Source organism: Urocampus carinirostris, chromosome 7 (assembly GCF_059441175.1).
Source record: "Urocampus carinirostris isolate Australia breed hairy pipefish chromosome 7, RoL_Ucar_1.0, whole genome shotgun sequence".
In the NCBI taxonomy this organism is placed as follows: Eukaryota; Metazoa; Chordata; class Actinopteri; order Syngnathiformes; family Syngnathidae; genus Urocampus; species Urocampus carinirostris.
In genome coordinates, this window is record NC_142355.1 from 31,320,528 (window position 1) to 32,349,268 (window position 1,028,741).

A 1,028,741-nucleotide genomic window follows, 5' to 3' on the forward strand; every position below is an offset into this window, starting at 1 on the left:
AAATAGTCAGCTGTAAAGAACACACTCTCTTAGGTAAGGATCCTTACCGCGGCCAGAACAGAACATGCAAAGTGTCAAGTGGATGGAATCCAGAAACCGACACCATATCCTTTCTGTGACACAGTTATTATGTCGTTTTCTCTCGTTCAGAAGGAGTTCTGTTGCATGACGAAGATAAATCAGAGAATACTAAACCCTAAAAAGGCTGCACATCTCGCAACTAGCATAATGAATATACATTTGTGAAAATATTAGTGTGGGTTCACAGTAGAGCCCCGGGATACTAGATTAATCCATTCCAGAGAAAAAAATAAATGTAATTTACCTTTGGTCTGACGTGACATAAGACGGTACAGAGGAGTAAGTGAGTGGATGCAAAAGGGGGAGGATACGGCAGATTAAACTCAGATTTAACTGAATATAGAGGGGGTTGCTATGCATTCAGAAGATTTCCCTGCTTCGATTGCGTCCTTTTTTTTTCTAATAGTCCTGATTGTCAATTGGTGATGTTCATGCAACATAGCAAGGCATTTATGTGCCCTCTTCAGATTTTGTGATAATCACAAGCTTTGTTTCCATTATTATCATGTTTTTGTTCCTCCCTTTAGAATTACTGCAAGCCGTGAGGCTCATAACAAATAATTACAGTACAAGCATGTGACATTCAGAACCGAATAAAGAGAAAGGCATTGTGAGATGTAGTTGGGCCAACTGCATATTGTGATATTCATGATGCCGTAATGCAGAACAATAGCAGAACAGCATTCTATACGGCATCGACCAATAGCAGACAGGCATATTAGAGATGTATAAGGCAAGTAACTAAGTTTTAATTTGTAGGTTTTTGTGCACGAACAATTTGTTTCAGATGCAAGAGGGGGGAAAATATTCAACACAGTAAGGTGAAAACGCCGTATCCCGGCGGTCTACTGTAGTTGCTTTATTACACCATAGCCATTCCATAAATGCAGTGATTTACATACTAGTTTATAATACTCATGACATGCTTTCACAGGGAATACTCAATAGTCATTCAGCTTGTGAGCAGTAGAGTGTTAAGAACCCGGTGTTAGTTTTATAATACTTGTGTGTGTGTGTGTGATTTATTACTTTTGTTAATTCTCATGCTGTATTTTCACTAGTTGACTGATTAGCTATGGTGCAAGGTAGTGTTAGTTTGTGTCTTTTTAAATATATTAGTTGTTGTCCGTAAGTAGGAGTGTAAATAGACTACTAAAACTTGAGTTTCGAGTCCTGTTTACGCACGAAAAATGTCAGCGCTGGATTCCTCTCCATATACTTACGTTTGGTAAAAACTCTGGTTAATTAAGCATTGCACTTAGACAACTGCAGCCAATTGATTGTTAATGATTGTTTTTGTCTAAACAAGTATGTCGGAATTTTGTTTAAAAAAAAAGTTCAAGTGCCTTGACATTGAGTAACACTTTACTGCATTACTCGTACTGTAGCTTCTAGCCCTCGGAAATCATCCATCTAGTTACAGCAAATCTAGCATTGGAAATCCATTTACAGGATTTCTAAAATCAAAGCCGTAGATACCAATCATAAAAGTTGAAGCATAAAAGAAAATTGAAAGCTTAACACTGTGGTCAAGTTCAATGTCGTACAACATCAATGGTGATATCACCAAAATCGGTTGTAGATGAAAATTCATGACTGTGCATAAACCAATAGGAAGATTAAATCTATTTTTCAGGTCCTGTTCTTCAGATACCACCCTTAAAAGAACGTAAGTGAAGCAATACTTCAACTGTGACCTGTGATAAGATATCCCAATTTGGCAGTTAAGAACTCCAGTCAAGACAAATATCCGACGAACTTAACAGGGATACCGCCAAAATTGGTCCTGGTTGAAATGTATCGACCAATTGGAAGATTTAATCTAGCTTTAAGGTCTTGCTCTTGAGAAATGGTCCTTGAATGAAAGTAATTGAAACAATCTTCAAACTGTGACCTGAGATAAGATACCCCAATTTGGCGGTCAAGGTCAGATGCGAAATCCCTGCAAGGAAGGGTACGGTAAAAATTACTCATTGTGAGAGAAATCAATTCATAACCTGATCAAAGACAACATCCTTGACTTTACATTCACTCTTGATCAGAGATGGGATCAGAATGGTTGCCGTGTCCTTCCATCTTGACAGTGAATGATCTTTCGGACGGCCCGAGCTGAATCACTCTCTCCGTGACAAGGGATGACGACTCCCCTTCCCCCGCAAAGTCAAAATCATCATCGACCACAACGTGCTGTTCTTTGGAGATCCTGAAGCTGTATCCTTCTGCGGATCCTCCCTGCAAGGCGCCCCCCAAGTCAGAAGACCTCAGAGCTGCAATGATCTGCTCCTCGGATAAATCGTCATCGTCCAGCAGTCCGGAATCCTCCAGCGTCTGCGAGACGTTCATCTCCGCCACGATGGTGGTTGTTCCGCACTCACCTGACTGCTGCACTCTCTTGATATCAACGGCCACGTTTTGTGGACTTCCGCTGCTGACTTTAGTGAGGTAAGCCAACTCCTCCCTGAGTGGACCTGTAACAGAGCCTTGCAGCTTCTCCAGAGCTCCCCTCAATTGATCTTTGGGCTCTAATGAATCCTCTCGTAGGAATTCCAACATGGACTCTTGGACTACAGGAGAAACACGGATCTCTTCTTCGATGATGCACTCAGGAATGGTTTCTTTGAGAAAAGGGCGGTCCGAACGTAACCTGTACTCATTCTTTTCTTCAAAAATAGTGCCAGTTTGTGGCAGTTCGCCATCTTGATAATATCTCTCATCAGACAAGTCGTCCACCATACCATAATGACCGTATGAAGTAATGCTACAATTCTCTTCGGGGTCTGAGTCAGGAGTGGAGACAAAATACTCATCGGCTTCTTGGTCATGAGTGAAATAAGAAGACTCTCTCTTTTCTTGATTCTGAAACTTTCCTAAGGACCTTTTTACAGCTCCATCATCGCTCTTCTCGAATTGCTTATCTTGGTCTTCTACCATCTCCTCAATTTGGAAATATGCAGATGGATCTTCAAAACAAGATCTAGATTCATTTTGGATGTCTTCTTCGAAACACTCTACCGGTTGCTCAATAATTTCCACATTGAAAGACTTATTTTGGAGGCTCCCTTCTGCCTGCAAACCACTAAGCAGATTCTTTATCATACTTCCTGTTGCCGTGTCCTCAATATCTTCTAAAGCTACCTTCTTCACACCTTGACTCAGCAGGACATCCAGAGCGGATTCCTCTGATACGTCCACTTCCTCCTCCACCTTTGACTGCAACACAATCTGAGTCTTCATGGAACCGTCCTCTTGTTCAGTTTTTTCTACGTGGTATGTGATCTTCGAATCACCAGAGGAGCAAACCTTGGCTTCCGAACCTGCTGGTTTGATCACTGATTCAATTATCTCATCAACAGACAAATCGTCCAAATCTTTTTTCTCAGTTGACTCGGTTGTGGAGTTCGTTTTAGTTTCATCCTTGGACTTACTTTCACGCAGATTACCTTCATCTGTTTCATATCCTCCTCCCTTGCTTCTTTCTATCTCTTGTTCAGTTTTGAGGCCCCCTCTTGGTGGTGATAATGCTCTACCAGATGTGGTCATTGCAAAAGACTTAATGTAACTTGTTTGGCTTCCTATAGGCGATATCACTCTGCCGGATGTTGTCTCAGTTAAAGACGTTATGGAAGTGGTTTGGTCCTCTAGAGGTGTTACCACTCTACCTGATGTTTTCTCAGCCAAAGACCTAATGGAAGTTGTTTGGTTCTCTATAGGTGATGTCACTCTACCTGATGTGGTCTTGGCGGAGGACTTTATGGAACTGCTTGGTTTCTCAACCTTAAAAACATCTTCAGATTTCTCCTTTTTCTCTGTCAACATCGGGCTTTGTTGCCTATCTTTGGCAACGGCAGAAGATGTTGCTGCCCGGGCTTTGGTAAACGAGACCATATCCCTCCTGGATGCGGGACTCTCATGCAGAGCTCTGCTTGTACGTGATATAGGAATTATCCTGGAGGGACTTCTGGACCCTGAAGAAGCTACAGGAGTTCTTCTAATAATACTTGTTGGTGGTGTGAACCCAATGTGTGTACGCTGTGTGGTTGTGGTGGAAGATCTTGGGGTGTATGGTTTACTGGACATCTTGATATCTGAGGGAATCAGTGAGTGACATTTGTGGTATAGAATTTGTCAAAATGTCATCAAAATCAAGTGTCTTACCAATGATTCTTTCCCTCTGGTGTTGGTTCATTATTCTTTGAGCATCTTGAGGCCTGGTTCTTTCACCTTCCAGGAGCGCTCTAGAAAGAAAGAGGTCAGTTACTAAAAGATATTGGTAAATTTTTAACACTTCTTTTAAAATGGATTTGAAAATCTCCTGTACCCCTGTAGTTTTTTCCCACATAACCAAATTTGAGAAGCGCTGATTAGCATTTCAACTGTCAGGATCTGACAGGATCAAACCATTTCCTCCCGAATGGATACCCACCTGGAGGGAGTAGCTGGAGAGCACCCAGCTGCGTAAAACCAGTTTCCACACTTGTACTTCAATATTTCCAGCTTTTTATACCGCCTCAACCCGACAGAAGAGGTTGTTGGGTCATTACCATTGCCTAGAGAGGTTTGTGTCCTGTTTTTTTGTTTAGACATTTCGTTAGTTCCTATGAGACCATTTGTTTGTTACTTATTTCCTGGGTTTTGTTATTAAACAACCATACCTCTTTGATCAAGATTACTACTTTCCCACGTAATGGATCTATTCTAAAATGTGACAAAAACTCTCCCCCAAAATAGGAAGGTACAATGTCATTGTCATTACAGTTCTACAAATGATATATTTGAGACCACAGCTAATTACCGTGCGAAGGCTTGTGCGTCCCCCAGCTCTTCCATCTTATTCTCCAGAAGCCTAACAGGCTTAGAAACAAAATCTTGGCTGTTAGCTGTACTGCGTACTTTAAAAAAATGGCAAAAAAGCTACACGATAGCTACAATCTAATTAATACCACTTTGTAATCTTCCTAATCTTCATTCCTGAGCCACTTTTCGAGTAACTGGCATAAGCAAATGATAGAAAGAAGCTCTGTGGTAGAGTGCTTCCCAACAGACTGAGACCAAAATAACAGCTACAATGTGGGGCTGTCCACACTTCCCTGTAAATTCCAATGCAAATTCTGACTGACGACTGCGCCATGTCAAAACATTTGACCTATTCCACTTTGTGAATGACAGGAACTGGATTTACTACACGTGCTTTTCGTCATTGCATGTGTGTCTTTGCAGATTGTTGTTTGCTTGATTTAAAAGTAGAACCACACGAAAAGCACGGAGAATGAATCATAATTTAACCATAAGGCGCCAAGTATGAGGTTGAAACATAACAGGCAGTTCCACTTTGGGCCTGAGGTGGTAGTATTGAGAAATACGTTTTTCTCCAAGTGTAAAAATGGCTGAGACGGATTTAGATGAATAGGACTAATAATTTAGGAAAGTGTATATGTTTCATTATAACCAAGGATACACTTTATGCCTTATTTTATGGACCATTAAGGTGCTAAATACACACTTGAGTATAAGTCGCATTTCGCGCAGCTTACGGAATGTTTTAGCTTGACTACTGAAAAAGACAAAAAACACTTAAGTTATGGAGACGTTAAAATATTTGGCATATAAAAAGAGAATGCTAATTATTAATAGAGGATCATGCAAAATTCTGCGTAAACAAAAGCATTGCTAACTTTGGGCATAGAAGAAGATGATGCTAATTTCTGGTGTAGAATAGGACGGTACTAATATTAAACATAGGTGAAGGTGATGCTAATTTTCTGCCTTTTAAAAGACATGCCATTTATTTGCATATAGAATCATGACTATTTTTGGCATTGAAGAAGATGGGACATATTTTGGGTTGGAAAAATACGCCAATATTCGTCAAAGAAAAAGACAACATACAATTTGGGCTTATAAGATATTAATACATATTTTTGGAATAGATTAAACCAAAACTCATTTTTGGTGTTGACAAGGATGCCATTTTTAGGGTTCTGAGAAAGACTAAGTGAATTTCATTGTAGAAGTAGACACTAATGTTCTGCGTAGACTGTGATAATGCTAATATTTGACATAAAAACTACATTTATTGTCAGCTTATTAGAGAGCAATGCAAATTTTTGCTATACAGAATAACAACAATATTTTTTGCGTTCAAGACGACACAATATTTTGGCTTTGGAAAAAGATGATGGTAATTTTCATTGTAAAAGAAGACAACACTAATTATCAGTCTAGACTAAGACTAAGCTCGTATTAGGCATAGAAGAAGACTATGCTAAATTTTAGCTTATGAGAAGACATTTCTAATTTTGGCAATAGAAAATAACAACATCATTTTTGGCATTGAAAAAGACACCAGTTTTTTCGTTTGACTGACCATGATGCTAATTTTTATCGTAAAAGAAGACAACACTAATTTTCAGTCAAGACTAGGACTATGCTAGTATTAGGCATAGAAGAAGACTATGCCAAATTTCCGCCTATTAGCAGACAATTCTAATTTTGGCTGTAGAAAATCACAACATAATTTTTGGCATTGAAAAAGACAACAGTTTTGGGGTTTACATGACCATGATGCTAATTTTCATTGTATAAGATGACATTTTCACTGCAGAAGACGATACAATTTTTTGTCGTAGAAGAAGACAATTCTATAGTATCCAATGAACCACAAAATGACGTGAGTTTTTAGCATGTTCAAAACACAACGTTGGGTTTGTGTGTGTCTACGACTTTTCTTTTTAAAGTGGGATAGTACACACCTTATTTCCGGGACTATAAGTCTCTCTGGAGTTTAAGTCACACCAGCCAAAAAATGCATAATTAAGAAAGAAAAACATGTAGAAGTCACACCTGCAGTATAAGTCGTATTTCTATGTATTCGATAAAATACAACAAAAACATACATGTCATCTTGAAAGGCAAGTTAAAACAAAAGAGAACAACGGGCTGAATTGTCATGATTACTCATTACACCCACCTGTGCCCGCTTGTTTGGCGCCAGCTTCTGCTGGTTACCTGATTGTTTCCCCCTCCTGTTTAAGCTCAGTGCTCTCATTCGCCCTTGGTCAGTCCGTCAACGAACCTCTGCACCCGCAAGACGCGTGTTTTGACTCCGTCCGGTTTCCTGTCTGATTTCGATCTCCATTGTCTGGTATTGTTCCCGTCTATCTCATCCTGTTTGTTATCGGACTCCCGTCTCCAGTGTCTGGTATCGATCCCGCCTGTCTCGCCCTGTCTGTTATCCGGCTACAATCTCCAGTATCGGGTATTGACCCCGTTTATCTCGTCCTGTGTGATATCGTACTCCAGTCACCTGTGTCCGGTATCGATCCCGTCAGTTTCGTCCTGTCCGATATCTGTCTGCAGTCTCCTGAATTTGATATCAATCCTGTCTGTCCCATCCTGTCCAGTATCGACCCCATCTGTACGGTATCTGCTCATGTAACTGGTATCGATCTCGTCGGCCTCTGGCTTCCTGTTGTTCCACGGCAGACTTCTGCCTTACTTCTTCCGCCCAGCGATCGCCAAATCACTGGCGTTTGTGTTAACGTGCATGACTGCCCCATTGCCCGTAATATAAAGCTTGTGTGAGAAACGTTACGCATCTGGGTCCTCCTCCTGTTCTGGTTCTGACATGAACAAGTACTTACAATATACAAATGTTACATGATTGAACTGCCTGTTAATTTCAGTAACGACGGAACATATTCAGAGTGATTCGGATAACTGTAGCATAAAGAGCATGCTAACATAACTATCATTTGCACTCCAAATCACTAAATCTAATGAAATATTCATACTCTGTGTCACTTTAACCGATAAACATCTCCTCCCACTCGCCACGATAGGCCTCTTCCTTCTTCCGGTTCCAAAAATGTCCACCCATAACAGGGCAAGGCTGAAATCATCAACACATGCCTAGAGCGCCCTCTTGCAGTTCAATGTGAAAATAACATCTGAAGTGATATACAGTACCTATAATAGAAATTTAAAACAATGTTTTGATAATCCCACATAGTCCCACCGCATTATAAGCACACCCCCAGGCAAACTATGAAGAAAAGTGCGATCTATAGTCTGGAAAATACGGTAATTGGAAATGAATCCGAGTGACACGGCCGCTTTCTTGTGTCCCGTTTCATTTGGAGGGACGAAAGCATATCCAACTTAGGAGCCGAGGTGCCTAACTTGTTTGGGTATTTGGGTTGGCCATGGTCCAAAAATGTTTGTGTGTGTTTTTTTGCTATTTTATCCTTTATTTTCTTTGTTTTTGTATTTTTGTCTGGCTGTTGGTCACCCCTCTTGATGGATATGACCAAGGTAGTTAGGTAGAAAATGAATACAATTACCTGTAGGCGGCCACTTCCATGCCCAGGTCCATCTTGACCCTCAGGAGATGTTGATGTTCTTGCATCCTTTGCGCAATGGCCTCCGCCATAGCCTTCCTTTCCTTTTCCAGCTGTTCAATAATCATCTTCAAGAAACGAAATAAGATCAGATACTCAAGGACTTGATTCTATTCCCGGTTGCCAGAAAAGCAAAAAAACCTGAAAGTTTTAAGACATCATAGATGGTTGACTTATATACTCATTACATTAATTGTGGATGTTTATCTTTAGGAGACTTCCTAATAGGGATTTTCCCGTCTGAGAGCTTATTGGCTTATGTGGTTCGCAAGCTGAAATGCCTCGGAGTTGTTGGAGGGTTGGGGGAAATTTTTTCAGCTACATGCAAATGTCATAATATACAAATATTCAAGTTCAAGCTTATTTTGTAAATGGTAAGCTATGACAAATATGTTATGAAAACCAAAAATGTTGGGGACAGTTTTAAAATTTAAGGAAAAAAATGTGGCAAAATAGAGTTACAGTATTTATCTTTCCAAGCAAAATGATCTTGGTCATTCACAGCAGATCATTTTGTTAATTTTAAATAAATGTTTTCACTACTTAAAGATTTATTTATTTAAAAAGAATGTTCAAGAAGAAAATAAACTAAAATACTAAAATAAGTGTGTCAGGACCAGAACGGGTACAGGACCAACTCGCGTAACGTTTACCACAAGTTTTATTGAAGGAACAAGTAAGAGGTGCGCCCACACTCCGAAGTTCACTGGACGCGGCAAGCGAGTCGCTCTCGTACTTGGCTTGTGATCCGAACACGGAAGTGGATCTTCCGTGGCAAGCGATGGCGGTGTCGAGGACGGAAAAACGGGAGAGCATACGTGATCGTGGTCGAAAACGAGTCGTAAGCCAAGACGGGAGAGCAGATGTGATCGGAATCAAAACGGGTAGTAGCCCGAGACAAACGGCAGCAAAAAGGGACACGTGGGGGTCAGTGTCGAAAAAGGCTTGCCTTCAACACACGGAGATTTGCAGACGGACTGACAAAAGGGGATTGAGAGGACAGGGTTTAAATAGTGGGAAAGCCAATCTGTCAACAAACTGGAGCCGACGCCATAAGGGCAGGGCCAATTGAGCGCAAAGGCAACCGTGACAAATTGATAGTTACTTTTCTTTATACTGTATTTCTACATAATTCTTTTAAATGTAGTAATACTGTACAAGAATTCTAAATCAAAGAAAATAACCCAAAACACCAATACTATTTGCTATATTCAAAAATAATGTTGTGTTTTAAATGTATTTTTACAAGAAATAATGTTAAAAATAGATAAGATAAGAATAATAATGATGAGCAATTGTTATTATTATTAATTAATATCCTTTATCCTTTATTTAATGTGAAAAATAATGAAGAAATCACCCAAATACTTGTCATTTAAAATAATGTTCATTTTATCCATATATTTTTACAAGAAAAAAAAGTCCAAGATATGGTAATACAATAATGAGGTGTATTTATGTATTTATTGCAGTCAGGAATTAATGACATTTACAAGTCCTTAGACAGTAAAGTGAATATCTATTTTAATAAAATACATATTTTTAACCAGATTTTAAACTGCAAGATTAATTAGCCACGAAAATGAAGTCATTCACGTCTATTTCTTAGATTAATAAAAAAAAAAAAAATCAGCAGGGAAATGTCCAGCACAGAAAAGTAACACATTGTGCCGCGATGAAGACACTTGTTTGTGGACTGTGTAAGCAGCAGTGTTTAAAATATAGGGAAAAAAAGTAGTACCTGTAGAACAGCTGTCATTCAATAGGCCCAAATGAAAGATATTTTAGAAACAAATCTATGAAGTTTTGGGATTTGTGAAAAAGAATCACCTGGAAAAAATTTTGCTACGTCCGCCTCGTGTATTCATGACGGATTATCAAAAGCCGGCAAAAGCAGACCTCATTGGATCTGTTTTTCAAGAAACAGTATGCAAAAAGGTAAATTAATATTTATATTACTTCCATTATTATTTGTTTATTTACATTATGTCGGCAAAATAATAAAAAATAACAATGATTATTTTGAAAAATGCACATTTTTACCTAAATTTTTTGCGCACCGTGTTGTATAGGGGCTTTACTGTAGCGCCCCTCCTCTGCTTCGTGTGTGTCTGCGCAGCGCACACGTGCATTTTGTTTTTTCTTGCAGTTATCTCATTTAAACAACTATTTGTTTCATGTTATGATGCTTTTTATGATTTATTAGTGTTTTTTTGCAGGGCTTTTCACGGATTAGTCCATTTACATACAAAATGCATCTCAGCTTACGAATTTTTCGGGATACGAACCTTCTCTAAGAACAAATTCGAATTGTAAGTAGAGGTACCACTGTACAACCATTCCTAATCTAGGGACATACCTGATACTCTCCCTCATCCCGACTGAACTTTTCTCGCATTCGACAGAGTTGTTCCTCCAAACGCATCTGCATCTGCCCTTGCTTGGCCGCATCCGAGCGGAGTTTTTCCAACTCGGACGTGTGGAGCATCTTCTCTCTGTGGAGGTCGCTCAGCATGGCCTGGTCCTCCTGTATGGCTCGCTCCATCTCCTCCACTTTCTGCTGGTACACCTCCATGGTCTGCATCCAGCCCTCCGACATGCCACGGGCGTACTCCTGCACCTCCTCCAAGGAGGCTGTGGGGGGGCCCTGGTAACTTTGCATGACCACACTGCGTTTCATCTAAAAAGAAAGAAAAAAGACATCGGTAAAACAAAAAAGTACTGATTGAATATAATGCACTGGAGTCCAAAACTAAAATGGATTCCCTTGCCAAATGTTTGAACAATGGGTTAAACTTCTCGAGTCTAGACAAAAAAAAAAAACTAGCATATGCTGTTAGCTTTACCTTGATCCATGCTTTCACAACATTTTAAAACTTTACGTCCAAAATGCACCTTCATAGCCGCACCCCCAGAGTTCACTGGAATTTCCAAAATTCATCCATCCATCCATCCATCCATTATCTGCACCGCTTATCCTCAGTAGTGTCGCGGGGGTGCTGGAGCCCATCCTAGCTATCTTCGGGCAGTGGGCAGGGGACACCCTGAACTGGTTGCCAGCCAGTCGCAGGGCACACAGAGACAGTCAATTCACTCGCTAATTCACACAGAGGGACATTTTGGACCGGCCCATTAACCTAACATGCATGTTTTTGGAATGTGGAAGGAAACCGGAGTGCCCGGAGGAAACCCACGCAAGCACGGGGAGAACATGCAAACTCCCCACAGGAGGTTTTGATCTTATGATCTCAGAACTGTGCCGCACAAGTGCTAACCACTGCTCCGCCGCGCTGCGCTTCCAAAATTCAAAAACATCAAAGTTACTAAAACACAAGTTTGACAACCCATAACTACTACATAATCTTGTAACACTAACTGGATCTAGATGCACAAAACATGAATGGAGGAAGACACAGGATGTGTTTGAGCTGAACAAAACATAAAGGGAATAGGACACAAGAAACTTTAAAATAAAGGGGCCAGTGTTATGGTCTGGCATACCTCCTTCCACTATAGGGCCCCAACACGTGTTTGAAATGGGCAAAGGAGTGTCCAATTATCCTGGACCCTTTAAAAGGATATTTTTGACTGCAAACTATGTAGGGTCATTTGGGGTTATTTTTTTCAGTGTCATTTTATTCCACCACCACACCAAGTTTGTTTATTTCTTTGTCATTTTAATCCTTGCAATGTCCAGTCCCGTTGTTGTTTTTGTTTTCTTTCCTGTTTGGATTTTGTTTTGTTTCAGTTTGAACATGCCATTTGCTTTGCACTCCTCCTTGTTCAGTTGTTACTCTGGTTCTAGTTTTGGTTAATACATACCATCATGATTTTGAGCACTCCTTGTTTCCAGTTCCTGCCTCCCCCACATGGGTCCATCACCCCAAAACTTAACAGCCAGAGCAACAACAAGAGTGCATTGATGATGAAATCATGCTAGAACAGTAACGAGCTATAACTCATCAAAACATGAATGAAAGAGAACACAGAATATGTTGCAACACTAACTTAACAAAACATAAAAGAAAGAAGTAGGAAGTGTACTCGCACAGAGCAGGCCAAGACAATGAGACCGTGAAACACAATATTAAAAAGATAGCTGGCTCAAAGTGAAAAAAAAATGGAAACGAGTAAACTAAGAATACGCCGTAAGACTAACTAGCTGTAACTGATGAAACTAAGAAAGTGGGACAATGCAGGATGTGTCCTCACATCTAGATAGAACACGAGAGTGCCAAAACCAGAAAACATAATGTTGGACCCCTGTCTCTAACTAAACAAAACTTGAAAGAAAGATGATGCAGAGCGTATACCCAAACACTGATAGAACAGCAATGAGAGTCCAATGATGGAGAAACCATAAAATAATGATTTTACCAGTTGTTGAAGACATTTTCCCCACTATACGACATCAACAACAAATGATTTCGCTTGCTCATAAAAATTCAAACTTTGAGTAAAACGAGTTATGTTTCTGTGATACCTGTCGGCTATTTGTCAAAGACGTATAAAAAGCTGGTCGTCTTTTGATTCGCATCGTGAAAATGCCAATATGCTTTTTGGCTGAAATACATCCCACAATGCCTTTCTCTTAATAATGTATGCTTCATTACGACTTTTGCAAGTATGCGGTACAATCCTGTTTTTTGTACTGCATTTATTCACTATGGGTCCCTAGGCTTGCTGTGATTCTAAAGGAAGAAGCAAAAACATAATGACCATGTTGACGAAGCTTGTGATTAGCGAGAAAAATACAAAGAAGACACACACGCATTGTCCTGAGGGATTTATAATCCTCATTTTGGAATCAGTTTTGACTTTACTCCCCTGTCTGCATCCACCCACGACTCCACTGCACCAGCTTATGTCATGTCACACCAAAAGTAAAAAAAAAAATTTCCTATACATGTATATTCATTTTTAATTGTACTTAATCCTGTAAACTTGTATTACACACAAGAAGAACTTATTTTTTTATTTTAATATCTAATGGGGCGCGGGTTTAGAACACATAAACTACGCTTAACCATTGGTTTATATTCCAAGGGATTAATATCGTACCCTGGGGTCTACTGTACTATTAGGTAGTGTGTACTATACTCCCCATGAAGCTTTGAGTGCCATTGTGACATCTTATCTTTAAGACTTTAAAGAGCATAATTCCAAAGCGCCAACAGACAGAACATGTAAGTACACAACATGATAGCGAGTACCAGGTATCGGGACTTGCACATCAGACTAAAAACACACCAAAGTGTGCACTTGACTGACCTGGGAGTCGGCTTGCCGCCTGACCTCTTCCATCTCCTGCCGGTGCGCCTCCTCCAAGAAGGCGCACTCCCTTTCCAGCTCCACCAGGCGCTTCTGCAGGACCTCATTGTTCCACCGGGCCGCCTGGAGCTCCTTCTCGCGACCCTGCAACTCCCCGCCGATGTCCCGGCACGCATCGCTCTGCTGGCAGCACAGCGAGCGAAGCGTCTCCAATTCCAGACGGAGCCTCTCGCGCTCCGTCTCCGCCCGGGACTTGTCGGCGGCCGCGCGCTCCATCGTTCTCCTCAGCTCACGCGCTTCGGCCTGGAAGCGGAGCGGGTCTCGGTCGGTGTTCCTGGCCCGTCTGAGCTGTGTGATCTCGGCAAGGAGTCGCGCGTTATCCCGCTCCAGTTGCTGCGTCCTGGTGAGGTATTGGGCCAGGCGGCCGTTGAGCTGCTGCAGATGCCGCTTGTCGGCCTCCAAAGTTCTTCTTGAAGGCATCATGGTTTGGACGAGGGAACGCAAAATAGAGATATTTCTATTAAAAATGTGTGGAAATTGTCCGAGAGCTCTTTTCTCCGAGTCTCCCTGCACGCAAGTGTGACGTCACCTGAATTGGCTAACCCTTTGACAAGTGCACAAGGAGGGCGTGTCCGACTTTGAGGAGCGCCCGGCCTAACGGGCCGATGCTATGGTGCATTTGCGTAACATCGGACATCACTCCTACTTTAATCAAATGACTTAACAACCGATATATCACTGGTTAAATGTTAAAAAATACATATTTTATGAAAAAAAAATACTGTTGAAACAGAAGCAAAGACGTAAAGAACATGACTCTTACAGTTGAATAAGTAGGTTTGTGTTTGGAAGCAAATAACGAAGGCATAAAACGACTGAATCCACGCTGAATCGGTTAATCAAAATATCTTGCACTAAAATGTAATTTTCCTTAACTTCTACAATATTTTATCTTTTTTTTTCAACAAAAATTCCAACATGTGGACGTTGGCGTTGCTAAAGCTAGCTAGGAGTAAATACGGAGGTTATTGAATGCATCGTTGCTGACCACTCTGTACAGTGGAGGTTGGCGTCACCTCGTGGCCTAAACAAATATTACACCCATCTCGTGATTGAATAGGGTAAACCCCGGGACATCGTGGGGAATAGAAACCAATAGTAATCAACCTTTGCCTTCCAAACCCCCAGGGCCTCAGATAAATAAAAATAAAAATAGAATACAATAAATAAAAGCATATGATTAAATAATATTCTACATAAATGTCCGCGCCCCTACTGAGGATAGGCGGTGCGGATAATGGATGGATGGATTGACATAAATGTACAAGTATAGGATTTGTTTTACCTTTGATGTGACATGACTTGAGCTGGTCTAGTGAAGTAAAGGGTGGCTGCAGACGGCAAGGAGACAGTGACGGCCGTCTGAAAAGCAAACTAACTACAAAACCTTGCATGAACAAATGGTCGTGTCTTTCGAAAATTACCTGGCTTTAATCGACTCCTTCATGTGAATAATAGTCCTGATCGTTTATTGATTATAGCCATTTGTGTTACTTCTTCACATTTCTAGGCAACTTCCAGCTTCATTTTCATGGTTATTAGATTTCTTTGCTTCCCCTTTAGCATCACTGCCAGTCTTGGACCAATAGCAAATAAAAGCAGTACAGATACAGTATTGAATATCGCCTACAGGCAAACCTTTTTCAAAACGAGTTTCTGGACTGAATAAAGAGAAATGCATAGTGGGAAGTAGTTCATCCAATAGTAAATCGTAATTTGAATGATCCTATAGCATAAATTAATAGCAGAGCAACATTTTAAATGACGTGCACCAATAGCAAACAGCCATCATAGAGACGTAACTCGTCATACGCACGGACACTGCAAAGTTTGAATATTTTACGTTTTTGGGCAAAATGATCTACTGTTGCTGTCATACACTGTAGTGGGAAAATACCTTAAGGAGGGGCCAAAAACTTTGGATTCTAAACATCTTAAGGCGAGGATGCTGTATCTCGGGGGGTCTACTTTACAATGCTGTGAAATTTAGCAGTCAGGAAAACTGATTAAAACTGGAAATAAAAGATACTCAATACAATTATCTGCATTGCAATAAATATATCTACACTATCTTGTGTCATCGGGTATGTGCGGCTTGTTGACAGATTGGCTTTCTATCTATTTAAGCTAAGTGCTCTCACTTATCCTTTGTCAGTCCATCAACGAACCTCTGCCCTGCAAGACGTGGGTTTTGACTCTGTGCAGTTCCCTGCCTGTGTTTCCTGTCTGGTATTGTTCCCGTCTAGTTTGTCCTGTTTTATTTCAATATCCTGTTTTGATATCAATCCTGTCTGTCCCGTCCTGTCCGGTATAGACCCCATCTGTCCGATATCTGCTCGGGCAATCGGTATCGATCTCGTGGGCCTCTGGCTTCCGATCATTCCACGCCAGACTGCTGCCTAACGTGCATGACTCCCCATTTCCCGTAAAAAGGCTTGTGTGAGAAACGTCATGCATTTGGGTCCTGATCCTGTTCCGGGTTTTGACATATGTGAGTTACTATACTATTTTCTACCTATTTAGTAAAAAGTTAAACATAATCACCTAAGAATAACAAGCAAACAACGAATAAATACGGACAGAATCCTCTTTATACTGAATCATGGGGGCGTTTATACAGTGATTTCAACTGATACCATCGGGGAAAGATCAGCGAAAATAAATAAATAACACACTTAAAAGGGCAAAACAAAATAAAATAAAAATCCAAACTCAAAAACATAAAGCAGGAAAACACCATCCTTCAACATTACATACAACATCCATTTAAGACCTTTACATCGATACATATGTTCCGCTCTTGAAGCCGTTCTTTTTTTTGGTTTGAGAGAAAAAAAAAATAACGCTTGAACTGGGGTGGTGGGTGTGAAATAAAGGAGGAGGGGGGCATATTATTAAGGCAAATGGCAAGACCCAGTAAAAAAATAAAAATTAAAAATATTAAAAAAAAAGAGGCACTGACAGAAACAAAGCTGATGATAGAGGAGGATGAAAAATACCGAAATGGAGAAGAGAAGACAAAAAAAAGCATTTTTTTTGTTGAAACCTTGACCTGAGATTTGAGTCGCACCCTGAGGCGCAGTGCTAAACCACCAAAAGTACAAAAAAGGGTGCAGAAGAAAGCTCAAAAACAGAGCTAAGGTGTCCGTTCCAAATAATAATAACCACCGAAATCATCATAGACACAAATACATATAAATGTCGCCCAAAGAATAAACAACCCAAACACGCACTTTAGTGACTATTATCTTTCTCGTACGGTACATTTCTCGCAAATTTATAGATAAGAAAGTAGTGGAGAGGAAAGAAAACATGAAAAAAATCGGGAGAATAAATAGCAGCTTTGTCGTGAACACGCTCACAACTGTACCTTTGAAATGTAGAAACTTTACACATTTACGACGTAAGCGTAAACCGGGAGTCACCAACTTATTTATGAGGTCAGGAGCTCATTTTTGTTATTACTGATTAACACAAAGGGGCTACTAGATTGATATGCATTTCTTAAAGACTAAGTTGTGTTACTATGTTATTATCATGTTATTACAAGGTTGTAATTCTTAGAAGGTTCAAATATTCTCAGTCAAACAGCAAAAGAGGTCAGTTTAGCATAAAGGGGTGCCAGTATTAGATGCATTAATATATATATAATGTTATTACCATGTTATTACAAGGTTGATATTCTTAAAAGTAGGGTTAACCACCAAACATGTCAGTTAAAAAACATAAATTCCAAGAAAATCACAAAGATCCATCACTGCAATATTCAAAACCCATCCACGGGCTACCTAGGTGATTTTAGCGAGTAACCTGGTGCTTGCGAGCCCTCCGTTGGTGACCCCAGGCATAGATGGACCAAAATCAACACATTTTGTCTACTAGATTGTGATCACGTGGGTAAGTATGTGCTTCAGAATATCGGTTATTGGTATCGGTCTCGAGAAGCCAGATTTGAACGATTTTCGACAAGAAAAAGTAGTTACCGTAAATGTTTTTAACATTTTTGATGACATTTGAGAATATGTTTTACATAAATTGCTTTTTTATTCACAAAGTGTTTGAATGTAATATATATTTTGGGGGAAGCTACTAATTCAAATCTTAAATAATTAAGATCTGGTTTTATATTAGATCAACTAAAAAGGAATTAGAATAATAATAGCAAGAAATCAGATTTACAGTACCAAAAAAAAAAAAACGGTTTATAAATATTATGTATAAAATACTAAATCTTGAAAATCATTTGAGTATTTATCTGAAAATGTGATTTAATATTTAAAATAATTGAATAATTTGTGACACATTTATTAATTTTAATGGTGTATTTTTGTTTGTTTAATTTTGGCATTTAAATATTTGAAATATTTACCTTCAGACTTATTTGCTACTTCATTTTGTCCTCATTTTTAATTATAAAAGGAAAAACAATCAAAAATTGCCCGTTTTCTAACAATTTGCAGAACAAATTGGTTAGGTCATGTTAATTTAATCCATGCTGGTACAATTTAATATGTTTTTGAACGGAAAGTTTAGAAATCCAATCCTATTTTTTTAAGTCGGACTGAGCAATCAATTATCAAAAAAAATGATAGGGCAGATTACAAATACATTACAAATTACAAATAGATTACAAATTTGACGCGGCATCTACTTTTTTTCTCGCAATTCTCCCATTGAAATGAATAGGCACCTATTTGACGGCGTTGTTTTTCCTCACTTTTGAGGCCACTAGGCTGATTTTTGCGGTACTGCAGCTCCCATTGGAAATACATTGATATAAAAATTCCCAACACAATAATAAGAAAAAATCTCAGATATAAATGGACTTCATTTCTATATTTTCATTGGAAAACTAAAATTGTTTAAGTCATGTTTGTCCGACGGAACTGATCTCATTTCCCATGATCAAAAATTTTTCAAAAGCCACTGAGGAACACCAAAGACCCGCAACCGAGAATAAGTGCTAAAAAACACAAATAAGAATAAAAACTACAGATACTTTACCGTAAAGCACCATTTTTCTTTCTTTAACAAAGTTTTATTTTATGAGTTTGCAAGATGGCGGACAATTATGTCAGCTTCCTTTTGGTTATACCCAAGAGTATTTTTAAAAATTGATGTTTGAGAGATAACTTGTGTATGACTGCTTATTTTTTAAATCAATATTTTAAAGTTTTTTTTTTTTTGCAACTATGAGGTGCTAAGTAAAATGTACCATTTTCACTGAATTTTTACGTTTTTCCTTGACCTCATGTAGGTTTTAGATGAGGGGATGGTGTCATAATAGTCTGTGGTTTGCAATAATCTGTGGTCTGTGCAGCCATTTGAGACTCTTTGTGATTAAGTGTGTCACGAATAAACATGACTTGACCTGATTTGTTCTATTCTGAAGCACAGCATCCACTTTCGCAATATAGAAATTCTGTAAAAGACCCAACAAACGTTTTTCCAGTCGCGTTCATTTTCGTCTGAAATGTTTGACTTAATTCCAACTACACAAAGAGAAAAACAAACAAAAAAAATGAAACATTATAATAGAGAGAATTGGTATATAAATACACACTCCATGACGTCCTCTCGCCAGAAAAAAAGTGCTCTTCTGATGACTTTTACTGGCAGATATGCTTAAAAAAAAGTTCCTTTTTTTTGGGAGTCTTCCTTTTTCCTTTTCGGAGGAAAAAGACGCCGAAACTCGCTCTCTGTGGAGAAGAAGTCACTTCACAGAAAGAGAGGTTAAGGTTACCCTGTGTAGAAAATTGTTGAGGCGGGGTGGGGGGTTGGAGGGTTGGCGTTCGATACAGAAGTATTCAAAATGTCTGGGCACAGCGGATTATTTACAAAATGGTCCTTTTTAAATGAGTAGTAGGTGGATCCGAATTTTCAGTTCAATATATCGTATAACTGAAAAAAACAAACAGATTTTTGAGAAGTGAAATAGGATTTCTAGAACGTGCACAATAGTGAGCTGAACTAAAATTAGCATGTACATTAATTTGTCCACCCCCCATTAGAACATCGAATGACTCTGCAGCAAGATCCTATTGTGGCTCTTATCTGAGATTTGTCTTGTCCTGCCACTGTGCGCCTTAGCTAGAATTGTACCTGCGGGCCTTCCATTTCCTCACTAAGTTTCTCAAAGTAGAAAATGAAAGGTGAAATCTCTGAGATAGCTCTTTGTATCTTTACCCTTGACCAGTGTTTATTACCCCTTTTTTTAAGCCTAAGACCACTGTTTTATACCTAAATCTATGTCGAAAATGTTTACAATTTAATTCTAGGCACCAGCATAAAGGTATTGTTTTTAAGTTTAAATAATTGTGTGAAATAAATTGAAAGTAAAATGTTTCTTTTCATTTGTGGTTGCCAAGGCTCAGGAGGTAAATGATTTGCATTTATTCAGTGCTTTTCAAGTCACTGAAGACCTCCATAAGTGCTTTCTAATGTGGTTCACACTTTATCCATTAACACACACTCAAAGCCATGCAAGGCGCCTACCTGCTTATTGGGGGCATTTGGGGTGATACAAGTTATTTTTCATGAATATTTTTGCTTTGATGTTGGATTTTACTAAATTTTTAAACCGATTTCCAACGTTTTATTATTTGATTTTGTCTAGTTTTTACAAAAAAAAAAAAAGACCAAAAAGTACTTTAAATTAGCAAGAGGGATTTGCTAGTATAACATTTTTCTTATTTCTGTGCGTGAAATAAGTCCATTATTAAAATCAGTCGAATTATTTGCACAATTTTACGTTATTTGATGTATTATGTATTTTTTGCGGCACAATCTTAAACATCAAGCAAAATAAGTTATTAAATATATCACCCTGTACTTCCTCATGAGCAGTTCATAAAACAAAATAGTAATCCGCTGCCACCTACTGATGTGAATGTTGCAGTTACTCGGCTTATAAACTAAAGGAAGGCAAATATACTGAACGATGGCATGCTTTTTTTGCAAAGATAAAATTGGGCAATTTCTTGCGGCAACCCACACGAGCACAGAGTTTTCCTTGGCACGCTAGTTGAAAAACAAAGCCCTAAATCATGATGTTGAAAAATCGTTGTTTTAAGGTCTTTAAACAGATGTTTTGAGGCCCCCACGTTGCCACTTTTTAGAGGGGATGCAAAGAGGAAAAAGACTTGCGATCAACCACCGATTATAAAATGGAATACCTAATGTGTCTCAGGGGTCATAAAATCAAATCAAGTTGGGAATAGATATTTATGAATGCATATAATGTTTGTTGGGCTGTTGAATTTCCGATATTGAGCGATACTTCTTTCTTTTATATGGTCAGGACCAAGTTAGACCCCAGGTCAGGATCGACCCACTAACAACGGTTACTGGAGCCAACCCCTAAACTGAAATTGCTGATCTGAACAACCAATGATTTAAAAAGGAACCTTTTTAATAATAAGGGGTGCCCACACTTTTCTATACAACCGTACTAGCAGGCAGACGATTGCGGCAAGGGTAGCGCCCGCTCATTCTTTCTGCCGCCGTTCATGTGAGCGTAGGGCTGCAACTCATCAAAATGGGGTCCGAGCAGCACCAAAGGCCCGTTAGCTGGCACCGTTCCGGCTTTTTTGCCGTCCGAAGGCCCTGCGACAGGCGAGCCAGGCTTAGGCTGCTGCGTCGAAGAAGGAGGCGGCGGTGCAGTCCCGGTCGCGGCCACCGGGGGCTGTGCATTTGAGGCGGGGTCCAGAGGAATGTTCTGCATGTTCTCCGCCGGCATGTCCAGTTCTTCGGTGTCGGGAGGTTTGTTTTCTTCGCTGTAGAAGAAGCTGACCTCCCGGAAGGTTGGCTCTAGTTGTTCCTTGATGCTGTTGATGATCTCCAGGAAGGATGGACGCATCTTGGGGTTGTACTGCCAGCACATACGCATCAACTCAAAGCTGCAGAGGACAAAGAGCAGAATTGAGAAAAATTAGATCAGGGGTCTGAAACTACAGTGGAACCTCGGTTTTCGAACACCTCTCAGTTCGAACAAATCGGAGTACGACCAAATATTTAGAGAAATTCTTGCTTCGCTGTTAGGTCAAAAAATCGGAGTTCGAACGCCGGTAATGCGTGAATGCGTACGCTAAGGTGCGATGCTGAGCGGCGTACGAGTGTAGATCGCTCTTTTCGTGACCAACTGTTATCCCGTGCGGACGTGCTTTGTTTTGCTTTTAATATAGGTGTACGAAGTGTTTTAGCCCCTAATTATGCCTCCGAAAAAAGTCAGTGCAAGCAGCAAAGTTGCTACAGGTGAAAAAAGAAAAGTAGTGCGTACAACTATTGCATTTAAGAAAGAAATAATAGCACCCCCGTCCACCTGCGGCTTATTCTGAGCTCCACAAAGGTAAAAACTCCTATTCATAATTCTTTTCTTTATCCTTTTTTTATTTTTACACGTTCATGTTAGCGTAATCTTTCGTACGGAAGATTACGTTAACGCTAATGTACGATTAGCCTGGGTTAGCATTATGTTTACGTTGAACATTCAGGTAAACATTCAGGGTGTTCCAACGGAGCCCAACATTGAGGGTGTTGGAACGGAGCCCCCTTTCCAATGAACCGCTCACCACTTGTTGTGGAGACCGGGTGCTAAATGACTTATAAACGACCTGATGTTTTTATTTTTACACGTTCATGTTAGCGTAATCTTTCGTACGGATGATTACGATAACGCGGACGTACGGTTAGCCTGGGTTAGCTTTATGTTTACGTTAAACATTCAAGGTAAACATTCAGGGTGTTGGAACGGATTAAAACGATTTACATTATTTTTAATGGGAAAAATGATTTCGGTGAACGCATTATGGTCGAGAACTGAGGTTTCACTGTGTGTGTGTGTATATATATATATATATATATATATATATATATATATATATATATATATATATATATATATATATATATATAAAAAACAGAAATTGGAAAGTGCCCCGATATAAGGTCCCGGTACGCCTTATATAAAGGAACATACGGTGGATACAATCGGAAACCTACAGTTAATTATACTGCATACGATAACTGTTCTGCCTTTGAGGAACATACAGAGTGTTTATTGAGTGCCCTCTTCTGTATGTTGCTAAAATGAAACAAAAGAGAAGTGCAAAACTTGGACGGCAGCTGCGAGGCCAACGTTTGAACACTCATTAGAAATTAACTTTTGCTTTGGGCAATAATTGTAAATATTAAATGTATTGTGATTATTTAAATGAAGATTTTTGCTTATGGCAACGTTTTGTACAAAATGAAGTACGCTTGTTTAAATTGTTGTGAGCATTTCTTAGCTTAGAATGTAAATCTGTTGCGCAACGGGTCTGTTTTCTACATTGTTTTTAGTTTTGACTCCTGAGTTCAAATAGTCCCAATGCTTTTTCTCTCCATTGTGCCGTTATGCTTTTACCTACATTTGATCTATTCACTCATTTAGGTTAAATGCCTTTGAAATGAGATGTTTGAGTTGTATGTGTGGAGTGACACGACTGGATAGGTTAAGAAATGAGGAAGTAAAGAGAAAAACATGTGTGGTGAAAGATCTTGCTGAGAAGGTTAATGAAAATGTTCTGAGATGGACCAATGGAAAGAATGGATGAAGGTCGTTCGACTAAAAGAATATGTAGTGCACAAGTGGTGGGAAATAGAATGAGAAGAAGGCCCAAATATGGATGGATGAATGGGGTGAAACGTGCTCCGGGTGTGAGGTTGTTTAATTTAGTGGAAACAAGAGTGTGTGCAAGGGATAGATGTGAATGGCGAAGCATGGTTAAGAATGACTGATATCAACGCATATGATGCGGAGGAGGTAAACCGGGTTTCTCTCCTGATGAAGGGTTGCATGGCACAGCAACTCAACCCTTGTTTTGCTATGTCGGGAAAAACAAAGGGGAATGATTGTTTGTTGTATGTGAGGGTGTTATTGACTCTAGCCGCCTCCCACGAGGCGGATATGGCTTGGATATAGATAAATAGTTTTTAGTTTCACAGCAACCTTATATGGGTTGTCTGAATAAACAGCAACTAAATAAGGAAGTTTTGGTTATTTAAGATGTCGTCCACAAGCTGTCTATCTCGGCGATACTTCAGAGTGAGGATAGAAAGGTAACCACTTTTCAATGAACGCATTTTAGTGATGTTGTAATGTTAACTTATGTTCTATGAAATTAAATATTTTAATATCAATTAATCAATTTACCGCATTTATCCGGGTACAACGCATACTTCTTTTTTACCTAAAAAAGGACTCCGAAGTTTGGGTCTGCTTTACACATGAGGTTTTAGGGTATTATAGTACTGTTTTTGTGCAATGATTGATCAGTCAAAAAAAGAAACAGGATATTTTCTGTAATATCAATAGGAATAAACGGTTATAATGCATTCCCAAATGTGGGGCGTGGCATTTGAATACTTAAGACTGCAATCCCGACTTTAAGACAGGAGATGGCGGCAGAGCAACACATGATTTGCGTGCATGCCTTAAGCACGCTAGAATAAACTTTTTTTCATCTTTTTGGGGATTCTCCCGCCCAGAAAAGACCTGGTAGAAGTAATATTAAAGCACATCATGGAAAATATACCGTAAGGGCTCTTTGAACTGCGTTGGGCATTGTTTACACATACTTGACTTGACTTGCAATTGACCTGATTTGATAGACCTGATAGAAAAAAGGCCTCCAACAACGCACCCCACCTGTCAGAACCAGAACAAATGGTAGACCCAATTGCGTAACGTTAACTCAAACGTTTATTGAGATATAGAGGAAAAACACGCCAGCGATCCGGTGCTCGCTGGAAGAGAGAAGCAAACCGCTCACCGGATCGGAGCGTGTTCGGAATGTGGAAGTGGATCTTCCGGAGCGGGAGATCGTAGCGTGGTCAAACGGGAAAATACGGGTCGTTAGCCAGGACGGGAGATCAGAACGAGGGAGGGAGGGATATAGACAGACAGACAGACAGACAGACAGACAGACAGACAGACAGACAGACAGACAGACAGACAGACAGACAGACAGATAGATAGATAGATAGATAGATAGATAGATAGATAGATAGATAGATAGATAGATAGATAGATAGATAGATAGATAGATAGATAGATAGATAGATAGATAGATAGATATGTTACCGGGAATTAAAGGAAGGAGTGAAGAATTTTTGGTTTGAAAAGTGATGCATTTTCTTAACACAGTGAATCTTTGAAATGTGAAAACATGAGCGCATGAATTGTGGAAGAAAATAGAAGGAAAAATAACGATGAAGGGGAATAAAAGGAAATTTCTCCACGTTAACTATGATGAATATCTATTTAATTCTATTCTTAGAAATGTAATTGTTATTATCAAACAGGCACATTTACGTTCTTGTTTGATGGCTTTGGCTTAAAATGCCTTTGAAGGAAAATGGACTTCTCTTTTTCACCTGTAGATGGCAGGCGAGACAAGATTTTATAGACTGACAAAGTCCGTCATTCACATTTTGAAGCGCACTTGCTTGCTGGGGAGGATAAAAGAAAATACATTTTGGAAGAAAAATAAGCACAAATTAAAAATAATATAAAAATAAACAAATAAAAACCTGTACTGTTTTATTGGTTTCACTCGATTGTACCAATATGGCAAGTTCTAAACTATTAATCCTGGCAAGTTCAAACTACCATTTTCATTTCAGCATAAATTTGTACTTTGACTGAATACAGTGAAAAATTCGACTGAGCAGCCAAAATACACACATCGTACATCTCTTCACGACCAAGAGCAGCACGTCACCTCTTTGCGTTGCCATGGAAACCACCAGTTTACGTCTGCACAACATTGCCATGTACGTTCCCCCCCTTTTTTTTTTTTAAAAAAAAGTGAGGTCGGTCGTGGACAAGGGGGCGGGGGGAGGAAATAAATAAGAAATTCTTTCTTGTTGAGATCAACGGCATGGATCGATGCAATGTGTCACTAGAAAAGGTTCTCAAACTGGGGTCTGCGGTCAAGTTTGGGTCTGGAAGCCATAGCTGGGCGGCCCGCGAGGTTTAATATTAAAAAAAAGGTGTTTTACAATATGAAAAAAAAGACACATATAATTTGATTTTCATTTATTAATAACAATAATAATAATTTGATTTTCATTTATTAATAACAATAATAATAACTCTTTTGGAGGGGGGACAAAGCATTTGTTTCCGAAAATGGTAACAACTTGAGTTTCAATTTGTGGCATTTAAAGGTACATATAATAATTATGCCTGGGGTCACTAGGAGGTCCCCCACAAGAAAACCTGAGTAGCTTTCCAGTGAGGGGTCATTGTGATTTTCTAGAAAGTTTGATTTCTACCTGCCATGAGAAATAAATGACACGATCATTGGCTTTAAATAAAACTCTTCCAAAATTATAATTAAAAATAGCCAATAGATTCATATATATAAATCACTCAGTGCCCTTATGGAAGGCAGGTGTTTTTGGTTGATTGAGCCTATTCTACCCCTACTTCTAATAATTACAACCTAACATGATAACATATAAACGACATATAACTAATAAATGGTTATTTTAAGAATGCTTGTAAAATTGGGAGCACTATGCGCTAATTAGTAACAAAAAAGGGTTCTAAAACTCCTGACAATTAATTATTTAATGTCAATTAGAAAATAATAAAGCTGAAAACTTCCCCCTCGACCCAAGTGTGGATAAGCTGGGAAAATGGATGGATCGATAAATAAACAATAAAGTGGATAGACAAAGGCATTAAAAACGAGGGCCAATGATAAAAATATGCTTATATATTTACATGCTGTATCTCTCGTTGTTGTCGTCGTCTTGTTGTTATCAATCTCAATAGACTAGAATAGAACAGAAAATTCTATTTTACTCTTATTTTATCTCAGCCTCTTAATTAAGCCTTAATGCAGGGGTCTTCACTGTGGTACCTGCAAGCACCAACCAGCCCTCAAGAGTAGTTTGCTATTCTGAAAGAGCTCACTAGTGAAGGGTCAAAGTGATTTTCTAGGATATTTGATTTCTCACTGGCACTTAAACAATGTTACTTCTAATAATTACAATCTGGTAATCACAGAGTAATAACATTGCAATGACATAGTAATAACACAAGTTGCCATTTCAGAAATGCATTCCAAACTGATAGCTCTTTGCGCTAATCGGTAACAAAAAAGTAGCTGTCAGGTTCAAAAAGGTTGGCCACCTCTGCGTGAACACACGGATGCCCCCTGGTGATTGGATAACCACAAAGTTTTAAAACACTCTCTTGTGTGAATTTGAAATAAAAATCTAATTATGATGGCCGAGATTCAAGATTAATCGTAACGATCTTGACCCTAAATGTGTGGGAACTCCTTTTCCAATGCGCAAACCCATTGGCATAAAGACTGGAATGATTGGCACCGACACTGTAGGTGGGAGGATTCTATGTCCTGGCTAGTGGCGATTGCATCACGGACGAGACACTTTTGAAATGTGGCGCCTCGTTCTAGCACCACATGATAGCTTAACAACTTACTGAAAATAGGCAGAATATTAACAGCGGTGAGTGGAGTGTGGCTGAGGCAGTAGAACATCTAAAAATGTCAATCGTTACGTCGGGGTCAGGCCGGGCTTCTCTTTCGCTTAGTTTTTATTACCCACCTGTCATTATTCTGCTTTGTCTCTCTGCCTCTCTTGCTCTCTTAAAGTGCTGCGCTACATTCATAAGGACATAATGCTGTGGTATATGGCCCAACTTTCAACCCGTCTAAATGACAGAGGACCTCAAAATGTTGCCATCAACTCTTAAAAAATCGTTCAATGATGGAAAATTGTCGGTTAATGTAACCTCTGCGGACAAATATAAAATGTAGAAATGTTTATACAGCCGTGTTTTGTGTCATGTTTGCCATGGCGCCCAATTGGCCGTGCCCGTATGTGTCACGGTTGCCGTGGCGCCCAATTGGCCCCGCCCGCGTGGCACCAGCTGCAGTTTGTTGACAGATTGGCTCCCGGTCAGTATTTAAACTCTGTCTTGTCAGTCCCTTTTCGTCGGTCCGTCTGCAAATCTCTGTTTTTACACGGCAAGCCCTTTTTCGTCTGTCCTGTTTTTTTTTTGCTCCTGTTAGTTTCCCATTACGATCTGTTTTGAGCTAGACCACGTCTGTTCTTCCGCCCCGAATACGATTCAATTTTTGATTCCGATCACGATTTTTGCTCTTCCACCTCGGCTACTGACCCGTTTTTTCCGTTCCCGACACCGCCCTCGCTCGCCACAGAAGTCCCACTTCCGCGTCTGAGCAACCTACTTCCCGCAACCAGCGATCTCCAGATCGTGTGTGCGCTCCTTTCCCTTCTTTCCAATAAAACTGTGAGAAACGTTACGCGAGTGGGTCCTGTCTCTGTCCTGGTCCTGACATTTTATTTTGACTTTGTTACAAAAGACAGGCGTCAATTTGTTATACTAAATCATCTCTCCTCTTCCCGAGTACTCACAGATAAAATATAAAATTTCAGTTTGCTTTGGACACAAGTAAATTGGACGGCGTCGTGCTAGGTCGGGCATTAATACCTGTGGATCTGGATTGTTTTAGGCCTTATACCTTTTGAAAAATTAAAAAAACAAGTACTCACAGCATGTCGGGGCAGTTGTCCGGCTTGTCCAGGAGCCCCCCCTCCATTACAAAGCGCAAAACTTGCTCGTTGGACATTCCCTGGTAGGGCTGCTCAGCCAAGGTGGCAATTTCCCACAGCACCACACCAAACGACCTGTTTACCAAAGCAGAAATATTGCATCGACATTCAGCTTTTGACCGAGGCATGGATTTCTTAAAGTGACAGTGTGCACCGTATTTTCCGTACTATGACTTACAGTTTTTTCATAGTTTGGCCGGGGGTGCGACTCATGCTCGGGTGAAGCTTAGATGTAAAATCATAAAACCATTTTTATATTATTGGATTTTACATTTTTATTACCAATAGTGCATATCACTTCACATGTTATTTATGTGAGGCAATTGGCCATAGTCGTAAGATGCCAGCTTCTTCAAAGAACATCTCAAATTGTGTACTACAATGAAAAAAACTTTAAATCCACAAACAAAATCATGCTCACCAGACAGTACATGTACTATCTGCTTATTATTTGAATCAATTATATCAAAATGAATGTTTTCTCCTCTCAGTGCTTGTATTGTGGCGTTTGAGCATGTTCCATTGAACAGCAACACGACTGTGCAAACTCTTTTTGTTTCCCAACTCCGAGTGTCCCGTTTGTCAGTCCTTAAGAATGGCTTTAAATGCCTCCAGATGTTTCCCCAAATGCGGCACCAGCAAAGACTCCCCTACACATGGCCAAAATGCATCTTCCTCTTTTTAACGTGTCGCCCAGCACATAAAGTACAAAGGGACAGAGGAAAAAGGGTGGCTATCTATTTTGGTGCCAGTTTCTCAGTTACTTTGCCTCTTGGTGAAAACCCGAAGTGCGAAAGTGATCAAAAATTGCGGTCGCAGTAAGAATTTCTTCATCGGCGAGCCGACAGAGGTGACGTTTCTCAAAAGGATGAGCCAACATTTTTAGCCAGCTTTCACTCCGATTTTGTCGGAGAACATCTGCCGGTTTATAAATAGTCCGTAGCAGAATGCTGTGAAATGAAACCATGTTATATTTCAGTGTGAGTCGAGCTTTTTTCATTACGAAGTCTCGAGGTACGATGCCTGTAAGAAATGTTTAAAAAATAATAATAAACACCAGTTTCATACCACAGTCCGCGGGCCATATACGGCCCATTAGGCTTTTGAATCCGGCCTGCCAAACAAAATTAATGAAACCATAAATTTGCACCTAGTTTACTGGAATTACAGTGGATACAATCGGAAATGCATATTTACAATTGAATGATATGGCATACAGTAACTGTTCTGCCATTGAGAAACATTTAGAGTGGTCTTCGAGTGCACTCTTGTGGTTAACAAGTTAACTGTTTGTTGCTAAAATTTTAGTGGTTAAACCAGACATAATATTGTTAATTTATGTTATATGAAATTAATTCTTTTAATTTACATGTATTTGTTTATTTTCTACGCAACCCTAGCTCTTACTGTAGTTTTAATTCCATGCACCTTGCAGTCCATTGTGCCTTATACATGAAGTTGTATATGTTAAACACAATTTTTTGGGGCGAGACTTATAATCCAGTGCGTCATAAAAATACGGTAATAATATTTTTTTCCCTTATCGTCCAATCTTCACATTTCCCAAAAGATGGCGCCTTAAAACCGCATTGGTGTTGTTGGAAGTACATTATTTGTTACCAGCTACACGATTGGTAATCAGAACGACAGTGAGTTTTCTGCGCATAGAACGAATAGTGCCATCAAAGCATCTGCATTTTGTTTTTGTTTTATATCTGTTCATAAGTTGAAATTTAAGTTCATCATTAAAAATTAGAGAAGGACAAAAGAAAACGTGAGAACGATCGTGACCGGGAAGATTGGAAAGGTGACAGAACGATCATAATGGTAATTAGCAGCTGCTATGCATGTAGCATGTTTTAAACAAGTATCTCAGCCTCAATCTTGTGTCCACAATGTCCCACAACCATGCAGTGTCCTCATGCTCCTCTTTATTCATCGTGTTTAGTGAATCAACACCGTGTTGTGTTTGAAAGAGACCACATCATTTCATAATGATTCGGTGGGTTTTATTGCTTTTTTGGGGGGCCAATAATAATGGGTCCCAAAGAAGTTAGTGATGAGGGGGAAGGAAAAGTAGAAAACTGAAAAAAACAACGATTAAGTCAAAGAAGCAAAAGATAATAAAAGCCATCGAAGTGCTGCTTAAAGGTACAGTAAATGGTTTGTGTTTGAAAAGGACCACATCTCATTTTATGGTAATTTAGGGCCTTTTATTGCCTTTTTTGTCAATCATATTTGGTCAAGTCTAAAAAGGAAATGGGAAATATAAAAATAGTTAGCAATAATCTGTAATCTATGCAGCCCTTTGAGATGCTTCGTGATTATGGGCTATACAAATAAACATGACTTGACTTGAAGGGGTGTCTGCCATTACAGTGCTGCTTGAAGATACAGCAGTTGATTTGTGTTCGAAAGGGACCACAAATAATTTTATTGTGATTTTGTGTATTGTATTGCCTTTTATGCCGATAGTAGTGAGACCCAAGAAAGTCAGCGATAAGGGTAAGGAGAAGAAGGAAACAGTGAAAACGAGTCAAATTGCCAAATACGAAAATAGTGTAAGATTGCCTGCCATCGAAGCGCTGCTAGAGAACAGCTAACGGTTCAAAATATTTTATTTTCATCTTCATTACCAGTATATTATTCTTTATTTACTACTACGTTTCAATCATTATCACTGTTCAGGTTTCATTAATATTTTGTGTACGTATTTCTTTTATTTTGTGTCCGCAGTGCAGTGGATAGCGCATTGTGAAAGGTACTTGGTTCGAGACCAGGTGGATAGGGATGGGCGCCACCAGGCTGTACTTGCCCAAGACACACCACAGGAAATGGTGCCCCATACATCCCTAGTGGTTTAGGGAGCCCATTTCATTTAGTATAGGGCTATTTTAAAGTAATGTTGGCTTTACTACTGTTCAAAAGTTTGGGGTCGCTTAGAAATTTCCATTCTTTAAAGAAAGCAAAGAGTAAAGGATAAAATATTTTATTATTTCTAACCTTAGCAATGTCTTGACTACTTTCTATATATTTTGCAACTCATTGGATTAATATAAAATAAGTGTGACTTTTAATGGAAAACAAACTATTGTCTGGGTGACCACAGACCTTTGAACAGTAGTGTATATGCGAGTAAATAAGGTGGTTTTACAGAATTACGTGACAAATAAAATGAAGGCAATTTGAAGAAAATCCATCAAAAAGTGACTGTTTGGAAAATGGCCAACACCCCTTTAAACAATATTCTCTCTTACCAGACATCAGACATGGTCGTAAACACGCCGTCTTTCAGCGACTCGGGTGACATCCAGCGGACTGGAAGCAGGCCCTTCCCTCCTTTTCGGTAGTAATCCGTCTCATAAATATCTCGGGTCATGCCAAAATCTGCAAGGGAAGCCGGAATCAAGTTTACCTTTTCAGCAGCGCCCGAGGCACCCATCTAAAGTTCTCATATTATTTTGAAAGGGCATCTAAATCACCCTGAAACTCCTCTCACCTCCGATCTTGACCGTAATGTCGTCGGCCACCATGCAGTTCCTCGCCGCTAGGTCTCTGTGGACAAATTTGTTAGCGTTGAGGTACGCCATGCCGTCGGCGATTTCCCCCGCCATCTGGATCATTTTCTTGAGCGGCGGTAAGACTTGGACGTTTGAATTCTGCGAGAAATAAACACAAGTCAGGGAAACTGATCTACCAGACAAGTGATGGTGATTTAAAAAACATACTTCTTTGCGAAGAGAACGCAGGTGGCTCTTTAGATCTCCGCTGGTCATCAGTTCCATAATCACCAAAGTAGGTTGTCCCTGGGAGACCACGCCCAGGAGCCTCACCTAGATCAATCATGGCATGGACCATAATGTCAGCGTTGGCATAATTGACTGTCTCGTAAATTCTATATTACTGTTATTTCAAGACTACAAGTCCTATTGATCATCAGATACACCAAAGAGTTGTTTACCTTGTCGTGCTTTTTTGCATGTATTTATATCTTTCAGGACAACTCTCTATTTTCTCCAGTCTTTAACATTAGTTTCTGGCAACATGAGTAAAACTAGTGTCATGAAGAGATAAAATCTAAGTATTTCTTAATAAAACATAAAACACTATGTATTAACTATAAAAATCATTAAAAAAGAAAGAATAATTGTGTAAGTTGTACGCCCGACGTAAAAGATGCACGCCCCCGGGCAGACGTTATCTCAAACACTGCCTTCGCATACAATGTTTTGCGATTTTAATAATAATAATAATAAAAATAATAATTTCCTTTGTATTGTCATTCTTTGTAACAATGTACACAGAACGAAATGTCGATACACCGGACCCGTTGTAGCGAGCCGATGCAGCCGCAGCCAACAGAGGGCGCCGCCATTTTTACCAATGTTATAAGTCTTAGGTATGACTAAGCGACATAATGTTTGTTAAATTTTGTGTGCACTATAAGACAGTTATTGCTGGTTTATTATATATATATATATATATATATATATATATATATATATATATATATATATATATATATATATATATAAATATATATATCTCATCTCATCTCATTAGCTGCACCGCTTATCCTCAGTAGGGTCGCGGGGGTGCTGGAGCCCATCCCGGCAATCATCGGGCAGTGGGCAGGGGACATCCTGAAATGGTTGCCAGCCAATCGCAGGGCACACAGGGACAGACAACTCGCTCGCTCATTCACACCTAGGGACAATTTGGACCGGCCAATCCACCTGAAATGCATGTCTTTGGAATGTGGGAGGAAACCGGAGTGCCCGGAGGAAACCCACGCAAGCACGGGGAGAACATACAAACTCCGCACAGGAAGTCCGGTAGCTGGATTTGAACCCACACAGGAGGTTCCCAAGACCTTAGAACTGTGCCTGCACTTGGCTAACCACTGCGCCGCCGTGCTGCCCATACATATATATATATATATATATATATATATATATATATATATATATATATATATATATATATATATATATATATATATATATACACGCGGGGTGGGGGGCATAAGTATTTCTTAATAAAACATAAAACCATATCTGTTAATTTGAAAAAATCTTTAGAAAAGAAAGAATAATACTTCAAATTAGCAGAAAATTCTGCTAGCAGAACAAGAGCATTTGACCTAGTTTACTTTATACATATAACTGGATTTTTGCCATTGGCTTCTAGTTCTTGTTTTATTTTTGTAATTGAAGTTTGAGGGGTTTAAAGATGAAATGTATCACACAAAATAGCTACTGGTACATACAGAATAAAGTCAATATTTTTTCTTTTTTTTTTACCAGTGAAATGTATAGCATTAGTGCAACGATTAGTGATAAAAGTCAGAACTGGGTTGGGATTTATTAGCTCTTAATCCTCACTTTTGCTTCACAGTCAAACGTTCCTTGTTAAAATCTTGGCTAAGATTTTGCTTATAGAATGTGTGTGCTATATTTTTCCGAACTTGACCATAAATGTGAGTATCAATGGTTGTCTGTCTATCTGTATGCTGTGATTCAGTCCAGTGAAGGATTCATTTGTGTATAGAAGGGGATGAGGTAAATTTCCCATTCATAGACACATCATGAGTCTGACGAATCAGAATCAAATCTTAAACGTCCAGATTTGGATAATTATAATACGTCACATGATATTAAAATTAGGCTGAACGAAGAAACGTAACCCTTTTTCCGACAGGCACACGTCGCAAAGGCTATGAGCATGAACTACGTCGTTGGAAAAATGGTCATTGACAAGTTGAATCTGTTTTTAATATTGGACACCTGCAAAGGACATTGCAGATAATGCTAGTTCATTATTCTGACTATTATACCATACTGTTCTTCACTGTTTTGACTATTATGAACTGTTTACTGGTCAATCTGTAATTTGATTGCCACATCCTTTAGGAAAAACTTACTTTTGTAACCTAGGAGAGTTAATAAAATAAGGGCTCAGGGGAGGGCTTTCAGAATATGTTGGGATTTCTTATCTAAAGTCTTGGTCTTCTCCTGTTCTCTTTGCATGTTTAAAATCCATTGATGTCTTCTTTTCATATTTTAAGTGTCTACTAGACTATACATGTATCAGACGTCATATATGGCAGAGGACGCCAAATTAAAGACATCTTGGCAAAGTTCCATAAAGCCTCGGAATTCGTGGAACTTTATCACCCAGAAGTTTTGACTGGTCAGGCTCTTGCTCATAATGATGACGTCTGCCTCGAGCATTTCCAAGGGAGTGTCAAAAGCCGGCAAAAGCACGTCATTGGATTAGTTCTTAAAGAAACAGGACGGAAAAAACTCTGCTGAGGACCTGTAAACAAAGCGGACAGTTAAAAAGTAAGATAATATTTTTATTATTTTCTTTATTCTTTGATTTTTTTTACATTGTGTGCCTCTTGTTTTAAGTTTTTTTTGTGTGGTATTTTAACATGTATTTGTTTCATGTTCTGATGCTTTTTTAATGATTTTTTTTAAAATAAACAAATCATACTTTTGCATTTCTTGGAACAGATTAGCGAAATTACATTGAAAAACTGTGGAATGGCCTTATATTAGGTTTTATCATTTGAATAAACTGCACGAAACGTTAATAAAATTATTTTTGCTTTGCTACGATTGTGGAGTTCCTAAAATTGAAATCCGTTTAAATCTTAGCGAGGGAAAAAATACTTTTAAATAATGCTTCAAATATTGGCTCATAACGGTACCCCTGAATTGTCCTCAAATCGTGAGGTACCTATAGATTCTCACCCCGAGTGTAAAACAGACGGTGATAATTCAGTCTTGTCTGGAAGTAAGATGCAACCATGGCCGACTTCCTGTCTCAATCCAATCATGGCTGCTGCCAAATTAAGGATGAATGTTAATTACACGCCTCCTTCACGCTCTCTAAAACCGGTAATCCACTCACAAAAGCGTTCCGTTTCCCGGTGATTTACTTCTCACCGCACAAGCGTTTTAGGAGTGTTGCGAGAGAAACTTTCCGCGGGGAAACGTATTTAGTCAAGAAAGAGACGGGGATTTCGCTGATTAGGGGTTGCAACTCCGGGAGGCAAATCCTCGCTTCGGGCTGTCAAAAGTGGAATAGTCGTGACCTGCCCAACTCCGGCAACATCTTGACAGTCTCCGCTTGATGTCACATTTATTTATAGCGGCGCCAACGTGAATCATCCGCACCTACGTCAGGCGCATACAGTATTTGCTCCGTTCTATAACCACCCATACTAAGTATTAAATACACACACACACACATATATTGATCCATCCATTATCCATACCGCTTATCCTCAGTAGGGTCGCGGGGGTGCTGGAGCCCATCCCAGTTATCTTCGGGCAGTGGGCAGGGGACACCCTGACCTGGTTGCCAGCCAGTCGCAGGGCACACAGACACGGACAACTCACACGATCATTTACCAGTTAACCTGACATGCATTTTTATAGAATGTGGGAGGGAACCAGAGTGCCCCCAGGAAACCCATGCAAGCATGGGGAGAACATGTAAACCCCACACAGGAAGGTTGGTCGCTGGATTTTAACCTATTGACCTCAGGACTGCGCTGATGACATGCTAACCACTCACCCACCATGCCGGCCTTTTATATATCTTTTATAAAAGGCCGGCATGGCTTTTATAACCCGTTTATTTTCTGGGGCTGAGGTTTGGTCTTGATTCGTAACCACTTCTCCATTTTTCTTGTGTTCTCTGTGCGTCTACTTTGGAAAATGATATGCAAATGCACGACCTTATAACGCCCAGGAGAGTCCGGAAGCACCAAGTTATTTGATGCAGGCTTCTGATTGGCTGCCGAGTATGCAAATTACCAGAAGAACTGAAATTTCCAAACAGAACGAAGATTTCCAAATAGAAACAAAGCAAACGTTCGATTTGAGAAAATTTGCTTGAAAAAGTTGTCGGCCACTCGAGTTGTACGCCCGACGTAAAAGATGCACGCCCCGGGCGTCCGGGCAGACATTATTTCAGACACTGAAAATGCCAAGAAAATACAATAATTTCCTTTCCCCCTGCTTACCACATGATGGCAGTTGAACTCTTTCATGACAGAAGCCTCGTTCAAGAACTCGATGCGCTCCCTCATGCTGGCCGACTCGTTGACCGTCTTGATGGCGACTCTGGTCTCGGGTTCGTCCTTGACCACTCCCTTGGCGATGCCCTCGTACACCATCCCGAAAGAACCTTGGCCTAGTTCTCGGTGCATGGTGATCTTCTCCCTGGGGACCTCCCACTCGTCCGGGACATACACTGCCGTTACGAGGAGACGGGTTACTTACCGCATGGAATAAGACAAAAAAGTACACATTTTGGATGTTTCTTACTCTCTGCAGCACTGAAGTATTCGGGATTGACTGAAGCGTAAAGGACTCCATTCCCCAGCCGGTCGCTATTCCTATTGGCACAACAAGAGATTCAGTGCGGACTGACTCAGCTATCAATCACATACAGAAAAACTTCAGAAATGGTCAGATGTAGTTTTTAAGCGATAACCAGCGCTTATTTAAAGGGACAGTTTAATATGTGACCACAAGATGTAGATATTGTTTAGTGCAACCATTAAAGAGTACTGTACAATAAAGTAAAAGGAAAAGGAAAAATACTATGTAAACTCAAACCACACTGTTTTTTTCAATTCTTTTTTTGGCCAGCCTTTCACAAAGATTTTGGGGCTACCTCTGGCAGCAAATACTGGACTGTCTCAGAAAATTAGAATATTGTGATAAAGTTCTTTATTTTCTCTAATGCAATTAAAAAAACAAAAATGTCATACATTCTGGATTCATTACACATCAACTGAACTATTTCAAGCCTTTTATTATTTTAATATTGCTGAATTTGGCTTACAGCTTAAGAAAACTCAAAAATCCTATCTCAAAATATTAGAATATCATGAAAAAGTATACAAGTAGGCTATTCAACTATTCACCTGAATCATCTAATTAACTCGAAACACCTTGCGAGGGTTTCCTGAGCCTTTAAAACATTCAGCTTGGTTCAGTAAACTAAATCACTGCTGATCTGACTGCTGTCCAGAGGACCATCATTGATACCCTCCATCAGGAGGGTAAGACACAAAAATAAATTGATCAAAGAGCAGGCTGTTCACAGAGTGCAGTTTCAAAGCATATCCACAAAAAGTCTGTTGGAAGGGAAAAATGTGGCCGGAAACGCTGCACAACCAAGAGAGATGACCGCAGCCTTAACAAAATTGTGAAGAAGAGCCGCTTCCAGAATTTGAGGGAGCTTCAAAGACAGTGGGCTGAAGCTGGAGTCCAGGTATCAAAAGCCACAGTTCACAGACGTGTCCGGGAAATGGGCTACAATAGCCGTATTCCCATGGTCAAGCCACTTCTGAACTCAAGACAACAGAAGAAGCGTCTGACTTGGGCTATGGAGAAGAAGCACTGGACAGTTGCAGAGTGGTCCAAAGTCCTCTTTTCAGACGAAAGCAAGTTTTGCATTTCATTTGGAAGTCAAGGCGCCAGAGTCTGGAGAAAGGCTGGAGAAGAGCAAAATCCAAGTTGCTTGAAATCCAGTGTGAAGTTCCCACAGTCAGCAATGGTTTGGGGAGCCATGTCAGCTGCTGGTGTTGGTCCACTGTGTTTCATCAAGTCCAGAGTAAATGCAACTGTGTACCAAGAGATTTTAGAGCACTACATGCTTCCATCTGCTGAAAAGCTCTATGGAGATGAGTATTTCATTTTCCAGCATGATCTGGCACCTGCCCACAGTGCCAAAACCACCAGTAACTGGTGCACTGACCATGGCATCACTGTCCTTGATTGGCCTGCTAATTCCCCTGACCTGAACCCCATCGAGAATTTGTGGGGTATAGTTAAGAAGAAGATGAAAGACACCAGACCTACAAATGCAAATGAGCTGAAGGCCGCTATCGAAGCATCCTGGGCATCAATAACACCTCAGCAATGCCACAGGCTGATCGCCTCCATGCCACGCCGGATTGATGCAGTAATCCGTGCAAAAGGATTCCCAACCAAGTGCTGAGTGCATCAATGGACATTTTCAAATGTTTGATTTAGTTTTGCTGTTATAAAATTATTTTTTTCACTTGGTCTGAGGAAGTATTCTAATATTTTGAGATAGGATTTTTGAGTTTTCTTAAGCTGTAAGCCAAATTCAGCAATATTAAAATAATAAAAGGCTTGAAATAGTTCAGTTGATGTGTAATGAATCCAGAATGTATGACATTTTTGTTTTTTTAATTGCATTGCAGAAAATAAAGAACTTTATCACAATATTCTAATTTTCTGAGACAGTCCAGTATATTTATTGTATACATTTCTTTTCATAGAAAATAAAAATAACAAAAAGAAAAACACCTGGTCAAATTAGCATTTAATTTCGGTTATTTTAGGTTTTCACAATTTAATATTTTCAACCTAATTTCCTGGGAGTTTAAAAACAATATTTCAAACATCTTAGATGATCTGTTTCATTTTTCCTCCTAATTAAATGGGTTAAAAGATAAAAATACATTTTTATTTTTTTAACTTGTTGCTCTAGTAAAAAAAAATAATTAAATCATGAAAAAACAGGCAGATAATTTCTGGGATTTGCATCATCAAATAATAGTTTTAAAAATTGTTTTCTTACAGGAAAGGAATTAAAAAAAATATGAACAAATTATGAATTTCTTTTGTATTCATTTTCATATGTATTATCTAGAAAAAAATACAAAAAATATTAAATCAAAATAAATAAAAAGACAGCTATTTTATTTCACTAGAAAATCCCATACAGGAACAATTAAAAAAAATACTCCTTCAAAAAGGAAAATAATTTATAAAAAATAATTGTGTTTGAAATACAAAATAAAAAACAAAACGGGTACAACTGTCAGAGTTGCCATGGCGCCCAATTGGCCCCGCCAGTATGGCACCAGCTACGGCTCGTTGACAGATTGGCTTCCCTTCTATTTAAGATCAGTGCTCTCACTCACCCTTTGTCAGTCCGTCAACAAACCTCTGCGCCCACAAGATGTGGGTTTTGACTCTGTCCGGTTTCCTGTTGGTGTTTTCTGTCCGGTATTGTTACCGTCTAATTTGTCCTGTTTAATATCGGTCTCCAGTTTCGTTTCCCGTCTAGTTTGTCCTGTTGAAATTCGATATCCAGTTTTGATATCAATCCTGTCTGTCCCATCCTGTCCAGTATCGACCCTATCCGTCCGATATCTGCTCGTGTAATTGGTATCGATCTCGTCGGCCTCTGGCCTCCTGTCATTCCACGCCAGACTGCTGCCTTACGTCTTCCACCGAACGATCGGCGAATCACTGCCGTTTGGGTGAAAGTGCATGACTGCCCCATTTCCCGTAAAATGAAAGCTTGTGTGATAAACGTCACGCATTTGGGTTCTTCTCCTGTTCCAGTTCTTGACAACAACATAATTAAATAGTGCTATTTTAAAAAAATAGTTTTCCAATAATAATACTATTTTAAACTATTATTTCCCACTAAAATTGGTTCCTCTTTCCTCTGTTTGCCCACTATTGTTATAGACTATAATACTTACCTCTTTTTATTCACAAAGAAGAGGATGGTAGTAAGTCCAGCAATAAAGAGAGTGACAAAGATAGGGATGATGATGATCAGATAAAGCGCCACTCCGTTGTTTCCTGCGACAGGAAGAATTAGCATGAATAAACTGTCACATTATCAATTTTTGTTTGACTGATATTACGTTTAGGTGGGGGGACAAAGAAGGACACGCTTTCCGTCCAGGAGCCGTTGCCAGCCAGGGAAGTGGCTCGGACGCAGGCCGAGTAGTTCCCCGAGCCCAAGTTGCTGAGGCGAGCCCCTTGGTACTTGCGGTACTGCTCGCGGGATACACACTCGTGCTTCTCGGGCTGAAATTCGGAAAAAAGCATGGAGGGATTACAAAAATATACATTTTGCAGTTCATTTTTCCACCACTGGGGCAGTAAGCATTGTGGCGCACTTTGAGAAATATGAATTCCCTGACTCCCTTTTTTTACGTTTCTTTGCAAATCAAGTCAGAAATTATTATTTCAGAATATATTTAAGTTGCAAAACGTTTTTAAACGATGTTAACACACCAAACCTGCTGTCATGGAAAAAGTCCATCAGATGGCACTAATGCATCACAAATGACCAATAAACAATCAATATTGTGGATACAGAAATGAGCATTGCTTGTTTTTTGTTTTTGCGTTATAATAAGTGCGTTTTTCGTAATTTGCTATAAACTGGTGAGGTTGACTACATAAGATTTTTAGTATTTAGGGAGCACTGACAGTGCCAGAGTCCCTGACACATTTCCTCAATTTTTAAAGCTTATATTTGGCAGAAATTCAAGCAAGAAGTTAAAATAAGAAAACAACACAGCCCTTCCTGACTTTTTAGAGCGGGACCAGACAAAGATTATTTCTTTGATTTGTCACTGTGGAAGGGTGCTCATTGCTGATTATTTTAAGAAATGACAATACAGACGGTGCCCAACTTACGAACAAGATTCCGGAAGATCGTTTGTAAGTTAAATTTGTTTGTAAGTTGCTTCAGTGCTATATTTTGAGTCTTTAAGGTTGATATAAGTATGATTAAGGCTTGTATAAGTACCCCGTTATGTTTTGTACTAAAAAATAAACCTTTCATAAAATAATATGCTCAATAAAGATAAATATAGTTTAGTTAACTTACTTTTGGAAGATGAGCTCCAAGAGTGAAGCAACTTCCTCCTCCGTGGCCCAAAAAAAGCGATCCATCCATTTTCTCAACCGCATCAATCTCTCTTATTCGACTTTCATTTTAAAAGAAACGGCTCGCCTCTTCTTTACACTTTATACCAACCATATTGAATGGATGCCTGAGATATTACACAATAAAATGTCAAAGTTCTTAGCGCGCTGGAGATACAGTATAGAATGTTTACACACAAACTGGGAAGAGGAAGCGGACTTCTTCTTCGGGGTGGATCCTGGGTGAGCTCTCACAGCGCCACACGCCGGTAGCGGCGGAAAGAAGCACTACAGTAATGTCCTGTACTCGGAAAAAGGTGCAAAATACTAAATCTAACTTACACCAATGTCCGGATATTTTTCGACATCCCCCCCAAAAAAATTGTTCGTCCCTACCGTTAACTCGAATGTTCGTAAGTAGGGGAGCGTCTGTAATATTAACAATGGATTCACAATAATTATGGGGCCTGTATTTATAGGCCATATAACAATCAAATATGATGTCACAATAGAAAAAAAGTCCCAACGTTATAATATTCAATCAGCCGAACAGATCACAACACAACATTGCCTCTTTTTAGGAACAAGAGGCGGCTTGTTCGATTCCCGGCTCCTCCGTGTTATATTTCTAAGTGTCCTAGGGCAAGACACTGAATCCCTAATGCCCCCGATAAGCAGGTAGCTGCCTTGCATGGCTGACACTGTGTGTGAGTGGAGTGAAGCACATTGTAAAGTGCTTTGAGAGGTTTTCATTGACTTGAAAAGCGTTATATAAATGCAGACCATTTACATTTACATCCTAAGCATTCATGTTTCAGATATTTTGATTTTTTTTATAGAAGTAATAGCACAACTTGTTCATGTGTCCTATTTACCTCTTCATAATTTGTCTGATGTGGTTTCATCAGTAGATTATATTCATTCATATAGTCAATCGTGAGAACAGAAAAACAAAGTAAGTATTGAAGCTCTAGTCTTTATAACACTACTTTTTGGAGACATGTTTACTGAATTTGTGTAATGTTTTGGTCATTGTAGAAAAAAGACACAGATAAAACCATAGAATTTTGCATGTGTCTATTTTTTTCTAAATAAAACAAGACTTATCGGTCACCGTTTATTGTACGGAAAAAAAAAACAGTTAACGGGCATCCCTAATATGAAAAATATGCCAAAAGCCTCGGTTTAAAGCCAGAGCTACGCTCAGGTTTTAGAGGCACCAGGTGCTTTAGTCTTTAATGGGTCACAAGGCTTTAAAAGGCTGTGGGACTCACCTCAGTCCCCAAACGGAACTTGATCTCGTACATGAGGATGAGGCCGTTGGGCATGACGGGCTCGGGCCAGTGAAGGAGCACGCAACCCTCCATCTTCTCGTTGGTCTCGTGCAGCACTTTCCCGGGAATGTCGTCAGCTTTGTCTGTGAGAAAAAAAGGAATCCGTGGCAAAAAGAATGGACTTAGAACAGTAGAACCTTGGGTTACAGTGTAGCTAAATTAGGATGTTATTAAGTTATAGCGTCAAATAAGATTTGTTTTCGGCTCTTTGTTACAGCATTTTCAACACCATACGACATCAACGACTATCTCTTTGCGTGCACATGAAATTCTTGCGCAAGACATGCTCCTCCAAAGTCTCAGTCGATTCACGTCATATAAAATGCTGATCTAGAATTTGTTTGCGTTACTGCCTCATGAAAATGCTGATGTTATTGACTAAACTACCTCCCACAATGCTGTTCTCTCTCTTCATTTCGTTCGGAATATTGTGTGTTTCAGACACAGCGACATTGCGAGTTTGTGTGATACAACAAAGTATTTTCGCACTATATTTATTCGATAAAAGTTCCAAGATTGCAGTGATGCTAAGGGAGATGATAACTATGGAAACAAAGCTTGAGATGATGAAGCAGGCAAACCATGTGGCCCGGAAGGCTTTATCATCCTGCCCTCCTAACAAAGAGTCCTACAAATGACAATGTGTGGATTTGGTGCCACTCTTGGTTCTTGTTTCACCAACATTCAAATAGCTGGCTAATTTTTTCATCACAAGCTCTTCCTCTTATGTATTTATTTTATTTATCAATATATTTATTAATTGTAATGGGAAATAAATCATTGGAGCTAGCCACATTGCATTTGGAGTTTTTCCACTGCATATGATCATATTTAATGCTTAAAAAAATACAAATGTTTACTTTGCTTTCATTCTAAGCTGTTTAGTGCAAATTGGAATTATTTTTTCCTACGCAAAAAACACGACATGTACTTGTAAATGTCTGTGTGTTTGTATATTAATAAATGCATTTCGTTGTTGCAAGACTCATTTCCATATATTTTGTCGCATTTCTATTTTCGACAGAAGAAAATGTGCAAAAAAACGCCCCGAAAAAAAGGAAAATTTTAAACATGCAAAAAAAAAAGAGATCGTCTTTATGAAATGGTAGCTACAATATAAAAAATATATATTATATTTGAAACACTATATAAATGAATAAAATAAATACATTTTATTATTCTGGCTCTGTTGACACTTTTTTTAACCCAAAGTGGCCTTCACCTCAAAAGTTAGTCCAGAAATATGAAGAAGGTTGATAGTTACTGTTCGCTAAGAATCTGACTGAAACCAGTTGACAATCGGGTCAGTTGTTTAGAATAAGGTGGGGATAAGCAACTAAGGATTTTAACAGGATGACAATCCTAAAAAGTGGAAGTTTTAAAAATCAGTTTTAATTTGCATATCCCCCCTTGGATTCACCCAATAACTCCACCGTACCAGCTTAATTTATGTCACACCAAAGGTAGATCAAATTGGATTTTTTCGTTACAAGTATATTGATTATTTAGGTTATTGATTCATATACATGAGTATTAGATATAAGTAGCACCCATTGGAACCCATTACTTAATCATCATAGGAGTTTAGCCACCTCCATTCGAAAACTTTAACCTCATGATGACCACCTTAGAACGGAGTAATTTCGCATCCCGGGGGTCTACTGAATTTAGATTTCGAGCGATTCCCACCTGCAGGCTTGGTCCTGGCAAAAACAAAGGCGCCAACGCTGCAGTGGCCCACTTCTTCGTTGCAGGCGTGGATGTCGATGTGGTAGACGGTGAAGGGTCTCAAGTTGGGGATCTCCAAGCTCTCTGAGGTACTCTTGTCCTCAGAAAAGGGGTACTCCACGGTCGGGGGGATCCCGTCTGTGTCGTTGCCATTCGGCCCAAATGTGCTGTTGCCTCTGCTGCTGCCCTCGAGTAAGGAAGTGGCATTTGCCAGGCCAAAAAGGTCCCGGCGACGACGATCTTGAGGTCTGGGGAAAAGCAGGACAAGGTTAAAGTGGGGATAGGTTAGAAGAAGACAAAATGGCTATGTATAAAAACAAAACCAACCGGAATGATCTCAAATCTGAAATATATGTTTTTAATTAATATAATGTTTTTAATTTTTAAATACTGTATCACGTTTCACGAATCGCTTAACCGCCAGGGTGGTCAGAGAACTACTTCCTGTGGTGTGTCTTGGGCAAGTACAGCCTAGAGGCCCCCAAGCCTCTCCAGGCTGTTTTTTTGTGTAGGAGTTTGCCCCCCAAGGAGAAATCTCAGGGAATTATTTTTGGCAATATAAAAAAGTATATTTAGAAATACAAAGTAAGTAAGTGTTTTACACATATAAAACACCACTTACTTTAAAAATAATCAAGTCAAGTCATGTTTATTTGTGACGCTCTTAACCACAAAGAGTCTCAAAGGGCTGCACAGACCACTGATTTTTGCAAGCCACAGATTATCATTGCACCATCCCAGGATCTAAAACCAACATGAGGGCAAATAATAGACAGATATCGTCAACATAAAATATAGGTTACTCATATGCTATAGAATAGAAGTGTGTTTTAAGCTTAGATGTTAATATTAATATTTTAATTATAATTACCAAGAACAATCTTGCAAATGTTTTACATTATGTATTATGTTTTCCCCAAAATAACAAATTTAAATAACTTTCCCACCTAAATAATTTGTACAATATTCAAAAAAATATAAAAATATTATATTCAATACTTTTTTTGCTCCTTTCAGTTTGATTGTACAACACATGACTGCAAGAGACACCACCAGATAATTTAATAATAACAAATCCTAATTGACCGCTCGGAGTGTTTTCGCTACGCTTCCATATCCCGCTGGACACGCTAGCATGAATGTGCATGGTGCTAGCGTTTTCAGCTAGCATAATGTGTTAGCGTGTGTGCCATTTGTCCAGATGCCGCATAGTACTCCCCGTGGAGCCGAGCAGCCGGATGAGGTCAGACAGATCATAGCGAGGCAGACGGATTATTTGCTCGTACCAGAGGAGGGGGAGCAAAACAGGCCATTGAATCGTAATGACGAATAGGAAGTGGGGACGATAGCCGACTGAGGGCGCTGAGCTGCCAGGAAATTCATGGGAATGTAATCCTCATTATGACTTTTCAACATAATAAATACATTATAATAAACAAAAAAAATAAGGCAAAAAGTGGACTTCTTTTGTGTTTACAAGTACCTGATTTGTGTAACAAAGCAATATGCTAACAAAACGTTCCCCTTACTGGGCATTTTTTAAAGGGGCAGTGATTTACCACTAGAGCTTAGAAAATGTACATTCAATGAAAACACACTACAGACGACCAAGCAAGCTGGTTACACGCGGAGAGGCTGAAAAGAGCGAATAGCTGGAGTTGTTCAGAGAGGGTGAAAAGTAGCTAACTTTAGCTGTAAAAACTATTGATGTCAGTCATTACGCAATTTCTCCTAAAGAGACAATGCGTCTTATCACCACTAGAGGTTGTTGTTGGAGCTGAAGCATTTACACTAGAGGAAGACGCGCTAATGGATTCCGAAGAATAGGTCTTTGGAAATTTCAGAAGCCTAATTCTATATTTCTTGCAAGAGCAAAGATTAATTTCAGCCATTGCTGCGAGCAACAACAAGAAGCAAAAAAGAGTGAAGGGTTGATGTTGGAAAGAGCTTGTGTTAGAGTCTAACTTTAGCGGCTAGGAAGAGAATGGGGCACAGAAGTAAGAGGAGAAGTTGCAGGTTCGATTCCGGGCTCCTCTGAATTAAATGTTGAAGAGTCATTGGGCACGACACTGGACCCCAAATTCCCCAGATAAGCAGGAAAGAGGCTTAGCTCTGCTGTCGGTGTGTGAGTGTGTGTGTGAATGGGTAAGTGTGTAGCACAATGTAAAGTGCTTTGGGAGATATTCAATTACTCAGGAAGCGCTATATAAATCCAGACCATTTACCAAAGTGAAGCAAGAGTAGAGCAGGATTTTGGAATGGTTGAAACGCTGGAGTCAATCAGGTATAAACGGCTAACTTTTGCGGCTCGTGGGAGAGGCTACTTAAAAGTCTAATAAAAGATTACATTTTTCAAGCTTTATTTACACTGACCAGCTAACAGTAACAAGACCGGCGAGTTGTAAGCCAGAGCATGCAGCCAAATGACTACCATGAGTGGCTAGAGAAGAGAACAATGGAAAAAACAGTGGAAGATACCTAAATTACAGGATTCAGTGACCGCTACATGCTCCCTGCAGCTGTGGAAGGTAAGTGGCTGTTGAGCGCTAAAAGGTTAAGCTATCCATGCAAAATGGTCACTCAGGCTACCGTATTAGAAAGATGGCAGCCAAAGGGCGTTTCAAGTTGTCATAAAATGTCATTAAACTACATTTTATTTAAACCCTTGAGAATTAAAAAAAGTCCATGTTTTTGAGAAAGCCTATGTGGTTTTGCTTATTCTTTAAATCAATAGTGTTTTATTTAATAAAAACTGGATTTTAAGTTTTTTTATGAGTTAAAACACAAGCTCGGCTAACATTGTGAAAAGCAGACAGGTGCGGATGATAGCTAACGTTTACCTGTGAACACCGCAGCCCAGTTGGGTAAAAAAAAAAAAAAACGCGTTGGAAAAAAAGCTGCACAGATCCCGGCAATGACATAACTTAACTTATACATAATCATTACGGGAATCTTGGACAGAAAAAAAAATGCAATTATATTTAAAATGGTCTGTTTATTAATGAAAGTAGTGGATGATTACAAATTATTTGTTGTGTTTTATTTTAGATTCATATAGTTTGTATTACCTTATCATGATTTATTTTGAAACGTTTGATTATTTATCATGTTCTTATTTCTTCATTTTTATTCCATATGACATTGATTTATACGAACCAATTTTATATATATCTATAAATATTATATATAGATACATATAATATTTTTTTTTTTTTATAATGTTTTCATTAATTTTTGTCATGGTTGGCAGGGCGCCCAATTGGCCCCGGCCGTGTAGCACCAGCTGCGGCTTGTTGAAAGATTGGCTTTCCGTCTATTTAAGCTCAGTGCACTCACTCTTCCAATGTCAGTGCATCAACGAACCTCTGCCCCGCAAGACATGGATTTTGACTCGGTCCTGTTTCCTTTTGGTATTTGGTTCCCATTTATTTTTTCCTGTTTAATATCAGTTTCCAGTTTCGTTCCCGTCTAGTTTGTCTTGTTTAATTTCTATATCCTGTTTTGATATCAATCCCGTCTGTCCCGTTGTTTAATATCGGTTTCCAGTATTGTTCCTGTCTAGTTTGTCCTGTTTATTTTTGATATGCTGTTTTGATATGAATCCTGTCTGTCCCGTCCTGTCCGGTATCGACCCCATCTGTCCGATATCTGCTCGGGCAATTGGTATCAATCTTGTCGGCCTCTGGCTTCCTTTAATTCCACTCCAGACTGCTGCTTAACGTGCATGACTACCCATTTGCCGTAAAATAAAAGGCTTGTGTGAGACACGTCACGCATTTGGGTCCTGATCCTGTTCCGGTTGCTGACATATTTCTTTTGATTCTGTGTGCAAAAATCACCAAAACATAATTGCATTATATTTAATCAACAAAAATATATGCACAAAACCCATGCAAAATTAAAGGCAATATTCAAGCCAGAACCTTGAAAATGCAATACTGATGACTGTTCAAATTAGCATATTTAAGCAGCATAAAGCTTGGGCTAAAAAATGCACCTTTAAAATGATTTTTTAGACTGCATACATAATAAGGTATAAAATATCAATTTTAATTCATCCTTATGGACGTTTAGAATTGCAATGAGTTGTAAAAAGTTTTATTGATTAAAATTCAATGGATCGGTTGCCTAGCTATTCTGTAAAACATATTTAAATATACAACGATGTAAACAAAATATCTAGAATTTTGAATCTAGGTGGTTAGCGCGCAGTCCCACAGTACACAGATTCAGGGTTCAAGTCCAGCTACCGCAGTCTCCCCATGTGGAGTTTACACGTTCTCCCGTGCTTGGCTGGGTTTTTTTTCTCAGAAGCCTCAAGATTTTTTTGATTTTCTTTTGCTGATCTTCTCAAGCAGTCCAATATTGAAAGGAGGTACTTTTCTTTTAACTTCGGCTTTTTCTGCATTGGCTTATCAGACTTTATGAGCATTGGCATTTTAGTGTGATTTACCTGTTCTGATGCACCTTTCCTAATACACCTGTAGGGGGCAATGACGCTTCACATAGCAACGCCATTCAAATGCATCACGTCATTTTGAAGCTGTTTTTATTATTTAATTATTTCCTTAATGCGTTGTCTGTCGAGTCAGACTGCGGAGAAACATCATATGGTAATAATTTCAAGCATTTTCAAGCGCTTCTCACAAAATTAAAGCATTTTCTTGACCTTGAAAACTCCATTAAAATTCAAGCATTTTCATGGATTTCAAGCACCCATACGAACCATGTGTATTGGTGCGTTTGGTAAATCTTAGTATTTTTTTTAAATCTTTTCGGATTTTCTTTTTGTACATTGTCCAAAAACAAAAATAATGCAAAACTGTAACCACTCGACTTTTGTGCACCCTTCCAAGCCCTTTAGAAAATTTTAAACGGGGAGCAGCGATCCGACCGCCAGTCAAGCGAAGCATCACGGCACGTCTTTGAATAGACAAGAGGACGATTGATGCCCAGGAGAAAACAGTCTCGCACACATGCGTTAACATTCCTCCCTGGCAGTTATAACTAGTGTGCTACAATCCAGAGAAGGTCAATACAAATATAACACGTCCCTGTTGGACAGTTGAAGCCATATGCAAATGCAGAGGGTAATCAAGTCCTGTTCGAGCTTGTTGAATAGCGTCGGGTAATCACGAGCAAGTCATCAGATGACTTATGTTCAACCTCACAGTGTGTGACCAGGCCCGCTAAAAACGGACATAAAAGAATCCTCAGGAGGAAAAGCCGTGGAACACGCTACTAGCCGAAATCTTTCTCCTGTTTTTAGGGGTCATGAGACGTCACACTGGAGCTTGCTCCCTCTTAGTTCTTTTATAAACCAGATGTACATTTCTCGTCTCTTCTCGAAACAAAGAATATGTTTTTTTTCTGCCAATGGACATACACGAAAAGCTGACCTAAGGGAAGAACTGAATGCTTGTCTTGATGTCAGGACAATTACATTTAAGTAGGAATGCACAAAGGTCCATCCATCCATTATCTGCACCGCTTATTCTCAGTAAGTTTGTGGGGGTGCTGGAGCCCATCCCAGCTATTTTGGGCAGTGGGCAGGAGACACCCTGAACTGGTTGCCAGCCAGTCGCAGGGCACACAGGGACAGACAACTCACTCTCCCATTCACACCAAGGGACAATTTGGACCAGCCAGAATGCATGTTTTTGGAATGTGGGAGGAAACCGGAGTGCCCGGAGGAAACCCACGGATTGTGGCCACAACCGTGCATTTCATTTAGGCGGCTAGAACGGCACGCCTCCTGATGGTCCTAGTCCTGACTCACAACAATATGAGATATAGGATAATGGATCGCATCCGCCTAAGTGCAGTTGATTTCAAGTGCAAAAAAGACCAACAGGCCCGAAGAAATTGCACTGTGTCGGTCCTCGCTCACAGCAATATGTGATTGGGGATAATGGATTGTGGATATTTTTCAACCCACGGTGCAATGAGGCTGCAAAGTACGAAGCACTAAGTGGCAAGGGATTACAAAATTCAGAATGTCTTAAAGGAAAGTAGTGAGAAGGTTGTAGACGTACCTTTGCAAAAAAATGGCGTTGTGAAGGAAGTTCTCAAAGAGCTTGAGAAAGACGCGGTCATCCTTCTCCCGGTCCTTCTCCTCTGGGGTCTTGGGGCAAACGCAGCAAGGACCCTTCTTGGCCCCGGACAATTCCGACTTGGTGGGCTTGCTGATCTCCTCCATGTCGCTAAATCCCGTGGCAGGGATCCGGATCGGGATCTTCAGCTCTGGTTTGGATAAGAGTAAGTGACATTTCTTTTTTACTTTTTCCTAGATGAATTGGATCAGAAGGTCTAGACCGGTTTTAATTCCACAGACAGCGCTACTAAATCTTCAGGGAACATCAAGTACAAATGTCCCTTAGGCCATAGAAATTGGAATTCAGATGGAAGTTTCGGGGAAAATATGTCTCAAAAGTCTTACGAGTTTGTTTGGCTTAGAATTCAAAGAACTCATTTTAGCCAAGTTTTTATTCTGTGGCTTTTTTTGTTACACTTACTCTAGAAGAAGAGCCAAGCCATAAAAGTGATTTTAAAGAGGACTTACTCTAAATAAAAACAGCATTTTGATTTTAAAGAGGACTTACTCTAAGTAAAAACAGCATTTTTTTCATCAATATGCAAAGAGATGCGGACACAAGATAAGCATGAAATGAAAAAAATTCTAAAACATTATTCAAGTTAAATTTAAACATTAAATGAAAAAATATTTTAAGAAGAAAAATAAATTAATAAAATATAGAATTTGTTTAAAAAGTACATTGATTGAAATGTAAACACATTTTAAAGTAAAGTAAAATGATTTAAAAATAAAAAATACATCGAAATTCCCAATAATAAATGAATGACAATCATGTACAAAAATTTACTCATTTTTGTTTGAAAATAATTAGAAAATCAAACAGAATTAATCCAATCAAATTTTAATTATACTGTTAAAGAATACTAAAAAATAAAAATAATATGACAAATTAAATGATTTAAAACAGAATGGAAAAAAATATAGAAACTAAATTAATGTAAAAAATTAAATTAATAAATAATAAAATGATAAAATCAAAAGAAAATAACTAATAGAATTAAATATATATATATATATTTATTTCCCCCCCCAAAAAAAATGTAGTTGAAAAAAATAAAACTATTTGAATTCTTAAGTTAATAAAAATGTTTTTATTAATAAGCGTCTGCTTCATACTTCATACCTTTTCGAACATGTTATGTTAACATTATTTTGTTATTGAGTCATAGTTTTGTCTGTTTTTTATTTTACTTTATAATGTTCAAAATAAAGTTTTTATTCATTCATTGTTTTCTTTTAGAAGTATAATAAAAAATAAAACATTTTAAAAGTAAATTAAATATTAAACAAATAAAAAACTAGAAACTCTTTTTCACTCAATATGCAAAAGGCTAACGCAGTTATCGGTGTGTGAGTGGGTAAGTATAAAGCACATTGTAAAGCGCTTTGGTAGGTCTTCAGCGACTTGAAAAGCGCAATATAATTAAACAAAATTTACAAAATAGATAAATTAAATGTAAAATTGATAAATTGATGAAAAATACATATATATATATATGTATATATATATATATATATATATATATATACATATATATACATATATATATGTATATGTATAAATAAAAATAACAAATAAAAATAAATAAAAATATCTAAAATATTGAAATGTTAAAATGAATACAAATAAACACATTTAAAAAGTAATTTACAAAACAAAACATAGAAACAGCCAATATGAAAATAAATTGTGTTCCTTGATTTGGACAAAAATCAAATGTGAAATAAAAGAAATTTTACAAATGCATTCACATTAAATGTGAAAATACTTAATTAAATTTAAGAACAAAAGAAAATCAATAACTAATTCCTTAAAACAACAAATTATACATAATGATCAGAAATCTACTAGTGATCCCAAGATCCAAGAAGAAATCATCTGGTTCCAGAGCGTTATTCATTTGGGCCCCGGTGCTGTGGAATGCTCTCACCCCTGAGATTCGATCTGCAACCTCAGTGGAAATGTTTAAATCTAAACTTAAAACGCACTTCTATTTTATAACATATGAATAACCTATATTTTATGTTGACAATATCTGTGTATTATTTTCCCTATTATTTGGTTTTAGATCAGGTGATGGTGTCATAATAGTCTGTGGTTTGCAATAGTCTTTGATCTGTGGAGCCCTTTGAGACTCTTTGTGATTAAGGGCTACACAAATAAACATGATTTGACTTAAAATTAAAAATTATATTAAATTTATAAAGAAAATAAATACAATTAAAAAGGAAAAATAATTTAACAAATTAAATTAGTGTATCACTGACCTTTGGAGCAGTAATTGTGCAGGTATAGCTCTCGGTCTTCTGGCTGCCGCTGCCATCTGACGAGGTAGTAGGTTAGGTTGCCGTTGGGAAAAAGAGGCGGCGACCATTTGACCAGCAGCTTCGTGGATGAATTTGCGTAGGCACGGGGTTCTTTGGGCACGGTCGGCACTACGAGAGACAACGAGCATGCTCAGTCATAGTCATTCACTCAACATAAAAGAATAACACCGTATGCGAACATTGGCTTTTTTACATACATGACGGACGAGTTCGAATGTAAATAATGTCACTCTTTGCACCAGGAATGTGCTTGTCCTCCACCCGCAGGGTAATGGCCTTGACAAAAATGGCATACTGGGTCCAGGGTTTGAGGTGGTGAATGGCGACTTTGGGGTCCGTATTATTATCCTTCGGAAGATCCACGTCCACCATGTGCCAGCTGTTGGAACCGCAGCCGTCCTGGCCGTCGAATTCGGTGATGTTCTGAGAAGGGCTGGCGAGGAAACACACACAGAAAAATGCCCCCAAATGACATCTGCTCCTTCCTTGGTTCCAAAATAAAACTAATTCTAGGGTATGTCTGCAGACACCCTTTGACTTAAAAGGGCTTTTCTTAGCTCATTATTCACAAATGTATATTTGCTGTCACAGCGTAAAGAGAAAAAAAAAATCTGACTTTCGGGCAAAATCCTGAGCGGTAATCACAGCCGGGATGTAAGAAAATAAACTGATGGAGCGTTTATCATGGCAACCTTTAGGAATTTACAGTAAAGCCTAAGGATCCAACATGAATTTGATCTGGGGTGGGGATTGCCAAGAGAAATTTATGTATAACTGGCAATAAAAACCTCCAGTGCGTTAGAGAAAAAAAATAATATATAGTAAGTACAAATTATGTGTAAAATAATTATCTATGAATAAATAATGACAAATACTTAAAAGTGTAAAAGAAACAACATTTGTTTTGTTTTTGGTGTGATGTGACTTGAGCTGGTCAAGTAGAGTAGCAGGTGGATGCAGAAGGGGGAGGAGACAGCCGATTCAGATTAAAAATAATACTGATTTTAAAGCTTCCTCTCGCGAGGATTGCCATCCACTTAGAAGATTTCCTTTCTTTAATCTTCTCCTTATACTCAATTTTCCGGATTGTTGACTGGTTACGTCCTTAGAGTAACATAGTGATAATGGATTACGGCCAAAACAGTGCAGGTTATTCTGGACGGGCCACAATGCAACGCTTCAGACGTCAAACTAAAAAAAGGGCTTTTCTCTTCTTGCAGCAACAATCGCCACCAAAACAGTGCAGTTTATTTGAAGCGGGCCAGACTGACACGTCATCCGACTAAAGTGCTTTCTGACGGTCCCCGCACATGGCAATGTAGGGTTCAGGATAATGTATTGCTCCTGCACAAGTGCACTCCGTTTTAGGCGGAAATAAATGCAAGTAAGATCTGCCAGCCTTGAAAAATGCAACCTGCCAGTCCCTGTTCGCAGCAATATGCAATCGGAAAAATGGATCGTGGAATGTGTCAACCCACAGTGCACTGAGGCTGTGAAGAAAGCAGCATAAAGTAGCGAGGGTTTACAATATTGTGTTGTAAAATCACAAAAGTCTTTTCGAAACACAGGTTTCTGTGCTTAATAAAGATATAGACATTGTGGGAAGTAGTTCAGCTAATAGCAAATCTGCCTTTTCAGGATGACAAAAAACAATAGCAAACTAACCTTTTACACGATGTCAACCAATAGCATACGGCACTCTAACACTTGGGCCAATCCAAAACTCGTTTTGCTGAGGAGTTTTGTCTAAAACAACCCAATTGTTGAGGTTATTCTAAACAGGGCCTTACCTCCAGTGGTTACCTATAGCAATAACATAGTCACAAATGGTAGTAATAACATAATTTGTTATTTTATAAAAGCATATCAAACTGGGTGCCTTATGCGCTAATTGCTAACAAGTACCAGCTATCAACTTGTAAAAGGTTGGAGACCCGCGTTTTTATCATAATCAACCACACTGTTTAGTATTAAAACAACCATTTTAAACATTTTTAAACTATTTCAAACAAAAAGTACTTTGGTTGAAGTAAAAAAAAAAAAAATTAAACATGATTCCATTTTTGTGGGATTTGCATTGCAATACAACTCAGGATGTTTGGTCAAAACAAGGATTGGGTGGGTCCATTTTTGACCCAAACCTTACTGTTTCTAGAGGTATGTATCTTAGAGACAGTAATATGCACAAAGTTAGAATTTTTTTCTAATGTTGGATGTTAAGAGGGGACTGTATGAGAGTGTGATTGTGCCGACTGTGTTGTATGGTGCAGAGACGTGGAGCCTGAACGCAGATTTGAGAAGGAAATTAAATGTTTTGGAGATGAAGTGTTTGAAGGGTATGTTAGGAGTGACAAGATCGGATAGATTGAGAAATGAAATTGTGAGAGACAGAACTGGAGTAGTGTGGATAAGAGAGTATTTGGTTGGTTTGGACACATGGAGAGGATGGATGAGGATGGAATGTTGAAGAGGATCTACAGAGCAGAAGTCAATGGAAGGAGACCAAGAGGAAGGCCACGATTGACGTGGATGGATGGTGTTATGAGTGCACTGCAGGAAAGAGGTCTAAATGTAGTGGAAGTTAGAGCTCTTGTTGGTGGTGGTAATGAGTGGAGAGGTGTTGTAAAAGGATAGTGGGATGTTTAGACACGTTCTAAGGGATGGGCAGGGCACCCGTATGATGCGGCAAGGGTAAACCAGTAAAAGCTGTCGGGCCCTGCTATTGAACAGAAGACCCGGGTGACATGGCCGCTTTCTTGTGTCCCGTTTCATCTGGAGGGATGAAAGCCTGACTAACTTGGGTGCCGAGGTGCTTAACTTGTTTGGGTTGGTCATGGTCCCAAAATTTTTTTGTGTGTTTTTTGCTACTTTTTTCCTTTTTTTATTATCTTTGTTTTTGTATGTGTTTGTATTGCTGTATTGCCTCTCGAGGGAAATGACCAGAATAAATCAAGATAGATAGATAGATAGATAGCTAGATAGCTAGCTAGCTAGATAGCTAGCTAGCTAGATAGCTAGCTAGCTAGATAGCTAGCTAGCTAGATAGATAGATAGATAGATAGATAGATAGATAGATAGATAGATAGATAGATAGATAGATAGATAGATAGATAGATAGATAGATAGATAGATAGATAGATAGATAGATAGAAAATAGTTTGTTGTGGATGTCATGTATTAGGTGAAAATGCCATAATGATGGCCCCCAAAACATAAAATTTCGCAACGAAAATTGAAAGCATCATAAGGCGGGGTCGCGGTATCCCAGAGGTCTACAGAAGGAAAACCTTTCTTTTTTCTTAAATTGTGTTTTGGTTTTTTACTTCCTTCTGGCAATGAAATGTGAATAGTTATGCAAAACAAGCTCATCCCAACATAGAACGGTCTTTTGTATTCGAAAACCCTTCATCAAGCCTTAACGTGGCGCTATTTATACATAATGACAGTGTGTTACATAGGATAATGAGCCGTCTTTCCGAGTACTTACGCCTCCTTGTAGTAGACCATAAAGCTGATAAGGCCTTTGTAATCCCGTGGATGGTAGCGCTCCCACATCAGGCGGATGGCATAGCTGGACGTGCTGTTGGACAAAATCCTGAGGACGTGGCTCTCACCTGGAACCAAAAAGGACAGTCGGTGAGACGTTCGAGGACAACGAAGACAATCGAGAAACTCACAACTGGCTCTTTCGCCGTTATTGCGAAAGTCGCCTTCCTGGGGCTTTTCCGTGACGCTGGTTTTCTCCCACATGGTGTGGATCTCGGACATGCAGAGTTTGGGATTGAGGCGGAAGAAGAGGCGTCCCGCACGGATGGTTAGGTTGTGCTGAGTCCAGTCCCAGAGGTTGTGAAGGTGCTGGTTGTTGATGGCGGAGAAAGAGTATAACCTGAAAACAGACAAAAAGAAATAACAAATTCTTTCATATACTCCAAAAGGTACGTCGGCTATAGGTCGACATCCTATAAGATGCTGGTCTGCTATTGGTTTGTGTCACAGCATCATAAGGACACATACATCCCCCCCATCCACAATCCTCAATTTGTCTCTTTTTGATTAGTTCAGAATCCCATGTAACAAACTATAATTTGTTTAGCTATGGGTCCCAATACTTGCAGTGATGCTAAAGTGAGAAGCAAAATCATGATAACCATGAAAACAAAGCTTGCGATTATCTATAGAATAGAATATACCTTTATTATCATTGTTACAAAATGGGTTGAACATATTGTGACAACGAAATTGGACGTGGCACTCCAGTTCACATTTTACTATAAATACCCCAAACGCACCGTTAACTTCGCATAGGTAAGTCTTCTAAGCGCGAGACTGTATTTGCAAATGAAGGTTTTTAAATCAGGATCAATTTAAACCGCTGTCCCCTGCCTGTCTGCATCCACCAGCTACGCCACTGTACCAGCAAACGGCATGTCACACCAGTGGTAAATAAAATATGTTTTCTTTAAATGTATACCTATATATAGTGTAATCTAATCGTAAAAACAAATATTACACATAAGTAGTACTTACTGTATACCTTTGTGATTTCAATATTTTTACTTGGAAAACAGGATTGCGGTTCAGATTGCATGAGCTTATTTATACAGAGTTTTTATCCCCGCCATATGACGATTTCACATTAAGACCCCCCCCCCTTTAGAATGACAGATGTTGTATCCCGGGGGTCTATTGTATACAGTTGTCAATGCTACATTCCCTGTGTCTTAAATACTCCTTGGGGTATTGAAGGCATCACAAGAAAATATCAAAGTCAATTAATAATTAAGGACCCCACCCAAAACACGGACTGTTTACACTGCTACCCTCAGGACAGAGGTACAGGAGTGTGCAATGCTAAAGAACTAAAGAACTCTTTTTACCCCTCTGCTATCAGACTCTTAAACGGCTGCTGATTGAACAATACACTACAGACACTTTAAATTTGACCATACTTGGACTATTCTTACACTACAGTCACTTTCAACTCTGTTTTATCTTATTTTTATCTTATTACCTTAACTCACGATGAGTTAATCTTTTATTTTTATCTTTTTGATATTCCTAATATTCCTTTATGTATATAGTTTCCTACTTTCTATTTTTACGCTGGCAACTGTGTGGACAGCAAATAAAGAATTTCATTGATGCAGGGGATTGTGGTTCTTTACTGTGCATATCACAATAAACACTTTGAATACACATATTTTCTAATCCTACTATATTTTAACATCTTTTTTTCTAGAAAAAAACAAACTTGTAATGGGATATTCTATCCAACGGCTCGTGTAATTAGTACTTAGTATCATGACTATCCATATTTGAGTACTTAACCTGCTAATTTACTGAAAAAACTGGACTAAAACATCCCAAATTCTGCGTTTTCAGTAGTTGGATTTGCACAACATGATTACTGATGTGAAGCACCTGTGCACGCTCGTTTGGCGCCAACTACCTCAGACTCTGATTGGCTCCCTGTCACTATTTGAACCCACGTCTATCTGTCACCTGAGGACAGTCCATCTGCGAACCTTAGTGTACTCTAGGGAAGAATAGTGTACTATTTATGCAGCTTATATCTGTAATTGTTTTAAGTATGGTCTTTGATTTTTGCAATCCGGAGATGGAATAAGAGCTTGCTCTGTCCACTCCACGCATCGGCCCGGTATTGCAGTACCTCCGGGAACGGTGCATTCGCAATGATCGCAGCAAGGCTTTAGGGCTAGGACCTTAGCTTGGCCTTTTTGGCTGAGAGTAAGTGTCCCGGTTCCTAGGCTTTGTAGCGTATTATGAACTGACCGATAAGGGATAATGGATAATGAATAACGAAGACAGAACAATAACCCTTAAACCCTTAAATTTTTTTTCAAACCAGACCCTAAAAAGCAATAAGGGGGATTTAGAATTCTGAGATACATTATTTTCATATGACAGAGTATCTATCTAAAATGTCACGGTTGCCATGGCGCCCAATTGGCCCCACCCGTGTGGCGCCGGCTGCAGCTTGTTGACAGATTGGCTTCCCCACTATTTAAACCCTGTACTGTCAATCCCCTTTTGTCAGTCTGTCTGTTAATCTCCGTGTGTTCTAGGCAAGCCTTTTTCGACCCTGAATCCCACCTGTTTTTTGCTCCCGTCTGTTCCCCGGCTTCGAAGTTTTGATCCAGATCACGTCTGCTCTCCCGTCTTGGCTTACGACTCGTTTCCGACCGCGATCACGTCTGCTCTCTCGTTCGGGCTTACGACTCGCTTCCGACCCCAACCACGTTTTTGCTCTCTTGTCCCGGCTACCGACCCGTTTTTTTCCGTCCACGACACAGCCATTGATAGCCACGGAAGATCTACTTCCGTTTTCGAAACACAAGCCAAGTACGAGAGCAACACGCTTCCCGCGTCCAGTGAACTTCGGAGTGTGGGCGCACCCCTTCCTTGTTCCTTCAATAAAACTTGTGGTAAACGTTACACGAGTGGGTCCTGTTTCCATTCTGGTCCTGACATAAAATGAGAAAAGTATTGAAAGCTCGCCATTTTTGAAGGACTGGTATCAATTTGAATCAACATTCCATTGCCACGAACACAAAGAGCTGTCAGTATGACCTCTTTCTGCACTTTTCGCACCTACACTGACTTGAAAACAGCTTGACGTATCTTCTTTGATAACATTGTCAACATATCGGATTTCCTCGCGCGCAAACAGGTCTTACTTGTCCATGAGCTCCTCCCCGTTGATGTAACGAAGACTCTTGAGGAAGGAAAGCGATCCAAGAGTGTGGGAGTGACGAATCCTCACGTAGCCCGTCACCGTTTGGATCAAGCCCATGAAAGTCTCCAGCTCGGACGCTATGTTATCTGTGGAACGCACGGACGCATTAAATCCATTTTAGGGCAATGAGTGTAAGGGACTTCTGTTGCTGTGTATTCCCACTTAGGCTTTACTTTGCCTTGGTATGGTTTTCCTAAATATAGTAGGGTTATGGCACCCCTACCTTACGATATTTTCACATGATGATGTGGAGTGAGATGTTTTTTCAGCCCCTGGTTACAGCATTTTGCCCGCCATACGGCATCAACAACAAATAATTTTGCATGCCTCAAAACCCAGTGTTAGTATGTATGAGTTTCATACCTCATACAACTCTATAATGCTTGTCTACCATTGGCCAATGTTATATAAGATGCTGGTCTCCTTTTGGTTTTCGTCTTGGCGTATTAAAGATTCCGGTATGTTTTTGGCTGAACTACCTCCCATCGTGCCTTTTTCTGTCTTTAAGTTCAGAATCTGATACAACATACCGTAAATTCCGGACTATAAGCCGCTACCTTTTCCCCAAACTTTCAACCCTGGGGCTTATTCAGTGATGCGGCCAATTCATGTAATATTTCTAACGGCCGCCAGCGGCGCTTGAGTACAAAAGGTAAGATTTAGACCGGTGGAATGAATGCGCTGAGGAAGACTGCAACTTCACTAAAACTGGCCGCATGCGAAAGGCAACTTTTTCGCAAGTCTGCCAGTGGATCCTGACAGCGTGGGGCAGCATAAAAAAATCCACCATCACCAACGGGTTCCGAAAAGGCGGTGTTATGCCGAGAAATGCATCCCTGCCGAGAATTGCATCCCCTGTCGCTGGAGCGCGCAAATGTCACTCCCACTACTACAAGCACTTTTACCTCGTTTTATCTCACATTTCGGGAATGTAATGGCGAACATGTATCCAAGACCACTTCGTCTTGCATTTGTTGGGAATGTAATACAACTTAAACCATTCTGTCTTGTATTTGTTGTGAATGTAATCAAACGGTAATGCACACCGTATATAAACCACTTTTGAGCAGGTAACGTGTTTATTTTGCCTTTTTCGACTCAAATCGCTCATATTTAAACTGTTATGCACTCTACCATAAAACGAACTGTCAAATCATCAACAGATATAAAAGTGAGATAAAACGAGGTACGTAAAAGTGGTTGTAGTAGCGGGAGTGACGTGTGCGCGCTCCCACGACAGGGGATGCAATTCTCGGCAGGGATGCATTTCTCGGTATAACACTGGCTGCGGGAGCGTGGGACGACGTCTATACGACAAGGTTTCTTTCCGACACTGAGGAAGACGACTTTGATGGCTTCAGTTCTAAGGAGGAAGATGAGGACAGTTTATTGTGATTTTTACAAGTACGGTATGTTTTTTTTTTAACAGACCCGTTTACTGTGTTGCTAGCGTGTTGCTACCATTAACTGCCCGGATGAAAGTTATATTATTATTATTAAAGCTTTGAAACTCTGTCGGTGTACCGTCTTTCTTTGTAAATATGTGTAACCATGTATAATATGTATTTGCAACTGTATATTTATGTAATGTATTTATTTGTATTTATTTTGGACACTTATTCTGATATGTTTTGGACGGGCGAATTAAAAAGAAGGGGCGTAACAAACGCTGGCTGACGGGAAGTGGGGACCAGTAAAGGTGGGTGTTTGTGGACACGGCGGACAATAGTGGATATATATTTTTCCCACCCTTACCTTTGGAAATATGCACTTTTTTCTTTGGATTACTTTCAACGGGACCCGGACTCTGACGGTCTGCATCGAACCTTAAGTACCGGTATCATTTTCCGTTAATTTTGCCGGCTGTGATTCTTGGACTGTGTACTTTAATGAAGGACATTCAGTTTCAATCGCGGGAATTAAGGTCGGGTCTGGGTTAATTTTGTGTTTGTGTTACAAATGTTTAATGTGGGCGCATGCGGCTTATATACAGGTGCGGCTTGTGTTAGTACAAAATCGGTTTTCTTCTTAAAATGTGGTGGGTGCGGCTTATAATCAGGTGCGCTCTATAGTCCAGAATTTACGGTAACTTGATTTTTTTTTTTTTTTTTAATCAATGGTTCCGAAGACTTGCACTGATCCTAAAGGGAGAAGCAAGTGGATGACAAATATGGAAAAGAAGCTTGAGATAATTAAGAAAGCACACATACCGTTAATCTCGCAATGGCACAGGGTCGTAACCATTCAATAATCAGGAAAAATATTTAGAATTAGGAGGAGATTAAAGCAGAAAGGCTTTTAGGGGCATGAAAATCCTCGCAAATGGAAGTTCTAAAAATGTAAATCTTGAATTAAATCTGCCGTCATTTCCCCCTTCGGCTTCCACCCACTAACTTCACTATGCCAGCTCAAGTCACATCACATCAAAGGTTTAATAAAATGTTCATGGATCCCTTAAGTACCTGGGTCACAGGGGCACCACTTCCTACGGTGTGTCTTGGACAGCCTGGTGGAACCCATCACTCTCCAGGGTGTTTTTTTGGATAGATGTTTGCTCCCCCACATGACACAGATAGTACTGGTTTCCATGGATACATGTGTATTAATTAATTAAAGTATATTACTTATAGGTAGTTCTTACTATGTACTATTTTGTAACGAAAGTATAATATTTATATACAATTTAAAGTTTTTTACCTGGGGTAGCAGGGGTTTTGTACGCATTAGCTAATTACTATAAGTCTTTATCCCTGCTGAGTGGCAAATTTCCCTTACGATTCCCAGCTCAGAACGGAAAAATGATGTATCCCGGGGGGTCTTCTGTAATACAATTTTGATTATCTTTGCTATTAATTCTAGAAAGTTTAGTTGGCTGCTAGTGGTTTCTATTTCTTTAGCTAAGCAAGCGTCAGTCTTAAACTTAAAAGGCAAAAAGGATCACTGACTTCCGTGTCGAATGTTGATGTCCAGATTGCCGGCGATGACGGTGCAGTCCTTGAGGGACTGAGCGGCGTTCACCGAGTCGATGACGGAGGTGGAGCAGATTTTGTCGCATAGGCCGTTGCAGGCGCTGCACAGCATCCTGGGTACAAAAAAGGAAAAGGTGAAGGGATGCAGTAGAAGGACAATAAATGGCGTGATTAAAATATCTATCCAACATTTGTGTGTTGCCCTTTAAAATGTATACTCAAACGGGGATTTTTTGGAGCGTGCAGAGTGAAATAGCTTGGGAAATGGCACCTTTGTTAAAAAGCAGTTTTTATAATTCGACACAAATGCTATTGAAACAAACGTGACTTTACTTAAAGGTCAAGTAAAATATTTTATGTAAAGATTTTTAGCAATGATATAGTTTATAATAATATAATGCTTGTTATGGGCGACACGGGACGCAGTGGTTAGCAAGTGTGCGGCACAGTTCTGAGGTCATGAGATCGAACCTCGTGTGTGGAATTTGCATGTTCTCCCCGTGCTTGTGTGGGTTTCCTGCGGGCACTCCGGTTTCCTCCCATATTCCAAAAACATGCATGTCAGGTTTATTGCCTGGTCCAAATTGTCCCTAGGTGGGACTGAGCGAGCGAATTGTCTGTCCCTGTGTTCCTTGCGACTGGCTGGCAACCGGTTCAGGGTGTCCCCTGCCCACTGCTCGAAGACAGCTGAGATGGGCTCCAGCACCCCCGCGACCCTACTGAGGATGAGCGGTGCAGATAATGGATGTATGGATTTTATATTCATGTTATAATACATGTTTACTATTATAAAATACGGGAAAACGATTTTACTTTACCTTGTAGTATTTTTCTAGTTATTTTTAATGTTTTTAATGATGTTTCTTATATTCATTTTATAATGATAACGTGCTCCGACAACCCTGCCGGTTAAGGAATCCTTGAAGTGTGATGGTAACCTAATGTTATCATACAGATATACCAAATTTAGGGAGAATTTAAGATCATCATTATTTTGTGACAAAAAAATGTTAGCAGTAGCCATTTTGATTTAAATTGGAAAGGTTGGAACCAAAAACAGGTGTTTCATAGGAAGAATACCAGGATTATTAGGTAAAAATAGCATGAAGTCTCATTATGTAGAGCGCTCGTCTTGAAACCGGGAGGTTGCCGGTTCGAAACCAGGCTCCTCAGAGTTAATTGTTATGGTGTCCTTGGGCAAGACACTGAACCCTTAATGGCGCTGGTTAACAGGTAGATGCCTTGCATGGCTGACATCTCTATCTCTGTGTTAGTGTGTGTGTGTGTGTGTGTGTGTGTGTGTGTGTGTGTGTGTGTGTGTGTGTGTGTGTGTGTGTGTGTGTGTGTGTGTGTGTGTGTGTGTGAAAGGGTAAGTGCGAAGCACATTCAAAGTGCTTTACAAGGTCTTCAGTGACTTCAGAAGCACTATATAAAAACAAATCATTTACCATATTATACAAATATTAATAAAATATTTTACTATAACTTGGAAGTAATTTCTCGATTAAAATAAAAAATTAAAATGAGCAAAATCGTCTTATTAAACTGAAGGCATAATCTATTTCCTTCTATTTTGGTGCCAATGACGGCTATAGACGTCAAAGATCCAATTGTATATAGAGTTGGCTGTCGAGCAGTAAATAAAATAATTTTCAGTCATTTTCAGCCATTTCCTGAAAAGCTATTATATTGTTAAAAAAAATAGTATAGTATTGATATCATTAAAAATCATATTTAAAAAAAATATTTTACACTAATATTCTTATAATAATAACAATAAAAATAGCAATAGTAATAATGATAAAAAGTATAATAATCAAGTGATTCAACTAATTGACTGCCAGCCCACATAATTTCACGTTTATCTGTCATTGCCACCAAATGAGTAAATTAATTCAATGGCGTCTTTTGTTTTATCCAGCTACAGTAGAACCTCAGTTTTCGAACGCCTCTCAGTTCGAACAAATCGGAGTCCGACCAAAAATTTTGAGAAATTCTTGCTTCGCTGTTCGGTCAAAAAATCGGAGTTCGACCGCCGGTAATGCGTGAGTGCGTACGCTAGGGTGCGATGTTGAGCGGCGTACGGGTGTTTTAGCCCCTTATTATGCCTCCGAAGAAAGTCAGTGCAAGCAGCAAAGTTGCTACAGGTGAAAAAAGAAAAGTAGTGCGTGCAACTATTGCATTTAAGAAAGAGATAATAGCCAAATATGAAGGAGGTGTGCGAGCGCCTTCTGCTGACCACCACAAAGGTAAGAAATCCTATTCATAAGATTACGATAACGCGAACGTACGATTAGCCTGGGTTAGCTTTATGTTTACGTTAAACATTCATGGTAAACATTCAGGGTGTTGGAACGGATTAAAACGATATACATTATTTTTAACGGGAAAAATGATTTCCGTGATCGACCAAATCGGTTTTCGAACAGGGTTCTGGAACGGATTATGGTCGATAACCGAGGTTCCACTGTATTTGGTTCCAATTTTAATGGATTGTTTTTCAAATTTGAAAAAAATTCTAAATAATTTTAATAATTTTGGGGATTAAAAATATAAAATTTCACTACAACATAAACAAAATTGTACAGTACAATATATTATATTTGTAAACATTATTATGATAAAAATCAAAATTATTTCTAGAAAATATAATACAAAGTACAGTTCAATATATTCTATAGTGTTTTTATAACATAAATAAAATATTTTTGAAAAAATACTAAATAGTACAACACATATTTGCTGATATTTGTTCTAATAATAATATAATATCTTTATTATAGATATAAAAATATTGGGGAAAACACTCAAATGTATTCAAATATTTTATACTAATATAATATTCTCATATAATAATATAGACTCTATAATCAATATATATTATATATAATCAACTTGTTAGTATTGTAATATTATTTAGTGATTAAACTACCGGACAATTAGATCTTTGACATCTATAGCCGTCATTGGCATCGAAGCAGTTTTACAGCTCAGAGGGTAATTTGTAGAAAAGCCATTGAAGGAATTAGTATAGCAAGAATGATTTAACAGCAAACAATCGTTAATACTAAAACTTTAATGACGCCCTTGAGCACTTTTTCCCCGGGATGGCGTGACCAAAAAGACGCCAATTGAAGCGTAAACGAAAGAATTGGTCCTTTCTCACCGATTACTCTCGTTGCGTGCGAACCCGGAAGGGCAGTCGGGCATGCACTCGCCCTCGTGGATGACGAAGTGAACGTCGCTGGGCAGGTGAACTTGTGAGCAAAGGTCCATGGTGATGCAGCGCCAGCCCTCGAACTTGAAAGTGCCGGGCGGGCAGTCGGGCACGCAGCGGCCTTCGTGGTAATAATGCAGGCAGGCGGCGCATGCCGTGTCGCTGTTTGCGTGCGTGCAGCTGCCCAGACATTGGCGGTGGCAGCATTCGCCTTTTTCGGTGCAGGCGTGCTTGCAACGGCTTGGACACACTGGAGGAGACACAGAGGGGACATACAGTAAACACTCATGTTACGGCATCCCCACCTTATGAGGTTTTCACATTACAAAATGATGTTTCTTTCAGCCCCTCTTTCGGGAATTTTCACATCCATACAACATCAACAACAAGTTGTGCCCAAAATTCAAACTTTGCAGTGTTTGTGAGAGATATGTACTTCATGTCTTAAAGATGCCTGTACAATGAAGCATGGCAGAATAAACGTAATTTTCACCTTAAAGAAACTCAAAATGTAGCCATCAATAACTCAACCCCTGACAACAAAAGTGAGTATACCCCTAAGGCCCAAACAAAGCACCACTTGTCATTTTTCCTCCAAAATACCATGTGACTTGTTACTCGGTCTCGGGTAGGAATAGTTAGCAAGTGTGTTCAGTTTGAAGTACACTTGGTATTACTGGTCACTGAAACTCCCAATTTGGCACACCATGGCAAGGAACTCTCTGGGGACCTTAAAAAACTAAATCACGACAGTGCATGAGGTTGCACAAGGCTACAAGATGATTGCCAACACCCTGAAGTTGAGCTGCAGTACAGTGGCCAAGATCCTCTAGTGTTTTACAAAATAAGGATGCACTCCCAACAGGGCTTGAGTTGGATGTCCAAATAGGCTGAGTCAAAGCAAACATTGCACATCCGAATGCTATCTAAGTAAGATAAGGGGTAGGAATGCTGTCAGCATTGCTGCAGAGATTGAAGAGGTGGGGGGGGGACCATACAATTCAGGAACTTTCACTTTAGGGTGTACTCACTTTTGTTGCCAATGGGTTAAGTTATTGACTGTTCTATTTTGTGTTTTTTAACGGTTAAAAATACATTTACACTGTTATAGCGTTACACAAACTACCTTCCATTGTGTCAAAGATGTTTCTTCAGTGGTGTTCTACTAAACACGATAATGAAATCTCTGCAGAAATGGGAGTGCTATACTCACTTTTGTGACATACTGCATGATATTTATGACGTCATATAAGACGCTGGTCTTCCATAGGTACCATTAAGATACCAATATGCCTGAACTCCTCTCTCCTTTGCTTATGGGGCGGCAGTTGCTCAGAGGGTAAGGCGCTCGTCTTGGGATCAAGGGATCCCAGTTCGAATCCCGGCTCGTCCGTGTTATAAGTCTAAGTGTCCTTGGGTGAGACACTGAACCCCTAATACCCCCAATGAGCAGGTTAGCGCCTTACATGGCTGCAACGCCGCTATTGGGAAATGTGGAGCACATTGTAAAGCGCTCTGGGAAGTCATTGACTTGAAAAGCGCTATAAAAATGCAGATTTTTTGGGGGGCGGCAGTGGCTCAGGAGGTAGAGCGCTCGTCTAGGGATCAAGAGATCGCAGTTCGAATCCCGGCTCGTCCGTGTTATAAGTCTAAGTGTCCTTGGGTGAGACACTGAACCCCTAATACCCCCAATGAGCAGGTTAGCGCCTTACATGGCTGCAACACCGCTATTGGGAAATATGGAGCACATTGTAAAGCGCTTTGGGAAGTCTTGACTTGAAAAGCGCTATATAAATGCAGATCATTTCATTTCATTATTGCCCTCTTACTGTTTAGTTCAGAATCTCATGACATGAAACTTGAATTTGAAAAGCGATGGGACCTAAGCCTTGTGGCAGTAGTTCAGGAGGTAGAGCGATCGTTTTAGGATTAAGGGATCCCAGTTCGAATCCCGGCTTGTCCGTGTTACATGCCAAAGTGTCCTTGGGTAAGACACTGAAACCCCAATACCCCCAATAAGCAGGTTAGCGCCTTACATGGCTGCACAGATCACGGCCGCTATTGGGAAATGTGAAGCACAATATAAAGCGCTTTGGGAAGTCATTGACTTGAAAAGCGCTATATAAATGCAGATCATTTCATTTCATAAAGAGAAGAGCAGAAACAACACAGCTTGTGACTATCAAGAAATACAAAAAGGGTACATGTATCTTGACCCTTAATAAGGAAAATGGCGAGAACCAATCAACAATCAGGACGTTTATTATGACTAAGGAAGCATTTTAAGCAACACAGTCTACGAAGGACATGACAACCCTCGTAAGTGGAAGTCATATAATCAGTGAAGATGCAGATATGATGTTGTTTGAACTCCCTCTCACAATGCTTCCTTTCTATCATTTGGTTCAGTTCATAAACTCGTGTAACAAACTTGAAATTTGTTTGGCTGACGGACTCAAGACTAGCAATGATGCTAAAGGAAGACAAAAGATGGTGAAAATAAAAGAATAGATAGAATAGAATAGAATATACCTTTATTGTCATTGTTACAAATGGGCTAACATATTGTGACAACGAAATTGGGCATGACACTCCAGTTTTACACATTCATAGAAGCCTGAGATATTAAAGAAATACGAAGATTGTTACTGTTGCTAAGGAATATGGCCATAACCAATCGACAATCAGGACAATTATCAAAAATATGTAGGCAATTAAAGTAACGTTCTTGAAGAGCATAACATTCATTGCAAGTGGAAGTGTTCAAATTAGTTTTCAATTTAATCCACTGACTTCCCTCACCTGCATCCACCCAGTAATTCCACTCTACCAGCTCACGTCACATCACACCAAAAACCCTGGAGTGGAATGGGGCAGCCCGGGTGTACTTGCCCCTAAAGACCCATGTGGTAGAGGGAACCGTGAATATTAATGTTATCAATTAATTTAAACAAATATAAAACATAAGTAGAACTTACAATACACTATTTTTTGTTCCAAATGTTTTATACAAACACACAACCAGCTAATTACTTTAGTTTTCAATCTGATAAGTTTATCCTGCTTGTTTCTGTTTTTAATATTGGACACAAGCCAAGAAAATTGCATAGGATACTACTTCAATTATTAGGTTGGAATTAGGCATTGTGAGAGTTATTTGGACAGTCCTCTCCTGTTCTTCTTGCATGTTCAAAATTAATTGACGTCTCCTCTCCTTATTTTATTAAATTATAAACTTATCATTATCCCCCGCCATACGACTTTCACCTTGTGATCCCCACGTCAGAATGGATTAATGTCATATCCTGGGGGTTAACTGTAAAATAAATAAAAATAACTGCAGTAGTTGGTCCTGACGCCGACTGCTTATGATACGTTGGGATTTTAATTTTAATATCTCTTGAAAACGTCGTACCAATAATTAAAAAAAGATGATTCATATGCCGTGTTTACAAGTTTTCTCCTATCCTGAATGCACTACGTAGCTTTTAAGAAGCCTAGACCGAATCCAAGCGATTCAAACATCCTTTAACTTTCGTTGGACTTAACTAAAACTAAACACACAAAACTGTATTTATTCAAAATAAGACAAGCTCAAATTGTAAAACAAATTAAATAATCAAAGCTAATGCTAAACGTGAAAAGAGGAGCTAGTGCTAAAATGCTAACAGTAAATAACAGTGTAAAAAAAAATGTTCAAAGCGTGTGTAAAACATGGACTCCTGTAAGTAACACAACATTTTCCAGCAGGCTTAGGTGGGGGGGGAAATATCAATGGGCAAATGGACCTGTGTTTCAAATGAAGCCGCGAGGCGTCATGAATAATAGAACTTTCTCATTTGTTTGTTGTGAGCTGCTTGGATATTGATAGTGCACTTTATTGCCTTTGCTCAAGGCCTCCACACAGAATATCAAATTATAGTAATGCGTTAACCTAGGTTTCCCCCTCGTCACAAAGCATATAACCCACAAAAGAGAACGGAAAAAATGGTAATACCGTATCATACTTGTCAACTGTAACAATTTTGTATATCGGCTTGATTGTTGAGTTTTGGTCAAATATGTTTTCTCATTTTCTAAAATATTTACCTTTGTTCGTATGAATGTATTTTTGAATCCAACATTTTTCAGTCATCATCAGAATGGCAATATTAAATAATTGAATACATTAACAATGACTCTGAAATTCTGAGGTAAATGTTTAAAATTATGCTAAAATACTTGTTTACCTTTTTCTAGTATTTTTATTATTTTTTTGAATGCTGGATTTGAGGATATCGGAAGCATTATCATGTTGGTTATAATACATAAATAAATATATAAGTAATTTAAGATCAAAAGTATGTTGCAGGCTAAATGTTTAAAATCCGAGAAAAGTACTAAGGTTTATATTATATACTAAATTGTCATGATGACTGATTAATTTCACCTGTGCCCGCTCGTTTTGGCGCCAGCCGCTGCTGGCTTCCTGATTGGTTCCCCGTCCTACTTAAGCTCCGTCCTTTCCCTCGCCTCTTGTCAGTCTGTCAGCGAACCTCTGTTTTCACAAGGCAAGCATTTTTGACTCTTGACTCCCGTCAGTCCCGTTTTTTTCACCTGTTTTCCACCTGTCCGTTCCTAATTTCCCCGTTACGGCTAGGACCCGCTTTTGATCTCCGTCCCGGCTGACTCGTTTTGACCCCGACCACGTTTCGATCTCCCGTCCCGGCTAACGATTCCTTTTATCCGTCTACTACACTACGATCTCCCGCTCCGGAAGATACACTTCCGCATTCGGAACACGTTCCGATTCTGTGAGCGGCTTGCTTCCCGCGTCCAGCGAGTACCGGATCGCAGGCGCTGTCTTTCCTCTATATCTCAATAAACTTGTGATTAACGTTACGAATCTGGGTCCTACTTCCATTCTGGTCTTGACACTAAATAAATAAATGAATAAATAAAAAATTCTGACAAAAAAAATATGCTGTCGGCTAAAGGGTCAAAATTGTACTAAAATCGGAGAAAAAAATACTTGCAGTAAATGATTACCTTTTTCTACTTCTTATATTAAATTTTTAATGTTAAATGTGATTATATTTTAAGCATAATTATATAGGTAAAAATGAATAAATAAACATAAAAAATACATAAATATCAATAATTAGGAAATTAAAAACACGCTGAGGGCTTAAAGTTTTACTTAAATCTGAGAATACCGAAATATTATTATACCTTTACCTACCAGTTATATTATTTTTAATGTCCTAATCGTATATTATAAGCATCAGCACTTTGGTAAAACCATCTAAATAAACAAATAAATACATAATGTGGACATAAAAAATACAATGCGGGCTAAATGTTCAAAGTTTTTCTAAAATCGGAGAAAAAAATACTAACATGATTACCTTTTTCTACTTTTTATGTTGTTTTTTTAATGTTAAATCTGATTATATTCATAAACAAAACAAAAATAAATATCAATAATTGGGAAATCATGTCAGGACCAGAACGGAAACAGGACCCACTTGTGTGACGTTTACCACAATTTTTATTAAAGAGAGAGGAAGGGCTGCGCCCACGATCCGGTGTCAGCTGGGCGCTGGAAGCAGATCGCTCTCATACTCGGATTGTGATACGAACACAGAAGTGGATCTTCCGTAGCGAGCGATGGCGGTGTCAGGGGCGGAAAACTGGTCGGTAGCCGGGACTGGGAGATCAAGACGTGGTCGGGGTCAGAAACGAGTCGTAAGAGAGTAGACGTAGTCGGGAACCAAAAGGGGTTGTAAGCCGGGACGGGGGAGCAGACGTCATCGGGATCAAAACGGGTTGTAGCCGTAGAAGACAAACGAGAGCAAAAACGGGACAGGCAGGGGTCAGGGTCGAAAAAGGCTCGTATACACGGAGATTCGCAGAAGGACTGACACCGGGGGATTGACAGGACTGAATTCAGATAGTGACAGGGAGCCAATAAGAATCCGCGGCGGGTGGCGCCAAATGAGCGGGCATAGCTGCGTCACATCAGTAATCATGATAAAACAAAAATATACTAAGGGCTAAATGTATAAAGTTGTTCTTCAATCTTAAAAAAACCTGAAATATTTACCTTTAACTAACACTTAAATTATTTTTAATGTCATATTCATATATTTTAAGCATCAGCACTTTGGTAATACCATCTAAATAAACAAATACATAACTAATACGGACATAAAAAATATGCTTTGAGCTAAATGTTCAAAATGCTTTTGAAATTTGTGAACAAAATACATATCCATAAATCATTTGCATTGCCAAAAGGCCAGCTGAAAACAAGCAGGAGGGGAACGTAAGAGCTTTTTGGCCCAGATGTAAGCGTACCCTCATGTAACCCCGCCTTTGGGAGCAGTTTGTGTTGTTGTACGTATGTTTATGGTCTTGGTTTATTATTTCCAGACAAATTTCTCCACGGGGCCAATAAAGCTGAGAACAAGCGTCTCCTGGTGAAAGGGTAGTCGGGAAACACAGGCACACGAAAACACAAGGGTGTACACTGCTATCATAAGATCCTTTTAAAAGTGCTTGTAAAAGATTGAGTTTAAACTGGTGCAATGCAGATTTGCTCTTGTTTAAAATCTGCTTGGTGATGAGGCGCTGTCTCCGGTAGTGTGAATGCAATTTATACTGCCGTTTGTACTGTGTTACTGCAATGTTACCACAACGTTTGAGGAAAAATTATTTGAGATGTGTCACTAGAACTTTGACGCTTTTGTGCAAAAGTAATGGGTGCGGCTTATAATCAGGTGCCCTATAGTCCGTTTTTCAGGTACATCCAACCGGTGGGAAAACAATTTAAGTAGCTGGCCGCAAGGGCCACATCAGGAGGTAAAGACTGAATTTATTTTTCTTTTTTCTTATCCTAAATCCAAAATATATATATGTATGGCTTGCGGGCCATACATGGCTCTTTCCATGAATAAATATGTCTCGGAGATAAAATATTATTTCTGTAACGTTTGCAATTTATTACTTATTGCAGAGACACTTTGTCTCACGTGCGAAGCCGAGAGAATACAGAGGTTTCGGTCCAGTACATAAAGGACACAATTTTAACGACAGTTTACAGTCAAGGTGTCCCACCAACAGACCCCCCGTTTGGCTGTAAATAACTAAATAATCCTTTTGCATGGAAGCTCATTATATGATATATGTTCGTTGTTGAGACACTTTACGATGAAAAAGGACTCGGCATGCACACCAATTTGTTCTCTCGTTCTTTGCTACCAAGAGGGGTGAGACTCGGAATAATAGTTGCCTGGGGATAATGAATCACTAACGAAACAGCGCAGTTCACTTTAGGCGGGCCACGATGGCACACTTCAGCAGCCCAAACTAGAAAAAAAAAAACTCCGCCAACCAACGCTCGTAGCAATAGTCGACCGGGGATAATGGTTTGAGGCCTCAACTATGCATTTCATTATAGGTGGGCCAGGACGGTCGACTCCTGACAAAAATGCCTGCCGCCGATCGCTACTTGCAGCAAAATGGGATTGGGGTTATTTATTGTGTCGTTTGAGTGCTGTTTAATATAGTCTAAAAGAAAGGAGAACAAAAACATCATATATGACACAAATTTGCCCTCTCATGCCCCTGCAAGAGATTACTGGGGATAACGGATTGCAGCTAAAACAGTACCGAAAAGCGTGCCATAATGGCAAAGTTCAGCAACCCAAACAAGGGGGAAAAAAGTATTATAATGGCTCCTGCTCTCAGCAATAATCCACCAGAGATAACTGTGCACGTCCATAACTATTCATTTCATTTTATGCCGGCCAAACAGCACACTTCCTGACAACACTCCCATTTGCTGTTCCCTACTTGCAGCAACATAGGATAGGTTGCACGAGTGCAGTGCATTTTAAGTGAAAATAAAAGCTGCTGGGCCCGATCTGCCGCCCCCGCTGGCAGCGACATGTGATCAGGAATAATGGATCACAGAATATTGTTCAACCCGTCGATGCACAGAGGCCGTTAAGTGTGAAGTACGAAGTAGTGAGGAATTACAGTAGTACTTTTTTTGACTGTTTCCTTAGATTATTGCCGGCCCCTGCTCGGATCTATAGTCATCCGAGAATAATGGATCGCAACCTTATGGGTGCTGTTTATTTTATTTTTATACAAACAGTTCACGTATCATTTGACCTCTTGGGTCGTTGGGGTACCACTTCGTGTATATATATATATATATATATATATATATATATATATATATATATATAGATATATATATATATTTATATATAAATATGTATATATGTTTAGTGGGCTGGATTTAAAACCAATCAATGGGTTTCCTAAGTCATGATTTGGGGTTTGCAGCTGCCATTGCAAATGAATAGCCCAAATAATTTCTTAAGTCGGACACCCTTAAGTGGCCCGTGGGCCAAAGTTTGCCATCCTTGTTTATCCTCTTCGTCACTTACTTGGCATTCGACCCACAAGGTCAGGGTGGCAGCGGATTATTTTCACAGGACCAAAAAACCCCAAAAATGTAAAAACTCTTTAGGGTGAAAATGTGTGGCGTCTGGCTCAATAGAAAGGCGGAAACCGAGCACGCTCTTTGAAATGCGAACCGGCCGCCGAGCTAATCGCCAGATGAATTTTTCATGCAGCTTCGCAAAAAATCTGCGTGTCCTCGGCATGTGACAGCACCGCAGTGATGCCGATAACTCCCATATGTGTCAAATTCAGTTTGGCCTCACGGAGGGAGTATGGTGGATGGGGGGGTATTTCGTTGCTGACTATTTTCAACTCTGCTTCGGTTTTCTCAAATAGTTGTCATTCTTTCTCACCCTGAGTTCAATCAAACGGCGCAAAAAAAAGGGATTAGGAATCTCGTGATTACGTTGCATCGGATCTCTGACAGCGTGAAGTAAATTTCGCACAGCTATCAAAATGATTATGTTTAGTTTTATGCCAGAACAAACTTTGGAGGAATTGTATTGTCGACAAGCACAATTCAGATTCTGATCTACTTTATTGTCATTCTAGTACACGTGTATACAGAACGAAATGTCGATACATCTGACCCGCACAGTTTCCTTGAATGTACAGATATAAGTAAAAGTTGTATTGTATTATGGCTACGTATAGTATTTTACCATAGTGCCGATAGTGCAAGAGGAGTAGCTAACCAGATGTGCAAAATGGGCAGTCAGGTTAACAAGTCAGGTAAACAGTAACATTAACACTGTAACAATAACGCTGTAAGTACAATAGTGCAGAGAGCAAATGTGCAAGGAGTGGCAAGCTATAAAGAACTGCCAGTAGTGCAAAAAGTCAGATTAGCAGCCGTTTAGATTTAGGTTACTATATGTTAGATTGACCATTTAACAGTCTAATGGCCAGGGGGACTAGACTACTGCGGAACCTGGTGGTCCTGCACCGCACACTGCAGTACCTCTTCCCAGAGGCTAGCAGAGTGAACAGTCCATGATGGGGGTGAGAGGGGTCCCCGATAATGTTCTTAGCATGGGATAGGCAGCGCTTCTGGCCAATGTCCTGAATGGAGGGAAGTGTAGTCCCGATTATTTTCTCTGCTGTCCTCGTTACCTTCCTCACACTACCCCAGTCGGTAGCGCTGCAGCCTCCACACCACACAGAGATACAGCTGGTCAGGATACTCTCTATGGTGCCCCTGTAGAATGCGATGAGGGAAGGTCGGGGCAGGTGGGCTCTGTGTGATTATCATGTGAGTAGAGATAAAATCTTAAAACCTGGCCTGGATTTCGGGCATAAAATGTCAATCATTAGGTCGGTCCGGGCCGGGTTTCTCTCTTGCCGCCGCTGCACTTCGGCGCTGCACTTCTGCGCCGAGCGTACTTCGGCATCTAAGTGCTCACATGATTTGAAGGGGCGAGCCCATAGAAAACCCGAAGCTGCCCTTCAGCACTTCAGGCGAAACCCGTACTTCGGCCAACTTTGGTGCCGCAGTATGCACGCCGCCGAAGTCCAGCCTCAGGTTTACTTTGGGCTCTGTCCCTCAGATCAAGTTGATCCGTCAGGATTCAGGCTGGATTTTTGATGCCCAATCATACCTCTCCATGAGAGTCACTATTCTAAATACCCACATTTTGAATATTTAGACTAATACCAGTGTCTGAAACTCATGACAAAAAGTTACAGGACACATGGTAGACAACTCTGAAAAGTTGCCTGCCCAGCCATAAAGTTGCCAGCCCCATTTTTCGATTAATTGCAGAATTAAGGATTGATAATCAGAATATATAACAGAACAACACTTATATTAAGTTCATTATAAATCTACTTATAACATGCATTGCATGTATATGACATTGCTGTTTTCCATCTGCCATCAGTATGTACCTGTATTTACTCATCTTCAGTCATGCAATGTTTGCGTTGCGTCGTCTGCTACAAGCCATGTGAATTCCTTTTTCCACGATGCTTTTAATGTACGTTTACGTTTTGTAGCGTCATAAATTTTGATAGCTTATTTTGAATCTTTCTTCTGGGGCTGAGGTTTTGGCTTGATTTCTAATCACTCATCCATTTTTCTTGTGTTCTCTGTGCGTCTACTTTGGAAAATTGTATGCAAATGCACGAACTTAGAACGCTTGGGAAAGTCCGGAAGCACCAAGTTATTTGATGCAGGCTTCTGATTGGCTGCAGAGTATGCAAATTGCCAAACAAACCTAATTTTCCAAACCAAACGAAGATTTCGAAATCAAAATAAAACAAACGTTTGATTTTGGAATTTAAAAAAAAAAAAAAAAAAAAAAAAAACCTTGAAAAAGTTATCGGCCACCCGGCCGGAGACGTTTTGTAAGTTGTACGCCCGACGTAAAATATGCATGCCTCGGGCGTCCGGGCAGATGTTATTTCAGACACTAATATAGGTTGTGATTGTTTTGGGTGTGTGATTGTTATGCCACAATTGGATTTAGTAGAGTTTCATTTGAATGAACTAGGTGCATGTTTGTACCCCCGGTAGAACCCCCAAATTATGACATGCCTATGATGTTTTCCCGTTCCAATGAGGAATAATATATATATTTTTAATTGGCCCCTCATCACGGTTTCCTCACATTACGACATCACCAACAAATTCATTTGCATGTCCAAAAACTCAATTCAAACTTAATTTAAATCTATGTGGTGTTATTGCGTATGACTGTGTGAGTTGTGTGCCTCATACGTCTCGAAGAAGCTGGTCTGCTATTGGTCGACGTCATATAAGATGCTGCTCTGCTATTGGCTTGCGTCACTGCATCATGCAGATGCCTGTATGCTATGACCCAGACTATCACATTTTTTCTTTTTCTTCGTCCTGTTTAGAATAAAAACATTTTTTTAGCTATAGGTCCCAATACCTGCAGTGATACTAAAGGGAGTGATATTTTTTGCTTATGAGATGATGATAATGGAAACAAAGCTTGAGATAATAAAGACATACCAAGAAGGCACACGCATTATCAATTCTTGCTAAGGACAATTATTTTTTTTAAAAAGAAGGCGTTTGAAGAAACAAAAGTTCTCACAAGTGATCAGTTGAACATCAGTTACAATTTCAAATTATTTTTGGGATGTTGAAAAATAGCCGGACATTTCTGTAAGTTAGATTTTGTATTGTGTGCACCTTTTTAAGAGTAGAGGACAGTGCTGTAGTGCTTCTTTCTGCCGCTACCAGTGAGTGGCGCTGTGAGGGGTCACCCAGCATCCACCCGGAAGAAAAAAAATCCGCTTGCTCTTCCTAGTTCGCGTGTAAACATTCTATACTGTATCTCCAGCGCGCTAAGAACTTTGACAATTTTATTGTTTAATATCCCGTGCATCCATTCAATATGCTTGGTGTAAAGTTTAAAGAAAAGGGGAGCTGTTTCCTTTGAAATGGAAGTGGAATAAGAAAGATTGATGCGGTTGAAAAAATGGTTGGATTGCTTATTTTTCCGCCCACTCTCAACCACAGAGGAGGACCTCTTGAAGCACATCTTCCAAAAATAAGTTAAACTTTATTTATCTTTACAGAGCATATTATTTCATGAAATGTTTATTTTTTCAATAACAAAACAATACAGGTTACTTATACAAGTCTCAAACATACTTATATAAACCTTAACACACAAAATATAGCACTGAAGCAACTTACGAACAAATTCAACTTACCAACGATCGTCCTGCACCTCTTTTTCGTAAGTAGGGCAGCGTCTGGTATTTAATGTTATTTAATGTTATACGTATGTATATATTTTACAAGCAGTACGTATTGTAGTATTTTGTTAGTCATCTTTCATATGTGTATGCAATTTTATTGTTAGGAACACCTTCGCTAATTAGCATAGGTTTCTATCCCTAGCATGTAGATTGTTTTTGACACATTTTTTTGTTGAGAACACACTTTTTTTTACCAAATAATTCATGATTATTGATTCAACTACCCAAGAATGTGATTGTTATGCCAAGCAAAGCATTTGGTGGAGTGTTTCTCAATGGGTGTGCTGCGAGACCTAGTCTATTACAGGTAATTTTCTAATCTCAATTAAAGCCTCATTTTACAAGACACACACGTTCGGTGGGGAGTTTTGACTTTTTTTTCTTGGACTGCGACCAACAGAGGGCAGCCCAGGAAAGCAGGAACAAGAGTTCTTTACTCACTCTTACCCAAGTTTTTTTTTGTTGTTGCTGCAGCATCACCTCTGTAGATTCCTCAAGCGATCAAAATTCCAAACACGCCAAGCGAAAAAAAAAAAAAGCGGAACAGGGCGCGAGCCTTAAATCCATATAAGTCTACCCGGTTTGAGTGTGTCACCAAACAAGCCGCGGTGTCAAGGATACAATCCTCTATTTATGGACGCAGTAAATGCGTTTCCACAGTCGGGCCATTGTGGCTTTTCCACTACTTGAAAGAAGAGAAGAGGGATGTCCTGAGTCACAAGTTGGCAGACGTCCTTTTGCGAACATAAGTGGATGTTTGATTAGACAGTGATTGAATGGGAAGCATTTGCAGTTTGGAGGTTTGAATTAAATGATCATTTGTCCCACATTACATAGTCTATTAGTCAAAGTATTGAGAAAAATCGGCACAGAAAAATAACATAGGATTTCAAAATTAGGCTTTATTACAGTTAGAGCTGCAACTAATGATCATTTTCACATTTGATGAAACAGTCGATTATATTTTCGATAAATCGTATTTCTTTAAGACTTTTTAATCTCCTTCTCTTTATTCAAATATTGAAGTTTTAGACATATATATGAATAGTGCAGAAAACAACAGAATATTCTATAATACAAAACAATCCAGGAGTTAGTCAATTAACTTGACAATAGACAAAAATAAATACAAATGTATGCTATACACCTGCAAACATGGAAGTCACTATTTTCCTACCACCTTATTCAAAGATCATATCATATTTGGACTTATCATACAAAGCAAAAAAATAAAGAGCAATACATTTCATTTTATATGTATATATATATATATATATATATATATATATATATATATATATATATTATTATTTTTATTTTTTTTTACAAAAGAAATTATCCAAAATGTAAACTCACTTTTCAAAATGTTGCCTACAAATTAGTTTTTGGGGAGGGGTTAAATCTTTGAATACGATACTGTCACAACCACAACAGAAGTAGGACCCAGATGCGTAACGTTAGTCACAAGTTTTATTCAGATATAGAGGAAAGGCAGCGCCCGCAAGCTGGTGCTCGCTGGACGTGGGAAGCAAGCCGCTCACAGAATCGGAACGTGTTTCGAATGTGTAAGTGGATCTTCCAGAGCAGGAGATCGTAGTGTAGTAGACGGAAAAGAAGGTCGTTAGCCGGGACGGGAGAGCAGAACGTGGTCGGGGTCAAAAGACGAGTCGTTAGCCGCGACGGGAGATCAAAACGTGGTCGGGGTTAAAAAAAAAAGGTCGTAACCGGAGACAAACGGGGAAATCAGGAACGGACGGGTGGATATCAGGTTACAAACGGGACCGATGGGAGTCAGAGTCAAAAATGCTTGCCTTGTGTAAACAGAGGTTCGTTGACGGACAGACAACAGGCGAGTGAAAGGACGGAGCTTAAGTAGGACGGGGAACCAATCAGGAAGCCAGCAACGGCTGGCACCAAACGAGCAGGCACAGGTGAAATTAATCAGTCATCATGACAGTTAAGCATTCCCAATATGAAAATTATATATAATATGCTTAAGAATCTGCCCCTTGTGTAGAGTTGAACTTGTCCTTCTTATTTTTTATTTTAATGTATTTACTTATTTTCTGCTTTTTCTGTTTGTACCTCTGCCGCACCAACTGTTCCCTTAAATTTTTTTTAAATTTGTTTCATGATAAAACGGTCAAACACAACAAAGTTATAACGTTCATGCCATGTTTTATGACAAAAAAAAACGTAAGATTACTTTTTCATAAAAATGGTCTTGGCGCCGTCTGCCAGACCAAAGTGGTACTACAACTCTCGGGGTGTACTCTTATTTCCATTGATTTAACATACTCAATGGCTCAGAAATCACGCGATACAACCAATTGACGATCTAATTAGTCACCATGCTTTTACTAATCGATTTTAATCAATTTTATTGATTAGTGCTGCAGCCCTAATGACAATTGTTACAGGGGTTGATTTACGGTTTGAAGCAATGGTCATTTAAATGACGAGAGTGTCTTTAAAAGTGAGGTTTTAAAGAAGGGGCACAATTAAACCAGAATAAGTTAGGAATAAAACATTTTCCATCATCAAAACAGTGAGCTGTTTCTTAACGCTTTAGTTTGAGGCAGAAGTGGGCGTTTATTTTTTTTTTTACTTGCGTGTTGCTTCAGGTTCTACAGTTTGGCAAAATCAAAAGAATATTGATTTACAATTTTCATTTTAATTATCCGACAATACAGTGTAATACATGCTGTAGTGTCATCGATATGGCACAGAGCTAAACCACCAAAGAAGGACTGTGACCACATGGTACATGTGATTCTTTTTCTTGATGGCAAAAACTGCAAGAGTACAATAGAATGCATAGAGACTGGGTGCCAAAAAGTTCAGGAAAATAAAGAGAATATACTTGTCTGAACTATTACAACATATGGTTGTTTATACGTCATATAAACACGATTAGAAACTCTTCATTGCATTGTGAATCCATCAACATGGAAGGGGATGGATTGGACATGAACCCGTCCTGTTAGCCATTGTGTGAGATTAATGATAACAACCAAATCGTTGTACAAGACGTGATGCGGAAAACCCGAAAGTAGTAGTATTTTGCTATATTTTGAAACCGAAAGCTCAAATAAACACAAATTAGCTATGTGGAACACAGCCTTACTTTTGTACATTTCAAACACAGTAACATATTGAAGGGAATCAGCTGCCGTCAGAACAACACTCATGCCTTTTTTAACCAAATACAATAAAAAGCATTGAAAAACGTAAAATGCAATACAGACACTCCCCTACTTCCAAACATTCGAGTTACGAAAGACAGTAGATACGAACGTTTTTTTTTTCAGGATGTCGAAAAATATCCGGACATTGCTGTAAGATAGATTTTGTATTGTGTACCTTTTTCCGAGTACAGGACAGTACTGTCGTGCTTCTTTCCGCCGCTACCGGCGTGTGCCGCTGTGAGAGCTCACCCATTATCCACCCCGAAGAAGAAATGCACTTCCTCTTCCTGATTAATTTGTAAACACTATATACGGTATCTCCAGTGCGCTAAGAACTTTGACATTTTTATTGTTTAATATCTCGTGCATCCATTCAATATGGTTGGTGTAAAGAAGAGGCGAGCAGTTTCTTTTGAAAAGAAAGTGAAATAAGAAAGCATGATGCAGTTGAAAAAAATGGTTGGATCGCTTTTTTTCTGCCACTTTGACCACGGAGGAGAAGGTCGCCTAACTCTAGAATCTCATCTTCGAAAAGTTAAACTTCACTTTATTCATCTTTATAGTGCATATCATTTCATTTTATGTTTATTTTTTACTTCAATACAGGTTATTTATACAAGCCTTAAACAAACTTATATAAACCTTAAACATACAAAACATAGCACTGAAGCAACTTATGAACTTATTCAACTTACGAACGATCGTCCGGAACCTCTCTTTCATAAGTAAGGCAGTGTCTGTATTTAATGTTATTTAATGTTATACGTAGCCTTAAAAATACTTATATAAGCCTCTAGCACTGAAGCAACTTACGAACAAATTCAACTTAACAACGATCGTCCGGAACGTATCTCGTTCGTAAGTAGGGCAGCGTCTGTAGTTCAAGATTCACAATTATCATTATTACTGTTTAGCATTATATTTTTACTATGTTAGTGCGGCGGACTGGACTGAAGAGCATAACAGGCCGTAGTTTGCCCACAGTCAAGGGTTTTACCTTTGGAGTAGGGTTTCAAAACATGAGGATGAATTGCTGTATTGTGATGCAAAATGTCAGACGGGTGTACGTTTATTTTTATAGATGCGGCATCTATAATGCATAAGACGTACAAGTACAGTCGGGGTAGAACTGCCAAGTCCTATTGATCGTGGCGAGCTTCTCGCCAGCCGTTTTGCGTCTTCTGCTGTCAGACAACCGCGTTGCTCGCTCGCGGGCGTCTGCAGGGAGTTAATCTCAAGCGAGATTTGTCTCACGCGATGAAGACTCGAACGAGAGAGGGGATCATCTTCGAGTTCCGCGCGATCCGGTCCAGGACTTCTCTCCTCATCTCTTCTCGTCCTCGCTGAATTATTAACATTGGATACGGCCATAGCTGGAATACGTTTCTTGGGAGAGTCGGTCAGCTTACAAGGTCAGGGACAGTGCAGTTCTGACGTCGTCATGACGATCTGAGACCCCCCCTCTCCTTCTTGCAGGCTTTTACTGTAAAGCGTTACGAAGCAAGTGCTTTCAGTGAACGATTCAGTCGTGTAAGTAATGGGAGTCGCCACGCAGAAAACGCATGCACAGGCTGTCACCTGCCGCTGATGAGCAAGGACATTCTATAGGTTTGTTTACCTGAAGGGGAATTCAGTTACACTTAGTTGGACAGGTCCTGAGTGAAATAAAGTAAGCCAAGTATATTTATTACAGTAGAAGGATACGACATTAAGGTGGGGATTGCAATGTGAAATTTCCATATGACGGGGTATCGTAACCTATGTTAATCAGCTAATGTGTTCCAGGTAAAAACAATAAAATTGTACATCAATATTGAACATTAGTAACAAAATAGTACATCACATATAATATACATGTACATGATATATATTTTTATGGTCCAGGAGAGTTTGTGGGTGGATGCAGAGAGGGGGAGGTGAAATTAACCCTAGAGAACCCAATAACCAATTTCTTTGGAAAATCATGACCTTTGAGTTGAATTAATATTGATTTTAAAACCTTGGTTTGCGAGAATCGCTGTGCTCTCAGAAGACTTTGGTGCTAAAATCATCTCCTCATTCTTAATAATTTTCCTTATCAGCCTTATTTCTTTGCAATCATAGGGGTGTGTGCGATTTTGTTTATGTAAGTCTTTACCATCTTAAGGCCAACAACCAGAAAACTGGAGAACCCCACACCTGTTGATCATTACTGGCAACTGACTCTATTTAGGAAAGAGGCATTTCAGTACTGTGCCAACAGCAAAAGCTGTAGGATCATTGCTTGCCTTTTTGATGTCTCTGCCTGTTCATGTTTCCTGATACTGGTCTTTGATCAATCCTGGACTTCCTGCACTTTGCCAGTTGTGTTTTTTTCCCAGACTGTGTTTTGTGTTTAGCTTACTCTCTCTTTTGTAAATTACCTTTACCCTCAATAAACTCTTGTCACGCAACTTATGTGTCTGCTCTTGGATCATCGACGGTTCCCATTGTTATGATTTTTTTATTTAAGCCATGCTAAATAATTCATAGTTGGTTGGGAAAACGCCTAATAAGAGGAAGAAAATAATCTAATTCCACATTGTAAATGAAAAAAACATTGTTTGTTTATATATATATATATATATATATATATATATATATATAATATAGTAGTGGAACTGAGCAAGCGTGTGGATAAGAGAGCACCCGGTTGGCTTGGACAGATGGAGAGGATGGATGAGAAGCGAATGTTGAAGAGGATCTACAAAGATGGAGTAAATGGCAGCGATTGACGTGGATGGATGGTGTTATGAGTGCAGTGCAGGAAAGAGGTCTAAATATAATGGAAGCTAGAGCATCTTGTTGGTGATAGGAAGGAGTGGAGAGGTGTTGTGAAAAGATAGTGGGATTGTGGACTCATTTTAAAGGATAGGCTGGGCACCCTTATGATGCGGCAGGGGTAAACCAGTGAAAGCTGTCGGGCCCTGCTGTTGAACAGAAGAGTGTGCTGTGTCACCCTGACCCGAGTGACAGACCGCTTTCTTGTGCCCTGTTTCATCTGGAGGGACCAAAGCATGACCAACTTGGGTGCCGAGGTGCCTAACTTGTGTGGGTGTTTGGGCATTTGGGTTGGCCATGGTCCAAAAATCTTTGTGTGTTTTTTTTTGCTATTTTACCCTTTATTTTCTTTCTTTTTTGTATGTTTGTCTTGGTGTCGGTCATCCCTCATGAGGGATATGACCAAGGTAGATACGTATATATATATATATATATATATATATATATATATATATATATATATATATATATACTAGCAGCACGGCGGCGCAGTGGTTAGCGCGTGTGCGGCACAGTTCTAAGGTCTTGGGAACCTCCTGTGTGGGTTCAAATCCAGCTACCGGACTTCCTGTGCGGAGTTTGTATGTTCTCCCTGTGCTTGCGTGGGTTTCCTCCGGGCACTCCGGTCTCCTCCCACATTCCAAAAACATGCATTGCAAGTGAATGAGCGAGCGAGTTGTCTGTCCCTTTGTGCCCTGCGATTGGCTGGCAACCAGTTCAGGGTGTCCCCTGCCCACTGCCCGATGATTGCTGGGATGGGCTCCAGCACCCCCGCGACCCTACTGAGGATAAGCGGTGCAGCTAATGAGATGAGATATATATACTATCAATACATTCTTTTAGTAGCAGCATATGGGGGAGAAGGTACCTTTTTCAATACTGAATACAAATAAGGAGACTCAAAGTGACCAAATCACTGACATTTTGCAAAAGTGACCTTTTGCAAGGTTTTCTGTTTTTAAGGGTACACGTAACAGCAAGATGTCAGACTATCATGTCAACTCCCTCAAGGTGAGCCTCATGTCATTAAAATACAGTTTTCTCAACCTAGTTAAATGATACTTTGTGTATTTTGTTTATTATTCAAATCAATATTGTTTTCTATTAATTAACAATGTTTTTGTTACAACTAGGGGGCACAACGTAATACACATTGTCCCTTTAAAGAGGAATTTAAAGAGAAATCTTGTTATTTTTTTTCTTGTTTAAATACATCAATCTTAAACATTTTTCTTTTGGTTGGTTTGTTGGTTGCTTGGATCCATTAATCACTGGAGTTGTAGAGGCACCATTTCCTGTGGTATCTCTTGGGCAAGAACAGCCTGGTGGCACCCATCCCTCTCATATGTATCCATGTCTTAGGCGAATGTGCTAACCATGAAGGGAAAAAAAATTCTAAAAAAAAAATAGTTCTTTCCTATGAGAGCAACAAAATAATTGTCCCTGCACAACACAGCTTCACAACACTATATTGTCTGAACCTTGCTGTGAAATATTTCAAGTGAGTTAGTTAGCCATTGTTTGGATTCCCACCTACTGGATCACCAATTGTTCCATGGGAACACTTGATTGTGCACATTTTGTAGAAGGCCGCCAGGGAACAGATAGCTTGGCAGATAGCATGCTGCTCAATTGCTCAGCCATCAATCACTCAAAGACACACACAAAGAGACACAAACACATACAGCCAGACGCCGCCAAAACGGGAAACAGGCCACCGTATCCTTTAACTAGCAGACCAAAGAAAGGCCATCAAAGGGCCGCCGTAGACTCCGGGCTTTTTTCCGGCTCTGGGTTTCCGAGTGCTTTTTCCAGGAGGTTTTATTAGGACGCGATTGTTCCGCCCTGACCTCCCACACCGAGGAGTGTGTGTTTGTCTGCAGCCCACCGCTCTGGGGTTGAGTCGTACTCCGCGGTGGTCACGGTCTCTCCAGGGGTCCGATACTATCGTGTAACAGCCAAAGTTGCCTTAGTGATTGGCATCGGACTTGTGTGATGACTAGTGTTCTCTATATGACAAATTACGGTAATGTTCCAAGAAAATTGCTGCTCTTTGGCCAATGAGTTGATAAGAAATGTGTCTGACAATACTTGATTCAATTAAACTTTTGTATAATTTAGCACTACCAGTGGTTATAAAAAACATAATAGACCGATATTTGTTTAAAGGTGTGTTGCCTTGTTTGAGGTGTCCTTAAAAAAGTTGAATATTAAACATGTGTGGAGAAAATAGCTTCAAATGGTCAACGGTAAATGGTCTGCGTTTATATAATGCTTTTCAAGTCAATGACCTCCCAAAGCGCTTTACAATGTGCTTCACACATACCCATTCACATACACACTTACACACCAATAGTGGCTAGGCATATTTGAATCTAATTCAATGGTTTTCAATTCGGCCAGCAGGTGGTGCTCACGATTTCCACACAAATTAGTTCCCTAAATAGTCTCCTTTTGTTTCTAGTATCAATTATCATGAAGGAAGCAATACTCATAACATATTGTATTTTATCTTTAAATGATTGGTTTTGCAGTTCATTGATAATAATGATTGATCAGTTTCATTCTTACAAACTCGGACTTATTTACATGGCAAGGAAAATTCAATCAAATGAAAGAATATGGAACATTGATGACACAATGATACACGGCGTTAGCGAGGGGGAAAAAAATTGTAGTGTAAATAATAAATCCAGTTTTAAGATAATTCACTTATTTACATGATTAAAATTATTTCATACCGAAGACAATTTGATGCATGCCTGGGTCAGCCGGAGCATCACGAAGGGGGAAAAAGGTGTGGGTGGGGATGCGTGGTTAGTGCGGCTGCATGTCTTACTTCGAGCAGAGCTGTTCAGGGTGGAACACATGAGGTAGGACGAATGAGGGGGAGGGGGAGTGCTGAATACTATTGTCAAGCTTATCCTCACAGGTTTTTTCCCCTTTGTTTGTTAGTGTAGCATGCAAATGGTGAAAGCAAGAAGAATGCCTGCTTCAAGTCGACCCAAACACCAAATCAAACATCAAGAAAGATGAAAAAAGTTTAGAAACATTTATTTCAAGAATTATTATTATTCTAGTAAAGAACATAACAGCCACCCCCCCAAAAAAAACAACAAAAAACTAAAGATGTCACAGTTGCCATGGCGCCCAATTGGCGCCAGCTGCTGCTCAATGACAGATTGGCTTCCCTATTCAAGCTCACTGCTCTCACTCAACCTTTGACAAGACATGGGTTTTTACTCGGTCCCGTTTCCTGTTGGCATTTCCTGTCCAGTATTGTTCCCGTTTATTTTGTCCTGTTTGATATCGGTTTCTAGTTTAGTTGCCGTCCATTTTTGTCCTGTTTATTATGTTCTTCAGTTTTCGTTTTCGTCTAGTTTGTCCTGTTTTATTTCGATATCCTGTTTAAATATCAATCCTGTCTGTCCCATCCAGTCCAGTATCAACCCCTTCCTGTCTTTCCACGCCAGACCACTGACTAACGTGCATGAATCCCCATTTCCCGTAAAATAAAAGGCTTGTGTGAGAAACGTTACGCGATTGGGTCCTGATCCTGCTCCAGTTCATGACAAAAGAAACCTCTAGTAAAAAAACCAAAACAAAACATAAAAGCATAGTAAATTTTGAAGAATAATCCAAAAACTAAGCTTAAGTTCCGGGCATATTGAACAATATACCTTTTTTAAGTGTTTTTCTTATTAAACAAAAACATGTGAAAATACATATATATATATATATATATATATATATATATATATATATATATATATATATATATATATATATATATATATATATTGCTATAAATACTATCCCAAAGGCCATTATTGTAATGAGCAAAGTTATCTGCCAATAGAGCAAGAACTTTGTTATTTTTCCCACCTAACAGCAATAATTACTTTATTTAGTTAGGCGCTATTTGCATTTGGTTGATGGAAGCAAAGCTTTAAAGTGCTTTGCATACTTACATTTTTAGGGGCTGCAGTTGCACTAAAAGCCAGAAGGGCAATCATAAGAAAATAAGTTAAAAAAAACATGATTCATCTCTACATAAAACAATCTTTCAATGAAATAGGCGATTTTATTTTACAATCGCCACCTGAGAATGGTTCAATGTCCTATCTCAGGGGTCTGCTGCATTATGAAAACAGCGTTCTTGTTTTACTTTTCGTCACCGTTTTTACCGTCAACAAAGAAGTAAAAAATTCAATATGAAGTCATGTTAAAAATATTTTTTTTGTCCATGAAATGAAATGAAATGAAATGAAAAGATATGCATTTTTAGAGCGCTTTTCAAGTCAATGACTTCCCAAAGCGCTTTATATTGTGCTTCACATTTCCCAATAGCGGCCATGATCTGTGCAGCCATGTAAGGCGCTAACCTGCTTATTGGGGGTATTGGGGTTTCAGTGTCTTACCCAAGGACACTTCGGCATGTAACACAGACAAGTCGGGATTCGAACTGGGATCCCTTAATCCTAAAACGATCGCTCTACCTCCAGAGCTACTGCCTCCCCATGCAAACAGATGATTTCAATTACTTTTCATATATAATTCTAAGGATTTTTTTTTCAGGGCCAAATTCAAGCAAAATTCAAGGACTTTCAAAGTCATTTTTTGTCAGGACCGGAACGGAGACAAGACCCACTTGCATTGTGTTTCTCACAGGTTTTATTGGAAGAATGAAAAAGGGTTCCGCTCACGATCAAGTTTTCGCTAGGCATGGGAAGCAAGTCGCTCTGATACTCTGATTGTGCTCCGAACGCGGAAGTGGATCTTCTGTGGCGAGCGATGGTGGCGTCAGGGACGGAAAAAGCGGGTCTGTAGCCGGGACTGGGAGAGCAAGACGTGGTTGGGGTCGGAAACGAGTTGTAAGCCGGGACGGGAGAGCAGACGTGGTCGGGATCAAAAACGGGTCATAAGTCGGGACAGGAGAGCAGACGTGGTCGGAATCAAAACAGGTCGTAGCGGGAGACAAACAGGAGCAAAAAACGGGACAGGCGTGAGTCGGGGTCAAAAAAGGCTTGCCTAGTATACACGGAGATTCGCAGCTTGACTGACAACAGGGGATTGACAGGACTGGGTTCCAATACTGACAGGGAGCCAATCAGAACACGCGGCAGTTGGCGCCAAATGAGCGTGCACAGCTGAGTCACATCAGTAATCAGTATCAAAAGAATAAATCTGGTGTCAATCAGGTCATTTGCAGATCCACAAATACATCTGCGATTTACACATGTGATTTTTAATCTTGCATGTGCTTTTATCAAGACATGAATTTTAGATGTAAAGCAAATCTCTAATATTTTTGTGGATCGCAGTTTGTGTGTGTAAATATTTTTGAGACAAATCTCTCCCCATATAGGTGTTGGGTAAAACGACAGTAATATAAAGCTGACATTTTCAGGCAAAGGAAATTCTTCCCATTTCAATGTATTTTTGGGAAACAGTACCTTCATTTTTTGCACGGCCTATAAAAAAGTTTATGGTTTCTACTGGCTGAATAAATAAATACAATACAATACAATACAAATCCATTCACCTGTCCTCTTGGCTTCATTGGACAATGCCAACAAACTAATGTCAGCTGCCGTTAATCAGGAGGGACTAGATACAAAGGCAAAGCGAAACCACAAGTAAGCAGTGTCAGCGTCATTTTTAAGCAGATTTGAACTGAAATATGGCATTTACAAGCACTACACCTACGCACTTTTCAATCCTTGAGAAAGCAACATTAATATTGAAGTATTAGTAATATTGAAGAATTTCAAGCAACCATTAAAACACTAAATTCTATATAACCACAGCCCGGCGGCTGTGTCATCTTGGAAATAGATCAACTAAAAAAACGCAGAAAGGTCTTAAATCTGCCTTTGTACACTGGGTGCTGCAGTGTAAATCCACATTTTGTTGCGTTAAGTTGAGGACAGTGGAGTTGATGTTCACAGTTTTTGTCAGACGTGGTCTCCCTTTGTAATTTGTCAAACTGACGTTTTTCGGGTAGAGCTTCCGAGCCCTAAACGCGGCCTCCAGCCCGTTATTTGCAAAGTTTATTACGTGTAATTTGACGGCGGCGGAGACGGCTAGTCGTTAACGATACATTTGTGAAATAACTTTGACAAACGATCGTATCCGGGCTCAGCGGGGAAGAGAATTCGGGAAACGGCTGCCGTCGATGCTGCAGTTTCTCCTTTTTGTGAGCAGCAAGAGATAAAGATTGATGTCTCGGAGAGGATTGGAGGCGGGATAAGAGACCCTTGAGCTAAGAGGAGACCATCACAACTTTCAGACTTATGGCTTTTGTCATTTTGGGAAGTTTGGTTTGAGATGGCTTTAACTCAAGAAAGACTATGAAACAGTAGGTAAACTTTGTGGAGTGTTTGGGCTATTGGATATGAAATAAGTATATTTTTTATGGTGTAAAATATATATCTATACACTATATAATTATTATTATTTTTCTCAATTGATTAAGGATTCAAGGGTTATTAATTTTCTTTTTGTATTTATACTTTACTTATTTCATTGTTAATAAAATATTTGTTAATTTTAACGTACTATTTGTTTGTTTTTTTCATCTATTTGGCTGAGCAAGATGAAAAAAATGATAAGATTTTTTACTTTTACTCTATATTTTTTTGTAGAATCTAAAAAATCTGAATCCATTTTTAAAGGGAAAAAAAATATATTCAACTTCTTTAAACAGATTTTGTCTGATATTAGCATATATTTTATTAGAAGAGAAATACAGTAAATACAAACTAAAATTCCTCAAAAATATCTATACTTTTAATTTTATGTTAAAACTATTTGTTAAAATATTTTTGAGGGAGGAAAAATGTAAATCCTATTACTTTTTAAAGGACAATTTTATAAAAATATAAATCCAAAGTTATAAAATATTGCAAGTGATCCTAAAAATAGGGTATAATTAATAGTATTAAATAAAATAAAAACAATTTCAAAGAAGAAAATTAAAATATATTTTGGTACTCAAAACGAGCAATTTTTTTCCCCAGAAATATATATAGTTTTATATTTAAGTAGAATAAAATTTAATAAAACAGAAGAATAGAATTGTTATTATACTGGAGTATGAGATAGGAAGGGTTCTACTTTCAGACTAAGATTAAATTATAAAAATGTGGAAAAAGATGATAAATTTAAGGTTTAATAGACACTCAAAATAAGAAGAGAATATTTCAATGGATTCCGAACTTGCAAGGAGAACAGTGAGAAAGCCCAAACCTCAAATAACAAATGCCAACCTTTCCTAAAAGCCATCCATCACTAAGACTTTTCTTTAAATTTCCTAGGTTACAAAAGCAGTTCCGGCATAAAGAATAGAATAGAATAGAACATACCTTTATTGACATTATTACAAAATGGGTTAACATATTGAGACAACGAAATTGGGCATGACACTCCAGTTCACACATTCACAGTGAGGTAAAAAACCCAAGAAGATAAAGGAACAGAGAAGATAAGGTTATAAAACAAGGAGGATAAGGTTATAGTTATAATTTACACAAAATTTACCCAAGAAATGTCGGATATGGGATGTTACATACAGTTTGGTATCGTAGGGTTGTGCACTATGCATTTGGTGCAAAAATAGTCATCAAAGGGTTTGGTTTGGTTAACAAAGAACAGCAACATGATTGATACTGAATATGATAAAAACAGTTTAGAATAGTCAAAACAACGAGCAATCTTGCACGATGAGTCAAATTGGTATCCTCTGCGATCTCCTTTGCTGGTGTCCGATATTAAAAACAGAATTAAGTTATTGCAAGATACAAATGTGAAAAAACATATCCATCCATCCATTATCTGCACTACTTATCCTAGGTAGGGTTGCGGGGGTGCTGGAGTCCATCCCGGCTATTTTCAGGCAGTGGGCATGGGACACCCTGAACTGGTTGTACAAAATTGATGAATATTGATGATATATAATTATAAAAAAGCATGAGGAGTGAATGTACAAGAGGATCTACAGAGCAGTAGTAAATAAAAGGAGACCAATAGGAAGGCCGCGATTGACATGGATGGCTGGTGTTATGAGTGCACTGCAGGAAAGAGGTCTAAATATAGTGAAAGCTAGGGCTCTTGTTGGTGATAGGAATGAGTGGAGAGGTGTTGTAAAAGGATAGTGGGATGTTTGGACGCGTTCTATGATGCGGCAGGGGTAAACCAGCGAAAGCTGTCGGGCCCCTGCTGTTGAACAGAAGAATGTGTCGTGTCACCCTGACCCGAGTGACATGGCTGCTTTCTTGTGTCCAGTTTCATCTCAATAAACTGGCTAGGAAAGCGAGCTCTGTTGTGGGCAAAGAGCTGGACAGCCTAACAACAGTAGCTGAGAGACGAGCACTGAAAAAGCTGAGGTCAATCATGGACAATCCATCGCATCCACTACACAGCATTATATCCAGACAGAAGAGCAGTTTCAGCGACAGACTGCTGTCACTGTCTTGTACGACGGACAGACTGAAGAGATCTTTTCTTCCTCATGCCATGAGGCTCTTTAACTCCACCCGGCAGAGTAAAGGCCCAAATTAAACCACACCACCTACATTGGATATTACCGAATCTTACTGCAATATGTATTCTGTGTAGCACTATTTAGTTACTCTATATAACACGCTACAGTGGGCATTTGCACGTCACACTGGGTATTTGTATATTGTATTCTTTTGACTTTATTATTGTACTGTTCTCAGCTCAGGGATGCTGCTGGAAATGTGAATTTCCCTTCGGGGATGAATAAAGTATCTATCTATCTATCTATCTATCTATGTGGAGGGACGAAAGCATCACCAACTTGGGTGCCGAGGTGCTTCACTTGTTTGGGTGTTTGGGCATTTGGGTTGGCCATGGTCCAAACATTTTTGTGTGTTTTTTTTTTTTTTGCAACTTTTTTTTTTTTAATTGTCTTTGTTTTTGTATGTGTTTGTCTTGCTGACAGTCAACTCTCTCGAGGGATATGACCAGGGTAGATAGATAGATAAATATGTGTGATATATTTGGTTATCAAAAAGTTCCGGTTGAGTTTTTGGATTGTGATAGCCATACTTAATACAATAGACACTGAACGCTCTTGTGATGCTCCAAATTCTCTAGCTGAGATCTACGTAAGAGACAGGGGTAAAAAAAAAAAAATCCATCCCCTCAGGCTCATGTTTACGTTTTAGGAGTCTCTGCAGTGCAGTGTTTTGCCCTCCCTTGAGTTCTCTTTCGCCTCTTCGGTTTGCTAACGCTGCGGCACGGAGTCGCGCAAGGTAACAACGCCAAAACAAAGACGTACTTTCAAACTTGTCTGCAGGAAGAGGAAAAGCATGGCAGTCGGAATCGCCCACTGTTTTCAAACCGTGTCTTTCCTTATTATGAGTATCCCGCACCATCTCACAATAGTGGCCATTGTTTGTGGGCGGGAGGGTGAAATCCTCGGATGGGTTTTTATTCAGTCTGGAAGTCTTGTGTTTGACACGGCGGGGGCTTTAGCATTTCCTGTGTTGGTGATTTTTCCGCTGGCATCGGGTGCCATCTGCAAAGGAATTTTCTAACGAGTTCCGACATTTTTTTTAATATTGTCATCGGGTAAAGGGCAAGGTTAAAGTTATCAAATGAGTCCAATCTAGCTGTATGCATCCAACAACAATAAACTTCTACCAGGATTTTGCTTCCACCGGGTGCGGCTTTTACAGTCGATAGGGGTGGGCAATACTGGGAATTTTGGTATCAATCCGATCCAAGAAAATACATGGTAGTATCGATCAATACTTATATATATATATATATATATATATATATATATATATATATATATATATATATATATATATATTTTTTTTTTGATATTCAATAAATTACTTAATTAAATAATGTACTTTTTTATTTGTCTTCTGTATTTTGATATTTTTAAAGGCTAAAGATAGTTGCAAAGAAATTCTTTTTTGCAAAAAATAGTAATAATAATCGTTATAATACAATAGAAATATATCCCAAAATACAAAAAAGCTTAATACAAGGACAATTTATATTGAAATGCTTATTTCTTTAATTTGTATTTTCAATATTTTTTCAAAGAAAATGTTAAGTTAAAATTTAGTTAAAAATAAGAGGAGAGTGCAAAAATAATAAGAAAAAAAATCATTAAAATATTATGCAACCATGTAGTAAAACCCAAAACAGATTTTTGTGATTCTTTTGTATTAACCGTTTCAATTCTGATACAGCTACTGAGATGAGAATTCTGATACATGTTTAATAAACTATATATTTCTTCATTATTCATCTCATCTCATTAGCCATACCGCTTATCCTCAGTAGGGTCGCGGGGGGCTGGAGCCCATCCCAGCAATCATCGGGCAGTGGGCAGGGGACACCCTGAACTGGTTGCCAGCCAATCGCAGGGCACACAGGGACAGACAACTCATTCGCTCATTCACACCTAGGGACAATTTGGACCGGCCAATTCACCTGAAATGCATGTCTTTGGAATGTGGGAGGAAACCGGAGTGCCCGGAGGAAACCCACGCAAGCACGGGGAGAACATACAAACTCCGCACAGAAAGTCTGGAGCTGGATTTGAACCCACGACAGGTTCCCATGACATGAACTGTGCCGCACAAGCGCTAACCACTGCGCCGCCGTGCTGCCCTTCTTCATTATTAAATGGTATTTTAATGTAAAAAAAAAAAGAAAACTAAAACTATATGAAAAAAAAATCAAATACAAACTAAAATACATAAAAAAGATTTTATCATATTGATTATAATATAAATTTAAATTCTAACATTCAATTAATTAAAATACAAATTGTTTCTTTTCTAATTTGCATTCTGATTTTGTTTGAAAAGAAACTATTGAGATTAATAAAATAAAAGTAAAACTATAAAAATATAATGAAAATGAAGAGTAAAATATAGGAAACATTTTATGATATCAAATACATTATTTACTTAAATGATTGTACTTAATACTTAATCAACATCTTCTTTTCATTTTTAGTTTAGTTTTTGATATTTAGAGACAAAAATAGTGACAAATGACTATAAGAAATATAGGAAAAACTATAAATAAAATATTTATTGATAGTCAACCCAAAGAAAAAAAATATTTCTATAGCAATTATTTTTGAAAAAACATCGATTGGATAGCTGTTGTGCTGCAGTACAGTGCCTACAACATATCCACTCTCAGCTGTTTGAAGACGATAAAGAAGATATGACATTTTTGTTGAGTGTCAATCAGCTTTTTAGGAGGTTGTAGAAATCTGGAGGCCTGCCTTACAGAGATTCAAAGATGGATGTCACTTATTCTTTTGCGCCTAAAAACAGAAAAAACTGAAATGTTGATTGTTGGTCCAGCTCATTGTCGTGAGTTGTTTTCAAACACTGCCCTGAACCTAGACAAAAGTATGATCACCCATAGTGACTCGGTCAAAAATCTAGGTGTTATATTTGTTCTTAATCTGTCGTTTCAGTTAACGTGAAAAAAATTACTAGAATAGCTTTCTTCAACCTCCGTAACATTGCGAAGATTCATCCGATGCTGTCCCAAACAGATGCAGAGGTTCTAATTCATGCGTTTATTACTTCTCGGCTTGATTACCATAATGTATTGCTTTCTGGTCTCCCGAAGTAAAAAATCAAGAGTCTTCAGCTAGTACAAAATGCTGCAGCGAGGCTTTTAATTAAGACAAAAAGGTTTGAGCATAATACTCCTGTATTGGCAAACTTGCACTGGCTCCCTGTCCACTTAAGATGTGACTTTAAGGTTTTCTTACTAACATACAAATGTTAGCATGGACTTGCGCCCTCTTATCTCTCAGATTTGTTTTCCCTCTATGTTCATGCACGGAGCCTCCGCTCTGAAAATCCCGGTCTACTTGTGTTTCCAAGAGCCAAGAAGAAGTCTGCAGGCTCGAGAGCATTCTCCATCCGGGCCCTGGTGCTGTGGAAGGCTCTGCCTCCGGTGATAAGGTCTGCAACCTCAGTAGAAGGTTTTAAATCGAGACTTAAGACCCAATTCTATTCATTAACTTATGATTGATGCCCACCTCATATTTTGTATTGTCCTGTCTTTTTCCGACTGCCAGGCTTGTGGTGATACGAGGGAGAAGGAGGATTTGAGATGAGTCAGCGGACCAGTGTCTGGACCTGAAGCATGTCAACGACTGCATCAACCAGCCGGCAGAGATGGGAAGCTGCGTCGTTGCTGTTATGGACTTTTTTGGACTATGTTAAAGGTTTGAGGCGCCGTTGCTGTCATGGATTTTCCGGACAAATTTTAACATGTTACCTATTCTCTTTTATTGATGTTCACTATGTGTGTGTACCCAATGCTAAATCTGTTACACCCTGGTCATCCTGGAAGGGGGATTACAGCTTGTGAGGCCCCTTCTCAAGTTTTCCTTTTACTTCACACTGAGGTTTTGAGTTTTTCCTTGCCCGCATGTTGGTTTAAGATCAGGCGATGGTGTAATTGTAATCCTGTGCCGTCCTTTGAGATAATTTTGTGATTAAGGGCTATACAAATAAATGTGACTTGACTTGACATGTAGTTTGTAAAAGTACCTTGCTTTTTAATTAAAATCTTCCCCACAAGAGCAGAGTGACCTCCTGCAGTTTGTCGTGGTGCTTTTTGCTTTACTTAAAACAAACCCAACCAGCGGGAGGGTGGCCGGGAAAAACAGTTTACCAAGTGATTCAGAGCAGACAACCATAGGTGCGAAAGTAAATGTCAACTCTCACAGCAGAGTACAGCATCATTTAGGCTAAAGTGTTACGCAAACACACGCACTCAGCATGGAGTTTCCTTCTCACCGGAACCAAACAAGTCTCTTTTATAGTCGGGCCCTTGTTTTTCTTATGCTCCTTCCACTCGGGTGGCCATGTGAGCCCATGAGGTCCAGAAGAGGGGGCCCGCCAAATGAAAGAGTACTTGTGGAGCCGGAGAAAGAAAAAAAGACAAGAACCCCCAGATCAAGTGGGGAGAAAGACAAGGAAGGAGGAAGTGATCTCTGTGACAAAGGAGTTGAAAAATGGGGCCATGATGTCACCGGGACCCAATTGCGAGGGCCGACCACTAGGCGCTAAAAAAACGTCAGCTGTTCAGTTGCGTTGACGTCAAATCTCCTGTTTTGCTTTCTTTCACGTTTCCGACACCCGTTCCAAAGACATCAGCTTATAGCCACGTAGCTCATCTGGCTTCCATCGCTAAGCGTGATAGAGGTTTCAGCTATGCAAATACTGTGTGATATTATAGGCCAGGCGTGACAAAATGCCAGGCGTTAATAAAAGGAACAGTAAGTCTTTTTCCTTCTGTCTTGTAATTGTGTTCATACTAAAATTATATATATATATATATATATATATATATATATATATATATATATATATATATATATATATATATATATATATGCATATATATATAATCAGAATGAATCAGTATTGAACCCAATACTTTAAGTAATGTTTGAACCAGTATTCAAACAAAATTAGGAACATTTCTGAAGAACTGCCATGGAGCCACTTGGTAGCTGCATGTAGCTCCAGAGCAAGTTTAGCAGGTTGAGAGGTCGAACTTTGTTGGGGATAGAAAGATTTTCCTCTGGCTTTGGCCCCGACCGCAGGTGCTTTTGTCGTTTTCAGTTTTGCTGAATGGCTTTTAGAGAAACTTGAAATAAAAAAAAAATACAATAAGATAAGTGCTGAGCAGTGAGAATAAATAAAATAATGTGGGTGAAAGAGAATTGTATTTCATTTTAATTTCATGTTATGTCATTTTACGGTATAGTGTTACCTTTAGTGTATATTATTATTACTGTACAGTATGTTTTTTACTGTGCTATATATACACAAGTTTGTAAATGTAAATCTACGTGTTAAGACTTTTTTTTTCCAACTAATGCAAAAATACATGCAAATTAATATTTATTTGTTTGTTTTTAAAAACGGGGGGAAGGATGGGCCGGCAGAGCTACTTCGCATAGTTCACATATTGCATGGGAATCGTCCCTGTTAACCACAAAAAAGAGGGAATACAGTGACAGACGACATCCGTCTGAACACTGATGCAGGTAAAGTCTCAGTCTTAGTCCTGCTGGATCTGAGTGCTGCATTTGACACAGTCGATCATGTGATCTTGTTGCAGAGGTTAGAGGACTGGGTCAGCATCTCTGGTCCTGCCCTGAAATGGTTCCAGTCCTACCTGAGGACAGGAAGTATTTTGTTCAGATCGAAGACTATGTGTCAGACCAATTGGCAGTGACCTGTGGGATAAAGTCATTGTCTTTGGCCCACAAAAACCCAGAAAAAGTGTCATGTGGAATCACTTAGTTTAAAAGCTAAAAATCAGGTTACAAATCTCAGGGCCAATAATGGACTCAGACGTAAACTTTAACAGCCACAGTAAATCCATAACATCATCAGCCTTTTACCATCTCAAAAACATTGCCAGAAGTTTACTGTCCAAACCAGACTTAGAGAAACTTATTCATGCATTTATCTCTAGCAGGTGAGACTACTGTAACGGCCTTCTGACTGGACTTTCTAAACGAGCTGTAAGACAGCTCCAGAACATCCAGAACGCTGCTGCTCGGGTCCTGACAAGAACCAGGAAGTACGACCATATTAGTCCTGTGCTCAGGTCTCTGCACTGGCTTCCTGTCGCTCAGAGAACAGACTTTAAAACAGCTCTGCTGGTGTATAGGTCTCTTTATGGTCCAGCACCAAAGTACATCTGTGACATGTTAGTCCCATATGAACCATCTCGGACCCTGAGAACCTCAGGGATGGGCCTTCTGCTGGTGCCCAGAGCCAGGACAGGGTGAAGCTGCGTTTCAGTTCCATGCAGCTAAACTCTGGAATAGTCTTCCTGATGACGTCAGACAGGCGTCTACTCTGGCAGTGTTTAAGTCCAGGCTGAAAACAGCTCTGTTCAACTGTGCATACAACTGAAAGGGTTCTATCTGCACTCTTCACTTTTACTTTATTGATTTTATGATGTTTTATCTGTGGTTTTGATGCATTAAAAAACATTTTTTTCAATGTCTTTTCTTCTATGTTTTAACTGTAATTGTGTGTTTTTAACCTGTCTCTTTGCCATTTCTGTAAAGCACTTTGAATAGCCTTGTGTATGAATTGTGCTATACAAATACACATGCCTTGCCTTGCCTTGCCTAATAGTGCCTGCCATTGAACTGTTGCTTTTCAATGAAAACTGAAAAATCAAAGGTTGATATTTTTGACTGAAATTCTACTAAAAAGTGTGTTTATCTTGATTTTCCTTCTGTCAAAATGTTTAAGTCTAGCCAGCACATGGTTTTCTGGTAAGATTACATCATGGGTCTCCAACCTTTTTTAGGCTGAGAGATACTTTTTGTTACTAATTGTCGCAAAAGGCACCGACTTTGATAATAATTTTTAAAATGAGAACCCAGCTAGATGGTTTGCTAAATAGCTAAAAGGAATCTTGATTGTTAGCTAGAATGGTAAACAGGTAAAAACCTAAAGGCTACCTAAAAGAGTTGAAAGCTACCCGAACAGCCAGCTAGAAACTTAAAGAAAATCTACATATCCAGCTAAGGAAGACCAAAATTAAGTGTAATAACTGGGGGAAAAAAGGTCAAATGTTTTTTCAATAGCAAGCAATACAATGTAAAAACCTAGCTACTGTAGATAAGTTGCTAAGTAGCTCAAAAGGTAGGAAAATAACTTGCTACGAAGCTAAAAAGGTGGCCATATAGCTGGCTAAAAACTGCACTTTTTTGCACATACATTGGAATTCAGTTTGTTTTATTTCCTGTAAAATTAATCAATCAAAAGATGGATAAATACATTTATTTAATGCAAGAAAAAAAGTTCCATTCTACTCTCTTAACTATTCATCCATTCATCTATCCATTATCTGCACTGCCTATCCTCAGTAGGGTCGCAGGGGGTTCTGGAGCCCATCCCAGCTATCTTCGGGCAGTGGGCAGGGGACAGGGGACACCCTGAACTGGTTGCCAGTCGCAGGGCACACAGGGACAGACAACTCACTCGCTCATTCACACCGAGGGACAATTTGGACCGGCCAATTAATCTGACATGCATGATTTTGGAAATGTGGGAGGAAACCGAATTGCCCGGAGGAAACCCACACAGGCACGGGAAGAACATGCAAACCCCGCACAGTAAAGCTGGTTGTTGGATTTAAACCTATGACCTCAAAACTGTGCCGCGGACGCGCTAACCACTCAGCCGCTCCTCTCTTAAATAGTTGCCTAATAAAACACAACCATACTTGATTTTTTTTTGTCCTTGAAGCCCAACAACCGGAATTTATCATGTTATATGTTGTTACTATGTTATGGCCATGTCAAATAGGGACAAATAGACTCAACCAATCAATAGAAAAAAATATTTTACTAAAACATCTCTAAGACCTAGCACTCATGAGCTTTTTTCATAGCAGGTCCGCGGGCACCTCAACTGTCCTCAGGGGGGCACCCTAGTGCCGGCGGGCACCAGTTGGATAGCTCTGGGTTACGTGTTTGGTCACAAGCGTTCATACCAGGTGGCGACAGTAAAACGCTCGGTTGCCTTTACAGTACAAAAAAAAGTCTGTGCTGGGCAATGTTCCCTCTAATTTTCCACGGGTCTGAGCGTTCACACATAGTCGGTTAGCAACGCTTTAAACAACAGTGAGCAACAGCAATCCCAAGTGTGGCAACTAAGTCATTATCAAACATGTCCAAAACTTGACATCAAGTTACATTTTGCTGAGTTTCCAGCCATGCAAAAATTATTTTCACTTTTGAATGAATTGACTAATGTATTATTGCAAAGGTTGTGAGGCCTACGTCATTTGGTTTTACAACAATTCTTTCACAAGATTTCCATTTTTTTTTTTTCTGGTATCTTTTGTTGCATAATACTAACATTTTTGAGGGCTTATTTAGTCGGTTGCGCGATACACAACTGTATTTAATCACATTTTTAGTGGAAGTACAATGTTGGCAACAAGATTTACTTGGTATAATTGAAAATTATTTGAATGCAACACAAACTTTTTCTTCTTTTTCTCTGTTTTTTTCTCTGTTTTTTTTTAATTCCTTTAAAAAAATCTCATTGCGTTTATTTTTTCCTGGCTGTTACCTTTTTCTTTGTGTTCTCTACTTACTTTTTTTCCTTTGTTTTTTACTTGCTTTTTTTTCTGTCTTTTTTCTGAACTTTTCCTTCGTTTTCTCTTCCTTTTGATTCTTTTTTTCTCAGCTTTTCACTACTTTTTCATTTTGGTATTTTTTTCTTTTTTGTTCTATTCCCCCTTCCTTTAAGTCATTTTGTGCATAATTTTACATAATGTTAGGTCATATAGGGATTAAAGAAGCGAAAACAACCCGAAGAGCCGTTTAGGACCTGAAAGTGAGCCAAGCCGAAGAAGCCGGTTCTCAAAAAACTCTACTGACTTTACTCAACTTCGTTCTACTTTGACCTTGATTTCAAAATACCACGTTTAGAACACAACGTCAGGGGAACCCTTGTATTTTTTCATTCATGCACTGTAACTTTGACTTAATTCGCTTCTTGATTAGCAATTTCGAGGCCTGTTTTATGTGAGCTGGCTAGATTTTCTTGTGCGCGGAAAAGCTCTGGGTAGTGCGCAATGGCGCACACACGCAGCTTAGAGGGAACATTGTGCTGGGTAGATTTTCTTGTGCGCTGAGAATGTGCGGGCAGGGCGCGATTGCGCACGCGTGCAGCTTAGAGGGAACATTGTGCTGGGTCGAAAAACTCCACGGCTTCATTCAGAGGTGTGCAATTAGAGCGTCATTCGCCAAAGGCCTTGACACGCTCTAAGTGGTGCCGATAGCAAAGCAGCCGAGCGCCAGTTTCCCGCCCGGTCCACCTCCTGCACATGCCAGGACACACAACGTATTTAATGAAGCAAATCTGGGAACGTTGGTTATTTTTAGAAGCGAGGAAACACCTCCAAATTAATGGAAAAGGAAACAAATCTCGAAAAAAGTAGTGGAACACCACAGTTTTATAAATTGATTGGGGGTGATTATTTTTCAGTGTCAAATGTATTTGTCAGTTTCATTTTTTTCATGCTTGCGTAGTGAACTACTTTAAATGCATTAGGACATAGTCTATTTCATTAAAATAAATTTGAAGTCTTTTTTTTCTTTTTCAAATGGAGCAATAATCAACTAGGGAAAATGGATCATCGCCACAGTGGTGCACTTCTTAACGTATGGCGGGGCAAAGAAAGCTGCCTGCAACAAAAATGTGACTTTTGCTGAGAGCAGAGACTGAAAGAGCTCTTGCACAGAGCATGGGCCAAGAAAGCAAATTTTTGTCGTGCGTGCAAACTCTTTTTCGTTCTTTTTGCCTAAAATAAAACCACATCTCTGCTGCTGCAATCTATTATCTGACTATTACTGATAGCAGAGGTTAAGAGAACATATTTGCAACTCTTTTTCTGTCATTTTTGCCTAAAATGAACAGCACCTGTTGACTATGAGCCATTATACCTGGTCAACTATTATAGAGAGCGGAGTCTGAAAGAACACAATTGTGTCTTGCGCAGATACTTTCTTTTCTTTTCACCTAAAATGAACAGAACCCATGCAGCCACAATCTATTATCCCTATTTCTAAGATTCAGGCCGAGAGAGCAGATTTGTGTGGCATTTTTGTTCCCGTTGTTTCCGCCTAAAACAGTACTCATGCGGCCACGATCCATTATTCCCGGTCATCTATTGTCGCAAGCATGATCTGGTAGAGCGCAGGTTAAAATTCGGAAGGGGGGGTTCTGGTCCCCATTAACCGCAATAATCGAGGGATATCAGTATGCTTATATGTCACGGAAACCATCTTAAAAGGGCTGGTTATAAAACAGATTACCTGCCAAAAGCAAGGGGATACTGTACATGAAACAGGAGAATTTCCCGTGTTTATGTTTGAGAAACACAGCAACGCCAAAAGACGTCAATACCCGGATCGACTAACATCTCGACTTAAAATGATACCTGTAAAAATGAAAATAAATATCAGATAAGATGGAGTTGAAATCTCTATCCACCCATAAAAGTCACACCGTGTATTTAAAGATAAAGCGATTATCTTTCAACCAACCACAAAGGACAAATTCTTATGTATGAAGATTTCGATTTTTGTTCTTGCTTACTAATCATTGTCCTGTTATTGTACCAGAAAAAAGTCAAAATTTAATTTCTCTTAGATATTAGCTGCATCCGAGTGCAATCAAAGAAGGCAGCTGCCCCGCTTTTGGCTTTAAGCTAAAAGTTTTTCGAGAGAGTGCGTGTGTTGTTGTTGTGACGGAAGGGGGAAATGCCAAGCATGCCTATGCAAACAACACCGGCACATAGTCGGGTGAAAAACACATCGCTGCTATTTTTCAAGCAGGCGAGAGGAAAAAAATAACTGCATAACTACAACCGGCCGGGAACACCTCAGGAAACACATCATCGTGATAAGTTTTTACCCAACTCTTAGCGGATCCAAGAAACATGTCATGTGAAAAAAATCTTAAAGCAGTGTTTTTCAAGCATTGTGCCTTGAGACTTTGTCTAGTGTGCTGCAGGAAATTGCCAAAATGCATATTTCTAAAAGCATGCCGTTGTTTAATATCTTTATTTTATTCCAGTGATCAGCTGAGTAACTGTAAGATTCATTTATATCAGTGGGTGGCAGCAGATTGCTACCATTTTTTTCTTTTCGATAATTAATATTTACTCATGAGGTATTAAGATCGCATTAAAAAAAGTACATACCTCATTTTTTTACGATATGATGTTGTTTGTAGCACATTTTAGCCCTCTAGGCAAGTTTTTACAAATTATTTGTAGGTTTTTTTTAAGCTAATTCTTAAATTTGACAAGATACTGTTCTAAAAACAAGACATATTTTCATGTCTTCAAACTTAAATAGGACACTAGATGCCACTGTGTTGTGAAGTGCAATCGAAAACAAGTGCTGCATAAAACGAAGAATATAAACTACAGAAACTCAAGGTTACCAAAAAGCACAATTTTTCTTATTTTGTTGCGCAGCCTTTTGTGATTTTTTGTTTTTGGTGTACTGTTTTTCTTAAGGTGAGGCTAATGTTATGTAGAATAAATGTAAACGTCTTGACATATGGGTAATTAATAAAATTCCCATTTATTTCCTAGTTTGAGTAAATTTGCTTGTTTCTCAATCAAAATAGATTTTTATGTAAGAAAGAAAGTTGTTTTTAACACTGTAAGGCGCTGGGTAATACACATTGTCACTTTAAGGTTGTTTTGGGATGGGGGTTTCCGTATGATAGATTGGATCATCGACACGGGGGAAAAGAACCTTTAGACAATGTTGATAGGCTGATTTTATTTTAAATATTGGACACCTGCGAAGGAGATTGCATAGGATGCCAGTTAAATATTTTGATTTTTGTACCTCACTGTTGCTTGTTCTGTTGACCGTTTTCATTGTCACTATCAGCCCATCACGTTGCGGTTCTTTGAATCGCACACCCTTAGAGCTGAACAATTGTGGGGAAAAAACCCAATTGCGATTTTTCAGACCTATATTGCATGATTTTACAAGAAAAGGGTTTTTCTGTGCTTGTTTTGTTTTTGGGAGAACTTAAACATAGTGACATGCAAACCTCGAGATGAGACTGAGAACAAAAAACTATAGATCTAAATCAAAACAGAATTGCATTTGAATAAATAGTCTTTATTGTCAATAAAAAAGTGCAGATAAATTGGAGGGCTACTCCTTTCTGTATATGAAAAGGATTTAGAGAGAGGCTGCCTAGCTACACGCTAGCGTCGGGTAACAGCGACTTCTGTAAGGTTTTTGTGATGATTAAAATACAATAGTAACAAATGCAGCGTTTTTAATGACAAGTAGCTCCAAGTCGTCGGTTTCATGAGTAATAAAGCTGGCGGTCCGCAGTGGTGGCTTAAGAGTTGTTATCCTAGCTATTAGCGTTCCCTTTGGACGCCACCTCAGTCAATTCCCGGACGAGATAAAAATCCAGGGACCACCCACTGTTGATCAGCTTTTATTTGCGCTTTTCTGACTTTCCTCAAAGTCTGATTTAATCGATGAATTTCTTTTCCATGTAACGAGCCACTAAAGCTACGAGCTGTGGCATTTGTTTTGGTAGCCATTTGTGCAAGGGCTGTAATGACTGACTGACATCTTACACCAGCCTATCAAAGTCATGCACACACGTTTTTCAAACTTTGCCTCGTCTTTATTGGTTGGTGCCATTAAAACCTGCTTTTGATTGGCCGGCGCTGATAAACCACAAAATGGGACAATTCTTGTTGGCCAAACACTCCATCACTCAAATATCCAACAGGAACTACGTGACACCACAATATTGATTCGATTTTAGTTAACTGTGCAGCTTTTGTAATCCAGGGGATTTGATCAACGGCTCGGGGGGGGGAAGGCTTTTATAACAGGTTGAAATTCTATATCTGAGGTTTGGGTCCTCTCCTGTTCTTTCAAGTTCAAAATCCATTGATGTCTTCTTTCCTCCTCTGTGTGTCTAGTAAACTATAAACAGATCAACTGTGATAAGGTAGATAATAGCATATTAGACGCCATCAGTCCATTTTGAAACACGACCGGGAATGCGCTTCTCAAACATCAGATGTGGTTTCGCTTTAGCTCAGAGAGAGGGAAGCATCCTCTTTTGCTGGCTGTCTAGTCTGAGGTGGTTTTAAACAAGTCCAACGGGGCCATCCACCCAAGAAAGGGGCGAGAGGGCTCCTGGGGAGGATCGGGTTGCCGGAATAAGGATGAAGATTTCTCTTGCTGCTACCCCATCCCATTCGTGCTTTGTCGACCCTCACACTGAAAAAGCCGCATTTAACCTCTGTGGTTACGACAGCTATCCCCTCACTCCCTCCGTGCTACCCCTACCGCTGTTTACCGCTGCTGCAGACTCAATAATAGGCCAGTCATTTAGATAAGAACCTCCTTTGCTTACCCTCTATTGGTCCCTACAGGGAGGTCCCGCCCTCGTTCCGTTGCACGTGCCTACCCTACGACAGCCATTTGTAAATGATGAATCATTTCCAAACACATCATATTAAGCCTTTTTCCCATTTAGGAAGTGATTTACGTGCGGGATTATGCTAATTTTCTGAAATAGCATGTCTGTAAGGGATGGGTGAGTACCAATACTGGGGCACAGCACATCCCTGGGTTATTACATGTATCTGTTGATAGAGAAGTTGTTGTATGGCGGAAGAAATCTTAAATTGAAACCTATGAAAACTAGCTAATGCATTCCAAACCTCTCTGTGCCCCCGATAAAAGTATTGACATAACAAAAAAGTAGACTGTATATTAAGCACTGGTTGGTTGGTTGGATCCCTTAACCACTTGGGTCAGAAGGGCACCATTCCCTGTGGTGTGTCTTGGGCAAGTACAGCTGCGTGGTGCCCATACATGTGCAAGTTATTAAATAACATTATAGACCAGGGGTCGCAGAGTATAATCACAATGGGGCTGTCAGGGCTCGGGTCTGGATGAGATAGGTGCCAAATTGGATATTCTACAAGATAAAGGCTGACAAAAACATATATGTATATATACAGTGGAACCTCGGTTCTCGACCATAACCCGTTCCAGTACCCTGTTCGAAAACTGATTTGTTTGATCACTGAAATCATTTTTCCCTTTAAAAATAATGTAAATCGTTTTAATCCGTTCCAACAACCTGAATGTTTACCTTGAATGTTTAACGTAAACATAAAGCTAACCCAGGCCAATGGTACATTTGCGTTATCTTAACCTTCCGCACGAAAGATTACGCTAACATGAACGTGTAAAAATAAAAAAATCAGGTCGTTTACAAGTCAATTAGCACCCGGGTCTCCGCAACAAGTGGTGAGCAGTTCATTGGAAAGGGGGCTCCGTTCCAACACCCTGAATGTTGGGCTCCGTTACAACACCCTGAATGTTTACCTTGAATGTTTAACGTAAACATAAAGCTAACCCAGGCTAATCGTACGTTCGTGTTACCGTAATCTTCCGTACGAAAGATTACGCTAACATGAACGTGTAAAAATTAAAAAAAGGGCTAAAACACTTCGTACACCTATATTAAAAGCGAAAGCAAAACGAAGCACGTCCGCACGCGATAACAGTTGGTCACGAAAAGCGATCTACACCCGTACGCCGCTCAGCATCGCACCCTAGAGTACGCACTCGCGCATTACCGGCGTTCGAACTCTGATTTTTTGACCGAACAGCGAAGCAAGAATTTCTCGAAATTTTTGGTTGGACTCCGATTTGTTCGAACTGAGAGGCGTTCGAAAACCGAGGTTCTACTGTATATGTTATATTTTCAATTATACACAAAATAGTTAGGGACTCCAGCTATCATGTGGGAGGTCTGCAATTGGTCCCCAGGCCGCAAATTTGAGACCCCTGTCAAATATGCATATCAATGAAATTGTATTTACTTTTGACTTGAGGTGGTCGAGAGGAATAGCTGGTGGATGCAGGCGGAAGACGGATTTTAGAACTTTATTTTATGGTCGTGTTCTGATGACTTTAATTGAATTGTCCTAGATTGTTTATGACGGTATTCCTTAGTGAAAGTAACTATCCGTGTGCCTTCTTCAATTTTCTTCATAAACACAAGTCTCATTTCTATGGGTATCATCTTTTTGCTGCTACCATTAGCATATAGTACAAAAAATACAGTATTGTCACGCCAAAACGCAGTCGTAATGAAGCACACGAGATACTGAACTGAATGAACAGACAGAAAGGCACTGTGGGAGGTAGTTCAGCAAACAGCATATCTGCATTTTATATTTGCCGGCCAATAGCAGACAGTTATCTTCAAGACGTAATTCTACATAGACACAAACACAGTTTTTAAGTTTTTGGTCAAGAAAAAAAAACTCATGTACTGGGGGAAATGCCGTTAAAGGGGGAGCAATTTTTTTAAATTCATAACCGTATCGTGAAAATGATGTAAGGCGGGTAATCCGTATCCCGGATTAATGTTGTATCCTATGATTTGTTGTATTCCCTACCACACTTGTTTGAAAAATATGTGTAGTTGTCTCTGGAATTCAACAAACAAATATATGTTTAAAGTACTTCTAATGGATGAACAGTGTTTTATCCCAATTAATTGTTAATGTCCTCGATAATATAAACTGTATTATTATAATGTTATCGATAAACTCGTTGAGAAATAGTTGAAAGACATTGCCAGGAAAACGCCGTTAGTGTTACTTTATTGTTACAGTGTAACAGCGGATTAACATTCTTTGCAGTCCCGAACATTCTGCAGATTCTTCACATAGTTTTCCGGCTGGGTAATGGTTTTGAAGCCCCCCTAATTCTTGAACCATGGACCACCACTTGCGTCACTCTTCTTCTTTTGCTCCTTTTCAACGAAAGTAGAACTAGCATTAAAAAAGAAGACGCTTGACGCACATATTGAGTCCGAGACGAATTTTTTACCACAGTGATGACGGGGGGAAGTGATGGTCTACGTATATCCGCCTCACAAGTGGAATGACATAGTAAGGATTTGATGCCCAAGTTTCTTGTATCGTTTTACCACACACTAGGAATAAATATATAGCCTGTCATTAAATTGCACTGCATGTCCTGTTTCACCTAAACTCTCTTTTACTTTAAAGTGCCACTGCGTAGTATATAGCCACCCCTAGTTGGGTAAAAAAAATCTTGATTCATTTGAACAAAACTATAGGTTCATATTATGGCTGCATAGTAACACACAGTTATAAAATCAGTTTGTAGAATGTGCCCTCTGTTAGAAACCATACCCAGCTTAGAAATCCTACTTGAAACATAAAATAGGTTTGAAACCCTTACTTAAAACCTAAATTTTCAAACATGTAAAACATTTTTACTGTTGATCTATAACCTGTCTGTAAAATGTGCTCTTTCTGCAAAACCAGGACCTTGTTCTGAAATCCAATTTCAGACATGAAACAGGTTTTAAACACCTGATTTAAACCCCATTTTTTGAATGTTTTCTACTTTAATTTTAGTGACCTTTCTTCCAAACCATACTCTTGCTCTGCGATTTTACTTAAAACTTAAACGTTTGACAGCTTAATTTGTAACCGAATTTTTAAACTAAAATATGTCCTTTTTTTCAAAACCATACCTTGAAATTCAACTTGAAACATGAAATAACTGTCCCAGGTTCGAAAACCTACATTAAAACCATACTATTGCTCCGAAAGGTAACCCGGGTTTAAAACCCCAATTTAAAACCCTACTTTCAGTTGAATTATTTTCATTATTTTATAATCTGTTTGTAAAAGGTGCCCTTTCCTCAAAACCACACTCTTGCTTTGCTCTGAAATTTAACTTAAAGCACAGAAACGGGTAACCCTGGTTTGAAACCCCAATTTACAACTTTCTTTTTATGAAAATATTATTTCGATCGTAATTTCATTACTCTTTTGTAAATCTTGCCTTACTCCCAAACCATACTCTTGCTTTGAAATCCAGTTCATGACACAAAATAGGTTTGATACCTTAGTTTAAAACCCTATTTCAAAAAAAGAAGTAAATTATTTAGGCAGCAATTGTATAACATGTTGGTAAAATCCCTAGAAACACTCAAATAGCCTATTATACTTTTAAACCTTAACAATAAGTAAGTTTTTAATTTAAAATTTTATTGGCAATTGCTAAAAACTTAAAATGTTACTCTGAAATCTTTCTTTTGAAACCCTTCTCTAGAAACTGATCTTACACAATTTGATGACTCAAAAAGTGTCATGATTACGGATGTGAATCCCCTGTGCCCGCTCCTTTGGCGCCAACGGCCTCAGACTCGAATTGGCTCCCTGTCCCTATTTAAACCCACTCCTAGCTGTCCCCTTTTGTCAGTCCGTCTGCGAACCTCAGTTAACACTAAGCAAGCCTTTTTCGACCCTGACTCCCACCTGTTTTTAGCTCCTGTCTGTCCCCCGGCTTCGACCCGTTTTTGATCCTGACCACGTCTATGGCTTTAGACCTCTTTTGTCCCCGACCACGTCTACTCTCTTTCCTGGCTTACGACTCACTTTCGACCCCGACCACGTTTTTGCTCTACTGACCCGTTTTTCCGTTTTCGACACCGCCATCGCTCGCCATGGAAGATCCACTTCCACGTTCAGAGCGACCTGCTTCCCACGTCCAGCAAGTACCAGATCGTGGGCGCAACCTTTTCTATTTCTCCCAATAAAACTTGTGAGAAACACAACGCAAGCGGGTCTTGTCTACGTTCTGGTCTAGACAAAAAGTAAAGGTTAAAATAATTCAACTCTCAGACAGACATAAATTGATGAATAAAATTATCATGAGAGGTATCTCAAAGACAACTCAAATCCTGAAAAGTCCGAATCAGGGAAGGCGTTTGTCTCGTGTGCACGATGAGTGCACGGCGCCACCCCCGGCCCCTCCTTACCCGGCCCACCCTCATTCATAAAATGGCCGCTCCAGCTGCTGGCATGGAATTTATGGATAGGAGGGTCAGGAGTAGCAAGGGGCCAAGAGGGACTTGTTTGTTTTATCCCTTCCCTCCCTCCTTTTCCAGTCCGTTTGTGTCCCTCAAAATCCGTCCGCCACACATACGCCCGCCCGGTCCCTCTCAAACATTCGGGCCTGCAAACAAACTTGATAACCTCACAGCCCAAAGTTAGAAGAAGGCAGCGGCTCCTCCTCAAGAGGCCAGCGAAAGGGGGAGCTCATCAGAGAGGAGGGGAGTTTCTGGGGGACGAAGGGGACAACAAGCTCAAGTTGCGTCCCTTGGAAGGCGAGCTCTGTGTTTTTGGTCCCATTACATTATGGGGGCGCACGCTTTAAGCGACTTGAGGCTGCAACTTGTTTTTCAGCGTGCTGTTTGTAGTCGAAAATAGGAGATGAATTGTACAGAGGAACCCCAGAATAAGAAATCCTCGCTTTATGACGTTTTTTGTGGAAGACGATGTTTTTTTCTACCCCTCTTTACAGCTCACTGAATGAGATTAAGAACAAAAAAATGTTGTGCCCAAAAATTTTACAGCGTTCTTGGGTGTGAATGTGCCAGTTATGTCTTGAAATACTAGTCTGCTAATGGTTTGTGTCACAGCATCATTAAAAAGTAGATCTGCTTTTTAATTGTTGGAACTACTTTCTACAATTCAGTTTAGAATTCCGTCTGCTTCCTAAGGAATTTGCCTATTAGAAATGTCATACAGTATAATTTTGTACTCTATTTAGATGCTATGGGTCCCTAGGCTTGCAGTGATGCAAAAAGAAGAAGCTAAAACCTGATAACGACAGAAACAAAGCATGCGATTGGTTATGGTGCTGTGAGTTACGCCTTTAAAATGCCTCTCTGCTATTGGTTGATGCATTTAAAAAGCTGGTCTGCTATTGGTTTGCATTACATCATCATTAAATTCCTATATGCTACTGGCTGAACTACTTACAACAAAGACTATCTTTCAGTTTAGAATCCCATGTGATTTGTAAAGACTGCAGGTTGACAATACAAGACTGTATTTCTTTTACAGTATTTAGTCACCTTTAACACACAGGTTGCGGTGATGCTAAAGACACAAGCAAAAACGTGACAACCATGAAAACGAAGCTTGTGATTATCAAGAAATATGAAGAAGGCACAATAATAGCTACCCTCAGTTTTAAATTCACTTTCATTTTTAATCTGATCTCATCGTCTCTTCCCCGCCTCTGCATCCACTCGCTACTGCACTAAACAAGTTTTCGTGAGTAAGACCATAGGTAAATATACCTTCAATTCTTCCTCTACATGAATATATATTGTTATGTTATGTAATGTAATTATACACATAAAAACTGCAAATAAGTACTACTTTTGTCATTTTAATGTTTTAATTAATTTACCAGGGGTTCAGAACGTATTAGTTACACATTGCTACAGGTTTCTATCCCCCCTCCACCCATACAGCAATTTGACTTTGCAATCCCCATCTCAGAACTGATTATTTTAGTATCCCAAGGGTTTCCTGCACTCCGAAATCGCACAGCAGAAAGCATCCTAGTCACCAAGTCTTTTGGAACCTAATCTACTAAAACCAGGCACGGTATAATCAAGCTCGTCATCCAAACAGTGGCAGACGGCCACCCAGAGTCCAACCTGCCTGGATTCAAACCTGGCGCCAAAGCGCTCAAACTTTCCGACAGCCCACTTGTGACTTGCGCTGCTCAGTCCGAGCAAATGCGTCAGAGCCGCCACAATTTGGGCATAGCTAGCTTGAAAGCTGGAGACGGGAGGACGGCGCTACGTGTGCGAGTGGGTGACTGGTAACAAGGGCAGACGTATTCAAGCTGGCATTTGGAAAAAAAATAATAGGTCGGCGTCAAGAACAGATGAAGTAGCATCCGAGCGCAGTGCATAGTGTGGTTACGGCTGCCTGGCTATTTATACGAAGGAAAGGCAGGATTTACTATTGGATCCAGATGTTAAGGGGACAGACAACAGACTAAAACTTTGGACCAAAAGAGTGCTCGCTAAGAAGCCAGTATGTGACTTGTTTAGGTTCTCTCTTAAATATGGGAAAATGTGGTAGAGTAGGTCATACACTGATCAAAGGGCCAAATGTGTGACTTCGGATTTCGACTTTCCAATCTACTGTTCCTGATTTCCCTACCTGATAAAACACAGTGTAAATATTTATAAAATTCTAATCAAAGCCCAGGGAATTGCACGTAGTTCTCTCATCGGTCTGAGTGTAATAGGTTTATCCATTCCATAACCAACTGCATTAAACACGTTTCAATAAGTGTATATATATATATATATATATATATATATATATATATATATATACACATTTCAAAGCCCAGGAAACTACGCAGTTCTCTAATTGGTTTAAGTTTAATGGTTCTTGTACAGTAATGCCATGATACCATGAAGTACACATTTATCCGTGAAACCTATTAATAGAGATCGTTGATTGGTTACGGCCATGCATCTTAGTGCGGGCAGTAAATTATGGGCCTTCTTTGTATTTCTTGACAATCCTAAGCTTTGTTTCTATAGAAATCATGTTTTCCCTTCTCCTATTAGCGCCACAGCAAGCCTTGGAATACAGTACCAAAAACTACGGTATTTTTCATCGCTAGCTGGCAAAGTCTTTACGAAACACACTAGATTATGAACTGAATGAAGAGAAAATACATTGTTGGAAGTAATTCAGCCAACACCAGTTCGGTATTTACATCTGGCCAGCATTTTATATGACGTCGACCAATAGAAAGCAAGTCTCTTAAAGACATAAGCCTACATTCGCGAAACGAAATGTTTTTAGGCAAATTAAATAATTTGTTGTTTATGTCTTGTCGTGAGAAAAAAGACATAACGAGGGACAAAAATAAACGTATTCCACTTCTTAAAATGAAAACGTCGTAAGGTGTGGTCGCTTTATCCCGAAAGTCTACTGTACTTGTCGAATGATGGACTGACAAGGTACGATAAATGCATGAAAAATCCATAAAACTCCATCCAGAATTCGGAACATTCTCCTGTATCTGGAAAGGTCATCAATTCCAAACGTTCCATTGGCTATGCTTCATGCTGTTTGGGAAGGTCCGTAAAGGACAGGGGTGTCAAAATCCTTTTAACTCGGGGGCCACACGATAGAACAAACATTCTGTCGGGGGCCGGACTAGTAGATTGAAGAGAAAGAAAAAGAGAGATAAAGAAATAAGAGAAAGAGGGAGGGAAAATGAGAGAGGGCGGGACATAGAAAGAGAGAGAGGGAGAGAGCGTGAGAAACAAAAGAAATAAAAAGAGAAGTTGTGAGAGAGGGGGAAAAAAAGGGAGCGGAAGAAAGAAATCCAAAGAGAAATAGAAAGACAGAAGGAGAGAAAAGAGAAAAGAAAGCGCAAAGGGTAGGAAAAGAGAAAGAGATAAGAGAGAAAAGGAAAAAAGGAGGTTGGAGCAAAAGAAGTTAAAAAGACACAAAGAGAGAAAGAGACAAAGAGAAACAAAGGAAGAGAAAAAGAGAGACACAGAGAGTGAAAGAGACAGAGACAAAGAGTTGGAGAAAAGGGGTGGAAAAGAGGGAGAGCGAGAGAGAGGAAGAAAAAGAAATACAAGTAGTGTCTTTGTTCGAAGCACCTTTCTTTGGCAACATCAAGTTGACATATTTCAACCTGCAGCTAGTTTTTCTCTTGCGCTTCTCTGAGTGTTGTCTCGTGGGCCGGATTCAATCCCTAAGCGGGCCTGATTTGGCCCGCGGGCCGCCTGTTTGACACCCGTGGTATAGGATGTGCTAAAGGCAAATGGCATCATTTTCTCCCATTGACTCAGTCACGCTAACTTGACCAGTGCACTTGAAAGAGGGCCGGAATGTGACCCCCAGATGATGGATCGCCAGGGTCCCGCTACCCGCCCTCAAGTGGGCTAAGATCCCATTGATTCATTGGAGGTCCCTATGACACATCATCAATCTCTGGGCTCGGAGATTAATTTTAACTGGAGGGAAAGAATTTGAAATAATTTTAGTCTGAAGTGAATACCTGGGATGTGGCAACATTGCCTTGAAATGTTTTCACTTTAGGTTGTTAAACAAGATGTTTTTTTAAGCCGATCTTAAAAGTGTTTTGCCGTCCATACAACAACTTATTATTTCCCGGTAATCGTGCCTATGACAATCAGTTTAGTTTGTAATCCTCCCTCATTTGCATCTACGTGCTACTTCACTTAACCAGCTCCAGTCAAGTCAAGTCACATCAAAGGAAATACATTTTTATTTTTTCGGTAAACTATATCTTTATTTACGATGTTATTGACCATATGCCTGTGTACTACACAAAAGTAGCACTTACGGTATACTATTGTGTTTTTTAAATGTTTCTATCTGAGGTACCAGTAGGTATCTATCCCTTGCTATATGCCAATGTAACTGCGATCCCTACCTCAGAATGTATTAATGTCATACTTTGGAGCTGTACTGTAAAGACAAATCTTTGGAGTATTCCACTGACAACAAGGTGAACCTTTAACCATCTTCTGAAAAACATTTTCCTGGTTCGAGTCTTTCCAGGCCACCCAGAATAAGGGGCAAAGAAAGGCAAAGGGTGGTTGGGCATTCCACAAGCCTACGTGCTATGTGACACATCCACACTGGACCCTAACGCTCTCCAGAGCAAGCTAAGCCCCCACCGTCTCACGAAACAATCTCAGTAGGCTGTCACACTCAATGATGACAAACCCCACACCTCAACCTGCCATTGACTATCCCACTCATTTACCGTCAACAGACTCCTCCGAATTCCAGTGTCCCAACAAAATTCCCACCTAGAATTGTATAACCAACTAGGGATGCAACTAATGACTGTTTTAATAACTGACTAATCGCCGAATCTTCAAATGATTAGTCGAGTAATCGGACAATTATTACTTTTTCATAAATCTAGCAGAACCTTCATTTCATTATGTGAAAAATGATAATGAACACAAGAAAAATAGGTACAGTATAATATTCATAATTTATTGAAGATACTGCTGATTTGTACAAAAATAAACTAAAAATACACCAAAACTATTTAGGCAAGTGCCTAGTCAATAGTGATAAATCATAAATAAACCTCCATACATTTTTAGGAAAAGGCAAATAAATAATACATAAAACATCAAGCCAACCTTTTTGTTTCCCATACACCAGGGGTTTTAAACTTGCGTTTCGTGAGCCATTTGCAGCCCCAAAGAAGATGGTTTTAGGGTCCCTGCCTTAATATGAAAGTAATTAAGTTATTGTCGAGTATTATAATATTATATTATATATATTATCGAGGTATTGCACAGAGTGAATCAAGGAAGCAAGGTTTTGGGTGCTCTGAGGAGAGTGATGAACAACAAGAGTATGAGTATGGATGTTAAAACGGGACTGTATGAGAGTGTGATTGTGCCGACTGCTGTATGGTGCAGAGACTTGAAGCCTGAAAACAGATATAAGAATGAAATTGAATGTTTTTGAGATGAAGTGTTTGAGGACTATGTTAGGAGTGACAAGATTGGATAGGTTGAGAAATGAAATTGTGAGAGACAGAACTCGAGTAGTCGTGGAACTGAGCAAGCGTGTTGATAAGAGAGTACTCGGTTGGTTTGGACACATGGAGAGGATGGATGAGGAGCGAATGTTGAAGAGGATCTACAGAGCAGAAGTCAATGGAAGGAGACCAACAGGAAGGCCGCGATTGACGTGGCTGGATGGTGTTATGAGTGCACTGCAGGAAAGAGGTCTAAATATAATGGAAGCAAGAGCTCTTGTTGGTGATAGAAAGGAGTGGAGAGGTGTTGTGAAAGGATTGTGGACACGTTCTTAAGGATGGGCTGGGCACCCGTATGATGCGGCAGGGGTAAACCAGTGAAAGCTGTCGGGCCGTGCTGTTGAACAAAAGAGTGTGTTGTGTCACCCTGACCCGAGTGACATGGCCGCTTTCTGGTGTCCCATTTCATTTCATCCGGAGGGACGAAAGCATGACCAACTTAGGTGCCTAACTTGTTCGGGTGTTTGGGCAATTCGGTTGGCCATGGTCCCAAAAATTTTGTGTGTGTTTTTTTTGCTATTTTTTTTCCGTTTTATTTTCTTTGTTATTGTTGTGTTTGTCTTGCTGTCGGTCACCCCTCTTGAGGGATATGACCAAGGTAAATATAGATAGATAGAAGTAAGTTCAGCATATTTTTGATTCTTGATTTGATTATTTTTGTATTAATCCTTTTGTTGTGTTAAAAATGTACTTAATTACTTACTTATTTGCTGAATTATTGTTGCATTTATAATAATACCAAATTTATTTTCAGATTAATTCCAAGACTGTATATTTTATTTTTAAAAACGTGTTTTGTAAAGGGAAAAAAAATAACAGTGGGATGTTTTTATCAGAGAATGTCTTTGGGAAAGCGCAACTAAAACCCACTTCACCCAGACAGAAGCTCCAGCGACCCTCAAGAAAGTGGAATTTGAAACCCCTGCTGTAAACCAAAAACTGGCCTATTAGATGTAGAACAGTAAATCAAACAAATATGATGAGCATTTTGTGTCTGTAACAAAGGAACGTAACGATTATCAACAGTTAAAAATAAAACGGGTTTTAAGAAAGGACGTTTGTATTTCAGACTGCATGCATTAAATTTGAATATGATTGTCAGGCAAAATTTGGCATAACGTTTAAACTCTCATTCATAAGCAAACCATATTTGCTTAAACGTTACTTGAATGCTACCGATGCAAGTCAGACTCTGTTTCGTTCAACTGTCCGACCAGATCTTTAAATGTTCGTGTGTCACTGAGCTTCCAAGATGATATGCAAGGTCTACTTTGCAAACTGTACGAGTAGTCTTTTTATTGGCCATATCCTGGCTAAAATATTCCCAAACTTTGGAAGTCTAGGTACGAGTGCTTGATGTTAACCCTGTCATTTCTGTATTATTTCCTTTACCACTCAAGACAGAGATAATATGAAATGAGTGACTCTAAGCAGAGATTAGATTCATGTAGGGATGCCTCAGCCTGTTGGAAAAATGTGTGTGTTAACATTAACATTGGACAATGGAATTATTTTTCGACTATTTCTATGATTGATTTTTGTTGACAAAGTGGACTAATCATTGCGGCCCGAGTTTTGAAAAACAACAGCACAAAAACAATCCTCAAATTGGGGTTGTTGACCATAATAACGAGAGCCCTAATGGGCTTAAGTCAAAGCCCCAATGGCCCACTGCTTCCCTAAGCCGGTTAGACCAGCTGTCTGTCTCCCCGAGGACGGACTCAAAAGCCACTCGTGCAACCCAACCACTTGACGAAGGGACGACTCAAGTGCGCACCGACCCCTCGCCAAGGCTACGCCCCATCTGCCCTACCAACTGCCAAAATCAAATCACAACAACGCCAAAGAACACATGCTCTGGTAATACCTCAGATTCCGGATCAGACTATGTCCTGGGGGCATTTAAAAGGTATTTTGATTAGAAAGACAGTAGTATGATTCAACACTTGAGAATGGAAATGAAGCATATGCATTCATATGAGACACAAAATGTTAGCCTGAAATAGCATTTGGCAACATTTGCAAGCCTACTTTCATGAATTTCTGAATGAAGTATTTTTACAAAACTAGAGGTGACTTTATAATACATACTGTGCCTTTAACAATTCATTTTTATTTTGAAACCCAAAGCTAGGGGTTCACGGATCCCTTGAGCGCCTGGGTCGCAAATTCCTGGTGTGTGTCTTGGGCAAGTACAGCCTGGCGGCACCCATCCCTCTCCAGGCCGTTTTCTTGCTCCCCCACATGAAACAGATGGTACTGTTTTTATGGCTACCAGTAGCAGGAGAAACCCTCTGATCTGATCAAGATTTTGAGTAGGCCTGTTTCATTCACATAATACAAATGTTTAATATGCATCTACAATTTTCATTATTCTACCAGGGGTACTGGGTTTTGGAACACATAGGTTAATTACAATGGGTTTCTAACCCAAGCCATTTGACAATTTAACTTTGCAATCCCTATCTAAGAACAGATTAATGTTGTTTACCATGGTTCTACTGTACAAGCTTAATACTTATCCTGCTTTTTACATTTTTATTGTAAAATGTTTGTCATTGAAAATAAGCTCCCTGATTTTACAAGGATTAAAAATGTGGCCTTCATGCTATCCATTGCATACACTTTTTTGTTTGTTTTGGCCCCAATTTTTTAAAATGTTTTTTTGAAACATATGTATTCCAAGAATTAGTTTATTCTTTCTCCAAGATAATAATAAAGAAAAGTTTGTAAGGTAAATGGTATAAAATATATAATATATTGCTATTAGGATATAAACTAGAAATATGATTTTTATAATCACAGTGGAAAAAAAATCTGTAGATAAAAAGCACCAAAACTTTTGAAGTTGTGAGCTTACTTTTTTTTCCAAATTTATTTCTGTTATTAGTATATTATAATCTGGTTATAATTATTTGAAGTAGGGTTAATGGGCTCAGTTATTTATTTGACAAAAAATCACCTAGCCAACAATGCTAGCATCTGCTAAGCCAGCCAGTCGCGTGGGCAGTTATACTGTACAGTGGGATCTCGCTACTTCGCGGTTCCACGTTCGCGTATTCAGAGCTTCGCGGGTCTAAAAACTAATAATAATAAAATCAAATATTTTTTTATTTTTTTTTTAAACATTTTTGAAGGGGTGTCGCTACTTCGCTGTTCCACGTTCGCGGGTTCAGAGCTTCTCGGGTCTAAAAAAATACTAATAATTATATATATATATATATATTTATATATATATATGTATATATATATATATATATAGAACACAGCCATATCCCCCTAGTGGGAGGTGGCTAGAGTCATTTCTGACTCTTTTTGGGAAATTGATTTAGAGGAGGGGATTCCCAGCCCCCTCGCTCAACCCAACTGAGGTGTTGGGAGTCATTAGGTGACCAAACCCCCCAATTCCAACCCCTAATGCTGGACGCCAAGCAGGGAGGCAACGGTACCAATGTTTAAGTCTTAGGTATTGAACCACAACCTCCCAGTGTCGGGGCGGGCGTCATACCCCCAAGGCCACCGAGCTAATAAAAAAATTAAAAAATATTTATTTATTTATTTATTTATTTATTTTTTTAAGCATTTTTGAAGGGGCGTCGCTACTTCGCAGGTGGTTTTGGTCCCTATTAACCGTGATAACCGAGGGATTACTGTATATGCGAATGCATGTCGACTATGCTGCCTCAAAATTGAGCCTTATTACCAACACTTATCATGTTCATATTACACTAGCATGAATACATACAAGGGCTGGGTTGTCCTTACGGGAACACACAAGGGTAAGACAGAGGATTCATCTAGAGACAGGACATGCAATCTGCAAGAAATCCCTGCAAACGATGCTAAAAACCCAGACGAGCTGGATGCATCCAGAGCTACTGAAAACCTGAGTAACTTTAGTAGCTAGTAAAAGATCGCAAGCACAAACCAGAATTTGTGAAAGGCTGGGATCCCGAATGTATATATTTCTTCAAAGGGCTTTCAAACCATAAGACGACAAATTTCTCCAGATGTCAAACTCAGTGCGTGTGCGCATGCATCATCAGCGTAATTTCACACCAATGTCATTTTAGGCTTGGCAAGGAACAGGTTCACTCAATGGAATGGAGTTTTTAGATCTCCCTCATCATCTGTTCCTTCGCTCTCTCTCTCTGGTTCGCAAGCCGACGTTTCCACCAGATAGAGCTTCAGGATGAACGACACAGTTAATTGCCTGTGATAGCTCAGAGGATTGCAGGGGTCGTGTCAGTGCCTGCGTCCGTTAGTAGCGTTTGGACTAAGCTTGACAGGTTGGTCGTCCCAGTTCGCCCGCTGCCCCCTAACCTTAATTGAAGCCGGTAACGCAACAACGGGCTCTTAACCCCACTTAGTCTTGACACATGTACGCTGGCTGTCTTGCGCTCTTTTCTCTTGGGCCCCCGTTAGGAAACAGCAAGTCTCGTCCGGCCCTCTTGGATTGCTGCAGCTGTCGGAGAATGCCCAAGACTTTGGCTTGCTTCCTCAGTTTACTAAAGGGACTCTCCTCACTGGCCTCTTTGCTTTCAGGCTGCACACATCTTTATCTTGGGGTCCTCCTTCAAAGTGTGGGTAGTAGGGGTGATTCAAACTTTAAAGTGTTAAATTGTAAAAGGGACGCGGGACATGGCGTATAAGTAGATTTGAATTGTCTCTGTTGTCATTTTTATCAACATTGTGAAACATTGTATACAACTGGATTCGACATGGACCCATAGGTTTAACATGTAATAACGATTTCAAAGAGAAAAAAATAGATAAAAGACTTAGGATAAATGCAGTAAAAACGAATTACAACTTGGTGCTAAGAGACCTTAGTTATAATAGTACTGCAAGTCGAGTCATGTTTATTTCTATATTCCTTAATCACAAAAAGTCTCAAAGGGCGGCACAGACCATAATGTGCATCGTAACAATTTCGCAATGAAAGGAAGTGCAATAATATTTAGCAGAAACAAAAAGTAAAAAATAAGTCACTTTTTTATTGCATAGACAGGGCTGATCTGAAGAGAGGCATTAGGGTTGCCAAGGCAGCCTTTAAGGAGGATTGTACCACTACTGTACTTCTATTGCAACTTGTACCTCCATCTTTGGGCATTTTACACTAATCATAATAAACAGCTGATATTAGTGCAATACTGAAAAAGTGAGACGATCTGAGCAAACAATTCAATCCGTCTTATAATATTGTGTTGTGGGAAACCCCCAGGTTACAACATCCTTATGGGGACAATGTTTCCACTCTACAGTGTAGAAACAGATGTGTTTTTTTGACTATGTAAGACATCAAGAAATTGTTTTGAGTTCTGTAAAAGTGTGACGAGCTGAGCCAGCGACACAATTTTTGTTACCGAGTGAAATAAGATGCGTTTTAGGCTCTTTTCAAAGCATTTTCCCCACTATACAACATCAAAAAGAAATTATTTTGAGTGCCCAAAAGTGATTAAAATTCTGGTTTGCTACTGGTTTGTAGCACGGCATCATTGAAATTGTCATGTGCTATTGGATGAACCACTAGTCATGGCACTGAAGCAACTTACGAACAGATTCAACTTACGAACGATCGTCCGAAACCTTGTTCGTAAGCAGGACAGCTTAGGTAGCAGTACTTCTTTTAACCATTCCATACACATTACCATTATATTTTGAATATTTGACAGGGCGCATCAAAAAGCCTAAGGGGCCACTGTTCTTCAACAAGATTCTGCGAGTCAGCAGTAGAATACTGTATTTATCTGTAATGGGTCTCAAAGCTTGCAGTGATGCTAAAAGGTGAATCAAAAACTAGATAACCATGGAAACTAAGCTTGCGACTATCAAAAAATACTAAGAAAACCCACAAATTGCTACCTGCACCAAGTTGCATGGCCGTAACCCATTGATGACATTTATTTATAGGTTCCGTGGATAAGTACGCACTTTACAAACTCCTCAATTGAAGCAATCCGAATGAATCGTTTTAAAGACTCGTAAAAATCAAATAAGCCCTTATATATGCAGCCTGAGATCAAAAAGTTTGGATGGGCAAGCACAATCTACGACATCACAATAATAGACGTAGTTTCTGCATTCAGTTATTGACATTAAAGAAAGGATGATTTCATTATTATCACACCAAAATACTGTGCGTGTTTGCTACTGCTTCAAAAATGTAGTCTTTTGCTGCATCCCGTCTGATTACAAGGTGTGCTCATACATAGCTCACCATCAACATTGACTCATACTACATAGACTATAGTCAGATGGATTTGATGGTGGCATTTATGGCGACGGAGTGCAAAAATAAAATGGAAATGTCTCAAAGATATCAACCAATACACATTAGGCTTTTTTAACTCGTAACTCATTTGAACTCCAGGTCCACAGTAGGCAAACCCACCACGCATGCCATGGTGAAATTCAACTGGAACATCAAGCCGAGTCTGACCTGCAGCAAGATTCTCATCATTATGTTTAAGTTCCCTGACGGGACAGTGGAAGAAAAGATGGCACTTGAGCGAAAGACAGGAAAACAAATAGCCTTCTTTCAAGCCATCTTCCCAGCATGGGTCTGACGCGAAAGAGAATCTCTACCCCCATCGCCAACTTTACCCTCAATCCCTCCTTTCACCCAAACAAAGCACCCAACGCAAAAAACTCAGCATGTCGCATACTCGAACTCTTGCCAGACAGACATAACGGCGATGAGTGAATGACAGCAAAACCGTGACAGTATGTAAGACTGAGGCTCATTTAAGCATATAATCTCTCCATTGTCTAGTTTCTCATTACTGGTTGGTTTCCTTTCTCCTCATAGACACTGGAATCTTCAGTATGTAACATTGCCAGCAGGGAGACCGGCCGCAGCAATGAACTTGGCTCACAACTGTGGAAAAAAAAAGGAAATGAGTGGACCCTGTTGCTCCGCAGTCTCCGTTTTCTTGCCATCTTCAATCTCCCTTTGTGAAGTTTTGTGGTAGAGCCGCTTTGATGACTGCAATCTTTGTGAAACCCAGTCAACCCTTTTCCTTAAACAGCTGATTAGTTTATTCCGCTTGCATACAATAAAGAATGTAGTTCTATTTTTACTGTTGGACACCTGCAAATAGGATGGCATAGGATGCCAGGGTTGTTAATTGTTTTTACTATTATTGCCCACTGTTGTAACAATTGGCCAATCGTTTTGCTGTTCTTAATTTCAACATCCAACAGGGTGGATCTACTTTTGTAACCTAAAGAAGGACCTTTGGCACAAGTTTGAATTTTTGCATTGTAAAAGTTTTGTATGGACCTCCCCTGTTCTCTTTGCAAGTTCAATATTCATTGATGCCTCCTCATCTTATTTTGAATGTCTATTAAACTATAAACCTATTGGTAACTGAAACCTTTTGGATAAAATCACCTTTGAAGATGATGGCGGCGCGCACGGACGCAGCGGCTCACAGCTCTTTTCTATGTAATACCGTTCTCTTGTATTTTTTGCTTTCTTTTCTGGACACATGCGTGGCCAATAATACCTATAGTCGGGAGGAACTTATACATTTGGGTCTGCGTCTAAATTTAGACTTTTTGGGCACTTTGAATACCACCTTTGATATCCCGCAAGAAATACAAAGAGTTGCAGGATCTCCGTGGGTGGCCAACCCACTTACGAAGCGGCGGAGGCGGCGTAGGGATCGTAAACAAAAGCGGGGCTGTCGCTCGGGCAAGTGTGCTAAGCTAAGGGAGCTACATCGGCGAAACGGCAGAGAAAGACATGAAGATGATGGAATTGTGCCTAATTTTACCAATATTTCTTTATCGATCTTGCCTGTCGACCGACGCCTGAGACTCAACACGCCCGAACGGCGACATCTTGTAACAATTTCCACAAAGTCTTTAGCTAAGTTCAAAGATTCAGCAAAGCAAAATATTAGATCGCTTGCACCTAAAGCTCTACTTGTTGATAATATTATTCATGATTACAAACTTAACCTGATTGGTCTGTATGAAACTTGGTTGAGACCGGATACGTTTTTACTGTTAAATGAGGCTTCTCCTCAAGACTACGTGAGTTGTCATGTAGCACGCTCTTTGAAGAAGGGTGGCGGTGTTGCGATAATTTCTGAAAAAATGCTCAAACTTACTCCCCGTACCTCTAATAATTATAAGACGTTCGAGGCCCTTGTTATGCAGTCGTCTTTAATGTCAATTTATGTAGTAACTATTTATCGCGAACCAGGACCATACTCAGTTTTCTTAGATTAATTCTCTGAACTGACTTGACATGAAGTAATCTAGTCAAGTTATGCTTATTTATATGGCCTTTAATTACAAACAGTCTCAAAGGACTGCACAGACCGCGGACTATTATTACACCCTCACCTGATCTAAAACATACATGAGGGCAAGTAAACACTAATTTCAGAATCTTGTTTCCTGGAATATAAGGAAAATCAAGTGCACCTTTAAAAAGCAGCACCTATGCAAAAGCATATAAAAGACACACTGCTGTATAAGGCGCATGAAAATATAATTACTGTATGAGCCAGGATTTGAGCACATCAGAGTCATCCTCAAAGGATACATTTTTTATTTTTCTTAACATACGGGTTGTGCGACGGGACGGGTAAAACCAGCGCTGGAGTTAAGCAGTTCAGTTGAGGTCATATTGCAGTTTCACTTAACAGAATAAATTTCACGCATGTAAGTACAGAACAAAGCTGTATGCTCTTTCAAAATGGCTGACAATCATTTATGTACCAGAAGTGCAGATCACGGCGTTCTTTTGCAAAAACAAAACATAAATCAGTGGAAATTTCCGTAACTCCCAGTTTTCACAACAGTCCTTCATAAGAAATCTAAATGACAGGAAAAAAAATGTTTCAGCTAAAAATTCATACAATCATTGGCTATATATAGTATGCAGTGACATATTTCAATACTTCAACAGGTTGCATGAAAATACATGCGTCAAAATATTAAAAAATAGATTTTACACAACATAAACCATTTGAATGAATTAATTTATGAATGGTTACCGTTCAAAAGAGAATTTTGATCTGAAAAATAGTTGTTTTTGAACATTTTAGTTATGAAACTAGTGTACTGTGCTGCCAAAATTTACTTAGTTGCTGTCAGCAGTATTCTCTCGAATAAGTCTCTCTTATGGACAATCGAGGGCTAAATAAAAGGGACAACTGTAAGGGATCTGTCTAATACCATGTAGCTCCCAGTTTTCTCTTGATTTATTTCTAAAGTCTTCTGTTCTGGCCCAAGGCTATTTAAAAGAAAAACACATCCTTACATTCCTCCATTTTTGTTTTTTGTGAAAAATATCCTAGTTCAGACTGATGTGGTTTGACCTTTCCCGTTTTCTCCGACACTAATTTCAAGTCGCGTTTAGCAGCTTCTTTTCAGTGTAAACGTCAAAACAGAGCGTCCATTCACCTAAATGCCATCCTCATGTCCTGTTTACTTCCAGTAGGTTGTTTTCCCCCTGCCTGGATGCGGTGGAGCAAGACGTTCTTAGAAGTCAATTAGTAGATTTACAATCTTTTCTCAGGAAAAAATAAAAAGCCGCACAAAATGAATAGAGCAGCGTACACGCTCTGAAAAGCGCCACCAAGTGCAGTGAGATGAAATAAATCCAATGACCCGGGTGCCATCGATTCAGAGGTGACAGATAATAACTTCCGTGTATTAAACCAGACGCCGAAGTGTCAATATTGCACAGCAGACACGTAATGGTTTTACCGATGTAATTGTAGTTTTACGCTCAGTTAAGGTGGATAATGAGGCGCAATCTTGGCTTGGGTGTTTTTGAAGCGCTCGATATGGAATACAAAGCTTCCAATGTGAGTAAAGAGTCGATTATTTTGTCCAAAATAACACAAAAAAGACTAAAGCCAGCCCGGTTACAGTAGGGAGGAATATTAATGTGTCAGTGATTGAGTTAAAAATAGATATAATTGAAGTTTGTACTGAGGATCGCTCTGAAAATGCTGGTCTATTAGTGATCCCAAGATCCAAGAAGAAATCAGCCGGTCCAGAGCATTCTCCATTCGGGCCCCGGTGCTGTGGAATGCTCTTCCCCCTTAGATTCGATCTGCAACCTCAGTGGAAATGTTTAAATCTAAACTTAAAACACACTTCTATTCTATAGCATATGAATAACCTATATTTTATGTTGACAATATATAGTCTGTGGTTTGCAATAATCTGTGGTCTGTGCACCCCTTTGAGACTCTGTGATTAAGGGCTATACAGATAAACATGACTCGACTTGACTTAAATCTATACAGAGGAAAAATCCAGTAGATGAGCAAAGATGAACTGTAGTTTTGGCACTAGTTTGGGTCAATTTGCATCATAAAATCTGAAAATTGTCAATTACCAAAGCAAAAATAAATATGTGGTGTGTAAACGTTTTACCTCTATCATGGTCACTTTTAATGACTAATGAGCAAAATAAATTGGATGAAGTCAACATAAAGTTCCAATTTCCAAACTTAAATATATCGGGGGAAAAAAGAGAAGTAAGAGAAGGAGAAAAAGTAAATGAGGGAAAAGAAACAGAAGACTAAATAGGTGATTGAAAAACAAAGGAAAAATGTGAGAAGAAGAAGGACGTGGTCACAGGGGAAAAGATGAAGCAGTACAAGAAGGGGAATAAGAGGAAAAAGAGGCAGAAACTGATGATTAAGGAGAAGAAGGGGAGGAAAATTGAGGAGGAAGATAGCAAGGATAAGAATAAAAGTTAGAAGAAAAACAACAAAAGTAAGAAAAAGACAAATTGGTGAAGTAGGAGAAATTGGAGAAAGAAGAAAAAGGACAAAAGAGAGGGAGAAGAGGGAAGAGGAAGATGAAGGAAAAGGGCAAGAATGAAGAGAAAATAATGGAGAAAGGGGAGAAGAACAATATGGAAAAGGGAAGTATAAGACAGAAGAGAAAGAAAAGAAGAAAAAGACGGATGAAAAGGAAGAGAAAAAGAAGGAAGAGAAAGAAGAAGTAGGAGGAGGAAATGGAGAAAATGGTGAAGAAAAAGAAAATGAAACGAGAAGGTGAGTAGGAAATAATGGACACAAGAAGGAGAAGAAGTAAATCAAATTAAATAGTCCTTCGTGTCTTAACTGACCAATGTATTGTGCATTTGTAAATGATCAGGAAAACGTTTGTTTTGCATTCAAAACATATGTCATGATTCTTCTAGAAAGGAGTACGATATAAAACTGATAACTATCTATATTGAGGGGCTAAAACCTGAAGAAGCTCCGATACAAAAAAAAGCAATTATAAAAACAGTTGCTGATCAACTTGATAAATAGTCAATTAATGCCTACCCTTCTTCAAGAAACAGTAGCATGAATTCAGTTGCCGTAAGCAAAAACAGATAAAGCTAATCATTTTCAGTGAGCATCATCGAACGAAGGATGCCAAAAGCACGCTGGAGTCTGGAAGACTTTTAATAAGCTGGAAACTATTTCCAACAGCGGTGCCGACCAAGACAAAGGACTCCATTGTCAAGGCGCAGCTTGTTTTTCTTCACTCGGTCCACTTTGTTCGCCAAAGAGAAGATTTTTTTCTTTCTGACTCAACACCTCTCGTCTCTAAGGCTCCCCGTCGGCCATCGTGACATGGCTGCACAAACCCATACGGACCACAAAAGCGAGACCACCTCTGTTCAGTCAGAAAAGAAGCACGCCGCCGGGATTCCCGCAGGGCTGATAACCAGAGTCTTTCTATAAGTGCAATGCGGGCAGCACAAAAGCTAAAATTTTGCACCATTAGTTGAATATATATTGAGGGTCTATCTATCGGTCTATCTAGGAAGTAGAGGTAAGATCTTGGGCGCGGGCCCGAACCAGACCCAAAGTCCAGGCCGGGTCCGGGCTTAGAACATAAATCTTTAAGTCGGGCCGGCCGGGTTCCCTCTCGCCGCTTTCCCTCCCCTTTTTTCCCTCTTCGTAGGGGATCTCAACTGCATTCGCTTACTTTTACGCAAGTAATTATTCAGATAAAGAAAAAGATTACCACATTTATCAGTTTGACTCCAAATCACTAAATCTAAAGAAATGTACATCCTTTGTGTTGGGATAAATAAAAGATGCGCCGCTTGCTCATTCCACCTCCCTCACGTCAGACATCATTTCCGCTTCTTGCCAATAGCTTAAAAACTTTAGAAACTTTGTTTCTGCTTTTCGGCGCAACATTTCACTATTTGCAGTTGTAATCTGCGGAATATGATTTTCTTTACGGTGCCATTTTGTTAATTTTGGCGGAGCGCTTGCAGTGCACAATTGATTCGAAATCCCAAGCTGCTTAGTTCAACCGAAGCACAGTTTGGCAAGAAGTAAGCACGTCTGAAGCGCTGTGTTTACTTCGAGGCAAATATGGTATGAAAAGCTTCGGGTTTATTTCAGGCTCGGTTATCAAATCAAGTTAATCGGTCGGTTTTGTGCGGGTTCGGGTTAATATACACACGCAACGCGGGTTGGGTCGGGGCCATCTTACATCTACTAAGAAGGAATATCGATGTCATTTTCGAAGATATTTCCTAAAAGAGTAGACCTTAAGCTTACGGCGCCCCTACCTTACGATGTTTTCACATTACGATGTGGAGTGGGACGTTTTGCTGGTGCCCCGTTATGACATTTTCCTCGCAATAAGACTTTGACAACAACTTATTTTAATGCATTTAACAGATTAGGTTATCATTTGAAATACAGAAGAACCCTGAGTCCCTACCTTTTTTCACCTTATGATATGGAATACGAAGTTTTGACGGCCACTTGTCATAGCATTTTCCTGAACATACGACTTCAAAAACAATTTTTTTTGTACATACCACGGAAAAGTTAGTATTTGAAACACAGAAGAACTCCAAGTTACCATGTCTTTAGCTTCCAATGTTTTCACATTACGATGTAGAACACATTTTTTTTTTACTATGACACTTTCCTGACCATAAGACACTAACAATAAATAAGCTCACATGCAATTTACAGAAAGGTTATTATTATTATTATATTATTATAAATACACAAGAACCTCAGGTTAGTAAATCTTTTCAATGTTTTCATGTGGAATGTTTTTTCCTCCCCTAGTTACAGCTTTTTCCCCATCATATGACATCAGCAACAAATTATTATGCATACGTGCATATTACAGAAAAAATAGTATTTGACATACATAGGAACCCCTGGTTACGATGTGGAATACGATGTTGTTTTGGCCCTTCGTTACAGTGTCAACAACAATTTATTTCACTTGCTTAAAAACATACAAAATTCAAACGTTGCTGTATTTGTGCTGCATTTGTCTAACATACACAATTCTGAATTTCCATTGGTCTGCGTCAAAACTTCATGAAAATTCGACATGCTATTACTTAATAAAGATTTTGTGAATCAGTTTGATGCAATACTGTATTTTTGTCGTGTAATTATAAGCTATGGGCCCCAGGACCGGCGCAGTGGTTAGCACGTGTGCGGCACAGTTCTGAGGTCATGAGATCGAACCTCCTGTGTGGAGTTTGCATGTTCTCCCCGTGCTTGCATGGGTTTCCTCCAAACACTCCGGTTTCCTTCCACATTCCAAAAACATGCATGTTAGGTAAATTGGCCGGTCCAAATTGTCCCTACGAGTGAATGAGCGAGTGAGTTGCCTGTCTCTGTGTGTCCTGCGACTGGCTGGCAACCAGTTCAGGGTGTCCCCTGCCCACTGCCGAAGACAGCTGGGATGGGCTCCAGCACTCCCCAGCCCTACTGGGGATAAGCGGTGCAGATAATGAATGGATGGATGGATGGGCACCAGGACTTTTAGTGAAGATAAAGGGAGAAGCAAACAAAGCTTAAGATGATGAGGAAAAAAGACACAAGAATCATCGTTACACTTGCAAATAAATATTGCCAACGATCAGGACGATTATAAAGAAGAAAACAATGACAGTAACAAAGTCTTTTCAACATCAATCTGCTGCCGCCCCCTCTCTCTCTATCTGCTTCCACCTACTAACTTAACTGTACCAAGTCAAGTCAAGTCACACCTCAGGTTAAATAAGTCCAACTTTCACTTTACAAGTATACGGTAATTATTTGTGATGTTATTGAATCATATACACTCAGGGGTGGCCAACCCTGTCCTCGTGAGCCGCATGTCTTGCATGTATTTGGAGTTTTTATGCTCCAATACAGGTGATTCCAATCACCTGGATCATTATCAAGCTCTCACAAAGCTTGTTTAACAAGCTGAAAATTGGCATCACCAGTGTTGGAGCGGAGAAACCTCCAAAACATGCAGGACATGCGGCTCTCGCGAACCGGGTTGGCCACCCCTTATATACAGGTATACCACATATCAGAAGCACTGTAGTTTGAGTCAGAGCATATTGTTTTTTGTGCTATCATGAGCACCAACTCGAAAAAGCAAAGCTACAGAAACCTGTCAGGGAAAACACCAGAAGTGGGGGGGAGCATGCAAAAAATATGACAGTTTGATTATACCCCCTATATTAAAAAAAAAAAATTCACACATCGCCCAGGCCGAGTAATAAGTTTTAACTGCCTCAACTTCAAATAAAACACCGCTTCCGTCATTAAGCCAGTGGCCAGAGAAGGAAGTAGTATAAAAACTTTAAAAGCATTCCGGGTCTGCCACGGCGTATACTTCCTGTGCCCCTCACCAGGCCGGGGGGCAGCTGCCGTGCTCTTATGGCGTCCGCCAGGACTTCAGACGCACGTAATGCCAATTAAACTCAGCCTCCAGGGACCCGAATCCAGAACACCTAATAACCTCTTTTACTTGCCAGACCAAAGGTGTAAATCTTAAGTTCAAAGTAACACTCCTTAGTACGAGTCCTGTTCCTAAAGCATTTTTAATGGAGTCCAGGTAACTTAAATTGAAAGACAACGTTAAGAGACTAAGGATTATTGATCATAATATAACTCAAAACAGAGAGGCTGGAATCATGTATGAAACTTTGAAATACAAGGTGCAAAAACTTATTGATTAATTAAACACAAACTTTAAGGGATAGTGTCTATTAATGACAAATAGTTATTGCTGCATCGTGTAGTGCAGCTGAAAAAAATAAGGAAGGTCAAGGGTAGGGAAAATAAGCGTCTGCTTCTTACTACCCCTTTTCGAACATGTTAACATTTTTGTTGTTGTTGAGTCATTGTTTTTGTCCTGTTTTTATTTTCTAATGTTCGAAATAAAGTTTTCCTTCATTCATTCGGTATTTTTGGGTACTGTTACCCAATGCTAAATCTATTCCACTCTGGTCATCATGGAAGGGGGATTACCACTTGTGAGGCCCCTTCTCAAGGTTTATATTTTCCTCACGCTGAGGTTTTGAGTTTTTCCTTGCCCGCATGTTGGTTTAACATCAGGCGATGGTGTAATTGTAATCATGTGCAGTCCTTTGAGACATTTTTGTGATTTTGGGGTTTACAAATAAATGTAACTTGAGATGTGACTCGACCAATAACAGAAAAGCATCTTAGAGATGTTTGAGGTGGGTAACTCGCAGTCATATGCACAAACATCGCACATTTTGAATTTAAGAAGGTAGTACGTTTTTGAGCATCCCCAAAAAATTGTTGTTGATTCCATAGGAGGGAGGCCAAAAAAACATTGAATTACATATCATAATGTGAAAATCTCATAAGGTAGGGATATGCTGTAACACATCAGTCTGTAAATGGAAACAGGCTGAGGGTTGCAAATGAAATAAAACATCAATTTTTGTTCATGTTTACTTGGTTTCCTCTACTTTATAAAGTCCTTATTGAGTCGTTTATTCAGATAAACAAAAACATATGAGTCTCATCTGGATTGAAAAAAAAAAACTAAACAAAACAAAATTCTAGGGGCTTTCCGGCACAGAAGAATCAACGCCACGATCCCACACACAGGAGGAGGAAAGAAACCAGGACGATAATAGCATGTATTGCATAGAACAAGGTGGAATGTAAAAACAACACTCTCCACACAAGCGAGCACATGCCTTCTTGAGAAGAACCGAGTCACCTTTAACCGCGTAAACACAAGCCTGTCGTAAAACTGAATTCTCATTTTCCTATAAAAAATTACACATAGCATGTTACAGACAGAAAAGTTGTCCAACCCATTTGCTCGAATGCAAATGACTATGACTGCTGAGCGCAAAACGCAAAAACAGAACAAAGCTACTCTTCGGTCATGTGTAAACATTCCTGCCTTAATCCGTCTACCGACAGAGCATCTAATATGTTGTAAAAGAAGGGCCGACAATGGTGGTGTTTGCACGTGGGCGTGGGCGCATCAGGCAACAGAAACAGGAGCAAACACGCAGTAAAAATGACCTCAAGTGTATCCGTTCCAGGTGTGATCGAGTTTCCATCCAGGTGGAAACATTCCCACCAGCACAACCTTGGGTAAAGAGAAAATATGTGCTTCTTTTTTTGTAGTGGGAGAGACATTAGCGTTACCAGCTAGCTGCAGTAGCAGATAGCGGTTTCTATACAAATTTACATTTGTTTCTCTGTTTCATTTACTGGTAATTTTGGCTCATTCAGTGCCGCCCTTGTCTTTATGATTGGATTTTTATTGACTATTGATAAAGAGAATCGAGGGAGTCAGAAAGCCGACCAAAAACATCACTTCTTCAATCCAGTGGTCATACAGCATATCGGTATAGGGGGATAAAAACAACAACAAAAAGATTTTCAAGTTTCTGGCACCAAGGGTGGATGACACATGAGTATATTTTAATGTGGCACCGGATAATTTGAATGTGAACGAATCTAAGCTACTCCTACTTAGTAGTGGTCATTAATCATACAAAAATCGAGACGTAGTGAGAAGCTAAGGATTTTACTCTGTTTTTTGGTGGGTAAAATTAAAAAAAGGTCCTTTCACGTCTCTGGCACCAAGGACAGGAAACATGCAAATGTATTTTCAACACTATTTTTACTGTAGTGACAGACTTTAAGATAGACCAGTTGTGGAAAAATCAACCTATTTTTTTAGAGTGTTAGCAAGAGCTAACTTTTATTGTAAATTTCTGTACAAGACCTAAGGTCATAGCTTGAAGTAACGGAGGAGAAAACAAATGCGATATGTAAATAAATGAAAGTGTTTATACGAAAGAGTATTCCGGGTGTAAACAGAGTAAAGCCAGCATCATAATTCAACTATTAGTAACCATAATGAATGCATATTTGGATTACTGTGCCTTTTACTGTACTATGAGACCAACGTTCATTGCTTAACTAACGATAAAGTAAAAATATCGGGGGAAAAAACTATAGGCTAGATTGTTTTTTAACAAGTATTTCAGCTAAGAATAGAGTAACAAAACCGACTTAGTCGTCCTATTAGCAATCCAAATAAATTCATATTCATAGTAGTGTGAGTTTTGCTGTACTATGTGACCAAAGTTCATTGCTAAACCAACGGAGAAGAAAATTAAGCAGAAGAAAAAAAAAACGAATAAGCTTAATGGGTTTATATGAATGAGTATTACGGTTATGAACAGACTAACCCAACTATTTCGGCAAATCCGCATAAATGCATTTCCGGATTACCGTGCATTTTTACATAGTCTTACAAAACCCAGATAGCTGCAATATTCTCATCTTAATCTAATCATATAAACGTACTGCATCTTCGTCCTTCATTGCCCCCAGGGCTGGCTATTGCTAATCATCGACATCCTGTAAGTGAAAAGCCAATTTGGGAAAGGCTGAATGAGGATGGCAGCAGTTCCCAGGTGACGCAGCCTTTCTAGTTTCGGAAAGCGGAGCCCCTGTCGGAAGAGGATGGCCGGGCCTCTTGGGAACTCTATATTTATCTGACACCGTAACGAGCCGCTGTCAGGCTGCGGCATGGCGCCGTACAGCTGCGCCGATTTCCCACCGTGCTAACGTCACCGCAACTCTCATTCTCTATTTGGACCAGGGAAGCGGAATGCCGTCCCGCTACGTGACTCATGGCGCCGACGGGAAAGAACAATGTTTGCCTCATCGGTAGGGGTGAGCAGATCGATCCAAATATCGATATATTCGATACTACCCAACTACAGTACTTGGATCGGCTCAATACTATTGTCCTGTGATCGATACTTTGCTCTACCAATGTCTTTTACGAACCGCATCTCTATGTAGATAGCACAGTCCTCTCTGTCACCCAGTGCCCTCAGCCACTCTCTAAGTGTATGACTAAGTGTGTGACTGACAGAAACACTTAGTACCTCTCCCTACCTGGCCTTGAGTTGTATCCTGCCTGCTAGCCAGAAGAAAGGGCCAAATCCATGTGCCTACACCTACCAGAAGGGGTAAACAGGAAGCACAGTGCGGTGTGGACTTTTTTTCAACTACAGAAAAGGAAAATGTCTAGTTTAATTTGTGTGGTGATCTACTACTTTTGCAACACCACAAATGTAAATAAAATCATGAAAAAAGCTCACCTGGAAAGAGCAACGAGCTACAACAAAAAATGTTAACATAATACTGTTCCTGAACAAAAACCTGTAAATCCTTTGTCCCTATGGCAACAGAGGAAATTAGAGACAATTAATACATGTTTGCATTGCTGACTTTATTTTCAAAATATTCTGGAAGATGGACTTTGTTGTTTTGTTGACAGTATTATACCATAATTCTGTTTCTGCACATTGCCTTTTTTTGTTGGACTCATTTGGCTTTTGTTTCTAAACACTGTTAAAAATATTTCAAGTTGTTATACTTCTAACTAATGCAGTGCAGTAATGTATACATACATGTGTTTTAAGAAGTGTTGTTCCTGAGTAGCAAAACATTCAAAAATGTTTTTTGTTTTATCTTTAAAAACTATTATCAAGGGTTTGGCGCAGTTCATCAGTAAGTTACAAGCTTCTTTAGAAGCAGGACTGGCTTTGATCAGATCATTATACACACATCAAATGAGCCCCAACTTCCTATTATTGCTTGCTGTATCCAGCTATTAAAATTGTGTAGGCAGCTTATATTGTGAGTAAGCATAATGATACAGTGTGGTTAGGGAAGCAAAGATGTGGATAAGTACTTTGAGATAACACTTCAGGGCTGTTTTCTTTCTGAAAAACATGATGAAGACCCTTCGTCACCGACGGGTCAGTGGGGAATGACGTTTCGTGCACATACATAGGATCGCGATCTCCATTGTGACCTGAACTGTGTGATTAGTGATACGTTCAGTCAATGTTCTTGCAATAAAATGATATTTTCCTAGCAAAGTGCCTCTGTGTATATGGAAAGTATTGTGTAGATATTGGAGGTATTTCAAATGCAAACAAAAACCCTGAATTTCTGCTTCAAATTCATGTTTATAGTACTTTCAAGACACTTTGCAATGTTAAATGGTTGTTTACAAAACAATGGGTTTTTTTTTCTAATGAAAGGGTTGAAGGTGCCAATATAGCTTCAGAACTGAACTTTCTATGGGCCTTCAAAAGTAAGTCAACATGGCAAAAATTGGCTGGCAGTGGCTCTTCCCAATTTAGAGAAACCTCTGCTATTGGATGAGTTAAAGGTTTCAATGTCGTTTTTAATTAAAAAAAATAGATTTTTTTGTGTCTAAAGTTGTTATGCTGTCTTTATAGAAATGATCAACAACCTTATGGTTTAATTATTCAATGATCATGACAGTTCCAAGCAAAACATATCGGATCGGTATGGACTGATACTACTCTGTATTTACTTGGAACAGATCGATACCAAAATTCTCAGTATCGCCCACCCCTACTCATTGGCGCTACGTCACCCAACACACGTTTCGAATTTGGGAGCTGGCCCTGCTTCGAATCCCCCTTTAAATCCGACAAAGGAACAACTGGCGATCTCTGTTGTGTTTGCTTTGTGCTGGCCAAGAAGCCGATGCCCGTGCCAAAAAATCAGGGGGCCGCCACCTGTGCCCATTAGCCGACGTGCTGACAACTGCACCGGACCTCTGGGGGAAACCCTCCCGGGTAGACTAAAGAGAAACAGGAAGGCAAGGTGAATGTCATTTAGAACAGCATTAGACCAGCACAGGGGTTGGCAACCCAAAATGTCTTACCATATAAGACCCCAAAAGAAAATTTTATTTATTTATATACAGTATATATATATATATATATATATATATATATATATATATATATATATATATATATATATATATATATATATATATATATATATATATATAATTTTTCAAGAGGTAAAAAATAAATGCTTTATATGAGCCTGATAAGGATAGAAACACGTTCTGTATATAAAATATGTGTTTTTTTTCTACTTGGATGAAATGGTTAGTAACACCACTTTAGCATTTTTGCTTTGTTTCTGCTATGAAAAACTAGATTGCTAGATTATTTTTTAATTATCTAGCCAAAGAAATGCAATTTATACTCCATTGTCTTTTACTGGTACGTATGAAGACTATGATTACCATGTATGCATGTGTTTTTTTTTCTATTTTGGTAAGGAGGAAGATGGCAGCACTTTCAAAGCCACGGCACTACCTTTTCAACATATTCTCCAGGTTGAATTACATACATATTTTCTAACCATGAAATTTTGACCTAGGATTATTTATTTTCCAAAGTTACATCTGTCATGATTACTGATGTGACTCAGCTTTGCCCGCTCATTTGGCGCCACCCGCCGCGGGTTCTGATTGTCTCCCTGTCACTATTTTAACTGAATCCTGTCAATCCCCTGTTGTCAGTCTGTCTGCAAATCCCAGTGTATACTGGGCAAGCCTTTTTCGACCCTGACCCCCGCCTGTCCCGTTTTTGCTCCCATTTGTCTTCGGCTACAACCCGTTTTGATCCCGATCACGTCTGCTCTGCCGTCCCGGCTTACGACCCCTTTTTGTTCCCGACTGCGTCTACTCTCCCATTCTGGCTTACGACTAGTTTCCGACCCCGACCATGTCTTGCTCTCCCAGACCCGGCTACCGACCATTTTTCGGCCCCTGACACCGTTATCACTCGCTACGGAATATCCACTTCCGTGTTTGGATCACAATCAGAGTACGAGAGCGATTTGCTTCCCGCGCCCAGCGAAATTCGGATAGTGGGCACAGCCCTTCCTCTCTCTTTCAATAAAACTTGTGGTAAACGTCACGCAAGTGGGTCCTGTTTCCATTCTGGTCCCGACAACATCCCAATCTGAAAAACAACGTCTTCAAACTCAAATTTTTAGACTTCATATTTCATATCATTATCAGAATTTGTTTATAAATCGATGACTTTCCTTAGCATGGTATGCCCTTTCTAAGTCATGCCTGGGATAAGCGCCAAAATAGATTAGCTTCAGTTTAGTGACTGATATTTATTAAATATTGACCTAATTTTGACAGCTATATATACGTCAAAGTTACATTCCGCATAAACTAGACTGTGAATGTGGTAATTAATATCTAACCAATTTCATCACAGTCATGCCTTATAACATTTTCCTTTAACCAAATGTTAGCTGAAAGCCAATATTGACTTCTTAGAGCTTGATTGCGATTGTTTACTTTTCCTGTGGATGTTAAGAAATCGCTTGGGAAAAGCAGACGGGAGACAATATAGAAAATTGTGACTTGTCCTGCGGTCAAAGTGAGCTTCTTTTTTGTTTCTGATTGGTGCGAAGGTTTCCCAGTTTGATATGCATTTGTAAAATACCAAATTTGTGGGTTTTTCCTTTGTTACAAAGTTATAATAAGGTTATTACCAGGTTAAAAGTAAGACGGTTTTATTTTTATGTACTCAATGACAGAAGATAGTTTTTTTCTACTTAGTTAGCGACATTGTGTTGGCATTTCTGCTTTGAAAGGCATGATATTGTTCAATAATTTGGTCGCGTACTTGAGATTTGTACTCCGATGCGACTTACGGGTATGTAGGGGCTATTTGTACACAACATATTTTTCTGACAAAGATTAGCAATTATGTATGATTTTGGTCGAATGGTTAGCCACACTGCTTTAGCATTTTGATCCTGTTTTTCGTCTTCGAAAGGCAACGTTTTGTCAGGGTTGGGTAGGGTTACTTTAACTTGATTACTTTCAATTACTTTTGGATTACTCCAATACCAAATATGCTAATAAAAGACAAAATAAACTAAATATGAATACAATTATGACTCACAACACGTGGTAAGCTGTTTCTCCTGGCTTTGATCTCTTTGATCTCCGGCAAAACGAACATAAAATGCGACAGAAACAAAATGAAAATAAATCCAAACAGCTTGCCAACATCATTTTTGCCGTTCCATGTATTCCGTTACTCCCCAAGCCTGCACAAAATTTATTAATTGTATTCATATTTAGTTTATTTTGTCTTTTATTAGCATATTTGGTATTGGAGTAATCCAAAAGTAATTGAAAGTAATCAAGTTAAAGTAACCCTACCCAACCCTGCGTATTATTCACTAATTTAGCCACAGAAATGTGACTTCATTTTCCTCATGTTGAGGTTTTTGAGTTTTTCCATGCCCTCATGTAGGTTTTAGATCAGGGGATGGTGTAATAATAGTCTGTGGTCTGCATTAATCTGTGGTCTGTGCAGCCCTTTGAGACTCTTCCAGATTAAGGGCTATACAAATAAACATGACTTGACCTGTGCTCCAGTGCGACTATGTATGGTATGCACGCTGGTTTGTATTTTTCGTCGTTCAATCTAGGTTTTATGAGCTCCTTTTTACTCTTTGAAAAGGTCAACCTCTGCGGCTAATTTTGGTAAACACGACGCTAGTTTTATCGTGGACTTTTTCAAAGTGTAAAAAGGAAAAGACTTGCAAACTTAATAAAAATAAAAAAACTAGAACCAATCAATGGAAAAAAAAATACATACCCGAAGGCCGCACTGGAGTATAAGTCGCACTTCCACGGCTAGATGATTAAAAATTAAGTCGCCTTTCAAAGCAGAAAAATATGACCCTAGTTAAACAGTGGATGTTTTCATATTTTAAAACAGAATTTAATCGTAAATCTAATTTTAGAATCTGACAAAAAAGGACTCTGGATAATGCAGTTTATATATCCATAGAAATGGTACCTATAGATCTATGCTAGATTCTTCTTAAAGAAAATCCATGAATTTCAACTATCAGTGAACCCTGCAAAGCTTCTTACCACACCCTTTTCTGTTTTTATTATTACGGTTCATACAAATCATGCATGGGCGCGTTATGTCATGTGTAAACGACCGTGTTATACGACGTTATATCCCGCTTCCAGCATTTTAAAGACTGCCGCCGCCACACAACTCGGAGGGAGGAAGTTATGCGATTCAAGCAGATTTATGAATGAGCGATGAAAGCAAAAGGATGAGTCACGGCCACAGCTCTACGCAAACCAGACGGCACCGCCACAACGATTTTTGGGTTCTCACACAAACAGTATGTGAGATCAAGCTTTATTAAAGAGATTTAAACCGCCTGAAAACCAAACCCGTTAAATCAAGCGGGAATTTTTTTTTAAGATTTAAAAGTTTAAAAGATTTTGTGCTGTTTATTATGATACACACTTTACTATGTGTCCTTGAAGATGACTTCCGCAAATGATATAAAATGTAATCCTAAAACAAGCAAAACCATACGTCTAAATTGGGCTTTATCTGATCTGGTCGGCTTTACAGTTGATTTAGATTAAAAATGCACATCTAAAATTGGCGTTTGAGCCATATTTAGTCCAACCGGTGTCACTCTTGTTTTTAATTTTGGTTTGAATATAAATGCTGTTGTTTAATCTATTAGTAATATCCGGCTTATATTCATTTACTGAAGTTTTTGTCAATATTTAATACTTCAGACACAATAAGCATAGATGGAACATACAAGTACAAGACTAAAACGACAGTGATCATTTTTTCCACCAGGCAAGACAGATTGAAAACACGTTGAAAATATCTTAAAAATGATGTACATGACATGATAGATAGTCTCTATTATCATTATAGTATAGTACAATAAAATAGGACGGTTTCTCCTCTCAGTGCAGGTTAAGCAAATTTAAAAGGTAAAAATGTGCTAAAGGATAAAAAGGTTGTACAGTTGTACAGAACATTAGGCTCATGAATGATCTAGATTGGAGTTTAGGGTGGGAATGGCTTTTGGAAAGAAGCTGACATTTAAAATACGTTGAAAAGACGTTGAAAAGGTGCCAAGTTTTCGTCCAGTAGATGTCTTTATTTGGTTGAAAATTAGAAGTAAAGAAAATTGTTTTTCTCAAGACGACTTTTGGGGGCTAAATTTGGACCACGTAGGACGGGCTAAACACAACCTATTTCTAGAAGTCTATTTTTGGACTAAACCATGTCTAAACCTGACTAGATATAGCCAAAAATTTAACATCCAGAAGACCGCCGGTGCTAGGTGGGGTTTGTCTCAAAGCAAGCTAACCTTGTTCCGGTCAGAAAGTAACCGACACTCTGTTTTCTTGTTTTGTAGGAACGCCAGTAAAGCAACTAGCAAACAAGAACCCGGACAGGTCAAAATTAGCCGTGGACGTGTTGATGACGTTACATAAGCGACTTTCATGACTCGGCAAGTAATCTATCGTCTGGAAAGGTAGCCTGGCTGAGAGTAGATGATGGATTAGTCGGACGCTTGTCAGGTGGCAAGCGCGGATGACGGGCCAAGAAGATTTTTTGGCATTAACGGCGGCAGGGTGCCCACACTCTCGAGCGCAATTGTCGGACGTGTGGGCAATCATGCATAAGGCTCAAACGCAACTTCCCAAGTCCCAAATGTTCCCATTCTCTTCTACAAAATAGGCATTGTACTGTTATCATCTTTTCTAGCTAATCGAGGTAGAATTTATCATTTTAAACATTCAGATGTCAATGCTGTTTCACACTGACTTTAGAATTCACTCTGAAAATACGTAGTGACGACTAAAATCACTAGTCATAGAAATTAGCGCAACTGGCTGCTAGTGCTGCCGGCCACATCACCAAACCTTGCTTTTCCTTAGCATCGGTGAATCGCAAAAATGTTTTCAAATATTTTGTTTCAGGAATAAGATTACTATCAAATCAAAATGATTTAATGAGGTTAAAAAGAATTATCTTTTAAAACCATGACACAAATACAACATTTAAACATAAAGAAAAAAAAGTACTCAGTGAGTTTGGAATAATTTCTGAAAATCTGTAGGGACTACTCAATCACTAGTTTTGGCCAATATTGCTTCAGCCGGCAAATCAGCAAAGCTAGCTTAGTTGGCATCAGTGGATCTTAAATGTGATGCTATTATATTTTCTTTTTTCATTTCACAGAAAACATTCCAGTCAAATCAAAACAAATTGATTAGCTAATTAGAATGAAACTAGAAAAAAGATTGTTAGGAATAACCGAAGCTTAACTTTGGACATCTTAGACACACCTGTGAGAAATAAAACTTAAGATATTTTTCAAAACTAGTCTAATATAAACACTTTCACCATTTACGGCCCTAGCACATAGTACGCATGACTAATCGCTAATGCTTGAAGCCACTTTAGCAGCATCCGCTTCCTTCTGTTAGTAAAAAGTATTAAACCCGAGGCAAAAACATTGTTGTATTTTAAATTTGGCTACCGTAATACTGTACATTGCTAATCGCAAATACGAGCAGCTAAATTGGTAGCATGCGCGACCTCCTATTGGTAAATAGTATTAATCCCGTGGGGGAAAAATATTGATACAAAAAATTGTAACATTGATACAGGACACTGCGGATTGCAAATGATAGCAGCTATAATAGAAGCATGCACTTCTAACTTTTGGTAAATTATATCTGTCCCATGAAAAACTCAGAATGAAAAAATGGTTTCATTGATGCCATAAATATCATGTTAAACTAAAATAATCGTAACATGGGAAGCATATACAATCTTAATACCAAATATCTGACCTGAATTATAGTTAAGGATGGTTCTGTAGTGCTTCCTCCTTTTGGTTAATAGTATTTTACAGCTCTAGCAACTACTGAGCATCACCAATACTAACAGCCGCATTAGCAGCATGAGCTTCCACCTTTTAGTAAACAGTCGACCAAGTAACTCCACCTTAACAGTTCAAGTCACGTCACACCAAAGGTAAATAATACTTCATTGTTCTTTTACATGTATATTTAATTATAATGTTATTTAATCAAATCCACTTATCCCTTTAGTGTTACCTGTGGTGTTCCGCAGGGTTCAGTACTTGGCCCCCCTTCTTTTCAGCATTTACGTTCTTCCCTCAGGTGATATTATTCTTAAGTATAATATCAGATTCCATTGCTACGCAGATGACACTCAACTATATCTTCCAATAGAGGAATCTGCCACACTAAACTGTGGAAATTTGGAGGACTGCCTCACTGAGATGAAAGAATGGATTTCACTCAACTTCTTGCGCCTTAACTCTGAAAAGATCGAAATGCTAGTTATTGGTCCATCTAAATGCCGCGACTTGTTTTTAAAATCGTCTCTGAATATTGACAAATGTAGTATCACCCAGAGTGACTCAGTCAAAAATTTAGGTGTCATATTTGACCCCGATCTGTCCTTTCAAACACACGTTATATAATATTATATATTACTAGAACAGCTTTTTTCCATCTTCGCAATATTGCTAAAATTCGCCCTATGCTGTCTCAGTCAGATGCGGTGATTATAATTCATACGTTTGTTACCTCCCGTCTCTATTACTGTAATGCACTGCTCTCCGGTCTCCCGAAGTTCAAAATCAAGAGCCTTCAGCTAGTACAAAATGCTGCAGCGAGGCTTTTAACTAAGACAAGAAAGTTTGATCACGTTACCCCGATTTTAGCTAAACTGCTTTGGCTCCCTGTTAGCTTAAGATGTGATTTCAAGGTTCTGTTGGTAGTATACAAAATCATGCACAGACCTGCTCCCTCATATCTTTCAGATTTAATTTCCCCCTATGTTCCTGTTCGGAGCCTTCGCTCTGAAAACGCTGGTCTACTAGTGATCCCAAGAGCCAAGAAGAGATCCGCAGGTTCGAGAGCGTTCTCCATTCGGGCCCTGGTGCTGCGGAATGCTCTTCCCCCTAAGATTCGATCTGCAACCTCAGTGGAAATGTTTAAATCTAAGCTTAAAACACACTTCTATTCTATAGCATATAAATAAGCTATATTTTATGTTGAGTAATATATGTATTATTTGCCCCCATGTAGGTTTTAGATGAGGGGATGGTGTCATAATAGTCTGTAGTTTGCAATAGTCTTTGATATGCGCAGCCTTTTTAGACTCTTTGTGATTAAGGGCTATACAAATAAAAATTACTTGACTTATAGTATATGTAAGTGGTGCTTACTATACAGAATAAAATATTGTTACTTTAATGTTTCTATCTGGGGGTACCCTATTCGGAATGCATTACCTACGTCACTTTCACTTGCCGATTCCCACCTCAGAATGGATTGATGTAGTATCCGGGGAGTCTACTGTACGTTAAAAATATCTGACCAGAATTGAAGTCCAAGAAGGTTCTGTATTCCCTCACGACTCGGCTAGCGGGAATCATACTTGTAAAGATGAAAAAGGTTTCATTCCATCAAAGCAGAACACATAAAATTCCCAACACCTCGAATATTCGCTAAATCGTATAACAGGCATGAAGGGAACTCGGGCTTACTACGGGTAAAATAAATCACGTGGAGGCCCCATAAATCCATCGACAACAAGTATTCACTTGGGCTATGCTTACTATGTTTGCCGGTACTTTATTTAAAATTCAATTCAACAATAAAAAGCATAGTACAAACTAACGGATTCTTGGAAACAGATTAAAAAAGATACATGCAAATCTTATTGGATAAAATACTGTGTGGATAGTTTTACTCAAATCTGGGTTTTTATATCAACACAAATCAAGACACCGCCTGTGAAAAAAAATGTCCCTCCCTTGCAATAAAATAATGTCAGGTCAAAGCACTCAGCCGAAAGATATCCAATGGCTCTCTGGCAAGGAAGACGTAAACATGATAAAAAAAAAAGGGAAAAATGTCTCTTGGGTCAGCGCCGAAGCTCTTTTAACAGGCAGGGCTGCAAAATGCTTTACCACCAGAGACACTTTCTCTCGGGTTCAAGACAAGTACACAGACACAAAAATGGAAAGCCGAGCACCGAATGTGTCCCTGTGTAAAAATATCACTTTAAAATTTTACTGGATGGTCAAAGATATTTCTTTAAAAATGTCCCAGTAACAAGAGGATTCCTTATCACACAAATAACTATTTGTCAGGACCAGAATGGACACAGGACCCACAAGTTTTACTGCCAACAGTATGTACCTGTATTTACTCATCTTTATTCATGAAATGTTTGAGTTGCCTCGTCTGCTACAAGCCACATGAACTCCTCTTTCCCCGATGCTTTTAATGTACTTTTTCGTTTTGTAGCGTCATCAATTTTATTATCTTCTTTTGAATCTTTCTTCTGGGGCAGAGGTTTTGGCTCAATCCCCAACCAATTATCCATTTTTCTTGTGTTCTCTGTGTGTCTACGTTGGAAAATTATATGCAAATGCACAACCTTAGGACGCTCGGGAAAGTCCGGAAGCACGAAGTTATTTGATGCAGGCTTCTGAATGGCTGCCGAGTATGCAAATTGCCAAACGAACCGAAATTCTGAAATTTTCAAACCAAACAAACATATCGGAATAAAGCAGAGACGTTTTGTAAGTTGTGCGCCCGACGTAAAAGATGCACGCCCCGAGCGTCCAGGCAGACATTATTTCAGACACTAACATTATACAAGAGGTTTAACGGTAGTATACTACCGTATTTGTGCAACGACTGATCAGTCAAAAAATATCGCTAACCAAGAATGCAAAACATTGCCGGAATCAAACCTGGCAGTACGAGCGCTGAATCCTAACCACTAGACCGCAAGTGCTATAAATTACATATGAAAAGGCATTCGTTCTTATCGCATAACGTTATTTTTACGTACAGTACCAAAGATGAATGTTAGAAAATGGAGAAACCAAAAAGTCAGTTAACGGAAGAGAGTATAACGAGGGGAAGCAACTGTTTGGTGTGTGTGATGATGAATCGGACTTTGAAGGACATTAAATGAATATATTGTTAATTTTATGTTGGTATTTTGTTTAAAGCTGTCAATACATGATTTTAATCGTCGTCACACGTACTCAACGTTTGTCACCTACAATGCTTAGTTTGAGCTGAGAAAAAGTGAAACAAAAATTGAGACCAATATTAAATTAAAAAACTAGGGTTACACGTCATGATTACTGATGTGAAGCACCTGTGCCCGATCATTTTGGCGCCAACCGCCGCGGGTTCTGATTGGCTCCCTGTCACTATTTGAACTCTGCCCTGTCAATATCCTGTTGTCAGTCCGTCTGCAAACCTCAGTTAACTCTAGGCAAGCCTTTTTAGACCCTGACTCCCACCTGTTTTTTCCTCCCGTCTGTGCCCCGGCTTTGACCCGTTTCTGATCCTGACCACGTCTACTCTCCCGTCCCGGCTTTCGACATCTTTGTCCCCGACCACGTCTACTCTCCTTTCCTGGCTTACGACTCGCTTCCGACCCCTACCACGTTTTTGCTCTCTTGTCCCGGCTACTGACCCATTTTTCCGTTCCCGACACCGCCATCGCTCACCACGGAAGATTCACTTCCGCGTTCAGAGCGACCTGCTTCCCGCGTCCAGCAATCACCGTGGGCGCAACCCTTTCTCTTTCTTCCAATAAAACTTGTGAGAAACGCAACGCAAGTGGGTCCTGTCTCCGTTCTGGTCCTGACACACGTTTAACATGAGTGCACGTTACACACAAATACTGTGGCTTTTAATTAAAGAAAACAAGGCATTTAAATCTTTATCAGTGTCCAGAAGCATGACTGTATTGTTATCAGTATCAGTAGAAAAAAAAAACTGTTATCCTTCATCCACAGTACTGTAGTTTTCCAACCTTGAGCCCCTTCATCCTCTTCTAACGGTGGGAAAATCTTTCCTCCCAGCAACAAATAGCAGAACCCAAGCTAATAGTGACCTTTCCCTAGTGACTCCTCCCAGAGCTTCCAGACGGACTTTATTGCAGTTTCAGTTGATTTGTGAACCCGCTTGGCTGACCCTTGAGCCGCTATTGATTGTTATGATCCATAAAACGTCAACGACGGAATTAAAAGATTTACGCCGCTTGATAATAAACAACGTTTGAGAATTTTTCTTTTCAATCTACAAGCTGCTGCCGTCTTGTCAATGGCGCTGTTGAGTTCGAGTGACCTTGGAGGCTGTTTTTTCCCACCTTCATTCTTTTACAGTGAAATTTTCTGTTGTAATGTCACAGAGGAGGATGTTTTCAAGTCTTTCTTAGAGAGGCCCTGGCCGAGGTCAGACTTAACGCATTCATCCAGACGGGGGCCTTGAAGTCTCAAGGCCGAAGATAAAGACTTTTAAGGAGGCACTGTGTGGAAAAAAAGACAAGAGACAGGCGGCAGCTTGATCCTAATAACAAGAAAGGGACATTGTTGCAATCCCACCCGTTTTGGGGGAGGCTACACCCTGAATAGGAGATAATTTTATGTTTATTCATTTCTCGAGAGGCACGTTTTTTTCCCATCGATCCTGATAACTGATTTTTTTACTGTGTGTTATATTCAGAAATAGAATACAAACACTGGCAAAATATGATTCTTTCTATCACCCGCGGTGGTGGTGATAATGTTTCTTCTTTGTATGTTTGTTCTTGTGTGTGTTCACTAAAAAAAAGGGGGGAGAGTTTAGGTATGACCACCAATTTTGGAGGAGTCAGGTATGTTACGCTAGTTATGAAAAATGCCCAAAAAAGGTTGACTCAGCAATTTTGGTTTTGTTCACGCAGCATTTTTTTTCAGAAAGACATTCCACACTCCCGGGCCAAATACATTGACTATCAACACCATATTCTACATGTAGTCGGGTGAGTTACCATAGATGTGCAAATTACCCCCCGCCAAAAAAAAAGACTCAACACTTTTGGTTTTGCTGAATCAGCAGTATTTTCAAAAAGACATTCCCCTCTTCCAGGTCTAAATAACATTTAATTTTAACACTTGCAGACAGTTAAAAGGGAGTAACTTATGTGGGAAAAGGGGCCCCAAAAAAAATCTGACTCAGCACATTTGGTTTGGCTGACTCAATTTTTTTTAGAAAGACATCCACTTACCCAAGCAGGTACAACACTAAATATAAAAATTATCTTTTACAGGCAGTCAGGCAATAGCCCAGATGTGAAAACTGCCCCAAAAAAGCTGATTCGGCATTTATGATTTTGTTGACTCAACGACTTTCCCAGAAAGACATTCTATTCTCTCAGACCAGGACACGTTTGGCCAGGATTACAATCTTTTACAATCAATAATGTAGGTCACTAGAGATGAATGACCCCTGTCAAAATGCTCTTATGACGCACAGCCATTCTAGGTATGTGCATCTTCATTTTTGTCTACAATTACAATACCATCATACAATTGCAGTAAACATCATTCAACCAATCAATACTTGTCAATAATAACTATAAAAAGAAAAACATTTAAGAGCACCATAACCTTGACATATAGATATTTAATGAATTGCATATCGTATTTTTCGCACTATAAGGCGCACCGGGTTATAGGGCGCACCCCGAAAAAATAGTTTTTGGTCCTATTTTTGACATACATAAGACGCACCCACCGTATTATAAGGCACTACAGTGGGAACGTCGACAAAACAGTCAGATAGTTCAGTCAAACTTATTACCCCCTTAACATTCCGAAAGCTTGCAAAGACGCAAATACGTGTCGAGAACACGTGCGGATGCGGTGTCCGTACGATGTCACTCAAATGCATCGTTCCATCATTCGGAAGGTTAAAGTCTTGGGATTCAAGAAATGCCAACCATTCCTTAGTATCTATTTTCTTTTTCGCTTGCAACTTTACTGTGCATATGACAATAAACACTTGGAATTGAGTTTAATTTAAAAATAGACACTCCATTCCATCCATTATCTGCACCGCTTATCACAGAAACATCGAGTTCAGTCTGAAACAAGATACAGGGACAATATAAAACCCGGAGTAGCTCAGCGAAGTCGTTGTGTTCATAATAATGTGCAGCCAATGTCCTCTTATATCCGTGAGGGTAGTAAATCCAGGAGAATAAAATATTTTCAAATACAGAATAGAAAAAAATGCTTTCTCTATGCCGTCAGCTACGTGCTATACACATTCATCTTTTTCGGCCAATTGCAGGCTTTGTTTCGCCGTTTAAGCCAATGCCAGCCTGTAAATGATAAAAAGGATCCGCCCCTTGACCTCCGAATAACTTTAGCCAATAGTGATCGATTCAAATGATGATAGACACATTGGTTAGCCAATGAAACGCCGGTAAAGAAATCCCAGCATACACCGCGTACTACTTGGCGTTCGGGGGAAAATCTAGTCGGCGGCTGCAAGTTAGTTGGAAATCTTTGCAATTTTAAAATTGATCCATAAATAAGGCGCACTGTATTATAAGGCGCATGGTCAGCTTTTGAAAAAAAATAAAGGCTTTTAGGTGCGCCTTATAGTGCGGAAAATACGGTAATTAGACGTCACTTTTAAAGATTATACAAGTGCTCCAATACTTAAGGTCACACGTGCCTTGGATAAAAAATATAGATCACTCATTCTTACGTAGCCTTATCTCGGTTGATAAGTTTAGTTTTGAATATTGGAAACCCTCAATGGAGTATTCATAGTATTCCAGTTCCTTATTTTGACTATTGTGCCTCTTAGTTGTTCGTTGTTTAGACTATGTTGCACTGTTTACATCATTGTCACTTTCGGGTAATCATGTTGCTGTTCTTTAATTCTCACACCCTTGAGGGGGGATATGCTTTTGCAACCAAGGAGGTTTATGAAAAAGAATGGGCTCAGGGGAGGGCTTTGGGAACAGGTTAGAATTTCTTGTTTAAGTTTTGGGCTCCCCTTCTCTTCTCTTTGCATGTTCAAAACCCATTCAAGTCTCCTGTTCTTATTTTGAGTGTCTACTAAATTATTAACTTCTCCGCTGATTTGAGGGACCACTCCAGCTGTAATTGGCCAGAAATGACATTTGCATTATCTAGTTTCCCCTCTCTGCATCAACCTTTGTAGATATATTTTTTATTTATTATAGCTTTAATGTTTAGAGCTTAGATGATGCCACCTGATAAAGACTTGATCTATCTATCTATCTATCTACCTTGTCATATCCCTCAAGAGAGGTGACCGAGAGCAAGATAAACACATACAATAACAAAAAGGGAAAGAAATAACAAAAAAAAACACACAAACAGTTTTGGACCATGGCCAACCCAAATGCCCAAACACCAAAACACGTTAAGCACCTCGGCACCAAAGTCGGTCATGCTTTTGTCCCTCCAGATGAAATGGGACACAAGAAAGCGGCCATGTCACTTGGGTCAGGGTGACACAACACACTCTTCTGTTCAACAGCAGGGCCCAACAACCTTCACTGGTTTGCCCCTGCCGCAGCATACAGGTGCCCTGCCCATTCCTTAGAACGTGTCTAAACATCCCACTATCCTTTCACAACACCTCTCCACTCATTCCTATCACCAACAAAATTTGTTGTTGTTGTTGCTGATAAGAATAAGTGATATGTTTTTCTTAGCCAAGGCATGTGTAAAAAATAGGTATTGGAGCACTTGTATAGTCTTCAGAAGTGAGCATTTTCACATAAGGAACTCACCCATAATCCTTTGTACTGTCTGCAATATTCGTATGTTGGTGTTATGATGCTCATTACATCTTGCAAATATCGTTTTTTACTGATTGAAAAAGTGAATATCGATCGATTCATTGTTAAAGTCAAGCTTAAGTCTCTCTTTTGGAGACACGTTTTCACCGAAGCTGTATAATGTTCTTGTAAAAACACAAATTGGTTTCCAGAAGCAAGATTTTAACAGGGAAAAAATTATTATCGTGCATGATCTAAACGAGTTCTGCATTTGCCGTACAATTTGACATAATTCATTCACAGGCAAAGATGAACGCGCTTGTTAATTTTTTACACCTAATTAGAAGAACAAACCATTTAGAGACTCAACAAAGCAGTTGAAAATTCCTTGGCGCAGCTGCGTTAAAGCCTTATTTCCTTCCTACACACACGTGAACATAATTGGCTTATTTTTCCCCAGAGCAGATGTTCCTCCAAGGGCATTTGGCGGTTTTTCTCGTCAAAACTACCCGACTTCCCCTCTAATTACCCTCCTGGAGGCGAGGGGAGCCCGTTGTCCATTGAAAACACGGTCGGAGCCTCGGGCTTCCGTCGGTGATTGTCTGCTCGCCACATGTTTTTTCAGCACGACACAATAAGTCAGCCGACCCGAGTGGGAGCGGGGCCGAGACTGAAGGAGATGAGTCAATAAGAGGCTTGTGGGAAAGATGGCGGAAAAATGTCAAGAGTGACACCATAATAAGAGCTAGACTAAGTGAAGTCGTCGTAGGAAGAGGATCGAGCCTCTTTTCCGGTGTTTTACTGATGAGGAATATTGTCAGGAACTTCTTAAACACACTGCATTGTTCTAAATACATAAAAGATACATATACCGTATTTTCACACTAAAGGACGCACGGGTTCTTAAAGCTCATCCCTAAAGAAATAGTCTTTTGTGAAACATTTTTTCATATATTGTCAGGACCAGAATGGAGACAGGACCCACAAGTTTTATTGGAAGAAAGAGAAAGAGTTGCGCCCACGATTGCTGGACGCGGTGATTGCTGGACGCGGGAAGCATGTCGCTCTGAACGCAGAAGTAGATCTTCCATGGCAAGCGGTGGCGGTGTCGGGAACGAAAAAACTGGTCAGTAGCCAGGACGGGAGAGCAAAACGTGGTCGGGGTCGTAAGCGAGTCGTAAGCCAGGAAAGGAGAGTAGACGTGGTCGGGGAAAAAAAATAGGTCGAAAGCCAAGACGGGAGAGTAGACGTGGTCAGGATCAAAAACGGGTCGAAGCCGGGGGACAGTTGGGAGCAAAAACAGGTGGGAGTCAGGGTCGAAACAAGCTTGTCTAGTGTTAACTGAGTTTCGCAGACAGACTGACAAAAGGCGACAGACAGGAGTGGGTTTAAATAGGGACAGGGAGCCAATCAGAGTCTGAGGCAGTTGGCGTCAAAGGAGCGGGCACAGGTGATTCACATCGGTAATCATGACATATATAAGGCGTACTGGACTATAAGGTGCATGGAATGAAAACTAAGAGCTAGTTTTGCATGAAAAAAAAATAATATTCCATCTAAATCAAAAAAATGTATTTCCGTCCATCTTCTGCTTCGCTTATCTTTACTAGGCTCATAGAACATAAAAATACCATGATGTGATTTGGTTGAATTACTAAAATCCACCAATTAATTCATAAATAATTAATGTGCTGTCCTCACTCCAAACTATCCTCTTTTTCACCAGCTAGACAGCTAGTGAATGTACAACTAACATGTTATCAACAAGAAGGCACTCGAAGAAAACTGAATGTTTCTCAATGCAGAAAAGTTACCAAAGGCGGGATCTTTTCATTGTGATTTGTAACAATGCATTTCGAAATGTATCCACTTTATTTTCCGGTGTATAAGTCGCAACACATTATAAGGCGTACTTTCAAATTTCTGGCCAATTAGATATTTGCCAGAGATGTCCAGAATCACCCTTCCTCCTCACAAATAACAATTCAGGTTTACTTCAGGCCCAGACCCTTAAATCAAGTAAATAGGTAGAGCCCAGGTTGGTTCTGACTTTTTATACCCGTGGGCCCGGTCAGTTTGGGCTGGCTTTTTTAGGCCCGATCTTACCTCTAATCAGGACCAGGGGGCCTGACCTACCAGACGGCAACGTAAGTGACATCCAAGGGAACTACAAGTACCTGGGCATCCCACAGACAAATGGGAATCATGAAGAGGCCACAAGGAAGTTAGCCACAGCCAAATATCTTGTATTTTGCAATTAATTTCCCACTTCAACTACATTTTGTTCTCCCTTTTTTCTTTGTTTCCTTTCCTACATCACCATTTTAAGACCCACTATTATTGGCAAAAAAGGCAACAGAATACAATACATAACGGACTGAAAATCAGTTATGGGAATTATGCTAACCGATTGGGCTCTGGTAGCCAAAATGGCCGCCCATCACACTCGTCCAAGCATTTGGCTGTGTTCGACTTTCTGAGTTCCGAGATTTAATTTGAACACTGCAACAAAAAGTATTTGAACTTCTTTGGTCCAACACTGATTTCTTTCAATATAGTATTCAAATGTGGGCCAGTTCTGCTTCCTCCTCCATGCTGCTTATCGGGGGCTGTTAACATCTCCGCCTGTTAGCTTGCGTTTGTACGAACCTCCCTCTCATCGCGACGGTGCCGGCCAACTGACTTGTTTGCTCAGGCTTTGGATCCTCTGACACGACACGCTGTTTACTTTGAATTTGGAGAAGGGGGTGGCCAGGGAATTGTGAAGGGGGATCCCATGACTAAAACGTATCTGGCTTGCTTCAAATAGATCCCTTAGGTTCTGTGTTTGCCTCAGACAGACCAAAGCCGCGTTGTCGGGAGGTCAGTTACAATTAGACTAGCACGCTTCTAAGGGATGGTCTGGCCAAAAGAATTGGAACACACTTTAGGAAAATGTCGGTAAAGTCCAGTCCAGAATGGGCTGCACGATTAGCCGAAGTCTCGAGTGCACCTGATTATAAGCCGCACCCAGTACAATTTTAAAACCAAAAACATTGTGTACATACATAAGCCACACCTGACTATAAGCCGCATGTGCCCACATAAAAACAAGATATAATTACAAAGAAAGACAGTACACAGAAAGAGTTTTAATATTATACGGTACCTTAACCCCTTAACGTTCTGATGACCCACCGGTGGACCGTCTGATTTTTGATAACAAATACGTGTCTGTACGATGTTACCGGTCACTGATATACATCATGCCACATATTATACGTGGAAAGCCTAGACTCTTGGAATTCAAGATATGATTTCAAAATATACTTATCAGAGAAACATCACGATCAGTCTGAAACAAGATCCCGAAAGCTATCAAGCAGTTCTAATTACGTCCCTTGGCTGTCCACGAAAATGGCTTTGTTACATCAATGACAATCTGTAGAATGCAACCGTGTAAAATATTTACTCCAAAACACACGATAATGCCGATAGATAAATAGAAATCCACCTGAAACGTTTCTGCTTAGATTGACCTTGCTTCTTGTAATCTATTCTTTTCGCCACATTATTTCCGTTTACAAATATACAGACTCGTAAAATTATTCCCAATACGGTAATTAGCCCTCCCCTTTCGATTGACACCTTTTCCATGATGAGGGTCTGTTCATTCTAGTTTTATACATGCACAAATCGCAAAGTTACAATTAACTTGCTTCTTCCTCGACACATACATCCCACGTCTTACTCTTACCTCTACCGCTATGGCGCCCCTGGCGGCCGTTAGAAACAATGCATAAATTAGTCGCATTATTGCATAAGACGCAGGGTTGAAAGCTTGTGACAAAACTCGCGGCTAGTAGTCCGGAAATTACGGTCTTTTGCAATGTGACGTAGTGCGATTGTGTAAATTGCAAGACACTGCGTTTTTTTTCCAAGGATTTATACTTCCACGTTTGTGAATAATAGAGTCTTTGGCCACTGTTCAGGTTTTAACAATCAGAGGCAAATTTTAACAGCGCGAGCCAATAAAAGCGAGGCAACGTTGGCATGCAGCACGACATGCAAAAATACTTCATGTCACACATGCATTGGTTATGAAAGACACTCGTTCGTATCGAGGGGCATCATTTTAGCTCACTTCCATTATTAAAAGGTAGAGGAGACACAACCAGGTAGTGGGACTAGTTCTATAAAAAACAAAAGTAACAAGGAACATAGACGCTTGGAATTTATTTATCAAGTTGTGTCAGCTGATTGAAAATTAGAGCATGGCATCAAATGACTAAGTATCTGTCATGACCCAGAACAGGATCAGGACCCAAACGCGTAACGTTCTCACGCAAGCTTTTTATTTTAAGGGAAATGTGGAGTCATGCAAGTTAGGCAGCGGTCTGGCGTGGAAAGACAGGAAGTCAGAGACCGACGAGATCGATTCCAGTCGCCCGAGTTGATATGGGACAGATGGGGTCAATACCAGACAGGACAGGACAGACAGGACAGATAATGAATGAGGATATCGAAAATAAACAGGACAAAAATAGATGGAAACCAAACTGAAAACCGATATCAAACAGGACAAAATATACAGGAAATACCAACAGGGACGGGACCGATTTAAAACCCACGTCTTGTGGGGCAGAAGTTTATAGACGGACTGACCAAGTAAGAGAGAGCGCACTGAGCTTAAAAAGACGGAGAGCCAATCTGTTAATGAGCCGCAGCTGGAGCTACACGGGCAGGGCCAATTGGGCGCCATGGCAACAGTATCAGGTTTTTATTTTCCCTATTGGGCCGATAACTGTGATGTCCTACTTGGCTGTTATCGATTCGATAACTATCAGCCCGATAATGATCACCACTTCCTATAATACATTTGATAAAATTCAAATTCTAATGGAATTAGGATAAATTTCAATTGTTTATTCAACTTAACGTATTTATGGTTGGAGATAATCCGAATAAATCCAAATGGATATAAAGTCTTTTGGAACTCTAAAGAGGGACCTTAGACTAAACACCACGTTGGCCCATTATAAGGCGACAAAACAGGTCGTGACCTTCCCCGTACGCTTGAATTATCTTTCCCTGACCCCGACCTTCGGAAGAGAATGTCGCAAAGATCATGGGTGGCCAAAAGAAGCGAGTGAACTCGGAGAAACACAATACGCAGAGGAGAAAAGGTTCTTATGCAGTATCAACCAATCAAATCAGTTAAATGATTGCTTACGTTTAACACAAGGTTCCTCCCATGCGTTTACGCTTTTTTACAGTGATAATTATAAAAAACTTTCGCAGAAGCTGTGAATATGTGTTTTTTGCACAAGCTACAAATTTACGCTAAGAATGGTATTTTTATCGGAGCTTTTGCTCAAATTATCTTAAAAAAATGTTTGTTGGGTTAACATTATAGTTTTGTCTTAAATTGATTGAAAATTTCCCCTACAAGATGCCTGTATGCTATTGGTCGCCTTCAAAATAATGGTGGTCTGCTATTAGGTTGCGTCACAGCCTCATGGGGATGCTGAAATACTGTCTGTTGAACTCTTTCTCACAATGCTTTTGTCTCTTTCTGTTCAGTTCAGAATGTAGTGCGTTTCATAAAGACTTTGGCAGTTAGTGCGATACTATACTGTAGTTTTTGTCATGGTAACAATGGGTTCCAAGAGTTGCAGTGACGCTAAAGGGAGAAGCAAATCATGATAGCCATAGAAAAAAAAGCCTGTGATTACAAACACAAAGGAGGCCCACACATTGTTAGTCTAGCTGTAATCAATCAACTACGGGACAATTATTAGGAATAAAGAGTCGATTAAAGCAACAAAGTCTTCTAAGGAATGACAATCCTTGCAAGTAAAAGTTTTTAAAAAATTGTAAGTTTAAAATGCCAGGTTTGGCAGAAGAAGATTGGATTCCTTTTTCGACTCTTTTTTTCATTCTGATTCTTCTTGTCACAAAAATGGAGAGAGAGCCTGAGATGAAGAAAGGGGAAAGAAAATGTGGAAACAAAAATAAAACCCCATATACTTGCATCCAAATTGTTTTTGTCTTTGTGTATAATTATGTTAAATCAAATGGTGTGACGAGAGCATATTCTGTACATATGAGATTTTATACAACCTTATATTAGACTGTACGTTGATTTTGCGTTTCTTCCGAAATAAATTAACAATGTCATCTGACTGTGTTAAGGTGAATCTGATATGAGTATATATGTAACAATGAGGGCAGAACGCTAGCGCAGTGGTTAGCGCGTGGGCGGCACGGTTCTGAGGTCATGAGATCGAACCTTCCTGCGTGGAGTTTGCATGTTCTCCCAGTGCTTGCGTGAGTTTCCCCCGGGCACTCGGTTTCCTCCCACATTCCAAAAATCAATCTGCGTTTCAGGTTAATTGGCTGGTCCAAATTGTCCCTAGGTGTGAATGAGCGAGTGTGATGTCTGTCTCTGTGTCCCTCGCGACTGTCTGGCAACCAGTTTAGGGTGTCCCCTGCCCACTGCCCGAAGATAGCTGGGAATGGCTCCAGCACCCCCGCGACCCTACTGAGGATAAGCGGGTGCAGATAATGAACGGATGGATGTAACAATGATGATAAGATTTTGTTCATTTAATACTTAAATTATAATCATTTGGTTTCCTCAATGCATTGTTGTGAAAAGTGTTGAGACCAAGAGTTGCCAACCTTTTTCAAGCTGAGAGCTACTTTTTGCTACTAATGAGCGCAGTTTGACATGCATTTCTAAAATAACATCATGTTACGACTATGTTGTTACTATGTAATTACCTGGTTAATTATCGGAAGAATAATTAAAAAGACTCAGTCAACTTCACAGCAAAATCACAATGACCCAGCACTGGTGAGCTATTTTCAGAACAGGTCCACGGGCACCACAGCTGCCCTAATGGGGCACCACGTTGGAGAGTCCTGGTTTAGACCTTTTACAGGACAGGAGCAATATAAGCTCCGGCTTCTTCCAGTCACACCTTTTCTTCTCGTTTTTCTCAATTATTTCATAAAGTTGCTGTACTTGGAGGAACAGAGGGGAAAAAATACAAATGGGAATCAATGAATCCCCTCCCGCCTCTGCATCACTCCACTGTACCAGGTCAAGTCTCAAAATTAAATAAAGATGCTAACAAATCAAACTAAGCTTAACTCATTAACTAACAAAAATCTCCAAATAGCAAAACTCCTTCATACCAACTATCATATTTTCCAGACTATGAATCGCTTCAGAGTACAAGTTGCTTCGGTCATTAAATACATGATGAATAAAGAAAAATATATATAAATTTCAGGGAGTATAAGTCACACTCCTGGCCAAACCACGAAAAAAATCAGAGTATAATCTAGAAAATACAGTACTTTCCTACTAACGAAAGCAGTGATGTCATCTGGAAGTGCCCCAGGGCACAGAAAACTCCTTCAAGTCGTATGACCCTTCCACTAGATTGGACTCAAAACCAGATACTTCAATACAGCCTCTTTCATAAACGGCGCAAAAAGTAGGGGGAAAAAGTCCCAAAGGCAAATATTTAACTGACAAGGTCCAGACAGGTAAACTAGCTGGTTTCTTGGCAGCGAGGCAGAGGCCTCTCTAATACCTGCGGCTCGATACCGCCGCACTCCATAAATAGCAAGATCCGAAGGAACCAGGAGCGCTATAATGAACAGAGCGCAGATGTTTGCGCTGGCCGGGACGGAAACAAGAAGCAAAACACGGAGGGATTTTATGGAGGGCCGATCCTCTTGTATGAAATAAATGTATGGATTTATAAATGCATACATATATATGCCATATGAAAAATGAACACATGAATAGATCACATAATACAGAAGTTTGTATTACATTGTTGTGTATTTTATCGAGTATTTTGTCATGTATTTCATCATTTATTTGTGGTGAAGTTTGTCAGCGTATGCATTGATGTAGCTAATGATAACCTGTTCCCTTTGTAGTATATTCCTTTATTTACATTGTCGTGTATTTTGCCGTAAAATTTGTCGTGTATTATGTCAGCAGAGGTGTTTGCTTCTCCAATGTTAGCCGATTCAGTGTATTTTGTCGTATATTTTTTATTCATTTACTTTGTCGTGAATTTTTTAGTATACTTTGTCATTCAGGGTTAGGGTTAGGGTTTCTCACTATTATTATCATAACTATTTCAATCTATTTACTTTGTCATGTACTTTGTCAGCTGATGCGTTAATGTCTTTGATGATAACCGATTAAGTGTATTTTGCTGTGTATTTTGTCAGGTACATGTCGGAGCCGGAGATAAACGGGGAGATCAGGAACAGACGGGTGGAAAAACGGGTGCAAAAACAGGACAGGCGGGAGTCAGGGTCAAAATGCTTGCCTTGTAACAACAGAGGTTTGCTGAGGGACTGACAACCGGAGAGTGACCGGACTGGGCTTAAAAAAGGACAGGGAACCACTCAGATAGCCCGCAGCGGCTGGCGCCAAATGAGCGGGCACGGATAATCCAAATCAGTAGTCATAACAGTCGTGTATTTTGTTAAGCATTTTTGTGAATTTTGCCATGTAATTTGTCATTGGTTTTGTCATGTATTTCAGTGTATTTCTGGCATGTTTTGGCATATATTTCATCGTTTACTTCGTTGTGTATTTTGTTGAGTATTTTGTCGAATATTTTGTTGAGTATTTTGTTGCATACTTAGCATTTATCTTGGCGTGTATTTTGACATGTTTGTCGATGCGACTTTTCGTCTTGGACCTCGTCGTTTGTTTTGTTGCGTATTTAATCGTGTACTTTGTCGTGTATTTCGTAGCGGATTTGGATATTTATTTTGTCCTGTGTATATTGTAGTGTATTTTGGCTTGTATTTCATCTCGTATTTTGGCTAACATTTCCGGCTCGCATTTCAGCACATATTTCTGCCATATATCCACGCGTATTTCGGTGCTTATGTCATTGTTTATTTCGTAGTTTATTTGGTCTAACAGTTTGTTTTGTGTTTTGTTGTTCTTTTTGTAATTTATTTTGTCACAACCGAATATTGTTCAAATGAGGGGGCGTGTAAAACTTGCTGAGCTTTTCCCCTATAGCTGATTTGTTCATCACCGATCCAATAAAATCTTCTGCCAATAAATACATTGTGTTCATGTCACATATACTATTGTATGACGTGATTTACTTATGTGTTAATTTATTTAACATATATTTGTGTGTATTTATTTATGTTTACTTCTACATACAGTGGAACCTCGGTTTTCGAACGACTCTCAGTTTGAACAAATCGGAGTCCGAACAAAAAATTCGAGAAATTCTTGCTTCGTTGTTCGAACAAAAATCGGAGTTTGAACGCCGGGGTGGATGTTTCACATCACATTTTTTTACTCCTTTTAATTTTCTCAGGTGCGATTGCACCTCCAATACATTAGGGGACGTCCAGGATTTAACAAATGTGTAGCAAATGGGCCGAGTTACAGAATTTCACCACACCGATGAAGCTGCAGCCAACCAGAGTCATTATGACTTTAATGACACTGTCATGAACCACTTCCGAAAATTGCTAAAAAGAAGGCAGAAGCAAGTGTCATTGGATAGATATTTTAAGAGAAAAGAACATCCTGTAGCCAGTCATCCGTAGCAAAGAGATTTGAACGTGTGAGCACCCCTCAGACAGAAGAGCTCCCCGAAGTTTTTATGGAAGGGGACTCTCCTTCCAAACAATAATTTTCCTTCCTCCTCCATCCCTCTCACCGTCCATCTGCGCCTTCTGCTGACCACCACAAAAGTAAAAAGTCCTATTCATAATTCTTTTCTTTATCCTTTTTTTAATTTTTACACGTTCATGTTAGCGTAATCTTTCGTACGGAATATTACGCTAACGCGAACGTATGATTAGCCTGGGTTACATTTATGTTATTTGTGTCTTAAAGGTAAACAAAGGTAAACATTCAGGGTGTTGGAACGGATTAAAACGATTTACATTATTTGTAATGGGAAAAATGATTTTTGTGTTCGAACAAATCGCTTTTTGAACAGGGTTCTGGAACGGATTATGGTCGAGAACCGAGGTTCCACTGTACAGAAAAATCGTTCCTCAGTAGGATTTGCCCGTTGCCATTGGAGAACAAAAACCTGCTTACCTTTCTGGCATTTGTTGGAAGTCCAGCATCGGTACTCCTGTTTATTATTGAATGTGGTCTGCTGACAAAGTGGGTTGTCCTCCATGATGCCCGGGCAAACGTTATCGCACTCCTTAGCCTTCTTGTTGCCGCTCACGATGTTGTTGAACTCGGCGTCCATGATGAGGGACCAATCCACCGAGTCCAGGTAGCACAACTCCGGGTTCTTCTCAATCCGCAGGGCGCCCCGAGTCACGTTCCTCAGGTTGTACAGGCCGATGTCTTTCAGGCTGGTCATCTCGTAGATCACCAAAGCGTAGTTGTAGAAGAGGTTGCGTCCTCGAATGACGCTGAGGTTTGGGAAGAGTGTACTCAGGCTGTCAAGGCCAGGCACTCGGAACAGGAGGAGGTAGTCGGTGATGACTGTGAGCTTGGGGAAGCTAAGAGAACGGAACACCTCCTGGTTTTTGGACTTGCTGTTGTTGGTCTTGATTAGCAGGATCTGCAGGTAGCCCTCTACCACAGTGCAATTTTCCAGACGCTTGAACTCGCTGATGTCGTTGCGAATGTCGATGCTGGGGCCGCAGACTGAAAATAAGTTATAAGTTGTGATTATTATGAACCATCAAAGGGGGATATTGTGGAGAAAGGTCAACAAGTATTACATTTTGCAGGAAAACATCTGTTAAACAGTGATACTTTGGAACTTGAACAACTCTATATTTGAAAATATCAGTGTTCGACCCAAAAATTCTAGTCTTTTTTGCTGTTGTTTTCAACAAAATATCAGAACTCACCCGAAACACATCTGAATGCATGGACAAATGAGATGTGCAGCCATCTTGGCTACACGTAATATAATGATAAAATAATAATAATATAATAATATACTGAAACAAAATGTTATATACTGTACGTTACTTTAATTCAATATAAAAAATTCAACGGTTTACCTTACAAAAATACATAATTATGATACCAAAAAATAGTCTTGATCTGTATGCATATTGTAATCTTGCTCATTTTAAGAGCTAGATTTAAAATAATGAAAGCATGTTTATAATATAATTAAAAAGAGAATAATTCACAAATTAATAAAAAAAATAATTGACAAAAATACACAAAAAAGTAATATACTTCTAATATTTCAAAAAGCTTGAAAAAAAGAAATTAAAAATAAAATAATAAAAAATAAATGAAAATGAAATGAAATGATCTGCATTTATATAGCGCTTTTCAAGTCAATGACTTCCCAAAGCGCTTTACAACGTGCTCCACATTTCCCAATAGCGGCCGTGCAGCCATGTAAGGCGCTAACCTGCTTATTGGGGGTATCAGGGGTTCAGTGTCTTAAAAATAAAACATACTCATATAAAATAAAAGTAATTAATAAAAATGAAAAAATACATATTGAAAATAATGTGTTTTCATACAGAATTACTCAAGAATGGATCCAAGGATCCAAGCATTTAGCTCATCAGGTTGTTTTGCCTCACGTGGAAGGTCAGCGTTCAACAACTGGCGGCACATTCTTAAACCTGTTATGTTCTTACAGGGGCTTAAGCGCCAGCCAATGTCACGCTGTGCGCGCGTGTGTGTGTGCTTCCCTCAAGTCTGAGTGGATTCCAGCGCAACATCAAGTCAAAACACAAACGTCAAAATCCCTCCAAACAAGTTCAGTTTCCGGATCCAATTTCTTCCACATTAGTCACATCCAGTACAAAGCAAATGGGGTCTAATGTACTAGCGATCAAAACTGGGGCCCGGAAGCTCCCCTACTTTTGTTTCTTTTAGGCCTTTCCGGGTGGGAGGAAGGGAGAGGATGAAGACGGGGTCCTGCACACAAAGGCTAATTTGTTTGTTGGTAAAGAGAAACTCTCTCCCCTTACTTCCTGATGGGGGCCGTTATTACTACTATTGGTTGGGGAGTCCAGGGAAAACGAGACCAGTGTTTTTCAAGCAGTGTGCCGAGCCACAATAGTATAATAATTTTATCTTTGCAAAAAAGCATGCTATTGTTAATGATGGGATGCATAGTTTGAGATGTCCTTAAAAAAGTTGAAAGTTAAATATTTTCAATATTAAATATGTGTTAACAATGCCTGACTGAGTTCAAAGAGCCTTTATGCTTTATTTTTCATTGCACAATCTGGTTTCATCTTACTTTCATCAAGCCTGTTCCGGGCAGAACAAACCTCCAAAAAACGAAAATAGAAGTTTATTCGAGCGGGTTTAAGAAACGCACGCGAATCATTTGTTACTCTGCCACCATCTCTGGCTTAAGGTCACAATCGCAAGTTTATGCTTTACAAATGCCGCACACCAACTTTAGGTATTTTTTCTGTCTATCAGTCATCAGCCGAGAAATTAATATTCACCCATATCACTAATTATGAGGTTTATGTAAATATAAATGGTCTGCAATAATATAGCACTTTTCAAGTTACTGAAGACCGCCCAGTAGCATACACACTCACACACCGATAGCCAGAGGAAGCTGGCTGCATATCAGAGGCATTAGGGGCATTCAGTGTCAAGGAAACTTCAACATTTAACATTAAGAACCGGGAATCAAACCTACTTCCTCTGGGTCCCAAAATGAGAGCTTTACCTTCTACTGCCGCCGAAGCACAGTATGTTTAACAACTTTTTCCGTCCAAAGTTAAACTGCAAAAAGTCATAACATAAAATTGTTATTTTTGTCTTATTTAAACAAAATATACAACTGTAGAAACATAGTAAAAATATTTTTTGCTTCACTGGCAGACACAATTTTGCTGACATTAAGTCTTATATTTGTTATTTGAGTGACAAAAGGATAAAACATATACAGTGAAAATTTTTAACATAATTTTGCTATGATTATTTTCTATTTCACTTTAAAAAAATAAAAAAGTTTGAATGTAGTAAAAATCTATTTTTTGCTCAACTGGCAGATATTTTTTGCTCAAATTAAGCATTATTTTTGTTAATTTTTTAAGCCGAAATAGAAATTTTTTTTTTTTTTTTTAAATAAAGATTGCTTTGGTGATATTTAATTTATTTTACTTAAATAAAAAACTGAAAGTTCAAACTTGGTGTAAACATTTTCTGTTTTGCTGCCAGGTTCATTTTGCCCATAATAAGTAGTATTCTTGTTTCAAGGCAAAATAGATAACAAAAGTGTAAAAACTTTGCAGATTATTTTGGGGATTTTAATTGTTATTTTCTTAATTTAGTTAAATTAAAAAAAATCAAAACAGTTGAAATGTAGTTAAAATATTTCGGCTTATATTAAGTAGATTTTTATTTTTACTAAATTAAAAAAATATATAAGGTAAAGCTTTTGCACATTATGTTACCTTATTCTATTTTTTAAAAAAGGCCAAAACATCTGTGTAAATATTTTTTTCTGTAGACAAAAAAAAATATGAAAAGTATAGTAAAAATGTGCATGTTATTTTTCTGATTTAAATATATTTTCCTTGTTTTACAAAAAAATATATATATATATTAAGAACGGACATGTAAAGACAACAACTGAGACAGGACCCACTTTACGTAACTTTTCTCTCAAGGAAAGGGATGCACCCGCGATCCGGTGATCACTGGGCGCGGGAAGTAAGTCGCTCTGAACGTGGAAGTGGGACTTCCGTGGCGAGCGATGGCGGTGTCAGGAACGGAAATACGGGTCAGTAGCCGGGACAGGAGAGCAAAACGTTGTAGCGGTCGGAAACGAGTCGTAAGCCAGGAGAGAAGAGTAGACGTGGTCAGTATCAAAAATGGGTCGAAGCCGGGGAACAAACGGGAGCAAAAAACAGGTGGGAGTCAGGATCGAAAAAGGCTTACCTAGTGTAAAATGAGTTTCGCAGACGGACTGACAACCGGTGACAGAAAAGGGTGGGTTTGAATAGGGACAGGGAGCCAATTAGAGTCCGAGGCAGTTGGCGCCAAAGGAGCGGGCACAGGTGCATCACATCGGTAATCATGACAGGAGTAAAAGGATTTTTAGTTCCACAAGCAAAAATGTTTGCTAAAACTAAGTATTATTTTTGTTATTTTTTTTAGACAAATAAGGGTAAAAAAAATAATAAAACTTGAAAAACAGGCTGAAAATATATTAAATTCCAAAACTGCAGCAAAATTATTAAACAAAATGAATAACTTGCAATACCTCCTGAGCTACAGTGACCACAAATGATTAAAAACTTAAGCTGTGATAATAAATCATTCCTATTGTCAAGGCTTATCAACTTAACAACTCACTTTTCACAAATCCGTTATCACCACCTCCACCGAAAATGAACAAAGTAAATAAAAAAATATACCAATAAACCAATAACTTTGCCCTTCATTGTGCAAAAATAAACCATCCAAATAAACCATCTTTGACCTGGCACATTTGGGCCCCCCCGACCCAAATCCGACCCCCATTTTCAACGCAGCACGCTAATCAAAAGCAAGCTTAAATGGCCTCCTAATCTTATTTGAATCGTTGAAACAAGGAGGGTTATTTTTAAACCAAACGAGTTTCCCTTAAAGTGGACCACGTTGCCAGAGCCAAATATAGACTTGAAGACATTAAGTATTTTCTTTTTACGCGGTTTATCTTAACAAAGCATTTTGTGTACACACATAATTGCATCCTCCGTTGGCAGCGTAACATGTTTGGTTGAGTTCAAGGATGGTGTTCGTTTTTGAGCAGGACTTTAAACAGTTTTATTGTTATTTTTTTCCATCTTCGTAATATTGCTAAAATTCGCCCTATGCTGTCTCAGTCGGATGCAGAGATTATAATTCATGCGTTTGTTACCTCCCGTCTTGATTACTGTAATGCACTACTCTCCGGTCTGTGATTTTAAGGTTCTGTTGGCAGCATACAAAATCATGCATGGACTTGCTCCCTGAAATTTGGGCCGAGTTTGGGCATAAAATGTCAATCATTAGGTTGGGTCGGGTCGGGCTTCGCTTTAGCAGTTTTTTTTTCTGTGGAGAATCTGCACAGCATGCACTTACTTTTACTCAACTAATTATTTGGATGATCAAGTTTTAATTATACTTGAGTGATATTATTGCGAAGTGACTGCATTTTTACTTGAAAAACTTTGGTGTCGAAGTGCGGGCTTTGGGGCCGAATTGTGCACTACGCCGCGCCTTACGTACTTTAACTGAAGTAGGCACTTCTTTGCCGATGCGCACAATTCGTCGCTGAAAATGGACCTTCGAATTTTGCTAGCAAATAAAATTAATCGGCGAGGTTCAGGCATTTATACGCATGGGCCGGGTCAAGTCAAGATGGAATTTTTAAGCCCGGTCTTACCTCTAAAATACTGTACACAGTTATCATACATTATCCGTGTACAACAATATTACGTGTGTGAAAGCTTTCCGTTCCAAAAACGGAATCAACGCCATGACGTCAACCTGTTAGAAAATCGCAAAAGAATGCAGCAAGTGTTTAAAAAAAAAAAGAGCGTAAAAGCTGATCACGGGGATTAGCACGCGGAACTCGTCACCGTTTGATTCTATGAGTGAGAACGTCACGGGGGTCCCGGTCCGGTGGCCCCCCCGACACCTGCTGCATCAGCTGGCCGTAATCTTTAGCGTACTGGAAGTCATCTGACCGCCGCTTCCCCTCAGCGGACCTCACTTCAAACCACGGATGGGGAGGCCCCCCCTAAACGCGACCCCAAACAGTAACACGACACCACAAAGGCACGGCAAGGATCTTCCATCTGTCGGGAAAGGCCGTGCAATATTTCCACGTCATACTCCATCACGACTTCACGCGTGATCAGGTTACGGTGAGAGGATCTGTACTATGGGAGTTTGCAAATTCGGTAGTCTGGACGTAAAGTACACTGGAGACTGGGATACGGCTTTCTTATCTTACAACGTGTAATATGGTGTTATTTCAGCCCCTCGTTACAGCATTTTACCCACATTAATCACGGCCCTTAATCACAAAAAGTCTCAAAGAGCTCCACAGACTATTACGGACTACTATTACACCATTCCCTGATCTAAAACCTGCATGAAGGCAAGGGAAAACTCAAAACCTCAGCATCAACAATATTTCTTCCGCCCCTCATTACAGTATTTTCGCTGCCATATGACATCAACAACAAATTTTTTACATGCAACATTCAATATTATTGTTTTGCCCCTTGTTACAGTATTTTCACTGCTATAACACATCAACTATTTACTTCTACTCCTCATTGCGGCCTTATCCCTCCTGCACTACAACATCAACAAATATTTTTTGTTGCACCATATGACCTCAATTCCATTACCCCCAGCTTACGACTTCAACAATGAATTCGCTCCCCGTCACTAGATTTTCCCTACTAAACAATATCAGTTGCATTCTCGCTGCCATAAGACATAATTGGCAGTTTGCCCGCCATGCTTTGCAATGTGTACTCTAATGTCTCAGTACATCGCGGGTTGAAAAATATTCCGCGATCCATCATCCCCGTTCGCATATTGTTGTGATTAGAAGCTGTCTGAGAGCATTTTTGCCATGCCTGGACGCTCATTTTATCCATTGAGCTGTGCTTGTGCCGTCACGATCCATTATTCCTAATCCCATATTGCTGCGAGTGGGGTCCAGCAGAACGCAACTGTCAGGAAGCATGCGATTATGGACCACCTAAAATTACATTTATCATAGTTGTAGCCATGGCACGACGACTCAGTGGTTAGCACGCAGCCTACCCGTGCGGAGTTTGCATGTTTTCCCTGTGCCTACGTGGGTTTCCTCGAGACAAAAAATGCGGGTCAGGTTAATTGGCTGGTCCAAATTTTACGTGGGTATAAATGAGCGGATGAGTTGTCTGTCAGTGAAAACTAGTTGATGGTGTCTCCTGTCCTCTGCCCAAAGTCAGCTGGAATGGGCTCTAGCACCGCCAAGACCCTGTTGAGGATACGCTGCACAAAAAAAGGATGGACAGCATCCATTATCCCAAATCCACTATTGTTGGGAGCAAGAGCCGACAGAGCGCTTTTTTATTTTTTCGGTTCGGACCACTGAAGCGTGCCATTGTGGCCCACTTAAACGTACCTGCACTGTTTTGGGTGCAATACATTAACCCAGGTTGACTATTTGCACAAGCGGGTGGCCTGCAAAGTGAGTGTCAAAAATTCAGGGGGTTCTGATTCCCATTAACCGTGATGATCGAGGGATTACGGTATACTGTATTGTACTAAAACGACACTATTAGATGTTTGTTTTCTACCTACCTGTTGCCCTTTTATTTGCCTTACAATACTTTTCACTGAAATGACACAATGATTTGGAGCAAGTCATCTTTCACAATACGCTGCGACGAGGACGCACCGAACCCAAGCGAGAAGGACGCTCCACTTGAAATGGAGTGCTTAATTAAGCAGTGAAAAGCTCAGCTGGCAACTCGGGAGGACACCGTTTGCCGTTAACCAACAAACAGACACGAGCCTCATTTGCTTGTATCACACTTCGGAGTAATAGCAGGAAGGACAATACGAAAAAAACGCGATATTGAACACATCAAACGGACAGTAAGGGTTTTAATAACCTAGAACAGACAGTCAGCACAAATGTTCTTTATTTTCTTCTTCGAGGAATCTTAGGTGGGCAAAAATATGATTAGGTGCTAGCAAAATATGCTTAAATTTCACTGATTTGTTATTTTTCTCCTCCTCGGCACACAATAAATAAGGCAGGGAAAGAGACGAGGTACCACAAAGCCATACATGAGTGATATATTTTTTTATCAGGCAAGGCATGTCTGACATCAACTGACACTGAGGGACTAACCAGAAGCACCAAACAATAACAATAGCAGCTAACGGAACAGCCATAGCCTGCAGCCGAGTGGCTGACATGAGTGGCTAGGAGAGGAAACAGTTGAAGATTCCTGAATAAATAAACTCAGTGACATTCTCTTGTGTGACCAGGCGTGGAAGGTGAATCACATTGAAGGATGAACTCAGCTTTAATTATACAGAACAGCTAACACTAGCGACAAGCTATAGCCTGCAATTAGAAGACTAACTTGAGTGGCTAGAGAAAGAAACAGGTGAATAAACGGTTAGCTGTGAAAGGCGGGTGACATTGAAGAGAGAAGCAAGTTGTTGAATGTTGAGGATTATTAAGGCGACTACAACATCAAAGGAACTGTACAGAATTTGGAACTTTGTTACTCTCTGTTGTCTATAGAGCCCTTTAGATAGATAGATACTTTATTCATCTCCGAAGGGAAATTCACATTTCCAGCGGCATCCCTGAGCTGAGAACAATACAATAATAAAGCAAAAAGAATACAATACACAAATACCCAGTGTGACGTGCAAATGCCCACTGTAGCGTGTTATATAGAATAACTAAATAGTGCTACACAGAATACATATTGCAATAAGATTCGGTAATATGCAATGTAGGTGGTGTGGTTTACTGTGGGCTTTTACTCTGCCGGGTAGAGTTAAAGAGCCTCATGGCATGAGGAAGAAAAGATCTCTTCAGTCTGTCCGTAGTACAAGACAGGGACAGCAGTCTGTCGCTGAAACTGCTCTTCTGTCTGGAGATAATGCTGTGTAGTGGATGCGATGGATTGTCCATGATTGACCGCAGCTTTTCCAGTGCCCGTCTCTCAGCTTTGAGACTTGTCGTGATTAAGGGCTATACAAATAAACACGAGTTGACTTTATTTACACACAGTAGCTAACTATAACAATAGTAGTAAGACTGCAGCCAAGTGGCTAACATGATTGGCAAAAGAAGGAAACAGTGGAAAAATGTCAAACATGACAAAAGTCTTGATGACTATCACGTGCAGGGTTCAGCTGTGGAAGATAAGTGTCCTTTAAGTGCAATAAGCAACACTGAAACAAGCAAGCTTCACAAAATGGTAATTCAGGCTTCCGTAGTGTTAAGATGATGGCAAAATATGTCTCAAGTTGAGTAATATAATAGTAAATTTCAAAACCTATGAAAATATTCTTTATGGGCTAATACATACGTGTTTGCTTATCAATTGAATCGGTAGTGTTTTATGTAAACAAATGAAATATTTACACTACTAGGGGTCGTAATATAAGACAAACTGGGGCTTCAAATGTCATGTTTTATGCATAATAAAAATAATGCTAACACTACAAAACATTCATGTCAAGTCAAGTCATGTTTATTTGTATAGCCCTTTATCACAAAGAGTCTCAAAGGGCTGCACAGATCAAAGACTATTGCAAACTACTGGCTATTATGACACCATCCGCTCCTCTAAAACCTACATGAGGGCAAATAATACACATATTATCAACATAAAATATAGGTTATTCATATGCTATAGAGTAGAAGTGTGTTTAAGCTTCGATTGAAACATTTCCACTGAGGTTGCAGATCGAAACTCAGGGGGAAGAGCAATCCACAGCGCCGGGGCCCGAATGGAGAACGCTCTCGAACCTGCGGATCTCTTCTTGGCTCTTGGGATCACTCGACAATAATAGTATAATACTGGACGATTAATTGATATTTTATCACTGTTATGAAACCATTAATTATTTTACATATTTCAAGTGCAAAATAACTAAAATAATAATGATATAGTGGGAAAAAAGGAAACCTACTTTCTCCAGACGTGGTTAAAAAAGGATAACGCTAACACTACTATCCCATCAACAATAATTGTAAAATACTTGACGTTTAATTGAGAATTCTACGCGAGGTTTCTTTTACAGCTTTTGAATGCAAAATAATTTTAATATAACAAAATAAGAAGACAAATAGAGGACAAAAACAGACCTACTTTCGCCAGACGTTGTGCTGTAACAGCAATGCTAAAATTACAAACAATTCTTGGCAATAATTGTAAAATACAAGCTTTTATAGAGATATTTTGATTGTTAGAAAAGGGCGATTCTTTTGACGCCTGTCATTTGCGAAAAAAACTCAAATTAAATCAGATAAAAAAGTAATAGTGACAAAAAGAGACTTACTTTCGCCAGACGTGGTCCATATGCAAACGGTCGCCAACACAGCCCAAAACAAGACAGTGCTGCCCATTAGTAGTTTCTCAATTGTCATGTTTTTATGTAAAAAAAAAAAAAAGAATAAATAAAAATATATATCCAGAGAGGAAAAAAGAACAGAGCTCCTAAAAATAGGTGGAAAAACAACTACAACTGTAGTCCAAATGGCTTGGTGGTTCTCCTCCACGTTTCAAAATAAAACACAAATAAACTCCATAAAAATGGAAATTATTTCCTGAAAATGATACCGTCTGCTATAAAAGCAGCAGCATAATAATGGTAATCTCCGTCTTCAGTCTCCATTTCTTCCAATAACAACAACAACAAGGCCTCTCTCGGTCTCAGGTTCGATACGCAATTTAGCAGCATTTGAGTCTCATCCCCATCATCATCATCATCACATCTCGCGTGGAAAAGCGAGAGAAGAAGAAAAAATCCCCCCCAAAAAAAGAAGGGTGGGTTAAAACGAAAAAAATGAATGAAAACGTTGCCTTGGTGGGCGCCGGTTTTTGATGGTGGTGCCGATGGAGGTCTTTGGGTGGGCTTCGTGGGGGAAACGTGCCGCGCAAACGCAGATCTGGGTGCGTGGGAACGCGCGTGCGAGCTTGTTTTCTTCTTTCGTGTTGTTTTTCTTCTTCTTTTGTTGACGAAAAGAGCGAACTGGGGTCCACGTTGCAGCTGGTGTAAATCCCACTTTGGAGCGTGCGTGCGTGTTAGAGGCTCTTCCGTGGAATCTGTGCTGTAAACAAGAGTCGGCTCCTCTCGCTTCTCTCTCTCTCTCTTACACACACGCATAGTGCCACTCGTGGGTGGGAAAAAAGGCACGGAGTGGAGTTTAGAGCAGGCTGGAATGGATTCACTCCCGGCGAAAAAAATATCTCATCATCTCATCTCATTAGCTGCACCGCTTATCCTCAGTAGGGTCGCGGGGGGGAAAATATTAAAGGCATAAATAAGAGTGTATTTTTCTACTGCTTTCGAAATGAAAATAAATAAAACGAGGAATAACAAATAAAAAAACACTATTTATTTTGTCTTATTTCTATGTATTGTTGTTTTTGCTGAGTGGTATTGCTAAATTCTAGTTCAAAAAATAAATAATACAAAGAAAATAATAAAACAAAACAGTAAATTTCTCTCTGAAAACAACAACAAACGTCCGTGCTGAATTTTATTGTCTTTTTTATTTTTACGGATATTTTTGCAAAGTACTACTGCTAAACTGTAGTTTAAAAATAAAAATAATAATAAAATAAATATGATAAATAAACCGTACACGATTTTTATGGTTATTTTTTTTAATGAGCACTACTGCAAACCTGTAGTTCAAAATATAATAAGACGAAACAAATACATAGAATAAACGTATTATTTCTGACGGTACATTATTCAAAAATAAAATAAATAAGATAAATAAACTCTAAATGCAGGATTTATTCTTGTGTTTTTTTTTTCCTTTTCTGTACTTTTTTTTTGTTTACGGATATTTTTGCAGAGTACTACTGCTTCACTCACGGACACGTCCATACAAACCTGGATGTAGTAGTGGTGGGCAGTCTGAAATAATGAAAAGAAAAAGAAAATTAAAAAAATAAGCAAGAAAAAAAAGTAAATAGCTGGGAGAAAAGAAACAAAATAATAAAAGGAACACCAGGAAAAAGAAGAAGAAAAAAGCAGGCAATAAAGAAAAAGCTTGAGAAAAAATACAAAAGAAGAAAACAATTAAAACAAAAAAGGAAAAAACGAGAGGAAAAGGATGAAAAATTAATATAGCAAAAAAGCAAAAAGCTAGGGAACACCAAACCAAAAGAAAATGAGAAATAGAGAGAAAAAAGAAGCAAGCAGGAAAGATAATAAAAAACGGAAAAACAAGAAAAATGAAAAAGCAAGGGAAAAGCAAAAATATATTAAAAAAACGTCAAATAAATGAAAAAGAAAAAAGCAGAACACAGACACAGGTTTTGGGGTTCCTTTTGTTATGTACATGTGTAGGAAAAATCGAATATTCTGCACCAAAAAAAATGAATACGTTTTTTTAAAAATCTACGATCCTACTAAACGGCAATACCATTTACTTTTTTTATTCTGTCGTCAAACTTTTCAACTCACTTAAACTTGATTTTAGACGAAGCAACTTCAAACTGGAATTCTAGCATGATGCAACAAAATATCAGTTAATATTCACTTTCCAAGGTAACAACAAATAAACTACAAAATACGAGAATGCACTATATTTGGGGGGTAATAAGAGTTGTGCACCGCCCACCCCCGTGGAATTGATATGCCCCCCTTGAGACGCATGTCTGTCAACCGTCATGGTCACACTGCAAAACGACTTAAGTAACACACGTTTTTTGAAAATGGTCTATTGTCGCCCTCTACTGTTTTTTCAACGTCATTACGTAAGACCGAAAGAACATCTACCAGGGGTCTCAAACTCAATTCACTCGGGGGGGGCGCCGGAACTAGGGTATCGTTGGACCAAATCGGGTTTTTTCCCACTGTTATCATATATGTATATATATATATATATATACAAAGAGAGACAGACAGAGATAGACAGAGACAGAGACACAGAGACACAGAGAGAGACACAGAGAGAGAGAGAGAGACAGAGACAGAGAGACACAGAGACACAGAGAGAGAGAGAGACACAGAGACAGAGACACAGAGACAAAGAGAGAGAGAGACACAGAGAGAGACCGAGACAGAGAGAGAGAGACACAGAGAGAGACAGAGAGACAGAGAGAGACAGAGACAGAGAGACAGAGAGAGACAGAGAGAAAATTGGATCAGAAAAATCTCCATCCATCCATTATCTGCACCGCTTATCCTCAATAGGGTCTCGGGGTTGCTAATATGAAAATCAATCAATAATAATTTACGTGGGCTGCACTTACATTAAAGGGACATTGTGTTTTATTTGACCACGAGATGTTATAGTATTGACCACCCTTTCACAAGGAAAAAAAAGAAAGGATGAAAAGAGAACAGAAGAAGAAAAAAAATCAGAAAAAGAAAGGAATAAGTAGAACAAAAAGAAAAAAAAGGGAAAAGTAGAACTGTTTTTGTTTTTCCCTTACCAGAACAATGGCGGACAGTTAGTTTGTGCTATGTCAAATAAATGCACATTTCTCTACCTATGAGTATATAAAAGCATACATGTTTACATCAAAGATAATATAATTTTGCTTGTATTTAAATCAATATATTTTTTTTTACACGACTGACTCTTTTGCCACCATGAGTCTCTTAATCATACACACTGTCCTTTTAAACTTCCATATTAGGGCGGGGGGCTCAAAATGTCCTCGCGCTGGCGGTAATTGGCCCCTGGGCCGCGAGTTTGAAATAGCTAACTTAAACCTATTAATGTTACAAAATAAAATACTAAACGTGTGTCGTGGTAAAAAAAAACATTTCGCTGGCAGTTTCATAAGCAAAAAAAAAAAAAGATCGAAGAATGGATGAATAAACGGCTAAATGAGAAATCTGGATTCAATCGGTACATCTTAAATGCAATTAATAGGGAAAATTGAAGAAGTAAAACCACATTAGTTGGGCTTCTGGTTTTCCTACCGAGCCCCTTCCCCATCAAAAGATGGCTGACGGTTGTCCAATTATTTACACAATGCACAATTTTTACGGTCATTCCACTAATGTTTATTAGCTATAGACACGATGAAGCAGATAATTCGCTTGATTTACTCCAGTGGAAAATCAGCCTACTTTCATTTTTTCTGGAATCTATTCGGGTTCTGTGATTTAAACAAAGGGGGATTTGAGGTTCAGAGTTTGGGGGGGTGCTTAGAGCCCGGAGTGTCTTATCTCTCCCAGTTTTTCACTGAAAAACACCTATACTTTTAAGTCACTTAAAATATTAATTCGGTGGTTAAAAAAAGTCACAAATAATAAATATACTAGGACAGTGTTTTTGGTGCCGTGAGACCTTTTCTAGTGTGCCGCTGGAATTCGCCCAATTTTATCTTTCCAAAAAATCAGGCCATTATTCAGTATTTTTGCTATCTTCAGACGATCAACTGTAATAGTCCATATCAGCAGGTGGCAGTAGATTTTTATGTACTTTTTTTAACATACTAAATATCTGCTCATGAGGTAGCACAGTACATTTAATAACTCTTTCAAGATGGCGGCGCGACTATACGCAGCGGCTTCAATTGGCTCTCCAGTAAATCTTTTTACTTTAAGTGTTCTTTTATCTCTCATCCTTTCTTTGATAAATACCTGTTCGGCAACTATCACCTTAAGTCGCCAGGAACTTATTAACCTGGGTCTAAGATTAGATTTCGACTCATTTCACGATTACAACACCAACAACAACATCCCAAAGGACATACGAAGACCACCGGGATCTCCCTGGGTTACCTGCCCGCCCAACAAGCGACGGAGGCGGCGGAGGGAACGTAAACAAAAACGAGGCTCTCGGGGAGGCCTAGCGAAGAAGCTAGCCCAATTTCGTTGTCACAATATGTTAGCCCATTTGTAGCAATGACAATAAAGGTATATTCTATTCTATTCTATTCTAACATAGTGGTTTAAAATTGCACTGTAAAAATAAAGACATAAAGCACATAATTCTTTTTATTTTAAGTATCATTTTCTTATTATATACTAATTACCTTCTTATGAGGTAGTACAGTGAAATATTTGACATAACTTCATTTTCAAACATTTTTGAAGGATGTTGTGCCTCTGAACTTTTTATAAATAAGTGTACTTTGGTTCAAAAAGGGTTAAAAAAAACACTGTCCTAGGACTCAAATACACTTCTATTCTGTCCTAGGAAAACCATGTTACATTTTTATACTTTTAAGAAGTGTTGAGTTGAATTTTGGGGTTCTGACCCCCCAAAACGGGTCGGTTAAGCCCAAAGCTGGCTAGTAACGAAATACATTTACTTGAGTACACTTTGAACTTCTGGGAGTATTTTAAATCACTATACTTTTACTTGAGTAAATCTACGAAGAAGAAACGGTACTCTTACTCCCCTTGGTCCAATATTTCTCTTTCAACATTTTAGGTTGCCGACCCATGGGCTAGTTTGTTGTTGTGCCTGTGTTAAAGGCCTCACACGTAATAGCCGCTATCCAGAAAATAGTTTTATAGTTTAAATAGTTTCATCTTATAATTGTCTGAAGAAATCATTACAGAATATTACATTTGGAGATGATTTCTTCCTCATGTCATGAGGCTCTTTAACTACACCTGGGGGAGTAAAAGCCCAGAATAAACCCCACCCCCACATTAGCATATTACCCTATTTTTATTACTGTGTGTATTTTCCTTAGCACTATTTAAATACTATAGCATATTGTTATATTGGGTATTTTTGTACTCTATATCATTATTTTATTCTATTTTTCTAACACAAGGATACTCCTGGAAGTGTGAATTTCCCTACGGGGGTGGATAAAGTAACTATTTACGCACAAAACAATTGACCCCCAAAAAAAAACGGTCAAGTTTTGTTGTTTAACCTTCAGGAAATGGCATGAACATAGACCAAAAACACATGAGCAGAACTTATATTACACTTTAAGCTAAATTCGCAAAATTAAAAAAAAAAAATCAAATAAATGCCCAGGAGTTATACAAAACGTCACAAAATGGCCACCTGTCCTCAATTTTGGTTTAAAAAAAAATAAAAAACGGAAATACCCTTGTTTTGCTCCTCAAACATTTCACCTCGCGATTTTCCAAACAAAACCCCAATTTATACATTTCAAAAATGCCCCACAGTCCTTGTGACTAAATGATGGTTGTGTTAAACATTTTACGAACCAGAGGCGTGTTCAGGAGAGTGATCAGACATGTAGTCTCTTGATAATCGCTTGCCGCGCACTGCTGAACGTTTTGTAATCGCTCACTGTGATTGCCTTACTGATCCAAAATGGCCGACGACAGTACAATGGATTTCGTTCTACAGCTTGCTTTGAGCCAGTTGGCTGATATGAGCGACAGTTCGCATATTGACACAGTTAAGGTTATCCTAAACGCAGTGGAAGGGTCATACCTGTCTTGCATTGTTCACAAACATTACCAGGCAATGTAAGACGATATATTACATCGCCAACAGCACTCGTCAGGGTGAGATCCTCCATCTTCTGCACTGTCGACGCCATGTTGGAAATCAAAGTAAGCGGACTTTCTCCCGTGATTACTCGGGCACGCGAGCGCTCAATAATCACTGGCCGTTCAGAAGCTAGCGATAGCTCGCGATAGCAATCACTCACTCTCCTGAACACGCCTCTGTTTTTATTTTAGAGTGAAGAAAAGACAAGAGTCGTGTCTTGCTTGAGTGATGGCGTCTGATAATTGTTAGAAGTCGTTACACAGAATACCATTCACAGGCGCCACGCTCCCTCTAGTGGTGAGGTTTGTAACCTGCACTCTTCAAAACAAATATGGATTATTTCCCGTATTAACAACAGAAGTTATAATACCTCCAAACTTGTGATCATAAACAAAAATATTGAATATTTGCAGAGCCTGTTTGAAATAATACTGGCGGTTTAAATGTGCTAATTAGTTTCTTTGTGCCACGCCTTGGAGTCGTGCACGGCGATTCCCCATCACCAGAGGGCGCCCCCCCCTCCCAACCCTCGCCCCCCTCGATTAGACTATATCGTCCAATCAGGGGTGGGCAAAATTTTTAATTGGCTGGCCTCAGAGAGTTTCAAAATGTGGCCAAAGGGCCAGGCTCGGAGACCTATCCAATTCTTATCATTTGTATAAATGTAAAGATATTAATGCAAACATTTATTTCTATTTCTTTTTAAATCGACGTTTCATCAAAATGTATATAATGGCTTTTTATAAGCAGTAGATTTAATATCTATTTTCTAGTCATTTTGAAGCATCACTGTAGTATTTTTGTGCTATGTCCTTAGTAGTATTTTGGAAGTATTTTTATAGTATTACTATAGTACTTTTGTAGTATTTCCATATGAGCATTTCTGTGGTATTACTACAGTTGCATTTTGTAGTCATTTTTTAGCATCACTGTAGGATTTTTGTAGTATTTCCATATTAGCATTTCTATGGTATTACTAAAGTTGTATTTTGTAGTATTTTTTGGTAGCATTACTGTAAAATATTTTGTTGTATTTAAGTAGAAGTATTTCTGTAATATTTCTCTATTATTCTTGTCGTGTCTTTGCAGCATTCCCCGAGTATTTTTGTGATATAACTCTAGTTGTATCTTGTAATTTTGCAGCATCACTGTAGGATTTTTGTAGGATTTCCGTAGTAGCATTTCTACGGTATTACTAAAGTTGTATTTTATAGTATTTTTGTAGCATTACTGTAGTAATATTTTGTTGTATTTAAGTAGAAGTATTTCTGTAATATTTCTCTATTATTCTTGTCTTTGCAGAATTTCCTTAGTAGTATTTTTGTGGTATAACTGTAGTTGTATTTTGGAAGTAAGATATAATTTTGAGTCTATGTGGTCTGTAATCTCCCTTATAGCACTCGTTATTGGTTGCATTACAGTGACATCTAGTAGTCAAATATTGGAGTGTCCTTTTAGAATAGGCAAATCCAATGAAAGATTATTTTTGCAGGAGAAAAAAAAATCCCTGACATTTGAAGGGATCATTTTTCGCATTTTTTTTAGTTAAATTGATACAAAATTCGACGTTAAAACAGAAAACCTTTGGATGAATTTTATCACACTTACAAAACACATCGTTTTTTTTCCCCCATTCCGTTTTCAACACTGCTCCAAAAACAACCACTATTGCAACAATATTATACTAAGAATTGCTTAACATAATTTAACAGTCCAGTTCTGGCAGAGTAGAGCATTGCAGGATGCGCAGATAATTTTTGATCTTGTCCGAGTCCCTGCGGAGGCAATAGAGGAGGTCGCTGCGGTCTGATGAGCTGGCCCCGCCTCTTTTGTAGGAGACAAAGGCGGGCGAGTGGACGGAAGCCGTCGACTTACTCTTTAGCACACCCTCGAGCTTCATCTAAATGAGGAAACAAACAATGAATTAGAATTATAAATATAAAATGCATACAATCTTTACTTACTTCATTTTTCACCCCTCAGGTAAGAGCATATGTAACTTAAGATATGATTACATTATGTGAGATAAGATGTTTCTTCGGCTCCTCATTATGGCATTTCCCCCACCACGCGACGTCAACAACAAATTATTTTGCGTGCCCAAAAACCTTTTTGGTGTTTGTACATAAGACTGTGCGAGTTAAGTGCCTTATATGTCTCTAAAATGCTTGTCTGCTATTGGTCGACGTCATAAGAGATGCTTGTCTGCTATTGGTTTGTGTCACGGCAATATGAAGATGCCGATTTCTATAGGTTGAATTCCCTCCCTCGATGTATTTTTTTTAATTCCGTTTAGACTTGGTTTAGCTATAGGTCCGAAATATTTACAAGGATGCTAAAGGGAGAAGCAAAACACCATAACCATGGAAACCAAGCTTCCGATTATCAAAATATACAAAGAAAGCACGTGCATCGTCGCCCTTTCTAGTGAATATGGCCGTAACCGTATGATCCGGCCAATTATTAATGATGAGACGATTAAAGCAACAAAGTTGTCTATGGACATGAGAATCCTCTGAAGTTTAAATTTTAAAACCATTTTAATCTTAATCCACAATTCCTCTCCCATCCACCCATTACACCACCGTACCAGCTCAACTCATGTCATACCAAAAGTAATCAGGCTTCATTTTTCCTTTGCCTGTAAGTTTATAATCATAATCATATACACATACGTTATATAAAAGTAGTGCTTACTATACACTATGTTACTAATGTTAATTATGTATATAGAGTTTTTGTTTTAACCTGGCGCTTCATCTAATTACTGCAGGTTTCCATTATGTTGCAGTGACCTATAAAATGCCTTTTTGGATGTTTTTACTATAGAAAGATTGTTGTCCACTTTAATTATCCATACATGACATCAAAAATACACTCATGGTCAAAGAATTCAGCTTCAATCTCACACATTTAAAACATAAGCATTAATAAGTAAATACAGGAATAAACAAACTCAATCGATAATGCTGACCTTCTCAGCCATTTTAAAAACCCCGTCTCTCAGTTCTTGCATGATATCACTCATTTCGAGAACCGTGTTGGTGCTGAAGCGGCCGGAGTCCTGCTCACGGTTCTCCTTCCTGTTTTGGTCCTGGCGCATGGTCTGGTGCAGCTGTGACAAGGGGTCCCCCCAGGCCCCCAGGAGCCTCAGAATCACTTTGGTCAACTGCTCTCTCTGTAAATAGATTGACTTTTTTTGGACTGCCACTAGTACATCAACTATGTTGCTCTATTTTTGGGGAGGTGTTATTCCTTAGAGACAACTTGATTTTTGGGGGATATTCTAGATATTCTATATGTATATATACAGGGACGTTATCATTTGACAACTTGGATTTTTGTGATCTTCTAAACAATGTACTCACATCAAGACTTTTTGCATTGTGTTTGTCGCCTGGTGTCAGGATGCCACGTGTGTGACATTTCAATTTCCTGATCATATTGCGGCTTGGGAGCAGGTAGTTATCCTGTTAGAAAAACAGACAAGTGGTGAAAGAAGGAGAAAGAGAAAGCGTGTGTGAGGAAAGAGAGAGAGAGAGAGAGAAAGAGAGAGAGAGAAAGAAAGAGAGAGAAAGAGTGTGTGAGGAAAGAGAGAGAGGGAGAGAGAGAGAGAGAGAGAGAGGGAGAGAGAGAGAGAGAGGGAGTGAGAGATAGGGTTCATGGGAGAGAGAAAGAGAAACAGAAAGAGGGAATGAGGGACAGAAAGAGAAACAAAGAGCAAGAGAAACAGAGAGCGCGAGCACGAGACAGGGAGAGAGAGAGAGACAGCAAAACAAACAGAGAGAGAAGATAAGAAAGATAGAGGAACAGATAGAGAGAAACAAAAAGAGAGAGAAACAGAAACAAAAAGAGAAAAAAACAGAGAGAGAGAGGGGGGGAGAGAGAGAGAGTGAAGGAGAGAGAAAGAGAGTCAGAAAGACAAACAGAAAAAGAAGGTAAGAAAGATGGCGGAACAGATAGAGAAAAAAGAGAGAGAGAGAGAGAAACAGAGAGAAAGAGGGTGCGAGAAGCAAAAAGAGAGAGAGAGCAAGAAAGAAAAACAGAAAGAGAGAAAGAAACAGAAAGAGAGGGAGAGAGAAGGAGACAGAAAGACAGGCAGCAAGACAAATGGAGAAAGAGGGTAAGAAAGAGAGGGAGAGGCAGAAAGAGAAAAAACTCGAAAGAGGCAGCAAAAAGGAGAAATTTTAAAAAGACAGAAAAGGAGAGACACAGAAAAACAGAACAAAAAGGAGGATGAGGAACAGAGAACGAGAAAATGTGAAAAACAAGGACAGTAGAAAGGGAAAAAGGTCAAGAAAGAGAGAAAAGAGTGACAAGAGAAAAACAAGGAGAATGAGAGACAAAAGGAGAGAGAAAAAAGGAGGACATTAAAAGGAAAGAGAACAGAGAGAAATGAGTAGAGCGAGAGAGAAAACAGAAAACGAAGAGAAAGAAAACGTGAACTTAGAAGGAGAAATAGGCAAAAGGAGAGAGAAAGAAAGAAAAATGAGAGAAAAGGAGAGGAGAAAAAGAAACAGAAGATGAAATGAGTGACAAAGAGAAGGAAAGTGAGAGAGAAAAAAGGAAAGGAGACATAAACAGAGAAGGTGAAGTGGAGAAGTAGAGAAAATGGGACAGATACAAACATAGGAGAGATGGAAATGGAGAGAGAAACATGGCGTGAGGGAGAGCAAGAAAATCCACTTTCTTTCGAAGCCAATACATGAATATACAGTATAGAAATAAGTACAAGATAAAACATAAATACCGGTACAGGATATCGAGTGATTAAAAACAATCTCTTGTGTTATAAAGTGAATAAAGAAGAAAGTTAGATATTTTATTAGGTAGACTCCAAAGATATGAGCGTAATTAGTTTTGAGTCTTATTTTTCGACGTGCACTATTGTTAGGATGCAGAATTCTTTTTCATTTCATGAATATTGCACTATTATGTCAACTTAGGCCAGTCTCTAAGCCCATTCACGGCTCGCGGATCCCTTAACTGCCAGGGTCGTAGGGGCACCACTTCCTGTGGTGTGTCTTGGACAAGTACAGCATCTCTCACCAGGCGTTTTTTTTTTTTTTTTTTTTTTTTTTAAATCAGGATTTTCTCTGCCATATGAAACAGATAGTACTAGTTTCTTTGGTTACCAATAGCAGGATAAGCCTCCTGATCTGACTACAGCACCTTCATCATCTGGTCGCTGTTGTTTTCCCAGTGTACAGTGTCATCCTGCTCTTCAGAGATGAGCCAGACTTTAGCATTGACAGGCAGCGGCATTTGATATTACTGATACGAGATACTAAATCACTGGGGAAAACAAATTTGTTCTGAAATTACGAGTATTGCATCATTTGAGGCTTTGGTATTTTTTGTTAGAAAATAAACTTTGTGGTGATATTACTTCCTTTGCTTTTGTCACATATTTAAGGCATTAAAGCTCTTATTGTAAAACAATTCATCATAATAAATCTTTTAATTCACTGCATACGAAAATAATGACAAGTACATTTAAAACGGACCAACTTAACACCTCATGAAAGAATTCATGCATGGTGCCTGCTTATAATTATCTGCACCGCTTATTTTCAGTAGGGTCGCAGGAGGCTTGAGCCCATCCCAGCTATCTTCGGGCAGTGGGCTGGGCACACCCTGAACCGGTTGCCAGCCAGTCAGTCGCATGGCACACAGAGACAGTCAATTCACTCGCTCATTCACAACTAAGGACAATTCGGACCGGCCAATCAACCTGACATGCATGTTTCTGGAATGTGGCATGAAATTGAAGTGCTCAGAGGAAACCCACGCAGGCACAGGGAGAACATCCAAACTCTGCACAGGAAGGCTGGCAGCAAGATTGGTACTCATGACCTCAGAACAGTGCCGCTGACAAATTACCCACTCATTGGCCGTGCCTCAGCTTTATAATTATATAGGTAAGATTATTGTCACTCTATGAATTATAAGTAATAATACGTTTTACAGTAGTAACTGCGTACCTACTGTTCAAATCAAAATAAAGAGCATAGTAGTCTCACCAAGACGGCATGTGTTTCCAAAAGCTTGAAAAAAAGTTGCTCTGTGCTTCTAGTATCCAAGGACTATGTTGTGAATATTTTTGTCAGACTTTCATCCTGATTGTATTTATATCGTTTTCTTCTCTTTTAAGTCTTTATTGCATGTTTACCCCCGAAGTGCCATGTCCAATCTTGTTGGCCAATGTTTCAGAACGTTGATATCAAGGACAATGAAGGCAATTAAAGTCAATTTTAAGGAAGATCTGTTTTTGCAAAAAAATAAGACAATATACGGTTGTCTTACGGATTGCAGGTCGCTAGTAATGCCGTTCATCCTGGACGATTGCTGCATGACGCGCTCAAAGAGGTCGGCCAAGGTCGGGAGGGGGCACCCGCTTTGTCCGTAACTGCAAATTGGGGCTCCCCACACGCACAGGTAAAAAGGACCCAGCATCAATGCCGCAAGGCAAACTAAAATCGGGGCATAACAACAACAGCTTTATACTTAAGATTCCAAAATAGTGCGTTCTTGTTATAAAACCTACCTTTAGTCATGGTTACGTAGTATTTATTGTCTTCTTGGTTGGACCAGCCAAGTGATCTAAAAGAATGATGAGCCGATTAGAGAAATTTATATGCTTGTTTAAACGTAATACATCACGTGACTTGGTTATTTTGCGCTTAATGGACAACTGGAGTGGAAAACTCACCATTACGGGTCAGCATAGGAATGATGCAACAGGGCAGGGGTGGGCAAACTTTTGGAGTTGCAGGTCAGATTGTGATAATTGTCAGAGCAGCCAGGTCAGGAGCAAAAAATGATAGATTAATTGGTATCCGTCGATCAAGTCTGTATGAAATACCTTGGTAGTGCATGAGGAAAAATGATATTCTAATTCCTTATGTGGATTTCTGAATACCTTTACATGCAGACATTTATATATTCCGTTATCCCCCTAATGGGGACACAACACCCTCAGATATGCAAAAATCCACTGAGTAGCTCCCAGGACCCCGCTTGCAGCAATAGTTGATCAGGGATAATGGATCACATCCATCTAGATGATTTTCCTAGGCAGAAAGAATGAGGGGAAAAGAGCCGCCACACATGACAAATGTACTTCCTTGGCCCCCCAATAAGAGCAAAAAAGAGCCACCAGGCCGACAAAATCGTGTTCTGTTGGTCCTCACTTGCAGCACTAGTTATTCAGGGTTAATAGATCACGGCCACATGGGTGCTGATAAAGAGTCTTACCTTGGAAATGCATGAAGATATTTTTCGAATGTGGATCCATGAATGCACAGGCATACATTTGTATCTGCTCTAATGCCTCGTTTATCAATGGCGACCAGAACCCCCTGCAATATGCTAGGTGTCACAATCCCCCTCCCCATTTTTAACATGCACTGTGGCGGCTCACACTGGCAGCAATTGTCAACCAAGGGTAATGGATTACTGTTGCATGGGAGATTTTCATTTTAGGTGGAAAGAGCATAAAAGAGAACCTGCATGCATGACAAAACTAATGAATTGCGGCCACAAGTATGCAATTATTTTAGACGGGCCAGAACAGGACGTTTTCTGACAAAGGTGCGTAGTAGCAGTGCAATCAAGGATAATGGATCCTGGCTGCACAGGTGCAATACACTTGATGGGCAGCACAGGAAAAGAAAACCCAGAGCCCAACAAAAATGCACTCTGGTGTACCCCACTCGCACCAATATGCCATCTGGGATAATGGATTGCAGAGTATTGTTCATCTAGATGCCACAAAGTAGTGGGGGTCTACAGTACATGGTATAATTCATTTTATATTTGTTAATTAGACCCTTTTTGTGGTGGCAAAAAATCCTAAAAGCACGTTGCGGGTCAGGGAGATAGGAGCTCTAGCACCACCTAGTGTCTGTGTAGACCACTGATGATTGGTACTTAAAATGTTGGCAAGTGATGAAATTAGTTCGTAAATAAAGGAAAAATATAATTGTTGTTAAACTGTGTGCACAATGGTAGAAGTGAAAAAGGTTCTAAAAAGTGATCTATTTTAGTCTTTCTCAACAAATATTAAAATGTGAAGGGGCAACTTATATCCATAACCTCCAGGGCTCACCAGCTTTTGTGATTAACATAAAGGGCAATTTGATAAGCTATTCTAAATTAACACCTTGTTATTACTATCTTATTATAGTTTTTTAATTATCAATCACAAAAAAAACATCTACCTTCTATAAAGGCAACGAGTGATTTAAATTACTATGACTAGAGTCATTCAAAGTTACTAAGTTCCTTTTTGGAAAAAGTAGTAACTGCTTTTATTGAAAGTAACTACTTAATAATGTCTTCTGTACCCAATACCTATTTGGGGAAAGGTTTGTCTCCAAAATATTTAAACACGACAGTTCCACAGACATATTTGCGATTTACTCAAGATCTAAAAACCATTCAGTATGTCTTGATAATGGGTACACGAGAGATTAAAAATCAACTATGAAAATGGAAGATATATTTGTGGCTCTGCAAAATACAAGATAGGGCGGCAGTGGCTCAGGAAGTAAAGCGTTCGTCTTGGGACCAAGCAGTCGCAGGTTGGATTCCCGGCTCCCTGGAGCCAAGAGCCGTAGTGCTGTAGTGTCTTTGGGCAAGACGCTTGCCATGCCTGCCTCTCGCTATCGGTTGTGTGTGTGTGAAGTATATTGTAAAGTGCTTTGGGAGGTCTTCATTGACTCTAAAGGTGCTATAGAAATGCAGACCATTTATCATTGACATATATAAATTACAGGCCAAATTTTATAAAGAATGTTGAAGTAACTGATCATGTATTTTGAGACATTGTTTATGTCAATGATTTCTTATGCCGGTTGATATCACATTCCCAAGAAAATCACAATGACCCATCACTTGTGATCTGTTTCCAGAACCTGTTGGCGGGCTTATGAGTTCTTCTGAGAGGGCTAATCAGTACCCAGAGGTACAACGTTAGTAACCCCTGACTTTGAAATAACAGATGAAAAAAAATAAATTAAAAAGGCCAAATCTGAAATTCAGACTCAGACTCAAGTTTGTGAGGCGTTTGTTGGCTTATTTATGGTGATGTTTAAAATAAAAGTCAAATTGCAAACAGTAGCTAATATTTTATTGTAATCCTTGTTAAATAGAAAATAAAATCTAGAATCAATATACATATATACAGGTTGGAGTGCATTACATTACAATGTGCTATTAGAAGCAATGAAGAGTCCCCTTAAAACGCCAAGAAACGCTCCACCTTAAGTTCAGCTCTTAACATCTGTGGTGCTTCCACTTGCGCGTGGCAGCGGCCATGTTGGCGTCCTTTTTGTGCCGGGGGAAGAGGCGTGCGATATCCAGGGTTCCGTCGGGCTGCACTGCGCCGGTTATAAGGTAGAGTTGCGAGCGGCCGGGCCGGATCAAGAGTGAGTTGGTGCAGCGCAGGTTGATGAGCAGCCATTTTTGCAGCAAGTGGTGGGTGTCGTAAGGCAGAAGGGGGCCCTGACGGATGAACTCCACACGGCCCTCTACTTCAAATTCGGGCTCGCTCGTCAGGAGTCGCCGCCGCCGCAATTTAGCGGTCACGGCTGTGAAGGGTTGGTGAAAAAAATATAACATCACTGTTTAGATTACACTGCATAATTAAACGGCAAACTCATCATACAGTAAAACTGGGATTGTGAATCGAGTGTCCATGCATTGATACAATAGCAATACACTAGAGACCCGTGTTACTGCGTCCCTAGGTTACAATATTTTCAAGCTACAATGTAGAATACGATGCTTTTTGGGCCCTCGTTACAGCATTTTTCCCACCATATGACTTCAAGAACAAATATAAGCTGCTGGTCTGCTATTGGGTATGCGTCATGGCACCACAAAAATGGAAATATGCTATTGGCTGAACTCCCTCCCACAATATTTGTCTCTTCACTCAGTTCAGAATATCATCTAAAAAACTCGAATTAGTTTAGCCAAAAGTCCTAAGACTTGAAATATCTCATCTCATCTAAAGGGAAAAGAATGGTCAATGGTCTGCATTTATATAGCGCTTTTCAAGTCAATGAAGACCTCCCAAAGCGCTTTACAATGTGCTTCACACTTACCCTCACACACACACATTCACACCAATAGGGAGTCAAAATCATGATAACCATAGGAACAAAGATTTCAATGATAAAAAAATGTGATGTAGTATAAAGAATAAGTAGGGGTTTAAAGCAACAAAATTTTGTAAGGGCATGCCAATCCTTGCAAGTGAAAAATTTCTCTCAATTTGAATCCGTCTCCCCCCACCTCGCATCCATACGCTACTCCTCTGTATCAGCTAATGTCATGTGACACCAAAGGAAAGACATTTTATTTTTCCTTTACATGTATATTTATTTATGTTATCTAATCAAATAACCATAGACTACATTTAAGTAATCCAATGTTTAATATGCATATACAGTTTCAATGCTGTTGCAAGGGGAACCAGATTTTGGAATGCATTCGTTATTGATTATATTTTTCTATCCTTCATGACAATTTAACAAGCAATCCCCCTAGCTCAGAACGATCAATTGCGTAACCCTGTAACCAAATGTATTCCAATACTTACCAAAGTCATGCTGACAGATAGCATCCAGGACTGTTTTCATAGCTAAGGCTTCTTCCACAATGGGACAGTTTTGACATGCTGCTTTTGGCAAGTCTGAAAATTGAAAGGTGAAATTAATTAAAAAAAAATAAAAAATTAAAAAAATTAAAAAATTGTAGAATGTAGAAGAGATCAATTTTTGGAACATTTCCAGTCACAAGTCCTTATGTTAAGTCAGTCTAAAGAATGCGAAATTGGAGAAAAATATTTAAAAAAATACGTACTTTTTACCCATTCGTCATGACCATTGTTGAAAAGAAACACACAGGCACTTAAAAATGGGCAAGATTTCTTGCCACTAAGGTAAAAACACCAAAAGATAAAATGGTACCCAGGTGTCACTCTTCAGTTTTAATTCAATACTGTTAAAATGCAACCGTATGATATTTATGCTTGTTTGAAGTCAAATTTATAGCAATTACTTTTGGTGAAATGGCTGAACGGGGCATGCGGGGTAAGGCACTGGTCCTCCTCGGTTGGGAAGCGGTTGCAGTCGAGCGCCTGGGGCCAAGGATGCCCCTGGCAGGCCAGCACGGGGGCACAGCTGTCCCTCACTGCCGTGCACAGACTCCGGCAGGGCTGGATGAACCTAAAAGCGATAGAGACTTTTAACAAGCAAAAAAAAAAAAGCACTGGCGGTGGAATCTGAACCGGGAACGTCAACTCACGTGTCGAGACAGACAGGAGCAATAAGGGAACAGAGGAAGGCCTGGGCTTGGGGATGGCAGCCCGTCTGCAGCAGAGGCCTCCAGTCCTCAGAACGCGGAACAACTTCGCCCTCCAGGTTGCTGTGACCCAAAAAGTTGGGCAAGCGCATTTCCGAGTAGCCCACATCTTTGCAAACCTTCATCTGGTTGGGGATGGCCACGCATCGAGTGGACTGGCCCATATCAAAGGCCTCCAGTGGGGCCAGGAGAGTCGCGGTGAGGAAGAGGAGTGCAGCCATAGTTAAGAGCAGATATCAAGAGTGCGTTGGAGGTGCTCGTGGGTTGCTTAAATACAGGTGTGGGAGCCAGCCCTGTCAGCCATACAGTCTCTTATCAAGTACCTATCAAAGACGCCGAAACGATTTGTTTGGAGACAACGGCTTTTTTGTCGTGGCTGCAGACAGAAAAGGGAGGGCTGGGGGGAGGCTTGTGTGTGAAACTTGAGACAATGGACAATCACAGCAAAGCTTTCCTAGAGTTGAAAGCCAGTTGAAGAGGAGAGAGTGAGGAAAAACAAACTTCTGCTTTGTTGGGGCACCGAGTTTTGTGTCTGCTCATTTCAAATGGAGAAAAACACGACCTACAAATTAACTAAAGAAAAAAAAATCAACTACTGGACACAATGTCTTCTGATGTCATTCCCGTGATTATAATGTTCACAGTTCCCTTAACTGCTAGGATCGGAGGGCACCACTTCCTGTGGTGTGTCTTGGGAAAGTACAGCCTGGCAGAGCCCATCCCTCTCAAGGCCGTTTTTTTGGGTAGGGCTTGCTAACCCACATGAAACAGTAGCAATTTCTATGGTTACCAGTGGCGGGAGAAGCCTCCTGATCTGACTCAGATACAGCCCATTCCAAATCTGGTCACTGTTGTTTTTCGGTGTAAATGGTCATCCCTCTCTTCAGAGATGAGCCAGACCTCAGCATTGATGGGCAGTGGCGTGTGACAACACTATTACAAGATCTACATCATTGGGGAAAAAAACTATTTTGTTCTGAAATGAGTATCACATCGTACAATACAATTTGCTGGGGCCTAAAACAACCATTGAGAATCCCACTTTTTTTTACTGGTTCCAGAGAAACTTCCATATGAACAAGCAAATATTTGTATGTTAAGTGTGTTTTCTTCTCCGCTTTGGATCGGATTACAGTTAAAATGGCTAACTCAGCCAACACATCCTAAATAATAAATTTTATTTAAAGTGACAGTGGGCAATAATTCACAATTAGATGTGATTGTAGCTTAGGATGGAGGTAGAATGTATAACATTCGCAGAAGACACATGATGGAAACCTGATGGATTTGACCTTTCAAAATAAAGGCTTCTTCCATATTTTCTTGTGTGAGCAAGCATTGATTCATGAATTCCAGCCAGAGACAAGAAATAAAAGCTTGTGTTAATCCTTATTAGCTAAAACAATACACCCAGAGTGGCTGTAAAAAGCCAATTGCTGGAGTTGGTCATCTGAAATGAATGGCTTACTAAAATTTAGTGACTCGCACAAGAAGCTACTAAAAAGGCCAAAATTGGAATTTTCAAGCGTCAGCAAACAGAATCAAAGAACTGAACAACATTTGCTTGCACGAACAGCTGTGGAAAGCGAGTGACATCCTATGACAAAATAAGCACAGCTAACAATAACCATAGCTACAGCCTGTTGCCAACATGAGTTGACTAGAAAAGGAAACACTGGGAAAAAATATTCAACAATCCTTATAATGCAAACTCAAAACAAGCTACTTTTTTCATTTAACGGACCATACAGGCAGACCAGAGCATCACATAAAACTAATTTGGGATTGAAACAAGAGAGCATTGAGCAGACAAACTGTCTCCCTCACATTGACAGCGGGCTTCCTTATTGGAGGTTTCATTAGCAAAGCAGCGTCTCCTTCAGGCTTTGATCTGCCCAATTTGGAGGCTTGCTGCTTTCCTTTGCTGGAGTCTGAGCAGCTCGTCAGGTTTACTAGTCTGATGCTAGCTTAAAGGCAGCCTGTGGGTGGACGTCCTATTGTAATGGATGAGCGGTGTTGATCTAGTCCTTGTAATCCATCAGTTGAATGACAATAAGTTATTCTTTGCTTTGGTTTGATGTCGTCTGTCTCCAGATGTAAATGTGTTCTCTCATCATGCCTCTGGGCATTTTTCTCAACTTTCTCTCGACACGGATGACTATGCCCAGGAAGACTGTCATTTTGGAAAGGGCTTACAACAGTGTGTTCTTATGAATTGTGGACCACCGGTGTCTGCTTTATAGCCCCTTCCGATGACCTGGTTCCAGCTCGGGTAGACGAAGGTGGCCCATCAGAGGGAACTAACTGGGCAATTAGTCACAGACCAATTTAGAAGGACAATGGCTCCACATTTTAAACATGCTCTCCCTGCCAGCAGCCCAGCAGGGGAGTGTTGTTAGGACTAATGGCTGCCCTGTAGACTCCATGTCTGTCTTGTTAATGCATAAAACTGGAAAGTAAAGTAGTTTTCTACTATCAGAGTAACAGGTCCCAAACATAAAACAAGTTCAAATTCAACCAAGAATTCAACCCGCGCTATCATCGAAGTGGTGACAAATGATTCCCTCACAATCTCAGATATAAACATTTGTCCAAATACACGCCACAATAATTGAACAAGATTCAGTAGCACCCCTACCTTACGACATCTTCACTTAACAGTATTGAATAAGATGCTTTTTGGGGCCTTTTTTAACTTCATTTTCTTCAGTATACAACAAAAAAATATATATATAGTTCACGCACAGAAAAACAAAAAATTTAAACGTTGCGATGTTTACCCAGAAGTACTTAAGGCCCCTGGGTGTGTCTTTAGCTAGATTTTGGGTCAAGGCACCCCCAATTAAAAAAAAAAAAAAAAAAAAAAAATCAATAAACATATGCTTTTGTGTACAAGCGGCTCTGGAACTTCATGCAGTCATAGAACTTTTTGACACCCCTAGTACCTTCCTGGCGCTTTTTCAACAAACCACAGCTCTAACAACCTCGCTCAAGTAGAATGCCCGGCAACACCAAGCCCAGCAACTCTAGGCCATTATGCTTGTTATACATAAGTAGTACTCACTAAATACTACTTTGTTATTTCAATGATTTTATCTGGGGTAACGGTGGTTCGGAGCCAATTACCATAAGTTTCACTCACAACATGGCAATTTCACTTTGCGATTCCCACCCAAGAACGGATTAATGTCTTCTGTATTTTGAATTAACATTAGTCTTATTTTTTTACCTAATTATATGCTAAAAGTATAAGTCATTTTCGTACTTTGTTTAGCATTAAAAAAATACATTATCACAATAACTAAGGAGACTAAAAGTGTCCTTTAATGTGAAAGTAACACATAATAATCCATGACTTTCATGTCCTGATTTAACTTCCTTACCATTTTATGTGCAGTCCAGCCGGGACCTTTCTATCCAACCACCCCCAACTCCCATCACATAAAAGCTGTCTCCTCCCAACATATAAGACTCATTTACTTAACATATTGACCCAACTCCCACAGCCCTCCACCCCCTCATTTCCATCCTGCTGGGCTCCAGCGGGACTGACAGAATTTGTGGAGACTGTCACTAGCACTCAATTGTCACATCCAGTCTCCGGGGCCTCACGGGCAGACGCCGCCACCCGAAACGCACAGACGACAAAAATGTACCTGTCCTTGGCAGACGCACTAAGGTAAGCAGACGTGTATTTATATACGGTTTAGTCTGACGTCTCAGTTGAGCTTTCAAGAGATGACGTCCACTCAACGCATGTGGGCTTAGTGACGTTGATATAAACAAAGTACAATTCTTCCACACCAAGTAGCGCATCAGCTTAATAAACACAGGGCGCATCGACACAGACGTCATATCTTTAATTGTAGCAACTGAGCGGACATGGCTTTTTCGTAGATGAGCAAAAAATGCTTGGACGTCACTAACTCACATGAGGAGGGACCTGGCATATACAGCAGGAACATCCATCACGCAGCACTGTGATTTGATGCAGCTCTGTTGACATGAACGAGGAGTTTTAATGATCATTAAGTGACAGACATCTACGAGGAACATTGAGTACCAACACAAATTCTCACAAACTATTTTCCCCCCTTGAAAAAAGAAATTTAAGACCATTTTTAATGACATTACAGTGTGAAGTTGAATTAATGTAGTAACAAAGGGGTGATACAAATGAAAAATTATTATGATTTAATTCTGAATTATTTAACGGAAAAAATATGTACTGTATACGTATATATGTGTGTGTGCGTGTCTCAGGTTTTCTATTTTCTACCTTCATTATTTCAACAAGGCATAGACAGATATTCGTCAGGGCCAATGATCCCCTTTATCTAAAAAAATCTTAGTTTGGATTTTTTTTTAACATTTAATCATAGATTTCCTTTAAAGTGACTTCAACTAATGAATTACATTATTGCTTTAGTGGGGATTCTCTGCATTTAATGTTTTTTAAGATCAAAAATCATAGTGAACATTTTAAATGTATACATTTAGAAACCCATTTACAGTTGAAAAGATTTAAATAGTTATTTGTGGTTTTAAGTAGAACAAAGAAACCTTGTCTATCACAAGGGTTAAACGAACATAACCTTTATTTTTTTACATTATACAATACTCCAAAACAGAGAAAAAAAACCTTTTTGGGGGCTACGTCATTTGTTTATAAATAAAATGAAGTATTGTTTTTTTTTTCCACAAATGACTACTGTCTAATAATAACTTTATGAACTGTTTAGCCAGAATAGAGAACACATTGCAAATCAGTGAATTAGCGACATCGTTAACTGTGAACCGCGTTATATTGAGGGTTCACTGATCATCAATAATTTCAACAGGAACTTACTGTAAATGTTTTGTTTTTAAGTTTTATTTGACCTTACTCTTCAAGATGTTCTTATTTCAGAATGGCTTTGTTCCTGCCATGATGTATGTGTGTGTGTGTTTACCTTCAAGGTTGAACCCTTTACCACAAATAATGACATATATCCCTGTATTATCACAATAGTAATGATGTGGAATTTAATAAGATGGAACGTGCTTACATCTGTGAGTCTCTAATGGAAGGAGGGGGGTCACAGCCCATATACGCCCCATTGGTGAAACAATAGTCAAGCAGTGCCCTGAAGCACGTATCCTGGAGGAGCCAGTAATAAACATGGATTCAAATGATCAAGTACATACATTTTTTGTTGTCGGAACACTCACCCTAATAAGGACGTGGGGGTTACCTATGATGACCAACAAGGCTTTGGCACGCGTGATGGCAACATTGAAGCGCTTGGGGTTAGTCAGAAAACCTAACGAAGTCTGCAAATCATCACTCGATGCCAATTCGTTTGAGCGCACCTATGGCACACATGAGTGGAAATTGGAATATAAAATACTGCAGGATACAGAATAATGACTTTTTGCCCCCTTTTGTTTAAGCTGACCGTTGAAAGGATGATGACCAGGAATTCTTGACCTTGAAACTCCTCTACTGAGCCCACTTTGATTTCGGACAAGCCAACTTTACCCAGAAGGACACGGATCTTCTCACACTGGACAATGAATATATTTATACATACATTCTTTTTTAAATCAATATCATTGATTTACTACATTTACATGCATTGTTTCAGTAATAATTTAGCTGCCTTTCACATGGGAATTGGTCATTAAAATGCATGATATTACTGCAAGTTGGAGTCTGAAAAGATTTGCAAATATTGTTTAAAGCTGCCCCAATAGATGACTTGTATATACAATTTTAAAAAATGCAGATCGACTAAATCAAATTTAAATGTGTCCATCCCCAGTCATTAATTAGGAGGCATTCTTGATGCACCTTAGAATGTTGTGTAAAAAAAGAATCTCTGAATGGCCTATATCATTTGTTTATTTTGTGTCAACAGTAAATTATGGCCTAAATTCAATAATCAAACAAACATTAAATTGGGAAACAGAATTTGGAAAGTCTAACTGTTACTACAAAATAGTCTTCAAGTTCTCCTTTAAGATTTAAAAGGAGAAAAAAACAGCAGATTTTGAAAGATTATATTACTTGTTTCTTGTACGGTGCAATGATTCCTATTTGAGAGGCCTCAACAGGGTTGTACAACTTTTTGGTCAACTGGCAGCAGTACAACATGACCTGCACTGCCTCTGCTGGATTGAACCACGATGGGTTGCTACCTTCCCTCATTTCTTTGCCCTAAAGAACAAATTCTGATTACCTCGGTACAAGAACAGTAACATAATGCACGGTCAAGATTCTCACCCTTATGCCATGAAATAAGAGCGGAAAGCCCTTTTTAGGGAGCGTTTTCCAATGACAAAGGGATTCCACAACATCCTTGGAAGCTCTGGCGCACAGTTCTCCATGGTAGAAAAACTTGGAGGGCAACTTAAGCAAAGCCTCATGAGATCGATAGTTGTAGATCAGTTTTGTCACCTCAAGATTTTATTGAAATAGCAATTTGTGTACAGTAAGTACATTTTTCACACTAATAATGCAAGTTAGGGGACAAATGTACTCACCAGCATTGGGTTGTATCCCCACTCATGTTTGGCATAAAGTGGATTGGACATGAGCCTTTCCAGCAAAGACAGCCCCAGGCCAAAGGAGGAAGCAAGCTTGGACTTGACTATCGGCCCCAGCTGGCATGGGTCTCCCGCCAACACTATCTGAGCCGAGAAACACAAAAAGGTAATTACCGTATGTTCCGCACTATAAGGTGCACCTAAAAGCCTTTATTTGTTTTCAAAAACTGACCATGCGCCTTATATGTGGATCAATATTAAGTCACAAGGACTCGCAACAAAGGCAAGCAGCCGCCGACTAGATTTTTCCTCGTAGGCGATGTGGTCCGCGGTGTATGCTGGGATACATATGCCGGCGTTTCATTTCCCAGCCAATGTGTCAATCATCATTTGAATCAATCACTATTGGCTAAAGTTATTCGGAGGTAAAAGGGGCGGATCCTTTTTATCATTTACAGGCTCGCATAGGCTAAAGGGGAAAAACAAAGCCTGCAATTGGCCGAAAAAGATGAATGTGAATAGCAAGTTTGGTTGTCTACGGCATAGAGGAAACATGTTTTACCATTCTGTATTTGTAAATATTTTACTCTCCTGGATTTACTACACTCACGGATATAAGAGGACCATGGTTGCACATTATTATTGAACGCAACGACTTCGGTGAGCTACTCCGGCTATATATTTTCCCAGTATCTTGTTTCAGAGTGATCTAGATGTTTCTGTGATGGGTCTTTTTTTAAATTAAACTCAATTCCAAGTGTTTATTGTCATATGTACAGTAAAGTTGCGAGCGAAAAAGAAAACAGAAACTAAGGAATGGTGGCATTTCTTGAATCCCAAGACTTTAACCTTCCGAATGATATTTGGAACGGTGCTTTTGAGTGACATCGTACGGACACCGCATCCGCACGTGTCTACTACACGTATTTGCTTCTTTGCAAGCTTTCAGAATGTTAAGGGGGTAATAAGTTTGACTGAACTATCTGACTGTTTTGTCGACGTTCCCATTGTAGCGCCTTATAATCCGGTGCGCCTTATGTATGGAAGATATAGGACCAAAAACTATTTTTTGGGGGTGCGCCCTATAGTGCGGAAAATACGGTACTTAAAAGTCGAAATGCAATTAAGGGAGCCAGAAGCACATCTTTCTAGCAAATTGTAATGGCAAAGTGGATTGTTAAGTTATAAAAAGAAAAATTTTAACTAAATTTTATTGCAATATGTATTCTGTGTAGCACTATTTAGATATTCTATATAACACGCTACAGTGGGCATTTGCACATCACATTGGGTATTTGTATATTGTATGCTGTATATTGTATTCTTTTTGCTTTATTATTGTATTGTTCTCAGCTCAGGGATGCTGCTGGAAATGTGAATTTCCCTGCGGGGATGAATAAAGTATCTATCTATCATAACTTTCATATCGACTAATTTGGAAAAAAAATTTGCCGCTAAATGTTTTCGCAATACTTTTCATTGCACTATTGTTATTTATGATGCATGACATTGAATTGAATTATCACAACTTAGGAAAGTCTTTGAGCACTACCTTGTAAAGTTTTTTTTTCTGGCAATCTTATCTTAATTTTCACTTACAAGTCTTTATATGCGTTTACCCTGGAGTGCCATGTCGAATCTGGTCACAAACACTGTTCACTACATTGTTTTCAATGACAATAACACAACTCGTTTCAAGAACACTAGAGTAGCGCGCCAGACTTGTTCTGAAAATAACTTTACTTTCCGATGTGAATTTCTAGAAAAATAAGATTTTAAACTGGCATACAACTACAAATTCGAACAAGTTTAACCTGGTAATAATAAAGTAACAACGTACAAATATTTTATTGAATTGTTATTTTAGAAATGAATGTCAAACTGGTAGCCCTTAGTGGCAATCAGTAACAAAAGAGTAGCTTTGAGCTTTAAAAAGATTGGTGAATCCTGATTAAGACATCTGCGAACGTTGCCATCAAAGCTTGCCTTCTATGCAGTGGTGCAAATATTGAATAATAAACATGCCTAACATCCAGATATCCTTTTCAGCTTTTACCAGTTTGCACCCGAAAATCCTCCTATGGATTATCATGATTACAAACTCTGGCAAAATATTTTGGTTAATACTCGTGTCCTTATTAAAAGAAACGGACAATCCGTCAAAAATAGAACCAAGAAATGCTCCTCACTCACCTGGCCATCTATTTCAGAGATAAAGCTGATGGGGATAAGGGCTTCCGGTTCTGTTGCCTGGCCTGACTCATCCAGGAACACATGAGTGAAATGTCCAACTCTGAAGATGGCATTACACCTTATTGTTGTTCATGTCAAACATTGAGTTGAAAAGGATGCTTTCTAAAACTTACTGAAGTCCTAGATTATAGAACATGCCTGCGCTTGAACAAGTGCTGACCACTATGCGATAGTGAGAGGCATGACTCAGATCCTCGCCGGCCTTAGAGTACTGCTTCAGAACATCAGGGATGCACTGTAGCAATAAACAATTTTTTTATATAGAAAAGCAATATTTATAGGATGGCGCTAGCCTACATTCAAACCTTTTCTTGCCGGCAAGAAGCATTGACACGGGCCATGCTTGTGGCGTGCAGGAGACCACTATCGTGCAGGCGGACACAAATGATGTCAGCTGCGCTATTGGAGGGCGTGCAAACGAGGATGCGGCTGCTAGGGAGAAAGTGGTACACCTGCAAGAAGAATAGTTTGAAAGTCATTGAGTTTCAGCAAACAAGATTCGATCTCGCGAAACTTCTTATTTGCAATTAAGAACTTGACAACCCTACCAAAAACGATTGTATTTATGTATATTTAGTGTTCAAAATATGCCACTTAGCATTTTTAAACACGTTTAGAGGTTTATTCAAACATGTCATGTTTTGGCAATTTTAGTAGGTACAGTTTATTGGAATGAGTCTTTTACTGATTGATCCCTTCAAAATTAAATACTTCCTCAAATCACCACTACAAAAGAAGTATAATGATTTAAAATTGGGACAGCCCGCCGGGATAAGGACTTTAATGCCTTACATCAAGGAGGGTACAACCCTGCTACAAATACATTTCCCCCAAGCAGTTTCCAAACCACAAACTCTGCCGAAACAAGGAAGAACCTCAAAAGACCCACAATTGGTTCACAAGACCTTTCCTTTTTCTTTAAGTGCACACAAAACGCGCACACACCAGAGCCGCTTCATCTAAATGAACCAAACAAACGGTAACTGTACAATTAAATCTGAACCCCATAAGTGTTCATTTGTAATCAAAAGATGAGTTAAGTGCCTTTGTATGTCATCATGATTCATGTCGGAGATTTATTTTGTTGCGTGTCTAAATGAAATGTAACCAATTAATCAGTCAATTGAAGGACTTTATTTTAAAAATCAATAGGAAACTTAAATCAGTCACATGACACGCCTCCGCTGACTGGTGACCTCATCAGCATTTAAAAGGGGTGCTCCCTCTTTTTCCTCGTGCCTGCTCCCACTACAACAGCCAATAGGGGGGCCCTGTCTCACCTTTGCCCCCTTCGAAAATGGGGACAAATAAGACAGAAGCCCAGGGCAGTGGCCTCTTCCTGAGGAAGCCAGGTGCAGGCCCACCACGAGGCCTGGATGTTACGCATTTCCTTCCCTGCCTCTTCATCGACAAAGCTTGAAATCTTGCTTTTATTCAGGGGCTTATGCAGCAACCATGCCCCAACATGATCCTTTGTCTGACCCAGAAGTAACACAAGTATAGATGACGCAACAAACCGTTCTTGGTGCTGGGTATAAAAATATTTCTGATGCGCTAGGAAGTAATTCCTGTTTATTTGAAATTAGTTGATTACCTTAAAACCAGGCTTATTGATCATTACTTATTTGTGTGTCTATTCAAGTTTCCTTTGGACTGATTAATCATTATCAATGAACTCTAAAATTAATAATTCATAGCTAAAATAAAATATGATGTGAGGCTTGCTTCCTTTATGATACTACAGAGACAAAGAGGCTATTTTGGACTAATTCTGGAAGTTAGATTATGGGTCCCACCTAATGGGTGATTCAGTCACCAGCAAATCCAATTTTAAACCCAAATAAATACAATTTAAAGCAATTCTCACAACATCAGTGTTTTCAAACCCTTTAAAACACGGGTATCCAAACTATTAAGAAAACTGGCCGGATTTTTTTAAGCAAAAAAATTGTGAAGGCCGACTATTTAGCCTGGCAGTCTTGAAATAAAATCACCCTGTCATCGCTTGTAGTACTTGGTGATCAGGGTCGAGACCTGGTAGCTTGCCTTTGTAGCATTTTGACTCGCAGGATTGTGTAAAAAAAGCTCTGCTGTTCTTTTAAAATAGCTTGTAGTTGCTTCACCTTTGCACATCATTCGTTTCCAGATAGTTTTTTTTGTATGTTCTGTCTGGCACTGCCTCTTGATATTCTATTCTTTGAAAACAGCCACATTCTTTTGGCATACAAGGCAGATGCAGTTGATTTGGATTTCGGTGAAAAAAAATTACTCCATATTTCACTTTTCCTGGAAGCGGTGACTCTCACAGTCAACTTTCCTTCTATCTACAGTCTCAAAGTCAGAAATGGGGTGGGCTAAAATTCTCACAGAAAGCCATGGCCAAGGTGGCAAAAGTGCTACTCCCATCATCTGGTGAAATGGTGATTTCTTTTTATTTTATTTTTTTTGTACAAATGTATTTCATACTGCGGTCTACATAACAGCTGGGACACCTTATTAATTCAAAGAGAGGCTGCAGGCCAGTAAAAATTCGATTACAGTAACCACCTTGCAAGTACATCACTAATTGTCATGGAAGAACGAGGCAATCATATATGCGAGGCCACAGGGACAAATATTACATTACTCTGCCAGTATGTACAGCACAGACACTGGAGAATTACATTTATTAATCCCATTTATAATGTATTTATGAATGCATTTATTTTTCAATAATTATTCATTTTTTAAAAAATATAGGAAAATTTCGCACAGCAGTTGAAAATCACTACCTTATATAATTGCACTTGTGTTTTGTTCTCACCTGCAGTATGACTTCTATGAGAGTGATGGTCTTGCCAGTGCCAGGAGGTCCAAATAGTACGTAAGGGGTGGGGCGGCACTGTCCGGCCAGGATTCTCTTCACTGCTTCCCTCTGAGCAGGGTTAAGGTCAGGGTTGAAAAAGTGGCCCAGCCTGGGTATGGGTTTGGCAGTCAAACTGCCATCTAAAAATGAATATAAATAGTTGGTCGCATGCTGTAGATAGTGCCTGCTGAACTGTGATCATGCTCCCAAGTACCTTTTGTTGGTGTGGATTTTATTTCCTTTGAAATGTATGCCAACTGCAAGTCTTCATTTAATAAGTCAGAGTCCTGATAATATAAATAATCATCTGACAAAGCATGAAGTATGAACTAACATACATACATACATACACATTTTACCTCATTTCCTTCCTGTGTTTTTTTCCGATCATCTTCATCCAACCACTTCACCGTCAACAGTGGTGACTGCACAGTAACTCTGGAGGGGAATAAAACTACACACAAACATTGGGGGCAGAAAACATAAATCTTCATCAAACTTCACAAAAGTGGAATTCATCACAAAAATTAAGAAAACTTAAATTTTTCAGAAGCAACCATTAGAAAATGTAAACACTTGCAGTAATACGAATGCACTTACTCTCTCCAAAGGATTTAATTTGTTCAATTGCATGGTGACAGCGCTTCATGGACACTCTGGTAAATGGGAAAGAGTAGAGAGTAGGAGCAGCCAGTAAGAAATGCAAAACTTTCTTACCTGTTATACGAGAACTCTACATCAAGAGGCTCTCCAAGGTAGCCATGATGAAACTCCAAGTTGACTTTTAGACTAACTTCCTCGACGTTGATCTAGGATCATACAGAATTAATTCTGCAGCCCTTACAAAGTTTGTGATACAAGATGTCTAAAAATCCAGACAATTTGAAAACATTTGAAAATCTAAAGGAAAGTGTTGTTCTACTTACAGCTTGTAATGACAGAAAATATCGACAAAGAAACTAATGTTTACCTCAGCAACACAGCTCCCATATTCCAGCACAATGCCATCACTCTGTGTTCTTTTCAGGACAATTCTGTCCCCTGTAAAGCAGGAAAATTGGACTAAAAATAGATTTACATGATAATATATTTTGCTGTAGTTGTATGGTCAAGACTGACCAATATTTAGATTAGGCTTTCCCTCAGCCAAACCAAGGACCTCCAAGTGAAGATATGAAGCTCCTTTCCTGAGAAGTGCTCCTTGAATGCTGAATTCTGCAAGCTCTCTTTCAGCATGAAGCTCCTCCAACCACAGCAGAGTCGAAAAGCGAACTTTTATGTTGGAGGCCGATAGAACCTGTTGAAAATACGAGGGGGAAAAAGGTAAAACCCGGTTCCTTTGTTTGGATTACAAATTGAATTTGAACCTCTCCCAAGCATGGCTGAACGACGAGGACATCTTTCTGCCCAGCTGCACACTCCTTTATAGACAGCGGAACGGGATAGGATGGTAGAAAGCATGGTAGACGGCGGTTAGGAAACCTGAGCGGGGAACGTTAATGTTGAAAAAACCTTTTGAACAATGAGCTTTTAATGATTGTGTCGGTTAATGGATGAAATGCCGTGAAACCTCTTTATACGAGCACCTGTCAATCCTGGAATTTAGATATACAGGTTTCATAAGGAAGACAAATATTGCTCCACACAGAAATTCCAGTCTCGAGCCGTCCCAGAGGCTACCACTAGAGACCGCTCAAGACGGCTCACCGCAAGCATCAGCATTCCAGTTAGCGCATGCAAACTACTACAGTTTATAGTGATCAGGAAGACATGTTTTATAGTTATTTAGGGTTCACTTGGATGCTTTCGGGAGGACTGGATCGGACGAATTTGTTTAGAATTATTTCATATTGGGAAAATTTGCTTGTTACACGAGCAATTCAAGCATGATCCTGGAAGGAATTAAGCTTGTATGAAGAGGTATTACTGTAGTTTACAATTTCTTTGGGTTGATTCAATGCAGTTTAGGTTGACACCTGAAAGTATCCTTAGGCGCAGCAAGGCTGATGACGTGAGAGGGTGCCTTTGCGGCTGCTTTAGCTTGGGCGGGAACGTAGGGTGTATTGGGCAAGAGCAGACTCTCATCCTGGCTGCACACAGTCACTTCCAGGCGCCTTCCAATGACAAATGATGAGAAATGCAGCAAAAGCAGCTCGGCGCAGGCTCCTAGGCTCCTGAGCACATGAGAAGTGCAATGTAGCTCCACCTACTTCCATCACAATAACAAAAGTTGAAGTTACTTTTAACACACTTTGCTTGGCACCCTACTACAACAGATAGTCGACCCCCAGGAGGAACATCAGTTTCCCTTTCTTCTCTCCTCACACCCATAGAGGGCGTTGATTCCTTCCCATTTGATTCTCCACTTCCTCTATCTTCCACACTGACAGGACCAGAGTGGGACTCAGGCTGTACTTTCCTTTCCGTCTTGACCGTCTGGAGAAAAAACTGTTCTTCAGAGTCCCAGCCGGCCAATTCACAACACCTGAGACGGTGCGTCTCAGAGCCCTTATTCCTATTAGGGAGGGAAGGAGGAGGTTTACCTTCAACTGAATGCATTTATTAGGACAGTATGTAACCTTTGGTGCCTACTAGTGGTACAAAAAACATCAGTAAAACAACAACAAAAAACGTGTATTTTTGAAAAATAGGTAAATATCCAGGAACTATCATACTAACGTTAATTTTCATAAATATCCAGTCAGCGGCTGCTTATTGTATTTGCGAGACCGGATGCAAATCAAAATGTATCCTTACATAAAGCGCAATGTCAGCTTTTGAAAAAATGAAGACTTCTGGGTGCGTCTTATGGTGCGAAAATAAAGTATGTATTCTTTTTTTGAAATGTTGTTTTGGTTGTTTATTTTGGTCGTTTTTTTAATGTGTCGTTTGGGTTTTGTTTAACGTTTTTCAGGTCTATTTTCAGTTTTTTTTGGGGGGTCATTTTTCAGACGTTGTGAAGTCTTTTTTGTAGCAGCGAGGAGTAGGAACTGTTCCATTTATGTTTAGAAAAATACAATTTTAATAACTTAATACAGGCATTCAAACAGATATTTTTCTTTCTAGTCACCAACTATTCGTGGTTTCAATCATTTGTACCTGCTGTATTAATATTTTAATTTTTTTGTTCGTGCTTGATTTCCTTATCATCTCTTATAAGTTTATTTTCCGACTTATTTTGTGTTAAAAATAAAGAACAATGTCCATATTTGAGCTTTTCGTGTGAGAAAATAGATGCGGCCCAGCCTTACTCATAAGTTTTACAGCGTTTTTTCAGGTACATTGAGGTTTGAGACACCTGACTAAAACTGATGTAAAAGTAAGGGGTAGAACTAAAGTACTTGGGGTTCAGTTGGTCTCGTTTTCACAATCCCATCTAATTCTTTTCAATAGATTGCCACACCTTGTATTAACCATATCGAGTAATTTTGCAGTTTTGTAGCTTGTGCAGAGCACAAAAAAATATCAACCAATAATAAACAAAAGGAAACAACGAAGTATTTGCATATACACAGCTGTATAATGCAATGGCTGAAGTGGAAGCTTTTGAAGTTTGATGTCCTGTGAGGTAGTTATGCCAATTGAGCACATAGGGGCGCCATCCGCTTGATAGTTCACACTAATATTTTCACACGCTTTATACTTTGTGGAGCTTTCAAGTTTTTAAAAAATAGAATGTATTTAAGATTTATTAGCCTTTTAAAATCATTTAATTTAGAAATGTGTGAAATTTAAATGTTTTTTTAATGTCAAATTATTGCTCATTTGCTTACTTACTGTATCCATAACACCAGTTTACGATGTTCTCCGACCATCAAATTTCCAAATTGTCCATAACAAGTTATGTCCAGCTCTCCATGGCCTTCGTTCAAGCTTTCCAGTGTAACTTGAGGCCCATGTGACAGGGTTGGCTTCAAACTGCAACAAAATCATCATTCACCTTTAATCAATTAAATCAAACAACTTAAATTAAAAATACATCAAGCCAAGAGTTGACCTTTTGCTAGGACAAAATTAGAATGAATACAGTAGAAAATAACCTAACAAACAACTTCAATTAAAACATGTAATCAAATTTTTTTTGGCAATTTAGTAATCATTTGCAATAAGCCAATTCAATTTTCAGTCTAGCGCTGCTTCACCGATTTTCATCATGCATTAAGATCTACATTCTGATAGACGAAACATTCCCTGAGGGAGTAAGTATTGGAAAATAAAGGTCTACAGATACAGATTTTGTATTGTGTGCACCTTTTTCCGAGTACAGGAGAGTACTATAGTGCTTCTTTTCACCGCTACCGGCATGTGGCACTGTGAGAGGTCACCCAGTATCCACCTCGAAGAAGAAATCTGGCTTCCTCTTGCTGTCACAGTTGCAGTTTGTGTGTAAACAATGAACTGTATCTCCAGCACGCCAATAACTTTTTTATTGTTTAATATCTCATGCATCCATTCAATATGGTTGGTGTTAAGTGTAAAGAGACGAGCCGTTTCATTTAAAATGAAAGTGAAATAAGAGAGCTTTATGCAGTTGAGAAAATGGTTGGATCGCTTTTTTTTGGGCCACTTTCTACCACTTAGGAGGAAGTCGCCTAACTCTTGAAGCTCATCTTCCAAAAGTAAGTTAAACTTCACTGTATTTATCTTTACAGAGCATATTTTATGAAATTTTTATGAAATGTTAAACGAATGCTTGGGCCTGTACAAACGTTTTGTTCTTTTATTTAAATGTTTTGTAGAGCAGTGGTCAGCAACGACCAGGCCACGACTTGGTACCGGCCCGAAAGAAAGATAAACAGTTGACTTATGTTATACTTATACCATATTTATTTGAGAATAGACTTATTTTTCACGAAAAATAACTAAAATTGTGGGTGCCTGTTATACATGAGGTTTTTCTGTAATATATCAACGTAATTGAACAATGATTGATCTGTTTAGAAATAACACTGATCTCATTTGCTCAGCATTGGATGAAACAGGTATCGTATGGCGATCGGGCAGTGAGAGCGCCGAATCCTCACCAGTGGGCTACTAGGCTTGTAGATAACACAGGGAAAGGCATTAAAATTTATCAGCATTATATTTGTTATTGTTATTATTACTAATATTATTATTGGGCTGTGCTGCGACAATATAGTCAGACATCACACCGGTCTGTGGTACAGAAAACGTTGCAGACTACTTTGGTCGACTTCTTCACTGTATAACAAAAATAAAACTAAAATAAAGGTTACTCCTTCACAGATATAATGTATTACAATAACAATTGAGATATCAAAAATGATTGTAGAAAGCTTTTAGAAAAAAAATAGGTAAAAGTCAAAATAACTAGGATGGTTGTAAAGACTAGGAAAAACTCCCAAAACATACAAGACAGCACCCTTTTAGGGGAGGTCAAATGATCAATTCACAGACCTGGTAGTGGAGGGGTCATTCCACTGTATGCACGGTGCCATACAAAGGGCCCTCCAATGGTATATGGACTGGTTGCTCTCCACCATCACCAAGTTGACTACATCGCCCGGCGAGGGCTTGTAGTGGGCAGGTAGCAGCAGAGAGTCAAGGAAAAAGAACACGGTCTCTTCAATCACACCCTTATTGCCAAACATGCTAGTCACACGGGCCTAAAAACATCAAAATGAACAATCTTAAATCAAGTACTTATAAATGCTAGGAAAGAAAGAACAACCTGATTAAGGCGAGAATAGCGCAAAGGGGTGACAGATTGAGCTTCAGTTGTCCACTGGTTGGGATTGATAAAATATGTTGCTTGAACCCAATCTCCTACCATGGGTTGGTAACCTGAAGACGAGCATTTTTAATTTTCACAGGACAGTAATGTCACAAAAAAAAAATTCAATCAAAACAATACACCTTGAGACCACATGCAAGTACCTTCGCATAGACTAGAGATAAGGAAGGCAGTGGTCTTGTTGATGTAGCCAAGCTCGCCGTCAAATGACGTGACCGTGCCGATGAGAGGGTGCAGCTGAGCGCAGTCGTCCTCCAAAGAATTGCGCCCTCCAGTCTCCCATGCGTTAGAACTCTTTGTAACCTAGTGCAGGAATAGATCAAGTAAGGTGGCACATCACATTTTTTGCTAAAAGTTAGTAATTTGAAAAAAGGTTTTAGAAACTTAAAGGCCTGGTGGATATGCATACAAAATAAAATCACTCAGCGCTTATTAAAAGTTATTTTTCTTAGTTTACTATAATTTCAATCAGTTTTTGTCATGTATTAGGAATATTACTACTTGTGATTTTAGTTCATTTAACTAAGATAGGCATTATGTCAACAAAATGTCATTTAAAAATCATTAGGTCCGAGGAAAAGGGCTGAGTGGAGTCTCATGCTCGCCCCCTTCTAGGTAAGTCCAAATGCAAGCCCAAAACCGCTAAAAATACGAAATAAGAGTTTAAACGCATGCACTTGCACGGCTGCAATCATGACTAAACCATTAACTATTTTTTTGATATGATTAGAAATTAATACAAAAATTCAGCCTTGTATTACACTCGAAAGAGTGAGTTAAGGACACAGCAAAAAAAAAAATCCTATTTAAGATGCCAACTCAACAGTTGTGCTCATTTTAAAGAGCTTTAACTAGAAAAATGTTATATATCTATTGCAAAATATGAAAAAAAAAAAATATCCTACCATTGGTTTAACATTTGAGTATTTAGATTACAAGGGAGAGCAACACCATTAAACTAAAGACGCAGTTTACACATTTAACTTTAGAATATGACTTTTTTCATGTAACTCACCAAAATCAATGAAGTACCATGCTTGTTTACTTATTGCTCCAGAAGTGTGCTCTTCTGCGATGTTCTGTTGGTTTGCAAGGTGTGCTTGTACATGGCTTGCAAACAGCAAAGACTTACACTATAGATGGATGGATACAACTACATTTCCCCCCATATGGACAGAAGGTGAAACTGAAATTCCTAAGATGAATTAACCAATGCAAATGAGTCTTTTTATTGCAAGTTAAACTGAGTTTGTGTGGACGAGTCCAGAGTACATTGTGTCCAAAAACATCCCGGCTGAAGGAATTGCGCGTGCGCACAAGAGAACCGATTACTTGAATGTGTATACATACAGAAGTGATTAGAGAATGAACAAACCCAAGCATTGCAATCGGAATACTCGCAGTCTAAAAAGGAACATTTTCGTCTTTCTGACAGTGTTTACAGTGGGACCTCGCTACTTCGCGGTTCGACGTTCGCAGCTTCAGAGCTTCGCAGTCTGTAATGGTTAAAAAAAAAAAAAAAAACTTTTTTTTGAAGGGGCAGATTTTCACTTTTTGCGGGTTTTTTCGGCGGAACATCAGCGGATGCGAAATAAGGCGGCCGGCTGGATGGGACGGGGGAGGGGGGTGGGTTGGCGAAGGTCACTCCCGGGCCGCACGACGGAGCGAGTTTGGCGGACGCGGCGTCACACGGCGCAACGCGGGAAAAGGCGGCGGGCGTGATCAGGCTACCCCCATAACTGGGGGGAGCCCGCTCGTCCGACGACCCCAGTAGCGCGGCGCAACGACAGGCGGCGGACTTGCGCGGGACCCCCGTAACTGTGTCGGTGTCGTGCGTATCGCGCCCGAAAGTACCAGCGCCGCAGGTTAGGGGCTTGCTCGCGGGAGCAACCGAACGGCACCCGTGGTGCGGCGCAAATAATGTCTATTTTTTTTCTTTTTGAAGGGTTGTCGCTACTTCGCAGATTTTCACTTTTTGCGGGTGGCTTTGTTCCCCATTAACCGGGTCTAAAAAATAATAATTAAAAAATAAATAGATAAAAAAAAAATATGTATATATTTTTTTGAAGGTGCGCCGCTACTTCGCGGATTTTCACTTATCGTGGGTGGTTTTAGTCCCCATTAACCGCGATAACCGAGGTCTTACTGTGCATGGTTCTAGATAAGCAGCAACAGTCCGTTCCCAATTGGATTATTGCCTGAACATAATTAACATTATTTCAAACCATGTGTTTGAGAATCGCTGTAATAATCTAACTTGGTACATAATTACCATGAGGGCTTTCCATCCGCCTTGGGTGCAATCTCTCACGGCCGTGCAGTTGACCACGTCGCCAACAATCAAGGGTACCCCACCCAGAACCACGCTACTCGTGAAGTAGATGGTACCATCGATCAAGCCGTGGTCCAATCCCATTTGGGTCACCACGCCGTCGGTGAGGTGGCGAATTATCTCAGATTCTAAAAAGTAAGCAAACAAATATAGCAGTGGTGGGGGGAGTGAAAGACATTGCTAACAAATCCAAACCAAGTTACCCAGTACGCCGTTTTCCCTCTCCACATGTGTAGTCCTCCACAACGGGGAAATTATTTTAGACAAAATACAGCTGAATGCTGAAAGCATCTTGTGGTTCTCTTGCTCGAAACCTGCTGAAGAGAAGTTAACAATAAATTTCGCCGAATATGACAGGCTAGCTTGCAAGATAGCTTCGACTTGTTAGCTCAGGTGTATGCTAATTACTTTCGAAGTTCCAATTTGTCATTAATACAACGAATTGTGGCCTAATTGCTGATATTAGTCCTACCAAACTTAATCACCTACCTAAAAAGCGATAATGGTGTGCTTTGGTACTTAAATTGCGTTGTTTACCGAATTATATTTGGCCAAATGCAAAACAAAATTGACATTCACTCGACAAGTACTGCGCCATCAATTTAGGGGCGGAGTTTAAGATTCGGACCATGACTCAGTGTCTCTTATTTTATTCTGCGCTTGACTTTTACTGTCGCATATCAAATATTTTGAAATGTTTTGAAATTATAATTGCGCTACTTATAATTTACCGGATTGCATAGACTTTTAGATTAAAAAATAAAAAAAAACGTGAAATTTGAACCGTCAACTCGGGCTTGGAGCTTTACACGGGTCCTTCTACAAAATATTTGAGGCAAACGTATAAAATCATGAATTTTGTAGAATTAATGAGAAACAACAAAGTATTATTTCTAATTAATTTGAAGAAAAACTAAAGTAACGGAATAACGAGCTACAAATCCCATGCATAAACCCGGTATCTAAAACTGCAGCACATGCGCAGAAATTATATCGTACACTGATTTTAATATCACCCAGACTTGTATGTGAAATAAGATACAGTATTTTGTATTTCCATTGTATTGTATTTTCCAATGTGATTGGTACATTTAACTCATTACTTGGGAGTTTGATAAGTAATAGTTTATATGTATATCTTTAATAACCACAAGAGGTCAGTGTTGACCTTCAAAAAGCCACCGCAGCCTATGGACCCAAGAGCTGTCAGCACTATCAGAATCAGATCAAATTGTATTTATATCGCACTTTTCAGACAACCAATTTCAACCCATTAAAACTGTGTAAGGTATTAAAATGTTCTCTATGTACAATGAGAAAAAAACCACCCCCCCTTTCCCCACACAGCAACCCGAAAAATCAAATACACAAAACACAAACACCATTGTTAAAATGAACAATAATCACTGTAATGACATTAGCAGCAACATTATAATATAATAAAATACAACTGTCTTTATTGCCATTGATGTTGTTATCAATGTCATGTCATGGCATGTTTATTTGTGAAACACTTAATCACAAACAGTCTCAAAGGTCAGCACAGACCACAGATTAATGCAAACCACAGACTTGTATTACACCACACCCTGATCTAAAACCTACATGAGGGCAAGGAAAAACTAAAAAAAACCTCAACATGAGGAAAATGAAGAAACCTTTAGAAGGGACCGCACATGAGGTGATCCCCCTTCCAGGATGACCAGGCTGCAATGGATGTTGCAATAACAAATAATAGACAGGCATTGTCAACATAACATATAGGTTATTTATATGCTATAAAATATAAATGGGTTTTGAGGTCATCAGATTGAACCTTCTTGTGTGTAGTTTGCATGTTCTCCCCGTGCTTGCGTGGGTTTCCTCGGGGCATTCTGTACTGAACATTGTTTGAACAAGATGACACATGGCACTCCTTGATAAACACTTAATAAAACCCTTTAAAAAAGAAAGAACGAGATAAAGAAAGGCAATATTAGGAAAAGAAATATTTACAAAGTAGCTCGGAGTTGTAGGTTGTGAGTGCAATGAAAAATTGTGCATCGTAACAATAAGGCGATGAAAAGGAGTACAACAACATTTAGAAGCAACAAAATTCCCATTCATCCATCCATTATTTTCACCGCTTATCCTCAGTAGGGTCGCGGGGGTACTGGGGACCATCCCAGCTTTCTTCGGGCAGTGGGCAGGGGACACCCAGCCAGTTGCAGGGCACCAGAGACAGACACTCACTCGCTCATTAGGGACAATTTGGACCGGCCAATTAACCTGACATGCATGTTTTTAGATTGTGGGAGGAAACCGGAGTGCCAGGAGGAAACCCACGCAAGCACAGGAAGAACATCTAAACTCCGCACAGGAGGTTCGATCTCATGACCTCAGAACTGTGGCGTGCACTCAAATAAGTCAAATAGGTCAATAAATAAGACTTAATATTTTTCTGTACAATACCTATTTTTAACACAACTGACAAGATATATATTTTTACAATCTGGAAGAAACCGTCTCTGATGTCACGGTTGCCCATTGCCCTCACTTGAGCCCGCCCGTTTGGCGCCAGCTGCTGCTCTTTGCCTGATTGCCTCCCCTCCTATTTAAAGTCAGTGCTCTTATTCACTCCTTGTCAGTCCGTCAACGAACCTCTGCACTGGCAAGACGTGAATTTTGACTCCGTCCGGTATGCTGCTTGTGTATCCAGTATCCGGTATCGATCCCGTCCGTCCCGTCGGGTGTCTTGCTCGTGTATCCAGTATCCGGTATCGAAACCGTCTGTCTCGTCCTGTCTGGTATCTTGCTCGTGTATCAAGTATCAGGTAATCGATCCCGTCCGTCTTGTCCTGTCTATCAAATATGTAGTGTTAGGAGTCATGCGTTCCTTTGTAAGGGATTCCTGGAAAGCGATTACTTTTGGCTGTAACGAGTACTGTTACCCGTTATCCATTACATTTTGTAACTCAACTGTTGTTACAACATGGTGCTGATCCCTAACTTCCTCTTTTGCTCACAATGTACAACCAAATACCGTTTTGGTGGCGCCGTCTCAAGCACACAGTATGAGAACACTGAATTCCTCCTCATGGAGATATTATCCCTACTGTATATACTTCCATCTTAGCCGTATTTAAAACTATAAAAGAAATACTGAAATCAGGGGTGTTAAATATCCGCATATTGGGTTTTGTGTCAACAGTAGCGAATGGTAGACAGCGAGGAGGAGGCGTGGCTTATAAAGGGACCACAAAATCAACTGTTCTAATGGGAGAACAGTACGGTACGGTAACAAGTGCATAATTTCGGTATTTTCATTTGGGAAATAATTTTTGTGATTCAGAAAGCTGAGATGGGCTCGAGCACCCCCGCGAGCCTACTGAGGATAAACGGTGCAGATAATGGATGGGTGGATGTTGCTTATACAGGGTCAAAATGTTTATTTTACTCTCTTTTGTGCTCGTTTGGGGATGTTCCTGTGCTGTAAACTTGGTGAACGAATAAAATCTTGAGAGCAGATGGAGGCAAGGGTTGAGAGTGTCTCAGGGGACTCGCCGGCCGCGCCCCCTTGGTAAGAGAGAGGGGGAGAGAGAGAGAGAGAGAGAGAGCAACAAAGAAGGAGGAAGACGCCAAAGAAAGGGGCTGACAAAGCAAACCCCTCCCACCGATCTCAGTTCCTTCCTTTAGGTTGGAGTCAAGAGGGAGAAATAGCAAAAGAAAGCAACCAGAAGCGCACCACACACGAGAAAACGAAGCAAGGAAGGAAGAAAAGGAGCTTCCCTAAGAAAAACGACCATGGCAGCAGTACCCACAGCCTTGCCGCCTCCGATAGCGTCCGAGCACCGCGCAACTTCAACCGGTTCGATTTCAGCACGGAGCCCGCACCCGCGCGGCCACACGGAGCTCTCTCCGGATGAATGAACCGCGGATAAAAATGAGGGTCATCTTTATCCAAAACGCCGGTTTCGTCGCAGCTTTCTCGCCTTGTCGATGTGAGTCAGTGATGTTGTCAGCGTTTGGAACACGGATGATGCGAGCGAACCCCGAATGACACACGGACAGACCTTACTAATCGATTTTGGAGTAGCCCATAGCGATATATTTATTATTAGAGCCGCGGCGTATCACATTTAAGTCGATTTTCTCGGCTATATTAATATTATAATACGTTATTATTACACTAATTATATAGTTTTTTTTTTTATTGAAACATCCTTTTTTGTAGACTTTTGTATGCTAAGTAGATAGATGACAGTTAACACTTTGATCGTTTTGATGACAATCTGGAAACGTTTGCTTCCACGTGGACAAATATGACAAGTAGCTTGGTTATTATTCCTTGTAATTTATTTATTTATTACTATTATTAGGCCAATAAGTATTTGACGTTCACGGATCCTTTAACCGACAGGGTCGTCGTGACCCCAATTCCTCTGGTGTGTCTTGGGCAAGTACAGCCCGGTGCCCCCATTCCTTTCCATTCCTTTTTGTTTTTGCGGTTGGGACGATTTACTTTCCCACAAAGCAGTTAGTACTGGTTTCCATGGTGATAAGTAGCAGGAGAAGCCTCCTGATTTGAATCAGACACAGCACCTTCTTTATCTGGTCGCTGTTGTTTTTCGGTGTAAAGTGTCATCCCACTCTTCAGAGATAAGCCTGACCTTGGCATTAACAGGCGTGGCCCCAGCTTGCCTCCAAACACCTCTGGTGCACATGTGACAACACTGATACCAGATCCTAAAGCAATTAGTGAATATCAATTTTTTAGAGTGATTTTGTGAGTGAATTATATTGTAGCACGCGTGTTATTAGACAGAGCGATATGGAGACCGCGTATTTGGTGCCCCGCAGAGGGGCAAGCCTCTCTGAAACCCCCATAAAATGTGCGGGTGATCACCCTCTCCCATTGCTGCTCGTCGGTCGCTCACCCGAAGACACTCCGGCGGGCGGCCATGGTGGCAAGAAAAACCCCGGAGTGAAAAAACATCACCACAAACACAACCTGAAGCATCGCTACGAGCTGCTGGAGACTTTGGGGAAAGGCACGTACGGCAAAGTCAAGAAAGCCATCGAACGTCACTCCGGCAGAGAGGTAATGCATTGCACGCGTTGTGTTTTTGGACAAAATTGCACATGCATGCAAAAAAACCCACCATCATATTGCACAAGAAGAGCTCGCTACATGCATGCAAACAAGCACACTTGTCACGTCCAGTAGTGGGGAAAATCTTGATCCAAGATATTCCCTACCAATCAGCCCTATTCAACTTTACTCAAGCAAAAAGGTAAGGCATTGCACACATTGAATTTTGTACACAATTGCACATCCATGCAAAAGAACAACGCTCATATTGCACAGAATGAGCTGCATGCATGCAAAAAAGCACACTTTTTTTGGCTATCCAGTAGTGGCGGGAATCTAGTTGCGAGATATTCCCCACCAGCAGCCCTATTTAAAATGCTTGTAATTTGATATTTTTGTCGGTCTGTTAGCCTGTGGTTTTTGAGATTTATCTTTTCAGTGCAACCACCATGAAAGTTAATAAAAAAGGAGAGGAACAATTGGTTAAACTAAAAGTATTAATCTTTGATGTTTATTTTGAAATATTTTTGTAAAAATTAGTGTAATATTCAATAAGATTGTGCGGATTAAAAGTTATACTCTTTTGAATGATCCAGTCTCCTCCTCCCCAAAAATAGCAATCTAAATTTTGCACACTTTACTGGTTTTTACATTATGTATAGAATGAATCCTCATTCATCACGGGGGTTACGTTATAGAAAGAACCCATGATAGGCAAAATCGTGAAATAAAAACATATTTATTTTGCAATTATTATACATTTCAATTGTCTTGTTGGTGCAGAAGGTTTTGTCGAAATTTTGGGTTTTAGAGAAACTTGAAATCGCCAGATTCGGCAAGTACATTACATAGATTTGGCAAGGTGTTTTACGTACCTGTACGGTTTAAACAACAATGTTATTGACGCATTGTTAGAGAATAGGCTTACTGTTTAACCAATCAGAATGCAGAACCCTTTGCACTAAACAAATCAGACTGTTAACCGTGTTAGAGCGACAGTTCACTGACAATGCTTTGTATAAAAAAGACAGAATGCAAAAGATGCACAAAAAAAGTCTGATGCTTCGAGAGTAAAATTGAAATTCAACCCAGCCAGTTGATCCCAATCATTTGTTTCCGCAACCTAATCTACAACCCTCTTTTAACAACACCACTCTGACGTTTGAGGTGTACCAAACCCCGACAGACACCTACGTCCAATTATTTCCATGTGTGGTAACATTTGACCCTGCATACTCAATCTGGCAGGACACCAGGAACTTTCCATGAGCTGAGAATACAGAGATGAGATAAATATAGGTCATCATTGACACCCCCCACACCCCCAAACAAACACAAACACTCACTCCCCGACAACATTGTCACCCCGCCATTATTACACCACCCCTGGCCTTCTCCCCGTGTTTGAGTTTGTATTGTTATGGACGTTGCCGCAGCTTCACTGTGGCATGTTTTGCTCCTTAAATTGCGCAACATATACTTGCTGTATCTCATGCAGATAGCGGATGAGATCATTTTTAGCTTAAAGGGAGTCTGTGTATGATTACTTTCTAGAAAGTCATTATTTTACCCCTCCGAGTCATGCTAAATCATGTCAGCGCTGCAGGGAGCTGAGTATACTTAAAAAGCAAACTACAGTAATCCTCTTTAAATGCTTATAATGCTGTTTTTATCCTTAAGTCGGACATATGTGTCAATTTTCAATATTTTTTCAGATGCCATACCTGAAAAATGGCTGAGAGCATGTGGGAGTGGGCAATCTATGGCAAGCGGGCCACACACTTTGGGTTTTTGATCCAGCCCACTGAACAAACATGTCAAGGAAAGCCTATTAGAATTTCTCATCTTTACCTGGGATTAATGGAGTTTGCTTGGTCTTGTAAAAATGCACCTGACCTCTGAGACGATCAGTACATTTGTAAACAAAGAGTTGCTTTTTTAGATGAAAATATTAATCTTATTTGGGTTATGTAAATGAAATTGTAAAATGTAACAGACATCTAATTTCTAGGAATTGCCGAATTACAATTGAAATATTGAAAATATGCCAGGCCCTGTAAATAGAACAATAATCTGAGTTCCAAAAATTGTCAGATGTTGATCAGAATAATGACAATATTGTGGTTATGCAAGGCCATGTAAATGGAACAGAAATCTGTGATTACAGAAATTGTGTGATTAAAATAGGAATATCGACAATATTCGGGTTATGTAAGGCGATGTAAATGGTACATACTTTGAACAGGCCCCCTATTCTTACTGCAAATAGTCTGATGAAGATTGTCGGGTTGGTTGTTTAATTTTCAGATTACTGCACTCGTTTGCTTTTGCCCTTTCAACTGGTCCAACTAGTGCATGCTCCATTTTTGGGGGGAAATATTTTCCTTTTTTGTTGGTACAAAAATTAAAAATACACCCTAAAACTCTGGTTATCTGTCTATTAAAGCTTCACATGAATTACTTGATTCCTCTGGGATATTATCTTTATATTTTCGGATCCTATGGCAAAAATTCCACAGTTCTGTCTATAAATGATTGGGTGGTTGTAACACTTAACCACTAGGGTTTTAGGGGCACAACTAGGAAACTGATCATTCGGATTCGTCTAAAACTCAAATTTTGATCCCAATTGAACTATTTACTGCATTTAGGCATACTCTGTTACGGCATGGCAGATAAAACAGAAGCCGCGCAAAAAAATTACGCAACAGACACACGCCGTGACCTCAAATTCCAAGAAATCGGAAGACAAATTGTCGGCGTGCACAAAGACCTGCCGACCTTTGACGAATCAGTCTGACATAATAGGACGTCAGCGAAAGTGAGACCAAGCGATTGTCAGTTCAATCTCCAAAGCCATATGGCAAGATTGAGGCAACCGAAGCGTGATTAATCGGGGGGGATCATATTGACACGCCCATGCCTTTTGCACGCTTCTGGATTTTGTTTCATGTTTTTATGGAGTAGCAAGACGAGGGGGGTTTGTTACTATGGTGTCCGCAGTCAATATGACTTTGTTGAGAAGGTTGTGGTGATAGCGAGTGACAAATGAAAGGAACGGTCACAGCAGGGAACTGAAATGATAGAGTGCTAACCTCTGCTGGCGCCACGATCAAATCCTTATTAGTGTCCTACTTCAGGAACCTGCTGCTATGGTATTGGCACCATATTCCAACTATAATATATTAACGTATGTATTAAAATTATAATTCTCCTAATAGGCAGAAAGGTTTACAAGGTAGTGTCCAGAGATTGTTCTAAGTTGTAAGAGCAAAAGATAAAACGACTGTAGGGATCATTGGCCAAGCATGTATCCAAGAGAAAAACTAATGAATATAAGAGAACGTTAAGAAATCAAAATCTGGCCAATCTAGCTTAACTCGTGTGCACTGCCATCTTCAAATTTACAAATTTAAAAATCCATACTGTAACAAAAAGAACATGTTTAAAAAAACTAAAAAAAAATAAACTCACCATGGGTCACGTGCAAGGTGCATCTACTGTCCTTTAAGCTTCTGTTCAGCGTGTTCAAGTCACTGAAGACCTTCCAAAGCGCTTTAAAATGTGCTTCACACTTACCCATTCATACTCACTCAGACACCAATAGCGGCGTCAGGCAATTACCTGCTTATCGGGAGCATTAGGGATTCAGTGTCTTGCCCAAGGACACTTCGACAAATAACACGGAGGAGCCGGTAATTTAACCTGTGACCTCTTGATCCCAAGACGAGCGCTTTACCTCCTGAGATACTGCCGCCTCAACATTCATGACAATCTCCTTCCCCGTTCCCCGTGGCCTATTCTCTAACAATGCGTCAGTAAAATGTAAATAAAAAAAATTGTGATTACATTGCAAAAATGATTAATTGAATCTTATAATTTATTGCAACTAATAGTCTGTGGTGTGTGCTCACTGCCTCGCATAAAACCAGGAAGTAGCTAATGAATTATAATAGTCATTTCAAATATTAGTGTATGAATTCTCTGACTTAAGGATAGTATCCAATTTAAAATTCCGTGGGGGCGCACTAACATTAAGCTTTCATATTATGGTGGCGGCCCCAAACAATTGTCTTGCAGGATGCAATTTAACTGTGGACCAAGGGTTTAAGACCCCTGTTTAAGAATTAGAATGTTCTTAATTGTCATTGATAACAATGTAGTGAACATTATTTATTACAATACATTGCACTCCAGGATAAGACTTAAAAGGTAAAAACAGGATAGAAAGAATGTCAGAATAAATGGGCAACAATATTTACAGTATAGTGTTTGGAGACTGGCCTAAAATGATGTAAATAAACACTAGATCTGTGACAAGGACCTCCTTATTTCCTCTACTCGCCTGGTCTCGCTGCCCTACCTGTTCCCAATTTTAAAAGAATATAACTGGGTTTAAGAAGATCCACGATACAACCTGTTGTTAAAATCTGCACTTGTAGTCTAGAATTAAGCCCCAATCCGTATCCAACCAACCACGAAAGTCTATCAGCACATAACATCACTGAAAAATAGGAGCAAAGGGGCTGCCCCCTCAAGGAGTTCTTCTCTTCCAAATCCTAACAACATTAAATTAATGCAATCTTAAAGCATCACATTACATCATGGCTCAACAATGGAGAGGTACGGGAAAGGGAAAACATGGACATTCCTGCGCTCTAGGCAGCGCCGTTGATGCTGTATTACGATCTTTGGCTCGCGTGGGAATACGTTTCTCTACAAGAACCACTGGCCTTTACCTCCCTCTCTCCGCAAACTGTGACTCAAGCCCGATTCAATACATAAGAGGCGCCGGGGACCCTCAGAAAACACGGCGATGGCCGAGCCGACAATGAATCTTTCATCTGTTCTAATGGTCTGAGAAAGCGCAAGAAGATGTCAGGCTCCAGTGGAGCGAAACACCGTCTTTGACTTCAAACGGGCCCTATTGGAAACCCGGCGGGCGTCGACCCCATACCTGGCAGGGGCCACTGTGGGCAGGGGGGAATCGCCTGTTGACTCTAAGTGACAGTAATAGGGTTACACTTGAGGACAAGGATAGCCGAGTCCGCCAGCTGGAATGTGGACGGTCTGCGGTCCCGTTTAATGATCCACGTTGGGGTCAGGGCAGGAGAACATGGGCAGATACCCAAATACCTGGCTTACTCTCTAGGCCATTCTGTGATCCTAGTCGTGACTTAGATTTAGGATTGTCTTAATGATCATTCATTGCAATGTAGTGTAAATTGTTCAAGAGATTAGACGTGGCACAGTGGCCCTTGGGAAGAGACTCAGAGCCTGTTAGTCCTTGTCTAAGACCAGTGTGCAGGGAGACCTTGTTAAGTGTGCTGATAACTGTCAAATTTCATCTTTGCAAAAATATTCCATCATTCTGTATCTCTGTTCTCTTCCAGCGATCAGCCAAGTAACTATCATTCATCCATATCAGTAGGTGTCAGCAGATTACTTATTTATGCTCATGAAGTAGTACAGTAATCTTTTGTATTCGCAGCGGTTACATTCCAAAAAGAGCCTGTGTTTGGGAAAATCCTTGAATCAGAAACCTTCATTTTTTACAATTTTTATCCAATCAAATACTCTATTATACACCGAAACCAAATAACAAACCTTTTTTGCTGATTCAAGCAAATAAGAGTACAGTATAAAGGTTTTTGTTTTTTTGTTTGTTTGTTTTTTACAAATGACTTTTTTACCATCAAATAATAAGCAGGGAGACTGTTTAGACTGTTTAGACTGCATAACTCAATTCACAATGCAAACCCGTGAGGTTGCGAATCCATATAAGGTAAACCACGTTATAGTAACAGATTACTGTACAGAGAAATGGTTTAAAAATAGATCAAATTAAGTTAAAATCTTACATATGATTTGATGCTATTAAATATCTAATATAAATGATTTGTTTTATTTTACAAAAAAGTTATAAAGCATAAAAATCCACTGGCAGATCATTTTAAGTATTATTTTGGTTATTTTTTTCCAGTACAATAAAACACAGTGAAACTTAATAAAACAGGGTAAACTTCACGTAAACCGGTAATGTCCTCCAGACTGGGAAGAGAGCAGCTGATGATTTTCTTGGCTGTGTTGATGACTCTCTGTAAGGTTCTCCTGTCTGCTGTAGAGCACCCAAATTAGGATCATTAGTGCTCAAGCTGGATTGTTCCTGGATTAAAAAAATAAAATCAGAAAAAAATGCTAACTTTCTCCTTTGCATGCAAACTTTATAGGTCATTACTCAGGTATTTCCGAAACGAGTGAATTCCTGATCTAATAAAGGGGGGATGATGAGTCAACCCTCTGCACCGGCTAGCTCCGGACATTATATTCTCGTAAATCTAATGAGGTAAAAAGAATACAAACATGTTTTGCTAATTGTGAACATAGCACTTGGAAGTCTTTTTTATCATAGAATAATTTCTTTCAATTCTATGTAATCAAGGCATTCCCTGGAAAAGAACCATTAGGGTTTGGCTTTTTTTATTTTCTTTTTTATTGGTGTGCAAGGTAATTAGCTTGGCACCGGCTTCTGACAGTGGTTTTGGCTTCATGGAATACCAAGAACGGCTGCTTAGAAGACTCGCGTTCAGATAGCAACGAAAGTCTGGAATAACAAGCGAACGTGTTATCAAAGTAACGCCAAGAGTTCATGCAAGAATGTTTAGGCTACAATTACAGTGACACATGCACCACTGTGTATTTTATCCGCTAGCCTCTCATTTAAGGCACGGATATAGTCCTGAGGATTGGAACGAACCCCGCTGTAGCCTTTCCACAACTGCTCGACCTGCTCTTTGGAAAGTTTGTTTCGCAACTATGCATGTGTAATTTGTTTCTGTACAACAATACCAAAGTTTATTTCAGCACCAACGAAGAAAAAAACAAAGCATGCATCTAATGCTACGTTTCCGAAAATTGGGAAGTAGGATTTATTCCGCTTGGATAGTACCAGTTCCGGGCTCAAAAACTTACAAGGAAATTAGGAAAATATCAGTGGAGCCTAGTTGTGAAGTCGGAGAAAATATATGGACCCCGTCGAAATAATGAAGTGTAGTTGTGGACACTGAAGAAGCGCAGCCACTCCCTACCAGGTTGGGAGAAAGGGAGAGCCAAATCCTGACAGTGTATTTTCATAAAAACAACATAATTTCTATCATGCCTTATACAGCTAGCTCCCTTTACGTGCTTCTGATGGACTGAACATTCAGATTCAGATTCAGATTCAGATTCAGATCTACTTTATTGTCATTCTAGTACACGTGTATACAGAACGAAATGTCGATGCATCTGACCCCCACAGTTTCCTTGAATGTACAGAAATAAATAAAGTTGTATTGTATTTTGGCTACGTATAGTATTTTACCATAGTGCCGATAGTGCAAGAAGAGTAGCTAACCAGATGTGCAAAATGGGCAGTCAGGTTAACAAGTCAGGTACACTGTAACATTAACACTGTAACAATAACGCTGTAATTTACCATAGTGCAGAGAGCAATGTGCAATGAGTGGCAAGCTATAAAAAACTGCCAGTAGTGCAAAAAGTCAGATTAGCAGCCGTTTAGATTTAAGTTAACTATATGTTAGATTGACCATTTAACAGTCTAATGGCCAGGGGGACTAGACTATTGCGGAGCCTGGTGGTCCTGCACCGCACACTGCAGAACCTCTTCCCAGAGGCTAGCAGAGTGAACAGTCCATGATGGGGGTGAGAGGGGTCCCCGGTAATGTTCTTAGCATGGGATAGGCAGCGCTTCTGGCCAATGTCCTGAATGGAGGGAAGTGTAATCCCGATTATTTTCTCTGCTGTCCTCGTTACCCTCCTCACACTACCCCAGTCGGTAGCGCTGCAGCCTCCACACCACACAGAGATACAGCTGGTCAGGATACTCTCTATGGTGCCCCTGTAGAATGTGATGAGGGAGGGTGGGGGCAGGTGGGCTCTCCTCATCCTCCGCAGGAAGTACAGGCGCTGCTGTGCCCTCTTAACCAGTGATGCAGTGTTCACGGACCAGGTGAGTTTGTTTGTAATGTGCACCCCTAGGAACTTGATACTGCTGACAACTTCCACAGCCTTGTTGTTGATGCAAAGTGGGGCATGGTTGGGCTGGTTTTTCCTAAAGTCGACAATGATCTCTTTAGTTTTGTCAACATTCAGGACCAGGCTGTTGTCCCTGCACCAGCCCACCAACTGCTCCACCTCCTCTCTGTAGGCTAGGTCGTTGTCATCCCTGATGAGGCCCCCCACTGTTGTGTCGTCAGCATACTTCACGATGTGGTTTGTGGCGGACCTAGGGACGCAGTCGTGTGTCATCAAGGTGAACAGCAAGGGGCTTAGGACGCAGCCTTGGGGGGAGCCCGTGCTGAGGTAGATGACATCTGAACTGTTCTGACCTATCCGCACTGATTGGGGTCTGTCACAGAGGAAGTCCAGCAGCCAGTTCCGCAGGGGGGTGTTGAAACCCAGGACTCTCATTTTGTCTACCAGATGTTGTGGGATGATGGTGTTGAATGCTGAACTGAAGTCCAGGAACAGCATCCGCACATGGGTGTTCTTCTCCTCTAGATGTGTCAGGCTCAGGTGAAGCGCAGAGGAGATGGCATCCCTGGTGGAGCGGTTTGTCCTGTAGGCAAACTGAAAGGGGTCGAATGAGGAGGGGAGACTGGAGGTGATGTGCTCTTTAACCAGTCTCTCAAAGCACTTCATTATGATAGGAGTCAGTGCAACGGGCCGGTAATCGTTGAGTGATAAGATCTGGGGTTTCTTTGGCACTGGGATGATGTTGGCAAATTTGAAGCATGATGGTACTTTGGCTTGGTCTAGCGAGGTGTTGAAAATGTCTGTTAGTACACAAGCCAGCTGATCGGCGCACTCCCTAAGTACCCGCCCCGGAATGTTGTCCGGGCCTGGAGCCTTCCTTGTGTTGACCCTTCTCAGGGTCTTCCTCACGTCAGATGAGTCCAGGTGGAGTGCTCTTTCGTCCTGGTTTGGAACCGCTTTCGCTGCAGTGGTGCCGTTTTGTGCCTCGAACCTTCCAAAGAATTTGTTGAGGTCATTCAGAAAGTCCATGCTAGTGTCCTGCACTGGGGCGGTGGTTGGCTTGTATTTGGTAATGGCCTGAATGCCTTTCCACATATCCCTGGTGTTGGTTTTGTTGAGGAAACGTTCCTGGATTTTTTGACTGTACGTTCGCTTTGCTAGTCTGATAGCCCGGTTCAGGTTAGCCCTCGCTGATCTCAGCGCCTCCATGTCACCAGATTTAAAGACACAGTTCCGTACTTTTAGTTGTTTGCGTATCTCAGCAGTCATCCAGGGCTTCTGATTGGCACGGGTGCATATAGTTTTGGTATTGCTGACGTCTTCTGCACATTTACTGATATAGGCTGACACAGAAATGGCGTACTCATCTATATTTATTGTGTTGTTGTAAGTGGCAGCCGATTTAAACATGTCCCAATCAGTGCAATCAAAGCAGTCCTGAAGTGCCTCCATTGCCCCCTCAGACCACACCCTCACCTGCTTCACTGTAGGTTTTTCTCTGGTCAGCAGGGGCTTGTATGCTGGAATTAGCATAACAGAAAGGTGATCTGATGAGCCAAGGTGGGGGCGGGGGGCTGCTTTATATGCACCTTTGATGTTTGTGTAGGCCAGGTCTAATGTGTTCCTACCTCTTGTAGCAAAATTTACATGCTGATGGAATTGCGGGAGAACTGTTTTCATATTGGCCTGGTTAAAGTCCCCCGCCGCAATAAAAATGCACTCGGTGTAAGCATGCTGCAGTTCACTCACAGTTCGGTAGAGAACGTCCATTGCCTCCTTCGTATTAGCGCTGGGGGGCACGTCCACGGCAGTAATGATGGTCGCGCTAAACTCCCTCGGTAGGTAGAAAAGTTCAATGTCTCGTGAGCAGTGTTTCGAGATTATCTTCGCATTTCTACACCAGTTGTTGTTTGTATAAATGCATAGACCGCCACCTTTTCTTTTGCCGGTGAGCTCGCCGCTTCTATCGGCGCGGAAAGCAGTTAGCCCCACAATGCTAACAGCGTCACTCGGGATAGATGAGTTTAGCCATGTCTCCGTCAGAATTAAAGCACAACAGTTCGTCAACTCGCGGTTCGATGAGAATTCCAATTGTAAATGGTCCAGTTTGTTGTCCAGGGAGCGGACGTTGGATAGGAAAATGGATGGTAGAGGCGTTTTGAAGGGTTTAGCCTTCATCCGAGCCGTTAGCCCGGCCCGACAACCTCGTTTCCTTCCCCGGTCACAGCGCTTCCGCTTGCCACTTTTACTCGCTGCTTTGTAGGCCGCTGTGTTCTGTTGACGTAGCACTCCGAGGCTAAGTAAACACTCCAGAGTGATCGTCGAAATTTGCGCTGGATTTCTGGATGTTCGCATATCCAGCAAAAAACTGCGATCGTAAATTAATCTACATGCACGGAAGTGTAAAATCTGATACATTTTAATCAAATAACATGTCAATATTATTTATGTATATTTAAATAGTGTAATAATAACATCATTCAGTATATGATAAAAATAGGTGAGCTTTGAAGAACATTTGAGGAAACATGATCAATGCTTTTAGATTGTGCTTTGATGTGCTCAGGTAGACTAGACGTACGACTAACCCCCCCCCACCCCTTTGTGAATTTCCCTCTTCTCTCATCTCTCAATGACTAATACCTGGCTAAATATACAGTCAGTTTTTGCGGGGAGGGTGGATTGGGCTATCGCTCCACACTCAAAAGCAAATTACACTGCCTGTGTGACGCCTCCTATCCTGACTCATCTTGCTGCCGTGTCAGCGGAGGCCGCTGATAGGGTCAAAGGACAACACACCATGACAAAAGGAGGTGGTGCAGAATCACTTTTAAGAATTACGCTGAGGTTTTTTTCTTCCTGATCAGCCAGCTAGTCCATGACAAAACAGAACTGTAAATACCTCAAATCGCCCAGCATAAAGTTCAATGATCAGATAAGAATGTGATAATGACGTTGTCATACAGGAAGGCAGTGTTGTGTTTTTTTCCATTTGTATTCTGTTGGCACCGTGCAGTTGCGTTTGGACAGAAAATCTGAGAGAAAACTCCATCGTTAGGCACACACAGGCCGCAAATTCAACATTTGAATACTTGAGCAGCAGTATTCAGGATGTAAATAAAAGTAATTGCCAAAAACTTACTTTGTTGTTGATACAAGGAGGACCTCTTTTTGAAAGAGGTTATTTAGCTTTGCAGTTTTCTAGACAAAATGTTTGTTTCTACAGTAAATGATTTGAAAAGCCAAATGTTTATTTTTAGGTGGCGTTAATTTCACACATCGTAATATTTTTCTATTAAATACTGAATCATTGTAGCCCACTTAAATGCACTTAAGTTACTTAGATTTATTAATACATATTTTTTCCCCCAATGACTCACCTGTTTTTATTCACTCATACAATGTTCCAATAGCAACAGTAAGCTTATTAGAAATAATTATAAGTAAATAGATTTATATTGCAGCTTTGCTAAAAATGTCACGACCAGAACGGAAGTTGGACCCAGCTGCGTAACGTTAATCACAAGTTTATTCCGGAGCGAGAGATCGAAGTGTAGTAGTAGGAAAAACAGGTTGTTATCCGGGACGGGAGAGCAGAACGTGGTCGGGTAAAAAAAAACGAGTCGTTAGCTGGGCCGGGAGATCAAAACGTGGTCGGGGTCAAAATACGAGTCGTTAGCCGGGACGGGAGATCAAAACGTGGTCGGGGTCAAATAACGGGTCGTAGCCGGAGACAAACGGGGAAATCAGGAACGGACGGGTGGAAAATGGGTTAAAAACGGGACCGATGGGAGTCAGAGTCAAAAATGCTTGCCTTGTGAAAACAGAGGTTCCCTGACAGACTGACAACAGGCGAGTGAAAGGACTGAGCTTAAGTAGGAAGGGGAACTAATCAGGAAGCCAGCAGCGGCTGGTGCCAAACGAGCGGACACGGGTGAATGTAATCAAACAAACAAACAACTAAAAAATCAAATTAAAATAATGGCAATTTCCTATTGTTTCTCTTTGTAATAAATTGAAATACTACGAGCCGTTGGCCTTAAACTGGTATTGATTTTTCTGATTACAATGTCTCCTTGCCATGAACACATGAAATATAACTATACTGAATACCTTTTTTTATGTTGGTTAAAATACATAAGAAAATATGTAGAGATCACGTACAAAACACGTCTTTATTTGATTGTAAAGTGAAAGTTGAAAAGATGGCTTTTTCAAATTGTGCTTTTGTTTGGCTTGCCAGAAGCACAGACTTACATTATATACGGATGGAGACGACTGGCATATTTGCAGTGGAGGTATAAAAGTAGTAGACCATAATTTTCAGAATTAAGGTGTTTGTGTAATACAACCAGAACCTTAAAATCACATCTTTAGCAAACAGGGAGCCAATGCAGGTTAGCTAAAATCGTGTTATTGTGATCAAACTTTCTTATCTTAGTTAAAACCTCGTTGCAGCGTTTTGTACCAGCTGCAGGGTCTTGATTTTGGACTTGGGATACCTGAGAGTAGTACATTACAGTAAACGAGACAGGAGGTAACAAACACATGAATTATAATCTCCGCATCAGACTGGGACAGCATAGGGCGAATTTTAGCAATGTTGCGTAGATGGAAAAAAGCTTTTGGTAGTTATGGAATGGATTACCCTTGAAAATCTTGAGAATACTGTATTTTCTCCTCATTTTTATCAATAATGTGATGAACCAACTCACTTCTTTACAGGTCGCCATCAAATCTATTCGGAAGGAGAAGATAAAAGACGAGCAGGACATGGTCCACATCCGCCGTGAGATTGAGATCATGTCATCACTCCGCCACCCGCACATCATCTCTATATACGAAGGTGGGCGCATGAAAATATACAATATATACAAAAAATATATAGAAATGTACACCTCCCGCTTTGAAAGATTATCATGATACGACATGCAGATGCCAGTCAAAAAAAGGTTGAGATGGCTTTTGGCCTTGAATTAATGTTTGAGAGGATCTGCGATCCGAGGGATTGCCTCTCCCACATCTGAGAGGTCTCATCCCCGGTTCTTGATCTCCGGGCCAGACATCTGCTGACACTTAAAAGACGACTACAGCTGGGAAACAGACTGCACTTGTGAAAGTTGCACATGTGTCCTCTATGCGTCTTCCTATATGTGATGTGTATGTAGGATTGACCTCAGTCAACTAGCCTGCATACTGTCTGACTGCTGTCCACTAGTAATACAGAGAGAAAAGACAAAGAAAGACGTAATGTCTTCCCCAGGAGCCATGTCAGCATCCATCTACCCCAGGAAGCAACTCTTTAGATATCAAAACCAAGATAGGTCATGCAAAGTCCACAGCTATTTGTAAAGGCACATTTCTTCCTCATAATAAAATAAAGCTGTGTATGTTGGCGTTTTAGCAACATTTTTGTTAGCTGAATTTCCTGGCTGTCTTCTAGATCAGAGGTGTCCAAAATCTTTCCTGGCCACATAGACAAACATTGAGATACAGTGAACCCTTGCTAAAACGTGGTTCACTTTTCACGTTCTCACTGTTTTATTGACTTTGCATTGTACAATGTGTTTGGCAATCTGATTGGCGAAACAGTCTCTGTGCTTCCTCTCTACTTGTGAGTCAATAATTAATTTGTAACAAACAACTTCCCAAACCTGAGTTAGGTACGTGCAAATGCTTGTAAAATGTTACAGTTTGTATAGATTGTAAAAAAAGATATTTGGTAGAAAATATTTCAAGGTTTAACATAACATTATTCTTCATACAGATACTGATAACGGCTTTTCCAGACCGGTATTGATGCCGGTAGCTGATATAAAACACTCTGTATTTACATACATATATTCTACACACTCGAATGATGTCATACATTGGTAGAAAATATAACTGTTTTTCTGTGTTAATGTTACTATTTCCCTTTATTTTCGAGTAAAATGGGTGGGGTGTGGGGTTAAATCAATAAAATTAGCATAATGTTAAGTAATATGTTCTTTTTTGTAACAGAAAAAAATATAGAGGGAGATGGAAACCGGTTAGCGCGCAGCACTACGGTGCAGAGGTGCAGGGTTCAAATCCAGCTACCGCAGCCCTCCCATGTGGAGTTTGCATGTTCTCCCCGTACTTGAGTGTGTTTCCTCCGGGCACTCCGTTTTCCTTCCACATTCCAAAAACATGCCTGTTAGGTTAATTGGCCGGTCCAAATTGTTCCTAGGTGCAAATGAGCGAGTAAGTGGTCCGTGCTCTGCAACTGGCTGGCAACTAGTTCAGGGTCCCCCTGCCCAACGCCCGAAGGTAGCTGGGATGGGCTCCAGCTCCCCTGCGACACTACTGAGGATAAGCGGTGAAGATAATGGATAGATATAAATGGAAACCTATTGATCAAAAATGTTTTAGACAAATACAATGCAATGTTTTTTTCATATTCAAAACTATTCCATTAGAAAAATTGATATTTGAAATAAAAAAAATATTTTCGTTATTACCGATTTTAATTGATTACAAATATCAATCAATAAATAGATAGATAGATATTTTTGATACTTTAATAATTAATAAATACAAAGAGTACCTGTATATACTTTTTTCATTCAAAACAATTCAAATTAAGAAACAAAAAAACAAAACAAAAAAATATATATATATACATATACATATATATATATATATATATATATATATATATATATATATATATATATATATTTAACAAAGGTTTTCATCAAACTAAACTAAACTAAACAATAAATCAAACCCTGCAAACTTGTTTTAAGAAAGATTTCTTTCAGAAGCATTCTGTGAAAAACTGTCAGGACCAGAACGGAGACAGGACCCACTTGCGTTACGTTTCACTCAGTTTTATTGGAAAAAAAGGAAAGGGTTGCACCCACGATCCGGTGAACGCTGGGCGCGAGAAGCAGGTTGCTCTGAACGCGGAAGTGCGACTTCCGTGGCGAGCGATGGCGCTGTCGGGAATGGAAAAACGGGTCAGTAGCCAGGACAGGAGAGCAAAAACGTGGTCGGGGTCGGAAACGAGTCGAAAGCCAGGAAAAGAAGAGCAGACGTGGTCAGGATCAAAAAACGGTTCGAAGCCGGGGAACAGACGGGAGCAAAAACAGGTGTCGAAAAAGGCTTGCCTAGAGTAAACTGAGGTTCACAGACGGACTGACGAAAGGTGACAGTAAGGATTGGGTTTAAATAGGGACAGGGAGCCAATCAGAGTCCGAGGCAGTTGGCGCCAAAGGAGTGGAACAGGTGATTCACATCGGTAATCATGACAAAAACAGTTCCAACAATACTGTTTGAGTTTAAAATTATCATTAAAAAGTGTCCAAAGCTTGTGCATGACTACAAATAAGTACTTCCGTAATTATTGTAAGCATGTCTTGGAAAACCCAATCCAGAATTGTGACAATTGTAAAAAGCTTATAATCAGCATATACTCTTGAATTTCTTTTCTACATTTTATGATTGAGTAAACTTTGAAATTTTCAAAATGGATAAAATGGAAATTGGATAAGTTCAATCTATTGCCCAGCCTTGGGAGAAGTCATACAGAGACTGTGGCGAATGAATGAATTGCCTTTATTCTCATTATACAACAGTACAACAAAATTGGAGGGCTCCTCTTTTCAGTGCAAAGTAAGACAATTTAAAAACATGGAGAAAAAACAATCAAATAATGATATATAAGACATGTTTGTATTCACTGTGGCAGTAGTACAGGACATAGTTGCTACCAGAAAGAAACCTGCACCGACATTAACAACTAGATTGCATTTTGCAAATTTTGCCCTAGGTGATAATCAGGTTAAAAGGTAAATGGGAGTACAAGCTAAGAATGTGCACATTATGACCAAAACCCCGCCAGGTCAGGTCACGGGCACATATTGGAACGGGTCACAGCTCCGAGCACCAATCAGAAGACTCCGACCTGCCCTCCCCATATCTTCTGTCATTTCCTCAGGGTCCAGGCGCTCAATCAGAGAGCATTACCATCACTCAGCAATTGTGTGTTTTTGCAGAGGATTATATCTTTAAAAGGACCCCGGGAAGGGAGGAGGCTATGAAGGTGCTCACTCAAGGGTGCGGGAAAGCCAAGCCCCTCACCCTTCTTGACCCTCCCGTGTGGGAAAGAATATATAAAGCCCCTGAATGAAACAGGCAGTGTTGTTGCCATCTTGTCAGTGTTTCATCCTACAAATTAGTGATGTCATTGAATTGAAATAATAGGCCAGATGGCAAAGCCATGACACTGCTTTTTATTTTTTAGTGCAGTGCCATTAAATGTATGTACAGTAGACCCCTGGGACAGAACGTTATTGTGTTTTGAAGTGGGGATCCCAAGGTGAAATTGTATGGCAGAGGATAAAAACTTATGGTAGTTAGCTAATGAGTTCCAAACCTCTGAAACCCCACGTAAAAACATCCAAATTGTACATAAATATGATTATGGTGTATAGTAAGTATTACTTATATGTAGAGTACATGTCAATGAATTGACATTTTTACATTTACTTTTTACTTTTACTTCTCAATCAACTGTCAGGACCAGAACGGAAACAAGACCCACTTGCGTTACGTTTCTCACAAGTTTTATCGGAGGAAAGGGGAAGAGCTGCGCCCACGATCCGATGCTCTCTAGACGCGGGAAGCAAGTCGCTCTCGCAATTGGATCGTGATCCAAATACGGAAGTGGATCTTTTGTAGCGGGAGATGGCGGTGTCAGGGACGGAAAAACAGGTCGATTGCCGGGACAGGAGAGCAAATACGTGGTCGGGGACAGAAACGGGTCGTAAGCCAGGACGGGAGAGCAGACGTGTTTGGGGACAAAAACGGGTCGTAAGTCGGGAGGGGAGAGCAGACGTGGTCGGGATCAAAACGGGTCATAGCCGGAGAAAAACGGGAGCAAAAACGAGACAGGTGGGAGTCAGGGGTCAAAAAAAGGCTTGCCTTGAAAAACAGAGGTTCGCAGACAGACTGACAACAGGTGACAGACAGGACTGGGTTAAAATACTGACAGGGAGCCAATATGAACCCGTGGCGGGTGGCGCCAAATGCGCAGGTACAGCTTAGTCACATCAGTAATCATGACATCGACTTTAGCGACACTGCAAGTTTTGCGACCAATAGCTAGTTAATTTTATGCTTATTACACAGGACTCCGATCTGAAGTTTAGAAAATAGCATATCAACATCTTCATGACTCTGTGCGACAAACCAATATAAAACGAGCATCTTGTATGGCATTGACCAATAGCAGATTTTACCTGTACAGTTGAGTTATTGATTGTATGCAGAGGGGTTTAGGAAAGGGTACATTTTAAAACTTCCTGTATCATTTTGTGCATTTTGGCACTGTTGGGCTTCCATAATGATGCCTATTTTCCAAAATATATAGGAGCCAATCCCTCAAAAGGAAAAAAGTGAGTCAAAAGAAAAAAAAGCATTAATTAAGCACATCATTCTTTTAATCTAAATTGCTTACTTAGGTCGTTTATGAGTATTCATGTGTTAAACAAAGCTAACAGTGTCATGATTACTCATTGCCCTCACCTCGTTTGGCGCCAGCTGCTGCTCGTTGCCTGATTGATTCCACTCCTATTTAAACTCAGTATTTCCATACTCTGTCAGCAAACCTCCGCATACGCAAGGCAAGCACTTTGACTCTGGCTCCCGTCTGTCCAGTCCTCATCCGTATCCTGCTCATCTGCTCGTGATTTCCTGATCGTCTCCGGCTCCCTGATTTTTACCTTCCTTCGACACGCTCTGATCTCCCGCTCCGACTAGTGACCCGTTTTGCCCACCGACCACGCTCTGATCTCCCGTTCCGGGTATCGACCGTTTTGCCCATTGACCACGCTCGGATCTCCCGCCCCGGCAAATCCACTCACTTCCGCATTCCGATCACGCTCCGATCCCGTAAGCTGCTTGCTCCTCCTGTCCAGTGAGCACCGGATCGATGGCGTTTGTTTCCCCGCACCTGACTTCCTCGAAATCCCAATGTAATTTTGTGTGAAACGTTTCGCATTTGGGTCTACCATCTGTTCTGGCTCTGACAAACGGGAAATTAAATTGCAAAAACTTCTAACTTCGTCTTGTAAACCTAATTTTGAATCTAGAAAAAGAAGCATGAACTCCAATGTACGAAAAGGAGAGTGAAGTAATGTTGGACGATGAAATGAAAACAAATGAAGAGTTAAAGGATGATTATGCAATCCTTCATAGAAGGCTATCAGCCCAACAGCTCTTCATGCTTAGCGGGGGAATGTGTTGAGAGATGCGGTGACAGAATGTTCATGTGCGATGTGTCAAGGGCATCCTTCGACACAGCCACAGAACGCCTCTTGAAGTACTCATTTGCTGACCTGTTGTCCCTGAGGTGCATTCTTGATTTATTTACCAGTTGTGTTGGGTGATCCAGGAAAAGACCGATATTCCTATAGAACAGGACTGTGCATTTATTCATTGACTTCAAAGATACTGTCAATGAGCCAATCTAACGTACCTACCCCATTTTTCATTTATGAATAAATGTACATGCAGACACGTCCTTTTTGCATTTCTTTCGGAGTGCATTAGTCTCATCAACAGTACGGCGGAGCAGTGTTTAGCCCGTGTGCGGCACATTTCTGAGGTCGTAAGACCAAATCTTCCTGTGTGGAGTTTGCATGTTCTCCTCGTGCTTGCATGGGTTTCCTCCGGGCACTCCGGTTTGTGCCCTGCAACCGGCTAGGAGTGTCCCCTGTCCACTGCCCGAAGACAGCTGGGATGGGCTCCAGCACCCCCGCAACCCTGCTGAGGGATAAGCGGCGCAGATAATGAATGAATGAATGAATAGACTTATCGAATTGCTTTTGAAACAATCACAATTAAAGCAATATAATATATTAGGTCCCTGTTTTAAGCACTTCATTTCAGATTGTAGTATTACGGTAGTTGCCTTTTTGTAGCATTTTTGCCGTTGGATATTTTTTGTAGTTTTATTTTTGCAGTATTTATGTAGTACTTCCATAGTGGATTTTTTGTAGTATTACTGTAATTGTATTTTTGCAGTACGTTTGTAATATGTATCTAGTAATATTTATCTAATGATGTTTTTGTATTGTAGGATTACTGTAGATGTATTTTTGTAGCATTTCTGCAGTCGGATATTTGTTGTAGTTCTTCAGTATTTTTATAGAATTACTGTAGTTTTATTTTTGTGGTATTTCTGTAGAACCTTTGTGGTATTTCCGCACAGTAATTTTTGTGGCATTACTGTAGTTGTATTTTTGTTATATTTCTCTAGTAATATTTCTCTAATAGTGTTTTTGTATTATAGAATTACGATAGTTGTATTTTTGTGGTATTTCTGCAGTGGGATATTTTTTGTAGTTCTTTAGTATTTTTGTAGTATTATTTTTGTAGTATTTCCATCGTGGATTTTTTAGTAGTATTACTGTAATTGTATTTTTGCAGTCAATGTTTAATATTTATCTCGTAATATTTATCTAAAAGTGTTTTTGTTTTGTAGTATTACTGTAGTTGTATTTTTGCAGCATTACTGCTGTCGGATATTTGTTGTAGTTTTTCAGTATTTTTATAGAATTACTGTAGTTTTATTTTTGTAGTATTTCTATAAAACTTTTGTGGTATTTCCGTACTGGAATTTTTGTGGCATTACTGTAGTTGTATTTTTGCAGTATTTTTGTAATATTTCTCTAGAAATATTTCTCTAAGAGTGTTTTTTTGTGTTATATATTTACTGTAGATGTTTTTTGTAGTACTTCTGCAGTCGGATATTTGTTTTAGGTGTGTTGTATTTTTGTCTTATGACTGTAGTTGTATTTGTTGTAGTATTTATGTAGTTATTTTGCAGTGGTATTTCCATAAGATAAGCATAGCAAAAAACAGATTGTGAATATTTTAGTAGTACTGTATGGCTTTAGTTTTAATTTTTTCATATTTTTGTCGTATTCCTTTAGTTGTATTTTGTCATATATCTGTAGTACTTTTGTAGTATTCTCGTAGCGGATTTTTTTGTTGTATTTTTGTAGTATTGCTGTAGTTTTTTGTGTTTGTATTTAATGTAGTTATTATGCAGTGGTATTTCCATAAGAAGTGACGAAGAAAATGGATGATGAATATTTTGGGAGTATATTCTATCTATCTACCTTGGTCATATCCCTCTAGAGGGGTGGCAGCCAGCTAGACAAACACATACATACAATAACAAAGAAAATAAAAGGGAAAAAAATGGCAACATTTTTGGTAATATAACTTTTATTTTTTAGTATTTTTGTACAAAACTCAATTCCAATGAAGTTGGGAAAGTGTGTTAATTGCAAATAAAAATTGATCCAAGTAAATTGCAAATTCTTTTCAACCCATATTTAAATGAATGCACAGCAAAGACAACATATTTATTGTCTTCACTCATAAACTTTATTGTTTTGGGAGAAAATCATCAACTCTGTAATTTGATGACAGCAACACGTGCCAAAATAGTTGGGACAGGTGTCAATAACTACTCAGAAAGTGGATGAATGGAAATCAACCAACTATTTGCAGGTGAACAGATGAATTAGCAACAGGTGAGAGTTGTTACTGGGTATAAAAAAGGGAGACCCGAACAAGCTAAGTCATTCACATGCAAGGATGGGGCGAGGTTCACCTCTTTGTGAACAACTGCGTGAGCAAATTGTTGAACAGTTTAAAAACAACATTCCTCAAAGTACAATTGCAAGGAATTTAGGGATATCATCATCTACAGTCCATAATATTGTGAAAAGGTTCAGGGAATCTGGAGAAATCACTGTGCGTAAACGGCATGGCCGTAAACCATTATTGAATGCCCGTGACCTCCGAGCCCTCAAGCGGTACTGCATTAAGAACCGACATCAATGTGTAAAGGACATCACCACATGGGCTCAGGAACACTTTGGAAAACCACTGTCAGTCAATACAGTTCGACGCTATATCCGTAAGTGTGGGTTAAAACTTTATGTTGCAAAGCGTAAGCCATTCATCAACAACATCCAGAAACGCCGCAGGGTTCTCTGGGCCCGAGCCCATCTAAAATGGACTGATACAAAGTGGAAAAGTGTTCTGTGGTCTGATGAGTCAGTTTTCCAAATTGTGTTTGGAAATTGTGGACGTCGTGTCCTCCGGTCCAAAGAAGAACAGAACCACCCAGACTGTTATGCACGCAAAGTGCAAAAGCCAGCATCTGTGATGGTATGGGGGTGCATGAGTGGCCAAGGAATGGGTAACCTGCACATCTGTGAAGGCACCATTAATGCAGAAAAGTACATTCAGGTTTTGGAACAAAGTATGTTGCCATCCAAACAGAATCTTTACCATGGGCGCCCTTGCTTCTTCCAGCAGGATAATGCCAAGCCACACACTGCACGTCTCACGACAGCGTGGCTTCGTAGTAAGAGGGTGCGGGTGCTTGACTGGCCTGCCTGCAGTCCTGACCTGTCTCCCATTGAAAATGTGTGGCGCATTATAAAGCGCAGAATAAGACAAAGGAGACCCCGGACTGTTGAACAGCTGAAGCTGTACATAAAGCAAGAATGGGAAAGGATTCCACTATCAACGATTCAACAACTAGTCTCCTCACTTCCTAAACGTTTATTGAGTGTTATTAAAAGGAAAGGTGATGTAACACAATGGTGAAGAAGCCCCTTTCCCAACTACTTTGGCACTTGTTGCAATTATAAAATTCTAAGTTTATCATTATTTGCTTATGGAAATAAAGTTTATGAGTTTGAACATGGATAATCTTGTCTTTGTGGTGTATTCATTTAAATATGGGTTAGAAAAGGTTTGCAAGTCATTCTATTCTAATTTTACTGACATTTTAAACTTTTTCCCAACTTCAATGGAATTGACTTTTGTAGGATTTCTGTAGTACTTTTGTCATATTTCCTTAGCGGATTTTTTGTTTTATATCTGTGTTTTTTTATAGTATTAGTATTAGTATTAGTTTTTTTTGGGAGTATTTCTATTGTATATTTTTTGTATTACTGTAGTTTTATTTATGCAGTATTTCTGTAGTAGTATTTATCTGATAGTGTTTTGTATTACGGTAATACTGTAGCAGTATTTTTTTAGTATTTCCAAAGTAGTATTTTAGTAGTATTTATATTTTTTTAACTTGAATCGTAAATTTTAAGACTACTTGTATTTAATTATTATGTTATTTTTCATAAATTTATATATACATTTATTTTATTTGTTATTATTATGATGATTATTATTACTATTAATACTGGTCGTGGTTATTGCAATATTTTGGGGGGAAGGTGATTAGTCAATTTTGGCTCTACACTGTATTTGGGCTCACACCTTAAGAATGATTTTTTTTTTCTTTTAGTGTTTGAAAACAAAGACAAGATCGTGATCGTCATGGAGTACGCCAGCAAAGGCGAGTTATACGACTACATCAGCGAGCGGCGACGTCTCAGCGAGCGAGAGACAAGACACTTCTTTAGGCAGATCGTCTCCGCTGTGCATCATTGCCATAAGGTAGGAAACCACACACTGTCCATTTTGTATTTCACTTTACAGGGATGCATTGAAAATAAAATTTGAGACCGAAAACCCAAGGAATACAAAATGGCTTGCTCAAAAAGATACAATGTAAAATGATCCTTACTACATATTACTAGAATAACCTCAGCAGGGAGAAAATTAGGAAACCTTGATAAAGGGTGGCACATAAGGTAATCCTGTCATGATTACTGATGTGACTGCCCGCTCCTTTGGCGCCAACTGCCTCGGACTCCCGATCAGTATTTGTACCCAGTCCTGTCTGTCCCCTTTTGTCAGTCGGTCTGCGAACCTAAGTTAACACTAGGCAGGCCTTTTTCAACCTCTACTCCCACCTGTCCCGTTTTTTGCTCCCGTCTGTTCCCCGGTTTCGACCTGTTTTGATCCTGACTACGTCTACTCTACCGTCCCGGTTTCCGATCTCTTTTTTTCCACTGACTTGAGAGATTTAAAATGCAAATAACACAAGCAAAATCATTGTACTTTGTGCAAATTGGTTGGTTTTGATGAAAAGTGAATATCATGCTCCTGCCACACTGCTAAATGTGTCCGATTTTTAAAGGTGGTGTCCATACTGGTTAACGCAATCTTCTGGCTGAAATCATCATTGCAGCTCTTTTTTGTTGCGTGTGCAAGAATGTGCAATTCTTAAGACGTGCTAAAATAAACTCTTCCTTTTTCACTTTTTGGGTTTGGGTTGACATTCGAAACTGCCCTTTTTCTTACTTTCATCATTTTCATCTTAGAATTAAAGAAATAGCCAGAACACAGAGGATCCCCTGCTTCTTTTCCTCCAGTGTATTTGTACTCAGTTGGCTATTGATAACACCTACGTACAAAAGAAACATTTTTAATTGAAAACTGAAAATTGAAAGACACCTCAAACTACGCACCCCAATATCAGGTATATATTTTTGGGATATTTTAGATTTGAAAAAAAAAGGAAAGTGAATAGGGCTAACGTTAAACTGGAGTAGCAGAAAACTGGTGATGATGGTGTGGTAGTAAGCACTGTCTAAAGAAAAAAACAACGAAGTAATACTCACATATTCAGTCCAGTACAGTGATAGTAATAGTCAATTCAAATTGCCCTTCATAGCTCTGTGCGGATCGATGGACTTACCTGTAATGTCACACTCAGAGTGCGTGTATGAATTAAAGCAGAGGTACATACGAGCTTTTGAGAAATTGTTTTGTTCTCTGCTCCCATAAAAAATAGGCTTGCACTAACTCCGCCCCAAGTGTAAGCCAGCTTCGTATGGCTCGCCTCACCTTAGACGTGAGGTCATCACAACATCGGTCTTTTGGAAGCCTTTTTCTCTTTTTTCAGTGAAAACTGTAAATGCATTTTTGTTTATTTTGGGCAAAACATTTTATACATCCTGACTCTTTACGGATTTGTTTTTCATCTTAAAGTGCGTGCGCCTAAACACTGGGCTGTGCTGGAGACAGTTAATCTGCTAGCCTTTACACTGTATGCTTTTCTTGGCCAGAGAGAGTCATCTGTTTCTGAGTGAAGACGGAACACAGGCGGGTTTTATTCAGGCTTATACGCTCTGATTACAAAGTCCCTGCTTCAGTTGTGTCCTCATCTGACACACCAGTGCCGACCATTCCTAGATACCCTGCCAAATCCATCCGAGATCCCCCCTGCACCACTGAGGATTTAGTTCCAGGCGCACCCACGTCAATCCCAGTTTTTTTCCACACCTGAGTAATTCCTATCAGATGGATGGGCTTCCCTCTCGTCAGATGAAGATAAAGGATGATGTCACGGCCCCCTGATAGGGAACGTCCCTCGCAATGAAGGATTTCTCACACCGAGATCATCTCAAACTGGGCTGGGGAAGCATGACTCACTACCACAACAAACGAGCGAGCATTTCATCTTCAGCCAATCGGGTAGTGGCAAGCAGACAGGAACCTTCTGGGAGCGTGACTGTAACCCCCTCCAGTGTCTCGGTGTATGAGAAAATATCGTTCGCACGAGTTGGAAATTATAGGATGCTGGAGTTGTGATGACAAAGCCACTGCAGATGTCAACATGAAGACACCAGACAATGATAGAGTAGGTTTCACTTGAGGGTAAACAATCCTTTTATAGAACGGGCTTGAAAATAAAAGGCAGGGATTGCACGAGAATGATGGCAAAGAAAACGTGTTAGACTCGTTTAGTGAGCGGCAACATAAGATAGCTGGCATGTTTGCTAGTACAGTGTATTCACTCATTTCTGTGGTTAATCCGTTCCATTACAACGTGTATTAAACTTTCTCTGGGACATTAAGATTTTATCTTCTACCCCTAGGGCAGCTGTATCCATCCATATATAGTGTAAGTCAAAGCATGTACAATCATAACTTGTAAACGTTCGTTACTAGATATGTAAGCAAGTCATTCATTTTGCTCCAATCAGTGCCCAGGAAGAAGAAGGCGCTCCTAAAGTTTTGCCGCAATTTCGTAAACTACGTATTTATTCGTGGAATCTGTTCATAGAAAAACAAATCATCGAAACACTGAGGATGCAAAGGTTAAATCACAAAACGGCGGTCCTATATGCTTCAAAAAATTCAAAAATTTTTACTCCACTGGCAGACCATCTTGCTCATTTTAAGGATAAATTCTCAAATGTTACCCTATTGATAACTACTTAATAAGTGTGAAATAATAAAACAATTTGGGCAAGACTTTCCGCCAAACTAAATTGGTTTTCTCGGTTTTTGTGTAGTTTTTTTTTCGCTACTAAAAATTCTAAATCTGTAAAATAGACAAATTACACTTAAAATAAGTATAATTGCTTTCTTTTACTCGTTTTCTAGGAACATTGGACAAATGATACCTGTCATGAACCAGAACAGGATCAGGACCCAAATGCGTGACGTCTCTCACACAATCTTTTATTTTACGGGAAATGAGGAGTCATGCACGTTAGGCAGCCGTCTGGCGTGGAAAGACAGGAAGCCAGAGACCGACGAGATTGATACCAATTGCCCGAGCAGATATCGGACAAATGAGGTCGATACCGGACAGGACGGGACAGACAGAATTGATAATGGAACAGAATATCGAAAACAAACAGGACAAACTAGATGGGAACAAAACTGGAGAGACTAATAAACAGGACGAAAATAGACTGGAACGAAACTGAAAACCGATATTAAACAGGACAAGAATAAACGGAAACAATACACGAAATACTAACAGGAAACAGGACCTAGTCAAAACCCACGTCTTGTGGGGCAGAGGTTCGTTGACGGACTGACAAAGAAAAAATGAGAGCACTGAGCTTAAATAGTCGGAAAGCCAATCTGTCAATGAGCCACAGCTGGCGCCACGCGGCCAATTGGGCGCCATGCAAGCGTGACGTACAAGAAAATACAAGAAAAAAAATAGAAATAAAATATATGAATACAAATTAATGAATGAAATACAGATAATAAACAACAATTATAATATAATCTAATATGTATTTTATTTTACTATATCTTATCCTGGGTTTTTTTTTTTATATCAAATCTGACTTTTTAATTATTATTTGTCTTATTCTCCAAAAGGGAAATAGTAAAAAAAAAACATGTTAAAAATATGTATTATTTCTCCTTATCTACAGTACTGTAAATTTCAAATAACATGTAAAAAAATGATGCTTAAAATTAGCAAAGTGTATCCTCTTCCATCTAAGTTCAATTCAGTGTATTTTTTGCAGTTTTCATAAGTAGTATTTTGAAGTGTAAAATGTATGTCTCAGTGTCTTACCTTTGACCCCTTTTCTAAGTCTATATTCTAAAGACTTTTTCAGAAGTCATGATTAAATTGTGAATCTTCTTTCAGAATGGAATTGTGCACAGAGACCTGAAACTGGAAAACGTGCTACTGGATGAAAACTGTAACATAAAGGTAAGCTTTTATTCCCTCAGAAATCATATTCACTGATTCATGACCGACGGTTAAACGCAGACATGGTATATTCCCAGATTGCTGACTTCGGCCTGTCCAACCTTTACCACAAAGACAAGCTCCTTCAAACTTTCTGCGGCAGCCCGCTCTACGCTTCGCCGGAAATCGTCAACGGGAGGCCTTACCGAGGGCCGGAGGTGAGCGCCAAAGTTTTCATTTGATAATGCCTTCATGATCGTTAACACCTTTGTAATCATTGCCATTCGTTTCGCCTGTGTTCAAAGAGGAGCGTAGGTCTTAATCGCACTCTTTGATGGAATTAGCAACCGGGCGAAAGAAGCGCTCTCGTGAAACCCTGCCGTGTTTCGGGCAATATACAATAGAGCCCCAGGATACAACATAAACCCCTTGTGAGGTGTCAGGACATAACATGAATTCGCCGTTTGACTGGGGATAGTGACCTATGGTAATTAGCGAATGCGTTCCGAACCACCATTTCCCCAGGAAAAATTAATGCGTATTCATATTAAACATTGGTAACAACATAGCATTGTTTGCGTGTATTACACTTTTATAGAATTAAATGCCATTACAAATACTTTACATACAAGATTGAGCCTGTATCTAGAAATTCTCATATCTCGAACGACTTTTTCCTGTAAGAAATAACTGAAAACCATTTAATCCGCTCCCGACCTGCCAAAATCATCAACCCTAAATAGTTAGAAAACAGATCTTCCTGATAACTAAAAACACATCTAAATAGAAATTGAACATACATATACAGAAATAAGATAATTAAGATAATAATAAAATAACCCTAAAGTCCTGCCATGCTGTGTTACTTAATTTTTTACCTGTTCGTCAAACAAGATTTTTGCTCGAAAGATATCCATATCTTGAATTTCTTGTATCGAGATAGACAGTTTATAGAGGGTCCACTGTAATTATATTGGGAAAAGGAATTTATCTTTTACCTTTGTTGTGACTAGAGCTGGTACAGTGGAGTACATGGTGAAGTTAAGGCGAGTGGAGAAAGTGGATTGACTGTCAAAACCAGAACGGAAACAGGACCCACTCGCGAAACGTTTACCACAATTTTCTTTGAAAGACCGACGAAAGGGTGTGCCCACGATCCAGTGTTCGCTCTCGTACTCGGCTTGTAATCCGAACACGAAAGTGGATCTTCCGTAGCGAGCGATGGCAGTGTCAGGGGCGGAAAACTGGTCAGTAGCGGGACTGGGAGAGCAAGACGTGTTCGGAGTTCGGAAACGAGTTGTATGCCGGGACGGGAGAGCAGACGTGGTCGAGATCAAAACAGGTTGTAGCGGTAGACAAACAGGACCAAAATATGGGACAGGTGTGAGTCAGGGTTGAAAAATAGCTTGCCGTGTAAAAATTCGCAGATGTCCTGACCACAGGGGACGGATAGGAGTGGGTTTAAATAGGGATAGGGAGCCAATCAGACTCCGAGGCAGTTGGCGCCAAAGGAGCGGGCACAGGTAAATCACATCAGTAATCATGACATTGACATAAAAACAGATTTTAAAACTTCCACTTCGGGGGATTGTCGTGTCCGGAGAAGACTTTGTTTCTTTATCCGTCTCCTTATTTTTAATGATTCTCCCGATCGTTGATTACGGCCTTATTCCTATAACGATTTGTGAGCCTTCCTTGTATTTCTCGAAATTCATAAGAATGTTTGCCTTGGTTATCATGCTTTCACTTCTCCCTTTAGCTTCACTTGCAAGCTGTATTTATCACTTTAATATTTTTGATTATGGTTTACAGTCTACTATTATAATTTTTCACGTTATTTTTACATTTTGAGTTGGAATATTTGAGTAATTGCTATATGGATCAAAAACGTATGATCTTTTTAGCATTAAAGAAAATATAGAACCTTATGGGCAGCACGGCGACGCAGTGGTTAGCGCGTGTGCGGCACAGTTCTGAGGTCATGGGTTCAAATCCAGCTACCGGACTTCCTTTGCGGAGTTTGTATGTTCTCCCCGTTCTAGCGTGGGTTTCCTCCGGGCACTCCGGTTTCCTCCCACATTCCAAAAACATGCATTTCAGGTGAATTGGCCGGTTCAAATTGTCTCTAGGTGTGAATGAGCGAGCCAGTTGTCTGTCCCCGTGTGCCCTGCGATTGGCTGGCAACCAGTTCAGGGTGTCCCCTGCCCACTGCCGAAAGATAGCTGGGATGGGCTCCAGCACCCCCCGCGACCCTACTGAGGATAAGCGGTGCAGATAATGGATGGATGGATGGATAGAACCTTATAACAATTTTTCAATTTTCGGTGACAGTCCCATGTATATGGTTCCTGTTTCACCATAATTCACTTAATACGGGTGGTTATAGAACAGATGACCGACGAAAATCGAGGAAACACTGTATTTGGGTGTGCCTGTTCTCATGACATTTATCTTTTTTTGTTTGCAATGCAAACGTATTTGACTTTCAGGCATTTCAACGAAACTCGTTCCTCCCAAATATTTTGTGCCGGGTTGTGGCCACACCAAAGCGCCTTTGTAAACTTAATTTCACTTACATGAAACAAAAGATGTGAGAAAGCTTTCCCCTTAAACCTACAGAACTGAATCCTGACCTTTCTACATCTGCATAATTCACTATAATTACCTTGAGAGTCTTAAAAAAACCCGCCGCCGTCCGATTTTAATTGGAAATTACACATTCTGAATCGGGGTGAGGCCGCAAATTACAGCAAAGGCGTTGTCGAAAATAGCGCATAACAATAGGGTGCCCTACGATGCATTCTTGGTGGGATTCCAGAACCTCTTACCCAGTCTTATCTCATTTCCTCTTTTGTAAGGAGTTTGGAAACTAAAATTCCAATTCTGTAACCCTGCCGTCCATTCAATTCTACTAGTGAACAGTGTTGGGCACATTACTAAAAAAAGTCATTAGTTACCGTTACTAGTAATTACAAATTTCTGCATGTACTCATTTTTAAACCGACCCTTCAAAACTGCTTTTTAATAGCCACATTATAAAAGAAATAGAAGAAAAGGTGTACTCTAAAATGGAAGCAGTGAACCCTTCATATTTCTAGGTTTGTGCATTCTTGGGAGCTTGCCAACTAACAGTTAGCACACTCCATATCCATTTTGTCTTTTGTCTTTAAACCGCTGAATATTTTTTTCTCAATTTTTGGGTAATGTCAATGATCTTTTCTTTTTTTCTCCAGCCATGTTGTGTTGTAAATATAACTTTACAAATAAAAAGACCAAAATTCAGCACTCTACTGTAAAACTTTTGCCCATTGATATAGTTGTTCTTGTAAAAGTCATGCTACCTCATCACCTGCTGCCAAATATTCGCAACTGGTGAAAAACAACCAAATGCACACTGTATGTGCATATAAACTGTTCCCCTTTTTTCAGTATTTTTTTACAGTTGTAATTACTGCTTAGATGCAAGTATGTACAGAAGGGAGAATATCTCCATGATGGGAAATTCAGCATTCTCATACTCTGTGCTTGAGATGGCGACGCCATAACTGCATTTAGTTGTACCGTATGTTCCGGACTTTAAAGCGCACCTGATTGTAAGGCATACCCTCAAAATATTCTTTCATGACTTATTTGTTTCATATATTAGAGGCACTGTGACATGATTACTGATGCGAGGCACCTGTGTCTGCTCCTTTGGCACCAACTGCCTCGGACGCTGATTGGCTGCTTGTCTCTTTTTAAACCCCCTGTCTTCCTGTCACCCGTTGTCAGTCCATCTGCGAACCTCAGCTCCCGCTAGGCAAGGCTTTTCGACCCCGACTTTCTCCTGTCCTGATTCCTGTGCTATTCTCGTCTCCGACCCCTTTTCTGAACTCGATTTCGATTTTGCTCTCCCGTCCCAGCCATCGATCTGCTTTTCCCCGCTCACGACACTGCTTTCGCTTGACACGGAAGTGCCACTTCCGTGTTCCGAGAGATCTGCTACCCGTGACCGACGATCACCGGATCGTGGGTGCAAGCCTTCTCCTCCTTCTCAATAAAACTGAGAGAAACGAACGCAAGTGGGTCCTGTCTCCGTTTCTGGTCTCTGACACACTGGACTATAAAGCGAATGAAATTAGGATTGCAGTTAAAGCGAGGGTTGAATTAAAAAAACAAGATGTGAGTATACACGGTAGGAAGAATATCAGTTGGGAGTATTTTCGTATCCTCATACTCTATGTAATTGTGTGATTCACAATTCACAAACGCAGCATATTGTAACGACAGTTGGGTTTAAAAATGTTATCAATAATGTGTTACAGTACTTTTTACCGAGAAAAGTAATTGCATTCCAGTAATGCGTTCCTTTGTAACCGGTGAACAGCAGTCCCTCAATTCTCCATCGTATAATCGGCGTTGCACTCCCACATCATTCCCCCACATAGTTCTTACGTAACTAGGTCCTACCAAAGCCACACCGCATGAGATCGGTGGTCACAAAGTAATCGTTTCTGCCCGACAGAGCAAGGAGGAAAGGATTTATCTGGATGGAAAGTAGCCATTTCCCACCGGCGCGTCATTAAAACTGTAAAGGACGTGCCGGTGAAGCTTCGCAGCGTCGCGGAAAAGCCATTGGAGCGCTTATTAACGTCAATGTAATCTCCGAGGCATAATTCAAAGATCTGCTCTGATGCTAGGCAGGGCTGAGTTCTTTCCACAACATTTGTTTTAATGCCATGAGTCATTAAATCACATAAAGGCCACTCAGTCGCCGTTGCATAATGTAACATTCTTTAGCTTGGCCGCCTGCATAGGTACAGCTAATAGCGAATAGCTAGTCGTAAATTAACATTAGTTGTTTCTTTTTATTCTCTGCCGGACTATTTAAGGTGCAAATTGGGCGTTTATATCATGTACGTAAAACAATTATCCGACCAAAAGCTACCAAACAGATAATACCAAAAAATGGTATCACATTTATTGGTCAAATTTGTTTTTACCAGAGCATTACAATCTAATTGGAAATCCTGTATAGGAAAAGAATAAAGGCACAGAAAATATATAATAATTATCCTCTTTTTTTCTACCCCACTAGTGGAAAACTTCAACATCATTTTAAATGTGTTTTTTTGTTTGTTTTACGGTGCTTCTTGCTCCTTTTTATTATCGCTCCTTTTTATTATCGCTTTTTTGCTCCGTTATTAATCATCATGTTATATTTATTATTCTAAATATGATAATTCGTTTTTTGTTAATGCCCTTCTTTATTATAGTCTCTCTCTCTCTCTCTCTCTCTCTCTCTTAAGTTGATTATAAATCTACTTAGAACTTTCCTTGCATGTATATGACATTGCTGTTTTCCATCTGCCATCAGTATGTACCTGCATTTACTCATCTTCATTCATGCACTGTTTGCGTTGCATCGTCTGCTACAAGCCACATGAACTCCTCTTTCCACGATGCTTTTAATGTATGTCTACGTTTTGTAGCGTCATCAATTTTGTTAACTTCTTTTGAATATTTCTTCTGGAGCTGAGGTTTTGGCTCGATTCCTAACCACTTATCCATTTTTCTTGTGTTCTCTGTCCGTCTACTTTGGAATATGATATGCAAATGCACGACCTTATAAGGCTTGAGAAAGTCCGGAAGCACGAAGTTATTCGATGCGGGCTTCTGATCGGCGGCCAAGTATGCAAATTGTGAAACGAACCGAAACGAACCGAACCAAACTGAACGAAGATTTCGAAATCGGAATAAAGCAAACGTTTGATTTGAAAAAAAATCTTTATTTTTTATTTATATATATTTTTTTTAAGTTGTCGGCCACCCGGGCGGAGACATTTTGTAAGTTGTACGCCTGACGTAAAAAATGTACGCCCAGGGCCTCCGGGCAGACGTTATTTCAGACCCTGTATATACGTGTCTGTATATAGTGTATATCTTATTCATCTTTAATAGCAGGTCATCATTAGTCTTTTTCCTTTTTAATATGTCTTTAACTTGTTTTTTGGTACAAAAAATGTTTTCTGCAATTTGAGATTTTTAATTTTTTTTTTATGGCAAATTATTTTGCTAATGCTATGTATGTTTTCTGTTATTAGTCATCAGTTGCCATGCCATATCACGTATTTTGCTCACTGGATTGCTTTTCCCCCGCATTTTACGAAAGACATGTTAAAAAATGTAGGAAAAAATATTTTCTGGCGATGAACGTCAAAAAATATATAACAAAGAACGTATATTATATTGTCATAGATATCGTTCTGGAAAGGCCATTATCATTTACCTTTACTTGTTTTGAAAAAAACTGTTATCTTGCGTTCCTAGTTTATACGTTTAACAAGACTGTTTGCCATTTCTCCAGGTGGACAGCTGGGCACTGGGTGTGCTTTTATACACACTGGTGTACGGAACCATGCCATTTGACGGGGGAGACCACAAGAACCTCATTCGCCAGATCAGCAACGGCGAATACAAAGAGCCCACGCAATCCTCAGGTAGTTCATCTTTGACGTCAAAAAAGACAAAAAAATGAAACAAAAGTGCCGATAAAATATTACTCAAAAAGTTTGTTTGCTGCGTCATTACCCAATTACGACAGGTATATTCTGGGAATTTAATTATTTCCACCTTTTCTGTATCATCGCTTTCCTAAACTAGTGTTTTTATAAAATGTGGGGGTGCTAGTATCCATAAGGGGGCGGGGTTGGACGCGTCCGACCTTGGGGAACTTTAATTTAACTATTCTAAAATAATGTCAAGAACAAAAAATGGGCCGTAAGCCGGGACGGGAGAGCAGACGTGGTCGGGATCAAAACAGGTCGTAGCTGGAGACAAACAGGAGCAAAAACAGGACAGGTGGTCTGGGTCGAAAAAGGCTTGCCTTGTATACGCAGAGGTTCGCAGACCGACTGACAGGACTGGGTTCAAATAGTGACAGGGAGCCAATCAAAACCCGCGTCAGTTGGCGCCAAATGAGCGGGCACGGGTGCTTCACATCGGTAATCATGACACAAAGGGCAGCACAGACCACAGAATATTGCAAACTACAGAATAGTATTACACCATTGCCATCTAAAGCCTACAAGAGGGCAAGGAAAAACTCAAAAACCTCAGCATGAGGAAAATGAAGAAACCTTGAGAAGGGACCGCACATGAGGTAATCCTCCTTTCAGGATGACCAGGCTGCAATGGATCTTGCATGAAGAAACAATACAATTAAAAATAAAATGTAAAAAACTGAAGTATGAAATGAAAAGGATGATCAGGTTGAGAAAGTCTTGAAGCTTACGCTTAAGCTTTACGAACCCTGATTTTATATATTTTTGTTTTGCAGGTTAACGTTTTCATTTTTTTATACTTTTGAGCACTATTTTATTCTTTTCAGTACTTTTAGTACTACTTTTACAAGGAAAAATGAGATTGACACCCATGACTAGAAATCTACAACTTGGTTGACTTTCATTTCAGACGCACGTGGATTGATCCGCTGGATGCTGATGGTGAACCCGGAGAGGCGAGCCACAGTGGAGGACATTGCCAATCACTGGTGGGTGAACTGGGGCTGGAAAAACAGCGTTTGCGATTGCGACTCCCAGCGGGACCGCAATGGATCGCCTATGCTGGCCCGTCTAATCGACTGGCAGAACCGCACTGAGCCACGCGGTCCTGCTGCCTCCAAGCCGGTCGCGTTGACCCAACTCCTTCGCCAGAGGCCCAAAAAGTTAAAGAAGGGAGACGGCGGACAGGTGGAAGGCACCGGGGAAGACAAACCGGGACTGAAGAGACCGAAAGGTATCTTGAAAACCAGGGCAGCGGGGGAGCAGGTAACAATTGGCGTTGAGGACGGACAGAAAGCTGGGCTTGAACAGGCGGATGCAGAAGTTTCAAGTCCAGACCGAGAAGAAGAAGAAGTTCCATTTGGAGGAGGCTCCCCGGCAAAGATAGTTCCTACCCTGCCCAAAAAAGGCATCTTGAAGAACAACCAACAGCGAGAATCCGGGTACTACTCCTCCCCCGAACGCAGCGAGTCTTCCGAGCTCCTGTGCGGAGCCAGCATCTCCGTCCTCGCCACCTCGCCCCCAAGAAGAGCCATGGGACGAAAGGGTATCCTCAAACGTAACGGCAAGTACTCCACCTATAGCGGACCCCCTTCGGCGGCAGCCCTGGCGGCCCTTGGAGAACTTCCCCCCTCTGCCGCCGATTCAGGTCTATCCCGAAGTCAGAGTCGACCCTCCAGCATCGTCGGGGAGGACAAGTCGGCTGAGTGGCACCCCTCCACGCCGCGATCGCGCACCAAAATCAGAGCTTGCGTTTCAGCCGAGAACCTGCTGCGTTTGGCCAACTTTGCCAGTTTCCAGCCACCCTCTGCTCCATTGCAGGGCTCTAAATTCAGCACCAGGGGCAAAGGGTCCCCCCCGCAGGACAACGGCAGCTTTTCGTTGCTAGGAGACCTGGAGGACATGACTCAGGTGTACCAGCAAGCCCTGGACATCAGCAGCAACATCACATAAGAGTGGAAAAGGAAGCACGGATTTGCGTGTGTGTGTTTTTTGCCAAAACGACCGTTGGGTTACCGAAATAGCTTCTATGGGAGGTGTTCTGAACACGACAGAGGTTTTGTTGAAATTGTTTGGGAAACACACACACATACAAAAAAACGAATCAGTGCCATTATTTTGAAAGCCGAAAATGTTTACTTGAAAAATGAATCATAAAACATTTTTCACGTTATCACAATGAATTTGCAAAAACATTTGAGATAACGTAAATGAAAATGACCAAGGATCGTAAGAAAATACATTTAAAAAACGATTATAAGGCAGGCAGCACAGCGGCACAGTGGTTAGCACGTGTGCGTCACAGTTCTGAGGTCATGAGATTGAACCTCCTGTGCAGAGTTTGCATGTTCTCCCCGTGCTTGCGTGGGTTTCCTCCGGGCACTCCGGTTTCCTCCAACATTCGAAAAACATGCATTTCAGGTAAATTGGCCAGTCCAAATTGTCCCTCGGTGTGAATGAGCAAGCGAATTGTCTGTCCCTGTGTGCCCTGCGACTGCCTGGCAACCAGTTCAGGGTGTCCCCTGCCCACTGCCTGAAGATAGCTACAACAGCACATTTGAAAGTGCTTCAAGTACTGTTAAAAGAAGACAATAGGATACACCTGATTACACTCTTTACTTTTGTAAAGAAAAAAGTCTTATGAACCTGAAAATCTGTGGATTACATTTTTACCTCAGCTTTTATTTCAAAAGTTTGGAACATGGCAGTAACACAGCAGCAACACATCAGCACTTCAAATGGGTTGATGTTTTTTCATGTAGTTACAGCACCCGATTTGTTTGTGGTGGTAAATTTAGAACAGGCATGTTTTCAGCCACCTATAATTGTTTTTCAAGGATCGTGTGAGTCAACATGCAAAATTTTGGGAAACACGCTCTTTACCAAAAGATATTTTGCCGTGGCAGGTACGTGCTTACTTTAGAGTTATATTGGTAAGTTTTTGTACTTAATCTATAAATTGGCCGCATTGTTGTTTACGCCTCATGGTTAAAAACAACAACTTATAATCAGTTTTTAATGTTACACCGAGCTCAGAAATTCTAGAATAATGAAATTTTATCTTCAAAATGATCTAGCAAATTCTTGTGATAACGTGAAAAAGATCTGTGTGGACACACAAACTGCCATCCAAGTATATCCCTCAGCTCCAGTTTCCACGTTTACACAATCACAAAATGTAGTAGAAATACAATCTGGTGAGCACACAGGCTTTTGGGATCTTGACTTCCTTGTTTCTGACCTCTTTTTGGAAGAAAGGATTCAAAACCTAAAAAAAAAAAAAAACAGGGTCTTTTTCCAAAAAGTTGCCGATTTATTTATTGAGAGTTGTTTATTTTGTTGTTTTTGTGCAAAAACTTGACTGACGTTTGCTGTTACTGGAGTGCAAACTCAATTTATATAACCATTTTTGTGGGCTTGGGGTAAATCGGGTGTTAAACGTCCCCGTAATAATGGAATTCAAAAGGGGAATTTTGATATTTTTGGATACAGCTGGAACGATACTATCGTGATTGTGTAACCCTATTGGTTAGTAAAATGTAGGAAGTGCCTTTTTTAATGTATAATCACAAAATTCTGAGTTCTTTTTTGTGGCATTAGGGTGGCTCAATTCAGTGGCTGCCTCCTGGAGGCCTGAAGTAGAAGTGTTTCCTTTTTTTCACGCATAAGTGTCTTTCAACATAGTGTACAATGTTCAGAACTGGGCAGAGAGCAGTCAAGGATTTCCTGGGCTGAATTGATGACCCTCTGTAAGTTTTACTGTCTCTTGCCCTGCTTGTACTACAAATTTCAAGGCGGTATTTAGTCGATAGGTTGAGCGAGAACCATTTGGATGACTATGTAAGATGTAGGGTAGAGTACAGCCTATGATTTCCCTGGTTGTGTTGATGACACTCTGTAAGGTTCTCCTCTCTGCTGCCTTGCTCCTTTGGAAAATTTAATGGCGGGCTATTGCAGGTTATGTTGAGCAAAAACAATAAGGATTACATTAGAAGTGTACATTGTTCACAACTGGGCAGAGAGCAGCCAATTTTTTTTCTGGGCTTTGTTGATAACACTGTAAGGTTCTCCTGTTTGCTGCCGCGCTTGTACAGTGAATTGCATTGCAGCATATAGCAGGTTATGTCGAGTAAAAACGATTAGAATTACAGCGTAGTGTATGTTGTTCAGAACTCAGCAGAGAGCAGCCCATGATATTCTAGGCTGTGCTGATGACACCTCATAAGGTTATCCTGTCTGTTGCCGTGTCGGTACAGTGAATTTCATGGCGGGATAGAGCAGTTACATTGAGTGAGAACAGTTATGTTTACAACATAGTGAACAAAGTTCACAACTGGACAGTGAGCAGCCCATTATATTCTGGGCTGTTTTAAGGTTTGATGGGAAGTTGATTTGAAGGAAGAGAGGAAAGTGACAAAAGGAAGTTTGCCGGGTTTGTTTAAAGTAGAGGGACTCGTACGTTGAATTAGATTAGCTCAAGTGAATGTTCTGCAACCAAAGAACGAGCTTTGACATCATTATCCAGGAATCCCCCCCGTGGCGCCCAGTCGACCTTACCTGGAGCCGGTTGCTCGAGCTTTAAAACTTTTAAAGAGACGGTGGAATAATCAATCAGGCCTTGAATGTTCCTGGTGTGAAGGTAGGCTCGCTTTGCTGATCCATAAAAAATCACAAAGAAACAAATTGTATTGCATTCAATTGCTTTTTTATTCTTATTATTATTGTTAACTGGATTTACAGTGATGGAATTATACTATGTTAGTATTTTTGCTTTCTTTTATTATCCGTATGTTTTTGATTTTACAAAATATCAATGATTTTCTTTTTTTTATCACAAGGCTGGAAATCGTTTTCTTTTTCATTCAATTCGGGCAAATCTGGTCACAGTCTTCCACTTTATGTTGGCTCACATTGAATAAACCAAAATAATAAAGGAAAAATGTCAAAGAATTTGCCAAAGTCTGCGTCCAAAGTGCTGGAAGAACGCGTATCGATAAAACTGGAACGATTTCTGTCTGTGAGTGGATTTATAGGTAAACTTGACTGGATATTTTTATGACTAAGAATAACTTAGCATTATGTTATTTAAGTATTCTTTCTTTTCTTGTGGCTTATTACTCGCTGACTGCCAAGGTGATTATTTCATGTGCCTTTGCTATTGTCTAATTTTTTTATAATGCCAATGATTATCGCTGTATGTTTTTTAAACTTGTATTTATTGGTGATGAAGCCATTTCAAGTCGTGCTTTCAGGCAAACTCGGCGTCACCGTGACGAATCGAGTTTAACCGTGCCACTCCTTTTGAAAATGTCTTAAAAGTCTCAGCACAATATTCGAGGTGCCGTGACAAGTCACAAATCAACAATAAACTGATCTTGAGTGACATAACAGCCTCATGTAATCTTTGTTTAATTGTGTCTCTTATTTTCAAAGGGGAAACAAATCCTCCCTGTCATGTACCGGAACTGGATCAGGACCCAAACGCGTGACGTTTCTATCACAAGCCTTTTAGTTTACGGGAAATGGGGAGTCATGCATGTTAGGCAGCGGTCTGGCGTGAAAAGACAGGAAGGCAGAGACCGACAAGATCGATACCAATTGTCCGACCAGATATTGGACAGATGGGGTCGATACTGGACAGGATGGAACAGACAGAATTGATATTGAAACAGGATATCGAAATTAAACAGGACAAACGAGACGAGAACAAAAACTGGAGAGAATAATAAACAGGACAAAAATAGACGGGAAGGAAACTGAAAACTGATATTAAACAGGACAAAAAAAACGGGAACAATACCGGACAGGAAACAGGACCGAGTCAAAACCCACATCATGCGGGGCAGAGATTCGTTGACGGACTGACAAAGGAAGAGTGAGAGCACTGAACTTAAATAGAGGGAAAGCCAATCTGTCAACGAGCTGCAGCTGGCACCTCACGGGTGTGGCCAATTGGGCGCCATGACAACGGTGACATTCCCAGGACCGAAATACGGTATTGCCTCGGTATTTTAAAGGGACAGTGTGTAATACTTGACCATTAGATGTACTTGTAATGTGTAGTGCAAACAAAAACAAAGCACAAGGAAGAATACTATGGAGACAAACTGCATCATTTTCCTTCTCATCTTGCAAAGAAAGAAAAAAAGGATAGGGGTAAAAGAAAAGGAATACAAATTAAGAAAAGAAGGCAGCACGGCGGCGCAGTGGTTAGCGCTTGTGCGGCACAGTTCATGTCATGGGAACCTGTCGTGGGTTCAAATCCAGCTCCAGACTTCCTGTGCGGAGTTTGTAAGTCCTCCGGGCACTCCGGTTTCCTCCCACGTTCCAAAAACATGCATTTCAGGTGAATTGGCCGGTCCAAATTGTCCCTAGGTGTGAATGAGCGAATGAGTTGTCTGTCCCTGTGTGCCCTGCGAATGGCTGGCAACCAGTTCAGGGTGTCCCCTGCCCACTGCCCGGAGATGGCTGAGATGGGCCCCAGCCCCCCCTCCCCCCGCGACCCTAATGAGGATAAGCGGTACGGCTGATGAGATGAGATGAGATTAAGAAAAGAAAAAGGGAAGAAAAGGAAAGAAAAGATGCAAGAAGAAAGACAGATTATAAAAGAAAAGAAAAAAGGATGAAGAAAAGAGTAAATAAAATAGTAAAGGAAAAAAAGAAGAAAAGAAAGATGAGAGAAAAATGGAGAAATAAGAACAAGGTAAAAAAATGGAAAAAATGATAAAAAGAGAAAAGGGAAAATAACTAATAGAACAGAAGGGAGAAAAGCATGGAAAAAAAGACAGAATCAACTGAGGAAAATAAAATAAATGGGGTTTTGTCTTTTGGTGGTAGCTTTAGTAGCAAGATGGCCGACAATGATGTCAGCTCCCTCTTGGTGAATCTCATATTATGCCAAATAAATACAAATTGTTCAACCAATAAATATTCAAAAATGCATGTTTACATGATATTTCATGTAATTTTGCTTGTTATTCAAAATAATAATTGTTATTTTAATTATTTTTTACCAATAGGAGGCAGTAAATAATACACAATGTACCTCAGCACTTGAGTGACTTTGTATCCCAATCGAGTAATTTTTCTTCGGTATTCAAACGGAAAATGGAAAATCAAACACACCCCTGTGAAAAACACTTTTATTCACACCTGACTCACACCTGTTTTTGTTTCTTTTCTTACCCAAAATTGATCAACTCAGATTGGTTGCCACAATGCTATTTTTTGAACACACCCCTTTGAACTATCTGCCCAATCGCACAGTCTTCGGAGCGTGCCTATTATGAATGCTGGTCTTGTTTGTTTTCTGAAAATCTACTACACTTACTGGTAACTTGTTTGGCATGTAACAATAAAAATTATTCTAAAACTTGAGATATTCTGGTTAGTCACGTTGCACTGCTATTATTACAGTGGCTTACGAAATTATTTGGCCCCCTTGAACTTTGTGACCTTTTGCCACATTTCAGACTTCAAACATCAAGATATAAAACTGTAATTTCTTGAGAAACATCAACAATAAGTAGGACACAATCCTGAAGTGAAACACACTTTATTGGATATTTTAAACTTTTTTAACAAATAAAAAGGGAAAAAAATGCAAAATGATTCGGCCCCTTTACTTTCAGTGCAGCAAACTCTGACCAGAAGTTCAATGAGGATCTCTGAAGGATTCAATGTTGATCTAAATGACTAACGATGATAAATGGAATCTACCTGTGTGTTATCAAGTCTCTGTATAAACGCACCTGCACTGTGATTGTCTCAGAGGTCTGTTTAAAGCACAGAGAACATCATGAAGAACGAGGAACACACCAGGCAGGTCCGAGATACTGTTGTGGAGAAGTTTAAAGCTGGATTTGGATACAAGCCACTGTACATTACTGCGCAGGTGCAGTTTTCACCTTATATCAGATACTTAAACCATAAAACACTGTGGGAAAAATGATACACGTAAACTCGCAAAAAAAAAAAGCCTTGTGTATTGGTTGATTTCTTTGGGACAGATACCTTTTTTCTACCCCAAGGCAGAAATGCCACAGTTATACTTTTTTTTTGTCACATTTATTTTTTTCCTAGCTTTTCTATCAAGCACGCATGTATTGGTAATTTTCTTAAACTAAACATTTATGATCCAGAATTATCTAACATCAGCCAATGACGACATGAGAGAACAGCCATAGATTTTTCTTACAATGGAAAAACTTGTTAGTCTGCTCCAGGAATCTAATCATCTTATAGAATATAGGTTTTTGAGTTTTTCCTTGCCCTCATGTAGGTTTTAGATCACAGGTCTGTAGTTTGCAATTGTCTGTGGTCTGTGCAGCCCTCTAGGACTCCTGTGGATAAGGGCTATACAAATAAACATAACTTAACTTTACTTGACTTTTCACGCATGTTCCAATAAATATTACATCCCAAGATGAACAAACCACCTAAAAAGGGAAAAAAAACACATAGTGGGTGGAAGCCATTGGTGTATAGGAGACCCTTCCCCTATATACCTTTGAACGCTTCTTCTACCAATCATTATAACTCATGTCTTATATCGTTATAACAGTCATTTAGAAATGATCAAATGGTTTGAGTCACAATACACATTTTACAGCTTCTGTGTGAAAAGCATCATTTCTCATAATACTCCAGAAGTGAAGTTATCCATCCATATATAGTGTAAGTCCATGCCTCTGGCCAGCCACATACAAGCACACCTTGTAAGCATACAGGAGACAGCAATTCTTGTAATTTAATGGCACGGCGGCTGGGGGGTTAGAGCGCAACCCCATGGTGAAAAGGTTCAGGGTTCAAGTCCAGCTACCACAGCCTCTACCGTGTGGAGTTTGCATGTTCTCCCCGTGCTTCCTCCGGGCACTCCGGTTTCCTCCCACATTCCAAAAACATACATGTCACGTTAATTGGCCGGTTCAAATTGCCCCTAAGTGTATATGAGCGAGCCGATTGTCTGTCTCTGTGTGCCCTGCGACTGGCTGGAAACCAGTTCAGGGTATCCCCTGCCCACTGCCCGAAAATAGCTTGGGTGGGCTCCAGCACCCCCGCGACCCTACTGAGGATAAGCGGAGCCGATAATGGATGGAAGGGTACCGGTAATTTGATAACATCTTTTTTTTCTGTAACTGTAACGGAATACAATTAAAGTTTTTTGTAGCCTGATTACGTAATACTGTTACATGCATTCCGTGACTCTCCAAGCCTAGTACAAGGGCTTGGAAAGTGTCGATCGAATTCTTAGAAATACGTATTTTCCCGAACAAACTACTTATAGAAAAAAACAAAAATCCACGACGTACTGAAGACCGGGAAAGGCCAACCGCAAAATCGTGAAGGAATTCTGTATCTACATTGAAATATTGTTTACATGAACATCGAAAGACTTCTTCTATTACTAATTATAGATCATGGGTTATTACACGCTTCAAGCAGACTATTCTTTTCACCTTACTTAGCTGAAATTAGCCAAAATTTCCCCTCATCTGCTGACGTAGAAGAAAAGTGTTGATGTTAAAAACGTCTGCCGTGTTCCACACCCATTTACAAGAAAAAAAATCTATTTTCTTTACATAGGTGGTAAATTGAGGTCTGGTTCTGCGACTTTGTGAAAAATAATGTTACGTCATCGAGAGGGGGGACTTCATAGTTAAGGAAAGTGTCAAATGGTTGCTTTTATTGCCTTATATGGCGTGTTGGTGCCAAAATAAGGCACTGACTTCACCGTTTTACCGTCAAGAGTTCCATGCCGTTGAATTTAAAGTATATATACGGTACGCTCGAAATTTTTACAAAGCCAAATATGCATATCGCAGTATTTGAAACAGGCATTGTTGATTGCAATGATCTCATGTCGCTTAACACGCTGGAAAGAATGAAACATTTTTGTATAGTCAATCCAATTCACACTGGTAAATTCTTCAAGTGAATTATTACCAAAGAATCTGTAATAAAAATATTCCAGTTGACCCCGAGATACGACATACATTTGTTTTGAGGTAAGGCATCATAAGGTGAAATTGACGTACTTCGGGTATTACAAAACTATACGAATAGGTTGATATGTTCCAAACCCCCTTTTGTCAAGAACCAGAACAGGGTCAGGACCCAAACGCGTGACGTTCTCACACAATCCTTTTATTTTATGGGAAATGGGGAGTCATGCACATTAGGCAGCCGGTCTGGCGTGGAAGGACAGGAAGCCAGAGACCGACAAGACCGATTCCAATTTCCCGAGTTGATATCGGACAGATGGGGTCGATACTGGACAGGAAGGGACAGACAGGAAAGATAACGAATCAGGATATCGAAAATTAACAGAATAAACTAGACGGGAACAAAAACTGGAGAAAATAATAAACAGGACAATAATAGACTGAAACAAAACTAGAAACCGAATTAAACAGGACAAAAAAAACAGGAACAATACCGGACAGGAAATACCAACAGGAAAACAGGACCGAGTCAGAACCCACGTCTTGCGGGGCAGAGGTTCGTTGACGTGCTGACAAGGGAAGCGTGACAGCGCTGAACTTAAAGCAGACAGAAAGCCAATCTGTCAATGAGGCGCAGTTGACGCCACACTGGCGGGACAAATTGGGCGCCATGGCAACCGTGACACCTTTACCCCGGGTGAAAACATTAAAATTGTATAGTATCTAGATCAGGGGTCTCCGAGGTGGTGCCCGCGGGCACCAGGGTGCCCCCTATGGACGGTTGAGGTGCCCGCGGACCTGTTCTGAAAATAGCGCACCGGTGCTCGGTCATTGTGATTTTTTTTATTTGTTAACTGAGTCTATATAACCCTATTTGAATTAGCCTGGTAATAATATAGTTACAACATAGTAATAACATGATAAGTTGTTGCTTCAAAATATCTAATAGCACACCGGAAGCCTGAAAGACGCTGTATCGTAAATTTCTTTCCAAACAATTTTAAATTTATTTTTTGGTGTGACAATAAATACATTTTACTTTTGTGAATTTTTGCGTGCGTGATGAAACCAACATTCTTCACAAAAAGAATAAAAGGAGTGACTGGATTGAGGTCAGCAAGACGTAAGACGTGGGTTTTGACTCAGTCCTGTTTTCTGTTGGTATTCCCTGTCCAGTATTGTTCCCGTTTATTTTTGTCCTGTTTAATATCGGTTTCCAATTTTGTTCCCGTGTATTTTTGTCCCGTTTATTTTTCTCTCTAGATTTTGTTCCCGGCTAGTTTGTCCTGTTTGTTTTCGATATCCTGTTTCATTATCAATCATGTCTGTCCCGTCCTGTCCAATATTGACCCCATCTGTCCGATATCTACTCGGGCAATTGTATCGATCTCGTCGGTCTCTGGCTTTCTATCATTTCATGCCAGACTGCTGCCTAACGTCCATGACTCCCCATTTCCCGTAAAATAAAAGGCTTTTGTGAGAAACGTCACGCTTTTGGGTCCTGATCCTGGTCCGGTTCTTAATTAATAGAAACTGTAACAAGGTTATTTGTTATACAGTAAGTGTTTGATTTTTTTATAATGCTGTTGATGAGTTGGTTAATATTTCATTAGGAGAAGTTTTTAAATTACTGCGGCCTTTTCTTTAAGTATATAATTGTGCCCCCGTCCCCATTTCCCGTAAAATAAAAGGCTTTTGTGAGAAACGTCACGCGTTTGGGCTCGATCCTGGTCCGGTTCTTGACAGGTAATCAATAGATGCAACAGCACTGTTTTCAGCCAATCAGAACGCGAGACAGATGACAGCCCTGCCCCCTTTTTGTATATAACACACAATGCATAGCGTTCCAGTGGCTTCATAATATCAACGTGCATAGGATCGATGGGAACTGTAACAAGGTTATTTGTTATACAGTAAGTGTTTGATTTTTTTATAATGCTGTTGATGAGTTGGTTAATATTTCATTAGGAGAAGTTTTTAAATTACTGCATCCTTTCTTTGAGTATATAATTGTGCCCCGTTAGCATAGCTTGTTAGCATATGACAAAAACAAGCGAAATTCGTTTCCCTTCCTTGGGGTTGTCCATCGATTCGATGATGACCATCTTCTTTTAATTGTGAGTCTGCTGATGTTTGAAGAGTCCGATCCTGGATCCACAGATGCGGTTACAGACAGAGCATGTGAAGGGGGTGATGGGGGGAGCAGGGGTGGCCTGGCAAGCATGTCTCTTTGCACGCTTTGCTGCACGGCGTTGCATGCGCTGTTCCTCCATTTAATCCACTCCCTGTGAGCAGTGGGAGCGCCAGAGGTCTCGGCAGGAAGCAAGTTCCTCCAGTGAGGAGGGGTTTATCCGACATCTCTTCAGGATGTTCTTCATTTGGTCTTTGAACCGCTTCTTCTGCCCACCAGCACTGCGTTGGCCTAGATGTAACTGACCATAGAGGATACGGCGTGGCAGTCTGTGGCTGGGCATTCGAACAACATGCCCCAGCCACCTAAGTTGGCGTTGGGCCATAATGGATTCCATGCTGCAGCTGCCTGCCCTCTCCAACACCTCTGTGTGCGGCACTCTATCCCTCCATGTGATGCCAAGGATCTTCTGAAGACATCTTACATGGAAGGTCTCGAGGCTCTTCAGATGGCGGCTGTAGATAGTCCATGCCTCACATCCATACAGTAATGTAGTGATGCATACAGCTCTGTAGACCAGCATTTTGGTGTGGAGTCTAAGGTTGTTGTTTTGAAAGACCCTTCTCCTTAGTCGACCGAAAGATGCTGATGCTTGCTTGAGACGGCTCTGGATCTCATCATCCAATGAGCAGGTGTCAGACACTATGCTCCCCAGATATTTGAAGGTGGGCACCATGAGCAGGTGTTGCCCTGCTGCAGTGAGGATTATTGGATTTGGTAAGAGGTCAGCACTGGACTGACAGAGTACCTCTGTCTTCTGGGTGCTGATCGTCAGTCCCATTCTGGTGTATGCAGTTACAGCTGCCGAGAGAATGTTTTGCAGAGCCTCCGGTGTATGGGCAACCAGGGCACAGTCATCAGCATACTGTAGCTCAATGATGGTCTCTGAAGTCAGTTTGGTAGTTGCCTGTAGCCTCCTGATGTAAAACAGGTTACCATCAACCCTGAAGTTGATGGTAACTCCAGCCTGCTTCTCCATCCTTCTACGTAGCAGTGTTGTAACACAGACGAGGAAGATGTTGAAGAGAACTGGAGCCAGCACACAGCCTTGCCTCACTCCAGTTTCGACGCCAAAGGGCTCTGAGCTGTGTCTTCCAACTACCACTCTGGCTGTCATCCCTGAATGGAACTGTGCAAGAATGGTGAGAAACTTGGGTGGACACCCAAATCTCTTCAGGACTTGCCACAGTAGGTCCCTGTTCACTGTGTCAAATGCCTTTGAGAGATCGACAAAGGCGATGAACAAGTCCTTGTGCTGCTCCCGGCATTTCTCTTGGAGCTGACGTGTCACAAAGATCATGTCGACTGTTCGCCTGTCCTTTCGAAAACCACACTGTGACTCTGGGATGACGCGTTCCGATATTTTGGAGATGAGTCTGCGGAGCATGACCTTGGCAAGGACCTTTACAGCAGTGGCCAACAAAGAGATACCCCTACTGTTGGAGCAGATGGATTTATCTCCTTTATTCTTGAAGATGGTCACAATGTTCGCATCTTTCCACAGAGGCGGGACACACTCTCGTCTCCACACCTCTGAAATGTATTGAAACAGTGTCCGTGTACAGAGGTAGCCTCCTACCTTGAGAAGTTCAGCTGGGATGTTGTCAGGTCCAGGGGATTTATTGTTTTTCAGGGTTTTGACTGCATGCAGGATTTCATTGAAAGTTGGCGGGAGGTCGAGTTCTGGCAATGTAGGATGTTCAGGGAGCTCTGAAAGGACAGTTGGGTCCACTGGGGTGGGCTGGTTGAGCACGGTGTTGAAATGCTCAGCCCACCGCTCCACTATCATAGCCTGATCCTTGATTAGAGATGTTCCATCAGCAGATCTAACAGGTGCCAGGGAGCAGTTTCTGGGGCCATAGATGGTTTTTACTGCATCATAGAAACTGTGCATATCGCTTCTATCAGCGTGAGACTGGATTTCATTGGCTTTTGAGATCCACCACTCATCTTGCAGTTTTCTGAGAGTTCTCTGGGCCTCGGAACGAAGGGCTTGCCATAGCTTTTTATGGACTTGAGATTGTGGGTTGTTCAGGGTGGCTCTGTGCGCCTTGTGCATTCTGTCCAGGAGGGTTGAGATCTCTCCGGCATTCTGGTCAAACCAGTCCTGGTGTTTTTTAGTTTTAAAACCAACGGTTTGGGCTGCAGTGTCAAAGAGGGTGGTAGATATATAGGTCCACTTCTCATCCATCCCAGCCTCTGACATGACCAGCTGCTCAATGTTTGCCAGCCTCTCAGCTAGAGAGCAACGGAAGTTGTCAAGGGTGTCGCTACTGGAGAGTTTGGCACAGTTGAGTGTCTTCCTCTTTGAACCACCCTGACGTGCTAGGAGCCGGACATGCATTCTGACCTTTGTCAGAATCATGCGGTGGTCGGTCCAACAGTCTGCCCCACGCATAGCTCTTGTAATGAGCACATCCTTCAGGTCATCCCTCCTCACGATCGCGTAGTCGATCAGGTGCCAGTGTTTGGACCTGGGATGCATCCAGGATGCCTTATATTTATTCTTTTGTTGGAAGATGGTGTTTGTGATGGTAAGGTTATGTTCCGCGCACAGACTAAGAAGTCTCATGCCATTGGAATTTACTTTTCCAATGCCATGGGCACCAATCACACCATTCCAGTTTTGCAAGTTCTTTCCGACTCTTGCATTGAAATCACCAAGCAGCATGATTTTGTCATTCCTCGGGATGTGACTGAGGATGTCATCGAGTGCCTGGTAGAAGCGATCCTTCTCTTCATCATTCGATGGCAGTGTTGGTGCATAGGCACTAATGTAACATGTCTGCATTTTGCAAGTGGGATGCGAAGAGTCATTAGTCTTTCACTGACACCCACTGGTGACTCTGTGAGCTTCAGCAGTAGGGTGTTCTTAATTGCAAAACCAACTCCGTGAAGATGGTGTCCGCCCATGGGGTATCCCTTCCAAAAGAATGTATGACCCTCCCCCTCTTCATTGAGTGAGCCTTCCTCAAGGAGTCTGGTTCTTGCTGAGCGCTGCCACATCCACATTATATCGCTTCAGCTCATTGGCAATGAGTGCTGTTCTGCGCTGTGGTCTGTCCAAACTGGTGTCCAGGAGTGTCCTTATGTTCCATGCTGCAATTCTAAATGCTATTGTTTTTCGACCGCATAGTGGAATGTCCCGACAGGCGCGGTTTCCTGTCCGGGTACTGTGCTGAGTGGGCAATCTTTAGGCCACCTTTTCTAGGCCTTTCCCCAATTGGGGTGAGCAGTGCGGCCACTAAATAGTGCTGCTCAGACGCACAGGGGTCTGCTGGAAACAGCTGCCACTCAATCCCAGCTGCTAACGACCCTTGCCCTGTGCCGCTGACGTGCAGAGTTCCAGCTAAGAGCTTCCAGCTCATTCAAACCTGCTCCCGTCACTGGATACTCCATCGCCGCCAGACTTTTGTGGTCGGAGACTCAGGTAAAAGAGGACACCTGCGCAATGATGGTTTTTAAAGTGGCGTAAGGGGTGCGCTTTCCCCAACGCCACTATCTTGATTGTAAAGAAGATGGTTCCAGTGGCAAGGGAGACCCTAGACGACCAGCATCTTCCTACAACTGCAGGAGGCTGCCGGAATCCAGGTCTGTGGGAAACCGCCTCAAAGCGTGCCGCCACCAGCTTTTGGGATCACTCTTAGTCTGGACTCTACCCTTCGACCTGTTCGGCTTGGGTAACCCTGCCAGGAGTACGAGACTCCCGCCGACATAGCTCTTGGGGTCATGGAGACGCACAAAGTGTCCCACCACGATAAGGTGGTGATCCGTCGGGACATATGACAAAAACAAGCGAAATTCGTTTACTGATTGCAGTAAAGAATAATTTGTTTCAATCCTAACAGTTTTCAAAATTAAAGCTGGAAAAATCCCTATATCTATTAATTTTAGCAGCTAGTGGGTGAAGCTTTGTGCTGGTGTCAGGACCAGAACAGAGACAGGACCCGCTTGCGTACGTATCTCTTAGTTTTATTGGGAAAGAAGGGAAAGGATTGTACACGCGATCCGGAGATCGCTGGTCGCGGGGAGCAGGTTGTTCAGACGTGGAAGTGGTATTTCCGCGGCGAGCAATGGCGGTGTCGAGAAGGGTAATAAACAGGTCAGTAGTCGGGATGGGAGAGAAAAAATCGTGGTCGAGATCAGAAAATGGGTCGGAGCCGGACAACATACAGGAGCTAGAACAGGAGAGAGTCATGATCGAAAAGCTTACCTAGCATAGCTGAGGTTAGCAGACGGACTGACAACCGGTGACAGAAAGACGGGGGGTTAAAAAGTGACAGGAAGCCAATCGGCGTCCAAGACAGTTGGCGCCAAAGGAGCGGGCACACGTGCCTAGCGTCAGTGATCGTGACATCTGGACCTGGTTGTAAAATGTACGTTTTTGTTTTCTTTTGTTTACTGTATGTTTTTTTGTGTTTATATAGGAATTTTTGAGCTAACTTTTGAAACGAATGGCTATTTACCAATTAAAGGTACTAGGATGTACTGTGTTTGCTTTGTGTTAATGTTTAGCATTATATCAGTGTTGAATACAATTTTCTAATAAAAGCTTGTTTCTTCATTTTCCTCATGTTGAGGTTTTTGAGGTTTTCCTTGCCCTCATGTTGGTTTTAGATCAAGGGATGGTGTCATAATAGTCTGTGGTTTGAAGTAACCTGTGGTCTGTGCAGCCCTTTGAGACTCTTTGTGATTAAGGAAAATACAAATAAACAGGACTTGACTTATTTTTTTACATAAAGTTTTACTACAAATATGCACTCAAGACAATTTCTATACGATTAAAAAAGTGACAGAGTCAAACAAATAGCGTTGGACGACAAAGAACAGAACACAGTTTAACGTCTGGTCGCTAGGAAGAAACAACATTGTCTGTTTTTATGCTTTTTTTTAAGTAGAAAAACCGCTGCTGCTGCTGCTGCTGCTGCTGCTCCCGCTACCGCTGCTGCTCCTGTCGGGTTAATTTGATCCACATTTTTTTCTTCCAAAAGAGGGAGTAAGTATCGTTGTGGTTTCTTTGTGGTGATGATGATTTCGACAGCTTTGTAGCCTACTTTGTAAAAGCTTTGTGCTTGTTGGTAAAATACAAAACGAGGCACACTTAAGCAGGGAGCAAGAATAATGTAAACTAAACAATTCTTAGGGAATTGTGAGAGTTGGGGCTGGATCTGGCAGATGTTAGCATGAAACCAGTGGCATGAAGTTGTTAGCATGTCACCGTAAGCATGTAGTTGTTAGCAATAAGGAGATGCCTTCAGGGACAGTATTAAAAAATCACATCCATCGTAATAACACCTTTATTACACTGTGTAATAATATTTTGAATGCACCTGTTCAAAATAAATGGCCCATTTGGAATAGATTTGGGGGCCATACATTTCAATAGGTCACCCAGGGAAGTTTCCAGGGATGGCTCAAGTGGGTCACTGTCCCACATGAATTTTAACCATGGGGAAATGGTTAGCATGACCTGTTGGCATGACTTGTTGGCAGTTAGCATAACTCGTTAGCCTGAGCTGCTAGCTTGTAGCATTTGGCTTAACTCACTAGCATGTAGTTGTTTGCATGACTCCTTAGCATGTGGCAGGTATCTTGACTTGTTAGCATGTAGCCGTCCGCAGAATTTTTTTAGCATCTAGCCGTTCGTTATCGCTAACACAGAACATAGCCGGTATATGAATCGTTTTTGAATATAAGCGCTATATAAATGCAGACCATATACTATTTACCATTTAAATCGTTGGGCTACTTTCAGAGCGATGGGAAGAGAAGAGGGCCATCGCACTAGGGGTAATGAGTCGGGTTTTGCGAAGCCAGCCCCATCTTATTAAGAAGTAGCTGTGACATATTCATTTTTGCATTTTATTTTATTTTTTCAGACGGCAACGCCACACACAATCTCACTCGACTGTGTTAGCAACAAAGCTAGCTTTGAAATGCCACTGTTGTCTTTGCTGGGAAGACTATTAATACATTTAAAGGTTATGCAGTCATTTTTTAAATTTAAGGTCTCAGTACAAAATGTTTTACCAGCAACACCACATATTGCAAAATCCACACGTGTCATTGATATTCCAGCAACAAAGCTAGCTCTAGCTAGCAAAACTTGAAATTGATGTGTAGTTGTGAAGTTTTCAAAAAAACTGAAACTATGTATTTTTCAGACTCTTACCATCAGTACAAAATATTTAACCAACAACACCACACGTTCCAAACCGCACACAACTCAAAGATGTGTTAGCAACAAAGCTAGCAAAATCTGCAAAGTGAGGTGTGCTTGTGACGTATTCACACTTGTACTCTAAAACTAAATATTTTTCTGACCTCTACCTTTACTACAAAGTGTTTGACCAACCTTGGTTGGTATCCCTCGGACATTTCCATTTTATTTTCTACTCTAGTGCAAAAATGTTACAGTTGTATCCATCCATATATAGTGTAAGTCTTGGCTATGTAAAACCACACAAGAGCACAGCTTTTTAACACACGAGACACAGCAATGTGGCAGTAGCTCAGGAGGTAGAGTGATCGTTTTAGGATTAAGGTATCCCAGTTCGAATCCTGGCTTGTCCGTGTTACATGCTGAAGTGTCCTTGGGTAAGACACTGAACCCCCAATACCCCCAAAAAGCAGGTTAGCGCCTTACATGGCTGCACAGATCACGGCAGCTATTGGGAAATGTGAAGCACAATGTAAAGCGCTTTGGGAAGTCATTGACTTGAAAAACTCTATATAAATGCAGATCATTTCATTTCATTTAGCAATGTAAAGGTTATCAGTTTACAGTTTGGAAACGACGCTTATTCAGTGCTTTGAATCAATACTAAAAAAAAAAGTCACATTTTTCGATAATATTATTTTCTTTATTGCATTTCTATGTGATGTAACTCAAGAATTCACGGTAAAGAACCTTCATAACTATTTCATACTGTAAGAGTCCGTCACTCATGTGGCAAAATTCTTCCGTTTAAAGGCAAAAAAAAATAACAAAGGAAAAAGAAAAGAAAAAAAACATTGGAGCAGCTGCACTCGTGACACTGATATGATCTGAGTTTCAAAGGAGAGCCTTTTTTTTCTCCCCCCTCCGTCTTTTTCATGTCTTCGGAAAAATATGTCTGCTTCACTTTTTGACCTTTAAAATAAAGTCCATCTGCAAAAAAAAGCCTCTGAACTCCTCCCTTCTACTGCCGCCATCTGCAAAAGGGTGAATTTGGAGGAGACGGCACACTCCCTTAAATAAAAAAAGAAGCCCAAATGACCCCCCTCATTTCCGAACAGCTTTTAATGTTACTTTCCTTTACCTACTAATGATGTGCGCCATTGAAGCTTATGAAGCTTCACTGAGGGATTAAAAAAAAATCGGAGTTTCTGTATTGTTTCAGAGAAGGCTTCTTCAAAAATCTATTGTGAAAAAAAAACAAGAAAAAAAAATACAAAGGGTTAAATTAGCGTACTCTTTTCTAGTGCTATAGTTTCAGGCTACATGTCATAATCTTTTCTACTGCACTCAATAGCTTATCTCTTATCTGTTTTTTTTTTCAACAATAGGGCCCAAAATATCAGAAACCGACACAAGTGAGAACTCATTTACCTGGACCTTTTACATTCTGGTCACCACCTCTTACAACTACACACCCCTGCTGCATGATGTTAAAACACTAACTAGAGCTAAATGAACAAAACATGAAAAGTATAAGCAGTGTCTGAAACTCATGACAAAAAGTTATGTCCAACCATAAATTTGCTTGCCCCATTTTTCCCAACTTGAAACACAATAAGACGACTAATCGCAAAAAAAACATTGTTGCAAAGTATTAAGGATTTATAATCAGAATATATAACCGAACAACCCTTTAAAATTAAGTGTATTATAAATCCACTAATAACAGTGATTGCATGTATATGACATCGCTGTTTTCCATCTGCCATCAGTATGTACCTGTATTTTCTCATCTTCATTCATGCAATGTTTGCGTTGCGTCGTCTGCTACAAGCCACTCTTTCCACGATGCTTTTAATTTACGTTTATGTTTTGTAGCCTCATCAATTTTGTTAGCTTCTTCGGAATCTTTCTTCTTGGGTTGAGGTTTTGGCTTGATTCCTAACCACTTATCCATTTTTCTTGTGTTCTCTGTGCGTCTACTTTTGAAAATGATATGCAAATGCACTACCTTATAACGCTCGGGAAAGTCCGGAAGCACGAACTTATTCGTTGCTGGGTTCTGATTGGCTGCCGAGTATGCAAATTGCCAAACAAACCAAAATTCGGAAATTTCCAAACCGCACGAAGATTTCGAAATCGGAATAAAGCAAACGTTTGATTTGAAAAAAAAAATCTTTAGGGGTTTTTTTTTTTCCTTAAAAAGGTTGTCGGCCACCCGGGTGGAGAAGTTTTGTAAGTTGTACGCCCGACGTAAAAGATGCATTCCCGTTATTTCAGACTGGTATAAGACATTGAAAACTACCACTCGTTGAACAAAATGTGAAAGGAGGAAACTTGAAATATATGTTGGAATACCAACTGGTTCTGACTGAACCAAACATGAAAGATGGATGATGCAGGAAAGATACTCACACTTGAAAGAAACAGCTACATAATGCCCCAACAGCAACCCGCTCTAACGGAACCAAACATGAAAGTAAGACGAGACAAGAAACATTCTGGACAGAACAGAGGGACATGACAATGAGACCAAGACATATAATACAGGTACACTAACTACCTGGACCTGAACAAAAACATGGAGGTAAGACAACGCAGGATATGTTGGAACATTAACTAACTCTAACTATAAAAACTTGAAAGGAAGACCAGATCATTCTTTCTCTGTATTCTAACATACCTACTAATCATGTGTGCTATTGAAGTTTATGAATCCTTAATGAAAAAAAAGCAGAACCTAAATGTTAAAATTTGCTATATCTGCTTTAGCGTGATAGCTCCTAGTTACACTATATTATCCATGCTGTTTTTTTCATTATTATTTAAGAACTAAGACAAAGGAAGCCACGTTGACCTGTTTACCCAGGGATATGTCATTAATCCATTATGAGGTACGGATCGCAAGGTGAACTTGTCATATAGCGGAGGATAGAAATCTGTAGTAACTGGCTAATGAAATGAAATGAATTTATATAGCGCTTTTCAAGTCAAGACTTCGCAAAGCGCTTTACAGTGTGCCTCACATTTGCCAATAGCGGCCGTGCAGCCATTTAAGGCGAAAACCTGCTTATTGGGGGTTTTAGGGGTTCAGTGTCTTACCCAAGGACACTTCGACATGTAGCACGAAGGAGCTGGGATTCGAACTGCGATCTCTTGATCCCAAGACGAGCGCTCTACCTCCTGAGCCACTGCCGCCCTATGTGTTCTAAACCCCCCAGTACGGCAGGAAAAAAACATGTAACAAAATCATATATGCAAAATACTATTTATAGGTAATATATGAAGTTACCATTACATAACATTATAATTAAAAATACATGTAAAGTATTATATATATATATTTTTACCTTTGGTTTGACGTGGCTTTAGCTGGTAAAGTGGAGTTAGTGGATGGATGCCAAGGGCAGCTATCCAAGAGACTCAAATTAAAACTGATTAAAAAACGTCCACTAGTAATGTCGTGATTACCTAACTGGAGCCACCTGAGGTAATCAGCTGGCGTGCTGGAACGCGCTTTCCTGATTGGTGGAAGCTTTCTACTTAAGCTGTCAGCGTCCAGAGATGGACGTTCGAGTGTACTCCTCGTTTCCATGAGTGAGCCTCCAACATTCAAGGTACCCACGATCCCTTTGTGTATTCCAAGCCTGCTTCTCGTTGCCTGACCCTTTTCTGTTACAAGTTTACGACCTACTCTCCCGCCCCGGCCACCGACTTACCTGCTACGTTACTCGTCACGCGTTTCACCACGGAGCTGCCATTTCGTCCAAAGAGACTTTCTGCCACCAAGAGACGACGTCCCAAGCCTGCTCCACCGACCCTTGTCCAAATAAATTATAAAACTGACGCGATTGGATCCGAGTGCTTGTTCTGGTCTCTGACAGAACACTCGAACCAAAAAATGGATCCAGCGACGGTTTTTTCCACCTCCGAGGAATGCGGAAACGCCGAGCAGCAATGCGCGCTACAGCGCTTACTGCACACCGAAGGCGCGGTACAACAGATGGCCCATGACGTATCCACACTGGTCCGGCAAGTACAACGTCACCAACAATTGTTCGAGCAACAGTGCGATACTTCCCTGGCAGCCCGACCACAAGATCCGGCTCCGCCTCTTTTCGATCAGGCCGGCACCGGCAGTGTTGAACCACGAGTAGGTTCGCCAGAGAAATTCAGTGGAGAGCCCGCCCAGATCCGCCCCTTCCTCATAAATTGCCGACTAATTTTTGATCTACAGCCGCGCACCTTTGTAAACGAAAAGACGAAGGTGGCTTATGTAATAAATCATTTGACTGAAAGAGCCCGCCTTTGGGGAACGGCAGAATACGAACGAGGGGCGACAGCATGCACCTCTTTTAGTTTGCTAAGCCAGGAAATGATTAAAGTATTTGATTCTGGTTCCTCATCGGTCGATGCTGCCCGTTCAATCTTGAACATCCGCCAGGGGAGACGCTCCATTGCCGACTATGCCATTGACTTCCGCACACTAGCAGCCCAGAGTCACTGGAACGAAGAGGCGCTGGTCGACGCCTACCTCCATAGCTTGTCCGGTTATCTCAAGGATGAATTGGTATCCCACGCTCCTCCGGTAACACTTGACGACGCTATCGAATTGACCGCCCGGATCGACCGTAGGGTCCAGGCAAGACGCCGAGAGAGAGAAGATCCCAGCCAATTCATCACCAGGAAAAGTCAAGACGTGAGTAAGGTACCGAACCCCCCAACCACTTCTACCACACCTCATGAGATGATGGAGGTGGACCGCACCTCCCTCTCCGTCGAAGAGCGCCAGCGAAGGCGTTCCGAACGGCTATGTTTTTACTGCGGCGGCCAGGGACATAGGGTGGTCAATTGCCCGTTAAAAGCCAACGCTCGTCGGACATAGGGGACGTCCGATTGAGCTCGGCTTTAGTTTCGTTCCCCAAGACTGATAGACCTGTTCTCCGAGCAAATCTCATTCTTTCCGGTTCATCTCAGCCCTTACATGCCCTGATCGATTCTGGCGCCTAAGCCAATATCCTGGATCTGTCACTCGCACACGAGATGGGGATACCCGTTAAAACCCTTCCTAATCCGGTATCAGCTCGGGCTTTGGATGGTCACCTGTTAGGCACCGTATCCCAAATAACTGAACCCATAGAACTACAGTTGTCTGGAAATCACAGAGAGAAGATCAGATTCCATTTACTTCACTCCCCTAGCCAACCCCTTGTTCTGGGTCATCCTTGGTTGGTGCAACACAACCCCCATTTCGACTGGCGCACTGGGTCGATACTAGAATGGGGCATGGACTGTCACCAAACCTGCCAGCGAGCCGCTCCTTACCCGGATCACCCTGCTTCCACGAGAGCCCCACCTAATCTGTCCAAGGTCCCAGCCTGTTACCACCACCTACGGGAGGTCTTCAGTAAAGCTAAGGCCTCTTCCCTGCCCCCTCATAGACCTTACGACTGCGCGATTGATCTTCTGCCAGGGTCCGTTCCTCCTCGGGGCCGTCTCTACTCCCTGTCCATTCCCGAGAGGAAGGCCATGGAGGAGTACATTTCCGATGCCTTGGCGGCTGGTATTATTCGACCCTCCTCTTCTCCAGCGGGGGCGGGGTTCTTCTTTGTGGGAAAGAAGGACGGGTCACTCCGGCCCTGTATAGATTATCGGGGTCTTAATGAAATCACGGTTAAAAATCGCTATCCCTTGCCTCTGCTTGCCTCTGCATTTGAACTTCTACAGGGGGCCACGATCTTCACTAAGCTTGATCTGCGCAACGCCTACCACTTAGTCCGTATTCGGGAGGGGGATGAGTGGAAGACAGCATTCAACACACCCACCGGTCACTACGAGTACCTGGTAATGCCGTTTGGATTAACCAATGCTCCAGCCGTTTTCCAATCTTTGATAAATGACATTTTACGAGATCTGCTTAATCGTTTTGTTTTTGTGTATCTGGACGATATTTTAATTTTCTCAAAGTCCCTCGAGGAACACCGAAAACATGTCCAGCTGGTTCTCCGTCGTCTCCTAGAGAACTCTTTATTTGTTAAAGCGGAGAAGTGCGAGTTTCATGCCAAGACAGTTTCGTTCCTGGGCTACATCGTGGCGGAGGGGACCCTTCAGATGGATCCTGCCAAGGTATCAGCAGTCACCTCTTGGCCTGTCCCTGAGTCTCGCAAAAAACTCCAACAATTCCTTGGTTTTGCCAACTTCTACCGGAGGTTCATCAGGAACTATAGTTTGGTGGCAGCTCCCCTCACGTTTCTTACCAGTCCTAAAGAGCCATTCCGGTGGTCTTCCGAGGCTAATGCAGCTTTCAACTGTTTAAAGAATCATTTCTCTACGGCCCCCATACTCCAGGTACCTGACCCCGCACGCCAACTGGTAGTGGAGGTGGACGCCTCAGATGTGGGAGTGGGTGCCGTCTTGTCCCAGCGGTCTGACAAGGACCAGAAGATGCACCCGTGCGCCTTCTTTTCCCGACGGTTGTCCCCGGCCGAACGCAACTACGACGTGGGGGATCGTGAGTTGTTGGCCGTCAAGCTAGCCCTGGAAGAATGGCGGCATTGGTTGGAGGGGGTAACCGTGCCGTTCATAGTTTGGACTGACCACAAGAATTTAGAATATATTAGATCGGACAAGCGGCTCAACCCTCGCCAGTCACGTTGGGCCCTGTTTTTCACCCGCTTTAACTTTACTCTGTCCTACAGACCCGGATCTCGTAATGTGAAGCCCGACGCGCTCTCCCGGCAATTCCAGAATTCCAATGAAATACCTCAGGGTCCCGCAACGGTCCTTCCGGCTTCCCGTATGGTGGCGGCAGTTTCCTGGGATATCGAGTCCCGAGTCAGAGAGGCATTACCCGATCAGGCGGGTCCCAGCTCCTGTCCCGAGGGTCGACTATTCGTCTCCGAACCCTTACGGTCCGAGGTCCTTCAATGGGGGCACAATTCTCACTTTTCTTGCCATCCGGGGTCGGCTCGGACTCACAGTTTCTTGTCCCGACGCTTCTGGTGGCCTTCCATGGCCAAGGACGTTCGGGAATATGTCTCCGCCTGTCAAGTGTGCGCCCAGAACAAAGCATCCCACCATTACATCCACTCCCGGTTCCCCGCCGGCCATGGTCCCACATCTCCTTGGACTTTGTGACGGGGTTGCCAGTATCCGAGGGGATGACGACTGTACTCACTATCGTGGACCGGTTCAGTAAGATGGTCCATTTCGTGGCACTACCGAAGCTCCCCTCCGCCAAGGAAACTGCATTGATAGTCCAGCAACACGTGTTCCGCCTCCATGGCATCCCTCTGGACATTGTTTCTGACCGGGGCCCCCAATTCTCGTCCGCGTTTTGGAAGGAGTTCTGTCGTCTGTTGGGTGCCTCAGTCAGCCTCTCATCGGGGTTCCACCCTCAATCCAACGGTCAGTCTGAGCGAGTGAACCAAGATCTGGAAACGGCACTTCGCTGTATGGTCTCTAGTGAACCGTTGTCTTGGGCTCGGCAATTGGCATGGGTGGAGTATGCTCACAACTCCTTGGTTAGCTCCTCCCCGGGAATGTCCCCCTTCCAGTGCGTATATGGCTACCAACCCCCTATGTTCCCTAGTCAAGAAGAGGAAGTTAACTGCCCGTCAGCTACGGCGAACGCACGCCGCTGTCGGCGAACCTGGGCTCGTGCTCGGGCCACACTCCTTCGGGCAGGCAAGGCTCATTCAGTCGGGGCAAATCGACGGAGGAGCCCTGCTCCGAATTACCAGGTGGGCCAGAAGGTGTGGCTTGCATCCGCTGATCTACCACTGAAGGTTGAGTCGAGGAAACTGGCTCCTCGGTATCTTGGCCCGTTTCCTATTGTAAGAATTATCAACCCCTCAGCAGTCCGTCTCCGTCTACCAAGATCTATGAGAGTGCACCCCACGTTTCATGTCTCCCGGATCAAGCCCGTCAGCCAGAGCCCGTTGGCACCCATTCCACCTCCCCCCCCGGCTCCACGCTCCTTGGACGGGGAGCCCATCTATACAGTGCGCCGCCTGCTCCGCTCCCGACGCAGGGGTCGGGGCTTCCAGTACATGGTCGAGGAGAGATCATGGGTTCCCAGTAGGCAGATCCTGGACCGATCTCTTGTGGCAGAGTTCCATCGACTACATCCAGACCAACCAGCGCCGCGCCGTGGTCGTCGTCGTGGGTCCGGCGCTGCTACTCTTCCACCTGCGGACCCACCCGCTACCGCCCCTTCAGATGCGGATGAAGGGGTGTCTATCCATTCGGAAGAATTCTGAGGGATCGCTGGTGTGATGGTGACCTTCTGGGGTTCATCGGACGACCTCTGGACCCTTTATTTTTGGATTATTGGTGATGTATTTTGGGTTTTGGGGGATTATTCGTAACTGGCCTGTGACTTTTTGTTCCCTCGGATTACCGGTGTTTCCATGTGACGTGTTTTGGATTATTTTTTTCCCTGGGGGACTTCTGGAGCCGTCCCTTGAGGGGGGGGTTCTGTCGTGATTACCTAACTGGAGCCACCTGAGGTAATCAGCTGGCGTGCTGGAACGCGCTTTCCTGATTGGTGGAAGCTTTCTACTTAAGCTGTCAGCGTCCAGAGATGGACGTTCGAGTGTACTCCTCGTTTCCATGAGTGAGCCTCCAACATTCAAGGTACCCACGATCCCTTTGTGTATTCCAAGCCTGCTTCTCGTTGCCTGACCCTTTTCTGTTACAAGTTTACGACCTACTCTCCCGCCCCGGCCACCGACTTACCTGCTACGTTACTCGTCACGCGTTTCACCACGGAGCTGCCATTTCGTCCAAAGAGACTTTCTGCCACCAAGAGACGACGTCCCAAGCCTGCTCCACCCTTGTCCAAATAAATTATAAAACTGACGCGATTGGATCCGAGTGCTTGTTCTGGTCTCTGACAAGTAAGGACTCCTGTGCCCTTAAAAGACTTTTAAATGAAATACTCTGATTGGTTACAGCCATATTCCATTGCAAGGGCAACGATGCATGTGCCTTCTTTGTACGGTTAACCTCTAAATGTAAATGGTCTGGATTTATGTAGCGCTTTTCAAGTCATCAAAGATCTGCCACACACACACACACACCAATAGCGGTGCCAGCCATGCAGGGCTCCTACCTGTTTATCGGGAGCATTAGGTATTCAGTGTCTTGCCTAAGGACACTTTGACATATATCACTGCAAGTCTTTGGATAGCTTAACAAATTAAAGTTTGTACTCAAGGCCCTGAAAGTGAGCATTGTGGGAGGGTGTTCAGTCAATAGTGTATCGACCTTTTCATGCAAACCCATCGGATAGAACAATAGCAGAACAGCATTTTACATGACTTTGACCAAAAACAGACAAGCATCTTATAGATGTATGATGCACTTGACCTGCATGCACAAACACACCAACAGTTTTTGAGCATGTGCACTAATTTGTTTATGTCGTATGGTAGGAAAAATATCATAACGACGGGCCGAAATATCATTTCATCTCCCACATTGTAACGTGAAATCATCGTGGGGTAGGGACACCATACCCTGGGGTTAAGTGTTTTTATTTTTTGCACTCTGAAAATTCGTTTATAACAAGTTTAGGGGTATAAAAGGTCATTTGGGGAGATTGCAACCTGCAGTTCATGTTTCTAAGATTGCCTTTCATTTATGGCAGGTATTGGAAGCTGAAACCAAAATCTTGTCCAAGAAACTGCTGTGAGTAAACGGGTGTTTTTAGCTAGCTCCCGACAGGCTAGCTGCCAAAAGCGATTTGATTTCTATCATTCCTAAATGAGCAAGAGGGTATAAAAGACTAGGTAGATTGTCAATCATATTTCAACAGTTCTTTAGTGTTTTTGTTTTATAAAAGAATATATTCGTCTTGACCGCGCTAGCTTATATACCACTTCGTACGGCGATTCCCGAAAAGCGGATTTTTGCGCAATTATGACCAACAGGTGGGCTTGGATGGTGATCCCTTTGCTGCAAACAATTTTGATCCCAGACAGGAAAAGCTTCCCATTAGTGATGCTTATTTTCTTTCGGTGGACCACACACACACACACACACACACACACACACACATGAATATGTAAGAACTGCAATGACTTTCATTCACTTCCAAGAAACTTCTCCCAACAAGCAGCCCGAAGCAGCGTGTCACAAACAGTTTATCATTGTGTTGCTACAACGAAATTTCGCTTACACTCCAGTTAGTAAAGTATACGGTATAAAAAAATAATGAATTGAAAAAGTATTCACATCTAAACTAAGACTATATACAGTGAAGAAAATAAGTGTTTGAACACCCTGTTATTTTGCTATTTCTCCTACTTAGAAATCATGGAGGGGTCTGACATTTTCAGCATAGGTGCATGTCCACTGTGGGAGAGATAAACTAAAAAGTGAAATCCAGAAATCACAATGCGTGATTTTTTTTAACCATTCATTTCTGTGATACAGGTGACAAATAAGTATTTCAACACCTGTGTATCATCTAGAATTCTGACCCTGAAAGACCTGTTAGTCCGCCCGTTAGAAGTCCACCTGCACTCCATGGATCATCCTGAATCAGATGCACCTGTTTGAGGTCCTTATGTCAGGACCAGAATGGAGACAGGACCCACTCGTGTAACGTTTCTGACAGTTTTATTGGGAAGAAGGGAAAGGAGTGCACACACGAATTGGAGATCGCTGGTCGCGGGAAGTAAGTTGCTCAGACGTGGATGTGGGACTTCCGTGGCGAGCGGTGGCAGTGTCGGGAACGGAAAAAACGGGTCATTAGCCGGGATAGAAGAGCCAAAACGTGGTCGATATCAAAAAATGGGTCGTTATTCGGGACTGGAGAAAAGATGTGGTTGAGATCAATATAGGTTGTAATTCGGGATGGGTGAGCAGACGTGGTCGAAATCAAACAGATCTTAACGGAAGAAAAACAGAGGCAAAAACGCAGGACAGGCGAAAAAGGGCTTGCCCTGTAAAAATGGAGATTCGCAGACGAACCAACCCAAGGGGACTGACAGGACTGAGTTTAAATACTGACAGGGAGCTAATCTGTCAACAAGCTGCAGCTGGCACCACACGGGCGGGGCCAATTGGGCGCCATGGCAACCGTGACACCTTAGCTGCATAAAGACACCTGTCCATCTGTACTTTAAATCGGAATATTGCACTAGAACCGGGATGTTGCATTTAAACTGTGTTCCAAAACTGGTCTATTATGTAGATAGCTTTGGGGAAGAAGCTATTCCTCAGTACTTGAAATAAACTAAAGAAAACAAATCACCCCAACAAATATTAATTTTACTTTTAGAACTTATCAGTGAGATTTGTGTCATTGTGCGTTCACAAGGTCGTTTTCGTGCACCAAATGCTGTTATTGCCCATTTAACACGTTTTAACAAGCAGGCCTGGTTTTCAACAACAAGCGTTAAACTTGTGTAAATTAGGTAACATCGTTAAACGGGATAAAAATGAAAGACCGGTAGTGGGATCGTTAGAGTGCTGAAAATGTGTATGCTTGAATTGTCAGAGTAAGTTAATTTTTATTATTTGCTGTTCAGCAAATGCACCGTTAAGGTAAGTTTCATTCATTTTAGTCATAGTTTGAGATTCAATGATCTTCTTCTCGACCAGGTCAAAAACCTGCGGCTTGGAGATGTTTTTGAGCGCCGCCCTTGTGGCTTTTATCCCCCCACAATTGTTTGCAGATGTAAAAAGATGAGTGACGGAAATACATTTTATAATATATTATTGTTACATATTAGGCATTCCCTTTTGCTTTAATTTAAAAATAAGCTTACATAAGGCTTTTTTTGGGCAGCTGCAGACATTTTTTTAACCGCTATGTCACTTTCAAAAATGATTGACTTGTAAGTTTCTTCCAAACTAACACTTCACTACACCGTAATTGTGTAGAATTCCAAACTCCAGATCTCAGCAATAGCGGACAGAGTATAAAGGATTGTGGTTGAGTGCAGTTCATTTTTTGCTACAAAGCCTCACTTCAGCCGCCCAAACCAAAGTAAAAAGCACTCTGCCGTCCCTTTTTCTCGGCAACAGTTGACCAGGGATAATGGGTCACAGCCACAGCCGATCATTCCGTTTTAGGCAGCCCAGAATGGCACGCCTCCCGACAAAAGTGTCTTCTGCTCAGTCACTGCTCGGAGCAACATGGAATTGGAGGTAATGGAGTGCAGCAGCATCATTTTGTACTAGGCGACCTAGGACAGCACGCCTCCTGACAAGTGCCTTCTGCCCAGTCCCTGCTCGCAGCAATACAGGATTGGAAAAAATGGAGCGCAGCAGCATGAGTACAGTTGTTTTTAAGGCGGAAATACCGGTAATAGGGGACTAGGTATAATGGATCATGGCCACAGCTGTTCATTTGGTTTTAGACAATCCAGAACAGCACGTCTCCCGACAAAAGTGCCTTCTGCTCAATCCCCGCTTGCATCAATATGGAATTGGAGGTAATGGAGTGCGGCCTTGTGAGTGCAGTTGATTTTAAGGCGGAAATAATATGGAAAAAAACATCACGGTTTTTCGTTGCCCTCAATATGATATTGGGGATAGTGGATCATTGAATATTCTTCAAGTGCACTGAGGCCCTGAAGCGCAAAATAAAAAAAGCAAAATAAGAATGTCACAATCACCCGGATCGGGAACACCTGTGTTCAGGCTTTGGCGCCAACAGCCAGGACAGCTGATTGGCGCACCCTGTATATTTAAATCCCCAGCTTCCGGTAACACTTTGTTCGATTGTACTCATGCTACCTGTTGCCTTCAGCTCAGTAAGCCCGTACCTCTGACTCTTTGCCTGCTCCCTGTTCTCTTCTGATTGATCTCAGTTGCCGACCCGTTTCTGTAAATCTGCCCTGCCCGTCTGACTCCTGAACTATTTTCCGAACACTAGGATTACGCCTGTCCGCGACCATTCCCGCCAAGCCTTCACCCGCCTGTCAAGTTCCGTCAATCCGCCAACCAACGGATCGAAGAATCCCACCTTGTCATTTTCTTCCTTTCAATAAAACCAAGAAACGAGCGCAAGTGATCTCAGTCTTCCTTTCGTCCTGTCTGACAAAGAAGCGCAAAATAGCGAGGGATTAGCTTCTGAACTCTGATTGGATTTTGCAATCATTTTTATTTTTTAAAATATACTATGCAGCTAAAAAGTGTTTCAAAAAGTTATCGGTATCAGTCTCCAGAAGCAGAATTGTATTGGTTATCGTATTTGTATTGTATTATTATATAGGTCGGCACGGAGGGTGGTTAGATCGCAGCCCCACAGTGCGGAGGTTCAGGGTTCAAGTCCAGCTACCACAGCCTCCCTGTGTGGAGTTTGCATGTTCTCCTGCGTGGGTTTCCTCAGGTTGATTTGCCTGTCCGAATTATCCCTAGGTGTGAATGAGCGACTGAGTTGTCTGTCTCTGTGTCCCCTGCCCATTACCCGAAGATGGCCGGGATGGGCTCCAGCACCCCCACGACCCTACTGGGGGTAAGATAATGGATGGATATTATAGATATTTTAGGAACCTTTCCAAAAAAAAAAAAAAAAAAAAAATTTTTTAATATGCGTGTTTTTATAAAACTGAAAATTTGACTAAAAAAGCACTTAAAGAAGAAAATCAATCCAAATAATGTTGGGCGCTATCATGTCTTTCCACAAATATGAATGCAAAAAATTAATTGTGCCAGTATTTCAAGACGTCGACCCAAGTGAACCAAATCGTGTTTAAGTACAGTCTGGGAATTCAGGGACACTCTATTTTACAATGGATTTTAATGATTTATGTTCGAGAAACAAGATCACGTTTAACAAGACAAAATGAAACAGCACATGTGCGGACGAGACAAAAGCTCAGTCGAACACAAATCCACTCGGACGCTTCGGAACGGAGAAAATTGCTTCCCTCTCCTGCACAGACACTGCAGCGGTTTTGAGAACGGGCCAGACATTCCTGAACAGCTCGCCGGCCAGACACCCCGGCAGGCAGCAGCAAATTCCAGAATAGAAGCGCCGCTAAAAATAGGACCAGGAACGAAGGATAGAAAGAGGTGGAGTGGAGAAAAGAGCAGGACGATGGACGATAACGGCTCGGCAGGAAAAGGAGGGCCCTCGATCCCCATTCCCACCTACTCCCGTATCCACTCACAATGTTATCACGAGGGGAAAGGCATCCAGCATGGATGTGAACTGGGAACATGGCCGATTGAGCCAAAAGAATGAGCAAAAAAGGGGAGGAAAAAGCATAGCTGGAAAATCACAAAGTATCTTGAAGCAGTGTTCCTCAGCATTATTGATAACATCCATCCATCCATTTTCTGCAGCGCTTATCCTCAGTAGGATTGCGGGGGTGCTGGAGCCCATCCCAGATGTTCGGGCAGTTGGCAGGGGACACCCTGACCTGGTTGCCAGCCAGTCTCAGAGAAAGACAACTCACTCAAGCACGGGGAGAACATGCAAACTCTCCACAAGGAGGTTCGATCTCATGACGTCGGAATTGTGCTGCGGACACGCTAACCACTCAGCCGCCATGCTGCTCATTGAGAACACATTTTTCTATTTTCAACATTGTGCACTTAAAGTGGTGTGTCTTGGGCATGTACTGCTTGGGGTGCCTATTCCTCTCCAGATGTTCTTTTTGGGTTTGTTTCCCCACATGAAACCGGTTTGTGTGGTTGGCAGTAGCAGAAGAAGCATCCTGATCTGACTTTGTGTAAAACATACCAAATTAGCACAAGCTAACACCAATCATTCATTCTCCATACTTACAGAGATGAATTTCATCCCAAGCTTTAGTGTTTAGATCACAGGAAGCATTATTGTGAGCAGCTTGGCGTTTAGCTTTCTCATTTCAGCAAAATATGTTCTAATTTAAATTTGTGCTTTTTCTCTTTTTTTAGTTTTTTCCAAAATTTGTATTTTAGAATATTTTTTATATTTGATTTTTGAGTATTCAACTTATTATTTAGTATATGTATTTAAAAATATACATATTTCTATTTAAAAAGTTATTATCATTTAGTTTATTTTGGTTTTTCCTAATTTTACTAGAGAAAAAGTAAGTTAAAAATGCAGTATTTGTTCCGCTTCCCATGGCGCCCAATTGGCCCCGCCCGTGTGGCACCAGCTGCGGCCCGTTGACAGATTGGCTTCCCTTCTATTTAAGCTCAGTGCTCTCACTCACCCTTTGTCAGTCCGTCAACGATCCTCTGCACCCGCAAGACGTGGGTTTTTACTCTGTCCGGTTTCCTGCTGGTTTCCTGTTGATTTTGTCCTGTTTAATTTCTGCCATTAGCCCAGGAGGTAGAGCGCTCGTCTTGGGATCAAGAGGTCACAGGTTCGATTTACGGCTCCTCCGAGTAATATGTCTTCTGCCCAACGATCGCCGAATCACTGGCGTTTGGGTTACCGTGCATGACTGCCCCATTTCCGGTAAAATAAAAGCTTGTGTGAGAAACATTACGCATTTGGGTTCTCCTCCTGTTCCGGTTCATGACAGTATTATTTGCAGTTGATATTCTAAAAAATTGGCCTGGATAAGAAAACATATACTAGCAAAAATGTATGTTAGCATTCTAAGAAAGAGTGAAATTTTTAACACTGCATAAAAACCCATAACATGAAACAGTATATAAAATTGTTTACAACAGTCAGAGTGTTTTGACCGTTTTTAGCAATTTACAGAAAAAAACCCAAGTACATTTTGTCTGTACTTAAGGAGAAAGGGAAATCAGTTTCACCATTTTTTTAGACAAAATTCGGAAAACGGAATTAGGTTTTACCTTTTACTTAAGTATTTTTGCTCGACTGCTGCGAAACAATGTGTCAGCTCGCTCAACCTTCTTCTGGGCTCAAATCCTTTGTTTGTTTTTCCTGCAGTGAATGGCCGGCTCCGTTTACAACTTAACCGGAGTGCTGGAACGTCTTGCCTGCTGCAAACTCAGCCCAAATACTTTTTTGCTCCATTCGCACAAATGCATCCCAACTTTCCTGCCTATAAAAGAGAGCATGGATATATAATGTCGGTTTATCTTCAATCATTTTTTTTTCAGTCTGTTCTGCGTATCTTGAGTATTCATTGATACTGATCTTATCAGTTCATAGAATTTCCTTCCCTTTTTCAAAAAACATCTAGCAGAATATTTAATATTTTAATATTGCCTTGATTTAATGAGCATTTACCTTTCTCTTTTTTTAAGGTTGTTAAATGGTCGAGAAGGGGGCCAAGATCATAGAGTACCTCCATCCATCCATCCATTATCTGCACCGCTTATCCTCAGTAGGGTCGCGGGAGTGCTGGAGGCCAACCCAGCAGTCTTCGGGCAGTGGGCAAGGGACACCCTGAACTGGTTGCGAGACAGTCGCAGGGCACACAGAGACAGACAACTCACTCACTCATTAACATCTAGGGACAATTTGGACCGGCCAATTAACCTGAAACGCATGTTTTTGGAATGTGGGAGGAAACTGGAGTGCCCGGAGGAAACCCACGCAAGCACGGGGAGAACATGCAAACTCCACACCGGAGGTTTGATCTCAAGACCTCAGAACTGTGCCACACATGCGCTAACCACTGCTCCACCCACCGTGCTGCCCTTCTTTTTATTTCTTGATAATCAAAAGATTTTTTCATCATATCATTTTTTTTTGCTTTTCCCTTTAGCATCAGTGCAAGTCTTGGAATCCATAGCTATACAAATTCAAGTTTGTCACACAAGATTCCAAATTAAACGAGAAAAAAATGGATGCCATCATGCAGACCAATTGCAGACTGGTATCTTTTGATATGTCAATTTGGAAGACTAGCATCCTAGAGACTTTTCATACACAAACACTGCAAAGTCCGAATTTTGAACGTTTTTGGGCAGATTACCTATCTTTTTCTCTTACGATGGGGAAAATGACAACAAGGGGCAGATAAACACTGTATTTCGCACAATTACAGGAAAACATCTTAAGCTAGGCTTGCAGAAACCTAGGGGGTGTATTCTAATTTGTAGTATGAAGTTTCCTGAAAAAAGTCTGCGGAACAGAACTTCTAACTTGTGCCCCCTTTGAAATTAAACAATTCCAAAGGTGAGAGCGGTCAAAGCTGTCGGCATAAAACCATTAAGAGATCCAATCCCCAAACATCTTGCTCTTGTTAGCGTTCGGACACATGTGCCCCGGCTTTGAAAAGTGAGCAGTCAGCATTGCTAGCTTGGACTAGCAAAAGCTAATTGGCCTTGGCTCCCCCAAAGAGGATGTGGGTTCCGCTCCTGGATGTTGTGTACCAGAACCAAGGTCTAAGGGGGGATGGAGGACGAGTTGACCGGGAGAACAGTCCATTCCGCACTAACAAAACGGATTTTAGCCTTTAGCATCCTGAACGAGAGGGAAGTCTCTCTAGGGTGTGAAAGGAAGAGGCGAGGGAACGGGATACCGAACGTTTTCTGGACCAAAAGCTTTTAAAGTACGCGGCTGAGCCGCTCTGGGACGGATTCCCGTAGCCGCAAGGTTTTTAGCACGCCGGGTTTTAGGTTATCCTTCAATTTGTGTTTCTCAGACGTCCTCGCCATTAAGTGGAAATACAGCAGAGAGACTTGGACGGGAAGATTTGTCCCCCAGCTGGCTCGCATTCCTGCGCTTTCCACTTGCGCGTCTGTTTCGGCTTCTTTATGGGTCACTGTTTCGCTGATCAGGTTCTTTCCTCTTTCCCCACTCCCAACTTCTTTTTTTTTCCATTCATAGGCTTGAGTTTCTTGTTTCTTCATTTGTGCCCCCTTTGAAATTAAACAATTCCAAAGGTGAGAACGGTCAAAGCTGTCGGCATAAAACCATTGAGAGATCCAATCCCCCCATTTTATTTATTTATTTATTTTTTTTTACCATTACAGACCGCGAAGTCTCACTGTATATCATTTTGCGCATTTTGAATGTTTGGTAATTTATTACTTAAAATAGGCAATTTTTACTAATACATATACAATATAATAATATTGCCATGGCACCTAATTGGCCCCACCCGTGTGGCGCCAGCTTCTGTCACGGTTGCCATGGCGCCCAATTGGCCCCACTCGTATGGCACCAGCTGCAGCTTGTTGACAGATTGGCTCCCTGTCAGTATTTAAACTCTGTCCTGTCTTTTGTCGGTCCGTTTTTACACGGCAAGCCCATTTTTGCCCGTCCTGTGTTTTTGTTCCTGTTTTTCTCCCGCCACGATCTGTTTGATCTCGACCACGTCTGCTCTCCCGTCCCAAATGACGACCCATTTTCTGATATCGACCACATTTTTGCTCTTCTATCCCAGCTACTGACCCATTTTTTTCCATTCCCGACACCGCCATCGCTCACCAAGGAAGTCCCACATCCGCGTCCGAGCAACCTACTCCCCGCGACCAGCGATTTCCGGATCGTGTGTGCACTCCTTTCCCTTCTTCCCAATAAAACTGTGAGAAATGTTACGTGAATGGGTCCTGTATCCGTTCTGGTCCTGACTACCAAAAGATTTTAAAAAATATAACAAAATAAAAATACTTTAGTCAAAATTCTCTGAAAATGATCATTCTTTTTTGCTGTTTTACCAGGCAATTTTCGAATTTCAGATATTATCTTTTTAACAAAGTAATACTCGAAAAATCATTGTTGAAAAGAATATATTTTATGTGACTTCTAAAAAGTTACAAAAATGTGAAAACGAACAGAAAATAACAAAAGATCAGCCAAAACTAGTTGAAAATAGAATATGCTTATTTATTTTTGTTTTGTTATGTATACAACTAACAAATTGAATAGGACCTTTTCTTTCTTTCAATTTCCTCATGTTGTGTCAGGACCAGAACGGACATAGGACCCAATTGCGTTACACTTCTCATAAGTCTCATTAAAGCAAAGAGGAAGGGCTTCTCCCACGATCCGGCGTTCGCTAGGCGCGGGAAGCAAGTCGGATTGTGATCCATATGCGTAAGTGGATCTTCCGTAGCGAGCGATGGCGGTGTCAAGGACGGAAAAACAGGTCGATAGCCGGGACAGGAGAAAAAAACGTGGTTGGCGTCAGAAACGGGTTGTAAGCCGGGACGGGAGAGCAGACGTGGTCGGGATCAAAAACGGGTCATAACCGGAGACTGACACGAGCAAAAAACAGGACAGGTGGGAGTCAGGGTCGGAAAAGGCTTGCCTAGAATACACTGAGGTTCGCAGACGGTCTGACAAAAGGGGACAGACAGGAGTGGGTTTAAGTAGGGACAGGGAGCCAATCAGAGTCCGGGGCAGTTGGCGCAAAAGGAGCAGGCACAGGTGATTCCAATCGGCAATTATGACATGTTGAGGTTTTTGAGTTTTACCTTGCCCTGATGTAGGTTTTATATCAGGGGATAGTGTAATATTAGTCTGTAGTTTGCAATAGTCTGTGGTCTGTGCAGCCCTTTGAGATTCCTTGTGATTGAGGGCGTCACAAATAAACATGATTTGACCTCTCGGCTTCAAAACGGTAACCCACCCAAGACCTACAGACTATCTTCCGGGACAATCTTTTCTGACTTTATCTTCTAAGCTCGTACTATGCCAACTTCATTGATCTGAAGCCTTATATTTTCCAAAGCAGTGAATGCAGCGACGTATCTGTTCCCACAGTGGCTCCCATCCCTTGGGGGCTTATCACCCGTGCCACCTGAGCGGCCATCCGTCCTTTAACTGATGTTGCGGAGCTTGATAAGAGCACGGGCGTTCACTCCCGCGACCAAGCTTCCTCTTCTGCTTTCCAGGAGAGGCCCGTTCACACGGAGGAGGGAGTACTGTCTCAGGGAAGGGCCGATACAAAAACAAAAACAGATATGATATTTTCAGGTGTGACTTGCATGATGGGAAATCGGTTGCTAGGATGCAATCCGGCTGAATCTTGAACCCATATGGATAGTTGAAGATGACAAAATGAGAAAAACGTCTTGTTTTTTATGGGTACAGTGGACTCCCATCATACAACAAGAATAAATTCCCATATAGCTGGTGAAAACCTGTGCTGTTTAGCTAGTGTGTTCAAAACCTCTGGTACCCCAGATAAAAACATTAAAATGACAAAATACTAAATCTTAAGTACTATTTGTGTGTAATACACATGCATAACATTATAAATATGCATGCATGTAAAGGAAAAATGAAATTTTATCTATCTTTGGTGTGAAATGAGATGGTCGAGTGGAGTAGAGGGTGGATGCAGAGGCCATCATGTCCCATCCCTACCAGTGTGGATGAGAATCTTGACTGTCATACACATACATAACATTAAAAACATACCTGCATGTAAAGGAAAAAGGAAATTGTATCCATCTTTGGTATGACGTGACTGATGGTCAAGTGGAGTAGCGAGTGGATGCAGAAGCCATCTGCTGCCATCCCTATCAGTGTGGATAAGCCTCTCTCTGGTCCTTTCCCTCACTTGGTTAGTCTATACCCTGTATGACATGTATTTATTTTATAATTGTGTTTGTTTTATCACTTCTTTTTTTTTTCCGACCATCGTGAATGTGTTTTTATATTTAGTGTTCTGGTTTTTTTTGTGGCGAAAAAGGAGAGGATTTTTTTTTTTATTGTACAATGATTATTTTATACACCACTTTGAGTGGCAATTGGATTAATTTGATTTGGAATTTGAGGAGATGGCGACAGTGTATTAGAAAGGACACTGTTTTTAACCTTGCCATGCCCTTAACAGATTTCCTTGCTTGTGCGTTCCTTTTTCAAGGTTTTTCCTCATGCAGAATTTTTGAGTTTTTCCTTTCCCTCGTGTAGGTTTTAGATCAGGGGATGGTGTAATAATAGCCTGTAGTCTGTGATAGTCTGTAGAGCCCTTTTGAGACTTCTTGAGATTAAGCGCTAAACAAATGACTTTAATCACCTCTGTCATGATGACTGATTACATTCACCTGTGTCCGCTCGTTTGGCGAAAGCTGCTTCTGGCTACCTGATTGGTTTCCCTTCCTACTTAAGTCAGTCCTTTCATTCGCCTGTTGTCAGTCCGTCAGCGAACCTGTTTTCATAAGGCAGGCATTTTTTGACTCTGACTCCCGTCGGCCCCGTTTTTCTCCCGTTTTCCACCCGTCTGTTCCTGATTTCCCCGTTTGTCTCTGGCTACGACCCGTGTTTTGACCCTGACCACGTTCTGATATCCCGTACCAGCTAACGACTCGTTTTGTCCGTCCACAACACTGCGATCTCCCGCTCCGGAGGATCCACTTCCGCATTCGGAACACGTTCCGATTCTGTGAGCGGCTAGCTTTCCGCATCCAGCGAGCACCGGATCTCAGGCGCTGCCTTTCCTCTATATCTTAATAAACTTGTGATTAACATTACGCATCTGGGTCCTACTTCCGTTCTGGTCGTGACAACCTCCTTATTTTTAACAATAGTCACAATTATTGTTTGGTTACAGCCATGTAATTTAGCAAGAGAAGTTATTTATGTGCTTTCTTCATATTTCTGGTTACGCTTTAAGCATTGTTTCCATGGGTATCATCTTTTTGCTTCTCCATTTAGCATCAGCGCCAACTTTGGGACCATTGGCAAATAAATACAATACAATGAAAACTTCAGCATTGTATTGCCGACTCGCAATGTCTTCACAAAGCCGAGTGGATTTAACTCAATTAAAAGAAAGACATTGTGGGAGGTAGGTCATTAAATTACTTAAACCCAATAACAGTAACCTGTGCAGTCCTTTTGAGACATTTTTGTGATTAAGGGCCATACTAATAAATGTGACTTGACTCGACTTGAAAATACTATTAAAGAAATAATACAAATTAATACATCTTTTTTGTTAACCCCTTTTTGATTTGGTGGGTTACACAAAGTTGATCAGTAAAGTCAGTGTCTGAAATAACGTCTTATCGGGCGTACAACTCACAAAACGTCTGTCTGCCCGAGTGGCCGACAACTTTTTCCAAAACAAAAAAAAATCTTTCGGGTTTTTTTTTCTTTCTTTTTCTTTTTACAAATAAAACATTTTATTTTGGTTTCGAAATCTTTGTATGTTTTGGAAATTTCTGAATTATGGTTCGTTTGGAAATTTCGGAATTTCGGTTCGTTTGGAAATTTGCATAATCGGCAGCCAATCAGAAGCCTGCATAGAATAACTTCCTGCTTCCGGACTTTCCCGAGCGTTATAAGGTCGTGCATTTGCATATCAATTTCCAAAGTAGACGCACAGAGGACACAAGAAAATAGATAAGTGGTTAGGAATTGTTAAGATTTGTCAATTTAATTACGCTCTTACTCGTGGTATTCCAGTGAGACGTTTTCCATTGTGTGATGTCATTACGCACGCACCATATTTCGTTTTGCTAATTGTTAATCGCCATGTTGTATTGAATGGAGCTGTGTTCTTGTTACTTGCTGTTGAGGAAGGGATATGCTTAAAGGCTGAACCACAATGTCCTGCTTATCTTCTCACGCATGAGGAAACTGCACACTCTGACATATCCTTACCAGGAATCAAGCCTAAAACCTCAGCCCCAGAAGAAAGATTCAAAAGAAGCTAACAAAATTTATGACGCTACTAAAAGTAAAAGTAAGTTAAAAGCATCGTGGAAAGAGGAGTTCACGTGGCTTGTAGCAGACATTGCATGAATGAAGATGAGTAAGTAGAGGTACATACTGATGGCAGATGGAAAACAGCAATGTCATATTCATGCAATAAGTGTTATAAGTAGATTTATAATAAACTTAATTTTAAAGTGTTGTTCTTTTGTATATTCTGATTACCAATCCTTAATACTTTGCAACAATGTTTTTTTTTAGTCGTCTTATTGTGTTCCAAGTTGTGAAAAATAGGGCAGGCAACTTTATGGCTGGGCAGGCAACTTTTCAGAGTTGTCCGCCCTGGTGGCCGGTAAGTTTTTCTCAAGAGTTTCTCGACACTGGTATAGTCCAGTCTACTCTATCATTCCTGCTGGATTAGCTGGAGCTCACCCTTAATCTAATCAAGGACAAAAACGATCAAAAACTGCTGAACTTCATGCAGCTAACGCTTAGATCCACACCAGGATGCCTTTTTTCCCGTCAGCCAGGGTGGTCCGTCCTCTGTTGAATCTCTTTTAAGAAGCCGAGGATGAAAACAAACTTCCCAGCAGCATGTGGGGCCTTAGATTCATTATCCCCTTACCTAGAACACACACACATATTATTACACAACACGAGACACAAGCTAATGAAGGACGTGATGGCTCCTCAAGCTGAAACACTCACGAAAGTTTCCACCCGAGCTTATTGCGAAAAGCTTTTCTGCAGAAAAATGAAAATGTGATCTAGTCCCAAACATTCTGTTCTTTGGTAGTGAGGAAATGAAAAACAGCCTGCAAGGAATCAAGTTGACATGATGGATGAAATAGTTTGCCTGTGAGAAGAGACGACGCAATTTTTTGGTAGTACTTTGTAGGAACTGTATACGTAAAATAAATCATGTCGATGTATTAGAATCGGGCTCGTAGTTGAGACATTTTTTTGGCAAGTTTTGAGGATACGTAATAGTCTGTTTTGCTGCGGGCGATATAAGAAATGACATTTATAAGCTTCGATGTTTTTTTTAACTGACAAATTTGCAAAGTAGATCAAACAAACTCGTAAATATAAGATAGCGATAAAGTCTGTAGGAAACATGAAAAAAGAATGAACCAACTGTTTTTATGTGAAAGGAAAAGAATACGTGGGTAATTAGAATTAAACCAATTGAAATTGTTAGCCTGATATTAAAGACCCAGTGTCTATTATATAGCGACACCATGTGTTGTGAAAATACTGTTTGCTTAAACGTATAGAAAATAAAATGAAATGGATGATCATCGTATGAATGCATGAATAAACATGATTATGGTGTCGAAAAATATAACTATTTTACATATCTTGAGACCTGTTAGGCCGCCGTCTTACTACGGGTGCCCGACTGACCATATTGCAAAGGTAGCTGTCAGGACCAGAACGGAAACAGGACCCAATTGCGTTATGTTTCTCACAAAGATGAAGGGCTGTGCTCACGATCCGGTGTTCGCTAGGCGCGGGAAGCAAGTCGCTCTCGTATTCGGATTATGATCCGAACACTGAAGTGGATCTTCCGTAGCGAGCGAAGGCGGGGTCAAGGACGGAAAAAAACGGGTCGATAGCCAGGACAGGAGAGCAAAAACGTGGTCGGGATCAAAAACGGGTCGTTAGTCGGACGGGAGAGCAAACGTGGTCTAGATCAAAACGGGTCGTAGCCGGAGACAGACGGGAGCAAAAACGGGACAGGTGGAAATCAGGGTAGAAAAAGGCTTGCCTAGTATACACTGAGGTTCGCAGACGGACTGATAAAAGGGGACAGATAGGAGTGGGTTTGAATAAGGACAGGGGGCCAATCAGAGTCCGAGGCAGTTGGCGCCAAGGAGCAGGGACAGGTGATCCACATCGGTAATTATGACAGTAGCTTGTTCTTTTACACTTCTACAGTCGATTCAAGCTTCAGTCACTTGTCATCTTGTCGACTTTTTTCCACTGTTTCCTTCTCTACTCTATATGGCTGCAGTCTATCGCTCGCCACTAGACACTAATCTTGTTGTTAGGTGCTCCTGCATCATCCTTCACTGTCACTCACCTTCCACAACCGGTCATGAAGGAGAACGGTGCTGAGTTACATGATTCAAGCATCTTCCATTTTGTTTCCACTGTTTACTTCTTTAGCCTTTCATGTTTGCCACTTGGCTGTAGGCTATGGCTCGCCGCTAGCAGCTATTGTTATTGTTGGCTACTTTTTCTCTGTCTTTCAATCTCACTTGTCATCCACACCTGGTCTTGCAAAAGAATGACGCTGAGTCCTGTGATTCAGGAATCTTCCACTTTTTCCACTGTTTCCTTCTCTACCCACTCATGTTAGCCACTTGGCCGCAGTATATCACTCATTCCTAGGTTCTATTCTCGTCGTTAGATGCTCCTGGTTTATCCTTTAGTGTCACTCGCTTTCCACAGAAGGTCATGCAAGCGAACAATACTGACTTCAATGATTCAAGCATCTTCCATTTTTCCCCCGCTGTTTCCCTCTCTAGCCACTCGGTTTCAGGCTATGGCTCGCTGTAGGTCGCTATTATTATTGTTAGCTGCTTTTGCTTTGTCCTTTAATGTCACTTGCTGTCCAAGACTGGTCATGCAAAAAAACATTGCTGAGTCCTGTGTTGAACCTTTTCCACTAGTTTCTTCTCTAGTCACCCACATTAGCCATTTGGCTGCAGGCTACGGCTCGCGGCTAACCACTACTGTTATTATTAGCTGCGTTTGCATCGTCCTTCAGTGTCACCCGCCTTTTACAGCCGGTTATGCAAGCAAAATGCTTTGACTCTAGTGATTCAGGCACACAGCGCATGTCATCTTTGACTCTTTATACACTGTTTCATTCTCTAGCCAATAAGCTGTAGGTTTTTGTTCTCAGCTTGCCGTTTTCGAATATCGTTATCTGCTCCTGCTTTGTCCTTCAGCAACACAGCTGGTCCGACGTTGAGTACCGTGATTCAGAGTCCCGACGTCTAGAAATTCTGGGTCAATCTTGCAATCTTTTTATATGCTTCTCTTGCTAACTTTACCATGTTAGCCACTTACACCAGGTCTGACCAACTTCACCTATTTGCTGTTTTCAACCGCTCTGGGTGTGTTATCTTGTGAATATCAAAAAGTTAGTGAAGATATTAATAATATTGAAAATTAAGATTATAAAGAGTATTGCTTCTAACTCATACTCTACAGGAGTGTCTCTTGTCTTGGGCTACACAGTCCGTCAAAAGTATAAAAATGTGTCATGATTACCGATATGCTTCACCTGTGCCCACTCCTTTGGTGCCAACTGCCTCGTACTCTGATTTGCTCTCTGTCCCTATTTAAACCCACTCCTATCTGTCCCCTGTTGTCAGTCCGTCTGCGAACCTCAGTTTACACTAGGCAAGTTTTTTACCCTGACTCCAACCTGGTTTTTGCTCTTGTCTGTCCCCCCACCTTTGACCCGTTTTTGATCCTGACCACGTCTACTCTCCCGTCCCGGCTTTCGACCTTTTTTTTGTCCCGGACCACGTCTACTCTCCTTTCCTGGCTTACGACTTCAACCACGTTTTTATCTCCATTGTGGGAGGGAGTTCACCAGAAGCATATTGGCTGCTGACCCGTTTGTCCGTTCCCGACACCGCCATCGCTCGCCATCGCTCGCCACAGAAGTCCTACTTCCGCGTTCAGAGCGACCTGCTTCCCGCGCCCAGCGATCACCGGATTGTGGGGCAACCCTTTCCTTTCTTCCATCAAAATTTAAAGAAACGTAACGCAAGTGGGTCCTGTCTCCATTCTGGTCCTGACAAAATGTAGTCTTTAAAAAAAAAGATGGCTAGATAGATACATGTAGATTTTCAATCAGGGGATGGTTTAATAATAGTCCATATTCTGTACAGCTTTTTGAGACTTCTTGTGATAAAGGCCGTCACAAATCAACATGAAAACAAAAGCTTTTTCAAATGTTCTGCTTGCATCTTAAAGGTTTTACTTAATGTAAAAACGTAATGCTTTAACTTCAAAGGGCCCCGCTGTATTCTTTGATTAGTGACGACTAGACCCAACTTCTCCAATCCAGCACTTGTCCAAACACACATAGGACACGTAGCTTGAGCCAGGGTGGGAATTTTTAAGCAAAGTGACGAACATTCCTGGCAACTGATGTCAACTGCGGATCCAAAAATGTGTTCAATATGATGTTACAAAGACAAACAGGAGATGATCTGAGGACTACGTGAGAACTTATATGTTTGGACCCAGGTGGTCCTGGCGCAGCTATCCCCAAGGTCCACCTTGTATTAACCCTTACATACTGCTCAAATTTGATCTGTTCTGGGGATTCGTCATGAAATAGGAAGACTTTTTCCGAAGTGGCCCAAGATACACAAAAGGGAAAACTATTTTAAAAATGTCGTTCCGTTGTGTATACCATTTAAAGGGCCATTGTGTATTATTTAGCGTCTTTATAACAATATTGTTTGAAAAATAAGCCAATATACCTGTACACGAACTATCATCGGAACATTCATTTTCTATACTTGAGAAATGTGTATTTATGTTATATAACATGGGCCTCACCTAGAAGAAGCTGACATCTTGCTGCTAAGGGTACCCCCAAAAACAAAACCTTGTGAAAGGCTGGGCAAAGGGATGAGAAGAACATGGCGTGGATTGGTCTTTGTATTCGTATTTCTTTATATTGTACCTTAATTATTTTATATTTTATTTATGATTGTATTGTTTCTTATTGCAACATCCGTTGCTACCGGGTCATCCTGGAAAGGGGATGACCTCATGAGCGGCCCTTTCTCAAGGTTTCTCCACTTTCCTCATGCTGAGGTTTTTGGGGTTTTCCTTGCCCTCATGAAGGTTCTAGATCAGGGATGGTATAATCATAGTCTGTAGTTTGCACTAATACGTGGTCTGTGCAGCCCTTTGAGACTCTTTGTGATTAAGGGCGTCACAAATAAACATGACTTTCCTTGAATATTCTTCCATGTGCTTTGTAGCACCTGTTTTTGTTTATACTACTCAATACAGTGACATCTAGTGGTTAAATATTTCATGGTGTCCGATAAAAATGGGTCTGGTCAGTCAAATGTGAGAGGTATGTTTTCACACGAGGAAAATGTCTGGATTGTTTCCAAAATTTCATGACAGAGAATTTAATAAATGACAAAAAAAAGATTTACCCTAAATGGTCGCTAGAATTAGTCGCTAGCGCCACTGATGCTTATATCACTGGCCCATACTTTGGGCGTTATCCTGAAGATAGAGAATATGTTGAGGGTGGTAAAATGTGTTTTTTCTACTTTATGTATAACTAACTTATTTATGAGTTATTATTTCAACACATGGGCAGCACGGTGGCGCAGTGGTTAGCGCGTGTGCGGCACAGTTCTAGGGTCTTGGGAACCTCCTGTGTGGGTTCAAATCCAGCTACCGGACTTACTGTGCGGAGTCTGTATGTTCTCCCCGTGCTTGCGTGGGTTTCCTCCGGGCACTCAGGTTTCCTCCCACATTCCAAAGACATGCATTTCAGGTGGATTGGCCGGTCCAAATTGTCCCTAGGTGTGAATGAGCGAGCGAGTTGTCTGTCCCTGTGTGCCCTGCGATTGGCTGGCAACCAGTTCAGGGTGTCCCCTGCTCACGATGATTGCTGGGATGGGCTCCAGCACCCCTGCGACCCTAATGAGGATAAGCGGTGCAGCTAATGAAATGAGATGAGAGATTTTAATACATATTTGAATGGTAACATATCTCAACTGGAATTGTCATGTGAAAAAACTAATCTTCAAAATTGTTTTTTGTTTGTTTCAAATTACATCCTAAAGGTGTATTAAAGAATAATTCCTACCTAAAGCTGTCAATGTTAAATGTAAAAAAAGAAATCCTAAATTTTCTAGGGAATATTAAAAACAAAAAATACGTAGTTATTTATTTAATCACATAGAACAAATATTTAAGTAAAATATCTAATCAGATAAAAAAGGTGTTTTTTCTAATTTTCTCCTTTAATCTTATTTTACTTAATGTTGTTCTTCAGAAAAAATGCGGAAAGATCTCATGAATCGAATCTTTTTTTAGTTATTGTCATGATTAGTCATTACACTCACCTGTGCCCGCTCGTTTGGCGCCAGCTGCTGCTGCTGTGTCCTACTTAAGCCCAGTCCTTTCACTCGCCTGTTGTCAGTCTGTCAGCGAAGCATTTTTTACCCTGAGTCCCGTCTGTCCCGTTTTGTCACCCGTTTTCCACTCGTCTGTTCCTGATTTCCACGTTTGTCTCCTGCTGCGACCCGTTTTTACACCCCAACCACGTTTTTATCTCCCGTCCCGGCTAACGACCCGTTTTTTTTACCCTGACCGCATTCTGATCTCCCATCCCGGCTAACAACCTGTTTTTCCGTCTAACTATGCTCCGTTCCTGCTCCGGAAGATCCACTTCCGCATTCGGAACACAATCCGATCCCGTGAGCGGCTTGCTTCCCGCGTCCAGTGAGCACCGGATCGCTGGCGCTGCCTTTCCTCTACATTTAAATAAACGTGAATAATGTCACGCACCTGCGTCTTACTTCAGTTCTGGTGGTGACAGTTATTCTTAAGAATAGTCCGTCTCATTGATTGGTTACACCAATATTCCTTATTCTCTGTAAAGTGTTTAATTTCTTGAGAATAGTAAACTTCTTTCCATGGTTATCATGTTTTTGCTTATACCTATAGCATAACCGTAAAACTTGGGCCTCATAGCTCATAAAAACAGAATAAAAACTGCAGTATTGTATCGCAACTAGTTTGAAAAGTACACGAGATACTTAAGTGAATAAAAGGAGAAAAAGACATTGTGGGAGGGAGTTCACCAGAAGCATATTGGCATGTTTATGATGTCGTGACGCAAACCAATAGCAGAGCAGCACCTCATATGACAATGACCAATAGCAGAAGACATCTGAGAGCCATACCTCACACAGCCATATGCACTAAAAACACAAACATTGACTTTTTAACGTTTTTGGGCATGTGAACTACTGTTTATGTAGCATATTGTAAAAGAATTCTGGAACGCGGGGCTGAAAAAACATCGTATTCCACAGAGAAATAAAACGTCGTAAGGTGGGTCATTGTGTCCCAGGGGTCCACTGTCTTTTGTCCACCACGCTTGGATAAAATCCCACAAAAACATACACCTGTCTGTGATTTAATCACTCCCAGGAGATCCTCGAAACAGTAAAGAGAGTCCAAGTCATGAAAACGTAGAGGAAGAGTTGAAAGAATTCCCACCTGGTGGGAAGCTTTAGGGCGGTTGGACCACAAAGACCTCAAACAGCGTCGCCCAACTGAGGTATCCTCCTTACTGCCTGTGTGGCATGAGCGCCGCTTTTGATAGCATTTTTTCTTCCCCCGCTTTGGGAAAAACTGCGGTTGAAATCACGCCCTGTTGCTCCTCAGCTTGAAAGTTCTGACCATTTGTTTACACGTCAGCGCAGGGAACGTTCAAGGCCGGGTCAGGTGAACCCTGGGAAAGAGCTCAAGCTGCTGTTGTTACCTTGAGGAAGAATCACTACCTCCTTTTTTTTTTTTATAGCCAGGACCCCAACGTTGATGATGATGATGATCACGTGCCTCTGTTTTGTCAAAATGGGAAAGTCACGTGTGCTTGTTGAACCTCACTGCTGAGTTCAAATCTTTAAAAACAAAAACAGCACATTATCGCTACGTGGCTAACAAGCTAGCTAGCCACAGCTCTGTCATTTTGAGGCTTGCATTCCCCTTGACAGCTTTCTTCGCACTGATCCATCAACTCTAAAGGGATATTGTGTATAATCTAGCGCCCTCAGTGTTAAATGTGTTTAATAATTAAAAAATAAGGCAATAATACACCAAAGTGATGAATGTCAAGTGCTGTAAAACTTGAGGTAGGGGCCACAGTCATTTCTTCAGTCTTCCGTTACCGCACAGGTGTCAAAAAGGCGGCCCGCGGGCCAGATCAGGCCCGCTAAGGGATTGAATCCGGCCCGCGAGACAACACTCAGAGAAGTGCAAGAGAAAAACAAGCTGCAAGTTTATATATGTCAACTTGATGTTGCCAAAGCCAGGTGCATCTCAGACACTGTACTTGTATTTATTTCTCTCTCTCTCTCTCTCTCTCTCTCTCTCTCTCTCTCTCTCTCTCTCTCTCTCTCTCTCTCTCTCTCTCTCTCTCTCTCTCTCTCTCTCTCTCTCTCTCTCTCCCTCTTTCTCTCTCTCTCTCTCTCTCTCTCTCTCTCTCTCTCTCTCTGTCTGTCTCTGTCTCTGTCTCTGTCTCTGTCTCTGTCTCTCTCTCTCTGTGTCTCTCTCTGTGTCTCTCTCTGTGTCTTTGTAACTTATTTTGCTCTAATTTCCTTTTCTCTTTCTCTCTTCCTACCCTTCGCGCTTTCTTTTCTCTTTTTTCAGACACTGTACTTGTATTTATATCTCTCTCTCTTTTTTCCATCCCTCATCTCCCCGTCTGTCTCTTTCACTCTCTGTGTCTCTCTTTTTCACTTTCTTTATTGCTCTTTGTTTCTTTCTCTTTCTGTGTCTTTGTAACTTATTTTGCTCTAACTTCCTTTTTTCCTTTTCTCTTTCTCTCTTCCTACCCTTCGTGCTCTCTTTTCTCTTTTTTCTCCTTCTGTCTTTCTATTTCTCTTTGAATTTCTTTCTTCCTCTCCCTTTCTTTCCCCCCTCTCTCACAATGTTTTATCTTTTGTTTCTCACACTCTCTCCCTCTCTCTCTTTCGTTGTCCCGCCCTCTCTCCTTTCCCCTCCACCTTTCTCTTATTTCTTTTACTCTCTTTTTCTTTCTCTTTAATCTACTAATCCGGCCCCCGACAGAATGTTTGTTCTGTCGTCCGGCCCCCGAGTTAAAACGAGTTTGACACCCCTGCGTTACCGAGTCAGGTTAGTTTTTCGTTTATTTACTGTTTTTTACAGTTTCATTGTTACTGTTTTTTTGTCATTAGACATCATTCTTTTCGGAGCATCTGTCTGGGTACACAGAACCGTATTTTTTGGTACGTTACGTCAAGACCAGGACGGAGACAGGACCCACTTGCGTTGCGTTTCTAACAAGTTTTTATTGGAAGGAAGAGGAAGGGCTGCGCCCACGATCCGGTGTTCACTGGACACGGAAAGCAAGTCGATCTGGTACTCGGGTTGTGCTCCGAACGCGGAAGTGGATCTTCCATGGTGAGCAATGGCGATGTTAGGGAAGGAAAAGTGGATCGGTAGCCGGGACAGCAGAGCAAAAACATGATCGGGGTCGGAAGCAAGTCATAAGGCAAAAAAGGAGAGAAGAAGTAGTCGGACAAAAAGAGGTCAGAAGCTGGCACAGGAGAGCAGACATGGTCAGGATCAAAAACGGGTCAAAGCCAGGGACAGACGGGAGCAAAAAACGGGACAGGTGAGAGTCAGGGTCGAAAAAGGCTTGCCTAGTGTTCACTTAGGTTCGCAGACGGACCAACAAAAGGGGACAGACATGACTGGGTTCAAATACTGATCAGGAGACAATCAGAACCCGCGGCAGTTCGCGCCAAAAGAGCGGGCACAGCTGGGTTACATCAGTAATCATTACACGTTATTTATTAGCTATGGTCCCAAGACTTGCTGTTTGGCTAAAGGGAAAGCAGAATGATGATAACCATTGAAACGAAGCTTGCAAAAAAAATTATGAAGAGGGCACATGCACCGTTACCCTCAACATCAATGATTGGGACAATTATGAGCAAGGACGCGATTAAAGCAACAAAATCTCCAATGAGCATATCAATCCTTGCAAGTGGACGGTTTAAACGACTGTATCCGCCCCCTCTGCATGCCCCGATTAACTCCACTGTACCTGCTCAAGTCATGTCACACCAAGGGTAAATGTCATTTAATTGCATTAACGTATATTACATAAGTAATGTTTAATATGTATGTTTATTTATATGTTTAGTATGTATTTGATACGTACAATTTTGATGTTTTTACCTGAGGCACTGGGGTGTTTAAAACTCATAATCTTACTTCCCTACGTTTATATGCCCCACCATACGACAATGTTGTATCTTGAGGGACCAGGAATTTCTAACTTTGAGGCCTACATTCAAATTGACTTGCCAACAAAACTTAATTTCCTACATATCTAGACACTGCACCACGCAGGAGTGAGCAGAAGGGGGTAGAAGAAGAGATCAATGCTTTTTAGGTTGGGGGGGCAAGGTCGGTCCGCTTAAACTGCCTGTTTGAACATTTGTGAGTCAGGCCAAAGCAATGAGGGAGTTGAAGTCAGGCCGTGAATGGGCCTTCTTGTTTATGTGGGTCACTTGGCTGCCCTTTTTCACGCTGCACAGGAAGTCGGCTACGCACCACCCAAAACTTTTACGCCTGACTAAAAGCACTCTTGGAAAGTCCTGGAAATACTTCAGAACTGTACTGAAGCAGAATTGACACCTGGTGGTTCGTAAGTGTGGCAGCTACTTTTATTTCTTTACCAAGAAACGGCCTGACTCAACGTAAAAAGAAAACGTGACTAACTGCACTTAAGTTAATGCTGTGCTACGAGAAATGTTGTGTTCTGGGACTCTATATACCCTCCTAGTGGGTGCCAATATGGGGCGAGTGGTTGGAGAGGGCCCAACTGTGCCTAATCCCTATCCACACCTGCACATCATTACTTCAGCTTTTTATACAGTACATTACTGGTCAGCATGCATTTTGAGTACTGTAGCCACAGAGATGGCCAAGGTTCACTGTTCCTCCGAGTTGGAGACATCAGCCTCGTAACCTGTGCTTTCTGGCTTTAATTTTTAAGACATAAAATATATTCTCCATCTTCGGGATAATGCACAAAATACGGGCCAATGATATAAGCATCTGTGGCAATAGCTACTAATGCTAGCAACTGTATAGCGTAAATCTTTTTTGTCATTTATTAAATTCTCCGTCATAATTTTTTGAAAACCATAAAGACATTGTTAAAGTTAAACAGGGCTACTTCAAGGTTTTTATTGCGTGAAATTTAACATCATGATCAAAAAATTTGATTTAAAAAAACAAGTACAGAAAAATATATCCGGCTAATTGAATGAGGCTGTAATTTTGTGAGGAAACATGAAAGGACACAGGCTAAGAAATCCAAGTGATTGCAATCATACTGCCTTAAACAGCACGTCTGTAGATTATATTTTAAGTCAAATAACATTGGGATGGTTTGTTCCCTCAAATGTTCTATGGTTGATAAATGGTAGTCAGCAAATACAGTTACAGTGAGTGGCGCTTAGCTTTAGCGGCATCCAGTGGACATATTTGAAACAGGAGGTCAATGTCTGATGTGATGCGGCTTCTTTTACTCTTTTGCTTGTCTTAGCTTCATCTCACAGGCAGTATTAAATCTGTTGCTGGGCCTGATCCGGCCTGCAGGCCATTGATTGCCCACCCATGTTGTAAATGTATCAGAACAATAGTGCAATGATATATTAGCAGGAACATATTTGGATGTACATTTTTCTGTACAAAGGCAAGATGTATCAATTTTTTCAGTCTTGTGTGTTTGTTCAGGGAGGTGATGGCCCTGGGGAGTAAACTATCCTCAGGCCGTCCTTTTTAAGGGATATGTAGCGTCTGCAAAAGGGCAGCAAGTCAAAGAGGTGGTGGCTAGAGTAAGAGGATTATTATTATTAATTAACTTGTTGTCAGCTCTGCTACAGCAATGTCCTCTACACTGGGCAGAGAGCAGCCAATGATTTCCTAGGCTGTGTTGATAACTCTCTGTAAGGTCTATCTGCTGCCCTGCTACCAGCATACCACAATGTAATGACATACACACACACACACATATATATATATATATATATATATATATATATATATATATATATATATATATATATATGTATATATATGTATATATATACATATATATATATATATATATAAAAAATGTTTTGTCCCTTTGTGTATCTACAAAAAAAAATGCAAAATTACTAATTATGAATCCCTAATGCCTCCAATAAGCAGGTAGGCGTCTACCATGGCTGACTCCTTATTGGTGTGTGAGTGTGTGTGTGAATGGGTAAGTGTGAAGCACATTGTAAAGCGCTTTGGGAGGTCTTCATTGACTTGAAAAACGCTATATAAATGCCTTTTACCATTTTACCATTTAAAAACAAATATAACATGTAAATGGCTTCATTTATATCGATTCATAAATGAAAAAAATGTATAGATCGCTACAAGATCGGCTCCTTGGCAAAATATTGCAGCCCACGACTCGAAATAGTTGCCCACCCCTGTTCTAAGGCAACGTTATTGAACTGTGTGTGTTCTCTTTACTTGGAAGAATCCTCCCACTGCTATTTTTCAGGAGCGTTTAAACAGGCCGGTGTCACCCGGTAGGAATGCCTTCATTTATTACAGACTATTTTTATCTTCTCCTTGGCGCCAAGAGGTAACAATTTGGTTTGGGACCAAAATAGATAATAAGTCAGTCTAGTGGGTTTGTTTTTTTTAGTTTTTCCCCTACATAAAATTTGCTAAGATGCGATGACGCCATTAGGGTTATAAATTCTGAGCAATTAAGCCTGTAGCTAATAGAAACATCAGAAAGTGAAGTAACGGTGGCGCGACTTCATTGCCATGGGTTTGAGGTTGTGTTCACACATCAACAACTGTGTACTGACTACCACATACATATTTTAAAGGATATGAATAAAAATGTTAGCATTTTGGGGGCTTAAAATATCTTATTGAGGCTATTTAGGAGAAATAAAAACTGCATTGTTTCAAAGAGTCCATGTATTTGTAATCTTTTAAGTATTTTGATCATTTATTATCCTGGATTGCCTCATGTCATCTCATTGCAAGAAATGTAAACTACGTGTTAATGACAATAAAGACAAATGTTGTCGTAAACCGGAACAGGAGAAGAACCCAAATGCGTGACTTTTCTCACACAAGCTTTTATTTTACGGGAAATGGGGCAGTCATGCACGTTAACCCAAACGCCAGTGATTCGGCAATCGGCGGAAGACGTAAGGCAGCAGTCTGGCGAGGAGTGACAGGAAGCCAGAGGCCGACGAAATCAATACCAATTGCCCGAGCAGATATCGGACAGATGGGGGCGATACAAGACAGGACAGGACAGACAGGGTTGATATCGCAACTGGAAATCGAAATTAAGCAGGACAAACTAGACATGAACGAAACTGGAGATTGATATTAAACAGGACAAAATAGACGGGAACAATACCGGACAGGAAACACAAGCAGAAAACCAGTCAAAACCCACATCTTGCAGGTGCGGAGGTTCGATGACGGACTGACAAGGGGTGAGTGAGAGCACTGAGCTTAAAAAGAAGGGAAGCCAATCTGTCAACGAGCGCAGCTGGCACAACACGGGCGGGGCCAATTGGGCGCCATGGCAACTGTGACAAATGTATTATGTAGAGCATATGTGTCAAACTCAGACCTGGGGGCCAAATTAGGCCCGTAGTGTGATTATATTTGGCCTGCAAGATCATATCAAATGTGCATTAAAGCTTGCATTATTAAAGCATTATATACTGTGCCGCTAATACTACAAAATACCACAACGCTTTGCCAGTATTTTGACGCGCAGTAAAACCCGGCAAGTGCTCCGTACTTCCGTTCAGTCATTCATCCATGCCCCGGTCGCATCGGACAAATTAATGATTTCACCCTCCTCAAAAATGGCCAAAGGAAAGATGGACAACAGCACCTTCCAAGACAGGTGGGAGGAAAATTATTTGTTCATGTAATAAAATAGTATAACATAAGAAGACACAATTAAACGAAACATGAAAAGAACAAGGTGTCACAACCAGCACAAAGGGTAGACCCAATCGCGTAACGTTTCTCACAAGTTTTATTGAATAGAAAAAGGAAGGGCTGCGCCCACAATCCGGTGCTTGCTGGGCCCGGGAAGCAGGTCGTTCTCGCAAATCGTGTCAATTTAAGTTCTCAACTTCTAGTGGTCTTTGTTTTATTTTCTTATTATTGTTTTGTGTTCTATTCAAGCTTCTTCAGTAGATGATTAGTCAATGAAAACTCCATGAATCCAAGATGACTCCAATCCAAGGTGTGTGTCTTGGTTAAAGTATATTGAAGTATCAAAATGGTAAAAATAATTCACCTAAAGTGTGTGTAGCCACCCTTCAGAATGACTAAACAAGGTTTTTCATCCGTTTTCCTGACATAATGATCTAAAAACCTAAGTTGTTTTCCAAAAAGGTGAGACAAGTTTTGAAAGGAATAAATTCAATTGGTCAATAAATTGTTTCTTAAACAATTTATTTACCACCCATATTCGCTACAAAAAGATTTATGCTCTTTTAGGTCTTTTTTTCCTTATGTATTTATCTGTGATTGTATTATTTCTAAATTGTAGAAAAAGAGCATAGTATTGATTTTTGAGAAAAAATATTTTAGAAAGACATATTTATTAGCATGCCCAATACCTCTAATATGAGAAGTCCTTCCCTTTGTGAATCCGAAAACGTTGCTGCTAGGACAAGCACGTATTCCAAAATAACACTGGGCACCAATGTTCCCTCTAATTTTCCAGGGGTCTGAGCGTTCACACAAAGTCGGTGAGCAACACTTGAAACAACAGTGAGCAACCATAATCCCAAGTGTGGCAAGATAATTAATTATCAAACATGTCCAAAACTTGACATCAAGTTACATTTTGCTGAGTTTCCGGCAATGCAAAATTATTTTTCTCTTTTGAACGAACTGACTCATGTACTATTGCAAAGGTTGTACGGCCTCCAAACGTCGTTTCTTCTTACAATCCTTTCACAAGATATCCATTTCTTTTTATTTCCTGATATATTTTGTCGCATAATATTAACATTTTGGGGGGCTTATTTAGTCCGTTGTAAGATACAGAACTGTACTTAATCACATTTTTTAGTGGAAGTACAATGTTGGCAACAAAATTCACTTGATATAATTGGAAATTATTTAAATGCAACACAAACTTTTTCTTCTTTTTTCCGTGTTTTTTCTAATTTATTTTAAATTCCTTTAAAAAAAAATCTCGTTGTGTTTATTTTTTCCGAGCTGTTACTTTTTTTTGTTCTCTATTTTCTTTTTTCCTTCATTTCTTTCTTTTCTTTTTTCTGGCTTTTTTCTAAATTTTTCCTTCTTTTTTTCTCTTCCTTTTTTTGTTTCTTTTTTTCTCAGCTTTCATTACTTTTTCATTTTGGTATTTTTTTTCTTTTTTGTTCTATTCCCCCCTTCTTTTTAAGTCATTTTGTGCAAAAACAATCTGAAGAGCTGTTTAGGACCTGAAAGAGCCGAGCCGAAGAAGCCGGTTCTCGAACAACTCTACTAACTTTACTCCACTTCATTCTACTCGACTTCAAAATACCGCATTTAGGACACAACGTTAGGGGAACCTGTGTATTTTTACGTTCATGCACTGTAACTTTGACCTAAGTCGCTTCTTAATTAGTAATTTTGAGCCCTCATTCTTGTGCGCTGGCTAGATTTTCTTGTGCGCAGAGAATGTGCGAGCAGTGCGCAATTGCGCACGCATGCAGCTTAGGGCCCGGTCACACAGCCGTTTGCGTCTGTATCGCGGCTGAATCACAACCAGAAATTTCTGCCCGTGAAGCAGACGCTGTTGCCCGCGTTGAGATCGCGATACAGACGAGATACAGCAGTGCTTTAAACGCGCCAAGAAATTCACACGTGGTTGGCCGCGCGAAAAAGTTTTGCGCTGCTCAAAACTTTAGACCACGGGTAACCGTGGGCGCCACACGTGGTACACACGCGGATATGATGCGGTACAGACGCGGAGCGACGTGCTACGGCCGCGGCCAGGGCGCGGTTACACGCGGGTAGGACGCGGAATTTTAGCGGGTAATCGCGGGTGGAGCACGGTCATAGCACGTTTGTTCTGCGTCTGTATCGCGGCTGAATCACGTGAATTAGCGTGTGTAACGCGTGTGACGGTCAAACGCCTTTCTCCACGTATATTCAGCACGATTTGCCGAGCACACGTCAGTTGTGCTCGAGACGTCAAGGGGTGAACATGGATCCCCGTCACCGTAGTGACCTCGTCTTAATCCATTTTTATTTCTTGACATTTCTTTTCATTTCATAACAAGATAATAAAATAAAAATGAAAATCTATTACAATAATAACATATTGGCTTCTTCTTCGGTGCCATAGCTTGAAATCTTGATCTTCACGGGACTGTGTCTTGAGCGGTTATGATTTCTACAGCCCGACTCGGTAGCTTTTATACCCGTGGTCCACACGCGGAAAGGACGTGGAACTGACGTGATGAGGAAGCGGAACAGCCGCCGGCGTCTGTTTGGCGGGCATACCACAAATGAACAGGGGGTTGGCCAATTTTGCGCATTTTCCACCGCGGGCAACAGCGTCTGCTTCACGGGCAGAAATTTCTGGCCGTGATTCAGCCGCGATACAGACGCAAACGGCTGTGTGACCAGGCCCTTAGAGGGAATACTGCTGGGCACACACTCCAAGTCATTTAGTAGATACATTTAATTATGTATTTATTGTTTGTTTTTTTGGAGTAACATCTCTTCACGGTATTTAGACTACATACCAACAGTTAGCTGAAGCTTAAAAAAATTAAAGATACTCTTCAGATATAATAAGTCATATGGACTTGATTGGAACAGTCATAAATGTTTAATTTTGCTTACCAGTGGCGGCAGTAGCTCAGGAGGTAGAGCGAATCCCGGCTTGTCCGTGTTACATGCCGAAGTGTCTTTGGGTAAGACACTGAACCCCCAATACCCCCAATAAGCAGGTTAGCGCCTTACATGGCTGCACAGATCACAGCCGATATTGGGAAATGTGAAGCACAATGAAAAGCGCTTTGGGAAGTCATTGACTTGAAAAGCGCTATATAAATGCAGATCATTTCATCATTTCATTTCACCAGATATGAAGATTGCGCTGCATACCAGAGCATTTTTGATGAGTTCCTCAGTCCAATCTCTTCGCTCTTATGCATTTATCCACAAATTTCTTCTTTTTCGTTGATCAGGAGGGTCCGCTATGATCGGGTAAAACCTCAATTTACGATGACTAACACACATGACATTCTTTAGTTTCTTCAGTGTTTTGATCAAGGTGCGGTATTTTTTTGCCTCCAGCTTAGACTGTGACATCACCGCTATATTTCTTATATTGCCATAGCATTTGCTAAATAATTAGCTCTGCTTAAAAACACTTTTCGAGGCTTTGCAATACCTTTACAAGTGGGTAAGAAGAGGCATGGTCATCGTTGCAACTTCTGATCCTCGGTAAAAAAGACAAACAACAAAGAAGGGGAAAAAAATACCAGCAACATGCCTCTGGCTTGGTTCTCTAGGTTAAATCAACCAATACACTTACGTTCAGTACAGCAAAACAACAATTCTATCTATGTAACTTGGTCATATCCCTCAAGAGGGGTGACCAAGAGCAACACACACAAAAACAAAGAAAATAGAGGGGAAAAATAGCAACAAAAAAAAACAAAACACACAAAAATTTTTGGACCATGGCATAACAACAATTAGCTTTCATTAAAACAGTTTTTCCCCTTTTTTTCTATATGTGAACTACAGTGCCAACTTGCTTTATTGAAATCAGCGAGGAAAATCCGTGCGGTCACAAATCCAATGACATATTTGTTCCATATTACAAGGTCAGTGTACCATCAAAATGATTTTTGAGAAGCGTGATTTCAAGGTTAAATTACTCCGCATTATTTGAAAACGAGACACAATCAGACGCGGGGACCGCAAAAGACAACAAAATCCAGATCGGTCCTGCTCAATGTCGTCTTTGTTTGGATCAAATGCAGAAGATGAATTAAATTGTTTTCTGGCTTCTCTGTGTCTCTTTGACTAAAGCGTATTTAGGTCCTTGGGTCGGGAAAGGAATGTACTTTAAAAGACAACTTTGGGGTTGCCAGACATTTGTAATGCGTGTTGTTGTTCAAGGAATGTTTGAAAAAAAAAAAACTTCTTTCCGTGTGTAGAAACTAATTGGCTGGAGGACACAGCTCCATTTTAGATCTTTTTTCATGGCTCTTATATGTATAAGTATGCTGATAGACTAAATTCGCTTAAATCATTTAAAGTCCCGGTGTATATTTTAATACACCATTGATTCAAGTAATAAGCTAAAACACAAGGACTAGCTCTTAAACCCGTAGGTTTAGAAATGTATGACTATACTTGTACTAGTAGTATAGTATATACAAAACGGCAAATCAATCAAGTCAAACGAGTTCGTCGCGGTAGCCTCTTTAACATTATGCAGAAAAAGGAATTAATAATTTGAATAAGAAAATGTATTATTCTACTTAATTATATTTGCATGTATTTTTTCCTTCTACAGTAAACGTCCAAGCTACATAATTTTTGAACTTTTTTTATAATAAACCTCATTCATGTCGAGCAACTCAGTATCTCACAACAAAATGTTAATTAACAATATATATGATATAAAGAAAAACATGTACAATATTTCATGTTAAACTACATAGATAAACACGTTTGAAAAAAATATATGGTGTGAGACCATTTTGTATTTTGTAATGGAAAATACGACAGTTTGTAAGGGCATGGAGCCGTGGAGGTTGACAGGTGTGATACTACACAACTTGAAGAACCTGGCATGTTTGGCGGCCATCTTACAACTACTGAAGCTCAAATAACCATTTTCTGAAGGTAGCTTGTCCTGGTGGTTCTTTTAGCATGTAACTGCCATTTACCAGACACAGCTAAGCCCTGTTGTGATGCTCGCAGAGACCCGTGATTTTATCCTGTGTTTCCTTCTCTAGCCACTCAGGTTAACCAGTTGGCCGCTAGCTGCTATTGTTGTTGTTAGCTACTCCTGCTTCCTCCTTAAGTGTCACTCGCCCTCCACAATAGCTTTAACAGTTTCCTCGCTACCCTCCAAAGTTTGCCACCTGCGCCCACTCTGACCAAGTCCAGATATTGGCTCTTTTTAGCCGTTCCGGGGAATCCAGCTTTCTCTGTCTTTTGTTGTCTCTTGCTTGGACTAACAACAGCTTTCATGTCTTGACGTTAGCTGATATCCAACCTTTCTCACCCAACATAATATGGAAATAGGGTTAAGAGTTTTGCAAAGAGGTGTCCATCAGGCTTCCATCGAGTGTCTTCAAATTTATTAGGGGACCCTGAATCAAGGAACTCAGCAATGTTTGTTTTTAAGACCAGCTGTGAAGGACAAAGCAGGGTTTACACAGAGCAGCTAACAATAGCGACTAGCTGCAAGCCATAGCCTGCCACCAACAGGTTAACATAAGCGACTAGAAAAGAAAACAGTGAAAAAAATGAAAGATGCCTGAATCACAGGACTCTGCAACCATCACATGCAGGGTTCAGCTTTTAAAGGTTAATGAGTACTAAATGGTCTACTAGTAATCGCTAGAGCCAAGAAGAGAACCGCAGGTTTGAGAGTGTTCACCATTCGGGCCCTAGTGTTGTGGAATGCTCTGCCACCTGAAATTCGATCTGTAATCCAATGGAACTGTTAAAATATAGGCTTAAAACACACCTATATTCTATAACTTATGAATAACGTCTAGTTCACGTTGATAATTTATTTCTGTGTATTATTTGTTATTGCAACATCCGTGTCAGTCTGTTCATCCTGGAAGGGGGATTACCTCATGTGCGGTCCCTTCTTAAGGTTTCTTCGTTTTCCTCATGTTGATTTTTTTCCTTGCTCTCATATAGGTTTTAGATCAGGGGATGGTGTAGTAATGGTCCGTAGTTTGCAATAATCTGTGGTCTGTGCAGCTCTTTGAGACTCTTTGTGATTAAGGGCTATACAAATAAAAATGACTTGACTACTAAGTGGCACAAGCAAACTTCGCAAAATGGTCATTTGGGCTTCCGTAGTACTTGAAAGGGCGTACGATGTAATCACAAACAAACAACTTTAAAAAAGGAAAAATCGTGTTTGTTTTTTTGCTTGAACCTATAGTGTTTTATTTAAATGATTGAAGTATATTTAAAACAATAGGGATTGCTTTATAAAAAAAGAAATGAGAGAATATTTCCTTTAAGCTACACCCTATACCAGATTTATATTATTGCCAAGTCAAAGTTAACTTAATGTTAAGGGGGGTCACCCTTTATAGTGCCGATGACGGATACGCCCCTGCGGCTAGAGAAGGCTCATCCTTAAAGCTTGAAGTGAAATCGCCTTAGCATCTGCTTTTCCTTTGCGTCTGCTTTGTAGGCTAAAGCGACCAGACGAGATACATTCAAGAGAAAACAAAAGTGGTGAGATCATCTGCTCTGCGGACGTTTGATTGATGGCAAAGGCTGATGAGCGAGTGAATCTGGCGCTGAAAGATAGAAGAGTCATACAAGAATCTAAAAGTGTGGAGGAAAAAAAAGCTTCCTGCAGAGAAAAATGAATCACCATCGTTCGTTATCATTTCTTTTGGCACACTGATTCACCTCAGTTTTTTCTGAAGGATTTTTGACACACGCACATTCACACAGGAAGATGGGTAATTACACGCGTCAGTACACATCTGCCTCAAATAATGAACTGACTTCATCCGAAACACGCGATTAATCCGAGGCGACGTCGTAAAGTCACACATTGCTGGGGAACGATTAAATAGCAGTCAGAGTTCACAAGAACAGGGGTGTCAAACTCAATTTCCTTGGGGGGCTGCCTATCACTTTAAGTCACGTTTTGATGAGGTGACCCAAAGGCAGGGAAGCTGGTGTGCCCAGTTCCACATCCCCTACTTGTCCTCGGGTGAAAGTTGGAGTGCCAGCACCTGAATTTACTTTTATCTCAAGGGTCAGATCTCAGACAGCCCAAAAAAGAAAAGAAAAAAAAAATCACTGAGCTGTAGGTGTCTTCCATCACCATAAAAGGGGACATTCCTTGTCCTTCCGCGCTGGAATAAGAACAGCGGCTGAGGGACCCTATTCCTGACTGCTGGTACAGGCCAATAATGCCAAAGAAAGTGCTGCTGGAACAGGTGACAGGGGCAGCTGAGGTTCCTTGTCATTCCCCTTGTTATACTTAGAAGGATAGAAGCAGCCAAGGGAAGTCCTCGCCGCAGGGAAATGGAATTAGTGCAGCAGACAGTCCTTTGCCGCTGGGGCAGGGACTGTAGCAGCTGAGAGATCTTATCCACACTGTTGGGACAAGGACCTTCTTCATAGATCTTTTCACCAGAACAGCGGACGAGAGCGGCTAAGGGACCTTGTCCTTCTCCTGTATATCTGGGGCAGAAGTAACTGAGGGACCTTCTCCTCAACACCGGAACAGAGATTGGGGGCGGTCAAAGGACTTTGACCTTATCCCCTGGAACAAGACCCTTTCCTCGTCACTAGAACATGGGACGGGCACAGCCGAGGGACCTTAAACCTCTTCCCAGCCCCTAGTCACTATGAACACTGAAATAGAGGTGAGCTCAGGCCAGCCCGAGCCCGACTAAATAACTTGATTTTATGGACCAGGCCCAAAGTAAATCCAAAGCTGCACTTTAGCGCCTTGTGTACTCCGGCGCCGTGCATACTTCGGCGCCAAAGCACTTCGGCTGAAGTAGACGCAGCTCCAAAGTGCAGCACTGAGGAGCAGCTTTTGGTTTACACCAGGGTCTGTCCCTCAAATTAAGTGTACACTTTGGCGCCGAACTAAGCCGAAGTGCAGCGCCGAAGTGCAGTGCCGAAGTGCAGCGCCGAAGTGCAGCGCCGTAGTGTATTACTCAAGTAAAAGTACTGTTACTTCACCATAATAGTATTCAGGTCGAAGTAAAAATTCAGGCTTGGTTCGGGATGGGCCAGGCGCAGGATCTTACCTCTACACTGAAATATATCTCTTGTCGGGCCTCATAAAACCAAAAATACTCAAAACAAGAAAGGGGTTTTGGAGGGTGGGGCCCCTGGAGGTCTCCTCAAACCTCATACAGTTTGTCGTAAAAAGAGCCCGTGCACATGTGTTGACAGAGTCCATTATGTTGAATTGACTCGGGTTCGGCCTCACTTTAAGTGGAGGGTAATTAATGCCTCACTGAGAGCATTGGCCCTTTTTATTGAGCCATGGCTAAGTGAACCCCCCTCCCCTATTTGTTTTCTTTCTTTTACAGGAGTCCAAATGGGCTTTTTAAGGGCGGTGGGGTTGGACCCTACGACACAAGGTGAGTGACAGTGATGAATGAGGCCCTTTGCACGGCGGACAGTAGGTGCTTTTTTTCTTTTTTTGCATGGAGGCGATGAAGCGGAAACATGACAACACGTTAGCAGGAACTCCTCGCTGCGTGACAGAACCTCTTGTCGTGGCAGATTTCCCCTCCTGCCTCCTGAGTAAACACAATTCTGCTGCCAGATTTGGAAATAGTAAAGTCATGTCAGGTCAATTGGCCGGTCCAAATTGTCCCTTGGTGTGAATAGGCGAGTGAGTTGTTTGTCCCTGTGGATGGCAACCAGTTCATGGTGTCTGCTGCCCTACTGTGGATAAGCGGTGCAGAATGCAGATAATGGATGGATGGATAGTTGACTATGAAAATATGCAATAGTTGCAGACCTAATACTGAAAATAAGCTAAATTATTTGACGGAACAATCAAATATTAGCTGTGTGGGTTACACATTTGTCATTTGTCCTTAAAACATTGCCTTAGAGACGGTTTAACCTTTTAGATAGATATACTGACCCACCTTTTGTACAGGTCAGACAACTCGTGCGCTGAGAAAAGAGGACATGATGCTGAAAATACCCGGCCCAGTTTGGGATTTGGGTCCTCTTCTCAAGGTCGGCTTGTCCTTTGAAGTGCCCATCACGCTTTTCAGTGACCTGGTTAGGATGCAATATAAAACATAAAATGTGGCAGACAGAAAAAGAAGGAAAAAAATATTCCAATTCAATTAAGGTAAGTGGCCAAAAGGAGAGTGAGTCTGTTTCAAATTGGGCCAGTTTGGACTCTGAAAACGCCAGCCTCATGTAACAAGAGCTCTAGGCTAAGACGAAGACAAAAGACAGCCGTCAACATATACTGTTTAGATCTCGATGCGGCAAAGACGAAGCAGAGATAATAAATGGATAAAAAACTGTCAGCCTTGCGCTTGTGCTGCTTGTTTAAACAACTCGATTACATCCAATTACTTTGTTAATACATACTGTAGTACCTTCAAATTCCATTACACTAACTTTCATGGAGTTTTCATAAAAATAATGCCTTTTTTTGTAGAGTAAACCCTCATGATACGACATTAATCCATTCTGAGGTAGTAATCACTAGTGGAAATTTTCATAAGGTGGGGGATAAAAACCTCTGGTACCATAAATAGCTCATGTGTTTCAAACTCTAGGTACCTTAGATAAAACATTAAAATAACAAAACAGTTGGTATTAAAGGTATGAGCGGGCCTAAAAAATCCAACCCAACTCAATTATTACCAACTAACTTAATTTGAAGGGCCGAGTCCGAAGTACCAAATAATAATTTTTACATTTTAATTGTGAGCATTCAGTAGGAGGATGGGTGTTCTAGAAGCCCCCCCACATGCCCCCCTTGCGCTTATACTCCACAAAGACAAAGAAACAAAGAACAATGACGGGTGGATAAGTCAAAAGAAACACAAAAGAAGACAGCAGATTCAAATTAAAACTGATTTTAAAACGTCCACTGACAAGGTCGTCAGGTCACTCGTAAATGTCTTTGCTTTAAACGCCTCTTTATTTCTAATAATCGACCCGGTCGTCGACTCGTTACGGCCATGCAAATTAGCAAGGGTAGGGATTTGTGTGCCTTCCTTGTATAAATAATTGCAAGCTTTGTTTCCGTGATTATTACGATTTTGCTTCTCCCTTTAGCCTTACCCATTGCTAAAAATACTGTATAAAAAGTACACTATTGTATCTCACTGGCCTACATCATTAATCTTTGCCTTTCAATTGGTTGCGGCCATATTCCTTAGCAAGCATAATGATAAGTGTGGATTCTTCATATTTATTTTTCTTTCTTTCTTATCTTCGTTACCATGGTTATCAGGTTTTTGCTTCTCACTTTAACATCACTGCAAGTGAATACAGTATGATATCACATTTAGTCTCAAAGTCTTTACAAAGCACACCAGTTTTTGATCCGAACGAAGAGAGAGAAATACATTGAGGGTGGGATTTCAGACAATATTTGTAACGCCGTGACGGAAAAAAATAGCAGACCAGTATCTTATGAATAGAGCAACCCTGGACTTTGAAAGCCTACTTACCGTAAGCACTCAATGACTGACAAAATCAAGCATTTAACGGTCAAAATTAACGAATTCCGGCATTAAAAACAGTTGTAGCAGGCGTTTGATATTCAAAATAGTACTACCCTGCTATTGTACGCATTCTTCATTGAAAGCAGAATAAAAACAAATGTGACACTAATTTTAACAAAGGTATTATAAACATCTCCTATCAATAAGGTTCTAGGTTTTGTCTGGTTTGAATCGCAGTGCTTCTTAAACAGAAAACTCAGGGTTTCCATCGATTTAGTGTTAAAGCACTCAGAGTTCTCCCTAAACCTTCATGAAATGGACCCCCGGCCAAGTCTTTAGTGTGTCAAACTTTTATCACTCTTCCCAGTGACCCAAATATGTCCTTTCTGTGTCTGGAAAACAAAATAAAAATACCAATTTTTATGTTTTTTTTATTTTTTATTTATGCTGATCCAGAGGAGAGTGTCTGTTCACTCCAGATGTGCCCACTAAAAAGGATGCGACAGTTGATCAATTCCTGTAAGCCAGATGATGTCAAAGGCGTCTATGAGCTACTTGATGGATGCTAGCGTAGGAAGACGTTGATCTGCCGCATGGCACATTCAGTGCTTTTTGTCTTGTCTCAAAATCCCCCCAAAACCTTATTAAAATATTTGGTGTAATTAACAAAGCATTTTTTAAGAAAGATACAAACTCATTTGTTTTCAACTCCACTCTTCTTAATTCCTTTAGCGCTTTCACAACATTTGCAGCTGTATCAAAGCACTTCCTAGAACACAGCGTAAAATGTTAATGAGACAATAGTTAAAGACCATAACATGTTTTTCATTTCCCCACGTACTTTGTTGTTTGAAGTGGTGAGGGATGAAAGAGCAGATCTTAAGCATTTTTCACAAAAAGGAAGACAATTGTCAAACTGTACGTTTTTTTTTTGTTTTGTTTTTGTGCTCTTTGTCTCACTATCTTCCTCCCATCCTGCAGCTTTTTCAGACACCCTGTGATTAAGGGCTATACAAATAAACATGATTTTTCCTTTTTTTTTTTTTAATACATTTATTAGCATCTAACACGCTACTGTCCTCTGGAGGGTGCAAACAGACTGAAGGGCCCAACACCTGTTGATCAATAATCGCATAATCATAATCAGGAGAGACGTAGTAGGAGATTGCGCCAACAGCAAAAGCTGTCGGATTGTTGTTTACTTTTTGTTCCTGCCTGCATAAGTTTCTCGACCCCTTGATACCTGTCTTGAATGATCCCGGACTCCCTGAACTTTGCGAGCCGTGAGTTTTACGTGAGTTGATTTGACCCAAATTGTCACTGTCAAGAGCCGGAACAGGAGGAGAACCCAAATACGTGACGTTTCTCACACAAGCTTTTATTTTACGGGAAATGGGGCAGTCATGCACGTTAACCCAAACGCCGGTGATTCGGCAATTGTTGGGCGGAAGACGTAAGGCAGCAGTCTGGCGTGGAATGACAGGAAGCCATAGGCCGATGAGATCGATTCCAATTGCACAAGTAGATATCGGACAGATGGGGTCGATACCGGACAGGACGGGACAGACAGTATTGATATCAAAACAGGATATTGAAATCAAACAGGACAAACTAAACTGAAACAAAACTGAAGATCAATATTAAACAGGACAAAATAGACGGGAACAATACCGGACAGGAAACTCAACCAGGAAACCGGACAGAGTCAAAACCCACGTCTTGCGGGTGCAGAGGTTCGTTGACGGACTGACAAAGGGTGAGTGAGAGGACTGAGCTTAAATAGAAGGGAAGCCAATCTGTCAACGAGCAGCAGCTCGCGCCACACGGGCAGGGCCAATTTGGCGCCATGGCAACCGTGACAGTCAGATTGTTGTCATGTTAAAATTCTCATCTCATCTCATCTCATTAGCTGTACCGCTTATCCTTATTAGGGTCGCGGGGGGGCTGGAGCCCATCCCAGCTATTTCCGGGCAGTGGGCAGGGGACACCCTGAACTGGTTGCCAACCGATCGCAGGGCACACGGGGACAGACAACTCACTCGCTCAGTCACACCTAGGGACAATTTGGACCGGACAATTCACCTGAAATGCATGTCTTTGGAATGTGGGAGGAAACCGGAGTGCCCGGATGAAACCCACGCAAGCACGGGGAGAACATACAAACTCCGCACAGTAAGGCCGGTAGCTGGATTTGAACCCACGCAGGAGGTTCCCACAACCTCAGAACTGTGCCGCACACGTGCTAACCAATGCGCCGCCGTGCATGTTAAAATTACTTTTTATTATTATTTAATTGCTTCTTAGATGAAATTGCATTCATGGGCTGTTTACTATGTAAACACAATGCACTCTTAAAACAGTCCAAAAATAACCCAAATTTACGTCAAAAATGGACCATATCAATATTTGGGTTAATACGGCCCAACATCCATTGTTTTGCAAAAACAACCCCCACAAAAAATGTGTGATGTTTTACTTTTTTTTATACAGGGGAATTGCGCAAAAAGGATTTTTTTTTGTTTTATAAAAAAATAAAAAGAATTTAATTCAAAACTCTGAGTCACTTGTTTAGAAAAACCCAAATAATTGGGTCATTTTGTGTAAAATGACCCAGCAAAAATGGATCAAACCTGTCCAAGTATTGGGTTGGTCCCATTTTTAACCCAAGTAAATATATTTCTCTCTACAAAGTGTTGGGGTAAAATAACCCAAGTAGGGTAAAAAATAGACCAACACAATACTAGAGTTGATTTGACGTAACTGTTTTATTTTGCAGAAACAAGCGCGACAAAAATTAAATAATTTTTTAGTTTTTTTTTGTTTATAATAACTTTGCTAAAATCATCTTGTTTAGAAAAACACAAACAATTTGACACTGTTAATATGGCCTATTAAAATGGGTCAAACTAATTCAAGTATTGGGTATGTCCCATTTTGACCCTAATAAATTTAACTCCACAGACAGTTGATTGAAAACCAACCCAAGTTTCGGTCAAAAATGGACCAACACAATCTTTATCCAATATCCTGTGTTTTGCAGAAATAACCCCCACAAAAATGTAGTAATGCTTTCGTTTTTTTGAACGAGAGAATTCTGGAAACAAGAATTTTTGCATCAAACAACACCCCTAATATTGGTTGAGTTCTTTTGTTAAAAAAAGACTCCAAAATTGGGTTGTTTTGTGTAAAACAACTCAGTGCCAAATTGATGCAAGCATTGATTGTTTTTCCCATTTGTGACCCAGGTTTGAGGAGCTGTGAAATAAGTTTTACTATGCTTTTTCAAAAACGTCTATTCATGTCCATGGAACAGAACTTTAATGACGTCCAAACGTCTTTTCACATCCATGGCACTGAATGAGTTGGTCTCTATTGCTAAAATTCACCCTATGCTGTCTCAGTCAGATGCGGAGATTATAATTCACGAATTTGTTACTTCCTGTCTCGATTACTGTAATGCACTACTTTCGGGTCTCGCAAAGTCCAAAATCAAGAGCCTTCAGCTGGTACAAAATGCTGCAGTGAGGCTTTTAACTAAGACAAGAAAGTTTGATCATATTACCCCGATTTTAGCTAACCTACATTGGCTCCCTGTTAGCTTAAGATGTGATTTTAAGGTTCTGTTGGTATAATACAAAATCATGCATGGACTTGCTCCCTCTTATCTTTCAGATTTAATTTCCCCCTATGTTCCGGTCCGGAGCCTTCGCTCTGAAAACATTGGTCTACTAGTGATCCAAGAGCCAAGGAGAGATCCGCAGGTTCGAGAGCGTTTTCCATCCAAACCCCGGTGCTGTGGAATGCTCTTCCCCCTGAGAGTCGATCTGCAACCTCAGTGGAAATGTTTAAATCTAAGCTTTAAAGACACTTCTATTCTATAGCATATGAATAACCTATATTTTATGTTGACAATATCTGTGTATTATTTGCCCTCATGTAGGTTTTAGATGAGGGTATGGTGTCATAATAGTCTGTGGTTTTCAATAATCAGTGGTCTGTGCAGCCCTTCGAGACTCTTTGTGATTAAAGGCTATACAAATAAACTTGACTTAACTCTTTTACTCACAACCGGTATCAGGATTCAGAGGCAGTGTAGTCCATAAGTTATACACGTGCCGACCATCGTGTATGTTTTACAAGAAAAGCCCCCCATAGAAACGTACAATAAGAGTGTGTGTAAATTGATTAAGAACACCATGTCTGTTTTTATCATTTCCCCTCGTCCACTCCGCAATCTGTCAGTCTGCCCACTAGGCTAGCTCTTCTGGATAGGCGCCATCATTCCGGTTTTACAGACAAAAGTAGAAGAAAAAAACAACCTCAGCAAAAGAACTTTGAGGCCTGAAGACGGCATCTTGGGAGCAGACGCCGGCCGGGGTCAGTAGAGGCGTTAAACGCTTCATGCAGCAAGCGCATCAGATCCGGGTTAGGTTTATTGTCTTGAACGGCGTGGCGTAATCAGTGGAAATGAAGATGCAAACACAAGATAGACAGAGAATGCAAAGCTCTTGCCAAGTTTGGACTTTTGGAGAAGGTTCAAGTACTTTCTTTTGTTGGAACATGTTTGTTTTTAATATACCCGCGAGGATTCTTGGCACTCTCGTGTTTTGAAGCGATACTGGCAGAAAAGCAGATAAGTGGTGAACACATCTGCCTCACAGTTCTGAGTTTCATTGCTGCAATCTGAGCTTTGACCTTCTTTTGACAAATAGATAGATAGATAGATAGATAGATAGATAGATAGATAGATAGATAGATAGATAGATAGATAGATAGATAGATAGATAGATAGATAGATAGATAGATAGATAGATAGATAGATAGATAGATAGATAGATAGATAGATAGATAGATAGATAGATAGATAGATAGATAGATAGATAGATAGATAGATAGATAGATAGATAGATAGATAGATAGATAGATAGATAGATAGATAGATAGATATTCATCCCCGCAGGGAAATTGTTTTGTAGCGCGCATAGTATACTCTCAATTTTTGCGGTTAATCTGTTCTATAACTACTTGTACCAAGTGAATTCCTGCAAAGTAGGAACCACATATATAGGTTTACTGTAGTGTTACAGTATCATCTGCGATATTTTTGTGCCACAAAGCACTGTGGGACTTGTAGTACAGAGACGAATAGTCCACACAAACTCTGGCTTGCTTACAAAAAAGCCTCAAGTCTATGGTAGATTTCTCTGGGACATTTGCATTGTATTTTCTATCTCCGTGGCAAAAATGACACAAGTGTATCTATGAATTTATAGTGGATGCCACTGTTGTAGCCATCCATATAGTGTAAGTACATGCTTCTGGCAAGACACATATGAGTACAACTTTTAAACAGACAGGATGCAGCAATAGAGCAGACTATTGGAACAAATAAACAAAATTAACTTGAGGTGGAGGCAGCACGGCGGCGCAGTGGTTAGCGCTTGTGCGGCACAGTTCATGTCATGGGAACCTGTCGTGGGTTCAAATCCAGCTCCAGACTTTCTGTGCGGAGTTTGTATGTTCTCCCCGTGCTTGCGTGGGTTTCCTCCGGGCACTCCGGTTTCCTCCCACATTCCAAAAACATGCATTTCAGGTGAATTGGCCGGTCCAGATTGTCCCTAGGTGTGAATGAGCGAATGAGTTGTCTGTCCCCGTGTGCCCTGCGATTGGCTGGCAACCAGTTCAGGGTGTCCCCTGCCCACTGCCCGAAGATGGCTGGGATGGGCTCCAGCCCCCCCGCGACCCTGATGAGGATAAGCGGTATGGCTGATGAGATGAGATGAGAACTTGAGGTGGTACAGTGGAGTTGACGTGTGGAGGCAGAGATGTTAGGAGATTGCGGGTTACAATTCAGAAAAATTATAAAACTTCCACTTTTGAGGATTATCATACACTTAGAAGATTTCCCTGCTTTGACCTCCATATTTTGATAATAGACCCGATCTTATGGCCATGCAACTTGATGAAGGTTTGATAATAGACCCTGATCCTATGGCCATGCAACTTAGTGAGGGTAGTGATTTTTGTGCCTTGTATTTTATTATAATCGCAACCTTTGTTTCCATGGTGATTGTTTCCTCTTAGCATCACTGCCCATAGCAAGTAAATACAGTACCAAAAAATATATATATCATTGCATCAATGATTTGCAAATCACACGAGGTTCTGAATTTAATGAAGAAACAAAGTTTAACAGCACCTTAATGAGGCCGTGACTTAAACCAATAGCAGGCCGGGATCTTATATGTGTTCAACCAATAGCAGACAGGCACCTTAGAGATTGTTGAGGAATGCTTTTTTTCCTCAGCGTGTTTGTTGGTTCCATTATAACGAGAAATAGGGACTGAAAACAAATGAGGGTCCACAAAATGATTGAAAATGTATTAAATGTCAAACATGCTGTATAATTGACCACTATTCCACTGATGACCGCCTTGGCATCTTTGGGAATTTTACTCAAGCCACTCAACCTTTGATGAGGAAATCAATTCTATTTGGTAAAACAGACAAAAGTAGTGAAGTGGTTTGCACATTTGGCTAGCACGCAAAAGGTCCCCAGTTTGAGACCCTGGTGAAAACATATGTTGGCCTGGAAATGGATGGGCGCCACGACGCTGTACTTGCCCAAGACAACACAGGAAATTGTCTCCTTACGACCCTAGTGGTTGAGGGATCCAATCAACCAATCTTCTCAGGAATGTGCTTGTTCAGACCTATTATGAACTGAAATTGAAATTCCTGTCTTTCATTGTGTATTGCACTCAAAGAAGAAAGTGATATTATAAAATAAAACAACACTGGCATAACGTAATTATGATGAAATAAACTAAGTAATTAGAGAATCATGACTAAATAGGGGCAGTCACATCCATGCATCCATCCATCCATTATCTGCACCGCTTATCCTCAGTAGGGTCACGGGGTGCTGGAGCCCATCCCAACTATCTTCGGGCAGTGGGCAGTGGACACCCTGAACTGGTTTCCAGCCAGTCGCAAGGCACACAGGGACAGACAATTTGCTCGCTCATTCTCACCAAAGGACAATTTGGAACAGCCAATTAACCTGAAATGCATGTTTTTGGAATGTTGGAGGAAACCAGAGTGCCCAGAGGAAACCCACGCAAGCAGGGGGAGAACATGCAAACTCCACACGGGGGGTTCAATCTCATGACCTCAGAACTGTGCCGTACACGCGCTAACCACTGGGACAGTGACATATTTCAATTTTACAACAAGACACGAGACAGGGATGTCCAAACTTTAGAAATTGGGCAAGATTTGGTGAGCTGAAAATGTGTGAGGGACGACTATCCAGCCTGGCATTCTTCGAACAGTCCTCAATAAATTCACCTACAGTGAGAGGCTTGCAGTGCTTGGCATTCAGCGTCGTGACCTCATAACTCGCCTTTGTTGCATTTTCATTTGACTCGCACGGTCTTGTGAAATAGCGCTGCTGTGCCATTAGAACAGCTTTCAGTTCCTTCACCTTTTCAAAGCGTTTGTTTCCAGTTAGATTTTTTTTTGTAGTGAGCATGTTTCGTCTTGCAATGCCTCTTGATATTTTATTATTTGAAAACAACTACACCCTCTTGGCGAATTAGGCAGACGCAGTTGTTTGGGATTTTGGCGAAAAAAATACTTCAATTTCCACTTGGCCTTCACAGTCAACTTACCTTTTTTTTATTTACAGTCGCCATGTCGGAAAAGTGGTGGGCAAAATTTCTCACAGAAAGACAAGGGCAAGGTGACCAAAGGGCTAATGCCATCATCTGGTGAAATAGTAAATGATCTTTGGGGGCAGAAATGTCATTCATACCGCGCTCAACAATACTGACGGGCCACAAATGATTGATTTTACAACAGAGGGCCACGGTCCAGTAAAAATTTGATCACTGGCCGTAACTGGACCCCGGGCCGGATTTTGTACATGCCTGATTTAAGAACAGCTTGACTTACACAGTCGAATGGACAAACACTGCCAAGTTTTTTGGCACACAAAATAATTTTATGATGATATTGCACGGTAGGGAAAGTAAGGAGGTGGGTTCTGAAAAAAATCTCATTGTACAATGTAGAGTGAAAATGTCGTAAAGTAGGGTCTTTCTATTTCAAGAACCACTGTACTAAAGCACCGAGCTGTCCATGTTCTACTTGTTTTCTTCATAAATCAAACAAAGATGATGTTCCGAAAGCTAGCGTGTCACCCGTGTCTGCGGAAACCATAAAAACAGCCAAGTTCTTCCGTGCATCCATCAAGCTTCAGAAGGACCCTACCTACCGTAAATCCAGAAGCAATGATTTATGAACGCATCGCTCAGGGATCCCCTGTTCCAACATGCAACCGTCTTTAACTTTCTTTTAGTCATCCGTCGCTGTCAACTTCCTTTCAGTGCATGTATCTCCTCCTTGTCTCCTCTCATATCTTTTTCACTCAAAAACCTTTCTGCCAGACTTCCTGTCCAGCTGTTCCTGCAGACGGGTTAAGCGTCGAAAGTTTAGTGGTAGGCCTGCGGCGACGGGATGCCTCCCAATACCACCGTCTTCTGTCTTCCTCACCCGGCAGTGAACCAGCAACCGTCAATGCCTTAAATCCGGAACCACCCACGAGAAGCCAGCGCCGGATGGATGCTAACACGCCAGCGAGATACTTTACACCTCGGAGTTAAGGTGCTCCACCCAAACACAGAAATCATACCGACAGCGGAAACCCGAAACGAGTGGTTAGGTGTTTTAGCGCGTAGTCAAAAACATATGGACGGTAAAGTGTAAAACTAATTGCTTCTTGTAACTCGTATAAAACTGTAATTTGAAACCCTTCAAACTGTCCCTGGCTTCCAGAACTAACCAAAATGCTACACTGTACTGCAATTCTAAACCCTAATTTGTTACTTTAACTTAACCCAATATTCGAAGCCCAAAATCTTGCAAAATATACTCAGACCCGTTAAAACCGTGATTTGTAACTCGAATTTGAGTTTAAAATCCCTAAACACTGAAAAGTCCAATTTGAAAAGCCCAATTTGGAATCCTAAATTTATGTAAAAATCTTTATCCCAAAATTTAAACCCTCATTTGATTCCCTAAACCTTGATCAAAACTGTCTTCTAAACTGACCTAAAACATAATTATAGATTAAAAACATAATTTGATGTCCACGAAATTAGGTTTAAAACGGCAATTCTTCGTGAGAATCATGAATAACCTTGGTTTGAAATTCTAACCTCAGTTTTACCTCAAACAAGGACAAACCCATTATTTAGAACTCTCACTTCAAAAAACCTCAAAGTCAATTTATAGTCCCATTTTTAACCATTGGAACCATTATTGGAAGACCTATACCAGTCATAGTCATTTATCTTGGCATCCGAATTTGTGATTCAATTGATTATTTTTTAAAAACCTGATCCTTAATTTTGAACTTACATAGTACTTTGAAACCTTCAAAGATCACTGATCCAAGTTAACGCTTATCTAACGCTACGCCGAGTTAATGTTAAGCTAATGCTAAGGTTTACTTGGAAGACATTTGTCTTGGTAAGTATGGAGAACATTTGTGTGGTGTTAGTTTGTTTTTTGTTGTGTGTTTAATATGAACAAAAGCGTGCGAGAATGCTAACGCTAAGCTAACACAAAGCTGCTCATAATCAAATGATAAAAAATCATTTAACCTGATTTGTGGTCAAATTGTCATATATTTAAGCATTGGATTTTTTGCGTTCCTTGTGGTCAATCAAACCAAATACTTTTGACATAACAGAAGATAAGACCCCAAAATCTGATGTAAACAAAAAACATTTCCCAACAGTCTCCATCAATCTTGTCTGTACTCTGTCCAAGTCGTCAAACTCGCCCGGTATGCACCTTCCTTTAAAAATACGATACCTTCTAATAATTTACCATTTCCTCAGTTGCCATTGCTGGGAAATAATGACCGTCCCTGTTTACTTAGCTGTGTTCCAGTTTTTTTTCCCTTCTTGAAATTCCGGGATAATTGTTGCAGGTCAGACACGACATTCCTGGCTTCAGGAAAGGAAGCAAAAACAAAACGGCAAAGAGTTATGACTAGCATTGGGAGCAACACGTTATTAGAATATCAAAACAGGAGTTGCTCTTGGAGCCGTGCACAAATAGTAATTAAACGTCTTAAAATAAGTCAGGGAGGGGTTGGCAAGTCAACCTTTTAATAATCGTGTCTTTGGTGCTTTTATTAGGTTCCAAGGATAAATACGTACCTTATGGAAATACACCGTCACTTTACAATTGTCTTTACACTCAAACCAATCATATGACTGGTTTCCTAGCCGCTGATTGGAGCAATCCGAATAAATTGTGTTGATACCAAAGAAGAAATAAATAACCCTGTCAAGATAGCATTTGCGCATACTCTTCTCCCACGTGACTTGGCGCCGTCTACTTTGCCTCGTTAGCTCATTGTATTTAGAAAAATATTTCGCAATCCATTATACTTGATTGTATATACTGCACGGGGGGATGGGGAGAGAACCCTTTCGCTAGGTCTGGCATCTCTTTTTTGCAGTTCTGTTAACCAAAAAGTGAACTGCACTTGTGCAGCTGTGACTCTTTATACCCAAATTAATAAAACTGTTAGCCGGGACTTTTTGTTGGCCATATCGGCTAGGTTTTTTTTTGCCGTTCTGTCCATCCAAAATTGAACTGCACCCTAGAAACTGTGATCCATTATCCCCAGTCACATATTCAAGCAAGCAGGAATTGGAAGAGTGCAAATTTGTCAGGTGTGGTGGCTCTTTTTTGCAGTTCTGTTAACCAAAAAGTGAACTCCTGTGACCCTTTATTCGTGATCTTATATACAGACGCTCCCCTACTTACAAGCGTTTGACTTACAAAAAACGGTAGATACGAACATTTTTTTGAGGATGTTGAAAAATATCCGGACATCTCTGTAAGTTAGATTTTGTATTGTGTGCATCTTTTTCCAAGCAAAGGACAGCTCTGTAGTGCTTCTTTCTTCTTTCTTTCTCCGTGTGGTGGCTCTGTGAGAGATCATCCAGCATCCACCCCGAAGAAGAAATCCGGCTTTTACTTCCTAATTCGTGTGTAAGCATTCTATACTGTATCTCTAGCGTGCTAAGAAGGTTTTTATTGTTTAATATATCATGCATCCATTCAATATGGTTGGTGTAAAGTGTAAAGAAAAAGCAAGCCGTTTCTTTTGAAACAAAAGTGGATTAAGAAAGCTTGATGCGGTTGAGTAAATGGTTGGATCACTTTTTTTCAGCCACTTTTTACCACAGAGGAGGAAGTCGCCTAACTTTTGAAGCTCATCTTCCAAACTTCACTTTATTTATCTTTATAGACTATAGAGCATATTATTTTATAAAATGTTTATTTTTTAGTACAAAACAATACAGGTTACTTATAAAAGCCTTAAACATACTTATATAAACCTTAACCATACAAAATATTGCACCGAAGCAACATACTAAAAAATTTAACTTACGAACGATCGTCTGGAATCGCGTTCATAAGTGAGGCAGCGTCTGTAACTGTGAGTAGGGACCGCCACAGCACACTTTTGTCAGACCTGTGGGAGTTTTTTCGCCGTTCTGTCCACCCAAAATTAAACTGCATTCTAGCAACTGTGATCCATTATCCCTGGTCACATATTGCTGCGAGCGGGGATTGGAAGAGTGCACTCGTTGGGCCTGGTGGCTCACTTTTTGCCGTTGTTTCCCCAGAAAAATAAACTGCACTTGTGTGGTCACGATCCATTATACCCAATTCTATATAGTGGCAACAGAACGTTTGACGATGGGGTGCTGTTCTGGCCCGCCTACAATAAAATGCACAGTTGTAGCCGCGGACCGTTATTCCCAGGGACAATTCCAGAGAACAAGGACTGGCAGACTTTTTTGGTATGTGCTGCTGAAGCATTTTGGTCCCCCTAAAATGAACTCTACTGCTGTGGTCGCAATCCATTAAAGCCAGTTTACCATTGAGAGAAGGGGCCACCAGTAAAAAATAGTTTCACGCATGTCGGCTCTTTTTTCCTATTTTTTTCGGCCGAAAATTAACACAACCAATACGGCCGTTATCCATTATTCCTGGTCGACCATTGCTGCGAGCAGAGGCTTACTTCACAGATTTTCATCTTTAGTGAAGGATTTTGATCTCTATTAACTGCAATAAACAAGGGATTAAGGTATTTAATAAAGGATTGCCAAGCAAGAGCAATGTCATTACACAAACTGACGTTGTTTTGTTCATTTACAAAGTGTACCTGTATATGGCTTACAAAAAAAACTTTCACTATTAATGGATGAAAATAACTGTGTCATCCACTACGTGTCACGGTTGCCATGCCGCTCAATTGGCCCCGCCCGTGTGGCGCCAGCTGCGGCTCGTAGACAGATTGGCTTTCCTTCTATTTAAGCTCAGTGCTCTCACTCTTCCAGTTTTGTCCCTGTCTAGTTTGTCCTTTTTAATTTTGATATCCGGTTTTGATATAAATCCTGTATGTTCCGTTGTTTAATATCGGTTCCCAGTTTCGTTCCCATGTAGTTTGTCCTGTTTGTTTTGGATATCCTGTTTTGATATCAATCCTGTCCCGTCCTGTCCAGTATTGACCCCATCTGTCCGATATCTGCTCTGGCGTTTGGTATCGATCTCGTCGGCCTTTGGCTTACTTTCATTCCACGCTGCCTGATGTGCATGACTCCCCATTTCTCGTAAAATAAAAGGCTTGTGTGAGAAACGTCAAAGTTTTCAGCTCGGGTCACAAAATATAACGGAAATGTCTAGTGGAAATCAATCATTACACATGAGGCTTTTTCGCAAAAACTCTGAGATTGAGTGTATCTCTGGACTACTAGTCCAGAGTGCTTTGTGGCAAATAAGGTATACATGGACAGGCATAAATAAAAGGGCTGACTAAACCGGAATCCTTGCAGTCAAGCCCTAATCGAATTTCTATGCCCGTTTACATGGCTTTACATAATTGGAATACTGGATTCTAATTGGATTATTGTTTGCATGTAAACGTACCCAGATACTTCTAATCTCAATTTAAAACCCTCCCCTGCGCTCTTTGTGTTGCCCACAGTCACAAATGAACCAAAAATGGCGATGTTCACCCTCCACTTCCTATGCGGCCTCTGCGGACATGTGAGGAGGCTTTGGAACATACCGTCACCGCGACCTAACTAGCGGTTTTAGCTGCCGCAGTAAGCATTGAGCCCCGCTCTGTAATTGCCCATCTTCGGCTCCACCGGCCAGCCTGCGTCACGAGTGCTTTGGCCCGTATTCGACATGTCGCCCGCAACTCCGACGAACACGTCGATACCGAGCAAGCGATCCAATGGAGCGTCCATCAACGGGGAGTGTGCGGTTTACAAATGAAGAACTGAAGGAAGTGCAAAGATGACTCAGGCGTTCCAAAACGATACCGTCAATCGGTTTACCTAGCTGGAAACCCAGCCGGGTCTTTGCTATTGTTTTGGATTCTTTTTCTTGCTTAAATGTTCTTGGCAACCAGCAGATACAACATTCTAATGGTCCAACATCGTGCCCGGCAAGGCTCGCTAATAACAGGATCACTTTCCACAGAGCTTTGCCAGCATTTGGTTCAACAGCTCTCGGGTGCAGAGAGGGCAAATTTGCAAGGACATGGAATTGAATAGACTTACAGTAAACCCCAGGATACGAGAATATTCCTTTCTGAGGTGGGGATCGTAAGGTGAAATCGATGTATGCTGCGGGATAGAGACCTATGGTAATACCCCCCCTTGTCAGGATCATAACGGAGACAGGACCCACTTGCGTTACGCGTCTCTCAGTTTTGTTAGAAGAAAGGAAAGGGTTGCGATCCGGTGATTGCTGGACCCGGAAAGCAGGTCGCTCTGAATGCGGAAGTGGGACTTCCGTGGCGAGCGATGGCGGTGTCGGGAGCGGGGAAAAATGGGTCAATAGCCAGGGCAGAAGAGCAAAAAACGTGGTCGGGATCAGAAACGAGTCGAAAGCCATGAGAGGAGAGTAGACGAGGTCAAGATAAAAAAACTGCTCAAAGCCGGGGAACAGACGGGAGCAAAATCAGGTGTGAGCCAGGGTCGAAAAAGCTTGCCTAGAGTAAACTGAGGTTCACAGACGGACTGACAACAGGTGACGGATAGATGTGGGTTCAAATAGTGACATGGAGCCAATCAGAGTCCGAGGCAGTGATTGGCGCCAAATGAGTGGGCACGGGTGATTCACATCGGTAATTGTGACAGTATTGCGGGGTCAAAAATCATGTAATCTACATTGTAACATGAAAACATTGTAAGGTGGGTACGCCGTAAACCGGGGGTCTACCGTACTTACGGATTAGTATCAGACTTTTCTATGGTAGCTAATTTTTTCAAAATGCTAACCAACCTCCCAGTTTTAGTTCAAGTGACATCCATCAATGGTCCACTTGTCGAATCATAGACTCTTTCTCCCTAAGTACCCGGTAAATATTTTCCTGTACCTAAAATTCATGAAACCTTAGCTTCATCGCGATACTGTGTGAAGAAGTGGGTCAAGTGTACCCACAGACCGTCATCACTCCGTTGTACATGTTTGAAAGAACATTTTGTTACAATTCCTTCAAGACCATTTGCTCGTTATCTGCTTTGGATCTACAGTGGCTTTGTTTGGCCGACGTCTGGGTCGGGCCCACTGGAAAGCTTTCCAAACCCAAACAAACGTGAGGATGTGATACCCTCTGCGGTACACTGGCGCAAAAATCAATACCATTTGACAAAAATATGTGGAAACTTTCATCTCATTGGATCAGCCCCCAAGAGTATTACCCGCCTTTTTAAGGGCAAAGTTTTCTATTTTTGAGGTCAAATTAGAGCTTAACCTACTTCTTGTTGGCTTGACTGTGACACAGGGCAAAGTCCGCTTAATCTTTTCCAAACTTTTTGGCCGTCAGCACTTTTGAGAGCTGGCTGGAGCTCCGCTGTCCCATTTTCATGGCCCCCAGCTGCCCAGGTATCTTTCAACACATCCCGTCTTTGAAGGCCTCGAATTGGGCTTTAATGCCGGGATGGGAATGTCTGGAATGTCCACAACGGCACCTATTCGCAATACCAAAGGCGTGTCTGGGCTCGCACTGATGGTTTTCCTCGGTAATGTGAGATATTATAAGCGTGGCCACATAGGAATTTAATCGACATTTGTCACCTGTCAACCTGCAAATTATTTTCTTGGGGCGAAACAGTCAGTTCCTGAAAGCAATGTTCTCCTTGGACCTTTGTGTTCAAGTAATCTGGTTTCTGGATCGAAATACAGTATAAACCCCGGGATACGGTGACCCCTCCTTATGATGTTTTCCTTTTACTGTGTGGAATAAGATGTTTTTTCGGCTCCTCCTTAATCATGCAGATTTTTGATTGTTTGAGTTTTAACTCATATTGTGAATTTTGTCAGGTATTGTTTCAAGTCAACTTTCACTTTACACACCCCAATGACATTTACACAACAGAATAGACCCCGGGATATTTTCACTATACTATATGGAATAAGACGGCCCTTTTTACATTACTTTGCCCACTATACATCGAAAAGACATCAAAAACAAATTGTTTTGCATGCTCAAACATGTATAAATGTCAAACTTTGTGGTGTTTCGGCATATAAAATGCTACATCTCTAATATGCATGTGTACTATTGGTCAACATGATTTAAATATTGACATGCTATTGGCTTGATTCACTTCCACAATGCCTGTCTGTCCCTCTATTCCAGGGGTCGGCAACCTATGACACGCGTGCCATCAGTGGCATGCGAAGGGTTAACCGGTGGCACGCGAGCGCACGGCAAAATAATAATAATATTTTTTTTATAAATGCGCATTTTTACCTGAAAATTAGACATTTTCAGTTGCGCGCTGTGTTGTTTAGAGGGTTTATGGTAGCGCCCCTCCTCTTCTGCTCCATGTGTGAGTGTGTGTCTGCACAGCGACTCGCAGAGGAGAAATCCGTGTTTTGACCCAGCCACAGAAACTCTGGCGTGCAATAAATGAATGAATAATGACATCTCCTTCAGCGAAAAAATCTCGTTCCTTGACTGACGACTGGGGGCTTGTGCAAAAAATGACTGTGCTGTTTGTGCATTGTGCCTCGAGACCGTTGTACCTCGCACATCAAGTGTTTTACGTCATGACAAGACGAAACATGAATTCAAGGCGGAAACATTACAACACGCTGTGTCCAGGTACGGCAAACAAACACCGACCCTAAAAACCTTTGTCACTGCTAAAAACACCACCAACGAAGCAAGTTATAACATTGCTCACTACATAGCAAAGCATGGAAAACCATTTATATCTGAGACCAAATCATCTGTTATTTCTGTTGCACTTATTTTCAAGTAGCCTCCTGCCTTGTTGCTGTTATTTGAAGCTTTGATATTTTCTGCAATAAGATTTAATTGATGAATGGTGTTGTAGCTGTCCACATCACTTGTTTTTTATTGTAGTTCATTGTTGATGAAGAATGGTTTATTCAGGTTGATTCTTGTGGTAAAAAGTTGAAGTCATGGCTGTCTATAGGCCTCTCCACATGTTGCTCACATTAATTTTTTAGTTTATTGATGAACAAGAATAGTGGAAGATAGAATTGTCAGTTATACTATTTTAATGCATATCCATGTTGTATATTCGCACTTGTGTAAAATTACAGCTCTTTCTGATATAAAAAAAAATGTTGTGCGAGTCATTGATCTTGGTGTGGCACATTGATTTACAAGGAAATTTGAAAGTGGCACTCCACACCAAAAATGTTGCCGACTCTTGCTCTATTCAGTTCAGAATATCATGTGCTTCATAAAGACTGTACGCCAGTATTTATTCGTGATGAGCTTGCAGTGATGCTAAAGGGAGAAGAAGAAAAACATAACTAAGGAAATGAAGCTTGAGATCATCAAGAAATATGAAGAAGGCACACAAATCACTACATTCCGTTGCACGGCCTTGACCAATCAACGATGTGACATTAATTTTGCTAATTTACTTAAGTATTACATTGTTTATTTGTTCACTACGTAAATAATTAAGTTAGTATAGGCATGGCAGATAACTGAGTTCTATTTTCTTTTCTTTTAAATCGCGACGGCAACGGAGTTCAATATTTATTTTCCTTAATTCATTTACCATGAGTCCCAAAGCTTGCAATGATAATAAAGGAAAAGTAAAAACATGATAACCATGGAAACTAAGCTTGCGATCAATGACTACAAAGAAGTCACTCAATAAATGATCGGGACCCTTATTTAAAAGAAAGAGGCGATCAAATCAAGATGTTTTTATCTGGGATAACGGGGGTTTGGAACATGCTATGCATTATTATAGTTATGATAGTGAAAAGACACATTCCTCCATTCCTTTTTCCTGCTGAGGAAGCGTCAAAGTGGGGCGCCTGCAGGGCAGAAACAGATCCGGCCCGCTGAGAAAGCAGGTAAGGAGGGTCATAAATCCCCGAGAAACAAAAAAGTGCAGTGAATGCATACCTCACCTTCACAAACCCTGACACACACGTGCACATTTCTGTTGCTTCTCCTTGCGGAAATGATGGACGATATGCACGGAATGACCCGCACTCTCGCGTCGCATCTTACGGCAAAGACTCGCTCAGATTTAGGTCGACTTCGGGGAAGCATAAAAACCAACGGGGGAGGTCCAACATGTGCGGCGGAGTTTCATGTCCACGAGTAACAAACGAGAGTCGGGTCAAGACTTTACGAGGTTCTTCCTCTTCCTCTTACCTGTCAACGGGTCGGTGACGAGACGGAATAAAACGGGATTAGGAATCTTGGCCAGAATGTCAATCTTGTGGATTTACTGTGGATTTCATTTCAGCTGCCTCCCACATAAAGATGAATGTTTGAGTGGGATGCAGGAAACTTTAATGTGTCAGCCCGGGACATTTTGGAGATTGAGAAGGAGATTTTTTTTAATTAAAATGTTCTAGGTCACAGTGAGAAACGATTACAGGTTCTAAAATCGGATTGTTTATACGACGGTAGACTCCTGGGTGACGTTATTCTCAGGATACAATGTAGAGTATGATGTTTTTCTCAGTTACTAAGTTTTCCTCAGCATACTATATCGACAACAATTTTTTGCATGCCCAAAAATTTGCGGTGTTTAGGATTTGGAAACCCCTCCTTATACTATGGAATAATGTAATTTTAATCCCTCTTTAGGTCATTTTCCTCACTAGTCGTCAACAACAAATGAATTTGCATGGTCAAAAACAGTGTCCATGCAAATGATGGGTTACATTTTTAAGATGCCTATCTCCTTATAAGATGCTGGTCTTCTGTTGGTTTTTGTCATGGCTTAATGGCGATCCCAATATGCTTTTGGTTGAACTCCCTCCCACAATGCCTCATTTTCTTTACAATGGTACCTATACTTACAAATGTGTCTTTTTACAACAGTTTTACGTTACAAAGTACCTGAACGGGAAAAAATTGCCTCTACTTACGAAGGTGTTTCTGGATATGAAGACGAAAATACAGCATAATACGTGTGGCTCTCAGAGTTTCCTGAACATAAACAAGCTGGCTACTGCGTAAAATCTGCCTGGCAACCCAGTGTGCATGCGTGCTCCCAGCATGCTCTCAGCATGCTCTTTGTGTCTCCTTCACAGTTCAAAGATCAGAGATGAGAGGGGGGGTTCCTGAAAGATAGCAGGGAGGACAAAGCCATCTTTCAATCAGCCCAGATTAAAGAAAATTCAACAAAATTTCATTAAGTCTTGGGATTTCTGGAGAGGAGTCACCCAGAAAAGGGTTGACAAGTCGGGCTATCGCCACGTCTGCCTCGTGCATTTCCGATGGATCGGCGGACGACATTGGATCGTTTTTTTAAGAAACACGAGGCAACAAGTTAAATTAATATTTTTATTAATTCCTTTATTCTTGGAATGTAGCAGGAAACCGGAGTGCCCGGAGGAAACCCACGCAAGCACGGGGAGAACATGCAAACTCCGTACAGAAAGGCTGTTCGCTGGATTTGACCCTGTGACCTGAGAACTGTGCCGCGGATGCGCTAACCACTCAGCCGCCGTGCCGCCCAAAAGAAAAACATGTACACAAAAAAAAAACTAACTTGCATGCCACCACATCAGTACCCGTAAGTCCAACATAAATGCAGTTTGTTCTAATGCCTGGCAAAAAACTCCATGACCTTGACCGTGCCAGGTGCACACCTCACAAAAACTACCGTGTTCTCACCTTTTTTTAAATGCAAACAAAAGGACTTTGCAGGTGCGGGAGGTTTTCACAACCAGGCCAGCTGTTGTTTTTTTTCGTTCCGGTAATCTGTTGAACCCAAACAGTTCAATGCAAATTTCAGAAAAACATGGGATGACTAGTATTTGTTTGTAAAAGAAAATCACACCTTATTGGCAATATTTGTAATATTGCAGTTACTTGCAATGTTTTATGACATTTAGATTACGTTCAAGCAGAGGAAAAAAACTTATTTTTGTCCTGTTTAATATCTGTTTCCACTTTCGTTCCTGTCTATTTTTGTACTGTTTTAATATTCTCTCCAGTTTTCGTTCCCGTATAGTTTGTCCTGTTTATTTTCGATATCCTATTTCATAATCTATCCTGTCTGTCCCGTCCTTTCCGGTATTGACCCCATCTGTCCGATATCAACTCGGGCAAATGGTATCGATCTCGTCGGCCTCTGGCTTCCTATCATCCACGCCAGACCGCTGCCTAACGTGCTTGACTTACCATTTCCCGTAAAATAAAAGCTTGTGTGAGAAATGTCACACATTTGGGTCCTGACCCTGTTCTGGTTCCTGACATATACTGTATATATGTGTGTATATGTATGTATTAAAATATATGTGTCTATATGCAAGTATGCATGTAGGATTATATGAGTGTCAATGCATGAATGTAGCCTGTGTATATGTATGCATGTCCTTGTATGTATATTCATATGTATGTGTGTATACATATATATATTTGTTTTGTTTTGTAAAGGAGTGAGAGCTAATAAGCCACACTTCTGCTCACTCCTTTATGAATGTCTATTTTATTTTCTCTTCCTTTGTTTTCTGGTTTATGTAGCTTCCTCATTTGTTTTTCTTTCTTACATGTTTTTGTTTTGAGAATTTTTTTGACAATAATCAGGAAGTCTTGCAGTACTTGTAACGCATATTCAGAATAAATGACAACAACAACCCTTGTAAATACCAGTGTTAGTTTAGAATATCAGTTACACTTTCACTCTGATCGTGCTCGTACTTCTTGAGCAACGAGCACAGGCCAAAAATGAAGTCTGTCTCCAATTTCGGACAAAGTTGAAAAGTTTTTCCCTTCGTAGAAAAAGCCAACCAGTTGGTCAATCACTTAATCAAATGAAGACAAATCTGGATTGAAGAGATTGACTATTGCTGACATCATTATTGAAAACATATAAGGAGACTTAAGGTCATATACCTTGCATTGCACTATGGAGTACAACTTGCTATGCTAAGTAACACGATACATTAAAGCTCCAGTGTGTAATATATATATATATATATATATATATATATATATATATATATATATACTGGACTGTCTCAGAAAATTAGAATATTGTGATAAAGTTCTTTATTTTCTGTAATGCAATTAAAAAAACAAAAATGTCATACATTCTGGATTCATTACACATCAACTGACCTATTTCAAGCCTTTTATTATTTGAATATTGCTGAATTTGGCTTACAGCTTAAGAAAACTCAAAAATCCTATCTCAAAATATTAGAATATCATGAAAAAGTATACAAGTAGGCTATTCAACTAATCACCTGAATCATCTAATTAACTCGAAACACCTTGCGAGGGTTTCCTGAGCCTTAAAAACACTCAGCTTGGTTCAGTAAACTAAATCACAAGTATGGGGAAGACTGCTGATCTGTCTGCTGTCCAGAGGACCATCATTGATACCCTCCATCAGGAGGGTAAGACACAAAAATAAATTTCTCAAAGAGCAGGCTGTTCACAGAGTGCAGTTTCAAAGCATATCCACAAAAAGTCTGTTGGAAGGGAAAAATGTGGCCGGAAACGCTGCACAACCAAGAGAGATGACCGCAGCCTTAACAAAATTGTGAAGAAGAGCCGCTTCCAGAATTTGGGGGAGCTTCAAAGACAGTGGGCTGAAGCTGGAGTCCAGGTATCAAAAGCCACAGTTCACAGACGTGTCCGGGAAATGGGCTACAATAGCCGTATTCCCATGGTCAAGCAACTTCTGAACTCAAGACAACGGAAGAAGCGTCTGACTTGGGCTATGGAGAAGAAGCACTGGACAGTTGCAGAGTGGTCCAAAGTCCTCTTTTCAGACGAAAGCAAGTTTTGCATTTAATTGGAAGTCAAGGCGCCAGAGTCTGGAGAAAGGCTGGAGAGGAGCAAAATCCAAGTTGCTTGAAATCCAGTGTGAAGTTCCCACAGTCAGCAATGGTTTGGGGAGCCATGTCAGCTGCTGGTGTTGGTCCACTGTGTTTCATCAAGTCCAGAGTAAATGCAACTGTGTACCAAGAGATTTTAGAGCACGACGTGCTTCCATCTGCTGAAAAGCTCTATGGAGATGAGAATTTCATTTTCCAGCATGATCTGGCACCTGCCCACAGTGCCAAAACCACCAGTAACTGGTGCACTGACCATGGCATCACTGTCCTTGATTGGCCTGCTAATTCCCCTGACCTGAACCCCATCGAGAATTTATGGGGTATAGGTAAGAAGAAGATGAAAGACACCAGACCTACAAATGCAAATGAGCTGAAGGCCGCTATCGAAGCATCCTGGGCATCAATAACACCTCAGCAATGCCACAGGCTGATTGCCTCCATGCCACGCCGGATTAATGCAGTAATCCGTGCAAAAGGATTCCCAACCAAGTACTGAGTGCATCAATGGACATTTTCAAATGTTTGATTTAGTTTTGCTGTTATAAAATTATTTTTTTACTTGGTCTGAGGAAGTATTCTAATATTTTGAGATAGGATTTTTGAGTTTTTTTCAGCTGTAAGCCAAAATCAGCAATATTCAAATAATAAAAGGCTTGAAATAGTTCAGTTGATGTGTAATGAATCCAGAATGTATGACATTTTTGTTTTTTTAATTGCATTACAGAAAATAAAGAACTTTATCACAATATTCTAATTTTCTGAGACAGTCCGGTATATGTATAGGCTATCCAACTGCTGATGGGGATAACCTGGAACAAACAAAACTGGAAGCCTTAGGGAGCCGGGGCGCTAATGGGGACCTATCTGGACAATATTATACCGATTGCAAGACATGTGGTGAAAAACACAAAGGAAGTCCCAATCACCAATGGCAGGTAAACCTACTTCACACAGCTTTTGATGAACGAATCACGCAACTTGGACAAAACAAGTCCCCGAGCGACACGGTCAACAAAGTTTCATGTTCTCCAAGCAGTTATGAGCGCTTTGCAATCGCTGTTTCCTATTATCGCCATCTGTTTTTTAACGGGGTCCGCCATTGTTATGAGTCATTGTTTACATCCGGTGACGTCACAGGTCTACAGGATATGACCCAAATCGGTCAGCTGTGGGACTACATTTCTTGAGTCCCCTGGCGCGTGGAATATTTTGCAACATATCCGCATGATTGCGGGGAGGAACACTACACGTTTTGCACCCAATTGAGGTATTTTACAATTCCTTTAATAAAAAGACAAAATGTAGGCCCTCTCATTAAGATTTCACTTCATATAAGTTGCCTGCTTGGCTGTTAAAAATGCTAATGGTTAAAATACTAACATATAGCAAGGTATCCTTTATGAGTTGACTTCTTATGCTCAATCATTACGTTACTGTATCCATTGTTTTTCTTTTTTGATGCAAGTTGTCTTCAGTTTAAATTGTTTTCTTCGGTTATATGCAGCACCCCGATGTAATTTTCTACTTATTAACTCTCTGTATGGTGGTTTGACCAAGTTCCAGGTATTTAATCCTATAAAAAAATCGGGGCTCCTACCTTCCCCCCATAATTTGAGCCAGATTGTGGGAGTGTGGTGTTGTGGAGAGGAGGGGGTCATAGATCTCATGATTGCCAACAATTGACCAATTCATTTGAGACCTCCTCTGACATGCCATGTGTGCAGCTGCATTCGAGACTGCCTTATTTTGCGTGTCTGTGTTTGCATGCGTGTGTTTAGGCTCAATCACTCCCACAATAATAAATCAAACTCAGGCCGGTAGTCTTTAGATCTAGTCTGGTGGAGGGTTTTTTTGCCCTTGAAATGCGTACTGATTAGCATGGAAGCCCAAGAGTACTGAAATTAAATGAATAAAAACATTTACTGTACTCCCTGAATTCATTCGAAAATGTGGCCTGTGAAACAAAGGACGATGTGTATCTTGACATCAATAGAGCTGCCTCCTCCGCCACCTGGATGGATAGAGCATTTATACAGCGCTTTTTAAGTCACTGAAGCCCTCCCAAAGCGCTTTGCAATGTGCTACACACTTGCACCCATTCACACACACACACTCATACACCGATAGCGGCGACGGCCATGCCAGGCCCCTACCTGCTTATCGGGGGCATTAGGGGTTCAGTGTCTTGCCTTCGACATATAACTTAGAGGAACCGGGAATCGAACCTGCACTCTACCTCCTGAGCAACTGCCGCCCTACCCGATCACCCCTCTTGGGAGGAAAACCAGTCCTGTGACAAGAACACAAGACTAAAGAGAAAACATCTCCGCATCGAAAACTGTTTACCTATATTTGGGTCTCTTACTCTTATATTTTGCGACGTAATTGGCTGATTTCTCGAAACGGACATGAGTGGCAGACGCTGCAATATTGATCTTTCAAAATTGAGGATAGTAGAAGAGTAAGAATATATTTAATTTGAATGATATCCTTTTTTATTCCAAAGAAATATGTACATAAAATTCCTAAAACTTCAACTGGTATTTTTTGATAAATAAGCTACAGTGTTTAAAATGTAACACAAGGCTAGAAACAGATGTAAGTTCACTTAGAAGTGTTGTACATAAATATTGTATTTTCATTTGTGTTTTAAGTTAAAATGTGTAGCAAAATATTACTACTTCCTGGTCTCTTGTGTCACTTCCGGTTCCGCCAGCTCAACATTAATGGAGACTCATACAATGGCAGACAATATGTCCAATCCATCCTCATCAATGTTGAAGGATTAACAAGGCAATGCTATACATTTCTAAAAGTGTTGTTTTCTAAAAGATGATGTTTAACTATATCTTCTAATAGTTCAGACAGATGTGATGTTTACACACTTTATTTAGGTGAGCTTATTGGCACAGGGTCTCAATGCATAGTATTGTACTGTTGCAGTCTTCACCATCCGTATATAGCTATTAAAGCCCAAATAACACGGACCTCCTTTGGTGGTTGAGTGTCATATCTAAGACACGACCCTAAAATATTTCATATTTTTATTTCAAGAATATCATACTTTTAGAACATACTTTATTTGAATTGATATGTTTTTTTCATTATTTCAGAATGCTTTTTTACAGAAGAGTGGCACCTACTATCGATCAAACGACACGATTGGCTGATTCCTAGACACGAGTATAAGACATTGGAATATCGATCAACCAAGCGCAAGGAATGTAGTTTAAGATCTGTAAGTACATATTTCATGATATTGAAATCCGAAAGTTGGGTGTGTTATGGAATATCATGTTACCGTTGAAATTGTTAAAAATGTTTTTTGATAATTCCAATTATTAATCTATATTCAAGAACATCATACCTTTTGTAATAATGTCTTTTAATTTAGATTACACAATTTTTCTTTTAGTTTTTTTTAAATGATCAGAATGCCATTTTACGGACGAATGACTACAGCGACATGATTGGTTGATTCCTTAAAACAGGCATGGGTAGTGGACATTGCAATATCGACCGTTCAAGATCGAGGAAACTTCTTAAAGAATTGTAAGTACACAGTTAATGATAATGGCATCCTAAAACTGGGTGTTATTATTTTGAAATGCATAGATATAATTATTTAATATGTTGTTTTTTTAATTCTAATTTATTAGACACAGAAGGATTATGAATTCAGATCATCGAACTTTTATGATATTGTCTTTTCATTCCCATTTGAAATATGTACTTCCCATCCTATAAAATCTGGTCCCTGATGCACAGTACGTGCTTTACGGGGTGAGTCGGTCGAGGAGGCCTCGGAACGACTTTGCCAGGGACTGGCTCACTCTCGCCGCCATCAAGGACGCCATCTGGACCTCCAGAAACCTGCTGATATGGAGGTGCAGGCAGATCCCCCCCGTGGCTGTGCTCCAAATGGCTGCAGATACCATACAATCTGCGAGCGGCGGGCCTAGGACGCAGCCATAAAGAAGACTCGTCTGCACCCACCCAGAGGGGAGAGCCGGAGCTACACTGTGGGAGTCCCGGCAGCAACGGCCTGGGTTGTGGAACCCAGAAGGGAGAGGACCCACGCAGAAGGGAGAGGACCCACACAGAGGACTGGAAGAATGCTGCTTGGGAGGGTGGGATGTTAGAGCTATGCCCTTGCACAATAGTATTGCCTTTTACACGCTGGTTAACTACTGTTAAAAGAAAATAACTCTGAAATTGTTTAATTGATGTTGAAAATGTCAGGAAAAAATGTTAAAACGTCATATCGTCACGTCATATTGTCAGATATAAAAAAATTGTGAATATGCTTGATGGCTGTGTTTTGCTGCTGTTGGTGTCAGTGGATTTGTTCAGACCGAGGACAATCGACTTTGGCCTGGACGGATCTATTGACACTAACAAAGATGTTATATAATGAAATTGTGAATATGTTTGATTTTCGAGAAGGTTTGTTCAAACCTCACTTTGTGTTTGCTGTTAAAAACGTAATATTGGAATATAATATTGTGAATGTGCTTAATTGCTGTTGAGATTGTCATGATTGTTTTCTGTTTTTAGTGTCAATAAATTTGTTCAAACCAAAAAATCCTATAAAATCTATTGATGTAAAATAAAATGACGATTTTCAAACACACTATGATAAATAGGAAACAAGAGCATCATACTTGTCTTTAATAATGTTTTAATGTTTTCATTTCTTTGTTTTAAAATGTCTTTTGACGTAAGTATGACACATTCAAACCTCACGAGGCAGAGGTAGCAATGCGATTGGCGGATTCCTTAAACCAACAGGTGTTGCTCAGGAGAAAGCTGCTTTGTTTGAGCCTGAACCACAAAAGGTTTGTTCTTTAGGCTCCAGATTAGACATTTGTGACTGTGACATAAGAAAAAATCATGAATATTTAAGCATCCTTAGTGAGTGCCGTAAGGTATGTTTGTTTGCTTATTTGTCTAATTAAAGTATCTTTGAATTCAATTTCTATGTTTTTTGTGTTTGTGCTTTTTATTTCAGAATACTGTTTTTGGAAGAATGACTATCAAAGCTCACTGGGTGCACCAACAGACATTGCAATATCTATCATGTAAGCGCGAGGAACCGAGTTATAATTAAGTATGTATATATTTATGATATGTATAAATAAATGAAAGAATTCCTTTTTACTTATCGTTGACGATCGACAGCCATATTTAAAAGAGAAGTTTTCATGGTCAGTAAGCCCGATTGAGTTAGTGCGGACTCCTGCAAGAGGCGAGTTCCAAAAAATCAACAAAGGTAACATGATCATCACTTTAATCTGAGAGCCTTTGTAGCTTTAGCCCGGGATAACTTTGGACAGGCCGCCGTAAAATGTGAAATAGGGCGGGGGAGCATACAAAGGGATTCCTCAGATGCCAGCAGCACGCCCACGGCCAGGTAGCTCTCCAAAACATCCTCCTTGCTTATCATACACAGCTGGCATGCAGCTGCAGCTCACGGCAATGCATTCTACCAAGAACCCCCCAAAAAATCGCTTTTCTTTAAACCATGTTGGTGTTATTTACCAATATTGCTAAGTGCCGCTATCTGCGTCACTCGCTCATCATGCGCATAGTTGGCAAAAGGTGGTGGATAATTTTGGGTTGTTTGGATCCAATTGTTGGGAGCAGATGTGGGTAGTAACGGGATATATTTACTAAGTTACATTTATTTTAGTTAGTTTTGAGACATTTTGGACTTCTGGGAGTATTTTAAATCACTATACTTTTGACTTTTACTTGAGTAGATTTGTGAAAAAGAAACTGTACTCTTACTCCGCTACATTTGGCTACAATGTACTTTAATCCCCTCCACGTAAGTACGTGCCTTTCTCCTTTGGTTGTTTCCTTTCCGTGTCCCTTGAGTGAGAGGCGATGTGCGACCCAAGCCCCACCCCTTTTAAAGGTGCAGAGTCACAAACCATGCCGGTAGCAAACCGTCATGCGTGTGTGATCTGCCATGGTCCTCAAACGTAAAAAGAGAAAAACAACTGCACAGAAATCACACTTAAACTGTATTAATGTGCCTTTATTTAGTTTGCCTTTTCAAAAGGTTGCTGTTTTATTTTTAGAAACGTGTGCTGCGTTTTATTGCACCCTTTTTGTTGCTCAAATAAGGGGAACATTAAGCATTTGAAGATTGGAAGAAAAAAATTGGATTTATTAATTGTATTTCTTAATCAACAAAACAATTAGATACTCCGTAATTCATTAATATAGTAATGAAGTGTATCCTACAACAGAATAGTCATGTCATTCAGATTCAGATTCAGATTCAGATCTACTTTATTGTCATTCTAGTACACGTGTATACAGAACGAAATGTCGATGCATCTGACCCCCACAGTTTCCTTGAATGTACAGATATAAATAATGTTGTATTGTATTTTGGCTACGTATAGTATTTTACCATAGTGCCGATAGTGCAAGAAGAGTAGCTAACCAGATGCGCAAAATGGGCAGTCAGGTTAACAAGTCAGGTACACAGTAACATTAACACTGTAACAATAACGCTGTAATTACAATAGTGCAGAGAGCAATGTGCAAGGAGTGGCAAGCTATAAAAAAAAAAAAACGATTGGAATCACTTGCCCGCTCATTTGGTGCCAGCCGCTGTGGGCTATCTGATTGGCTCTCTGTCCCTATCTAAAACCTGTCCTGTCACTCTCCTGTTGTCAGTCTGTCTGCGAACCTCTGTTGATACAAGGCAAGCCTTTCACTGTCGTCATTTGTTTTCAAACATTACCCTGAACCTAGACAAATGTAATATCACCCATAGTGACTCGGTCAAAAATCTAGGTGTTATATTTGATCCTAATCTGTCGTTTCAGTTACATGTGAAAAATATTACTAGAATAGCTTTCTACCACCTCCGTAATATTGCGAAGATTCGTTCAATGCTGTCCCAATCAGATGCAGAGATTTTAATTCATGCGTTTATTACTTCTCGGCTTGATTACTGTAATGTATTGCTTTCTGGTCTCCCGATGTCTAGCATTAAAAGTTTGCAGCTGGTTCAGAATGCGGCAGCTAGACTTTTGACTAAGACTAAAAAGTTTGAGCATATTACACCTGTATTGGCCAACTTGCACTGGCTCCCAGTCCACTTAAGATGTGACTTTAAGGTTCTCGTACTAACATATAAATGTTTGCATGGGCTTGCACCCTCTTATCTCTCCGATTTGATTTCCCCCTATGTTCCTTCACGGAGTCTGCGCTCGGAAAATGCTGGTCTACTTGTGACTCCGAGAGCCAAGAAGTCTGCGGGCTCGAGAGCGTTCTCCATCCGGGCCCCGGTGTTGTGGAACGCCCTGCCTCTGGAGATAAGATCTGCAACCTCAACGGAAGTTTTTAAATTGAGGCTTAAGACACACTTCTATTCCAAAGCATATGATTGATGCCCACCTCGTATTCTGTTTTGTCCTGTCTTTTTCTGAGGCCTGCCTGGCTGATACAAAGGAGAAGGATGATTTGGGATGGGTCAGCGGACCAGGGTCTGACCTGCAGCATGTCAACCCCCTGCATTTACCAGCTGGCGTCGTCGTTGATGTCATGCTCTTTCCGGACATTTTCAACATCTTACCTAGTGTTTACTATTCTGTGTACAGCAATGCTAATTGTAATTCACCCTGTTCAATCCTGGAAGGGGGATTACCACATGTGAGGTCCTTTCTCAAGGTTTCTCTTTCCTCCTCACACTGAGGTTTTTGAGTTTTTCCTTGCCCGCATGCTGGTTTGCTAGTTTAAGATCAGGTAATTGTGTAATTTTGTAACTGTAATCCTGTGCAGTCCTTTGAGACATTTTTGTGATTAAGGGCTATATAAATAAATTTGACTTGACTTTGACTTGACTTGACTTTCTACCCTTACTCCCGCCTGTCCCGTTTTTGCTCCCGTTTGTCTCCGCCTTACGACCTGTTTTGATCCCAACCACGTCTGCTCTCCCGTCCCAGCTTATGACTTGTTTTTGATCCCGACCACGTCTGGTCTCTCGTCCTGACTTACGACACGTTTCTGTCCCCAACCACGTCTGCTCTCCCGTCCTGGCTTACGACCCGTTTCCGTCCCCGACCAAGTTTTTGCTCTCCTGTCCCGGCAATCGACCTGTTTTTCCGTCCCTGACACCGCCATCGCCCGCTACGGAAGATCCACCTCCGTATTCGGATCATAATCCGATTGCGAGAGAGACTTGCTTCCCGCGTCCAGTGAGCACCGGATCGTGGGCGCAGCCCTTCCTCTTTCTTTCAATAAAACGGGGTAAACATTACGCAATTGGGTCCTGATTCCGTTCTGGTCGTGACAACAGGATGTGCTGCATCCATTTTGACATGCTTAAATAGATACATACAGCATTGGTTGCATTTGATTTAATACATAAGGCTTTTATTTTTTTGCGGCTTCTGACAAATCGTATTTTTCCTGTTTGTTTGTTTTTTTTGCTCCAATTTGGTTCTTTCAACATTTTAGGTTGCCAACCTCTGAGCTAGCTTGTTGTTTTGCCCACAGACCCTGGTAAAAAAATACTGGGGTTTTAGATGTGCTACTTGTACTTAATTTATTTCTTTGACTTATACTATTATTATTTTTGCTGTTCATATGAGTACTTGATTTGACCTGATTGATTATATTAATCTATTTTTAAATTAAATATACCGTATTTTCCGCACTATAAGGCGCACCGGGTTATAGGGCGCACCCCGAAAAAATAATTTTTGGTCCTATTTTTGACATACATAAGACGCACCGCATAATAAGGCGCTACAATGGGAAGGTGGACAAAACAGTCAGATAGTTCAGTCAAACTTATTACCCCCTTAACATTCCCAAAGCTTGCAAAGACGCAAATACGTGTCGAGAACACGTGCGGATGCGGTGTCCGTATGTCGCTCAAATGCATCGTTCCATCATTCGGAAGGTTAAAGTCTTGGGATTCAAGAAATGCTAACCATTCCTTAGTATCTATTTTCTTTTTCGCTCGCAATTTTACTGTGCATATGACAATCAACACTTGGAATTGAGTTTAATTTAAAAATAGACACTCCATTCCATCCATTATGTGCACCGCTTAACACAGAAACATCGAGTTCAGTCTGAAACAAGATACAGGGATAATATAGAAAGCCGGAGTAGCTCACCGAAGTCGGTGTGTTCATAATAATGTGCAGGCAATGTCTTCTTATATCCGTGAGGGTAGTAAATCCAGGAGAATACAATATTTACAAATACAGAATAGAAAAAAATGCTTTCTCTATGCCGTCAGCCACATGCTATACGCATTCATCTTTTTCGGCCAATTGCAGGCTTTGTTTTGCCGTTCAAGCCAATGGCAGCCTGTAAATGATAAAAAGGATCCGCCCCTTGACCTCCGAATAACTTTAGCCAATAGTGATCGATTCAAATGATGATTGACACATTGGTTAGCCAATGAAACGCCGGTAAATAAATCCCAGCATACACAGCGTACTACTTGGCGTTCCGGGGAAAATCTAGTCGGCGGCTGCAAGTTAGTTGGAAAACTTTGCAATTTTAAAATTGATCCATAAATAAGGCGCACTGTATTATAAGGCGCATGGTCAGCTTTTGAAAAAAATAAAGGCTTTTATGTGCGCCTTATAGTGCGGAAAATACGGTACTGGTAATTTATTGTTGATTGGATGGACTTTGATGATGTGATTGAATGGTTATTTAAGAAAAATAAATAAGACGTTGCTACAGTTACTCAGTACTTGAGTAATTTTTTAACAAAAACTTACTTAAGAAATTATTTGAACCACTACTTTTTACTTCCACCTGAATCACATTATTCTGAAGTAACAGTACTTTTACTTGGTAGATTTTTTGGCTAATCTACCCACCTCTGGTGGAGAGTAACGCGTTATAAAATAATGCTTTTCTATAACAATTACTGTAACCTGTTATTCATTCAACTTTGTTAGATAGTTACCACAAGTTACTTTTTTAAAGCAGATTATGAAGTACTATACCGTATCCTCTGTTGAGGTTTTCTTTTCCTGTACAGCCCTTTAAGACTTCTTGTGAATAAGGGCTATACAGATAAACATGGTCCCTTCTCAAGGTTTCTTCATTTTTCTCTTGTTGAGGTTTTTGAGTTTTTCCTTGCCCTCATGCAGGTTTTAGATCAGGGCTTGGTGTAATAATAGTCCGTAGTTTGCAATACAGACGCTGCCCGACCTACGAAAGAGTTAGGTTCCGGAACTTAACTTACTTTTGGAAGATGCGCCTCAAGAGATCCTCCTTCGTAGTAAAAAGTGGCTGGTAAAAAGCGTTCTGACAGTTTTCTCAACCGCATCAAGCTTTCTTATTCCACTTTAGAAACGGCTCGTCTCTTCTTTACACTTTACACCAACCATATTGAATGGATGCACGAGATTTTTATAACGATAAAAATGTCAAAGTTCTTAGCGCGCTATGGTGTTAGGATTACACACGAACCAGGAAGTAGAAGCCGGATTTCTTCTTTGGGCTGGATGCTGGGTGACCTCTCACAGTGCCACACGGCGGGAAGAAGCACTACAGTACTGTCCTGTAATCGGAAAAAGGTGCATAGAAAAGCAAAATCTTACTTACAGCAATGTCCGGATATTTTTCGACATCCCTAGAAAAATGATCTTATCTGCCGGAATCCGTAAATTGAATGAACGTAAGTCAGGAAGCGCTGTAATCTGTGGTCTGCGCAGCCCTTTGAGACACCTTGTGATTTAGGGCTATATACAAACATGACTTGATTTGACTTGAATTGTGCATACATTAGCCTATCTAAGTTGCGCACACACTGCTTGCAAACCTTACCTCGCCTCCATTGAATATTGTCGTAAAAACCTGCCTCCGATTGGCCGGCGCCAATAAAACCCATACTCGGATGGTTGGCCAAACACTCCATCACTCATAAACATGGAACTATAAATCTTCGACAAGACCGCAGTGTCTTGCAATCATACAATCGCATATGTCACATCGCAATATTGATTAAATTATTTTTTAATCGTGCAGATCCAAACCTAGGTGTGCAATGCACGGCCCGCCACTATGATCACTCAAGCGACTTTGGTCCCACTGTTAGCAGTTTAGCGTGCGACTGCTTGATCCCGCCATAACCTGAGGCTGCGTGTCAAAAGTTGGACCACATGGGGAGCACCGTGTTGTCATTTTTTTTCTCGTTCGTGTTTTGTTTTTCATAAGCGGGAGACGGACGGGTAATACATTCCAGACGACCCGGCCCTGCTACCTATAGACATGAATCCTCTCTCCTTTCCCTGGAACAATAAACCTGCCACCTCCGAGAAACTACTCGTATCGGAACACCTCTTTTGTGGAACCTTGCTTGCTCGCTCCATAAACCCCGAACTTATAGTCACCTCCATAACGACCTGCGAGAGGGTATTCAGGTCCGCCCCAAGCCCCCGAATCGGGACCCTAAAGCTTGAACTTGTGGTGATTATGTGATACATGACCTCTTGAATGAGCGCCTCATGCATGGAGATATTTGGGAGGGCGTTGCATAACTCAGATGAGACTCGCTGGAGATGCTGTGTTCAATGAGGCCCAGATGTAAGATGATCGGAGTTTTGAAACTAAAAATCCCTATGACGCCTTCTTGCACCACCTACCCCAAATTCCTATTTACTTGCTACTCCATTCACAATGATTTGGAGAAAATACTGTTTCGGGTTCTTGGGCTTCCTCTTGTGGTGCTAAACAGAATCACTCAATCAAATATTGTAATTCTGCCGTTTAGGTGCTTAAATTAAAGTGACAATGTATACAATTCACCACTAGAGGTTGGTGTCGTTCAAAACGAAGCTAAAGCGTATGCATTCGAAAAACCCACGCTATGGAATCCCAAAGGATAGTACTTGGTAAAATAATGGATTTTCTAGCTTTTGTTTCGTAAAGAAAAGTGAAATTTAGGAGCAACAGGGTATGAACGTTGGTGGCAATGCATCTGAGCGACAAAATACTGAGCAAGCTGGATACACTCAGAGCTGCTGAAATAGCAAATAGCTAGAGTTGGTCAGAAGTGATGTAAGTGGGTAACTTGAACGGCTACGGGGAAAAGATACTTAAAAGGCAGCAGCTGAAATGAGCAAATTGCCGGAGTTAGTCAGGACCCTTAATCACGGAACTCAGCGACGGTCACTTGCATGAGAAGCTGTGGAACACTAAAGGATTAGGCAGCCAATTGACACGAGTGGCTAGAGAAGGAAACAATGGAAAAAAGGTCATAAATGACGACCACCAGATGCTTGACACAAAGGCGAGTGAGCACAAAGCAGTAACAGCTAACAATAACAATATTAACAGGCGTTCAGCTATAGTGGCTAGAGAAAGGAACAGTGGAAAAGAAGGAGGGAGGCTTTAATCACGGGACTCAGCGACATTCACTTGCATGAGCGGCTGTGTAAGATAAGTGACATAGAAGGATGAAGCAGAAACACCCAAAATAGTGGCTACAGGTGAGCCTTAGCCTGCACCCATGAGACTAACATGAGTGACTAGTAACGGAAACAGTGGAAAAGAAGGTCGAAGATAACAAGCACCAGAGTTTTGAATCAAGGTACTCAGCTGTGGAAGGCAAATGGCCCAACGTGAACACAAAGGAGGGACAGCTAACAATATCAACCTGCATTGACCCATAGTGGCGCATGAAGGAAATGGTGAAAAAAGAAAGATGCCCGAATCACGAGACTCAGCTATGGAAGAGGATAAAGCAAAAGCAGCTACAGCTAACAATAGTGACTAGGAATAAGCAATAGCCTATAGCAAAGTGGCAAACATGAGTGGCTAGAGAATGAAACAGTGGGAAATCAGTGGATGAAGCCTGAATTACGGGACTTGGCGACCATCGTATGCAGGGCTCAGCTGAGGTAAGTGTTCGTAATGTGCTAAGCTGACCCACGGGACAAGCTATCTTGGCAAAATGGTCATTTGGTCTTCCGCAGTAGTAAGTTGGCGTCCGCTTAAAGTTGTGTAATATATGTACACATTTTAAACATGTGAGTTTCATGTTTTAAGAATCCTTTTTATATGATAATAAATGTGTTTTACTAATTATTTGAACCAATCAGGTTTTATTAAAATAAAGTACTTTTACACTGCAACTGTGTCACTGCATAACACACACTTCGGGTAAGTTTAGGTCCAAGCTCTTCTTTTGGACCAGAAAAGATTTGTTCCTTGTAATATTTTCCTGCAGATGTTTTTCATTTCGTAATTTTGTACTTGGGGTTATTTTGCAACATGTTTTGGGGGATGAAAATATCAGTTGCTTGATTGCTTAACAATAGAGGAAAAAACAAAGCCATTGAAAAAACGTTTTTAAGAAATGTGTGAACATTTACTCGCGCCATTCACGATATTGAGTAACATCCCGCAAGAATTTGTTTTTGTTCTACTTCAAAACCTTGATGCTATCTTTTATAGTTTGTAATGTCTTTAATATCAACTAGTGTCATTTTAAGAAAAACTTTTTTGTATTTCCGACCATGGTTTTAAAAATGTGGCCTGTGGACGAATTGAGGCCTGAGGTCAACTTTTATTCGGCCCTCAGCACTAAAAGTAGGGTGGCGTTTGCGTATTTAATGTACAATTAATGTACTTTTACTCCTGCCCAAAAGAGGACAGCTCTTGTTTTTGGCTGTTATAAATTTAGCTGCCATCTCTGTGTTCATCTATTCCCTGTTAAATTCAGGGATTAAATACTGCTCTGCAATAATATTTGATTATAATGCATTAAATTGACATAGTAGTTACATACTTTCCATGTTTAATTACGAATGACAGCCAAATAAAAGAGGTCTGACTGACCTCATTTTGTATTGTTAGCCAGCAATATATTTCACCCTTGCGGTATCGTATAACCAGTAAGAATGCAATCAAACCCACAAAGTACATTTTATCAAATTCCCTTCTCAGATTTTTATTGCCATTCGTGAGAAGTTCACACCGGCATAGCGCAAGGGGGCCATCCATCAGCGATATAAGTACTAAGATTTTAAGGATATCCGCATGACTGCCGTGTTTATTCTTAGTTTGATTTAAGGAGCTGTTTCTGTAAGGTGTGCGGGGGGAGCGTCAGAACTTGAATAGTACAAAGGGGATTTCATTTCTGCGGCCCGGTGCTGTTTTTCCTCACAATGAAGTCAGTGTGATATATAATATCTAACGTTAAATTAGTTCTTCTCAATTACTTCCTGTCACCCTTGGAAGAAGAAATCCTCTCGCGCTCTCCCCAAGACAGATCATTTTTTTTAGTGATCACATAATATCTGCAAATTTTCAATAAAGAGAAGCTCAACGTGATTGGGATGCGATGTTTGTGAGTGACAGCTTAATGTATTTGGCTTTGTGCTATCCACTGCCATAGTTTTTAACACAGCATACCGGCTTTGCCAGTTTACCTCCAAGGTCGCAGTGAAGTGCTACAGAAGTAGACTTTTGTTTTTCTCTTCAACCCATCCTTCTGTTTTGACAATAGTCTATCATATTTCAAATTTTTGGTTTATTGGTTATGTTTTTACGAGAAGATCGGTTGGTTACGCGCTTTTACTGTACTTATATATAACTCATTTTTCCTCCTGGGGAGGATATAGTGTCACGGTTGCCATGGCGCCCAATTGGCGCCGCCCATGTGGCTTGCTCTGCCCAGCAAGACGTGGGTTTTGACTCGGCCCTGTTTCCTGTTGGTATTTCCTGTCCGGTATTGTTCCCGTTTATTTTGTCCTGTTTATTATCGGTTTCCAGTTTTGTTCTCGTCTAGTTTGTCCTGTTTAATTTTGATACCCTGTTTTGATATCAATCCTGGCTGTCCTGTCCGGTATTGACCCCATCTGTCCGATATCTGCTCGGGCAATTGGTATCGATCTTGTCGGCCTCTGGCTTTCTATCATTGCACTCCAGACTGCTGCCGGACGTGCATGACTCCCTATTTCCCGTAAAATGAAAGGCTTGTGTGAGAAACGTTACGCGGTCCTGATCCTGTTCCGGTTCTTGACATATAGTATATCTTTTGGTGAGTTTTGCTCTATCGTTTATCTAAACTTAGTGAAGTGAAAATACATTTTCAACGTCTGGTGTTGTCCATGTGAGTAAACCGTATAATATGTTTTTATGTTCTTAATGATGCTAGTTTTGATGCTAATCCCGCATATTTCGATCCTGTTTTTGTGTGTTCTTAGGAGAATGTGGTTTAGTTATCCGCATTTACCACACTTGGAAAAAATAACTCCTTTTGCTTACCAAAAAAGGAAAGAATATATTTCCGTGAGTATTGTTGTATTCGTCCCCGTCACGTAGTTAAGTCAAAATAGATCTTCGAAGTCAGTCGTCATCCATAAGAGTAAACAATTTAAAAAGTCATTAGGGTGTTCTCAATGCCATTTTCATTTCTAATTTATTGTATTTTGATCATTTATTTTGTATGTTTTTACAAGAATGAGGTTTGGTTATATGTGTTGACTGTACTTGGACAATATAACTTAATCTGTTTATTGGGGAGGATAAGGAATATCTTTCTGTGAGTATTGCTCTATTCTTTATTGTAATTTATTAAAGTAAAATTCAATTGCTGTCGTCTGAAGTCGTCAATGAGAGTAAACGATTTAGTATACTTGTCATGATTACTGATGTGACTCAGCTGTGCCCGCTCCTTTGGCGCCAACTGCCTCGGACTCTGATTGGCTCTCTGTCCCTATTTTAGCCCATTCTTATCCGTCCCTTTTTGTAAGTCCGTCTGCGAACCTCAGTTAACACTCGGCAAGCCTTTTTTCGACCCTGACTCTAACCTGTTCTTTGCTCTTGTCCGGCCCCCGGCTTCGACCTGTTTTTGATCCTGACCACGTCTACTCTCCCGTCCCGGCTTTCGACCTTTTTTGTCCCCGACCACGTCTACTCTCCTTTCCTGGCTTACGACTCGCTTCCGACCCGACCAACTTTTTGCTCCCCTGTCCCCTCCCGCCATCGCTCGCCACGGAAGATCCACTTCCGCGTTCGGTGTTACCCGCGTCCAGCAACCACCGGATCTGGACGCAACCCTTTCTCTTTCTTCCAATAAAACTTGAGAGAAATGCAAACCAAGTGGGTCCTCTCTCCGTTCTGGTCTTGACAATACTGTTGTCTCATTCTTAATGCTAGTTTTGATGCTAATCTATAATATTTCCATCATGTTTTTGTATGTTTTTAACAGGAATATGTGTTGGTTATATGTGTTAGCTTTGTTTAACAGCAATAATAGGCCACCTTTTAAACAAATGCCGTCCATCTGCTACTTGTTGAGAAATTTGTTCCCACAATTTTTTCGGTTGTGGTCTCTAACCGAAAAAATGTGTCCGTCAGGTCGCACAGAAGTCGTAGAAAATGAGCTCTCTCGTTTTTAAAGTAGCGAGTCAAATCTCTCGCGCAAACTGTGGTCTTCTTTGCTGGGGTCGACCCGGAGTTCCTGGAATCTTTTCCGACACGTTACGAAAGCCCGAAGGTTCTGATTGAGTGCCTTTTTTGGTCACTATCATTGAAATGATTGATGAACGTTCCATTTTTAGTGGTCTTTTTATGCATCTGAGGATTTTTTTTTTTTTAAACCTCATTCAAAAAAATGTTCATATGTATTTCCTGCTACAATATATTTAGGTAGTTAAGATCTTAAAGCCCTCTTGTGTATTGTATAGCCACCGCTAGTGGTGTGAGATTACTTTTATCCATCCATCCGTTATCCTCAGTAGGGTTGCGGGGGTGCCGGAGCCCATCCCAGCAGGGGACACCCTGGTTGCCTTCCAGGCGCAGGCCACACAGACACGGGCACCATCACACACTCATTCATACCTAGGGAGAACTTGGACCCCGGCAATTAACCTGACATACATGTTTTTTGGAATATGGGAGGAAACCAGAGTGCCCCGAGGAAACCCACGCAGGCAAGGAGAGAAGATGCAAACTCCACACGGGGAGGGTGTGGTATCTAGACTTGAACCCTAAACCTCTAAACCACGGGGGCTGCGTTCTAACCACCCACCCGCTGTGCCGCTATATGAATACTCTGGTTTAAATATAAAACACAATTGATACTACAGAATAGGAACAAACACGTGTGCTATCTCATAATCAAGGTTTAGAAATTTGTTATTAAATGATACAACTTGAGACAACCTTCAAAGGGGCTGACATGATTGGCTGCCATCTGAAGACAACGGAAGCCTAAATGATAATTTTGCAAAGTTAAGTATTTGTAGCTCATAAAGAACACTGAACTTCCTCTTCAACTGTTTCTGTTAGGCTCTCACATACCTCCGACCACCATATGGCCCCAACCAGGGTTTTTTTGACTCTGCTTAATAAATGGGGATTGCTCTTTCGGTCCCAAATGACTCTTTAGGTTGTTTTCGTTAATTTAATCCCGACACTATCAATTAATATGTAAAAATGTCAGGACAAGAACGGAGACAGGACCAACTTGCGTTGCGTTTCTCACAAGTTTTATTGGAAGAAAGAGAAAGGTTGCGCTCACCATCCCGTGATTGCCGTTCGCTCTGAACGCGGAAATGGATCTTCCGTGGCAAGCGATGGCGGTGTCGGGAACGGAAAAACAGGTCAGTAGCCGGGACAGGAGAGCAAAAACGTGGTCGTAAGCGAGTCGTAGGCCAGGAAAGGAGAGTAGACGTGGTCAGGATCAAAAAACGGGTCGAAGCCGGGGAACAGACAGGAGCAAAAACAGGTGGGAGTCAGGGTCAAAAAGAGGCTTGCCTAGTGTTAAGAGGTCTGAGGTTCGCGGATGGACTGACAACAGGTAACAGAAAGGAGTCGGTTCAAATAGGGACAGGGAGTCAATCAGAGTCCGAGGGAGTTGGCACCAAAGGAGCTAAAAGTGCTAGAAAAAGAAAGAAACAAAAGACAAAAAAACAGTAAGAAAAGAAAAATGAGATTAAAAAAAAGCAAAACGAATAAACTTTCCATTTTTATATAAACACATTAACACTGAAAATGTTAACCATTCTTATGCTCAACGAATTTATGGACTTTGACCAATCACAAGAGAAAAAAGGCGTCTCAGAGGGAACCAGCTGATGATTGGTGGGAAGTCAGCTCCGTTCGTTCAGTTCTTAGAACCTGCGCATAGAGGGGGGGTGCGGTCAAATATCGAGCTCACATTCTTCGTGACTCACTCAGCCCACAATCGCAATTTCTTTCGGCGGATTAGTGAATTCTATTTATACGATATACCTATATGGTAGTCACTATCTGATGTTGGTGACGTCATCTAAAAAGACGTGACCTAAACAACTCAGGAGAGAGTGGAAAACCACGCAACTGAAAACAGGCTCAGATTTGCGGGTATATGCCGCGGTTAGCGTTCTGAAGTCAAAGTAACGCATCACTTTTGACCATCAGTAACAGGAACAGCATTGTAACGGGGGAAAAAAATAATTAGTTTGACTAACCCGTTACTAAAAAAAATAACAAATGATGCATCACTAATAAAAATAGTGCTCCCTCTGAGATCTTTTTCTGGGTTCAGAAAATTCCCATTGAAAGTTTTTCTTTTGACCTTCAAAGTTAGGAGGTGGCGCTTGGACGATATATGGAGTGAGGTTCTGTTAATGTGTGGAATGGGTTGACGGCGTGTGCAGGGAGTCACTTTTAACCTTTGCGGCTGAGTGCTGCCTTTGTTTGAGCAGAGGACGAAATAAATCACAGTAAATGTGCACCGGAATGAACAGTCAAAGGTTGTGTGTCGCCAAGCTATTTTATACAGCGTTGTTAGATCAGCAGATATTTGGCGTGTACATACAGTGTGTGGTGTGAGCATTGAAAAATAAAAAAAGAATTCAATAAGAGTGTGACCTTATGTCCAAAAGCTGTTACTGGAATGGGAATTTCGGGGGAAACAACAGCTACCACTTTCGGTTTGGTGAGTCACCTGTGCAGAGTTGAGGGGATTGTTTTTGTCGCCCTTTGTTTAAAAGAGACAGTGAGTAACACCAGAGAAATCTCTACCGTGTCTTTGATGATTTCTAGAGGGCCTTTGACAGAGTATGGAAAGCCGCTGTATGGGGCACCATGCGTGTACAACATAGGCCAACAGTTTGCTACTGATCTACGGTATCATTAGAGTGTCGTTTAGAACCCCAGTCAGTGTAAGACAAGGCTGCATTCTCTCTCTAACTTTATTAAACCTCTTCCTGGAGAGGAATATCGGAAGCTCTGGAGCAACATGAAGGTACAGTCAGCATTGGGGGACACAACTTCACTAACCTCCGTTTTGCGGATGATATTGCCGGATTGGCAGGAGACGAACAGATTTAGAGATCTGGTCGACCGCCTAGACAAAGCATCAAGCCAATATGGGATTGAAATCAGCTCAGAAAAAAACGAAAGTAATGACTAACAATCCCCAAGGTATCACCACAAACATCACCATCAACCACAGAGAGCTAATACCTGTCACCAAATTTAAATATCTTGGAGCTGTCAATAAAAACGTCTTGAGAAGCAGTTCATCTCCAGCCACTTAATTTACAACATTCTCCTCACCCAAAATTCAACAAACACGCGGAAGACAAGATCAGAATCCACGATCTTCATTCAAAACCCAACCCGTCATTTCAAACATTTCAATAATTGGGTGTAGCCTAATAGCAGTCACTGGCATTGAATGAGTTTAAAAAAAAAAAAAAGTGAAAAGTGAACTGTACTGATGACCTCACAAGAGGTGACTCCCGCACACAAAATCCCCTGAAAGCGACTCTGGACGCGTATACAAAGGCAGTCGGTTGCGAATCTTGTCAAGCTGTCATCATTAGCGTGCGTTAGCGCTCGCCTTTAGCCCCGGCTGTCACTCTCCCGACGACGGATGATAAAATGGCCGACGTTTCTCGTTATACAACTCACGAACGTGTCTGGACAAGCGAGAGTTTCGTCAGGGACAAGGTGCGAGATGTTTGCTAACAAGCCGTTACGTAAGAGTTTTGAAATGATGGAGAGCGAGAATTTGGAACGAGCTCTGGATGCCCTGTTGTGAAAATACTTTGAAACGTTAGCAAACTTTAGCATTAACATTTTCCTGCGTTCAGGTCATGGCAGCTTTTATTTTGAAATGACAGGAAACTAAGTGTGTTTCATAATATAATAGGTCGCAGGATTTTAACCGTGTGAAGGTATTTAATTTATATTAATTTATCTTTTGCAGAAAAAAAGCTTTAAAAGAGTTGAATATTTGTATCCATTATCCCTAGTTGGCTGGTACTGAGACCACGGCCCGAGAGAAAATGCATGGCGGGTTTTTTCCCCCTTTTTTCCCCATTCCATTTGTCTAAGATTAACACCACCTGTGTAGCCGTGATCCATTATTCCCAGTCAACAATTGCTGATAGCAAAAGCCAGCAGAGAGTTTTTTTTTCGTTCAGGATGCTGGAGCATGCCTCTGTGGCCTGCCTAAAATGACCTGCACTGTTTTGGCCTTAATCCATTACCTCCAGTTAACTATTGATGAGAGTGAGAGAGCATATCTCTGTCATGTGTGACAGTTCATTTTTCTTTTTTTTCTGTTATTTCTACCTTAAATGAACAGCAACTGTGAAGCCGAAATCAATTATCCCTGGCCACTTGTTAAAAATGACGGGTGGGTATTTTTTGGACTTTCCCGTATAACAGTTGAAGAGGGCTGGGAGAGCATATTTGTGTCATGTGTGACAGTTCATTTTTCTTTTTTTTCTGTTCTTTCTGCCTTGAATGAACAGCAACCGTGTGGCCGCAATCCATTATCCCTGGTCGCTTGTTAAAAATGAGGGATGGGTACTTTTTGGACTTTTGCGTATAACAGTTGAAGTTAAGTTTAGTTAAATTATAGTATATAATATTGTGTCACGAGGCTTGAAATAGACCTAAATCAAAACCTATGACGATGACAGCAAGTGTTAGCCGCTCCCCAGGTGCAGCTACCTCCACGTGGCACCCGTAATTAGCACCCGAGGGTGCTAATGACAGGGTGCCGTTTTCTGACGTGCAGACAACTCCCGCTGCTTGCACGCACCTCTTGTTGCACGATGTCGGCTGATGCACGCAGGTCGTCCGTAATAAAATTGAGAGGAACAGCTGGACCCTTACGTAACATTTCTTAGGGGCCCATATTGTTCAATACGTTCCTTTTTTTATGTGCTGATACATTGGTCCTTTTGATTAATTGAATTCATGTATATATATATATATATATATATATATATATATATATATATATATATATATCCTATGCTGAACTGAGTTTACCAATTCACCTCGACCTCCCTGCCTCATGGACTACAAATGCTGCCCCTGGTGATCTAGATACTGTCGTGCCGATTCCTTAGTCTTTTACCCCATGTACCGAACCCTGTCTAAATAAAGACTTCCATTGGGGACAACAGGTAGAGCCGTCGTCTTGGGACTAAGAGGTCACAGGTTCAATCTCTGGCTCCTCCTCCTGCAAATTACTTAACAGTGGCTATCTGTGTGTGACTGTGTGTGTGAATGGTACATTGTGAAGCGCTTTGGAGGTTTTCATTGACTGATTTAAAGAGCTATTTACCAGTACAGCACCAACCTTCATGTGTGGGGGAAGAGCGAGACACCCTCTTGTTCCCTTTGTCATGATTTGCCAATTGCCCTCACCTGCGCTCACTCATTCAGCCCCAACTGCCACTTGTTCCCTAATTAGTCCTCGTCCTATACAAACACGTCATTCTAGTTCTCTCCTGGGCAGTCCATCTGCGAACCTCAGTGCATGCAAGGCAAGCACTTTTGACTCTGGCTACGTTTTGATCCCGACCGGTTTCCTGTATCGATCCCCAATTCAAGCTCCGTTCTCATGTCCCGGCTACCCATATCCTGATTCTGTTTCCTGTATTCATCCCCGATTCAAGCTCCGTTCTCCTGTCTCGGCTTCCCGTATCCTGCCCGATTCTGTTTCCTGTATCGATCCCTGGCTCCCCGCTCGTCCCGGCTACCCGACTTGTTCCGATCTCCGACCACGCTCCGTCTCCTGTCCCAGCTGCCCGACTTGTTCCGATCTCCTACCACTTTTCGTCTCCCGTCCTGGCTGCCTGACTTGTTCCGATCTCTGACCACGCTTCGTTCGCGAGGGCTTCCCGCTCCTCCTGCCCAGCGAGCACCAGATTGCTGTCTTTTTCCTCTCGCCCTGACTTTGTGTGAAAGCATTGTGTGAAACATTACGCATTTGGGTCCCCTGCTGGTACCGGTCGTGACAATTCTTTTACAATTCATTCAGTTCATTGTGCTTTTTCATCTCAGTAAGTTGACTTTCTCATGCGATTTCTATATCCGTATATGCAAAAAATAAATAAAAACCACTCCGCAAGTACCCGTTTGTGGCGATGACAAGATGTGTAATGAGGCCCATCGGGCCGACCGTCTAGCCAGGACGCCGTTATGAGATAGCGGCGTAACCGCATTTGCAACCCGACTGTATTTTTATGTACATCCAATTTGTTTTTTGTGCGCAGGACTCAGATAATTACTCTGCTTTATTTATATATGTATGTATATAATTTCAATCTTTTTTCCAACTCATTTTTTAGAGATAGCCCTTGGCTGGCCCCTCAAAAATGACATACTACAAAACGAGCTGTACTCAAATACACAGAGATGCAAGAGATTAGCGTTTTTAGTTAACTAGCATGTTTTTCAGGAACATATTGTTTATATATAGTCAATTGGAAACTGACTCCTTATTGTGCCTCAAGATGGTATGCTGTCAAGTCATGTACACGTTTTGCTTGTTTTGGTGCGAAAATCCATGAAAAGGCGATAAGCAAAGATAGTGTTAGCATGCTTATTCCATTATTTTCGTGTTAAGAGGGCTTACTAAAAAAAACATTGTTTTCTTTATATTGACAGAAAATTCCAACGTTAAGTGACATTTAAATAGTTGAATACTGTTCTATTAGCGAAATTGGTTGCATGCCAACATCCTTTAGCGTGATAAGCAAAGCTAACTTCAGCATACCAACAGGATTTTACATTGTTTAGGCTAAGTGGAGAGTTACACTAAAACTCTATTTCTTTAATTTTCATATTAGATTCCAACTTTTAGTGGCATTTTAATTACTGTTAAATATATGTGTGCAATTATTCGTTAAAAAGCCAAAAACATGTTTTTTTTAAATGCCATTTACATAATAAATATACTAAAACTATGTATTCATTTGAAATATGACAGCAAATGCCAACTTTTTATGGCATTGACTACTCTTATGTGAATACGCGGTAAAATGCGAAAAGCTAACGTTAGCATGTTTATAGGATTTGACATCGTTTTCAAGCATTAAGCTAGATGAAAATATGAAAATCTTTTTTTTATCTTGACAACAAATTTAGTGGCATTTAAATGTTTGAATACTGTTTTATTCAAAATTATTTGTATACACAAATGTATGCAAAGCTAATATAGTATGTTAATAGAGGCTTACATTATTTTTAGTATTAATCCTAAGTGGGTTTGATAAAATTATTTATAATTTACATTGATTGTGTTTCAGTGCCATTAAAAACTTGGAATGCCGTTTTATGTGAAAATATTTGTTTGTAAATAGTTATTACAACGAGATAAGTAAGGCTAAGGTACCATGCTAATAGAAGTCTACATTGTTTTTAGAAATAATAACGTCCATCCATCCGTTATCTGCACCGCTTATCCTCAGTAGGATCACGGGGGTTCTGGAGCCCATCCCAGCTATCTGCGGGCAGTGGGCAGGGGACACCCTGAACTGGTTGACAGGCAGTCGCAGGTCACACAGGGACAGACAATTCGCTCGCTCATTCACACCAAGGGACAATTTGGACGGGCCAATTAACCTGACATGCATTTTTTGGAATGTGGGAGGAAACCGGAGTGCCCGGAGGAAACCCATGCAAGCACAGGGAGAACATGCAAACTCCACACAGGAGGTTCAATTTCACGACCTGAGAACTGTGCGGCACACCCGCTAACCACTACACCGCCGTGCTGCCCCATTAATAAGTGATTTACTAAAATGATTTATTTATTGACGCAAACTCCTGGTATTATACCATGCATCCATCCATCCATTATCTGTACCGCTTATCCCCAGTAAGCTGTCTTCGGGCAGTGGGCAGGGAACACCCTGAATTGGTTGCCAGCCAGTCGCAGGGCAGTATTATACTATTTTGTGTTAAAATTATTTTTATGTATTTTTTTAGTACAGTGTTACAGTAGTTTTATGTCTGTAGTATTTCTGTGATATTTCCATAGGGGAATTTTTGTAGTATCGCTATAGTATTTCTGTCGTAAACCTTTGTAGTAGTATTTTTGTAGTTATATTTCTTTAGTAGTTTTTATATTATAGTATTATGAATTGGCATTTTTTAAGTATCTCAGTAAAAGTATAATTCATATATTTCCAAAGCAGTATGATGATTTGCCAATTGTCCTCACCTGCGCTGACTCTTTCAGCCCCAGGTGCCACTCATTTCCTAATTAGTCCTCCTCCTATTTAAGCACGTCATTCTCATTCACTCCTGGTCAGTCCACCTGCGAACCTCAGCGCATGAAAGGCAAGCACTTTTGACTCCGGCTCCTGTTTTGATCCCGACCTGTTTTACTGTATCGATCCCTGATCCAAGCTCCGTTCTCCTGTCCCGGCGACCCATATCTTGATTCTGTTTCCTGTATCGATCCCTGATCCAGGGTCCGTTCTCCTGTCCCGGCTACCCGTATCCTACCTGAATCTGTTTCCTGTATCGATCCCCAATCCCTGGCTTCCCGCTCGTCCCAGCTACCTGACTTGTTCTGATCTCCGACCACGCTCCATCACCCGTCCCGACAGCCTGACTTGTTCTGATCCCCGACCATGCTTCGTTCGTGAGGGCTTTCCGCTCCTCCTGCCCGGCAAGCACCAGATTGCTGTCTTTATCCTCTCGCCCCGACTTCCCCGATCCTTAATAAAGCATTGTGTGAAACGTTACGCATATAGGTCTCCTGGTTGTCGTGACAAGCAGTATTTTAGTCGTTCTTTTGTAGAATTTTTGTAGTATTTCCACCGCCGTGTTTTTGTCATATTTCTTTCATATTTTTGTAATATGACTGTAGTTGTCTTGTTGGAGTATTTTTGGAGTTGATAATTCTGACATAGTATTTGGTAATATAGTATTACTGTCGTACTATTTTTGTAGTAATTCTATACTATTTTTTTATTTTCATAATGAAAGCAAAGTAATATGTAAGGTCCCTGTTTTTATGTATTTGCTGTTTAGTTTTGTAGTTATTGTGTAATATTTTTGCTAAAATGATTTCAACTAAACCCGCCCGTGTTTATCGATGCTAACTGCAAGTTAACCGATCAGTAGCGTTTATCTCTAAACATCAGATCCAAAAAGACTTCAGATAAAATCCGATTCGGCCTTTGTCCCTTTAGAATTCCTGATGTTTCCCTTTTTCCCATTTTGTTTTAATGATAACACATTTCTTTCGTCGTATCGTTCTAGTTTTGTGGAAACTGCTCATTACGCTATTGCATAACGAAAAAAACCTAAAAATCGAGTCTCCTTGTAAGGTAATTATCAAAACGAAAGCACAATGATGGCATATTGGGTCATGTAGACCAAAGAACCGCTGTGTCTTATGTAACCTCGCATTTAGCCGTCATCACCTCCGCTGCCGTCAGGCCAAAGAGAAAACATCTGTCGGCGAGCATTCGGTTTTAAATTCTTTTTGCCGGGAACCAGGCCCACACAAGGGCAATGGCACATGGCAACGGGTCCGAGCCCCTTGGCAACGGCCGGTAGTGGGCACGTTAGTGAAAGAAGGAATGAGTTACAGTTACTTGGTCCTTTTTTTAAAGTTACTCAGTTAAGATTACTGACACCCAAGTAACGTGTTACTCTGAAAGTAACTACAGCAGTGTCTGAAATAACGTCTGCCCGGAAGCCCGGGGAGTGCATCTTATACGTCGGGCGTAGAACTTACAAAACTTCTCCGCCTGGGTGGCCGATAACTTTTTTAAGGAAAAAAAAAAAAGCAGATTTTTTTTCGAATGAAACATTCGTTTCATTCCGATTTCGGAATCTTCGTCTGGTTTGGAAATTTCGGAATTTCGGTTCGTTTAGCAATTTGCATACTCGGCAGCCGATCAGAAGACCGCGTCGAATAACTTTGTGCTTCCGGACTTACGCGAGCGTTATAAAGTCTCTTATTTGCATATCATTTTCCAAAATAGACGCACAGAGAACATAAGAAAAATGGATAAGTGGTTAGGAATCAAGCCCGAGAAGAAATATTCAAAATAAGCTAACAAAATATATAACTCTACAAAACGTAAACGTACATTAAAAGCATCATGGAAAGAGGAGTTCATGTGGCTTGTAGCAGACGACGCAACGCAAACATTGCATGGATGAAGATGAATAAATACAGGTACATACTGATGGCAGATGGAAAACAGCAATGTCATATACATGCAATCAATGTTAAGTAGATTTATAATAAACTTAATTTTAAAGTGTTGTTCTGTTATATATTCTGATTATCAATCCTTAATACTTTGCAACAACGATGTTTTTTTTTGCGATTAGTCGTCTTATTGTGTTTCAAGTTGTGAAAAATGGGTCAGGCAACTTTATGATTAAGACGTGACTTTAACGTTCTCTTATTAACATACAAATGTTTGCATGGACTTGCACCCTCTTATCTCTCTGATTTGATTTCCCCCTATGTTCCTGCACGGAGTCTCCGCTCGGAAAATGCCGGTCCACTCTTGACTCCGAGAGCCAAGAAGGTGCTATGGAATGCCCTACCTCCGGAGATAAGATCTGCAACCTCAATGGAAGTTTATGAATCAAGGCTTAAGACGCACTTCTATTCCAAAGCTTATGATTGATGCCCACCTCATATTCTGTATATTGTCCATCTTTTTCCGACTGCCTGCCTGGTGGTGATACGAAGGAGAAGGATGATTTGAGATGAGTCAGCGGACCAGCGTTTGACTTGAAGCATGTGAACGCCTGCATGGACCAGCTGGCAGAGATGGGAAGCTGCGTCGTGGCCGTCATAGACTTTCTGGACTAGTTTGCAGGCTGGGGGCGTCATTGCTGTCATGCACTTTCCGGACAAAGTTTCAACATGTTACCTAGTGTTTACGATGTTTGTGTACTGTAATGCTAAATCAAATTCATCCTGGAAGGGGGATTACCACTTGTGAGGTCCCTTCTCAGTTTCTCATTTTCCTCACCCTGAGGTTTTGAGTTGTTCCTTGCCCGCATGTTGGTTTAAGATCAGGTAATTGTGTCATTGTAATCCTGTGCAGTCCTTTGAGACATTTTTGTGATTAAGGGCTATATAAATAAATGTGACTTGACTATGGCTGGGCAGGCAACTTTTCAGAGTTGCACTGGTGTCCGGCAACTTTTTGTCAAGAGTTTCAGACACTGACTACAGTATATGTTAAAAATGACTACTCACGTTAAAACAGACCACAAAAACTGCGTAAAATAGCCACATAATTAAAAAAAATGGGAGATAATGTGTGCACCAAACGGTGGAAGCGGTGAAGCTTTCGTATTTCTTGGCTTGTGCAATCTCCAGAGCTTCCAAACTAACACAGGTGAATCACTCCATATCCATTTTGTCTTTTCTCTTCAAACCACTCAACGATTCCCCTCTTTATTTCTAAGACTTTTTCAATGAAGTATAAATGGTCTGCACTTATATAGCGCTTTTCAAGGTACTGTAGACCTCTTTACCTTGTGCTTCACACTTACCCGTTCACACACACACTTACACACATACACTGCATCACCCATGCAAGGGCTTCAGTGTGAAGGACACTTCTGTCACAAGCCAGAAACGGAGACAGGACCCATTTGCGTTCGTTTTACTCAGTTCTATTGAGAAAGAGAGTAGTGCTTGCTTCCACAATCTGATGATCGTCGATCACGGGTAGCTGATGGCAGGTACGCGGAAGTGGCACTTCCGTGTCAAGCGAGGGTAGTCGTAGCCAGCGGGAAAACAGGTCGAAGGCCAAGACGGAGGAGCAAGGGCAGTAACGAGTCCATAAAGAGGTCGGCAACAGGTATCAGGCAGGAGAAAAAAGGGCAGGAGAATGTCGGATAGTACAGCTAAAAGTATAGGTTTGCAGATGGTCTGACAGCTTCCTCTTGGAAGACGGGGGTTTAAAAAGAGTCAGGGAACCAATCAGTGATCAGGGCTGTTGGCGCCAACGGGGCAGTCGCAGGTGCCCGAATCAGCAATTATGACAACTTTGACATTTAACTTGGAGGAGCCGGGAATTAAACCTGCGACCACTCGGCCCCAAGACAAGCTACTGCCGCCACAAATCAGCAATGGTGTATTGCAAAAAAAAAATGTTATAAACAAAGACCAACATTCTGCGCTCTTTTACCATAATTTCTGTACTCACGTTTGCCCTGTTAATTTCTTTGTTCCTGTATAAGCCACGCCCCCTCCCCTTGTCATGCTTACCATGACACACAACCAAATATGCGCCTATAAACTGACTACCTGATTTGACTATTTTATTTTATTGTTGTAAATACGGTTTGGATGTGAGTACATTTTTAGGGAGAATATCAGAATATCAGTCGGGTGAAATTACACAACCTCAGCCATATTGAGTAAATATGCACACGTCCAACCTCATTGATTGCTGTGAGCAAAACAGAAACTGTTAGAGGACAGAGGACATTGAAATTCTTAATCTGCTTTTGAAAAGTCGCAGAGTAACGCACCATGTTGTAACGACAGTTAAATCACAGTAAATTATTTCGTTAATAACCGGTTACAGTACGTGTTACAAAGACAATAAAATCAGGTTCCAGGGAAGCGTTCCTTTGTAACGCGTTACTCCTGACACTGGTAACGAGAGAATTTCTGCTGGGAAGATGAGAGGATGTGGAAAGGACAGTTGTGGCTTGGCACAGAGATTCGGTATTGGAAGCGTTTTATTTAGAGAGAGAGCAAGAGTCAGAGAGGGATCATTACTGCTCTTGGAATAACATAATTAGAGAGAAAAGCTTCTCTGTCTCTGAGTGTTTTTTTTCTTGATACTCTAAGTCTCAGGTATGTGTTCAACATTGGCTTTTTGTGTCTTTTCTCAAATGAGATTAAGCAGTTATTTCTTTTTCGACATTAGTACATGGACGGAAAACTCGTTGGAGGAAATTGATTCCATGAGGCTGTTTAAACCAATTCCCCGCTCTTACAAAAATAGAAATATCATAAGAACCTCTCCGGGGTTTCATTTTTGCACCGTCGGGAAAATGTTTCAGAAAAAAAAATTCAGATTAATTATATTTATATTGAAAACGAATTCCCACCAATGTGAAACACATTTTCATCATGTTTGATAGATTCACCTTAATTGTATTGTCTCATAGTTCTGTGTTTGTCAGGATTACTGATGTGACTCAGCTGTGCCTGCTCATTTGGTGCCAACTGCCGCGGGTTCTGATTGGCTCCCTGTCAGTATTTGAACCCAGTCCTGTCATTCCCCTGTTGTGAGTCCGTCTGCGAATCTCTGTGTGTACAAAGCAAGCATTTTTCGACCCTGAACCCCGCCTGTCCCGTTTTTGCTCCCGTTTGTCTCGGGCTACAACCCGTTTTGATCCTGATCACGTCTGCTCTCCCATCCCGCCTTACGACCCCTTTTTGTTCCCGACTACGTCTACTCTGCCGTTCTGGCTTACAACTTGTTTCCGACCCCGAGCACGTCTTGCTCTCCCAGTCCCAGCTACCGACCAGTTTTCCACCCCTGACATCGCCATGGCTCGCTACGGAACATCCACCTCCGTGTTCGGATCACAATCCGAGTACGAAAGCGATTTTCTTCCCGCGCCCAGCAAACACCGAAACGTAGGCCCTTCCTCTCTCTTTTAATAAAACTTGTGGTAAACGTCACGCAAGTTGGCTCTGACAGTGTTTTTCTTAAAGGGCCAGTAGGTATTATATAGTTGTGTAAAAATACTTTGTTCGTTTAAGTAAAACACTATTGATTCATAAATTAAGCAAAAACATATGTACTATGTCTTCAACAAGGTTCTTTATGTAATTTTTGGCACTGTATTGCCTAATGTGAACAAAAGCCAGTCCCAAATGAGCATGGCGTAGCAGCATGATTCCAGACAAACATGGCGGTGTGACTACTAAGTATGGATTCCGCTATCTAAAAGAAATACAAATTTCTTGACCTATGAATATTGATAGAAATTAACATGTTATTCGTCATGTATTTTCGCCAATTATTGAAATGATTATTTTTACTGAATGAAGGTCCTTTGTACCACAAGGAGACACTAAATATTACACACTGTCCCTTTAAAGACTCGAAGGTTTCAAAATTTGTAATTCTATTACACCACTTGAAACGCCCTTTAAAGAAGCTGACTAAAGTTAGCCAATAGCAATAGCATACCTGCTAACACTACCGCTTTACGTGTTAGCCTACGGTTTTCGCTCCTTGAAAACATTTCCGCTTTTTCGAAATTCAAACAACAAAAATTGTGACTCAAGACTAGTTTTTTAGCCTACAACTGCTTTATTTTCAAACAAGATATCAATTTTGGTTTCCAATTCCAAACAAACGCATCTTTTTTTTTTTTTTTAACGTTCTAGAGACATATTAATAGAGTGCGTAATAAAATCTGCTTTTTAATTTCAAAAGGTTGGGATGTATGAATTATCATCTGCAATAGTTAAGATGGCCAAAACCTTATCTCCAAAATTGTTTTTTTCATAAGGAAGATAAACAATATAGACTATTATCCCACAAATAATTCCTCGCTTGTGTTTTCAACACTTAACAGCCACTGCACAATCCCGCGATTCAGGCATATGATACTTTTTCTCCACTGTTTCCTTCTCTATCCACTTATGTAAGCTACTTGAAGTACTTGTCACTGTTAAATGCTCTTTGTAATATAAACCTTGACAAATTCTGCTATCTTTTCCTGGCATTGTCAGTACTTTCCCCCACTTGCACATAAAGTTTACCACTTACACCAGCTCTGACCAACTTTAACTTTTCACTCTTTCAGCCGCTTTGGGTGTATCCAGCTTGCTTGGTATTTTGTTGTCGGTCGCAGGGATTAAAAGTCAAGTCATTTTTATTAGTATAGCCCTTAATCACAAGGAGTCTCAATGGGCTGCACAGGTTATTGCACAGACTATTATTACAGACTATTATGACACCATCCCCTGATCTTAAACCAACATGAGGGCAAGGAAAAACTCAAAAACCTCAACATGAGGAAAATGAAGAAACCTTGAGAAGGGACCGCACATGTGGTAATCCCCCTTTCAGGATGACCAGGCTGCAATGGATGTTGCAATAACAAATAATACACAGATATTGTCAACAAAAAATATAGGTTATTCATATATTCATAAAACTAGCTTTGAAGTGATATCCTTCGGGCTTCCGTAGGGTGTCTTGCTTCTGCTCCAATTTAAGCTACAACGACTTCTAGTGGTTCATTTTTACACGCTGTCACTTTAAGTTTGCTGCTTGAGTTTTATTGTGAACTGGAAAACACCTGAACTTTTGAATGTAACGTTTTTAACAATCGTGTATTATATGGAAGGTTTTAACTGAAGTGGACTGGCATAAAATAATCTTCCAGCTACCTAGAAAACAGCAAAGCAATTTGATGCAATGTGCTTTGAAATGAATAATTGCAAATGACACTGATAAAAAAAACTAAGAATTTGAATGATGTATAATGTTGCAACATGCTTGAAAAGAAAAAAATGACTGTGAAAAATACAAAACACAGTTATTTTAATCTCTTGTAATGTAATAATTTGCCCATTGCCCTTAACTGTGCCAGCTCGTTTGGCTCCAGCTGCTGCTCGTTTCCTGATTGGTTCCCCTCCTATTTAAACTCAGTACTCTTATTCACTCCTTGTCAGTCCGTCAGCAAACCTCCGCACATGCAAGCAAGGCAAGCATTTTTCGACTCTAGCTCCTGTCTGTACCGTACCGTCCCACCCCGTCCTGTTCTGTCCTGTATCCTGCTTGTCTACCCCTGGCTTCCTTATCGTCGCCATCTACCTGACTTGATTCCTCTCTCCGACCACGCTCCGATCTCCCGTCCCGGCTGTCGGACTTGTTTCCGCCCTCTGACCACGCTCCAATCTTCTGTGCCGGCTGCCCGACTTGTTTCTATCCTCCGAGCACGCTCCAATCTCGAGGGCTTCCTGCTTTTCCTGCCCATCAAGCACTAGATCGCTGGCGTTTGTTTTGCTTCCTCAGTAAACCAACATGCGGGCAAGGAAAAACTCAACCTCAGCATGAGGAAAATAAAGAAATCTTGAGAAGGGGCCTCAAATTTGGTAATCCCCCTTCTGGAATATATTTAGCATTGTGTAACAGTACACAATACATAGTGAACATCAATAAAACGAAAACAATAGGTAATATGTAAAAATGTGTCCAGAAAGTGCATGACAGGAACGCTGCAGCTTCCCATCTCTGCCAGGTGGTCGATGCAGACATTGGCATGCTTCAGGTCCAGACGCTAGTCCACTGACTCATCTCCAATTGTCTTTCTCTCCTATCACCACAAGCCAGGCAGTCGGAAAAGGACAGGAAGTGGGAATCAATCATAAGCTGTTGAAAAGAAGTGGGTCTTAAGTCTAGATTCAAAAACTTCCACTGAGGTTGCAGATATAATCTCCAGGGGCAGAGCATTCTTCAACACAGGGGCCCAGATGGAGCATTCTCTTGAGCCTGCAGACTTCTTCTTGGCTCTTGGAGTCACAAGTAGACCGTTAATAACATATAGAAGATGGCAGATTTATTTGTTTAGTTTGTTTGCTTTTTAGAATCGGATGTTCTTCAAATTCTCTTTGGAAGGGCATGATATATCTAACCTGCAATGGAGACAAATACAATCTGACTTTTTGTTATGTATTATTAGACGGATTGTAAAAAAAATGTACCAACGTGATTGTTACGGATCAGTTTAGATTATTGCATAATGAACTTCTCAAAGAGTGCACCTTGTGTCCAAACACTGAGCCGAAGGGATTCTTTTTCCGTCTGATTAACTGCCGGAAACGTTTTTTATCAGAAAGTCAAACAGCCAGACTTGGACGAGTCTGGATAGGAACTGCTCCATTAGGCTCAGATCAGACGGCGGTCCCTAATCACCAGCGAATCTCAGAAAGGGAATGTTGCTGAGACAGAGGCTATGTACACACAAAAACACACTCAGACACTGGGAGGAGAGTAAGGAATTCTTTAGTACAGGGTTGGGAACCTATGGCTCGGGAGCCATATATGGCTCTTATCATGAGTGCATGAAGTATTTCTTTCTATATCAGGGTTGTCATGCATTATTGGTGTGCTAATCATTGACTACACCAGTGAAGTAAACTAAATCCAAAATAATTTTCAAAGGATTCCAATATGTTGAACTTTTACCTGAATAAAAAATCTAAATAAAACCCCAAACAATGTTACCTTAACTGTGTTACAATTAGCAAGCTAAAAAAGCAATGCATTTTTTCTATATTAACCTTAGTATTTATTGTTAGCATACAAGTATTTGACTACACCAGTAAGCTAAAGCGAAAACAAGATTTCAGATATGTTCAACCTCTACCCAAGTAAAAATCTAAAACAAAACAATGGAGTGACCCTAGCTGTGTTAGGCTTAGCTAGCAGATAGCTATAGCTGCCAGCTTGACTCCATTCACAGTTGTAATTACACCAGTAAAGTGAACTAAATTCAGATGAATAATCAAAAACTTCTGATATTTCAACTTTTACCCAAATAATACTCTAAAAAAGACAGTGAAGTAACTTTAGCTGCGTTACCGTTAGCTGGCGCTTACAACACAAGGTGTTTTTCTTTGTATTTTGGCATTATTATGCATTATTTAAATGCAAATCTTTGACCTTTAAGCCATTTTCTGTAACTGGGGATCGGCACCCCAAGCACCCCTCCTTTGGCTGCTACCCAGCTCTCTATGCGCCCGACCCCTTTGGCCCCTCTCGCAGGTGGTGAGCCCACGTCATCGCTCCGGATGGTGTACAGCCTGGCCCCGTGAGCAAAGGTGACCACCAGGTGCTCGCCAGCGGATTCGAGCTCCAGCAAGGGAAATCAGTCATTTTTTTGTCGTCATAAGGGGTCTTTGATCTGCGTTTTGTCTGGCTCCTCACCTAAAACCTGTTTGTCATGGGTGACCCTACCAGGGGCTTAATGCCCCTAGACAACATATCTCCTAGGATCATTGGGACTATGGTAATGTAGCAGATCAGGAAAGATCAGCATCTGCAGGTCCGAGACCATGGTACTCAGAAAAGGGTGGCATGCTCCTTCTGGGTTGGGGATGAGATCCTACACCAAGTAGAGGAGTTCTAGTACCACAGGGTCTTGTTCACGAGTGAGGGTAAAATGGAATGGAAAAATGACAGATGGATTGGTGCAGCGTCTGCCGTCATGCGGACACTGTACCGGTCCGTCGTGGTCAAGAGGGAGCTGAGCCGAAAGGCATAGCTCTCGATTTACCGGTTGATCTACGTTCCAACCCTCACCTATGGTCATGAACTGTGAGTCATGACCGAAAGAACACTATCCTGGATACAAGTGGCTTAAATGAGTTTCCTTCACAGGGTGGGTGGGCTCTCCCTTAGGTCATGTCCCACCGACAGGAGGCCCCGGGGACGACCCTGGACGCGCTGGAGAGACTATGTATTTAGGCTGGCCTGGGAACGCCTTAGCATCCCGTTGGATGAGCTGGATGAAGTAGCTGGGAAAGTCAGGGCTTCCCTGCTGAGGCTGCTTCCCCTGCTGAGGCTGCTGCCCCCGCAACCTGACCCTGGAAAAGCGGAATATAATAGATGGATGGATGGATATTTGACTTCACCCGTAAACTAAATTGAGAACAAGACTTCCCATGTGATCATCTCCTACCTAAGTAGAAACCTTTTAAAAAACGCAAAGTGACTCTAGTTAGCGTTAGTTGACACATAGCTATGGTTGCCAGCTTGACTCTATTAGCACTTATTGCTTATGCTGATAAAAGACAAGGAGGATTTGTCACCGGGACAAAAGTCACCGTTTACACAACAAAAGGAACACCGAATTTGGCCTTCGTTAGCTGGATTAGAAGTCTAATCGAAAACATTCGAGGAGCCTCTCGGTCAGAACTCTAAACACACTCTGCAGGGGGTCCCCTGTCTTTCCTGCCCTAGCATAACATCTCCCACTTCAAACGTTCCATCTGTTACCCTATTTTACAGATGTTACCCCCAGTTCTACTGACCTTGTCTCCCCGTTTTTAGTGTGACGGACCCCATGTGAAGAAGCAGCTGTGGGATGATTTATTGCCGGGTTAATTGCGGGTGAAAGGCAATTGTTGCCTCGGGCCGGCAGTCTGATTACGGGTTCACCTGCAATCGAATGGTAGTGTACTGTTCATTAGCTTGTAATGGTTACGGGATTATGAGGGGTAAAGGTGAGGGGAACGCGTGGTTTCCTGTACTGGATTTGGAATTAAGGGTTCATTTCTGGGGGCTTCCTTTAAAAGGGGCATTTTTGAATCGTCTGTGCAAAAGATTTCGGTTTATCAGCTTTCTTTTTAGGTTTTCTTACTGGGTATCGCTAAGAGCTGTTGCCGTATGGCAGGGGATGTAAAGCAACTGTAAAAACAGCTCCTGGTGAAAAATCTTAAACAGACATTGAGTGTTATTTGACCACTAGATGTCCCTGTATTATACAGAAAAGCCGAAAACTAGATATATTTCTTCCTATTTCCTTTTAACAAGTAAACAATGCTTACACTTCATTTACGATTAATTATTTGATTTCCTTCTTTTAAATCTTGTATTTTGTTCATGAAACTTTCCGTGGCGGGCTGTGAGGGCCTGCAAGGCCTTCTATGCTGGCCTAAAATATCTGAATCATGTGATTAATTTGTCCATTAATACTTGTAAGTAATGAATGATGCAGTTTTTTACTGCTTAGCCTATATAAAGCTACAAATGATAGTAAACAGAAGACAGAAAATTAAATTTCACCTTCCTTCTATTGCTTCTCCCAAGCATGCGCTGTTTCCAAATGTGTGCCTTCATACCTAAGCATTCAACCAATCACATTTCAGGATTTCTTGTTGGGGATTTTCCTCTGGGCCTACAATATTGTTTTAGAAGTCTCGGTGAGACAAATGTTATGTGAAATAAATTGAAATATATTGACCTACGAATACTTTAAAAAATACCCTTTTAGATAATAGTTCATGTATTTTGGCTTATCACTTAAATCAATATTGTTAATCTAATCAAAAAAAATACTTCTTACCTCTAGTAGGCGCGAATAATGCACCGTGTCCCTTTAAAATAGCAAATTAGTATTTAGTAGGTAATAATATGTAATGTACATGCGTATGATTGGTTACGTTTATAAATGAATACACATGTCAAAGAGAAAAAATAATTTAATTATTCACCTTTGGTTTGATGTGACTTGAGCTGTTACAGTGGAGTTAGTGGGTGGATGCAGAGAGGCAGGAAACGGCGGATTAAAATGAAATCTGGCTTTAAAATTTATATTTTTAAGATTGACATGCCCTGAGGCTTTGTTGCTTTAATCACCTCGATATTCTCGATGATTGTTCGGATTGTCAATTAGTCATGGCCATATCTATTAACGATGTGAGTGCTTTCTTTGTACTTTTTTCATCATCATTAAACTTTGTTTCCATTGTCATTATCTTCTTGCTTCACCCTTTATCATCACTGCAAGTCTTGGGATCCATAGCTAAACAAATTCAAGATTTCTACACGTGATTTCTGATCTGAATAGAGAGAAATGGAGCATTGTGGGAAGGAGTTCAACCAACAGCACATTTTCTGAGCAGCACCTTGTGTGATGTCAACCGATAGCAGATCAGCATCTGTATTACGTTGAATGATAGCACACATGTATCTTAGAGATGTAACGCATCATATGCATGAACACTGCAGTTTTAATTTTCTAACTTTTTCGTCACGCAAAATAATTTCCGGTGATGGAGTATGTGTGGAAAATGCCATAACGAGGTTCCAAAAAATCATCCGATTCCACATTGCAAAGTGAAAAAATCGTAAGCTGGGACTACATATCCTCGGGGTCTAACGGTATGTATAATTAGGAATTGAAACGGAAATTAAAACATATAAATTCTCAAAGCTATTTGTTTTTTGCCTACCTTCAAGCTTGAAACTCTGTAACAGTAGAGTTACCTAACAGAAGACAAATATTTTTCCTCAAAATAACATTTTTACTGACATACTCACCCATCTGTAATTACTTCAAGAATATATTTGAGCACGTTTTTTCAAAACAAGACAAATACCACGCTTCAGGGGTAACGTTAATTAAGGACTCTTACATAATATCCTTTTGTACTTACAAAATGTGTCCACTATCTTAAAATGCTAACAAAAACATAACTTTTACACGATGTTCTAATTGGAGAAAAGCACCACTGGTACCACTTTTCCTAATTTGGAATCCTGGAAAGAATTGTCCTTGAGCTCCAGGGCTCTGTATTTCGTAAGAGAACAACACTTTTAAAAACGAATAACATGATAAATTCGTCATCGTGGTTTAGCGGAGAGAAAAATCATGCCAAATCGTAACCGTGATGCTTTGTCCCTCCATTGTGATTTCCCGACGGAAATAGACGATTGTGAGTCCCCGGACTCAGCCAAGACGACGGAAGACGCTTTCTTTGTTGCTTCTGAAACAGTTCACTTTTTTAGTACCTCATGGCGCAGCAGGAGTTCAACAGACATGCTTTCCTTCCCCGGGAGTGGATTACGTTCCGTTGTCCCGTTCCAGCTTCCGATAAAATATTGCAGTTCGGTTTTGCCAATTCATCTGTGACAGATCATCTCATTGTCAAATTTTGTTCCAAGCAGGCTTATCACACTTCTTGGCGATGGACATTCTGTTTGAAAAGGAGTTTGCTATTGGCTGACTGCACAAAGGTTTTTTTCAGTCACTTCAATTGCAAGATTCAAGTATGCTAAAATGACAATCAGCAGCCTGTTTCTGTTTTTAGGGACATTATCGGCAAAATTTAAATGGCTCTTTGACCATTTAACCCATCAATGACAGTGATTCAGTTACAATACACCTCTGGGATACGACATAAATCGATTCTGAGGTAGGGATTGTAATTAGCTATTGCCTTCTGAACTCCCTGTGCCCCAGATAAAAAGGTTAAAACTGTATATAACACAAACCCAATCTCTTAACATTAGAATCAAACACTATATTTACAAAACAGGAAATATTAAATTAAATTAACAGAATTGGACGATCCTTTCGATTGTATCAAAGGGAAAAAATCCAGTTGATGTCACGGTTGCCATGGCGCCCAATTGGCCCCGTCCGTGTGGCACCAGCTGCTGCTCGTTGACAGATTGCCTTTCTTCTATTAGAGATCAGTGCTCTTACTCACCCTTTGTCAGTCCGGCAACAAACCTCTGCACCCGCAAGACGTGGGTTTTGACTCCATCCAGTTTCCTGTCCGGTATCGTTCTCGTCTCTTTTTGTCCTGTTTGGCATCGATCTCCAGTTCGTTCCCGTCTAGTTTGTCCTGTTTAGTTTCGATATCCAGTTTTGATATCAATCCTGTCTGTCCCGTCCTGTCCGGTATCCACCCCATCTGTCTAATATCTGCTCGTACAATTGGTATCGATCTCGACGGCCTTAGGCTTCTTATCATTCTACGCCAGACTGCTGCCTTACGTCTTCCACTCAACGATTGCTGAATCACTGGCGTTTGGGTTATCGTGCATGACTGCCCCATTTCCCGTAAAATAAAAGCTTGTGTGAGAAACGTCACGCATTTGGGTTCTCCTCCTGTTCCGCTTCTTGACAGTTGAGGGTTTAGTCTAAGTCAAGTCAGTCAGAGAAATCCAGAAACTGATCACTGGTGGTAAAGGGGGGTAGGGTTTGATCCTCAAAATAGGTGGCACGCCATTAATCATCAAGTCCAAAGATGACTGGAGCTCCCAAGTCTCCCAAGCAGACAACTGGTGCTGCTTAGATTCTAGGGGTTTTTCAAAATCCTTATCTTTGCACAGGTAAGGATTTTGAAAAACCCATGGAATAAGATCAGGTCTATAATATATTACTAATAAAAAAAACATTGCTAAGTTCAAGAAAGTTCCTCATCACAAATTTGTACAACATAAGTATGTATTTTTTCAAAGTATAAAAGTAACAATGTGTTACAGAAATGGAGCAAGTTGTCATTTTCTTTTACAAAATCAGTCAAAATAAAATCGGGATGCCGTAATCCAGGACATCATAACATGAAAACATCGTAAGGTAGGGACGTCGTAACCCAGGACATTGTGACGTGAAAACATCGGAAGGTATGGACGTGTGGTGTCTAGATGAATTCATTTGGCCCAGATGGTGTGAAGCATGTGTGGCGGTAACCAGGTGAGGACTACAAACATATTTGTGTCATACCTTAAGTCAAGCATGGTGTTGGGAATGTCATGATTTGGGGCTGCATAATTGCAATTTAAATCCGGGAGTTGCATTTCATTAAGGGAAACACAAAAGCAAGTAACTACTGTAAAAAACTGGAGCAGAAAATGATCCCTTCTTCCAGAAACTGGGTGGCAGTGCAATCTTCCAGCCTTGACAATGACCCCAAATACACTACTAAGATAACCAAGGCTTTTTTAAAAGGGCTAAGGGTAAATGGAATGGACTGTCCAAGTATGTCTCCAAATCTAATCCCAATAGAACATCTTTGGGGCATCCTCCAAGGTGGAGAAGGTCATAGAGGAGTGGAAGAGCATTCCAGTGGCAATTTGTGAGGCTCTGGTGAACTCCATTGGTCATGAGGATTATAATGGTTCTGCAAAACCTCACAAAATATTGAACATCAGGACCTTTTACTAAAGGATCTACTCACTTTTGTTACCAGGGGTTTAGCTACTAATGGCTATATTTTGAGTTTTTTGAGGGGAAAAATAGATTTACACTGCAATGTGGTTAGCACATTCGCCTAACATGTTAAAGGGCCCCAGTTCGAGTCTGGGTGGAAACATATGTGGGCCTGGAGAGGCCACCAGGCTGTACTTGCCCAAGACAGGTCACAGGAAATGGTGCCCCTGCGACCCTATTGTTTAAGGGAACCAACCAACCAACTAATCAACCAACCCTATAAGCTTAACACAAACGACTTTCATTGTGTTGCATACTGCATCATTCACTACCATTGACCAGAGTATCATTTTAAGTTCCAACTCGGTGGAACTGAATATGGTAATGCATCACAGTAGTCTCCAAAAGAAAATCAATTCCCGCAAATTACTGCAAGAAAACAGTGAAGCCAACCCGCTGCTCATTTTTATTAGATCGAGGTTGACCTACAAAGACAGGAATGCCCCGAAAAAAACGAGACCTCGTGTCCTTCTCAAAAGCTCTGAGGAGCCACTGGAGGTTGGAGTCCCGGATGAGTCGAGTCTGTGCAATCAGTGTCGGAGCTGAAATCAAAACGTAATCTTCCGTTTCCTGATGTTAACTGCCACCGGGGATCAAGGGAAGTTAACTCATATCATTTGAGGATTGAACCTAACATCAGACGAGCCTCTTTCTAAAGTCTGTGGACACAGTAAAAATAAATAGACAAATGAGCCCCCTCTCCTCTGGCCAATTAGCCTTAAAGAGCCCTGAAAAGAAATCAACGTCTGCTCTTATTTCTGCCTTTAATACATAAAACTTGGATCCGACCGTGGAATTTATAAGTGGGAAACGGGGGGAAAATTATCAGCTGCGGTCCAAATGGTTCTGGCACACGACTTCCCCCTGGAATCTTTACTGTTCTATTTCCCATAACATGGCCGGAGAAAGCAAATTGAAAAACGAATTATGAAGTAATCGTCGTCTGTCCGGACGACACCGGCCAGGCTTGGTTTAAAAATACAGAGTCTTCTTCTTTCATCTTTCCACGGCGCACGTGAGAGCTTTTCTTGGCCTTCTAGCTTTTCCCCTACGAGGTAACGCCGTGCCAAGCATTCACTGATTTATTGCTCAAAGTGCACGCTATGCCTTTGCTCTTTTGAGCTATAAACGGCAAAGTGTTATGTCCCGATCCTGTTCGCTATATTAACCTAAATTCTTTCCAATGGAGGTTGGACATACTGACTACAACCACATGGCAAAGGGACGGCAAAATCTGTCTGCGTACTCTCATGAAAGGCGGCTGGAAAACGAACAATGGGTTTGCCGACCGATACGATTTCTTGTCGACTTTCTCTTATAGACTATACCAAAGACCCTCAGGTTACGGTGTCACATTTCAATGAGGAATAAGATGTTTTCTTCAGCCCCTCATTGGTATTTCCAGAGATGAAAATGATCTTCTTCATCTGGGCGTTTCACGGGTAGATTTTCAAAATTAAACCTGAGAGATGAATAGAAGGTTTTATTACCGAATATTCCAATCATACATGATCAAGAGACAAATACTGAAGGATTTCACATGTGCAAAGCCTGGCCGTACTTTTTTGCAAATATTTCTGCCTAAAATGAATTGCTCCCATACAGCCGCGGTCCATTATCCCCAATCGATGCGGTTTCGCATTATTTTGAGTCGCAAGTCTGGTTTTCAAAACAAAAGCTGAGAAATGAGCAGTTAATTCAAAGGGTTTAATACAAATCTGTAGATGGCTTTCTCTTTTGGACTATTCAGTCTCCCTTCTTGACAACATTTTCTCATTACGGTGTAAATAACATGTTTACTGGGGCCTTTGTTAGGGCATTTTTCATATTATAATCGTCCTTAGTAGGTTTTCAAAAAAATCTGAGAAATAAGCAGTTCCTTTAAAGGTTTTATGACCAATTTCTTGTCAACACTCTATGGCAGACTATACAGGTTCGTTCATAAGTTGAATTTGTTCGTAAGTTGCTTCAGTGCTATATTTTGTATATTTAAGGTTTATATAAGTATGTTTAAGCCTTGTATACGTAACCTGTTATGTTTTGTACTAAAAAATAAACATTTCATGAAATAATACGCTCTATAAAGATAAATAAAGTTAGGTTTAACTTAATTTTGGAAGATGGGCTTTAAGAGTTAGGCGACTTCCTCCGCCGTCGTAGAAAGTGGCCGAAAAAAAAGCGATCCAACCATTTTCTCAACCGCATTAAGCTTTCTTATTCCACTTTCATTTCAAAAGAAATGGCTAGCCTCTTCTTTACACTTTACAACCATATTGAACGGATGCACAAGATATTAAACAATAAGCGCGCTGGATATACAGCATAGAATGTTTACACACGAACTAGGAAGAGGAAGCCAGATTTCTTCTTTGAGGTGGATGTTGGGTGACCTCTCACAGCTCCACACGCGAGTAGCGGCGGAAAGAATCAATACAGTTCTGTCCTGTTCTCGGAAAAGGTGCACACAATACAAGATCTAACCGGATATTTTTCGACATCCTGAAAAAAATGATCGCATCTACCATTTTTTGTAAGTCGAATGGTCGCAAATAGTGGAGCATCTGTATAGATATCTGGTCTAGTTAAAGCTCACGGATGAGGTTGAAGTGGATTTATGGAATTGCACCCAAGTTTCTATGGAAGTTATCCAAAACTAGGAGCACTTAAAGACTATTTCTCTAAATCCAACAAAGATGACAAGAAAGGGAAATCAAGTGAATTGACAACAGTATCCTTTTTCATTTCAAGATCCACTCCTCTGCGATCAAACGCCGTTATTCATTGGCCTCTGGAATGCGGATGGTACCGGATCTATTTTCCTACACTGTCCCACCTGCTTTAAACAAAACCACATGCTGCACATGATCTGAACGCTCTCCTTTTGTCTCTGATTAAAAGTGCAAGTAAGGTTTTGGAGTATTGCAGAAAAACCCAGCCACAGCTATCAGGTCTTTTGTAATCCAGAGCGGCAGGTCGCTAACTGTAAACCTGACATTGTTTGACAACTGCCAGAGTTTGATTGACCTGAAGCAAGCGACACAATGAAACGATGGTTTTGAACGTCCATTGACATCTGCAAGATTGCAGTGTTAAATCGGAGTGACGGTTCTGCGTCTGGTAGGGAAAAGAGGCCTTGGATATGATGTGCATGAACTAAATCTTACGTCATCGCTTTGTTAGATTACATAAGTGAGGAACCTGTTTTATTTATCGTCGCTTGTGTTAATCAATCTCGTCAGTCTACAAATGAGGAATGACTCGGTTACGTCCCCAAGGAATGGACAAATAGATACTTCTCAACGGCTCAGGCTGGGTTCATTACTTTTTTTTGATGATATCATGACTACGTTTACATGCAGGCAATAGTTAGAATGGGATCAGAATTTGAATACATCTTGTTCATGCTTCGAGACAAACGAATAACCTCTGTTGTAACATTGAAATATGATTCAGTCATATTTGTATAATGTATTCATTATTTCATTTGTTAAAAAACTTTCATAGAAAGTCTAACATTTCAACGGGACACAATTTTTAATAAAGTGTGTAAACAAGTACATTTCTGAGTGCCAGTGAGCAGGTGGGAGATCACTTCAAGCCTGTAAACAAAATACAATTGATCTTCTCAGGCAAAGGTTAAACAGCTTGAGCAAGATTTCCCCCAAAGGTGACAGGCTATTTTCATTTGGACAGCGCTTTATTGAACTGTTTAATGTTTAACTTTGTAATAGATTTACTCTTAGCGTATGTACTGCCCTTTTTTGTCTTACAATGGCGATAAGCTTTACATTAGTCAAGTTCTACAGCCATTGTCTGTAGCTAATCTTTGCGCAGAATATTCTGTAAATGACACCCATGAAAGAACTGCTCATCTCTCCAGCCTCTATTTGATAACCTAACCTGAAATTTACCGAACACGCAGAAGAAAAAAAAGAACATTTACAACACCTTCTGAACATGGTGTTTGCAAGTATTCCCATAGAAATGTTATGATGCAAAAATATGTTGTTTATGCATTTGAATAATAAAATCAGTCAGGACCAGAACGGAAACAGGGCCCAATTGCGTTACGTTTCTCACAAGTTTTGTTAAAGGAAAGAGGAAGGGCTGCGCCCACGTTCCGGTGTTCCTAGACACGGGAAGCAGGTCGCTCTGAACGCGGAAGCGGATCTTCCGTGGCGAGCGATGGCGGTGTCCGGAGCGGAAAACAGGTCAGTAGCTGGGACAGGAGAGCAAAAACGTGGTTGGGGTCGGAAGCGAGTCGTTGGCCAGGAAAGGAGAGTAGACGTGGTCAGGATCAAAAACGGGTCGAAGCCGGGGGACAGACAGGAGCAAAAAACAGGTGGGAGTGAGGGTCGAAAAAAGGCTTGCATAGTGTTGACTGAGGTTCGCAGACGGACTGACAAAAGGGGACAGATAGGAGTGGGTTTAAATATGGACAGGGAGCCAATCAGAGACCGAGGCAGTTGGCGCCAAAGGAGCAGGCACAGGTGTTTCGCATCCGCAATCATGACATAAAACATGATATTTTCATTCATGTCACTCACCAAATTCAACAAAGTATTATGCATGTTGCCCCTGGGCCTAAAAAGTAAACTCCATTGCTGTGAGACTTGCAAAAATCATAGCTCTACAATATATATGGATGGATATAACTGTGAACTCCATTATTCAATGATTCCTCGGTACGGTATACAGTATAGTCAAGTTGTGATCTGGGATTTCTGTATGCATTAGCTAGTGCCATACGGAAATTTCATATTTTTATATCCTTGCCGACCAATCCGTCAACTAACTTTACTATCTCTCCACTATCTAGCCGACTTGACTGCACATTGAATATACCTAACTGAAAACCTTACATGGAAATTGACTGGCAGACGTTTAGGTGTGGACCATATCATATTCCTACAAAATAATTATTTTATAATTAAAAATTATAATCATTACAATTATAATGACTTAAATAATAAATATTATTATTATTTGGTTGAAGCTCGGCACACTACTTTCTAAATGAATCAGTGTGAAGGTAAATGATGTCTTCATCCTTTTCATTTTATGTTGCAGTGACACCTGTTGGTGAGAAGACGTGTTGCGTTAGATCACAGATAGGCACAATGGTAACACCAAGTGCGTAAAAGTGTAAGTACAGTTTCTGTAGGCAAAGAGAGAACCAGCAATAGGTATAAAAATAGTAACTGTATTTTATTAAAAGCAATCAAGAATTATATAGACATGATCAGTTTTTACTGTGTTTTTTTAAATCAATGCAAATGAATACTTTGAGATACTTTCAAATAACGTGATTGGCTTTTCGTTTTTATTGTATTTGATTTTTAAAAAAAAACATAAATGAACAAAATAATGTAGTTTAGAAAAAATATGATAGTTTTAAACTATTATTATTAATTTTTGTGCAGAAAATGATCATCTTTTATTTTTTTATTAAAACATAAACATTAAAAAACATGATAATCCTTTCTTTAAAAAAATTCAGTTTACTCGTGGAATCAACCAAAAAATATGAACATGAATAAATAATTTAAAATACTATTTTTCTTTTTACTGTTCCTTTATTCGAATAAAAAAAACTAAATAACTGAATTAATGAATACATGAATAAATAAATAAATGAATAAATAAACAAATAAAGTACAGAGTACATACAAATTTAATCTTAAAACATGATCATCATTTCATTTTTATTTGATTAAAAAAATAAACAGAATTTGAAAAAAATATGAATTAAAGAAATAACATTTTTTTAAAAACATCTATCCAATTTTCAATTTTTTAATTTGATTCCAAACCTAAATAAAACGGAATAAAATGGAAAAAAATAATTCAAAATAAAGATAAACAATAAATACTTTCTTGTACCTTATTCAATTGAAAAAATAAATGAAAGAAAGATACAAACAAATAAAATCATGTAAAAACACTGAACCTCTTTTTTTATGTATCGTATTTTAAATACCCCCCCAAAAAAATAGAAAATTTGAAAAATAAAAATAAAAATAAAAAACATGATCATCATTTGTTTGTTTAATTTTATTTTGTTAAAAAAATATACAAACATAAATTGTCACGGTTGCCATGGCTCCCAATTGGCCCCGCCCGTGTGGTACCAGCTGCGACTTGTTGACAGATTGCCTTCCATTCTTTTTAAGCTCAGTGCTCTCACTCTTCTTTTGTCAGTCCGTCAACGAACCTCTGCCTCGCTAAACGTGGGTGTTGACTCTGTTTAGTTCCCTGCCTTTGTTTCCTGTCCGATATTGTTCCCGTCTATTTTTGTCCTGTTTAACATCGATCCCCAGTTTCGTTCCCGTCTAGTTTGTCCTGTTTTTTTTCCGATATCCTGTTTTGATATCAATCCTGTTTGTCCCGTCCTGTCCGGTATCGATCCCATCTGTCCGATATCTGCTCGGGCAATTTGTATCGATCTTGTCGGCCTCTGGCTTCCTGCCATTGCACGACAGACTGCTGCCTAACGTGCATGACTGCCCCATTTCCCGTAAAATAAGTCTTGTGTGAGAAACGTCACACATTTGGGTTTTTCTCCTGTTCCAGTTCATGACATAAATAAAAATATTTGGAAAGAATATCCTGTAATGTTGGGCAGCACGGCGGCGCAGTGGTTAGCACGTGGGCGGCACAGTTCTAAGGTCTTGGGAACCTCCTGTGTGGGTTCAATGCCAGCTACCGGACTTCCTGTGCGGAGTTTGTATGTTCTCCCTGTGCTTGCGTAGGTTTCCTCCAGGCACTCCGGTTTCCTCCTACATTCCAAAGACATGCATTTCAGGTGGATTGGCCGGTCCAAATTGTCCCTAGGTGTGAATGAGCGAGCAAGTTGTCTGTCCCTGTGTGCCCTGCGATTGGCTGGCAACCAGTCCAGGGTGTCCCCTGCCCACTGCCCGATTATTGCTGGGATGGGCTCCAGCACCCCAGCGACCCTACAGAGGATAAGCGGTGCAGCTAATGAGATGAGATGAGAGGAGATCCTGTAATGTTTATTTACGTTTTTGTTCAGTTATTGTCGATTTATAGTCATGTCCTCATTGGTTTGCTTGGTTTAGACTTCCTGTATAGTCACAGGTGTAAGTTCAGACCCGTGTTCCCAACAAGAACTGAAATAGACCAAAAAAAAAAACGCATGAGCGGGTCAACCGCCATCTCTAAACCCTCAAACCAAAATCAACGACCTCTTCTCATGTACATAGAGGCAATTGCTTTCTAATCAAGGGAAAACCCGCCTCGACATGAGATCGGAAGTGGACAAAGCAGTTGCGACTTTTGTGGACAAAGAGCAGCTGCACGAATGATGTGATGAAGGATTCGTGCACCAGTGCGTCTGCCCTCGCTATAGACGTGATGCTAAGTCATCGCTGTTCACGCTTTGCTTGCTTCTTGATTGCAAAGCAACTGAGATTTCAAGCATGATAGGACCTGACAGGTGGAACAACAACTTGTCGATTCGGGACCAAGAACAGGGAAATGGCTAACCTAGAACGAGAGCAGTCTAAGAAATGGCTTTTCTACATTCTCGTGTCCCATAATGCTCTTTCTACAGTACTTCCTCCCATTTCCAAAACAGAATGAATCTGATTCATGAAAACAACCTACCGTAAACATTTTCACCTCTTAAAGAAAGACCCGGGCACTGGGATCCTTGAGGGCGCTATGTCCTACATGATTTTTGAGGTTTCTCTGCTCCAACACCGATGATTCCAATCTCCAAGATCCTTAACAAGCTCCTTCCAGTTTGCTAACAAGCTGATAGTTTGTATCTGTCATGGCCAGCATGGTCGCCATGGCGACCGGTCTGCCCCGCCCCCTGGGCACCAGCTGAAGCAGTTCAGCTAATTGTGTGTGTGCTACTTAAGGTTGGGTTGTGGGTATTGCGGGTGTTGGCTCATTACACATTTTCCGTCCTGTCTGCTTTCGCCTGAGTCGGAGGAATCCTGTACTTGCCGATTCTGAGTGTAAGAATGTTTTGGACGACTTTTATTTTGTTAAATAAAAGTTATGATTGTCAATTGAGTTCTCCCTTCCTGCCTCCGTTCTGGTCCGGTCCACCCCGTGACAGTATCAGCTGAGTTGAAGACAACCATACTAAATCATGCTGGACAGGCAGCTCATGAGGGCCGGAGAGCCCATGTCAAGATATAACTTGAGATTGTAGTAGAAAGAAGAAAAGAACACACTCTGAGTCGTAAATTTAGGTTTTTGATAGCCCCCTTCCATTGGAGTTGCGTGCTTCCAGGATCAGCTGGAGGAACACCCTCTTTCCCTAGCAGAAGGCAAAATTACTGGAAAGCACAAGAATGATACTACACAGTTGATTGGTTTATATGAACACAGGAAACTTATTTGACAGGAATCACATATTTAAATGCAGTGTATAATGTTGGTCGCGAGATGGCGTGCGAGTATAATAAATGAGCAATAAGGATAGTGAAACTTTATAACAAAATTCGTCTCTGTAATTTCAGGGAGGCATGGTCTCGAGCAGACTTGGAATGTGGGAGGCGAGGCCATCTTGATTAACAGCCGAAGGAGTAGCCTGAGAGTGGCCTTTCAAGTTTTCGCTTTTTAATCAGAGACATATTTACTGGTGCTTGGGAACTTATTCTTTCGACCTTGGAGGTGCTTGTCTCTGAACACCAAGTAAAATTGAAAAAAAACACGTATTGAGTATACTATAAATATATAAACGTATAAAAATAGAGTAAAAAGGTATTAGAGTATATACAAATACAAGAGGATAAAAAGCACATTCAAGCCATAATTTCCCTTACAGCCCAGGTCTATTTTAAAGCAACAACGTGTAAGAATTCACCATGAGTTGTTGTTGTAGCTTAAGATTGAGATGAAGCATGTAAATCCGAAGAAGAAAAACTACGGAAGCCGAAAGGATATCACTCTGAAAAATCCTCAGGCCTACTTTCATATTTTCTTGCATTAGTGAGTAAAAAAATACAGGCAGTGAAAGGACATTAAAGCTTGTGTAAATCCCTGCTAAAAGTCTGAGTGAGCTGGATACACCCAGAGCGACTAGCTGGAGTTGGTCAGAGTTTCTGTGAGCCGTTTATTTTAGCGGCTAACAAGAGAAGCTACTAAATATAAAGCTGAATAACCAGCTATCATTAGTGGCGAGATCAGACCTAGGGTAAGGTTCTAACGGCTAGCGTAAAAGCTACTAAAAAAGGCCAAGATTGCAAGAGCACACCAGACTTTGTAGTGTCACGACCATGATTCCCAGAACTCATTAACGTTAGCTTTCATGATCAGCTGTGGAACGACAATGCATGCTAACGTCAGTGGCTGAAGAACGAAACGGTGTAAAAAAGTCGAAGATTACAAGCACCGGATGCCTGGTTTACGACACTGCAACGTTCGCTTGCATTACCAGCTGTGGAAGGTGAGTGACACTGAATGTCGTAGCAGAAGCAGCTAATAATAACAATATTGGCTAGTGGGGAGCTACAGCTTTCAGCATAATGGTTAACATGAGGGGCTCAAGAAGGAAATAATGGAAAAAAGGTAGAAAGAGACAAGCACCAGATGCCTGAATCACAGGACTCCGCTGTGGAAGGCAAGTGACACTGAAAAACATAACAGGACCAGCAAACAATAACATGAGCTATCAGCGAGCCAGGGCCCGTAGCCAAATGGCTAAAATGTGTGGCTAGGGAAGGAAGCAGTGGAAAAAAGTAAAATATGCCTGAATGATGGGACTTGGTGACCCTCACATTCAGGTCTGCACTGTCAAATGTAAGTGACTTTTATGTGTCAAAAGCACCACCGGGTGAAGTTAGCGAGGCAAAATGGTCATTCGGGCTTCCTTAGTCGTAAAATAGCGGCCAGAAATATCAGCTTCTTCAAAATATGTGATACAATAACAAATTTCTAAGCCTAAAAGTATTAAAAATCCCTGTTCATTTCCCAGATTTTCAAATCAATAGTATTCTATTAAGGAAGTATTACAACACTAGAGGCTGCTTTATGTCACACACTGGTGCTTTTACAGATAGAACAGTAGAGATCAAACTGATTTTTTAAATGTCCTCATTGCATTTTTTGGGTCCTGGTTGTTTGTTGCTAGGCAGAGTTTATAAAACTAACATGCACAATATTCAGGCTTAAATTCAAAATACTTTTCATTGTCTTCGTAGGTTTAAAAAAAAACAATACTCTGCACTTTTTCAGTCAAAGCTCAGGACCGACAATCCTCGTCCCAGGGTGGCTTGTTAATTCTGTGCCCATGAGACTCGAACTCACCGCTGCGCTTGAAAAAAAATCGGACCGTAAACGCCTCGCCACCTCTACCAGGCGGTAGCTCATTCTGCAGCCACTGCACGCTCCCGCAACATAGGCAATTACCCACACGCTGTGTGGGCTGTGATTAATGACCATGACTCCAGATTTGGTCACAAAACGTCCTCCCAAGACGAGATTTTGTCCATTGGAGAGATTTCGTTTTCCCCTCATGCGAAAAAGATCTTGGTACTACCTGGATCAATGACCACAACAGAGCAGAGACAATATAAAAGTCTTTTATCATAAATCCAATGTGTTGGGAACAGTTATAAGCCATTAATAGAGGGATTCCACCATGGATGCCAATGGGCGGTTTTACAAAAAATCCGTTGTGAATACTCTGATCCCCCGAGATATGACAATCAGTTCTGAGGTGTAGATGGCAAAGTGAAATGCCATATAGAGGAAGAAACAAATGGATGGTATTGCTCAGCTTGTGTGTTCCGAATCCCCAGTACCCCAGATAAAAGCATTCAAAAAAACAAATAATATAGAGTAAGCACTACTTATGTGTAGTAGCACAGTAGTCCCCCAGTTACGACATTAATTCATTTTGAGGTGAGTATCCCTAGGTGAAAGTGGGGGATAGAAACCATTGGTAATGCGGAACTAATATGTTTCCAACTCCCTGTACCCCAGATTTAAGAAAAAAACTAGAATCACAAAATCTTATTTAGTAAGTTATAATGATGTGTAGCATGCATAAGGTAACATTATACAAAATATAGAAAGAAAACCGAAATCAATTTTTGGTGGGATGTGAATTGAGCTGGTCGAGAGGAGTAGAGGGTGGATGCAAAGTGGGGAGGGGACAGCGACAGTGGATTGCAGATGGCACAAATTCTTAACTCTCTGTCATGATTTGCCAATTGCTGTCACCTACGCTCACTCGTTTAGCCCCAGCTGCCAATCGTTCCCTAATTAGTTCTCCCCCTATTTAAACACGTCATTCTCGTTCATTCCTGGTCAGTCTGTCTGCGAACCTCAGCGCATGCAAGGAAAGCACTTTTGACTCTGGCTCCCGTTTTAAACCCCCCCTGTTTCCTGTATCGATCAGATGCAAGCTCCGTTCTCCTGTCCCGGCTACCCGTATCCTGATTCTGTTTCCTGTATTAATTCCTGATACAAGCTCCGTTCTCCTGTCCAGGCTATCCATATCATGCCCAATTTTGTTTCCTGTATTGATCCCCGATCCATGACGTCCTGCTCACCCTGACTTCCCCGATCCCTTCCCCAAACCAAAAGCAGACCAGCATTTAAACACCTTAACTAATAGTCAGACAGGCATCTTAGAGATGTTAAACTTGCTTAGTATACAAAAGTTCAGTTTAAATAATAATACAAAACACAGCGACATCTTGTGGTAGAATAAAAAATGAATCTAGGTTTCCATTGTACTTGTATCTGTGGTCTGTGCGTCACTTTTACTTATGAACATGACCTGGGGATGTAGCTCAGTGGTAGAGCGCATGCTTTGCAAGTATGTGGTCTTAGGTTCAAGCCCCAGCATCTCCAATTACAAGCTTAATTAAGAATAATATTTAGCTGACAATATTTGAATCTATTTTCATTATGAGGCGGCAGTAGCTCAAATCCTCTCATTTCAGAACATAAAATAAAAATGTTGTAAAGAGGGGTGGCTGTATCCAGTCTACTGTATCCTAAAAATGACAACACACTGTGTAATACAAAACGTGTAATGGAAAAACCTCCCTAACAAATATTGAATATGAGTTATAAAGTAATATCCAGCTGTTTAGATTAATCCATCAAGTATCCAGCAATGACCAATCATCTGTTTTCATTAGGTGAGCCAGTTGATGGCATGTGGCAAAATGGCCGCCTCGAAAAGTGCATTATGCTGCTTAATTCACATTTTGTAAACACCTTGAAAACCAGAAAGCTGCGAGATATAATACGTTATTAAAAAAAATGCAGCTCAAGGTTTGTCATGTGACGTTTTCCGTCAAAACCAGAGGGCAGTACAGCGTCTCAACATCCGCAAACACAATAAAATAAATAAATACATAAAAAACGATTGCACAGAAACAAAAAAGCAGATACAACCCTCTGGAAAACACAGACTCACGTCCATTTTGTGCTCTCCTGTGTGCAGGCTAATAGCGGTGACATTCATGCTAGACAGCAGGAGCTAGTTTAAAGGGCAAAAGCGATGCGGTTGACAGAAACCGGCAGGGACGGAAGCCAAAAACAGGTAAGCTGACGGCCGCAGGGGAGAATAAGAAAGACAAATATGCCTAAAATGTCTTTTTTTGTTAGCTTATAAACTGTGTAGATGAATACATTTTGTTGTTTTTGTAAAAAGACGTGATACCAAAGCCAGAACGTTTTGAATTTCAAACTGAGAAAATTAAAAGGATCAAAAAGAGGTACGAAAGTTAGCATGCTAGCACAAACACATCCTGGTTCATGGAAACATGTTTGCTAATCCTCAATTCTTGTTTCAAATGTAATCTGTCACGCACTAAAAAATAAATACAGTTGAAAGTACGAATCAACAAAGAACTAAGTAAATACCTGGATGTCTTTTCCTAGCTTGAACAAAACAAGTATTCGTTTGATACTTGTGTTGGAGAAAATATGTCAGAATCAAGCAGATGTTAACACGTTTTTTGTACACAGCTACCGGTACTTAAATAAATAGGGGCGACCGTACTTTACCGAGTAATATATAGTGGAGTGTGGGGGGTTGAAGATATTTGTTGGTGTGCGATTTCCTTTTAACAAAAAATATACTGTGGACCCCCAGGGTATGGCATTAATCCTTTGTCATATACCGGTGGTTAAAAACCTATGTTAAATCCAAACCCTAGCTAAAAACATTAAAATAACAAATTGGTATAGAGTAACTACTATTTATAAATAACATACATGTATATAATTAAACAGTATCTTTAATTTATCTTTGTTACGTGACTTGAGCGGGTACAGAGGAGCGATGGGGTGGATGCAGAAGGGGAGGAAATGACGAATCAAAATATGAACTGATTTTTAATAATTGTCTCCATTGTCAATTGGTTACTGTTATTTTATTGATAATTATTAAACTTAACCCTTTCTATCGAAACAAAATGTTGCAAAATCCCTATTTAAATGGTTGATGATTTATTACTTATTTATTTATTATTGCTTAGGGTGCACCGCCATTCGTGTGTTTTTTTCATATTTCTGTCATGATTACTTATGTGACTCAGCTGTGCCCGCTCATTTGGCGCCACCCGTTGCGGGTTCTGATTGGCTCCCTGTCACTATTTGAACTCAGTCCTGTCAATCCCCTGTGGTCAGTCCATCTGTGAATCTCCGTGAGTACTAGGCAAGCATTTTTCGACCCTGACTCCAACCTGTCCCGTTTTTGCTCCCGTTTGTCTCCGGCTACGACCTGTTTTGATCCTGACTACGTCTACTCTCCCGTTCTGGGTTACGACTCGTTTCCGACCCCGACCATGTCTTGCTCTCCCAGTCCCGGCTACTGAACAGTTTTCCGCCCCTGACACCGCCATTGCTCGCTACAGAAGATCCACTTCCGTGTTCGAATCACAATTCAAGTACGAGAGCGACTTGCTTCCCCCGGTCAGCAATCACCGGATCGCGGGCGCAGCCTCTCTCTTTAAATAAAACTTGTGGTAAACGTCACCCAAGTGGGTCCTGTTTCCGTTCTGGTCCTGACAATTTCTTGATAATCACAAGATTTGTTTCCATAGTTAACATGTATTAGCTTCTCCATAGCTGATCAAATTAAAGTATGCTGCATGAGATTATGAACTGAATGAAGGGAGGGAAAGGCATTATGGGATGGAGTTCAGCTAATAGTATATCGACATGTTAATGATGCTGTGATGGAATCCTATAGCAGACAGGGATCGTATCGATGTGTGAGTTGCGGGACTCGCACAGTCATACGCGCAAACACCACTCGTTTTTGGACGCCCGAAATCCTTTGCGGAGTGCTTGTCGTTATTGATTTCGTGTTAGCCAGCCAGCGTTTCAGGGCTCTAATAATAAATAGTATCAATAACCAATAATTATACTTCTGTGTTTTGCCCCACTTGTTTTGGACCACTGCAAATGATCTTGTAATTAACATTTGTTCTTAAGAGCGGAATTCTGTAGCAAAGCAGAGACTATGCTCGCATACCATGTTCCAGGGCCACAGGGTCAAATTTTAGGCCAGCGAGCCAAATTTGGCCCGCGAGATTATTTTAGGTGGCTTTTAAGACAGTGCTTTGCAAAGCACAAGAGAAAAGCAATGGGTCGCAGTTTTTAAATATGTCCACTGGATGTCCCAAAAGCAGGCACCACTTGCAAAGCACCCAATGTAGCTGTATTTGTTGACTACCATTAATCAACCAGAGAACATAGAGGAAACCCAAAGGGTTTTTGTCCCAAAAAGAAAAAAAAGACATGGATGCTTTGTTTAAGGCAGGGGTGCCAAACTCATTTTAGCTGTGGGGCCATATCATAGAAAAAGCACAGAAAAAGCACACTCACAGGGGCCAGACTAGTGAATTAAAGCCAAAGAAAGAAAGAAAGAAAGAAGCCAGAGGGATACAAGGGGAGTGACAGAGATAGACAGAAGGGGGAGAACAAAAGGGAGGAAGAGAGAAGTAAAGAGAGAAAGAGAGAGACAAAGAGAGAAGAGAAAGAGTGAGAAATAAAAAGAGAATGAAAGAGAGACAGAAAGAGAGAAAGAAAGGGCAATGGAGAAAAATATATAGAGAGAGAAAATGGGAGAGAGAGAAATGGAGAAAAACAAGAGAGAAGGGGAGAAAATGAGAGAGATAGAGAGAGAGAACACAGAGAGAGAAAATGACAAGAAGAGAGAGAGAAAGGAGATGGATAATAAATTGAAACAGAGAGAGGGAGAAAGAGAGACAAAAAAAGAGAGAGAAATAGGGAGAGAGAGAATAATAAACGGGACAAACAATGAGAGCGAAAGAGACCAAGAAAAAAAGAGACAGAGCAAAAAAGAAAAATAGAGATGAGAACAGTGTGAGATAAAGACAGACTTGATAGAAAGAAAGAGAGATGAACAGAGAAGTGAGAGAGAGAAGAGAAAGGGAGGGTAAAAAGGAGAGAGAGAAAAGTAAAAGGGAGAGAGAAAAAGAGGAAAGCGAAAGAAACACAGAGTGAAAAAGAGAAAAAGAGAGAGAAAGAAACGCATCTAGGGTTGCTTTGGGAGTGGTGCCTGTTTCTGGTAACATCTGGTGGACATTTTTAAAATTGCAGCTCATATTTCTCTTGCGCTTCTCCCGGCGTTGTCTCGCAGCCGGATTCAAACCCCTTAGCAAGCTGCATGTTTGACACCCCTGGTTTAGAGAAATGGTTGATTGGTTAGTAGTTTCCCTCAACAACTAGGGTCGTAGGGGCACAATTTCCTGTGGTGTGTCTTGGTCAAGTACAGCCTGGTGGCGCGCATCCCTATCCGTCTCAAACCGGGAGCTTTTGCGTCTCAGGCAAATGTGCCAACCACTGCAATATAACAAAATAAAATAAAATAGCCCGTGTGTGTTTGCAGAAGTTTAAAGAAGCTCTATCTCCTTTCAATAAGTTATGAAATCCAACGGGGAAGTATTTAGATAAGCATTTTCTTGAAATTTGAATTTTAAGTGAGAACACCGGGTGCTCATGAACTATAGCAGTTAAAAGGAGCGAGAACAAAAAATTCTGTGTCAGATCATCTGCTTTGAACGATGGAGATTGCTGCACCTCACTCATTAATCAGCTTGGATATTCGTAAGACTGCCTTCTTAACCAGACGCTCGTTTTGGTGCTGTGTTCTTCTGTTTCTGATTTTGTCTTTACCTCTTCGGAGCGCTTTGGGTTAATTTCCTTGCCCATTTAAAAAACTTTCAACTTCCTGCTTGTGTCTGCACGTGTATCCTGCCTCGCAACACAACCATAATAATAAAGCTACAGAACTGAAATTGGTCATCCAAATTTCCCTTTAAGAATAAATAAATTGCCAGAAAGGTGTTATTTCAACTGTACCTCATTTTCTATTTTCAGCACCTGAGTGTTTTTGGCCACATGTTGAGCTTCTTGATTGCCGCCATGATGTTCTTATGACTGATGGCAAAGAGGACTAAGCTAGGTGGTCAGTGTTTTTTTCCGACAATCGCTCGGTCGCCTGAAGGGGAAAAGAGAATTACTCGAATCTGAAGTGTTTAAGGTTGGCCTGATTCTCGGCGTGCTCAACATGTCGAGTGCCCGCCTCTACGTTCAATTAGAGGCGAGCAGTCAAGTGCCTCACCTTCAACTTTGGCGCTTATTTTTACATACTGCTATGTTTCACCTTGTACAATCAGACGTTCAGTGCTGTTTTGTTTAAGGATGGGTGGCTATTGATGCTTATTTCCTGAATCGACTTGATTTTCTATGTACCATAGTTCAATTTTTTTTTTATTCTTTCAATTGAAATGGCTTTACGTTGATCTAATACTGAATAATGTAAAGATAAAAAACACAATATTTCTTTAATTTTATTCATAAAAATTGTGCTGGATTCCCCCCAAAATATGCTGTGTCATGATTTGCCAATTGCCCCCACCTGCGCTCACTCGTTCAGCCCCAGCTGCCACTCGCTCCCTTATTAGTCCTTCTCCTATTTAAACACGTCATTCTCGTTCACTTCTGGTCAGACCTGCAAACCTCAGCACGTGCAAGGCAAGCACTTTTGACTCTGGCTCCCGTTTTGATCCCGACCTGTTCCCAGTTTCGACCCCCGATCCAAGCTCCGTTCTCCTGCCCTGGCTACCCGTATCCTGAGTCTGTTTCCTGTATTGATTCCCGATCCATGCTCTTTTCTCCTGTCTTGGCTACCTGTATCCTGATTCTGTTTCCTGTATCGATTCCCGATCCAAGCTCTGTTCTCCTGTCCTGGCTACCCGTATCCTGCCCAATTGCGTTTCCTGTATGGATCCCTGATCCAAGCTCCGTTCTCCTGTCCCGGCTACCTGTATCCCGATTCTGTTTCCTGTATCGATCCCCGATCCAAGCTCCGTTCTCCTGTCCCGGCTACCCGTATCCCGATTCTCTTTCCTGTATCGTTCGCCGATCCAAGCTCTGTTCTCCTGTCCAGGCTACCCGTATCCCGATTCTGTTTCCTGTATCGATCCCCGATCCAAGCTCCATTCTCCTGTCCGGGCTACCCGTGTCCCGATTCTGTTTCCTGTATTGATCCAAGCTCCGTTTTTCTGTCCCAGCCACCCGTATCCTGCCTGGTCCCTGTTTCCTGTATCAATCCACAAACACGCTTCGTCCTACCGTCCCGGCTACCCGACTTGTCCCGATCCACAATCACGCTTCGTTCTCCCGTTGCGGGTACCCGACTTGTTCCGATCCACGATCACGCTTCGTTCTCCGGCCCCGCCTGTCCGCCTCGCCATCTGTCATCGGCCGCAGGGGCTTCCTGTTCCACCTGTCTAGCAAGCACCAGATCTCTGTCTTTTCCCCTGTCCCTGACTTCCGTAATCCCTTAATAAAGCATTGTGTGAAACGTTACGCATTTGGATCCGCCATTTGCTCCAGTCGTGATAAGTCAGTAACGAGTCAGATTATGTACAGTATGTTTTTTTTTTTTTATTTTAATCAAACAGATCATCTATTTTGATATTTTATTCTTAAAACGTATTTTGAAATTTTTTTTCAATAAATACATAATTTTATTACATGTATTACTACTGAAGTACATGGTATTTAGAGATTTATTTTTATAATTTCAATAAATATTTGAATGCATATTTTTAGTTCAATAATAATATAAATATTCACATCTTATAGGGAAAAATAAAGCAAAATTACTTAAAATAAGTGCAATCATTTGATAAACGTTTTTAATATGTATTTTTGTAAAATGTGAAAATTAATGTGATAAATAAAATAATCAAAACTATCTGATTTACTTTCTGGTAATTTTCTATGTTAATTGGTTTTATTTTAATCAATTTAGATTTTTTTTCCTCAAACGTATTTTTTAAATAATTAAGATCAATTTATATTAGCTTATTCTCTGAATTCTTAAAGGCAATATATATAGTGTATTATTCTAATATTCTATTGGAAACTTCTTTTGAAAATTGTTGTCCCATTTTACAATCTCTTGCAGAAATTATTTTTCAGTATTTTTAATTCTTATTTTATTTCATTTACTGCCACTGAACTATGTATAATTTACAAGTGTTTTTTCAAATTTATTTTTATCTGATAAATAATATTTGTTTGTAAAATAAGCAAGTAATAGTTGACTTAAAATAAGCAAATTTAATTGATTAACTTCCTGTTTGTGGGGCATTTTAAGTATATTTTTTACTTGGAATAATTCCTAAGATAAATTGAAAAAATCATTATCGTATGATAAGTGTTTTTTTTTTAAATAGAATAAAATCCCAAATAAATTTGATATTGAGAAATTAGCTCTTTGTATTTTTTTTTTAATTTACTAAATAAATTAAAAATATATTTCATAAAATATTGAATTTCAATATTTTTAAACTTATTCTGAACATTATTATCCTAATTTATAATTTAGGAATTTTTTTTGACACAAAAAATATCTGTGAAATTATTTCAAATCAGCCAGTGAAGGAGAAATTGAAAAGGAATGCTTTTTCAGTATTTTGTTACTGTCATGATTACTGATGCGAGGCACCTGAGCCTGCTCCTTCGGCGCCAACTGCCCTGGATGCTGATTGGCTACCTATCACTTTTTATACCCCTGTCTTCCTGTCACCGGTCGTCAGTCCGTCTGCTAACCTCATCTTACGCTAGGCAAGCTTTTCGACCCTGACTCTCTCCTGTTCTGATTCCCGTCTGTTTCTCGGCTCCGACCCCTCTTCTGATCTCGACCACGATTTTTGCTCCCCCGTCCCGGCTACTGATCTGTTTTTTCCGCTCTCGACACCGCCATCGCTCGCCACGGAAATACCACTTGCGCGTCTGAGCAGCCTGCTCCCCGCGACCAGCGATCTACAGATCGTGTGTATTATCCTTTCCCTTCTTCCCAATAAAACTAAGAAAAACGCACGCAAGTGGGTCCTGTCTTCGTTCTGGTCCTGACAGTTACATTTACTACTAAAATATATTTTAGGAGTTATTTTAAGTATTAACAAAATAATAAAATAAGAATCAGTAAAATGATTTTAAATGACCTAAGTTATCTGCTATTAAAGGAATAATAATTGTTTAACAAAGATTATTTAATTTATTTTATTACATTTCAGTCGGAATAATTATCAGATACACAATTGCTTATTAGCATTTGTATAAAGCATGTGTAAGTTACATTCAAGTCTAATAGTAGAGAAGTTTTAAGTGTGGTTTCTTCTTCTTATCTAAAATAATAATAATGATAATACATTGTACTTCAAAGCGCCCATCAGGACACCCAAGGTTGCTGTACATATGAGTAGGACACAACAATAAAGCAAGAGTAAAACAAGTAAGTAATAAATAGCAAATAAAACACATTAGAGTGAAGCAGATCGTTAAGAAAAGGCAAGTCTGAAGAGATGAGTTTGAGTCCGGATTTGAAGGTGGACAGGGTCGTAGATTTCGGAGGGGAGGCGGCAATGTGTTCAGAGCTATGGGGCAGAGCGGCTGAAAGCTCTGCTCCTCATTGAGCTTAGGTGGGCAGGGGGTATAGTGAGGTGAAGGGAGGAAGATGATCTGAGGCGTGGCAGTGTGAAGGAGGTCGGAGAGGTAGGGAGGGACAAGGTTATGATTGGCCATGTAGGTGTAGAGCAGGATTTTGTAAAAGATTCTATGGTAGTTTGGATGCTAGTGGAGTTGCTGAAGGACAGGGGTGATGTAATGGCAAGAGGGGTTTTTGGTGATGAGTTATGGACTAGCCAAAGTTTATGGAGGGACTTTGAAGTAAACCGTAGAGAAAGAAATTGCAGTAATTGAGGCGTGAAGTGACAAGGCTATGGACGAGGATGGCTGTCGTGTGTGGGGTGAGGGAAGGGCAAAGACGGTTGATGGAGCTAGGAGACACAGATAAAATAAAATGTTTGGGGAAACTAAGGGAGAGCAGAAGCATGTGAGCAAGTTCCCAATTTCAGTTGTTCCTTCGCTGTCTCCCAGCTGGAAAATAATTCACTATCTGAGCCTCTTTTTGGTATTTTGGGTATAAAAATGTCTTAAGGAACCTGACAATTTACTACTACTGACCTGGAGTCGTACCTTATTGTTGCGGGCAGCAAATGTACCTCGAGAAACCTCCCAATGATTCTGTGACATTCTCACGCGACGATTGCTATTTGCGGCATGCTAGAGAAAAAAAGTGAAAACGGATAATTGTCTAGTGTCATTTCATCACTCCGACAGTCACCACGGTCCTCGACGGCCATTTCCTCTTGCAGGGTTTTATTTCCAAGGGAAGATAATTGGCATCTGCAGAGCTCCGCTGCGAGCGGCACCACCTCCCGCTGCGAGTCCAGCAAACAAAACCGTCATGGGAAATCTGAAGAGACTTCACCATCCTGGCATGGGAAAGGGAGTCACTTGGGGAAGTCGTCCAATGAGGAGTCCGTATGTGGCACCCTGCAGCCAATGGATGAGCTCTCTGCCTGACAACATACGAGTTTGGGTAAAACTGGTTTAGGTGTTAGACCAAAGGTAGGCAACCACCAGGCCACAGGCCAGTACCGGGCCGTGGGTCATTTGGTACTGGGCTAGGAGAAAGACAAAAGTTCCCTTATTTTAAAAAAAAGTTGCTTTATTTTTTTGCTTGTATTGTATATAATGCCCATTTTTGGGTTTGCATTATACACGAGGTTTTACCGTATATTTGAGCAATAATTGATCAGTACCATTAAACCGGAATCAAACCCGGGTCCCAGCAGTGAGAGCGCCGAATCCTAACCACTCGACCAATAGGGAGGTAGATGACATGGGAAAAGGCATTCGATTTGATCCCATCATTACACTTTTTACCCACATTACCACATTATCGAATATGTGGGGCCATAGATACAATATTTAAATGAAATTTACAATGCATTTATTCATTGTCCTGCACAGCCCAATTCATCATCAGATATACCAAAGAATTGCTTCCCTGTGTCGTGCTTTTTTGCATTTATTCATATCTTTCAGAATGGCTTTCTGTTTTCTATATTAAATATATGTTTCTACTCTGGTACCATGAGTAAAAATAGTCTCACAATGATATAATGCATTTTCCTATGTCATCTTCATCCCTAATGGGCTAGTCTTTACACAGTGGATATAGGCCAATTGTTGTTATTAATATTTTATTGTTATTATAACTAATGTTAGATTTCTTATACAGTATAAATGAAATATAATTTTAGTTACTTTTTATTATAGACGTTATTTTAATAATTTTACTAGAAAAATAAACCATTTAAAATGCAAAACAAGAAGACTTTATTTACTTATGGTGTTCCTTTTTTTCTCAGGGCAGTCTAAGGCTTTTTGAAACATGTTTTTCTCCCAAAATGTTACACTTACCTTTGTGAGATCCTCTTCCCTAATTAGTCTGAAAAAGAAGAGAAATCATCAGTCACTAGTCAAATCATGGCACAACAGATAATCTCAAATTTGACCTTTTCGGCTCGATTTGGACTGACTTGCGGCTACGGCGGTCAAATCTGTCGGAAGACCCACATACACGCCACCATAGTTCCTAGTGAAAAAAAGTAGTATTTTTCATCATCATGCAATTAAACTATGGCGATGGAAAACTCTTTTTACAATTATAGTCCACCTAAATGTCAATTAAGAGTAGATAAAGTTTTGGACTAATGCTAACATGTACTATTTATACTGTATGTAAATACAGACGCTCCCCGACTTACGTACATTCGACTTACAGATCCCGGCAGATACGATCCTTTTTCGGGATGTCGAAAAATATCTATATATAAGTTTTTGTATTGTGTACACCCTTTTCCAAGTACAGGACATTACTGTAGTGCTTCTTTCCGCCACTACCGGCGTGTGATGCTGTGAGAGGTCACCCAGCATTCACACCGAAGAAGATATCCGCTTCTTCTTCTTAGTTCGTGTGTAAACATTCTATACTGTATCTTCAGCGCGCTCAGAACTTTGACATTTTTATTGTTTGTAATATCTTGTGCATCCATTCAATATGGTTGGTGCAAGGTGTAAAGAAGAGGCGAGACGTTTTTTTTTTTTAAACAAAAAGTGGAATAAGCAAGCTTGATGCGATTGAGAAAATGGTCGGAATCTCACAGACCAGAAACGGAGACAGGCCAGTAGCGTTCGTTTACTCAGTTTTATTGATAAAGAGGGAGAGCAGGGCTTGCTTCCACGATCCGAGGATCGACGGACACGGGTAGCAGGTGGCTGGAAACGCGGAAGCGGCACTTCCGTGTCGAGCGAGGATGATCTTGGATTTGCAGGAATACTAGTCGTTAGCCGGGACGGGAGAGCAAGGGCGGGATCGAGTTCGGAAACGAGGTCGGCAACAGGTGTCAGGCAGGTAGCGGGGCAAAACAGGTCGGATGTCGGGATGGCAGAACAGGGCAGAATCGAGTCCAGAAACAGGTCAGCAACGGGTATCAGGCAGAGGAAAACAGGGCAGGAAAAATGTCGGACGGAATGAGCTTGCCTAGCTGAGAGCATAGGGTTGCAACGATCTGACCGCGTCCTCTTGAAAGCCGAGGGTTTAAAAGGAGTCTCTGAGCCAATCAGCTCTCAGGGCAGTCAAAGGTGCCCTGAATCGGCAATCGTGACACGGAAAGCTTTTTTCCGGCCACTTTCCACCACGGAGGAGAAAGTCACCGAACTCTTAAAGCCCATCTTCCAAAACCAAGTTAAACTTGACTTTATTTATCTTTATAGAGCATATTATTTGATGAAATGTTTATTTTTTTAGTACAAAACAATACAGGTTACATATACAAGCATTAAACATACTTATAGAAACCATAAACATACACAATATAACACTGAAGCAACTTACGAACAACCGCCTGGAACCTAACTCTTTCGTAGGTTGGGCGGCGTCTGTATAATGTGTGTATTTAAACAGGTAAGTAGGTATGTGTGTGGTTGGGTGGGTAATGGGTAGTTAGGTAGATGGATGGCTGGTTAGGTAGATAGGTAGATAAGTAGGTAGGTAGGTATTAAAAAAAAGATAAATCAATCTGAATTGAGTTCCCCTTTTTGAAATGTTTTATCTTGATCCTCTTTCCTTTCCAAATGAATTGACATGTCAGGCACCAGGAACAGAGACGGGAACCCAATTGCGTTAGTTTCTTAGTTTTATTGAGAAAGGAGACGTAAGCTGGCACCCACGATCCGGTAATCGTTGATTGTGGGGAGCAGGTCGCTCGGGACGCGGATGTGGCACTTCTCTGGCAAGCGATAGCGGTGTCGAAGAGGGAAAAGCAGGTCGGGTTGTCGGGGCGCAGGATCAGAGACGTGATCAAACGGAAACAGGTTGAAGCCGGGAAACGTGCGGGAATCAAAAAACAGGGGGTCAGGTTCGAAAGGCTTGCCTTAGCGGGAGCTGAAGGTTCGCAATGATCGGAAGCCGGTAACAGGGATTCGGGGGTTTAAAAAGTGTCAAGGAGCCAATCAGCGACCAGGGCTGTTGGCGCCACTGGGGCAGCCGCAGGTGCCCCAAATCAGTAATCATGACATTACTTTTTTAATCATTACATTTATTGATTTTTTGCATAGGAATTTAAAACTGTTTTATTACATGCAATTTGAAACAATACTAAAATATTTCCCTTTTTTGTTTACAATAATTTAAACTGCCCCCATAAAAGGTTGATGATTATCAGTTGTGTTAATAAAAAAATAACTAATAAGTTTTGTAGATTTTTTTGTATTTCTATGCATTTTATGTCATTTTTCCTATCTAAATAAAAAAATATTATGTTTAATGAATACGGACTTTTAAAAGGATTCCTATGCACTTTGAGACAGTAATTAATTGTTTCATATTAATATTTGCAGTAACTTATCATTTTTAAGACATGTCCTATTATTCATTTTAAAAAGGCTACGCAATTACAGGTGTATGTTAATTTTTTGTTATTTATCAAAATGAATCTTCAGATTTTTGGGATGTACTGTTTTTGTCATAAATACCTATATGCTTCACCTGTGCCTGCTCCTTTGGCGCCAACTGCCTCGGACTCTGATTGGCTCTCTTTCCCTATTCAAACCCACTCCTATCTGTCCCCTGTAGTCAGTCCATCTGCGGACCTCAGTTTACTCTAGGCAAGCTTTTCGACCCTCACTCACTCGTGTTTTTGTTCCCATCTGTTTGATCTTGACCACGTATACTCACCTCTCCTGGCTTTCGACTCGTTGCTGATCCCGACCACGTTTTTTTGCCCTCCTGTCCCGGCTACTGACCCGTTTTTTCTGTTCCCGACACCGCCATCGCTCGCCACGGAAGTGCCACTTCCGCGTTCAGAGCGGCCTGCTTCCTGCGAATAGCGATCACCCGATCGTGTGTGCAATCCTTTCCTTTCTTCCCAATAAAACTGAGAGAAATGGAACGCAAGTGGGTCCTGTCGCCGTTCTGATCCTGACATTTTTTACTTATGTTTTTTAAACATGTTTTTTTCTTTTAGACAACACAAAATATTTTATATTTGTTATTAACCATCCACAGGAATTTGTAATTATATTTTAAACATTTTTTTTTACTTTGACGTAATGTCAACATTTTCCTATTTATTATTTTAATTAACAATTCCTCCGAAGTAGTGCAATGTTTATTTCATGATTAAGTGATTATAATGTGATACAAAAATATTTAATTATTATCACTAAATGTTCATCATTTGTGTAAAATAAATCCACAAATTATGTGAAGCTAATTTAATCCCACCAATTTTCCAAAGTGGAACTTTTGAGGAATGAAAAAATAAAATAAAATCGATTTATGTCAGGGGTCAGCAACCTGCAGCTCTAGAGCCACATCTAGTTCTTTAGCGTCCCCTGGTGGCTACCCATTCGTTTTAAAAATGTGGAATAAGGAAAAGGGAGGGAATAAAAAGGGGTAAAGGGATAAATGGCAATGCCAATACACTTCAGATTTGACGTCTATTGTTGTCAATGGCACTCAATGTGTTGATTCCAGTCAAATGTACCTTCTCTTTTCATCGTCCGCCAAGGGATCTTCTGTCCTGATTGAGAGAAGATGCACATGTAAATCAGCTCAATGGCTCAAAACAAATAGGCTCAATAATCACATTACCCATTCAGTTACGATTCCGGCCGTCTTATTTATGGCTTCATCTACGCATTCATAACCGGCCTCTCCTCCAGGGCTGAAAAATCCCAGGCTAATGTCACGTTTATTACTATGTGACGCTTCAAGCGATTGAGTGTGGGGGCGTATTACACCCTATATGTGTTTACATTTTTTCTGGGCGGTGTTGCTTAACATGCTGCTGTCAGCTCTCATGAGGCCGATGAAGTTCTGATGTTTATCGGGGAACACGTACACCACCGTATGCGTAAACACAGTAACGGATTCATGTCAACACAAAACCCACTCCCTAAGGTTTGATAAATGCTCCCTATTTCCATCTACACTATATCTTGTCCTGATAGTATAAAAAAATAGCCAATAATTACGTACTCACTTAACACCACACTCTAATATTTACTCAGATGACATTCCTTGAGAGAGAGATTCTAAGTATTTATCTCATCTCATCTCATTAGCCGTACCGCTTATCCTCATTAGGGTCGCGGGGGGGCTGGAGCCCATCCCAGCCATCTCCGGGCAGTGGGCAGGGGACACCCTGAACTGGTTGCCAGCCAATCACAGGGCACACAGGGACAGACAACTCATTCGCTCATTCACACCTAGGGACAATTTGGACCGGCCAATTCACCTGAAATGCATGTTTTTGGAACGTGGGAGGAAACCGGAGTGCCCGGAGGAAACCCACGCAAGCACGGGGAGAACATACAAACTCCGCACAGGAAGTCTGGATTTGAACCCACGACAGGTTCCCATGACATGAACTGTGCCGCACAAGCGCTAACCACTGCGCCGCCGTGCTGCTCTAAGTATTTATGTTTCTCACTAAATTATATTTTAATTTTCTATACGAGTAGTAGAACAACTTGGTCGTGTCTCTTCTCTACCTCTTCATGATGAGTGTGAGGAACTGGTTTCCCATCTATGCATCATTTTGATTTATAATAGCTCCTAATGTCTAAAGAAGAGATGAGGCCACTTGATAATCATTTGGACCCAAGGACAACAAGGGGGGTTCTAGTAAAGCTCTATTCTAGTTTCTCAAATATTACTTCATGGAGACAGAAGCAGAATGTTACTGTTTTTTTAAACAAAAGACACACACATACATAATCAGATTTTAAATAAAATAATAAAGTTAGAGGTCTCCAGAAGACAGATTGTAATGGCTATACGGATCATTAGTAAAGAACAGTTTATATATATATATATATATATATATATATATATATATATATATATGTATATATATGTGTGTGTGTATATGTATCCATCCATCCATTATCTGCACCGCTTATCCTCAGTAGGGTCGCGGGGGTGCTGGAGCCCATCCCAGTTTTCTTCGGGCAGTGGGCAGGGGACACCCTGAACTGGTTGCCAGCCAGTCACAGGGCACACCGAGACAGACAACTCACTCGCCCATTTACACCCTGGGACAATTTGGACAATTAACCTGACAAGCATGTTTTAGGAATGTGGGAGGAAACTGGCGCGCCCGGAGAACCCACGCAAGCACGGGTAGAACATGCAAACTCCACACAGGAGGTTTGATCTCATGACCTTAGAACTGTGCCGCACATGCGCTCACCACTGCGTCGGCGTGCTGCCCAAAATATATATATATATATATATATATATATATATATCTCATCTCATCTCATCAGCCGTACCGCTTATCCTCATTAGGGTCGCTGGGGGGGGGGGGGGGGGGGGTGCTGGAGCCCATCCCAGCCATCTCCGGGCAGTGGGCAGGGGACACCCTGAACTGGTTGCCAGCCAATCGCAGGGCACACAGGGACAGACAACTCATTCGCTCATTCACACCTAGGGACAATTTTGACCGGCCAATTCACCTGAAATGCATGTTTTTTGGAACGTGAGAGGAAACTGGAGTGCCCGGAGGAAACCCACGCAAGCACGGGAGAACATACAAACTCCGCACAGGAAGTCTGGAGCTGGATTTGAACCCCTGACGGGTTCCCATGACATGAACTGTGCCGCACAAGCGCTAACCACTGCGCCGCCGTGCTGCCCTATATATATATATATATATATATATATATATATATATATATATATATATATATATATATATATATATAATTAGTTAGTTAAAAAAATCATGCATTGAGATTTCTGGATTTTTCTTTTTAGTTTATCTCTCTCACAGTGAAATGAAATGAAATGATCTGCATTTATATAGCGCTTTTCAAGTCAATGACTTCCCAAAGCGCTTTACAATGTGCTCCACATTTCACAATTGCGGCCTTGCAGCCATGTAAGGCGCTAACCTGCTTATTGGGGGTATTAGGGGTTCAGTGTCTTACCCAAGGACACTCCGACATGTAACACGGACGAGCCGGGATTCGAACTGGGATCCCTTGATCCCAAGACGAGCGCTCTACCTCCTGAGCTACTGCCGCCCCGGACTATGAAAATTTCAGACCGCTCCATGATTTCTAAGCGGGATAAATAGCAATACATCATTGTGTTCAAATACTTATTTTCTTCACTTGTTTATATATATGTATATATATATATATATATCTCATCTCGTCTCATTAGATATATATATATATATATATATATATATATATATATATATACTGTATATATAAAATATAGGAGAAAAGTCATAATGGCCAATGTACTCACACATCTCTGGAGGCTTCGGACGGACCTGAAAGTAAAGAATAAGAGATGATAAACAATTTGTTTTCATCAGAAATGAGAAGCACACTGAGACGAGGGAAAAAATAGTTTTTAAAGCATCAGTGATTAAAAAAATACACCTGGGGCCATGGAATTCGAGCAACCTCAATTTTTGGGCGTTGACTCAAAGGCAAAGAAAATCTGATTATAAACGGACACTGAAATGTTGTACATGATGGAGCATTATGGGAAAGAATTCATTTCATGTTTTGCATCGTATCCATAATGTTGTGCGAATGGAAGATTTTTCAGTTTTCACGTTGACTTGTTACTGTTTTAAGTGGAATATCCCGGTTCGGGTGCAATATCCCAGTTGTGTATTCCCTATTTGAGATGTAAATACTTTATGTCAAAGGTGAAAATAACCGGCCTATCTATTTATTAGTCTCTATATTTTTTGCCAACTGGATTGTAATTGTGATCTTGTTGGAGTAATACAATGATAATAATGGTGGTTCTTTCTCTGGTTCAGCCAAAATAAAGTTTTACAACGTGGTACCGTGAGGAAAAATATAGATAAAAATAGAATTCCTTTGCTTATTTCATCTACATCCTTAGTAGTCCAGTGAATACACAATCGATTTGGGATTATTAGTACTGTATTCTAAATATTATTTGTATTATGTTTAATGTTATTGGGTTGGGCTGCGAGAATACAGTCAGACTGGTCCGAGGTACACAACAGGTTGCCGAGCACTGCTTTATGGAGAGCTAGCAGCTAGCACGCTTATGTGTAAGTAGCATCGTAAGCTAACTTTACCGGGAAGATAAGTAAAAGAACGAGATTTTTAGTGATTCAACATGTGATTTCATATTTGCTGTTCCTTTGTATATTCATTTCTGACCTTAAGCTTAACTCTGTGAGATTTTACAGCTAACGCTTTGTTGAGCCACCCCAACCCGTTAAAGTTCAAGAAAATGGACGTCATACGGGAGATAGACAAACAATACAATGCATAAGGAAACACCACACAAAATAAACACATTTCTCCCAAGACGCCCAAATGTTTGCGTGAGTAGAGAGAAAAAAAAGAGAATTTCCCTTACAGCTGTCAAAAAAAGTCTGCTGACACAACACAGGGGCCCATTCAGTGTCCAAACAAAAGCTGGTTTATATCTGAGGAATCGCGTCTGGGTAAATAAGGGCAAGGATGAGAAAAAAATAAAATAAAATAAGGGCAAAGATGCGCGGTACATTGTGTGCCTGGGCGGTCACTTGTGTCCGCTTAAAATTGAGAAATTGACGTGCGTGACTCAGCTTGAATGGTGCTCGATTTGATTTGTTGCTTTGTAAAAACCGAAGGAGGTTAGAGCATGACAAAGAAATGACCCGCTTTGGACCAGCTGAGAACTTTAAGTAGGCCAATAGGGTTGTTTACTGTTTTGGCTAAGGCGACAGTGTGTAAAATTTCACCACTAGAGGTTGTAGCTTAGAATCAAAGTGAAGTTTGTGTACCCGAAGACGCACTAGGAGAGCTCAAAGGATACCACTTGGCAAAAGACTGAGTGAGCTGGATTCACCTGGAGCAGTTGAAAAGAGCAAATAATTGGAGTTGTTTAGCGCTTTTGTAAGCGGCTAACTTTAGCAGCTAGTGATATAAGCTATTTAAAAGTAATGGCTGAAAAGAGTGAATGGCAGGAATTTGTCAGAGCTGGGCTAAGTGGCTAACTGCAGCAGCTAGCGGGAGAAGCTACCAAAAAGGAGCATTCAAAAAGAGCAAATAGCTGGAGTTGGTCCGAGCTGGTCTAAGTGGCTAACTTTAGCAGCTAGCGGGAGAAGCTACTAAAAAAGAGCGGACGAATAGAGTGAACATCTGGAGTTGGTCAGAGTTGGAGTGAATGGTTGTATTAAGCTACTAAAAAGCAGCTGAAAAGAGAGAATAGCTGGGGTTGGTCGGAGCTAGTGTAGCAGCTAACTTTGGCATCTAGATTTTAAGCTATTAGAAGGAGCGTCCTAAAAGAGCGATTAGCTGGAGTTGGTCCGAGCTGGTGTAAACGGCTGACTTTGGTGGCTAGCAGAAGCAGCTGAACAGAGCGAATGGCTGAAGTTGACCACAGCTTTCGTAAGCGGCTAACTTTACCAGCGAGTGAGATAAGCTATTTTAAACAAATAGCTGAAAAGAGTGAACGGCAGGAATTGGTCAGGGCTAGTGCAAATGGCTAACTATAGCGGCTAGCGGGAGAACTTTGCAAAAAGAAGCATCCAAAAAGAGCGTGGCGCTAGAGTTGGTCCAAGCTGGTCAATGTGCCTAACTTTAGTGGCTAGCAGGGGAAAACGCTAAAAAGGAGCGGACAAACAGAGCGAATACTTGAAGTTAGTAGGAGTTAGAGTGAATGGCTGTATAAAGCTACTAAAAAGCTGAAAAGAGAAAATTAGCTAGAGTTGGTCAGAGCTAGCGTAAGCAGATAACTTTAGCAGCTAGTTACTAAGCTAGTGAGAGGAGCGTCCTAAAAGAGCGAATAGCTGGAGTTGGTCAGAGCTTGTGTTACTGTTAACTGTAGTAGGCTATCAGCAGAAGCTACTAAAAAGGATTAGCGGAAAATAATTAATAAGTGGAGTTGGTCAAAGCTGGTGTAAGTGATTAATTTTAGCAACTATTAAAAATACTAGTAAAAGATTTTAAAAGTAAAGCAGAATTTGTCACAAAACACAGCTATCTTTGCTTGCGTGAGCAGCTTAGCAAGGTGGGTGACAATAAAGGACGGAGCGGAAGCAGTGAACAATAACAATAGTGGCTAGCGACGAGCCATGGCCTGTAGTAAAGTAGCTAACATGAGCGTCTAGAGAAGGAAACAGTGGAAAAACATACTTGAAGGGGCCTGCATGGTGTCACTCTGGTACATTCTTGCATGAGTAACCATGGAAGGCGAGTGACACTGAATATCGAAGCAGGAGTAATTAAAAATAACAATAGCCGTGAATCACAGCCTGCAGCCAAGTGGCCAACATGCATGGCTAGAGAATGAAATATTGGGGAAAAAGTCAGAGATGCTAGAATCGCAGAAATCAGCGACTTACAAGACTAACTTTGGAAGGCAAGTGAAACTGAAGAATAAGGCAATGGCAGCTAACAACAACAATAGTAGAGAGCCATAGCAGCAGCGAAAAGGCAAACATGAGTGGCTAGGGAAGAAAAACATTAAAGAAAAAGTTGAAGATGCCTGAATGACAGGACTCGGCAACCATCTCACGCTGAACTCAGCTGTGGAAGGTAAGTGGCTGTTAGGCTAGCTTCCGTATTTCAGGCTTCCGAAGTAGTAAGATGGCGGTCAAACACAGCTTCTGCAAGTTGTGTACTATCATAATTAATTTTAACCCCACAAGTGTGTTTGCGATGTAGTACATGTTTTTCTTATAATTTGAATCAAAAGCTTTTTATCAAAATGGATGAAGTATTTTTAATTCACTAGATGTCGCTATTTATTACAAATTGTGGCTTTGATTTGGATGAATTCATTTACAAAGACATAATTTGTTTACTGTGCTTCATAGTTTATTCAATCCAATTTGAAAAAAATGTTCTCCAAAAACACATTTTCCCCAAAAATGTGTCCATCAAAAATGAATGAAAATTCCAATTCTTGCCAGTAGAGGGTGGTACCAAATACCGATGACCCTTTTTACCTTGGTTGCCAACGATTCGTCTTGTTCAGAGACCGACCTTGTAAAATCGTCTCAAAAATGAACGATTCCTCGTTTTATGGCGAGTCATAAATCTTGGCAGCCGGGCTTCAGGCTCAGGTACTGACGATAACTCAAATCTCTCACAAATTCTTTTGTTCGGTGAGGTAATAACTGGCTAAAAAAAATACGTAGGTACATTTTTTCATAATCATGCAACCAAAGTTTTGGACTTCATTTTGGTTTTGGGGGCATTATTTTTTTTGTACGGATCTACTCGAACTCATGTTGCTTTACTTAGTTTTAAGCGTCACATTTTAGTGAACTAATGGCCAAAAGTATTGGGACACCTTGCATTCTTCTTCCCTAAATTCCATGTTCTGTACTTTTGGTACTGTTCTGTGTTTTAGTGCTTTCAGTGGAATCTTGCTCTTTGGTGTCATGATGCTATGAGGTCACAAAAAGTCCTTGGGAGTATATAACGTCACTCACAGCTTCCACGTCTTTGCTGGATTATTGATTCTCTCCGTACATTGTTTTCTTCTCAGTCATCATCTCTCTCCTGATTAGTTACAGCCATCATGCCCTTTGTCTGCTAAATTCAGTGTTTTAGGGTCTCACCATAATGGCATTCCAGTTATTATCCTACCAATGTTCAGGTTTGGGTACTTTGTCCCCCTTCTTTCGCGTTTTGTTCAGTTACATGCATTATATTTCACGCTGTTTTCATAATGGCATTGTCGTTTTTCAGTACTCGTGTGATCGTGTTTCTTTCGTCGTCTACCTTTCGTGTTTTTTTTTCAATTTGAAAGGGAAGGTATTCAAACATATCTTGAGTCTTCTTACTTTCATGTTTTGCTCAGCTTGACTTGGTTAGTGTTCTAACCTATCTGTGTCTTCCTTTAATGTTTTTTGGTTTCAGTTACAGATGGTTGTGGTCATGGAACTCCTGTTGTTGTACTGTCCACATATGAGAATGTTTCTTGTATCGTCTTACTTTCATGTACTGTTAGAGCTAGTTGGTTGTTGGAAAATCGCACATTTGTTTAATCTTTGCACGAGTATGTTCCTTTCATCGTCGTGAATCCATGTTTTATTTAGTTGGCAACAGTCCTATATATCCTGCATCTTCTCCTTTCATGTTCTGTTCATTTAGATCGAGTTAGAATTTAAACATTTTCTGCATTGTCTGTTAATGTCAATGACAGTAAAACAATTTAATTCAATTACTTTCGTGTTTCTGTTCAGTTACAGTTAGTTAGTGTGCCTGCATTGTATTTAATGCTCTCGTTGTCATGGCACAATCATTGTTGTTCTGTCCACAAGGGGAAATTATTTTTATGTTGTCTTTTCATGTTTTGTTCTGTTGGAGCTGATTGGATTTGGAACATCATGCAATGGTTCTGTTCACATGTGAGTATGTTTAACGTGGCCTTGTACTTTCTTGTTTTGTTTAGTTAGATCTATTTAACATTCCAACCTATCTGGTGTGTTTTTCTCTCCGATGTTTTGTTCATTTAGATCTAGTTAATGTTTCAACATAGAAATAGCAGGGATATTTGTATGCTTTGGATTTTAGTGGTAGTTTTTTAATTCTGGAGATCCTACTAAACTTTGTTGTCCTGTTTCTGTACACTATCCGATACTGATTATTTTCTGTAAATGCTTCTTTTTCAAAAATCTTATTTTGTGTTCAAATTTACGGAATGCATTTCTCCGGAACCGCCGGAACCTGAGACAAAATCGAGTTAGTCCCCTTGGGTTGCATATTGATAATGAAATTTAGGACCCAGCTGCTGCAAGACTGATTTATAAATCCGAATCAATGAGGCCACATGTTTGGTGGGGAAAAAACTGTCAAGAGTATATTTATGAATGAACGTTGATCTCAAATCAGGTCTTCAAGTCCACTGACAGACCCCACAATCTTTATCATGACGAGTCAACATGGGCACATTCTCCTTGAGAAATCTTCCCATTCATTCATCGGGGACTCTGATTTATATTCTGAAAGCTTTCCAGCTTTAGTGCAAGTCTTCCCAAAACACACTAATTATCAAAATACTTAATAAAAAAACACTCACCCCCTCCTGAGGTGCTGGCGGCAGACGAATTTCCACAACCCATTGTTTTTCCTCCCCCCTTTTCATGAGCGCCCCGTCGTCCCAACGTGAGTGTCAGACGCCCGGCGACGGCCAAGAAGAGGCAAGGAATGAGCCACTCATCTGGAGAGAAGGAGATGGAAGGTCAGAGAAGCGTCTCCCGCGGTTACGCTCTAAGTACGCCGAGAAGCTGATGGCCGGGGGCTTTTATACTCCAGTTTATGTGTGTTTGTGTGTCTGTGTGTAGGTTTAGAGTTGGGGAGAGGGAAGAGAGAAAGATGCTTTGCCTTCATGTGATTTGCTCGCCTGTTACACCCCGACTCGGTTACCCTAGTAACCAGGAGTTGAGGGAGAGCGTGGAGAGGTAGCCAATGAGAAGCTTCGGTTTTATCTTAAAATTTCACAATATTATACTCTCATTTTTTTTACTTGGACACACATAAATGTAACAACATCCAAAATTGATCCAGAGTGTTTTAAAAATCTGTTACAATTTGCCATGACTGGAGAGGTGGATTCCATCCCATAAATGTTGACACAAAATAAGAATTTTCAAAAGGATTTATTTACAATAAAGGATCAGTATCGGTGTTCATTAACATAACAAAACAGTATAGTTTGATATTCAGAAATTAAAGACATGAAGTTGATCCTGTGTTAGAGTAACTTTAATATCTGTAATGCTGAAACACTAAGTAGATCTAAATGAACAAAACATGAAAGGATGAAGACACATGGTGTTGTCTAATACCCTTTGGCTTTAACTGGACAAAAAAAATGAAGATGGGAACAAAAATGAACGATTCCTCATTAATATAACAACATAATGTTTAAACATGGATCTGCTTTAGCAAAAAAAAAAAAAACATGAAAGAAAGATGACACAAGAAATATTCCCACTTGTGGACCGAACAACAATGGCAGTGCCATGATGACGAAACTATAAGATATAATGTAGGCACACTAATTCTTTACCGGAAAAAAACATGAAAAGCAACAATGCATGATATGTTGGAAGACAAATGAACACAAACTGAAAAAGAAAACACAAAAGCAAGAAGCTGCAGTGTACGGTGAAATACCAATTGGTTGTATATAAAAATGAAGAGAGAGGACGCAGGGAAAAAAACTCACACGTAAATAGAACAATTACATGATGTTCCAACATCAACCAGCTCTAACAGAACAAAACCTAAAGTTAGACGACACAAGAAACATTTCCATACGTGGAAAGAACAACGAGTGCCACGACAACGAGACCATGGAATATATTGCATGTATACTACCTAGCTTTAACTGAAGAAAAAAAAAACATTAAATAATGACTAATACATTTAAACGTTCATGAAGTCCGACTGAACAAAAAATGATAGTAAGACAATGATTGATATGTTGAAATGCTAAGTAACACTTACTGAACAAAAACATGAAAGGAAGAGGGGGGGTGGGTGGTTGCTGGGCAATGTCCTCCAGACTGAACAGACAGCTGCCAATGATTTTTTGGGCTGAGTTGATGACTTTCAGTGAGATTTGCCTATCGGCATCCATACTCCCAGCATACCATAACGTGGGGCGATATGCAAGTGATGATCCTAAGAAAAAAATGTCTCAGATAAATCAGTGTTTTGTTTGAAATGAGAATTATTCACTAGGGCCTTACCAAATATTGATGCCTCGAGGCTTGAGCTACGCTAGCTAATAACTAATCATTGCAGTCTTGTGTTTCAGAACTAGCACGGAACCAATTAAAACTCCGCTGGGGAGAAGGGAGAAAACCATCAAGGCTGTGCTGGTGCTTCTTGTTCGGACTTGTTTTCTTTTGTCAAGCTGCAGAATTCATTTTGTGCTTTTTAAAGTAATTATTGAGGTCCGAAAGTTCTGATCATGCAAGGAATGTAGCGTGTTCAGGAAATTGTATGCAAAATGACTGGATATTATTTGACAATGTTTTACAATGTTGACCTATTTTATTCTATTCTGTTCTATTCTATTCCATTCCATTTTATTCTATTCTGTACTGAAAACATAATGCTAAGTTAATGTTACCTTGTTTGGAACCTCTAAGCTAAAATATAAACAAGTTTAGATAGATAGATAGAGAGAGAGAGAGAGAGAGAGAGAGAGAGAGAGAGAGAGAGAGAGAGAGAGAGAGAGAGAGAGATAATGTATTCATCCCCATAGGGAAATTCACATTTACAGCAGTATCCTTGTGTTGCAAAATAAAATAATAAAATAAAAGATATAGAATACAAAAATACCCAATATAACATGTTGATATGGAGTATTTAAATAGTGCTACGGATAGTGCTACGGAAAATACACACTGTAATAAAAATAGAGTAATATGCAAATGTAGGGGGTGGGGTTTGATGTGGGCTTTTACTCCCCCGGGTAGAGTTAAAGAGCCTCATGGCATGAGGAAGAAATGATCTCCTCAGGTCTGTCCGTATATATATATATATATATATATATATATATATATATATATATATATATATATTTACATAAATTATTATTATTATTATTAAAAATATAAAAAATAATGGGGTATATTCCGACCAATGTTTTTCCATTAAAGACCACGCAAGGCCGCTGTTTACATCAAAATGCGAACTTATATTGCGATAGTTTAAAGAAAACACGATGTTATGTTTCTTTTTGTATGGAAATGATCAAAATGAAATATTAAACAATTTTGAAGGTTTTTATGCCGGGGTATTGCATGTAACGTAAATATTTAATGATGTGTTGTTTTTATTCAATGTTTTTAAAATAATATGTTTCAATGCTGATTCGTGTTTTTTCAATATTGTACATTAATTTTTAGACAGCGAATTGTTTTATTTTCTAAAATAAACATATTAATACAATGGGACTATTTTAACATTTTTGTTGTTATTTGGTTTCTCAACCTCGCCTACAAACCAGTATTTTAAAAAAAAATTAAAACCCCGCATTCTTCCGCACCCGCACAGAGAATCTTGGGAAACGTAGTCCAACTTGCTAAATAATTCAAGCCTCGCATTATTTCTCACTTCGCTCCTGTTTACAAGATGCCGGCCGTTCACCACAAACTGCTCCTGGAAGATGCTTTGCTGGACAGTCCTCAGGTAATCCTGCGTTGTTCTATTGCATCAAATATTCGTCCAACAGACGCCACAAATTAAAAAAAACACAACGAACGATGCTAGCTAGCTCACTAGCATGGGTTGCTTTAGTTGTGTGGTCTATACTGCAAGCTAATGGCAGCAACAATGTATTGCACTGTGATATAAATCGCGCCATTTTTGCATTTTTTTTCCTATGGTTGCATGTTTTCCGTGCATTCATTTAAAAATATGTCGTGAATTACAGTGTGTGTTGGTTTGCGGCTAACGCACGAATCCACGTAATGATGTAATACCTCATTCCTAACTTGAATCTGATTATTTTGATTGGTCTCAGTGCTGCACCACTGGTTTGAAATGTCTTCACGTGGGAGTGGATTTTCTTTCTATTTATCACTTTGCACAAGACGTAATACGATACTGTCGCTGCTTTTTGTTGAAGATCTGTTAAGTGATCCCTTTTATTATGTTTCAGGCCTCACCTGCTGGGTTTAGTGTCTTGTTATGGTTGTTGACAAGCGCATGTAATACTTGAATCATGCAGAAGGTTGTTTGGGATGTGCTTTACATGCTGGAGGCTTCTTTTATTCTCTTAAATTGTACACATTATCAAAATAATGGAAGTTGTTGGTGATAGGAATGAGTGGAGAGGTGCTGTAAAAGGATAGTGGGATGTTTGGACGCGTTCTAATTGATGGGTAGGGCACATGTATGATGCGGCAGGGGTAAACCAGTGAAAGCTGTCGGGCCCTGCTGTTGATCAAAAGCGTGTGTTGTGTCACCCTGATCCGAGTGACATGGCCACTTTTTTTGTGTCCCATTTCATCTGGAGAGACGAAAAAATGACCAACTTAGATGACGAGGTGCCTAACTTGTTAGGGTTTTTGGGCGTTTGGGTTGGCCATGGACCAAAAATGTTTGTGTGTTTTTTGATATTTTTTCCCCTTTTTCATTTTCTTTGTTATTGTATGTTTTTGTCTTGCTGTCGGTCACCCCTCTTGAGGGATATCACCAAGGTAGATAGATAGGAAGTTCAAGCTCCAGTGTGTGTTATACAGCGTGTTGTGAAATACTGTTAAATCAAATAATGAGCAAAAACCCACGTAATAGTATCAAATATACTGGATCCTTTTAAAGAATAGTATGTTTAGAAATTTCAGACGTAACTTGAACCACCCTTAAAGAAGATGAGATGTTTGGCCACCATCTTACTACTACGGAAGCCCGAAGACCGTTTTGCCTTGGTAGCTTGTAAAAGTAGTACTTTCATATAGATAGATAGATACTTTATTCATCCCTGCAGGGAAATTCACATTTCCAGCAGCATCCCTTGTCACATAGAATATTTTCAGGAGCTTTTTGCAGATGTTGAAGAAGGCCAGCCTTCTGAGGAAGTAAAGTCGGCTTTGACCTTTCCTACATAGAGCTTCTGTGTTGGCAGTCCAGTCCAGTTTGTTGTCCAGCTGCACACCCAGGTATTTGTAGGTCTAGACAAATTCTACACATTCTCCTTTGATGGTTACAGGAACCGGGTGAGTTCTAGTTCTCCTGAAGTCCACCACCATCTCCCTGGTCTTAGTGGTGTTCAGGTGCAGGTGTTTGCGTCGCTCCATTGGACAAAGTCCTGAATCACTTGCTGCACACAGCTGAGCCCCATATGCATGCCGAGTCCTGTATTTCAGATTTCAGGCATTTTTTTGTCCCACTGTTTCCTTCTTAAGCCACTCACGTCAGCCACTTGGCTGCAAGCAATGGCTAAGCGCTAGCCGCTATTATTATTTAAGTTTGTCCATGTTAATGAAGATTGCATCTTTGACTTTTTTACCCCTCTCTTTCATTCTCTAGTCACTCATGTCAGCCTCTTGGTTGCAGGTTATGGCTTGCTGTTAGCCACTATTGCTATTGTTAGCTGCTCCTGCTTTGTCCTTAAAGGCCCGGTCACACAGCCTTTCACGGGCGTATCGAGGCTGAATCACGGCCAGAAATTTCTGCCCGTGAAGCAGACGCTGTTGGATGCTTTTGAGATCGCGATACAGACGAGATACAGCCGTGCTTTACACGCGGTAAGAAATTCACACGCGGTTGGCCGCGCAAAAAAGTTTTGCGCTGCTCAAAACTTAAGACTACGGGTAACCGCGGGCGGCACAGCGATGCAGCCGCGGTTACCAGCGATAAGGATGCGGAACAGTCGCCGGAAGGACGCGGAACAGTCGCCGGCCAATTTTGCACATTTTCCACCGCGGGCAACCACGGGCAAAAAAAAAAAAAATCGCAAAATTTTACCCACGATACAAACGCAAAAGGCTGTGTGACTGGGCCTTTAGTGTCACTCGTCTTCTGCAGCTGAATGCTGCTTAATCTCAGAGATAAAGTTTAAAGAATTATCATAATGTGATGGTTACACATTAGCCTGATAATTCAATGTCACTTACCAATTACAGTTCTATTTATATATGAGTTTATGAAAAGTTTCCGTCGTATAATTGCATTTTTTGCCATTATTAAAACAAATCGACTACGTGCTTGAGGCCAAATTCATACGTAGAACAGGCAGTGTTAGAATGTAAGAAAAATATAATTCAAAAAGGCTATGAAAACTGAGCAGCATATGTATCGGTATCTACAATTTTTGGATATCTGTTAAACCTTTGGTAAAAAGTAAACTTTACACCTTGTATATTTTATTGCTTTGTAGTTTTCTTTGACCTCTTTCCTTCCTAGTCAAAAGAGACTTTGACTCTTGGGTGTGTTCCTCGTTTTTTTCTATTGACCGTGAATAGGACAAGGGTTGTTTTGAAGTGGTTTATTGTAACTAATGAAGTAATGCCATTTACCGTTCATTGTTTTTAATGTTCACCTTTTTATACATTTTTCTTAGGTGCTGCACTGCATTTGTTTCAATAGAATAGAATAGAGTCGTTGTCATTGATTCAACAACGTACTGTACACATAGCGTTTCCAATGATATTACACGTGGCACTCTAAGAGAAACATGGACCAAAAGACATGAAGCAAAGAAATGTTTGGATAGATCGGCACAATCCACGTATCCGCATGAATTTAGGCAGTACAGTTGTGAAAAATAATAAATCAATACCATCTATTTCATGTGGGCGAGCAAACCCCTACCCCAAAAAAACGCCTTGAGAGGGATGGGCCCCCCAGGCTGTATTTACCCAAGACATAACACAAGAAGTGGCGGTTAAGGGATCCGTGGACCTTGAACTACACTACTACATACCTGTCAACCTGTACGTTTTTGCCGTACAAAGTACGTTTATTATGCACTTTAAGACATGTACGGCGTACAAGAAAATCTGTACGGAAAAACGCAAATTTGTCAATTATGGGTACCATCCGGTATACACCGACTATCTCTGTATCGTTTTTTTTCGTTGCAAACGAAACGAGCGGTTTGATGCTACCGTGCGCATGCTTCTGCCGCCTGTGGATTTCCCATCATGCATCATTCCGATCACACGTGAACAAAGTGAAAGCAGAGAAGTAAGCCTACATTTCAACATAGTTTTGAATTTTCTTTGGATACAATCATCAAGTCGCAATGGCCGAACCTGAATTAAAACGCCGTAAGTCATTCTGATCTGAAAACAACAGGCGGGATTGATTGAGTAAATTTGAAATACATGTGGTCTTAAAAACATCGGACTTCATGTGGTAGTTGTGTAGTGAGAGGAAGTCCGTCTCTTTTTAGAGGACCGGCTTTTTCGGCTCAACTCATTCAAGGGAGCCGGCTCTCAAACGGTTCACTTGCTTTGATGCATTATATTACGAATTATCATGTTGTATAAAGAAGTTAAGAAAAAAAGGAAGTATAAGAGGAGAAAATGATTCCTTTCATCAGTATATTAACAACAATAATTTAATGCAGAAAATGAATTAATAATTTGAATAAGAAAATGTATTATTCTACTTAATTATATTTGCATGTATTTTTTTTCCTTCTACAGGGAACGTCCAAGCTACTTAATTTTTGAACTTTTTTTATAATAAACCTCATTTATGTCGAGCAACTCAGTATCTCACAACAAAATGTTAATTAGCAATATATATGATATAACGAAACACATGTACAATATAACATGTTAAACTACATAAATAAACACGTTTGGAAAAAAAATATGGTGTAAGATTAATTTGTATTTTGGAAGGGAAAATACGACGTAAGTTCATGGAGCCGTGGAGGTTGACAGGTATGCTACTACATAGTATCTTGTGATACGTTACCTTGTAAATGTTCTTGCTCAATCGGGATGGCACTTTTTCACTTTGTTGTGCATTTCCCTTGTTACAATGACAATAAATTATATTCTATTCAATTTTATTCTAATGTAGTGTCCACTAGAAGCAAACATTTGAATATTTATGTCTTTTTACCCCCACAGACCCGTTCGTTGCTTAGCGTGTTCGAGGAGGATGCGGCAAACCTCACGGACTATACCAACCAGCTGCTGCAGGCCATGCAGCGTGTTTATGGAGCTCAGGTAGACAAGTTTAATGTACAAGTCACAACATTAGGTATACCCAATACAAAGATATCTCTATCCACAAGTTTGCAGATGGCAGGAGACAATTTCGCCGTACAATAATTTCACGTTATGAAGTGGGATAAGAGCTTTTTTTTCGGCTCTTCATTGTGGCATTTTCCCCACTATGCCACATCCACTAAAAATTGTTTCACGTAGCCAAAATATCATACAATACAAACTTTGGGGTTTTTGTGTATAGGTTGAGTTATATCTCTAAATTTCATCTTATCAAAAAGACAAGATGAAAACATCGTGACCGAAAAATACACACAAAATGACCAAGATTTCTGCTAATGTTACAGCTTATATTTTTGTACCTTTTGTAGTTTTCTTGCCTTGTCAAAACTACGATAATACCTTACCTCACGTCAAGTCATGTTTATTTGTATAGCCCTTAATCAGAGTCTAAAAGGGCTGCACAGACCCCAGATTATTGCAAACCACAGACTACTATGACACCATCCCCTGTTCTCAAACCTACATGAGAGCAAATAATACACAGATATTGTCAACATAAAATATAGGTTATTCATATGCTATAGAATAGATGTGTGTTTTAAGCTTAGATTTAAACATTTCTACTGAGGTTGCAGATCGAAATATCAGGGGGAGAGCATTCCACAGCACCGGGGCCCGAATGGAGAACGCTCTCGAACCTGCGGATCTCTTCTTGGCTCTTGGGATCACTAGTAGACCAGCATTTTCAGAGCGAAGGCTCCGGACCGGAACATAGGGGGAAATTAAATCTGAAAGATATGAGGGAGCAAGTCCATGCATGATTTTGTATACTACCAACAGAACTTTAAAATCACATCTTAAGCTAACAGGGAGCCAATGCAGGTTAGCTAAAATCGGGGTCACATGAACAAACTTTCTTGTCTGAGGTAAAAGCCTCGCTGTGGCATTTTGTACCAGCTGAAGGCTCTGGATTTTGGACTTTGGGAGACCCGAGAGTAGTGCATTACAGTAATCGAGACGGGAGGTCACAAACGCATGAATTATAATCCCCGCATCCGACTGAGACAGCATAGGTCGAATTTTAGTTTGAATCTTTGATTTTTTTTTTTGGGTGACAATCACATCGTATTATTTTATAATTGCTCTAGACCCTCAGGATCTAACACCCCTGCTTAATGTTTCCACTCTAAGGTGGAATAAGATGTATTTCAGCCGCTCTTTACGACATAAACTCCTAGTTATTTAGCGAGACCAAAAAGCGTATAAAGTTCATACTTGCTTCATATGTCTCTAAGATCCCAGTCTGCCATCGGGTGATGTCATTTAAGATCCTTGTCTGCTATAGGGTTCTTGAGTAATAAAACTTTCAAAGTCCTATATAATGCTGGTCTGCTTTTGGTTTGCGTCAGACTTATAAAAATGCTAATATGGTATTGTTTGAACTACAATGCGTTTCTCTTTATTCAGTTCGGATTCCCGTCTTTCGTAAAGACTTCAGCAATACACTACTTTTTTTGTACTGTATATTGACACCATGAGTCCCAAGGCTTGTAGTTATGCTAAACGAGGTAGCAATTATCTCCAGTTTTACAGCAATTTCACTTTGCAATCCCCGCTTCAGAACAAATTAATGTCTTATCCCGGGTGTACTGTAATTGGAAGTAAGCAAGTATGATCTTAATCAAAATGAAGTATATGTACAGTATGACACTGTAAATACAGAACACTTCCGTCGGATTGCGTAGCAGGGTTTGGGTGTGCCTAAAATTGTGGCAAGGTCTTTAAAGATAAAAATCCACAGTGGTCAAACTTTTGCTTTTGTTTACAAACAAAGAGTGAGATGGGCCTGGCTACAGAACAGCTCTCACGCCAGCTTCTTGCCTACGAAAAGAAAGTAAGTACACAACAATGGACGCTAAATCAAACTGGTGGAGTTCATGTAACACATGTGATAATTTGATGTTGGTTGTAAATTTCTCTGTAGAATTTTGCTCTCGGTAAAGGGGATGAAGAAGTTGTTTCCACGCTGCAGAAGTTTTCCAACACAGTGGAAGAGGTATGCATTCCTGTGTATAGTTCTGAGTTAAGCATTTTTAGGGGTTCGGGATGTTGCAACATTGGAATGTTTCACTGAATATATTGTCCTTATTGTATGATTTCCAAATCACAACCGTTTTTAAATTTCAGTCATTTCAGGGTTCCCGCAGATCCTTGAAAAGGCATTAAATTCATTATTCTAAAATTAAGGCCTTATAACATTTTGTATTCATTTTTCAAAAGTCTTAAAAACGTGAACACATTATTAAGATTATATTTGTTTGAACTAAACAAATTCCGTAATATTTAGCAAATGTCTTTTTTTTTAATAATTCACCGATTTACTTTCGTGGCAACACCGTGTGACCCCTATAATGGAACTATCAAAACAGTGACGTGGTTTCAGTCAGGCCATTCAGAACAGACACATGTCTTAGGTATACCAACAATACACATACCAACGTCTGGCAGAGACGTTTACTTTAGACTCGAGGAAAGTTTGGGCCGAACAAATTCAGCCCAACCTGACCCGTATCGCGGGTATATAAACCCAAACCCGCCCAAACTCGACGGATTAACTTGAGTTGATAAACGAGCCACAAATAAACCCGAAGCTTTAATTTGCCGCCAGAGTAAACACAAAGCTTTACTTCAGCCATGCATACTTCAGCGCCGAACTGTGCGTTTCGCCTGAACTACGCATTGTGCGGGTTTTACTATCTTTAATTTTGAAAATCGTTTGGATTGAAATGCATTATTCTTTACTGCAATCAGTATACAAATTCGTCCCTAGGTTGTTGCCGGAGCTCCACCATAAATCTTTTTTTTTTTTAAGTATGCTAGATCCAACACTGATAAAAACAATTAAATTACGTTATTTCTTTAAATTCTTTGAGTCCTGATATGAATTACTAATCCCAAGAAAATGGAATCAATGAACCAGACCGTTTGAAATAGAACACATAATTTATTATCACAGAGAATCAGGAATAGGAAAAAAAGAGGGGAGGGAAGGCGCCGGAGATTATGTGACTTTTCGACTGCTGAAAGTCTAGAAGCTACTAGCAAAAAAGTAGCTTCTAGATATATATTTATAGAAAAAAAACGCTTATTCCCAAGAACCAGCAAACATGGTATTAAATCTGGAACCGTCCTCTTGCGGGGAGATTTGGTCCGGATGGTCGCAACGTATATGTCCCACGTGCTGAACACAAGGCCGCAGTGCAGGCCTGCACAGCCGCGCCAGTCAGTCAGCCAGCCAGCCAGCCAGCCAGGTAGCCAGCCAGGTAGCCAAAAAGAGAGCGCTATTGCTCAACCAAATCTTTTTATAATGACGCTCGACCTTTGAGTGTGGTCTTAGATATCTTATATCCGCAATATCGGGTGACGGTGTTTGAAATTGCTAAACTTGTTACAAAACCAAAGAAGTGCGAAATTTTGCGTAATGCTCTGTACTTCAAAATGTCGCTCCAATACACATCATTACAAATGGTGAGAACATTATTTTATGAATACATTGCCTATCAGGTTTCATTATGGTACATGGTGAATTAGCACGACTGGAAACTGTCCAAAAGGGGACGCAGTCGTTACATCCAATTTAGAGCGAGCCACCCGAGCTGTCCGACTAATATTTTTCACCATTGCTAAATGCTGTGCCAGGTAAGGTGTTGGATGCACAATGTTTTGCATGCCAGAAATATTTGTGTTTTCTTTGTTTCAATTTTCTTTTTTGTCGACTCAGTATTCGATTTAATTTCAAAAGGCATTAAAAAGTCTTGAATTTAACTTAACTTTATCTTAAGCTGTAGGAACCCCTAATTTATGATTTCATGGATTTAGTCATATTTAATTGTTTTACTTTACTTAGTTGCAATTGTGAGGCTTCTTTATTGTTTCATTTGGGTTTTGATTAGTAATAGTGCAAGGCTTAAGCTTGTTATATCAGTTCCAGTTTGAAGAAAGAGAACTCTTTCCAGTGGAAAATGTCCACTCTCTTGGTTTTGTTTTTCTTAGGTTTTCACCCTCCCAGTATAAAAGTAATCATCAGCCATGTTGACTGCACACTCATGAATCCTACGAGCTGTTGTCTTGTAACACATTTATGCACAGAATATTCAGTGATAATAAAATTTGGAAGAGACCGCTCATCACAGCTCCCGCTGTTTTTTTTTCAACAAGTAACATCAAAATATTTTCACTACATTTTGTGTACGTCTTGTACACTTTGTGTCATGATTAAGACACTCTATGCAGACTTTTCGAAGCAGCTGGAAATCTGTAAATTTGAATTATGTTGTCGTTCAGGCACAAAAAAAGCAGGACTGCGTCCTCAAAGAAAAACGACAGCGAGGAACATAAATGCTTAGAATCTTTCTAACAAGTAGTGTCGGCTGAGTATTATAGGGTTGTGTGAAGTGACTAACTATCAAGTATGTTATTTGCTATTGGCCCAATAACTGACATCATATTTGCCCATTATCGGTTCAATAGCTATCTCGCATCCATAATTATTTTTTGATATTATCATTGAATGATTTAAATTATAGTCCTTTTTAGCCAAATGCAGTACACAGTGTCATTTCCTAACATAAATCAGTGCTACCACTGTAGTTGATCTGTTGAACTTCAGCCATTACATCTATTGATAGGGTGATTACCTCGGATTTTGCAAGGTTGTTACCGCAACAAACTTTTCTCACAAAAAAAATGACTTTGAGACGTTTGCGAGTTCATGAATGTCATTAACATATTTTTTCTTTGGCAGCTGAACTCACTGCACTTGGAGCTGGCCAACCAAATGGCGGACACAATGGTCTTCCCCTTAATCCAGTTCAGAGAAAAAGAGCTGACGGGTAGACGCACTACCGCTTTCATTTCAGCAATTTCCATGAAACACTATGTGGATTCTTCTTCTTGAAATTCTGCTCGTAGTCAATAAATTTTATAGGGCACTTATTATTGAAATGGAGGCTGATGTGAAATCCTTTTGATATTCTTCCATTACGACTCAAAGATCAGTTCCACACTGGAAAATATAAATACTACAGTTAGGGTGATTTTTTTTTTTTTTCATATTTAAATAAAAAATGTTTTACTTTACTCTACTGTAACCCCTGGCTACTTAATGCTTTGTACTTTGCCACATCAATGCATCGCAGGTTGAAAAATATTCTGCGATCCATTATTTCCAATCTCATATTGCTGTAAGCGAGGGCAGAGCACATTTTTTCAGGACTGTGAGCTCTTTTTCTGCTATTTTGTCAACAAAAAAAGTGAACAGCACTTTTGTGACCAGAATCTATTATCCTCAATCACATATTGTTGCAAGCAGAAGGCACATTTGTCTCTTTTTTTGCCATAACTGTATTTCCGCCTAAAACGAACTGCACTTCTGGGGCCATGATCCATTATCCCAAATCCCATATTATTGCGAGCAAGGGCAGAGAGAACAGATTTGTGTCATGCGCGACAATTCTTTTTTCCCCTTTCTTCATCCTAAAATGAAATTCACTGTTATGGCCGCGATAAAGTATCTATCTATCTATCTATCCATTAGTCCCAGTTGACTGAGAGCTAGGGCTGAGAGAACAAATTTGTGGGGGGCTCTTTTATTTCTGATCTTTACGCCTTAAATGAACAGGACCTTTGCAGAGTGCATGTTAAAAATGGGGAGGGCTACTTAGCAGGTTTTCGTCTATCGGGGTATTATTCTGTTCCCCATTAATCAGGGATGACAGTAAGTAACAACTTATCATGTTATCACTATGCTGTTACTTAATTATTATATTATTGTATAGTTGTGATATTAGAAGTGATTAAAACATCTGCCTTGTAACTGAATGACAATATATATATATATATATATATATATATGGATAGATAGCCAGCCAGCCGATAATCTACGAATTAATCCATCTGATTTTAAAAATTTGGAAGACTAAATCATGTATTTAAAGACACTGATCGTATCAATGATTTCTCATGACGGTTAGAAATCAAATTTCCTAGAAAATCACAATGACCCGTTAGTAGTAAGCTATTCTCAGAACCTGTCCGCGGGCTACTCAAGTGTTCTTCGGGGTCTACCTGGTGCTCGCAAGCACCACGTTTGTGAGCCCTGATTCAGAGATTGTAAACTGACTTTCTGTTTTATTGTATTTTGCAGAAATAAGCACACTGAAGGAAATACACGGCATCGCCACCGATGGCAAGTCCACATCAAAATTCGAGGACATAATTGTTAATCTTTTCAAACATGCATCATTTATGTCTCTCTATTTATGCAGAGCATGAGGCAGCCATGGTCAAATACAGCCGCTTACCCAAAAAAAGGGAAAATGAAAAGGTGCCGCTTTCCCCCCGCCGCTATTCATCTCGAATGAATCGGGGTTTCTTTTTTTAAATGTGTGAAATTCATTTTTTGGGGTTACCAGCTGAAGGCCGACTTGGTTAAAGAGGTGGCGTACACTCGCAGGAAGCAACACCAAGCCTCGCTGCAGTATTACTGCGCTCTCAATGCCCTGCAGTACCGCAAACGGGTGGCCATGTTGGAACCTATGTTGGGCTACACACAGGCGCAGGTTTGCAATAATGTCCTATTTCTCAACTGCCAATTTTGTTCATACAATATTCCCTCACTTTTCACGGGGCAATCTTTTTCATAACCACCAGTATTAAGTGAATTTCGAAGAAGTCGGAACCGTGTATTTACAGTAAACCCTTATTTACCGCTAGGGTAAAATTTAATAAACATTCAAAATAACCATAGAAAACGTCTATTCATTTTAAACATGCAAGAAGAACAGGGAAAGACCATACAATAACCTTAAGATGTAAAAATCCAACCTATTCTAAAGGTCCTCCTCTGAACCCTTTCTCTAATTAATTAGAGTCAAAATAACCCAACCCTGGCATCTAAAGCAATCTTCTTTGCAAGTGTCAAATAGTCATAATAATGCGCAAGCGCTTATTAATGTTCAAAATAATAATCATAATTATTAAAACAAGCTGTCATGGGCTAAAACTCTGAAATGGAAACCTTTTTTTTACAATTATTTTACAATTCAATACTTGATATTTGATGATACATTGAAACCAAAGAACAAACCCTTATTACAACATATATAAAGGAACTGTATTAAGTTTTATAATTTTTTAAAAGGATTATAAACATACTGTCTTACCCAGTGTTTTTCAACTTTTTCTGAACCAAGGCACATTTCTTTCATTGAAACAACAATCTTGCGGTACACCACTAGTTGGTGCCGTTGCATCACTGGTAAAAGTATATAGGAATGAGAAAAAGCTTTTACTAGACTGCACAGGCACACAAATTGGATAATTTACCACGGCACAGCACACTAGTGGCACAGTGGTTGAAGAAACACTGGTCTAGTCAATCAGAATGCACAAATATGATGAACAATGCAAATGAGTGAGGTAGTGAGACTGTTTCACTAATTGTGGGATTTGTAGTACAGACACAAATAATACAGGCAAACTCCGGCTGATTAACTAAAAAAGGCTTGTGTATAGGTTGAATTCTCCGCGATAGTTGCGTTTTCTTTTCTGCAGCCAAAATGCCACCGTTATATCCGTCCATTTATACTATAAATTTTATAGTGTTAGTCCATGCTTTTGGGAAACCACATGCAAGAACACCTTGTAAATGGTCAGAATGCAGCACAAATGTCATGTATACAGGGTATAAATGTGTCAAATGGTACCCAGGAAATAGAAGGTAGTTCTCCCATTGGTTCGAATGTAAAGTACGTATTTATCTGTGGAAACTATTATTGCATTTTGTCGTCTATATCCTTTCTCAGGTTATTTTCTTCAAGAAAGGACTGGAGTTGGTATCAAAGAAGTTGGACACCTTTCTCTCCTCTGTCTCCAACATGACTCAAAAGTAAGTAGCAGCCACTGACGCTGAAATTGCGTTTCTAGTCGAGTTTGTGCAAAAAATATGTTTCGATTCTCAGCATCCAGGCTCAACTGGACCTCGAAGCCGAGGCCATGCGGGTGTCCCAGAAAGAACTCCTTTCAGTGGATGACTCGGTCTACATCCTGGACAAGGAAGGCGAGTCTGTCAATCGTACGTTGGTACAGAAGGCCGGCTTCCTCAACATCAGGAAGTGAGTATGATAAATGACCTGCCTTCTTTTTGTTCAAGAGCACATTAGCAGTTCTGATATGTCAATAGTTTCATAGATACTCAAAATAAGGAGGGAATATATTAAATTGATTTTGAATTGGCAAGGAGAATTTTATATTACGCTCACAAGATGATACAGAGTTTAAGTGCACATAGGACACCACCGCCCTTTAATTTCATTTTTAATTTAAATTATGCGTAGACTAATTCAGTACTAAAACTGAGCATTTTCAGTATATTTTTATTTTATTTTATTTTACCATAATGCCTACCAACATGTTTCATTTTAACACAACAGAAAAAATAGTACTGGAACTTACCAAAATTTTAGGGTATTTTCAGTATTATTTTCTATTATATTTATGAATGTTTTTCTTATGTTATAAAATAGAAAAAAAATATACCTACACTGAGCATAACTTGTGGTATTTTATGTATAACATGTTTTTCAATAAAATTGTGAAAAAATACTAATACTAAGCAATATTTATGGTATTTTTTAACATCTCTGCAGCAAAACAGGCCTGGTGACCACAGCATGGGATCGCCTGTACTTCTTCACCCAGGGTGGCAACCTGATGTGTCAGCCAAGGGGGGCTGTGGCGGGGGGCATGGTCCTAGACTTGGACAACAGCTCCGTTATGGCCATCGAGTGTGAAGACAGACGCTATTGCTTCCAAATCACTTCCCCCTCCGGAAAAGCGTACGTATATTTCTCCTTGAGTTATTGGGTGTTTTCTTGAACAATGAGTTGACTTGACTTTGTCACCCAAAATCGATAATAGAAATAGTCGACAATGAATTCCATTTTTCACTATTTTCGCCAGATACGTTTTCCAACAGAGTGAGGCATCCCTACATGGATATAATCTCTGCTAAGAGTTGCACATGCGCATAATATAAGCATACAAAAAAGGCAGCGTCAACACAACCAGGGTTCCCACGGATCCTTAAAAAGTCTCAAAAGGCATCCATCTATTATCTGCACCGCTCATCCTCAGTAGGGTCGCGGGGGTGCTGGAGCCCATTCCAGCTATCTTCTGGGAGTGGGCAGGGGACACCCTGAACTGGTTGCCAGCCAGTCGCAGGGCACACAGGGACAGACAATTCGCTCATTCACACCTAGGGAAAATTTAGACCGACCAGTTAACCTGACATGCATGTTTATGGAATGTGGGAGGAAACCCATGCAAGCATGGGGAGAACATGCAAACTCCACACCGGAAGTTCAATCTCGTAAACTCAGAACTGTGCCGCACACTCGCTAACCACTGCTCCGTCGTGCTGCTATCTTAAAAGGCATTGAATTCCTTATTCTAAAGATAGAGCATTAATTGGCTTAGAATGTCTTGAATCCAATTAAAATGAGTCTTAAAATGTGAACACATTAGTAGGATTTATACTTGTCTAAACTAAAAAGATTTAGTAACATTTATCATATTTGTCTTTTTTAACAACTTTAACCGCGTGACCACAATAATGGATATATCAAAACAATGATGTGATTTCGGTCGGGTCTTTCAGAGCCGACACAGGTCTTAGGTCAACTTTGGACAGAGAAGTTTACTTTGGCCCATAGGAAAGTGTCAATTTAATGAGAAGTGGACGTTTTCTTCCTAAGTAAAGTCTGTGCCAGGTAGTGTGTACAAGGCACGATATTTGTTTTTTCTTTTGTTTGTTTCAATTGTGTTTTTTTGTCTACTTGATCTTAAATTTGGTTTGAAAAAGCATTAAAAAAGTCTTTAACTTTCCTTAAGCTATAGGAACCCTGAGGAAGTATGCGTACCCAAACTTCTAAAGTTTTGGAACATTTTAGCCTGGACACGGCCACTAAAAAGAATACTTGCAAAAGGGACCTTGTGTATCATGGCGGTAGCTCAGTGATGCATGAACATTTAAAGAGCACGTCGGACAGTTGAACAGGCGGACTCTCCTTGGTAAAATCCAAGTCACGTTCAAACCAATAGGATTTTGATAACATGCATTGTACATTTTGTACAGGTATATTTCACTATCCCAGCGATCCTGGTGAGGATTTGCGGCGCATGAAATAAATGTATGGATATTTTGTTATAAAATAGCGCTTGAACCTTATGCCAGACTGTGCCTTAAAAACGTATTAGAAATGAAGTAAATGCAATCCAAAGAACAGACGTCAGTTGTTAAACAGTAGAAAATGCCAAAATTCAGTTGTTAAAATAGTTTGATTTCAAACTGTTGGGAATCGTTAAGTAATTTGAATGTATTTCACAAAATGCACACAATATTTATGTGTTTACAGTTTTACTGCTGCTAATGAGCCATTTCTCAGTTTACAGGGATTTGATTCATTTTTTTTATTTATTTGCCTAACCCTAAAATATGGAAAAAGGTTTATTTCTGGATTGTATCTCTACTGAACAAGCACCGAGCCTCATTGGTTTCAATTAGTACATATTTGTTTTATTTTGGTACGAATCCAAAGTATGTTCAAGATGTTTTTTTTAAATTGTACCCATTTGTACCATTTGTTGACACAATATGTTCAACCCATTTTGTAACAATGATAATAAAGGTCTATTCTATTCTATTCCATTTCTACATATTTAAATCAACCTAATGATAAATTCATATAAAACAATAATTAAAATGCGATTATTCGACTAATGGTTTCAGGTATTGCTGTCGAATGGACGATTTAATAGTCATTAGTTGCAGCCCTACACTCATTTAGCACTCTATTATTTTTAGGTCGATGATTCTTCAAGCGGAGAGTAAGAAGGAATATGAAGAAGTGAGTACCAACATCAACCAGGGAACTCTAACTATAGCCAGTTTTATGGTCCATAATGCTAGCGTCTCAGCCGCTAATGCTAACGATGCAATTTTAGCATGGCAAATTGATTTCTCTTTGTGCTTTCTTCCCTTCAGTGGATTTGCACTGTGAACAACATCTCTAGACAGATTTACTTGACTGACAATCCTGAGGTACGGTATACTCACATCTCCTCAATATTTGTAGTTTTTTTTTAGCAATTTCCTTGTTTGGCGGGTGTAGGCTGTGGCCATCCGATTGAACCAAACAGCCATCCAGGCTGTCACGCCCGTGACCAGCTTTGAAAAAAGGCAGGAAGGATCACCTGACCCCGACAGGTCTGTTGATAAATTTGTATTCTTTTATTTTAATCTAAAAAAAAAAAACTACATTTAAGAATATTCTGTCTGACTGTATCAGAGTGTTGCGTTCATGGTGTCTTATTGTAGGATTTTATTATTAATTTTATTACCATTTTTTCTTTAAAGCCAGAGTGTGTAATATTTGACCACTTGATGGCACTGTTATGTGATGTGAACAATGATCAGTGCCACAGATTGCAACAACACAGCAGACAAACATGGCGGCGACTTAAGTAGGGATTCCACTTATGTGTAAGAAATAGAAAGTTCTCGACCTGTGATGTTTTTTAATAAAAAATAACAATGGTATGATATTTTATGTATATGCCTAGTTTTCAAATAAATGTTTTTTTAAACCGTACCACTAGAAGGCACGAAATATTACACACTGACCCATTAACATGTGAAAGATATTTTAAAAGTTTATTCATTTTGTTTTGTTGTATTTTATTTATTTTTTTGCTATTGTTTTTTGTTTAAATCAGGGATTAAAAAACATTTATCATATTTTCAATTGTATATTTTCTTTAAGAAAATAAAAGATATTGTATTGAAAATGAGGAAAAATTGGTTCCTTTTTAGCATATTTTTAATAATTTATTATTTATACATTTATTTCTGTGAAAACGTTGTATTATCATTATTACCGTATTTTCCGCACCATAGGGCGCACCGGGTTATAGGGCGCACCCCCAAAAAATAGTTTTTGGTCCTATATTTGACATACATAAGGCGCACCGGATTATAAGGCGCTACAATGGGAACGTCGACAAAACAGTCAGATGATTCAGTCAAACTGATTACCCCCTTAACATTCCCAAAGCTTGCAAAGAAGCAAATACGTGTCGTAGACACGTGCGGATGCGGTGTCGTACGATGTCACTCAAATGCATCATTTCAAATATCATTCGGAAGGTTAAAGTCTTGGGATTCAAGAAATCCCAACCATTGCATATGACGATAAACACTTGGAATTGAGTTTAATTCACTCAACTCATCACAGCAACATCAAGATCCTTCTAAAACAAGATACCGGGAAAATATAAAGCCGCATAGCTCACCTAAGTTGTCACGTTCAATAATAATACGCAATCATGGTCTTCTTACAACCGTGAGTGTAGTAAATCCAGGAGAGTAAAATGTTTACAAATACAGACTAATGAAACAAGTTTCTTTATGGCGTAGTTTAGCAAGCTTGCTATTCAGTCATCTTTTTCGGCCGAATGCAGGGTTTGTTTCGGCCCTCTAGCCTATCCGAGGCTCCGAATAACTTTAGCCAATAGCGATCGATTCAAATGATGATTAACACATTGGTTAGCCAATGAAACGCCGGTATATAAATCCCAGCATACACCGCGGACTACTCCACGTTTGGGGGGAAATCGAGTCGGCGGCCGTTGCGTAAGTTGCGAGACCTTGCGATTTAATATTGAGCCATATATAAGGCGCACTGTATTATAAGGCGCATGGTCAGCTTTTGAAAAAAATCAAGACTTTTAGGTGCGCCTTATAGTGCGGAAAATACGGTATTTGTTAATGTACCATATTTTCAAATGTTTAAAAAAAAAATGTAAACTAGATGGCGTCTAAGATTGTAGGAATAACTTTTTTGTATGATATATTTTTTTATTTTATCATTTTTATTTAAAAAGATTTTTATGATATATTTCATAGATAAAATTGTGGTATTTTCTCTATTATTTCTTTTAATTTGTATCTATTAAAAATTGCTTTATATTTTATCTTTTGTTTTTTATATACAATATTTCTGTAGCATTGGGTTATTTTCAGTAATATATTTTTTATTCATATTTTATTTATTTATTGAAAATTTTGTGATTTTATATAAATTTTTAATATTATATTTTTAATTGTATTTATTTTTACGCTTTTATATATGATATATTTCTGTAGAAAGAAATGTGGGATATTTTCATTATCATATATTTTTAATGTATTATAGATTTCATAAATTTTTAGGGACAATAATAATTTTTGACATATCCCTGTAGAAGTAATATGTTTTTTTAGTGCTGTTTTTTAAATTTGATTTATTAATTAAATATTTTATGAAATTTCATTTTTTTATTTTTTTCATTTTATTTATTTTTTTATACATGATATATCTTCGAAAAAAATATGAGGTACTTTCAGGATTATATTTTTTGTTTATTTACTGTGCCATTAATTTTATTTAAAAAAAAATAATTGTGTTGCTTTTTTACATATAAAATTCCTGTAGAAAAAAACCCTCCCATTTTATGTCTGGAATATTCCTTTTTTTTTTCTTAAAAAAAAACATCTGACCCTGAAACAATGTCATGCCCCATAGAGCCAAGCCAGGTGGGGTGTACTCCACCACTACCTCATCCCAGAAGTCTGATTCCGGTCCGGAGCCTGAAGACCTGATCGCTCCCGGAACGCCAATCCAGTTTGATATCGTGCTGCCGGCCTCCGAATTCCAAGACCAGAACCGGGTGGACGGCAGGTACGAGCTGGACCCCCAACAGCTCCTTACATTATTTCCAGGAGGCCCGAATGCCCCCTAATAACCCCCTAATGGTCTTCCAGGACTGTAATCAATATGTTTTCCCTTTCTCTGCAGGCGCACGAATCCGTTCGGCGAAACGGACGACGAGTGCTCCAATGAAAGCGACGGTAAATTTAGACACATTTCTTCAGTAGACCCCCAAGATACAGCGTTCCCGCCTTTTTTCTGTTTTCTTTTTATAGTGGGAAACTAGATGGGTTTTTTTTTGCCTCTCCTCTTTAACATTTCCCCCACTATATCACATCAACTACAAATTGATTTATGGTAATTATAGGTGTTTTTTCCTTTTTAATTATGCAATGTCTGGTGCGACTTATAGTCTGGAAAATATGGTAACTATGACTCATTTCAGTAGAGAATTAACTAGGCACCTAATCAGACAGATGGATACTTTATTCATCCCCGTACGGAAATTCACACTTCCAGCATTATCCTTGTGTTGAAAAATAAAATAATAAAATAAAGATATAGAGTACAAAAATACCCAATATAACGTTTGCTTTAGAGTATTTAAATAGTGCTACGGGAATACACACTAATAAAAATAGGGTAAAGTGCAAATGTGGGGGTGGGGTTTAATGTGGGCTTTTACTCCCCCGGGTGGAGTTAAAGAGCTTCATGGCATGAGGAAGAAATGATCTCCTTAGTCTGTCCGTTGAACAAGACTGCGACAGCAGTCTGTCGCTGAAGCTGCTTTTCTGTTTGGAGATGATGCTGTTTAGTGGATTTAATGAATTGTCCATGATTGACCGCAGCTTGTTTATTAGTAACGCGCATTTATGGATGGACGAGATTCCCATCGTCCCTATTGAGTGAGATCTCTTAGCAGAATCAGTGGGGAAATGTCTAAGAAAAGTCACACATTGTGCTGCGATTAAGAGTCCTTCGCAGTGGTTAGCACATTTGCCTAACACGTGAAAGGTCCCCAGTTCGAGACAGAGTAGAAACATTTCCCCACTGATTCTGCCTAGACTGCGATCCTACTCAACAGGGAAGGTGGGAATCTCTTGCATCAATACATGCGCGTTACTAACTACACTAGCTTTGTCAAATGAAAAGAGTCATAGTTATCATACTTTCCAGACGATAAGTTGCTCCGGAGTACAAGTCGCACCAGCCCAAAAATGCATAATTGAGAAGGAAAAAACATAAGTTGCAGCTGGACTATAAGTCACATTTTTGTGGGAAATTGATTTTATTTTTATTTACCCAACACCAAAAAGATACATCTTATCTTTTAAAGCAATTTAAAATAAAATACAATACAGAAGAACAAGCTGAACAAGTGTACGGTATACGAACGTTACATGATTGACATACCTCGTTAATGTCAGGAACAATGTAACACATTAAGAGTTTTTCAGATAAATCTAGCATCAAGAACATGCTTACCAAACTATAAGCTTCGCAAAATCACAAAATCCAATAATATATTCATCTCTGTGTCACATTTACCGTTCAACAACTCCTCCAACTCGGGAGGTAAACGATAAGTTGCTTCCTTTTTATGTTTTGAAACGCACAACAGGGCAAGGTGGAATTTTTTAACACAAGCCTAGAGCTCCCTTGTCCAGTTTAGCGTAAAAATAACGTATTGAGTTATTTACAGGACCAGTAACAAAAATTATTTATTCCGCAAAATACTGTACTCGCGCTGTGGGCCTGTGCTTTATTGATTTTTTTTCAATTTGACATTCAGAGCACTTGGCAGAAATAGTGAAGATTAAAAAAAAAAAAAAAATCAATTAAACATTAGAATTCCCCTGGTCCGCACCAGTTTTAAGCCAGAACCGCAGCTAGGGAGATCTGCAGGAAGGACCCTTTTGACCATCCACCTAAAGAAAGTTCAAAATAAAAAAAACAAGCTGCGCTGTATTTAAGATCAAATCTACTGCCTTTTCGCAAGTCATTTATACCTTAGTGTTTAAAATATAGGAAAAAAGTAGCAACTTGTGTTGTGGAATTTATGGTATCTAATTCCATAGGTTTTTAGCCCCTGCTCTACCGCAATTTTCCTTTGTGCTCCCCACTTCAGAAATAGTATCTCGGGGTCTACTGTATTTGGAGGGTTTCGAGTGAGTTTTCAGTTTTCCTCACTGTGTTTTCTGGGTTTTGGGGCAAGTAGACTCCCTTTTGCAGCAGGTTTTCGCAGTTCGCTTTTTGGGTTCCATGGCGGTGCGATGCGGGGACAACCAGGAAGTGATCTATGAAGCTATGAGGCAGGTTCTTGCCGCTAGGGCCATCCATAACATCTTCAGGACCACAGAGTCCCACTTGATGGTCACCAGCAGCAGCTTGAGGTAAGCAATGCACTTGCTGGTCTGTTTTTGAACTTTTAGCTAGCTATTTTGGGGTTTTTGGGGGGGTTCATATGCCAAGATTGTGACACATGTCCTTGAAAAGGCCAGGAATTCATGGAAAATAATAAATACACTTTACACTTTTTTTTTAAAATCAGGGGAAAGTTTGCATTAAACAAAAATAATTATTTCAATGTTTTTTATTTAATTTATCCACTTGTTTATATTAATACCTTCCTACATATTTTTTGTCACTACATATAAATGTAAGTCCGCATATCGCCCACTAGATGGCGCCATCGCCATAGACAAAACAGTTTCTGGTTTCAAATTTAGATTAATAGATTCTTGATCGATTCATACATTTTAACACTTTTTTGATTTAACACGGAGTAAACTTCTTTACATAAATAATTTAAAAGTAAAAAAAAAATAGATTCATTATTTTTAAACATTTTAAAAATTATAAAAATCACAAGTCAAGTCATTTTTATTTGTATAGCCCTTAATCACAAAGAGTCTCAAAGGGCTGCACAGGTTATTGCACAGACTATTATTTCAGACTATTATTACACCATCCCAAAATATCTTCTTTATATAAATGATCCAAAGGTAAAAAGTACGAAAACAAATAGATTCATTATTTTTAAATATTTTAAAAAGTATTAAAATAAATATAAATAATAAGTTAGAAATATACAAAATATCTGAAAACAAAAACTGAAGACTATGAAAAACAATAAAAATAAATAAAAAAACATTTTAGATAAAAAAATAAAACAATAAATGGGAAAATACATTACAAAAAGTATAAATATATATATATATATATATATATATATATATATATATATATATATATATATGGGTTAAAGAATACAAAACAAAAAAATGCAATAAAGTTAATTATATTTCTAGTAATTACCCGCAAAAATGGAAAAACTATAAATATTTCCCTTTTTACACCAAGCTCAACAAAACCTTTTTTTAAATTGATTGAATTTTTTTCAAGAAATGGGATTTAAATATTGATACTTTATTTTATTTACCTATCATAGTTTAAGTAGAATTTTACCCAAGAATGTGTATAAAGCAGTTTTATGCAATAGCTTGCAATTCTTAAAAAAATATATCAAAAATGAAAACAAACAACTCTTGAAAGTCAAGTCATGTTTATTTGTATAGCCCTTACTCAAAAATAAAAACATTTGATTTTCGCTGCTCCTTAAAAGAAGATGTTGACACGCGCAAACCCAATGTTGAATTAGGTTTCAAGAAAGTATATCAATACATTAAAGAAGCCAAATCATTTGTTTTGTATAATATAATGTATACCTGTCATCATAAAAATTATATACAGTATGTAAATTATGAATACAGACGCTGCCCTACGTACGCGCAAGATCGTCTGTACGTTGAATTTGTTCGTAAGTTGCTTCAGTGCTATATTTTGTATGTTTAAGGTTTATAGAAGTATGTTTAAGGCTTGTATAAGTAACCTGTATTGTTTGGTACTAAACAATCAACATTTCATAAAATAATATGCTCTATAAAGATAAATATAGTGGAGTTTAACTTACTTTTGGAGGATAAGCTTCAAGAGGTCCTTCTCAGTGTTATAGAGAGGCCGAAAAAAGCGATCCAACCATTTTCTCAACCGCATCAAGCTTTCTTATTCCACTTTCATTTCAAATGAAACGGCTCGCCTCTTCTTTACACTCTACACCAACCATATTGAATGGATGCACGAGATATTTAACGATAAAAACGTCAAAGGTCTTAGCACGCTGGAGATACAGTAAAGAATGTTTACACACGAAGTAGGAAGAGGAAGCCGGATTTCTTCTTCGGCGTAGATGCCGGATGACCCCTCACAGCGCCACACGCCGGTAAACACTGCAGTAATGTCCTGTACTCTGAAAAAGGTGCATATTACAAAATTAACTCACAGCAATGTCCGGATATTTATCGATATCCCGAAAAAAATGTTCGTATCTACCATTTTACGTAAGTCGAATGGTCGTAAGTAGGGGAGCGTCTGTACATTCAAAGCAGCAGCAGTAGGATCTTTGAAATGTTGGAGTTGAATGCTAATATGGAGTAAGCAAATGCTTCCCTTATTTTGTATGTCTTATAGGTTAATCGACCCTCAGACTCAAGTCACAAGACTAATTGTGAGTCAATAAATAAGTCCGTTTTGGTATTTTTCTGCACCGCGACCTGATAATTGTATATTTTTTTGTAGTTCCAACTGGGTGAGGTTTGTCAGTTTGCAGCCCACCAGGAGAACAGCAGGCTGATGGGTTTGGTGGTGGAGGGCCGGGCCTGGAGCGGCGGTGGGGATCGAGACAAGGAGCAAGGCTGCGAAACGTCCTACAGCGCCTTCGTCTTCGAAAGCAACACCGAGGGAGAGAAGGTGACATCCTCAATTTGGTACGCATGCTCACTTTAATAATGTTCCTTTGTGTTATGATGACAGATTTGCTTCACCATGAGTTTGGCCAAGGATATCGCAGAGGCAAAGAAGGTACGTTTTGGGAATATTTTGGGGGGAAATGAAGGGAATGGGCAGGTTGCCAGCCAATCACAAAGCATTGTGCGATTCGTTCTTATTTAAAACAGACAAAAGTATTGCTTTTCCACTACAAAATAATGCAACACTGATATATATTTTTTTCAAAATCAAATGTTTGCTCTATTCCGTTTTCGAGGTCTTCGTTTGTTTTGGAAATTTCGAAATTCTAGTTCGTTTGGCAATTTGCATACTCGGCAGTCGATCAGAAGCCTGCATCGAATAACTTCGTGCATCCGGACTTTCCCGAGCGTTATAAGGTAGTTCTTTTCCAAAGTAGACGGTCAGAGAACATGGGAAAAATGGATAAGTGGTTAGGAATCAAGCCAAAACCTTAGCCCCAGAAGAAATATTCAAAAGAAGGTAACAAAATTGATGACGCTACAAAACGTAAATGTACATTAATAGCATCATGGAAAGATGAGTTCACGCGGCTTGTAGCAGACGACGCAACGCAAACATTGCATGAATGAAGATGAGTAAATACAGGTACATACTGATGGCAGATGGAAAACAGCAATGTCATATACATGCAATGAATGTTATAAGTAGATTTATAATGAACTTTATTTTAAAGTGTTGTTCTGTTATATATTCTGATTATTAATCCTTAATACTTTGCAACAATGTTTTTTTGCTATTAGTCGTCCTATTGCTTTTCATGTTGGGAAAAATGGGACAGGCAATTTCAGTTTCAGACACTGGTATTATTATTGTTATTTTATCATTTTTACACTTTTTTTTTTCGTAAAATTGAAAAAACAATATTTGAATTAAGAAAAAAGGGTATATTTTTGTATTTTTTTATTTGACCATCATTATTAAACGTTTTTTTTTCTCTTACAAAAAATGGAAAATTTACTTGAGCCAAGCAAAAAATTTTGGTATTATTTCTATTAGTATAGTCCTTATATCATTTTGTTTTTGTAATTGAAATAAATATGACTTTAAATTGAGAAAAAGTCAAAAGTATTGTTCTCCCACTATCAAAAAATATTATACCTGTTCCAAAGTCTGTTAATTTGCTTATTTGGGGTTTTATTTATTTTTGTTTTGTATTCCTATTGTTTTTTTATCATTTTTAGAATTTTGTTTTTTTAGTAAAATTGAAAAAACAAAAATTTAAATTTTAAAAAGGTACGTTTTTTTCTATTTCCCATATTTATTTAAAGTTTTTTTTTCCTTTTACAAAAAAATGGAAAAATCCACTTAAGCCAAGCAAAACTTAGGGATATCATTTCTCTTGGTATTGTCATTATATTATTTTAAACTCTTTGTTTTTGTAATTGAAATAAATATTACTTTAAATTGAAAAATAAAATTAGTCACCAATTTACTTGCCATGCATGTTTTTGTGGAATGTGGAGGGAAATCTATGGAAGCACGGAGGGACCATGCAAACTGCACAGAAAGCTGGATTTAAACCCATGACATCAAAATTGTGTTGCAGAAGTACTGACCACTTAACCATCTTAAGGATTACTCCCACTATATATTACCATATTTTAAAACATGTTTTTTCCGTGGTTTAGAGAAAAAGAACTGGGGAGTTTTGAGTACCGTTTTTTAAATTTTAATTTACGGTCTTTAAAAACGTTTTTTCTAAATTAAATCCCACAACAACCAAAACAGCGGACGTAGAACAGAAAGCGCAATATAAATGCAGCCCATTTATCAAATAAATCGTAAAAAAATATATTATTGATTAAAATGCAAGAAATAGTTCTTGGAAAAAGGATGTTTTTATTCCTTGAGGTGTCAAAGTATTTTTTCGTGCTTATTAAAAATTATTCCCTTATCACATTTAATGGTAACTATAGTTTGAGATGCTTGATTAGAAATGTTTCCTAAAGAAAAGGTTGCTCTGCGTTGGCCGGGAATCGAACCCGGGTCAACTGCTTGGAAGGCAGCTATGCTCACCACTATACCACCAACGCTTGTTGAAGACATCATGAAAAACAATAGGACCGCTCTCAGGTTGCAGAGTCTGGCCTTTTTCTGGCTCCGCCCCTCTCTCCTCCTCCTCCAATGAGACTCTCCGAACTCCTTACTCCACCTCTCATGCGGCCGGAAAGATCTGCTGCCGGAATGTTCAAGACACTCGACATTCCTTTTCCACAAGCGTTGGTGGTATAGTGGTGAGCATAGCTGCCTTCCAAGCAGTTGACCCGGGTTCGATTCCCGGCCAACGCATTCACTTTTGATCTGCGAAAATGAAAAAAGGGCACGTGAAAAAACAATTCACTGGTGGAATGAAAAATCGGTTGGTTGTCAATGATGGACATGGAGAAAAAAATTTTTTTTCTTTAGAGGGACAGTGTGTAGTATTGAGCGCCTCCCAGTGGTACCCAAAAAGCTTTTATCCAGTAAAAACAAACTACCATTGATATAAATACTGGGCAAAAATACTTATATATTATACCAATGTTCATTTTTATCAAAACAAAATTATAGGCTGATAATTGTGTACTGTATTCCTTACCACCATGGAATTCCCGTGGTCGGCGTAACGTTATTCCGGCATCTTGCTGTGTATCACTGGCCCTGGCTTGTACCAAACAACACAGTGCCATCTAGTTGTCGTATATCACAAAATCGAATGATTTTCTGTGCCAGGATCCATCGGCTCTAGCGCAGCTCATGAAGAACATGCCGCTAACCAACGACGGAAAATTTCTGCTACTGGATGCAGAAACTAGCGAGACGCCGGACGGTGACGGACTCGAGGATCTGGAGTCCGAAGCCTAGACCGCATCCCGCGCCCCCATGAATGAAGGACTAGGTCTGAGTTTTACCCCAATGTCTTTTTTGCACTGCTGGAACCTCAACATGGTACATTCCAGGTGTGATCTTTATTTCTGTGGCATGAGCGGAAAACTGGTACAAAAAAAGGACTAAACATCCATACAGTCATTTAATGAGGTTCTGTGTCCACTAGAGGGTGCAATCATATAATTATGTTCGAATGATAATTTCTTGCTAGCTTAAAAATGATTCAAATTGCAGTTTTTGAAAAAGTGTCCACAGAAACCAAAATCCTTTACAGCAGCAGTATGAAAGCTACTGCCACCTTGTGCATGGAGGACAAATTACACTCCTTGGAATTCAGCTCCACCCCCTTATGGTACATTTTTGTCATAGCATCACAGTTTGATAGCTTAATTTGATAATAATTGGCAACAAGCCCTGTATATTTCACTTCCTAATTGTATAGTGTCTTGCTATTTTTCAATCACTATTTGTGTCCAGTAGAGGGTGCAATCATAAAACTGTTTATGTGATCTTTTGTTGCAAGGCTAAAAATGATTGTAAATTCAGTTTTTGATAACAAAAAGAAATATTTGACAGCTGCAGTAAGAAAGCTACTGCCACCTTGTGCACGGGACAGGCATTATATTCCTTGGATATCAGCTGCTGTGCACCCCCTAGTGGTACCTTTTGTTCTAGCATCTTAACGCAAAATTATAGCTTAATTTGATAAGGAATGGTTCGAATTTTTTCGAATAAGTTTACATTTTTTTAACTTAATAATATTGTTTATTGCTTGGAATTTTTCACCACATTGGCACCTTGATTTATGCGTTCAATACATCCCAATTTGCCTTTATCCTGTCGTATAACTATACAAGGCAAATAAAATTTAGTTTTTTTCAAATGGAATGTGATGTTGTATAGTAATGTTAGGAGTTGGATTTGTGGCATTAAGCGGCGTTGCCTAGGAAATGGGTTAGTCCACACGTGAGTGTGAGTGGTGGCCTACAGAAGCTCTCTGCTATTCTTCTTTTTTTTCATATTCAAATTTAAACACTCATATGTTTTGCACATTAAAAAAGGGTTGTCAAAATCGACTATGAAGGCTCCGGATTGCACTAAATCAACATTCCATCCTGTAATGCCTTTAAAATGACTGTGTGTAATATTTCACCTCGAGGGGGCATTGTAGGTTAGAATAGAGCATTAGAAGAAGACAGACTACGGAAGCCCAAAGGATCTCATTATGCAAATTTCAGAAGCTTACCTAAATATTTTCTTGCGTGAGTAACAAAAGAGGCTGATTACACCTGAAGCAGCTAAAAAGAGACAATAGACTTGTGTAAGCAGGTAACTTAGGCAGCTAGCAAAGAAGCTACAACAAAGGAACAGCTGACGAGACAAGAGCTGGAGTTGGTTAGAGCTGGTGTAAGCAGTTGACATAAGCAGCTAGCAAAGACGATACGACAAAGGAGCAGCTGAAGAGACAGTAGCTTGAGTTGGTTAGAGCTAGTGTAAGCAGTTAACTTAAGCAACTAGCAAAGAAGCTACGTCGAATGAGCAGCTGGAGAGACAATAGCTGGAGTCTGTTAGAGCTGGTGTCAGCAGTTGACTTAAGCAGCAATCAAAGAAGCTATGTCAAAGCAGCAGCTGAAGAGACAATAGCTGGAGTTGGTTAGAGCTGGTGTAAGCGGTTAATGGGATAAACTTCTGAAAAGGCCAGTAAAATATTGCAAGAGCAAATGTTCGGACCCTCAATCACAGAATGATCACTTGCTTTTGAGGTTTTGAGCTAAATTTTCAAACTAGGGTTCAGGGTTTTGAGCGAGGGTTTCAGCCTCATTATAAGGTTATAAAGTCCTTTTAGGGGTCGGAACTTGGGTTTTGGCCTTAAACTAGGGTTTTAAAGCGCTTTTAAGGTATACAGCTAGGGTTTCGTTCGAAGGTTAACCTTTTCAAGAGCTTTTAGGGTTTCAAACTAGGATTTTGCCTCAAACCTTTGAAGCCATTTTGAGGTTTTGATTAAGTGTTTCAGCCTCACATTAGGGTTTTAAAGCGCTTTTAGGGTTTTGACCTAGAGTTTCAAACTAGGGTTCCAGCCTCAAACTAAGGCTTAAAAGCCTTTTCAGGGTTTCAAGCTTTGTTTTCCAACTGGGGTTTTAAACGCTTTTAAGGTATAGGTAGGTTCCAAACTATGGTTTCCGCTTTAAATTTTGGTTTTAAACCCCTTTTAAGGTTGTGATTTAGGGTTTCAAACTGGGGTGTCGGCATTAAGTTATGGTTTCAAAGCACATTGGGGGATTTGAGCTAGGGTTTCAGCCTCAATTTTAGGTTTGAAGCCCTTTTCGGGCTTCAAACGTAAACCACTTTTACTGTTTCAATATAGGGTTTTAAGCTAGATTTAGCATTAGTAGCAAGAAAATTAAAACAGTTGGAAAAAACAAAACGAAATGATGCCTGAATCAAAAGGGTTAGCTGTAGGTGAAGGACACTTTAGGAGAAAGCCTGCATGGCTATCAATAACATCTAGCAGTGAGCCATAGCCTGCAGCAAAGTGGCTCACATGAGAGGCTAGAGAAGGAAACGGTGAGGAAAATAATCTTTGAAATTGTCAACCATCACATGCAGAGCTCAACTTTTGCTACAGTCGCAAAATGGTCATTCGGGCTTCCGTAGTAGCAAAACATGTCAGCAATTTCAAGTCGTGTAAAATGAATACAAATTTCTAAACCTACATGTCCTAAACAAATCCTGTTTAGAGATAGTCCACGTGTTTTGCTTATTATTTAAATTGAAGCATATTTACACCACTAGGGATTGCTACATATTACACATTTGTCTCTTTAAAGGCATTTGGCTTGCATGAGATTGTGCTGTAACACCCTGTTTGTTGTTTTCTTTTTTAGAGCTCTCTTTGAACATGTGTCAGCTCCTGTGTGATTTTGACAAATTAAAACATAAGCTCTCCAAGTCGCATTTGGCATTAGTTTGCTGCTCTTTAACAGATTCATAAAATTAGTCAAGGGTGGTTCATTTTCCAAATTAACAACCTTAGACTGGCAATATTCTATTAAATGTATTTTTTCAATAGCAGAGCAGGCCTGATGGTCCATGTTTAGAGGTGAGAATGGGTTATGGCTTTGATTGGGTGTAGGGTTAGAGCAGGGGTCAGGAACCTATGGCTCACGAGCCGTATATGGCTCTTTTCACGTGTACGTATGGCTTGGAGACTAAATTCAATCCATTCAAATTTTCACAATGACATTCCCATTTTGTGTGAGTGAAGCTAAAACAGTGCACATAATGCAGAAACACCACATTTTTTGTGGTAATCCAGTATACGTAGGGATTATTTTTTAACTATAGTATAAAGTCAATGTGTCACACCCACACCCAAAAAAAAATGTACATCGCTATGGTATCCTCTATAGCAGTGGTTCCCATAGTGGGCAGTAGGTTTTGTAGTAAGTGATGGAGTTTTAGCTCTTGGAGTTTTAATTGCGCAGACCAATCCGAGGCAAGTTTTAATAATAGCACAAGCCAATAAACACGAGTCAAAGTTTGGAAGCACCACACTATGCCACACCCATAATGTGAGCTTATTGAGTGTCATGGCGGACTCCGTAAACATAGTCCCAGAGTCAACAAACGAGAAGGAAATAAAGCTTGCATTGAAGAGGGGCGGTACATCACTTGTTTGGGCCTATTTTGGTTTTGATGAAGCGAACGTGGCACAGAAGAAAACGCCCGTTGCAGAATTTGCTTTCGCGTAGTTGCTAGGTCCAGAGGAAACATAAGCCAATTGTACCAGCACCTTAAAGATGATCACGGCATGTAAAAAGGATTACAAGTAAAAGACGAGGAAAGTGCATCTACAGGTGGACTGAGAGGTAAACAAACCCCCATCAAAGCGGCATTTGGGACCTTCGCGACATATGAGAAAAGTTTGCAAAGGCACAAAGAAATAACCAATGCTGTGACTAGCTAAAAATATCTAATGGTGTCCAACCCTAAAACTGCATTTTTGATTAGAGGTCACTTTTTATTTATACAATATGAATAAGTGAAATGTTATAATAAGAGTAATAAATAGCAGTAGTGATAATACGTTAGCAGGAATGGTGGTGAGCCAAGGGGACACCAGTCTGCCAAAGATTTGGAACCATTGCTCTATAACAGGGGTCGGGAACCTATGGCTCGCGAGCCATATATGGCTCTTTCTACGAGTACCTATGGCTCAGAGACCAATTTGATTGCATGCAAAATTTCTCCATCTTGTTCAAAACCGGGAATGTCTATGCTATTCAGGTACACGTAAAGCCAAACCAAAGCTAAATGCAAAGGAAACACTTCGCAGTATATATAGGGCACGTTTTTCACTACAATTTACAGTCAAGGTGTCACACAAAAAAAGGGGGGAAAAAAACTCGTTTTGGCTGTACAACGCTAAAGAATCCTTTATTTAAAAGTTCACTATATAATCTGTGTTTGGTGTTCAGATACTTTATGATGAATCCACAGAACTGTAAATACGCCAAAACACCGGAAGAGAACTTAGTCATTTGATTGGGTGAGTGGGAGGGATGGGTGGAGCTATGCAAAAAGTACAAGCATTCCCTCCCATCTCTCGCCAAAGGTAAGCACATAAGGCTCCCTATTCTCAGAATGTTGTGACGTTTTTACAAAATAAATGCTTGCATCTGGTTTTGAAACCAATATGTATGAAAAAAAGGGTCAAAAGGAGTTTAACCGATCTTGAGTAATTGCAAGAAAGAGACAAGTTTAAAGTGGTCTGTTTGTTGAATTTGGGACAGGTGCTCTGGCATTATTCTCTTTTCATAATTTTTATCAAATCATCAAAAATAAATGTGCTGAAGACTAAGCTTTTGTCTGGGGCACGGGTTTAGTAATTTAGTAAATTTGTCTCATAATATATGGTGTGGCTCTTTCCCAAAATAAAATTAATATTTTTTGCTTTTATGGCTCTTTGAGTCAAAAAGGTTCCCGACCCCTGCTCTATACGGTAGCTCATTAAATAATCAGTGTTCACTGCTAAGCCACTTTATGATGAAAATCCACATAAAAAACTAAATATGCCAGAAGAGCACCCAGAGCTATTTGATTGGGTAAGCAGTAGGGATGGGTGGAGCTATGCAGAGAGCACAAGCACGCCCTCCTGTCTCTCGCTTTGCGCCGTCTGCGCTGAAGGGAAATAGGTTGCCATTTTAGTTTGCAGAATTTGGTGATGGTTTTACAAAATAGTAACCGCATTTACCTTGTTTTGTAACCAGTATTTATGAAAACAATGAACTGTTACTAGTCAGAGCTAGGGTTATATTAGGGTTTTGTTTGGATAAGGATTTGGGTTTTGGCTGTAACTAGGGGTATGGTTTTGGTTGGAGCTAAGGTTTCAGTTCTGGTTTTAACTAGGGTTATGGTTGTGGTTGGAGCAAGGGTTAGAGTTTTGGTCAAACTATGTAACCGTACTGGTAGCTGAATTGGTAAGATACCTGTATCACACCCACAGAATTTTGAGTTCAATGCCCAGTCAAGACATTGCTGATTTTGGTTGAAACTTGGAGTAGGTTTTTGGTTGCGCGAACATAAACCCTAATCCTAGAATTTGTATTGCCTTGACTGAGAATAGAACCCCGGATGCTGTGACTGTGACTAGGGCAGCATACGCTCAGGTTGAGCACTCGTATTGGGATCAAGAGGTCGCGGGTTCGATTCCCGGCTCCTCTGTGTTATATGTCGAAGTGTTCTCGGGCAAGACACTGAATCCAATGCCCCCAATAAGCAGGTAGGCGCCTTGCATGGCTGACTCCCTAACGGTGTGTGAGTGTGTGCGTGAATGGGTAAGTGTAAAGCACATTGAAAAGCGTTTTGGGAGGTCTTCATTGACATGAAAAGCGCTATATAAATGCAGACCATTTACCATTTACTGTAATACACAAACTATGCAATTTGAGCTACCAATTTTCTCTGTGAACCCAACCAAAACTCTTAACTCTTGGGTTAAAGTTTTAGTTGGAGCTTGGGTTAAGGTTAGATTTTTGCTTCAAATCTGTAACAGTACTGTTAGCGCAAATGGTACAACGCTTGCATTGCATTCGTATGTTGGTGAGGTTGATCCCCAGTCAAGGCGGTACAATTCTATATGTAGGGTTTTGGTTGGGGTTAGGGTGTTTGGGTGCTTCAACAAAAAACCTAATTCTAGAATTTGTACTGCCTTAACTGAGGTTTCAACCCAAGACCTTTAAGAGAATTACAGGTATCTTAACAGTTAGATCACCAATTCTAACCCTTACCAAAACTATAACACTAGCACCCACAACCCTGTGTGCGAAAGAGAGGGATCCTACCGGTTGAGATACCAGTGATTGCTGAAAACCATAACCAGCTCCAACCCTAACCCTAGCTGTAACCAAATTCACAAAGCGATGTACCGGTAATTGTTCATATGCAATAATGCTGGCAAGTTTGAATTTTGTATATTTTAAGGTGCACCAAATTATTTGTTGTTGTTGAGAAAATGCCATAAGGACCACCAAAAAACACATTAATACACATGGTAATGTGAAAACATTGTAAAATATGGTGTTGATATTCTATGTCATTCTAGTCTAGAAGAGTAGAATGTCTTTCCGGGGGAAGTCAACAAAACCAAATTTGCTAAATCAGCTTTTTGACTGCCTATTGAAAGATGGTAGTACTATGTTTTAGGAATATAACCACATTTTACTTGCTAAAAATCAATTTTATTCGTGCACAAAATCCATCCTCCTTTCTTTAATTAAAATCTTAATGACTCAATTTTACAAACTATCCATTCATTTCAGTTCCATCAAGAAGTTCTTCATTGCCATCGAAGCTAATGCTGTAAGTCGAGCCTCAAGAGTCTTTGTAGTAGTTGTTGAAATTGATACGAAGGAGGAAGTCTTCCAAATGAGGTTGGTAGCCTCGGTTTACCATCTTGGTTACCACTGAAGAAGAAGAAAAAAACAAATGTTCATCATAGGGCTGCAACAACAAATTGATAGATAGATAGATAGATACTTTATTCATCCCCGAAGAGAAATTCACAAATTGATCACATCGATTGAAATCATTTATTAAATCATTGCAAATAACAGCATTGAATTTAAGTAGTACCCCTACCCATTTTTGGTAATGGCCGTATTTGTGTATAATACCCCTAAACATACATAGTTCTACATTAATTGTTAACGATTTAAGGTGTGGTAACTGAGTCATTTCTGAAAAGAATTATTTTCAACCACTCTAAATGCTTTTTGGCATCAGAACTATCTCTACACATATGTTTATGGACAATAAAATCACTACTGTAATTCGACAAAAAACAATTATGCAACATGCATACAGTATACAACAGGGGTGTTAAACAGACGGCCGGCGGGCCAGATCAGGCCCGCTAAGGGATCGAATCCGGCCAGCGAGACAACGTAAATATGTCCACTTGATGTGGCCAAAGGCAGGTGCCTCTTACAAAGACGCTGAAGTTCTCTCTCTCTCTCTCTGTCTCTGTCTCTCTATCTCTTTCTCTTTTTTTTGCTTTCCCTCTCTCGCTTTTCGCTTTCCCTCTCTCTTGCTTGCTATTTGCTTTCCCTCTCTCGCTTTTCACTTTCTCTCGCTCTCTCTGGCTTTTTGTTCTCTCTCTCTCTCTCTCTCTCTCTCTCGCTTGCTCTCACTCTCTTACTTTCCCCTCTCTCGCTCTCACTTTCCCCTTCTTTCTTTCTCTCTCTTTTGCTTTTTGCTCTCTCTCTTGCGTTTCCCTCTTTCTCGCTTACCCTCTCTTTTGCTTGCTACTTGCTTTTCCTCTCTCGCGCTTTTCGCTTTCGCTTGCTCTCTCTCGTTTGCTTTTCGCTTTCTCTCTCGCTCTGACTTTTCCCCTTCTTTCTTTCTCTCTCTTTTGCTTTCTGCTCTCTCTCTCTTGCTTTCCCCTCTCTCGCTCTCCCCTTCTCCCTTTCTCTCATCTACTAGTTCGGCCCCCGAGAGAATGTTTGTCCTATCGTGTGGCCCCCGAGGTAAAACAAGTTTGACACCCCTGGTATATACTGTATATTTACATAAAACACAATTTGGAAATTTTCATATCACATAACTAAAGCCTCGAACGTTCAATAAGTCATTTCGGACTTTAAAAAAAAAAACAAAAAAAAAAACATTTCAACAACTAAAAATGTCAGCGGTGTGGTACTTTAATGCATCACAGAGGGCCTGAATTAGTGGACCATACTTTGGCGGCTTTGACGTCTTATACTGTTTACAGTGTCTCCAAAATAGAGGTAAGATCTTGAGCCCGGGTTTCGTCTTAAATGTCAATCATTATGTCGGGCCGGGATTCTCTCTCACTGTTTTGTTTTCTTCGTGGATGATCTACACAGCATGCACTTACGTTTCCTCAAGTAATTATTTAGAGGACTGCTTCCTAATTTGACTTAAATAATATTATTCTGATGTAACTGTAATTTAACTTGAATGACACACTTGGGCGCTGCCGAAATGCGTTCTTTGGCGCCCAAGTTATAATGTTCAAATAAGTCTATCATAAAGCACGTGTTTGCATAACTATCAGTTTAACTCCAAATCAGTAAATACTAAGAATTTTTCATCCGCGCTGTCACGGTAAAAGATGCGATGCTTCCTCTTTCCACCTCCCTCACGTCAGACATTAGTTCCGCTTCTTGCTGATAGTTTACAAGCTTTACAAACTTCATTTCAATATTTGCATCTTGTCACCTGCAGAATATCATATTCTTTTCAGTGCCATTTCGTTCAGTTTGAAATGCTCACTCCAGCGCCAAAGTACTTAAGGCGCTGAAGTAAAGCTTCAGGTTTACTCCGGGCTTGGTCCCTTAAATCAAGTCATTCGGTCTGGTTCGGGCTTATGCACCAGCTGTTGTAGGTAAGAAACCTTGAAGGACAAAGCCTGAGCAGCTAACAATAAGATCTAGCAACCAACCACAGCCTGCAGCCAAGAGGCTCACATGAGTGGCTAGAGAAGGAAACATCGGGACAAGACCAAGATACCTTAATTATACATGCCTTGTGCGGTAAGTGGCCATTAAGTGGTAAAAGCACCACCGAAAAACGAGCTGTTTCTCTCACCTTTAAAGAGGAAGTGCGAGTAGTACTTAAAAGTGTTGTACGACTGCTGCATAGCGATGAAGCTCGGGTGCACCGCCTCCCCCTGGTGGCTGCTCCAGGGAAGCTCGATCAGCTGCGCTCGGAATTTCAGGATCAGACTGAAGATGCTGTGGATGATGTTCATCACCGAAGCCGCTTTTTCCGTCAACAGAGCCCTGACCGACAAAAACAGTGAGATTTGTCGCCCTCTTGTGGTCGTTGATATGAAAGCAACCTATTTTTGACACTTTGAGGCGCAAAACCCCAAATTAGTTTTATAGTATTAGAGTTATATATAACAGGGATTGAACCGAAGTTGCAGTGGTGACAGTGCCGACATTTAACCACTAGACCATCAGTGATACAGACGACATACGAAAAAGCATTAGGTTTTATCTCATTATATTATTATTTTTTTCCCACGGTGCAAGAATTGCTACAGAATGGAAAAAACAGAATTTTCGCGCCAAAAGCTATAAACAAACGCAAAGTCCGATTTATCTTTAGATACACCAAAGAATTGTTCTTTTTTGTGTTTATATCTTTTAGAATACTTTTGGGGGTTTCTTTGTTCTCTAACATTACTTTCTGGCAGGGTGAGTAAAAATAGTAATAATTACATAAAATCCAATGCCTTTTCATGTCATCTGTATTAACAGTGGTCTTCTGTTTGGATTCCGGCCCTCTCACTAGAGCGATACTGGAAACTTTTGTATCGATCCGATCCAATTAAATACTGGGTAGTATCGTTCGATTCCGATACCAATAGTTTTTTCTTGGAAAGGTCGTAATCGAGAGAGCACAAATATTTGAAAGCAATACATATATATATATATATATATATATATATATATGTTTCTTATTGTTTTTATTAAATAAATGTAATTCTAACTTTAACAATATAAAAATAGAAATATTTCTTGAATAATTGTTTCAAAACAAAAGTCAAGGAGTCAAACAAAAAAGCAGCAATGTAATGAAAATACAAATGCTGTCTAAGAATGTCAACTAAAGAAGTAAAACAAACATTCCATTGCGCAATATCTAATAAATGAAGTAATGCTAATTAAGTGTCGATTGTCTCTCATTGGTTCTGTTGCCATAGTGACAACAGATTTTGCTTAGTAACAGTAACCCGTTTACATTTTTTTGTTGTAAGTTGTTGCTCTCTGCAAGGTGAGCATTTTACATGTGTTTATGTCAATTTGTGGTGTTGCCACAGTAGCACACCACTTTACCACATACATGATACTGGAATAATATGCAGACTGTTCTTCCTGTTTGCCTGTCATTTTTAGTTTCTGGTAAAGCTGGGCACGAAGCTTTGACCCTCTTTTCTGCCTGCCAGGCAGGATGCAGAAGCAGGCCAGGTAGGGAAAGGTCTTTAATCGGTGCCCGTCAGTCATAATTCAGGCATAAATTAAGAAAGTGGCCAAGGGTGCTTTGTGAGAGAGAGGGCTGCACTTTCTAAATAGAAAAGCGGCGCTTTAAGGAAATTAGTGGGGAAGCGATTTATCAATCCCAGGACAATAGTATCAATCAGATCCATGTACTTGCTCAGTTGATATTGATGTTTGGATCGATCCGCGGTTAGACACGAATGGTAACTTTTACTGTAGTTTTGGTTCCATGCGATTTATAGTCCAGTGCGCCTTGTACAGGGTTGCTAGAGGTTAAAGCAAGTTAAATTCAAGATTTTTATGGCCTTTTGATTTGAAATTTATGACAAAGATAATGAAAAATAATGGAAACACACTAAACAAAACAATAAGCACATATTTCCTCACATCATACATCCTGCCTTGTACTCATTACCTGACACAGCTTTTAGCTATAGCCAAAAACCTTAAATTTATGGACAAAAGTAAATAAATCTGTCCCTAGTTGCTATATGTATAGTGGGTAGAGCTAAGACATGCGTCCGACTGAAAGCACATCACCGTTTTGACACCAAAGGAAATACACGACAAAAGACTATTTAAGGGTTAAAATACGGCAATTCGAGTGTAGTGACCTGAAGATGGCCCGGTTGAGGTAGTCTGCGTGTGTGCGGTGAATGGCGTCCAGGTCACCGGCGGCGGCCATCTTGGCGGTGAATTCGCTCCACGACACCTGCAGGATCTGGTTGGCGATGTAACCTTGGATGACCTTGACAAAATGTTGCATCTCGTGCCGGTAGAGCTGAAGCTGCCGGAACTGCACCGACAGACCGGCCCCTTTCACCACCGCTGAGGCGGAAAAAAAGTGGGTTGTGAAAAAGTCTTGATTGACAATTAATCAGTTAAAGCTTTAAAGCATTCTTGAGTTAATGCAGCTTTAACGATTTAACTGGGAGACATCATCACTCACGTATTTATGCTTACGATGCTTGTTCATGCTTAGTCTTTTGCTTTTGACCCAAGACTTAAAGCAGGTTTAACTTCAGTTAAAGCGTTAATCGTCAAATGTTTTAAGTTTATCTCTAAAATAAGGCTTTATAGCAGTTTTGACATTATTAGTCCCACTTTATGCTTTTTTTTTTGTCACAGAGTTCCATCTTTACAGCTTTAACTCAAGTTAAAGCTTTAACTATCAAATGTTACAAGTTTCTCTCTGAGAAATAGCTTCCAAGCTGCTCGAAAGCTTGAGCTCTTTGACACCATTTGCTACAAAATGATGCTTTCAAAATCAAAATTTGAAGGCTTTAACCTAAGAAAGCATCTTCGCAACGATGACTACAGTTAAAGTGTGAACTGCTTCAATGTGAAAAACTGTCTAGAAAATAAAGATGAGAGCAGTTTTATAGATTAAATACAAAATGTAATTTTACTCCATAATATAAGGCTTTATTCCAAGAGTTCTAGGCGTTTTAGGTTTGAACTACGGAAGGTTAAAGCTTTGACTTCCAACAGCATTAATTGTGGCCAGTGCTTTCAAAATTAAAGCATATAATTGCTTATTTCAAGATATTTTATCCAATTTCTTGAATAAAATACAAAAAAAAAAAACCAACTGCGACTATATGAATTACATTTTTTCTACCAAGAATGAAAACAAAAACAAATGAATTTATATTCCAGATAACAAAATGTAGTTTGTTTCAAATACACACTTTTTGTTTAATTAGAAAAACAATATATCTTGAAGAAAAATTATACATATAAGGTTATCCCTTTATTGTAGCATCCGCCCACTAACTCTGCCGTACCAGCTCGTGTCACACCAAAAGGTCAATAACATTTCGTTTTTACGTTACAACTATTTATATTATTCATCATGCACACTTAATTATATATAACTAGTACTTGCTGTATACTATTTTATTATTTAAATTCCCCCGCTATCCACAAATTTCACCTTACAAACCCCACCTTCAGCACGTATTAATGTAGTATTCCGGGATACTTCTGCAATCGAACATGGACGGTGACATTTTACTCCGCTCGTGACATTTTCTGACGATTGTATTAAGGCTGTTTTGTTTTTTTTTGCAACGGCGGAATCAATGTTAACGATGTTTTTTCACGTTTGCGCTGAGGGATAAGCATCGACTTTCCCGCTACGCTATTTTCGTAAAAGGACAAGGCTCCTTGTGATCACAGCAAGCCGTCGCTGATCAATATGTCTGAAAACGCAAAAAAAAAAAAAAAAACTTGGATACCGATACATCCTAATCCTTCTCATAATGCAAGGGGGCGCTCTCACCCGTTCTCTTAAGGTGGAACCAAACGTCTTGCAAGCTCCACAACATGTGCTTAAGCTGCAACTGGAAGGAAAAGAGTCGGTTGTACTTGTTCATGCAGCTTTCGGTGATGATGATGTTGAGGGGCCAGTCCACCTGGGGGCGCCCAAAAAAAAAAAAACAGTTACTATGATAACACCAAGTCAAGTCATGTTTATTTGTGACGCCCGTAATCACAAAGAGTCTCAAAGGGCTGCACAGACCACAGATTATTGCAAACCACAGACTGTTATGACACCATACCCTGATCTAAAACCTACATGAGGGCAAATAATACACAGATATTGTCAACATGAAATATAGGTTATTCACATCTGGAATTGTAAATGTCAGTCAAAGAAGGTAGTGGGTTACCAATGATATTTTGTGCAGTGTTAGTCCCCCTCCGCAGCCTCTTCCTGTCTGCTACTGTGTAGTCTAAGCAAAATTAAGACCCTAACTAGTTACTTTACAATCTATTACACTGTGTGTTGTGTAACTAAATTGTTTTGGCAGCATATTTTTTGTATATAATAAATAATTATTTTTTTGTGTTTTTTACCGACTTGGCCATAGGGGGCAGTATATTACATTTATGACACATGTCAAGTCATGTTTATTTATATAGCACTTTATCACAAGAGGTCTCAAAGGGCTGCACAGACCACAGATTATTGCAAGCCTTAAACTATAAGTGCATCATCCCCTGATCTAAAACCTACATGAGGGCAAGGAAAAACTCAAAAATGAAACCTTGAGAAGGGACCGCAGTTCACTTGATTATAAAGGAAACAAAATTGGTGTCAGATCACCCTAAGGTAGGATGTCTCATCAGGGTACGACTTTTTGGCAAAAGAGAAAGAAATAGAGAAAGAAATTGAGAGAGGAAAAGACAAAGGGAGAGAGATAAAGAGAGAAATAATGGGAGAAGAGAAAAAGAAACAGAAAGGGAAAGAGATAGAGGGGGAGAAAAGAGAGAGAGAAAAAGAGTGTGAGAAAGAGAGAAAGTGAGAGAGCAAAAGAGAGGAATGGAAAAAGGATGATAGAAAGAAAAAACCAAGAAAAAGAGATTGAGAAAGAGAAAAAGTAAGAAGAGAAAAATAAGAGAGAAAATGAGAAAAACATGTAAGGTAGAGTGGGAGGGACAAGAGAAAAAGCGAGAGACAGATTTAGTTCAAATGCTATTTTTTGGTAGAACAAAAAACGACTGCCAAAATATAAATGCTTTATTATTTTTATGATTTATTTTGTCGTCATCATATTTTCTTGTACTTAAAAATGTTCTTCGTAGTGGATAAAGACTGACTAAAGGATAAAAGTTGTTAGAAAGAGTAGTGCCTGCCAGTATGTGTATTTCCATGTTTCATGTGACATACGATCTTTTTTCTTCTCAAATTATTTTACACACTGTATTCTTTTCTCTCTATTTGTTTAAATGTATTATTTTTTACATTTAATTATAATTACTTTTGTCATTTTTCATTTTGATATTTTTATTCTTATTTTTTTCAATTTTTTAAACACGCTCTATATTTATTTACATATTTTTAATTTAGTTTTTGGGTTAAAATTTTTGATTTTGATATTATGTTTTTGTCATTTTCATTTTGATTTTATAATTTGTAATTTACTAAGTATTAATATTAGTATGATTACTTATATTATTTTTAATAGTTGTTATGACTTATGTTAATAGTAATTGGCAATCTTAGCTAGTTATATATATTCCATATATTTTATTTTGATTCAGATTTATTTATTGTTAACGGAATGTCAAAACATTTTAGGTGGGGGAATTTTTATTTTAATGTATTTTTTTTAGTCAGAATTAAAATTTTGATATTAGAATATTTACATTTTTATCTTCTTTTTTTCTTTTTTTATCATTATTTCTTTTATTATCAATATTTACTTATTATTATAGTTTTTTAATAAAGAACTTTATTTTTACTATATCCTTTTTTTCAAATTATTACTATGATTATTTTATCATTACAAATTTTTAGATATTCCACACATTTTCCAAAATATAAATTTATTATTGTTAACAAAATGCCAGGGAAGGCTTTTTATTTTTTGGTGAACCTTTTAAAAGTTCGATATTATTATTTATTTGTTAATATTTCTATTCTGTCACTTTTATTACATTATTATTCTGATTTTGACATTTTATTTTTTTAAATGAAATTCATGACTGCTGTTATGTTTAGTAACGATTCTTACTATTGTTTTTTTTATTTGCAGATAAATATAAATATTTTAAATATAATTTAAAACACTTTATATACATTTATTAATGCAGAAGAGAACAACTTGAAAACAATTTCGCACAATTTATCTGTTTTGCATTTAATGTCAGGTGCCAGAAATGAGATAGTAAATCATGATTTTTGTTATATTAAACATTTTTATTAGAATTATTTTACTAAGATGAATACCAATAAATATAAATAAAAGCAGATCATTGTTTTATGATGATTGTTTTTGGTGAGGGCAGCACAGTTCTGAGGTTGTGAGATCAAACCTTCCTGTGTGGCGTTTGCATGTTCTCCTGCGTGGGTTTCCTTCGGGCACTCCCACATTCCAAAAACATGCATGTCAGGTGGATTGGCCGGTCCAAATTGTTGTTTTTGGTGAAATGAAGAACACAATGCCTAATATGGAGACATTTTCCATATCTGATAATGTTTTTCTTGAGTATTATTTTACGACAAAAACACGTCAAATTTATCGTATTTTCATTCTACTTTTGAACTGCCATCATTTTACTCATTTTTGTGACTACTAAGTATTTTTACTATTGGGAAATAATTTTGAGCACTTTTTTTATTAAATCTTTTTTTTGGGCTGCCTTTTAAGACTCTTTTGTGATTTAGGACTATACTGGGATCTGTGGCAACGGCCTTTACTTTTGAGGTTTTTGAGTTTTCCCTTGCCCTCATGTAGGTATTTGATCAGGGGATTGTGTCATAATAATAGTAGTTTGAAATAATCTGTGGTCTGTGCAGCCCTTTGAGACTCCTTGTGATTAAGGGCGTCCCAAATATACATGACATAATAATTTGGTTGAGGTTTGCACGAGGCGGACCTTGTATCTTAGCTCCAGACAGTTGAGCGCGTCGGGAGCGTGCGGGTGAAAGATGTCGGGCAGGAAGCGCAGAGCAAAAGTAAAGTTGGCGGCCAACGGCGTGTCACCGTGCAAGCTGTATTGCAATGCCTTGCTCAAGATGGAGTTGAGCGCCAGCGGTGTCAGAAGCTCGCCGGGCGTCTGCCTCGCGCTCAGCTGATGGAAACAAAAGCGTCATGGCGGTTTTCTTTTCAAAAGATTTTGAATGTACAAAAGGCGATGTTACCTTTTCAAAGAGACGATCGCTGAGCGATTGCGCAAACTCTCCGTCCTCCATCAACAGGAAGTGTCGCAGCGCCTCAAAGTGTCGCTCCACACCCAACTCCACAAAGAAGTAGTCCACCACTGCTTTGTTCACCAGGGACACACTGGAAAGGGAAATTGAGTTCTAATTAAAAGATGTTTCCCCAAAAAAGAACAAGACTCGATTTTGTCTTTGGAAGAGCTGCACCAAAATAGTTGCATAAGGAGCATAAGTCCCCCGGCCAAACTATGAAACAAAAACTGTGACTTATAGTCCGGAAAATACGGTATTTTACAAGATAATGCGCTTTGAAGACGGCCTGTCTCGTCTTTTACTTCCTGACTGTGACGTCATGTGAGGGACGCTGGCAATCCTAGCAAACCAGTCGCCATATTGGTTTACGCGTTAATTATTCAAAGACGTTACGAGTGTTTCAAGCCAAATTTTGGTAGTTTCTGTGGAGAGCGCTGAGGTGTTGTGTTGCTGATGGATGCGGTAGTGCAATGGTCCCCCTTGGTTCACCAGTGTATTCCTAATAGGTCCGAACAAGTGATGTACCGCCCTTCTTCGGTGAAAGCTTCGTTTCCTTCTCGTCTGACGCTCAATGAGCTTACACGGTCGGTGTGGCATAGTGAGGTGCTTCCAAAACTTTGAAACCAGCTTATTGGCTTGTGCCATGATTAAAACTTGCCTCTGATTGGTCGGCCCTTTTAAACCTCGAACAGTAACAATTGTGGTTGGCCAAAACTCCATCACTCACTACAAAACCGTGAAAAAACCACAGTGCTTTGCGGTTTCACAACCACACTACGTTCAAACTTCTGACTTTGACGTCGGACTGCCGCCCCCCTACTGCCCCCTTCTTCCTCACCGCCCCCCCAGATCTTTCCATTGCCCCCTTGGGGGGGCGGTACTGACTACTTTAGGAACCACTGCGGTAGTGGAACAACAAAGGGGAAGCAGCAAAAAGGAGCAAACTGGCACAAAATAAACCACACACAGATCTGCCCCCGGGCGCTTACAGATCAACCAAACACTACCGCAGCCTTGGCGGAAAAACATGAGGCTGGCTGACCCCAAATTAAAGCAGTGAGTAGCCAGGCTAAACAGGAGCCAGGAACAAAAAAATAACTAAGGCAACAAACGGGAACCTGGCCAGGAGTAAACCAATGTAGACTGCAGGCTAGCCAGCCAAACAACACACTATGTGCTAAACAGTGGCATAAAAAACAGGAAGCCCTCGGAAGTCCCAAAGCTAATGGGGAGCTAGATGGACAATGTTACACCAATCGCAGCGAAAAGCACAGACAAAAGATACAAAGAAGGATGTCACGCTGTAACGGAGGCAGGTAAACTTAACTATGCAGATTTTGGAGGTCAAAGAACACAGTCCAGAGAAAACAACCACAAGTCTCCCAGCGACACGGTAAGCAAAGTTCCAATTTCTCCAAGCAGAAATATGCAATTGCTGTTCATTATAAAGGCTGTCTGTTTTGAGCTGCCTCACAGTGTGTTAATGGGATTTGACATCGCACACCTGACATGTTTTTGGATCATGTGACCACTCAAGATGGAGACTATTGGCTGAGTGACAAAAAAAAAAAACCAAGCACATAATTACTACAATGCCGAAAGAAAACGAGAAAAATTGCAACACAGACGTGTCTTTTTGTGTTGTTGTCATTGGAGGTTATGTCATTGGTGGTTATGGACCAAATTGCATTCGCTTGTCATCGTTCCTCCAGGATTAAAGGAAACTTTAATGACCTGACATTGATGCTGATGATACGGAAGGAGAAGTGTAGCATTTTGCTAGATAACTTCCAATGCTGTTCAATGAGTATGCTGTAAATACTGAATACAGTACCAACTGTCAAACCTCCTATTATGTATTTCATGAATAATGTTGGCAAAAACGCAGATTAAATTTTCTGTTTAAAGGGTGTCATAAATGTTTCTAGACCACATTGCAGTGTCTTGTATTTATTTTGCATGCATTGAGGAAAAGAGCAGCTCGGTGTTTTTTTCTGTGCCACCATGAAACAAAAAAGAAAAGAAGAAGAGGCTGCACTTAAAAGCCACAGTGTTTAAAATGTAGTTAAAACAGTAGTGGTTTCTAGTCCAGAATTTACGGTAATTTCTTTCTTGTTTTATTTTTATCAATAAACTGTAGAAAACATTTCCTTCTTTTTTTAAACCCAGTGTAACAAAATAATTTTTGATTAATTTGTACATTTTTTTAAATGAACATTTGATCAAATTTGACCCAAAATCAGTGCATAATAAATTTAAAGGAAAATATTTAATAGAAAAAAAAACCTGATAAAAATAAACAAATCAAAAACTATGTATTCATATCTTTATTACAACATATTTTTAAAAAGTAAAAATAGTGGAATGCTGAGATCCGATCTGCTGCCTCAGTGGACATGTTTAAGTCTAAGCTTAAAACTCACTTCTACTCTACAGCATACGAATAACCTAAACTTCTTATATGTAATAACTTGTGAAGCCCTTTGAGACTATTTGTGATTAAGGGCTATACAAATAAAAATGACTTGACTTGACTTGAAATAAAAATTTTATAACAACAATAAATCATTAGTTAAAATTGTCAATAAAAAAAGAAAACAACAAATAGTGAAAAAAAATTATTAAAGAGGAGCAAATATTTGATGATCAAAAAAAGGGGGAAAAAATAATGATTAAAGTACATTTTTTTACATTAAAAACAAATGCAAACTTAAAAAAATAATAATCAAATAAAACGATAACATAAAGTGGGTAGAAAAGAAAATTACAAAATGCAAAAAAGTAGTAAATATTTTTATCAAATGCTACCAAAGATTCAATTGGCCACAGTTTGGACACCCTGGGTTGGATTCATTCCACTTGGATTTACTTATATGAAAAATATTAATTTATAAAAGAAAATCACTGCCAGCAGAGCTAATTTTTCTTTTTATATAACCGGACTGCATCTAGACTTTAAAAAAAAAAAAAAAAAAAGGTTATGTTTCCGGGGTCAAAAAGTATTGCGTTGGCCGGGAATCGAACCCGGGTCAACTGCTTGGAAGGCAGCTATGCTCACCACTATACCACCAACGCGGTAAGAAAAGTAGACGTGGCTGCTTACTAGGCAGAGCGTGAGCGACATTCCGTTTGCGAGAGAGGGGGATGGAAAGAAAACAGAGGGTGGAATAAGGCGGGGGAGCGGTTTGCTTTTCTCACTCAATGACCTAAACACATACTTCATCTTCAGAATATTACATTATATTTTGGATATTATTTCCTCATTTTACCTAAAAAAAAGTGATCAATTTTGACTGGTTTAAAAAAGGTTTAAAATATCCAATAAAGTGTGTTCCACTTCATGATTGTGTCCCACTTATTGTTGATGCTTCACAAGAAATTAGTGTTTTATATCTTTATGTTTGAAGTCTGGAATGTGGCAGAAGGTCACAAAGTTCAAGGGGGCCAAATAGTTTTGCAAGCCACTGTATGTCATTTAAAATTTATTTTATTACTATACAATTTTTACACATATTTTACTTGTGATAAAGAATAAAACAATTCTGATATTTCAAATTGTATTTTTTTTTAAATCTTATTTTACAAAATGTAGCATATTACCTCATGTGCCGTCCCTTCTCAAGGTTTCCTCAATTTCCTCGTGTTGAGGTTTTTTAGTTTTTCCTTGCTCTCATGTAGGTTTTAGATCAGGGGATGGTAAGCTGTGGTCTGTGCAGCCCTCTGAGAGTCTTTGTGATTAAGCTATACAAATAAACATGACTTGACTCTCCAGAATTTTTTCTTTTTTAAATTCCGATCGTAAAATCTCTCGTTTTGGCAGTTAATGGGGACAAAAGGTGATTAAATTCCAATGAGCGCTTCATATTTTAATTGTGTTTCTGGTAAGTGCGTCCTTTCCACGTTACCCAGCATGCCAAAAGAGGTTTTTTTCTTAAATGGTCTGATCCCGCTTTCACTTATTAGCCTTAGTTAGCTAGTTTTTACTTTATGTTTTCATAAATCCCTTGTAAATTACCATTAAACATGCACATGATTCCAACTTTATTGAGTACTTGTGTGTATGTCACTTTCATATTTACGACCGATGAAAAAGTTCAGTTATCTGTATTTGGTCTCCAGAAACAGGATTTTTTGGGGGTATCGGTAGGAAAAAAAAAGCTCTTCTGCATACCTAAAAAATGTCTACTTACTGCGTGATGAGCGGGGCGGTGACCGAGTGTTTGATAAGAACGGGCAGGGAGACCATCTCGCTGAGCTGCACGGAGGTGGCGTCCGAGGCGTGGCGAAGGGCCCATTCGTCAGGGAGGCCCCTGGGGCCCCGTCCCATCTGCTTTAGAAGCTGACACTCAGGGGATTCCGCTGCAGTGAAGGACGTCACAAACAAGAAAATAATAACACAGTGATACCTTTTTACAAGCACCTCCAATGACGGGAATTTCGTGACACGAGTTTTATCTGCAAGAAAGATCTTGCTCGCTATATGGAGGAGAATCCAGTTCACGAGCAGTCCCAGAAGCTACGACTAGAGACCGCTCGTGACTGCTTACCGCCAGTATCAGCTTGTCTAGTTCTCGAATGCAAACTCCTACAGGCAACAAAGGAAAAATTGTAATGTATTTTAAATGTACAGTAAGTGCTTACGTATAATCAAGTCTTTTGAATTTGTATACCTTTTTTAAGGGCAAATTTAAGAACTTTTTAAGGACTTTCAAATCCAAATTTCCAATTTCTCAAGGCCCCTTAAAATCTGCGGTGAATTAAGTTAATCCATATCCACAAATATACAGTAGCTGTAATTTACATATGACATTTTTAATCTAGTGTGTGCAGTTATCAAGACATATGGTTTTGAGATCTTGAGTATATCACCAATGTATTTGTGGATCTGAACAATACGTGTGTAAATATTATTGAAACAAATCTCTCCCCATATGGGTGTTGGGTACAAATGACATTAATATGTAGCCCATATTTTCAGTTCCAAGACATTTTTCCCATTCCAATTTAACACTGGAAAACACTACCTTATTTTTTATTTTTTTTGCATTGCCCATAAAAATGTTCATAATTGATATGTAATCCTTGCACTAATGCATATCTCATAGTGCCTTGTTTAGGTGTATCATGTATCTGTCCTCTTGGGCGCGACCCATGGAGGGTAAAGACGCTTTATAGAACAATACCATACAAACTAATGCCAGCATCCGTTATTCACGAGGGAAGAAGAAATGCAATGCAGAGCAATGCCACCAGAGAGCAGTGTCATTTTTTAAGAAACATGGCAACAATTTTAAGCATTTACAAACACTTAACCCAAAAATCAATCACCTTTATTCTTTGGAAACACAACATAAAAATGTAAGCACCTTCCACGATTTCAATGACCCCGTATGAACCCTGTATTTATTCACATCAAGACATACTATGAAGAATACAGCACCAATATATATAATCGACGATGACGTTATCTGCTACCAGTGACGGATTGGAGCCGAAATGCGAAAGGCGAATTAGGTCATTGAAAAAAAAAAAAGGGTCCCGTAAAATGTTTTTATTATATGGCAAATTATATTTAAAAAAACATAAAATTCAAAGAAAACTTATAACTTCACAGGTATGCAATCTCTGACTCCACCATGGTAAGTACTCATAATAAACTCACATTTTGTTAGTATCTTCTTATTTACTCTTAATACAGTATTTTTATATTTAATTGCTTTATGAATGGGTTTTTAGTGATCAGGAAGATGTTTTAAAGGTATTTAGGGTTTACTTAAATGCTTTTGAAAGGACGGGAGTGGACCAATTCGTTTTTAATTATTTCATAAAGGAAAAATTTGCTCGGTACAAGAGCAAATTGAGCTACAGGGACAGTCCAGGCACAATTGAAGCTCGTATGAAGAAGTACCACTGTAATAAAGACATCACCTACCCATCAGGCTGTAGCAGTCCTCGTAGCGCTCCACTTGGTACTGATCCGACAGGGCCAGGAGATATTCTTGTTCCGATTTCGCTCTGGGAGACGTGTCGGAGCTGGCCAAGCCCTCTGGAGGCTCTGCTTCTCTAGCTGTTGATGGAAAACAGAGTTCTTACAGTCTAAGGTGAGTAATACCAATTTTTAAGTAAGTCATTTATTGTATGTTTCTCTGCTTATGTACCAGAAGGTTGCTGCTAAGGCTGCCTATCATGTTATCTTGTTGTTTCTCTTAATATGCTCAATTTCACTACTGTCCAGTCATGTTGCCGTTCTTTGATCACCACACCCCTTGGGCCTGAATTGCGTTTTATAACTTTGAAGATGTAATAAGAAGTAGTTGTTCAGGGGGGTTCAGAATGGGGGTTTTAACCCTTCATCTGAGGTGTTCCACCAATGTCCTCTGTGTAAATAAAAATACATCGATACCTTCACTCCTTATTACTCAAACGGTAGTTATTATACTTGACACCAATGAAGGCCTTATTTTTAGAATAGTGAATTCAATGCCTTTTAAGACTTTTCAAGGATCCTTGGGAGCCCTGAAGAACAATAAGATTTTATGGTAAAAATCAGAAAAAACCCCATAATAAATCAATACATGGTTTACAGGTGGGGTGTGTCATTTGAAATCTTAGGGCTGCAATCATGACTTTAAGCCAGGAGAGAGCAGCAGAGTAACAAATGTTTTGCTTTCTTAGACACGCTCGAATAAACTCTTCTTTTTTATCTTTTTGGGGGTTTGTTCCGCCCTCAACAGGCCTGAAAAAAGTCAAATAAAAGCAGATAGGAGCGATGGAAAATAAAGCATAAGGGCTCTTAGAAATCAGTTGGGCATTGTTAACACATTGTTAATAGAAAAATATTTAACTTTTAACTTTTTAAGGGGACCCGAATTGAAGCGTCTCAACTTTAAATATATGAAATTATAATGAAAATATAAGTACATCCATCCATCCATCCATTGTCTTCCGCTTATCCGAGGTCAGGTCGCGGGGGCAGCAGCGTTAAAAGGGAAGCCCAGACGTCCCTATCCCCAGCCACTTCCTCCAGCTCATCCGACGGGACCCCGAGGCGTTCCCAAGCCAGCCGAGAGACATAGTCTCTCCAAAGTGTCCTGGGCCGCCCCCGGGGCCTCCTGCCGGTGGGACATGCCCGGAACACCTCCCGAGGGAGGCGTCCAGGAGGCATCCTTATTAGATGCCCGAGCCACCTCAACTGGCTCCTCTCAACGCGGAGGAGCAGTGGCTCTACTCCGAGTCCCTCCCGGATGACTGAGCTTCTCACCCTATCTCTAAGGGAGAACCCAGCCACCCTGCGGAGGAAACTCATTTCGGCCGCTTGTATCCGGGATCGAGTTCTTTCGGTCATGACCCAAAGTTCATGACCATAGGTGAGGGTAGGAACGTAGATCGACTGGTAGATCGAGAGCTTTGCCTTTCGGCTCAGCTCCCTCTTCACCACGACAGACCGGTACAGGGTCCGAATGACGGCAGACGCTGCACCGACCCGTCTGTCGATCTCCCGTTCCATCTTACCCTCACTCGTGAACAAGACCCCAAGATACTTGAACTCCTCCACTTGGGGCAAGACCTCCTCCCCGACACGGAGGGAGCATACCACCCTTTTCCGACTGAGAACCATGGCCTCGGACTTGGAGGTGCTGATCCCCATCCCGGCCGCTTCACACTCGGTTGCGAATCGCTCCAGCGAGAGCTGAAGATCACGGGCTGAGGAAGCCAACAGCACCAAGTCATCTGCAAAAAGCAGTGACGCAATGCTGAGGCCCCCAAACCGGACTCCATCCCCGCCAAGGCTGCGCCTAGAAATTCTGTCCATAAAAGTTATGAACAGAATCGGTGACAAAGGGCAGCCCTGGCGGAGCCCAACCCTCACCGGGAACGAATCCGACTTATTGCCGGCAATGCGGACCAGACTCTGGCACCGGGCATACAGGGACCGCACAGCCCGGATAAGACTGTGCGGTACCCCATACTCCCGAAGCACCCCCCACAGGGCCTCCCGAGGAACACGGTCGAATGCCTTCTCCAAGTCCACAAAACACATGTAGACCGGACAGGCAAACTCCCATGCACCCTCAAAGACCCTGAAGAGTGTATAGAGCTGGTCCAGTGTTCCACGGCCAGGACGAAAACCACACTGTTCCTCCTGAATCCGAGATTCGACTTCCTGGCGGACCCTCCTCTCCAGTACCCCTGAATAGACCTTACCAGGGAGGCTGAGAAGTGTGATTCCCCTGTAGTTGGAACACACTCTCCGGTCCCCCTTCTTAAAGACGGGAACCACCACCCCAGTCTGCCAGTCCAGAGGCACTGTCCCCGATGTCCACGCGATGTTGCAGAGGCGCGTCAACCATGACACGCCCACAACATCCAGAGCCTTAATGAAGTCTGGGCGGATCTCATCGACCCCGGGGCCCTGCCACCGAGGAGTTTTTTGACAACCTCGTTGACTTCAACCCCAGTGTTACGAGAGCCCAACCCAGAGTCCTCAGGCTCTGCTTCCCCAGAGGAAGACATGAATATGTATATATGTATATAAATCCAAACAACTATGTAAAACTAGTAAAAAGTAATACAATTTAAAAGGAAACAAAAGGAAAGACTTTTTGGAGGAATTTGAACATTTCTTGGGGAACATTTTGTGCTGGGTTTTTACATTCAAATTAAGGAAATTTTGTTATTGTATTATAATTAACTGACTGATTGACAGTTGATTTCAAGATAGTTTTTAAATGAGTTGACGTTTTTGGGGATTGTTTTGTACGACCTGATCTACATTTTTTTATTTAACAAGATATAAGCACATTTTTCGACGAGTTATTCTTAGAAAGAGCCATTTATTTTCATACATTTTGGAATTTTTTAGGTCTTGGTTTTTGTGTTCTTTTCAGACAGAGTACCCCGATTTAAGCGGTTGCTTTGAATACTACATTATTTGAATCAACCCAAATGTTTTAATTTACTCATTAATTCTTTGAAAGAAAAATGACTTTTTTAGGCTTTAGCATAATCAATTTAATTGGTTCAAATAAATTGACGTTTTTGAAAGTCACATTTAACAAATTGACTTAAAATCAAACTAATTCATCCAAATGGATTATTTTTCAAAAGAAATCAAAATGTATGCATAAAGCAGTATTTTCTCCTCATGAAGAGAAACTCTGTTGTATAAGAACATTCAATCGCACGTAAAAACCTCCCCTATTAACTACCGTATTTAGGTGTAAACAATAATTCAAAATTTAGGTGCAGATTTGCTGACAATATTCGCTAAACATTAAATGCAACGGGAATCAAACTTGGGCCACGGTGGTGAGAGTGCCGAACCCTAATCACTTGACCACAAGGGATATACATAACATACAAAAAGGAATTTGAATTTATCTCATTATCACACTATTTTTATTTACAGTACCTGAGACGAAAGTTAGCGAATGGAGAAAATAGAAACTCATTTTGAAAGATATAAAAGCAAAAAAGCTATCTGATGAGAAATGGGACTTTAGATTGCATTAATATAAATATCATCAAACCAAGTCATGTTTATTTGTATTGATTAACAATTTGAGGAGATTGACACAACTCTTTCAAAGTGTACTTTATCTAAAAGCGTTTCATTTACCGTATTTTCCGCACTATAAGGCGCAACGGGTTAAAGGGCGCACCCCGAAAAAATAGTTTTTGGTCCTATTTTTGACATACATAAGACGCACCGGATTATAAGACGCTACAATGGGAACGTGGACAAAACAGTCAGATGATTCAGTCCAACTGATTACCCCCTTAACATTCCCAAAGCTTGCAAAGACGCAAATACGTGTCGAGAACACGTGCGGATGTGGTGTCCGTACGATGTCACTCAAATGTATCGTTCCATCATTCGGAAGGTTAAAGTCTTGGGATTCAAGAAATGCCAACCATTCCTTAGTTTCTATTTTCTTTTTTGCTCGCAACTTTACTGTGCATATGACAATAAGCACTTGGAATTGAGTTTAATTTAAAAATAGACACTCCATTCCATCCATTATCTGCACCGCTTATCACAGAAACATTGAGTTCAGTCTGAAACAAGATAAAGGGATAATATATAGCCGGAGTAGCTCACCGAAGTCGTTGTGTTCATAATAATGTGCAGCCAATGTCCTCTTATATCCGTGAGTGTAGTAAATCAAGGAGAATAAAATATTTACAAATACAGAATATTAAAAAATGCTTTCTGTATGCCGTCAACCACATGCTATACACATTCATCTTTTTCGGCCAATTGCATGCTTTGTTTTGCCGTTTAAGCCTATGCCAGCCTGTAAATGATAAAAAGGATCCGCCCCTTGACCTCCGAATAACTTTAGCCAATAGTGATCGATTCAAATGATGATTGAGACATTGGTTAGCCAATGAAAGGCCGGTAAATAAATCCCAGCATACACCGCGGACTACTTGGCCTTCGGGGAAAAATCTAGTTGGCGGCTGCAAGTTAGTTGGAAGACTTTGCGACTGTATAAGGCGCACTGTATTATAAGGCGCACTGTATTATAAGGCGCATGGTCAGCTTTTGAAAAAAATAAAGGCTTTTAGGTGCGCCTTATAGTGCGGAAAATACGGTACATACCTCTGGCATCCACGTCGAGCTCAACTTTTCCTTCCACCTCAGTTCCTGCCGAAGATTCCGTTGCTAGCTTCACCGCGGCTAGAACAACACAACCCACCCCGAGGGCGGAGTCTGACGAATGCCCATACTGACTGCCCGGCAACGGGGCCAGGGACTGGTTGGTTCCGATGACGACACAGCCGCCTCCCAAACTGGAGTCTGAGACTCGGGCATGGGTGTTTGTGGATGCGGTTGTCATGGTGACGGGCATCAGGCAGCCAACCTGTAGCGTGGAGTCCGAGGCGTGGCCATGCTTGCTCCAGCGGGGTGTGGCCTGCGCCACGTCGGAGGCGAACCCGCCCACTTTTATGTTGGCGTCCGATGAGTGCCCGTGGACGCTGGGTGCCGGGTGCAGGGAGGAGATTTCCGAAACCATGTGGCCCACTTGGATGTGGCCGTCGGAGACGTGGCCATGGAGATTGCGGGCTATGGACGGAACAACAAAGTCAGAAATGTTTTCCCCGACTTTGATGTGGCCGTCGGAGACGTGGCCATGGAGATTGCGGGCTATGGACGGTACAACAAAGTCGGAAATGTTTTCCCCGACTATGATGTGGCCGTCCGACGAGTGGCCATGGGGGTTGCGAGCAGGGGGCAGCGCAACAATGTCTGAAAAGTTTTCTCCGATTTTTATGTTGGCGTCCGACGAGTGCCCGTGGAGGTTACGGGTAGGAGGCGGAGCTAAAAAGTCTGAAACGTTTTCTCCGATTTTTATGTTGGCGTCTGCCGGGTGCCCCTGGAGGTTACAGGCCTGAGGCGGAGCTACAAAGTCTGAAACGTTTTCTCCGATTTTTATGTTGGCGTCTGACGGGTGCCCCTGGAGGTTACGGGCAGGAGGCGGAGCTACAAAGTCTGAAACATTCTCCCCAACTTTGATGTTGGCGTTTAATAAGTGACACTGGACAGTGGAGGACAGACGAGGGGCATCCACGTCTAAGACGTGCTTGCCTACCTTGTTATGGGAATCTGAAGGGTGCTCCTGCAAGCAAAGAGGGGGGGAGGGTTCTGATGGTAATTCCGATTTCAAGAGACTACAAACTTTATCATCATGGTCTTTCAGTTCCCAATCTTTTTCTTGCATGGAAGTGTCGCCTTGCCCAAGCAGCGTGGCATCCTGAGACTCCAGCTCATTTCTAGGCTCTACCAGGGAGACCCTAGATTTTACCAGGGGGGAGCGATCGTCAATCAGAGGCATGTTCTCTCGGGAGAAATGTGAAGAAGACGGGTGGTCGGCGATCACATCCGGCTGTAGCAAAGAGGAGCCGCAAGCAGGCCTGAGCTTTGCGATTCCTTTCAATGGGCTGAAGGGGGCACTAAATTCGTAGTCTACGAGTTGTGCCGTGGGGCAGGACTCGAAGTCCTGGGCGGTATCGTCCCTGGTAGGCAACTGGGGTAGAAAATCTCCCGAGATGAAGGTGGCTGTGTGCACCGTGGGAGATTGTTCCGATTCTTTGGGTTTGTTTGGTTGGGTTTCAGATAACTGCTCAGGGCAAATTTCCTGCAATGACAAATGTATTTATTTTATGGTCTTACCAGGCCCTTTTTTACCTTTTTGAGCAACGACACACTTCTTTCATTGAAAAAAATCCCGCCACCACCAGTCGGTGCCATTGCATTTCTGGTAAAAGTAAATCCAAATGAAAGAAAGCTTTCGCTTGACCGCACAGGCACACATACTGTATAGGATCACTTCCTAGAGCACAGTATGACTATTGATGACTGTTCCGCGGCAGTGGTAAATCCTTTACAATGGCACCATCGTCTGACAAAACTGTATTTAGTAACAGTGTGGTGGTAGACTGTAGTGCCGGCGGGCTGCCAAAATTGTCACACCCGTTGATGGGCTGCTATGTGTTGTGGTGCAACCACACATTGAATAAAACAGAAACAAGCATCTGCTGGAAAAAAAGATTATGTGCTGGAAAAAATGAGCACCTGCCGACCCTGGTCAAAAGTAAGTCAGGTTGGTCATAAATTGGATGTTACCTGTATTTTAATAAATGTTTAAGTTGCTTAAACTCTGGTTTACAGCAAAAACCCTTGAATTAAATCAGCTTTGAAGCTCAAAGTTAAATAAAAGTTTTACCTCTTTAGTTGAGAAAGATTTGAAAGGTTAAGCAATTATGAAGCTCGAAGTTAAATAAAAGTTTTTAATGATTACTTTTTGCAGTTTTGAAGCTTCAAGTTAGCTTTATCTTTATAGTTGAAACAATTTTGAGTCTTCAATGTTAAATTAAAGGGTTAACTCTTGAGTCTAATCAGTTTTGAAGCTTCAAAGATTTCTCTCTCTAGTTGAAAAGGGTTTGAAGCTTAAATTTTGCACGAGTTACATATTTAAATCCATAAAGCTGCATTGGAGATTCAAGTTCAAGTAAAACGAAAACTCTTAAATTGAAGCATGTTCGAAGTTTAAAATCAGGTAAAAATCAACATTCATTTGAGTCGTTTTTCAGCAATTTTGAAGCAGTATTTCAGGCAGCTTTGAAGCTTCATGTTAAAGCTTTAACTCTTTGGTTGGAACAACTTTAAAGCTTCAAGTTAAAGCTTTAATTATTTATTTGAAGCTTCCTGCTAAAACTTTAAATCTTTAGTTGAAGAAACTAGCTTTTCTTAAGTGAATAATAAGGGGTTTTGGGGTTTTTAAGGGTTATTGTTCTATCTTCATTATTCATTATCCATTATCCGTTATCGGTCAGTTCATAATACGCTACAAAGCCTAGGAGCCGGGACACTTACTCACAGCCAAAAGGCCAAGCTAAGGTCCTAGCCCTAAAGCCTTGCTGCGATCATTGCGAATGCACCGTTCCCGGAGGTACTGCAATACCGGGCCGATGCGTGGAGTGGACAGAGCAAGCTCTTATTCCATCTCCGGATTGCAAAAATCAGGCCAAGCTGATCGTTACGTACCGATATATTTGGGTTCTCATGATCGGCTTAAGTGAATAATAAACTCCGAGATGAAGCAGTATTTGAATTATTATGTAAAATTGTGTCTTACAATTAAAGTAGATCTATATAACTTAGCTGGAAACTCGTTTTATTTTAGGTGTTAAATTCCAAAAGAAAACTAAATATAGATTGACATCGCATTTCTACACGATTTCATTCTTTAAATTACAAAAAGACAATGAAAGACAATTTTGCGCATTTAATACAACTTGTACTTCCAATAAAAATAAAAACAAAAATAAATCCTAATTTAAATGTCATTTGCCTGATATCAAATATTGTTATTTAATTTACTAAAAGTAAATTTTGCTGGATTAACAAATGATTTACCATATTTTCAACTACCTGTATAAAAGTGACCTGTTTCTGTTGTGAGTAGTTCTGTATTGACAATACAAGGAAATTATTAATATTATTATTATTATTATGTCTGTAGTAAAATAGGAAACATTAAATTTTTTGAAATTGCTTACCCAATTGAGCAACTTATTAATATGGGGCAATAAACAATTTACTTACCAGTCTCTCCTGGACCTCAGGATGCTCCTCCAAAAGGCCCTAGTAAGAAGTCACGTGACACATTATGGGATGTTTTACGTCATCCTTTAGCTAGGCACGGCTAGCAACGCACCTGCAACTGTTGCCGGTCACGCGCCAAGAAGTCGGACCGAGCCTCGTCGAGTCTAGTCCTCTGCGCCCTCCACAGGGCCCGGCGCTCCTTACGAGCTGCCTCTTCGGACAGGTGGCTGTACTGCATGATCAGCTCTTTCCTGAAGTTTGGGTACAGTTTCAATGCTCAGGTTTAATGTTTAGAGCCATTTTATGGTACTTGAAGGAGTCAACTTATGAGGAGTCAAGTAGCACAAGACCTAGCTCTCTGTTCCAGTTGCTCCTCCAGCGCTTGGAGTCTCTTCTCTCGGTCCCTCAGCTCTCTGGCGAAGCTAAAATCATCTTCCTCTTGCTTCTTCTTGGCCGCGCTGTGCCACTGCCGTGACAATAGTGACAAAGTCTCATAATTATATAAAAACTTTGACTGGTTGTGGTACATTTCATAAATAAAACATACTTTTTCGTGCCAAAAATGACCAAAAAATGAGTTTTAAAAGCTTAGCTTTATTTTGCGGCAGTGTGTGTTACATCTGGCGACACCTAGTGGTGTTAAACACTTCACACAATTGAATAAAACAGCATTGATTCAGGTAATAGACAAAAACATATATACTAACTCATGAATGTATTTTTTTCAAACTTATAGGTTTAGAGAGTGTAATTATATTAAGCAACTTAAAGAGGCTGACATATTTGGCCCAAAATGAACATTTTGCTATGGTATGAGCTTTAATTGGTATATGGTAAATGGTCTGCATTTTTATAACGCTTTTCGGGTAAATGAAGACCTTCCAAAGCGCCTTACAATGTGCTTCACACTTACCCATTCACACACACACTCACACACCAATAGCAGCCATGCAAGGCGCCGACTTGCTTATTGGGGGCATTAGGGATTCAGTGTCTTGCCCAAGGACACTTCGACATATAACACGGAGGAGCCAGGAATCGAACCTGCGATCTCTTGATCCCAAGACGAGCGCTCTACCTCCGCTTTAAGAACTTGGCGACTACTCATCTCCCACAGCATAGCCCTGCAAGTAATGGTAGCCAAATCCTGTGATTCAGACATCTTCCACTTTTTTTAATGTGCTCCTTCTCTAGCCACTCATCTCAGCCACTCGGCTGCTGGCTATGGCTCACCACCAATGTTCCCTCTAAGCTGCGCGCGTGCCCAATCACGCACTGCCTAGAGCTTTTCCGCGCACAAGAAAATCTAGCCAGCGCAATGTTCCCTCTAAGCTGTGTGTGCGCGCAATTGCGCACCGCCCAGAGCTTTTCCGCGCACAAGAAAATCTAGCCAGCTCAAAAAAATCAGGGCTCGAAATTGCTAATTAAGAAGTGAATTAAGTCAAAGTTACAATGCATGAAGGTAAAAATACAATTGTTCCCCTGACGTTGTGTTCTAAATGCGGTATTTTGAACTCAAGGTCGAAGTAGAAGGAAGTTGAGTAAAGTCAGTAGAGTTTTTCGAGAACCGGCTTCTTTGGCTCGGCTCTTTCAGGTCCCAAACGGCTCTTTAGGTTGTTTTTTATTCTTTCATCTCTATATGACCAAATATTATGAAAAATTATGCACAAAATGACTTCAAGGAAGGGGGAATAGAAAAAAAAAAAAGAAAAAAATACCAAAATGAAAAAGTAATGAAAAGCAGAGAAAAAAAGAGACAAAAGGAAGAGAAAAAAGGAAAAATTCAGAAAAAAGCCAGAAAAAAAGAAAAAGAAAGAAACAAAAGAAAAAAAGTAAATAGAAAACAAAAAGAAAAAAGTAACAGCTAGGAAAAAATAAAACTCAATGAGATTTTTTTTAAAGGAATTTAAAAAATAATAGAAAAAAAAACAGGGAAAAAGAAGAAAAAGTTTGTGTTGCATTCAAATAATTTTCAATTTTACCAAGTCAATCTTGTTGCCAACATTGTACTTCCACTAAAAAATGTGATTAAATACAGTTGTGTATCGCGCTACCGACTAAATAAGCCCCCAAAAATGTTAGTATTATGCGCCAAAAGATACCAGGAAAAAAAAGGAATGGAAATCTTGTGAAAGAATTGTTGTAAAACCAAATGACGTTTGTAGGCCGTACAACCTTTGCAATAGTACATTAGTCAATTCATTCAAATGTGAAAAAAAATTTGCATTGCCGGAAACTCAGCAAAATGTAGTAATGATGTCAAGTTTTGGACATGTTTGATAATGACTTAGTTGCCACACTTGGGATTTCTGTTGCTCACTGTTGTTTCAAGCGTTGCTCACCGACTTTGTGTGAAGGCTCAGACCGGTGGAAAATGAGAGGGAACATTGCTCACCACTAGCCACTTTAGTTGTTTCTGCTTTGTCATTCTGTGTCACTTCCCTTCCATGAATGGTCAGGCGAGCAAACTTTGCTGAGTTACTTGATACAGGATCCTGGCGACCAGCTGTGGAAGGCGAGTGACACTGAAGGACTCACGAGCAGCAGATTGACTAACACGAATGGCTAGAGAGGGAAACAGTGGAACAAATGGAAGATGCCTGGATCACAGGATTTAATGACCATTGCATGCAGGCTCAGCTATGTGTGGTATGTGGTTGTAAATGCTAGAAGCACCACCGGGACAAGCTACCTCAGCAAAATGCTCATTTGGGCTTCCATAGTCGTAAGATGGCGGCCACATATGTCAGGGTGTCCCAATTTGTTTAGGATAATTACACAATTTGAAGCCTAAAATCCTGTTTATGAGATGTATGTTGTTATTATTTTGAATCACAGGTGTTTTTATTTACATGGAGAACACCACTAAGCGTTGCTAAATAATACACACCGGGACTTTGAGGATTATTTTCTACCTAATATTTAGAAAAAAATGATCGACTAGCTGCTTTATAAGGTAATTTATTTACAAAGTTGTGTCCGGAATTTGGATATTGTAATCTCGCTGATGCCCTCTTCTGGCTTAACTCATTACTGTAGCCTATTTATGCTTCTGAGTTGGGCGTGCAAGTACGTGCATATCTTAGAAGCGCTCGAGTAAACTCTTCTTATTTCATCTTTTTTGGGGTATGGTTTAGTGTTAAGACTACGTTTGAAACAGGATTTTTATTACATTCACGATTTTCAGGCTACATTAACAAAACAACGCAGGTTGGGTATGTAATCACCCTGCCCCCCTTTCTTCCTTTACGAATGTGTTACGCATCAGATAGACGCACTGATAACAAAATAAAAGCTTTTTGAACTCATTTTAGCAATTTTAACACATACTTAATGGAAAAAATATTAAACTCTCACATTTTTATAATCTAAGACCAAATTTGTGCAAACACAGTAGGAAAACATGGAGGAAACACTTCTTCCATGCAAACCAAAACATTTTTAGAAGCAAAGCTTTACCTCCTGCTCCTGTTCCAGGTGCTGCTTGAGCTCCTGGAAACGTTCCCTTTTCCTAGCCTCCTCGGCCAGGCGCCGCGACACCTGCCGCCCTGCGGGAAACCGAGGAGAACGCCGTGAGCTCAGAAAATCGGGCGCCAAAACATCAAAAGAGGTTGCCATCTGCCTCTAGCCCACGTCGCCTGGCTCCCGCGCAGGTGCTAAAAGAGTTCGATGCTAAAAAGGACGCGAGTGGTGATTAGCTCTTGGAGCCGGGAGGAAAAATTCCTCCGTGAAATTCTCCTCGCTCTCGTAGCCACCGGGTGATGTCGGTTTCAAAACTGAGCAGAGCTATTTGGGAAATATTGACGGGCCAAAAACATGAGGAGGTTGAAACGCAGATAGTGTGTGCTCACCACGGATACTCTCCAGGGTTTTGGCTGCCGACGCTCTGACCTGATTGATGAGTTCTTGTCGCGCTTCCTCCGCTCGCTGAGCCTGCAACGATAAACCACAATTGTGCTTAGATATGAGCCAAAAACAAGACAGCCTGAAAGTGACCGTGCGTAATAGCTTCTTGCTAGAGGTCGTAGTTTAGAATGGAGATGATGCATGTGCGTTTGAAGGCTGTGTGTTACGGAAGCCTGAAAATAACAATTAAAGCATAAAATCCTATCCCGTTGGCAAAAATATAGCTGAGTTTAGGGATTTTGGTTATGGTTTTAAGACATTTCAACTTGCTTTTCTGGCAAAATAAGAAAAGTAATTCTTAAATTAAGCTAAATTAAACAATTCAAGTCATATTTATTTGTATAGCCCTTGATAACATGAAGTCTCAAATGGCTGCACAGATCACAGATTATCGAAAACTACAGACCATTATGACACCATCCCCTGATCTAAAACCTAAATGAGGGCAAGGAAAAACTCAATAACTTGGGCATGAGGAAAATGAAGAAACCTTGACAACAGACCACACATGAGGTAATCTCCCTTCCAGGATGACCAAGCTGCAATAAGTTACAAAATTCAAACTTTGCAGTGTTCATGTGTATAAAAAGTTACTTCTCTAAGATGCCTGTCTGCTATTGGTCAACGCTATATAAGATGCTGATCTGCTAATGGTTTGTGTCACAACATGATGAAAATGCCTACTGGCTGAGCTAACTCCCAAAACATATTCACCTCTGCTAATTCTTACCCCAATGACAGAAAATGTTGCTCATTTGAACTACATACAAACAAATGAATAGATAAATGACATAAATAAAAAACAGGCTCATTAGCAGCGGTAGTACAGTAAATAAAACAAATATCATGTACATTTTGCCAAGTACATACAATGGTCTACTGCAAATTTTGTAACAAAAGAACTTTACAATTCTTGTTTGGAGTCAAATGTTTTAACAACTGACGTTTATCGTTTACAAAGTTTTAACATTTGGTTCTTCGGACTGCATGCATTAACTTCAAAAATGTTGGCGTTGGTCTGGCACAGTCTGGCATAACGCGCAAGCTCTTTTTTTAGCAAAATATACATTTCTAAAACGTAGAATACATGACATTGAAGAATTATTTGCTTGAATGTAAATTGAATCTTACTGAGGTGGTCTTTTTATTGGTCGTATCCAAGCTAATATGTAAAACTTTGGCACTTGATATTGAAACCACAGTTTCTGTATGTTTACGTTAACGCTCGAGACAGAGGTTAATGTGCATGAGCAACTCTCAGCAGAGATTATATTTATGTAGGGATGTCTTACTCTGTTGGATAAATGTGTGTAGCGACAATAGTCGACAAAATGAGTTTATATCGACTATTTCTCTTCGCCATTTTTGTCAACAGCATCGAATAATCATTGAAGCTCGAGTGGCGAATAAGGAAATTCTATTATCACTTTGTCTCTTTTTGTATGTCAAGTATCTTTGGGTATTAAGAGAAGATAAGTATACCTTTAATTACACTCATTTGCATTTCAAACAGGCCCCGCAATACTCAAAAGCCTCTAAGTAGAAACCTGTTTTAGTTGTATGTAGTCTGTGCAGCCCTTTGAGACTTCTTGTGATTAAGGGCTATACAAATAAATATGACTTGACTAGATCAAGGGTGTCCAAACTTTTCAAGAAAGTTGAAAATGTTTTAGCCTGACATTCTTTGAACAGTCTTTTAAAATTTTCCCCTAGTTCAAAGGTTTGCAGTGCTTGGAAATCAGCGTCGCGACCTCGAAGCTAGCATTAGAAGCAAGGTCTTGTGAAAAAGAACTCCTGTGCCATTAAAACAGCTTCCAGTTGCTTTACATTTTCAGTGTTCATTTCCAGTTAGCTTTTTGGAGTCAGCCTTTTTCGTCTGCCTGTCTTTTGGAAAATTAGGCAGAATCAGTTATTTCAGATTTTGGTGAAAAAAAAAATAGAGTGGGACCTCACTACTTCGCGGTTCCACGTTCGCGGGTTCAGAGCTTCGCAGGTCTAAAAAATAATAATAATAAAAGAAAAGAATTTAAAAAAAAATGTTTTAAAGCATTTCTGAAGGGGGAATCGCTACTTCGCGGATTTTCACTTTTCGCGGGTGGTTTTGGTCCCCATTAACCGCGAGATTATTGTACTCCAAATTTCTTGTCCTGGAAGACACAGTCAACTTTCCTTTTTTATTTACAGTCGCCATGTCAGGGTGGGCTAAAATTTTCACAAAAAGCAAATGGCAAGGTGGGGGGTTTTGTAGAGAGTTATTGTTCTATATTCTTTATCAATTATCCATTATCGGTCAAATCATAATACACTGCAAAGCCAAGAGGCCGAGACACTTGTTCCCAGCCAAAAGGCTGAGTCAAGGTCCTAGCCAAGCAGCGATCAATGCGAATGCACCGATCCCGGAGGTACTGCAATACCGGGCCGATGCGTGGAGTGGACAGAGCAAGCTCTTATTCCATCTCCCAATTGCAAAAATCAACTGAGCATAGTGCACGGTCAACAGGCCGTGAATTTCATAAATGCGGCATGGAGTTAACTGAGCATAAAGTACTCAGTTCAACAATCACAGCCGGCAAGGTGGCCAAGCGGCTACTGCCATCATCTGGTGAAATGGTGATTATTATTATTTTTTTTGTACAAATTTATTTTAGACTGACGTGAATATTATTGGCGGGTCAGGTATCATTAATTTTATGACAGAGGCCGCGGGCAGGTGAAAATTCATTACGGGCCGTAACTTGCCCCCGGCCAGACTACGGCTGATTTAGATAAAAAAAAGGTTTTGCTATTGATTTTGCAAGCCCCAGCACAACGTTGACCAGCGACGTCAGGGAAAAGCAGAAAAATATGACATCAGTGCGTCTAGAATTTTTCTCTACTGGATATTTACCTGCACTTCCCGGCTGACGGCGCTGTACTTGGCGATTCTCTCCATGCGTCCTCGGTATACAGCGCAGTCCCTCTCGATGGCCTCTACCTCCTGCAGGGAGAAGGTGACGGCAATTTGGGGGACAGGAAGCTCCGACAAGCAGATGTAGTGCTGCAGGAGGCACAACAGCATACATCTTGTTAGAAGCCAAATATTGCAACAGCCCTACATATTATTTAATGCTGTAATACTTCAGTTAGGGATTGCATTTAAACAACTGTCACGTTGTTGTATAGGAGCATTTTTCATTGAACCGCTTCCCGCTTGGAAATAAAAAGAGGACGCGGTTCCAGATTTTGGCCACTAGGGGGCAGTGTGAGACAGACTTGCTGAAGGATAGTTTATCAACCAAAGTGAACTTTGAATTTTGCTCATTTTAGTGTAATTTTTCTTATTTTGTCAATGAAAATAAAAGCAATATTTAAACTGAGCAAAAACAAGCCTCAGATGTAATATTACGTATAATTTTACCCATTAAAAATCATATTGTAAAATAAGTAAAATAAATAATTAGCATAAACATGAACAAAATTGCCTAATGGTAGATAATTTTAAGTAGTGAAATTAATGACAGAGAAGAAAAAAATCCTTAAGATAAGTATTCCTAATAATTATTTCACATTTTCATAAAAAAAAAATAAGTTAACATATGAACATATCGAACATATATTAAAATGAAAAATACATAAGAATTAAAATGAATAAAATCGCCCAAAATGGTGGATGGCAATCATCTAGCATATGTAAGGTGATGTTCTTTTTAAAAAAGAAAAAATATCATTAAAATAATGATTACCCTTTTTTTCTTATTTACCAAAAATGTCTTCATATGTTTGATGGCAGATACTCTGCAGAGTAAAATATTTTGAAATAATAAATCATAAAAATAATCACTGCCTACAAAAAATTCCCACTTGAGCAAAAATAGAATATCATTTTAATAGAAAACAGGATGAAATACTGTATTGTAAAATAAGAATTACCATCCTTAAAATAAGCAATACTAACCTTTTATTTACCATAAATAAATAAAATCCATCCATCATCTGCACCGCTTATCCTCAGTAGGGTCGCGGGGGCGCTGGAGCCCATCCCAGCTATCTCCGGGCAGTGGGCAGGGGACACCCTGAACTGGTCGCCAGCCAGTCGCAGGTCACACAGAGAAGGACAATTTGCTTGCCCATTCACACCCAGGGACCATTTGGACCCGACAATTAACCTGAAACATATGTTTTTTGGATGTGGGAGGAACCGGAGTGCCCGGAGGAAACCCATGCAAGCACGGGGAGAACATGCAAACTCCACACAGGAGGTTCGATCTCATGTCCTCAGAACTGTGCCACACACGCACTAACCACTGCGCCGCCGTGCTGCCCGATATATTAGTTAAAAAATCAGGCATTGTGATTTCTGGATTTTTCTTTTTAGTTTATCTCTCTCACAGTGGACTATGAAAATTTCAGACGCCTCCATGATTTCTAAGCGGGACAAATAGCAGTACATTAAAATGAAATAATAATAATAACAATAATAATAATAATAAAGCATTAAAATGAGCAACATAGCTTTTACCGATTTTAAGAACCATTTTATAATTTTTTAGATCAAGAAAAAAGGGGTAAAAAATATCTTTAAAAATGAAAAAAAAATCCTTAAAATAATTATTACTAATTGTTTTTATTGTTCGAATAAAGTTACACAGCTAAACCATAGCCGCGGACCATTGCCTGCAGTCAAGTGGTCAACATGAGTGGCCAGAGAAAGAAACAGTGGAAGGAAATAGGAATAGAACCAGGGGATTCGGCAACCATTATATGAATGGCTCAGCTTTGTGCGGTAAACGGCCATTGAATAATAATTGCACCACCAGGACAAGCTATCTCAGCAAAAAAATGGTAATTTGGTCTTCTGTAATCTTAAAATGGCAGCCAAACATGTCGGTTGCTCCAAGTTGTGTAATACGTTCACACATTCTTGGGCATGGGATTCATGTTATAAGATACAACATGTGTGTGTGCATTTTATTCGAACCAAAAGTGTTTAATTTATACGATGAGTCTAATTTTGACAACATTAGGGGTCGCTGTAAAGCACACCCTGGGGCTTTAAAGTATCAACTCCACATGAAAAAGTGTCGGGAGAGCAGCCAGTCGCAATCTGTCACACTCAACTGTCGGCACATGGACGATGCATCATGGCGGGGATGTTAGTGTATTGATAAGGATTTGAAAGAGACAGCGAGCGTCCCTGGTCTGTCTCAATATTGATTTGTCGTCCCTTACGGGCGGCCGACTTTTTATTTTTCGAAATAGATGACAGCAACATGAACGGCATAAACTAGATCTCGCCGGGCTTTGAAATATACCGACATGAAATGTGCTCAGCTCATGTCGATGCTGACGACGTTTTATTGCTTGGAGTTGAAATCTATCGTGGCTTTCGTGTAAAATTGGAGAGAGCAAGAGAGAGCGATAGAAAATGATAACTCTCGTATATATATTACATAATATAATATAATATAATATAATATAAATAGATAGATAGATAGATAGATAGATAGATAGATAGATAGATAGATAGATAGATAGATAGATAGATAGATAGATAGATAGAGACATTTGACTCATTTTTTTAATAACAGCCTGATTCTTCGTATTTCTTAATCATCGTAAAGCCTCATTGACATGGTTATCATGTTCTTGCTTCCCATTTTAGCATAAGTTTTGGAACCCAAATGCTAATAAAGTACCAAAAAAAATACAGTCTTGAATCACTGACTCGTGAATTCTCAAAGGAGTACACAAGATTCCAAATGAAGATCCAGAAAGGCATTGTAGGAAATAGTTCAGCCTATAGCAGGGGTCGGGAACCTTTTTGACTCAAAGAGCCATAAAAGCAAAAAATATTAATTTTATTTTGGGAAAGAGCCACACCATATATTATGAGACAAATTTACTAAATTGCTAAACCGGCGCCCCAGACAAAAGCTTAGTCTTCAGCACATTTATTTTTGATGATTTGATAAAAATTATGAAAAGAGAATAATGCCAGAGTCCGTGTCCCAAAATCAACAAACAGACCACTTTAAACTTGTCTCTTTCTTGCAATTACTCAAGATCGGTTAAACTCCTTTTGACCTTTTTTTTCATACATATTGGTTTCAAAACCAGATGCAAGCATTTATTTTGTAAAAACGTCACAACATTCTGAGAATAGGGAGCCTTATGTGCTTACCTTTGGCGAGAGATGGGAGGGAATTGCTTGTACTTTTTGCATAGCTCCACCCATCCCTCCCACTCACCCAATCAAATGACTAAGTTCTCTTCCGGTGTTTTGGCGTATTTACAGTTCTGTGGATTCATCATAAAGTATCTGAACACTGAACACAGATTATATAGTGAACTTTTAAATAAAGGATTCTTTAGCGTTGTACAGCCAAAACAAGTTTTTTTCCCCCTTTTTTTGTGTGACACCTTGACTGTAAATCGTAGTGAAAAACGTGCCCTATATATACTGCTAAGTGTTTCATCTCAATTTAGCTTTGGTTTGGCTTTACGTGTACCTGAATAGGTTAGACAACTCCGGTTTTGAACAATATGGAGAAATTTTGCATGCAATCAAATTGGTCTCTGAGCCACAGATACTCATAGAAAGAGCCATATATGGCTCGCGAGCCATAGGTTCCCGACCGGTATCTTAGAGACGTAACTTGTCATGTGCACAAACACCACACGTTTCAATTTTATGTTTTTCAGCGAAATAAGTTGTTATTGATGTCGTATGGTGGGGAAAATGCCGTAAAGAGAGGCTGAAAAACCTTTTTACATCATATCGCACAAAGTTGAAACATCTTATGGTGGAGTCACCGTATCCTAGGGGTATACCGTATGTCAGGGGTCGGGAACCTTTTTGACCTAAACAGCCAGAGCAGCAAAATATTTAGATTTTTTTTTTTGTGAGAGTGAGAGAGACAAACCATTTATTTTAAGACAAAATTCAGCAAAACCGCCATACCTGCTCTCCAAACAAAAGCTCATTTTTCCAGCACATTTTATTCCACTCTGAAATTTATGAAATAATAATAATGCTGGAGTCAGGTTTCTAAATGAACAAAAACACCACCTCCAACTTGTCTCCCTCTCACAGTTACTGAAGTTAGCTGAGGGCTCATTTTGACCTTTATTTTTTTCTTGTAAATAATGATTTTGAAACAAGGAGCAAGCAGAGTTCTTTTGTAAAAACGCAACAAAAAAAACTGTAAACGGAAAGTTTTTGTATTTATATTCAGCGCAGTGGGCATGTGTGAAAGAGAGGGGAGCGTGTTATAACTACCGCTCACCCAATCAAATTGCTTTCTGTGTTAGGGTGGCATTTTTGGGTGTTTGTTCTTTGGGTTTTTATCATAAAGTGTCTTACCAGTAAACAAACATTATTTAATGAGCTTCCATGTAAAAGATTCTTTGGTGACGTACAGCCAAAACGGGGTCTATTGGTGTGACACCTTGACTGTAAACTGTAGTTAAGACTTTGCCATTGTGGTTATGCGAGCACCAAACTCGACTTGGCGCTTATCAGAATTGAAAGCTACAGAAGAAATTTGCATTAGAGCATCTTATCTCTGAGCTATAAGTACTCCTGGACATCCATTGCATCCTGGTTATCCTGGAAAGGGGATTACCTCATGTGCGGTTTCTTCATTTTCCTCATGTTGAGGTTTTTGAGTTTTTACTTGCCATCTTGTAAGTTTTAGATCAAGGAATGGTGTAAGAATAGTCGGTAGTTTGCAATAGTCTGTGGTCTGTGCAGCCTTTTGAGATTCTTTGTGATTAAGGGCTATCAAATAAACATGAGTTGACTTGACATGAAAAGAGCCATATCTGGCTCACGAGCAATAGATTCCTGACCCCTGCTGTATATGGTTCCCATTCCATGTAAATTCACTTAATATGGGTGGTTGTACAATCTTTTAACCACATAAATCAATGGAACTTTGTATTGGGCTTGAGCTAGCAGTAAGTTATTGTTTGTCAGGAGAAAAAAAAAAATCTATTGTTCATTTCAACAACTCAATTCGAAGCATCTGTGTCTAGAATAGAAAGGAAGGTTGGTTTTTACTTTCCAGATTGGATTTTGATGTCCTTGGTAATTACACACTAGCAATAGTTGAATACATTTCCAAACAGTAACAAGGACACGGGAATGAAGACAACGTAATGTAGGTTTCTGTTCTCAGGCGGATTGTTTAAAAAAAAAAAGGATTTCTACTCTGGTAAAGTCCCTTGATGCCAGGCATGCTTTTCCACAGCTTTACTTAGAATACACAAATCAATCCCATGTAATGCATTTTTAATGTTTATTTTTAAGAGGGAAGTTTTCAAAGACGAAGGGGCAAAATGTTATACCGATTTAAATTAAAAAATACAAGTACGCGTTGTACAAGATTGATCGTAATACACAAATAGTTACACAATAGCAATAGCTGAATACATTCCAAATATTAAAACATGGACATAGGATTAAAGCCTTAACTAATGTTGGTTGTTGCCTACGTTGTGTCCTGTCCTCAAGTAGTCCTATACATTTTTCCCAGTTGAAATGCTGTTTGAAAAGAAAACAAATCAAGGATTTGTACTATTGTAAAGTCCTTCAATGCCAGACATATTTCTTTTACACAAGTCTACTAATCCACAAATAAATCATTCCCACGTCCCACTTTATACATACAAACATATATATATATATATATATATATATATATATATATATATATATATATGTATGGGCAGCACGGCGGAGCAGTGGTTAGCGCTTGTGCGGCACAGTTCATGTCTTGGGAACCTCCTGCGTGGGTTCAAATCCAGCTCCAGACTTCCTGTGCAGAGTTTGTATGTTCTCCCCGTGCTTGTGTGGGTTTCCTCCCACATTCCAAAAACATGCATTTCAGGTGAATTGGCCGGTCCAAATTGTCCCTAGGTGTGAATGCGCAAGTGAGTTGTCTGTCCCCGTGTGCCCTGCGATTGGCTGGCAACCAGTTCAGCCCGCGACCCTAATGAGGATAAGCGGTACGGCTAATGAGAAGAGATGAGATATATATGTATATATATACTGAACTGTCTCAGAAAATTAGAATATTGTGATAAAGTTCTTTATTTTCTGTAATGCAATTAAAAAAACAATAATGTCATACATTCTGGATTCATTACACATCAACTGAACTATTTCAAGCCTTTTATTATTTGAATATTGCTGATTTTGGCTTACAGCTGAAAAAAACTCCAAAATCCTATCTCAAAATATTAGAATACTTCCTCAGACCAAGTAAAAAAATAATTTGATAACAGCAAAACTAAATCAAACATTTGAAAATGTCCATTGATGTACTTGGTTGGGAATCCTTTTGCACGGCTTACTGCATCAAACCGGCATGGCATGGAGGCAATCAGCCTGTGGCATTGCTGAGGCCCAGGATGCTTCAATAGCAGCCTTCAGCTCATTTGCATTTGTAGGTCTGGTGTCTTTCATCTTCTTCTTAACTATACCCCACAAATTCTCGATGGGGTTCAGGTCAGGGGAATTAGCAGGTCAATCAAGGACAGTGATGCCATGGTCAGTGCACCAGTTACTGGTGGTTTTGGCACTGTGGGCAGGTGCCAGATGATGCTGGAAAATGAAATCCTCATCTCCATAGAGCTTTTCAGCAGATGGAAGCATGTAGTGCTCTAAAATCTCTTGGTACACAGTTGCATTTACTCTGGACTTGATGAAACACAGTGGACCAACACCAGCAGCTGACATGGCTCCCCAAACCATTGCTGACTGTGGGAACTTCACACTGGATTTCAAGCAACTTGGATTTTGCTCCTCTCCAGCCTTTCTCCAGACTCTGGCGCCTTGACTTCCAAATGAAATGCAAAACTTGCTTTCGTCTGAAAAGAGGACTTTGGACCACTCTGCAACTGTCCAGTGCTTCTTCTCCATAGCCCAAGTCAGACGCTTCTTCCGTTGTCTTGAGTTCAGAAGTGGCTTGACCATGGGAATACGGCTATTGTAGCCCATTTCCCGGACACGTCTGTGAACTGTGGCTTTTGATACCTGGACTCCAGCTTCAGCCCACTGTCTTTGAAGCTCCCCCAAATTCTGGAAGCGGCTCTTCTTCACAATTTCGTTAAGGCTGCGGTCATCTCTCTTGGTTGTGCAGCGTTTCCGGCCACATTTTTCCCTTCCAACAGACTTTTTGTGGATATGCTTTGAAACTGCACTCTGTAAACAGCCTGCTCTTTGAGAAATTTCTTTTTGTGTCTTACCCTCCTGATGGAGGGTATCAATGATGGTCCTCTGGACAGCAGACAGATCAGCAGTCTTCCCCATACTTGTGATTTAGTTTACTGAACCAAGCTGAGTGTTTTTTAAGGTGTTTCGAGTTAATTAGATGATTCAGGTGATTAGTTGAATAGCCTACTTGTATACTTTTTCATGATATTCTAATATTTTGAGATAGGATTTTTGAGTTTTCTTAAGCTGTAAGCCAAATTCAGCAATATTCAAATAATAAAAGGCTTGAAATAGTTCAGTTGATGTGTAATGAATCCAGAATGTATGACATTTTTGTTTTTTTAATTGCATTACAAAAAATAAAGAACTTTATCACAATATTCTAATTTTCTGAGACAGTCCAGTATATATATATATATATATATATATATATATATATATATATATATATATATTTTTTTTTTTTTTTTTTTTTAAGAAATAAAAACGTCTAATGTCATGGCAACAGCTGGCAAGAAGACGACAAGGCAGAATTTGATTCCAATTTGATTAAAAAAATAGTGGTGCGTGTTATCAAAGAGTGCGCCTTATACACAAATAAATACAGTAGTTACAGAGTAACAATAGTTGAATACATTCCAACCACAGGGAAACAAGTACACAGGATTAAAGCCTTTGATTTTTCCTTGCATTCATGTAGGTTTTAGATCAGGGGATGGTGGAATAATGGTCTGTAGTTTGCACGTCCACCTTTATATATAAGCCTGCGAGAAGTCAAGTCTACTCATGTTTATTTGTACAGCCCTTAATCACATAGTCTCAAAGGGCTGCATAGACCACAGAATATTGCAAACCAGAGACAATTATTACACCACCACCTGATCCAAAACCCTCACGAGGGCAAGGAACTACTCAAAAACCTCAACACAAGGAAAATGAAGAAACCCTGAGAAGGGACCGCACAAGAGGTCATCCCCCTTCTAGGATTTTTTGGTTTGGTTTGAACAAATTTATTGACACTAAAAACAGAAAACAATCATGACAATCTCAACAGCAATTAAGCACATTCACAATATTATATTCCAATATTACGTTTTTAACAGCAAACACAAAGTGAGGTTTGAACAAACCTTCTCGGTTGCAATGGATGTTGCAATAAAAAGATAATATATAACAGATATTGTCGACACAAAATATAGGTTATTCGTATGCTGCTGAATAGAAGTGTGTTTTAAGCTTAGATTTAAACATTTCCACATTTCCACTGAAGTTGCAGATCGAATCTCAGGGGGAAGAGCATTCCACAGCAATTTTATTTGGATTTAAAAAAATGAAAAATAAATAAGAGTTTCGCATTGTACACGATTGCGCGTTGTACACGAATAAATACGGTAGTTATACAATAGCAATGTTGAATAGATTCCATACATAGAGAAACAAGGACACAGGATTAAAGCCCAAGTCATGTACCTTACTGACTATGTTTAAAACTGTGTCTTGTTCTCAGTAATGATATCATTTTTTCCACACTTGAATTTCTGTTTGAAAAGAAAAAAAAGGAAGGATTTCTACTTTGCTAAAGCCCCTCAGCGCACCGCATGTTTTCTTCCACATCTTTAATCGGAATCCACCGATCAATCAATTTCACGTTCGCCTTTATATAATTATGTTTTATTTTTTTGTAAGGGGAACATAAAAGGATGTCATAAAGGGAGAGGACGAGGCATACCTGAGGGCAGCAAATTTTCAGCAGGTTGATGGTTTTCCCACACACGTACACGTCGTTGGCGATGTGGCGCAGGAAAATGGGCACGCACTCCTCCACGTCTTTGGAGATCAGCGTGTATCCTTGCGCCCAGAAGTGTTTGTCTGATGAAAACAAAACATTATGACGGGAGCTGCCACAATTAGTCAACGCTGTCGACAAAAATCGGTAAAAGAAGGAGTGGACAATTAATTCCATTGTTAAATATCGTCGCCAGACACGTTTTTATGAACTGAGTGAGGCATCTCAGCATAGATGTAATCTCTGGGGAGAGTCGCTGATGCCCAATAGCCTCTCTTTCTTGAGCTGTAACATGCAGAAATGACGGCGTTTGCAAGTTTGCAAAGACGACCTCGCGTATCATGGCAGTAGCTCAGGGACGCACGAACGTTTAAAGAGAAAGCATGTCAGAGAGTTGAACGAAACAAAGTCTCATTCGCCTAGATAATATTTAAAAAACATTCAAGCCAAGACGGTTCTGATGACATGCATTGTACTGTATTTTCCGCACTATAAGGGACACAAAGTTATAGGGTGCATTCCCTTTTCATAATTGTTTTAATATATAAGGCGCACTGGACTATAAGTCTACCGTATTTGTAGGTACAGACCCTGCCCGACTTACGGTTTCGGACGATCGTTCGTAAGTTGAATTTGTTTGCAAGTTGCTTCAGTGCTGTATTTTGTATGTTTAAGGTTTATATAACTATATTTAAGGCTTGTATAAGTAACCTATATAGTTTTGTAACTGAAAAGTAGACATTTCTTGTCCTCCGTGGTAAGAAGTGGCCCAAAAAAAGCGATCCAACCATTTTATCAACCGCATCAAGCTTTCTTATTCCACTTTCATTTAAAAAAACACTTCACAACAACCATATTGAATAGATGCATGAGATATTAAACAATAAAAACGTCAAAGTTCTGAGCGCGCTGGAGATTCAGTAAACGTAGCACTGCATGTTTACATATGAACTAGAAAGAGGAAGCAGATTTTTTTTTACTTCAGGGTGGATGCTAAGTGACATCCCACAGCGCCACACATCGGTCGAGGCAGAAAGGAGCACTATTGTACTGTCCTTTACTCGGAAAAAGGTGTACACAATACAAAATCTAACTTACAGCAATGTCCGGATAATTTTCGGCAACCCGAAAAAAAATGTTCGAATCTACCGTTTTACCTAAGTCGAAAGGTCGTAAGTAGGGGAGCGTCTGTATACACCTACGATATGTATTAGTGCAATGATTTATCAGTCGAAAAATATGGCTAAACAACGTGAATAGAACCCGGGTCGCGGCGGTGAGTGGGCCAAAACCTAACCACTCGACAACAAGTGATACAGATGATATTAAAGGGCATTAGATTTGATCTCATTGTAACACTCCTAAATTTAAAGGAATGGGAGAAACTGACAGCCATCCTGAAGGATATAAACGCAACAAAGAACAACGAAGAAATCAAATCTTGGGTGTATCTGATTATGAATCAGACTTTTGCGTTTATTCATATCTTTGAGGTTGAATTTTTGTTCACCCTATTCTTTATATCCGTTTTCCTGCCACTGTGAGTAAAATTCGTGTGATCGTAAGGTTCAAATCAAATGCCTTTTCGAATGTTGACTGAATCACTAGCGGCCTAGTGGTTAAGTGTCGGCGCTCTGACCGCCGCCACCCGGGCTCGACTGCTGTTGCATAAAATGTTTTTTTGATTGCACCAAAACGGTATTATACTGTGTGCTACACAATCAAATACCGTATGCATTTTCAGGGTTAAAAGGTGCACTTTAACATTTTTGGCCAATTTGGGGTATTAAGGTGCACCTTATAGTTGGGAAAATAAAGTGTATTTTTACACGCATGTTTGACTATAAGAGAGCTTGAGTGTAATAACTGTGTCTGACGAACATATTTGAAATGAAATCATACAGCGCGAAAAACAAACATCAGTTGTTGAAAACAAAATTTTCAGAATCCTGAAGTATTTTTGTTCCAGACTTGAAAGTATTTCACAAAATACACATTTCTGCAGTACAGTCGGACCTCGCTACTTCGCGGTTCCACATTCGCGGGTTCAGAGCTTCGCCGGTCTAAAAGAAAAAAAAAAAAAAAGAAAATAAAATAATTTTTAAAAGATTTTTTTTTTTTAAAGCATTTTTGAAGGGGCGTCGCTACTTCGTGGTTCCACGTTCGCGGGTTCAGAGCTTCGCAGGACTAAATAATAACAATAATAAAATAGAATAATTAAAAAAGAATTTTTTTTAAAAAATATATTTTTTTTTTAAAGCAATTTTCAAGGGGCGTCGCTACATCGCGAATTTTCACTTTTCGTGGTTGGTTTCGGTCCCCATTAATCGCGATAACTGTACTGTGTTTCTAAAGCTAATGAGCAAGAGCCTGTTTTGGGGTTATACAGGGAGAAAAAATGTTGACTTGATTTTAATTTATCATTTATTTTCATGTCCATAAAAATGGATGGAGGTATAATTATGGATTTTTGTCTCTACTGACCGGGCACTGTTGGTTTAATAGGGCATTTTTATCTAGCTTTTGTACGAATCTGCATTCTTTTTAATTAAAGATGTAATTTCTAACCATTGTTCTTGTGTTTATTATCCACCTACCACATAATTAAAAAAACTTCATGCTGAAATAAGAAACAATTATTATTTTTTTAATTTTTAGACTAATCATCTCAATAGTCAGCGACTAGTCAACTATTTAAATAGTTGTTTATGTCATCCCTAGTTATTACATTACCCCGCCTGGTTGGGCCCTTCCTGCAGACGAGTGAGTGAGGTGAAACGACCAACGCATTAACCTCAAAGCCGGGCAAAAGCGAGTGTTGTCTCCTGACCTTGAGGGGGCGCCGCTTGATAGAGTGGTCATGCGACGGTGAGCATAGCGGAATATGGATTCTTGTCATTGTGCTCAGCCGCAAATGTCACCTTTGTACTCGGATAATGACATTTTTATTCTGATAATATAATAAAGATATGCAGGACTCCTGACACAGTAAGCAAACAATCTTCTTTAAAGGGGACATTGTATTTGAAGGGAAGAGCGAGGAGTACGGATACCAGAAATTGCGGTCAGTGCCTACACCAGGTGTTAGGATTCGTTAGGACACGAAGTGTCAGGATCAAAGCAGATAACAGGTCAAGGCCCCGGTACCAGATATCAGTATCTGTGGCGACACCGGAGACAAAGATCTGTGCCGATCCTGCATATTGGGATCCGTGCAGAACCCATGTGTAGGACCTGGTACAAGGGATATAGATCAGTGTTGAGGTGTCATGATCCATACAGATACCAGTTTTTAGCTACCAGGTATAGCTATGGTGTCAGGTATAGGGATCGGTGCTTATACAAGGTGTCTGATCTGTGCCGACACCAAGTTTTGGGATCCAAGCAGATACCAGGTATGGGACCTGGTACCCGGTATCAGGATCGGTGCCTATACCAAGTGTTGAGGTCTGTGCTGAGACCAGGCTTGAGAATCCATGCAGATATCGGGTATCAGGATCCAAGCAGATACCAGATATTGGTCCTTGTATCAGTTATCGGGATTGGTACGGACACCAGGTGTCAGGATATGTGCAGACAGCAGGTGTTGGGATCCATGCAGACACCAGGTATAAGTCCTGGTACCAGGTATACAAATCTGTGTTGACACCAGCAGTCGTTATCCATGCTGACAGCAGGTGTCAATACCTGTATTGACACAAAGTGTTGATATCCGGGTCGACACCAAGTTATGAGAATTATGCCAACACCAAGTGGTAAGATCCGTACTGAAAACCCGTATGGGTGATGATCGAAGGTATCTGGATCAGGTATTCTGATCAGTGTGGATATTTGGTATTAGAATCGCTGTTGACATGAAATATCAGGGTCAATAAAAATATCAAGAATAATTCCTAATACCTGGAATCTATGCCATGAACTAAAATTGGAATTCATGGAAACACCTGGTCTGCAAGCTGAAACCAGGTATCAGGATCTGCACTGGTACTAGGTATTGGGATCCTTACAGACAGAAGGCATCGAGATCCGTCCTGACAGCAGGTATTGGGGCTGATACTCGGTATCTGAATCCTTAGCAAAACGAGGTATTGAGATTCATGCCGTTACCAGGTAGTGGGGTCAGTGCCGACACCAGATATTGGAGTCAGTATCGATGAGATATTTCACGATACCAGACATATGTAATGATACCCGATGTTAAGATCTGAACCGACATCAGGTTTTGGGATTCGTGACAACACCAGGAGTTGGAATAGGTACTGAAAGCAGTAATGAGTGCTGATACAAGGTATCTTAACCGTTAGCGATACGAGGTACAGATCCCTTCTGATATCAGGTATTGGGATTTATGTTGAGACCAGATATCAGGATCCATTTAGATACCAGTTATAGGTGCTGATACTTGGTAAAGGGATCCATTAATATACTTTATTTCAGGATCTGTTTCAACACCAGGTATTGAGATCTTCAACAAAAACAGGAATCAGGATCCATGCCAACACCTGGTATCAGGATCTGTAGTGACAGCACTTATGGGACCTAATACCAGTTAGCTAGATCTATAGCAATATAAATGATCAGGATCCTTGCCTACACCAGGTATCAGGTTCCATGGAGATACAAATGTAATAAAACACTAAAATAAATCAAGCGAGCGCTTTTTTCTACTGAGCTAATGATATATCTGATATTTATCGTCCAAAATTAGCGCGGATCCTGAATATTTCTTAGAATTAATACCTCTGAAGCAAAGATACTCCTCATTGACTTGAATCATGAACTCTCCGTAAACATCCCTGAAGACGCCGCTGTACACCCAATCGGACACAAACCTAAAAAAACACAAAAATGATGTGCAGGCTGGTGGGCGTGTCTTGTGGACAAGTGGGCGTCGCCTTTGCGCTGACCTCGTATATGGCTCGCAGCTGCTTTTTAGAAACGACAGCAGCACCGGGTAGTTTTCGTTGCTGCAGTTGTTCTGTGCTTCGTTGTAAAGGTACGAGAGCAGCTTCACACCCTGAAAACAACGCCGAGAGGCTTTGAGTCCTCACAAAAAAACAACAATAAAAAAACACCTATAAAAAAAAAAAAAAGACACCTACCACTGGGAAGGAATCCCGGCCGCCCCCCGGGGGCCCGTCCACGCCGCACAATTCCGACAGATATCTGAGATGCAAGCGGAGCAACGGGGGAAGATTTTTAAATTAGAGGCGGTCATCACGGGGGCACAGTTTGAAAAAAAGTTATAAAAAGTCTCACCGGAGCTGCCGGCCAACTTTCCGGAAAAGGAATCCGACGGTCAGCAGGCTGAGTCGCGGGGGTGTACTGAGAACACACGCTCGATAGTAATGCAAATATTTCCTCAGGCCTCCTGTGAAAGCCTTGAAGACACACAAATAATTTTCAGCCTTTTCCCAATTATATTTCAAGCATATGATGTAATATGTCTCTAAGTGCCTGTCTGCTATTGGACAAAGTCATTTACAGGGTTTGTAGACCAATCTCCATGAACAAATTCAAGCACTTTTCAAGCACTTTCAGTGACAATTATTCACTTTTTTCCAGTACTCCAAAAGGAAGAAATCTAGTGTTGATCAAAAGAACGTTTTTTTGTTGTTGACTTTGATGACTAAAATAAAGTGACTTGCTGCTGGCACCTACTTTGTTATTTGAAGATATTCCTATCAATGATCTACGATCTTATTGTGTCAATGGGCTGCTATGAACTGACATGAATTCTGCCCTTCTGCTTCAACAATGCACGCACAGCTTGGCTACGTCACACTTGTTTACAAACACTGAAAGGGCTTTATAGGTATTGGGTAATAATTTAATTCAATACGGAAGACAAAAAAAGAAGAAAAGTACTATATGTATGAAAACAGAAAAAAATGAGCCATATTTGGACTCATTTTAATAATATTGATTGCTCCGAAGCAGAATGCATTCAATCTTTCAATTAACTGCTGATCTTATGCTTATAATTTACAGGTTTGTTTAGAGGATTTGTTTCTAAATTGGTTAAAATAGTTTTGTAAATAGTTCATTTCTTTGTATTGATCATTTATTTATAGCACTGAAAAAATAATATTTTTAATTGATATTTTATCGTTTTGCATTTTTAGGGATTTTGTGTTGTTGTTTGACTTTAAATCTGTTCAGTCTGTAAATAGCTAAAATTAATTTGTATATTTTTTGGTACATTTTTAAATATTTTAATTCATTTTTCAGGAATGCCCTGCAAAACATTTTCGAGGTGATTAGATCCTTTTATTTGTACAGTGGAACCCCGGTTTTCGAACGCCTCTGAATTTGAACAAATCGGAGTCCGACCAAAAATTTAGAGAAATTCTTGTTTCGCTGTTCGGTCAAAAAATCGTAGTTTGAACGCCGGTAATGAGTGAGTGCGTATGATGGCGTACGCTGGGGTGCGATGCTAAGCGGCGTATGGTTGTAGATCGCTCTTTTCATGACCAACTGTTATCGTGTGCGGACGTGCTTCGTTTTGCTTTCGCTTTTAATATAGGTGTACGAAGTGTTTTATCCCCTAATTATGCCTCCGAAGAAAGTCAGTGCAAGCAGCAAAGTTGCTACAGGTGAAAAAAGAAAAGTAGTGCGTACAACTATTGCATTTAAGAAAGAAAAAATAGCAAAATATGAAGGAGGTGTGCGAGTGTCTGATCTTGCTAGGGAATACAGCATGGCTAAATCTACGATCAGTACGATACTAAAGAATAAGGAGGCTGTGAAATCTAGTGATGTGGCTAAGGGAGTGAGTGCTATAGGCAAGCAACGGCCGCAAGTTTTGGAAGAGGTTCAAAAACTTTTGATGATTTTCATAAATGAAAAACAGTTAGCGGTAGATAATGCACTTTCTGCTGACCACCACAAAGGTAAGAAATCCTATTCATAATTCTTTTCTTTATCCTTTTTTTTAATTTTCACATGTTCATGTTAGCATAATCTTTCGTAAGGAAGATTATGATAACGCAAACGTACGATTAGCCTGGGTTAGCTTTATGTTTACGTTAAACATTCAAGGTAAACATTCAGGGTGTTGGAACGGAGCCCAACATTCAGGGTGTTGGAACGGAGCCCCCTTTCCAATGAACCGCTCACCACTTGTTGTGGAGACCCGGGTGCTAAATGACTTGTAAACGACCTGATTTTTTTATTTTTACATGTTCATGTTGGCGTAATCTTTCGTACGGTAGATTACGATAACGCGAACGTACGATTAGCCTGGGTTAGCTTTATGTTTACGTTAATCATTCTAGGTAAACATTCAGGGCGTTGGAACGGATTAAAACGATTTAGATTATTTTTAATGGGAAAAATGATTTCGGTGATCGAACAGGGTTCTGGAACGGATTATGGTCGAGAACCGAGGTTACACTGTATCCATTTACTATGCAGAGCACTTCATTAAAACGGCATGTTTCGCCTGCAATTAAATCTTTCTCCAACAATCTTGTTGACAATTACATGAAGCGCCCCGTCTTGAGCGCTCGACTCTTATGCAAATGTGACTTGATTCAAACATGAGAAATGATTAAAAGCTCTCAAGCGTAGGACTGCATTTTTGTCTTTGCTGTCTTAAAGTGACAGTGTTTAATCATTCACCACTAGAGGTTTTTGAAGCTTAGATTTGAGCTGAAACGTGTGCATTCGAGGTACACACACTACGGAAGCTTGGCAAATTTTGCAAGCCTACTTCTGTATTGTCTTGCGTAAGCAAGGATGAATAACAAAATAAAACAAGCTACCTGGATACACCCTGAACAGCTGAACAGACCAAAAAGCTGGAGTTGTTTTGGAGATGTTGGAAGAAGTAACTAAAACGGCTATTAAAAGATTGCAAAAGAAAAGCAAAATTTGTCAAGTGTTGGGACGCTGAATCACTGAACTCAGGAAGTGGCAAACATCAGTGGCCAAAGAAGAAAAAAGTGGAAAAAAATCAAATATGACAAGCGCCAGACGCCTGGATCATTGGACTGAGCAACAATCACATGCAGGGCTCAGCTGTGAAAAGCGAGTGACACTAAAGAATGAAGCAAGCCTTATTTAGACGGAGTAGCAAAGGATAACAATATCAGCTAGAGGCAAGCCATAGTAGAGGTAAGATCGGGCCAAAAAAAAGCACCCGAGCCTGACGCAGGCCCGAGGGGTATTAAACCCGACCCGGACCGAGCCCGACTAATTAACTGGATTTGCTGGCCCGGCCCGAAAGGGGCCCGAAATTACATATTTTATTTATAAGGAGGGGTGATTTATGATAACAAATTAAACTCTGCCTTTTGTTACAACATCTAGGCCTAAGTTAAATAAAACTGTATAAACATTTACATCTTTTATATTTCTGTGTCTGCACTGCAGATGTTACATTAAGCGACAATCTGTCATTGACGTTTTTTTTTTTTGAGGTAGCGAAAACATTTAAGGGCGTCCGTCATTTTGACGACTTGATCATTGGGCCATAATCCACAGCAGCAGTAGTAGTACGTCCTTAAGATTTTAGCGCAGCACTTTCATTGAGGGGGTGTTGACGTGTTGTGCCCTTTTCCGACTCCTATGCAAATCCCCCCCCCCCCCCCCCCTTGATCGTATTCTATATAAAACGCTTATTAAAACAATAAAGCGAGCTAATTATAATAATTGGGAGATCCTAGTCTATATAACGCATTTATTTAAACAATAAAGCGTGATTTTATTCTGCAAATTGCGTTTTTTAACGCGGACGAAAATGTCACCAACGTCAATGTACGCTTCCGACAAAAGCAATCGTATTCTATATAAAACGCTTATTAAAACAATAAAGCGAGCTAATTATAACAATTGGGAGATCCTAGTCTAAATAACGCGTTTATTTAAACAATAAAGCGCGATCGTATTCTACAAATTGCGTTTTTTAACGCGGATGAAAATGTCACCAACGTCAATGTACGCTTCCGACAAAAGCGATCGTATTCTATATAATACGCTTTAAAACAAAATAAAGCGAGCTAATTATAATAATTGGGAGATTCTAGTCTATATAACGCGTTTATTTAAACAATAAAGCGCGATCGTATTTTACAAAATGCGTTTGTTAATGCGGATGGAAAAGTCACCAACGTCACTGTACGCTATGATTTCCGCAATCACAACTAATTGTACACAAATAATATTTATTTGATTTACTATAATATCCATATGTAATGTCTTTTTTATTGTGAATGAAACCCTGGTTGCATTGGATCCCGCGGTGTAAACAAATTGTTGTTTTTTTCATTTAAAATCGGAGGGGGGGAGGAATTTGCATAGGAGTCGGAAAAGGGCACAACAGGGGCAGAGCGACAAAGAACAATGGCATGTGTATAATATATTAGACAGAGACAGGAATGAAGAAGTTCTTTGAATTGTCTGATAGGAGTAGAGCGCACGCATTCTGGCAGCAGACACTGCTGCTGGATTATCAACTGACGTGGTTTAAATGTGTATTAGTTAGCGATTTAGACTACGAGGTCCTCCTTGATTTATGATAAACATTTTTTATTTTAATTATTTGCATCGGAACACACAAAACAACCTGCTTTAAGGAGCATTGAAACAAAATAGGTCTAAATAGGACGAATTTCACGTCACGTCACGTGCACAGAGCATGCTCTGGCTCCGTTAAAAGCAATTACAGCTCCTTCTCCGTTTTATCCAAATTATTTATTTTATAACAAGTATTCCTTGGTCTAGTATCCATACATAGTTTAAGTATATATTTTTAATGAACATATATTTATAATTATTAATTAATTTAAAAAAAAAAAAAAAAAAAAAAAAAAAAAGCAGGACCGAACCCGACCCGACCTGACCGTATGACTGACATTTCAGGCCCGACCCGGCCCGAAATTGCCTCGGGTTCGGGTTCGGGCTCGGGCCATAAATCTTAGGTCTAAGCCATAGCCTGCAGCCAAGTGACTAACATGAGAGGCTAGTGACGGAAACCATGGAAAAAAGTCAAAGATGACAAGCGCTGGATGCCTGAATAGTAAGGACTCAGAAACAATCGCATCGTATGACTAATATAACAGTTATAATTTTATCAGAAAAAAAAGATAAATATAAAATTCGGGAAACAGTACATGGGTAAAAGAATTTGTAAAATTGCCTAATAATAATTTTGCTAATTTGAAGTACCAGTTTAATTATTGCTTTTCTAATAAAAAAAAGTATCTAAAAAGCCTTTAAAATAAAAAAATATATATAATCCTTAAAGAACTATTACTGATTGAATAAAAATGACACACTTAGATAGATAGATAGATAGATAGATAGATAGATAGATACTTTATTCATCCCCTAAGGGAAATTCACATTTCCAGCAGCGTCCCTGAGCTGAGAACAGTACAATAATAAAGCCAAAAGAATACAATGTACAAATACCCAGTGTGACGTGCAAATGCCCACTGTAGCGTGTTATATAGAGTAACTAAATAGTGCTACACAGAATACATATTGCAGTAAGATTCGGTAATATCCAATGTAGGTGGTGTGGTTTAATGTGGGCCTTTACTCTGCCGGGTGGAGTTAAAGAGCCAACACTAGCACCAAAATAAATGACTGGAGAAAGAAAAAGTGGAAAAAGGTTAGAGATGACTGAATGACGGGACCTGTTGAGCATCACATGCAGAGCGAACCTGTGGAAGGCCAACAAGTACGAAAAGCTACCTTTGCAAAATTAGCATTCGGGCTTTCGTAGTGTTAAGACGGCAGCCAAACATTTCAGCTTCTTCAAAGGGCATTTCAAGTTCAAGCCTTTTCGAAACACTTATTTATGCTAACTACACTTTCTGTCAGTATTAATCCACGGCTCAAATGCTATAAGTAGTTTTCTCTAAAATAACCTTCAAAACAAGAAACACAGAAAATAAGGTAAAAATAAATTATGTGCAGTGATTCAAAACCTTAATTCATATGCAAAATATATTGCCTAATTTTATAGTATTTTTTTTTTACTTTTAACCTACTAGTCTGAGATGGAACATTACTTATTATTACATCAATAGTGATTTATATGAATAAATTGGGTATTTTTACACCACTAGGAGACGCTATATAATGCACACAGAGCCTTTTAATATTTACCGTATTGATTCAAGTCTAGCGTTCACATAAATTTTCACTTAAAAAATGTCATGTTTTCTCTGCTCAAACTAACCATTAGAAGTGAAATATGTGGGTAGGTCTACAAGGGAGTGTGAACGCCTCCCTATGCGCAATGGTATGCCCCAGCGGCAGTGCTGTGGTGTGTCAAATGTTGCACACTCAGGAATTTAAAACAGTTCACTTGTTTGTATCACAAGCTTTTTTATTTTGGTAAAAAAAATGAGCATTATACTCAAAGAAATACGGTATTGCTTTTTTGACACAGAGGGCCCTTACCTGGAAGACCAGGCCCTTTTTGTCAGGGCTCTGCAGCGAGAAGCGGCTAAGCCTCAGGTAGTAGGTGCCGTACCTGGCCAACTCCCCCAGGAGGCGACAAACGCTTTCCGGAGAAGCCCCCGACACGCATACGCCGGGACGGATGTCAAACGAGACACTCTAGAGACAGAAATACAAGAAAATATAAGAAAAATACACACAATCTTGTTCAGCCTCATAACATTTCGCCGTCCATCGCCATTTGTGATTTATTAATATAGAGTGACTATTGGTGTTTGTTGTCCTTCTTATGGACTTTTTTTAATGAGAAGTTGCCGACTAGCACTCTTCAGGGAGAGACAAGGATGCGATGCAATTTTGCACAACGCAGCTTATGTTTTGTACGTGGTAAAAAAGAAATCACTCCTCTTCTGAAGCTATATAAAATCTTTATGGGAAAGAAACAACAAGAAAATGAATTGGTTTTTTTTTTCTCTTTAATGAGTTGAATTTTTAATGAGAGATTTTGGACGGGTGTGCTGTTTTTGGAATATATGTATAGTCCAAGTATCAGTTCACGGGACGCCTCGAGATAAGGAAAAAAGGATGACAAAAATGGATTTGAGGGAATGAACGGCTGTCAAAATGAATTTGGTGCAACATCATTTGCATATTTTCTTCAAATAAAGACATGTTTTTTTGTCGTTATTTGCTATAAGATCAAAGGAAGCATCATTATCATTTATAGGTTATGCAAAATAAAATAAGCAACGCCAGACTCAAATATAAAGGGAGTCAAGTCAAGTCATGTTTATTTGTGACAACCTAAATCACAAAGACTCTCAAAGGGCTGCACAGACCATAGATTATTGCAAACCACAGACTTTTACGACACCATTCCCTCATCTAAAAACCTACATGAGGGCAAATAATACACAGATATCGTCAACATAAAATATAGGTTATTCATATGCTATAGAGTAGAAGTGTGTTTTAAACTTAGATTTAAACATTTCCACCAAGGTAGCAGATCAAATCTCAGGGGGAACAGCACCGGGGCCCGAATGGAAAACGCTTGAAGTACGAGTTTGTTAAAAAAAAACGTTTTAAATCACGACAAGAAGCTGTTCATCAAATAGATAAATTCTTGTTCCAATGGCAGATTATTCATCAGATTTTAAAATTATAGTTCCTATTTTACTATACATTTATTTCCATGCAGTTTGTTTTGATAAAATAATGTTTCTTTTTGTTCTTATTCTATCTGTGTTGTGTTTGTTATTGCAACATCAATTGCAACCTGGTCATCCTGGAAGAGGGATTATCTCATGTCCCATTCCAAGGTTTTATTTTCCTCAGGTTGAGGTTTTTGAGTTTTTCCTTGCCCTCGTGTAGGTTTTAGATCAGGGGATGGTGTAATAATAGTCTGTAGTTTGCATAAGTCTGTGCAGCCCTTTGAGACTCCTTGTGATTGAGGGCTATACAAACAAACATGACTTGAATATTAAAAATATATCTCTAAAATATTTATCAAAGTAAGAAAAACACTATTGAAAATTACATTATTTTGAGATACATTTTATGTCTATTTTAAAAATTATGTCAAGTGAGCAAAATCATCTCCAAAAATATAGTTTTAAATTGTATTTTCCTTATCCTAATTATTATTTCAAGAGACATTTTAGTAAGAAAAATAAAATACATCGAATTAATTTATTAATTTTACAAAAAACATAAAATAGTAGAATCTTAAATTATGTTTTGTATTTTAAGAATTATTTCGAGATATATCGTTAGTAAAATTAGAAAACGATACTTACAATTAGCTAAATTATCTACCTCTACCTTGCTTGTTTGAAAAAATTACTTTTTACAAATTATTTTTCAAATTATTTTCAAGACATGTTTATGGTGAAATAAGAAAAATGCATTTGAAATGAGAAATTATCTACCTCTCATTTTTTCATTTAGCCCAAAAAAATAATAGCATTATTTTGAGAATTGTTTTCAGTGGATATTCTTAAGTTATCAATGACGAATGAACTAAGTCAAACTCTATTCCAGGCATGTCAAACTCAGTTCTCAGACGGACTGAAACAGTAAAAGCTTCGGTTTTCAGTATCATGCTTTATTATTCAGCCTACATTTGCACCCTACACTACATATTAATATGACAGGTGATAAGGGATGTTTTCTAAGCACAACACATTTATTGTTAAATAAAGAAAAAAAAATCATGTTTGGCAATAATGTGTTAAAAATGTGTTTATTTTACCAGTTGAGTTAATAAAGGCGTTCATGTGAACCAACCCACAACAAACATCACAAATTTAAACCAAAAAGGGAGCTATAAATAAAAATATGCTTGCTGCATTTGTGATACTGCTTTGAAATAAATAAATAAATACAAAATAAGAGTTTCTGCAGTGAACAGACACAATAACACAATACTAACACAATAACTTCAGATCCAACAACTAGGCTGGCCCTACTGAAACAGAGGAAATATTGCACAATATTGTCTTTAACATGAAAGCAGACTGGATGTTTTGAATGTTTTGTTTTAATTTATCATTAAAAGTCATGCGTTATTATTGACAAACAGTAATCCCTCGTTGTTTGCAGGGGTTTAGTTACAAAGAATGTCCCGCGACAGTCGAAACCCGTGAAGTGGAAACATGTATTCATTCATTCATTACGGCAGTGGCTCAGGAGGTAGAGCGCTCGTCTTGGGTTCAAGAGACCGCAGTTCGAATCCCGTGCTCCTCCGTGTTACGTGTCGAAGTGTCCTTGGGTAAGACACTGAACCCCTTATGCCCCCAATAAGCAGATTTGCACCTTACATGGCTGCACGGCCGCTATTGGGAAATGTGAAGCACCCTGTAAAGCGCTTTGGGAAGTCTTCATTGACTTGAAAAGGGCTATATAAATTTAGATCATTTCATATCATTTCATTTCACAAATGTGTTTTTTTTTTACAAATAACTTATTTACTGTTGAAATGTAATTAAAAAAAATGCTGTGTTATGCACAACTGTATGGATTAAGGACCCGATCCACTATATTTTACATGCTACTTTGCCGCCATAAGCTGGCTGCTATGGAGAACAGCATTTACCTTCCAGCTCTGTCCTAGAGAAACCATATATTTTTCCATTCGTCATCTGCACTGCTAACCCTTAATAGGGTCGCGGAGGTGCTGGAGCCCATTCCAGAAATCTTTGGACAGTGGGCAGGGGACACTCTGAACTAGTTGCCAGCCTGTCTATATTTTTCCAAAGACCCACATGTGGCTCAAAAGCAAGTTTAGCGGGTGGAGAGGTCTAACTTTGTTGGAGATAGAAGCATCTTACTCTGAAGTTTCGAGTTTTTTTGTTGCCTTAATGTAGCTTTTAGACCAGGGGATTGTGTATTAAGTCTGTACAACCCTTTGAGACTTCTTGTGATTAAGGGTTGTACCAATAAACATGACTCGACTTGGTTAGCAAATCAGAATGCAGAACACAATGCACAATCAAAATCTGCAAAGTAGTGAAAACGCAATACAACTGTACTCAGAAATGTCCAGGCTATGTTGGACAGAGCAGCTCTAGTCTCAACAACATTACTTTTTTGGGACATGTTAAACAAAGCTGAATAAAGTTATTTTACTTGTTAAAAAAAATAATGATACACATAACACTAGTTGGGTGGCACGGTGGATGGGTGGTTAGCGCGCAGCCCCACGGTGCAAATGTTTAGGGTTCAAGTCTAGCTACTGCAGCCTTCCCGTGTGTTTGCATGTTCTCCCCGTGCCAGCCTGGGTTTCCTCCAAGCCCTCCGGTTTCCTCCCACATGCTCAAAAACACGCATGTCAGGTTAGATGGCTGGTCCTGAATGTCCCTAGGTGTGAATGAGTGAGTGAACTGTCTGTCACTGTGTACCCTGCAACTGGCTGGCAACCAGTTCAGGGTGTCCCCTGCCCACTGCCCGAAGACAGCTGGGATGGGCTCCAGGACCCCCGCGACCCCACTGAGGGTAAGCGGTGCAGATAATGGATGGGTGGATGGATAACACTAGTTGGATTTTGAATTATCTTCTATTTGTTCTTCTAAATATAGCATGCAGTTAAAAAAAGTTAACTGTATCACTCTCCCATAGCAATATTTCTTTGATAATCGTAAAGTGGGCAAACTGTACCTGGTTGAGAGGAAAGGTCGCGGACGCCACGCCAATAAGCACGTTCAGGACGTCGCCTACCAACTCGCCCTGAGAGTCGATGGGTAGCGGAAGGAGCGGGGAGGGCTCGCCACCGCTGACCACCCTTATTTCGCCTTCCCAAAGGCGGTAGAGCTGGTCGAAGGCCTCCCTGCCACTCTCGCTCAGGTACAGGGACTCCCTGGTGCCGGGTGGCCTGCAAATGATTGGGCACATTTTGGATGCAAGCATAAAAATGGGTGAATTTATTTAATGTCCTTCAAAGTACGATTTATCATTAGATACACCAAAGAGTTGTTTCCCTTGTCTTGTTTTTTGACGTTTATTTATATCTTTCAGGCCGACTTTCTGTTTTCTCCATTCTTTAACATTTGTCTCTGGTACCATAGATAAAAATAGTGTGATAATGAGATAAAATCGAATGCATGTGACACACAAATAAAAATAATACTCCTGCCCGCACCACCTCAAATGCCCGATTCACTCTGGTAACTCTCACAATATACCCCTGCCCACCTAAAAAGCTTTTCTCCTCGGATCTATACAATGCACGTACTCAGGACTTGTTGAATTTCTCCTAGAGGTGAAAGATTTTCATGCTTTTGTACGTCTTAAAATGTATTTTTTTCATGATGGGTACTATACCACAGTATTTTCCATATGTTTGACACTGAAAGGTACAATTGATTTTAAAGCACACCTTCCAAAAAGTTTTCTGTCATACATTTTTTTAATAAAAAAAAAACAATGGACTATAGGCACACAGAAATAAAACTATAGTAAGAGATACCACAGTTACTAGAGTATAACCGTTGCCCATCATTGAATCAGATCATGGAATGTTGCTGACCAAGATCAGAAAACATTGCATGCGACAGGAATTGATTCCCAGTTGTGGAAGTGAGAGTGCCAAAACCTAACCACTAGAACACCAGTAATACAGATATCACACTATAGGGCATTTGATTTTATCCCATAATCACACTATTTTTACTCACTGTGAAATTAATATGAGAGAATGGAGAAAACAAAGTCATCCTCAAAGAAAAAGTTAACGCAAAAAATGCCCAACGAGGGAAACAACTCTGGTATATCTGATGATGGAGACGGACTTTGCGTTTATTTGAATCTTTCTGGACTAAATTCTGTTGTGAAATTATGTGGAGTATTGCTTACATATAAATACTGTATGCATTTTTGATTGTCACACTGGGTTATAAAGCACAATTTCTGGCCAAATGAGGGTTTCAGGTGCGACTTATAGTCCGAAAAAAAACGCTGATTTAGATGTAACACATTTCAAATTAATTTCTTAGAATACAATTTAAATTTTACCAGCCGACGGATTCCCAGCAGCGACGCACGCCGGGCTGGAAAGTTTTTAGGGCTTCCCACACGTCGATTTCCGGAACTGGGCTGGGCTCTGACTGAGAGTCCGGCGTCAAGTTGGAGCCGGACTGAAAGCCTTCATCTTCAGATTGATCAGACCACGGTGGAACCTGGACCAAATATTGCCATCCATTTATTGCTTATTTGTGTAAATAAAGACAAAGTTACTAATGCTGGACCGGGGTTCTCCAACCTTTTTCAAGCTGAGGGCTACTTTTTGTTCCTAATTAGCGCAAAGAGCACCCAGTTTGATACATTTCTAAAACAGCAAATTAGCCTGATGGCTTGCTAAATAGCTAAAAACGTAGCTTGATAGTTAGCTAGAAAGATAATCAGGTAAAAACTAACCCAGAGATAGATAGCGACCTATACGAGTAAAAAAATAACTAAATAGCCAGATAGAAAGTTTAAAAAAAAGCTAGATAGCTAGAAGGAGGCCAAAATTTAGCTCAATAAGTAGCAAAAAATAAAAACTTTAGTCCAATATCCTGCAAAAATTGTAAAAAGCTAGCTAGATAGCTTACTGAATAGCTATATAAAATAACTTAATAGTTCGATGGAAAAAGGTAAACAGGTAAAAAACTAAAAGGGAGCGAGATAGCTAGCTTAAAGCATAAAAAAACCAATAACATGGCCAGACCGAAAGCTAAAAAAAGCTAGATAGCTAGCTAGAAAGCAGGCCAAAATTTAGCTTGAAAACCAGTGAAAAAGATTAAATGTAAGCTAGATAGCATGCAAAAATGTAAAACGTTAGCTAGATACCTTGTTCAAAAGCTTAAAAGGTAGCCAGATCGCTGGCTAAAAAAATCACCCATTTTGCTCATTCACCGCACACATAAATTGGAATTTAGTTTTTTGTATTCCTTGTAAAATAAGTCATTTAAAAGACGAAGAAAAAATGGTTTAATACATGAATAGAATCTCATTCTATTCTCCTTCCTTAAAAATAATTATCAATATTTTTTGTCATCACTCGAGTGCTAATGGCAGCTGCTAATGCCTGTCAACTAAACTCAATCTAATCTTTAGAAGGACTGGAAAAGTTAACAAATGAGGTTTAAGAAAAATGATAAAATACCTTAGAATCATACTAGTTAACAGCAAAATATTTCCTAAAATGTTTGTGTGTCCCTTTGCTGGACTTTGGCTAGCGTATAAACAATGGGAAGTTAAATTATTCCAGTTGAGCCGTTTTCATTTGTAAATGTCACAAAACAAAGTACGTGCTTTGTTTGTGACATTCTGTTCTTTTTTCCCCTGAAGTTGATTCGCTGATGAGTTTAATTGACTATTTTTTTGCTTAAGCTAATACGACTACCCGCCCCAACATCATCATAAAATACCTCATACTCCTGTTTTCTTGTTACTATTCACTTGCTTCCTTATCCAGAATTAAATTAACCCCCCAAAAAAGGTACTGAAAAAAGGGAAGAGAAGTGCTATTTATTTTTCCTAATAAGCACCTACTTCACTCAAAGTACAATTAATTTGCTGGTGTTAATTGCCTTTTAAATCTTTAAGGAATTTTACTTATTGTGTATAACCTACTTGGCTGGCTGGATTTTTAAATGCCTTTGTTTTTTGAAAGAATTAAATAAACGAAACAGTTAAAATTAGCAGTGAGTAAAATTCCTGTCGTATAGTTACCCATTTATATTGTACCTTTATTTACAAGTCAGTGCAAAACAAGCATTTCCTTTGTCGGTTTCAGGTCCAAATTCTTATTACAGAGCATCCCTGTTGTTTGTATTTTATATTTACAGCAAGATTCTGAGAAAAAAACAACATTGTAGTGATGTAAAAAAAAAGGGAATTAAAAATTGATGTTTTATTTTTGGCGCAAAAATTTCGAGGGCTTTTCCTCTTGTCCCATCCCTTTTAATGATTGAAGTCAATTATTCAAGTAACATTATATTTGTGTTCATTAATCTGCAACAAAAGAAAAGTAGAAAAAAGGAAAAACACCTACCCTGATGGCAAGCCCAGTCACATCAATGTTGCCGGGCACAGGAGGAAGGTCCAGTCTGATGTCCAGATCTGAAGTCCGAGTATGCTGCAAAGCTCCGAACAAACTCATCCTGGTCTCTTTCTCAAATCTCTCCTCTGCGTCCATTTTCGTCCATAAAGTCCCCAAACAAGCACCGGGCTGAGCTTCCATCAAACTCTGACTCCTGCACAAACTATCCACGGAGGCCCACTCTTCCCCGCAAACCAGCTCCAAGGCGTGAGCCTCTAGCATCTGTAGTTCCTCGCTCTGGTACGGCCACGTTGGGGGACGACGGAGCACGGGTCTCTCCCTCCTCATATAATCCCGACTAAAGGAAGGCAACGGCGGTGGCGAGGACCCAGCAAGGTGCACCAGGAGCTCCAAAATGGAATCCACCTCGCTCAGTCCCGAGGAACCCCCCTCGGAGAGCTTCCCCAGAAGCTCCTCTAGCCTTTCTGCCTCCTCCCGGCAGCCCGACACCCTCAGGTCAAGGCAGATCATCAGGACTCTGTTTCTGGGTGGAGAGCTCGCTGCCAAGCCGAAGGCAGTGGGTGTTTTGGTGCCGTTCTGGAACAGCTTGGAAAGAAGCACGCCGTAGGCTCGCTTTTTCACAGCTCTCCGGAAGGTTTCTCTGGAGACGCCTCCCAGGGCCCGACGCTTCCAGGACACCCCTGCCAGGCTGCTGTCGCACAGGGCGCCCAGCAGCTCGGTGATGCTGGAGCTGGTAGGATGCTGGGGGCTCGGGTACATGTTTCCACTTCCTCCTCTGACCTGGATGAAAGGAAATATGTTGACAACGTGAGATGACCTGCATTTTTTTGTTGTTTGAACAATTTTATTGACACTATGGACAGCAAATAAACAATGTGAGGTTTGAACATTTTTTCTTGACAATTTTAAAAGCAATTAAGCATATTCACAATTTCATGCTAAATTCTAAATAATTATGATTATGGTTATTAAACACAACATTTATTCAAACTTATTTCTAAACTCAACTTGCAAAAAGATATACCAAATCTAGGGGTGCATGATAATAATCAGGACGAGAGTTGGAGAACCAATACGGTCAAAAAATAAGATAGAGAAACATACAACAATGTATGAGGAACAACTTCTTCCCAAAACCATTACCACCCTGAACTCCCATCTACAGTGTCCATGAGCACAATTTTCTGTAAAACTGCCACTGTGAATATTCACATATTTATTGTATAGCACACGTTTATCTTTTTCATTTGTTTTAATTGCACTGAGAGAAGAAGACCTCAAATTGTGTTATACTTAAATAATGACAATAGAGGCAATTCATTCATTCATTTGACGTCACAGTTGTTGGTCAGAAAAATATAATTGACCTGATAATTTGTCACTTGATGTTATATTATTCAATTGGCCGATACTCTTGGTTAGAAGAAATCTTAGCATTTATCTTTCTTATCAGAATATATTTTGATTTTAAGTAGAAGTAGAAGCACAACTTGGTCATGTTCCCTCTCTACCTCTTCAGAATGTGCAAGGATGGGTATTGACTGTGATGATTGTTTTGATAAGTGAGTGAGTGAAATATTTTTTGTGCCCAAAGCATGAGTGACGATAGGTATTGCAACACTTATGCTTAGAATTAATGTATTTTTACAAAACTAACACACCCATAATCATATAATCATATGTCAGTGTTATGGTACTCATAACAAAGTTCTGTCATTGTATTTATTTCAGGAAAAACAAATTAGGTATTGATGAATTGATAAAGTCAAGCTCTCTTACTGTACATTTTTACCAAAGCTGTGTTATCCTAATGTCATTGTAATAAAAGACCTTACCTTCTTCTCCTGCTGTGCATGACTTTGGAACATGAGTGGACTCTCCACAGACCTGTGACAAAAACGGCCAGATGCAGAAATAACAATCACTATTCTCACATTTGAAAATATATAACCCACTAATACAGAATAAAGGAGCAGTGGAGTTGTTTTTTTCCCCAATAATCAACAACAAATCCAGCATGCATTTTGAACAGAGAAATGACGAACAACCAGGACTAAAATATTTTTTGACACATAATTGGCCTTGCTTGACAACTATTACATTTAATAGCAAATAAAGCCATTCATAAAAATCTGTATTGCTACCAGGGAAATATTGATTTACAGTCTTCTGTTATTTTTTTTGACAAATAACCCCAAAAACTCTATGGATGTCTACCGTTTACATTAAAGAGGAATAAACAAAATATTTTAAATAGTTTTGCATTTGGGGAAAACTTATAATGGGAAATATTCACAAATTCACGTTTTTATTGTTTCACAACACATTTTAAAACACGCCAATAATCCTGGGAAATCCACGATGATAACATTTTTGTTGAACATTATTATCTGCCCGTTGCCAGCCAGTCGCAGGGCACACAGAGACAGACAACTCACTCGCTCATTCACACCTAGGGACAATTTGGACCGGCCAATTAACCTGACATGCATGTTTTTGGAATGTGGGTGGAAATCTGGAGCGCCCGGAGGAAACCCACGCAAGCACGGGGAGAACATGCAAACTCCACACAGGAAGGTTCGATCTCATGACCTCAGAACAGCGCCGCACACGCTCTAACCACTGCGCCATACATGTATATATATATATATATATATATATATACTGGACTGTCTCAGAAAATTAGAATATTGTGATAAACTTCTTTATTTTCTGTAATGCAATTAAAAAAACAAAAACGTCATACATTCTGGATTCATTACACATCAACTGAACTATTTCAAGCCTTTTATTATTTTAATATTGCTGAATTTGGCTTACAGCTTAAGAAAACTCAAAAATCCTATCTCAAAATATTAGAATATCATGAAAAAGTATACAAGTAGGCTATTCAACTAATCACCTGAATCATCTAATTAACTCGAAACACCTTGCGAGGGTTTCCTGAGCCTTAAAAACACTCAGCTTGGTTCAGTAAACTAAATCACTGCTGATCTGACTGCTGTCCAGAGGACCATCATTGATACCCTCCATCAGGAGGGTAAGACACAAAAAGAAATTTCTCAAAGAGCAGGCTGTTCACAGAGTGCAGTTTCAAAGCATATCCACAAAAAGTCTGTTGGAAGGGAAAAATGTGGCCGGAAACGCTGCACAACCAAGAGAGATGACCGCAGCCTTAACAAAATTGTGAAGAAGAGCCGCTTCCAGAATTTGAGGGAGCTTCAAAGACAGTGGGCTGAAGTTGGAGTCCAGGTATCAAAAGCCACAGTTCACAGACGTGTCCGGGAAATGGGCTACAATAGCCGTATTCCCATGGTCAAGCCACTTCTGAACTCAAGACAACGGAAGAAGCGTCTGACTTGGGCTATGGAGAAGAAGCACTGGACAGTTGCAGAGTGGTCCAAAGTCCTCTTTTCAGACGAAAGCAAGTTTTGCATTTGATTTGGAAGTCAAGGCGCCAGAGTCTGGAGAAAGGCTGGAGAGGAGCAAAATCCAAGTTGCCTGAAATCCAGTGTGAAGTTCCCACAGTCAGCAATGGTTTGGGGAGCCATGTCAGCTGCTGGTGTTGGTCCACTGTGTTTCATCAAGTCCAGAGTAAATGCAACTGTGTACCAAGAGATTTTAGAGCACTACATGCTTCCATCTGCTGAAAAGCTCTATGGAGATGAGTATTTCATTTTTCAGCATGATCTGGCACCTGCCCACAGTGCCAAAACCACCAGTAACTGCTGCACTGACCATGGCATCACTGTCCTTGATTGGCCTGCTAATTCCCCTGACCTGAACCCCATCGAGAATGTGTGGGGTATAGTTAAGAAGAAGATGAAAGACACCAGACCTACAAATGCAAATGAGCTGAAGGCCGCTATCGAAGCATCCTGGGCATCAATAACACCTCAGCAATGCCACAGGCTGATTGCCTCCATGCCACGCCGGATTGATGCAGTAATCCGTGGAAAAGGATTCCCAACCAAGTACTGAGTGCATCAATGGACATTTTCAAATGTTTGATTTAGTTTTGCTGTTATAAAATTATTTTTTTTACTTGGTCTGAGGAAGTATTCTAATATTTTGGGATAGGATTTTTGAGTTTTTTTCAGCTGTAAGCCAAAATCAGCAATATTCAAATAATAAAAGGCTTGAAATAGTTCAGTTGATGTGTAATGAATCCAGAATGTATGACATTTTTGTTTTTTTAATTGCATTACAGAAAATAAAGAACTTTATCACAATATTCTAATATTCTGAGACAGTCCAGTATATATATATATATATATATATATATATATATATAATAATAATAATAATAATAATAATTTCCTTGTATTGTCATTCTGTGTAACAATGTACACAGAACGAAATGTCGATTGCACCTGACCCGTTGTAGTGAGCCGATGCAGCCGCAGCCAACAGAGGGCGCCGCCGACCACTTTTTAAGTCTTAGGAATGACTCGGCCGGGGCGCGAACCACCGACCTCCCAGTCTCAAAGCGGGCGCCTTACCATCTAGGCTACTGAGCTGGTATACAGTAATCCCTCAGTTATCGCGGTTAATGGGGACCAAAACCAAAAGTGAAAATCCGCAAAGTAGCGACGCCCCTTCAAAAATGCCCAAAAAATATATATATATATTATTATTATTTTTTTTAATCATTTTATATTATTATTGTTATTTTTTTAGACCTGCGAAGCTCTGAACCCGCGAACGTGGAACCACGAAGTAGCGACGCCCCTTCAGAAATGCTTTGAAAAAAAATAAAAATAAATAAATAAATAAATAAATATATATATATATATATATATATATATATATCTCATCTCATCTCATCTCATTAGCCGTACCGCTTATCCTCAGTAGGGTCGCGGGGGGCTGGAGCCCATCCCAGCAATCATCGGGCAGTGGGCAGGGGACACCCTGAACTGGTTGCCAGCCAATCGCAGGGCACACAGGGACAGACAACTCATACGCTCATTCACACCTAGGGACAATTTGGACCGGCCAATTCACCTGAAATGCATGTCTTTGGAATGTGGGAGGAAACCGGAGTGCCCGGAGGAAACCCACGCAAGCACGGGGAGAACATACAAACTCCGCACAGAAAGTCTGGAGCTGGATTTGAACCCACGACAGGTTCCCATGACATGAACTGTGCCGCACAAGCGCTAACCACTGCGCCGCCGTGCTGCCCTATATATATAGATATATTTATTTATTTATTTTAATTATTTTATTTAATTATTGTTATTTTTTTAGACCTGCGAAGCTCTGAACCCGCAAACGTGGAACCGCGAAGTAGCGAGGTCCCACTGAGTGTGTGTATATATATATAATTTTATTTTAAACTTCACATCTATAATAATAGTCTGAAAAAAATAAAAAATAGTCTGTGTAATAACCTGTGAAGCCCTTTGTGATTAAGGGCTATAAAAATAAAAATTACTTGACTTGACATCTGCACACATTTTGATAGTTTCCTGACACATTGGACCACAAAAGCTCATTGCACGTTCTTTTTTATTTGTAATAAAGGTTAAAATATAATCTTCTTAATAGTTTGCCAATCGGGAAAATGTATTTAGGGGATTGCACCTATTGCATTTTTTAGTTGCTTGACATATTATTATTATTACAAGTCAATGATACTGGGAACAAATATACTGGACTGTCTCAGAAAATTAGAATATTGTGATAAAGTTCTTTATTTTCTGTAATGCAATTAAAATAACAAAAATGTCATACATTCTGGATTCATTACACATCAACTGAACTATTTCAAGCCTTTTATTATTTGAATATTGCTGAATTTGGCTTACAGCTTAAGAAAACTCAAAAATCCTATCTCAAAATATTAGAATATCATGAAAAAGTATACAAGTAGGCTATTCAACTAATCACCTGAATCATCTAATTAACTCGAAACACCTTGCGAGGGTTTCCTGAGCCTTAAAAACACTCAGCTTGGTTCAGTAAACTAAATCACAAGTATGGGGAAGACTGCTGATCTGACTGCTGTCCAGAGGACCATCATTGATACCCTCCATCAGGAGGGTAAGACACAAAAAGAAATTTCTCAAAGAGCAGGCTGTTCACAGAGTGCAGTTTCAAAGCATATCCACAAAAAGTCTGTTGGAAGGGAAAAATGTGGCCGGAAACGCTGCACAACCAAGAGAGATGACCGCAGCCTTAACAAAATTGTGAAGAAGAGCCGCTTCCAGAATTTGGGGGAGCTTCAAAGACAGTGGGCTGAAGCTGGAGTCCAGGTATCAAAAGCCACAGTTCACAGACGTGTCCGGGAAATGGGCTACAATAGCTGTGTTCCCATGGTCAAGCCACTTCTGAACTCAAGACAACGGAAGAAGCGTCTGACTTGGGCTATGGAGAAGAAGCACTGGACAGTTGCAGAGTGGTCCAAAGTCCTCTTTTCAGACGAAAGCAAGTTTTGCATTTCATTTGGAAGTCAAGGCGCCAGAGTCTGGAGAAAGGCTGGAGAGGAGCAAAATCCAAGTTGCTTGAAATCCAGTGTGAAGTTCCCACAGTCAGCAATGGTTTGGGGAGCCATGTCAGCTGCTGGTGTTGGTCCACTGTGTTTCATCAAGTCCAGAGTAAATGCAACTGTGTACCAAGAGATTTTAGAGCACTACATGCTTCCATCTGCTGAAAAGCTCTATGGAGATGAGGATTTCATTTTCCAGCATGATCTGGCACCTGCCCACAGTGCCAAAACCACCAGTAACTGGTGCACTGACCATGGCATCACTGTCCTTGATTGGCCTGCTAATTCCCCTGACCTGAACCCCATCGAGAATTTGTGGGGTATAGTTAAGAAGAAGATGAAAGACACCAGACCTACAAATGCAAATGAGCTGAAGGCCGCTATCGAAGCATCCTGGGCATCAATAACACCTCAGCAATGCCACAGGCTGATTGCCTCCATGCCACGCCGGATTGATGCAGTAAGCCGTGCAAAAGGATTCCCAACCAAGTACTGAGTGCATCAATGGACATTTTCAAATGTTTGATTTAGTTTTGCTGTTATCAAATTATTTTTTTACTTGGTCTGAGGAAGTATTCTAATATTTTGAGATAGGATTTTTTTCAGCTGTAAGCCAAAATCAGCAATATTCAAATAATAAAAGGCTTGAAATAGTTCAGTTGATGTGTAATGAATCCAGAATGTATGACATTTTTGTTTTTTTAATTGCATTACAGAAAATAAAGAACTTTATCACAATATTCTAATTTTCTGAGACAGTCCAGTATATGTGCACTTTCGTAAACATTGACAGGTTTAGGGCAGATTATTTATTTTATTCATTTTTTACAGGTATTTATCCAATTTTCAGCGATAATAATTATAGTTATCGAGTTCTTTGCCTCCCATATTCTTCGATCTCTTTATTTTTCACAGCAGATGACACAGTTTATGACACTATTTTGACGGCAATGAAAAAAATGCATTAGCGGCAAGCTAGCTGGAACTAACGTTATGCGAACTAGACAATATTTAGCAACGCACATTCGTGGTGTTGGGTTAATCAGACTAGCGAATGAAGTTGATTCGTTTACCTTTATAATGCAAAATCTGCTCGGGTTATTCGGCTAGGAGCGTCTCCATGGTCATTGAGAATCCCTGTAGCGTGCTAGCTGTTATTAGCATCACTCGGTAATCCATTATCTGGCCTGAGGGTGAGTTTGCAAACGTCATATTTCTAGCTCCATAGAAGTGCTTGTTGTTCTTGTTTTTATTCTTGTATAAAAAAAAAGTGTGTTTTTTTCTTTAAATATTTTTTATACGTATTAGCTAAGCCTTCTCCTGTCATTCATATACACAAGTCTCAAAACGTAGACTGGAGGAGCGCCGAGCCTTCCTTGGACGTGATTGGACAAGACAAAGACGTACCGACGTTCATTGGCCGATACACTGGTTTATCCACGCTGATTGGTTAGCTCCCTTACTCGTACACCCCGCGTTGGCAACGATGCACTCACGTGTAAATAAAAAATTGTAAATTTTTCTACTCTGTTGAGATTTTCATATTACAGTACTGTAATGAACATTATCTGGCTGCCGAGTGAGATTGTACTTTTTTGTTTTTGTATTTTTTGTATTGTATTTGTGTGGAAAATAGAAAACACGAAGCAACCATTAATATTAATAGTAATAATAATGAAGTAATTAGCAATTATAGGATTACCAACAAAGGATGAGAAAAATTCCCGGATTGGTGGGGTGAAGTTACACAATGAGCCGAAATGATACATAAACTGCAGTTACACTCCAGGCCAGCAAGAGCAGTCTTGAGGTAAGTGACAACTTCTGCATTACACCTTAGAAAGGTAAAAAAAATAAAAAACAACTGATTTTGAGAAAAATAATTTCTGTTGACCAATGAATGACAAAAAATCCTGCACTGCATGGAAAGAAGTTGCATAATATGCCCAATTGACACAAAAGCAGTAGTTACACCCCAGGCCTGAGGGGGCAGTCTTGTTTGAAGTGAAATCCTCCGCAATGCACCTTAACAGAGACATTGTTTAGTGCCTCCAAATGGTTAAAAAAAAACAATCAATAATTACAAAACACAACATTGATTTGAACAATAAACATGAACTATCATCTAAAAATCATTTTTCTTAAATGCTCAAATATCGAGGAATTTTATTTTACATAACATAGGCTTAACCTAGTAGGAGCTGACATAATTGTCCGTCATCTTGCTGCTCAGGGTACCTTAACAAAACCTGTAAAAAGCTGGATAAAAAAAATACAGAAACATTAGTGCTGTTCATTTTGAGTAGCCATAGTTTGTAAACTTCCTTGTTTTTTGTAACGTTCATTTCCAACCTTTTTCAAGTTTTGAGTTATTTTTTGTTAAAAATTAGCATAAGGTGCACCCAGTTTCAAGAAATTTCTAAAATAACAACTTAGCTAAATGATTTGCTAAATAACTGAAAAGGTATCTTGATAGTTAGCTAGAAAGATAAACAGGTTAAAAAAGGGGAGGGGGCTAAACAGCTAGCTAAGACTAAAAAAAACATCTAAATAGCTGGGTGGATAGTTTCTCTTTAGCACACGGGTGGTAGGGGCAATATTCCCCTGTGGTGTATCTTGGGGAAGTACAGCGTGGTGGCGCCCATCCCTCTAAAATGACTGTTTCCACCCAGAAAAACCTGATAGAAATCTAAAAACAATAATAGATAGCTAGCTAGAAAGGAGGCCATGTTTTGGCTTGCTAACTAGCAAAAGAGATAACATGTTAGCCAGATAGCATGCTATCGATGTACATGCTAGCTAGCTAGATAGTTAAAAAGGTAACCAGATAACAAGATAAAAAAATCTGCAATTATTTTGTTCTCTCTCTTTATAAAATCAATAAATTGGAATATATATTATTTCCTGTAAAATAAATTAATTAAAAGTTGTATGCACGCATCTGTTTAAAATATGAATATATTCTCATTCTATTCACTTAAAACTCTAAAATAATTATCAATACTTGAATGAGTTTATTGTCCATGAAGCCCATGAACTGGAATTTATTTATTTGAATTTCTAAAATCATTTATTATGTTATTACTATATTGTTACTATATCATTACCAGGTTCATTATCAAAAATAGGGTTGAATAGACTCAGTCAACCAATATAAAAATAAAAAATATTCTACGAGAAAATCACAATTACCCAGCAGAACAGGTCCGCAGGCACCTCAACTGTCCTTAGGCGCCACCCTTGTGCCCGCGGGCACCACGTTGGAGAACCATGTGCTCAGGACCACCCCAAGCTCTCATGGGGCCCTAAGCAAAATTAGAGTTTTGTCCCCTTTTACTTGTTAATTTACATACTTACTAGAACTCGTTCCATGTACTACTCCAGGGGTGGGCAACAATTTGGAGTCGGGGGCTGCATGTCACATGTTATACTTCTTTTGGAATAGATTAGTTTCATCAAATTGGTTTTGAAACGGCCACAATTCGAGCAAAATAGTGACATAGGTTCCTGTTTTAAGCACTTTGTTGTTTAGTTTTGAAGTGTTACTGTAATTTTTTTTTTTAATATTTCTAAAGTCAGATTTTTATTGAAGTTCTGTAGTTTTTTTGTTGTGCTACTGTAGTTTTATATTGCACAATTTTGTAGTATTTCTGGAGTAATTTTTATGTAGTTTTTCCACAGTAGCATTTTTTTAGTAATTCTGTAGTACTTTTGTTGTATTTAAAAAGTATTTTTTTGTTGTATATCTGTCGTATTTTTGTATTGTTGCAGTACATTTATGATTATAGTATTTTTGTAGTATTACTGAAGTATTATTTATTTGGTATTTTTTTGTATATTGCAGTATTTCCATATAAAAATGTTTGTTGTAAATCTGTAGTATTTTCTCTAGTATTTTGTAGTACATTTTATTTTATAGTATTATTTTATGATATTTCCATAGAGGAATTTTTGTAGTATCGCTATAGGTGTTATTTGCATTTCGGTCGTAAACCTTTTGTAGTAGTATTTTTGTAGTTGGATTTCTTTAGTGCTTTTTTATATTATAGTATTATGTATTGACATTTTTTTAGTATTTCAGGATAATTGATGTCTTTCCAAAGCAGTATTTTAGTAGCATTTTGGTTAAGGAAACCAACCAACCAACCACCACAGAAAGTGGTGCCCCTATGACCCTAGTGATTAAGTGAACCAACCACCCACCACAGGTAGTGATTTCCCTATGATCCTAGTGGTAACTGAACCAACCACCACAAGAGAAGATGCTGTCCCTATGACCCCATTGGTTAAGGTAAACAACCACCCAGCACAGGAAGTGGTTCCCCTGTGACTCTAGTTGTTAAGGGAACCAACCACCCACCACAGGAAGTGGTGCCCCTATGACGCCAGTGGTTAAGGAAACCAACCAACCAACCAACCACCACAGAAATTGGTGCCCCTACGACCCTAGTGTTTAAGTGAACCAACCACCCACCACAGGAAGTGGTGCCCCTATGACTCTAGTTGTTAAGGGAACCAACCAGCCGCCACAGGAAGGGGTACCCCTAAGACCCTAGTTGTTAAGAGAACGAACCACCCACCACAGGAAGTCGTGCCTCTATGATCCTAGTGGTTAAGGGAACCAACCACCCACCACAGGAAGTCGTGCCTCTATGACCCTAGTGGTCAAGGGAACCAACCACCCACCACAGGAAAAGGTTCCCCTATGATCCTAGTGGTTAAGGGAACCAACCATCCACCACAGGAAGTAGTGCCCTTATGACCCTAGTGGTCAAGGGAACCAACCACCCACCACAGGAAGTGGTTTCCATATGATCCTAGTGGTAAGTGAACCAACCACCACAACAGAAGATAGTGCCCCTATGACCTTATTGGTTCAGGAAACCAACCACCCACCACAGAAAGTGGTGCCCCTATGACCCTAGTGTTTAAGTGAACAAACCACCCACCACAGGAAGTGATGCCCCTACGACCCTAGTAGTTAAGGGAACCAACCACCCACCACAGGAAGTCGTGCCCAAATGACCCTAGAGGTAAAGGGAACCAACCACCCACCAAAGGAAGTAGTTTCCCTATGATCCTAGTTGTAAGTGAACCAACCACCCACCACAGGATATCGTGCCTCTATGACCCTAGTGGTCAAGGGAACTAACCACCCACCACAGGAAGTGGTTTCCTTATGTTCCTAGTGGTCAAGGGAACCAACCACGCACCACAGGAAGGGGTTTGCCTATGATCCAAGTGGTAAGTGAACCAACCACCCACCACAGGAAGTGGTGCCCCTATGACCCTAGTGGGTAAGGGAACCAACCAACACCAACAGGAACAAATCCAAAACTTTTGAAAAGTAAGCTAATCAAACGTCCCAGGCTAGCTCTTTCTCAAGCATCGTTACGAGGTACTTGATCCCCTCCGCCGTTTTCAATTTATCCCCATTTCATGCTTAGCTGTCAGTTCCTAATTATTATTTTTGCAGTCATTTGTCAACCTTGGCGGGGGATGACGGGGATGTCAGGCGGCCATTTATAGTCTCCACTCATTGCTTGCACCCGCCTTTGTTTATTAGACCGCCTAGTGCGTTTTATGAAGACTGACAATATTATTGGCGCTAGCTTGTGCTCAAAATCGGGGAAGAGGAGAGAAATAAACATGTCAGCTTTTAACACTTGCTCTTGCGAAATGGAACAGATGCCCGAATGGCGGCGGGCACCCTGCAGGGGCCAACCAGCGACTTTTCCGGTCAATTTAACACACGAGGAAAAGTCGTTGTCGATCTTGGGGCGGAGTTGTTCGATTTACGTTGGAATTTGTAAAATTGAATACCCAACAAGAATTGCATGTTTTTTTAACAAAAAATTAGGGTAACTAACAAGATGCCCAGATAACTCTTTAGGAATCAATCTATGTGCATTATTTATTCTGTCTATATTAATCTTCTTGTGGACTGATCAATCATTATTCATATCAATGAACTGAGGAATCAATAAATTAAATCAAAAAGTGTTGCTTCCTTTATGATGAATGCTAGACACAATATAAAGCTATTTCAAATTTTTTCGAGTGGGAAACCGTGAGCACCCCCTGCTGGCTGAATCAGTACCAAGCGAAGTAGATTCTCATCCATCCATTATCCTCAGTAGGATCGCAGGGGTAGTGGAGCCCATTCCAGGGCAGCGGACACCCTGAAATAGTTGCCAGCCAGTCGCAAAGCACACGGAGACACACCTAGGGACAATTTGGACAGGCGATTAACTTGACATGGATGTTTAAGGAATGTGGGAGGAGAACATGCAAACTCCACACAAAATGGCTGGTTGCTGAATTTGATCCCATGACCACAGAACTGTGTCGCAGACACGCTAACGCAAAGACAAGATAACCATTGAACCAAAGCTTAAGATTAATAATAAATATGTTCCCCTCATTAAGGAAAAAGGCCAATCAAGGATCGGGAGACATATTAAAAATAAGCACATACGTTTTAGTTTTATATCCTGCTGCCCCCTCTCGTGCATCCACCTAGTAACTCCCCCGTACCAGTTCAAGTCACGTGACATCAAAGGTAAATACATTTTATCTTTTGTTTTCATGTGTGTTTATTCATGATGTTATTTAATCATATACTGGACTGTCTCAGAAAATTAGAATATTGTGATAAAGTTCTTTATTTTCTGTAATGCAATTGAAAAAACAAAAATGTCATACATTCTGGATTCATTACACATCAACTGAACTATTTCAAGCCTTTTATTATTTGAATATTGCTGATTTTGGCTTACAGCTGAAAAAAACTCAAAAATCCTATCTCAAAATATTAGAATACTTCCTCAGACCAAGTAAAATAAATAATTTTATAACAGCAAAACTAAATCAAACATTTGAAAATGTCCATTGATGCACTCAGTACTTGGTTGGGAATCCTTTTGCACGGATTACTGCATCAATCCGGCGTGGCATGGAGGCAATCAGCCTGTGGCATTGCTGAGGTGTTATTGATGCCCAGGATGCTTCGATAGCGGCCTTCAGCTCATTTGCATTTGTAGGTCTGGTGTCTTTCATCTTCTTCTTAACTATACCCCACAAATTCTCGATGGGGTTCAGGTCAGGGGAATTAGCAGGCCAATCAAGGACAGTGATGCCATGGTCAGTGCACCAGTTACTGGTGGTTTTGGCACTGTGGGCAGGTGCCAGATCATGCTGGAAAATGAAATACTCATCTCCATAGAGCTTTTCAGCAGATGGAAGCATGTAGTGCTCTAAAATCTCTTGGTACACAGTTGCATTTACTCTGGACTTGATGAAACACAGTGGACCAACACCAGCAGCTGACATGGCTCCCCAAACCATTGCTGACTGTGGGAACTTCACACTGGATTTCAAGCAACTTGGATTTTGCTCTCCTCCAGCCTTTCTCCAGACTCTGGCGCCTTGACTTCCAAATGAAATGCAAAACTTGCTTTTGTCTGAAAAGAGGACTTTGGACCACTCTGCAACTGTCCAGTGCTTCTTCTCCATAGCCCAAGTCAGACGCTTCTTCCGTTGTCTTGAGTTCAGAAGTGGCTTGACCATGGGAATACGGCTATTGTAGCCCATTTCCCGGACACGTCTGTGAACTGTGGCTTTTGATACCTGGACTCCAGCTTCAGCCCACTGTCTTTGAAGCTCCCTCAAATTCTGGAAGCGGCTCTTCTTCACAATTTTGTTAAGGCTGCGGTCATCTCTCTTGGTTGTGCAGCGTTTCCGGCCACATTTTTCCCTTCCAACAGACTTTTTGTGGATAAGCTTTGAAACTGCACTCTGTGAACAGCCTGCTCTTTGAGAAATTTATTTTTGTGTCTTACCCTCCTGATGGAGGGTATCAATGATGGTCCTCTGGACAGCAGTCAGATCAGCAGTGATTTAGTTTACTGAACCAAGCTGAGTGTTTTTAAGGCTCAGGAAACCCTCGCAAGGTGTTTCGTGTTAATTAGATGATTCAGGTGATTAGTTGAATAGCCTACTTGTATACTTTTTCATGATATTCTAATATTTTGAGATAGGATTTTTGAGTTTTCTTAAGCTGTAAGCCAAATTCAGCAATATTAAAATAATAAAAGGCTTGAAATAGTTCAGTTGATGTGTAATGAATCCAGAATGTATGACATTTTTGTTTTTTTAATTGCATTACAGAAAATAAAGAACTTTATCACAATATTCTAATTTTCTGAGACAGTCCAGTATATGTATATCACAGGGCAGCACGGCGGCGCAGTTCTGAGGTCGTGGGAACCTCCTGCGTGGGTTCAAATCCAGCTACCGGCCTTACTGTGCGGAGTTTGTATGTTCTCCCCGTGCTTGCGTGGGTGTCCTCCGGGCACTCCGGTTTCCTCCCACATTCCAAAGACATGCATTTCTGGTGAATTGGCCGGTCCAAATTGTCCCTAGGTGTGACTGAGCGAGTGAGTTGTCTGTCCCCGTGTGCCCTGCGATTGGCTGGCAACCAGTTCAGAGTGTCCCCTGCCCACTGCCCGGAGATGGCTGGGATGGGATCCAGCCCCCCTGTCACCCTAATAAAGGTAAGCGGTACAGCTAATGAGATGTATATCACATGTTGATATTAATGCGAATTTAATATTTTTACCTGGGATACGAGGGGTTTGGAATGTATTAGCTTATTACCATCATTTTACGAAAATTTCACCTTACGATCCCCCAACCCAGAGTGGATGAATGCCTCACCCCGGGGGCTTTACAGTTATGCATTACCCGACAAGTTCGTGTTCGCACGGTCAGAATAAGCAGTATAAATAAATACCAGTTAACTTCAACAAGAAAATGCGAGCGGGCAACCCAAGGTGATTGTAAATCATGCAATATGCATGGGCGCGGAGACTTCCAATTCCAGCCGATCGCTATTGGAAAAGTGAAAAGAAACACGGGGCCACACGAAGGGCAGAGAGTGATGAAATCTGCCGGTAAGAGCTGCACATACTCGCACACACATTTGATTAAATTAAATTAACGCATGCAAATTAGGTTACACCGAAAAAGGACTCAACACAGCTTTTTTTCTATTCATTTTTCTTTTAGGACTCAATGCATAGGAGTATACAGTCATAATACAGTATTTCAACATGTTTTACAAAGATCGATACGTCATAGGAAACAAAGAAAATCATAAAAATAATCATAACTGCACAGCAGTAAGAAAGGTCATTTGTGGAATATAGGTAGAAGTCTTTTATCGCACTCACTGGAATAGGCAAGGGTGGGAAATGAACACCACTGGAACCATTATCTCTTTTGCGCTCGACTCCGAAAATCTACAGAACGAAAACCCTCGCCCTTCCCTGCAACCCACTCTTTTCGATTTATTCAGGAATGTTCATTTTCAGAGTGGGAAAAATATTGAAAACTTGGCTTTTTCGGCCTACAAAGCTCACAACACCCAAAAGAAACGGGCACGAAATCAACACTGCGACCGTCAAAGAAATCACAATGAAATGTAGTCTGGGTGGGATACGATATCGATACCAAAGCCTTTATCAGTTCAATATATACTGTCGACAACACCATGGTTTTTATTCCAAGATTGCAGTCATTCTAAAAGAATGGCTCATCGTTTTAGGAACGGTCAAAAAACGATATCAGGGATCAGTATCGGCGCCGATACCAGCCTCACTTTGAGGTATTTTACTCGCCAGGGAACCCAATACTAGTGTAAACTGCTTTTAACTTGGCATTTTACAAGCAGGCCCTAGAGAGCAAAGGCATAATAAGTTTCCCTCGAGTTCATGAATCTGGGTGAGAAATGATACCGATAATCAGTATCTGAGCTGATACCAGCGTTAGTTTATGGTATAATACTTGTGAGGAGACCTGATACCAGTATCATCTTGCCCCTTGATCCTCTCACAACCAGGCTTAAGAAATTACAGGAATAATAAATGTTATGAATCAGGTCGATACCGTAATATGGTATCAGTACTCGTTTGTACCTTCTAATTGAACCAAATGCAAGATTGCCATTAAGCAGCAGTTGCTTGTAAGATTTTAGAACCACTTTAAAATAAGACTGGTAGCTTTTAGCAACTGACAAGAAGTGATACCAGTATCAAGATCAATACCAGCCGAACTCCAACCATTTTCAAGCTTAGAGCTATGTTTTCTTACTAATTAGCGCTAAGGCCACTATGTTATGTATGAATTTATGAAGTAGCAACTGATCATGTTATTACTAGGGTAATTATTGGAAGTAGGGTAAAATAGTCTCTGGCAGCCATTTAACAACCAAGACCTACACATTATAGGTATAAGGAATTTCCTGTAATGTCAGTGATCTGGCCGATACCAAACCTGATATCAGTACTCGTTCCTATCTAATTACAATTGAACCAAACCTCCAGATAACTGTTTTGGAGCAGTTTCTTGTTACATTTGAGAAACACTGCAGAATCAGATTTCTTGCTGTATCGTGATACCAGCTGTAAAATATCGCAAACCCCACCCCTAATTGGCACACACGCGCACACACACTGCTACAGCAGGGTAACTATAGCATTTTTAGACAGCACGCACACACACGATATCACAATTCCAAGTACATTGCTGTGTCTATAGCACTATCGTCATGTAGGATACCTAGAGAATAATTTAGAAACATTTCATGTATCGTCCTATTCCGTAAGGCACATTTTTGGTAAAGAAAGGCTCTGAAAGAAGCTTCTTGCATCAACTCTGCCAGTGAAAAGAGTCATTGGAGATGCTCCAACCCCCCCAGGCTGATGCCATCAGATTGAGTGTTTGGGGAAGAAGGTTAGGTGGATGGGCGGGGCCAAGTGCTGTAGTTTGGGGAATGGGTTACCAAGCTAAGCTTGAGGTCCGTGCACACCCCCTTGTTTGCAAAGGCGGGGTTAAACATTCTCTGGGGGCCTCTGGAGCTAGACACGACCCTGGTGAGGTACGCACACAACCGCTCTCAAGTAGACTCTGAACCGTGGCAGGGTACACACACATCCGTTGAAAGAACACATAAGGTAGGTTAAAATAGGGTGAGGTACGTGCACAAACCGTGATGAGTGAGATGGTATGCACACCATGGTAGGTTGGAACACACCCACAATCTGGCAGATACACAAGCATGGCAAGGTACATACACAACCATGTTATGGTACACTCACATCCGTTGTAACAACACACACAAGTTGAAATAAGGTGAGCTACATGCATAACCATAAGGAACGGTAAGGTAAAGTCAAAACCACACTCGAGTAGACACAGTGGTGAGATACATGCGGAACTGTGAGGAGTGGTAAAGAATACACTCACAGGGCAAGGTACATACATAACCATGATAAGGTATACAAATATTGGTTGTAAGAGCACAGACAACCAATGTAAGTAACCCCATTGGGAGGTAGGTGCACGATGGTGATGAGTAACAAGGTACACACACAACCAAATGTCACCAAACACAGAACCATGGCAAGGTACATACACAACTCTATAAGATGACACACAAGGTGATGAGTGGTAAGATTCACACAACCACACTCAAGTAGAGACACAACCATGGCACTTGACTTCGGTAAGGTATATAGAAACCTTGGGCTGGTGCACACACAACTAGGGTAACTTATGATATGGTGAGGTACTTGCAAATGTGTGATGAGGGGTAAGGTACATACACAACCACACACAGGTAAACATACTATGGTGAGTGACGTACACGCAGAACCGCGATATATGGCAAGGTACATACACAAAACCACACTCGAAGAAGCACGCAGTCATCACATGGTACATACATGACACATACCTGTGGTAAGTTACAATATGGTGAGGTACGTGCACAACTGTAATGAGTGGTCAGGTACATACACAACCATACTCAAGCTCTAGTTTGGTAAACACAAAACCATTATGTGATGCACATACACACAGGCAAGGTTGTATACGTACCCCACTGGCAAGGTATATACACAACTGTGGTTAGGTACATACACAACCATACACGCTCAAACCTCACGTACACCAAAACTCAGGTCCTTAAAGACGCACCTCCTCAAGGTCACGTTGGCTGGCCCCACCCCGCTTTTTTACGCCCAAAACAAATATTTACAAGCCATTTTTGTTCATTAATATGTACCGCGTATGTAAAAACTGCATACCTGGCAGATTATTGACAGCAATCAGCGAACGGCTATTACATAGCTTCAAGAGGCATTGATGAATCTGACAACAGATATACAAATACAAAAAAAAATGGCACAGTCACGTCTTAATACCGCTCAATTACAAACGTAGTCATCTATTGCTCAACTGCTACTAGAGAAGGATGCGATTGGTGAGAATTTGGATGGATGTCGATGACCTTTCCCGGTAACTAAAAGCTCATTTTGTTTTTACACAAAAGCATATTGGAAAAATAATTATAAATCTGCAAAGCCTGGACCAAGACCTTTAATTTGACGTGAGACATGATATGGTTTGTTGCAATTAGATTTTTCACCTCACTGTTAGTAAAAAAAACGCAGTTTACCTGTCACGGTCATGCCATTTCAACGATTTGCATCGTGTTTTATGATTGGTTAAACCAGGGGTGTCAAACGCATTTTAACTTGGGGCCCACACGATCGAACATTCTCTCGGGGGCAACACTAGGAGATTGGAGAGAAAGAAAAAGAGAGAGACAGAGAGAGACAGAGAGAGCAAGAGAATGCGAGAAACAATTTATTTTTTTGGGCACAAGAAAAAAATTATTAGCGATTTATTATGATAGGAGAAATATCGTAACGGTAGGCTCAGAAATAACTTATTCCACGTGAACGTAAACTAAGGACACCCGAACCCACCTTGTTTACGATATCTTATCATCACGATGTAAAATGCGATATTTTTTGCGACATGAGAATTTATTGTGGATGTCGCACGTTGGAAAAATGCTATTGCGAGGGAACTAAAATAAAACTTATTTCACATCACAACATGAAAAAGTCATAATCTAAGAACACCTGTACCTCCCTAACTTTCGATATTTTCTTGTTACAATGCTAAATATGTTGTTTTTTTCAGCTCCTGAAACAGTTTGTTGCCGATGTTTTATGGTAAGGAAACTCCCGTGACGAGGCAGCGAAAAAACTACGTATTCTGTGTCGTAACAGGAAAATATCATATGGTAAGGAAACCTGCACCTCCCTAACTTCCGGCATTTTCTTGTTACCATGCTAAATATGTTGTTTTTTCAGCTCCTGAAAAAATTTGTTGCCCATGTCTTACGGTAAAGGAAACTGCTGTGACGAGGCAGCGAAAAAACAACTTATTCCGCATCGTAACAGGAAAATATCATACGGTAAGGAAACCTGTACCTCCCTAACTTCCGATATTGTCTTGTTACCATGCTAAATATGTTGTTTTTTTCAGCTCCTGAAAAAATTTGTTGCCGATGTCTTACGGTAAAGGAATCTGCTCTGATGAGGCAGCGAAAAAAAAGCGTTTTTCGCATCGTAACAGGAAAATATCAGAAGGTGAGGACACCTGTACCTCCCTAACTTACGGTATTTTCTTGTTACGATGCTAATGTATGTTGTTTTTTTCAGCTCCTGAAACAATTTGTTGCCGATGTCTTATGGTAAGGAAACTCCCGTGACGAGGCAGCGAAAAAAGCACGTATTCCACATCGTAATAGGAAAATATCATAAGGTAAGGACACCTGTACCTCCTTAACTTACGATATTTTTACGTTAGGATGACTAATACGTACATTTTTCTTCTGACAGAAGAAATTTGTTGTTGATGTCGAATGGTGGGTGAAACTCCATAACGAGGGTCTGAAAAATTCACAAAGTCCGCATCATAACGTGAAAATATCGTAACCTAGGGACGCTGAGGACTTTAAAATATATTCTAACGAGCAAGCCTTGACTCTAGCCACTTCCCATTTAGGGAATATGGCTTCAGTATAAAGATTCCAATAAGTAAATGAGATTTATGGTGTCTGATAGGATAAGCATCAAAATAGCAGCAAATAATAAAAAAATAAAACAAAAGGTGTTAAAAAAATGAAAAACGTTGAAATGTTCTTCTGTGCTTTTGTTTCGGAAATGTAATGTACCATGGCACTGACGGGAACCGGGCGCCCGGATCCAGGCACGCGTCCACAATAACAAAAAACACGTTTAAAAAGATTTCTTTTGAGTGGTTCCTTATAAAGCTCTTCTTCTTCTTTTTTTTTTACAGCGATAAAGACATAAAAAAAATAGATCGTACAATTCTCCCGTGGGAACCTAATCGAACGTTTGATTATCTCCTGCCACAGGGGCTTACCTTTTTCTCGAGGTTTGGCAAGTAAGCTTTAAGGCGTACCTTTTTTTCCTTTTATTATTATATCATTATTCGATTATTGTCCCCCCTCCGTGTGTCCGCCATTCATCAAGTGGAAAACCCCCCACCAAGAAATAAGCCTCTGTAGTCACTGGTGGGCGATGACCCCGCCCCCTTTAGTCTTTGTGGGCGGGCACATTAAAGATCGGTAATTTTGTTTTCCAGGGCGGCGGCGATCTGCTGGAGACGAAGGGTAAGCTGCTTGCTCTGTGCCGCCGGGTCCTCTTCCAGGGAAGAAATAATCTGGGGGTCAAATAAAGTCATCGTAAATTACGCAGCAATACATTCACTGAGTGCCGTTGACAATAAATATGTCAAATGTCGATTTTAGATTTCAGCGAAGTATATCATGTTCGTATTTGGTCAATTGCATTAGATGATTAGGTTGAGAACAAGATAATCTACCCAGGGTTCATACTTTCAAAGCCAATTTTGTTGTGTGAATCATGTATTTTTCAGAGCCACACATATATCTGTGATTTAAAAAAGCATTTTTTTATCTTTTCAAAAATCCACTATCTGCTATTTCAATCATTATATATATAAATATATATATATACATCTCATCTCATCTCATTAGCTGCACTGCTTATCCTCAGTAGGGTCGCGGAGTGCTGGAGCCCATCCCAGCAATCATCGGGCAGTGGGCAGGGGACTTCCTGAACTAGTTGCCAGCCAGTCGCAGGGGACACAGAGACGGACAAGTCACTCGCTCATTTACGCCTAGGGACAATTTGGACTGGCCAATTAACCTAACATGCATGTTTTTCGAATGTGGGAGGAAACCGGAGTGCCCGGACGAAACCCACGCAAACACGGGGAGAACATGCAAACTCCACACAGGAGGTTCGATCTCATGACCTCAGAACTGTGCCGCACAGGCACTAAGCACTGCACTTCTGTGCTGCCCATATATCTATATATTTAATTTTATTTTTTAACTCAAAAATAATTTTAGTCACATTTTCTAATTTTTACAATTCATTTCAATAATTATCTTTGAGAGTATAAAATAGGGAAATATTCTTTGGAAAAATAATCTGTCATCTGCTTTTAAAATCAAATGATCTCATTTTGTTTTGATAATTACATATTTTTAGAATTAATCCTGAATTAAGGAAAAATATTTCAGAGGAAAAAATCTGATACCTGTTATTTCAAACAGTTTGCTGATTTTAAGTATTATTTTCTTACTTCATTTAAAAAAAAAATCTCAAAATGCATCCTAAAATAAGAACAATAACATGAATGAGAAATACTATGTACTGGAGGAACATGAATTTTTGACCTGACAAATTTGACTCGACACCAAAATATATATATATAATTAAAATAATTATATAAATAGGGGCAATGATGCTAGAGTAAGTGAACATACTGTTGTAGAGCAAATAAACCCAGCAAATAAATGACTTCCACCTTTTTGTTTCAAATAACTCACTTTGGAATGGATGGAAAATCTGGTTCCTCTTTTGTACAGTTCCCCGAATTTCTAACTCACCATGTATCATAACATGAAACTTTGAATGTTCTTAAAACGTCCAAGGCTATGTACTGATAAAATAATGTTCTCACCGTACACAATCATGTTAATTTGAGGGACATTCTCAAGTACAGAACATTACGCGCATTACTCACTCCTTTGGCTTTTTAGCAACTTCAAATACCGCCCCCTGATACTGCAAGTATCAGATAGCAAAGACCAAGCCCAAAGAGGCATGTCAAGCGTCCCTGGTTCAAATAAAAAGAGGAGCTGATCGATGGCTCATCCTCTTTTCTCCTGCCTTTCATAATGGTTGCGTGCCTTGGCCGTATGGGCCTGCACTGCGGCCTTGAGTTTAGCACGTGGGCCACATTTAGAGACCCAACGCAGCACGAGACCAAATCTCTCCGCAACAACAGGTAAGAGAACGGTTTCAGATTCAACACAATGTTTGCTGGTTCTTGAAAATGAGTGTTTTTTTCCAGTACAAGGGCATCTTCCCAAATCGACTATCATTATAGCGGGAAACTTTCGTCTTATGCTAATAACTTTCAGCGGTCGAAAACTCCCATAATCTCCGGCACCTTCCCCCTCCTTTTTTTTATCATTTTCTGTGTTAATAAATTGTGTATCCTATTTCAAACAGCCTGGTTCATTGATTCCATTTTCTTGCGATTAGTAATTCATATAAAAAAACTCAAGTAATAACAATTTAAATTGTATCAATGTAGCAAATTCTAGCGTCCTTCAGAGAAAAAAAGATTCATGTTGGAGTGCAAGCAACACCTAGAGGCAGATTCGTTCACTGATTGCAATTAAGAACAATTCGTTTCAAACGTTTTTCAAAATAAAAGCTAGGAAAATCCCTAAACTGTAATTCAGAATCACTGAGCTCCTTGGAAACAAACAAACAAAAAGACTTATATGAGACTCTTTGTGATTAAGGGTTATACAAATAAAAATGACTTGACTATTTGACTCATTTTAATATTTCTTTGCTCAAACCTTACTTGCAGCTTTAATTAAACATTCTAAGTCTATTTCCTCATTAGCTTTAGTTAATTCCTTTGTTGTGACCCCAAGTGTTAACACACAATGGACAGTTTTTGAGCATGTTGAAAAAAACAATCAATCCCCTAGGAGCAAATTTTCCAATTGACATCCTGGAGAAATGATTGCAATTAAAATTGCACGCAGTCACTCTTCAGGCATGTCAAGCAAGAAGTAGAGGTGGGGGTATTGGGTGCGAGCGGTCTGGTGAAATGCAATAATAAATGTGTGCAGTGGTGCATCGAGTGGAAAAAAACTGCTTCGGGCTTTTCTTACCCCGTCGTAGTACTTGCTAGCGTACCGGTACAGTTGATGGAGAGCCACTTGTGTGTTGAGCTTGTCCGTGTGAGACTGAATGTAAGAAAAAAAGAAAGAAAAAAGGGACACATATAAAGCTATGACCCGAGGGAATGTAAACTTTGAGCAGATAAATAAAAAAAATACAGTAGACCCCCAGGATATGGCGACTACACCTTAAGAAGTTTTCGCTCTGCGGTGAGAAATAAGATGTTTTTCTGGCCCCTCTTTATTACTGCCTGTTCACCACCATATGTCATCAACACCTAATTATTTCACATTGTCAGAACTGTACACAATTTAGAAAGAAAGGGAGAGAAAAAGAGAGAGGTGGGACAAAAAAAGAGAGAAAAGGCAAAAGAGAGACAGAAGAGAGAGAGAGAGTGAGAGAGAGAATGTGAGAAACAAAAAAGATAAAAGAGAAATAGTGAGGGAGGGGGAAAGAGAGACAAAGAAAGAAATCCAAAGAGAAATAGAAAGAGAGAAGGAGAGAGAGAGAGAAAAAGAAGGTAAAAAGACACAGAGAGAAAAAGACAAAGAGGAACAAGGAAAGAGAAAAAGAGAGATGAGAGAGTGAAAGAGAGAGAGAGCGAAGAAGGAAGAGAGAGATAAAAAGGGAGGAAGAGAAAGAGAGAAAAGGGAGGAAGGGAGAGAGAGAGAGAGAGAGAGAGAGAGAGAGAGAGAGAGAGAAGAGAGAGAGAGAGAGAGAGAGAGAGAGAGAGAGAGAGAAAGAAATACAAGTACAGTGTTTGTGAGAGGCACCTGGCAACATAAAGTGAACATATTTTAACCAGCAGCTTGTTTTTCCCTTGCGCTTCCCTCAGCCTTGTCTCGTGGGCCGGATTCAATCCCTAAGCGGGCCTGATCGGGCCTGCGGGTCGCCCGTTTGACACCCCTGATCTAGGGTATCAAAGGTTTGGAGCAAATCATCATCATCATGGTTAAGTTTTTGTATTTTTCCTTTCCCACATGTGTGTTTCAGATCAGGGGATGGTGTCATTGTGTCCCGTTCAGTCCTTTGAGCCATATTGTGATTAATTGCTATACAAATAAATGTCACTTGAAATTTTGATCCCCAACTAATCGGCAATTTAAGTTTGCGATCCCCACCTCCGAACAGATTAATGTCGTATCCCGAAAAAACGTAAACTTGTCTTAGGTCAAGTGTGCTTTTTAGCAACGTAAGCTAAGTAAATACTGTCTTACCCGTGAGACCTCGGCCAGATGAGTGTTCATGTCCTGGTCACTGACGGGGACCATCTGTCTGATGCCCTTGTAATAACTGACACACAAAAACACACCCAAAGAAGTTCAGACGGACAAAACACAAAAACATCTGCGACCAAAAATATAGCTGACGCCGCTTACTCGTCCACCATCTTCTTGTAGGTCGAAATCTCTTTTGCATAGAGAAGTTTGTTACTCGGTGAGTCCTGCGCACACAAACAGCTTTATTACTATTATCAGTTTGTTTTGGAGGGTGTCAGTGGGCTCTGTTATTCTCGACAATCAATTTTCCTGGCAGATAATGAACAATATGTGCATCTTTGATTATCATTCAGAATGGGTTCCTGCACCTTTTTTAAGTGACAGTGTGTAATAAATCATCACTTAATTCTGTTGTAGCTTATTATGGAGCTGAAAGATGTGCATTCAAAAAAGACGCATTACTGGAGCCATAAGGATATTGCTTCGTAAAAATTTGGACCTTTACCTCCATATTTTCTTGCGTAAGCAAGGATTAGCATAAAATTTGGACTATAAGCCGCGAGTTTTTTTCCAAACCCTGTGGCTTATGCAACGATGCGGCTAATTTATGCATTTTTCTCAAACAGCCACTAGGGGCACCAGAGCAGTAAAGAGTAGAATATACGTGTCGAGGAAGAAGCAAGTTTAATGTAACTTTGCTCTTTGTGCATGAATAAAACTAACATGAACAGTCGAAAGGGGAGCCTTAACCATTTTTGGAATAATATTACGAGTCAGTTTAGATGGGAGCCATATCCACCTAGTGGGAGGTGGCTAGAGTCAAGAACACATTCACATTTCTGACTCTTTTTCTGGGAGATTGATACAGAGGAGAGGATTCCCAGCCCCCCTCGCTCAACCCAAAAAATGTTTTGGGAGTCATTAGGTAAAATTGGTGTAAATCTTTGTGAATAGAAGGACTGGAGTTGGTCAGAGCTCCTGTGAGTGTCTAGCACGTAGCAGGAGAAGCTACTAAAAAGGTCAATAAACTATTTAATTTTGATAAGTGTCAGGACCCTGAATCACATAACTCAGTAGTGTAAAAAGAGTGACTGACGAAGAAAGCTTTATTTACATGGAGAAGCTAACACTAACATCGGCTAGCGACGAGCCTTTGCCTGAAGCCAAATGCCCAATATGATTGGCTAGAGAAGGAAGTGGCTGAAAATAGAAAAGTAGTGTTGGAGTTGGTCAGAGCTGATGTAAGCAGCTAGCTAGGAGCTAGTAGGAGAAACTACTAAAACGAATGACCAGCTGTTTAAGGGGAGTGACATGGAAGGACGAAGCAAGCTCTATTCACCCAGAGAGCTAAAAATGTCAATAACGGGTGGAAGCAAGCCATAACCTTCAAAAGACTTGACTGGCTGGAGAATGAAACGTTGGAAAGAAAGTTGAAAATGCCTGAATCGCTGAACTCAACGAGCAGCTAGCAATAACAATAGTGGCAACTATAGCCTGCAATCAAGGGATCAACATAAGTGGCAAGAGGAGGAAACAGTGGAAAAAAGGTGGAGGATGCTCGAATCATGAAACTCGGCAAGGAGTGTTTGCATGAGAAGCTGTTGAAAGCTAGTGGCAACAAAGAACAAAGCAGGAGTGGCTAACAATAACAATAGAGGCAATCCATAACCTGTAGCCATGTAGCTAACATGAGTAGCTAGAGAAGGAATCATAGAAAAAAAAAAATGAAAATGCCTGAATCACGGAACACGGGGGTTACTTTGCATGAACAGCTGTGGAAGGTGAGTGACACTAAAAGACTAAGCAGGAGTAGCTAACAATAACATGAGAGGCAAGCCATAACCTCTATCCAAGTGACTAACATAAGTGGCTAAAGAAGGAATCACTAGAAAGAAACTTGAAAATGCCTGAATCAAGTAACTCAACGGGGTTACTTTGCATGAACAGCCGCTGGAACGCCAGTGACACCAAAGGACAGAGCAGAAACAGCTAAAACTATCAATAGTAGCAGCCAACATACGTGGCTAGAGAAGAAAACTGTGAAAAAAATTATCTTGTCCAATGCAGTTCCCAAAATGCCCTAACCTGACTTAAGATGGGGCTTAAGTTGAACCTAAACGAGAATTGGTGTCAAGAACAAAAACCTTGAAATGAAACCTGTCAAGTTTAATTTAACCTGGGTCGTCACAGGAGAGTCGACGTCAAAATACAACCTAGAATAAAACGTGAGGCCATCGTACTCACCCGACTGAGTTTGTGCTCCGTTTTGGTGCAGGCGTCCATGAATGTCTGCGCGATGACGGAAAGCGAGGCGTCCACCACCTCCGACACGTGCACGTCGAAAATAAAATGCGGGTTTTTCAGGATGTTCACCCAGAAGCGAAGAGGGAGGCTGTTAAAGACACAAATATTTTCAAATTAAAATACTTCTTCCTTTACTTGAATAACCTCCAGAAAAATTTGAGATGCACCTTTATATACAGGTAGCGATAATTTAACATAATAGCCACCGCTAAATATTTAACTTTTGGAAGATACAAAGGGAAAACAGGTTCTGCATACTCAATAAGGCTTAGCAATTTCATTGAATTTGCGTGGGAATGCTGGAAAGCTGTAGAATGCCTTTGTGGACTAATAGATTCTCAATAATGGATTCAAACTTTGCTTGCCAAGTCAAGTTTCTACCTCTAAACTATTCTGGCTTGCGATTAAACAGGAGAAAGAGAGGACTTAATTCGAAAAGCTACGTTGGAAGACAGTGGTGAAACAGATTTCTGTTAACATGAAGCTGTAAATGAAATATATCATTCAGAAGAGGCCAAATAGTTAGACGTAAAACTTGAACTCCTCCCTGCTCTCCAAATTTCAGGAGAGGATTTGGACTTAAATAGGAAGAGTTCAACTGAAAGCAAAGAGTTTAATTATTTGTGTTCACATAAACTGGTAAATGCATTTTGATCAAGGAGAAGAGTACAAAATGTATGATGTCAAAATTGAACTTGCAGGCCAAGCATTGTCACAGAAGTTAAAACATGATACCTAACATGTAAACAATTATCCATCATCTGCCTTCTTAGAAATCTGTGTTGTTTAAGGCAAGAAAAACAAGTTAAGCTATGACACTTTACACAGTTATAATTGTATTAGTTTACTACCAAAACAATTAAAAAACTTGTCTTATTTTACTACATTTTATGATAAACCTATTTATACTGGTCCCCAAAGGATATTGGCTTCCCAAAAAGGAAAAACGATAAAAAAATAATAAAAATAAATATAAAATAAAAATAAACTAAAATAGAATATATTTTCTATTAAGAAATAAAGATTGGGAAAATAAACTGACATGCATGCTAACCACCCAGTCACCATGCCACCCAGGACAAGCTGGAGAGACTATGTCTCTAGGCTGGCCTGGGAACGCCTGGGGATCCTGTCGGATGAGCTGAAAGAAGTGGCTGGGGATAAGGATGTCTGGGCTTCCCTGTTCCCCCCGCGACCCGACCCCGGATAAGCGGAAGATAATGGATGGACGGATGGATATGCGCAGGGCAGAGGGAATTTACCTTGGTAATGGTTTTGGTAAATTGAATCAGTATCTATGAACACATTTAAGATTTGGTACGGCTGTGAAAAATGCTGTTTTTGAACATCTATAAACATCCATCCATCCATTATCTGCACCGCTTATCCTCAGTAGGGTCGCGGGGGTGCTGGAGCCCATCTCAGCCGTCTTTGGGTAGTGGGCAGGGAACACCCTGAACTGGTTGCCAGCCACTCGCAGGGCACACAAGGACAATTCGCTCGCTTATTCACACCTAGGGACAATTTGGATCGGCCAATTAAGTTGACATGCATGTTTTTGGAATGTGGGAGGAAACCGCAGTGCCCGGAGGAACCCATGCAAGCCCAGAGAGAACATGCAAACTCCGCACAGGAGGATTCGATCCCATGACCTCAGAACTGAGCCGCACACGCGCTAACCACTGCTCCGCCGTGCTGCCCTACATCTATAAACATTACATCTTCATTCCTGTACGGTCTGATGCATTTAATTTGTGGCCAAAAAATTTTAAAAAACCCGAACAATCTGGAACGCGGAATCGATATACTTGACTTGAACTCATCCCTCACTCATGAATTATTCATACTGAGGTTTTAGCGCTCTCATATCTCCTCACAACAATCAAAAAGACAAACACGGGTGCCCCGAAAGGCAAACAACAGGGAAATCGAGCCCAGCAACAGCCGGCGATGCTTGTCGGGTCCTCGCCAAAGTTTGACCTTTAAAAGTCCTCCAAAAAAAACTTGCAGACGGCGTGTGCGCAACGCTTCACTACGCTAACTGATTTCCCTTCTGAGCACAAAAAGACGGCTCCCTTCTTTTCCAAAATAAGAATTGACTTTATACATTAAAACAAAACAAACATCATTCCCCCTGATCTAAGAGCGTGCCCGCCCAAGTGAGACATTCAAGGCGTACAGTGTAAAACAAAAAAAAACAAAAAAACAACCTCAGGAGGGTGCGCAACGCAAACGTGAAAACAACACAACACACGATTCAATTAGCTTGGGACACAATTACCATCTTTGTTTGTTTTGTTCTGCTTCACATTCATCTTTAATGCCGCGGTTGATTTGATTAACGGGGTGGTCGGATGTCGAGTAATTTCATCGCTCGTCCCGTTTTATTTTTGAGCCTTTTGCACTTCGGGCCACGCGTCAATCACCGAAATCGGAATTCAACGCGCGGTCCGGGGGCGCCACCGTTAACGGCGGCGTGACGCTAATTTATGCGCTTAAATGTCAGGCGGGAGCGGCGGAATCGTAAATGTGGAAAAGCGATCGGTATCTGGCTTTTTTTTGTTTCGAAGACTTTTCAAAGGATGTTATTGTTTATTTATTATCCAATGACATCTCAGTTTGTTGGTTGGATCCCTTGACCACAGCAGTAGGGGGCACCATTTCCGGTGATGCGTTTTGGGCAAGTACAGCCTGGTGGCTCCCGTCTCTCTCCAAGCCAACATATGTATCCACCTGGTCTTGAACCAGGGACCTTCGCGTGTTGGGCGTATGTACTAAGCACTGGACTAAAGTACTCAACCATAATCTGTTTGGGATCGGTGTTTGAACACTGAATTATTCTAAAGTTATATTAAATTATATTAAAAATCGTATTTCAGAATGGAAAAAGATAATTTTCAGATTTGCCAAAATAATTTTTAGTAGCGTGAAGGAGGGGTGGTTCTTAGTCAATGTTATCAAAAATAAAAACAACAAAGTAGCAATCATTATTTTTCAAATTTGTTGCGATTAGAGCAGGGGTCTCAAACCTTTTTCAAGCTGAGAGATACTTTTTGTTATTAATTAGCACAAAGGGCATCCAGTGTGATATCTGGTTCCAAAATAACAACTTATCATGTCATCACCATGTTGTTACAACGTTATTACTAGGTTAATCATTGGAATTAGGGTTAAATCGATTCAGTCAACCACTAAAAGCAATCATGTTACTTTAAAATCACAATGACCGTGCACTAGTGAAGTATTTTCCGCGGGCACCTCAGCTGTGCTTAGGGGACACCCAGGTGCCCGTATGCACCACGTTGGACACCCCTGGATTAGAGGAAATGCTCTTTCTTTCTTTTTTTTTTTAAATCTTGGACACAAGCAAAGGAGATTGCATAAGATGCCATTTTGTTATTTCGACGAATATACCTCACTGTTGTTCATGATTTTGACTATTGTGCACTTTTTAAAATGTAAACAGTCATGATTGACCAATCAGATGACTGTTCCTCCTAGCAGCATTGTGGGATTGGAGATAATGGATTGTGACTGCATGCGTGCAATTAATTTTATGTGGAAATAACGACAAAAGAGAGACACCAGGAAAAAGAAAAGTACGCTCTATCTGTTCCCACTTGCAACATTTTATCAAGGATAATGTTTTGTGGTCAAAACCCTGCAGTTCATTTTAGGTGGGCCAGAGTAACACACTTCATTGGCACGAAACAAAACAACAATGCTTTCTGCCAGTCCCTGCTATTTGCAACAGGGGATAATGGATCGCGGCCAGTGCATTACAGTTTAAGTGCGGCAGAGCAGCACGCCTGCCGATAAAAATGCCTTTTGCCAGTCCCTGCTTGCAGAAAAAATGGATTGGAGATACTGCAACGCAGCCACACAAGTACTTTTAATTTCAGTTGGTAATAATGGCATGAAAAGAATCGCCAGGGCTGGGCTCTGTTGGCCCCTGCTCACAGAATTATGCATTCAGAGATAACCCAGATACAGTGGGACCTCGCTACTTCGCGGTTCCACGTTCGCGGGTTCAGAGCTTTGCGGGTCTAAAAAATAATAATAATAAAATTAAAAAAAATAAAAAAATATATATATTTATATTTATTATTATTATCATTATTTTTCTTTTTAAGCATTTTTGAAGGGGCGTCGCTACTTCGCGCATTTTCACTTTTCGCGGGTGGTTTTGGTCCCCATTGACCGCGATAACGGAGGGATTACTGTAGTGCAATTCACCTTTTCGTGTACACAACGGCAAAAAATAGCTGCCAGGCCCATCAAAATTCAACTCTACAAGCCATTGCTCACAGTATTATGGGATAAGGGATGAGAATGAAAAGAACGAGTGATATAATTTTTCTTGCCAAGGCATGTGTGACGATAAGTAATGGAGCACTTGTATAATGTTTGGAAGGGATGTATTTTAATGTTAAAAGCACAGCACAACACATAATTTCATTCACTTGCTGCTGCAAAGTTCTGAGGTCATGAGATCGAACCTTCCCGTGCGGAGTTTGCATGTTCTCCCCGTGCTTGTGTGGGTTTCCTCCGGGCACTCTGGTTTCCTCCCACATTCCAAAAACATGCATATCAGGTTAATTGGCCGGGCCAAATTGTCCCTTGGATGTTAATGAGTGAGTGAGTGGTCTGTCTCTGTGTGCCCTGCGACTGGCTGGCAACCAGTTCAGGGTGTCCCCTGCCCACTGCCCGAAGATAGCTGGGATGGGCTCCAGCATCCCAGCGACCCTACTGAGGATAAGCGGTGCAGATAACGGATGGATGGATAATAAATATTGATCAAATGAAGGGCGGTAGGCAGCTGAGCAGTCAGCACTTACGCGGCACAGTTTTGAGGTCATGGGTTCAAATCCAGCTACCAGCCTTTGCGTGTTCTCCCCATGCTTGCACGGGTTTTTGGAGACATGTTTACAAAAGTTGAATAATATTAGTGTAAACAAAAATAAAGACGCATCCAAAATAAATGTGAATTTATTCTATTTTTTTATAAATGTAGTATGAGGTTAAAAAAAATCAGTCATGAATATCGGTATTGGTCTAGAGAAGCTGGATTTTAGGGGTTATCAGTAGGAGTCCATGATTGTGCATCCCTAAATACAATGAAACCATCAATTTTCTGTCATGCATGTCAGTGAGTACCTGTTTGTCTTCCAAATGTGTATGGTCTCGTCATCCACATTATTGTGCTTGAGCGCTTGCTCGTCCAGGAAGTCGAAAAAGTATTTGACCGCCGGCGGCACGACAGCCCCGGAGCACAACACGCTGCGGAAGAAATCGTCCACAAACTGCTGCAGCGTTCCCTACAAAAAGCGGACAAAATCCCCCAAAAAACAATCAGTCACGGAAGCGCTGGAGAAGGAACTATTTTCGCTTTTGCATTTGCTCCGGGTTAATGGCAACAAGACGGATGGTCCGACCCCAAGGCAATGCATTTGCAAGCTGCCAAAGCAACAGCTGCTCGTACGGAGCTCAAATTTATGATCCAAAAGGGAAAGATGCATACAGTGCCTTCAAAAAAGTATTCGGACCTTTGAAGTTTTAAACTCTTTGCCACATTTCAGGCTTGAAACAAATATACAGACACTGCCCTACTTACGAACGAGATACGTTCCAGACGATTGTTCGTAAGTTGAATTTGTTCGTAAGTTACTTCAGTGCTATATTTTGTACAGAATGTATGTTTAAGGTTTATATAAGCATGTTTAAGTCTTGTATAAGTAACCTGTATTGCATTGTTCTAAAAAAATAAACATTGATTAGAATAATATGCTCTAAAATAATATGTGGAACTTACTTTTGGATGAGCTTCAAGAGGTCCTCTTCCGTGGTAAAAAGAGGACGAAAAAAAGCGTTGCGACCAATTTCTCAACCGCATCAAGCTACCATATTCCATTTTCTTTTCAAAAGAAACGGCTCGCCTCTTCTTTAAACTTTACACCAACCATATTGAATGGATGCACGAGATATTAAACAATAAAAATGTCAAAGTTCTTAGCGCGCTGGAGATACAGTATAGTCCGAGCTGACTGAGCCGATTTAACACTAGTTCTATGGTCCTAAGTAGGGCAGCATCTGTAATTTGTCATAGAAACATGTCAAATGTACAAATGGTAAAAAGTGTCATAAATCAGTTTTAAAACCTAAAACAATTTTTAAATTATACTATGTATATGTTATAGTTTGTATTATTTTTGACAGGTAAAATAAGAAAATATTAAAACAAATAACATAATAATAAAGTAGGACAAATATTTTGCTCATCTTGTATTTATTTGTATTTATTTATTTATTTATTCAGCCAGTATAGATCATAAACAATATATATCCCAGAAATCATTTGACACGTGAACCTCTCAACTAGACGTGTCGCATTCGATGGGCGCCGGGTTTTTTAGACCCAACTGCTGTGTTGGGAGTCATTAGGTGACCAAACCCCCCAATTCCAACACTTAATGCCGAGAGCCAAGCAGGGAGGCAATGAGTACCAATGTTATAAGTCTTAGGTATGACTCGGCCGAGTCCCAGTCTCGGAGCGGGCGCCCTACCATCTAGGCTACCGAGCTTATTATTGTCTTATTTAATTCATAGTTTTACGTCAGAAAAAAAAAAAAATTAACATGAAAAATACATTTCGGCATGTATTTTTATAAAGTAAAGTAAACTAACGCTCCATTGAAATATTTTTTTCTAGTTTTACAAGTTATTTTAAGATTTTCTCTGAGCAAATGTTCGATTATTAAGATAATTTTGCCTATTTTACAAAAAAATAATTGAAAAAGTTTTTTTTGAAAATTACACAAATTACATTTTTTTGTCTTTTACAGTTTATTGAAAGATTTTTCTTACAAATACATTCTTATTACACAAAAAAATATTTTTAAATATATTGTGGGAGCCAAATATCTACAAGTATTTATTCAAAAAATATTAAAACACATAGGAAATAAGTGCTCCTTTTAAATTTCACTCGGAGCAGCTTGCAATACCAATAGCGGTCAGCGGTGAGCCGTTGCTGGCAGTTGAGTGGCTAACATCGCTGGCTAGAAAAGGAAACAGCGGGAGAAAGTCGAGAATGCCTGTATCACAGGACTCCACGACCATCACGTGTAGGGCTCAGCTGTGTTATGGGGCATTGTGTGCTATGAGCATACCCGGACAAACTTCTTTGGAAAAAATAATAAGGCTTCCGTAGTCGTAAGATGGCGGACAAAAATGTCAAACGAGGTATTTTTACACCTCTTCGTGTCGCTATATAATACCTTGACAGAGAGCAGTCGAGTGAGATAGATCTCGGTGATGGCTTTGGTCATGGACTTGTCTTTAATGCTGCCCCTCTTGGACTTGATCTCGTCCAGCTCATCAGCGGGCCGCACCAAGTGAAACACTTTGTCATCGTCCAACAGAGCGTTTCCTGAACCAAATATCAACAAATACTGAATGCTGAAATGGAAACAGATCTCTTCTCCTCAGGCAAATACTTACGCTCCTCGTGGTTTTCCTGGTTCTGGTCGTAGTTCTGCTGCGTGTGCATTACCGTTGACAACACCAAAGTGGCGTTGTCGCGCACCTGAAATCAAGTTCAGAAACAAGGAATAATGAGACAAAAAATAATTATTTATACCAAGGAGTTAAAATTTGGCCACTAGATGGCGCTTTATTGTCTAATGCGAATGAAAACCGGTGCCAAGAGGACAGCAAGATGCCAGACAAACATGGCGGTGACCTCTAGGTAAGAATTCCCCTATGTCTATACTGTATCTCCAGCACGCTAAGAACGTTGACATTTTTATTGTTTAATATCTCGTGCATCCATTAAATATGGTTGGTGTCAAGTGTAAAGAAGAGGTGAACTGTTTCATTTGAAATGAAAGTGAAATAAGGAAAATTGATGCGGTTGAGAAAATGGTTGGATCGCTTTTTTTCGTTCTCTTTTGACCACGGAGGAGGAAGTGGCCTAATTCTTGAATCTCATCTTCCAAAAATAAGTTAAACTTAACTTTATTTAACTTTATAGAGCATATTATTTTATGCAATGTTTAGTTTTTAGTACAAAACAATACAGGTTACAGTACTGTCTAAACTATGTCTATACTATCTCCAGCGCGCTAAGAACTTTGACATTTTTCTTGTTTAATATCTTGTGCATCCATTCAAATATGGTTGATGTAAAGTGTAAAGAGGCGAGCCGTTTCTTTTGAAATGAAAGTGGAATAAGAAAGCTTGATGCGGTTGAAAAAATGGTTGGATCGCCTTTTTTGCGTACACTCTTTACCACAGAGGTGGACCTCTTTAAGCTAATCTTTCAAAAGTAAGTTAAACTTCACTTTATTTATCCTTATGGAGCATATTACAGTATTAGTGAAATGTTTATTTTTTTCAGTACAAAACAATGCAGGTTACTTATACAAGCCTTAAACATACTTATATAAACCTTAAAAATACAAAAAATAGCACTGAAGCAACTTACGAACAAATTCAACTTACGAGCGATGGTCCGTTCGTAAGTAGGGCAGTCTGTACGTATTCTTAAAACAATAAATCGATTTTCAGCGATTATTATTGCCTTGGTATAATGAGTTCCTTTCTATAAGATAACACATGTCTCCCCCATCACCATTATTTTCCATTGCCCTAAAATAATTTTCATCAATGCACATGGCAACCATGGCAAGATTTCTTTTTCTTCTATCGCTTCTCTTTTTTTAATCAGCATGCCGAGGCCACGGATTCAGCTCTTTGTGGGCGATACAAGCGCTAATGAGAGCAGGTCAGTAGAGAAGAATGAAGAGTTAAGCCAAGGAAAGGCAGCACACAAGGGGGGGTGACCTTTGTTTTCAGCAGGTCGATGCAATGAAAGGAACATTTAAAGAGCTTCTATCCCTGCTGACGATTAAAAAAAAAAGTGGGACTCCTTTTTTCTTCTTCTCCACTTTTGAGCGCAACGTTAAGAACACTTCCATGAGCTGGGGAAGACATCGAGTCTTCTCGAAGAAGGACCAGAAAACTTATACTTAAAATAATTGTTAGAGATGCACGGCACTATAATAAGTTGTCCAATCTAATATAATGAGCTACAGATAATATTCATTATTTGCCATTGTCACATTTCTGTGAGGGGCGGCAGTAACTCAGGAGGTAAAGTGCTCGTCTTGGGATAAAAATGGTCACAGGTTGAATTCCCGGCTCCTTCTGTCATGATTACTGATTTGAATCACCTGTGCCCGCTCCTTTGGCGCCAACTGCCTCGGACTCTGATTGGCTCCCTGTCCCTATTTAAACCCACTCCTTTCTGTCACCTGTTGTCAGTCCGTCTGCGAATCTCAGTTTACACTCGGCAAGCCTATTTCTTCGACCCTGACTCCCACCTGCTCCTGTTTGTCCCCCGGCTTCGACCCGTTTTTGATCCTGATCATGTCTACTCTCCCGTCCCGGCTTTTGACCTTTTTTGTCCTCGACCACGTCTACTCTCCTTTCCTGGCTTACGACTCGCTTACGACCCCGACCGCGTTTTTGCTCTCCAGTCCCGGCTACTGACCCGTTTTTCCGTTCCCGACACCGCCATCGCTCGCCACGAAAGATCCGCTTCCGCGTTCGGAGTGACCTGCTTCCCACGTCCAGCAATCCCCGGATCGTGGGCGCAACCCGTTCCCTTTCTTCTAATAAAACTTGTGAGAAACGTAACGCAAGTGGGTCCTGTCTCTGTTCTGGTCGTGACACCTTCGTGTTATATGTCGAAGTGTCCTTGGGCAAGACACTGAATCCCTAGTCCCTCCTATGAGCAGGTAGTTGTCTTGCATGGCTGATGTTGCTATCGGTGTGTGAGTGTGTGTGTGTGAAGCACATTGTAAAGCGCTTCATTTATTTGAAAATGTCTAATCTGTACATCTGTTGTTTTTTTGGTTGTTTTTTGCACTACTGGCAGTTCTCTATACCTAGCCACTCCTTTGCACATCTGTTCTCCTCTGCACTACAGTGTTATTGTTACTGTATAGTGACTTGTTTACCTGACTGCCCATTTTGCACATCTGGTTAGCTGCTCTTCTTGCACTCTTTGCACTACTGTATAATACTATACATAGCCATAATTATCTAGTATATTATGAATACTTCAATACTCCAACTCAATACAACATTTTATCTATATCTGTACATTCAAGGAAACTGTGCGGGTCAGATGTATCGACATTTGGTTCTGTATACACGTGTACTAGAATATCAATAAAGTATATCTGAATCTGAATCTCTGAAAAGCGCTATATAAAAGCAGACCAGGTTCGAGAGTGTTCGCCCCCAATATTGCGGAATGCTCCGCCCCTGAGATTCGATCTGCTACCTCAGTGGAACTGTTTAAATTTAGGCTTAAAACTCACTTCTATTCTATATGACCTATATTTCATGTTGACAATATCTGTATAATTTTTGTTATTGCAACATCCATTCAGCTTGGTCATCCTGGGATTACCTCATGTGCAGTCCCTTCTCAAGGTTTCTTCATTTTCCTCATGTTGAGGTTTTTGAGTTTTTCCTTGCCCTCTGTAGGTTTTATATCAGGGGATGGTGTAATCATAGTCTGTGGTTTGCAATCATCTGTGGTCTGTGCAGCCCTTTGAGACTCCTTGTGAATAAGGGTGTCACAAATAAACATGACCTGACTTGACCATTTACAATTTACATTCATCTTCCTGTTATCAGCAGAGTAACTGTAACATTTTTTTAAATCCAGTAGTAGCAGATTGCTATCTGGTCATTTTTATAACAACATTTGTTTGAACTTGACACTCGTTTCCAGGGGCAACCAGCATAGCCCTGTAAGAAGACACAAGTAACCCGTGATGGGTCATTGTGATTTTCCAGGGGAATTCTATTTCCAGGAAAATGTATTGACATGGTCAGTGTATTTCAATAAATGATACATTTTTCCAGACGTCTTTTTAAAAAAACAGCCAATAATCTATATATACGTAAATCACAGGTGGATATTCAAGTAGTTGACTGAGCTGATTTAACCCTAGTTCTATTAATTACAACATGGTCATGTAAATAAGTATAATAGTAACAATATAGTAATAAAATGATGACTAAATGTATATATAGCGGTAGCCCATTGCTCTTATCAGTAACAAAAAAGTATCTCATCAGATTCAAAAAGCTTGGTAACCCCTTTAAAAACCTGTTAAATTGACTGATTTGTCATTTTTCTTATTTGAGTAAAAACAAGTACCGTATTTTCACTATAAGGCGCACCAGGTCATAAGGCGCACCCCCCAAAAAATAGTATTTTGTCCTACATTTTCCATGCATAAGGCGCACCGGGCTATAAGGCGCTACAGTAGGAACATCGAAAAAACAGTCAGATAGTTCAGTCAAACTTATTAACCCCTTAACATTCTGACGGCTCGCAAACAAGGAAATACGTGTCTCAGACACGTATGGACAAGGTGACTGTACGATGTCGGCAATCACTAAAATGCGTCATTTCACATATCATCATGAAGGTTAAACTCTTGGGATTCAAGAAATGCCAACCATTTCTTTGTTTCTATTTTCTTTCTCGCTGGCAACTGTGTGGACAGCAAAGTAAGAATTTAATTGTGCCGGGAAACATGGTTCTTTACTGTGCATATGACATTAAACAATTTGAATTGAATTGAATTTAATAAAAGACTCATCACAGAAACATCAACATCAGTCTGAAACAAGATACTGGGAAAATATAAAGCCGGGGTAGCTCACCAAAGTCATCTTGCAGCCATCACGTTCAATAATAATACGCAACCATGGTCCTCTTACATCAGTGAATGTAGTAAATCCAACCGTGTAAACTATTCACACAATCCAAAACACGCAATAATGCCGACAAATAAAAAAGAGAAAATCAGCTTAAAAGCATCCACATCGATGGACATTGCTTGTTGCTAGCTGACTTTTTAGCCCCATAATTCCTGTTTACAAATGCAGACTGCAGTACTAAACATGTTTTCTCCAGGCCTTAGAGAAACCAAATGTGTGATTTGTATCTTATTCAGCCAATTGCAGGCTTTGTTTTGCCCCGCTTTATTAAAGCCTATGCAAGCCTGTAAATGCTAAAAAGGACCCGCCTTCTTTACCTCGAATACCTTTAGCCTATAGTGACCAATTCAAATGATGATTGACACATTGGTCAGGAAATGAAACGCCGGTATGTATATTCCAGCATACACCGCGGACTACTTCTACAGGGGAAAATCTAGTCTGCGGCTGCTTGCATTAGTTGCGAAACCTTGCGACTCAATATTGATCCATATATAAGGCTCACTGTATTATAAGGCACAAAGTCAGCTTTTGAAAAAAATAAGGGCTTTTAGGTGCGCCTAATAGTCTTGAAAATATGGTAACATTAGATCAAAATGGTGGCATAAAGGTAATATTGTCACGGTTGCCATGGAGCCCAATTGGCCCGCCCGTGTGGCGCCAGCTGCGGCTCGTTGACAGATTGGCTTTCCGTCTATTTAAATTCAGTGCTCTCACTATTTCTTTGTCAGTCCGTCAACTAACCTCTGCCCCGCAAGATGTGGGTTTTGACTCGGTGCTGTTTGCTGTTGGTATTTCTTGTCCGGTGTTGTTCCCGTTCCTTCTGTCCTGTTTAATATCAATTTCCAGTTTCTTTCCCGTGTAGTTTGTCCTGTTTACTTTCAATATTCTGTTTTGATATCAATCCTGTCTGTCCCGTCCTGTCCATTATCGACCCCATCTGTCCGATATTGGCTCGGACAATTGGTATCAATCTCGTTGGCCTCTGGCTCCCTATCATTGCACACCAGACTGCTGCCTAACGTGCATGACTCCCCATTTCCCGTAAAATAAATGGCTTGTGTGAGAAACGTCACACACTTGGGTCCTGATCCTGTTCCAGTTCATGACAAATATACTACAAAATTAGTTACCAAAATGATATAATTTCTTACCCATAGGATTAAAAAAATATCTGTGCTAAAGTAAATCACGAGTACAGGATAGTGTGAAAAACACACTTTAAAAGTATTGAAAAGTATGAAAAAGCAACCAAAAGAAAAATATATATACATTAACTCAGGAGGTACAGCGCTCCTCTTGGGATCAAGAGGTCACAGGTTCAATTCCCGGCTCCTCAGAGTTATAGTTAATATAGTTAATGTGAGCAATAAATATGTCAATATGAAATGTATCATTGCTTAAAACTAAGTGCTTTTTCATCCTCCATAGAAAAAACTAATTTTGGGAATAAGTTTTTTTCTCAAATGACAACAAAGAATAATTATTTATTTAATCCTTGTCATCTGATTTTTGGGATGGAATGTAGGCTATCAAGTGAAAAGTTAAAATGAGGGTGTTCCTTACATTATAATGAGCCAGCGTGTTGATGCGTTTCCACCTGCCCTCTTTCTGGGACGTCAAATCCAGATCAGAGAGAATCTGACCAGTGGAGCCTGGACGCCACTCTGGAAAAAGGGAGAAGATAAGAGGGAAGATTATAGAAGGTTTATTTTCCCTTTTTGGTTGCACTTCTGCTTGTTTCTGTGCCTGAATGTCAATCCCAGCAAGAATGACAGGTTCTCATCCAAGTCTGCAAACAAGTATCTAAATTACAACACAATGTGTTGTACAATATAAACACATAGTCTAGTATACAAACTGTATTTTATTGTATTGTACAGACGCTCCCCTACTATTGACCATTCGACTTACGTCTTACAAACATTTTTTTGCGGTATGTCGAAATATACCCGGACATTGCTGTAAGTTAGATTTTGTATTGTGTGCACCAGTGTCTGAAACTCATGACAAAAAGTTACCGGACACCTGGCCAGACAACTCTGAGAAGTTGCCTGCCCAGCCATAAAGTTGCCTACCCCATTTTTCAAAACTTGAAACACAATAAGACGACTCATCGCAAAAAAAAAACCATTGTTGCAAAGTATAAAGGATTGATAATCAGAATATATAACAGAACAACATTTTAAAATTAAGTTTATTATAAATCTACTTATAACATATAACATATACCACCAGCTCGGTGGCCTTGGGGGTATGGCGCCCGCCCCGAGACTGGGAGGTTGTGGTTCAAGCCTCGGCCGAGTCATACATAAGACTTAAACATTGGTAGCCGTTGCCTCCCTGCTTGGCGTTCAGCATTAGGGGTTGGAATTGGGGGGTTTGGTCACCTAATGACTCCCAACACCTCAGTTGGGTTGAGCGAGGGGGCTGGGAATCCCTTCCGTTCCTGATTTCCCCGTTTGTCTCCGGCTATGACCTGTATTTTGACCCCGACCACGTTTTGTTCTCCGTTTTGTTCAAGCCGTAACTTGGTCTGTTTACTCTCTCATACAATACCTTAAAATACTACAGTAACGGCATCTGAACAACACTAGTTACTTTTAATGCGATTAGATGAAGAGGTTTTTTTTTTTTTTGATTTAACTCCTGTCGCGTTTAACATGCTTTGTGAGTGTGTTTTGTTTTCCGTGTTTGGCTTTCATAATTGTTGTATTTATGATTCAATAATTTACAAGGGCATACATTCATCATTGATCTAGCTTCACAATTCTGGTCTAAAATTGAAACAGAACAATACAGTTTGAATGTAAAATGTATTTTCTTACAGGGGCAGGTTTAAAATTGAATTCTATGGGAAACACTGGAGTGTGTCACGACCAGCACAAAGGGTAAACCCAATTGCGTAACATTTTCTCACAATAATATTGAGAAATAGGAAGAGGAATAGCAGCGCCCGTAAACCGGTACTCGCTGGAAGCAAGTCATTCTCGCAATCGGATTGTGATCCGAATACGGAAGTGGATCGTCCGTAGCGGGCGATGGCGGTGTCAGGGACGAAAAAACAGGTCGATAGCCGAGTCAGGAGAGCAAAAACATGGTGCTCTTCCGTCCCGGCTCACGACCGTTTTTTGATACCGACCACGTTTTGCTCTTCTGCCCCGGCTATAGACCTGTTTTTTCCGTCCTCAACACCACGATCTCCTGCTCCGGAAGATCCACTTCCACATTTGGAACAAGTTCCGATTCTGTGAGCGGCTTATTTTCCACAACCAGTGAGCACCGGATTGCGGGCGCTGCCTTTCTTCTTTATCTCAATAAACTTGTGGTTACATTACGCATCTGGGTACTAAATCCGTTCTGGTCGTGACAGTTGTAATAGCAAACAAAATTAAAAACACACATAAAAACAATACGATTTTGCATGTCTTTTTTATCATTTTTCTATATGGAACATGTATTTCAGTTATTAGTAGGAAAAAAACGATTATACTGCATCCCTAAGAAATGTGTAGCGTTCGACTTATATGAACTCAATTCAGCAAGTTTTGTGCAAATTGCCGACTCTGAGAGAAAATATTTGAAATGTAATCCCGAAAGTGATTGGCAGCCCCCCACTTTTGAATGGAGATGAGATTCAAGCGGCGACCGGCGTCGGTCGGGACGCCATGTCGGCTCATTTACAATTAGCGCCGCATGAGAGGGTTATCGTCCCCACGCGCCACAAAAGGCCTCAGATCTGCACTTATCACAAACGCCGAGCGGAATGAGATCGGCTCGGCACGTCAGAATCGGCTCTTTGATGTGATAAAATAAAAAATAAAAAATGTCTTTGGAGATTTGAGCTTTTGAAGTCTCCCCCAAGGTTTGCAACTTTAGAACTTTGTTTAGCGAATAAAAGATTTCCTTTCTTGCTGAGACGACTGAATAACCCGCTCGGAAGGTGGGGATGATTTAAAACTTAGTTTTTGCAAATCTAAACATCATCAAGTCATATAAGCTGAAAAGAATCTCTAAAAGTGTACAGTAAAACTATTTGCACTGTGTGACAAATCTGCTTCTCCTATCATTTGTTACAACTGTTTAGCTACCGTTGTCACGGCCAGAACGGAATCAGGACCCAAATGCGTTTACTGCCAGTTTATTGAATAGGTCGGTCTTGCAATACGGAAGTGAAACTTCCGTAGCTGGAGACGGCAGTGTCAGGGACGGAATAACAGGTCGACAGCCGGGACAGGAGAGCAAAAACGTGGTCGGGATCAAAAACGGGTCGTAAGCCGGGAAGGGAGAGCAGACGTGGTCGGGATCAAAAACGGGTCGTAACCGGAGACAAAGGGGGAGATCAGGAACGGAGAGGTGGAAAAACGGATGCAAAGACGGGACAGGCGGGAGCCAGGGTCACAATGCTTGCCTTGTAACAACAGAGGTTCGCTTCAGACTGACCACCGGAGAGTGACAGGACTGGGTTTAAAAAGGGACAGGGGACCAATCAGGTGCCCGCACCGGCTGGCGACTAATGACCGGGCACAGGTGATCCAAATCTGTTAACATATTTTAGGTACTTAAATACAGTAGATCCCCAGGTCACAGCGCTCCTATCGAACAATGTTTTCATGTTACAATGAGGAAAGTACAAAATGACATTTTCGCATTACGATGTGGAATGTTGAGATGTGGAATACGGTCTTTTCCCCTCCATACAACATCAACAGCAAATTATTTTGCATGCTCAGTGTTTGTGCCTATAACTATGCGAGCCACGTATCAAAGATTCCTTTTTGCTATTGGTCGACATAAGATAAAATACTGGTCAAGTCAAGTTAGGTCTTGAAAGAGGCTCCCTGAAACACCTCCTAAGCAGCTGCCCAAAGTCCCTGACTAATGGTCTCTATCGCTGGCGCCAAGACCAAGCTATGAAAGCAGTTGCTGAGAACATCGCCCTAGCAATCAACACGGGCAAATACCAACAAACCACGAGCAAGGCAGTCGGTTTCATCCAAGCAGGAGAGAAACCAAGGGCTTGTGCACAGACAACAACAGGACTCCTCCACACTGCCTCTGTTTGGCAGTTGCAGTTCCCTCAGCACATATCAGAAACATCTCTCCGACCAGACATGATCATCACCTCTGAGGCTTGGAAACACCTGATCATGCTGGAACTCACAATCCCGTGGGAAGAGCGCATTGAGGGAGCCAATGAAAGGGAACGTGCAAGGTACGAGGAGCTGATGGAGGAGTGCAGGAGAGGGGCAGGAAAATGTTATTTGAGCCAATAGTCAAGTCTAGTCAAGTCATGTTTATTTGTATAGCCCTTAATCACAAGAAGTCTCAAAGGGCTGTGAAGGCTACAGACTATTATTACACCATCCCCTGATCTAAAACCTACATGAAGGAAAGGAAAAACTCAAATACCACAGCATGAGAAAACTACGAACCTTGAGCAATGTTGAATCTAAGCTTCCACAAGTCTGAGCAACTAAACAACGTCCGTGAGGTCGGCTGCAGAGGTTTTACTGGACGATCTTACTGCAAAGTCCTAGGACGGTTGGGTGTAACAGGGGCAGCCAAGAAGAAGCGATAAAACTACTAGGTGGCTTTGGCTCAAAAGGGCAGATCCGTTGGCTGCTACTGAGACGCAAGTTTACGTGTCACCTGGGCGACAGTGTCTGATGTTGCGAGACCCAAAACACTCAGTGAACCCAGGATACATCACTGATGATGAGTCCCAGTTGCATCCAGGAGATGTTTCTTTCAAGTCATGTTTATTTGTATAACCCTTAATCACAAGAAGTTAAATACCATTATAAAACGAACTTTCTGCGCACTAACCACCCACCCGCCGCCCACTTTGCAATCATATTTTCCAATTTATCTCAAAGGTTTTTTTTTATTTTCTGCTATTGGTTTGCGTCATGGCATAAAGAAGATCACTATATGCTATTGGCTTAACTCCCTTCCACAATGTCTCCCTATTTATTTCAAAATGTTGTGTCACAATCTTTGTTTTGTTTAATGATGGGTCCCAACCCTTGCAGTGATGCAGAAAAGAGAAGCACAAAGATGATAACAATGGAAAAAAAGCTTGAGGTGATATATAAAAATAAAAAAAAATCAAAGATGTCACACGCATTGTTGCAATTGTCAATAAGTATGGCTGTAACCACTGAATGATCAGGACATTTATTCGGAATAAGGAAGCGCTTAAAGCGACACACCCTCAAAACAGTGTCAAAGGTAAATAAAATTTAATTTTTCATTTACATCTATATTTATAATGTTATTTAATCATATGCACGTATATTAGATGTAAGTAGTTCTTAAAGTATACAATTTTTTAAAAACTTTTATTTAATATGTATATAAACTTTGAATTTTTTGAATGGGGCACCGGTTCAGAATGCATTAACTAATACCCAAAGGTTAATATACCCCCGCCATACAAACATCCCCACTTCAGTATGGATTAATGTTGTATCCTGGGGCGCTCTATTGTAATATCAAAATTATTGTTTTGAATTGCACTAAGATGCAAACTTTCAAATATCAAATTAATTTCTCACAAATTAAATTTTCCCCTCAAGCATGATGTAGTAGCTTTTTGAAATACTAAATCTATTTAAAAAAGAAAGCAAGAAGAAGAAAACGCTGTCGCTTTTCGTTGACCACATATTTCCAACCATCCGCTTGAACTGGTTGCCAGCCAGTTGCAGGGCTCACAGAGACAGACAACTCACTTGCTCATTCACACCTAGGGACAATTTGGACTGGCCAATTCACCTGAAATGCATGTTTTTGGAATGTGGGATGAAACCGGAGTGCCCGGAGGAAACACACACAGGCACGGGGAGAACATGCAAACTCCTCACTGGAAAGCTGCGGTAGCTGGACCTGAACCCTGAACCTCTGCACCGTGGGGCTGCGCGCTAACCACCCAGCCGTTGTGCCGCCCTACCACATATTTATCAAATTAATTTATTTATTGGAGATATTTTCTCCAGGTAGAAAGTAAAAGCAGAATAGGAACACCTTCATGCTCAAGCTACGTTTGAAATACCTCCATGTGACGTGAATTCACTGAGAATAAAAATCTGGGCTCACCCAACGTGACACTGTCCACCTTGGGGCGCGTGGAGTAAGGCAAGTTCCGGTACACTTGCTCAATGATCTTCTCCTTGACCTGCGAGATAGTATCGCAGCTCAGGACCTTGACGGGCGTCACGTCCAAACCCTCGCCTTGCACCAGCACTTGCAGCGTCTGCCCACAGAGCAAAAATAGAATAAATGCAAAAATTATTCCTTTAACAATGTGGAAAATGTGGGGATAAAAAACCCATGCTGTGACAAAAACAAATCAGAGACTAATGGAACTGCTCTTTTTGTTTAGAGATTGAAATACAAATTGTCTATTTGTGTTAAAGGAAAGGAAAGGAGAAAAATCACTGCTTTCAAAGAGAAAAGAATCCGGAAAGAAAAAAAAAATGCTGAGGCAAGGAGGAGAATAGGGGCATAAGTAAAAAAATAACAAGAAAACAATTGCCACCCTCCTCCCCCCGGAAAAACAACGATCAACAAATCCGAGAATAAGTGGAAAAAAACTGCAACAAAGCTTTGAATGTTGACAACTAAATAAAGGACAGCTGCAGCAAAGTAGTGTCAGAACCAGAACAGGAAGAGGACCCAGATGCGTAACGTTTCTCACACAAGCTTTATTTTATGGGAATGAGGCAGTCATGCGCGTCAACACAAACGCAAGTGATTCGGCGATCGCTGGGCAGAAGAAGTAAGGCAGAAGTCCGGCGTGGAACAACAGGAAGCCAGCGGCAGACAAGATCGATACCAGATACACGAGCAGATACCGGACAGACGGGGTCGACACCGGACAGGACGGGACAGACAAGATCGATACCAGATAATGGACAGACTGGGTCGATACCGGACAGGACGGGACAGACAAGATCGATACCAGATAATGGACAGACGGGGTCGATACCGGACAGGACGGGACGGACAAGATCGATACCAGATAATGGACAGACGGGGTCGATACCGGACAGGACTGGACAGAAAAGATCGATGCCAGATACACGAGCAGAAACCGGACGGACGGGGTTGATACCGGACAGGACGGAGCAGACAAGAGCAATACCAGATACCAAACAGATGGGGGCGATACCGGACAGGACGGGACAGACAGGATTGATACCAGATAAAAAAGCAGATACCGGACAGACGGGGTTGACACCGGGCAGGACGGGACAGACAAGATCGATACCAGATACATGAGCAGATACCGGACAGGACGGGACAGACAGGATCGATACCAGATGCACGAGCAGAAACTGGACAGACGGGGTCGATACCAGACAGGATGGGACTGACAGGATCAATACTGGAAACTGGAGACTGGCGCAAGATATCGGACAGGATGAGACAGGCATGATCGATACCGGATACCAGAGATTGTAGCAAAGTATAAGACAGGACGAGACAGACGAGATCGATACCAGACACTGGAGACTGGTGTCAAACAGGACGAGATAGACGGGAACGATAACCGATACTGGAGATTGTAGCAAGGTATCAGACAGAACGAGACAGACCTGATTTTGAAATTAGAACTGTGTTTCTTTGTTGAAAAAAGGAAGCATGGGAATATTTGTATTTTGGTGAAAAATCAGTGCTTACAAGAAAGACTAAGAAGGTAGAAAGGAAAAAAAAATATTCCTTTGCAGCAACGAAGATAATGTGGGCACAAATTAAACTTCCGAGTGCCTTCCCTTCTATTTAAGCTCAGTGCTCTCACTCTCCCTTTGTCAGGCCGTCAACGAAACTCTGCCCCGCAAGACGTTTATCAGTTTTAAATATTATTAATATATCGCTATCCTCGGGTTTTGTTCCTCTAGCCTTCAAGTCTGCCGTCATTAAACCCACGCTTAAGCATAACCCAGAAAGCCTAGGTAATTATAGGCCAGTGTCAAATCTGCCATTTTTTGCAAAATTATTTAAAAAGGTCACTGCACAGCAGCTAAATTACTTCATGTCAGAAAATAACCTCTTTGAAACTGTCCAGTCAGCATTTAGGGCAAATCACTCTACTGAGGCAGCCCTGGCTAAACTAACCAATGATCTCCTTTTAGCAATAGATTCCAGTGCCTCATCAATGTTACTGCTGCTGGATCTCAGTGCTGCTTTTGATACTGTCGACCACAACATATTACTTGTTCGTCTGGAATGCATTGGTATCTCAGGAACTGTACTCTCATGGTTTAGGTCCTACCTGTCAGACAGGATGCAATGTGTTAACTATGGGTAATCTGACCTCTAAACAATCTAATGTCCCCTGTGGTGTTCCACAGGGCTCTGTACTTGGCCCCCTTCTTTTTAGTATTTATATGATCCCGCTTGGTGACATGATCCGCAAGTATAATATTAGTTTCCATTGCTATGCAGATGACACTCAACTGTATGTGCTACTGGAGACAACTGGACAGTTAAGTTGTAGAAATCTGGAGGCTTGCCTGACTGAGATTCAAAGATGGATGTCACTTAATTTTTAGCGCCTTAACCAAGAAAAAACTGAAATGTTAATTATTGGTCCAGCTCACTGTCATGCACTTTCCGGACAAATTTTCAACATGTTACCTAGTGTTTACTATGTTTGTGTACTGTTATGCTAAATGTAATTCACCCTGGTCATCCTGAAAGGGGGATACCACTTGTGAGGTCCCTTCGAAAGGTTTCTCTTTTTCCTCACGCTTAGGTTTTGAGTTGTTCCTTGCCCGCATCTCGGTTTAAGATCAGGTAATTGTGTCATTGTAATCCTGTGCAGTCTTTTGAGACATTTTTGTGATTAAAGGCTATATAAATACATTTGACTTGACTTGACTTGACGTGGGTTTTGACTCTGTTCGGTTTCCTGTTGGTGTTTTCTGTCCGGTATTGTTCCCGTCTATTTTGTCCTGTTCACTATCGGTCTCCAGTTTCGTTCCCGTCTTGTTTGTCCTGTTTATTTCGATATCCAGTTTTGATATCCATCCCCTCTGTCCCGTCCTGTCCGGTATCGACCCCATCTGTCCAATTTCTGATCGTGCAATCGGTATCGATCTCGTCAGCCTCTGGCTTCCTGTCATTCCACACTAGACTGCTGCCTAATGTGCATGACTCCCCTTTTCCCGTAAAATAAAAGGCTTGTGTGAGAAACGTCACACGTTCTCCTCCTGTTCCGTTCATGACATCAACAAAGAATTGCATTTTGACAGCAAAGAAAATCAGCTTCTGCTGCAAAACAAGAAAAGGTAGAATAGGACTACTTGTGTTTTTGTGAAAAATCTCTGCTTTTAAGAACTCGAAAAACGGTGGAGAAGAATAAAAGAATGTTGGAGCCATGAGAGAAAGTGGGCATACAAAAAGTGAAAAAATCCTTTGACAAAGCAGAGAATGTGTGGAGAAAAAAACGGCATGGAATAGAACTGTGTATTTGAGGTTGATTGAATGGAAAAAAGGAGAATTAAAGTACTGGGTGTTTGTGTTTTTGTGAAAAATCCCTGCTTCCAAGGAGAAAGAGGGTAGAAGGATATACAGAAAAAAAAGAATGCCGCGGCAATGACGAGAATTTGGGCATGAATAAATAAATAAATGAATAAAATAAAAATAAAAAAATCCAACAAAGCGATGAATAAGAGGGGGAAAAAAGCCGTGTTGCAACAAAGCTTTGCAAAAAAAAAAAAAAATGGACCGTTGCAGCAAAGCAGAGACTAAGGATACTGTCCTTCTCAAAACTCCCCCATATGAGTTATTTGCCAACACATGTTCATTTTTGTCTATGAAATTGCTCTTGGCTCCGTCAATTACTTTACAGGGAAAGTGTCCAACTTGCCCGACTGGATATCGTCACACACACAAAGTTCTGCTGTCAAGATGTTGTTGTCATGGCAACCGAGCTCGTCACACTCGCACACAAATACACACGAGCTAGCAAGCGGCAACACTTGATAAGAAATGGTGTCACCTCGGCACCGGCTAATGACCGCGGCTCAGTGGGAGCGACTCCAGTCACTCTGCCTGCAACTAATTGACCACTTGATGCAATCAAGGGAATGGCAAAGGGGAAAGGGGGTGCATTCGACTTGAAGGGGGAGTGGGTGGGGGTTAGGACGGCGACAGCGAATGCAATCCTACTCGCTTTGCATTTGAGTGTGGAGAGCAGCCCGTGAAATATCGAGTAATCGTTGAGGCCTGTGAAATCATCAAGTCTACCGGAGGGAGTGGGCAGAATTTTCAGGGGAGGGGGCTCTTACGTCTCTCTACAGTGTAATTCAATCACTGAAAGAGATCCATCACCACGTGGGGAGAAGGCGTATGTTCAGGAGCTAATTCGATAATTGTCCTCGACATAGCCATTACTACAGGGCATTTTATTTATGTCCAGTATAGCCTCGGTATATGGCATCCCCAACTTATAAAGTTTTCACTTTACCACGTGGAAAAATGTTTTTTTTTAATGTTTTTTCCTCCACTATACAACTTCAACAACAAATATAATATACCAACTTATTTGCGTGTTTGCTATGATGTCATATGAGATGCTGGCCTGTTTTGGGTTCGCGTTACAGCGTCACCTAGATGCTGAAATGCTATTGACTGAACTCACTTCCCCAATGCCTTTCTCAATCTTCATTCAGTTCAAAATCTTTGTGCCTTATAAACACTGTGATACAACACTGGATTTTTTGGTACTTTTATTTATTCCCTATGGGTCCCAACACTATACTAAATAATGCTAAAGGGAGAAGCAAAAACATGATAACCATGGACTCGAAGAAAAGCACGAGCAATGTTCCTATCACTAAGGTATATGGATGTAACAAATCGACAATTGAGACTATTTAAAAGGTGATTAAAATCAAAGATGTCTGTCTAAAATTGGTTTGCCACACAGCGTAATGAAAATGCTAATATGCTATTGACTGAGCTACCTCCTAAAATGCCTTTCTTTTCATTCAGTTCGGAATCTCATGTGTTTTTTTTCTGCACTGTATTTATTAGTTATGGGTCCCAAAGCCAGCAGTGATGCTAAAGGGAGAAGCTAAAACATAATGGCTATCTGCTATTGGTTGACATCACATGCAATGCTGAACTCCCTCCCACGATTATCAATGTTTTATCTTTTTTTCAATTCAGAATCCCATGTAACAAACGTGAATTTGCTTAGCTGTGTGTCCAATTGCTGGCAGTGATGCTAAAACAGGGAAAAAAAATTGTGATAACCATGGAAACATAGCTTCTTATTATCAAGAAATATGAAAAAGGCAATGAACACCTTTGCTAAATTGCATAATTGGGAAGATTAGTAGAAATAAGGAGGTGCCTAAAGCGACAGTATTTGTAAGACATTAAAATCCTCCCAAGTGAAAGTTTTAGGATGAGTTTGAATTCTAATCCGCCATCTCCTCCCTCCTCTGCATCCATCTTCTACCCCACTGTACCAGCTAAAGTCAGGTCACACCAAAGGTAAAAACGATTAGATTTTTCCCTTTACATGTATAATTATTTATCATGTTAATCTTAGGCAAATATATTACTCATAAGTCATACTTAGTATATACTGATTTGTTATCAAGGGTACTTGAGGTTCGGGCTAATTACCATAGGTTTCTATCCTCCGCTTTATGGTAATTTCACCAAAGGCGCCCCAGAACAGGTTAATTTTCTGTCTCGGGGGTCTACCGTATTTATTTTTTCCCTCGCCAGTTTTAGTTTTGAAAACGCAGGCACTTTTACTCACCTGAAGGTGACTTGTAATCCTTCTACTTTTTACACGAGAGTGCACGACACTAAAAATGGATGTCATACAAAAGTCTCAAGGACCAATCTTACGATTGCATGTAGTTACCATAGAGACTGGGATGCTGAAATATCTCATTTGTCGGTGTTAGCATGTCACTATCCCCAGCACCAAAGAAAAATAAAGAAATAAAATAAATGTTGCAAAAAAATGTCTCACCAGCACTGAGTACTCCACATCGTCGCCCAGCAGGCCCGTGTCGTTGAGTGTGTATTTGGCTTTCTTCACTCGGGCATCCACCGGTCCTTTCTCGATTTGGTGCTTGATAGCCCGGAATAGTTTGTACAATGGCTCGCCTGCGGAGTCCTGCCACACAAAAGGCGCGGCGTTGTTATTTTTCTGAGTAAAAATACAGTACATAACCCTGGAAAACACGCACCATTGAACACAACATTCAGATAACACCAAAGACAAAAAAATACCCGAAAACCCACTCTATCTATCTGGGATCAGGAAAAAAAACTTCTCAAGGTATTATTGTGAAGCAAGAAAACAGACCATGGCAGTGAAATTGACTTCTGGGCAAAATAAATCATCCTACTTCCATAAATAAGAAAACTTTAGTGAGAAAAGTGAAAAAAACAAGAGCAAAGCGGTGCCTACTGTGGCAAACTGGAGAATGTGGAGTCCTCCCAAAGAGACCGACAAAAGTGTTGAAAAATAGACGTCAGAGACAGACAAAAACTACAAATTGGGAATAGTCCATCCATCCATTATCTGCACCGGTTATCCTCAGTAGGGTCGCGGGGGTTCTGGAGCCCATCCCAGCTATCTTTGGGCAGTGGGCAGGGGACACCTTGAACTGGTTGCCAGCCAGTCACAGGGCACACAGGGACACACAAACCCCTCGCTCATTCACACCTAGGGACAATTTGGACCGGCCAATTAACCTGACATGCATGTTTTTGGAATGTGGGAGGAAATCGAAGTGCCCGGAGGAAACCCAAGCAAGTACAGGGAGAACATGCAAACTCCACACAGATTAGATCTCATGACAGCAGAACTGTGCCGCACACGCGCAAACCACTGCGCCGCCGTGCTGCTCCATCATCCTTCCATAATTAAAAAAAACTAGTGAGAAAAGTGAAAAAAACAAGGGCAAAATGGTGCATACTGCAGCAAACTGGAGAATGTGGAGTCCTGCCAAAGAGACTGACAGCGGTGTTGAAAAATAAACGGCAGAGACAGACAAAAACTAGAAATCGAGAAAATTAAAAAATTGAATTTTATGCCGCAAAACATTATTCCGAGGGAGCGACTAATGAAATGGGTTGCAACAACAAGGTTGAGACTAAGCGTATTGAAAGAAAATCAAATAACAAATGGTCCATTAAAATAAAACAGAAAACGATCAAATTGTGTTCCTAAAGGACACGGCAGCAAAGTAGAGAATATGGGAAGCATGGAAAATTGAGTGCTGCTAAAGAGACTGACGGCAGAGTAGATCAATAAAGCCAAGAAACAAGGCAGACAAAAGCAGCAAAGTAAATATTTGGAGTAGCAGCCAACACAAATTCTGTAACAAACAATAAACTTCAGGAAGCAGCAAAATGGGCCACAACATTGAGACTAAGGTTACACAAATTATTTTGGCAAACTTAACTGTCAGCAGTGTAGAAAAATAAAGCGAAGAAACAAACTGGGGGTTGCAACGAACACAAATTCTGAAGCACGCTAGAAACTACAGGGAGCATTAAAATGTGCAGCAACAGCAAAGTTGAGACTATGGCTACAAAAAAAGAATACAAGACAAAAAAGGTCCACTGCAATAAAATAAAAAGAGGGGCATGTTAGAAAACAAATTATTTCCTGTTATAGCTTGGAGAACATAGACTTCAGAAATTAAATAGTTTGTTGTAGCAAGGTGGAGAATGCGGGCAGCCAGAAAATGGTGTGCTGCAATAGCAATTGACGTAAAAATCAAAATAGAATAAGAGCAATAAAGTATATAACTGAACCCTTAAACAAACAAAAAATATTCACAAATATATAAACCTTAAAAAGAAAAAAAAAAGGGCTGGAACAGCTAAATTGAGACTAAGGATACACACACAAAAATGGACCATAGCAATGAAACAAAAGATGCGGTCTTAACAAAAAGATCAATTCCAGTTTCAGTAAAGGGGACACAGACAGTTTTCTTGCAGCAAAGTGGAGAATGTGGACACTTGGATCCCAAAGTGTTACCTTGAGAAACTGGTAAAGGCAGATGGACATCCAGTTGCACAGCATCCTTTCGACCACTGTCTCAGATCTAAAAAAAATAAATCAAATAGTTGAAAATTGGAAACATTTAGTTCGAGCTAAAGCTGTATTTGAAAATATTATTTCTTCAAGGAGGAATATTTCCTGCAATGTGATGACAGTATTCCTTTGCTGTTTCACTATTCGACATTGGCGTCCTTGGCGTGACACAGAATTACGGCGCTTTGCTAGAGCTTCTGGGTGTTTAAAATGTATTGTGTGGCTTTTTATTATCAAGTGTCTCAAGAATAAACACAGTGATCTTCTGTATACAGGATTACAGTGGTACCTCTACTTGGGGAAGTCTCTACATACAAAAGTCAAAAATACAGTACAGTACGCACTGATTTTCTCCACTACCATAGTTTCCCGAACAATAGAATGAAAGTGCACTCCGTAGTACGTGTTTTACTAACTGCCTGACAACAACAAACTGGCTATTGCTTCAAATCAGCCCGGCAACCAGTGCACATGTGTTTCCAGCATGCTGTTCCGTGTCACTGTCACAGTTCACAAACGAACAGTTCCGCATGTAAGAGTACATTAAGGAATAAGGCAAGTTCCATTTTCTCTCCGAGTCATATGTACTCATGAAAAGAGACATTAAGGGCTCTCGAGAAAGGTTTTCAACCCCTGCTTGTCATGGTTGCCCATGGCGCCAAATTGGCCCCGCCCGTGTGGCGCCATCTGCGGCCCGTTAACAGATTGGCTTTCTGTCTACTTTAAGCTTAGCGCTGTCACGCTTCCCTCGTCAGCCCGTCAACGAACCTCTGCCCCGCAAGACATGGGTTCTGACTCGGTCCTGTTTTCCTGTTTATTTTGTCCTGTTTATTATTTTCTCCAGTTTTGTTCCTGTCTAGTTTCTCCTGTTGATTTTTGATATCCTGATTCGTTATCTATCCTGTCTGTCCCTTCTTGTCCGGTATCGACCCCATCTGTTCGATATCAACTCGGGCAATTGGAATCGGTCTCGTCGGTCTCTGGCTTCCTGTCTTTCCATGCCAGACCGGCTGCCTAATGTGCATGACTCCCCATTTCCCATAGAATAAAAGGCTTGTGTGAGAACGTCACGCGATTGAGTCCTGATACGGTCCTTGACACTGCTGATTCCTATTGTGCAAAAAATACACATTTTTACATTTGTTAATAGATTTTTGCCCACAAATCACGCATTACAATTTTTAGTTAAAAACAGATGCTTGCAGGGGCTGCTTATATAGAGTGTCTTTCATTTTTCTTAGTTTTTTTTTTTGTTTGTTTTTGTTTACATGCTTCCGGGTCAATTATTCCAGTGACAGTTCGGAATTCGGCGATGCACATAAAAAACGGCTTTTTTTGTTGACTAGGCATTCCTGTCAGTGTCAACGGCCGGCAAACTGACACACTGACATTTTGACGGACGCTCGTGACGGATCGCACCCGGGGGGAAAACTCTCTCGTCCCTTCGCGTTGATAGCGGTTAGCATGCCTAATTATCCTTATTTAAAAAGGGGGAAGGGGGGAGGGGCTCTTGTTGAAGCAATGACCTAATCAGCATAATGAACTTCTCCACCGGGGGATAATTAAGACGCGCATTTGTTTAACAGCCAGTGGCTAAGTGGCAAAACATGCGAGAGAGAGTTCAAGTGGTATCGGAGCCTCCTGATAACGATGAGGGAGGACGAAAAACTTGGAAACATTGTCCTCTCGATGACCTTCAAGCGATTTATCATTAGGGTCGGCAACCTTTTACAAGCTGAGAGCTGCTTTTTTGTAATAGATTAGCAGTTACCACTAAAGTAAATCATCATGTTATTATAATGTTGTTACTATGCTATTATTATCTTATAACCAGGTTGTTATTATTAGAAGTAGGGTTAAACTAAGCTCAGTCAGCAACTAAAAGAACTAGTTTTCAATCACATGTCCCCAAAAAATCACAATGACCTATCCCTGGAGGGTTATTTTCAGAACCAGTCTATGAGCTACTTTGGTGATCTTAAGGGGCTACTTGGTGATTGCGGGCACTAAGTTAGCCATAGGGTCTAACAAAAGTGCATTCTGCTCGTCTCTGCTCGCACCAATATGGGATCAGGGCTAATGGATCACTAATCAATTTTCATGAAAATACAATAATGGCAAAAAGTGCATTCCGCTGGTCCTCGCTCGCAGCAAGAAGAGATCGTGGATAGTGGATCACGGCCGCATGAGTGCAGTTCGTTTTAGGTGAAAAGAATGACAAAAAACCTGCCAGGCCTGACAAAAATGCGCTGCCAGCCCGCGCTCATGGCAATATGCGATGGGGGATAATGGATATCGACTTATCGCAATGCACTCAGGCCACAAAATTCGAATCGTGAAGTAGCAAGGGATTATAGTTTATTATTAAAAACAAACAAAAAACTCAGATAAATGCTCCTGGTTGTGACTCACCGCCGCAACATGAGTTTTGGGTTTTTGCTGTGCACGTATTCCTCCATGAGCTCTAGAAGGAGCGTTCTCATGATGTCCGTGTAGTACTCCAGTTTTCCATGCAGCGCCACCGTCAGGAGAGAAGCGAAGTAGACTTTGGCCCTCGCGTTGAAGTCGTGGCTGCGTTCCAGGGTACGGATGAACTGTAAACACGCCACAAAAATAAGTATTTGTGAACATATATATATATATATATATATATATATATATATATATATATAAAACAAAATGGGCTTCAAAATGAATATCTTGTTTAAATAATAGATGTTAAATGTATAACAATTTGAATATGATTTATTATTATTATTATTATTGAAAATGTTCCCTTATTTCACATATATGTTTCTAGATACTTTTTCAAATTAGTTGGCTGGTTTATAATAGGTAAGTGCGCTTTGTTTTGATTTTTTTTATTTAATGGTTGATTTCAAAGCTTTTCAAACATGTTTTTAATTTATTTTTATTATTCTTATTTTTATTGTAATGTATATATATATATATATATATATATATATATATATATATATATATATATATATATATATATATATATATATATATATATATTAAACCTATTATATTTTTGCAAACATTTTACAGACTTTTAGGAATATTTTACTTTCTTAATTCTTTACTTATTTATCTGCAATTAATTAATTTATTTCAAGCATAAATAATATTTCTATTTTGTTCATTTACCTTTTTGCGTTTTCAAAATATAAGCTCCTATATAGTTTGGATGTATGTATTTTAAGACTTTTAGAAGTATTTATATTTAGGCATTTATTCTGATTAATTATTTATCAATTCTTAATGGATATATTTTTGCAAATATATATATATATATATATAATCATTCATACTTTTTAATTCATTTATTTTATCTATGTATTAATCATTTTTATTTCAATGTCAGCTAGTTAAGCAATGTAGTTAGCCAGTGTCCAAAACTGTTTTATTCTGAAATAGTAATCGATTTACCTTGTATTCTGACGCGGACTTCCTGTTTGGCTAGACTATTTGATTCGGCTTTGATGACAATCCAGATTGTGACATTCATAAAAAACGACTTGAATTTTACATATGTGCTCTTCAGTCTCTGTAGAATTAGAACAAAACAATTTAAAAGATGCTAGTTTTTAGTAAATACTGCGGATCGGAAATTGGTAGATGCCTAGCCCAAAATGGCCATGTGCCTTTATCTTAAAAAAACCCTAGATTACGATTTGGTAAATGGTATTTTACAAGCAAACCAAGTTCCGTAGGTAGATGACTGCCATAGCATAATTAGCTACTCCCATTAGCTGTAAACTAGCTTACCACTCCTCCTAAAACAATGTTTCTCTTAGTTAGCACTCCACTTTATTTTCCTTTAATTGATTTCACTAATTTGGACCTTCTCTGGTGTTTTAATCGTGTGCCCGTGAATCACCGTCAGTTTCTCTCGCAAGCTAGCTCGCTGTTTTCTCTTCTTGGCAGATTTTTTTTTTGCAGTTAACGGCTGCGAGGGTGCCAGAGCGCTTCGATTAGCAGTTTTCCAATCCGATCCAATCTGTTACCTTCAGCCGGCTAAAATTGGAGCCTTCAGCATCTGACAGTGGGTGCCTACCAGTAGGGGTAGGACCCCAAAAATTGATTCATGTTTATATTGTGATTTTATTTTGGGACATTTTTAGAAAAAAAAAAACAACATTTATGTTTCTCCCAGAATTCATTTTTGTGACTTCATATCTGGTATGTAAAAAAAAAGGCAAACTGAAGTGGAACATTGAGTAGGGTAATGGTGACAAGGATGTGGTGATAGGGGGCGGTAATGCACCAAAGAGATGGATGCCAATCCCAAGAAGAAGAAGAAGAACAAGGAAGAGGAAAATGAAGACAGAGAGCATGCTAAATCCAAAATATGGACTAGGGCTGCACGATTTTTAGAAACCTAATTGTGCTTTTCCAGACCAGTATTGCAATTTTTATTTTAAAAGAAAGGTGCATTTTCTGTGCTATATTTGTTTTTTGTTGTAAGTACTTAACCATTGGATGCATTGCCTACCAGTACATACATTCTTTCATGAGTGGAGTTTGGTAATTAGTGGGCAAAAAATACTATTGGCATCATGTCATACACAAGTTTTATGAAGAATACTTGGAATATGACAGTATAACAACGTTTTATTTTTAAAGACCTTGAAAAATAACAACCCATTGGGTATTTTATTTATCCCACTTATGCATTCTTAATGCAGGGGGAATACTAGTGAAAGGGCCATCAGACTGTTGAGAACCAAAGATCTGTCTGTATGATGTCACCAGTCACGCCTAGACATACCCTTAGAAAATGTATCACACACTAATGTCAGTGTCTGATGACAAAAAGTTAGCGGACACCAGGGCAGACAATTTTTCACAACTTGAAACACAATAAGACGACTAATCGCAAAAAAATCCGTTGTTGCAAAATATTAAGGATTGATAATCAGATTATATAACAGAACACTTTAAAATTAAGTTTATTATACATCTACTTATAAAATTCATTGCATGTATATGACATCGCTGTTTTCCATCTGCCATCGGTATGTACCTGTATTTACTCATCTTCATTCATGCAATCTTTGCGTTGCATCATCTGCTACAAGCCACGTGAACTCCTCTTTCTACGATGCTTTTAATGTACGTTTACGTTTTGTAGCGTCATCAATTTTGTTAGCTTCTTTTGAATCTTTCTTCTGGGGCTGATTATTTGGCTTGATTCGTAACCACTAATTCATTTTTCTTGTGTTCTCTGTGCATCTACTTTGGAAAATGATATGCTAATGCGCGACCTTATAACGCTCGGGAAAGTCCGGAAGCACAAAGTTATTTGATGCAGGGTTCTGATCGGCTGCCGAGTATGCAAATTGCTAAACAAACCAAAATTCCGAACATCCTTTTTTTTTTTTTTTTCTTGAAAAAGTTGTCGGCCACCCGGGCGAAGACGTTTTGTAAGTTGTACGCTAATCGTAAGAGATGCACGCCCCGGGCTTCCGAGCAGACGTTATTTCAGACACTGCTAATGTTTTCAGATGATCAACTTTGAACTTAAGGCTTCACGGTATTGTCCCAGCTGTTTTCCACTAAATATGCCCACTTATCTTGCATGTGATTGCAAAATACAAAAAAAAACAGCCCCGAATAAACCCTACTATTTCTGTGTGTTCTAAATTAGATTACTTAATGTGAGTAGCAATATTTAAAAATGCTTGTATCGCCAGGGTTGTTCTATTAGTGTTCCCTTTTTGCATCATTTTGGTGAGTCCCCAACCATGATCTCGCAGGGAGGCCATTCATGTTGCTAGCATAAGTCAATAATAGCCAATTTACAGAATTCATAATACCTGAAATACCACCGCACATTTCATCTGGCCCGGATCCCAACCGTTATTTTGGCAGCACTCTCGATTTTAAATCGAAAAGGCAGACGTACACGCTCGGAGATCTCAAACCAAGCTTGAAATTTGTTGAGCTTGTATAGGATTTTGCGTTGTTTGCTCCATGACAAGTTATTACCTTGCCGTGAGCTTTTTCCGATTTCCGCAACGACGACGATAATCTTGCTTTGTTAGGAAACAAAGAGTGTTGGGAGAAACATATTGCAAAAGACTGCAATTCATTTTCTCAGTAATGAATACTGCGACACGTTATTAATGAAAGATCGTCACTCAACTGTCAATCATTATGTTAGGGTTCGGGCCTGGCTTTTTTCTTGTTGACTTTTTTTTCTCTTGTGCTTTGTTTATTTATCGTTGTGAAAGATCCACGCGATGGATTGCATCCCCATCTTACGATTCTGTCTTTTACCCTCCTCGATGTGCTTGTGCTCTTCGGTGCGCTCGCACTTCTTTCCCCTAGGTCCTCACAAATAAAATATGAAAATTCGTGTTTGCCTCGGGCTCGTCCATGCAAACCAAGTTAATTGGTCAGCCTGGAGTTGGGCTAAGCTTTGATACCCGTGGGTCTGTGTCAGGCTGGATTTTTCTTTAGGCCGGACTCACCTTCACTTCATTCAGAATGACCAAATTACTTCCCACTATGCCTTTTTTAATCATTCAGTTCAGACTCGCACTGGCTCCGTGACTAAAAACAGTGTGATGATGAGATAAGAACTAATGCTTTTTCATTTGTCATCTGTATCCTCAGGGGTCTAGTGGATGGAAACTGGAGCACTCCACACTGTGATCTGGGTTCAAGTCGAGTTGCAATTGTGGTCAGTGATAAATTGTGATTGGTCAATGCGCAAATATGGCAGTTTTTTTGTGCAACCTTAGCCCTTACAGTATTCTTAATTCCAAGGTTTTTTCAGTAACGCTCCCAGACTGGTAACAAAGTAAGAAAAAAGAAAAATTGCTTACGTTGATTAGGAAGGTTTTGGAGTTGAGCAGATTGGAGAAGAGATTGAGGGCATGCGTGACGGTTGCCCGGCGAGCTTCGGGAATGTCCAGTTTTCCCGTTATCATCACGTCGTTGGCGCCATCTTTGGAGGGTAAGAAGAAGACGCGGTCTGTGTATGTTTTATAATCCAGGAAGGGGATGCGACCCTCGCTCAAATCGTTGGTGTGGTCCTCCATCTCAATCATCAAGTCCGTAAATTCTTTCTTGCAACGGTCTCGTACGCTCTCTTCCAGGTTCTCCAGCTGATGCTTCACCTTCTCGTACTCTCTTTCGGCCTGCTGACTCTTCCTCCTGCGAAAAATGGCGAGGGATTACAGTTACCCTAATCCAGTTGTTGTACAACAGGGGTCACCAACCAGGGGAGAGCTATTTCTTTGTAACTGATTAGGGCCAAAAGTGAGTTACGATTGGGCTTAAAGAATTCAGCCTGACCCCACCCGAGTCACGGGTGTATAAACCCGAACCCGATTTGATAACCGAGCCCGAAATAAACCCAAAGCTTTAATTTTCCGCCAAAGTAAACACTAAACTTTACTTCGGCCGTGCGTACCTCAGCGCCGAATTTTGCGTTTTCGCTAAACTACGCAGTTTGGGGTTTACTCATAACTGAGTCCCTGATATCAAGTGTTCAGCTAAATGAATGGTTCGCTGCCAAAGTGCGCATTTTTGCGACGCGCAGCAAACGAAAGTAAAAGTGAAACTAAACAAAAGGGCGCCGAAAAGAAAATCATATTCTGCAGATTACAATCTTCAAATAGTGAAATATTTGGCCAAAAAGCAGAAAGAAAGTTTGTCAAGCTTGTAAGCTATTGGCAAGAAGCGAAAAAGACGTCTGATCTGAGGGAGGTAAAGGGAGGTAGCGGCGCGCCTTAAACCCAAGACTGAGGATGAAAATTTCTTTGGATTAAGTGATTTGGAATTTAACTGATAGTTTGGTAAGTATTGTCTTTATCTAAATAATTACTTGAGTAAAAGTAAGTGTATGCTGTGCAGACCCTCCATGAAGAGAACATAAATATAAAGAAAATATACTATACTGTACTATACAACATACTATCAGAAATAATAGATTGGGGGCCGCACAAGTGAAGTCCTCTTTTTTATTTGATAGTTTTCCAGCCAGCGATGCACTGAGGCCGTATGAAGTAGTGAGGGTTTACAGTACTTGAAAATTCTCAAAATCTATAGTTTATACAATCTATTTGCTGTCATTCTTCAAAAGCTAATAAATCTGGGGTGATTTATAGTGAGCCACCAGGCTTTGCTCCTAATTCTCTAATTTTTGAAGTGGAGTAATATATTTTGTTATTCTAGATAGATAGATAGATAGATAGATAGATAGATAGATAGATACTTTATTCATCCCCGAAGGGAAATTCACATTTCCAGCAGCATCCCTGAGCTGAGAACAGTACAATAATAAAGCCAAAAGAATACAATATACAATAATAATAATAATAATAATAATTTCCTTGTATTGTCATTCTGTGTAACAATGTACACAGAACGAAATGTCGATTGCATCTGACCCGATGCAGCCGCAGCCAAGAGAGGGCGCCGCCGACCACTTTTTAAGTCTTAGGAATGACTCGGCCGGGGCGCGAACCCGAACCTCCCAGTCTCAAAGCGGGCGCCTTACCATCTAGGCTACTGAGCTGGTAAATACCCAGTGTGACGTGCAAATGCCCACTGTAGCGTGTTATATAGAGTAACTAAATAGTGCTACACAGAATACATATTGCAGTAAGATTCGGTAATATCCAATGTAGGTGGTGTGGTTTAATGTGGGCCTTGACACTATTTCAGTGTCTGAAACTCATGACAAAAAGTTAGCGGACACCAGGGCAGACAACTCTGAAAAGTTGCCTGTCCAGCCATTTTTCACAACTTGAAACACAATAAGACCACTAATCGCAAAAAAAAAACCCGTTGTTGCAAAGTATTAAGGATTGATAATCAGAATATATAACAGAACAACACTTTTAAATTAGGTTTATTACAAATCAACTTATAACATTGATTGCATGTATATGGCATCGCTGTTTTCGATCTGCCGTCAGTATGTACCTGTATTTACTCATCTTCATTCATGCAATGTTTGCGTTGCGTCTTCTGCTACAAGCCACGTGAACTCCTCTTTCCACGATGCTTTCAATGTACGTTTACGTTCATCAATTTTGTTAGCTTCTTTTCAATAATTCTTCTGGGGCTGAGGTTTTGGCTTGATTCCTAACCACTTCTCCATTTTTCTTGTCTTCTCTGTGCGTCTACTTTGGAAAATGTTATGGAAATGCACAACCTTATAACGCTCAGGAAAGTCCGGAAGCACGGAGTTATTCGATGCAGGCTTCTGATTGGCTGACGAGTATGCAAATTGCCTAACGAACCAAAATTCCGAAATTTCCAAACCGAACGAAGATTTCGAAATCGTAAAAAAGCAATCGTTTGATTTGAAAAAAAAAATAAAAAAATAAACAACAAAAGCAAAATATATATATATTTTGTATCACGAAAAAGTTGTCGGCCACCCGGGCAGAGACGTTGTGTAAGTTGTACGCCCGACGTAAAAGATGCATGCTCCGGGCGTCCGGGCAGACGTTATTTCAGACACCGTCTGTACCCAAACCTTGTAATGAACTGACCTGTAACAGTAAACGGACACAGCGATGATGAGCAGCATGGGCACGATGACGGCAGGGATGATGATGTAGAGCGACAAATCGTTCTTGGATTCATACTGCACCGAGCCCACCACCCACTCGCCTTTGCCAAACTTGATCTGTAAAAAAAACAAAAAAAAATACAAAATGCTATTATCAAGACATTTACTGTCGGATGGGTTCAACGTTAAAAGCGGCCGAGGCTGTGGCTACCTACATAATAGCCCTGCGTGTTTTCTTTTTTTCGTCCGTCGCAACCCGTCTTCTCCTGGAACTCCCGTGTTGAGTGTTTTTAAGTGCTCTGACTTGGTGGCCCGGTATCGAGTGAATAAATCAAAGAGTGTATTGTGCCTGGCACTTAAATCAGGCACATTTGCAGTAGGACGTCTCCAGTCCAAGAATGAAACATCCGATATAAAAATGGTCTCGTGCTTTTTCAGTATGAAGGTTCGAAATATAGTCTACCCTGGGTTATAGTGTCCCTGGATTTAACATTACCAAGTGGAAAACAAATGTTGTTTTTTGCCCCTTGTTACTGTAGTGATTACTGATGCGAAGCACCTGTGCCCGTTCGTTTGCCGCCAACTGCCTCGGACTCCGATTGGCTCCTGGTCACTATTTAAACCCTTGTCTTTCTGTCACCTTTTGTCAGTCCGTCTGCGAACCTCAGTTTATGTTGGGCAAGCTTTTTGACCCTGACTGACTCCTGTTCTGGCTCCCGTCTGTTTCCTGGCTTTGACCTATTTTCTGATCTCGAACACAATTTTGGTTCTCCTGTTCCGGCTACTGACCTGTTTTTTCCCGCTCCCGACACCGCCATCGCTCGCCACAGAAGTACCACTTCCGCGTTCAGAGCAACCGTGTGTGCAATCCTCTTTTTGTTCAGTTCAGAATATCGTCTACTAATTTGTATTGATTCTAATGATTTCCACTGATGTAAAGGGAGAACCAAACATGTGATAACTATGGAAGCTGGGGATTATTAAGAAATACAAAGAAGACCCACTGAGGTTAGCCCCTGTGAGGAATATGCTGTTAACCAATCAACAATGCAGACACTTATTAAGAATAAAAAGGCAATTTAGACAAAAAAAAATATTCTAAGGGCATGACAATCGTTGCAAGTAGAAGTTTTAAAATCAAATTTCATTTTGATCAGCTCACCCCTTCTGCATCCATCCTCTAACTCCACTCTAACAGCTCAGTTTATGTCCTAACTTAGGTCGATAAAATTTAATCTGTCCTTTACAACTGTGATAATACTATTGCATGAAACTGTGAAAAAAATGGTGTCAAAATAGTCTGTGGTTTGCAATAATCTGTGGTCTGTGCAGCCCTTTGAGACTCTTTGTGATTAAGGGTGTCACAAATAAACAGGACTTGACTTGACTTTTTTAATTGCATAATTGTTATAATTTAGAGAACCTATTTATTCTGATAGTCCTTTATATGTTTTCTCTTCAAAGTCTGTATTCATATTATATTCTATTCTATACATATTATATGATATTTATTTAAGGTTGTTTATATGAGTATTATATTATATATCAGTAGTACTTACTATATTCTGTTTTGTTACTTATGTTTGGATCTATGTACAATGTAGATCTGGAATACATTAGCTTATTACTATAGTTTTTTATTTCTCCCTCTATATGTCAATTTCACATTGCGATCCCCATGTCATAACGGATTAATGTTGTATCTCTGGGGTTTATTGTCTTAAGATTAGAATGATCTGAGTGGCCAAATGATTAAAAATGATCCATAATCAGGTTCGATTCCCGGCTCTTCCGTGTTATTTTATCGAAGTGTCCTTGTGCAAGACACTGAATCCCTAATATCCCCAATAAACAGGTAGACGCCTTGCATGGCTGACTCCCTATTGGTGTGTGAGTGTGTGTGTGAATGGGTAAGTGTGAAGCACATTGTAAATCGCTTTGGAACTTGAAAAGCGCAATATAAATGCTTATCCACCATTAACCAAAAGTGGACATTCCAAGGAAGAGCTTCTTATTCAAAAAATAATCTCACCAATGAATCAATATCAACAATGATTGTCGATTAACACTGTTAGTTGTTGCACATCTAAAAGAGACTTCGTTTAACTTTCTCTTTAAATTCTTAAAAGGAATAAAAAACAATTTAAAAGTTTGTTCTGACCATGAGATCCAGCAATTCTGGCCGAGCATCCCGTCGCTGCCTCCTTGATTGAGATCGAGGCTTCGTGGAGGGCGGGTCCAGGAAGAGTTTGTCATCCTGCAGGGTGTTGACCAGGCAGGGGACGTCCCCCACGAAGGCCTGAGCCTCTCTGGCCGTCATGGCTTTGGAGAAACCTCGACCCTGCCCAGAAAATCAGTCATTAAGGAGAAAAAAAGAGGACTGGTAAGAGATACTTACGGTGATGAGCTCTAGATATAGTATTCCCAGAATTTTTGCTGTGTAATCCATTCAATAACCACCCTTATTAAGTGAATTTCAGCAAAGAGCAACCATAAGAATTCCAGCTTTTCTTATCTGAGCTGTTTCTATGGCGCAAAGAGACAAATTCTATATGCAAACTCCAGTTTTGTCGTTTAAAAGGTTCATGTGTTTTGGCTGATTTCTCTGAAACATTCAGTTTATTTTCTGCCTCCACGGCAAAAATGCCACAGTTAGATCCATCCATATATAGTGTAAGTCTGTGCTTTTGGTAAGCAATGACTATACTTGGATCAATTTGGCTTATTTGGGTTGGTTTAAGCAAAAACAGTTGAGTGGAAAATTAACAATAATTTTATGTTTTTCCTATTTTAAACTCTTTTTTTTGGTCTGAATTCTCTTAAACAAAAACTTGAAGAAATCTCAAGTATGTTTGGGGTGGGATTTTTTATTTTTGTTTGGAAAATTATAAAAAAAAAAAAAAATTTTAGTGGGCCTCGTTTCTAAAATGACAACAAAACACATGCATTTTTGACTAAAACAGCCTAAGTGCATCACAGAATGAAAAATGTCCCACGATCCATTATCTATGATCTCAAGCTTGGTCAGCAGAGCACGTTTTTGTCAGGCCTCGTCACTCTTTTTTTTTTTTTACTTTCTATGCACCAAAAAGCGAGCTACACTCCTTTGATCCAGATCAATTATCTCTGATGGCATATTGCTGGGAACAGGGACTGGCAGAGCGCAATTTTGGCAGGAGAGCAAAAAATCATCAGCAACGAGTTGAAAGCCAGGAAAGGATAGTAGACGTTGTCAAGATAAAAAAATGAGTTCAAGCCGGGAAACAGACGGGAGCAAAAATCAGGAGTGAGACGAAAAGCTTGCCTAGAGTAAACTGAGGTTCGCAGACGGACTGACAAAAGGTGACAGATAGACGTGGGTTTAAATAGTGACAGGGAGCCAATCATAGTCCGAGGCAGTTGGCGCCAAACAAGCGGGCACAGGTGCATCGCATCAGTAATCATGACAGATTCAATCAAATAGCTCTAGAAAACAGATTGCTTCGCGTGTATTGGCGCTCTTAAAGTGATGCTGAAAGTCTCCAATTCTCGTGAAAATGTGTGGAACTATAAAATAGACAAAAAAACTTGACGTGATAGTTGAGGGAGCACTGTACTTTGTAAATATACTGTATTTTCACAAAGCAAGTGTGCAGCAGACAGAAAGCAAAATCGAGTTCATGAAGTACGACTAAAAGGACGTCTTATTTTAGACTAATGGCCTCAGCAATGTTCCCTTTTGAAGCTCTGTTCTATTGGACCTGCATATACAGTGCAGTCGTTCATTTACGCTAATGGATTCTGGAGTATAATGAACAGATGACTCATTTGCATCAGCTATGTGTATACAAAGACTAGCTTATGAGGCGACATCATTTGCCCAGTGCTCACCGGATTACAGTACAGCTGTTCAGAAGTTGCTTGGGCTCAGATAATTAGCCGAAAACTCGTCCCGAAGCACTGTAACTCAGGTTATTGTGCTATACGGTAGGAGTTCTCCAAATCTTTATTATACGTTCGCTAAGATCAATGTTATGGTCCAGTACAAAATCCCGTCTGGTGTCGCTTCTCCTTATTCAATGCAGTGTTTCCCACACCATAGAGTAGGGGTGTCAAACTCATTTTAACTCAGGGGCCACAAGATAGAACATTCTCTCGGGGGCCGGACTAGGAGATTAGAGAGAAAGAAAAAGAGGAAGAAAGAAATAGGAGAAAGAGAGGGAGAGAAAAAGAGAGATGATGAGACAAAGAAAGGGGAAAGAGAAAGAGATAAAAAGATAAATAGTGAGAGAGGGGAAAAGAGAGAGAAAGTAAGAAATCCATAGAGAAATAGAAAAAAAGAAAGATAAAACAGAAAAACATAGAAAGAGAGAAGGGTAGAAAGAGAGAAGAGAAAAGTGAGAGAGAAAGAGAAAAGAGAGAAAAGGAAAAAAAGGAAGAGAAAGCAAAAGAAGATAAAAAGAGAGAAACAAAGAAAGAAAAAAGACAGACAGAGAGAGTGAAAGATAGAGAGAGAAAAGGGAGGTAGAGAGGGACAGTGAGATAGATGGAAAAAGACAGAGTGAAAGAGAGAGTGAGAGAGAGATAGAGAGAGAGAGAGAGAGAGAGAGAAGAGGAAAGTGAGAAAGAGAGAAAGAGAGAAAGATAGAAAATATAGAGAAAACGAAAAGTCAGATCAGGAATGGACAGGTGGAAAAATGGGTTCAAAAACGAGACAGGCGGGAGTCAGGGTCGAAAAGGCTTGCCTTGTAACAACAGAGGTTCGCAGACGAACTGACAAAAGGAGAGTGCAAGGACCGGGTTAAAAAAGGGACAGGCAGCCAATCACATAGCCCGCAGCAGTCATCAATAAACTTGTGGTTAACGCTACGCATTTGGGTCCTGATTCCGTTCTGGTCGTGACACAATTTGCTACCAATGAATGAATGAAGTCAACAAATATCTTACTAACAGTGTTATTGAAACCTCTAATGCAGGGGTCGGGAACCTATGGCTCGCGAGCCATAGATGGCTCTTTCTATGAGTATCTGAGGCTCAGAGACCAATTTGATTGCATGCTAAATTTCTCCATAATGTTCAACTACGGAGTTGTCTATCCTATCCAGGTACACGCAAAGCCAAATCAGAGCTATTCATGAGAGTAACACTTTGCAGTATATATAGGGCACGTTTTCACTACAATTTACAGTCAAGGTGTCACACAAAAAAAGGGGGGAAAAAAACTCGTTTTGGCTGTACAACGCTAAAGAATCCTTTATTTAAAAGTTCACTATATAATGTGTGTTCAGTGTTCAGATACTTTATGATGAATCCACAGAACTGTAAATACGCCAAAACACCGGAAGAGAACTTAGTCATTTGATTGGGTGAGTGGGAGGGATGGGTGGAGCTATGCAAAAAGTACAAGCATTCCCTCCCATCTCTCGCCAAAGGTAAGCACATAAGGCTCCCTATTCTCAGAATGTTGTGACGTTTTTACAAAATAAATGCTTGCATCTGGTTTTGAAACCAATATGTATGAAAAAAAGGGTCAAAAGGAGTTTAACCGATCTTGAGTCATTGCAAGAAAGAGACAAGTTTAAAGTGGTATGTTTGTTGAATTTGGGACAGGGGCTCTGGCATTATTCTCTTTTCATAATTTTTATCAAATCATCAAAAATAAATGTGCTGAAGACTAAGCTTTTGTCTGGGGCGCCGGTTTAGCAATTTAGTAAATTTGTCTCATAACATATGGTGTGACTCTTTCCCAAAATAAAATTAATATTTTTTGCTTTTATGGCTCTTTGAGTCAAAAAGGTTCCCGACCCCTGCTCTAATGGATTCAAGAAACAGTATTAGAACAGTTTTTATTGTCGTTAATATGAACGTTGTGAAACATTGTACGCAACGGGATTAGACATGGCACTCCAGGAATTATTTTGCTAATTGATTAATTGTCAGGTATTTGATTAATTGTGTTTTCGGGGTTTTGGACCGAACAATTTGAGTCTGGCATACGTTTCAAAAAGGTTCTTTAAATAACAAACATTTGGAACAGAATAATTTAAGCATAAATCTGCGTTTACCTCCGATTAGCCTTTTAATCGTTTCACATTTAAATGCAGTCTTTTTTTAAAACTCATTTTAAATTGTCTTTAATGGTAATCCATTTCATTTATAAAAGCGAGGTAAAAGGCACAGGAAGTCGCCAAAATAAAACGAAAACAATTCATCTTGTCACCCCCTTGAATGGATCCTTCAACTTTATCGGATCGCAAGCTGGGGAAACGATTAAACTTAACGTATAATTGCGCCAAACGCTTCATCGGACCTCGCAAACAATCGAGTGGGAAAAACAAACCGTGACGCGATGACCGCCGACGCCCCCGGGTGGGAAAAAGAAGTGTCAATTTTCTCAAGCTTTGCATTTTTCTTCTCTTGTCGAAACAGTGACTCAGCAATAACAACTGAGCGCAACGTCGGCAAGAAACAGACACGTTTTTCCCTTTTTCTTTTTTCGACTCACGGTGACGATGATGATGCTGGCCTCGGTGACCACCCTTTTGGGGAGCTCGTAGAAGACGGGGTCCGGGTGGTAGTCGAAGTTCCTCAGGTCTTTTTCCCAATTGTCCAGCTTGATGAACGTCCTGGCCGGCTGACTCAGCGAATCGTTGACGGGGGGAGAACGGAACTGGATGACTGTGTCGTTCTTCTCGTGGGCCGCCTAGGGATGACGGACACATGGGCATTGAACCGATAAGAGAGGCTATATTAGCTTTCATAAAGATTTCCAATATAACAATCCTTTCATTTTCAATCCACTATCGACATGCATTCCCATGTGCTGCATCCACCCGTTACCAGACTGGACCAGCTCAAGACACGTTGTTTCATTATGAAGTACAAAATACATTCTGGTGTATTTTCTCCTTATTGCCTTATTGAGGGAGTTATTTCCTGCTAGGGGAAAAATTTAACAATTGGTCCATCAAGCCGGACTACAATGCAGATGAGTGTAAATCATGTTAATAGTGAAGCAACATATTACTGCCATTGACATTTATATCTGTCAATTTCAGTAGATGAGTCAACCTAAACCCGTTATTCATTGAAAGTAAATGTGGTAATGTCATGTAAAAAAAAAAAAGAAATAAAATATCTCCCTTGCAAAAAATAACAAATGCAAATATTTTCTTTCTACAAAAACATTCCTAACACAGGAAATTAAAATTGTTTTTTAGATTAATTTTATTACTTTTTTTGTTTGATTTTATATATCTCTAACATTTTATTTAGTTGTGATTATTTACATTTCTGCTACAATTTGGAAAATATATAATATATAATATTATAGTCATACATGTGTAGTATTTGATTACATAATTTTAAAAATATTAATAATCATAATACATATAATAATAATTACTTATATATATATCATATTAGATAGATAGATAGATAGATAGATAGATAGATAGATAGATAGATAGATAGATACTTTATTCATCCCCTAAGGGAAATTCACATTTCCAGCAGCATCCCTGAGCTGAGAACAATACAATAATAAAGCCAAAAGAATACAATATACAAATACCCAGTGTGACGTGCAAATGCCCACTTTAGCATGTTATATAGAGTAACTAAGTATATATTAGTATATATTATGCATATAATTCATTCCTAATAATCAATAAATGTAATAGTATAATTATTTCTATATAGTTTACAATCATACATTATGCATCCAATTCATATATATACTGTATATATATATATATATATATATATATATGTATATTTGAAACATTATTATTAAATTATACCCATATTATCCATCCATCATCTGCACCGCTTATCCTCAGTAGGGTCTCGGGGTTGCTGGAGCCCATCCCAGCTATCTTCGACCAGTGGGCAGGGGACACCCTGAACTGGTTGCCAGACAGTCGCAGGACACACAGAGGCAGACAAGTCACTTGCTCATTTACACCTAGGGACAATTTGGACCGGCCAATTAACCTGACATGCATGTTTTTGGAATGTGGGAGGAAAACCGGAGTGCCCGGAGGAAACACAGGGAGAACATGCAAACTCCACACAGGAAAGTTCGATCTCATGACCTCAGAAGTGTGTCGCGCTAACCACTGCGCCTCCGTGCTGCCCTACCCATATCATTCATTCTTAATAATCAATAAAGGTGATAATATAATTATTTATATATATTATATTATCATATATTAAGCATATCATCCATTCTTAATAATCAATAAATGTAATAATGACAATAAAATACTATTTTATTATTTACCGATTAACAAATAATGTTGTAGATCTCCAGATGTTTGCCGAGAATTTGCAAAGGTATCAAAACAAGAGGAGCATCAATGTCGTCCTTGACTGTGTGGATAGTCCTTTTTTCGAAGCAGAAACAAAAGACGACGGAAGCGTACGTAGATATGTTCCACAAAAATACCCGTCTGGTGTTTGCGGAAGGAAGAAGAGGGGACGTTGTATACTGTTTGAAGACGCGAAATCCTATTTCCTCTCTCGGTAAACAGAAGAATGGCATCGATTCGTTCTCCCCCCGTCCTCCAATTTCAGAGCCCTGACGAGGTGATATTTTCGTAGCCGGTATCACTCGTCAGTGGCGGCGGGAAACTTTCACACAGCAACTCGGTGCCCATCTGCTACAACATTGTGCCATGCCCGAAATATCAACAACTACTCCCGGCCTCCGTAAACTCCCATGAATGCTTATATTTATTTTCATAGAAGTATTGATTAAACATAATACATCATATCTATCTATCTATCTATCTATCTACCCTGGTCATATCCCTCGAGAGGTGTGAACGACAGCAAGACAAACACATTGACAAAAACAAAGAAAAAAATGAAAATAACAGTCGAGCACTGACCTTTCCAAGCTGAGTTCTTAATACTTTTATTTTTTTGGGCCTGGTGTCAAAGTTCAAGCCTACCAGAACAACTGACAATAAATTCGATTGAGGTCATAGGAGATGCTAGAACTGGAGGGTTTGCACACTTTTGCAACCATTTAATCATTCACTAAAACATTGATTTTCAATTTTGTTGTATATTTTAATTTTCTTCTTTTCCTTATATAGATAATTATTTATCATAATAGATATTTAGCAACTTCTATTTGAAAAGTACATATCTACTATTTTTGCCCTTTTTCTTTTAAATGGTAAACAGCAAATTCATGCAAAGATATGAAAAGTATGACAAAAAACTGGAGATACTGTACGTGTTTTTAGAATAGCAGCAACTATATGTTTTGTAAAATTATCAGTAGAGTTTGTAAGTAGTTTTGTGTGGTTATTATAATAATAATGATGAAAATAAGTAGGTAAATAAAACTGCCCTCCAAAAAATGAACATATACAGCAGGGGTCGGCAACCTATGACACACGTGCCAACAGGGGCACGCGAGGGGTTAACCAATGGCACGCGAGCGCACGGCAAAAAAATAATGATTATATTTTAAAAATGCGCCTTTGTTCTGAAATTTAGACATTTTCAGTTGCGCGCCGTGTTATTTAGAAGCTTTACGTTAGCGCCCCTCCCCCTCTGCTTCGTGTGTCAGTGTGTGTTTGCTCAAAAAAATCTCAATATGCAAATACGGTATTGGCTTAATCAGATCAAAACTCGTTGTCTGCCAGTGGCTGCCGTAGACATCCAAAAATACATCTTTAACAGCTCTGCAGTGAAAGAAAGTTCCTTTTATTATCGCAACACCCCAAAGAAAACTTTTTGGGGGATTTTTTTTTATCGGTCACTTTAAGAACCCGAGCAACAATGCACAGTGCATGATATACCGACGCCCCAAAAATACTGCGTGTAAATATTACGGCATAGTTCAATGACTAAAAAACCCAAGCGGCTTAACCAGGTGACCAGCCTTTGCGATAAAATGCATCTCAGACACTACTGTCGCCAACAGAAGTTGGCAACAGAAATTGGCCCGCCGATAAAAAGCGACACAGCCACGTAATCTCTCGCAAACCCTAATACCGCCATTAAATCCCAACCCTGTAAAGGAAATGATCAAAATTTCACTAGTGCTTAGCGCCGGCCGCTAACACTGGAAGACAGCCCAGCCGCTTTTCACTTGGCCCCTTTTCTTAAGCCGGGGGAGCGTTTTATTTTGGCCGCTATCTGCAATCCTACAGGTTGCCAGGATTTATGGCGCAGGGAGTAAGATGAGGTAATATGAGTTTAAATACCGTATTTTCCGCACTATAAAGTGCACCGGATTAAAACGCACACTCCACCCCAAAATTGCCTTTTGTCATATTTTATCCATTTAATAAGCGCAATGGACTACAAGGCATATTGAATTAAAACTACAGTAAAATCTATCGTATTTAAGAATAACAGCTTCATATTTTACATTTGTGTAAGAACCTAGTCCCAAAATGTATACACTTGCAGTATATATTAGTGCAACGATTGAGAAATGTCGCCGACCTAAATTGCAAACCAGTTTATTCAATGGGTATCGAGCCCGTTGTCGCGGCTGTGACCGCCAAAACCTTACTACCAGCGGTACAGTCAACGGACGTAAAGGAATGTTAGAGAATGGATAAAACAACGTTGTCCTTAAAGATATATTATGAATGCCAAAAATCACGACAAGCACTTAATATTTATCCAGATAACTCATCACTCACTAACTAATTGTCTAGCTAAATCATCACTGACTGACTACTTAACTAGCTAACTCATCACTGACTGAATAATCAATTAACTGACTCATCACTGACTGATTGGCTAATTAACTCATTACTCACTGACTCAATGACTAATGAAATAAACTCATCACAGGCAAACTCAATGACAAATTAACTGACTCACTGACTCAGTAATTAACTGAATCACTGAATGACTAATTAACTAACTAAATAACTCATCATTCACTGATTGACTAATTAACTAATTCATTAATAAATGACCATCTGACCAACCAACAAACACAATATAACAGCAAAAAACAACAACAAAACTTAAAACTCACCCAAACCAATTCATTAAACTCACTCCTGGAAATTACTGCGGTAACGGTCACTAATAAACTAAACTACCGAATCTACCATTCATTCACTCCCTTAGTTTGTAACCGCACCAAAGAAATCAGTCCGTCTTTCACTCAAATAACCAACAAACACAAGTAACTAAACGACTAACCAACTAACCAACCAACAAACTAACTAAAACTAAACAAATGTTAGAGAATGGAGAAAGCCATCCTGAAAGATATAACGACAAGAGAAACAACTCTTTATTCATATTTTTCAGGACAATTTTTTGTTTTCTCCAATCTGGCACTGTGAGTAAAAACTGTGTGATGGTGAAATCAAATTGAAAGCCTTTTTGTATGTGATCTAGTGGTTAGGTTTTGGCGCTCTCCCAGCCACGACACGGGTTTGATTCCCGTCGCAAACAATATCTGTCAGCTATGTTTTTCGAATGATCATTCCTTGCAGAAATACGGTAGTATAAGGTAAAACCTCATTTTAATGCACACTCATAATTGTAATAAACTGTATACATTTCCAATTTTATCAACCATTTTTTTGCGGTATATAAGGCGCAAAGGATGATAAGGCGAACTTTCACATTTCTGGCCAAATTAGGATTTTTAAGTAAGTCTTATGGTCCGGAAAATAGAGTAATCTTCCCGGATCTGCGGAGGTTTTTGCCAAGCAGGGGCGAAGGCAGCGTCAAAGACGAGGTTGGAATGAATCATAGGCCTTGTGGGCTGGTGATTTGGATGGACAGGCGGGAACAGATTCAAAAAAGGAATGCGTTCACCAGAGAAAATGAAGTGAGGGAGGAAATAATGATTGCCATATAGATGGGAACCATAGAGAAGATGGTGGCGATAATTATAGAGGATTGAAAAAAGGAATTGATGGTGCACACACCTCGGAGGAAGTGGAGTTGTCTTCCGCCTGGACCATCATGACGGCTCTCTGGATGATGTCAAAACCCGAGCCGGTCACCACGATGTTTCTCCCGCCGCTGTGAAAGGTTCAGAAAATTGCAATCAAGCCAGGTTGAGATGCAGAGAAACAGGATAAAATTAAAAAATAAATACATAAAAAAATATGGATTGCAGTTACGGATAAAGTAACATATCGAGCAAGTCACGTTTCATAACCTTAATTTGCTAAAGAACTCAGAGATCGATTTACTCATCCACTAACCAACACATTAATTAAGGGATGAACTAATTCTTATTTACTTATCAATCAAGATTCAATGTAGTCTGTTTAACTCACTCACAAGAAATGAGAAAATAAATCATGATAATTACTGAAGAAAAAAAGTTGGTTACTAATGAACTAATCAACTCACAATCAAACAAACAAATCATGAACTCGTTTTTTTTAGAACAAGAGTAACAAAGTCAGTCAGCTTGTCACTCAACTAACAAACATAACGGCACACCAAACGACAAATCGACCAACCAATTAACAATATGACACAATGACCATTACATCGACGAACAGACCAGCACACCGATTGACCGACACAACGATTGAGCAACTGACTAAACCACTGACGGACCGACCGACTGACCAACCAACTAGCTCATAAACTCACTGATTGACCAATTGACTAATTAAGTAATTCATGACTAACCGATTGACTGTATAATTATCTACTCATAACTCACTGATTGACTGACTGACTGACTCATAAACAAACTCATCAATCACTGACTTACTGACTAACTACCACTCACTGAGTAAATGATTGATTAACTACTGTAAATAACTCATCACTCACTGTGTGAATGAATACAATACTGACTGAATGACTCTTCACTCACTGACTAACTCATAATCTAACTACCGTATTTTCCGCACTATAAGGCGCACCTAAAAGTCTTAATTTTTTTCAAAAGCTGACCATGCGCCTTATAATACAGTGCGCCTTATATATGGATCAATATTAAGTCGCAAAGTCTTGCAACTAATGCAAAGCAGCAGCCGACTAGATTTTCCCCCGAACGCGAAGTAGTCTGCGGTGTATGCTGGGATTTATATACCGGCGTTTCATTGGCTAACCAAAGTGTCAATCATCATTTGAATCGATCACTATTGGCTAAAGTTATTCGGAGGTAAAAGGGGCGGATCCTTTTTATCATTTACAGGCTCGCATAGGCTAAAGGGGCAAAACAAAGCCTGCAATTGGATGAAAAAGATGTGTCAATCATCAGTTGAATCGATCACTATTGGCTAAAGTTATTCGGAGGTAAAGAGGGCGGATCCTTTTTATCATTTACAGGCTCGCATAGGCTAAAGGGGCAAAACAAAGCCTGCAATTGGCCGAAAAAGATGAATGTGAATAGCATGTTGGGTTGACGGCATAGAGAAAACAGTATTTTACTATTCTGTACTGTATTTGTAAATATTTTACTCTCCTGGATTTACTACTCTCACGGATATAAGAGGACCATGGTTGCACATTATTATTGAACACAACGACTTTGGTGAGCTTCTCCGGCTATATATTTTCCCAGTATCTAGTTTCAGAGTGATATCGATGTTTCTGTGATGGGTCTTTTTTTAAATTAAACTCAATTCCATGTGTTTATTGTCATATGCACAGTAAAGTTGCGAGCGAAAAAGAAAATAGAAACTAAGGAATGGTTGGCATTTCTTGAATCCCAAGACTTTAACCTTCCGAATGATATCTGGAATGATGCATTTGAGTGACATCGTACGGACACCGCATCCGCACGTGTCTACGACACGTATTTGCAAGCTTTCGGAATGTTAAGGGGGTAATAAGTTTGCCTGAACTATCTGACTGTTTTGTCGACGTTCCCATTGTAGCGCCTTATATTCCGGCGCGCCTTATGTATGGAAGAAATAGGACCAAAAACTATTTTTGGGGGATGCGCCCTATAACCCGGTGCGCCCTATAGTGCGGAAAATACAGTAATCACTCACTGAGTTATTTACTAATTAACCAACTCACTCATCACTCACTGAATAATTAACTATCTCATCACTGACTGACTCACAAACCAACAATGTACTCAACCAAACAAAACAAGTTACAGTTGATAGTGTAATAAACTGGAAAACACACATCAGACACACAAACTAAGGTATCTAAAAGCACATCAATCACTAATAAAGCCAATTTTTTTTAAAACTATAATGCGCTGTATTTATTGTATTGTTCTATGATTTAGCTATAGTTAACGCCTGGGGCAATAATGACCAAAGTTCATTTCATCCCCGCTTTATACTCCAAAAACGTGCAACAAGAACTATACACCAGGCAGGATACTGTGATCACACCAATATTTCATTTCTGTTAGAGAACATCCACAAATGATTCCCACGAAAAGAAGGAAGCAAGGAGATGTAGGAACTTCAAGATCCAACCGGTGAGAACCATCAGGGAAAGTATGAGTGTGTGTCTGTATGTAGAGTTAAACATAACCAACACAGATATAATAAACTCAACCAACACCTTGCAACTTGTAAGTACAAAAGTAGTGAGTCGGTCACGCCTATATTCTCTGAGTTACCAAGTCAATAAGTCAATAATTCTCACTCATTCAGACATCCAAATACTTGAGTAGTACTAGTTTTTAGTAACTAAATTAGTAAGAGACTACAACAATGAGTTTGTCAGATAATGTGTTCTTAACAACGTCAGTCAGACGGTCATTTATTCAACAACTAACTAATTCACAAATCAACAATTTAGTCAATTAACAAACTAAAATAAACCAATAACTGTCCTGGTTGCCATGGCGCCCAATTGGCCCCGCCCGTGTGGCGCCAGCTGCGGCTCGTTGACAGATTGGCTTTCCGTCTATTTAAGCTCGGTGCGCTTTCTCTTCCTTTGTCAGTCAGTCAACAAACCTCTGCACCGCAAGACGTGGGTTCTGACTCGGTCCTGTTTTCCTGTTTATGTTTCCTGTCCGGTATTTTTCCTGTTTATGTTGTCCTGTTTGATATCGGTTTCCGGTTTTGTTCCCATCTATTTTTGTCCTGTTTATTATTCTCTCCGGTTTCCGTTCCCGTCGAGTTTGTCCCGTTTAATTTCGATATCCTGTTTCATTATCAATCCTGTCTGTCCCGTCCTCTCCAGTAGATATCTGCTCGGACAATTGGAATCGATCTCGTCGGTCTCTGGCTTCCTGTTTTTCCAGGCCAGACCGCTGCCTAACGTGCACGACTCCCCATTTCCCGTAAAACAAAAGGCTTGTGTGAGAACATCATGGATTTGGGTCCTGATCTTGTTCTGGTTCATGACAATAACAACAAAAAAACGAGTGACTCACTCACTCACTCATTTTAACAACAAAACAGATCTAAGGCCGGGCAATATGGCTAAAAAATAAAATCTTGATTTCCTTACTCAGTCTCGACAGTTACGATTGTGATCGATTTCAAACAATAAACCCCCGACCTAAAACAAATACTCGTATTGATTAAAAAATACATCCTGTGAAAAAATGTTCAGACAGGAATAAATCAATTTTAATCATTTTTGATGGGGGAAAACGGTCTTAGCTCCTGCAAAAAAACAGTCAAACAACCATCTTGTATACACAAATAACTATTGTTTTGTCAACACCATTTTTGAATATTTTCAATCGATCTCTTCAGTTAAATTTCACGATTTATTAAATTCACAAATTGATGTTTTTTTAAAGTGAGAAATATTGAAAAACTTTTTTAATAAAGAATAAATTAAAACGTAACCAAGAATAAAAAAGTATTAAAATGCAAAAATGACAAATTTATTTTTAACATGAAATAAAGAAAATGAAACAAATAAATATATTAAATGAAAGAATAAGAAATAAACAATAAAATACTGTATTACTGTCACCTTTGAAAATACAAAATAATATACGAAAACAAATAAAATAATGACTTTAAAATGCTAAACTAATCTAATTTATCAGAATGATTGCCCATTCCAGTATTAAACAAATTGTTCATAAATGAAAACATAAAAAATATATAAAAGAACAAAAATAATACAAATATAAAATTGTATTTAACTTTTTTATATGAATTAAAAATTAAAAAAACAAATAAAATTGCATACAAGAAAATAAAATGTATGCTATACAACAGTGAAACAGTTTGATTAATATCTTTACGGTGCCATTTTTGTCCGGAACTCCTCAGTTGTTTTATAAAAGACTTCGAGTGCGATATGATATACAGTGGTGCCTTTACTTACGAATGTCTCTACATACGATAGTTTCAGGTAAGGAAGTACCTGAACGAGAAAACATTACCTCTAGTTACAAAGGCTTTTCAGGATACGAAGGCGAAAATACAGTACAGTTCGCGTTGCTATTAGCCGCTCCTAGAGTTTCCCGAACATAAACAAATGGCTATAAGTTAAAATCTGCCTGGCAACCCAGTGCACATGCGTGCTCCCAGCACACTCTTCGTGTCACCGTCAGAATTTCGAGACAAGGAGGAGGAGAGGTTCCGGCAAGATAGCGGGGAAAAGGATGCAGTCATCAGTCAATCAGCCCAAATTGAATACATTTTAGCATTAATAAAGTCTCAGAATTTGTGGAAAGAAATCACCGGAAACAAGTAATGACAAGACGGGCCATCGCTACGCATTTCCGATTGACAAAAGCCGACCAAAGCAGACGTCATTGGATCAGTTTTTCAGTTTTTCTTTCTTCTTAGTTTGTTTTACATGATGTCCCCCTCGTTTTGTGTTTATTGTTGGGTTATTTAATTTTAACATTTATTTTTTTCCATGTTCTGATGCTCTTTTATTTAAAAAAAAAAAAAACACTTGCAGGGCTCAGAACGGATTCGTGGGCAGTACAGCGGCGTAGTGGTTAGCGCGTGTGCGGCACAGTTCTGAGGTCATGATATCGCACTTTCCTGTGTGGAGTTTGCATGTTGTCCCCGTGCTTGCGTGGGTTTTCTCCGGGCACTCCGGTTTCCTCCCACATTCCAAAAACATGCATGTTAGGTTAATTGGCCGGGCCAAATTGTCCCTAGGTGTGAATGAGCGAGTGAGTTGTCTGTCACTGTGAGCCCTGCGACTGGTTGTCAACCAGTTCAGGGTGTTCCCTGTCCACTGCTCGAAGATAGCTGGAATGGGCTCCAGCACCCCCGGGACCCTACTGAGGATAAGCGGTGCAGATAATGGATGGATTAGTGCATTTACTTTAAAAATGCGTATCTACTTACTGAGTTTTCATGTAAGAGCCTAGTCCCAAAATGAATTCAATTTGTAAGTAGAGGTACCACTGTTCCAGTAATACAAATTTTAAACTAAATAATACTATAATGTGTTGACCATTTCCCATATACCTGTATATCGCACATGGAGTATAAGTCGCAACCCTGGCCAAATTATGAAAAAACTGTGACTCATAGTCCGGAAAATACGGTAAGAATAGTGATTGCGACTATCTATGACTGAATGACAGAGTGAGTAAATGAATGAATGAATGAAAGGGATCACTGACCACACAAAACTGGCCTTGGGTTGAAATTCCATCACGGTGGGATTCTCCAAGAACTGGAAAGCGTCTCTTATGCGGGTGACGGCAACCCTCCCGTACTTCACGGTGACCGTCAGGGGGTCGGAGGGCACCTTATCAGAAAGGTACCTGCCCGTCCTACACATGATCTTTTCTCCAAAGTGCTCCCTGTCGAAAAAGAAAAAAATATAAAGAATAAAAAATGTCAGCCGGCGAGGCCCCAGGTGAGAGGTGGCGCCGGCCAGAGTGGAAACGGGCTGACAGCTTGTTAAATATTTCCCGGCTCGTTATTTTCGGGCCCCTAAAATGTCACTGAGGATCGCTGTTGCTGTGACACGGAAATTAAGGTCGGGGAGAAAAAAGGTCTGATGAGATGCGGCGCGATATTGCGAGTTGGTGAAGATCAGGGTGCTATTTTTAAACCTTCTATTTAGCCGAACAATTTTGACACATTAAGCAAACCAATGAGCAAAACTTAGACCTATTTCCTGGTAGAATTGGAATTATCTTTTAAAATAAAATAGTAAAATATTGTAATATTTTGATATGTATTTGAACCCCCCCTCTTAAAACATAAAATATGTAATCCTTATGTGCAGAATCAATTAAAGTATTTCATACAATATACTCTTGAGTTAAAGCACCTTAAAAACATTCGGTTTAACACCTTGAGTGGAATCAGCTTCAAAGCTATAACACTTGAAAGCACTTTCACAACATTAACTCTTGAGTTAAATAAGCTTTAAAGCTTTAACTCAAGTTGAAACAGATTTAAAATTTTAACAATTGACTGCTCCCATAGTTTTCGCTCTCGAGTTAAAGAATATTTAAAGTTTCAACTCTTGAGTTAAAGCCACCTTCAAATTTTTAAGTTTTGACAGCACTGCCATTGTTTTTCATGATAAGTTAAATCAGCTTTAGAGCGTTAACTCTTGAGTGGAGGCAGCTTTAAAGCTTTACCGTTTGACCTCACTTTCACAGATTTAACTATTGAGTTAAATATACTTCAAAGCTTCAACTCAAGTTGAAACATAAAAATCTAACATTTGACTGCTTTCATAGTTTTATTTCTTCAGTTAAAGAATAATTCAAGTTTGAACTCTTGAGTTAGAGCCACTTTCAAATGTTTAACACTTGAGAAGTGCCATCATTTTGAATGATAAGTTAAATCAACCTTAGAAAAGGCAGCTTTAAAGCTTTACCGTTTGACTTCACTTTCACAGTTTTAATGATTGAGTTAAATCATCTTTAAAGCCTTTACTTTAATTGAAGCCGATATAAAGTTTAACATGTAAATGCTTTTAGCAAAATAAGTCTTGAGTTAAATTTGCTTTAAAGCTGTAACTCTTGAGTTACAGCAACTTAACTTTTGACAGCATGCCATAGCTTTACATCTTGAGTTAAATCAGCTCTAAAGTGTAATCTATTGGGTTAAATCAGATTTGAAACTAACTCTTGGGTGGAAGCATCATACATGCTTTAAGGCTTAACTCCACTGTCATAGTTTTAAATTTTGAGTAAAAGAAGCTTTAAACTTTAACTTTTGGCAGCCATTTCATATATTTTACTCTAGAGTTAAATCAACCTTAAAACTATCTATTAACAGCATTGCCGTAGCTAAACATCTTGACTTGAATAAGCTTTGAATCTTTAACTGTTGAGTTGAACCAGCTTTACAGTTTATCTACTTTCAGAGTTTTAACTTTTGAGTTAAAGCAGCTTAAAATATTAAATTTTGACAAAAGTGTCATAGCTTTGAATCTAGAATTATAACAAATTCAAACTTTAACTTATGACAACACTTACATAGCTTTAACTCTTTAGCTAAAGCATCTTTAAAGTGTTAACATTTCACTGAACTTTTATAGCTTTAACTCTATAGTTAAAGCAGCTTTAAAGCTTTAACGTTTAAACACACTTTCATTGAGTAAACTCCTGAGTTAAATTACCTTTAAAAACTTCAAATTTTAACCGCAATTGATAGCTTTAACTCTTGCACTTCATCATCTTTAAAGCTTTAACTTTTAACAGCACTGTCATTGCTTTAACTCTTGAGTTAAAGCAGATTTAAAGCTTTACTTTTGACCCTACTAGGTTAAATATCGAGTTGAAGCAGTTTTAAAGGTTTAACTTTTGAAAGCGCTACTATAAACATGAGTATTCCGTATATATCTGCCGATATATTTATCTGCAGCAAAAAATGATTGTCCTTGCTCTTATTTTATTACAAAACAGAATGGACACAACCAGTTATGAGTATCCATTGTCACACAGCATAATATCGGACTTTTTTGCCATTTACATTTTGAGAAGAATTATAAAACCTTTCCTTTGATCTTTTCTGTACGCTCACAAACCCGGAAGGCATAATACAGAGCGAGTCCTTCATCCTTACACAATGCAGGGCACGTCTCCCACGGCAACCGTGATGTCCTCCTTGCTTCCTGTCTCCAGATAGCGTCCCTCGATGGTGATGAGGGTGCCCCCAGCTCTGGGGCCCCGACTCGGCTCCACAGTCTCGGGGATGGGGTTCTGGTAGTAGGAGTCACAGATGAACAAGAGCATTACAAGCACGAAACACATGCGGCATCCTCAATTTGCCGAGCAAACACTTAAAACGGAGCACCCCCCTAGAGAGGAGGGCGGGGGTGTCATTAGCGCCGCTGGAGATGTGAAAGGCCACATGCTCCATCCAGTCTTACGGAGAAACCAGGTCGACTTAAGTGTCTGGCATCTGCATGAAATAAAAATGGATTTCTAGCTTATTACAACGGCACAGGTTGCCATGGTTACCCAGGAAAAATATTTTCTGGACTGTAAAATCAAACGTTTGCAGAAATACAAAATTGAGAATAATATCCAGTGCGCCTGACGGACCGGAAAATACAGTATACCAAATTTGCCTAGCATAATTACAATGAAATGCTACTACATCGAGTAACCCTTTATGAATGAATGAATTTGTTTTAGTGCAGAAACCTGATTTCATAATATTTATGTGCTATACAATATGTTTTAGGGGGATGCAAACAGGAATTTTCTTACATTAACTATTTCTAGGGTACGCTAACAAAAAAACTAGGGAACTAGCATGAAATCACTCTTAAGCATCCCCCCTCACCCCTCTCCTGCTTCCTTATGTGTTGCGAGTCCTGGGACAGCAGCGGTTGTTTCTTATTTTTTCTATTTTCAGGCTACACTAACAAAAAAAACAAGGAACTAGCATGAAATCACTCCCGAGCATCCCTCCTTCACCATACTCCTGCTTCCTTATTTATTGCGAGTCCTGGGACAGCAGAGGTCATTTCTTACTTTTCTATTTTCAGGCTACACTAACAAAAAAAAAAAAAACAGGAACTAGCATGAAATCACTCTCGAGCATCCCCTACTCACCCCTCTCCTGCTTCCTTATGTGTTGTGAGTCCTGGGACAGCATCAGTCATTTCTTACTTTTTCTATTTTCAGGCTAAACTAAGACCAAAAAAAAAAAAACAGGAACTAGCATGGAAGCACTCTCGAGCATCCCCTACTAACCCCTCTCTTGCTTCCTTATGTGTTGCGAGTCCTGGGACAGCAGCGGTGATTTCTTACTTTTTCTGTTTTCAGGCTACACTAACAAAAAAAAACAGGAACTAGCATGAAATCACTCTCGAGCATCCCCCTTCACCCCACTCCTGCTTCCTTGTGTGTTGTGAGTCCTGGGACAGCAGCGGTCATTTCTTACTTTTCTATTTTCAGGCTACACTAACAAAAAAAAAAAAAAAAAACAGGAACTAGCATGAAATCACTCTCGAGCATCCCCTACTCACCCCTCTCCTGCTTCCTTATGTGTTATGAGTCCTGGGACAGCAGCAGTCATTTCTTACTTTTTCTATTTTCAGGCTACACTACAAAAAAAAAAAAACAGGAACTAGCATGAAATCCCTCTCGAGCATCCCCCCTTCACACGCTTCCTTATGTGTTGAGAGTCCTGGGACAGCAGGGGTCATTTCTTACTTTTACTATTATCAGGCTAAACTAAGACAAAAAAAACAAAACAGGAACTAGCATGGAAGCACTCTCGAGCATCCCCTACTAACCCCTCTCCTGCTTCCTTATGTGTTGCGAGTCCTGGGACAGCAGCGGTGATTTCTTACTTTTTCTGTTTTCAGGCTACACTAACAAAAAAAACAGGAACTAGCATGAAATCACTCTCGAGCATCCCCCTTCACCCCACTCCTGCTTCCTTGTGTGTTGTGAGTCCTGGGACAGCAGCGGTCATTTCTTACTTTTCTATTTTCAGGCTACACTAACAAAAAAAAAAAAAAACAGGAACTAGCATGAAATCACTCTCTAGCATCCCCTACTCACCCCTCTCCTGCTTCCTTATGTGTTGTGAGTCCTGGGACAGCAGCAGTCATTTCTTACTTTTTCTATTTTCAGGCTACACTACCAAAAAAAACAGGAACTAGCATGAAATCCCTCTCGAGCATCCCCCCTTCACACGCTTCCTTATGTGTTGAGAGTCCTGGGACAGCAGCAGTCATTTCTTACTTTTTCTATTTTCAGGCTACACTACCAGAAAAAAAAAAATGAGAACAAGCATGATATCACTCTCCAATATTCTTCTCCCCTCCCCTTCTTACGATTGTGTTGAGAGTCCTGAGAAAGCGGTGCTTCAGCTAAGAAGAACGCAGATAGAAGCGGTGGAAACAAATGATAAACGCTCTTTGAACTCAGTTGGGCATTGTGAACACATACTCAATAGAGAAAATATTCTACAACCATCTCTTAAAAGACTCCTACCGCCCTACCTTTATCTCCACTTTCTTCATAGTACTTCGTGAAACTTCGACAATAAAATTAAGATTTTTACTGGCCTTATAACAGTAGCCAGACATTCCATTAGTCCGGAACGGTTTTATTTATTTTGTTTTGTGTTTTGACAACGAGAAAAAAGAAAAAGAAAAAAAGGAGCGCAATCGACTTAAAAGCTCGGAGCGGCCTTCAATCTCTCGGAGCTTGGGGGTGAAAAAGGCAGAAGGGAGATTTATGGTGTTTACCCTGTAAGTGAAGAACATGTTCGAGGTTCCTTTCTTGCCGCCCTTCACCTCCACGTCCACTTGCCCCGCAAACTTCTTGCCGGGGGCGACCGGGCCGATCTCACACACCACACTGAGGAAGGCAAAAAGAAAAAAAATATGCTGTGATTAACAGGGTTTAGTCAGGTGATTGATTGTGGGTCGAATAAAAGCTTGGCAGATCTTAATTCTGGAGATTGTAAGGTTAAGAATGTAGAACTTACACTGCAGGGAATGAAAATTAAATAAATACCTTTATATTGTATATATATATATATATATATATATATATATATATATATATATATATATACATATATATACAGAGCAGCACGGCGGCGCAGTGGTTAGCGCATGTGCGGCACAGTTCAAGTCATGGGAACCTCCTGCGTGGGTTCAAATCCAGCTCCAGACTTCCTGTGCGGAGTTTGTATGTTCTCCCCGTGATTGCGTGGGTTTCCTCCGGGCACTCCGGTTTCCTCCCACATTCCAAAAACATGCATTTCAGGTGAATTGGCCGGTCCAAATTGTCCCTAGGTGTGAATGAGCGAGTGAGTTGTCTGGTCCCCGTGTGCCCTGCGATTGGCTGGCAACCAGTTCAGGGTGTCCCCTGCCCACTGCTTGCTGGGATGGGCTCCAGCACCCCCGCGACCCTACTGAGGATAAGCGGTGCAGCTAATGAGATGAGATGATAGAGATAGAGATAGAGATAGAGATATATATATATATATATATATATATATATAGAGAGAGAGAGAGAGAGAGAGAGAGAGAGAGAGAGAGAGAGAGAGAGAGAGAGAGAGAGAGAGAGAGAGAGAGAGAGAGAGAGAGAGAGAGAGAGAGAGAGAGAGAGAGAGATGCATGCATGTTTTGGGAAAGAGGGAGGAAACCGGAGTGCCCGGAGGAAAGACATGCAAGCACAGGTAGAACATGCAAACTCCACACAGGAGGGTCGATCTCATGACCTGAGAACTGTGGCGCACACGCGCTAACCGCTTTGCCGGCGTGCTGCCTTATTATGTTAGTCACTAATTTTAATAGTAACATGATCACAAAATATGTGATGTAAACAACTTGGAAAACCTCGTTGCTGAAAACTGTGCCTTTGGTATTCTGCACCCAAAGGCGCCAAATTCCCCAAACAGGTTGCCGTGAGGTGTGTGCTGGGCTTAATGTTTGTCCGCATTGTCCACTTTTTACCTCTTGTGTTAAATCCGCTTTAAAACATTAACATTAGACAGACAATTTCAGAGGTTTATTGCTTTAACTCTTGATTTAAGGCAGCTTTAAAGCTCCAACTTGAATGTTATCTTACATTAAAAGAAATGCACAAGTAGAAATGCTCAAATAAACACCCCATAATCATCCTAAACTAAAAATAGAATCTCGTCATATCCAAAATCTTGCAACTGGCTGCAAGTTAACATGGACCAAAAAGTTCCTGATTTAAGAGTGCGTGCATTCCCGGCAGGCCCGTAAATCCGGCGCCACGTTCCGGTTTGCAGATGGCCCCCGCAAGAAAACGTGGCCATAAACGCTTTCTGCCGTCCACATCGGAAATTGTCAACACTTGTGGTCGGCATCTGCGGGACAATAACGTCCCCGTTTCGTTTTAACAGCCCGTTCGTGTGCCGCTCGGACGCCCTCTTGACGAAAATTAATGCGCAGACTGTTTACATCTGTAGCGCTTAAAGAAACAGCAAAAAAATAAAACTACCAAGATGACAGATGTTGGGAAGCAAAGTCTGGGATCTCTGGATTAGCATTAACACACAACAATGTTGTGATTACGACGTGCTTCCGACCCCAGCCACGTTTTTGCTCTCTTGTCCCGGCTACTGACCCGTTTTTCCGTTGCCGACACCGCCATCGCTTGCAAGATCCACTTCTGCGTTCAGGGCGACCTGCTTCCGGCGTCCAGCAATCACCGGATCGTGGGCGCAACCTTTTCTCTTATTTCCAATAAAACTTATGAGAAACGCAACGCAAGTGGGTCCTGTCTCCACTCTGGTCTTGACAGGTTTAATGTTTGGAAACAATGTCAGAGCTATAACCTTTGAGTTGAGGCAGTTTTAAATCTTTAAGTTAAATCTTTACCCGCTGACCATTATTTTTACAAAATTTCAACTCAGAAGGTCAAGCTGTTTTACAGATGTTCTACACCGTTAACTCTTGAGTTAAAGGAATTTTAGAGCTTTTACTTTTGACAGTACTGCCAAAGAACTATTGAGTTACACCACTCTAAAGGCATACACTTTTAAAATTACTGTTATATTTAAAGCTTTACTATTTCAATTAGGGCACTGAGTTATAGCAGCTTTAACTTTTGACGTTATCTAGTATAAGTCTCCTCATACTCAACCTTTATCAGCATTCAATCACAATAACTATTTGCAATATTGTTAAGTGTTTTTTTGTTGTTGTCGTAAAGTTCAAACAAATAAAAATGTACCTGGTGGAGACAGAGTATTTGTCCCTCTGGTGGACGCAGGGCTCCCCAACCACGGTGATGCGTTCAATGTCTTCTTTACGAATTCCCAGGTTGGAGCCGCGGATGGTAATGGCGATGCCGCCTTGGAGGGGTCCGAAGCGAGGAATGATCTGCCCGACCAAGGCGGAACATTTAACACATTTATGATAAAGTTGTTTAAATAGTGAACTAACATCTCTTTTCTCATTAGCAATACGATTTAGTTTCTTAATTCAGTAACCGAGTCGTCTTTACACTATTTATATATTCAGTTTGAAAATTCTATGGAAGAAGCTTTCACAAAGAAATTGTTGATAATAATTGCACATTTCCTTTATCCTCTGCAAAGAACAACCATCAATGCAGAATAATTCAAAACTTTTGAACTATTGAAGTGACGGTGTGTAATATTTACCACTACAGGTCGTCTTAGCTTAGAATGGAGCTGAAGTGTCTGCAATAGAAGATGATAATCAACGAAATCCCGAGGGATTGTCAAGATTCGGAAGCCTACTCCCGTTATTTATTGGTGTAAGCAGCTAACTTTAGTCTTTATAGGAAAAGCTACTAAAAAGAAGCGGCTGAAAGAGCAAATAGCTGGAGTTGGTCAGAGCTGGTGTACGTGGCTAACTTTAGCGGCTAGCGTAAAAAATACTAAAAAGTAGAGACTGACAAGAGTAAATAGTTGGAATTGGTCAGTGTTAGCGTAAGCAGCTAACTGGAATGGCTAGCAGATGAAGCTACTAAAAAGAAAAGGCTGGAAATGGCAAATAACTGGAGTTGGTCTGAGCTAGTGTAAGTGGCCGACCTTAGTGGCTAGTTAGGGCAATGAAAGATTGCAAGAACACAGAAGAATTAGAGAAGCTGGGTAAGGATGCCAGCTTTATTTACACGGCTAACAACAACAGCTAGCGGAGAGCCAAAGTCCACTGCCAATTGACTAACATAAGTGACCAGAGAAGGAAATAATGGGAGAAAAAAGTGGGAAAATTCCTAAATGTTGGGACTCGGCGATTGATATGGTTCAGGTGTGTGTGGTAAATAGCTGTTAAGAGCTAAAAGCACCACTTGGACAAGCTACCTTTGAAGAATTCCGTGGTCTTATGATGGCGGAAAACGTGCATGCTTCTTCAAGTTGTTTAAATTAAGTACACAATTCGTAACCTACAAGTCTCATGTTTTTAAACATATGTTTTTCTTATAATTTGAATCAATAGTTTTGTTCGAATAAATAAAGTATTTTACACTGCTAGGAATCGCTACATAGTGCAACACACAATTTAGCTCGAATTCGGTGAGATATGATTTTCCATGCAACACTCATAACTTATTTATTCTTTTAAATGAGCGTGTCAGTTTGTTTGGCCTTGGGTGAAGTAGAAGACGCCGTTACGCAGAGATCTTTTGACTGCTGAATTAATGAAATCGGTGTCAAAGCCTCACGCAATAAACGGCGGATTTCGATTCCTCGTATTATTCCCGAACGACAAAGACGACGAGTCGAGAGAACATCGGTGCAAGGACAGATTTCGATAAAACTGAGTTAATAAACTTACGTCGTTGATCTGGGGGGCGGGGCACTTGGCGTGGTGCGGGTCCTCAGCGCCGTCCTGGTCGGGTTTGCAGAGCTCCTCGTACACGCAGGCTTTTTGCTTGGCGCACCAGACGCATCGGTACTTCGAGTCGGCGTTTTTACACAGGCTGCAGTCTTCTCGGCCCACCGAGCAATTGTACAGGGTGACTGCGGGAAAAACACAAGCGGGACAGGTTCAATGCATTTTCATCAGGCATCATGGGTCTTTTTTGCCATTCTGTCCACCAAAACGTGAACTGCACTAGTGCGGCCGGAATGCATTATCCCTGATCGCATATTGCTGCAAGACAAATGAGTAGAACACAATTTTGTCAGGCCTGGCGGCTCATTTCATTGTGTATTTCTGCAATAAAAAAAAAATGAAAAAAAAAAACACAAAAAAAGGAGGGGCTGTGATCCATTATCCCAAAACACATTTTGCTGCGATTAGCCGTTCTGCCCATCAAAAAGGGAACTGTACTCTTGCGGCCGTGTTACATTATTTCCTAGCCCAAATTTTAAGAGTCAAAACTACTTTTAAATGTAAAATCTCATGTGAAAAGTAGAAAGAAAATAACAACATGCATGTATGAAAAATACAGGTATATATAAAACATTCATTTTTATATTTTTGTGAACCGATTGAATTTTATTTCATTATTTTATAGTTATTTTTGTTAACATTTTTGCTATTCGTTGATTTTTTTTTTCATTTTTTATTTATTTATTATTTATTTAATACTGTATTTTTGTATTAATTTGATTATTCCTGATTTATTTATTTTCTTATTCCAATTGTAATTAATCCAATTTTTCCCAGGTATTTATTCATTTATCTATTATTTTCAACATTTCGATTCGTCATTTTGTCAAGACCAGAACGGAGACAGGACCCACGTGCGTAACGTTTTCTCACAATTTTATTGAAAGAAAGAGGAAGGGCAGCGCCCGCGATCCGATGCTCGCTGGACGCGGGAAGCAAGTCGCTCTTGCAATCGGATTGTTATCCGAACGCGGAAGTGGATCTTCCGTAGAGGGCGATGGCGGTGTCACGGACGGAAAAACTGGTCGGTATCCAGGACAGGGAGAGCAAAAGCGTGGTCGGGTTTAGAAACGAGTCGTAAGCCAGGACGGGAGAGTAGACGTAGTCGGGATAAAAAATGGGACGTAAGCCGGGACGGGTGAGCAGACGTGGTCAGGATCAAAACAGGTCGTAGCCGGAGACAAACGGAAGCAAAAATGGGACTGGCGGGAGTCAGGGTCAAAAAAAGGCTTGCCTTGTATCAACAGAGGTTCGCAGATGGACTGACAACAGGGGCTTGACAGGACTGGGTTTAAATAGGAACAGGGAGCCAATCAGAACCCGCAGCGGTTGGCGCCAAATGAGCGGGCACAGGTAATTCACATCGGTAATCATGACATTATCTTTTAAATTATTTTTCAGACAAATACTTATTTATTATTTTTAACATTTTTATTATTTGTTTATTTCTGATGTATTCATTTATTATTTTCTATTTATCATCAAGCTATTAACCTGTATGTATTTATATCCTATTATTTTCTATTGCTGTGCATTTCATAGGTAACAAGCCTTCGTCTGCGGTTTTGATCCCAAATATTCTGCAATTGAATTCAAATGGCTGCAACGTACCGTTTAGCGTGCTGTCCATCTTCTTGCCCAGCTCCTTGTCCTTCACGTAAAGAACCACGTTGGTCTCGGGCGACTCGTCGTAAAAAAACTAGAAGCAGATCGCGAGAAGGAAATGTGAATTATTCATGTGCTAGCCGCTGATTATCGACGCTCGGGCACTTCAACTACGACTGCCCGTCGAGCCGGTTAAAAATAATAACAACAAAAATCAACTCAAATGGTGTCTGCCGTGTTTTGCTGCTCAAGACGTGACATTGGACGAGAACACAGCTGGGGGTAAAAAATAACAACTTTCTTCTTTCGGAAAAGAATTGTTTCACGTTGAGATTTTAACGTTTTTCATGCAACAAATGAAAAAAATAGTTATTACACCCCTCAACAACCTTTTTGAAGGTGAGATCTACTTTCTGGTTACTCATTAGCCCCAAGGTTTCAAAAGCATTTTCAAAATATCTTCTTATTGTATTATTACTATGGTATTACTATGTTATTACCTGGTTGCAAATCTAAGAAGTAAGGTCAGTCAACTACCAAAATAACCTAATTTCTTAGAAAATCACAATGACCAATAAACGGGGAGTTTTTTTCTTTTACGGTGGCACCATGTTGGTGACCACTGTTATAGCTTATTCTATCTTGACTTGACTTGTTTTTTTTATTCTCCATTGCTTTTCCAAATCATAGCCTGTAAATACCTTGAAAATAGGTGTAACATTGCATGCCTTAAGCTAGTGTTTCTCAACCTTTTTTGAGCCGAGGAACACTTTTATAGTCGAAAAAAATCTTGAGGCACACTCTCTGTCGAAAATAATAAAATATTAATTCAACTTTTTTATTTTAAAGCTTATATGATCCTGTCATGTTTTATGAGGGCATGACAATTCTCATAAATGGAGGTTTTAAAATCGATTTCATTTTCGATTTTGCCTGGCTGTCTCCCCCCTTTCTCTGCATCCACCCGCTACTCCACTCAACCAGCTCTAGTCATGTTACATCATAGGAAAATAACACACATAAACACATACATTACACATAGGTAGTACTTACTAGATCAAACAACAAGGTTTGTCCTGTATAAGACCTGCCCTTTCTCTCTCCCCATGTGCTGCCTACCATCTACTACAGGTGATACACAACCAAAGATGCGTATATAAGCTGACACCCTGATTTCAGTATCTTATAGTTATAAATTTGGCTTTAATGTGAGTATATTTTGTTATTTTGCGGACCCAGGGGTTCAATTTCACTTTAATTAATGTCATATCCCGGAGGTCTACTGTATACTTGTAATAGTGAAATCACGTCTACGCAGAGTGAACTCACGTTGAATCCGCTGAACGTGTAAAAGGGCCCGTCCTCGAAGTTGACTTCCTCCTCCACGTTTTTCATGAGCTCGGTGCCGATGGTGAAGACGCGACCCTGTATACCCCAACAAAAAAATAAAGGCAGGAAGTTCCGCCTGGGAATCAAACAAAATGGTGGCTTACCTGGTAAAGGTCCAGGTTGATGCCCTCGAAGCTGATGGACTTCTTGTAGCCCACCGGGATCAGCATCGGGTCCGGATTCTCAAACTGAGGACACCAACCTCCCTGAAGGTCCAATTGAAGGTCAACCACATGAAAGTATAAGCTTTTTAAGAACTGTTTCTAAAGCTAGCTAGATGGACGGAGATACGTTTTATCAGTTAAGGCGAGAATTCAAATGTCGGTTGTCTCTTCTTTTTTTAAACATAGCATGATCAGATTGAACGGAGTGCTAAAACCTAGTGGCCTGAATTTAAATTGCAACTCCAAATCAAGAGGGTCAGATAGCTAAAATATGTTAAGCACCTAATCACATTATTCAAATGTTTTTATTTATTTTTCTTAAATTTTCAAGCAAATTTTGAATTTTATTTTGCATTCGTTGTATTGGTTATATTATTAAACCTATTGGGTTAAATTGCCGGTAGAAAATAAGAAAAACAAGAACATCTAACGCTAGATTTTCAATCAGATTTTAAAAAAAAAATAGTCTCATTTTATTGGAGAACCAAATAAAGTCCAACCATCTAGGGGGTGTAAATTTAAATCGCAGTTACAACTTGAAAAAAATAAAAAATAAATAAATAAATAAAAATAATAAAAATACATTAAAAAAGGCATGTATCGACAGTGGGATCGTCACTTTATTATTGCATGTATATTTAAAGCTAAAAAATAATAATCATCATATTTGTATAATATACACAACATATATGTATGTATCTGGGAAAAAAAGCAAAAGATAATTTGTCAAGTCAAGTGAATTATGAATTGTAAATTTCCTTTTTTTCCTAAAAGAAAATTTTAAAATGTTTTGTCTTGTTTTACCTTAAAACCAAAATAAAATGAATTAAGAACATAGATTAGGTTTTCTCATTTTAAATATAATTAAATGCGCAGAAGGTGCCGAAGTCCAGGGTTCGAGTCCAGCAACCGCAGCCTCCCCGTGTGGAGTTTGCATGTTCTCCCTGTGCTTGTGTTGGTTACTCCCACATTCCGAAAACATGCATGTCAGGTTAATTGGCCGGTCCAAATTGTGTGAATGAGCGAGCGGATTGTCTGTCCCTGTGTTCCCTGTGATTGGCTGGCAACCAGTTAAGGGTATCCTCTGCCCAATGCCCGAAAATAGCTGGGATGCGCTCCAGCACCCCCGCGACCCTACTGAGGATAAGCAGTGCGAGTAAAAGATGGATTAATGCGCCAATTAAAAAGTGGAATATAACAAAAATCACAGTATTTGCTGCAAAACTGCAAAAAAAGAAACAAGTATATTCATAGATAATTTTGCTTACTGTAAAAACATTTTTCTTATTAACTCAATTTTTAAAATGATTCCACAAGAAAAAGAAGTAAAATTCGATGTCAGCAATCAGCTGTTTTAGAGGACCGAAAAAAAAGATATATTTTGAGAAACACATGTAGAGCAAATAAGCCCAGCGCAAAATTGACTTCCAAGTAACTAAGAGCTTAGGAATGGATGGAACAACTGCGTCCCCTTTTGGACCCGAACGTACCAATTCACCATGTACCATAATGAAATCTGATAACATGAGGTTTTGAATGTAACTAAAACATCAAAGGCAACATATTCATAAAATAATGTTCTCACCATATGTAATTATGTCGATTGGAGGGGCATTCTCAAGCACAGAACATCACGCAAATTTCTCACTTCTTTGGCTTTCTAACAAGTTTAGCAACTTCAAAGTCCGTCACCCGAAACCTGCGAGCATCAGATAGCTAAGACCACGCCCATAGAGGCATAATCTGGTCCATATAAATAGAGGAGCTGATCGATAGCTCGCACTCTTTTCTACTGCCTCGCATGCCGCCAGGTGACGCAGCGGCCTTGAGCTTAGCACGTGGGCCATACGTTGCAAACACCCAGAGCACCAAATCTCTCCACGACAACAAGTAAGAGGGCAGTTTAAAATTTAACACCATGTTTGCTGGTTCTTGGGAATGAGCGTTTTTTTTCCTGTACAAGGATATCTGCCCAAATCAATGAGCATTATAGTGGGAAACTTTGTTTTTGTGCTAGTAACTTTCAGCGGTCGAAAACTCCCATAATTTGCGACCCCCCCTATACCATTAATTCTTTGTGTTAATAAATTGTGAGTGTTATTTCGATCGGCCTGGTTCATTGATTCCATTTTCTTGGGATTATTAATTCAAATCAGAACTCAGAGAGCTCAAGTAATAAAGTAATTTAATTATTTTATCAAGGTAGAAAATTCTAGCATCCTTCAGATAAAAAAAAGAGTTATGGCGGAGCACCAGCAACACCTAAAGGCAAATTCATTCAGTGATTGCAGTAAAGAATAATTCGTTATAATCCTAGCTATTTTCAAAATGAAATCTAGAAAAATCCCTACACACTCGACAAATCCTGCGGTTTCGCATAATCATTTTTCACACAACCACAAACTGAGATCCTTTCCCAGGCAGGAACATTAACAGGCCCGCCATCGTCTTTGCACGTGACGAGTCAAAAGTATCTCGTCCTTGGTGGAGGTCCTCGCTCCACTAAGCCCCCGCCCCGTCCTAGTTTACAATGCAAATGTAAGAAGCGCCGCACCGTAACTGAGAATCTCATCTGCGGTAACAGATAGGGAAACCTATCGGGCCCCAATCAGATAACGGGTAAATCAGCACACCCTCCTGATAAAGATGATTACATGTGATTACTTTCTCGCACTTTTTCCTGCACGGAAAGTTTTCATTCGTTAAAGACGAACCTGTCGGTGTTTGATGACGGTGACGGAGGGGGGAGCGTCCGGGATTAAATCGCTGCAGGTGTGGTCGCGAGTATTCCACTGACACCCCCACGGACTGGCCACGCAAGACATGCATCTGCAAGAAAGAACAAAAAAAGCACTTTTAAACGGGAACATTTCCGCATCCGACGGAAAAATGGAAGCTCGTTCATCAAGGGCCCCGCGGCGTGAAACGGGGGAAAATTGGAAGCTAAAGAGGAAAAAAGAAGAAATCGACTTTCCTGTTTTGATAAATGAAAAGCAAATAGGCAATTTCTATGGCTGGTTATAAAACAAAACAAAAATAGTGAACGATGCAAAATGCAATACCATTACTACCAATCTGCTTGACAAAGCAACCATGGAAATTTGATTAAAATACGTTATTATAAGATGTATCTTCCCAAATACAAAAATTCTAAAATAATTATAACATTTTCAATTCATACATTTCAAAGGAGCTGTCACCGACCTTTTCAAAACCGTTTTATATACATTTAATAAAACAACATAATGTTATGACTACGTTATACCAGGCTTCAATCATAATATTACTATGTTATTAGTGTGTTATTACCAGTGTCTGAAACTCATGACAAAAGGTTAGCAGACACTAGGGCAGGCAACTCCGCCCCATTTTTCCCAACTTGAAACACAATAAGACGACTAATCGCAAAAAAAAACCCTATTGTTGCAAAGTATTAAGGATTGATAATAACAATATATAACACTTTAAAATTAAGTTTATTATAAATCTACTTATAACATTCATTGCATGTATATGACATCGCTGTTTTGTACCTGTATTTACTCATCTTCATTCATGCAATGTTTGCGTTGCGTCATCTACTACAAGCCGCGTGAACTCCTCTTTCCAAGATGCTTTTAATGTACGTTTACGTTTTGTAGCGTCATACATTTTGTTAGCTTCTTTTGAATAATTCTTCTGGGGCTGAGGTTTTGGCTTGATTCCAAACCACTTCTCAATTTTTCTTCTCTGTGCGTCTACTTTGGAAAATGATATGCAAATGCACAACCTTATAACGCTCGGGAAAGTCCGGAAGCACAAAGTTATTCGATGCAGGCATCTGATTGGCTGCCGAGTATGCAAATTGAAAACGAACGAACCGAAATTCCGAAATTTCCAAACCGAACGAAGATTTCGAAAACGGATCAAAACAAACGTCTGATTTGAAAAAAAAAAAAAAAAATTAAATAAAATGTTTTCATCTCAAAAAAGTTGTCGGCCACACGGGCTGAGACGTTTTGTAAGTTGTACGCCCGACGTAAAAGATGCATGCCCCGGGCGTCCGGGCAGACGTTATTTCAGACACTGGTATTACCATGCTTTACTATGTTATAACCAGGTTGTAATAATTAGAAGTAAAATAAAATAAGTTCACTCAACAACTGAAATATCTGCCTTGAATAAGAATGGAATTAAGTTAAAATATGTCAACATAAAATGTACAGTATGTTCTTAAATGTAAAAAAAAAAGCTGATACCTTCTTACGTCTCCCTAAAATAAAAACGTGTTATCATATTCCATTGTTATTACAATGTTATTACCAGGTTGTAAATTATAAAAAGTAGTGTTAAAATAGGCTCAAAGATCTACCAGGTATAAAAAATCTATATATTATCCATAAGAGATTAAACATGAAAAATAATTTAAAATAATGTATAATACATAAAAATGACGACATGGTTATTCAAAATTACATTTTAGATTAATGCATTTAAAAAAAAGAGAGAATTTATATTTTAAGAGAATGACATCCAACTTTTAAAATAACATAATTACCTGTTACAGTAGACCCCTGGTATAGATAAAGATAACTTTTATTGGACCCTCGTTAGGGCAATGCCGATATGCCGATATATGATAGGCTGAACACCCTCCCACTTTATTTTATTTTTCTCCATTTAGTTCAAAATTGCATGTGCTTTGTTAAGATTCTGCTGGTCGGTGATACAAAAGTCAATTCCATTGAAGTTGGGAAAAAGTTTAAAATGTCAGTAAAATTAGAATAGAATGACTTGCAAACCTTTTCTAACCCATATTTAAATGAATACACCACAAAGACAAGATTATCCATGTTCAAACTCATAAACTTTATTTCCATAAGCAAATAATGATAAACTTAGAATTTTATAATTGCAACAAGTGCCAAAGTAGTTGGGAAAGGGGCTTCTTCACCATTGTGTTACATCACCTTTCCTTTTAATAACACTCAATAAACGTTTAGGAAGTGAGGAGACTAGTTGTTGAATCGTTGATAGTGGAATCCTTTCCCATTCTTGCTTTATGTACAGCTTCAGCTGTTCAACAGTCCGGGGTCTCCTTTGTCTTATTCTGCGCTTTATAATGCGCCACACATTTTCAATGGGAGACAGGTCAGGACTGCAGGCAGGCCAGTCAAGCACCCGCACCCTCTTACTACGAAGCCACGCTGTCGTGAGACGTGCAGTGTGTGGCTTGGCATTATCCTGCTGGAAGAAGCAAGGGCGCCCATGGTAAAGATTCTGTTTGGATGGCAACATACTTTGTTCCAAAACCTGAATGTACTTTTCTGCATTAATGGTGCCTTCACAGATGTGCAGGTTACCCATTCCTTGGCCACTCATGCACCCCCATACCATCACAGATGCTGGCTTTTGCACTTTGCGTGCATAACAGTCTGGGTGGTTCTGTTCTTCTTTGGACCGGAGGACACGACGTCCACAATTTCCAAACACAATTTGGAAAACTGACTCATCAGACCACAGAACACTTTTCCACTTTGTATCAGTCCATTTTAGATGGGCTCGGGCCCAGAGAACCCTGCGGCGTTTCTGGATGTTGTTGATGAATGGCTTACGCTTTGCAACATAAAGTTTTAACCCACACTTACGGATATAGCGTCGAACTGTATTGACTGACAGTGGTTTTCCAAAGTGTTCCTGAGCCCATGTGGTGATGTCCTTTACACATTGATGTCGGTTCTTAATGCAGTACCGCTTGAGGGCTCGGAGGTCACGGGCATTCAATAATGGTTTACGGCCATGCCGTTTACGCACAGTGATTTCTCCAGATTCCCTGAACCTTTTCACAATATTATGGACTGTAGATGATGATATCCCTAAATTCCTTGCAATTGTACTTTGAGGAATGTTGTTTTTAAACTGTTCAACAATTTGCTCACGCAGTTGTTCACAAAGAGGTGAACCTCGCCCCATCCTTGCATGTGAATGACTTAGCTTGTTCGGGTCTCCCTTTTTTATACCCAGTAACAACTCTCACCTGTTGCTAATTCATCTGTTCACCTGCAAATAGTTGGTTGATTTCCATTCATCCACTTTCTGAGTAGTTATTGACACCTGTCCCAACTATTTTGGCACGTGTTGCTGTCATCAAATTACAGAGTTGATGATTTTCTCCCAAAACAATAAAGTTTATGAGTGAAGACAATAAATATGTTGTCTTTGCTGTGCATTCATTTAAATATGGGTTGAAAAGAATTTGCAATTTACTTGGATCAATTTTTATTTGCAATTAACACACTTTCCCAACTTCATTGGAATTGAGTTTTGTATATATATACTGTATATATATATATATATATATATATATATATATATATATATATATATATATATATATATATATATATATATATATATATATATATATATATAATACTATGTATAGCTTTAAGTTCCAAGGCTTGCAGTGACACCAAAGGGAGAAGGGAGAAGTAGAAACATTATAACCATTGAAATGAAGTTTGTGATTATGAAGAAATACAAAAAAGCACAAGCATTGTTAAAGAATAGCAGTAACCAATTAAATGTTATGTATTCATATACATGTGTATTGCGGATACGTGGGCCTCACTTCAATGTTTTCATCTTGGATACCGGGGGTTGGCAACGCATTCCCTTATTACAATACGTTTCTATCCCGATTTTACTTTGCGATCCCTAACTCAGAATCCATTAATGCTGTATCCATGGGAATCAACTGTATTCCATTTCGGCACTCTTGGGCTCCTGTAGGCGCCAACTCACGGTGTGTTTTCGGACTTCATGATGGTGGCGGCGCAGTTGTAGAACTGGTAGTCACGTGTTGCCAATTCTACCGTCTCGTTCACCAGGATTGTCACTGGAACGGCCACAAAATCTGCAGGGAACAGAATTGATTTTTGAACCATCTTGGGAGCAATTACTATGCTATATTTTAATCTAGTATATATATATAAATATATATATATATATCTCATCTCATCAGCTACACCGCTTATCCACAGTAGGGTCGCGGGGGTGCTGGAGCCCATCCCAGCAATCATCGGGCAGTGGGCAGGGGACACCCTGAACTGGTTGCCAGCCAATCGCAGGGCACACGGGGACAGACAACTCACTCGCTCATTTACACCTAGGGACAATTTGGACCGACCAATTCACCTGAAATGCATGTTTTTGGAATGTGGGAGGAAACCGGAGTGCCTGGAGGAAACCCACGCAAGCACGGGGAGAACATACAAACTCCGCACAGGAAGTCTGGAGCTGGATTTGAACCCACGCGGGAGGTTCCCAAGACATTAACTGTGCCGCACATGCGCTAACCACTGCGCTGCCGTGCTGCCCATATATATATATATATATATATATATATATATATATATATATATATATATATATATATATATATATATATATATTGTCATCAATTTCATCTTTTATTCTATTTTTTTAAATGAAAATATTCTGCAATTGGACAAATCATTTTGTTAATTTATAATTTTCTTTAATTTCATAATTTCCTTTTATATTTTTTACTCAAAAAATATTGAAAATTATAGGGAATAAGGAGAGTAATGTAATTGCATGTAGTGACTTCTAATTTATATTTAATACTGCCCGAAGATAGCTGGGGTGGGCTCCAGTGCCCCCCCAACCATAGTGAGGATAAGTGGTGCAGAAAATGAATGGATAATGGACATTTTTATTATACTTTACAATTGTATACATTTTATTTTTCATGCAATAGTCGGCTTTCACACATTTTAGCTTACCAAATCTGGCCCGCTTTCTGATAAGTTTGGATAGCACTGCTTTTTTAGCCTGGAAAAGGCCATTAAAAATACTACTCGATCAGTTTGCAAAATTGATTGCATCATGGCGGTAGATCAGTGACGCATGAACATTTAAAGAACTTCGTGGACCGTTGAATAAAACAGACATAATTTATATTTCGCCATAAAGGAGAGCTCGAATGTTATGCCAGACTGTGCCTGACAAACCTATTTGAAATGAAACGCATGCACTCCAAATAACAAACTTCAGTAGTTTAAACTGTTTAAGTTCAAACTGTTGTGAAAAGTTCTTTTGTTAGACTTTGCAGTTGACCACTGAATGTCCATCACAAAATGCACACAATATTCGTTGTATTGACTGTTGTACTGCAGCTAATGAGTTTGTTTTTGGTTAACAGGGCTAAAAATATTTATCTTTTATTTGCCTGTCCCAAAAAAATGGACATAGGTTTAAGGCCCGGTCACACAGCCTTTCACGGGCATATCGAGGCTGAATCACGGCCAGAAATTTCTGCCCGTGAAGCAGACGCTGTTGGACGCTTTGAGATCGCGATACAGACGAGATACAGCCGTGCTTTACACGCGGTAAGAAATTCACACGCGGTTGGCCGCGCGAAAAAGTTTTGTCCTGCTCAAAACTTTAATCACGGGTAACCGCGGGCGGCACACGTGGTACACACGAGGCAAAGACGCGGTATGAACGTGCTAGGACGTGCTACGGCCGCAGCAAAGACGTGGTTACACGCGGGTAGGACGCGAAATTTTAGCGGGTAATCGCGGGTGGAGCACGGTCATAGCACGTTTGTTCTGCGCCTGTATCGCGGTGTTATCACTAGCATTAGCGTGTGTAAGCACGGTCAAACGCGATGCAGCCGCGGTTACCCGCAATAAGGACACGGAACAGTCGCCGGCGTCTGTTTCACGGGCATACCACGGGTGAACAGCGGGTTTAGCCAATTTTGCACATTTTCCACCGCGTCTGCTTCACGGGCAGAAATTTCTGGCCGTGATTCAGCCTCGATACGCCCGTGAAAGGCTGTGTGACCGGGCCTTTATGGATGGATATCTGACCAAGCACTGTCCCCAGTTGATTTTAGATAGGGCATTTTAATTTAACTTTTGTTGAATCAATAGCCTTCAGCTGGTCCAAAATGCTGCGGCGAGGCTTTTAACTAAGATAAGAAAGTTTGATCACATGACCCCGATTTTAGCTAACCTGCATTAGCTCCCTGTTAGCTTAAGATGTGATTTTAAGGTTCTGTTGGTAGTATACAAATTCATGCATGGACTTGCTCCCTCATATCTTTCAGATATAATTTCCCCTTATGTTCTGGTCCGGAGCATTCGCTCTGAAGATGCTGGTCTACTAGTGATCCCAAGAGCATTCTCCATTTGGAGCCCGGTGCTGTGGAACACTAGAAAAATTATTTGAACAAATATTGGGACAAAAATATGTATTTTTCACATGTTTCATCTAATGCATTTTTTGTTGTATTAGTTATTTTGTTTAATTTTGTGTTTGTGTTTGTATTGTATTTTATTTTTTTATTCATTGTATGAATTATATATTTTAACAAACATGTATTATTTTTATTTTTATCTTAATAAAAATCAATGCTTAAAATACTAAAAATTCTGCTACTAGAGATAGACGATAATTTTGAGAATATGGAAAATATTCTTCCTTTTAATCTGAAAATTTTTTGAATCAATAGGATACAAATGTATTGTTTTTTTTAATTTTGATTTGATATATTATTTATTTATTTTTATTATGAAGTTATTCTGAAAAATGATTAAAAAATGTCAAAAGAGACATAAAAAAAATAAAAAAGATTAATTTTAGCACTTTCCCTCATAATATTTTCCCTGCTTTATATATAATAACTCATTTATATTATAAGTCGGTCTTTCCTTTCTGAGTGAGTTGTCGGCACGTTTCGCTAGCTGTTAGCTTACCCTGCCGGCCATTGGTGTGAGGGATGAGCGAGGGAGGGGGCAAGTCGCAAGAGACCTGACCCGAGTCCGACATGATGCCGTTGCTATGGAAACGCTCGAAAGAACACTGAAGCCGGTCCGAGGGGCTGATGGCGGGCAGCCACGGGATGTTGATCTTCACCTGCCACAGATGGGAATGTCAGTCGTTGGTTACAAATATTATAATCTGGTTTTAGACCACCCGTCCCTCTCCATTTTGGTTCTTTTATGGCCAACTTGTTAGGCTACCTTCTTAATGTGTGCCGTATATTAACATTTTGGCTGTCACCCCAAAAAAATCCAATACTGAGGTTGATATTAAACCAAATCCGATGTCAATTCAGATCAGGATGCTCAGTCTCACTACGCTTTTTAAATGTGCTGTGTTTGAACGCTTGTATCGGACGTAATATCTAATATTTTGGAATGTCATCATCCAAATTAATCAGATACCGGCGCTGATATCAAACCAATTGCCAACAACATTAGCGGATAAGGACACTTAAAGTGAATTCACTAAAATATCTTGGTCTGTTATTTTTAGGTATCAGTCAATAACAAATAATGCATCTTATTTTGGAAAGATAGAATAGCAGAGAGTGACTCGTTTTGAAGCATACATCAATATACAATAGCAGACAGTGTCTTATTTTGAAAGCTACAATGATATACAACAACAGAAAGCATCTTATTTTGAAAGATATAATGATATAAAACAGGGGTTGAGAACCCTTTTCACCCAAAGAGCCATAAAAGCAAATATATTTTGTTTTTTTTTCCTTGAGAGAGCCACACCGTATATGTTTTTCGACAAAATTCAACACAACCGACAAACCCGCTCTCCAGACAAAAGCTAATCATTCGGCACATTTTATTTAACTGTGTGTTGACAATGTCAAAAAAAAACTGCAATCGAGGATACCCAGGTAAAGGATGATGTTGGTTGAAATTCAGATTGAAAAATATATAGAGTTGAATTCATTGTAAAAGTTAAAACCACTATACGATCACTTGTTAAAAGTATCCTGGATGTAAAAAATATTGTAATGGTTGATTTTCTGAACTGTATTGTATTTCAACTGAAAAGAAAACTATTTGTTTGATATGCTGTGAGCAGTCTCCAGCACGCTGCTAACGATGTTGAGAACCAGCGGAGGTGCTAACCACATGTTGTGTGTATGTTGTGTCGCTCATTGCAGTCTCCAGCGCGCTGCTAGCGTAACTAAAATTAAAGTCTCATCATCCAGTCTAGCCTGAATGTGGATCCTTGGTAATGCACTGAACCCACTCCTGACACGAAAGTCTCAACTTTCCATGTGTGACAAGGGGCTCAATATTTGGCAACATTTGGGGAAATTGTACAAGTACTGTTTTATCTCTGAGCCATATGTACATATATGGTTTGTGAGCCAACGATTCCCTACCCCTGATATACAGTGTTGTTCAAACTGTACTTACATCTTTGGGTGCTTTGCAGCATTGTACTTCAATTATACAAATGTACTTCCTGTACGATACGGCAGGCATGATAGCAGCAAATGTGAAACCCGGAGATTAGCGATCCTTGGGAGAAAAACGTAAGCGAGGTGTCTTGGATGTCTAAGGTGTCGACAGCTTGTCAACACTTCCAATTTTCTCTCCCCCATCCCTCAGTTCAGCTTGTCATTCTCGCCACCAAGAGCGGGGCTTAAAGTCACGGCGCTAGTTATTTTTCAGCCCGGGCTCAACCTTTCACGACCTGCCACCTGAAGAACCAGCAAGAAGACAGCTGTGACCTGCTCAATTAAAAGACGATTCTCCCACCACCGGGAGAGAAATCGATCAGGAGACTTGTTTGAAAAGCAGGAAAATCAACACGAGGAATAGGAGTACTGTCATTCCCAGTTCACAGCCCCCACTACATCACATGTTGGAAAAAAGAGAGTCTGATATCTATTATCCCTGATGGCATGTTTCTGCAAGCAGGTGCCAGCAGAATACATATCGTCAGACCTGGTGGCTTTTTTTGCCGTTCTGTCCACCCAAATATAAATTGCACATGTGCGGCTGTGATTCATTATCCCTGATCACCGACTGCTAACAGCGGGGACTGGAAGAGGGTATTTAAGTTAGGCCTGGTGATTTTTTTTCCCGTTTCTGTATTTACGCCCAAAATTATCTGCATTTGTATGTTATCGATCATCCACAATCACATACTGCTAACAGCGAGAAGAAGAGGGTATTTAAGTTGGGCCTGGCGATTTTTTCTATGCGTTCTGTATTTCTGTCTAAACTTATCTGCATTTGTATGCTATCTATTATCCCCAATCACATACTGCTAACAGCGGGGACTGGCAGAGCGTATTTAAGTTGGGCCTGGCGACTTTTTCTACCATTCCTGTAGTTTTACGTAAACTTATCTGCATTCATATGTTATCTATTATCCCCGATCACATAATGCTAACAGCAAGGACTGGCTATTGCTGAGAACATGGCTGAGAGAGAAATTGTCATAATTGGCAGCTCTTTTTATTTTGGTTTTTTAAGTCTTACACAGTGTTTGAGTATGTTTGGTTTTGTCAGGATTCAGAAAGAAATCATGCTAACTGATTAGCAAAGATGCCCGCTCATCTCACCTGGGGTTAAGTGTGTTCAGGTTAGTTCGGGTTCCAATCGAAATTATGCTAATTGAGTTGTCAAGATGACCGCTTCAAGTGTGTTCGGGTTTGTTTGGATTCTGATTAAAATGATGATAAAGGTTTAGCCAAGATGGCCACTCATCTTGCTCTGTGTTTGGGTGTGTTCGGATTTGTAAAGGTTTCGGTCGAAATTATGCTAACCAATGAGTCGAAATGGCCACTTATCTCACCTGGTGTTAGGTGTGTTTAGGTTTGTTTGGGTTCCAATCGAAATTATACTAACTGAGTAGTCAATATGACCACTTCGAGTGTGTTCGGGTTTGTTTGGGTTCTTATCAAAATGATGACAAAAGATTAACCAAGATGGCCACTCATCTCACTCTGTGTTTGGGTATGTTTTGTTTTTTTCGGGGTTCCAATCAAAATTATGCTAACTGCGTTGTCAAGATGACCGCTTCAAGTGTGTTCAGATTTGTTTGGGTTCTGATTAAAATGATGAAAAACGATTAGTCAATACGGCTACTCATCTCCACTCGGTGTTGCAGTTCTGTTTTTTTTTTCGTTTGAATACCGAGCAAACATCACTCAAAAATATGGGTTGAATACAAAAGTACTGCTGCACAACAAAAAAAGGAAAACAAGTCAGGTGAAAAAAAATCATCTCAACCTTCCACTGGTGCGTTATAATAAGCCAGTCGGTGCGGGGATCGATACGAGGCAGGAATAAACCCGAATTTGGATTGGCGGGGTCGACCCGACCATGTGAAGAACAAAAGGATAGAACAAACGAGAGAGGGGAAGCGCTTACCTTCTGGCTCTTTTTGCAAGAGAGGTTTGGCGGGTAGAAGGAGACAATCTTGACACATTGCTGCCTGGGGCTCCACAGCCAGCCGTTCTTCTCCTCCGCCCGCCGGCACTCGGACCTCCTGGTGCACCTGCAGAAGACACGTATACATAAAACAATTCGCTTTGCGGCCGCGATCAGACAAGCATATAAGATAAATACCTGCATTTTAAAGGCTTTGGAAATTCTGCCAGACATAATCAATCGAGCAAATGTTACTCATCCATACCAGAGTATGCTCGATTAGTGCTGTATAAACATTGATTTATTTAATGCATGTAAAACTGAGTTCATGTTTCTGATAATTCAACTTCGAATTTTGATTTCTGATTAAGCAGTATTTTTTCTTTATTCCTCTATTCTAAAATGATGCCTTATTATTGCTATATTCTCATAAAATGGCATTCTTTAATATTTCAGTATTTGGAAGGTTTGATTTATTTTTATACACTGTCTAAACTGTTTCTCAATATTTTACTAAATACTTTCACACTAATTTATTTATGAAGACTTTTACTTAAAAACAATATTCCACCATAAAATTCCATCTAAAAAATATGTTTTTCTCCATAATTACAGATACATTGCAGATATATCGATATATGGGGATAGATATATAGATAGATGGAGGGATAGATATATAGATAGATGGAGGGATGGATATATATAGATATATGGAGGGAGGGAGGGATAGATGGATGGATCGATGGATGGATAGATAGATACACATACATAGATAGATGAATAGATCGATAGATAGATAGAGGGAGTGATAGATAGATACATAGAGGGAGTGAAGGATATATAGATAGATGGGGGATAGATATATAGATATATGGGGATAGATAGATAGATGGAGGGATAGATTTATATAGATATATAGACGGAGGTAGGGAGGGAGGGATGGATAAATGGATAGATAGATAGATAGATAGAGAGATAGAGAGATAGAGAGAGAGAGAGAGAGAGAGAGAGAGAGAGAGAGAGAGAGAGAGAGAGAGAGAGAGAGAGATGCTGATACGATCCTCGATTAAAGATAGTGGTAATCACAAAGGCTGAAGGCACCAGCTATTATTTACATGCAGCAGAGAAACCTGGTATCATATCATTACAAGTTGGTAATAGCAATATTGTTTTTTCCATGTATAGGTGAGTCCTCAAAAAGTGAATATTTCTATATCTCTTAGTAAAAATAAAAACATGTTTGCCTTGACTTCGTACTTGTAAAGGTACCACTTTAAAATATACAAATGTTTGTATACCGACAATTATCAGTCAAGATGAAAAAGGCTCTAATCGAAAAACATTGTGCTAATATAATAAGCAGCCTTCAGTAAGGAAGTCGACGTGACGGCTATCGATTCTTCCAATCAATTGCAGGCAAACACGAGGCAACCATCAGCATTATTCGCATTATGTGAGAATGGAAGCCGCCTGATGAACTGCTTTCATTTTTGCAGCCTTGCCGAGCACGAGACGGGATATTAACAACGCCGGTTAGTAAAAATGTCCGCCGTAAAACACCGTAGGGAAAAGAAAAATCAGTGCGTGAGACTTGCCTATATGCGTGCAGGGATACACAACAAATAACAGCGAAATATGACTTCACCGTAATGAACACGATAGAAAAATATGATTTTCTCTTCAAAGTCTTTATCACGCCTTTACCCTGGAGTGCTATGTTTAATCTTGTTGCATACAATGTTTCACAACGTTGATATCAATGACAATAAATACAATTCGATTCAATTCAAGGCATAACTGGTTAGATTTTAAGCAAGTATGTTTGTCATTATGACCAATTTTGATTTTCTATTGAAGTAGCGACAACCCTGGTCGTTTCTCCTCTCTGTCATGATGACTATTCACTTTTTCAAATTTAAATACAAAAGAACATTCCTGGCGGAATACAGAGATGAAGAAAAATCTCGACCTATGAATATTGATAAAAAATAACATTGGTATGATAGTTCATGTATTTTTGACTACAATTAAAATCAATGTTTTTTTAATGAATGAAAGGTTATTTGTATCACTATGAGTCAAGAGATATTAGACACTGTCCCTTTAGGATTGACACCCGCCCGAACAAGTCTGCAAACAAGTATCTTAATTGTGACGCATCGTGCCACTTTTCAGTATCAGAAACACAGATTTCAATGTTTTGTAATCCTCTAAATCATCATTAGCTTTAAGTGCGCGACTACAAAATATTGCCACAGCCGTAATTGGCCAAATGTTACCTTCTCCCAATTGTATATTTATTTGATTTATTATCGCTACTAAAGTGTACAGCTAAGATACTGCTTTTTGAAGAAGGCATGTGTGACTAAGTATTTGAGGCCTTGTATACTATCAATGATGTCTTTTTTTTTGCAATATCTGTATTTATGCTCATAACCATATCTTCCCATTATAGTTAAGACTAATTGATTGATAGAATGAAACAATCAAGCTCATGTCTCTCCAAATCTACATTTCTGAGACACGTATACCAGAGCTGCATCGTTGTACTGTAATTGTAGACCCCCACACAGAAAATAATTTGATTTTGCATGTGTTTTTTTCTAAATATATGCAAAGAAAAAGAATTGTTATCCATATTGGAGTCCACAAGCATGATTTTATCAGTTATCAAGATCGGTAGCAAAATCGTTTCTTCCTAGTTAAATCAATCACAAAATATTTAAAGGGAGCAAAGGTCATATACAACTTATTCACTACAAAATATTGCCAACTGTAATTTTTCATGTATAATGCATACTTATAATTTGTAAAGTGATGTTTATTTATATAACCTTTAATCACAAAAGGTCTCAAAGGGCTGCACAGACCACCATGACAACATCCCCTGATCTGAAACCTAAATGAGGGTAAGGAAAAACTCAAAAAACCTCAGGATGAGGAAAATGAAAAACACCTTGAGAAGGGGCTGCACATGAAGTACAGTAATACAATATCTGACTAGAATGTCTGGGAAAATGGATTGGTCTCTCATAAACTGTCCTCTCTTGGATTAAGTCCTACCTCTCAGATAGGACCCGTTGCGTCGGATACAGTGATTTGTGCATTAGTATTAGTATTTTTATTTTTCATTTATTATAGCTAGTAATGTGTGCAGCTTCGATAACACCACTTAATAAGAATGACTACAGACGCTCCGCTACTTACGACCATTCGACTTACGTAAAACAGTAGATACAAACATTTTTTTCGAGATGTCGAAAAATATCTGGCAATTGCTGTCAGTTAGATTTTGTAGTGTGTGCTTTTTCAGAGTACAGGACGTTACTGTGGTGCCTTTTTCTGCCACTACTGGCGTGTGACAATGTGGGAGGTGACCCAGCATTCACCCCGAAGAAGAAATCTGCTGACTCTTTATAGTTCGTGTGTAAACATACTGTACTGTATCTCTAGCGTGCTAAAAACTTTGAAATTTGTATTGTTTGATAACTCGTGCATTCATTCAATATGGTTGGTGTAAATTGTAAAGAAGAGACAAGAAAATGGTCGGAACGCTTTTTTTTCATCCACACTCTACCACGGAGGAGGACCTCTTGAAACCCATTTTCCCAAAGTGAGTTAAACTCAACTTTATTTATGTTTATAAAGTATATTATTTTATGAAATGTTTATTTTTTTAGGACAAAACATTACAGTTTCCTTTGCAAGCTTTAAACATACTTATAAACCTTAAACATTCCCTACAAAATAGAGCACTGAAACAACTTACAAACAAATTCAACTTACAAACGATCATCCGGAAGCTAGTAATGTGTGCAGTTTCGATAACACCACTTAATAAGAATGAGTACAGACGCTCCCCTACTTACGACCATTCGACTTACGAAAAACGGTAGATACAAAAATCTTTTTCGAGATGTAGAAAAATATCCGGCTGTTGCTGTAAGTTAGATTTTGTATTGTGTGCACCTTTTTCAGAGTACAGGACATTACTGTAGGGCTTCTTTCCGCCGCTACTGGCGTGTGGCAATGTGGGAGGTTACCCAGCATCCACATCGAAGAAGAAACCTGCTTCCTCTTCCTAGTTTGTGTGTAAACATATAATACTGCACTGTATCTCCAGCCCGCTAAGAACTTTGACGATTTCATTGTTTAATATCTCATGTATCCATTCAATATGGTTGGTGTAAAGTTTAAAAAAGAGGCAAGCCGTTTCTTTTGAAATGAAAGTGGCATAAGAAAGCTTGATGCGGTTGAGAACGCTTTTTTTTATCCACTCTCTACCACAGGGGAGGACCTCTTGAAGCCCATCTTCCCATAGTAAGTTAAACTTAACCTCATTTATGTTTATAGAGCATATTATTTTTTGAAATGTTCAGTTTTTTAGTACAAAACATTACAGAAAAAAACTTAAACATACATTCCTTCCTAAAAAACTGCACTGAAGCAACTTACAAACAATTTCAACTTACGAACGATCATCCGGAATCTCGTTCGTAAGAAGAGCAGCGTATGTAATGTATTTTTCCCGGCCAAGACATGTATGAGATTCAGTATTGGGGCATTACCCTAATGTAATATTTAGAAGTTTTCAACATAACGAAAAGAACCATAATCATCAATTATTGATTATCGGTATCGGCCTCTAGAGGCAAGATTTCCTCAGTCATTGGTCGGAAAAAATAATGTTTGTGCATCCCTACTTGTGTGATTTTTCCTCACCTGCCCTCCAGCACGCACCATCCACAGTAAGGGTCCCTCATATTGACGCAGGAATGGCAGTCCTTCTTGTGCAGGCACATCTGCACGGGCACCTTGGTGATCTGCAGCCAGAGTGCACAACACGTCATCAGTCAGAAGTCACCCCAGGGAAAAGGACTGGCACCGGGATGCCACGAAAAGGAAAAATAAATAGAATAAAAAAACTCTCCTTGAATAATGGAGCACTTACTTTAGCTGTGCCTTCCGGGAGAGAAATCTATTTGTTGCATTTGGAAATTCTGGTGTATTTCGTTAGAAAACATCTCATAGCCAAATATATAGATATATATATATATATATATCTATATATTAAAAAGTTGCGTCTATATATTCACACAGTGTTCTCGTTTGCCGGCGTCCCTGCGTCCTAGACGACGCATTGTGTCAAATCATTGTGCGTCCCCGGGACGCAACTTTTTTGACACCAAATTGTCATTATTACCCGATTACTTTTTTTTTTTTTTTTTAACAAAGATTTACCGCACTCCAAAGTTTTTGTCAGGCAGATCCGCCATTGTTGTTTTGGTCTCGCGCCGATCTCGGCAAACGAGATCTCGTTGCTTCGAGATGACGTCATTGTTTTGGTGGTTGTCAAATGAAAGAGAAGTATGCCTTCGTACAAAACAGTTGGTATTAGGTGCAAATCAACCAAAAATTGGTAATTTCTTCAGTGTCGGTAATAAGTCGAAACATAATACAGAAAGTGGTAACAACGGCAATAATTCCGTCACGAAAACACGGCGGAGAAATTCTTCAGAAGACCGCGACGGCAAGGAAAACACGTGTTTTGAAGCGAACGATTCGACGAAAGATAAACAAAAGAATACTACTAGCCAAAATGGACTCAGATATATTCCTGGTTACGCTATGAGGAGGATGATAATGGAGGCTACATGTTCTGTGATGCGTGCACCCCGCGTGACAAAAACTGGATTGCATAAATCATTTCGCAATACGAACTTTCAGAAAAGCACATTCGATCGGCACAACAACAATGAAAACCGCAAATTAGCAAATGAAATTCCGTTGCTGCAATTGGACCTTGAGAAGGCATTACAACTGTGGCGGGACGGCAAACCACAAAGAATATACGAACTGATACATTTGAAGTGATTAAAACTGCATGAATATATAGACTAATATTTCAGCAATATTATTTTGTATAATGTACAATATTTTTGTGAACTGAAAAATCTGAAGTGATAGCTGCTTTGTATTACCAATTAAGTGTGATGATTAAAACTGAATGAATATACAGATTTATATATTTATTTATATATTTGTTGCCGATTTACAATTTCAACCTCGATAACACTAAATTTTGGGGACCCATAGACCTCTGTTGGGACCCATAGATTTTTGAGCATGCGAGTCCCCGAGACCCATCACTTTTCAGAGGTAAAATGAAGACTGTATACATACACACACACACACATATACATATATATATATATATATATATATATATATATACATATATATATATATATATATATATATATATATATATATATATATATATAGTTTTTAAGTGGTACTGTACAATTTTATTTTAAATAACAAACATTAGTTCTATCTTTAATATTGGACACCAACAAGAAGAGTGGGCAGCACGGCGGCGCGCGAGCGGCAGTTCTGAGGTCATGTGATCGAACCATCCTATGGGAGTTTACATGTTCGCCCGGTGCTTCTGTGGGTTTCCTTTGGTTACTCTGGTTTCCTCCCACATTCCAAAAACAAATTGTCCCTAGGTGTGTATGAGCGAGCGGATTGTCTATCTCTGTGTGCCCTGTGACTGGCTGGCAACCAGTTCAGGGTGTGCTCTGCCCACTGCCCAGGTATAGCTGGGATGGCCTCCAGCACCCCCGCGTCCCTACTGAAGATAAGCAGTGCAGATAATGGATGGATGGACAAGGAGGGTGCAGAAGATGCCAGTTAGTTATTTTGACTCGTAATGCGCACAGTTTACATCATTGTCACAGCATACCATCTTGCTATTATTTGATATTAAATTATTATCTGAAGTTTGTGCTCCCTCCTATTCTTGAAAGTTCAAAATCCTAATTTTGAGTGTCTACTAAACTGTTAACGTATTATTGCAGCTATAAATAATCAACATTTTCATTATGATTAGAATTAAAGTATATTTGGAAAAGGGAAAGTTTTGACTTCATCCTGCGCCCGGTTCCAACAAAATTGTGTGTTTTTTAATATATTTTTTTATGGGCAAGAGAGTAGAATACAGTAGTAGTCCCCCAGGATACAGCACCCCTGCCTAATGACATTTTCACTTTACAGTGTGGAATAAGATGATTTTCGGCATCTCTTGATGGCATATACCCCACTATAAGACTTCAACGACAAATTGTTTTGTGGGCCAAAAACAGTGATGCTAAAGGGAGAAGTAAAAACATAACCATGGAAACAAAGCTTGCGATTATTATTTTATCATATGCACATGAGTGTGTCTGTATGTGGAGTGAAACACAATTACAGGATTAGCTTAAACTATGTATTGACCTGTTCAAATCTAAATACAAAAAACAATATTGTACGTACAGAGAGGAAGAAAATGGGGTCCGAATAATATGGCAAAAGGGTGGTTTAATAATTCACATTGTTATTAGTATTGATAATAATGATATTATAATTATTATGAACATAACTTTTATTATTAATATTGTTATTATTGTCACTATATTTAGTGATTAGTAGCATTTTAGAGTTACTAGATCAGTAAAAACAAATGAATCTGGTATTACTATTATTATGATGATTATTCTTATAACCTTTGTGACTGTTATTGTCATTATTAATACTATTAGTATTATTGGTATCCAATAATGTCAGTGAGCAGAAACCCTATACAGTCAGTAGATGTTAATAGTTAAAAAAAGCTTAGTTTAGCTTGTTATTATTATTATGACTATGATTTTGGTTGTTGTTGTTGTAATTATTATCATTATCAACTATATGTCTATTATTGTTGAACGTTATTGTTATATTGCGGTCACCATCATATTATGCAAATTCATCCCAATCTAGATTTATTTTTTGACATACAAATCAATGAGGTGAACAGTTATGTTGGTGATGATGGCGAAAACCAAAACATAACATAACATAACAAAAACTGAATAACTGAGGATACATTCACATAGATATACATCTTAATAAGAAAGCAAAACAGACATCCTCTGCACATATCATAGTTAGGTCAGACAAGTGGGCGCTTGATGCTGGAGGCAGCTGGCTACCATGCATTGTCTTTTTAATGCACAGATCAGGAAACTTAACAATGGGTAGTTAGGCTGCCTGGGGGCGGACTGCCTCTAGCAGCAAGTTCAAAGGTAATTTGTAGGACAGAAAACACACACCACAAAACAGTCAGTTGTCCGAAGGTTTTGGAGTGAGTTGGCTACGCATGTTCATACGTTTCTACCCCCGCTATATGGCGAATTTTCACTTTGCGATCCCCGCCTGAGAACAGAATATTTTTCAAATCTATAACAACAAACAAACTTTATTATCAAATTTTGTATTCCTCTTTTTTGAAGTCACGTTATTCAATTGTAATCAATAACTACTTTTGTGACAAACTTTGAATGCGGGGTACAGTTGATTAAAATGAATAAATCAACACTTTTCCTCACTTAGCAAACATTGTCAATTTGATGGTCGGAGTGCCAATGAGGGGCAGCACAGCGGCACAGTGGTTTGCGCGTGTGCTGTACAGTTCTGAGGTCGTGAGATTGAACCTTCTGTGTGGATTTTGGATGTTCTCCCTGTGCCTGCGTGGGTTTCCTCCGGGCACTCCAATTTCATGCCACGTTCCAAAAACATGCATGTCAGGTTAATTGGCCGGTCCAAATTGTCCCTAGGTGTGAATGAGCGAGTGACTTGTGTTTCTCTGTCTGCCCTGCCACTGGCTAGCAACCAGTTCAGGGTGTCCCCTGCCCACTGCCCGGAGTTAGCTGAGATGGGCTCCAGCAGCCCCGCGACCCTACTGAGGATAAGCGGTGAATATGATGGATGGATGGATAGTCCCAATGATCCTGTTAAGTTCAGAGAGTTTTTTGAGTATGTTCAGTTGCTGAAAAATTGAGTTTGACGCCTGGGCCCTAAAAATATTTCAAAATAAAAGAAAATGAACTCAAAAAAAGTCAAGTCTGTTATATGAGGCAGAACTCTAACTGCTCCTGGGCCAAGAGTTTTTCTTTTTTATTTCAAAGCAAAGGATTTTCATTTAAAGCTGTATTCATACCGTTTAAAATGACGCAAATGTGTCGTCTCCTGGTCCACTTTAGACATAAAACATAAATCTTCTCCAATAAGAAGGCACTGGCCAAGTATTTTTCACGCACATTTTGTCTTTATGGAGCAGCAAAAGCGAAGAGGTGATTTAGATTTTTTTATTTTGGAGGGGGGCGGGGGGGTTTGGTTTTTATAACCGTGGCGAGGTAATGTGGCGACAGCGTTAGAAACCCCAACGCGGCCGTGAATATGACGGGGATTTAGGAACAATTTATGAGCAGTCGATTATCAGACAGGCGCAGCAAACGGCTCTTTCCTCTTTGGCGAACACAATTCCCACAATTCACCCCTCCAGGGATGCTCGGAAAATTAATTCTCTGTGTGCATTGTGGGTCTTTTTTCCCACACAGCATGTAATGCACGGGTTGGCCTCGAGTGCCGTGTAATAAAAGTTAGTGGAGGTGAATGAAACATTGTGTTTATTTTTTTTTTATCCAGAGTATTTTTGTGTAGATTTTGTTAGAATGACAAAAGAATACCACATGTAGTTCAAGAGACGTTATGTGTGTTTGTATTGGCCTTTTTTGAAAAATTGGGCAGTTATAAACACAATCCACTGCAGAAGGACGTTTCTTAGAGGGTGACCTTCAATACAAAAATTGTTTCAAGTGTTCGCGATTATGTATATGAGTATCATAATGGTAAAACAAAGGTAGTGTCAAAGATTATCATAAATGTACTCAATTGTCATTACTCTAGGACCTTTGCCTGCTGATTCAGAACAGAACTTAGATCTTCGAGCCAGATTCCGGGAGCTCTCTATGTAATAAAAATAGGGTATTTGAACATATGTAATATAGTTTTCAGACATTTACTCATGTATTAGTTTTACTGAGGGGCTTTTGTCTGCTGATTTCCGGAAAGGAGCTTTGTCCTTCGAGCCGGATTTGGGAAGTTGACGACAAAAACGGTAGGCTACATGTATTATTTTATATCTCACATTGGGTTGACAAAACAGACTATTTTTGCACTAAATTTGCTTTCACGGTTCAATTGTATATCATTAAACATATGCCACCAGGCGTAAACTGGTTGAATAGTGGTCGGAAATGCTTTAGTAAACGTTGGAAATGCATTAGAAATATGTAGAACAGATAAAAGAAAAGACATCGAAAAGATGTTAAAAAGACGTTAAAAAGACACCAAGGTTCTGTCCGAAAGACATCTTCATTTGATTGAAGAAAGGTATTTTCCAAGGCATTGAAAATACTAAATTTGAATGGGTTAAACAAGGACTATTCATGGACCAAATCTGGTTTCGGGTTTGCTTATATATTGTTAAACCCATTCCACCCAGTAAAAATGGGTTGAAAATGTGTTGGAAGGACCTCAAAAAAAGACGATAAGAAGAAGTTGAAAAGATGTTAAAAAGGCATTGAAAAAATGCCAAATTTCCATTCCATTTGAAAAAAGGTATTTTACAAGATGTTCAAAAGACAACTATTCAGGGGCTAAATATGGATAGTGTAAACACAAATACAACTATTTTTGGACAACATTTGCTTTCAGAATTCAATTAGATATAAATAGACTTATCCCACTAAGCATAAATGGTATGAAAACACATTGAAGACATTGAAAATACATTGAAAGGACGCCCAGATTCTGTCCTAAAGACATATTTATTTAGTTGAAAGAGTATTTTCCAATACTACTTTTTTGGGGTATACGTTTTAACAAGGTAAACACAACAAATGACTAGTTTACGACTGGATTTGGTCATTGTTGAACTCGAGATGTCAATTTTGGCCTAAATCACGTCTTAAACAAACCAAGTCCCTATTTAGCCCAAAATCAGATGTCTAAAAATGAAAAAAAAAAAAAATTGAAATACCAAAATATTCATGTCACATGCAGTATCTCAGTGGTTCTTTTATGCTCAGGAATATGAATAAATCAAGAAACTTAATGACCAGAGGGAGAAAAACAAAACTCAAATGAGCAAGCAACCATCTTTGATTTCTCAATAGCCGAGATAAAACATTTCGCTCGGGGGAAAACTTTCCTTGATTTGCGTTTTCAATTTGGCTTTGAAATCGACACTTTTTACAAACCCGAAAAGAAGCTTGCTTTCATTTGAATATTACAAGACAATTTGTTTCTTCATATTGAAAAATTTATTTTTAGTCACTGTTTCAGTAAAGAGTTATCAAATAAAGGAAAGTAATGTAATTTTATCCCTTAAATATTTGTCTATTGATTTAACAAATGATGCCTGATAACTATTTTTCCCCTAAAATTGTGCGTCCAACAACACTAACCAAATTTTTTTTTTTTAAACTACATACTATAATTGGAAAAACAGAAAAAGAGATAACTACATAGCATATTCATTCATTCATTCATTAAAAAAAATAATCAAAAAATGAAAAATATCGTTCGTTTTATGTGTATTACAATTCCATTCTGTAACATTTGGTAGTTTCAGTAAACATGTCTTCTAAAATTTGTGTGAAAATGAGTAGAGTTTGACTTTAGAAATAAATCGATTACACTTAATATATATTTATATATATAAAACGTCTCCACCCGGGTGGCCAACTTTTTCAAGGGAAAAAAAAATCTTTCGGGGTTTTTTTGTTTGTTTGTTTTTCAAATCAAACGTTTATTTATTCCGATTTCGAAATCTTCGTTCGGTTTGGGAAAATTCGGTTCGTTTGGCAAGTTGCATACTCTGCAGCCAATCATAAGCCTGCTTTCGAACTTTCCCGAGCGTTAGAAGGTCGTGCATTAGCATATCATTTTCCAAAGTAGACGCACAGAGAACACAAGAAAAATGGATAAGTGGTTAGGAATCAAGCCAAAACCTCGGCCCCAGAAGAGATATTCACAAGAAGCTAACAAAATTGATGACGCTACAAAACGTAAACGTACATTGAAAGCATCGTGAAAAGAGGAGTTCAGGTGGCTTGTAGCAGACGACGCAACGCAAACATTGTATAAATGAAGACGAGTAAATACAGGTACATACTGATGGCAGATGGAAAACAGTGATGCCATATCCATGCAATGAATGTTATAAGTAGATTTATAATAAACTTAATTTTAAAGTGTTGTTCTGTTATATATTCTGATTATCAATCCTTAAAACTTTGCAACAATGTTTTGTTTTTTTTTGGCGATAAGTCGTCTTCTTGTGTTTCAGGTTGTGAAAAATGGGGCAGGCAACTTCATGTCTGGGCAGGCAACTTTTCAGAGTTGTCTGCCCCGGTGTCTGGTAACTTTTTGTCATGAGTTTCAGACACCGATTTAACCCTTTGCTTTCTTAGCCAATTGATTCAGGAGAGCTATTTCACAGAGATCAACCTTTTAACTCTAGGAGAGAAATGTCTTCTGGTAACCTTTATGTTCATTAAAAAATAACTTAATGTCAGCTGAATGGTATCACATTGAACTTTGACCGTGTGTTTTTTTCTTGTATAAGCTTTCAAAACTCGGTGCATGAGACGAAAAGTATTCACCTTTTTGTCTGTGGTGATGTAGAGGTGACTGTGGTCCGTGTCGAAGAAAAGGTTCTTGTTCACCCTTTCCCCCAAAGTGTCGCCGGGGGCCTTGCCGTACACGTACGATGAAGACGTCAGGTGAACCTTTAAGAAAATAATAACAAAATGTCTCATCGACCGAAAAAGGTGACGTCGGGCCTACGGGTGTACCTTGAAAACTTCTCCCTGGTTGTTGCCTAAAAAGGCGACAGTGTGTTCGTTCTCCACGGCGACGGCCACGGCGGTAAGAAGACCCGGTTTTGTCAGCACGGCGTTGGATTTCAAGGCGAAACGAGGCTTGCTGGCCAAGGGCGTAGGCAGGAAATCACCGCCGCATTTGTACTGTTCTAACGTGTTCTTCTGTATGGGGGTGAAAGGAATTGAAAGTCAGGACTGTGGAGTATACAAAAGCTATATACAATGGCTTGCGAAACTATTTGGCCCCCTTAAACTTTGTGACCTTTTGCCACATTTCAGCCTCCAAACAAAAATAATTTAGTAATTTTTTTGTCAAGCATCAATAATAAGTGGGACACAATCATGAAGTGGAACACACTTTATTGGCTATTTTAAACTTTTTTAACAAATAAATGAAAAAGTGGGTGTGCAAAATTAGTCGGCCCCATTGGGTTAACACTTTGTAACGCCCCCTTTTGCTTCGATTACAGCTGCAAGTCGCTCGGGGTATGTCTCTATCAGTTTTGCACATCGAGAAACTGATATTTTTGCCCATTCCTCCTTGCAAAACAGCTCGAGCTCAGTGAGGTTGGATGGAAAGCAGTTTTCAGTTCTTTCCACAGATTCTCAATTGGATTGAGGTCTGGACTTTGACTTGGCCATTCCAACACCTTGACATGTTTTTGGGTGAACCATTCCATTGTAGCTTTTGCTTTATGTTTTGGATCATTGTCTTGATGGAAGACAAATCTCCGTCCCAGTCTCAGGTCTTTTGCGGACTCCATCAGGTTTTCTCCCAGAATGGTCCTGTATTTGGCTCCATCCATCTTCCCATCAATTCTAACCATCTCCCCTGTCCCTGCTGAAGGAAAGCAGGCCCAAACCATGTTGCTGCCACCTCCATGTTTGACGGTGGGGATGGTGTGTTGAGGGTGATGTGCTTCGCTGCTTTTACGCCAAACGTAATGTCTTGCATTGATGCCAAAAAGTTCGATTTTGGTCGCTTCTGACCGGACCTCCTTCTTCCACATGTTTGCTGTGTCCCCCAGGTGGCTTGTGGCAAACTTTAAACAACACTTTTTATGAATATCTTTAAGAAATGACTTCCTTCTTGCCACTCTTCCATAAAGGCCAGATTTGTGCAGTATACGACTGATTGTTGTCCTATGGACAGTTTCTCCCACTTCAGCTGTAGACCTCTGCAGTTCATCCAGGGTGATCAAGGGCCTCTTGGCTGCCTCTCTGATCAGTTTTCACCTTGTATGAGCTGAAAGTTTAGGGGGACGGCCCCATCTTGGTCGATTTGGGGTGGTTTGATACTCCTTCCATTTCAATATCATTGCTAGGAAAGTGCTCCTTGGGATGTTTAAAGCTGAATAATTTTGCACACCCACTTTTTCATTTTTTATTTGTTAAAAAAGTTCAAAATATCCAACAAGGTGTGTTCCACTTCATGATTGTGTCCTACTTATGGTTGATTCTTTACAAGAAATTACAGTTTTATATATTTATGTTTGAAGTCTGAAATGTGGCAAAAGGTCACAAAGTTCAAAGGGGCCAAATAGTTTTGCAAGCCACTGTAGCAATACGTGCAAGATACAGTAGATCCTGCAGGATACGGCACCCTGCCTTTTGACATTTTCACTTTACAATGTGAGATTCGATGTTTTTGTCAAGCCCGTCTTTACTGATTCATCTCACTATACAACATAAACAACAAATGATTTTGCATGCTCAAAAACTAATGGATTTCAAACTTTGCATTGTCCATCCATATTACGTGTTATGGCTCTAAACCAGGGGTGTCAAACATGCGTGCTGGATCAGGCCCGCCAACAGTTGGAATCGGACCCGCGAGACAATGCTCATAGTGCGGGAAAAACAAGCTGCAGTTTAAAATGTGTCCACTTGATGTCCCCGAAGCCAGGCACCACTCAAAAAGACTGTAGCTGTATTTATTTCTCTCTCTCTCTCTCTCTCTCTCTCTCTCTCTCTCTCTCTCTCTCTCTCTCTCTCTCTCTCTCTCTCTCTCTCTCTCTCTCTCTCTCTCTCTCTCTTCTCTGACTGTCACTTTTTCTCCTCTCTTTGTCTTTTTTCTTTCTCTCTTTTTACTCTCGTCTCTCTCATTCTCCCATGCTTTCTTTTTCCCTTGCATTGTCTCTCTATTTCTCTCTTACTCTAATTAGAGCTATCTTTCTTTTTCTCCAGCTCCCTCACTCTACATGTTTTTCCCCCTACCATGCGGCCCCCGAGCTCTAATGAGTTTGACACGCCTGCTCTAAACAATAAGAGAATTGTAATATTTTAGTTGATTTGAAATGAATCCAAAATCTATTCCTTTTTTTTCAAAAACATGTGTTTAAATGGTTCCAGTCTGCGTACTGATCACATAGTTCCCTTGGGCTGTAGTTTAGTGTAGTTTAGTGTAAAATGCTAACACGTGTTGCCAGAAAACGCCTTGGGAAACAAGAATAACAAAGGGACTGCCAGGGCTTTCCCCCAGAGGCTTCACACTGCTAATATGTGCCAGCCAAACCGTGGACCTGAATATTGATCTGGTTTGATTAAAGCTGAGTTGCCTAACGTTTTTTTTTTTTTTTTTTTTTTTTAAAGACACCTTAAAGCACTGTGTTATTTTCCTCCTGTACATAATGCCAGTTAAATCTCAATGTAGTGTTCTCTCTTGTTGTCTTCTATCATTCTTTAATCCCATGTGTTGTGTTTTGTTCAATTTACTTCTGTAAACTTGCAGTAAACTAATTCCCTGGAATATTTGAGCATGCGTGCCTTTTTTAAAGTAAAACAAACCTGAAAGCCGTACCAAGAAATCACAGTTAAATTGTATGTGTAACCACACTTTAGAGTATAAGATTGATTCTGTGGCTTGTCAGCCGTTTTTCTTGATTAAAACATCTAAAAACGGCTGCGGTGCTCCAACAGGCGAAGCAAACGTAATACAAATATTAATCATAAAATTAATTCGTCAAATTATTATTAAAATTACTTACCTCTTAAATATGTTTCATATGCATCTATTTCTTTCCATTTATATTTATTTTCCTACCCCCAGGTAAAACATTTAATTTACTGTAATACTTCTTTGTCAAATTTTCTAAATGAATTGAAAAGTAAATTTTTGAACTCATATGCTATAGTATTATTTAGAAAACGTAAAAGTGTAGGGTTCCACAAAAAAAAAAAAGTGCCATATGTTTGCATTGATTGATTAGCCAGAAAATATATCTGATCAATGTTGCATACAATAGCATCTATTTGTAAGCAACAGGAATTGAATGGTGTGGAGTGTGCCAGATCCCATTCACTAGACCGACGGATGAAAAGGAATTAGGTCTCATCTCATTATCACACTATTTTTTCGTCACAGTGACAAAGTGTACTATGTGTAATTCGCGGTAATTGCACAAACATGGAAAGCTTTGTGTCGGCCACTTTTAACCATGGAGGAGGACCTCTTGAAGCCCATCTTCCAAAAGTAAGTTAAAATCAACTTTATTTATTTTTAAAGAGCATATTATTTTATGAAATGTTAAGTGCAAAACTATACAGGTTACTTATATAAACCTTAAACATACAAAATATAGCACAGAAGCAATGAAGCAACTTACAAATAAATTCAATTTACTAACGATCGTTTGTAAGTTGGGCAGCGACTGTATAAAGCACATCAGTTTATCGGGCAAATGTTGAAACTTTTGGGTGCGCCTTATAGTCTAAATTGGGGTTTTGAACCAATTAATGTTTTTCATTTTCCCATTTTTAAATGCCAAGAAAAAAAGCCTGACCGCAATCTTGGAGGTGCAGAACTCGGCAGTCTTAGATGAGTATGGTATGTCGACGGCGGGAAATCCAGAAATCTTCCCCGAATCACTGTAGCAAGCTGTAATTATGTCCACCAGCCTCTCATTCACGGCGTTAAGCGTATACATGCAGAGCGCCGATTCAACGTTTTCGTCCTCCGAACTCGCCACCACGAATAGGACTTTATTCCACGGCTGCACCTTCCCGTGCGTGCCCCACTCCGTCATCACCCGGCTCAATTCCTTCCCGGGCGATGCCACCAACGCCGCTTGCACTTTACTATAACGGTTATCCTGCCCACATTTCAACTGCAGCTCCGTGTGCGAGTACAAATGATGATCATTCTCGCACAGGCGCGAAACGAACGTCACGTTCTTGTTATCCGTGCCGTCCAGCGTCCTGGAGAAGACGAAGTAGACGAAACCGTCAGCGCTGAAGGCGTGACGGAAGTCGTGCAGGTAACGCGGACCGAAAGGCATAGTCTGGATAGTGGAGGCTTCGATGATGCTTTCGAAGACTACCCATTCTCGGAAATCCCTCAGGATTCGCGTGGTGATGATCTTGGTGCTGTCCAAGCTCCCGTAGCCTTTTCCCACCAGGAAAACGGGGAAACGCTGCTGCTCCTTGACAAAAGTGGACATGACGCCTACCACGTTGACGTTGTCCTCGATGCTGGCCACGTAGGTTCGCTCGCCTTTGCTATCACTGTAATACAACTCTTGCTCTACGTGGGAGAGGTTTAGAAGAGAACAGATTCCCCGGTAGCGGCTACCGCATACGATAAGCGATCCGTTGGTAGGGTGCACCAACAGAAGTTTGTTCATATTGTTCATGAGTTTGGTATCCTGGCAGGCGGAGGCAGGCGGGGTACAGGTACGGGAGTCCTTGCGGGGGCCCGTTTCGGCCCGGGCCTCAGAACGCAGCGAAGGCCCCAACTGGTAGATGGCATTGACGGCCCCCAGGTAAATGCGCCCCGTGTGGGGGTCTTGCACCACGTTATTGATGGGCGTGTCTGAGGAGAATTCGAGGTAGGACTCCTGGGAGACCGAGGTTGATTGGTGAGCCAAGAGGAGGAGAAGGATGGGGAGGGAGACCCAACTGGCCATCTCTGTAGAAGAAACAGACCACAGAATTATTAAAACATATATATTGTTTGTTTTTCAGATTTAAATGACATTTTATGGGTTCCGGTAAGACACACAATATACGTTATAGTTAAATAAAAGCAGCTCTAAAGCTTTCACTTTTAAGTTATAATTCTTGAGTTAAACAGCTTGAAAGCTTTAACGTTCAACAGAGCTATAAATTAAAACACTAAGGAATCTTTAACTTCTGAGTTAAAGTTTTATTTTTTTAAGTGTTAACACTTGAGTTCAAGCAGCTGTTAAAGCTCCAACCTTTGACTATGAAATGTTTCAAAACTTGAGTTTAAGGGCTTTTGAAGCTTACTCTCCAGAGTTAAATCAGGTTTAGGGCTTTCACCATTGAGTCAAAGCAGCTTTAAAGTTCTGAGTCTATCAGGGTTCCTAGAGCTTAGGGCAAGTTCAATTCAAGATGTTTTAAGACATTTTAATGCCTTTTGAAATTTTGAAACTAATCGCAAACAAAAAACAGTTGTTGCAAAGTATTAAGGATTGATAATCAGAATATATAACAGAACAACACTTTAAAAATAAGTTTATTATAAATCTACTTATCACATTCATTGCATGTATACAACATCGCTGTTTTCCATTTGCCATCAGTATTTACTCATCTTCATTCATGCAATGTTTGCGTTGCGTCGTCTGCTACAAGCCACGTGAACTCTTTCCACAATGCTTTTATTGCACGTTTACGTTTTGTAGCGTCATAAATGTTGTTAGCTTCTTTTGAATCTTTCTTCTGGGGCTGAGGTTTGGGCTTTATTTCTAACCGTCATTTTTCTTGTGTTGTCTGTGCGTCTACTTTGGAAAATGATAAGCAAATGCACGAGCTTTATAGCGCTCAGAATGTCCGGAAGCACAAAGTTACTTGATGAAGGCTTCTGATTGGCTGCCGAGTATGCAAATTGCCAAACGAACCAGAATTTAAAAACCGAACGAAGATTTCAAAATAGGAATAAACCAAACGTTTGATTTGAGGAAAAAAAAAAAAAAAAAAAAAAATTGAAAAAGTTGTCGGCCACCCGGGCGGAGACGTTTTGTAAGTTGTACGCCCGACGTAAAAGATGCCCCGGGCGTCCGGGCAGACGTTATTTCAGACACTGCTCTTATGCTTCATTCATGAAGCATTGTTATACAGGAAATTGTCTTAGTTCATAGTTAAATTGTATGTGTAACCACAATTTAGAGTATCAATTAGAATAGATAGAATAGAATATAACTTTATTGTCATTGTTACAAAATGGGTTAACATATTGTGACAACGAAATTGGGCATGACACTCCAGTTTTACACATTCACAGTGAGGTATGAGCCAAGAAGATAAAGGAACAGAGAAGATAAGGTTATAAAACAAGGGGGATAAGCCTATAATTATAATTTACATGGTATTTACACAAGAAATGTCGGCATGTGGGATGTTACATACAGTTGTTATCGTGATACCGTTGGTATCGTAAGGGTTGTGCAATATTGCATTTGGTGCAAAAGTCATCATCGTGCAAAAAAATAGTCAGCATATGCATTGGTGCAAACATAGTTATCATAGTGCAGAAAAAGAAATGGTCAGACATTGTGCAAGGTGAGCAGTAAACATAGTGCAGTCGACATGTGCAAGAACATAGACATGAGTACCATTACCAATTACCCATCTTAATGATGTGTTTACATTTTTAAGAGTTTTGTAAATTGGATTTAAGACATTTTAAAGCCAATTAAAGTCTTATTTTTAGAATAACAACCGCGGGGACCCTGTGGACCACTGGGTAAAATCAGTTTTAAGGGTTTCAGTTCGATCAGATAGTTAACTCCTGAGTTAAATACACTGTAAGACTTGTAACCCTTTAGCACAACCACCTTTAATGCTTCAAGTTCAGTTAACTTTAATTCAGTTTCAAACAAAGAGGAAAAAAAGACTGAGAGCAAGAGCAGAATGAAACAATACATCATTCCCTGATGGAGGTAATAAAGCGCATTGCCCGTCCGTTTTGTTTGCGGACTTTCAAAAGTGTTTGCAAGTAACTAAGTGTCACCCTAGTGCAAGCAGGTGCTGTAGACTTTCCACTCCTGGCGGTCGTGTTAGCCCAAGGCAATCTTTTATCCTGCTAACCTACATCTCCATAAACAGCTCATTTGAAAGGCAAATTGTGCAACCCCGCTGCTTTGCTTCCACACACAAATTACTTTTTTTATTGAAGGAGAGTTCACTCTTCATTTTTGTGTCTGCAAACATGCGTGTCATTTTTTTTTTTATCCGCGTGCTCACAGCGATGACAAATGGCATTCAAGTGGAGTAATCCATGCATGTCACAGTGAACAGCTGTTACTTGAACTACTTCTTTTTTTGCCCCTAAACAAAATAGTTCTCCAGTAAACAGGTCACTGTGGGGATTATTTATAGTTTAACGGGGTCACGGAGTATTGTGTTGCAGGTACAATGCAAATGTACTTCTTTTGCTTGTAGACCTGTGTTTTACGATATTACTTCTAAAATCATTAAAGAAACAGTGTGTTGTAATTCACATCAGAGGTGGGTAGAGTGGCCAAACAATTACTCAAGTAAAAGTACTGTTCCTTCAGAATACTTTTACTCAAGTAGAAGAAAAAGTAGTCATCCAAATACTTATTTGAGTAAAAGTAAAAAATACTTGGCGAAAAAATTACTCAAGTACTGAGTAACCATAGCAACGTCGTATTTCTTGATTTTTTTTCAAACAATCAATCAGATCATCAAATTATCAAAGTGCATCCAATCAGCAAAAAAATACATTTAATTTAAAAGTAGACTGAAATAATCGACGTAAATTAAAGTGCTTTATTAAACAATAAAATAAAAATAGTATAAATCAAATAAATAAATTAGGCACATGTAGCACATTTAAAGCCTTATTACTCATCTTAACAGGCTCTGCAAGCAGAACAAGCTAGCTCATGATCTTGAACAAAGGAGAGATTGCATTTTGTAGGTGGTGTTTAGCACTCTTTTTAAGGGGAACATGCTTTTGAAATAAGGCATGGTTTAGTTTCAGATGGAGTCCAATTTTGGAACTTGGGGTCATCTGACCTTATTTTTAAATAGTCATTTCAACAGCCATATTAATATAATTATTTAAATGTAATGATCCATACTATTATCTATTCAAAGATGATTAGCATACAATAATAAATACATTTAATATAAAACGTCTCATGTGCCATGTCAGCTATTTCACCTGAACTGTAATTTATTCTATCTAGTAATTAACAATTATTACATTATAAAAGTATTAATACCATTATTATGCAATTTTTGGCCCTTCAGCATTACTCCTAAGTTAAGTTCAGAATGTCATGTGATCCGCTAAGGGCTTGCGATATAGTGCAAAACTCTATGTTTTAACAGTATTTATTAGCTATGGGCCCCAAGACTTGCAGTGATGCTAAAGGGAGTAGCAAAAACAAAATAGGCAAGGAAATGAAGCTTGCGATCATCAAGAAAAATGAATATGGCACGTGAATCACTTCCCTCGCTAAATTGAGAGCATTGTTAAAATTAAGGAGACAATTAAAGAAGGAAATCTTGTAAGGGCGTGACAATCCTTGCAAAAACCGTGCAGCCATACCCCCCCACCTTAATATACATTAAAAATCCCCCCTCAGAACAGATGAATGTGGTATCCCGGGGTTCTTCTGTAAAATAAATTCAAAAAGGACTGTACTGGAGCTTTTGCGTTTATTGCTCCGTCACATAAACGTCCCTATAACGTACTTCCCCGCTTTTCTGCTTAGCCGTAGCATCTCTCCTCCCGCCGACTCGACATTTTTCCTTTAATTAAAGCATAAAAGCAAAACAATGGCTTGCCTTTCAAAGCCGAGCGGGCGCAGGTTTTATGGCTCATTCTGGATGTTGATGAAATGTTTTTAACCATCATAAGGCGAGTGGAGTGTTAACAGGCCGAGTTCGAGGGCTTTGTACGGCAGATCGGTGAGTGGGTGCCGAGTGATAACCGTGGTCACTTCCACCTGTGCAAACAGCGACCTACGTACACTTCGCCTAAGTGTTTTACAAGCTCCGTCGTTTTTCTTTTAGTACTTTAGGAGCCCGAGTTCTTGTGCAAGTATCATTCCTAATGCGCTGACTTTGGAAGCCAGCCAAGGTTTTATAAATGAGCTCGACTTGGTTTTGAGAGCCGACCAGACACACTCTTGAATTATGCCCTCCGTGGCCGGATCAGAGGGTAAATCTAAGATAAAATCCGACAGGCGCAGTGGAAAATAATGTATGAAAGGCTTTCAGTTGGGCATTGTCAAAAGGACAGTGTGTAATGATTAGTGCCTTCCGGTCGGTTGGTGTCACGGTTGCCACGGCGCCCAATTGGCCCCGCCCGTGTGGCGCCAGCTGTAGCTTGTTGACAGATTGGCTTCCCCATTATTTAAACCCTGTCCTGTCAATCCTCTTTTGTCAGTCCGTCTGCAAATCTCCATGTGTACTAGGCAGGCCTTTTTTCGACACTGACCACCGCCTGTACCGTTTTGCTCCAGTTCGTCTCCGGCTACAACCCGTTTTGATCACCACCGCGTCTGCTCTCCCGCCTTGGCTTACGACCCGTTATTTTCAGTCCCCGACACCGCCATCGCTCGCCACGGAAGAGCCACTTCCGTGTTCGGATCACAAGCGGAGTACGAGAGCGACTCGCATCCCGCGTCCATCAAACTTCGGAGCGTGGGCGCACCCCTTTCTCGTTCCTTCAGTAAAACTTGTGGTAAACGTTACGCGAGTGAGTCCTGTTTCTATTCTGGTCCTGACAGGTTGGTTGGTTGGATCCCTTAGCCACTAAAGCCGTAGGGGCACCATTTCCTTTGGTGTGTCTTTGGCAAGTACTAGTGGTACAAAAAATGCATTTAGTAAATAGAAGAAAACAATGATTTGAATACGAGGCAAAATTATGTGAACTATCATACCAATGTCAAATATATTAAAGATCATAGGTGGAGAAATTTGTATTTCATTTACACAGTGGAATCCCAACGTAGGACGCCCCCATGTTTGTCCAGTATCCTGCTGCCGCGCTGTGCTCTGTGGTACTGGCCTTCGCTCGCACCAGACTACACAGTGAAATCTTGTTGTGAAATATTATTACACAATGGTGCTGTAACAAAAACTTAAAAGAGAACATATTTAATTTTAAACTTTTTGAAGGCCTCAAACTACGCACCCAACCTTTAACTTGGAAGGGGGTGATATTTTTGCGACACTTACATCTCAATTTAGTTGAAAGTTGAATAAATTTTGTTTCTTTTCGCAATTGTGTCGCACACGAAGTTGATTCTTAGAAAATCTAATTATCTATAACTTTGAATCTGAAATGGGGCAATATGTTAAATATTTCTTGAGGGCGGGGCAATATTATACAATCATACATACATACATATATCCACTGCTTATCCTCAGTAGGGTCGCGGGAGTGCTGGAGCCCTTCCCAGTCATCTTCGGGCAGTGGGCAGGGAACACCCTGAACTGGTTGCCAGCCAATCGCAGCGCATATAGAGACAGACAACTCACTCACTCGTTCACCCCTAGGCACAATTTGAACCAGCCAAATAACCTGACATGCAAGTTTTTGGAATGTGGGAGGAAACCGGAGTGCCCGGAGCAAACCCACGCAAGCAGGGGAGAACATGCAAACTCCACACAGGTAGGTTTGATCACACGACCTCTGAACTGTGCAAGTTAAATCCAATACTTTTTAAGACATTTTTAATGCCTTTTGAAATCAGATTTAAGACCAAGTAGACAAAAAATCTTGAAACCAAAAGAATACATGAATTAGAGGCAATTTTAAACAAATGCTTATTTCATTTTTTTTCAGTTGAAACATTTCCATCTGAAAAGACATAACCCTCTCCAAGGTTTTAGACATGCAGAACGATAAATAAAATGGATGTTTACAGTCCTTCATGGATTCTCAGTCAATATCGGAAGATAGGTACTAATTCCAAATACTTTTTCAAAGCATTTTTACAATTACACTGCTCTATTTATGACCAATTTTGAGTGTAGTATCATCAACACACATGCTTGGATATAACAACAACTTTACTCACCTTGATGTGGACAAATGCTAAATATTACTAAATGTTCTTGTTTAAATTTTGAAGACCTTTAACAATTGGACTTACGTCAAGTCATGTTTATTTGTGACGCCCTTAATCACAAGGAGTCTCAAAGGCCTGCACAGACCACACAGATTATTGCAAACTACAGTCTATTATTACACAATCTCCTGATCTAAAACCTACATGAGGGCAAAGAAAAACTCAAAAACCTCAGCATGAGGAAAATGAAAAAAACCTTGAGAAGGGACCGGACATGAGGTCATCCCACTTCCAGGATGACCAGGCTGCAATGGATGTTGAAATAATAAATAATACACAGATATTGTCAACATAAAATATAGGTTATTCATTTGCTATAGGAATAGAAGTGTGTTCTAAGCCTAGACTTAAACAGTTCCACTATGGTTGCAGATCAAATCTTAAGACATTTTAATGTCAATTAAGGACTTCTTTTTAGAATATACCGAGTTTCTGAGTTTTTTTTTTTCCCGAGAGAGGAACAATCAATTTTGTTCGTGCAATTGAGCATACGCCAATGAAACCTAATGTGAAGAACACTATTGGCGCTCGCTCATTTCGCTTATAGAAAACTCTTGATAGAACGTGTCCCTGTTTGAGAACAAGAAAAGAATGTGAATTTCCGCCCGTTGCTTCATTGTGGGTCATCGCGCAGGCAATTCTCGACGTCTCTCAAAAGAATCTCGTTTCTCTCCCCGGATGCCTCTCTGCGTCCTCGCCACTTTTCATCCCTTCTTCTTGCGTTTAATCCCGATCACAGGAATTAAAAAGGCTTCAAAGAGCAGTAAAGAGGCAAACGTCTGGCGGGCCAACCAACGCAGGTAGAGTGAAGCCAATTTTAACGCTCAAGACAAATTATATATAATTTTTTTGTTCCGTTTTCAGACATGCCGCTACTCGGGAATAAATGAAGGCTGCTAAAGTTAGCAAGCCGCACGCTGCATCAGCCGGCAGGCTAATGAAGCTCCTCGCGGTTGGAGATAAATAATAGCGAGGACGCTTGGTGAACTAATGAAGACGGGCCGATCGGAAAATACGATTCTATGAAAGCGGCGTTTGCGAATTAATAACGGACCAAATGAAGACAAATGAGACGGCGCACTTTTGACAAAATCTCTTACCGCCTCGAAAGGCCGACAGTGCTAATGGCACGTTTACGTTTCACTGAAGCGTGAGTAGAAATTACGAAAAACGGTGACAGAATTGAATACGTCGGTTGGAATGAGACACGCTGAATATGTCACGAGAAAATGAAATTATATCCAAGTCATTACAAGGAAGGAGATTATTGACTTTAGTGGTAAAGTATGGCAAAAGTTGGCTGGAGATGAAAACAGGCTTTCTTGATTGAGCTTAGATGAAATGGAAGGGGATTTTATTGCTAGTCAAAATAATGCCATAGTTAGCGAAAGATTGTCTTTCAGAAAAGTGCAAAGCTCATTTTCTTCTGTTTGCCTCAAAAATCCAATTTCGATGTATAAGTGTCACATCTGAAAATCAACCTCACTAGCCACTCGTGCTAACAAGATGCTATCATGATAAAATTCATCCAATCATATTATACATGGTGGGTAAAAAGTTTGGTTGCCAAATAATTTAGCGAGTATTGTTTTCCCCATGAAGATATCTTAAAATAATATTTCTTATAACCACTAATAACAATACAAAATGATTTTGACAAATAAAATAAAATAAAATTTAATAATAATTTAATAACAATAATATCAAGTCAAAGTCAAATTATATTAATTACATTATATTTTATGTTGGCATCAATATATTTTTTGCGTGGCCTATAGTAAATGTCTATAAATGATATATAATAATTGCACTAATGCACATTTTATAGTGCCTTGTTTCGATGTAACATTTACCTGTTCTATTGGGTGCAACCTGCAGGGGCCTGATGACGCTGCATAGGACAGAGCCTTACAAGCTAATACCAGCTGCACTTAATGACGAGGGAAAAAAAATGCAATGGCATAGTCCCCAGAGAGCAGTGTCGGCGGCATTTAAGCTGACTTGTTGAGAAACGTGGCAACAATTTCAAGCATTTACAATTCAAGCATAATTCAACCCTTGAAAACACAACATTGAAATTCAAGCATTTCCAAGGATTCCAAGCACGAACCCTGATACTATTACCTGATACAATTACAAAGGGATTTTGTCCCCAACTATAAGTCAATTTCAATTTGCGATCCCCGACAAAGAACTGATTCACTTTGTATCCTGGGGTTGACTCTAATTCTTAAGAATTTTTATTTACTATTTTTGTTTGTAGGGCCATATGAAAAAGCTATATTTGGCACCTCTGCCGTAGTTTTCCCACACATGTTCTAGAACTAAGGCCACCAATAATGTAAGAATAATGTAAGCTAAAGATACCTAGCGTGGTTGTTTTTTTTTTCCCTTCCTTTTTAAGAGCCCGTCTTAAAAATAATGGATGTGATCCCTTAACCCATGGTTTGGGAATCCTTTTGACTCAAAAAGCCATAAAAGCAAAATATTTTGGTTTTACTTTTTACTTTACCATATCAATTCAACAAAACCGCAAAAGCTGCTCTCCGGACAAAAGCTTCATTTTAAGCCCAATTTATTCAATTGTGTGACATTTGATGATTTTATAAATAAGAATAATGCGAGAGCCTGGATACCAAATGTCAACAAATAAACCACTTTAAATTTGTCTCCCTGCCGCAGTTACCTAAGATCGTTGAGGCTCATTTTGACCTTCATTTTTTATAAATAATGGTTTTAAAACAAGGTGCAAGCAGTTACTTTGTAAAAATGTCACCAAATTCTACAAAAGAGGAACCCGGCGTATTTATTTTCGACGCAGACGGCGCAAGGCGAGAGACAGGAGGGAGTGCTTGCGATCTTTGCATAGATCCACCCATCCCTCCCGCTCACCCAATCAAATGGCTCTGGGTGCTTTTCTGGCGTTTTGACGTATTTACAATTTGTTATGTGGATTTTCATCATAAGGTGTCTCATCTGTGAACACAGATTTTTTAATGATCTTCTATATAAAGCAAGAGTGTCAAATTCAATTGCACAGAGGGCCAAAACTCAAACCACACCTTTTGTCACCCTGCTTTTTTCCGTTTAGCCTTCCATTACATCGTGATGGATAGAAGTTCCTGGGCGTTACGTCTCCACTTACGGACACTAAAAACTCATAATAAATGCACTTGTCAGTCTTGTTTTTCAACTGGCCGACGTGAGGTTTGCGCTCTTCAGGCTACAGCTAACTCGAAGGATGCGGGAACATTTCCAAGAGGTCTTATGGCGAAAGCAGAAGTGCTGAATTGTATTTTGAGAGTCATCAGCATTTCATAGAGTAAGCCATTATGTTAGATGTATATAAGATGATTTGCCAGGCTGGGTGTGGCCCGCGGGCCGTGAGTTTGACACCTATAATATAAAAGATTCCTTAGCGATATACAGCCAAAACGAGTTTTGACACATTGACTGTAAACTGTAGTAAAAATGTCCCCAATACATTCTGGACAGTACCGCCATCCAGTGTTGGTTTGGCTTCTCCTGCAGTATAATAGGCTCCTTTCGCTCAAAATCATGTTCAATCATTTGCTCTCGGAGCCATACGTACTCATGGAAAGAGTCATATCAGGCTCGTGAGCCATAGGTTCCAGACCCCTCCTTTAACCTGTGCAGAAGTGTAAATGAAGTACCAACTCAGCAGCCAGGGCTGCTATGCACAAAAACGGATATAGTTTGGTCTCGGAGCCATACATACTCATGAAAAGAGCTGAATATGGCTTGCAAGCCATAGGTTTCCGACCCCTGCCTGAACCCGTGCAAAAGTGAAAATAAGGTGCCAACTCGGCAGCCATATTGAAATGAAAATTCGGCAAGGGATATGCACAAAAACTGAAATAATTTAGTCTCCGAGCTAAGCTTAGTCATGGAAAGTGCCATTTATGGCTTCCAAGCCATAGGTTCCAGACCCTTGCCTTAACCTGTGCAGAAGTGAAAATAAAGTGCCGACTCGGCGGCCATGTTGAACTGAAAATGACGAGAGGGCTGCTATACACAAAAATGGAAAAAAAATTCTTTGAGCCATACATATTCTTGAAAAGGGCCATATATGGCTTGCGGGCCATATGTTACGGATCCCTGCCTAAACCTGTGCATAAGTGAAAATAAAGTACCGACTTAGCTGCCAAATGGAAATGCTTCTAGGGCTGCTACGCACAAAAACGGAAATAATTTGGTCACCGAACCATACGTACTCATGAAAAGAGCCAAATATGGCTCGCGAGCCACTGTTTTCCGACCCCTGCCTTAACCTGTGTAGAAGCGTAAATAAAATGCCGACTCGGCAGCCGTATTGAACTGAAAATGCCGCGAGGGCTGCGATGCACAAAAACAGAAATCATTTAGTCTTTGAGCTATACACACTCATGAAAAGGGCCATATATGGCTTGTGAGCCACAGGTTTCTAACCCCTGGCTTAACCTGTGCAGAAGTGAAAATAAAGTGTTGACTCGGCAGCCATATTGAAGTGAAAATGCCGCGAGGGCTGCTATAAACCAAACGGAAAGAGTTTAGTCTTCGAACCAAACCTAGTCATGAAAAGTGCTATTTATGGCTTGCGAGCCATAGGTTACAGACCCCTGCCTTAACCTGTGCAGGAGTGTAAATAAAACGCCAACTCAGCAGCCATATTGAAATGAAAATGCACAAAAAGGGAAATTCAGGTGTGTCGCTCACATACGCTGACAACTGTCACCGCGTCTTCCATTAAAAAAATGAAAAAAGAAAAGTGCAGCTCTCAGCAGAGGAAAATCAAAGATGATTGAAAAATGTCAGATGTGCATCCGACACGTTTTAGGGCTTTGGCGCTGGCGCCGAATTCCGAGTGCTGACAAGATAATCCCGCTCTGACCGCCACGCTTTCCTCTTGTGACTGCGACCATCAACATTTAAAAAAAATATATATATACACGGCTCGGAACATCGTGGCGCTCGCACTGTAGCATCGCGGCTTAGGATGTGCAGGAAGAAAATAAAAAGTTAAGCGCAGTCATAACTAGAAATGTGTGTTTAAAGTTTTACAACGAATGAAAAAAATGAACAGAAGTTTATGTTTGGGAAAATGAAGCACAACCGCGTTAGCGCATCCTGCCAACCGGCGGGCTAAGTGCTAGATCATACGATAGTTTGCCGTAAGTCACCCGTGATTAAATGGTAAGCAAAAACGCATATGCCCCGGCCCAAATATCAATAAAGCCGGTAGCAGGAAAAAAAACAGGCACTTTTTAGCGTAAAAGAAGACATAACAATAATAGATAGCAAACTAATTGGCTTGTTTTTGCAAATATGATCTTCTGCCGGAGTAGATCCTAACACAATTTTTGTGTAAAAGAAGAAAATTCTAGCGTTCCGCAAGAGACGAGGCTATTTTTTTAAAGTAAAAAATAATGTCTTGGAGTTTTATAAAGCCCCAGTGTGTCATATTTGACCACTAGATGGCACTGTATTGTCTAATGCAAAAAAAAAACAGTGCCAAAAGCACGGGATAGCAGCAAGATGCCAGACAAACATGGCGGCGACTTCGAGGTAGGATTCCACTATGTAAAAGAAATACACATTTTTCAACCTATTAACATAAGCGCGACTCGTAGGGGGGGCGATGACACTGCCATACAAACTAATGCCAGCTGCCATCAATCACGAGGGGAGAAGGAATGCGATGGAAAAGCAAAGCCAACAGAGAGCAGTTTCTGGAGAAACAATATCAAGCATTTACAAGCTCTGTACCCAAAATGCAAGCACGTTTCTGCACTGAAATTTAAGCATTTTCAAGGATTTGAATTACACATCCGAATTCTGATCTACAGATTGAAGAAGAAAAAAACTCACTTAACATGCAAAAAAACGTCAGAATTCAGCATGGAACAAAAAAGTATTTTTCGCATAGCCTCCTCCGTGACTCTGCAGCCACCCGTCACCCCACTGGACCAGCTCTAGTCATGTCACACCAAAAAGAAAAGAAAATATTGTTTTCCTTTTGTACATTTATTAATGTTATTTAATCATACACACATATAAAAACCAAATAGTATGTATTTTAGTGGTTTTATTTTGGGACATATTAACGTTGTATGCCGGGGGTCCGCTGTAGTTTACCTCCGTGTAAACGATTACCGTTTCATTTAGCCGGATTTTCGATGCAATTTTCTTGCATCTTGTGCTTTTCAGAAAGATCCCCCAAATCCTAAACCTTTGCACTGTAAAACGATTGCTACTTTAATTGAATCGGATGGAAAAAAGGAGTTTTGGTTCCACTTCCGTCCCGTCCCACAAAAGCGAGGCGCGCTGAGTCGGCAGCTTCTTTGCCTGGGAAGCGGCGGCGGAGGCGCCCAAAACTCTAAGAACATAATAGGATACAAGCCCGTACGGCCGTCATATTCGCGTTCAGCACTTTCTTTATCCGCCAGCCGGCCTGTGGTGCTGATGGGAGCGCGCTCGCTAAAGAAGATCAAATAGTGAACTGCCATTAAACATGGGGGCGCCGGGTGACTGGCAAGAGGTAAACAAGGGTTAAACCAGGGGCGCAAAACTAATTTGAGTTTAGGGGCCAGGCGGTAGAAAAGGCAGTCTTGCAGGGGCCGGACGAGTAGATTAGAGTGAAAGAAAAGAAAGAGATGAGAGATGGAGAGAGAAAAAGTCAGAAAGAAAGAGAGAGAAAGAAAGGAAGACAGAAAGAAAGAGAGAGAAACAGATGGAGAGAGAGGAAGAGAGTGATATAGAGGAGAAGAGAAAGGGGGAACAAAGAATGAGATAAAGAGGGTAGAGAGAGAAAAAAGGGGAAAAAGCTAAAGGGATGAGAATGAGCGGAAAAAAGAGTGGAAGAAAGAAAAAAATGAAAGAGGAATAGAGAGAGGGACAAATAAAAAAGAAAGAAAAAAAATAAGAAAAAGTGATAAAGAGTAAGAATGAAAAAGAGAGAAAGAGTGAGAGATAGAGAAGGGAGAGCGATAGCGAGAGCGAGAGAGAAGGTAAGAGTAAAAAAGAGATAGAAAGCAAAAGGGAAGAGAGAAAATGACAAAGGGGGAAAGAGAGAGAGAGAGAGTTAGAGAGAAAGAAAGAAAGAAAGATAGAAAGAAAGACAGACAGACAGAAAAAGTGACAGGGGTAAAGGAAAGAGATTATTTGAGAGAGAGAAAGAGAAAAAGGGAAAAGGAATGGAAGGGAGAAATAGAGAGAAGATAAACAGAGAAAGAGCAAAAAACAACAAAAATAAAGAAGACAAAGAGACAGAGGGAGGGAGAGAGAGAGAGAGAGAGAGAGAGAAAGAGAGAGTAATATAGAGAAGGAAAACTAGACAGAGAAAGAGAGGAAGACAGAAAATAAAGAGACAAAAAGAAAGATTGAAAGAGTAAGAAAGATAACACGAGATAAAAAAAAACAGAAAGAGAGACAACAGAAGAGAGAAAGAAACATAAGAAGGAGAAAGAAAGGGTCAGATTCAATCTGTTGGCGAGCCTAAACCAGCCTGCCGGGCAGTATGTTTGACACCCCTCGGTTAAGCGGGTCTATTTCGCACGACAACACAGCCCGAAACGAGGCACACATTGTGAGGGATGAAACGTGAAGTGCCGCCTCTCTCACCACTCACTCGGGATGCTCGCTCGTCCCTCCTCGACTGGGAATTGTTGGGGGAGTTTTTGCGAGACGCAAAGACGGCAAAAGCAATTTCCAAGTGAACAATGACTTTGGCGTCAGGCTTGGCAGTTTATTGGTTTTGCATCGTGATTGACTGGGAAATGAGCGCCAGCCTATTGTTTTTATCCTATATTATAATCAGCAATTCCAATTCTTGGATTCTTTTGTCTTTCAAACTACATGTGTCTAAAATCTAAGTGGGGGGAAAAACATTGAAAAAAAAGGCTTTCATAAGCCTCATCATATCCTTAAATTGTATATGAGGTACCCAAAAATCCCTGTCTTTTTACCCTATTTTGCTCTCTCTTCCTTTTTTCCTTTTTCTCTCTTTTTGATTTCTTTCCCTCTCTTTCTCTCTCTCTCTTGTTTTCCCCTTTTCCCTTTCTCTCCTTTTCTTTTCTCTCCTTCTATTTCTCTTTGGATTTCTTTATTTCTCTCTCTTCCCCCCTCTTTCACTATTTCTTTTTTTCTCTTTTGTTTCTCACGTTCTGTCTCTCTCTTTCCCCCTCTCACTATTTATCTTTTTATCTCTTTTGATTCTTGTGTTTTCTCTCTCTCTCTCTCTCTCTCTCTCCCTATCTTTTTCTCTCACTCTCTATCTCTCTCTTGCACTCTCCCTGTCTCTCTTTTTCTCTTTCTTTGTTCCTTTGTCTCTTTCCCCCCTGATTCCTGCTATCGATCCCCTGCCCCTGGCTTCCCGAACGTCTGCGGTTCCCTGACTTGCTTCCGATCCCCGACCACGCTTCGTTCTCCTATCCCGGCTACCAGACTTGTTCTGATCCATGCTCCGTTCTCCTGTCCCAGCTACCTGGCTTGCTTCCGATCCACGACCGCGGGTGTTTCCTGTTCCTCCTGCCCAGCGAGCACCAGTTTTTCCTCTCTCCCTGATCCCTTAAAGTGTTGTGTGAAACACTACGCATTTGGGTCCCCAGTTTGTTCCGGTCGTGACATTCACAAATTTGTGACTTTAAAAGAATCGAAGGTGAGAGTAAAACAACTTACTGTGTTGCATTAAAAGTATCAAAATTGGGAGTAAAAACTCACAAAATTAATTGAAAATAATTGTCAAATTTATTACATTCAAATTTAAATTTTGATCTTAAAGGTTCAAATTTACCATAATCGTGACAAATGAATTTGCAAATTTGTAACTTTAAAAATGTCAAAGTTGAGGCTTAAAACAAATTTATGAGAAATGAAGTAGCAAATGTTTTACATTAAAAGTATCAACACTGAAAGTAAAAACTCACCAAGATTTATGGGAAATCAATTTGCAAATGTGTGATTTTAAAAGTATCAAAGTTACGAGTCAAAACACACAAACTGTATGTGAAATTAATTCATTCATTTTTATATCAAAAGTTGAGTAAAAACTTTTATAAAAAAAATATTAGAAAATGTATTACATTAAAAGTATCAAAATTGACGGTTAAAACTCACAAAGATTTATGATGAATCAATTCATAAATGTGTGACTTTTAAAGGATCAAATTTAAGAGTAAAAACTCACAAAATTTATAAAAAATGAATTAGTTACTATGTTGCATTGAAAGTATCAAAATCGGGAGTAAAAACTCACCAAGATTTATGGGAATATGCAAAAGTGTTGTTTTAAAAGTATGAAAGTTAAGAGTAAAAACTCTCAAAATGTATGTGAAATTAATTCACAAATGTTTAGATCAGAAGTTGAGAGTAAAAACTTACACAAGTAATAGAAAATAGTTAGCAAATTTATTACTGTACATTCAAAGTATCAAAGTTAAGAGTAAAAAATCACAAATGTGATAAAGATTGAACCAGTAAATTTATTACATTATAAGTATTTAAATTGGGAGTGAAAATAAGATTCATGACAAATTAATTTACAAATTTGTGACTTCAAAAAATAAAAATTTTGATTAAAAAAAAAAAATCACCCAAATTTATAACAATTAATTTTCTAAAAAGTCCTTTTTTTAAAGTTGAGAGTTAAAAACGTATTAGAATCATAGCTAATCTTCAAATTTGTTATTTTACATAGAATGGAAATTCAAAATAAAAATTCACAAAATCCACACCAAATTGTCTTGAACCAGAAAATGATCAGGACCCAAACGCGTGACGTTCTCACAAAAGATTTTTATTTTACGAGAAATGGGGAGTCATGCACGTTAGGCAGCGGTCTGGCGTGGAAAGACAGGAAGCCAGAGACCGACGAGATCAATACCAATTGCCCGAGCAGATATCGGACAGATGCGGTTGATTCCGAACAGGAAGGGACAGACAGTATAGATAATGAATCAGGATATTGAAAATAAACAAGACAAAAATAGACGGAAACTAAACTGAAAAATCGATACTAAACAGGACAAAATAAACGGGAACAGTACCGTACAGGAAATACCAACAGGGACAGGACCGAGTCGAAAACCCACATCTTGCAGGGCAGAAGTTCGTTGACGGGCTGACAAAAAGCGTGACAGCGTTGAGCTTAAAATAGACAGAAAGCCGTTAAAGAGCCGCAGCTGGCGCCACACGGGCGGGGCCAATTGGACGCCATGGCAACCATGACAAAAATAAATTTGCGATTTTGAATGTATCAAACTTCAGAGTAAAAACTCACAGAGTTTCTGAAAAATGAATTTGCAAAATCCTGACATTAAAATGTATCGAATTGGGAGTAAAAACCTACCCAGAATGTCTTTGTCTCTCCTTATTCAGTTAAGAATCGTATTTGCTTCATTCACACTTTACAGACCGGCGATTTTTTTTTGTACTGCGTTAATTCTCTATGGTTCCAAAACATGCAGTGATGCTAAAGGGAGAAGCAAAATTGGAGAACTTGCATACCGTCTATATCAGACCTGGGCACTCCGGTCCTGGAGGGCCGTATGTTCTGCATGATTTTTGAGGTTTCTCTGATCCAATACAGGTGATTCCAATCACCAGTATCGTTAACGAGCACTTGCTAGCTTGCTAACGAGGTTATAATTTGTATCACTTGAGTTAAAGAAGAGCAAACTTTAAAATCTGGCAGGATTTATGGCCCTCCAGGACCGGAGTGCCCAGGTCAGGTCTATATGGAACATAGAATAAACACACCCATAATCGTATGCACTGTCTTTGGTGATCGGTATCTGTCCCCGGAAGCAGGAATAAAACAGTGACCGCGCACCCCTAGTCGTCAGGGCAACCGATCCCGAAGCGAGCGTGACAGTCAAACCAAATGGGCTGATTTCCTCAATACAAGAAATAAATAAGCACCATAACCTCCAAGCAGCTGGGCCAAAACATCTTATGATCATCTCCCGGGCGCTATCTCCGACATCGGCCGAGCGTGGAGGGAAGTTTCCCAATTTTTATTTTGGATTTCTTCCGAAGTGAGTGTTTGTTGTGCGGGCGCAGCTGGCGCCCGGCAGGAAGCCGATTAAACCGTTCGAGAGCGCCAAGTGCACCTAGAACGCGTCCACGTCGCTAATGGACTGTGCTCAATTGGAGATTTGCATTGGGAAGGACTTCATTATTTTGGAAACTAATTGCTAGAAAAGAGAGCTTGTTCTTAAAAGGGGATATACTCTTATTACGTCTAGGGCTTATACTGTCCAATGAATGTGAAAATTAACGACCGGGTTGTTCTATTGTTACCTGCCCTTTTAGGGAAATGTCTTCTTTTATAACTAAATCAAATAATAACCAATTTCAGACAATATGTCTGAGGAGCTTTCAAGAAACGCTAGCAGTCTAGACAGCCGGTCAAAGCTAAAAGCTAAACAGATCTTCATTGATTGAGTTATACTGGTCGAATGAATCGGACTGACTAGGATTGTTCCATTCTTTTCATAGAAACAAGGTTATAAATTTAAATATAAATACCTGAAACAACCAACAAAAGTACCTAGCAGTAACTATTAAGATAAGATAATATTAACAACTAGCCCAATCTAACTGAACTGGCTAAAAAATAGATACTGAAAACTAGCCGGAGCAGTTAACAAGATAGAATAGCTGGGATTAGCAGAACTTGATAAGAAGAACAGCTAGCAAGGACTAGCTGGGGTCGCTAACGAGAATTCCTAACAAAAACAAACTCGACCCTATAACAAAACTAACAAGGTTTTTTTGGGCAGCTAACAAAAGTGATGGTCATAAAATGGCTGCAGAAAAATGGAGATGAGAGATTAGGGACTAGCTTGAATGGATAACAAGAGTGGCTAACAAGTCCTATCTAGTATGGTTAATAAGAGTGGCTGTTAAGAATGGAATGGTGTGCATTTATATAGCGCTTTTCAAATCAATGAAGACTTCCCAAAGCGTTTTACAAAGTGCTTCACAATATGTTAAATCAGATTAAAATAAACCCTAAAAACAAAATTAAATAAACAAGACGCACAAAATTAATTCAAATTAATTTAAAACAATTGAAATAAATTCCTTAATGTAGCTAACTACACATAAAAATAACATGAACACAATTACAATAATTCAAAAATAATTTGATAGTATAATTCAAAAATTTGAAGAAAAAAAAACAAAAAACTAAAACAACAAAAACTACAAAACTCAAATAATAAATCAAATCGAAATTATTTTAATATGAATAAAATTAACAAAAAAAAAACAAAATCAAAGAACGAATAAAACCCAATTAAAATAAATAAAATTAAAATAATTCATCAAATTATTTTGAAATAGGTTAAATTATTTGAAAAAAATAGAATAATTAAAGATAAAAACAAAAAAATAACAACAAAATTATATGAATATAATACAGTAATTAAACACATAAACAAACAAAAAAATTATCAACAAAATGATGAATAGATTAAAATCCCTCAATTAATTTAAATATAAGAAATCAATTCATAAATATATTTTAATATATTAACGATCAATAAAAATTTAATCTGAATAAAACATAAAATAAAATTAAAATTGATACAATTAAAATCAATTAATGAATGTATTGTAATATATAGATACACATAGATTAAATTCATTTGAGATAAAAATTAAAGCTGAATTTTAAAAAAATGAATGAATGAAACTAAAATCACTCCGAAAATGATTTTTAATATATAAACAAATAATTTCAAATAAAAAAATTAAACTACATAAAAACCCCTAAAGATGAAATGATTGAAATTAAAAAAAAAGATGTAAAAGTGTAATATTTAACTTGTTCAAACACCTGACAAAAATGGCTAGCAAAACCTGGATGAGCTAATAGTAGCAACTACCCAAACCTAACTGGACAGGCTAACAAGAATAGCTAGTAAGAAATTGACTGGTGCAGTTCCCAGGAGAGAAGAGCTTCTCGCAGAGCTAGCAATAACTGTCTGGAACAGCTAAAAAGACTAGCTGGAGTGGACAATGGACAAGACAAAGTAGGTATCACAAGCACCTACCAAAAGAGTAATTAGCGGAAACCAACAAACATGAGTGGCTAACAAGAACTAGCAAGAGAAAATACCAAGACTGACTAGCGGAAATATTTCAGCAAAGAATGAGCCAGGGGCAAGCCTAAGGAGCTAAAAAGCTACTTAGCTGGAGCCCATCCCAGCTAACTTCGAGCAGTGCGCAGACACATACTACCACTCGCCCATTCATACCTAGGGTCAATTGAGCTGATAAAAACTAGCTAAAGGCAGACATCAACAAAATAATCAACTTATATTTTAACATTCCTAATTTGACACAATGTCAGTTTTTAGAATGCACTGTATGGGGACCGTGTCCTCATCAAATTGGTTACTTTTTTACATTTTTTATCTTGAGACGTTTCAACAAAAGCACTCGTTTGAAATCACTTTCTTCCATTAATACCCAGATTTGCAGCCTGTCAAGAAGAACCGTGTTACGAGACTGGAGGCGCCTCCGAAATTGGCGCTAGCTGATTTCGCAGTATTTTAAATCTAATTTGGGTGACATCTTTTTTCCCCCCCGTCTAATCGGAAGACATCTTCGCTAAGACGCTTCATTGGGTACGCTAACTCGATTCTATCTGGGAGCCTTATAGAAATATTTGTATAAAACATATGTTACGGCAAGCGTATAGATATATATATTTTTTACAGCTAGTCTTAGTAGCCACACTAGTTAGGCTCTTGCGAGCCACTCTTTAATTGGTTTAACACATTTTTGTAGGTACTTTTCTTAGCCGCTCTAGATAGTTCTCGCTAGCTACTCTTATCAGTTACTCTTATATGAATCTTCAACTTATTATTGGTAGCTACTCTTATTAGAGATTTTAGATAGCTACTATTAGCTGATCCAGCTATTTCTGGCTATGCTGTACAGTTTTGTCAGCTCCTTTTTACAGATAGTTGCTCTAATGAAGTATTTCAGCTACTTGTTGGTAATTCTATCCACTCTTGTTAGCCATTCAAGTTAGTTTATTCTAGTCTCTATTATTTTTTTCTGCAGTCAATGTATGATATTCATTTTTGTCAGCTGCCCAGCTAAATTGAGTTGGTCTTTTTTTTCGGGTTGAGGTAGTTTTTGCTAGCAACTTTTCCAGTATTTTCTAGTTAGCTACTCTTGTTAGCCAATCCTGGTAATTGTGGCTAGTTGCTCCCTTAAACTCATCCAGATAGTTATTGTTAGCCTCTCTTGTCAGCTGCTTTTTTGGTTAGCTGCTCTAACGGGTTGTTCAGAGCTACTCTTTTTAGCCGTTTGCCAGACAAGCTAACTTGCTAAACAAGCCTCACTTGAAGGTCGATTCCCTGAGGGTAAACCTCGTCATTGTTCATGTAAAGTATTTATTTGAATTGATTAAGAAACAAACTATGAATTATTACACATTATCGTAGGTTTCTACACAGCGCTATACATTAATTTAACTTTTTGATCCCAACCTGAGAACGGATAAATGACAGGGTCTACCGTGTACTAGGTTTATACTTTCTAATTGAGATATTGATAAAAGGACAAATGTGTTCACGCTGACTCGTTGCCTAGCGACCGGGGCGGCAAAGGCTAAACGCAAACGGCGCGACGTTGGCGTCACGCCTCATTGCCGTTCATGTCTGTGAAGTGAAATCATTACAGCCAATAAGGTGTGTAATGGATTTCTTTCCGCCGGCCATTCCGCCTGCGTGACTTCTTAATTGTGGCGCTAGCGGGCTAACTCGATGCCTTAAGGCGGGCGGGCCATTAGACCAAATGCCACGTGTGGATGAGCAACCTAGCGAAAGAAAAATATGTGTCTGAACTTGACCACAATAGTAGCGAGCAGGGACTAGCTGAGAGTTGCTTGCAAAAATGTGCTGGACCCAAACACAAAACTAGCAGGAAATAGCTGGGCAGTCGACAAAATTGGACAGTATCAACTAACTACAAAAGATAACAATAGAGATGAGTCAGAACTAGCTTGAATGGCTGTCAAGAATGACCAGCAAGAACAATCGAGAATGGCTAAGAGAAGCTGTAAAAAACATAGCTACGAATAAATGGCAGACAATTAAATTGGATAGCAAGAACTAGTTGGATAAGATAAACGGAGCAACTACCAATACGTAACTAAACCAACTAACAGGAGTGGCTAGCAACGACTATCTAGAGTGGCTAACAAGAGTAGCTACAGAAAAAGGAGTTAAAGCGATTGAAGAGTCGCTAGCAAGACCTGGCTGGAGTACCAAGTAAGACAAGCTTTAAAATACTTGTTGGAAAGACTGACAAAAGTGTTTAGCAATGCATAGCAGCTAAAAAGAGTGGCTCGCAAGAACAATCTAGAATGGCTAACAACAGTAGCGATAAAGAACTATCGATAGTAGCTTAAAAAAGAAGCTATTAATATCTAGCAACTGACAAGAGGTTGACAAAAACTGGCTGGATAAGTTAATAGGAGCCACTACCAATACGTAACTAAACCGACTAACAATAGTGGCTAGCAAGTATAAGAGTAGCTAGCAAAAAGTATCCTGAGCAGCTAACTAAAGTAGCTACCAAAATAAGTTGAAACGACTGACAGAAGTGTCTAGCAAGTAAGTATAGGCAAGTAAGGACAGAGTACAATAGAATATAATTTATTGATATAGCAGCATGTGAAAAGCACAATGAAATTTAAAAGTGACATTTTGATGTTTGAAGAGAATGATATCTGAGAATGACAACCATAGTTTCATTTGGCAGCAGACTAGCTATCAAGAACTTGTTAGATTGGCTAACAATATTTGGCGATAAATAGCAGCTGACAATAGTGGCTAGCCAGTTCATGTATTTTTCTATAGTATTTTTTCACTATGGGTCCAAGTGACGCTAAAGAGAGAAGCAAAAACATGATAACCATGGAAACAAAGAAGTACTTATTCAAACAAATGAAGTATTTTAGACCATTAGTGGTGGCTATGTTATATTAAGTGTGGCTTTAAACTTTGTCGAGTTCACGACTCGCTAGTTCCAGGACGGCGAGTCGAGAAAGACGGCGACGGGGAACAGCGGGAGTGCAATCAAGGGAGTTATCGACTGAGCGGCGATAGCTCCATTGTGTGAGCTGCCAGGTGCCTGTCACTTGTCAAAATGTGTCAGCGTGACAAATGATGACCGAGTATTGTCGCCGTGCACCTTCTAAGCTTCTATTTGATTTTTTTTTCCCCAACGTAGACCGGTAGTGCTCCCACATTCTACTCCGCCTTGAAAAAAAATAAATTAGCAGGGTCGAATAAAAGCTCCATCATGTGAAAAGGGCTTTTTGTCAGATGGAATGTTTTTCTCCAGCGAAAAATGTTCTTTCGACGTGAAAAAACAACCCAGAAAGTTCCTCTTCAGAAATTCGTTCTCGCATTTCGTTGACGATTCCGACCATTTTCCACATTCAAACGATTTTGATTTAGAAAATCACTGAGTTGACGTTTAATACTGTAATCTGTCCTTAATTACTGTTAATGAGGACCAGATTTCCCCCACAATATGCTAAAATCTAAAGATTGGCCCCCCTCATTTTCAACACGAGTTCTGCTGGCCCCCAACTCGCAGCGATAGTTTACTGGGGATAGTGGATCAATATAATGCTTTCGTTTTAGGCGGGCCACAATGGCATGCTGCAGGGGCAAGATATTGAAAAAAAAGAGCTCTGCCAGCAACAATAGTCAAGTGGGGAGAACAGATAGTTGGGCAAGAATGACAAAACTACCTTCTGCAGGTTTCCGCTTGCAACAATATGGGATAATGGCTCATGGCCACTCGGAAAAAAGACCCGCCAAATGACATTAATTTTCTCTCTTTGCCTCAGTTCTCTGTCCCGGGATAATGGATTGTGGCCAAAACAGTGCAGTTCATTTTAGGCGTGCCACAGGGGAAACGATCAAAAGTTGTGCTTTGTCGACCCCTGCGCTAAGCAATTGTCAACTGGGGATAATGAATTACCGCTACAACTGGGCATTTCATTTCAGGCTTGCCAAAACGGCACACCTGCGTACAAAAGTGCATTCTGCAGATCCCTTCTAACAGCAATTTAGGATTGGAGATAATGGATTGCAGCCGCACGAGTGTAGTTTATTTAAGGGTCAAATAATTTCAAAAAAGAGTGACCATGCTAAACAAACGTGCGCTCTGCTGGTCACTGCTGGCAGTAATATGCGATTGAGGATAACAGATTGCGGCTACACAAGTGCCGTTCACTTTCAGGTGAACGAAAGGGGAAAAAAAAGTACCGTCAGGCCCAATTAAAATAAGCTCTGCTGGCCTTAAATCACAACGGATGTATTTAACCCATTTGATAACCCAATCAAAAGTACCAATACCCAGGAATATTCTCGCATATTCCTATAAAAAATAAACACAGAGTATTATTATTTTTCTGATGAAAGTGACAACTTGTTCCCACTTTACCACAGTTTCAACTCCACCTAAATTTTTATCAATATCAGTCTCATCACAAAAAACGATGCCAAGGAGTATCGACATCAAAAAACGGTACTGGCTCCCATATATTGCAACAAGAACAAAAAGTTCCCGTCCCCTAGTAACCGATTTTCGAGTTCACTATACAAGCGCTCCAACTGCCCATTTGTTTCGCCCTCATCCATCAGCTGCAGCTGGAAGCAAGGAGGGCTGCTAAGTTGGGCCAGACTAATGGCTAAACAAACTGCATTATTGAGCCCAAAAGGGGATTAGAGGTGGCACAGCTGAGGTCCTTTCCTTCACCATCCCTGGTGCGCTACTAGAAAATAAGCTAGTGTGTCAAGCGTGAAGGTTAAAACACTATCCTAAATATGTGCTTGAGGTAAGGTCTTGGGCCCGAATTCAAACCGAAACTCGGGTTGGGTACGGGTTTAAAATGTCAATAGTTAATTCATCTACTTGTTGTTTTGTTTTTGTTATGTTCTAAATAAATGTTCGTTCATTTGTTTATATTTACATATACATTTATACCTAAAGTTCATGTCTCTATTTTGAATAATAATTAATCTATCTACCTATCTATCTATCTATCTGGTCATATCCCTCGAAAGTGGTGACCGACAGCAAGACAAACACATACAAAGAACAAAGAAAATAAAAAGGGAAAAAGTAGCAAAACAATCACACACAAAAATGTTTGGACCATGGCCAACCCAAATGCCCAAACACCCAAACAAGTTAAGCACCTAGGCACCCAAGTTGGTCATGCTTTCTTCCCTCCAGATGAAACGGGACACAGGAAAGCGGCCGTGTCACTCGGGTCAGGGTGACACAACACACTCTTCTGTTCAACAGCAGGGCCGACAGCTTTCACTGGTTTACCCCTGCCGCATCATACAGGTGGCCTGCACATCCCTGAGAACGCATCCAACATCCCGCTATCCTTTCCCAACACCTCTCCACTCATTCCTGTCACCAACAAGAGCTGTAGCTTCCACTATATTTAGACCTTTTTCCTCCAGTGCACTCATAACACCATCCATCCACACCAATCGCGGTCTTCCTCCTGGTCTCCTTCCATGGACTTCTGCTCTGTAGATCCTCTTTAGCATTCGCTCCTCATCCATCCTCTCCATGTGTCCAAACCAACCGAGTACTCTCTTATCCACACACTCACTCAGTTCCACTACTACTCCAATTGTCTCTCACAATTTCATTTCTCAATCTATCCAATCTCGTCACTCCTAACATACTCCTTAAACACTTCATCCAAAAAACATTTAATTTCCTTCTCAAATCTGCGTTCAGGCTCCAAGTCTCTGCACCATACATCACAGTCGGCTCAATCACACTCTCATACAGTCCCCTCTTAACATCCATAGTCCTACTTTTGTTTCTCATCACTCTCCTCAGAGCAGCCAAAACCTTGGTTACTTGATTCACTCTGTGCAATACCTCGCACTCCACTCCACCAACTGCAGCCACATCACAACCCAAGTACCTAGAGCTTTCAAATTATTCCAGCACCTGTCCATGCAACTTTATCACACACTCTTCCAAACTCCATTACCAAACTTCTCAATGTTTCCTCAGAATCAGCCACAAGCGTTTTGTCTTTTGCAAACAACAACTGACTTACCTGCCACACCATTCCACTGTTGTCCATCATCTCTACACCTCTGCCAAATACTCTTGTATTCACCTCTCTCACCACACCATCCATGTACACATTAAACAGCCATGGTGACATCACACACCCCTGTCTCACACCAGTCAACACATTGAACCACTCACTTGTCTCAATCCATACTCTTATACATGCTCTGTTGTTCACATAAAAATTCTTCAAAGACAGCAAGTAATGATTGTAATGAAAATGTAGAAGAGTCACCCTGGTAAAATTAAAGTAACATTCAAGCACATATGGGTTTGATGACATGTAGTGTACATTTTAACTGTGTATATTTTTCTACAAAAGAGAGAATTGAGCGCTACGCCGGACAGTGCCTGACAAACGAATCTGGAAGTGAATGCAAGCAGTCTGGAGAACAATTGTCGGTTGTAAAAACCTTAAAAACGACAAATGTCAGTTGTTGAAACCATGTGTTTTCAAACCGCTTTGAATCATTAAAGTATTTTGTTACAAACTTTGCAGTGGGAGACAAAATACACATCCATCCATCCATCCATTTTCACAGGGGTGCTGGAGCCCATCCCAGCTAATTCCGAGCAGTGGGCAGAGACTTACTACCACATTTACACCTAGGGTTTTTGAGGTTTTAAATTGGGTTGGGTCAGGATGTTTTTTTTAAGCTTGATCTTACCTCTAGTTTCACACCTCTCCATACGGCAATTTCACCTTACAATCCCTACCTCAGAAGCAATTAATGTCTCATCCCCGGTGTCTACTATACTTTGTCTCTCTATGATGCGTGTGTACGTATTTGTGTGTAAATCCTCACAACGAACTCGATGATCCCACTTGAACCGCTCACTTTCCCGCGTTGATTGCGGCGATGTCGAAGCGAGACCGTTTTGCGCTCGGGTCACCTGACCCGAACTTCATCGGCGTTCTCGTATTTTCACGAATGCCTCCTGATAAATGCGTTTCAGGCCCCAATCAGCGGCGACACGGTGGCGATACGTTCCCGTCCGCCGCTCCACTGCGCTCTCGAACGTGGCGGTAAACACACAATCAAGTGTGAGCTGGCTAGCGCAAGGGGCCACTTAATGAGAGTGGGTGATTAGGCCCCGCTGAGAATAGGCCTGACCTTTTCCCGCGCCGCTTTTATGATTCAGTGGCTGCGAGGCGCTTCGGCCCCGCGCCGCTTCACATCAAATGTCAGCGATTTAAACAAGTCAAGCGGGCGCGATGGACGGAGGGGAAGATTTTGCTATGTGTCATGACAGATGGACGCGAGTTTTTTTGTTTTGTTTGACCTAACACTGAAACGAAAGGCCAAAACAATGTCGTGACTCAAACTTGAAAGTCCAGCACAAATATGTCCAAGCTGTCACTTTTGTGAAACCGACCATTCAGGCGTTAATTAGTGACATTGTTTTGCCATATTAGCAAAAAGCTTCACACTAGCGGAGTAGCGTGGTAGACTCAGCTGCTAATCATGACTAATATCCCATAAGCGACAGGAGATATTGTCTTGTTATCTGTGTTAGCAATTAGCATTAGTACCTGGCAGAACGATGAGAATTACCGTATTTTCCGCAATATTAGGCGCACCTAAAAGTCTTAATTTTTTTCAAAAGCTGACCATGCGCCTTATAATACAGTGCGCCTTATATATGGCTCAACATTAAATCGCAAGGTCTCGCAACTTACGCAACAGCTGCCGACTCGATTTTCCCCCGAACTTGGAGTAGTCCGCGGTGTATGCTGGGATTTATATACCGGCGTTTCATTGGCTAAGCAATGTGTCAATCATCCGTTGAATCGATCGCTATTGGCTGAAGTTATTCGGAGCCTCGGATTGGCTAGAGGGCCAAAACAAACCCTGCAATTGGCCGAAAAAGATGTGTCAATCATCCGTTAAATCAATCGCTATTGGCCGAAGTTATTCGGAGCCTCGGATTGGCTAGAGGGCCAAAACAAACCCTGCAATTGGACGAAAAAGATGAGTCAATCATCCGTTAAATCGATCGCTATTGGCTGAAGTTATTCGGAGCCTCGGATAGGCTAGAGGGCCAAAACAAACCCTGCAATTGGCCGAACAAGATGACTGAATAGCAAGCTTGCTAAACTACGCCATAAAGAAACATGTTTCATTAGTCTGTATTTGTAAACATTTTACTCTTCTGGATTTACTACACTCACGGTATCTTATTTTAGAACGATCTTGATGTTGCTGCGATGAGTTGAGTGAATTAAACTCAATTCCAAGCGTTTATTGTCATATGCGCAATAAAGTTGCGAGCGAAAAAGAAAATAGAAACTAAGGAATGGTTGGCATTTCTTGAATCCCAAGACTTTAACCTTCCGAATGATATTTGAAATGATGCATTTGAGTGACATCGTACGGACACCGCATCAGCACGTGTCTACGACACGTATTTGCTTCTTTGCAAGCTTTGGGAATGTTAAGGGGGTAATCAGTTTGACTGAATCATCCGACTGTTTTGTCGACGTTCCCATTGTAGCGCCTTATAATCCGGTGCGCCTTATCTATGGAAGATATAGGACCAAAAACAATTTTTTGGGGGTGCGCCCTATAACCCAGTGCGCCCTATAGTGCGAAAAATACGGTGGTAGCCTGTATGGCTTGATATAATGTTCAATGATATTCAATAATTTCGATGAGGGCAAAAACATAATATTCAAGAGCTAAATATAAATATATTTTTTAATCAACTGAACCAGTAAGGTTTTTTTTTTAATTGTCATATTGTATACCAGCTCAGTAGCCTAGATGGTAAGGCGCCCGCTTTGAGACTGGGAGGTTCGGGTTCGCGCCCCGGCCGAGTCATTCCTAAGACTTAAAAAGTGGTCGGCGGCGCCCTCTCTTGGCTGCGGCTGCATCGGGTCAGATGCAATCGACATTTCGTTCTGTGTACATTGTTACACAGAATGACAATACAAGGAAATTATTATTATTATTATTATTATTATTAGTGGCTAGCTGAAGTCAAATGTTTTTCTTGTATGGCTACGAGCTAGCATTGGGAAATAGTGTTGCTCTAGTGAGATAGCGTGCTGGACTCGGCTGCAAGCGGATCGAGATATCGACTCATTAGCTAGTGACTAGCGTTAACATTTTGCCTTGTTGACGCAGATTCTAGCTTTAGCGGCTGGCATAGCAAAGAGCATTAGTGATTCGCTGTTACTTGTCAAGTCAAATGTTTGTTTAATATACTCTATAATATATATTTCATAAACTGCATAGTTTCATGATAAAGCCACTGTCGAATAACTTCACTTAACAAGTACTGCTCGCCGTGACTTAAGTGTTTGGACAAAGCTTAAAGAACACTAGTCGACTGATTAGTTGGTGACTAGCATTGACAGTTAGCGTTACCGATGCTTTGAATCAATAAACAATTATCTGATGCAGACTCAAGCTCCAGAATCTGGCGTAGCTATGATCATTAGTGGCTAGCTGTCCATTTTTAAGTCAAATAATGTACATTTTCCTCATGGAACAGCTGGCTGCATTAGCAAATAGTGTTTCTTTAGCTGAGTAGCAAGGTGGATTCACCTACTAGCAGTGTCTAACATCGCTTAAATGCTAGGATATTTGAACTTATCAGTGATTTGTAACGCATGCGCTAGCTTCAAGAGCTAGCATTTCGATAAGCATTAGTGGCTAGCTATTTATTAGCTAGGCAAATGTACTAAAGCCCTTAATCGCATTAGTGAAATAATGTCACTTTACTGGAGTAACATGGGCGACTTAGATGCTAACCTTGACTAGCATCGCTTAAGCGACTGAAGTTGACAACTCCTTCAATGCGTCAATGACTATTATGTGCAGTAAGTATAGCCAGAGGTGCTAAGCTTACCATCTGGCATAGTGATGAGCATTATTGCTACCTGTAATTATAAAAAAGTGGTATAATTTTATTTAAAAAGGTGCTAGCTGCATTAGCAAATGTCACTTTAGCGGAGTAGAATGTTACACTCAGCTGCTAGCATTGCCTAGTATCACTCAAGCGGCTGGAGTTATCACCTCAGCTGCATTAGCGACTATCATTAGCGATTAGCATGATCAAAAATGCTAGCCTTAGTAGTTGGCATAGTTGTTTGTTTTTAAATTAAATGTGCATTTGCTTACTGTATAAAAGATCTTTTACAGAGCACATATTTCCCTGACTGATGCTATCTACATTAGAAAATAGTGTCCCTTGTACAGAGTAGCAGCCTTAGTCAGCAGCCACATAGGCAATTTACATTAGAAGTTAGCATCGGCAAAACACATGTCAGTCACTTGTGCAATTAGCATTAGAGACTAGCTGTTCATCATCCAGTCAAGTATGGTTCTGATCTACTGTTCGATTTTCTTTTTATAAAGTACATACTTTTCATGACGACGCAGCCACATTGGCAAATAGTGTCACCTCCGCAGTTAGCATGGCCAACTCAAATGCTAGCAGTGACTAGCACCGCCCTAGCTGTTGCAGTTATAGACTCAGCTGTTACCAGCAGTTTAGCAACTAGCATAGCGATGGGCGTGAGTGGGTAGCTTGAGTGATATAATTGTAGCAGTTTTTGTTGCAGATGTTAACCACATTAGGAAATAACATGGAGATGAGCCTTAGCAGATAGCTTGAATTATATTATTGTATCACAATCACAATATATTTTTGCAATTTACAGCTAAATGGTGATTTTAATCGAAGTGTTTTTGATTAAATACATTTTCCAGAATGCCAATTCCTTTCTTGAGGGCGGGGCTTGAAAAGGTATTTTTTTTTGTAATCATAATGAGGAGTAGTAACAATGACCACTAAGGCACTCAATTGAGTAGCAAATTCATTAAGTCGACTGACACACAGCAACAGAACTTGGAAGAGTGTTTTTAAACAAAGCCCGAAGTTTTGGGAGAGGAATCCTATGAATCGATAAACAATTATCCAACTGTCGTGCGTAAATATTACTCGGGCCTCTTGGACGGACGACCAAATTTGTCTGTCTTACCTGATTTGATTTTGTGGGTATGGACCTGTCCGAAGTTCTTACGGCTCGTTGGACTGACGATGCCTCGCTAAAGACAATGTAATCACCGCCGATGGCACGGAGCAAAACGCTAAAACTCGGCTAATGATCTGAAATAACTGAGTTGCATGCTTTTTTCGTTGTTAGTCTTCGTTCGAACGGATCGTTGCTGCCAGGACTGAAAATCTATTTATACGTTTTTGAAGTGTTTCCATTTGAGCTCAAAATGTGAAGAAACGACTAAATGCATATTCCATAGGTGCATAGATAGGTGCCAAAATTACCTCTTTTTTTGGGGTGGGGGTTATTTGGTTTCAGGGTTGGTACACCTTTTTCATGACAAAATTAAAGCACTTTTCAAGCAGTTTCAAGACCAATTTTTCCAGTACCTTCAAAAGAGGAGTTCAGCGCAGATCCAAAGAATACGTTTTTGTTGACTCTAATGATTAAAATAAATTCGCTATCTTGCTGATAACACATACTTCATTCTAGAGATTTTCTATCGATTAATTTGTCAATAGGCTGCTATAAACTGACATGAATTCTGCCATTCTGCCTCAACAATGGATGCTGTCAGGACCAGAACGGAGACAGGACCCACTTGCGGTGCGTTTCTCACAAGTTTTTATTGGAATGAAGAGAACGGGCTGCGCCCACGATCTGGCGTTCGCTGGACGCGGCAAGCAAGTCGCTCTGGTACTCGGATTGTGCTACGAAAGCGGAAGCGGCTCTTCCGTGGCGAGCTATGGCAGTGTCAGGGATGGAAAAAGCGTGTCGGTAGCTGGGACAGAGAGCAAAAACGTGGTCGGGGTCGGAAGCGAGTCGTAAGCCAGAATGGGAGAGAAGACGTAGTCGGGGACAAAAAGAGGTCGGAAGTCAGGACGGGAGAGCAGACGTGGTCAGGAGCCGGGGGCAGATGGGAGCAAAAAACGGGACAGGTGGGAGTCAGGGTCGAAAAAGGCTTGCCTAGTGTTCACTGAGGTTAGCAGACAGACTGACAAAAGGGGACAGAGACAGGACTGGGTTCAAATACTGATTGGGAGCCACAGCTGAGTCACATCAGTAATCATAACACATGCACTACTTGGCTACTTCAGACTTATTGACTAACACGAAAAGGGCTCCAAAGGTGTTGGGTAATATTTGAGTTGAATACGGAAGACAAAAAAAGGAAGAAAGTACTGTCTGTATAGAAACAGAAAAAATAAACAAATTTTGGACTAATTCTAATTATATTGATTGCTCCAAATCAGAGTGAATTCAAATGTTCAATCGACTGGTGATCTTTTGCTTTTTGTTTTACTCATTTAAATTTCTATTTTTTGTTTGTTTTTCAGAGGCTCTGTGTCGGTGAAAATCGAATTAGGAACGCAGTAGTTAATCCTAATGCATTTATGTTTTAAAACGTCAATTAGTTAGTCTACAAGTTTGAAATAAATAGCTCCTGCTTTTCATTGACGTTCTCACAAGCAATGATGGTGAAAAACTTCCGGTTGGGGAGACGTGCAGCATGACGGCGGGGTTAATTAACTACCAAATCAGGCAGAACATCTGCCGGCCTGTCACTCAAAGAGGCAGATGCCCAGGCACGCAAGCGAGTTTCATTGTCTTCCAAGGAGAAAGACCAACAATAGCAGCACACACACATGTTTATTATATAAAAATATGGCCTGTGTGTTCTTGTTTTAAGGTACCTGTACCTGCACCTTAGAGAGGACAAAAGGCTCAAAAGGTGGTGGACAAAGTGAGAAGAGTCCTTTATAATCTTGATGGCTCTGCTGTGGTATAACAAGCCGGTTATGTCCTCCAGAATAGACAGAGGGGTCAATGATCTTCCGGGTTGTGTTGATTACTCTTTGCATGTTTTTCTGTGGGCAGCACGGCGGCGCAGTGGTTAGCGCGTGTGCGGCACAGTTCTGAGGTAGTGGGATCGAACCTCCTGTGTGGAGTTTGCATGTTCTCCCTGTGCTTGCGTGGGTTTCTTCCGGGCACTCCGGTTTCCTCCCACATTCCAAAAACATGTGTGTTAGGTTAATTGGCCGGTCCAAATTGTCCCTAGGTGTGAATGAACGAGCGAGTTGTCTGTTCCTGTGTGCCCTGTGACTGGCTGGCAACCAGCTCAGGGTGTCCACTGCCCATTGCCCGAAGATAGCTGGGATGGGCTCCAGCACCCCTGCAACCCTACTGAGGATCAGTGGTGCAGATAATGAATGGATGGATGGATGTTTTTCTGTCCGCTGCCATGTTCCTAGCATACCACACTGTGACACTGTATGCCAGAATGCTTCTCCACTGTGGTTTGTAGAGGGACACCACCAGGTTCTGTTCCAGGTTATTCCTCTTTGTGTGTCAGTCAACCAACGAAATGCGGGAGGAAGTTTAGATATTGCCGCCATCTTTCACAGACAGTCAGGAAGGTTACACTAGATGTGAAAAAGGACTCAGCACTTTTGTAACCCCATTTCTGGATTTTAGTCTCCATCTGGTTTACCCTTTGGACTTGACAAATAGGGAAATGCTACCCGAAAATGGTTTCGTTTCTCAACACTGGTGATGCTTTAATGGTGCACAACTATTCTAGTTCCTCCTGAGAACCTCCAGGAAGTGGAGTCAATAGACCTTCCCCACCACAGGCCCGGTGTTGGTGCACCAGGAGATGTGGTCGGAGACATGCATGCCAAAGAGTTTTAAGCAGTTCTTTGGATTTTGTTGCGTTGAATATTAGTTTCCAGTTCTAAAGTCATAGGATCAAATCCCACTACCAGCCTGTGTGGAGTTTTCATGTTCACTGCGTGTTTCATCTGGGCACTGCGGTTTCCTCACACATTCTTACAACAGGCATGTCAGTTATTTAGCTGGTCCAAATTGTTCCTAGGTGTGAATGAGCAAGTAAGTTGCCTGTACCTCCGTGCCTGGTGACCAGTTCAGGGTGTCCCCTGCCCACTGCCCGAAGATAGCTGGGATGGGCTCCAACACCCCTGCAACCTTAGCGAGGATAAGTGGCACATACAACGGATGGATGGATGAATGGATATTAGTAAATTATTTTTTATTATTTAATTCCAGGAAGCCCTGTGAGACTTTTGGTGATTAAGGGCTATACAAATAAACATGATTTGAGCATCCTGACATAGCTCCAACATTTCTCCAAATGGCTTAGTGCATAATTATATTGTATGTATTAATTAAGAGTCAAATATGTAATTGTAACATTTGTTCTGCTTTATTTTCAATATGTTGTTTAATATCAGGTAATTGTGTAATTGTAATCCTGTGCAGTCCTTTGAGACATTGATTAAGGCCTATATAAATAAATGTGACTTGACTTGACTTGAATTTTGATTTATGTGTTTGTTTATATCTATTTTTTTAATTTTGGTATTTATTGATATTTTTATTTTCCATTATAAATGTATTCTGATTTCATTTTTGATCTATTTTTCATATCCATTTTCATATTCACTTTCGCATTCCCTTTTCTTATGTATTTTCGCCAGCTTTTTCAGTCTTTCAATAAGCCAGAAACTCCGTCCTCGAAAAGCAATAAAAAAGTGACTCATCGCCACAAGTGCCATTTAGCAAGGTCAAAGCTGACCGAATTAGCTTTGATTCCTTGACGGTCAGAGACCGAGGGGCGCAAAAAACATTTAGCGAGACAAGGGGCGCTAGCGTCCGTTTACAGCAACAAACGGCGCGACATCTCAATCCTGATTCCTTTTTGATAAATGGCTCGTCCCTCCGGTGATAACCATTCGTAATCAAAAAGCGACCCACAAAGGTCATCAGGAATTAGCCTCCACTCATCGCATCACTGGAAAGGAATAAGCCGTTTTAATCAAGTTGCAGATGGCGCGATAAGCAGCGGCGGCGGCCCTAGCCGGCTAGCCATAGCGAATGGAGAGATAACATCTGGGTGCAGTCTCAAAAGATTTTTGGCAACGCTAGGCGAACGCTCTGTCACGCGAAGCGACCCCTCAGGTAAACAACCGCCTTGACCCGTCACGTTAAATGACACGATGACGCTATGGTCTGTCAAGCTAAGCCGACGTTCCTTCACTTTGGCTCTTCCGTGATTACCGATGCCCCCCTCCGTTTTCTAAGTACAAGTCGACGAGAAAATAACATCGGAGCTATCACGAACCGCCTGCACTGCAAGGTCAGGCCCGGTGTTCAATTTCTTCCTGTCCAGCATTACTTCTCTCCTCTAGCACTTATCTACTACTCCTGGGCTAACTTCCATTTCCAGGACGACCACTAGCTTAACAATTATTAAGTTCATTTTTCAATGGACCGCTAATCCATTTTTTTCCCAATTGTCTTTTAAGCCAAAGCATACTATTTTTTTTAAGAAACCTTGAGGCACACTGTCCATCAAAAATGTTAAACGGGGCCTCAATAGCTCAGGATGTTGGCAGGTCTTCAGTGACTTGAAGAGCGCTATATAAATGCAGACCATTTGCGATTGTCAAAATCCATTACCCACACCAGTTTAGTGTTTTTTCATAGTAACTAGTGCCCTGTTCCGGTGTAGTGTACACCGGTTCTCTTCGAAGCGTGCTGTAGAGGGCGATGACGCTTCATAGGACAGTGACATACAAACTAACGCCAGCTGTAGTTAATCACAATGAACAATAAATGCATTGAGAAAGCGAAGCGACTAGCGAGCAGCGACGGCGTCGTGGTTTTTAAGCAGACTTGTTATAAACATGGCAACGAATTTACAAGCTCTTCACCCCAAAATTCGTGAAAACACAACATTAACGTTCTGGCATTTAGGGATTTTAAGTAGGGCTGGAACAACGAATCGATAAAAAATCACTGAAAATTGATGATTAAAAGCGTTGGCAACAGATATTATCATCGATGTGTTGTGTCGCACGATTATGCGTCATTCAGTACGGAATCAGTGACGTCACTCACAGCACAAGTCAGCGCGAAGTGGAGTGCAAACTAAGGTGTTATTTTACGTTAAATTCAACTCATGAAACATGACGGACACAAAGAAAACAGTTCCACCGAAGTCTGCAAAATTCTGGCAGACCTTTACGAAGAAATCACGTGTGTCACTAGCTAGCTTTGCAAAAATGATATGGCACGGGAGCACCCCGATGATAAGCCAGCACCTAAAATGAATCTTGGAGTCACCGACAAGGACGAAGGGAGGTCATTAGCAGGGTAAGCCACTACATTTTTTGTTTTTATTCGTTAGTTGTTTGTGTTTTATTAAGTGAGGAAACGTAACGTTAGTATTTGGTAGCTTGCTGATGAAAGCTTTTGCTTGTTGGCTGATTGATGACTGTGTGTGTGTGTGTGTGTGTGTTTCTGTGTAATACTATTTATTAATACTATGATTTCAGTTAAATCATCTTAAGGACTGTTTGTTTTTGCTTAATTAAAACTCAACATTTGCATAATGTTTGTAATATTTAGCAGCAGGTGTTAGTTTTCTGGCAAAGTTCGAGTGATTAATCGTTAAATTGTTTAATAATTTAATTTTAGCATTAAATGTAACATTAGACTGATAGCTTGATGCTAGTGTTAGCCGGTTAGCTGATTAATGACTGTGTGGGGGCATGAGTATGTGAAAGAAATCCTTTTTTGTTTCAGTTAAATGAATAAATTAATCAACCACTAACTAACAAAAGGGTATACCAAATGATTTGCAAATTATTTCCAAACAAAAAGACAAGCTGAACATTAGAATAATATGAGCATAAACATGTGCTCAAACTGATTAGGCTGACGCTGAGGCATTTAAGAGAACACAACTGTTACCCATATATTCTTAAGCAGAGTTTAAATGTGCTTTTAAAAAAAAAGAACTTCCAAATAATGATGGCAAAAACTTTTAGATTAAGAATTTTTTCGGGAAAATTCTAGTGATAATTGTGTCCTTGTAAATTGTGCCATAATAAATAATCATACTATACCTTCATCTCATTAGAAAACAGCAAACAATGACAAGCTTCATGATGAGAAAGACACCATGCACGACACAGCAAGCAGCTGTCATCACTGAGAGCATCCTCGACATGATCCTCATTGATATGCTCACATTTTTTAATTGCAATGCAAAGTTAAAGAAAGGAGAGTGAGTGAACGGGCAAATGTGATAGTGGTCATGTTTACTTTTGCATGTTGATATTGAACACTGGGTTTTCAGATTTGCATTTATTTCTTGATCCTAAAGCTTGTTTCCCTTAAACAACAAAAATGCAATTTAGAACAAAAGGATAAGATTGCAGATGTATCGCTTACTTTTGTATGTATTTTTGTTGTTATTTGATAAACACTTTGACTTTTTATTGTTTGGTATTGTAGAATATTCTGTAAGAACCCTGACCGAAAGAAAAGAAAGCAAATAAACTGGTCGTTGAAAAGGAATAAGCTGTTTTAATCAAGTTACAGATGGCGCGATAAGAGCCAGTGTCGGTGATGCTAGCCGGTTAGCGAATGGAGCGATAGCATCTGGGCGCTGTCTAGAAAGGTTTTGGCGGTGTCAGGTGAACGCGCCAACGTCGTGTCACAAAAGTCGACCCACCGGGTCGGCCGGCGCGTAAACACTGGCCTTGACCCATCACGATAGATGCCGAGATAGTGCTAAGGTCTGTCAAGCTAACCCGACTTTCCTTAACTTTACCTCCTCCGTGATTACCGATGCCTGCTTCCTCCGTCTAAGGCTGAAGTCAGAGAGGAATTATCATCGGAACCATCACAGAAAGCCGGCATGGCAAGGTCAGGCCCCGTGTTCAATTTCACCCAGGTCCGCCTCACTTTCTCTTCCAGCACTTATTTGCCACTCCTGCCTGTGAATTTCACTCCCAGGTGTAACTTCCATTTCCTTGGAACGTGAAACTTATTCATTGATAGCCCTGTGGCAGGGAAATTCACAAACGGACAAAAAGGAAAAAAAAGCAACGTTTTTTATGTGCAGACCTCTAATCACTATTGATGCTCGAAAAATAATCCGAATGCATCTGAAACTGAAAACTTAAAAATGTGAAACATCGAAAATGAATTACCAATTGGACAGAAAATAAAGGAAAAATGTACTTAATATGCATTGACTTTCTCAAAAACTACATTTGATAATTATGAATAAATAAATAAAAATACATACAAAAAAAAATTGTGCGACACTACTATGCATATTTTCTTTTTTTGCGAGTGGTTCTGGTCACCATTAACCACGTGAACCAAGGGATTCCCGTATTTGGTACAACTGTATATAATGTTCCGATTTATACGTTGCAAGTGGGTTCTGGTCCCTGTTAATTTTGATAAATAAGGGACTGGTGGGTGAGTGTATCCCTTAACCACAAGGGTTGTGAGGGAACCATTTCCTGTGGTGTGTCCTGGGCAAGTACAGCCTGGTGGCGCCCATTACTCTCCACAGCAAAAAAAAACAAAAAAAAAAACGGTGCTATATTCTAACTTATTTGTATCTTTTATCCTTGAGTGTCATGTAATACATTGTTATCAATGACAAAAGACAATTCCATTCTATTCTATTCAAGTCAAGACAAGTATATTTGCATAGACCATTAACACAAGTCTCAAAGGGCTGATCACCATCCCCTGATCTAAAACCTAATGAGGGGCGGCATTAGCTCAGGAGGTAGCGCGCTCGTTTTGGAATCAAGAGGTCGCAGGTTCGATTCTCAACTCCTCTGTCGAAGTGTCCTTGGGCCAAACACTGAATCCCTAATGCCCCTGATAGCATGTAGTTGCCTTGCATGGCTGACGCTGCTATCGGTTAGTTAGTGTGTAAAAGGGAAAAGTGTGAAGCACATTGTAAAGTGCTTTGGGAGGTGTTCATTGACTTGAAAAGCGTTATATAAATGCAGACTATTTATTTTATTTAGGAAAAAAAACAAAAACCTTAACGCGAGGAAATGAAGAAACCTTGAGAAGGGGCCAACCAGGCTGAAATGGATGGGGCATCAACTGACAACAAAGGTAATACCAAGGTACATTACACATTTCATCACTTGTAACTGTCATATTTTTGATAAAAATCAAACTGTGTGGCTTTGACCTTATGTCCTTTGCTTCGGTGACATATCAAAGGTCGTTTGACCGGTAACGGACTTTGCGCTTCCCTGCCCACTGCCCGAAGATAGCTGGGAAGGGCTCCAGCACCCCCGCGACCCTGCTGAGGATAAGCGGTACAGATAATAGATGGATGGATCTATATGCAAATTATTTATTATTTAAATGGATGAATAACTAGATGGATAAAAAATGAAATGGTTCCTATTCTATTTTATTGTATTCGATTCTTGATGTAAGGTACAAAAAATTTGATTATTTCTTCAAAACAACCATTGCATCCTTTCTCCACTCTCGTCCGAAGAAGCTCACTCGCCGTTTTGCCGCTAACGGGGCATCCACGCTCTGCTGAATACAACCAATTTCTCCACACACACAGAGTCATGGGAGGGTCGGCGACAGCAAAGAGCAACTTAAAACGCCGGTCAGCCTGCAGACCGTTTCCCTCAACGCTTCATCGCTAACAGGCAAACATTGCTAGCTAAAGGTTTCTATTCCCAGCTGGGTGTTGTGCGGCAATTTCAAAAATGATCTATGCAAATGCAATTTCGCTGCGTGCCATCCAACACGGCCAATTAATGAGCGGGCTTCTCCAGCACGGCTATAAATTAACACGGGAAGATGTAATGGCGAGATTAATGTGTTTTTCTAGCACTCGTCTAATTGCCAGAAGACTCCGGTAAGGCGTGCCCAGAAGCCGTGTTTCTACAAGCCAGATTTAAGAAGCAGAAGGATAAATGGTGGTAACTGTAAACAATCACACAAACATGACTGTCTCCCCGAATGCATGATAAATAGCGATATAATCTTGCCTCCAAAGGACAGCTACTAGTAATGAGTCTTTTTTTAAGATTATACAATTTGGGTAAACAAGTATCCAAAAGAGAGGCGAGGACTTGACTTCATCAATCAATCAAACAATCAATGAATAATTCATGGTTGATGGATCCCTTATCCACATGGGTCATCGGGATACCACTTCCTGTTGTGGAGCTTGGGCATGTACAGCCTGGCGGTGCCCAACTCCCTGTGTCACAAAATAACTAAAGTGACAAAATATTAGGAACAACATAACACTGAGGTATAGAAAGTACATGTGGTTAGGATTATGTGAAAATATGTAACTTCTTAACATTAGTGCTTCAAGTGCACCAATACTTAAGGTTTCACATGCCTTGTCTAAGAAAAAAATCATCACTCGTTCATAAGTAATTTTATCTTAGTCAAGTCACACTTGTTTGTATAGCCCTTAATCACAAAAACGACTCAAAGGACTGCACAGGTTACGATGACACCATCCCCTGATCTTAAACCAACATGAGGGCAAGGAAAAACTCAAAAACCTCAGCATGAGAAAAATAAGAAACTTTGAGAGGTGGCCTCACAAGTGGTAACCCCCTTCCAGGAAGACAAAGGTGCAATACATTTAGCATTGGGTAATAATATACAAAACATAGTGAACATAAAAAAAAAAGAAAAAAAAACATAGTTCATATTTTAAAAATGTATCTAGAATGTGCATGACAGCAACGATGCCTCCAGCCAGCAAAATTGCCCAACAAGTCCAGCTTCGCATTTTATAGAAAAGAATAGAATAGAATATACCTTTATTGTCATTGTTACAAAATGGGTTGACATATTGTGACAACGAAATTGGGCATGACACTCCAGTTTTTTTTCACAGTGAGGTATAAGCCAAGAAGATAAAGGAACAGAGAAGATAAGGTTATAAAACAATGGGGATACGGCTATAGTTATAATTTACATGGTATTTACACAAGAAATGTCGGCATGTGGGATTTTACATACAGTTGTTATCGTGATACCGTTGGTATCGTAAGGGTTGTGCAATATTGCATTTGGTGCAAAAGTCTGCCAGGCCGCCAGGTTATTCTCATCTTCAGAGGTTAAAATAGGCTCAATTCAACCATTAAACATCATAATATTCAAGTTGTCTTCACGTTGGAGACCCCTGCTGTATACATACAAAAGCATATATAATACAATGGCTACATTGGAGAAGAGCAACGTTTGGCAAATTACTGGTTTAAATCTTGTTTATTTGTATAGCCCTTAGTCACAAGAAGTCTCAAAGGGCTGTACAGACGACAATTATGTCATTCCCTGATCTAAATCCTACATGAGGGCAAAGAAAGACTCAAAAACTTCAGCATGAGGTAATAAAAAAAACTAAAGAAGGGGTCGCACAAGAGGTAATCCCCTTTTCAGGCTTACCAGGCTGCAATGGATGTTGCAAGGGCACCCATAAATAATACAAATGAATGAATGAATGAATGAATGAAAACTCTATTTTGGACATTATAAAATAAAAACAGGACAACAAAAATAATGTTAACATAACATGTTCGAAAAGGGGTAGTAAGAAGCAGACACTTATTTCCCCTACCCCCTCATCTCCCCTATTAATTACATTTCACAGATAGCTCCTCTTATGTCTAAAATAACAAAATCTCCCGGATATACATATTACATAGGTCAGATATCAATAATTATAATAATAAAAATAGTCACATGTTTTATACACTAATCATTGTAGTACCCATCTATTAACGTTATAATGCTACTTGTCACTAAATATCATTGTGACACCAATGATAATAACAACAATAGCAATAATAACATAATTATCTAACAATAACAACAAGGTTAACTATAGTTGTAAACGAAGTATTTCCAATCTTTAGTATCACTCATACGCCATTTTCTTCATCTCTGTATTCTGTCAGTAATGTTTTTTGTATTTAAATTTGAACACGTGAATAGTTGGACATTGTTTGATCTTGTCTTGTAAATTGTTCCAAAGTTTGACTCCACACACAGACAAACACATACTTTTCCTGGTGGTTCTCACCTTTCGGATTTTGAATTTACTACAGCACCTCAAGTTATAATTTCCCTCTTTCCGAATGAATAATTTTTTGATGTTTTCTAGCACCAGGGTTGGGTAGGGTTACTTTAACGTGGTTACTTTCAATTACTTTTGGATTACTCCAATACCAAATATGCTAATAAAAGGAAAAAGAAACTAAATATGAATAAGATTACTAAATTTTATGCAGGCTTGGGGAGTAACGGAATACATGGAATGGCAAAAATGATGATGGCAAGCTGTTTGGATTTATTTTAATTTTGTTTCTGTCGCATTTTATGTTAGTTTTGCCGGAGATCAAAGAAATCAAAGCCAGGAGAGGAAGCTTACCACATGTTGTGAGTCATAATTTTATTCATATTTAGTTTTTTTTGTCTTTTATTAGCATATTTGGTATTGGAGTAATCCAAAAGTAATTGAAAGTAATCAAGTTAAAGTAACTCTACCCAACTCTGTCTAGCACTATGTTTTTGTTGACCTTATATAGCAGTTGTGAAGTGAAAAAAAATTACTAAATCATCCAATTTTAATAATTTGGACTGCAGGAATAAAATGTCAATATGATCCCAAAGACAATATCAACATGAAATATAAAGTTTATAGCGGTGCAAGGGAACCAAATTTATGGCAGAGATGGTTTGCTAAAGGAGTAAAAAACACAGGGATGGTAAACTATATTTTTTGTACTTCTAGTCGGATAATTAAATCAGGGGGATTTTTTTGGTTTGAACAAATTTATTGACACTAAAAACAGAAAACAATCATGACAATCTCAACAGCAATTAAGCACATTCACAATATTATATTCCAATATTACGTTTTTAACAGCAAACACAAAGTGAGGTTTGAACAAACCTTCTCGAAAATCAAACATATTCACAATTTCATTATATAACATCTTTGTTAGTGTCAATAGATCCGTCCAGGCCAAAGTCGATTGTCCTCGGTCTGAACAAATCCACCGACACCAACAGCAGCAAAACACAGCCATCAAGCATATTCACAATTTTTTTATATTTGACAATATGACGTGACGATATGACGTTTTAACATTTTTTCCTGACATTTTCAACATCAATTAAACAATTTCAGAGTTATTTTCTTTTAACAGTAGTTAACCAGGATGCTGCAATAATAATCTGTAGTCTGTGGTCTGCGCATCCCTTTGAGACTTCTCTTGATAAAAGGCTATACAAATAAACATGACTTGACAAAGACGGACTTTTTAGGGGAAGCTGTTCATCTTAATTAAAAAGATGTCAATATTAACTAAATTGGGTTTTCGGGCGCAAACACAGGCAGGTGTTTAACCAAAAAACTTGAAAAAAATCTAAAAGTAAAAAACAGCATTAATGTACCCACAATACTTCTGAAGCTTGTATAACCACAAAAGCCTTTGCCCCAATACCTATGTCACGCATGCATTGGCTGTGTAAAATATGTCACTTATTTCTATCAAGGGGCATTATTTTAGTACATGCACGTTATGAAGAGGTAGAGAGGAGACACAACCAAGCCATGCTTCCCCTTCTATAGAAAATCGAAATACAATGAGGAATAAAAATCCTTAGAATGTAAATATAACCACAAGTTGAGAACCAATAAAGACCAAAATTGGATCAGGTCTATACTATCATAAAATCCAGAAAAAGGGCAGATAACAAACCAAGGTTCTAAGGAGTTGCAGTCAACACTTTACCAGACGTATTAAAAAACACAATCAATCTGGATAAGGGGACCCTTCTGTAATCCCAAAGAACAAGTGCAACCACGCTTTCATTTATCATCAGCAAACAAATCGATAATTGGTCGGGGATGCTTGGCGTGCCCGGTAATGAAAAATGAACGTTAAATACGGAGCGGCGAGTAGCGTATTTTCACAACTAGAGAAGTAGTAGATTTCCTTCAAATTGGTATACTATATATACAGCGGCTTGCATAACTATTTTGCCTGCTTGAACTTTGTGACCTTTTGCCACATTTCAGACTTCAAACATCAAGATATAAAACTGTAATTTCTGGAGAAATATCAACAATAAGTGGGACACAATCATGAAGTGGAAGACGCTTCATTGGATATTTTAAACTTTTTTAACAAATAAACGAAAAAGTGGGTGTGCAAAATGATTCAGCCCCATTTAGTTGATACTTTGTAGCGCCACCTTTTGCTGCAATTACAGCTGCAAGTCACTCGGGGTATGTCTCTATCAGTTTTGCACATCGAGAAACTGATATTTTTTCCCATTCCTCCTTGCAAAACAACTCGAGCTTTTTGAGGTTTGGATGGAAAGCGTTTGTGAAAAGCAGTTTTCAGTTCTTTCCACAGATTCTCAATTGGTTTGAGGTCTGGACTTTGACTTGGCCATTCTAACACCTTGATATGTTTTTTTGGTGAACCATTCCATTGTACCTTTCCTTTATGTTTTGGATAACTGTCTTGTTGGAAGACAAATCTGGGTCCCAGTCTCAGGTCTTTTGCGGATTCCATCAGGTTTTCTTCCAGAATGGTCCTGTATTTGGCTCCGTCCCTCTTCCCATCAATTTTAGCCATCTTCCCTGTCCCTGCCGAAGAAAAGCAGGCCCAAACCATGATGCTACCACCATGTTTGACTTTAAGGGTGGTGTATTGAGGATGATGAGCTGCGCTACCTACGGTAAACATAATGTCTTGCATTGTTGCCAAAAAGTTCGATTTTGGTCTCACCTGACCAGAGCACCTTCTTCCACATGTTTGGTGTGTTACAGTTTTATATCTTTATGTTTGAAGTCTGAAATGTGGCAAAAGATCACAAGGTTCGAGGGGGCCAAATAGTTTCGCAAGCCACTGTATATACGATAGTGTAGTAGTGTTGTTCTTTTAAAATGGACGTAGCAGATGACACCATTAAAATGTTAAAGGGGGAAGTGTGGCCTTTGGTTGTATATGCTTTACACAGGACATCCGTTTTCTTTTCTCTAAGCATCACCTTATGCCGACCACAGGTGTCGCTACTATCGGTTTTACAGTTGTGACAGAACCTTTCCATGTTATCTCTTGTTGCTTGCTGTCTTTTTTTTGTGTGCATTCTTACATACACGGCCTTTTCAATAGAAACAAAAAAAACTTCTCGCGGAAATACGCTATCCAACCAATGTTGCCATCTGAAATGGTCACGTGATCCCAAACATGTGATCAAGAAACAAAATGGTTTCTGGTGTGCGCTGATTTCGCTAAAAGTGCCTTGTCTGCAAGGGGCTTCACAGCCAATGTGGAAAAAAAAACAAGCGAAGCAAATGAACTCTGAGCTTTTTATCATTCCGGGCGGATCGTACATGCTGTCTGCGGTCACAGAAAGTGATCTGAAAGTGAACCGAGCACGTTTTATGGAAATTTGTTGAAGCTGTTTAATTCAAAAACAAAAATACGTAATAAAGCACATTCATACTCAGTTCTGATCCCACTCTATTTTTTAAAATACATTCTTGTATTGCTCTATTTCTGTGCCTAATTTGTCCTTGTCATTTACCATGCCCACGCCTATTGATTTAAAAAAGGATGTTTGTACTTTGTCATCCATACTTGATAATCACAGTTTTGCTAACGCTCTATTTTTAAATATGCACGCTTGTGTCGCTCCATTTTTGTGCTTGTTTCTCTGTGTTATAGACACAACTATTGATCATTTAAAAAAAAGTATGCACTATGTCATCAAGTCATCATTAACAGATGAACCCAGACAAACAATCAGGTTTCTTCCACTCTATTTTTGAGTATGCACACTTGCATATTCTAGGGCTTCATTTACCGGTGTTATCTACAGTGGTGTTATTTACCAGCTCGGTGGCCTTGGGGTTATGGCGCCCGCCCTGAGACTGGGAGGTTGTGGTTCAAGCCTCGGCCGAGTCTTACCTAAGACTTAAACATTGGTACCCGTTGCTTCCCTGCTTGGTATTCAGCATTAGGGGTTGGAATTGGGGGGTTTGGTCACCTAATGACTCCCAACAACTCAGTTGGGTTGAGCGAGGGGGCTGGGAATCCCCTCCTCTGAATCAATCTCCCAAAAAGAGTCAGAAATGACTCTAGCCACCTCCCACTAGGCGGATATGGCTGTGGTATGTGTAATATATATATATATATATATATATATATATATATATATTATATATATATATATATAATTTACAGTAAATCAAGGAAGCAAGGTTTTGGGTTTTTTGAAGAGAGTGATGAGTAACAAGAGGATGGGTAAGGATGTAAAGAGAGGACTGTATGAGAGTGTGATTGTGGCGACTGTATTGTATGGTGCAGAGGCTTGGAGCCTGAATGCAGATTTGTGAAGGAAATTACAGTAAAAGTTTCTGAGATAAAGTGTTTGAGGAGTATGTTAGGAGTGACAAGATTGGGTAGATTGAGAAATGAAATTGTGAGAGACGATTGGAGTAGTAGTGGAACAGAGCAAGTGTGTGGATAAGAGAGTACTCGGTTGGTTTGGACACATGGAGAGGATGGATGAGGAGCGAATGTTGAATGTTGTCGGTCACCCCTCTCAAGGAAATGACCATGGTAGATAGATAGATAGATAGATAGATTTACTATGTCCAAGGCAATTAATAATTAAACTAATGTTAGTACTTTGTCATCAATATCTAATAAAGCACAACCAAACCCAGTTATGCACGATTGTGTTGGTCTATTTTTGTGCTATATTCACCTGTGTTTTTTACCATGCCACACCTATTGATGATTTAAAAAAAGTTCGTACTTTATCATTGATGCTTAATATAGCACAACCGATATCAGTTTTGCTCCCACTCTATTTTCAAATATCACGCTTTTTCTCTTTTCAAACGACACAACTGTCTGGCTATATGTCTCTGCTTAATTTATCCTTATTAGTTACCATGCCCACACTTATCGGTGAACGAATAAATGTGAGCACTTTGTCATCATTACTCTAGCAAAGCCAAACAAAACTCAATTTTGCTTCTGCTCTATTTTAAACAAATGTGCTGTTCCCACTGTATTTCTAAATATGCACACTTGTGCACCACATGTGTTAAGTAAAGCTATGGCACACGTAACTGAGACTATGCTTTTTAGTGCAGTAAACCTCATGGTCGGGAAATTACGGTAATTCGCTGGGGAACAAACATCATCGACGAGCAAACCTTTTGTTTAGAACCTCTCAGCTGATTGTTCTCGTCAGTGAGGGTGCGAGCGCTAATCCGCCGTGGAAAGGGGGAAGCGGAAGGATTTACTCTAAGTATCCTTATTAGAGGAACTCGACTGATACAGGCAAGGGTTTCGGAGGTGCCGTATGCGCTGTATGAATCTTTAATACGAGGCTTAATGGAACGGGAAGGCTTGGAGAATATTAAGAACTGGTTGGAAAAGGAAGCACCATATCCGAGGAGCCTACCCCGTCCGTATCACAACACTCCTGATAAGTGCCAGCCTCCCAGGATCAAACCTAATTCTCTGCCGCGCTCCTCCTTTGAGTTTCAGAAAACCATCAGACCAGCCCGATAACCAACGAGACTTTCGGGTGTTACCTTTGCCTTTTTATAATCTCGTTTGTAAAAATGGTACGTCGCGGAAGAAATCCGGCCACCGTATGCCGTTTTAATTACGCAGCTTAATGAGTTATATCAGTTCCTCCGGAGGCTAACGCACACCCAATTAGACAGCAATGGAAAAAAAGCACTAGGGAAGCGTGCAATTCTTTGTTCCGACGCGCTATTCATCAGGTAGCGAGGACGCAAAGGATGGCCCTCAACTTCCCAAAGGTGCTGATGTCGCCGTCAGATGTGCGAGCGCCAAACTAATTAAAAGCGTTTTCTGGTGTCAGCGCAGGTGGCTTGTCGGCGGCTACGATCGCACGGTGTCTTTCGAATGCTGATGGTAATCACGGGAGTGGAAAATTGGGATTAGTATTGTTTCGCGCTTGTAACACGGTTATTTGCCGATGTTGGGTTTTTTAATCATAATTGGTACAGATGAATGTGTTGTGTTTAGAAGAGGAGGGCGGCAGTAGCTCAGGAGGTAGCGCGATCGTTTTAGGATTAAGGGATCCCAGTTCAAATCCCGGCTTGTCCGTGTTACATGTCGAAGTGTCCTTGGGTAAGACACTGAACCCCCAATACCCCCAATAAGCAGGCTAGCGCCTTACATGGCTGCACAGATCACCGCCGCTATTGGGAAATGTGAAGCACATTGTAAAGCGCTTTGGGAAGTCATTGACTTGAAAAGCGCTATATAAATGCAGTCATTTCATTTCATGTCGTTACTTGGCTCGTCCTAGGGGTGCACATCACAAACAAACTCACCTGGTCCGTGAACACTGCATCTCTGGTTAAGAGGGCACAGCAGCGCCTGTACTTCCTGCGGAGGATGAGGAGAGCCCACCTGCCCCCACCATCCCTCATCACTTTCTACAGGGGCACCATAGAGAGTATCCTGACCAGCTGTATCTCTGTGTGGTGTGGAGGCTGCAGCGCTACCGACTGGGGTAGTGTGAGGAGGGTAACGAGGACAGCGGAGAAAATAATCGGGACTACACTTCCCTCCATTCAGGACATTGGCCAGAAGCGCTGCTTATCCCATGCTAAGAACATTACCGGGGACCCCTCTCACCCCCATCATGGACTATTCACTCTGCTAGCCTCTGGGAAGAGGTACTGCAGTGTGCGGTGCAGGACCACCAGGCTCCGCAATAGTCTAGTCCCCCTGGCCATTAGACTGTTAAATGGTCAATCTAACATATAGTTAACTTAAATCTAAACGGCTGCTAATTTGTCTTTTGCACTAGTGGCAGTTTTTTTATAGCTTGCCACTCCTTGCACATTTGATCTCTGCACTATTGTTACTTACAGTGTTATTACTTACAGTGTTATTGTTTACAATATAATGGTACTGTGTACCTGACTTGTTAACCTGACTGCCCATCTTGCACATCTGGTTAGCGTCTCTTCTTGCACTATCGGCACTATGGTAAATAACACAATACAGCTTTATTTATATCTGTACACTGAAGGACACTGAGGGAAACTGTGGGAGTCAGATCCATCGACATTTCGTTCTGTATACACGTGTACTAGAATGACAATAAAGTAGATCTGAATCTGAATCTGAATCTGAATTTCTGAGGCTTTGTCACAGTTGCTATGTCGCCCAGTTGGCCCCGCCCGTGTGGCGCCAGCTACGGCTCGTTGACAGATTGGCTTTCTTTCTATTTAAGCTCAGTGCTCTCACTCTTCCTTTGTCAGTCCGTCAACGAACCTCTGCCCTGTAAGACGTGGGTTTTGACTCTGTCTTGTTTCCTGTTGGAATTTCCTGTCCGGTATTGTTCCCGTTTATTTTTGTCCTGTTTAAAATTGGTTCCCAGTTTCGTTCCCGTCTATTTTTGTCCTGTTTATTATTCTCTCCTGTTTTCGTTCCCGTCTAGTTTGTCCTGTTTAATTTTGATCTCCTGTTTCATTATCAATCCTGTCTGTCCCATCCTGCAATTGGTATTGATGTCGTCGGCCTCTGGCTTCCTATCATTTCACGCCAGACTGCTGCCTAACGTGCATGACTTCCCATTTCCTGTAAAATAAAAGGCTTCTACGAGAAATGTCACGTATTTGGGTCCTGATCCTGTTCCGGTCCTTGATAGGCTTACCTTTTATTGTGGATCAAAACAGGTAAAACATCAAAATAATATACATACTGAAATTATGATGATCCAGACTATAACAATTTATCCTATGTTTTAACAACATAAAAATTGTGTCACATTACCTCAATTAGGGTTATTTTTTACCCGAGTGAATTCACCGTGTTGGATTCCCCTCAACTGAAGAAAATGAATGAATAAAATCAAACAATAAATAAATGGGTGGACGGATGCCAGGCCAGATGAACAAACTGACAGAATGATAGTTTGATGAATGATTGATGGATGGATCACAGAAGAGTATTATGGACGGATGGATGGATGGATAACAGAATATAATTATTGGTAGATGGTTGGATCACAGAATAACATTATTGATGAATGGCTGGATGGATGGTAGAGAGATGGATTGGTGGATAACATATGTACATTATTGATGGATGATGGAAGTTGGAAGAATGGATGGATAACAGAGGGACATTATGGATGGATGAATGGATGGTATAGGTGTAATTTATAGTCGTACTGAGAAAATATTATTATATGGACTATATAAATAATATAATAATAATAATAATAATTTCCTTGTATTGTCATTCTGTGTAACAATGTACACAGAACGAAATGTCGATTGCACCTGACCCGTTGTAGCGAGCCAATGCAGCCGCAGCCAACAGAGGGCGCCGCCGACCACTTTTTAAGTCTTAGGAATGACTCGGCCGGGGCGCGAACCACCGACCTCCCAGTCGTTCCCTATGTTTTAACAATATAAATTTGTGTTATTTTTAACCAGAGTGTTTTTAAAGTGTTGGATTCCCTTCAACTGAAGAAAACGAACGAATAAATCAACCAATAAATAAATAGGTAGACCGATACCAAGACAGATGGACAAGCTGAGAGATTGATAGTTTGATGGATGAATGAATTGGTGTATGGATTACAGAAAAGCATTACGAATGAACGAATAGATTGATTGATAGATAACATATTGATGGATGGATGATGGATGGATGACAGAAGTGAATTTTGGATGGACGAATAGATGGATGGAAAACAGAATACCATTAGTGATGGATGGATGGATGGATGGATGTTAGATGGATGGATGGGTAAGAGAAGGGCATTAGGGATGAATAGATTGATTGGTAGATAACGGATGGGCATTATTGATGAATAATGGAAGTTAAAAGAATGGATGGAGAACAGTAGGACATTATGGATGGATGATGAATGGATAACAGGCAGGCATTATTGATGGGTGGATGGACGGATGTTGGATGGATGGATAACAGATGGGCATCATGGATGGATGGATAATATAAGTGTACTATATAGTAGATTGATCAATGGATGGATAGATGAACGGATCGATAAAATATCCGTTCGGATAAGAATGGATAAATAGATGGATGGTTAACAAAATGGTATCACTGATGAATGGATGGATGGAAGGATGGATGGATGGTATAAATTAATTATAGATGGATGAATTGTTGGATGGATAACAGAACAGCGTTATTGATGGATGGTAGGATGGATGGATGACAAAAGGCATTTAAGGATGAATGAAAAAGATTGATTGGTGGATTACATATGGGCATAATTGGTGGAAATTGGTGGAATGGATGGATAACGGAATACAATTACAGTATGGATGCATGAGGAAAGGATAAAGATAGGCATTTATGATGGGTGGATGGACAGATGTTGAATGGATGGATAACAGATGGGCATCATGGATGGATGGATAGTATAAGTGTACTATGCAGTAGATGGATTGTTGGATGAATAGAAGGAAACAGAAGTGCATCATGGATGGATAGGTGGATGCATAGATAGGTGGATGGATGGGTAATAAAAGTGTAGCATGGATGGATTAATAGATAGATGAATGGACGGCAAAAGGGTTACCTGGATAAATGGATCAATAACAAGCGAATGAGAATTGATGGAAGGATGGATAACAAAAAGGGCATTATAGATAGAGGGAAGATTGGATGGATAACAAAAGTCAAGTCAACTCATGGATGGACAGATGGATAGACTGATGATGGGGAAAAAATGTAAGAGAAATTATATTTTGATTATAGTTATAGGCCCGCTAACTATTAATCAAGATGGCCTTTGTTTTGGTGCCGGGAAATTTCGGGAAGAGCTTGCCTCCTTTTTCTACATTCCTTTCACTCCCTTGACGCATTGTACCTTTTGTGTTAGAAAGTTTCATTTTTCTTACTGCTCATTTAAAATGCTCACACGCCATCTAGCGACCAGCATTATCTGCTTCATTAAACATGTGATTTCTGTTTAAGCCAATCAGAAGTGTTTTTTTATGCCTGAGTTCTTAATAAATGAGTCTCTAGCCATTGGGGGCGTTTGATTCCTTCCTGAGGCGATCTAGTAAGCAAACCTAGGGGAAAGCTCAGGTGGGACGTGCCTCAGATAGAAGGGCTATCAAAAACCTAATCTAAAGTGTGTTCATACTTCAGTCTAATACAATGTCTAGTTTTAACCTTGACAAAAACATCAACAGCTGAAGAAGCTTTTTTACGAGCACCCCTCCCATTTGAGAAGACTGTCTATCAGCTTCGGCATGGCTAGAACCTGCTCAGTTGATTTTTGCAATTGGGAGATGAAATAAGAGCTTGCTCTGTCCACTCCACGCATCGGCCTGGTATTGCAGTACCTCCGGGAACGGTGCATTCGCACTGATCGCTGCTTGGCCCTGTGGCTAGGACCTTGACTCAGCCTCTTGGCTGGGAGCAAGTGTCTCGGCCTCTTGGCTTTGTAGCGCATTATGAACTGACCGATAACGGATAATGGATAATTAATAAAGAAAATAGAACAATAACCCTTCACCCCCTCCCCCTTTGAGAAACATATTTTTGTTGCTCACGTGAATGAAAAATACATTTTGTTTTCCAAACCACAACGTACTATAACTCAAAGTCCTGGAAACAATCTCCATAGTCTAACCACAGACTTTCATTCTCCATCTGCATCCGCTTTCTTAGAATTAGCCGCGTGGCTAAAACGGACTCTTGCGGCCTTTGGCTCCGACCTTGATTACAGGGCACGACTAAAACCCTTTTGCGTGGCCCGACAATTGCATCCGAATCAAGCCTGTGCATAGGAAACGTCGCCTATACGCTGGTCGCCGAGGTAACGTTAATGATAAGTGGCGTGTGTGCGAGTCGCTCCATTTCCTTGATTAGTTCCGTCGCGACCTCCGCCGGCGAGTTTGCGGCCCCGACCATCGTCAAATCCTCACCAGCAAGTCGCGTTGGAGTGGTCGGGAGAAAGGAGGCGGGCGGTGGGGGTCGTTAGTCGGTTGTCATGCCGACAGAAACGAGAGGGTATCGGCCTCGGCGTGCTTTTAATATCTGCGTGAGGCCGCCGCCCGTGCTTCCTAATCACCGGCAGCAGCCGACTCAAATGGTTTGCGTATTTATTTATACGCTGCATGGGAAAGCCGAAGGACCTAAGCTTTCCCAAATCCAACAGATTTTGAAAATGTGAAAGATTGGAGAAATATAGCGACAGCTGTGTTTGTGCGCGGGTATGGTGACGTTTTGCGGGCGATCGGGATGCGATTGCTTGCGCTCCCGCTTTTGAAGACGACAATAATCAGCTCACGCTTCAATGCGCTCTGCGGCGCACGAGGCATGCGGGAGCCTTTGCCGACAATAGAATCGTTTTGGCGATAATGGAAAACAGAGAACATGCGGCAGTTCATTGACGAAAAGAAAAAAACATTGGCAATAGGCATGGCAGTCGGGATATCAAGCAACACCATTTTTACATTGATCCGGTCTGAATACTCATCATTTCTCACTATGAATATTATTTCACTATAAAATATGTATCAGACTGATATCCGCAACAAAAAATATCCCTTCATGGTTTACAGTTTAATTATTTAAAAATGAACCACTGGATCAGCTAGTCAAATCCGAACTGTATACTGTGTATGAAAACAATCATAAATAATTTGTACTATATTAGTTTAAACAATAAACAACAAAAGTAAGAGTAATAATAATGACAATCACAACAACTATCATCTTTTCATTGTATTTTATTGTGCTTTATTTCCTTATTTTTATGCAGTAAATACAAAAATGTAATGTTTTCAGGTGAGGATCTGAAGGTGAAATTGAAGTTTAGCGCAGGATAGAAACTGAGAAAATGTCCAATGGTCAGTATAAAATACCCTCAGGATACGACATTAATCCGTTCAAGGAGGGGATTACAATGTAGATTGCCATATAGTGGGGAGATATAAAGTTATGGTAGTTAGCTTATGTGTTCCAAATCCCCAGCACCCCAGGTAAGGACATAAGAATTATAAATTATATATATATATATAAATATATATATATATATATATATATATATATATATATATATATATATATATATATATATATATATATATATTAAATGTATGATAAACATTAGTAACAAAAAAATACTATTTATGTGTAGTATGCATGTGCATTATTGAATAAGATTATAAATAAATGTTAGATTTTATTTACCTTTAGAGTGATGTGACTTAAGATGGTATAGTGGTGTTAATGGGTGGATGCAGGTGCTACGAAATGGCGTATTCATTAGAAAATGCCTCCTCCTCATTTGTAATCATCTCAATCGTCAATTGGTTATGACCACATTCCTTAGCAATGGTAACAGCCCTAAGCTTTCGTCATATTTCTTGATAATTGCAAGCATTGTTTCCATGGTAATATTTTCTTTTGCTTTACCCTTTAGCATCACTACAAGTCTTGGGAACAATAGCTTAACAAATCTATGTATGTTATACAAGATTCTGAAAAAAGCGAAGAGAGATAAAGGCATTGTGGGATGGAGTTCAGCCAATTGCATATTAGACCCTTCTTGAGGCCATGACGCAAACCAATAGCCAACTAGCATTGTTTATGACATCGACCAATAGCAGAAATGCATCTTAGATATGTAACTCGTCGTTTTCAGGCACACAAAATGAGTTGTTGTAGATGTCGTATAGTGGAAAAGATGCCGTGAAGAGGAGCTAAAAAAACATCGTATTCCTCCTTCTCAAGTGAAAATTTTATAAGGTGGGGAGGTCACTGTACACTGATACAAACAGATAGATGGATACCATCGCCAGAAACCTAGCTGGTTAGCTAGCTAACTAGCCTTCTTACTATACACATTGCTTGTAGTACCTCGACTGTAATAATGATTGATAGAAAGTTAGCTAACAATTGTGAGTTAACTATAAACGGATACGGGCTGGATTGTGACGGATAGGATTGTACTGTAGCTAGCTAGCTAACCAGTCATAGGAACAAATTATTTAAAGTTTGACTTGAGTATGTCTTTGGGCATGCAAAATAATTTGTTGTTGATGTTGTACGGTAAGGAAAATGCCACACTGTATTTTCTATTGTAATATGAACACATAGCAACGTAGGAACGCTGTAACCCGGGGGTCAACTGTTACACAAAAACTAGGAATGAGTGAAAAATATTAAATAGTATTTTAATGATTTGTTTCCTTTGCTTTCACCCCAAAAACAAGTCAACATAATAAAATCTGTTGGGGTTATTTTTTGTTTGTTTTTGCTTTTTGCCAAAGCGGCCGGCAGCTACGGCTGCTACTGGTGGCACTGACAAAAAAAAAAGAAAGAAAAAGACAAAATGATGGCGGCGAGCCGAGGCGCACCAGATGAGTCTCATCTCATCAAGTTGCGTGCCCGACTTTCATTAGTGCACACTTAATAAAAGACAGACACGTTTGTAATCTCCCTGCCGGTGGCGGCGATAAGACAGAGTTAATCTCAATCACAATAAATAACATTGATTACAAAGCTCGATGCTGGGGGGAAACTTGTGGAAATGAAAGCACAAAAAGGACCACGCGTGTCGTAAATCAAACATAATCAGATGGGGTGTCGCCTGAGACAGAAGATCAAACGAGACGTTGGGAAGAAGGGAAAAGTTCATGGTTCCATTGAGGTCATTACAACTTTTGGGCATTAGTGTCTGTCTACCTGTGCTGCTGCACCATTTGGAGTAAAGGATTTTTTCAATAAAAACACTGCTATCATATAGAAATATTTATATTTGTATGTTTTTGGTGTCAAATAAATCAAATAAATGTCCCCCCCAAAATGCAACTTATCCGACGAGTGCGTCTTATATATATGTTTTTCCTTATAAATTTTGCACTCTTGGCTGATGCGTCTTATACTCCAGAGAGACTCATAGTCTGTGCAATACGGTACTTTCTAAATACTGTAACTCCTTATTGGGGGATGATTTAGATAATAAATAAGGAACAAACCAAACTCATTGGCTCGTTAATCACATTACCACAAATCCATGATCTGATTAGTTGACAACGGATTTATCGATTAGTTGTTGCAGCCTTAGATAATATGACTTTGTATATAGAGAATCCTTGGTTTTGCTTCCCATGGCCACTCTTAACCTGAAGTGTCGATGAAAAATCCCTAGCACCGGCAAACACTCGGGGTGTAAAGGCCGTGTTCCTCGGAGGGCGCAGTTCATGCCGAGGTCGCGATGGAGACGAATTGTGCCGCCGCTAAATCCAATCGCAGCAAGTTCTCAGTGGCAGGAGAGTGGCGCAATTATTTCTCGAGCATCGGCATACTGTTATCGAGAGCTTTTTATTCATTTCAGGTGAAATCGCCTGGGGCGTTTGCATTTTTAACATCAAGTTTTAGGACCGCTACCTTAACAATTTAAACTTTGTTACACACAGATCTGAAGTGAAGCAGTAAAGCGGCTTTGAAATTCATTGACACATTGTGAAATGACAGTACAAGCGTTCGATTCGATTCTAAACTAAGAGAGAGAGAAAAGCATTGTGGGAGGTAGTTCAGCCAGTGGCATAACGGCATTGTTATGATGCTGTGACATCAACCAATAGTAGACAGATATCTTAGTGACGTAACTATATATGCAAGAACACTGCAGGGTTTTAATTTTTAGTTTTTGAGTATGCAAAACAAACTGGCGTTCGTGTCAAATAGTGGAGTAAATTCTGTAAGAAGGGGCAGAAAAAAAATCTATTTTTTCTTCACTCTTAAGGTGGGGTTACAATATCCTGGGGGGCCACTGTACACCTATAGGAAGGAATGAACACCACCGCGAGCTAGCTTTGTAGCTAGCCAGGCTCCTTACTATAGAGGTAGATTGACAGCAAAATACAGTACCTCCACAGTACCTGCTACTGGTAACCAATACTCTGTGTTTCTAGTGGGGAGGAAACCTCTGGATAAGGATGGGCACCGGCAGGCTGTACTTGCCCAGGACACACCTCAGGTAGTGTTGCCCTGATGACCCTGGTGGTTAAGGAATCTGTCAGCCATGATAGCTAGATAGCTATATAGTGATGGATAAGATTGTAACATAGCGAGCAGGCTAGTCAGTTCTCGGTGGCGGGAAAGTGGCGCAATGATTTCTCAAGCATCGGCGTATGATTGTCGGGACCCTCATACTCATTTGAACTCGCGGTCAAATCGGTTTGCATCTTGGCAACGACCTTGCCGTCATGTTTACTACGCGACATGCTCCACATTGCGATGGGGGATTGTGTCGGTCCTTGTAAGGGATTACCGGTTTGACCTTTGGAGTTTTCATCCGTTTAATTGTAACAACAGAAAACAAAACACGGGAAAATAAAAATAATCAGAGACGGCTAGGACACTTTCTTTTTGAAAGTCGAAAACTCGATTGTAGGTGCACGTCTTTTTATGACTACTGAGGCCCGAAAGTGCCAAAATGCATTGAATTTAAAAAAAAAAAAGCAAAACATAAAAATGATTTGAAATTAAAGACAACTTAATATAAATTTAATTTTTAGTTATTGCTTGTGTAAGGGATCCTGATATTAGCCTATGTTGCAAATCCGATAAATTATGAACACTTTTTCTGTGGAAAGTATCATTTTTGAAATGAATAAATCGATGTTAATGCTAATTGTCATCAAGAACAATATATATACTAAATATTATTCATGTTTTAAATGAATAATGATTGCATGTATAAATGTTGATAAATACAATTTCTAAATATGTACAAATATTTTCAAATATTTCCGCAGGGTTCAATACTTAGCCCCCTTCTTTTCAGCATTTACATGCTTCCATTCAGTCAGATGTGGAGTTTATAATTCACGCGTTTGTTACCTCCCGTCTCGGTTACTGTAATGCACTACTCTCCGGTCTCCTAAAGTCCAAAATCAAGAGCCTGCAGCTGGTACAAAATGCTGCAGTGAGGCTTTTAACTAAGACAAAAAAGTTTGATCACATTACCCTGATTTTAGCTAACCTGCATTGGCTCCCTGTTAGCTTAAGATGTGATTTTAAGGTTCTGTTGATAGTAAACAAAATCATTGACTTGCTCCCTCATATCTTTCAGATTTCATTTCCCCCCTATGTTCCGTTCCGGAGCCTTTGCTCTGAAAATAATGGTCTACTAGTGATCCCAAGAGCCAAGAAGAGATCTGCAGGTTCGAGAACGTTCTCCATCCGGGCCGCGGTGCTGTGGAATGCTCTTCCCCCTGAGATTCGATCTGCAACCTCAGGTGAAATGTTAAAATATAAGCTAATAGAATATATAGCCTATGAATAACCTATATTTTATGTTGACAATATCTGTGTATTATTTGCCCTCATGTAGGTTTTAGATCAGGGGATGGTGTAATAATAGTCTGTGGTTTGCAATAATCTGAGGACTGTGCAGCCCTTTGAGACTCTTTGTGATTAAGGGCTATACAAATAAACATGACTTGACTTGACTTAAAGAATAGTACGCTTGTATTCCAAAACAATGACCTAAATCATTCTTCAGCAAAGTATCAATTTTTCACTACCTTAAGGTCATTTTTATTTATTCAATTTGTCACTTTCGGGCTTCCATAAACAGACACAACCAGCTCCACAATGACGCCGAAACGAGGAAGCATTAATCACCCAAAAAGCTTACGGTCACAGGGTGGACATCGCATATAGTCATTTTTTTTTTAATACGTTTAAAATCAAAGCTCTTTATCCTATATAGAGCGGCGCCGCAATTTGCAATCCTCTTACTTTCGAGGTCAGCGGTGGAAATGGACAGAGTTCAGACAGATGGGGCCTCGAGGGGATAAGGCGCAGAATAAAGATAAAATAAAATGGGAATGGTGTCAAATCAAGCTGGAATTTGGTGCCGAGACAGAAATATGGTTAAAAAAAACAAATCTAATCGAGACAAGGGGCTGCAGAGTGGGGGACGGGGGAAAAAAGCCGATTAAAACTCTCTGGATCCATCAGCGGAAAGACGTTATTTTGCAAAAAAACATGGAAATATGATTGTTGGTCAAATGACAGGCTAGGTATCGAGTAAATTAATCAATATTTGTCATTTGATAAATTGTATATACCGTAATTTCTGCACTATAAGGCACACCTAAAAACCCCAAATTGGTCAGAAATCTGAAAGTGCGCCTCATAACCTACTGAAAAATATAGTGGAAAAATTGAAAATATGAAGTTACAATTAGGTCGGCACAGTGGATGGGTGATTAGCGTGCGGCCTGTGGTGCAGCGGTTCAGGGTTCGAGTCCAGCTACTGCAACCTCCCCGTGTAGAGTTTGCAAGTTCTCCCCGTGCCTGCGTGGGTTTCCTCCGGACATTCCGGTTTCCTCTCACATTCCCAAAAACATGCATATAAGGTTAATTGGCCGGTGTGAATGAGAGAGTGAGTTATCCGTCTCTGCGTGCCCTGCGACTGGCAACCAATTCTGGGTGTCCCCTGCTCACTGCCCGAAGATAGCTGAGATGGGCTCCAGCACCCCCGTGACCCTACTGAGGATAAGCTTTGCAGATAATGGATGGCTTGATGGATAGTTACAATTAATTGATACTGCTTACAGTAACTGCTTTTCCTTTGAGAAACATATAGTGCCCTCTTGTGGTTACCAACTTCATTGTTTGTTGGGAAAAGGAAACAAAAGAATAAATTGCAAAACTTCGACCATGTAAAGTAGGCTTAAACAGATTTGCTCAAAGGTGTGTATTTCTAATCAGATTGTATGGCTCTTTTTGGCGTCTCTGAATTTTCCTGTCTTTGTTTAAAAGTGTTGGTACTGTCCCAGGGGGGAGGATCAGAGGGAATTTCTTCGCCTCTTTGTCTCAGTACTTTTCCACCCTTGTGACTTCAATAAAACACAGCACAGAGGGGACGCTTTTCAGAAGGAGTTTTTGGCCAGAGAGTCGAAAGCTCCCTTCTCCAACAGCAGTTGTCTAGAAAACTCAAAAAGTCTTTGCCTGTATTTCCTTCTACGATTAGCCAATATTTTTTTTAGCTCTCCCACACGCAAGTGGTCGTTTTAGACCCAACAGACCACGACTCTCCTACGCTCATTGCAAATCTTCTTTTGTTGTTGCTTTGCACAATTAATGTCAATAAGTATTAAAGATTTAGTGATTACTTGAATGTAGATATTTTTATGGTAACATTTTGTACAAAAGTACGTACTTTGTTGAACTGTTAAATGCAAGCGCATATTACATAGAAGCAGAACATGCTATAGACGGCGTATGTCAAAGTAAAAAAAACATCAACAGTCATTTTTAGAACCAGCTCGCAGATTAATTTACATGCAATGATATTTTGAATCCCACAATACAACAGTGATACATTTGTGGTCAAGCTTGACAGAGAGGGCTGCACAGACCACATATGATTGGATACCACAGACTATTAAAAAACCAGAGCCACACTTTATATTTTAAAATAAAACTCGACAAAATCGTCAAACCCACTCTCCAGAAAAAAGCTCACTATTCAGCACAATGTGTTTCACTGTGATGTATATGAATATAAATATACCCCTTAAAATGTGTCTCCCTCCCGCAGTAACTTAAATGTGTTAAGACTCATTTTGACTGTCATCTTTTCAAAAAGGTGCAAGCAAAGATCTTTTGTTAAAATGTAACAAAATACTGCAATCGATTATACGAACGTATTTACCTTCGGTTCAGACGGCACTGGGCGAGGGGAAGAAGCAGTGTGCATGCTGTGTACATGAGTTTGATGTAAATCTGCTCTTAAAAATGATTGGCTGATTTTAGGCTGCATGGAAGGAATGTGCAAATATGTCTTTAGTCAATAGAAACTATTGCTTTATTCATCTGATATTGAAAAATGTTTGATTAAATGGAAGCATGAGCGTTATTAAATTATAGAATTTTTAAAAAGATCTTATCCTTAATAAAGGAACACTAGGGAAACATTTTTTAAAAGTAAAACAAAAAAAATCATCAGAAATACTCCACTGCCTTGAAATAGTTCAGTCCATTTGATTCCTAGCACCACTCTCCCTTTTCTTTAGCCTGGCTAGCGTGACTTGCGGTATAGCGGCGGAGTCTATATGCTCTGGTGCCTTATGGTGACAGTTCTGAACAGTGGTGTACTATCCTAAACCATTTTAAAGGGATATGGATTTCACCAGCCAGACAATCTTGCAGCACCCCAGAGCTATGAACCTAAAATCGCCCCTGGTTCAATTAGATTCTTTAAGCTAGATGTTGGTTTGTAGCACCATTTCTTATATGTCCCTCTGTTCATTTGACTTCGGCACCCCTGATGTAGACTATGTAGTTACGAAGGTTGAACGAGTATAAAATTGGAAAAAAAAGGAGTCAAATCCAAGTCCGCCTATCCCTCTTCAGCTCCATGTGTCCTCTTATCGAAATTGCCCAAGCCATCAGGTCTCCTGTAGAAAAATAAATAAAAAACGAGTGCTCTCTGAAGTGAAGCTTTGATAAAAAAAAAGTGTGCCTTTTTTCCACTTGGACGGCCCCCGATCTGCACGAAGCTTCCCTGCTGCAGAAATTGTTACCAACCGTCCTTAAAACCTGACAAGACGACGAGAGATCCCTCTTCGCTGGGCTGTCCAAAGAAAAGTGTCGATGCCAACAAAACGCACGACAGCCGCTCACTTATGTTAACAAGCCACGCACACAAAAAAACGGAAATCCTCGCTTTTAGTTTGGAGGAAAGAAGCGTTTGCTTGCTTGGGACGAAAAATGATAGTCTTTCCAGGTGAAGATTTGGGATAGGACTCCGGTTTGTGGAAAGTAGAGGAAAAAAAGCCCATCAATATCCTGTCACGGCTGCCCGGGCAAATGTTACGCTGTAGCAATGCTGAGATAACACAAGACAGATAAGTTGCTTTCTAATAAAGGACCACAACAGTCCAGAAAAAGTTAACTTGACCTCAGCTTAGTGGAAAACCGATGGAATAATCTTTGCTCGAGGCTCAATGAACGGCATGACCTCCTACGGGAACTCGACTAACTCTGTTACGGCATCAAATTTAAGGAGACACAATCCAACAGAAAGTTATGACTGCCTAAGAACACTATTGGTATAACTTCTTAACTTACTGTGGGACCACAGAACTAAAGCAAGCATGTATATGGGTCACCAACTCACTTTTTACGGGTCACCAACAAATCCTGGTAATTTAAAGGTATGCAAGAATTGCCCGATAAGAGAAACTTGAGTAAACAGAGGAAAAGGAGAGAGAAAAAGGAAAACAAGGAGAAAAACAAAGTTAAAAACAAATCAGAAAACATAAAAAAAAATAAGGAAACAAAAAACAACCAAAACAATAAAAAACAAAACTAACAAACCTCATACCAAAACAAACTAAAATCAAAACTACACTAAAAAAACACAATACAAAAAATAATTATAACCAAACCAAGGATAACGAAACACAGAAATAAAAAAACAACCAAAATAAAAGGAAAAAAAACTAAATCCCCCAAAAAACAGCAAAGTAAACACCAAAACAAACGAAAAAAAGAAAAGCTAAAAACATAAAAATAAAAAACAAACAAAACTATAACAGAAGTCATGCAAAAATAGAAATAAAAATATCCCTAAAAAACAACAAATCTAACAAAAACTAAACAAAAAAACAAAAACAAACCAAAGGCAAAGCAATTTAAAAACACACAAAAAAAGCAAAACAAATAACATGAATAAACTCAAAAAATAAAACAGAAACAAAGCAAAATCAAACCAAAAAATAAACAAAACAAAAACTTAAAAACAATAAACCAAACACAAAACAAAACCATAATCAAAGGCAAATCCACAACAAAAACAAATCAAAAAGAAAACCAACCCGAACCAAAAGCGAAAACAACAAAACAAACAAAAACAGACGGAAAAGCAAAACAAAATAAAACCAAACACACAAAAACAGAACAAACCAAAAACAAACCCCTTAAAAATAAAAAATAAAAATAAATATATATATATATATATATATATATATATATATATATATATATTGAAAAAAAAGACAGAAACAGGGTTCCACCAGCTTAAGGCAAGTTTTGCATTCAGATTTAGACCAAGTCCACAGAAAAACACAATTGAAACAAACAAAACAAAAAAACACAAATATTGTTTGCACACACTACATCGTGCCTCTGACACATGACCTGGCACAGCTTTTAGACATGGCAGAAAACCTTCGTAGGACACCCTCTTCTCATTAAATGTACACTTTCCCATTGCCCAAAGTAAACGTCCCATTCCGAAGTTGCTACGAGTATTGTGGGTAGACCTGCTCTGAAAGGCCCGACTGAAACCACATCACCGTTTTGATAGTTCTGTTATTGTTGTCATGCGATGTTGCCAAGAAAGTAAATCGGTGAATTCTTAAAAAAGACAATTGTTACATCTCACTAAATGTTTTTTGTTCAAACAAACACAAATCAAGACTTACGAAAATTGGATTTAATACATTTGAATGCCAATTAATGCAATGTTCCTAGAATAATCAATTCATTTCATTTCAAGACTTTTCAAAGGAACCCTGAAAATCTAGACAAAACCACCGAAAATGACGATTACTCACCAGACACTAGTCAATCGAGCAGTATCCTAGCTCGGAGTCATTTAAGAGGGCCGAGGCAGCAGTAGCAGCAAGGAGTGAGCGAAGCTACGTGTCAAACCTGCAAACAAACACAACAAGAAGAGATGTTGAGACGAGCGCTTGCCGGGAAACACTGTCAGAAAGCAGTTTGGAGAATCTACGCTCCGAAACAAAACCTGCCATTGTGTGCGTAGTGCTAAACGTTCCCAATCCTGACAGTTGCCTTTGTAATCCTTTAAACATGATCAGCGGTTCAATAAAAGAGAACAAGAGCGAGTACACGAGTATGTTGTATCCCCGCTGCACTTAAAGCTAACTCAATTCCGTGAAAAACACGAAAAAAAGCCAGTCGAGCTCCTGGAATTGACCAAACACAAACATGAATATATAATAAGAAAAAAGTAATCCACTATGTCTGCAGCTAGACAGGACACCGACTTTAGATTATCATACAAAATACATCTTCTATAGGGATGACAAATAAATAATAACACTGGTCTGATAACGGCCAAATATGACGTCTCAGTCCAATAAAAAAAACACAAAGACCCAATAGTCACTTGATTTAGTCAGATTTAATTTCCCCTTATGTTCCTGAAAATGCTAGTCTACTAGTGATCCCCAGAGCCAAGAAGAAATCTACAGGTTTGAGAGCGTTCTCCATTGGAAAGCTCTTCCCCCTGAGGTTTGATCTGCAACCTCAGTGGAACTGTTTACATCCAAGTTTAAAACACACTTATATTCATTAGCTTATAAATGACCTATATTTGTTATTGCAACATCCGTTGCAGCCTGGTCTTCCTGTGTGGTCCCTTCTCAAGGTTTCCTTATTTTCTTCATGCTGATGTTATTGAATTTTCCCTTGCCTTCATGTAGGTTTTAGATCAGGGGATAGTGTAATAACAGTCTGTAGTTCGCAATTATCTGTGGTGTGTGCAGCCCTTTGAGACTCTTTGTGGTTAATAAATAAACATGACTTGACTTGATGTCAGGCTATATTTAAATAGCTGACAATACTTAGCAAGATTTGAAGCATTTATGTTCCTCATTAGAATATTTTTGATTTTCAATAGAAGTAGTAGAACCTCTCTACCTCTTCATAATGTACGTAAACTAAGATATTGCCACTTAGTAACATCATATACAGTTACATATTTTTCTTAGCCAAGACATGTGTGACCTGAAGTAATGGAGCACAGGCTGTGGTGATTGCAAGAGCTTCTGAACATTAGCGAGTTTTGTTCTGTTTCCTTTTTTGACGCACTCCTGCATCTCATTGTACATTAAAGCAGATTTACGTACCATTGACAGCTTGTTGATGGAAAAAAAAAACAACCCTGTACACAACAACAAAAATGAACTCAGAAAACGAAACAGAAAATCAACAGTACCTCGGCAAACAAGTTAAACATTAAAAAATTAACGGGAATCTTGCTCGAGCTGCTTAACTTTTGCCTGAGGAAATCAATTGTTGTTTGTTAACAGGTACGAGAGCTGAACTTCAGGATTCTGCATGTTTATACACTTCAGTTACAAAGTTTTACAGACCCATTCCCCTGATTATGTATAAGTACCGTATTTTCCGCACTATAAGGCGCACCTAAAAGTCTTAATTTTTTTCAAAAGCTGACCATGCGCCTTATAATACAGTGCGTCTTATTTATGGTTCAACATTAAATCACAAGGTCTCGCAACTTACGCAACAGCCGCCGACTCGATTTTCCCCCGAACGTGGAGTAGTCCGCTGTGTATGCTGGGATTTATATACCGGCGTTTCATTGGCTAACCAATGTGTCAATCATCATTTGAATCGATCGCTATTGGCTAAAGTTATTTGGAGCCTCGGATAGGCTAGAGGGCCGAATAAAACCCTGCAATTGGCCGAAAAAGATGTGTCAATCATCTGTTAAATCGATCACTATTGGCTGAAGTTATTCGGAGCCTCTGATTGGCTAGAGCACCAAAACAAACCCTGCAATTGGCCGAAAAAGATGTATCAATCATCCGTTGAATCGATCGCTATTGGCTGAAGTTATTCAGAGCCTCGGATTGGCTAGAGGGCCAAAACAAACCCTGCAATTGGCCGAAAAAGATGTGTCAATCATCCGTTAAATCAATCGCTATTGGCTGAAGTTATTCGGAGCCTCGGATTGGCTAGATGGCCAAAACAAACCCTGCAATTGGCCGAGTTTAGCAATGGCGTAGCAAGCTTAGCAAGCTTGCTAAAGTACACCATAAAGCAGGGGTCGGGAACCTATGGCTCGAGAGCCATATATGGCTCTTTCTATGAGTATCTGTGGCTCAGAGACCAATTTGATTGCATGCAAAATTTCTCCATCTTGTTCAAAACCGGAGTTATCTATCCTATTCAGGTACACGTAAAGCCAAACCAAAGCTAAATCCAACGGTAATACTTCGCAGTATATATAGGGCACGTTTTTCACTACAATTTACAGTCAAGGTGTCACTCAAAAAAGGGGGAAAAAAAACTCGTTTTGGCTGTACAACGCTAAAGAATCCTTTATTTAAAAGTTCACTATATAATCTGTGTTCAGTGTTCAGATACTTTATGATGAATCCACAGAACTGTAAATACGCCAAAACACCGGAAGAGAACTTAGTCATTTGATTGGGTGAGTGGGAGGGATGGGTGGAGCTATGCAAAAAGTACAAGCATTCCCTCCCATCTCTCGCCAAAGGTAAGCACATAAGGCTCCCTATTCTCAGAATGTTGTGACGTTTTTACAAAATAAATGCTTGCATATGGTTTTGAAACCAATATGTATGAAAAAAAGGGTCAAAGGGAGTTTATCCGATCTTGAGTAATTGCAAGAAAGAGACAAGTTTAAAGTGGTCTGTTTGTTGAATTTGGGACAGGGGCTCGGGCATTATTCTCTTTTCATAATTTTTATCAAATCATCAAAAATGAATGTGCTGAAGACTAAGCTTTTGTCTGGGGCGCCGGTTTAGCAATTTAGTAAATTTGTCTCATAATATATGGTGTGGCTCTTTCCCAAAATAAAATTAATATTTTTTGCTTTTATGGCTCTTTGAGTCAAAAAGGTTCCCGATCCCTGCCATAAAGAAACATGTTTTATTAGTCTGTATTTGCAAATAATTTACTCTCCTGGATTTCACTCATGGTTGTAAGAAGACCATGATTGCGTATCATTATTGAACGTGAGAACTTAGGTGAGCTATGCGGCTTTATATTTTCCCGGTATCTTGTTTTAGAAGGATCTTGATGTTGCTGTGATGAGTTGAGTGAATTAAACTCAATTCCAAGTGTTTATTGTCATATGCACAGTAAAGTTGCGAGCGAAAAAGAAAATAGAAACTAAGGAATGGTTGGCATTTCTTGAATCCCAAGACTTTAACCTTCCGAATGATATCTGGAATGATGCATTTGAGTGACATCGTACGGACACCGCATCCGCACGTGTCTACGACATGTATTTGCTTCTTTGCAAGCTTTGGGAATGTTAAGGGGGTAATAAGTTTGATTGAACTAACTGACTGTTTTGTCCACGTTCCCATTGTAACGCCTTATATTTCGGTGCGCCTTATCTATGGAAGATATAGGACCAAAAACTATTTTTTGGGGGTGCGCCCTATAACCCGGTGCGCCCTATAGTGCGGAAAATACGGTAACATAATATATTCCATCCATCCATAAGCTGCACTGCTTATCCTCAGTAGGGTCACGGGAGTGCAGGAGCCCATCTCAGCTGTCCTCGGGCAGTGGACAGGGGACACCCTGAATTGGTTGCCAGCCAGTCGCAGGGCACACAGGGACAGACTATTCGCTCGCTCATTCACACCTAGGGACAATTTGGACCGGCCAATTAACCTGACACGCATGTTTTTGGAATGTGGGAGGAAACCGGAGTGCCCGGAGGAAACCCACGCAAGCACGGGGAGTACATGCAAACTCGACTCAGGAAGATTTGATCCCATGACTTTAGAAATGTGCCGCGGACATGCTAACCACTCAGCTGCCGTGCTGCCATAATATATTCCTTTATAACTAAATATAGACGGTGTCATATTTCAACATTACAAACATATATATTGTTTATTGGCATTCGTCATCCAAATCAGGATATTATCAGGTATCAGTGGGAAATAAACAGTTTTCAAGCACTCCTTAATAACAATGACATATTTTTCTTTAATGATGGGCTCCAGCACCCCCGTGACTCTACTAAGGATAAGCGGTGCAGATAATGGATGGACTGATGTTTGTTATTGCAACATCCATTGCAGCCTGGTCATCCTGAAAATGGGAATGACCTCATGTGCAATCTTTTCTCAAGTTTTCTTCATTTTCCTCATGTTGAGGTTTTTGAGTTTTACCTTGCCCTCATGTAGGTTTTAGATCAGGGGAGGGTGTCATAATAGTCTGTAGTTAAATAATGAAATGAAATGATCTGCATTTATATAGCGCTTTTCAAGTCAATTAAGACTTCCCAAAGCGTTGTGCAGCCCTTTGAGACACCTTGTGATAAAGGGCTATACAAATAAACATGACATAACATGACGTAATGTGTTCCATCAATATTAATCTGATAAATATCCTAAAAAATAAATAAAAAATAAAGTGTATTCCCACCCATGCATTCTAGTCACAACACCGATCCAGGAACACCATAAAACACACAGTCATTAAGGAAAAATGAGCCCCTTGCTTTCGATAATTAAATATTCATGATGATTATCTTTACGAACAAATCTACTGTATAAGCAGTACCAAAGTGGAATACAATCCCTTTAATGTTGTTTTTTTCCCTCTGGAATAGAGAGTGAGGAAACACTTGACTTTCGCTATCAATCCACCTGTTTCTTTATTTTCCCTTTTTTTATTAGGCATACACATCAACGGAGCGTGTCCATTTTTCAATTCTGCATTCCAGCCAATTACACATGCAAGGAAAGCGCCACGCCACACAAAAGATAGTCGCCAATTTCCTTCCCCCGCCCCCGTGACGCGTCCGAGGCAAAAAGTGCCTATTCGGAGAAAACCAGAGCCACTTTTTGATGGGGAGGAGGGAAGCCGTCAGTGGAACTCAAAGCCAGGCGAGGCGGTCGCCTTTGATCAAAAGCGAAGCTGGATTAGAGCGGATTCCCAGCGAGTTTTCACTGAAATCCCAATAAAGGTCCAGAGCGCAAAACCGGCAATAAACTGGCGCTGCAAAGATGATAAAGATTAAGGATTAACTCTACATGTGTTCTGCTTTCTTTTGGATCTTTTCACTGAAGGAAGCAGAAAAATGAAATTTGCCCTTGCGATTATTTAATCGTTCTTAACGTGACGGAGTCTAATAATATACCACGACTGGTCGCTGTGGTTTAGGATTGAGGTGGATTGTGTGCATTTGAAGAAGACACACAGTGGAAGCCAAAAGGATACCACAGATTCAGAAGCCAACTTTCATAATTTCTAACATGAGCTAGCATGAATTCTAGCCAGCGACAGGACATAAAAGATGATGTTGATTTCCATCAACTATCACAAAGGACCAAAAGAGCAGTTGAAAATAGAATAAAACAAAACAGTACAAAACAGCATAGCATGGAATAGCATGGAATGTCATGGAATAGCATAGCATAGAATAGAACAAAATATGATAGGACAGGACATAATAGAATAGAACAGAGCCGAGCCTGAGCCGAGCCGAAGAGAAAAGAAAAGAATCGAATACAATAGGATAGAATAGATCACCTTTATGTCATGATTACCGATGTGATGCACCTGTGCCCGCTCCTTTCGAGCTAACTGCCTCAGACTCTGATTGGCTCCCTGTCCCTATTTAAACCCACTCCTTTCTTTCACCTGTTGTCAGTCTGTCTGCGGACCTCAGTTCACTCCAGGCAAGCCTTTTTCGTCCCTGACTCGCACCTGTTTTTGCTCCCGTCTGTTCCCCGGCTTTGACCCGTTTTTTTTTATCCTGACCACGTATACTCTCCTCTCCTGGCTTTCGACTCGTTTCCGACCTCGACCTCAATTTTGCTCTCCAGTCCTGGGTACTGACACCGACATTGCTTGCCACGGAAGTCCCACTTCCGCATTCAGAGCGACCTGCTTCCCGCGCCCAGCGATCACCGGATCGTGGGTGCAACCCTTTCCTTTTTCCAATAAAACTGAGAGAAACGTAACGCAAGTGGGTGCTGTCTACGTTCTGGTCTTGACACTTTATTGTCGTTACACAGTTGTCATGAAATTCAAAGCTGCCTCATATAATGCACAAATACACGTAAGATTTAAAGTAACAGAATATGAAACAAACCAAGAATTGAAAAAGTGACATGGAATTTAAAAGTATAGCAATTACCAATATGCTAGGGAAAATAGATCTTAATTTCCACAACACAAGAGAGGACACAATGATAAATATTGGTTATATTCATCAAAAGAGCCAAGAGCTGGACTTGGTCAGGGTTGAAGAACAAAGCGAGCTTTCTTTACTTTGAGCAGCTTAATGCAACAACAGGGGCTAACGATAAACCATAGCTTTGAGCCAAGTAGCTAGCATGAGTGGCTAGAGAAGAAAACAGCGAGGAAAAAAGAACCAGATGCCTAAATCACTGAACTCAGTGACATTCACTTTCATGACCAAATGTGGTAAGTGAGTGACAGTGCTGGAAAAAGAAGGAGCAGCTAACAATAACAATAACGGCTAGTGGTAAGCATTAAGTGAATACATGAGTGGCTAAAAAAGGAAACAGTGGTAAAGAAAGAAAAAAATGCCAGAATCATTGAATATAACTAGTGCAATTTTGTAACAGCGGTTATCTGTTAAGCAAATAAATTAATATTATCGGATGGTTGTGTCTGGGACTAAATTGCAAATTTCTGACCAGTTTTAGTTCATGTTACAGTAGAAGAAAAAAATCTAATCTTTTAGAAAATGTATCTATTCTCTGGAGAGGAATATATTCAACTAATGCAAATGTTTAATCATGGTTTAACCTTAAGCTCTTTAGCACTAGCAGCTAGTGGCTGTGTCCACACTGTTAGCATTGTTATTGTAAGTAATAGTCGTTTAACTGGGATAAACTGCATAATCACTATATTTATGCTAGCAGCTAACGGGAATTTTGCCACAAAAGCAATGTTCTTCACTTATGTTGCTAGGACTTTGTCAAACACGGCAAACGTTTGAGCCAGTTCAGGACTCAGCAAAATATTTCTCTTTATCCGGAGCAAATAGCGAAATTGTTTTCAACAAAACCCCGCCGGATTCTTTTGAACTTTCAAGCCGAAAACACAAAATTGAAGCGCAGCAGCGTTATATGCCTGCGGGGGCGGTCTGATGAGACCGCCACTCACTTTCTGTTGCGGAGTCGTCAATCACGTCCGCACAGTGCACGCTACCTGGTTTTTCATGCGCCGCAGGCTGACGGAGAAGAGGAGGCGGGGCCACGAGAGAATGCGTCGTGCACGTTTCGCCATGTGGGCGCTGAAGTGCTGCGCCTGGGGGCAAAACTGCTACGGATCCCCCACCTCGGTGAAGGCTTCCCTGCTTTCCCGAGAGGCGGAAAAAGAAACTGGCAGAAGATGCTACACCTGGTGGACTTTCGCCTTCCGGCAAAAAATATAAAGAAAATGTAAAAAACAAAAAAAGTTCGTCCCCTACTCAATACCCCCCCTGGGTGAGCTACCCGGGGGACACATGAAGAGGAAAAACATGAAACATTTCTTCTCACTAGATGTGATACATTTCACTTTTTATTTTCTGTGGACAGTAGCATGATGCCTTACCTAATATATATAAAAAAAACGATATGCCCATTTTTATCCTCAAGCTTTTAACCATGCGTGTTAATGCAAAAATGCGGCTGATTTGTGCATTTTTTCTAACGTCCACCAGGGGCGCCAGAGCAGTAGAGGTAAGAGTGAGACACGTGGAATATATGTGTCGAGGAAGACACAACTTGAATGTAGCTTCGCACTCTGTGCATCAATAAAACTAGCATAAACAGACCCTCATCATGAAAAAGGTGTCAATCGAGAGGGGATTGCTAACTACCATATAGGGAAGTATTTGGGTATTTGTAAATAGAATAGAATATACATTTATTGTCATTGTTACAAAAATGGAAATGAACGAGACAAACAGATTACGGTAAAACAATGCAGAAATATTTAAGGCGGATCCGAGTATATTCGAATAAATATTTTACACTATGGACTCTATGGATAGTCCTTTATGTAACTAAGCCATTTTCGCGAACATTCAAATAAATTGAGACGTAATGGTGCATTGTAGTTTTTGGGTATCTTGTTTCAGACTGATTGTGATGTTTCTTTCTCGAGTATATTTTGAAATGTACGTACAACATACAAAAATATCTTGGGTGCGGCTTATAATCAGGTACGCCTAATAATCTGCATTTTACGCTAGATGAAATATGGTAATTGGCAAATGGTAAGTATCGACCAATACGGGTTTTTCAAGGCCAAGGCGTAAAAACCTTTTAATAAAGCAAAGTGAAACAAAGATTATTTGTTATAAATTCAAATCAAACATTAATAGCATACCGCAAAAAAAAAAAAAAAAAAAAAAAAAAAAAAAAAAAATATATATATATATATATATATATATATATATAGTTTATATGAATGTCTAAAACAATACCTTCGAACTTAATTTTTGAATAGCCGTGTACCGTCAATGAAATGAGCTGAAATAAATAAAAATAATGTTTCACAAAATCATCATAATCTTTTAAAGGCAGAATGTTTAGCCAAAGTTTTGGAATGCTAATGCTAGCTGATTCGCTAATGATAGCTCGGTTTGAATTGAAACTATATAATTAAATCAGGATATAAAGATGAAAGACTAAAAGCATCACAAAACCAGCATACGAATTTAAAGACAGATTTTTGCTAAAGTTATAGAATGCTAATGTTAGCTGTTTCACTAGAGAGAGCCCAGTTGCAAGCTAACATAACTTTTGGAAACCTTAGTAATTAATAATACAGAGACTTTCAAACAAGTCCAAATAATGGTTTCCCTTTTTTTGCGGATCTGAGGTACGACAATCAAGCTTGCCGACAATATCGCTAACAATGTTGGAGTCTCTCCAAATCGAAATTGAAATCAAGTCAGCTGTCTATATGTAAATGAAAGCAGCTGTTTCTTCTTCCCGGAAAGCAATTGACTTTAAGTAACCTCACATTTTACACCCACTATTTAAAAAGTCCAACTTCAGAAGTAAAAGGGATCAAATAGTACTTTATTTTGTATACTCAATAAAAATGATTTACAAAATTGGACAGATTGTTTCTGCCCAACTCATAGAATGCCAATGCTAGCCAATTAGCTAACAAGCTGTTTTTTCTAAACAATTAAATGAACACAACTTAAGTACCATCATTAAAAGAAAACCAAAATGGACCAAATTCACAAAATCATAGACCCTTAAATGCCAAAATTATACGACGCTATGCTAGCTAATTTGATAACAATAGGCCAGCTTTTTGAAATAATAAATTGAACTCAACTAAAGTACAAATATAAAGAAAGACTAAAAAAAATAACAAAATCAGCATAATCTATAACAAACTTGGCATTTGTGCCAACGTTATGGAATGCTAATTCCAGCTAATTTGCTAACGAGAGGCTAATTTTTTAAAACAATGAAATTAACCCAACTTAAGTCCAAAGCTGAAAGGAAACTAAAAAAATTAAATTGACAAAGTGTAAAATAAAAATTCAAAGACAGATCGTCAGAATGCTAATGTTAGCTAATTTAGTAACAAGAGGCCAGTTTTTGGAAACAATAAAAACAGGGCAACTAGAGTACAAACAAAAAAAATGTATAAATTGATCTAATGAGAGACAGCTTTTTCTTAACAATGAGTGGAACTAAAGTACAAATCTAAAAAAATACAAAAGTATATAAGTAAATCACAAAATCAGCATAATCGTTAAAAGACAGATGATGTGTGTCCAAGTCATAAGATGCTAATGCTAGCTAATTTACAAACGAGAGGCCACTTTTGGACAATAAAATCAACTCAACTCGGTATCAAGATAAAAGGGGAAAGAAAACACGATAATAGCAAAAAAACAAAAATCACAAAATCAACGCAATCCTTCAAGGACGGATGATTTGTACCAAAAATTATGTTAATTTTAGCTAATTTGCTAACTAATTAGCCAAAAGCCACGATAGCCAATAGCATCACTTTGGGAACTAGCTGATATCTAGAATGGGGAGATTCAATGATATGTGATAGCAGATCTTGAACTTTTTCTAAAAACATTGTGATTTTAAAAAATATAAAAAGATTGCTAAAGTCTTAAATCCTGGCCTGGATTTTGCACTTAATTTCACAAACCCAGCCACTAGCCACATTAGCCAATATCATTGATTTCCAAAACTTTAAAAATCATTACAATTCTAAATTCTGACCGTCTTTTAGCACATATTTTCGCTAAACCAGCCACTAGCCGCAGTAGCCAATAGCATCACTTTGGTGGCTAGCTTAGCTCAAAATATAATATCCTCTGTCCATTCTTGGATAATCTTGGTTATTCTTTTAAATAGCGTACTAAAACAACAAGACAACAATCATCTTTTGTCTTTGTTGCCTTATAAAAAAATAAAAATGATAATAGATGGGAAATTATCGTCAGTCATTTGCACAAAATATTCCGTTCATTATCCAAGGTTGCTGACAAGAGCTTCATTAGAACCAAAATGATGATTGTCTTTTGTTTTCGCTATTTCTGCTTCACAAGAAAGAAAAGAAAATACTTTTATTGCAAAAAAATGACGGAAAGGAACATGTGATCAGCTCTAATCATTATTTTTCCACTGGCAATTATGGTCATTTGTTTTGTGTAAAAAAATAAAATAAAATATTTTTTTTGAAGGGGGGAGGGGGGTAATTGTGGTTGCTCATCTTGAAAATATGACGACAGGAACAAAAACATGCAGTTTTCCACTACTATTGGCTAATGCGGCTGGATTTAGTGAACATATGCACAGAATACAGGCTCGGATTTATGATCTTAACCAGCGTCTGAAACTCGTGACAAAAAGTTAGCAGACACCAGGGCAGACAACTCTGAAAAATTGCCTGTCCAGCCATTTTTCACAACTTGAAACACAATAAGACCACTAATCGCCAAAAAAAAACCATTGTTCCAAACTATTAACAGAACAAAACTATAAATTTAAGTTTATCATAAATCTTCTTATAACATTCATTGCATGTTTATGACATTGCTGTTTTCCATCTGCCATCAGTATGTACCTGTATTTACTCATCTTCATTCATGCAATGTTTGCGTTGCGTCGTCTGCTACAAGCCACGTGAACTCCTCTTTCCACGATGCTTTTAATGTACGTTTACGTTTTGTAGCGTCAAAAATTTTGTTAGCTTCTTTTGAATCTTTCTTCTGGGGCTGAGGTTTTGGCTCGATTCCTAACCACTTAACCATTTTTCTTGTGTTCTCTGTGCATCTACTTTGGAAAATGATATGCAAATGCACGACCTTATAATGCTCGGGAGAGTCTTGAAGCACGAAGTCATTCGATGCAGGCTTCTGATTGGCTGCCGAGTATGCACATTGCCTAACGAACCTAAATTCCGAAATTCCCAAACTGTACGAAGATTTCGAAATCGGAATAAAGCAAAAGTTTGATTTTTTTTTTTCCCCCCCGTTCAAAAAGTTGTCAGCCACACGGGCGGAGACGTTTTGTAAGTTGTACGCCCGACATAAAAGATGCCCTTGGCGTCCGGGCAGGAGTTATTTCAGACACTGCCTTAACTCATTCAATGCTATAACGTAGTAAAATATCTTCAAAAGCATTGTCCCTGAGTGCCGAAACGTAAAAATACGTTGGTTTTATTTTGTTTATTCTAAAAAAAACTATTATAAATGGTTTGGCGCAACTTATCAGCAGGTATCAAGCCTCTTTCATTTTGTGATATGAAATGGCAGGAGTGGCTTTAATCAGAGCTTTGTCCTCACATCGAGGAAGCCCCCACTTTGAGTTTGTTTCTGTTTCCAGCAAATGAGAGTGTGTAGGAGGCCCAAATGGCAAATCGGGGAAGAGAAGCAGTGGGGTGAGAAAAGCAAATACATGGATAGGTAAAAGTGGTGGGATCTAGGGTCTGGGCCCTAAACCCGGCTTCTGGCATGAAATGTAAATCATTAAGTTAGGCCACGCTTCTCTCTCGCTGATTTTTTTTTTCTTTTTTAAATTATCCACTCATCGTGTGTTCTATACTAGGTTTCTTTTTCTTCGTGAAGGTTCCTGGCAGGATGCACGGTGCTCGATTGATTCCCCGAAACATGAGTCATGCTAGCTGTGTTGAAATTCAAATTAATTTACCGTAAAGTATTTTAGAGAGATATTAAAGTAAATTTAAAACAATTATTCTTTGGTCGCAGGTTCGATTCCCGGCTCCTATGTCGAAGTGTCCTTGGGCAAGACACTGAATTCCTAATGCCCCCAATAAGCAGGTAGGCGCCTTACACGGCTGAGTCCCTATTGGTGTGTGAGCGTGTGTGTGAATGGGTAAGTGTAAAGCATATTGTAAAGCGCTTTGGGAGGTCTTCACTGACTTGAAAAGCGCTATATTAATGCAAACCATTTACCATTCCAGGGGCAGCACGGCGACACAGTGGTTAGCGCGTGTGCGGCACAGTTCTGAGGTCATGAGATCGAACCTCCTGTGTGGAGTTTGCATGTTCTCCCCGTAGCTTGCGTGGGTTTCCTCCGAGCTCTCCAGTTTCCTCCCACATCCCAAAAACATGCATGTTAGGTTAATTGGCAGGTCCAAAATGTCCCTCTGTGTGAATTAGCGAGTGAATTGACTGTCTCTGTGTGTCCTGCGACTGGCTCCAGCACCCCCGCGACCCTACTCAGGATAAGCGGTGCAGATAATGAATGGATGGAGGGATGCTTTTTTCCTTTTTTGCATTATTACAAACGACTTCCGCCATTGTTTAAGCTTTCACAGCAAATGAACACCGGGCTCCTCTTAATACTAATAACCGATATCAGTATTGGCCCTGAAAAACGTCCTTATTCAAAACCCTACTCAAGGTTTCTTTGCAAGAGCGCTTTGTATTATTTATTGCGACACATGAAGAGTTCTTCACAAAGAGGGACAAATAATTCGTACCTTTCAAAGTAAATATTTCCAGCAAACGGTCTTCGAATTAATTGCGCTCGGGCGGCAAAGAATGGAGAAGGCGCCACCGCAGGAATCGTAAAAAATGGCCGGCTGCGGCTAAATTAGCATTGACTGGCTTTCATCTTCTTTCCCTCTTTTCTGCAGCAGGGACGCTTTCAAGTCTCGGGAAGTTGCGCAGCCTTTAGCCCGCCGACGCCCCCTGACTTAAAGTCACTATTTCATTTGACCTGATGCGATTGAATTTAAGGGACAGCGTTTAAAAAAACGGGTCGAAAACATGTAATGACCTGCTCACCGCTATGTCCCTAGCATCCGGATTGAAGAAACCAAGTAAATGTTTTTTTAGGAAAACAAAAAAAAATGATTATGATTTTGTGAAATTATTTTTATCTTTGTACTTTTATAGGGTTCATTGTTTCAAAAGACTACCCTTTTGTTAGCGAATTAGCTAGCATTAGCTTATGTAACGTAGGCAGAGATGATTGGCCTTGAAATAATTATTATTTGCTGATTTTCTTTTATAATATTTTTTGGTCTTTTAGCTTGGCACTTTAGTTGTATTAATTTTACTTTTTCAAATAGCTAGCTTATTTTCAACGTAATAGCAGCTAGCATTAGCATTCTATAAATTAGCCTCAAATCATCTGTCTCTAAATGATTAAGCAGATTTTGCGAATAATTTTCATTTTTTATTTAGGTCTACTTTCATCTTGATTTTGCCGTTGAGTTCATGTCTTTGTTTGGAAAAAGTGGCCTCTAGTTAGCACATTAACCATCTTTAGTATTTTTTTACTTTGGCACTAAAGATCTGTTGTTGACGGATTATCTTTAGTGAATTATTAAATTTACGTTATCACGTTAGTTGCATTCATTTCATTCGTTTATCATCACCGGAAAATGCCCGTCCATTTGCTTCAACATTTAGCAACACTGGCAAATCTCCGTCAACTTGTTTTTTCCTTTAGCGTCACCAGGAAATGTCTATCCGTTTGCTTTTCCCTTTAGCATCGCTAGAACATGTATGCATGTTTGCTTCCTTCTGTACCATCATTGTCGATAGTCCAGTTGATTGCTTCTCCTTTTAGCAGCACTAGCAAATCTCTCTCCACTTGCTTTTCCCTTTAGCATCACTACAAAATGTGTGTATGTTTGCTTCCTTCTTTACCATCATTGCCGATAGTCCAGTTGTTTGCTTTTCCCTTTAGCATCACTGGAAAATGTCTGTGCGTTTGCTTCTCGATTTATTGTCACTAGCAAATGCCTGGCCCTTGCTTCTCCCTTTAGCTCATTGGCAAATGTCAATTTGGTTGCTTTTCGAAAGAACAGGGGTGGGCCAACCCGTTTCTTGAGAGCAGCATGCCCTGCATGTTTTTTTGAGTTCCTTTATTCAAATACAGGTGATTCCAATCACCTGGATCATTATCATGCATCCACAAAAGCTGAAAATTTGCATAACCTGAGTTGGAGAAGAAAAATCTCCAAAACATGCATACGTGTGGCTTTTGAGGACCGAGTTGGCCACCACTGGCGGAATTAGAATCACTGGCATCATTGCTTCATGTTTAGTATCACTGGGAAATTCCCTTCTACTTGCTTCTCCTTTAGCATCACTGGCAAAAGTCTGTATGTTTACTTCTCCCTTTAGCATCACTGGCAAATGTATGATTGTTTACTTCTCCCTTTAGCATCACTGAAGAATTTATGATTGTTTACTTCTCCCTTTAGCATCACTGGCAAATGTCCGAGCATTTTCTTCACATTTTAACATCACGGACAAGTGTCTGGCCATTTGCTTCTCCCTCTGGCATCTTTGTCAAATTCATCAAGCCGCTACCGCCGCTCCAAGTGATTTGCAGCCTGCCGTCGAAGGGTAATCGTGCTTGTTCCATTTGCATGAAATTTCTCAAGATGAAGAGAGACGTTAAGTACTATCATCGTCTTTTTTTTCACTTCACTCTCTTGACACTGTCAGGAAAATCGTTTTCTGGAGTCATGATTTCAAACAGAATCGTTCTTATCGAGTTCGCTGTGTGGGTTGGCAATAATGTCAAGGCCTGGCACGATGCAGCTGCCTGTTCGATTTATTTGGCCTTGTAAGTTTTTGTGTGCGTTTTTCTTCAGTAAAATTGTCTTTTATGAGAGATAAACACTGATATGAAATGGTCTGAATTTTTGTGAGAATAAATGTGATACATTTTATCGGAATCCGTTTATTATTTTTTTTCTGATTGATTGGATCAACCTAATATGGTTTTAATTTGATCCCTGCATCAACAAGTTTGTTATTTCCTAAAGTAAAAATACATTTGTGTTGTGAAAGGATAGTGGGATTGTGGGCGCATTCTTAAGGATGGGCTGGGCACCCGTATGATGCGGAAGGGGTAAACCAGTGAAAGCTGTCAGGCCCTGCTGTTGAACAGAAGTGTGTTGTGTCACCCTGACCCGAGTGACACGGCCGCTTTCTCGTGTCCCTTTTCATCTGTAGCGACGAAAGCATGACCGACTCGGGTGCCGAGGTGCTTAACTTGTATGGATGGCTGTTTGGGCATTTGGGTTGGCCATGCTCAAATTTTTTTGTGTGTGTGTGTGTTTTTTTTTTTTTTGCTATTTTTTTCCCTTTTATTTTCTTTGTTATTGTATGTGTTTGTCTCGGTCACCCCTCTTGAGGGATATGACCAAGGTAGATAGATAGATAGAAAAATACATTTGTGATGATGAATGCCATTATTGTATTGCAAACTGTGAATGGTATCATACACTTTGTTTCCATGGTTTTCATCTTTTTGCCCCTCTAGCATCACTGCAGGCCTTGAACTATATAGACACAATTGCAGTATTGTGTCGCCGACTCTCAAAATCTTTCCGAGGCACATGAGATTCTAAACTGAATGGAGAGAAAGAAAGAGGCGCATTGTGGGAGGTAGTTCAGCAAATAGCATATCTGCATTTTCATAATGCTGTGCGCACAGCAATAACAGACCAGCAATCTATATAATGTTAACCAACAGAAAACAGGCATCTTAGAGACATCACTCTTTATACGGATGTACTATACAAAGTTTGATATTTTTGGTTTTATGGCACGCAAAATAATTTTTCATTGGTGTCCTATAGTTGGGTATGCCATAAGGAGGGATATAAAAAAATATCTTGTTCCACACCAAGTGAGATCATTAATTGGGGTAGCTGTATCCATGCAGTCTAATAAAGGTCCTGAGTGTTGATTGTTTATGGCGATATTCCTCCCCAATTTGCACGCATTTTTCTTTTTTCTCGATGGTCACAAGCCTTATTTCCATGGTTATTATCTTTTTGCTTCTCCTTTAGAATCACTGCAGGCCTTGGAATCCAAGATAATAAATACATTACAAACATTACAGTACTGTATGCCACGGCCTTGTAAGTCCTTACAAAGTACACGTAATGTTAAACAGAATTATGAGAGAAGCATTATGGGAAGTAGTTCAGCCAATAGTATAACAGCAATAATGGCGTGGTACAAACAAATAGCAGACTAGCGTTTTATAGATAGGTAGGTAGGTCAGTTGGTATTAAAGTCAAATAGTCACTTCCTTCAGAAACACTTGACATTTAAAGGAATAGAACTTGACAGCAATAAAGTGCAGATGCCTAAGATTGAATAAATGGGCAGGTGAGCTTAAGGCTATTACTTAGGTAATACAACTGAAATACCGGGCATAAAACACAATATACAGTGAAGAATTCCAAGCAGCAGAAGCAGTAGTAGCAATAATATAACTAAAGGTAAAAATTGTTTTCTTTTTTGGGGGGTGGGGTGGGGGGATGTTGTTTTCCGGTGGCATGCAAAATAATGTGTTGTCAACGTCAAATAGTATGGAAAATGCTGTAAAACAGGGTTCGAAAGACATGTCTCTCCAAATCTATAACATAAACATGGGGGGGTGTATCCCAGGGATCTGCCGTACTTCTAAAACCCCAAATCATCAACAAATGCAGCTACAACTTTTTTAGACAGAAACGGTACATTGCTGCTCTGTCCTGCCTACGATACTCTTTCCAGTCGTTTCCCTTTGAGGACGGCGCCATTCCCGGGGAATTAACCCCAAAGTCATTACGCCGGTGAGGGTCAGTGCATGTGAGGCATTTGCGGACAACACCGGCAGCGTTTCTGGCTCCCGTCTTTTGCCTCGAGCGTCCTCTTTTCACATTCACCGATTATACGCACACTCGGCCAAGCAGGCCTGCTGCCCGGCCGGCCACCAGGCAGCCTGCTTAATAGGGGCGGCAAACGGTCCCAACAGCCCTAAAGACACAAAAACAGAACGCAAAATATTCTCTTTTAACAGTCTGTGAGTGCAAGCTAACAGGGCCGGAGGTTCAGAGGGCGCTCCATTTCAATTAGCGCCGCGCTCGCCCGGGTGGGGGACGGGCTCGGTTGCGAAACAGTGTCAGTGTCGCGATTTTGAGGACGTAGTCAATAGCGCGTTAATTGAAACAAAGTCGCAGCGATCGGATTTTGTTGACTTTGGAAGGTCGACTCGGCTCGGAGAAAATTTGGATTTATGATCGAGCGCTACGTTCATTACTCAACGTTGTCGGCGTCGGGTTGATTAAAATCAAGTAATGACTGTCGTGGCTTTGTTTTCACCCAGTTTGCTTGTTCGAGTGAATGTACAGTAAAGTCCGGGATACGGGGTCCTCGCCTTTGGGCGTTTGCACTTTGCTGTGTGTGATACGATGCTTTCACCCCTCTTTATGGTATTTTCCAAACCATACCACATCAACGACAAAATTAAAAAAACTTTGTGGTGCCCTTGCGTAAGACGAGTAGCATCTCTAAGATGCATGTTTCCTATTGGTCGGGCATCGTTGAAAGAACAATATGCCATTGGCCGAACTACCTCCCACAATACCTTTTGTTTCTTTCTTCAGTTCAAAATTTAGTGTTTTCGTAACAACTTTGCGATTTAATATTCTATTTTTACATGTTCCATGTTCTGATACTTAAGTGAGCAGCAAAGCATGGTAACCTTGGAAATGAAGCTTTCTGTTGGCTGAACTACCTTTAACAATTCTTTCTCTTCATTCAGTTCAAAATCTTTTGTACTTTGTGATACAATACTGTATGTTTTGTACTGTATTTATTCCCTATTGGTCCCAAGAACAGTACTATGAAGAAAACACACAAATCGCTACCCTCGCTAAGGAATACAGCTAGAACTAATCAGCAATCAGGACAACTGAAAAACAAATCTTTTAAGGGCATAATAATCTTCATGAGTGGAATTTTTTTTAATAAGTTTGATTTTTAGTCCACCGTCTTAACTGTTTTAGCCAAAAGCATCATTTTTGCAGTTAACGCTAAATAGATTAGCTGCTAATGTTAAATTTAGCAAATCTTAACTACTTCTGCTAATGCTAGCATGGTGGCCACCAATACGTCACATCACACCGAAGATAAATCAAATTTCCTTTAACCTTTGCTTGTTTATTTAGAATGGTATTTAATCATATACACATATATTACACATTAGTAGTACTAACTATATACAATTTTGTAATTGCAATGAATTATCTGGGTTAGCTGGAGGTCCGGAATGCAATAGTTACTGTAGGTTTCTATCTCCCACTTAAGGGACCGCCCTAAATGAAATGCAGAATTGTGGCCACGATCTAATATCCCCAGTGGATTATTGCTGAAATAATGGGGACAGCAGGGAACTTTCTTCCGGTTTGGGACGCTAAAGCGTGCAATTGTAGCCTTCCCAAAGTGAATTGCACTGGTTTGTGTGCTCCATTATCCCCTGCCCTGGGACGAAGAGAGCAAAATGTTACCATGCGGCCCTTTTCCCCCTGTTATTTCTGCCTAAAAAGAGAAGCACCCATGAGGCCGCAATCCATTGTTCCCAGATGACTATTGCTGAAAGAGGGGGGAAGCGGAGCGTATGTTAAAAATGGGGGCAGGGTCTACCTCACAGAAATTCTCATATCGTGGGGGTTCGTGTCCCCATTATCCACATAAATAAGAGATTACAACAGTTCATATTCCTTCAAATTTCAATCTACAACTTGTCACAGTTGCCCATTGCCCCCAATTGGCCTCGCCTGTTTGGCGCCAGCTGCGTTGACTGATTGCCTTCCCTCCTGTTTAAGTTCAGTGCTCTCACTCACCCTTTGTCAATCCGTCAACAAACCTCTGCACCCACAAGACGTGTGTTTTGACTCTGTCCGGTATCCTGCTTGTGTATCCTGTCCGGTATCGATCCAGTCTATCTCGTCCTGTTTGATATCTGACTCCAGTCTCCAGTGTTTGGTATCGATCCCTTCTGTCTTGTCCTGTCCGATACCTTGCTAAAATCTCCAGTATCGGGTATCGTTCCCGTCTATCTCGTCCTGTTTGATATCAGTCTCCAGTCTCCAGTGTCTGGTATTGTTCCCGTCCATCTTGTCCTGTTTGATATCAAACTCCAGTCTCCAGTGTCCGGTATTGATCCCGTCTGTCTCGTCCTGTCTCATATCTGTCTCCAGTCTCCTGTATCTGAATTTAATCCTGTCTGTCCCGTCCTGTCCGGCATTGATCCCATCAGTCCGGTATCTGCTCGTGTATCTGGTATCGATCCTGTCTGTCCGGTATCGACCCCATCTGTCTGGTATCTGCTCGTGTAACTGGTATTGTTCTCGTCGGCCTCAAGCTTCCTGTTGTTCCACGCCAGACTTCTGCCTTACTTCTTCCGAATCACTGGTGTTTGTGTTAATGTGCATGACTGCCCCGTTACGCATCTGGGTCCTCCTCCTGTTCTGGTTCTGACACAACTCTCACCTCAGAATGGATTCATGTCGTATTCCGGGGGTTTGCTGTACATATTGCTGAAATATTAGTCTATATATTCATGCACTTTTAATCATCACAGTTCATTGGTAATACAAAACAGTCATCACTTCAGATTTTTTAGTTCATATATTCTTCGTGGTTTGCTGTCCCGCCAGAGTTGTAATGCCTTCTCAAGGTCCAATCCATTATCATCCTCCTCATAGCGTCACCAGGAATATAATTTAGTCCATTTTGGCAGAAAAGTATTTTTCTTGCTAGGATTATTCTTTTATTTATTATCTTTCGTCGAATTGTTCGCATCAACACACGTGTTTTCCTTGCCTCCGCGATCTTCCGAAGAATTTCTCCGTCGTTTTTTCGTGCCGGAATTATTGCCGTTGTTATCACTTTCTGCATTATGTTTCGACCTATTACAGACAGTGAAGAAATGACCAATTTTGTGTTGATTTTCACCTAATACTAACTGTCTTGCTCGACATGAATGAGGTTTATTATAAAAAAAAGTTCAAAAATTAAGTAGTTTGGACGTTCACTGTAGAAGGAAAAATACATGCAAATATAATTAAGTAGAATAATACATTTTCTTATTCAAATAATTAATTCATTTTCTGCATTAACTTATTTTTGGTAATATACTGATTAAAGGGATAACCACAAACCTGTCTTTTTTCATTTTCTCCTTTTATACTTTTTCTTAACTTCTCTATACAACATAATAATTCGTAATGTAATGCATCAAAGCAAGTGAGACGTTTGAGAGCCGGCTCTCTTGAATGAGTTGAGCCGAAAAAGCCGGTTCTCTAAAGAGACGGACCACTACACAACTCGAACTCGTTTGACTTGATTGTTTTGCCGTTTCGTGATAGTCGGTGTATACCGGATGGTACCCATAATTGACAAATTTGCGTTTTTCCGTACAGATTTGCTTGTACGTCGTACACGTCTTAAAATGCATAAGAAACATACTTTGTACGGCAAAAACGTACAGGTTGACTGGTATGCATACGTAACCTTCACTCAACGACAAGCACCACAACAATGACGTCATCTCCAAGCAACTAGATCTCGCTTGCCGAGATCGCCGTGCAGACAAAAAATCGAACCGCGAGTCCAAAACAACATCTGCCTGACGAAAAGTTTGGAGTGCGGTAAATCTTTGTTTAAAAAAAATGTAATCAGGTAATAATGACAATTTTGTGTCGAAAAAAAGTTGCGTCCTGAGGACGCACATTGATTTGACACTAAGCGTCCCCAGCAAAAATGATGCGTCTAGGACGCAGGGACGCAGGCAAACAAGAACACTGCATATTAAACGGCAACGTTATTGATGCAAGGAATGCATTGGCGTTTTCCTAACATAAGGACAAAACTGTGTCCTTTAATTTAATTTCATAACCCGGTTGAAACCTACCGGCCACAAAACATGTGTCTACATTTGCCAATTAGAAGTGTTGGGTTCCTCCACATAATCATTAGGCACTAATCCTTGTTGCCACGGGAACGCCACAATCAATCGTTATGCTTTTTTAATGAACCAAATGCAGAAGACCTTGGGTTAGAATGGCCTTCTTTCCAACTAGGTGGAGAGGTGTAAAGGATATATTCATTTTATTGAATTACTGTAAAAGAGAGGGGGTGGCGAGGCGGCTGACTGGTTAGCGCCTCCGCGGAACAGTTCTGAGGTCATGGGATCATATGGGTTCAAATACAGCTACCAGCCTTCCTGTGCGGAGTTTGCATGTTCTCCCCGTGCTTGCGTGGGTTTCCTCCGGGAACTTCCACATTCCAAAAACATACATGCTAGGTCTAATATATTTATAGTTTGCGGTTATTGTTTTTCTGCCTAAAGTAAACAGCACTTGTACGACCAAGATCCATTATCGTAAGTCCTACATTTCTGCGAGCAAAAAAGGCCCTCTTGTTGGGAAGATTGCTGTTAGGCCAGCTTAAAATGAAATGCACGGTTGCGGCCATGATCTTTTATACCTTGTCAATTATTGTTGAGATCATGGGCAAACAGTGCATTTTGGGGGGTTTGGGCTGCTGAAGTGTGCTATTGTGGCCTATCTAAAGTGAACCTGCCACGTTCCATTATCTAAGTATTGCTGAGATTGGTGACTGAGAATTACAAATTTGTTTCATGCTTGGCAGGCTTTTGAAATATTTCTGCGTGCATGGGCTGGCAAAGCGTATTGTTTCTTCAGTTCAGGCTGCTGAAGCATGCCGTTTTGGCCTGCGATCCCGTATCCCCAGTCAACAATTGCTCAAAAAGCGAGCCAAAAGAGCAATTTTTTTCATTTATTTCTTGCACGCCTAAAATGAGCTGTACTGCTTAGGCCATAATCCATTATCCATAGTCCATAGTTGCAGAGAGCAGGGACCAAGAGAGCAAATATGTGACATACACTGCATGTCTTTTTTCTGTTCTTTCCGCCTAAAATCAACATCACCTGTGCAGCGGGGATCTAGGATAGCCAGTTGATTATAATAGCCACTAAAATGTGCCATTGTGGACAGCCTAAGACGAACTGCACTCTTTAGGCTGTGGTACATTATCAATATTCAACTATTGCTGAAAATGGAAGCTGAAAGATTAAATTTGTATCATGCGTGGGTTTTTTCTCTCCTCCTAAAATGAACAGCACCCAGTGTGGCCGCGATCTTTTACCCAAAACAGACAATTGCTTAGAGCATGGACCTGTAGAGCGTATTTTTTCCATATCGCCCACTGAAGTGATTAATAAAGCAAACCGCATTGTTTTCGCCACTATTGCTAACCGTGTTTCAAGAAGTTCATTTTATTTCTAAATCTAGCAAGTGGTATATATCAAACTTCAGACAGCCCTGAATGTGTATTGGTTTAAGCAAGGGGAATATTTTGATTTAACTTTTAATTCCCGTCCCCACCATGTCACCCGGATATAAACTGGGATTCAAGTAATAAGCGACAGGCCACCAAAAACCAACCTATTCTTTTTTAATTGCCTCCAACCCGCTCACCCCTTTCACACAAACTGTCGGACCCCCACCTTTGGACCGACACCTTTACAGCTTAAACTTCATCAAGCACGTGCGCGAATAACCAATTTTTTCCCCCACAGCCTCCGTGAAACGCCTTTCAATATACTCCTTGCCCGTAGCAATTTTCCTGGCTCACTTGGACCGGGGTGGCAATATGAGGGAGCAGACAGTGGCCCTCGGGGGCCTCATTATGCCAGACACGCCAGTAATGGAGCTCTGGGTCTACCTGGCTCATGTGGCTTTTCTCATATTGAAATGGAAGCGAGAGGCAGCGCTCCCGACACTGTTAATAAAAAAGGAATGGCGGGGAAAAAAAACGCTAAGGGCTTTTCTATGGGATTATGAGAACTGGCCAGGAGTCAAGGAAAACGGGTTGGGTTGGGTGGGAGGGGGATTTGATGGAGCCCCGGTTTTGGGGTCCGCCGGGCCCTGTCTGCCAGTTCCCACAACACAAGGAGCCTTTTTTCTGCTGCCAATCACAAACAGATGTGCCCGGCACTACCAATTGGAACTTGTCGCTCGCCGCTTCAGAAGAGGAACAAGAAGTCGGTATGACCAAAATACGAGTTGTAATCACAGGGTCCCCTGAAAAGAATTCCTGGCCTTGATACTGGAGGCGGGGCTTGCCGTTTCTGACAACTGGGCGGGACTTTTTCCGAAAACAACTTACCGTATTATCCACTCTATAAGGTGCACTGGATTATAAGGAGCACACAGTAAAAGTAGTAGTAGTGATATTTTCTTCATATAAAAGGCCCACTGGACTATAAAACAAATGGAATTAAAACTACCGTAAGAGCTAGACTTGCATAAAAAATATATAAATACATTCAAATTAATGAAAAATATAGAACATAAATTAGCAAGATGACATCTAGTTCCACCACAAGTCATTTTAGAAAAAAACAATGGACATTTTTCATGATGACCGATTGCATTCACCTATGCATGCTCGTTTGGCACTTCCTGATTGGTTCCCTGTCCTACTTAAGATGTGTTTTTTCACTCGCCTGTTGTCAGTCTGTCAGTGAACCTCTGTTTCCACAAGGCGAGCATTTTTGGCCCTGACTCCCGTCGGTCCCGGTTTCACCCGTTTTCCACCTGTCCGTTCCTGATTTCCCCGTTAAATCTCCAGTTACGACCCGTTTTTTGACCCCCACCACGTTTTGATCTCCCGTCCCGGCTAACGACTCGATTTTGACCCCGACCACATTCTGCTTTCCCGTCCCGGTTAACGACCTGTTTTTCCGTCTACTACACTACGATCTCCCGTTCCGGAAAATTTACTTCCGCTTTCGGAACATGTTCCGATTCTGTGAGCGGCTTGCTTCCCGCGCCCAGCGAGCACCGGATCGCGGGAACTGCCTTTCCTCTATACCTCAATAAACTTGTGATTAACATTTCGCATATGGGTCCTACTTCCATTCTGGTCGTTACAATATTAACCACAAAAGGCTGCTTGTAGACCACTATGTTTCTCAAAGGCAAAACAGTGACCAGATGTTGTATCATTTAACAATTATCCAAACATGACTACATAATTTTATACAAAACGTTACCATAAACATACGTCTCTACTCAAGTCATCACAATTGCGAAACAATTGCAATGAGCTGTGGAAGTTGGTGTTGGTTTAGTTTCTTTTTAGCAATAAAGTGATATGAAATGTAAACAAAATATTACGGTTCACGGATACCTAAACCACTTCCTGTGGTGTGCTTCAGGCATATATGGCACCCATCCTTCCCCAGGCCATATTTTTGGGTAGGGTTTTACTCACCTACATGAAACAGTACTGGTTTCTATGGTTACCAGAAGCAGGAGGAGCATCCTGATCTGACTCAGATACAGCACCTTCATCATCTGGTCGCAAACGTCATCCCGCTCTTTAGAAAAGAGCCGGATCTTGGCATTGATGCGAAGTGGTGTGTGACAATACTGATAGTTCCTAAATCACTGAGGACAAACTCAACCTATTCTGAAATTTAGAGTGTGTCATGGTTGCCATGGCGCCCAATTGGCCCCGCCCGTGTGGCGCCAGCTGCGGCTCGTTGACAGATTGGCTTTCCGTCTATTTAAGCTCAGTGCTCTCATTTTTCCTTTGTCAGTCTGTCAACTTACCCCTGCCCCGCAAGACGTGGGTTTTGACTTGGTCCTGTTTCCTGTTGGTATTTCCAGTCCGGTATTGGTCACGTTTATTTTTGTCCTGTTTAATATCGATTTCCAGTTTTGTTCCAGTCTATGTTTGTCCTGTTTATTATTCCTTCCAGTTTTTGTTCACGTCTTGTTTGTCCTGTTTATTTTTGATATCCTGTTTCATTATCATTCCTGTCTGTCCACCCTGTCCGATATCGACCCCTTCTGTCCGATACCGAATCGGGAAATCGGTATCGATCTCGTCGGCTTCCTATCATTTCATGCCAGACTGCTGCCTGACGAGCATGAACTCCGTGAAATAAAAGGCTTGTGTAAGAATGTCACGCATTTGGGTCCTGAATAAGTAAGCCTGTTTTTTCCAAATTAACATCATACAATACACATTGCATCACTTGTGGCTTGATATACCAAGATAGAAAATTTGGTGGTTCTGCCTGCACAACAACACAGAATTTGAATTAACTCAACCCAAGTATCCCATTTCTCCATTTCTGACCTCGAATTGTGTTAATTTTCCATAAACAATTTCTAGAAAGCAACTAAAAAGCTACGCTAATGCTGCTGTTGAGGCAACACTCTCCCTGCGTTTTTTGCCTGCTAAATATTTAACGCGACCACAATGTACGCCCTTCGGCGGTTAAAATTTACAAATAACTCATCAAAGGAGAATTCCGTACCCTCGTGGATTGCTGCTTGCAATTAACTATTAATTTGATGGACTCAATCAACACGCACAGGTTTCCCGAAAAATGCGCTCACCTTGTTATTTTTTCACCCTCGGCCAACCGCTATCAGGCGCGGTCATCTGTTCACCCCGCGGCGGGAAAAATGGAGAATCGAAACTGCTGTGACGTCGTTTGGCGCTCGATTTAAGACGAGACATCACGGGACGGCGACTGCTTATTATATTGATCTGATTTCATCTGCTTAGCACCGGTGTAGGCGCATAATACGGATTAGATGGTAAGCAATCTTTTGGCATTATGTACACAGAAAATGCCGTATTGATCACGAGGGATGCGTTGAAAGGGAGTTCTTCGGCTGAAACGGAAGATAAATAATGGGTGACGCATGTTAGAAAACTAGAAAAATGAAATAAATATATCTATATCTAAACCTTAATAATTCCATACACATACCGATGCCCATTCCTCTCCAGGCTGTTTTTGGGGTAGGGGTTTACTTCCTACATGAAAGAAATTGTCATAAACCAGAACAGGATCAGGACCCAAACGCGTGAAGTTATTTTACCGGAAATGGGGAGTCATGCACGCTAGGCAGCCGGTCTTGCATGGAACGGCAGGAAGCCAGAGACCGACGAGATCGATTCCAATTGCCCAAGTTGATATCGGACAAATGGGGTCGATACCAGATAGGACGGGACAGACAGGATAGATAACAAAACAGGATATCGAATATAAACAGGACAAATGAGACGGGAACGAAAACTGGGGAGAGTAAAAAAACAGGACAAAAATAGACGGGAATGAAACTGGAAATCGATATTAAACAGGACAACAATAAACAAGAACAATACCAACAGGAAAACAGGAGTCAAAACCACGTCTTGCGGGGCAGAGGTTTGTTGACGGACTGACAAAGTAAGAGAGAGCGCACTGAGCTTAAAAAGACGGAAAGCCAATCTGGCGCCACACAGGCGGGGCCAGATGGGCGCCATGGCAACCGTGACAGAAATTGTCCTGGTTTCCATGGTTAACAGTAGCAGGAGAATCGTCCTTATCTGACTCAGATACAACATCTTCATCATCTGGTCATGTAGTTTTTAGATGTAAAGCGCCTGCTCTCCAGCCTCCCGCCTAGCATTGACGGGCAGCGCCGTGTGTGATCCAATGCAGATACTAGATCCTATATTACTGGGGAAAACTATTTTGTTGGAAAACTTTGTGTCTCACATTGTAAAATACACACGGCATCACTGTGGCTTTCATATTTTTGTTAAAAACGATGTTACGATGATGTTACATCCAAAGATCCTAAAACATATAAAGTAATTTGATAAAAATAAAGGAATAAATAAAAAATGAATAATCTTAAAAAAATCAATAGATATAAAAATAAAAAATATGTACCATACAAAAAAGTCCCAATTGAATTGAGAAAAAAACCCAGATAAGATAAATCTCTCATCTCATCTCATCAGCTGCACCACTTATCCTCAGTAGGGTCGCGGGGGTGCTGGAGCCCGTCTCAGCAATCATCGGGCATTGGGCAGGGGACACCCTGAACTGGTTGCCAGCCAGTCGCAGGGCACACGGGGACAGACAACTCACTTGCTCATTCACACCTAGGGACATCTCGGACCGGCCAATTCACCTGAAACGCATGTTTTTGGAATGTGGGAGGAAACCGGAGTGCCCGGAGGAAACCCACGCAAGCACGGGGAGAACATACAAACTCCGCACAGTAAGGCCGGGAGCTGGATTTGAACCCACACAGGAGGTTCCCACGACCTCAGAACTGTGCCGCACACGCGCTAACCACTGCGCCGCCGTGCTGCCTTAAGATGAGATACCCACGCATGACACAAATTTAATCTTTCAGCTTCCATTTTCAGCAATAGTTGAATATTGATAATGGACCACAGCCTAAAGAGTAGAGATAAGATAAATACATAATTATAAAACTAATTAAAACAATGGATCGATACAAAAATAAAACATAATAAATATAAAGATAAATTGATTTTACAAAATTAATAAAAACTTAACAATGGAAAAAGTAAATAAAAGTGTTTTGATTAAAAAAAAGACAAAAAAATATATGAATACTGATAAACTGAACAAATAAATACATCAATATATGAAAACGTACACAATGTATATTTATATTTATATATATATATATATATATATATATATATATATATATATACAAAACTCAATTCCAATGAAGTTGGGAAAGTGTGTTAATTGCAAATAAAAATTGATCCAAATAAATTGCAAATTCTTTTCAACCCATATTTAAATGAATGCACAGCAAAGACAACATATTTATTGTCTTCACTCATAAACTTTATTGTTTTGGGAGAAAATCATCAACTCTGTAATTTGATGACAGCAACACGTGCCAAAATAGTTGGGACAGGTGTCAATAACTACTCAGAAAGTGGATGAATGGAAATCAACCAACTATTTGCAGGTGAACAGATGAATTAGCAACAGGTGAGAGTTGTTACTGGGTATAAAAAAGGGAGACCCGAACAAGCTAAGTCATTCACATGCAAGGATGGGGCGAGGTTCACCTCTTTGTGAACAACTGCGTGAGCAAATTGTTGAACAGTTTAAAAACAACATTCCTCAAAGTACAATTGCAAGGAATTTAGGGATATCATCATCTACAGTCCATAATATTGTGAAAAGGTTCAGGGAATCTGGAGAAATCACTGTGCGTAAACGGCATGGCCGTAAACCATTATTGAATGCCCGTGACCTCCGAGCCCTCAAGCGGTACTGCATTAAGAACCGACATCAATGTGTAAAGGACATCACCACATGGGCTCAGGAACACTTTGGAAAACCACTGTCAGTCAATACAGTTCGACGCTATATCCGTAAGTGTGGGTTAAAACTTTATGTTGCAAAGCGTAAGCCATTCATCAACAACATCCAGAAACGCCGCAGGGTTCTCTGGGCCCGAGCCCATCTAAAATGGACTGATACAAAGTGGAAAAGTGTTCTGTGGTCTGATGAGTCAGTTTTCCAAATTGTGTTTGGAAATTGTGGACGTCGTGTCCTCCGGTCCAAAGAAGAACAGAACCACCCAGACTGTTATGCACGCAAAGTGCAAAAGCCAGCATCTGTGATGGTATGGGGGTGCATGAGTGGCCAAGGAATGGGTAACCTGCACATCTGTGAAGGCACCATTAATGCAGAAAAGTACATTCAGGTTTTGGAACAAAGTATGTTGCCATCCAAACAGAATCTTTACCATGGGCGCCCTTGCTTCTTCCAGCAGTATAATGCCAAGCCACACACTGCACGTCTCACGACAGCGTGGCTTCGTAGTAAGAGGGTGCGGGTGCTTGACTGGCCTGCCTGCAGTCCTGACCTGTCTCCCATTGAAAATGTGTGGCGCATTATAAAGCGCAGAATAAGACAAAGGAGACCCCGGACTGTTGAACAGCTGAAGCTGTACATAAAGCAAGAATGGGAAAGGATTCCACTATCAACGATTCAACAACTAGTCTCCTCACTTCCTAAACGTTTATTGAGTGTTATTAAAAGGAAAGGTGATGTAACACAATGGTGAAGAAGCCCCTTTCCCAACTACTTTGGCACTTGTTGCAATTATAAAATTCTAAGTTTATCATTATTTGCTCATGGAAATAAAGTTTATGAGTTTGAACATGGATAATCTTGTCTTTGTGGTGTATTCATTTAAATATGGGTTAGAAAAGGTTTGCAAGTCATTCTATTCTAATTTTACTGACATTTTAAACTTTTTCCCAACTTCAATGGAATTGACTTTTGTATATATATATATATATATATATATCTATATATATATATATATATATATATTTATGTGTGTGTGTGTGTGTATTTATATTGATGAATACAGTAATCCCTCGGTTATCGCGGTTAATGGGGACCAAAACCACCCACGAAAAGTGAAAATCCGCGAAGTAGCGACGCCCCTTCAAAAATGCTTAAAAAAATAAAAATAAAAAAATGAATACAAAAAATATATTATTTTATTTTATTATTATTTTTTAGACCCGTAAAGCTCTGAACCCGCGAACGTGGAACCGCGAAGTAGCGAGGTCCCACTGTACATAAATAAAAAGTAATTTCATAAAGAAATAAAGAACAAAATACATTAAAAAATTACCAAAACTATAAAATTCGACATGAATAAAACGTGATTCGATAAAAACAAAGAACTAAAGATGTAATCATTATTAAAACATAACTTAGGAAAAATAATTAGAAAAATAACAGAAAATAAACAAGTTAAAAAATATATATATAAACCAACTCAACAAATGAAAAAAAAATACCACATACTTCACAAAAAATAATAAATACATTTTTAAAAAACAACCGATGCGTACTGTGCTCGCGCTCCAAATGTAGCAAAGGCAAATACAAAACCATAAATATGAACCCGGTAACGAGACCTACTGACACTAAAGTCATTACTCAAAGACGTGGACGTAAATCTATCGATCGATCTCCTGTTAAGAAGCGCATAAAAACATCAACACTTCTTATCAGTCGGCCTGGGGTCGAAATTCTTTCTCCTCATAAAGTCCTCGATTGCGTGGTGCGGCAACTCTAACATTGCATCCTGTTCTCGCGATTTCCTGTGGTGTATCTTGGGCAAGTACAGCCTGGTGACGCACATCCCTCTCCAGGTCAATATATGTTTCCAACCGGTCTCGAACCGGGGACCTTTCGTGTGTTAGGCGAATGTGCTAAAACTGGTGCTAAAAAAATGAGGAAAAAACCCTCCTAGTCTGTGTTAATTCAACAATGCAAATCCCTCACCTTCCCCCAAAATAATCGTGTCACAAAAAAGCTGTCCATCCCAAAAAAACAAAAAAAAAGACGTTTATTTTCTTAAATGTAGCAAACGTTCTTTTTTTTGTCTGTTTTAGATGTACTAAAGAACACAAAGAGTATAGGGCTGCAACTAACGATTGTTTAAATAATTAATGCATAAAAAAATACATTTTTATTTTGTTCTCTATTCAAATATTTAAGTTTTGGTTATGTATGTATATATATATACCGTATTTTCCGCACTATAAGGCGCACCTAAAAGTCTTAATTTTTTTCAAAAGCTGACCATGCGCCTTATAATACAGTGCGCCTTATATATGGCTCAATATTAAGTCGCAAGGCCTCGCAACTTACGCAACAGCCGCCGACTCGATTTTCCCCCGAACGTGGAGTAGTCCGCGGTGTATGCTGGGATTTATATACCGGCGTTTCATTGGCTAACCAATGTGTCAATCATCATTTGAATCGATCGCTATTGGCTGAAGTTATTCGGAGCCTCGGATAGGCTAGAGGGCCAAAACAAACCTTGCAATCGGCGGAAAAAGATGCGTCAATCATCAGTTAAATCGATCACTATCGGCTGAAGTTATTCGGAGCCTCGGATAGGCTAGAGGGCCAAAACAAACCCTGCAATTGGCCGAAAAAGATGACTCTGAATAGCAAGCTTGCTAAAGTACGCCATAAAGAAACATGTTTCATTAGTCTGTATATGTAAATATTTTACTCTCCTGGATTTACTTCACTCACGGTTGTAAGAAGACCATGGTTGCGTATCATTATTGAACATGAGAACTTAGGTGAGCTATGCGGCTTTATATTTTCCCGGTATCTTGTTTTAGAACGATCTTGAGCTGTGATGGGTTGAGTGAATTAAACTCAATTCCAAGTATTTATTGTCATATGCACAGTAAAGTTGCGAGCGAAAAAAAGAAAATAGAAACTAAGGAATGGTTGGCATTTCTTGAATCCCAAGACTTTAACCTTCCGAATGATATTTGAAACGATGCATTTGAGTGACATCGTACGGACCCCGCATCCGCACGTGTCTACGACACGTATTTGCGTCTTTGCAAGCTTTGGGAATGTTAAGGGGGTAATATGTTGGACTGAGCGCCTTATAATCCGGTGCGCCTTATCTATGGAAGATTAAGGACCAAAAACTATTTTTTGGGGGTGTGCCCTATAACCCGGTGCACCCTATAGTGCGGAAAATACGGTACTTGTATATAAAAAAAAACATCATCCTCTCTCGGATGGGGGTGATAATAGAATACCCAACTTCGCAACAAAATTTAATGCACTTACTTGCATTAGTTAAACGTGTTTATTGGCTAAGAAAATTTAGCAACCCAATCAATCCCTAATAAAATTAGTTGACAACACTTTTAACAATCAATTTTAATCTCTCGATTCGTTGTTGCAGCCCTAAAATAATTAAAATGGTTGCATTTTTACCTATCTAGATCATTTTGACGAGGTCACTTTTTAAGAAGCTTGCATGCTGAAAAAGTGTGAGAACCACTGAGAATGACTAAGAATTAGTTTTTAGAGTATTGAAGAATCTACAAAGGATCTTTCTTACAAATAATCCCGATGACACTAGAAAATAGCTCAATGTTTTATATTTTTTGTTGATAATTTTGACTGGGTCATTTTGTCAAACACGACACATCAAGCCTGTTAGAACTTTAATTTACCCGAAAAATCGCAGAAACCTAAGATATAATTTCAGAACCAGTCCACAGGTTTCTTAGTTGGTTTTAAGGGGCTGGAAACCCAAGCATTAGCTAACTAGCATAGGTTTCTATCCTCACTTTGTGATCCACACCTCAGAACAGATAAAAGTCGTATCCCGGGGCTCTACTGTACACAGATCATTATGGGTAAGCTGGCATACTATAGCTAGCTAACCTGAAAAGTCGATCAAACACAGAATAAAGGCACCGTTAGAGTGACACGAGGCTAACCAAGAAAATCTCCTTCCCACTTTTATGAACAAGCACAAAACGAGCACAAAAGTGTAAGCAGCATATGGAAACGGGAGGCAGGGGGATAAAACGCGTGGCAATACTTTGTGGGTGTCCTGCGCCTGCAGCGTCAGACTCCATCTGTTTTCAAGGGCTTCCACTTAGACGCATGGACCTCATTATTTCCAACACTGTGCGAATATCTATTACGGTGGCATAGCGTATCAAGTTGCCGAGCGATGCCCGGCCTGCAACGTTGTTAAGAAACAAAAAGCCGCCTAGCACTCAGCGGGCGGCGCATTAAGATTGTGGCGTAAGGGGTAGGGCCTTCACATCGCGTCCCCCAACCTCTTTAGGAGATAGTCCATTGTGGCCCACTGTACAGATCGATGAATTGGGTCAATAGATCATTAAGAAATCCCTCCGTGCCCGAAATAACACGGGGATGAGAGTGGAGATAAGAGCTCGGATCAATAAGGGTGGACGATGAGAGGTGGACACGGCTCGGGAATGAAAGGACGGACCCATTTAAGGGGACGCTCATCGGGATTACTGTGTCCTAGCCTTAGGAAAACTGATAGGAGACCATCCTATCACCCTGAACTGGTTACCAACACTGATCACAGAACTGAAAGGATCCCGAAGATCGTTGGTCTAAAATTATCGAGAGAGACGATAAGGATTTTACTTCTACTTTTGTTTTATTTTAAAAAATATATGGTTAAAGATCTAGTTGCAGCTTAAGATCCGCAGGTCCAAGAGCGTCCTCCATTCGGGCCCCGGTGCTTGGAATGCTCCGCCCTGAGATTTGATCTGCAACCTCAGTGGAACTATTTAAATCTAGGCTTAAAGCATACTTATATTTTCTAGCTTATGAATGACCTATAATTCATGTTGACAATATCTGTTTATCGTTTGTTATTGGACATCCGTTACAGCCTGGTCATCCTGAAAGGGGGATGACCTCATGTGCGGTCCCTTCTCAAGGCTTCTTCATTTTCCTCATGCCGAGGATTTGAGTTTTTCCTTGCCCTCATGTAGGTTTTTAGATCAGGGATGGTGTAATAATAGTATGTGGTTTGCAATCATCTGTGGTCTGTGAAGCCATTTGAGACTCTTTGTGATAAAGAGCTTCGCGAATAAACATTACTTGACTTGACTAAGTACGGGTGCACAAAAATAAGGTATTAAATCGTGAAGAACCTGAACAAAATCGCGACTGAAATAAATTTGGGGGTCTTTTCTCTTTCTGTTCCGACCGTCTTGGATTTATTTGCCCATTTTTTGGCTAAAAGAGCTGCATTGCTGGCTTTGATGGCAAGAAAATCACAATGGACTTGAACAAGATAGTAATGTCATGAAATTGAATGATTATCAAATCGTGTTATTCCAATCTGTCTTAGTAGAACCTCATCTGAATTTAGCCCTTATTTCTGCTAATGGAGCTGCTAGTTACATGAGGGAATAGCATCACTTGGGTGGCTGGGATGTCGTGATGTTATCAAGTTGAAAGATGCTCTTTTTTTGAAAGGATCCCAAAGATTGTTGGTCTTAAATTCTCGAGAGAGAGATTATAAAAATGTTTCTTCTACTTTTGTGTTATTTTCAAAGCCTAACAAACAAACAGGAGAATAGAAATGTAGTCACGCCTTAAGTAAGATTGGTCTAAGCGATGATATTCAATCGTGAAGGACCTGAACAAGATCTTGTTGTCATAAAATCGGTCAAATCGATTTTGGGGTATATTCTTTGGTCTGCATCTAGTCCTGATTTTAAGCATCGCAGTCGCTAGCCGCATTGATATCATGGAGTTGAAAGATCCTCAGATTGCTTTAGGTCCTGTCAGCCTACACATTTGTTAACAGACCCGTCAGCCAAATTAGCACACTGCGTCACTTTGGTGGCTATTACACCATAAAGGACTTAAAAATATTGTGATTTTCTCAAAATGAAACATCATCAAATCACTTGAGGGACCTATTGTTTTATCACCTGGCATAGATTTATCCATAATTATTGCGAACGCAGTTGATAGCTCCAATTGCAGATAGCATTGCTTTTAAGGCCAGGAGATCCGGAAGTATTTAAAGCCCCAGTGTGTAATATTTGACCACTAGATGGCACTGTATTGTGAAACGTGAATAAAAAAATCAATGCCAAAGAGCTCAGCGTAGCAGCAAGTTGTTTTGTGAAAGAAATACCAATTTATCGACCTATAATTTTTTTAAATTAACATTGCTATGATATTTCAAGTATTTTTGCCTAGTATTCATATCATTGTTTTTATTTTCTTTACTGAATCAACATTTTTTAAACCACTAGGAAGCACTATATATTACACACTGTCCATTCACACAAGATCACAAACAAAGAGTTTTTGTAAAAGTATTTTTTCTACTAGCAATGTTGCTTTCCGTAAAAAAGCTAGTCAGAAAATTAACATTCTTTTTTTTTTCTGAACCAAAACAAAGGCATGATTTACATTCATTTTGCAACATCATTATTTTATATTCTGGGTTATAAAACGCAATAAAAAATGATGGATAGACGTCCTGAACGTTAACTCAAATGTGCTTCTGTATCTACAAAAAAATAACAGACTTTCTCATTGAAAATGAATTTTTTTTCCTTCTGAACCACAAAGGTAAAAGTCTTTTTTTTTCAATTATTTAGCTACATTCGATTACATGCTGATTATAAAACACGGTAACTACTATAAAATATGATAAGTACACGTACTGATCACTAACTCAAGTACTGTATGTTTGCATCTGTACAAAAGCTAGCTTAGTTTTTTTCTAATGTAAAGTAGCACTGCTTTCTTCTGAAACAAAAGGTACAGTGGCTTGCAAAACTATTTGGCCCCCTAGAAATGTGTGACCTTTAGCCACATTTCAGACTTCAAACATAAAGATATAAAACTTGAATTTCTTGTGAATAATCAACAATACGTGGGACACAATCATGGAGTGGAACACACTTTATTGGATATTTTAAACGTTTTAACAAATAAAAAACAGTTTTGCAGTTCATCCAGAGTGATCATGGGCCTCTTGACTGCATCTCTGATCAGTTTTCTCCTTGTATGAGCTGAAAGTTTAGGGGGACGGCCCGATCTTGGTAGATTTGCAGTCGTCTGATTCTCCTTCCATTTCAATATTATTGTTTGCACAGTGCTCCTTGGGATGTTTAAAGCTTGGGAAATCCTTTTGTATCCAAATCCAGCTTTAAACTTCTCCTCAACAGTATCTTGGACCTGCCTGGTGTGTTCCTTGTTCTTCATGATGCTCTCTGCGCTTTAAACAGACCTCTGAGACTATCACAGTGCAGGTGCATTTATACAGAGACTTGATTACACACAGGTGGATTCCGTTTCTCATCGTTAGTCATTTAGATCAACAATGAATCATTCAGAGATCCTCACTGAACCTCTGGAGTATTTGGAGTTTGCTGCACTGAAAGTAAAGGGGCTGAAATATTTTGCAAACCCACTTTTTTTTTTTTTTGTTAAAAACATTTAAAATATCCAATAAAGTGTGTTCCACTTCATGATTGTGTCCCACTTATTGTTGATGCTTCACAATAAATTACAGTTTTATATTTTGATTTTTGAAGTCAGAAATGTGGCAAAAGGTCACAAAGTTCAAGGGGGCCTAATAGTTTCGCAAGCCACTGTAAATACTGTTTCAATGAGGCCTCATGCTGCTTATATTCAGATACGGCTTATGTATGTACAACATGTTTTTTTCTTTTAAAAATGTACTAGTTGCGGCTTATAGTCAGGTGCGCCTTAAGGTCCAAATTTATGGTATATGCTGGGTTCTTAAACACAATATATATGGTAAAATAGAATAAATATACATAGAGAGCACTGACTCAAACATGTTTCTACCGGTCGAGTGTCGTGACTACAGATTGTTCATCTAATTCCGTGTATTTTTATTTTCGTGTGCCTTTTGTTATTGCTCGGTTATAATACACGGTAACCGCCGTGATATGTACATACAGAGCACTGAATCAAGCATGTTCAGTCTTGTTGACTTTGGTGACCACAGATGGTCCATCTAATTTTGTGTGTTTTCACATGTGTGTGTCTTTCTGGAAAATAATCCGCATTTATGCTTAGCCATGGTTGAAGCTAATGGAACTAGAGTGAGGCTAATGGAACTAAATGCTTCGATGTCTTTAATATATCAATACCTGGCCAAGGTTTGAGGACTGACTGCATAGTTGGTGAACGATGGAGAAAATATGATTTGGTCATTACCAGGATGCGAGGTGTTAAAGTGCGGCAGGTGGCGTGAAGGTAGGCACCGACCACTGCAGCCGGAACGGGGGTCTTCACCAAACGTGTCCAGCCGTGTGGGAGGAGAGTGTTAGAGCGGCAAATGGGAAAGCACAGCTGGATGTAAATCACATAATCCTTTTGGACTGGTGGGGTGGCAGCGGTACACCGATTGCCTCCCTTACATTCGCTAATACCCATGATTCTGTCTGGTTAGCTCATTAGCATGTGCCGTTTGTCTGGCAAAAGCACTTATGACGACTGGTGAGCGAGATGTTAAATGTCCGTTAAGCTAAAGTACGGATTAAAATAAAAATATGCTTCGTATATATGGCATACGGGCGTAATTACGCACAAGCTATTGACTGGTGGGTTGAACAGCAGCAAATGTCCTGGCTAGTGCTCTTGTGCGTCACGAATACAAAAAAGCTATTCATAATTGTACGCGTTGCTATCTCAATGCTGTTTTTTTTGTTTTAATGGAAAGGAACAGCTGAAACATCCATTTTTCTAGCTAGCTGTTTGTTTATACTTACACAAAATTGTTGGCTAACCATGTAACATTTATTATCAAGGTAGAGGTACAGTATTAGGGCGGCACAGCGCACAGTGGTAAGCACGTGTGCGGCACAGTTCTGAGGTCATGAGATCGGACCGCCTGTGTGAAGTATGCATGTTCTCCCCGTGCTTGCGTGGGTTTCCTCCGGGCACTGCGGTTTCCTCCCATGTTCCAAAAACATGCATGTTGGGTTAATTGGTCGGTACAAATTGTACCTAGGTTGGAATGAACGAGTGAATGGTTGTCTCTGTGTGCCCTGTGACTGGCTGGCAACCAGTTCAGGGTGTCCCCTGCCCACTGCCCGAAGATAACTGGGATGGGCTCCAGCACCCCCGCGACCCTACTGAGGATAAGCGGCGCAGATAATGGCTGGATGGATGGAGGTACAGTATTATGCTGTCAATCTACCTGTATAGTAATCAAGCTAGCTTGTGAATAAAGGAACAAAACACTATTTTATATCTTTCACCCATTCCTAAATGTTGTATTACAGTAGACCAGGAGGTTTCGGCGTATACAGCTTCCAATATTTTCATGTTACAATGCAGAGTATGTTTTTTTCTGCCTCTCGTCATGGCTTTCACCCCACCATACCACATCAACAACAAACTATTTTGCATGCCCAAAAACAAACAGTTGGCTAGCTAGCCACAGAATAAACTTGTCCAAGACAATCTAGCTCATTATCTATATATAATAACTCAAAATTGTTAGATAACCATTTCTTTAATTATCACGGTCTAGCTACAGTATTATGCTGCTAATCTACATGTATAGTAAGAAAACAAGCTAGCTAGCTAGCTATGGTGGAGTCCATCCATTCATATCGTATAACAGTACAGTGGACACCCGAGACACGGCAACTCCATCACATGAAATTTTCATGTTAACAGTAAGGAATGATTTGCCCTCTTTTATGGCTTTTTAGCCCTTTAAATTCAACCTTTGCAGTGTTTGGGTTATGATTTGAGGGTAGTGATGATGAACCAATTTGGGGGAGGCAAATGCAGAAGTGCTCGAAGCAAGGATGGTATTTATTGACAAACTCAGGACCAAAATACCAAACAAACAAGTGGGGACATAACAACTAACAAAATGCCCAAACAAAAAACAAAACTTAGAACCGGAAAATGCAAGTACAAAAGTTACGAAAATACCCACAAATAGACGAACTTGGCATGCTGATAAATATGAGACATGGATAACAGTAGAACGCAAAATAACCCGACAGAGTTTGCTGGACAAAAATGTCCTTTTAAAGGGCTCAAAACGATTGGGCCCAGTTCCAAACGGCAATTGGGGCCCTCTGGTGGTGGGAGGTATACCGGACCCTAACAGTTTGTGCATGCTGGCATGCTATTGGTTTGCATCAGGGCACCAAGTTAAACGACAATATGCTATTGGCTTAGCGAGTCAGAAATGCAATACTTGGGTTTTGTACTGTATTTGTTAACTATGTGTTCAGAATATGTGTGATGCTAAAGGTAGAAGAAAAAACATGATAACTGGTGTCTGGCAAGCGAGGCACTAAATGGCCCCTAAGCTAAAGTATAGATTAAAATAAAAATATGCGTTAAATATATGGCATATGGGCGTAATTATGCACGAGCTATTGACTGAAGCGGTTAAACAGCATTAAATGTCCTGCCCAATGCTTTCGAGCTTAAGGAATAAACTATAAATAAGCTATTCATAATCGGACGCGCCACGATCTAAAGGTCAGGGCCGGTGTTTTTTTTTTTTGTTTTTAATGGAAAAGCACAGCTGAAACATCGATTTTTCAAATAACACAGGGATCAAATTACTTTTGAATTGATTTTGATGGCTCATCATAAATCACCAAACCACTAAGGTTGGAGTAGAGTGTCTTTACGCTATAGCTAACGTTATGACCTAGAAGCATTGAAATAATTGCTATCCACACATACTCTATATATATTCTTATCTTACTATACACTGAAACGAGAAGCCCTCCAATTTTGGAATACAGCTGTATGATGACTACGAAGCCCATTTATTCCTTCATTTATTTAAAAGATTTAAAAAATGATTACTGTATGACAACTCTTGTAATAATTTCAAGACTGTAAATACAAATTAGAAACCTGTTTGCAATTACTCAACATCACATGAAATGCTGGTCTGCTGTTGGTTTGCATCATGGCAAATTAGCAATGCCAAAATGCTACTGGCTGAACTAACACCCACAATGCCTTTCTTTTCCTTTGGCATCGCACGTGCTTTGTAAAGACTTTGCAAGTCGACAATTGAATTCAGTATATTTAAATGGTCTGCATTTATCTAGTGTTTTTCAAGTCAATGAAAACTTCCCAAAGCGCTTTACAATGTGCTTTACACTTTTCCCTTTTACACACTAACCGATAACGGCGTCAGCCATGCAACTATCTGCTATCGGGGGCATCAGGGATTCAGTGTGTTGCCCAAGGACACTTTGACATATAACACAGAGGAGCCAGGAATCAAACCAAGCACTCTACCTTCTGAGCTAGTGCTGCAATGCATTTATTCGCTATAGGTTGTAAGACATAAAGGGATGTCAGATAGAGAATAATAAACATGATAACCATGAAAACAACGTGTGCGATTACCAATGAGGCAATTATTTCAACATAGGACAAGTGCGAGGTTCAAAATCAGTTTCATGTTCGTCCCACTATTTATAGCCCCCCCCCCTCCCTTTCATCCACCCGCTTCTTCACTTAACCAGCTAGATTGCAAGTTACATACATCAAAATTAAATAAAATGCAATTTCACTTCACATGAATACATATTTATAATGTTACTTGATCATAACTAGTACTTACTACAGACTATTTTGTTATAAGTTCTTATCTGATGCACCGGGTTTTCGGAACACATTAGCTAATTACCGTAGGCTTTCTATACCCTTTCTATATGGCAATTTCCCTTTGTGATGCCCACCTCAGAATGTCGTATCCTGGCAGTCTACAATAGTATATCGTGAAGTATCAATGCATCTACAGTATTAAATAACAAGAAGAAGCAGAAAACGGTTGATGAGAGCTATCAAAGACAAAAGACGGAGCGCCATAAGCAGTCGCTTCACCCTAAAGAGGAACAGCACGGCGTACCCGGCGGACATCTGTTTGCACAGGTGTGCTTACCCAATGTGATAAAGCTAGCTGCCGCACACACATTAGCCCAGCCACGGCGCCGATACCACCGCTAGGAACTGACATTTGGAGGCGGCGGGGGCACAGATGGAACTGATTGGAGTTTGAGGACGGAGTAAGCGGAGGAGAAAATGAAGGGATGGACCAAAAAAATGAAGGGATGGACCAAAACGTTGCATGGTAAACCGCAGAAGTATCAGCAGTGCATGCAGACTCCTCCTTTGATCGTGGAAAAGCCACATAAACGCTTGAAATTGGCAGCATGTGCCTCTGGAAAATGATAAGTTTTTAAAAGAGTGGCCACTCCTGAGTCACTTATCTATATGAGGGTACAATAAACCCCGTAGTAGCTTGTGCTTGTCTTTTGTTACTGTATATATGCATACATTCACCTGCGTTTTGTTCTAGTAGCCCATTTCATCAGAATGCCCCAGTTTCCGAGCAGTAACCAACATATTTCGAAGAGTGTCTACAACCGATCTCAGGAACAACATCTGAAACCTCAGTCCAGAAGAGTAAAGTCCTAGAAACGGCTAAGATACTGTGCAGACATCCCAACCTCCCAGGTCACTGGTAGAGAACCACAGTCTCAGAATGATACCGACACCATTCCTCCAGTGGTGAGATGGGTATTTTTTTTTACCATATATAGTATACAGAGATAGAAAGATAGAAAAATAGAGAGAGCGAATGTGAGAAAGTAGAATAAAGAGTGATTGCGAGAACTTAAGAGAGAGGGATAGAATGAGATAGAGTGAGATAGAGCAAGCTAGCAAGAGAAGAAATGAGAGTTTGACAGAGGTGGATCAAGAGAGAGATTAAGAAATAGAGAGAGAGAGAATGAGAGCGAGAGAGAACAACAGAGAACAACAGAGAGACAGAAAATAGATATTGAGGGAGTTATACATAGAGGGAGCAAGAGAGAGATGAGAGATAGATATCTTGAGAGATAGATATAGAGAGATAGAGAGAAAGATGGCGAGATAGATACATCAAAATAAGGAAATAGATGGAAGGAGATAGATCACGATAGTCGCATTGAGATGAAGAGAGAGATTTTAAGACCTATATAGACAGAAATTGAGATTGAGATAAATTAGTAGACATATAGGGATAGAGAGAAATATTTAGATATAGTGATAGGGATATAGAGATCAGGATAGCGAGAGAGATAAAGTGAGAGAGAAATCAAGTTGAAGAGATAGGAATAGGGAAATATATATCGTGAGAGCTCGAGATAGAAAGAGATTGAAATAGAGATTGAGGGACAGGGATCGAGTTAAAGAGATAGACAGAGAGTAGAGATATATTGATTTAGCGAGATCGGGATAGAGAGGTGAGATTGAAATGGCAATTGAAAGAGAGAGAGGGAGAGAGAGAAAGAGATAGAAATAGAGAAATAGAAATAGATATAGCAAAATTAATAAAGAGAAATTTAGATATGGAGATGAAAAAGTGAGAGAAAGAAAGACAGATTAAGATAGGGAATAAGAGAATGAAGGAGCTATAAAGACAGAGACTGAGATAGCAGGAAATCAAGACAAAGAGGGATTGATAGAGAAATCAAGAGTGGGATTGAAAAAGAGATGAGAAGAGAGAGAGAGAGAGAGAGAGAGAGAGAGAGAGAGAGAGAGAGAGAGAGAGAGAGAGAGAGAGAGAGAGAGAGAGAGAGAGGTGGGGGATGACAGACAGCAAGCCTAAATATAATGGCAAGTGACTAATTATTGATTCTGTTTTTCCATCAACAATAACCATGGCGTCACATTTGGTCATTATCTTTTTGATAATCATCATCCCAAAAAGTGTGCATCAAAACAACCAAGCAGATCTCATATAATGCCTCAATATTATCCAGATTTCCAATTTCCCATGCTTACTTTTGAGAAAAAAAGATGAATTCATGTACAAACAGGTGTGTGCCTGTACAGAAAATAACAAGGATGGAAAAAAAATCTGGCCTCAAGCCATTCATCCGAGTGTGGCCTTATGGGATATATCGGAGGTGGGGAGCGTCTGTTTCCACGGCGACCAGCACAAAGATTGATCCCGCTAACACGCCTTCTCGCTTCAATGTAAAGCGACGCCGTGCCTGAATTCATTTGTGGCGGGACGGGAAAAATTCATCCAAAAACAAGTAGACAACCCAGGCAATTCTCTTTATTTATCAAGCGCTCCTCTCACCACAAAATCGTTCTTTTTTTAAAGGAACTTCAAGCCATTTTAGATGACCTGACTGTGCGGCAGCGACAAGAAAATCTCCAACAAACGAGAAAGAAAATCCCATTTCACAGCCGCGGGAAGCGAGCAGGCGGGGTGAGAATCTTCTCAAAGAGAAATTGGTGCTTCGAATAAAAAATAAAAATGTAAAAAGAGACGCTCACCCCGACGTAACGTTTTTTTCAAAAAAGAAAACGACGACAGATTTAACGTAAATTCATTCCGCAAAAGCTTACCTCGGTCTGACAACTTGAAGGGAGGACGGCGTTTTATTAGCACTGGTAAATATGGCGTTGTTGTATCTTTAAACCTTGCACCTCAGACTTCAAATTCTCAAAATACGTGGGATCGACAGCTGGGGGTAAAATAATCTCCTTTTTTGTTACAGCAAAACCCCAGGATAAGACATGAATCCATTGTGAAGAAGGGATCGTGACGTCAAACTGTTGCATAGCGGGGGATAGTATTGTAATTAGCTCCGAACCTTCATTACCCCCAGTGGAAACATGAAAATAACAAAATAGTATACAGTAAACTACTACTTATGTTTAATATATCTGTTTATGGTCGAATACTATAATGAATAAATATACATGTAAAGGAAAAATTATTTTTATTAACCTTAAGTGTGAGACGTGAATTGAGCTGGTCTAGTGGAGTAGCGGGTGTATGCATAAGGGGGAGAAGACAGCGATGGTAGATAAAAAAAAGATTCCAAGACATCAAGAGATACACTGAGAGAGAGAGAGAGAGAGAGAGAGAGAGAGAGAGAGAGAGAGAGAGAGAGAGAGAGAGAGAGAGAGAGAGAGAGAGAGAGAGAGAGAGAGAAAGAGAAAAGTTCAACTTGTAAGGGTTGTCATGGCTTTATAATATTTCCTTGCTTCAATCTTAACAAAATATTGTCATCTCATCTCTCATTAGCCGTACCGCTTATCCTCAGTAGGGTCGCGGGGGGCTGGAGCCCATCCCAGCAATCATCGGGCAGTGGGCAGGGGACACCCTGAACTGGTTGCCAGCCAATCGCAGGGCACACAGGGACAGACAACGCATTCGCTCATTCACACCTAGGGACAATTTGGACCGGCCAATTCACCTGAAATGCATGTCTTTGGAATGTGGGAGGAAACCGGAGTGCCCGGAGGAAACCCACGCAAGCACGGGGAGAACATACAAACTCCGCACAGAAAGTCTGGAGCTGGATTTGAACCCACGACAGGTTCCCATGACATGAACTGTGCCGCACAAGCGCTAACCACTGCGCCGCCGTGCTGCCCCAACAAAATATTGTGTATAAAATAAAGACAACTGTTTCACCAGGTTTATTTTTTCCTAATCATTTACATGCAAAAAGCAAAGAAGAACGGTGAACTTGGGGAGACATTTGACACTTGGGTGCAAAAACATCAAGATAATAACAATTTTGGGGAAAAAAGCATTGTACTGCAAAGAGAGCAAAACAAAATAAAATCTTAATTACTTCGCTTAAAATTTCTCTGATTCAATACAATTGAATAATGCAATAGCAAGAACAATAATATAACCTTTACTAAAATAAAGACATTAGGAACAAAAAAAATCCTTTGTATATTTATGACATAGAATAATCCACAGTTATTAATTATTAGCCTACCCCGAACCATTTGGGACCCTTATAAGAAAGGTCACTCATAACCAACAAAATAATAGAAAATAGATGAACATACAAATGTACAAATAAAATAAAAAATTTTTATCTTATTTTGGGAATTAAATGAGAAAAAAACACCATAAAATGAACAAATGTGTCACGACCAGAACGGAATCAGGACCCAATTGCGTAATGTATACCACAAGTTTTATTGAAAGAAAGAAGAAGGGCTGAGCCCACGATCCGGTGCTTGATTCCCAACCACTTATCGATTTTTCTTGTGTTCTCTGTGCGTCTACGTTGGAAAATGATATGCAAATGCACGACCTTATAAAGCTCGGGAAAGTCCGGAAGCACAAAGTTATTCTGATTGGCTGCCGAGTATGCAAATTGCCAAACGAACCGACACTGGTATTGTGTTCATACTTTACGTTGTGAATACATTGATTTAATCAAGACCGTACCTATTCAACGTTTGTCACCTACAATGTTTAGTTTCAGCCAAGAAAAAAATAAATAAAACAAAATCTTATACTGATTTTAGTCAAAAACTATACAAGAGTTTGTGATATACACCAAGAAATACGTTAATTTATTTCTTGAAGTGTTTCTCACCGAGAGCAAAAACCATATTGCATGTCTGACAATTGGGAGGAATAACAATCCAAATTGTTTCCCTTGGGGGTGGAGAAATCGAGCTGCTTGGCTGCATCGAACCACTTGGGGGAAGGAAAAAAAAAAACATCTGAGTTGTCCCTTCTGGGATAAAGAAATATTGTGCTGCCAAGAAGAAAAAAAAAAAAAACATTGGCGGCACCAAAAAAAAAAAAAAAAAAAAACTGTGTCATGGGTGCCATGCAGACTAAATCCGGTTTAGGAATATAATCTACCTACGGAGTTAGCGTGTCATGGAGTTAGCGTGACTCCCCGACACCGAACTGCAGGAGGCAAACACATTTTACTGGCTGACCGCACTGCAGCCGCTCTGGATTTGGAATTCCATCTGCCGTGGAGCTCCAAAACACTTCCCGCAACTATAACCGGCTCCAATCTGCTCTCACTTCCCGTCGAGCCCAAAAGTCAGCGTGGGCTTCTGCTAGCGTGAAACCGGAGAGATGCACTGTATATATTTGCAAGCGCTAATGCTAGGCTGCCGGGCCGGGGCTTTAGACAGATGGTTCTGGAGAGGTAGGAGAGCAGGGAGGCACTTGCCTCCTCCGCCTCACTCTGTCTTTCTTACAAAATATCCGATCGATCTAATGGAACGGCTTATTCCGGCGCTAATAGCGGATGCTAGCATGACACGAGGTGGGAGGGCAAAGAGGTCTATAAAAAAGATTTCAATAAAGGTTTTTAACAAACAGTTAAGGACAATAAATCAGGTTTTCTACACCAAATTCAATAACTTTTTAAGGACTTTCAAAACCAATTTTCCAGTGCTATTTAAAGAAAAAAATCCAGTAAATTATGTATTTTGCAGAGCCACAAATATACGTTAGATTTACATATGCCATTTTTAATTTTGCGTGTACATTTATCGAGACATCTAATTTTTAGATCTCGAGTAAATCGTAAATATATTTGTGGATCCAAACAATAGGTGTGTAAACATTTTTGAGACTAATCTCTCCCCAAATAGGTGTTGGGTAAAAATGTAATATGTAGCTTTGTCATGATTACTGATGTGACTCACCTGTGCCCGCTCATTTGGCGCCAAATGCCTCGGACTCTAATTGGCTCCCTGTCCCTATCTAAACCCACTCCTGTCTGTCGCCTCTTGTAAGTCCGTCTGCAAACCTCAGTGTATACTAGGCAAGCCATTTTCGACCTTGACTACCACCTGTCCCGTTTTTGCTCCCGTCTGTCTCCGGTTACGACCCGTTTTTGATCCCGACCACGTCTTTGCTCTCCTGTCCAGGCTATCGACCTGTTTTTCTGTCCTTGACACCGCCATCGCTCGCTACAGAAAGTCCACTTTCGTGTTTGGATCACAATCCGAGTACGAGAGCGATTTGCTTCCCGCGCCCAACGAACACCGGGTCGCGCGGGCGCAGCCCTTCTGCTTACCTTTAATAAAACTTGTAAGTAACGTAACGCAATTGGGTCCTGTTTCCATTCTGGTCTTGACAAGCTTACATTTTCAGTTGCAGGAAGTTCTTCCAATTACAATTAGACACTGGGAAATGCTACCTTAATTTATTGCATGGCCAATAATAAATGTCCATAATTGATACGTAATCCTTGCACTAAAACACATTTCATAGTTCCCTGAATAGGTGTAGTATACACCTGTCGTCTTTGGCGCGATGGTGCTTCATAGGACAATACCGTACAAACTAATTCCAGCTGCCGTTAATAACAAGGGATGAATAAATGCAATGGTGAAGAAAAGCTAAGAGAAAGCAGGTGTTGGCGTCATTTTTAAGCAGACTTGTTGTGAGACATGAAACAATCTCAGGCATTCACAAGCACTTCATCAACTCTTTGAAAACACATTAAGCATGTTCAAGGATTTCAAACACCTGTATGGACACTGATAAACAAGCTTACCTTGTTTCTGAGCCTCAAGTCTAGACGATGCAGTGTCGCACTCCACAGTCTCCACTTTGCTGCGACACTTTGTTTCTCTGTGGTGGTACTTTTCTCTTTAAAAAACCTGAGATGAAACAGGCAAAAAAGGTGATAAGCATGTATAGTTTTGGCTTCTGGACACTTTGGACTAAGGTGCATTCTCCATAATCTCCACTTGCTGGTTTTATTAAAGAAAAAAAAGCCAAATTAAAGAGACAAAAATAAGATAACTTAGTCTGCAATGTTTTAGTGTCAGGGCACTCAGGACTAAAGGGTATATGCCACAATCTCCACTTTGCTGTCTGGGCCCAATTCATTACTGCCTTCAAATGCATACCAAAAAAGGTAATCTCATTTTGCATGGTCCTCTGATTTCACACAAAAAGGTCAACCATAACTATAGTAAAACAATACTTTAATAAGCATATTTGTCAAATTGTACTTATTTTACTATTCAAATTAAAATTATGTTTTTTTTATTAGGAGAGGATGGATGAGGAGCGAAAGTTGAAGAGGAACTACAGAGAAGAAGTAAATGGAAGGAGACCAAGAGGAAGACCGCGATTGGTGTGGATGGATGGTGTTATGAGTGCACTGGAGGAAAAAGGTCTAAATATAGTGGAAGCTAGAGCTCTTGTTGCTGATAGGAATGAATGGAGAGGTGTTATAAAAGAATAGCGGGATGTTTAGACGCGTTCTAAGGGATGGGCAGGACTCATGTATGATGCGGCAGGGGTAAACCAGCGAAAGGTGTCAGGCCCCGCTGTTGAACAAAAGAGTGTGTTGTGTCACCTGACCTGAGTGACACTGCCGCTTTCTTGTGTCCCGTTTCACCTGGAGGGACGAAAGCATGACTGACTTGGGTGCCGAGGTGCCTCACTTGTTTGGGTGTTTGGGCATTTGGTATGACCAGGATAGATAGATAGGTAGCATTAATCGATTAACTAATTTATTCATTTAATTTTTGGGTAGGATTTGCAATGTAGCAGTTATTATAATCACAAATTAAATAAGCTGGTAAGAAAAGTTGGGAACAAATGTAAAAGTTTTCAGAATTCAGGTAGTTGAATACCATTTATACCAGTTATAAAATTTTGATTATGTTTATTTTTCATTAATCATTTTTATTCTGTGTACTTACAACTGTTTTTGATGTCCTTGTTTTTTATTATTATTACTATGCGATACAAAGTGTTGAATTCCAATTGTTTATACAATAGATTAAAGGGATACTGTTTAATATTTGACCACTAGATGTTGCTGTATTTTATAGTGCAACCGAAAACGAGTGCTACAAACTACGAACACTCAAAGTGACCAAACCTCACCCTTATTTCTTTTCATTTTTTGTTTGCCTTTCACAAGGTTTTTGTGTTTTTCAGGGTACCCTGAGCAGCAATACGTCAGCTCCCTCTAGCAGAGCGTCGTGTTATGTAACATAAACACAAATGTCTTGACATGCAGGTATTAAATGGACAGTGCGTATAATTTAGTGCCTTGAATAGTGAGTGCCAAAAAACAACACACAGGGGAAAAAATTGAGACTACATCGCCTGGGTTTGCTAGCGCGCTTTGTTGTTGGGTTTAATGAGGCGTGGGTTTTACAGTTACCAGGTGTACTCTGTCGTTTGTATTCTTCCTTGTGATTGTTTAGCACTCGTTTTTGGTTGAACTGCACAATACAGTGACATCTAGTGTTCAAATATCACAGTTTCACTTTAAAAAATGCAAGTTTATATGATAGATTATGCATTTTTGCTTGTTGTTAAAATCAATCATTTTTCCAATCAATTTGAGTTTTTTAAATGGTAATTGGTCTGGATTTATATAGCGCTTTTCAAGTCACTGAAGATCTTCCAAAGCACTTTACAATGTGCTTCACATTTACCCTTTCACAGACACACTCACTCACCGATAGCAGCGACAGAAAGGATTGTTTGTGTTGATTACTTGGTAGATAAACTTGTCTACACGCATTTTATCTTTAATCAAACAAAGTCTGTCTAGTAGGGCAGCACGGCAGGCGGGTGGTTAGCGCGCAGCCCCGCGGTGCCAAGATTCAGGGTTCAAGTCCAGCTACCGCAGCCTTCCCGTGTGGAGTTTGCATGTTCTCCCTATGCCTGTGTGGGTTTCCTCTGGGCACTGTGGTTTCCTCCCACATCCCCCAAAACATGCATGTCAGGTTAATTGGTTGCTCCAAATTGTGAATGATCAAGTGAATGGTTGTCTGTCTCTGTGTGCCCTGTAACTGGCTGGCAACCAGTTCAAAGTGTCCCCTGCCTACTGATCGAGGATGACTGGGATGGGCTCCAGCACCCCCGTGACCCTACTGAGGATAAGTGGTGGAGATAATGGATGGATGGAAGTCTGAGTAGTTGTAAGTAAACAGGTGCCGCATTGTGTTTGTGAGGGTTATTATAGCTTTATAAAAGGAATTGCAATCATAAATAAGGGGAGCAATTAGCGGGGATTGGCAGGTATGAAATGCAATCATACTTCTTTGCTTGGTTATTCTTTTTTGTAGTAATTTGGAATAAAAAATGTAAAAGGCCAGAATTTGTTTTTTTCTTAAATTTAGCGATATACAATTTGGGCTTAACGGGAAGTTGTAAAGACAAAATCTACTAACAAATAAGACACATGTGACATGCAAAATAGATGACTCACTGACGAGCAGTAAATTCATTTTAACACCCTCAAATTATTGTTTATTTATGAAACGGCACAAAAAATTGACTTTGTAGACATTGAAAGGTAAACTTACTTAAACTGTTATAGTGCGTTAAAGTAATGCCTTTAAGTCATCTGCAAACGGGCTTTATAAAATGGGATGTCTTGGACACAAGCTAGAAAAGGAAAAATGGACCCAAAACCATAGCTTGGACACCCAATGAGGTAACCCAAAAAAAGATAAAACAGCTCGACTATAATTTCCTTGTTTTGTCTGAGATTTTTGTCTGCTCCTCTGTTTCACACTCGGATTGTTATGACATCTCTTTGACAAGCCAGGTCAAAGAAAGTGCAGCGGAGCTTAAGAGTTCAGTCGGAGCGAAGGAAGCCAGCTACAAAAATTTTAAATCGGCGCATTTCACATTCGGTGGCCGTCTCGAGCCCGGCCGAGTGCAAGCGTTTTTCCGAAGAAAAGGTGCAGACAGGTCCAACACATAGAAAGCCGTTCAGAGAGATATTCATTGTTAGAACGGGATATCTCGTTTTGTGCACTCGTCTGACCTTTAAGCCGTACTGCCGAAAAGACAAAGGCTGTTGGCACAGGGACTGGAGGGGTCGATTGTCCCTTTGACTTGGATGCAAGCCCACCTACCTGACCTTGATACTGGTTGCCAAATAGTGAGTGAAACACCTAAACCCCCGGCTGGAGTGTTGCGCGAGTGCGCTGCAGAGTATTTTGCAAAAATAACCGTATCAGTTACATCGAAAAACCTCAAAATGACCAGAAATTTGCCTTATAACCTAGTGCGCCTTTTACAGGGTTCGTACACCTTTTACATGGCCAAATTCAAGCACCTTTTAAGGACTTTCAAAGGCAATTTTACAATGTATCCAGTACCGTTAAAATAATAAATAATACATTATTATACATTGATTAATAACAATACTTTTTGAATGAATATTATTATTGATCCCAACAACACTAACAGTGTATTTAAGGTGGGTGCAAGCCAAATAAATTCAGGTCTTCTAAAGTTGAATTTATGTGTAAACTAAGTTGAACTAGTCCAATGAGCAACTACTTTTGCACATTTAATGCTATTATGCATTAAACTAGCATAAAACGGAATTTTACTCTTAAATTACTCGAATTAAGTCAAGTCATGTTTATTTGTGACACCCTTGATCACAAGAAGTCCCAAAGGGCTGCACAGACCACAGATTATTGCAAACCACAGACTATTATGACACCATCCCCTGATCCAAAACCTACATGTGGGCAAGGGAATAACTCAAAAACCTCAAATTGAGGAAAATGAAGAAACCTTGAGAAGAGACCAAACATAAGGTAATCCCCTTCCAGGATGACCAGACTGCAATGGATGTTGCAACAACAAATAATAAACAGATATTGTCAACATAAAATATAGGTTATTAATATGCTATAAAATAGAAGTGTGTTTTAAGCCTAGAATGAAGCAGTTCCACTGAGGTTTCAGATCAAATCTCAGGAGGAAGAGCATTCCACAGCACCGGGGCCCGAATGGAGAACACTCTCGAATCTGCAGATCTCTTCTTGGCTCTTGGGATCACTAGTCAACCAGCATTTTCAGAGCGAAGGTTCCGGAAGAACCTAAAAGAAGGTTTTTATCTTGCTGCTTGCATATACTTTGAGCGTATTCGAGATATTACGGTCAATCGGCTGTTACAAACTGGCACGAATTCCGCCTTTCACAGCATTCACAAAATAGAATAATTGCAATGACAAAGCGTAGTCAACTGAGCATGCGTGTTAAGCAGACTTGTTTTATTTCTTTCATTCAATGCGTGGTCCAACGAGTCAGGCTGCCAAGATACATGGCAACAATTCCAGGCATGAACAAGCACTTTACCTACAAGTCAAGGATTTTCAAACCATGAAAACACAATACTAAAATTTAAGTATGTTCAATAATCTGTACAAACCTTGCTTAGATACCCCATAATACAGTGGAAATGCATATAGCATTTATAGGTCGCTGGTCCATATCACAATACATTGCGTAGGCAACAGGAGTCAAACCCGGGTAGTAGTGGTCAGAGCATCAACACTTTACCACTAGAAAAACCATTGTTACAGATGACATATGAAAAGGCATCATAGCTTATCCCATGATCGCACTATTTTTTTTCTAGACACAGTGCCAGGAACACTGGTTTGCCTAGTGTCTCTCCACTCATTCAATTGTGCGACAATAACGTTGCAAAAGACGGAAACAGAAACAGTAAGTATTTCAAGAAAATACTATACAAGCTCTTTTACGGATGTACAGAGACCCCTTGCTACTTTGCGCATTGGTTATCGCGTGTTCACTGCTTTGCGAATTGTCATCATGCATTGTGTTCTGTATTGACTAAACAGAGAAAGATGCTTTCTATTGCCGATAAAGTCGAACCTCCCCACCCGCTAAACCTGCTCAAAAGCTACATGGGGGTCTTGGCACTTTTTCAAAAATGTTTGATGATAATAAGAAAAAGTATATGGTTTCTGTAGGAAAGAACCGGAAGTGAAATGCAGTTTCTATAATGGCCTAATGATGGCGGGAAAGTGTCATGTAAGTAGATCTGGTCCTTAATTCATAAAGTTCTGCAATAAGACCGCAAATTTATTTGTAAATTATCATTTGAGTACAGAAGCTATTTGTAAAAATGTTTTTTACAAACTACAGCATTTATATTTTCTAAACAAATACTTGACCCTTTAAAATTGGTTTGCTTTTGAGTAATACATAAATAATTAAACAAATAAATGTTTCTACTTTGCAGATTTACATGTTTCACGGGAGGTACTGCCCCCCCATCAACTGTGATAACTGAAGTAGTTGTTAACATATTAAACCGAGAGGTTATGGACTGTCTGTGCTTGTTTTTAGGGACTTGTAGCGCCTAGCAGAGGACAACAGGTCAAAGAGATGGTGGCTAGGCTGGGAAGAGCCCTTAACAATGTTGCTGAAGAAAATACAAAATTAGTTGGAGAGAATTAAGGTGCGACATATTTATTTGATAGTTCATGTGTTTTTGCCTATTATTTAAATGAATATTGTTTTTTTAATGAATAATGTTTCTGCTACCATTGAGAGGCGCTAAATAATACAAACTACAGGGATTATTTTTATGAAATTTTACAAGGAAAAAAAAAAGGTGAAATAAAATAAAAATAAAAAACCTCAACTGCGTATTGTTTGCTAGTGCGCCCTGTTCCGAGTGTTAAGTTCAATGAGGCGTGTATTTCACAGTTTCCAGGAGTACTATTCGGGAAACTAACACTTTCAAACCGAGAAGCGTGACTCTGTGTCCGTGCAACTTGTAAATTAGCACGAGAGTCTTGAGACTAAAGCCGAGTATGTTAACTGGCACCGCACCCCCACAACATCACTTCCTCTACCACCGCTGCTTCTCATGACTCCCTGGAGGTTGGCTTCCGTGGCACCCGTTGCGCCGCTGCCAGCTTTGTGAAGGATGACGCTGCCAGCTGTCTTTTTCATGGACACTTGCCAAAGCTCTTCCCCCAAATCTCCCCGTTTGTTGTCGTTCCCTCATTACTTTCTGTCTTTTTTTTTTAGTTTAATAAAAAAGACATTCATCAAGTTAAAACTATTACACGTGCAATCTAAATACGGATGTAACCAAATTTTCCAAATCTCTCTTCACTATTTTACAAAAAATAAATCACTATATATAGGGTTGGGAGTAGGGCTGCACGATTAACCGAATGTGAAATAGTGCGATTGTGTAATCGCAACACGCTGTGGTTTGAGGCTTGTGTGAGCAGACGGAAACCCTAACAAAGCATCCCAAGAAGAGGGCGCTGTTTTCTTAATAAAGCATGTCATAATGATTAACCCGAGGGTTGTTTTTATTTTAAGGACCATTTTGTACCTTTTTATACAGATGGCGTGGAAATGTGAATAAAAACAATATTTCCTTTTTTCTACTGTTGGGACCAATCTAGAAAAAAAGTTAAATAAATGTAAATAAAGAGGATTTGTCTTGGTTTTTAACAACACAGAGGCAGGTCATTTTGACCCGATGACAACAGGAGGGTTAAATACTCCCGAATAAACAAAACTAGCACAAAAAACGCACTTGTCTTTTAAAATCGAAAATCACATCGAAATTGCAATACTGGTCTGAAAAATCGCAATTAGGTTTTTTCCCAAAATTGTGCAGCCCTGGTTGGGAGGGTTTAAAAATGTAATGTGATACAGTGACTAGTTATCTGTTGAAAAATGTACAGACGCTCCCCTACTTACGACCGTTCGAAAAACGGTAGATACGAACATTTTTGGGGATGTCGAAAATTATCCGGACATTGCTGTAAGCTACATTTTGTATTGTGAGCAGCTTTTTCCGAGTACAGGACATTACTGTAGTGCTTCTTTCCGCCGCTACCAGCGTGCGGCGCTGTGAGAGGTCACCCAGCATCCACCCGGAAGTAAAAAAATCTGCTTCCTCTTCCTAGTTCTTGTGTAAACATGTATCTCTAGCGCGCTAAGAAGATTTTTATTGTTTAATATCTCGTGCATCCATTCGATATTGTTGGTGTAAAGTGTAAAGAAGTGGTGAGCCGTTTCTTTTGAAGCGAAACTGGAAAAAGAAAGCTTGATGCAGTTGAGAAAATGGTCGGAACACTTTTTTTCCGCCACTTTTTACCACGGAGGAGGAAGTCGCCTAACTCTTGAAGCGCATCTTCCAAAAGTAAGTTAAACTCAACTTTATTTATCTTTACAGAGCGTAATATTTTGTGAAATGTGAAATGTTTCTTTTTCAGTTTCAAAACAAAACATGTTACTTCTACACACTTTAAACATACAAATTATAGCAATGAAGCAACTTACGAACAAATTCAACTTACGAACGATCGTCCAGAATCTCGTACGTAAGTAAGGCAGCGTCTGTAATCATTAACCTAATCCAAACCTTAATATTGCAGTAATGTAACTGGAATACTTTCAATTACTTTTGAATTACTCACCAAATATGCTAAAAAAAGAAAATGTAAACATACTTTAAATACAATTAAAAAAAAATTGTAAATGGAAAATGATCAAATAAGATAACAAAAATAAACCAAGGAAACCAAGGTCAGGTTTTTGCTTGTAGTCCTACAAAAAAGTACTCAAATTTGAACATGAAAGTCTAGTTTATAAAGAAAAATGTCAACTTTCTCTTTAACATGCCAGGCAACACATTTTCTGTTTTAGTTCACATTAGGAGCAAAATAAGAATCCGATATTGTTTTAAACACTACAAGTGATTACTAAATGTCCAACAAACATCGTTACGATATAACAATACAGTGATCTATTAGTGATTGTGCAAAAAGCATGCATTGGCATTTCTGGATTTTTCTTTTTAGTTTATCTCTTTCTCAGTGGACATGCACTTACCATTAAATTTCACACCCGTCCATGATTTCTAAGTGAGAGAAATAGAAAAATGCAAGGGTTTTCATATACTTGTTTTCTTCACTGTATATATATATATATATATATATATATATATATATATATATATATATATATATATATATATATACACACATATAGTCACACAGTCAAACCCTGATATGTTGAGGGGAACACTGAAGATTTGCCATTTTCCCTGTACATTTTCTAATTTCTCTATATAGATTGCGAATATGTGTCCCTCCTGCTCACCTTGTCCTGTTGTAGCTTTTGTGGTCTCGATTTATGGCGTCGTGGCACTAATGGTCCATCACCAAGGTCCGCTTTTGCATTGTTATGACTGGACCTGTCGAGGCTCATTGAGCTCTGATAACTTGTCTTTGGCGCTTTGGATGGCCAGCCGGCGATCGGTATCGCTCGATCTCCTTCTCATCCGTCTTCATCTTCTGCGTCCATCATCTCCACCGAGTAGTCGGTCAGCCGGACGGCGGAGTCACCTTCAGACGAGGCCGTTACACCTCTGATCTCTGTCATCACTGAGAAATTTTGCAAATTTCCTTTATCTTGTCCTCAAACACTTGAGTACGTGTTGCCCGAAAAGGGTTCGTTGATTTTGACAAAAATCAATATATATATATATATATATATATATATATATATATATATATATATATATATATATATATACACACAGTGAAGAAAACAAGTATATGAAAACCCTTGCATTATGCTATTTCTCTCACTTAGAAATCATGGACGGGTGTGAAATTTTCATGGTAAGTGCATGTCCACTGTGAAAGAGATAAACTAAAAAGAAAAATCCAGAAATCACAATGCATGCTTTTTGCACAATCACTATTAGATCACTGTATTGTTATATCGTAATGATGTTTTGCTCAGCCAAGTAAATCTGAATTGTCATAAGGAGTTACATCTCCATTTTTAGGTAATACAAGACATCCCAGAGTTTGTTAGACATTTAGTAATCACTTGTTGTGTTTAAAACAATACCGGATTCTTATTTTGCTCCTAATATAACCCAAAAAAAATTGATGACGCTACAAAACGTAAACGTACATTAAAAGCATTAAAAGTCCCCATTAACTGTGAAAACCGAGGGATATCTGTGTGTGTGTGTATATATATATATATATATATATATATATATATATATATCATATTATATATATTCACACTTTGTGAAAATGCCTTTAATACTGGTGATTATGGAACCAATTAACCATGAAAACTGGGCGAACACCGTATAACGGGTTGAAATGTGAAAAATAAAGACCAAAAAAATAAGGGAAAGGTGAACCAAGAAGCAATAGTGATGAATCTGCTTGAAGCAATTTATCAAGACTCTTGCTTGGAAATTGTTTGTAGCGCCGGGCACTCTGTGTCCGTGGCATGGATGTTTGCCAGCCAAACTTGGCACTGATGGCCCCGGGGATGGGCAGCGTCTGGTTTCAACAAGCCTGAAATTGCCTATTTCACTTTTGGGCCAGATTGTTGTGGCTATGTCAAGACATCTACACACGTGGGCTGAAAATCAAAAGAAGTAGACAAGAGATTTAGACGCTGAAGATGTTGGAGTTTTTGGGCGATTTCGACAAAGTAGTACACCAATTGAAAGATACAAAGAAAATACCTTTTGATTTTTGCAGTTAATCCGTTAGATAACGACCCGAATAAACGATTTAGTGAAATAATACTATTTTACAGACTGTCCATATTTCTGGACTAGAAGTTCATAAAAAAGAAGGAAACACATGCCAATCACGTTTTGGGGAAATATAATTTGATTAAATCCAAGAACCAAGAACAGACATGTCATTTAAATTGACTTACAAAGAATTTAAAACAAAAACAGAATACAGGCAAAATACAATACTGGATAGGAAGAGTTTTTTTCTTTACAAGTTGTCAGAGAACATAAAGAATTAGCTAACACTTCTGTCCATAAACAACGAAATTTATTTTATTGATATATTATTTTATTTCTTTGTCTAAAACAGACAAGACCAGATTTAATCCCAAATCGTTCTGGGCTATAGATTTATTGATTGCAAATACATTTGTCGTTTACTTCATTAATAACCAGCAGAGCTGGAAAAATACATGTTAGATGTATGCTATCCGAACGGGATAGGTTCCGGACGATCGTTCGTAAGTTCAATTTGTTCATAAATTGCTATATTTGTATGTTTAAGGCTTTTATACGTTACCTGTATTGTTTTGTACTAAAAAATAAATGTTTCATAAAAAAATATGCTCTATAAAGATAAAGTTTAGTTTAACTTACTTTTGGAAGATGCGCTTCGAGAGGTCCTCCTCAGAGGTAAAAAGTGACTGAAAATAAGCGTTCCGACCATTTTGTCAACCGCATCAAGCTTTCTTATTGCACTTTTGTTTCAAAAGAAACGACATGCCTCTTCTTTACACTTTACACCGACAATATTGAATGGATGCACGAAGTATTAAACAATGAAAATGTCAAAGTTCTTGTTGTTTACACACAAGCTAGAAAGAGGAAGCGGATTTCTTCTTTTGGGTAGATGCTGGGTGAGCTCTCACAGCGACACACGCCGGTATCAGCGGAAAGACGCACTACAATACTGTCCTCTACTCGGAAAAAGGTGCACACAATACAAAATCTAACTTACAGCAATGTACGGATATATTTCAACATCCCGAAAAAAATGTTCGACTCTCCCGTTTTTCGTAAATCGAATGGTCGAAGTAGGGAAGCATCTATATATGTTTGGACCAAACCATATCTAAAAACTGACAGGACTAGATTTTGCCCAAAATCCAAAAGATGCTTCAAAATTTCGATTAATTAATTACAAACCAGCACGTATGGAAAACACATTTTAGATATGAATTTTTGGACAAAATCATGTCTAATACTGACTAGACCAGATTTATCCCCAAATCCAAAAGATGTTCTGAGCTATCATTTATTTGATTATGAATACACGATTTTGTGATAATTAAATGTCGATTATTCTGCTAAACCCTTGTTTATTCCGTCATATTTAGATTAGTTTTGCGAAAATAACAAACAAAAACCTCAAAGCGAACCAGTCGTTTTATTACTTTACGAAATAATCGCAGATTAAATCTCAACATGGCCACGCTAGAAAATCGTTCATTTTCCTAATCTTTTATTTGGACTGCAGCTGTGTCTCATAAAAGTCGGCATTAACACCGAACAAAATTCCGATTGTCCGGCTTTTAGCAAACAAGGCTAGAATTTAGTCATTAGGATTTTCCTCATTGTAAACCGGAATGCTCTATTAGAGCGCCGGGCTTAGCATCTCCGTTCGGAGCGAACGGCTTCATTAGCATTAGCGCATGTAATAACCTCAACTGGGGATTTGCTAACCCAGATTTGAAATTGCACCCAGCACTAGCGTGGCCACAAAACATCTGCCTTGTGCATGAGGTTTGCATGTTTATTGAATGAGGTACTGGAGCACACACGTACAGCATTCACATTCATTTGGACGGAAACGACCAAAATTTTAAATTTCGCCCAAAACACTCGGCTAGCGCCAACACCACCTCGCACTTTCTCTGTGATCCAATTAATGTCACATCCGTATGTAATGCTTTGTGGCAGTGCCACGGGAGAGGAAACGGAAATTTGGTGGAGGGCTGGGGCAAGGAACTATGGGATAACAAAAAATAGGAAACGGGATAATGGATCCTTAAGGTCTGGTCAGTTTTAAAACGTTTTGGACACATTTCAATGATTAAGGAGCTTAATTTTAATCGAAAGATTTCATTGAAGAATAAATAAATTCAAGGGTTAGGGTTTAGGTTAGGAGATAGGACAAGGTTTAAGTGAAAGGGTTATGACAATATAATAACTATATAATAACACATTACACCAGGGGTCTCCAACGAGGTGCCCAAGGGCATCAGGTAGCTCCCTAAAGACAGCAGAGTAGCCTGCAGCCCAGGTCTGAAAATAGCTCACCAGTGCTTGGTCATTGTGATTGTCAAGTAAATTTTATTTTTTAGTGGTTGATTAAGTCTATTCAAACCTACTTACAAAGATTTACCAGATAATAACATGGTAACAACGTAACATTAACATAATAAAGTTATTTTAGGAATGAATCTCAAACTGGTAGCCCTTTGTGATAATGAGTGAGGAAAAGTAGCTCTTAGCTTCAAAATGGATGGAGACCCCTCAATTTCAAAATCAGAAAATAATGAGAAAATATCAGGGTAAAAAGAAAAAAAATATTAGTTCATGATTAAATGATTACTTGTTGCTTCAGATTTAAAAAAAAAAAAAAACAAACACTTAGATCTACTATTTGAGTATTACCGAAAACGATAAATTCCAACTTTTTATACAGTACATGTCACTTGAATGCTAGTTAGCAGTGTAGCTAAACACAGCTGCCTGTCAAGCTAATTGTCACACTTATTAACAAGCAATTTCTCATGTTAATGTCACACTAATCGTTGCTATTAAATTTACAATTTGATAATTACTAAAAACAGCCGATTCTAACTATTTATGTAAGTCACTTGAATGCAAATGAGCAGTGGCTAAACATGCATGTCAAGCTAATTGTCATTCTAATTGTCACACTGATCGTTTATTCCAGGTTTACTATTCAATTACCACGAGAAACGGTACATCCTTTCTTTTTAATTAAGTTGCTTGAATGCGAGTTTGCAATGGAGCTGAACACTGCTGCCCGTCAAACTAACAGTCCTCAAGTCTATCGTTTGCGTTCATTGTTGCCATTGAATCTACAATTTGAGTAAATACTAGAAATATTACATCTATACTTGAAGTCATTCACTTTAATGCAATTTAGCAGTGTAGCTAAACACTTGCGCTCAGCAATTTAATCGTCACATTGAGCAACTTATTAATTGTCATGCTCGATCTGGGGGATTTACTAGCCCAGACTTGGGAAGTACCATGCACTCCACCTGGCGCGTTTAAGTAATTGTCGGCATCCATGACACCGTGTTAAAATGGTTTAAATCATATTTATCCAGGAGGATCTTCTCCGTCACGCTTGGTGACCTATCCTCTTTCACTGCGTCTCTATCCGTTGGTGTTCCACAAGGATCTATTCTTGGTTCTATACTCTTCTCGTTGTATATGCTACCACATGGGTCAATTACTGCTAGACGGAGTTTATCTTCGTTACTGTATGAATAAATTAAGGAATCTTCAATTCTTTTGATAAAATTAATGAAAAGCCATTTTGGGGTGTTTGTTTCCAATCCTCAAATGAGAAATGACAACAATAAAGGTGCATAGTCGGCCCTTATTTTAGGAATATAAAAAATGGAGCAAAACACAGAGATAAGAATAAAATAGCAACCATTTGAAAATGTAAAGTAAATAAAATCACAATAATAGAGTTTAAGTTAGATTTTTGTACAGTTATTTTTCTTTTTTGCTACTTGTCTAGCTTGTGACTCTGCGCCTTTAAAAGGGACGGGGCTTGGGCCACACATCGGCTCTCACTCAAGGGACACGGGAAAGAAAACAACCAAAGGAGAAACGCGTGTACTTACGTGGAAGGTCTCATCTCATCTCATCATCCGTACCGCTTATCCTCATTAGGGTCGCGGGGGGGCTGGAGCCCATCCCAGCCATCTCCGGGCAATGGGCAGGGGACACCCTGAACTGGTTGCCAGCCAATTGCAGGGCACACAGGGACAGACAACTCATTCGCTCATTCACACCTAGGGACAATTTGGACCGGCCAATCCACCTGAAATGCATGTTTTTGGAATGTGGGAGGAAACCGGAGTGCCCGGAGGAAACCCACGCAAGCACGGGGAGAACATACAAACTCCGCACAGGAAGTCTGGAGCTGGATTTGAACCCACGACAGGTTCCCATGACATGAACTGTGCCGCACAAGCGCTAACCACTGCGCCGCCGTGCTGTACGTGGAAGGTGATTTAAAGGGTTCAATCAATGTAGCCTAATGTAGTGGACTAAGAGTACTGTTTCTTCTTCACAAATTTGCTTAGGTAAAAGTAAAAAGTATAGTGATTAAAAAATAATCCCAAAAGTACAATATGTCCCAAAACGTACTCAAATAAATGTAACGACTTAATTGTAACTCATTACTTCTATATATAAGTCACTTGAACGCAAGTTAGCGATGGAGCTAAACACCGTCGCCTGTCATGCTAACGGTCACGCTAATCGTCGGTGCTTCTGCCTCCCGATGTCCTAATGTAAGAGGCGTGCCTGGGCTCGTCGGAGAAGATAGGCCCTAATGACAGCACTCATCTGGGACTTGAAAGCGGGCATTTCCTGAGGCGATCGGACCGATAGTAGCGCTTAGTCACACATTCCTGCCAGCAAAACAACAGGGGCCAGCTGGATCGCCCCCCCCGCTCTCTTTGAAGGAGCGCTGGAATTAGGAAGCCCTCGTCTGTTTTTTGTCCGCGCTGTCGTCGGCCTCGGGGTCGAAGCTTAGCCAGGCGAGTAGGAAGCTAGCACGGCAGGGCGCAACAATCTCTTATTGTAATATTATTTTCAACGCCGATTATCCTGTTCTGGCTATCCGAGATGGCTTGAAGACACAAACTTTGGCAAAATAGAGAATGTTGTTCTTCAAGTTGTAATGATGCTCTACTAAGTGACAGTAAATACATCAAAATCCGATTGTATGTTTTTTTTCTCACAGTGGTATGAAGCACAACCCCAAGTAAAAAGTTTGAAATCACCAGTCTTGGGCAAGCCCTCACTCAGACATTTTATTATGAAGAAAAAACTCACAAACATGAAACAATTGTAAGGTCATTCCAAAGTGCAACTCCTTGGCATTCAGAAACACTAAAAGAAATTCAGAAAAAAACATTGCAATGGTCAGTAAATGTTACTTTTTTAGAGAAAGTGTAGAGAAATAAACATGGAATCATTCAATTCAGAAGGAAAAATTATGGAACCAGTGCATTTTGAGTAGAAAATAAGGACACACACACACAATTTCCTTATCTTAATTGGGGAACTGTCTTAGATTAATCTGCTCGTTAGTCAGCAGTTAAAAACAGTGCAGTTATCACACCTTAGTGGGCTCCTTGACTAAGTGCATTGGCAAAAATCATGACTCCAACAAGAAATATGTCTCGAGACCAAAGACAGGATCGTCAAACCTCGAAGAAGGTAATTTTACTCGTATGGTTGCCAAAGATTTGGGTTGTTCACTGTCAGCTGTATCTAAGATTTTGACCAAGTACAGACAGCATGGGAAGGTTATTCAAGTCAGGCGTACTCATGTCGGTGTAAAGACTAAAGGCCGTATGCCTTGAAAACCGAAAATGCAAAACCAGACAAATGAAGACAAAATGGGAGGTAGTTGGAGTCAATGTATGTGACAGAACTGTGAAAATCGCCTAAAGAAAATGGTATTTTCATATAGGACAAGGTGGTGATGCTAGAACTTTTATTTGGTGTTGTTCCGGTGACATTTACAAAGAGGACTACCTTATGAAAACATCAAAATTCCCTCAGTCCTTAATTATTTGGCGCTGCATATCAGGCAAAGGCACTAGGAAAATGGCTGTAGTCAAATTCATTGTTTTTATTTGAGTTTTGTTTTACAGAATAAAATGTCGAAGTAATTACTTGCCCAAGACTGATGATTACATACTTTTTAATTATGGTTGTAGTATCTGAAGCTTTTGTAAATCCCCATATTTCTGCCTAAAATCCTCATCAAATGTTATCTGATGTTTTACAAAAAAACTGAAGAAAAACTGAATTTCCTTGAACTACAACCACCCGAACATTAATAGGGTTCCAATTTTAATGAGGAGAGACAAAGAAACAATGACAAAAGGGGTAAGAAAATAGAATCACACAAATAAAAACAGTGTCTGCTTGAACTAAAACTACCCAAATATTTATAGGTTAGGAATAGCATGCAAACAATGACAGAAAGGGAATAAATAAGTGACTGAACCATCAAAAATCACACGGATAAAAAAAAATGTCTCAAACTTAAACCTGACAAACATTTATAGCATTCCTTTTTTCAATGAGGACAGCATGCAAACATAACAGAGGGGGAAGGAATAGTTAGTTGAACCATCCAAAATCGCACGGATAAAAAAAACAATGTCTGTTTGAACAAAAACCACCCAACCATGTATAGGTTGCCATATTCTAATGAGACAAGCATGCAAACAATAACATAAGGGAGGTGAATAAGTAATTCAACTATCCAAAACTCACACTGATTAAATAAAACAGTGTTTGCATGAAGTAAACCACCCAAAAATGTCCAGGTTTCAAATTTTATTGAAGATAGCATGCACACAATAACATTAGGAGGAATAAGTTATGGAAACACCCAAACATTTATCAGTTTCTGTACCTTAATGGAGATAGCACAAGAAGGGGGAAGGAATAAATAACATTTAATATTTGGTGGCCCTTCTGTCACGAGAAACATGAAAGAAGGGGGGAGGAATAAGTAACATTTAATATTTTGTGGCCCATCTGTGGCAGGAATGACTTCAAGCAGATACGCCCTTTATCTGCATATCAGTTTGACACAACATTTAGGACTCATCTTTAAACTGACGACTCAATCCAATTACTCCCTCTTCCCTGCAGTTTTACCTCTTAACGTATCAAATTGTGTTTGTGAATAGAGTAGGAAAGTTCAAACCCTCTGCAAAGTGTACGGTAGGGTGGAAGGACACAAGCCCCTTTTCATAGGGTCAACTTGGGAGCGCCCTTGCTATTTTTCACATTCCAGCATAAAATCAAGATATAATCTGATCCTTGTCAAAATCCTCTAATTTAACTAACCCCATTCGAACTTGTATAGGTTTCTATATTTTATTGAGGATGCTGAGCTAAGTATAACACAAGGGGAGTGAATAAGTAACTAAACTAAACATTTAATATTTCAAGACACCCCCCCATTTTTTACAAAACAGTAACTTTAACCAGATGCTTCCAGTTGCTGCACATCAGTCAGGAACATCGATTGGTACAGTACAGTAAGGTGGAAGGACAAATGCCCAGTTTCATAGAGCCAGCTCGGCATCGCCCTAGCTTCTTTCTAACTGAAAACACAAAACCCTTTGGAATTTCTCCACATTTCTGCACAAAATCCCCATCAAATGTGATCCAATCTTTGTCAAGATCACACAGATGAAAAAGCATTGTCTGTGTCAGGACCAGAACAGCAACAGGACCCAATTGCATTACCTTTCTCACAAGTTTCATTAAAGGAAAGAGGAAGGGCTGCGCCCAACATCCGGTGCTTGCTAGGCGCGGGAAGCAAGTCGCTGAACACGGAAGTGGATCTTCCGTAGCGAGCGATGGCGGTGTCAAGGACGAAAAAACAGGTCGATAGCCGGGACAGGAGAGCAAAACGTGGTCGGGGTCAGAAACGGGTCGTTAGCCGGGACAGGAAAGCAGACGTGGTCAGGATCAAAATGGGTTGTAGCCGGAGGCAAACGGGAGATGAAACGGGACAGGTGGGAGTCAGGGTCGAAAAAGGCTTGCCTATTATACACTGAGGTTCGCAGACGGACTGACACCAGGGGATTGACATTATGAGTCCAAATAGTGACAGGGAGCCGCGGCGGTTGGCGCCAAATGAGCGGGCACAACTGAGTCACATCAGTAATTGAGAGAGTCTGCTTGAACAAAAAACATCCCTCTAAGTCTCCTTTTTTTAATGAGGATAACTAGATAGATAGATAAATAGATAGATACTTTATTCATCCCCTAAGGGAAATTCACATTTCCAGCAGCATCCCTGAGCGGAGAACAGTACAATAATAAAGCCAAAAGAATACAATATACAAATACCCAGTGTGACGTGCAAATGCCCACTGTGTGTTATATAGAGTAACTAAATAGTGCTACACAGAATACATATTGCAGTAAGATTCGGTAATATCCAATGTAGGTGGTGTGGTTTAATAATAATAATAATAATAATAATAATTTCCTTTGTATTGTCATTCTTTGTAACAATGTACACAGAACGAAATGTCGATACACCTGACCCGTTGTAGCGGGTTGATGCAGCCGCAGCCAGAGGGCGCCGCCATTATACCAATTAGGTATGTCTCTGTCGAGGCGCGAACCAGCGACCTCCCAGTCTCAAAGCGGGCACACTACCATCTAGGCTACTGAGTGGGCCTTTACTCTGCCGGGTGGAGTTAAAGAGCCTCATGGCATGAGGAAGAAAAGATCTCTTCAGTCTGTCCGTAGTACAAGACAGTGACAGCAGTCTGTCGCTGAAACTGCTCTTCTGTCTGGAGATAATGCTGTGTAGTGGATGCGATGGATTGTCCATGATTGACCTCAGCTTTTTCAGTGCTCGTCTCTCAGCTACTGTTGTTAGGCTGTCCAGCTCTTTGCCCACAACAGAGCTCGCTTTCCTAGCCAGTTTATTGAGACGAGAGGCATCCTTCTTCTTGACGCTGCCTCCCCAACACGCTGCCGCATAGAAGAGGGCGCTTGCCACTACTGTCTCATAGAATATTTTCAGGAGCTTTTTGCAGATGTTGAAGGAGGCCAGCCTTCTGAGGAAGTAAAGTCGGCTTTGCCCTTTCCTACATAGAGCTTCTGTGTTGGCAGTCCAGTCCAGTTTGTTGTCCAGCTGCACACCCAGGTATTTGTAGGTCTGGACAAATTCTACACATTCTCCCTTGATGGTTACAGGAACCGGGTGGGTTCTGGTTCTCCTGAACTAGCAAACGATGACAGCGTAAAGTAAAAATGTCATATACCAAGGGTCTATGGGTATACATCCAAATGAATACTGAAAAAAAACCATTTGCTTTTTACATGTGACGCAACCATGCACTAATAACAACCACACTCCACTTAAACAAAGCTGTTACACTTTATTTGAGCATTACTTCGGATAGGGAACCTTAAAGGGACTCTTGAGTCAGGGCCGAGGAGTTGAATAGAGCATTTGTAGTTGTTGTCGGCGAGCGTCTCATTCAAAGGCACGGCAACGCTTTGACATTTTCCGCATCACTTCTGAATGGGGAGATTAGCCCACATGCCGTCAATGAAGGAAAATGAGCAAAGTGCCTCATTTTCATTCATTCAAAAGCTGAATATGCCACTGTCCTCTGTAACAATTACAATTTATGATATAGTTGGTTTTGAAATGCAGCACTGATTAATAATGAACATTCGCCGGTCCTGGTGATATATACTGGAAGAGCATTAAGATATATTATATTAAAGTTTTGAACTGCTTCTTAGGGGACTTGCTGGCACATGAAAAGGACGTTAAATGATTTATCAAACAAACTGAAACACTAGCCATACTAAATTGTGTTCAGTAATTTTAGGTTGTACATTGACTAAAATCCTATTCTATTGATAATAATGCAATTCCAGCAATTTAAAAAAAAAATGTCCAAGCAATATTGGAGGGAAAATATGCTTGATAATAGAGTAACCCTTCTTTGAAATTGCAGTACTCAGCATGCACCAGTAGAGGCACTAGTGATTCAGTCCAAACTCATGAAGAACAATATTATTTTGTGTAGAAGAGGGGTGGGCTTTTTCTAAAAACAAATCAAATAAAAGCCTCACCTAATGTTATTGTTAAAAAAATAAATGTATTTATTAGTGTTTCACTGTTTATATAACTGTTCATACATCCATTATCTGCACCGCTTATCCTCAGTAGGGTCACGGGGGTGCTGGAGCCCACCCCAGCTATCTTCGGGCAATGGGCAGGGGACACCCTGAACCGGTTGCCAGACAGTCGCAGGGCACACAGGGACAGACAATTCAATCGCTCATTCACACTTAGAATTTGGAAGGCGGGTATCTGGAATTGAACCCATGACCTCAGAAATGTGCCGCAGACGCGCTGACCCCTCATTCGCCACACCGCCCTATACCATTATACTATTTATTATACTATTTATTATACTATTTTGTATTATAATAATTATTATTATTATTATTGTGTGTTATTGTGTACTAGAATAATTTCATTCAATGTATACATTTTGTTTTATTAATATTTTATACTTTTAACTTATTTTAACTGAATCCGATCACAATACTATTGATAAATTTATATTGTATTTATTTTTGTTTTGATTTTTTTTTTTACAATTTATTTTATTTATTCCATTATTCTTTATTCATTTTCATTTTTAAATATTTATTTAATCTAAATAACAATTGTGTCATTAAGAAATACATATTATTTATAACTAATGTATTATTGTGTATTATTTTCAACACCGTGTCATTATGATCTATCATTAACAATCTTTTATCCTTATGAAACTAAAGTTTTGTCTGATAGGTTTTTGAGTTTTTCCTTGCCTTCGTGTAGGTTTTAGATCAGGGCAAGGTAGGATAATAGTCTGTAGTCTGTAATAGTATGTGGTCTGTGCAGCCATTTGAAGAATCCTTGTGATTGAGGGCAATAAAAATAAACATGACTTGACTTTGTCATGATTTGCCGATTGCCCTCACCTGCGCTCACTCGTTCAGCCTCAGCTGCCACTCGTTCCCTAAACAGTTCTCCTCCTATTTAAATAAGTCATTCTTGTTTAATCCTGGTCAGTCCGTCAGTGAACCTCAGCACATGAAAGGCAAGCACTTTTTGACTCTGGTTCCCGTCTGATTCCTCTGCTCGTTTGTCCCTGGCTTCCTCATCGTCTCCGGTTACCCGACTTCCGATCTCCGGCCACGCTCCGTTCTCCCGTCCTGGCTGCCCGACTTGCTTCCGATCTCCGACCACGCTCCGTTCTCCCGTCCCGGCTGCCCGAATTGCTTCCGATCCTTGACCACACTTCGTTCGCGAGGGCTTCTTACTCCTCCTGCCCAGCGAGCACCTGATCGCTGTTGTTTTTTTCCTCTCGCCCTGACTTCCACGATCGTTCAATACAACATTGTGTTAAACGTTACACATTTGAGTCCACTGCTCGTACCGGTCGTGACAAACTTGACTTGATAGCTGAGTAAAGGAGATAGTTGCATAATATTTCAATTTATTAAAACACAGTCTTTATTAAATTATTCACGATTTAATACAAATATATATACAAATATATATATATATATATATATATATATATATATATATATATATATATATATATATATATAATGTGAGCAAAAGATAATGGTAAATGGTCTGCATTTATATAGCGCTTTTCAAGTCACCTCCCAAAGCGCTTTACACTCTACCCATTCACACACACACACTCACACACATTCTGACAATCTTTCAATTCAAAAGAAAGTGACATAAGCAATGCTAATCGCTAACGCTAGTGGCTGTGTAAGCAAAAATATGTGCTAAATCTAGGCCAGGGACTACCAGAAAAGCATATAAATTATCTAAAGAGATTTCAATGTTTGAAATCCCAATATTTTTTTTAAATCTATGATCTAACATTGTTATACACTTTATATCTACTGTGCACTTGAACTGCGGAGTTAATAGAACAATCAGAAGACCTTTCAATTTAATGATGTTAGCGATGCTAATCCCTAATTCGACAAGTGCCTCTCGTAGCAAAAATGTGTGCTGGATCCAACCGGCAACCGCTTGAATAGGATAGAAACGATCGAAATATCCTTCAATTTATGAAATTAATGTTTGTTTTATATAACGATATTAGATTGCGAGGAATATCTACTGTGCAGCCGCATAGCAAAGTATAAGAGATGATGTGAAGATCTTTTGATAGAAAAGGTAGCAATAACACTGATGCTATTCTGTAATGCGGCTAGTGGCTGTGTTAGCAAAGATCTGTTCTAAATTCAGGCTTCCATAACAATCGAAATAGCCTTCATTTCATGAAATCACGATCTTTTTAAAATCCATCACGATCTGATATCGTCATATCTACCGTGCAGTTGGGTAGCGGAGTAAATCTCGCCCTGTGTGGCGTCACTCACGATAACCGACATCTTACCAAATAGAAATAAACAGAACGGTTGGGAAGTAAGGAAGATAACCCACTCAAGTGCGGCATGCAGAGATTGAGAGCATCTCGCATTTGAGGCAAACAAAACCGCTCCCCGCATTCTAAAAACAGACGCACAGGAAAATGTCGACAACAGTCGCGTTCGTGAGTGGACTCAGAAGTTCTACAAAACAAAACTGGACGTGACTACCGATGTTAATCACTGTTCGGCCGCTCTCGGGCCCCGGTATCATCGTGTCAATCTGAATGGTAATCTCGGAGAAAGGATGGTCGGCTGGGGGCCCCGCCGAACGTGCCCGAATACGCAAACAAATACCGTCCGACCCTCTTATCAGATCTCCTCGTTATGAAAGGCGAGCAGGGGGTGCGGGTCCCACCGCCAGCGACTAAAAAACAGCAAATCACCGCAACGTGTTGAACAAAAGCACACATCTGGTTCTAGTCAGGATGCCTGGAATTCTTCGCCTGCTTGGTTCAGATTACGTACCGCGGCCCCCATGCTGTCCGCCTGTGCAGGGGAGTAGATAAACTCTCGCTTTTCTGCACAATGCCTCGTCTATTCCACAAGAGAGAGTGGAGGCGGCCTAGGAGCGGAGGTGAAGGAAAAGAAACGACAGAGAAAACCTTCTTGGAGGAACAGCTTAGTGTCAAAATGACACAGGTAAATCGACGGCCCTTACTACCAAAAGGTTCATTGTTGTAGTGATACAGTATATCAAATGAAAGGACCACATTTTATCGTACTTTAGTATGTGTAGTATCAATGTATTTCCGATTGTTTTTGGCATAAAAAAAGAAAGCTATTTTAGAATATGACCTCAGTTTTCAGCAAAAAATAGACAAAGCTAGTTTTCGGCATAGAAAAACAACTATACTTCATCATATAATAATAAGAAACAAGATTCTCCTGCAAAAGAAAATGGCAACTGTAGTATTTGGTTTGTAAGATCAAGCTATTCTTCAGTGTATAATAATATGAAGCTAGTTTTCCGCAAAGAGGAAGCAGATGCTGGTTTTCAGTGCACAGTAATAAGCTATTTTCACCATAGAACAATATGATGCTAATTTTCCACAAAGAAGACGATGACGCTATTTATCGGCAAAAGTAGTAGAATGTAGTTGTCTGCAAAAGAATAAAGACGCTCGATTTCAGTGTCGAAGAACGAATTTTTCTCCGTGGAATAATACTACATTTGTTTAATAATAGTAGATAAATTTTCTGCAAAAATAGAATAATTTGACAGTTGTTTTCCGCGTATGGGTGATTCTTTTTTTGCAGCAACAATTTGGTGTTATGATTTTTAAAAAATCCAGTTTCATGTTTTAATTAATTTATTACAACACAAACATGTTTAACACTCTAAGAAATACCTGGTGGTCAAGCTCAGGGATAGATACAATTATAATTATAGCTTGTTTTCTTAAACAGTGTCTCTAAATGTTTTTCACCCGGCCATTTTCTAACAAACATTTTATTACGCTTTTTTTGTAATATGTCAAGTTGATATTGTTTTTAGTATTATAACATTCATAAAATAGAATATTATTATTGGGTTCAATGACGGCAGACTTGAAGGGTACCAGAACAATACCCGAGGATAGCGATATATTAATAATATTTAAAACTGATGGTCCTAAGATCCCAAACAGATCTTTCACCAGTAAAGCTGGAAACAGATATGCAGGCTAGTAGTTTGTTTGGCCCTACTGACCATCTGTGTCAGACTATCAAGGGACAAATCACTGAAACTGGACAACGTTTCTGAACAACTGCTGACACGGTCCTTACCTAACACCTCCACATCTTTGAGGCTGTTTTTTTTAGTTAAAAAAACACCAATAATTAATTAGCGGAATAAGTAGAACTATTTGGGTTAAGTTGCTGTCTGGTAAGTTTTGCCATTGTGTCGATCAAAAATTTCTGATTATTTTTATGTATAACAATTATCTGAGAGAAAAACGATGCTTTAGCTGAGGCAAGAGCTACTATATATTTCAGCAAGCTGTCACACCAGGCCAGTCGGAACACCTCCAGCTTTTTAGTGCACCATTTTCGTTCAAGTTTCGTGCAACCTTGTTTGAGTGACCTGGTTTCTTCAGTAAACCAAGGTGTATGCTTCTTAGGTCAAAATATATGCCGCAGGGGTGCCATAGAATCAAGAACATCAACCAAAGCAGTATTAAAGTTATTTGTAAGTGAGTCAACAGACCCAGTGTACAAAGGGAAGGCCGCAGTTACCGTAGGTAATAGTTCTTTTAAAGCTAATGCCATTGCAGGGCGGATATTGCGACTACTAAAGGCTACATTTTCCTGATCACAGTAAACATTAAACAGCACCTTATACTTAACAAGATAGTGTTCAGAGATGGCATTAGGATACAGTAACACTGTAACATTTTAGGCTACTACACCCCGGGTCAGAACAAGGTCTAGAGTGTTCCCATCTTTATTATCACTCTTAAACCTAATTTCCCCCTCTGTTAGGTTCACACTCCAACCAACTAGGTTCATAGACCTAACAGGGGGGAACCTAAAAAGGTGGAATTTTCGTTTTAACTCATCTAGGTGTGGCTCTTTAGCTGATCAACTTTTAGCTAGCTAACCTTCAATAGATTAACAAAACTTAAATTAAATGTAAATGTTCTGCATTTATATATCGCTTTTCAAGTCAATTAAGACCTCCCAAAGCGCTTTACAATGTGCTTCCCAGTTTTGCCCTTTAACACAATGACTTACCGATCAGCCATCCATTATCTGCACCGCTTATCCTCAGTAGGGCCGCGGGGGTGCTGGAGCCCATCCCAGCTATCTTCGGGCATTGGGCAGGGGACACCCTGAACTGGTTGCCAGCTAGTCGCAGGGCACAAAGGGACAGACAATTTGCTCGCTCATTCGCTCCTAGGGACAATTTAGACCGGCCAAACAACCTGACATGCATCTTTTTGGAATTTGGGAGGAAACCGGAGTGCCCGGAGGAAACCCATGCAAGCACAGGGAGAACATGCAAACTCCGCACAGGAGGATTTGATCCCATGACCTCAGAACTGTTCCACGGCGAGCTAACCACTTAGCCGCTGTGCTGCCCTAATATTTACACATATTATTTACTGATAAGGATGGATGAATGGATAGCTAAACAGATATAATGGCTATGATAATGCATTAGAATTTTTCATTCATCCTTGTAAAAGTAACTGTTCTGAAAACTGGAAACCTGGTCTTTTTTTTTATGAATGTTGTTTCGTTTTTGTGGCATCACTCTCATGTAGCCTCTATTTTATCTTGAGGGATTAATTTCTTGTCCAATGACAAACAGAAACACGTGGACATATTTCGCTTGCTGTTGCTAACCATTCTGTTACAAATTCAGAGTAATGTTACTTTTGGGGCCCCACACAAGTTGTGTAATTTAGTAGCCTGTCGTACAGCGGCACAGCAGACCCCTTTTATATATACAACATGTCAGACACAAACCAGTCTGGTGGGATGCAAAGACTCATGTCCCGCTGAATTCCAGGTGGGGGAACACCCCCCTAAAGAAGAAGCTGTTTTGAGTCAGGTTCTGCCTCGGAAATTCCTATAAATCAACCCCAGTTTAATTTCATTTTGGCACGAGAAACATCCCCGCGCCGACTTATAAATAAGAACATTTCCATCTGGGAATGAAAACATCTGCGCGTGGAAAACTAGCTGTAGTTATTCTATTTTTTTCTCATCTTTTTCTATACCTCGGCGACGCTCCCTCGCTCTCCAATTTCTTATCTGGCCGCTTTGACAGAGTGATGTCTTGAGCCAAAATCACCTTGTCTGCCGCGCTTCCCCGGGAGATGGAGTGCCAACCGTGTCGACGATTCAATCGGCGAAAAGCCAAAGAGCAGATCCCAGACAATATGCCGTGGCCCCATTACCCCCCCAAGTCGGTCCTCGCCGGGCTCGAGCCCCCACCTAATGGTCCATAATATAATTTTACACCCTGTTCTTGCCTTTCTCCTACTCACTCCAAACACAAGTATATCACAGAAGGGCGATAAAAATAGATATATTTCTTTATTACTCCTCAAGAAGCATATCAGCAAGGAATATAATGTTCTCCGATGTTATATCCCGAGCTGCGAAAGCGCACCCCCGTGCCGTTCGCCCGGAGCCTAATGGACGTTTTATTATAATCAAATGAACGCCATATTCTCGCCATGAACAGCCTACTTAAAAAGCCGTTCTCTTACCGTGAGGGTCCGTCAAAGGCCAACGTGTTTAATTCACGTAAGGGTGTAACTTCAGTACCGCCCTATAATATCGTATAGCATCTTGTATAAATGCTACAGGTTTATTATCGTCAGGGGAAATGTCACCGGGCTGCTTGTCTTTGTCACAAATGGTAAGTGGTAAATGGTTTGCATTTATATAGCGCTTTTCAAGTCAATGAAGACTTCCCAAAGGGCTTTACAATGTGCTTCACACCATTCACACACACACACACACAGAATATTGGCTACCATATGTTGAACAATGTAGCAGTGCTTGGGTTTGAGCTGATAAAAAAATGCATACTGATTTTTAATCCCAAAGTATGAATGAGCATAATGCACAGGCCCGCATTATACACTGATATATACGGTACGTACCAAAAACTTGTTCTTCACCATAAATTCTCTAAAATCAGTAGCGGGTGACCTACTACTTTTTTTTTTACCCACTATATCATCTGCTCAGACCGTACCGACGGCAGCAGTATGGAGATCGGAAAAGAGATGAGCTGTGTACGGGGAGGGGGGCTTTGCGGCCAGGGAAACGGGAATGCAATCTCTCACGCCGAGGATCCGAGACAGGCGCAAAGATATGCTCGGGGCCCGGTCTAACCCCGGCGGTATCGGTGGATGAAATGACAGGATTACAGGGGGTATTAGAAATCCCGCCGAGATGCTCGATAACGCTGTTTAAGGACAACCGTCACGCCGGTTGCAACCGTGAGAAAAAAAAATTGAGGAGGTCCACGCTGTTTGTCTAATAAAAATAAGGTGGAATGTCAAATTCCTGCATGATTGGGACAATTTGTCAAGAAAAATAAGCCTGGGGTAAAGGGAAAGCGTTTCACACGTTTGATGAACATGACAGTTCCAAGTTCTGCAAGAAAAGGTTGCTCTGTTATTCCATTTTTCTTGTTGATTATGTTGTAAAACATATATATAGAGTAGATCCCTGGGATACGGCCTTCCCTCGATGACATTTTTACTTCACGATGTGCAGTGGGATATTTTTTCTGCCCCTCTTTAAGTTTAGGGTTATAACTCTAACCTTAACCCCTGATCCTTTCCCTTTAAGTAACCAAAAACCTTTTTAAACTTTACAGTGTTGATGCATATGTGGACTTCTTTAAGATGTATGTTTGCTATTGGTTGACGTCATACACAATTGTATTATTCTGTTGGTTTGCGTCATGAAAATGCTGATGCGCAAATGGAGGAATTACTTCCCACGATGCCTCTCTTATCATAAAGTTTAGAATCTCATGAGCTTCATGCAGACTTTGCATGTTGGCGACGCCATGTGCTATGTGTCCCAAGGCTTGCAGTGATGCTAAAGGAATAAGGGCAAACATGATAACCACGAAAACAAAGCTTGCGATTCAAGAAATGTGAAGAATGCACACAAATGGCTAGCTTTGCCAAGTTGAGTGGCTGTAACAGATAAGACCATTTGGACAATCACCAAGCATAAGGAGGTGATTAAAGCAACATTATCTTCTAGCCTCCTCTGCATCCACCTTCTACTCCACTATATCTGCTCAAATTAGGTCAAAAAGGCCTGCAAGCGGATAGTTTGAGGCCCCGGCGATAATATGAAAGCTTAGTGTTCGTACTGAATGTGCGAGAATGATGTGGATGCCTTTGCACTTAAATGATCGGCTTTCTACTTCCTGGTTTGACCCATGGTAATGCTTGTACACACGCGGACTACTTTTGACAAACTAGCAGATTCGATTTATTATTTTGTTAATGATAGTGAAATATTATATATAAATTAAAATGTGCCAGGGTGAGGAAGGAGATAGCTGGGCTGTTAAACTGAAGGTTGAAGTACATTGGATACATCTTACAGGTTACTTTTGGTCAGTTTCTGCCTTTGAAAAATGAAAGCAGCCCAACTTTACCGCCTCCCCCCTCTGCATCCACCCGCTACTTCACTATACCAGCTCAGAATGTCAGCATATTTCTGTTTAAATCCGGTTATGTACCATATTTATTTGTGCATAATAAATGTGTTTTTTGCTAAAAATAACTCAAGATTTGTGTGTGTGTTAAACATGACGTTTTACTGTATCACAAAACATTGGTTATGACAAGATTCAAACCCGGGTAGCGGCAGTGAGAGCGCCAAATCGGGACGGTTTAGATAGCATATGAAAATACATCAGCAAGGGTTTACAGTTTAAGGCAGGTTAAATTAAAGACATTTTAGGACATTGTAAATGCCTGAAATTTAAGACAAAGTACGGTATATGAAAAAAACAAAACTTAAAAACAAAACAAAATAGAAAACACAAATATTTCTTGCACACAATACATTACCTGGCACAGACTTTAGCTATGGTGAAAAAAGTTATTTGGACAGCCATTTCTATTTAAATTTACACTTTCCCATGTCCGAAGTTGCCACAAGTATTGTGGATAGACCTAAGACATGCATCTGCTCTGAAGTGGCGACTGAATCCTCATTACCGTTATGATAGTTCTGTTATTGTGGTCACGCAATGTCACCAAAAATACAAATTGTGTTCAAGATTTTAAAAGTTTCAAAAATTGAATTCATGACATTTTAATACAAATTAAGGCCTCTTTTTAAGAACAATGAATTCAATGCCTTTTAAGACTTTTTCAAGGATGCGAGGGAACCTTGATAAGGTTTTCTCATTATCACGCTATTTTTAGTCACGGAACCAGAGATGAATATTAATTTTGTTGTGTATTTCACAATGACAAGAAATTTGTCACTGACAATGCTTAGAATATAATAAAATAGAATTTATAATTTATCATAGAATAGCTATTTATTGTAAAATGTGAAACACACAATTAAATTATCATTTGACTCTGGCACTGTGACTATACATAGTGTGAGAATTGGAAAGATCTACTGCCTGTTCCTAGGTAATTCAAACCACTAGTGATCCAGTGTTTTAAATTCATTACTCTCACCGCAGTAACCCGGGTTCAATTCCCATGCATCCTACTGCAAAGTTTAAGCAGAGAAAAACCATATTTTTCAACGGATTAGTCACCAGCTCAGTAGCCTAGATGGTAAGGCGCCCGCTTTGAGACTGGGAGGTTCGGGTTCGCGCCCCGGCCGAGTCATTCCTAAGACTTAAAAAGTGGTCGGCGGCGCCCTCTCTTGGCTGCGGCTGCATCGGGTCAGATGCAATCGACATTTCGTTCTGTGTACATTGTTACACAGAATGACAATACAAGGAAATTATTATTATTATTATTATTATCATAAATAACGGTAAGCACGATACACGAGTGCGTGTTATACATCAATAAATACGGTAAACATACCCCATGTCCAACTGATTGAGTGCCGCCATCTTGGAAAATCTGAAAAATGCGGTTTTAATCGTGTCAACGGCGTTGAAAATAACAGTCGTTAGCTTTGAAATGTTTTAAGATGTTTTTGAGATGAAGTGTTTGAGGAGTATGTTAGGAGTGACAAGATGGGATAGTTAGAGAAATGAAATTGTGAGAGACAGAACTGGAGTGGTAGTGAGCAAGCGTGTGGATAAGAGAGTGCTCGGTTGGTTTGGACACATAGAGAGGTTGGATGAGGAGCGAATGTTGAGGAGGATCTACAGAGCAGAAGTCAATGGAAGGAGACCAAGAGGAAGGCCGCGTTTGACGTGGATGTATGGTGTTATGAGTGCACTGTAGGAAAGAGGTCCAAATCTAGTGAAAACTAGAGCTCTTGTTGGTTATAGGAATGGGTGGAGAGGTGTTGTAAAAGGATTGTGGGATGTTTGGACACTAAGAAGGGCACCTGTATGATGCGGCAGGGGTAAACCAGTGAAAGCTGTCGGGCTCTGTGTTGAACAGAAGTGTGTTGTGTCACCCTGACCCGAGTGACATGGCCGCTTTCTCGTGTCCCGTTTAATCTGGAGGGACGAAAGCATGACCAACTTAGGTGCCGAGATGCTTAACTTGTTTGGGTGTTTGGGCATTTGGGTTGGCCATGGTCCAAAAATGTTTGTGTGTTTTTTTGCTATTTTTTCCCTTTTTTACTTTCTTTGTTATTGTATGTGTTTGTCTTGCTGTCGGTCACCCCTCTTGAGGGATATGACCAAGGTAGATAGATTAATAGATAGATAGCTTCGGAATCATCCTGCTTGACAGCCCGGTCCTCATTACCTCCATCTCCCAATTACTGGCTGTGTTTTTGCATTTACGAATCAGGTAGTTTTTCTTTGACGGGCCTGCTGAATAATTTCCCGCCTTATTTTTTTGTTTTTTTTCTTCTGACATTTTGAAAGGTGAGTAAATACAATAATTGCACATTTTTTTTCAGGTTATCGATAACATCGGCGCTGACGGCTTTCATCTCCTGAAAAAGTGTAGACGTGTGGTATCACTCGTCGTGTTTTGACTGGGGAAATAATTAAAAACGTCAGTTGAAAGTTGTCTATATCGAGCGCGGTCGCAGAAAAACACGGCGACTCTTGCAGATGTTTCCCATCAATGCCTGCTGCCGGGTGGCGGCTGGCAGTGGGGGTGGTAGGGTATTGACGGCTGCTGATTCGCTTCATTGAATCGGTAAAGCAGATTCAGATGGCCTCCGATTTTTGGCCAGGAGCTCATCACTCAGTTTGTTGGGCCAAAATAATTTTCATCAAATTAGATAACATGAAAGTGATCATATTTTTTTACATTCACAGATTTGCAAACTGATACTCTTTAATATAATTGAGAGGAGCCAGTTGAGATGGCTCGGGCATCTGATAAGGATGCCTCCTGGACGCCTCCCCGGGAGGTGTTCCCGACATGTCCCACCGGTCGGAGGCCACGGGGACATGGACATGGAGAGACTATGTCTCTAGGCTGGCCTGGAAACCCTACGGGATCCTGTCAGATAAGCTGGATGAAGTGGCTGGGGATAGGGAGGTCTGGGCTTTCCTGCTGAGGCTGCTGCCTCCACGACCCGACCCCCGATAAGCGGAAGAAGATGGATGGATGTTGTTAGCTTGTTTGTTTGGATCCCTTAACCACTAGGGTCATAGGGGCATCACTTCGTGTGGTCAATAATAACAACACCAAAAATTTCAAAAATAAATAAATAAATACATACATGTTAATATATGGAAGTTTTATTTTGAAAAACAGTTATTTTTGTTTTTTTGGTTTGATTTAAGATATACAAACTCTTACTGGTTTCCACCAAATTAATAGCTTAAATATTGTTTTCTGAACTTCTTTTGTCTCCATTTTTGTATTTTCTCTATGTTGGTTTTGTTTTTCGGCTTACTTCTTTTGTTTTAGTTTAGTTAATTTTAGTACTGTTATCTTTGTTATGATTTATTTTTTTGGGCTTTGTGAAGTTTGGGTTTTCTTGGTCTACTTCGTTTTGGTTGTCTTGCTTTTGTTTTGATTGAGATATCTTCATTTTTGTTTTCTTTTTTTCAGTTTTACTTTTTTTTTTCTCTTTTTTGGTTTTTGTTTCTTTTGTTTTGGTTTAAGTTACCTTAGTTGCGTTTCCTTTTGTTTTTTTGTGTTTCTTCTCTTTTTGTTTCATGTTATTTTACTCTTTATTAAGCGCTAAACGGTTTACATCAAACTAAATACAACTCTCTTCCATACAAAAAAAAAACACAAAAATACAGCAGAAATATACTAACACTTTCTAAATGTTGTTATGATCTTGATTTCATCACGATTCTCCAAAAATTGCAATAATTAGCATTTTTTTGGGACTATTTTTTCTTCGGTTTACTAAAGGGCATTGGGGGTGTTGTTTCAGCATCAGCAATGTGCCAATGTTGGAGTAAATGGTTTTAACTGGTTCAGATTGGATAATGTGAGCAAGAGTGCTTATAAGAGGGCCAAAGCAAAGACAAGTCACATCATGTTGTGAGAGGCCTTATCTAACAGCATGCATATTTACTTATAATGTTATTCAATCCTATACACGTGCGATAGATAGATAGATAGATAGATAGATAGATAGATAGATAGATAGATAGATAGATAGATAGATAGATAGATAGATAGATAGATAGATAAGACAGACAGATTCTTTATTCATCCCCGTAGGGAAATTCACACTTCCAGCAATCACTGACTGTACATTAAATTGTTTTTTAACTATTTTTATATGGGCATTAGCTAATTTCAATGGGTTTTTATTTACCGCTATTTGGATAGTTCACTTGGTACTCCCCACCGTAGAATCAATTCATGTTGTATCCCATTAATGGGGGTCTGTGGAGCCCTTTTAGACTTTTTGTGATAAAGGGCTTCACAAATAATGTGACTTGACATGTCCTGTTGAACATTTTTCTTGCCAAATAGTGACCGGTTCAGAAATATATATTACATGTTGCTCGGAGTTGAAGTAGTTCAAACAAATTGAAAATAAAAATAACCCTCGCTAGTTTCTGCGAGCATCTGGAAGCGTGTTTGACCAAACATAGCCGCTTGCCAGCGTTCCTCCTGTATTTGGCTGTCGGCCTTTTATTTTTCCCTCGCTTCACTTGCGCCCAAGCTCCCTCATAAATCAAATCCTGCCTTGCGAAGCACAAAAAACACTACGAGAGACTTTGAGTAACCCCAAAATACTTGTAAATCGGGTCACTTTAAAGTCACGCTACCTGTAAGATAAAACGTGTCACCTTGAAGTTGAAATGCTGCAAAAGTTCCACGCTGGGCAAAATGTTTTCGAAATAGCATGCCCCAAAGCTTTGAGTTTTGGGGGGAGAGCGAGATTCAAACCATCAACGAGCCTCACTACACCTCATTTTAACCGGCATCAAAGGCTCAACTCAGACTGACTTTTTGTGCCTCGCCTTTTTTTTTCGAAAGGAAGAGGAATATCTGAAGGGCGTTATCAGGAAATGTGGTCCAAAACATTATTTACAGCGTTTTTTTCGGATCCAAATTGATGTGAAGATGAACTCTGCGACCTGAAACGTATGTTTAAGTGCAGCTGTTTGATATTTACAGAAGCATTTTACATTCACTTGGGCAAAAAACTAAACCTTTATATAAGCTTTATTTTTATTTTTTTTATTTTTTGTCTAATCGAATAATTGATATGGTTAATTTTCTGATTTTTTTTTAATTTATTTTTTTAATATTTTTTTCAGAGTTTTTTTTGGGTGGGTATTTTTTTCAAAAAGTATTATTTTTTCTCATTTCTTAAATATTATTTTCTATATTTTAGAGATTATTTTTCAAATGTATTGTGTTCCTATTCTTTCAATTGTTTTGTTTCGTTAAGTGTCTTTTTTACACTTTTTTAAAAAAAAATAGTTATCTTTTGTTTTTGAATATTTCTGATGTTCCCAGAAAAGGGTTTTTTTAATGAAAGAAAAAAAAACTATCTATCTATCTACCTTGGTCATATCCCTCAAGAGGGGTGACCGACAACAAGACAAACACATACAATAATAAGAAAATAAAAAAGGGGAAAAAAATAGCAAAAAACACACACAAACATTTTGGATCTTGGCCAACCCAAACACCCAAACAAGTTAGGCACCTCGGCACCAAAGTTGGTCATGCTTTCGTCCCTCCAGATGAAAGGGGACACAAGAAAGCGGCGATGTCACTCGGGTCAAGGTGACACAACACACTCTTCTGTTCAACAGCAGGGTCTGACAGCTTTCACTGGTTTACCCCTGCCGCATCATACAGGTGCCCTGCCCATCCCTTAGAACTTAGAATATTTTTTTCTGTTTTTTTTTTAAATATGTTTTTTCCAATTTTCCTGAATATTTTTCTCTGTTTTTCAAAATAATTGTATTCCTGTTGGGTTTTTTTAAATGTCTTGTCAAGTCAAGTCATTTTGATTTGTATAGCCCTCAATCACAAGGAGTCTCAAATGGCTGCACAGACTACACATTATTGAAAACTACATACTATTATGACACCATTCCCTGATCTAAAACCTACATGAGGGCAATAAAAAAAATGAAAAACCTCAACATGAGGAAAATGAAGAAACCTTCAGAAGGGACCGCATATTAGGTAATCCACCTTCCAGGATGGCCAGGCTGCGACCGATGTGCCAATAAACAAATAATACACAGATGTCGACATAAAATATAGGTTATTCATATGCTGTAAATAGAAGTGTGTTTTAAGCCAAGATTTAACCATTTCCACTGAGGTTGCAGATCGAATTTAAGGGGGAAGAGCATTCCACAGCACCGGAGCCCGAATGGAGAACGCTCTCGAACCTGCAGATCTCTTTTTGGCTCTTGGGATCACTAGAAGACCAGCATTTTCTGTTTTTTTTAAATACATATCTTTCTCATTTTTCTAAATATTTCGTTCTAGTTTTCAAGATACTTGTTTTGCTTTTTTTCCCCTCCATTTTTATAAACGTTTTTTTTCCTATTTTTTTTTCTTTTTAAAATAATTCCTTGTTATAAATGTTCAGTGATTTGAAAAAAAAACCTATTCCCCAAAAAACAAATAATACTCCGAAAAACCTTTGAAAAACAGAAAGTGAATGATTCATGATGACCAAAAATGAAATACAAAAACTCTAAAAAATGTACCTGTATTACTTTTGGCTTATTGTCCAGGGAAAAAATAAGAAAGCTCCAAAAACAACAAACAAGATGCACGAGATGTATCTTATCCCCTCAAGTCTGATTTGAGACAACAGTTGTGCGGGGGCAGATCATGTTTGCAGGGGTCGACGCTCGAGGCCCCCGGGGGGCCCCGGGGCCGGATCCGTTCTGACTGCGCCCTGGCAAAATAGAACACGAGCAGGCCCGACAGCTTGGAGAGTCGCAGGGGGCCACCCAAAAACTGGAGGGCCACTGCCCCCATTAAAAAAGAAATACATATTTTTTGTTCTTTGAAACCTTTGATAATTTTGTGGTTGATGCGTGGCCGGCTTTTGTCGTCTGAGGAACGTTTTCCAGCAGGTCCCGCTCAGCTTATTTATCGCGTTGCTCGCTTTGGTAATGAGGAATTCTTTAAAGCCGGACGACGGATTCTTCATTCATGAGCGCCGCATATCAAATAAAAATACTTAAGAGACGGGGGAGGGGGGATGGGGGAGGGAATTTGTGCATCGGTTTTGAATTATTTGGATTTGTTAGTGCCATTTCGAGTCGAGGTAAAAAGTTTGTTGAGGTGACAATAGACAATTTGATATTGAGTGACCTTGCATTTTATTCATGGTTTTTTGGGCATCTGATTATTTGTATTATGAAGGTACCAAAAACAGAATCTTAAAAGTCTTTTTTCTTTTTGAATTATATTCCTACCATTTATGTTTTCTCGTTCCTGGTCGTCAAACGGCCAGTAGAGGGCCGATACGGTTGTTCCATCCATCCGTTATCTGCACCGCTTATCTTCAGTAGGGTCGCGGGGGAGCTAGAGACTATCCCAGCTATCTTCGGGCAGTGGGCAGGGGACACTACGAACTGGTTGCCAGCCAGTCGCAGGGCACACAGAGACAGACAACTCACTCGCTCATTCACACCTAGGGACATGCAAACTCCACACAGGAGGTTCGATCTCATGACCTCAGAACTGTGCCGCACACGTGCTAACCACTACGCCGGTGTGCTGCCCTGATACTGTTGATGAATACGTTAAATAAGACTGGGTATTAGTGTTAGTATTGCCTGACAAAAAGTTTAAGGTTTATTTTATGGTGTGAATAATATCTAAAAAAAAAAAGAAAAAAATGTTAACACTGAAATACCTGTTCAATCAAAATTTGCAAAAGTTAAACATTAGGCATTATTTGCAAAGACATAAGCGTTAGCAACTAGTGGCCATATTTACAATGCTAGCATTAGCACTAATCATTCAGGTACATTAAACTGGCAATGACTTTAAGAAATGCTTGTGGCTTCTATTCTCTAACGGCTAAGGCGAACAAATATATTTGCTAATCCCTGTAAAAAAAACTGAATATGAATGAATGAATGAAACTTTTATTTCGAACATGACAAAACGAAAACAAAACAACAAATCGAAAAAAAACACAATGTTATCGTATATGTTCGAAAGGGAGTCGGAAGTAGCATATGCTTATTAAAACCAACCCATTTGAGTCCATTATTAGTTGTGTCCCACAGTTAGCTCTTCTTTGTATTTACAAGCAAAAAACACCTCTCGACTAGAAACTTTCTATCAACATTTGCATGGAGTAACGTTAGGCATTCATATAAAAACATTAGCTTTAGTAAGTATATTAGCTTCAGTGGCTAATGGTTGTATCCACACTGCTAGGCTACCATGAGTAGTTAAAGTCCTACACACCAAAGTAGGCTGTTATTTATGTATTATGTATTTCACATGAAAGTGATGATAGTAGCTAAAGGGAACCTTGACACCAAAGCGATGCTATTTGCAAAAGGCTAAGGCCAGCGATAGCATACACAAAATTGAGGACAAGGAGGGCCAAATTTGAATATGAATGTCATAACAAAATTGAAATCAGGCATTAATGCAAATATATTAGCAATGAGCGACCAGGTCTACATAGTTAGCATTAACATAAGTAGTAAACCTCTGTGGCATTGCTGTTAGATGCAAGATGCTAACCATTCACACAATGTTATTCACTAATAGCAAAAGGTAACAAAAATATACGCTAAATCCAGGGCGGGGCGTGCCGAAAAAGACTACTCTCTATCATCAAACATTCCATGGATTAACATTAGGCTTCATTGATATCCCATTAGCATTAGTGGCTATGAACTGTGTCCTGAAAGCTAACATTAGTAGTTGAGCTCCATGTCACTGGTGTTGGCTTCTATATAATTCAGCAATAAAGTGTTGCTAGTTGCTAAAGCGAAGCTAGACAGCAAAGCAATGACATTCCCTCATCTCTAAGGCTAGCTAAAAGATATGCTAAATCCAGGCAAGGAGGTACCTAAACACAATACAAACGATTTAACAATCTTTAACAACATTTTAGATAAATATTGTAATTTCACACACCGCTAGTAGTAATGTATTTTTCTGTGACTGCCATTTCCTTTGAGATTTGACAATTCAAGCGACCCCGGTGGCCCCAAAGAAATTCCTTACTCTTTATTTTCCGACTTGATTATCAGCCCAATTGCTTTGTTGTACCCGAACTCGTCTTCGGTCCCTGAAGACATCGTAAATGTCACGCTAACACGCCGTTTGCGACGTTAGCTATCACGCGGCTCTGTCAATCACGATTCCCGAGAGGTTTTAACCGAGCGCGACCCCGACAGGCGCTAGCAAAACAACCAACACGACATGGCTCGTGTTTATTGTCGGCAAATTATTATTTTCTTTGTTTCTCCTGTGAGCCGTCGACCCGTTTATTGAGTTTTAGGCCGCTAGTGGATTCGATCTTAGAGGAATCGAGGGCATTAAATGTACTAATGGTATCAGTTATCGAGAGCTGAGCATCGCATCAGTCTAAAAACAGTGGTATCTATTGTTCCTGCATAATCAATTGATGACTAGTATCTACACAACAATTGATATTCTGGCTAAGGACTCAAAGTTTATTCCAATTCACAAAAGACGACCAAAAAAGAATGCATATTTATCAAAAAGTGGTAGCTGTTATTTTTATATAGTCGTTGATATTATAGCTTAGGAGTTACAAAGTATTTTATTAACAAAAAATGACCAAAAATAACGAGAAAGTTTGGAATTTAAAAAACAAAAAAAGACAAAGTATGAATAAAAGAATTAATTATTTAAAAAATATATTAAATATATCAATCAAAAATATGGTATTCAGTGATACTACATAATCAATAAATCAATGGTATGTACACTAATGGTAAAGCACCACACAAAATCAAATAATATTCACGGCCACACGGGTGCTGTTCCTTTTGAGCGGAATACAATTTGCTTTCTCTGCTCTTTCTCTCAGCAATAGTCCACTAGGGATAATGGGGTGCGGCCAAAACAGCAAAGTTCATTTTAGATGGGCCAAAACAGCGTGCTTCATCGGACCAAACCGGGAAATAAAGGCGCTATGCTGGCCCAGCTTTCAGTGATTGTTGATTGGGATAATGGATTGCGGTCCCAACTATGCATTTTATTTTATAGGGCAAGAATAGCACACCATTCAACAACAGTCTGACTCACAGGGGGATAATGGCAGCATGAGTGAGGTTCATTTTAGGTCAAATCAAGTCAAGTCACATTTATTTATACAGCCCTTCATCACAAAATGTCTCAAAAGAATGCAGAGGTTACAATTACACCATCCCCTGATCTTTAACCAACATGTGGGCAAGGAAAAACTCAAAAGCTTAGCACGGGGAAAAAAAGAAACCTTGAGAATAGGCCTCACATGTGGTAGTCCCACTTCCAGGATGACCAGGGTGCAATAGATTTAGCATTGGGTAACAGTACACAAAACATAGTGAACATCAATAAAATAAACATAGGTAATACAGTGGGACCTCGCTACTACTCGCGGTTCCACGTTCGCGGGTTCAGAGCTTCACGGGTCTAAAATATAATAATTAAATTAAATAATTAAAAAAATTTAAAGACTTTTTTTTTTGGAAGCATTTTTGAAGGGGCGTTGCTACTTTGCGGATTTTCACTTTTTGCGGGTGGTTTTGGTCCCCATTAACTGCGATAACCGAGGGATTACTGTATGTTGGCAGGTGGATATAATGGCCATGAAAGAGCCTCTGGGCTTGATAAAGGTGAGCTTTTCCTGTCCCTGCTTGCAGGAATAAGGAGTTGTGGGTAATGGATCGAGGACCCACAAGTGCAGTTCACAGAAAGCCTGACAAAAATTCGCCCTACAGGCCTTTAATCACAACCAAATGCTGCCAGGGATAATGGATCAGGGCCACACCCGTGCAGTTGACTTCTTGGTTGACAAAACGGAAAAAAACACCCAGACGCCTGACAAGAATGTGCTATGTTGCTACACAATTGCAGCGATATGGGATTAAGGACAATGGATCGAGGCAGATCGAATGTAGTTTACTTTTTGGTGGACAGAACAGAAAAAAATAGTCACCAGTGCTCTGCTGACCCCTACCAGCAGTCACATAGGGTTGGGGATAATAGATGGCTGAATATGTTTGAACCCGCGATGCTCTGAAGTCCTCAATAATAAAGTAATGTGAGAAAACAGTATTCAAAGGTATAACCCAATGTCAACGGGGGACTTCCTAACAATTTTACAGTTACAAAGATTTAGCTCCAGGCCATTTAATTTAAGACGAGGGAGTGCCTGGGTATGGCCATCATATTGAGCACCAATCGGAACTGTTCTCGCTCCCGCTCGCGTTATTAATCAAACACGCCCGCCGTTTAATCTCGCCGATGAGCAATATAACCCGAGCAATTAGTGGTCCCTCTTTAATTTCTCACCTTTATATCCCACTCAGCGGCGACGGCTGCGCTCTCATTTGAGTGAAATATGGACGCAAGAACGTCTTAACAGCCGGCAGAATAAAACCCATTTTGGCGGGTCTTAATTGCTGAGGTTCTTCCTTTAACGAGGGCTGGTCGGAGCCCTGATGACTCGAGCTCCGTAATGAACAAGTAAACAAACTTTTGACGCTATTCTCTCCCAGTTGTTATGCTCGACCTCTAATTGGACTTTTGCACCCCATATATATATATATATATATATATACACACCGTAAATTCCGGACTATAAGCCCACCTGATTATAAGCCGCACCCATCACATTTCAAGGGGAAAACCAATTTGTCCATACACAAGCCGCACCTGTATATAAGCCGCATGCACCCACATAAAAAAAAACACGAAATTAATCCAAGCCAAACTTCAAGTCCCGCGATTGAAACTAAATGTGGGGGGGGGGGTTTAAGGATTATTATTCTATCTTCGTTATTCATTATCCGTTATCCATTATCGGTCAGTTCATAATACGCTACAAAGCCTAGGAGCCGGACACTTACTCTCAGCCAAAAGGCCAAGCTAAGGTCCTAGCCCTAAAGCCTTGCTGCGATCATTGCGAGTACACTGTTCCCGGAGGCATTGCAATACCGGGCCGATGCATGGAGTGGACAGAGCAAGCTCTTAACTAAATAGACAATCTTAGAAACACAATTCCTTCATTGAAGCACACAGTCCAAAAATCACAGCCGCCAAAATGAACGCAAAATAATATAGGTACTTAAAATTTGTTGCAGACCTGCAGATTCTGGGTCCCAGTTGATAGTAATCCAAGGAAAAAAAGTGTATATTTCCAAAGGTAAGGGTGGGAAAAATATATATCCATTATTGTCCGCCGTGTTCATAAAAACTCACCTTTACCGGTCCCCACTTTCCCATCAGCCCGCGTTTGCTCCGCCCCTCTTTTTTAATTTGCTCGTGCAGAATAAGTGTCTCAAATAAATACAAAAAAATACATTACAAAAATATACAGTTGCAAATACATATTACACATATTTACAAAGAAAGACGGTACATCGAGAGAGTTTTCAAAGCTTTAATAATAATAATATAGCTTTCATCCTAAACCGTGCCTTTGGGAGGTAGCCTCACGCTACTAACAACACGCTCGCATACCAGCATATTAGTCTGTTAAGGAAATAAATGCCGCATTCGTTAGAATCACGCTTCTTCCTCCTTGTTAATGACATCTAAGTTGTCTTTCCCAATGTCGGAAAGGAACTTTATCATGATGACGTCGTCCCACGCTCCCTTACTCTAACACACCCCAGCAATATGCCCGTTTGCTTCTACCTTAGAAGCTGCGTCATGAGCCTTATTTTGTGCAAATTGCACGATGAGGGTATGTATACGCTCAGTTGTGTTCTTCCTCGGCGCATATATTCCACCGGTCAAAATCTTACCTTACATACTCGAGCGCCGCTGGCGGCCGTTAAAAAGATTACATAAATTGGCCGCATCTCTGAATAAGCCGCAGGGTTGAAAATTTGGGAAAAAAGTAGCGGCTTTTAGTCCGGAATTTACGGTTTATATATTACATACCAAAGCCATATCCCCTTGTGCGAGGTGGCTTGAGTCAAGAACACACTCACATTCACCAATATACATTCCCCTTTCGCTCTTCCCAACCTGACACCACATATTAAGCCCACAGCACAACAGGCGGTGAGTTGCGCCATGCAACCCTTTATCAGCAGAGAGGCCAAAAAGCATACAGTGGTTTACCCCCTCTGCATCATATACGTCTATATCAGTCATTCTTAACCATGCTTCAACATTCACATCCACCCCTAGCGCACACTCTTGCATCAATTAAACTAACCGGCCTCACACCCAAAGCATGTTTCGTCCTTTTTTCATACAGTGCGAAAAAAAGAGAGGCAGGATTGGACGAGAACAAGAGTACTTTGTAGGATCAAGAGGACCTTGTACTTCAAAATACAGTCTTAGGGCGCCCTCTGCCAGACCAAAGTGCTGATACAAGTTTGGTGCCAGACCAAAAGGACGTCGCGTAACAAAATGCGGTCTTGAGTTGCCCTCTGCTTTATCGAAGTGGTACTACAAGCATGTCCCCTTTACAGCCCAATGACACTACAACGTCACAAGGAAATTCAATGCATCTTTGCAGTGAATTAACGTTCCGAGTAGGGTTGCACCATTAAACGAAATCGAATCGATATTGCGATGTGCACAGTGCGGTTGTGTAATTGCCAAACACTGCTGTTTGAACTTGTGTGAGCAGACAGCAACTACAACAAAGCTCCCCAGAAGAGGGTGCTCTTCTTAGGGTTAAAGCATTTCAATATGATTAGCCGTTGTGTTGTCTTCATTTTAAGGAACTTTTTTTCATACAGCTTACATGGAAATGTGAATAAAAACAACATTTCAGTTTTTTACCAATCTAGGAAAAGCCATAACACTGGTGGGTCATTTTGACCTGAGGACAACATTAATGTTAAGTAATAATAATAATAATAATAATAATTTCCTTTGTATTGTCATTCTTTGTAAGAACGAAATGTCGATACACCTGACCCGTTTTAGCGAGCCGATGCAGCCGCAGCCAACAGAGGGCGCCGCCATTTTACCAATGTTATAAGTCTTAGGTTAAGTCCTTACAAAACACAAAGAGACTACAGAAAATGCACTTTTCTATTAAAATCGAAAAGCGCATAGAAATTAAATTACTGGGCTGAAAAGTCGCAATTAGATTATTTTTCCAAAATCGTGCTAATGCTGAGTGCCGCATAAATTGTGCGACACAACGAATTGATAATGAAATTCACTGCCGACCCTTTTAATAATCAATTTGATCAATGTTATCGATTTGTTGTTGCAGGCCTAGTGAAAAAGAGAACGTTGTAGCGAGGGATTACTGTAATCGACCCCACGGGAGGAGACGCATGACAATAAACTGTTCCCACTCACCAGGGGCGAGGCTGCCTTCTGTCCGACCCTCACTTGACACTCCGGTCGCCGGCAGTCGAGCTTCGGGAGAACTCAGTCCAATTAGCCGGATTCTGCGGCTGACCCCCCAGGCTTCATTAAGGGCTTCTGCAAGGGAAAGGGAGGATACGGTGAGGAGACGGTGAGGCAGAAAAAAAACACACTCACTCGGGAGGAGGTGAAGCTCAAGGTCACAGATAAACCCAATCAACTTGTTCTGGCTGGTACTCCCGGTGGGCTTACACCTCACGCTCCTACAGAGGATTGAGTGCAGAGGTCACTGTACAGCCCCCAGAATCCCCAACCTCAACACCAACAGGTGCAACCGGCAGATGTGTAATTTTTTGCAGCCAGAATGTTCTTTCTGTGACAATGGAGGCAAGAAGTAGCAGTCTAAAAACGTAGGATCTATAACATGCTTCTGTTTATGACATGATACACCAGGGAGTACAAATGTGAGTGGTTGCAGGAGCAAAAATGTTGGCAACTACGGGTGAATCAGCTCAAGCTATTTTTACAAAACGCGTAATTTTCCGATGTATTTTGAGTTTCTTGGTCACCCCTCTCAAGGGATATGACCAGGGTAGATAGAATTTTGAGCTTCCATTTAAATATATAAGTATTGTCTGCAAAACATTGTCAAGCAGTCAAGCAGAGGGAAATAGATGGATGTACAGGGAGTGCAGAATTATTAGGCAAATGAGTATTTTGACCACATCATCCTCTTTATGCATGTTGTCTTACTCCAAGCTGTATAGGCTGGAAAGCCTACTACCAATTAAGCATATCAGGTGATGTGCATCTCTGTAATGAGAAGGGGTGTGGTCTAATGACATCAACACCCTATATCAGGTGTGCATAATTATTAGGCAACTTCCTTTCCTTTGGCAAAATGGGTCAGAAGAGGGACTTGACAGGCTCTGAAAAGTCAAAAATAGTGAGATATCTTGCAGAGGGATGCAGCACTCTTAAAATTATAACAACAAACAATCAAGCGTTACATTCAAAATAGTCAACAGGGTCGCAAGAAGCGTGTAGAAAAACCAAGGCGCAAAATAACTGCCCGTGAACTGAGAAAAGTCAAGCGTACAGCTGCCAAGATGCCACTTGCCACCAGTTTTGCCATATTTCAGAGCTGCAACATCACTGGAGTGCCCAAAAGCACAAGGTGTGCAATACTCAGAGACATGGCCAAGGTAAGAAAGGCTGAAAAACGACCACCACTGAACAAGACACACAAGCTGAAACGTCAAGACTGGGCCAAGAAAAATCTCAAGACGGATTTTTCTAAGGTTTTATGGACTGATGAAATGAGAGTGAGTCTTGATGGGCCAGATGGATGGGCCCGTGGCTGGATCGGTAAAGGGCAGAGAGCTCCAGTCCGCCTCAGACGCCAGCAAGGTGGAGGTGGGGTACTGGTATGGGCTGGTATCATCAAAGATGAGCTTGTGGGGCCTTTTCGGGTTGAGGATGGACTCAAGCTCAACTCCCAGTCCTACTGCCAGTTTCTGGAAGACACCTTCTTCAAGCAGCGGTACAGGAAGAAGTCCGCATCCTTCAAGAAAAACATGATTTTCATGCAGGACAACGCTCCATCACACGCATCCAAGTACTCCACAGCGTGGCTGGCAAGAAAGGGTCTAAAAGAAGAAAAACTAATGACATGGCCTCCTTGTTCACCTGATCTGAACCCCATAGAGAACCTGTGGTCCCTCATCAAATGTGAGATTTACAAGGAGGGAAAACAGTACACCTCTCTGAACAGTGTCTGGGAGGCTGTGGTTGCTGCTGCACGCAATGTTGATCGTGAACAGATCAAAGCACTGACAGAATCCATGGATGGCAGGCTTTTGAGTGTCCTTGCAAAGAAAGGTGGCTATATTGGTCACTGATTTGTTTTTGTTTTGTTTTTGAATGTCAGAAATGTATATTTGTGAATGTTGAGCTGTTATATTGGTTTCCCTGATGAAAATAAATAATTGAAATGGGTATACATTTGTTTTTTGTTAAGTTGCCTAATAATTATGCACAGTAATAGTCACCTGCACACACAGATATCCTCCTAAAATAGCTAAAACTAAAAAGCCCCACTCCAACTTCCAAAATATTCAGCTTTGATATTAATGAGACTTTTGGGTTCATTAAGAACATGGTTGTTGTTCAATAATAAAATTAATCCTCAAAAATACAACTTGCCTAATAATTCTGCACTCCCTGTATAGATATAGATAGATGGATGTAGATAGTGATAAAGAGATAGAGGGACAGGCAGACAGGCAGACAAACACAGGCAGATACGGACAGATGGACAGGAGCGAGAAAGCAAGAAATAGACAGAGAGACAGCTAGGGAGCAGGAAAGAGCAAGATAGGGAGAGAGAGAGTAAGAGCAAGCGACCAAAAGAGAAAGTGAGAGCAAGAGAGTAAGAGAGACAAAGAGAGAGAGCAAGAGAGAGAGCATGTGTCCAAGAAAGAAGACAATAGAAAGAGAGTAAGGGATAAAGAACAAAAAGAGAAAGCAAGAGAGTGTGGGAGAGCAAAAGAGCAAGATAGCAAAGAGAGTGAGAGAGAGAGAGATAGCTTCAATTATTCTCACGAGAGGAACCACCAAAGAATGGTTCTAACATGTCCTAAAAGTCAAGTTAAGTCAAGTCACATTTATTTATATAGCCCTTAATCACAAAAATGTCTCAAAGGACTGCACAGGATCACAATTACACAATAACATGATCTTAATCCAACATGCGGGCAAGGAAAAACTCAAAACCTCAGCGTCAGGAAAAAATAAAACCTTGACAAGTGGCCCAGGAATACCATGGTGAAATAGATTTAGCGTTACAGTACACAAACATAGTGATCACTCGGTAACATGTTGAAAATTTGTCTGGAAAGTGCTTGACAGCAACGACGCCCCAGGCCTGTAAACTAGTCCAGAAAGTCTATGACGGCGACGACGCAGTATCCCATCTCTTAGTTCATTATAATTAACACCATTAAATTTTATCCAACTCTAAAAGGCTTTTTTTTTTTAATCTATATAGCTTAGGAGTTACAAAGTATTTTATTAACAAAAAATTACCAAAAAATCCCCAAAAATTACCCGTTTTTGTTTTTTCTCGTCGAGTGCTATACATGTTTAATTATAGCCCAAAAATCATCATGCATCCCTTTGCAAATACGTTCTAAAATAACCTTGTTCCGATTTTTAAATTTCCTATAATGGCCACATGGGAACTTGACACACACATTTCCCTGTAAGTAATAGAAATCAATTCAATTCAATTAAATCTAATAACATGCCACAGCTTATCTCCAGCATGTTATTTTTCAGACAGACAGATAGTCATTAGCTAACAGGGTAATCCGTGTTGACCTTTGCATGTAAACATGCATGGACACCACAACAACAAAAAACATGTGTGACCTTTACCGACTGTATTTGTTTCCTATAAGGTACATTTTCAAATTCCTGGAAGATTTCTAGTCTTCTAGATGAGCATTCAAATCCAATGTGTCTTGTTGATCAGAAAATATGTTCTGGAGTAGACAGCGCACAGCAAATGCTATCACGGAGGCAGGTTAGGGAGGGCTTTGTGTGTTGGGTGGGCGTGACCGTCTGTGTCACACCCACCCAACACACATTGAAAAAAATTCATCGAGTAAATGGGACTGTGAAGTCAGTAGAGCGCAAATAAATGGTGATCACCAGGGAGTGCTCCGTAGATTGTTATCAGGGCCAGGAAGTGAATGAGGCGGCGTCAGGAGAGAAGGCAATGGCGAGGCTATTGGTCCAGCCTACTACTACAGCTAAGCTACGTAACAACCCTCACAAGCTACACCTGCGGAGCCTGTATCTCACCAGCGCACTCTTGAGACTAATGACCTGGAGCTCCAACTTATGGGAAAACCGCTATATTTGGCATGGTTGGGTTTTAGTCATCGCGTAGACCTGGCTAAATCTGGGGATCCCCGATGCTAGCCTGCAGCCAGCCAGCCTCTCTTTAAATCACTTTACGGTACTGGAAGGAGAAGCCCTTCAATCCCAAGAGCCAAGAAGAGATCAGCAGGTTCGAGAGCATTCTCCATCCGGGCCCCGGTGCTGTGGAATGCTCTTCCCCCTGAGATTCGATCTGCAACCTCAGTGGATGTTTAAATCTAAGCTTAAAACACACTCCTATGACTTGACTTTTTTCGTAAATTGCTCCAGTGCTATATTACCACTTGTAAGGCCTCTTTTCAAGGTTTCTTTTTTTCTTACACAGAACAACAGAACCTTAAAATCACATCTTAAGCTAGCAGGGAGCCAATGCAGGTTAGCTAAAATTGGGGTAATGTGATCAAACTTTGTCTTTGTTAAAAACCTAGCTGCAGCATTTTGTACCAGCTGAAGGCTCTTGATTTTGTACTTCGGGAGACCAGAGAGTAAATTCAATAAATTCAAATTCAACTTACAAACGATCGTAGGGTAGCGTCTGTACATTTGAACAATGGAACAAAAAGATCTACACAATATTCCTCTTGAATCTCATCCAAATAATTGTCATGGTAATGTTATTTTTCTTGCAGCATTCCATGGGTGAGTAAGGACAGTGTAAATACCTCATCTTTTGATTATAGCGCTTCGATCCGTCTAAACGAAATGTTTGCGAGTGCTTTGTCATCGCTCGGCCAATTGCCGTTATCACGGATGACTGGAGAGACGCTGGCCGTCTTTTTATTCAAAACTAGCCGGGGATGAAAGATCAATGGGCCCATTGGAGCCATGAATTGGAAGAGAAAGTTAGCAAATAAGTGGAAGATCATACGGGTTCAGGGTTTTAGTATTGATCATGAGGACATATTTCAGCCTTTCGTCACATGCTCCTCGGGCCAAATTCTATGTTAGCACCTTGAATCTGACTCAAAAGTTCAACTGGATCAAAAAAGGGAAGACACAAAGATAGAAAAGTGTCTTCCCTTTTTTTGAGTGACGGTGATAGAGATAAAACCCAGACAACAGGGCTTTAGAAGGTGTCTATAGAGACTATCACATATACATATGCTAAATGAAGAGGCAAAAAACATGAGAAAATCCAAAAAAGTCCTGTGCGGGAAAATACCAGCAAATACTTTCATTCAGGCATTATATCAAAGCAAATCTATCCCATCTTGGTAAAGGTCCGACCGCGATCAAGGCCCAAAGCATTGAAAGGTTTGTGAAAGCTGCTGACATCCTTGAAAATAGTTCCTCAAGGCTGCCATTGACACATTGGCGAGTTTGTTGCATTAAGTATGGAAAGAAACGATTCAGACAGATCTTTTCATGATGTGTCTTTTAAAATTTGCGCATAGTTGACTCAGTTTACCAACAAGAATCGCTTCCTTTGATGATTCAATACCATCACCCAAAGACTTTCTCAAGTGACCCTGTTGGATGACATCAGTTTCAACAGATACTTCAGACTGATCCCACAGTAGTTTAAAACCACAATTTCAAAATATAATTAGATTTTTACGTTTTCTAAGAAGACCCATAAGCCCTCAAACTAGGACCGGGAAGCTTGAAGATAGTACCCCTCGCAATAATTGCAGTCTTAACTTGAAGCTAACGGGTGACCAATTCCACGATTTACCATGGTGTTAACTGTAAAGATTACTTTATTTTGACATGGGCAAGGAAATCACCTTCAACAAGGTGCTTTTTTGCAGATGTTAGTAACAAGTGGCCTCTTTGATAGTACGGTAATTGTGGAAATGCTGGTAGCAGTTTTCAACAAAGTGACCAATTTTTAATGACAAGTGACAAGATGTGTCCGGTTTTTAACTGAAAGCTCTTATTTTTAGCGAGAGAGAAGCAAGGGTACTCCAGAGTTGACTCGGTGAAAACGAGCTTGTGTCCCTCACTTTTGCACCACACTCTACGCTTGGCAAAGGCTTCGGACTTTCGTAGAATTATTAGCTTTTTTTTTGCCGTTGATAACAACGTAAAGGACAGTGTTTGCAACTCGATTAGACGTGGCACTCCGGGATAAACATGTAATTTGAAATTTAAAAGATAGAATGTGAATGGGCACTGCTGGAGTATGGTGTAAAATTAAGGGAAAGGGGGATAATGGATTGAAGAATGAGCCAAGACTAGTCCTGATGTGCAAAACTGATCTGCAGCCACGAGCAGCATCTTGTAGAAGTTATCATTGCTAAAGGGTGCACAAAATGTTAATTGTAACGGCTGAATTAATTATTCCTCCCATTATGTCATTGTTTGCATGCTATACTCATTACAATACAGAATCCTATAATTGTTGTGTGGTTTTAATTAAAGCAGAAACGGGTTTTGCATCCGTGTCATTTTGAAAGGTTCCGTTACTTATTCCTTTCCCTTCTGTCAATTTTCTCATGCTATCCTCATTAAGATACGGGAAGCTATAAATGTTTAAGTTTTAAAGCAGACATTTTTTTTTCTTCCGTGTGATTTTTACAAACATAAGGTCACATTTGATGGTGGTTTTATGCAGAAAGGTGAGAAATTATAAAAGGTTAAGTTACTTATTCCTCCCCCTGTCCTTGTTTGAATGCAATCACCATTACAGTATGGAAACTGATAAATGTGATGTGGTTTTAGTTAAAGCAGACACTGCTTTTTTTCATCTGTGTGATTTTGGTGAGTTCAGTTACTTATTACTTTTCCAACCATCATTGTTTGCATAATATCCTCGATAGATTAAGAAAGTGTATAAATGTTACAGTGATTTTAGTTAAAGAATTATTTTATATCTGGGTGATCTTGACAAAGATCAGATCAGACTTGATGGTGATTTGAGGCAGAAATGGGAGGCATTTCAAAAGGTCCGGTTACTTATTCCTCCCCCTTCTGTCATTTTTTGCATGATATCCTCATTAACATATGGAAACCTATGAATGTTTTGGTACTTTGAGTTAAAACAGATATTTTTCTTTTCGTCTGTGAGATTTCGACCACATCTGATGGCGTTTTTATGCAGAAATGGGAGCAATACCAAAGGTTCAGACAATTTTGATCCCACGAAGTCTGCACTGTGCTATGCATGATGAAAAAGAACCCTTCCTCTTCCGAAACAATTGCATAGCGTTTAAACACGTTGTGTCGTCGTCGGAACTACTATCCGGAAAGCAAGGATTCACTCCAATTACCAGTTCGACAACAACCCAGCCCCAAGTGTACCTTTCACTACAACACAAAGAGAAGAGTGATATGTGCAAATAGATATATATGTATGGCGGGGTGGAATGGAATCTCGAGGAAAGTTGTGGAGCACCGGTATGCACCATTGATTTTCTATTCTCTTGGAAACATTTAATGAGCTTAAGTAGGAGCCTGGTTTGACACCGCCACCGCGAGTCGACGGGGGCCTCCCGGTGAGAGGAAATCGTTCAGCTGCCGCAACGGGAACTCGAGGCAGGGAGCGGAAGGAAGTGCGGAAGGCGGAGGCGTTTTTTTAATGCCAAAACAAGAGACTTGCAGGACAGATGTTGGATTAGGTTAGTCATTAGTCATAGTCCAACCATTGACTATTTTAACAGTCAACGAGGAACCGGACTATTGAAACTATTCGTCGGATAATCGTTAATTAGCATTATTTTCTTACATTTAGCATGAAGTGGGGCAAATGATAACGCATAATCTAAATAAAAATTAGACACAATTCTTGGATTGGGTTAGGCACTCAGGTTTGGGCCAGGCCGGGCTTCTCTCTCGCTGCCTTTTTGTTTTAAATCATCCAACTGTCATTGTTCTTTTTCTTTTCCTTTGTGGGACCTGTTTACGCTAGTTTGAGTGTTCCTTCTCCTCCCCTTTCCTCACAAATAAAATATGGACATTTCAGGTTTGCTTCGGGCTCAGCCCTTTAAATCAAGATAATCGGTCGTGCTCAGGCTGGGTTGGGCTTTAATATCCGCGGCTCCAGGTCGGGTCGGGCTGGCTTTTTTAGGCCTGATCTTACCACTATTGGTCAGTAGAGACATCGATCTACCCTGGTCGTATCCCTCGAAAAGGGTCACCGACAGCAAGACAAACACATACACAAAAACAAAGAAAATTAAAAAGGGGAAAAGTAGCAAAAAAATACACACAAAATGTTTTGGACCATGGCCTACCCAAATGCTCAAACAAGTTAAGCACCTCGGAACCCATGTTGGTTAGCGGCCATGTCACTTGGGTCAGGATGACACAACACACACTCTTCTGTTCAACATTAGGGCCAACCGCTTTCACTGGTTTACCCCTACCGCATCATACAGGTGCCCTGCCCATCCCTTAGAACATGTCCAAACATTCCACTGTCCTTTTACAGCACCTCTCCACTCATCCCTATCACCAACAAGAGCTCTATCTTCCACTACAGTAGAGACATAAGTACATTAATAAATCTCTTTTTTAGGGAAAGACGAATAAATAATAAATAAAGTATGCATTTTTTCCGTATCCCTGTAAACCAATAAGAGGCATATTAGCAGCAGGAGACCAGTAAACAAAACAAATATTGTGTGCATTATGTAACATACATTGTGTTTTTTTTTTCTCCACACCGTCGACTAATTGATGGAGCCCTGATCCAAACCAAGGACCAAAGCATAGGGTGTCTCCAGAAAATGAAATGCACGCCTCCTGTGTACAAGGTGGACAAGTTGTTTAGTTTCCAGGCCCTTAAAATCACTCCAGACGTCCGTCGCCAAGATTGACAGCTTCTTCTTGACGGTTGCGCTTTACCTCATTATTTCCTGAATGACCCACCTCAGCCAGGCTCACTTGATTCGTTTACATGCTGGCAATGATCCGATTGGTAATGGAATATTGGATTTCTGGAGCAGACTGATTGAATCATTTAAAAGCCCAAAGACAAAAGAATATTATTGCTCAGTTTTAATAAGAATTTTAGGCATCGATTACAATTACATTTGATGTGGTGTGTCTTGGGCAAGTACAGCCTGGTGGCACCCATCCCTCTCTAGGTCAATATATGTTTCCACCAGGTCTCCAACCGGAGACCTTTTGCATGTTCGGCAAATCTGCTAAACATTGCACTACAGAATACAAAAATATATATTATTTGTATGTATATATATTTATATATATCTGAGTTTATGTCGCACCTCCGGCTGAACTATGAAAAAACTGCCATTTATAGTTTGAAAATATGGTAACTTCGATTCTGGCAATTGTACGTTTCCAATCAAATTACTGCCTGCGTGTAAATGTACTTATTGAATAAACATAAGAAAGACTTAGCGGCTTACAGTACTGGTTGCATGGTACTTTGGCAGAAAACATTTGGTGATATACAAGGAATCAGATTATTGGCTGCATTTAAACATACTCCCTGTTTCTTGGTGGTTTCTTCAAGACCCCCCATCCCTCCCCCACATCTCTAAAATGGGTGGGGCAATCGTCACTGGAGAGAACAAAGTCCAGAGGTGCTCGGCTGCTCTGAGCCGTTGATGAGGGCCCATGGGACCCCATGCTTTATGAAGCTGTCAAGCAAAGTAAATGCATTCACTGGAATAACAGCACACGGATCCCTGGTGGGGCTGCAAGGACCAAAGCCAACCCAGACCCCAAACGACAGGGGTCCAACTACTTTTATGAAGCTGTCTAGAGAAATAAATTATAGGACTCTGCCATATCTTTTTGGAATATCATCATAATAAAGAAAGGACTGGATTTTCTGTTTGGGTCACAGTTCTTGCATCTACAGTATTGTTTTCTGTATAACGCTTATTTCTTATTACCTGAAAAAGAACTCAAAGTTTGGGTTTTATACACAATTTACTGTGGTATATCACCGTATTTTTGCAAAGATTGATCAGTCTAAAATATTGACCACCATCGCAAAATACAAGATGCAACAGGAATTGAACCTGGGTCGCAGAAAAGAGCGCCGGAACCTAACCACTAGACCGTCAAAATATAGAAGATATACAAAAAAAGGATCAGATTTTATCTCATTATGTCACTATTCTCACTCACAGTAAGACGGTAAGTTGTCCTGAAATATATAAATAACCACAAAAAAGCACAACGGGGGGAAAAAAACTCTTTGGTATATCTGATGATAAATTGGACTTTAATAGACATTAGATGAATACATTGGAAATGCGTATCACCTGAGAGCAAAGAGTAAGTGGTTAAAATGTTTTCATTTGGGATCTACGTAGACTATGTCTATCTGTGTGTTTGTTTATCGGTTTGGTTGTTTGTTTGTTTGTGTGTCGTCCACCCAAGAAAAGAGGAAAAATCGTTATATATGATCAACCTCTTTCACAGGCAGTCGGGTAGGTTACGTTAAATGTGAAAAATGCCCCCAAAAAATCTAACTCAGCTTGTTTGGTTTTGTTGACACTGCATTTTTTTTCCCAAATAGAGGTTACACTCTCCAAGGTCAGAACGACATTGACTATGAACAGCATAATTCGTTTCAGATATTTATGTGATTTGGTTTTAAGCCAATCAGATTAGTTTCATGTATTCATGTAATCTTGTAAGCCAATCAGATGTGTTATTTTGTGCCTGTGTCTTCAATATATGAGCCGGTAGCCATTGGCTGTGTGTGATTCCTCCCTGAGCCGATCTTGAGAGCAGACCTAGGGGAGCGCTCAGGTGCGACGCGCCTCCAATGGAAGGGCTATCAAAAACCTAATCTCTGACTCAGAGTGTGTTCCTTTCTTTACCTTAATATAATCTCAAGTTTTAACCTTGACAAACACCATTTTTGACAGGCAATCAGGTGGGTTACCCTTGATGTGAAAACTACCAAAAAAGCAGACTTATTCGACCTATGCTGTCTCAGTCGGATGAGGAGATTATAATCCATGCCTTTGTTACCTCCCATCTTGATTACTGTAATGTACTACTCTCCGGTCTCCCGAAGTCCAAAATCAAAGGCCTTCAGCTGGTACAAAATGCTGCAGCGAGGCTTTTAACTAAGACAAGAACGTTTGATCACATGACCCTGATTTTAGCTAACCTGCATTGGCTCCCTGTAAGCTTAAAATGTGATTATAAGGTTCTGTTGGTAGTATACAAAATCATGCATGGACTTGCTCCCTCATATCTCTCAGATTTAATTTCCCCCTATGTTCCGTTCCAGAGCCTTCGCTCTGAAAATGCTGGTCTACTAGTGATCCCAAGAGCCAAGAAGAGATCCGCAGATCGGAGAGCGTTCTCCATTCGGGCCCCGGTGCTGTGGAATGCTCTTCCCCCTGAGATTGGATCTGCAACCTCAGAGGAACTGTTTAAATCGAGGCTTAAAACACACTTATATTCTATAGCATATGAATAACCTATATTTTAAGGTGACAATATCTGTGTATTATTTGGCCTCACGTAGGTTTTAGATCAGGGGATGGTGTCATAATAGTCTGTGGTTTGCAATAATCTGTGGTCTGTGCAGCCCTTTGAGACTCTTTGTAATTAAGGGCTATACAAACAAACTTGACTTGACATTTTCTGATTTTATTACTCAGCATGTTTTGCAGAAAGACATTCTACTCTACCAGGCCAGAAAATGGAAATGACACCCAAAAATGGTTTCTCGTCCCAACATGAATGGTGCACAGCCAATCAAGTATGTTGTATTGTTATCATAGTTTATGTCGTCTATAAATGATTTTAATCATGGCCACACATTTTCAACAAAGTTTGAGACTCAAAATGCTTAGTTTGATCTGAGAAAAGTGACACAAAATTGGATACCGATTTTCAGTCAAAAATTAGGAGTACACGTAATACATGCGCGTTATACACAAATAAATACGGTACTGGACATAAAAATGACATCAACGAAGGATCCAGAAATCTTAAGTAATTATAGACCTGTGTCAAACCTACCTTTCCTCTCTAAAGTACTTGAAAAAGTAGTGGCACAGCAGCTAAATGTTTTCATATCCGAGAATAACCTTTTTGAGTCCATGCAATCAGAATTCAGGGCTAACCACTCTACTGAGACAGCTCTGATCAAGGTAACAAATGATCTCCTACTGGCAATGCATTCTGGCGCTTCATCACTTTTGCTGCTGCTGGATCTTAGTGCTGCTTTTGACACAGTGCACCACAATTTCCTACTAGAACGGTTGGAAAAATGGATTGGTCTCTCAGGAACCGTCCTCTCGTGGTTCAGATCCTACCTCTCAGATAGGACGCACTGTGTTAAATATGGTGAAATGACATCTGAGCCCTTTAATGTTACCTGCGGTGTTCCGCAGGGTTCAGTGCTTGCCCCCCTTCTTTTCAGCATTTACATGCTTCCATTAGGTGATATTATTCGCAAGTACAATATCAGCTTCCACTGCTACGCAGACGACACTCAACTATATCTTCCGTTGGAGGAATCTCCCACACTAAACTGTGGAAATTTGGAGGCCTGCCTCATTGAGATAAAAGAGTGGATGTCACTCAATTTCTTGCGTCTTAACTCTGAAAAGACCGAAATGTTAGTCATTGGTCCATCTAAATGCCGTGACTTATTCTCAAAAACTGCTGTGAACATTGACAAATGTCACATCACACAGAGTGACTCAGTTAAAAATTTAGGTGTCATATTTGACCCTGATCTATCCTTTGAAATGCATGTAAAGAAAATTACTAGAACGCTTTCTTCCATCTTCGTAATATTGCTAAAATCCGTTCAATACTGTCTCAGTCTGATGCGGAAATTATAATTCATGCGTTTGTTACCTCCCGTCTCGATTACTGTAATGCACTACTCTCTGGTCTCCCGAAGTCTAGAATCAAGTCACTTCAGCTGGTACAAAATGCCGCAGCGAGGCTTTTAACTAGGACAAAAAAGTACGATCACATAACACCGATTTTGGCTAACCTGCATTGGCTCCCAGTTAGCCATAGATGTGACTTCAAGGTTCTCTTAGTATTGTACAAAATCATACATGGACTTGCTCCCTCTTATCTTTCAGATCTGATTTGCCCCTACGTCCCGGTCCGAAGCCTACGATCTGAGAGTGCCGGTCTTCTGGTGATCCCAAGAGCAAAGAAGTGTTCTGCTGGTTCGAGAGCGTTCTCCATCCGGGCACCGGTGCTGTGGAATGCTCTTCCCCCTGAGATCCGATCTGCAACCTCAGTGGAAATGTTTAAATCTAAACTTAAAATTCACTTCTACTCCATAGCATATGAATAACCTACTCTTCTCGTCGGCTGAAAAATAGTCTGTGTAAAATAGTCTAATAATCTGTGAAGCCCTTTGAGACTCTTCGTGATTTAGGGCTATACAAATAAAAATGACTTGACTTGACTTGACTTAAATTAAGCACCCATATGACGGCTACTCAAATTACCTCCAAGACACAACATAATTAAGAGTTGAGGTTATTTTCTACACTGCAACTCTGGAATCCCCAGGGGTGTTCCAATGCTCTCAACAAGGTGCGGGCGATGCAAAGTCGGCTTCCATAATTAAACATTTAAATTGGGTTTGCACCCCTAGTGTCATTTTTTCGTCCACAAAATAACTTTTAATTAAAAAAAAACAGTATACTTGTCTTCTTCTCCTTAATGATGCAGTTTGGAGTGCCTAGCTAGAAGTGAAGATTTAATTGCTTTAAATAGTCTTTGTTTTTCTTGTGAGAGGGGTTTGCAAACTGTTACCAGGGATGTGATTTGACCAAAGTGAAATTATCTGAAAATTAGGCGGGGGTCTGGGGGCCGCGGGCACCCAGCTAGGTCCAGGGCAGTGCCCTGGTGGGGGGACAAGTGGGGCGAAGCCCCCCGGAGCTCATGGGTTTTACGTTTTTTTAAGTACTTTCAATGCACTCAGATGACAAAGAAATAGACAAAACAACAGCATCAATTTTCAATGTATTTTGAACTATCCCATATAAAATTACAGTTTAAGTCAACTCAAAATCAGTCACATTAAAAAACATTGGACTGCCTTTGCTTTTAAAAACTATCACTGAGAATATCATCATATCTAACTCATGTGATTACTAAGTTAACACATAAATCATGTTGAAGAGTTCAAATTTCATGAAGAAATAATTGTATCATGACCAAATGAAAAGTAACTCATATTAGAACATACCACAAATGTCTTTGTTATAGCAGAAGATGTTATCTATAAATGAAAGTACAATAAGTATAGGCCCTACAGTAAAGTGTTGGTGTAATGTACACATGAAAATCTATTATTGTAATTGTTAAATATTTATGGCCATTTTTATTACGTTATAATATTTTCGAAAAAAAGGGGAAAACTGTCAAATAAATTTGAAAAGTTTACCACCTACCTCAAAATTCACGACTCTATCAGCAACTGGTACAGGTTTTTGGGGTGGATCACGTCTCTCTATTACCGCTTCCGTTTGTGGTGTCAATAAGGGATGGAGGCCTTAAAGTTTTGGAGTTTTCGTTTGGGCACCGAAACTACCAGCGATGGAATAATTTCTTGTTCTTGACTGGAGTTCTTTCACGTGTTTTTTGCTCTTTGCGTGACTTTCAAGAGCTTTGAAACCTCTCCCACCATAGACAATGGTATCATGGCATCAAATGCAAAGCGCTTGAGCGATCGATCTTCCGAGTAAAGTCACTGAACAAATTCGTCACAGTCTTCTTTCCAACATTTGTAGATAATTCCTTCTCCAACCAGTCCGATCGAAACTTGTTTTTTACGATCTTATCAATTTCTTTACCTCGCGGAGCATCTTTGCGTTCGATCTCGGACATCTTTCTTTAAACACTCGGCAAAAACGTGTGAGAAATGAACAATGGCATACTCCTACGCCTTTATAACAAGCGCGTTTATTGGTCAACACGGAGACTTCAGCCAATCGCAAGTACGTTTCATTTCAGTTACGGAAACACTAAACTGGAATGCTGTAGAGACGAAATCGTTTTTTTTACCAATTAAAAAATCGGAAATCTTAAAATTTTATTTTTGGAGATAAAAAAAGCGGAATTCCGCGAATTAGCGGAAAAATCACATCCCTGTGCTACACTGTTAAAAAACAACAACTTTGGGGTAGAATGCAGTGTTATCAATTATCCCGATCAAGCACAAAATGTCAGCACTTGAAAGACAAATCTAGCGGTAAGCTAATTAGCGTTATTTACAAATGATCTATTACATCTTGGTGGATAATCGTTTCTTAATTTTCTTGGCTCTCATATTGTGTTTTTACGCTTAATAGTTCTATTCTCTATTACTTTTCATTGAGAATACTTTGTTTCAATCGCATAAACATTTAAAGCCCACTATGAATGAAAGAGATTGAGATAAATTGTGAATACAATTAATTTTTGAATGCACGAGAGTAAAGCACATTTTGATATGTGTTAATTTGATTTAAAACTCAATGTTTGTTTACCTCTTTGTGAAAAAAAAGGACTCATTATCAATTTAACGACATATACTAAAGCATCAATGGTATTAGTAAATGCACAAAAAACACTGTTTACAAAAAATTGAGAGCATTCATTTGTAATTTATTTGTTAAAGAAGAAATTCACGAAAGATTAATTGAAAGGATATTGATGAATTTAAAGATTAGTAGCCACTCAAAATAAGGAAAATCCATGGATTTTGAACTTGCCAGGAGAACAGGTGAGAGAGACCCTTTCAGATAAGAAATTCCAACCTGTCCTAAAGGCCCTCCATTGAGCTCTTTATTTTTATTACATCCCCTAGGTTACAAAAGCAGATCCGATCTAAAGGGTGTGGCATTTAAAGAACAGCAAGATGATTAACCGATCATGACAATGACAAAAACTGTTCATTATAGTCAAAACAACAGTGAGCAATAATAGTCAAAGTAATGAATTGGCATCGAATGCAATCTCATTTGCAGGTGTTCAATATTTAAAACACAAGAAACATCAGTTATCTCACACAATTTGATAGTTCCCCGATACTAAATGCTCAGTGAAATGAATCAACAAGCTAAAATTGCACCATGGCAGCACAGTCTAATTAAATAAGGTTTATTTGAAACATATTTTTAAGAAATAATTTGTTTTTAAATTAATTCAATTTTATTTGTGAAGCACCTTGCGGGCAAAAGTGCTGTATAACAACATTTAGTATACAACAATACATTAAAATCCCCAACTCCATCCCCCTGACAACCCAAAACACTTCATACACGTACGCACACAATGCATAAAATACTATAAGAACAAAATAAGTAGTGCTAGAGATAAAATATGATTAAGGCAAGGCACAGACTAGCTTGTGAGGAAAGGGACCCGAGGGAGGCTTATCCACATTGATAGGGATGGCAGCCGATGCCCTCAGGATTTTCAGGCATTGAACCACACCATACCAGTGTGGTACCTCCAAATGAGGAAACACTAAAATATAAAAATAGATATTAAAAATAAAAACAACTGAAGAACAAAACATGCAAGTATGAAATAAAAGTCACGTTTTATACAGTCAAGGATTAGATAAACAGATCCAAAATAAAAATAAAAATGACCAATTCAATGTCATGATTGCCTATTGCCCTCACCTGTGCCCGCTCGTTTGGCGCCAGCTGCTGCTTGTTGCCTGATTGGTTCCCCTCCTATTTAAACTCAAAACTCCATTTACTCCTCGTCAGTCCGTCAGCGAACCTCCGCACATGCAAGGCAAGCACTATTTTACTCTGGCCCCTGGATTCCCGATCGTCTCCGGCTCCCTGACTTTTTCCTTCCTTCGAACACGCTCCGATCTCCTGTCCCAGATACTCGACCCGTTTTTGCCCACCGATCACGCTCTGATCTCCCGTTCCGGCTCCTCAACTCTTTCTGCCCATCGACAACACAACAACTCAGCGCTGTCACACTTCCCTTGTCAGCCCGTCAACGAACTTCTGCCCTGCAAGACGTGGGTTTCGACACAGTCCTGTTCCTGTTGGCATTTCCTGTCCGGTATTGTTCCCGTTTTTGTCCTGTTTAATTTTGGTTTCCAGTTTTGTTTCCATATATTTTTGTCCTGTTTATTTTTTTCTCCAGTTTTCGTTCGCGTCTAGTTTCTCCTGTTTATTTTCGATATCCTGATTTGTTATCTATCCTGTCAGTCCCGTCCTGTCAGGTATCAACCCCATCCGTCCGATATGAACTCGGGCAATTGGAATCGATCGCGTCGGTCTCTGGCTTCCTGTCTTTCCACGCCAGACCGGCTGCCTAACGTGCGTGACTCCCCATTTCCCGTAAAATAAAAGGCTTGTGTGAGAACGTCCCGCGTATGGGTCCTGATCCTGTTCTGGTTCCTGACAGCACCGGTTTATACATTTGAATTTCTGGCCATTTTGGGGTTTAGAGGTGCACCTTGTAGTCTGGAAAATACAGTACGGTAACAAGTGTAATTAGCATCTCTGAGTGCAGTCGTCTTTCAGCCAACACCATCTGACGACAAACATGTTGAAGGTACTAAACTTTCAAAGTAAACCTGCCTCGAAAAAGGTTATTTGAGGTTTTGGCGCCATAAAACAAAGAAAGCTCTACAAGAACAACACAGTAAGACCTTTTTTTATTATAAAACTCAGAGCAGTCTACAAAAGACATTTCTTTCTGGAAACAGCTTCAGTTCGCTGTAGGAATCCGGAGACCGGCATGTACACAATAGGGCATAGGGTCATTTCAAGCGCCATATATAACCCGTGGAGAAACGGCCTTAATGGAAAGAGAAAGCTGCATTTCATAATTGCGCTATGCTTTTTACCCCCCTTTGTGAAATTGCCTCTTGAGAATATACTCGCTGGCACTTTGGCTATCGCTCCTTATCCCTCTCGTTCCTAGCAAAAGGGCCATTTTGACAGGCCGACTGCCTCTCCTGATGCAATAACCGCCGTCCATTTGTATCCGAGCGGGAGCATTAACCAGACAAAGTAATCAGCCAGCACGGGAAAAGCGGCATGCACGACCGCCAACTGCTTTTATCACTCTCTGCTACAAGGGCTTGCCATTAGGCCACAATTAGCACAGTGGACACTAGGAAAGAAAGAAGGAAAAACTCATCAAGATGTATGGCATGAGCTGGGAGAGAACCGCACAAAAATAAACAATTCTATAAATAAAAAATACTAGTGATAATAATACTGTGTCATTGGTATCGGCTTTGAAAAGGTAATATAACCATCACACTTCTCTGTACAAGAGACTCCTGGGATACGACATGAATCCTTTCTGAAGTGGGAAACGCAAAGTGAAATTGCCATATAGCCGGGAATCAACCTATGGTATTGAGTAGGGAATACCTTCTGAACCCCCGGTATCCCAGATAAAAAAATAAGATAACAAAATTGTCATGATTACAGATGTGAATCACCTGTGCCCGCTCCTTTGGCGCCAACTGCCTCGGGCTTTGATTGGCTCACTGTCCCTATTCAAACCCACTCCTATCTGTCCTCTGTTGTCAGTCCGTCAGCAAGCCTCAGTTAACAATAGGCAAGCCTTTTTCGACCCTGACTCCCACCTGTTTTTTGCTCCCGTTTGTCCCCCGGCTTCAACCCGTTTTTTATCCTGACCAGGTCTACTCTCCCGTCCCGGCTTTCGACCTCTATTTTTATCCTGACCACGTTTACTCTCCCGTCTCGGCTTTTGGCCTCTTTTGTTCCCTATCACTTCCACTCTTCTTTCCTGGCTTACGACTCGCTTACGGCCCCGACCACGTTTTTTGCCCTCCTGTCCTGGCTACTGACCTGTTTTCCGTTCCCGACACCGCCACCGCTCGCCACGGAAGATCCACTTCCGCGTTCGGAGCGACTTGCCTCCCGGGCTTAGCGAACACCGGATGGTTGGCATAGCCCTTCCTCTTTCCTTTAATAAAATTTGTGAGAAACGTCACACAAATGGGTCCTGCTTCCGCTCTGGTCCTGACAAAAATAGTATTTAGTAAATAAGACTTACTTGTAATACTGTATATGTGTATATAGCCAGAAGACATAATACACAAAATAAAATTGTATTTACTTTTGGCACGCTTGTGTCAAAAGGTGGATGCAGAGAGAGATGGCAATGATGGATTAATTTCCTTAATCGCTTCATATTCTTAATTGACACAATTGTTTGGTTATGGCTATAATCCTTGGCGAGGGTAACGATTGGTGTGCTTTCTTTGTCGTTCTTTAAAATCGCTAGCTTCCTTTTCATGGTTATATCGTTCTTCCTTTCCCCTTTAGCATTAAGGCATTATTATCTTCGGAACCCATAGCCGATAAATACAGTCGAAAAAATAATGAATTGTATCAGAGTGTATCAAAGTTTTGACGAAGCACACGAGTTTCTGAAGTGAATGAAGACGGAAAAAGGCATTGTGGGAGGTAGAACAGCCAATAACATATCTGTATTTTCATGATGCAGTGACATAAACCACACTATCATTTTATACGACATCGGCCAATAGCAAACAGGCAACTTAGGGACAAAATTCTACAAAGGTACAAACGCCACAAAATTTGAATTCCGCATGGGCACACAAAATAATTTGTTGTTTATGACGTACAGTGCAAAAAATTCCGTAAAGCAAAAACGTCATAAGGCAGGGTCTCCAAATCCTGAACGTCTACTGTACCACAAAATACACCCACAAAATAGAGAGAAATATATCTTTGTTATAAACACACACACAAAAAAAAACGTTTTACATGTGTCTTACATTGCTCAACAATTTCTTCCGGTTCTTTTCATTCTGATTAGTAACAGCAAGCCTCAAGCTGGGGTCATTCATCCTGAGAGGGAAACGGTCACGCTAATCTTCCTATGTAACGCTCTATCGGGATAAATTATGCCTTATTGACTGTGACGTGTTTCACATTTGGTGTGGCTCCTCATTGTCTGACCGATCCGCAGAAATCGGTCACAACTTTTGGAGGTTTTTCATATTGACAGGAGTCCTTAGAACCACTTGTTCCAGGTTTGAATTTCATCTCTGTGTGGAGTCCATGTGTTTTTCCCCTTTGGGTACTCCAGCTCCTTCCCACATTCCCATAAGGTGTGTGAGGTTCATTGATGGGACTAAATTGTCCATAGATGTGAACCAGTGAATGGTTTGTAGATTTGTCACTCTCAGTGATGGACAGGTGGCCATTTGGGGTGCACACAATCCCTCAAGTGGATAATGGCCAGACACATTGGAAGGGTTTCTAGTTGGGTCTTTTATTTTTCTGCGGGCTCAGATTGAAGGTGGATTAATAATTTGATCAGTAGACGACAAGAATAGATCTTGTACATTGTTCACGTCCTGATCTTCCACTTAAGAACAGTAACAGGACTTACAAAAATGCTTGCATGGATAAAAACCAAAGTTTTTTTTCCAAAGAGAAGATAAAATCAAAAATCCTCAGCAAAAAGTGTTAAATGTGTCGATAAAAATTGTTCAAACCTCATATTGTTAGAAAATTATATAATGAAATTGTGAATATGTTTAATTGCTGTTAAAAGTGTCGATAAAAATTGTTCAAAACCCATGTATTGAAGTGAGGCTTTTTTAACTAGGTACATTATAATAGAGGAATATCATATACACATTAAATCTAACATTAAAGCCAAGATTCCTTGTGGATCAATATGAAAACAGACACGGATACGGGGAAAAAAATTAACTATTCAGAGAAAAAAAGGAAAATGAAGGAGAAAAGGAAGAAGCCAGGAAGAGGTCACAACGAAAAATAAGAAAAAAATAAGGATGAAAAAAACTGAAAAAAGAACCGTAGAATAAAAAACTGATGAATAAGTACAAAAAAGAATAAATAGATTAAAATAAATGAGGAAGAAGAGGATGCAACACATTAAACACGGCAAAAATGAGAGGGAGAAAAATGAGACAATAAAAACATTATGAAGAAAAAAAACTATTTAGAACAAAAATAAAACGTGAAGAAGAAAATGAAGCCACAAGAAAGAAGTCATGAAAAAGCCAAGAAGAAGAAAGAAAAGAGATGCAAAAAAAATCTCATCAGAAAAATAAGAAGGAAGTAGGAAGCTATAATTCAAAACAACAAAGACACGAAGAAAATGTCAATGTGAAATGGTCTGCATTTATATAGCGCTTTTCAAGTGAATGAAGACCTTCCAAAGGGCTTCACAATGTACTTCACACTTTTCCCTTTTTACACATTAACTAACCAATAGCAGGGTCAGCCATGGAACGCAATTACCTGCTATCAGGGGCATTAGGGATTCAGTGTCTTGCCCAAGGACACTTCGACATATAACACGGAGGAGCCGGGAATCGAACCTGCGACCTATTGATCCAAAGACGAACAAAAAAACACAATGGGGGAGGAAAATGAAAAAGAAAGGCGAATAAATATTCAAAGGCGAACAAGACGAAAAAACAGAAAGAAGAACAAAAAACATGATGGAATACAAAGAAAAAGAAGAGAAAAACCCACGAAGAAAAAACAAGGCAAACAAGAAAAAGCACAGAGCAGAAGAAACAACGAAAACGAAGAAGCTATTAAGACAAAAAAGCCAAGAAGAAGAAGCTACAAAAGAAATTAAACCAGGAAGAAAAAGAAGCCACAAAGAAAAAAAAAAACCAAAGAAGCCGCAAAAAGAACCACAAAGAAGAAGCCACGAAAAAGAACAGCTACCAAGAAGAAGAAACCACTCAGAATTATAAAGAAGCAATCGCCACAGAGAAGAACAACCTGAGATAGTACAAAATTCAAATCAATGCCCGGAGATATTCCTGCAAATTTCGGTTAAAGAAGGTCAAACATTGCGAATGTAAAGCCTAACTCACAAGAATGCCAACGGTTGAGCTATTCAAAGTCTTCGGACATTTGCCCGCCCTTCTGGATATTGCGGCTAACGCCGGCATTGGTATGCAGGTGAAAGCTCGGCACACAGACAAATTCCTTCCCTCAGGACTGTGAGAAAACAAAGAAAAATGTGCGTCCCCGCGGTTATTTACGGCGTGCCGGCTGCGGGCAGACGCCGATAAGACTTTAGATGGGTAGAGGCTGACACGTCGTGATTATCTCCTGCCGCCCGAGCCGAACGTCCATCAGTTCGACTCGGGCCGGCTGACTCAATCCTTGCCCGAGACGAGAATAGGATGATTCATTGACCTTAAAAACAAAAGTGTAACGGCTGATCCTTCCAGCTTCGCCAATTGCCGTTCGCTTTACAAAAGCGAGGACAAATCACTGTGACATACGCTCTCGCTCTATGATCTGAGAAGACACTCGAGTCTCGGTCTGGATTCTTGGCAGGTTCAAGACTTGAAACCGATCCTGCGTCGGCGGGAAAGGTGGAGGAGGAAGGAAATGAGAAAGCGGAAAGAAATGTTATTCTCTTAATTTATGTTCCAAGGCCCTATAAAGTGGGGCACATAAGTAGTTAGTCAAACATTGATTGTGCAAGTTCTCCCACTTGAAAATATTAGAGAGGCCTGTAATTGTCAACATGGGTAAACCTTAACCATGAGAAACAGAACTTGGAAAAAGAAATGAAAATCCCATTGATTTTCAAAGAATGTACGGATGCTCCCCTACTTACGACCACTCGACTCACGAAAAAGAGATATGATCATTTTTTCGGGATGTCGAAAAATATCCGGACATTGCTGTAAGTTAGATTTCGTATTGTGTGCACCGTTTTCCCAAGTACAGGACAGTAATGTAGTGCTTCTTTCCGCCACTACCATTGTGTGGCGCTGTGAGAGCTCACTCAGCATCCACCCTGGAGAAAAATTCCGGCTTTCCCTTCCAATTTCGTTGTTTTGTAAACTTACTATACTGTATCTCCAGCGCGCTAAGAACTTTGACATTTTTATTGTTTAATATCTCGTGTATCCCTTCAATATGGTTGGTGTAGAGTCTAAAGAAGAGGCGAGCAGTTTCTTTTGAAATGAAAGTGGAATAAGAAACTTTTGGAAGATGAGCTTCAAGCTAAGTTAAACTTAACTTTTAAATTACTATTATTTTATGATTTTTTTGTACAAAACAGTACAGATTACTTATACAAGCCTTAAACATACTTATATAAACCTTAAACACACATTTCATACTAAAAATAGCACTGAAGCCACTTATGAACAAATTAATCTCATTCGTAAGTAGGGCAGCCTCTGCAATTGCAAATCATTGTGGAAAATAGAATTGGTCAATTCCAAAAGTTCATCTCAACACTTTGTTGGCAATAACAGAGGCCAAATGTTTTCTGTAATTCTTCCAAAGCTTTTCACAAACTGTTGCAGATATTTTGGCCCGTTCCTCCATGCAGATTCCTTCTAGAGCAGTGATGTTTTGGAGCTGTCATTGGACAACTAGGCAACTCCAGGACCTTGAAATGGTCTGATGAAGCCGCTCCTTAGTTACCCTGGCTGTATGTTTGTGATCATTGTCATGCTGGAAGACGTAGCCGCGTCTCATTTTCAATGCCTTTACTGATGGAAGGGGATTTTCACTCAAAATATCTCAATACATGGGACCATACAATCATTCCTTTTACACAGATCCGTCTTCTTGGTCCCTTTGCTGGAAAACAGCCCTAAAGCATGTTTCCACCCCCATGCTTCACATTGGTCCTGGTATTCTTCGGATACAATTCAGTATTATTTTTTCCTCCAAACACAAGGATCTGTATTTCTACCAAAACGTTTTATTTTGGTTTCATCTGACAATAACACATTCCTCTACTCCTTTCCTAGATCATCCGAAGGCTCTATAGCAAACTGCAGACAGGCCTGGCTTCAGTCGGGGGACATGACTGGTAGTGCAGGATTTGAGTCCCTGGATTGTGTTACTAATAGTCACCTTTGTTACAGTGGTTCCAGCTCTCTGTAGGTCATTCACCAGGTCCCCCCGTGTGGCACTGGGATTTTCGCTCACTGTTCTTGCAATCAATTTGACACCAAGGGATGAGATCTTGCATGGAGCCCAAGGTCGAGGGGAATTATCAATGGTCTTTTATTTCTTCCATTTTCTAATAATTGATCCCACAGATTACTTTACGCCAAGCATTTTACCTATTATTAAATTCAGTCTTCCCAGCCGTGTGCAGGTCTACAACTTTGTCCCTGGTGTCCTTCGTCGGCTCTTTGTTCTTGGCCATAGTGGAGTTTGGAGTGGGACTGACTGAGGTTGTGGCCTTGTGTCTTTTATACCACTAATGGCTTGAAACCCATGTCCCATTAGTAAAGGTATGAAGTGGAGCCCCGTTAGACCTCTTTTGAAGAATGTTTACCACTTTCACAACCAAAAATATTGCTTGTGACCAAATACGTATTTTCCACTCAATAAGGAAATAATAAACAATTCACATTCCGTCTCTCATAATTGAAGTTTACTCATGATGACAATTACAGGCCTCTAATATTCAGGGATCAGAATGGAGATTTTCATTTTCAGCTGAAATAGCCAGGGTCCAGGGGCGCAGGCCCCGGCCAGGTCCAGGGCGGAGCCCGGTGGGGGGCTCAGGGGCAAACCCACCCGAAGCCAACGGCATTTATCTTATTTGCTTTGTGAAAATTGCACTAGAATTAATTAAATCCAACAAAACAGAAACCATGTATTTTTTTAGTTTTAAGATGTTTAAAACAATTGGGGGATTACAATGTTACAACCATCACCATTGTTGTTGTGTTTTGATGATGAAGATGGACCTTGTATTTAGCTACTAATCAACAATATATATGAAAATATATACATTAATAACCATTCATCATTAATTTGAAAATAGAATGCACAAACTGAACATGCTTAAAGAAAATACATGTCAGTCTGTGACAGTCTTCTCCAGCCATGACCACTTAAATTTATTCTTGATTCCTTTATCAATCTCGGAGACAAAAGCCTCGTCTTCTTATTTTAGTATTTTCATATTTACTTTTTCAAACACTCATTTCACCGTTTGAAAAGACCGGAAGGAGCGCCATGTTTGAGAAAGCCAAGCTCAGGAGGTAGAGCGATCGTTTTCGGATTAAGGGATCCCAGTTCGAATCCCGGCTTGTCCGTGTTACATGTCGAAGTGTCCTTGGGTAAGACATTGAACACCCAATTACCCCCAATAAGCAGGTTAGCGCCTTACATGGCTGCACAGATCACGGCCGCTATTGGGAAATGTGAAACACAATGTAAAGCGCTTTGGGAAGTCATTGACTTGAAAAGCGCTATATAAATGCAGATCGTTTCATGTCCAATACCTTTTTGGATGTCATATGAATCACCCGTGGTCAACTGGTTAGGGTTCGACACTCTTACCGCCGCAACCTGGGTTCGATTCCCGTTCCACGCTGTGTTTTGAGATAGTGGTCATTGCACAAATTCTGTTGACCTCTTAGTGTAAAAATCAAATGTGTGTTATAAACGAATAAGTATGACACTTTTTTTGTTATTTTGATGTTTTTGTTTGGGGTAGCAGTAGTTTGGAAAGCATAGTTCATAACAATAAGTTTCTATCCCTCACTATACAACAATTTCACCTTACGACCTCCACCTCAGAACAGATTAATGTCATATGCCGGGTGTCGACTGTACATTCTTTCCACCGAGAGCCGTCTGGAATAGGAAGAGGTAAGATAAACAGTGACGTGAAGCGCATCGCATCTCCTCCGTCCGCCGGCTTGCTCACAATGCACCGGCAACGGCCACCGCCGCCAATCTTGTGCCAAGCATTGTCAGGGATTGGCTCTTATCAATTGTTGGCCAGGAGCGAGAGGAAAACAAAAAAGGGGGGGAAACGAACGGCGAGCAAGCGAGCCACAATGAAAAACACAAATGAGACGGTGGCTGCGAGCCACCTGGTCCTTGCCTGTTCCGTTTAATCTGGTCAGGTTTGACAAATTCCTCGCCAGTGTCATGTGAAGTTTCGGTTCCCGCCCCAAAAGTTGAACAATTTAGCATTTTTACGGCCGCTTTATCCGAACGGGGTAATTTAACGGCAGGGAAAGCACCGGGGGCAATGTCGGCTGCCGCTTAGTGACTGCCTCGATTTTTTAAGACGCTTTGGTACGCTCGAACAATTAACAGTCGCAGTGGAAATATGATCCCATATGGGGAAATTGTCATAAAAACAATACGCACATTAGTCAATTAGATCAAGTAACTCGAACTCTTTCTGATGTTAATAATTGAACTCAAAATTATCAGATGAGTAGACGAACTTCTTGTAACAAACTTTCTTACAGCATAAATCACGTTCTCAGCTTTCTTTCAGATATCCAGTTCTCATCTTTATATGATTTTTCCAGGTTTGAACTAATACCAGCATTTTTGCAGTGTCTGAAATAAAGTCTGCCCGGATGCCCGGGGCGTGCATCTTTTACGTCGGCCGTACAACTTACAAAACGTCTCCGCCCGGGTGGCCGACAACTTTTCCCCAAAAAACAAAACAAAATTTATTTTTTGTTTCAAAACAAATGTATGCTTTATTCCGATTTCAAAATATTCGTTCAGTTCGGAAATTTCGGTTTGTTTGTCAATTTGCATACTCGGCAGTCAATCAGAAGCCTGCATCGAATAACTTTGTGCTTTCGCATTTGCATATCATTTTCCAAAGTAGACGCAGAGAGAACACAATAAAAATGGAGAAGTGGTTAGGAATCAAGCCAAAACCTCAGCCCCAGAAGAAAGATTCAAAAGAAGCTAACAAAATTTATGACGCTACTAAAAGTAAAAGTAAGTTAAAAGCATCGTGGAAAGAGGAGTTCATGTGGCTTGCAGCAGACTCTTGATGGAAAACAGCGATGTCATATACATGAAATGGATGTTATAAGAAGATTTATAATAAACTTAATGTTAAAGTGTTGTTCTGTTATATATTCTGTTTATCAATCTTTAATACTATGCAACAACGGTTTTTTTTGCGATTAGTCGTCTTATTGTGTTTCAAGTTGTGAAAAATGGGGCAGGCAACTTTATGGCTGGGCAGACAACTTTTCAGAGTTGTCTTCCCTGGTGTCCAGATTTTTCCTATGACAATACGTCAGTCAATGCCTGAAAATTATCCAATTTGAAAAACACTACTTTCAACAAAATTCTACTAAGTCTCATCTCATCTCATTAGCTACACCGCTTATCCTCAGTAGGGTCGCGGGGGTGCTGGAGCCCATCCCAGCAATCATCGGGCAGTGGGCATATGACAATATTTAACCGTGAAGGACATAAACAAGATCAATCGAAGGATCGTAGGATTGTCTCTCAGGCCTACTCTGTTCTGGCAGTCCCTGGTTTGGATTTGGCTCAAAATTTTGCTAACACAACCACTAGCCGCTTTAGCAAATAGCTTCGCTTTGGTGGTTAGCTTCCCTAAAGTTGCTAGCATCTTTTAAGCAGTTAATGGAAATTAATTTAGTCGTTAATGCTTGTCTCACAAACTGAAGTATGTGTTCCTTGTGGACAGGGTTGAAAGGTGATGTCGAAAACTGATTTTTAAAAAAACATAATTCTAAAACAATACTCTAAACAATGACTTAGGTTATATAATGATATCAAATTGGAAACATTTAAAGGAAATGAGATCTCTCTAGAGTATATTCGGTTCCGACAGTCCCTGTCATGGATTTAACTCCTATTTTTGGTGGTCGCATTAGCAAATAGCCTCAATTTGGTGGCTAACTTCATATTAGCAGCTAGCATCGTTTTAGTAGTTAATGCTCAAGAATTTTGAAATGAATGTAATGACACACGATGTTAATCACTAATACTAGCACAGTGGACACAGCTGCTAGCCGCTAATGTTAATGTTTTTGCAATAATGCCTTAAGTGAAATCAAGCAAAATTTTACAAAAGTTTGCACTATTTAAATTAAATCACGTCAAGAAAGTAGATACAAAGGGAAAAAAATCGGGAAAAGTATAAAGACCTAAACAGACTAATTAAAAGCCTATTATTTATAAAAATTCAAAAATCTACTTTGTATTTTGAGAAAGCTGTAATATGATATTTTATTCATTTCAACCATTTTTTATTCATATACAGTGAAGAAAATAAGTATTTGAACACCCTGCTATTTTGCTATTTCTCCCACTTAGAAATCATGGATGAGTCTGAAATTTTCATTGTAGGTGCATGTGCACTGTGAGAGATAAACTAAAAAGAAAAATCCAGAAATGACAATGCATGATTTTTTAACAATTTTATGTGATAAAAAGGGGGATAAATAGCAAAATAGTAGTGTTTTCAAATAATTATAGTCTTCACTGTATGTTTAATAAATCAGAATCAAACAAAAATAACAGCAGTAATGATTTAAATAAAACTGAAAATACATGAGTACATTTTAAAATATATTTTCTTCAATAAATACAATCCAATATTTTGTATCTTTAAACAGGGGCTTTTACAGCAAAAAAATATATACTGTCATGCCCAACTGGTTTGTAATTATTGTAAATTACCAATTCAAGCATAAAGAAAATTGGGCAGAACTTTTATTAATCATCCCCGACTGTCATATAATTTTTTCTCAATTTCACTATTTGACAAATTTTCCAAATCTCAGTGTTTAAATGAGCAAGATTAAACAAATTAACCAGTTCATTGCCCAGCCCTTCTTCCAATATGTTTATTCAAATCCAACTGTCTCATGCTTCACAAGCTCGGTTTACTTTTCACCACTAGTGAAATGTTATTAATTTTCCACACATCGATAAAGTGAAATCCCGCCACCAGTTTGCACATTTCATTCATCTCCATCTTGCGCCCGTCTGCGCAGATTCTGAATAGAATCGTCACAGGCGTGACCCAAATTTCCAGGCTGGCTTTTTGGCGCCGAGCCTTACTCGGCTCGCACCTTTTGATCATAGCCATTGAAGGAAGAAGCAGGCAGACTGAAGCCACTGTCTCCTCAATCCGAATAATAAGTGCTCCTCGGGAGCAAAGACACACTCCAAAACTCCCTCTTCTCTTTGAAAACCCCTTTCCTTCCACCGACCTTCAGTATTGGGCGGGTAACTGAAAAAAGTAATTTGTTACAGTTACTAGTTACTTTGTTTAAAAAGTAATTGCTTTTAGCACCACCTTAGATTACAGACACTTAAAAGTAACGTGTTACTCTGAAAGTATCTATTTAGTTAAAAATTTACCGTATACACCCGCGTTAAAGCCGCTTAAAAACTGACACATCATAAAAGAAAACCTGTAGAGACGCTTTCCTACTTACGAACATTCGATTTACGAACAACGGTGCATACGAACCCTTTTTTTATAGTATGTCAAAAAATATCCGGACATTGCTGTAAGTTAGATTTTGTATTGTGTGCACCTTTATTCGAGTAGAGGACAGTGCCACGTGGCGCTGTGAAAGGTCAGCCAGCAGCCACCCTGAAGAAGAAATCCGGCTTCTACTTCCTGGTTTGTGTGTATACACACTGCACTGTATCTCTAGCACGCTAAGAAATTCAACGTTTTTATTGTTCAATATCTCGTGCATCCATTCGATATGGTTGGTGAAAGGCTTAAAGAAAAGACGTGCCGTTTCTTTGAAAATGAAAGTGGAATAAGAAAGCTCGATGCGGTTGAGAAAATGGTTGGATTGCCTTTTTTTCAGCCACTTTTTACCACGGAGGAGGAAGTCGCCTAACTCTTCCAAAAGTAAGTTAAACTTAACTTTATTTATCTTTATATTCAAGTCAAGCGTCGTACAAACAAATTCAACTTACAAACGATCGTCCAGAACTCGTTGGTAAGTAAGGCAGCGTCTGTACATCAACCAGAGGAAGCGGTGATCTTTCATATTTTTTTAGCTTATGCTATCTTGAAAACTGAGATCCGATACACTCATATCTATTTGGTCTTTTGTCTTCAAACCACTAGAATATTTCCTTCTACATTTCTGGGTAATGTCCAAGATGTTTTTTTTCTCCAGGCATCAAGTATTTCAAAAATAACTATAAATAAAAACACAAAAATTCAGCACTCTTTTACGGTAAATTCTGTGCTCACGTTTATATATATATATATATATATATATAATATAATGCCCATTGGTTTAATTATTCCTGTATAAGCCACGCCCCTTCCCTATGCGCTGCCTACCATTCGCTACTGGTGACACACAACCAATCATGTAGTCATATACGGTGTTCATTTTACCTGTGAAAAGTGATGGGTTCCGGGGACTTGCATGCTCAAAAATCTATGGGTCCCAACAGAGGTCTATGGGTCCCCAAAATTTAGTGTTATCGCGGTTGAAATTGTAAATCGGCAACAAATATATAATATAAATCTATATATTCATTCAGTTTTAATCATCACAGTTTATTAGTAAGACAAATCAGATTTTTCAGTTCACAACAATATTGTACATTATACAAAATAATATTGCTGAAATAATTATATTAATCTATATTTTCATTCAGTTGTAATTATCACAGTTAATTCGTAATACAGTTATCACTTCAGATTTTTCAGTTCACAATATTTTAAATTATACAAAATAATATTGATTAAATATTAGTCTATATATTCATGCAGTTTTAATCATCACAGTTAATTGGTAATACAAAGCAGTTATCACTTCAGATTTTTCAGTTCATGTATTCTTCGTGGTTTGCTGTCACGCCACAGTTGTAATGCCTTCTCAAGGTCCAATCCACTATCATCCTCCTCATAGCGTAACCAGGAATAAAATTAAGTCCATTTTGGAGGAAAAGTCCTTATCTTGCTTAGGAGTATTATTTTGTTAATTATCTTTCGTCGAGTCGTTCGCTTCAACACACATGTTTTTCTAGCCTTTGTGTTTTCCTAGCGATCTTCCGAAGAATTTCTCCGCCGTTTTTTCGTGCCAGAATCATTGCCGCTGTTATCACTTTCGGCATTGTGTTTCAACTTATTACTGACACTGAAGAAATGACCAATTTTGTGTTGATTTTCACCTTAACTCGACGACAAGCACCACAACAATGACGTAATCTCAAAGCAACGAGATCTCGTTTGCCGAGATCGGCGCGCAGACGAAAACTCGAACCGCGAGACCAAAACAACAATGGCAGATCTGCCTGACAAAAAGTTTGGAATGCGGTAAATCTATGTTAAAAATAAAAGTAATCGGGTAATAATGACAATTTTGTGTCGAAAAATTTGCGTCCCAGGGACCCACGTTGATTCGACACTATGCGTCCCCAGCAAAAATTATGCGTCTAGGACACAGGGACGCGGGCAAACTAGAACACTGCAAATATAAACTGACCCCCTGACTTCAGTATTTAATTTTATGAGTGTAAAAGTGTAAAGGCTTAGATGTTGGTATGGTAGAAGTAATATAGGACTATCAGAATATCAGTAAGGAGAAATTACGCGTCCTAGTACTCTGTGCTCGAGATGGCGCCGCCATAACTGTAATCAGCTGTAATTTGTAGGTACATCTTTTATTGAACGTAATCCAGATTCATATAAAAATAAATAAAAATGTATTATCTAAAGACCATTTGGGAATGGTGCTCGGTCAATACACATGTGAACACATAAATAAACGTATGTCCATTTTTAGGGGTATGAACATAAATAATAAATTAAGATCAAGTCAACATTCTTTTAATCACTGTAAACCAAGAAGAGGCACGATAGCAGCTGTAGACCAGTAAATAAAAAAAGTATAATGCCCATTTTGTGAAGTTTATTCAGCAATTATCCGCAAAGACTGTTACAAAGGTACTTAAGGATTCTCACCAGTTTGAAATCAAACAATTTCAACAACTGTTAGCTATAGTTAGTAGCAAAATATACACCCATAAAATGTACAACGCATGTCCTAAATACAGTACTGGCTTGAACATTACCTAAATCTTACCGAGGCGAGTCGGACCCTTTAAATGTTGGAATGTCACCGATCTACCGCCATGATATGCAATTCTGCTTTGCAAACTTTGCGGTAGTGTTTTTATTGACCGTGTCTAGGCTAACCAACTACCGAACACTAGAATTGTCGGTACACGTACTTGATGTTGATTATTTCTGTATATTATTACGCATGAGCGACTCTCAGCACAGATTATACTCATGTAGAGATGCCTCACTCTGTTGGAAAAAGGCGTCTGGCGACAATAGTCAATAGTTTTGTTTTTGTAAACAACGTCCACTAATCGTTGTAGCCCTACCTTGAAAACGCGTTTCCACCAACCACCATCTTTTCCAGTAAGGCGGGAATTTTTCACCCTTCTTTCATTGATGGCCCAATATGAGTTGACAGACACCCTCCCTTTCCCGGCGCCCCCTTTCCTCTGTCCCTTCACATCTGTGGATGTTACCTGACAAGTCTCATTTGTCAAGCCGACCCCCCCCTTACCATCTCCTTCCGTCTGTTAGCCTGGACCACCTGATCCCTCCCCTCCTGTTGTTGCCAATGGAGCCCAGAAGCTAAGTCAAAAGACGGACTAAATGGGGCAGATCCGAGGTGCACACAGGTGGAACTCTCCAGGGATGACTGCCAGATTTCCCTCCATAAAAGTCTAAGCACTCGATGTAGACATCCCGGAATTATGATTTTGGCTACCTATTTATCTGTCACTTGAGTCTCTTCAGAAAAGGAATTTGAAGAAAGTCACGCATGAGTTAAAGATAGAAAATGATCTTCACAGGAGCCACACAGATGTTTTTTAAAGTCAGGTTGGACGAGTAAAACTCAAATCAATTTGATGGTTTCGTTTCAAAGTTTTAAGGCCAGATATGGTAAAACTTATCCTGGTGTGATTCTGTTAAAAAAACAATCTTGAATGCATTTTAACTAAAGATTCAGATTCAGATTCAGATTCAGATCTACTTTATTGTCATTCTAGTACACGTGTATACAGAACGAAATGTCGATGCATCTGACCCCCACAGTTTCCTTGAATGTACAGATATAAATAATGTTGTATTGTATTTTGGCTACGTATAGTATTTTACCATAGTTCCGATAGTGCAAGAAGAGTAGCTAACCAGATGCGCAAAATGGGCAGTCAGGTTAACAAGTCAGGTACACAGTAACATTAACACTGTAACAATAACGCTGTAATTACAATAGTGCAGAGAGCAATGTGCAAGGAGTGGCAAGCTATAAAAAAAACTGCCAGTAGTGCAAAAGTCAGATTAGCAGCCGTTTAGATTTAAGTTAACTATATGTTAGATTGACCATTTAACAGTCTAATGGCCAGGGGGACTAGACTATTGCGGAGCCTGGTGGTCCTGCACCGCACACTGCAGTACCTCTTCCCAGAGGCTAGCAGAGTGAACAGTCCATGATGGGGGTGAGAGGGGTCCCCAGTAATGTTTTTAGCATGGGATAGGCAGTGCTTCTGGCCAATGTCCTGAATGGAGGGAAGTGTAGTCCCGATTATTTTCTCTGCTGTCCTCGTTACCCTCCTCACACTACCCCAGTCGGTAGCGCTGCAGCCTCCACACCACACAGAGATACAGCTGGTCAGGATACTCTCTATGGTGCCCCTGTAGAATGTAATGAGGGAGGGTGGGGGCAGGTGGGCTCTCCTCATCCTCCGCAGGAAGTACAGGCGCTGCTGTGCCCTCTTAACCAGTGATGCAGTGTTTACGGACCAGGTGAGTTTGTTTGTAATGTGCACCCCTAGGAACTTGATACTGCTGACAACCTCCACAGCCTTGTTGTTGATGCAAAGTGGGGCATGGTTGGGCTGGTTTTTCCTAAAGTCGACAATGATCTCTTTAGTTTTGTCGACATTCAGGACCAGGCTGTTGTCCCTGCACCAGCCCACCAACTGCTCCACCTCCTCTCTGTAGGCCAGGTCGTTGTCATCCCTGATGAGGCCCACCACTGTTGTGTCGTCAGCATACTTCACGATGTGGTTTGAGGGAAAAATCTGTAAGTTTTTTATGGAAATTATCTATTTTATGGACATGATTTGGTTTAAACAGTAAAATGTTAATTCACATGTTTTAACATTAGGCATGTATGCAAGACCACAAGCATTAGCAGATAGGCAAGTCAAGTCATGTTTATTAGTCTAGCCCTTAATCATAAAGAGTCTCAAAGGGCTGCACAGACCACAGATTATTGAAATTCACAGACTATTATGACACCATCCACTGATCTAAAACTTACATGAGGGGAAATAATACACAGATATTGTCAACATAAAATATAGGTTTTTCATATGCCATAAAATAGAAGTGTGTTTAAGCTTAGATTTAAACATTTCCACCTAGGTTGCAGATCAAATCGACTCAAATCCCCGGTGCTGGGGAAGAGCATTCCACAGCACAGGGGCCTGAATGGAGAAAGCGCTCGCACCTGCTGATCTCTTCTTGGCTCTTGGGATAGTGACCTCATCTGCGTGTGTATAATGTTTTGGAGGAAACCTTTTTAAAGACAACTCAAAAGTGACACCAACAATTACCATTTCAGCATCCATAAAATTCAACTAGCAGTAATCGCGCCTCGGATAGACCTCATAGCCTACGATATTTAAACAACTGCAAAATCAAAACAAATCTCAAAACATAAAAAACAAGAAAACACAAAACACAATCAATCCCAAAACAAAACATGAAACAAAACTAAACTAAAAATCAAAGAAAAGACCCCAAAATAAAAAATGAAAAAGATTACAAAAACAAAAAAACAAGAACAAAAATAAAATTTAAAAAAACACAAAAACAAAGACAAAATAAAAAAACAAAACAGACAAATGCGAAACAAAAACACCGAACATACTAAACAAAAAAACAAACCAAACACAAAAAAACAAAATAAACCTGAAAGGGCTAGTCACAAATCCAGTAAATTAATTTGACCAAATACAAGAAATACTTATTTTCTTTCTTTTAACTATCAAGTTTCTTCAAAGTCCGTAAATCAAAAACAAAAACAATAGTGGCTAGCGGCAAGCCATTGGCTGCACTTAAATGGCTAACATGAGTGGCTAAGGATGGTTATGGCTGTTAAGTGCTGAAAGCACCAATTAGACAAGCGAACTTTGCTAATTTGTCATCTGGGCTTCTATAGTCCAATGATGGCGGCCAAATGTGTCCGGTTCTTCAAGTTCCATCCATCCATTATCTGCACTGCTTATCCTCAGTAGGGTCGCGGGGGTACTGGGGCCCATCCCAGCCATCTTCAAGCAGTGGGCAGGGGACACCCTGAACTGGTTGCCAGCCAGTCGCAGGGCACATAGGGACAGCTCATTCACACCTGCGGACAATTTGGAGCGGCCATTTAACCCAACATGCATGTTTTCTGAATGTGGGAGGAAACCGGAGTGCCCGGAGGAAAACCCACAAAGCACGGGGAGAACATGCAAACTCCACACAGGAGGTTTGATCTCATGACCTCAGAACTGTGCCGCACACGCGCTAACCACTGCGCCGCCGTGCTGCCGGGTTCTTCAAGTTGTGTAACATGATTACATATATCTAAACCAACGATCATTGCACATTTGTTTTGCTTATTATTTGAAGCAATAACGTTTTATTTTAACTAATGAAGTATTATTACACCACTAGGGGTGGCCACAAAACACACTAGGGCTTTAAATCCTTAATGAATAGAAGAAAGCAGGAGCGTAAACTGGAAGATTCAAGATTATTGTCATTTGCATTAAATGCCAAGGAAATTTTCCCTGCAACCTTGGTGTATGGTGTTAACAAGGGAAGTTCAAAAGAGGATAAAATAAAAACAATATATATATATATATATATATATATATATATATATATATATATATATATATATATATATATATATATATAAACAAAAAAGAAAAACAATGTAGTGTAGTAGAAGATGAGAACCACTGTAGTAGATTTTGCATAAAAATTTGATATTTTATGGTCTGAGATCATATCAATATACATATTTCACTACAGTCTCTAAATCAAACTTCTAAGTGACTTTACCCAAGCCCAATTCTGTATTCTTACCTTGATAAATGCCCTTTGTCTGCTGCTATTAAAGACCAGTGAGAGTAGCTGGTCCCTCCGCCAAGGCAAAACTAATTAAAAGCAGGCAGATGTGTTTGGACACAAGTGTCTCTCACACATACACACTTTCTCATATTGAACCTCGCACACAAAGACACTAAATGGGCTTTTAACATGTCCGCTGAGCAATGGATGCCAGTTGATGAGCTGCCACCGCGCTAACTAGAACAGGTGAGCAATTCGAACTTTAGCGCAGGAAAGTTTTTGTTTTCCCTGCCAGAGGCCAGCCCAGGCAAAAAAACAAAAAACCTTTCCCCTTGGCGCCTTATTATCCTCGCTAACAGCAGTCAGGCAACACGCCTCTCTGTTGTTTTTCTTTCTCTGAGGCAGGTGATGATGAGCATTAGCGCTAAGAGCGAGCATTTAATCTTCAGGGGAGCACATGTTCTTGCTTTTGTTGAGTCATCGCTGTGAAATTGTATGAGACTAGCGGGGATGTGCGGAAAAAAGAGACACTTTCATCGTCTGTCCTCTCGTCAACAAGACTGTGAGGAAACAACGCTTTGGCTAAAACCTACAGAAGCAGTCAGCTGAAATTGCATTAGACTAGCGCAGATGTATAAAAAAGGAAACACTTTCATCTTCTGTATTACCGTCAACAAAACCGTGGAGGTAAGGTTTTATATTTCTGTTGGCAAATGTAGCTAAAACTTACAGTAGCATACAAGCTAGTTGAAATTGCATTAGACTAGCGCAGATGCTCGAAAGACTAAGAAAAGTTCATCCTCTGTCCTCTCGTCAACAAAACTGGTAAGCAATGTGTTTTCCTGCCGACAAATGTGGCTAAACCTACGGTAGCAGCCAAGCTAACAGCTGATACTGCATTAGACTAGCACAGATGTATAAAAAAGGAAACACTTTCATCTTCTGTATTACCGTCAACAAAATCGGGGAGGTAAGGTTCTATATTTCTGTTGGCAAACGTAGCTAAAACTCACAGTAGCGTACAAGCTAGCCGTAATTGCATTAGACTAGCGCAGATGCACGAGAAAGTCAAAAACGTCCATCTTCTGTTCGCAACAAACCTGCCGACAAATGTGGCTAAAACCTAAGGCAGCAATCAAGCTAACAGCTAGAATTGCATTAGACTAGCAGAGATGTACGAAATAAGAAATGTTAATCTTTTGTATTATTAATGAAACTGGAAGAAAATAGTTTTATCTGCCATTGGTAGCAGCCAAGCTAACAGAGCTGAAATTTCATCAAATAAGCGCGGACGTACGAAATAATTTAAAACGTTCATCTTTTGTTCTTTTGTCAACAAAAGAAAGCTTTTCTCTGCTGACAAAAGTGAAAAAAAACAGCCAAGCTAGCTGAAATTGAATAATTGTTTTCTGTCACGGCGGCCCTCGGAAGAAGAAATCCTCCCACGCCCCCCAAGAAGTCTGTCTCCTCATGAGTTAATTATTTTTTCATCGAGTCAGTTAAGGGTCTCCTCCACTTTGTATCTACACGTCAGTGCTTATACTCTGTGCCGTATGCATGGCATGGAGGATAAATGTAAACAAAACACTGCCATCAAAAGCCCACTGCTCCATAGTGTAAGGGAGGTGCAATTACATTTGATTCTTTGAAAAATAAAAAATAAAAAGAATCAGACTTTTGACGGAGCCTCACAATTTGGGCATCACTGTATTAGACTAGCGCGGCTATATGACAAAAACGAAAAAAGGTTTAGTGTTCTATCCTCTCATCAACAAAACCGGAGGAAACATTTTTTTCACCCAAAAACGTGGCTAAAACCTACAATAGCAACCAAGCTAACAGCGATATTGCATAAGATTATTGCAGATCTGTGATCATCTTTTGTCCTCTGGTCAACATATTTTCCTGCCCGAAAATGTCGCTAAGTCCTACTTAGCAGCCATGCTAACCAAAATGAAATAGCATAAAGTAGTAGTATTTACATAAAAAAGAAAACTCATTTACTTTCCTCTTAACAACAAGACTAAGAGTAGGTAAAAATATTCCTGCCGGAAAACAATGCCAAAACATACGGTAGCAGCTTAGCTAGCCAGATAGCGAGCATCTTCGATCTTCATTACGCCTGTGGTTGTCATCCCCGTGTAATCACAAGGATCCCGAGTTTGGTGGCTACACGGGCAGCTTTGTCTTGTTCTATCCTTGGACGCAAACACACTGCGATGACTAATAACCCATCGCCATCAGTCCCGATGACAAAACGCTCACGCCGCAAAATATAGGCTAATGCCTCAATCAAAAAAAGAAGAAAAAAAAAGGAAACTTAAGCTAGTCCGAGGTGAGGAAGGTTCAGGAAAGTAAGGACAGTAAGGACATTGGACAGAGAACTGCGTCCAGATTATAAAATTTATCATGAAGCAACCAATCTCGATTTTCCTTGCAAAAAGAAAAAAATTCCACCTTACAGTAGACACCCCCAAGATATTATGACATTTATTATTAATATACCTAAAAAATGATAACAAAACATAAAAAATAATAATAAAACAATATTTCTAACACAATAAAAATATCTTAAGTGTTTTATAATGATTATAATGAGCAAACATGATTTGTAAAAAAAAAAAAGTATATATATATATATATATATATATATATACATATATATATATATATATATATATATATATATATATAGATATATAAAACGGTATGAATAAATATAAATAAATGACACGAAAATAAATCATAATAAAAAAACACCACCCCCCAAAAAAATCTAAATTTAAATATTATTTCTAAGTAAAGAATAAAAAACGTTGACATTACAGGCATTTTTAAAACTATATAACACACTATAATAACAAATTAGACCTCATCTTTTAAATTAAAGGCATTTTTTTTTAAACAAAATTAAACATCACCATAAAGTACCGTAAAAATAATAAAACAAATGTACTTTTTTTTTTTCAAAATAAAATTCAAAAATTAAATATTACCATTTTTTTTCAACTGGAATTTATTGTGCAATTTATCCATCCATCCATTATCACCGCTTATCCTCAGTAGGGTCGCGGGGGTGCTGGAGCCCTTCCCAGCTGTCCGCGGGCAGTGGGCAGTCAGTCGCAGGGCACACAGGGACAGACAACTCACCCGGTCATTCACACCAAGGGACAATTTGGACGGGCCAATTAACCTGACATGCATGTTTTTGGAATGTGGGAGGTAATTGGAGTGCCCGGAGGGAACCCATGCTAGCACGGGGAGAACATGCAAACTCCACACAGGAGGTTTGATCTCATGACCTCAGAACTGTGCCGCACACGCGCTAACCACTGCGCCGCCGTGCTGCCTTGTACAATTTAATTTCTGTAAACATATGTTTAAAATGAACATCATGATTTGCGTGCAGCACCGGACTATTTTATTTATAAAGACAATTATTTCAATTTTTAAACAAAAAAAAATGTTTTGTACTGGAACTCTTGCAGTGTGTGCTACTCTCCCTTTCATCATGTCAAACCCAATGGAGGGAAAAGAAGAAGGAAAAAAAAATCTTCTAAATGTGATCACGCCTCCGGAGAATACAGTGCCCTTTAGCATGTGCACACTATATTTCTGTGCATTTTTACAAAGGAAGCATATGACTGCATGCTTAATGGGCGGAAAACACATCCCAGTGAACTAACAAATGGCTCGCTTAGCGTCTTTGCCTGGAGCTTCATGGATCGCACAGTCGCAGTAAAGAAGACACTCTCATGCCACTTTCCACTTAAAGAGGTCATTGTTTGCTTTCAAGCCGCGTGGAGAAGAAATCGGCACGCATAACGTGTTTAGTACGTCATTTGTAGGAATAAATTGTGCATACCAAAATGATGCATGCTAGGATAGGAAGTACAAAGGTAAACACTAAAGACTCGGACGAGCAAAAAGAAAGGAAGAAATGCGATCTTGTTTAGCCATTTATAGAAATACAGTTGAGCCCCAGAATACAGCGGCCCCACCTTACCACGATCTCACTTTATGGTATTGATTCAGATGTTTTTTCGGTTCCTCATACATCAGCACTGAATTATTTGACATGCTCAAAAACTTCGAAAATTAAAACTGTGCAGTGTTCCTGCGTATGACTAATTATGTCTCTGAGAAACCTGTCTTCTATTGGCGACATCATACAAGATTCTGGTCTGCTATTGGTTCACGTCAAGGCGCCATGAAAATTCTGAAATGTTATTGACTGAAATCCCCACAACAATGATCTCTTCCTCTATCACTCATCAATTCAGAATCTCATGTCACAAATTTTAATTTATTTGGCTATAGATTCAAAGGGAGAAACAAAAACCATTGAAACAAAGCTTATAATGATCATGAAATACGAGAGAGGCACACATTGTTACCCTACTAGGGAATATGGCAGTAACTAATCGACGATCCGGACAATTTTTAGGAATAAGGAGTCGAATAAAGCAACAACGTCTTCGAAGGGTATGACAATCCTCGCAAGTGGTTTTAAAATCTGTGAAACCCCCCGAAATGCTATAGGCTAAATTATCTCTCACTATACCTTTCTCTTCATTCAGTTCAAAATGTAAGGTCCTCTGTAAAGACTGCGAGTTAGAGCGATACATTCGTACACTTTTGTACTGTATTAATTCAGTGTGGGTCCCAAGACTTTAAGTGATTCTAAAGTGAGAAAAAATAAGGTGATAACCCTGGAAATGAAACTTAACAAGAAATACGAAATAGGCACACACGGTGTTACCCTATCTAAGAAAAATTGCTATAACCCATCAAAGATCAGGCCTATTATAAAAATAAGGATGCTATTAAAGCATCAAAATATCCTTAGGGCATCACTTGCAATTTTAAGGAAATTCGTTTAACTTTTTGTCCTATCTACATCCACCCATTACTCCACTTGACGAGGTCAAGTCACACCAAAGGTAGATACATTTTTCCTTTACAATAATTTACTGTTCCTATAAATAGTATTACGTATTATCTTGTTATTTTAAAGTTTTTATCTGGGGTAGCTACCGGGGTTCAGAATGACATTACCTAAATACAATAGGTTTCTACATAAAAATGTCACCTTGAGATTCTCGCCGCAGGACAGATCATTGGCTTATCCCAGGGGTCTACTGTGGATTATACGCGCTAGTATATAAAAAACAGGGTTGGGTAGGGTTACTTTAACTTGATATACTTTCAATTACTTTTGGATTACTCCAATACCAAATATGCTAATAAAAGACAAAAGAAACTAAATATTTTGCAGACTTGGGGAGTAACGGAATACATAGAACGGCAAAAATGATGTTGGCAAGCTGTTTGGATTTATTTTCATTTTGTTTCTGTCGCATGTTATGTTAGTTTTGCTGGAGATCAAAGAGATCAAAGCCAGGAGAGAAAGCTTACCACGTGTTGTGAGTCATAAGTTTATTCATATTTATTTTCTTCTGTCTTTTATTAGCATATTTGGTATTGGAGTAATCCAAAAGTCATTGAAAGTAATCCAGTTAAAGTAACCCTACCCAACCCTGATAAAGAATATAGATAGAATATAAATGTAATATTTGTAATAGAAAATAGACGTCCAGCAAACAAAAAAATCTGATTATGTCTGCTCTCCGGATGCCACAGTGCTTGTGAGAATAAATGTTTTTAAAAATGTCTGGTGATGATGCGCTTCTTGGCCTCGGTGACTCTCAAAACAGATTCACACACTCTCAACTTTTAAGAGGCGCGTTTGCATCACGAGAGTCCTTTACGGGATTTAAGGAGTCCAAATCCATTTGACACATTTAAAGAACCAAGTATTTAACGACTCATTTAAAACACTCGCTGCCGGTGAATGGTGCTTCAAGTCGACTGTCAAGAGTTTGCTTTCGAGTCGACTGCTTCGTAGTGGATAGTACAATCACAAAAAAGAAGAAAAAAACAACTCCAATAGCAGCAGAGATTAAACCTTCTGATCTGGTTTTGTGAAAATACTGTTTAAATTCTGTTCCCTGGCCTGGATTTAGCTCGCATTTTTCCTAACACCTAGCCGCAGTAGCCAAAAGCATTGCTTTGATCTCTAGCTTAGCTTAAGCCGCTAGCATCACTTTACCTGTAAATGCGAAATCATTTTGCAGCCAATGCCAGTTTCTCAAACTTTTATGAATATGAAATGCGGACAAAGCCGGGAACCGCTAATGCTAACGTGCTCGCATTAAAGCCTCATGCTAAACACTGCGCATTATGATTTTCATATAAATATTAGATTGTGAAGGACTGATACAAGATTGTGATCTCAGAAAAATGTCAAATCGTCACATTGTCAATTGAGCCTGGATTTAGCTCATATCTCCCCCAACGCAACTGATAGCCACGTTAGCCAATAGCATTGCTTTGGTGGCTAGGGTCGCTTTAGCCACAAGAATCACGAGTTAACGCGACAAAATTTAGCAAATAATGCTAAATATTTTGCAGCCAATACTATCCTCACAGACTGAAACTATTGATGCTTATGCTAGAATTGTGGACAGGGTCAGCAACTCTGAATGCTAATGTTTTTACGTTAATGCTTCATGTTAAACCATGCCGATCTTGAATAGAAAGGTTAACTATTAAGTTAAATGAGGTCCAAAAGGTAAATAGATTCCCAAAAATGAAATTTTTTCTTTTTAAAAGGAAAATGAGTAAAAAAAAAAATGCAAATTGTTGGCTTATAACGACATTATTTCTTGAAAAATTATAAAATCAGTGCTTGTGTGCTTATTAGTCTATATGAGTTTTTAAATAAACTGTAGTGGGAAAAAAAACGTAATTTTTTTTCAATAATCAAATGTTACTTCATGAATCATAATCGGACGTGGAAAATTCCAGGGAATGTGATACAGGCCAGAGTGGGACCTCGGGTGTATCTCCTCTCATGTTTCTGCAGACTTTTCTTTGCATTCTCATGCAAAAACAATTGTTGGGCACACCTCAAAATAGCCTCACCTACGGGCATATCACGCCACATAAAATAAAACGAAATTAGGGTGCGGCTTTGGAGCCAAACCGTTGTTTCTCGCCGACCGCGCTGAGGTCGGACAGCATGTCATTACACAGACCCCAAGGCGCAGAATTTTAAGCATGCCCACTTTTCTACGGTTACGCGTTGACCCACGAGCGGCGGAGCATTAAAAGTGTATGAGAGCGAAATTGCTTGGAGATAAACGTGAGATGGTAAAGTGAGGCTCAAACAGAGGAAATGTTTGTCATTCCGGAACAAGAAGCATGTCTGGACAGGGACCAGAACATTCTCCCAGGCGAGGGAGTGTCTGAACCAAGCACCTCAGAGAGCAACGTCTCTTATGCCTATTGAAACTTCATGGTCATGGTATAAAGACTTTTAAGAGAATAAAAAGATAAAAACTGTCTGTATGAAAGGCAGAACAAAATGTTTCAAATGTAGTGCTTAAAAGCTAGTCTAAGGCTAAGTTCAAACTGCATGGTAATCAGATCTTTTGCATTTATCTGATCTTCTTAAAGTCCGTCCAAACAACACATGTTTTTTTTCATATGTGGTCCAAAATCCAATACATATCCAATCTTTTGGAATGAGACTTCTGTGTGAACGGTGAAGGCACATTTGTGAAACCTGTGCGTCATCTGTATACACAACAGACATCACTATTCTGCCTTCAACCAGGCCAGAGGAAGCAAAGAAATTAACAACCACGGCGGACGGAAAAAAGCGGACCGTCATGATTTCACGCATTCATGGTAGATGAATACTTGTTTCTATTGTAACTTACGGAACAGCCAACATCGCTTCACAGATTCACAACATGTCACTTGAGTTTATTCTTAAAGCGATAGTACACTCTAATGGTAGTTAACAATATTTACATTCAAATCCTATCACACAGAAAGCTGGGTTTTGGATTAGATTAGTATTCTTTTTTTAATTTATTACTATTTACATTCATGAGTACTTCCGAAAACGTGAGTGCATTGTGTGCGACGTCACTTGTGTAAGAACATGTAGCAGCAACAAAAAACCAAAATAAGTCACAAGGTATCCATTTTGAATTTAGCAGCAAAAAAAAGAAAAAAACAAATAGTGACCATATAGGTCACAAGATATGTTTTCACAGATTTTTGCGCTGGTTTAGGGTGGTGATGGTTGTTTTGAGGGACATGATGGCTCTGCTGCGGTATCGCAAGCACGCAAAGTCTTTTAGACTGGCCAGAGAGCACCAATGAATTTTTGGGCTGTGTTGATTACTCTGTAGAAGTTTTTTCCCGACTGCTGCAGTACACCCTCCGGGATACCGGGATACGCCAACCCTACTCTACACCATATTCACTTTACAATGTGAAATAAGATGTTTTACAGTGTTTTCTCTACTATACAATATCAACGAAAACTTATTTTCCATGTCCAAAAATGTATAAATCTTAAACTTTGCAGTGTCCATTTGTATGTAGATGTATGTCTCTAAGAGACCATTCTGCTACCGGTTGAAGTCACATAAAATGCTGATCAGCCATTGGCTTGTGTTACAGCATTATGAAAATGCTGATATGCTATTGGCTGAACTTCCTCCCACAATGCACCTATTATCTTTGTAAGGTATAGAGTCACGTGTGCTTCATAAAGACTGCACGTCGGGGATACAATACTGTATTTTGCAACAAAAAAAATATATCTTGATAAAATTAAGATCAGAATTTTATTTTAAAATTAAATTTTGCAATATCGCCCACCCCTTGCAATGTGGAAAACGTAACCGTATAATAAATGCAAATAGAAAGGAATTATCTACTGATTTTTTTTTTAATTCTAGAAACAAGAAAAAATATCTTAAAATTTGAAAAAAAAATGCTTAAAAATAGCAGTTTTCTGCCAATAGGGTAGGATCTTATTTTTGCGGTGTATTAAAGTAACTGTTTTGTTTGGTTTAAAGTTGGTGTATAGAACTGTTTGAAATCCTCAATGCAGCTAATTTTGTTGAACATGCATATTTTTTAGGGGGGCATTTAGACTGTATTTGAAACCGTCCTTTTCTTACTTTCACCATTTTCATCCTGGAATAAAAGACAAGCACAACCATGCGCGTGATATCATTCTGAAACCAATTTCCAACATTTTACGAACACCTCAAACTCCACACCCCACCTGTAGCAACCATGTATTTGATTTGATACAGCCATATTTTGACTAAATACTTCGAGCCCTGTTTTCTAGCCCTGTATTTGAAGAAACTCAGCTAAACATTCAAATTTGAATTGGGAAGTTTTGATTGATTACATAAATACATTTTTTTCTTCATTTAGTTTATCAGGAAAGACCAAAGCAACACAACCCATTTTCCTCGACCGGACCTCTTTCATTTTAATCGAGAAGCCTTGACTCACAGACGGCGAGCCCCGATTGATTGAGAATGATGAATACCAAAAATAAATGACAAATGAGGGGCGAAGAATTATGATTTACAACCCAAAACTACGTAATCATCTGCAGCAATAGACAGTAAGCAGTTGCAATTAGTCACAATGCTTTGCGAATGCGACGTGACTGTAGATAACCAGAATTGATATTCCGAACCCAGTTTGCTTAATTAAAGTGCTGATTATTCCGCTAAACGGCCAGAGGCACAGCATGGCCCTTTAACAATAACAAAAAAATACAATACAATACAAGAAAAAATAACAACATCACACATGCAGGGGCAAAAATCCTACGAGGCCTCCGTTTTTTCCGCGGCTGTTTGCTGGAGTCGAACGATATGTAAACAAACGCAATTCCCAAATTAAGCTTTATTTGTTCTCGTCAGAAAATGTTAAGACGTGCTCCGCTGGGAGGGAGGATTTGCAATGTCGTCGGGGTAAAATGCTAGCTAGCGGCTCGGGTCCTAGGAATCCATTCACACATTGCGGTTGGTTATTAAGTCAAAGTTTCACGGCCTTCAGAGAGAGTTTTGAATTTTGCTTTGGTTTAAATTGTTGCAGTAAAGGGATACTGGTTGGGTTTTTTATCATACGTTTATCTGTGAAATCCAAAAAAGAAAGTAGTAAAGTGGTGCAGAGTGGTGTTTGCCACAGAATTTTGTGGACCGTCTAGGGGAGTCCAGGGGCATGACCGGAGGCGTGGCCCCTGCATTGCCAGCAAATAAAAATATAGATAAAATGCGTGTGACAAAAACAATATATATAATAAGACACGACTGAATATTGGCATTGCAGAAGACAAAGTTCTAAGCTTTGAGGGACTGATTAAGATTATTTGGTCAGTAAGAGACATCCATCCATGCATTCTCTGTGCCGCTTATCCTCAGTAGGGTCGCGGGGTAGCTGGAGCCCATCTCAGCTATCTTCGGGCAGTGGGCAGGGGACACCCTGAACTGGTTGCCAGCCTATCACAGAGACAGACAACTCACTTGCTCATTCACCCCTAGGGACAATTTGGACCGGCCAATTTACCTGATATGCATGTTTTTGGAATGTGGGAGGAAACCGGAGTGCCCAGAGTAAACATATGCAAGCACGGGGAGAACATGCAAACTCCACATAGGAAGGTTTGATCCCATGACCTGCGAACTGTGACACACACGTGCTAACCACTGCGCTGCTGTGCTGTCCCCTTGGACTATTTTTTTTTATTTCTATTTTCTCCTCCAATCAACCAAAATTGAGTTACAAAAAAAAAAATTAAAACACAAAACTAAAAATTAAAAAAACGTATGTTTTTTTTTATACAACTTTGAGACCCCAGAAGAGACCAATAAAACCCGGGCAGTCTGCCAGAATTTTTATATGGTATCAGATACACTGCAGTGTTCCGTCTATGTTTGTGATTAATCCATTACATCAAGATCCGTAGATTTCCGCAAAAGAAGCCGAGCAGCTCTTCTGTCACTCAAAAAGTGAACAGCACTAGTGCGGCAGCAATCCATTATCCCTGAAAATGTATTGCTGCAAGCAGGGACCGGCAGAGCGCACTGTGTCAAGCCTGGGTGCTCTTTTTTGCCGTTATTTCTGCGTGAATAGAACTGCACTGGTTTGGTAACCCAGTTTGCAAGGCACTTTTGTTGAGAGGCATGCCGTTCAGTGTTCGACCAAAAAATGTGCGCAAAAAATGTTTTGATGCTCGACACGGAATTCGGTGCCTAACCGAAAACAGCCGAGTCAAAATAGCCGAAAATTGCAGAAAATAGTCAAATCGAATTAGATTTGGAGTACAAGGAGTGGAGCCGAGTGGATGCACTTGGCAGCGTGAGTTAACCTAGCTTTAGCGCCACTTCTATCCAGACCGTCGATGAGTGAAGGGGCACATAATTTGAGAAGTTAATTTTTTCCTAGTTTGTGCTTTTGTGTTGCTTTTGAACATCGCTCCCAAGAACAATGGCGATAAAGGGAAGGATAGGAGGAAAACAGTGAGGCAAACTAGTGCAAAAAAGGAAGAAGCAGCTGACAATGGACAGGTTCCTTATTAAAAGAGAAGAAGAAGGCTAAGCAGTTGCCTTCCCACACCCATTCCTGAATGCCATTTACACCACTGTTCAAAGGTATGTAACCGATACATTTACATTTCTTCTTTTTTATGTTTATTATATACTATTCAGATCAGGGGATGGTGTAAAAATAGTCTGAAATAATAGTCTGTGCAATAACCTGTGCAGCCCTTTGAGACTCGTTGTGATTAAGGGCTATACAAATAAAAATGACTTGACTCAAATGACATGTATGGTCTTTAAAGTTGTTTAGATACACGTTTTCTTAACATTTTAGGTATTCTTTTATGGGTGGAACGGATTAAATTACTTACGATTGTTTCCTATAGGAAAAAAATAATCAGTACTCAACCAAATCGGTACTCAACCAACAACCAGGAACGCATTATGGTTGAGGACCGAGGTACCACTGTAATAGATACCACTTTTTCTAGATTGATACGATTTAAAAAAATATATAAAAATTTATTTACCTTTGTTTTTTGTCTAAACAGATTTTGTTAGTATCTGTTTTTGTGTGTTGCCTCACCTTTTTATCTGCCTAAAATGAACAGCGCCCGAGCGGCTGCGATCCATTCCAAGAGCGTGAGGTACTTCGCAGATTTTTGCATATCTTGGAGGGGGTGTTCTGGTCCCAGATTAACGAAGGATTACAGTACTCTTTGAATAACTCGTTAATAGATCATTGAGGGAAAATTTAGATCATAAGAAAACAAAAATGAATTGCAAATATATTGTCATGATTACTGATGCGAGGCACCTGCGCCTGCTCCTTTGGCGCCAACTGCCTCGAACGCTGATTGGTTCCCTGTCGCCTTTTAAATCCCCGTCTTTCTGTCACTGGTTGTCAGTCCGTCTGCGAACCTCAGCTTACGCTAGGCAAGCTTTTCGACCCCGACTCTCTCCTGTTCTGGCTCCACTCGGTTTCCCAGCTTCGACCCATTTTCTGATCTCGACCACGATTTTTGCTCCCCTGTCCCGGCTACTGACCTATTTTCCTTCTCTCGACACCGCCATCGCTCGCCACGGAAATACCACTTCCGCGTCTGAGCAACCGGTTCCGGCGACCAGCGATCTCTGATCGTGTGTACGATCCTTTCCCTTCTTCCCAATAAAACTAAGAGAAACGCACGCAAGTGGGTCCTGTCTCCCTTCTGGTCCGGACGCATATGTAAATAACAAATGTAAAAAATCCAATTGACTAAAAATGTGTCAAAAATAATTGAATAAATCATAACACTTAAAATGAGTAAATTTGACAGTGGACCAAAATTGACACCGTAAATACACAATGAAAGGTTTATTTAGTTATTTCCTAACTTACTTTTCCGGCTATTGAAGGCTAAAGACGAACTTTGATACTTTTTAGCACCGCCGTCAACAACAGGCTGCAAGTCGAAAATTAGATTTCAGCACAAAGAGCAAAAAAGTAAAAGTGACCCTGTGATTACTCTGGCACATCTTTGGACCTCAGCACTTGTGCCTTTCAAAAAGCTGTGCAATGGCAACAAAAGGCCCACCTCCGTGTGCAAAAAGCTGGGTCAAGGCGCCGATATATAGTGGAAGCTGTTGAGAAGGGGGTGCTTAATGGAAGTGACAGTCAGCAGATATAAGCCAGGGCCTGCAATCGTGGAGTGTAAAGAAAAGGAAAATAAAAAATTAAAACGAGCACGCACGCACACAATCGCACGCGCTCGCTTCTCTTCAACTGATTACGGCCAAACATTCCGCGAAAGAGGAAGGGGAGGTGAGGGAGTGAATAGATGAGGAGTGCTGCCAGCCTCTACTTTCAGATAGCATGCTTATCAGCAAGGAAAGCAGCACGAGAAACAAAAGTGGACTTTTTCCCCCCCGCTCTTTCCGAGGGACGAAACCCCCGAAAGGCGGACCGGGGATAAGAGTGGCACTTCTGTAACGAAGCAACCTTCAGGAAGTTAAGTCACAGAGGAGCACGCTTTGCCCTTGGCTCAAAGTCAAGTCTGCTCGGTACACTACGGTGGCTTTTGATGGGGGTCCGGGGCCCCTTGACGCGTGCTTGAGCAGATGAAAAGGTTGTGTACTCGCCATCCGTTTTGGCAAAAAAAAAAAAAATGATGTGATTAAAGCTTTAATCCTGACTGATAAACTAGTCCAGATACAGTAGTCCCCTGGGAAAGAACCTTAATCCCTCCTGAAGTGGAGATTGTAAGGTGAATTTGTCATATGGCAGAAGATTAGCTGATGCAATCCGAAACCCCAAACCCCAAAATAATAAAACTGTACATACATATTAAACATGAGTACAAAAATCATATATAGTAAGGGCTATTCATGAAAAATATACATTTATTGGATTAAATAACATTGTATATACGTATACGTAAATGAAAAAGGAAAGTTTATTAACCTTGTGACAAAACTTGAGCTGATCGAGTGGAGTAGCAGGTGGATGCAGAGTGGGAAGGCAACAGCAAGCCTCCACGTATGATAATTGCCTCCTTATTCTTAATTGTCCCGATGGTCAATCTATTACTACCATATTCCTTAGTGAGGGTAATGATGCACGTAACTTTTTCGTATCAAGCTTCGTTTCGATGGTTAACATTTGTTGGCTTCTCAAAGTTATTTACATGAGATTCTGAACTGAACTGTATTGTAGGAGGGAGTTCAGCCATTAACAATTTGACATCTTTTCCATAGCAGACGAGCATGATTTTGGGCATTCACCAATAACAGACCGGCATCTTAGCGATGTATTGCAAGCTTTATTTCCATGGTTGTCATGTATTTTCTTCTGCCATTAGTATCTCTTCAAGCCTTGGGACCCATAGCTAGTAAATATAGTACAAAACAAATATAGTATCGTATCATTGACTCACAAACTATTTAAGAATCATATGTGATTCTCAATTGAACCATGAGAGATAAAGCATTGTGGGAAGTAGATCAGCAGACAGCAAATCTGCAGCTTCTTGATACAGTGACAAAAAAACAATAGCAGACTATAATCTTTAACGACCGAGACCAATCGAAGATAGGGATCTTAGTGACATATGAGCAATCTAGTTTTTGGACATGTGAAATAATTTCAAGCTTTTTTCCATGGTTATTATGTTTTTCTTCTCTTTAGAATAACTGCAAGTCATAAGACCCATAGCAAATTAATACTGTACAAAAAAATACAGTATTGCATCACACTCACTGGGAACGTCCGAACAAAACACACATTTTGTAAAGTGAACAAAGCAAGAGAAAGGCATTAAGGGATGGAGTTCAACCAAAAGCATATTGGTGTTTTCATGATTCTGTGAACCAATAACAGACCAGCATATTTTATGATGTCGAACAATGGCAGACAGGTATATTAGGGACATAACATGCACAGTGATATGTGGTAATACCGTAAACTTTGAATTCTTTCGTTTTTGGACATATTAAAGAATTGCAAGCTTTGATTCCATGGTCATCATGGTCTTGCTTCTCCCTTTATCATCATTACAAGCATTGGGACTCATAGTGAATAATACAAAAAAATAGTATTGTATCGCCGACTTGCAAAACACATGAGATCGTGAACTGAACCGAAACAGAGAGGCATTGTAGGAAGTAGTTCAGTCAACAGAAAATCCCCATTTTCTTGATGCTGTGATCAATAGACCAAAAGCAGACAAGCATATTTTACGTCGTCGAACAATATCAGACAGGCATCTGTCTGTGATGTATGAGGAACGTTTTGTGTTGTACGTCCAGGAACGCCTTAACGAGGGGCCGAAATAACACAAGGGAGGGGAACCTTTAAACTTTTTATATTACAAAAAAATCGTATCTATATCAATTTTAAACTATTTCTATCGTGACAAACCTCAAGTATTCGCTTGGAAAAAAAAACACTTTTTCATATCAAATATGAACAGATATAAAGACTGAAAATAAAAATGGTAATTACAGTGTTGAGTACGCTTTTTCGGCATTTTACTTTCATATAATTTCATTTTTTAACGTTATGACCTCCAAGTCTGGACCAGCGAAACCTGACGAGCCCCCGCAGTTTGTCAATCGATCCGAGAAATGTGCTCAGTTGTCCGGACGGATCGTTGATTAATTGTGTTTTGAAGCCATCCAAGCGTTATCAAGGGACTTGCTTAGCTGCAATTTGCGAAAACGCCTTTTTGGACCGTCATCAATTTCGGGCTGTCCTTTGTTTACGAGGAAGCGTCAGATTTGTCAGAAAAATAAAATTGTGTGTATTATTGCTGGAACAACAACTGGGATATTGATTTTTATTCCCATTTATATTATATCTCTGGTTTGTGGCACAAAAAACAGTGCAGGGACACCATTCTCTACTGACATAAAAATAAATCAATTAAATTAATGGTTTGACTCGTGGCATTTAACACTTATGTTGTGTTAGGGTCTCCAATGACCTGTTTCAAGGTTATAAAATGTGATAAGTGATGTATTTCAGGGGCCATAAAATATAATTACAAGAGAATATATGGTTATGGATGCATATGTTTGTTACTATATGCGATGTTAACTATATTGAGCAGCACTCCTTTCTTTTTGGTGGTCAGAACTGAGCTCGAAATCAAAACACAACAACGGTATTTGGTGCCAATTTCTATCACAACATGAAGGTTGGGTAGAACACGGACCCATAGTTGTTCAACTGTGAAACAGGATCTATTGTAGGTATTTGCTTTTGTGACTATTGGTTGTTCCTGAAATCCTACCTAAGAATATTTTCAACTCACCAGTAAAGCTGCCAGGCCAAATTGACCAGTAAGAAATGGAAAATAATGTTGCATTTTTTTGTCAAATACTTAATTGTGGTTTTTATGCAAATTTCTGGGCAGCACAGCGGCGCAGTGGTCAGTTCTGAGGTTATGAGATCGAACCTTCCTGTGTAGAGTTTACATGTTCTCCCCGTGCTTCCGTGGGCTTCTTCCCACATTCCAAAAACATGCTTGTCAGGTTAATTGGCCAGTCCAAATTGTCCCTAGGTATGAATGAGCGAGTGAGGTGTCTGTCTCTGTGTGCCCTGCGACTGGCTGGCAACCAGTTCAGAGTTTCCCCTGCCCACTGCTCGAAGACAGCTGGGATGGGCTCCAGCACCCCCGCGACCCTACTGAGGATAAGCGGTGCAGATAATGGATCGACGGATGGATGGTATGATAGTTCAGGTATAATTGCCTCGTACTCAGATCTTTTTTTTTTTACTGAGTGATAGTTTTTTTCTACCACTAGGAAGAACTAAATCGTACACACTGTCCCTTTAAGTATATGTTAACAATGGCCAACAGACTTCTAACCCTTTTTTTCCACCACTCCTTTCTGCTTTTATCTTAATTTTACCCTCTGTGTTCCGGCACAGAGCGCATTACGCTGAAAGAAAGAAGGGGAGTGATTTCACGCGTGTGGTCGCAGTTTTCTTTTATTCCAGGATGAAAATGGTGAAAGTAAGAGAAGGCCTGTTTCAAAAAAGCCCGATTGACAACCCAATCGCCAAAAAAGATGGGGAAAAAAAAGTTTATCCGAGCGCATTTAAGAAGTTCACATTTTTGCATGTGCAGCATTATTTTACACAGAAGATGGCGTAAGCGAGTAGTATATTTTTGAGTTACGGACACCCCTTTACAAATCATCATTACATGTTTACCCTGGACTGCCATGTCTAATCTTGTTGCAAACAATGTTTCATAAAGTTGATATCAATTACAATAAAGAAATTTAAATTCAATTAATGTCAATAAATGCCAGTTTCTAACCGCAGAAGTGCAACAGTGAGAGTGAGAAGTATCATTACTACTATTATTAATGCATGCAATTCCCATCGCCTCAATTACAAGGGGGATGTATTCAGGCTTGTCCTTGAGCGCTGACGAGCCGTCGAAGCCGTTCTCACTCGTAGCCGAACGTGGATTACACCCTGTTCATTATTTCCTTCCCACACATAACACCAAAGCACTGCAGGAACAAGCGTCTCCGCGCAAAGTATCGAGAATGTATGTTCGGGTTTGATGTGCGATATGTCTCCCCATCCCTCGGGCGTCTGGACCAATCAAAAGCGTCCGTCACATTAAAAGGCAGCCAGCCCGTGGAGAGGTCAGCGGCTAACCGGGCTGATTAGTGATCTCTGGCAGAATTTCAGACGTTCCGTTTGTTAGCGAAGAGGGGGGAGAACGGATTTTTCAACGGTGTCCGTCTGCTGAGGGACGGCTGGGTCGGTGGGTGGGCGCTAAACTGTGTCTGAACCCTTCCTGGCACCACAGGTGTCGCTTCCATCTGTCGGGGTCAAGGACGACGCAGTGATGCAAGGGTTGTCCCGCGTTGGCGTTTGGTATTAGCTTATGCACGATTCGACTTGCTATCTTTTTTGGCAGAAAAAAACGACGTAATTAGTGTCCCACTTAAAAGTGGGAACAATATATATCTTGAAAAATCTCTATCTTGTGACTTTTTGCGGATTTTTTGTTGCTGATAAATGTTATTGCACGGCCATAATATACGTGTAAAACGCGAACCTCTATTTTTTTATAAAATAAACCGCAGAAAATTTTGTGTCACCTTTTCTCAGCTTGAACTCTGCAGTTACATGCAATGGGAATCGAACCCGGGTCGTGAAGGTGAGCGCGCCTAATCCTAACCACTGACCTGTGAAAAGGCATCAGATTTTCATTTTATCATTTAACTATTTTTACTCAAAGTATTAGTGTGATAATGAGAGAAGAACCAATGCCTTTTCAAATGTTATCAATAGCGGTTGAGGAACTCTCACTGCCACGATCTGGGTTCTATTCTCATTGCAACCAATAATTTGTGATTATGGTCAACGAGACTGATTTACCATTGATGGTTGTCATGTTTTTGCTTCTCCTTTTGGCATTGCTGCAAGTCTTGGGATCCATAGATAATAATTGTATTGAACTAAATTGTTAAGTCTTAATGAACCACACGGAATTTTGAACAGAAAATAGAAAGAGGAAGGGAATATAATGGGAGGGATTTAAGCCATGACGCAAACGAAGAGCAGACATGAATCTATTATGATATTGACCAGTAGTAGACATGCATCTTAGAGACATGAGGCATGCAACTCATTCGATATAATATGGCAGTTTTCTATGTTCTTGGGCAAGAGAAAGAATAGCTAGCTTCATTTCCATGGTTGTCATTTTTTGTGTCTCCCTTTAACATCACTGAAAGGCATGGGACTTGAGTTTTGGGGCATGTGTGTTGTATATGTCATAAAGTGGGTAAAATGCTGCAACCAGGGGCCGAAAATGAATTATATTCCGCATCATAATGTGAAAAAAATTATAAGGTAGGTACGCCGTAACCCGGAGCTCTACTGTATTCATAGCAAAGAATATATATGCATGTAACGTGCACGGTCATTGGACAAACCTGACAGCTGTGCTTCCAATTATGCTAAACCCGGCGCAATACATCACGAATGTTTACAGGGGCTGGGAACATAAAATACGAGAATAACCTTGGACTCTAAAACCCCTCCCTGCAGCCTCTCAGAGTCAAAAAATCTCACTTTTCCATTACAGCCCACATAATGTATGTTGTTGGGGGCTTCTCGTAATTCACAGCGGAGCAAAAGTCTCTCGCTTTTCATATTTGGCCCGATAGGTACAAAGAGTTGATTGTACCCTTTTGAGGAAAAAAAAAAGAAAGAGCCACTCAGTGTGCAATCAGTTCAAGTCCTTCTACATGCATGGCTTCAGCCCACTTGATTGATTCACTGTTTGCGCCGTCCTGTCGGAGTGCAGGATGCCGCCCGCTGCCCGCGGAAAAATAATGTGGACTTTGACCAGCGGGGTTTTCTGCACAAATGTGTCATCGCACGCACAAAATAACACAAATGTATTTGAGGTCCACTCTGCACGCATGCCTCAGTGGGGTCCTCCTTAACGTAATTTGTTGCCTGATCAATAATTCAATTCTGCTAGCGAGCAAACATCAGTGGAAGCGTTCTCACCTGCTCCCCTCCGGCTCTCTTATCGTCTTCCTCCTAAAGAGTTTGCATACTGCACTCTGCAAAGGACGTGCCCTCCCAATAATGAAGCTTATCTCAGCAACTACAAGGTGTGTTTTTATAATCCAGGTGTCATTAGGAGGGGAACACGGATGACACCGGAGTCAGCTTAAATGTGCCGGAGTAAATAAAGGTGCAGCCAGTGCAGTCTGAAATGTAGCCACTTGGATGTAATTTAACAATAGTTTGATATATATATATTTCATCCATTATCTACAACGCTTAACCTCGGTAGGGTCGTGGGGGTGCTAGGGCCCATCCCAGTTATCTTCAGGGTTTAGGTAGGGGAGACCTTGAACTGGTTGCCAGACAGTCGCAAGGGACACACGGAAAGACAAGTCATTCGCTAATTCACACCTAGGGACAATTTGACGAGGTCAATTAACCTAATATATGCATGTTTTTGGAATGTGGGAGGAAATCCACGCAATCACGGGGTGAACATGGAAACTCCGCACAGGATGATTCGATCCCATGACCTCAGAACTCTGCCGCCGATGCGCTAACCACTCAGCCGCCGTGCAAAAATGAGTAGACGGCTGCAGGCAACAATGGCATTAAATGAGTTGATTATTAATGTATTTTTCTAAAGGGAGCAGGTATTCAGAACCAAGGACAACAGAAGTAGTCCTTCTGTTTGCTCTCATAAACCTTGAAAAACTGACTTTTACAAGGAATGAAGCCTGAATAAAAAAGAATAATAGAATTATTAAATTCATTTTTTGTTTTACTTCTAAAGGCTACACTGCTTTTTGTAGACAATTATCTAACAAACAGAACGAATATACAAATTGTGTACATATCTGCCTACTCCTCATGTTTTGCTATATTAATTTTCTCTGTCTTCTCCTTTCTTTAAAGTACTTTTTGGAGTGTTTTATCCATCCATCCATCCATCCATCCATCCATTCATCCATTATCTGCACCACTTATCCTCAGTAGGGTCGCAGCGGCGCCGGAGCCCATCCCAGCTACCTTCGGGCAGTGGGCAGGGGAGACCCTGAACTGGTTGCCAGCCAATCAGGGACAGACAACTCGCTCACTCATTCACACCTAGGGACAATTTGGACCGGCCAATTAACCCGACATGCAGGTTTTGGATTGTGGGAGGAAACCAGAGTGCCCGGAGGAAACCCACGCAAGTACGGGGAGAACATGCAAACTCCACACAGGAGGTTCGATCTCATGACCTCAGAATTGTGCCGCACACGCGCTAACCACTGTGCTGCCGTGCTTCCAGTGTTTTATGCATTTTAAAATTAAATTCTAATCATTCATTCAAGAATTTAGGTTTATTTTGAATATTGCAATCATTTTTAGGTAAGGGATGGACGCCACCAGCCCGTACTTGCCCAAGACACACCACAGGAAATGGTGCCCCCATCACCCTAGTGACTAAGGGATCCATCTACCTACCTACCTAATACCACTCATATTCTTTGTATTGTTAGTTTTCAATATAATCAGGCTAAGACTCACTGTTTCTCAATTATTCTCACTCACAATCTTCCCCAATTCCCAAATATGTTTGCTACTGCCCTCTAGTGTAAGGAAAGTGCAGTTGCACTTTATTCCAAGACAGTTGACATTTTTTTAAAAATAAACTTAAAGGTTAAACTTTGAAAGAGCCTCACACACCACCCCCACCCCCCAGGAGGGCCTGACCCACTATTTAAGAACCAATGAGCTAACGCAATAGAAATGGATGATTTGGTCTTGAATAAAAAAAAAAACAAGTTTGAAGGTAAGCTATTTTTCACATCACAGCGAGGATTTTTAAGGATAAACCACGATGACTCAAAATGAATTGCAAGCAGAGAGCATGTAGCCCTGAAAAGCTAGTTATTGCAAGGAAGAAGAAAAAAAAATCTTAAAAGCATTTAATCTGACAAAAAAAACCTAATAGAGCGACCCCTTCTTAGTCACGGACGTTGAGTTCTCAAAAGAACTGTTTCAATAAGAAACCTTTTTTTACAATTACAGTATACAGATGCTGGCCTACTTACGAACGAAAATTCTTTACGATCGTTCGTAAGTTGAATTGTTGAAGTTGCTCCAGTGCTATATTTTGTATGTTTAAGGTTTGTATACGTAACCTGCATTGTTTTTTCCTAAAAAATAAACATTTTATAAAAAAGATAAAGTTAAGTTTAACTTACTTTTGGAAGATGGGCTTAAATAATTAGGTGACTTCCTCCTCCGTGTTAAAGAGTGGCCGAAAAAAGCGATCCAACCATTTTCTCAACCGCATCAATTTTTCTTATTCCACTTTCATTTAAAAAGAAACGGCTCGCCTCTTCTTCACACTTTACAACAGCCATATTGAATGGATGCACAAGATATTAAACAATAAAAATGTCAAATTTCTTAGCGCGCTGGAGATACAGTATAGAATGTTTACACATAAACTAGGTAGAGGAGGGTGGATGCTGGGTGAGCTCTCACAGCGCCACACGCTGGTAGTGACGGAAAGAAGCACTACAGTTCTGTCCTGAACTTGGAAAAAGGTGCACACGATACAAAATCTAACTCACAGCAATGTCCGGATATTATTTGACATCCCGTAAAATGTTTGTATCTACCGTTTTTTGTAAGTCGAATGGTCGTAGGGGAGTGTCTGTAATCCATTCAAGTACCTTTGTCTTGGCAGTACATTATGTTCGCCATTATGGGTTTCAGACAAACTTGAAATTGCAAGACATCTTTCACGTACATATTAAATGGCAACATAATTGACACACAAATAGAGAAGACACTGAGACACTGTTTCGCCAATAACGCAAATGAGTAAAGTAGCAAAACTGTGAAAAGTCAACCGTCTGTTAAAGCTTGGGTTCACTGTATAGACTCTTTAATGAAGTCCATAAAGGGAAATGGAAGCCATTAACACTCATCTTAACTAACCACACCTCTGTTTTTATGAGTTCCATCACATGTTGCTCGGCATGCGCCAAAACCTCCTGTCATAAGATAATAGCACTGTCACAAGATGTCAGACCGCAATATCAGATTCAATTCCAGTCTCGCTCTTGAATAAATGAACCTCCGTGCAAAACAATCCGCAAAAATACAATCTATTTAATAACCAAGCTGTTTTTAGCGATTAGCTTTTGTTGTGTTTACATCACACCCACCGAGCAGATGTGTGCGCTGTATTTTTTTCTCTCTTTCTCCTAGCGCTCCACTCTAGGGGGTAATGTTTTGTTTTCAAGTCTGGAGCTGGAGATGCACGCGAGGGCCCAGTGGGACAAGAAACAGGAGTTCAGTTTTTCCCATTACCCACAGAGAAGCCAAACTCCACATGACTAATTAAACAAGCAGACGCACACCAATGCATCGTGACACCCCCCAGCAGGCGGGGGGGGGGCGACGTCGTTTTCGGGACTGAGACAGAACATAACTCGGGTAAAATTGAATGCAAAGTGAGGGGGAGGTGTCTTCCGAAAAAAATAAATAAAGGTTGGGGACAGTGTTAGGAGTAACGCGTTACCAACGCGATTACTTTTCTCTAATATTGCAACAATTAGCCGACATTCTAGCCCAAATTTCAAAATGTCGATCATTAAGTTGTGCAGGCCATGCTCCTCTCTCATGCACTTACTTTTACTCAAGAACATATTTAGATAAAGAACATGCTTAACAAATCAGTTTAACACCAAATCAATTAATACGAAGAAATTTTCATCCTCGGAGTTGAGGTGAAAATGCACCGCTTCCTCCTCCCACCTCCCTCATGCCAGACGTCATTTCTGTTTCCCAAATATAACTTACAAGATTTACAAGCTTTCTTTCTGCTTTTCGGTCAAATCTTTCACTATTTGCTGTTTGTAACCGGCAGAATATAATTTTGTTTTCGGATGCCAATTTGTTCAGTTTCACTTTTGTTTGCACATTGCTAAATGAGCACTTCAACACAGAAATGTTCATTTCAGCAATGAACTTACAGTGCACACTTGATTTGAGGGACTCTGCTCCCAACGAACGCCAAATTACATAATTTAGCCAAAACGCAGGGTTCAGCTCAGTTATCAAATCAAGTTAATCCGTCGGGTTTGAGTTTATTTACCCGTGACCCGGGTGGGGTCGGGCTGAATTTTTTAGGCCCGATCTTACTTCTAGGAGAGAGGCATTTTTACACGAATACAATCGCTGCAGAAAGCCAATAGCGTCTTTCTGGAGCGGTAACATAAACATACAGAAATGGAAGCATCAACATATACGTGTACCAAAACTCTTTAGTTTTTGGAGAATTTTAGCCTAATTGTATTGGCTCCCTGTTATCTTAAGATGTGATTTTAAGGTTCTGTTGGTAGTATACAAAATCATGCATGGACTTGCTCCCTCGTATCTTTCAGATATTATTTCCCCCTATGTTCCAGTCCGGAGCCTTCGCTCTGAAAATGCTCGTCTACTAGTGATCCCAAGAGCCAAGAAGAGATCTACAGGTTTGAGAGCGTTCTCCATACGGGCCCCGGTGCTGTGTAATGCTTTTCCCCCTGAGATTCGATCTGCACCCTCAGTGGAAATGTTTAAGTCGAAGCTTAAAACAAACTTCTATTCTATAGCAGACGAATAACCTATATTTTATGTTGACAATATCTGTGTATTATTTGCCCTTATGTAGGTTTTAGATCAGGTAATGGTTTCATAACAGTCTGTAGTTTGCAATAATCTGTGGTCTGTGCAGCCCTGTGAGACTCTTTGTGATTAAGGGCTATACAAATAAACATGACTCGACTTGACTACTTTCAAAGTTTGCAAAGCAGACCTTGCATATCATGGCGGTAGAACTGTGACGCACGAACATTTGAAGAGCATGTTGGACAGTTCAACGAAACGGAGTATGACCCACCATGGTGACATTAAAGTTCCGTACAAGCCAACACCGTTTTGATCACAAGTATTTTACATTTCTTTATGTGTATATTTCGCTATAAAGGAGTTCTCGAGTTTTATTCCTAACTGTGCCTAACAAACGTAAATTAAATGCATGTAGTCCGAAGAACTAACGTCAGTTATTTTAAGAAAACGACCAACGTTGTCTGAAATTAAACTGTTGAGAATTGTTATGTACTTTTGTTACAGACTTTGCAGTTGAACACTGTCAGTACTTCAAAAAAATGTACATAATTTTTCGTCACTATTGTATTGCTGCTACTGAGCCTGTTCTTGCTTCACAGGGATAAAATGTTTGCTTAATTTGAATTTATTATAAAAACGCCAGTCCCTTAAAATGTGACAGTGGTTTGTTTTGAAAATGTTTGTCTCCACTGACCAAGCTCAGTGCCTAATAGGTTTTATTTGTATTTATTGTTGGTACGAATGCAGAATATCTTCAATAAAATATGTATTTTTCATTCTAACCATTTGTCCTGTGTTTACTATCATTTGTCAAACAATGAAATCAACTTCGAACTGAATTTAAGAAAAAAGTCATTAATATTCGAGTACGTTTCAAGAGGAGGTGACCGATTGACTATTAACAAAGTCGGAGCCCTAATCGGAGATGGTGGATAAATGATTCTTCTGGTCTAGCCGGAGCACTGCCTTGCCCTCGCTAATTGAAATCCGGGCCGGAAATCTCTCGGGTAAATTACAATATATTTTAACGATGGATAAAATGATATCGCCAGGCGATAATTTTGCTATCCACCGGTGTTCGCCAATTAAATGGTCTGTTAACCTCTAATGTACCATATTTCGAGCATATTTATTGTCAGTGCTGGTCTTTAAGAGAATTTTGAGAACCTTTAACCCCAATCAAAATCCCCAAAGATTCCATCTTGCTCAGTGATTATCACACATTTTGCACTGTGTAGTCACTCCCCACTTGAGGTCGTTGTAGGTTAGAAGGGACCTAATGGGTCATAGAAGACATACTGTACGTACTATGGAAGCCCAAAAGATTCCACTTGGCAAAGTTCAGAAACCTACTTCCATATGTACTCAGCATGGATGGATTTTAGCCACTCACAGGACATGAGAACTGGTGATAACAGAAGACCGAGCAAGCTGGACACACCCAGAGCAGATGAAAAGAGCCAATAGCTGGAGTTGGTCAGAGCTGGTGTAAGTAGATAACTTTAAAAGCTGGTGGGACAAAGAACTAAAAAGGAGCAGCTGATGATAGCCAACAGATGGACTTGAAACTAGGTTAGTGTCTAACTTTAGTGGCTACTGAGAGTTACTAGGAAGGCTAGTAAAATATTGCAAAAGCAAATCAAAATTTGTCGGGACTCTGGATAAAAGAACTAAGCAACGTTTGCTTGGATGAGAAGGTGTTAAAGACAAGTGACACTGAACAGGGATCAGAATGGAGATTTTCATTTTCAGCTGAAATAGCCAGGGTCCAGGAATAAAGCAGGGCGGAGAGCGGCCAATTTTTCTAACGGCCGCCAGGGTGCGCCAGAGCAATAAAGGAAAGAATGAGACAGTCGGATTTTGAATTTGTTTGCTACGCAAGAGAAAAAGTGAAAAAGTCGGAATGCCTTTGGGGTTCAAAAAAAGCGGAAATCCGCGGAAAATTCTGATCCCTGACTGAAGGACAAAGTTGGAAAAGCATTGGTAAAATTAGCTGCTATTGGAGAGCCATAGCCCGCAGCCAGATGGCTGCTGAGTGGCTAGAGGAAGAAACTGTAAATAAAAAGTAAAAGATGTTTGAATCATGAGATAAAGTTGTGTAATCCGAGTGACACTGAAAAACTAAGCAGGAGTAGGTAACAATAACAATAACTGCTAGTGACGAGCCATAGCCTGCAGCCAAGCGACTAACATGAGTGGCGAGAGAAACAGTGGAAAATAGCAAAAGATGCAAGTTGTAGTCACACGGACCAGCTAAAAATAAGAATATCGACTTGAGGTGCGCCATAGCCTGCAGCCAAGTGGTTAACAAAAGTGGTTTGAGAAAAAAACTGTGGAAAAAAAGGAAAGATGCCAGTTTTACCAACACCAAAGAGCTAACGATAACAATGGCAGCCAGGGGCATCTAGAATCTACCGTATTTTCCGCACTATAAGGCGCACCTAAATGCCTTTATAGTTTTCAAAAGCTGACCATGCGCCTTATAATACAGTGCGCCTTATTTATGGATCAATTTTAAAATTGCAAAGTTTTCCAACTAACTTGCAGCCGCCGACTAGATTTTCCCCCGAACGCCAAGTAGTACGCAGTGTATGCTGGGATTTATTTACCGGCGTTTCATTGGCTAACCAATGTGTCAATCATCATTTGACTCAATCACTATTGGCTAAAGTTATTCGGAGGTCAAGGGGCGGATCCTTTTTATCATTTACAGGCTGGCATTGGCTTAAACGGCAACACAAAGCCTGCAATTGGCCAAAACAACGGTGTATGCTGGGATTTATTTACCGGCGTTTCATTGGCTAACCAATGTGTCAATCATCATTTGAATCGATCACTATTGGCTAAAGTTATTCTGAGGTTTAAGGGGCGGATGCTTTTTATCATTTACAGGCTGGCATTGGCTTAAACGGCAACACAAAGCCTGCAATTGGCCAAAAAAGATGAATGTTTATGGCACGTGGCTGACGGCATAGAGAAAGCATTTTTTTCTATTCTGTATTTGAAATTATTTTATTCTCCTGGATTTACTACCCTCACGGATATAAGAGGACATTGGCTGCACATTATTATGAACACAACGACATCGGTGAGCTACTTCGGGTTTTAGATAGATAGATAGATAGATAGATAGATACTTTGTTCATCCCCGAAGGGAAATTCACATTTCCAGCAGCATCCCTGAGCTGAGAACAATCGAGAACAATCGAAAATAACACGGGAGCTGCTGGAGTGGCTGCCATTCGTGACGGCGCCGGAAGAAAAGATTCAATTTGAATCATGTACAAACAAACAAACAATTGAATCATGTACAAACAAACAAACAAACAAAATATTCATGTTTCAATAAGTGGAGTGTTAATAAAATGGGGGGAAAATAATTTCTGATACTGATATAACCAGGTAAAACTAATTTATATTGTCCCTGTATCTTGTTTCAGACTGAACTTGATGTTTCTGTGATAAGCGGTGCAGATAATGGATGGAATGGAGTGTCTATTTTTAAATTAAACTCAATTCCAAGTGTTTATTGTCATATGCACAGTAAAGTTGCGAGCGAAAAAGAAAATAGATACTAAGGAATGGTAAGCATTTCTTGAATCCCAAGACTTTAACCTTCCGAATGATGGAACGATGCATTTGAGTGACATCTTATGGACACCACATCCGCACGTGTTCTCAACACGTTTTTGCGTCTTTGCAAGCTTAAATCTAAACTGCTGCTAATCTGTACATCTGTGGGTTCTGTTTGACTTTTTGCACTACTGGCAGTTCTGTATAGCTAGCCACTCCTTGCACATCTGTTTCTCTGCACTATCGTACTTACAGTGTTATTGTTACAGTGTTATTGTTCTGTTTACCTGACTTGTTTACCTGATTGCCCATCTTGCACATGTGGTTGGCTACTCCTCTTGCACTATTTGCGCTACTGTAAAATACTATACATAGCCATAATTATTTAGTATATTATTAGCACTCAATACTACAACTCAATACAACATTTTATTTATATCTGTACATTCAAGGAAACTGTGCGGGTCAGATGTATCGACATTTCGTTCTGTATACACGTGTACTAGAATGACAATAAAGTAGATCTGAATCTGAATCTGAATCTTTGGGAATGTTAAGGGGGTAATAAGTTGGACTTAACTATCTGACTGTTTTGTCCACGTTCCCATTGTAGCGCCTTATTATCCGGTGCGTCTTATCCATGTCAAAAATATGGCCCCTATAACCCGGTGCGCCTTATAGTGCGAAAAATACGGTACTTGGTGTCCATTTTTCTTAAACAAATGTAAAAATATGGGTACTTGTTGGCCCCACAGACAAGAGGAATTGTTCTAAAAATCGGTCATTATCAATTCTTACTTACCAAGAATAGTTAAAACGGGGGAAAAAAGAAAGTACCGTATTTTCCGCACTATAAGGCGCACCGGGTTATAGGGCGCACCCCAATAAAAATGGTTTTTGGTCCTATATTTGACATACATAAGACGCACCGGATTATAAGGCGCTACAATGGGAACGTCGACAAAACAGTCAGATAGTTCAGTCAAACTTATTACCCCCTTAACATTCCGAAAGCTTGCGAAGAAGCAAATACGTGTCGTAGACACGTGCGGATGCGGTGTCTGTACGATGTCACTCAAATGCATCGTTTCAAATATCATTCGGAAGGTTAAAGTCTTGGGATTCAAGAAATGCCAACCATTCCTTAGTTTCTATTTTCTTTTTTGCTCGCAACTTTACTGTGCATATGACAATAAACACTTGGAATTGAGTTTAATTTAAAAATAACCACTCCATTCCATCCATTATCTGCACCGCTTATCACAGACACATCGAGTTCAGTCTGAAACAAGATACAGGGAAAATATATAGCCGGAGTAGCTCACCGAAGTCGTTGTGTTCAATAATAATGTGCAACCATGGTCCTCTTATATCCGTGAGTGTAGTAAATCCAGGAGAATAAAATATTTACAAATACAGATAGTAAAAAATGCTTTCTTTATGCCGTCAACCCAACGTGCTATTCATATTAATCTTTTTCGGCCAATTGCAGGCTTTGTTTTGCCGCTTTAGCCTATGCCAGCCTGTAAATGATAAAAAGGATCCGCCCCCTTTAAATCCGAATAACTTTAACCAATAGTGATCGATTCAACTGATGACTGACACATCTTTTTCGGCCAATTGCATGGTTTGGTTTGCCCCTTTAGCCTATGCGAGCCTGTAAAAGATAAAAAGGATCCGCCCTCTTTACCTCCGAATAACTTAGGCCAATAGTGATTGATTCAAACGATGAGTGACACATTGGTTAGCCAATGAAACGCCGGTAAATAAATCCCAGCATACACCGAGGACGACTTCGCATTCGGAGGAAAATCTAGTCGGCAGTTGCTGCATTAGTTGCAAGACTTCGCGACTTAATATTGACCCATAAATAAGGCGCACTGTATTATAAGGCGCATGGTCAGCTTTTGAAAACTATAAAGGCATTTAGGTGCGCCTTATAGTGCGGAAAATAAGGTAATTTTATTATTTATTGAAAACTAATTTGTTTAGATATAAAATTGTGTTTTGTTCAGAAGTCTATTTCACTAATTTCCTTAAAAAATGACATATTAGAGTTTTAATGGGATTACTGTTCTATAAAAATCCCAGTTATGTCATCAGAATTGATTATAGGTCAATGCGTATTTAAAAGTAATGACATTGTAGTACAGACATTCAACACTAGTCTTAATTTATTTGATCAAAACAACATCATGATAAAAATAAAAAAATATATGCAGGCATTTTTGGCTTTCACCGTAACAACACATTACACTGCGTTAATTATATTTCCCTCCCACAGCAGTGACACATTTTCCTTATCTCGACGAAGCTTGCAGAGAAAAACTAAAATAAGAAACTTTGCTAATAAGCTTTTCTAACCTTGAACGGTGGCAAGCCTACTCCAGCTAATTACTGTAATTAAAAAGAGCTCGGTTCCACTGACAGATCGATGATGCGCGATCGTTTCAAAGAGGAAGTTGAACAGACGGAAAGGAAAAGGAGCAAGACGGAACGTGACCGCACTGTTGCGTTACATGCTGATGGCCTAGATTTGTTTTTCTATTTATAGTTAATAAATAATAGGATTGCAATGTAACAAGAGCATGCCTTTAGGTATTAAGTATTTATTACTCACCAAACTTTTTGGGGGTTCCGTTATTTTATTTTTTTAGTCATACTTGAATAACACAAATATTATGAACACTACAGAAGTTAATAAAAGGTTACAGGAAATTACATCAATATCAATGGAATGCAACTCTGCTGAACATAAGAAGCATCCATTTTTGAGATAGCGATCGAGCATTCTTTGTTTACTGGTATGCCAGGGGCCTACTTAACAAAGAAACTTTAACAAGTGCTCAGTTCAATCCCGACTTATGAGTTGCGCCACCCTGATATAGAAAACACTTTTTTGGGGTTGCTGGAGCAAATATTTGAGTCAGTTAAGTAATGTCAAAGTAAAGAATGAAGGAAGAGAGGGAGAAAAGAAAGAAGACAATTAGAAAGAAAAGGAGGAAGAAAGTAAAAGGTCAGAAGACGGACAGAATTACAGAAAAAGGAAAAAAAGGAAGAAAGTAAAAGGAAGCGAAGGGAAGAGAATAAAAAGGAAGGAAGGAAGCAAAGATTCAGATTCAGATATACTTTATTGGCATTCTTGTACACGTGTATACAGAACGAAATGTCGATACATCTGACCCCCACAGTTTCATTGAATGTACAGATATAAATAAAATGTTGTATTGAGTTGGAGTATTGAAGTACTAATAATATACTAAGGAAGGAGGAAAGAAAAGGAAGATGGATGAAAAGAAGGAAGGAAGCAAAGAAGGAAGCAATGAAGTAATGAAGCAAAGAAGCAAGAAAGAAAGAAATAAACGAAGGAAGCAATCAAGAAAGTGACAGAAAAACAGGTATCATGAGAGAAAAAGAATGAAAGTGAGAAAAGCAAACAAATAAATAATTAAAACAGAAAAGTGAAAGAAAAGAAAAATAAAGAGAAAGAGAGAATGAAAGGAAGAGAGAGCAAGAAAGGGAGCAAAAAAAGAGAGAGAACAAGAGAAAGACAAAGAGAAGGGGTGAAAGAGAAAGAGAGAGAAAGACAAAGAGACAGAAAGGAAGAGAAAAATGAAAGCAAGAATAAGAAAGAAAGACAGGAAGAGAAAAAAGAGAACAAAGAGGGATGAGAGAGGCGAGAAAGGTGGAGAAAGAGAAGGGAGAAAGAGGGACAGAATAACAGAAAATAGGAAAAAATGAAAGAAGGAAAAGGAAGTATAGGGAAGAGAGTAAAAAGGAAGAGAAATTCAAAGAAGGAAGGGGGAAAAGGAAAGAAGGATCAAAAGAAGGAATGAAGCAAGGAAGGAAACAATGAAGTAATGAAGCAAAGAAGCAAGAAAGAAAGGAATAAAGGAAGGAAGCAATGAAGAAAGTGAGAGAAAAACAGATAGAATGAGAGAAAAAGAATGACAGTGAGAAAAGCAAACAAAGAAATAATTAAAACTGAGTTATAAAGAAAGAGAGAAAGAGTGACTGAAAAAGATCTAGAAAGAGAATGAATGAGACAGAAGGGGAGAAAAAAAGGGAGAAAAGAGACAAAAAAAAAGAGAAGGAGAGAAATAGAGGTCGAGAAGGAGAGGGAAAATGAGAGGGAGTAAGTAGGAGGAAGAAAAGGAGAGTAAGAAAGGGAGCGAAAAAGACTGACAAAGAGAAGGAAAGAGAGGGAGAAAACAAGCGAGCAAGCAAGAAAGAGAAGGACTAGCACTAACTTATGCTCACAATACAATCTGTGTACATCAATGTACATCTTGTGTACAATCCTGCTAACAAATGAGTTAAGTCTTCTCTTCCCTTAATTCTAATCACAGTCCAGACAAAATGAATGAATGAATTCAGCATACTGAGCCACATCCATCTGACACGAACGTGCCACGCCCTCGATCCATATCAAGCTACTTCTTTTTGTGAAGGAGTGTTACTCAGGTTTAAGTTACCTTACTCATGTTTGTGTGAATTTATCTGAATGAACTTCTGAAAAATCCAGCCCGAATTGATGGATATTTGAAACTGTTCACACCCAAAAAGCCAGGCATACCCACGAGATCTGTATTCAGTGATGTCAGTCACCCCGAAAAAGAAAAAAAAAATATCTCAACACGTGTTCTTGTCCCACAACCACCGAAAAAGAGGAATCACAAGAGACGCTTCCCCGAGCGGCATAAATAAAGCGTGCAAGATGCGCAAGTTATCTGCATGATCATCACATGTGTAGCGTACTGTATAACGAAAAGGGAAAGACGTGTTCAAAGAATAAAAAAAGAGATGTCTACGCCAGCAAAATGAAGCTTAAAAGAAACTTTTTTTTCCCCCAAGTAGCAAACGCTGAGCTTTGAAGCGGGCCCAGATGAGTCAGTGAGGGAATAAGAAGCGTCATCAAGGCCGAGAGAACAGGAGAGTGAAGCTGGGGGGCAAAACGCAGACTCCCAAGACAGAGTTATGATGACACCTCGCTGGATTTACATTTCACAAGGAGCGTAGGCGCCACGGGCAACACCGGGATTAATATCAACGTGGACCAGAAAAAAACTCCAGAAATTGTGTTCACCGTAACATCGAGAGAAAAGGCTTATGAAAAATGCTGCTTGACCGAAAAGTATCTAATATCAAACAATTTATCAAGAAGTCAGACATGATAGGTATAACGTTTCATTCCCACACTTGCGATCAGGAGTCTAAACCCCTTTTAAAGCCAGGAACTATCACCTTGACATACATTTTTAACATAACAACGTGTCATGGTATTACTATGTCGTAACTATGTTATTACGATATTGAAAGTATTCAAATGTAGAGTTAAATTAAGCCCAATCAACCACTAAAACATTGTGCCAATTAGAAATCAAATTACCTACAGAACTCACAAAGACACATCAATGGTGAGATATGGTGAGATATTTTCAGAACTGGTCTATGGGTTGGTCAGGTAATTCTAGGGGGCTTCCATGGTGTTAACACCTTCTTTAGATTTAGGTTGACCTGGCCAAAAATCATCACAGATATTTAACACATAGACAAATATTGGTATCGGTAATTTTATCAATTTGACGTCCAAAAAGCAGTCCATTTAAAACTTGGTCAAAGAAGTATCTTTGGCGACAACTATTTAGCTAAACTGGCACGCCTCCTGACAATAGTGCATTATGTCAGCCCACATTTGCAGCAATACAGGATTGGGCATAATGGATCGCGGCCATATGAGTGCAGTTGTTTTAGGCGTAAGTAAGTAATGGTAAAATAGACCTGCCAGGCCTATCAAAAGTAAACTCTGCTGGCCTCCTCTCACAGCAGTATGCAATCACGGATAATGGATTCCAGCCGCACAAGTGCAGTTCACGTTAGGTGGATAAAACGAGTTGCAACATAACACAAATTTGCTCTCTTAGTCAACCGAGGAAAATGGATCACTGGCAAAACAGTGCAGTTCATTTTAGGCGGACCACTCAGTGGCCTGACCCGAAAACAGATGCACTGTTCTGACCACTGCTTTCAGCAATCACGAGAATTGTCATTTGTCACCCCTGTTCTACCTGGTTATTCGATGTGTATGCGTGAATCCAGAATGCTTTTTGAGTCCCCATACCACTGTGTAAACACCTGGCAACCCAATGTGTATGCGTGAATCCCTGCATGCTCTTCGTGTGACCTTCCGCTCTGTACTCAGTCTACTGTATGGTACCGCTACAAAGAGCTATCTTTCACAATGGACCCCACGAAAGACATGCAGAAAAATGGACAAGGAGAAAATAGGAGGAAGAGACTTTTCTGGCTATCGAGAAAAAGCAAGAGATAATTGAAAGGTATGAAGATACACAGTCGTGCAGGAGGAGTTCTGAGACAACAAGAGGATGCAGCCATCATTCCATTAGCCCAAATTAAAGACATCTTGGCAAAATTTCATGAATTTGTGGAAAGGGATCACCCATTAAAACTGTTGACATTTCGGGCTATCGCTCATTATGATTTCCTACAGATTGTCAAAACCAGACATCGTTGGAATAGTTTTTCAAGAAATGCGGGCAAAAAACACTGCTAAGGATCTGTAATCAAAAAGGCTGTTTAAAAGGTAAAGGAATGTTCTTATTATTTCCTTTATTCTTGTTTTTTTTTATACATCATGTGCCTCTTGATTTATGTTTATTGTGCGTAAATCTCATTATTATATGTATTTTTTTCATGTTATGGTGCTCCTTTATGATTTATTAAAAAAAAAAGCTGGAACGGATTCGAACGTTTAAATTCGAAAGGCATCTCTACTTATAAATGTTTCAGGTTACAAAGCTACTCCCAGAATGAACTAAATTTGTCAGTAGAGGCACCACTGTATTGTATTTCATAAAAATACTTAGTTTTGCCATGGAAGGAAGGGATTTGGGGGCAGCAGTAGCTCAGGAGGTAGAGCGATCGTTTTAGGATTAAGGGATCCCAGTTCGAATCCCGGCTTGTCCGTGTTACATGTCGAAGTGTCCTTGGGTAAGACATTGAACCCCCAATTACCCCCAATAAGCAGGTTAGCGCCTTACATGGCTGCACAGATCACGGCCGCTATTGGGAAATGTGAAGCACAATGTAAAGCGCTTTGGGAAGTCATTGACTTGAAAAGCGCTATATAAATGCAGATCATTTCATTTGTCCCAACCAATATCGAGAAACGATTGTTTTTTTTCCTAACAACATTATGTAATCACTTTTTGAAAAAAAGGGTTTGTTCCAAACAATATCAAGCAATGATTGTTTAGTCCCCACAAATATTATGTTATCACTTAAAAAATGTGCCGTGTCCTCACCAATGCCAAGAACAAACCTACATCTTGATTTATAGTTTTAAATCTGGGCTATAGTTGAGGATATACAGTAGTTCCTGCTTGGCGGGAAATCCCTCATTATGATTGTTATGCAACTAATTTAGCGCGAAAACGGAGGGAGCACAGTATTGCATCAAGGTTTGCTCAAGTCGTTGGGCATAATCCTGCTCAAACACAAACAGCGCAGCAACAAAAACATGACCTCCTCGCCTTAGCGGACAAACAGTGCGCGAGCCGGCTAAGCCACAGCATAAATTGTCTTGAACCTCATCATATTTGCCATGGAGGCCTCCCTTATTGCCCGGCGTACCGCTTGTTTTGCTTTACTCTGACTTATGGCATTCCCCGGCGAGACTTCCCCGCCGCCCCAGGCCCTTCATTTTTACCCACGAGGATCGATAAACGGCGCCGCCCTTTACCCAACTCAAATATTAGCGAGCGCATTTGTGAGCGGTGGGCGCCAGCAAATGTCACCTTCTGAGGTGAGTTGCCGCCGTCCTCTGTAAAACGCTCTGTCAGTTTGCAGATAAGTAACGGAGACGCTGACATTTAATGAGTTTCTCGCTAACTTCAGCGATTGCTGTAGAAACACGTTTTAATAGGTCCCTCTTGGATGATGGCGGACCGGAAGGCCACCCACATCCAGCTCATTTAACAGAGACAGGAGGGAATACAGATGAAGGATAGGGATGCCACTAACCTTTATTTTAATAGTCATCGACTATTGAAACGATTAGTCGAATAATCTAATATAAAATAATATAATTATCTGTGTATTACTTACCCTCATGTAGGTTTTAAATCAGGGGATGGTGCCATAATACTCTGTGGTTTGCAATAATCTGTGGTCTGTTAAGCCCTTTGAGACACTTTGTGATTAAGGGCTACACAAATAAACATGACTTGACTATTAATTTATTCTTAAATTTAGCATGAAGTTTATTTCATCATTTGGCATTTGATAATAAACACAAGGAAAATGCAGTTAGTGGGAAAAAAAAAGTATCTTCCCGTTTACAATTCACGGATCCCTTAACCGCTGCTTGGGTCATTGGGGCACCGCTTCCTGTGGTGTGTCTTGGTCAAGTACATCCTGGTAGCGCCCATCCCTCTCTAGGCTGTAATATTACAAGGTTGTGAATAGTAGAAGTAGGGTTAAAATAAACTCAGTCAACCACTAAAGCCTCACTTTAATTAGAAATCACATTTGACGGAAAATAACAATGACCCATCACTGGTGAGCTATTAAAAGAACTGGTCTGGGGGCTACACAGGTGATCTTAGGGTCTACGTGGTGCCCACAAGCCCTGCATTGTTGACCCCCGCTTCTAAGAATGCCCTGGCTGAAAAGAGATCAATATCTTCCTTTCTATTAATTTCACAGCCGATAATCAAACCAGGGCAGCACGGCGGGGCAGTGGTTAGCGCGTGTGCGGCACAGTTCTGAAGTCGTGAGATCAAACCTCCTGTGTGGAGTTTTCAGGTTCTCCCCATGCTTGCGTGGGTTTCCCCCGGGCACTCCAGTTCCCTCCCACATTCCAAAAACATGCATGTCAGGTTAATTGGTCGGTCCAAATTGTCCCTAGGTGTGACTGAGCGAGCGAATTGTCTGTCCCTGTGTGCCCTGCGACTGGCTGGCAACCAGTTCAGGGTGTCCCCTTCCCACTGCCCGAAGATAGCTGGGATGGGCTCCAGCACCCCCGCGACCCTACTGAGCATAAGCGGTGCAGATAATGGATGGATGGATAATCAAACCATTTAAAACTGGGTCATTGAAGTATCTGAATAGTTTTTAGCCAGAACGGCTAAGTGCCTTTCCACTCACAGAAGAAAAGGAATTGGGGATAATGGATCTCGGCAGTACAAGTGCAGTCCAAATTAGGCAGGAAAAACAAGTTGCCACGCATGACACAAATTTGCTACCTTGGCCCCTGCTCTCAGTAATAGTCAACAGGGGATATTGGATCACAGGCAGAACAGTGCAATTTATTTCATGCAAGCCACAATGACATGTTTCAGCAGTCTGGGGTAAAAAAAAAAATAAACATGTCCTCTGCCTCTGCTCTCAGCAAGAAGAGACCGGACATAATGGATCGCGGCCAAAACAGTGCAGCTCAATTCAGGCGAGCCACAATGGCATGCCTTAGCAGCCCGGACAAAAAAAAGTGCTTTCCCTACCCTCAGTTATTGGCAATAGTTGACCAAGTATAATGGATTGCGGCCATACCGTGCATTTCATTTTCGGCAGGCCAAAACGGCACACCTCCACAAAAAAGTGCCTTCTGTCGGTTCCTGCTTGCATATGGGATTGGGTATAACGGATCGCTATCGCACGGGTGTAGTTCATTTTATGCGGGAATGAGTAACGGAGACGCTGACATGTAATGAGATTCTCACTAACTTCAGCGATTGCTGTCGTAACACGTTTTAATAGGTCACTATTGGATGATGGCTGACCGCGAGGCCACCAACATCCAGCTCATTTGCCAGGCGACAGGAAGAATACAGATGACGGATTTAAAAAAATTTCATTTTGGTTATCATTTCATTGGAGAAGCAATAAAGGCAGACACCCTTATCTGCATACGACATTATCCCAGCGTGAAAACAATAATATTAGCCGGGACGCGAGACTTGTAGACTAGACCATCTCGTCGGCTGTTTATGCGGTTCATATTGGACATTAGTTTCAATTTCATTAAAATCACCGGGAGGCTAAAATGGTAAAATGTTTCTGCGAGTAGAAAGAACAACCATGGAAACGCTTCAGTCTTTACAGTTGGACTCCAATTAAATCTCCAACTGTGTTTCTATTATAACGAGTTCTAAACTGCGATTGAGCCTTTAAATCATATGAACGCATAATGAGCATAAAATGCCTGACTTTAGTAATGCTATTATCATAACTGTATATGATGAGTGTATATTTTTTCGATTGTCTTTATAGCACTCTATTTTTCCATTATTTAATTTTCTACGTCTTCTAAACAGCACTTTTCTATCAAATTTCATTGTATGACATCCACAACAGATTATTTTGTGAGTTCCAAAACGGATCAAATTCAAACTTTGCGGTGTTCGTTATACAATTTACATCACTTAGATGCCTGTCTGCAATTGGTCATAGGCATATAAAACTCTGGTGCTCTATTGGTTTGCGTAAAGGCATTAGGAAAATGCTGATAGGCTATTGGCTGAACTACTACTAACAATGCTGTTCTCCTTTTTCATTTATTACAGAATCTTCATTAACACTGCGTGTCAGCGATAAAATACTGGGTTTTTTTGGGTAGCTATTTGTTAGCCATGTGTCTCAAGGCTTGCATTGATGCTAATGGAAAAGCAAAAAAATGGTAACAATGGAAACAAAGCTTGCATTCTTAAAGAACTACAAAGTGGCACACAAATTGCTACCCTCGCTAAGTTGCTGGGTCGTAACAAATCAACGATTGGGACTATTATTAAAAAAAGAGGCGATTAAATGAAGGAAATCTTCTTTGGGCATGACAATCTTCGCTAATGAAAGGTTTTAGATAATTTTCATTTTAGTCCACTGTCGCTGTCTCCTTCCTTTCTCTGCATCCACCAGCTACCCAGTTGAACCCAGGACAAACCATAAACGAGAGGTGTAAACAGGCACATTTCTGAATGCCAGTGCGTAGTCAAAAGATCAATTCAAGCAAATTCCAACTATTTTCCCTGTTAATGAAATACAATCGCTCCCCAAAGGAAAAGGCTGAGCTTAAGTGGTGCACATTCCCATAAGGCTGTCTGAAGCAGGCACAATCATTTACTGTAATGGTTAATGTTAACTTTGTAGCATATGCATAGTGAATATGCAATATTCCTATCATGTATATATGGACGCTGCCCTGCTTACGAACGAGATTCCGGACAATCGTTTGTAAATTGAATTTATTCGTAAGTTGCTTCAGTGCTATACTTTGTATGTTTAAAGTTTATATGAGTATGTTTAAGGCTTGTATAAGTAACTTGTATGGCTTTGCACTAAAAAGTAAACATTTCATAAAATAATATGCTTTATAAAGAAAAATAAAGTTTATTTGAACTTACTTTTGGAAGATGAGCTTCGAGAGTTAGGCGACTTCCTACTCAATGGTAAAAGTGGCCGAAAAAAAGCAATCCAATCATTTTCTCAACCACATCAAGCTTCATTTCAAATTAAACGGCTAGCCTCTTCTTTACACTTTACACCAACCATATTGAATGGATACACAAGATATTAAACAATAAAAACGTCAAAGTTCTTAGCATGCTAGAGATACAGTTCAGTATGTTTGTGCACGAACTCGGAAGAGGAAGCGGATTTCTTTTTAGGGGTGGATGCTGGGTGTGCTCTCACAGCGCCACACGCCAATAGTAGCGGAAAGAAGCACTACAGTACTGTCCTGTACTCAGAAAAAGGTGCACACAATACAAAATCTAACTTACTGCTTTAAGTCCGGATATTTTTCGTCATCCCGAAAAAAATGTTCGTATAGCCTGTTTTTTATAAGTCGAATGGTCGTAAGTAGGGAAGTGTCTGTAATTATATGCACGTGCATTACACATAAGTAGACCTACTATCTACTGGTTTGTTATTTTAATGTTTTTCTAGGGGTTCCATGGGTTCCGACAGCAATAGCTAATTACCAAAGGTTTTTATCCCCCGCTATTGTCAAGAAAGAAGGAGGACCCAGATGCGAAACGTTTCTCACACAGGCTTTATTTTACGGGAAATGGGGCAGTCATACACGTTAACCCAAACGCCAGTGATTCGGCGATCGCTGGGCGTAAGAGGTAAGGCAGCAGTTTGGCGTGGAACGACAGGAAGCCAGAGGCTGACGAGATCGATACCAATTACACAAGCAGATGCCGGACAGATGGGGTCGACACTGGACAGGACGGGACAGACTGGATTAATATCAGACACTGGTGACTGGAGTCCGATAACAAGCAGAACAAGATAGACGGGAACGATACCAGACACTGGAGATCGATATCAAACAGGACAAAATAGTTGGGAACGCTACCAGACCCTGGAGATCGATATCAAACAGGACAAAAAAAGACGGGAACGATACCAGACACTGGAGATCGATATTAAACAGGAAAAAATAGACGGGAACGGTACCGGACAGGAAACACAAGCAGGAAACCGGACAGAGTCAAAACACACGTCATGTGGGTGCAGCGGTTCGTTGACCGACTGACAAAGGGTGGTTGAGAGCACTGAGCTTAAATAGGAGGGAAGCTAATTAGTCAACGAGCCGCAGCTGGCGCCAAATGGGCGTGGCCAATTGGCAACTGTGACAACTTTGCGACAATTTCACTCTGCGCTTCCACACATCACAATGGATTCATGTCTTATACTTTGCTCAACTGTCCACTGTGTTTGCCGTTATTGCTGCAAGTCTAAACGTGTAAAGTTGCTTTAAGTACACATTCTCGATCAACCCAATTTAGCAGCATCGACTTTAATGGAAAATGTGATTTTACAGTTTCCATAAAAAAATAGACTAAAACAAAATTTAACATTTTTTAAGACAATCTCCGACTTAAATGACTTAGTCATAAAATACCAAACTGCCTGTCGCGTAACAATTTCCTTACATAACCAAATAAAGTAAGATGTAAACAGGCGCCTCCATATTTTGGCGTACGTAGCATCAGGGGACACATCTGGCGGAGACGAGCTTGAGTGTTTTTTGTTAAAGGAGCCATCTGTTATTAAAATACATTCTGCAAGTGAAGGACTCCCGTGTTCCATGTGGCGCTTTATCTCCTCTATAAAAGTTTCACATGAGTAGAGCTTATCTGCCACGCTACTGTGTGCCCCCTACTTTTTTGTGTGCTCCCCCAGGTAGTTGTGACCTTCATCCAGCTGCTGCTGTAGACTGACTCCTCATGCATCTGTCACCTACCAGTCCTGGCTGACGCTGACGCGCTCTACTTTCTAATTAATCGCCCAGTGTGCAAGGAAAAGGAATAAAAGAGAAGAAAAAAGAAAGAGTAGCCCCCTTTCAAAAGAGAGTGGAAAATAAAATAAAAATAAAAAGATGATTCGACATTTAGAGAAAATATAAAAATTTGATCGGTAACAGATTGTAGTAAATATTAGAATATATGATAAATTTAGGGGCAGCACGGCGGGGCAGTGGTTAGCGCGTGTGCGGCACATTTCTGAGGTCTTTAGATCGAACCTTCCTGTGTGGAGTTTGCATGTTCTCCCCGAGCTTGAATGGGTTTTCTCCGGGCACTCTGGTTTCTTCCCACATTACAAAAACATGCATGTCAGGTTAATTGGCCGGTCCAAATTGTCCCAAGGTGTGAGTGAGCGAGTGAGTTGTCTGTCTCTGTGTGCCCTGCGACTGACTGGCTGGCAACCAGTTCAGGGTGTCCTCTGCCCATTGCCCGAAGACAGCTGGGAAGGGATCCAGCACCCCCGCGACCCTACTGAGGATAAGGTAATAAATATTTCCTTTTAGGTTTTATGAAAGAGTTGTATTTTATCGCCATTGAGCTAGTGCTGAAAGTCGAGCCTGTCCTATCGTCCTGTTTTTATTCAATTTAGGGCCAAAAGAATTCATTCGACAGAACAAGCAGGGATTTTTTTCTTCACATTTGCGTTTTGATACCTTCCCCGTGCCAATAGTTTGTGAAAACGTTGACGTTTCCCAAAGCCCGCTAGCAAGCGTTAACTCTCCAACCTGGAATCTGATTGACTAAACAAACAGCTTTATTGAACACTGATGTTATGCTACCAGACCTTCAGAATTGTTTTTGAAGGCAGACGAGTAGGATTCTGACCCTGGCAACAAGTAAGGGATGAAATGTGATTGGTTACATGCTTGAATATGAAAGCACACATCTGGAAGCAGAGCCACTAGAAGAAAAGCAATGAGAGGAAGCTGACAGACAATTTCGAGTTATTTAATAAGTATTAATGGGAAAAGATAATTAACATCACATGATTTAAAGAAAAAAAATCTCAGAGAAAACCTATGGCAAGGTGCCCAAAGGGCTACTGCTATAGTGATGATAGCAGTAGCCCTTTGGCCATCAGACGTCATGATCGCATCAGGTAAAATGGTGAAATTCTTTTTGTACCCATATTTCTGATTTTATAACAGAGCACGCGCTGTAACTGCCCCCCGGACGGATTTTGGACATGGCTGTCTTAGATTAGATATCTCTGTAATCTAAGAGGCGAGCTATCCAGACCAGGAATCCAACAAAGATCTAATTAATCACAGAGCTTCACAACAAGGTCACAGTAGGAATTGGATTATTACTATACTCTTGACTGTGGACAGCGGAACTTTGAAAAAACGGTTATGCCAATGGATTTGGGATTCCTTTAATTGGAGAACATCAAGAATTCTGGTTTATTTTTGCTTATTTGATGAACCTCCTTGTCATTCATTGTAATTGTCTTGAAATTCTAACACGCAAACAGGTTTAGGATGTCTAAAACCCCATCACTTTATATTGATGTAAATTCTGTGAATAATAATAGGTTAGAAACCGAAATTAAAGTAAATGTCTGGACATTAAACTAAAATACCGTAAATCCCGGACTATAGAGCGCACCTGATTATAAGCCGCACCCACCTCATTTTAAGAGGAAAACCGATTTTGTACTTACACAAGCCGCACCTGTATATAAGCCGCATGCGCCCACATTTAAAAAATGTAACACAAACACCGACTTTACGTCCCGCAATTGAAACTGAATGTCCTTCATTAAAGTACACAATCCAAAAGTCACAGCCGGCAAGATGAACGGAAAATGATACCGGTACTTAACGTTTGATGCAGATCTGCAGTAATCCAAGGACAAAAGTGTATATTTCCAAAGGTAAGGGTGGGCAAAATATATATCCACTATTGTCCGCCGCTTCCACAAACAGTTCTCACATTCACCCCACTTCCCGTCACCCCCCGCTTGTTGCGCCCCTTCGTTCTCATTCGCCCGTACAAAACATATCAGAATAAGTGTCTCAAATAAATACATCACAAAAATATACAGTTGCAAATACATATTATACATGGTTACACATACAGTGCATCCAGAAAGTATTCACAGCGCTTCACTTTTTCCACATTTTGTTATGTTACAGCCTCATTCCAAATTGTATTAATTTAATCTCTTATTTCAAAATTCTACACAAAATACTCCATTATTACAATGTGAAAACGTTTTTTTTTTTACTTTTTTTGAATTTATTGAAAATATAAAAACTAAGAAATCACATTTACACAAGTATTCACAGCTTTTGCTTAATACTTTGTTGATCCATCTTTGGCAGCAAATACAGCCTCAAGTCTTTTTGAATATGATCCCACAAGTTTAGCACACCTATCTTTAGGCAGTTTTGCCCATTCTTCTTTGCAATAAGTTTCAAGCTCAATCAGGTTGGATGGGAGACGTTTTCAGATCTCTCCAGAGATGTTCGATCGGATTCAAGTCTGGACTCTGGCTGGGCCACTCCAGGACATTCAAGGAGTGGTTCTGAAGCCAATCTTTTGAGTTCGTGGCTGTGTGCTTTGGGTCGTTGTCGTGCTGAAAAATCAACCCTCGCCCCAGCTTGAGGTCAAGAGCGCTCTGGAGCAGGTTTTCATCCAGGATATCTCTATATATTGCTGCATTCATTTTTCCTTCTATCCTGACTAGTTCCTGCTGCTGAAAAACATCCCCACAGCATGATGCTGCCACCACCATGCTTCACTGTAGGGATGGTATTGGCCTGGTGATGAGCGGTGCCTGGTTTCCTCCAAACATGGCGCCTGGCATTCAAACCAAAGAGTTCAATTTTTGTCTCATCAGACCAGAGAATTTTGTTTCTCATGGTCTGAGAGTCATTCAGGTGCTGTTTGGCAAATTCCAGACGGGCTTCCATGTTCCTTTTACTAAGGAGTGGCTTTCGTCTGGCCACTCTACCATACAGGCCTGATTGGTGGATTGCTGCAGAGAAGGTTGTCCTTCTGGAAGGCTCTCCTCTCTCCACAGAGGAACGCTGGAGCTCTGACAGAGTGACCATCGGCTTCTTGGTCACCTCCCTGACTAAGGCCCTTCTTCCCCGATCGCTCAGTTTAGAAGGCCGGCCAGCTCTAGGAAGAGTCCTGGTGGTTCCAAATGTCTTCCATTTACGAATAACGGAGGCCACTGTACTCATTGGGACCTTCAAAGCAGCAGAATTTTTTCTGTATCCTTCCCCAGATTTGTGCCTCAAGACAATCCTGTCTCGCAGGTCTACAGACAGTTCTTTTGACTTCATGCTTGGTGTTTGTGCTCTGACATGCACACTCAACTGTGGGACCTTATATAGACAGGTGTGTGCCTTTCCAAATCATGTCCAATCAACTGAATTTACTGCAGGTGGACTCCAATTAAGCTGTAGAAAGATCTCAAGGATGATCAGTGGAAAAAAGATGAACCTGAGCTCAATTTTGAGCTTCATGGCAAAGGCTGTGAATACTTATGTAAATGTGATTTCTTAGTTTTCTATTTTTAATAAATTCAAAAAAGTAAAAAAAAAAAAAAAACGTTTTCACATTGTCATGATGGAGTATTTTGTGTAGAATTTTGAGATAAGAGATTAAATTAATACAATTTGGAATGAGGCTGTAACATAACAAAATGTGGAAAAAGTGAAGCGCTGTGAATACGACAATTTCACTCTGCGCTTCCACACATCACAATCCGGATGCACTGTATTTCCAAAGAAAGGCGGTACACTGAGAGTTTTCAAAGCTTTAATAATAATAGTATAACTTTCATACCAAACGGTGCCTGTGACAGGGCAGTTAATGGTAGCAACACGCTAGCAACACGCTCGCAAATCAGTAAACGGGTCTGTTAAAAAAACATACCGTACTTGTAACAATCACGGTAAACCGTCCTCATCTTCCTCCTTAGAACTGAAGCCATCAAAGTCGTCTTCCTCTGTGTCGGAAAGAAACTTTGTCATATAGACGTCGTCCCACGCTCCCATCCACTCCTGATTCTGTGCCCTCGTCTCCGTCACGCAGCAGACCGGCTTCTCGGAACCCGTTGGTGATGGTGGATTTTTTGATGTGCCTTTCTTTTTGCATTTTACATGATGAGGGTATGTTTACGCTAATTTAATTTATGCACAAGCCAAGAAGTTGCAGTCTTCCTCGGCGCATATATTCCACCGGTCTAAATCTTACCTTTTGTACTCGAGCACAGCTGGCGGCCGTTGGAAAAATTACATAAATTGGCCGCATCACTGAATAAGCCGCAGTGTTGAACGTTTAGGAAAAAAGTAGCGGCTTATAGTCCGGAATTTACGGTGATCTGGTAGTATAAAAACAGTAATGGAAGTGGTGATCCTATTGATAATGGCACGATCCAAGATGGCGGCGCCCTGTTCGGCTGCGGCTACACATTGGCTCGCTTTAGTTTTTTACGTTTTGGTCATAAAACATACATAGTCCGGAATTTACGGTAAATAAAATAAAACAGGGTTATTAAACGAAAACTACCAAAAACTTAGAATTTCACAATCAATACCATAAACCAAGTAAGTATTCTTTTAGTATAATTTAAATTAAATGTTGTCCATTATTTTGTCCAGTGTTGAATAAATGTTCGGCTTTTGTTCAAACTAATCATGCTAGATCCTGTTAAAAGAAAATAACTCTGAAATTGTTTCATTGATGTTGAAAATGTCAGGAAAAAATGTTAAAACGTCATATCGTCACGTCATATTGTCAAATATAAAAAAAATGTGAATATGCTTGATGGCTGTGTTTTGCTGCTGTTGGTGTCGGTGGATTTGTTCAGACCGAGGACAATCGACTTTGGCCTGGACGGATCTATTGACACTAACAAAGATGTTATATAATGAAATTGTGAATATGTTTGATTTTCGAGAAGGTTTGTTCAAACCTCACTTTGTGTTTGCTGTTAAAAGCGTAATATTGGAATATAATATTGTGAATGTGCTTAATTGCTGTTGAGATTGTCATGATTGTTTTCTGTTTTTAGTGTCAATAAATTTGTTCAAACCAAAAAAAAAAATCATGCTAGATCCTTAGCTTGGCCTTGTGTACTTTCTATGAAGTCACTATCTTTGATTTTTGCATTTCGGAGATGGAATATGAGCTTGCTCTGTCCACTCCACGCATCGGCCCGGTATAGCAGTACCTCCGGGAACGGTGCATTCGCAATGATCGCAGCAAGGCTTTAGGGCTAGGACCTTAGCTTGGCCTTTTGGCTGAGAGTAAGTGTCCCGGCTCCTAGGCTTTGTAGCGTATTATGAACTGACCGATAACGGATAATGGATAATGAATAACGAAGATAGATCAATAACCCTTAAAAACCCCAAAACCCCCCATCATGCAGTACCACCTGATATGATGCAATCGATGCTAGGTCCTTAGCTTGGCCTTGATGCCAAGTCCTTAGCTTGGCCTTTTGGCCGAGATGGAATAAGAGCTTGCTCTGCCCACTCCACGCATCGGCCCGGTATTGCAGTACCTCCGGGAACGGTGCATTCGCAATGATCGCAACAAGGCTTTAGGGCTAGGACCTTAGCTTAGCCTTTTGGCTGAGAGTAAGTGTCCCGGCTCCTAGGCTTTGTAGCATATAATGAACTGACCGAAAAAGAATAATGGATAATGAATAACGAAGATAGATCAATAACCCTTAAAAACCCCAAAACCCCAATATTGACACTAGATTTTCTTCTATTAAATTTACCACTCATCAAACATAGGACTGACTAGTCCAGTAGCTTTTCTCGCCTCTGCTTAACAGCATGAGGGGACGAGGAGAAGGGCAGGTACCCCAACACTCGACAACAACTATCCTATTAACATAAAGCAGCTGGATGTCATATTAGCTTTAAAGCAGAGGTGATAATTAAAAATGATCTGGGCCAGAGTAAATTGGTCATTTTGGGGATTAACTGTGAAAAGACAGATAAGGATGAAAAATGAATTGAGGGCATCGGCGCCTGAGCGAAAACACATGACCGCAAAAGCAAGTTTCCCATCGAGATCAATTATATTTGGATTCAATTTCAAACTGGCAATGACTGTGACCAAGATGAAACATTTATAATCTTTATAGGTAGCTATAAGAATCTCTCTGATAAAAGTAAATTAAATAGAAGTCCCATTCATGAAAACCACAAAAGAAAATACGATGAGGTTTTTAATCAAGAAGAATAGCACCGTATAAAGTAGGCAAGCGCAATAATGTTTTTTTCCAACCGATACCCGATAAAATCCTTCATTTAGAGGTTGAGACTGATAACCAATAACTCTTTTGTTAACTGCACACTGTATTTAGAAAAAAAAGGAAAAAGACACCAAAATCGAGTTATTTTTTTATTTGTGTTGTTGTTTTTATGTACAATTACAATAACATTATACAGCTTCTGTAAACATAAATCTAAAGTAGTGGATAGACTAAAGCTTGACTTTATTATTCGATCAATACTTTGTTTTTCAGTCATAAGTTTGATGACAACACTTGTGGACTAGCAGTCAGGATTCAGCCTCTTCACCGGCACAATTTCCTGTGGTGTGTTGTGGGCAAGCAAAGCCCTGTGGTGCCCATCCTTCGTCAGGCCAACACATAATAGTGCTCAGAGAAATTGTTTTGACTGAACAATCATTACACAGTAATAATACTAACATAAAACCTCGGATATAACACCCACCCAAACTTTAAGAGTTTTTTAGGTGAAAAATGAACGTTGTACATTAATACATACGGTAATACTAGAAAATAGCCACAGGATGAGTTCAAAAAGTAAAAACCATTTCAACCCAATGCACTTGCTCTCATTATTAATTAGCTGTGAGCCTCAGTCACTTTGAAAAGCGCATTACTGAAGGTAGATAACATGTAACAGCACACCGTCACATCCAGCACAGCCATAACACATTTTCACACAACTGAAACCTTGACTCATCTTCAATACATTGAACTCTCATATCAGCGGGGTACATTTCCCTCCCCCCAGCGAGAACCGATGGATCTGCTGTTACGTGATAACTTCCCTCAGAAGTGTTTAAAAGGTTTTGATCGCAATCTATGCTAGATTCACTTATCAAAGCACATGAAAAAAAATGACATGAACACTGCGATTTCTTGGAAAACAAAGCAGCAGTTCCTGGATCAGATACAAACCTGTGTCAACTCAGCCCACCCACTCTTGTTCCTGCTATTTTATAGGTATGAAAATGTCCCAATGTTCTAAGTGGGTGGCTTCCAAAAACCCTGAGAATGTAGATCATGTGAGATTTTGTAAACAACCTGAAACCGAAAATGCTGGTGAACAAACAACAAAAAGGTAAAGTACGCTGGGTACCAGGCAGCAGAGTCATCAACACAGCACAGAAAATAATCGATTGTTTTCTGCTCAATGCAGGATGATGGACTTTTTCTTCCACTGCATGTTTAAATCAACATCCGGGTTGCGAGACTAGATGGCTAAAAACAAGCTCTGGAGTTCTGCAGTTTTGTTAATAAAGCAGAATATGGACGGGCTTGTGAGTACAGAACAAGGCTGAGTTTAGATGTGAAAACTGGCTGACTATCATTTGGTTAAAGCGAAAAGTAAACCAAACAAGAAGCAAATAAGAACATTTGAATACAGTATTTGGATAACAATAAGGTTCATTATTTACAACTAAATAATAACATGATTTTGATGTAATGATTTCAAATAATGAAAAGGAGGAAATTGCCAAGTTGCGAGATTGCAGTAGAGATGACAATACTATTAAGGACCCCTCATACCCAGGCCACCACCTCTTTGACCAGCAGCCTTCTGTGATACAGGTCCCTTAAAGCGAAGAATAACAGGCTCAGAGAGTTTATTTCTTGGGGCCATTATCACCCTAAACTGGTCTTAAAGAGACACAGTAGTGCAGGTTTTTAAGGTTTTACTTTTTTGATATATCAAATTTAAGTATTATATGGCAGCACCTGAAAGGGCCCAGCATGGACTCCACTTCTTGAGAGTTCTCAGGAAAAACAACCTCAGGCAGATGGTGCTGGTGTCCTTCTACAGGGCCACAGTGGAGAAAATATTTGCATATGGCATCACAGTGTGGTATGCTGTATGGACAGCAGCAGACACGAGAACCTTACAGAGTGTCATCAATTCATCCAAGAAAATCATCAGTTTCTGTCTACCCAGTCTGGGGGACATTGACTTTGAGCTGCTGCCGTCTTGCAGACACTACAGGTCCCTTTAAACAAGAACTAATAGGCCAGAGAGAGCTTCTTCTCTAGGGCATTCACAACTCTAAACTGAAAAATATATTGCCATGGAAAAACTGACATTCATATTTTATTTCTCTACTCATATTTTGGAAATATGTTACTGTATATGCCATAGCACTATTTATCTGATGCACTTATATATCCTAATATACTTTAATGTTATTTTTATGTTTTTTTTTTCTTTTAAAGTGAAACATTGTACTATTTAGTGCCTCCTAGTGGTAAAAAAAAACAATCATTAAAGAAAACAATGTTGATTTTTGCTGTGAACAGACTTCTGTCGGTACCAAATGTATTTTAAAGGCATCGAGTCAATATGCAAGAATGATATTGCCAACAGCTCTTTGCTATCAACAGCAAGCGGAAGTTATGCTTCCTCTTTGATAAGTTATTTCCCTAACCTCATACTCTCCCCCCAAAAAATTCTTGACAATTTCACCACTTCAAAATAACACTTTTTGGCGAATTTTCACAAAATTATCTGAATGGGTCTAAATCCGCCATCCCTACCACACTCTGCAACCACCCAATAACTCCAATATGCCAGCTCAAGTCACACCAAAGGTAAATAAAATTAAAATGTTCCTTTTTTTTCAATGTTATTTATCATTTACACAGATATGACATATTAGACGTAATTACTTTATATTTTGTGACTCTTGTTTGATATTTTATACATTAATCCCTCTCTATAATGCAGTTTGCTTTTAACGCTTTCGCTACCTCATGGATTTTTAATGTCCAGTCATGTTCGTTTGTATAGCCCTTAATCACCAGAGGTCTCAAAGGGCTCTACAGACTACGGACTATTATTACACTATCCCCTGATCTGAAACCTACACGAGGGCAAGGAAAAACTCAAACCCTCAGCATAAGGATAAAGAAGAAACCTTGAGAAGAGACCGCACCTAAGGTAATTCCCCCTTCCAGGATGACCATCGTGCATTATGTTCTGAATTTGGATTGGCTAAACAGTCTCCCCGGTTATTACTGTATTTTTGATGGTACAGTTGTTATTTGTGAAAAATAGACAAGTAAAACATTATTTGTTAAACTAATGCTTCAGCCTATAAAAAGGGTTTTCTCTTTGGTTTCAGTCGATGAGTATTTGATTATATAGTCAAGTCATATAATAGTTGTAAAAAAAAAAAAATCTTTACTCCAGTGAATTTTCCCTGTAATGGGTCATTTTTGGAATGTAGTCCCGCAATAAATGAGGGATTACTGTGTACAATTCTAATGTTTTTAGTTGGGGTTCAGACCTAATAACTATCGATTTCTATACCCCACTGTATGACAATTTTACCTTGCGATCCCCACCTCAAAATGGATACATGTTGGTTTTACCGTATTTAAATTAGAAAAATGAACTTTTAACATCCATAATAAACAGACCTGATCTTAATGAATGACTTTTCTTATCTCCATACTGACGGAGCTTAAGCATTCCCGGTAAACGACCACATTCTTGACCTAAGCTAAGCGGCTAAGATTTAGTCCGTTTCCCAGTAAATAATCAACAGAAAATCCCAGCATGAAAATTTATAAAACACGTGGCGGAGTGCTTGGGGTGAGAATCAGAGTGAAAACTACAAGGCGGCCATAATGATGATTGTGTTTGGAAGCCCGCAGACAGAAACTGTTTCAACGGTGCTGAGGTTTATTGCAGCCGCAGCTGAGTGGTTACGGAGCAGTTTAAACGAGAAAAAAAAAGGAAAAAAAATCTTTTTGGCAAAGACAAACGCGTCTGGGAGCCTAAAAACACAAACTTGAAAGGATCGTCATTATAGTTTTCACGTGAATAGTTAAAACAAGAAATACAACAATGGTGGACCACGGGTCTCGTCAAGTTTCATAACGTTTCGGCGGCATAGTGATATATAAGTGTTTTAGCGCACCGCTAGCGAAGCCGCTGAAGACACATCACTCAAACATGTCTAATTTGGAAACCACGCTTGTGGAAAAGAAGATTATTTTTTAAATTTTTATTCAAATGTGCTGTGTTTTCTTATGTAAAAGATTAATGGCAAATACTTGCCATGAACATGCTTTTGCATTGATTTTTTTTAGACAATTATTTGACATCGTACATACATGAATTAAAATAATTTTCAAAACATGTCAAAATTATATTTATTATATTACTATTATTGCTTCGTACTCCGCGGCCTTAGTGCATGCAGGTTGAAATATATTCCGCCATCCATTATTCTCAATACATATCGCTGCGAGCAGGCACTGTTTTGTTAGGCTGGGCAGCTATTTTTTGCCATATTGTCCATCAGAAACTGAATTGAACTAGTGTGGCTTGGATCCGCTTTCCCCGATCCAATATTACTGCGAGAGGGGACCTGCAGAGTGCACTTTTGATGGACCTGGAGTGTCTTTTTTTGCTGTTACTGTATTTCTGCCTTAAATGTACTGCACTTGTGCGGCCAAAATCCATTTTCCCCGATCCCATATTGTCTGAAGCGGGGAACGGCAGATGGCGCTTTTTTGCATTCTGGCCCTGCCTAAAATTAAATCCATGGTTGTGGCCGCCATCCTTGAGTTCCTGGTGAGAGCAGGGGCTGGAAGAACAATTTTCTTGTTTTGCCCCGTCTAAAATGAACTGTACGGTTTTAGCCGTGATCAGTTACCCCCAGTAGACTAATGCTGAGAGCGGGAAACAAGAAGGCAAATTTGTGTTGTAGTGGTTGCTTTTTTTAAATTATTTTTGCCTTAAAAATAAACAGCACCCATACAATTGGGATCCATTATCCCCATTTGACTATTAATGAAAGCAGAGGCCTGCAAAGCGCATGTTAAAAATGATGGGGGAGGGCTACTTTGCAGAAGCACGATAAAAGACGGATTCAAGTAAACCACACGATCCTAACAAACTTTTAATATATTGTCATATTTACTTACGTGGAAAATAAGTATTTAAGAGGGTTAAGGTTTTATCAACTAATATAGCTGTAAAATTCAAACATTTTTCATTGAATTATTAGTTTAGAACCAGGTTTTTTATTCAAATAATTGTTACTATCATAACTAGGAATGATAAACAATAAATGTTGTTTTTTTCCTACAGACACAGATAACCGCTAAAATTCTGTTCTAGATAATAATGAGTTTTATATTTTTCTTAGCCATGGCATATGTGATATGAAGTATTGGAGTACTTGTAGAATGTTTAAGAGTGACATATTTATGAAATTGAAAACACCCGAAATCATATGCATTTTAATGCAATATATATTTGTCAGCGTGATGGTGCTCATAACAATATAATGTCATTATAGTTATTGGTTGGTTGGTTGGTTGGTTGGTTGGTTGGATCCCTTAACCCCTAGGGTCATAGGGCCACCATTTTTGTGGTGTGTCTTGGGCAAGTACAGCTTGGTGGCGCCCATTCCTCTCCAGGCCGACATATGTTTCCACCCGGTCTCGAACCGGGGACCTTTCGCAGGTTAAGCGAATGTGCTAACCACTGATTTAGCTATAGTGTCCCTTGTGGACACATGTTTACTAAAGATGTATTTTATTGTAAACAAAAATAACGAACAAAGATGAATTAATCGGAATCGTCAAATGTTTTTACTTTTACCAATATTGCAAAAGGTTGGAAAAAAAAAGTTCTCTGTCTTCAGAATTAGGATTTTTATCAAAGAAAAAAACAATTGTGCACCACAAAGAAAAATTTATCATGTATGCAGACATCATCTATTAATAATTCCACAATCCTCACATTGTATGCGATTTGAAGTTGGATTCCAGAGGCTGGCGCCTTCATTCACACAAGAGTTGAGGAAGTAAGCATAATAGTTAACGCAATCACACCTCGGAGGCTGGTTGACATTTTATCTTTTATCTGTAAAGAATGGAGGGGGGGGGTTGTAGGGTTGCTAAAGTGCTGAGTGGAAAGGTTGTCAAGGGTTAGTAGTGTGAGGTGCAAACAATGCCACACTGGAACAAGGCACTCCGATAAGAAAAAGTTTGGAAGGGGGAAAATGAGGACAAACGAGAGGTTGCAAAGTGAAAGTTGGACAGCACGTGGTTCAAATTCAGATATGATCAGAAATCCAACTCAGCGTGACATGGCTCGCTAATCCCGGTACGCGAAAAGACGAAACGAATCTCCGATCTGGACAAAACCTCGAGTCGCCGGATTTCTCTTCCAGCTACTAATGCCAAGCCTAAACACCTTTCATGCATTTGTCCCCCAGTAAAAGATTGCATACCCACGGGTATAACACCTGTTGTAGAGTGTTCCCTAAGGGTGGCTGATACGACAATATTAGCTTGCTGAGGATTTAAACAAGATCGTAATCTCACCAAATTGAAAGATTGGGAGATCGGCTATTCTGTTTGGGTAGTCACCGGCCTGGATTTAGCCCATTATTTTGCTAACAAAGCCCCCAATGTTTTTAAGCAAATAGCAACGCTTTAGCAGTTAGCTTTACTTTAGCCGCTAACATCACTTTATCAGTTGATCTGAGATAATTTAGCAGCTAATGCCAGTTTAACAGACCTTAACTACTAATGCTACTGCTTAAATTGTGGACGTGCTTGTATAAATCCTGTGATTTTCTTTGCAGTAAAGTAACACAAAAATAATAATAATGCATGTTTTAATCTCCTTGCATGAATGCCTTATGTAAACCCATGCAAGATATTAGATAGTTCAAGACCAAAACAAGATCATAATCCCACAAAATTGATTGTTAGATCGTCTATTCTGTTAGGGTAGTCCTTGGCTTGGATTCAGCTCATGGTTTTTGCTAACGTGACCACTAGTCAAATTGGCTAAGAGCAGAGCTTTGGTAGCTAGCTTTACTTTGGCCGCTAGCATCACTTTAGTAAGTAAGGCAAAATTTTACATTAACAACTAAAGCTAGCATTGTGGATACAGTTGATACCTGCTGAAGCGATTTGTATTAACACCTGGTAAAACTTTCAAATTGTAATTGAAAAGAAAAACATGGTCAAATCGAGATGGTGATTTTGTTTTTGTCATGGCCCACCCCAATTTCACCATTATAAAAATACATAATTTTGGTAGGTAGATGGAGTTGCATATTAGCAAAAGAATACCTAAAAGTATTCTTTTTGAGAAACGTATTATTTTTTACAGCTATTATTTATTATTATTGTATTATAATATATTTTCATCTTCACTTTATGTATTAGAAATCCCTTTTCCAATTAATTCTAGATAACTACTAATGCTAGCTTTGGTGACATGGCCCTCAGCCGCCAATGCCATTGGCTTTGCATTTATGCACAGTGTTAAACGACGCAAATTATGTTAAATATGACATTATTAAAATGAAACCCTGTCCAGAAAATATTTCCCACCCCCCCTAAAAATACATATAATAAAAATTAAGATTGCTTTTAAGTTTTTGAGAAATATTGATATCATAAGTTTAATTTATCAAATCCATGCCTGAGTGTATGAAAGCATTAAACAGTCATGACTGAAAGAGAAAGTAGGTTTATGTTGACATGATGATAGTGATTTAGGTCACATCCTGCTTGCCTGTTTTTGGTGGGAGCAGGAAGATTATCTTGTAATTCTAAATGAGCTACTTGCCATGAACCAATTGCATAAACACTAATCATGCATCGGCTTGTTTCCCGACATTTTCCTATTTGCTTGTTGCTTGCGAGGATTATGTTGTTGGGTTTTTTTCATATAAAAAAACGACACGAGCCAGTAATCCAAAGCAACACAAAAAAAAGCTAGGCCCGAATTGACCTCGAAATTTTCTTTTTGAGATAAAAGCAAGACGGAATAAGGTTTGGACTATGCCAGGAGGAAATTGACCATGCGGCCTCACAAAACATTGAAGAACCTGGTGACAGTATGAAATAATTTTCCACTCTTAAGTTTTTGTAACTCAGATTCAGATTCAGATATACTTTATTGTTATTCTAGTACACGTGTATACAGGACGAAATGTCGATACATCTGACCCGCACAGTTTCCTTGAATGTACAGATATAAATAAAATGTTGTCTTGAGTTGGAGTATTGAAGTACTAATAATATACTAAATAATTATGGCTATGTATAGTATTATACAATAGTACAAAGAGTGCAAGAGTAGCAGCTAACCAGATGTGCAAAATGGGCAGTCAGGTAAACAAGTCACTGTACAGTAACAATAACACTGTAGTACGATAGTGCAGAGGAGAACAGATGTGCAAAGGAGTGGCTAGGTATAAAGAACTCCTAGTAGTGCAAAAAAACAAAACAGACAAACAGATGTACAGATTAGCAGCAGTGTAGACTTACTATGTGTGTAATTGACCATTTTATGTAACTGAAGCATGTGTTTTCAAAGAAGATGTACTACTAATGCATAAATGATAAAATTGTGCAAAATTCTAAAGCATATTTCCAAATTTTCTCACATTAACAAGGATGAATTTCAGGCAGCGACAGGACATACAATCTAGTGTTAATCCCTGCGAGCAACAACAAACAACGTCAAGTGCTTAAAAGTGCTAAAAACGACCACCCGGAAGAGCTAGCTTTGCAAAATGGTCATCCTAGTTGTAAGCTGGCGACAAAACTTTTCCGCTTCTTCAAAAGGTGTGTCAAGGTTTGTATTATAACTAAAAATGTCCAAACACAAATAATGCTATGGATTAGTACATGTGCTTTTGCTTGTTGGGTAAATCAATGATACTTTTTTGAAAAGAATGAATGTTGACTCCACTAGGAATCGCCATATAATACACACAGGAGCTTTAAGAGCAGAATGCAAAATTGCTTCTCTGCTCGTCAGACCTTTTTTTGACTGCATCCGAAAATACTCTGAGTGGATGATGATCTAACCACTGACTCCTATTTCCAGAGTTGGTGGCCTGCTGCTCCAAAAAAAAAAAAAAACACACACACACACAAATCCCGGTTTTGCTGTGCTCGTATATGGCTTTCGGGATTGTTTCGCAAAGTCTTCTCCGGAAAGTGGCGGGAGAACATTTATCAGCGCCCACCTTGCCACTGATAAGGTGTTTCTATTTATTCCAAGTGGAGCAGATAAAACCTGAATGAAGCATTTGTTGCGGCGACAGCCCGACAGAGGCTGAGCTAGCTTGTGTGCGTCCATGTGAGCAGATGGCCCGGACCGGGAGAGCATCCTTACTCCGGCTCAGAAACGGCAACCCTCTTTCCTGCTTCCACATGCCTCCGACAGTGTTAATCCATCAAGACTGTTTATATAATGTTATTTAAAAAGGAAATAATCCCCGGGGAGGCGGGGGCCTCCCATGTACAGTAGGTCTGTGCTAAAGGGGGCGCATGCTGGCCCAAGCACCAATAAAAGACGATTTAGAGCGACAAGCCGGCAGAACAGAGAGCGGTTCTGATGGAGGAGATGCACACGGAGGGAACCGAGTGGGAAGGAAACCCTCAATAGAAGCTCTATTGGTCGCAACTAAAAAAAGAAAAAGAAAACAAAAACAGACAACACGCCTTGCAAGCTGAACAACTGTTGACAAGCTTTAAAAAAAACTGTCCAGACATGCTAAAAGCGAAATGCCATTCATTCCATATTGCATGTTAGTGGCACGGTAGTGGTTAGCTTGAGTGCTTATTCCGGCCTCCTCCACTATTCAAAGAACAGCCTCCCCTTGATTTTTTATATTTGGTATAAATAATCATCAATTAAACCATTGTCCCCAAACCCATATTGCTGCGAGCGGGGACCGGCAGAGCACATTTTTAATCAGGGCTTGTGCTTTTTCCCCCCGTTCTGTCCAAAAAAAAAAAGAGAACTGATCTTGTGTGGCCGTGATCCATCATCCTGAATCTCCTATTACTGTGAGCTGGGGTCGGCAGAGCGTATTTTCATCGAGACTAGTTGCTTTTCTGACATTATGTCCACCCAGAAGTTCACTGTACTTGCGCGTCCGTGATTCATTATTTCTAATCTCAAAATTCTGCAGCAGGGGGCCAGCAGAGTGTGTTTTTGTCGAGCCTAGCGATTTTTTTTTTCCATTCTGTCCACTAAAAAGTGAACTTGTCTGTCCCGGATCCATTATTCCCAATCACATATTGCTGCGAGCGTGGTTCGGCAGAGCACATCTTTATTAAGCCTTGAGGCTTGTTTTTGCCATTTTGTACACCAAAAAGCGAACTGCACATGCACAACCAAGATTCATTTTCTACAATTGCAGAATTGCTGCAAGCAGGGACCAGCAGAGAGCACTTTAATTGGGCAGTGTAGCTATTTTTTTCAAGTTGCTGTATTCCTGCCTAAAATAACTGCACTCATATGGCGAGGAATATTATCCCCTTACCCATATTTCTGTGAGCAGGTACCAGCAGAAGGCACTTTTGTCGGGAGCGTGCCGTCCTGGCCCACCTAAACCTAAATGCACGGGTGTGGCCACGATCCATTATCCCCAGTCAACTGTTTCTGAGAGAATGGACCGGCAGCGCTTTTTTTTCCTTTTCAGTTTGGGCCACTGAAGCATGTTGTTGTGGCCCGCCTTAAATGAACCGCACTGTTTTGGACGCGATCCATTATCTTGAGATGATTATTGCTCAGAGCCGGAATGAGAAACAATTTGTTTGAGTGACATGGTGAGGAGATCCCTGAACTATTTGTTGTACCTTGAAAACTTTATCATTTAGGACCGTGTCATGAGAACTGTCATGGCTTGAATTATAATATCTATATCTGTTTATACACAGCACTGCTCATGAAACTAATCACAAAACAAACCATAAAATACAGCAAGAACCCAAACTGATTAACGCAAAACAAAACACACTGAGGTCGAGTGTTCGAGTCCTAAAATGACTGAAGGACATCAAATCGAAAGTCTTATCAAACATATTCATGTAGAACAACAGAATCAATCACATAACACATTTATGTATCAGCAATTTATGTAACACAGTGCATTTGTCATGGTGGGGGAAAAAATTCGAAGTCAATTAATCTTGTGTCCTAAAATAACAAGAAAGTACTGCACTTCAATCAATCATATAGCAAATCTATGACAGAGATTGATTTAAGTCCTTAAAGCAACTGAAAGACCATTTTCAGAAGGTTACAACTTTTTTTTGGTTTGAACAAATTTATTGACACTAAAAACAGAAAACAATCATGACAATCTCAACAGCAATTAAGCACATTCACAATATTATATTCCAATATTACGTTTTTAACAGCAAACACAAAGTGAGGTTTGAACAAACCTTCTCGAAAATCAAACATATTCACAATTTCATTATATAACATCTTTGTTAGTGTCAATAGATCCGTCCAGGCCAAAACTGCCAGAGAAAGTAAAAAGGGAAATTTGGAAGGAAATTTTATGACTGTATGTTGGGATTACCACAAGTACTACTACGAGTACTATTACAAGTAAAAGCGTGATAGTTAAAACCGGTAATAGTGATGCGAAAGAGCTTTGAGGAAACACAAAAAAAATTATGATAAATTAAAAAGTGAAGTTGACATGAAAGAGCTTTAATCAAACAATAGCTTACAACAAATTAAAAACTAAAGAATGGTGATCATGGGATGTGACATAATAGTCTGTGGTCTGTGCAACACTTTGATACTCTTTGTGATTAACCGCGTCACAAATAAACATGACTTGACTTGACGTGAAATTGATGCCGAAGTGCTTTTGGCAAACTCTCCCTTGAAAATAGAAATAATCATTTATTAAAAACTGAAATTGATGTAGACGAGCTCTTGGCAAACACTGCCTTAAATATCATAAGTATAAAAACGATTAAGAAAAATAAAAGAAAACTAAAAATGGTGCAAAAGTGCTCTTAGCAAGCACTTCCTTTAAAAAAGAAATATATAAAAATAATAATAGTAAATAAAAACGTTGGAATTGATGCTTAAAAAAGTCATGAGAATGAATTGAAAACGGGAAAATTCACGTGAAAGTCCTAGGGGCAAACACTCTCTTTAAAAAAAACAACAAAAAAATGTAAAAAAACGGTTAAATTTATTGGAAAGTGCTCTAGGCATACACTCTCTTTAGGTAATGACATAGAATTACAACGATGATAGTAATAATAATAATAATAAATACAATTGTGATTTTCTTTGCAGTAAAGTAACACAAAAATAATAATAATGCATGTTTTAAAAGTGGTAACATTGATTCAAAATTGGTATAATCAAGCGCTCTCTTGAAAAATAATAAATAAATTAATAAGTGAATATGGAAAAACTGACAAATTGATGCGAATGTGCTTGGCAACACTCCTCAAAAATAGCCCAAAGTACTCCAAGGAAAATCTTCCCCCATCCATCCGTCCATTATGTGCACCGCTTATCCTCAGTAGGGTCGCAGGGGTACTGGAGCACGTCCCAGCCATCCTCGGGCAGTGGGCAGGGGACACCCTGAACTGGCTGCCAGCCAATCACAGGGCACACAGGGACAGACAACTCACTTGCTCATTCACACCTAGGGACAATTTGGACCGGCCAATTAACCTGAATGTTTTTGGAATGTGGGAGGAAACCGGAGTGCGCTGAGGAAACCCACGCAAGCACGGGGAGAACACGCAAACTCCACAAAGAAAGGTTCGATCTCATGACCTCAGAACTGTGCAGCACACGCGCTAACCACTGCACCGCCGTTCTGCCCTAGCCCAAAGTACTCCAGGGATAATCTTCCCCCAAATAAAAAAATGTAAAAATTAAAAAATAAACTGTGGAAATGATTCAAAAGTCCTCTTCACGAACACTCCTCAAAAATACTCGTAAATACAAATCAAAACACAGAAATCGTTGCGAAAGTGCTCTAGACAAACGCCACCTAAATGAAAAAATAAATAAACAAAAATAACCTTCAAAATAGTTAAATCAATACGAAAGTGCTCGAAGCAAACCCACACTTAAAACGAAAGAAAACTTACCTCGAAATGGAGGGAAGGTTAAGTTCAATAGCCCAAAAGAAGCCGGGAGTTTTGTTTTTTTTTAAGTCCACAAATGCCCGAAGCTCTCTGCTTCCTTCGCTTCCTCAAAAGAAGTCACTCCACATGTTCCTCCCCGTGGTGAGTTTCTTCGAGAAAGGCACTCATTCCTCTTCAAAGCTCCAAAATGTCAGCGGGAACGACGCAGAACGAGGTAGGAGGGGTAAAAAAAACTCTTTGTAGAACGAACGTTTTTTTTCTTTCCACGCCCAGGTACAAAGTCACATGGTCGCGTCCAGGTGAGTTTCCTCCCAGAACGCACCTGTGGGAGCGGGGATAGATTCAGGCGTAAGGGAGGAGGAGACGACGGTTGACTGGCAGCGGTTATTAAACGATCGAATTCCAGGGAGGGGGGACGACGGCGCTCCGGTGTGACCGCCGCCGCTTCTGCTGCTGCTCCACGCGAGTGGCAGACGGCAGAATAGGAGGAGAATATGGAGGAGTGGTGGACGAGGGGGAGACAACTCGACTGTGAGTTGAGGTTGTCTCTTCTGACTCGTTGGAATGTTTCCCGCGGGCGGTGGGAAGCGGGAGCAGGGGTGGCGGAGGAGGGGTAGGAGGATTGAGCCAATCAAGGACCAGTCCGGGTGATGGGAGGCGTGGCCTCACGTGGGGGAGGAAACTACGTCAGTGTTGTGGCTTTACATACGAGATACTCGCCCCGTAGCTGTGCTCGTTACTCAAAATTGTAAGTCAAGTAAAGTCATGTTTATTTGTATAGCCCTTAATCACAAAGAGTCTCAAAGGGCTGCACAGACCACAGATTATTGCAAACTCCAGACTGAAAGGCTGCTTATTACAGTCTCATCTCCCATCTCATGTCATTAGCTGCACCGCTTATCCTCAGTAGGGTCGCAGGGGTGCTGGAGCCCATCCCAGCAATCATCAGGCAGTGGGCAGGGGACACCCTGAACTGGTTGCCAGACAATCGCAGGGCACACAGGGACAGACAACCCGCTCACTCATTCACACCTAGGGACAATTTGGACCGGCCAATCCACCGGAAATGCATGTCCCTGGAATGTAGGAGGAAACCGGAGTGCCCGGAGGAAACCCACGCAAGCACGGGGAGAACATACAAACTCCGCACAGGAAGTCCGGTAGCTGGATTTGAACCCACACAGGAGGTTCCCAAGACCTTAGAACTGTGCCGCACATGCGTTAACCACTGATCCGCCGTGCTATTTACAGTAAGAACCAATATTTATTTTTCACTATAAAAAACTTTTTTGTAGCCATGCAAATAATTATTGTGAAGCGTTTTTATACTCACACCATTTGCAAAGTGAGTTGTGATAGCTAAGTAGCATGGACTATTATTAAAAATAAGGAGGGGATTAAAGCAAGGAAATCTTCTAATGGCATGAGAACCTTCACAAGTGTAAGTTTTTAAAAAATGTCACATTTTTAATACCCTTTGCGTACACCCGTTACTCCACTGTCCCAGCTCATTTCACGTCATACCAAAGGTAAATAAACTGTCATTTTCCCTTTACATAAATATCTATTTATAATGTTATTTTATCATTTACACATTCGTAATTTAACTGAGCTAGATATATACTATTTTGTTATTTCCATGTTTTTATCCGGGGTAGAAGAAAAAAAAGCTTAAAGGTGTGTTTAATTATAAAAGAAGGCTTATGGTAAACAGTGTGCATTTATATAGCGCTTTTCAAGTCACTGAAGACCTCCTAAATCGCTTTACAATGTACTTCACACACACACTCACACACTGATAGCAGCGACAGCAATGAAAGGCGCCTACTCTAGTACTCTCAGGTAGATAGGACAATAGCAAGAACCCCAGGACGACGAGACCACTTCAGTTTTAAATGTTACAAAGATAAAACATAAGTTAAGAATGACTACAACTGGTTGGGTTTGATAGTTTTAACGACCAATGAATGGAGTTGACGATGTGAACTTCCAGTCGCTCTTTTAAAGGAGCGGTACGGAATTTGGAACCTTTTTCCGCCGCTGCCGCCATCCCCTGGCTTGTTCGTGATACACATGCAAGTACATGCAATGTTTTACACGTGCTTAAATAAACTCTTCTTTTTTCATATTTCTTTGAGTTATAGTTGGCGTTTGGATTCTGTTGAAGCAGGCTTTTTCTTACTTTCACCATTTTCATGTTACACCCACGTAGAAACAAAACAAAAACCCGTAAGGATAAGCATGATGTCTCTCTTCAGCACTCACCCCACCCCCATTCCGACTACATAATGGATTCTGTCCCGAACAGCTTTGATAAAAGTCAGATAAAAGCAGGATAGGCAAGCTGGGGAAAAAGCATAAGGGCTCTTTGAACTCAGTTGGGCATTGTTATCACATAATAGAGATAATATTTAACTTTCAACATTTTAAGGACACCTTAAACAAAGTGCCCGCCATAAAAGTATTAAAAAGCCATAAAAGCAAGAGTCACCGAAGCTTTTGAAGCTGAGAGCTATTTTTTGTTACTGATTAGCGCAAAGGGCTACCAGTTTATATATTTTTTAAATAACAAATGATCATGTTAATTAGCATACATGAAGTTCATATTATCGGGTCGTGTATTTTACACACAAAATACAACCCATATCCAAAATGTTAAGAAAAAACGAAAAAACGTGCTTGTATAAAACCGGAAATGGCAAACCTTTACCGTTGAAGCAGTTTATTCACGAGCAAAGATTTAGTCTCGCTTCAAAATAAAGCAGCTTTAGACTGAAATACGAGTCTTGAGTCAATATTTTGTTGATTAGATTTGAAAAATCGGTAGTGTTTATTTGTGACGCCCTTAATCACAAGGAGTCTCAAAGAGCTGCACAGACTACAAATTACTATTACACCATCCCCTGATCTAAAACCTACATGCAGGCAAGGAAAAACTCAAAAACCTCGACATGAGGAAAATGAAGAAACCTTGAGAAGGGACCGCACATGAGGTAATCCACCTTCCAGGATGGCTAGGCTCCAATGGGCGTTTTTAAGGGTAGAAAGGCGGTAGTCCCCAACCTTTTCTGTACTACTGATTGGTTTAACACCTGACACTATTCTATAATAATAAAATCGGTAATAACAATAGTAAAAAGCCTAAATCCATTGTTTAATCACTAGAAAATTAGAGATGTAGATGATATAAAAAACAGCATGGGATTTTATCTCATCATAACACTACTTTTACTCACAGTACCATGTGGTACCACTAGATGTCCTATTGTGTCATGTAACTGAAAACAATTGCTAAAAGGAAGAATGCAAACCACAGAAAGTTAAAGTCATTTTTCTTATAGGTTTTCTGCAAAGGCTTTCTGGGAAATCCTGTTTTTTCAGGTAGCCATAGCCATCAGCTCCTTCTAGGTGAGGCTCATGGTAAGTAAAACAAAAAGAAACTCCACCAATGGGTATTATATGGTTGTTGTTGATTTATGCTTATTATTTAAAAAATAATCTTTAATGAATTGAGGGCTAAATAATATAAACCTCATTGAAGGGACTTGAAATGTCTGCTAGAGAGCAGGAAGTCAAAGCGGTGGCCAGGGTGAAAGGAGTCTCCTGTAACGTTTGCAATGTCCTCCAGACCGGTCAGAGAGTGGCTGATGATTCTCCGGGCTGAATTAATAGCAGTCAATGCAATTTTCAAGTAATAATTTACTTTGATAGGGAGCATGGCGGCGCAGTGGTTAGCTCGTGTGCGGCACAGTTCTGAGATCATGAGATCGAACCTTCCTGTGTGGAGTTTGCATGTTCTCCCTGTGCTTGTGTGGGTTTCGTCCGGGCACTCCGGTTTCCTCCCACAATCTACACAGCATGCACTTACTTTTACTCAAGTAAATATTTAGATAAAGAAAATAATTACTAAACCATCAGTTTAACTCAAAATAGCTAAACCCAAATATATTTTCCTCCTCGGTGTTGGGATAAAAGACGCGCGCCTTCCTCCTTCACCTCCCTCACGTCAGAAGTCATTTCTGCTTCTTGCCAATAGCTTACAAGCTTTACAAACTTTCTTTCTTCTTTTTAGCCAAATGTTTCCCTATTTGCAGCTTGTAATCTGCATCATTTGATTTTCTTTTCGATTCCATTTGGTTCAGTTTCACTTTTGTTCGCCGCATGACGCAGAGATGCGCACTTCGGCGCCAAACCATTCATTAAGGCGCTGCAATTTTAGTGCACACTTGATTTGAGGGACTCGGGCCCCAAGTGAACCCCAAGCTGCATATTTCAGTCGAAACGCACAGTCTTTGCTGGGGTAAGCACAGCCGGAGTAAAGCTTCGTGTTTGCTTTGGCGGCAAATTAAAGCTTCGGGTTTATTTCGGGCTTGTTTATCAAATCAAGTTAATTCGTTGGGTTTGGTCGCGTTCGGGTTTGTATAGATAGATAGATAGATAGATACTTTATTCATCCCCGTAGGGAAATTCACACTTCCAGCAGTCTACCCCGTTGTTTATAAACAGATGAACATGATGCCCTAGAGGTGCTCGTAGCGAAATGGATGACGTCACGCCAGTCCAAAAATTCGACATCCCTGCGGCAGATGGAAAACTTTTCTTTGCGAAAATCCAGGGATACACCACCTCGTGTTAGCAAGTCCGCCTCCTCTCCGATTCCCCCCGGCTTTCGTGTCTCTGTTTAGCGGCGTTGAAGCCGGATTGCTCCGGGTAGCTCCGGGTGGCTACACGTTAGCGTCCGGAATGCTAAACGTGAGCCACGTTTCCGCAAAACACAGCAACTGCGCTCCCTGTGCGCTTCGATGTTTTCCACCAGCACTCGATGATCTTATTTGGTCGTGAGTTCGCATTTACCATGATTACGGATGGTACCGAAGACTTATAACGCCGCTAGCCGCTTCGCTAGCTCCGGCTCTTCCTCCACAATAGGCCCTTTCATCACGCCGGCACGAGAATTCTTCAGGGCAAGGAGTTGAAATTCCTTGAATACACGCATTTCTTGTGCGTTAAAACCCATGTCCATAGGATAGAAGTAATCCATAGTATAGTTGTCAAAACGGGAAGAAACCAATGTAACCGCGGTGTACTTGTCCCACCAAAGATCCACATTCACGCTGGACTGGATGATGAGGTTTTTACTACAGTTACTGCAAATGGATGAGTCACAACTTTAGCTTTTCTGTTGGCTTTGATCTCATTGCAGTTCTCTCTCTTGTAAGACTGCCAACAAAGCATATCAAAGAGCACACATTTAGTTGTAAGCTTGTAGTTGTGCTCATTTTAAGTCCTTCACGGGTGTTAAACAAAAATAAGCGTTGTATTTTATTACCTTGTGTCTTATATCATATAACTCAGCCATTTGGGGCTCCATTTAGTTTTGCAGGTCCTGCCAGGACACTGCAAGGCTCTTTGTCATTTCTCTGACTGATTTATTGCCATGCAAATGTGGCCCCGCGTCTGGGGAAACGCCCGGTGTCTGCCAGGCTGGACGTTTCGAGTCACGAGAGTTGACACGGCCACAAAGCTGGCAGAGATGCACGAGGCCAGATTGGTGGAGATGGCCTTCACAGGTTCTAACGTTGAATGATGAGCTCCAGGAAAATGTAGGCCAAGCCAGACAAGCGTCAGGGGAGCGGACACCTCCAACAACCCCACCCCCCAATCACAAACAGGAGGGGTGTTCAATGTGTCTGAACATGTTTTGTCCTGAAGAGTAATGAGGCTACATGCTCTTAAATGTGCAACTCTAAGAGATGGCAGGAACCAATGAAGAATCGTGAGAATAAAAACTGAAAAAATATCAAAATTATTCACAGTAATTTTCGGACTATCAGCTGCGACTTTTGTCACACAATTTCTACCCTGCTAATGTACGCATTTTTTTTTATAAAGGCCACTCAAGCAAAAAGAGAAAAGAGTGAGACATTTGGTGTTAAGGATGTCACAACTGCCAATAAACACCATAGAGGAAAAGGTGTAACATACGCTAATGTGCTTTGTACATGAATAAAATTAGCATAAACTGATCCTCATCTGGGAAAATAATAAAGCATATGACGCTTAAAACTTCGCATAGATATATATCGTTGGTGAAATGCTGGAAAGTAATCGGGAAGAACGGAAACGATGAAAAGAGTTTAAAAAAAGGGTGAAAGCACAGAGAGCTGATGGCCAACATGCTTCCACTTTGCACATGGGCACATACGGCCTATAGTCAGGTGTTGCTTTTGTAGGAACAACATGTTTTTTCATTTATAAATGTACAATCAGAATAGCCCAGGGTTGCTGGGACGATGAAATGTTGAATGTGGCTGCTTCAAGTGTTCAGGTGGTCAGTAGCTGCTGTACCCAATTTTGCTGGAGGGAAATAGAGACCCCACAAAAGAAGATGTTTATTGATTTTGTTGGTATTTATTGAGAATGGCCTGACACGAAACCTAGCTTAAGACACTTACTCAGGCCCAAAGTACAACTTTGTACATTTTCACGAAAATCGGTTTAGCCGTTTCGGAGCCTATAAGTCATATACATACACACACACACACGAATCAGGTTTTACAAAGAAGTTTAGATTTAGAAGATTGTCTTGGCTTATAGTGAGGTTAGCCTTATAGTCTGGAATTTAAGGTAGTTACCTGAGCACAGAAAATTATCCTTGCGGAGAAAATAATGTAACACAGTGTAAATTTCCTTTCTTAAAAAATAAATTGGTAGGGGGGTGAATCAACTTGTTAAATTTAAAAGTTGTTTACATAACGTGTGTGTTTACATAGCGACTCGTAGTAGTTTAAACATGTTTTTTTTTTAAATACAAAGGATTGAAATACTAAGCAAAGACACATGTACAACCTCATAAACTCAAATTATAGGTTAAGGAATTTGTAATTGTATTAAACAATTTGATGTTTGGAAGCCATCTTGCAACTACGGAAGCCTGAATGACCACTTTGCATAAATAACTTGTTCCGACTGCTTTTGGCTCCTGACAGCAACTTATCTTCAACAGCCAAGCCCCGCCCGCGTGTGAGGGTCACTGAATCCAGAGATTCGAGCGTCTTCAGCCTTTTCTCCCAGTTTCCTTCTCTAGCCACTCATGTTAGCCTCACAAATAAGAAAATTCCCATTAATTCCCTCCATTTTCCTGACAAATTAATACTTAATAACCAAAATAGAAATAAATAAAGTAAGTAATATGGTAACTCCAAGTAACTATTACTGTAACTTATTTTTTATATACATATTTTACTTCTTTTTTTTTTTTCTTGTATTGTAGACGTACCGGTATTTATTTATTCTTTACTGCTTTGGTACAGTAAGTATCATATAAAATGGTCGCTGTCAAGTTAAAAAAAAAGATGTTCTTCTTGGAATGCTTCAGCTACTTTCAAGAAATCATCACTTTTTGGTCCTGGTGTTTCTTCCTTTAGCCACTCGCGTTATCCACTTGGCTGAAAGCTATGTTGCGCCTCTGGTTGCTATTGTTCTTGTTAGCTGCTCCGTGTAAATACAGCTTGTTTTGTCCTTCAGTGCTACTTGCATTCCAGACCTGATGGATATTTACTAGAACAAATATACTCTTTTATGAGCTCCTTTTTTGTCTTCAGTCAATAAACATTTGTTAGGGTTACTAAAAAAACAGCAATTCTGTTCTATTCTACTTATTTATTTTTTTATACTTTTCGAAGATGATGAAAAGTCCTTAATCATGTATGTTTACAAAAGAAACATATTCGGTCAAAATTGTACCCAAGGCTTTGAAATGAGAATTTGACAAGATATTGATCTGTGCTCTGGCTTCCCTTTTATATGGCTCCCATAGAAATGATGTGTTATCACGCCCCTGGTGTCAAGCTCTACCATTTGTCACGCGGTGAGTGGATTAGAAAATGTTTGACTATCAACACACACTACAGAAACTCATTTATGACACAGCAAATCTCTTTTCCGCTCGGATCTAGTGCAGAAATCCCACTCAAGGTTCGGCCAGGAGATTGGTTTGTTTGCATGGGGTTATACTGCCCCCTATCAATTTTAGTCTGCAAATTCCTCACTGCGGAACAGGACCGGTTCAAGACTTCATGGGCCCTATGTGAAATTAGATTTGGGGGCCCCTTTTATTTGTTAATTTGCATACCTACTAGACTCATTCCATGGTCTACTCCAGGGGTGCGCAACTATTTGAAGTCGGGGGCCGCGTGTGACATGTTGTACTTCGTTTTGAATAGATTAGTTTAATCAAATTGGTTTCCAAACGACCACAATTAGGGCAAAATAATAACTTAAGTCCCTGTTTTAAGCACTTATTTGTTTTTTAGTTTTGAAGTAATACTGCAGATTTTTTTAGTTTTTTTAATAGTATTTCTGAATTCGGATTTTTTTTTATTGAAGTTCTGTAGTTTTTTGTAGAATTAAAGTATCTTTATTTTTGCAGTATTTCTGAAGTAATTTTATGTAGTATTTCCATCGTAGTATTTTTTAGTATTTCTGTAGTACTTTTGTTGTATTTCAAAAGAAGATTTTTTTGTTGTATATCTGGGGTAATTTTGTATTATTACAGTCGTTTTATGATTTTTGTAGTATTACTGTAGTATTTTTTTGTACTATCTCTGTTGTATTTTGTAGTTTTTCCATAATAGAATGTTCGTTGTATATCTGTAGTATTTCTGTAGTATTTTTGGTGTACAGTGTTATCGTAGTTTTATTTTTGTAGAATTGTTTATACTACTTCCATAGGATAATTTGTGTAGTAGCGCTTTAGGTGTAATTTGCAGTATTTCTGTTGTTAACCTCTTGTTGTAGTATTTTTGTAGTAATATTTCTTTAGTAGTTTTGTATATTATAGTACTATGTATTGGATTTTTTCAGTATTTCAGTAGAAGTAGAATGGATATATTTCCAAAGCTGTAATTTAGCAGTATTTTTGTAGAATTTTTGCAGTATTTCCATAGGAGTATTTTATTTATTTATTATATTTATTAGATTGTATTTATTATATGTATTATTTTTTATTATTTTTGTTGTACTACTGCCGTTGTCTTTTTGTGGTATTTTTGGATTAAAAGATTTTGTAGTAGTATTTTGTAAGATAGTATTACTGCTGTAGTAATTTGGTAGTTAGTCTATACATTTTTTTTATTTTCAGAATGAAAGCAAAATAATATACGAGGTCTCTGTTTTTAAGCACTATATTTGATATTTACTTTTGTAGTTATTGTGTAGTATTTTTGTTGTAATTCTTTCGAAGTATTTTTGAGTGGACACTCAAAGTGACAATATGGACAATGTTGGCACCCAAAAAGCTAACCACTCTTTGGGGCCCCTGAGCGGTTGCCGCTTAGCTCACCTATGTCTTGGGCGGGCTCTGCTACGCAACACAGAAGCCAAAATGTGCATGAGTCTGGTTTGTTTTCTTTTATTAGTGTTCAAGATTTTCTATACAGACCTCCAAAGATTAAGAAAACCCAAAGAAGAAATAGTAAGTTGTGATTAGTTTTTGAAAACCCATTCACAGTTTTTAATAAAATATAAATATTCTGTATATAACAATTAATTGTGTATATGTATATATATATATATATATATATATATATATATATATATATATAACACTCAGTAATAATGTTATTTCAACGATTAATGAGTAAACTTTAACACTACCTCAGTGGACTGAAGGTCCTTTTCTACAAGTGTTATATCAACACTGTTTTTTTCCTGTGCAGGGTTGTTCTATTTCTGTTATTGAACGCTTGCAAAGAAGAATTTATAAGGCCAGGGTTGTTCTATTTTTATCATTATTAAACCCTTGCGATAAAGCAGTGATTTTCAAACACTTTGCTGCGACACATTAGTGTGCCGTGATAAATTATCCCATGTCACTTTTTAAAATTTAAAATTTTATAAAACATTTTTGAATCATTTTCTGCAAATATTATGTCATTGTCAAGTGTCTGTGCTGTTAAAACTGGGGGTGTTATAAATTATATTGTAATTAAGCATACTTTTCAGTGTCATTTTATAACATTTTTGGTTAGTGGTGTGCCGCAATTTTTTCCCAATGTAAAAAAACATGACCTGGCTCAAAAAAGGTTGAAAAACACAGCAATAAAGTATGGATGTATTGCCAGGGTTAGAATTACAATTAAAATCGTCTTAAAACACACTTCTATTCTACAGACTATTAATAACCTATATTTTATGTTGACAATATCTATGTATTATTTGTTATTGCAACATTCATTGCCGCCTGGTCATCATGAAAGGGGGATAACCTCATGTGCGGTCCCTTCTCAAGGTTTCTTCATTTTCCTCATTGTGATTTAGGGCGTCACAAATAAACATGACCTGACTTGACTTTATTGTCATTGATGACAACATCGTGAACATTGTTTCCAAAGCAATATAACATGGCACTCTAGGATAAACACATCATAAAGATTTTTTTTTTTTAAAAAGGAAAAATGTTTTGAAAATGTCAGGAAAAAATGGGCAAAATATTTTCAAGTTTCTCGGTTGTACTATTTGCAGGTATTGACTGCATCATTATCACTGTTAGCAAATTATGTTGCTATTGTTACTTTTGGATTGATCTACTTTAAGTAACCAAGGAGATTCTGATAAAAAGGAAGGGCTCACAGGGAAAATTAGAATAGGCCGAATATTGTACATTTTGAGGGTTTCATACAATCCTATCTTGTTCTAATTGTATGCTCCGAATTCTTTGTTGTCTTATCTCCTTATGTTGAGTGTCTATTAAACAATACAATTAACACATATGATAAATGTGATAAGTGTGATACATATACATAATAAGATAAAAATGAAGATTAAAGCATAAAAGGATAGATATGTTTGGGGTAGTGATGCCCTGAGCATGTCATTGTTTTATATAACCTGGAGCAGTGCATCTGTAATGCAAGCAGAGTGGCGCAGCGGAAGCGTGCTGGGCCCATAACCCAGAGATGGATCGAAACCATCCTCTGCTAATTTTGGTTTAATTGATATTTTTAAAATATAGTGCATAATATTAATTGTGGGTCTGTTGTTCATTTAGAATATGTATGGTGTGGGATTCTTAGTGCACGAAAACATCAAGGCCTCTGTATTGGGATGTGGCCCAATCTCAAGGAGGCTCATCAACAGAACAGTCATCCAGGCCTATGCACCAACCTTAGAACACAGTGACAAAGAAACTGAGGACTTTTCAGATTCAGATTCAGATCTACTTTATTGTCATTCTAGTACACGTGTATACAGAACGAAATGTCGATGCATCTGACCCCCACAGTTTCTTTGAATGTACAGATATAAATAAAGTTGTATTGTATTTTGGCTACGTATAGTATTTTACCATAGTGCCGATAGTGCAAGAAGAGTAGCTAACCAGATGTGCAAAATGGGCAGTCAGGTTAACAAGTCAGGTACACAGTAACATTAACACTGTAACAATAACGCTGTAATTACAATAGTGCAGAGAGCAATGTGCAAGGAGTGGCAAGCTATAAAAAACTGCCAGTAGTGCAAAAAGTCAGATTAGCAGCCGTTTAGATTTAAGTTAACTATATGTTAGATTGACCATTTAACAGTCTAATGGCCAGGGGGACTGGACTATTGCAGAGCCTGGTGGTCCTGCACCGCACACTGCAGTACCTCTTCCCAGAGGCTAGCAGAGTGAACAGTCCATGATGGGGGTGAGAGGGGTCCCCGGTAATGTTCTTAGCATGGGATAGGCAGCGCTTCTGGCCAATGTCCTGAATGGAGGGAAGTGTAGTGTAGTCCCGATTATTTTATGCCCAGGTTCAAGATATCATAGACAAAGCACCCAAAATATCATTTTCCTGCAAGACGACCGGAACGCCCAAATTGGTGTGAATGCTCATAGAGAATGGAAGAAAACATGTGGAACAAGCTCTAGCCGACAAACCAATGAAAGAGAAAAACGGCTTTGAGAACTAGCTAGCCACAACAACGTGGTGCTGGTAGACACTCTTGGCAACCACAAGAACTCCAGAAAATGGACACGGCACCATCAGGATGGAATCCACCAAAGTGGGGCTGACTACTACATGATTCCACAATGTTTCAAAAGTGGAATCAAGACAGCTAGCACGTGCACATATCCAGGAGCCGATGTGGGAAGCGATCACGACCTGGTCTTGATGAACTTCCGCGTTTGCCTCCAGAAGGTCAAGAAATCACAGAACCCACAGATCAAGTTTGAGCAGCCAGGTATAAAGCGGCCAACAAGAAAATAAAAAAAGCTTGAGAGAAGCAAAGGAGAAATTGATAGAAGACCAATGCTCGGAGTTAGAAGAGTGCCACAACAATTCAAAGAAAGCCTTTCAGATTGTAAAATACCTCACACAAACAAAACTGGCAAATTTCAGCAGCATTCAGGATGATACTGGAATTAAGCTAACTGAAGAAAGAGAGATCATGAATAGATGGACAGAACACCGCTCCAAATTCTACAACCACCCAAAGCAGGGAGACCCTGAGGTCCTTACGAATTCCCGGGGAAAAGGACGACTTCCATATCCTTAGACAAGTAGAGGCAGCAACTAACTCACTTAAGAACGGAAAGTCTCCAGGAATCAACATCTTCCTATCAGAACTCATATGAAATGCTGTTGAGCAAACTACAGACATATTGACAAAGATTTGCAGAAACATATGGAAAACAGGACGGTAGCCATCTGCATGGACAAAATCGCTAGTACAGTATGCTACCAAAGAAAGGAAACCTTTAACAACGCTCCAACTACAGAACCATCAGTTTCATCAGCCATGCAAGTAAAGTTATGCCAAAGGTCCTATTGAACAGAGTGAAACAACAGGATGAAAACACCCTAGCAAAAGAACAAGTGCAGGTTTCAGGGAGGGAAGGAGCACCACAGAACAGATTTTTAATCCCCACATTCTATGTGAGAAACCTCTATCACGTTTTTGTTCATTTCGAGAAGGCGCTTGACAGAGGATGGCAAGCCACTTTATGGGCCACCATACGGAAGTACAACATGGGCCAGCAACTAGACCATGGAACAACTGTATGCAAATGCCCACAGTGCAGTGATTATTAATGGTATCATTGTACCGTGGTTTAGAACCCCAGTCGGTGTGAGACAAGGCTGCGTTTTCTCTCCAACTGTATTCAACATCTTCCTGGAGAGGATCATGTCCGAGGTTCTGGAGCAACATGAAGGTACAGTCAGTATTGGGGGACACGAGATAACAAACCTTTGTTTTACTGATGATCTTGCCGGATTGGCAGGAGACAAACAGGAACTTAGAGATCTGGTCTATCGCCTGAACAAGGCATCAAATTTAAATACCTCTGTCATATCAGAGTAGGGGTCAGAACCAGAAATCATGGCCAGGATAGTTCAAACCCTAGCCGCACTTGCTAGACTTAAACACATCTGGAGTGACAAGAATATACCAGTGATATCAAAGATCAGACTCATGCAAATACTGGTTACTTTCATCTTCATCTACGCTTGTTAGACATGGACTCTCACAGCCAAACCAGAAAGGAAAATCCAGGCCTTGGTGATGTGATGCTACTGGAAACTTCTAGGCATCAGCCCATGTGTCAAACAAAATGGTGAGCAAAACCATCAGGGGGCACAGTAGACCCTACGAAGAACTATTGTCAATTGTGTGCAGACAGAAACTTCAGTGGTATGGTCATGTCACAAGATAATCATGTCTGACTAAGAACATTCTCCAGGGCACAGTTCCAGGGTCAGGAGGAGAGGAAGACCAAAAATGAACTGGGCCGAAAACATTAAGGAATGGACTGGTGCCAACTTTGCCATGACCCAAGAACAGGCCAGGGACCGCCAACAGTGGAGAAGACTGTCCAGAGTTGTGTCCTAATTGGTGCACCCACGACCCATGCGGTTAAAGGATCTGTGCACCGTGAACCATGAGCGTCTGCTAGAGGCCAAAAAGGCTGCTGGAATGGGTAAGAAGAGCCTTGATATTGCTGCAGTAGTTCGATTCGGCAAATTGTTCAAACCTCATATTGTTATAATATGATATAATGAAATTGTGAATGTGTTTAATTGCTGTTAAAAGTGTCGATAAAAACTCATATTGTTGGGATATGATCAAAAATGTCGGAAAAAATTGTTAAAACGTCATTGTCAGATATAACGAAATTGTGAATATGCTTAAGTGCTGTTAAAATTGTCGAGGAAAATTGTTCAAACAAAAAAAAACCCCCGACTGGGCAGAGAGCAGAAACAAATTCATGTGGATATGTTTTTGAACTTGCAGGAATTGACTTAATACAGGTGGTTGTTGAAAGGATTAACCTTGAAGATGGAGAAAATACTGTAGTTTAAAAAAAATAAAACACGGATATTTGTTAAATACTGTCATAAATCTTCTTTCCCTTTTTGACAGTGTGATTGCCGAATGTTCAGGGATGCTCTCGCTCTGCATCTCGCACTAAATCAACTGGGATTCACTCTAACATTGCCGTGACCCTGAATAGAATCCGGAGCATAAAATATAAATGAATAGATGGTCGGATACTTTTTTTTTCCAAAGTAAATCCGGGCAAACTCCCGTACTTGTCTCCTCGTCCTTGCTCCATAACTGTAAAATCATAATCCATCCTGATATTTGTCAACAGAGTGCCGGGGAATGAAAGCGCACCGTGAAACTTTGTATTAGTGTTCTGTTGGAAATGGGACATATTTATTTTTCAGTAAAGCATGCCATTGTTCAGTATTTAGCCCATTTGTAACAATGACAATAAAGGTATATTCTATTCTATTCTATTCTATTTCTGCATTATTCCAGTGCTCGTCCGAGTAACTAACATTCAACCTTGTCAGTGGGTGGCAGTAGATTATTACTTTCTTCTTTTTATATCTGATGATCTGCTCATAATGTCGTACTAAACATGATATAAAAATCTTGCACGTTGTTTGGCTTTACTTCAATTTCTTATTTTACCGAATATAGGAAGAAAAATTGCACATCATTTTAGTCTTTATTTTTTTCCAATCTATGAAAAAAAACTAAAAAAAAAATCATTTTCATCCTTTTTATTATTATTTTTATTTTACAAAAAAACAAACTTTAAAATATTGGACATGATTTTGCTCATTTTAATTAGTATTTTCTTATTTTCCAAAAAAGTAGAAATATTGGCGTATGGTGGCTGAGTGGTTAGCGCATCTGCGGCACGGTTTTGAGGTCATGGGATCAAATACAGCTACCAGCCTTCCTGTGCGGAGTTTGTATGTTCTCCCAGTGCTTGCGTGGGTTTCCTCCAGGGACTCTGGTTTCCTCCCAGATTCCAAAAACATGCATGTCAGGTTAATTGGCCGATCCAAATTGTCCATAGGTGTGAATGAGCAGGTGAATTGTATGTATCCGTATGCCCTGTGACTGGCTGGCAACCAGTTCAGGGGCTCCGGTTGCCCACTGCCCAAAGATAGCTGAGATATATAAAAATAAAAATCTTGGACATCATTTGGCTCATTTAAATTATTTTTTTCTTGTTTTACAAAAGAAAAAGTAGAAATATTGCTGTCACCGCCAGAACAGATGTAGGACCCAGATGCGTAACGTTACTCACAAGTTTTATTGAAATATAGAGGAAAGGCAGCGCCCGCGATCAGGTGCTCTCTGGATGTGGGAAGCAAGCCGCTCACGTGATCTGATTGTGTTCCGGATGCAAAAGTGGATCTTCCATAGCGGGAGATGGTAGCGTAGTTAGACGGAAAAACAGGTCGTTAGCCGGGTCATAGCAGGAGACAAATGGATGAGTGGAAAACAGGTGACAAAACGGGACCGACGGGAGTCGGAGTCAAAAATGTTTGCCTTGTGAAAACAATAGTTTGCTGACGGACTGACAACATGTGAGTTAAAGAACTGAGTTTAAGTAGGACGGGGAGCCAATCAGGTAACCAGCAGCAGCTTGCGTCAAACGAGCGGGCACAGGTGAGTCTAATGAGTAATCATGACAATTGTTTTCCATATTTTACTTAAAAAAAAGTAAAAATTTGGACACAATTTTGCTCATTTTGATATTTTCTTACTTCAAAAAACCAAACAGAAATATTGCTCATTATTTTGTATATTCATTTTATTTTCATATTTTCCAAAAAGAATGCGAAAACAATTTTTAAATATTAACAAGAAAACATTACAACACAGTAAAAACATTTTTCTAGTGGCAGATCAGTTTTGTTCATTCCAAGTATTATTTTAGTTATTTTGCTCAAAAACATGGTGAAATAATATAGCAAAATTTGAAAAAAAGGTTGGAAAATAAAGTAAAATCTAAAATGATAGAAAAATAATAACCAACCTGTCTTAGCTTACCACAATTAATAAGAAAAATGTAAATATAGGTAACATGATACTTTCAAATTAAGACATGAAACTAATGCAAGGGATTTATTTTTTTAAACACATTCGAAGCCTTGAGATAGTTTAAAGAAAATTAAAATGTGCCTCGGCTCACATCAAGTTGAGAAACGTTGATCCATCCCTCCTGGTATTTCTCGGGTGAAGGTTGTGCAATATTCTTCCAAGTGGCAAACGTGAGGACGAGTGACAGATGGAGTGATTCGCAGACGCCCGCAACTTGTCAGGGCGCTTGATGCAGGGAAGGTGCGAAGAATCTCTCAGCATGGACGCAGAGGAATTGTATGTAAAGCCCACCTGCTGCTGGTTTCGCTATCTGCCCGATTTTACTCGGTTAGACTCGAGCTGTCATTTACTTAGCCTGGTTGTATCCATAAGTGAGGGGACATTATTAGAGTTCTATCTTTGAAGTAGAAATCTGGCCAAGCAGCATGTGCGACGAGAAGACATCAGGTTTAGACAGACGGGCTTATGGTGGCGGGCTTGGAATAAACACAAAGTGGGAAAAAAAATCAAGACGGCAGCAGTGAGGGGGTTGGTGAGAATGGGTTTGATTCTTGTAAAGTCGAGATGCCCAAATATGGGCAACTAGAAGCATTGCTGTGTTGTAGCTGTTGCTAGCAAGGGTCCCAAAGGTCTGCAAGCAAGAATGGATTGGAGGTGTCGTGATTCGCCGGGTCAAGCCAATATGCAAGGAAAAAAGATATTTAATCACAAAACCAGGTACATAGTAGAAAACGGACAAAAACAAACAAAAATGTGGTCTCAAAACAACTAAAAATCCTGTCAGGATAAGTAGCACACCCGACTTGACAATGATCCAATATCTCAGGGGTAGATAACCTGTGGTTATAGAGCAGGGGTCAGGAACCTTTTTGACCCAAAGAGCCATAAGAGCAAAAAATCTTTAAAAAAAAATTGAGACTGCGATTGGCTGGCAACCAGTTCAGGGTGTCCTCTGCCCAATGCCTGTTGATTGCTGGGATGGGCTCCAGCACCCCCGCGACCCTACTGAGGATAAGCGGTGTAGCTAATGAGATGAGATGAGATGAAAAAATTGAGAGCCACATCATATATTTTCAGACAAAAGTGAAAAAACTGCCAAACACGCTCTCTAGACAAAAGCTAATTCTTCAGCACATTCTATTTCACTGTGTGTCATTTGATGATTTAATCAAATGTATGAAATGATAATAATGCCAAATCCTGTGTCCCAAATCAATGTAAATACCCCATTTACAATTTGTCTTCCACCTTCAGTTAAGAGTGTTGAGGCAATTTTTTTTCCATGAAATTTGTCCTTAATAACGGTTTCAAAACAACGTGCATGCAAAGTTCTTTTGTAAAAATGTCACAAATTACTGCAACGATGAGCATATCGTCATATTCACTTTCGGTGTAGACTGCACTGAGCGAGAGAGAGAGAGAGAAGGAAGTGCCTTGCGCTGTGTGCAGGGATCCGCCCACCTGTACTGCTCACCCAATCAAAGTCGTTTGCCAGCGTTTTTATTTATCAGTTTAAATGGTTTCTTATCGAAGTTCTGCATTAAGTTGCTTCGGCTTTGTATGGACCAAAATTAGGATGAAATCACTTGACTTTGGAACGCCACAGAGACATGTGCAATAGTTACATTTTATTTTGGAGCCATATCCATCCATCCATCCATCCATTGTCTTCCGCTTATCCGAGGTCGGGTCGCGGGGGCAGCAGCGTTAAAAGGGAAGCCCAGACGTCCCTATCCCCAGCCACCTCCTCCAGCTCATCCGACGGGACCCCGAGGCGTTCCCAAGCCAGCCGAGAGACATAGTCTCTCCAACGTGTCCTGGGCCGCCCCCGGGGCCTCCTGCCGGTGGGACATGCCCGGGCATGCCATATCCCGTCCAGGCGTCCAGGAGGCATCCTTATTAGATGCCCGAGCCATCTCAACTGGCTCCTCTCAACGCGGAGGAGCAGTGGCTCTACACCGAGTCCCTCCCGGATGACTGAGCTTCTCACCCTATCTCTAAGGGAGAACCCAGCCACCCTGCGGAGGAAACTCATTTCAGCCACTTGTATCCGGGATCGAGTTCTTTCGGTCATGACCCAAAGTTCATGACCATAGGTGAGGGTAGGAACGTAGATCGACTGGTAGATCGAGAGCTTTGCCTTTCGGCTCAGCTCCCTCTTCACCACGACAGACCGGTACAGGGTCCGAATGACGGCAGACGCTGCACCGACCCGTCTGTCGATCTCCCGTTCCATCCTACCCTCACTCGTGAACAAGACCCCAAGATACTTGAACTCCTCCACTTGGGGCAAGACCTCCTCCCCGACCCGGAGGGAGCATACCACCCTTTTCCGACTGAGAACCATGGCCTCGGACTTGGAGGTGCTGATCCCCATCCCGGCCGCTTCACACTCGGCTGCGAATCGCTCCAGCTAGAGCTGAAGATCACGGCCTGAGGAAGCCAACAGCACCACGTCATCTGCAAAAAGCAGTGACGCAATGCTGAGGCCCCCAAACCGGACTCCATCCCCGCCAAGGCTGCGCCTAGAAATTCTGTCCATAAAAGTTATGAACAGAATCGGTGACAAAGGGCAGCCCTGGCGGAGCCCAACCCTCACCGGGAACGAATCCGACTTAGTGCCGGCAATGCGGACCAGACTCTGGCACCGGGCATACAGGGACCGCACAGCCCGGATAAGACTGTGCGGTACCCCATACTCCCGAAGCACCCCCCACAGGGCCTCCCGAGGAACACGGTCGAATGCCTTCTCCAAGTCCACAAAACACATGTAGACCGGACAGGCAAACTCCCATGCACCCTCAAAGACCCTGAAGAGTGTATAGAGCTGGTCCAGTGTTCCACGGCCAGGACGAAAACCACACTGTTCCTCCTGAATCCGAGATTCGACTTCCTGGCGGACCCTCCTCTCCAGTACCCCTGAATAGACCTTACCAGAGAGGCTGAGAAGTGTGATTCCCCTGTAGTTGGAACACACTCTCCGGTCCCCTTCTTAAAGACGGGAACCACCACCCCAGTCTGCCAGTCCAGAGGCACTGTCCCCGATGTCCACGCGATGTTGCAGAGGCGCGTCAACCATGACACGCCCACATCATCCAGAGGCTTAATGAAGTCCGGGCGGATCTCATCGACCCCCGGGGCCCTGCCACCGAGGAGTTTTTTGACAACCTCGGTGACTTAAACCCCAGTGATACGAGAGCCCAACCCAGAGTCCTCAGGCTCTGCTTCCCCAGAGGAAGACGTGCCGGTGGGATTGCGGAGGTCTTCGAAGTACTCCGCCCACCGATTCACAACGTCCCGGGTCGAGGTCAGCAGCGCCCCATCGGCACTATACACAGTGTCGATGGCACACCGCTTCCCCCCCTAAGACGTCGGATGGTGGACCAGAATTTCCTCGAAGCCGTTCGGAAGTCGGCTTCCATGGCCTCGCCAAACTCCTCCCATGCCCGAGTTTTTGCCTCGGCAACCGCCAAAGCCGCATTCCGCTTGGCCAGCCGATACCTGCCAGCTGCTTCCAGAGTCCCACAGGCCAGGAAGGCCCGATAAGAGTCCTTCTTCAGCTTAACGGCATCCCTCACCGCCGGTGACCACCAACGGGTCTGAGGGTTGCCGCCGCGGCAGGCACCGACTACCTTACGGCCACAGCTCCGATCAGCCGCCTCGACAATGGAGGCGCGGAACATGGTCCACTCGGACTCAATGTCCCCCGCCTCCCTCGGGACATGGGCGAAGTTCTGCCGGAGGTGTGAATTGAAACTTCTTCTGACAGGAGATTCTGCCAGCCGTTCCCAACAGACCCTCACAACACGCTTGGGTCTGCCGGGTCGGGCCGGCATCTTCCCCCACCATCGAAGCCAACTCACCACCAGGTGGTGATCAGTTGACAGCTCCGCCCCTCTCTTCACCCGAGTGTCCAGAACATGCGGCCGCAGGTCCGACGAAACGATGACAAAGTCGATCATCGAACTACGGCCTAGGGTGTCCTGGTGCCAAGTGCACATATGGACACCCTTATGTCTGAACATGGTGTTCATTATGGACAGACCGGGACGAGCACAGAAGTCCAATAACGAAACACCACTCGGGTTCAGGTCAGGGGGGCCGTTCTTCCCAATCACGTCCCTCCAGGTCTCACTGTCATTGCCCACGTGAGCGTTGAAGTCTCCCAGCAGTACGAGGGAGTCCCCAGGGGGCGCGCTCTCAAGCACACCTTCTAAGGACCCCAAGAAGGGTGGGTACTCCGAACTGCTATTTGGTGCATAAGCACAAACAACAGTCAGGACCCGTCCCCCCACCCGAAGGCGGAGGGAGGCTACCCTCTCGTCTACCGGGGTGAACCCCAACGTACAGGCGCCGAGCCGTGGAGCAATTAATATGCCCACACCGGCTCTGCGCCTCTCACCACGGGCAACTCCAGAGTGGAAGAGAGTCCAACCCCTCTCGAGAGGACTGGTACCAGAGCCCAAGCCGTGCGTAGAGGTGATTCCGACTATATCTAATCGGAATTTCTCAACCTCACGCACCAACTCGGGCTCCTTCCCTGCCAGAGAGGTAACGTTCCATGTCCCAAAAGCCAGTTTCTGTAGCCGGGGATCGTCGCGCCAAGGACCCCTCCCTTGGCTGCTACCCAGCTCTCTGCGCACCCGACCCCTTTGGCCCCTCCTACAGGTGGTGAGCCCATGGGAAGAGGGTCCCACGTCGTCCCTTCGGGCTGTGCCCGGCCGGCCCCCGTGGGTAAGGGTCCGGCCACCAGGCGCTCGCCAGCGGACCCCACCTCCAGGCCTGGCTCCAGAAGGGGGCCCCGGTAACCCGCGTCCGGGCGAGGGAAATCGAGGACCAAAGTTTTGTCTCATCATTAGGGGCCATATGTACTCGTGAAAAGAGCCATATATGGCTCCGGAGCCATAGGTTCCCTACCCCTGTTCTAGAGCATGTGGCTTTTTGGTGCCACTCTAGTGACTTCCTCTACCTTTTCAAAAATGCTTGGAAAAAGAAAAATAGGAGGAAAATGCATGCTTTAAATCTAGTTCCTGACAGAGGAAAGACAGAAAGGAAACATTATTTGCGTTTTTTAAGGCTTGAAAATAATTATAACACATATCAAATGAGTAACTTTTACAGACAAATGTATCCAATAAAGGCCTACATAAGGCTTTTATCATTTTTGGGGCTCCAGACATTATAGTTTTCTGTATTTTTTGTGTGTTATGGCTCTATCAACATTTTTGGTTGGCGACCCATGAAATAGCTTTTGCTAAAAAGAGCTGAAATAATGAACTCCAGGTGTAAAGGTTACTTAGGTGCAGGTGGGCGCTCTCCAGTCACTACCTCCAGGTTGATCAATAGCTTAATCCAATGCTAGCGATCTACGCAGTGGTATAGCAAGGGACCCCAGGGGCCCCGAGCAAGAAGGAATTGAAGGTGTCACAATTCCCTGGAACAGACCCAATAAGAGGGGAAGCAGTAACAGAAGAATGCATGCTTAAAAAGGATGTTTAATAATAAAACCTAGGAACAAAATAACAAACACAATATGTGGTTTTAAAACAACTAGCAGCATGTAAAAACAAGTGACAACCCTGACGTGGCAATGACCCAATATTATTTGCTTTATTAAGAGCTGGAATTTATAAACTCAAGGTGTAGGGACTGATTAGGTGCAGGTTGCTAGTGTTCTACCCAGTGGTGTTGCAAGTGTAACTAGGGCCCCCAAACAAGAAGGGATTGAAGGTATCACAATCTGGAAGAGGTAAGAATGGGGTGGGGGTCTAATATGTTTAATACAAAACAAAGTAAAACAAAGTAACAAACGAATTAAAACAAACATGTTTTCTCAAACCAACCAACAATGTATCAGAACAAGGAAAAGTACTGTAATGGCAATGATCTGGTAGACTATTCTATGTAAGGAGCTGAAATTATGAATTCCAGAAGAAGGACCTAATAGGTGCAGACGGGTGCGCTCGTGAAAAAGTGATACTGTGCCGTTAAAACAGTTTCCAGTTGCTTCCCCTATTCTTTGAAAACAGCCAGTCTCTTGGCAAATTAGGCAGTTTTCGGATTTCGGTGAAAAAAATACTCCAATTTTTACTTGTCCTAGAAGCAGCGGCCATCACAGTCAACTTTCCTTTTTTTAATTTACAAGCACCATGTTGGAAATTGTTTATTTTAAAATTCTCGTGGAGATCCAAGCGCAAGGTGGCCATAGGGCTACTGCCATTATCTGGTTAAATGGTGATATTTTTTTATTTTACAAATTAATTTCATATTTCGGTCAACATTATGGCAGGCATTAATTTTATGACAGTGACCGCGGGCCACTAAAAATATAATCAAGGGCCATAACTGGCCCCCGGGCCGGGCTTTGGACATGACTGACTTAATCCATCGTTGGATTTCTACAAAATGGTGTTGCAAGTGTCCCCAAGCAGGAAGGGATTGGAGGCAACACAATTTTCCGGCGTGAACTCAATAGGCAGTGTTCGTTATATTTGTGTTTTTTTGGTTATATTTGTTTCAGTTGTAAGGTTTTGTCAACTTGGTCTAAAATTTGATTTCAAAAGGCATTGCAAAAGTCTTAAAACAACCTTGAATTGAACTTGCTTGTCATAATAGTAGCCATGCATGACCACTGTAGATAGAAAACAAAAATAAATGAATAAAGACATGGCCATCATATTTCAAATGTTTATGTGTGGATCAAATCTACACAAAAGTCACTGGGATATTTGTTTGGCTTGTCAGATATCCTTTTCACTCAACACAAGAAAAATGTCTATCATGATAACGTTGTTCTTTTTTCCAAAGCACAATCTAATCACGAGTTGTCCAGGTGGCCTTTCACTACCATTTAATGTATTTTAGTGGGCTTAAGTGATGTTGTCCAGATCCCACCAAGCCCACAAGGCCTGCATGTGGATGCGGAAGTACCAGAACCTCACATTCATTTCCTTCCTAAAAAGAAATAAGATAACAAATTGAAAAGGGGTTTAGCTTTTCAACTCAACTCAGCTCAACTTTTATATTATATTTATAAAGCTATTTAAAACAGCCACAGCTGAAGTCAAGTCGAGTCATGTTTATTTGTGACGCCCTTAATTACAAAGAGTCTCAGAGGGCTGCACAGACCACAGATGATTGCAAACCACAGACTATTACGATACCATCCCCTGATCTAAAACCTACATGAGGGCAAGGAAAAACTCAAAAACCTCAACATGAGGAAAATGAGGAAACTTTGAGAAGCAATTGCACATGAGGTAATCCCCCTTCCAGGACCACAAAGTGCTGGACACAAATAAAACATAGTTTACAAAAAAAATTAAATAGACCATGAATTTGTCAGGAATCGGAACAGGAGGATAACCCAAATGCGGGACGTTTCTCACACAAGTCTTTTATTTTACGGGAAATGGGGCAGTCATGCACGTTAGGCAGCAGTCTGGCGTGGAATGACAGGAAGCCAGAGGCCGACGAGATCGATACCAATTGCCCGAGCAGATATCGGACAGATGGGGTCAATACCCGACAGGACGGGACAGACAGGATTAATATCAAAACAGGATATCGAAATTAAAAAGGACAAACTAGACGGGAACGAAAGTGGAAACTGATATTAAACAGGACAAAATAAACGGGAACAATACCGGCTAGAAAATACCAACAGGAAACAGGACCGAGTCAAAACCGATGTCTTTAGGGGCAGAGGTTCGTTGGTGGACTGACAAGGGGTGAGTGGGAGCACTGAGCTTAAATAGAAGGAAAGCCAATTAGTCAACGGGCCGCAGCTGGTGCCACACGGGCAGGGCCAATTGGGCGCCATGGCAACCGTGACAAAAATACTGAAAAGACTTAAAAAGTATAGGAAATAATAAAATAAGAATACAGGAACAAATTTTCATGTTCGGTCAAAAGCCAAGGAATAGAAATTGGTGTAACACTAAATAGACAGTGAAGGAGACTGTCTGATGAGCAAGGGCAAATTGTTACAAATTTTAAATAGGGTTGCAATCATAGTGTGTGGACTTCAACAATCTTCCATTTCCTGCCACAATAAATAGTTTAAGTTCATCTGGCGAACACAGGAGGTAAGATCATATTCCAGGATTGGCATTTATTTGAACCTTACAAATGCTAAATATGACAGCTAGCCATTTTATTTCAGGGCTAATCCAAAAATAAAAACTAATTAAAAATTCCAGTGCCTATGGCAAGTCAAGTCATCTTTATTTGTATAGCCCTAAATCACGAAGAGTCTCAAAGAGCTTCACAGATTATTACACTATATTACACAGACTATTTTTCAGCTGACGAGAAGAGTAGATTATTCATATGCTATGGAGTAGAAGTGAGTTTTAAGTTTAGATTTAAACATTTCCACTGAGGTTGCAGATCGGATTTCAGGGGGAAGAGCATTCCACAGCACCGGTGCCCGGATGGAGAACGCTCTCGAACCAGCAGAACACTTCTTTGCTCTTGGGATCACCAGAAGACCGGCACTCTCAGATCGTAGGCTTTGACCGGGACATAGGGGCAAATCAGATCTGAAAGATAAGAGGGAGCGGGTCCATGTATGATTTCGTACAATACTAAGAGAACCTTGAGGTCACATCTATGGCTAACTGGGAGCCAATGCAGGTTAGCCAAAATCGGTGTTATGTGATCGTACTTTTTTGTCCTAGTTAAAAGCCTCGCTGCAGCATTTTGTACGAGCTGAAGAGACTTGATTCTAGACTTCGGGAGACCAGAGAGTAGTGCATTACAGTAATCGAGACGGGAGGTAACAAATGCATGAATTATAATTTCCGCATCAGACTGAGACAGTATTGAACGGATTTTAGCAATGTTACGAAGATGGAAGAAAGCGGTTCTAGTAATTTTCTTTGCATGCATTTCAAAGGATAGATCAGGGTCAAATATGACACCTAAATTTTTAACTGAGTCACTCTGTGTGATGTGACATTTGTCAATGTTCACAGCAGTTTTTGAGAATAAGTCACGGCATTTAGATGGACCAATGACTAACATTTCGGTCTTTTCAGAGTTAAGACGCAAGAAATTGAGTGACATCCACTCTTTTATCTCAATGAGGCAGGCCTCCAAATTTCCACAGTTTAGTGTGGGAGATTCCTCCAACGGAAGATATAGTTGAGTGTCGTCTGCGTAGCAGTGGAAGCTGATATTGTACTTGCGAATACTATCACCTAATGGAAGCATGTAAATGCTGAAAAGAAGGGGCCAAGCACTGAACCCTGCGGAACACCGCAGGTAACATTAAAGGGCTCAGATGTCATTTCACCATATTTAACACACTGCGTCCTATCTGAGAGGTAGGATCTGAACCACGAGAGGACGGCTCCTGAGAGACCAATCCATTTTTCCAACCGTTTTAGTAGGAAATTGTGGTGCACTGTGTCAAAAGCAGCACTAAGATCCAGCAGCAGCAAAAGTGATGAAGCGCCAGAATCCATTGCCAGTAGGAGATCATTTGTTACCTTGATCAGAGCTGTCTCAGTAGAGTGGTTAGCCCTGAATCCTGATTGCATGGATTCAAAAAGGTTATTCTCGGATATGAAAACATTCAGCTGCTGTGCTACTACTTTTTCAAGTACTTTAGAGAGGAAAGATAGGTTTGACACAGGTCTATAATTACTTAAGATTTCTGGATCAAGGTTGGGTCGTTTCAGTGTGGGTTTAATAACGGCGGACTTAAAAGCTGCTGGAACTACACCTGAGGAGAGTGATATGTTTATAATATTTAGAACTGAAGGTCCAAGGACGCCAAAAAGACTTTTAATAGGTGAACCTGGGAGCGGGTCGAACTGGCAAGTTGTCGGTTTGGTCACCACCTGTTTGAGATCATCAAGTGACATTTCACTAAAACTGGACAAATTCCCTGGACAGCCACCCTGTCGTGCATCTGTAGATTTCAGCCCTTTAATATGTGTGGTATTAATAATTTCTTTAGCAATTTCTTCCTGTATGCATTGAATCTTCTTAGTAAAGAAGACCATTAAGTCATGAGCAGAGTGCGTCAAACTATCTGCGATAGTCTGTTGCCTTGTAAGCGATGCTACAGTGTCAAAAAGGGCTTTGGGATTGTTCTTTTGAGACGCAATCACCTTCGAAAGATAGGCCAATTTTGCAGAGGCAAGGGCCGCTTTATACTTTAACTAGCTGTCACACCAGGTTTGATGGAAAACCTCAAGCTTGCTAGCGCGCCATTTTCTTTCCAATTTCCTGCATTCTTGTTTAAGGGTTCTAGTTTCATCAGTAAACCAAGGCGTGCATCTTTTAGGACGTGATTTTAGCTTTATGGGCGCTATTGAATCCAGGACACTAGTCAGGGTGGTATTGAACTCATTCATGAGTGAGTCAATCGAGCCATTGTATGAAGGAAAGGACGCAACTGCTCCAGGAAGGAGTTCAAAGAGCTCAGAAACTGTGCCAGTGCTTATATTGCGTCCGCTAAATCATTCAGCTTTTTTAACACTACATTTAGCTAGCACCTCAAATGTAACTAAATAATGATCCGAGATAACGGTAGTACACGGTAACACCATAATGTTTGAGGTTAAAACTCCTCGAGTCAGAATCAAGTCTAGCGTGTTCCCATCTTTATGGGTTGGCAAATCAACCAGTTGATTAAAACCAAATGCATCAATTAGAGACTTAAACGCAATAGTAAGTGAACTAAGTGGGGAGTTCATATGAATGTTAAAGTCCCCCATAATTATAATTTTGTCTGCATACAGGCTCGCATAGGCTAAAGGGGCAAAACAAAGCCTGCAATTGGCTGAGGAAGATGTGTCAATCATCAGTTGAATCAGTCACTATCGGCTAAAGTTATTCGGAGGCAAAGGGGGCGGATCCTTTTTATCATTTACAGGCTCGCATAGGCTAAAGGGGCGAAACAAAGCCTGCAATTGGCCGAAAAAGATGAATGTGAATCACAGGTTGGGTTGCACTATGGCATAGAGAAAACATGTTTTACTATTCTGTATTTGTAAATATTTGACTCTCCTGGATTTACTACACTCACGGTATTAAGAAGACCATGGTTACGTGAAGGCTGCAAGAGAACTTAGGTGAGCTATGCAGATTTATAGGGCTGTATCTTGTTTTAGAACGATCTTGATGTTTCTGTGATGAGTCTATTTTTAAACTAAATTCAATTCAAAGTGTTTATTAGGGTGGTCCTTATTTTTCGACTTTTAAAATTTCATGCTCTGACCCCATGAATATGTTCCAATATATACAAAACGTAATTAGGCAAAGTTTCATCAAAATCAAAGGATATTTAGAGGTCGCTCAAGGCCTCTGAAATTTTGGTATGAAAAATAAGGATTTTTCGCACATTATATCAGACCTAGTGTACAAAGTTACTTGTAACTTTTCTTGTGTTACAATTATAAGCAATGGACTGAAATTGGATGTTCTAAAACGCCGTACACATAGGGTTAAGATTTCCGTTTTTTCTCGAAAATTGCCAAAATTTTACAATTTTGGGAAATTTCAAAGTCGTTGAGCTACCTCTAAATATTATCCAAATTGTTCAAAATTGCACACAGTGTGTTTTTATCGATATAAGAACATATGCGGGGGGTCAGAGCCCAATATTTCAAAAAAAAAAATTTCGACCCCCATTAAGGACCACCCTAGTGTTTATTGTAATATGCACAGTAAAGAACCCCGTTTCCCTGCATGATAAAATTCTTACTTTGCTGTCCACACAGTTGCCAGCAAAAAATAAAATGGAAACTAAGAAATGTTTGTTTGGTGACATCGTACGGACACCGCATTCGCACATGTCTACGACACGTATTTGCTTCTTTGCAAGCTTTCGGAATGTTAAGGGGGTAATACGTTTGACTGAACTATCTGACTGTTTTGTCGACGTTCCCATTGTAGCGCCTTATAATCCGGTGCGCCTTATGTATGGAAAATATAGGACCAAAAACTATTTTTTGGGGTTGCGCCCCATAACCCGGTGCGCCTTATAGTGCGGAAAATATGGTAGTTTTCCACAACTACACATGTATTTGCGACGAAATATATTAAGATATCTTAGTTAGACGTAAATGCAATAGAAAATCGTATTCCCGCGTTAAAACATGCACATTGCAAAATCGCTGCATTATACAGTGCACAAATCTACCGAGGGAGCCGCAAAAAAAATCTTCATACTGCAAACTGCAGAGTTGGATAACTGCAGAAAATCACGGTTCAGCCTATCCCTGTTTTTATCTTAAACAAGTCGTGCTTTTACATCTACATGGCCAGTCGCTAAAGCAGCATAGTCACAATAACGTTCTAGATTATGCGCTTGTTTACTGCACACAATTTCGGGTGTCGTGTTTTATTTACAGTATGATTCTTTCATGTGAGATCAGAATACATTAGTTTTCATCATGCATCATGAGTAATGTCTCCGAATTTCACGTGGAAATACAGATGAAACTAATAACTATGACAAGACGCCCGCTTTGAGACTGGGAGGTTCGGGTTCGCGCCCCGGCCGAGTCATTCCTAAGACTTAAAAAGTGGTCGGCGGCGCCCTCTCTTGGCTGCGGCTGCATCGGGTCAGATGCAATCGACATTTCGTTCTGTGTACATTGTTACACAGAATGACAATACAAGGAAATTATTATTATTATTATTATTATAGTCCGCTGCCTTCTCTGTAAACACATATTAAATAAACTAATTACCTTCTCAAAATGTTGTCCAAATGTGGAGACAATTCTAAAGCATATGTGATGCTGGCCAATAGAAGGCTCTTCCAGCCATAAGAATAACATGTCAGTTTTGTGTATCTATTCACTATCAAATAATTATCCAGAACACATCCTATAATTTCCTGTCTCACATCAACTTGTTCAGCATCCTATACACAGTTGTTTTTGTACAATACACCAGCATTAAGTAATTCTTGTTTTTTCCCACCCAACCTAAAGGCCAATGTACAACTTCCCGTGGAAGAGCTGGCCACCATCACAGCTACTGCACCATCCACACCACCGGGCACGTCTTCGGCATCTTCCAATCCAGCGCCAAACCCCAAATCACCCAGAAAAAAAAGGAAGCATGATACACTCCTTGACTTTTTGAAAGAGGAGTCTGCCAGAGTGAAGATAAGGCACGAGGAAACTGAGGCCAAAACCTTTTGGGAAGCTCATGGACAAATTTCCAGAACAGTGACATCTCTGCAATGTTTCCCTTAAAAGGAAAATGTTTTTATTAAGAATTCAATGAAGTTCCAGTTTGTGTTTTTCAGTTTTATGGATGTATTGATATATTTTTGTTACATTTTGTGACACATTATTTATTTACTATTATGTATTTCGGCCCAATGTGAGTTTGTTTTTCTGAAAGTAAACTATTATTTAACCCAGAGTGATTTGTAGTTGTTTTCTGTCCAACAGTCACATAGTTCACACACAGTATCTCACATCATTATGAAATAAACCACCAAGGTGTTACTCAAAATAAAGACGCTTATTGAATAGTAATGCAGAAAAGCACAGGATGCAAATGTGGGTCTGACTTCCAGAGCCTGAAACATGGCTTTTGGGCAATTTATTCCATATTAACTGTGGACAATTCTGTGTACGGTGGACCTGGGAACACTGAAGACCCAGGACATCACACGGTAGGACAGACCGTGGGCCAGCCAGTACACGTAGATCAGGACCTCTAGCCATGGTGCTGTTCCCTCTTCAGCAGCTCCTGCAGGGCCCACATGACCTTCTTGCTCAACCTTAAGTCCTGAATAAGTTCTGACTCCACATCGAACCATAAGCATACGATGGGAACATCCCTGTCCAACCTGTCCATGCTTATGGGATGGCCACTCTGGAACACAACAGATAAGATAAACAATTTGGACATAAATGCGGGCATACCAAAGATAAAGACAGCTTTTACTGTGAGATATGCATCATAAAAAAATGTAGAAATGATCTTTTATTATATCCAATGACAACTCTCTTGAATTAAATTCCTTATGAACTAAGGTGTTTGGGTCCTACAGGGAAGTTTGGTGACGATCATGTCAGCTTAAGGGTCAGGTAGACTGTTCTTGTGTTTGTTTACTTTTCATTGTGTCACACATTAAAGACCCCTACTATATGTCATAAAATGGCATTAAGATAATAATAAGTAGGTTGTCATTTATGTCTACACAAACATAGGGTATTATGTGAACGTGCGTTGTACGTTAACCCTTACTGTATTTGACCGAACGGGTCATTTTTTTTAATGAGTGGACGTACCTTGTAAAGATGAATCAGTGCTAAATAGCGCCGAAGCAGTCTTCAATATCGCGCATTTATCCTCCGTTGATTGGAGACACGGAAAAGGTGATGAGCTTCCAGGCAATCGGTAATAACACGGATGTAGCGGGCATTTTTAACGTTGCACGGACTCGCCAACTGCCACACCACAGGTTGAGACTCAAGTTGTTTACATGTGACATAGGCCAATATCTCACTGAGGTCTACAGCCATTTCGTATTATGGCCATCTACTGGACTGGGGTGGAACCTTACAAGTCCCTTCCAATTTCTTAGGGGACAATCTTCACTTTGCACTCCACTCACCGAAGGGACTTCCCTATGGAGGGACCTCACTGGAGGGTTCTCAGGACCAAGTGAGAGGAATGGGATTGGGCCATAATAGTCTCTCCAGCGTGTCCTGGGTTATCCGGCCTCCTGCTAGTGGGACATGCCCGGAACACCTCCCTAGGGGGGCGTCCAGGAGGCATCCTTCTCAGATGCCAGAACCACTTAAACTGGCTCCTCTCAATGCAGAGGGGCAAGGGCTCTACAAAGAGCTTCTTACCTTGTCTCTAATGGAGACCCCATTCACCCTGCGAATGAAACTCATTTTAGCCTTTTGTATCTGGGATCGTGTTCTTTCGGTCATAACCCACAGTTCATGACCATAGGTGAGGGTAGGAACGTAGATCGACCGGTAGATTGAGAGCTTTGCCTTTCAGCTTGGATCCCTCTTCACCACAATGGGCCGGCACAAGGTCCAAATGACAGCAGACGCTGCACCGACCCGTCTGTCGATCTCCCGTTCCATCCTACCCTCACTTGTGAACAAGACTCCAAGATACTTAAACTCCACTTGGGGCAAGATCTCATCCCCAACCCAGAAGGAGCATACCAACTTTTTATGGATGAGTACCATGGTCTCGGACTTAGAGGTGCTGATCCTCATCCCAGCCATTTCATACTCGGCTGCGAATCGCTCCAGTGAGAGCTGAAGATCACGGCCTGTGGAAGCCAACAGCACCACATAATCTGCAAAAAGCAGTGACGCAATGCTGAGCCCCCCAAACCGGACTCTTTCCCCACCAAAGCTTTGCCTAGAAATTCTGTCCATAAAAGTTAGGAACAGAATCAGTGACAAGGGGCAGCCTTGGCGGAATCCAACTCCCCCTGGAAAAAAAATCCAACTTACTGCTGGCAATGCGGACCAGACTCTGGCACCGGGCATACAGGGACTGCACTGCCCAGATAAGACTGTGCGGTACCCCATACTCCCGAAGCATCCCCCACAGGGCTTCCCGAAGAAGAATGTCGAATGCCTTTTGCAGGTCCACAAAACACATGTAGACCAGACAGGGGCCCTATGCATGGGGGTTTGCCTATCTGATAGGCAAACCCCCATGCAGCCTAAAGGACCCTGCAGAGTGTGTAGAGCTGGTCCACTGTTCCACGGCCGAGACGTAAACCAAACTGTTCCTCTTGAATCTGAGATTCGACTTCCTGCCCCCAATTTATGAGAACCATTGCTCTAACTGAACGAAACATAAAAGTAGAATAACACATGGGGTTTGGGGTTTTTAAGGGTTATTGATCTATCTTCGTTATTCATTATGATAAAATCGGAACATTAACTCAAACCAGTGTCGAAAATGTCGCTGTTATGGATAACGCAGTTATGTAATGACATTATTCTTTTCAGTGACAGGGTAACCTCATTCGTGATTTTTTTTCCACTGTTAAGTTCGTTTTTGTGCGTACCTACGTACATTTTATGTGTTGACGTATATTTTTGTCTGTGTTTACATACGTTTCTGTGTGTATTTACATCCGATTTTTGTGTTAACGTAGATTTTTTATGTTAACGTAGATTTTTTATGTTAACGTACGTTTTTGTGTTTATGTACATTTTGTGCATGTTTACGTACGATTTTGATTGCAGTTCAAGCGTTGGATTAATCTGTTTTTGGTGAGGTGCAATAAAAATCACAAAGTTCTATAACAAAACTACCTGTCTGATCTTCTCTATTCAACTGACTCTAAACATTGCTCGAAAAAAATTCAAATTCTTTGACGTACAACTTTTTTTAAAGTAATGAAATTAGGTATTTTCTCTGGTATACCTAATTTCATTACTTGTTACTTTTACCATACAGTAATTGAGTTACCAACTTCGTGACTTGTTGGAAGACGCAGTGAGTAACTATAACTAATTACTTTTTAAAATAACGCTGACTCCAACTGAACAAAGACATGAAAGGAAGGCTACGCAGGATATATTGGAACAATAACTAGCTTTAACTGAACAAAACGTGAAAGTAAGATGACAAATAATCTGACTAAGCCCTGGAAACTGTGGGTTCCCTTACACACTCCTGAAAACTAAAAGTACAACGTCGTAAAACAGGTTATTATCATCACAGTTTGAAAAAGGAAAATAGGTCGCAGCGGATGACCGTATGTCAGTTGAATTTGAAATTTCTCATGAACTGTATCTTACTGGCAGTTTAGGCAGAAAAGTGAGAATTTCTGCTTTTTTGCAGGTAAGGATAAAACACACAGTCTTGACAGGATTCATTTAAGTTTACTGGGTGTAATCCCCTTATCTACGTAACTACCTGTCCCGGAAAGTGATCCAAGCGTACCCCTGCGAGCCTCATTGGCTTGCTGTTGTCACTGGGGCAAATCCTCCGTCTAATGCGGCAGCTTTAGACTAGCACATTAAATCTTATCTTTTGAGCACCTGCTTCATCCAACTAAAGCGCCACAACAGGTAAAAAAAAGCATTGAAAAGCATCAGGCTGGCAAAGTCGTTCTTGGGAGGACGCATATACAGTTAGTACATATGTTTGCTGACCTCTATTACAGTGCGGTATGACGGGTGAACAGCAGCAGAGAGGTGAGCCTGTTCCATCAACACAGCACAGAAAAATATCAGCTACTGTCTGCCCATTCGGGACTCCTCCTACCCTGGCAACAAGCTCTTCTACCTGCCGCCCTCTGGCAGACGCCAAAGTCCTTTTAAACAAGGATATCCAAACTATGAGTCGTGGGCTGCATAGGTTTGACCTGGAGGAAAAAATAGCTTATTAATGTATTCAGTTTTTTTGTATATGCCGCTAGAGAGGCTCAACCCTTTAATTACCATGGGGTCGCCGGCGCTCCTGTTTGACAAGTGCTCTTTGAATTACCGTAACCTTGGACAGGCATTTACATGTGGCAAACGTCCAATCAGAGGCAAGAAAATACCCGTACGGAGGCAGAGCAAAGCAAAAAACGGACTGTTTTTACTACATTGATCAATTTATGTGAGAAAAGAGAAAAAAAAAGTGAGTAATAACATGTCTAAAAAAATCTGTGAGTGAAAACCGTTCAAAAAGGTTGGTAGAGGGGGACAGTGTAGGGTTAGATGAAGAAACATGTTTGTCTGGAGAAGATCAAGCTCAACCAGAGTAATTAGTAAGTAGTAAATAGTAAATAGTAAGTAGTAAGTAGAAAGTAGAAAGTAGAAAGTAGAAAGTAGAAAGTAGAAAGTAGAAAATAGAAAGTAGAAAGTAGAAAGTAGAAAGAAGACAGTAGACAGTAGACAGTAGACAGTAGACAGTAGACAGTAGACAGTAGACAGTAGTGAGCAGTGAGCAGTGAGCAGTGAGCAGTGAGCAGTGAGTAGTGAGTAGTGAGTAGTGAGTAGTGAGCAGTGAGCAGTGAGCAGTGAGCAGTGAGCAGTAAGCAGTAAGCAGTAAGCAGTAAGCAGTAAGCAGTAAGCAGTAAGCAGTAAGCAGTAAACAGTAAGCAGAAAGCAGAAAGCAGAAAGCAAAAAGCAAAAAGCAAAAAGCAGAAAACAGAAAACAGAAAACAGAAAGAAGAAAGAAGAAAGAAGAAAGAAGAAAGAAGAAAGAAGAGAGAAGAGAGAAGAAAGAAGAAAGAAGAAAGAAGAGAGAAGAGAGAAGAGAGAAGAGAGAAGAAAGTAGAACGTCTTTTGTTTGACATTTTAAACTGTTATTACATTTTTTAACACATAGTTATCGTACAAATTGCCAAATATTGAACGTTTGGCTTGTCCTAAAAAATGGGCCAAAAGTAATCACTCATAAAAAACTTTCTGACTCTTTCATGGACAAAGTAATCATAATTGGCCAATAAAGGGTTAAATCTAATATTTCGGCAAAAAATTAGGAAAATAGATTGCATAAATCAATCCATTTATGCATTTGCCTACACAAGTTGTGTTTCATTGTCTCTTTGTACATAAAGGGACTATATCATCCAATTGGTTTTCAAACAGACAATTTATAAATAAATAAATTGATTTGAAAATACACACTTTAAGAGTAATAGCAAAGCAATACTTCATTTTTTAAGTTCTAAATTAGATCATTTGCATTTAAAAACTCAATGCAACAGGGCTACTGAAGAAGTGTTTTTTTGTAGGAAATTTAATGTCTTGATAAATAAAATGTATATGGAAAAAAAACTGAAGAATGTATCCCTATGCCTAAAGATCATTTCTATAGGGGTACACATGCTAGGTAATCCTGGTGAGTGCAATCGTATTGTCTTAAACAAAGACCTCAATTTTGAATCTAATAACATCTGAATGCACGGTTGCACAAATGTCTGTTTGATAAATGGTAGTCAGCATTAACAGCTACAATGGTTGGGTGGCGCCTGGCTTTGGCGACATCCAGTGGACATATTAGAAATTGCAGGTCATTATTTGACTAGAATAGACTTGTTTTTTTCTTATGCTTCTCTTCAAATCCCCTTACGGGCTGGCAGAAAGCCGTTGACGGGCCTGATATGGCCTGCAAGCTGGAGTCTGGATACCCCCTGCGTAAAAATCAAGACTACCAGGCTTAGAGACAGATTCTTCCCCAGGGCCACCGCCCAATTAATTGAGCATTTAAAACTGTGAAAAAAATGTTGTCTACGTTTAGAATATATATACAGAGTGTCCCAAAAAAATTATACACACTTTATTATTACACATTATTTAACTAATGAATGTTTTGTCTATTTCAGATTTATTTTCAGAGTAAATATGGTTGATACCGGGTTTACAATAAAATAGCTGAAAACAGTCTGGATATGTGAAAATAAACTTTAATTGCAAATAATTTTGACTCACAGGGCTGTGGCGCCCAGGAGTCGGTGAGGCACCTTTTTTGTGAGTGCAGCGCTGCCAAGGTCTTGTGGACAATGGCCGAACAACTAGGAAAGTTCCCGGACTTGCCAGCAGGAGAGGTCCCTGATGCACAGTACGTGCTTTACGGGGTGAGTCGGTCGAGGAGGCATCGGAACGACTTTGCCAGGGACTGGCTCACTCTCGCCGCCATCAAGGACGCCATCTGGACCTCCAGAAACCTGCTGGTATGGAGGTGCAGGCAGATCCCCCCCGTGGCTGTGCTCCAAATGGCTGCAGATACCATACAATCTGCGAGCGGCGGGCCTAGGACGCAGCCATAAAGAAGACTCGTCTGTACCCACCCGGAGGGGGGAGCCGGAGCTACACTGTGGGAGTCCCGGCAGCAACGGCCTGGGTTGTGGAACCCAGAAGGGAGAGGACCCACGCAGAATGGAAAGGACCCACACAGAGGACTGGAAGAATGCTGCTTGGGAGGGTGGGATGGCAGAGCTATGCCCTTGCACAATAGTATTGCCTTTTACACGCTGGTTAACTACTGTTAAAAGAAAATAACTCTGAAATTGTTTCATTGATGTTGAAAATGTCAGGAAAAAATGTTAAAACGTCATATCGTCACGTCATATTGTCAAATATAAAAAAAATGTGAATATGCTTGATGGCTGTGTTTTGCTGCTGTTGGTGTCAGTGGATTTGTTCAGACCGAGGACAATCGACTTTGGCCTGGACGGATCTATTGACACTAACAAAGATGTTATATAATGAAATTGTGAATATGTTTGATTTTCGAGAAGGTTTGTTCAAACCTCACTTTGTGTTTGCTGTTAAAAGCGTAATATTGGAATATAATATTGTGAATGTGCTTAATTGCTGTTGAGATTGTCATGATTGTTTTCTGTTTTTAGTGTCAATAAATTTGTTCAAACCAAAGATGTTAAAAGAAAATAACTCTGAAATTGTTTAATTGATGTTGAAAATGTCAGGAAAAAATGTTAAAACGTCATATCGTCACGTCATATTGTCAAATATAAAAAAAAATGTGAATATGCTTGATGGCTGTGTTTTGCTGCTGTTGGTGTCAGTGGATTTGTTCTGACCGAGGACAATCGACTTTGGCCTGGACGGATCTATTGACACTAACAAAGATGTTATATAATGAAATTGTGAATATGTTTGATTTTCGAGAAGGTTTGTTCAAACCTCACTTTGTGTTTGCTGTTAAAAACGTAATATTGGAATATAATATTGTGAATGTGCTTAATTGCTGTTGAGATTGTCATGATTGTTTTCTGTTTTTAGTGTCAATAAATTTGTTCAAACCAAAAAAAACAAAAAAAAACACATTCCCCAACACGTCTTTGCAGAGTTTTATGTATTTAGACCTTGTTCAGTTATTTTTTTTTCATTTTATTTCAAAAGTGTAAACACTTTACCCGCCACTCTTGCGTCAAAATCAAATCCGAAAAGTCAAAGAATGTAAACACCATGTATTGTGTTCCTTAAGCTGTTACCAAATGATAATAAAAATAATTTTAATTCTAAGAAATAGCCAATATATGCCCTGATATGTCATGAAGATGTCTTCAGAAAATAGTGAATCGTTTTAAATTTTATATGAATACATGGATCACAGTTTAAGATAAAATACCAGAGAGAATCTTGCCCTGATTTATTTTGAACCATTAAGTGTTTGAAATGGTTAAAATCGTTTGAATAGTACAAATTAAGGTTTTTTGGTTTTATAATGTCCCTTTGAGCTTTTTTGTTATTAGCAGCTATTCAGATAAATATGACTTGACTTATTACCCGTTTCAGGCCAGGGGAATATTTATTTTGTGCTTAAAATTAACTAATTATAATAACAATAATAACAGGAGTCACATTAATAAAAGAATATTGATTATGAAATTGTGAAAAAAATATAGAAATATAAAATACCAGAAGTAGTTTACGACACTTGAGCACAATTACCGGCCTCGGTTGTTACGTGACCATAGCCAATTTGTACAGGGTGACTTAGTTAACGATTATTATATAATTTAGCTTCTTTGCTTGCTAACTTTGTTCCAACCAAAGGTAACATTTAGACATCTCAAATGTCTTGCCACGTGGAATACTTTTTGTCGTTATTCATTTCATTTTTGCAACGTAAGAGACTCCTTTGTAGGTGAGTAAAAAAAGTTGGGCACGTTTTTGGTTTGAACAATTTTATTGACACTATTAACAGCAAATAAACAATGTGAGGTTTGAACAATTTTTCTCGACAATTTTAACAGCAATAGAGGGCTCCGAGCTCTGTGCTAAAAACGAAGCCGTGTTACTATTTTTAGCACAGAGCTCGGAGCCCTCTATAAAGCACATTCACAATTTCGTTATATCTGACTATGACGTTTTAACATTTTTTTTCCGACATCTTTGACAGCAATTAAACACACAATTTCATTATATCATATCTCAAAGTTTTTATCGACACTTTTAACAGCAATTGAAGACATTCACAATTTCATTATATCATATTCTAACAATATGAGGTTTGAACAATTTTTAACAATAATAACAACAATAATACTTTTAAGAGCAGTTAACCAATGTGTAAAGGGCACGTGCGGCGGGCGAAGTGTACTTTGTTTTTTCCACGACTGTTAATGGTTGTCACAGCTGTTTCATGTAATATGGTATTTATATGCAGTAAATTTGTTTGAATTTTCATTCTAAGTTAGAGGGCTTTTTCCTTTTATTTAGAGGGGAAACAAAATCTTTGGTTCACTAATGTCAAGAGCGATATCTGGTGGTCATTTCAGAGTATTTCATGTAACGTCGGTGTGTCCCTGGTTTCTTTTTCTTTTTTTAAGTGTCATATTTTTTTACTACCCTAAATCTTTTTTCTATGTAGAAAACACTTGTTCTATTTTCGTGAATAGTAGCTATGTAATATCCTCAAATGTTCTCAATAATATAAATTGTATTTTTGTGAGGTCTTGCGTACATGTATTTTCCGAACTTGGCAAAAGGGGGACTTTGTGTATACAGTACTGTATCCGCAGAAATTATGAAAAGACTAATTTTTGTTTTTGAATTATTTTATTTATTTGATTCTCGTTAAATAAAAACTTGTCGTTTGTAGCTCTCACGCTTGCTTAATTCTTTTTAATTTGTTTTAAAAGTAGTAGGACAAGTAGTTATGTATTAAAGATATCTATTATGTGATTGCGCATGCGTACATGCGTTTTCCTGGCGAAGGGGTGCTTTGAGTAGTATACGGAAGTGGCGAAATTTCCACGGAAATATTAAAAGACTCAAGTTTGTATTTCGGAATTATATTGATTTGAATTGAGATAAAAAAAACTTGTCGTTTTTAGTTCTCACTCTTGTTTGATTCAATTAAAAAGTAGCTATGTATTATTTTGATGATTTTTTGTTGTTGTGTTTGCGCATGCGTACGTGCGCTTTCTCGTAGAGGCGAAGGTTTGCTTTGTTTGTTTGCGGGAATTGGAGATTTGTTCAGCAAAAGACAGGACAAATGTCTATTTGATCGAATATAATTTTTATGACTCTGTTGTGTCGCCATGCGTGTATATCTCGCGACGACCAGAAGGAAGAAGAAAACCATTTGAATGGAAATTCCCAGAGTGCATTGCGACTCCAACCTACTATCACTGTTATGCCTTCAACACATTGAAAACTGAACACTGCTTGTAACTGTGTTAATACACTGTCGTATGGTGCGTTTGTTTTGCTGTTCATTGACGTCCTTGTTACAATTTCAATTGACCGTCACTATATCAGATAGGCTCAGTAATGATAAATTTGAAATATACAAACAAATAATTTAGCTTTGCGCAGTGGCAGTATCGTAGCCTATGAGGTTTATCCGAGGCGCGATTATTGCTAGTTGAAAACTTTACCCAATACCCCGCCTTGACGACTTGAAATATAGTCGGCTATGGCAATTTTTGACGGTCTCTACGGAGACTAATAACGCTGTTACCAAAAAGTATCAAGCACAGCAGGATTCTCCGATCCTCGCCGTTCAAAGCTCGTATTTGTCCCACGTGAGACGTAGAATATTGGTTTTCATTAAGATGTCATGTTGACTATTAACTATTATATATTCAGTTCTCTACACAGGTTTTGTTGGTTATCTTAGTAAATCCCATAATGCATTGCGGTCGACGAGTTTTCTTGTATAAATTGGAGCCTTTAAAACGTGTGCAAAAAAGTTGCATTACGAAACAAGTGATGATGCATTTAAACTTTCCATCGGAATGTCTTAGTACCTTTGTTTCAAATGGCGTTGGAAAGACCGTCTTTGTGGGGAGTTGGGTGGGCGATGACGTGGTTTCTGGTTCATATATTTAATTATCTTTGCGCAGTGGCAGTATCGTAGCCTATGAGGTTTATCCGAGGCGCGATTATTGCTAGTTGAAAACTTTACCCAATACCCCGCCTTGACGACTTGAAATATAGTCGGCTATGGCAATTTTTGACAGTCTCTACAGAGACTAATTTTGTCTGTAATAGTAATCTTCTATAAAATTAATCATATTCGCCGATTCTTGTTGAGCATTGCTTAGTAAGGGTTCGTACTCATCCCACGTCAGACATTTTGTGTCATTTGATTATCTTTGAATTGGCTTGTTGACTAGTACTCACCGTTATATCAATAATATCGTAAGTATACCAGGTACTCCTAATTTAAATTATCAACTAGTCATTAGAGAGGCTTGTACCCATCCTGCGTGAGAAATATTGTGACTGTTGATTATCTTTAAATTGGCTTGTTGACTAGTACTCACTGTTATATCAATAATATCGTAAGTATACCAGGTACTCCTAATTTAATTTATCAACTAGTCGTAAGAGGCGTGTACGATCAACGAGTTTCTGTATGTTTTGGAGCCTTTAAAACGTGTGCAAAAAAGTTGCATTACAAAACAAGTGATGATGCATTTAAACTTTCCATCGGAATGTCTTAGTACCTTTGTTTCAAATGGCGTTGGAAAGACCGTCTTTGTGGGGAGTTGGGTGGGCGATGACTTGGTTTCTGGTATGTTTACAGAATTATCTTTGCGCAGTGGCAGTATTGTAGCCTATGAGGTTTATCCGAAAAATGTGAATATGCTTGATGGCTGTGTTTTGCTGCTGTTGGTGTCGGTGGATTTGTTCAGACCGAGGACAATCGACTTTGGCCTGGACGGATCCATTGACACTAACAAAGATGTTATATAATGAAATTGTGAATATGTTTGATTTTCGAGAAGGTTTGTTCAAACCTCACTTTGTGTTTGCTGTTAAAAACGTAATATTGGAATATAATATTGTGAATGTGCTTAATTGCTGTTGAGATTGTCATGATTGTTTTCTGTTTTTAGTGTCAATAAATTTGTTCAAACCAAAAAAAAAATCCGAGGCGCGATTATTGCTAGTTGAAAACTTTACCCAATACCCCGCCTTGACGATTTGAAATATAGTCGGCTATGGCAATTTTTGACAGTCTCTACAGAGACTAATTTTATCTGTAATAGTAATCTTCTATAAAATTAACAATGTTCGGCGATTCTTGTTGAGCATTGCTTAGTAAGGGTTCGTACTCATCCCACGTCAGACATTTTGTGTCATTTGATTATCTTTGAATTGGCTTGTTGACTAGTACTCACCGTTATATCAATAATATCGTAAGTATACCAGGTACTCCTAATTTAAATTATCAACTAGTCATTAGAGAGGCTTGTACTAATCCTGCGTGAGAGATATTGTGACTGTTGATTATCTTTAAATTGGCTTGTTGACTAGTACTCACTGTTATATCAATAAAATCGTAAGTATACCAGGTACTCCTAATTTAATTTATCAACTAGTCATAAGAGGCGTGTACGATCAACGAGTTTCTGTATGTTTTGGAGCCTTTAAAACGTGTGCAAAAAAGTTGCGTTACAAAACAAGTGATGATGCATTTAAACTTTTCATCGGAATGTCTTAGTACCTTTGTTTCAAATGGCGTTGGAAAGACCGTCTTTGTGGGGAGTTGGGTGGGCGATGACTTGGTTTCTGGTATGATAATATAATTATCTTTGCGTAGTGGCAGTATTGTAGCCTATGAGGTTTATCCGAGGCGCGATTATTGCTAGTTGAAAACTTTACCCAATACCCCGCCTTGACGACTTGAAATATGATAGATAGATAGATAGATAGATAGATACTTTATTCATCCCCAAAGGGAAATTCACTTTTCCAGCAGCATCCCTAAGCTGAGAACAATCAAAAATAACATATGGTCGGCTATGGCAATTTTTGACAGTCTCTACAGAGACTAATTTTGTCTGTAATAGTAATCTTCTATAAAATTAATCATATTCGCCGATTCTTGTTGAGCATTGCTTAGTAAGGGTTCGTACTCATCCCACGTCAGACATTTTGTGTCATTTGATTATCTTTAAATTGGCTTGTTGACTAGTACTCATCGTTATATCAATAATATCGTAAGTATACCAGGTACTCCTAATTTAAATTATCAACTAGTCATTAGAGAGGCTTGTACTCATCCTGCGTGAGAGATATTGTGACTGTTGATTATCTTTAAATTGGCTTGTTGACTAGTACTCACTGTTATATCAATAAAATCGTAAGTATACCAGGTACTCCTAATTTAATTTATCAACTACTCATAAGAGGCGTGTACGATCAACGAGTTTCTGTATGTTTTGGAGCCTTTAAAACGTGTGCAAAAAAGTTGAGTTACGAAACAAGTGATGATGCATTTTAACTTTCCATCGGAATGTCTTAGTACCTTTGTTTCAAATGGCGTTGGAAAGACCGTCTTTGTGGGGAGTTGGGTGGGCGATGACGTGGTTTCTGGTTTATATATTTAATTAGCTTTGCACAGTGGCAGTATCGTAGCCTATGAGGTTTATCCGAGGCGCGATTATTGCTAGTTGAAAACTTAACCCAATACCCCGCCTTGATGACTTGAAATATAGTCATCTATGGCAATTTTTGACAGTCTCTACGGAGACTAATTTTCTGTGTAACAGTAACCTTCTATATTATTAATCAAATTCGCCCATTATTGTTGAGCATTGCTTAGTAAGGGTTCGTACTCATCCCATGTCAGACATTTTGTGTCATTTGATTATCTTTGAATTGGCTTGTTGACTAGTACTCACCGTTATATCAATAATATCGTAAGTATACCAGGTACTCCTAATTTAAATTATCAACTAGTCATTAGAGAGGCTTGTACTAATCCTGCGTGAGAGATATTGTGACTGTTGATTCTTTAAATTGGCTTGTTGACTAGTACTCACTGTTATATCAATAAAATCGTAAGTATACCAGGTACTCCTAATTTAATTTATCAACTAGTCATAAGAGGCGTGTACGATCAACGAGTTTCTGTATGTTTTGGAGCCTTTAAAACGTGTGCAAAAAAGTTGCGTTACAAAACAAGTGATGATGCATTTAAACTTTCCATCGGAATGTCTTAGTACCTTTGTTTCAAATGGCGTTGGAAAGACCGTCTTTGTGGGGAGTTGGGTGGGCGATGACTTGGTTTCTGGTATGTTTTTATAATTATTTTTGCGCAGTGGCAGTATCGTAGCCTATGAGGTTTATTCGAGGCGCGATTATTGCTAGTTGAAAACTTAACTTAACCCAATACCCCGCCTTGACGACTTGAAATATAGTCATCTATGGCAATTTTTGACAGTCTCTACGGAGACTAATTTTCTGTGTAACAGTAACCTTCTATATAATTAATCAAATTCGCCCATTATTGTTGAGCATTGCTTAGTAAGGGTTCGTACTCATCCCATGTCAGACATTTTGTGTCTTGACGACTTGAAATATAACTTGAAATATAGTCGGCTATGGCAATTTTTGACAGTCTCTACAGAGACTAATATTATCTGTAATAGTAATCTTCTATAAAATTAATCATATTCGCCGATTCTTGTTGAGCATTGCAAAAAAGTTGAGTTACGAAACAAGTGATGATGCATTTAAACTTTCCATCGGAATGTCTTAGTACCTTTGTTTCAAATGGCGTTGGAAAGACCGTCTTTGTGGGGAGTTGGGTGGGCGATGACTTGGTTTCTGGTATGTTTATATAATTATCTTTGCGCAGTGGCAGTATCGTAGCCTATGAGGTTTATCCGAGGCGCGATTATTGCTAGTTGAAAACTTTACCCAATACCCCGCCTTGACGACTTGAAATATAGTCGGCTATGGCAATTTTTGACAGTCTCTACAGAGACTAATTTTGTCTGTAATAGTAATCTTCTATAAAATTAATCATATTCGCCGATTCTTGTTGAGCATTGCTTAGTAAGGGTTCGTACTCATCCCACGTCAGACATTTTGTGTCATTTGATTATCTTTGAATTGGCTTGTTGACTAGTACTCACCGTTATATCAATAATATCGTAAGTATACCAGGTACTCCTAATTTAAATTATCAACTAGTCATTAGAGAGGCTTGTACCCATCCTGCGTGAGAAATATTGTGACTGTTGATTATCTTTAAATTGGCTTGTTGACTAGTACTCACTGTTATATCAATAATATCGTAAGTATACCAGGTACTCCTAATTTAATTTATCAACTAGTCGTAAGAGGCGTGTACGATCAACGAGTTTCTGTATGTTTTGGAGCCTTTAAAACGTGTGCAAAAAAGTTGCATTACAAAACAAGTGATGATGCATTTAAACTTTCCATCGGAATGTCTTAGTACCTTTGTTTCAAATGGCGTTGGAAAGACCGTCTTTGTGGGGAGTTGGGTGGGCGATGACTTGGTTTCTGGTATGTTTACAGAATTATCTTTGCGCAGTGGCAGTATTGTAGCCTATGAGGTTTATCCGAAAAATGTGAATATGCTTGATGGCTGTGTTTTGCTGCTGTTGGTGTCGGTGGATTTGTTCAGACCGAGGACAATCGACTTTGGCCTGGACGGATCCATTGACACTAACAAAGATGTTATATAATGAAATTGTGAATATGTTTGATTTTCGAGAAGGTTTGTTCAAACCTCACTTTGTGTTTGCTGTTAAAAACGTAATATTGGAATATAATATTGTGAATGTGCTTAATTGCTGTTGAGATTGTCATGATTGTTTTCTGTTTTTAGTGTCAATAAATTTGTTCAAACCAAAAAAAAAATCCGAGGCGCGATTATTGCTAGTTGAAAACTTTACCCAATACCCCGCCTTGACGATTTGAAATATAGTCGGCTATGGCAATTTTTGACAGTCTCTACAGAGACTAATTTTATCTGTAATAGTAATCTTCTATAAAATTAACAATGTTCGGCGATTCTTGTTGAGCATTGCTTAGTAAGGGTTCGTACTCATCCCACGTCAGACATTTTGTGTCATTTGATTATCTTTGAATTGGCTTGTTGACTAGTACTCACCGTTATATCAATAATATCGTAAGTATACCAGGTACTCCTAATTTAAATTATCAACTAGTCATTAGAGAGGCTTGTACTCATCCTGCGTGAGAGATATTGTGACTGTTGATTATCTTTAAATTGGCTTGTTGACTAGTACTCACTGTTATATCAATAAAATCGTAAGTATACCAGGTACTCCTAATTTAATTTATCAACTAGTCATAAGAGGCGTGTACGATCAACGAGTTTCTGTATGTTTTGGAGCCTTTAAAACGTGTGCAAAAAAGTTGCGTTACAAAACAAGTGATGATGCATTTAAACTTTTCATCGGAATGTCTTAGTACCTTTGTTTCAAATGGCGTTGGAAAGACCGTCTTTGTGGGGAGTTGGGTGGGCGATGACTTGGTTTCTGGTATGTTTATATAATTATCTTTGCGTAGTGGCAGTATTGTAGCCTATGAGGTTTATCCGAGGCGCGATTATTGCTAGTTGAAAACTTTACCCAATACCCCGCCTTGACGACTTGAAATATGATAGATAGATAGATAGATAGATAGATAGATACTTTATTCATCCCCGAAGGGAAATTCACTTTTCCAGCAGCATCCCTAAGCTGAGAACAATCGAAAATAACATATGGTCGGCTATGGCAATTTTTGACAGTCTCTACAGAGACTAATTTTGTCTGTAATAGTAATCTTCTATAAAATTAATCATATTCGCCGATTCTTGTTGAGCATTGCTTAGTAAGGGTTCGTACTCATCCCACGTCAGACATTTTGTGTCATTTGATTATCTTTAAATTGGCTTGTTGACTAGTACTCATCGTTATATCAATAATATCGTAAGTATACCAGGTACTCCTAATTTAAATTATCAACTAGTCATAAGAGAGGCTTGTACTCATCCTGCGTGAGAGATATTGTGACTGTTGATTATCTTTAAATTGGCTTGTTGACTAGTACTCACTGTTATATCAATAAAATCGTAAGTATACCAGGTACTCCTAATTTAATTTATCAACTAGTCATAAGAGGCGTGTACGATCAACGAGTTTCTGTATGTTTTGGAGCCTTTAACACGTGTGCAAAAAAGTTGAGTTACGAAACAAGTGATGATGCATTTTAACTTTCCATCGGAATGTCTTAGTACCTTTGTTTCAAATGGCGTTGGAAAGACCGTCTTTGTGGGGAGTTGGGTGGGCGATGACGTGGTTTCTGGTTTATATATTTAATTAGCTTTGCACAGTGGCAGTATCGTAGCCTATGAGGTTTATCCGAGGCGCGATTATTGCTAGTTGAAAACTTAACCCAATACCCCGCCTTGATGACTTGAAATATAGTCATCTATGGCAATTTTTGACAGTCTCTATGGAGACTAATTTTCTGTGTAACAGTAACCTTCTATATTATTAATCAAATTCGCCCATTATTGTTGAGCATTGCTTAGTAAGGGTTCGTACTCATCCCATGTCAGACATTTTGTGTCATTTGATTATCTTTGAATTGGCTTGTTGACTAGTACTCACCGTTATATCAATAATATCGTAAGTATACCAGGTACTCCTAATTTAAATTATCAACTAGTCATTAGAGAGGCTTGTACTAATCCTGCGTGAGAGATATTGTGACTGTTGATTCTTTAAATTGGCTTGTTGACTAGTACTCACTGTTATATCAATAAAATCGTAAGTATACCAGGTACTCCTAATTTAATTTATCAACTAGTCATAAGAGGCGTGTACGATCAACGAGTTTCTGTATGTTTTGGAGCCTTTAAAACGTGTGCAAAAAAGTTGCGTTACAAAACAAGTGATGATGCATTTAAACTTTCCATCGGAATGTCTTAGTACCTTTGTTTCAAATGGCGTTGGAAAGACCGTCTTTGTGGGGAGTTGGGTGGGCGATGACTTGGTTTCTGGTATGTTTATATAATTATCTTTGCGCAGTGGCAGTATTGTAGCTTATGAGGTTTATCCGAGGCGCGATTATTGCTAGTTGAAAACTTTACCCAATACCCCGCCTTGACGACTTGAAATATAGTCGGCTATGGCAATTTTTGACAGTCTCTACAGAGACTAATTTTGTCTGTAATAGTAATCTTCTATAAAATTAATCATATTCGCCGATTCTTGTTGAGCATTGCTTAGTAAGGGTTCGTACTCATCCCACGTCAGACATTTTGTGTCATTTGATTATCTTTGAATTGGCTTGTTGACTAGTACTCACCGTTATATCAATAATATCGTAAGTATACCAGGTACTCCTAATTTAAATTATCAACTAGTCATTAGAGAGGCTTGTACTCATCCTGCGTGAGAGATATTGTGACTGTTGATTATCTTTAAATTGGCTTGTTGACTAGTACTCACTGTTATATCAATATAATCGTAAGTATACCAGGTACTCCTAATTTAATTTATCAACTAGTCATAAGAGGCGTGTACGATCAACGAGTTTCTGTATGTTTTGGAGCCTTTAAAACGTGTGCAAAAAAGTTGAGTTACGAAACAAGTGATGATGCATTTAAACTTTCCATCGGAATGTCTTAGTACCTTTGTTTCAAATGGCGTTGGAAAGACCGTCTTTGTGGGGAGTTGGGTGGGCGATGACGTGGTTTCTGGTTTATATATTTAATTAGCTTTGCGCAGTGGCAGTATCGTAGCCTATGAGGTTTATCCGAGGCGCGATTATTGCTAGTTGAAAACTTAACCCAATACCCCGCCTTGACGACTTGAAATATAGTCATCTATGGCAATTTTTGACAGTCTCTACGGAGACTAATTTTCTGTGTAACAGTAACCTTCTATCTAATTAATCAAATTCGCCCATTATTGTTGAGCATTGCTTAGTAAGGGTTCGTATTCATCCCATGTCAGACATTTTGTGTCATTTGATTATCTTTGAATTGGCTTGTTGACTAGTACTCACCGTTATATCAATAATATCGTAAGTATACCAGGTACTCCTAATTTAAATTATCAACTAGTCATTAGAGAGGCTTGTACTAATCCTGCGTGAGAGATATTGTGACTGTTGATTATCTTTAAATTGGCTTGTTGACTAGTACTCACTGTTATATCAATAAAATCGTAAGTATACCAGGTACTCCTAATTTAATTTATCAACTAGTCATAAGAGGCGTGTACGATCAACGAGTTTCTGTATGTTTTGGAGCCTTTAAAACGTGTGCAAAAAAGTTGCGTTACAAAACAAGTGATGATGCATTTAAACTTTCCATCGGAATGTCTTAGTACCTTTGTTTCAAATGGCGTTGGAAAGACCGTCTTTGTGGGGAGTTGGGTGGGCGATGACTTGGTTTCTGGTATGTTTATATAATTATCTTTGCGCAGTGGCAGTATTGTAGCCTATGAGGTTTATCCGAGGCGCGATTATTGCTAGTTGAAAACTTTACCCAATACCCCGCCTTGACGACTTGAAATATAGTCGGCTATGGCAATTTTTGACAGTCTCTACAGAGACTAATTTTGTCTGTAATAGTAATCTTCTATAAAATTAATCATATTCGCCGATTCTTGTTGAGCATTGCTTAGTAAGGGTTCGTACTCATCCCACGTCAGACATTTTGTGTCATTTGATTATCTTTGAATTGGCTTGTTGACTAGTACTCATCGTTATATCAATAATATCGTAAGTATACCAGGTACTCCTAATTTAAATTATCAACTAGTCATTAGAGAGGCTTGTACTCATCCTGCGTGAGAGATATTGTGACTGTTGATTATCTTTAAATTGGCTTGTTGACTAGTACTCACTGTTATATCAATAAAATCGTAAGTATACCAGGTACTCCTAATTTAATTTATCAACTAGTCATAAGAGGCGTGTACGATCAACGAGTTTCTGTATGTTTTGGAGCCTTTAAAACGTGTGCAAAAAAGTTGAGTTACGAAACAAGTGATGATGCATTTAAACTTTCCATCGGAATGTCTTAGTACCTTTGTTTCAAATGGCGTTGGAAAGACCGTCTTTGTGGGGAGTTGGGTGGGCGATGACTTGGTTTCTGGTATGTTTATATAATTATCTTTGCGCAGTGGCAGTATCGTAGCCTATGAGGTTTATCTGAGGCGCGGTTATTGCTAGTTGAAAACTTTACCCAATACCCCGCCTTGACGACTTGAAATATAGTCGGCTATGGCAATTTTTGACAGTCTCTACAGAGACTAATATTATCTGTAATAGTAATCTTCTATAAAATTAATCATATTCGCCGATTCTTGTTGAGCATTGCTTAGTAAGGGTTCGTACTCATCCCACGTCAGACATTTTGTGTCATTTGATTATCTTTGAATTGGCTTGTTGACTAGTACTCACCGTTATATCAATAATATCGTAAGTATACCAGGTACTCCTAATTTAAATTATCAACTAGTCATTAGAGAGGCTTGTACTCATCCTGCGTGAGAGATATTGTGACTGTTGATTATCTTTAAATTGGCTTGTTGACTAGTACTCACTGTTATATCAATATAATCGTAAGTATACCAGGTACTCCTAATTTAATTTATCAACTAGTCATAAGAGGCGTGTACGATCAACGAGTTTCTGTATGTTTTGGAGCCTTTAAAACGTGTGCAAAAAAGTTGAGTTACGAAACAAGTGATGATGCATTTAAACTTTCCATCGGAATGTCTTAGTACCTTTGTTTCAAATGGCGTTGGAAAGACCGTCTTTGTGGGGAGTTGGGTGGGCGATGACGTGGTTTCTGGTTTATATATTTAATTAGCTTTGCGCAGTGGCAGTATCGTAGCCTATGAGGTTTATCTGAGGCGCGATTATTGCTAGTTGAAAACTTAACCCAATACCCCGCCTTGACGACTTGAAATATAGTCATCTATGGCAATTTTTGACAGTCTCTACGGAGACTAATTTTCTGTGTAACAGTAACCTTCTATCTAATTAATCAAATTCGCCCATTATTGTTGAGCATTGCTTAGTAAGGGTTCGTATTCATCCCATGTCAGACATTTTGTGTCATTTGATTATCTTTGAATTGGCTTGTTGACTAGTACTCACCGTTATATCAATAATATCGTAAGTATACCAGGTACTCCTAATTTAAATTATCAACTAGTCATTAGAGAGGCTTGTACTAATCCTGCGTGAGAGATATTGTGACTGTTGATTATCTTTAAATTGGCTTGTTGACTAGTACTCACTGTTATATCAATAAAATCGTAAGTATACCAGGTACTCCTAATTTAATTTATCAACTAGTCATAAGAGGCGTGTACGATCAACGAGTTTCTGTATGTTTTGGAGCCTTTAAAACGTGTGCAAAAAAGTTGCGTTACAAAACAAGTGATGATGCATTTAAACTTTCCATCGGAATGTCTTAGTACCTTTGTTTCAAATGGCGTTGGAAAGACCGTCTTTGTGGGGAGTTGGGTGGGCGATGACTTGGTTTCTGGTATGTTTATATAATTATCTTTGCGCAGTGGCAGTATTGTAGCCTATGAGGTTTATCCGAGGCGCGATTATTGCTAGTTGAAAACTTTACCCAATACCCCGCCTTGACGACTTGAAATATAGTCGGCTATGGCAATTTTTGACAGTCTCTACAGAGACTAATTTTGTCTGTAATAGTAATCTTCTATAAAATTAATCATATTCGCCGATTCTTGTTGAGCATTGCTTAGTAAGGGTTCGTACTCATCCCACGTCAGACATTTTGTGTCATTTGATTATCTTTGAATTGGCTTGTTGACTAGTACTCATCGTTATATCAATAATATCGTAAGTATACCAGGTACTCCTAATTTAAATTATCAACTAGTCATTAGAGAGGCTTGTACTCATCCTGCGTGAGAGATATTGTGACTGTTGATTATCTTTAAATTGGCTTGTTGACTAGTACTCACTGTTATATCAATAAAATCGTAAGTATACCAGGTACTCCTAATTTAATTTATCAACTAGTCATAAGAGGCGTGTACGATCAACGAGTTTCTGTATGTTTTGGAGCCTTTAAAACGTGTGCAAAAAAGTTGAGTTACGAAACAAGTGATGATGCATTTAAACTTTCCATCGGAATGTCTTAGTACCTTTGTTTCAAATTGCGTTGGAAAGACCGTCTTTGTGGGGAGTTGGGTGGGCGATGACTTGGTTTCTGGTGTGTTTATATAATTATTTTTGCGCAGTGGCAGTATCGTAGCCTATGAGGTTTATCCGAGGCGCGATTATTGCTAGTTGAAAACTTTACCCAATACGCCGCCTTGACGACTTGAAATATAGTCGGCTATGGCAATTTTTGACAGTCTCTACGGAGACTAATTTTCTGTGTAACAGTTACCTTCTATTTAATAAATCAAATTCGCCCATTATTGTTGAGCATTGCTTAGTAAGGGTTCGTACTCATCCCACGTCAGACATTTTGTGTCATTTGATTATCTTTGAATTGGCTTGTTGACTAGTACTCACCGTTATATCAATAATATCGTAAGTATACCAGGTACTCCTAATTTAAATTATCAACTAGTCATTAGAGAGGCTTGTACTAATCCTGCGTGAGAGATATTGTGACTGTTGATTATCTTTAAAATGGCTTGTTGACTAGTACTCACTGTTAGGGCCCGGTCACACAGACATTTGCGGCTGAATGACGGCCAGAAATTTCTGCCTTTGAGGCGGATGCTATTGGAAGTATTGAGCTCGCCTTTGAAACGTTATAAAGCTGTGCTTAACTCGAGTTCCGGAATTCGCGCGCGGGTAGCAACACAAATTACTTTTGCCCTACTCAATTCTCCAGAGCGCGGGTAGACAGCCTTAAACGAGTGTAGTGAGGCTTAAATACAGCCAGAAATATATGGTCGTGAAGCAGATGCCGCTGGGGCGTCAAAAGATGTTTAGAGCCCGCAATATAGACGAGATAGAGCTGTGCTTTACTCGCGGTCGCAAATTTTCACGTGGTTGGGCGCGTTCAAAACTTTTGAGCAGCTCAAAAGTTTGAGCACGTGTTTAAAACGCGTGCCGCACACGTGGTCAACACGAGTTAATGACGCGGAAATGAAGTGCTATGGTCGCAGCCAGGGCGCAGTTACACTTGGGTAGGACGGGAAATTCCAGCGGGTAATCGTGGGTGGAGCATGGTAATAGCATGTTCTGTGCCTGTGTCGCTGTGTTATTACGTGAAATTAGCGTGTTACGCATGTGACAGTCAAACGCCTTTCTCTGCGTATAAACAGCGCAAATGCCGAGCGTGCTCGTGACGTCAAAGGGGTGAACATGGAACATCCCCGTCAGCGTAGTTTCTCTTCATTTCGAATAAATCATTTGGTGCATCCATAATGACCGTAACAAGGCTTTAAAGCTAGGACCTTAACTTTGCCTTTTGGCTGAGATTACGAATCCCAGCTGTTAAGCCTTAATACACATTATGATTCGGATCGATAATGAACAATGAGAAAAGCAGACTCAAAATCCTTAAGCCCCACCCCCCTCTCCGCTAACGTAACAACTTCGTCTCAATCCATTTTTACAACTTAACGTATCTTTTCACGGTAATAAAATTAAAATGATGCCATAGCTTGAAATCTCGATCCTCACAAGACTGTGATTTTTTCTTCAAAATTATTCTACAGACCGGTTCCAAGATTAGCGTTTTCCCGCTACTTCAACCACGTTTACATCGTCCTATCTCACATTTAAGTGTAACGGGTGTAATAATAACTTTTGTTTTATTGAAATTCCTGCTGAAATATGTGTATAGTTTTTGGTAAATGTCCTGCAATGATGAGTCCAACAGTGCCATCTGCTGGTATGGGGTGGGGTTTGGTTTTGGCTTCTAACATGTGACCAGGAGGAGGGGTTTGTTGTTAGTCTTACGAGAGAGAACTACAAAGAGATCAAAGAGATCAAAGCCAGCAGAAAAAGCTAATGTTGTGACTCATCCATTTGCAGAACTGTAATAATAAAAACCTCATCATCCAGTCCAGCGTGAATGTGGATCTTTGGTGGGACACGTACAACGCGGTTACATTGGTGCCGTGACCCGTGACTTCTATCAAACTCGCCGAACTGAGGACTGTCCTACCTGCCACATGAGCTCACAGTATTTGAAATTTTAGTTACATGAGCGATATTGTTTAGCTCATTACAGTGCAGTGTCACAGTGATACGAAGGCTGCTGATTTATTTTGTGATTTTGACTTATTTACATTTTTTTCTGTTAATCTTTGAAACATGTTTAATCAGAGCAATGTGTTAGCTCCACAATTTCACACACCTATTCACTTTGGCAGGGGCAGGGGCATGTTTACCCCCATCCCCTCTGATAATAGTTCTACCCCAGGTGGTGCTACACATAGAGTAGAGGCAAATTCCAGTGTGAGCACCCATAATGCAGCTGACCAACATGCTAGCCTACCTTCACCTCAGGTCAGACCCACATCTACGGCAAATTCCACAAGTGAAATTTCTGAGGGTTTAGCTGATCACATGACAAATATTATTCAGGTGATAGGACATAAATTGGCTGTTAGCATATTCTCAAATATACAGTCACATAATATAGTAGCTCCTAACGCTGCTGCCACACAAGATGTAGCAAACAGATTGAGTCAGGTGGTTACGCAGAGAAAGGTTAAGGAACCGCCGTCATTCATTGGGGATGGCTCAGACTCAATAACAATACATGAGTGGGAAGATCTAATGAGGACATTTATAAAAAGGAGTAATGTGAGACTTGAAGAGCAAGCAGAGGAAATCCTTTTACATTTGAGAGGAAAAGCTAAAGATGTAGTTAGGTTTAGCATTAGAAACAGTAATATAGACGTCTATACCCGCCCTGACATGATTTATAGTCTTCTCAGGAAATACTTTAGCTGTACCAAGTACTCTGCTGTCCCTTTAGCTGACTTTTATTCAACTTTGCCCAAAGACCAGGAAGACCCCTATGACTACTGGCTGAGACTAAACAGAGCAGCTGACCTTGCCTCTGAGTGCTTGAGAGAGCAGGGCAAAACATTTGACAACCCTGAAATAGAGGTTACTCGCATGTTTATTAGGAACTGCCCATGCAAGGAACTGGCACTCACTTACAGATCAAAAACCATCGAAAAGTGGTCAGCATGTGAGGTACTAGAGGTGCTGAATGAATACCACGCTGAGAAGAGCTACAAAGCAGATTCCCTACAACAACCTGCGAATAGAGCGGAAATTGCCGTACACAAAGCTGAGGTGAACCATGGTCCAACCCTCGTGCACGAGCCACCTCAGACTTCGAGCCCACAGTATGTCTCTCTAACGGACGTTATTAGTATGTTGGAGAAAGTTCTGATACGTGTTACCTCGAACCAGTTTCAAGAGAGAGGGGGAGCTCCAACCAGGCGACCTGGAGCCAGAATAAATGGTTTCACTGCCAAGCCATGTATCATTTGCAAAGAAGTCGAACACAGTGCTCTCTCTCATTGCCGAGACAAAAACCTTTGCTTTCACTGCCATGCCCCAGGGCATTCTCGACGTGATTGTCCAGTGACGAAAGTTGTCCCGCTGCCTCAGGGAAACTAACTGATCTGCGCTTAGGGGAGAACAGTGCAGATCAACTGAGTATACCTCCCACCACTAATGTGAAGCCTGACATGCAAGACAATAAATCAATTTATGAGTTGTATAGCAACAAGATACCTCCATCGAAGAAGCTGATCTTTCAGGGGTTTCAGAGAATAGCGGAGACCGACGAACTGTTTTACACACCTGTACTTGTGCAAGAAGGCCCCACTTTCAGAGCGCTGTTGGACAGCGGGTCGATGGCTTGTACAGTAAGTGAGGACACAGCTAAGTACCTCCTGCAGCAATTCCCTGATATGATGAGTTACACGGCCGATGATTATGTCATTGTAGGCTGCGGTGGACACCAAGTTTCTCCCAGAGATATGTACGACATTCACGTCACAGTTTACGGGTGCCAAATGATAATACCAGTAATGGTGGTGCCAGGCCAGACAGAACAGATGATCCTTGGCAGCAATGCCATCAAATATATTTTGACTCAATTGAAAAGTACTGATGGCTTTTGGAGATTAGTTTCCACTCCTGACAACGGTCTGTCCGATAACCACAGTCAATTCCTGTCAATGCTTTCCAACACAGAGAGATGGAGAGGTGATTGCATTCCAGACAAGGTAGGGACAGTAAAGATCAAGAGTTGCGTGACGCTGAATCCACGGACCGAGTACGTTATTTGGGGCAAGTTACCTGAGTTGGCCGGGGCATCAGCGGGCAGCACAGTGGTCGTTGAGCCAACCCAATCTAAGGCTGCGCCCAGACAAGTCCTTGTCGGACGAGTTGTTACTCCACTCTGGGGAGATGGATGGGTGCCTGTTAAAGTCTTTAATCCCACGGACAGAGTTGTGGTGCTGAGAAAAAACAGGAAAATTGCAGATGTGTCTCCCTGTATCGCAGCGGAAGACCTGCCCAATGCAGAGGAGGTCAAGTGCAACGTGCAGAGTGTACAGAGCAAAGAGGTCCGACCCAGGTCAGAAGAGGACATGATGCGTACATTGGAAGCTCTGGGACTGCAAGACATTGACCTGAAGTCATGTGAGGTTTCGCTGCAGTGTAAAGACAAGCTCCTTCATATCATCGAACAATTCGAGTCAATCTTTTCTCGCCATAAGATGGACTGTGGAGAGGCCAAAGAGTTTGTACATCGTATCCACCTTGTTGATGATAAGCCGTTCCGTCTACCCTACAGACGTATACCACCAAGTCAGTATGAAAAACTGAGCACGACTCTGAACGAGATGGAAGAGAAAGGAATTATTCAGAAGTCGACTAGCGACTATGCATCTGCGCTTGTTCTCATATGTAAGCGGAATGGAGAACTAAGGGTATGTACTGATTTCAGAAGGCTTAATGCAAGAACCATAAAGGATGCCTACCCACTACCGCATCAAGCTGATGCTTTGGCCGCACTTGGGGGAAATGCCTTTTTCTCCACAATGGATCTGACGTCAGGCTACTACAATGTCCCCTTGCACCCTGACAACAAAAAGTACACGGCATTCTCCTTACCATTCGGCCTTCACGAGTACAACCGGCTCCCTCAGGGACTTTGCAACAGCCCAGCAACATTTATGAGGATGATGATGTCAATATTTGGTGATCAGAATTTCATGAGCCTATTATGTTACCTCGACGATCTGATGGTGTTTGCCCCCACAGAGGACGTTGCACTCCAACGCCTGCAGATGGTGTTTACTCGCCTTAAGGAACACAACCTCAAGCTCGCACCCAAAAAGTGTTTTTTCCTCAGACGGACTGTGAAATTTCTTGGGCATGTCATCAGTGAGGATGGAATTCGGACTGACCCCGAGAAAGTGAGAGCGATAAATGACGTACAAGTCGCTGATCTAATGGAGTCGGATGGCAAGACGCCATGCCCTAGTAAAATCAGATCTTTTCTAGGCATGGTGATGTATTTCCAAAGCTTCATTGAAGCATGTTCTGCGAAGGCAAAACCTCTGTTCAGGCTCACATCTGAATCTGGTGACAAGCATAAGCGCAAGAGAGCCCGCAAGAAAGGTCAAGTGAAGCTGACGCCTGCAGATTGGTCCGATGCATGCCAGAACGCCTTTGAAACACTGAAGCACGACCTCGTGACAGGTGTCACTCTGGCCCACCCAGATTTTGATGCGCCGTTTATTCTGGCTGTCGACGCATCCTTTGATGGGATTGGAGCAGTCCTGTCACAGCTGCCACCTGGTGGAAAAGTAGCCAGACCAGTCGCCTTTGCAAGTAAGACGCTCTCTCGCTCCCAGCTCAACTACCCTGCACACAGGCTCGAATTTCTTGCCTTGAAATGGGCGGTATGTGATAAATTCAGCCATTGGTTGAAAGGAAGACACTTTACCACGTGGACCGACAATAACCCACTTACATACATTTTGACCAAACCAAGACTTGATGCGTGTGAACAGCGGTGGGTAGCGAAGCTAGCTGCATACAATTTTGACCTGAAGTACATTCCCGGCCCAAAGAACATCGTAGCCGACGCTCTGAGCCGTGAGCCATTTGTACGGTCATGTGTGGGTCATCGCCTTGTTACCGAGCCCTATACTTCGCTCTTGGACCAAGTCAACGGGGTGAACAACAGTACTGTGCAAGAGGTGTTCAGAGTATCCAACAATTGTCACGCTGTTGTAGACGAGAGTGCTGGGACATCAGACGAGTCAGTAAAAAGGGCAATTCCATCAGGCTCCAATGGTTCTGTGACATCAGAAGAGGTTGCTGCTGTCTTCAGTGCTCAGTCCACTGGTGGCGTGGGTCAAGTGATGGGAACAGATGCCAACTTCAATCTTCTGCAGAAGGGAGATCAGTCAACGGCACTCCCACAGAGTCAGCTTGTTGGTTTACAAGAACAGGACAACACAATAAGCAGAACCATGTACTTTGTGCATAGACACAAGAGACCTACCAGGCGTGAGAGAGCTGTCGAGTCGCCTAGTGTGATGAAACTACTGAAGCATTGGAGCAGACTCACCATACAGAATGGCATGCTCTACAAAATAAGGAAAGATCCTCACATGGCCAAGAAAATCTTCCAGTTTGTGGTGCCTGATTCATTGAAACAGAAAGTCCTTCAAGGTTTACATGACTCAGCAGGTCACCAAGGCCAGAACCGTACTTTGTCTCTGGTGAGGCAACGATTCTTCTGGAATGGCATGGAACGTGATGTTGTGAATTATGTCAAATCCTGTCAGCGCTGTGTAGTAGGGAAAACACCGGAACCACACAACCGTGCACCACTCAAGAACATAGTCACCTCTGAGCCTATGGAGTTGGTCTGTATAGACTTTTGGACTGCTGAGCAAGAGAACAAGTCTGTAGATGTCCTGGTCGTAACTGATCATTTCTCCAAGATGGCGCACGCCTTCCCTTGCAGAAATCAAACCGCCAAACAAGTTGCTCGCCGTCTGTGGCAGGATTTCTTCCTTGTCTATGGTTTCCCACGGCGTATCCACTCTGATCAGGGAGCTAATTTTGAGAGCAAACTGATCAAAGAGCTTCTAGAGATGGCAGGGGTGCAGAAATCCCATACCACTCCGTACCACCCCATGGGAAATGGTATCGCAGAACGATTCAACCGAACATTGGGAGATATGATCAGAACCCTTCCCCCTCAGCCCAAAGCAAAGTGGCCACAAATGCTGCAGCAGCTCACATTCTGCTATAACTGCACAGAGCATGAGACAACAGGGTTTGCACCGTTTTACCTAGTGTTTGGTAGGATCCCTCGTCTCCCTGTCGATGTCATGTTTCAACATGCTAATACCAATGATGCTGTTGTCAGCTACTCTGACTTTGTACGCCATCTGAAGAAAGATCTACATGAAGCTGCTCAAATTGTACAGAGGAATACTCTCAGAGAACAGACTCGTCATGCCAAGCTGTACAACCGTAGGGCCAAAGGATCACCTCTCGTCGTGGGAGACCGGGTGTTGATCGCCAACAGAGGTGTCCCGGGGAAACGCAAAGTTGCAGATAAGTGGGAGTCAACCCCGTATGAAGTCATATCAGTCAAGCCTGATCTCAATGTCTACAGAGTCAAGGATTGTCTGACGGGCAAAGAGAAGGTAGTTCACAGGAATTTGCTGCTCTCTGTTAGCTTCTTGCCCTGTGAGGATGATCTGGCCAGCAAATCTGAACACTCAGAGTCTGACGCTGCTATGCATGGAAGTGATGTATGCCCTGATTTACCTGACGCGGTTGAAGACAGTGATGTCCGTACAGTAAACTGGGTGATACAGGCAGGTGAAGAGCAAGTTCATCCAGAGGTAGAGGATAACTCACTAGACAGCAGATCTGATGCCCAGTCCGAATCTCGCAGTGTTGATACATCATCCAGTCGAGGAAGTCAGCACATCCCCGAACAAGATGTTGACCATACTTCAAGTGACAATACGGAAAGCCCATCACAGTGCTCTGAAAACATGATCCCTTTGGGTATGGGTCTCCCAGACGAGACCCCATTGAACACTGACCATCTGGACGCAGACTCCCCTGATACTGACTGTTTAGACTTGACTGCCCCAGACCTTCAAGCTCAGGTTATTTGTGCTTAACCTAACCGTTATGGTCTTAGGTTCCGCCAGTCCATCAGGCCTCCTAGCCGTCTTATTTGTCAGATGAATGACCAGTTGGTAGGTGACAATTCTCTGTCTGCAATATCTGCTAGTTCCTAGTTTAAGTTCATTAGAGATGCACTTTCAGTTTGAGTAACAAAGCTTGAGTAAGAAACAAGAATTGTGCCTATGTGAGCACTTACAACTACAGGAACAATGTTTGATATTTCAGAGATGTAAACAGGCATCTTTGAGTCTGTGCTTAGTTAGGAGTTTGATCGCCTCCTTTCTTTTCACACTCCTTTTTGGGAGAGTTTTAGAACTGACATGCACTTCAGTTTGTTCCTTGTAATACTGTACCAGTTTTCGTGTTCTCTTTTTCATCAATATTTGCCTTTTTGGCATGTGATTTTTTTTTTCTGTTTAGTGTAGCACTCCCATATTTAGCAGAATTTCAGGGGGGTGTATGTAACGGGTGTAATAATAACTTTTGTTTTATTGAAATTCCTGCTGAAATATGTGTATAGTTTTTGGTAAATGTCCTGCAATGATGAGTCCAACAGTGCCATCTGCTGGTATGGGGTGGGGTTTGGTTTTGGCTTCTAACATGTGACCAGGAGGCGGGGTTTGTTGTTAGTCTTACGAGAGAGAACTACAAAGAGATCAAAGAGATCAAAGCCAGCAGAAAAAGCTAATGTTGTGACTCATCCATTTGCAGAACTGTAATAATAAAAACCTCATCATCCAGTCCAGCGTGAATGTGGATCTTTGGTGGGACACGTACAACGCGGTTACATAAGTAAGGAATGTAATGGCGAATATACAATCAAAACCTCCCCATTTTGCATTTGTTGGACATATAATACAGATTAAACCATTCCGTCATTGATGTTGTTGTGAACGTAATTTGACGGTAGAATCTCCCCCCCTCGCGTGAACGCGCATTCTCCTGCGCTCCCAACGAAAGCGAACGTATTCTATATAAAACGCTTATTAAAACTATAAAGCGAGCTAATTATAATAATTGGGAGATCCTAGTCTATATAACGCGTTTATTTAAACAAAAAATTGCGATCTAATTTTACAAAATGCGTTTGTTAACACGGAAGAAAAAGTCACGTGAGGGGGCGGGCGGTTTGTTTGTTGCGTAGGAGTCGGATTTGACACATCATCGGCTCGGCAGTTTTCATACACGTGGTCTAAACACGGAAATGACGCGATGAGAGGGAGCGGAACAGTCGCCGGCGTCTTTTTTCCGGCCACACCACAGGTCAAAAGCGGGTTGGCCATTTTTGCGCATTTTCCATTGCGGGCAAACACGGGCGCAAAAAAAACCCAAAATTTTAGCCGTCATTCAGCCGCAAATGTCTGTGTGACCGGGCCCTTATATCAATAAAATCGTAAGTATACCAGGTACTCCTAATTTAATTTATCAACTAGTCATAAGAGGCGTGTACGATTAACGAGTTTCTGTATGTTTTGGAGCCTTTAAAACGTGTGCAAAAAAGTTGCGTTACGAAACAAGTGATGATGCATTTAAACTTTCCATCGGAATGTCTTAGTACCTTTGTTTCAAATGGCGTTGGAAAGACCGTATTTGTGGGGGGTTGGGTGGGCGATGACTTGGTTTCTGGTATGTTTATATAATTATCTTTGAGCAGTGGCAGTATCGTAGCCTATTGGGTTTATCCGAGGCGCGATTATTGCTAGTTGAAAACTTTACCCAATACCCCGCCTTGACGACTTGAAATATAGTCGGCTATGGCAATTTTTGACAGTCTCTACAGAGACTAGTTTTATCTGTAATAGTAATCTTCTATAAAATTAATCATATTCGCCGATTCTTGTTGAGCATTGCTTAGTAAGGGTTCGTACTCATCCCACGTCAGACATTTTGTGTCATTTGATTATCTTTGAATTGGCTTGTTGACTAGTACTCACCGTTACATCAATAATATCGTAAGTATACCAGGTACTCCTAATTTAAATTATCAACTAGTCATTAGAGAGGCTTGTACTCATCCTGCGTGAGAGATATTGTGACACTTGATTATCTTTAAATTGGCTTGTTGACTAGTACTCACTGTTATATCAATAAAATCGTAAGTATACCAGGTACTCCTAATTTAATTTATCAACTAGTCATAAGAGGCGTGTACGATCAACGAGTTTCTGTATGTTTTGGAGCCTTCAAACGTGTGCAAAAAAGTTGCGTTACGAAACAAGTGATGATGCATTTAAACTTTCCATCGGAATGTCTTAGTACCTTTGTTTCAAATGGCGTTGGAAAGACCGTCTTTGTGGGGAGTTGGGTGGGCGATGACATGGTTTCTGGTTTATATATTTAATTAGCTTTGCGCAGTGACAGTATCGTAGCCAATGAGGTTTATCCGAGGCGCAATTATTGCTAGTTGAAAACTTAACCCAATACCCCGCCTTGACAACTTGAAATATAGTCGGCTATGGCAATTATTGACAGTCTCTACAGAGACTAATTTTATCTGTAATAGTAATCTTCTATAAAATTAATCATATTCGCCGATTCTTGTTGTGCATTGCTTAGTAAGGGTTCGTACTCATCCCACGTCAGACATTTTGTGTCATTTGATTATCTTTGAATTGGCTTGTTGACTAGTACTCATCGTTATATCAATAAAATCGTAAGTATACCAGGTACTCCTAATTTAATTTATCAACTAGTCATTAGAGGCGTGTACGATCAACGAGTTTCTGTATGTTTTGGAGCCTTTAAAGTGTGTGCAAAAAAGTTGCGTTACGAAACAAGTGATGATGCATTTAACCTTTTCATCGGAATGTCTTAGTACCTTTGTTTCAAATGGCGTTGGAAAGACCGTCTTTGTGGGGAGTTGGGTGGGCGATGACTTGGTTTCTGGTATGTTTATACAATAATCTTTGCGCAGTGGCAGTATTGTAGCCTATGAGGTTTATCCGAGGCGTGATTATTGCTAGTTGAAAACTTAACCCAATACCCCGCCTTGACGATTTGAAATATAGTCGGCTATGGCAATTTTTGACAGTCTCTACAGAGACTAATTTTATCTGTAATAGTAATCTTCTATAAAATTAATCATATTCGCCGATTCTTGTTGAGCATTGCTTAGTAAGGGTTCGTACTCATCCCACGTCAGACATTTTGTGTCATTTGATTATCTTTGAATTGGCTTGTTGACTAGTACTCATTGTTATATCAATAATATCGTAAGTATACCAGGTACTCCTAATTTAAATTATCAACTAGTCATTAGAGAGGCTTGTACTCATCCTGCGTGAGAGATATTGTGACTGTTGATTATCTTTAAATTGGCTTGTTGACTAGTACTCACTGTTATATCAATAAAATCGTAAGTATACCAGGTACTCCTAATTTAATTTATCAACTAGTCATAAGAGGCGTGTACGATCAACGAGTTTCTGTATGTTTTGGAGCCTTTAAAACATGTGCAAAAAAGTTGCGTTACGAAACAAGTGATGATGCATTTAAACTTTCCATCGGAATGTCTTAGTACCTTTGTTTCAAATGGCGTTGGAAAGACCGTCTTTGTGGGGAGTTGGGTGGGCGATGACTTGGTTTCTGGTATGTTTATACAATTATCTTTGCGCAGTGGCAGTATTGTAGCCTATGAGGTTTATCCGAGGCGCGATTATTGCTAGTTGAAAACTTTACCCAATACCCCGCCTTGACGACTTGAAATATAGTTGGCTTTGGCAATTTTTGACATTCTCTAAGGAGACTAATTTTCTGTGTAATAGTAACCTTCTATATAATTACCGTATTTTCCGCACTATATGGCGCACCATGTTATAAGGCGCACCTTCAATGAATGATATATTTTAAAACTTATGCCATACATAAGACGCACCCCATTATAAGGCGCTATAAGTGCATGCTGGTTTAAGATCAGGTAATTGTGCAATTTTGTAATTGTAATCCTGTGCAGTCCTTCGAGACATTTTTGGGATTAAGGGCTATTTACGGTAAATAAATGTGACGACTTGACTACAGTAGAGAATGTAGTTACGTTATGCAACCACTAGATGTTGCCACGCTCAAGGGAATGTCAACAAAATATTCAAAAAGGTCAAACTTTATTAACAAACAAGCTTTCCACAACTCCATTCACTCCCAAAATAAATAAACAGCCGTTTTATTTTCTCTGAGGTAAAGCATTTTCGTGACACATCTTTAACATCTTTGAACAACATCGACATATCATTTTATTTTTTGTCCATTTAGTCAACACGCAAAGAAAAAAACGTCTGATACTGTTATTTTAAATGAAACGTTAGTGCAATCGCAATAAAGTGACACTCGTAATGTGCAAAAACAACGAGTGCAAAGCAATAACATAATAACTGTAAAATGTAAAACGTAAACACACAAAAGAAAAACAAAGATCACTCTATAAGCTCCTCATCGACGAATCCCTCGAATTCTTCTTCTGCTGTGTTCGAATTGACCATATCTCAGTGAATGGGCCATCCAACACGTCCGGTGTTTTTTGTGCCAGCGCTGTTGCCTTCATACGTATAGTTATCGTACTGACACTTCTGCTTGCCGCTCTTTGTTGAACAACCCACTGTTCAAGTGTCTCCTCTAACTCTGGCCATCTTGCTTTATTGCCACGGAAACTTTGTTGAGTTTTCCTTACTTGGCGGAGCTTATCTTCATCCTTTCTCCACTTCCGTACCATCGATTCATTTAAGTTTAACTCTCTCGCTGCCGCTCTATTGCCGTGTTGTGCTGCGTGACTGATCGCTTTGAGTTTAAACTCGGCGTTGTACGCGTGTCTCTTAACAGGAGCCATTTTTTATACAAATGCACGTATGAAAGAGAATCTCGCTCTCTTTTTCTCTCTCTCGCTCTCTCTCTCTGTCAAACGTGACATTCTGAATAATTCTGCGTTTGTTTAAGGTAAATTGTGCTTTACATCTTCACCAGTCAAAACCCTGGATTCAGACAAATACTGTATTTGTTGAATATGAATTAAGCAGTTTAATGGGGTAGCCATTTTGCCACTTAGTAAACAAATACAACACGAGCCCCGGCAACTACCAATCGTTTAATATTTCCCAGTATGCACAGCGCGAAAAATGGAGTCGGCGGCTGTTTCTCGTAGTTGCGAGACCTTGCGAATTTAATATTGAGCCATATATAAGGCGCACTGTGTTATAAGGCGCATGGTCAGCTTTTGAAAAAAAATAAGACTTTTAGGTGCGCCTTATAGTGCGGAAAATACGGTAATCAAATTCGCCCACTATTGTTGAGCATTGCTTAGTAAGGGTTCGTACTCATCCCACGTCAGACATTTTGTGTCATTTGATTATCTTTGAATTGGCTTGTTGACTAGTACTCACCGTTATATCAATAATATCGTAAGTATACCAGGTACTCCTAATTTAAATTATCAACTAGTCATTAGAGAGGCTTGTACTAATCCTGCGTGAGAGATATTGTGACTGTTGATTATCTTTAAATTGGCTTGTTGACTAGTACTCACTGTTATATCAATAAAATCGTAAGTATACCAGGTACTCCTAATTTAATTTATCAACTAGTCATAAGAGGCGTGTACGATTAACGAGTTTCTGTATGTTTTGGAGCCTTTAAAACGTGTGCAAAAAAGTTGCGTTACGAAACAAGTGATGATGCATTTAAACTTTCCATCGGAATGTCTTAGTACCTTTGTTTCAAATGGCGTTGGAAAGACCGTATTTGTGGGGAGTTGGGTGGGCGATGACTTGGTTTCTGGTATGTTTATATAATTATCTTTGAGCAGTGGCAGTATCGTAGCCTATGAGGATTATCCGCGGCGCGATTATTGCTAGTTGAAAACTTTACCCAATACCCCGCCTTGACGACTTGAAATATAGTCGGCTATGGCAATTTTTGACTGTCTCTACAGAGACTAGTTTTATCTGTAATAGTAATCTTCTATAAAATTAATCATATTCGCCGATTCTTGTTGAGCATTGCTTAGTAAGGGTTCGTACTCATCCCACGTCAGACATTTTGTGTCATTTGATTATCTTTGAATTGGCTTGTTGACTAGTACTCACCGTTATATCAATAATATCGTAAGTATACCAGGTACTCCTAATTTAAATTATCAACTAGTCATTAGAGAGGCTTGTACTCATCCTGCGTGAGAGATATTGTGACTGTTGATTATCTTTAAATTGGCTTCTTGACTAGTACTCACTGTTATATCAATATAATCGTAAGTATACCAGGTACTCCTAATTTAATTTATCAACTAGTCATAAGAGGCGTGTACGATTAACGAGTTTCTGTATGTTTTGGAGCCTTTAAAACGTGTGCAAAAAAGTTGCGTTACGAAACAAGTGATGATGCATTTAAACTTTCCATCGGAATGTCTTAGTACCTTTGTTTCAAATGGCGTTGGAAAGACCGTATTTGTGGGGAGTTGTGTGGGCGATGACTTGGTTTCTGGTATGTTTATATAATTATCTTTGAGCAGTGGCAGTATCGTAGCCTATGAGGATTATCCGCGGCGCGATTATTGCTAGTTGAAAACTTTACCCAATACCCCGCCTTGACGACTTGAAATATAGTCGGCTATGGCAATTTTTGACAGTCTCTACAGAGACTAGATTTATCTGTAATAGTAATCTTCTATAAAATTAATCATATTCGCCGATTCTTGTTGAGCAGTGCTTAGTAAGGGTTCGTACTCATCCCACGTCAGACATTTTGTGTCATTTAATTATCTTTGAATTGGCTTGTTGACTAGTACTCACCGTTATATCAATAATATCGTAAGTATACCAGGTACTCCTAATTTAAATTATCAACTAGTCATTAGAGAGGCTTGTACTCATCCTGCGTGAGAGATATTGTGACTGTTGATTATCTTTAAATTGGCTTGTTGACTAGTACTCACTGTTAAATCAATAAAATCGTAAGTATACCAGGTACTCCTAATTTAATTTATCAACTAGTCATAAGAGGCGTGTACGATCAACGAGTTTCTGTATGTTATGGAGCCTTTAAAACGTGTGCAAAAAAGTTGCGTTACGAAACAAGTGATGACGCATTTAAACTTTCCGTTGGAATGTCTTTGGACTTTTGTTTCACATGCCGTTGGAAAGACCGTCTTTTTGGGGCGTTGGGTGGGCGATGACTTGGTTTCTGGTTTGTTTATTAAATTATCTCTGCGTAGTGGCAGTATTGTAGCCTTTTAGGCTTATCCGAAGCGCGATTATTGCTTGTTGAAAACTTTACCCAATTCCCCGCCTTGACTTGAAATGTAGTCGGATATGGCAAATTTGTCGGTCTCTACAGAGACTAAATTTCACTGTAATACTAATCTTTTTAATAAGTAACCATGTCCGCCGATTCTTACTGAGCATTGCTTAGTATGAGTAAAGCAGCCGAGTCCTGCCATGGCCGGGCTTCATGCCGGCGGGCGGAGACATAACTGCGTACGATTCTTGTTCAAAGATATTTTAGCAATTTCGGAGAGAAAGTCAAGGCTGGATTTTATTAACAAGTTTGTTGAAAAGCTTCTGAAGTTTAAAAAGGAGGAGATACATTGCGTCATAAACTTGCCTGCAAGGGCTTTGATGTAAGTTTTGTAACGGCGGCTCTTTATCAAGAGTTTTGGAATCGGTTTGAGGGGGTGAGACTCCAGTTTTCTGGATTTACATTGGAGAAGCTGACTGATAATGCTAGCAAGATAATCATTGTCAGAATGTTTAATGAAGTGGTGAGTACTGATGACGTCTGTTATTGGTTGAGTAGATACTGCTCGGTAAAAGGCCAGGCTATGAAGGTGAGGGATGAGAAAGGCTATTGGAATTGTGTCTGGTGGATACCCATCCAACAATGGCAAGATCCTCAGGGCTTTCAGGGACTGAAACACCTCACGTCGACTATAGTCTTGGGGGAAAACCGTGGCTTTATCCACTATCAAGGACAACCGAAATGTGTCGCAAATGTGGTGAGCATGGGCATCTGGCTGAGGTATGTGATCGAATTTTTTGTGGAAAGTGCAGGACAATTGAACATTCCTTTGAGGAATGTACCAATAGCAGAAAATGCAACCTCTGTGGAGAAACGAACCACCTCTATAGGAACAGCCCGAAATCGTTTGCTAACAAATTTAAAGCTAGGAAGGCAGTTAAGAAAGACAACAAATACAATGAAATGATGTCAGACAACATAGATAATGAAATGAATAAATGTAACAAAGACAATGAAATGAATAAAGATAACAAAGACAATAAAATGAATAAAGTTATGGAAATACCAAATGAAAATGAACAAGAAATTAATAAAATTATGGAAATACCCAATGAAGATGAACAAAAAAGTTGCGTTACGAACTGAACACTGAACCCTTAGTAACCCCAATAAGCAGGTTAGCGCCTTACATGGCTGCACGGACGCTATTGGGAAATGTGAAGCACACTGTAAAGCGCTTTGGGAAGTCTTGACTTGAAAAGTGCTATATAAATGCAGATCATTTCATTTCATTTCATTTCAATTCATTTAACAGGAAATGAATAAAGTTATTGAAATACCCAATGAAGATGAACAAGAAATTCACAAAGAAAATGGACAAGACAAACAAATAGAAAATACAGATGTCCCTCCCAAAACCCCTGGAGGAGAGAACAAATAATCAAATTTGAGTCAGGAAGGACCTAGAAATTCTAATTCGATTTTTCGTACAATACCTGAATTTGGACAAGACAAACAAATAGAAAAGGCAACTGCCACTCCAAAAACACATATTAATCAGGAAGGGCCTGGAAGAGAGTCCAAAATAGCAAAATTGTTTGCTACGCCACTACCGGGATTTGAAAAAGACAAACAAATCGAAAAGGTGAACGACTCTCCAAAAACCAATACGGGCACTGGAAAGAGGGGTAAAAGTAAGACAAAATTGAGGGTGGTGAAAACACCGGAAACAAAGGGAAGAGATTTAGAAGAAAGCCGATTGCCAATGAAAAAGCCCACAAGGGAACTGTATGAAGTTGAACCGGAGGAAGTCGGGGAGAGAAAAGTGCCTTTTTGGAGCCTTTAAAAAGTGTGCAAAAAAGTTGCGTTACGAAACAAGTGATGATGCATTTAAACCTTCCGTTGGAATGTCTTAGGACTTTTGTTTCACATGCCGTCGGAAAGACCGTCTTTATGCGGGGTTGGGTGGGCGATGACTTGGTTTTTGGTTTGTTTATTTACTGTTAATTCCGGACTATAAGCCGCTACTTTTTTCCCAATCTTTCAACCCTGCGGCTTATTCAGTGATGCGGCCAGTTTATGTAATTTTTCTAACAGGTTTTTATTAAAAAGTGTTGAGGTTCGACCTGACATTTATTTGGTCCTTCGAGAGCCGGATTCCAAGATACTTGATGGTCCCAGCCTGTGAGTAAAGATCCAGGCAAGTCTGTGGCCACAGCATTAAGACCCTTTTCGGGACTGGTCCTTTCCTTACAAGCTGGGATCCGAAGGTTGACGGAATGTCCAAGGACTCAAAGAATTGTGAGTAGAACTTTTATTTTAAAAAGGAATGCATGTGACTATACTAAAAGGGTATGAGTGTGAAGAATTCAAAACAGAGTTAAGAAAATAAATCCTAACAATCCTAGACACTATTAGGTAAAAGAGAAACGTGGCCAGTGAGCCTTAAGACACAGTGAAGTCTTAAGTAAGAGGGCAAGGGTCCCTCTCCGTTTCAAAAAGAACTCAAGGGAAGTTCTTTACATGGTGAGGCGTTAAAAGATAAGACAGTGAAGTCTAACGTAAAAGGACAAGGGTTCCTCTCTGTTTAAAAAGAACTCAAGGGAAGTTCTTTGTTCTTCAAAAGAGTGAAAGTGGGTGTCAAAGCGAATACTATTACCACTAGGTAATTGTATTTTATACCAAAGCAACAGGGAATAAATGGTGAGCCTTTGTGGATGCATGTAGGCAAGAAAACTCCACCTGAAAAGGTAGAAGTGAGTTTTACCACAAAAGGTTATTTATCACCATCCTGTTGAAAGAGAAACTCAGTTTTAGAATACACTAAGTATTGAAAACCACTGAGTCCAAATTTAGTTCTAAAAATGGAAAAGGGGCAAAGTAAAGTAAAACAGAAGCTTTTAGAGGATTTTACGTGCAAAGACTGGAAAGTCATTCAAAAGGAAGATGCCTCAGCGATAAAACCCCTATGTTACTGGATAAAACAATATGACTTTAATGGGAAGTTGTCTTCAGCAGGCATTGGAGAACTGCAACATAAAATAAGAAACCTAAATCACCAAATTTTGTTAAATTAATTTGAAGTTTGATTGTTTGGGCCCTGTGTATGTTTATGTTACGTGTTTGTCTTACTCGTCAAAAAGAAAGCTAAACGCTAAAAAAAAGTATGTTTTCAAAAGAGCTGAGATTGTTTAAAGAGTGACATTTAAGAAGAATTGATAGAACAGATGAAAAGGAGTTGGAAAAAGTAGATTTTTTGAGGAATTGGTGTTCAGCATAAGGGTGTATAACATGGGCACCAAGGGCACAGATGGTTCCGGAGATTTTCTTGGGGTACGGATTTTTGTTGTTGAAAATCGATAAATTAAAGAGTGAGAAATTTAGGAAAAATATAAATGAGTGATTTTAGATGAGTTAAATCGAGATAATGCCAGAATAATACCGAAAAAGATGAAATCAATATGGAGAAAAGATTTATTGAGTGGAATACAAATGAGTAAGATAACTCATTGTATATCAATACACGTCATTTTCACATTAAATATGTCAAGCTAAAATAGTAGATTTAATTGGTTTGAGGGGAAAAAAAAATTAAGCGAGATGGTTATACGTCAATTTCACATTAAACTGGTGATCTAAAAAGCCAGTGTGAGAGGGCGCATAAGGAAGGAATCTTATGTTGGGAATGGATTGTTGGCAGAGCAGGTAGGCAAGTTACAAATACAGAAAGATAAGCGTTAGTAAGAGAAGGTAAAAAGGGGAAAAGAAGGTGAACATTAAGGAAGAGAGAAACAAGGAGCATACAAAAAGAAAGAGAAACATAAAGGGGAAAGTTAATAAAATATTAAGAAAGATAATTTGTTGAAAATTAAGTGAGACTAACCGAAATACCATAGATTGGGACAAATAACTTTACTTTTTCAACATTGAACTGTGTTAAATCTAGATGACTAAAGTAAATGGGTGAGAGTGGAGCACATTACAGAGTGCTTTTGGAGGAACAGGTAGAGCTATTTAAACAAATTCCTGATAAACTATGGTCCCAGAGACCCACAGATGTGGGACTAAGAAAAAAAGCAGGTGATCTGAATCATTTCAAATAATCAAATTTTGAAATGAGTTTGAAAATAACGACGTATTAACACAGAAAAAGAAATATTAAGATTGGAAATTAAATTTTCTGTTTTAATCTCTAAATGAAATGTGCTTTACTTTTAAAAGGGAAAAAAAGGACACACAAGTATTAATTCAGATAAGGTCATGTTTATTTGTATAGCTCTTAATCACAAAGGATATCAAGGGGCTGCACAGAGAAAAGACTATTGCAAACAAAAGATTATGATAATAATATATAATATAATGCAAGTTGATAAGACGATTCATTAGTGACAAGTATGTGTTGTTTTATATTGAATCAATGAGAAAAGATAGTTGATTATGATTGAAGAGACAGGAAATGACAATTAAAAAAGTTTTGACGTTGAGTTCCATTTGGCATTTTTGAGGTTTTTGATGTTATAGGCATTGTGATGGTTTGGAATTTTGACAAATTTAGCCCCAAGGACAAAATCCCCTAGAAGGACAACTGATAAAAAGTCCTTCAAGAGAAGGTGAAATAAGTCACACTTAATTTTTAGGTATGAGCATGTTACAATTAACAAATGATTAATAAATACGTAACAAATGCTGACTTATAGTTAAAAAGAAACAATTTCTATGGAAGGAGTGTTTTCAGAAGATAATGAGAAACTGATTGATCCTGAGTAGGTAGGATCATAGGAATTTAAAAATAGCAGATTAATTATATTGAGACATATCATGAGAATTTAAAAATATAACTGCATAGATAAAAAATAATGTCTACATGGTCATTTAACTAAAAGAAAAAAAAAGAAAAAAAGGAAACAGAACGTGAACAAAAAGAAAAAGAGGCTAAAATAACAGAATGTAATGTTTCGTAGGAAAGAAAGATGAAACAGGAAAAAGGAGGACAGGCTGTGCTGTAGTAACACATGATAAAGTATTAAAGGCAGAAGCATTAACTCAACATTTTTCAGCTCAAGCTGCAGAATTAGTGACCCTAACAGAAGCCTGCAAACTTATGAAAGATAAAATAGCAAAACAAGCTGCACAAGGAGAAATAACAGTTCTAAGTCTAACAGAAAATGCCTTAAAGGAATAAATACTACAAGAAATGCAACATTAATCACCTAAATCAGAGCAAGAACTCTGGAAGAGAAAAGGAGCACACTTAAAAGATGGATTCTATAAATGACCAGAAGATAAACCAATCCTACCAAAAAATCGATACAAATGGGCAGAAATATTGAGACATGGGAAGACATGTCTCAACAGGAGGGATTGTGGGATTGATAACCTATGGTTTTAACTCCTAGTAAAAAATAAATAAATAAATAAATTGTAGAACATGTTTGATATGTGCAAAGCACAATGCGCAGGGTAATCTAAGACCAAAGAGAGGACAGTTTCCAAAACCAGATTATCCATTCGAACACATACATATGGACTTTATAGAACTTAATAAGAGTGAAGGAAAAAAGTTCTGTTTAGTGATAATAGATTCATTCTTAAAATGGATAGAGCTTTTTCTTACAAAACACCCAGATGCGCTAACATTAGCTAAAGCATTATGCCAAGACATAATTCCACGTTATGGGATTCCAGAAAAGATCTATAGTGATAATGGTTCACATTCCACTAGGAAGTGCATGGAAGAAACCAAAAGACAATGGACTAAATATCTAGAATTAGTAAAACTGTATATTAACATCACCAGTACAAATGTGCTAACACCATATGAAGCAATATTTGTTAGATTACCATTCTTTAAAAATATGTGTGAAACTGATGACGAATGTACTCTGGCTGATTACATGAGAAAAATGTTGCAACACCAGAAGCAACTGGCGGATCATAATGATAACAATGAAACACTTTTTATGTCTCCACAGGAAAGCCAATTAGTTGAACCAAGAGATTGGGTCCTGATAAAAAGCAGTAAAGATTGCAGAAAAAAACACATGGGCTTATTTGACACACTGTAAGAAAGTAATTAAGCATGAGTAAAATAACTGTTTCTATGTTTCTATTTTAGCATTCGCTTTGATTGTTCTTAATTGTGTCATTGTAACAGCACTGTGGTACCTACTGGAGAGCTGTTATTCCTCAACAAAACTTTCAGAGGAAGTCTGGCTACAAAGGGGGCTGCAATTATAGTTTGCAGTCTCAAACCAGTGAAGATTGTCCACAACTCTGGAAGTGTTAGGAGGAATTGCAGATCTGCACGTAGAATGCTAACAGGTAGAATGATAGTAGCAATTATAGCAACATTTTTATTGTTATTTGAAGAAAACCTTAATGTGCAAAAGAGAAGAAGAGGAAGAAAAAGAACTCTCAGGAAGACACCTGGGACGGCGTTTCCCAGGTTTCTCCAAGAACCCCACGTGCGCTGAGATGCTTTGGCACCCGGCAGTGGTAAAGCCGTATTTGACGCTCCCTGCTGAGAGCTCCAACCCTGCAACTCTGGAGGGCGCTGCAGGGTCACTTCAAAACCTCTCGGCCGGTCACTGGAAGTTTGCGGCATACAAGCGCGCTGCAGTGTGGAAGGAAAAAAGGACTTTCCATCCTGGTGGAGCTGCTGCGAATGGACAACGATCGAGTTGCGTGTGGAGACCACATGCCGATGTTCCCTAACAAAGTAGCTGCAGGAAACTTTTCTTGCATAAATAGAACTGGTATAGACAAACAAATGGGTGAATTAAATTATACACCATGCCACTCAGTGCAAGCTGTAGGTATCAACTTCAAACCTCAGTCTCAAAGTGACATCTGGTGGTTGTTTGGAGATGATAAGCTATTTGATAGACTACCTACATTGATAGCATTGGAGTACCTGATGAGTATAAGTTAGCAGACCAAATAGCAGCAGGATTGTAATCACTTCTGTCTCTTCTGTTGGTGGTGCACTATTAATAAAAATGTTGATAGAATCAACAACATGCAAAGGTTGGGCAACAGCACGGAACAGGGCTTTTCTGCCATCCATGAACAGTTGTCAGCTACCTCCCTTATGGCTTTTCAGAACAGGATTGCTGTTGACATGCTCTTAGCGGAAAAAGGAGGTGTTTGTGCTATATTTGGTGATCAATGTTGCACATTTATCCCTAACAACACCACAGCTGATGGAAGCCTCACTAAGGCTCTAGAAGGCCGACTGCCTCCTGATTGGCCGTCAGGGTGCAGCTCTAAACATCAAACCAAACAACTTCACCTCACAGTGGTTCAGAGTTCCGGAATCAGAACCACATATTGCATTAGTTGTCAACAAAGGATTCAGATCTAAAGACCTAGGTCCCATGGTGAAAGCAGCGAAGAGCGTGAGATGTATTGAAACTGAGGATTCGGAGATGACGATCTCATACGAAGGTGGTATGGTGAGAAAACCATGTGAAATGAAAATGGATGCGAAACCTTGGGTGATTACCATACCAGAGGCGACACAGGCTGTTCAAGATGAAGTAAAGCAAGAGGACGTATTGAGACAAGAAATGCTGAAACATGTTCCAAAGGAGGTGTGGTCAAACCACGACACCGATGTTGGATTGGTAAAATCAGCAAATCCAGCTGAAATAAAATTGAAACGGAGAACGAAGTTGCCGTTTCGACCACAATATCCGCTGAAGCCAGAAGAGGAAGCAGGAATACAGAAGACGATCGACAGACTGCTGAAGGCTGGAGTACTAATTGAGATGCGAAGTCCGTGGAACACTCCGATTTTTCCAGTTCTCAAATTGGGCAAATCTAAGTACAGATTGGTGCATGATTTGAGAGCGGCAAATTAGGTTGTCCAAGATTGGCCAGCTGAAGTTCCAAATCAAGCGCAAAGTACTTCACAGTAATTGATCTTTGTTCAGCATTCTTCAGTATTCCGTTGTCTGAAGACTCATGGTATTTCTTTGCATTCACATACCGAAGTAAGCAGTACAGTTACACACGTCTGCCACAAGGCTTCAAACATAGTCCTCATATGTTCAACCAAGTACTACGTAATGACCTGGAAGGCCAAGACATTGACAGTACACTGATACAATATGTTGACGACCTGCTAATCTGCTCAGCAACACTCAAAGAATGTCATAGAGACTCAATCAGAGTCCTACAAAGACTGGCTGAAACAGGACACAAGGCTTCACAAGCCAAATTACAATACTGTCAGCCGCAAGTGGAATATCTGGGTAGACTCATTTCACAAGGAAGCGTTGCAATGACACCAGAGCAGCTCGAGGGAGTCAGCAAAGCTCCAAAACCTCAGACAGTTGGACAAATGATGACCTTCCTTGGAATGACGGGATTCAGCTCTGAGTGGATTGAGGACGCATGGAAGACCAACCCATTGAGGGACTTGATGAAAGAAGCAGGAACAACGATGCTAAGAGCAAAACTAGAATGGACAGACATTGCGATAGGCGCTTTCGAAAACATCAAGCAAGAAATGCAAAGAGCGCCGTCTCTGGCAACACCGGACTACACAAAACCATTTCTGCTATACGTAGCAAATCGATACAATATGTATGCTTCAGCTGTGTTAATGCAAGAGACGTGCAGTGGTAGACAAAAACAGCCAATTGCCTAGTACAGCACCAAACTTGACAATGTCGTTCAAGGATGGCCGCCATGTTACCAAGGCTTGGCTGCAGTTCATTATGCATATGAAAAGGCCACAACGGTAACTATGGGCTATCCAGTGATAATTTTCACCCATCACAAAATCTCAGAACTGATAAATCAAGGCAAGTTCGTTGTTACTCAGGTTGTAGTTCATGCCACTGTTGACATACCCGGACATTACATTGAAAAGATGTAATACAACAAATCCGGCTAACACCATACCGTTTGATTTTTAGGCTCAAGCACACGGATGCGTTGCAGACACGATGAAGTACACCAGGTTGCGATTGGATTTGGAGTCCACTCTGCTACTAAATGCAGACCTGACATATTTCGTTGATGGATCGTGCTTCCCAGATTACCAAGGAAATCATGCTGGCTACGCAGTGTTCAGTCAAGAAGCTGAGCAGTATGTGACGCAGAAAGCGGAATAAAGTGAACAGCCCTGTTCGGTTCAGCGTGCAGAACTAAAAGCCTTGACAAAAGCGTGTAAGCTAGTAAGTGGAAAGACTGCGAACATATACACCGACTCGGCTTATGCACATGGAGTTTGCCATTATTTTGGAACTGTTTGGAAGCAAATAGGATTCAAAAAATCGGATGGAAGCCCAATTCAACATCATCAACAAATCACGGAACTAATGTCTGCAATGATGTTACCATTGAAATTAGCCATCATCAAGTGCCAGGCACACAGAAGAGGAGATGATGCAGTAATACGTGGGAATAATGCAGCGGATGAAGCAGCCAAAGAAGTGTCAAAGTGCAAAGTTGCTGTCCTCGCGCCTATGGTTTCACTGGAACCGATAGCAACGCCAGAAGATATAACTCTGATTCAAGGCAACGCAAGTCTGAACGAAAAGACACTGTGGAGAGAGAGGGGTGCTACCTGTGATGATAAAGGACTTTGGACATCACATGAAGGACTGATTATTGCTCCAGTGTCACTGCTGACTATGTTGATATCGAAAGCGCACAATATAGATCATTGTGCATGGGGGAGGTTGTAAGAAAGCTGAAGAAACAAGGTTACTGGTCTCCATATTTACAGGCCACGGTAGACAAAGTGCTCAACCAGTGTGAAATCTGTGCAGAGAATAATATCAGGAAATGTTTATTCCAGTCCCACAGGGGCCGTTTAAGCATCTCGTTATTGATTATGTAGATATGATAAAGACAGTCCAAGGAAAACGATATATGCTTGTCGTGATCGACCGATTTAGTTGTTGGGTTGAAGCAGTACCATGAAAAGATATAGGTGCGGAAACAGTAATTAAGTTTTTGATCAGAGAAGTTATTCCGCGATTTGGCATTCCGTCAGAAAAAAGCTCAGATAACGGTGCGGGATTTGTTCAAAAAGTCGTGAAGGGCATCCTACAAAAATTACACATTAAACAACGGTTGGGTGCGGTGTATCACCCACAAAGTCAGGGGATGGTGGAAAGAGTAAATGGAACATTAGAATCAAAGATAAACAAGATCTGTGCGAGTACTAAGCTCAACTGGGTGGATGCGCTACCGTTAGCGCTGATGAGTTATCGTATGCAAATTCATCGGATCACACATTTAAAACCGCATGAAATGCTAACAGGCAGACCAATGCCAGCGCCGCATCTGAGAGGTCCCTATAAGGGGCCGCCGCTTGAGCAACTACAAACTGAACTGAGAGACTATATGAGACAATTGACGGCTATCCAGAAGGCTATCTACCTGCAGGTGAAGAGACAAGAGTCCAAGGTCGAACAACCATTAGAGAAGACGGTGGTCCCAGGGGATCTCGTGTACATCAAGGTGTTCCGACGAAAGTGGAACCAACCGAGGCGTGAGGGACCATACACCGTTGTAAGAGCAACGCCGACCGCAGTCCAGGCCGAGGGCAGCTCAACCTGGTACCATCTGAACCACTGTACCAAGGCTCACGCTGCCACCGTCAATGAGACCAACCAAGATCAACAGGGCAGTAACGTTAAATTAGAAAAACAAGATGTGGATGATAAAGTTGTGTGTGGTAATAAGTTGTCTGATATGGTTGTTACTAGGAGCAGAGCTCGAGAAATCGCAGTGGCAAATGGAAATCGCGGGTCCGGAAGTGCAGCCGGAGATCCGAACAGCGGCGCTGCAGTTGCAGATCTTGACGCATCAAAGAGACAGCAGCCCGGTTAAGTGTGACACTACTGTACAACATACCGAAACGGTTGAAAATTTGGAAAGTACAATTCGCAATAGAAAACAAATTGTAACTACTAAAATCCCGAGTATTATGGGATTAGTCCGACTAAAGAGAGACGTGCAACCAGTCGACCTGCCGACTGAATACCAAAAACCAAATATGTTAACGACAGTACAGACTAAAGTAACGGATAATAAGCCAAACCCTAACAGCTGGTGGACCAATTGGTGGGTCACTCCAGCACCTAAGGTGACGATACAGACGGGAGTGGTAACAATACACCAAAAATCAGAGAAACCTACACCCACGGCGACAACACCGAAGAGTGAGGTTACAACACGCCAACGGCCGAAAATGAGTACACTTAACAGTACGTAAAATACAGGAAAATGTTACAGAGGTTAAACAGCCAAAGCAGCTGTGTCTAGAAGAAGGTGTTACCATGAGCCCTACAATAAGACGACCAATTGAAGTTAAAACTCAAAACGATACAGTGGGTAAGCCAATTGGAGTAAAAACTCAAAAAAGTTTGGCATACGAAGACTATTGTGCGGATGGTGGAGTTGACAGTCCGGACAGTCGTCTAGGCTTTGGTGGATTTAGGCCAAAAAGTTTTAACCCAACGGAAGAACTTGGGTGGTCAAACGCAAAGTACAACACGTGGTATAGATGGTTATGGTATACCGCGAGAGACATGACAGATGAAGAATGTATAGCATGCTCGATGGCGCCGCCAGGCGTTTCAATTGTAATTCCATAAAAACATAATATGAAGACATGTTCAGAGGAGCAGCGGCGAATTTGCAAAGACCAAAGGTTTGCTTCACAAATCTTTGTGGTTAAACCTCCTCCACTGCCAATGTGTACGATAGAATGTAGATTTACTTCTGGTCAAAGAGGTGGACATTATTATCCAAGGCTTACATCAACACCTGAGAAAATTAGGTATAGGATGTGTGTAGAATTTCAACGAACAACGGACCAAAAAGGCCCTCCAACAAGGTATCGAGTAGATCGAACCGCTGACTATGAATGTTATGCGAATGGTGGGTATAAGTATAGTGGCCTAATTGGACATGAGGTAGGAAACACAACAGTGAAGTGTAAGACAACTTGGGTTTTATCCTGGTTTCCACACGCAAAGATGGAACCTTTATTTCCAGAGAAAACAATATGGTTTGAAAATCCGGGTGTGCATGATCAGTCGTGCGAAAACGTAACAATGACAATTCCGGACATACATTGTTTTAGGGATCAATCAGTCGCAGTAGCAGTAGTAGACAGTTACTGGATGTGTGGGGGTGACTATTTAAGGAACAGGTTCCCACGAAATTGGATAGGATTGTGTACACTTGTGAGAATGTAAAAGGGGGTTTATGAGGTACTAAGAACTCCCGGAGAAGCCAGAGTTAAGAAAGCATATGTTCCGGATGGACGAGTATATCTAGATGCCATCGGACAACCGAGAGGAATTCCAGGTGAATTTAAAGCTAGGAATGAAATTAAGTCTGGATTGGAATCGATATTTATCTGGATAACCCCAAATAAGAACGCAGAATGGATTAATTACATCTATTACAACCAACAACGTTTTCTTAATTACACTAACGAGGCCTTTAGTGCAATAGGAGAACAATTACATGAGACATCTAGGATGGCCTGGCAGAATCGTCAGGCCCTCGATTTTCTCTTAGCCAGTAAAGGAGGCGTGTGTCATATGATAAAAGAGGAATGCTGTACTTATATACCTATAAATACAGCCGAATCAGGAAGCTTCACAAAAGCAATGTCAAAGATTCATGAGTTAAGCAATGAAGTGACAGTAAATACTGAGAAGAACAGTATCTCCTTTGATTGGTTCTCGTCTACATTTGGGTACTGGGGTGGTCTGTTAGCGAAAGGGGGAATTCTTGTACTAACCGTCGTAATAGTTATGTGTTTGTTGTGTTTCTGTATCATACCTATTCTAAAAAGAGGAAGGCTTAAGACTTTTGGAGAACAAATGACAGTATTGGCTGGTACTAAGGTGGCAGAAGCTCAATTAGCACAGTTAGTGATTGAATATCCAAGCTTATTTCTTAACGAGGAAGAACAGATGACTCAACTGAATTCAACACCTTGAATTTTATCTGGCAAACGTCAACAGTCAGGAAAACCTACACTAGATAATGGAGCATCTGCGGATGATGATCTGGACTAATTGCGACATCCAATAGTACTTTCGTTAGACACGCAACACACTATAGCGCTAGGAATAATAGCTACAAATATATTGGTTTCTAATTGTGATGCTCTTGTTGGTATGTCACACTGCCGGGGAGTAAGCTGCTGACTGAGATGGTCAGGATGCATCGTCGCTTCCGGGTTTTGGGCTGCATGGAAACTGAGCGTGATGCTCCGACATCTGACTTCACGACACACGATGACGAATACGGCGAAGCAGGGTCTTCAAAGTGTTCACGGGGGTCAGGCCTAAGGCCAATATGTAAACTCTATCACTATCCAATCATGCACTCATATTGAAATGTATCAACAACTATAACCAGAAGTTTGCACTGTTGTAACCGCTGTTATCACTTGTCAGTTCATATATGCATGTACCTTTATCATGTACCGAGCAACCATCGGCAGTCTACGTGTATAATCCAGTATGTACGGATAAAGAAAAATGCAGAGGGGGATTAATGCATGGGTTGAAATGTTCCAAGTCAAGTGTTTGGAGTGTCGGAGGTTTTTTGTAAATGAAACATAAACAACAAAAGTTAGAATAATCACAGCAGGCTGACCGCCAGAATTTTATTTTTATTTTCGATTCGGGTAATTCTGTTCGTGTATTGGTAGCTATGATTTATGATACTTTACCACTACCCTGTATTAATTTTTCAATTTTAATTTCCGTTCAGTGTGGGAGGTGAACTCCCAAAGGGGGGATTTGTTGTGGAATAGAAACGTGCTGACATCAGACTTTCGGGAAAGTCTTGGCAGACGAATTAGTATAAACAATTAGAAACGTGCTGACCTCAGACTTTCGGGAAAGTCTTGGCAGACGAATTAGTACAAACAGTCCTCCTTAAGGGAAGCCTTTGACCTGCCAATACTTTCTGAGAAAACTGAGGGATAAACATTTCCGAAGAAGTTACGTAAGCGGGGTGGGCCAAACCGGTTCCATATGCTGTGTTGAAAGCTATAAAGATCCACGCGTATCTAAGATTTTCTGAGTTTTTCTTGTGACGCTGAAGATGTACCAATAAAACAAGAACTCCCTCTGACGACATCTGATTCCGACATTTCTTTGAACGCGTACGAGACGAATTCTCGACCTATATTTCTTCAACACTATCCTCTCAAAATGTGGTGGGTGTGGCTTACAATCAGGTGCGCTCTATAGTCCGGAATTTACAGTAATTAGCTTTGCGCAGTGGCAGTATCGTAGCCAATGAGGTCTATCCGAGGCACGATGATTGCTAGATGAAAACTTTACCCAATACCCCGCCTTGACGACTTGAAATATAGTCGGCTATGGCAATTTTTGACGGTCTCTACGGAGACTAACTTTCACTGTAATAGTAATCTTTCAAATAATTATCCATGTCTGGCGATTTTTACTTAGCACTGCTTAGTATGGGTTTGTACTCATCCTACGTCAGACATTGTGTCATTTGATTATCTTTAAATTGGCTTGTTGACTTGTACTCATCGTTATATCAATAATATTGTAAGTATACCAGCTACTCCTAATTAAAATTATCAACTAGTCGTTAGACGCCTGCACGATCAACGAGTTTCTCGTATGTTTGGAGCCTTTAAAACGTGTGCAAAAAAATTGCGTTACGAAACAAGTGATGATGCATCTAAACCTTCCGTTGGAATGTTTTAGGACTTTTGTTTCACATGCCTTTGGAAAGACCGTCTTTGTGGGGGGTTGGGTGGGTGATGACTTGGTTTCTGGTTTGTTTATTAAATTATCATTGCGCAGTGGCAGTTTTGCAGCCAATGAGATCTCTCCACTCCACGCATCGGCCCGGTATTGCAGTGCCTCCGGGAACGGTGCATTCGCACTAATTGCTGCTTGGCTCTGGGGCTAGGACCTTGACTTAGCCTCTTGGCTGAGAGCAAGTGTCTCGACCTTTTAGCTTTGTAGCCAGTTTCCTCCCACATTCTAAAGACATGCATTTCAGGTGGATTGACCGGTCCAAATTGTCCCTAGGTGTGAATGAGTGAGCGAGTTGTCTGTCCCTGTGTGCCCTGCGATTGGCTGGCAACCAGTTCAGGGTGTCATCTGCCCACTGCCCGATGATTCCTGGGATGGGCTCCAGCACCCCCGCGACCCTACTGAGGATAAGCGGTGCAGCTAATGAGATGTGATGAGATGTTTTTGCCAATCAGCAATGTGACAGCCTACATTTACTAGTGGATACTCCACCTAATAGCTTGCCATCTGTGAAACTTAAGAAGCTTCAATCAATGTTCCCTCCAATTTTCCTCGGGTCTGAGCATTCACACAAAGTCGGTGAGCAACGCTTGAAACAACAGTGAGCAACAGCAATCCCAAGTGTGGCAACTAAGTCATTATTAAACATGTCCAAAACTTGACATCACGTTACATTTTGCTGAGTTTCCAGCAATGCAACATTATTTTTTGCTTTTGAATGAATTGACTAATGTTCTATTGCAAAGCTTGTACTGCCAACAAACGTCATTTGATTTTACAATTATTTCACAAGATTTCAATTTTTTTCCTGGTGTCTTTTGTCGCATAATACTAACATTTTTGGGTGGCTTATTTAGTCGGTTGCACGATACAGAACTGTACGTAATCAAATTTTTTAGTGGAAGTATAATGTTGGCAACAAGATTGACTTGGTATAATTGGAAATTATTTGAATGCAACACAAACTTTTTGTTCTTTTTCCCTGTTTTTTTTTCAATTTTTTTTTAATTCCTTTAAAAAAATCTCATTGTGTTTATTTTTTCCTAGCTGTTACTTTTTTCTTTTAGTTCTCAATTTACTTTTTTTTTACTTTGTTTCTTTCTTTTCTTTATTTCTGTTGTTATTTTTTTTCAGAATTTTTCCTTCTTTTTTCTCTTCCTTTTGTTTCTTTTTTTCTCAGCTTTTCACTACTTTTTCATTTTGGTATTTTTTTCTTTTTTGTTCTATTCCCCCTTTCTTTAAGTCAATTTGTGCATAATTTTACATAATATTTGGTCATATAGGCATGAAAGAAGCAAAAACAACCTGAAGAGCCGTTTAGGACCCGAAAGAGCCGGTTCCTTTTAGCGAGCCGAGCCGAAGAAGCCACTTCTCGAAAAACTCTACTGACCTTATTCAACTTCGTTCTACTTCGACCTTGACTTCCAAATACCGTATTTAGAACACAACATCAGGGGAACCCTTGTATTTTTACCTTTAATGCACTGTAACTTTGACTTAATTTGATTCTTAATTAGCAATTTCGAGCCCTCATTTTTGTGAGCTGGCTAGATTTTCTTGTGCTGGGAAAAGCTCTGGGTAGTGTGCAATTGTACACACACAAAGTTTAGAGGGAACATTGCGCTGGATAGATTTTCTTGTGCGCTGAGACTGTGCGGCCAGTGCGCAGCTTAGAGGGAACATAGCCTTCAATGTATTTTAAGTGCTTCATGCAAATACTTTTGACGAAAATTAAGTCTTATAACATCATTCAGGATTAAAGATTAGTTTCCACATAAAATGCTGCAAACAGATCAGGGGGCGTCCTTGTTTAAGTAACTGAAATATTCAAATACCAAGTCATTCATTGTCATCTGTATGACCAAATGAAATAAAGACGGTCGTTGTGGGGTGTTTAGTGGGTGCTGATGTTTTCTTGGTTTTTGCTAACTCGCACACGCATGCAGCAGTAACTTTATATACATTTTGTGAGGTAAAACTAAGGTGTGAATAATGTAAGTTGAAAACTCGACCCAGTACTACTAGTGCTGACTTCAACTTCTTATTGGCAATTTTCAAGCCTCCTTGGAGACTACGTCATCGGTCTGAATGAAATCTAATCAATTTAATTGTAGTTAACTCAATTCTTGAATTGCCTAGTCACTTGTGCTTTCAAGTACATAATGGACAGTTTGTATAGAGTCCCAGCTTGCCCTTTCATTGAGCCAATGTTCTCTCCAGACATGTGTTAAATAGGTTGCATTAAGTGAGATTGTGGTTCAAGTGCTGGATATTAAACTGCTACATGTGACTCGGTTGGTCTTGAGCCAGACCTTTCCCCGGCGTCAACCTTTTCGCCGCTCCACCGGATTTGTTCCTAGGTAAGCATGTGACTGTGCAAACCATTGCTACGGAAACCAGTGTATCCATTCGACCCGCTTACTGTCTCCAAGTTCTTTGATTAAAAACTGTATGGCCTGTCTTTTTTATTTGGAAATTGGTCAGGTAGACCTTATCTAACAGCTTATCGTATAATTGAATGCAATAGAATAGAATAGTCTTGATTGTCATTGATTAAATAACACAGTGCATATTGTTACGAGATGTGAGGTTACACTCCGATACACAGTTAAAGATTCAAAAATACAAAAATAGTTAAGAAAGAATATTAAGAAGGATAGGTAATATTCATTCATTTATTTACTGTCACGAGAACGTGGTGGCGTGGAAGGTGACCGGACCAGAACGGAGGCAGGAGGCATGAAGGGAGAACTCAAATGCGTTGACGATCCATAGGTTTTATTTAATAAAATAAAAGTCGCCCAATACTCCGAGGCAAAACAGAACAATACAGAGTTCCTCCGGCACGAACTCAACAGGACAAGGCATAACAGACTAAAACAGGACAAGGCATAACAGACCGGGATTGTGAATAATGAGTAGTAATGAACCCGCCACCGCAGAGCCCACCATGCAGCCTTAAATACAGACCCACCATTAGTGGAACTGCTTTCAGCTGTTGCCCAGGGGGCGGGGCAGACTGGTCACCAAGGCGACCGTGACATTTACTCATTCCAGTTCAACAAATTGTGTTTCTAAATTGTTGATGTCTGCTGAACTTGAGCCTAATTTAACCCTACTTTTCAAGATTACAACCTGGCAGTAAGATAATTACTGTACAACAAGATAACTTGGAAATTAATATCAAACTTGTAGCCATTCGTGTTTATCAGCAGCAGAAAAAAAGTAACTCTCAGCTTCAAAAAGTTGGTTACAACCTGGAACCTGATTTAATTGCAGCCGGTCTAGTGCACAGTTCACATTTCGTTGGTTAAGAGTAATAAACATGCTGCATTCAATAGTACTAATCATGTATTCATGAGGTACAGGGGTACGTTTGTTGAATGTTTTGTAGGCTCTTGAAACACGTGAAACCCTTCAGTGTGGGTTGTTGGTGGGCAATTAGATGATGGGTAGTTTCCTGAGATATCAGCTTTGCTCAGTTGCAGTTCCATAGCCCATGAAGATATCCTGAGAAGTCATTATTGCTAGTTGAAAACTTTACCCAATATCCAGTTTAGAAGGCTTGAATATAAACAGTTAGATAGTTATTGACTGTCTCAATTGATACTAATTACGGTGGTAATATTCATGAATTGATTTATATATTGCTTAGTTTAATATGTATACAATGGATGAACTAGTCAAAGCTGTCTATGAACATCATCGACTAAATAATGATACGATGGTTTACAGTAAATGAGATGTACTCCCTAAATTTCAAGATCTTCCTTCAATTTGACACTTAAAACCATTCTAGTCCAAGGTCACAAGCAGGTTTCAACTTCGAATCCAAGGCAAAAACATACCATCAATCAAAGATAACCCAATAAAATGCCTCGGAAAGTGGTACAATTCATCTCTGGGAGAGAGGGGCAGCGTTCTCAGGACAGTAAAGGATTGAGCGATCAGGCCTACCAGGCAAGTTCAAGACTTGGTTGTTCCAGGACGGTCTCCTACCAAGACTGCTGTGGCGGCTAACGATCTATGAAATCTCTATTACGGCGGTTGAAGGAATTGAGAGGGCAAATAAACATCTCCGCAGGTGGCTTGGGATTCCAGCAAGCTTCACATCATTAGGGCTTTACATTAGGTCAGGGCAGCTGCAGTGTCCCCTGTCTTTGGTAGTTGAAGAGTTCAAAGTGGCCAAGTGTAGGGCTGTCATGATGCTCAAAAGATTCCAGCGACGAGATGGTTAGGGGCACGGGCATGATTACAATATCGGGGCGTAAATGGGCAGCAGCCAGCCAAGTATATCAGGCAGAAGGCAGGCTGAGGTTGAAAGATGTCATCGGAAATCCATGCATAGGGCGTCAGGGACTAAAGTCTACTCATTTCCAGCAATGGTCAAAAGCTGATCCAAGGCAGAGGAGAGACATGGTGCAGGCCGAGGTCCGTCAACTGGAGGAGGAAGGCAGGTGGTCCAGGGCGGTGGAGCTTGGAGTCCAAGAAGCCTGGACGAAGTGGGACCTACCACAGCGAAGGATCACCTGGCCAAAACTCTGGAGGTTGGAACCATTCCGGATCTCTTTCTTGCTGTGGTCAGTGTACGACACCCTTCCAACCCCAACCAACCTGCACAGGTGGGGGTTGAGGGAGGACCCACAGAGCAGGCTCTGTGGTGGGAGAGGGACACTGGCGCTTATTCTGGCAGGATGCAAGACTGCTCTTAGCCAGGGCAGATACCGCTGGCGCCATGATAAGGTCCTCGGTGCACTGGCTTGCATCTTGGAGCAGGGAAGGCGGAAGACTCACCAACCTCAACCCAGTCCAATATATTCCATCCAGTTCGTCAGGGAAGGGGAGAAACCAGCATTCTCCAAGAAGACCAAAAAGAGCCTCTTGCAAACAGCACCAGCGTGGGAGATGAGGGTAGACCTGGGAAGGAAATTACACTTTCCCCAGGTAGTCCAAACTTCCTTGAGGCCAGACATCGGGATTTGGTCAGAAGAGGCTCAAAAAATCATCCTGATTGAGGTAACTGTACCTTGGGAAGCAGGATGCAGTGAAGCCCATGAAAGGAAAAAACGCCAAATATCAAGAACTGGTCCAACAGTTCAGGGACAAGGGATGGCAGACCTGGCTATTCCCAGTCCCAGACATTATGGTTCTGGGAATAAGTGGAAGGGACAGGAAGGCAGCTGCCAAAAGGGTGGGGGAAGCGGCGGAGAGAGCCTCTTGCTGGCTCTGGAGTAGGAGAGAGGAGTTTAGCTGGGGACCAGGAGGAGATGGCCAGTGACTGGCCATCACTGTCGGCCCGGCAACTCAAGGGCATTGTGGTTAAGGGTCGAATCACTGAGTGACGGTTGGACACCACCTGACGACATCTCCTGGTTGAAGGCTACAGACACTGTTTGAGTGACTGCAAAAGTTGCAATGATTAGAGGTGTATGTAATATGTATACAAGGGATGAACTAGTCAAAGCTGTCTATGAACATCATCGACTAAATAATGATACGATGATTTACAGTAAATGAGATGTAATCCTTAAATTTCAAGATCTTCCTTCAATTTGACACTTAAAACCATTCTTGTGCATATGCCTAAGGCTCCACAATGTTATCCTTACTCAGGTTGTCATTTAGCGGTCAAATGAGAGAATTGCACATTGTTAATCCATTCTCGTTCGATGTAAGATTATATACAGTACCCTGACCCGAATTTCGGGGCTGAAATGTCATCCATTAGTTCGGGCTTCCGGCCAATGTACAGTTGGGAGTTAAAGATACATTTCATTCCTGATTTTTTTCCCCTTTATTTTCTTGCCCCACATTATCAGGGAATGACTAATTAAATCAGGCCACTCTAGACACTGTTTCTGCAAGGGTATTACGTCATCGCTTTTGTCACCACACACTCGGTTATTGTTAGCCTATTGATACTTAAAATATAATTAACGTCAGGGTTGTATTCCTGTTTATGAAATGAATGAACTAAGTGCATGACACACATGTTTTTAAACACGTGAATAGCTCAATGTAGCAAAGGTGAAATGCAATCAGCTGCACACATTTTCATTTGCATGACAAATGAAATAAAAACCGTCGGTGTGGGGAGTTTTTGGGGTGGGTAGATTTCTTTGGTTTTCTTTGCGCAGTGGCAATATTATAGCCTATGAGGTTAAATCGAGGCGTGATTATTGCTAGTTGAAAACTTTAACTAATACCCCGCTGTTGTCAATTTAACATTAACAACGGCAATTGTTGACAGTCTCGTCAGAGACTCTTACTTTGTCAAAGTAAATGATATTGAATTACAAGAATTTGCAAAAATAGCAATTTGAGACTACCGTTCCACAAGATCATGAATTAACCTGCTCATTTCTTTATCATTGCCGCAATCAGACCTACAGTGGGCAATCTAGTTCAGATTACTTATGTCTAAATAAACCAAATAATTCATTAACGTTTGCATGGCATATAAAATGGAAACAGTTGCCGTGGACAGTTTTCCACGAGCTGATGTTTTTGTCACTCAGCAATGTGATAACCCACAAAGTTTACTAGTTGATACCCTTCCTAATACTTTGCCATTGTCGCTTTTATTTAGACATAGTTTTAGAAGTCTCATAGGAGACTGTTCAATCCGTAAAACTAAACAGCCTTTAATGTATTTAAAGTGTATCATGCAAATGCATTTGACATGAATTAAGTTATAAACCCCATTCAGGATTAAAGATTAGTTTCTATACAATGCTGCAAACAGATTTTCTGTTGAGAATTAAACTGCTCGGTTTCCATACATTGCTTCAAACCGGCCGCTAGAGGGCATCCTTGTCCAAGTAACTCAATTCTTGAATTGCCAAGTACTATGTGCTTTCAAGTACATCGTGGTCATTAGTATAGATTCCCAACTTGCCCTTTCTTTTAGCTTGTAAGTCAATGTTCTCTCCAGACATGTGTTAAATGTAATTAGGTTGCATTAAGTGAGATTGTGGTTCAAGTGCTGGATATTAAACTGCTACATGTGGCTCGGTTGGTCTTGAGCCAGAGCTTTGCCGGGCGTCAACGCATCCGCTGCTCCACCGGATTTGTTCCTAGGTAACCATGTGACTGTGCAAACCATTGCTATGGAAACCAGTGTATCCATTTGGCCCGTTTTGTGTTTTCAAGTTCTGTGATTGAAATCTGTACGGCCTTTCTTTTCTATTTGCAAATTGGTCGGGCAGACCTCATCTAACATCTTATCAAAGAATTGAATGCAATGGACTAGAATAGCCTTGATTGTCATTGATTAAACAGAAGGATAGGTAATATTTACAGGATAATGGATGTCGATTGGTCAAATATGTATGTACTGTAATCCTTCGTTCATCGCAGTTAATGTAGACCACAATCCCCGGTATGAGGTATTCATGTATATATGTGTGTGTGTATATATATATATATATATATATATATATATATATATATATATATATATATATATATATATATATATATATATATATATATATCATCTCATTAGCTACACCGCTTATCCTCAGTAGGGTCACGGGGGTGCTGGAGCCCATTCCAGCAATCATCGGGCAGTGGGCAGGGGACACCCTTAACTGGTTGCCAGCCAATCGCAGGGCACACAGGGACAGACAACTCACTCGCTCATTCACACCTAGGGACAATTTGGACCGGTCAATTAACCTGAAATGCATGTTTTTGGGATGTGGGAGGAAACCAGAGTGCCCGGAGGAAACCCACGCAAGCACGGGGGGAACATACAAACTGCGCACAGGAAGTCTGGAGCTGGATTTGAACCCACGCAGGAGGTTCCCAAGACATGAACTGTGCTGCACATATAAATATACATACATATATATATGTATACATATTTATATTTATATATGTATATATATTTATATATATATATATTTAATATATACACACCGTATTTTCCGCTCTATAAGGCGCACCTAAAAGTCTTAATTTTTTTCAAAAGCTGACCATGCGCCTTATAATACAGTGCGCCTTATATATGGCTCAATATTAAATCGCAAGGTCTCGCAACTTACACAACGGCCGCCGACTCGATTTCCCCCCGAACGTGGAGTAGTCCGCGGTGTATGCTGGGATTTATATACCGGCGTTTCATTGGCTAACCTATGTGTCAATCATCATTTGAATCGATCGCTATTGGCTAAAGTTATTCGGAGCCTCGGATTGGCTGGAGGGCCAAAACAAACGCTGCAATTGGCCGAAAAAGATGTGTCAATCATCCATTAAATCGATCGCTATTGGCTGAAGTTATTCGGAGCCTCGGATAGGCTAGAGGGCCAAAACAAACCCTGCAATTGGCCGAAATAGATGACTGAATAGCAAGCTTGCTAAACTACGCCATAAAGAAACATGTTTCATTAGTCTGTATTTGTAAACATTTTACTCTCCTGGATTTACTACACTCACGGTTGTAAGAAGACCATGATTGCGTATCATTATTGAACGTGAGAACTTAGGTGAGCTATGCGGCTTTATATTTTCCCGATATCTTGTTTTAGAACGATCTTGATGTTGCTGTGATGAGTTGAGTGAATTAAACTCAAGTGTTTATTGTCATATGCACAGTAAAGTTGCGAGCGAAAAAGAAAACAGAAACTAAGGAATGGTTGGCATTTCTTGAATCCCAAGACTTTAACCTTCCGATTGATATTTGAAATGATGCATTTGAGTGACATCGTACGGACACCGCATCCGCACGTGTCTACGAAACGTATTTGCTTCTTTGCAAGCTTTGGGAATGTTAAGGGGGTAATCAGTTGGACTGAATCATCTGACTGTTTTGTCGACGTTCCCATTGTAGCGCCTTATAATCCGGTGCGCCTTATCTATGGAAGATATAGGACCAAAAACTATTTTTGGGGGGTGCGCCCTATAACCCGGTGCGCCCTATAGTGCGGAAAATACGGTACATATATATATATATATATATATATATATATATATATATATGTATATATATATATATATATATATATATATATATATATACAGTGGGACCTCGGTTATCGCGGTTAATGGGGACCAAAACCACCCGCGATAAGTGAAAGTCCGCGAAGTAGCGACGCCCCTTCAAAAATGCTTCAAACATTTTTTTTTTTTTAAATTCATTTAATAATTTTTTTGTATTATTTTATTTAATTATTATTACTTTTTAGACCTGCGAAGCTCTGAACCCGCGAACGTGGAACCACAAAGTAGCGACGCCACTTCAAAAATGCTTAATTTTTTTTTTTAATTATCTTGTTTTATTATTATTTTTTTTTAGACATGCGAAGCTCTGAACCCGCGAACGTGGAACCACGAAGTAGCGAGACCCCTTCAAAAATGCTCAATTTAAAAAAAAAAAATTACTTTGTTTTATTATTATTATTTTTTAGACCTGCGAAGCTCTGAACCCGCGAACATGGAACCACAAAGTAGCGACGCCACTTCAAAAATGCTAAATATATATATATATATATATATATATATATATATATATATATATCTTTTTTTTAAAATCTTATTATTATTAATTTTTAGGCCCGCGAAGCTCTGAATCCGCGAACGTCGAAGCGTGTTAAGTCTGGAATACCCTTCTCTGGTTTTGCCTTTATTAGTAAAAGGTCTGACGTTTATTTTCTGCTGTTTGATCGAATAGCATCAGTGCTCAGCTGTGAAGTTCGAACAATTCCCTATCTATCTCTGACTCCATGTGTCATGACCCCACCGTGTCTCATCTGTTTTTTCTTGGCACTTGTTATCAACGTTAAAGGTTATCCAAACAGAATTGTGTTATATGAAGTAAAGGTAAATATTATTTATGACGATTCATCATCTTATTTTATTTAACAAATAACGTTGCCGCGATGTCAGAACTTGTGCAACAACTAATCTTTTATTCAACTACTAATCCGTTATCAAGTTAATCACTGATTGTTTTTTAGTTCAGATATGGTTTAAGATATCAATTTTCCAAATGGTCAACAATAAAACATACGTGTCAAATGCAAATGTGCATTTTTGTTATGTGATATTGTAAGATTATTCTTTTAGGAACTTTTTTTAGGCCCCATACAATGATATAGCAACTTCTATTTGTGCATTATTACACATTGTCACTTTAAAACCACAGTGCCTATTATATAGTGTCCCCTAGTGGTGTAAAACTACTTCATTCATTAAGGTAAAACACTATTGACTAAAATAATAAGCATAAAACACATGTATTAAATTATAAATATATATTTTTTAAGACTCGTAGGTTTGGAGATTTTTGACTATACGTATTACAAATTTTGAGACTTCGTTTGAATAATTTGACATGTTTGATCGCCATCTTACTACAGTGGAAGCCTGAATGACCATTTCGCAATTTAGTTTGTCCCGGTGATGCTTTTAGAAATTAACGGTCACTTATCTTAAACAGCTGAGCCCTTCATGTGTTGGTCACATTGCCGCATGACTTTTTCCCTACTGTTTCCTTCTCTAGCCAGCCATGTTAGCCACTTGGTTGCAGGCTGTGGGTTGCCACTCACCGCTAATGTTATTGTTAACTGCTCCGTCCTATAGTGTTAATTTCAACGTTAGGATCCTGATGCTTGAGAAATTTTGCTATGTTCTTGACAATCTTTTACTGGCCTTTTCAGTATCTTCTCACGCTAACCGACAAAATTAGCCACTTACACCAGTTTTGTCCAACTCCAGTAGCTGGTTCTTTTCAGTGGCTCTGGGTGTATCCAGGTTGCTTGGTCATTTAGTATCGCATGCGAGTAAACATCAGCTTTTTTGTCCTGTCGCTGGCTGAAATTCACTGAGCTCATGCAAGAGAAGGCTTTTACATTTTTCCAAGTGGTATTCTTCGGGCTTCCTTAGTTGGTCTGCTTTGAATGCATACGCTTCAGATCCATTCTAGGCTACAACGACCGATACTGCTAAATTATGGAACACTGTTACTTTAAGATTTTGTCCGTAACCTGGAATGAAATTATTTTATTCAGTGTAGATATAGAATCAAATTTACAAGGTGCTACACACTCAAACTGACCTACCAGCTGTTATTTTCTGTCTTATTGATGTTCAAACAGCAGACATCAGAAAGAGTCGCAATGATGATGCTGGTAAAAGATGGTGGAAATGGGGTCCCCACAGTGAAGCACTTTGTCCCTTTACAAATGCTCTGCTATAAACAAATTGAATCATTGGGCTCTGAAAGGTCATGCCGCAATTATCCCAACTGCTTTTATTTCTCACCGGAATCGGAACCTGCCTTTGCTGAAAATCTCACGCATCTTTTATGTCTTTAACTAGAATAATAGGAGAGGTCGATAAGATTTTCCGTACGTATTCTACACAAAGGACTCGGATGTCAGCAGGCGGCTTTACTAGAAATGTGGTTTAGAAATGTCAATACAAAACTCAGTGGGCGGCTACAAGATTTATTGGATATCTGTCCAAAACGTCCATTTGCGGAGTTTATTTCATCTATGATGTACGTTCACAACTAATGCACCCTGTGTATTTAAAGTGTTGAAATGACTAGAAAACAATAATTGCGAGGAAAATATGCGGATGAGAGAGGATGCATTTGGTGTTCCAGAATCACATAGTGTGAAATAACAACACCATCTGGCCTCACTTCTGTTTGTTCTGTATGAACAACATCAAATCCTCCTTATTTGTAGTTATTGGCTGGATAAAAATATTTCCAGACCTCGTATATAATAGAAGAACATTTGATCTATGACAGTTCGGTTGACTGTTTGTTTGTGTGTGTCTTTTTCTTCAGGCACAGCAAAATAAACAACAACATAAAACAACATCAACCACTAATTAAAAAAAGGAAACAACAAAATATTTGCACAAAAAACATCTGTACAATTCAACAATACAATAAATACTGTAGAGATAATCATATTTTTTAAGTTCAGAATCTAATTTGGTGGTTACGATTCGGCCAGCCTGTGGTGCTCACCCTTTACCCCACAAATTTCCTACCAAAATAGCCTCTTTTTGTCTTTAGTATTTATCATAAAGGAAGCGATACTCTAAACATATTGTATTTTAATTCAAAATTATTGATTTTGCAGTTCAGTGATAATGATTGATCAGTCCAAATGAAAACTGTATAGACACATACATAAATAATGCACTTGGATTTATTCCAACAAACTACGCATTATTTACATGGCAAGGAGTTTTAAGAAAGAAACAAAGACTTCGTTGACATGAGAAAGTCACATTGCTATTTAACAAAATAGAAACCCTGTGGGAAAAAGGGGAGAGGGAAAAATTGTAGCAGGAATGAAAGTACTGATCAATAAACTCATTTTTGAGGGAATCAACTCATTTAAATGATCAGGCATCATGGCAAGTTGTTGACTAAGAGCTTACACAAGCCTATCAAAGTCACCGACTTGCAAACTTCCTCGCCTTAATTGGTTGGTGCCATCAAAACCTGCTTCTTATTGGCCAGCGTTTTCTCTTTTTATGCCCCCGTCTTCCTGTCACGAGTTGTCAGTCCGTCTGCGAACCTCAGCTTACACTAGGCAAGCTTTTTGACCCTGACTCTCTCCTGCTCTGATTCCCGTCTGTTTCCTGGCTCCGACCCCTTTTCTGATCTCGACCACGATTTTTGCTCCCCCGTCCCGGCTACTGATCTGTTTTTGTTTCGCTTTCGACACCGCCATCGCTCACCACGGAAATACCACTTCCGCGTTCGTGCAACCTGCTCCCCGCGATCTACGGATCGTGTGTACTATCCTTTCCCTTCCTCCCAATAAAAACGCACGGAAGTGGGTCCTGTCTCCGTTCTGGTCTTGACACCATCACTCAAATAACAAATCCTTAAAACAAAGTCAGTGTTTTTCAGGTACACTATTGCACTGCGTCACAATGCAATTTCAATTATATTTCAGTTAAACGGCCAATATCAAACCTACAATTGTACCGTGGCGACTCCTATAAACATATATAACTCAAAAACTCTTAATATATCAACCCTCTTTCACATATCTAAAATTATTATGATATACAATATTTTTGATTTATATAAATGAAGGACATTTTAAGGTTGTAATCTAAATAATTCCCTAAATAAGTACCAATGCCTTTTCAATGTTGTACGAGAATACTGGACCTTGAAGTTATGCATTCCCCTTAGATGATGAGTGTCTGCACTGTAGGGAAACAACTAATTGTTGGCAGTCGATTTTCCCTTGCTTTGTATACTAATATTATACACTTAACTAATCACGATTGGCTAATTAACAAATTTGCTTTTGATTAACAAGTTAGCTTTAAGCAATCATGTTTTGCTTTTAATCTTAAAACCAGTAACTACAGTGTAATGAGACTTTGAAGACTGGTTGTAACTCTTGAAGGTCCTCCGCTTATCTATCTCTTAATCCTAAACTGGACATTTCTTTCAAAAACATCAACATTGTCTCACAGTTATGTTTGTTTTGTGTTTCTAGGCGGTCGCAGATAGATCTCCAAAGTATCCTGAAGCCTGGCACTCTGCTGACCTTGGTACTGTTTGCTATGGAGCTGATCCACAAAGCTGTCTGAGCCCTCGGCTCGTTGACTCAAGACATGACCAACTCTCATCTCCTGTTGCCAGCGGCGCTTGACGTCTATTCTCCATTTTGTTATGCTACGAAAGGCGAGATGAATAATAACTGGCCAGTGAGCATCGAGGCTTTTCCACTTCTTTTTCTCGCTTCCATCTCTGCCCTTTTTTGCTAGGGCCAGAATTTTATTCGCTTCAATTGACAGTTTGTAGTAATTCACTACTAAAGGTTATTGTAACTTATAATGGTGTGCATTCAAAGTAAATACACTATGCAAGCCCTAAGGTTAGCAAAATTTGAAAGCCTAGCTCCATATTTTCTTGCATGAATTTCAGCCAGCAACAGGACATGAAAGCTGGTGGTAATACCCTTGAGAGGCAACATATGTCAAGAACCAGAACAGGAGGAGGACCCAGATGCATAACGTTTCTCACACAAGGTTTATTTTACGGGAAATGGGGCAGTCATGCACGTTAATACAAACGCCAGTGATTCGGCGGTCGCTGGGCGGAATAATTAAGGCAGAAGTCTGGCGTGGAACAACAGGAAGCCAGAGGCCGACGAGATCGATACCAGTTACAAGAGCGGATACCGGACTGATAGGGTCGATACTGGACGGGACAGGCAGGATTGATATCAGATTCACGAGACTTGAGACAGATATCAGACACTGGTGACTGGAGTACGATATCACACAGGCAAGATAGATGGGGACAATACCCAATACTGGGGATTGTTGCAAGGTAACAGACAGGGAGAGACAGAGGGGATCAATACCAGAAACTGGAGACTGGAGTCCGATAACAAGCCGGATGAGATAGACGGGAACGATACCAGACACTGGAGATCGAAATCAAACAGGACGAGATAGACGTGAAACCAGACAGGGTCAAAACACATGTCTTGTGGGTGTAGAGGTTCGTTGACAGACTGACAAAGGGTGAGTGAGAGAACTGAGCTTAAATATGAGGGAAGCCAATTAGTCAACGAGCCGCAGCTGGCGCCCAACAGGCAGGGCCAATTGGCAACCGAGGCAACATAAGACTGTGCAAGTTGGACACAGCTGGGGCGCTTGGAAAGAGCAACTTACTAGAGTTAATCATAGTTGGTTTAAGTAGCTAACTTTAGCAGCTAGCGGGAGAAGTTTCTGAAAAGGCCAGTAAAAGATTTCAAGAGCAAAGAAGAATCACAAAACTCAGTTCAGCAGTGGAACGCGAGTGACACTAAAGGACAAGGAAAGGTAACAATAGTGGCTAGTGGTGAGCCAAAGCCTGCGGCCAAATAATATGAGACGCTAAAGAAGGTAACACTGGGAAAGAAGTGAAAAATACAAGCTTTTTTTTACACAGAGCAGCTAAGAGTAACAATATCGGCTAGCGGCCACCCCGAACTTGCAGCCAAGTTTGGTTTGAACAATTTTATAGACACTATTAACAGCAAATAAACAATTTTGAGGTTTGAACAATTTTTCTCGACAATCTTAACAGCAATTAAGCTTATTCACAATTTCGTTATACACAATTGGCTAACCTGAGAGGATAAGAAGGTAACAGTGAAAAAACGAGTTTAAAATGCAAGCTTCATTTACATAGAGAAGCTCACAATAACAGTAGCGGTTGGTGGCCACCCATAACTTGCAGCTAACGTTAAAGGCTAAAGAAGGTAGCAGTTGAAAATGCAAGCTTTGTCACACAATTTAGCTCACAATGTGTAATTGTAGCAAGCCATACTCTTGAATCAAGTGAATAACATGAAAAGCTAAGGAATAATAAGTATTGACAATGCAAGCTTTCTTTACGTGGAGAAGCTAACAATAAAAAAAGTGGCTAGCGGCGAGCCACAGCCTGCAACCAAGTTGTTAACATATTTGGCTTAAGAAGGAAACAATAGGAGAAAATGCCTTAATGAAGGTACTTGGCTACCATCACATGCAGGGCTTAGCTGTGGAAGTTAACATACAGTTAAATGCTAATAGCACGACTGGGACACACTGCCTTCATCAAATGGTCTTCTGAAGTGGTAAGATGGCGGCCAAACGTGTCAGCTTCTTTAAAGGTTGTCTCAAGTTGTGTGATAAAATTACCGATTTCTAAACTTACAAGAATTAAAAAGAATAATGTTTGTCAGATAGTACATATGTCATCATTACTCATTGCACTAACCTATGCCCGCTCGTTTGGTGCCAGCTGCTGCTGGTTACCTGATTGGTTCCCCGTCCTATTTAAGCTCAGTCCTTTCACTCGCCTGTTGTCAGTCCATCAGTGAACCTCTATTTTCACAAGGCAAGCATTTTTTGACTATGACTCTCGTCGGTCCCGTTTTCCATTCGTCCGTTCCTGATTTCCCTGTTTGTCTCCTGCTACGACCTGTTTTTTTGACCCCTACTACGTTTTGATCTCCCGTCCCGGCTAACGACCCGTTTCTGACCCCGACCACGTTCTGCTCTCCCGTCCACGACCTGTTTTTCCGTCTAACTACGCTACGATCTCCAGCTCCGAAAGATCCACTTCCACATTCAGAACACGCTCAGATCCCGTGAGCACCGGATCGCTGGCGCTGACTTTCCTCTATATTTCAAAGAAACTTGTGAGTAACGTTACGCATCTGGGTCCTCCTTCTGTTCTGGTCTTGACAACAGGTGTTTTTGCTCGTTGTTTGAATCAACGGTGTTTTCTTTGAATGAATGAAGTTTTTTTTTTTTACGCCACTTGGGCTTGTTATGTAAAACACACCAGGGCTACATCAGTTGGCTCCAGACTCTTGTCCTCTTGTCCTTGTGGGAGAAAAATGAGCCTGATTGTTGCACGGTCCATACATTTTGAGCCATCGTTACGGAACTTGCCCCTGATGTACGCCATCATCGAGAACGTGCCGCATCAGGAACAGGAACAGGAAGCTGTCAACTAGAAATTATGTTGATGTCAGTGTATTTATTATCTGTGGATGCCCTTTCAACATTCATTATAGCCTGGTCATCCTGGAAGGGGGATTATTTCATGTGTGGCCCCGTCTCAGGGTTTCTTCATTTTCCTCATCCTGAAATCTTTGAGTTTTTTTTACCCTCTTGTAGGTTTTAGAACAGAGGATGGTGCAGTGGAGGTTTGTGCAGCCCCTTGAGACTTTTTGTGAATAATGACATGATGATATGTCATGATTACCGATGCGATTCACCTGTGCCCGCTCATTTGGCGCCAACCGCCGCGGTTTCTGATTGGCTCCGTGTCACTATTTGAACCCTGCCCTGTCAATCCCCTGTTGTCAGTCCGTCTGCGAATCTCTGTGTATACTAGGCCAGCCTTTTTTTGACCCTGACTCACACCTATACAGATTTTTTGCTCCTGTTTGTCTCCCGCTACGACCTGTTTTGATCCCGACCACGTCTGCTCTCCCGTCCCGGCCTACAACTCGTTTCCGACCCCGACCACGTCTTGCTCTCCCAGTCCCGGCTAACGACCAGTTTTCCGCCCCTAACATCGCCATCCACTTCCGCGTTCGGATCCCAATCCGAGTGCAAGAGCAACTTGCTTCCCGCGCCCAGCGAACACTGGATCGTTTCAAAAAGCTTCCTCTCTCTTTCAATAAAACTTGTGGTAAACGTCACGCAAGTGGGTCCCGTTTCCGTTCTGGTCCTGACACTATACAAATAAATATGACTTGACTTTTAAGTTCTCAGAGACAGCGCAACATGATAAACACTACACTCCATGCATGGTAATGACGGACAATGTCTTAAATGTCATAAAATCACTACTCCCGTTGGTCATGAAAAAAAAACTACTTTCGTGACCGGAAAACATGCAGAAAGCAGTTGCTAAGGAACTGCGAAGGTGTTGGTGTTGGCCACTGTTAATTTCACAATTTAAATGTGATCATGTGTGGAGAATTGAAGGGGCATGTGATGGAAGGACAAGAGCGTGTAGCATGAACCGAGTTACGCTCCAATGAGCCTGTTCAACATTAACCTTGCCAGACAGTAGGATACAACGGCTGTGCCTGCAGGAAATGACAGTCTGCATCAGATTTCATCAGGAGATGCCCCGGAAAGATTTGTGGCCAAATGCACTTAGCTGACCAGCAATTGACGCCACCAATCTTCTTATTAAACATCTTACGTACACGCAATTTATGACATCTTCAGCAGCTGATAATGGCTCGGTTTTGAAAATAATTGATATTAATGTACTGTATTTTCTCGACTATAAGGGACACGTAAAACACCAAGTTTCCCAGAATTGCGAAAATACAGTACGGTCAACTTTTTTTCCAAAACAGAATCATAAAATTGGCACTCTGCATCACCTCGGCAAATTCCAGGAACTGCATGACAAATTCTTTGCAAATATGATAAACATTTCTCTCATGTTCCAGACACTTTTGTCACGGTTGCCAGGGTGCCCAATTGGCCCCGCCCGAGTGGCGCCAGCTGCAGCTTGTTGACGGATTGGCTCCCTGTCAGTATTTAAACTCTGTCCTGTCAGTCCCCTTTTGTCGGTCCGTCTGCAAATCTCCCTTTTTCGCCTGTCCTGTTTTTTCTCCTGTTTGTCTCCCGCTACGATCTGTTTTGATCTCGACTGTGTCTGCTCTCCCGTCCCGAATAACGACCTCTTTTGATCTTAACCATGTCTGTTCTCCCGTCCCGAATAACGATCCGTTTTTGATCTCGACCACGTCTACTCTCCTCTCCTGGCTTTCTACTTTATTTCACTCTTGACACCACCATCGCTCGCTAAGGAAATGCCACTTTCGCGTTCAGAGCGACCTGCTCCCGGCGACCAGCGATCACCGGATTGTGTGTGCAATCCTTTCCCTTCTTTCCCATAAAACTGTGAGAAACGTTATGCGAGTGGGTCCTGTTTGCGTTGTGGTTCTGGACGAATTTGTCTCCATCTCACTAAGATCATTTGAAACTATTTACAGACGCTCCCCCACCTACGGACGAGTTACGTTCCAGACGATCGTTCGTAAGTTGAATTTGTTCATAAGTTGCTTCAGTGCTATATTTTGTATGGAATTTATGCTTAAGGTTTATATGAGTATGTTTAAGGTTGGTATACTGTAAGTATCTTTAAGGCTTGTCTAAGTAACCTATATTGTTTTGTCCTAAAAAAATCAAGATTTAATAAAATGATATGGTCTATAAATATTAAGTGAAGTTTAACGTACTTTTGGAAGATGGGCTTCAAGAGTTAGGCGACTTCCTCGTCCGTGGTAAAAAGGGGCCCAAAAAAACCCGATCCACCATTTTCTCAACCGCATCAAGCTTTCTTATTCCACTTTCTTTTCAAATGAAATGGTTTGCCTCTTCTTTCCATTTTACACCAGACATATTGAACGGATGCACGAGATAATAAACAATTAAAATGTCAAAGTTCTTAGCGAGCTGGAGATACAGTACAGTATGTTTACACACGATCTGGAACTGTGACAGGAAGAGGAAGCTGGATTTCTTCTTCGGGGTGGATGCTGCGTGAGCTCTCACAGTGACACATGGCGGTAGCGGCGGAAAGAAACATTACAGTACTTATACAAATCTACTGGACTGTCTCAGAAAATTAGAATATTGTGATAAAGTTCTTTATTTTCTGTAATGCAATTAAAAAAACAAAAATGTCATACATTCTGGATTCATTACACATCAACTGAACTATTTCAAGCCTTTTATTATTTGAATATTGCTGAATTTGGCTTACAGCTGAAAAAAACTCAAAAATCCTATCTCAAAATATTAGAATACTTCCTCAGACCAAGTAAAAAAATAATTTTATAACAGCAAAACTAAATCAAACATTTGAAAATGTCCATTGATGCACTCAGTACTTGGTTGGGAATCCTTTTGCACGGATTACTGCATCAATCCGGCGTGGCATGGAGGCAATCAGCCTGTGGCATTGCTGAGGTGTTATTGATGCCCAGGATGCTTCGATAGCGGCCTTCAGCTCATTTGCATTTGTAGGTCTGGTGTCTTTCATCTTCTTCTTAACTATACCCCACAAATTCTCGATGGGGTTCAGGTCAGGGGAATTAGCAGGCCAATCAAGGACAGTGATGCCATGGTCAGTGCACCAGTTACTGGTGGTTTTGGCACTGTGGGCAGGTGCCAGATCATGCTGGAAAATGAAATCCTCATCTCCATAGAGCTTTTCAGCAGATGGAAGCATGTAGTGCTCTAAAATCTCTTGGTACACAGTTGCATTTACTCTGGACTTGATGAAACACAGTGGACCAACACCAGCAGCTGACATGGCTCCCCAAACCATTGCTGACTGTGGGAACTTCACACTGGATTTCAAGCAACTTGGATTTTGCTCCTCTCCAGCCTTTCTCCAGACTCTGGCGCCTTGACTTCCAAATGAAATGCAAAACTTGCTTTTGTCTGAAAAGAGGACTTTGGACCACTCTGCAACTGTCCAGTGCTTCTTCTCCATAGCCCAAGTCAGACGCTTCTTCCGTTGTCTTGAGTTCAGAAGTGGCTTGACCATGGGAATACGGCTATTGTAGCCCATTTCCCGGACACGTCTGTGAACTGTGGCTTTTGATACCTGGACTCCAGCTTCAGCCCACTGTCTTTGAAGCTCCCCCAAATTCTGGAAGCGGCTCTTCTTCACAATTTTGTTAAGGCTGCGGTCATCTCTCTTGGTTGTGCAGCGTTTCCGGCCACATTTTTCCCTTCCAACAGACTTTATGTGGATATGCTTTGAAACTGCACTCTGTGAACAGCCTGCTCTTTGAGAAATTTCTTTTTGTGTCTTACCCTCCTGATGGAGGGTATCAATGATGGTCCTCTGGACAGCAGACAGATCAGCAGTCTTCCCCATACTTGTGATTTAGTTTACTGAACCAAGCTGAGTGTTTTTAAGGCTCAGGAAACCCTCGCAAGGTGTTTCGAGTTAATTAGATGATTCAGGTGATTAGTTGAATAGCCTACTTGTATACTTTTTCATTATATTCTAATATTTTGAGATAGGATTTTTGAGTTTTCTTAAGCTGTAAGCCAAATTCAGCAATATTCAAATAATAAAAGGCTTGAAATAGTTCAGTTGATGTGTAATGAATCCAGAATGTATGACATTTTTGTTTTTTTAATTGCATTACAGAAAATAAAGAACTTTATCACAATATTCTAATTTTCTGAGACAGTCCAGTAACTTACAGCAATGTCCTGATATTTTTTGACATCCCTAATTTTTTTTTCCGTATGTACCGTTGTTCGTAACTCGAATGTCCGTAAGAAGGGGAGTGTCGGTATCGTGTTATTCAGACTGTCAAATGCACATAATAAAAAATAAATAATAATAATTAAAGTATTTAAGTTAAACAAATAACATTTCTTGGATGCAATTTTTAAACTACTAATTGCATTACGGTATGTAGGAAAATGTAAAATATTTGCTCTCATATATATTAGTAAGTATCAGACATGGGGACTTGAGACTTAGTGACTTGGACTCGAGTCGACTCGAGTCGCTGTTTTTATGACTTGTGACTTGACTTGGACTTGGCAATCTAAGACTCGGGACTTGACTTGTGACTTGACTTGCCCAAGAAAAAAATACTTGGGACTTACTTGGGACTTGAAGGTGAAGACTTGAGACTTACTTGAGACTTGCACATGTGTGACTTGGTCCCATGTCTGGTAAGTATAGACGCATTTTGTATGTGAATATATATGTCGCATTTGCATTGGTGCCCAATTGGCCCTGCCCGTGTGGCGCCAGCTGCGGCTCATTGACTGATTGGCTTTCCGTCTATTTAAGCTCAGTGCTCTCATTCTTCCTTTGTCAGTCCGTCAACGAACCTCTGCCCCGGAAGACGTGGGTTTTGACTCGGTCCTGTTCTCTGTTGGTATTTCCTGTCCGGGATTGTTCCCGTTTATTTTTGTACTTTTTAATATCGGTTTCCAGCTTCGTTCCCGTCTATTTTTTGTCCTGTTTGTAATTCTCTCAAGTTTTCGTTCCCGACTAGTTTGTCCTGTTTATTTTGATATCCTGTTTCATTAGCAATCCTGTCTGTCCCGCCCTGTTCGGTATCGACTCCATCTGTCTATGAATTCAAAGCCAGACTGCTGCCTAACGTGCATGACTCCCCATTTCCCGTAAAACAAAAGGCTTGTGTGAGAAACGTCACGCGTTTGTGTCCTAATCCTGTTCTGGTACTCAATAATGTATATATGTCTAAATTCACACATAGTCACGACATGGTTGTTCATTTACATTTACATTTCTGCCCTTAAGCCAGGAACTCATTTATGAAATTCCTAATTAGTTTTTGTAATGTTAAATGAATTGAGATAATATCCTTATTCATTTAATTTCAATTTAAGAGTGGAAATTGAAATTACTGATCCTATTGGTTTATCGACAGAATAACGGAGCGATTACCCAATTATCATTAAGTGCTGCTGTGGCTTCTATTGACTGGGAAACACTCTAGGGTTTAGTAAGACTTTCGATAAGTTCTGGCCAATTAGTTCTAAATTGTAACGTTTCTCTCAGGTGGATAACGGATGAATGGAGTCAGTCGCCTGTGGCAGAAAGTCCCAAATTACTCTTGCGTGGTTGATTTTCCACTTTAGAACTTTATATGTCAGTAATATTTTGGCCTGGAGAGGGATGAGCACCACCAGGTTGTACTTGCCCAAGAAACACCACAGGAAATTGTGCCCCTACGAACCTAGTGGTAAAGGGATCCAATCAATCAATCATCAATATGCATATATTACTACTGATGGTTGACGAATCCGGTTATTCGGGCATTATTACCATAATTTCCACAGTTTCCTTCTCCAGCCACCCTTGTTCGTTACTTGCCTGTAAGCTACTGCTCACTGCTAGCTTGCTCTGTATAAATACAGTTTTAGCACTTGCAGGTATTAACATTAGCTTCAGCTCCATCCCATACTACAACGACCGGTTTTTCAAATGTCACCTGCTGCCTTTTTTTTAAAAGCATTCCAGGCAGATCCCAGCTCAGAAGTACCATGTTTATTGCAGACTCATACGTTTTTGGCGGTTTGTTTACGTCTGATGCAGTCCATTTTGGTCTAATTAACGAGTGGTGCTAATTCAAGTGGAAAACAATAATCTTTTGCTTGGAGAAGTTTACCTTCTTAGGAGAATGCAACCTTTTCAAACCCCTATTTCACTGTATCGCTTGTTAAAAAGTGGCCACTGAATTTCCCATAAAACCATGTAATCAAAGTCCCTAATTGATTTTTGCAGTTTTATAACCTTCAATCTAGGTAAGCCACTATATCCCTAAAAATATTTTCTAGTGCAATTTGAAGTCCTCTTACAATACAATACATTTCTGTGAACAAAACAAAAACGAAACAATAAAGTACTCGTCCCTGGGTGGGCTCGAACCACCAACCTTTCGGTTAACAGCCGAACGCGCTAACCGATTGCGCCACAGAGACATACGTGCTCTTCGTCGTGTAGTCTCTATTTCATCCAAAGAAAGCAAAAGCACAGCACAGTCCTTGCAAACACGTATTCTTGCTGATGTGTTCTAGCTGGTAACAAATAGATACGTATTAGTTACCGAAAAAACAAAATATTGGTTCCATTAGATGTGCTGCTTTATTAGCTGCACAAATAAACGTCACTGAGGACAAAGTACTTCCTCTTAGGTTTTGTTCACTATGAAATAATCACACATCAAAACTGCATTAGAGTGACTGTTGTATGACCAAGTTATATAAAATGTATACTTCATTGAATGTATAGCCCTTTCATTTGCTTCAAATGTTTGTTCAAAATGTAGTATACATACCTGTCAACCTCCGCGGCTCCATGCCCTTACAAACTGTCGTATTTTCCCTTACAAAATACAAAATAATCTTACACCATATTTTTTTCCCAACGTTTTTATCTATGTAGTTTAACATGTTATGTTGTACATCAGTTTCGTTATATCATATATATTGTTAAATAACTTGATGTTGTGAGATACTGAGATGCCCGACATGAATTAGCTTTATTATAAAAAAAGTTCAAAAATGAAGTAGCTTGGACGTTCACTGTAGAAGAAAAAAATACATGCAAATGTAATTAAGTAGAATAATACATTTTCTTATTCAAACTATTAATTAATTTTTTGCATCAAATTATTGTTGGTAATATACAGATTATAGAGATAACCACAAACCTGTCTTTTTTCATTTTCTTCTTTTATACTTCCTTTTTTCTCAACTTCTTTATACAACATAATAATTCGTAATATAATGCATCAAAGCAGGTGAGACGTTTGAGAACCGGGTCTCTTTAATGAGTTGAGACGAAAAAGCCGGTTCTCTAAAAAGAGACAGACTTCCTTTCACTACACAACTACCACGAAATGATGCATGATGGAAAATCCACAGGCGGCAGACGCATGCGCACAGTAGCATCAAACGAAAAAAACGTTACCGAGATAGAGGCTACCACGGCGAACTCGTTTGACTTGATTGATTTGCCGTTTCGTGATAGTCGGTGTATACCAGATGGTACCCATAATTGACAAATTTGCGTTTTCCCGTACAGATTTTCTTGTACGTCGTACACGTCTTAAAATGCTTAATAAACGTTCTTTGTATGGCAAAAACGTACAGGTGGACAGGTATGAGTGTATAAAAAATTTGACAGCTTTTTTATACAAACTGTCTTGGCATCCTCTGTCGGACTAAAGCGGTACAACAATTTCTCAGCTTCACAACAAAACCGTGTGCGATGATCTGATTAGTTGCCAACGCTTTTAATCATCTGTTTTAATTGATTTTGTCTATTTGTTGTTGTAGCACTAATCGCTTTCACTAATCGTTTTTGTCGATTCCCTGTGGCAGCCCTAGAATCTTTCATTACCAGGTAGCATGTCCTATGTCCATCCGAAAGACATATGCCCAACTTGTGCTAGGCAGCACACTCTACACTACATTATCGTCAATTTGTTCTATTTATTTCCATTGTCAAAGCCATCGCTCCACATCATATTTTCCCAGACTTCTTTGTTTCTCAAAACGAGACACCCAGTGAACCTTTCGATTTCTTACCCAGGAACATTCGAAAATACCAGCATCTGACCTTTTGCTTTCAGTGTAAATGTCAAGGTTAGCCATGCTCAAAATCATCCGATTTCACTGTGGCTGAAGATTCCATCACAAAGTCGTTTTCAAGTTTTTTATCACGGTACCTTCTTTGTGGGAAAAGTTCAATGAGGTTGACACACAAAAAAAAACAGAAACACTGCTATCATTTCAGTTAACAGCCACGTACGTTTCCTCTGACTACTTTAAAGGATTGTTTTAACCGAACTTCCCCAAAACATGATTCTTGAGTCCTGCAAAGTTTTGATGTTTCGGTATTCTAGCACACCTGATTCCAAAAGGTGTAAACTGCATGATTCCAGCCTTTGAGGCCGAAGTTTGTGAAAGCCTGATTTAAAAAGTGAAATCTTCTTATCTACATACAAATAACCCCAAAAGGCTAACTTAGTGTCACGGTTGCCATGGCGCCCAATAGGCCCCGCCCGTGTGGCGCCAGCTGCAACTCGTTGACAGATTGGCGTCCCTTCTATTTAAGCTCAGTGCTCTCACTCCCCCTTTGTCAGTCCGTCAACGAACCTCTGACCTGCAAGACGTGGGATTTGACTCTGTCCGGTTCCCTGCTTGAGTTTCCTGTCCCCGTCTATTTTGTCCTGTTTAATATCGATCTCCAGTTTCCTTCCCGTCTAGTTTGTCCTGTTTAATTTCAATATCCAGTTTTGATTTTAATCCTCTCTGTCCCGTCCTGTGTGGTATCGCTCCATTTGTCCGATATCTCCTCCAGCAGCTGGTATCACTCTCGTCAGCCTCTGGCTTCCTGTCATTCCACGGCAGACTGCTGCCTTACATCTTCTGCCCAACGATCGCCGAATCACTGGCGTTTGGGTTAACAAAATAAACGAGAACAATACCGGACAGTACATATCAACAAAAACTGGAGAGAATAACAAACAGGACAAAAAATAGACGGGAACGATACTGGAAACCGATATTAAACAGGACAAAAATAAACGGGAACATTACCGGAGAGGAAATACCAACAGGAAACCGGACCGAAATCGGACCGAGTCGAAACACACATCTTGCGGGGCAGAAGTTTGTTGACGGACTGACAAACGAAGAGTGAGAGCACTGAGCTTAAATAGACGGAAAGCCAATCTGACAATGAGCCGCAGCTGGCGCCACAAAGGCGGGGCTAATTGGGTGCCATGGCAACTGTGACGGTCTACCCCTGTTCCTTTCTTCCTTTTTTGCAGGGAAGACGAATTCGAAATCAGATCAAGAAAACAGAACTTTACCCCACAAAGAAAAATTTGAAAAATAATAAATTACATTTCAAACGTATGATATTGTTGCTAGTTTTACAATAGAACTGCTACTAATAATGATAATACATTGTATTCCGAAGCCCCTTTCAGTACACCCAAGGTCACTGTACATACGTATAAGTAAAGCAAGAGAGTAATAAATAGCAAATAAAAGACATTCCAGTTTAAAAGGGGCAGAATGTGAGGCAGAAGGTCAAGAAAAAGCAAGTCTGAAGAGGTGAGTTTTGAGTCCAGATTTGAAGGTGGACAGGGTCGCAGAATTTCGGAGGTGAGGCGGGAATGTGTCAAGAAGCGGAACAGGATCAGGACCCAAATGCCTGACGTTTCTCACACAAGCCTTTTATTTTAAGGGAAATAGGGAGTCATGCACATGTTAGGTAGCGGTCTGGCGTGGAATGATAGGATGCCAGAGGCCAACGAGATCGATACCAATTGCCCGAGTAAATATCGGACAGATTGGGTCGATACCGGACAGGGCGGGACAAACAGGATTGATAATGAAACAGCACATCGAAATTAAACAGAACAAACTAGTCGGGAACGAAAACTGGAGAGAATAATAAACATGACAAAGTAGACGGAAAACGATATTAAACAATGTGACAGACAAAACATTTTTTGGGTAAAATATCTTTGGATTACGGATCTTTTCTAGGAACAATTAAAACTTCGTCCCTGGGTGGGCTCGAACCACCAACCTTTCGGTTAACAGCCGAACGCGCTAACCGATTGCGCCACAGAGACATGCAAATTGATCTTGAGGAGTGGTAAAACAGACTACTAGAATGGGATACGCGAGTACGTACTCCAAGATACATCTTGAACTGATTGAGACTTGATGATGAAGTCCATCGGAAATTTGGCCAGTTTGGCAATGGTGCCAGGTCGGATGGTATTAACATCTGTGGCACTCTCCTCAAATCTGAGGCTTCAGTTGAAAATGTGCACAGTCAGTCTGCTCAGTCCCAAGGCCATCTGGCCACACATCTTTTTACCTTTCTACCTCTCCCTTCTTCTTTTCTCGGCTCTTTTGTGAAGAAAGGATGCGGGCATATTGGTTTTAACAAGACACTCAAAGACAGAAAACATTGAACCAAATTTGTTTACCCTTAGCTATAATTTTGATCCTGATCTTTGTCAACACCTTTTTCACGTTTATGGTGGAATAAAAAAATTAGTGTGGCCCCTCTATATGCCATTTCCCCCACTATATGACTTCAACAACAACTTTAGCATGTCCACTTACATTGCAGTGTTCAAGTTATGTATCTAACTTGCCTGTCAACATATACACTAGCATGCTGATGAACTCCTTGTTTCACAGCCTCAAAAAATACTGATATGCTATCGGCGGAACTACTTCCCACCATGCATTTCTCTTCATCCACTTCAGAATCCTGCGTGGTTTGTAAAAATTCTTGACGTCGGCGATACATTACTCTAATTTGTGTACTTTATTAGCTGTGGGTCACAGGGCCTTCACAGATGCTAAAGCGAAAGGAAAAAACAGGATACAGTGGCTTGCAAAACTATTTGGCCCCCTTTCGCTACATTTCTGACTTCAAACATAAAGATATAAAATTGTAATTTCTTGTGAAACATCAACAATAAGTGGGACACAATCATGCAGTGGAACACACTTTATTGGATATTTTAAACTTTTTTAACAAATAAATAACGAAAAAGTGGATGTGCAAACAATTCAGCCCCATTGAGTTAATACTTTGTAGCGCCACCTTTTGCTGCGATTACAGCTGCAAGTCGCTCGAGGAATGTCTCTTTCAGTTTTGCACAATGAGAAACTGATAATTTTGCCCATTCCTCCTTGCAAAACAGCTCGAGCTCAGTGAGGTTGGATGGAAAACGTTTGTGAACAGCAGCTTTTCTTCCAGAATGGTCCTGTATTTGGCTCCATCCCGCTTTCCATCAATTTTAACCATGTTCCCTGTCCCTGCCGAATAAAAGCAGGCCCAAACCATGATGCTGCCACCACCATGTTTGACTGTGGGGATGGTGTGTTGAGGGTGATGAGCTGTGCTGCTTTTACGCCAAACATAACGTCTTGCATTATTGCCAAAAAATTCGATTTTGGTCTCATCTGACCAGAGTACCTTCTTCCACATGTTTGGTGTGTCTCCCAGGTGGCTTGTGGCAAACCTTTGAAGACACTTTTTATGGATATCTTTAAGAAATGGCTTCCTTCTTGCCACTCTTCCATAAAGGCCAGATTTGTGCATTATGGACAGATTCTTCCACCTCAGATGTAGACTTCTGCAGTTCATCCAGAGTGATCATGGGCCTCTTGGCTGCATCTCTGATCAGTTTTCTCCTTGTATGAGCTGAAAGTTTAGAGGGACGGCCCGATCTTGGTAGTTTTGCAGTGGTCTGATACTCCTTCTGTTTCAATATTATTGCTTGCATAGTGCTCCTTGGGATGTTTAATGCTTGGGAAATGTTTTTGTATCCTAATCCAGCTTTAAGCTTCTCCACAACAGTATCTCGGACCTGCCTGGTCCGTTCGTAGTTCTTCATGATGCTCTCTGCACTTTAAACAGACCTCTGAGACTATCACAGTGCAGGTGCATTTATACAGAGACTTGATTACACACAGGTGGATTTCATTTATCATCGTTAGTCATTTAGATCAACATTGAATCATTCAGTGATCCTCACTGAACTTCTGGACAGATTTTGCTGCACTGAACGTTAAGGGGCTTAATCATTTTGCACACCCACTCTTTCATTTTTTATTTGTTAAAAAAGTTTCAAATATCCAATAAAGTGTGTTCCACTTCACGATTGTGTCCCACTTATTGTTGATTCTTCACAATAAATTACAGTTTTATATCTTGAGGTGTGAAGTCTGAAATGTGGCAAAATGTCACAAAGTTCAAGGGGGCCAAATAGTTTCGCAAGCTACTGTAACTGTGGAAACAAAGCTTGCGATTATTACGAAATACACGTATTGTTACCCGAGCTAAGTTGCTTGGCCATAACCAATCGACGTTTGTGACAACTACTATGCACCGTGCTGACTTTCAACAAGACAATGAACTTTATTTCATCGTTTTTGGTTTACCATAGAAAGCTTGTTGTGACAGACGGTTGCACTATTAGTCTCTCAAACGCATAACAATGAGGAGAATTAACTTTATGCGTACTATTTAAATATGCCCAGTAGACAACTTCATTCTCTCACCAGTTAAAGGTCAGCCACAGAGCAACTTGCCTGGCCAAACGAGACCGACAGAATACTAAATAGGGAGAGCGCTGGTAAGTGCCTGAAAATCAAATCAGATATTTAAAGCCTGTGAGAGCAAAACCCCATTTTATTATGGTCACATTTCCTATTGTTGTAGTATTGAAATATGGGCATTTCTAGTCATGATTGCATGACTTTCTAATTCATAACCTTTTAATTATTAATACCTACCTCCGTTCATTGATTGAGTTGTAATTAATACACTCTGTGATTATTCATTTATTTGAGTGTACAGTAAATATTTCTCCTTGATACATCCATCGATTCAGTTGATATTCTTAGCTACATTGTGAGTTTATATTTTTGCAGTTGGGTGAAGGACTAAAATTTTATCAGTGCCCTGGTATAAAGTAGGGCTTTTTTCCCTACCTCTAAAGTTTCCCTTTTTGATATGGCCCACCATCCTAGTATAAAAGGAATTGTCTGCCATTTTGACTGCACACTTGAGAACCAGACACCTTTGTTCTGCACTGCATTTGTCTACAAAAAAACTACAAAACTGCTAAGCTCTAGTTTTTGTCACGATAACTGATGTGAAGCACCTCTGCCTCGGACTCTGATTGGCTCCCTATCACTATTTAAACCCACGTCCATCTGTCACCTTTTGTTAGTCCGTCTATGAACCTCATTGTACTCTAGGCAAGCTTTTTCGACCCTGACGCCCACCTGTTTTTGCTCCCGTCTGTCTTCCTTACTTTGACCCGTTTTTTTATCCTGACCACGTCTACTCTCCTTTCCTGGCTTCCGACCCGTTCCCGATCCCGACCATGTTTTTTGCTCTCCTGTTCCCGACACCGCTATCGCTCGCCACGAAAGTCCCACTTCCGCGTTCAGAGCGACCTGCTTCCCGCGTCCATCGATCACCGGATCCTGGGTGCATCCTTTCCTTTCTTACAATAAAACTGAGAAACGCAAGTGGGTCCTGTCTCCGTTCTGGTCCTGACAGTTTTACCCGTCTCATAACCTGGATCTTAAACATACACTCAGAGGAAGGAAATTCATTACCCTTCACTACCATGCAATAATTAATTTACATGCCAAAGACTGGTACAAATAGTATTTTACTGCTGAAACTTGATCTTATGTAGTTGTCGTACACTGCCCCAATTTAAGAAAAATACTCCTGTGGCAGAAAATTGTGCCTATTTTATGTCTGTTTTATTGTAATTTTTAAACTATTCTAACTAAGAAAGACAGGGGCACCCGTTTGACGCGGCAGTGGTAAACCAGTAAAAGGCGTCGGGTCCTGCTGTTGAAGAGTGTGTTGTTTCACCGTGATCCGAGTGACATGGCCGCTTTCTTATGTCCTTTCATGTGGAGGGACGAAAGCATGACTGACTTGGGTGCCAAGGTGCTTAACTTGTTTGGGTGTTTGGGCATGGTCCAAAAATGTTTGTGTGTGTTTTTTTGCTACTTTTTCCCTTTTTCAATTTCTTTGTTTTTGTATGTTTGTCTTGCTGTCGGTCACCCCTCTTGAGGGATGTTACCAGGGTAGATAGATAGATAGATAGAAACTAAGAAAATCTATTCTTAAATTAGCATAAATATTTTGTTTAGCACAAAGGATATTGTTTAGTTTGTTTTAAGCTTTTTTTTTCTATTAGTTCTTAAAATGGGCAAAATTATTTATCATCTGTTGGATTATACAGATGCTCCCCTACTTACAACCATTCGACTTACGAAAAACGGTAGATACGAACATATTTTTCGGGATGTTGAAAATATCTGGACATTGCTGTAAGTTAGATTTTGTACTGTGTGCACCTTTATCCGAATACAGGAAAGTACTGTTGTGCTTCTTTCCGCTGCTACCGGTGTGTGGTGGCGCTGTGAGAGGTCACCCAGCATCCACCCAGAAGAAATCTCCTTCCTCTTCCTAGTTGAACTGAATCTACTGAATCTCCACCGCGTTAAGAAGTTTGACGTTTTTATTGTTTAATATGTCTTGCATCCATTCAATATAGTTGGTGTAAAGTGCAGAGAAGAGGCGAGCTGTTTCATTTGAAATAAATTGGAATAAGAAAGCTTGATGCGGTTGAGAAAATGGTTGGATTGCTGTTTTTTCGGCCACTTTCTACCACGAAGTAGGAAGTCGCCTAAGTCTTGAAGCGCATCTTACAAAAGTAAGTTACCTCATCTCATTAGCTGCACCGCTTATCCTCAGTAAGGTCGTGGAGGTGCTGGAGCCCATCCCAGCAATCAGTGGGCAGTGGGCAGGGGACACCCTGAACTGGTTGCCAGCCAATCGCAGGGCACACAGGGACAGACAATTCGCTCGCTCATTCACACCTACGGACAATTTGGACCGGCCAATCCACCTAGAATGCATGTCTTTGGAATGTGGGAGGAAACCGGAGTGCCCGGAGGAAACCCACGCAAGCACGGGGAGAACATACAAACTCCGCACAGTAAGTCCGGTAGCTGGATTTGAACCCACACAGGAGGTTCCCAAGACCTTAGAACTGTGCCGCACACGTGCTAACCACTGCGCCGCCGTGCTTACACTCAACTTTATTTATCTGTATAGAGCATATTATTTTATGAAATGTTTTACATTACATACATGTTATTGTTCAGTACAAAACAATACAGATTACTTATACAAGCCTTAAACATATACCTTACCTAACCCTAACCTTAAACATACAAAATTTACCACCGAAGCAACATACGAACAAATTTAACTTACGAACAATCGTCCGTAAACCCGTTCATAAGTAGGGAAGCGTACAAATTATCTTATTTTAAGAAAAAGTATATTTGAAACAAAAAATATTCTGAGAATGGGATAAGACTTGTTTCTCAATTATTAGCCATCCAATATTTTCTCATGCATTCAGTTTTCCTGTAAGACTTTTGTCTTTTGTGAAGCTACTCCTCCCACATCTGTCAATCACGATTGAGTGTCCATTGTCTTTGTTGTTCTGGATTGAACCAGACACAAGGAAAAAGGCCTGGTTTCCTGTCATTTCCTCCATTCGGCTCATTCGTTTGTCGATTCCCTAAAGTATACATTATACATGAGGGGAAACGAATCATGCGCGGGATGATTAGGTGCTAAAATGGGAGTAATTCAGCAGATAATGAATATGGCTCGATAAAAATGTTCTGCAAATGTCACTGATGACGTATAATACCTCATTAACTATCTTTTTTTCTTCTGCTCTTTAACTGGTGGTTTTTTTGGCCCTGTCCGTTGAATGTGGTCATTTTTTTGTGCTCATGTGGGAATGTTGGACGTCAATCATTTTTCTGTTTTAACTCACCTCAAGTGACTTCGAAAAGGAATTTAAGAGAATACATTATTTTATATAAATTCTTGATTGTTGAAATGAAGGATACACAGGTATTGTCTTCTGTCATGATTGCTGATGTGATTTACCTGTTTCCGCTCATTTGGCGCCAACCGGGACATGTCTTACAGTTGGAGCAAATTCAGAAGTCGGAGAAATTATTCAGCCGAGCGACGAGAATAATCCACATATTACCGTATTTTCCGCACTATAAGGCGCACCGGGTTATAGGGCGCACCCCGAAAAAATAGTTTTTAGTCCTATTTTTGACATACATAAGACGCACCGGATTATAAGGCGCTACAATGGGAACGTCAACAAAACAGTCAGATAGTTCAGTCAAACTTATTACCCCCTTAACACGTGCAGATGCGGTGTCCGTACGATGTCACTCAAATGCATCTATCCATCATTCGGAAGGTTAAAGTCTTGGGATTCAAGAAATGCCAACCATTCCTTAGTTTCTATTTTCTTTTTCGCTCGCAACTTTACTGTATATATGACAATAAACACTTGGAATTGAGTTTAATTTAAAAATAGACACTCCATTCCATCCATTATCTGCACCGCTTATCACAGAAACATCGAGTTCAGTCTGAAACAAGGTACAGGGATAATATATATAGCCAGAGTAGCTCACCGAAGTCGTTGTGTTCATAATAATGTGCAGCCGTGGTCCTCTTATATCCGTGAGTTTAGTAAATCCAGGAGAATAAAATATTTACAAATACAAAAAAGTAAAAAAATGCTTTCTGTATGCCGTCAGCCACGTGCTATACGCATTCATCTTTTTCGGCCAATTGCAGGCTTTGTTTTGCCGTTCAAGCCAATGCCAGCCTGTAAATGATAAAAAGGATCCGCCCCTTGACCTCCAAATAACTTTAGCCAATAGTGATCAATTCAACTGATGATTGACACGTCTTTTTTGGCCAATTGCAGGCTTTGTTTTGCCGTTCAAGCCAATGCCAGCCTGTAAATGATAAAAAGGATCCTCCCCTTGACCTCCGAATAACTTTAGCCAATAGTGATCCATTCAAATGATGATTGACACATTGGTTAGCCAATGAAACGCCGGTAAATAAATCCCAGCATACACCGCAGACTACTTGGCGTTCGGGGGAAAATCTAGTCGGCGGCTGCAAGTTAGTTGCAAGACTTTGCGAATTAATTTTGTTCCATAAATAAGGCGCACTGTATTATAAGGCACATGGTCAGCTTTTGAAAAAAATAAAGGCTTTTAGGTGCGCCTTATAGTGCGGAAAATACGGTAATTCATTTAGCCTAATCAAAGAGTTGAACAGATTGGATCTTTCTGCCGTGCCAAATTACAATCGTGTGGAAAAGACAAGGGGGTTCCAGGGTTTTCCCATGTTATAACACACGGCGATGAAATGTTCACGCCCCGTGATCAAGCTGCTGCCGATTTGTCCACTCTGTTGCCGGTGCAGACTTCCCAATCCTCCTTTGAAGAATGGGAGGAAGGGTTATAGGTCAAGACACACACTCCAACCCCCCAGGTAAGGTGATAAGTCATGGTTATCTGCACAGAATGAAACAAAATGTAAATTCCAACGCAAAGCGCGGTTTAAGACACCCTTCTGCCAGAGTTCGCACTTGAAGGCTGAAGTCAGATTTCGGACAAGTATATTTAAGTTAAGGTAACATAAAACAGTGTATGAAATAGTATATAACTTCAGTAGTCATGCATTCACCTGCAAAATATAAGATTGATTGCCATATATCTTCTGCAGCGTCAATTATCACAGGTGTGCACATGCTGATTTTTCTGATTAGAGTTAATTTACTCCCTTCCCCGCTGAGCATGATTGGTTTTATAAGCTATTGAATCATCAGTTAGTTTGCAGCCGAATCACGGTTGGCTGTGAGGACCAGAACGGAAACAGGAACCATTGCGTTACGTTTCTCACAAGTTTTATTGAAGGAAAGGGGAAGGGCTGCGCCCACAATCCGGAGTTCGCTGGACGCTGGAAACAAGTCGCTCTCGTACTCGTATTGTGATCCGAACACGGAAGTGGATCTTTCGTAGCAAGCGATGGCGGTGTCAGGGACGGAAAAATGGGTCGGTAGCCGGGACTGGGAGAGCAAGGCGTGGTCGGGGTCGGAAATAAGTCGTAAGCCAGAACGGGAAAGTAGACGTAGTCGGAGCGAAAAGATTTCGTAAGCCGGGACGGGAGAGCAGAGGTGGTCAGAATCAAAACGGGTCAAAGCCGGAGACAGACGGGAGCAAAAACGGGACAGGTGGGAGTCAGGGTCGAAAAAGGCTAGCCTAGTATATACTGAGGTTCGCAGACGGACTGACAACAGGGGATTGACAGAACTGGGTTTAAATAGGTACAGGGAGCCAATCAGAGCCCACAGTGATTGGCGCCAAATGAGCGGGCACAGGTCAGACACATCAGGAATTATGAAAGTTGGCAGCTTTTCAATGTGTTGCATAAAAGTTTTGTTACAAATTAAGATATGTAAAACTGCGAGGCGTTTTGAGATCCGTATCCAACTGCACTTTTGCAGAAGTAGAGCACAGTACATGAAACACAGAGCCTCTTCAACAGGTTGCTTTGATTATGGGTATGCTAGAAGTGGTTACGTTCTGTTATTGTTGAAGACAGCTTATTTGCATATTTATGGTGGAGGCAAGCTGTGACAGAATAAATATCAGGAAGCGCTTACCAATTGTACGATAGTGACATGCAACATTTATTTTTTGGGCACCGTAAATGGATGCCACGTTAAATGATATTATACCTTATTCAAATTGCAAGTAAAAAATTTTGTTGGATACTGAAGAAGAGTGTGTTTTTCCCGAAGTTCATATACATCTGGGAAATAAGATGATATGCAAGGCACAACAACAACAAGAGCTTGTTAGAACCAGAACAAATGGTAGATCCAATCGCGTAACGTTTACTCACAAGTTTATTGAGATATGGAGGAAAAAAAACAATGGCAGCGATCCGGTGGTTGCTGGACGAGGGAAGCAAGCCGCTCACAGGGTCGGAGCGTGTTCGGAATGCGGAAGTGGATCTTCCGGAGCGGGAGATCGTAGCGTGGTCAAACGGGGAAAAACGTGACGATAGCCGGGACGGGAGATCAGAACGTGGTCGGTGGTCAAAACCGGGTCGTAGCCGGAGACAATCGAGACCGACGGGAGTCAGAGTCAAAGTGCTTGCCTTGCGTAAGCAGAGGTTCGCTGATGAACTGACAAAGTGCGAGTGAGAGCACTGAGCTTAATAAGGAGGGGGAACCAATCAGGTAACCAGCAGCAGCTGGCGCCAAACAAGCGGGCACAGGTGAGTGCAATGAGTAATCATGACAGAGCTGCAGATGAGCAGCTCCTTTAAAGTTTTCATCACGGAATATTCCGGCAGAAAAGAGGTACGGAGCCATAGCTGTGAGAATAAGCGGTTCAGAAAATGAATGAATAATTGAAACAATGGATTAGCTGAATAATAACGCCTGATTTAACTAACGAATTAAGAAGTTTTTACAAAATAAATTGTTAATGAAAAAGCTGTAAATAAATGAAATAATAAAGAGGTTATGAATACATCATTCAATTATGACCACATATATATATATATATATATATATATATATATATATATATATATATATATATATACAGTGGCAATTTCCTTGTCAGGCCGTCAGCGAACCTCCACACATGCAAGGCAAGCACTTTTTGACTCTGGCTCCCGTCTGTTCCGTCCTGTCTATTCCTGCTCGTCCATCCCTGGCTTTACGATTGTCTCCGGTTACCTGACGTGATTCCGTCCTCTGACCACGCTCCGATCTCCTGTCCCGGCTGCCCGACTTGTTTCTGTCCTCCGACCACGCTCCGATCTTGAGGGCTTCCTGCTTCTCCTGCCCAGCGAGCACTGGATCGCTGTCGTTTGTTTCCCCGCGCCTAACTTCCCAGATTCCTTAATAAAGCTTGGTGTGAAATGTTACGCGTTTGGGTCTACTGTCTGTTCTGGTTCTGACATGAATAATAATGACTGATTAAATTAAGATGTCAAATAATTACGACTAAACAAATTATAAATGAAGAAGCTATAAATGACTCAAATAATAAAGAGGTTATTAAAAATTGCACAATTATGACCATATATATGCAGTATATATTACAACAATACCAATCAAATTACTAACTTTTCAGCCAACAATCTATCGTTCTAACCGATCTTGACACAGATTTGAAATCCTTTTGGATTTACCACCGTTTCCTAGAGGCAAGCCTCCAAGGCACACAACAGCCACAGGGTAGGGTTGCATGATTTTGGGAGAAAACCTAATTGCGAGTTTTCAGACCAGTACTGCAATTTAGATGCGATTTTCGACTTTAAAAGGGAAGTGGATTTTCTGTGCTAGTTTTTTTTTTTTTGTGAGTACTTAAGCCTGGGATGCATGACTTACCAGTTCATGTACTCTTCCATGAGTGGGGTCGATAATTAGTGGGAAATGTTTTCGTACAAATTTTTTTTGTTATTATTTGTTATTTAATCACTTTTTAATTTTCCATGTATTTAGATTATGTGTTTTTTTTAAAATTGTTTTTTTTATTGTTGTACCCCAAATCTATTGTTTTTTATTTACTTCTATTTATGTACTATTTTTGTATAATTTAATCAAATACATGTTGTACTCAATTTCAACCGCAATTCAATTTAGTTGTTTTCTTTTCCAAATATTTTCGTCATTATTTATTATCCAATTACTTTTTCATCTTTTGTGTATTTTTTTTATTTATGTATATTTTTTGTATTTCTTTATTTTTATCCATCCATCCATTATCTGCACCGCTAATCCTCAGTAGGGTCACGCGAGTGCTGGAGCCCATCCCAGCTATCCCTGAACTGGTTGCCAGTCAGTCGCAGGGCATCTTTATTTTTAATGCACCAGTATTTTACAAGTTATCTTTCATTACTTTTAACCATTTTATGTTTTATTTTTGTTATTGTTTTATTTTGATTTTTTATGGTACTCAATTCAAACTGTAAGTAATTCTTTTTTTTTTACAATATATATACTTCTTTTTTTTTTAAATATAACTCAATTTTTGTGTATTCTTTGCATTTATTTGAAAATATTTATCTGGGTTTTTTGTATTTATTTTTTCTTGAATATATTCCACAAATGTGATTTTGTTACTTTTTTAATTCCACCTATTTTATTTTATTTATCGTTTTTATTCACTTTTTTATTTGTACATCTTATTGTACTCAATTCATACTGGGTGTCAATCTATTTTCAAAAATGTTTTTACATTTTTTTAAATTTTATTTCACTATTATCTTTCATATAATCAATTTTTGTTTTTTTTACTTTTTTAATTTGCACATACATATTTTCATCTTTAAAAAACTTTTACTTTTGTCATGATTACCGATGTGAATCCCCTGTGCCCGCTCCTTTGGCGCCAACTCGGACTCTGATTGGCTCCCTGTCCCTATTTAAACCCACTTCTGTCTGTTGCTTTTTGTCAGTTCGTCTGCAAACCCCAGTTAACATGAGGCAAGCCTTTTTCGACCCTGACTCCCACCTGTTTTTTGCTCCCGTCTGTCCGCTATGACCAGTTTTGATGCCGACCACGTCTGCTCTCCCTTCCTGACTTATGACCCGTTTTTGGTCCCGACCACGTCTGCTCTCCTACTGACCCGTTTTTCCGTCCTTGACACCGCCATCGCTCGCTACGGAAGATCTACTTCCGTGTTCGGATCATGATTCGAGTACGAGAGCGACTTGCTTCCCGTGCCTAGCGAACACCGGATCGTGGGCGCGGCACTTCCTCTTTCTTCTAATAAGACTTGTGAAAAACGTAACGCAATTGGGTCCTGTTTCCGCTCTGGTCCTGACAATTATGTTTTATTTTTATTTTCCTTTTAAAAAGGTTTTCAATTATTTCTTTATTATATTTATTTTGTTATTTTTTGTTGTATGTTTGTATGTACATATAATTATACATCTCTCCAAAAAACAACATTATAAAAATGATCGAAGGACAAGGCACCTGACATTTCCCCGCATGTTTCCGTTTCAGGCAGGATGTATGATTGTCACTTGTGATCACACCAACGCAGAGAAGAGAAAGAGAAAACGCTTTTTCAAGGGAGTGAGAAGGGAACTCCTCGTTCTCTCGTTGTCATAGTAACCCACTAGCCGACGGGAGGGATAGCCTGCTTGGATGGCTTTGTTTTCCTTGTACATTATTTAACATATGGGAGAAGCTTGAATCTCATCAGCACAAAGGAAATATATATAGTAACCTCGGACAGATATGCATATATTAAACACTAGGTTTGTCTGGTTGCAATAGGTTGAGCACCCTAATCACTAGAAATACAGTATTTTGTCAAGAAGCGGAACAGGATCAGCACCCAAATGCGTGATGTTTCTCACACAAGCCTTTTATTTTACGAGAAATGGGGAGTCGTGCATGTTAGGCAGCAGTCTGGCATGGATGACAGGAAGCCAGAGGCCGACGAGCACGATTCCAATTGTCCGAGCCGATATCGGACAGATGGGGTCGATACTGGACAGGACGGGACAGACAGGAATGATATCAAAACAGGATATCGAAATTAAACAGGACAAACTAGACGGGAACGAAACTGGAAACTGATATTAAATAACGAGACAGACAGGTTTGAAATCAATACAGGATATTGAAATGAAACAGGACAAAATAAACGGGAACCATACCGTGCAGGAAATACCAACAGGAAACAGGACCGAGTCAAAACCCCCATCCTGCGGAGCAGAGGTTTGTTGACAGACTGACAAAGGTAGAGTGAGAGCACTGAGGTTAAATAGACGGAAAGCCAATCTGTCAACGAGCCGCAGCTGGCGCCACACTGGCGGTGCCAATTGGGCGCCATGGCAACCGTGAGTTTCTCTCATTCTCCCTTTTTCTTTCTTTCTCTCTTTGTTTCTCTCATTATCTCTTCTCTCTCTTTTTCTCCTTTTCTCAATTTCTGACATATTTTACAGAAAACAAGGCACACTCAAAAACTCGGAGTTGGCCAGAAGTTGAAATCCAGTGTGTCTTATATTTAGAAATGCATGACCATATTTGCATCTATCTGTTGATACAGTTTATCGTTGACCACCATTGCATAACAATTTGGGCATCAGGGATCAAACCAAAAGCAATAGTAAGAACATCGAACTCTAACCAACAGGTGGCTAGGGAAATGGACACTTATTCAAAATTGCATAACAATTAATGCAACGGGAATCAAACTTGGACCAGCAATCCCATTTTCAACACATGCAAAGGTTTTATCTCAATATAACAATAATTTTAGTCTGTACCAGATATTTTAGGGTAGAGAGAATTTTGTTTCACTTTTTCTCTGCTCAAAAAAAGCATTGTAAGCAACTAACGTTTTGAATATGCGAGGCTATGCGTTTCTATTTTTCTGGACAACTGAATTACTTTCCACAATGCCTTTCTCTTTCTTCAGTCCAGAATCTCATGCGCTTCGTAAAGACTTTGCAAGATGACCAAAAAATACTGTATTTCAGTGGTCCCCAACCTTTTCTGTATCACGGACCGGTTTAATGTCTGAAAATATACTTCCAGCCCTGCCTAATAATAACATCAGTGTAAAAAAATGCGGAGGTTTGCCGACGGACTGACAAGGAGTGAATGAGAGTACTGAGTTTAAATAGGAGGGGAACCAATCAGGAAACGAGCAGCAGCTGGAGCCAAACAGGTGAGGGCAATGGGCAAATCATGACAGATATGCATATTTTAAACCAGTTTTGTCTGTTTTCACTTTAATGACAAAAAATAATCAAAATATAACGGAGATAAAATAACACGTGTTGAAAATGCAGCGTGCATTCGTCCTCGTATCGAGCGAAAAAATGTGTAGAGAAGTCGCTCTCAACTCTGAACACTGCGTTATCTCCGTTTGGACAGCTGGCTTGATAGCCCACAGGTCGCTATGGAAACGCACTCGGTTCCTGACAGCCAGAAGAAACGGGACGCTGAGCCCTTGTTATCATGTGAACGCTCTCTGATTTAACAGCACAATGGAAGGAGTTTCCTCCAGTCCACCTTCTTGATTGCCGTGCTAACAACTGCCACTTGTGTTTTCAAGGAGCACAACAGCAGGAACGTCTTCACCGCCAGGACTTGCACAGTAAAGTGATGGTGACCCGCTTTGAGAAAATTCATTTCAGTGTAGGTACAGTTTGTTTTGGGATGGGATAAAATGTTTTTTTTTTACTCTTAGATCAGCGATCGGCAACCCATAAAGTTGAAAGATCCACAATGGACCACAGAAAACAAAAACACAAATATTTCCGGAGACGCAAAAATATGTAAAGCCCTATGTCTCATCTCATTAGCCGTACCGCTTATCCTCAGTAGGGTCGCGGGGGGGCTGGAGCCCATCCCCGCCATCTCCGGACAGTGGGCAGGGGACATCCTGAACTGGTTGCCAGCCAATCGCAGGGCACACGGGGACAGACAACTTACTCGCTCATTCACACCTAGGGACAATTTGGACCGGCCAATTCACCTGAAATGCATGTTTTTGGAATGTGGGAGGAAACGGGAGTGCCCGGGGGAAACCCACGCAAGCACGGGGAGAACATACAAACTCCCCACAGGAAGTCTGGAGCTGGATTTGAACCCACGCAGGAGGTTCCCATGACATGAACTGTGCCGCACAAGCGCTAACCACTGCGTCGCCGTGCTGCCCAAGCCCTATATCAACTATCGTAAAGAATAAAAACCAAAATTGATTCACATTTAAATCTAGCCATTTCATATCTATTTTAAATGTTTTAAACCATTGTAAAACTTTAGAGGTAAATGATGTAATATTTGACCACTAGGTGTCACAATAATGTATAGACCCACCAGAAAAGAGGCTGACAGAGCAAAAGGAACACGAACAAACTACTTAGAGTCCGGTGACCAAACTAACATGTATGTATGTATATGTATATCTCGTCCTGTTTGATATCTGACTCCAGTCCCCAGTGTCTGGTATCAATCCCGTCTGTCTCGTCCTGTCTGATATCTTACTACAGTCTCCGGTATCCGGTATCGATTCCGCCTGTCTCATCCTGTCTGATATCTGACTCCAGTCTCCAGTATCTGGTATCCATCCTTACACAAAATCTGACATACATATACATATACATATATATATATATATATATATATATATATATATATATATATATATATATACATATTGTGTGTGTGTGTATATGTTTGTATATGTATGCTTGTGTGTCCCGACGGATCAGCACCTTATCGTGGTGGGGCACTTTGCGCGTCTCCATGACCCCTAGAGCTATGTCGGCGGGAGTCTCGTACTCCTGGTAGGGTTACCCAAGCCGAACAGGACGAAGGGTAGAGTCCAGACTAAGAGTGATCCCAAAAGCTGGTGGCGGCACGCTTTGAGGCGGTTTTCTACAGACCTGGATCCCGGCAGCCGCCTGCAGTTGTAGGAAGATGCCGGTCGTCTAGGGCAGGGGTGTCGAACTCATTTTAACTCGGGGGCCACACGATAGAACAAACATTCTGTCGGGGGCCGGACTAGTAGATTAAAGAGAAAGAAAAAGAGAGATAAAGAAATAAGAGAAAGAGGGATGGGGAAAAGGAGAGAGGGCGGGACAAAGAAAGAGAGAGAGGGAGAGAGCGGGAGAAACAAGAAGAGATAAAAAGAGAAGTCGTGAGAGAGGGGGAAAGAAAGGAAGCGGAAGAAAGAAATCCAAAGAGGAATAGAAAGACAGAAGGAGAGAAAAGAGAAAAGAAAGCGCGGAGGGTAGGAAGAGACAAAGAGAAAAGAGAGAAAAGGAAAAAATGAAGTTAGAGCAAAGAAGTTAAAAAGACACAGAGAGAGAAATAGACAGAGAGCAACAAAGGAAGAGAAAAAGAGACACAGAGAGTGAAAGAGACAGAGACAGAGAGTGGGAGAAAAGGGGTTGAAAAGAGGGAGAGAGAGAGAGAGAGAAATACAAGTACAGTGTCTGTTTGAGGCACCTTTCTTTGGCAACATCAAGTTGACATATTTCAACCTGCAGCTTGTTTTTCTCTTGTGCTTCTCTGAGTGTTGTCTTGCGGGCCGGATTAAATCCCTTAGCGGGCCTGATCTGGCCCGCGGGCCGCCTGTTTGACACCTGTGGTCTAGGGTCTCCCATGCCACTGGAACCATCTTCTTTACAATCAAGATAGTGGCGTTGAGGAAAGCGCACCCCTTACGCCACTATAAAAAACATCATTGCGCAGGTATCCTCTTTTACCTGAGTCTCTGACCACAATCCAGGATCGGACTGTTCAAACATCAGCAGACTCACAAATAAAAGAAGATGGTCATCATCGAATCGATGGACAACCCCAACGATGTATGCTTGGGGGTGTATATATCCAATGAAATATTATTTACTTCCTAATTTAATATGTTACTACGTGGAATGATTTTATAAAGTCAGATTTGATGTATTTGCCTGTGATGAATTCATCATCTTTAGGCAGAAAACAGATTTATGGCAACTATGGTCATAAGTGAAGGACTTATAGAATATGATCTCAAAAAATGAAAATATCATTAGATTGTCTATTTTGTAGTTTTCTTGCACTCCTTGGCCTGGGTTTAGATTATACTGTATTTTGGCTAACGCAGCCACTTGCAGCATTAAAAAGACAGCATTACTTTAGTGGCTAGCTTTGCTTTAGCTTCTAGCATCACTTTAGTAGTTAATGCTAAACCATTTGGCAGCTGATGCTCGTGTCGGGTCCCTTAACGTTTAATGCTAGAATTGATAGCTGCTAATGCTCGTGTTTTTGTATAATACTTTATCTTAAATCATGCTAAACTTAATATTAATTTGAATTATTCAAATTATTCCCTGTCCTGAACATAACTATCTTAAAATCTCAGATTTTGTTTTCTTTTAGTATAACATGAAATCAATGTTAGAATTAATGGCATTCTATTTAAAGAAACCGTGATGTGATTTGGGGCATGAATTTTGATAAATATTCTGATAAGTAAGATAAAAGATAAAAACACAATTAAAAACAATAGTACATAAAGAAAACTATTTGCACTTTGGGCTTGAGTGCAGTACTCAAGAAGGGGACACTGAGGACAAAAGTGACACCAAAGCAACAACATTGAAACGAGGATCTTTTTACCTTTTTAAAAAAGATCCTATATGGCCCGGTAGCCGTCATTTTCACAATCCTGAGATTGTTCAAAGAAATCCTGTATTTAAAAAAAAACTGCCAATGTTGTCAGCTGAGCTCTGCCATTAGGTCCAATTCTGTGACTCCAGCTGTGCTCCATTTTTCTGAGGTCCTACATGACCAAAATGGCGGGCACAGGTGTGCACCCATGCTCTGATTCATCCGGCTAACAATCCTCCAAATTGAAGCTTTGCTATTTCTGGACGTCTCCAGTCAGCTGTCTGCCCAGCCGACTTTACCGGCTGCGGGAATAGATTTGGCTTACGCACCTGTGGATTTCAAACGCGACCCCGGGTGCCAGTTGCCAGCTAATGTCACCCACCTGTTTGCCGATGTGTAGCACATTCAAATTAGGCTTCTTTTCAATTTACTCGGGCTTTTTATATCATAGAGAAATTCAAGAACATGCAAGACTTCTCATCACCTCACATCTGCCCAACAAATATTATACGTATATATATATATAAATATAAATATATATAGCTACTCAATCCCCCCCAAAAAGTTACTAAGTAAAGGTACAATTAAACTAATTCATAAGTTTAAACTTTAGTAGACACCCAAAATAAGAAGAGAAGACATCAATGTCATGATTACTGATGTGATGCACTGCCTCGGACTCTGATTGGCTCCCTGTCCCTTTTTAAACCCACTCCTTTCTGTCACCTGTAGTCAGTCCGTCTGCGAACCTCAGTGTACTCTAGGCAAGCTTTTGACTCCCACCTGTTTTTGCTCCCGTCTGTTTCCCGGCTTCGACCCGTTTTTTGATCCTGACCATATCTACTCTCCTCTCCTGGCTTTCGACTTGTTTCCATTCCCGACCAAGTTTTTTGCTTTTCTGTCCCGGCTACTGACCTTTTTTTCCGTTCCCGACACCGTCATCGCTCGCCACGGAAGTCCCACTTCCGTGTTCAGAGCGACCTGCTTCCCGCGTCCAGCGGTCATCGGATCGTGGGTGCAACCCTTTCGTTTCTTCCAATAAAACTGAGAGAAACGTTACACAAGTGGGTCCTGTCTCGGTTCTGGTCTTGACAATCAATGTTGAACTTACAAGGAGGACAGGGATAGAAGCCTTCAAATAAGGAATTCAAGCTCGGTTTAGAGGCCCTACCCTGGCAAATTTCTTTGAATTGAATCTTCAAGATAACATAATGCAGATCAGCCGTAAGGGGTGTGGAGGTCTAAGAACAGCAACATGATTGGTCAATAGTGACAATGATGTAAACAGTAATAATAGAAGAAATAATTAACAGCAACCTTAGCCGACTTTGTTCAAAAGTAAAAACAGAATAACCGTCGAACTTACCATCCCTCCCTTTTCATATCAGAAACAAAAGAAATCAAACAATTATTGTTTTATTGTAACATGCAACAAACAACTTACTTAACACAACTGCATATTAGGGATGCACGCTTGTTGATTTTTCCCACCGATAACCACTAAAATCCTCCTGATACAGATGACCAAAACCTTTTTTACCTACATGATTTATTTATTTTTAAAAAAGAAAGAAAAATGTAACACACCCGCACAAATATCAATTATTTTTATGTGTGGGTATTTATTTTTGTTTGAAATTATAATGACATATACACTGCCGGGAATGGGGCAAACATGCGTGTGAACACAAACACCAGTAATGCGGTGATCGCTGGGCGGAAGAAGTGAGACAGAGAAGTCAGAGGCAGACGAGATCAAAACCGGACAGGCCAGATGGGATCGATATAGGACACACGAGTAGATACCGGACAGGACGGAACAGACGAGATCGATACACGAGCGAGATACCAGACAGGACGGGACAGACGGGACTGATACCGGATACTGGAGCAAGATACCCGACGGGGCAGACGGGATCAATACCGGATACTGGAGCAAGATACCGGACAGGACGAGATCAACGGGTTTGATACCGGATACTGGACACTGGAGCACGATACCAGACAGGACAAGACAGGCATGATCGATACTGGAGAATGGAGCACTGTACCGAACAGGACGAGACAGGCGGGCTCAATACCGGATACTGGAGACTGGAGCAAGATGCCAGACAGGACGTGTCAGACGGGATCGATACCAGATACTGGATTCTGGAGCAAGATACCGGACAGGACGAGACAGACGGGAACGATCCTGGATACTGGAGATCGGAGCAAAATACCCGGAGAGGGCGAGACAGGCGGGAACGATACCGGATACTGGAGACTGGAGCAAGATACTGGACACGACAAGACAGGCGGGATCGATACCGGATACTGGATATACGAGCAGGATACCGGACGGAGTCAAAATACACGCCTTGCAAGTGCAGAGGTTCGTTGACGGACTGACAAGGTGTGAATGAGAGAACTGAGTTTAAATAGGGGGGAAGCCAATCAGGCAACGAGCCTTAGCAAATATTAAGCCAAAAATAAACAAATATTATTTGTTTTCCCGTTACAATTCACAAAAATAGTTAAACAGTGAATTAATTATAAAAACGCAAATTAAGTAGTGGATAAATCTAACTGACTTAATAGTAGTTTTATTTTATGATTCTAGGGTTTATTTTCACCCTGCCTGTCATGGCGAAATATGACATTAGGAGTCAAGGCAGACTGGATAACGAGTGACCCCACTGATCACGCCTGCAGCTTTAACACCTGAGGACCTTAAACTAGTTTTGTTTCTCTCTCGAGAACAGTCTTGTCGAGCCAATTATCGTATATACGGCGGGCATGTTTGTCCTCCGAAGTTCTCCATGTGCCGACAACCTATTTTCAATGTCGAAAAATAACTCCCCGCTCCACTATTGCTAATTGCTCTCCCCGTTATGGTTTATTTAGTGATAATGAAGCATCCAAAAAGTAAACAATGGCCTGTTATGTTCTACTCCCCTCACTCTCTTTGATTCTATTGACTCGCTTACGATTGTAACGCTTATTTGAATGAGCAAGTCGACGTTGCGTGAAATTGAAATTGGACTTTGAAGGGATACCGAAATGAATTGTTTTGTGACTATTAAAGCCCCAGTGTGTCAGGACCGGAACGGAAACAGGACCTAATTGCATTACGTTTCTCACAAGTTTTATTGGAGGAAAGAGAAAGGGCAGTGCCCGCGATACGATGCTCACTGGGCGCGGGTAGCAAGTCGCTCTCGTACTCTGATTGTGATCCGAACATGGAAGTGGATCTTCCGTAGCGAGTGATGGTGGTGTCCGGGACGGAAAAACTGGTCGGTAGCCGGAACTGGAGAGCAAGCCGTGATCGGGGTCAGAAACGAGTCGTATGCCAGAACAGGAGAGTAGACGTAGACGGGACAAAAAAGGTCTTAAGCCGGGACGGGAGAGCAGACGTGGTCAGGATCAAAACTGTAGCCGGAGACAGACGGGAGCAAAAACAGGACAGGTGGGAGTCGGGGTCGAAATACTATATAATATACACTGAGGTTTGCAGACGGACTGACCACAGGGGACAGACAGGACTGGGTTCAAATAGTGACAAGGAGCTAATCAGAACCCGCAGCGTCGTCTGTAATCATGACACAGTGTGGTGTAATTTACATAAAACACGAATGATTCAAATGATAAGCAAAAAAACGTGTACTCATAGTTTAAGAAATTTGTAATTACATTACACAAAATCCGACATCCCTTGAAGTGGCTAACATGTTACACTGCAATCTTTATACTACGTAAGCCCGGATGACTGTTTTGTGAAGTTAGCCTGTCCCGGTGGTGCTTTTAGCATGTATTGGCCACCTCTTACCTGCCACATCCGAGGCCTAAATGTGATCGTTGCAGAGTCATGATTCAGGCATCTTTTGCTTTTTTCCACTGTTTCCTTCTCCAGACAATCACGTTATTCTCTTAGCTGCAGGGTATGGTTATCTTCTTGCTGCTGTTGTTATGGTCAGCTTGGTTGTGTGGGTAAAACTTGCATATTTGACTTTTTTACATTGTTTCTTTCTCTAGCCACTCATGCTAACCACTGGCTGCAGGCTATGGCTCAATGCTAGCAACTATTGTTATTGTTAGTTGCTCTATGTAAATAAAGCTTACAGGTGGTCATGCAAGTAGACATCGCTGACTTTAGTGGTTCAGTTATCTAGCATTTGTGATATTTGACTTTTTTCCCTCTGTTTCCTTCTTAAGTTACTAGTGCTAACCTCTGGCTGCAGGCTATGGCTCAACGCTGGCAACTATTGTTATTGTTAGCTGCTCTATGTAAATAAAGCTTACACACACATGACAGGTGGTCATGCAAGTAAACATTGCTGACTTCAGTGATTCAGGCATCTGGAATTTGTGATATTTGACCCTTTTCCCCTCTGTTTCCTTCTCTAGCCACTCATGTCACTTTGTTCTAATATTCAGGGTCGTGGCGCTTGTCAAATTTTGCTTTGCTCTTGACAATCTTTCCCTGGCCTTTTTAGTAGCTATCCTGCTGGCTGAAAAGTTAGCCACTTAAACCAACTCTCAACAACTATTTGCCCATTTCAGCTGCTCCATGTGTATCTAGCTAGGTCTATCTTTTGTTGTTGCTACGATTCATACCAACTTTTATGTCCTGTCTTTGGCTGAAATTCATACTTCCTCACACGAGAAATCTTGGAAGTAAGCTTTCTAATTTGGACACATTGTATTCCCTGGGGTTCAATTATGTCTTCTTTGAATGCACACATTCAGCTCTGTTCTAAGATATAGCAATCTCTCGTGACGAGTTGTTACACGCTGTCATTTTTACAGGTTATTTTCAGTGTCTTGGCCATCACATAAAGTGTTAATCACCTCTACAAGAAAATCCCAAATAAATCCTAAGAAATAGAGAATTTGAGGGTCAATCAAGTGATTTGCATTGGTCCTTCACCTCATCCACCGCCTCATTCTGACTAACGTTGCATGAAATTAAGTCTGTTTGAATTGCTGTTACAAGAAAGGCCACAATAAGTGGCCTCTAAGTGATGATAAAAACGTTTACTTTGTGATCTAATCCTCAATTCAAAACTCAATTGGGTGTTTGAGAGGTCATGTACATGTCCAAAAAAACTGTACTTCTATACTATTGATAATTGATATTCCGTCACTGTCATGTGAATAAGAAAATTGTTTTTTCAGGAGAAAAAAAAACACAATTACCGTATTTTCACAACCATAAGGTGCGCATAAAAGTCTCTGATTTTCTTCCAATTGTGCCGTGCACTCTGTGTGTCATGTAAAGGAGGAGATTTAAACCAGCTCGATGGCCTTAGGGTTGAGTGCCTGCCCCTGAGACTGAGAGGTCACAGGTTCAAGCCTTGATCGGGTCAAGACTTACAATGTTTTTCTGTGAAATCTGATGTTTTTGTGAGATTGGTCACATTTCCAACTAAATGGGACATGTGTACGATCTCCTGTGACTACTATGTGTTTCTTAACCTCGTCAAGTCCCTCTTGCATGTGACGACCCTTGCAATGCATTGTTTGTGGAAGTACTCATGGGTAGCGTGTCTAGCAATTTGATTTATTGTGCCTATTTTCCATCACACCAGCGGCTGCGGCAGAGGGCACCCACACCCTATCGAGTGGTGCGCCCTGTGTAGTGTTAAATACAGGAATAGAACCAGCTACGGAGACTGCGCCTTTTAACACTGTTATGATTACTAACTCTGGTCGCCTGGAGCAATCATGTGGGCGCCTTCTGATTGGCTGGCACTTCGCTCTTAAGCGTGCTGCGCCCAGACCTCCTCGTCAGAGTGTACATTTGTAACTCTGTGTGACTATTCTGATTTCCCGTTCGTCAAAGAACTCTGCTTGCCTGTTTCTGCTTGCCCCCGATCCGACCTGTTTCCGTCCCACGCTTCGATCTCCTCTCCAGCCCCGGTAAACTCGACCGGCCTGACTTCCGCACTCCGATTGGCCCCTCGATCCGAAGCTATCTCTCTGGCTCCGCTGCTGACGTCTGACTGCCATCACGTCTCCCGCAAGCCCTGAACGCTTCCTTAAATAAATAACTGAAACAAATGCTCTGGGGTTTCCTGGTCTGTTCTGGTCTCCTGATAAACACACCCAACCTATGAACGTGAAAATACAGAAGACCTGACGTGTCAAAACAGACACTGGAGCAAAGCATTTCTTTGGAGATTTTTAGTACAACGAAACAAAACATAAACTGAATACATTTTGGGTCTGTGAGGAGAGAACAACCTGTAAATCTTTTACGGAAAGAATCCTCATAATGGCTGACCAGTTTTGTTTGTTTGTTTGTTTGTTTTTTGAGGAAATCGGCGTGGTCTGAACGAAGGAGGCATTGGTAGTCCAGTAAAAAAAAAAAAAAATCTGATCCTTGTTGCAAATTCAGTTCGGACTGGATGTTGTTTGCCTGCTTTTTCAGGCGGTTTGATAAGATCCAGAGACTCAAGGCCTCCCCCTCAGCAAAACAGATATCACTTGGAACAATGTAGAGACTATCAAACGAGTGAATGAATACATTGAGACATCAAGTGAACGCATTTAGAAATATATAAGTACTTAGTTACTAAAATAATGATGTGATGATTTGAAAAGTTTATAAGAGAGAGAGGGAAACTCAAACAATCATGACATGAGCAGTGAAACATTTCATATTATACAGACGCTGCCCTACTTACGAACGAGATAGGTCCCAGACGATCGTTGAATATGTTCGTAAGTTGTTTGGGTGCAATATTTTGTATGTTTAAGGTTTATATAAGTATGTTTAAGGCTTGTATAAGTCACCTGTATTTTTTTGTACTTAAAATTAAGCATTTCATAAAAAAAATATGTTCTATAAGATAAATAAAGTGATGTTTAACTTACTTGTGGAAGATGTGCTTCAAGAGTTAGGCGATTTCCTCCTCCGTGGTAGAAAGTGGCCGAAAAAAAGCAAACCAACCATTTTCTCAACAGCATCAAGCTTCCATATTCCACTTTCATTTCAAATGAAACGGCTTGCCTCTACTTTTTACATTATACCAGGGGTATCAAACAGGCGGCCCGCGGACCGGATCAGGCCCGCTAAGGGATTGAATCCGGCCCCGCAAGACAATGCTGAGGGAAGCGCAAGAGAAAAACGATCTGCAGGTTGAAATATGTCCACTTGAGGTTGCCAAAGCCAGGTGACTCTCACAAACACTGTACTTGTATTTCTTTCTCACTCTCTCTCTCTCTCTCTGTTGGATTTTCTCTCTTTGTTCCTCTTTGTCTCTTTCCCTCTGTGTGTCTTTTTACCTTCTTTTGCTCTCTCTTCCTTTTTAAATTTTCCCTCTATTTTCTCTCTTTCTCTCGCTCTCTTGCTTTTCCCTTCTCTTTTTCTACCCTTCTTTCTCTCTCTCCTCTTAAGGAACGACTTGATTAATTATCATGATCATTTTAACACGTAGGCCTCACTAACAATCCGTAGTATAACAGGCGAATGACAACAAGCCCAACCTGGATCTTCCGACATTCATCCGTCGTTACTTATCATTGTGTTATTATTTTACCTGCCAAGTCACATCACCACAAGTCGTCTCGCAACCCGTTTGGTGAATGATCTGCTGAGTCAACCAAACTGATAAATCTTTCCTGACAGTTTAAAAAGTCAAACTTTTTGAGGGGCATGTCGCTAGCATCTGCAGGTTGTCACTTTAAATTAGAGCTCTTTGATCTCTGACTTATCCGACCAAACTGACCGTGAACAAGCTGGCAAAGAAGGAATACAGAAAATGTCAAATAAACCAGATTAAATGTATTTTTTCAAAGGTTCCACGAGTTTAAAAGCCAATCACAAATTTACTTATATTGTGTCCTTATCAGTCTAACTTATTTATTGTTGTGGTGTTGGAGAAAGTGTTTGTTTGTGGCTTTTTATTTAGGAACAGCACAAAAAAAACAACACCACTAAATCAAAAAAGAAGCAACACCATATTGCACAAAGGACAACTTTACAATGAAATTATATACAGTCATGATTCGCCCATTGCCCTCACCTTTGCCTGCTCGGTTGGCTCCAGTTGCTGCTCTTTTCCTGATTGGTTCCACTCCTATTTAAACTCAACACTTTCATTCACTCCTTGTCAGTCCGTCAGCGAACCTCCGCACATGCAAGGCAAGCACTCTTTGACTGTGTGTCCCGTCCTTCCCTGTATCCTACTTGTCTGCCCCTGGCTTCCCGATCGTCTCCAGCTACCTGACTCTTTTCTCCCTCCGACCACGCTCCAATCTCCTGTTCCGGCTGCCTGACTTGTTTCTGCCTACCGACCACGCTCCGATCTCCCGTCCCAGCAGCCCCACTCGTTTCCGTCCTCCAACCACGCTGCGATCTCGTAGACTTCCTGCTTCTCCTGCCCAGCGATCTCCGGATCGCTGGCGTTTGTTTTCCCGCGCCTGACTTCTCCGCTTCCACAATAAAGCTTAGTGTGAAACGTTACGCGTTTGGGTCTACCATCTGTTCTGGCTTTGACAATATACTATTACTTATAACTTATTATGTTGTAGTTGTCAAACATAATCCCCTGTTTTTTTTTGAATTGGATGTTCTTCTTTTTATGTCACTAATCTTGTCAAACATTTTAATGTACTGGATCAATCTGCTTGCTAGATAACCGAGATTTAAATTCTGTTTGATTTCTGTTTTCATTACATTTGATTCCCCTAATTTAATCAAATATCAGTACGAATAAATTTGTATCTTCGCTGACGTGAATTTATATATTTTTTAATTATTTTAGAATCAAAAATGATTTAAAGATTTCTTTTCCCCCTTTTTAACATGAAAACAAAGATCATTTAGATTTTTATTACATTCAATTCATTTAAATTCAATCAAAAAACATTTTCAACATTTCATACATTCGTTGATGTAAAATATAAAATATGTCCTCGAAAATGATGTTCGGATGTTTTTACTTCAAATCAAGAATGTAGTCATTATTGACGGATTGAGAAATCGTATTAAATAATAATATTCATTAAATAGCTTCTTAATAGATCTTTGCTAGACGATTTAGGTTAGGGGTTTACCGATGTGGTACCAAGATGCCACCTTGAGAACACCTAAGTAGCATGCAGATTGGTTCCCAAATACAGTTCAGTACTGATTGTGATTATTTAGAAAATTTGATTTTTCACTGACAATTTTATAGTTTTGTAGACACTCAAATAAGGAGAGAAAATGACAATGGATTTTGAACTCATGAGGAGAACAGGAGAGGACCCAAACCTTAGACAAGAAATTCCAAACTGTTCTTAAAGCCCTCCCCTGAGCCCTTCTCCTAGGTTACCAAAGCATATCCGATATAAAGTGTGTAAAAAAAAAAAGAATCATGATTTGCAGATAGTGACAATGATGTAAACGGTGCATAATAGTCAAAGCCACATATAACAGTGAGGTACAATGGTCAAAACAACGAACTGGCATTCTGGGCAATCTCCTTTGTCCAATTTTAAAAAGGGAATTAAGGTATCACTGACTGACATGAGAAACAAATATTTTAGTGGATGACGGTGCCTATTTCAACCCCACTTCTAATAATCAGGACCTGGTATTTACATAGTAACAACATAGTAATAACATGACACGTTGTTATTTCTCTCTCAGGCAAACACTGAGATACTGACGCATGCTTTGATATATTCTCGTTTGGATTATTGAAATACCCTGCTCTCTGGTCTTCCCAAAAAGAGTACACACACTGCCCTACTTACGAACAAGATATGTTCCGAACCATCGAAGTTGAATTTGTTGGTAAGTTCTTCAGTGCTATATTTTGTATGTTTAATGTTTGTATAAGTATGTTCAAGGCTTGCATTGTAACCTGTATTGTTTTTAACTAAAAAATAAATATTTCATAAAATAATATGCTCTATAAAGCTTAATAAAGTTGAGTTTAACTTATTTTTGTAAGATGGGCTTCAAGAGTTCCTCCGACTTGGTAGAGTAGACAAAAAAAAGAGATCCAACCATTTTTTTCAACCCCATTAAGCTTTCCTATACCACTTTTATTTCAAAAGAAATGGCTCAACTCTTCTGCACACTTTACACTTACCATATTGAATGGATGTACAAGATATTTAAAAAAATGTCAAAGTTCCTAGCACGCTGGAGATACAGTATAGAATGTTTACACACAAACCAGGAAGATAAGGCAAATTTCTTCTTCATGGTGGATGCCGGTTGAGCTCTTACAGTGCCACACGCCAGTAGTGGCGGAAAGGAGCACTACAATACTGTCCAGTACTTGGAAACTTACAACAAATGTCTGGATGTTTTTCGACATCCCGAAAAAAATATTTGTATCTACCATTTTTCTTAAGTCAAATGGTTGTAAGAGGGGGTGTGTCTGTATTGCTAGCTTGCAGCTATTACAAAGCTCGGGTTGATTTTACAGTCTTTGATGTATGCTGATTATTTTTATACAACACTTTGACTGGCCATTTTTGGCAAAAAAAGTGCTTTACAAAGAAATTTGAGTTGATTTGATATTTTAAAAATGTATATGAAAATGGTAGCCCTTCAAATAACAATAAACAAAAAAATAGCTCTCATCTTCATAAAGTAAACTGAATCCTGATTTATGAAGTAAACTAACAAAAGATCACCTCATGTGCAGTCCCTTCTCAATGTTTCTTCATTTGCCTTATATCTTTGAGTTTTTCCTTGCCCTCATGAAGGTTTTAGATCAGGGGATGGTGTCATAATGATCTGAAGTTTGCAATAATCTGTAGTCTGTGCAGCCCTTTGAGACTCCTTGTGATTAAGGGGTCACATATAAACATGGCTTGACTTGACTTAAGGTTTTTGAGTTTTTCCTTGCCCTCATGTAGGTTTTAGATCAGGGGATGGTGTAATAATAGTCTCTAGTTTTCAATAATCTGTGGTCTGTGCAGCCCTTTGAGTCTCCTTGTGATTTAGGGCGCCACAAATAAACTTGACTTGACTTTTTTGGTCCTGATCTTTTGACAAGCGGTTAGAGGATGATGAGCCTTCGTCTAGGAGACACTATTCTAAGTACTTGGCATATATTATACGAAGCTGGCAGCCTGTGAAAGCGTCCTGGAGGTTCGAAGGAGACATGAGCGCCAGGACCCCATTTTACATTTCGCTTCATTGTTGTCGTCTGTTGGGATGGCGTCATCGCCAACCGTTTTTTTACAGCTCTCCATTGTTGTGCGGATGTAATTAAAATCCTCGTTGACAATCAAATTCCTTTGGCGCGTTTTTTCGATTGTCTGTAATCGAAATGCGACCGCGCTGCCAGATGGGAGGAAAGGACGATTGGCGTCTCACAAGCTCATATCATCACTTCCTGTGACATTTCTTAGTACAGTGGACCATTGCCTAATGCGAGGGTCATTTTTCTAGAAGAACCAGTGATAGGCGAAATCTGCTAAATTGAAATATTTTTCTTTTTTTTATTTACAAATATAGACCGCTAAATTCCAACAAGAATCTGAGGTTGCCATAAAGTGAGAGATAGAAACCTATAGTATTCACCTAATGCCTAACGAACCCCCGGTACCACATATGAAATTATTATAATACAAAATTTTCATGAACAGGAGGAGAACCCAAATGCGTGACGTTTCTCACGAGGCTTTTATTTTACGAGAAATGGGGCAGTCCTGCACGTTAACCCAAACACCAGTGATTCGGCGATTGTTGGGCGTAAGACGTATGGCGGCAGTCTGGCATCGAATGACAGGAAGCCAGCGGCCGACGAGATCGATACCAATTGCATGAGCAGATATCGGACAGATGGGATTGATACCGGACAGGACGGGACGGACAGGATTGATATTAAAACTGGATATCGAAATTAAACAGGACAAACTAGACGGGAAGGAAACTAAAGACCGATATTGAAAAGGGCAAAATAGACGGGAACAACAGCGGACAAGAAACCAGCAGGAAGTCAAAACCCACGTCTTGTGGGAGAGTGAGAGCACTGAGCTTAAATAGAAGGGAAGCCAATTTGTCAATGAGCCGTAGCTGGCGCCACACGGGCGGGGCCAATTGAGCGCCATGGCAACCGTGACAAAAATAGTACATAGTAAGGACTACTTGTCTGTATTATACATGCATACGACTAAGAATATAAATAGATAAACATGTAAAGTAAAAATTCTATTTACCTTTGATGTGACGGTGATGGTTGAGTGAAGTAGAGGGTGGATGCAGAGAAGGGGAGTACATGGTGAAGGTGGATTTAAAATCAAACTGATTTTAATACTTACACTTGCAAGGATTGTCATGTCCAAATAGTTTTTCTTGCTATCATTGCATTCTAATTTTCAATAACGGTCTCGATCGTTAATTTGAATATCACCATGCAAATTAGCATTGGCCGCTTCACTGATTAAGCCGAGGGGCTCAACATTTGGGAAAAAAATAGCGGCTTATAGTCCGGAATTTACGGTATTTGCAGGTATTTAACATATATTTGGCGGTCGGTTTTACATATGTGGACATATTAAACCACATTGCTATTGATGCATAGGAAGAGAAGACCCGGAAAGACTATTTTGCCAATCAGAAGGAAAAACACAATGCACAATGCAAATCTGTGTGCGAAACCACAAAAGGTGAAGCACGTTTCAGACGCTTTCCTACTTACAAACATTTGACTTACGCAAAATGGTTGATAAGAACATTTTTTGGGAATGTCGAAAAATATCCGGACATTTCTGTAAGTTATATTTTGTATTGTGTGCACCTGTAGTGCTTCTTTCTGCCACTACCGGCATGTGGTGCTGTGAGAGGTCACCCAGCATCCACGCCGAAGAAGAATTCCGGCTTCTACTTCCTAGTTTGTGTGTATACACACTGCACTGTATCTCTAGCACGATAAGAACTTTGACATTTTTACTGTTTAATATCTCGTGCATCCATTCAATATGGTTGGCGTAAAGTGTAAAGAAGAGGCGAACTGTTTCTTTTGAAATGAAAGTGGAATAAGAAAAATTGATGCGGTTGAGAAAATGGTCGGAACGCTTTTTTTCGGCCCCATTCTACCAAGGAGGAGAGTGTCGCCTAACTCTTGAAGTGCATCTTCCAAAAGTGTCATAACCAGAAGAGGAGGAGGAACCAGATGCGTAACGGTTCTCACACAAGTTTTATTTTACGGGCAATGGGGCAGTCATGCACGTTAACCTAAACGCCAGTGATTCGGCGATCGTTGGGCGGATGACCGAGGGCAGCAGTAATCCAGACGGGCGGGGCCAATTGGCAACCGTGACAAAAAGGCCTTAAACTTACTCATATAAACCTTAAACATATAAAATATAGCACTGAAGTAACTTACGAACAAATTCAACTTACGAACGATTGTTCATAGGTCAGGCAGCGTCTGTATTGCGAGATTTCATCGTAAATTGTTTGGCAATGATCTCCCACCTAGCTGGCTTCCTTTATTGGAGTTTTGAAGGACACCAAATTCTTTCTCCATATCGAGAAGGACTCCGAAAAAAAAAAGAGTGAAAAAAAAATGCTCCGCGGTTTTTCTCACCGCGTCGTATTTATTGCCCCTCTCGTTTTTGCAGTAACTCAGCTCTCCCCGTTTCGGCCGAGCTATTAAAATTTATATTGCGCTACTCCAGCACGATTTCAGAGATGATGATTCAGTCTTGGATGATTTCACTTGTTTGTCTTGCTCAGCCAAACGCCGGAATGAGTAGCCAAAGTTTATAAGCGAGGGAGAGGAGCCTGCTTCTTTTTACCTTCGCCGATGGCTCGGAGGCCAGCTAGAGGACACGGATGCACGGAGGGGGTGCTCTTGATTTATGACGAACGTTTAAGGCTGCGCTGCATCAAAATAAAACACAAGTTCCTTTTAATTGTAATTAGATTCCGCTGGCGGATTTAATACGATGAATCGAGTTTACGTTTTGCACTCATTTGTAGTCGGTGAAGCGACGGGCATCTTCTGAAGCTTTTATTGATTTATGATAATGTAATTTAAGGTGTAATTAGGAGTCTTAAAAGTCTTAACAAAGCTGAGTTGGATCAGCTATTTTGTTTTTTAAATCACATTTCCAAATAGTAAATATTTAAAACTTTTACATGGTATTGCTTTCCAATGATTTAAATATTTACGGACATCGCTACTAACGCACTCAGTAATCAAAACTATAAATTTCTATCTATCTATCTATCTATCTATCTATCTATCTATCTATCTATTTATCTAATTATCTATCTATCTATCTATCTATCTATCTATCTATCTATCTATCTATCTATCTATCTATCTATCTATCTATCTATCTATCTATCTATCTATCTATCTATCTATCTATCTATCTATCTATCTATCTATCTATCTATCTATCTATCTATCTATCGATCGATCGATCGATAGTTGACAGATTGGCTTGTCTTCTATTTAAGCTCAGTGCTCTCACTCTCCTTTGTCAGTCTGTCAACGAACGTCTGTACCCGCAAAAAGTGGGTTTCGTGCTTGCGTTTCCTGTCCGGTATTGTTCCCGTCTATTTTGTCCTGTTTAATTTCGATCTCCAGTGTCTGGTATCGTTTCAGTCTATCTCGTCCTGCTTGTTATCGAACTCTAATCTCCAGTGCCTGATATTAATCCTGTCTGTCCCGTCCTGTCCGGTATCGACCCCATCTGTCCGATATCAGCTCGTGCAATTGCTATCAATCTCATCGGCCTCTGGCTTCCTGTCATTCCACGCCAGACTGCTGCCTCACGTCTTCCGCCCAACGATCGCCGAATCACTGGCGTTTGTGATAACGTACATAACTACCCCATTTCCCGTAAAATAAAGCTTGTGTCAGAAGCGTTATGCATCTGGGTTCTCATCCTGTTCCAGTTATTGACACATTTGATTGTTTGTTTGTTTATCAGTTCATTTATGTATTCATTAATTCACTTGTTGATTAATTTATTCTTTCGATTATATATTTATGTTTTCATTCTCTCATTTAAAAAATACAATAATGACACAAATAAAGAGCCCTCAAACTAGCCTTTTGAGACCTTTCAAACATTTTCCAAGAATGGTGGATTTTTTTAAATATTCCCAAATTCTTATCCTAATCTCATAATAATAAAAAAACAATTATAACGAATTATGAGGGTAGAGTCTGGGAGTACCACACTACTACATTTGCCTTGCACTTTGTTGGGTTCCTGACTACATGACTCAGGAAGGAGTAGAAAATACACAGGAATTGCCAAAGTTGTTTAACGACATATACTGTAAAGCACAAATACACACACACAGAAAAAAATGATGCTTTCAGAAATTATAATGAATCGGATACACTGAGCTAAAAAAATGTACACATATGAGAATTGGAATGATAGCAATAAATTCAAAACCTTTCGAGAAATGATCCACAACCAGTTATATTGAAAAAAAACTGAAATCCACCAGCTTATTCTTGTTTTCTAATGGTAATCCTCCAAGAAAGTACACTTGAAGCGTAATTATATAATCTTTATTCTACTCATTCGAGGTCTGGTTACAAGACCTCACCTGAACCACTCTGCAAATTGTGTTTGACCCCAATCAACCTTGTGATGACAGTCCAACTCCTCAAACAGTCGCACTAAGAATATTAATATATTTGCATTCCTTGTCTGCTTCTGAGCAGCCATTAGAGATCGGCTACGTAATATATGTTCATTGCCAGTAAATGTACAGCAGCTTCAAATGAATCACTGGGACAGAAAAGGTCGCATTAATATATTTTGAATTATTATTTCACTTGGTAGACAGGCATGAAATTGTCATGATTATTGATGCGAGGCACCTGTGCCCGCTCCTTCGGCGCAAACTGCCTCGGACTCTGATTGGCCCGCTGTCACTATTTAAATCCCCCGTCTTTCTGTCACCTATTGTCAGTCCGTCTGTGAACCTCAGTTCATGCTAGGAAAGCTTTTCAACCCTGACTTGTCCTGTTATGGCCCCCGTCTGTTTCCCGGCTTCGACCATGTATTTTGCTCTCCTGTCCTGGCTACTGACCTGGTTTTTCCTCTCCCGACACCGCCATCACTCGCCACGGAAATACCACTTCCGCGTATAAGCAACCTGCTCCCCGCGACCAGCGACCTCCGGATCGTGTGTGCAATCTTTTCCCTTCTTCCCAATTAATCTAAGAGAAATGTAGGTCCTGTCTCTGTTCTGGACCTGACAGAAATAAATGAGGAATGAAATAATGCAAAAACAAGCACAATTGAAGGTATCTAAAAATGAAAATGAACTACATGATGTAGATGTAGTACTTTTTTTAAAGAAAACAAAAAAAAATAGGAAAATAATTTACCTACAAGTAACAAAGTGTCAGAACTAGAACAGGAGGAGGACCCACATGCGTTTTCACACACACTATATTTTAAGGGAATGGGGCAGTCATGCAAGTCAACTATAACGCCAATGATTCGGTGATTGCTGGGCGGAAAAAGTAAGACGGAAGTCCGGCGTGGAAAAACAGGAAGCCAGAGGCCGACAAGATCGATACTAAATACAAGAGCAGATATCGGATGGACGAGGTCGATACCGGACAGGACGTGACAGACAGGAACGATACCAGATACACGAGCAGATACCGGACAGACGGGATCGATACCGGGCAGGACTGGAGACTGGAATCTGATATTGATGAGACAGATGGGATCGATACCGGATACTGTAGACTGGCGCAAGATATCGGAAAGGATGAGACAGGCGAGAACTATACCGGATACCAGAGATAGTATACTGCAAGATATCAGACAGGGCGAGACAGACGGGATTGATCCCGGACAGGATACACAAGCAGGATACCGGACAGAGTCAAAACACACGTCTTGTGGGTGTAGAGGTTTGTTGACGGGCCGACAAAAGGCGCGTGAGAGGAGCTAGCGCCAAACGGGCGGCGCCAACTGAGGGCAATGGGTAACCGTGATAAAAATTGCTTTTGCTGGCAGTTTTGCTCATTTTATGTACTAAGAAATTTCAATTTTTAGTCACATGTATATGTATTTTTAATGATACTTAATCATGTCCATAGTAGTAGTAAGTCGTTTTTACTATGGACTATTTTGTTATTGTTAACTCTCAAAAGGCATTAGCTAATTACCATTGGTTTCTATTCCTCTCTGTACAACAATTTTACCCACATTCCCCACCTCAGAATGGATTGAAGTCGTACCCCGGGTCCACTCTAATTCATCCTTTCAATTCGCCACTGCAGACTCGAGGATGGTTTGGATTATATCCAAGCTAGTAACAGAACAAAAGTTTTTTACAAGTTGGTGCAATGCATAAATCTTCTGCTACGGTGGCGCCAGTGTTGTAGTTACAGAGGACGTTTGAAAGATTCCCCGCAGCAACGTGGTTTGGTGCGACTTTTGCCCCTAAGCTGTTACACGCGACGCCTCTGGGTAAGCTAGCCCTTAAAAGCCTATCGAGCGTCATATAAATAGTTCTTTGCCAGGGTTGAAACGTCCTCCGCGCAAGAAAGCTTCCTGGATGGCTTTTTCTGAGGTTAATGTACGTGTCACTGAATTAAATTGCATGGCCGCTGCTCCATTTAACTTACAGTCGATTTGAGTGTTCATGTTGACATTCATATCAATCATGTTGCTTATAAATGCTAGTGGTCACTTTCAGTTGCGTGGATTAAATGTCATTGATTCTCATGGAGCAGATAAATATGTATTTTTCTTTTTTTGTTGCTTTCTTAAATAAAAAGATCTTAGAGATTTTTTGTTTGTTTGAATATGATTTAAATCAGGTTGATTTCTGTTTTTTTCAGCCACAGACTGCATTGCAGAGCGACTGGGCCAGGAGGAAAAAAGCTTTTTTTTTTTCTTTTTCTCAAATGTGATTTTTTCTTAAAAACTTTTTGAGTAAAAAACATGTTAAAAGCAAGTATTACAGCTCATTCTTAGTAATTGTCATGATTACTGATGCGAGGCACCTGTGCCCGTTCCTTTGGCGCCAACAGCCCTGTTCGCTGATTGGCTCCCTGAGACTTTTTAAACACTCGTCTTCCGAAAAGAAGCTGTCAGACCGTCTGCGAAACTAGGCTCTCAGCTAGGCAAGCTTTGTACTCTCCGACATTATCATGCCCTGTCCTGCCTGATACCTTGTGCCGACCTTTATTCTGGACCCGTTTCTGCCTTTGCTCCTCCGCCTCGGCCATCGACCTGTTTTGCCCTGTTTCCTGCCTGATACTTGTTGCCGACCTCGTTTCTGGACCCGTTCTTGTTTTGTTCCACCGTCCTGGCCATCGACCTGCTTTCTCGCTGTCCACGGCTATCCTTGCTCGACACGGAAGTACCACTTCTGCGTTCCTGCCATCTGCTACCCGTGACAGACGATCATCGGATCGTGGTTGCAAGCACTGCTCTCTTTCTTAATGAAAACTGAGTAAATCGAACGCTATTGGGTCCTGTCTTCGTTCCTGGCTTGTGACAGTACTTTTTTAAACCTATACTTTCGTTAATGTCAGAACCAGAATGGAAACAGGACCCAATTGCGTAGCGTTTACCACAAGTTGTATTGAAGGAAAGAGGAAGGGCTACGCCCATGATCTGGTGTTTGCTGGACGCGGGAAGCAAGATTTTGATCCGAACACAGAAGTGGATCTTTTGTAGTGAGCGATGACGGTGTCAGGGATGGAAAAACTGGTCGGTAGCCGGGACTGGGAGAGCAAGGCGTGGTCGGGGTAGAAAACGACTCGTAAGACTGAACGTGAGAGTAGACGTAGTCAGGGGACAAAAAAGGTCATAAGCCGGGACGGGAGAACAGACATGGTCAAGATCAAAACAGGTCGTAGTCAGAGACAAACGGGAGGAAAAACGGGACAGGTGTCGAAAAAGACTTGTTTAGTATACACGCAGATGGACTGACAACAGAGGACAGACAGGACTGGGTTCAAATAGTGACAGGCAGCCAATTAGAACCCGCGGCGGTTGGCGCCAAACAAGCAATCATGACACTTAGAAACAATTAAAATGAGGAGAAAAATAAGAAAAGAAAACATTTTTAAATGAGCAAAATTATTTCCTAGTAAAACAAGATTTAAATAGGCTCGTTGTTGTTTTATTCTTCTTCCGGAGTCTCACGGGAATGGTCGCTTCTTCAAGAACTCCTCCGGTATTTTTTTTCTACTACTCGCTTTGGAATTGTTTTGTTTTTTCTGCTGCTGGTACTGTTTTTTTTCTTTCTTCTTTCTTGCCAACCTACAAAAGTCAATTCCATTGAAGTTGGGAAAAAGTTTAAAATGTCAGTAAAATTAGAATAGAATGACTTGCAAACCTTTTCTAACCCATATTTAAATGAATACACCACAAAGACAAGATTATCCATGTTCAAACTCATAAACTTTATTTCCATAAGCAAATAATGATAAACTTAGAATTTTATAATTGCAACAAGTGCCAAAGTAGTTGGGAAAGGGGCTTCTTCACCATTGTGTTACATCACCTTTCCTTTTAATAACACTCAATAAACGTTTAGGAAGTGAGGAGACTAGTTGTTGAATCGTTGATAGTGGAATCCTTTCCCATTCTTGCTTTATGTACAGCTTCAGCTGTTCAACAGTCCGGGGTCTCCTTTGTCTTATTCTGCGCTTTATAATGCGCCACACATTTTCAATGGGAGACAGGTCAGGACTGCAGGCAGGCCAGTCAAGCACCCGCACCCTCTTACTACGAAGCCACGCTGTCGTGAGACGTGCAGTGTGTGGCTTGGCATTATCCTGCTGGAAGAAGCAAGGGCGCCCATGGTAAAGATTCTGTTTGGATGGCAACATACTTTGTTCCAAAACCTGAATGTACTTTTCTGCATTAATGGTGCCTTCACAGATGTGCAGGTTACCCATTCCTTGGCCACTCATGCACCCCCATACCATCACAGATGCTGGCTTTTGCACTTTGCGTGCATAACAGTCTGGGTGGTTCTGTTCTTCTTTGGACCGGAGGACACGACGTCCACAATTTCCAAACACAATTTGGAAAACTGACTCATCAGACCACAGAACACTTTTCCACTTTGTATCAGTCCATTTTAGATGGGCTCGGGCCCAGAGAACCCTGCGGCGTTTCTGGATGTTGTTGATGAATGGCTTACGCTTTGCAACATAAAGTTTTAACCCACACTTACGGATATAGCGTCGAACTGTATTGACTGACAGTGGTTTTCCAAAGTGTTCCTGAGCCCATGTGGTGATGTCCTTTACACATTGATGTCGGTTCTTAATGCAGTACCGCTTGAGGGCTCGGAGGTCACGGGCATTCAATAATGGTTTACGGCCATGCCGTTTACGCACAGTGATTTCTCCAGATTCCCTGAACCTTTTCACAATATTATGGACTGTAGATGATGATATCCCTAAATTCCTTGCAATTGTACTTTGAGGAATGTTGTTTTTAAACTGTTCAACAATTTGCCCACGCAGTTGTTCACAAAGAGGTGAACCTCGCCCCATCCTTGCATGTGAATGACTTAGCTTGTTCGGGTCTCCCTTTTTTATACCCAGTAACAACTCTCACCTGTTGCTAATTCATCTGTTCACCTGCAAATAGTTGGTTGATTTCCATTCATCCACTTTCTGAGTAGTTATTGACACCTGTCCCAACTATTTTGGCACGTGTTGTTGTCATCAAATTACAGAGTTGATGATTTTCTCCCAAAACAATAAAGTTTATGAGTGAAGACAATAAATATGTTGTCTTTGCTGTGCATTCATTTAAATATGGGTTGAAAAGAATTTGCAATTTACTTGGATCAATTTTTATTTGCAATTAACACACTTTCCCAACTTCATTGGAATTGAGTTTTGTACATTCAACGACACGGTCACCTGTCAGGCTCCTTCCGGTTTTGAAATGTGTAGGCCCGGGTAAATTTTGCATGATGTTTTGGACGAAGGATAAGTTTTGTCATGAATATCTGAAAAGCTTCAAAATGGGGTTTAAGAAAATCCCATAATAGAACCGGCTGCAAGAGACACGGTGTGTTTAACTCTGATTGATACAGACACGCTCAATTTGCTCGTTGCAAAGACTCTTGTAAGCTCATGCTTGACTAGCAGTTACAAATGGATTGAATAATATGTGTCATGGCAACACGACAAAAATAATTCCTTAAATGATTCGACATCAAGATGAGGTATGTAAGAATATGACGTCACAGTTATCGACTCGATGAAAAAAAAAAGAGTTTAAATATGTTCCTCATTAGAATATACTTTGATTTTCTTGGTCCTTTCTCCTCTTTACCTCTTCCAAATGTGCGTGTTGCACACGAGAGCTTGGCCGTAATCAGTTATATTATCATGGTTGCCCATTGCCCTCACTTGGGCCCGCCCGTTTGGTGTCAGCTGCTGCTCGTTGCCTGATTGGCTTCCCTGCTATTTAAGCTCAGTGTTCTCATTCACTCCTTGTCAGTCCGTCAAGTAACATTACGCAAGTCTGCACCTGCATGACTTGTATTTTGACTCTGTCCGGTGTTCTGCTCATGTATCCAGTGTCCGGTATCGATCCCGCATGTCTCGTCCGGTCCGGTATCTTGCTCCAGTATCCAGTATCGATCCCGCCTGTCTCGTCCTGTCCAATATGCTGCTCCAGTCTCCAGTATTTGGTATCGATCCCGTCTGTCTCGTCGTGTCAGGTTTCTTGCTCCAGTCTCCAGTATCTATCCCGTCTTTCCCGTCCTGTCCGGTATCTTGCTCCAGTATCCAGTATCAAATCTGTCTGTCCTGCCCTGTCTGGTATATTGCTCGTGTATCCGGTATCAATCCGTCTGTCCCGTCCTGTTCGGTATCTTGCTCCATTATCTGACATCGATCCCGTCTGTCTCGTCCTGTCCGGTATCTTGCTCATTTATCTAGTGTCCGGTATCCATCCCGTCTGCCCCATCCTGTCCGGTATCTGTAGAACATATTTTGATTTTCTATAGAAGTAGTAGCACAACTTGGTCATGTATCCTATCTACCTCTATGTAATATGTCATATGGCTCTGAATGTGTACAGGCTGTTGTGCGTGTACTTGATTCTGAACTTCAGCGCATATAAAGAGTTTATTTTTTAAATGATTGTTTTCTTCTTTTTTTTTACAGTCCTGCATGTGTATGTGCGTTAACACCACTTTAATCAAGAATGATGTCTCTTTAACAAAGATTAACAGCTGTCCCACCAAGGCAGCAAATGAATGTAATAATTTTTACACACTGTCTGCAGTAGACAGACACAAAGTGTACATACATATTTGATGTTTTTTATGCCTTTAGCAAATCCTCGCTAACAAAAATTTGATTGCATTGCTATAAAAGACCATAAGTGACCGAACGTTGCATTTTCTCAATGTAGTTTCCCCCCTCTGTCTTAGTATTTGTATAGTTTAATTTATGATAGTTTGTACAGCTACAATAATGCCATTTGATAAGAATGAGTGATACGTTTTTCTTAGCCATGTCATTATTACTCATTGCACTCAACTGTGCCTGCTCGTTGACGCCAGCTGCTGCTGGTTACCTGATTGGTTTCCCCTTCTATTTAAGCTCAGTGCTCTCAATCACCCTTTAAACCTCTGTTTACGTAAGGCTAGTATTTTGACTCCCGTCTGTCCCGTTTTGTCACCCGTTTTCCACTCGTCTGTTCCTGATTTCCCCGTTGGTCTCCGGCTACAACGCGTTTTTTGACCTCGACCAAGTTCTGACCAAGTTTTCCATTTTGAAGCTCTTGTATAATGTTTGAGTGGCATGGCTTTCACATAATAACCCCATAATCACATGTACTTTCTACTGTATATGTTATAGTGCTCAGAACAATATCTTATCATTCTAGTTGAGTGACAAACAAAAGTAAGTATTGATGGATTGATTGGTAAAGTCAAGCTCTAGTCTCACCAACAGTACTTTATGGCGACATGTTTACAAGTTAAGTCAAGTCACATTTACAACATCCCCTCATCTGAAACCTACATGAGAGCAAGGAAAAACTCAAAAACACTCAACATGAAGAAAATCAAAAAACCTTGAGAAGAGATCTTAAATGAGGAAAATCCTCCCACCGGGATGATCAGCCAACAATAGATCTATAATACTCTGTTATAGGTATATGAAATCAGTTTCCAGAGCAAGATGTTATCAGTTATAGGCAGGGCCGTAGCCCCACAAACGCACATAACGCGCATCGCGCAGGACTTCAAGTGCCCAGGAGGGCACCAAAAGAAATCAGGGTCGCGAAAAAAAAATTAAAGTGTTAGTAATATGGGCGAATATGGTTAAACAATACAGAAGCAGCATGAACCAAATTTCCCGAGAAAAGGGGTGAATTTGCTTTGTGCCCCGGCCTATCTTTAGTCTCACTGTGCCCCCCTCCTCATGCGCCGCTTGCTGGTAGTCAATATTAAAATTAAAAAGCTCATTCTTGTACAGTATTTCCACACCCGTTGGGCACACTGTTTTAAAGGGTGCACACTCCCTGGTTCGAATTTTCGTCCGCTAATATGGCGGACTGGCCTATTGGATGCGACCGCTCCGGCGCACTGGCCTATTAGATGCAAGTCTCAAGCGACTGCCTTTAATACTAAAACAAGTATTAAAAACACTGAGTTTGATTGTGGTTTAATCAAGTATTTATCACAAATTAAAACACCAGAATTGTCATGATTACCGATGTGTATCACCTGTGCCAGCTCTTTTGGCGCCAACTGTCTCGGACTCTGATTGGCTCCCTGTCCCTATTTATATTCACTCCTATCTGTCTCCTTTTGTCAGTCCATCTGCGAACCTCAGTTAACACTACGCAAGCCTTTTTCGACCCTGACTCTCAACTGTTTTTTGCTCCTGTCTGTCCTCCGGCTTTGACCTCTATTTGTCCCCGACGACGTCTACTCTCCTTTCCTGGCTTACTAGTCGCTTCCGACCCCGACCACGTTTTTGCTCTCCTGTCCCGGCTACTAACATGTTTTCCGTTCAAGCCCTGCCATCGCTCGTCACGGAAGATCTACTTCCGCGTTCAGAGCGACCTGGTTCCTGCGTACAGCAACCACCTGATCGTGGGGGCAACCCTTTCCCTTTCTTCCAATAAAACTTGTGAGAAACGCAACGCAAGTGGGTCTTCTCTCCGTTCTGGTCCTGACAAGAATACAATAAAGCATTTGTGCTTAGGGCACCCAAATGGCTAGCAACAGCTCTGGTTATCAGTAAAAAAAAACTGTCAAAGGAGTGAGTTTGCTTATTTTCCATTCGAGCTTATTTGCATACTCATTTGACCAGGGTTTACCAATGTTTTGGAATGCTGAGAACTTCTACTTTATTCTGAATAGCTGAAATGCAATCAGTTTGATTTGCATTCCTGAAACCACTTATGTTATTTGTAGCACCTATGCTATTAGAGGCAAGAAAAGGTATTCAAATAGTTCTAGGTTTGATAAATGGGACACGAAATTAAACAGCATTTACTGTAACAGTTAGATAAGAAATGTTATGTTTGGTCAATCTTGATTTAGTCAAGTCAAGTCATGTTTATTTGTGAGGCCCTTAATCACCATGAGTCTCAAAGGGCTGCACACACCACAGATTATTGCAAACCACAGACTATTATTACACCATCCCCCTACATGAGGGCAAGGAAAAACTCAAACACCTCAACATAAGGAAAATGAAGAAACCTTGAGAAGGGACCGCACATGAGGTCATCCCCCTTCCAGGAGGACTAGGCTGCAATGGATGTTTCAATAGCAAATAATACACAGATTATTTCAACATAAAATATAGGTTATTAATAGTCTGTAGAATAGAAGTGTGTTTTAAGCTTAGATTTAAACATTTCCACTGAGCTCACAGATCGAATCTCAGGGAGAAGAGCATTCCACAGCACCGGGGCCCGAATGGAGAACGCTCTCAAACCGGCGGATTTCATCTTGGCTCTTGGGATCACTAGTAGACCACCGTTTTCAGAGCGAAGGCTCCGGACCGGAACATAGGGGGTAATTAAATCTGAAAGATAAGAGGGAGCAAGTCCATGCATGATTTTGTATAATACCAACAGAACCTTAAAATCACATCTTAAGCTAACAGGGAGCCAGGGAGTCATGTGATCAAACTTTCTTGTCTTTGTTAAAAGCCTTGCAACTGCTTTATTTCTATTATAGTTTAAAAAACAGCCATTTACTCCAATTTCGGTTCATAGCCCTATTATTACTTATAAAAGCTACTTTTAGGCAACCTCAGTGGAACTGTTTATATCCAGGCTTAAAACACATAGCTTATGAATGACCTATACTTTTTATGTTGACAATATCTGTGGATTATTTGTGTTTTGCCACATCCGCTGCAGCCTGGTCATCCTGGATGGGGATTTCCTCATGTGCGGTCCCTGCTCAAGGGTTCTTAATTTTCCTCATGTTGAGGTTTTTGAGTTTTTCCTTGCCCTCATGTAGGTTTTAGATCAGGGGATGGTGTAATGATAGTCCCTAATTGTCTGTGGTCTGTACAGCCCTTTGAGACTCCTTGTGATAAAGGGCCAAACAGATAAATATGACTTGTCTTGACCTCCTGAGTTAAAATCATTATTGTAAAAAGGCCACTAGGCCACTTAATATTCACAATCTATGTCCTGTTGGGTAGCAGTTATCAACCAGTTTGGCAGACCAATTTGGTGCGCGACAAGCAATTTGATTTCAACACTAGAACCAATTTGTCATTCAGGGACGCCGCCAATCAAACACCCGGCTCAGAAAAATGACTCGTACGCGTAAAATGATTCGGTCTAGCGTTACAAATTTCCGTCACATTCGGCCTCATCTTAATAAGCTCGTCTCCATCTCCGATTGAAACCTGCACTTTCAGCTTTGTTTGCATTTCCGAACAGAGAATTTTGATCTCGTTTCGACGATTCTCGGCGAGCTGAGTGCTTTATGATTGAGTCTTGTAATTTCTGATGGAAAGTGGCACCCCACGTGCTTTGTAACAAGCACCGTTAACGTTTGAGGCAAATTACAAGCTTGCTGTTGAGGTGCCTGGGGAAAGCCGAGCATCAGACAGCTGACTAAGGCACAACTGATGGAGGTCGAAGTCGTGAGGTGATTTCCTAATGAGCTTGGGCCCAAGCAATTTAAACTTCCTACATGGAAAGCTTTGAAATTAGTTCAGTTTTTGCACTTTTTTCCTAAGAAAAATTGACCAAATACCAAGAAGCCTGTAAAACTGTATGAACTGAGCATCTCAACTTACTTACATACAACATGAATCCATTCTGAGGTGGGGATCCCAAAGTGAAGTCCTCATATACTGGGGGATAGAAACCTATTACAGTATATTCTTGCAATCCGCTGGCTGGGGTCTTCACCACCATCTTCAACCGGTCCCTGTCACAGGCGACCGTCCCACCTTGCCTCAAAACCTCCACCATCATTCCCGTCCCCAAAAAGTCAGCAGTGGAAAGCCTCAACGACTACAGGCCTGTAGCTCTCACGCCTGTGGTCATGAAGTGCTTCGAGAGGTTAGTGTCCCGGCACATCAAAAACTCCCTGCCACTCACACTGGACCCCCACCAGTTTGCCTACAGGGCAAACCGCTCCACTGACGACGCCATAAACACAGCACTTCACACCGTGCTGAAACACCTGGACCACCGGGGGAGCTACGTCAGAATGCTCTTCCTGGACTTCAGCTCAGCCCTCAACACCATTATCCCGGAGATCCTGGTGGAGAAACTTGCACACCTAGGACTCTCTCCCTCCATCTGCCACTGGATAATGGACTTCCTCTCCAACCGCCCACAGTCGGTGAAACTCGGTACCCACGTCTCTCCCACCCTAACACTGAACACTGGCTCCCCCCAAGGTTGTGCACTGAGCCCCCTGCTTTTCACCCTCTACAGCTCCGACTGCTCACCGACCCACCCCACAAACACTATTATTAAGTTTGCTGACGATACCACCTTGATCGGCCTCATCTCTGAAGGGGACGAGGCGGCATACAGGGATGAGGTTGAGTCACTTTCAACGTGGTGCTCGGAAAACCACCTCATATTGAACACAACAAAAACAAAAGAACTGATTCTGGATTTCAGAAGGAATGGCAGGAATCCAGCACCACTCATCATAAAAGGAGACTGCGTAGAGAGAGTCCACTCGTTCAAATTTCTGGGCATGCACATCTCCGACAACCTCTCCTGGTCTGCAAACACCAGAGCGGTGGTAGGGAAGGCCCAGCAGCGACTGCACTTCCTGAGATTGCTCAGGAAAAATAACCTAAAACAGCAGCTGCAGGTGTCTTTCTACAAAGCCACAGTGGAGCGCATCCTAACATACTGCATCACGGTGTGGTATGCGGGGTGCACAGCAGCAGACAGGAAAAAGCTCCAGAGGATCATAAAAACAGCCCAGAGAATCGTCGGCTGCTCTCTGCCCAGTCTGGAGGACATTGCCTGCTCTCGCTACCTCAGCAGAGCAGAAAACATCGTCAAGGACTTTTCTCACCCCGGCCACCATCTCTTTGACCTGCTGCCTTCCGGCAAGCGCTACAGGTCACACAAAGCAAAAACGAACAGACTCAGAGACAGTTTCTTCCCCACAGCCATTACCACCCTAAACAGACACCGCACAAACAACTGAAAACTGTTGCAAAAAAAAAAAAAAAAAAAAAAATACCTCACACGTATGTAAAATGGTACTCACGTACATGCTGTCTGCACTATGTTTGTTCACTGCTCAACAGACACCGCACAAAAACTGAAAACTCGTGCCAACACTACCTCATACGAATATAATGTTACTCAAGTCTTGTTCTTGCACATGTCGACTGCACTACGTTTAATGCTCAAATTGCACAATGTCTGACCATTTCCTTTTTTTGCACTATGATGTCTATGCTTGCACCAATGTATATGCGGACTATTTTTGCACCATGATGACTTTGCACCAAATGCAATATTGCACAACCGTTACGATACAACGTTATCACGACAACCCTGTATGTAACATCCCACATGCTGACATTGTTGTGTAAATACCATGTAAATTATAACTATAGCCTTATTCCCCTTGTTTTATAACATTATCTTCTCTGTTCCTTTATCTTCTTGCTCATACCCTCACTATGTGTAAAACTGGAGTGTCATGCCCAATTTCGTTGTCACAATATGTTAGCCCATTTGTAACAATGACAATAAAGGTATATTCTATTCTATTCTATTCTATTCTATAATTAACTTGTCAAGACCAGAACGGAGACAGGACCCACTTGCGTTGCGTTTCTCACAAGTTTTATTGGAAGAAAGAGAAAAGGTTGCGCGCACGATCCGGTGGTTGCTGGACGCGGGAAGCAGGTCGCTCTGAACGCGGAAGTGGATCTTCCGTGGCGAGCGATGGCGGGGCGGGATCAAACAAGGATCAAATCTGGCTATAAAAATGGGAATGACCTGACGACGTATTCTGTAATCGCAGTGAATATAAAGATTAGGGATGATGAGCGTCACTTGTGGTAAGATTGGCTACAGTTGTGGGCAGTTCTACCACTCCCCCCTACTTGGCACCCTCTGGGGGAAAGCTGCATACCGAGTCCTGTCTGTTACAAATCTATTTTTGGAGTTGTTCGTACAAAGTATGGGTCAAAGTAAAGTTTTGTTTGTGTCTGTTCTTAACCTAAATTAGGTTCTCAAGAGCCCAATTTTAAAAGCGATGTAAATGTAAAAGAGTTTATTTGAAATCCCGTTTGTAATGTGCAGGAACTCTATGTCCTAAGAGATGAAGAACATACTCACAGTTCTCTGGATAATTAATGAGAGCAGCTGCATGGAAAACAATTCAAGCGTAAAAGCCTCCATGAACTGAAACCTTGTCGCTGGAGGTCTGATTTTCCCGAAATTATTTTCCCAAAACTCCGACCGTGCAGATTTTTCATTGTGGCAGAGAAATCAAGTGTACGTACGTCTGACTGTGTGTGGGTTTTTAAACAAGCAATCTACGCTAATTCCCTGCACGCGTTCATCTATCATGACCTCATTTCTTGAGCATATTTCACACTCCGCTCAATATTTCATAAGAAATGTAAATAAACGCGTGCCTTACTATTTACTGTCTGATGTTTTTGTGGCTGCACGGCGGATGGGTGGTTAGCACGCAGCCCCAAGCTGCAGAGGTTCAGGGTTCAAGTCCAGCTACCCCGTGGGGAGTTTGCATGTTCTGCCTGTGCCTGCAAGTCAGTTGTCTGTCACTGTGTGCCCTGTGACGGGCTGGCAACCAGTTCAGGGTGTTTCCTGCCCACTGCCCGAGGACAGTTGAGATGGGCTCCAGCACCCCCGCGACCCTACTGAGGATAGGCGATATATATTTTTATTTATTTATTATTATTTTTTTTAATTTTATTTTATTTCATGTAACAGCAAAGTTGTCAGGACCCGAACAGACAGGGGACCCAGACGCGTAACGTTTTCACACAAGCATTTTACGGGAATAAGGTCAGTGATTCAGTGATTGCTGGGCTGATGAAGTGAGACTGAGAAGTCAGAGGCAGACGAGATCGAGGCTGGACGGAACAGATGGGATCGATACAGGACACATGGGTAGATACTGGACGGGACAGACGGGATCGATACCGGAGCAAAATACCGAACAGGAGGAGACAAATGGGATCAGTAACGGAAACTGGAGGCCGGAGCAAGAGGCCAGACAGGATGAGACAGACGGGGTCGATACCGGACAATGGAGACTGGTGCAAGATACCGGACAAAGACAGGAAAAGACAGGCGGGATCGATATCGGATACTGGAGGCTGGAGCAAGACACCGGATAGGATGAGACAGAAAAGATGATTTAACTGAAGATTTAAGGTAGATTTGACGATTGTGTTGTGGAATGCTCTTCCCCCTGAGATCCGATCTGCAACCTCGGTGGAAATGTTTAAATCTAGGCTTAAAACTCACTTCTACTCTATAGCATACGAATAACCTAAACTTCTTATATGTAATAACTTGTGAAGCCCTTAGAGACTAATTGTGATTAAGGGCTATACAAATAAAAATGACTTGACTTGACTTGACTTTAGGGCGGCAACCAATACAAAATCACTTACAAGGCACTTGTTCTTATTTTGATTTCCTTTACCATTAATACAGGACATGAATTAAAAACATATAAGAAGCAATCCTGAAAAATGAAAATATTTAATTATTTTTTTCATTGAGCAGTTTTTGTAAAGCAAGACAAATAATACTTCAATGCTACAATTTATTTTATGAATTACAATTAAAAGTAATTGTAAAAAATATTTAGACTTATTTTCACATTTCATTTAATCTTAATGATGATCTTTTAGTATTTTTGGAAATATACTTTTAATTTTACAATATGTCTAATTGAAATAGGAAAATAATACTTTAAATAAAGTTGTATGCCAAGTTCTATGTCATAATTTTTCTTTTTTCGCTGCTCATGAAAGCAGTTTATCAAAAATGTTTTTTAAAGCATCTGTTTTACTGTCTGCAGAGAAAAAAATTCTAAATGTCATGACCAGAACGGAAACAGGACCCACTCGCATAACGTTTCTCACAGTTTTTTTTTTCGGGAAAAAGGGAATGGATTGCACACACGATCCGGTGATCACTGGTCGCGGGAACCAGGTCGCTCTGAACGTGCAAGTGGGACTTCCGTGGCGAGCGATGGCGGTGTCGGGAACGGAAAAACGGGTCAGTAGCCGGGATAGAAGAGCAAAAACGTGATTGGGATCGGAAACAAGTCAAAAGCCAGGAGAGGTGAGTAGACATGTTCGAGATAAAAAAATGGATCGTTATTCGCCCCGGGACAACAGAAGTGGTCAAAATCAAAACAGGTCGTAATTCGGGACGGGAGAGCAGACCGTAACAAGAGACAAACAGGAGCAAAAAACAGGACAGGTGAAAAAGGGCTTGCCGTGTAAAAACAGAGATTTGCAGACGGACTGACAAAAGGGGACTGACAGGGCCGAGTTGAAATACTGACAGGGGCCAATCCGTCAACAAGCTGCAGCTGGCGCCACATGGGCGGGGCCAATTGGGCGTCATGGCAACTGTGACACTATTGTTTTTTCTGACAGCGCTTTCCTTTGGGTGCAATATTGCAATTGCAGCGTGAGATGACACATCAGTCAGAATTTTTCAAAACAACATAAAAATTATTAAAAAGATAAAAAATACATATAAACAAATGAATAGAGACAAATTAAAAACAATATAAAAAAATCAAAGAAATACTAGTAAAAAAAGGTAAATAATAAAACAAAAGAAAAAGAAAAATATATGTAAAGTAAAAGAATAGAAATTTAAAACGACCTGTATATATTTTTTATTTGTAAGTCCTAT

General features: G+C 40.2%; 11 protein-coding genes, 31 non-coding genes and 8 pseudogenes across 49 annotated transcripts; 36 read left to right on the forward strand and 14 right to left on the reverse strand.

Moving 5' to 3' along the window:
• Window positions 1–657: 657 nt before the first annotated feature.
• synm (synemin, intermediate filament protein) lies at window positions 658–14,310 on the reverse strand. The gene is made up of 5 exons (XM_088340560.1): window positions 13,749–14,310; window positions 10,837–11,157; window positions 8,421–8,545; window positions 4,237–4,316; window positions 658–4,166 (listed from the first exon to the last, which is right to left on the reverse strand). Exons 1-5 carry the CDS (start codon window positions 14,229–14,231, stop codon window positions 2,110–2,112), a joined length of 3,066 nt encoding a protein of 1,021 aa, XP_088196686.1. The 5' UTR covers window positions 14,232–14,310; the 3' UTR covers window positions 658–2,109.
• A 3,132-nt stretch (window positions 14,311–17,442) lies between these two features.
• On the reverse strand, window positions 17,443–170,707 carry igf1ra (insulin-like growth factor 1a receptor). Its single transcript, XM_088340561.1, has 21 exons — window positions 169,580–170,707; window positions 159,644–160,210; window positions 65,577–65,877; window positions 62,387–62,523; window positions 59,383–59,527; window positions 56,362–56,570; window positions 56,172–56,298; window positions 52,882–53,117; window positions 52,625–52,792; window positions 50,295–50,502; window positions 44,221–44,507; window positions 42,472–42,614; window positions 40,183–40,348; window positions 40,015–40,117; window positions 36,806–36,876; window positions 36,502–36,731; window positions 32,192–32,296; window positions 31,963–32,122; window positions 31,721–31,850; window positions 28,404–28,538; window positions 17,443–21,706 (listed from the first exon to the last, which is right to left on the reverse strand). Exons 1-21 carry the CDS (start codon window positions 169,665–169,667, stop codon window positions 21,259–21,261), a joined length of 4,164 nt encoding a protein of 1,387 aa, XP_088196687.1. The 5' UTR covers window positions 169,668–170,707; the 3' UTR covers window positions 17,443–21,258.
• LOC148362962 (U2 spliceosomal RNA) lies at window positions 58,254–58,377 on the forward strand (annotated as a pseudogene).
• A 6,598-nt stretch (window positions 170,708–177,305) lies between the features above and the next one.
• Window positions 177,306–180,999, reverse strand: LOC148362963 (prolactin-like). The gene is made up of 4 exons (XM_088340570.1): window positions 180,879–180,999; window positions 179,075–179,176; window positions 178,681–178,884; window positions 177,306–177,606 (listed from the first exon to the last, which is right to left on the reverse strand). Exons 1-4 carry the CDS (start codon window positions 180,969–180,971, stop codon window positions 177,412–177,414), a joined length of 594 nt encoding a protein of 197 aa, XP_088196696.1. The 5' UTR covers window positions 180,972–180,999; the 3' UTR covers window positions 177,306–177,411.
• Window positions 181,000–184,881: 3,882 nt separating this feature from the next.
• Window positions 184,882–189,937, reverse strand: szl (sizzled). The gene is made up of 4 exons (XM_088340569.1): window positions 187,023–189,937; window positions 186,777–186,943; window positions 186,316–186,408; window positions 184,882–185,299 (listed from the first exon to the last, which is right to left on the reverse strand). Exons 1-4 carry the CDS (start codon window positions 187,298–187,300, stop codon window positions 184,986–184,988), a joined length of 852 nt encoding a protein of 283 aa, XP_088196695.1. The 5' UTR covers window positions 187,301–189,937; the 3' UTR covers window positions 184,882–184,985.
• Window positions 189,938–190,918: 981 nt separating this feature from the next.
• mov10l1 (Mov10 like RNA helicase 1) lies at window positions 190,919–207,470 on the reverse strand. Of its 5 annotated transcripts, none has more exons than XM_088340563.1 (27): window positions 207,282–207,467; window positions 206,996–207,109; window positions 206,733–206,920; window positions 204,604–204,763; window positions 204,398–204,510; window positions 204,124–204,332; window positions 202,483–202,623; window positions 200,957–201,220; window positions 200,682–200,879; window positions 200,073–200,187; window positions 199,825–200,002; window positions 199,676–199,746; window positions 199,423–199,514; window positions 199,306–199,361; window positions 199,065–199,159; window positions 198,920–198,992; window positions 198,664–198,845; window positions 196,166–196,312; window positions 195,974–196,095; window positions 195,801–195,900; window positions 193,605–193,751; window positions 193,345–193,518; window positions 193,129–193,278; window positions 192,518–192,625; window positions 192,291–192,431; window positions 192,128–192,219; window positions 190,919–191,075 (listed from the first exon to the last, which is right to left on the reverse strand). In XM_088340563.1, the coding sequence occupies exons 2-27, from the start codon at window positions 207,081–207,083 to the stop codon at window positions 191,048–191,050; spliced, it is 3,432 nt and encodes a 1,143-aa protein (XP_088196689.1). In that variant the 5' UTR covers window positions 207,084–207,109; window positions 207,282–207,467; the 3' UTR covers window positions 190,919–191,047. The 5 variants fall into 5 exon arrangements, with proteins under 5 accessions (XP_088196689.1, XP_088196688.1, XP_088196691.1 ...); XM_088340562.1 differs by having other exon boundaries at window positions 206,996–207,106; window positions 207,282–207,418; XM_088340565.1 differs by lacking the exon at window positions 193,129–193,278 and having other exon boundaries at window positions 206,996–207,106; window positions 207,282–207,469.
• Window positions 207,471–210,444: 2,974 nt separating this feature from the next.
• Window positions 210,445–250,239, forward strand: nuak1b (NUAK family, SNF1-like kinase, 1b). 2 transcript variants are annotated; one of them, XM_088340567.1, is made up of 7 exons: window positions 210,445–211,872; window positions 224,626–224,746; window positions 234,260–234,411; window positions 238,265–238,330; window positions 238,408–238,527; window positions 244,656–244,788; window positions 245,762–250,239. In XM_088340567.1, exons 1-7 carry the CDS (start codon window positions 211,603–211,605, stop codon window positions 246,802–246,804), a joined length of 1,905 nt encoding a protein of 634 aa, XP_088196693.1. In that variant the 5' UTR covers window positions 210,445–211,602; the 3' UTR covers window positions 246,805–250,239. The 2 variants fall into 2 exon arrangements, with proteins under 2 accessions (XP_088196693.1, XP_088196694.1); XM_088340568.1 differs by lacking the exon at window positions 210,445–211,872 and adding an exon at window positions 221,585–221,738.
• Window positions 250,240–383,107: 132,868 nt separating this feature from the next.
• trnaa-ugc (transfer RNA alanine (anticodon UGC)) lies at window positions 383,108–383,179 on the forward strand. Its single transcript has one exon. It is a non-coding gene; the product is annotated as a tRNA-Ala (tRNA).
• Window positions 383,180–390,833: 7,654 nt separating this feature from the next.
• On the reverse strand, window positions 390,834–405,598 carry c25h12orf75 (chromosome 25 C12orf75 homolog). 2 transcript variants are annotated; one of them, XM_088339360.1, is made up of 6 exons: window positions 405,327–405,598; window positions 399,564–399,588; window positions 396,787–396,822; window positions 393,253–393,332; window positions 393,158–393,185; window positions 390,834–392,246 (listed from the first exon to the last, which is right to left on the reverse strand). In XM_088339360.1, exons 1-5 carry the CDS (start codon window positions 405,367–405,369, stop codon window positions 393,181–393,183), a joined length of 189 nt encoding a protein of 62 aa, XP_088195486.1. In that variant the 5' UTR covers window positions 405,370–405,598; the 3' UTR covers window positions 390,834–392,246; window positions 393,158–393,180. The 2 variants fall into 2 exon arrangements, with proteins under 2 accessions (XP_088195486.1, XP_088195485.1); XM_088339359.1 differs by having other exon boundaries at window positions 390,841–392,250; window positions 405,327–405,595.
• A 2,715-nt stretch (window positions 405,599–408,313) lies between these two features.
• Window positions 408,314–434,938, forward strand: appl2 (adaptor protein, phosphotyrosine interacting with PH domain and leucine zipper 2). The gene is made up of 21 exons (XM_088340572.1): window positions 408,314–408,454; window positions 412,855–412,953; window positions 414,791–414,850; window positions 414,941–415,012; window positions 417,761–417,848; window positions 419,162–419,203; window positions 419,283–419,341; window positions 419,430–419,576; window positions 420,822–420,904; window positions 420,978–421,130; window positions 421,665–421,853; window positions 423,881–423,923; window positions 424,061–424,117; window positions 424,188–424,282; window positions 426,639–426,794; window positions 426,912–426,964; window positions 428,983–429,157; window positions 431,295–431,331; window positions 431,403–431,573; window positions 431,637–431,684; window positions 434,346–434,938. The coding sequence occupies exons 1-21, from the start codon at window positions 408,398–408,400 to the stop codon at window positions 434,475–434,477; spliced, it is 2,016 nt and encodes a 671-aa protein (XP_088196698.1). The 5' UTR covers window positions 408,314–408,397; the 3' UTR covers window positions 434,478–434,938.
• Window positions 433,595–433,666, reverse strand: trnag-ucc (transfer RNA glycine (anticodon UCC)). The gene has a single exon. It is a non-coding gene; the product is annotated as a tRNA-Gly (tRNA).
• trnag-ucc (transfer RNA glycine (anticodon UCC)) lies at window positions 433,851–433,922 on the forward strand. Its single transcript has one exon. It is a non-coding gene; the product is annotated as a tRNA-Gly (tRNA).
• Window positions 434,939–441,219: 6,281 nt separating the features above from the next.
• On the reverse strand, window positions 441,220–507,538 carry tubgcp6 (tubulin gamma complex component 6). The gene is made up of 26 exons (XM_088340573.1): window positions 507,262–507,538; window positions 501,531–501,582; window positions 499,687–500,475; window positions 497,664–497,827; window positions 496,311–496,524; window positions 492,153–492,311; window positions 485,997–486,118; window positions 485,840–485,903; window positions 485,645–485,754; window positions 485,478–485,569; window positions 480,681–480,820; window positions 471,641–471,790; window positions 468,699–468,780; window positions 468,307–468,395; window positions 465,198–465,313; window positions 464,960–465,098; window positions 464,848–464,886; window positions 461,341–462,877; window positions 456,667–456,801; window positions 454,925–455,093; window positions 450,684–450,825; window positions 450,419–450,613; window positions 447,315–447,447; window positions 445,645–445,858; window positions 443,613–443,806; window positions 441,220–441,466 (listed from the first exon to the last, which is right to left on the reverse strand). The coding sequence occupies exons 2-26, from the start codon at window positions 501,561–501,563 to the stop codon at window positions 441,375–441,377; spliced, it is 5,313 nt and encodes a 1,770-aa protein (XP_088196699.1). The 5' UTR covers window positions 501,564–501,582; window positions 507,262–507,538; the 3' UTR covers window positions 441,220–441,374.
• Window positions 453,738–453,809, reverse strand: trnag-ucc (transfer RNA glycine (anticodon UCC)). The gene has a single exon. It is a non-coding gene; the product is annotated as a tRNA-Gly (tRNA).
• LOC148362974 (U2 spliceosomal RNA) lies at window positions 464,170–464,346 on the reverse strand (annotated as a pseudogene).
• Window positions 471,134–471,266, reverse strand: LOC148362975 (U2 spliceosomal RNA; annotated as a pseudogene).
• Window positions 507,539–515,229: 7,691 nt separating the features above from the next.
• plxnb2b (plexin b2b) lies at window positions 515,230–873,006 on the reverse strand. The gene is made up of 38 exons (XM_088340578.1): window positions 872,474–873,006; window positions 776,528–776,653; window positions 733,884–733,989; window positions 686,826–686,922; window positions 622,867–623,990; window positions 619,058–619,246; window positions 618,866–618,991; window positions 611,052–611,152; window positions 606,330–606,456; window positions 602,886–603,045; window positions 599,902–600,013; window positions 595,833–595,947; window positions 593,059–593,160; window positions 592,895–592,990; window positions 591,572–591,659; window positions 589,901–590,085; window positions 588,327–588,475; window positions 585,857–585,968; window positions 583,210–583,346; window positions 580,800–580,982; window positions 575,233–575,329; window positions 569,811–570,008; window positions 565,488–565,667; window positions 563,307–563,443; window positions 560,625–560,955; window positions 556,201–556,382; window positions 553,732–553,798; window positions 551,704–551,850; window positions 545,799–545,955; window positions 540,267–540,367; window positions 534,393–534,477; window positions 534,170–534,321; window positions 532,050–532,210; window positions 526,833–526,980; window positions 524,748–524,812; window positions 524,586–524,661; window positions 523,359–523,433; window positions 515,230–520,792 (listed from the first exon to the last, which is right to left on the reverse strand). Exons 5-38 carry the CDS (start codon window positions 623,986–623,988, stop codon window positions 520,688–520,690), a joined length of 5,568 nt encoding a protein of 1,855 aa, XP_088196704.1. The 5' UTR covers window positions 623,989–623,990; window positions 686,826–686,922; window positions 733,884–733,989; window positions 776,528–776,653; window positions 872,474–873,006; the 3' UTR covers window positions 515,230–520,687.
• On the forward strand, window positions 675,483–675,597 carry LOC148362977 (U2 spliceosomal RNA; annotated as a pseudogene).
• LOC148362978 (U2 spliceosomal RNA) lies at window positions 858,372–858,506 on the forward strand (annotated as a pseudogene).
• LOC148362979 (U2 spliceosomal RNA) lies at window positions 858,535–858,839 on the forward strand (annotated as a pseudogene).
• A 37,257-nt stretch (window positions 873,007–910,263) lies between the features above and the next one.
• LOC148362980 (uncharacterized) lies at window positions 910,264–967,714 on the forward strand. Of its 2 annotated transcripts, none has more exons than XR_015850941.1 (2): window positions 910,264–910,444; window positions 967,250–967,714. XR_015850941.1 is itself a non-coding variant. In XM_088340579.1 (2 exons), exons 1-2 carry the CDS (start codon window positions 949,096–949,098, stop codon window positions 967,261–967,263), a joined length of 738 nt encoding a protein of 245 aa, XP_088196705.1. In that variant the 5' UTR covers window positions 948,040–949,095; the 3' UTR covers window positions 967,264–967,287. The 2 variants fall into 2 exon arrangements, 1 of the variants encoding a protein (XP_088196705.1); XM_088340579.1 differs by lacking the exon at window positions 910,264–910,444 and adding an exon at window positions 948,040–949,819 and having other exon boundaries at window positions 967,250–967,287.
• On the forward strand, window positions 912,109–912,249 carry LOC148362981 (U4 spliceosomal RNA). Its single transcript, XR_015851018.1, has one exon. It is a non-coding gene; the product is annotated as a U4 spliceosomal RNA (small nuclear RNA).
• On the forward strand, window positions 912,639–912,779 carry LOC148362982 (U4 spliceosomal RNA). Its single transcript, XR_015851014.1, has one exon. It is a non-coding gene; the product is annotated as a U4 spliceosomal RNA (small nuclear RNA).
• LOC148362983 (U4 spliceosomal RNA) lies at window positions 913,638–913,783 on the forward strand. Its single transcript, XR_015851036.1, has one exon. It is a non-coding gene; the product is annotated as a U4 spliceosomal RNA (small nuclear RNA).
• On the forward strand, window positions 914,345–914,587 carry LOC148362984 (U4 spliceosomal RNA; annotated as a pseudogene).
• On the forward strand, window positions 915,149–915,289 carry LOC148362985 (U4 spliceosomal RNA). The gene has a single exon (XR_015851021.1). It is a non-coding gene; the product is annotated as a U4 spliceosomal RNA (small nuclear RNA).
• Window positions 915,849–915,994, forward strand: LOC148362986 (U4 spliceosomal RNA). Its single transcript, XR_015851033.1, has one exon. It is a non-coding gene; the product is annotated as a U4 spliceosomal RNA (small nuclear RNA).
• LOC148362987 (U4 spliceosomal RNA) lies at window positions 916,388–916,528 on the forward strand. The gene has a single exon (XR_015851015.1). It is a non-coding gene; the product is annotated as a U4 spliceosomal RNA (small nuclear RNA).
• On the forward strand, window positions 917,387–917,532 carry LOC148362988 (U4 spliceosomal RNA). Its single transcript, XR_015851037.1, has one exon. It is a non-coding gene; the product is annotated as a U4 spliceosomal RNA (small nuclear RNA).
• On the forward strand, window positions 918,094–918,340 carry LOC148362989 (U4 spliceosomal RNA; annotated as a pseudogene).
• Window positions 918,902–919,042, forward strand: LOC148362990 (U4 spliceosomal RNA). Its single transcript, XR_015851019.1, has one exon. It is a non-coding gene; the product is annotated as a U4 spliceosomal RNA (small nuclear RNA).
• On the forward strand, window positions 919,602–919,742 carry LOC148362991 (U4 spliceosomal RNA). Its single transcript, XR_015851024.1, has one exon. It is a non-coding gene; the product is annotated as a U4 spliceosomal RNA (small nuclear RNA).
• LOC148362992 (U4 spliceosomal RNA) lies at window positions 920,304–920,444 on the forward strand. Its single transcript, XR_015851020.1, has one exon. It is a non-coding gene; the product is annotated as a U4 spliceosomal RNA (small nuclear RNA).
• Window positions 921,006–921,146, forward strand: LOC148362993 (U4 spliceosomal RNA). The gene has a single exon (XR_015851016.1). It is a non-coding gene; the product is annotated as a U4 spliceosomal RNA (small nuclear RNA).
• On the forward strand, window positions 921,708–921,848 carry LOC148362994 (U4 spliceosomal RNA). Its single transcript, XR_015851023.1, has one exon. It is a non-coding gene; the product is annotated as a U4 spliceosomal RNA (small nuclear RNA).
• Window positions 922,410–922,550, forward strand: LOC148362995 (U4 spliceosomal RNA). The gene has a single exon (XR_015851028.1). It is a non-coding gene; the product is annotated as a U4 spliceosomal RNA (small nuclear RNA).
• LOC148362996 (U4 spliceosomal RNA) lies at window positions 923,112–923,252 on the forward strand. Its single transcript, XR_015851017.1, has one exon. It is a non-coding gene; the product is annotated as a U4 spliceosomal RNA (small nuclear RNA).
• On the forward strand, window positions 923,814–923,954 carry LOC148362997 (U4 spliceosomal RNA). The gene has a single exon (XR_015851022.1). It is a non-coding gene; the product is annotated as a U4 spliceosomal RNA (small nuclear RNA).
• LOC148362998 (U4 spliceosomal RNA) lies at window positions 933,398–933,538 on the forward strand. Its single transcript, XR_015851031.1, has one exon. It is a non-coding gene; the product is annotated as a U4 spliceosomal RNA (small nuclear RNA).
• Window positions 934,099–934,239, forward strand: LOC148362999 (U4 spliceosomal RNA). The gene has a single exon (XR_015851032.1). It is a non-coding gene; the product is annotated as a U4 spliceosomal RNA (small nuclear RNA).
• On the forward strand, window positions 934,658–934,798 carry LOC148363000 (U4 spliceosomal RNA). Its single transcript, XR_015851029.1, has one exon. It is a non-coding gene; the product is annotated as a U4 spliceosomal RNA (small nuclear RNA).
• On the forward strand, window positions 935,360–935,500 carry LOC148363001 (U4 spliceosomal RNA). The gene has a single exon (XR_015851025.1). It is a non-coding gene; the product is annotated as a U4 spliceosomal RNA (small nuclear RNA).
• Window positions 937,535–937,675, forward strand: LOC148363002 (U4 spliceosomal RNA). The gene has a single exon (XR_015851027.1). It is a non-coding gene; the product is annotated as a U4 spliceosomal RNA (small nuclear RNA).
• Window positions 938,237–938,377, forward strand: LOC148363003 (U4 spliceosomal RNA). Its single transcript, XR_015851026.1, has one exon. It is a non-coding gene; the product is annotated as a U4 spliceosomal RNA (small nuclear RNA).
• LOC148363004 (U4 spliceosomal RNA) lies at window positions 938,939–939,075 on the forward strand. Its single transcript, XR_015851035.1, has one exon. It is a non-coding gene; the product is annotated as a U4 spliceosomal RNA (small nuclear RNA).
• LOC148363005 (U4 spliceosomal RNA) lies at window positions 953,239–953,379 on the forward strand. The gene has a single exon (XR_015851030.1). It is a non-coding gene; the product is annotated as a U4 spliceosomal RNA (small nuclear RNA).
• LOC148363006 (U4 spliceosomal RNA) lies at window positions 957,233–957,371 on the forward strand. The gene has a single exon (XR_015851038.1). It is a non-coding gene; the product is annotated as a U4 spliceosomal RNA (small nuclear RNA).
• On the forward strand, window positions 959,888–960,024 carry LOC148363007 (U4 spliceosomal RNA). Its single transcript, XR_015851034.1, has one exon. It is a non-coding gene; the product is annotated as a U4 spliceosomal RNA (small nuclear RNA).
• Window positions 967,715–976,686: 8,972 nt separating the features above from the next.
• Window positions 976,687–976,760, reverse strand: trnan-guu (transfer RNA asparagine (anticodon GUU)). The gene has a single exon. It is a non-coding gene; the product is annotated as a tRNA-Asn (tRNA).
• A 3,600-nt stretch (window positions 976,761–980,360) lies between these two features.
• trnan-guu (transfer RNA asparagine (anticodon GUU)) lies at window positions 980,361–980,434 on the reverse strand. Its single transcript has one exon. It is a non-coding gene; the product is annotated as a tRNA-Asn (tRNA).
• Between the last annotated feature and the right edge of the window lie 48,307 nt (window positions 980,435–1,028,741).

Excerpts from the sequence above, each read along its gene's own strand:
- synm (XM_088340560.1), bottom strand. The coding sequence starts at position 14,231 with ATGATGCCTTCAAGAAGAACTTTGGAGGCCGACAAGCGGCATCTGCAG. Across the intron at positions 8,546-10,836 it reads GGGATGAGGGAGAGTATCAG|ATGATTATTGAACAGCTGGA; the intron begins GTATGTCCCTAG and ends CGTTTCTTGAAG. Across the intron at positions 4,317-8,420 it reads ATGGAAGTGGCCGCCTACAG|AGCGCTCCTGGAAGGTGAAA; the intron begins GTAATTGTATTC and ends CTTTCTTTCTAG.
- igf1ra (XM_088340561.1), bottom strand. The coding sequence starts at position 169,667 with ATGACAATTGAGAAACTACTAATGGGCAGCACTGTCTTGTTTTGGGCT. Across the intron at positions 65,878-159,643 it reads TTCCAACAAATGCCAGAAAG|TGTGTCCAAGCCGTTGCAAG; the intron begins GTAAGCAGGTTT and ends TGTCTCCTCCAG. Across the intron at positions 28,539-31,720 it reads ACGACCATGTCTGATGTCTG|GTCGTTTGGTGTGGTGCTGT; the intron begins GTAAGAGAGAAT and ends TTTGGTAAACAG.
- LOC148362963 (XM_088340570.1), bottom strand. The coding sequence starts at position 180,971 with ATGCCGCTGCCTGTCAATGCTAAAGTCTGGCTCATCTCTGAAGAGCAG. Across the intron at positions 178,885-179,074 it reads ACAATGCAAAAAGTCTTGAT|AGAGAGCAGTTGACCAAAGT; the intron begins GTGAGTACATTG and ends ATCTATTTACAG. Across the intron at positions 177,607-178,680 it reads TTTTTAAAATGGCTGAGAAG|ATGAAGCTCGAGGGTGTGCT; the intron begins GTCAGCATTATC and ends TTCCTCATTTAG.
- szl (XM_088340569.1), bottom strand. The coding sequence starts at position 187,300 with ATGGCTGCACTCCTCTTCCTCACCGCGACTCTCCTGGCCCCACTGGAG. Across the intron at positions 186,944-187,022 it reads GCTCCTGTCTGTCTCGACAC|GTTCATCCAGCCCTGCCGGA; the intron begins GTGAGTTGACGT and ends TATCGCTTTTAG. Across the intron at positions 186,409-186,776 it reads GTTCAGCCATTTCACCAAAA|ACTTGCCAAAAGCAGCATGT; the intron begins GTAATTGCTATA and ends TTCAATTTTCAG.
- mov10l1 (XM_088340563.1), bottom strand. The coding sequence starts at position 207,083 with ATGCTTTCAGCATTCAGCTGTATTTTGTCTAAAATAATTTCCCCGTTG. Across the intron at positions 199,747-199,824 it reads AAAGCCTAATCTAAATATTG|GGGACAGAATTGTCCTGAAA; the intron begins GTCAGTCTTGAC and ends CCTGCTTTACAG. Across the intron at positions 191,076-192,127 it reads TCCATTAGAGACTCACAGAT|AGCTGCATCAAATCACAGTG; the intron begins GTAAGCACGTTC and ends TCATGTCAACAG.
- nuak1b (XM_088340567.1), top strand. The coding sequence starts at position 211,603 with ATGGAGACCGCGTATTTGGTGCCCCGCAGAGGGGCAAGCCTCTCTGAA. Across the intron at positions 234,412-238,264 it reads CTGTGCATCATTGCCATAAG|AATGGAATTGTGCACAGAGA; the intron begins GTAGGAAACCAC and ends ATCTTCTTTCAG. Across the intron at positions 238,528-244,655 it reads GGCCTTACCGAGGGCCGGAG|GTGGACAGCTGGGCACTGGG; the intron begins GTGAGCGCCAAA and ends CCATTTCTCCAG.
- c25h12orf75 (XM_088339360.1), bottom strand. The coding sequence starts at position 405,369 with ATGGGTTGTGGAAATTCGTCTGCCGCCAGCACCTCAGGAGGGG. Across the intron at positions 399,589-405,326 it reads CGCCAGCACCTCAGGAGGGG|GTCCGTCCGAAGCCTCCAGA; the intron begins GTGAGTGTTTTT and ends CTTTACTTTCAG. Across the intron at positions 393,333-396,786 it reads GCGGACGATGAAAAGAGAAG|GAACTATGGTGGCGTGTATG; the intron begins GTACATTTGACT and ends TTTTTTCACTAG.
- appl2 (XM_088340572.1), top strand. The coding sequence starts at position 408,398 with ATGCCGGCCGTTCACCACAAACTGCTCCTGGAAGATGCTTTGCTGGAC. Across the intron at positions 419,204-419,282 it reads ACACGGCATCGCCACCGATG|AGCATGAGGCAGCCATGGTC; the intron begins GCAAGTCCACAT and ends CTATTTATGCAG. Across the intron at positions 424,118-424,187 it reads ACTTGACTGACAATCCTGAG|GCTGTGGCCATCCGATTGAA; the intron begins GTACGGTATACT and ends TGGCGGGTGTAG.
- tubgcp6 (XM_088340573.1), bottom strand. The coding sequence starts at position 501,563 with ATGTTCCAAAGTCATGCACAGCAGGAGAAGAAG. Across the intron at positions 471,791-480,680 it reads TGAAAATTTGCTGCCCTCAG|CACTACATCTGCTTGTCGGA; the intron begins GTATGCCTCGTC and ends TGCCTCCTGCAG. Across the intron at positions 441,467-443,612 it reads CTCGCACTTCCTCTTTAAAG|TGGTAACCAAGATGGTAAAC; the intron begins GTGAGAGAAACA and ends CTTCTTCTTCAG.
- plxnb2b (XM_088340578.1), bottom strand. The coding sequence starts at position 623,988 with ATGGCCAGTTGGGTCTCCCTCCCCATCCTTCTCCTCCTCTTGGCTCAC. Across the intron at positions 588,476-589,900 it reads CCGCCCCCCAGATCAACGAC|ATCATTCCTCGCTTCGGACC; the intron begins GTAAGTTTATTA and ends TTGGTCGGGCAG. Across the intron at positions 583,347-585,856 it reads ACATGTTCTTCACTTACAGG|AACCCCATCCCCGAGACTGT; the intron begins GTAAACACCATA and ends TCCTACTACCAG.
- LOC148362980 (XM_088340579.1), top strand. The coding sequence starts at position 949,096 with ATGGTGGAAAGAGTAAATGGAACATTAGAATCAAAGATAAACAAGATC.